At 40.5% G+C, this 1,144,782-nt stretch overlaps 10 protein-coding genes, 4 long non-coding RNA genes and 1 pseudogene across 47 annotated transcripts; 7 read left to right on the forward strand and 8 right to left on the reverse strand.

Annotated features, from left to right (window-relative positions):
* Nucleotides 1-194,418: 194,418 nt before the first annotated feature.
* On the forward strand, nt 194,419-267,296 carry SYT6 (synaptotagmin 6). Of its 9 annotated transcripts, none has more exons than XR_014262873.1 (8): nt 208,843-208,995; nt 218,950-219,298; nt 220,753-221,308; nt 253,914-254,034; nt 258,587-258,758; nt 259,971-260,121; nt 263,979-264,046; nt 265,708-267,296. XR_014262873.1 is itself a non-coding variant. In XM_082459393.1 (7 exons), exons 1-7 carry the CDS (start codon nt 208,007-208,009, stop codon nt 265,777-265,779), a joined length of 1,584 nt encoding a protein of 527 aa, XP_082315519.1. In that variant the 5' UTR covers nt 194,419-208,006; the 3' UTR covers nt 265,780-267,296. The 9 variants fall into 9 exon arrangements, 5 of the variants coding, with proteins under 5 accessions (XP_082315519.1, XP_082315516.1, XP_082315517.1 ...); XR_014262874.1 differs by having other exon boundaries at nt 259,971-260,100; XR_014262875.1 differs by having other exon boundaries at nt 208,911-208,995; nt 219,033-219,298.
* An 86,701-nt stretch (nt 267,297-353,997) lies between these two features.
* On the reverse strand, nt 353,998-356,860 carry OLFML3 (olfactomedin like 3). The gene is made up of 3 exons (XM_082459549.1): nt 356,592-356,860; nt 355,602-355,887; nt 353,998-355,290 (listed from the first exon to the last, which is right to left on the reverse strand). Exons 1-3 carry the CDS (start codon nt 356,703-356,705, stop codon nt 354,470-354,472), a joined length of 1,221 nt encoding a protein of 406 aa, XP_082315675.1. The 5' UTR covers nt 356,706-356,860; the 3' UTR covers nt 353,998-354,469.
* A 1,920-nt stretch (nt 356,861-358,780) lies between these two features.
* HIPK1 (homeodomain interacting protein kinase 1) lies at nt 358,781-408,340 on the reverse strand. 5 transcript variants are annotated; one of them, XM_082458058.1, is made up of 16 exons: nt 407,972-408,339; nt 396,826-397,903; nt 389,481-389,604; nt 381,103-381,222; nt 380,237-380,323; nt 379,305-379,489; nt 378,797-378,959; nt 377,706-377,931; nt 373,759-373,880; nt 372,679-372,813; nt 369,900-370,039; nt 368,993-369,175; nt 368,294-368,500; nt 366,468-366,709; nt 364,668-364,798; nt 358,781-363,582 (listed from the first exon to the last, which is right to left on the reverse strand). In XM_082458058.1, exons 2-16 carry the CDS (start codon nt 397,899-397,901, stop codon nt 363,094-363,096), a joined length of 3,630 nt encoding a protein of 1,209 aa, XP_082314184.1. In that variant the 5' UTR covers nt 397,902-397,903; nt 407,972-408,339; the 3' UTR covers nt 358,781-363,093. The 5 variants fall into 5 exon arrangements, with proteins under 5 accessions (XP_082314184.1, XP_082314183.1, XP_082314185.1 ...); XM_082458057.1 differs by having other exon boundaries at nt 369,900-370,042; nt 407,972-408,336; XM_082458059.1 differs by lacking the exon at nt 380,237-380,323 and having other exon boundaries at nt 369,900-370,042; nt 407,972-408,337.
* Nucleotides 408,341-408,438: 98 nt separating this feature from the next.
* On the forward strand, nt 408,439-438,044 carry AP4B1 (adaptor related protein complex 4 subunit beta 1). 5 transcript variants are annotated; one of them, XM_082458498.1, is made up of 13 exons: nt 408,439-408,692; nt 412,737-412,766; nt 425,834-425,956; nt 426,948-427,137; nt 429,199-429,423; nt 430,370-430,500; nt 430,946-431,093; nt 431,642-432,138; nt 433,174-433,257; nt 434,153-434,256; nt 435,010-435,217; nt 435,561-435,842; nt 436,104-438,044. In XM_082458498.1, the coding sequence occupies exons 4-13, from the start codon at nt 427,025-427,027 to the stop codon at nt 436,529-436,531; spliced, it is 2,220 nt and encodes a 739-aa protein (XP_082314624.1). In that variant the 5' UTR covers nt 408,439-408,692; nt 412,737-412,766; nt 425,834-425,956; nt 426,948-427,024; the 3' UTR covers nt 436,532-438,044. The 5 variants fall into 5 exon arrangements, with proteins under 5 accessions (XP_082314624.1, XP_082314625.1, XP_082314626.1 ...); XM_082458499.1 differs by lacking the exons at nt 408,439-408,692; nt 412,737-412,766; nt 425,834-425,956 and adding an exon at nt 426,437-426,502; XM_082458500.1 differs by lacking the exons at nt 408,439-408,692; nt 412,737-412,766; nt 425,834-425,956 and adding an exon at nt 426,568-426,627.
* Nucleotides 413,173-426,391, reverse strand: DCLRE1B (DNA cross-link repair 1B). Of its 2 annotated transcripts, XR_014262748.1 has the most exons (5): nt 425,936-426,391; nt 425,151-425,316; nt 424,486-424,668; nt 418,414-422,135; nt 413,173-418,149 (listed from the first exon to the last, which is right to left on the reverse strand). XR_014262748.1 is itself a non-coding variant. In XM_082459023.1 (4 exons), the coding sequence occupies exons 1-4, from the start codon at nt 426,122-426,124 to the stop codon at nt 421,054-421,056; spliced, it is 1,620 nt and encodes a 539-aa protein (XP_082315149.1). In that variant the 5' UTR covers nt 426,125-426,391; the 3' UTR covers nt 413,173-421,053. The 2 variants fall into 2 exon arrangements, 1 of the variants encoding a protein (XP_082315149.1); XM_082459023.1 differs by having other exon boundaries at nt 413,173-422,135.
* A 127-nt stretch (nt 438,045-438,171) lies between the features above and the next one.
* On the forward strand, nt 438,172-449,179 carry BCL2L15 (BCL2 like 15). Of its 3 annotated transcripts, none has more exons than XM_082460242.1 (4): nt 438,172-441,489; nt 441,809-441,930; nt 445,982-446,206; nt 446,845-449,179. In XM_082460242.1, the coding sequence occupies exons 1-4, from the start codon at nt 441,363-441,365 to the stop codon at nt 446,860-446,862; spliced, it is 492 nt and encodes a 163-aa protein (XP_082316368.1). In that variant the 5' UTR covers nt 438,172-441,362; the 3' UTR covers nt 446,863-449,179. The 3 variants fall into 3 exon arrangements, with proteins under 3 accessions (XP_082316368.1, XP_082316367.1, XP_082316366.1); XM_082460241.1 differs by having other exon boundaries at nt 438,172-440,697; nt 441,333-441,489; nt 445,982-449,179; XM_082460240.1 differs by having other exon boundaries at nt 445,982-449,179.
* A 15,220-nt stretch (nt 449,180-464,399) lies between these two features.
* Nucleotides 464,400-525,369, forward strand: PTPN22 (protein tyrosine phosphatase non-receptor type 22). 3 transcript variants are annotated; one of them, XM_082458392.1, is made up of 21 exons: nt 464,400-464,553; nt 477,397-477,505; nt 477,772-477,848; nt 477,977-478,072; nt 478,502-478,540; nt 479,709-479,780; nt 479,897-479,956; nt 480,563-480,705; nt 481,204-481,270; nt 481,998-482,075; nt 484,627-484,713; nt 503,632-503,708; nt 503,857-504,674; nt 506,362-506,445; nt 506,594-506,703; nt 508,567-508,594; nt 512,118-512,201; nt 512,432-512,547; nt 514,984-515,014; nt 518,930-519,007; nt 523,380-525,369. In XM_082458392.1, the coding sequence occupies exons 1-21, from the start codon at nt 464,467-464,469 to the stop codon at nt 523,442-523,444; spliced, it is 2,406 nt and encodes an 801-aa protein (XP_082314518.1). In that variant the 5' UTR covers nt 464,400-464,466; the 3' UTR covers nt 523,445-525,369. The 3 variants fall into 3 exon arrangements, with proteins under 3 accessions (XP_082314518.1, XP_082314520.1, XP_082314519.1); XM_082458394.1 differs by having other exon boundaries at nt 464,413-464,553; nt 506,594-506,640; XM_082458393.1 differs by lacking the exon at nt 523,380-525,369 and having other exon boundaries at nt 464,413-464,553; nt 506,594-506,640; nt 514,984-519,004.
* A 17-nt stretch (nt 525,370-525,386) lies between these two features.
* On the forward strand, nt 525,387-576,469 carry RSBN1 (round spermatid basic protein 1). 2 transcript variants are annotated; one of them, XM_082458419.1, is made up of 8 exons: nt 525,387-526,183; nt 537,757-537,982; nt 539,518-539,635; nt 562,791-562,928; nt 563,238-563,380; nt 569,664-569,831; nt 571,091-571,199; nt 571,841-576,469. In XM_082458419.1, the coding sequence occupies exons 1-8, from the start codon at nt 525,478-525,480 to the stop codon at nt 572,312-572,314; spliced, it is 2,082 nt and encodes a 693-aa protein (XP_082314545.1). In that variant the 5' UTR covers nt 525,387-525,477; the 3' UTR covers nt 572,315-576,469. The 2 variants fall into 2 exon arrangements, with proteins under 2 accessions (XP_082314545.1, XP_082314544.1); XM_082458418.1 differs by lacking the exon at nt 539,518-539,635 and having other exon boundaries at nt 537,757-538,430.
* LOC309660201 lies at nt 574,463-578,461 on the reverse strand. Its single transcript, XR_014263264.1, has 3 exons — nt 578,321-578,461; nt 577,211-577,256; nt 574,463-574,511 (listed from the first exon to the last, which is right to left on the reverse strand). It is a non-coding gene; the product is annotated as an uncharacterized lncRNA (long non-coding RNA).
* A 99-nt stretch (nt 578,462-578,560) lies between these two features.
* Nucleotides 578,561-639,980, forward strand: PHTF1 (putative homeodomain transcription factor 1). Of its 5 annotated transcripts, none has more exons than XM_082458465.1 (19): nt 578,562-579,043; nt 579,356-579,430; nt 580,072-580,128; nt 599,819-599,888; nt 600,362-600,520; nt 606,156-606,312; nt 607,521-607,655; nt 608,852-609,011; nt 609,892-610,065; nt 610,153-610,242; nt 612,237-612,458; nt 615,288-615,416; nt 615,811-616,083; nt 616,865-616,996; nt 617,756-617,842; nt 636,874-637,029; nt 637,991-638,086; nt 638,779-638,904; nt 639,446-639,980. In XM_082458465.1, exons 2-19 carry the CDS (start codon nt 579,386-579,388, stop codon nt 639,464-639,466), a joined length of 2,289 nt encoding a protein of 762 aa, XP_082314591.1. In that variant the 5' UTR covers nt 578,562-579,043; nt 579,356-579,385; the 3' UTR covers nt 639,467-639,980. The 5 variants fall into 5 exon arrangements, with proteins under 5 accessions (XP_082314593.1, XP_082314594.1, XP_082314591.1 ...); XM_082458466.1 differs by lacking the exon at nt 578,562-579,043 and adding an exon at nt 579,072-579,196; XM_082458467.1 differs by lacking the exon at nt 616,865-616,996 and having other exon boundaries at nt 578,561-579,043.
* Nucleotides 634,425-635,563, forward strand: LOC309660015 (glycine cleavage system H protein, mitochondrial pseudogene; annotated as a pseudogene). The gene has a single exon. The product of its transcript is annotated as a glycine cleavage system H protein, mitochondrial pseudogene (transcript).
* Nucleotides 639,981-643,241: 3,261 nt separating the features above from the next.
* Nucleotides 643,242-897,801, reverse strand: MAGI3 (membrane associated guanylate kinase, WW and PDZ domain containing 3). 7 transcript variants are annotated; one of them, XM_082457811.1, is made up of 22 exons: nt 897,372-897,801; nt 896,920-897,306; nt 744,401-744,517; nt 727,947-728,066; nt 722,507-722,728; nt 718,878-719,055; nt 717,437-717,516; nt 705,050-705,107; nt 700,942-701,036; nt 695,452-695,640; nt 692,400-693,005; nt 691,150-691,181; nt 688,937-689,093; nt 687,514-687,605; nt 678,044-678,236; nt 675,438-675,626; nt 670,154-670,339; nt 659,139-659,241; nt 658,230-658,356; nt 657,130-657,273; nt 651,235-651,373; nt 643,242-649,705 (listed from the first exon to the last, which is right to left on the reverse strand). In XM_082457811.1, exons 2-22 carry the CDS (start codon nt 897,233-897,235, stop codon nt 648,609-648,611), a joined length of 4,440 nt encoding a protein of 1,479 aa, XP_082313937.1. In that variant the 5' UTR covers nt 897,236-897,306; nt 897,372-897,801; the 3' UTR covers nt 643,242-648,608. The 7 variants fall into 7 exon arrangements, with proteins under 7 accessions (XP_082313937.1, XP_082313939.1, XP_082313938.1 ...); XM_082457816.1 differs by adding an exon at nt 650,334-650,424 and having other exon boundaries at nt 649,590-649,705; nt 718,878-719,052; nt 722,519-722,728; nt 896,920-897,801; XM_082457813.1 differs by having other exon boundaries at nt 718,878-719,052; nt 722,519-722,728; nt 896,920-897,801.
* Nucleotides 897,802-946,863: 49,062 nt separating this feature from the next.
* Nucleotides 946,864-966,779, reverse strand: LOC309660323. Its single transcript, XR_014263342.1, has 2 exons — nt 953,780-966,779; nt 946,864-953,406 (listed from the first exon to the last, which is right to left on the reverse strand). It is a non-coding gene; the product is annotated as an uncharacterized lncRNA (long non-coding RNA).
* Nucleotides 966,780-1,044,567: 77,788 nt separating this feature from the next.
* Nucleotides 1,044,568-1,096,777, reverse strand: LOC309660260. The gene is made up of 3 exons (XR_014263310.1): nt 1,096,690-1,096,777; nt 1,090,674-1,090,801; nt 1,044,568-1,045,928 (listed from the first exon to the last, which is right to left on the reverse strand). It is a non-coding gene; the product is annotated as an uncharacterized lncRNA (long non-coding RNA).
* A 6,362-nt stretch (nt 1,096,778-1,103,139) lies between these two features.
* On the reverse strand, nt 1,103,140-1,112,676 carry LOC309660266. The gene is made up of 2 exons (XR_014263313.1): nt 1,112,628-1,112,676; nt 1,103,140-1,111,142 (listed from the first exon to the last, which is right to left on the reverse strand). It is a non-coding gene; the product is annotated as an uncharacterized lncRNA (long non-coding RNA).
* Nucleotides 1,112,677-1,144,782: the final 32,106 nt, after the last annotated feature.

Below are 1,144,782 nucleotides of genomic sequence, written 5' to 3' on the forward strand. Positions count from 1 at the left end.
AAACATCCTCAAATTTGTGGTCTGGGAAGTAAGTCAATAGCTAGATCTACTGAACTAAGTTCTGGAAGATAAAGTCAAGAACCTACAAAAGTGAGAAGTCAGAGCAATACCCTTATGAAGCAAACCACCAAAGTAGAGGGTCTTAAAAGAGCAAGAGAAAACCTTACCCAGAAGTAACAGTAATTAGTCCTTACATCTGCTTAAGAACAACAGTAAAAACCAGAAGACAGTGGAATAATATTTTAGATACTGAGAGGAAGCTGTTAGCCTAGAATTCTGTACCCAACAAAACTATCAAGAAAGGGAAGGACGTTTTGGCTAAAAAGAGCTTACTACCAATATATCTTCATTAAATGAATGTCTAAGTGTTTACTCCAAGAAAAGCAGAAAGAAGATCTAAGACACAAGAAGGAATAGTGAGCAAAGAAAATGGTTAATGAGGGTAAAGTAAACTTTATAAAACAATATTGATGTCAATTTTTGCAAGTTAAAAAAAGAACTGAATGATTTACAGCATGATAGCATGAGGAGCTCCACTTCCTCGCTCCCCGGAAACTGGCAAAAAAAAACTTGTTTTTTAAATTTTTATTTATTTCATTTTTGGCTGTGTCTGGTCTTAGTTGTGGCACACAGGATCTTTCATTGTGGTGCACAGGCTCCAGAGCACGAGGGTTCTGTAGTGGTGTGTGGGCTCCAGGACGTATGGGCTCTGTAGTTGCAGCGTGCGGGCTCTCTAGTTCAGTAGTTGTGGCCTGTGGGCTTAGTTGCCCTGCAGCATGTGGGATCTTAGTTCCCGACCAGGGATCGAACCCACATCCCCTGCATTGGAAGACAGATGCTTAACCACTGGACCAGGCAAGTCCCCAAAAATTATTAACAAAGTAAAACACATAAAGCCTCTGAAGATGGTCCTGTGTGTGAACAGCAGGTGAAGAAACATCTCTTCAAGAAAACCTATGAAAATTCTTTTAGAATGTTTAGAATCTATAATAGTTGAACCAAGACCCCCACCCCTTTGTCAGCTTTGTGACATGTCAGCTCTTTGCTGCAGCCAAAAACACAGGCTTCCTCTCCCTCAACTCCCAATCGGAAGGCTCTCTACCTGGGAAAGGCAGGATATCAGTCTTTCTCATCCTGCCCCCAGCTACCTGTTGCTGAGGTTAAGTCTTGAGTGTGGCTGAGAAGTGGGAGCTCCCTTCTATTCAGTCTGCACTCAGAGAATGGAGGCTCCACCTTGAGTGTGGCATGCTTAGAATACTGGGCCACTGATCACCTCTGCCCTGGCTCATGAAGGTGGTTCCATGCCAGGAGAGACAAGCTGAGGCCTCAGGCTGCTTTCCCACTTCCACCACTGAGCTTCTAGAGTAGGAGTGTCACTCAAAAGTTTGACGTTGTTCAAGCTATGCTTGGACTAGAGATTGGACTGTGCTTGGCTTAGAGATTTTACCTTGGAGAAGCAGTTTATGAAACCAATATCTCCTAATCTCTGCTGAAAGAAGACTTCATTTGCAACAGAGCATCAATATCTTCAAACGTGAGAGCACAACACTAGAGGTTGTAGCAAAAAGCAACTGAGAAGAAATTCAAAATACAGTCTAAACTGTAGGTAAACTAGTTTGCAGGAGAAAACCATGGAATAAGGCAGCTTGAAGGAGCCATCCTGAGATAAGTTTCAAACATCTCTATGCCTTTAAAGGAGACAATATGATTGGATTCGTTTATAGAGCATTTTATGCCCCACAACATTGTTGAAAACAATACAGCAGCTGGCAGTTACGGGAGTTTAACAGCTGGGCATGGTCAAAGAAACAAGGGAGCCCTACCAAACCCCAAGGAAAATGTGATTATATCCAAATCTGTGCCTTCTTGAGGAGATACATCAAAAGCTTAATGCTGGGAGAGGGGAGGGAGTACATTTCACTAAAAATACAGCCAGTCACTAAACAAATAATAACAATCCCTGGGGGTGAGGAAGGGGAAGGACCCATTGCTACAATATATTATCTAAAATATTCAGTCCCTGACAAATAATAATTATGCAAAGAAATAGGAAAGTATAACTCATACACTGGAAATAAAGTAGGCAACAGAAACTGCCTGTGAGAGTGACAAGATGTTGGATTTATAAGAGACACTTGAAAGTAGAACTAAAGGAAACCATGGTTAAAAAGTAAATGAAAATATGATGACCATGTCACATCGAATGGAGAATATCAATAAGGAGGCAGATATTAAAAAGTACCAAATGGAAATTCTGGAGTTGCAAAGTACAATTTTTAAAATTCACTAGAGAGGCTCCACAGTATACTTGAACTGCAAGAAGAAAGAATAGATGAACTTGAAGATGGATCAATAGAGATAAAAAGAAATGAAGAAAAATGAATACAGCTTCAGAGAAATGTGGAATACCATAAAAGCACACCAGCCTATGCAGAATGGGAATACCAGAAGGAGAGGAGAGAAAGGAGAAGTAAAAATATTCAAAGAAAGTTCCCCAAGTACTGCAAAACAGTAACTTTATACATCCAGGAACTTTAGTGAACCCCAAGTATGATAAACAAAGAAATCCTCAGACACATCAAATTTAAAAGTGCTGAAAGTTAAAGACAGAATATATTGAAAGCAGCAAGAGAAAAACAACTACTTTCAAGGGAGCAAGGTTAACAATTGAGTTCAACAGTAACAGTGGAGGCCAGAAGGCCATGGGTAACATATTCAAAATGCTCAAAGGAAAATAATGTCAACCAAGAATGCTATATCCAGCAAAGGTGTCTTTCATAAATAAAGGTGAAATAAAGACTTTCTCAGATAAAACAAGATTTGAGAGAATTTGTTGCTAGCAGACTTGCCTTACAAGAAATACTTAAAAAGGAGTTAAGGTTGAAAGCAAATGACACCATGTGGTAATTTGAATCCATATCAGTAAAGATAATTATATAAGATTGTCTAATTCTCTAATTATAGAAGACAGCATAAATGTATATTTTCCTTCTCTTAATTGTTATAAAAAGCAGCTGTATAAAAGAATATGTATATGTCATTGGGCCCATACTGAAATGTAAGGTATGTGTATTGTATTTGCTAGTAACAGCATAAAGGAGGTGGGTAGGAATTGTATTAGCATAAGGAAATTACTATATGGTTGACTCTTGAATGACATGGGGTTAGGGGCACTGACCCTTCGTGCATTTGAAAATCCATGTATAACACTGTAGTTGGCCCTCCATATCTGCAGCTCTGCATCCATGGATTCAACCAACTGTGGATTGTGTAGTACTATAGTATGTGTTTATTGAAAAAATTCCATGTGTAAATGGAATGCAGTTCAAACCCATGTTGTCAACATTTAAGTAGGTTAAATAATTATAATAGTGTATTGGGTTTGTAACATTAATGGAATTTTATGTATAATATTACAAAAAAGGAGGAAACAGGAATAGAGCTATATAAGAGTAATGTTCCTATATGGAATTAGCTTAGGAAATCTGTAGCTGATCATGATAAGATGTATATGGTAAAGCCCAGAAAAACTTTTAAAAACCCTCAAAAAGTACAGTGAAAATTCATTAAAGACATTAAAATACTACTTTGGAAAATATTCATTTAAAGCAAAAGAAAGCATTAAAAGAGGAATAGAAGAACAAAAAAGACATGAGACATAGAAAGCAAAAAGTAAAATTTTAGGCATTAATCCAATGATATTAATAACAGTAAATGTGACTGGATTAAGCAATCCAATCAAATGACTGAGATTGTCAGACTGGATAAAATAATTATATACTGTCTATAGGAGATACACCTTAGATTCAAAGATACAAATAGATTGAAATAATAGAAGGGAGTAAGAAGTGTCCTGCAAACAGCAACCACAAGAAAGCTGCAGTGGCTATACTTTGAGAGATAATAGACTTTAGAACAAAAAATGGTATGAGGGACATTTTATAAAGTAATAAGTGTCAGTCCATACCAGGGAGGTTTAACAATTCTATATATACCTATTAACAGCACGAAAATACAAGAAAGCAAAAATCTGACACATGAAGGGAGAAATAGACAATACCACAACAATGGTTGGAGATTTCAATATCCCACTTTCAATAATGGTTGGAACAACTAGACAGAAGACCAACAATGAAACAAGACCAACAACACTGTAAACCAACTGATCTAACAGACATCTGTAAAATACTACTCTTTACAGACAACAGAATATACATTCTTAAGTGCACCTGAATGTTCTGCAGGAGAGATCATGTGCTAAGCCATAAACCAAACCTCAATAAGTTTAAGAGGATAGAAGTAATGCAAAATGTTTTTCATCAACAATGGAATGAAATCAGAAATCAATAGAAAAAAGTTTGAGAAAAATTACAAATATGTGGGTTGTTAAACACAACACTCCTAAATAACCAGTGGATCAAAGAAGAAATCAAGGGAAATCAGGAAATACTTGGAGATGAATAAAAATGACACAAAATATAACAACTTATGAAATTCACCTAACATTGCTTAGAGGGAAATTTATAGCTATAAATGCCTATGTTAAGAAAAAGAATTTGAATCAATAGCCTAACCTTCCACCTTAAGACACTGAAAAAAGAGCAAACTAAACCTAAAGCAAGCAAAAGGAAGGAAATAAAGACCAGAGCTGAAATTAATGAAGTACACAATATAAAAACAATAGAGAAAAATCAATAAAACCAAAAGCTAATTCTTTGGAAAGATCAACAGAATTGACAAACTTTTAGCTAGATTAACCAAGAAAAAAAAAAGATTCTAGTTACTAGAATCCAATGAAAGATGGGACATTACCACCGATTTTTTTTTGTCTTTTTAAATTGAAGTATAGTTGATTTACAATATTGTGTTAGTTTCAGGTGTACAGCACAGCTATTCAGTTTCATATATATTTCATATATGTGTGTGTGTGTGTGTGTGTGTATATATATATATATATATATATATATATATATATATATATATATATATATATTCTTCAGATTCTCTTTCCTTATAGGTTATTACAAAAATACTGAGTATAGTTCCCTGTGCTATACAGTAGGTCCTTGTTGGTTATCTATTTTATATGTAGTAGTATGTATATGTTTCCCTCCTACCTCTGACCTTATTAGAAACAAAAGGATTGTGGGACTTCCCTGGCGCTCTAGCTGTTAAGACTCCGCACTTCTACTGAAGGGGACACGGGTTCAATCCCTGGTCAGGGAACTAAGATCCCGCATATTGTGTGGGATCTTAGTTCCCCCCCTCCAAACAAAAAAGATTATAAGAATACAGTGAATGATTGTATGACCACAAATTAGATAACCTAGATTAAAAGGATAAATTAGTAGAAAAACTACTGAAACTGACTAAAGAAAAGAATAGACAAGCTGAATAGGCTTCTAACAAGTGAACAGTTTGAAGTAATAATTTTAAAAACAAAAAAACTACCCACAAAGGAAAGCCCGGCTCAGTTGGCTTCACTGCTGAATTTAAAGAAGAATTTATATCAGTTTTTCACAAAATAGTCCCAAAAATAGAAAATAAGGGAACATTTCCCAACCAATTTTATGAGACATTACCCTGATACCAAAACCAGACATCCTAAGACTACAGACCAATATCTCCTGTGAGGGATGTACAGATCAACAAAATACTAGCTAACTGAATGAAGCAACATAAAAAAGAATTATACACCGTGACCAAGTAGGATTTATCTGAGGAATGCAAAGTTAGTTAAACATCTGAAAGTCAACATAATATCAATCATATAAATACAATAGAAAACAAATTACATCATCTCAGTAGATGGAAGAAAAGCACTTGATAGAATCCAACACACTTTCATGCTACAAAAAATAAAATGTTCAACAAACTGGGAATAGAAAGGAGCTTTCTCAGCCTGATTAAAGGCATCTGTGAAAAATCCACAGCTCATATTATGCTTAGTGGTAAAAGACAGTGCTTTCTCTCAAACATTAGGAAAAAGACATGGATATCTGCTCTTACTACTATTCAGCATTGTACTAAAGTCTCTAGCCAAGGCAGTTAGGCAAGAAAAAGAAATAAAAGGCATGCAAATTGGAAAAGATGAATTAAAAGTATCTCCATTCACAGATGATGTGATTTTATATATGGAAAATCCTAGGGAATCCACTAAAAATCTACTAGAACTAAAGATTATGTTCAACAAGGTCACAGGATAAAAGATCAATATATAAAAATCCATTGTGTTTCTACACGTTTTCTAATAAATGATCTGAAAATAAAACAGTTCCATTTACAATAGCATCAAAAAAGAATAAAATACTAAGGAATTAAATTTAACCAAATAAGTGCAAAACTTTTATTCTGAAAAGTATAAAACATCAAAGAATTAAGAGATCTAAGTACTTAGAAAAACATCTCATTCATGGATCGGAAGACTTAACATTGTTAATATGGCAATACTCAAACTGATACATAGATTTGGTGTAATCCCTATCAAAATCCAAGATGACTTCTCTGTAGAAATTGACAAGCTAATTCTAAAGTTCATACAGAATTGCAAGGGACCAGAATAGCTAAAACAATCTTGAAGAAGAATGAAAGAGGTTTCACACTTCCCATTTCAACACTTATTACAGGGACTTACCTGGCGGTCCAGTGGTTAAGAATCCACACTTCCAACGCAGGGGGTGCGGGTTCAGTCCCTGATCAGGGAACTCAGATCCCACATGCCATGCAGCATGGCCAAAAAATTAACAAAACAGAACAAAAACTTATTACAAAGCAATGATAAGACATTATAGTATGGGCACAAAGACAGAATTAGATCACTGGAATAGAACTGAAAGTCCAGAAATAAACCTGTAAATCTCTTGTCAACTGATTTGTTAACAAGAGTGCCAAGACAATTCAATGGGGAAAGAATAGTCTTTTCAACAAATGTCAGTGGTTCAACCGGATAGCCATGTGCAAAAGAATGTAATTGGACCCTTACCTCATAACAAACAAAAATTAAAATGTATCAAAGAGGTAAACAAAAGAACTAAACTATAAAAGTTTTAGAAGACAGCATAGGGGAAAATCTTCATTACCTTGTGTTTGGCAAAGAAGTCTTAGACATGACACCAAAAGCACAGCAACAGCAAAAAGATAAATTTGACTTATCAAATTTAACTTTAATTTAAAAATCAAAATAATTTTGTTCAATGGATACCAACCATCAAGAAAGTAAAAACCCACAGAATGGGTGAAAATATTTGCAAGCATATATCTGAAAAGGGACTTGTATCCAGAATGCATAAAGATCTTTTAAAATTCAGTAATAAAAAGACAAATAACCCAATTAAGAAATGGGTAAAGGACCTGAACAGATATTTCTCCAAAGAAGGTATACAATGGCCAATAAGCACATGAAAAGAGGCTCAACATCATCAGTCATCAGGGAAATGCAAAGCAAAACCCCTAGGATGGCTAGAAGTTAAAAACTCGGATAATAAGAAATGTGAGTGAGCATGTGGAGAAATCAGAACCCTCATACACTGCTAATAAGACCATAAAATGGTGCAGCTGCTTTTGAAAACAGTCTAGCACTTATTCAAACTATTAAGCATAGCTTTACCATATGATCAAGCAATTCCACTCCTAGTGTATAACAGAAATGAAAACATATTTTCACACAAACACTTGTACACCAATGTTTATAGCAGCATTATTCCTAATAGCCAAAAGGTGGAAATAATCCAACTATCCATCAATGACTAATGTATAAACAATATGTGGTATGTTTATACAGGGAAACCTATAGAGACAGAAAATAGATTAATGGTTGCTTAGGGGTAGGGATTGATAGCTAAAGGGTATGGAGTTTCTTTTGGAGGTGATGAAAATGTTCCTAAAATTGATTGTAGTAATGATTGTACCTATCTGTGAATATAGTAAAAACCATTGAATTGTATACTTTAAATGGGTGAATTGTGTCATATTTGAAATATCTTAATAAATATTGAAAAAATGAAGCCCCCTCATAAACAATAACAAATAAAATACTGAACAAAAGTAGCATATAAGGGATTTCCCTGGTGGCGCAGTTAAGAATCCACCTGCCAGTGTAGGGGACACGGGTTCGAGCCCTGGTCCAGTAAGATCCCACACACCGTGGAGCAACTAAGCCCGTGAGCCACAACTACTGAGCCTGTGCTCTAGAGCCCACAAGCCGCAACTACTGAACCCACGCACCACAACTACTGAAGCATGTGCACCTAGAGCCCATGCTCCACGACAAGAGAAGCCACCACAATGAGAACCCCATGCACTGCAACGAAGAGTAGCCCCCGCTCGCCACAATTAGAGAAGGCCCGCGTGCAGCAACGGAGACCCAAATGCAGCCAAAAATAAATAAATAAATAAATAAATAAATTTATTTTTTAAAAAAAGTAGTATATAAGCAGGAAAGAGAAACTGAAAACGAGAGCATTTTAAGAGCTTTGAATTGTTTGACAGTATAGTCAAGATGCTGGTCACTGTTAGACCTTAAATATGCATACTAATAGCCTTTTAAAAATAATAAAAATAGAGTGTAATATACATGCAAAGAAAAGGGAAAGAGGGAAGATCTAAAATCAGGTAAGGAGGGAAGGGGGGAAATAAACAGGATGAATAGAAAGCACAAAATATTATAGAAATCCAAATATTAATAATCGGTAAATATAAACAAACCAAACTGCCTAGTAAAAAGGAGCTTTGTCAAACTACATTTTAAAATGTATACACTTAACCGCTCTTGCCTTCTGAGATGGCCCACACTCTGTCTGTGGAGTGTTTCTAAATAGATAAATACATTTCTTACCTTAAAAAAAAAATACACTTAATGTTTACAAGGGATATACCTGAAACAAGCATACAGAAATATAAATTTCAATGAGGATTTATAGAACACAGTATCTAATAATTGGAAAGTATACATTTCTTTTGAATGGGTTAATGTATGGTAATGGAAATTATATCAGTGATTTCTTCTGGTGGGGGGAGTAGATTTACTGAAAAAGGTCATAACATTTTTGGTAATGAAAAGGTTTTATATCTTGGTTGGGGTGGTGGTTACAAAAATGTATACATTTGTAAAAATTCATCTAACTATATACTTTAAATGGATGCATTTTATTTTATGTAAATTATCTCATTTTAAAAGAATACTTTTTGGTTTATTTTGCTTTCCTAACTGTTCCACTAAAGAAGTCATTATATCCAAGCTAGCTCATGGTCTTAAAATGCTGTTCCCACTAAAATTAATCAGACTTTCTGTTAAATGACTGATTCTAATTTTGGTGTGAGAAATGTATAAGCCTGGAGCATCTTATCACGCAAGAGAACGAAGGAAGCTAACCACTACTATTGTCATATCAAAAGGACTCAGGAGCCAATGTGAAGAGATTGCCACTTTCTAAAAATGATACAAACTTGAATTTCAAAAAGAATAATTGCAATTGCTTGAAGGCCATAAAATACATTTATATTTGTGAATTCATAACAATATAAAAATTGGTCACCTTTAGAAGATGATGGAAACCGATTCATTACCTTGAAAAATGGTAAATATGTGGAGAGAATCAAATACTGTATCCTGTCTTTCCTATATGAACTGTATCACTGAGTAACCAAGTAATAGATGAGGGAAGCATTCCTTTATAAAATTATTTCAGCTAATGAATGGAAATCAAATTACAGAATCAAAATATCATTTTTCAGCCCTCAGTGAATTAGTGGATCTATGCAATGAGCAATCCATGGTGGGGGGAGAAAAGCATTATATGCTTTCTGATGAAAAAACACAAACAACCCAACCTACAGTTCTTGCCAAAGGAATCAAACCTGAATCTGACGAGGCCTCTGGATCCAACTGCCAATTTGTAGAAATTACAGAGCACAGAAGAACATGTTGAATTGCACTATGACTATGCAGTCAGCAAAATCCAGAATGTGTGGAACTCTGGGTAAAATGCCCTTGTTCTTCATCAGATATATTGTGAGGAAAAGGGATGGAAACTGAAATTTGTGCATTAAAAGGGGTTTAAAAGACATGCCAGTTAAAAAAAATTGGGAAGGCTAAATTACATTGTTTCAAGATGCATTCTTGGGTCATTAAAAACTTGATTCTTATAACTTAGGATGGTGGTTTGTTTTATTTATTTATTTATTTAGCTAGCCGTGGGCAGTGATAGTGAGATGGCATATGGAGGGACTTTTGGGGTGGCTATTGTTCCCATCAGTAGTTACAAGGTTGTTGTTGACCTTATCAAAATTTGCTAAACTAAAAAAAAAAAAAGAAACATTCACTAGAAGTATACCTGTGTGTGATTTTTCTATTTCGGTTTTATTTTACAATTAGAAAGTTAAAATTAATTTTAAAAATAGATATTACAGACAACATTCTGCCAATAAGTTAGAAAATTTAGATAAAATTAAAATTTCTAGACATAAAAACTGATACAGATTCTTACAACTTTTAAAGAAAGTGGTTCTATAATTTAAAATCATTAAAGAAAATTCCAAAGGCAAATTACTTTTTAAACTAATTCTAATCATATGAGGAAGAAATAATTTATCCAGTTCCTTCCAAAGAACAGTAAGAAACGGCTTACTCACCAACTCGTTTTCTATTCACTTTCTTCTTCCGAGATAAGAAAACCTGACTGAAGGAGTGTGTTGCATAACACATTTCTTTCAACACACATTCTTTTGTTGTCTCCATATATTCATAGACTTTTCATATTATCCATTTAGCTGACCTCATCATCCAGTGCCTCATTACAGTTCCATTCCCATTCCTCTACTTTCCATATGTATCTTTCCTTTCTCTCAAGTCAGACCACACTAAGTGAGTCAGTATGTGACTATTCCTGTGCTAATTTGTATAAGAGATCAGCTAATTGGTGAGCCTCAAGTGTCGTACATATCTGTTTTGGGTAAGGATGTACAGACTGGAGTTCCAAAACTGCCTGTCATGCCTGGAAGACTCTTAATTCTTTTTCATTCCACCCTATCTACTGCTACCTGCATTTAAAGAAACAGCAGAGTCTGGTCTTTGAAGATGAATTTCTGCCTCTTGACATTTTCTATTCCTGGGCATCTGTAGTCTTTATTACTCTGGCTATCTAATCTCTTCAGCCTGTCTACTAAACTCCTCTTCAACTGGCCCCCATCAGGAGGTTTTCGTGGAGGTCTTAAGCCATAAATTTCCTGGAGGAATGTTTCCGTTGATCAGGAGGCCAAAATGTTTTCAGAGATGTTCTTGAGGCTTGAAGGGTAAAGGAGAAGGCAAGGTAAGTGAGAGGGTGGATTTCATGGAATAGAAGTAATAGCCAGGGATTTGGTAGAGGCAAGAGGAGAGGGTCCTCCAAAACCAGGCTGTGATATACTTTATGAGAGATTCCTCACTCTTGTAGGAATCCCTATGATACTACTGAAGGTTATAGTAGAATCTGGTTAGTTGGTGATGGATATTCCAATGATGAATCTATAGTACCTGGTAGGAGAACTCATAGTAGTGCTCAGGGAACTGCTGTCATCTCTTCTCCTGAAATCATAAAGGGAACCTGAGCTCCTGAGTGATTTCAGAAAGATGAAATATCCTATAGGTAGTGAGGGTGAATATTCAGTTTGAGGATGACAGACGCCTTCCTGGGTCTGAGGCTGCAACAGTAGCCAGTCCACATGCTGAAGTATGGATAGTAGCAGGACTTCTGTTACTGCTTTGATATTGAAGATTTGTTTCACTTGAAGAGGCTGCTGAACCTAAAAAAATGGTGCCCTCCTCTTCATCCTCCTCCAAATCTAAGAGGTGAAGACATCATCCTTGGTTCAACTGGGAAAGCCTTTAGTGATAATACCTGGTTGCCTGTCAAGAATAGCCCTCAAATTTGGTTAAACAAGCTACTGCCAATGCTGCAGAGTTTGTGATCCTTTCAGGGGCTTGAAAATTTGGAATTATTCTGGCATAAAACCTTGAAGGGACTGGTAAGGCAGGAAATCAGAGACTTGAGAAGAATGAAAGTTTGAAATAGCTGTAGTGGAGAGTGAAATAGCTATAGCTCAGGCATTGATGAGGTACTACTTGAGGTTGGTGACTATGAATTTATAAGTTGGTAGCAATCTGATTTTTTTGTGAGACTTTATGTAAGAGGCAATTTAATGTAATGATTAGAGTTTAGGCTTTTGAGCCAGAGAAACCTGGACTGTGTGACTTTTATGGGTTACTTAATGTCTCTGAGCCTCATCTCTACAATCCTTTTCTCATAGGATTGTTGGAAGAAGTAAATGAGTTATTATGTGAGAAGCACTTAGGAAAGTGCCTGATATACAGTAAGTCGCTAACAGATATTAGTGTCAGGTCTTTATTTTCTCTAACATTGCTCGACTGGCTGAGGGCAGCAGAGGGACAGCAGAATTATCCAGGGTTAGGATTTTGCCTGACTGGTGCATAAAAGGACAGAAGGCAAAGGAGTTTAGAATGTTGACTGAAATTAATGATGCGATGAACCACAGACTAAGATGAACCATAAATCAAGAGAGAGGTAATGACAAAGAGAATCACAGAAGTAGAAAACAAACCTATGGTTACCAGGGGGGACAAAGCGGGGAGGGATAAATTGGGAGATTGGAATTAATATATACACACTACTATATATAAAATAGATAGCTGATAAGGACCTACTGTATAGCACAGGGAACTCAACTCAATATTCTGTAATGGCCTATATGGGAAAAGAATCTAAAAAAGAGTAGATACATGTATATGTATAACTGATTCACTTTGCTGTACACCTGAAACTAACACAACATTGTAAATTGTAACTACTCCAATAAAAATTATTTTTAAAAAAGAGGTAATGAGAGGAAGAGGTGTTGGATAAGGAGAACACTACCTGGATGGGCAGGATATTTTAACGATGTTGAAGATCTGTTATAGCTGGGGTAGCTGAATAGATAAGCTGGGAGGATGGAAGGTTGTGGTCAGATAATAAGACACTTGAGTTAGTGATTTTTCAAGGTGAAGAAAATTGGAATGATAATATCCCCACTATGAACATAGGAGAGGTAGAAAGAGAGGAGAAGAGGTCAAGGTGGCAAGAAGCCAGTGATTGGATGGCACATCCTCCTGGACAGTGAAGTCCTCCAAGACTATGGTGGCAAGAACGGGGTTGGAGAGGAAGAAAGTGCCAGGGTTTCAGTCCTGCATGGAACTTGGTGTGTGAGAGTCCACCCCTGGAGTGTCTTTCCGCAGGGCCACATATTGTCATTATCCGTTATTAAAATCCAAAGGCCTCTAGAAGGTAACAATAGCCAACATTTACTGAATGCTTTGTGCTAGGCACTGTTTTAAGCACTTTCAGGGAATTCACTGGTGGTCCAGTGGTTAGGACTCAGCGCTTTCACTGCCGAGGGCCCAGGTTAGGCCCCAGGTCGGAGAACTAAGATCCTGCAAGCTGCATGGCCAAAAAGAAAAAATAAACACTTTTAATGTAGCAATTCTTTTCATCTTCTCTGTGAAGAGAAATCTCTGTGAAGACTAGGAAGTGGGTTCCCATTATTACTCCTATTTTATAAATGAAGGAATTAAGACTCAGAGGGGTTAAATAATGTGCTCAAGGCCCCAGAGCTAGTAAGTGGCAGACCTTAGGTTTAAATTCAGTTAAACTGGCTTCAGGTCTATGCACAGGTAAGTCACTATTACCTTAGTATGAGTTCCTTTCTCTGGGGCATTCCTCCATGTGAACGTAAGAGCAAGTGTTGGGGTGGGAGGTGTCTGTCCACAATAATTGTGTATGGTCCATTGTGTCCACCAGTTCCTACTTCCTCTGGGCCTGACATGAGTCAGAAGAGTGGCCACCACATCAGGGATGCGGCATCTGCCTGGGCTTGGGGATCAGGGCTGACGGGTGTGGGTGCCAGCTATGGAGGACTACATCTGGGTCGGGTATGGCACTTGGGCTTGGGCTTGCGGTACCTGGGACACCACCTGTCTTCTGCTGCTTGCTCTGGACACTGAAGAATGCTGCCTCCCCAGTGTGGCCAGTCACTGAGCCAAGACTGCTGGGCAGATGGGCATGCAGTGAGGGGGCTGGGCACAAAGCCAGCACAGCCTCGGTGCCCTCTGTCCCCATCTGGACCCACACCTTTTGGCCCATGGGAGGGAGAAGAGAACAGGCTGTTTGGAGGAGGCTGGGAAAAGCCCTGGAGGCAGCGACCAGCCTCAGGATGCTCTGGTGCTCCTGGGACCCTGGGGCAGTGCCTGCTTCACCCACCAAAGCCCTTTGGAGGGAAGAGGGGGTGGGTAGGCATCTGAAATCAAGCGACAGGGATGGATGGACAAGGGGACGGGGTGATGAAGGACAATGCAGGAGGACACGGTGAAGCAAGCTCTCATCGCCATCAGCAGCGAGACCCCTGCCAGGATCCACGGCCCGCTCACCATTTGTCCGGGTGCAGGGAGGCTCAGGTGTTAAAATCTCTGGTTCCTTCAGAGACCAAGATGGGACAAGAGAGGGGAGGAAGCTTTTGCCTGCAAGAGGCTAGCCTGAAGGTCCATGTCTCTGAGTGTTGGGGGCTGTCTGCTCTCCGCTTTCCCACAGTAAGAGAGGCTCACCTGGGCATATGGCTGCCAAGCCAAGGACATTTCCCAGCCTCCTTCGCATGAGACCAACCCTGCCAACAAGATGTGAACTGAAATAACGTATCCTGTCTCCCAGTCTTGCACATAAAAGGACTGAGTGTGTGCTCCCCGCTTCTCCCCTCCCTGTTGGCTGGGGCATTGGCAAGAACTGCATTCGCCACTTGGACTACAAGTGGAAACCATAAGGATGGCAGAGCTGGCCACCTGGGTCACCTGTCTGTTCCTGGACTGTTAGCTGAGAGACAGGAAACTTCCATCTTGTTTAAGGCCTTGTGTTTTCAGATTTGTGTTATAGCAGTTTATCCTATACCCTAAGGCCTTCCACTTGGAACGGTGCAGTGGAACAGGACCAGTTGGTAGAGACGGTCTGATGCTTTGAACCTGAGCCAGGCTGTCTGTATGAGGGACTTTCCTCAGCTCTGGAGCTGGAGCCTCCATTTTCATGTGCAGGATTTACTTGCCCCACACCAGGCATACAAACATGACCTTGGCCGCACCCACAGCCCCTGCAGGAGGGCAGCCCTAAAGAGGGCCCATGGCTCCCTCTTCCCAGCTCCAACTTAGGGGACTCAGGCTGGGGGGATCCCAAGCTGACACCCAGTGCCTGAGCCGGGCCCCAGCCTGCAGAGATAGACTGGGCCAATCCGATCCTCCCTCTTGGACCAAGTGAAATAACAATCTGCTTGGCCATTTATGCTGGAATAACAGACACAGATAAATCAAGCTGCAAAGCTGATGGAAAACAGTGTCTCCCAAAGACAGGCTTAAGCTGTAAAATGTCATAACTCCCTTCCTTGAATGACTGTTTTCACTCACTGAGAAACTTTGTTCTCTAAAATCATAGATGGTCAGAAATCTCACTCTGAAATCCTTTCAATACGAATGAAACATCCCCTCTTACCTGGAGGGTCTCAGTCATTTTGACACAGGGAGGCAGCCTGGGTCTACAGCCCCGGTGCAGAGCTGCAGTTAAGGGCTTTCTGGACACAACGGTCCACAGCTGTCCTGGCTTTGTCGATTCTGAGGAAAGAGGGCCTTGGTTCTCTTTGCAGCCCAGACCTGATTTGACCCCTTCCCACTAGAGCCTGGCTTTGTGTGAGCCTAAAAATACTGCTCATTTAAATATCACCTACACTCTACCCTTCCCCAGCATTCTACTCAATTTCTCCTGCATTTGGTGAGATGCCTCCTGCCTCCTCTGGTGTGAGCTTGATTCTGAAAACTCAGCCTCTGTGCACTGGTGCCAAATCGAATCTCGGAGACAGAGTTTTGGGTGAAGTAGAAAAGAACAGCTTTATTGCTTTGCCAGGCAAAGTGGGATACAACAGTCTCCTGCCTCGAAAAACTATGTGTCCCAACCCAGGAGGATTTGGTGAGGAGTTGTATAGCAATAGTTCAAGGGTGGGGTTGCTGACAAGATTCAGGTGTGTGCAGGGCTGCACTCCTTTAATCTGGTCTCAGGTGGTCTCCTAGTCTTTTTTTCTTTTAAAGTTTTTTTTTTTTAATTCATTAATTTTCTGGCCTCACTGCGTGGCTTGTGAGATCTTAGTTCCCCCACAGAGATCAAACCTGGGGCCTCAGCAGTAAAAGCACAGAGTCCTAACTACTGGACCAACAGGGAATTCCCTGGTCTGCTAATCTTGATGAAGTTCTCTGGTTCCTTTAATCTGGCCTCAGGTGGTTTCTTGGCTGCTCCCCCCTTGTCTCTGCATTCCCTGATTAGGAACTGTTCGAATCTGCCCTTTGGAACTCAGGGAAGGTCTGCTCCCTACAAGAAACGGGAGACACTAAAGGCTTCCGTGCCCAGGAGCCCCGCAGGGTCCTGCTCGGTTTCAAGCTCTCTCACATTGCCACAGGTCAATAAACCTGCTTTGTCAGGTCAAGACACAGGTTTGTCCCTGGTGGCCTTAGGCTGGTTTGTCTAAAAAGCATTTGAATTGGGGAATATGGATAAAATCAATGTTCATATTGTGGGACAAGCCCAAGAAGTAGAGATAGGGTTTTGAGGGGTCTTGCCAGGTTGAAGTGATGAAGAATAGAAACTACGAAGAGGCAAGAGCTATAGGAGATAAATAAAGGAGAGAAGAGATAAATGGAGAGAAAAAGCAGCAGTGAGTCTGAGATTGAAGGAGAACAGAGCAGATATTCAGAGATGTGCCCCCGGCCCCTGGGTGAGGGAGTGTGCTTGGCTGGCCCCGAGTGCTGCCCCTTCCTGGCCCAGCGCCAGGGCTCCCAGTGTTGTGGTTCCATGCTACCTGCGAGGCTGTTTGTTTTTACGACCCAAGCAGCTTAGCTGAAATCAGTTACCTCTCCTGTGCTACCAAAACTCAGATGTGAGGCAGGCCAGACTCCGAACAGGAGCAAGGCTCTTTCTGGAAGGCTCCTTTCATTCATTCATCATTCATTCAATCTATGTATTAAGCAGTCGCCTAGATACAAGCTTTCTTAGCACAGACCTTTCAAAATACTCACACCACGGGAGAAATAACCACTTTATCAGCCAGCACCTTCACTGTCAGTAATGGTTCAGCTGAAAACCAGATCCAGATATTAAACTGAGGAACTTAGGGAAAGGGAAGAAAAGGCCCAGCAAGGTTAGGTGTCCAGGAAAGTAGAACCTCGTGGTAGGAAAGGAGGCATGCCCCAATGTAAGCAGATAGGGTAGGGGGTCCCTGGAGAAAGAACCAGGCATAGCTTTCTTGACATAAGAGAAGCCATTTTTGGCCTAAGCCATTTTGGGATCTAAGCCTGGCCACAATGCTTGCCCTTGAATGATGATCTTGAATTAATGATCTTAAGGGAACAAAGAAATGCAGGATCAAAGGAAAAGCAGTTAAGAAACAATAGCTCAGTGATAAAGAGTCCTAGTTCCTCCTCAAGGGATATACGTAAGCATCCATACTTTGAGTTGTTCCACAGGAACTAAGGCCCCCACCCAGGTGGAGGATGGAGACTACAGGCTGAGACCTCAGACTGGTTGGAACCCAAGGGATGATACTGCTGACCTTTTCTGACCCTCGTGACTTCAGTCAGCTAAAGCTTGGACTCTCAACCTTTGCCCCAATTCTACACTGAATTCTCCTCTGCTCAAGCCCCTTCATGATTATGCGTGTACCCTTAGCTTAAGACTTCCCCAATTTTGCTGCTGGGGAGACACTGCTTTGGAAAAGATCCCCAGTGTTCTCCTTACTTGCTGCAAGTAAGAAATCTTTCCTTCTCTCCGTCTTTGGCTTGGTTGTGTCTTTTAGCTCGACACCCACCAAGAGGCAAACCCAAAGTTACTCTCACTGCTCAGGAAGGGCGCTGATTTGCCCACTCAGAACATCCCAGGCAGCCTGTGGGTGACGGGGTTGGTTTTGACCCAGGTGTGGCCAGACATTTACCCGCACCTAGTCAGCAGCGCCCTGAAGATAAACAATGCTCAGAGACCTGTGGTCCTGCAGAGAGAGCAGCACAGCTTCTAGGAAGTAGGGGAGAGGCAGAGAGGAGATGAGAAAAGGATCAAATCCCTGGGCAGTTCTGGGGAGCCAGCATGAGCAGACACAGGGGAGCCCTGTCAGAATCCTGTGGGGCACCTGCCTGGGGCCTGCCCTTGTGTTTGGGGCCTGAGGTGCGGACTCATTGAGGGCGCCACTCACACACCCCCATCACTCTCCCCTACAAATGGTTTTTATTTAGCACTGAATTTCTCTGGGCATTATTTAGTTCATAAATCATTCTGAAACAGGAGGGAAGGTGGCAGGGCACAACCTTTAAAAAAAATGACATAGGGGCTTCCCTGGTGGTGCAGTGGTTAAGAATCCACCTGCCAATGCAGGGGACACGGGTTCGAGCCCTATTCCAGGAAGATCCCACATGCCGCAGAGCAACTAAGCCCGTGCGCCACAACTACTGAGCCCACGTGTCACAACTACTGAAGCCCGCATGCCTAGAGCCTGTGCTCCACAAGAGAAACCACTGCAATGAGAAGCCCGCACACCACAACGAAGAGTAGCCCCCACTCACTGCAACTAGAGAAAGCCTGTGTGCAGCAATGAAGACACAACACAGCCAAAACTAAATGAATAAATTTATTTAAAAATAAATAAAGTAAAAAATGACATAGCCATAGGACATGACATAAACTGGTTAGAACGGATTAGGACCAAGATGGCAGAAGATTTGACTTCCAGTGGACCTTGGGCCTTATTACACGCTCATTCTAATACATTAGCATCTAAATGACTCACCTACGGGCACCCTGACAGTTCCCAGGCTGACCATAAAAGGCCAAAGAGTGGGCTGTGGCCCAATTCATGGAAATCCCTGCCCCTTCTCCAAAATAGTTGGAATAATCCTCCCACTTGTTAGCCTATGAAATTACCCAGCCCATAAAAACTAACCACCCCATATTTCAGGGCCACTCTTGCCTTTTGAGATGGACCGCATTCTGTGTACGGAATGTGTTATTTCTCTCAATAAATTCACTTCTTACCTATCACTTTGCCTCTTGCTGAACTCCTTCTGTGCTGGGACATAAAGAACCTGAGCTTCATTAAGTCCTGAGACCAGGTGTGCAATCTCAATTAAAAGACGGTGAGTTCGAGTTCCAGCCCATGGGTTCAAGTCCCAATCTGAGTTCTGGCTGGTTTTGAATCCCATCTGAGTTGTGTGGTTTCAGTTCTAGCTCTCAAATATTTTCCTTTTTGGTGAGATATCTTCAGAAGTGTAATCTAGTAGTTAAGAGTGTGGGCTCAGAGCCAGATTACAGGGTTGAACCCTAGTTCTGTAGCAAGTTACTTATTTCTCTACCTGTTGCCAAACCCAAGTCTGTGTGCCTGTTGCACATTGAGGCCAAGCAAACCAAAACGTTGGAGTTTGGAGAATAGAAATATCTACTGCAGGGCCAGCAAGGAGAACAGGCGGCTCACGCTCAAAAGACCCAAACTCCCTGATGGCTTTCAGGGAAGGGTTTTTGGGTGAGGGCTGCAGGGGGTATGACTTTCTTTTCATTGGTTGGTGGTGAGGTAACAGGGTGGTAGTCCAGGAATCTCAATCAACCTTCTGGTTCCAGCCAGTCTGGGGTCTACACACTTGTGCTCAGCCTGACCTCCACCTGGGTGGGAGTCTTAGTTCCTGCAGAACAATTCAAAAGATATGTATCAGATTGTTAATGTATATCCTTAGGACTCTGTTTTATTACTGAACTATTGTTTGACTGCTTTTCCTTTGTTTCTGTATCCCCTTACTTCCCTAATTAGCACCTGCTTGAATCTACTCTTTGGAACTCAGGCCTAGGAGACTAAAGCCTTTTTATACAAATAAGAAATTGGGGGGATTTCCCTGGTGGTCCAGTGGCTAAGACTCCGCACTCCCAAAGCAGGGGGCCTGGTTCGATCCCTGGTTGGGGAACTAGATCCCACATGCATGCTGCAACTAAGAGTCTGCATGCTGCAACTAAGAAGGCCACATGCCACAACTAAAACATGGGGTGATGAAGATCCCATGTGTGACAATTAAGACCTGGCACATCCTAAATAAATAAATATTAAAAAAAAAAGAAGAAGAAGAAGAAACGGGACACAGAGGGGCTTTTGTACCCAGGAGGGCCCTGCAGGATCCTGCTCATTCCATGCCTCAGCCTCCTCATCTGTAAAATAGGAATAATGGTAAGAGTACCTGCCTCACAGGGTCCTTATGAGAATTTCACGAGTAAAGACAGTGGCTGGCACATAGGAATCACTCAGAAACTGTTTCATGCCATTCTTAGATAAATTGTACTCATTTTGTACTCTCAGTTGTAGAGATGTCCCTAAAGGCTATTTCTTTTCAAATAAAGTACATATTACAATAACTAGGGGTTAAGGGTCTTGTGTGGATGGGAGTTTCTCAGCACTGTGTATGCCCGGCCTGCCCTGGGGCTGCAGCCACCCTCCAGAATGAACTGGCTCAGCCAGCTCCAGGGGGTGGGGGTGGGGGTTCACCCAGGCCCTCTTGACCAAGGCTGGCACTCAGGGTCCCTCTGAGGGGCGGACCTGGAAGAATGTTACCAAACCAAACTTGGGTCCACTCACCTGCCCGAATAAAGCCAATCTACTCTACTTGTAACAGGGAAGAGCAAAATCTGACTCCATGTTGGATCTGATTCTTTTACTTTAACCTTTGCTTTTGTTATTATAATCATACATAATGGCCTGCCTCAGGGAACCCTGCCCCTCGGCTTGAATGTTAAACTACAGTGTCTTTGTTCAGCTCACAGGGAGACATTCTGACCCTGCCCACCTGTGAATGGCTGTAGAAAAGAAATTAACACCTCCCTTCCTGGATGCTGGCCAAGCCAGGAGATATTTTTCAAGATTTACGGCCTTTTTTAAAAAAACATCTTTATTGCAGTATAATTGCTTTACAATGTTGTGTTAGGTTCTGCTGTATAACAAAGTGAATTAGCTATATGCATACATATATCCCCATATCCCCCTCCTCTTGCGTCTCCCTTACACCCTCCCTATCCCACCCCTCTAGGTGGTCACAAAGCACTGAGCTGATCTCCCTGTGCTATGCAGCTGCTTCCCACTAGCTATTTTACATTTGGTACTGTGTATATGTCAATGCTACTCTCTTACTTCATCCCAGCTTACCCTTCTCCCTCCCTGTGTCCTCAAGTCCATTCCCTATGTCTGCCTCTTTGTTCCTGTCCTGCCCCTAGGTTCATCAGAACCTTTTTTTTTTTTTGGATTCCATATATATGTGTTCGCATACGGTATTTGTTTTTCTCTTTCTGACTTACTTCACTCTGTATGACAGACTCTAGGTCCATCCACCTCACTACAAATAACTCAATTTCGTTTCTTTTTATGGCTGAATAATATTCCATTGTATATATGTGCCACATCTTCTTTATCCATTCATTGGTCTATGGACACTTAGGTTGCTTCCATGTCCTGGCTATTGTAAATAGTGCTGCAATGAACATTGTGGAACATGACTGTTTTTGAATTATGGTTTTCTCAGGGTAAATATGCCCAGTAGTGTGATTGCTGGGTCATATGGTAGTTCTATTTTTAGTTTTTTAAGGAACCTCCATACTGTTCTCCATAGTGGCTGTATCAATTTACATTCCCACCAACAGTGCAAGAATGTTCCCTTTTCTCCACACCCTCTCCAGCATTTATTTTATTTTATTTTGTTTTTTTTGGCTGTATTGGGTCTTTGTTGCTGCATGCAGGCTTTCTCTAGTTGCAGCGAGCAGGTGCTACTCTTCATTGAAGTGTGCAGCCTTCTCATTGTGGTGGCTTCCTTTGTTGCGGAGCACGGGTTCGAGGCGTGGGGGCTTCAGTAGTTGTGGCACACAGGTTCAGTAGTTGCGGCTCGCAGGCTCTAGAGCACAGGCTCAGCAGTTGTGGTGCACGGGCTTCATTGCTCTGTGACATGTGGGATCTTTGCGGACCAGGGCTCGAACCTGTGTCCCCTACATTGGCATGCAGATTCTTAACCACTGTGCAACCAGAGAAGCCCCTCTCCAGCGTTTATTCTTCATAGATTTTTTGATGATGGCCATTCTGACCAGTGTGAGATGATACCTCATTGTAGTTTTGATTTGCATTTCTCTAATGATTAGTGATGTTGAACATCCTTTCATGTGTTTGTTGGCAATCTGTATATCTTCTTTGGAGAAATGTCTATTTAGGTTTTCTGCCCATTTTTGGATTGGGTTGTTTGTTTTTTTGATATTGAGCTGCATGAGCTGCTTGTATATTTTGGACATTAATCATTTGTCGGTTGCTTCATTTGCAAATATTTTCTCCCATTCTGAGGGTTGTCTTTTCGTCTTTTTTATGGTTTCCTTTGCTGTGCAAAAGCTTCTAAGTTTCATTAGGTCCCATTTGTTTATTTTTGTTTTTATTTCCATTTCTCTAGGAGGTGGGTCAAAAAGGATCTTGCTGTGATTTATGTTATAGAGTGTTCTGCCTATGTTTGCCTCTAAGAGTTTGATAGTATATGTCCTTACATTTAGGTCTTTAATCCATTTTGAGTTTATTTTTGTCTATGGTGTTAGGGAGTGTTCTAATTTCATTCTTTTACATGTAGCTGTCCAGTTTTCCCAGCACCACTTATTGAAGAGACTGTCTTTTCTCCACTGTATATCCTTGCCTCCTTTGTCATAGATTAGTTGACCATAGGTGTGTGGGTTTATCGCTGGGCTTTCTATCCTGTTCCATTGATCTATATTTCTGTTTTTGTGCCAGTACCATACTGCCTTGATTACTGTAGCTTTGCAGTATAGTCTGAAGTCCAGGAGCCTGATTCCTCCAGCTCCATTTTTCTTTCTCAAGATTGCTTTGGCTCTTCGGGGTCTTTTGTGTTTCCACACAAATTGTGAAATTTTTTGTTCTAGTTCTGTGAAAAATGCCAGTGGTAGTTTGATAGGGATTGCATTGAATCTGTAGATTGCTTTAGGTAGTAGAGTCATTTTCACAATGTTGATTCTTCCAATCCAAGAACACAGTGTATCTCGCCATCTGTTTGTATCATCTTTAATTTCTTTCATCAGTGTCTTATAGTTTTCTGCATACAGGTCTTTTGTCTCCTTAGGTAGGTTTATTCCTAGGTATTTTATTCTTTTTATTACAGTGGTAAATGGGAGTGTTTTCTAATTTCTCTTTCAGATTTTTCATCATTAGTGTATAGGAGTGCAAGAGATTTCTGTACACGAATTTTGTATCCTTCCACTCTACCAAATTCATTGATTAGCTCTAGTAGTTTCTGGTAGCATCTTTAGGATTCTCTATGTATAGTATGTCATCTGCAAACAGTGACAGTTTTACTTCTTCTTTGCCAATTTGGATTCCTTTATTTCTTTTTCTTCTCTGATTGCTGTGGCTAAAACTTCCAAGACTATGTTGAATAATAGTGGTGAGAGTGGGCAGCCTTGTCTTGTTCCTGATCTTAGAGGAAATGGTTTCAGTTTTCACCATTAAGAGCGATGTTGGCTGTGGGTTTGTCATATATGACCTTTATTATGTTGAGGTAGGTTCCCTGTATGGCTACTTTCAGGAGAGTTTTATCATAAACGGGTGTTGAATTTTGTCGAAAGCTTTTTCTGCATCTATTGAGATTATCATATAGTTTTTATCCTTCAATTTGTTAATATGGTGTATCACATTGACTGATTTGCGTATATTGAAGAATCCTTGCATTCCTGGGATAAACCCCACTTGATCATGGTGTTTGATCCTTTTAATGTGCTGCTGGATTCTGTTTGCTAGTATTTTGTTGAGGATATTTGCATCTACATTCATCAGTGATATTGGTCTGTAATTTTCTTTTTTTGTGGCGTCTTTGTCTGGTTTTGGTATCAGGGTGATGGTGGCTTCAAAGAATGAGTTTGGGAGCATTCCTCTCTCTGCTATATTTTGGAAGAATTTGAGAAGGGTAGGTTTAGCTCTTCTCTAAATGTTTGATAGAATTTGCCTGTGAAGCCACCTGGTCCTGGGCTTTTGTTTGTTGGAAGATTTTTAATCACAGTTTCAATTTCATTACTTGTGATTGGTCTGTTTATATTTTCTATTTCTTCCTGGTTCAGTCTCGGAAGGTTGTACTTTTCTAAGAATTTGTCCATTTCTTCCGGGTTGTCCATTTTATTGGCATATAGTTGTTTGTAGTAATCTCTCATGATGCTTTGTATTTCTGCAGTGTCAGTTGTTACTTTTCCTTTTTCATTTCTAATTCTGTTGATTTTAGTCTTCTCCCTTTTTTTCTTGATGAGTCTGGCTAATCGTTAATCAATTTTGTTTATCTTCTCAAAGAACCAGCTTTTAGTTTTATTGATCTTTGCTATCGTTTCCTTCATTTCTTTTTCATTTATTTCTGATCTGATCTTTATGATTTCTTTCATTCTGCTAAATTTGGGGGTTTTTTGTTCTTCCCTCTCTAATCGCTTTAGGTGTAAGGCTAGGTTGTTGATTTGAGTTGTTTCTGTTTCTTGAGGTAGGATTGTATTGCTATAAACTTCCCTCTTAGAACTGCTTTTGCTTCATCCCATAGGTTTTTGGTCATCGTGTTTTCACTGTCATTTGTTTCTAGGTATTTTTAAATTTCCTCTTTGATTTCTTCTGTGATCTCTTGGTTATTTAGTAGCATGTTGTTTAGCCTTCATGTGTTTGTATTTTTTCAGTTTTTTTCCTGTAATTGATATCGAGTCTCATAGCCTTGTGGTCAGAAAAGATACTTGATACGATTTCAATTTTCTTAAATTTACCAAGGCTTGATTTGTGACCCAAGATATGGTCTATCCTGGAGAATGTTCCATGAGCATTTGAGAAGAAAGTGTATTCTGTTGTTTTTGAATGGAATGTCCTGTAAATATCAATTAAGTCCATCATGTTTAATGTGTCATTTAAAGCTTGTGTTTCCTTATTTATTTTCATTTTGGATGATCTGTCCATTGGTGAAAGTGGGGTGTTAAAGTCCCCTACTATGATTGTGTTACTGTCGATTTCCCCTTTCATGGCTGTTAGCATTTGCCTTATGTACTGAGGTACTCCTATGTTGGGTTCATAAATATTTACAATTGTTATATCTTCTTCTTGGATTGATCCCTTGATCATCATGTAGTGTCCTTCTTTGTCTCTTATAATAGTCTTTATTTTAAAGTCTATTTTGTCTGATATGAGAATTGCTACTCCAGCTTTCTTTTGATTTCCACTTGCATGGAATATCTTTTTCCATCCCCTCATTTTCAGTCTGTATGTGTCCCTAGGTCTGAAGTGGGTCTCTTGTAGACAGCATATATATGGGTCTTGTTTTCGTATCCATTCAGCCAGTCTATGTCTTTTGGTTGGAGTATTTAATCCATTTACATTTAAGGTAATTATCGATATATATGTTCCTATTACCATTTTCTTAATTGTTCTCGGTTTGTTATTGTAGGTGTTTTCCTTCTCTGTGTTTCCTGCCTAGAGAAGTACCTTTAGCATTTGTTGTAAAGCTGATTTGGTGGGCTGAATTCTCTTAGCTTTTGCTCGTCTGTAAAGGTTTTAATTTCTCTGTGGAATCTGAATGAGATCCTTGCTGGGTAGAGTAATCTTGGTCGTAGGTTTTTCCCTTTCATCACTTTAAATATGTCCTGCCACTCTCTTCTGGCTTGCAGAGTTTCTGCTGAAAGATCAGCTGTTAACCTTATGGGGATTCCCTTGTATGTTATTTGTTGCTTTTCCCTTGCTGCTTTTGATATTTTTTCTTTGTATTTAATTTTTGATAGTTTGATTAATATGTGTCTTGGAGTGTTTCTCCTTGGATTTATCCTGTATGGGACTCTCTGTGCTTCCTGGACTTGATTGACTATTTCCTTTCCCATGTTAGGGAAGTTTTCAACTATAACTCTTCATATATTTTCTCAGACACTCTTTCTCTTCCGGGACCCCTATAATTCGAATGTTGGTGTGTTTAATGTTGTCCCAGAGGTCTCTGAGACTGTCTTCCATTCTTTTCATTCTGTTTTGTTTATTCTGCTCCCTGGCACTTATTTCCACCATTTTATCTTCCAGCTAACTTATCCGTTCTTCTGCCTCAGTTAGTCTGCCATTGATTCCTTCTAGAGTATTTTTAATTTCAGTTATTGTGTTGTTCATCACTGTTTGTTTGCTCTTTAGTTCTTCTAGATCCTTGTTAAATGTTTCTTGTATTTTCTCCATTCTGTTTCCGAGATTTTGGATCATCTTTACTAACATTACTCTGAATTTTTTTTCAGGTAGGTTGCCTGTTTCGTCTTCATTTATTTGGTATTGTAGGTTTTTACCTTGCTCCTTCATCTGTAACATATATATATATTTTTAAATTTATTTTAATTAATTAATTTATTTTTTGGCTATGTTGGGTCTTCGTTGCTGCGCGTGGGCTTCCTCTAGTTGCGGTGAGTGGGGGCTACTCTTCGTTGTGGTGCATGGGCTTCTTATTGCAGTGGCTTCTCTTTTGCAGAGCACGGGCTCTAGGCGCACGGGCTTCAGTAATTGTGGCACTTGGGCTCAGTAGCTGTGGCTCGCGGGCTCTAGAGTGCAGGCTCAGTAGTTGTGGTGCACGGGCTTAGTTGCTCAGCAGCATGTGGGATCTTCCCGGACCAGGGCTCGAACCCATGTCCTCTGCATTGGCAGGCGGATTCTTAACCACTGCACCACCAGGGAAGCCTTGTAACATTTTTTTTTTGTCATTTCCTTTTTTTTTTTTTGATGGGTGGGGCTGTATTCCTGTCTTACTGGTTGTTGGGCCTGAGACGTCCAGCACTGGAGTTTGCAGGCAGTTGGATAGAGTCAGATCTTGGTGCTGAGATGAGGACCTCTGGGAGGCCTCACTCCGTTTAATATTCCCTGGTGTCTGAGGTTCTCTGTTAGTCCAGTGGTTTGGACTCAGAGCTCCCACCACAGGAGCTTGGGTCCGACCTCCGGCCTGGGAGCCAAGGTCCTGCAAGCCGGTTGCTGGGGGTTCCTCCTGTTCCCTTAGGTGTCCGTGGTCCCCCACCGGTGCCTTTTAGGTGCCCTAGTTGTGCAGAGACATGAATTTCGTGTCCTCGTAGTCTGCCATCTTGACCCTTATGACCTTTTTACTTTACTTCCTCACCTCCTACCCCTCTCTGTTCTGTAAAAGAAACTGGCATCCAGACCCCGAAAAGATGGTACTCTGGGACATTAGTCTGCTATCTTCTCGGTCACCCGGCTTTCTGAATAAAGTTGCTCTTCCTTGCCTCAACACCCCATCTCCCTATTATTGGTCTGTCCTACAGTGAGCAGACCGAGCTTGGATTCAGTAACATACTGACACTGGATTTTGGTCAAGGAAAGTGCTGCATTTATTGCAGGGCACCAATCAAGGAGTCCTGGGCAGTTAGTGCTCAAAATACCCTCCCTGATGGGTTTCAAGAAAGCATTTTTAAAGGCCAGGTGAGGGAGGGGTGTCCCAGGGCATGTGATCAGCTTGTGCACACTTCTGATTGGTTGATGGTGAGGTAACAGGGTGGGGTCACAGGGGTTAACATTATCAATCCTCAGGCTCCTGTAGGTCTTGGGGCCACGGTGTTCATGGTCATCAGGTGGTTAATTTCTTCCATTTGGTGGGGGTTCTAGCAACTGTAAAACAACTCAGGAAATGTGCATCAGATATTATCTGGGTACTTCAGAGAGGAGCTAAAGCAGAGGATATGGGGGAGGGGTCTGTCCCGGGAAGGCCCTGTAGGGTTCTGCTGGGTTACAAGAGGAGAAGATGGGCAGCATCCGTCAGCTTCCTGGCCTTCGAGTGAGGAAGCAAGTCTGAAGGCTCCTGGCTGTGTAACCTCAGACCTGGGTCACCTCACGAACCATAGATCCCTTATGTGTAAGGAACACAGTGGGCAGAGTCTTACCTAGTTCATAGGAAGGTCCTGAGGACAAAGACAGAGGAAGCTATATGAAAATTCTGAGACCAGAAATTAAAAGTTCAGCATGGTGTAATCTCAGCTGTGGCCTTTCAACCCCACTGGCTTCCCTGGCTGCCTGGGGCTCCCAAGAGAGATTGGGCTGTGAGCCGGGGCTCTGACATGCAGAGAGCCCTGGGGACAAAGGGGGGAGGTGGGGAGGATGCTCTGGGCTCCTGCAGACCATTGACACCCAAGGTCTGGGAGGCTTCTGGCCTTGCCCAGGGCAAGCTTCCTGGAGAATGTGGAATGAGCCTGGGAGCTAAGGTGTCTGCCCCACAGAGAAAGACCCCCTGCCCCCAGGGGAGGCCAGAGGTGTGAGGCTGGAAGTTGTTGTGACAAGTTAGCAGCTGGCTGCTTCAGGAGAGCTGGGCCCCAGGCTCTGAGAGCAGGGACGCTGCTGTGGTCTGCAGCACCTCCGGAATGCAGCCCCACAAATCCGTGCTCAGCCTGGAGGGAACACTCAGTGCCCAGCCCACGAGGTGGGCCACCCCCTTAGGGCAGTCAGGCATGGCCTGGGGGACACAGAACGTGCCCCTTAGGAGCCCCTGGGAAACTTGCCTAGGGCCTGACACCCTGGGGACTGGCCACTGGCCCCAAGGCTCCCAGCCTCCTCCTCAAAGCCCACCTCCCTCCTGACTTTAAGAGACACAAGTCAGGTACAGGTGCCGGAAAACCCTCTCTTGAGAACAAAAAGAACCAAAGCAACTTGGACAAAGAGGACTTTGGAAGCTGTTAGGGAAACATTGAGCTGGTGCTTGATGAAAGGCGCTATGTAAATGCCGCACATTAGAGTGATTATCCTTGTCAGAAAAACATAAACGAGCAAAATTATTTTGAAAGCCACCTGATTTAAGTCTTTGAATCATACTCACATGCGCCAGCAAAATGCAAATGGCATTGGTTCTTGGAATCTGTGTGCTTTCCTTTACTTGTGAGACTATTATTATGAAAGGCTTCCAGAGTCTGCCCACTTCCTTTAGTAAAAAGACAACTTTTGTAATTAATCTGACTACAATGGATTACCCTCAGGTGTGGCATCTGGGAGAAATGAAAGAAGCTCAGAGCTCCCCCAGAGAAATTGAGGATTGAGAGATGGGGGTGGGGGTTAATGTAATAAAGAGTAAATGGCAGCAAACTATTATATATAGGATGGATAAACAATAAGGTTCTACTGTATCCTATGATAAACCATAATGGATAAGAATATGAAAAAGAATGTATATATATGTATAACCGAATCACTGTTCTGTATACCTGAAGCTAACACAACATTGTAAATCAACTATGCTCCAATAAAATCAGTTTATAAAAGAGTAAATGGCAGACCTGGGGGCAGCACCTGGAATATGTCCACAGCCACTAGTGGTCGCCTGCCACTTGTGCTGCACAGGGACACCTCCTGCAGGTCTGACCTTTCAGATATTAGTTCTCATAAGTAATCATCAGATCAAACCACCCAGTTCTGGGCATGGAAAATCTGGCTCCCAAGAAGGGGTTTATGGGCCATGATGAGGAGAGGGATGGGACAGAGCTCAGAAGTGGCTTTGGTGAGAAGCTCTGTGCTCTGGCTTTAGCAATAAGTGGAAATGTTACCGAATTGGTTGACTGGACCCACACCGGGGCCCTAGCCCAGGCCAAGACCCCCTGTCTCAGCCAGGGAGGTTCTTTTTCCAGTTGGATTTGCCCAGCCAATAACAAAACCAATGCTGAGACTGGAATAGCACAAGCTTTATTCAATGGCCAAAGAATGGAGAAGTGGGAAACTAGTTCACAAATCAACTTCTCAACCCAATTTGGGCAGAGACATCAAATATATAGGATGGTCGAGGTAAAAGGGAGGGAATTGGAAAGAGGGAGGAATATTCATGACTAATCTGAGAACAGGGGTGTGGTTTGGACCCCAATTTGATGCAGCTCTCCTTTTCAGTCCTTGTATGGGCCTTTCCAGTTGTCATGGCAACCGTCAACACTCACGGCTCTGGTGGGTGTGTCATGTAGCACGTTAATGAATTACAATGAGCATATAATGAGGCTCAAGGTCTATTGAAAGTCAAATCTTCCACCATTTTGGGCCTAGTTGGTTCTAACTTGTTCTTGTTTCTCTTCGCAGCTTCCTTCTGAAACTTAGATAAGAGTAATAGTTTCCATTTGAGGGTGGGGTAGGGGAATGATTCAGGGCAATAGCCTTGGTGAGATAGGCGGGAAAGGGGCAGGACACAAACGCTAGATAATGAAGAAGGGGTATAGTTGTTGGGATGCAATAAAGACCGTCTGGAACCAAGGTGCCTTTGACAATAGTCTGCATTGACCTTTTAGCTCATTATACCTTCATTGTAATACCAAAAATCACTCCCCCTTATGCCATGACAGTTCCAAGGAGGGACGTAAAAGGCCAAAAAGTGGGCAGTGGCCCATTTCCTGGGAAATCCCCACCCTACCCCGAAATAGCAAGAATATTCCTCCCACTCATTAGCTTATGAAATCATTAAACCCATAAAAACCTTCCACCCCACCACCCGGGGCCCGCTCTCACTTTCTGAGATGACCACATTCTACCTGTGGAACGTGTTTTCTCTAAATAAACTTGCTTTCCCTTTACTCTAGCTTGTTCTTGAATTGTTTCCTTCGGGAAGCCAAGGACCCTCCCTTGGTGGTCTGTCCTAAGGACTCCTGCAGGTCCTAGGATGTGACATTTCCCTCTCCTGCAATACTGGTAAGAGAAACACACTCTGTTTACCCCAACACAACCCAGAGCACTTTCTCCCCAGCGGTGGGCTTTTGCCTTCCTGACAACCACTATCCAGAGTGACAGAGCTTCATGCCGCCTCCTCAGAGATTACGGTCAGGCTGATGCCAAAAGCTCGGCCTCTCTGCACCGGGTGCAGAATTGAATCTTGGAAACAGAGTTTTGGGTGAAGTAGAAAAGGATAGCTTTATTGCTTTGCCAGGCAAAGGGGACACAGTGGGCTCGTGCTTCGAAAAACTGTGTGTCCCAACTCAGGAGGATTTGATGAGGAGTTTTATAGCAATACTTCAAGGGTGGGGTTGCTGACAAGATGAGGGTGTGTGCAGGGTCTCAGGTGGTCGGGTCTCCTAATCTTGATGAGCTTCTCTGGTCCCTTTAATCTTGCCTCAGGTGGTTTCCTGGCTGCTCCTCCCTTGACTAGCAACTGTTTGAATCCGCCCTTTGGAAGTCAGGGAAGGTCATGGAGGCTAGAGAGTCTTGCCTACAAGAAATGGGGGACAAAAAGAGGCTTCCATGCGCAGGAGCCCACGGCTCCCCCTGCCCGGTTCCAAGGCCACCGCCTCAGTTTACAGTTCAGGAACCGGGGTTAATGTGGTGCCCAGGGTCGCCCAGGTGCAGGCAGGATGAGGACCAGAACCCGCACCTCCAGATGCCAGTCTGAAGAGCTTGGCACCGCACTGCTCCTTTTCTACACCCGCTCTCGCCCCCTTGCTGTAGGGAAAGGTTCCGGTACTCTCGTCCGTGCTCACCCAGGTGTAAATGTCTATCTGACAGAAAATGTCAAAGAGAAGGTGTGCGTTAAGCACAGCAAGTGGGTAAGCAAAGTATTTGGGGAGGCGAAGGCCAGGGATTGGAGATGGAGAGCCCAAGTTCCGGTGCTGTTTACTAGCTGGGGGTGTCTTTCCAACAACAGTAATAATGACCTCTGCAAATCTGTTTGCGAATTTTTAAAGAGGGAAACAAAAGATTTGTGAAGTGTAAATGAGACGGTTTTGGGAATTCCCTGGCAGTCCAGTGGTTTGGACTCTGCGCTTTCACTGCCAAGGGCGCTGGTTCAATCCCTGTTTGGGGAACTAAGATCCCACAAACCTCATGGCCTGGCCAAAAAAAGAAAAAAAAAAAAAAAGAACTTGGTAAATGAGATGTTTCTGAAGAGCACTTTAAAAGTTAGACAGGTATGCAAATACAAGATATAAAGGGATTATCTTATCAGGAACAGCCAAAAAGCATGATTCTTCTGGGCCAGAAAACTCTCTGGGCAAGGGACCATCACAAAACATCATCAACATCATGATTATTATTTTAACTATTATCTGGGAGGGACTGCCACAGGGGATGTAAAATGGTTTCAGCCTAAAAAAATCCCTGGGTAAACGTAAGATTTGTGAAGCAAGGTGGCTGTGTGGCCGTGGGAGCCTTCTGTATCCTCATGACAACTCCGGGCCGCCTCAGAGAAGCCTGGAGTCGGCTTCCTTCTTCTGAAGAGCACTGGCGCCCTCTAGTGGACACTGCTGAGAGAACTACCACAGCGCCGCAGAGGCTCAATGGCTGGGAGGCCGCTAGGGGCGCTGCAGATAGGCCGGACTGCTGGAGCCCAGGGAGGGGCTCCCAGACATTTGGGCAGATGTTAGAGACAGACGGTTAGGTTTTTCTGTTTGTTAACGTGCTTAGAATGGGGTCTACAGGTTTATAAATACAGGAAAAGCTTACAGGTTCGGTCCCAATCATTTAAAACATGCAATAATCTCTGATTAATTATCAAGGCACAAGCTCCTCTTTGTTCCAGGAGTAGCAAAAGCATTTGCTAAAGAAATTAAACCTATGATTCCTTCACACCCGGCTGTCTTTCTGCTCTTAAAGTCCCTGAATGCCTTGAGAGGGAGTTTGGAAGAAGCAAGTGGAGAGGGAAGGAAGGGCATGGAGGGCAGGGAGCCCCTCACCTCCTACCATTGCTCACTGGATGTCCAAGGTGGGCTCTGGGCACTGGTAGGAGGCGGGGGCCTGGAGGCCATCACAGGGAGGACCAGGCATCGTGTACCTCCTGCAGGACAGGTGACTTCTGAGCTTCAGGCAGAGCTGTGGTCCCTACTGCAGGCCGAATCCACTGGGTGCAGCCAGGGGAAGGGTCTCTTTGGGGGAAGCACTGGCCTGTCTCTGACACATGGAGGCTCCTGGCACTCACAGAAATCTTTCTCTTGATCTTCTCCCTTGGCTCCTCCAGCAAGAAAGGAGGTGCCAAGGAGGTCTCTGGGGGTCAGAATCCAGGAATCGGATCTTGTACAAGCACCTCACCCAGTAACCCATCCTCTGCCTCCAGCCCTTTATTCTTTCACCTGAGCCACCACTAAGAGCTCTGACCCCCCTTCCTGCACAGTAGGCCTTGATGGTCCAGAAAACCAGAGCTCAAGACTATGGCATCCAAAAATTTGTTCCCTTTTCCTCGGGTGAAGAAAGAGCTGGGTCATTCCTTCCTGCCGCTAGAGTGGGCTGAATCCTCAGGCATTCAGGAAAAGAAGTGAAAACAAGGCAGCTGATTTCCAAATTAAACCAGACTGAAATTCATACTAAGCTACACTATTAATAATTTTAAAAAGCTTTTATTGGGCCTCCCTGGTGGCGCAGTGCTTAGGAGTCCGCCTGCCAATGCAGGGGTCACGGGTTCAAGCCCTGGTCCAGGAGGATCCCACATGCCGCGGAGCAACTAAGTCTGTGCACCACAACTACTGAGCCCGTGAACCACAACTACTGAGCCCGTGTGCCACAACTACTGAGTCTGTGCTCTAGAGCCTGTGAGCCACAACTACTGAAGCCTGTGCGCCTAGATCCCGTGCTCTGCAACAAGAGAAGCCACCGCAATGAGAAGCCCGCGCACCTCAACGAAGAGTAGCCCCCGCTCGGCGCATCTAGAGAAAGCCCGCATGCAGCAACGAAGACCCAACGCAGCCAAAAATAAATTAAAAAAAGAAAAAAAGGTTTTATTTATTGAGTGTCTACTATACACTGGGCACTTCAAATTCAATATTTCTAATCCTTACAACAGCCCAGCAAGTAAGTTTTATTTTCTCTATTTTCTGCATGAGAAAATTGAGAATCAGGGAGGTTAAATGCCATGCCACAAGCCACACAGCTATAGATAATCAAACTAGGCAGGTTATTCTGCGGTAATAAATAACCCCCACATTCCAGTGGCTTATGTTAAGCCGGTAGTGGTTTATTTCTCACAGACATCAAGTCCATCGCTCTCCTCTGCACTGTCCTGGCTCTGAGGTCCAGACTGGTGGAGCTGCCAGCCTCGGGGCATCGCTGCGTGCTGGGTCAGAGGCTGGAGGGCTCTGGAGGGTCCCTGCCGGCATGCAGGGCATAGCTCCCTGGCCCAACAAGTGACTCAGCCCCCCCAACTGCAGTCTACATGTGCTCAGGAGTCAGAGGCCTGAACTGCTGGGCAGCAGCCTTAGAGACAGGGAGCCGTCCCTGCCTATGCCTCCTCTCCCCTCTGGGGCTCACTCACTCTCTCTCTGTGTCTCCCCGCCTTCCTTCTCCTGTTCCTCTGCTTCTCTCTGCATTCTAACACTGCTCATAATTTTCTGGTGGGTTAGCCAAGAAATAAAAACAAGTTCTCAGGGTGTACACAATTTATCCCAAAAGTCATTGAATACAACTGACAATGGTACACTTGATAGAATTTGTCACTGACTGAAAATTCACAGGACAACAAATCTACTTGGCCAAGTTTACAGAACTTGATTAGAAAAAATGGTCACAAAAGAAAATTCACAATTGCGGATGCTCTAATGGGTAGAATATATGGATCAGAAGTTGATGATGAATCAACTTTTTTTTAAAAAATAAATTTATTTATTTTATTTATTTATTTTTGGCTGCATTGTATCTTCGTTGCTGCGTGTGGGCTTTCTCTAGTTGTGGCGAGCGGGAGCTACTCTTCATTTTGGTGCGTGGGCTTCTCATTGTGGTGGCTTCTCTTGCTGTGGAGCACGGGCTCTAGGCATGCAGGCTTGAGTAGCTGTGGCGTACGGGCTCAGTAGTCGTGGCTCGCGGGCTCTAGAGTGCAGGCTCAGTAGTTGTGGCGCATGGGCTTAGTTGCTCTGCGGTATGTGGGATCTTCCCGAACCAGGGCTCAAACCTGTGTCCCCTGCATTGGCAGGTGGATTCTTAACCACAGTGCCACCAGAGAAGCCTGATGAATCAACTTTGATGTAAAATGTGAGTGGGAAAGAATTGTTGCCAATGAATTTCAAGACTGTAGAAATGAAAGATGGAAAAAATTGGAAACGATTTAACTGCACAATAGGGAAAATGCATTAATTAAATTGGATGAAAGGAGTTTGCTCTGAAAAATGCTTGCTCAGTGAAAATGCATCAGCATTTCCATCTTCTGTGACCTCTGTGGCCAGGTCAGTGACTTACTGACTCACAGCCTCTGGCGGCCTCTGTGAATGTCACCGGCCCTCTTTGGCCTTATTTACATGTAGAACTCCAGTTCCAAGTATTGAACCTGGAACTCCACCTCTTTGCACACAATCTCTTAATTTGCCGCTGCTCCATTCACCGTATCACTCCCCTTGTACAGCTCACTTTCCCTCCCTACGTGCTTCTCTTCCCGTGGGCCCGTCTCCAGCTCACTTCTCTTCTATGTGTTCTCCCTAGGCAATTTCAAACCATCTCATATATTTACTGCTACTTTGTGCTGATGACTGCAGAATTGACATCCTTAACTGTAACAGTCAGGCTTCTTAGCTTTAAACAACAAAAAGGCTGATTAACTTGAGCAGAAAAAGGCAATTTACTGGAAAGATAGTAAGTTTCTCAAGAATTGACCAGAAAGCTGAGGAGATTAGGCTTAGAAAATGAGCAGGAATCAGAGGTCAGAACCTCTGACCCCACCAGGGTCACAACACTAGGGTGATCAGGTTAGGACCTGCTGTCCCCTCAGGCTGCTGGCACCACTGCCCCTGGACATGGGGAGTGCCACTGAGTTACCTGAGGGAGTTCTAACTGCCCTGCCTCTTTGTGTCACTTGCCCAGAGTTGGGCTACACTTAGGTGACCTGCCCACGCTCTGGCTACCAGGGGGAGGGGGGAGTTGGCATCTGGTCTTGTTGCGGGGAGGTGCCCTCTCTCTCACCACGATCTGCGCTGCGGCAGATTCTGCAAACATAGGAAGTGGAATCAGGGCCACAGAGCCCACAAAGCCTAAAAATAGTTACCAGCTGGTCCTTTACATAAAAGGTGTGTGGCAGCCATAAATAAATAAATAAATATTAAAAAAAAAAAAAAGGTGTGCGGACCTCTGCTTTAGAGGTTGAACAGTCACAGACTTGAAGTTGGACCGGTCACGAGAATTTTCAGGTCAGGCTTGTGTTGTCTTTGGCCTTCTGTCTATTTGCTTCTGGTTAGTTGCAGGTACAAGTACCAACGGCCACCTCTCTTGTCTAGACATAGATTTTTAAGTCAGAAGGCTCTGGCCATTTGCCTACTGACCTTTGTGCTCAATTCATTCCTTAGCCCATGCCCTGTTTAATGGCAGTTATCTTGAGGCCATCAGAAACAACTGGTTTGCAGGGGAAATCAATGCCCCTACCTTCTGGACCACTGGGTGGTTCTCTTGTCTTGGAGAGAGATTTCAAAGGGAGATGCTTGAGAAAAGTTAGGGCCATGTCCCAGACCTATTTCCTGCTACAAGGCTATCTCTTAATTTAGAAATGCTTCACTTCAGTGACTCGAATCAGTTAGCTTTGTTTTTGACTCACAAAAGCCCCACATTCTCAGACTCTCAGGCACCTTCAAGCACAGGCTGCAGGCAGAGTTGTACTGCCTTCCACCCCTCACTGCAAACTGCCTAGGTTTCTCCTAGATTATTCTAAAAGGGACAAAGACTACCCAAAATATGCCAATATTCTGATTTTTTCCCTCAACCATTTCTCTGAACCACAGGCTGGGTTCATACCTCCCAATGTGTTGTAGGTGACAATTTGACCAAATGTCTTGCCGTGGCATAACAAACATCCCCGGTTTTCCAGCATGCAATGATCCTTTCCTGCCATCTGCTAAATCAGTGCCATGCTTTTAGGTACCAACATCTAGACAACATAGGATACAGATTTTTCTGGGTGTAAGAGAGACCCCAAACAACAGTGACTAAGATAGAAGTGATCCATTTCTCATGTCACTGTCTGAAGGCAGGCAGTCTAGGGCTGGTACGGCAGCTCTGCTTTAAGAGGTTGTCTAGAGACTTAGACTCTATCTTGTTGCTCCGCCCTGCCTCAGGTGTTGCTCCCCAGTCCATTTTTCATGCCATAGGGTGGAGGGAGTGAACATGGCATCCTCCCTGCCCCCTTTAAAAGACACACCCTTGGACTTCCCTGGTGGTGCAGTGGTTAAGAATCGCTTGCCAATGAAGGAGACATGGGTTCGATCCCTGGCCCGGGAAGATCCCACATGCCACGGAGCAACTAAGCCCGTGCGCCATAACTACTGAGCCTGCGCACCTAGAGCCCCTGCTCTGCAACAGAGAGAAGCCACCGTAATGAGAAGCCCGTGCACCGCAACAAAGAGTAGCCTCAGCTTACTGCAACTAGAGAAAGCCTGCACGCAGCAATAAAGACCCAGCGCAGCCATAAATAAATAAATAAATAAATTTTAAAATAAATAAATAAATAAAAGACACACCCTGGAAATGGCCTACCTCTCTTCTTTCTTCACACATCTCACTGGCCACGAGCTAGTCATATAACCACACAGAGCCGAAAGGAGGATGAAAATGCAGTCTTCATTAGAGAGAACAGAGAGAGTTGATGTCGGTAGGCAACATAATCAATTAGTCCCCACCAAATCAGGTCAGACCTTTGATTACCACTCCAGCCCTGCAGTCTATTGTAACTACCATGATTATCTTGCTTTTGGCAGTTAAGTGCCTGAAATCAACTCCTTCTACTCTGGTATCTTTCCTTTTCCATTAAAATCAAGGATCCCATTTCAACTGCGTCCAATTACATCATTGGTTTATGGAAATCAGTCATGAAATTGCTTTTTGGAGATGCTGGTGCCCTACTCACCAATGCCTTTTTGTCTTCTGGGCCCTCCTGAGGCTAGAATAGATGTATGGGCAGGTCACGCATGATACATCTTCTATAGCATTTCTATATCCCTAAGTTTTTGCATTCTTTCCTCCATTATTCCATGGAGTTTCATTTTGCACAAGGCGCTGTTGAATCCAGGTTTCAAATCAACAACGGACATGGCCATCAGGACCACTCACAGTCGCTGGAGCTGGAACGCTGGCTCCTGATTTCTGGTGAGCGTACTCCTGATTAAATAATGATGTAAAATTACGCACTTGTGGCAAACACTGGGATGCAGCACCCGCTCTCCTCTTAGGAATGAAGGACTTACTTCCTCAGCTGCTGAGAGTGTTGCCGGCAGTGGGCCCTTAGCTGGCAGCCCACTTAAGGCTGAAGAAAACAGCACTGCCCTGGGTCACGCCCCCTTCCTGGAGCAGCCACAGCCAAGGTTAGTCAAAGTTGGACCCTCGGCCCCAACGTGAACAACTCCAAATGGCCATCCCAGCTCCCAAGCTTGCAACGGGGCTGGCTAAAGCCTTTGCTGGCAGTGCACCCAGCTCAACCTCTCTGCCCAGCTTTGCTTCTGTCCCTTCTATTCCACAGGCATGGTCCCCAGAGCGCTTCCTAATAAAAGCTCTGCATGCTCATCTCCATCTGATTCTGCTTCTCTGAAATTCTTTTGATGATGAAGATTTAACTTTAAGTACAGTTGACTCTTGAACAGCCCGGAGGGTAGGGGCCTGACCCTCTGCATAGTTGAAAATCCCAGTATAATTTATGGTTGGCCCTCCATATAGACAGTTCCTTCTTAGAAACTGTGGATTCAACCCACCACTGACTTGTAGCACTGTGGTATTTCCTGTTGAAAAAAATCTGCATGTAAGTGGACCCATGCAGTTCAAATCCCTGTTATTCAAGGGTCAACTGTAATTACACCCCATCCCTCTGCCCCCTACTTCCAGGCCGTGCTAGGGTCTGATGCTAGTTATAGACCGATAAGCAATGAGCAATGGAGTGGGGAAGGGCATGAGTAGAAACTGGCTTCCTTCTGCGAGGAAATGTGTGAAGGGAGTTACAGCATCTTCATACTAGGCATCAGACAGGGAGGGAATGTCAGCAAGGGAGACCTGGTAGGGGTTCAATGCTCAGTGTTCTATGAGTCCAACAGATTTCCCCAAATATCTTTATTACAATTTGGGGGGGGGGTCACAATCTTTCCTGAAAAATGCCCTAGTCTTTCCATAACATACCTAGGGAGTTAGTCAATTCAATAGATGCTGAAGTTTGTCAGTGCTGCTCTGTGCTTGGTTTTCAGCTATGGTAGCCTTAAAGGACTGCAGGTGATAAGACACCACAGTATTAGACAGTCTTCGGATGGACAGTTTAGAGATTTGAGCTTGCCACTTTTTTTTTAAACAGTGTGATGGGGACTGAAGCCTAGTGAACCACCAATTGATCAGATGAACTAGAATGTTCCAGCGTGTTAGTAAATCTTAATGTTACCCGTGCAAATGTGGCAGGTGAACTGTAACATGAACCTTCTGAAGAAAATGTCTCAAAAGAGTAACTGATGGTGGACCACCTGCTCCTGGGATAGGGTTTTTGTGGCCCTCTCAAGTTCCATCACCTAGGTAGCTGCCGGTCAAACATTCATGGAGTCTCCTACAAGAATAGGATGTGATGTTTAAAGTCCATGCCATGTGGAAATTGGTTTTGATTTATTTTTAATGGTCTTAGACATCCAGTAGGGGCATTGGAGACCTCTAAGAAGACTGAAAACAATCTAAGACTAGCAATAGGTTCTTCCTGCAATCAGACCATAGCAATTTACTGAAAAAATAAAATCCCCCAAATTTATTAACATTTATGTTCAGGGAAACCCCTGTGAACCCTCTGGGTTACAGTCTAAAGATCTATATTGCCAGCTGTTCCTATAACAGGAATAGAAGATGTTCTGAAAAGTTCACATGAAGAAAAATCACAGTTAACCTTGCCCTTGATTTCCTCAGAGTGCCACAAAATTCTCCTCTGAATCTACACTGGACTGAAACACTTGTTAAAATTGCATCAATTGTGTTCAAGGTCAGATGCTCTGGTCAGAAAAGTTTGTCTGCCAATCCTGCTTTATTAGCCATGAAATGATTTTCTTTTCATACATTATTGAAAGCCCCAAGTTTAATAAAGTCAAAGGCATAGAAATGTTAGAAATGGATAGAGCTGCTTTTCATGATTCAAGGGAGAAAGCTTGAGGGCAAAGCATGGAGAGCCAGGAGAGACTGCCCTGCTGCATCAGGGATGTAAGTGGGGAATGGGCCAGCCTTTTAGTTACACTTCTCCTTTCTGCATTAGAAGGAAGAGTCTTTCTGGTTCATGCCTCTTTTCTAATTTTTTTTCAGCTTTGCACTGAGATCGGAGAATAAGAGATAAAAATGTGAACAAGGAATAAGAAAGTTGGGGTTTAAATGAGCTATTTTACTTCAGTTTAAGAAATTAGAACATATCAGATACAGACTTCAAGACAAAAAGTATTAGCAGAGACAGGAGGGACATTTCATAATAAGATCAACTCACTAAAAACATAACTGTTGTAAATGCTTATGTGCCTAATAACAAAATACATGAAGCATAAACCTCAACAATTGATAAAACCACTAGAAAACAATAAAAAAAATCAGTAAAGATACAAATGATCTGAATACTATCAACCACTTTGACTTAACTGATATTACAACACTACACCTTATAATTGCGGAATGCACATTCTTTTTCAAATGAGCATGGAATGTTCACCAAGATAGATAATATGAGGCCATAAAACAAGTCTCAGTAAGTGAAAAATAATTGAAATCATATAAAGTATGTTCTCTGACCACCATGTAATTATATTAGAATCAATAATACGATATTTAGGAAAACTCAAGATATGAGGTAAGCTACATGCTTCTAAACTACATATCACTAAAGAAACCGAATGAGGTTAGAAAATACTTTAACTGAAGTAACAGAAATGTAACATATCAAAATTTGTGGCATGCAGCTAAAGCAGGGCTTAGAGGGAAATTTATAGGTTTATATGATGACAATAGAAAGAAGGTCTAAAAAGAGTTATAGGTATAGTCCTATCCTCATTAATTTATTAAATAAATTAATATCAAGCACTTAATTGGGTATTTAGAACTAAGCAGAACAGACATGGTTCCTTACTTCCTGGTGGCCACAGTCTTATGAGACAGACAAATGATAAATAAGCAAGCACAGATAAAGATTAAAATTATGATAAATGCTGTGAAGGGAAAGAATAGAGGGCTATGGGGGGAGGTGACCTAAATTAGATTGGAACATAAAAGAAAGCTTCTTTGATAAATTAACATTTAAGTTCAGCAGGACTTGGGAATTCCCTGGTGGTCCAGGGGTTAAGACTCTGTGCTTCCACTGCCGTGAGCCAGGGTTCAATCCCTGGTCGGGGAAGTAAGGTCCCGAAAGCTGATCTTTGTCGTGGCCAAAAAAAAAAGTTCAGCAGGACTTGAGTAAAAAGCAGGAGATAGTCAAGCTTTGAATGAGGGGAATGTTCCTGATAGAAGGAGCTGTGTATGGAACAGGCAGCTGGATATATTGCTCAGGGGCTCAGAGGAGCGTCCATAAAGCATCTCAACAGTCAGGGTTCTGGATTGCAAGTGTAGGTAAGAATTATATGAAATGTTAATCTATCTTCTATTCATTTTCCTATCTTCTGCTTTGGGTACCCAAAGGGATGGTTTCTCTTCTCTAGCCCACCCCACGTACAAGCAAAGACTCAAAGATGCAGCAGGGTTCAGGGCCAGACAAAAATGTCTGGTGAGTGCATGCAGAGTGAGGTTTTCTGCCCTCAAAGACTAGTTAGGACCAGGGTTGGAGGAAGGGTAATCAGAAGGTGAAAAATCAACTTTGATGGGAGCGGAGGGAGTAGAGGGACCAAAGATCTTTGTTAGAGAGAGAAAGATTTTGTCTTGTCTTGTCTTTTAACCTAGCGAGACCCTCTGGGGCCTTCCCGAGACAGACCCCTCTCCCCATATCCTCTGCTTTAGCTCTTCTCTGAAGTATGTAAATGGTAGTATCTGATGCACATTTCCTGAATGGTTTCGTAGACGCTAGGACCCTGTACCAAATGGAAGAAATGAACACATCCCCTCTGGAATCTGGCTGGAACCAGGAAATATCTGCAACAACTTATCACCTTTTTAATTTACCTCACCATCAACTAATCAGAGAATTGTGGACGAGCTTATCATACACCCTGCAACTCCCCTCCCTTGCCTTGCCTTTAAAAATGCTTTGCTGAAACCCACTGGGGAGTTCAAGCTTTTTGAGCACTAGTTGTCCAAGACTCCTTGTCTGGTGCCTTACAATAAACACTACACTTTCCTTCACCGCAACCTGGTGTCAGTAGATTGGCTTTACTGTGCACAGGCGAGCAGTAAACCCAAGTTCGGTTTGGTAACAGTTTTGACACCCAGTATGGGACCGCAGTCCAGAGGGGACATCTTGCCTGTGGCACATTGGCCCACGGCTGCTGGTGGCTCCCAGGTCCTGTCCAGCAGCTGCCTGGGCACCTTTGTCTCAAGGACAGCCCTGAGTGCTTGCTGCCAACTGGGTGTCATTGGCCTATGGTGCTTTTGATTTTTTGTGGTGAAGGAAACAAGGCACTGGATTTGGCTGGTTGAGTTGTCTTTGGTAAGTAACGGAGCTCCTGTGTGACGACACCAGGGTGTTCTTCCCTATTGCGTTGGCTTTGCCTATGGCAGAGCATTGGTTGGGATTTTCACTTTTTGGACTAAGGCTTGGTTATCGGGCTTCAGCTCTGATGGGGCATTGGTTGGAAATCTCCTTTTCTGGGGCTAGGGAGCTGTGACTCTGGGAGATCATTTTGCATTGCATTGGTTTGTTTGCTTGGTATTTGACAACACCGGCTATGAATAATTAAGTATGGGCAATCACAGCTGTGTTCCAGCTTGTAGTTCCCCTAGGATGTATCTTGCAAAAGTGGGAGACCTTCAGCTATGTTCCCATAAAAGAAAAATATTTTGTGTATTGTAACTCTGTTTGACCTCAGTACTCCCTGAGATCTGGAGAACAATGGGCCCTAATGGCTCTGCTATAGTATCAAAGTGAGCCTTTTGTAATTGGTTTGACTTTTATCTTGGGTGTATGTGTAAATGATATGTATTATTGACTCTTGCTGTTATTTGTTTAAACTGAATTGGATTTTTGGAAACTGGGGGAAAAAAAAATCCCTGAAAATGGCCATGATGGCTGGTTTTTGCATATACAGTTAGAAGAAGCTTGTTTTCTGGGAGGAACTTGCATTTCCTTCCCCATGTCTTTAAAATGTTCTGCCTGGGCTCTCAGGAACTTAACTGATCTTCTGTAGCCCCTGAGACTGAGAAAAAAAGGAGTCCTTTTAAAACTCAAGTGGAAAAACTGAGATCTCTGGTTCTGTCTTTATTTTAAAATTAACTTGTAAATGAACTCTGTTTAACTGACCTAGAAGTGAGCACTTACAAGTTAAATACTTCTAAATATAAAAGTACTGGCTAGAACAAATTAAGTTCATGTGATCTAGGAAATATTCAATATTAAATTAATATCTGATATTAAAGCTAGCTTAAACTTGTTGGTTGAATCAATACAGACATGTCTTACTTTTATCGTACCTAGGGTTCCTGAAGTTCATGTTATTTCTGTTAGAGTTTGTCAGAAAAAAATTAACTTGGTATGCTTTTCATAAGTTTTAAAAGTAAATAAGATAAGAGTTTTCAGGTGAACTCTTTTAGGAATAATTATGTTTTGGGTATGTCTATCTGAAATACTTTCTCCAGATTTTTGGTAACTTGAGTTTTGCTAAGTTAAATGATGGGACTTCATTGAATATCTAGGTCATTTCAAATAGAGGTTATGGAATATGTTCATAAGTTCTAGTCAGGAAATGCTAGTATGACAGAAAGTTCACAATTTCTTGCTTCTTGGTGTTTGCTAGAGATTAAGGCTTTTATGGCTTAAAAATTATAATAAATGTAATTAAAGCTACTAAAAATAAGGGAAACATTTCAGTATGTCAGGAAGGTAAGATGTGTGTTTTTAGTAAAAGAAAGTGTGAAAAATGAAATTACATTTTTGTCAAAGGAAAAAAAGGGTAATTTGTATCCTAGAGGTTGCTGTTTCTGGATGGAAGGATAAGGGAAAAACTAATATGGATACAGAAAATTATGGAAGGTTTGAAAAAAAAGATAGCGAGCCCTGAAAAAGGAGTTTTATGCGTGGTCAAGCTGGGATCAGATTAAATAAATCAGGTAAATGGATTTTTAAAAAAAAAATCAAAACTAGGCTGCTGCAGGACTAGGTTTGGTTTCTTTCTGTTAAAAGAACAAAGTTTTCTTGGAATGCTGCTTTTTATAACATTGTGTGAATTTCCTTGCTTTTAAGTAATCTGTATTTGCTTTTGAAGTCTTTTGTCACTTTGGTTAAGTGAATAAATATTCACAATGACCTATGATCCTATTTGACCAAGTATTTTGAAACTTTGATATTTGACAAACATCCTATCAAATTCTAATTAAAGTTCTTTTGACCTCCAGCTAACTTTGGGAAGCTTCAGAGGCGAAGGCATCTCAGAGAGAAATAGTAAACAAGGATTATTTGGCATGTTAAATTACACAGGAAGCATTGTTAATTGAGTGATAAGCCTCCTCAGATTATACTGTACCGGTAAATGTTTTTAATATAGACATTCTAGAAATTATTTAAAGTTTCTGAAATTTGGATATGTCCTGCTATGTTGTCAGTCATAATTCTAGTTGTTATCTTAAAATATATGTCACAGCAAGTTGGTCGAGCTTCTTGTCAAAAACATTGTAATCAGATTTTTAACCTTGCCTTTTTAAGTCTTTTGTCATTCATAGACAGTTAAGCTGATGCTTTGCAAAAATGCTTATCTTCAAGAAGATTCATAGAAAGGACTTTGACAAGCACAGGTTTCTGATAACTTTCAGACCATACTGCTGATTTATTAAATTTCTTTTTAAATTTAAGAAATTTAAAAAGTCTAATGGAAGCTGATTTCATAAAACTGTTAGCAAAAAGGATTAATTACATGGGATTGGGTAAACTGTTGAATGTGGTTATAATTTTTTGGTTTTGTCTGAAATATTACTGGCTTTTAATCTGTGTTTCAGATGTAGGGAGACTTCCCCCTTAAGCTAATTATTATTTGTAGCAACTTGGTAAATTATACCTCTGTAAGTAGAATTAAACATTTGTCTTTTCTTTCTACCTGATCCCTCTCCAGAAACTGGAAACTCTTAGGTTCCCAGCAGCTTTATCAGGTAAGTAAGTAAGGCCACCTCCTAACAGGTGCAAGATCTCGGAGAGGAATTCACCCAAATCTGTAAGGCGAAATCTGTGACAAGCCCTTGGTGTGGCTTTCCTGGCCTTGAAGGGCCGTTTAAGAGTTCAGTCTGAGATTTCTTATAAAAAGTTCCACCACAGCCAGTTTAAAAGAGCCTCTGTATCAATTAACCAGACTTATTTTGCAAAGGAGTTAGTCCTAACTCGGCCATATTGGTAAAAATGAGGGTAATTTCAGAGAGAAACAGATTGTTTCAATGGACATTACACTCTGGTTTTGTTAATAGTTGTCATGTGGAATCTGAATCTATGTCAATGAACTTTCATACTCAGTTACATGAAAATCTATTATCTTGCACTTTGAATAGATCTTTTACTCATGAATGATTTTTTAGCAGCATGTATTGGCCACTTGGAAAATATTGGTTTCATGAATTGTGCAGATTTTCTAAATGTTGGTACATTTCATTTTACAGTGTCAAAAAATCATGTTCGTTCCATTACAACCAATTTCATTTGATAGCTTCCTGATACTTAAGACTTTTCTAACACAAAGTTGAGGAAATAAGTTTTCCAAAATTCTAATTTGCTTGAGAGTGCAAATTTTGTCATTGACTACAAATTCTGTTTTCATTGAAAGGACAGTTTCACTTGTTCATTTTCAAAAATTTATCTTCCATCTACTCAATTCTGAATAATTATGGCTTGTCAATCAGTCAGTCTTTCAAAGAAAAATGGTTCCATGAAAAAGTGGCTAGTTCAGCTTGCAACTCAATAACCACACAAGTGCTTTGCCTGGAGACAAGCTTCTCACTTCAGGAAGCAGCAGAAGTGCTTTTTGGATACTTCCCATTTTGACAAATAGAATTTTAAGAAGTGTGTATTTCAGGGTCAAGATTTAATTAATAATTCTTACTCTTTCAAACAGGATATTCCTTTAATTTGATTTTTTAATTGAAGTATAGATAACTTACAATATTGTTAGTTTCAGGTGTACAGCAAAGTGATTCAGTTACATATATTTTCAGATTTTCCATTACAGGTTGTTATTACAAGATAGTAACTATAGTTCCCTGTGTTACACAGTAAATCCTTGTTGCTTATCTATTTTATGTACAGTAGTATGTACCTGTTAACTCCCTACTCCTAATTTATCTCTCCTCCTCCTCCCTTTCCCCCTTTGGTAACCATAAGTTTGTTTTCTATCTGTGAGTTTGTTTTGTATATAGATTCATTTGTATTATTTTTTTAGATTTCACATATAAGTAATATCATATATTTGTCTTTCTATGACTTACTCCACTTAGTATGATATTCTCTAGGTCCATCCATTTTGTTGCAAATGGCAACATTTCATTCTTTTTTATGGTAGAGTGATATTCCATTGTATATATACCACATCTTCTTAAACCAATTGTCTGTTGATGGGCACTTGGGTTGTTTCCATGTCTTGGCTATTGTAAATAGTGCTGCTATAAACATTGGGGTGCATGTATCTTTTGGAATTAGGGTTTCTTTTCTGGATACATGCCCAGGAGTGGGATTGCTGGATCATGTGGTAGCTCTATTTTTAGTTTAAGGAAACTCAATACTGTTTTCCATAGTGGCTGCATCAATTTACATTCCCACCAACAGTGTAGGAAGGTTCCCTTTTCTCCGTAACCTCTCCAGCATTTGTTACTTGTAGACTTACTAATGATAGCCATTCTGATTAGTGTGAGGTAATACCTTGTTGTAGTTTTGATTTGCATTTCTCTAATAGGGATGTTGAGCATCTTTTCATGTGCCTGTTGGCCATCTGTATGTCTTCTTTGGAGAAGTGTATATTTAGGTCTTCTGCCCATTTTTTGATTGGGTTGTTTTTTTGTTGTTGTTGTTGAGTTGTATGAACTGTTTGTATATTTTAGAAATTAATCCCTTGTCATTTGCATCATTTGCAAATATTTCCTCCCAGTCTATAGGTTGTCTTTTCATTTTGTTGATGGTTTCCTTTGCTGTGCAAAAGTTTCTAAGTTTGATTAGGTCCCAATTTTTTTTTTTAAAGTTGGCCAATTTTATTTATTTATTTTTGGCCACACTGTGCGGCTTGTGGGATTTTAGTTCCCCAGCCAGGGATGAAACCCAGGTCCTCAGCAGTGAGAGCACAGAGTCCTAACCACTGGACCACCAGAGAATTCCCTCCAGTTGTTTATTTTTGCTTTTATTTCTTTTGCCTTGGGAGACTGATCTAAGAAAATATTGCTACAATTTATGTCTGAATGTTTTGCCTATGTTTTGCTTATGTTCTCTTCTAGGAGTTTAATGGTGTCATATCTTATATTTAGCTCTTTAAACCATTTTGAGTTTAGTTTTGTATATGGTGTGAGGAGTGTTCTAATTTCATTTCTTTACAAGTAGCTGTCCAGCTTTCCCAACAGCACTTGAAGAGATTGTCTTTTCTCTACTATATATTCTTGCCTTCTTTGTCAAAGATTAATTGACCATAGGTGTATGGGTTTATTTCTAGGCTCTCTGTTCTGTTCCATTGATCTGTTTCTTTGTTTTTGTGCCAATACCATGCTGTTTTGATTACTGTAGTTTTGTATTATTGTCTGAGGTCTGGGATGGTTATGCCTCCAGCTTTCTTCTTTTTCCTTAGGATTGCTTTAGTAGTTTTGGGTCTTGTGATTACAAACAAATTTTAGGATTATTTATTCCAGTTCTGTGAAACATGTCACAGGTATTTTGACAGGGATGCCATTAAGTCTATAGCTTGCTTTGGGTCGTATGGCTATTTTAACAATATTAATTCTTCCAATCCAAGAGGATGGCATATCTTTCCTTGTCTTTGAATCATGTTCATTTTCCTTCATCAGTCTTTTGTAGTTTTCAGTATAGGTCTTTCACCTTAATTAAGTTTAGTCCTAATTTTTTTTGGACTGATTTTAAACAGCATTTTTTTGTTGTTTTTGTTTTTTTTTTTACTTTCTCTTTCTGATATTTCATCATTACTGTAAGGAAATGCAACCGATTTCTGTGTATTAATCTTGTATCCTGATACCTTGCTGAATTTATTATTTCTAATAGTTTTTGTGTGGAATCTTTAGGGTTCTCTATATTAGAGTATCATGTCATTTGCAAATAGTGACAGTTTTACTTCTTCCCTTCCAATTTAGATACCTTTTATTTCTTGTCTGTGGTGGCTAGGACTTCCAATACTATGTTTAATAGAAGTGGTGAGAGTGGGAATCCTTGTCTTGTTCCAGATTTTAGTGGGAAGGCTTTCAGCTTTTCACCATTGAGTATTATGTTGGCTGTGGGTTTGTCGTGAATGGTTTATTATGTTGAGATATGTTCCCTTTATACCCACTGTGGCAAGAGTTATTATGAATGGATGTTGAATTTTGTCAGAAGCTTTTTCTGTACCTGTTGAGATGATCATGTGTTTTTTGTCTCTTCTTTTGTTAATGTGGTGTATCACATTGATTAATTTGTGTATGCTGAACCATCCTCGTGACCCTGGGATGAATCCAACTTGATCATGGTGTATGATCTTTTTTATGTGTTGTTAGATTTGGTTTGCTAATATTTTGTTGAGGATTTTTGCTTCTATATTCAAAGATATTGGCCTGTAATTTTCTTTTTTGGTAATGTCTTGTTTGGTTTTGGTATCAGGGTGATGGTGGCTTCATAGAATGACATTGAGAATGTTCCCTCCTCTTCAATCTTTTGGAAGAGCTTGGAAGAGTTTGGGAAGGATAGGTATAAGTTTTTCTTTGTAAGTTTGGTAGAATTCCCCAATGAATCCCTCTGTTCCTGGACTTTTGTTTGCAGAAGTTTTATTTTATTTTTTATTTATTTATTTATTTATTTATTTATGGCTGTGTTGGGTCTTCGTTTCCGTGTGAGGGCTTTCTCTAGTTGCGGCAAGCGGGGACCACTCTTCATTGCGGTGCGCGGGCCTCTCACTATCGTGGCCTCTCCTGTTGCGGAGCACAGGCTCCAGACGCGCAGGCTCAGCAATTGTGGCTCACGGGCCTAGTCGCTCCGTGGCATGTGGGATCCTCCCAGACCAGGGCTCGAACCCGCGTCCCCTGCATTGGCAGGCAGACTCTCAACCACTGCGCCACCAGGGAAGCCCCTATTTTATTTTTTTTAATAAATTCTTTGGTCCCAACCCAGGGCTATTTTTAAAAAAAAATTAATTAATTAATTTATTTTTAGCTGTGTTGGGTCTTCGTTTCTGTACGAGGGCTTTCTCCAGTTGTGGCAAGCGGGGACCACTCTTCATCGCGGTGCACAGGCCTCTCACTAGCGCGGCCTCTCTTGCTGTGGAGCACAGGCTCCAGACGCGCAGGCTCAGTAGTTGTGGCTCACGGGCCCAGTTGCTCCGCGGCATGTGGGATCCTCCCAGACCAGGGCTCGAACCTGTGTCCCCTGCATTGGCAGGCAGATTCTCAACCACTGTGCCACCAGGGAAGCCCCTGCAGAGGTCTTTGTTGTTGTTGTTTTGTTTTGTTTTAAATTACAGATTCTATTTCACTTCTAGTGATTGGTTTGTTTGAGTTATTTCTTCTTGATTCAGTTTTGGCAGGCTGTATGTTTCTAGAAACTTGTCCATTTCTAAGTTGTTCAGTTTGTTGGCATATAATTGTTTATAGTATTCTCTCATGATTTTTTGAATGTCTGTGATATCAGTTATTTCTCCTCTTTTATTTCTTATTTTGTTTATATGGGTCCTCCCTCTTTTCTTCTTGGTGAACCTGGCCAGAGGTTTGTCGATTTTTTTCTGCTTTCAAAGACCAGCTCTTGGTTTTATTGATTTTTTGATTTTATTGTTTTTTAATCTCTATTTCCTCTCTGATCTTTATTATTTCTTTCCTTCTGCTGACTTTAGGTTTTGTTTCTTCTTTTGCTAATTCTTTTATGTGGTAAGTTAGGTTGTTTGCGATCTTTCTTGTTTTTTTGAGGAAAGCCTGTATTGCTGTGAAATTCCCTCTAAGGACTGCTTCTGCTGCATTTTGTAGATTTTGTATGGTTATTTATTTATTTATTTTTAAAGGAATTCCTTTATTTGTATGGCTGTGTTGGGTCTTCGTTTCTGTGTGAGGGCTTTCTCTAGTTGTGGCAAGCAGGGGCCACTCTTCATCACGGTGCGTGGGCCTCTCACTATTGCGGCCTCTCTTGCTGTGGAGCACAGGCTCCAGACGCGCAGGCTCAGTAGTTGTGGCTCACGGGCCCAGCTGCTCCGTGGCATGTGGGATCTTCCCAGACCAGGGCTCGAACCCATGTCCCCTGCATTGGCAGGCAGATTCTCAACCACTGCACCACCAGGGAAGCCCTATGGTTATGTTTTCATTGTCATTTGTCTCAAAGTATTTTTAAATTTCCTCTTTGATTTAATCGTTGATTCATTGGTTTTTTAGTAACATGTTGTTTAGTCTCCATGTAATTGTTTTTTTCTCATTTCTCTTTCTGTGGTTGATTTCTAGTTTCACGCTGTTGTGGTCAGAAAAGATGCTTGAAATAATTTCTATCCTCTTAAATTTGTTGATGCTTGTTTTGTGTACTATTTTGTGGTCTATCCTAGAGAATGTTCCATGTGCACTTGAAAAGAATGTGTATGCTGTTTTCTTTTTTGGAAAAAATATCAATTAAGTCTTACTGTTATATTGTATCATTTAGGATCTCTGTTGCCTTATCTTCTGTCTGGAAGATCTAGCCACTGATGTCAGTGAGCTGTTAGAGTCTCCTACTACTATTGTATTCCCAATTTCTCCCTTTATTTCTATTAATATTTTTTTATATACTTGGGTGCTCCTGTATTGGGTACATATATGTTAATGAGTATAATAGCCTCTCCTTGTGTTGATCCTTTTTATCATTATGTAGTGTCCTTTATCTTTCTTTATGGCCTTTGTTTTAAAGTCTATTTTGTCTGATACGAGTATTGCTACCCCTGCTTTCTTGTCATTTCCATTTGTATGAAATATCTTTTTCCATCCCCTCACTTTCAATCTATGAGTGTCCTTTGCCTACAAGTTGGTCTGTTGTAGGCAGCATATTGTAGGCTCTTGTTTTGTTACCCAATCTGCCACTCTGTCTTTTGATTGGAGCATTTAGTCCATTGACATTTAAGGTAATTATTGATAGATATGTATTTATTGCCATTTTAATCCTTGTTTTCCAGTTGATTGTATTTCTTTGTTCCTTTTCTTTTCGTTTTTCCTTTTGTGGTTTGATGGTTTTCTTTTGTATTATGCTTGTGTTTTCTTTCTTTTTGTGAATGTATTTTGTGCTTTTGACTTGTGGTTACCCTGTTTTTCAAATATGTTAACCCATTACTATATCTACTTGCTTTAGACTGGTAGTCATGTAGGCTCAAACACATTCTAAAAAGAAAAATCTACATTTTCTTACTTCCCCCCAACATTTTATGATTTTGGTGTCCTCTTTTACATCTTCATGTTTATCCTTTAGTTGTTCATTAGTTATCACTTTCACAAAATTTTTTTTTTTTAATCTGAGTACTGGCTTAAGTGATTTACTTTCCAAATGTGATTTTTGTTTCCTATAGATTCTTGCTTCTTTTCTATTTAGGGAAGATCTTTCAATATTTCTTTTTGGGTAGGTTTAGTATTGCTGTCCTTTTTAAGTTTTTCCTTATCTGAGAAATTCTTTATCTCTCCTTCCATTCTAAATGATAATCTTGCTGGGTAGAGTATCCTTGGTTGCAGGTTTTTCCCTTTCAAGATTTTGAATATACTTTGCCACTCCCTTCTGGCCTGCAGTGTTTCTGTAGAGAAATCAGCTGATAGCTTTATGGGAGTTCCCTTGTAATTAACTCTTTGTTTTTCTCTTGCTGCCTTTAGAATACTCTCTTTAACTTTTGCCATTTTATTTATAATGTCTTGGTGTAGGTTGGTTTGGGTTCACTTGTTTGGGACCCTCTGTGCTTTCTGTACCTGGATCTCTCTTTTCTCCTTTAGGTTTGGAAAGATTTCAGCCATAATTTCTTCTTTCTTTTTTTTTTTTTTTTTGGCCGTACCACTGTGCAGCTTGTGGGATCTCAGTTCCCCGATAAGGGATTGAACCCAGGCTGCAGCACTGATACCTCAGAATCCTTATCACTACACCACCAGGGAACTCCCCATAATTTCTTCAGATACATTTTCAATCATCTTTTCTCTTTCTTCTCCTTCTGGGATGCTTAATTGGCACACTTTATATTATCCTGTAGGTCTCATATGTTACTTTCATTTTTTTTTTTTCATTTGTCTTTCTGTCTGCTGTTCTGATTGGGTGATTTCCATTATTCTATCTTCCAGATCACTTATTCATTCTTCTGCATTATTCAGTTTGCTGTTTATTGCCTTTTTTTTTTTTTTTTTTTTTTGCTGCATCGTTTGTGGGATCTTAGTTCCCTGACCAGGGATCAAACCTGTACCCCCTACAGTGGAAGCATGGAGTTCTAACCACTGGACCACCAGGAAATTCCCTGCTGTCTATCGCCTTTAGCTCAGCTTTTGTCTCAGCAAATGGGTTTTCTAATTTTAATTGGCTCTTCTTTATAGTTTCTAGTTCCTTTTTACAGTGATCTACATTTCTATTGGTAGCCTTTCTTAATTCCTTCTGTATTTTTATTACCTCCTTTTTGAACTTGGGGTCTAGTAGACTGGAGAGGTCTGTTTCATTGTTTGTTCTTTCAGGGGAATTCTCTTGAACTTTTAATTGGGAGTGATCCTCTGCTTCTTCATTTTACTTGTATTTCTCAGGCTCTATGAATTCAGGAGAAACAATTATCTACTGTGGTCTTGAAAGGCTGTTTTTATGTGGGAGCATCCCTGTGTAGTCTCCGTGAGTCTAATATTTTTGATGTGAAGGCTGTTATTATTATGGATGCCTGACACATCTTTCCTCAGTGTGTGCTGGCCATTATCCCCTTGATAGGGTGTGTGATTTGTGCTGTGGTGACCAAAGCCTACACTGGATGTTGAGTGGGGCCTCCTCTTTGCTCTGTGGTTGTCACAGCCCTGTCAGGGACAGGGTCTGCTCCCTAGTTGTTGGGGTAGAAACCCCCAATCTGTTCCTGAGCTGCAGTGTGGGGTAGGTGGGACTGGAGCACTTCCACTGGGAGAGGAGCCACTGAGTATTCCTCCTCAGGAGCTGTTCACTGGGAAGTGCACTCTGGTGTCACCTGTCACCTGTTGGGTGGACTGAAAGTACACAGTTGTTGGCACTGCCCTCAGCCTCACCTCAACCATGGGAATGCAGACAGTCAACCTGTGTGTCCCTCAGGCGCTGTGTTCAAAGCCACCAGTGCAGATCCATTGGCACAGATCCATTAGAGTCAGGCATCTTTAGTGTGCATCTTTCACCCTGAAGTGAGTCTATTGTAGGCAACATATTGTAGGTTCTTGTTTTTTTAACCCAATCTGCCACTCCATGGTCTTTTGATCGGAGTATTTCTTTTTTTTTAAATAAATTTATTTATGTATTTATTTATTTTTGGCTGTGTTGGGTCTTCATTGCTGTGTGTGGGCTTTCTCTATTTGTGGCGAGCAGGGACTACTCTTTGTTGCGGTGCGCGGGCTTCTCATTGCAGTGGCTTGTCTTTGTTGCAGAGCATGGGCTCTAGGTGCGTGGGCTTCAGTAGCTGTAGCATGTGGGCTCAGTAATTGTGGCTCACGGGTTCTAGAGCACAGGCTCAGTAGTTGTGGCTACCAGGCTTAGCTGCTCCATGGCATGTGGGATCTTCCCGGACCAGGGCTCGAACCCGTGTCCCCTGCATTGGCAGGCAGATTCTCAACCACCAGGGAAGTCCCGGAGTATTTCATCCATTGACATTTAAAGTAATTATTGATAGGTATGTACTTATTATCATTTTAAACCTTGTTTTCCAGTTGACTTCATAGTTTTTCTTTGTTCATTATTTCTTTTTTGCTTTTCCTTTTGTGGTTTGATGGTTTTCTTTTGAAGTATGCTTGATTCCTTTCTTTTTTGTTTTTGTGAATCTATTGTATGTTTTTGATTCGTGGTTACCCTAGTTTTCAAGTATGTTGACCCATTACTATATGTACTTGCTTTAGACTGATAGTCATACAAGTTCAGACAGATTCTAAAAGATCTACATATTTTTACTCCCCTCCCCCATATTTTGTGATTTTGTTGTCTTATTTTACATCTTCATGTTTATCATTTTACTGTTAATTATAATTATACAAAATTTTTTTGATTGTTTCTTAATCTGTGTCCTGGCTTATTTTAGTGATCTTCAGTCCTTACATATGTTTCCCTTTCCTATTTTTATTTTCCCTCTCCTATAGATTCTTGCTTTTTTTCTATTTAGAGAAAAACTTTCAGTTTTTTTTTTTTAGTGTATTTTTCAGGGTAAGTTTAGTATTGCTGAATTCTTTTGGTTTTTCTGTATGTCTGTGAAATTCTCTCTCTCTCCTTCTTCTAAATGATAATCTTGCTTGACAGAGTATCTTAGGTTGCAGGTTTTTCCCTTTCAGGACTTTGAATATATCATCCCACTCCCTTCTGGCCTGCAATGTTTCTTCAGAGAAATTATCTGATAGCCTTATATGGTTCCCTTGTACATGACTCTTTGTTTTTCCCTTGCTGCCTTTAGAATCTTATCTTTAATTCTTGACATCTTAATTATATGCCTTGGTGTGGGTCTGTTTGGGTTCATCTTGTTTGGTACCCTCTGTGCTTCTTGTACCTGGATATCTATTTCCTTCTCCAGGTTTGGGAATTTTTCAGCCATCATTTCTTCAAATACATTTTTGGTCTCTTTTTTTCTCTTTTCTCCTACTGGAACCCCTATTATGCGTAGGTAGGTATGCTTTATATTATCCCATAGATCTCGTGTGTTCCTTTCATTTTTTTTTTCATTTATCTTTCTGTTTGCTCTTCCGATTGGGTGATTTCTATTATTCTACTTTCCAGATCACTTATTTTTCTGTGTCATTTAGTCTGCTATTCATTGCTTCTAGATTGGTTCATCTTTATAATTTCTAGTTCCTTATTACAGTGATCTGCATTTCTATCGATAAAGTTTTCTTAATTCCTTTAGCATTTCCATTACCTCCTTTTTGAACTCAGGGTCTGGTAGACTGGTGGGGTCTGTTTCATTATTTGTTCTTTCAGGGTATTTATTATGTTTTTTAAGTTGGGAATAGTTACTCTGCTTTTTCATTTTAGTTAACTTTCTGCATCTATGAATTTAGAAGAGAGTGACATCTACTATGGTCTTGGAGGGGTGCTTTTAGGGGAGTGTCCCTGTGTAGACTATAAGTCCAATATTTTTGGTGTGAAGGCTGGTTTTAGTATGGATTCCAGCCATGTCTTTCCTCAGAGTGTGCTGGCCATTGTCCCCTTGATAGGGATTGTGATTGGTGTTGGGGTGTTCAGAGCCTGCACTTGATGTGGGGCAGGGCCTTTTCCTTGTGCTATGGTTATCACTGCCCTGTCAGGGGTGGGGTCTGATCTCCAGTTGTTGGAGTAGAAGTCCTGATGGTTGAGCTTTATCAGACTTTGTTGCACTTGAGTGTGTGCCCTGCCCCAAAGCTGGTGACTGCTGAATCAAGTGATGCCCACATGGTCATAGTAAATCTCTGTGCTGCCTGTGCAGGTGTCCGCAGTTCTGCCCAGAAGCAGCCCAAGTCATGTCCCTTTCTCCCTTGTGTTCATCCCAGACCTTGTGCTAGGCTGTGGTGTGGAGTAGGCTGGGGCTGGGGGCCAGGGTGCTGTGGCTGCAGGAATTGAGGTGGCTGTGCTGCTGCCTGGGACCTGGGCTGCCTCTGTGCCAGATCTCTCCCAGAATCTGTATGCACCAGTTTTGGCTCCAAGATGCGGTGTAGAGTGGATGGAGCTATAGCACTCCCACAGGGAAATGAACCACTGAGTACTCCTGCCCAGGGCCTGCCTGCCTGAGCCTCAGTGCCCAGCTGCTGTGCAAATCTGTGGTGCCACCCAGTGCGTGCACCAAAGCAGCCCACTATGGCTGGAATTCCCCTGCCCTGAGCACTTTGACAATGAGCTCCATGGCTGTCCCTGCTGTGTGAGCACTGACAGTTGGCTCCGTGGTTCCCCCTTGACCACACTCCAGGCCCTCCAGGCTGTCTCTGCACAGCTAGATCAAGTCCTCTCCCAGGAACTGTCTGCCCAAGATTCAGTGCTTGGCTGCTGTGCATATATGTGGCACCGCCTGGTGCATGTGCTGACAATGTCTGCCCAGTTTGATCTGCTGCCCCTGTGTGTGCACTGACTATGGTCTCTGTGGTTTGGACTGAATCACACCCTGGCACATCCCAGTCTGTCTCTGAGCAGCTAGACCAAATCTCTGCCCTGATCGTGTGCTAGGCTGCAGTGTGGAGGGAGTGGTCTGAGGTATTCACCCCTTCGGATTGGGAAGTATGGCGGGACGGCAGCCATCAGTGCCCTGACTGTTAGCAAGCCAGCACTTGCACACTCCTGATGAGTAAAGTCTAGGCCCTCTATCTGTCCCAGTGGATTTCCCAGCAGGCAAGGGGTTCCCAGGGTGAAGTTCTGCCCATGTGAACCTTCTTTCCTTTACAGATCCCTCCCAGGGGTGCCAGTCCCATTCTTATGCCTTTTTCCCCTCATCCTACCTGGTTATGTGGATATCCTTCTTGCAGCTTTGGTTTGATAGGATATCTTCTGTCAGTTTCCAGTGAAAATTGTTCCCCATGTAGATGTATTTTTGATGTGTTTGTAGGGGGAGGTGAGCTCTTTGTCTTCTTACTCCACCATCTTGATCCCTGTCTCTCTCCATTGTATATACTTACCTCTTTTTTCATAGGTTAATTGACCACAGGTGTGTGGGTTTGTTCCTGTGCTCTGTATTCTGTTCCATTGATGTATATGTTTTTTGTGCCAATACCATGATGTTTTGATTACTGTAGCTTTGTAGTATGGTCTGAAGTCTGGAAGGGTTATGCCTCCAGCTTTGTTCTTTTTCCTCAGGATTGCTTTGGCAATTCTGGGTCTTTTATGGTTCCATATAAATTTTAGGATTATTTGTTCTAGTTCTGTGAAAAATGTCATGGGTAATTTGATAGGGATTGCATTAAATCTGTAGATTGCTTTGGTAGTATGGCCATTTTAACAATATTAATTCTTCCAATCCAAGAGCATGGGATATCTTTCTATGTCTCTGAATCATCCTCAATTTCCTTTACCAATTTTTTATAGTTTTTAGCATATAGGTCTTCCATCTCTTTGGTTAAGTTTACTCCTAAGTGTTTTATTCAAAAAGGATGTTCTTAAGTGAATCTGGCTTTGTTTTTTCTGTGAGGGCATGATGGTAAAGACAATGCTCCTATTGCAGTTTGGTGCCATTGCCTTGATTTGTGCCAAGGCACTGACTGTTTCAATCATTGCTTATGTATCAGTGAAAATGTAACACCGTGAAAAAGACAAATAATATCTCTAATTTTTTGAAAATAACTTTTACCTTGTAGACCTCCTGAAATTGTCTCAGCAACTTTCAGGTGTCTGGGGACCACACCTCAAAACCACTGATATCTGGTAACTAGAAAGCCTTGATCCCTGACCAAGGTGGGACAGAACAGAGCCAGTTGGAAACTTTCATCTGAGTAGGGTGATGGACAGGCCACCATCAGAATGGAAACCAATTCTGGCTTATTTAAGTGGAAAAGTGATTTACTGAACAGATATTGGGTAGCTCACAGAATCAGCAGGAGGCCTTCAGAACCAGGCTTGTAAATTAGGCAGAAAGAATCAAAAGAAGACTCAATGTCCAGAACCTGGTCCAACATCTCACCAGCAGGCAGGTAAGGGGAAGATACTGTTATTGCCACTGCAGCTGCTATTGACATGGCATGTTGCCTCTTGTATCCTGGTACTCCAGAGCTGGTCCCGGGAGGCTGCTGCCACAGTGTCATCCTCACTTTTGTCACCTGGAAAGATCTGGACTGAGTCCCTGAATGAACCTCTGATTGGCTGAGCCTGGGTCACTGGCCTCAGCCCTAGCTACTCAGTAAGCTGGGGAAGACTTATTACCTGACATCTCCAGCTTCTCTGGAAGATTGCAGCTCTGCTTCCTACCAAGACTTATAAGAAGGGGAATTCTCCACGAATAGAAAGGAGTTTGGATGCTACAAAGCAGCTGAAAAGTGAAAAACACTGAGCCTATTTCACCTGGAGTCAGAGAATGGGAGTAATCAGTAAGCGTTGACCATTGAAGACATGGTGCCAAAGACATTTCCTAGGAATAGAACATTTTTAAAAATTGAGGTATAGTTGATTTCCCATATTATATGAGCTTCAGGTGTCAACATAGTGATTCACAATTTTTAAAGATTATACTCCATTTATAAAATATTGGCTATATTCTCTGTGCTGGACAGTATATTCTTGTAGCTTATTTATTTTATGCATAGTAGTTTGTATCTCTTAATCCCCTACCCCTAGCTTGCCTCTCCTCCCCTCTCCTCACTGGTAGCCACTAATTTGTTCTCTGTATCTGAGTACGTTTTTTGTTATATTCACTAGTTTGTTTTATTTTTTAGATTCCACATATAAGTGATATCATACAGCAGTTGTCTTTCTGACTTATTTCACTAACCACAATACCCTCCAAGTCAATCCATGTTGTTGCAAATGGCAAAATTTCTTTTTTTTATGGCTGAGTAGTATTCCATTGTGTATACACACACACCCACACACCCACACCAACTCTTTACCCATTCATCTATCAATGGACACTTAGGTTACCTCCTTATCTTGGCTATCATTAAATAGTGCTTTTATGAACATTGGGGTGCATATATCTTTTTGAATTAATGTTTTTGTTTTCCTCAGATATATATCCAGGAGTAGAATTGCTGGATCATATGGTAGTTTCATTTTTAGTTTTGTGAGGAACCTCCACGCTGTTTTCCCACAGCAGCTGTACCAATTTATATTCCCACCAGTGTACAAGGGTTCCCTTTTCTCCATATCCTTACCAACATTTGCTTTTTGTGGTCTTTTTGATGAGAGCCATTCTGACAGGTGTGAGGTCATCTCATTGTGGTTTTGATTTGCATTTCTATGATTAATGATGTTGAGCGTCTTTTCATGTACCTGTTGGCCATCTGTATGTCTTCTTTGGACGAATTGGGTTGGGGTTTTTTCGGTATTGAGTTGAATGATTTGATATATTTTGGATATTAATGCCTTCTAGGTCATATCATTTGCAAATATTTTCTCCCATGCAGTAGGTTATGTTTTCATTTTGTCAATGGATTGCTTTGTAAACTTTTAAGTTTAATTAGGTCCCATTTGTATATTTTTGCTTTTGTTTCCTTTGCCTTAGGAGACAGATCCAAAGAAATATATCTGTGATTTACGACAAAGAGTGTTCTGCCTATGTTTTGTACTAGGAGTTTTATGGTTTTGGTATTACATTTAGGTCTTTAATCCATTTTGAGTTTTTTTTTTTTATATGGTGTGAGAAAATGTTCTAATTTCATTATTTCACATGCAGCTGTCCAGTTTTCTCAGCACCACTTATTGAACAGACTGTCTTTCCTCCATTGTATATTCTTGCCTCCTTTGTTGCAGATTGACCATAAGTGCATGGGTTTGTTTCGGGCTCTCTATTCTGTTCCATTGATCTATGTGTCTGTTTTTGTGCCAGTACAATATCATTTTGATTATTGAAGCTTTGTAGTATAATCTGAAGTCAGGGAGTGTGATTCCTCCAGCTCTGTTCTTCTTTCTCAAGATTGTTTTGACTATTTGGGGTCTTTTGTGTTTCCATACAAATTTTAAAATTTATTCTAGTTCTGTGAAAAATACCATTGTTATTTTGATAGGGATTGCATTCAATCTGTAGATTGCCTTGGGTAGTATGGTTATTTTAACAATATTAATTATTCCAGCCCAAGAGCATGGTATATCTTTCCATCTGTTTGGGTCATCTTCAGTTTCTCTCAGTGTCTTAGTTTTCTGAGTACAGGTCTTTTACCTCCTTAGGTAAGTTTATTCCTAGGTATTTTATTCTTTTTGATGTAATTGTAAATGGGATTGTTTCTTTAATTTCTCTTTCTGACAGTTTGTTGTTATGTATAGAAATGCAGATTTCTGTATATCAGTCTTGTATCCTGCAAATTTACCAAATTTGTTGATGAGTTTTAGTAGTTTTTTGGTTGCATTTTTAGGATTTTCTATGTATAATACCATATTGTCTGCAAACAGTGACAGTTTTACTTCTTCCTTTCCATTTTGGATTCCTTTTATTTCTTTTTCTTGTCTGATTTCTGTGGCTAGAACTTCCAATAATGTGTTGAATAGAAGTGGTGAGAATTAGCAGTCTCATCTTGTTCCTGATCTTAGAGGAAATGCTTTCAATTTTTCACCATTGAGTATGATGTTAGCTGTGGGCTTATCATATATGGCCTTTATTTGAAGTATGTTTCATCTATACCCACTTTCTGGAGAGTTTTTATCATAAATGGTTGTTGAATTTTGTCAAAAGCTTTTTCTGCAACTATTGAGATGATCATATAGTTTTTATTCTTCAGTTTGTTAGTGTGGTATATCACAGTGACTGATTTGCAGATATCGAAGCACACTTGCACCCCTGGGATAAATCCCACTTGATCAGAATGTATGATCCTTTCAACGTATTGTTGAAATTGACTTGCTAATATTTTGTTGAGGATTTTTGCATCTATGTTTAGTGACATTGGCCTGTACTTTTCTCTGTGATGTCTTTGTCTGGTTTTGGTATCAGAGTGATGCTGGCCTCATTGAATGAGTTTGGAAGCATTCCTTCCTCTGCAATTTTTTGGAATATTTTGAGAAGGATAGGTGTTAACTCTTTAGATATTTGGTAGACTTCACCTATGAAGCCATCTGGTTTGTTTGTTGGGAGTTTTAAATAAAATACTGATTCAGTTTCATTCATTTCATTACTGGTACTTGGTCTGTTCATATTTTTTATTTCTTACTGGTTCATTCTTGAAAGATTGTACATTTCTAGGAATTTGTCCATTTCTTCAAGGTTGTCCATTTTATTGGCATATAGCTGTTTGTAGTAGTTCCTTAAGATCCTTTGTATTTCTGTGGAGTCAGTTGTAACTTCTTTTTCATTTCTGACTTTTATTGATTTGGGCCCTTTTTCCCTGATGAGTCTGGTTAAAGTTTTTTCAATTTTGTTTATCAATTTTGTTTCCTTTCAAAGAACCAGCTCTTAGTTTCATTTATCTTTTTAATTTTTTTAGTCTCTATTTCATTTATTGCTACTCTGATCTTTATGATTTCTTTCCTTCTACTGACTTTGGGTTTTGTTTGTTCTTTTTCTAGCTCCTTTAGGTGTAGGGTTAGGTTGTTTGAGATTTTCCTTGTTTCCTCAGGTAAAGTTGTATCACTATAAACTTCCCTCTTAGGACTGCTTTTGCTGCATCCCATAGGTTTTGGATCATTGTGTTTTCACTTTCATTTGTCTCCATGTACATTTTGATTCCCTCTTTGATTTCTCCAGTGATCCATTTGTTGTTTAGTAGCATATTGTTTTGCTTCCATGTGTTGATTTTTTTTTTTTTGCAGTTTTTCTTGTAGTTGTTGTTTAGTCTCATAGCATTGTGGTTGGAAAAGATGCTTGATATGATTTCAGTTTTCTTAAATTTACTGATGTTTGTTCTGTGGCCTTGCATGTAGAATTCTTGGAGAATATTCCACGTACACTTGAAAAGAATGTTTATTCTGCTGGTTTTGGATGAAATGTTCTCTATATTTCTCTTAAGTCCATTTGGTCTAATGTGTCATTTAAGGCCTGTGTTTCCTTATTGATTTTGTCTGGATGACCTGTCCACTGATGTAAACAGGGTGTTAAAGCCCCCTACTATTATTGTGTTACTGTCAATTTCTCCCCTTTTTGTCTTTTTTGTTTTTTTGGCCATGCCACATGGCATGTGGGATCTTAGTTCCCCAACCAGGGACCCACAACCCCTGCAGTGGAAGCACTGAGTTCTAACCACTGGACCACCAGGGAAGTCCCTCCCCTCTATGTCTTTTTTTAAGAAATAAATTTATTTATTTATTTATTTTTGGCTGCATTGGATCTTTGTTGCTGCATATGGGCTTTCTCTAGTTGCGGCGAGTGGGGGTTACTTTTCATTGCGGTGCAGAGTCTTCTCATTGTGGGCTTCTCTTGTTGAGGACCATGGGCTCTAGGTGTACGGGCTTCAGTAGTTGTGTCACACAGGCTCAGTAGTTGTGACTTGCAGGCTAAGAGCACAAACCCAGTAGTTGTGGTGCAGGGGCTTAGTTGCTCCACGGCATGTGGGATCTTCCTGGACCAGGGCTCAAACCCATGTCCCCTGCATTGGCAGGTGGATTCTTAACCACTGCGCCACCAGGGAAGTCCCTCCCCTTTATGTTTTAATATTTGTTTTAGGTACTTGTGTGCCCCTATGTTGGGTGCATGCATATATATTTACAATTGTTGTCTTCTTGGATTGATCCCTTAATCATTAAGTAGTGTCCTTGTCCCTTGTAACAGTATTTTAAAGTCTGTTGTCTGAAATATGTATTGCTACCCCAGCTTTGATTTCCATTTGCATGGAATATCTTTTTCCATCTCCTTACTTTCAGTCTGCGCGTGTGTTTAGATCTGAAGAGAGTCTCTTGTTGGCAGCTTACATACAGGTCTTGGTTTTGTATCCACTCAGCCACTGTATATGTTTTGACTGGAGCATTTAGTCCATTTACATTTAAAGTAATTATTGATATGTATGTTTTTATTGCCATTTTGTTAATTGTTTTGGGGTTGTTTTTGTAGGTTTTTTGTTCCTTTCTTCTTTTGTTCTCTTGTGATTTGATAACCATCTTTAATGTTATATTTGGATTCCTTTCTCTTTTATGTGTTTATCTATTATAGATTTTTGGTTTGTGGTTACCATGAGTTTATATATATGTATACATATATGATTTAAGTTGACAATCTGTTAATTTTAAGCATATTTTAACACTTCATTTTTACTCTCATGTTAGTTTTTGACATGTTTTACAACTAATTGTTTTGTGCATCTCTTAACTGTTTGAGATATAGATGATTTTACTACTATGTGGATATAGATGATTTTACTACTTTTGTCTTTTAATCTTCCTACTAGCTTTGTGCATGGATGACTTACTACCTTTACTATGTATTTGCCTTTACCAGTGAGCTTTTTCCTTTTGTAATTTTCATGTTTCTAGTTGTGGCTTTTTTTTTGCTTAGAGAAATCCATTTAACTTCTCTTGGAAAGCTGGTTTTGTGGTGCTGAACTCTTTTAGCTTTTGCTTGTCTGTAGAACTTTTGATCTCTCCATCAAATCTGAATGAGAGCCTTGCCAGGTAGAGTATTCTTGGTTGTAGGTTTTTCCCTTTCATCATTTAAAATATATTGTGCCACAAGGAAGAGAGCATTGAGTGAGACAAGAAAAGGGGCCTGGAATATTCCTTGAGTCCTCCTAGAACCTAAAGGCCGAGTGAAAGATGAACCTACCAAGACAACTGAGAAGGAGTAGCAAGAAGGGCAGCATAAGAGTGTTGTGTTTCAGAAGCCAAGAGAGAAGCATGCTTTGAGAAGGATGGCATGGTTACGGGTATTGAATCCTTCCCAGAGGCCCAGAAAGCTGAAGCCTGAGAAATGTCCATTGATGAATTATAAAATGTCTCAAATCTGCTCTTTTCCTCTTCCTCCCTTCTGTTGCACTGGAATGTGAGTTATTGCTACCTCTCAAAGTCTGGGAGATGGGATGTCATTTATTATTCACCAGATGTACTTATTCCAGAAAAAAAAGGATGTGGGTACCATTTGGCCATTGTTCTCTAAGCACTAAGAAATCCCTTCTGCACCCATTGCCCAGGCTGAGTCTCTTAGTGACTGACAGGAAGCCTGACAGACAACATATGGGAGCTACAGAAAGATCTCTCTTCCTTAGCACATTTGTGAAGAGTTGTAATCCATTTGATAACACTTCATGGAGCATTGCACTGCCTGTGCTTACTAAGCTCTGTCTTAATAATTGGGTATTTCAGAGAAGACAATAGGACATGAGATAGAAGACAGACATGAACTTAAAAGCACATAAAAAGTGAAATAAAGAGGCACAAATGATTATAGTCCCGCCTCCTCTCTGCACTTGTTTCAGTTCTCTAGGATATGGTCCCTGGAGCCCCTCAGGCCTCTCTGCATGGGTCCCTACTGAGCCCACCCTCACCATGCTACCCTGGACCTGCCCAACACCCACTAGGTTTCAGTGAGGCATCAGTCCTTCCATGAAGACTCTGACTCACAAGTTTGCTTAGTAATCTTCTTGTAACATCTTGACTTCTCTAGCTTATCACTTATGTGCCTGTTTGCTGATATTCCTAACTAATTGGAAAGTCTTAAATGTAGGACCTTGTTTATCTTGTTTACCAGTTCAGGTCTTTCTTACAATTGCATCCCCAGCACCCAGCATGTAGTAGGTGCTCTATGAATATTTATAGTATGAATAAGTGGATCAATGACAGTGAATAAATTGAGAGCCTGTAAGTACTGACAAGACTCAGTGCAGAGGGATAACCAGAGCTGTGTGGAGAAGCCAGAAGGACTCGTTGAAAGGTGACGTTCTGTGCAGGCTTATGGAGGCAGATGGACCCAGATTAGCAGGGGCCAGAGATGCCACATTAGAGTGTTGATACCTTCTGAGTGGGATGGGGAAGGATTTGCATTGCTGGAGGGAGGTATCTATTTAGGGTAGTAACTAAGAGTTTTCTAAGTATTCTAGATGCTTCTGGGAGAGCATGCTCCTTCCAATCCTATGCCATAGTGTGCTGTGGTAAGCGTAGGAGCAGAATAAACCCTTACCCTACTCTGCCACGGTGCCTGTGTTAAGACTCCAGCCCTGCGTGGCAGTGGTGGTAGCTGGAGTGGGGTGCAGCTGCCTTACAAGTAGGGCCCAGCTCCCTTGGTAGAAGGGCTCTGCGATGCGAGGGATCCAGCCAACCACTGGCCATGTGACAGGAGCACCATCTGTACCCTGGGGCGCCTCGATTTTGCAGCTGCCACAGCCTACTCAGGCAGATTTGAGACGAGCTTAGCAAATAGCTTTTCCAGGAGGTTCATAAATTTCCAATCTGCTGTGCTACGTTTTTCCCCTACAACTGCCACCAACCAAATGTTAATTTGGATCCAAGACCTGAAGGGCAATCAGCAAATGTATGGGCTCATCACAGAATTGGAAAAGAGATTGGGGCTCAGGTGGCCCTCTGAATGGACCATTCCCAGGGGAAAAAAAAATGTCATTGTCAAATCTTTACTAGTATGTCTTTACACATAGATGTATTCCTCAGATACTACATGAAAATTGAATTTGTTATTTTCAATTTAATTTTAGCACCAAGTTAATGCAATCTTTAATGTTATTAAGGAATTCTGCGCTGAGTATTCCATTTGCCAAAGTAAATAAATGACCCTCATTTTGTCTTTTGTATAAATTGTATATAAATGTGGATATATTTATATTTGTGCTTGTGTCTTCTGTGTACCTAAAATGCAGAAAACATTGGCTCCATACTAGCTTTAATAGTTCCATACTTACTTTACAAGGCTGGAGAAAAGGTTGAGTTATATACACAAAATAGTTGGCACTAAGATTGTCTTCATTGTTATCCATACAACTTCATCCACACAAAAGACATAAATGCAGAATTGTACAGCATGCTGTGATAAATACATTACAGCTTGGAGCTGCATTTCAAATACAGCTTTTTAAATATCTTACTACCCAGGGAAGTTAAAAGTATTTATGAATTGAAGAACTAGGGGTCTTTGTTGTATTCCTGAACACAATCTAATTACAGAAAAGACAAGTTTATAAATATACAATAGAAATTTTCTGGGATGATTGTAGTGTCCCCAATTCCTGCTCTGCTTGACTGCAATAACGATTCCTCCCCACATGTCCGTACTAGTTAACAAGCAATTCCTGCTGGAATTAGTTTTTCAAATGATGTTGAGTAACTTTAGAAGCCAGAGTAATAATACCTTAGAAAAACTAAATATCCAAACTCACATAACTGTGTGGAGGTGGAGAGATCAGTTAATTTGATTGTGATTCTCTCTCAGATTCTCTAGAGCCTAATCTATAGTTGTGAGCCAAGAGAAAAGTGAGTGTATTTTGAGGTTCTTGGAAGAATTTGTACATGTGAATATTTTTTCTTTAGGATTCATTTCCACACTGGTGCTCCTGGTGGTCCCATGGAAGTGCCTCTAATGGTAGAAGTTCCTTTAACTGTAGAAGGGTCCTCTAGTTCGGCAGCTTATGGCAGGGACTGTGTCTAATCTTGTATCCTCAGCACTCAGTGCAGGGCATGGCACAGTGCAGGCTGCTTATTGAACAAATGAAAGAGCAAATGACCAAATGAAGACTAGTTTAGGCTTGACAGCGCAATGCAGTACTCTATAAGGAGGGAGAGGCAATGGGCATACACATTCTATTCACTTAACATGAAGATTGCATTAGTAGTTGGTATTTTTGCCAACTTCTGCCCCTGGCAGAAAGGGGTGAAGGCACTTGACTCGGGCAGGATCAATCATTTTTTCTTGGCCTGATTGTGCACAGTTTTGGAAAGGTGCTTGACTTTTCCCTCTTGAGTTGCTAAATGGAAAGGTGTGACTTCAGGGTGGCTATCCTCACTGGTTTCCTGAAAAAGGCAGTGGGTAGTAGGTAAAAATATAGCTCATCAACCAAATGAAGGATGTAGAGCTGATGGTGGAGAGATGAACCTGGACCTGTCACTGGAGCCTTGGATCCAGCTGTTCTTAGGGTCATTATGCTTCACGATGAGCTGGTTATGTGGTCCAACAATTTTTTGATTAAGCTATTTAAAATGAGTTTCTGTCACTTGCAACCAATAAGTTTTGGATAATTTGCATTTTCTGATTAATAATGAACATACATTGCTTTTATTAAAAAAGAAAAAACAAAAGTGAACACACACATACCTACAGATCCACACTTAGGTCAAGGGCTCCGTTTCTGAATTCTGAGACAACCAAGTGAGCTCAGGGGTCATCCTCACTGAGCTTCATTACCCAGCTGTGTAAAATCCAGTTTGGGGAGTGGGCAGGAATCAGATTATTGATGCTGAATGCCATTATACATTTGTAGAGAAGTAGTGGTCAATATTCAGTAAAATCCAAATTTAACAAAGCCAGGGTAAAATGCACCAGGAAGCTATCAAATAGAATCTTCTTCCATTGGATGGGAAAGCTTCCTGAGTCTATGGCCTTAGTAAACTTTACATTTGGAATCCTCTCACTCTAGACAGTGCTCATCTTTTTGTTTTCTTAGTGGAGTCTTGAGGAGCTGAAGTTTTAAATTTGATCAAGTCCAATTTATTAATTTTTTTTTATGACTAGTGCCTTTTGTTTCCTAACAAATTTTTGCTTACACTAAGGTCGAGAAAATTTTTTCTTCTGTGGTTATCTTTAGACATTTCACTGTTTAAAAGTTTACATTTAGGCCTGTGATCCAGTTCAAGTTAATTAATTTTTTTTTTTTTTGGTATGGTGTGATGAAGAGTCAAGTTTCATTTTCCCTTCCATATGTGTATCCATTAGTTCCAGCACCACTTGTTGAAAAGACTGTCTTTCCCCATCGAATTACCTTGCCAAGTTGGCTGAAATTCTATTTCTAGATCCTGTTATGTTCTAATCATTCTATGTCTACCCTAATGTCAGTAGCACATTTTCTTGATCACTGTGAGTCTTGAAATTAGGTAGCTCATGTCCTCCAACTTTGTTCCTTTTTCAAAACTGCTTTGGCTCTTACAGGCTCTTTGCATTTCTATATACATTTTAGAATCAACTTGTCAATTTCTATCAAAAAGCTTACTTAAAATTCAGATTGTGTTGAGTCTATAGATCAGTTTGAGAAGATGTGGCACCTCAAGAATATTCTGATCCACAGACATGGTAATTCTCTTTATTTAGATCTTTAATTTCTCCCAGCAATGTTTTATAGTTCAGTGTATAGTACAGATAAATTTCAGTGTAAATTTTGTTAATTTTATCCATTCGTATCTTATACTCTTGATACTGTTGTAAATGGCATTTTAAGGTTCCAATTTCCAGTTGTTCATTGCTATTTATAGAAATAATTGATTTTCAAATATTTATTATATCCTGTGACACTGCTAAAATCATTAGTTCTGGAAATTTTTGGTAGATGCCTTAGGATTTTCCATGTACATGAACATGTCATCTGTAAGTAAAAGTAATTTTATTTCTTCCTTTCTAATCTATATACTTCAATTATTTTTCTTTTATTGCACTGGTTTGGAATTCCAGTACAATGTTGAATAGAAAAGAATAGATCTTTGTCTTGTTCCTGATATTTGAAAGAAAGCATTCAGTCTTTCACCCTTGAGTATGATGTTAGCTGTAGGTTTTTCATAGATGTTCTTTATCAGGTTGAGGAAGCTTTCTTCTATTCCCAGGTTGTTGAGTGTGTTTTTTGTTTTTTAAAATCATGGATGGTTGTTGAATTTTGCCAAATGCTTTCTTCGTATCTATTGAGATGATCATATGAGTTTTTAAATTCTAACATGGTAAATTACATTGTTTGATTTTTGAATACGAAACCAATTTTGCATTCCTGGGATAAGTTCCACTTGGTTATAGTGTATTATCCTTTAAAAAATTGTTTAATTAGATTTGTTAATATTTTGTTGAGAATTTTTACCTTTATGTTCATGAGGGATATTAATCTATAGTTTAATTTTGTCTTTTCCTGTTTTTTGACGTCAAGGTAATGTTTGGCCTCATAAAATGAGATGGCAATTGATTTTTCCTCTTTTCTCCTGAAAGAGTTTGTGTAGATATGGCATTATTTCCTCCTTAAATGCTTGAAAGAATTCTCAATTTGACCTAGAGTCCTCATTTTGGGAAGGATTTTAATTAGGAGTTACTTTTCTTTGATATAGATATTTTCATATTTTTCTTGTGTCATTTTTATCTTATCTCTTTAAAAGTTTTCCATTTCAACTGAGTGGTCAAATTAACTGGCACATAGTTGTTCATAATATTCTCTTATTTTTTTAAAAGTCTGTAGGATCTGTAGTGATCTTTCATGATCTTGGTAATTCTCTCTGGAGTTGGATTAGAGTGAATGATGTGGAAAAATAGGAAGTAGGAAGTGGTGAGCACAGGATGAGAATGCCTGCAATTACAAGCACGGAGGGGTGCAGTTATTGGTAATGACAAGGAATATAGCCATGCGAGTGGGTGGCTGAGGTTTGGCAGGACAAGGTCATTGCAGGAGAGGAGTCAAGGAGCTGAGAGGCCAGAGTATTGGAAGGAAATTTCCAAGGATAATGATGGGAGGAGTGGTGGAGAGAAAGACAGTTAGCCCAGTACTGAACTCTTCAAGGAATGAAGGGAGTGAGTATGAGGAGCCCCTGGGTAGTTATTCGGGCATGAGAGGAAAAGATGCTGGGGGCTTTTGGGAGGAGGTGAGGAAAATGGCCATAATGAATGAGGAGAGCTCCTCCCCCTCCCCTAGGCCCAGTGGGAAGGTTCCAGGGGAGACCGTATCCTGAAGGGAGAGCCAGGTATCCACCGTGGCAGGAGGGTGACCCAGCTGCTCAGAGAAGAGGGAGAGGATCTGGGGTTATTGGCTGAGGGCAGCTGGAGTGGCAGAGGATACAGGGGAAGATTTAGGGGAGCCTGAGGGAAGGGAATGTAAAAACCACAGGAGCATGAGGGTCTGGGTGTTTACAGGTGAGCTGGGGTCAGCTTTGTATGGTGATCAATACAAAGAGGGATGGTGAATTGGTGGACTATTGCTGGGCACTGTTGAGACTGAGCAGGACCCTCTGCGCCCTCCTGGGCATAAAAGCCTTTCCATGTCCTCCATTTCTTGCTTGCAGGAAAAAGTCTTTCAGCCCCCTAGACCTTCCCTTATTTCCAAAGGGCAGATTCAAATAGTTACTAATTAGGAGAGTGAAGGAACACAGAAAGAAACAATAGTGCAGTGATGGGGCAGGGGCCTGGTTCCTCCTCAGGGATGGGCAGCAAAATTTTCTCCATATCTCTGAGTTCTTCTACAGGAATGAAGGCCCCCACCAGGTAGAGGATGGTAATTTCAGGCTGAGCACTAGCACGTGGACCTAAGGCTCTTTGGACCCAGAAGGCTGATGATTGAGATTCCTGGACCACCACTCTGTTACCTCAACACCAACCAATCAGAGGAAGGTCACACACCCTGCAGCCCTCACCCCAAATTTTGCCTATAAAAACATCTTCCCTGAAGCCCATTAGGGAGTTTGGGTCTTTTGAGCATGAGCCACCCATTCCCCTTGCTTGGCCCTTGCAATAAGCCTTTCTCTGCTCCAAACTCCGATGTTTCCGTTTGTTTGGCCTCACTCTGCCTCGGGCACATGAACTTGGGTTCAACAACATTGTGATGGCGAGCCTTTGAGTGCCGAGGGGAGCTCTTAGGCCTGTGTGTTGGTGGGGTTAATTAACATTTGAGTTCTAGGCACTGTGGTAGGAAAGATTTTCCCTTCATCTCCACATTTGTTTCAGCCTTTAGCAGATTAACGAATTGAAGCTGTGGTTGATTTTCTGAAGCCCGTGATCCAGGACACATTGAAGACCCCCAACCACCTGAGACTGGCCCAGGGCTTCATCACTGTGCTCTGTGGCACACGGGGCCTTCCACTGCCTCGGCTGTGGAAAGCTCCTAATGCCTAGCTCTCAGGCCCGTCTCTCCCAGCTTTTAGATATTCCAGCATTTCTTTCTGCTACAAGTTTTATAGAGGTATGGTCTACTGTTGGCATTTCATTTGCTTTACTATTCTCCTACTCCTCTCGGGAAGGCTCAGTGAGTTTCTAACGGTTTAACCTGTATCCTAAGTGGTCTATTGTGTTCTCTAACCACCTAGGGTTTGCACTGCCTGCTGGTGTTAAATGCTGTCTTTTTTTCTTTTTCTTTGCTTTCTGTCAGACATTTAAAAAAGATAGTTATCTTCATTTGTCTTTGAAATCTCCTAGAGAGAAAGATAGGAAATTAATGTGGTCCAAGTGTGCTCAAATCATGTAATCTTTGATTACACAAATCATGACCATCCTCACCTTTCTGTCAGATCATCCCAGCCAGGGGAGTCTCCCATCAGGCCAGCATCCAATGCTAGGCCTGATCTCTGTTACTAGTGTGTCTCACTCTCCTCTAGTTCCCATAAATAATTCTGTAAGTCAATATGTGCATTCCCTCAGGACACAGGCCCCATCTCATTTCCCCCCAAAGTGACTGCATCATCCTGAAACTCAAGTGTTTTACGTGAATTCCTGGCATTCCTCCCTTAAACTGATCCAGATTTCCCTAGCTCTTTGGTCCAGTGGTCCCAGTCTACAAGATGGTTCCCCCAACTGTCCTCACTACAGAGCTTTTAGATGTACGTTTAAGAGGGTACTTCTCAAGAGTTTCCCGGATCCCAGCTACTTCTGGCGAAGTCTTTCCAGTCTTCTCTCTCATCTTATCTCTTCTTCTGTTAGATTTCACTGAGTGCGAGCCTCGCTTTCTGACCTAGTGACATGTAGAACTCCCTGCTCCCCGCCTCCCCGCCCCATTTCCATCATTATCTTTATGTCAGACCATCTGATCTTCTGAGATTCCAGCTTTTCTTCAAAGTATTACTGAGCAAAGGCTCGCTACTTAACCCACACAGAAGCCAAAGTTTGAGAAAAGAAAGAGCTTTATCGCGAGGTCGACTGACAAGGAGACGGGAGGCAAGGCTCTCGAATCTGCCTCCGGGATCCGGCCCGGGGTTAAATTTAAGGGGTTAGAGGAATTTCAAACTTGGATGCTGATTGGCTAGTCTTGAATTAGTCCCTAGGAGCTACTCAGGCTGCTGGAAGCCAGATTTTCCTTGTGGAAGGACTTCTTAAAGATCTCCAGTTCTATTCTTTGAGTTCCATAGATTGAAGATTCTTGGTTCAGAGATTGTCCTGGAGACCTGGGTTCCCTCTTGCATATGCACAGTGCTGTTTCTGTAAAATAACTCCAGGTTTGATTAATCAACAACCTATTTAAGGAGGCAAAACCAGTTTAAGTTGGTCAATGTTTTTTGTGTTTTTTCAAAGGGAAATCTGTCTCTTTCTATAGTTTAATTAGCCTTTATTTTCATTTTCAATCTTCCACTGTCCTGAGTGTGAGAATGAGGCATGTTTTTTAAACCACTCTTCTTCTTCCTTGACTTCTTGAGAAAATCTGACTCCTAAAGTCAGAAGATTCCATGCACAGGCCTTTTATGTTGGCTTCTTCTTCTTCTATTTTTTTTTAATATTTCTTCCTTTCTTCCTTCCTCCCTCCTTCCCTCCCTTCCTTCCTTCTGCACCGGGTCTTAGTTGCAGCATGCAGGATCTTTAGTTATGGCATGTGGGATCTTTCTTTTTAGTTGCGGCATGTGGACTCAGTTGCTCATGCATGCAGGATCTAGTTCCCTGACCAGGGATCAAATATGGGCTCCCTGCATTGGGAGCACGGAGTCTTACCCATTGGACCACCAGGGAAGTCCCTTATGTTGCCTTCTTATTCTTTGGTTTTGTAATAATTTCATTGAACTGTTTTTCTCTCTAACCCAAGAAGATGTTATATTGTCTTTAAAATAAGGTCCCTCATTCTTCTTGGTTCCTTCATTAATAAACTCTGTCACTCATAGGTGAAGCCATTGTTGGAGTTTATGTCAACAAATCAGAGCCAGCTTGAGACCCCATTGAGCCTCTTGAGCCTGAGGTGATGCTACAGGAAGTTAAATTTGGTGTTCACAATCTAATCTCTTGGCACTGAGAGCAATTGAAACGGTCTAAGAGGAGAACTGAATGCAGGGCAGCTCATCTTGTCCTTGCTTGTCTATGACTGGTGCAATAATTTAAAACTGGAACCACAATAATGCTCTTTTTTTTAGCATTTATAAGAATTTATTTCCTTTTTTCTTTTTCTTTTTTGGCTGTATAGGGTCTTCATTGCTGCACGTGGGCTTTCTCTAGTTGTGGCGAGCGGGGGCCACTCTTCGTTGTGGTACGCAGGCTTCTCATTGAGGTGGCTTCTCTTGTTGTGGAGCACGGGCTCTAGGTGCGCAGGCTTCAGTAGCTGTGGTGTGTGGGCTCAGTAGTTGTGGCACACGGGCTTAGTTGCTCCACGGCATGTGGGATCTTCCCGGACCAGGGCCTGAACCCATGTCCCCTGCATTGGCAGGCAGATTCTTAACCACTGTGCCACCAGGGAAGTCCCCACACTGATGCTCTTCGATGACATGCAACAGCCATGTCAGTGCACGTGGGGAAATGAGGATTCCCAGGCCATGTGTCTTCGGTATAAACTGGTATGACCACTCTGGAGAGCAAAGTTGCAGTACTTAGTGAAATTAAATGTTCCACTTGCCCTTGAACACAATAATTGCTCTCCAGAGAAATTCTCAAGTAAGGAAACATTAAAGCATTGTTCCTGGAGAGGAGTTGGAAGCAATCAAGACTCCTCCATTAAGAGATGAGTAAGTCAAGTGCAGCCTAAGAAATATGATACTGCAGCTAAAATGCTACAAACTAAAACTAGATGATTATAATGCAACATAGATGACTCTTTAAAACATAGTGTTGAATGAAGAAAGAAACTGTTACTGTCTATGCAAATTAAAATCATATACATAAACTCACTTCATATTTTACAGGGATATTTATAATTCCAAGGATATATATCAAATACTTTAGAAAAAGTTTGTAATGGGGGGGAAGGAGGTGAGAGTGAAAATTAGGGATTGTATTAAGCATGTTCTTTTATTCTGATGTATTGGTATCTGGGGTCTTGCTGACCCCAGGGCTAGCTAATTCCTAGAGAGAGCAAACAAAGCACCAGCAAGTGCAGGGAGTGTACTTTTCATATGCAAATCAACCAATCTGAGCCCAAACTCTAAACCACCTCCTTTTTCAGGTTCTCATAGGGCTCTTACACACAGGGCCACTGTCTACCTGCCCTAATCACCTGAGGGCCAGGCACCAGACTACAAGAGACAACCCTCAAACCCGAGTCTGCAGAAATTATTCAAACTAGCCAGTCCTAAGCCTGCTCACCCAACCTTGCCTCACCTTCCCATGAAAACCACAGTAAAGGCTCTTGCCCACCTTGTTCTCTTGCTCCCTTTGCCTGCTGACTTACTCTGGTTCTTCCTGTATGGCCCTGCATGGCATGGCATGCAGGGATCTGTTTTTAGGGATTTGTGAGTACAAAAACTTCTTCCTTCATGATAGTCATTTTTGTGTCTGTGTATCTTACCATGACCAATTAAAATAAACCTAAGGTAAATTTTAAAATAGGGATGAATTTTTAAAAAATAGCAGGGAGGGGTCTTACTTTGACCATTGTGAAATGGGTCATGTAAAAGAAAATTCTTCCTATGTACTCTTTTATTCTCACATTACACTCAATACTTAATTTCTGGCCATCAAATCTGTGGGGCTTTCTCCCACACCAAGCATTCTCAGATTCTCTGGCCACCAGCTGGGGGTACTACAATTCAATTCAGTTACGACACTATCTACCTGGAGGTAATGTCAGATCCCACAGATTATGGCTCAGTCCTACAAGACTGCTCCTCCTTGCCCACCTCTCCAACTTCATATGCCAGTTGTAAGTCCAGGTTATTATCTGTGCTTCTGACTGGCTATAAATCGGAGGTTTCTACAACCCCCTCCTCAGGTTCAATTAATTTGCTAGAGCAGCTCACAGAACTCAGGAAAACATTTTACTTATTAGACTACCCGTTTATTATAAAAGAATATAATTCAAGTACAGCCAGACAGAAGAGATGCATAGGGCAAGGTGTGGGGGAAAGGGCGATGGAAGCTCTTTGGGCATGCCACTCTCCCAGTACCTTCTCATGTTTATCAACTGGGAAGCTCTCTGAGTCTGGTCCTTTTGGATTTTTATGGAGGTTTCATTACATAGGCATGGTTGATTAAATCATTGGCCTTTAGTGGTTAACACAACATCCCATCCCTGTACCTTCCCTAGAGGGGGACAGGGTGAAACTACCAACCCTCTAATCACAAGGTTGGTTTCCCTGGCAACCAGCCCCAAACTTAGGGGCTTTCCAAAAGTCACCTTATTAACATAAACTCAGGTGGTAGAAAGGGGCTTATTAACAAAAGACACCTCTATCACTCATCACTTAGGAGATTCTAAGGGTTTTAGGAGCTCTGTGCCAGAAAAGGGGAGAAGACCATACATATACACAGAGAGAGAGAGAGAGAGAAGTATTTCTTATTATAAATCCCAACATCACAGGTCATGAACTAAGAAGTATAATTAACCCAAACATCTGCACCTAAGAAACAAAAGGGAACACCACCACCAAAGGAAACTCCCAAGAAACAATCCCCTGGCCTGCCCCCACATGCCGATTCTAACTCTATTCTCTGCAATGTGCTTGTCCTCATACATTGATGCAGACTGCCCAGAATTCACTGGATAAACCAGTGGTTCCAGCTATGTTCTCAGAACACTAAGGTTCAGTTAAGCAAATCCAACAAGTTCATTTACTGCAGGTCTTCTCAGAGTCTTTGGTACATTGTGTATCTCCAGGAAGGCCACATAATATGAAGCATTTCTGAAACATGCTTTCTTAGAAGGCTTTACTTCTGTGTAAATCTGGCGTTCTGTAAATGATAGTTGGGGACTACTGTGCTGGATGAAGGTAAGCTGCGACATGAAATGAGCAAGAAGATCTTGGCTCACACAGGAGGGACTTCAGGAATTCATCTGGCCACTCAATTTTCATTAAGGGAGGTGTTGTAAATGATACAACTCAAGACACATATGGAGATCTGAAAGCGGGACCTTGGTCTTCTATCGTGTAGGATAGCATTCTACGACACAGTGATATTTCTCTAAATGCTTAAATAAGCATTGTAAAAATTGTATTAACTACACTCTGTTAACTCTAGCATACGATCCGTAGCATTCTATTTTATGGTTTATGGACAAAAGTTTCTGATTTTTTAAATACAATAAATATAAGCTGGTTAGCTTATATGGTTGGAAGTTAGCCTGTTTTTATACAAATTTCCCAAACTATAAACTCTATCAGAGTTTAATATTTACCTTTTTGACACCTTTCTGTTTGTTATATATCTACTGATATTGATCCCCAAATCATATTTTAAAGGTTAACTCCCTATTTTTCTTCATTTCTATCTGCTTGGGGTAATCCTAAAGGACAAAAAGACTTAAATTGAAATATGAGTCCTATCTATAGCAATAACTCTGTTATCTTAAATTTGGGGGAAAGAAGAAATTATGAGGAAAATCTTATATAAGTATCATGAGGATTAATGGAGTTAATATATGTAAATTGCTTGGAACATTGCTTAGCATAAAGTAAACACTATATATATATATATATATATGTTTGTTAAATAACTGAAATAAAAAATTTAAAAAGCAAGTTAGACATTGGTGAAGTGATGACAATTTCTTATCTATTCTCCAATAAATACAAGTTCCACAGAGGACTCTGAGAGAATAAGTAGTTTTCTGCTTTTTATAGTAAAGAAAGAAGTAAGAGTCTTTTAATGCTGACTATTCTTTTTCAACCAAGGAAAAAACTCCCCTAAATCTCAAAGCTTTAAATAAAACTAGTTTCTTTGAACAAGACTTGTTATTTCTTGGACAGAAAAACCAAATGGTTTTCATTACTCACCAACAGAGTAAACCACATGATTTGAGGGTATAAATGTTGCCTATTAATAGTGAGTTGCCGGCCGACTCTCTTATTTTGAAGGTGTTGGTTCGGCCAGCTTTACAAACCACATTTTCTTCCAAAGAACCTACATTTTCTTCACTTATCAGAACTGACATTAGGTGTAGAGCTTCTGGAATTTACTCTATCAAGTCTTGTGAGCTACATTTTAAACTACTCTCTACAGTGAATTCTAGTTGAATATTATATGTTTATGGCATAACTAGTAATTGAGGAGGAAGAAAATTTCAGGGATCATTTTCCGTACAAACATATAGATTTGTGGGATTTGAAGAACTGGACTGGGAATATAAAACTCATAATGTTCATCAGTTTTTTTGCCATCACCTGGGAACATTATTTGTCATTGTAAGACTTTTGATGGCAAGTTTTCATAAATGGATGTAGTGAGATCTGGAGGCAAGGTTTGATGAGTATTTTATTCTGTATCCAAAAAAAAGGCATTCTTAAACCATCAATTCTTTCTGTGAGAAAAAAGTTCTGCTCTACCAAAGAACATATTTCAGAGAGAATAATTTAGGGATTCCGGGGACCTCAGAAACCATCAAAAGAGGCAAAACAGAGTTGTATAGTGGCCACAAACCCCTCCCTGCCTTGGAGAGAAAACAGCAAATGCATTTTATAAAGAAAATTAATTTTAATAGGTCAAGTTTTACTTCAGTGGATCTTGCTTATTTTTTCATGTTTAATGTTTTATGGAGCTAGTCCTGCAAAAATCCCTTTTCATGTGCATGATATTTCCAAAGCCTTTAAGGAGAGCAATGTCTTCTGACCCACGAATCTAGGCCCAGCATTCTATTTCTCATATGTTACTAAATGTGCTTTGTAATTTAAAGGAGTTTATTGAACTTGGAAAATTTGACAGGAGATAAGAAGATAAAGAATTTAGTAGCTCTTCTTGAACATGAATGAAACATGGCCTTAAAAATAGGGATTCTCAATCTTTTTGGAGATGGTACACCAAATTGATTGATTTTATATCTCTGTCTCATGCCTTGACACTTAAATCCTTCACAGAAATGCTCTCTGATATTTTTTCAAGTTTATTTTATTTGGATAGCACCCTGATAAAATATTTAAAAAAATTTTTCATTGCAATTGTTGAATATATCCTGAGTAGTTTCCAGAATTAAACCTGTGTATGACTGGACTACTGAAACCAGTGCTTTCCCTACTTATATGCATTGGGGATCTCAGATTTCTTCAAGCCCTAGCACTTTCAATTGTGGGTATTCTGCCCCTTCATTAGCAAAACTATCTCAACTTGAACATCGAGAGCTGTTCTGTCTGAACATTTCAGCTATACCAGAGGCTTTTCCTTTTTCTTTAAAATCCTGCAGTGCTATTTGGATTTTTAACAGCAACAATAAATTTGTATTATTTTGTTAAGCCCTAAAAAGTAAGATTTGTGGTATTTCCTTGATTCTAAGATGCCCTGATCATTTAATGGAAACTTTTTGGGAACTGTACTTCTCAAATATGAGATATCTCTCAGTTTCAAAAAGTAACTTTGTGGGAAATAAAGCACGGCTTCTAAGAAATTCCAGTGTATGTACTGACATGGAAAAATGTCTGAGATATATTTTTAAGTGAAAGAAGCAAGTTGCAGAGCAATATGTTAGCTAGTATAACAGATAGGCATCTAATGTACACAGTAGAAGTGTATTTCTTGTTCACATAACAATCCGGAGCAGGTGAACAGATTCTTGGGGTGACTGTCCTCCAAGAAGTCATGCAGAGCTCAGCCTGAAGAAATTGCCATTGTCTTCAACATGTGGCTGTCTCCATCCCAACCAGCTAGAAGCATGTATGTATAGGAGTTTTCCACGGCCAGGCCTAGAAGAAGTGCACATCGCTTCTGCTCATGTTCCGTTGGCTAGACTGAGTCATATGACCACATCTAACTGCAAGGCAGGCTGGGGAATGTATCCCAGATGTGTTCTCAGGAGGAAGAGAAGAACACGAATTTTACTCTAGCAGTCTCTTGTGTGTGTATATATGTATATATGTCTTACCTTCGTTAAAAATGCAGAAATGTTAGCTGTGTTAGTCAGGGTTTCCTAGAGAAACAGAACCAATAGGAGATCTCTAGCTCTATCTTGACTCCCCTGGGAGTCAAAAATCACTGCTGGTTGAGAACCTCTGACTTAAGCCCTATGAATTTCAATTTCCTCATTTGTAGATCAGGGATAATAATACTTTTCTGGTATAGTAGGTAAGGAAAGCAACATTAGCTTTTATAATAAACAATCCCCAAATCTCAGTGGCTTAGCACCGTAAAAGTTTATTTTTTGCCTGTGTTCTACCAGTGTGAATATTTGTGGTTTGGTAGCTTTCTTTGTGGAAAAATTCAGGTGCTGGGTTCCTTCCATTTTGTGAACCACTTTGTGTGCCCTCCTCTATCTATGTCTTTGGAATCCTCTCCATTCAGCTGAGAGATAGAAAAAGAGACAGGGTATAGCAAGTGGGGGATTATTTTGGGCCAGGCCTGAAAGTAGCACATATTTTTCCAACTTCCACTCCATTTGCCAGGACTTGTTCACTGGGAGACACCTGACAGTATCAGCATAAAGATTTGGATAATTTGTCTACTGTATGTCTGAGTGTCTCAGGTTTCTCTCAGTGGATGGAACAGAAGAAGTGACATTGACATTGACATTGGAATTTCTCTAGAAGAATGAAGGATTTCATTCCAACAGCCATTTGAAGTCTCCTCCAGGTGTTTCTGTGAGTCTCCAGGGACAACTCACAGGTAGTCAGAAAGAGTGTCCTCGAGTTCTTTTGTTTGATCTTCTCATGGGCTTGGGAGCCCATGGTGCACAAGCCCTCGAGGGAGGCTGCTGGCTTCTGCTGCTGCTGGTGACCCTTGTGAGACCAGGTCTTTTGCCTTGAGGGTCGCCTCTGTAGCTGCTCCCTGCAGATGTACAGCCCCTGCCAGAACCCCCTGGTATGTTGTGGTTACAGAAACAGGGGCAATGAACCCTCTCTCCCAGCTTGGCTGTGCTTGGCTGCCACAGTCTCAGTTGTGCCCAGAATTTCACCAGAACTTTCGTTAAAGCTGGTCCTTTGGCTTTCTGTCCTAACCCCTCTCTCCATAGGAGATCAGATCTCCGGCACAATTAGCCTGCAGTGTTGGCAGGAGCTGGTCAAGGTAAGGAGACTGTGGTGGGGACAGAAACTGCCCCTTTCCTTCATTTTCTCTGCTACCCTACTACCTCTGGCCCTTCAAAACTCCTCCCACCATCAGCCCATACAAATAGATGCCACAGGGGTCACCAGCCCACCATTTCTGCAACCTGGGTTGGCTCAGCCAGGACTGCTATGTATTTATGAGATTTATGTGTATATTAGATTCAGCAACATCCTTCCTGAGATTCCCAGAGTGCACTCAGAAAGGATGATGCTGCCATAAAGAGCGTCTAAATGAAGTGGAAGGCTTGACAGGGTAAGAAGGCGGTGTCTATTGTCTACCCAGTGACACAGACTTACTGCTGATTTAGCTCAAGGGAACTTCAGGGCTCTTCGAGCTTAATAATACTTTGGTTACAGCATATGAGGCACATGTGATAAATCATATGCTATTCACAATTACAGCTGTGGCTTTCTAAAATAAATCACCACCAGCAGCGATCTCAGGGAAATTAAACCACCCACCTCACTTGCCTGCTCATTCACCCGTCCTCTGACATAGAATGGGTACTTAGCTCAGTCGCCTAATTAGGTTAACACGTGTTTTTAATGAACTTGGCTTCTATTACCCGTGGTAAAGATCATACCTGAGATTTATAAAACTCAAATAGAAAATTTGGGGTTTGGCTTTGTGTTGATGCAAATCTATTTAGCAGACTGTAAATTTAGTCATTTGGTAAGAAGGATGAATGCAATAAGTTACTCTCCTGCTCTCACCCAGGCTGGTTTCTTTAGACCCTGGAGTTGCATGTCCCTACATTTTAATTGAATTGGCTAGTTTCCAGGCCACTGTGATAAACAGGATAACATTTCAGAGTATTACTGTGACTGAGGAGATACTGTTTCTTGATGCCTAAGAGTAGGAGTGATTTTTTTTTTCTTTTAATAGGGAAAAGAGTTTAACAGGAATGTGTGTATGAATGAGTGAGGGAGAAAGTGTGTGTGCATGTGAGTATGTGTATGTGTGTGAGTCTGTGTCTGCACATATGTGAAGGTGAGTTGAATGTGTATGTCTATCTGTGTGCCTGTGTGTGTGTGAGTGCTTGTATGTGTGTGCATAGCGGTGTGTGAATGTGTATATACATGTAAAAACATATGTATATTTGTGTGAATGTGTGTATGATCTTGCATGAGAGAAAAAGAGAGAGAGAATAACTGCTTAGAGAACTTGCAAAAAATCAAAGAGCTGACTGGCCTCAGCTGGATGCTCCTTTTGGAATCCCCACAATCAAAGGCTTTGTCTTATCTCTCACATGCCTTTGACTCAGTTGGCTCATTTTCTTGGAAGGAGAATGGAGTCTGCTTGATCTCAGAGGGCTCCTAGGTATGTGTTACTCTCAGGGCTCTTTAACGGACAGGAAACAAGTGGCTATTTTCCCCCCACCCCCCCATGGATTAGTCTGGTTTCACATCAATCTTTACACTAAACCCTGCATCCTTCATCCCTAGAATAAACAAACAAACAAAGCTGGTTTCCACTACCTCTGTGTCTGTTCAGTCCTGACACTGAGAAAGTTTACAAGAAAAGAAGGAAGTGAAAAAGGGACTAACATTTCCTGAGTATTTATTATTTGACAGGCACCAAGTTAGCCACTTTATAGGTGAAGAAATGAGGCTGGATGACGTTAAGTACCTGAGATTAAAATCCAGACTATATCCTTTCCACTAACCACATTGCCTTGCAACACCTTGGGGGAGACTCAGGGACTTTTTAGTTTGTGCCTCAAAATCTTGGCCAACACTTTGGTTAGATCAAATGGAGCTTAAATGATCATAAAGATCTTCAAAAAAAAAAAAAAAAGGGAAGGAGAGAACTTTAAAAAAGCAAGCTCACAGACTCTGCCTCTGCAAAAATTGTGAAAAACCAGCAAAAACTACAATAACAAAACAACTCACCCATACCAAATAAACAATGATGTGGTTACAAATTCATGCCACAAACTTCAAAACTAGATGGCCAAAGAAAGAAATGGAAGATTCTGGTGCAGCTCAGTGAGTCAGAATTGTTACTGGGGAAAGAATGGGAGTCAACAGAATCCTGAGAGTCGTCTGATCCCCCCTCAGTCTGTACAAAAGTGGTCTGAGGGAGTGAAGAGGAAAAGCACAAAGTGTCACAGAAAGAGTGGAGGAGACACACCAGCCTAAGAGAACAAGGAAGAGAGGAGTCAGAATAATCATAACCACACACACTAGTTATTCCTGCAACAAATAAAAGCTTTGCATTCTTGAAGACAAAAAAGAAAATAAATGAGACAAGATGCTTAGGGGATTGGGAAGCCAGTCAGAAGAGCACAGGGACTGAGGCAAAGTTCCTCTCCTGGTGTGGGAACTATTGACACAGAGCTGACCTCACAGACACCTTCCCCTTTCCTCATCTGGCTTCTCACTTGGGAGGGGAGGTGGAAAGGGATTCTCAGGTAGATAGGCGAGTGAAGTGGGGAAGTGAACGATTTGGGGCTGACATTGAAGCGCAAGCTCTGGGACTCCCCCCACAAGTGACAGCATACCCTCGCTGGGTGGAGCAGAGCCTGGGAACAGATTTTTAACCACAACAACAACAAAAGGATTTAAGGGTGGAGATTCTTTTAACAGGATAAAAGAAAGTTTTTCCTAAAGGCCAAGCATTCATGTATCACAGACTTAATTTTTGTCCCATTCAGGTGCCATCTGTTCTATTATATACTTAATATTTTCTTTAAATCAACTTACTTTTTTAACCTAAGAAATTTATTTTAAAAGGAAACTTTATGTTGCCTCAGTAAGTTGAAAACCAATATAACTTGGCAAAATAGAATAAAACAAAATAATGAAAATAAAGTAACATGATTAAATTCTAGCTCTACATTGTTGCCTCTTAAAGGTGCTGAACCTTAAGACATACTCTCTCTTTGTTAAAAGGAAGAGTAGATATGTTTGGAAACATGTTGAAAATATACTAGCATTGAATTGAGACTTTCTCCTTGATTTAAATAGAACTGAAAGAGAGTAAAAAGGAAATAACTTTCCACTATGTGATTCAGTATTATTTAATTCTAGCTCCATGTACCAATTGGGAAAAGGTGACAGAAAGGAAAAGACTTGATATAAGAGTAAGTGCAAAGCAAAAAGACTGGGAGAGCAAAGCAATTAGAGAAACAATATTTAATAGTAACCATAAACTCTCTCTCTCTCTCTTTTTTTTTTTTTGCAGAGTACTTGAGGTTAAAATCCATCAACCAAGTGATGAAATTAGGAGTTGAGGGGATGTGGTAAAAAAAATCTCATGGTACACGTTTTACCACTTAAAAATGTAACTAAGACTAAATAATCTTGGGAGTTTTTTGAAATAGCTAGAGTCAATCAAGACATTCTAAAAGTGAAATACATAATTGAGAAACTTTAATTCTTAAACTTTCCCTCTTTTTTTTTTTTTAATTTTATTTATTTTTGGCTGTGTTGGGTCTTCGTTTCTGTGCGAGGGCTTTCTCTAGTTGCGGCAAGTGGGGGCCACTCTTCATCGTGGTGCGCGGGCCTCTCACTATCGCGGCCTCTCCTGTTGCGGAGCACAGGCTCCAGACGCGCAGGCTCAGTAATTGTGGCTCACGGGCCCAGTTGCTCCGCGGCATGTGGGATCCTCCCAGACCAGGGCTCGAACCCGTGTCCCCTGCATTGGCAGGCGGATTCCCAACCACTGCGCCACCAGGGAAGCCCCCCCTCTTTTTTTTCTTAACTATAGGGGGATTTTTTTTCAGTTATCTACTGTTGCATAACAAACTATCTCAAAACTTAGTGGCCTAAAACACAAAATCATGTGTTTGATCACAATTTGGCAATTTGGGCAGAGCTCAGAGTAGGGCCAGTTTATCTCTACTACACCTGGTGTCAACTGGGGCTGGAGGAGTCACTTCCAAGATGGCTCCCTCATTTGGCTGGCAAAGTTGATGTTGGCTGTTGGCTGGGAGTTCACTTGTGGCTGTTGGCCAGGGACCTCAGTCTTCCTTCTTGTTGGCCTTGCTGTGTAGCTGCTTGGGCTTCCTTGCAGCATGGTGGCTGGATTCCAAGAAGAAGGAAGTAGAAGCTGCTAGTTCTCTTAAAGGCTAGGCTCAGAGTTGGAACAGCATCACTTCCAAAGTATTCTATTGGTCAAAGCAGTCACAGGCCAAGCTCAGATTCATGGCAATGGAGAAGTAGTGGGAGGAGTGACAAAGAAATTGTGACCATTTGCCACTGTATCTTTCACTACATATTTCTTGTGATAGGGGATTTCCAGTTTCACTTCAATTTGTTTTTCACGTTAACTTAAAAAATATTAAATTTGATACTTTTACAAAAATGAACATATAGACTATATATATTACACCATTTTTGAAAAATTATTTACATCTATCTATCTACCCTTCTATCTGAATACATGCACAAAGAGATGTAGAGAATAATGTTTAACAATATTAATGATACTTATATCTAAATAATAGTATTTAGGATGATTAAAATTTTTTTCTTTTGTGTACAGTCCGATTTTGTTTAAATTTCTTATATTATTATTTTTTGTTTTCTTTTGTTTTTTAAAGACTGTTTTTGAGAGCAGTTTTAGGTAGGTTCACAGCAAAGTTGAGAGGAAGGTACAGAGATTTTTATAAAACCATAAAGTCGTTATCTTAATAAAACCTAGAAGGAAGCAAGTTGTTGGAAAATAAATTTGCCCCTAGTCACATAGGCAACACTCACAATGTCAGTGAGTTGGAGGTGTCCTTGTGGACCACTGAGTGCTACTTTATTGTGTAGAAGAAGAAAATGAGGTTCAGAAAGTGACTTGTTCAGGCTCGCATGTCTAACATTCAGGCAGGTATGTGGTAGGCTGACTGAGTGACCGTTATTGAGTTTGTGTCACATCCTTTTCCAAAATGTGAAGGAGTGAATTGACCTGGGTTTTATCTAATATGAATCTATGCATTTGGATGTAACACATGGAGCAATAAACATGTTGTGTTTGAGATAAGAACAGTGGAAGAATTCAGTTACCAGCTTGATTTCTGGGCACCTTTGCAAAAACTTAGAAAGAATTTCTATTTAAGTTCCTTTTCTGGAGGTCCCCCTAATGCATGACCCATTCAGAGAGGTGGTCTACCTGTGGCCTGAAAATCTCTGTGACACACAAAAGGACATTCCCAAGGGGAAGAAGTTAAAAGTCCCTTTGAAAATGGAAGGCGCTGAGGTGGGAGGTCTGGCCAGACACTGCTGTCGGTCCAGACAAAGGGAAAGCACATTTCAGGGACATCGCTGAAGGAGAGCAGAGTGTATCCATCTGGCTCCATGTTGCAAATTGCCGCTGCCCTTCTTCTGTCAATGAATGAATCGCTCCTTGGGTTTTGCTGATAATTTCTGCAAATTAATGGAAAACAGAACGTCTGGGGCTCCTGCTGAGGCTGGTTGTAGGGAGGACCATGGGGAACTCCCACCCTCTCGGGCCTCTTACTTGCTGGGGCTCCCAAGGAGGCTCTTCCTTGCCCAACAGGACTTGGCCTCCCAGGCCTGGTCCAGCCTGCCCTTGCCTTTGCGGTGCCACGCCAGTCTCCACATGTATGGTCTTGGTCAGCTCTGCTCTTTACTGGGGGGCACAATGCCGAGTTCATTTACACTAAATCTCCCCTGATATTCTGCTGAAGTTACTATTTCCCAGCCTCCAGCAGCTCTCTGGTGACCTTAATGGGAAGGGAGTCAGCCTTCAGCAAATCTCTTTTTGAGGGGAGAGGAACAGGACCATGAAAATGGCAACAAATAAAGACCCAGCAAGTGAGTGCAGCGAGGATGGAAACCGGCTGTTTTGTCCAATTGCATCAAGAAATAAAAACGTCCGTGAATCCATCTTGTCCGATTTGGTTGCCGTTCCTTTTAGAGGACATTTCCCTGGAAAGGCTAATTCTCCTGCTTTCATTCTTGCTTCTTTCTGCCACCACAAGAGGGATTGAGAGGTCTGGCTCTGTAGTCTTTTCATCTCTCCCAGCTTCCTTCAATGAATGGCAGAGATTACTTCAGGAGCTAATATGCTGCCTTTGGAAAAGTCCGGCCTCATTCAGAACATGTTTGAGAAGGCTGACAAGGAAACATGATTAGCAGGGGTATTGTATAGTTCAGGAAACAACCCATCCTTTCAACAACTAACATTCCAGACACTTTAATTGAGCACATTTTATGTACCAGGTATTGTATTCGGTGCAGGGCCCCAGCTCCGAAGAGGGCAGGGAGGTTTTGAGGGCTTACGGCATTGGGGGAATTATAAGTAGCTCTGAATAGCTAGAAGAAGGCTGCATATGATTTTTAAAATTGTTTTCCAAGATGAAAAAGGCAAAAACATTTTTCCTCGTGGAGTTCCCATTTTAATGACAAGGACAGAGAAGGAAACAACCAATATGCTATGTTCTTTAATAAAAGTACGTGTGCGATGCTTTGGGAGCTGAGAAGAAAGAAGGACTGAGTTAAATCAGCTGTGGCAGGGAGCTGGCGGTTGGGGGGAGGGCAGGGAGGTTGGCGGAGGCCAGAGAGGGTTTCAGAGCACAGAGGAAAACTGAACTGAGTGTGGATGGGTGAGTAGATTTTTCTCAAGAAAACAATGGCTAAGAGGGAACTCTAGACAGTGGAAGTAGGACGTGCAAATACTGAAATGCATGAGGAAACATGGCTGTGGGGAAATCGCAGACATAACGCAATGGTTCTGAACAGCCAGTATGTAGATTGTGGATCCCAAAATATCTCGTGTGTCATGGGGCAGTAAAAGTCTTGGCTCTGGGGTCAGCACTGAGTTCACACCTGACCCAACAGTGGGGTAGCTGAATGATCTTGGGTAAGTCTCTGGGACTTAGCTTCATCCTCTAGAAAACGGTGACAATAATGTCCACGTCACAGGTGTTGTAAGAAGTAAATGGATGCTCTAAAGCACGGGCACGTGCTAACCCCAAAGTGTGGCTTCCCCTCCCCCACTTCCCTTCCCTGGTTGTGCAGGGCACAGGTGGCCTCTGAGGAAGGGCTAGGCTGGGGGCAGGCTTCCCCCCAGGGTCAGGCTGGGTCCAGGGCTGGGGCTGTAGGGAAGAGTCCAGGGGAGCAGAAAGGCAGTTGGACTGACCTTCCACCTGGGGCTTCGGGGGCTATGGATAGATCAACACCCACGGCCAATCCCAGCAACGATATCTCAGAGTTCCCCATGCTTATTTACTCTGGTGATATTCAGGGAACCCAGAGGGGAAGCTGCCAGCTCTTTAAGGCAATGCCACATTTTGAGGGGGCACAGACTCTTCTGGAAGTCCCCCCAGACACAGGCACACTCACACCGAAGCCTGCAGACAATTTCAGGGCGTTTGCAGACCCCTCTGAGGGCCATCCCTGGCGCCCAGGTAGCCTCTGATGATTTCACAAGCAGGGGAAGAACCGTCCCCCGGGGAGGCAGGTGTGTTTCCCGACAGGACGACGCCTTCGCGGGTAGCAAATGCCCTTCCAGTCTCGCATTTCCCTGGACTCGGTCACCCGAGAGACGCAGCCAGAGAGCACCTGTTTCCCCGGCTTCTCATGCTGCCACCTCTTCCCCTCTTTATTCGGTTTTCTGAGTGGCAGCAGTACACATTAGGTCATTGCAAGTGATTTCACTGTGCGCAGCAAGTGATGGCAGGAAGCCGCTGAGCTGCCGCAGCCCCACGTGGGTGTCCGCGGGCCATCGATCCATAGCAGCTCCAGGACCTGACCTCGCTTCATGGCGTCAGGCGCTGCGCTGGAAGGAGTTTTAATTAGAACACCGAAGTGCGTTTGTCTTCTAAAGCACATCAGGGATAAAATATTAAAGGGGCAAATACTCTTTTCCAAGAGAATGAGTTTTTCTGCCAGTGTATTTTATTGGAACAATAATCCTGACGAAATGAAAGGAACACCCAAGTTCCTGCCAGGGGAAGCCGATGAAAGGAAAGGCAACTTTGTCATTCCAGCTATCCTTTATTCATTCTGAGTATGCGCCAGCCATATTCTACATCTATTGGATTATTTAACCCTCCTGATGACCCTACCAGGACCCGTCTTACAAGTGGGGAGTCTGAGGCTCGGAGAGATTTGTCCCAGGTCACACAGCCAGGAAATGGCAGAGGTGGAATTTAAACCAGGGCAACCTAATTATAAAGCGTATCATCTTTTTCTTTTTAACCATTTAAAACTGTAATCCCTTTCCCTCAAGGTAACAAATATACATAGTCTAAAAGATCAGAAATGTCAACCAGGCTCATAACAAAAAAATCTATCTTCTGCTGGGTGCCTCACCCCCATTCCCATTCCAGGTGACATCCACTGTACTGGTCAGGGTTCTCCAGAAAGACAGGACAAAGAGGGTGTGTCTACAGAGAGAAAGAGATTCATTTTTAGGAATTGGCTCATGCCATTATGGAGGCTGGCAATTCCAAAATCTGCAGGGTATGTGGCTGTGCTGGAAAGCCAGAGAAGAAGAGATGATGCAGTTCAAGCTTGAAGGCTGTCTGCTGGCAGAATTTCTTGTTTTGGGGAAGTCAGTCTCTGTTCTAGGAAGACCTTCAACTGATTGGATGAAGCCTACCCACATCATGGAAGGTAACCTGCTTTACTCAAAGTCCACTGATTTAAATGTTAATCTCATCCAAAAACACCCTCATAGAAATAATCTTTGACTAAATATCTGAGCCAAAGATATCTGATAGTTAATTTTATGTTGATACATAAAATTAACTATCACAACCACTTTCAACTCTATTAGGTGTTTAATCTGATACTTCCATATTTCTTAAAAACATACTTTTATTGCTATTTCTTTTTTCTTCTGCTTTAAATACTGCCTATTGACTTCTTACCAAGACACCTGTAGATTTAGCTCTCTCATGCTCCTCCCCAGAAGTCCTGTCCCTGCATCATCCTCGCAACACTGTCAAACCACCCTTCAAATCAATAGTCAGAGTTTACATTCTTATGATTATTAGTCATAGATGAATCATATCGGTACTCCATTACATTTCCTCTCTCATTCATCTTTTTGCTCATTTCTGGAGTTAAAAATCACCTTGTGTTTAGTTTGCTTAGTTTACTACTTAGTACCCATCACTGATTAATCCCCGCGCTGTCAGAACAGAGAATTCTCTCAGTAAACGACCTGTGTTGAAGATCCTATCCGTTCCTCCCTCCCGTTCTTTTCTCCCTTCCTTCCTTCCATGTGCTGCTCATCTCTGGATTGGTTTTTCTCTACTTCTGCACAGCTGTGGCCCTGAAAATTCCCAGCACCACATCCTGGGAATTCCCTCCTTTCTGTGTGTTCATTCCCTACTTCCTGGAAGATGGGAATATTTTCTTCTTTCTTGATTTTTCTCTATTTTGGTGGAGCTCATTTTCTAGTAGTTTCCTGAGAAAAGGTACATGGAAGTACATTTTTTTCAGAACTTGCATGTCTGAAAATGTCTTTCTTCTGCCCTCATACTTTACTGATAACTTAAATAGGCATAGAATTCTATATTGAAAGTAATTTTTGTTCAGAATGTTTTATTTATTTATTTATTGGCCACACTGCGCTGCATGTAGGATCTTAGTTCCCAGACCAGGGATCAAACCTGCGCCCCCTGCAGTGGAAGCCTGGAGTCTTAACCACTGGACAGCCAGGGAAGTCCCTTGTTTAGAATTTTAAAATCTGTGTTCCATTGTCTTCTAGCTACCAGTGTTGCTATTGAGAAGTCATTGCTGTTCTGATTCCTGATCAGCTTTGGAAATTTGTATGTGATCTCTTTTCCAATTTCCCTTTTCTAGAAGATTAGGATTTTTTCTTTACCCTTGGTGCCCTGAAACTCCATGACTATGAACTTTGGTGTGGGCTTTGTTTTTCATTCATTACACACTTGAGGGGCCCTTTCAGACTGGAGACCTATGTTCCTCTGTCCTGTGAAATTTTCATGTATTGCTCCTTTGGTAATTTTTTCCCCTTTATCTTCTTTGCTTTCTCTTTCTGGAATGTCTGTTATTCAAATGTTGATCCTCTTTGATGGATTCTCTCATTTTCTTGTCTTTCCTTTTCCATTTATTATTCTTTTGATTCTAACTTTCTAGAAAATGTCCTCAATTTTATCTTTCAATATTCCTATTGAGTTTAAATTTTTTTAATCATATTTTTGACTTCCAAGAGCTCTTTATTATTTTCTGAATATTTATCTTTTTACAGTCTCTTATTCTCAAATTCAGGGATGCAATGATTTTACTCTGAGGGTAATATTTATAGATTTTAGAATTTCTTCTGTTCCCTTTACTGTCTCTTCTTCTTCCAAGTTTCTTTTATCTGCTGGTTTGTTTTGAGCTCTTTTTACATTATAGGTATTCCCCAAATGTCAGGTAATCCTTGATTGTCCATTTTTAAGACACTAAGGCATTATCAGTGTTTTAAGGCACTACAATACAAAACTCTGTGTACATACTAGGCGCTTGTTGTCCAGGGGGCTTTGCTGTGCAGTGGTGGTCAGATGGGGCCAGGCTGCTTTGTTGGAGGTCTTCCAAAGTCAGTACCGGTAGGCATTTCCTCTTGAGCTGGTTAGTTTCCCTGGAGAGGAAGTCTTACCTGAGGAATATAAGCCTGCTTCTGGCATTCTGGATCAGAGTAGGGGAAGAGGGCTGAGGCTTACAGTATGCTGGCTTTCACACAATCCCCGTTTTCATTAGAGAGGCTAACAGCCATCATCAGTTGGACCCAGTATCCCCAAGTTTGGAGTCTGACTGGTTCACCTTTCCAGAGGGTAAATCCCCAGCCTTCTGCTGGAGTGGGTAGGGAGTAATTGTCTTCTTGAGCAAGGCAAGGGAAAGGATGGGTGGGTCTAGTTGCTTCTTTCAGTCTTTTAATCACTTGTCCTTTTTCCAGCTCCACTGGAACTGGGGAGACTCCAATTCTTGAGCCTTCTAGGGATCTGCAATACAGATAGGCTTGCTTCATCTGAACTTCCTCTCTCTCTCTCTGCTGGCTCTGTTCCTGGTTACCTCTGGTCTACCTGCTCTTCAGCTTTGGAAATTTTATAGACATTTTAGTATCTGCTGAATTTTGTTCCCTATAATCTTAGTTTCTGTAGGTTTTTTGTTTTTTGTTTTTAATACTATCATCTTAGTGGACTTTTGGTGGGAAACAGAGATGAAGGTATGGGTTCTAGTTGCTATGTTTAACCAGAAGTTCCCCCCAGCAGCCACTCTTCACTCCTGGGTTTAGAAGCGGCTGATGGGGAAAATGTCTCCTGGTTGTAGACCTTGAGCCCGTCTTATACCCAGGCTAAACAACACCGCTCTGTTTCACAGTACATGTGAGATTTGCTGTATTAACTAACCTTTTAGCAATGCTCTTTGTGGCTCGCTTTCTGGAGAGGTTCAAGAAGTCAGATTTTAAGCACCAGGTAGAGCATCCTTAATGGAACAGGAGTCATTTGGCCACGTTGGCTGTAAAGTGAATCCCTTTCCCCATTATTCTGTTGCCAGCTGGCTTGGCTCATCAGACATGTGGTTAAACAGCTAAAGTGGCTGGTCCACTGTAACTGGCCAGCAGTCGGCCCTCTAGGACTTCTTGGCAGGTCTCAGAACTAGCATGTTTCTTGGGTTGCAGGGGAAATCCAGGTTTTAGCTTGGCCGAGTACAGCTTTATCCCTGAGAGTGTAAAATCATCTTGGATACCTGTCTAAACACTGCTCTCTTTCTCTGCTTGTTGTCTGACAAGCTTCCCATTTTTTAAGGTCCAGATGAAATGTCAACTCTTCTACAGCACACTTCCTCTAGCCCTCATCCCCATGTCCGCAGGGGGTTTTTACGCAGCACTAGGATAACCTTTCCTATAGGATTCATTCACTCATTCATCAGTTACTCTCTCTTGTTGAACACTGAGCTCATCGAGGCCAGACATTCTGTCTTCCCTTTACCCCAGTGCTTATCAGGGCGCCTGACTCGTGCACTGTGGCCGTCAATGTGTATTTGTTGACTGACTGAGTGAAGGCTCCTCTATCAGCAGAGCCTGTGTGTCCTTTTGCCAGGAATGGTGAGGCATTTGTGTTGATCTGCCTTTTGGCTCCACACTGTAACCTCTAGAGGCAACTCAAGGTTTTCCATGGCAACACCCCCTCCGTCAACCCACCTGCCAGGAGAAGGGGCTTGGGTATGAGTCAAGAACAAAATAGAATACCAAGACACAATTAGCCTCTGCATTGGGGGTGCACTTGGAAGGAAGGATAGGAGACTGGGGTCCACACTTTTGGTTTTCTCCTTGGATCCTCCTCCTTTGGAACGTGGCCTGCTCCCCTGCTGCTGGTGTGATGAGACGGGCCTGGGGCTCCCTGGCTCTCCTTGTTCTGGTCCCTCTTGTGATCAGCAGTGGTGGACTTTGATCTGCAAACATTTTATGCTCAAAGGAGGTCATCGGCCCAAAGGAGGTCATCAGCCCTATGTATCTAGTCCAGTTGGAAAATTCCTTTATTTCAAGGCATCGGTACTGGAAAACAGATGATTGCTTTGCTTTAGCATTTGGGTTTACCTCTAATGAGGCATGCCTGTGTACAGGATCATAATGGACTCTTTGCTGTTATGTTGGAAGAGGCTGTCTTTTCAAAGGGGCCCTGTAGAAGATGTTTCAGGGGGCCCAGCTGTTATTGCAAAGGGATATTTCTGGTAAAGATTAACAAAGAATGTCTTCAAAGAAACGGGATCAACCTCCTTTACCTAGAACATTTTAAAAAATAGGCCACTAACAATCCAAATCATGGTGAATGGATAAACACAATGTGGTATACCCGTATAACACATCACTTCTTAGCAATAAGGAGGAACCACCACCGATACACGCAACAACATGGACGAATCTCAAAAACTCTATGCTGAGTGAAAGGAGCCAGAAACAAAAGACTACATGGTGTACGATTCTATTCATGTGAAATTTCTACAAAAGGCAAATCTGTGAAGACAGAAAGCAGATGAGTGTTTGCCCAGGGCTAGAGGTGGGAGTGGGCACTGATTTCACACGGCACAACATTTCTATTTGAAGTAAGGAAACTGTCCTAAAACTGGATTGTGGTGATGGCTATGCAGCTATATAAATTAACTAAAAATTGTTAAACTGTATACCTTTAATGGGGAATTATATGATATGTAATTTATGTCTCAATGAAGCTGCTAAGTGTGAGAAAAAAAGAAGCCAGGCAAAAAAAAATCACTGAAAAGCTCTTTTGCCAACTTAGGAAATGGATGGAAAAGAATAGTTGGGATTCCACAGCTCTCTGCTGATCTAGATTTGAGGTGTGCATCAGGCTTAAAATCTTTTTCCTTTTCATTTAACTACTCTGTCTTCTTGCCCTTGGAGAGGAGGAAATGGCACAGAATCCTCCTCCTGCTAAAGACAGTGGAATCGGGAAAGCAAAGCGAGAGCAACGCCCCATGTAACCTCTTCTGCTCTGCTGGCCCAGCAGTGTCTTCAGCTCCTCTTTTAGCTGTGACTTTAGTCATCCGAGCACCGAGCACAAAGACCTAAATTATCAGTGTGAGCAAGTTCAAGCTACACACTTCAGCTCCAGTCTCTTAAAGACCCTTGTGCTTCCTTGAGAGACAGTCCTGAAGGGGCAGCTCTGAACCAGGACACGAGATGGGGGCCTGGCCAGCCTGATGAAGTGCTTTGCCTGCCAGTTGCTGCTGTGACTGGTGGGGCGGCAGGTCAAGGAAGTCCAGACTGCTGAGAAAAAGTCAGGCCCACCAGGATGGACAAGGGAATAGAAATAAAGGAAGAGTAGAATAGAAAACCTCCTCATGACAATAGCTCGCATCTCTCTGTACTTTTTTATGCTTTGCAGACCTCTTTCACATTATCTTACTTAACCCTCACAAGCTCCAGGCAAGATTGCCATTAATATCCCCAGGAAACTGAGGGAAAGAAGTAAGAGAATCAGTGACAGAGCTGGGGACTCAAAGTCTGTCCTTTTGACAAATACCATATGATATCACTTATACTTGGAATCTAAAATATGATACAAATGAACTTATCTACAAAACAGAAACAGACTCACAGACATACGGAATAGGCTTCTGGTTGCCAAGGGGGAGAAGGGGTGGGGGAGGAATGGATTGAGAGTTTGGGATTAGCAGATGGAAACATGTATAGAATGGGTAAACAACAATGTCTTACTGTATAGCACCTGGAACTAAACTCAATATCCTGAGATAAACCATTATGGAAAAGAATATATATATATGTATAACTGAATCAATTTGCTGTATAACAGAAATTAACACAATGTTGTAAATCAACTATACTTCAATAAAATAAATTTAAAAAATTCAGCCCTTTTGAGTTTAATTAGGTATACTATGCTATACTATATATATATATGTGTTTATATATATACCTATATGGTATATGAACTATATATGTGTATGTATATATGTATATACATATCTAAGTGTGTGTATATGTATAGATTGATCTATCTGTATCTATCTATTGATCTATCATATATATGTGTGTATTAGGCCTTGTTTTAAGCCTCTTACATTGAGTCTTCCCTACAACTCTGTGAAGCTGGTACAGATGAGGAAACTGAGGCACAGAGAGATTACTTTGCCTAAGGTCACACGGTGCCCAAGTGGCAGAGCTGTGATTTGAACCTACACCACCCAGTGTGCTTTTCATGACACCATGCTGCCTGCCTCCAGGCCCGCCATGTTGGTGAGTTTTGGATTTGATTTCTGGGTACAGACTGCACTCAAATCCTGGCTCTCATCGCTCCAGCCTGTCATGCCTGCACTGCCTTCATCTGCAAGGACTTCGCTTCCTGCTATCACGGCAGCTCTCCTACAGTCAGTCTCCTAAACGCTTAGCAGTTTGTCTCACTCCCAGGCTTGGCTTCTGTTCCTGCTGCTGCCAGGATCATGGTACGGTCCCAGGAGGAACTGGAAATGCATGTGGATTTTACAAGCCTATGGATTTTTGAAGAGAGATGAGTGTTGATTTACTAGCTTCTCTGCATGTTGAAATGGTCTTCTGAAAACTTCTACAGATATGTTTACATGGAAATCTCCCAACTAAAGAATGTACTGTAATACAAAGAAATTTGCTGCCAATATTGTTTCGTTGCAAAGTGACATTGAATCAGGTCTCAGTAAATATTGATGATTTCTTTTGAAATGTGACAGACTCATGACATGGTAATTAATTTTACTGTAGGCCGAATTCAGAATGACTTTGGTGATATATGAGTAGGTGTGTAAAATGTTTATAGGGCTTTCAAAAATAAGCCCAAGGCTTAAATGAAACCTTGACCAGACAACCGAGGAAGGATAAAATTGCAATTCTAATTTTGCTGGTAGAATTTCTGTGGGAAGCAAGGCGTTTTAGTGATTGATATTCATTGCAGAGAATCAGCACACATCATGTATTTTATGTACTGTTAGACTATTTGGAAACTTCAAATACACTTACTTTTCAAGAAATGCATGCACTGAGCAATGGTTAAAAAAGAAAGGCTAAGTTTAGAAAATTGGCTTTGGTTTACCGCAAAAGCTGCAAGGAACACATATTTCATAGTTCTCTGCAGTAGGCTAAAGGGTAGTGGCTCATCCGAGGCCTCCAATTTTGGGTGCTTCTTTTTCTCATCCCACATTGAATCTGTCAGAAAATCCTGCATTTTCTGCCTTTAAAAGGTATCCAGAATCTGGCTACTTCTCACCACCTCCACCTCTCATTACCACATGTCCAAGCCCCATCATCTCTCACCTGTACTGTAACATCCCCCTCCCTGGTGTCCCCCCTTCCCCACGGAATCCATGACTGACCTGGCAGCAGCACGATCGGGTTAGAGCATAAGTGAGTTCACGTCACTCCTCTGTCTCCACTGGCTTCCGGTCTCACTCAGACTATAAGCCAAGTAAGTTCAGAGCCTCCAGGCCCTGCTGGATCCGGCTCTTTCCTTGCTTCCTGTGTACTTCCCCCTGCTCACTCCTCCCTGTCACAGGCACCCTCCTGTCTCAGGTCTGCAGCTTTGGTCCCTCTATCTGGCGAACTCTCCCTCCTGTATCCTCCTGGCTGCATCCTCTCCTCCTCCAGGTTTTGTGCACGTCGCCTTCCCAGTGAAACCTCACGTGACCACCCTTTTAACATGTGCAACCCGCCCCCACCCCGCCCAACTCCCCATCCCCCTTGTCTGTTTTACTCTGTTCTTTAGCACTTATCACTATCTGACGTTATACATTTTAGTTATTTATTTTATCTAGAATGTAAGCTCCATGAGGTCAGGAATTTGGGTCTGTTTTGTTCACTATTGTATACCCCATATCTACAGTAATGCCAGGTATGTCGTAGGTATAAGAGAAAACACATAACTTACAGTATGGATGGATGGATGGATGGATGGAAAGGAATTTTCATCACTGCTGTGTAAGGGATAGGGGTTCTGAAAAAGGAGCCAAATGCTTAGTGAATGTTCTAGAAAGGACCATTGAAAGGGTGTGGAGACCTCTGGAATCTCAGTGTACGAGCTGCTGAATAATGGGTCAGTGGTTAGACTGTTTCTATGGAATAATAGCAAATGTAGCAGCACCAAATGAACTAACTAGAAAGGATGTTATAAAGCTAATTCTAGAATCGGGGATGCAAGTGTAGAGAGAATAAAACTATACATCTTACACCTTACCTGAGTAACATGCAATCTAATTTAAAAATAGCTTTCTAAGTACAGAGCCCAGTTTCTTGTGCAACCCACAGAATGGTAACAGGGCCTGTGCATGCTCGGGACTCTTGATATTACTCAGGAGATTAGTTTCTACAATGGAAACTGAGGAATTCAAAACCATAAATTAATGTACTCTTTTGCAGTTTACAAAGTACTGTTGAAAACTATCAATAAAATTGCTCACTGATTGAGCAATTATATAATCTTACACAATAATATGTATATTTATTGAGAAATTACCCTGTGCTAAGTGCTTTACTTCTAGCATCTCTCTTGATCCTTACAGGTTATTATAATTATCCCCAAGAGTGTATTCATTCAACAACATTTATTGAGCACCTCCTATGCCAGGCACCATGCTAGGCACCAAGGCTGCGAAACTGTATTGATTCTGCCTCAAGGAACCTACAGTCTTGTGAAGGAGACAAATGCAAAAGCATGAACTATTGCAGCCAATGGTGATATGTGTTGTGGAGCAGGATGAGGCATAACTACATCATAAGACCTGTGGGAAAAAGGAACAGTAGCTTAAAAAAAAATCCCATTATCCCCTTCCTCAATCATGTATGGTTATTTGTTAATTTCCTTTTTTGTCTTATGAATGGACTTTTCCAGGGAAGTCAATTAATCTATAACCACTATTTTTATTTACAATGCCCAGAAATTGGATTAGTGGCTGTCCTGTGTCTAAGGGTGAGGGAGAGCTGATGGAAAACCTTGCGTGTCTCTTCCTTTCCCTTTTAGAGGCTTTCCAAAAAAGTCTTTGTTACCATGATGCAAGGTTTGAGGTCTCTTTGTAGGTGACCTGACTCAGAGGGGGATCAAAACCCCAACAACCTACCCACAGACGTGGACTCCAATGCCACCTAAATCTATGAGGACATGGCCCTGGTATCCCAGAGTGGAGACTGGGCAGCTCAGGAAGTGCAAAGTGTTCTATCAGGGATACAGGAAGAAAATATTGGAATGTTTGCATATATCTTAACTAAAAATAAGAAAGGAGTCAAGCTTTAATTTCATTTAATACACAATCCATACATGCTTGTTTGGTCTGTATGTCTGTTGGTCCCATGTCACACAGAACGTAAGGGGTCTCCTGAGGCACACTGAGCGTCACATATACACACGTGCATGAACACACACACAGGCTGATGGTTGTAACTTCCTTCACTCATCTGCTTTCAGAGTATTATAATATTCTCATTTGCGCTCCTTGTGAGGATATACAGATTGCACTGTTTTGTTTTAACTAAATGAACCCTCACAAAATGGAGGAGTAGCTTAAGAACCCTGCAAAGAAGGAAAGAGTGTGTTGAAGATAACACAAATCCAAGTAAGCAACAAGAAAATGGCACTGTCCCTAATCTGATATATGCTTACTATCAGATATATTATGAAGCGAGAAACAAGGACCATCTAATCAGATCAGACAATAAGTTGGCAAAAACAAATTTAGAAATTATCCAGAGGACAGTGCCTTTTTCTCCACTGGCGTTTACGATAAACCACACTCTAAGTGTATATTAAGCCTTGAGATATTAGCAAATGATAGAGGTACACTTACCTATAACTTATAGATAAATAAATATATACTTACATTAGGTACATGTACAAATATTTTTACTGCTGAAGTTGTGTGATTGAAAAAAATTGAAGGCCACTGTATTAGGGAACTAGACTTGCTTTAAGAAATCCTGGCCCTTTAAGGTAACGTTATCTGTCACGTGGGCAGAAGCAGCTGGCTGGTCTGCGTGGACCCGAGATCAAGGACTTGTTGCTTATTTACTTACAAGCTGCATTTTTAAACAACGCTATCTGCATGCTGGTATTCCCTGAAGAAGCTTCCTGTGTGCTGTGAGCCTTTGGAAAAATAATTCCATATTTTATAACAACCACTGAAAACTGTACAGTACTGGGAAATACTGAAGTATAGTTTTATATAATTTTTTCTTCATCTTGTGAGATTTAATTTATATTTTTAAAGTCTCCTGTCTCCTATATGTGTTATTTTTGTTTGTGTCTTTTCTTAGTCTGACAATGATTTTTCTTTCTGGGGAAGAAAATTTACATAACTGCTCCATATGTAAAACAGTGTTGCTTGGTGAGTCATGGTCGCAAAAAGTTTCTTTGGAGCATGTGACTGAATCTCTGCCTCAGCCAATTTTTTTTTTTTTTTTTTTTTTTTTGCCATGGCCCTCTTTGACACCCTAAGCCCAGAAGCTCCCCACTTGCCTGGCCCCTGCTCTCCGAAGGCCACATCAGGTGTTACTGGCTTTCCCAGCTGCCTCCCGGCCCTCGAGGGTGAGAACAAACCTCTGGGGACAGGGCAAGAGGTCACCCTTTGAGCCATCCCCGGACCTTGTGAAGCAGGTGCCACTTAGTTCTAGGAGTTGGAGGGGAGAGATGCACCAGTCTCCTGCCTCAGCCCTGGAATCCTGACCAGGGTGTGATGCTTTGCTATCAGTCTGCTCAAGAAGCATCTTTCCATGGGAGGTGGGGAGTTCAGTGGTTGAGTCACTCAAATTAGTCTCTGCTATTTGGGCACATTACTTAGCCTCATTGTGTGTCAGTTTTCTCATCTGTAAAATGGGAATAATAATGCCTATTTCATGGACCTGTGAACGATGAAATGAGAATCCATATAATGTATTTAGCCTGATAGATATAAGTTGTTAAAAATGTGTGTTACTGTTATCATTATCACGTATTATATAACCAGGCTCAGTCTCCAGCTGAATAAGTGGTAGTGGGGGGGGAGCTTCATGACTGAAGTAGAATTAAACTCTGACCATACCTATTTAGAGGGATGACCATCTCTCACCCTGAAAATAATAGGATAACAAGATTTCATACTATTTCTCCCACTTAAAACAACTTAAATATAGTTTATAAAAATAGGCTTTGGGAGCAGATAGACTTGGATTCAGAAACCAGCTCTGCCACTTGCATGATCTTGGGCAAGTCACTTAGCCTCTGTGACAATCCGTACAGGGTTTTCATACAGTGATACTGAGTTTGAGGACATGACGTAAGCGTGACATCCAGAAGAGTGCATGGCACTTAGTGGGAGCCTCATATATTGTCCTTCTTCCCTTTCTTAATAGCCATTAAATAAATCAAGTAATAAATACTTATACTATGAAAAATGAGGATATCTTTATTGTTCAGGGTCTTGAGGCCCATTGTGATACTGTGATATAAGAAGAAATATACATTTGGTTTTTGTCCCTGGCAGAGTGTTTCCTTGGGTTCTGTGAGCCATTTTAGCAAATTATCGAATCCCAGGAGGGGGGTTGTGGGAAGCCCTGATTTGTAGCCAAGTTGGGCAGAAGTGTGGGTAACCTGGGGACACACTACTTGCAATTGGTATCTGAAGTGGAGAATAGTCTTGTGGGACTGAGCCCTTAACCTGCGGGGTCGGCACTAACTCCGGGTAGTTAATATCAGAACTGAGTTAAATTGCAGGGCACCCAGTTGGTATCTGCAGAAAATTGGAGAATTGCCTGGTGTGAAAAACCCTCACGTTTGGTGTTGGAAGTATTGTGAGTAGAGAAACAGTTTTCATTTACCCGTTAGGAATCGCCAATCGGATGGAGACACTTGTAGACACTGATAGAAGGATAAGCATTTATTGAACCCTACTATGTGCCATGCACTGGTTAGGCATTTTGTAATTTCATGTATTCTTGAAAACTCTGTGAGGAACATGTTAATAACACAACTTTATGGATGAGAGAACTGAAGTTTAGAGAATTTAAGACCTTGTCCCAAGTCAATCTGGTGGTGAAAGTCCACGCTGTTCCTACCTCCTGCTTCCCTGCATCGCCCCAGATCTCTGGACCAACAGCTACTACATCTCTAAGGGAGAACACCCCTCTAGTTACAGGCATTGGTGGTTAAACCAGAACCAGCATGATAAAGTGGTCGTTTGGAACTCTACAAGCCTAGAGGACACTTTATGTCAGCGGCATAACCCCAGGGGCCTTGGGTAAGAGCAATATGCCTAAATTTCCCCAGCCCCCAATCACAATAACTTCCAAGACACAGTCGCCCAGCCAAAGCTTCTATCTAGCTCTCTTATTACCAACCCAGTGATGGCCCTGTCTATTTGATCCTTTAGTGGTGGAATTTGGCGCCAGTTCTCTTACTAGGGCACAGAATCTTGCTGTCAGGACCAGAGACAGCAGTTCTCTGGGATTTCATTGATGAAGTTCAGTTGGCAATCCAGGGCAGACTTTGTCAAGAAGAAAGACGGAGAGAGAAACTTCTGTAATGACCGCTAGCTATTAAATTTGACCACCCGCTGAAATCAATATCCCCTCAAGTTAATCCCAGACTGCCTAAATCAGTTACAGTCAACTATAATTTACGTCACACAGGAGCCACTGGGAGGTACAGAGAAGCAGGGTGTGGGAAGGTAATGAGCACAGGCCCACATCAGGACTCAAGCAGATCATTTCTACACTCCTGCAGGATGAAGTTCCCAGCCTTCTTTTTAAAAATGAAAATACCTTTTTCTTCTGATTTTAAAATAATGCATGCATATTATGATTGTTGCTGTTTTAAAATCAGACAATAGGAAATGTTTAAAAAAGCAAAAATTTAAAAAAGCAAATGAAAATCTCACCCTTACTCCTGCCAACTAGTAATAACATTCTGTAAATCCTTCCAAACATTTTTTTTGTTCGTATACCTCTAGCGTCCCCCTCCAATAATTGTTTTAAAAACAGGACTGTATTGTGATTTTATTTTATCACTTCTAACATATCATAAGTATCTACCCAAAGAATACAGATCTCTGTTGCTGTTTTAATGGATTTATGATATCCGTTATAGAGATGTACCATAATTTGCTTAGCTATTCCTCTCTTAAATGGTTTCCAGTTGCCATGATGATAAAGAAAGCTCCAACAAACACATTGGTACATCTTTGGTAAATATTTTATCCTGCGGTCATTAACCCTGAACTTGAAATTCCACAAGACTTCAGGAAACTCAACCTTACCTATGTGCACTCCCTTGATAAATTATGGCTAAAACATTCATTCACTCATTCATTCATTCAACAAATATTTATTGGGTGAACATGTTGTTCCAGACACAGGCCTATGCTCTGTGGATATGCAGTGAGTAAAACAGACAAAAATCTCTGCCCTCAGAAAGCTCACATTTAGAGGGATGAAATTAATGATAAACAAAATAAATGATATTGTGTAACAAGGTGGCAAGTGTTAAAGAGAAAAATAAGCAAGAAAAGGGGAATTTCTTCTACAGTCATTCAGCATTTATTCTCTCTATCATCATACTATTCAATTTAATTCACTAAACATCTGTTGAGCCCCTACGTTATGTTCTAGGTTACTGTTCTAGGTATTGGGAATGGGGCATGTAGAGCTGAATGAAGTATGAGTCCTAGTGTAGAGAAGCTCACAATTATTTTCTTCCTTGTGACTTAACCATTTCATCTGTGTGTGTTTTGTCTTCACAACTAGATTAGAAAACCCTCAAGGGCAAGAGTCTGTGTTTTATACTTCTCTTGTGTTCGCCTGAGCTTTTAGCATAATGTTTCTTTTTAGCAGAATTAATGGTTAATAAGTGCTTGTTATGTATTGTACTTGTGAAATAGAAATGGCGTTGGTCAGTTCAAACTGATATGGCTCCTGTGGGAAGGAGGATAAAGAGCTTTTTAATTTTTATTTCAAATTATTCTGATGCCATTAATGATATATAGAAGGCAAAATACATAGTAAACTTAGAGAAGATAGTAGAGCCCAGAATCAAATCTAAAATATTTTTCCACTTTTAATATAAACTGTGTTTTCCAGAAAAAAAAAAAAACCACACACATAAATTGGGGGGAAAAAAAAAAAAAGAAATGGTGTTGGTGGTTTTGAGAGATGACAAACTGGGTTCTGATGAGCCAAGAAAGATTCAGGGTGAAAAAAAGGCACTGATTAACATCCAAGGTTAATGAGAAAGCTACCTATTTAGATCATGATGTTGGCATTAAAAAAAAAAAACTTGCTCTAAATCATGCATTAATTAAGTATAGTAATATAGATATGTTAATGTTAAATATAGTAATTTTAGCTCTGTTGTGCAAAGCCGGTTGAATAAGTAATACCATTTTTGAAAGAAAAGCAAACCAAGCAGAGACACGTGCTGGGATTTCATCTGGCTCTGTGTGGCTTGTTTAAACTGCCCCCCACATCGGACTAATGCACACCAAACCCTGCCTGAAGGGGGCGCTCTAACACTCACTTGCAGTTCAAGGCCTTCGCGCTGTAGATTCCCTCAGTTCTTCCAACAGACCCTTGTTTTGTGCTCTTTCTCACTTTCCTGGCTATCTTCAGGCAGTTTCATCTCTCATTAAAAAAAAAAAAATCCCTGCCATACAAAGTAGGTAACTCTAAAAGTATGAAGTGGTGCACAATAAGACAGATTCCATCTATCACGCTGGAATGCCTAATATTTGTCAGGGTTTGTATCCTGCCAGCTACATATATTATTTCTAATTCTCAAAGCAACCTTGCAAGAGGAGCAATATTGTCCCCATTTTGCAGAAAAGGACTCTGAGGCTGAGAGAGGTCACAGTGTAAGTGTGCACACTGCTCTCTGTAGCTGCCTTTATTTGTCTGTTTACTTATTATTAGTACCATCATATTATTGTCATAGTTGATGTCATTCTGGCAGAAGTAGTATAATTTTAAAATATTTCTCTTTAAATTTAACACTCATTTCTCCCCCATGGCTTCTCTCAACAAAGACTCTGCCCATGCAAGCTTGGAGGGTTTCAGTGAGGACCTGTAGGCTCTTTCTGGTATTTTCTGGCTTAGCCCTTTGAGCTGAGCAAGATCTGGAACAGGTAAAGCTCCCACCAGGCAGATCCCAGCTGCCTGCAGGACCAGGCAGGGCTTTTGACTCAATTCTCATCCTTTAAAAAAAATTTTTTTCTAGCTTTATTGAGATTAATTGACATGTAATATTATGTAAGTTTAAGGCATACAGTGTGATGATTTAATACACATATATATTGTGAAATGATTACCACAATAAGGTTAGTTAACACCTTCATCATTTCACATAATTATCTTTTTTTGTGTGTGTGTGGTGAGAACATTTAAGATCTACTCTCTTAGCAACTTTCAAGTGTATAATAAAACAGTATTGTTATCTCTAAGCACAATGTTGTGCATTAGATCTCCAGAACTTATTCATCTCATAACTGGAAGTTTATACCCTTTGACCAATATCTCCTCGTTTCCCCCAACTCCCAGCCCCTGGCAACGACCATTCTACTCTCTGTTTCTATGCGTTTGGCTTTTTTAGATTCCACATATAAGTGAGATCATACAATATTTGTCTTTCTCTGTCTTATTTCACTTAACATAATGTCCTCAAGTTCCATCCATGGTGGCACAAATGGCAGGATTGCCTTCTTTGTTGTTGAGCCTTCCTTTCTGATTGCATTTCTCCTGGCACACCCCAGATGGTGGGAGCCCCTGGGAATAAATAAATAGTTAACCTTTCAAGCCACCATCTGCAGAGTGATATAAAAACCTCAGAACGAAATGGACCTTTTCCCAGTGTTCACCACAGCACTTGGGGCCCAGTAGGTACATAATGATTTTTGAGTGGACAAATGACACTATTTACAGAAGTGTCTTACTAACTTTTGAAGCCTTTCTTACAGAATACAGACATAAATTTCAGAGTGGCTATTGTCTGGACTAACATGGAAAACTATGAAGACAAAATTATTGAGTCCAATCAGCAAAGTGGCTGACTATGCCGAACTGAGGCCTAATTTAGGGGAGAATTCCTTCAAAAAATTAGCAAAAAGTTATTGTCTTTAGTGTAAAAACTTCTGCCATTTCCCTAGAGTCAATCGTGGCATCAGGGAGAAGTCAACTCTATATTTTTGAACTCTGTGGTTCTATTATCAAATCCTTCTTTCTTAAAAAAAAATTAAAATTATGTAATACATATGTATTATAAAAATAGTAGAAAATACTGACAAGTATGAAGAAGAATTGTACATCACTAACAATTCCACCACCCATAAGTAATCACAACTAACATTTTGGTGTATTTCCTTCTCCCATTTTCCCATGCATGTAATGTATATGCATTACAACAATGAAAACACACACTCAGTTTTGCATCCTGCTTTTTTCACTTAAAACAATACAGTATTTCCCCATATCATTAAATATCCTTAAAATCTTGTTTTTAGTGGATGTAGCATATTTTGTTGTATTTTTTAATTTTATCGCATAATTTATCATGGACTTCGTCAGGCATCATTCTGACTCTTTGACTGTATAAAGGCCCCACAATGGGTAGCTTAGTGTGTAGTTACTGTACACACCCATGGTTACTTCCTTTTGATCTTCTTCTCATTTTTAAACTCCAGACTCAGCTACTTCTAAGGCAATGATTTTTAACCAGTGAGACATGGCCCCTCGGATGGGATGGCAAAGAGTAGGATACGTATAATTTGAAAAGCCTTACTTGAAATTTCCATTGTATTAATTTTTTATTAAGATATTTAACTGTTTGGAAATTATATAGCAAAATGTGGGATTTTATTTTTCTAATGGGGGAATGGGTTAAAAATGCACATTCAGGGCTTCCCTGGTGGCGCAGTGGTTGAGAATCTGCCTGCCAATGCAGGGGACACGGGTTCGAGCCCTGGTCTGGGAAGATCCCACATGCCACGGAGCAACTGGGCCCGTGAGCCACAATTACTGAGCCTGCGCGTCTGGAGCCTGTGCTCCGCAACAAGAGAGGCCGCGATGGTGAGAGGCCCGCGCACCGTGATGAAGAGTGGTCCCCACTTGCCGCAACTAGAGAAAGCCCTCGCACAGAAACGAAGACTCAACACAGTCATAAATAAATAAATAAATAAATAAAAGAACGTGAATTTCTTTAAAAAAAAAATACACATTCATTCAAAAATACTTATTGAACACTTACTGCATGTGAGGCCCTGTGCTAGACCCTGGGGATCCAGCCATGAAGAAGACAGGCAGGCTGAGAACACACACTAAAGTTTGCACATAACACTTTTAAAGCCTCTAATGGCCTGTACAGATCTTTTTTTTTTTTTTCCCTTTGTCAGTGTTGTTTGGAGCAAATCAGATTTGTGCTGAGATTAAAAGGGATTCTATATGTTAAGTGCCTGGCAGAGTGCCTGGAATACAGTAGGTCTTCAGTAACTGCAACTGCCCTCCGCCTTCCCATCCCCTCAAAACGAAGGTTTCATTCATGTTGATGGTTGTGCTGAGTCTCACAACTCACTCTGAGACCCAGCATGCAGGGGATGGCCGCGGGCTAGAGCTCTTCTCTACAAACACAGAATCTTGGCATCATCAACACCAGACTCTTTCTAAGCTAAAATCAATATGACTTGGTTTGAAGGATCAGTAATTTATAGACTTTGGGGTTCAATACTATTCTGTGATCCTGGGTGGTAGGGCTTCTGTGAAATGTTCTCTTTGAAATCATAATGGAAATTTGGGGGTCATTCGGTGTTACCTTTGCATTTTACATCACTATTAACTCTCCCTTTAAACCTCAGAGTTGCTGATGCTCAGTTTCTCAAGATCATTTCTTGCTTTGGGAACAACTTCTCATAACCTTGAAAGAGATTTGGCCATTTGGGGGAAGATGGAAAGGTGATGTGATGGAAAAGGAGGATGAAAACTGTCCTCCTTTGATAGGCCAACTCTCCCCACTCCCCACAGAACCCAGGGGAGAAATACAAGATTATCTGGGAGAGTCAAGTTCTCATTGTGAATTTTTTTCTTTTCCTTAAGCATACAACCCATCCATTTTCTCAGAAGGAATCTTGTCTTTTATGTACACTGTTTTTCAGCGTAGGTCTGCTGCAAACCCAGCTGGATAGCCAGGCGCCCCTGCAGAAGTTCACCCAGCAGGTCAGTGGCTTATTTTGTGAAAGTTCTAGTTGGTCCTGGTGACCCATAACTTCTTGAAGATATTGTCCTTAGAGACTGAAAGTTAAAAAAATCATTTTCTGGCCTTGATGAAGTGAACCAAAGACATATGTTTAGAGAGGCTATTGAACTCAGAGCTGGGTTATAAGTAAGGAAAAATGTTATCTACCTCTTCTTACCTCCTCTATTACCCTTGGTATCCTAGATATATTTGTTTCTCTTTCTTCAGGGTATTTAAAATAAAAAAAAATCTTTTTGAAATCCCATCATAAAACCATGTTTCCTAAAGTAAATCTAACCTAGCATGAAGAAATTATTAACCAAGTTTCTTTTATCCACATTAAAGAGTATTTGAAACATTGATCTTCTGACCACCCTTGATAGATCACGGCCATCTGATAAGTCTCCAAGGTGGACTTACTACTAGTTGAATACATGATATACTCTGTACTTCAATAGAGCAAGTTTGGACAGACACAGAGCTGTAATGGAAAAATGAAGCAGAGGGATTTATATGCCTAATTAAAGTAGCAGACTCTCAAATCCAGACCCATAAATTGACTTTTAGAGTTCTGATTGCTGGAAGAGTTGCAAATAAAAGCAGTTTGAGGTGAGAGATCATTTTTCCAGAAGCAGGTGAGCCCAGTGATTTAAAAATTGAAAGCTTTTACTCTTAGTAATTTCACTTACAACGAGAGTATACATTTTATCTGAATTATAACTGTATATAAATCTGATTTATGAAAATCTGTCAAAAGAATCCTAGACTCTAAGAATCAGTGGCAGATATAGCTTGGGAATCATAGGATTATTTAGCTAATAAACTCTAAAGTATATAAGACGTAGAATTTAAAATTTGTTGTGTTTGGATAAAGTTATATATAAATACAAAAAGGAATCTGGAAAAGTACTGGACCTCAAACAAGAGCAAGAAGTGGCATTCACTGGTGTCATCCACCCAAGGTCATAATACATTTGTTTTCTCTTTCATCTTGTCGTTCTGAAAATATTTTTCTGATTTGATAGCTGGTTATCATGTCCTGTGTTGCTCCATTTTATTATCATTTTGGGCCTTTCAAAGGATAAAAGTGCTTTTTAATCACATTGGTGACATAAACCATAATGACATATTTTTTTCCTTCACAAATGCGTTAAGACTGTGAGTGCCTTACTATCCTGTGAGCTCCTTTCGGACAGAACCATGCCATTCTGCCCTGGGTGCCCAGCTCCGAGTTCAGGGTGTGGCTCCATAAACATGAGTTCACCCTCCTACACTGTTGGTGGGAATGTAAGTTGGTGCAACCACTATGGAGAAGACTATGGAAGTTCCTCAAAGGACTAAAAATAAGAGTTGCTGTATGATCCAGCAATCCCGCTGCTGGGCATCTTTCCAGACAAAACTATAATGCAAAAAGATACACACATCCCTACGTTCATAGCAGCACTACTCACAATAGCCAAGACATGGAAACAATATAAATGTCCATCGACAGATGAATGGATAAATAAGATGTGGTACATATATACAATGGAATATTAGCCATAAAAAGAATGAAATAATGCCATTTGCAGCAACATGGATGGACCCTGGAGATTATCATACTAAGTGAAGAAAGTCAGACAGAGAAAGACAAATATCATATGATATCCCTTATATGTGGAATCTAAAATATGACACAAATAAACTTATCTATGAAATGGAAACAGACTTGCAAACACAGAGAACAGACCTGTGGTTGCCAAGGGGGAGGGGGTTGGGGGGGATGAAGTGGGCCTTTGGGGTTGGCAGATGCAAACTATTATATATAGGATGAATAAACAACAAGGTCCTAATGTATAGCACAGGGAACTATATTCAGTATCTTGTGATAAACCATAATGGAAAAGAATATAAAAAGAATGTATATATATATGTGTAACTGAATCACTTTGCTGTACAGCAGAAATTAACACAACATTGTAAATCAACTATACTTCTATAAAAAATAAAATAAAATAAAAACACAAGTTCACATGAATTAAGGGAACCAGAACATCTTGGGCATTCCTTGGTCATCCCTGAGCCTGAGGAAAGCAATCAATTGGGTTGTCTTGTCAGCTGGGAAGTATCAGAAACCGTGCCGGGGACAGTTGTGGAATTTGGAGGTTTCGGATCTTCAGTACCACAAGGACCTCATTTTTTGTAGAGTGAGAAAGAGATTTGGAAACAGAGAACCTGAATAGACAAAAATGTAGAACACAGGAAAAATTCCTAGAGAGTCGATAAACTTGGCTGCAGAAAAGAAATGTGATCCCTCCCATACAGCAGAAAGTCTTCAGCTGGTCTCCTTCAAGGTTGAGCAATTCCCTGCCTGCCGGAGGGAAGAAGGATGGCTGGGGGGAGCTAATGGGCTCCCTATTATCAGCTGTAAACTAAACACGTATTTGCTTCCATAAATATTTGGCACGTGAGTAGTAAGCAGGGAATAATGATCGGGTCCAAATTACTCATCTGTTCCTCTGTAAGTGGCAAAGTCAGCATCAGCTGATGCAGTCAGTGAGAATCAGGTCTGATACAATCAGCAGGGGACACACCCTCAGTGACTGCAACAAAAAGTTCAAGGTGGCCTGTTTGGGATGAGAAGAATCCACTTGAGGTTGTCCTCCTGCCCTTCAGCACTGTCCCCTCTGTAGTTAGCCCTCAGACCAGCTCCCAGCCCTGCCACCTTCAGCTCTTTAAACAGCCCTCCTCCTCCTCAGGACCTCACAGCTACTTCTCATCACCCTGGCAATTGCAGTGAGAACCCAGGAATCACTTGCCGGGGTACCCCACAGCCTTTACCAGAGTGCCCTGGACAACCCCACTTTCTTTTTCTCGAATATTCCAATCTGTCCTGTTAATACACTAGTTCCATACTCTAGACAGAGTTGGATTTGAATTTGCAAGACAAGTTGAAGAAGATAATGAAGCTCTTTAAGACTCAACATCCTCATCTCTAAAATGTAGGGTGACCACCCATCATGGGTTTGCCTAGGATGCAGGACTTTTAGTGTCAAAACCAAGAATGTCCCAAACAAACCAGGATGAGTTGGTCATCTTACTAAAACAGGAATAATAACACCTCATTTCTTGTGTAGATGAAATGTAATATTGTTTGCAAAGTATCTGTCAGGAATAAGTATTCAATAAATGCCAGCCTCCTACCTTCCTTAATCAATTAAAAGTATTTGTGAAATAAGGGTTTGTGGAACACCTGCCAGGTACCCCCCTAGGTACTGGGGGGCTGTGATCAAGTGAGATCTGAAACACAATTCCTGTCTTCAAGGTGCTCACAATCAGGTTGGAGATATCACATTAATGCATATGAAATTGATATTTTATTTACTTATACTTTTATACTCCATTTCTTTCCCAAAAAAGACTGGAGGAAGCTCAGAATAAATGATACAGATACATGAAAATAAGAGTTGAAGGACGACAGCCACATAATTAGAGAGACAGTGGTGGAACAATTATACTAGAAACCCAAGGCTGAGGAAAGCTATTCCGACTGAATCCAAAACAGCCAGGAACGAAACAAGAATAACGCAGAGCAGACTGAATTAAACAGTAAATTATATGGTATCAGTTTCAGAAGTTCAAGGTAGTGGTCTAAAAGTTCAAGGTGGAGTTCAGTGATGATTTCTCTCAAACCAGCTGCAGTGATTATGGGCAAGATGCCCCCTGCATGCCTCCATTTCCTCTCAAAAACAGGGAGAATGCTTCTCATGACAAGACATCAACTATCAATAATGCATGTGTGTTTCCAAACTCTCCCCTTCTCCTGCCCACTAGGGAGGCTGTGTTGCCCAAGGTTCTCCCAGGGCACAAGAGAAAGAGCAAAGGCCTGGGGGCAGAGTTTAGGAGAAATTTTTTCTCAAGAATTTAGGAGAAGAGAGAAGAGAGGGAAGGCTGTGGCGGGTGAGGGAAATAGATGAAAGAAGATTTTTAGGAAATGTTGTCCAGAGTCATATATTCCCTTTATGGTGCTTGAGTAATTTTGGAAATTTCTTTTTAGCTGGCAGACTGTCTTTCTTTGATCCCAGCCCCACTCGGAGACATGAGCTGATGGGTGAATGAAGGAGAAGGCACTTTGCAAAGGCCACGTTTGAAGCTGGATCTGAATCCTCTCCTAGCAGCTCAGACCCTCTGCTTTTGCTCTTGAGTCAAAAAGGAAAAATGCAAAAGACTTGGACAATTGGGATTCTGGCTCATTGGTTTCATAGTTGTATGTCTTTGGACAAGTTACTTACCCTGTCAAATACTCAAATTCCTCATCTGTAAAATGGATTATTTGAAGAGAAATAAGATAATGTATTTGCATATAAAGCTCTTAGCACAGTGCCAGGCCCTCAGTAAATGTCAGTTCGCTTCCTTCCTTCCCCTTTTGCAATCCCATCTTTTTATGATGAGTAATTGACAGTAGGTGGAAAATTCATTCCTCCTGGATCAGCCCTGTGCAAAGCTGAAAGTCCCATGTCTCTCTCCTACCTAACTCTTCATCCAGCTACTCCCCATGCCTCCCAGGTACACCCACCTAGGAGTCTACTTATCCAGAGATCTGCCTTTCCTGTGTCTGTCCCTTGGGTTTGCAATTGCTCCTCCAGGGCAGTGACCACAGTTTTCTAACTTGATGGGTAGTGTAGAGCACAAAATCAGACAGATGCTGTAACAGAACAAACCCTTCTATTGCTCTGCCATTGTTTTACGACTCTCATCTTTCCTCTACTTCATTCCCATGGTCTGGATCTAACACCTAGAATGGCTCCAGTTCTGAAGCTTAACATCCAACTTTCTTTCTGATAACAGCATCCCACCCTTGCAGCTCATTCACTTCCTTAACACACACTTTCAACCCCAGTGTGACCTCTGGTTCCAGAACTGCTCATTTGGCCCCCAACTCTTTTCTCCCTTTGGCTCTACTTCTTTTCTTACCATGATCCATCACTTCAGTTGTTCTCTCACCATTTCCCTTTACCTTCGTACCCCATGGTTGTCCATCTACTCCAGAACAGTCAGCCCTGGATCAATCCAGCCACTTACACTCAGGCCAATGAGCTCTGCTAAGGAAAATTGCATCACCATACAAATTCACACTTTCCAACCTCCCAGGGCTCAGTGCTGCTGGAAATCCTCCATGTGTCTTAGTGTTTCTCCCATCTCCTTAGCAACTACTCCATATTCCACTTTTTTCCTTAAATCTACCCTTCCATCTTCCTCTGTCTCCTCAATGACCTTGCCCCTTAGTTCTATGGTGGGAACTGAAGGCTTCTTTCAAGGTCTTCCTTGCACCCCTTAGCTGCTCAGAGATTTCAGCCTGGACCATCCTTTTCCTCTTCTTAATTCCCTCAGTGGAAGATGATCTCACTCCATCAATCATCCCAGATTTCTTTATTAAATCTCAGATTGTTCCACTCGATTGGTCCTGTTCCTTCAGTGTGTAAATTTGCTCACTTTTTTCTCCTCAAAAAATCCCTGTCACCACATTACTTACCCTTATCCCCAGTTATTGTATTATGGGGCAGGAGCAAAAATGTTAACAAGTGAATATCCACAGACTCTTCCCTTAATCCACCCTCTAATGAGAGTTCTGTCATTGCCATCTTGGCCTTTCCTATCCCTCCTTCCGCAGGGGAAGAATTGTCTTTGTCTTTCCTGCTGTTGCAGAATCTGGGCAATGAGGCAAGAGGGGACTAGAAGGAAATCAGAGTAGCTGAGTGGATCTGCATGGTAAACAGCTGTGCCAAGATGAGGAGGAAGATAAGAGAACGTGCCTGAGTGGGATTTCCATAAGCATTTTAGGGGAAGAGATGGAGGTTTTAAAAAATGTAGACTCTCAGGTACCACAGTAGACTCACTGAACCAAAATATGCGTTTTTTTTCTTCATGATATACATTTAACAAGATTCCCTAGGTAATCTGTACATTAAGGTTTGAGAAGCCCACACAAATTAACTAAACACAGACCATAGGTATAAATATGAAAACCTAAGACTATCAAACTTCTAGAAGAAAATATAGGGGAAACACTTATGACCTTGGGTTGGGCAAAGAGTTCTTAGCTATAACAAAAAACAGAGCAAACAAAAAACTATGATCCATAAAAAGAAAAAAATAGATAAATTGAACACCAATATTAAAAACTTTTTTACACTTCAAAAGACATGATTAAGAAAATGAAAAGACAAGCCACAGATTGGGAGAAAATATTTGCAAGTAACATATCTGATAAGAGACTTGCATCCAGAATATATAGAAAACTCTCAAAACTCAACAATAAAAAGCTAAAACAATCCAAATTAAAAATGGGCAAGAGATTTGAATATACATTTCATTAAAGAAGATATATGAATGGCTAATAAGTGCATGAAAGCAAACTCAACATCATTAGTCGTCATGGAAATGCAAATTAAACCACAATGAGATACCACTACGTACCCTCTAGAATAGCTGTAAGCAAAACAGTTGAAAAGACCAAGTTTCATGCCAGTGGGGATATAAAATGGCATAGCCACTGGAAAATAGTTTGGCACATTCTTCAAAGGTTACATATAAACTTAAGATAGAGCCCAGAAATTACACTCCTAGGATTTTACTCAAGAGAAACAAAAATGTGTATCTACACAAAGATATGTATATGATAGTTCATAGAGGCATTATACATAATAGCCGAAAATTTGAAACAGTTCAGTTGTTTATGAAGGCAGGAATGCATGAGCAGCAATGACTCTAGAAGTCACTGTCATCAGTAGCCAGTCAGGACAGGTGCACAGGTGCTTAGCACTTTCCAGCATGCCTTTGCTTCTTCCTCTCCATGTCCAGCTCATGTCCCCAACTGCTAGCTCTACTGACCAATAGTGGCCCCAGGCCCACCACCAGACACTTGACTGCACCCATGGAAGCACCAAAGCTTCCCCTAGACCTACCCACGAGGCTCCCTTCATAAGTGGTTGGACGTGTCTGGCTTCTCAGATTGATTGATTGACTCTTCCCCTGATCAGCCAATATCACTTTCAGACCTTTACTTCCCCAGCTCCTTGCACAACTGTGAAAGGTCTTATTCCTATAATAAGTCCTTCGTCCCATAACACCAGTCACTCTGTTCCCCTGACTGAACACTGTTATTGGTATCAAAAGTGGTTCCAGGGGAACAGAACCTTAAGGATAGGAATATGGAATTGGTTGACTGATCTGACTAGATTTAAAGGCATTAAAGACTCTGTTGCTAACGCTAAAGTGGACACTGGTAGTCCACGGCATTTAAGTAAAGTGGCAAACTTACATGACCACCTGTAATCACCTGCAATCAAGCTCCTAGGAAAAACAAGGCATTGAGTATTAAGTGGCTGCTGCCACAGAAAATTAGGGTGCAAATAAAAATTGTAAAGAATTTGGTTGCTTTTAAGTACACTGGCGAGCTTAGGTAAAGAAAATGATGAGCTCAGTGCTCTACATACCCAGATCCAAGTGATAAACCAGAAAGCCCTGAAAGAAACTTTGTCTTCTGTGGGTTCAGGGCCAAGATTTCTGAAATCCAAACCTAAGGTCTAATCTTGAAGGTGGCTGAATTACAAGGCAAAAAGAATTTACATCAGTGAATGTACTGAAAACCATTGAATCGTATGCTTTAAAGGGGTGAATCATACAATATGTGAATTATTGGGTTGGTTGGCCAAATAGTTCATTTTTTTTTTCCGTAAGATGGCTCTAGTAGTTGTCTTTAACTTCACTGAAAAGTTTTGTTAGATTGTATTGTGACAGTTGTCACATCAGCGTGCATTTAAAAAAAGACATCAAAATTGGTGAATTTTTGTGTAGCCAGTTTAATATTGAAGATGGAAGAAAAAAAGCAATGTTTTCAGCATATTATGCTTTAGTATTTCAAGAAAGGTAAAAATGCAACTGAAATGCAAGAAAAAAAAGATTTTTGCAGTGTATGGAGAAGGTGCTGTGACTGATTGAACGTGTCAAGAGTGGTTTGTGAAGTTTCATGCTGGAGATTTCTCGCTGGACGATGCTCCACGCTCAGGTAGACCAGTTGAAGTTGATAGCGATCAAATCAATACACTGAGAAACTCAACGTTATACCACGCGGGAGACAGCCGACATACTCAAAATATCCAAATCAAGCGTTGAAAATCATTTGCACCAGCTTGGTTATGTTCATTGCTTTGATGTTTGGGTTCCACATAAGTTAAGCAAAAAAAAAACCTTCTTGACTGTATTTCCGCATGTGATTCTCTACTTAAACATAATGCAAATGTTCCGTTTTTAAATCTAATTGTGATGGGCGATGAAAAGTGGATACTGTACAACAATGTGGAACAGAAGAGATCATGGAGCAAGTGAAATGAACCGTCACCAACCATACTAAAGGCTGGTCCTCATCCAAAGAATGTGATGTTGTGTATATGGTGGGATTGGAAGGGAGTCCTCTATTATGAGCTCCTTCTGGAAAACCAAACAATTAATTCCAACAAGTACTGCTCCCAGTTAGACCAACTGAAAGTGGCACTTGATGAAAAGCATCCAGAATTAGTCAACAGAAAACGCATAATCTTCCATCAGGATAATGCAAGACCACATGTTTCTTTGATGACCAGGCAAAAACTGGTACAGCTTGGCTGGGAAGTTCTGATTCATCCGCCGTATTCATCAGACATTGCACCTTCAGATTTCCATTTATTTCGGTCTTTACAAAATTCTCTTAATGGAAAAATTTCAATTCCCTGGAAGACTGTAAAAGGCACCTGGAACAGTTCTTTGCTCAAAAAGATAAAAAGTTTTGGGAAGATGGAATTATGAAGTTGCCTGAAAAATGGCAGAAGGTAGTGGAACAAAAGGGTGAATATGTTGTTCAGTAAAGTTCTTGGTGAAAATGAAAAATGTGTCTTTTATTTTTATTTAAAAACCGAAGGCCATTTTTGGTCAATCCAATACATCTTTCAAAAGCTATTACCAAAAAACCCCACAAAAATTTACAACCTTGCAAGTTTTTCTGTTAAAGTTAGGGCATTGATGGGGAAGAGAAGGATTCTGAAAATTGGGAGGGGGACACATGGGCAGTTTCTGATGAACTTGAGGACTTCAGACTCTAAATTCTGCCAAGCCTCCTGTGTCAGTAGAAGCAATCCTTCCTTCCCTGTCTGAGGAGGTCAGCCTCCCCATCTCAGACTCCGTAATGATCTCTCCTAAAGTGGGTGACTTGCAAGGGACTGTTGATTTCCCTTAGGACCTACCCCTACCCTAGACCCTTTCCCTGTTCCTCTACAGTCACTGATGATCTCATGCAAGTTCATGGCTTTAAGTGCCATCTCTATGCTGATGACTCAAATTTATAGCTTCAGTTCAGACCTCTCTCCTGAACTCCAGACTCATATATTCAACTGCTTTCTTTAAATCTCTGCTTGGATGCCTAATAGGCATCTCAAAATTAACTTGTCACAAGGGACCCTTTTAGTTTCCCTCCCCCAACTTGCTCCTCCACGGCTAAAATTCTTGGTGTCGTTCCTTTCCTCTTCTCTTTCTCTTACACCCACATCTAAAACATTAGTCAATCCTTCAAAAATATCTCCATAAGTTACTACTTCTCACGGTCGCCGCTGCCATCACCTGGCCTGAGACTTTTTTTATCATCTGTCACCTGTGTTTTTGGAGTGGCCTCTTAGCTGGTCTCTTGCTTCTAGCTCTGCCCCCTTTCAGTCTATTTCCAACACAGTAGCCGCGGTGATCCTGTCAAAATGCAAGTCACATAGCATTACTCCTCTGCTCAAAACCATGTAACAGCTTCCCAGTTCCCTCAGGTAAAAGCTAGAGTTGTTACAATGGTCTACAGGACCCTAAATGATCTGCCCTCCTCCACCACCTCGCTCCACCCAGCCACACTGGCTGTTTCAGGGGTTCTTGAATGTGCTGAGTTTACTTCACCCAAGGGCCTCTGCTCAGAACGCTCACCCCCCAGATAACCATGCCCCTTGGGTCTCAGGGTTTCTCAGCACTTTCCCAGTGAGGCCTTCCCTGGCCACCATATTTAAACTCTCAAACTCTCTCCACTCTTCATGTTCCTATCACCTCTCCTGTTCATGTCTCTTCCTATTACTTACCACTCTCCCACATACTACATATGGGTGGGGATTTTCATCTCCCCCACTGCTATATCCCCAGTGTCTAAGACTATGCCTGGCACATAGTAAGCTCTTGATAAAAAACTGTAGAACGATGCATATATCCAGAGAAAACTCTAATTCGAAAAGATACATGCACCCCAGTGTTCATAGCGGCACTATTTACAATAGCCAAGACATGGAAGCAACCTAAATGTCTTTTCCTATAATGGAAAAGAATCTGAAAAATTATATATATATATATATATATATATATATATATATATATATATATATATGTGTATATATATATATATATATATATGTATACAACTGAATCACTTTGCTGTATACCTGAAACTAACACAACATTGTAAATCAACTATACTTCAATTAAAAAATAAAGGGAAAAATCAATATAAAATCTAAATAAATAAATAAATAAATATATAAAAACTCGGAGAATGAAAGAATGCAAATAATTGACATGGGGTGTATAGTAGATACTCAATTATGTTAGTTGTCACTATTTAGCTGATTATTTCAACTACAGAGTCAGGAGGTATTCTAGACTATTTCTCCCTTTTCTTCCGCTCACTCCCATATCTAAATAGTCACAAAATTCTGTAGCATCCACCTTAGCCTAAGTCCTCATCATTTCTCACCTGGATTATTGTAATAGGCTCCAGACTGAATCCTGTCCTTTTCCCCGCTTTCTTTTCTCTTTCGCTAAACATTGCTGCTCGAGTTTCAAAATCACAAATCTGATCATGTCAATCCCCTGCTTAAAATTCTTCAGTGGCTCCCCGGACCTGTCAGAGTTTACGCTTTTTCACTTAGTACACAAATCCTTTCGTGACCCGGCCCTCTGACCCCCTTGCTGGCCTCTTCTCCTGAGATTCTTCTTCACACCTTTCGCTCCAATCCAACAGGGCCACTCAGTTTCCCATAGAGCAATGTTCTTTTACACCTTCTTGCTTCTGTATACGCAGTCCCTGCGGCCTGAAATGACTTTCTTTTTCCTCTGTCTGTTTTTAAACTCTAGCAGATCCTACTCATCTTTCACATCTCATCTTAAGCATGACGGACTCCAGAAATTCTTCCTGGACTTCTCAGTCTGATTTAGGTAGCACTTTTCTGTACATTGCCCGTCACAGCACTACAGTCCTGCAGTGGAACTGGTAGTGCACTGGTTTGCCTTCCCCGCTAGTGAATACAAACCTGGAGGGTAGGAGAGGTGTCACACTATACTTAAAACCTCCATGTCTAGCACAGAAATGAGGGGGCCGGAAGTGTTTGCTGAAATCATGATGGTTGTAAGGTTAAGACTCTGCTAGCTTCCTGAGGCTGCCTTGCCTGGAAACAAAGAGGCAGGCTGGAAGCCAGGAAGCAAGACATTCATACAAGGGACATTTAGAGTTGGTCTGCTCTTGGGGTTAGAGAGTAACCACTTCAGAGAGAATAGGGAATGGGCCAGGCTCTACAAAACAGCAATGGTAGGAAAAGCACTTTGTATTTTGCACACTTGATTTGAAGAATGTTTCTGACATTTTCTTTGTGGTATTTCCTTTGTATTATCCCTTAGTATGTAACAAAGTCTAATGGAAAATTCCAGTCTGCCTTAGCTGTTCTAAAATAATCCATGAAAAACAATTTGGGTCCATGATTGAGCTGTAGTATTAAAGGTGCAGCCATTCCCCTCTTGGTGATGGCAGCAAGAATGTCTTCCAAACAGAAGAATTGTAATTGATCTATCACTTTGGAGGGCTTAAGGTTTCCCTCTATGCTTTCACCAAAGGGAAGGTAAAATTTACAACACACAGTCCTCCCCACCTACGGATATTCTTTCCTGAGCTGAAACCTTGAAGCTTCAGAGTTTTCTTTTAAGAAAGAGGCTTTCCCCCTACACAGAGACTTAATAAATACTTGGAATGAGGACGTTTTCTGATTGGTTGTCCAGACATAAAGACGCATTCTGATTGGTCAGTGCCGAGGTGGATGGAGTGGGTGAAGGGTAGGAGGGTGGTGATGGAAAGGCGCCGAAAGCCCCCTCTGCTCAGAGCGAGTACAAAGGCGCAACCGATGGTGAGCACATAAACATATTACTCAACAGTGAGAATTTCATTCTTTTCAAATAGGCTGTTGTAAGAAAGGGGCAAATATTTAAGCAACAGTTGGAGTGTTTGCAATTGCAACTCCCGCTGATGAATTTAAGATGGTAAAAGGGCGACAGGGGACATTGGCTCAGAACAGAGCGTTAAAGCTGTGGTAATAGAAAGCAATCTGTTCAAGGCGAGGTCTTGGAGGGCAGAGAAAACAAAAATAAAACCAAGCAAGTGAAAAGGATAAATAACGGAGAGGCAATAACAACCACCTTATAATCACTGAGAAAACACCGACATTAATAAATCTTGAAAGACAGATACGGGTGCTGAAGTCGATGGGCCGGACTCTCTCAGAACCCCGGTGATGTTGGAAAAAGTGAAGATGTTAGAAGAGGGGTACAAGTAACAAAAATAGGTTAGAAAGACTATGCAGATACTAACTTGCTCTTTGTTTTACGTGGGTATGGAGCACATCTATATACTTCCCTTCCTTTAAAAATGTCAGCCATTCTTATAAATATTCATCTTCATGTAGCTAGGAGAGAGCGATTTTAGACTCACAAAATTTTAGTGCTGGGGCTTAGAGACCATCTCTTCCAGCCCCCATCATTTTACAGATGAGGATCCTGAAGTCTGGGGAGAGGACGTGATTTGTGCAGGATCACACTCTCAGACAACTTACCTGACTTCCCTTCCAGGGATCTTTCTGTGACGTCAGGAGTTTCCAAGTGTTTAAAGTAAAAAGTCCCCCTTTTTTAATGTCAAACATGTTGAACACTCTTACATGACCAAAGCTGTCCTTTTAGTATCTACTGATTATAAATTTTATATGCAGTCACGATAAAAAGCAACCACGAATTCAGTAAAGCTTATAAAGTATCTTGTATTACTCATGTACATTTGAAAATGCAGAATATATCTATGAGTGAGTGACACATGATAGTTTCAGTCTCTAGGCAGCTTGGTGTTCAAAAGGACCATAACCCTGAGGCCTCCCAGGGCTGGCAGCTTCCAGGTTGGGAACAGGGTTCTGCACCAGGATGAGCTGGCTATTTCCAAACCCAGCATGAAAAGAAATACGTCCATTCTCTTAAGAATAAAGAAGGTATCAAGTGAAATCGAGTACCTTAATTTGCAAAGAATTTCATAAGGACTTTGGGTAATTTCAGAACACAGAAGAAGAGAGTCCTATTCTGTGAGCCTGGCCCCGGGCTCATCACCAGATGAGCAGAGCAGAGAGGCAGGGGCTGCCCTTCTATCTTCATGGGTAGGAAGGAAATCCATCCCACAGTGGGAGAAACTCAGAGTGTTGCAACAGTCCTGGGAGTTGGAGGAGGGTTGGAGTGGGGGGAAGACTGAGGGGTGCAGTGCTCCCCAGATGGGAGACTGCTGAGTTTGGGAATCTGTGGGTCACACAGGTGGGGGTACTCCCAGGAGAGCCCTGGGTCAGTTACCACTTATTGAACACCTACTCTGTGCTAGGCACTCTGCTGGGTGCTTCACATGCACCATTTCATTTAATAATCGCACTTCAAGGCAGAGGCTATTCTAACCCCCACTGTAAGGTTGAGGAAAGAAAGGCTTAGAGAGGCTTTGTAATTTGCCTAAGATCTTGGGGCTGGAACTGGAACCCTGCTAGCTTGATTCCAAAGTGTCTGTTCCTAGCCACAACCTTAGCCAGCAAGAAGGTAGTGAGCTGTTGTGAGATTCAATTGAGATAATCCATGTGAAGTGTGTCTGAGCTTATAAAAAAGGCTTATTACATGGTGATGATGATTATCAATATTTTCAACATTTTTATGTTGGAAATGCAAATAACATTAAAAGGATGAAAACACTGGGGTGTTGTAAGAAAATCAAGAGTGTGAAATCTTCCAAGATGGGATCTTAAAAAAAAATAAATTGTGCCATTGGGTAAGAGAGGGGAACCAGACTGTGAACCCAGAGGAATGGCCAGAGTACACAGGACTGATGTGGATGGACGTGGATACCTCCCAGGGGTGACGAGGCTGCCTCCACCAGGATGACAAGAATTGCCACCAATGCAGGGGGCGAGTCCTGAGACAGGCAGAATGTGGTGTGGGACCCTGTGTGGAGAAGTGTGTGATGGGGAGGCAAGCTCCTGGGATTTGATTGGTTGGGTTCAGAGACAAGAATATTTCATCACCTTTACTCTTATTATTACCCATTTTCTTGTGTCCAGGTGGGTATGAGGGGGACATTTGCTAGCAATGACACTGTAATAGGTCAATGTTCAAAATGACATCCTAGTAGAAAAACCTAGATATGGTCAGGATCCAGAAAAGTTGAGTGTCAGTGGTAGGAAGAGTCTGAATAAGTGTTAAATTTAGTTAATCCACTTACTAAATCAGAAGTGGCCCTTTGGAACAGTTATTCAAAGTCTCTGTTTTGAAAACATGGAGCACTTCAAAAGAGTTCTGCCATGGTACGTAAGAAAGAAGGCATGGTTTGATAGCTTACATTTTCAAAAACTGTAAGTTTCATTTTAGAGAATTAAAATTGTATATATGTAGCAAAAATAACTTTCTCTAAAATTTCAAGCAGAGCTTTAAAAACCACACGCTCAATTGATTTTATTCATTCTCTAGGGAGAAAAATTCTTTTGCAGAGAATGATTTAATCCATGAAACTGGCTCTTACTGTCCCTGTTAGAGGATAAGATTTTCTACTTAATTTGAGCAAATGATTGAACAAGTTTTGTGGAATTTGGCAAATTTTCCTCTAGAAATTGTCACTTTTTTCCTTTAGTTAACTGAAAACAGGGAGGTGTATATGACAATGGCCACCAAAGAAAATGCATTGTTTGCAGTGATTGGTTAATTTGAGGAGACTCAGATGGTATATTATCCCAGAAATTGCTCAAAATTGAGACTGCTCCATCCTGAAAAACCTGATGAGATCAGAAACACAGCATTTTGAAGGTCTTTTTGGTGCACTGTGTCCAAAGTTTATTGTGAGAGGGAGGAAATATGTTAACACGTCAGTATTTTCAGGTGACAGCAACACTAATTGTCTAGAGAATGACAAGACCCAGCATATCATATAAAGAGACTGGCCCTCTGATGGCAAGACTCCCAAGCAGAAATGTATCATAATAGGGACAAATGGGTGTTAATAACATAAATAGTCTGGGACAGGCGCTCCATGATAAATAGGGCTATTAAACAAAGCCTGATCAGGATGTCAGACTGGTGAGGACAGAAAATGTTTCTAATTCTTCTACATCGTACCAAAGAAGGAAAGCTGGTCCAAGGAGAAGTTTGCTGTGGAAAAAAAATACTGTGCATTTCTCTCATAAGCTAAGATTCTCAGACTGCACCAGTCTGGGGTCTACTTTGCAGAACAACAGCTTTTCCCATGACTCAAGCTGTCTTCAGCCATGAGGTCACTGCTGGCATCCATGGTTCTGTGTCCCCTGGGAGGCCTGGTTGGTGTCCTACACAAGGAGCCCCACACCTGTCAGTAGCTCCAGTGAGACACTCTTATTCTCTCAAAGAATCCTAACAGACATTGGGATCATTATCTGTGATGATTAATTTTATGTATCAACTTGACTGGGTCATGGGGTGCACAGATATTTGATCAAACATTAATTCTGGGTGTTCCTGTGAGGCTGTTTTTGGATAAGATTAACACTTGAATCAGTAGAATAAATAAAGCAGATTGCCTTCCCTAATGTGGGTGGGCCTCATCCAACCAGTTGAAGGACTGAATTAAGAAAAAAAAAAGGCTGCCCTCCTACACTGTTGGTGGGAATGTAAGTTGGTGCAGCCACTATGGAGAACAGTATGGAGGTTACTTAAAAAACTAAAAGTAGAGCTACCATATGACCCAGCAATCCCACTCCTGGGCATATACCCAGAGAAAACCATAATTTGAAAAGATATATGTACCCCAATGTTCATTGCAGCACTACTTTCAATAGCCAGGACATGGAAGCAACCTAAATGTCCATTGACAGAGGAATGGATAAAGAAGATGTGGTACATATATACAATGGAATATTTCTCAGCCATAAAAAAGAACGAAATAATGCCATTTGCAGCAACATGGATGGACCTAGAGATTGTCATACTGAGTTAAGTAAGTCAGACAGAGAAAGACAAATATCATGTGATATCGCTTATGTGGAATCTAAAAAAATGGTACAAATGAACCTATTTACAAAACAGAAATAGAGTCACAGATGTAGAAAACAAACTTATGGTAAACAAGGGGGAAAGGGGGGGGGAGAGACAAAATGGGAGGTTGGGATTGACATATACACACTACTATATATAAAATAGATAACTAATAAGAACCTACTGTATAGCGTAGGGAACTCTACTCAGTACTCTGTAATGACCTATATGGGAACAGAATCTAAAAAAGAGTGTATATATGTATATGTATAACTGATTCACTTTGCTGTACAGCAGAAACTAACACAACATTGTAAATCAACTATATTCCAATAAAAATTAATTTTTAAAAATGGCTGATCCTCTATTGAGTAAGAGAATTCTTCCTGCCAGACTGCCTTTGAACTGAGACATCAACTTTTTCTTGAACTGAAACATCAACCTTTCCTGGGTCTTGAGCCTGTGACTTTCAGATTGGAAATTAAACTATTGGCTCCCCTGGGTTTCCAGCTTGCCAACTTACTCTGCAGTTCTTGGGACTTGCAGCCTCCATAATCACATGATCCAATTCCTTATAATAAATCTCTTTCCATATATATATTTACATAGGCATTGTATTGATTCTGTTTCTCTGGAGAACTCTGAGTAATACACTGTCCATCATCTAATTCCCTCCTTCTCTGGTTTGGGGAGTTTCCCAGTGAATTAGTCAGAGTCCTCCAGAGAAACAGAACCAATTATACACACATATATATATATATATATATATATATATATATATATATATATATATAAATGGCTCATGTGATTATAGAGGCTGAGAAGTCCCACAATTTGTTGTCTGTAAGCTGGAGACCCAGGAGAGCTGGTGGTGTAATTCAGTCTGAATCTGAAAACCTAAGAACAAGGAGATCTGATGCACAGATTCCAACCCAGGTCTGATGATCTGAGGGAGAGCTAGGAGTGCTGAGGGCAGAAGACTGATGTCCCAGCTCAAGCAATCAGGCAGGAAGGACTGAATTCTTGTTTCCTCCCCCTTTTTGTTCTATTCAGACCATCAATGGATTGGATGATGTCTACCCATGTTGGGGAGGGCAAGTTGCTTTACTGAGTTCACTGACTCAAATGCTACTTTCATCCAGAAACATCCTGACAGACACATTCAGAAAAAATGTTTAGCCAAATATCTGGGCATTTTGTGATCCAGTCAAGTTGACACATAAAATTAACCATCACACCCAGTGGGTATCTTCTTGGTGGGAGGCAATGCTCCATTTCCTGCTACAGAAAACCAAGAGTTAGGTGGTCCCTCGCCCCGCACCTTGGCTGCAGGATGCAGGCACGTGACCTGTGCTGGCCCAATCAGATGTTCCTGCCTGGGGCTTTGCATCTGAAGAGGGTGAGCTAAGAGGAAGTGTCAGTTAGATCTAACTTCCGGTTGTGGCGGAGAGTGGCTGATAAAGGATGGTCATCTTGGTTCTCCAAACATGCTGATTTTCTTCTCATTTTCTGAGCCTGGTTCTCCCATCATCAATGGCTTCTGAAGGCCCTCTGTATCTTTCCAATAAATGTTCTTTTCAACTGAAGAGCTAAAGTCAATTTCTGTTACTTGTAACCACAAACTCTGACTGGTATAGAGGTGAGGCCCATCTTTCAGGCTGGACACTTGGAATCAAGACACTCCTATTCCTGTTTTGTGTCATGTGTAAACTTACAGGCAGATGGCTCTGGCTGCAACTGAGTGGGTCAGCCACAAGAGGAGTGCTGAAGCCAAAGGGCATAATCACATCAATGACAGTGACCAAGTATCAAGCCTTTCCCATGTGCCAGCCACTGTGCCATGAGCTTTCTCAGCTGATTATCACTACAGTCATCTGTGATTGGCAGCATTATTATCCCCATTCTTCAAATGAGGAACCTGTAACAGAAAGATTAAGGAATTTGCCTAAGTTTGTACTGTCCTAAGTGGCAGAGATGGAATTCATGTTCAGGACTATTGGTGCCTCCAAAGGTGTAACTAGCATAGTAGGTGTAGTGAGACTCTGTGAGTCCTCTCTGGAAGGATTGAAGGAGGAGTGTACAGAGGCAGGAGGTAGGGAATCAGCCAAGAAGAACAAGGGCCAAGCGTGTTGATAAGGGCCACCTAAGAGTCTGCTTTGGTGTTTCTTGTATTCAGGCAGCAGAACTCATCCTCACTCATTTAAACAGAAAGGGATTTGTTGCAGGGTATTGTTTAGTTTGTAGAATTTCCAGAATTGGCTCAAATCATGCTTGATTGCTACAAATTCATGGATCACGCAGACAGGGGAAATGATTAAGCAGAATTCCAGACTGTTCTAGAGGAAACCCACTGTTGCCATTGCTGACCACCCAGAGGCTATGATGCTAGGGATAGAACCATCTTCCCAGCCACTCCAGAAAAGCCAATCCCTCTGCTGCCACCCTTGCTGGGTGGTCCAGCCTCTCATGGCACATAGCCACTGACCCAATTGCTCAACTTTGCCTTCCAAGTCTCATGTGGGTGTCTTGGCTTGGTGGACCTAGGTCACATGGGGAACACTGGTGGCAAAGAATCTGCAAAATGTAGTTTTTAGCTTTTCAACATCTTTAGTTCAGGAAGGCACTTTAGAAGGGGGTTGGAGTGGACGCTGAATGCCGAATCAATGGTATTGTCTTGCCTCAACTTCATTGCTCTCCGTACACATGTGTGGTGGAGAATGTGTGTGAGGTCCTGATACTCCAAGTTGATATCATACAACTTCACATCTGGAAAGGAATCTGGGGTTTGCAGGTCCTAGGGGTTCCCGAAGGGGCGTTAGGGGACTGCCACAGTGATCAAGGAGGGGGCTGGGGGAGGGGCAGGGCCAACACATTTTATAACAGCTCGGCTCGGATATGTTTCAGATTCTGTGCTAAAAATATATAAACAAAATAAAAGAGGTTGCAAATCACTGGCTAGTCTAACTTTCTCATTTTTACTGATGAGAAAACAGGGAGTCAGAGATGCAAATGCCTTGTCCACAGTCATAGAACTAGCAGAGGGTAAAACCGAGACCAAAAATAGAACTGTTCCTTTCTCTACTGCACCATGATATCTGAAAGTGTGTTCATTCAAAATTGTATCATTGCCCAAGATACACGACATTCTGGGTCTAGCACAGGTAGTGATATTACCTGATTTCAGCTTCAACATCACTGCCCTGGAGAAGTCTGCCTGGATCCACCAGGCCAAGCCAGTTCTTTCTGTCATATGCATTCTTGGAGCCTATACTTTTCCCTTGTAGCACTTAGCACAATTATAATGAAGAATTTCATCACTGTATTGCTTAATATCTATCTCTCTTATTAGAATGTAAGTTCCATGAAGTAAGGACTTTGTTGGTCTTGTTCACGGATATATACCCAGAATGTGACAACTTCCAATGGACAACCCAAACACTGAAAAAGACTGGAAATCAGGGCAGCTAGGTCTAAGCCCTGTGTCAGTCTTCCCCAGGGGGAGGGAGCAGTGTTTGCTGCTCATGAACTTGGACTGCAGAGTGAGACAATCTGAGTTCAGCCCCGAGCTGTGTCTCTTGTCTCCTCATTTGTTAAATGAGCCTAATAATTCCACTCTCCTTTACTGTTGTGAGGAGGACAGGAGAGAATGATTAAAATTTGGACCTGAATTTGGATACACATTTCCCATGGCTAGTCAAACTATGGTAGAAATTATAATCCGTGCCTTGGTATTCTGAAGCCTATGGAAAGAATATCCTAGAATGTGAGGACTGAAACTGTTCCTGAGATCCTTGGGATTTAGCTTCCTATATTTATAGGACCTTCATTTCTGATTGAAAAAAATAATAAATGTAAATTATAGAAAAAAAATAGAAAATATAGGTAATTATAAGGAAGAAAATTTAAAAATCACCTCATGATCTAATATTAATATTTTGGCATACATCATCCCAACCATTTTTAATGTTCATATTTATATATCATAATTTATACTGCTTGTAATCTGCATATTTTCATTTTAAATATTTTAATACCATTTTCATATTTTAAATGTTCTTATATAATACAATTTTTTTTTTTTTACCATTTTTTCTTTTTTTAATTTTGATTTGAGACCTTTTCTTTTCTAATGTAAGCATTTAATGGTATAAACTTCCCTCTTGGCACTGCTTTAGATGCATCCCACAAATTTTGACATGTTATATTTTAATTTTCATTAAGTTATATGTATTTTTATTTCCTTTTTTGGGACATTTTAATTTTGCTAACTAGCCTTTTTAATTATGAAGTTAATTTATTCATATGGTAAAACAATCCAAACTTTATGAGTTTTCAATAAAAAGAAAGTCCTTCTCTCATTCCACACATACCCCGTTTCCTTTCATCAAGGTACACATAGTGAACAGTAACTTTGTGCACCTGACAGAAACTTTCCACTGACACACGTGTTTGTGTGCATGTGTGTGTGAGATAATACGTTTCATGTTTTATCTTTTATTGAACAAATAGGAGCACTCAACACACACTTGTGCACCTTACATTTGTGGTAGATTGATTACCAAAATGGTCCCAATTATTCCCCGCCTTCTCATACTTCTTGCAATATAACTTTGAAGCTACTCCCATAAGAGAGGGAGAATAATGTAAATCAATGAAGTTAGAAAACTCCCTCACACCTTATACAAAAATAAACTCAAATGGCTTAAAGGACTTAAATATAAGACATGACACCATAAAAATCCTAGAAGAGAACATAGGCAAAACATTCCCTGACATAAATTGTAGCAATGTTTTCTTATGTTTCCCATGGCAAAAGAAATAAAAGCAAAAATAAACAAATGGGACCTAATCAAACTTACGAGCTTTTGCAAAGGAAACCACCAACAAAACAAAAAGAGAACCTATGGAATGGGAGAAAATATTTGCAAACAATGCAACCAACAAGGGCTTAATTTCCAAAATATACAAACAGCTCATACAACTCAATATAAAAAAAAATAAACAATCAAAAAATGGACAGAAGACCTAAATAGACTTTTTTCCAAAGAAGACATACAGATGGCCAAAAGGCACATGAAAAGACCCTCAACATTGCTAATTATTAGAGAAAGGCAAAACAAAACCACAATGCAAATCAAAACCTCACATCAGAATAACCATCATCAAAAAGTCTACAAATAATAAATGCTGGAGAGGGTGTGGAGAAAAGGAAACCCTCCTACCCTGTTGGTGGGGGTTTAAATTGGTACAGCCACTATGGAGAACAGTATGGAGGTTCCTTAAAAAACTAAAAATAGAGTGATCATATGATCCAGCAATCCCACTCCTGGACATGTATCTGGAAAAAATGAAAACTCTAAAAAAAAAAAAAAAAAAAAAAAAAAATGAAAACTCTAATTTGAAAAGATACATGCACCCCAATGTTCATAGTAGCACTATTTACAATAGCCAAGACATGGAAACAACCTAAGTGTCCATTGACAGATGAATGGATAAAGAAGATGTGGTATATATGTACAATGGAACATTACTCAGCCATAAAAAAAGAATGAAATAATGCCATTTGCAGCAACATGGATGGACCTAGAGATTATTTTACTAAGTGAAGTAAGCCAGACAGAGAAAGACAAATATCATATCATATCACTTATATGTGGCATCTAAAAAAAAATAATACAGATGAACTTATTTGCAAAACAGAAATAGATTCACAGCCATAGAAAACAAATTGATGGTTACCAAAGGGGAAAGGAGGGGAGGAGAGATAAATTAGGAGTTTAGGATTAACAGATACATACTACTATATATAAAATAGATAAACAACAAGGACCTACTGTATAGCACAGGGAACTATATTCAATATCTTGTAATAACCTGTAGTGGAAAAGAATCTGAAAAAGAATATATATATAAAACACTGAATCACTTTGCTGTACATCTGAAACTAACACAACATTGTAAATCAACTATACCAAAAAAAAAAAAAAAAGAATTAAAAAAAAAAAGAGGGAGAATATTTCCTTACCCCTTGAACTTGGGTTTGCTTTGGCCAGCAGGATGTGATGGAAGTTATGGTATACCAGTTCTCACTCTAAGTCTCAAGAAGCCTTGCATGCTTCCACTTCCTCTTTTGGAATTCTATCACGTGAACAAACCTGGGCTAACCTGTTGGAAGATAAAAGTCCATGTGGAGGTTAATTGTCCCAGCCAAGTCAGTTCTAAACCAGTCTACACTGGCTGACCTCCAAACATGTGAGAGCCTGCTCAAGATCAGCAGAGCTGGCTACCCAACCCACATCTGACTACAGAGTCAACCAAAGGTCAACCAACAATGAAAAATGCTTATTGTTTTAAGCCACTGAGTTTTGGAGCAGTTTGTTATGTGGAAATAGCTAACAGATACAGTGATGTTTTCATATCAGTACATTGAATAAATTAACATGTATAAAGCACTTAGAACAGTGCCCAGCCCATAGTAAGCTTTCAAACATGTTAGCGCTAATTATTATTACATACAAATAATGCCTGCAAAGTATTCCATTGTATGGTGTACTGTTATTTATTCAAAGAGTCTTCATTTGTTGAATATTTATATTGTTTCCATTTTGTTTCTACTGTAAAGAATGCTGCAATCGTCCTAGTATATAAATTTTTTTTCGGTCTATTAATGGGAAAGAATTCTTAAAAATGTAATTGCTGGCTCAAAGTATATGTACACTTTAAAAAACGATGGATAATAAAAATTTGTCTTCCAAAGTTACTCAATTCTTTTCCACCAACATTGTATGAAATGACTGTTTCTTCTCTGCCATCACCAGACCCCATGTTATTTTAATGACTGCATAATAGTCTGTCATAATATGTGCCATAGTTTATTTAACCAGTCTTCACTGTTGAACATTTAGGTTGTTTCCTTTTTCCCCACATTATAAACAAGACTGTGGAGAACATTCCAGCAGATAAATCTTTTCACACATTCATGATTATTTCCTAACGATAAATTCCTAGAAGAATTTTTGAGTCACAGGATTTACACATTTTTAAAGGATTTTGAATATATAATGCCAAATTATTCCTCAGAAAAATTATACCAGATTATACTCAAATGCAGCATTTACAAAAACCTTTATTATGGAAAATTTTAGAAATATACAAAAGAATAGAGAACATTATGACACCCCCAGATAGCCATCACTCAGATTCAATAATGATCAACTTAATGGCCAACCTATTTCATCTACAACCTATTTCATCCCAATTTGGCTAGATTATTTTGAATCAGATCCAGAGGGGATGTTTTTAGTAAACTTTCATTTAAGCAGGTGAGGATTCGGAAGACCGATGAAAGTCTCCCTCTTCAGAGGGGATCCCGGTGGGAATCTCTTGTGACCACAGCCCAGGCCTGTAGCCAGGGGATGGCCTCACTGAGGGGCACAGGGAAACGGGGGAGCCCTGGTGCATTGTGCTTATACCCTGCCGTGTGGGAGCCAATGATCCTGCAGGAAGTGACTAGTCCAGACCACTTCTGAGGACGTCCAGGGTTTTTACTGAGTCTCTGTGTTCCCCAGCTGCATGTCATTCGCCATTTGAATAAAGCAGAGGTAGATAATATAATCCATCCATAGTTTACGTAAGAGCAAATATTATGAGTCATGTTTACAGTGATTGCAGCTGGGCAGGAGGCTCTTCCTTGGCCTCTGCTGAAATTTTCCAGGCTGATTGAATTTTGTAATACTAGTTGGTTACATTGCATCAACTACAAGTCACACAATCTTGGGACAGAAATACAAGCAATTTCCTTTAGTAAGAGGGTACAGTAATGGCTCAGTGTCTTCCCAACTCTCAGGGCATGTTATATAGGACTGTACCATGAAGCAAACTGCACTATCGCTGAGATGTTGCTCTGAGGGGAAAGAAACATAACTTGAAGATGTATGTCAGTCAATTTGCAGATAAAGAGCAGCAGGAGACCTGTGTTCTAGACCAGAACAGTAAGTGGAAGGAAGACGAATACTCAACGTGGATTTCAAAATGTCAGATTCAAAGCACCCTCAAAAGTTCACTGCAATGATTCCCAAGCTACTGTAATTGCTCTAGAGGTCATCCAGCCTTGCTTTAAATAATCCACATGATAATGCTTGTGTCATCAGAATGCAAAGGAAAGGCCACAGGCTTTGAGGCAAGCAGAACCAGGTTTGAATCAAACTCCACCACGTACTTGCTGATTTGGGGCAGCTTCTGAGAGCGGGGAAGGCAAGCACAATGTACGTTCTAAGGACAGGGGAGGCGGGGAGGGGCCTCCAATTGTCGGGGTCCAGCCTGCAGGTGAAACCAGTGGTCACGTCTTCTTAAAGGCTACCCCCAACGATCGGAAAGAGGTCAGAGGTCTTCCTAGAGGAAGTGGCACCTCAGCTGGAGTCAGAGAACCACTGGGAGTCAGCCAGCCGACAGGAGGGTAGGTGAATAGGAGATCAGCATTTGTGGGTAGGAGGATTCCAGACACAGGGAACAGCTTCCAAAGGTTTGGAGAAAGAAATGAGAAGCACACTCTGGTAATTAAAGTTGTCAAGTGTAGCTGGAGTGTGGTGTGCCCGGATAGGGGCAGGGTGACACTGAGGAGGTAGCAGGAGTCAATCTTGAAGGGACATCCAAGGTAAATTCAGGACCATTCAGGAAACAGTAGAGTTTCAAGCTTGACAGTGACAGGACCAGGAGGCTGAGATCTCTGATCTCAGCTGCCGCGCAGAATAGATTGGAGAGGGTGATCCATTAGGAGACGGTTGTGGCAGTGAAGTGGTCCGGACCAGGGCAGTGACCGGGGAATGGCGAACCATGGATGGCGCCCAGAGCTATTTCACAGGTAAACAACTGGATCTGGTGATTGTGGGATATGGTAGGTAAAGGGAAGAGGGAGGTACCCAGGGTGGTCTCCTGGCTTCTGCCTTGGCCTCTGGTGGGTGGTGGTGCTGGTCACAGAGATAGGGATGGTCACAGGGGTGGCACGGGGGAAGATGGGGAGTTTGTGCTGAGTTTGAGGCCAAAGAGGTTCTCTGGGCAATTGTGTAAATACACTGGGGACTGAGAAGGGTGACAGAGCTTGGTTGTGAGCTGTCAATGCACGGAGGGTCACTGAAGCCACACGAGCAGAGATGATCTCCAGGAAGAGCACTTAGTCAATGAAGAGAAAAAAAAAATTCTCCTCATTGATGAAACGGCCAAGATCTCACGTAAAGTGCCAAGCCTGGCCCTGGGTGGGGTGGCAGGCGATGGCAGGGCCCCCTCTTTGTCTCCCTGTGGTGCGACGGGGCAGCCTTGTCCCACCCCAGTGCCATTTTCACAGTCTTACATGATCTCCCTCTTCTTGGCTGCCTCCTTGGTTTAATACCAGCTATGAATATTCCAAGTCTGCCCCCCTCCCTACCCATGTTCCAGAAAATGAAAATGGACCGCTTGATACGCAAGCCCTGACCTCAATCCTATAGTGCTCAGATTTTTCCCAACCAAGCAGGGTTTCAGTCAGAGACCGCGGCTGCCTGCCACTCCGCGAATGGGTCTTAAAGCCGTGGTTTGCTTCATGATATACAGGAGAGAAATCTGGTCAGGAAACTCCAGAAAATCGTTTCTCGGCCATCTGTCTTCCCCTGAATGGCAGCCAGAGATCGCTCACCAAGTCGTGTGTATGGCAGCTCGGCAGCTCAGTTGGAAAGGAACCACAGCCTAGGTGCCAGGGCGCGCGTGCTCCGTGTTTGGTGACGGCAGCTGGCTGCCAGGCTGCTCCCGGGGTCAGCAGGACCAGATTATGCAAGGACAGGAAAATTAGCTCCCCAAGTCATCCCAACAAAGTTAATTTCGTTGCTGCAATTAACTTTCCATCTGCTGGAATGTGGTTATGCTGCAGTGACAGCCAAGCCCTGAGTCCAGGTAATGGCAGGCCCGCTGGTGCTAGCTTTTCCACTTAGTACTAGTTTGAGAGGAAACGTGCACTGAATAGACTCTGCTGGAGAAGCCTCAGAGAGATTCTCCCATGCCCAGCTGCCCTGAGTGCCTCACAGCAGATGCTAACTCTTCTTCCTTGGAGTCTATTAAAAGTGGGCTGACTCAATGGAAAGTCTGAATCCATGAACTGTGCTTTCCAGCAGAGCAAAGGGAAAGAAAGAACAAAGAGGTGGTGCTCTCCAGGAGCGGCAAATGTTTGTATTCATAAGAAGAACCCTTTCTGACTTCCTCCTCACCACTCTCCCCTCCCCACCATCCAGGCTGCAGCATCTCTGACTCTATTCTTGGCATAGTGCACCCCTTTGATTTAGAACCACAGGGAGAAGGCCGGCGTCCTACTCTTTCGTTTATTGAACTGGATCATTTTTCATTATGCGTATCAAGGGGCAATTTTGGCTGAGCTAGAACTTAGTCATTGCATGTTATTATCCCCCTCTATCTATTTGCACCCATTCCTATGCATGGGGTGCAGACTTTGTAGTTGGACGAGGAAGAAAGCAGGGGTTTTAGAGATCTGTCTTCCACCTGCCCCCTTGGCCTTGAGTTGACCTCTACAGGGATAAGGATTTGAAACTGATGGAGTTATTTTCATGGAAGACTCTGTAAGATTCTGGGCACAAACTGGGATGCTTAGGACCCAGGTGACAATGTGTGGCCTGGGAGAGGAAAGCGGCCATTCTCCTTCTGCTGCATAGAACCCAGCGCCATGCTGAGGACGGTGGTCTTGGGAGGCTTCTTCTAGCAGCTTAACGGGTGAGTGGAAGCCAGAGAAAGAGATCACGCAGGGCAGCCCCAAGTGGTTGCTGCAGCTGGTAGCCTGGCCTGCGGCCCAACATGAGCCTCTCCTAGAATTTACCAAGTGCCTCTTGAAAGGAGCTAAATTCTGTACGGGCAAGTGAAGGGCTTGCTCAGGATCATTGTATTTGGGGCATAAACAAATATACTCCCAAACTGGGAGGCTCTGGGTCACTTGGGGGAATTTAGAGTGTTAACGTCACTCTTTCTTGCCATGTCCCTGGCTCCAGCTAAACTTGGCGATGACTGTCCAGGACCTACTCTGGAAGAGCAGGAGGCATTTCCTCCAATCACTCAGATGAGGGATTTCTTAACCAAGGCCAGGACCCAGAGCATGCTGCCTCTGTGGGAGGTCCCAGGGGATGGGAAGGAGGTGGGAGTAGAGAGGCTGGTACTGGGGGTGGGGTCAGTCGGGGGCAGGAAGAAAGAAGAGGTAGGAAGAAATGGTCTCAGGTGGTTACTTTGAGCACCCAGTGTTGCCACGGACAGAATTTCATTTTCTTTACAGCAGAGCAAATTGACATGGACAATTATGTGATCTTCTAAGGAGAAATCAGCAAAGCCAGAAAATCTATCTCTAGGAAGTGTTTCTTTTATTCCAGAATTTCAATAGGGTGAGAGTTAACACAGCAAGTTCTAGCTTAGGAACCAAAACATTCTAAATTTTTAAAAAGGCCTAAGACCAACAACTCCAAGATACCCTAACACCCATTTAACTGTAACTCCCTAAATGTGGTCCAAATGCCAACCTGTATGAGAAGCTCTTGGGGTGCTGGTTAAAAATGAAATTCCTTAGTCCCACCCAAACCCACCATATCAGATTCCCTTGGAAAGAGCCTGGGATTCTATTTTTTGGACAAGTACTCAGGAAATTACTGTGCACATTAAAATTTAAGAACACTTTGTTTTCACCCTCACTGTCCAATATAGTAGCTACTTACCACTTGTGACTATTTAAATTAATTAAAATTAAATAAAAATTTAAAATTCACTTTCTCAGTCATCCCTGTCATATTTCAAGTGTGCAATAACCCCATGTGACTAGTGGCTACTACAATGGACAGCACAGAACATTTCCATCATCACAGAAAGTTCTATTGGACAGAGCTGGCTCTAAGGAAGATTGTAAATGAGTTAGAAGATTATAAATATTTTTATGTTAACATGTGAAGTTTAATCACTTTTTTTTCTATAAAAATGCTATTTCCTCCAAAACAGTGAACTTTGCATTGGTTAGTATTGATCTGTGAGGATATCGCTGTCCCCATGGGTCACCACTTTTCTGCCTTTTGGCTGGGCCATACACAGCCTCTGCAGGAATTAGATGGGTATAGCCAAATACACTAGCCTAATACACTTCTGGGTGGGTATAGTCTCACAGCCACCCCTTGGTGGGACAATGGAGTCTGTGCAAAGCCAGAGTCTCCCATGGCTCTGGGCCGACGCAAACGTGGGCCAGTGCACACGGCTGGGCAAGTCAACTGTGGTTGGACTTTGGCCCCAACTTGCCTCCTCAGCCAGGCACCTTTGCACAGTGCACAACCTATAAAACCGTATGCAGTGGCCCTGAGTGGGGAGCAGCGTTTGTTGAAGTTGCAGATTTTTTAATTCAAAAAATACAAAGCTTTAGTGTCCTATTTTAAAACACCTTTTAAGACTGGACCCCATGCTGGGCACGGGGGACCCAACAGCCAAAGAGAGAAGGTCACTGCCCTCAAGTTGTTTGCAGTTAAGCTGGGAAGGGGCTCAGAACTAAACAGAACTTCCAGTGCAGCATGGTGCAGTGCAGTGGTGGAGGGATCTCTTTCATACAGGGAGATTAACCATCTTGGAGGGGACAGGGAGGTCCTCCTGGATGCCTAAGATGATACAGAAGGAAGACTAGGAGCCAAGTGAATGGGATGAGGGAAGGCAGCGTGAGCAGAGGAGGAGGGAACAGCAGGATCGAAGGTGAGAGGAGAAGCAGCACGGTGCTTGGGGAGCTACGCATCTGAGCTGCTGTTGCTGGAGCTGAAAGTATGAACCAAAGAACTGGAGATGAGGAGGGAGAGTCAGGCAGAGGCTGGGGCTGGAGCCACAAGGCTGGGCTTTATCCTGCTTCAAAGGGGTGTCATGGGAAGGCTCTCAGCTGCTCAGATTGTCAAAGATGGACTACTTTGAAAAACATATAAGAAGTTATATTTGTAGGCTGCATTTTATTTTGTCTAATTGCATTTGATCCTTACAACACCCACTAGAAAATCAAGACAGGCATTGTTTACTATTTTACAGAGTGGAGAGTAAGGCTCAGAAAGGCAGCATCATTTGCCCAAGGGTCACACGACCCCACGTCAAGCATTAAAATTTTTAAAAAAAATGATTTTAACTTTGTTATTTCCTAATTATAAAAGCAGTATGTGATCACAAGAAAATATACGAAACTATATAAAAATATGAAGAAAATAAAAACTCACCCATAAATCCACATTTACTATTACTATTTTACTGCACTACCTTTCAGTCACAGATGCATGTGCACGTGCACACACACACACACAATACGCTTTATGCCACAAATATAAATTCTATATCTATATATAACATATATAGGTATTATACATCCTATGTATGTTATACATACTATTTTAATACATTAGGATTTTGTATCCTGCTTTTTTCACTTTACAGCTTTCCATGAGCAATTTTACATGTCTATAGTGTTCGGAAGTAAGATTTTCAATGGCCACAGGTATTGACGATTTCTTTAATTAATTCCTTGTTTTGGGACATTTTTAGGTTGCTTCTGAGCTTTTGTTAGTATAAATATGCTTTAAAGAACATTACTATTACCTTTGGATAAATTTCTTTAAAAAAATGACTGTGTCAAAAAGTATGAACCACTTTAAAGCTCATGATACATGTTGCCAAACTGCCCTTCAGAAAGGTTGAACCAATTTACACCCCTGCCAGCTGGGTGTGACAATGTCCACTTTACCAACGAGTTGCTGGGCTACAGGCTCTGGTCGTAGTTCACTTCCCATGACCCTTGTTGCGAGGCTCCAGAAGGAGAGGACAAGGGAACCAGCGCAAGGGAAATACGCATGCATAGGGTCTGCCATCTAGGCAGAGGGTTGCCAGAGCAGCCCCAGGAAGTGGGGATGGAGAGGTGATGGTGAAAACAACCACACCTGGTCAGGACTCTAACAGGGCACGCTTGGCACGTGGCGAGAGCACAGGAGACACCCGCCTTTCCTTTCAGCAGGCCACGGCGGGTTAGCCCTTCTGTCCAGCATGTTCCCAAAGTCAGCATCCCTTAGTGCTTGGTGCTTCATGAGGGGGTGGTTTAAAGCTTCGGATGAACATGGGAAAGAGAGATTTCTGTTCAGAGCTGGAGAAGAGCTCTTGTTAACCAAATGAGTCCCATGAAATGCAATCCATCCATCTGATCCTCGATCCAATTTAAAGTGATTTTACTAGACTTGAGGGTGTGTTCGATCACTGCATCTTACTTTGAATGAAGTGAAAACCATGGTTACCAAGGGAAAGGAAAAAGGGCTTGTACTCAAACGTGGAGAAGACCATCCCAGGCCTCCCAAACCACCCTGTGGGTGGGGGTCTGATCTGTCTGCCCCAAAGCAAAAGGATTGCGCATCAGTAAAAACGCCATCATGTGGCTCCCTGTCACTGCCGTAGTTCCCTGGAGGAACTGCAAACCAGAGAGCACATACATGTCCCTCCAGGGTTGCCAGAAGGACTAAAGGCCAAAGTGAGCCTTGGTGAGGTCCCAAGGCCTTTGGAGTTGCAAGGAGCTGGGAGGTGGCCGCTCTAGAAGGTGGGGTGAGAGGGGTGACTGTGGGCTTGGCAATGGGTCATCTCAGGGGTGTTGGAGGACAGAAAGGAAGCAGTCAGATATCATGGGGATTGCAGGATCAGGACCTGAGGCCCCCTTCTCTGCCTCCCAACGGCCACTTCTTTCTCTTTGTTCTCTCTCTTTTTCTTTTTCCTCCCATCTCCAGTTTCCTCTATTTAGTCATCTTTCACGTGGCCCCAAAATAGCCACCTCAATCCCCAAGTCAGCCTGAGCTTTCGGCTTCAGGACTCTCCATCAATCTGACAACACTCTCAGTGTCTCTCATATCAAATTCCTGAAGTAGAGAAGCTGAATGGTCTGGAACAGCTACGGATGGTCTCTGCCTCTGGGTCAAGTGACCACCCTGGTCCCTCAGTCACAGATAGTCATTATGGGGGACAGATGGGTCACGTGGCATAGAGGACTGCAGGCTGGAGGTAGAGCTGCCATGGTCAATTACAGAATGTTTCAAGTGGAAAAAGAATTTCAGTCCCTCTTTTAAGACAGGTTCACACTGCCCATGAGATCAAACAAGAGGAAATATCGGCAAGGAAGAGACAGAGGTCAAGGGTCATCTGGGCACAGAGGTAAGGTTCACAGGAGCAGAAAGAGCTTTGGGCTTGGAGTCAGAGGACCTGGGTCCAAATCCTGACTGATCTGCCTGGGAGTTGGTCTGGGACCAGGTATTACACCTCTCACAGTCTCAGTTCCTCATCTGGGAAAGGTAGTTCCTGCTGCCCTCCCAGAGAGGGCTTGAGAATAAACTGATATCATATACATGAAGGTGAATTTTCAGTTGCACATCATAACCTCTACTGTAGCCCCCTTACAGTAGAATTAGTGGCTCTTAATGTCTGTGATCTTTCTGGGCTCTCTAGAGAATCAGAGTAAGGCATGTATGACTCATTCTAGATTACAGCAGTTCTCAAAATTCACTGTCACATGACCCTTTTACACTCTTAAAAATTACTGAGGACCCCAAAGAGTTATTAATATGGGTAATAGTTATTTACTATCCTCAAAGTTAAAACTAAGGATTAAAAAATATGTACTTAGGGCTTCCCTGGTGGCACAGTGGTTGAGAATCCGCCTGCCAATGCAGGGGATGCGGGTTCGAGCCCTGGTCTGGGAAGATCCCACATGCCGCAGAGCAACTGGGCCCGTGAGCCACAACTACTGAGCCTGAGCGTCTGGAGCCTGTGCTCCGCAACAAGAGAGGCCGCGACAGTGAGAGGCCCGCGCACCACGATGAAGAGTGGCCCCCGCTCGCCGCAACTGGAGAAAGCCCTCGCACAGAAATGAAGACCTAACACAGCCATAAATAAATAAATTAATTAATTAAAAATAGAGCTAAAACACCCCTTTAAAAAAAATGTACTTAGTAATTCATTATAAGAAAATGATAACCCATTAAATGTTAATATAAATTCATATTTTTATTTTAAAATGGTGATATTTTCCAAACCAAAAAATATCAAGTGAGATGAGTGGCACCGTTTTACATTTTTGCAGCTCTCTTTAATGTCTGGCTTACTGCATTCAATCTGTTGGGATACGTTGTTTTGGTTGAAGTATATGAAGAAAATCTGGTCTCCATACATGTATAGTTGGAAAAGGGAGAAGTATTTTAATAGCCTTTTCAGATTATTATGGATGTTCTTTGATGTCACACCCACTCAACAAGCAGTAGTTATTTAAAGATAAGTTGCAATGTGGAATCTGAAAATCAATGAGTTTTTCGTTCTTTGTTATATTAAAATCCATTGGTCTGTCTTGCACTTTGAATGGATCTTTTACCAAGCATGATTTTGCCACATCATGAATTGGTCACTTGGAAAATATTGGATCAAAGAGTTATGCAGATCACCTAAATGTTGACACATTTCCTTAGATGATATCCAAAAAATCCCATTCATTAATTTTACCAGTCTCATCAGAAAAGTCTTAGAATTTGGGGAAGCTGTCAAGCTTACAGGGGTGGATGCAAAGTTGTCCAAAAATTAAAAATTTTTGTTTAAAAGCTCACATTCTACCATTGGCAACATATACTGTCAGTTGATTTCTTTGACGTGACAGACTCACTTTGTTCATTTTAGAAAGTTTCTGCCAAACACCCTATTCTGAATAACCACATTTTGTCTATCAGTGCTTCTTTGAAGTAAAAATGGTGTTCCACTTTTTAAAAAAGGCTAGTTCAGCTCACAACTCAAACCCATTACACAGTGATTTTCTTCAAGCACTTTTCTTCATCCATCATGCTTTGGAATACAGCAGAACTGCTTTTATGCATAATTCTCAGTTTGTCACACAGAATATGGAAATACATGAACTCAGGGTCAAGATTAATAAAATGAGTAATTTTTACTGCTTCATCAAAAACATTCTTTAGTGAGACTGGCCATTGTTTTCCTGCACGTGTGTGACAGTGCAGAACACAATGACTGCTAGGACATCGTGGTGCCTTGACTCATGGGGAGGGGCCAGCAGTTTCACTCACAGCCCCTTTTCCCCATCAGTACACCCGACCACAGTGACACAAGTAAATTACATCTCGGTATGATTATGAAAATAGTTTTGACCTCAAAGACCTTCTGAAAAGGTCTCAGAAACCCTCAGGGGGTCCATAACCTATATTTTAAGAACCACTGTTCTAGAGCTTTGGGGTTGAAAGAAATGACACATTTCTTTATTTTCTTAATAAAATTAACACTGGCTCAAGGAAGTCCACTGCTCCTAATTTTCTGGGATTCTTTCCTCCTCTCCTGGGTCAGACGTCAACCCTGGCACAGAAAATAGGCGAAGGCCTTGGTTCCTCCTGGTTGATGCTGACACAGCTCCTTGCCCAGGCCCTCTGGGTGCATGCAGTGGAGGGTGGCTCTGCTCATAGCCCCACCACCCCAGAGCCATGCTCAGCAGTGGGGTCTTCCTGAGACCCTCTTGGCTCTGGCACTGGTGCCCTGTCCGACCCTTGTCCCAAGATCTTGCCTCCTCAAGATGTGTGCTCTGCGTTGGCTCAGGTCCCTATCACTCTGGAACCTGCCACTCTCCCTCTCTTCCTAGTTCCTATGTCTCCAACCAGGCTTTCCTGGATCAGGTTTTCCCTTTTCAATCCCTGAATTCGGAAGCCTTCAAAGCCCTTCTCTTTTCCAATATTCTGGTTTAATTCACTCAGTGGACCTAAACCAGAAGTCCATGGCCCCCAGACTGTGCATGAATTTGACTCCAAATGTTTCTAGTTTTTTAAAAATTTGAATAAAGTGCCCATACTTAAAAATCAGGATATTCACAGACAATTGTGATATCTGTCTTCTCCTGAAGCCTTAGATGGTCTGGCAACATTAGACCTGCATTTTCACATGGCAACTGTTGGCTGAAGGTGAGAAGAATGCATCGTTCATTTTGTCAAAGACCCTACTGCTCCCTCTTGTCTCCCAGCAGCCTTCTTTACTCATTCACTTACCTGCCTGACTTTGTTAACATTTGAGTTTGTCATCCAGGTCCAGCCCTTTGAAGGACAAAGGCTTTTGAGGGTATATCTTCTCTTACCTGGCAAACCATATGCAAATTTGTTTTTTAGTCATCTTGCTATGGCCAAGAAGACAATGATAAGCCTGTCTGACAAAATTTTATGAAAGATGACTATGTTGTCTTAAGCCCAGTTTAAAAGTGGAGCTTCTCTATTTGAAGTTTGTAGCAGGTTCAGAGTATTGTCTGCTCAGGAGCCCTTGAGTTTCCTTCACACAATCCATGGTGTTCCACAGAACACCACTGAACAACCACAGATCTAGCCCATGCAAAGCTCGTAAGAGGAAACACAGACACCTTGATTGAGCCCCGCCAAAGAAAGGGTGTTAGGTATCAATAGCTGACACTGCACTGTTGAGGAAGACCCCAGCTTGGTGGATGTAGAACAAGGGTTGGAAATCATCGTTGACTTCAGGGGTCTGCCTTACCAACTGTGTGCCCAGGTGGATCACCCGAACCCTGTCTGAGCATGTCGAATTTAAAGCCTCCTCAACACAAATTGTCACTCACAGTGTAAGTCATCTTTATTATTCAGCTGGGACTGGGGGGAACAATTTTGACCAGCTCCTCTCCGGGTGGAAGCAGGCCCTGTCTGGGTGGTGTGTACTAAGTTCATTGTCTTGCCGAAACCATAGGGCATCTCTGGCCATCAGCCCCTGCTGTGGTCTGTGCCTGGGTTAAGGCCAGAGCTCAAGTCTGACTTAAGCCATGAGCTGAGGCAGCTTCGGGAAATTGGGGGGCAGGGCGGTCATTCAAACTCAGCATCACTGTTGCTTTTCTCTCTTCTTTTGTATAAAAAGATCAATCTCATGTCTAATTCATTGGAAAACTCTCCACTTCTCTGTGTGTGTTTTTGATAAAAATAGAAGTCTCTGAGGACTGCAGGCTCCTGCTGAATTTTATGAGCAACTTCTCAAAGCTCGGTAACCAGGATCTTCTAATCTTTCCTTGAGTGAATTAAGCAGCAGCAGGATGCTAGCTTTCCGGGTGACTGGTTCGAGTAAATGACTTTTAGGGTTGGAGGCAGGAAGTTTTAAGGCCATTTAATCAATTTGCACAAAAAACACAACAGAGTGAACAAGTTGGCAGGAAGTTGGTCTCATAGACTCTCATTTCCATTTCTCTCCTTTCTTCCTTCTCCCCTTCCTTTCTCCTTTCCTTCTTTTCTCCCTCCCTTCCTTCCTTCCTTCCCCTCCTTCCTCCTTCCCTCCCACCCTGCCCCTTTTTTGGTCCCAGCCATCACCGCCTCTGCAAAAGACTCCAAACTCACCTCCCTGCCTGCAGACTTGTCCTCTTCCAAGACAGGGAGTGCTTTCCAGAGGACAAATATGATTGTATTTCCTCCCTGCATAAACCTTCATTGCTTCTCTGGTTTAAAAACTTCTATGGTGTTAGAAGTCAGGATAGATGTTACGTTTGAGGAGGAGAGTGGAGCTGATGATAGAGAAGGGCATGAGGGAGGCTTCTAGGGGGCCAGTGATAGTCTGTTTCTTACCTTGGGTAGTGGTCACATGGATAGTCATATTGTGATAATTTATTGAGCTGTGCCATGAGGACGTGGGCACTTTTCTGTACACGTGTTATACTCCTATAGAAATTTTTAAATTGGTTCAGTGTTTAATATCACCCTCTTGTGCTTTCCCAGGTGAGGGTGAGGAATGGCTTCGAATGCTGGGGAAGGGGACTCCTGGGATTCCTTAAGAGGGTCACTGAATCTTGCAGCAGCTTTGAAGCTGGAGTATCAGAATAGTGAGCTAATTTCAATGACTGTGGGTGTCACAGACTTGTAGGCTGTCTCATGAATGGGGTCATGTAACTGCAGAGTTCCGGGATAGCGATGATTCAGAGAAGCCTCTAGAATCCTTTACAAAAGGTTATGGTTTGGGGCTGAGCAGGAAGAATTAATCCTGGCCCAAGTCCCATCCGAGAAAGGATTTGTTTCAGATGGAGTCGGATTAGGCGTGGGCTTGGTGTCGCTTTTAGCAGAGGTGTGAGTGTGCGCCCCAGAAATGCTTTCCTGAAGTTTGTGATCAGGGCTCCAAGGGGACAGGAGCCCGCAGGACCTGGGAAGGATGCCAGGCCTTCCTCAGAGGTAGGCTGCAAAACTCGCCCTGAGAAGTGACCCTTACAGTGGACCAATAAATGGGCCCTGGAGGAAGGCTGGCAGTGCTTCCCTCCCACTGGTCCCTTGGCAGAGCTGAGGAATGTGGCAGCCATGGGTCTTGAGGTAAAGAAAGAATTGGTGTGTGGTGAGTGGTGGGGGACAGGCAGAGGGGGGGCTCCCCCCCATCCTGCAACTGAGTCACCAACTTGCTGAGCTTTTACAATCATTGGACATTTTGTTCATTGCATTTTTAAAAACCTGCTCTTCCTGGGCCTGTGTCTGCCTCCATCTAGCACTTTGTCTATTACATTGACATTTGCCTTCTCCTGTCTTGGCCTCTTTGCTGGCCATAATGGCGGAAGTGGCCCTTTATGATGTCCTCCTCATCCCCAGCACAGCATCTGGCACCTTGCAGGTGCCCAGTGAGCATCTGTGGAACAATCAGAGGTGTGTGGGTCATCGGAGGGAGAGCTTGCTTACGCTCTGCAACCCCCCTGAGGAGTGGGACCTACCATCTCTCGAAAAACCGAGGCTCAGAGTTCATTTGAAGCACATCACTCATAAGGGGTAGAACTGTGATTCAAACCTTGGCCGGTCTGTCACCGAACACCTTGCCCTGAATCTCTGTGAAGTGCTGACCCCCATCTACACTAGCCTAGTTATTCCCCCTTCAGCAATCCTATGACTTGCCGACTTTTTATTCAGGGTAACTCAACCCTCTCATCAATGCATCCCAAACAACCCAAAGATTGGGTTCCCCAACAAAAGTGTACAAGTCCCCCTGAGACCTAGCCCTTACCTACAGCTCTGGTCCCACCTCTAGCCACAAGGCGTCCTGAACTTCATGCATTAATCATATGGAAATACTCCTAGTTGCTTGCATATATCATGCTTCCTTGATGGGTTCCTCTTTCTAGGATACTTCTTTCCCATCTCTATTGGGTGGGAAATTATAAATAGATATAGACAGATATATAGGAGGATCTATCGTCTCACACAGTAAGAAATCCTGGGGGCGAGGGTGCTGCCGGTGCAGGGCCTCCAGCTCCTCTGCTCTGTGCTCTCTGCATTGGCTTCATTCTCAGGCTGGTAGCGAGATGGCGGTGGTGGTCCCACATCTCGCCTCCAGACACATCAGCGTCATGCACAAGAAGATGGACTGTTTGTTCGTGGGTCTGCCTTCCTGAGCCCCCAGCACATCACCAGCCTGGCTCACTGGTCAGGCCTGACCACAGACTCACCCTAAACCAAGGGGAATGGTGTTGATGAGATTAGTTTAAACTCACAGGGCTTCCCTGGTGGCGCAGTGGTTGAGAATCTGCCTGCCAATGCAGGGGACACGGGTTCGAGCCCTGGTCTGGGAAGATCCCACATGCCGCGGAGCAACTGGGCCCGTGAGCCACAATTGCTGAGTCTGCGCGTCTGCAACCTGTGCTCCGCAACAAGAGAGGCCGCGATGGTGAGAGGCCCGCGCACCATGATGAAGAGTGGCCCCCGCTCGCCGCAACTAGAGAAAGCCCTCGCACAGAAACGAAGACCCAACACAGCCATAAATAAATAAATAAATAAATAAAATTAAACTCATCAGGATATACCCACTGGGGCTGGGGATTGGGTTGTGCTAGGGTGAGATGTGCTCTTTAATGAGTGGGATTCTGTCTGCAAGGGAGGTCTCAGGATTGGAGTGGATCTTAAAAGGTATCCAGCCCAACATTTCTAAGGCAGGCTCCTCCTGGCTGGCATTTTAGCCTCCTCCCAACTCTAATTCTCCACCAGCCTTTTTCCCCACAGCCAAAATCCTCAGCCTCACCCCGTGCCCCTCTGCACAGTGGCCCTCTCTGTGGGCCTGGCCTCTCTGCCCCACCTGGCCGCATCTGCTTGCTTCCTTCCCACATGCCTTGCTAACTCACTTGCACTGTGCTCTTCCTACCCAGGACACCGTGCCTTCTTTCTAGCCAGTCTGTGTGCATCTTGTCTGGGAGGCGCGCCTGGATTGACCTCCCCATCTGTGTCACTCCCATCCTTCTGCAACCCTCTAGCCCTTGGGGATTCTCTCCCTGCGATTACCTGCTGATGCTTTGTTTGCAAACCTTCAAAGTTCTGAAATCACTTCTGCATTTCACATACATGTTTTTCTCCCAAACAAGGGTGTTTGTTCCTTGAAAAGAGTGATGTCTTCTAATTCTCTGGCAATCCCAGGAGCGACAGCCTTCCCCCCAGACCCTGCCCCGCCCCCCGCCCCCCCCACCCCGCTGCCCCACCACACAGGCACGCACTCCTTATCTCTTTGATCTCCACAGCCCCCCACCCCCACCCCGGGAGAGTAGGCGGTCAATTAATGCTGCTAACTAATTAGCCAGTCTGTCCTCAGCCTGGACTCTTGCCCTTGCCCTCGCCCCTCTGTTTGCAGTGATGGCAGCCGCCTCTAGAAAGGCACAGCTTCAACATTTAGGGCCAGAAAATCCTAGGAACAATGGCTCTTTGGGGCTAGGGTGTTATGTCTCTAGAAATAATTTAAGCTCTATGGTGAACAAACCACCTGTCACACTGCTAGGATACAGCTGAAGGAAACTGGAAACTGTAGAGCACCTAATATGTGCCATGTCCTGGTTCCCCACCTAAGATGTTTGTCCCTTTCAGCTGTGCACTTGCCAGAGCTGCTTCCTCTGCCTTCCTTCTTCGGCAGGTCTCTGGAAGGTTCCACATACCCTGCACAACTCAGCTCAAATAGCACCTGTGGTGAAGCTTCACTTGATCCCCCAGAAACAGTCCCTTCTCTCCCTTCTCTGTGGTCCTTACACTCTGTGCAAACTCTCTGCATGGCCCCAGCGCACTATAGAGGGTTCACTGCTCACCTGCCCACCTCTCTACTGTGTGTGAGCTACGTAAGTCCAGGAACGAAATTTTTCTGGATTTTTGCATCCTCTGAGGACAGATTCATGCCTGTCAGGTAATAATAAATAAACCCCTGTTAATTAAATTAAATTAATAGTTGCTTAGGTCAGTAGAAAGCAAGATTATGAAAAAATGAACATGGAACTTAATAAATACAATGACTTTTTTTTTAAACATCTTTATTGGAGTCTAATTGCTTTACAATGTTGTGTTAGTTTCTGCTTTATAACAAAGTGAACCAGCTATACATATACATATATCCCCATATCCCGTCCCTCTTGTGTCTCCCTCCCACCCTCCCTATCCCACCCCTCTAGGTGGTCACAAAGCACCAAGCTGATCTCCCTGTGCTATGCGGCTGCTTCCCACTAGCTATCTATTTTACATTTGGTAGTGTATATATGTCCATGCCACTCTCTCACTTCGTCCCAGCTTACCCTTCTCCCTCCCCATGTCCTCAAGTCCGTTGTCTATATCTGCATCTTTATTCCTGTCCTGCCTCTAAGTTCTTTGGAACCATTTTTTTTTTTTTTTTAGATTCCATATATATGCGTTAGCATATGGTATTTGTTTTTCTCTTTCTGACTTACTTCACTCTGTATGACAGACTCTAGGTCCACCCACCTCACTACAAATAACTCAATTTCGTTTCTTTTTATGGCTGAGTAATATTCCACTGTATATATGTGCCACATCTTCTTTATCCATTCATTTGTTGATGGACACTTAGGTTGCTTCCACGTCCTGGTAGAGCACTACAATGACTCTTAAATGTGTATTTTCTTTAATATGGTTCATGGATAGGGAAAGAACAAGAAAAATGGAAGGAGAAAGAAGAGCAGTGTTGAGAAGGCCTCTCTCCTTCTTTAGGTGAGCTTCTTAAGAGCAAGAACTATTTTATATCCTGCGGCCCAGCCCAGAGCCTGGAATATAGAAGGTGATGCATAAGTATTTGATGAATAGATGAGCAGGAGATGAGTCAGGTTGTGCTTTGGGGCTGGATGCTGAGCACTGGCTGGGGTAGGGCATGAGGAACCTGGAATCTGGGATGGGACAGGGAAGCCCCCAGGAGGGAATAATCAACTTTGCCTATTTTGCCCAGGGCCTCAGACCTATGGTTGATCGATCAACTCCTCTCTCTCTCTTCAACCTCCCCTCACCTCCTGCTCTTTACCCCTGGCTCCAGCACCTACAGGGTCCCATTTAAGACTCTAAACTGAGGCCTCAGGTCAAGGGCATGAAACCAGACTTGTCCTTCACGCACATGTGCCAGACCCCCGGTAGAGGATACGTGGAGGTCCAAGGGCTATATGTTTGTGTATTAAATAAAGCTATAAACCAATGAAAAAAACTGATCAATAAAATATATTCTAGCCTCCTACTTTGACAAATATATCTTCAAAACAACAAAATAAAAATATATATATAAAGCTATAATTTTTATATGACTGAAATTTAACCAAATGTCAAAAAATGACTAACTTGAATTATTATTGTGCACATCTCAGACAGTGATATTGGGGTAAGTAATAAAAGCACACATAATTAATAAATTAGTACATATTTTTTTCATAAATTTTATTTTTCACGTTTTCGTTTCAACAAAGTCACTAATTGTATTGTTATACAATCAAGGTAGTCACATCAAGTATGTTCTATTGATGGTAATAATTTGGATTTAAAAAATGTGGTCCTGGGCTTCCCTGGTGACACAGTGGTTGAGAATCCGCTTGCCAACGCAGGGGACATGGGTTTGAGCCCTGGTCTGGGACGATCCCACATGCCATGGAGCAACTAAGCCTGTGAGCCACAACTACTGAGGCGGCACTCTAGAGCCTGCGAGCCACAACTACTGAAGCCCATGTGCCTAGAGTCTGTGCTCTGCAACAAGAGAAGCCACTGCAATGAGAAGCCCGCGCACCGCAAGGAAGAGTAGCCCCAGCTCGCTGCAACTAGAGAAAGCCCGCACGCAGCAACGAAGACCCAATGGAGCCAAAAATAATAAATAAATTAAATAAATAAATGTATAAATAAATAAATAAATAAAATAAAAAATGTGGTCCTATTCAAAGTGTTCAAAATCTCAGCATATTTCCATCATAAAGTGTAGATCAAACTAAATGTAAATTATTTGAATATAAAATTTTCATATAGGTTTTCAAAAAACTAATAATTCTTTTACTATATTTTACTGTATTAAAAGGTAAAATACAAATTATAATTAATGAATATAAAACATTTAGCCAAAATTATCTAAATTAAGCTAAAAAAATACTAGGCCTATAATTCTCATATGTAATAGTCATGCAGTTGCCAGTGTAAAAAAACAATATCATTCTTTATGTACATTATGTCCAGACCAGTGGCTCTCAACAGGGGGTGATTTTGCTCCCCATGAGCATTTGGCAATGTCTGAAGACATCTTTGGTTGACCCAACTTGCTACTGGTATCTGGTGGGTAGAGGCCAGAGGTGCTGCTAAACATCCTGCAATGTATACATTGTAACAAAGAATTAACCCTGGTTGAGAAGCCCTGGTTACACACACACACACACACACACACACACACACACACACACACACACGCACACACACGCACGCATGAGAGTAATACGAACTGGTTAATATTGCAAAATGTCCCTTAGCTCCTATGTACAACTGTTGTGAATACTACACTAATTATGGGTAACTCCAGAATCCCAAATTGGAACATGAAGAGAAGCGAGAAAATGGACATGCGACACAGATTGCATTATGCAAGCATCTATTGCATTCCTGCTGTGCGAGAGGAAGGATTTGACATTTTAATTAATTTGTCTTTTCTTTGATCCTAGTGCTTTTGCCAATCAATCACCTCCCCCTTCCCCAGCTGACACACATTCTGAAATAATGTCCATCTCCAACATCAGAAGCAACACAACCCACAGATCCTGGTGTTCAGGCATAATCACCTTTTGTTTCAAGGACATAGAAAAGAGATGTGGAGAAGCGCTGTGCTGAGGCCTGAATGGTGTCAGTTCAAGTGAGGGTGTTTGAGGTTACGGGTCACGCTCTACCAGAGTCTAGCAGCAGATCCCTAGAGACAGAGGTGCCCACGCTTTCCTTCATAAATATAGTTTCTGTGTGCTTGTGCCATGGGGGAGGGGTTCTAAAGCATGAGGTCCAGGGAAGGGGCCTGGAGACACCAAGTCCCGTTATCACCCTTGGGTTCTGAGCCAGAACATGGGCGAGCTGAGAGGCTGTTAGTATCGGATCATTAGCATTTCCCAACTCTTTTGCAGAACAGCATGCTGTTTGGCTGCCAAAATATTAGGACTGAAAGCAGCTGACAAAAATGTTTAGTGAAGAAGTGAGCCTGCTTGGAGAAGCCAAAGGGAAAATTCCTCTGAGACTGTGACCTGAGAAGGAACCTGGCTCTCAGGTCCTCTTTTGGAAGCCTTCACTCATTCAGTGGGGGCTTCACTGCCCCCCGCCCACGGGGCTCCTTCGAAGAAGTGTGCTCTGGGGCCAGTGCTTATTGCAGGTCCTTTCTGGGCGATGGGGCTGAGGAGGATGACTGCCTTACAGAAAGTCTAATAGTAAATTTATTCTCAGCACATGTTTAATGACTTTGGAAAATAAAGAGATGTAAACATACAAAGCCCCCTCCACAGAAACTCAGCTAATATTTCTAAAGAGACAGGTCCAAGGGGGCATCAGATGACAGTCACCTGTGTAGGTGAGGGTCGCGAGGCAGAAAGGACACGTGTCTTTACTAATGCTTCGTCCTTGCATCCACCCATGTGTCCCTTCACAGTCTACCAGGGAATCCTCCCTGCACCCTCCACACAGGTTCCAGGAAGCCTTCCTATTTCCACTTTACAGACTTTGAAAGTTAGAGCAACTTGCTTGGGGAGGCACAGCCAGTAGGTGGCAGAACCGAGAGTGAGACAGGGTCTTTTGGCTCTAAGAACCATGCTCTTGCCAGTGACATCAGTGTCTTGGTCTGTAGACCAGGCAGTTTCAGTTATCGTAAGGTATTCAGGAATCCAAATGTACAGTAAGTACCACCAGTAGCCTTAGTCAATACATATAAAACCACTATCATGGGAAGAGGGCCCAGAGTTTTTGACACTGACGCAACGTCTACAGAAGAGTGGGAACCACTACCTCACCCCACACTGTGTCAAAGACCTCCTGGCAGAGATGTGACATGCTTTATCACTAGGGACACTGGGCACAAAAATTCCTAGGAGTGGGGAGAACTAGGATTGTGGCACAAACGTTTGGTCTGTGTTTTGTGGTGCACAATGGACATAATTCAGATAGAGAATCCTACACATAGGACATAGTAGGTGCTCAAAGTTCTTATCAAATGACCAAGCGACTGGCTGAATCGGAGAAGGGAAACAGAAGCCAAATGCCAAAGGAAAACCAGCCTCCTGATGGTGATTAGAGTGGGGTAATCAGCAAGCAAATCCCCTCACCCGTTAGGGAAAAAAGGATGGAAACAAACAGCAGAAGTATTTAGCACATTGTTTAAACGGTTGCTTTTGGAATAATAACACAACAGTGCAGTCTCATCAGAGGTTCTAATGGGAGCGGAAAAGAAATACTCACGGCCAATTCCCTTTCTGTTCCTATTATTAGTAGCACATTTTTAAAGCACCGAGTTGGGTGTTAAGTCCTCTTCAATTACTATGAGTTCATTCATTCATTTATTCAACACGACAAATGTTCGGAGTGCCTGTTGTATGCCAGGCGTTGATCTGGTGTTGGGGATGTAACAGGGAACAAGACAGACAAAAGACTGCCCTGGAGACTGGCCAGCACGGTGGGGTAGAAAGGCCCTGCACTCACCTCCACTTACGGGCACACCAAAACTGCAACTATTTGCAGAGCAACCACGATGGAAAAGATTAGAACCTGCCAGAAAAGATCTTCTACAACTGGAGATATAAAGAAGGAACCAAAACGAGATGGATAGGAGGGGCGGACTATATTGACTCACAATATAGACAAGTCCCATCCCCACCCCCCTGGGTGGGTGACCCACAGACAGGAGAATAATATAATTGCAGAGCTTCTCCCCAAGGAATGAGAGGTCTGAGCCCCATGTCAGGCTCCCCAGCCCGGGGGTCCTGTACCAGGAAGACGAGCCCCAAGAATGTTTGGCTTTGGAGGCCAACGGGGTTTACTTTCAAGAGACCCAGACGCTGTGGGAAACCTGGACCCCACTCTTAAAAGGCCCACACAAAATCTCACATGCTCCAGGACCCTGGGCCAAAGCAGCAATTTGAAAAGAGCTTGGGTCAGATCCACCTGCTGATCCTGGAGAGTCTCCCGGAGAGGCAGGAGGCAACTGCAGCTCACCCTGGGGACACGGACACTGGCGGCAGCCATTCTTGGGAGCTCCTTCTACCACAGCAGACACTGGCGCTGGTAAGCTCATTAGCACCAAGACCTGGCCCCATCCAACAGCCTGTAGGCACCAGTGCCAGGCCAAGCAATTAACCAGTGCTAGGACGCCTCAGGCTAAGCAACTGTGGGGACACAACCCTGCCCATCAGCTGCCTTAAGACTCCCTGAGCCCACAGCTGCCTCTGGACATGGCCGTAGAAACAACCCTGCCCGCCAGAGAGCTCAGGACCCAGCTCCACCCACCAGTGGGCAGGCACCAGCCCCAGAATCCCCTGAGCCCTCTGCTCTGCCTGCCAGGAAGCCTGCTCTGGCCTCTGAAACAGCCTCACCCACCAGGGGGCAGACACCAGACCCAAGAAAACCACAGTCCCATAGTTTGCATACGCAGCTTGCCTACTAGCAGGCCAGACCCTGCTCTGGGACCAGCTGGGCTCTGGCCCTGCCCACTAGCAGGCCAACACAAGCTTTGGAACACCCTGGATCCCATACCCAACTGTATCAGGAACTGGCCCCCTGCCACCAGTGATCCGACACCAGCTCTGGGACCCTTGGATCCTACAACAAGACTCCAGGTCCTGGCTCTGCCCACCAGTAGGCCAACATTTAACCCCAGGACCTGGGTTCACCCACCAGTGAGTAGGCAACAGCACTAGAGTTTTCTGACCCTGACTCTGCCCACCAATGAGCCAGCACTAGCCCCGGCGCCCTCTGGGGTTCCACAGTCAGGGGCCCTGTGACCAGCCCTGCCAACTAGCGGGCAGCAGCCTCTGCATAAGGCAGGGCCTGGTAAACAACTGGACCAGGGGCCAACCAAGCATACCAGACCACCCATATAGTTGGTCCACCACAACAGAAGGACCCATGCAGCCCTCATAGGAGGAACCCCTAGAGCATAAGAAGTCTCCTACAAAAGGCCACTTTTCCAAGGTTGGGAAATAGAACCAACCTACCAGATACATAAAAATACAAACAGTAACTTAGGCAAAATGGGGTGACAAAGGAACATGTTCCAGACAAAGGGACAAGATAAAACCCCAGAAGGAGAACTAAGTGAAGCAGAGATAGGCAATCTACCCAAGTAGATAGGCAATCTACTAAGTGAAGCAGAGATAGGCAATCTTCAAGGTAGTGATTGTAAAGATGATCAAAGAACTAGGGAGAAGAATGGACACACAGAGCGAGAAGTTGGAAGTTTTTAACAAAGAGAAAATATAAAGAATAACCAAACAGAGATGAATAATACAGTAACTGAAATGAAAAATACACTGCAAGGAATTAACAGTAGACTAAATGACAGAGGAATGGATCAGTGAGCTAGAATAAAGTAGTAGTAATCACTGATGTTGAGCAGAAAAATGAATGAAAAGAAATGAGTACAGTTTGAGCCCTCTGAGACAGCATCAAGCACACTAATCTTCCTATTATAGGGGTCCCAGAGGAGAAGAGAGAGAGAAAGGGTCTGAGAACATAGTTGAAGACATAATAGTTGAAAACTTCCCTAACCTGGTAAAGGAAGCAAACATACAAGTCTGGGAAGTGCTGAGAGTCCCATACAGGAATAACCCAAAGAGGAACACACCAAGACACATTGTAATTAAAATGATAAAAATTAAAGATAAAGAAAGAATATTAAAAGCAGCAAGGGAAAAGAAACAAGGGCTGTACCAGGGAACTCCCAGAACTATCCCTGACTGCAGTCCAGAAGGGAGTGGCACGATATATTTAAAGTGATGAAAGGGGAATACCTACAACCAAGAATACTCTACCCAGCAAGGCTCTCATTCAGATCTGATGGAGAGGTCAAAAACTTTAGAGACAAGCAAAAGCTAAAAGAGCTCAGCACCACCAAACCAGCTTTACAAGAAATGTTAAAAGAACTTCTCTAAGCAAAAAAGAAAATGTCAGACTAGACACATGAAAATTACAAAATGAAAAAGCTCATCAACAAAGGCAAACCTACAATATGGGTACGAAATCATCCACACGCAAAGCTAGTAGGAAGGTTAAAAGACAAAAGTAGTAAAATCACCTATACCCACAATAAGCAGTTAAGTGATACACAAAACAATTCAATGTAAAATATGATATCGAAAACAGTAATTATGAGGGTAGGAGAGTACAAATGCAGGGCTGTTAAAATGCATTTGAAACTAAGAGATCAGCAGCTTAAACCAATCATATCTATTTATATATTGCTATATAAAAACCTCACGTTAACCACAAAGAAGAAAACCTATAATAGATGCACACACACAAAAAGAAAAAGGAATCCAAACATAACACTAAAGATAGCCATCAAATCACAAGAGAAGAGAGCAAAAGAAGTAGTAAGGAACAAAAAAGACCTACAAAGACTCTGCCCTTAAGGAGTATACATTCTAGACGACAAAGAAATGAAAAGATAAACTACACAGTATATCAGATGGTGATAAGAGACGATGAGGCAGGGGAAGGGGACATGGGGGAAAACCTGCAATTTTAAACAGGATGCTCAGGGAAAGCCTCATTGAGAAAGTGATATTTGAGCAAAGCTTGAGGATATAAAGGAGCAAGTCAGGCAGATATCTGCGGGAGGAGCACGCCTGGTATGTTCTAGAAGCAGCCAGAAAAGTATTGTGGAGAGCCGAGTGAGCAAGGTAGAGAGAAGCAGGGTGAGGCTGGAAGAGGAATTACGAGCCCAGGTTATACAGGACCATGTAGGCTATTGAAGGGACCTGGGCTTTCACCCTGCATAACATGATCTGACTTGCATTTTAGCAGGTTTCCCTGGCTAAAATGGGAAGCAAGGCCATGGGCTGAAAGGGAGGGGCAGGGAGAGGTGTCGGAGGTATGAGAAGAGACACTCCTTCCAAGTCTGTTATACGCATTAACTGAGATGACACAGCACGGGGCCTGACACAGAGGAGATGCTTATAAATATTAGTGCCTTTCCCTCGAACAGAAAGCAATTCCTCTACTGTCTTTTTGATTGTGGTTCATAACAATACGTGTTCTTTAATCACATATATTGTTTTTATTATTATAATAATACGTCATGGTCAATATAGAAAATTACAGAAAATGCAAAAAATAGAAAGAAAAAAATTACTTATAATCTTTCCTCAAAGAAAACAGCTATTAACAGTTTAATGTATATCCTTTTAGCCCCCTTTTCTATGAATATTTATTATATATATACTTTCTTGTATGCGGCTTTTTCCACTTCTCATTATATTTCACTATTTTTTCATGTCATTTAGTAGGGTCCAAAAATATCATTTTTTTTTGGCCACACCATGCAGCTTGAGGGATCTTAGTTCCCTGACCAGGGATCAAAGCCATGGCCCCTGCAGTGGAAGTGCAGAGTCTTAACCACTGGACCACCAAGGAATTCCCCCCAAATATGATTTTTATTGAATATATGGCATTCCATCATGTGCTTGTTCCACCATTTATCTTAAAACGTCCCTATTTTGGACATTACAGTTAATACCAATTTTTTACATTTATAACTAACACTGCAATGGACATCTTTGCAGAAAAACCTTTATGCTCTGGTGAGTTCTTTAGAGTAAACTCTTAGCAGTGGAATTATTGCATCAAAGGGTAGGAATATTTAAAGTCTCTCGGTATGTACTGACAAACTTCCAGAAAGGTTACACTAATTTACATTACTTCCAGCAACATATGAAAGTGCCCTGGCGTGATCATTTTTAAAACCTTTGCCAAGTTGGTATTGATTTATTGTTTTAATTTGCATTTCCTTGATGAATATGAAGTCAAACATCTTTTCATATGTTTACTTCCTTTGCATTACTCTGGAATGCCTCTGTGCAGGGGAATTTGGCTTGAAGAAAAGCCTCTCAGTGGAAATACTTTTGAAGCTGCTGGAATGGTCTGGGCTGATCCCTGGGTGAGGACCCCAAATCCAAGAGCTAGCATTTGGGACACAATCCTCCAGCCCCTTCCTGCCCCTTGGTGACACCTCCCTCTCAGGGTGATTTTATCGGTTTCTGCAAGATTCATTCCAAATCCTAGGAGACCCAAAAAGTCCTTTTTAATATTCCACAAAGAGAGAATTTCATCCCATCCAGGACCTCGCAAACAGGAGCTATCACAGGAGTGGAGATGAATCTACAAATAAGGTGGTGTGCTTGTCTCATTTCCCTCCCGGTGTAGCATTGGAGACGCGACTTGTTTTTTAAAATTAAATACTCTTTCTCACCCAGTGGAAGGAAACTGAAACCACTGCATTGTTAGCGCTGGGTTTTGTTTTGTTTTTTTAATGCTTCTCCCCCAAATATCTTTAACACTCATTTTATTTGGTTGAAGTCCAGCTTGTCCTTTTTCATTCTGAGCACCAGAGACCCTCTGAACAGAAGCTTTAGCCAAAAAGGAAGATATCCTGGCAAATTTCTAGGGAATAGAAAAACTCCCTTTTCAAGCAGTTTATTTTGTTGGAGACAGCTTCACTCTCTGTCTGCCTTTATACACCCACACTCACACACTCACACGCACACACACACCCCACCACCATCACTACCACTACATCTGTCCCCTCTACACTCATACCACATCACGTGCACCACACCACGCACTTGACTGACACAACACACACGACATCACACTACACACCACACTGCACATGAATACACACACACACACACAAACATACACACACACACACAAACATACACACACACACACAAACATACACACACACACACATACACACACACACAAACATACACACACACACAAACATACACACACACACAAACATACACACACACACAAACATACACACACACACACAAACATACACACACACACACATACACACACACACACAAACATACACACACACACACAAACATACACACACACACAAACATACACACACACACAAACATACACACACACACAAACATACACACACACACACAAACATACACACACACACAAACATACACACACACACACAAACATACACACACACACACACACACATACACACCACTGCCATAACTACTGCCACATAATAGCCCCCTCCACACACACACACACACACACACACATCCCTTCTCCCTCCATAATTCCTCCCAGCCAGCCCCCACCCTTGAGATTTTAAAAACAAATGTGGTTCTGTGACGTGAACCAAATGTGAAGATGAAAGGGACGTGCGCTGCCCAGCTTGTGTTTCATCTTGCTCCCTGCTTGTGAGGAGGGCAGGGAAGGGGCACAGTATGCTCCAGCCAGGGCTCTGGGATGGCTCAGAGGATTAATTAGAAATTAGTGAGTCATTTGTGAGGCAATAACTTTAGTCCAGAGCAAGCCTTGGATGGAGACCGTCTGCCTACTTGCTTGCTAATATGGCTCATGCAATCTGGAATAAATCGAGTCTAGGGCAGATGGTCAGGTCAAGACAATAAGAACCTTGAAGCATCTACCTTTCTAATTTTCCTCCAACTTTCCTCATTTCAAGATGAAGAAATTTGAAAAAGAAAGCCTCAGAGGTATAAAGGAGCTACAACCATATAGGTCTGCTAATTAGAAAGAGCAAATCTAGTCAACTTTGATGATCAGCTTTACGGATTATCCGTGGTCACGTTTTCATGCCTCAGCAGTTCCTCCACCCCCTTCCCTCCTTCAGAGTTACTCCCCTCTTCCACTTAACCAGAATATTCTTAGAGACCATGGGCTACTTTTAATACCTGCCTTGGAAAAACATCATTCAGAGAACAATCTGCTGGACGCTATCCCAGCTGGGCAGTCCAGAGCCCAAGGTGAATGATTTCCTGAGGATCCATGTGTTGGGATTACCCACACCACTGCTCTGTCCTTCCCATCAGTTTGGGTGATTGAAAAGTATTCCCTCTTGACTAGAGGTGTCAAGGTTGAGCCACTTATGCTGAGTAAACTATTTCAACCATTAAAAAATTTCCAGGGACTTCCCTGGTGGTCCAGTGGTTAAGACTCCACGCTTTCACTGCAGGGGGTGTGGGTTTGATCCCTCGTCAGTGAACTAAGATCCTGCGTGCCACACGGTGCAGCCTAAAAAAAAAAAAAGTTCCAAATGGCAGTAGATGTGGTAGATCATAGTGGTTGAGATCTTGAGTTCTGGATTCAAATGCAAGACTATTAGAATCCTAACTACACTGGACCCTAGACCATGAACCTAATGGATAATAATAGGATTTACTTCGTAGGGTAGATGGAGAGGATTAAATGAAGGGGTGCACAGTACCTGGTACACAGCAAGCCTGCAATAAATGATAGCTAGTAATATTACAAATGTGCTCTAAACTTCTGCAGCCAAAATATCTAATAGATGGGCATGTAATGGTCGAGATTTTCTTGCCCTGATGATGCCCCGGAAGGAGCATATTGGAAAGGAAGAAGGAGGGGAGACTTCAGCCGCACATTTTCAAAAAGATGAACTGTCATTTCTTAGTTGTAGTGAGAGACCAGTGGGATGCCCCAGTGCTTTACTCTACCTGTTCCCAGTGTCAGTGGCATGGGGTCATCACAGCGAGTGACCATGTGGGAATCATCGATGCCCTTCCCATAGTTCCCCTAATGAGACCTTCTTTGTCCATTTCACCTTGTTCACCTGTTTGGAAAGAGGCCTCCCTTCTGCCCTATACTTACCTATACTGAATTGGTAAGTCATTATTATAAAAATAATACCTGATATTACCAATCATTCTCTCTTTCAATAGTAAATTATTATTATGTACTTGGATACAAAGGCCTGTGCTGTTATAATTTGTAAAGGTCAGATTAAACAGAACAATGAAACTTGAATAATGACATCTTGCATTTCCACGTGCAAGTACGTGGTACGTCAGCAGGCTGCTCCCTGACCTCCTTTGGCCAAGAAATCCTGGCATTGTGCCTTTTCTTCCATTTGGAACCCTAAGTTTTCGGGTCACATGGCCCTTTGGAAAGCTCTGTGCAGTGCATTTTCAGGCTCAGAAACAGCTACACCAGCCAGACCTGGGAAGCAGGAGGGGCTGTTTTTCTGCAAACATGTGTCCCTGACCCCAAAGAGGCAGCTTCTTTATTATGGCCATTTATTATTTACAAAGCACTGCAGGTGTACACGGCATTTTATGAGACACAAAGACAAGGTCCCTGCCCCATGAACTGAGAGGTTTTATCCAGCATTTCATCTGTCTGAGCTGAGCTGTGGGAACACAAAGCAAGCCGGGCTGAAGAGCGGAGCGCGGTGTCTCAGATGTCAGGGTAGAAGGAAGGATTTCTGACGAGGAATTGTAAATGGAGAAAGTCAGGTGCGTGCAGCTCAAAGCATCATTTCAGGATCCAGAAGAGTTTTAGCGATGTCCTGTGTTTCAGCCCCTGGAAGAGAAATTCTGCCTGTGTGCCTTGGAACACTCGGAACAGTGCCTTTCAGTCAGTTGAAAGACTACAGAGTCAAGTGTCCGTGGGTCCCTAGAGCCTCTTCTACCAGCCCATACCTCCGCATCCCCTACTCTCGGGCAAGTTGTCTTGTTTTCCTGTTTTATTTGTTGGGAGTGATTAGGGCAGGGAGGAGCATAAGTCAGTTTTTTTTACAAAGTGTATCATTATTAATTCCCTGTGTATCTTTAAGCAGATTCATTTTCCTCCTCTAGAATGGTAAATTTCGGGGTATTTGGACCCCGAGTCTTCAGTCACCCACTGCCACTGGTCAATTACTTTTCTTCTGTCTGTATCTGTCCCAGTCAGCCCACCCTTAATGGTATGTGGCCATCACCTGCCTGCATCATCTTTCCATCCACCCAGCAGACACACCCGTGGAACAGGCTGTGGCCTGAAAAGCTGAGCAAAACCCCGTCCCTGCCCCCGGAAGCCATAGAATAACAGGATCGAGGATGTGGAAAAGCAGTGAGGTTGAGCCACAGCTGCCCTCTCCTGTGGGAGGAGACAGAGGGTTGGCTATGCGAGCACACGTTCCTTCAGAGCTTTTAGTCATTCATTTGGAGACATTCCTGGGTTCCCACCCTCTAGAACAAGGACTCAAATTCTAGGAGGGCTAAGAGACGTAGACTTGCCCTGGGCTCGGGAAAAACTGATCACGTCCTCGGCGTGGGATTCTTCCTGCTCAGAGCTCAGGGCTTAGTCCAATACCAGGCAAGTTTTGCAGCCAGAAACAGATATAAATTTGGCTGAGCAGCACTAGTGAAAGCAGAATAGATTCTGTAGTGTGCCGAGTATGCACCAGATGGCTCTGCTTCCTATCAGCCCTGTAAGGCTGGTGAACAAAGCCTACTGCCCTCCATCACCACCAGCATCCCTGTCATCACCATCACCGTCATCGTCACCATCATCATCAAATTTTATTAAAAGCCCTCTGGTACGTGGCGTTCTGTAGAGCACTCCGTGTCTGGATGTTTAGCTGAGAATACTTCCTGCCTCCCTCCCCTCTTTTCCTCCATCAAACTCTGCATCCCAGTGGTGTTTGTGGTCTGGGTTACCATTTCCTCCACAGTCCTCTTCTCTCCCCCTGCCTCTCCATTTCCCACCACCACTGGTACCCTCATCTTTCTTCACATTCCCTTCCACTTACCAAGCTGCTGTCTCTCAAAGTATGGACCTCACACCTCCTGCATCAGAATCAAATGGGGAGTGTGTGCAGATTTCTGAGAGCCCCCCCCCATGCTAATTCAGAGTGTCTGATGGTGGTCCATGGTCAACTGCATTTTAATAAGTTTCCTGTGTGATTCTCCCACACCAGAGTTTAAGAAACACTGCCCTACACTCTCTCCTTCCAACAAGAGCCAAATACTTAGTCTTCTAGTTTCCCAGACCATCCCTTTGGCTGAGCATTATGAGTACAATATATGCCCTTCTTCTTGTATTTCCCTCTCTTGTGGAAGGCATCACTATCCAGTAACCCAAGCCAAATCTCCTTTGTCATCCCGCCACCAACAGTCATCAAATGCTAACAAGACAGCTTCCTAAACCTCTCTGGAATTGATCTCTTCCCCATTAGAGTTCCCTTTTGCAAGTCCATTTCTTCATCATAAGTCTGACATGTGAGCTCTTAATTGCTCTGCCGCAATATGGGGCTAGCTCTAGAAGGGACACCAACAGTCGTGTGCCAGAGCCGGCCTGTACCTCATGGCAAGAGCAACATTTTCAGGAAATTTGTAAGCTGCTTGTTAAACCCATGGGGGGTGCATATTTACACTGTAAAAATCATCAAACACTATGAATCAAGCGCCCCCCACCCCCGCTTTTGAGACTCAGTTTACCAGCACTCCACTGGACACTGAGTTATCACCCAGCCCAGTACTGTGATTTGCAGATGGGAACCCTAAACACCAGAGATGTAAAGGGATCAAGGTCTTCTGACAAGTGAGGATGGAACCAGTTAGAATCTAAGGCTCCTACTCCCTGTTCTGGGGCACATGAGAACCCTATTCCTTTTGCATAATTACTTTGCCTCTGTTTGGAGGTTGGTTTGTAAGGATTCCTACATAGAGTTCCCACGAGTGTTTATCACGAGAACCCAACTCACACTCACGAGTGTGAGTTGGTTGGGTTCTCTGATTGCAAGCCACAGATTCCAGCTTCTAAGCAGAAGAGAAATCCAACTGAAGAGTCTCACTGAGTTCACAGAATTGAAAGGAAAGCTAGAAAGGCAGGCTTGCAGAAGGACCGAGCGAGGGCAGCTCAGGATTCCATGGAGCAGGGACTGATGGACAGTCTCCTGAGGGAGAAGTTGCCTGATTGAACCAACTGCAAACTCTTCTTTGCAGCCTTGCTTCACTCGCCTCAACATACAAAGTCCTTGAAGAGTATCTGATTGCCCTTGGGCCTCATGCCCACCTCTTAGCCCAGGGCTGGACAGGTCACCTTGATTGACATTCCCAAGACTGCACACAATGGGTGAGATAATTCTTCCAAAGAAACCAGGTGCTATTGCAATGAGAAGAGGAAACTGGTCCTGGGTAGCCAGAGCCCCAAGTGCCCTCTAGGCACTTCAACCAGACCATGAGTTCCGGGAAGCTTGGCTCACGATCTCCCTCTTGTCACTGACACCCAGTGTGGCGCCTTATGCCCTGGGCACACCCTGCCCTTGGCTTGGTGCTGGGACTGGGAAACCCGACTTGAAGATTCTAACGCTTAAGCGATGTTCACGGTCGCCTTCTGTTCACCCCCTGTGCCCTCTCTTATTGTATCGATGACTATCTAAACGCTAATGGGATTCCCAAACTGTGTCTCCAGACCCACAGTCTGGGTTTCCCATTGGACGTATCCACTTTGGAAGCATTTTTCAGCTTCCCCTCCATTCCTGATGCCACTGCATTGGTTTAGGTCTGCATCATTTTCACTTACCTTTTGCACCAGCCTCTGGTCTCTTTCTTCATCCTCATTTTCTGTCCTACCCAATCCACCCACTACATTGCCCCAGTTTACTTCTTAAAAACAAGCAGGTCTTATCAACTCGCATCTTTCAATGACACCCAGTGAGTCCTTTTTCTTCAAAATAAAATCCATACTCCCTACCCGCCATACAAGGCTTTTCATGGTCTGATCTTAACCTCTCAGCCCATCTACCCCTTGCTGCTGATACACAACCTTCACTTCCCTATATGGAAGTCTCAGCAGACATGCCAAGCCTTCCACTCCTGTGCCTTTTCACATGCCTTGTCTCTAGGTGAAGTGCCTCTCCGCAGATTCTTTTCCCATAAAGCTCTTACTCGTACTCTAGGACCCAGAGGACAAGACAGAAAATGTGAGCACAATGATAATGCATTGGATGGGTGGGAGAGGTGGCGGTCACCTTGGTGAAGTTTTTGCTGACCTGCCCAGTCAGATTTTACTTTTCTGTCCTCTTTGTTTCCACAATTCTTTGTTCATAAAGTTTATAAAACACTCCATCTTAACGTATGCACGTACATGCATTTTTTTCACCTCATCATGGACATTTATAATTTTTTTTTTTTTTTTTTTTTTTTTTTTTTTGCCACCCAAGACCTTTCACATTCTTCCTCTGTTTGGGGAGTTCTCTGTTTTATGAATCTTCACATCCCATCGTGGAAGGCACATGTTCACTTTGCCAGCTTCCCTTGCAGCTAAGGCACAGCGTGTGACCTGGATGACCAACAGCACATGTCCGTCCAGGACCCTGAATCAGAAGCTAGTGCTGCAAAGCAGCGAGCACCGGACGGAATGCAATCTGGCAAATGTGGCCTGTATCTACCGCAGTCTCAGAGGTAGTGGCAGAAGATCCTGATGAGAGCATCTGAGGTCCTGCATCAGCAATGTCACCAGTTCAGGCTGTGTGTCTGTCAGCAGGGGGACCGGTAGTGTCTCCTCTAGACAGTTCTGCAAAGTGTTTTGGATGTGATTCCTGGCTGCGTAGTTTCCCAGAGATTTTGTGATCTAACTAATATTCTTCAATAAGTTCATTTTCTGCTTAAAGTAGCCAGACTTGATTTCTGATTTTTGCTGCTAGGAATTTTGACCTTTTTGTCTGAAAAACCTTCAAGAGCAGGGACCATTGCTTGTTTATTTCTTTATTCCCTGCACAGTGCCTGGCACCAAGTAGCTTCTGTACACATGTTTGTTGAATGAACAGCTGAATTATCTCAGGAGAGGTTACTTATCCACAGTGCTTGGTTTTAATAGCTCCAGGCTGGAGTTTCAGAGCTGAACATAATGTTTATGTTACTTGCCTCAGAAATCTGGTTCCTACAATCTATTTCAAGGAGCTCAGAACTGCTCAAAGACAAATGTTGAACAATCTATTACATTACTTTAACTTTTATGTAGAATTCCCTTTTTGCTTGACTCTTCCATAAAGTTCCAAAGTCTTGGAATTTCATTTGATTTCATTTTTTGGACTCCACTGTGTTCCTGCATTCTCCTTTTTGTTTCTTCCCCACACAGATTAACAGGAAGATTAAATAAATTTCACTGCCCAAAATGTGAAACCATTTTTCAGAGACAGTGCAGGCCACCTATATGCCATCTTCTTACAAGGTCCTGGAAACTAATTCCTTTTGTGGGAGGTTGCCAGGCCAGTGGCAGAGCAGAATGCTGGAGGCCTTTGACTTCATAAGGCATTTGGGAGAGTCTGACTTTCTTTCCTCAAGGACAAGGTAGAAAATGTGGGCTGAATGATAATGCATTAGGGGCATGGTTGAGGTAGAGATGGCTCGCTGGCCACCAAGTTCCCACCTCCCCCTCTTCGTCGGAAGAGGAGTGGAGCTGGCCCCTGTCTGCTCAGCTATACTGCATTTCCCACCTTCCGTGCCGGCGGGTGCCCGCTGTATCTAGGTTCTCCCCACTGGCACCTGAGCAGAAGTGATGCCTGCCACTTCCGGGCCCGGCCCTTGAGCCTCTCTTATTTGCTCCTCCAAGCTCTTCCCCTTCCTGCTGGCTGGAATGGTGACCAACTGAGCAAGAGCAGCCATGTGCTGAAGACGGAAGAACTGCCCTCAGCCTGGCTCCCTGACTGACGGTGGGAGGATGGCTTCTCGCCTAAGTGGGGCCTCTCCAGACAGTTACGTGAGAGAGAAAGATACTTGTACGTCTGTTAAGCCTCTGAATTGTTGTGGGATCTCTTAATACTGAACTCACTTGCCTCTAACGCACTGCGTTAGCTAGTTTAACAGCCAAGTCCCAAGAATAGTGACCAATGCGTCAACATGAACTTGGAAAGAGAACACCAGAGACAGGCCACAGGGTTCTGTCTTAGACGATGACACAGGTTATTTTAAGCAATAATTCAGACAAAGCAGTGGAAGTCATACTTATCAGATTTAAAGATGACACAATACTGAGAGGGCTAGCTGCTCAAATTCAAAAAGAACTCAAGAAGCTAAAAATAACAGGTGATATTTTTTAAGCACTTAATGCAAGCCAGGCTCTGGGTTAAATGCTTTCCATAAATGATCTTGCTTGATGCTTATGATAACCCTATGATGTAGGAATATTATCTCCCTTTTCAAGATGGGAAAACAGAAACTTTGAGAGATTAAGTACAGAGCTGGTAAATGAGAGCACGGGGTTTTGAACTTGGACTCTGTGGTCCTAACCACTATCCTGAGGTCCTAGCCACTACCTGGCTTATGTCCAGGTTCATCTGGGACAGTCCTGGTTATGCCTGCTGTCTCAATGTGATTATTAATAGCAATGATAGCACCACTTTCGCTCTCAAAAGTTTCCTGATTCAGATGATAAATTATGTGGTCACCTTAGTGATTCTTGCCCAGTCTGAAACTGACAAGATAAGATTAAGGAGAAATCAATGTAGAGCTCCATACATCAAATGTTCAAATATGGAAAATTCAATGAATTTTTTTCTTGTTAACATTACAGTGAACCAATAGTATGATGAGGCTGTCAAAATGACACTGGAAACTTAATGTCATTATTAATAGGTGTGGTGAGTCCAGAACAAGGTACAGGATGGCTCTGTTGTACTTGGTGCTGGAGAGGCCATATCTAGACTGTTGAGATCTCTTCAAGGAGCCGTATGTTCAGAGGGACAACCACAGCTTGGAGCACATCCAGAGGATGATGTGCTAGTGCAGTATCAGGAGACTAAATCCTAGGAGGACTGGGTGAGGGCACAGGGAATGCTTTGCCTGGAGTCAAGGAGACTTTAGGGACATGTGAGCTGTCCTCATATATCCCAATGGCTGCCATGTTGGGGAGGGATCAGGCTGATGCCAGCGACTCCAGATGGCAGATCCAGGACTAGGTGGAATGACAAGAAAACAGATTCCAGCTCAATTACAGGAAGAGCTTTCTAACAATCTGAGCTGTCTGAATACATGCCTGCTTTGCAAAGGATGGAGCAGCCGGTCCCTGATGTGTTCAAGCCAAGGCAGGCTAGACCCCATACCTTGGGAGGGGGTTGAACAAGGTGACCTCTGTGTTTCTTTCTCAAATTCTGTGACTCCAACAACAGAAATAGAAACAGACTGGTGACACCAACAGGGCACAGAATTCATTCAGAGTGTGAGTAGAAGAACCAATCACAGCCTGGATTTTTTTTTTTTTTAAAGACAAGTAGACAGTGCCCTAAATCTGTGCTTTGAGTGGTCCATGGTCCCTAAACAGCTCTGAGTTACTAGACCTGCTAAGGCAAGTTGGGGGCTTGAATGAAGCTAGTCAGGGATGATTCTGTAAGTGGGATCAGGAGTTGGGGATTGTGTCTTAGGCAGATAGAAGAGCTCCTGAGTCTGCAGGGCCCAGGGGAGCTGAGGGAGGGATGTCTGACCAGCTCTTGAGTAGGAATAGGGGAGACAGAAGTAGAACCAGCCTTTCCAGCTACCAGAGTAGAGAGAGCTGAGTGCTTCCAGGGCCTGTCCTGTGCCAGTCCCCCGGTTTCTTACCCAGAACAAAGAAACTTCTTCATTCACTCAAAACAAAGTATGAGGTGCTATGCTAAGGCCTCCAGAGAGGGTGGTGATAAGGCAGAATTTGAAATTAGCATGTTCCTTAGTTGCAAGTAGCAACAACAAATAATCAAACCCTCAACCTGGTTTAAATACAAGGGGAATTTATTGGTCTGTGTAACTGACAAGTCTAAAGGTAGCTCTAGTTTCAGGCAATGCTTGATCCAGGGGCTCAAATAATGTGACCAGAACTTTGTTTTTTTCTCTCCATTTCCTAGCTCTGCTTGGCTCCATTGCTGGCCAGACTGGCCCACCCTAAGCCTCACCCCCGACAGCACAGAACCCTGAGGGAAGAGGCCACAGCATGGGTATATGTGGGTGAGGAGGGCAGAAACCCAGGGCTGCCCAAGTCTCACCCAGGACTCTGGGTTGCCCCGACCTAAATGTCACAGTTTTGTCCAAAACTGGCTTGAGAGTAAATAAATGTTCTATTAAAGTATAGATTGAGGTAGGCACTGCATTAATATTTTTCACTGGATCTTGAAGTATAAGACAGGATGCTTTAGAGCAAAGGTTCTTATCCCAGGCTGTTCATTAGGATTTCCCAGGGAGAAGCTTTAGAAATGGTCTAATAGTGACTGTGGTCCTATGAGGACAGGACCCATGCCCTGCAGATGCCCTTGATGGCCGCTGCCTTGTTGCTGGGGAGACAGTAGACCTCAGTGGTGAGTGTGGGCCATGGAGTCAGACAGCCCTGAGTTCCGATCTCAGCTCTTCCTTTTACTGTGTGACTGCTGGTAAGTTTCCTCCTCTGGAAAACGTGGATAATGATCATATCTACCTCGTGGGATCTTCATAAAGATTAAATAAAATTATGTTTATAAATTTCCTAGAATGTAATACCCCCCAAATGGAAAATACTATTATTACTGTGTTAGAGATGATTTCATCTTTACATACATTTAAACGGCATTCATTCATTCATTCTGGCAACATTTACTGAGAATCCCCTAAATCCCAGGCACTGGGAATGTAGTAATGAACAAAACAGACAAAAATCCCTGCCCTCATGGATCTTACCTTCTAAACAAGGAGGTGGACAATAGACAAACACAAACATATATACAATTTCAGAAAGTATTAAGTGGTCTGAGGAAAATAAAATAGAATAAGGAGGAGAAGAGGCGGTATAGGGGGGTGTTTTAAATGGGGGTGGTCAGGAAAAGCCCCCAGCTCTGATCAGAGACCCAAATGATGGGAGGAGGGCCATGTGGGAAGCATTCGAGGCAGGAGGAACAGCTAATGCAAAGGGCAGGAATGGGTTCTGTGTATTCGAGCAAGAGCAAGACAGCTCCTGTGGCTCGAGCAGCATCAGTCAGGTGGGTGGTGGGATAAGTGTGGGCAGGTAGGCAGAGGTCAGAACCTGAAATGCGGATGTTGTGCTAAGATGTGATGGAGGGTTCGCAGAGATTAGTAATAGCTCTCGCCTACACTTTATAAGGACCATTCTGGCTGCTACAGGGAAAAGTGATTGGGAGGTGTAGTCCAGGTGAGTATTAAAGGATGTGCATGCCTTTGTTCTATTCTTGGGGTGGTAGGCAACCTCTAAGATGCCTTCAGTGATCCCCACATCCTGGTATTCACATCGCTCTGTAATCCCCTTCCCTTGAGTGTGAGCTGGACATAATGACTCTCTTCCATAATATGGCAAAAATGATGAGATGTCGCTTCTAAGATTAAGGTATAAAAAGACTGCGACTTCTATTGTGCTCACACTCTTGCTGGCTTGCTTTGTTGTGAGCTCCAAGTGGCAAGGATCTGATACCTCCAGCTAAGATTCAGTGAGGACCTGCCAACGGCCACCCGAGTGATCTTGGAAGTGGGTCCTCTTCCAACTGAGCCTTGGGATGACTGCAGCACCGGCTGACACCTTCAATGCAACCTTGTGACAGACCCTAAACCAGAGGGACCCAACCAAGCCACACTTGGATTCCTGACCCACAGCAACTGCGAGAAATAAACATTGGTTGTATTAAGTTACTAAGTTCGGGGGTGATTTGTTACACAGTGACTGATAACTAATACCCTTGGTATGAGTTAGTAAAATATAAACCCAGTGTAGCCAATCAGAAGCGTGAAAGTTACAAAAGAATCACGGTGAGTTCTTCTCTCAGCTATGTCACAGCTCACTCACCTCCTTCAGATCTTTAGTCAGATGTGGTCTTCTCATTGAGGGCCTTCTCAAGCACCTTTAGAAAATGGCACCTCCACCTCCACACTCTCCTGCTTTCTTGTCACCATCTGACACACTACACATTTCCCTTGCTTATTTTGTTTATTACCTGTCTTTCCCCCACCCCACCAGCTCTAAAGTGTAGGTTCCACATGAGCAGGAGTTTTCGGCTGTTTGAATCACCACTGTATTCCCAGTGCCTAGAAGTACATATCATGCCTGGAACGTACTAGGTGCTCCAAAATATCTGTTTCCACATTTACTGCTGTGCCTGAGCAGCAAAGGTAGGAACAAAAGGAACGACTAGAGTTGGCTGGAGACTCTACTATTCTGTTCATCAGAACTCCGCTTCACAAAAACAAAGAGCATCAATTAAAGCAAACCACAGGGTCTGGGAGGCAGTGAGAATTCCAGAACATAAAACACGAGCAGCAAGAGAGGGTGTGCAAAAGATGAGGAATGAAAGGGAAGTCCGGAGGAGCCAGATGTGTGGGCAGAGCTCACCACGCTGAACAAAGCTCTCTTTTGTTGCATGTCGGCCTGGCACCTTGGGCTCCCACGCCACTTCCACTGTGGCTGAAGGTAATCAGTCCCAAGAGTTACTCTGCTGGCTAAGTGACTGTGTGTGTCAGGTTATGGCATCTAGTGCAGCTCTGAACTGTCTACTATGCTCTGTGGTATTTGTACATTATGTAAGCTCTCTTTCTCCCAAAGTAGTGTGAGGGGAGAGGAAAAAGGAGCTAGATGGGGAAAGTGATGCATGTCCCAGTGGAGAGTCTGTCAGGGCGCAGAGTTTCACATTCTTAATCTTGGGTCTTTAGACTGACCATTGTCGGCTTCCATTTGGGGGAATGATCATGCGGAATTTTCTCCCTTCACAATCCCAGTAAACTTTTCTTTACGTTCCTTAGAACCCTAATTTCCCCATCCCATGGCATCTGTTTCAGGATAAGCTGCTGCCAGCCTATAAAGTATGTAAATTCTAAAATGATACCCCTTCTGTGTGGACACACTCTACCAGCATATGGCTTAGTGGAAAGCTGCTGCTTTTGTGCAAAAAAAAAAAAAAGGCATCCCTTCCTGCAGGACTGGAATTCAGCCCTATTTGCATCCTTGGCTGGGCACCTTGGCACAGTGTATAAACTCACATCCATACGCAGTAGCTCAGTCTTCGAGTTCTTTCCTGCCCTCATCTGTAAACGTGAAATGCTTAAAGAGTAAAACCCTAAACCATCTGAAGTCAAAGGGCGATGTTGAATGGGATTGTTCAAGAAGTGACCTAGAATCTATATTTCTTTCCAACGGGGGAAGCTCAGATTCAGTCCGGAAGCAATTCTTGATACCAAGAATTCCAGTTCCCAGCCCAGCCCACCACAGAGGCAGCTGAGCAGAGGCAAGCAAATGCTGATGATGGAGCAGAAGAGCACATTGCAAGTAGAGAAAGGAGCCATTTGTGGGTTATAAATAAGTGACCCTAGGCATTTTGCAGAACACATTGGAAAAGGCAACCTTCCTAGATGTCAACTGATACGGCCTTTGTTATTTAAAATCTGAACTTTGAGAGATTACAGATATGGAGATTGAGAATTCGCTGCAATTAATAACAAGAGCCTTGATACAAGAAACAATCCCCTGAACCTGGACCAGTATGAGTCAAGAATTATGTGGAATGGAAGAAGCAGAGCAGCTAGACCTGGATACCATAAAATCAGCAGACTTCTCAGCTCCTTAGGAAGGAGTGAAAGTCAACAGCAGAACCCAGCTGCAGTTTTCCCAAGTTAACAGTACAGTAAATTTTAGATGCTTCTCATTACAGAGTGTGAGACTCAGCCATTCTCAATTAACCTTGGTTTTGTCTTTATTGCAGTCTAAAGTAAAGAACACTCCAAGTATTTTCATAGATGGAATCTGCCTGGGAGAAGAGCCCCACCTAACCACTGCTGACAGGATCCTGGTGTCCAGAGCGGACAGGGCAGGGAGCACAGCCTCTCTCAGGGGATGCCGCCTTAGCCAGCCCTTGCCCGGTCCAGAAGGGCTGCACGTTGAAATGACGTGATGTATGGCTGCTGGCCGGGCTGGCTTTCATGTAGCCATCTGTGTGACAAAGTTTCCACCAAGCTGCCTTTGTGTACACCACCTCATGGCATCAGGAACCCGGCACATTCCTGTGCGGGCCTTGCAGCTAGTCTGGGGCGATCCCTGGGAGCTCCATCCTTGCCATGAGCCAGCTCCCCGACGTGGGTCTGTCTTTGCCTGTCTCAGCCCTCTGGTAGCTGTGGGGGTTAGGAGGGGAAGAAGGCAGAGATTAATAAAATTTAAGTAAGAACTATTTTGTGGGCTTCCCTAGTGGCGCAGTCGTTAAGAATCCGCCTGCCAATGCAGGGGACACGGGTTCGAGCCCTGGTCCGGGAAGATCCCGCATCCCGCGGAGCAACTAAGCCCGTGAGCCACAACTACTGAGCCTGCGCTCTAGAGTCCACGAGCCACAACTGCTGAGCCTGCGTGCCGCAACTACTGAAGCCCGTGCGCCCTAGAGCCCGTGCTCTGCAACACTGCGATGAGAAGCCCGCGCACCGCAACGAAGAGTAGCCCACGCTCGCCGCAAATAGAGAAAACCTGCTCGCCACAAATAGAGAAAACCGGCGCGCAGCAACAAAGACCCAACGCAGCCAAAAATAAATAAATAAAATTTTAAAAAAAAGAACTATTTTGTTTCAAGAATGAAATAATGCCATTTGCAGCAACATGGATGGACCCAGAGATTATCATATTAAGTGAAGTAAGTCAGAAAGAGAAAGACAAATACCATATGATATCACTTGTATGTGGAATCTAAAATATGACACAGCTAAACTTACTTACAAAGCAGAAACAGACTCACAGACATAGAAAACAAACTTGTGGTTACCAAAGGGGAAAGGGGGTGGGGGAGGGATAAATTAGGAGTCTGGGATTAGCAGATACAAACTACTATGTATAAAATAGATAAACAACAAGGTCCTACTGTATAGCACAGGGAACTATATTCAATACCTTGTAATAAACCATGATGGAAAAGAATATGTATTATATATGTGTATAACTGACTCACTTTGCTGTACATCAGAAAGTAACACAGCATTGCAAGTCAACTACACTTGAATTGAGAAAAAATAAAAAGAACAAATAGAAATTGTTTGTTTGTAGGAATGGAGAAGGCAGAACCGATGTATTGATGCATGCCAATATTTTACTGGTAACATTTGTCTCTCCTCTCACCCTCCTTTCAAGGCCTTGCCCCTACCTCCTCTAGTTGGCCACGAATACTCCCTTTCACCTGCACAGATTACCTTTTGACAACTCAGAACTCCTGGCCGTGGCCTGTTTACCATCATAGGGTTCTATACCTTCAAACTATTCTTTATCTCCATTCCATTTTCTTACGCTAGGTGTGGGGAAAGCAATCTGATTAAACTCCAGAACGTTCACCACTGATTGGTGAGATTTTAATTAGTCATAAGCAATCTTTCCCTGCCAGCAGCATGAAGGGCTTTTGTGACAGCTGTGGCGACACTTTTACACTTTGTACAATGCCGGATATGATATTGCTGCATTATTTTGGGTTTTTTTTGGTGTATTGTTGAAAATAATCCTTTTTAAGACTACAACTGCAGCTTGCTTCTCACCACTCCTTCCCTTCCTCTCCCCTCTTCTTCCTACTTCTGAATGTTCCTTTTTTGAACTAAATTACTCCATGTAGATTTTTCTTTTAACCTTTATTCTGCCAGAGAAGGGATCACTGTCACTTTTGACTTCCACAGGCTACTGGGATTTGATTCTGGGACCAATTACTGCCTCCCCACCCCTGCTTTCTTTGTTTGTTTGTTTCAAATGACTGAACAGCTCAGCCCTAGTTTTGTCTCTTTCTTTTTAAAAAAACTTTAAAAAATTGTGTAGAAAATGCATAACATAAAATTTATCATCTTAACCATTCAAAAATATACAGTTCAGTAGTGTCAACTATATTCACATTGTTGTGCAACAGCTTTCTAGAACCTTTTCATCTTGTAGCATTGAAACTCTGTATCCACGTAACTCCCCATCTTCCCCCTCCAGCCCCTGCAACTCTCATTCTACTTTCTGTTTCCATAAGTTTGACCACTTTAGATACCTCCTGTAAGTGGAATCATACAGTAATTGTCTTTCTGTGGCAAAATACTAACACTTTCACTTAGTATAATGTCCTCAAGGACATTACACTTGAGAACATTACAGTGTAATGTAACATTACATGGACATTCCATCCATGTTGTAACATGTGTCAGAATTTCCTTCCTTTTTAAGGCTGAATAATATTCCGTTGTATATACACACAACATTTTCTTTATCCATTCATCTGTCATTGGACATTCGGGGTGTTTCTACCCCTTAGCTCTCGTGAATAATGCTGCAGTGAACAAGGGTGTGTGATCTGGTTCTCTCTTATACTATAAGTACATTAAAAATATCCAGAAAGCAAAACAGAACCGAAAGGATAAAGCTCCACTTTGCCACAATGGCAAAAAGAAAAAAAAAAAATCTGCTGCCTACTTTGTCACTCACTCTGGAAGCTGCTTGCTAGTGTGAAATTTATTTTGCATAAGATTATCTATTAACTCAAAGCTTTCACCTCTATTTAAAGCTCCACTTTAAAGTTTGACTTTTTTTTTTTTTTTTTTTAGCCCTTCAGAAGTTTTTATTATCTGAAAGTACTCAGAAACGTCTCCATTCATCTGGGATCTCTAGAGTACCTTATTCTAGAACAAGGGTATCCTATAATTCACTCTGATATGCCAGCGAATGTTGAGCAGTCTCCCTACCTAGCTTTAGCTTTTAAAACCAATGTACCTTTACTTGGTGGAGTTGAAAGTAGGTATTGAGAAGATATTTGTGGGCAGAAATCCTCCTTAAATCGATAATTCCCAACGCTTTCTCCAGTAGGGCACACAAGCAAGAAAATCTCCCCGAACCAATGCCAGGGTGATGACGAGGTCATGCCTGCTGCTTTAACATCACCTCTCTCCCGCTCAAGAAAGCATAAAATACAAGTGATTGCAATGGCTGTTGTTATAGGGATAGCCTTGGATTTTCTCTGGTTTATTTTTTTAAGGGTAAATCATTTGCAAACTCCAGTATTTTAACTATTAATAAAACAGATCATTTGCAAGGCACCTTATGAGTGAGTCACCACACCAGTGTGAACACGTTGTGGTTGACAACTTTTGCCTTAAATGATGTTGCTTGGCTTATTCTGCATACTGTGTATTCAGCCTTGGAAGGGATAATGAGGGGTGTGCTTGTGGTTCCCTCCTTCTTTCCCTCCAACTGGGAAAAGGCAGAGGAATATGAACGGAGCAGAGCAACAAGTTCCTTGAGAATCCAGGGGTCTTGAACTTACTCTCAGGCTCCCTGCAACATCAGTTATTTTGGGAGCCCTGAATGACAAACCCCAAATATTTGGAGTTGAGATAATTTAGTTCCTGGGGATGCTGGAACAGTTTAGATAGTAGAGTTTAGTGGTTAAAACATCCATATTGGAGGCAGAAAAATGTGGCTTCAAGTCCAAGCTCTGCAACTTTCTAGTTTTGTGAACTTAGGTGAGTTATTTAACCGGTCTGATCCTCAATTTTCACATCTGCAAAATGGGTTTAAAAACAGTCTATTTGATATGTATTTATGTAATTAAATTAGGTACAATCATATGTAGAGCCAAAAAAGAAATTACACTGCAATATCTATAGGATGTTATTATTTATTTATGTGCAGCAAATTATATATTTCTAAGTTACATATATGTATTTAAAAAGCAAAGAAAACTGTAGGCGATACTAAGAAAAAGATAATATTGATTTTATCTAGGATACTTTATTGAGATTTTTGCCCTAGACGTGTCTCTGAAGTTTAAACTGTTAACTATAATTATGTATTCATGTATAAGCTATATGATTAAAATAAATGTTTCTTTAAAATTACAAAGTAAAAAAAAAACAAAAAAAAACAGTCTATTTGAGGACATCTGATGTCTTCATCTGTCTAGAATCCCTTCTTTACCCACTTCATCCTCCCAGTCACAGGGAAGTCATGTGACCCAGGTCTGTCCACTCAGAGAATTTCATCCCTCAGACACAGAGTTTGATTCACAGAGTAACATGTGACTTAAGCTGGTCAACCAGATTTTTCTGGTGTGGCTAGTGAGAAAGCTAGATTTTTTTTTCTGCTGGAGCTGCTAACTGCGAAGATGGAGTATGGGGTGTGGTCGGCAAACTATCCTACTATGTGGGATTATGCTGCCCAAAGAATGTAGCCAAGTAGAAATAGCAGAGGTTAAAAAAGAGAGAGCCCTAATGAAATAGTTCAATTTCTGGTTCCAACTATGTCTGAAAGCACCCCTAAGTTTCCTACTTATCTGAGTCAGTAAATTCCCTTTTGTGTTTAAACTAGTCTGAGTTGGATTTCTGACATCCATCACCAGAAGTCTTGACCAGTACACTACTTGAAGGGTGTTGTGGGAATAATGTCTGTAAAGGGATTTAAGGCTGGGTCATGGCATCACATCTTCCTCGCCCAGAACAAGGCGAGGCAGCCTGGGCCTCAGTCATCAGCCCTCAGGCCGGTGGAAGCAAAGAGTGTTCCTCCTTCTGTGTGTACATGGCCGGGCAGAGCCCACAGACTCTTTTCCCCTCTCGCTTTGCTTTGTGCATGTGACCCCAGAAACAGTTGTTCTGGAGGGAAAAGTAACACTAAGTATAACTCTTTGAATGAACTTCTGACCATTTGTTTCTGTAGCTCAGTAACAACTATGGCCTTTGCATACCTGTACTAGTTGATTTGGTTGTAAGTTTTTCTTGATTTTTACCTTAAACTCCATTTATGGAACTATAGAATGTTAGAGCTGGGAGGTACCCTGCAGGAGGAAATGTCTGGACTGAACACCCCCTGTAAACAGAACAAGAAGCATTGGGTTGAGGCAGCCCCTTCCTCGAGCCAACTGGCCAAGGCAGGCCTACATCTAGTCTCCTGACCCCCAGTTCTCTGAAAGGATCCTGCCCTCAAAACTGAGCTGGGCCTCTTCTCAGACACACATCCAGCCCTGTCTTCCCTCTCACAGAGCGCCCATCTGGTGTTGCAACCCCCCGGGCTCTGCTTCACTCACAGGTAAGGTGGGGCGCGGCCCAGGCCCAGGTGTTCTGAGCAGGGCCACGTCCCCACCTGCTCCTGCAGCGGACTCTCCTCCACCTCTCTGCTCCTCCAATCCCTCCCCCTCTGTCCTTTCTCCCCAGAGTTCACTAGCTCAAGCCCTTGCTACCCGCCCTTGACTCCCTTGCTCTCTCCCTCTCTCCTTTTATTTCTCCCTCTCCCACTCTTCCCTCCTTCTCTCTACCAGCCTCCTCCTTCTTATCTGGTCTGGTTGGCCCATTATTCCTGGAAGGTTAAGTCCCAGATGTGGAGGCTACTGCTCTAAAGTCAGAATTTCCCAAAAAGCGCTCCAATGACCGACAATTCCAACAGCTGTTAATATAGACTTCATGTGTTCAAAAGATTTCTGTGGACAAATAAAGAGTTACCAAATTTAACGGTAAGCATTTAAATTCAAACTTGGCTGTGTAAGAACTGTCGTATGATCTCATTTTCTTAAAATCAGTTTGACACAACCTGAGCCTCCAACCCACCAGGCTAATGGAAAATTCACCTCCTGATCCCGCCCGCCCCCTCCAGGGTTATGACAATGTCCTGGGGTTTGACACAGGGCAGGACCCTTGGGCCTCAGCGTGGCATGGCATCATGAAAGGGCTCTTGGTGCAGGGCCCATGGCCATGTGACAGGGGTGGCGCCACTGCACCTGTGCCAGGCTTGGGCTCAGGGAGCTTAGCTGAGGCTGGAGCCTCAGTGCCCGGAGCCCGGCTTCCCCACAGTTCCCCATCAGGTCCTGACAGCTCCCATCAGGCCTGGTGCCAGATTCTCCCAGAAGCCCCCAACCTCTGCTTGCCTTTCATCTTAAAGAATTTCTAGCACCTCTCTCTGCTTTTGCCTCCCCACCTCATTCTCCACCAGGCAAAAGCACTTGCCTCTGAACTATTACATATAGAATGGATAAACAAAAAATTCCTACTGTGTAGCACAGGGAACTATATTCAATACCCTGTGATAAACCATAATGGAAAAAGAACATGAAAAAGAATATATATATATATATATATAAAACTGGGTCACTTTGCTGTACAGCAGAAATTAACACAACATTGTAAATGAACTATACTTCAATAAAATAAAATTTTTAAAAAAGCACTTGCCTTTGTCTTCCCCTCTGGGAGAATCTAGGAAATTTCTCCCAAAGGCAGGAAAGGGTGTATCAACAAGTGGCTACTGAGATCCTACAGAACCACTCTCCCCTCCATTGACAGGGAACAAAAGGCTGGTTACTTTCTCAGGGAGATGGGGTTGGTGGAGGAAAAATAGAGTGAGAACAAAATGCAAAATATTATCTCAGTTAATTGCCCTGTCATGAAGAGAGACTGGTCACCTCCCAGAGAACCTCTCAGGAGGCAGATGGACAACCTCTCCTATGTGCATTTGACCTGGGACCCTCTTCTCTGCCCAGCATCTCAAGGACTTGTCCGTAGAACATGCCTCAGGAAATTCTGCATTAGGAGTTAGCTGTTCACAGTTCCTCACTCCGGCCTTTGCCTGCCAGCAGTTTATGACATTATCAGGTGGACACATGAAAGGACAGAGAGACACTGAAGTGCAGTGGCAACGCACTGGCTGAGGGTTCAAGTCCTGGCTCTGCCACTTTCACGCTATCTCTGAAGCTCAGTTTTCCCATCTGTAAAATGGGATTAGTAATAATACCGACCTAGTGAGATGGGATGAAGATCACATGAGGTCATGTACATGAAGTATCCAGAATAGCTTCTGGAATGTAGCCGATAGTCAAATTGTCCTTGTAAGCACTGTTGTCAGTCAGCCTGAATCTGAGAGGTGTGTGAGCAGCAGAGTGACCCATCCCAGTGGGCTTGGGAGAGGTCTACCTGGCAGAGCCGAGGAGTACGAAAGGGGAGCCAGAGCTGGAAGTCAGGAGAGCAGCTGGAGGAAGAATGAGGGAGAAGGGGGCGCAGCACCCCTTCCCAGCACAGCTCTTCAGTGTGGTGCCTTTTCCACAATTTGAAGAAGTATGTTAACAAGGCTGCTCTTAAGACTATGATAAAAACAACAACAACAGAGACCTTGGAGTGTGTGCAAGACTGAAACACTGGCCCATCAACTTACAGCACAGGCCCCGGTCCCCATGTCTCTATCCTGCTGTTTAGAACACGGCTTCACCACTGTGAGAAGGCCATTGTGGCCTCTAGGTGAGCATGTAAAAGGACCTGAATTCGGGCAGCGTCAGGAGAAATGGGGGAGCAGGGAGAGCTGCCCCTGATCACACAGAATAAGCCTCCCCATCAACCTGCCCTGCCTGCTGGCCTGCACCACGGTGGGCAGGGGCTTCCATGGGCCTGGCTTCCTCCAGCTGGGCTTCGTGGGCAGTTCCTGGTGGCAGGAACTGGACTGAGGTGTGGTTCAAGGCTGGTGTTCAGAGGGATGGGTGCCTGATTCATTTCAGTATCCCTTTCACTTAGCACAGGACATGGCCCTTCTGTAGCTCCTTGGTGAGAGGGTACTAAAAGGACAGAAGCGTCCCCTTCTTCCTCATGGCTGCAGGGCTGGCAGGCAGGGCTTGGACAGGATGTGGGCATCTGCAAGACACAGCTCCCACTGTCCCCTCCACCCCCTGCACAGCTGGCTAAGAAGCCCAGGCAGGGGCAAGAACACTGAGCAAGGTGCAGGGGCTGCTCCTGCCCTCCTCCCGCCCTCCCCTCTCTCCCCGCATTCTGTCCCTTCGATTTCTTTGCAGCCCAGATTAACAGTTGTCAGTATGAAGGGACTCTCGCTCCCAACACAAAGCCATTTTCACAGGCACAGCTGATGCTGTGCTTGGCCCCCTCCTAACGTTGCTTCAGGGGCAAAGTGATTTTGGCTGCGGTGTTAGGGACGGGCTGTCGAGCAGTAACGGCACATTAATTTTGAGCATGTGCAGAGGTACAAGTGGCACCTCTGAACGTAGATGTTTTATTCATATAGAATTAAGGCTGTGACAGCTCCCACCCACCATTAGTCTTCATTCACTTTGGTTTGCGGAGCAATGCAGGGCTGTCTTCAACAGCTTGGCTCCCGTGACAGGATCTATGAGATGCAGGGTTCCGCATGGTGGGAAGGATGCCTCAGAATCGTCAGATCATAGACTGAGAAGGGGCCTTCGATATGGTCTAATCCCAGAGCCTTGTTTTATGGTGTGGCTGACCCTGAAGGCCAAAGAGGTAAAGGAACTCGGGAAAGGACACAGGGTTTGTGCCGGAGCAAGGAGAACCTAGGGCTTCTGAATCCCACCTGCATAGAATCCCTTCCGAGGACCTGGATGGTCTAGAACTCTTTGCCCTGAACCATGTCTGCCGAGGGGATGGGACCCCGGTAAGTCAGCTCCACCTCGGGCTGGGCTGTCTTGAGTTTCCAGGAATCTGGGTCCTGGTAACTCAACTGCTCTGAAGCATCTTGGTACAGTCCTGTCCATGGGGCCCCACTCACTGGATGGCAGGACTATGTCTGTCCACTAACCCTCCTCTTTCTTCACCTGCTCCTCCAGCTCCCTTCCATCTTCTCTACCTTTAAGAAAGCACACAGCACTATGGAGAACAGTGTGGAGGTTCCTCAAAAAACTAAAAATAAAGTTATCTTATAATCCAACAATCCCGCTCCTGGACATATATCCAGAAGAGACAAAAACTCTAATTTGAAAAGATACATGCACCCCAATGTTCACAGCAGCCCTGTTTACAATGGCGAAAACATGGAAGCAACCTAAATGTCCATCGGTAGATGAATGGATAAAGAAGATGTGGTATATAAATATATACAGTGGATTATTACTCAGCCATAAAAAAGAATGAAATAATGCCATTTGCAGCAACATGGATGGACCTAGAGATTGTCATACTGAGTGAAGTAAGTCAGAGAAAGACAAATATCATATGATATCACTTATATGTGAAATCTAAAAAAATGATACAAATGAACTTATTTACAAAACAGAAATAGACTCACGGAGTTAGAAAACAAACTTATGGTTACCAAAGGGGAAAGAGAGGGGGGAGGGATAAATTAGGAGTTTGGGATTAACAGATACACACCATACTCCCAGTGGGCTGGACTGGGGCCCTGCCCCAGAGGCTTTCCCTCTTAGAACTGGAGGGACCCTCAGAGCTCAGCCAGTTCAGTGTCCCAGGAAGAAATTGGGGCCAGAGAGACCAGACTAAGGCCTCTGAGGAGCAGCTGGCTGAGGTCAGAACCTTGGACTCTTGACCCCAGTCTTAGTGCCCTTCCCTCCCAACCCACGACTTGGGAGTGAAGACCCAGCATACTCTAAGTGGGGTTCCTCCAAGTGGAGCCTAAGGACCAATTGGCTTCAGAATCATCCAGGAAGCTTGCTTAAAATGCAGCTTTCTGAAGCTACCCCAGACCGACTGATCATCAGAATCAGTGGGGTGGGGATCAGGAATCTCCTTCTGATGCACCGCTTTCTTTGAGAGCCACTGAAGACAGATGTTACAATCAGTTTTGAAGGGTGTTGCAAATAACTGGTTACTAATAATACTTAAAGCACTCAATTTGGGGGCATTATTTCCTTTTTGAACAGAACAGATACAATAGCATGGCTCTCACACACTTGCATAATGATTAGCTTCCTTGACCAGCAGAGAAAGTTATGGAGCTCCAGCTACCCCAGAGGGGAGGCACGTGCCTTAGAGGCTGCGTTTTATCCACACCATGTGACCAGACCCTATATTTGTGTTTGGGCCTCCCCTAAATGGATATCTGGGCGGACAGACGAGTGCACCAGCTTTGGAGAGAGGCAGAGCTAGGTTTGAATCCAAGCTCTACCGTTCACCAGTTGTCCATCAGACCCCCTGACTTCTGTCAGTTTCCTCCTATGCAGATTGGGAATAGTAGTTCCTACCCCCAAGCGTTGCTGTGAAGATTAAACTAAAACATCCTGATATATGTGTATTGGAACAAGATGCAGGCACGGGATGCACAGCCCCCCGCAGCCTGTAGCAGGGTCTCTGGGCATTGTCCTGCTACACCTGGCTTGTCCCCCTTACGCATTCAGAGAAGAAGACCCTTGTGCTGGGGTTCTTGAAGAACTGTACTCTGCAGGGGCTGAGCTTGTGTTGAGTAAGGCTCAACAAACAAGAGAGACAGTATAACCCCAGCCATGGCTATGTTTCCCCCTCTCGCCTTCCCTCCGTGGCTTTCTTTGACCGTGGTTGAAGCTGGGGTCCTCGCCCTTCTCCTCTTCCATCACGGAAGTTTTTGTCCAGCCTTGAATCCACTTTGGTGAGAACAGGGGTGGGCAGGGCATCTGATGGGAGGCTGGCTTTGGAAGAATTAAAAGACACTCTCCTGGCTCTTGAGACGCTTCCAGCAAAGGAGAGAAGGGATGCTAAGCCCAATCATTTCTTGCATCGTTGCTTTAATGCAATTCCACTTCACTCTCTGGTTCATTGCCCACTCCTGTCTGACAAGGAGACAGCAAGGAGGGGCATGCTTGAGGATTGTGGTGAGCCGGCAAATGTGACTCCCGCACAAACTCTCCCCCATCCCTGCTCTGCCCCACCCCTGACTCCAGAGTGTGCCCACCTCCTGATCTAAGCCGCTTAATGGGCTGCGCTGTTGCAGCTTAAACGTATCGATAGGCGAACGCTCACCAATAACGACATGCGGCGTGAAACAAATTTTCTTATTCCTTGCACATTGGCTTCATTAAGGCCGCTAGTACATTTGACATCTCGAGAGGAAACAACCTTTTTCTCAGCGTGTCACCTTCTCGTAAATAATGGGTGGAGGGCCCCTGGGGGCCACCGTTCCTACTAACGTACACCTCAGTTTCACTCACTGCCCAACGAAGAAACTAATTCTAAGCAAGCCGAGAAATGGAAATAACGAGAGATCTCCATACTGGATCGATACTCCTCAGAGCAATTGAGAAGAGAGAGGTGACCGTGGCTCTGTGTGGACCAAGAGCTTCGGGAGTGGCCTGGTCCGATGAGAGCCCCGGCTTTGATTTCCGATGGCAGACCCCAGAGAGGAGCTTTATAAACAGCGGCTGCTCCCCCAACCTTGCAGACAGCACGTCCGTGGCCCTCTCTCCACCTGTCGGCAAAGAAGCTCATTAGCGCTTGCTTGCGAGGCTCACATCAAATGTGGCTCTCGTTCAAATTTGTAGGAATCAGGTTGCTTTAATTAGCCATGCCTTGGGGGCAGGGTCCTTAGGGCATGGACAATTTTTTAAACTGCAGTTTATCTGGACAGGACCGGATGGCTGTGGAAGGCCTGTGAGTTGATTAAAACAATGTGGGTGGTGGGAGCAGTGTTGGGATAGTGTTAAAGAAGAGCTGGGTTTCTAAGCTGTCTTAGTTCGTTAATTATTTAATCCCTTGGATGCACACAGACTCAGAGGTAGAGGCAACCCAGAGATACACTTGGTAACCTCAGGGAGCTGGACTTGGATTAAAATCTTACAAGTGACCTGTGCATTAACGGGAGAGAGGCCCATCCTTCCTCCAGGCTGTACGAAGGCTTCACAGGGACTTAGACGGGACTGTGCCTTTTCTGTCGACATTTCCCTTTCCCCAAACGCACTGTGCCTGAGTTGGCCCAGCCTCGCCCCGCATATTCCAGGGGAGCCGAAACACCCCCCTCGTCACCCCCACCTCCTCTATGACATCTCACAGATGCCCCCTGGAAAACCCTGGTTTTTGTCCTCAGCAACTTCCATCCAGTCCCAGCTGCCCGACTCTAGGAAGTGGCCCTGACTGTGCCTCAAGCTTCTAAGTCAGTGTTAGGTATCTCTCCTCTGTATTTCCTTGACCTGGGCTCACTTTTAGTGGCTATATTTTACAAACACTTACATAGCACCTGCTAAGCACTTTTAGGAATATTTACTCATTGACTCTTCATAACAACCAAGAAGGTATTTACTAATATGATGCCTCTTTTATAGATCAGAAAACAAAGACACAGAAAGACAGCAATTTGCTCAAGGTCACCCAGCACATAAGTGGCAGGGCCAGAATTCAAATGCAATCTGGTCGCAGAATTTGGGCTCTTAACCACTCTGTTAAACTACGTGCCACCAAATGCCTTGTAGAACAGTCCATTTACAAGTCCTTTCTCCCTCACCAACCTGTGAATTCTGTGAGAGCTGGAATTCACTGCCAGGTACACAGTAGATGTTCCAAAAGCTTTGGGGAATAATATGCCCTGTGTACATACAGTCCTCCCTTGAGTCAAGCAGGAGCATATATCAGCCAGTAAGTTTCTCCTGGTGCCAAGAAGGGGCTCCAAAAGCAGAGACAACGCTCCCTGCCCATAAAGGACATGTGCTGGTTTTAACTGCTCATGCCTATCAGCATGTTGATTTCCTTTGGGGAAATTACCTGTTTCCTGCTGGGTATAGGATTGACAGGATTGTAAATGAAGGTGACCTGTCCTCCCCCAGCCAGGGAAGGCAAGGACCCCAAGTTAGGCCAGCTGCACTCTATTTTCCTGGACTTTGGAATAGAGTGGCACATGAACGGAGACACCGGTGGATGGCAGGGCTGCCTGTTCCCTCTCGCCTTGTCTGAGCCCCATCTGGATGTTGGCACTCCGCTTCTCCCTTCCTCCCCCTGCCTGGTCGTCACCTCTGCCCCTTGACCTTAGCTTACTTTGCACTGAGTCTATTTGGCCAGGCTAGGTCTGACACCTTGGACTCCAATGAACTTGCACTGCTTTCTTCTATACAACTATCCTATCTGTACACTTGCTGTGGGTCACACTGCCACCTGGCCTGTTCTTGCTCTGGACCTTCTGTACCCAGCATCCTGTTCAGGCCCTCCCTGTGCTCTCCTCCAGCTAAAGTTTCCTGCTGTGTCCTCTGAGCTTCAGGGTACCACCCTGGGGGTGTGGTAGGGAGCAGAGGCCCAGGGAGAGGCTGAGTGGGAAATCTATTGGTGCCACTTTTATCTGTCTTATATATTCAAGTTCTACTTAAGACTGCAGTTAAAAAAAAAAAAAAAAAAAGCTCCTCTACTTCAAAAAAACAAAGTTTGAAAACCATTATCTTAGATCTTTCTGAAGCCATCATTTTATTTCTGTATATCGCTCTAGCATTCAAGCTTTTAGTTTGCTCAGAACTCAGTTAGCCATTCATTTGATATTTACTTAGTTCATACTCTGTGCCAGGCACTGTGCTGGGTGCTTGGGAAACCAGGTGAGGAAACACAGCCTCCGTTCTCAAAACACTCATGAGCTAAAGTAATGCGCCTCAAATTTGATGTTCACACAAGTCACCCGGGGATCTTTTAAAACGCAGATTTTGATTCCGTAGATCTGAGTTAGGGTCTGAAATTCTGCCTTTCTAGCAAATTCTCCGATGATGGAATCAGGAGCCCAGTGCTCCTGCATGCCCTCTGGGATGCCTTTAAAAATCCTAATGTGTAGGTCATGATGAAATCAGCATCTGTGATTTTCAAATATTCTTAGTGATTCTAATATGTAGCTAAGTGGTTCATAAACCACTGATCTGTAGGGAAAGACAGACTGTATTAATTTCCTATATCTGCTGTAACAAACTGCCACAAACTTAGTTATTTAAAGCAACACAAATTTATTATCTTACAGTTCTGGAGGTCAGGAATTTAAAATGGGTCTCACTAAATCAATCTCACTAAAATCAAGGTGTTGGTAGGTATTCCTTTCTGGAGACTCTAAGGGAGAACTTGTTTTCTTGCCTTTTCCAGCTTCTGCAGGCTGCCGCATTCCTTGGCACCTCCCATCAGCTCTGATGTAGTCTTTCCCACCTTGTATCACTCAGACTCTCCTGCCTTTCTCTTTGATTTGTAAGGACCCTTGTGATTATATTCAATCCACGGAGATAATCCAGGATAAAATCATCTCGTCTCAAGGCCAACTGTCAGTAATACAGCATAATTTATGAACAAATTCTGGGGACTAGGAAGTGGACATCTTTGGGGGAGCCATTACTCTGCCTACCGCACAGACACTGAATAAGGTGAAGTAGTGCAGTGTGGTTCTGCCTTGAGGGAGATGTGCACAGGTGGGGTGGTTCTTACTCAACCTTGGAAAAGGGAGAGGAAAGGAGAGGGAGTCAGGAAGGACTTTCTGGAGGAAAGTACTACAGTTGACTCGGACTGGCTCTTGAGAGCTGACTGTCAAATTTCCAGGAGTGTTACCCAAAACAACCATTGGTAGCTCGAAATCAGCCATGGGAGGAATATTTATACCATAGAAACTGGAAAATGCTACACATCAGGTGTCTTTTTTTCCCTCTTTTCCAGAGAGCCAGTTGTTAAACATTTACCAGCACACTACTGAGGAGGTACCCCAGAGTCTTAAAAGAATAGACATCAGCCAGCCAGGTGCATAAGGCACTTGCCTTTGAAGTATATCTGCTCTCATCAAATATAGTATAAGCTCCTGCTGGACAAGTCCCAAATTTCAATGCCTCTAGAGCAGGGCTTCTCCAAACTTAATATGCACACAAATTACCTGGGGATCTTGTTAGATCTGATTTAGGAGGTCTGGGGTGGGGCCTGAAATTCTGCTTTTCTAACAAACTCCCAGGTGATGTCCATAATGCTGGTCCCAAAACACACTTTGAGTAGCAAGACTCCAGAGCAGTGCTCTCCAAAAGTGATCACAAAACAATCCATTCAGGTCTAAAGAAGATGATTCTGGGATTTCTATTTCTCATATTTTATTTACCGAAGATGGCACTGATTACCATTATTTTGTGTACATTGGGGAAAAATTTTTTAATTTATTTTTAAAAATCAAAGTATAGTTGATGTACAATGTTGTATTAGTGAAAAGTTTTTTTTTAAAGCTACCAATTAAACTATGACATGCTATCAGTTGTATGATGCATCCTAATTTCGGAGATATTAAAATGTGAAAAAAATGTGTCTTTGAATCAATAAAATGCAGTGTTTGTATTTTATATTTAAAAAAAATAAGATATCACACTTAGCATTATTTAATACTTTAATGACACCGGAACCCTTACTTGGCCTACATGTTGAATGGTTCTGAACTGTGAATGGTCCAGAGAGACTCAGAAGCAAAAGTGGGGTCCAGAGGGGTTAATGTGGTGTTGCTTGTCAATGCACTTTTTTTTTGTTTTTCCGTAATGTTTAGTTTTTATGGAGTTAGAGATTATGTCATCTAATTTTAGCTAAAAAAGCCCTCATAAAATAGACAAATGGTTTAAAAGAATTCCTGTGGTTAGAAGTTAACACCAATAATAGAAGCCTGAATGAGCAATAAGAAAGAGGCAGAACTGACATTTCTGCTCCCGAAGTGCGAAATACGTTCTGCATCTGCCACATTCCCCGGTAAAACAATGATGATCTAATCAGATCTGACAAGACATTGGCAAAAAAAAAAAAAAAGGAAAGAAAGAAAGAAATGATCAGAAACACTTTTTGAAGTGTGGATTCACATTCATTTTTATTAGGGTTGAATGTCACCCTTGGGACCTTGAGGTGTGTGTTAGTTATGGTGATGCATGTGTATAATTCATGCATACTAGGAAGAGCAGGTCTGCTCATTGCAGGAACCCAGGGACCCTTGCTGATGGAGCTGCCACCACCTCAAACTCTCCAGAGGCTCTCACACCAGCAATTAAGTGCTCTGGTGTGAAAGTGTCACATGTTTCTTTGGTTTCCAACTCACTGGCCCAAACCAACCATGTGAGCCCAAACACAAGGAGAGCCGGAAGCACCATCCTGGCAAACAGGACTAATGACTGTCCTGACTCCTGATTTGTTTTTCTTAACCTGTTGTGCTGTCTCCTGCCCATCTGGGGTCATGAGCTTTTCAAAATACAGATAAATCTGGATGCCCTATGCCAGAGAAAGCTGCCCAGATAAGCCTGTTTAGCTCAGAAAAAAATCCTGCCTGGCCTTTGAAAGGCATTTGAGTATGAAGCTGTCTAATGTTTGGAGAAATTGCAGAGCTTCTGAACAGATGATACAGTCGAGCCATAAAAAAAACCCTACAAGACCTTGAAAACTTGCCTGTCTCCCAAGTCAGCCCTGTTCTGTGCTGGAAAATGACTGCATTCCCTCTTAGTTTTATTCCAGGAACTGAGCTAAGGAGATCTTTTCTCACCCTCCCCTTCCTGGCTATGTGGCATGAAGAGTAAATGAAGTTGGTCAATATGGCATTGAAGAATGGATTTAATCAGTGGAGAGGATCATGCCAAGGAGAATCTGGAAGCAAGAAAAAAAATCCCAGTGCAGATCATCTGTCCAAAGAGAATCCAGTTACAAGGGAATGTTTTCCACCTACAAAGATTATATGTACATTCTGATCTTTAAGAGCACCAGGTGGTAAAATAAGCATCACTGGAGAAATAACTTCTTGGTGACTCCATAGGAATATGTCAGAGCTGAATCTTACATGAAGCAAACTTCATTCACATTGAGTACTAAATAGATGAGTGGGAAACAAAAGGCAGTGTTTAATTAGGATGTAATTATTCATCCATAGTGGGATCCCAGCACCACTGTGTTCATTAGAGGAACATCATGTCTTCATTAGCAATTGGAGTTGTGTCCCAATTTTACCTGCCTGGGGGCCAGCGATGTTTGGAAGAAGCAGCAGCTGCTCCTTAGGGAGGAGATAGCACGATGGATAAGGAAAAGTGGCTCTTGCAGCATGTACTGTGAGCCTGGGGGCTGGCAGCCTTGCGAGCAGATGAACAAGGGAGTCTCTGCTGTGAGGAGTTGTGTTGTGCCGAGAGTATGGTCAGTTTGGCCTATCGAATTAGTACCAAACCTGAGATTCAAAGACATCTATCTAAATGTGAAACTTCTGGAGGACTTAGCAGTCTCTTCTGAAAACTCCTCATGATACCCATGACATTTTCACAGAGCTAGAACAAATAATCCTAAAATTTATTTGGACCCAGAATTGCCAAAAGACCCAGAATTGCCAAAGCAATCCTGTGGAAAAAGAACAAAGTGGGAGGCATAACCCTCCCAGACTTCAGACAATACTACAAAGCTACAAGAATCAAAACAGTGTAGTATTGGCACAAAAACAGACATACAGATCAATGGAACAGAATAGAGAGCCCAGAAATAAAGCCACATACCTATGGACAATTAATCTTTGACAAAGGAGGCAAGAATATACAATGGGAAAAAACAGTCTCTTCAGCAAGTGATGTTAGGAAAGTTGGACAGCCACATGTAAATCAATGAAGCTAGAACACACCCTCATACCATACACAAAAATAAACTCAAAATGGCTTAAAGACTTAAATATAAGACAAGACACCATAAAACTTCTAGAAGAGAACACAGGCAAAACATTCTCTCACATAAACTGTACAAATGTTTTCTTAGGTCAGTCTCCCAAGGCAATAGAAATAAAAGTAAAATAAACAAATGGGACCTATTCAAACTTATAAGCTTTTGCACAGCAAAGGAAACCATAAACAAAATGAAAAGACAACCTGCGGATTAGAAGAAAATATTTGCAAGTGATGCAACCAACAAGACCTTAATTTCCAAAATATGCAAACAGCTCCTACAATTCAATAACAACAACAGCAAAAACAAACAACCCAATTGAAAAATGGGCAGCAGACTTAAATAGACATTTCTGCAAAGAAGACATAGAGATGGCCAGTAGGCACATGAAAAGATGCTCATTATCACGCCTTATTAGAGGAATGCAAATCAAAACAACAATGAGGTACCACTGCACACCATTCAGAATGGCCATCCTTAAAAAGTCTAAAAATAATAAATGCTGGAGAGGGTGTGGAGAAAAAGGAACCCTCTTACATTGTTGGTGGGAATGTAAATCGGTGCAGCCACTATGGAAAACAGTATGGAGGTTCCTCAAAAAACTAAAAATAGAGCTGCCATAAGATCCATCAATCCTACTTCTAGGCATATACCCAGACAAAACTATCACTGGAAAAGATACCCCTATGTTCATAGCAGCAACTATTTACAATAGCCAAGACATGGAAACAACCTAAACATCCATCAATAGATTATTGGATAAAGAAGATGTAGTGTATATATATATATATATATATATATATATATATATATATATATATATATATATATATACAATGGAATATTACTCAGCCATTAAAAAGAATAAAATAATGCCATTTGCAGCAACATGGTTGAACCTAGAGATGATCATACTAAGCAAAGTAAGTCAGAAAGAGAAGGACAAATACCATATGATATCACTTATATGTGGAATCTAAAACATGACACAAATGAACATATCTATGAAACAAAAACAGACTCACAGGCATAGAGAACAGACTTGTGGTTGTGGAGGGGACTGGGGGGCTGGGTGAGGGATAGACTGGGAGATGCAAACTATTACATAGAGGATGGATAAACAACAAGGTCCTACTGTATAGCACAGGGAACTATATTCAATATCCTGTGATAAACCATAATGGAAAAGAATATGAAAAGAATATATGTATGTATAACTGAGTCATTTTGCTGTAGAGCAGAAAGTAATACAACATTGTAAATCAACTATACTTCAGTAAAATTAAAAAAAATAAAAGTCTTCCTGGAAACACCCCAGACCAGGTTACGTGCCTTGCCGCTGTGCATGCCACGTCCTTGTACCTATTATAGTGCTGTTGTTATAATAGCATAATTGTGTAAGCATGATTGCTTACTTGTTCTCTGCCCACTGGACTGTGAACTCTCCGAGAATGGAGACTGCATCCTATTCAGTGCCATCCCCTGGGATGTGACACATGACACATACTTGATATATTTGATGGAAAGGATGGGTGGATGGGGTGACTCATTTCAAGCCCTCAATTGAAAACCCTTTTGAAATGCTGTGGAGGGCTGGGCTGTGTACGCTTTGTTTAGAGCAGGAATCCTTAACCCGGAGTCTTTGTACCCTATGGGAGGGGGTGTGGTTCATGCATGGGATTCAGGGTGGGGTGGGTAAATTTGACAAAATTGAATACAATATTTATGTGCATGTTCATTTTTCTGGAGAAGGTGCCCAGAGCTTTTTATCAGCTTTTCAAAGTGATACATGACCACAAAATAAGCATGAGAAATTCATGTGCTTATGTAATCTTTGGCCTTGACCCTCATGGAGGAGGAGGGATGGGAGCGAGTTCCGGCTTTGTAGGGCAGCACCAGCCACCTGCTGGAGATACTGAGTGGTAGACAGTCACTTGCAGGCCCTGAGCCTCTGCAGATCATGTGTCACTCTGACCAGTGTTTCCTTAACACAGTGAGATAAACGCATGTCTGAATTTGAGTTGCAATCTTAGAGTTTTACCATTTTGGATTTTAGAAGGCCACGGGCAGCAGAAGAGACCTTAGAAAATGTCAATCCCAAAGAGAAGTGATCAGAGATGTTGGACCCAAGGGAGATGGAAAGGTTGCCTTTTGATACATGAAGAATTGCTGTGTGTGGGAGGCTCTGGAAGATAGAACTGGGATCAACAGGTGAATGTGGCAGAAAGTCCATTTCTGCCCTTACGGAGGAAGAAACTTCTCCCAGTTAATATTTCTTAAAAATGGAATGGTCTGTCTTCACAGGTAGTGAGTTCCTTATCACTAGAGAAATTCAAGCAAAGGCTGAATGAACAAATATCAGGGATATAATGGGAGGGGGTATTGTTTCTAAGGCTCTGAGTTTTCTTTTCATTCTCTGCTTCTCAAGTAATTCCGTTCATTTTGAAAGACATTTCACTTTTCTTAATTTGATTCCTGTAAGAGATTCTCTTTCACCAGCCTCACCCACAGTTTCTAAGCTTTTGTCTTCAAGTTGAAGTCAAGGGCTTGTGCCGGCAAGCTAACTCTAAATAAACTGATGAGATTCTGAGCAAATTCTCTCTGGAAAATGTACTGAAATATATTCTTCTAAACAATGAAACAGATAAGCAAAATAGTTTTTATTCTGACGTGCTGTTTTCTTGAACACCCTAGAAGCCACCGCTCCTGAAGATGGAGTTGTTGGAGCCAAAGGCTCTGAAATTAATAGAATGCAATTTCCTGCCATTTCTGATAAATTTCTGGCCTTTCTATGCATATGAAAGTCATAGGGATAAGCAGAAGCAAAACTAGTAGCCAGGAGGTTATTTTGACAAGCTTCTTCCAGCCATCCCTCTATTGTCTTTTCATGATCACAGCTTTTTGTTTTGCACTGAATAGCAATAAAATAAAAAATGAGAACAAGTGAGAGAGAAGACCAACGACGCAATGTTCAGCCAACAATGCAAACAGAATAAAAATGTTCTTCGATTTTAGACAAAGAGAAGAATTTGGTTAAGGGCAAAAAAAAAAAAAGTGTAACTTTATAAAAAGCGGGTATTGGGAATACTGTAACTTCTGAGCCACACAGAGATTCATCAAGAATGTTCTTTTCAGTTCTAATACATCCCGAGGCATTGTGGACAAACAACTCCAGTTCAGGTCTTATTTCTTGCGGGCTCTGTTTGGCTAAGTTCCTCTTTCAGACTTGGAGCCCAGCCCACTAAGTCTGGAGGATCCTGATGTTTTCTGATCTTGCTTCAAGCATACATGCTTTTGAACTTGTCTTTACACTTGCTTTTCACTATTCCTGGGAATCTGATCCCCACAGCCAGTTCACTGAGACCACCCTAACGGGAAAGCAGCTCTACCCCACTCCCAATGGCCAGACACCATCAGTAACATCACCATTTTCATTTTCATCATAACACTTCTCATTTTCTGACATTATCTTGTATATTTATTTATGTACTTGTATATTATCTGTCTTCCTCATTTGAAATATAACCTTCATAAAATCCATGGCTATCCGGTTCGCAGCATTCTCCCAGCACCAGGAGTCCAATATCACATACACCTCCCTCGACCCAGACCTAGGGTCGGTGCCCTCACTTCTCTTTGCCACTTTCAGATGATTTTCTCTCTTTCCTTCCTAGAACTCCTCAGTTGCTTAGGAGCACAGGTTGTCATGTGATACCACCCAGTATCCTCCCTTTTTGCAATTATCTACTGTCCCTCCTAAAGACTCCCCCATTCACTGACCACTTTATCACCTGCTTTACTTGCTCTCTCTACCTGTCACGATTCCTGGTGACTTCCACAGCCATATCAAAGTCCCTGGCCTTTCAGTTCCTTGGCTTGCTCACTGCCCCAGCCCTGTTCTCCTCCTTAGCCACTTGCTCCCATTCATCTTTACCTACAATGTCACTCTGACTCGATCACCCCTCACTCTCCATTCCCCAGCTCATGCCTGCCTTCCTCCTTATGCAGTTTAGATTCCCACGTCCATCCGTAGAATCACCACCTGGCATCATTGTAATAAACTCTCTTGCCCCTGTCTCATCTTGGTATTTGCCTGGCAAAATCCCAACCCTGATTAAATCCAACTCTGCCTACTCCTCACCTGCAATCATGGCTGAAAAAAAAAAAAAAAACCCACACCCATATTGATTTGTCTCATTTTAAATTCGTGACCGCAAACCTCAAGTGGGCCCTCAGTGCTGCTGGGCAGTGCTCCTACATTTATCTAGTTGATTCATGCTCATGTGCTCCAAGAGGACTTTTTCATACTTTCTCCATCTCCTCAAACCCCCTAGACCCATGATTCCATCCTCACTCTCAGCTGATGACCTAGCATCACTGAAAGAATAGAAATTCCCACAGTTGTATCCATCTACCCGCCTGCACGGTGAATGCATGAAGTCCACCTCCCTCCTGTTACCAGGAATGAAGTGTACATGCTGCCATCAAAGGCTAAGCCCTCTCTCTCAGCACTGGACCTCTCCTCTCCCACTCAAGGTCATCGTTTCTGCACAGACTCCTCTTTCTTCTGCATCATCACTTTCCCCTCCCTCCTTGGTCAACCTTATCGCATACAAATGTGCTGTAATATCTCTCATCTTAAAAATAAAGGTATCCCTTGACACCACAATCTTCTTCAGCAGCTGCTTCCTTTCTCTGTGCCCCTTTATAGCAAAACTCCTTGAAAAACTTGACCATTCTTGTAATTTCCACAACTTCACCAACTGCTCTCTCTTGCATGCTCCCCAATCATGTTTTTCTCCCAACCATTCCACCCATAGAGTCATTGTCAAGGTCCCCACTTGTCTTAGCTCAGGCTGCTACTTTAAAAATGCCATGGACTGCATGACTTAAAAGAAAACATTCATTTCTCAAAGTTCTAGAGGCTAGGAAGTCCAAGATTGAGGTGCTGGATGATTCAGTTCCTGGTAAATGCTCTCTTCCTGGCTTGTAGACTGTGGCTTTCTTGCTGTATCCTCATATGGTGGAGAGAGAGAAAGAGAGAGAGAGAGCATGAGAGAGAGCAAGTGCATGCTCTGGTCTTTTCTTCTTCTTATCAGGGCACTGATCTCACCTCAGGGGCCCCACCCCCATGACCTCATCTTAACCTAAGTGCTTACTTCTGGAAGTCCATGGGAGATGACTTAGCATTGGCAAAACATACTTGTATAATGTGGAAGATCCTGTGGGAAATGCTGGGACCTCCACTGCAATCATTGAGTGCAGTGTGTGTGGGCAGGTCTGCAAAGATTGACAAGGAGAGCAAAAAGTGATGCAAGAGAAGCTTTCCTGAAGGAGAGTGTGTGAGGGGCACGATATGACTGAAAGGATTTAGGCAGAGTCCCTAAGCCAGGAGAACATCTTGAGCAAGGACACTGAGGCCACAGACTAGACTGGAAGCCTTCCTCTCTCTTTATGTGTGAGACTTCCCTGAACAAATGATCCACAGCTTCTCCTGGCCCATGCTAAGACAAGCTTCTCAATGTCAAACTCCAAGGTCCACTCTAATGAAGCTCTGACCTGTTTACAAAGCATTTTACAAACTGCCTGGTATTTCCTTAATGTTGCATTCTGTTCTCTGCAGCCTCAATGCTTCCTTGTTGCATTTAACTTAAAATCACTCAGGATGAGGAGCAGGTAGCCCCTTTGGGCCTTGGATCTAAGCTGTTTTCTCCAATTCAGCTTTACCTCTAATAAAGTAGGTATTTGATCTCTTTCTGATTTCCATGTCTGTTTCTGATTTAAAATCTGCAGATTTGACTTACTGACCCCCTCAGAAACTGCAAAACCTCCAGAATCAGTTCAAAATGTGACCCTTTCTGGAAGTCTTCCCTGACTCCCAGTGAACTCAGGGGCTCCCTCTGGCTTCTGCTGCTCTTTGCACACACTTGCCAAGGGGCTTAAGACATTGTCTTGTGGCAAGCTCCTGTAGCACCCAGACTGTGTCTTCTCCTTGTCTGTTCCCCCAGCTCTCAGCTCAGAACAGATGCCCATAACCATCCCTTAAATCCATGAGTGGAAGAGACAGTACAACTTCTGAGACAGGAGCAGCACAAAGGCTCTGGCAAAGCCCCTAGCCCAGTTTGTAGTGATCACATGAGACCTATCCCAGAGAATGGCTATTGTACTATGCCAAAGGGGTATCTCTGTTCCCAAGGCTCCGAGGCACACTCCTCAAAAGTCCAAGCTTAAAACAATTTTCTGGGGCTCAGGCCTTGTCTTTGGAAAATGTAGATTATTTTTCCCCATGTCCCCATCCTCACCCTACATTAATGACTACCAGATCTTTCTCTAGGTCATTCCATCAGGTCACCAACTTTGACTAAAAAGCCATTAAAAACCAACCACTTTGAGGACTTCCCTGGTGGTGCAGTGGTTAAGAATCTGCTTGCCAATGCAGGGGACATGGGTTCGATCCCTGGTCCAGGAAGATCCCACATACAGTGGAGCAACTAAGCCCATGCACCCCAACTACTGAGCCTGCGCTCTAGAGCCCACGAGCCACAACTACTGAGCCCGTGTACCACAACTACTGAAGCCCACATGCCCTAGAGCCCACACGCTGCAACTATTATTGAAGCCCGCGTGCTCTAGGCCTCGCGTGCCACAACTACTGAACTTGCGTGCTGCAACTACAGAAGCTCGCGCGCCTAGAGCCCGTGCTCTGCAACAAGAGAAGCCACTTGAGTGAGAAGCCACGCACCCCAACAAAGAGTAGCCCCTGCTCGCCGCAACTAGAGAAAGCCCAAACACAGCCAAAAAAACCCCCAAAAAACCAACCACTTTGGATCCTAATTGAAACAAGGCAACTATAAAAAGACATTTTTTCAGACCACAGGGTAATTTGAACATGGACTGGGTAAAATTATAGAATTATTATTTTGTTAGTTTTATTAGGTATGTATAATATATATGGTTTTTATTAGTTAGAAGCATATGCAGAAGAATTGGTTGATGAGTGAAATGATATAAAATCTGTAATTTGCTTTAAAATACTTTAGGAAAGTAAAGGGATGGGGTAAGAGATGAAACAAGATTGGGAGGATGTTGATAACTTTTCAAGCTAGGGGATAGGTATGTAGAATTTCATTTTACTCTCTTACATATGTTTGAACTTTTCTATTAAAAAAAAAAAAGGTCAACATCTTGGTTCTTCCTTCTCAAGGCTGCAAACTAACAGAATCCCCCTCAGGTTGCAGAGGGTCATGGAGTGCCCTGTGCATTTTTTGTCTGAATGCATTTGTTTCTATGTATCAGTTCAAGAACACATAGATCTATTAGTATCTCAGCTTCATTAATAACCCTCAGGTTCAACTTAAAAAAAAAAAGAGCTGGCAATGATATCAAGCTTAAAAGAATGATAAGTTAATTCTGCAAAGGTCAAGGGATTAGAAAAGCCCAAAGGGGGATAGGCCCTGACCTAGGGTGTGACATTCATCACAGTGAGAGAATTTTCCTCCCACCAAAATAGCCACACGAACCAGAGTGGATGAAAGCAGAAACTCTAGGCCATGGGCTTGCTGACTGTGAGCAAAATTTGCACCCTGGGGGCCTAGCACCAGAGCCCGGACCACCCAGCAGCGGGAGTAATTAAGCTAGGAAAGGTCACCCATTCATAATTTATGTCAAATGGCTCGATTTAACCAGCAGCCCCCTCCTCCACTAGTGCCCACCTCAGTGTTGAGGCAGAGGGGCCATCTGAAGATTTCCAGGCCCGCAAAGACCCTGCCTGCCTTATTTGGGGGCAGAGCACTCCTGCTGGACCTGAGGACAAACTGGGGCCAGGGCAGGGGCGGGGCATGACTGTCCCCATGTGGTTAAGGTGTTCAGTTGGGGGCCTGGGATAGGGGACTTTACCAAGGCCATCCCCTTGTACTTGAGGTCACTCAGTAATCACTTACCAAGTCCAAATCATCATTATTATTAAGCGCTTACTGTATGCTAAGTCTTTTTCAGGTATTACCACATTCAATCCTCCTGACAACTCAACAGCTGGTCATATTAGTCCCTTTTACAGATGACAAAAAGGAGGTTAAGTCCGGGGGTGGGGTTTTATGTACAATAAATTAATAGGATCCCCAGTATTTATAATGATCTCTGCCTAACTCCAGGGCCCATGCTCTTAACCTCTGCTGGGTCTTGCCCAATGACAATTGTCTTGGGCTGAAAATGAAGGTCATCCAAGTCTCTGGGTGAGAGTTTACTGTGGTCCTATTTCATGTTTTGACCAGAGAGGTCAGTGTAGCATGCCCAGCTCATCTGGAGACTGGCAGTGGCTGGAAGGAAAGGAAGCTTTCTGCTCAGCCCCAAACTCTCTCACCTTGCTCAATCCACACAGCCACACTCACACCACCACCACTCCATAAAGGCAAGTTGTGAACATTCACAAGTGTTTGTGGCACTTACCCTGGAGCTCAGCCTGCTTTGTTTTGACCCCACCCCTGCTGGCCTCTGACATTCTGGGTCTGCAGCAGGGATCTCAGCTCCTGCCCCTGGTTCTGGTAGCCTTTCGCTTTGGCCTCTATGGTATTGCACAAGCAACCAATGAGCTGCTGCTGCAGAGCTTACAGTGAATGTCAGGACTCCCTCATTCCAGCCATTTAGTTGGTGACCCCTGAGAACCCAGCCCTACTGGCTCAACCTCACCGGGCCAGGACCCCAGTGAGGCACTGGTCACATGCACCTGCTCTTTCTGGCTTGAGTGTGGCGACTCTGATCAGAGGCTCTGCTTTGGGAATCTAACCACCCAAAACTTTTTATATGATCTACAATTCCTTCCTTAGTTGTCCTTGAGGTTCTTTTTCAAACTGCCAGCCTGTCATTGCACCCTGAGAAGACCCAAGGAAGAGAATTCTGTCTTCACTTGGGTGGGACCACTAAGGGATGGGGCAGCTCCTCCCGGAAGCAGAACATGGAGGTGGCAGAAGAAATCTGCAACAGCTCCCAGGTGAAACTGGGCAGAAGTAATGAGGCTCCTGGTCCAAGAAGAGGATTTCCAGGGTGTGGAGCCAGTCAGGCGGCACCTGCCCTGAGCTACGTCTCTGGAGGCACCTAGCATTGGATCCTGGGAGATCAGAGAAGGAAGGGAGAGGCCTCCTCTGATGGTTGCCCCTGGCTCTGGTCCAGGTGACTGAGCTTCTGAGAAGGTCTCAAAGCTTTACTTGGCAGATCTTCAAAGCAGTTGTTCTCACTGTGCAGCTGATTTTAGGAATTTCAGGTTGAATTTCACGCCCTTCTCCCATCTTGTGGTCCACAAACCTATCCTTTGCCTTTAGACACTTCATGGCTATGCCCTTCTTGGCAAGGAGGAATTAATCAAATTAGAAACAACTCCCCCCATCACTACCACCAATTTTGAAACTCTTATCTCAGTTAATCCATCTGATTAAAATTGATTGAGCACCTACTAGGCCACAGACCCTAAGCGAGGACTGAGAAAACCAAAGTGAACAAAACAGATGCAGAACTTGCCCTCACCTGGCCCATGGTCTGGTCCCTATCTGGTCTAGGAGACAGATAATTAGGTAAGTCATTCCCATGAAGTCTGAGGGCAGTTAAGGCAGCAGATATATAGGGTCTATAAAGGGCTCTCGAGGGTGTAAACCAGATAGGAAGATGGGACCGTCCCCTCCTCCCAAAGCAGATCCTCAAAATGAGGAAAGGCTCAATGTTTGTGTCTCCGGGCCGTGTGGGGGAATGAGAGGGCAGTCAGAGTTGAGGGAGGTGCATGGGAATCGCTTTCTTGGCCAGGGAACTGTCTGAGCAGGGTTTGAGGGTAGCCAGAGGGGACTGAGGAAAGCAGAGCCCAAGTTCCGCTCGCACACCCAAAGGCAGCCTCCAGGCCAATCAAGACGGCTTTCAGGGAGAGCAACTGACTTCCTTTTGTTATCCTGTTTGGCTCTAACAATTTAATGCAATGAATAGTGGAAAGCCCCCCGCCACCCGCCCTGCCACCTTCCACCCCAGGTGAACACAGCTGTGAGGAAAGCGATTGGTTTTCGGCAATTTTCACGCGCAAGACTCATGAACAATTGGATATGAGACAAGCCAGGCTGTCCGCTCCTCCTGTAGGTGCTGGAGGCACTTACCTCACTCTCTGTGGCTTCCCTGAGCTGTGGCGCTTTGGCCCGGTTGCCACCCCAACGCCTGCTGTCTCTGGAAGTCTCCTCTGCATCCAGACCCCACTTCATCCACCTCCTGTCCCTGATTCCTCCTCCTTAAGCCCTAGGCTTAACCGTTTCCTCCTCCTGCCTTGTTTCTTCCTCTCTGCCCACCGCCCCACCTCCCCACGGCCCCCACGGCGCTGGGCTTGGGCTCCATCAGCCACTGTTGGTTTCCGCTGGCTGGGGCAGTGGGCGGCTCCCCAGCCCTCCCCCCAGCCCCTGTGAAGAAGCCCCCTCAGGAACTGAGGCCTCAGTGGGCGCCGGGCCTCCCCTCCATGATTTTCTCAGCACTTTCAAAACTTGTCCCAAGACTGCTGAGATTTCCTAAAAGCTCAATAGCCTCCCAGAGGGAGAGCAAGTCAGAGAAGCTGTCAGGTGCTTTCAGGAGCAGGGCTGAAAAATCCCCCTGGCGGCGTGTGTCTGACTGTGGCCTGTGTGTGTATGTCCCTGTGGCAGGGTAGGTGCGTGTGCGCAGGGGAAAGAATTACTCAGAATGAAGCAAAGCATGTTCCCATGTTAGCTGCTGTCCCTACCAGCAGCCTAAACGAACAAAACTGCATCACCTGGCTTCAGCACTGGGCCATCTCCACACTGCTGGGGCAAATCGCCCAATTACCAGGGCGCTGGACAGGGTCCTGGGAGACAAATAGTTGTCAGGTTGCCCCCACAGGCTACAGGGCACCTCTCTTTTTTAACTTTACAGATGTTCTCATCCAAGGCCCACCTCCACCTCCCCTTCATCCAATGCCCTTTGTTCTCTGCCCCCCTCCCAGCTCCAAGGGCACTTTGCTAATTTGGAAGGCCTGAGAGTCCCACCCTGGGCTCTCTCTTCTCCCACAGCCAGCTCAGCAGTTGGAGGGAGAGATGGGAGGAGAACGTGTGTGCAGGGGTGAGGAAGAGCAGAGACAGTAGAAAGGGAGGGAGGCAAGTGGGAGGTGGGGTGTGGGGTACTCTGAATTCCCCTTAGCAGCGCTCATTGCACAGTAATGACTTGGTGTTATCGTCAGAAACATTTCCTGGAAAACAGTTAGCTGTGCCAGCAGACACACACTTGCTTCCCAGTAATGGCTTGATACCTGGAAAAATGAGCAATTACTTCTCATAAAGAAACTTTTCAGGACCCAGACTCTGGTGTGTTCACAGAGGACTTTGGAGCTGGTTCCCCACCCTCTCCAGCTTCCTGTAGCTTCATCATAATCTCTCCGAGGGCAGGGTTTGGGTCTTCCTCAGCTGGCCTCCTGACTGGCTGGAACAAACTGGGCTCTTCGTAAAAACCCAGCCAAGTGAGACTGAGCTTCCTGGCGGTAAATGTGGGAATGCGTGAAGGCTGATGGTTCTCTCTCCCACCTGTCCCTCACCTATGCTCCAGCCAAGAATAGCTGCTCGCTTCCCCTTCACATGGAGGGCTTATTTTTGCCTGAAAGCCTTATCCCAGGCTGTTCCTGCAGCCTGGAATGAAGGTGTTCCCCCATTCCTTCCAGTCTCGCCTGCCTAAAAAACTCAAAGCTCTACTCCCCCAGGAAGCCTTCCCTGATTTGGCCCATTTAATTCTACTCTGGGATTCTTCAGGTACTCACACCCTTGCTTTGCACTGTATTACATTCACGTATGTACCTGTCTTCAGAGCAGTAGTCACTCACTGAATGTGGATTAGGTGTGAGGCACTGAGGAGATGAAGATGAATGAGATCCTGACCTCAGCTCAAGGAGCTCACAGCCTAGTGACAAGTTAATGGTGTGCTGTTGCAAAACTCTGTGAAAAAAAGTGAGCATCGGACTGACGAGAAAGGGGACATCTTGAGACAGATTTGGAAGTCAGGGAAGGGGCTGTTCTGAGTGCTTCATGTACGTCAACTCATTTAAACCTCTTGGTAAACTGACGAGAGAGGTACTGCTATTGTCGTCTCCGTTTTATGAACAGGAAAACTGAAGCACAGATAGGTTTAGCAACTTGCCCAAGGTCACTACACGGCAGATCTAAGATTTGAACCCAGACAGCCTGGCTCTAAAGCCCACAGTCTTTACCTCTGTGCCCCTCTATGTCATATAGGAACCAGCTGGGTGATGAGGAAAAGAGGAAAGGTGTTCAAGGCAGAGGGACAAGCAATTGCAAAGTTCCAGAATCTAGAGAGGGCATGGGTAAAGGAGAGAGGATGTGCAGGAACAATCAGCAAAAGCAGGAGGTTGGGTGGGGTGGGAGGATGAGAGACAGGGATTATCACCCTGTGACCACAGCACAGGCAGCCTCCAGGGATACCCGGAGTGTCTGGAGAAGAGGCTACATAGGTGGATGGAGGCCATGTCTGGAAGGGACTTGTATGTCTGGAAGGGACTTGTATGCGGTGCTAGAGAGTGTCAACCTCATCCTGAAGGCCCCAGGAAGTCTGTGAAGGGTTTTTTTTTTTTTTTTAAGTTACTGATCGTAGCTTTCTTTTTTTTTTTTTTTAAAGTTTCATATTTATTTTATTTATGGCTGTGTTGGGTCTTCGTTTCTGTGCGAGGGCTTTCTCTAGTTGCGGCGAGCGGGGGCCACTCTTCATCATGGTGCGCGGGCCTCTCACTATCGTGGCCTCTCTTGCCGCGGAGCACAGGCTCCAGACGCGCAGGCTCAGCAACTGTGGCTCACGGGCCCAGCTGCTCCGCCGCATGTGGGATCTTCCCAGACCAGGGCTCGAACCCGCGTCCCCTGTATTGGCAGGCAGACTCTTAACCACTGCGCCACCAGGGAAGCCCCTGTGAAGGGTTTTAAGTGAGAGGGTGACCTAATTAGAGTATCCCGTAAGGTGACTTCCATGATCCAGAAGAGGAAGTTTGGGTGTCTAAGCTGGGGCAGTGACAGTGGTGCGGAGGACAGGGGTTAGATCATTTTAAAGATAAAAACAAGAGGATTTGGTGACAGGCCGAATGTGGGTGGATAAGGAAGAAGCAAGAATCAAGGAGGGTTCTGAGGTTTTGGGTTTAGTTTGGTTTAGTTACATCCTTCTTTAAGGAGGTACAGCAGGTTTGTGAAGGAAAATATGAATTCTACCTTGAACATATTAGATTCAGGAGGTCTGGGGTAAAAGTGTTCAGAAGAGGAATTTAGAAATGCATGTGTAGAACCAAGGAGAGACTGATGAGTCAGATGCAGAATTGGGGGTCCTTAGGATCTAGGTTCTGGAGTGAGACTGCCTGGGTTCAAGTGCTAGCTCCATCACTTGATACCCATAAACTGCAGATAGCAATAGGGTTGTTGTAGGAATTAAATGATGTAATCCATGTTAAGCAAGCAGCGTAGACCCTGAAACACAATAAGTCTTAGTAAGTGTTTAGTACTATTACTATTCTTATTATTTAGTATTTAAAGCCCTAGGAGTAGATGGGATCACTGGAGAGAATGTGCAGAGACAGAAGAAGGGATGAGAGTTGAACCCTGGAGAAAATGGAAGGGCTGGGAGGAGTCAGAGGAGAGAGTGAGAGAATCAGGAAAAAAGAGCAATCCAGAGAGAGTCATGCCACAGGAGTGAATTTCACAGTCGATGTGGGCATGGGCAACTCTGCAACAAAGAGGTCAGAGAGCTCATTTTAAACCAATTTCATGTGTGGCCTCTCTCTGCAACCGATTATGCGCACTCCCCCAGGACAAAGGCCGTATGCTTAGGGCTCTGCACACTGTGTGTGATGGAGGGCCAGTGCTTATGGGAAATAATACAGGACTGTTCTTACGTGCCTGGTCCAGAACTGGGACTTAGTAGGACGTCAATAAATGCTGAATGAATGAATGATGTAAAAAGATAGGCTCAAGTTCTAGCTCTGTCACCTGTTAGCTATGATCCCAAGTCAGTTATTTTTAGCCTCTCTTGAGACCTCACCAGTAAAAGGAAGATAATAACATTTACTTCCTAGGGCTGTTGCAAATATGAAATGAGACAACATACGTGAGACCGTTGTATAAACTGTTCTACTTTACAAATGTACAGGAGTAGTAATGAAGGTGGGGACTGAGTCAATAAAACCACTCACTGTACCTCTAGCAAACAGCAGACACATAGATGATGCTTGGGGACTGGAATGGAAAAGGATTTTTATCCTACTGAATGGATGGAGGCTAAAATTTAGGGAACAGATTTGTTCTCTCCAGGGGCTCCAGCCCTTCATTGCACAGGGGGCTGTAGGCCCCTGACCCAATGCACACTCTGTTGATTCTTCCTGCTTGGGTTCTGTTGAAATCCAGGATTAAGACTTCCTAGTTTTGACGGGGTCTTTTTTGGATTTGTCACTTTAATTAGTTTTGGCATTTTATCCGGTTTCTTTTCATTAGTGGAACAGCCAGAGTCCTGAGATTACAAACTCTCTCCAGGATCCTTGGGGATAATTCCAGTCCTTGGGGTCCTGGTCGTACAGGAATCTTGGCTTGGACCTTTCCTGGAAGCTGTGCTATGACCGCAAGACACAGCCCAGCTGTCGCAGAGACTCCCTAAGCTGTCCTCTGAGAAGTCCTGTCTCTGTCGAGTGAAGCAGCCAAGCATGTCCTGAGCCATGAAGCTGTCTGGTCCCAGCCTTGTGTTTCATCAATGACACTGTCTTTTCTCTACACCAGCAACTGGGTCCAGGGGGTAATTGAATGGCTAAGGTCAGAGGGCCAAGACCTTTGCAAAGAGACACAGGAGTGAATCTTTCAGTACTCTGTAATTTCTTTCCAAATACTTTTTATTTATTATGAAGTCAATTTGAAAATATTATAACCTTTTTTCGTAAAAGAAAAAAGTTATTCATACCCTCACCATCCTCCCCAGTAGAAGGAAGAGACGCTCACCAGGGGTCAGAAGGCCTAGATTCCAGTTACCTGCTACCTCCTAGCTTGTGTGACCAGGGACCAGTCACTTCATTTCCTCATTTACCAAATGAACTGCTAGCACCCACCCATTCTGCCTCTTAGGGTTGTTATAAAATTAAATGAGGCAAATTTGCTCTTGGCAATCTTCAGGGTATGGTTAACCTTTAGACAATGTTCCTGCTGGCTTTCCCTCTATGATCTGAGAGAAGGAAGAAAGGGATAGGAACTGTCATTTGCTTGAACACCTGCCATGAATCAGCCATAGTATAGTAAGCATTTAACTCCAGGTATTTAATCCTTGTTCACTATAAAGCAGGCCTTATATGTCCCAATTTACAGATGAAAAGTTGAGGTTCAGAGAGCTAAGGTACAGTGCCTCAAGTGATACAGCTACTAAGTGACAGAGCCAGGGTTTGAACACAGGTCTGTCTGACTCCAAAACCGATGCTCTTTCTTCTATCCAAGGTCAGTGTGAAGAAGAGCACAATTGGCTTCCTTCCCAGCCCTTCCGCTCCAATATCATTCTCACTTCTCAAGTAATGCAGAGAAAGCCCTGGACCCAACATTGTTAGGTCCATGTTCAAAACTGTTTTAGGGAGGATGTTACCTTCTGACCTTGAACCTGTATCTGCTTTTCTGGTCCCTAGCCTGCTTTAGCCCACAAAGCCAGGCTGGAAGCAGCAAACTCTGTCCAGTCTTCCCAAGTCTGATCTAGAACTCTGTATGCTTGAGCAGAAAGCACAACAGAAATGGGGCCTCTGAAATGGGCAAGAAATGAGACAGGGGCAAATATACCCTCGGCTCAGGAGGTTTGAATTGTCAAGGACCTTTCCTAGAATAAAAGCAAGACTGGACTCTCAAAAACACCTGGGCATTGACTCAGGGCTCTGCAATGTCTTCTGCATCTTTCAGGCAAGGAGGAATTCCTGAAAACACTTATAATGGCTTGGAAGTGCATGGTTTGCAGAAGTCACCCAGCTTTGGCTAGAGTTGCTGTGTTGGTGTGAGGTTGGGGGCACAGGGTGACATCTGCTGGAAACACCGATAAAGCTGTTTTGGCAGAAACCCCATGGGGATTCCATAGAAGAGTGTGTTCCAGATAATGGTATAAAGTTACTCCCACTCCCCAATTCAGGGCATCAGCTGAACTCTCCACCAGCAGGAGAACAGGTTCAGCTGATGTCTGTTTTCTTTAAGTTAAAAACCTTCGCAGAAAGTGGCCAGATGCCTCGGTAAGCAGGAAATGGGCGAGGTGGAGAGAGGCGATCAGTGGTCCTCGCGGTTGGGTCACAGCCCCCTTGGCTCCAATCTGCTCGGCAAAGCAGTGGGTCTGCTTGTGTCTATTTCTCTGTATCTCTCCCTGAGCGTCAGACAATCCACCTATGAATATCAGACTGATTCCTTCACATCTCTGCTGGGGGTTTGGAGGGGAGGAGGGAATGGGGAAAGGGTTCCCTATTTAGAAATTGCATTGAGATGGAAAGACAATATGACACATCGGCTCATGTCAAAGGAGCTCATTCTTCCCGCCTACAGCATTAGCAATTTCCTACTGAGGTTTAATTTTTTTTTTCGAAATTATTATTTTGTTTTAATTTATTTTATTTGTAGCATAACTCAACAGGACATTGCTGCTCAGAATGGGGTGGGAAGCTTCCAAGGGCAGTCAGGCCACTGCCTAAGAGACTTGGTGGTGGGGGGGGGGGGCGAAGGGGAAGTGTACTTTGGCTATTTCTGATCAGAGGAGGGCAAAGGAGTGGGAGGCCACTGGTTTTTGCCTCAGACCTCTTCTCGTTCTTCCTCTCGCCTCACCCCCAGCCCCCTCTCCTGCTTCTGAGCAGTCTGGCCTCAGGGGCTCCAGGCTCAGGATGCTCCAGCCATGACTGTACAGGAGATGAGAGTAATCAGGGAGGAGAAGCCCAAAGTGAGTCTGAACATCTGTGACACACTCTTCTCTTGAGAGCCAGAAAAACCTGCTCTTCACTCCCTCTTTCCTTTCCCTGCTCAGCTTCCTCCTTTCCCCTCCTGTAAAATCCTAGAGTGTGGTTGCTGGAAGGAGACTCAAAGAGCTCCTCATCCCACTTCATTGTCTTGTCAATAAGGAAACCGAGGCCCTGGCAGGGGAGGTGACTGCCCCAGGGCTGCTTTGGTGCACCAGTCGTGGAACCCAGCCTCCTGTGCCCTTGTTTGCCTATGCCATGCTGGCTGTCTCCTCTCCTCCTTCTCTTTCCCACCCCTAAATAAAACTCAGAATGGTCTTCCTGTGAGAGGTAGAATTGAGGGGCAACAATTTCACTTCTTCTCTCTCCTTCCCTCCCCAGGTCTGAGTAGGACGGACCCTGGGAGTCTGAATTTGGTCTCTTCATATGGGAAGAAGCATAGATGTGTTTTGGGAGTGGGTTTCTAAGGGAAAGGGGCTCTAGAGAGGAAAGGGTCCCATCTTTACATGAGGATTTTTTTTCTGCTTTGTGGCTGGTTATGTGACCACAAGTATCAGCAATTAACTGTGGGGGAGAGGGCAGAAAAATGACCACTAAGGCAGGGCTTTTTTCTCAATGTAAGAAAAACTATCTTTCTCTTTTATCTCTCTTTCTGAATGAGTGTCCCTTTATACATCCCTTTATATGCATGCCAGTTCTGTCTCTCTGCTCTCTGAATCTATCTCCTATATTTGTCTCTTTGTATGTCTCTCTCATTCTCTGCCTCTCCAGGTGTCTCTCTCTGTCTCCTATCTCTATCTCGGTCTCTGTCTCTCTTGTTTCTCTCTCTCATACACACACACACAGTCACTTGCACAATCCAAATTCAATGGTTATTGACTGGGGAGCCCCAGCCCCTTTCCGCAGCCCTGTCAGAGCACAACCTTTTTCTCCCCGTTCGGATGAGAAATGCCAGGTCCGGAGCTGCTGCCGGGGCGCCAGAGACGCTGCAGAACCGTCTGCCGAGTGTGGAGGCAGAATCCGGGAACAATGAGAAATTATCTGTTAATTCTCGGTTCCTACCGCCTGCTCTGCTCCGAACAGGCTCCTTTGCCTTCAGTTTAGATGCAAATTCCCCCACTCGTTGTAAAGCAAAATATTGATTTCCCTTCATCACGGGCCTGGGCCCTTGGAACAGACCTGTGTTTTTTCATTTTCTGCAAAGGCAACACAAGGCGCTTTTTTCTGCAAATTTCCCCGGGAATTCGAGAGGGGGAGGGAGAAGTCGTCGCGGAGTGACAGAGTTGCCATAAACATGGGCAGAGAGCGGTTCTTCTCCATTTGTTGTTTTACATAAACACAAACCAACCCCCTCGGAAACTGCTAATGAGCGTGTGACAAGGGGCCTCTGAACTCCAGTCTCTCCCAGCTACTGAGCTCTGCATCGGGTGGTGGAGGGAAAAGTGATGGGGCCTCTGGGCTCCTCAGGTGGGTTCTAAAAGCACTGGGAGGAGAATGCGGACTCCACAGCCTCACCTGTTCTTGGAACAGCAACTGAGCACCTCCCACAGGAAGGCAGCCTGGATTGCATTGTGTGGCTGGAATCACGCCTGCTCAGTCCCTCCTGCCTGAGTTCCTAGCCCTCCCCTGTCGCAAGCTCCTGAAGTCAGGGTGGAAGCTTCGAACCCACCGCAATTGCCCGCCCCACACCCCCTCCCTAACGGGGTGCCCACGCGACGGTCACACCAACTGGGTCTTCAGCACCATGGACAGAGCTAGGAAGCGCAGGGGGAGAGGAAAAACCGCCCAGTTAGGTCAGGGTCCTCTTAGGCCTTGGCTTGACCCTCTGTACCCAGGGCATGCCCAGGGCTGTCAAGTGTCGGCTAGCGCGGCTGGTGCAGATGGAGCACGATGGAGACCGCCAGGAGCTGGGGCTCCGAATCTCCTGCCTCCGGAACGTGAGTCACCTCCCGAGCCACTTCCAATTAGCGTGTTAATTAGGAGGAAAGACCCTCCTCCTCCACCCGCCACCCGGGTACACACCAGCCCCGTGGCTTCCAGAGGCTCCAGCTAAAGTTTCCTTCCCAGCTCCGGGAAGGCAAAGGGACCTGAGCCTGGGGTTTCGGGTGAACCCCACAGAGGAAGAGGCCTACCCACCGACCAGCCGATAACGCAAGACTTTAGTGACAGGGCCCCCTTAGGGCCGCGACCCGGTGGCTCTCCACAGACCTCCAGGCTGAGTGAGGCGCCTAGGAGCCCCTCAGTCAATCTGCTCCTGGACCTCACGCCACGATTCCTGGAGGGAATTGTTCTGCCCTGTCTAGCCTCAATCCTCCCGTTTAGTTTTCGGTCTTCCTGGACCTTGTTACGCTTAATAGCAAGCGTAACATCAGCGTTGTTGCACGGATGAGGAGAGATGGGTCTGGCGGGAACTGAGAGCCCTCTTGAAACGCCCCCCATTCCGATTCGCCAGAAACTTTCCCTTCCCGTTGCCATGGAGAGAGACGGCCGCTGCCTCCCGTCGCCATAGCAACGTGCGGGTACCGCGGACCTCAGGATTGCGGGGCTCAGAAAGTCTTTTTGCAGTTCGCATCGCCCCGCAGTCTTAGGGTTTTCTGCCTTCGAAGCTGCGACTCGGGGTAAGTCTGACTAATTTCTCCCATCAGGAACCTTGGCCAAGGTCCTCCCACCCCCAGCGGGGTCATCCTTCTTTCTGTAATAGGTTTGTCTATTTCGTTGCCACTTGTGTGGCATGTGGCAATTTACCAAGTGTTTTCACAAACACTCTCTTTATATCCCCAGGCAACCCGTGAAACACTCGTAATCATTATACCCCTTTTACAGAGAGGAAAAATTGAGGCTCAGAGAGGCCCAAGGTCACACCAGGCCGTGAATGGGGAGCCAGATCCCAGGCTCTTTCCTGAGTCTTGAACCCTCCAGGATGCGGAACAACCTGGCTCCCCCGCCTTGAACCGCCCGGACTCAGACTGGTCGCTGGGTGTAGAGGGGGCGGCCGTGAGGCGCCAGACTTGCCAGCTGCTGCGGGATGCCACGTGAGGGGCGGAGACCCTGCGGGGAAGTGATTAAAAGCCGAACGGAGCCCGAGGGGGCCGCTGCGGGGAGGGTCTTCTTGGGGCCGCCTTGCCCCGCCCCAGTCCGGCCGCGGCGCGGTTTCGGGCGGCTGCTTGGAGGGCTGGGGTGTCCAGGGCATGAACGGGGTGTGGGAGACCGGGGAGCCTCGGTGCCAGGCGGCGCTCGCGGTCCTGGCCTCGCTGTGCCGGGCCCGGCCGCCCCCTCTCGGGCTGGACGTGGAGACTTGTCGGAGCTTCGAGCTAGAGCCCCCAGAGCGGAGTCCGAGCGCTGCCGACGCAGGTAACAGAAAAGCCGAGGCCCCCTCCCTTCCCGGATTCTCGCCCTGGCTGTCCCCGCTCCCCAAAGCCCCAACCCCGGGAACCCCGGAACCTAGATGGAGAACTCCGGCTCAGGATTCTGGATTCGGATCCAGCCTCGGCCAGTGCCCTGGCCCATCGCCTGCAGGGCAAGCAGAGAGACGTGAAGGGGACCCGGGAGTGAGAGAATCCCACTGCCCCCTCCTGTGTGACTCTGCGGGGCCCCCGCGGAAAGCCGGGCTCCCGGGACGCGGCGCCCCAAGGGGCCTCAGTTTCCCTCCTGTTTCTCTGCTCTCCCTGAGGGCGATCTGCCAGGGGAGGGGTCTATGGAGCGGGCAGGAGACCAGGGACATCCCGGCTGAGGAAGTAACTCGTCTCTTCGGGGGTGTCGACGTCCCTGGGTGCGTCTGTCGGTCTGTCCGTCAGTTTATCTGTTCGCTGGGGAAAGCGGCCCGAGCCCCCCTGGGTCTCTCAGGGAGAAACTTGGATCTGCGGCTGGCACGAGGTCTTTGTGTCCGGGTGTCTCCGGCTGCGAGTGGCTTTCTGCGTCTCCGCTGGGGGGCGGGGGGCGGGGTGGGGGAGGGTGTCTCGGCACCTTCCCCGCTACCCCCCGCCCCTATAACTTGCTCCCTCGGTCTCTCTCTGACTCACTCGGGCTCGGGGCCGGTGCGCGACTGAGCCGGTGCCTCTTGCCCACTTTGCCAAGCGGGCGCCTCCTGCCCGAACGGTGCGGACCCTGCGGCGGACGCAGTCCCAGGCGGTCGCCGAGCCCAGGCGGGAGCCCGCGCCGGTCGAGCTCGCCGGAGCCGGTGAGTCCGGAGCCCGAGCCCCGCGGGGCCCGGGCCCGGCGCACAGCTGCGGCGTCTCCCGGGAGTCGCGATAGCGGGAATGGCGTGTCGCGCCCTGGCGGCCGGAGCTGCGGGTGGGTGGGCAGCTTGGCGGCCGGCCGGCGGCGGGTATTTACCTGCCTCACCGGCGCCGCGCGGCCGCGCTCGCCCGCTGCAGCCGGGCTTCTTTGTCCGGATCCCGACGTCTGGAGGGTCCTGGGCGGAAGGGAGTACCGGGTCGCGTTCCCTCTGCGCGGGGAGAGGCTGGGAGCAGTGCGAAGCCTCGAGAGAATGCGGAGTGGGGGGTGGGGAGATCCTGCAGGGACCAAGGCGCCGGGGTTCCTTTGGCTCCGCAGCCTGCACCCCTCCTTGTACCCCGACCCTGACCCCAGTGGCGCTGGGCCTAGAGGTACGCTGGGGTCGCCCCGCGGCTGCGCACCCCCCTCGCGGGAAAGCGAGGAGGGGGCCTCGAGAGGCGGGAATTTCGTGTCCACGCGCTTCTTCTGGGACCAGAAGCCGCGACTGGAGCCGCGGTTCTTGGAGGAGGTACAGGTGGGGTAAGCTCCCCAGAGGCCGCAGGTTCCAGGGCCCTGTTTTCACTTGAGGTTAAAGGTCGGAGATATAGATAGGTCCTAGGTTAGGAGCAGTGCCGCTGGGGGATGGGGGAGAGAGAAGAGGGTAGTGGGCCAGGGGAGGCTTGCGTGCGTGAGGTGGAGCTGTGTCCAGCCTCGGGGCGCGTGGAGCCCACCTCGGCCCTGTGTGGGTTGTAGGGGGGCGCTACTCCCTCTCTCTCTCTCTCTCCCCCCCGCCCTGGCAATGTTTAATCAATGGGTCGATTACTGCAGCAGAAGGGACTGAGGTTAGACATGCAGAAGAACTTTTAGAGGGTGGTACAGTGATGGAGGTTGAAGAGGTTGATTCTTCTTGAAGAATCTCTGAGCAAATTAGGCCCAGCAAGTACTATCAGACTTTGGTTCCCCGTGCCATCACCACCTACACCACCCAGCTCCCTAAATCCAACAGACACACAATTTTCCCCAAGTCAGGGTGTCTCTTCCTGCCTGCCTCGCCAGCTCCTTCCATCCTTTCCTCCAGTGATCCATCTCCAGTGGGGCCCTTAATGCTGGTTCTGGCCCCTCCGATCCTAAAGGGGCTAATTCAAGGTCAGAACACACCTGTCAAGTTCCGCCGGGGATGGAGGCTGTTTCTCCTGTCTGTTTAGGGCAGAAATGCTAGGAGTGGGGTAGGGGGGCGGCTGGCATATGTGTGTAGCACATCCTGATACAGGGAGGCACTGGTGTTCTGACTCCAGAGGGACGCCCCATAGTCTGGAATGACAGGTACCTGGATGGCCAGGCTGCGGGTGAGAGAGGGCTGAGGGGTGAGAGCCAGCAGGCCCAGATGAATCAGTATGCCTTTCCAGCAGGCTGCTTCAGAAAGTGAGGTTGAGTTGTCAGCCTTGGGGAACTTTAACTTTGGCTGCTGAATCACAAGCCTCAGTAAGCCCTGGGGTCAAGCTGGGGTGGGGGAGGGCTGAAAGGGATGGGGAAGGGTGAAGGAGACCCTTGATCATAGCAGAAGAAAGAAAATGGTTGAGTGTGGCTTTGGGATCTTGGAGGTTTAGGGGAGCACGGGGTCTGGGGAAATGCTGTGGTATTCGGGACCAGGGCCCCCAGGTATCACACCTCCCAGCCTACTCCCTGCATCCCAGAGCCACTGTCTGGGTCCAGATTCTCCAGTCAGAGAAATGCTGCATCTTTTCATTTGCAGTTTCATGAAAAATGCAAGTGACAAGAGCATGCCCAGTTCCCTTTACCGTTGTATGTTTTCCCCTGCCTTCCTCCTTTTCTAAGTCTCTAGCTCATGGGATTTCTAGTAACACCCTGAGATGAAACAACTGAGATTCAGACTCTGCTATCATTTACTGGGACACTCCTATATGCCAAGGTCTGTGCTAGGAATTGCACAGGAAATCTCAATCAGACCCTGACTTGGAAACATCTCTACACAAACTGTCCAAGCTGAAAGCAAGTCCCATCTTTTTTTTTTTATTAAAAAACCTCTAAAGGTAAAGGGTCTGCTCTCCTTCTTAATATCCACCCCCACACCCCCACCCCAGGGGAAACTGGCAGGCAGTTCATCACCTTTCTTTATGTCATTTGCCTTATGGAGGTGAATAAACTTTTTCCATGAGCCAAGTTGCAGAGAGTTAAGTGTGGGTAGCGTGGATTCTGGTTGTATGGTTCTCAAGGTAGTAAGCAGAAGTACAGAGTTGTTCCAGAAAATGCAGGAATCTGTTGAGAGAGCCTGAGCTGCCCTGCCCCTCCCAGACTGGTAGGCAGGAATGGTTATTCTCTGGCTTACCTATGGCCATGAGATGTATGTGATGTTTGTTCACTTTTCTAATGACTCTGGAGATGTTCTGTGATTCAGCCACCTGGCTTTAAAGTTGGCCTTTTGCAGCACAGGTATTTTTCCTGCTTGTGATGCCAAATTAAATGCACAGCATTTCATCAAAATACAAAAGTCCTGTTTCTATAATTGAATGAGTCACTCCCTCACTCCTTGATGGAAGGAAGGAATTCTGCAGATTTTGCCTTCTTTCGGGAAAGGTGCAATGCACAATCCTTTAGAACCCATGGTGATGTTATTCGGACACTATGGTGTGTCTTGGGCTTTACAATTCTAGAACCAAGGTCCAGTATCTAGGGGTTGTAGAGCCCTTGGATTTACAGTTCTAGAAGTTCTCTTCTCTCTGTGTGGAAACTTCAAGAGTGGGGATGGTAGATCCAGAATGCTCCATCCCTCCAAGCTCTGTACAAAAGATGTGTTCTCTTCTAACTGTCCTAATGTTACTCTGTCCTCTCTGTTCACGGAGTTGGGATATGATGTATGACTGAAAATAAGGAGGACTAAGACTGAGGCATGTGGGTCAGGCCAGGTTTCCTTGGTCTCTGTAGGGCTGTCTGGAACGGGGCACAGCAGGCTAAGAGAAAGTCCTGACCCAGCTAAGTGGCACCCCTGCTGGTCCAGCTTAGGAAAAGAAGCCTCTAAAAATGGAAGGACTCAGCCACACTTGAACTGAAAGCAGAGGGGCTGAAAGTAGAAGTGAGCAGGGCATCCAGCCCTGGATGCTCCAGGTGTATGACACTACCTCATCCCTCCCTTCTCTCTGTGCGGGGCGCTGAACTGTTTTTCTCGCTCCACAAGGACCCAGGCAGACCTCTCTTCTCACTAGTTGCAGGTATAAACAGGGAGAGGGGAGTAGAGGGAAAAGAATGCAGCTTTCTGTCTGCCTCTCCCCCCATCACCCCAGGCTTGATTGCCTCATTCATATAGGGGCCACATGCCCTGACCAATCAGGCAGAAAGGCACAGTTACCATCTGCCAAAATAATACTAATAATTGCTAAATTAACGCCAATGCTCTGTTAGCTCTAACACTCCACATTAGTCTCCGATTTATCCCTGAATCCCCTAATGATGGTGGAAACAGGCTCCCAGTCATAAAGCTTGGTGCGGCCGTAATGAACCCAGCATTGTCTCTCCCCACCACAGCTTTTCCAAGAGCATTAATTCCTTCTCTGTCTGGACTCTGCTAATTATCCCCGTTGGTGGTTCCGCCGGGATCTCTGAAAGAAGGAAAGGAAGCAAAGGCTTTCTGCTCCCCCTGCCCCCAACCCTAAATTTTAATTATACTAGGTTCTCCTAATAAATTTACAAGCCACAGCAGAGCTTATTATTAATGGAGGACGTCTGTGAGCCTCAGAACAGAAGAGCCCCTGTTGCCCCAACACATACACACACACTCAGGTATTTCTCAGGTACATCTCTGAATGCGACTTTTCCAGGGGCCGTTGGTTATTTGTCTGGTGGTTGTAGTGTCTGCATCTTCCAGGGAAGGAGAAAGAAATAGAGGATGAGGAGGCTGGTCATAATCCTAGTCCCCGGGGCTCTGCCCAGGTTCAGAGGGTCAGGCCAAAACGTAGATTATGGTCCCCACCCTCTCCTGATTATAGTGAAGAAGTACCTCTCTAGCTTCTCTGCCCAGGCTTCTCCTCTGTAGTTCTTCAGCTCAGCCTCCAGACCCCTCAAGGGCCTGGCTCAAGAACCTGGGCTTTGGCATCAGGAAGTCCAGGTTCAAATACCAGCTCTTCCACTTAACTGAGGTACACTTGAGCAAGTTATTTTGTTAACATCTCTAAACTTAGTTAATTTATCTTTGAGAGGTGAATTTCTTAGGGAGGATGTAAAGGTTAAATGAGATCACTGCGGGCCACAGTGCTTACCATGTAGGAATAAATAACAAATAATATTACTAGTATTAGTATTAATGTTTCTGCCCAGAGTCTTTTTCCCTTCCCAGACTACCCGCTGCTCCTTCCAGGCTTTGGGGCCTCTGAGTTTCTTGCTGGTTGGTCTCTGGGCTGTGCTGGTCTATCTCCCCATCTGTGTCTGAATGGCAGCTCCTTGGCCAAGGCAGCTCCTGCTCTGCAGAGCCTGGCATTGCCCGTTTCTGAGGGTGCATCAGCAGCCCCAGACCCTGAAGCCAGCCTTCTCCAGCTTTGAGGGGAGCAGGGAAAATGGTCCTTTCTTTTCACTTCCTCTCCCCAGTTTATCTTTTCAATTACAATCTGTTAGCGAGAATGTCTGTTACTATTACAGAATGGATCTTCCTGACATGGAGGCCCATTAGGAAAATGGGAACAATAGCAAGCGATGAGGACTGCTGATAAATCCTAACACTATGGGTGGAGAGAAGAGGAGGGGGCACCGGGGCACCAGGGCTCTGTCTCTGGAGAAAGAAGTGTCACTGGGGTGATAAGAAAGCCCTGGGTTGCTAATTAATAGCTTACCATTTTCCAGAAAGAGAGGGAGGCCATGAGCCATCACCCCTGTCAGACAATCTCACTTAAGGTGACAAGCAGGTCCTGCCTTGATGACATTCAGGGGACCTTAACTTCCCAGGGAAGAAGGGGCCTGAGGTCTCTCAGGTGCTTTGCCCTCTGGTCCTGTGTCCCCCTTCCCTGCCTCAGATGGCCAAGCTTTGGGTCCATCCTGTACCCAGTAAACTATTATCCTCCACCAAACAAACAAACAGACAGACAAACACAAACAAAACAAAACAGGGAGAAATAATAGCAGCTTACTTTTGGGAACATTCACCATGTGTTGGGCACTGTGCTCAAAGCCTCAGTTTATTTGATATTCACAATGATTCTGTGAAGTAGGGATAATTAGAATCCCCATTAAATAAAAGAGGAGAACAACGTTTGGAGAAGTTAAGTAACTTGCTCAAGGTCACGCAATTAGAAATGTGGGTGGGTGTGCTCTGTGGTCATTCTGGCACTGGTGCTCAGCTGAGATGTCTGCCTGGTGTCTGAGCACCCAGCGATGCCCACTTCCCCAGCCCGGGCTAGAAGCCACGGGCCCTGCACAGCGCCAGGTCACTGGGTGTGTTTCTGAAGCCAAATTCCATAGCTATTTGCTCTCCCAGAGGCTGCTGGGTGACTGGCCAAGAGGGTTTCCCAAACCAGGTACCCATGGAATACTGGTCTCCTCTGATACCTCAATGAAGATGTTTCGCACCTAATACTGAGTAATGGACTTCTTTCCCCCAGTTTCCAAGAAAACTTTGCAAAAGCATAGCATGTTCTCAGTTGAACATTTTTCTTCCATGAATTTCTTCTCATTCCTTTGGAGCTTGCTCCTGTTCACCAGCTGGCTGGTGACAGTAATGACAAAACAACTGAACAAGTAGCAAGCAAATGAGTGTTGACAGAAAAACTTGGAGATGTGAGATCTTTGATATAGTATGTATTATGTCTTGAGATACAGAGACACCTAGCTATATATGAAATAGTTATATTAGTTCTACTAGTAAGGTGGTTCCTAGTTTGTAATGATAAAGTTAAAGCTATCTCTGTTTATTAGTGCTCATGGTTTGCACGTGTTCTGCCCACTAAACAAATTTCAGAACTAGGAAATGTCCAAAATCATATTGGGCAGAGCTAGATAATTCTAATAAAAATAGCAAATATTTATTATACGGCTTACTACATTCTAGGCACTGTCCTTAGCACTTTTTAAATTTATTTATTTATTATATATATTTTTTTATTTTTATTTTATTTTTGTCCTTAGCACTTTTGATGCACGTGATCTCGTTTAAATCTCACAATGACCCTATGAGGTAGATGCTATTACTGTACCCATTTTACAGATGAGGAAACAGAGGCTGGAAGAGATTAAAACCAGTAGAGACGGACATTGAATGAGCCCAGTCTGACTTTGGAGCAGTGCTTCTTTCTCTCCAGGCTGAAGGGGAAATAAAGAAGGAAAAAGACAGGGAGGAAGAATACAAATAGAAACACTTAGGAAGTCCTTTCTCTTTTTCAGTGCTGTGCTAAGGACTTTCTCCCTTCCTGGAGGCTTGCCTCTATCTTGCCACGAAGCCAGTGCATGGTATAAATATGAAGAGCACTGGGTCAGGACTCAAAAGGTGGCTGAGTTGCCCGTCAAAATTCTGTCTGCCTCATAAGGTTGAGGTTCAAACAAGACATGAGTGGGAAGAAGGCTTTGAAGGCTGCTATGCACCTGTGATTTACTAGAGGGCAACACATCCTGGTGGGTTGGCCCCAGCAGGCCTAGGGTAGGAAGGCACATATCTTAGGTCATCTGGGCCTTTGGACAGCCCTTGGGCCATTATGTACCTTCAACCAGGCTACACGGGCTAGCTGAGTTCAAGGCCACATGTAGTGATTTTAAAGGGGCTAAATCCTATACAATCATACCCATCCTGGCCTAATTCTGGTCTTACCAGCCTTGCTCACCACCTTGTTCCCCTGTGTGGGTGAACCCACTCAGCATCAGGACCTAATTCTCCTTGCATTGCCTGCCTGTGAGATATCCCGGAAGAAGATTCTCCAGGCAGAGGAAGGGCCTCCTGGTCTTACCTAAGCAGCACTGAGCGCTGGGTGCCAATTCCCAATAATCCGTACCTCTGCCTTCCCTAATCACAGCGCCGAGGGAACAACAGCCAGGGCGGGGGTCACGTGGAGACGCATTCAAAATAGCAACCACACCGAGGAAAAATTGATTCCTCCACCTCTCTTTTCATTTATGAATTCAGTTTTTTTGTCAGGCTGAACGTTTAAATGCACTCTCCGCTCTCTGCATTTCCCCCATTCTCCCCCTTTCTCATTAAAATTCTAATTATTACCAGAGCAAGTAAGATGTATGATCAAAGGAAAGCAAAACCCTAGAAATACCTTTTGTTTTAAGGTGACCCATATTGCAGAGAATGCACCCGGAGCAGCTGTAACAGAGAACAGATGTGGAGGGCCCAGAGATGGCCAGATACTTAGAATGAGGACACCCATATCTGTGGTAGCGTTCCTGGTGAACCCCCAGGGGATCCAGGCCTAAAAAACAGTCTTCAAACTATTTAGATCATGAACTCATAACAGCAAAAATTATTTTGATTTAATACCTCCAATATGTGTTTTTTGTTCCCACGTTCTATACACACGTACAGAGCGGGTATTGTAGAGCTGAACAGTCTGGGTTGTGTCTCAGTCCAAACACTTACCAGCTGTGTGACCCTGGGCAGCTGTGTGATCCTGGGCAATCTATTTAACCCTCTGTGCCTCAGTTTCCTCATCTGCAAAGTGAGGATAATAATCTTTACCTGTTTCACTGGAGAGTATTAAATGATGAATACATAAAAAGCACTCCGTACCTTGGACATAGTAATGTTCAATAACTTGACTAAATCCAATAATAAAATGGTATCATTCCTATTACTGTCAACCTGTATATTGCAATTTTGATTTCTTATTTTTAAGATAATAAATAAGTACTAAGCAATCTGATATTTTTTCTCTTGTGCTCCCAGGATTGCACCATAATTGCAGATCTTTAGTCTAGAAGTTAAACAGGAATCAGTTTTTCTGGTCCCTGGCAGTCTCTGGTGGACTTACCTCAGTTCCTATATTGGGGAAAGACTCCACTGTCTCCATGCAGGGACCTGGGGGCTGGAGTAGGTTGCTAAGGACTTGAGGATCCTGTGCTCTTATTCCTTATTCCTGAAGGCGGTAGCTGGTCAAGGCCAGTACCCTACAACCAGGGAGCTTGGAGGCAGTGCCAACTCCCCAGAGAGGATGGCTGATGTTCTGGCCTCCTTCTCAGGTGCCTTTGGATGGGGGACAGCTGTTGCGGGGGCCCATGTGCCGTGAGAGTACTCTTGATCCCCGCAGGAGGGACCGGGCATTTCTATACTCCCAGTCTAGCTTAGCATCTGGAACATGGCAAGTGCTCAGTAAATGTTGGCTGAGAGATAATGACAGCTGTTTTATGTGCCATTGATTGACTCATTCATTCATTCATTCTCATGTGTCCGTTTCTATGCTGAGCCCTGAGTCAGACAAATATAAAAAACACAGGGCTATAGTAGCCTATAGTTTAATCAGGGACAAACAGTCTGACACAGTGGAATGAGCCCCAGGCTGGGCAGTAGACATCTGGACCCTGGTCCAGGCTCTGTGTCTGACCTGTGACCCCAGGCAAGTCCCTTCTCTGGACCACTGCTCCCATCTGCAAAAGCACAGCCTCACTTGTAGGGTCATTTCTCATCTTAAATCCCAAGATTCTTAAGGCATGGGGACAGGATAATCCAGAGGCTACAAACTCACAGGCCTGCAGGGGCCAGGCAGGTAACAGGGAGAGCAGCTGGTGAGCACGCTGCCTTCCGAAGGGCATCGCCAGTTCCCAGCATGCGGGAGCATAGGTCCAGTTAGCAAGTCCTCAGGCCTTTTCCAGAGAAGCCAGGAATCTGGTGTGATGACGACGATAGTGATGATGGAATTGCTCAATTTTTCAATCATCACGTAAGCCAAATGAGCCTCCTCTGCTGGCTTGTCTACAAGTGACCTTTGTGCAAACCTGTCATTGGTTCAAGGCCTCTGACATCTCAGAGTAAGAAGAGGCCTTGGGCTCAAAGCTTCCTTCCTAAAGGTGGGGTGGGAAGCCTGCTTAATAATTTCTCCCAGAGGGAGGCATCCTTCACAGCTCTCCTGGGGTATTGGGCATCCTACTGGGGGCAGAGGTGGGCTGGGGGTGGGACAGTGAATGCCTGTCTCTGAACGAATCACGACATTCAAAAATACCAGTTTTACAGCAAAGCTCTCACATAGCCACAGGAATTGGGGGAAAGGACAGCTATCGGAATCATCTGTATTTAGCTTTGAAGTCAACTGTGTGGATCAGGTTCCAACTTAATACAAGTATTTATTGAGCCTACTATGTGCAGAGTTCCGGGAGTACAGCAGAATCATTAGACCTAATCCCCCGCCTCGAGGAGATTATGCCCTATCTCATTCACTTCAAGTCAACCTACTCACTATATATTAGCTCCTGCTGTGGGCTTGGCAGGCGCAGGGTAAGGGAAGGGAATGAGGTAGCCCAGCCTGGGGTCCCCAAGGCCTCACAGCCTGTGGAGGAAGAGAGCTGTCCGCAAAACCGACTCTGCTGTAAGTCTGGCCATAGTAACAGCTCTAAGAAATTCAAACAGCATCCAAATGTGAATGCTTCACGAATTTGCACATTTGCTTAGGCTGCTATTTAAATTACGTTCCCTTCCCCATACACGTGCCCATGGGGAGGGGAGGCAACCCAGGTGCTCCCCAAGCTGGCGGTGGGGGGAGGGGCAAAGCTGGAGAAATCAGACCGAGGTGAACCCGAGGCTGCAGATATTTCACAAGGTGGATATGGAGAATCAACCCTACGACCATCCCTCCTCTACCTGGGCAGCCTTCTCATGACCACTCTTTTCTCTTCTTCCGTCTCTGTCCCTTCCGTGTGGCCCCTCTTTGAACACCCTTCCCTGCTTCTCCCCTCCTGTGTCTGTCTCTGTCCCTCCCTGCCTGGCTGAGGGCAGGCACCTCTGTCAGCCTCCTCACAGTGGTAGTTATTGTGTGTGGCGTGGCCCTGGTGGCAGTTTTTCTCTTTCTCTTTTGGAAGCTGTGCTGGATGCCCTGGAGGAACAAGGAGGCCTCCAGCCCCTCCTCTGCTAACCCCTCCCCGGAGGCCCTCCAGAGCCCCAGCTCCAGAGGCAACATGGCGGACAAGCTGAAAGACCCCAACACCCTGGGCTTCCTAGAGGCGGCCGTGAAGATCAGCCACACGTCCCCAGATATCCCCGCCGAGGTGCAGAGGTCGGTCAAAGAGCACATCATGCGTCACACACGGCTGCAGCGACAGACCACAGAGCCAGCGTCATCCACCAGGTGAGAGGTGGACCCCTCCCTTCCCTACCTCCACATTCCTGGATCCGGTACATTAATGAGATTCCAGCCTGTGAGGATCAGAGACCAGAAATAATCATGTGCATATTCTGGTTGGAGAATATGTCAGATGATGTGCTCCTTGGTGGGTGATCAACTCGGAGGTGGGCGCCAGGAGAGACTTCAGGAGAGGGGAACCTCTGAGGTGGGGTGCTGTGCAGGTGGTAAGCCCTGGGATGCGTGCGGGTGGGAGGTGTTGGCTTGTCCGGAGGGAAGGAAAGACTTCAGGCTGAGGGAAGAGAATATGCAAAGGCGCAGAGGCATAAACGTTCATGATGTGTCTATGTCAATACAGCCTCCTAGATGGAGGCTGCAGTGCGTGGGAGATAAAGCAAGAGATTCCTAACATTTTGAGAACGAGGATAGCTTTTGACAGCGTTCCCCGTATGACAGCAACTGTATACATGGCATTCTTTAACTGAAAAAACAAAATGACAACAAAAAACAACCACCACATAATGACAAAAACCTACTCCAAATTCAGAAACACTTTCAAATGATGTGGTACGTGCAGGTAGAAGGCATTGTATTTATTAAAAACTTGGGGCTCCTGTGGATTCCTGGGTCCAGATCCCCAGGGCACCAGCCAAAGGGAAGCAGGCCTGGTTTTCAGATTGAAGGCCAGAAATGATGGAAGTGCTGGGTCACGTTTACAGAGTTTGTTGTTTGACCGCAGGCAAGTTGCTCACCTATCCTGAGCCTCACTTTTCCCAGCTGTAAAATAGGGCTAATGACTCTCATAAGGGTATCCGTGAGGAGCCAGTGAAAGAATCCATGTGATAATAAGAGCTTAGTATATGCCTGGCCCTGTTCTAAGCACTTTATTGTATTTATTCATTTCACCCCCACAGCAATCCTATGCAATTGCTACTTTTATTATTCTCATTTTATAACACAGAGAGGTTAAATAACTTGCTCCAGGTCATACAGCTAGAAAGTGGCAGAGCCCAAATTAACCTATGCAGTCTGACTCCAAAGCACAATAAATGTTAACTATGGTGGTGGGGATGGTAGTGGTGGTGATGAAGGAATGCCACGTGGACGGTGGTTAAGGATGGTCTTTCTCAGTCAGGGAGCTTGTGGTTTAATGGGGCAACCAGAGTTGTGCCTACCAGGAAAGAAACCTAGAAAGCAGGGAGCAGTAAAGCAGGAAAAATGATAATGATCACAGTGGCTAACACTTACTGAAGCTTGTTATGTACCAGGCCCCATTCCAACTACTTTTCATATATTAAGTCATGCACACCAAGTGTGCGCAGAGGGAAAGGGGGTCAACTAGCAGGAGGAAAAGGGGGCCTCACAGGGGTAGGATGAGCCAGGGCCCCGAGCCATGCCTGCCTGCATTCCCCCACCCCTTCCCCCACCTCACTCTCTCACCCCCTCCTGCCCTCCGCCAGGCACACGTCCTTCAAGCGCCACCTGCCACGGCAGATGCATGTCTCCAGCGTGGACTATGGCAATGAGCTGCCCCCTGCGGCGGAGCAGCCCACCAGCATTGGCCGCATCAAGCCCGAGCTCTACAAGCAGAAGTCAGTGGATGGGGACGAGGCCAAAACCGAGGCCAAGACCTGCGGGAAGATCAACTTCAGCCTGCGCTACGACTACGAGAATGAGACCTTGATCGTGCACATCCTGAAGGCCTTCGACCTCCCCACCAAGGACTTTTGTGGCAGCTCTGACCCTTACGTCAAGATCTACCTCTTGCCTGATCGCAAATGCAAGCTGCAGACACGGGTGCACCGCAAGACCCTGAACCCCACCTTCGATGAGAACTTTCACTTCCCCGTGCCCTATGAGGAGCTGGCCGACCGCAAGCTGCATCTCAGTGTCTTCGACTTTGACCGCTTCTCCCGCCATGACATGATCGGGGAGGTCATCCTGGACAACCTCTTTGAGGCCTCTGACCTGTCCCAGGAAACCTCCATCTGGAAGGACATCCAGTACGCAACCAGTGTGAGTACCGCCCTGCTCCCTGGGCTTCTTGAGGATTTGCAGTTCTGGATTTGACTGGGATGTGTGTCCCGCATCCTCCTCACCCCTAGAGACAAATGGGCCTCTGCCCTTCAGGATACGAAGGGAACTCTGACTAATAGCCCAGCCCACTCTGGGGAAGTCCTTGCCCTGGGGCCCACGTTGGTGGCGGGCAGGGAGCAGAGTCCCCATGTGGGTGGGAAGGGAAGGGAACTGATATCTATGGCTTCTGATATCATGTTCTGAAGTGGTTCTCTCTACCTGCCAGGCCTCAGGTCTACCACCTATAAAATAATATATGTCTTTAATCATGGGTAAGGATCGGGCCAGGCCCATAAGCTGACTCAGACAGCAGTGTGAGCCAAGGGCATTGGTGTGTACTGGAAGCCCGGCACAAGCAATCAAGAACAGGCTGTATTAATTGGGATAAACCAGGTTATGCCATAGCCACAAACGATCCTAGGATTTGGTAGCTTAAAGCAGCCAAAGTTTAGTTCTCGTTCATGTTACATGTGCTTTGCAGCTTGGCCTTTCTTCCTTGTTACTCAGGGATCCAAGCCAACAGAGGCTCCGTTTCGACCTGTGCCCCCATAGTTACCACCTGAGGAGGAAGAAGATGTGGCACATCATGTGCTAGTTCTTAAAGCTTCCATGCAGAAGTGGCACATGTCACTCTCACTCATGTTTCATTAGCCTAAGCAAGACACATGCAACTCCTACTATCAAGGGGGCCGAGCAAAGCAATCCTACCACGTGTCCAGAAGGGGCACTGGAAGTACTTAACGACCAGCACTAGTGACTACCATGCAGCAGAGCCCCTGCTCTTAGGCCCTGCCTGCCTGGGCCAGTCTGGGAGTTGGAGTTGGTGGGGAGGGCTTGAAGGGAGACCTAGCTAATCCACACATGGGGCAAGGAGATGCCTGGCTGTTCATGATCAACTGGAATTAACCATGACGGTGTCAAGGAGCTGGGGCTCAAGCTGGCTTTTAAGAGGGAGGACAGGTTTGGCACAGAGAGTTAAGAGGGCATCTCCAGAGCCCTTTGGTCCAGTGTAGACAGTGTTCTCCAGTCCCCTGGGTGGCTGTTGAGGAAGCTGTGTAATTGCATCCCACAGATGTAGGTGGCATGCCTCTCTCTGAGCCCAGCCAGGCAGCTGAGGGCCCTGCAAGGGTGTTGCCACCAAACACCAATGGCCTTGTGTCTGGTGTCTTGAACGCTAACTGGTTGAATGTCTCCTGGGATATTTCTTGCACTCTCTCTCTGGGTGCAGACCCTCCCTTTGGACAATCAATACTCAATATCTATGGGCTGAGCTTGTAAGGAGAGAGGCTGGGAGAATCAGCCCCACTCTGGTGGGAAAAGGATAAGAATAGATTTGTTCAAAGAGAGAAAGCTTGGTGGGCTCCGTTTCTGCTCCAGGGAAGGTCTCTGGGACAGGCCAGTCCGATGTCTCAGTGCCTCCCCTACTTTTGCTTTCCTGAAATGTCATCCCCAAGAACAGCACAAGCAGCGGGGCCGGCAGACAGGGCGGGCAGACGGGGCGGGCTGGAACAGCAGCTGTGTGCCAGCCTGAAGCCCAAGAGCTCCGCTTTATAAATCACTCTGAAGCTTACATCTGGTGCAGCTCTTCCCTTGTGGTCTCGTAAGGCAGCAGCTTCATTATCGTGACTATACAGGTAGAGAAAAGCGGCTCAGTCCCCCCCATACTGAGGCTGAGGCCCAAGTGCTCAGAGAGAGGTAGGTGTGAGGGCCAGGGGCTGTGGGAAGCAGGGCTCAACTCAGCCCTCTGAGGAGCCCCCCTTCTCCTCTCCAGAGACCTCCCTTTCCTGTAATTTGAGATCCGGGCACAATGGAAGCCCTAGTCCTGGAGCATGCGGTCTGTGCCCGAGGATGCCCCTCACCTGAATGCTAACTTCCTACATCCTAGAATTCCGTGGCTGTCCCTGCACTCGTCCCACACCCCGTCCTCAGCCCAGCTTCAGAAAAAGGCAGATCGTCCAAAAGGAGCTGGACAAATCATTGCCATCCTCATCATCCTCAGTCAGTACCACTATAGCCCTCCTCCATCTCCTCCTAAGCAGGACTGTGCCAGGCACTGGGGAGCAAGGGGGGCTGGGATAGAAGACAGCCTCTTTGACCCACAGAACTTTAATGCAGTAGCTAGTGATGCAAAGTAGCAAATACTGTGAGGTTGTAAGATCTGAGAGTTAGGACAGCCAGGGAAGGTTTCCTGGGTGGGGAAGGAGAACTCAGGTGGGTAGGGAGGGACTGGTATATATAACTTGATAGGCGAAAAGGAAAGGGGAGCATTCTAGTCAAAAGCAGGAGGAGTCTGGGTCCAGGAGTTTCTGAAGCAGAAGATCGGGTGACTTGCTCCCACTGCCTGTCTTGCTCGCAGTCTGTCTGCACTGAATGTTCTGCCTGGTGAGGCCCCTGGGGCCCTCGCATCCGCAGCCTCTCCAGCAGGCCAGCTCTCAGGGGCGGGCTCTTTATCCTGGGGGGTGAGGAATCAGACAAAGGAAAGGAAAAGGAAATAAAAGGCTGGTGCTCTCACCTGTGCTTACTCTAAAATTGTAATTATTTTGAGGCCAGAGAGGCCCAAGCCCTAGTAACGGGGAATGATTGAGCACTCAGTGTACATGAAATCCTGCAGCCAGCATCGTGGGGCGCGGTGCACATGAGCACAGCCGGCTCCCATCTTTCCTGCGTGCCAGATTCCTGCCAGATTTCATTCCTAGAGCTGCATTTTGGCCCCCAGCTCCTCCGGCCTGCAGGCTGGTCGCTGAACACGTCCAGCATTTCTGCCTCTTGCCTTTGCTCCCAAGGTTTCCTCTGGCACACAGGCTTTTCCCCCACCTCTCTGCGTGGCCCAAACCAATCCACCTTTCAAAGCTTCCCCGAAGTCCTTCCGCTCTCACAGCAATCACTCCTCTGGATTTATTCTCTGGGTCCCTCATTTATACACCGAGTCATATTCTGTCTTGCAGAGTCCCCAGTGGCTCAGGAATGGCTTGTGTCCCACATTTGACTGTCTCTTGTATTTTCCCTCAGGGCTGAGCGTGTCATTTTATGCAAACGTAAGAACTCAGCACGTTCTTGTTGAATGACGGATGGCTTAGTTAATTCAAACAAAATTATGTGTTGGTGCACAAGGAAAGGATTATTAAAGAAGCAATGGGATTTGGGTGCAGTTAACCTGGGAAGGCTTCCTGGAGGAGAAAGTCAAGTAGTATTTTGAAAGTGAGTAGAGCCAGGCATGGTGGGGAGAGACCTGGGCTGTGCATTCCTTCAGAGAGGTGGTTCGGGTAGATGGTTTATGTCTGGAGTAGCAAAGAGATTAACCAGCCTGGACTGAAGTGGAGGGTCAGGGACCCATAGTCTGGACTGAAGTGGAGGGTCAGGGACCAATAGTCTGGGCAGAAGGATAGGCCCTGTGAGAATGGGCTCGGGAGGCTGCTCTGATGTCACAGGAGTCCATGAATGCTGTCCCCTTGGTGCTCCTCACACTTGTATGGGAGAATCAGGTGCAGCCCTGGCAGGTGGAACCAGGCAGGTTCCTTGTTTTGGCCCCTGCCCCAGTGCCCAAGATGGTCTGAAGTAGCAAAGCCTGGAGCATTTGTGCTGTTTTCTTACAACCACTGAACATGGAGCTTCAAGGCTAGTGAAGGGGAGGCGTTCATCTGGGGAGGCTAGCCCTTTGTTAATTGCAAATCTTAAGCCCCAAGGGCCACTCCCCTCAGCATCCCCAGGTTGTTCTGGATGGAAGCCTAGGCTGTAACGGAGCTAACATACACCCCACCGGAGGGTGAGAAACAGGCAAACAAGACGTGCTAGGACAGTCAGAGGTCTCTGCTGTTCCCTGGAATCAAGAAGCTCAGGCATGGGCAGGTCTGCCACTAAGGCTCCCACCTCTTGCCTGGCTTGACTAAGGTCCTCTGGGGGTCTCCCGGGCATTCCCCGTGGTTTGCCATTTTCTCTCCACACAGAACTTTGATTGGCTGAAATCATTCTGCTCTTCCCTTCCCCCTTCTCCAGCCCCCAGTCTCATTATTTCTATGTGAAGCTGTAGATTTATCATTAAAATAGAGCCGCCATCACCAGGGTTTGCTAACATCTCTGTAATCTTGTAGTTATTGCTGCAGAGGCCTCAGACCCCAGTGCACACAAGTATTCCTGCTGCCATTCCAGCTCCTTCATGGAGGCTGTAATTGGGGCCATAAATATGTGTTGTGCTTGGTGGCTTTAATGGACTTGGCCAACTTCCTGCCTTACCAGGTCCCCGCCAGGTCAGAATGAGTGTGTGTGTGTGTGTGTGTGTGTGTATGTATGTGTGTGTGCAGGTATGTGTGTGTTTTGGGGGTGATGGAGTGCTCTGTATAATTCCAGGGAGCCTAGACTCAGAGTCTGCAGGGAGGAGGGGGGGGCCTTATGTGGTAGAACAGTCTCTTTTCTAGCCTGGGAACGAGCAGAGCTGTGTACAAAGAGCTCAGGCTTTGATACCAGCCAAACCTGTGCTGCATTCTAGCTTCTGCACTTTCTAGCTTTGAGACCTTGGGGACATTGTCGAAACCATGCCTCAGTTTCTACATCAGTAAAATGGGGATAATGATGGTACATACCTCATAGCGGTATTCTATGTAGTAAATTAAATAAAATGCACAAGATGCCTAGGGCAACACTGTCACAGAGCAGCCTCCTGAGCCCCATTCTTACAGTGCCTTTCCTTCTAACTCGGCCTGTGGGTCACTATTTGTACCACTCCCAGGCCTGATCCCCCACTTTTTTCCAGACCACCTATTCCGACAGGTTGTTGGTTGTTATTATTCCTGTTTTATTTATTTCTCTCTTTTACTTCTTGTCCTATCATGTGTTCTCTGTGTGACCTTGGAAAAGTGATTTGCCCTCTCTGAGCTGTGGTTTCCTCAGAAACCAGTTTCCAAGTTGTGAGGTTCTGAGACTCTCAGCTTCCCCTATAGAGAAGTGGTTGGCTCTCTTGCTTTCAGAGCAGAGATACCCAGTCCCTGGAAGTGTGGTCTCCCTAGTAGAGGCCTAAACCCCAGGTTGATAGGCCACAGGGCAGAACTTCCAGACACAGCCTCCTCCTTTCAATGTCAGGCAGAATCAGTCCTCTCTTTAAGCCCCTCGGAAATGTCCTCCAGGGAGTTCCTGCCACAAGCAAGTCCCCACCAGCAAGCTTCCTTCCTCCTTTTCCCACGAGGCACAGTCCTGCAAACAGGCTCAGCGCCCTCCCCACCTTTCAGGTCCCCCATTTACTGGTTATTAATATGCAGGTTATTATTTGAGCTCCTACCGGGAGCCAAGAGCACAACCAACTTTATCCCATTTCATCCTCACCATAAGCCTTATTATTGTGCCCTGTATGTAAGTAAAGAAACGAAGGTTCCAGGTTAATTGACACCCAGTGTCATCCAGACAGAAGGTGGTAGAGAGCCAAGACTCAAGTCCAGGTCTTCAACAGAGCCCACATCCTTGCATGGCTAGAGGGGAGTGCGTGTGATTACATTGCTCCTTGGACAGAAGATAGACCCCGAAACTGTGCAGCTCGTCAGGGGATCCGGAAGAGTGACTGGTTTGATTTTCTCTTTGTGGCCTGGATCATTCCTCTCGTTCCAGGGGGCAGCTTTTGTGCTGACACTTGGATTCCATTACCATCGCCCCAGTGTTCTTCCTGTGGCACTGAGTTTGACATTCATTCCTCTTTCATTCAACAAACATGTATTGAGTGTCAGCTATGTGCTGTCAGTTTGATCACTGAGCATGTGTTGGATACAGAAGCTGGGCTGAGCTGTGGAAAGGATGGCAAAGAAAAAGCCCTACCTCTGACCAAGCTACTGGGAAGTGTGGAGCATGCACAGTGACCCCCAAACCCCTCAACGCCCTCGCACACAGGGCACACACTCGGGGACAGAGCAATTCAGCATGCTCACAACCAAATCATGCAAGCTGCTGCACTGCAAGCCATGTGCAGAAGTGTTGAGGAGAGATGGAGAAAAGAAATCAGAGTCAGATGAGATGGGGCTGGGAAAGCTTCTAGAAAAGGAAAGTTTTAGGGCAGGCTTTGATGGCAGTGAAGGAAGAGAGTGTTGAAAGAGGGAGGGTCAGAGGGAAGGGAGTGTGTTTCTCTATTTTCTTTGGATTGGGGGAAGGATCTAGAAAGAACTTCTCTGGAATACAATGGGTTTCTTTTCTTTGTGCAGTAACTACTTGTGGTGTAATCACCGTGTACCAGGCACCAGGCTAGCACAGGGGATACAATAACTTCAACTCAGTCCAGTCCTCAAAGCCTCAGTCTAGTGGGGAGTCAGGAAAGCACCTCCACCATCCCAGGGGACACACAGGTCCCAGCATGCTGATGGAAGGCTGGCCTCCTGGAATGAAATTGCCTTCCTTGCCAGAAAAGAGTTAGTTGCATCCTTTTCTCACACCCACATACTCAAGTCCAGTGTGATCCAAGGGTAGCTTACAAAAGGCCTTTTCAAGTAGAGCCAAAGAATCTGCACAATTGATGCACTGTGACTCAGTCAATCACCTGAGATGAAACCTCCCAGACGCTCATTGACCAGCAGCTTGATGCAATGCCTTCAAAGTACCCACCTTGGATCTTAGGCTCCCAGTTCTATCCTGGCTAGGAGAGGGGCAGGAGCAAGAGGGAAGCATAATGAACCTTCATCCACTCAACATGTCTTCAGTGATCTCTTAAAGAACTTATCTGGGTCCAAGAACACTGGGTATTGAAGGACAAATATAGTCCTTGCTTTTAAGGAGCTTACAGTTGAGTGGAGCTTTCAGAGCAAGTGAAAATGTAATCCAAAGAACACAATTATTTAAGTTGCATGAAATGGGAAAAGGGGAATATAGAGGTGATTGCTGAAGCTGGGAGAGTGAGGGAGATGCAGATGGTGAAAGGAGAATTTGAGAACAAGAACTGAGTTTGGGGAACACCCGCAGTCAAGAAGAAGAAGGACAGGGGCCAGAAAAGGGTACCAAGCAGGGCGAGATCCGAGAGAAAAGAAGAGAACTGAGGAAGGCAAAGGAGGGATAGTTCGGGAACTAGGCAACCAGCAGTGATGTGTTCCAGCATCTGTGGGGTACCAAGCACCGTCTTAGACACTGGGGATGCAGTGGTAAATGAAGCTTACACTCGTGTGGGGGAGACAATGAGTATGTGAGATAAATAGTCTGACTGAGAGTGGTAAGTGGCCTGGAGAAAATAAAGCCGGGAAGTTGGGGGTGAGGTATTGGGGTTGGGAGGGTGGCTGGAGGAGAGGATTGCAGGGTACAACAGGGTAGGCGGGGAGACATCCCCAAGTGGAGGCCATCAGAGTAAGCCTGAAAGACAAGAGGGAGAGAGCCATGCATATATCTGGAAGAAGAGAGGTCCAGGTGAGAGAATGGTAAATGGAAAGACCCTGAGGTGGGAAGACGCCTGGCTTGTTCAAAGAACCGTAAGGGTCCAGTGTGGCTGAAGCAGAAATGGGACTGGGGAGGAGAGAGAATAAAAGATGAAGTGAGAGAGGTAAAGGGGCAGGAAAGGTTCATGGAGTTCCACAGTCAAAAGTTTAAAAGCATCACTGTAGTTGATGGGTTGGGAATAGACTCTACAACCGGGGCAAAGACAGGGAAATCCGTTGGGAGGCTATTGCCATGAAAAAGAGACAGTGGTGGCTTGGACAAGGATGGGGGGTAGAAATGTAAGATGTGCTTGATTCTGGATGCATTTTGAAAGTAGAACTAGCAGTATTTGCTGACAGATTGGGTGCACGGTCTAGGGTGTAGAGAAAGAGAAAAATCAAGGTTGTCAGCCTGAGTAACTCAGGAGGGAGTCGCCATTGATTGAGTTGGGGAATTCTGGAGGAAGAACCCATATGGGGAGGAAGATCAAGAGCTCGGGTTTGAACACGTTGTAGTTGAGATACCGTTGGGACATCCAACTGGAGATGTTGGATAGAAACTTGGATACAGAGTGTGGAATCCAGGGATTTCCCTGGTGGTCCAGTGGTTAAGAATCTGCACTTCCACTGCAGAGGGCACGGGTTTGATCATCCCTGGTTGGGGAACTAAGATCCCGTATGCTGCGTGGCCAAAAAAAAGAGTGTAGAGTCCAAAAGAGAAGCCTTGGCTAACCAACTGAATTTAGGGGATGTCAGCATATAGATGGTGTTAAAAGCCATGAGACTAGTTGAGATCGCAAATTTAGAGAAAAGACCTAAGACTGAGCTTTGGGACACTCTAATGTTTAAATGTGGGGACCACGAGGAAGTAAAAGAGACTGATAACCCCCAGCCAGTGAAATAGGAGGAAAAACAGGAAAGTGCAATGTCCTAGGAAACAAAGACAGTGTGTCCAGGATGAGAGAGGGAAGGATCAAGTGTATCAGACGCTGCAATGGATCAAGTAAGGCGCAGACTGAGATGTGACCATTTTGTTCAGCATCAGCCTTGCCAAGAGCTGTCTGGTGGAGCCCCATTGGAGATGAGGTCATTTGCGGAAGATTGGGACATGGGTTGTATCATTTTAGGGGAACTCTTTTTTAACATTTATGTATCATTTAGGGAAACAAGATTTCAAGGACTAGGAAGGCTGGTTTTGCAGTGTGCCAGCAGGCTAGCTCCATGTATGGGCCATACTTGGGGAAAAGGTGGGGTGGGGATGGGGGGAAGTGGGTGAGCAGCCCCGGTTCACGCAGAGCAGATCAGGCCAAGACAGCACGTTGCATCAGGAATTTGCAGCAAGGCTAGGTATCCCTAGAATTCTGCCTTGAATTCCCGAGTGTCTGGATTCTTGCAAGCAGAACGAAGCCAGGATAGAAGCAGAGAGAGAGAACCTTCTAAAAGAGATCAGATCAGGGTCACATGGAAGCCCCAGGAGGTGTGAAGGAAGCAAGGCTGGGCCTGGGCTGCCCGCCAAACCCGTGAAGACTGCTCCTCAAGCCCTCCAGCCAGAGCTGCTCTGAATCATGTATGAAGCCGGCCAGCCCTGCCTGCTCTTTGAGCGGCCTGGCCCCCGCGAGCCCTGGCTGTGCCCTTCCGGCAGCCTGACTCCACTGCCCGAGTCAGAAGCCCTGGGTCACTCCAGGGCTGCAGGCCTCTCTTGTTTACTTGCTGCTCAGCTGGAGCTGCTTGTCTCTGCTAATGTTCATTTGCCCACACACTCCCTGGGGCCCGGCCTCCTTATCCTCATTATTGTCTGGAATGCTGAGCTCTCCTCCTGCACCCACACCCTCAGGCTGGGGGAGGGGCGACAATGTCCAGTCCTTGCCCCCCACCCAGTTTATTCCTTCAGCCCCTGCCACTGCAGAGGACAGCTGGCTGGGCTCTTTCCTCTGCTCTCCTCCCTGAAGAGGGGAGGAGGGGAAGGGCCTGGTTGGTTGCCTCCCGCAAGGATGCCATGTGATGTTAGGGATGTCGAAGCCGGGAGCAGCTTTTCCTGCTGCAGAATAAGACCTGCAGCCCCGCCCTCCAAGCTCATGTCCTATAATGACCAGGAGGAAGTTGGAAGGGGGTGCGCCAGGGGTCCCTCCATGCTCAAAGCTCAGGTCCTGAGAACGTGACTCAACCCGCCAGGCCCCAGGTTCTGCAGCCAATGTGACCTTGACTTTTCTGGGAACTACTCAAAGGGCCAAGGCTCCTCTAGCAAAGGGTTGCTGAAAATCCATCAAGAACCCAGAAAGGGGGAGAGGCGGGGTGTGGGGTCCGAGCTCCATCCCACAGGCAGCGTGTCTGTTCAGGAGAGAGAGGGGATAGAATCCCAGAATGACGACAGGGTCCCTGCACCACAGGTGAGAGCTCCAGGCCTGCAGGTTGTCCCTTCAGCAGAGGTGATGGATGTGCACCTTCCACACCCTCTCACTTGGGCCAAGTGGGACCAGTAGCCGTTCTTGGGTACATGGGGTTAAAGGTTTCCCATGCGGGGCTGGAAAACAAAGTTAATTGGTCCACGCAGGGCTCTGACCCGACTGTAAATAATGGCTCCGCTGGCCTTGGGTGTTCTCTTTTAAGTTGTTTCTAAACTCAGCCTTTCACAATAGGTCCTTCCCTGCAGCTTCGGAAGAAATGGCCTTAAGAGACTGCCAGAAGCTCAGAACAGTGGAGACAGTTCCCTTCTCACCCTTGATAAATTCCTAGCTTCCGGACAGCCCCACTGCCCACTCTGGCCAGCTGCCTGCAGAACACAGCTCCCGCTGGCAACCAGACCGCAGGCCTGTTCTGCCTCCCTCCTCTGCCAGCAGCTTGCCATAGCTCCGAGCTGGCTGGGCCAGCCTGCACTGCCCTGCCCTGGCCCCACCTGCCCTTCATTAGTATGCTGTGCATCTCAATGGTATAAATATCCAATCTTTCCCTTACAAGAGAATGAACCGGAAATCATTAGGCAACAAGCTCATGCATCAACAAAAATCAATTCTTCCAACACTGGTGCATTTTATGTGCTTCCCCCACCTTGCCGTGCAGAGCATGCACTTGTCTTACGGCTTCTACCACCTGATAACTCACAGTGACATTTTTCTCCTGGAGAGAGATTATTTGGTCATAAGGGAAGCAACAGCCAAACATCCCTTCTGGACACTATCAAGGACATTCAAACTGCAGGATTCATTTGGGAGGAAGGGATTGCAATGGGTTCCCTACATCAGCAGCAATCCAGAGAGACTGGGGCCACTGGGTATAACTACGACCAGAACGGCAACCGACTTGGAAGAACTGGGGCAGTCCCTGAGGGGTTTCTAATTTCTGCGGATCCCGGTGTTATGACTCCACTTTCTCGTGGACTCGGGGAAGGTCAGAGCTGGAAAGGGCCTCGGAGATGATCTGGCCCAACTTCCTGCTGCCACAGATGAGCAAGTTAAGACCAGAGAAATCACACAACTTGTCTGGGGTGGCTCAGTGAATCTGTGTGAATCTAGACCCCAACCCCGGTCTCATGAGACCCAGCCCTGTGCTCTTCCTACTGTCTTCCTTGCCTCTAGGCTTTTATAGGGAATTCTCTTGCCCTGGTTATTTTACTCCCTCCTTCCTCCCTTCCCTTCCCAGGCCTCTGCCCACTCCCTGTCTTCATTCTGTGCCTGTGAACCTCTCTATCCTGTATGGAAGCGGGCCAAGACTTGGAGTCCAAGGTGTGAAGTGTCAAAGGGCACAGAGCAAAGACGACACTCTCTCTGTCACAATTAGTCTCGTCCACGTAAGAGACGTCCAGTCTCTACTGGGAGTGGAAATAGGCAAACCAACAAGCAACGCCAGCAAGGAAACCAAGGAGGGAAGAGAAACTACATATCAAAGTGCCTTGGACCCTAAGCCAACTAACCCCCACCTCCAAGCCTCCCACTGCGCACACATATTTATTCCTTGGAGGGAGAAGGAGACAAAGCTAGTTGTAGAGTCTGGGTCAGCCTTGTCCAAGTGCTAGCATATTTTTATGATGTTTCCATGTCAGCAACAATGTAGAAAGATGTGGCCTCTCCAGCAGGCAGCTCCCATCCCCACCCCAATCCTTTGCCAACCCCATGCCCAACTGGCCCTCATTCATCCTCATCAGTCGTCCCCTGTAGCCACGTTTTCCTCGCAGGTCTGAAATGACACCTACTCATTCTCCATGAATGTTTAATGCCTTCCTTTCTGGACAAAGTCTCTGAGACCTTGAGGGTTTCTCTAGGGCTGCAGCGAAATTTGGGATGGAGGGTTTTCCATGGAATCCACTTGGCCTTGGGAATTAGAGTGAGGGAGACAGCCCCTGGGATGGGAGGGGCTGGGGCAAGATGTTTAAAACCTCACCCCTCCCTGGCCAATGCAGGCTGGCGTTGCCCTTGGTCTTGATGGCCCGAGAAGTGCCAGTGATTTCTTCAGAAGACTCCCTGTCTTCCTGCTGATGGTCTGGACTTGGCACGGCTTGGAGTTCAGGGAGGGTGCCAACATCCTTGACAATGGGACCGGTTTCTCCAGGAGCTGTTTTCTACTGTGATAAGAAATCGTGTGTCTGAGTGTGTATGTGGTGGGAAGGAGTCGAGGTGAGGTGGGAACCGATCAGAGAACAAGATTCAGATTGCCGTCTGTGCACAGAATTCCGACTGCAGGCATAAGCGGGGCATCAGCTGGGGCCTCTCTGCCTCCACGTGCCAGGCTCTGTGTGCTTACCTTTAACCCTCACTACCACCCTGCAGAGCGGGTACCGTTATGATCCACTGCTCACAAAGCCAGTGGGAAGCAGAGCCCGGAGTCACACCGGGTGCGTGGGCTCCACTGTATGTGCCCCTAACTCTCCTCTCTGCTGCCTCAAGAGCTGGCTCGGGGGGCTCTCCCCGAGAGCCACCTTTTCCTAGGATGGAGACAGCAGATGTTCTCCTGGTCCCCCTCTGGTGCTAATTGTCTGTCTCTTCTGAAGGGTCCCCCTCTCAGCCTTTTCTTTCACTGACCCAGTCACGGGATGCAAGCCCAGCTCCACCCCACCCCAAGCAACACAAAATGAGTAGCAGAGCTCGATTGGAGGTTTGTTCTCGTGGGAATTGGGTATCTATGCCCCTCTGCCCAGTGAACAGCATCGAGCGGCAGGGGAGGCTGCGGGAGGCACTTACTCCCAGGGGTTCTTCCTGCCCTGCCTCCCATAGAATGCCTGCTCCCCTCAGCCTGCTGGCTCCTCTCCACCTTCCCCAGGCTCTCTACCTCAATCACAAACTATGCCCCTCTTTAAATTGCCCTGGGAAAATTTGTTCTTGCCAGCCCTTAAGCCCAGGCTCAGCTCCAGCCCCATCTGCAAACATTCAGAACCCAAGAAGGTATTCCACTGAATGACGGGCCCTCTTCCCCAGGAGCAGTGGAACCCTGAGACTCTTATATTGCCTTTGCTGGCTCCACCCTCCATAGAAGGCAATTGTGGTTTTAAATAGCATTTGTTTTCTCTTTTTACCTAAGAACTGCTATGGCCATTGGCATTCCTTGAGCCCACAAAGGGGCATGTAGGGCCGTCCCTGTATATGCGGGAGAGGCCCCTCTTTAGGGGGACAGGTGAAATTGCTACCTGAGATAGGAAGGGGGACCCACTTTCCATCTCAGCTCTCCCAGTTCTGCCAGTGGGCTGAGAATGAAACAGCCCTGCCCACCAAAATGAGGCCTAAGTGGGAGGCCCCAGGTGGTAGGATTGGATGAGGTTTCAGCCAGGAAGGATACAGGCTGTTAGGAGACCACAGATGAATGTCCAGAAAAGAGAGGGTGCCAATCCCCAGAAATGGGCAGAGAGCTTTCAGGGAGGGGCCTGTGAAGTTGTCCCAGCCCTTTGGGCCTGGAGGCCAGTGGTGAAAGACTTCAAAGGCACCCTATCTGTGTGCCATTGTGTTTTCTGTGGTTATTTCTTTTGTTCACCCTCAGCATTTGGAGTTCTTTTTCACATTGCAGGGCTATTTCAGGGATGCGGTGGGAACCAGGAGTAGACCAGGTATGGGTCTACACTTGGGTTGGAGCTTTAAACAGAGTGCAGAAGATGATGGGGCAGATAGAACTGAAGAGAAAACCCAAAAGGGAAGATGGGGCAGCTCAGGGTCGGGGGAGAAGGGAGGTACTGCTTCAGCCCTTCCCCTCCAGGCTAGCCTTCTCCAGAGCCCTTGTCGGGAGGGCTGGGGGGCGGGGTTCTCCCAGCCCAGCCCTAGAACAGCACTGGCATGGGACTCCTTCCTCGCGGGGCCGAGCGATTCCACTTTCTGAGAGCCTTCAGTTGACCCACATCCCTGTAGTGACACATTGGACCATGTGCTCGGAAGAGTCCAGCTTCCAGAGAGAGAAAAACAGCTCTGGTGGTGTGTCATGAAAACACAATAAGCATGTCCCTTCTTAAGAAGTTGGGGACAGGCTGACTTGGTGACTGGAGGCAGCTGCTTGAAAATGCTTTAAGGGGAAAAACATGGGACCAAACTTTCTTCTTGCTTCTGGGCCGTTTTGGTAGGCTTGGGGAGAAAAAGGGGCCAGGGAAAAAAAGGCAGGCAGCGAGGGCCTTTGTAATTCCAATTCCTGCTGACAGGGCTTTTTTTTGTTTTGTTTTGTTTTGTTTTGGTTTGGTTTTAGTAAATCCTGTCCAAGGCTGGGCAGACACCCAGCTCACTTTCGGGAGTGAGTGCTCCCTAAGGAAAAATATTCCCCCAACCCAATTTGGGCAATGTTTACCAGAGAAACTCTGGCTGAGCAACTATTCCTCTTGCATGAGAGAGGAAGGGAGGACTCAGCAGGGTCCCCTGACCACCTTGGGTCTGGCCAGCTGGAGCCAGCCTGGGCCTCCCTGGGCCAGACCTCGGGCAGCCCTGTACGCACGCGTGTGTACACACACACCTGCACGCACGCTTCGTCCATCAGACACTGGGGACCCAGTAAGGGGCTTCTTCCCATTCAATCTTGCTTGATTGGCTCTCTGGGACTCCAGTCCCCCAGAGAGACAGACAACTTTTGGTTGCCCCAAGAAACTGCATTTGGAAAAGAAGAATTTCGGGAAGACCTTGTGTCCTGAAGATTATGCAGCTTGTGACGCACCCATATGGGTGACGATAATAAGCCCACAACTGCTTCCACAGGCTGTCCCCCACATGTTGAGAAGGGAGGATAAGGATTATCTCTTCACTCTCGGGGAAGCCGAGGCACTGATAAGGGAGCAGGACTGTTCAAGGCCACGTGGCCAGCTCTGGTCTGTCAGTCAGGATCCAAGAGGCCTCCGTAAGGCATTTGGCAAACACGGTGCCATCCCCCAAGAACCTGCAGGTCAGCAGGACTGGGAGTCAGGAGACCAGAGTGAGAATCCTGCCTCTGCTGTGTGGCCTTAGACAAATCACATCACCTCTCTGTTTCCTCATTAGTAAAATGTGGGAAATAACCTGTATATTTCACAAGGTTGAGGTGAAATGTCAATGAGAAAGGGCCTCCAGAGGTTCTTGCCGCAGTTGATTGTTCCCGGGACTAACAACAATAACACCTAATGTGTTTATAAAGCATGTTCCAAGTACATTATCTCATTTAACACTCTCGACACAGTAAGAAATCAGCATTTCAATTTTGTAGATGAGGCAAACTGAGGAGATTCCCTGGAGTCAGTTTTAAAGCGAAGAACCAAAAGTGAGATCATTTTCTTTAAAAGCTGTAAGACTGTAATATATTTTACCCTTCCTTGCCTCAAGGCAAAGCATTATATTCTTGTTTTAGATATTCTGGAAAATACAGAAAGCCACAAAAAAAGAAATGCAATGCACCATAAGCCCATTATCCCGAGATAACCTCCATTAACATTTTGATGAAATCCAAAATCTTCCCCTTACTTAGAAAAATCACCTGAAGGCAGTGAGGGGCAGGAATGCTCTGGAGGCCGAGAGAGGGTTGAAGCATTGTCTAGGTTAGGCCTGGAAGTTTCTGGGATTAAGCGATTCTGGAAGAATGCTAGCATGAAGGGAAGGATGTGGCGTGGAGAACAGGAGGGGGAGACTGTTAGGCGAGCAGGGCCGAGGCTCAGAGGTGGGGTTGTGAAGACCAGGCTCAGGAACCTGGGCCCCTCAGGCCTGCCTTCTCACCATGGACCATGGCCACTGCTCATCTTTATCAGTGAATCCCTGAGTTCCCAAGGATGTGAGGAGTGGTCTCCTCTTCCCAGCTGATGAGGTTGGGACATCCTGGAAGACCCTCTGGGGAGCCCTACAGCCTCACAGTGAACAGCTGACCTTCTTCTGGGGCCTGGGGGTGGCCCTGGGGATATCACCTCTCCCTCTTCAGCCAGCTGGCTTCCTAGTGGGCAGAGCCCCAGGGAAAGCCTCCAGGTATGGGCAGTGTGGTCTGGCACAGCTCTAACCCCACCACGGCAGCATTGGGCCACTCTGAGAAACCCATCAGCAGCTCTGGGTATCTTCCCAGCATGCAGGACTCGGTCGCAGCCAGCCAGGCCCTCCTCACCAATCCCTGGGTCCAGACCGCTCATGGGGCACGTGCCCCAAGGGCCGGGACCCCATCTTGCTATTAATAACAATATTACAAGTCCACGTGGCCCTTACATAGCACTATTGAATTTACAGGACCCTTTTACACACATTGTCTCATTCAGTCCTCAGCGAGTCTTTGCAGGGACTTTATTCTAATTCTGCAGATAGAGGAAATTAAGCTGAGGCAAGACAGAGTGAATTGTCTGAAGGTTGCACAGCAAGTACTAAAAACTTTCATTTATTTGTGTCTGTCACTTTGTGTTGCTGTAAAAGGGATTTAGCTAGCTCACAAGACCTATAATATGATTACAAATAAACTTCAGACAACATACAAATGTGGCAAAAGAATAAATGAAAGAAAGTCAAATGGAGTCCAGAGACGCCACCACCCAGTACGTGTGCCCCACCATCCGAACGCTGTCCGGAGCAGACTCACACCTGCCTGGAAGCATTCTAGCAGCTGTGTGAGAAGGCAAGCCTAGTCACAGAGTTCTGTGTCCATGACATATGTATAAACCAGATGCTTGGGGAAAACAAAGCTACCCCCTGCTCCTGGGACCAGAGGGAATAATGAACAACATCACGGGACCAGTTCACAGCCTGGTCTTTGAACTCCAAAACCTTATGAACACCTCTAAGCTTCAGTTTCTTCAAAGGGGGTGGAGGTAATCATAAGACCTAGTTCGTGAATTTGCTGTGACATGTTAATGAGGTTCTTTTTAAAAGATTTATAAAAACGAGTAACTGAGATAACAGACGTAAAGCACTGCCACACACTGCTTCACCAGGGCTCCAGAAGCATTAGAGGAAACCAAAACACTGGGTAGTGAGGGTAATGGATGTGATCCCCGAGGACAACCTTTCAGAAAACCAAGCTGGTTTGGCACGGTGGTTGAGAGGGTGACCCTGTGGTCTGGCTGCGTGGGTTTGAGCCACATCTCCCTCCTCTTTAGCAAAGTGGGCTGGTTCATATCTTTGTGAATATCTCTGTGCTTGCGTCCTCATCTGTAAAATATGGGCAAGAGTAGCCCCTAATCTATAAACACAGAGCTCTTAGCCAAGTGCCCAGCACGCCGCGAGTGCTCGATGGGTGTGAGCTACGAGTGGGGTCTTGAAGGTTCTTCCTTGTAATCATCCTCACTGTGGTAGAGGCTAGCAGTCTCTGGAATCCAGGGCTCTCGACGTTCCACTGCTGCCCCTCAGGGTCTCGTTTATTTGCATGTCCCCTGTAGCCCTTAACCCTGGCCTTCATCTGTAGGTGCTCCATTCATACATGTGGAATGAAACTGGAAAGTGAAAGAAGGGGATTCCAAAGCGGTCTAGGGGTTAAAAAAACTCCATCTAGCATCAACTGGGCCGCCCAGGCTTTCAAAGCCTCTGTTTTCTGATCTGTAAAACGAGAAGGGATCTTGTAATATCCAAGGACCCTTGAGCTCTTATACTGATTATCACAGAGAGGTCTTTACTCTCGACCTGCTAATTGCAGTAGTTGCAGAAGGTGCTGGGCTAGGAATTCTGTACAGAGACCCAGCTCCCACCCTAGTCTCTAAGAAGCGCGTGGGCCAAAACAGAGTGGCAGGTGCTCTGCAGAGCCGTGGGGAGCGTGGTCGGCGGAGAACGCAGGTCCCGGAATCTGTGATTTCCCGTTGCCTGGCCTGGCAGGAAGGGGCCCGGCTCAGCCTGAGAAAGGCCTACCTCCTTGAGCACAGGTGGCCTCACTGCTGCAGACAGGAGATGGTGCTGTCTGGCGTGAGAGCAGAGGCAGGTAGAGGTGGGGTGGGAGGAGGAGCTGAGAGAGGACGGCAAGGAAAGCCGGGCTGCAACTTGCATAAGGAGCCTGAGAGGTGGACCTGAGAGATGGGGGTGTCCAGGGAGCAGCAGGTCCCCTGGTCAAAAGCAGTCGCCACAGCAAGAGTAGCGGGAACCCTGGGGATGCCCAGCATGAGGGGCTGAGGCTGGGCTGGGCCACGGGTACAGCTGTGGGGTATGGCCTTGCCTTAATGCCAGGCTGGCCTCTTCCTGAACCCGGGGGCTGTCCAGGCTCATTCAGTGCCAAGAGGCAGTCCCTCCGGGAGAGGGAAGGAAGGATTTGAAAGAACGTCCGCTCTGGAGCTCAGGCAGCACTAGCCGTGGCTCTGGCACAGGGGCAGGCAGGACCACTGATTCCACGATGCCTCTCCTCCCCACCCCCGGGACTGCCTCCCAGCCTGAGCCTCACTCTTTGTTTCTGCCACTCTGCACTTGGTGCCTGGCAGAGAGGAAATAACCATTAGTGTCACCTGCTCACCAGTGGGAGACATTAGCTGGCTCTGGCAGAGCATGCGGCCTATAATTTTTGGAGGAGTTACAATAATGGAGCTAATTTGGTGTTTCATCATCATGCTTCTGGGTGAGCAGAGGGGGAAGGGAGGCCCTGGGCCAGGTGCAGAACAACCTCCCAGCACAGAGCTCTGTACTTCCTCGGGCAGCTTTAGGGGTCCTGGAGCCACGCTCCCTCCTCCCTTGCCCTCCTCTTCCACCAGTAGCTTCTCCTTCCAGAGGTGGATTGTCAGAATGCAGCTTGGACACTCCTGAGGCCAGCCCCAGCCCGAGGCAGCGCCACAGCAGGACAAAGCAGGAAGGGGCCTGAGCGTTTGAGGAAGTGTATGAAGAGCCTGCTCTGCACTAGACCACCCATGCAAGGGGTTTAAGTGCACACATTCGTTCATCTTCAAGGTTAAGCCCATTTTACAGATGAGAAGGTGAGGTCATCTGGTACAACGCTTTCATTTTACAGCTGAGGAAACCGCAGCTCAGGGAGGCCCAATGACGCCCCCTAGATCACTCGGCCGACTATCAGCAGAGCTGGGATTTGAACCTAGGCCTCCTGGCTCTAAGTTCAATGTTACCCCTAAGTTTATCCTGTTGCTGGGGACACCTGAGCTGGTGCCTGGAGCCCAAGAAGACCCACAGGTGTCCTTCCCTAACCCCACTTATTGAAGATGCTGCTGGGTGGGGAAGCCCAGGGCTGGGAGGAAAGAATGAGGCAGGCTGCTAGCCAGCACAGCTTCCCATGGGCCTTGAAGTCAGGAGCTGTGGCCTCTGAAACCCAGGCTAGACGAAGTCCTCGTTCCCACCCTCTACCCCGGGACGTGCCCAGGGCAGCTGCCCCTCCTCCTCTTCCTGACTCAGATGTCCACAGAACACACCTGACCCCTCAGCCCACCAGGTGGGCTTTGGATAGCACATCCACTGGGTGCAGGGCCACCGCCTGCCCCAATATGGCAGGAGAATGATTGTATGCTCGCTACACGTAAATCTTGACTTTTCTACTAGCAGCTGGCAAAGTCTTTCCTGTGGTTTCCTCATATGCCTCCAAATCAGGGGCTTAGAACAGCTGCCCAACAGGGAACCACCCTGAGGATGGCTGATGCTCATTGTCAGAGAGGGTTAGACAAGTTCAATGGCGTTCACGGTTATGCAGCTGGAATGTAGTAGAGTAGGGATTTGAACCCTGGGTTCTGCCTCAAGTCCCATGCATCCCCCACTGGGGCTGTTTTGCAGCAGAATTGTGATTCCCTCCCCTCTGGTTGGATGAAGAGCCAAGACCTCAGCTTCCCACCAACCCCCCCCAACTGAGAGTTCTTTGTTGATGACTATTGTGGGTCTGGATGAGGGCCACTGAAATGCCTGGAAACTTTAGAAGGCCAAGGACACTGGATTTCCCAGCTTTGGAGAAGGGAAGGAAGTCAAAACTGATACTGTCTTCAAGACTGTGAAGGCATAATGTCTGCGTTATGATGAAACAGCAGGTGGGAACTAGGAGGGAAGGGTGTAAGTAACCTGGGAGGCACTGGGTTGGACGTCAAGGAGAATTTCCTGAGTTCCAGGATGATGGAACACTGCGAAAGGTGTGAGCGAGATGTCTTTAAAAGAGGCCTCATTTGTTGAGTTTAATGTGGTCCTGCTTGGAAGCTAGGATTGGATGAGTTGACCAGTCACTCGTGGTCTCTTGCTGCCTAGTGGCACGTGGAGTTGTCTTGCTCCGATCCACAAAGATCCTACACCAAGGGAGTGAATCCCAAGATATGATGCTTGTAACTCTCCCAGGAGGCCCACAGGGACTGCAGACCATCCCCTCGCCCCACCTTAAGACCTGAGGAAGCCGGAAAACAAAAGTGAGGAAAATAACTCCAACTCTGCAGGACACAGAGGGAAACACTTTACCTGCCCAAAGTTTCTTCATGAAGGGTTTCCTCCTCCCAGACCTGGTGTCTGCACCCCAGAGAAGTTCAGGTGGGAAGATCCGTGCAGAGAGAGCTCAGGGTCCTTCCACTGCTGGCCCGGCTTCCTCCTCTCCCAGTCTTCTTGCATGAGGCTGTGTCCACTGGAGCAACTTAGCACTGGGTGAGACGATGACATATAGGTGCATTTCGTGAGGAACGGCTGACTGAGGATGCCGGCACGGGCTGGTTGAAGTGAGCAGGAGACGGATCCCCTCACATCACACGCTTGTCCCTTTCAAGAGGAAGCAGACTGGGGCAGGCAGAGAGAAGCAATGACTCTGAGTCTCAGAGCCTTCCTCTTTAGGGCTTCTTGCTTCCAGAACACTGAAAAATTTTGCTTTCAAAACCCACATGGGGGGCTTCCCTGGTGGCACAGTGGTTGAGAATCTGCCTGCCAATGCAGGGGACACGGGTTCGAGCCCTGGTCTGGGAAGATCCCACATGCCGCGGAGCAGCTGGGCCCGTGGGCCACAGCTGCTGGGCCTGCGCGTCTGGAGCCTGTGCTCCGCAACAAGAGAGGCCGCGATGGTGAGAGGCCCGCGCACCGCGATGAGGAGTGACCCCCGCTTGCCGCAACTAGAGAAAGCACAGAAACGAAGACCCAACACAGCCATAAATAAATAAATAAATAAAAATTAAAAAAAAAAAAAAAACCCACATGGGAGGGACTTCCCTGGTGGTGCAGTGGTTAAGAATCCCCCTGCCAATGCAGGGCACACGGGTTCAAGCCCTGGTCCGGGAAGATCCCACATGCCACGGAGCAGCTGGGCCCGTGCACCACAACTACTGAACCTGTGCTCTGGAGCCTGTGAGCCACAACTATGGAGGCCACGTGCCACAACTACTGAAGCCCGTGCACCTAGAGCCCGTGCTCCGCAACAAGAGAAGCCACCGAGATGAGAAGTCCGCACACCACAACAGAGTAGTAGCCCCTGCTCGCCGCAACTAGAGAAAGCCCGCACGCAACAACAAAGACCCAACGCAGCCAAAAATAAACAAATAAATAAATTTATTAAAAAAAAAAAGAAACCACACGTGTCCTTAGCCCACCTGATCCTCAATAACCAGGGGCAGAAGGTAGGTGCAGTGGAGCACAGTTCCAGAGGAGGCTGCGTGGCACGGAGGAGGAGAACAAGGCCTCAGAGTCAGCAGACGGGAATCCAGTTCCAGACCTGGTCGATCCCTCTGAGACCCTAGGTGATTACTTAACCTCTGTGATCCTCAATATGGCAATAATTGTGGGTTCCTCCCAGGAATGTTGTATGAACGAAATGAATTAAGTACAGTATGATAAGTACCCAGCATGGGCTCTACAAACAAGCAGAGGCTCCATATCTGTCAGTCTCCTTCTCTCTTGACTTGGGCTTCGATCACAAAAAGAAGGAGACAAAGTGGAAGCAACGTCAAAATCCCGGCCAGAGTGTGCGTGCTCAGTTGGTTCTTCTAACTCCACAAGGCAATGGTTCTCAGCCCCTAAGACTTCCCTACAGGGCTTGTTAAAACATGGAGTGCCAGGCCCCACCCCCTGTGAGGGTGGGCCCAATAATTTGCATTTCTGGCAAGTTCCAAGTTCTGCTGCTGTGTCAGACCTTTTTAAAGCGCTATGCAGTTTTCTTAAACCATCTAAATTTGGGTGAGGCCCCCTTCTTGCTAAAACTCAGCTCTGCGGCGTGCCTGAGGTGCGTAGGGAAAAAGCGAAGGGTGGTGGTGAGCTAAGCGCTCCAGGTGGCTCAGCGTGGCTTTGATCCATTGGAACTTTGTTCGCACCTAACCAAGGAGAAGAGACCCTTCTATGATCCTAACTTTTGCTTGGCAACACTGATATTGAATGACTTTCATCATACTCCATGTCGCAGAGGCTCTAATAGGGTCTTGTCCAGGGCAGCCTTGGAATCTCCTCGTTTGCCTTATGTTACAAACCGAGGATGCAGAAGAATCACCTGGGAAGCCTGTCAATCATTCGCACATGTAGGTCCCACCCTCAGAGATCCTGACTCTGTAGACCTGGGGCGCAGCTCAGGCGTCAAGTCCCCACCTCCCCAAGTGAGTCCAAGTCAGGAGACCTCCAGACCACACCCTGAGCAACAACTTATGACGCTCCACCCTGAGCTGTTACCCACATCTCGTTACCCACAGGGACACTGCCGGACAGACCCGAGGCTGAGGTTATGCAAGGGCCAACGCCCGTCCTTTTCACCGCCTTCTAACCAGGTGCACCCCACGAAGCTGAGTTGCTCATTAATTCAATAAATATTGGGGAGCCTGTGTTATTTATTTACCAGGCACCATGCTTAGTCCCGGGAATAGAGTGGTGAGTAAAATACGGGACAGGGACCAGGGTAAGGTAAGCAAGGCACCAAGAGGGAAGAGTGTATGGAAGCATTCGCTCTTGGAGGCATGCGTGAGTGAAGCTAAGAATGAGGGCCCCCACCGCCTTTGCTTTTGCACCCTGGGCGCTTTGGTTTACTCTGCCCTAGTCCTGGCCCTGGTAAAACAGACCCAGTCCCTGTCCTTTGGGAACACACAGTCTAGAGCAAGGGCTGTGGCTTTGGAGGAAGCGGCCTGAAGGATGAGAGGACACCTGCCGTGTGAAGAGTTGGGAAAAGAATGATCAAGCAGAGGGAGATGAATGTGCAAAGTCCCGGGGGCACAGTTGAGGAGCTGAAAGAGCCTGAGGGCCTAATGCGTAGTGAGGAGGGCTGAGGCAGGGGGAGGGGGAAGGGTTGGGCCCTGATCATGTAGGGCCCCTGTAGGTCTTGGGAAGGGTTTTTGGCTTTTATTCTACCACAGGGGGAAGCCACTGGAGGGTTTCAAACAGAGGAGTGACATGGTCCATCTTACAGTTTTGGAAGTGCTTTCTGGCTGCTGTATGGAAAGCGGGGCAGGAGAACAAAGGGAAGCAGGGGGCCTGTTAGGGGGCTGTGGCATGTGAGCAAGTGAGAGGGGATTTTTCCCTCTGTGTGGCGCTGGAGGTGGAGAGAGGTGGGTAGGCTCAAGATTGAATTGAGATAGAATTGACAGGGCTTGGGGTTGAACTAAATGCAAAGGAGCAAGGAGGGCAGGCATCAATGACGAGGTCTTGTTTCTGCCTGGAGAAACTGGATGGATGGAGGGGCCATTTCCTGAGTTAGAGAAAACATGAGGAAAATGTAAACAGAAGAAGCTCAGAGTTCACCCCGAGCATCTGAGAAGTTTGAATTTCTGTGAGATATCCAGGATGGGATGTCATGTTGGACGTACGAGGCTGGAGTCTAGAGGAGAGGCTGGTGAAGGCGCCATAAATTCGGGGGTCACGAGCATGGGGATGGGCGTTAACGCTGTGGGTGAGTGAGGAGAGAATGAGTGTTTAGAACCCACTGCTTAGTGGTAGGGGCGGGAGGAGGATCCGGCAGGGAGTGGAAGGGGTAGCTGCAGAGGTGGGAGGAGAACTGAACGAAGAGAATGCTTTAAGAGCAGCGTGGGCGACTCCATGAAAGGCTGCAAAGAGGGTCTTCAGAGAGGAGCCTCATCACAGCAAGACCCAGAGGTCTGCAGCATCTGGAGTGTCTGGAGCAGGAGACAGGTGAAAACCTAAACCTTCAGGTCAGCAAAGATATGAAGAAGCTAAAGCCCCCATCACTGGTGGTTCAAGCACGTGCCCTTGTCTGGCACCAAAGCCCTGTCTGTTGGCATCCCCAGGGCACCTGTTTGCAGAAATGTTCCTCCGCTGTCCCAGGAGACTTGCCCCACTGGGACCAGGGCAGCTTCCCTCCTGCGGAGAGCCCTGCGGCCACAGCCCTGCTCGGGCAGAGAGCAGATCACTCACCGCTGAGCTGCCCGCCCTTTCCGGGCGAAACTGACAGCTGTTTGACAGCCACGTGGCAGGACAACTTGAGGCAAGAAATGAAGACAGATTCTCATCATTAAGTTCATTAATGTGCCATTAACTCCTGTCATTAGTGAAGATGGATGGACCAGAGCGGAGGTGAAGTCCTCGACCCTGGCCTCTCACAGACAAGCACCCGTGGTGCAGACTTTTCGACTTGACCAGGCATTGCCTCCATCTCTTCTAGAACTTCCCCAAACTCTGCTCTCCTCAGACTCCTTCCAGCCCCTCATAGCTCCTCTCCCTCTCTACCCACTTTTTTTAAAGTCATTAGGAAGAGATCTGTATCTCCCAGTGTGATTCTGACTCATGGATATTTGCCCAAAAGTAATGGTGCGTGTGAAACACTAAACCTCTTTTCAAGGGTAGGTTCACGAAGGAGAGGCTGTGAAAAAGTTTCCTAAATAAAACCATCTGTTTCCCTGAAGATGTTCAGATAGAGAAACATTTGTCTCCCACTGATGTGCTGTAGTGTCTCAAGGGGTCCCCCGGGACCAAACCCACCGCGAGGGTCTCCCTCACCTCCCCGCTCCCTGTGAGCTGGAGGGCCTCCTTCTCCACGGGCCGGTCGGGGTCCCAGGCTTCCAGTGTCCACAGCACAGGCTGCAGCCAGAGCGTATGGAGTTCGTTGAAGGCGCCTCCATTCTGCTAGATCATTTATGCATAACGCTGCAATGCCCTTGGGGCAGAAAACACTTGAGAGAAAAAGCAGGCATGGAAGTCAGAACAAATAGAAGCTGCCCCAGCTCCCAGCAGAGAGCCCGAGCAGCACAACAGACACAGCCCGCCTTCTACCCCGGCTGCCCCCAGCATTGGGCGTTCTCCCCAGCCCTGCAAGCCCAGGCCCGAGGAGGAGCAGGGAACAGCCCGGGGCTCACAGCCGGAGCCGCCTCCCCTCCCCTCCCCCAGCAGAGAGCTGATTCAGCCATGCGGGCTCTCGGGGCAGCCGGGGTGTCAGTCTCCGCCCTCCTCCGCTGCATCCCCTTCCGCCAGCGGGTCACCAGATCCTGCTGATTTCGTCCCAGATGTGCCTTGCCGGGCTTCAAGGCGTTCGTCACTCCTGTCCCCTAGGCCGTTAGACCCAGGGGCCATGGAAGACACCCCAAGCCTGACCAGAGGAGTGAGAGGAGGTGACCCAAGAGGAGGGACCAGGACAGCTGGGCTGGAAAGAGGAGTGTTGTCCGGGACAGTCAGAGGGAGGGAGAGGTTATTTCAGGCAGTGGAAAGAACAGGGCGAAGGCATGAAGGTACAAAAGAACCTGGAGGGTTTGGGAGGGGCAGTTATAGAGAGGCAAGATGCCGTAGTGCCTGAAACTGTGGGCTCTCGAGCCTGGCTGCCTGGGGTCACATCCCAGCTCTGCCATGTAGTAGCTGTGGGCTGGGCCAGAGGCACATCAGGGTCCCCATGGAGAAAATGCAGATAATCATAAGGCTTTTGTGAAATTTATATGGCTCGGTACGTATGAGCACTTAGGACAGGACAGCCCATAATAGGGCACCTGGACCAGAATGGTTGGCAAGAAAGGCAAGGGCCAAATCATGAGGGAACCTGAATGCCACACGATGCTGTGGGTAAGTGATTTTCAAGCTGACTCCTAGAAGCTCCAAGGAGGGGTTGAAGGTAGGAGCTCTGGGTGCTTTGTCTCTAAGCCCCTTTTCATCCGTTGTATATATTTGGACTTCTAACAGTATTTCATTTGAAGAAGAGTTTTCCAGTCACAAAACAGGTATGGAATGGGGAGCCACTGAAGGATTCTGAGCAGGAGAACGACCCCCTGTTTATAGCAAGGAGGGTAGATCAGAGGGGTCGGGGGGAGGGAGTCAGAAAGCTGGGCGGTCCAGGCGAGAGCTGGTGCGGGTCAGAACTAAGGCAGTGCGGGCGGGAGGGGAAGAGAGGGCCTCGGAGTCTGCGGACTCTTAGGTGGCAGAACAGCATGGCGGAGTACCTGACTGGGTGTGGAGGCTGCAGGCGGGCGAGGAAGCTAGAATCCTTCTGGCTTCCACTCTTCCCCCGGCCATCCATTTTCTGCAAGCCTGCTGAGGTCCTGCTTTTCACAGGGGGAAAGTTCAAACATCTTTCAGGGCCTTTGAGACCTGGCCCTGTCTCCCTAACCCGGGGCTCCCCAGCACAGCGCCTCTCAGCCACACCGTGTGCCACTCCCGTGGCGCTCCTCACTTTCCCTTCCTGGCAGGCCATCTCCCCCCCTCTCAGGTCAGACCGGCCTCCTGACCCCTCTGTCTAAACTGCCCCCCCCGCCATTCGCTACCCTCTGTCCCGGCCCTGGTTCACTCAGCACCTTCGGATACTCTTTTGCTTACTTTATTTTTGTCTCCCTCCCCCAGAATATAAGCTCCTGGAGGGCTGGGACTCCGTCTGTCTCACCACTACTGTCTCCCCGTATTTGGGAACCTTTAGTAGGTGGGTGATGAATGAATGACACACGTGAAGATGGTCTCTGGTGCGGCGGTCTGGGTGGAGGGTGGTGCGGTGGGCTGAGAGGGAAATGGGGCAGAAGACACCTGCAGGGTCAAAGGCAAGCTGCTAGGTGTGGGCCCTGAGGCAGACAAGGTGGGCCCTGCCCTGTTCACAGCCTTGTCTGGGCTGCTCTTGCCCACCCTGTGTCCACGTTGCCCTCTAGCCACGTGGGACCTCCGCGCCTGCCCCCTGTGTCTTTATGCGCCCGCTGACCCCGTGCCTGGAATGTGCTTGCTTGCTTCTTCTGCTGTCAGCTCCTTTCACTCACCTCGCCGGATCCTACCAAGTCTCACCCCCTCTGGGAAGCCTACCCTGAAATCCCTCGCAGAGTTTATTCCTCCCTCGTCTACCTCCTACATCTGTCCACACCTCTCTTCCAGGGCTCACTGATCAAGCCAGATACCACTGCTCACCCACGTGCCTTTCTCTCCCCTGGCCCTGCACCAAGACTGTGAACTCTTGATAACAATAGTCATTATAGTTATAATAATTATAATAGCAGCTAATGCTTCCTGAGTGCTTACTCTGTGCCAGGCACTATGCTAAGCACTTTACACAAATTACCTCATTTAATCTTAACAGTCCTAAGAGGTAGATACTGTTATTAGCCCCATTTCACAGATTAGAAAACCAAGACCGTGAGAGAATTAAAGTAAGCCACACTCCTCATCAACGTCAGAGCTGGAACCTGGACCCAGAGCGGCCTGACCCCAAATCCATAGGCTCAACCATTCCTTCATCAAGCCAGTATTTCCTGAGCTCTTACTGTGAATCAGGCCCTGGGCTAGACGTGGGGGGTTGATGATGAGTAACACCAAACCCTATCCCTGCTCCCAAAGAGCCCACCATCTAATGAGGACACAGCATTCATCATATAATCCCCACAATCGAGGTAAAGGTTACGGTCGTGGCGTGGGCTCTGAAGAGGTCTGGGGGGCTGTGGGAGCGGTCCCGGCATCCAGCCTCCACATCTGACTCACCTCTAACCCCACTTCCAAGCCCCAGGCCTACACAGAGGGATTGCTCACTGGCCGTTTCTTTACCCATTGGAGGCAAACTCGCTTCCACCCCATCTCTCTTCCAGCCCCCCAGCCCCAGGGTAACTGAACAGCACTTCCTGCCCAGTGCTTCAGAGATCCTTTTACTCTCCTGTGGCTTTTCCGAAAGTGTAGCGGATGCTTCTCTGCTGATGATGGGAAATTCAGACAAGCCACTTAATGATTAAGGGACTAGAAGTGTTCTCTAAGAGATGGGGAAGCGTCGTTCTTGTTTCGCTCAGCCTGGATTCCCAAGACGGACGCTGAGGCATTGACGCCGCTCATTGCCTATTTAGGAGGAAGAAGGCGAGCCCTGGAGAAGAACAAAAAACACTTGGGGGGCATTAGGAACCGAAGGAATGAGTGTCTTTGAATTTCAAAACAAAGTTGCTAGATACCTTGAGGTGGGTAATAGACAGACACCAGTTAGGCATCCTTGGGCCATCTCAATTGATGATGCCTGACGATGGATTTTCCAGTTTGAATGCTTGGTTTTTATGGCTGGCAGGGACCTTAAGGCTACAGCATCTAGTGCAACGCCCTCAGTTTTACAGACCGAAGCCCAGAGATGTGAAATGATGAGCCCGACATCTCTGGGCTAGTTAGTGGTGGAGGGACTAATGCCCAAGTCTCCTGACTTGTGGTTCACTGCTCTTTCCCAGGCAGTCCACGGATAGGCATTTTTTTCTATGCCTAGGGCTGTGTGAGTGCATCAAGGAGAGAGAAGTGCTTTAATGAGCTGTTGCAGATGGGCAGCTGGGGAGCCAGCAAGGGCAGTGTGGTGCAATAGATGGGCCTTTACAAATCTTCCTGCCCAGACGCCTGGATACTGCAGCCAGGGGAGAGTGCTACTATAACGGGCGGCAGTGTAGCTTGAGAGGCTGCGTGCATGTAAGGACAGACTGCTCCAGGAGCCGACATCCTGGCTGCAGGCCTACCCCCTGCAAGCGTTAACCAAGACGCTAACCAGCCGCTACTGGGCTCAGACCCACCCTGTCAGCCCCTGGGTTAGCAGTCGAGAGGGCCAACTTGGATTCTGGTTCTTTCTGGACAGCAGTGACCTCCCCAGCACCAGGGAGCTCCTTACCAGTCAGGGGCCCTATGGCGGCCTCCCCTGACAGAGGGTGAAGATGAAAGCAATAACACGCTGGCTGTTCTGCAGCCCCTGGTCACCCCTGGTTTTATTAAAGCCAAAGTCGTGAACATCCCTAATGAGGATAAAAGGCTGGCAAGGTGCACAGGATCTGGGGCTGAAACCCCCTGAGAAAGGGGGTGGTGCCGAGAGAACCCAGGAAGGCCGCCCATGGGGTCAAGCTGGGCCCAGCTTTGCAGAGAGGAAGGTGGCAACCAGGAGGTGCTGACTCTGTTTGCTTAGCTCCATCTATTTACTCAAAAGTAACCCATTTATTTTCCTTTATCAAATAACCCGTCCTCTCCTGCCTACGTGTGCAGGGGAATTAATACCCCCCTTGATCCACGGAGCCAAGGGCAGCTATCGTGCCATCAGGTCCAGCGAGGCCCGACCACCCACAGCCGAAGGTCCTGGACTGGGCTTCGGGCTCCCCGGCCCCAGTTTCCTCTCTGCGTCCAAGTCGTAGGGGGATATGGGCTCACTCCCTTGGCCTGTCCGGGCCCAACGATGGAGGCTGGGGCTCACTGTTCGATGCAGGGACCAGGATGGGGGTGGGGGGTTCCAAACCTCGCTGCAGACTCAGCACCACGAGTTCCCCCAGCTGCCACAGTTCTACCAAAAAAGGAGGGGGCCCGCTGGGTCAGTGCTCTCCCTGAAGGGAGCCATCCGTGAGGGCAGCCCATAGCGCCCCAGGTGATTCCGCTCACCCCGAGGGATCTCCCACATCCCCAGGCAAGTCTCCGAAGCTCACAAACCAATCAGCTCAGACTCCTGCGACAAGACAGCCTTCGAAGGCTCCAGAGTAGCCATGTGGGGAAACGGTGACAGCAGCCTTTTGTTCACCCCCCTCACAGGGGGGCCCTAGGAGCTTCCAGGTTCCTTACCAGGGCCCTAACATGATCCGGGCATGTGTGTAGCTCCTCTTGTGCTATCGGGCACCCCTGAAGCACAGCAGGTGTAAAGCAAAGCCCCTGCCCCTAAGGGGCCTCCAGTCCCTGGACGGCATGGGAGGGCCCAGCTGCAGCAAGGCAGGGACTCGGTAACCCCTGTGAGCAGCTCAGGGACAGAAAGTGCTGCAGGGGTGTAGGGGAGATATGCTCTGTGTGGGCTGGACCCTGGGCAAGGATCCCTGTGAGGGGCATGGCCCTGGGCCCTACAAGATGCATGGGATTGTCCAAGCAAAGATAAGAGGAGGAGGCATTTTGGCCAAAGGGACCAAAGATATACCAGCCAGTTGGAGCACAGGGTTGGCATAGAGGAATAGAGAGAAATAATCAGGAGGAGGGAAGACAGGACCCAGTTGTTGAGGGTTCGGAATGCAAGCTGGGAAGATGGGCCTTGATTCCAGAAGCCGAACAAGGGGAGCCACTGAGAGCGTGCAAGCAGCAGTGCTGGCCTATGAAAGGCTTAACTTCACCAAATAGTCATTTCCTCCTGTGTGCAGTAGGGATACTAAGATCACCTAGCTCACAGGGCTGTGGTGAGACTCACGGAGATAATTTAGCAAAGGATTTGGCGCCTGGTACGCATGCAATAACCTTGGTTCTTATTCCTGTCATTGAGTCTGAAAGGGTTTCTCTAAGTCTGGGCAGGATTGGAGAGCTACAAGGAAATAAAGGGAGCTGGGGGCCTCCTTGTACCTCGGTGCCCCCGCCAGAGATGGAACATTCAGCCAGGTGCTCTGCTGACCCGACCCCTGCTGCATGAGGGGACAGTCATACACCCACAGCACCTGTCACGGGCCACTTCCTGTGTCTCCCTGAGGGAGAGGGAGATCCTGGTGCCTTCTTTTAACCGGTTACACCCCACTAAACATGGTGCCTCTAGCAGGTTCTCAGCAAATACAAACAGAAGAACAGGTGAAGTTGTGGTCTAAGGTCTAGAGGAGCCAGGGTTACCTTGAGATGCTCCCTAGGTGGGCTGGGAGGGCGTTGCTCTCCTAAGGGTCAAGAGTCCAACTGTGTCTCCCACCAGCCACGCAAGCCTGGTTGGGCCTTTACACCCAAGTTTAAACACTGAGTTCTCTGTGAGATGGAAAGAATAATGACAATGCACCCTGCCTTGCACAGTGGCTGTGAGCCTCAGAGGTGGAGCTGCCCATCACAGAAGAGCTTCGTGGGGCACAGGAGCTCGTGGGTGTTGGTCTTGGCTCTTGTGCTGGGGTGGGGGTGGGGGTGGGGTAGCTCTCTCTACTGTGTGTCCAGCTCTGCCCCAGCCAGACACCACCCTTCCACCTCTCACACCCACCCCCAATACCCCCGCCCCCTCCACCTCTTCACCCAGGGAGCCGGGAGGATTCACCAGCTACTCCTGGGATTTGATTCACCAGGGGGTTAAAAAAGGACAAATCCTGGGCTAGGGAAAGGGTGGGTATCAGTGCCACCTAGGGGAGAGCATTGGGACCACAGGCTCTGGAAGGGGTGGCGGGTTATTCTCCAGGTGAAGCCAAGTATCAGGGGTCTCGGAGTCCCCAGTAGAGGGTGGTTCTTTGTGAGGAGAAGGGACAAGAACCTTGGAGCCACCCTTGACTGCTCTCTTTCTCAAAAGTCACCTCCTCCAGGAGGCCTCCCTGGCTAGCCTGTCTAAAATTTCAACAACTATGGCCTCACCCATGAACATTTCATATCCTCTTTCCCTGCCTTATTTTTTTCTCCTTGATCCTTTTTACCAACTTACTTACCATCTTTCTTGTCCTTTGCCCTATTAAAATGTAAGCTCTGTTAGAGCAGCGATTTTTGTCTATTTTGTTCTTTTCCATATCTCCAGTACCCAGAGCAACACCTGGCACATAGCAGGTGCTCAATTACTACTTGTTGACTGACTGAATGAGTGAACAAATGGATATCTGCATCTGAAATCAGAGCCACCCCAAACCCCGACCTCCTCTTCTTCCACCCTGGGTCTGGGAGATTTAAGAGAGGAAACATCTCCATGGCTTGGAGCCCCACACCAGCCTCAGAGCCTGAGGGAGAGGTTTTGCAGTGACAGCACCCTCCTCCACCAGGCGTGGAGCAGGAAGAGGAGACAGTCCAGCAGGGTGCTGTTTAATTCTACAGCTGGACACGCTTACCATCTTTGACGTTTTCCTGTTCCCTGTTGCTCAGAAACTTCCTAGGATTGGGATCCCTGGTCATGATGATTCTAGGGGCAGGAGAGGCAGCAGAGTGTGTGCTCCATGCTGGGTTCACTTCTGAAGCATGACCACATTTAAGGACAAAGCGGATCCAAGACCTGGCACAAACTTGAAATGACGAGTGTACGTCTTCTTGGTCAGCACCATGTCCTGGGCAGGTCCTGATTCCCTGTGCTTCCACACTGAAGCCTGGAAGTTGGAGTGCTAGATGTGTTTCAGGAGAGGCTAGGAAGCTGCCAAAGCAGAGGGACTCACAAAGAATGACTGAGCTGAGAGCTAGAACCAGATATGTGGGGAGAGGGGACCCCTGATGGCCAGAGTGGGTCTTGTACAGAATACTGTCATGACCCCAGGCCAGGCAGGATGGGGAGTCAAGGGGTCCAGTGACTGAGAAGCCTAAGTTGGAGAATAGGGCTGGACCCCAAAAGGCCTGGTGGTCTGGAGGCTGCAGCCAAAGGGCATAGGTAGGGCAGGTGAGGCCAAAGCAGGAGGGGGAGGACCAGGACCAGAGTCTGATCAGAGCTCAGAAGGAATACTGAAGGGGACAAATTCTGCTGAAGAGCCAACGTTGCCTTTTATACCCAGTGACTCTCAGCATAGAGGCCAGAACGTCAGGCCTTAAAGACATAGCACTCTCCCTCAGAGAGCCTTCTCCTGGGCTCCGGAGTGGCCCTGCAGCTGCACTGGAGCTGTGTGGCCCTCATCTGCCCTCTTGTCTGCTTCTTTGCAGGAAAGCGTGGATTTGGGAGAGATCATGTTCTCCCTCTGCTACCTGCCCACAGCAGGCAGGCTCACCCTCACTGTGATCAAATGTCGGAACCTCAAGGCGATGGACATCACAGGCTACTCAGGTACCTCTCCTACCCAAGCGCTTGCCAAGTGGCCTCCCAGCAGCCTAGATATTAGGACGTGGAAAGATGTTCAGAGAGAAGGGGGAAGAATTGTCAGTATTCTTCGAACAGGAGCACGGCCCTGCAGGCAAATGGCCTGGCTTTGAATTCCAGTTCTGCCTCTTCCTTGTGGTGTAATGCTTTGGTTTCCTGATCAGAAAAAAAAAAAAAAAAAAAAAAAAAAAAAAAAAAAAAAACTTACACAGGTTGCTTTAAAGATAAATGAGTTAATTCACGTAAATGCTTAGAAATGTGCCAGACACATAATAAGCAGTCAGTAGATATTAGCTATTACTATCATTCTTTCTCTTTGAGGATGGAGAGAATAAGAAGCAAATAAATAGGAGAAAAAAATTAAGGAACATCTTTCTAGTTTGTGTGAGGCCTCAGTACTTCTAAGGGTTATGTCAAGTTTGAGTGTCTTAAGTGTTTGTAGGTCTACGCAGCGACGGCAGCCCTGCAGACTGAGTCAAAGGAACAGAGGCGCTGAAAAGCAAAGTGCACTTGTATGTGAGGTTTTCCTGCAGGGCTCTGGGCCTCTGTCTCAGCACCAGGAGAGCTGCTAGGTACAGCAGGAGAAAGAAGTCCTTTTCTAGCAACCGAGGAGATGCTTGTTTGGATGCAGCCTCAGAGCCTGCAGGCTGGACCCAGTGTCAGAGGTTTGATCCTTTTCCACGATTCTGCAAGTCATTTGTCAGAGAAGGTTTTTGAGTTTTGATATAACAGAGGAGTCCCAGGAGCCTCCTTCCCCGTGTCGGCTCAAGTTAGCCCAAGGGATGGGGTAGAGCGTCCCCAAGAGCCGGCACGTAGAACAGCCTGGGCTGCACTCAGTAGCAAATGCAGGGAAAGGCTTGGTTTGTTTCCCTGGACCCCTACCCAAGAGGCTCTTCTGGAGATTCCAGTTAGCAACATAAATCCACGCCAGCGGTGCCTCTGAACTTGGCTGGGAGTATATGGAAGATTTTTTCCTTTTACTCATTAATTATTTCCTTAGTGTAACCACAGTTGCCATAAAGAGGTGACCGTCTAGCTGAAAACATCTGGGCCCAGGCCCAACTTGGTGCATTTGGAAGAAGATGAGATATTAGGCCTTGAAATATGAGGTTTCAGGGAAGGGTGGTCAAGAAACGCTGAAGTAAGGTGTATCAGTTGTGGCTTTGAAGCCCTCAGAGCCTCTGCTCTCAGCCCGCACTGTCTCTCTGCAACACTCATACCTTCCAGGCCAAAAGCTGCCCCAGGTAGCGCCTGACCCAATGCCTCTAGCGCCTGACCCAATGCCTCTAGCGCCTGCCCTGATGCCTCTCCTTCCACTGAAGCTACCACCACACGTCAGGATGTGGTGCGCGGCTTAAAGAACCTCCTCCGACACGTGCAAAGCTCTTAGGCAGCAGGAAGCTGGCTTCCTCCAAAAATACAACCAACGTAGATTTCATTTTAATATCAAAATAAGTGTGTGCAGGGACGGAAATTCACTGAGGACTCTCAAGACTGCTGAAGGAAATAGGATGTTGCTACCCAAGTCCCCACACTATCTCCTCTGGTGTAATTAAATTGATGTGCTAGAGAGAGGGCTTACAGCGAAGCCGCCAAGGTAATCGTAAAGGCTGTTCCACATCAGAGGGTTGGAGGTGAGAGACTTTTCTCACGCTAAGTTCTAACCTCCCTCTCATGATTGCCTGTCTTTTCTACCTGGGTTTGGAATCTGGTATTAAATCTCAGCTTGATTCTGAAAATTCAGGGGTCCTCTTTTTGCTAGGGATTTCTATTTTGTTCACTGAGGTAAGCAAGTGTCTGGGACAGTTCAGGGGACACAATAAGCATTGAATAAGTCTGTATGGAATGATGAATGAATGAATGAATTTATAGGATAAAGAACTTTGTCAGAGGGTGATGCAGTGGGGACACACCTGCCAGGGGCCTCTCAAACTACATGTCCTGTTTTGGAGGATAAGTTTGAGGTTGCCTTCAGCCCAGACTGCTTTGATGTTGGACTAAACTAGGGAGTGGATGGAGCCCATTAATTGCCTGTTCTTGATTTATATGACTTTGACCTCTAAAACCAAGGATCTTCCTATTCTCCTTGATCTAAACTAGTCGTGAATCAATTCTTTAAGCCTATCCACTAGAACCATGACAATAAAAAATAATACAAAATAATAATAAGGATCAGTATACCCCAAAAGGATGGTGAGTGAGTAAACACACCCACCTCTGCCACATCTGGTCCGTACTGCTTTGAGTCTAGTGGTTACAAATGTAAACTTTGGAGTCAGACCTAAGTTGAAATCTTAGGCAAGTTTCTTGATCTCTCAAACCTCAATTCCCCTATCTATAAGAGGGGGATGATGAATATTTTATAGGGTTGACATGAAGTTTAAATGACATGATATGTGTAAATCTCTTAGCGTGGTGCCTGGCACATACTACATGCTGAACTATGATGGCCCTCATGACAAGGAGGCTGAAACACACTGTTGGTCTTTGTGTCCCCTCTCTCAGCTGCGTAAACATCATAGGCTGCTGGAGAGGAAAGGGCCTCAAAGGTCATCTGGAGCCAGCATTCCATTAGAAGCACAGGCTTCTGCCCTAGAGCAAAAACCCTAAGGAAGAGTCCTCTCTCTGCTTAGCCTCTTGGATGATGGTGAGAGCATGGGTTCCTTCAAGGGAAACACCCACTGACTTTTATAAATTAGATATGCCTCATACGAGTGACTAGAGGTGGGGAAGGAAGCTGAGTCTCTCCCAGCTAATCATCAGGCATTTGCCTAGTGGCCCGTGGGACAGATGGCTCTGTCACATCTTTCCAAGCCTGGCAACATGGAGGTTTGCTCCGCTGTGGGCGTGTATGGAAACAGGCATGGCAGGGGATGAGGCAGCACTTGGGCAGCCTCAAGCCTGAAGACGCTTTCCAAGGCAATGTTCACACTTCAGGAGCATAGAGGTTGCCAAGTTAACAACAGGTCTCGGAGGTAGCTATCCCACCCATCTGCTTGGACCTAAACACTGTCCAGGGCGTATCCATAGAGAATGGAGGTTGCGGACATGAGAAAGCTATCTCACAGCAGATCTAGGAACTCCTCCTTCGTTTTTACTGAACATCCTCCTGAGAGAGAACTCTTGCAAGTGGGTCGTCAGAGACAGCAGGGTGATTAAACACCTCATGGTCTCCCCAGGTCCCCCATAAACCCAAGTGCCCCCACGGCTAAGGCACAGCTGCTGCTGTCACGTTGGAGAGTCCGCAGCACATGTGGGCATCTACAGAACTGCCTTTAAGGCTTGAGTTTCTGATCCCATGTCACGGCTCTCTGTAGCTTCCCCAAAGCTGTGCACCTCTTCTGCCACCCGAACAATTCCCCGGGGAGCATGAGCGCCTCGTTGGGTACTTGGGTGCCCAGGAGTTAGAGCCATACGCCTGTGAATGAGGAGCTGGGAGCGGCTGCTTGGTCCGCACCTCCTGACAGAGTCACAGGAGCCCTGGCTTCTGGACAAGCAGGTGTCTCAGCACATCAGTGTCTCAAAAGCTGTTATTACCTGTGAGTTGCCCTCCCGTTTCTTGAGTTGTGCAGCATAAATAACAATTATGATGGTGACTGAGACACCTGAGCGATGAGATACAATCGGTGTCACTTCACTTGGATGAGTAGAAAATTTCGGGGTAGGAAGCTGACCATGAAATACCATTCAGAAAACTAAAGAAGAGACAAGGATGGGAGGCACATGGGAGGTCAGTAAAAAGACATCTCCTCTAGGGCTGGAGAGACTCCAAGATCCCACTGAGAGATGAAATGGCAGCCGGCCACCCTGAGTCCCAGGAGACTGCCTCACTCACTCCCCCGGCCACGGCCCCCTCCTCCTCCACTACCCAGAGTGGGCAGGAAACAGCTTCCAGGGAGGCAGAGAGCAGGGCTCCTACCCCCTCCCTGATGCCGGATGGAAATGAGCTTGATGGGACAATGAGACCATAGTCCTGTCCTCAGGTAGGGAGGACCGGACAAGCATCATGACTGTCGCTGTTCATTTACTCTGTCTCATCGCTACTCCTCGGGTGTCATCGATTCTATTTTTACCCACTTTATGCTTTGGTTAATAATGCTGACAAGACCCCCCAGAGAAAAGGCTCCAAGTAGGTGAAAGGAACAGAGTGCCTTTGTTCAGCTTCCCCACCCTTTGGAGCCAGCCAGCCACCATGGAGCTGAGATTTAGGGCCGTGAACTGCATACCCACGGGCAAGTATCCTGTCTGATTTGGGGCCAGCTTCCCCATTAGTGAAAGTCCGTTAAGCAGTCTCCTAAGAAGCCTGAGGTCGCCAAAGACTCTGTGTTTATCAAGCACAGAGCATCCGCAGAGACAGGTGTGCTACATAAATACAAGGTGGTTTAATTATTTTAACAACCCACTGATACCATCTGAGAATAACAGTAGGTCTGGGGCTTCCATCCTTCTGCTGCACATGATGTTTAAGGACATCTGTTTGACACACTCCCTTCCCTTCTCACCGCCCCCATTGGCACAGATCCATACGTCAAAGTGTCCCTGCTTTGTGATGGGCGGAGACTGAAGAAGAAGAAAACCACCATAAAGAAGAACACCCTCAACCCCGTCTACAATGAGGCCATCATCTTTGACATTCCCCCGGAGAATATGGATCAAGTCAGCCTGCTCATCTCGGTTATGGATTATGATCGGTAGGTACAGGTCCCTGAGGGCCACGATCCCCTGCCCCTCGTCCCCACCCCAGTGCAGCACAGGGCTCTTTGACCTTGGACCTTGTGGTTCATGGCTCAGACACTCATTGGTCTTGAATCTGGCTCTACCCAAGGAGGGTACAGGAGTTTGAGGAAAAGCATGGATTCCCTCCCAAAGTAGAAGCTCAAGCTTCACTTCCCAATGGGCTCATTTCCATCAGGGGCTGCCCCACCCATCAATTTCCCTGAATTCACTCCCGACTATTCCCATTCCTCCATCTGGCCTCTGTCCTTTAGAATCCCGCCCACCCCACCCTCCCCTCATCCTCTCCATTTCCACTGCTGCTACCACTCCCACTTGGGGATGTCTGTGCAGCCTCCTAGCTGACCCCTGCCTTCATCACTTCCTGCCTCAACCCAGCCAACACACCAAGGCACACCTTCCTAAAAGACCACTTTGTTCCTGGGCCTGCCCCTCTCAAGAACCATCAATGGCCCCTGCTGTCTGGACAAGCTCTTCCCCTGGACTCTCAAGATCTCCCAGATCTGGACCTGGCATATCCATCCAACTTGATTTCCTCCACCTTGTATGTGTTTCTTCTCTACCACTTTCCAAATCCTGCATCCCCATCAAGGCTGGCTCCAACACATTCTCCAACTACTTCAGCCACTGTGACTCCTTCTCTCCAGGTGTCACTTTCACTGAAGGAGAAAAAAAACATGCAGTAAAGCCTCAATCCAGGATCTTTAGCACAAGTTCCCGGACATAGTAGATGCTGGGTGAACAAATGTGAGTGATGACTGATGTTCTTGCTGAGTGAATAAATCACATCACAGCCGCTAGGTATGGAGAAATGGTACTCAGAGCAGGTTGATTTATTTCCCAATAGCGCTAATGTCTCAAGTGCTCGTTGAGTCAAATAAAGGAAGAGACTTAAACTCTCCCACTCCCCCAAAGTCAGGCCATCTGCCCACCATTCCTGAGATTCCAAACAAGTTTAGAACCTTTTGCTCATCTGTCTGTGTCCAATGTCCACCCAAGGAGGCTGGGCAGTATTTCACTGCCGCTGGCACCCTGAGGCCCTGCCAAGCATCTGTTTACAGAGCTCAGCATTCTGAGTTAGACCTGTGGGGCTGAGCCCCAGACCGTGGGACTTCCCTTTCTGAGAGCATGTCTGGTCACCGATGCCGGGCCCTTTGTTTCTCCCTTAGAGTGGGCCACAACGAGATCATAGGAGTCTGTCGTGTGGGGATCAATGCCGAAGGCCTGGGCAGGGACCACTGGAACGAGATGCTGGCATACCCGCGGAAGCCCATCGCACACTGGCACTCCTTGGTGGAGGTAAAGAAATCCTTCAAAGAGGTGGGTGAGGTCGCGCTTGGCCCTTGGCATGTTTGCTGCATGGCAGCGTGGGCTGGAGAATGGCAGTTGGCTGCTGCGAGACCTCGCCTTTGTGTCCTTGGGGGGCGCTGGTGTGGGGGTGTACACGCTTCTCACCCAGGGTGTAACAGGCAGAAAGGAAATGGGGGAAGATGGTGGGAAACGGCTTGACAAAAAGCCTTTGATGTTGAGTATATTGAAAGTGACACTGAGTTCAAAATGGAAAAGAAAAACTTGGAGGAAGCCTTCCCAGCAGCTCACTGTGCCAGGCCCGGAATGCTTCCACGAAGCCCCTGAGCCAAGTCAGTCCTTTCAGAGAGAGCCCCAAGAGGGTGAGATCAGAACTTGGCAAGAAATTCTACCCCTGTCGATGCAGTAAGTTCCCTGAGGCTCTAGCCAGACAGTCCTGGGGCAGTTCTCACCGCGTGGATGGAGCTGGCCAGAGAGAGGATCCTACCCTCGTGAATGTTGTTTCTCCCCATTGTTGGAGAAGAGAGTGTGGCTTCAAGGTGGCCCAGTTTCCAGCTGGATCCCAACAGATATGGACACAGCACTGCCTGGGAGTCCCGAGACTTGGGCTCCAGCCCTGGACCTTTCCAACTTGCAGCATAATCTTGAGCTAGTTATTGCTCTCTCAGCTGCAAAGAAAATGTTCCTTCCAGTGACACAGTCTGCCCCACCTCCACCAAACGGCACCAATTTACCATCCTGCCGTTTATCACCTTGGTGGTCCTCCGGCCGGCTTTTTCTTTTTCTTTTTTTTTTTTTTTGCTGTGCAATTCCATTTTCAAGATGATTTTGTGTGTGTGTGTGTTAGTTTCTGCTTTATAACAAAATGAATCAGTTATACTTATACATATGTTCCCATATCTCTTCCCTCTTGCATCTCCCTCCCTCCTACCCACCCTATCCCACCCCTCTAGGTGGTCACAAAGCACCGAGCTGATCTCCCTGTGCCATGCCATTGCTTCCCACTAGCTATCTATTTTACGTTTGGTAGTGTATATATGTCCATGCCACTCTCTCAGTTTGTCACAGCTTACCCTTCCTCCTCCCCATATCCTCAAGTCCATTCTCTAGTAGGTCTGTGTCTTTATTCCCGTCTTACCACTAGGTTTTTCATGACCTTTTTTTTTTTTTCCTTAGATTCCATATATATGTGTTAGCATACTGTATTTGTTTTTCTCTTTCTGACTTACTTCACTCTGTATGACAGACTCTAACTCCATCCACCTCACTACAAATAGCTCAATTTCGTTTCTTTTTATGGCTGCTTTTTCTTAAATGGTTTGGGACATGGGGGTAGCCAAGCAAGTTTTAAACCTCATCTTGTTACTTCCACCCATATCCTAGAAAGCCAGGTGATCATTCACTCATTTTAATAGGTTTCAAGCCAGGAAGTCTAGAGAGTTGTATAAAAATTGGACAATCTACTAATAAAAAAATTAAGCCACATGGCCCCTCAGCTTAAAAACAGAGTAACCCCTTCCCCATGTTCTGTGACACAGAAAAGGTGTGGGCAGCAAACCCAGAGAATCTGCCAGCTCCTCCTCCCTCTCAGGGTGGTCAAGCCTGCTGGCACCTGTTGCCCGCAGTGTGAGGCTTCACATTTCTGTCCGGTGGTTGCCTTGATTTTACCACAGCTGTGGAGCTTTAATGAGTGAGGCCAGCCCCTCAGCTCCTGGGCTCCCCTTTCTTCCAGAAGGCTCTCTCTGCAGGGTGTGGGTGGGGTACACACAACCAGCCTGCACCTACACAGGAGGCAGCCAGCGGGCATCCAGCGCCTCACCGACTGCAGGGCTGATTCAGTCTAGGGAGGGGGTGTGGCACCCCTCCTTTTAAAATCCTTTGCAGGTATTTAAGGATAGAATAAGTATACTAAAACGTTCAGGATGGCGTGGGGCAGGGGCAAGGAATGGGAGCTGAGGGGCCTCTGATGGGCTGCAGGGCCTCAGGCACCTCACTGCCCCACCTGGTCTTCAGTTTCCTGGTTGCTAAAATGAGGGGGTGGGCTCCTCCCATCTCAGCTTTTCTAGGAAACTCTGGCCCAAAATGACAGGACGACAGGTGGCAGGTGAGCCCACATCTTGCATCGCCTTTCTGACCTTGAAGATGCAATAATCCATTGCTGTTACCGGGTTAGTCTGGCCACACAGACTGGAGTAACCAGCCAACAGTGGCTGGAGATGGGGATGAGGTGCAGGGTAGCACAGGGGGGCTGGGGCTCGGCCCCAGAATTGCTCTCCATGATGAATACCACCTAATTAAGCCAAATAATTGATTTCAAGTCCTGTTTCTTTAAGAACTCTGACTCACAGGTCCAGACTACAAAAGAAAGATAAAGTAGAACCAAGCCCTTGAAAATGAATATTTGATGAGACAGAAAAGGGAAAGTAACAGTATATGGAAAACGAAAAGAGAATAAATTGATTCATATCCTTTGGGTTTACTTTTTTCTTGACCTCGCACACCAAGTTCCCGAGACTTTCCCTTCCCCCACTCCCTGGCCTTCCATTTTCTGCTCAGCTGATCATTTCTCTGTATGAAGAAGCTGAAAATGACATTCACCTTGGCAACTTAGGATTTCTTCAGTACAAATTTGTAAAAATGTGTACCTACACTTTTAGCATCCATAGTTTAAGTACCTTTATAGGGATGCATCTAAAAACCCACTAGGATAATATTAAGTAAACCCGCTTTGTGTTCATGTGATGCATTGTACTTGAACATTTATCATCTCAATCATCCTTAGAGCTCCTGCCTTCTTTTTGGTCCTGTTCTGGACACTGAGCAAGAACCTTGCTCCTGGAACTTGTTTCTCTCGTTTGTATAATACATACAAAAATCTTATTCTCCCACTCCTGGGAAGATAAATGGCATCATATCTAGAAAGCACTATATTTATATTCCACCTTTCTTAGAGGAGTTTCAAGTGCTGTGATCATTTCTTTTTTATTAACGAGAACAGAGGGCACCACACTGGCTGGTTTGTTTGGGGTTTTAAAATTAGGCTGAAGGAACAAATTAACTGAAAAGGTATTTTTCCCTGTTGGGATTTTTTCATGAATAAAAATTGATTAAGCCACAGTGAGCATCCGTCCCCAGCAGAGGCTGTGGCCTCTTTCCTCTCAGCACTCCTGCCCAATGCTACGTGCTGTCGCTGTTACCACACACAGAGCCCAGGTTGACCAGCGATCTTCTCCAAGGCGGTTTACTATGAAGGGTCAAATTCAGATCATCTGCCAGAGATTTTAGATCTCTGTTGGAATGTCACACATTTCAGAACAATAAAAGATCTCACTGGACCACAGCCGCCCTGGAATAATCATCCTCATTGGTGTGCGGGGGACCAATTCACTGCTATTCCAGAGCCACTATGATAAGCCTGCAGGAACCATTCATCTTCCCATTGTCCAGGAACCCCCATCTCCTCCCTCTGTTTATCTTCACAGGAAAAATCAGGGGCTGGCAGGGGAGCCAGTGTGCCTTCTTCATTTGTCCTGGATAAACAATTACGCTCCGTGGGACTTCTCTTGGAGCTATTATATAAAGGAAAAAAGATGTACCTGTGTAGCCATTTCTTTTTTTCTCCTCTGAGCTGGCCTATCAATCAGGTTGTTTAAGAGGCATGCTTACCCAGGGGAGAAGCCAGTAATTACAATGTACCTTTCACCGGCGTTAAAGGTTGTAACAGAAAAAGTAGAAGTTCTAAAATGAAGATCTGTTAAATGAAAGCATTAGTAATCATCTTATGTCACCTTCTGGTTAAGAAACACTTGAGTCAGAAGTCACAGTGGGCTCAAAAACCAGGCATTTATTTATGTAAAATATTTCACCAGGGAAACCCTCGGTTGTGATTTCACTCACGTGGATGCTGCAAGCAGAGAGACTGCCACCGGAGTTAGGAGTAAGTACCTGGTATGGCACCAAAGAGGTTAGGTTTCTTATTCCATCGTGTGTCTCCTTCTTCTCCCGGTGTGGCCAGGTGCAAAGGTGGCCACAGGATGGAGCAGAGGAAACACTGAGTGTGGATGGAGTTAGGAGACCTGGCTTCAGATCCTGGCTCTGCTCCTAACTAGCTGTGCATTGACTCCTCTGTATCTTGGTTTTCTTATCTGCAAGAACAAGAGAGCTAGCCTGGATGATCCCCCAGGCCTGCCTTCGGGTTTCGCATGCTAAGATTGCTCAGGCCCAGGTCACGTTATGGTGATCATCAATACCTGCCTGTCCAGCCTTTGATCAGTTGTAAAGATCTGCAGGTTGGCCTGTCCAGTGGGTACTAAGGGACCATGAGGGAACGAGCCCAGGGACAGGTAACAGAGGCTTTCCTAAGAGCCAGGAACATGAAGGCGATCAGCAGGTCTGGGTCTCTCCTCTGCGTTGTGGGTTCCCACAGGAGATGCTGGAAGGGATGGTCTAATCCTTAAGTGGCTCGGCTCTGTCTAGAAAGGGCTGTGTTGTGAGGTGGGGGGTGGAGGAGGGACCGCGTCCTTTCCCATCCTACCCCTACACATAACACAAAGGTGTAATCCACTTCTCCTCAGCCCCATCCCTCCACATGGAGACCCCAAAAGCCCATGAGAAGCAAAAGGGGCTGCACTTCAGCTTCAGAAAGGCCATCTCACCCACGTACCTAACTTCTCTCCCCGGAACCTTGTCCCGCAGGCACCTAGGAGAGTATTGCGTCTTCTCTGCTCACAGAAGGGATGGGGGGAGCAGTGGACGCTGACATGCTTTGAAGTTATACAGTCACCAGACGGGTCTAGAATATTCACAGGGTCAGATCCTTGTCCAGAAAACATCGCTCCAGCTCTGCCTGGCTTTTCAATGTAAAGAAGGGTTCGATGGCCCAAGCGCGGGTCACCCATCCTCAGCCCTCTCCTCACTCCATTACACCTCATTACATCACCATCTTCTCAGAGGGGTTAGAGTCGGGCTGAGGGGGTGGCAGCCTGTGAGACAGGAGAGGGAGGAAAAGAAAGGTGGAGGCACCCGAAAGGGCAGGGGGCTGCCATCTCCTCCCACCTCTTCACAAGTTGAGTGTGAAGTCCCCCGGGAAGCACTCAGACTGAAGAGGAGAGCCCAGCGCTGAAGCAAGATCAGGGCTTTAGCTGTACGAACAGCTCCCAGACAAATTGCTAAGAATTCATGATTGCAGGATCTTGGCAGTAAGGGCATACTCTGCAGACGGCCTCTTTCGCTGCTAACAGAGTCCGATTTTCAGCGTGAAAAATGGCTGAAGCATTCAGAAATGGTTCGGTCATAGCACCTCATTAACTAACACGCACGCACGCACGTGCACACACACATGCACCTGCACGCATGCACTCCACACGCTAAAGAAAGCTTTCATTATCTCTGCAGCAGGTCTTTTCTAAAAATCAGGCCTTCCAAACTAGAAGCTCGAAAGCTGGTCTCCTTACGTTTTTGCATGGCTAACAGCAAAATTCACGAAAGCTTATGAAAAGCCGGGAAAGGGTGAATTCAGTGCATGGGCCGGATGAGTTTCAGAAGTTGAAATGTACATTCCCTTGGCAACGGGTAAGCGGCTTTTTCTCCTCTCCGCAGTGGCAGGGCCGAGCCGCCAGCTTCGACAGCGAGAGCTCGTGCCCGTCTCCGAAACCACCTCCGACACCCTGAGCTGCACGGCGGAAGGGCCACACCAACGAGACTCAGCAGGGTTCTTTTTGCACTTGTTCAACCGTCTAAACACAGTGTTGTGCAGCGGCGGCAGTAGGGGCAGCGCCTCTCACTCCAGAGTCTTAGCTGCCCCATGTAGGTCAAGGCCGAGACAATCGTCGTGTGGTCAGATCTGTCTTAGTCTTTTCTGTCTCCCAAGGTGATATTTTTCTGGTTCTTTCACTTTTTATGGATCTGCTGTCAGGAAGAAAAGAAGAGAAAAAAAAAAAAAAGAAGAGGGGAGAGCCCTGACATTGGTTCTATTAAATACAGTGTAAAATAGTCATCTTTGAGGGGGAGGTGGTTTGAGTTTCTGAAATTTTGTGTCTCCACTGACCTCCGTAACCCTGGAGGAGAGGGAAGTGGGATGGGCAATGGCTGCTTTGTTAAGTGGGCTTCGGGAAGGTGCAAATCTGGCGAAGAGCCTTTACAAAGGCTACTACTTACGACTCTTAGAAGCTCTTTGCTGATGTGACATAAACCGAGATGTGGACTCCTGGTCCCATGTTGAAATTGGGAGCACTTCGAGCTGTCTGTGAACCTTCAGCTGGTCGTGCAGGGCTCCTCGCTCCCAGTCCTCCAGAACGTTCCTCCTGAATTGAACATGTCTTGATTCCTCATGGGAACTGAGTCACTTTCTTTAGGAATGATTCTGTTGAAACGAACATGCCATATGTTTTCTGGCGCACCACAGTTAATGACCATATTTGTTTGAAAACAAGATCTTTGTTCTCAAAAACAACCTTCATTGTAAAAAAAAAAAAAAAAGGAAGCACATATGTTCTGGAATGATTTCTGCGTTATACATAGCTTTATAGTTCCATGAAGTATCAAGCAACTGTTTAAAATGCCTAAAGAGATCAAAGAAAAAACTACATGAAATGTTCTTTTCTGAATGGGAAGTTTTGAAATCCAAGGAATAGGTGTAGTCTATCTTTTTATGAACAGTACCTTCTTGATTAAAACCAAGTCAGCTTAAGTCTATTTCAGCCCCCTTGACTCTAGGACAATGTTCATCTTAAACTTTAGTTCTATAGATTATTAAGGACTTCAGTGTTTGTTTGTTTGTTTCAGTGGTAGTGAAGGATTTTTTTTTTCTTTAGATCTCTACCGTAGGTCAAGTTCAGTTTAGGAAAAAAGAATGTTTGAACTATTCTGTATTGTAATTGTATATTTCTGTTGAGTTAATAGTGGCCTTCCCACCAACCCCCTAGGACTAGATTGATTTGCTCCATCTCAGTCTGTATAGCCCTGGTAGATGTGTGGGTGGGTTTTCACTTCAGTTTGTGGCTGTGAAATGCCAATTTCCAGAGCTGTGTGTGTGACTGGCAAGAGGCAAGTCTGCTGAAGAAACACTTCCTTCAACAATGGCAGGTCAAGAACGTAAAAACTGTTCACACACCTTGTGTCTCACTCTTTACATATGTCACATGCTTTAGGAGCAGCAACTCAATAAAGTAACCCTTGTTTTAAGCCAAGTTATCAGGTTTCTGTGCTGATATAACTTTGGGTAGTGTCTTCTAAGTCTTAAAAATGACCAGATTGGGCAGGAGGTAAGAGGATATTGTGGCAAAAGTAGTTTTCATCTTAAAAAAAGAAGTTTCTGTGCTGATATAACTTTGGGTAGTGTCTTCTAAGTCCTAAAAATGACCAGATTGGGCAGGAGGTAACAGGGTATTGTGGCAAAAGAAGTTTTCATCTTAAAAAAATGTAGATAAACTGAGAATTCACCCTGTACTGAGCTTTAGGCTAGGGGTTAATGTGTCATTGGTGTAAAGATAAGTTTTCTCCCCAAATGTCTTGTGACTGACAGGCCTTCCCAGTCAAGTGGTCTTGCGGCTGGATGTTCTCTTGAGAGAAGAAAAAACTCAAGGTCATGACAAGACTTCCAACAGGCCATGAACTTCATTCTGTTTCTTGACTCTAGAATGACCCCATCAAGATGGCCATCTCAATCATTGGGCAGGTGCTGGGGGGTCCTGCAACTATGAAGGGGGCTTTGACTTTCCAGCGTCATAAGGAGCCCAGAAATTAGTGTGAGGGGTTCCTTCCAGAAGTGAGCTTGAAATGCATGTCCAGCTGTCATCTTCAAACCTGTAGGCAGATGGGGAGGACTGCTCTAACCTTTTGGAGGAGGGAATAGGATCAGCGCGAATCACGGCAGAGTCACTGCTCTTAGGCATCCCTTTTATGTCCAAGCAGCAGTCTCACACGAGCAAGCCTCCCAGTGGCTGTGAAAAATCATTTCCTGAGCAGATTACGGTTAGTCTCCACACCACCCTGACCAACTGCCACCACTCCCGCTACGGCAGTTTTAGTAAATGTCTACAGGCTGGGGAGCCCACCCCAGGGAGGCTCTCAGCTCCTGGACCCCCGCCTCCAGCATCCTCAGGGGAGACTAGTCCTCAACCCAAAGCACGAATGAAACCTGAATTTCTGCCCATTTCATTGTCTACCCTGATCTCTCTCCCTCAAAGATGAGCATAAAATGATTACAAGTTGCAGAATAAAATGAAATACAAGGTTGAGTCATTTGTCAGCTTCCTCTGCCACGAGTAACCTCTTTCTTGGGTTGCTGATGTGAGCTTCGCTGAAGTCATGATAACCAGGGCCTTTTGTACATCGATGTTTTTTTGAAAGTGCAAAGTTCCCTTTATGGAGCACTGTTTCTAGGCTGAAGAATTCTTCTCCCCTCCCCTCCCCTTACACTCAGGATACGATTAATTGCATCGTCATTTTAAAAAGTATGTTGTTAATCACTGCTTTGTGTCTTCCCACCCTTGTCACAGCCTGGAGTTTTTATTCAATTAAATCTCCTCTTGCCCATTTCTCTTACCATCGTACATTCCTGAGGTTTAGCAGTCAGCACACACACAGGGCACTGGAAAGCTTTTATTTTTAATCTGTGTTTCACATAGATAACCACTTCCCTTCAATCAAGGTACAGTGGAAGGGCTTGTTCATATTTTATTCTGCCCAAGGAATACCTGTGTACCCCGGAAGGCTGGAATCCACCTGTGTTTTGTCAGGTTTGTAGCTCACAGAGCATTTGGTACACGGGGCTCTGCTGTTTTCTAAGCTGTTCAGCTCAACAAGCAGCCACTCCAGATGCTGAAGCTTCTCTAGGGAAGGGGTCACACACTCATACTGGGAAAGTGCAATGCTTTCGCCTACCGGGAGAGGAATCCTGCTAATTCTCATAAAACACAGCTTGAGAAAATCCTGTTGCAGACTCAAAAATTAAAACAAAACCAAAAACATTCTAACTTAATAGAATATCCTCTCTGCTCACCCCCAGCTTTTAATTAATTTAGAAAGCAACCCATAGAGTAGAGAGTGGAAGGTACTATCTCTTCCTGCACATCTGCATCTAAATTACTGACACTCCACAGTGACATGACACCAAGGGAGCCAAACTGCTGAGAGAAGCACTCTGTTGCCCAAAGATGCAGCTTCCTCTTGCTTCGACTTCCCATCAGGTCACCCACCAGCCGCCAGGATCTGATGATGTGCTAGTCACATCTAGAGCAGATCAGCCATCAGGGTAAATGCGTCTGGCTGGCTGCACTGGGTTATACAGCAGTAACAACATTCAGATTTCAGCGACTGAAAACAACAAAGGCTTATTTCTTATTCATGCTAGATGTTCATCACAGGTCAGCAAGGGGGGGCTCTGCTCATCGGATTGATTCAGGGGAACTCAGGATGACAGAGCAGCCAACATCTCAGACATTGCCAGTTGCCACGCCCGAGGGTGGGTAAAGAGCACTCGGAAGGGTCTCATCCTGGCCTCAGTGCTCTGGCCCAGAAGGAACATATGCCACTTTCCTTCACAGTTCATTGCCCAGAACTACTCATGTGGCCTCCAAAACATAAGGGGTTCAAGATCCCACAGGAAGAAGAAGTAGAAATATTTGGTCATCAGGACTTGGTAGGACCACAGTGAACTTCACAGACCCGTGAAGTGTGACAGCTACTGAAGGGCTGATTCCGAGAAACTAATAAAGGGAGACTGTGGTCTATTCATTTTCGAATGAAATCAAGGACTGTACATTGAGTCACACAGCTATATATTGGGCCACACACCTGTGCTAGCCTCAGACTTGAATCTTGCCCACAAAAAGCTTTTTAGTCTAGTAACTTGGTAACATAAATAACTCTAGTCCAAGGTAGAAAGTGGTAAATGCAGGAAGGGAGGTGAAATAAAAGGCTACAGAAGTCCAAGAAAGAATACCACAGCTCTGCAGATTGAATGACAGCTCAAGGAAAAGGGGCCCCTGATCTAGACTTTTTAAGGATGGGTAGGACTTGGGGATGTGGAAGTTGTGAGGAGGGGGCACATTCCAGGCTGAGGGGTCCGTACACATGAAGACCCGGAGCTGAGGAATTCCCAGGGCTGCCAAGCCACCTGCATCCAGGGGAGACAAGGAGGCCCCTGAGAACCACCGCCCCCTTGCTTGCACTGGTCTTCCCAGACAGAATGCTGGACTTCTGGCTGAGAAGCGCTCCTTTCCCCTACCCTGGCCCCCGCCTACTTCTTGCCAGCTGCCTCCACTGGTAAACAGACTTGCTGCCCACCCCTCATTGGAGGCTTGGCTTCTGCTCCCAAAAGGGCTGATCACCTGGAACTTCAAGACTTGCCTGAATCTGAGACTTAGTCCAGCTACCACACCTCATCCACTTACCCAGTCTCACCTCCTCAGGCTATTTCTCAGCAACAAGCCACTCGGGACTTTATGATTTGTCCTGTCCTGCTCTGCTCCTCTTTGAAGTAAGCCCTATCCTGATGTCTGATCTTCTAGCTCAGGGAACAGGACTGGCCTCTCCCTGGCTTTCCTTTGGCTGGTTCACAGTTGCACCCCCCGCACAGCTGTGGCAAGCCCATTGGGAGAGACTGGAGACGAAGAGACCAGCAGGCAGTTGCAGCGGTCCAGTCGAGAGTGGACCAAGGGCTCGGCTAGCATAGGCAGTGCACAGGGAAACAAGGGCACATGCACAGGATGTGGTGATCAGAGGTGGAAAACACCACAGAGCTGACAGCTGAGCAAATCTGGAAGAAGGGAGAGGGAAACGGGATTCAACGTTGTTGGCTTTACACTTGAGGCACCAGAAGAATGATGGTGCCTTCCATGGAAACCAGAAACTCAGCAGAACAAGAAAAAAACTGATGAGTCCAGTTTGGGCCCAGCTGAGTTTGAGATGCTGGAGGGATGTCTAGCAGGCAGCTGCAGTCCAACATGCAGCTTGGCTGAGAGGTCAGGCATGAGATGTTAATTTATAGAAAGCTTACACACCAAAATGAGATGTGAAGACAGGAGGCTGACGCTGCCACGCCAATACAAGGAGAGTCTCAAAGAGATGTTCTTCAGGACCTATCAACATTTAGAGGTCAAGGAGAGCAGAAGTGATGTGAATAATAATGGAGGCGTCCCCAAGTGAAGCTGATCGACGAAAATGCTAATGAACAAAAACATCAATCAAGGGCTTCATAAAATGCTTCTTCATAACAAGTTAATCCAAAGTGCTTAAACGTAACTTGACTCATTAGTCTATTTTCACCCACATTTGCAGGGACCCACCTCTTTTTTTTCCACCTCAGCTATGCTCTTGCCTTTTTTTTTTAATTGTAGTAAAATATACATATCATAAAATTTACCATTTTAACCATCTTTAAGTGTACAGCTCAGTGACTTTAAATATATTCACATTTTTGTGCAACTATCGCTGCCATCCATCCACAGAACTTTTTCCATCTTGCAAAACTGAAATTCTACACCCATTATTTAGCAGCCCCACCACTCCCTCTCTCCAGCCACTGGCAGCCATAATTCTGTTTTCTGTCTGTAAATTTGACTACTCTAGGTACCTCATAAGAGTGGAATCATATGATGTTTATTCATTTTTATTTTATTTATTTTTTGGCTGCACTGCACAGCTTGCTCAATCTTAGTTCCCTGACCAGGGATTGAACCTGTGCCCTCTGCAGTGGAAGTGTGGGACCCTAACCACTGGACTGCCAGGGAATTACCATGACATTTATTCTTCGTCCTGGATTATTTCGCTTAGCAGAATGTCCTGAAGGTTCATCCATGTTATAATACGTGTCAGAATTTCCTTCCTTTTTAAGGCTGAGTAATAGTCCATTGTATGTATGTACCATATTTTGCTTTCTATTCATCCACAGTGGACATTTCACCTTTTGGCTATTGGAATAATGCTGCTATGTACGTAGGTGCACAAGTGTCTCTTCGTGTCCTTGATTTGATTTCAATTTTGAGAGGGCATATACCCAGAAGTGGAATTACTGTATCATGGTAATTCTATTTTTAATACTTTGAGGAACCATCATACTGTTTTCCATAGCAGCTGCACCATTTTGCCTTCCCACAAGCAGTGTACAAAGATTCTAATTTCTCTATATCCTCACCAATAATTGTTATTTTTTGATTTTTTGATGGTAGGCATCCTAATAGGTATGAAGTGGTATCTTGTGGTTTTGATTTGCATTTTCCTAATGATTAGTAACACTGAGTATCTTTTCATGTGCTTATTCGCCCTCTGTATATCTTCATTGGAAAAATGTCTATTCAAGTCCTTTGCTTATTTTTGAATTTTTGCTGTTGTCCTTATTAAGTTTTAAAAGTTCTTTATGTATTCTAGATATTAATCCTTTATCAGATTTATGATTTGCAAATATTGTCTCCCATTTTGTGGGCTGCCATTTTACTCTGTTGATCATGTCCTTTGATGAACAAAAGTTTTTAATTTTGATGTCATCCAGTTTGTCTATTTTTTCTTTTGTTACCTGTGCTTTTGGTGCCATACTCAAGAAATCATTGCCAAATCCAATACCATGATGATTTCCCCCAGTGTTTTCTTCTAAGAGTTTTATAGTTTTACCTCTCATACTTAGGTCTTTGATCCATTTTCAGTTAAATTTTGTATAGGCTGTGAGGTAAGGGTTCAACTTCATTCTTTTATCATGTGGATATCCAGTTTTTTCCTACATCATTTGTTGCCAAGACTGTCTTTTCCCCATTGAATGATCTTGGCACCCTTGTTGAAAATCATTTGACAATATATGTGAGGGTTTATTTCTGGGCTCTTTATTCTGTTTCATTGGTCTATAGGTCTGTCTTTATGGGAGTACCACACTGTTTTGATTACCATAGCTTTGTAGTAAGTTTTGAAATCAGGAAGTGTAAATTCTCCAACTGTGTCCTTTTTCAAAATTATTTTTGGCTCTTTGGGGTCTCTTGAGATTCCATATGAATTTTAGGATGAATCTATTTCCCAAAAAAAAAAAAAAAAATCATTGGGACTTTGATGGGGATTACATTGAATCTGTAGATTGCTTTGGGTAGTATTAATAGAGATCCAACTCTTAAGGACACTGTAATCACCCACAAATGCCATTTGCTGACAATCTGTCCACAAATTCATCCTCACCTCTGGGGTTCCTACTTCTAAGAACATGTTGTGATCCTTGGTGCAGGACCAAGTCATGGAGTTCAAACCAGCTAACCAGACCTTTTACACTAAACTCAACTCTTGCCAAGTTTCTGTAGAAGTCATCTCCCACAACTGCAAATGTCCTGGCACAACTCCCAACCTGCTGACCAAACTCAACCCTATAGCCCAATTTCTCTTTCCTGCCCACTCAGTTCCAGAACACTCAAGAACTTCAGTTGGACTCATTTCCATGAATGAAGGCTCATCTCCTTCTGCATGCACATAGGTATTCACTCAACAAACATGTGTTGAGCAGCTAGTATATATCAGGTAACATGCTAGGGCTGAGGGCACACAAATTAATAATAACTAACAAACACAAAACATTTCCTATATGCCAGACACTGTTTTAAGTTCTTTACATCATTATATCACTTAATTCTTCCTCTAGCCCTAAGAGGTTAAGAAACTTGCCCAAGGTCACACAGCTGAACCCAGATATCTAAATCCCAGAGCTCACATGCTTAAGCACGATGCCAAGCTGCCTTCTAACAAAACATAGCTCTTCAAGGAGCTCACAATTCAGAGGAGGAGATAGACACAAAACTAGAAAATTATTCTACAATATGGTAAGGGCAATGCTAGAGATATACCAGAGATTTAAGGCATCCTAGAGAAGGATTGCCTACCCCAGCCATCTATGCATATCCCCTTCATGGCGCACCCCAAATGCACCCTCTGAGAGCCCAGCCTCACCCCTTCCTGGAGACAGCCCTACAACGACGTCTTTGTGAACCCTCAGTCACGCCTACTAACTTGATTCCCTACATCAGTTACTCCTCTAGGAACAGCTAAAGACCTGGGGAGTCTGCCCATCACACCCAGCCCCAGCCAGTCAGCCCATAAATGTGTTCTATGTTGGACAATACAAGGAAGGGTGAAGGCTGTAATTCAGCAGCTCTACTGGAAAACAGTGTTGAGCACAGTCAAGGGCTCATCACTCTACAACATGCAGCTCCGAACAAAGCCTGTGCCATTAGACGGGATGAAAAGGGAAACTGATGATGAGCTGCCATGGGAGAGGACAGACAGAAGAATTCAGAGGGTTCAGAGGAAGCCTGGAAACTCAGGAATTCACACAGGCTAGCTCTGCCTTCTTGCATCTCTTTCCTTTCAGAACCAGACTGGTGAGTCTCCTCCTCCAGGGATCTCAGCTGAGGACAAGTAACTCGTGGTAAATTAGTCCTGGGGGTAGGAGTGGGGAGGTATGTGACTCTTTTCCCCAGGTGGCTCTTTTTTCTGCACAGATTGGGGAAGTTTGGTGACACATCAGGAATTATCCAGAGAGACACAGAGCGCCAACGTGGGCAGGAGCCTCAGGCATACTGAGACATGTAGCAGTTCTTTTCTCTGTGGCTTCACCTTGCAATCTGTGCCTGAGTCAGGTTTGTGAGGCCCCTTCAGGCTGGAGCAATAAGGAATGAAAACTCGTGGCTAGAAATTCTAAGTGTTTTTGGAAATGTGAGTCCCTGAGATGACAGAGGACTTGCTAATCATGGTTGAAAGGGCTATGGCCCTTTATACCATGGTCTTTCATCTCCCTGGAGAAATTACTGACAATGACACACTGCAGTTAAAATGGATTGTGAAATCAAAGGGCCAGACGAGCTTCAGACACTGTCATCCTTCAATTACCAGGAACTTTCTTTCCCAAATGATCCAAATATACGTGACATGCTATGCAGAGAAGTTCTTCCTGTAACCCCTGGTCTCGAACCTGGAGCTGCCCTGATGCTCCCAGGGGCTCTCACCCTGGCAATGAAGCAGGGGGTAGAACTATATTCGCCAGTCTTTCAATCCCAGCAGCTACCTGTTTCCTGACAGGTTTGCCTTGTGAGGGTGGATTCAACACTCTGACCCCAGTATATCTGGAAAACTCAAGAGCCTAGAACCAGAAGATCTGGGTTAAGTCCTGCCTTCTCAAGCTTCTCCAGGCTACCCTGGGCGGATCACGTAACCTCTCTGAGCCTCATTTCCTTCATCTGTAAAACAGGGGTGTAGTTGCTTTGATGGCAGCGGTCAGGTTCCACCTCGGATCTGCATCCTGAGAGCTTATTGCAGCACAGCGGCCTGGACCCTCTCCTTTTTCCTTGAAGACCTGTCACTTTCACAACTGAGTAACCTGAGAACAAAGGGGATAAGCCAATGCGCTGCTCTTAAGCTTGGAGAGGGTGGGAGGGAGTAGGGAGGGGGGGTGTAAGGAATAAATCAAGTGGCTATGTAATTAATTTAGAATAACTTAAGCACTGAACATTGAAAAGAAACAAAACTGGTGACATTTAGTGAATGTGTCAGTCGATATCTCACTCATTCCAGCTGTCTTTTCAAATGTCAAATCTCTCACAATCCCTTTTCCTTGCAGCTGGAAGGCTCGTGCTAACAACCAGCACCAATTCTGGTTGATACCCAGTAGGTCAGCACGGGCACATAATTTCAGAAGTGGGAGGTCCTAGAGGCTGCAGGAACTGTAGATAATGCCCGTCACCCCTAGAGAGCTGGACACTGCAGCTGCTTCCCCGGGGTCCCCCACTAATCATTCTCCTGGCCCTTCACCCATCTGTGGCCATCAACCCCAAAAAGCACACAGGGTGTCCACACCAAGAGAAGACAGTCAGTGTGTTGTCATGTCCATCCTCCATTTGTGCCTCCTCAAACTTCTCAGAACTTGAAAGTTTTCAAGAGAAAACCTTAGCTGAACTCCAGGGAGGGAGAAAGCCAAGAGCCGGTTGCTCCAGAGAACTCCAGGCTCAGGAATTTCCATTCCGAGCTGATTGGCCCTTGGTTCAGTCCTCTATAAATACCGGATACAGCTTCAGAAGCAAACCAGGGGGAACGAGCCAGCTGGATTTTCACTTTGGGGAGAAAAACGTGAAGCCAAGTGGCACAGATCAGTTTTCATCCCCAACTCCATGCCTGCCCCCCACCCCCCGGAGTGAGCTTCCCCACATTCAGCCACAGCTGAGCAGCCAGTCTCTTCGACCTCACCGGCTGCCGCCGAGGTGCAAGGAGGAGGGGCAACTCAAACCCAAACGGAAAACCAGCTGGTGTTCAACCAACTTGGAAGTTTAAGTGGCCTAGGCGGACGAGAAAGTTTCAGCAACTCCAGCTCATTTAGCAGAGTGCAGTTTCTGGCTCGAGGAGCAGAGAAGGACCATGGTGTTCTAGGCTGCCTGGGGAGCAGGGCATGGGAAGCCAGCGCAGGGCAAGCGGTAACAGCTTAGCCTTGGCCAAGCCCAGTTGCACAGGGAGGACACGGTGACATGTCAGAGGAGGGGCTCCCCTTCTACTGCCCTGTTTGCAGCCCGGTTGTGCGAGAGTCCATGCCAGCCCCTCAGGGAAGCCAAACGCACAGGTGCGCCACCGCCCAAGCGCACCCCACTTAGAGCAGAGCCAAAGCTCGCGAACACTCGCCTCCACTGTCTCCTCGCCAGTACGCAGAGCCAACGGCTTGTTAAAGCAAGTGTTCCCCCTCCATCTCCGTGGCTCCCGGATGGAGTGCCTCCTGCACCATCAGCCCTCCCTCCTTGAGGTTCTCGCCTTACCTGACTCTGGTCTCCTTCATAGGATCCTGTTTTGCATCCATCCCAACTCTTATACCGACATGCCTAGAAGTGAGAAGGCCCCCAGGCCCAGTGCTTGGCGTCTCCCCACCTCTCCACCCTCTCCCTGAACAATTTCACCCACCGCCAACTCCACATCACCTACCACCTCCGTGCCGATGCTGGTCCACATCCCAGAGCCCATGACCCTTGGAGCACCAGACCCAAACTGCCACCTGCCACAGACAAGGCCCTTGGACCTCCTGCTGCAGCATAAACCCAGGATTTCCCAAAGCAAACTTCTCCCTCGGCTGTCTGTGAACTTCAGCATTATCCCGCTGGTTTGATCCTCGACTCCCAGCTCTCCCCAGGTCAGTGAACACGATCGGACCCTTTCTCTTGTCCAGCTCCCCCTGCTGCCCTGCATGTCCAGGTGCCCCCATCATGGTGGGCCTGCAAGAGAGGAAGCACCGGCTACCAGAAGCGAGAGGACACACGAGCCTAGACCAGAGTCAAGTACCCAGATTCAGAACACAAGCGTGTGGTTCAGGAAAGAGTTTCTAGAAAACCAAGCGTAATGGTAACACGGATGGTCTCCAGCAGTGGCTCTCAAACTTTACTGTGCATTCGAGCCACCTGGAAACCTTGCTAAAAATGTAAATCACTATCACAGAGATTCGGATGCACCAGACCTGGGGTGGAGCTTAGGAATCTGTATTCCAACAAGCTGGCAGATGATTCTGATGCTGGTAAAGTCCAAGCCCATGCATGGAGGACCATTTGGTCCCAGAATTAGAGATTGGCTTTACCTGGCGTGGGACAGCTGTTCCTAATCAAGAAGACCCTGACCCAGACCCAGCTCACAGGGTGACTGTGCTCTGAATTCCTGAATTCCACGCAGTGGGCAGTCACGGAGGGCTGCATTCATGGAAAGTCTTGGGGTGGGATTATGCCCCCCACCACGTATCTGTCTGGCAGCCCCAAGGGCAGCACACTGTCAGCCTGAACAGGAAGGGGTGTTAGCAGCAAAAGTACCCACTCTGGAAACTCTGCCCAGTGCCCCCACCACCGATATTGCAATTCAGTCCCGAGTACAGCAGGGCAAGCCATCTGCTTCCCATTCCACACCCTTGCTCTGTCACCACAGAGCAAAAGCAGAGGCAGACAGGTTGATCATCACTGAGAGCATCTGCTCTAAATCAGGCTGACCGCAGGCTGGGCACGGACACAGGAGGTGGTGGCAGAGTGCCATCCAGAGCCCCTCCATCCACCCCGCTTCCTAACCCAATCTTTGCCTTCTGAGAGTCAACAAGCATTGCCTAGGCTCCAAGGGACAGATACAGGAGAGTTTTAGGAAGTAGACTCTATGTGATCAGGGATTGATTGGAGCATAAGGTAAAAGATAAAGTGGAATACTTCAACAAGAGTCAGGTACCACAATGTTCATTGCAGCTCTATTTACAATAGCCAGGACATGGAAGCAACCTAAGTGTCCATCGACAGATGAATGGATAAAGAAGATGTGGCACATATATACAGTGGAATATTACTCAGCCATAAAAAGAAACGAAAGTGAGTTATTTGTAGTGAGGTGGATGGACATAGAGTCTGTCATACAGAGTGAAGTAAGTCAGAAAGAGAAAAACAAATACGGTATGCTAACACATATATATGGGATCTAAAAAAAAAAAAAAGGTTCTGAAGAACCTAGGGGCAGGACAGGAATAAAGATGCAGATGTAGAGAATGGGCTTGAGGACACGGGGAGGGGGAAGGGTAAGCTGGGACGAAGTGAGAGAGTGACATGGACATACATACACTAACAAATGTAAAATAGATAGCTAGTGGGAAGCAGCCGCATAGCACAGGGAGATCAGCTCGGTGCTTTGTGACCACCTAGAGGGGTGGGATAGGGAGGATGGGAGGGAGATGCAAGAGTGAGGGGATATGGGGATATATGTATACGTATAGCTGATTCACTTTGTTATATAGCATAAACTAACACACCATTGTAAAGCAATTATACTCCAGCAAAGATGTTCAAAAAAAAAAAAGATAAGGTGGAGGCCTAGGATCACTAGTCCCACCCACTGATCCTATGCATTGAGCCTGAGGATAGAAGGTCAACAGAGCCCCAGTTTTTCTGCCCATGAGAAAATGTCTTGAGATGCCTCCCAAGCTCCCAACCTCCTGCTGGAGAACTCCACGTGGATGACTGTAGGGACCTCAAACTCTGTATCCCACTCTCTGCTGACTCTTCCCCCTCCCAGCCACCAGTGCTCCCGCGCCCCCCTCCCTTGGTGAATGCACCATTGATAGTCCCATCCCCAGACCCAGTGCCTCTGAATCACCTTCTTTCTTTTCCTCCCTCTCCTCTGCCCCACTCACTCACAAGTCCTGTCCATTGCACCCACAGACTGTCTCCCACCTATCCCTGCCTTTTGGAAAGCACAGCCCTGCCTGAGCTCAGTCCCCCGACTTTGGCCCAGGAGACTGCAGGCGTTTACTAAGGGGCCTGCAGATCTCTGCTCTTTGACCTCTCTCGATGCCCTTGGTTCCCAGCCTGGCACTTTCAGATTATCTATGGATCTTCAATATTTAAAGGAACTACTAGAAACTGTACATTTACCTCAATACAGCCTCACAGATGTTAATAAATAGAATTTGTTAAATGGCCCAAATCAAACTGTGAGATCTATGGAGGTAAATTAATGAAAGGGGTCTCCTCGTGGTGAAATGTTGGGAGCAAACCTACCTTCACACAGTCCCAGTTAGCTATCTCTCTGAAACAAAGATCTGATGTCACGTCTCTTTGGCCACCCACTCCCATTCCTTCAGACTCCCTACCGGAGCATTCAAGTCCAGTGCCATGTTCCCCTCTCTCCACACAGGCTGCATTTCCCAAACAACTACGGATCTCCACTTCTCCATGACTTTGCTAATGCTGTTCCCTCATCCTGGAATGTTTTTCCATTCCTCCTTTACCTTGAAACCTTTCTTGTCCTTCAGGTTGTTGCTCAAATGTCCTTCCTCCATGATCCCTGAGTTCTGCACCTCCCAGGTCAAAATTAACAGCTTCTTCTTCTCTGTGCCTCTAAGTCCAACTTTTGTATCTCCTTCCTAGAATATATTTCATTCTGATGTATGTCATAGTTAGGGTCTTCCCATCAGAGTAGAGCCTGCTTGAGAGCTGATGTCCCCACTGCACCTTGCATAGTAGATGCTTGATAACTGTCTGTTGGCTAAGTTGGCATGTGAATGAATGAGTAGATAACTTCTCCTACAAACTAAAATCAACGTCATCACCATGACCCAGAATTATCCTACACCATCCACAGAACACAGGATAATTTCTGGGAGAAATAGGCTAAAGAGAATACATCTTTGGAAGGTTCTCTAAGTATTCCCACTGCCCCTGTGGTCCAGAATGGCCACTAAGGACCACATGGCCACTACCTTCCAACAATACTACTACTAATGCTAGCAGCTATTATCTGTTAAATAGTTATGATGTGCCAGTCACCATGCCAGTTTCTTTACCTGCATTACCTGATTAATTCTGACATCAATACAAGGAGGCAGGTACAATTAGTAGTATCTCATTATACAGATGAGGAAACAAGTAAGAGATGTAAAGTCACTTGTCTAAGGCCAAGGGGAAGAGCTGAGCATAAAACCTGGAAAAGTCTGACCCTAAGTACTCTGTCCTGCTTCTAGCGGGCGGGGGCACCGTCACAGCCCGCACCCCTGAGTCATCAGCATGGACAACAGGTTTATCTCTTGCCGGGGAGGCTGTGAGCTCCACAAGGCAAATTGGGCCCAAGCCATGAAGGACGACAGGCCACTGGCTGCTTGGCCAAAGTGCTGGTTCCTCCACAGGCCCCCAGACACTGCCCAGGAAGCATCTTCTTTTCTGCCCTAGAAACCTGGACCCGTGCCACCGAGTGTCACCAGACTGAACATGCTGTTCCTGTCCCACGCCAGCCTTCTTTCCTCCGCAAAGTGGCACCTGGAATCTATGTCTCTGATGATAGATGCTTTCAATACTTTGGCCCTTCCCACTAAGAGGGTGTAAATATAAACTGGGCCAGCAGGAAAAGGTAATTAGGCAGCACTTTCCTGATGAGATGGGAGGATCAACAGGTGTAAGATCAGGGATCTGAGTCCTGGTGTGCATTTAATTAAGCATCGCTGTTCTGTTTACACACTGGATGGCAAAGCTTGAAAAAATCCCATCCAACCTCTTTCCTCATAATTTCAGGCGGGGGTAGAGGAAGGAGGCCAAGGGTGCCAAAAAAAAAATCAACGAAACAAAACCAAAACACAAAACAGAGCAGCCAGAGTCTCAAACCTTCTTCTTCTACAAGCTCAGTCCTCAATTATGAAAAAGAATAACCAAAAGGCAACAGAGAAAACCCTGGGGTGACAGGGCTCTAGACAACCCCAAGGCTCACAAAAGGGTTGTAGGAAGGGGAGGGAAGGCTTAAAATCAGTGAGGCCAAAGCTGGGAGTCATTCCATTTAAATTCTAACAAGGCGAGTATTCAGAGATAAGAAAGGCCACGGTGTTTAATTAAGGGTATAAATGGTAGAAATATGAGACAGGAGCTTTTACGAACTGTTAATGAGGTGGATGGGAAACCTCTAAAAATAAACCAAGGCAAGTTGAAAGGGTAATTAGGGGTGCAAAAATAAACAGAGGGTGTCAATTTGAGAGAAGTTCCCTGCAAGGCTCCTCCAACACATCCTCAGTAGGTAGGGCAGGCCAAAGAGAGGGCCCGCAAGGGGTCAGGGCCAGCAGCAAGGGCCCAAGTGTCCTCTTACCTTGCCTTGTCTCCTTCCTAGACTTTGAAGAATGATAATGAGCTCTCCCACCCTGCCTTGCCCCATTCCAACCAACTGGAGACACACACACACACACACACACACACGCACACGCGCGCACACACACACACACACAGACACACACACACGCACACGCACGCACGCACGCACACACACACACAGACACACACACACGCGCACACAGACGCACACACACACACACACACACACACACACACACACACACCCCACCATGTGAGGCAGGCTGTGCCTTATTTAACAGGGAGTCCTCAAAGCTCAAAGGGACCTGAGCAAATATCAGGAGATGAAAGACCTTAAGGGCTAAGTGATAAAAATCAATCTGGTTCCTGCCTTTGAGCTGATAGCCAGGAATCCTGTCTACTTGTGTGGGTGCATAGACACAAATACACACTTGCTAAACACACACACATACACTTATCAGTCGGGAGATTTCTGGTCCAGGCCAGTAGCTTGCAAATAGAGAGGGGTGGTTGCTTACCCTGGAGGTGGGTTTGAGGTGTCCTGTGAGCCTCCGGCCTCCCACCTACGCAATATCTCTCCCTCCCCCATCAGAACACAACCACATTCGGAAGTGTTCTGTGGTCAAGTAGGTTTAGGAAATTCTTTCCATAATATGCTCCTTGGGGAGACGCACACTAACATATTTAACGCTCTGAGAAGTGTGGTAAAGAAATCTCTATGTTCATTTAACTCAGCATTTCCCAAACTGACCCTCTGTCCAAAAACTACCATTTACCATCTCCCCCCACTACCCACACCCAATTAGTAAAATTTGGGGGCATTAAACGCATCTCTGAGGGACTGGGAATTGACCTTGGGAGGGATAAGTTTGTCATTTTTTTGTGTGTGTGGGATCTTATTTCCCTGACCAGGGAGCCAACCCGTGCCCCCTGCAGTGGGAGCATGCAATCTTAACCACTGGCCCGCCAGCGAAGTCCCAGGAAGGGATAACTCTGGAGCACAGGTCCCTCCCTTCTCCGATGATGGGGCATCAGTGGTCTTCCTTAAAGGTTCTGGAGACCTGCAGGCTCGTCATGGGGATCAGGGAGGAGGAAACATCCCTCATTTCATTTACTCTCTTGACAAGTTCTCTGCAAATAGCAGGCAATGCTGGTTCTTAGAGTTACAAAGTGGTGGCCCACCTCAAGGGGAGAATGATCCCCCCAGATTCCTGCCCAGAGCAAATAGCTTGGCTCTGTGGATCTCTATCTGTTCCTATCGGGGGATTAAAAATGGATCAGGCAGAAGACAGGGCCCATCGCTGCTATTGCTATAGGCTGTGTGATCTGGGCAAAGTGATTCAACCCTCATTATCACCTTTCCTTATTTGTAAAAATAGGTTAATAATAATAGCTACTTCACAGAGTTATTTAGATGGGAAAGTAAAATCATATACACAGGCACTCAGTGTCTTTTAAAGCATGTAAAGTATTTAAAATGATCAAAAAAGCAACATTTTCTGTTTCCCTCTATACCTTCCTTAGGTGATTTCATCTACTCGCAGGGTCTTGATTCCATGGAAATGTGGATGGGCCCGAAAACCATATCTCCACCCAGATCTTTCCCCTGAACTCTAGATTTCTGCTACAGTTTGGGATTTAAAGTGAGCAGAAATCCAATGAACTCCAATGACAGAAAATAAAACATTGCCAGATATGAGAGAATCTGGAATTGAAATCAGAAGAAACCCATTAGGAACAGAAGCGGCAATTCTGTCTCCCCACCCTCCAGGGTCTGCTCTGTTTTCATCTCACACCCCATCACCTTCTTCTGCCTACTCATTAACCCCCAAGTGCACAGGACCCAACTCCAGAGCCCACTCCAAATGGCAATAGATTTCATGAATCCTTGTGCAAGTGTTGGGAGAAAGAGTCTGCTTGGATGAGTCTATCCACTCAATCCAGACAACAGAAGTCATAGGATTGGCTGCCCAGGGTTAGGTGCCCATCACGGGTCCAAGAGCTGTGACACTATAGAGGGAGGGAATCATGTGACAGATAGAGTTGTCCCTTCTAGCATCACTGGACAGGACAAGTAATAAAGGCTTGTCAATTTCATTCTTCTGTTTCCCTGCCTGGCACACAGAACTTTTCCCTATTCAAACATTTCCAAAGACACTCTCTCCTAACTTGATAACATTTACAGCTACAAATCATACATCTCCCCAACAGAAACACCATGAAGTCACGTTCCGCTCCTCATCCAGAGTTGGTGAGTATCCTAAGGCCATCTCAAAGATTGCTTGCTTGCCCCAGAATCCACAACATTCAGTCTCTGTCTATTCCTCTTCTATTTCTGTGAGATCCTGTCCAAATGTGACTGCTCGCTTTCTTACAATCTGTGAACTAAATGGTAAATGTAACCTCTGCCATTTCCCTGATATCCAACAATGGAGAAAAAAACAGGATGACAGCAGGGGGGAAAATCATTCACTTTGACAAATAGAGGAAAGAAAGAAATCTCTAGGTCAAGAATCATACAGTGGCTCCTGGTCCAAGCATATATCAGATCCCAAAGCAACAGGGAACCCCTAGCTGGCACAGAAAGGCCAATGTCCTTGGGAGGCTGCCTATCCTTCACAGCCCAAATGAATCCTGAGGACCAGGCCCACAAATCTGTTGTTTAGAACCCAGGATTAGCTTCTTCAGTCTGACTGTCCTTCTCTTAATGGCTGATGCCACATGGTATACAAGGGATGTAGCTGAAAAACACTTGATTCGTCTTTCCTAACCTGTCTTTCCTTATCCAAATTCCAACTCTGGCTGTGAGACTTGCCTCTCTGTGGGAGGGTTCTTCTTGGGGAAGGCAGAGTGAGAAATACCTAGGAGGAGCTTGTGGGGTGTGTCATCTTCTCCAGCAACTCTTTCTCCTCCCAAATAATTGTTTCCCCATGGTCTGAACATCCATCTTTGTCTATCAGAGTTTTTAACTTTGGCACTAGAAACTCAATGAGACAGAAAATTAGGACCAGACCAAACTTTGGCAGGGCCCACTGGTTTTTGGACTTGGTTCTAAGTAATCAGACAGCTCCAGCTACAGGCAAAATGGGCTTCCTGCACCAGAATTACATAATCACCCTGTTTTTCTTATTTGCTCATAGACCGGCATTCTGGACAGAAACCTGTCTCTTTGCTGTTGGCCCTTATCTAAGGTTTCAAGCAATAAGTAATCTGTTTCATTATCCTTACAGTCAGGCATCAAGCCTCCCAAAGTTTCACCTTTGGTGTGCCTATGGTCTGGGTCTCAAGGGATAGCAGGTGACAACTTAATTCGTGTTTTTCCACCAAAAATCACAGACTGCAAACTTCCTATCCTATAATGAAAGTTTTTTATTATGTCTCATTCCAATGATACCATAGCTGGTCTCAACTCTCAAGTCTTAAGGCTCTAGCACTTGAAACCCCACTCCTGGTACCAATTTCCATCCTAATTACAACTTTAATGGTTGCACACTTTTAAAAGAACTAAAGTAAAATTTTTTGAAAATGTTTATGTAACACTTAAACATATATATGTATATATACATGTGTATGTATGTGTGGGTACATGTATGTGTGTATATATATGAGTATGTGTATGTATGTGTGTATATATATCCATATATATGAGAGAGAGAGAGAAAGAGAGAGAGAGAGATATTAAGGGAGAGAAAGAACAAGGACAGCCAGGCTCAAGGAAACTGGAAATAAAAATTAGAAAATAAACCAGACATCTTCTCTTTCTCTGTCTCTGTCTTTCTCTCTCAGGGGTGGTGACATGGTCACCCAGTTTTTCATCAATCTGTGTCTATTCCATCCTCCTCTCTTTTCAGGTCTTTCAGGAAGACAATGGGGGACCAATCTGCTGCCCTCTCAGCAACATACTTATGTCCCCAGTGACTGCTACCACAGCCCCTGATTCTATAAGACCTTCCAACACCAATGTCCATTAATGACTGGCAGTATTCAGTGGCTTGGTTGAAACTCTCCAGAGACGAAATCTGATTGGCATCACTCATTTGTCTGAGCCAGACCACACACAAACAGTTGCTGGTCAGCCAGTGTCTGCCATCAGTTCTATGTCAAGCCAGCATCGGCAGTCACATAAGAACAATGTACTCTGTAATTCTGTCCCTTCCTGGAGTTATGAGCAGCCAAACATCATGAAATAAATATCAGAATAGCCAAATACTATGTCTATCTCTACATGGACTCCATAAGCCCTGAAAATGAGTCACAGCCCAAACTGAAATTATCATGTTCCTATATGGCCATCCTTCTCCTTCCATGATTTTGACCTGAGTAAATGGCACCATACATCCATACAGCTCTTCAAGCTAGAAATAAGGGTGTTACCCTTCACTATCTCTTGGGATTTAAAGTAAGCAGAAATCCAATGAATCCTTGGAGTCCCTGACTCCAAGCCTCATGTCTAATTAAACATCAAATTTTATTGATTTTTACCTCCCAAATATCTCTTGAATCCATCTACTTCTTTTCAACCCTCCAGCATTAGCTTAGAGAATGCTACTGTAATCTCTTAACTAGTTTATCCCTGTAGCCTTTTAACTGATCTTCCCCATTCAGTCTTCCCTCTTTCCAAAATATTCCTCATGTGGCTTTTAGACATATCTGAGTGTCACTCTTAAAACCTTTCAGTAGTGCCCCAATGTTCCAAACCCCCCCACCCCATAATCTAGTTCTGCCTGCCTCTCCAGCCTTACCGCTGGACTTCACTCTTAGAGCCATACTGAACAACTTACAGTCCCCAGAAGCCTCTATCTTCCAGTCTCTCTTTTGGCTCAGCTTTGCTCATGCCCCACACCTCTTCCAGGAGGTCTTCTCGGAGGTCTCTTAGTCTAGGTTAGATGTGTTTTCTGTGCACTCCCATATGGGACTTAGCATTACCATAGTTCTCATCTCTCTGAATTGTAAGCATCTGTTTTCTTGTCTGTCCATAACACAAGACTTTAAGTTCCTAATGCAGGGACTGTGTCTTATTGATCACGGTGCTTGGCACATACTCAATACAGGTTTGTTGAATAAAAAAGACACGCTTAGCTGTTGCTGTATATATACCTCCCACCTCCTAGAGACGCTTCTTGGTTATTACAATGACTGCTAACTTTCATCCAGCGTCTTATATTTTATAAAGGATATTCACAAGTTGTGTCTCATTGGATAATCCCAGCACCCCCGCCCCCAGCCCTGGCACAATACCAAGAAAGAAGGACGGGAGGAATGTTACTCTTATTTACCTAAGAAGGATATATGATTCAAATATACTAAGTGACTTGCCTGATGGCAAGTGGTTAGGGATGGTTCCTACTGGAGAAATCCATAAGTGACAGCTGGGGAGCAGGTGCCAAACTCTGGTAGCAGAGAAAGCACATGAATGAGCATGTTCTAAAGAAAACCATGTTGAGGCTTCCCTGGTGGCGCAGTGGTTAAGAATTCGCCTGCCAATGCAGGGGACACAGGTTTGAGCCCTGGTCCGGGAAGATCCCACATGCCACAGAGCAACTAAGCCCATGCGCCACAACTACTGAGCCTGAGCTCTAGAGCCTGTGAGCCACAACTACTGAGCCCACGTGCCACAGCTACTGAAGCCCACGTCCCTAGAGCCTGTGCTCCGCAACAAGAGAAGCCACCGCAATGAGAAGCCCGCGCACCGCATCAAAGAGAAAGTCCATGCACAGCAATGAAGACCCAACTCAGCCAAAAAAAAAAAAAATTAATTAATTAATTTTAAAAAAATAAAAATTAAAAAAATAAAGAAAACTATGCTCTGAGGAGTGAGCTTTGAGACCCCAACTCAGAAGACACTGTATTTGTTAAGAAGGCAATGACGGACCTATTCCAAGAGCTTACAACTGCTGCTTGGACACAAGGGAGAGGGCGACCTTGTGTTCTAACCATTAGAGTGGATATTATGGTCCTTAAGTGATGATTTGTAGTGTTATCTAATGGCAGCGCACATGGCTGGGCTGAGCAAGGATTAGATACAGCACAACAAGCCCAATAAGTGGCTAAAAATCACTGACCAGGGGAACGTTAGGTACAGGGTGACCTGATTTTCTAGAGAACAACATGACAGGGTAGACCGAGCAGAAGCAGGATCAGGGAGGATGACAGAATAGAAAACAGGCTAAGCAGCAGCCGCCTATGAGGGATGAGGTCTGCTCGTCTCACACGGTACTGTCCCAACTGCATTCCAAGCACCATTCAGAGCCTCCATTCTGGAAGAGCAATAAAAGCACTCTGTGTGTGTGTGTATGTTTTGTGTTTTAGTACCAGGACATCAGAGCACTTTAGCGACAACAACAACAACAAAAAATGCTTTACACATAGGGAAAAAAACTCAGGCAGAAAAAGACCTGGCTCCATTAAACAAGATTATATCCAGAAAATCCATTGATAGATCCACAGTGACAGACGCACATCTCCATTTGTCTTACCAGTTGTACAGAAAGGAAAAAGAAAATGGTGACACCAAAAACAAAGAGCTACCAACAAATAGCTTTGCCTCTGAGCAGATCACAGGCAGTCAGGAGTCCCTTTACTGGCACCAGTACTTGTGGCTGTATTAAAGCTCCCTAAATGCTGACACAGTGGTTCTAGCGGCTAAACGGGTGTTTGCACAGTTGATCTCACCAAGAGTAAATCTGAGGTCTGTGTTTCTGGGTTCCACTGCTGAAATGCATTATGGAATGGTCTAGTATGGAAAGAACCATTTCATCCAGGAGAAGGTAAACCAAGGATTTTCCTGGAAGTTTAGAACCACAACTCCTAATGGGGAGTGATTTCTTCCAATTACCTTATAGAATTACAGAATTTGCAGCTATTCCAAACTTTTCAGCCAGTCTTCCAGTTCTCCCTGCCTCTTTGCTAGCTCCCTACGGTTGTATTGCTAACTTGGGCTCAGCCCAACCCCAAAGCCAAGAACATAAAATTGACCTGTGACATGAATAATCGAAAGAGCCTTAGTTCCCCATTTCTCCATCCCTAATCTAGTGGGGATTAGTTTGAGAATGAAAGCCCTGGGGTGGAAAAATGAGCTCCCTCAATGTCCCCAGTGTCACTTTCTTATTAGTCTTACCCAGGCTGCTACCTATCCTTCACATCCAACCTGCAAGCTCTGTTGGGTCTATCTCTGAAATCTCTATCTTTATTCTCATCTCTACCCCCAACCCTACCACGCTACTCTAAGTCACCATCGCCTCTGTCCTCTTTTTGGATGACTGCAAAGGCCTCCTGACTGGTCTCTTTGCTTCCACTCTTGCCCCCTGCAATCCATTCTCCACACAACAGCCAAATTCTTTTCTTTGTAACTTTTAATATGCATTTCCCCCCAATTTTTTTGAAATATAGTTGGTTTACAATGTTTCAGGTATACAGCAAAGTGATTCAGAGATATATGTATATTCTGTTTCAAATTCTCTTCCATTATAGGTTATTACAAGATATTGAATATAGTTCCCTGTGCTATACGGTAGGACCATTTTTATCTATTTTATATATAGCAGTCTGTATCTGTCAATCCCAAATCCCTAATTTGTCCCTGCCCCCTTCCCCTTTGGTAACCATAAATTTGTTTTCTATGTCTGTGAGTCTGTTTTGTAAATAAGTTCCTTTGTATCATTTTTTTAGATTCCACATATAAGTTATATCATATGCATTTTTAAAAAGATACCTAAGTAGAGGGGCTTCCCTGGTGGCTCAGTGGTTGAGAGTCTGCCTGCCAGTGCAGGGGACGCAGGTTTGAGCCCTGGTCTGGGAGGATCCCACATGCCGCGGAGCAACTAAGCCTGTGCACCACAACTACTGAGCCCGCACGCCACAACCACTGAAGCCCGCACGCCTAGAGCCCGTGCTCCTCAACAAGAGAAGCCACCGCAATGAGAAGCCCGCGCACCACAACGAAGAGTAGCCCTCACTCGCCGCAACTAGAGAAAGCCCGCGCAGCAATGAAGACCCAATGCAGTCAAAAATAAATAAATAAAATAAATAAATTTTTAAAAAATTCTAAAAAAAAAAGATACCTAAGTAGAGAACATAGTATAATGAAGCCCCAGTTTTCTGTTGTTTTGTTTGTGAGTTTGTGTGTGTGTGTGTGTGTGTGTGTGTGTGTGTGTAATATGTCAAAGCAAATCTTAGATATCATGGCATATCACCCATAAACACCTGTGTATTATGCGTCTCAAACTAATACAGAATTTCTTTTAAGAATCATGCTATTATCCCACTTAACAAAACTAACAATAATTAATTAATATCGTCTGACACCAAGTCTGTATTCAAATTTCCTAGGTTGTCTCAAAGATCTCTTTTCACAATCTGTTTAGATAAGGATTCAAAGCAGATCTATACATTCTATTTCGTTATGTCTTTAAGGTTCTTTTCTTCTATAATAGTTCCCTCTCCTTCTTTCTTTCTGTGTCATTGATTGATCTGTTTAAAATATAAATCAGATCAGGTCGTTTCCTGCTCAAAACCCTCCAACAACTTCCCCACGCAGTTAGAACAAATCCGAAACCCTTACCGAGCCCACGGTTCTGCATGATCCAGTCCCTGCCCACCTCTCCAATGTCCTCTCATCACTTGTTCCATTCAATCCAGCCTGTGGCCTTCCTTGATCACACCATACCTGTTGCCCCCGGGATTCTGTGACTGCTGTTCCCACTGCCTGAAATGCTTTATCCTCCCTCACCCCCGACACACCGGCAGAACTGGCTGATCTTGGCAGAACTGGCTCCTTGTCTTTCAGGTCACAGCTCAGGTTGCCACGTCCTCCGAGATGGATGCCTTCCCAGATCACACTTTCTAAATTAGCTCTTCTTCCCCCCAGGCCACCCTCTGTCACATCACCCCATTTCCATTTCTTCATGCAGCTTATTAAAATCTGAAATTATCTTCTCTTTGTTTACCTGTGTGATAGGACATTAAAATGGAAGTTTCCACCAAAACACCAAGGAACAATAGATGTGAAATTTCGAAGCTAGATAACCATATACAAAATCTACAAAGAAAATGGGCAAGAATGTTTCCATGATTGTTGATCCCCTGAGCCAGTTCACGTATATAAAAAGAGAGGTAAGAAAATGAAGAAGGAGGGATTTACAGAGGATTTTTTTGGGAAGGAATTATCTCTGTCCTGAGAGAGCCAACTCCTTCCACCCAAGGGGAAGGGGTAGGATGGGGAGTGCTACCTCCTTCAAGCCCGGAGAGAGGGCGTTAGAGGACCACTTAGAGCGCTTACTGTGTGTTCTCTCAGGTTGGCAAGAGAGGAGGAGGAGTCTTAGATATTGGACTGGTGCCCAACTTCCCTCGAGAAAACCAAAGTGGTCAGCCTGGGAAAACAGGATGGAGAGTGCTGTACTGGGTTCAGTCTGTGCTTCCAGAGCCTGCTGGAATATGAGATGCTTGAGTATTTCCTTTGGACCAATGTGAACATGTGAGAAAAATCAGAGAAGTGTTGTCTTGGGTTCTTCCGCCCAGTGAGGCCCCCAGAGGATGCAGAAATCCCAGCAGCAAGAAGCTGGAAGAGAAGACCAGGTTTCTAGGGACCAAGGAAGAAAAGCAAATAACCGCTCACAATGAAGATGCATCTACCTAGGCCAAAGAAACCGCAGTGACTGTAATCTCCAAAGAAAGAGTCAGCTTTAAGCATCTGCCTGAGCCAAAGAACACAGAATCTCCCAGTCTAGTAAGAACTGCCCCATCCCCTTAACACACATTCCCTCTCCCCCCTCACATACACAGTCCCCATCCGGAAAGGAGCAAAATACTAGCCAGGAAGAGGTGAGAAGGTGAGGTGGGGAAGATGATGTAATAAGAGAAAGCAGAAGCTGGCCACATCCCTCCTTTTTCCTAGAGTCAAGAAGCCAGCTTTGGATGAAATTGGAGCATTTAATCATTATCTTGCACCAGACATTCTGGTTTTCAAATTGAGGCTGTTTTTACAACTTAAAGTGACCAAAGGATTGTCTACAACCCAAGAGTGAGCAGACCAATCCTCAGATCTGCCCACATTTCCATTGCAGAAAAGATCACCACCACTGAATTTACTTTGCTCCTATAAGTCATGCACTTAAAGTGCCCGCTTGCTACCTGTCTCCCTCTGCTGGCGTTTAAACCTCACAAGACTGTGGACTTTGTCATCCTAACATTGTATCTCCAGATGGAGATACAGCTACCACCGCTGTCACAGTAGCCACCTGAAAGGCTGACAAAAGCCTGTCTTGCTTGCATAAATAAGTCCTCTTCCCAGCAGAATGGTGCCCAGGTGATGACCCCAGCCAGATATCTGGGCTGAACTAATCCCAGACTCATGTCTCTGGTGCCTGTTACTTACTCCAGCTTCCCCTCAGGGTCTTTACTATTTAGAAACCCTGCTACTTCATTAGGGGTCTCAGACTGAATGTCTGCCTGCTATATCAGTAAAGGTGTCCACTCCTTATTCTGTGGGGCTAGAAAGGCCACATTCTCCCCCCACAGCTGGGTCAGCTGCCAGGTGCTAGTTTCACCTAGTAAAGGCCCTCCACTCTGACCCATCCTGCTGTGAGTAAACCCAAGCCTCCGAGAGCCCTTAAATACCTCCCTCACTTTACAGAAGAAGAACCTGGACCTGGCACTTGACTTGCCCAAGGTCATAGCTGGTCAGAGGCACAGCTGGAATCAGACCCCGGACCCCCATCCACTCTTTTTGTTTGTTTCCTCGATTAATTTATTACTTGGTCTTCTGACTTAGAGCTCACACTGCAGTTGGTGAATAAGAACTTTTTTTAAAAATATATTATTTTGAAGTATAGTTGATTTACAAAGTGTTCATTTCTGCTGTGCAGTAAAATGATTCAGTTATACATATAGATGCATTCTTTTTCATATTCTTTTCCATTATGACTTATCACAGGATATCGCATATAGTTCCCTATGCCATACAGTAGGACCTTGTTGTTTATCCCCCGTCCACTCTTTCCATCACACCACACACCTTCAAATCTTCATCTCTACTCAATCCCCAAATCACCTACTATTCTACCCAAACTGAGCTTTCCTTATCCCCATGTCATGGAAGCCTTTCCACATCTTCTACCTCAGCTGCACCTCCTCCACTTGACTCCCAAGTCACACCTTCCCCAGGAAGCCTCCTCCTTCCCACTAGTCTGATACCTGACCCATCCTTTCTCCTCAGGTCCCATTTGGAAGTTTTGTTCTATGCGGAATGTTGAAATCAAAAGGGGCCTTAATGACTGAGTTTACTTCCCCATCTTCCTGCCGTCCTACCTCACAGATGAGGAAACTAAAGCCTGAAGGGCTGAAATGACCCACCTGAGATCATACTGCTGGTTGTGGCCATTTGAAGAAGGAGGCACTGCGTACAGACGTCTTCAGACCCTCTTGGCCTTACCGCTCTCTCTTTATGCAGTAGTCAGGCCTCTGTTGGCTGGGACCACCTGCATGCTGTTAAGCCTGATAGTCGCTACTGCTTGCTCCCCAGCCAGGACTGCTCAGCTACAAGGAGGGGAAACTAAAAAAGCTGGGGAGTCAACACTTGGCCAATTGGTAGAGGGACAAACCTCTGACCAGAGAGGGATGGGAACCCATGGAGAAATGCTTTCTCTTTCTTTCCTTCAGACAGATGTTCTCAGACAGTCCCACACAATCAGGCAACCAGGAAGTAGCCCACTTGATAACGCATCTTTGAATTAGCTCTCTCCATCCCTGCTGCATGCCCTCTGAGTCTCACTCATGCTCTCTTGTTCCCACTCGCCAATAAAATCTCACATTTAAGCCTTTGTCTCAGGCTCTTCTTTCCAGAGATCCCAGGCTCAGACAGAGACAGGAAAGGTGACCCCAAGGAGAGGTGACTCAGAGACAGGAAAGGTGACCCGCCTGGCTGCACGGGCGGGTTCCATGAGAGGGCACTGATCTTGGTTAATTCACCAATCTCCATGTCTTGTCCTCAGCCTTCTAAGCTCAGAAATTTGATTTTTCCATAATCAGATAGAGGATCTCTCCCAGGGGAAGCTTATGTTACCCAACCTCACCAGGATAGAATACCCATCTGTTTAATTACCATACAAAACACAACTGTCAAACAGGCCAGAGACTGGAGTGTACCTAAGCAGTGCCTCTTCTCTCCGTGGATGAGAAACATGAGAGGCCACATGACCAGAAAGTCCTTAGTGAGCAGTGAATCCCTAGCAGTTCTAGGAGATCTCATCACCTTGGGGCATATCACTCAGCTAAGCAGCTTGAGGACCTCTCAAGACATCAGAAGTAGCCTTGTCAAGAAGATCTTAGCAGTTAGTCTACTTGGGCAAGAGCTCCTTTCCCTAAACAGTGCTTAGATTGGCACCATCCATAATTGCTTCTGTTACATTCCTATTTCTATGCATCTATATCGTTATTATTGTTATGTTGATGATGATGAAGTCAGTGCTTTGAAAAACTATTGGTGTGCTTTTCTCTTTTGCCTTTCAGAGGTTATGACTTTCCCTTTACTTAGCCCCAAGCATCATCTGCCTGGAGAGATTAAATTGTTGCAGAAGAATGCAAAAAGAAATAAAGAATTAATATTCTGCTATGGACATTTAAAATGAGGTTTCTCAGCAAGACACTAATCTTTCGATCCAGGCTATTATCTTGAAAGAGTTAGAATTGCCAATCGGCTAAAATGACGGACTCGGAGGCATAATATCTGTATTCAAATCCAGGTTCTACCATTTGCCAGTTGTGTGACGTTAAGAAAGTTACTGAATTTCTCTATGACTCGGCCTCCTTATCTGTAAAATGGAAGTGATTATGGTACCTTCCTCAGAATTTTGTTATAAGAATTTAACAAGCTAATACACGTAAAGCACTCATTCAACAAACTGGATTCCTTTTAGATAACAAACTCTGAAATACATGGAAGTAGTTAGAAAGTGTCTGGAATACAATGAGTATTCAATAAACATAGGGTATCACTTTCAAAATTCCTTTATCTTCCTCTTTAGTGTATCAGGAACCAGCTCTTAGAGTGCCAGTGAAGCTGTGAAGCTCTCTCTGTGATAGATGAGGGACATGACATAGAGAAAGTGATGAAAACCTTTCCTTTCAGTCCTGAGGGATTATGGGGAGAGGAGGTGAGAAAGTGAGAGAGAAAGGAGATAACTCCCCCCCCTCTCATCACACACACATGCCGCCACACATGTACACACATCACACACCACACACAGACACACACACACACACACACACACACACACACCACTGTTGGGACTGACCTTCTCAGACACCCAGAAAGTGAAAAGCACTAAGGACATAAAGACCTCATGAGGCAAAGCATAGACAGTGAGGACCGAGTAGCCATGTCAGGCAGAATGAGGGTCTAGAGAAGACCATGAACAGACCACCAGTGTAGGGGAGCCAGGTGAGGGACACGATGGAAACTCAGAGGAACCTCCTCCCAGCCAGGAACCCTAAGGGAGGCTGAGTTAGCCAGGGAGTAATGTAGGGCTCTGCCTAGGCGGAGAGTGACCAAATCACAAATCCCTCTAGCTGCCGCCTTTAGCAGAGCAAACAGTGACCAGGACCAGGGACAGAGATAGAACCCTGGAGACTCAGGAAGCAGGGACACCACCACATGATTCCAAGGGGGCAGTGGGGTGGGGGGTGAGTGGAAAAAAGACTCCAGAAATTGGGAGACTGAGCATTTTCACAGAGAGATTATTCCCCAGAGGTATTGTTTACATTGTTGCCTGGATTGAACTGAATCTACACTTTTCTTCCAGCTACACAAAGGCTGGAGACAAAATAAAGATTCCAATTCCCTCTGGACGTACAAGATATGGTAAACGTCTCATGACCCTAATCCAGCATTTATTGTCAGGATTGTTGTTTAGTGGATGCTATCGTCCGTGGAGCCCCGCTTCTGTGGGAACTGCCCTCCACATCCACAGGGCGGACAAACCAAACATCTTCCCATAAAGAGGTCCTGCTCCCCCTCCTCCCGTCCCCCAATTCCAACCTCATGGATAACTGGTCCAGGATGGACACCGGGCTCAAGCTGGCTCAATCTGGGTCAATTGCAATCTCTGCCTTGGGATTTGGAGATTCTGATAGGAGGAAGATGAGTGAGCTGTTAGTTGCTGGAAATCATGGTAGATTTCCAGAACAGTGACTCCCAAAGTATATGGTGAGCCTCAAACCTTCCCAAAATGCAAGGCCTTGCTTCTGTTCTTCTGTGCAAATGACATTTCTATATAATGCCATAAATTTTATATATAATGAGTGACTATTTGCTAATACTCTACTGAGCGGGTCATTGTGGATCACTAAAATGTCGGGTCCACAAACTAAAGTGACTGTTACACAAGAGAACTCTAAATTGATGTTCTGCTGAGGAAGCTGTGTGCCGGGCCCAGCTGGCAATGAGGAGATGCTCTCACAGCACAGGCACACAGAGAGCTGGAGTTCCTGCAATGCGGGGTAATGACACTTCACTGTCAGTGCCTCATCAGTGTTATTTTGAATTGACTGTGGGTTCTGATAGCTTAATTATATTGATCATTAATTATAAATTGCATTCATTATAAATTACTGTAGATTTGGCTTCTTGATTGTTTAGCTTTATAAATATCAGTTTAGTTTATTGTGGTTGTTGTGTAGTGCTCTTTTAGACCTATCATTTTGCAATAATTAGGCCTTAAAACTATACATTATAAAAAAAAAACTATACATTATAATTCGATTAACATTGTCACGCCCCTATATATGCATATGCATGTATTTTCCCCCCTGCAATTTTATTAGTGCAGTAATAATTCATGTAATACTTTTATCCTCTTGAAATTGGGAATAATTGAAAGGTTTCATGGTTTTTCTCCTCTTCATTGAGTCACAGTGGAGGAAAAACCACAAATATCTGACGTTAAGCCCCTGGAGCTGCCCTTTTTCTTACCTCTTCAGGAACCTCATGAGTCAACACCTCTTTTGATTCCATGAATGTATGTAATAAGTTCTCCTTTTGACTTAAACTGGCTTGAGTTGGTTTTGGTTACTTTTATCCAAAAAACCTTAATTAATAAAGTCATCATATTTTAAATAAGGACATAAATATTAGTGAATTCACAATCATTCCTCCTCCCTCTACATTCTAAGGAAAATTCCTCTACCTTTTTTTAGGGTATGGGTGGAATGGAGAAGGTAAAAACTAATCAGATTTATGTGACAAGAGGCATGGCACCAGAAAAGAAAAAAAAGAGAGAGACTCAGAAGGCAAGAAGAAGGGGGTTGGAAAAGAGAAGAATTAAGGAGAAGCCAGATGGGTTGGAAGATTCTGGAAGAAGAGTGAGAAGAGCTTTGCAAAGAACAGCTGCCATAGTGAGTGGGGAGATATGAGGATTTTTTGGAAGTTTTGCTGTGCGCAGAGACCACCCAAAAGTGGCCAATGGTATTCAGGTTTGAGCGTGACCAATCCCCTTCAGCGTACACAGATTTTTCTTAAAATGGGTGCCTCATCACTGGATTACTATCCATGAAATTACAGTCACATTTTAGTCCTACTTCCCTGGGATTCCTCCCATAACACCCTGAGTGGAGTTTGGGGTGTTCCCAAATTCTTCATTCCCACATTATAGACAACCTCTTGGTTTATTCCCACAGACATACAATCACATCCACTGATAAGGGATTCTTTTTTCTCTTTCCACTCCTCTTCCCTCCAGAACAATTCAATCCAAAGCCATTAGATGGGCCAGAAAAATTTGGCATCTGCACTAGACGAGGCGAAGTAGTGGTGTCTCAGAGTGGGATGTCAGAGCCTAATTAAGGTGAAGTTGTCTACACTGGGTAGGAAGTGGGTGTCCAGTGCAGAGTATAAGGGCCTGAGTGGGGTGAGGAGAACATCAGCAAGGGAGGGTGAGTAACACAGGATAACGGAGCCTGAGCAAGGTAAGGGAGGAGGTGTCCACACAGGAGAGAATGTCAGAGTCCAAGAGGGTGAGGATGGCAAGCATGTGGGGTACAACCCAGTACAGGGTGTCAAAACCTGAGCAGGATAAAGGGGGCTTTTGCACAAGAAGGTGACCTGGGGCAGAGTGTTTGAGCTGAGAAGAGTGAGAAGGATATTCACGTAGGGGTGGGGTCATCCCAGCAAGAGTATTTGAGCTTGAGAGGAATGAGGGCTGGTAAACATCACCTTAAATTAAGTGATCAAAGTTAATGCCATCAGCAGTGGAACAAACAGAACTCCTGTGCCACCTGGTAAGATGCAATGAAAATAAAGAATGTCACTCCTGTATTATATGTACCAAAGGTTCATAACCTAAATATAATCATGAAGAAACAGCAGACAAACCCAGCTGAAGAACAGTCTACAAAATAACTGGCCTGTGATCTTCAAAAGTGCTAAGATCATGAAAATCGAGGAAAGATTGAGGAAAGTCTTCCAGATTAAAAATACACTAAAGAGACAAGACAAATAACACAACACGTGACCCTCAGTTGAACCCTTTTGCTCTAACACTAACGGAACAATCAGTGAAACTGGAATAGGGTCTAAGAATTCGATGGTAGTAATGTATCTGCCTGCATTTCTCTGTTTTGAAGGTTACATTTTGGTTATGTGGGAGAATATTCTTTTTTGTAGAAAATACGCAGTAAAGGATTTGAGGGTAATGAGGTACCATGTTGGCAACTTCCTCTCAAATGAATCAGAAAAAAAGTTCATCAAACTGTGCTTGCAAATCTCCTGTAAGTGTGAAATTGTTTCAAAATAAAAAAGAAAATTTTAAAAAGGAACCCGGGAACCGTAACATGACAGATGTGTACTCCACACCCTGCGTCACCACTTTTCTCTCTCCATTCAGCAACGACCTTACTTCCTCCTCAAGGGAGAGTCGGGACTGACTTCCTCCACCCACGCTCAACAGCCAGGCAACGTACCTTCCTTCGCATCCATCCTCGCTGCCTTCACTCTGGGTCAGTGAAAGCGACCTCCCTCCCCCGTCCAGGCCAGCCCTGCCGCTTCCACCTCAGGTCCCACTTCTCTTTCCTCCTCCTCCTCAAAAATATCATTCCATGAGCCGGTCCTTCTCAGCCCTTTATCTTCAGCCTCCTCTCCATATTGGTTCTGTCCCTTCAACAACAAACCCTGCTTATGTACCTACCACTGCTATATTTTTTCAAAGCCCTCTCCCTTCCTCCATGATCACTACTTCAGACCTCCGGCATTTTCCTCAAGCCCTCTGTTTCATCAAGGATTCTTAATTTTAGGTGGCAGAACCCACCTTAGTAGTTAACTAGAAAAAAATATTATCAGATATGATTAGGTAACTCATACTATCTTGGGAGCACCGGAAAGTCAGATCCAAAGGTGTGTGACTTCGAAACAACTCCTGTGAGCCTCTCTTACCAGCCCCCTCCTTCACTTCACGACCAAACTTTTGGCGAAATAGGTCTACCTTGACTGCCTCTACTGCTTCCTCCCCTTGACCCTCTGCCCTCACATTCCGCTGAAATTATCTTTGCCCAAATCGCCTGCAACATCCTAGTTGCTAAGTACGTGGACTCTTTTCCATTCTTATCCTCCCTGAAATCTTTCCAGCATCTGAGGCTGTTGTCTTGCCAGATATTTTCTCCTCACTTGATCTCCCTAATCCCTCCACCCCCCTCACCCACCACTGGTTTTCCTCCTACCTCTACGGCTGGCGCTTCTTACTCTCCGCCACAGGTTCTTCTTACTCACCCAGCTCACAAGTGCTGGTACTCCTCAGACTCACTCTGTCACTTTTTTCTCCTGCCACTGTGTCATTCTTCCTGGGTGCGCCCCCTTCCTAGGCGCACGTCCACTTCACTGGCTTCAACTCCTACCCACATGCCGTTGGCACCTAAGTCTTTGTCTCTAGCTCAGATTGTCCTGAGTTTCTGACCCATGTATGTCATCCAGTTGACACCCAACACTTCCACCAAGATGGTCCCTGAAAAAGTTGGTGTCAATGTTACAAGTGAAAGAAAATCCAAAATGCTTTAAATGGAAAGGAAATTAATTGGAATAGCCATAATACATGTGTGTTATTTTAAGCTGCTAAGTTTGTGGTAATTTCTTACTCAGCATTAGAAAATCAATACAGCCTCTCTGAGGCAGGCAGATTATTCTGCAAGAAAGCTAAGCCATGCAAGTGGAATAACTCACATTATCCCTGAGAGAGGCCAGGACCGTTCATCTAATGAAGGTGCCACCACATGGAAACATGAAACCAATGAGAAGGAAAACTTTCCCCTCCCTCCCCCCTGACCCCTGTCCCAATAGGAAAAAGAGTGGAAAGAGAGAGAACTGTTAGGAGGCTACAACCATAGTCCAGGCAAGAGATGATGGCGGCCAGGATGGGGAGAATTAAATGGATCTGAGACATATTTGGAAAATATGTAAATTGCCAGAGTTGCTAATTGACTGGTTACAGAAGATGAGAGAGAGGGGAATCGGGATGACTTCTAGGTTTCTGGCTTGAACAGCTGGGGCCACTAACCAAGTAGGAAATGCTGGAAGAGGGACAGTTTGAGGGAAAAAGTGGAAATCTAAGAGTTTCATTCTGGACATGTTAAGTTTGAGTGCCTGTGAGGCATCCAAGTAGAGATGTCAGTTAGAGGGCTGGGTATGCCAATCTGGAACTCAGAAGAGAAGTCGGGGCTGGAGATATAAATGTATGAGTCATCAGCCTAAAGATGTTATTTAAAGCCATGGAAAGGGATAGAGCCACCAGGGGAGGGAATGTGGAATCCTGCCCTTCCAGTTTCTCCTCCCTCCTGCCCTCATATTCGTCTTTCTAAAATGCAAATCAGATCTTGTTGTTCTGCTTAAAATTATGCAATGGCAGTCAAAGGGGTTTTTTTTTCTTCTTTTGTTTCAATTTTACTAAAAGGTTGTTTAAACTGTAAAAGGAAAGTTATATTAACACGTTGTATGTTGACCTACTTTCACAGAAGAAATTATATAGCACTGATTAAAAGCCAGTACAATATTTGGAAAGTGGAGGAGGAACAGAGAACCCGAAGAAAATATAATGAAGGCAAGCAAATAATTAAATTACAGCAAATGTGTCACTTTTAATGTTATTTTCTCAGAGTAACTATGATCATTTATATACCCAGCCAAAGATTTTAACTGCTTAAAAGCTACTCGCTAGCTGTGTGACCTTGTAAACTGCTTTAACCTTTCTATGTCTCCTTTTGCTTTTTCTATCAGGTGGGAATAATGATGCTTGCACAACTTTGTTGGAAAGGCTGCTGAGAGGGCCAAGTGAGATCATGGAAATAAAAACACCGAAAAGTTTACAGAAGGAAGAGGAGGTCATAAGCTCCTCAAGTTCAAGGACTGTGACATATTATATTTGTATCCTCCCCGCCCAGCAGAGTGCCTAGAGTTCATTACAGGATTACTATCAGAAAAGAAAAAAACACATCGAGGGCTCCCTATTGCCTTCAGAATAAATCTCAGTTGGGTTCTCTGAGAACAGAGTTGAAGATTGAGGCTTGGGTGCAGATAGTTTATAAAATTGTCCAGAAAGAAGGAGTGAGGGAGCAGGAAGAAAGAGACAAAGGGAACAAACCAATGTGTGGTATGATAGGGACACCACTGCTGAAGCCTATGGGGCTCAGTTCTGCAGAGACCCCTGAGATGCTTACTGGGTTGCTCCCAGAATTATCCACCTAAAAGACAGGAGGTTAGAACACTTATCCACCCGGGCTCTAGCCCCTCCACTGCATGAGGTTGTCCCGAATTGTATTCACCACCCATCCCTCCCCAAGTGGAGCAGCTCCTGTGGCCTCAGAAATACTCAGAGGCAGCAGATGGAGCGGGCCTGGGTGGAACCCATCATGGAGCCGTGAGCCTGAGCTTGCACAGAACTGATAGGAATAGAGTAGGATAATGAAATAGTCAGTTTAGAAATCCCACTAGGGCATTGAGGACAGAAAGGGAATTTTAAGGGAGTTTGGGAGACTGTTGTAAGCTAATGACGACTCAAGAAAAGAATCCAGTAACCTAGCAACAATCTACACTACCTTGTAGAAGGTCAGGTGCATCCAAGTGCGGGACACACTCAAGCCACAAACCCTGAGAGTTAAAACACAAGACAATAGATATGGGGTCTGAATCTTGTTACATGAAGTCAGGGAGTTCATAGTCCCTGAAGAGCAGCATTTCTGCACATAACCAAGACAGAAATGGGAAAGAAATTAGGTGAAAGGGGACATTATAGTGAAACCTGAGATAAATTACCATATTTTAGTATATGTTACCACCCTTTTGCTAATATACATATGATTTAAATAGACCCATGACCATCCGAGTTAAACCACATAGGGCCAAAGGAGGAACTGACGATGTAAGCCTTGACGTCCGCCCAAGAATGAGGAAGAAGGTGGTGTTCTCCTCTCCCCACTTCTTCTTTGATTATAAAAATGTAGCACTCTTTGTTCTCGGGGCTGCTGCACTCCCTTGCCAGCCCACTTGTATCTCTCGTAAGCGTCCTATGCTAATAAACTCTCTGCCTGCCACTTTGCCTCTCGCCCAATTCTTTCTGTGCCGAGGCAAAAGGACCTGAGCTTCAGTAAGTCCTGACGCCAGGTGAGCGGTTTCAATTAAAAGACAGTGGGTTCAAGTCCCCTCCTAAGGCAGGGATTGTTGAGTTCAAGTCCCAATCTGAGGTACAGGTGGGCTTAAGTCCCACCCAAGAAGGAGTTGGGTTTCAGAACCACCCACCCCTGCAGCAACTGAAATCAGAAGTGGCCCAAGGGGATGTGATGCAAGGCACCAAACGCTGTCTGCTGCAAGATCCAAAACCTTTCCCCTGACATCGGTCCTCCGAGTTTTCCTGCCATCGGACTCTGTGGGCTGTTTTGTACTTCACAGCTCTGCCTGCCTCCCTGTGTCCCAGCTGATGGGACCAAGGACAGACACCCATCCTGTCTTAGTCAACAAAGGCTCTTATAACAAAGTACCATAGAATGGGTGGCTTGAAAAATAGAAATTTATTTCTCATACTTCTTGAAACTAAGAAGTCCCAGATCAAGGTGCCAGCTGACTCAGTTCCTAATGAGACCTCTCTGCCTGGCTTACAGATGGCCACCTTTTCACTATATCCTCACATAGAAGAGAGAGAGGTTATTTTCCCTGGGATTCCCCGAAACCACCACACCCTCAGTTCCATGGCTCGCAGACCCCTCCTGCCCTTAGATGGTCCCACAGAGGAGTCAGTCCTCATCCTGGGGATTGGTCTGCCCTTCGTGTTTTGTTGGATGGCAGACTAAGCTACTTAGCTTTAGCCCAAGAATATCTGTTTTGATACCTCTTCTACATGTGATGGAATTTTTGGTCTCTTCCGGAACCTTCTTCCAAATCTCCTCACTCACTCTGGGCACCTTGAGCTGTTCTGCTTGTAAACTCTGCAGCTGCCCATGTTGGCACTTGTGGACTGTGCCCTGATCCCTGGACACCAGGAAAAGAAGGCCGAACCACACCCACAGATATTTTCTCCCCTGGTTTTGGGGTGTCCTACACAGACCTGAGGGTCACAGCACCATCATCTCTTGCCTGGAAAACTTCAGTAGCCCCTTAACTGGTCCTCCTCCAAACTACCCTCCACACCATCACTAGAGTGACCTTGCTAAGTACAGATCTGATCTCCCTGCTTCTTTTCTGGAGATGCTTCAAAGTCTCTTCATGGCCCCAGGAGAAAGTCCACACTCTGACAAAGTCTACAAAACCATTCATGATATGGCTTTCACTCAGCTCTCCTGCAATCAGCTTTCAACCAGAGATTACTAGGTTGTCCAAGTTCTGTCTCACCTATGGACCTTGACACATGCTGTTTACTCCATCTGGGAAGTTCGCCTCCCCTGCCTCTGCCCCCACCTCACCCCACCCTGCACCCAGGCCTGCCTCACTCCTGCCCACCTTCAGGTGTCAGCTTGAATACCACCTCTTCGGGAGCATATGCTTCAAGCTATGCTCCCACTTTTCACACTCAATTGAATTTTGCTTGTTTGTCCATCTGTACTGTTAAAACCTTGAAGGCAGAAACCAGGTCCTGAATCTTTACCACCGACCGCAGTTCCTGGCTCATAGTACTTGCTCAATGAACATTTCTGATTGAATGAATGAATGAATGAACAGAGGCCCCTCACTGCTCTCCTCCAGGCGTCTGTGGCTCTGGTCTCTGGAAGGCCTGCCTCCTCGGCCCTGGCCCGTTCCTGCCACACGCAGCTGCCTGGAGAGCACTGACTTAGTACATAGACAGATGGGTGCTAAGGTGAGCTCAGCTCTCCTGTGACCTCTGCTGCCCTGGGCCACTATCACAGCTGTCCCATTAGCTGCCATGTGATGTGGCAGACTGGCATCACCATCACCAGCTTAGGTCTGGCCCTGTAATCCATGCAACAGGTCCCTCCAGATCTCCAAGTGGCAGGGGAACTACCGGCCATCTGGTCATCCTCTCTGACTGGGCAATCAGAGCTGTTGCCTGGGGCGTCAGATGACCACTGAGTATGGATTCTCCTTTTCCTGGCCAGTCTTTGCCAGGCTGTAGAGTCACATTTCTGATGGCAGTTGAAGCAGTTCTTTACCAAAGGCATCCAAGGCTGGGAAGACCCCAAGCACGGGGGTTGCGGCCATTTTGCTTCCACCTCCTTGTACAAGTTCAGTGCGGGGTTTGAGGGCTGAGGTCCAGACTCTCACAGCCCAAGAGGGATCCTACTCCTACCACTTGCTGGTGGAGTGACCTTGGGCAAGTCATCCCTGGATTTTGTCCTTTATGCCTGTGCCGTTCACAAGACAGTCTTGAGGTGACGCTCAATCTTCAGTTCTGACTCCAGATCCTTCCACAGCTGAGCAACATACCCCTTGCCACCTGCCCGCTGAGATCCTCGCTTTCCATCCATTGTATTCTAATGCTACAATCTCTACATTTCCTAAACATACAACAACGACAAATATAATTCCTTCCAGGGGAAGAGAAGGACCACCCCTAGCCTCCAAGAGTTAATTCCACCTAAATCTCAAGCCCCACACTCCCGGAGGCTGCCGATAACCAGACGCCCATAATGGGCGCTCCCTCCACCCCAGTTTTCTAAATCTGCTCGGCAACCAGAGCCATTAAATCCAGAAACAAATTTGTAAGGAAAACAATGAGAAGAGTAATCGTCTCTCTGTAGGATTCCAATGGAAGTTGGACTGGTGTTCTGTAAAGAACAGAGAAGGGCACCTGAAGAGAGATGCCTATTAACGTTCAAAAGCCCCCTAGTGGAATGTAAGCTGACCTGCTGCAAAATGGAAACCTGCCCCGGCCCACGGGAGCCCGCCCTCGGGATGACATTATTTATCCTGCAAACGGAGTCGCTTAAGAGGAAGAAGCAATCTCAGGGCCGTTCCCGCAGCTCAGGGGCAGCCGGCAGAGCCGCCCCCAGGACAAGTGTCTGGGTGCTTTGGAGCAGTGCTATTTGGAAAAGAAGAAAAGGAAAAATAAAGTGGGGAACTGGGAGGGGGAGAAAGAGCCGGAAAAGCTGAAAAGAGTCAGCGGCGGGAAGAGGGGGCAGTCTGGGAGTCTTTGCGGGGTCCCTGCAGGGACAGACAACCTTGCCGGGAGGGAAACATGGCTGTGGTGTTCTGTTGCTCATGGCTGGGGGCCGGGGACTCGGAGATGTGGAGAGAGAGATTCACCTTGAGTCATCCCATGACTCAGAGGCAGGAGGCAGAAATAGATCTTATGACCCGCTGTTCTTGTCACAGACATCTTGGAGCATCTTTATCCAGGACTCCTGAGTGGGGATGGATTTGACTGCTCCTTGCAGCCAGGTTGGTTCATTTGATGAGATGCCTGTCCTCTCCCATGTCAAAGGCAAGTGACTTAAAGTCAAGAAGAACCAGGAGCTTCAAACAGAAGTCCGTGGCCAAAGCTACATTTCCCCTCACGTCAAGTACACCTGTTTACCATCACGGCCAGGGGTGACTCATCTGCTTTCTGTTTCTCCTTCGCCTCTACCGCCTGCTGACTTCCACACACCACACACGCCAAGTCCTGTAGGACTCCCAGCTCTCACCGCACTCAGAAAGCCTTCCTTGATTAGTTCCACCCAATTTTTATCTTTTCTCTTGCTTGTATTCTCATAGGGCTTGTGACAGAAAGTGTGGATGGCCTACCCAACAGCCAAGGCTCCCCCAGCTGCCCTTCATCAGAACTCAGATTTGGTTCTGAAACTCACCCTCCCCAGGTACTCAAGGAAGGTGTTCCTTCCCCAGCCCCTTCATGTTTTGAACTCATCATGTGAGGGCATTATTGTTTTTAAAATGTGAGTTTTATTATTTTTCAGGTATGGTGAAGCCAATAGATCAGGACTCAATTGCCATTGATAATTACAGCTTCCAAGAGGAGGGAGCATGCCACACCACACCGGGGCAGGAGGCGGGAGATGGGAGGGGAACATAGTGAAGCACTGGGGCAAATCTGGAGGGAGAAGGAGCTGGGGGAAATGTGGGCAAGAGAGTTTACTGCAGTTTCTACAGGCAGAACAAGTGAGGTAGGGTAAGCAGGCTTAGGATTGGCTAGGTGAATAATTTCTGGCTCTGGGGCATTGAGGATGTTCCTACGTGCCTGGTACCTGGCCCTGGGATGATTAGAGCAGGTGACCCAGAGAGTGAGAGCCCTGTGAGAGCCTGATAAAGGAGGTGGTTGAGGTATGAGGTATGGGATCTGGATTGGTTGGTTTGCATATGAAAGGAGGCCAGCAGTTTACTATCTCTAGGAAATTAGCCAGCCCTGGGAGGGGCAGTTTCTCTACGGTCAGCAAGAGTCCAAGAGGTCAATGCATCAAAAATACAAAAAACAGAGGAGCATGATTATACAGTTAGACTTGAAGCTGTGGCAGCCATCTTGTGAGCAGAGGAAAAAGCCAGCTGGATCCCAGAGAAGCCACTTCAAGCCCCCTGACCTTGTTGAACTACTGAGTTAAGCAACCCTGAATTGCATTGCTCTGATGTTCTCATTATGGGAGATAAATCCCTTACTGCTTCAGCCACTTTGATTCAGCTATCATGTTACTTGCAGCCGAAAGCATCCTAACTCATATGGCATTTAAGCCATCGCTTTACTCTAAAGGTAAAAATTCTAACTCCAACTGTTTTGTTACACTAGAATTGCTTTTTAAAGAATGAGTTGCTTGAAATAACATCATTCCCGAGTTGCAGGAAGTATAGATGAAGTCATAACAACCTATTACATTTGTTTAGAGTTTTATATATTACAGCCTCTCAGTTGCTGCTTACCCTCCCCAGAGTCAAACAGGGAGTGAAAAATAAGTGTTCTGAATCCAGCTGGAAAAGGAAGGAGGTATCTTTTCCCTCTTCTGATTCCCAGATCTTCTTGTGTGATGTTTCCTCTCGGAGAGAGGTTTGGACTTTAGGTAGGTGGTTGGTTGGAGGGGGAGACTTGATTAGGAAGGGGAAAAGGCAGTGAAATTCGATTGCCATTTGACTGCAGGATCAAATAAGTATAATGGGAGAAATGTTATCTTAGAAGGGTGAAAACAAGCTTCCTAGAGTCGGCCTGGCTGCTGTCCAGATATGTGCCCTCTGTCAATCACATCACATTTCTAGGCGTGGGTTTCCTCAATGACAAAATGAAGGAGTTGGACTAAGTTATTCCCGGTCACTTCAAACTCCAAAAATGCCATGATTCTAAGTACAGATAGATCATCTCAACTCTCTGTTAAAATGCCTGTCACATATCACCAAGTTCTTTATTAGAGACCAAGACTATTCCGTGAATTGAAAGAATCGGTTGTAAGTGTTTCTGTTTGGCAGGGCCCTCTACCCAGACAAGGAAATAACTTATCAGTGGTATTATTAAGACTACTGTTATGGGCTGCACTGTGTCCCTCTCCCCAACCCAGAGCACCTCAGAATGTAACCTTACTTGAAAGTAAGGTCCTTGCAGATGTGATTAGTTAAGCTGAGATTGTACTGAAGAAGGGTAAGCCCTTAGTCCAATGACTGGTGTCTGCATAAGAAGAAGAGAGAGAGACCCACAGAGGGAACACTGTATGGAGACACAGAGACACACAGGAAGAAGACAGCCAGTGACAACAGAGGCAGAGTCTGGGGCGATGCATCTACAGGCCAAGGATAGCCAGCAAACACTAGAAGCTAGAACGGGGCAAGGAAGGATTCTCCCCTACAGGTTTCAGAGGGAGCATAGCCCTGATGATACCTTGATTTCAGACTTCTAGCCTCCAGAACTGTGAGATAATAAATTTCTGTTGCTTGAAGCCACCCAGTTGGTGGTACTTTGTTTTGACAGCCCTAGGAAACTAATGCAATTACCAATAGCAACTATTTATTGAATGCTTACCACATACCAAGAGCTGTGCTAAGGACTCTATGTGCAGAATCTCTTTTAATCTTCTCCACAACTTTGTGAAGTTGATGCTATATTTAATCCATGTTTTACAGGTGGGGAATATAAGATTTTAGGAGTTAAGGACACAGACGCAATCATTAGGTAAATGGTGAGTTTGGAGCTTTGAGTATCCTTTGTTGTAGGATCTTAAGTGTTAGGGATTTTATATATCCGAGGCCTCTTGTGAATACCAAGCTTCTATACTACTCGAATTGTTTTGCCTGTGTATGTTTGTCCAACCAAGTTGTATAGTAAAGCACCTCAAATTTAACATGTCCAAAATGATACTCATTGTCTTCCCCTCCAAACTTCTCCTTCAATGTCCCACTAAAACATCTCCTTCCCACGCTTCCCCAGTCTTAGTGGGGGCTCTGTGCTCAGGCCAAAACCCTGAGTCATCCTCAATTCTTCCACTCATCCCCAATACAGGAACCTCCAGCAGGTCCTGTCTCCTCTCGTCTCACTGTCCCCACCGCCCACCACCCCGGTCCTAACCACCAACATCCCCCCTCTGAGCTCACCGCTCTGAGCTATCTAGTCTCCCTACTAGTAGCTTCCACTCCTGCTCTCCTGGAGTCCACTCTCCACAAAATGGCCTTTCACAGTTTAAAACAAATCAGATCATATTACTCTCCTGATTAAAACCCTCCAAAGCCTTCTCATTCCACCTAGAATAAAATCCAACCCTTTCTGTGGTCTGCGAGGCTCAGATGATCCGGCCTTTGGCCCCCCTGTAACCCCAACAATTACCACCTTTCTAGCTGCGCTGCTCGTTTTTGTGGTCCTCAAATATTCCTTGGCTTTGTTGTTTTCTTCACCTAAAATGCCCTCCCCGGGCTTCAGTTGACTGCTTGCTTCCTTCTCATTATTCAGGCCCCAGAGACTTCCCTGATCACCATATTTAAAATTGCCTCTTTGCCCAACCCCATTTCATCCCATTACCCCGTTTTATTTCCTTTAGTCTCTGCAAATTAACATATGTATTTATTTTTCATTAACTTTCTTTCTTGTTTTCGGCTCTCTTCATTAGAATTTAAACTCCATGGGACCAGGGACCTCATCTACTCAGGTTCACTATCTTATTCCAATGCCTAGAATGTGTCTAGGTGCTTCATAAATGCTGCATGAACGCGTGAATGAAATGCTAAGGTTCTCAAAGTAGGATATGTGCTTCTGGTGACTCTCTTATGTCTTTTGCTGCTCCCAGTTCAGTTTTGTGGCCCAAGTGTTACCGAACCAAACTTGGGTCTGCTCACCCGTGCGCAGTAAAGCCAATCTACTGACGCTGCAGTTGTGGTGAAGGAAAGTGCAGCATTTATTATAAAAGCGCCAATACAAGGAGGATGGGTTGCTCGTGCTCTAAAATCCTGAACTCCCTGATGGGTTTCAGCAAAGCATTTTTAAAGGCCAGGTGAGGGAAGGGGCATCCCAGGGTATGTGATCAGCCTGTGCACAGTTCTCTGATTGGTTGCTGGTGAGGTAACAGGGCAGAGTCACAGGGTTAACATTACCAACCTTTAGGCTTCAGTAGGCCTGGGAGCTATGCGCTCATGGACATCAAGCAGTTAATTTCTTCCATTTGGTGGGGGTTTTAGCATCTGTAAAACAACTCAGGAAATGTGCATCAGATACTATTATCTAGGTACTTAGAGGAGCTAAAGCAGAGGATATGGGGGAGGGATCTGTCCTGAGAAGGTCCCATAAGGTCCTGCTGGTTTACACAAGCAGATGTCCACCAAATGCTTGCTGGTTGGATGAGCAGAGAAACTTTTCTTCTAGAATTTCTGATCTCAAATAATAGAGCATTCTCTGGGTGGTACCAGGATTTCACATTCAGAAATCCTTCACACAGTGTGCCTAGATGAGACTCAGAAAGTTGTCCTCATTTTTTCCCTAGAGGACGTCTCTGTTCAGTGAGACAGATTCATCCTCTACACACAGATAGGCTTGATCTGCCCCAAACTTGGGACATTGCTGTTCTAACTAGGCTCACATATGTAAATATTTTCTGGATTTTTAATTACTTCCAACACAGAGGACACATCATTCGGAAGCCCTTGCCAGTCATTCTGCATCTCTTACCACTCCAAACTGCTTGGGGAAATGAGTTTTTCTGCCACGGGGGACATAGAAGAACACTAAGGCCTTTTTTTTTTTTAATGAAGTCCATATTTGGTGCTCTTCTCAGGCACATTGCATCTGTTTGTAACAAATGGAAGTGGACTTGTATTCTTGGAAATTGATTTCTCCATTCCCCTTAGTACTCTGTATTTGCTTGCCCGCTGACCCTAAAGCCCCTCGGAAAGCTGTTCTGAACTCCAAATCCACTGTGGGGAGGTGGGGTAGTGGTGGAGGGGTGGCCAGGTCCAGCAGCTAGAACTGTGGCAGCAAGTTCCTTGAGACCCTTGTAAAGTCTGCAGGAAGCAGAGTCTGATGAAGGGAACTCTGAGCTTTATATGATGAGTCCTGGGCAGTTGCTGCTCTTCCGAGAACACGAGATCACACAGGACAGAAAGTCTCCAGTACAGCTGTTTGTATCCTGTCCCTGCCCCCTGTCACCATATTCATCCATCCCCATTCCGGCCTAATGACTCCAGGCCAGGAAGGAAGAGGAAGAAAATGATTAAAGCAAGTTAAGTAGGCTTGGCATTAGCCTCAAAGAAGGAAGCAGCTGTGTCTATTTTGGGCAATATCATTTCTCAACAAAATTATCCAAATTCCTCTACCTTTTGTAAAAGGTCTTGGGAAACCAAGCTGACTAAGCAATGTGTTTTGGTTAAGGCTCTTTTGGTTGCAAATAACAAATCCCCATTTGAGCTAGCTTAAATAAAATAGGAAAATGGATCATATGGGTACAAGAGTATCTCACAGAACCGAGGATCAGGGAGTGGATATGGGTCTGGGGACAAATCTAACATAGGAGCCGGAAAGTCCACGGGAAACTATTCAGCCATTTTCTGTTTTTCTTTTACTTTAGGATCACATAGACACTCATCTCTGCTTCTCTCTGTACCTCTATTTGATTCTTCTCTCACTCTGTAGACTGTTTTTTTCTGCTTCTCTCTACCTGAGAACCATCATTCAACTCTCAAGTTTATAAGTTCTCAGTTCAAGCCACACTCAGGAACTCCTTGTCCATGAATCACAGCTCCAGGTTCTCAGGAGGAAAAGTCTGATTGGCTCAGCCGAGTCGAGTACTCAATCTTCATCCAATCCAATTTCAGCCAAGGGGACATAAATTAACACATACTGGGAAACCATCCCACAAGTGGACGGGGCCCCTGAGGGCTAGGCAGCAATCCCCCAAATACCTATACTGTATTATTACCCTGCAGGGACAGAGAGCCACTTTTTCATTGTTGCCATTCTGTTCCTTTAATTCCAGCAACCTTGAAGTATTAAAAATGACTATAATCTGACTCTTCATTTATTGCTTTTTTATCTGAGAGAGGATCGTTGGTTATTAGAATTTTCTAATGAATCCTAAGATCATTTTTTTCCCAAGTAGTTTTTTCCTTCTTTTTGAATGTCTGAACAACGGTTTTCAAACCCCTAGCTCACAATTCTAACACTGGGAACTAAGGTAGTGGTACTGGGACCATGTTAGTTAAGGCTAAGGAATAATAGTAACAATAATCATTATGGGAAGAGGGAAGTAAAGGAGAAGAAATAGATGTGGAAGCGGAGGCGTGAACATGTATCGAACACTTATGACTGCCAGGCATTGTAATAGGCATCTTAGGGACTCGGTGGCCAATCCTTTCCTCAAGCAAGTTAGAGACACTGGGAGCTCTAACTGTATTACCCACCCACAATCAGCACTGCTGCTCTCCCCCAGCAAGTGCTTGGTTTAATTGCACAAAATATTACTGTTTTCATTTACACAAATAGCTTTGATTTATACCTAATCACCATGTAGCACAAAGATGATTATGTGTTAATTAACTTTGCTTTAAGATTAATCTCAACTTTAAACTCTGCCCATTATTTTCAGGCTTCCTAGTTTATTGTTTGTACGGAATTGTCTACTCAAACTTAAAAATAATTAGAGGAAACATCATGATACTAGGCTGTAATATAGATGGCACATGTACAGGTCCTTCCCAAGCAGCAGAGGATAGTTGGATATTTTGAAGAATTAATCTTAAGATATCTGGATATCCCTTTGGAAATGGAAAGAATATTAGTGTCATGGAGATATACAGTATATTCTAGTTGTATTTTTAAGGCGCTAAATAGAGGGTGGGCAACAAGATACTGTGCAAGGATACCAGTACTAAAGTCAAAGCCATGGCCAGCCTGGGTCCAACAATGACTAGCTATGATACCTCAGGGAAGTGAGGGTTTGGGGTCGTGTAGAAGGAAGCTAACACTTGTTGAGTGTACACCATTATGAGTAATAATGCTGTCTCATACTCTAGTAACAGTAGTAAGTAATGACAATACAGAAGCAATAGAAATAAGATAGCTAGCGTATTTTGAGCTCTCATGCCAAGCAATATAATATTTAATCCTCCGAATAACCCTAAGGGACTGGGGCTGTCATTGTCCTCAGTTTTCTAGTAGAGGAAACCAAAGCTCAGAGATGCTAAGTAATTTGACAAAGACCATGTTGATAATTCACAGCTAGTCTGGATTTGAATCCAGGTCTGCTGGACATCAAAACTTACGGCCTTTCCTGTTCTTCTAGGCTGTCTCCAAGATCTCTAATCACCAAGAACCTCAGCTTCCTTGTTTGTAAAGTGGGATGATAGTATTTTACTTCAATCACAAGGTCTTCATGAGGGTCATAGGGTCACACATCTGCGAGCACTTTGTAAAATGCTAGAAAATGTAAATTTGTTAGACTCATAAAGCTTACCTGTTTTCCTTGAAAAACATAGGCAAACCTCCCTCCCTCCCTCCCTCCTTCCCTTCCTTCCTTCCTTCCTTCCTTCCTTCCTTCCTCCCCTCCCTCTTTTTCTCTTTCTCCCCTTCCATTCCTTTCATCCCTCTTTTGTTCTTCCTCCGCTTTCTTTCGATCTTGCAACAACTTCACCACCCTTCCCACCCTTGCCTCATTTGGGAAAGCATTAACCAGGGAGCCCGGGAGAGCGTGCATTTTAATTAGTCGCCTGTGATTTACCTGGAGACGGCTTTGTTACTCTGAAGACAGAAGGAGAGCTGAGAGCTGGTTGCACACCCAGCAGTGGCTCAGGGCAGAGTTGCTACATGACGGATGACTCTGTTGCTCCGGTTAGGGTACTCCCTGGAGAGATATGAGCAATTGCCTTTTATAATATCATCTTCATGCTGAGTCTCAGGCACCAACCTGGACTTCTCCTAGAGGAAATTGGACATCTGCTCTTGATAGGGTGTAGTGGATAAGGCATAGCATCTGTGATCAGAAGATTTAGATCTGAGTCCCAATTGTGCTACTTTTTCGCTGTGTAACCTTGAGGAAGTTATTTAACCTCTCTGAGCCTCAATTTTCTCAACTCTGAAAAAAGGCTAGTGGTAATAACATGCGTTGGAGATGTGTGTATAAAATGAGGTAACAGATACTTTGTAAACAGTGTGCTTGTGATTAATCACAAGTTAGTTGTGATTATAATTATGTATTTTTCCAGCAATGAGGAGAGGACAGGGTGAAAGGTAGTGGCCTGGAACTCTCCCTCATGGGTAGGTTCTGTAGAGGGTTCACCTGGCACTTATAGTCCTTTATAATTTTTATTATTTATGAAAACAAGCGCAGGTGTCTCTTATCAGAACTTGCAGCGTGGATACCTGCACCTGAGACAGGGGCGGTGATGCGGGTGGGCAGGTGGGGTAAATTCCAGGGGACTGGGCTTTGTGGGGATGGGACCATTTCCTGCAGACGACTCAACAATGGCTCAGAGAAGTAAGTGAGGGAGAGGCAAGTGTCCATTATACATAATTAGCAATGACCCCCCATCCCTGGCCCTTGTGGATTCTGACACCCCCAAAGCTGTTGCCTTTATGCGGTGTCTTCCTCCCTACCTCCAGCCCCAGCTGCCCAGACACTCCTTCTAGCCTGACTTTGAGGAGGCAGGGATGCTAGAGGAAGAGAACATCTAGTAAGATTTGCCCTGGGACTCTCTTGCCCCTGACTGTCAGAGCGAGCTCAGATCTACCACATCCTTAGAGAGAACAATGGTCACACCCCCACTGAGAAAGGAGCGTGACCCTTGACCACAAACTGAACTTGGTGTTAGAGGACAGGGAAGCATTTGGGTTCTGCCCCAAAAATGCTGCGACTTCGGCAGTTCACTTAATCTCTGAGCTGTCTCCTCAGTCAAACGGAGATATTAATATTTGTCCTGACTTCCTCACATTGCTGAGATGAGGATCAAATTAAAAAACAAAACAAAGAAATCATGGTAACAAAAAAGTCTGTTTAAATGTTTCTTGGTAGGAGAACAATGAAGCAGTTAAAGGCAATAGGCTAGGTGTACACATGTCAACACAGTTGGATCTTAAAAATCTAGGCCTGAATAGAAAATGCAAGAAACATAATGAGCTCTATAACACAATACTAGTCACATAAATTTAAAATATTTGCTCACAAAACAGTCATACACATTTTTCAAAGATTCAGCATTAGGGACTTCTCTGGTGGTGCAGTGGGTAAGACTCTGCGCTCCCAGTGCAGGGGGCCCGGGTTCTATCCCTGGTCGTGGACCCAGATCCCACACACCACAACTAAGTGTTTGCATGCTGCCACTAAGAGCCCATGTGCCGCAACTAAGACCCAGTGTAGCCAAAACAAATAAATAAATATTTTTTAAAAAGATTCAGCGTTAAACAAATTAGAGCAGTGATAAGACTAAGGATTAGGGATAAAATGAATGAATGAATGGGGTTTTGCATGGACCAATGGTGACAGTATTTCATGAGCTGAGGAGTAGATTAATCCAATCCTGTGCCCCTGAAATTCAAGAAAAAAAAACTGTTATTATTAAGTGTCAAGTTTGTGAAGTAAGAGAGGAGTACTGACAATACTTTCTTCTGCAATGTGGTCTTTCATTCATTAATTCATTCATTCAGTTAACATTTGTTAAATATCTACAACAGGCCAAACTGTGCCAGGTACTAGGATTATAGAGCTTTAAGAAAATTGGTCCTGCCCTCACACCCCTTGTTTACAGAAAAGGAAACAAATGATTACAGTATGTGTGATGGTGTCTGACAGAGGTGAGGACAAGGGGACCCAGAGAGAGGGCCCTCACCCAGACTGGGCCAAGGGAGGGGGCGAGGGCAGCAAAAGCTGGGAGAGGGGTGCTTGAGCTGTGCTGGAAGGATAGAAGGTGGGGATAGAGACTGCAGGTATAGGAAATGGCAAGTTCAGTGGCATTGAAGCTTAAAGGAGTGAGGACAGGTTAGCACCAAGGCCCTGTACCAAGGCAGGGCCCCGGAGAGCTGAGCCTCGAGACCCAGGCAGGACCCCGCTCTGAAGAGCCTTTAAGACCAAGATTGGGAGTCTGGATTTTCCCTAAACTCATGGGTGCCAAAGCGGCTTTACACAGGAGAACATCACACCCAAACATGCATTTTAATATCCTCTCTGGACACAGCGTGGAGACTGGGTTCTGGGAGGGAAGCTTGAAGGTGAGGAGACCATTTAGGGGGTTGTAGGAACACTGGGAGCCTGAACTAAGGCAATGGCCGTGGGATGGAGAAAAGAGACCAGTCATCTCTGACCACCTCTGACCGCTTCTCTACACCACATCCAGTCAGACACAAATCAACGTGATCCTGGATTCTGCCTCCCTCTTCCTATCTCATGTCCCTGGTCTCCCTTCTCCATCCCCATGGCCACCTCTTTAGTTCCAAGTTTCTTTTCAGACACCAAGGTCAGCTGACCATGCCCTTCTCCAGAACAGGAAATCCAGGCGGAGGCAGGCTTGGGCAAGACAATGAATTTGGTTTTGGAGAGACTGAGTTTAAGTTGCAGAAGGTGGTTGTACATGCAGGTATGCAACTCAGGAGAGGGCCCTGGGTTGGAAATATCCACATCTGGCAGCAGTGAAATGTGAAGCCACTGGAGGAGATGACACATCAGGGAGAACTTAGAGGTGAAAAGAGAAGAGGGCCAAGAATGGACCATTCGTTTAAGGGGTGAATGGAGGAACTGGAAACTGTAGAAAGAAGAGACCAGAGGAGAAGAGATTAAAAGTGAGTCATGAAAGTTAAGGAGGGAGGTTTCAAGAAGGAGGAAGTCGGGGTCAGCAGATAATGCAAACCAGTCAAATAACATCAAGCCTGAGATGAGAACAGCATCCAAAAGGCCACTGGTAACAACAGGGAGTGGACTGAGAAACAGAGAAAATAGAAGCAGCAGGTGCAGAAAACTTTTTCAAGAAATCTGACTGGGAAGGGAACGAGGGAGATAGAGCTGTGACTAGAGGGAATCAAGGAAGGAATTTTTGGGGCTTCCCTGGTGGCACAGTGGTTAAGAATCCACCTGCCAGTGCAGGGGACACGGGTTCGAGCCCTGGTCCAGGAAGATCCCACATGCCGTGGAACAGCTAAGCCCGTGCGCCACAACTACTGAGCCTGCACTCTAGAGCCTGCGAGCCACAACTACTGAAGCCTGCGTGCCTGGAGCCCGTGCTCCACAACAACAGAAGCCACTGCAGTGAGAAGCCTGCGCACCGCAACGAAGAGTAGCCCCTGCTCGCCACAACTAGAGAAAGCCCCTACGCAGCAACAAAGACCCAAAGCAGCCAAAAATTTTTTAAAAAATTTAAAAAAAAAAAGGAAGGAATTTTGAAAGAATGAGAACATACAGCACACGGAGCTGTATTCAGTATCTTATAATAACTTATAATGGAAAAGAATCTGAAAAAGAATATATATTATATATATCTGAACCACTTTGCTGTATACCTGAAACATTGTAAATTATCTACACTTCAATTTAAAAAATTTCTTAAAGGATGAGAACAGGGCTCCCCTGGTGGTGCAGTGGTTGAGAATCTGCCTGCCAATGCAGGGGACACAGGTTCGAGCCCTGGTCTGGGAAGATCCCACATTCCGTGGAGCAGCTGGGCCCGTGAGCCACAATTACTGAGCCTGCACGTCTGGAGCCTGTGCTCCGCAACAAGAGAGGCCGCGATAATGAGAGGTCCGCGCACCGCGATGAAGAGTGGCCCCCACTCGCCGCAACTAGAGAAAGCCCTAGCACAGAAACGAAGACCCAACACAGCCATAAATAAATAAATTAAATTAAATTAAAAATTTAAAAAATAATAATAATATTTTTTTTAAAAAATGGATGAGAACAACTTGAGTATCCATAGAGGAAAGGTTTGGGAAAAGAGGAAGAGATTGAAGATACAAGCGAGATGGGAAAACTGATGGTAGGGGATCCTGGAGAAGGTGATGAGGGCAGAGTTCAAGGGCACAGCTGAAAGGGTTCACATGGATTGAAGAAGGGACACCTCTTCCCCTGGATGCAATGAATTTTCCAGCTTTCCTAAAATGCTGTGTACACAGCTTTCTGCTCCCTGTAAAATAAGACCGGTATCTGTTAATGAGATTACTGTAAAGTTTGTTCCACTTCCTCATTTCCTCTTTCCCCAGCTTCCTCCAACAATGACAAGAACACTGAGGTACCTGAGAAGCAGGAAGAAGGGCCAGGAGCCAATAGAGGTGGGGATGGGAAAGGGAAGCAGACTGTAATGGGACATAGAAAGGTGTTGACATCCCTCATAATCCCCAACTCAGTGCCTCCGCTGAACCATAAAGCAGGCTGAGAACTCTCATTAATTTATGGGGAAACTGTTCTGGCTTCTCCACTGTTTAAACCTGTTCTCACTTCCCCCACCTCCCAACTCCAGCCTCCACTTCTCAGTGTTTAACTTCCCCCTGCTCCTTCGGTCTTTGGTGTTCTTTCATTGCTGGATCCTGATGCTTCGCTCCGCCTCCAGAGTTTTGCCTTGTATTCAATATTTTGACAATCCAGCTTTTGTCCATCTTGGGTAAAGGGATTTGAGATGGTTAACAAAGATATATTGAATATAGCAAATGTTTTTAAAATTAGATCATGAATCAAAAGGAAAAGCAAGGTTAGAAGAAATAGGATAAATTCAAGGGTAAGGTGAAAATGCCAAAAATACATTCCATAAGTCTCTGTAAACCTTACTTTAAATGGTTATAGATTTTCTGTGCCTCCTAGCAACCAGTGTAAAGAGGAAACAGGAGGAGGTATGCAATTCACTGTGCTTTTTTTTTTTTTTTAAACTTTGGGTTTATTTATTTATTTATTTATTTATTTACTTATGGCTGTGTTGGGTCTTCGTTTCTGTGCGAGGGCTTTCTCTAGTTGCGGCAAGTGGGGGCCACTCTTCATAGCGGTGCGCGGACCTCTCATTATCGCGGCCTCTCTTGTTGTGGAGCACAGGCTCCAGACGTGCAGGCTCAGTAATTGTGGCTCACGGGCTTAGTTGCTCCGCGGCATGTGGGATCTTCCCAGACCAGGGCTCGAACCCGTGTCCCCTGCGTTGGCAGGCAGATTCTCAACCACTGCGCCACCAGGGAAGCCCAACTGTGCTTTTAAATAAAAACAATTGTATTGAAATACAAGAAAAAGAGAATCCAAAATGAAAGGGGGGCAAAGGGAACTCTCCAGGATGAGAGTAAGGAAAATCCCAGGGTACTAGTCATTAGAGATCACCAGAACATTCTAGGAGCTGTCTCCATCAGAGGAAATTGATGGAATACCTGATTTGTTTGGAAGTATTAAAGAGTTTAGACAATTAGGGGAATGTTCGGCATGAAATAATGATAAATACTTAGAAATTAAGCATAAAGACAAGATAATAATTATCCCCAGCATAAAAAAAAAATAGTGTAAGAAAGAAAAACTAATAGCTCTGCTACAAATATCATTTCTGTGGTCCTAATTATGTAATCATGAAACATCAATATAATGTTGATCAAACTTATTCTATAATATATTGAGAGGAGAAGAAAGTGATTGTGAGAGATAATGTTTATTGTTTTAATCTGCTGAGTTTTGGTGTATTTCTCACTATAAAAATGAAAAAGTGGGAAATTTATAATGCTTAAAACAAACAAACAAAGAAATCAGGAAGTAGCAGTTTAAGCTTGTTATTTAGAGATATGAAAGTTTGTAACAAAAAATTAGCTTACAAAATTTGGGGCTGGAAATCTGCTTCTAAGATGGCTCATTCACACGGCAGGCAAGTTCTTGCTGGCTGTAGGCAGGAGGCCTCAGTTCCTCGCCACACAGACCTCTCCATAGGGTTGCTTGAGTGTCCTCATGACAAGCAGTCAAATTCCCCCGTTGTGGCAAGATGAGAAAGAACATGGTGGAAGCCACAGTACCTTATGATCTAGCTTCAGAAGTCACCCGCCATCATTTCAGGTATATCCTATTGGTCACATGGGACAGCCCTACTCAGTGAGGGCAGTGACTACAGAAAGACATGAATTACTGAAGGCTGCTACACAAGTATTCAAAAAGTAGAAACTTGCCTAATAAAGTGAACCTCATCCTTAACATTCTTATGATAAGGACATCGTTAGGCCAGTGGCATAGCAGAGAAGCCCTGTTCTAAAAAGGTAGCCAACCAGAGGCCAAAATGATATGTTCCGGCACCCAGCTGTCTGAAGGTCTCTGTAGTTCTGACTTACATGTGGATAAGACGGGGAATCTAGAGGAATGGTGGGAATGCTTGTCTTTTGCCTCCATTGATGCTATTTTTTGCACCCGAGCATTTGGTAAATGTTGAGCTGCAGGGAGCTCAGTGTTATGCTATCTGACAAGTACATGGAGTTCAGCTCCTCCCTGCTACCAATTAAGGGCAGATCCACATTCTTTAATAGGCTGAGCAGGAGACGGGCTGTCATCCACCCGGGAAAGTTCAGGAGCCTGGCTGGGACACATGCATGGTTGGAAGGACAGCCTCTTGCATGTAATGCCTGTCCTCCTTGCAGACAGCCATGACATTTAGGGCATCCCAACTTTAAATACACGCCCTTCCTTTTTGCCCAAGAGCAGAAAAAAGGATTCATTCCATCTTCTAAAATTCCCTCTTTTATAGTTCTGTCGACCCTCAAAGTCCAGCTCAAAATCTCCCTGCCCATCAAGGCTCCTTCACTCCCTCCATACCTGCTCTTCTACTTCCTCCAGACCAGTGTCCAGGCCTCTTGGACCTTTCCCTGTACAAAGTATGGTTAACAGGGTGGACGTAGTGACCCCAATAAACTCCACTGTCTCATTCAGGTACATGACACACTACATCTAGGCTTGTACCTTCCTAGACCTCAGGTCTGTTCACAAGAAGCCCTTGTCACTTTTGCATCTACAAAGTGTGCCTTTAGAACAGGATGATTCCAGGGGCACAGGGACGCCCACAAAGGACATCCACGATTTTGTGTGTTTGTTCAGACATTTTTTTTCCCCCGTAAGGAAAAGACCAGTTTTCATCAGATTCTCAAGGCTCAAAGAGGTTAAGAATCCTTATCAGAGGACACAAATCAGGTCATGCAGGCCAGATGCAGCCTTCTAAGGTTATTGGTTTGGACCACACAGAGTTTGGGGGAGGGAGGGTTGCAATATTTAAAGGTCAGAGCATTTTATACAAAAATAAAGATTTCTAGCTTTAAAAAAAAAAAAAAAAAAGGAAAATGAGGCAACCCCAAGCCCACACTCCCTGGTGGCAAGAATTGGCTTGATTGGGGCATCAGCTGCCCTTCAGATGGAGCACAGGCTCCCCACAGTCCCCACAAGACCAATTTCTTTTTGATGATTCTGCCTTCTTGACCCTGGTTTAGGTTCTTTGTTTTAGATCTTCAAAAACTGGTGAATGCTTCTCTGCCAGCAGTTGGTTTTACTGGTTTCAGGCCACTGCTTGCCATTTTAGGAACTCTCTCCACCCAGCGCCTCCTCTCACAAGGGAGCTCACCCTCATGCATGCTCTTCTTCCCATTGCTGACATTTCCTTACCCAGGAAGGGACCTACCTGAGCGGACACTCCTGCCTGACTCCACCCCCCATTCCTGATTGGAGGGCAGGCTGGGAGAAACCTGGCGATGCGGTCCTTCCTCCTTCTCCTCTGGCCCAAACCTCCCACCTACCAAGCGAATGTTTGCTTGGGTGTCTTCCGGCCTTGTGGACATGTGTCAGAGGGAAGAATGTTAACGATCCCATTTTGCTCTAGATATGAGAAGTTTAATCGTTAATAAAGGTGATACTTTGTTCTCCATCAGTCTACACAGTTTTCTATTTTCTCTTTAGACCATGGATTCAGGAATCACACTGCTCTATACTTACTAGCTCCGTGACCTTGGGCAAATCACTTAATCTCTCTTCTCCCTCAGTTTCCTGGTCTGTAGAAAGAGGATAAGACTAGTGTCACCCTCATTGAGGTGTTGTGAAGACTACATGAGATAATCCAGTTTTTAATGCCTACTTAGCCTAATATTCAGAACATAGTAAGAACTCAGTAACTGTAATCTATTATAATTTCTGATCTCATGACTTAAAAATTAAACCAAACAAAAACAAGAAAACCAAAAGCAAAATAGAGAAATGTAGATTTTCTCTGGTTGGAGCACTCCCCTTCCTCCTTTCAATGGCCTCTGAAGTGATTCCAGGAAATCCCAAGGGATTCACCCTCAGGGGTCCTCCAAACTTAGTTTAAAACCACTTTTCTTCTTCCGACTGTACTACAAAGCTACAGTAATCAAAACAGTGTGGTATGGGCACAAAAACAGACATACAGATCAATGGAACAGAATAGAGAGCTCAGAAGGCACTCCGCTGTCTGGCGTTGGGCACCTGCCTGCAGCTGCTGTGGGAGACCACACACAGCTTGCCACCTCGGGCTGGGTGGTGGGGCGCCAGGGTGGCAGCACAGGGTGGGCTGGGACCCCGCACTCCCGCACGGACTTGGAGGGATCCAGCAGGAGAAGTCTGCAAGGAGGAGGCAGAGGAGGAGGAGGGAAGAGAGAGGAAGACTGGAGTGCCTGCGACAGTGGCAGTGGCAGTCTGGGCTACCTGCAGGCCAGCTGCCACCTTCTTGAAGAAGGACCACAGCTGTGCTTATTCCTCACTTTGGAAGAGAGATGTAGGAATAGAAGCTCTGAGAATGGTGGACTCTGCAGAAAAGAGGAGTGTGACTGTGTTTCTGGAACAGCCCAAGACTCTAGAAGTAGAGTATACTTTTGAACTGAACTATTAGCACCTGCCATCACTTGTTTTAAAATTAAAATAATTCGGGCTTTCCTGGTGGCACAGTGTTTAAGAATCCACCTGCCAATGCAGGGAAAATGGGTTCGAACACTGGTCCGGGAAGATCCCACATGCCACAGAGCAACTAAGCCCATGCACCACAACTACTGAGCCTGCACTCTAGAGCCCAAGAGCCACAACCACTGAGCCCATGTGTTGCAACTACTGAAGCCCATGTGCCTAGAGCCCATGCTTCACAACAAGAGAAGCTACCGCAATGAGAAGCCCATGCACCACAAAAAGAAGTAGTCCCTGCTCGCTGCAACTAAAGAAAGCCCACGTGTAGCAACGAAGACCCAACACAGCCAAAAATTAATTAATTAATTAATTTTAAAAAAGAATAGAGAGCCCAGATATAAACCCATATACCTACAGTCAATTAATCCTCAACAAAGGACGTAAAAATATAAAATAAAAAAGACAGTCTTTTCAGCTAGTCGTGCTGGGAAATTTGGACAGCCACATGTAAATCAATGAAGTCAGAACACACCCTCACACAATACACAATAATAAACTCAAAATGGCTTAAAGACTTTAAGACAAGACACCAAAAAACTCCTAGAAGAGAACACAGGCAAAGCATTCTCTCAAGTAAGTCGTACTGATGTTTTCTTAGGTCAGTATCCTAAGGCAATAGAAATAAAAACAAAAATAAACAGATGGGACCTAATCAAACTTATAAGCTTTTGCACAGCAAAGGAAACCATAAACAAAACAAAAAGACAACCTATGGAATGCGAGAAAATATTTACGACCAACAAGGTCTTCATTTCCAAAATATACAAATAGCTCACTCAACAACAAAAAAACAAACAACCCAATCAAAAAATGGGCAAAGGGCTTCCCTGGTGATGCAGTGGTTAAGAATCTGCCTGCCAATGGAGGGGACACGGGTTCAAGCCCTGGTCCGGGAAGATCGCACATGCCGCAGAGCTACTAAGCCCGTGCACCACAACTACTGAGCCTGCACTCTACAGCACGTGAGCCACAAGTACTGAAGCCCGCGCGCCTAGAGCCCGTGCTCTGCAACAAGAGAAGCCACCGCAATGAGAAGCCCGTACTCCAAAACGAAGAGTAGCCCCCGCTCGCCGCAACTAGAGAAAGCCCACGCACAGCAACAAAGACCCAACATAGCCAAAAATAAAGTAAAAAATTTAAAAAAAAAGGGCAGAAAACCTAAGTAGACATTTCTCCAAAGAAGACATATAGACGGCCAATAGGCACATGAAAAATGCTCAACATTGCTAATTATTAGAGAAATGCAAATGAAAACTACAATGAGGTATCACCTCACAATAGTCAGAATGGCCATCATTAAAAAGTCTACAAAGAGACCTCTGGGACAACGTTAAACACAACAACATTCACATTATAGGGGTCCCAGAAGGAGAAGAGAGAGAGAAGGGACGTGAGAAAATATTTGAAGAGATTATAGTTGAAAACTTCCCTAACGTGGGAAAGGAAATAGCCACCCAAGTCCAGGAAACACAGAGAGTCCCATACAGTATAAACCAAAGGAGAAACATGCCGAGATAGTAATCAATTTGGCAAAAATTAAAGACAGAGAAAAATTATTGAAAGCAGCAAGGGAAAGACGACAAATAACATACAAGGGAACTCCCATAAGGGTAACAGCTGATTTCTCAGTAGAAACTCTACAAGCCAGAAGGGAGTGGCATGATATACTTAAAGTGATGAAAGGGCAGAACCTACAATCAATATTACTCTACCTGGCAAGGATCTCATTCAGATTTGATGGAGAAATAAAAAACTTTACAGACAAGCAAAAGCTAAGGGAATTCAGCACCACCAAACCAGCTCTACAACAAATGCTAAAGGAACTTCTCTAAGTGGGAAACACAAGAGAAGAAAAGGACCTACAAAAACAAACCCAAAACAATTAAGAAAATGGTCATAGGAACATACATATCGATAATTACCTTAAACGTGAATGGATTAAATGCTCCAACCAAAAGACACAGGCTTGCTGAATGGATACAAAAACAAGATCCATATATATGCTGTCTACAAGAGACCCACTTCAGACCTAGGGACACATACAGACTGAACGTGAGGGGATGGAAAAAGATATTCCATGCAAATGGAAATCAAAAAAAAGCTGGAGTAGCAATACTCATATCAGATAAAATAGACTTTAAAATAAAGAATGTTACAAGAGACAAGGAAGGACACTACATAATGATCAAGGGATAAATCCAAGAAGAAGATATAACAATTATAAATATATATGCACCCAACATAGGAGCACCTCAATACATAAGGCAACTGCTAACAGCTATGAAAGAGGAAATCGACTGTAACAAAATAATAGTGGGGGACTTTAACACCTCACTTACACCAATGGACAGATCATCCAAAATGAAAATTAATAAGGAAACAGAAGCTTTAAATGACACAATAGACCAGATAGATTTAATTGATATTTATAGGACATTCCACCCAAAAACAGAAGATTACACTTTCTTCTCAAGTGCGCATGGAACATTCTCCAGGATAGATCACGTCTTGGGTCACAAATCAAGCCTCAGCAAATTTAAGAAAACTGAAATCATATCAAGCATCTTTTCTGGCCACAACCCTATGAGATTACAAATGAATTACAGGGGAAAAGACGTAAAAAACACGAACACATGGAGGCTAAACAATACATTACTAAATAACCAAGAGATCACTGAAGAAATAAAAAAATACCTAGCGACAAATGACAATGAAAACACGACGATCCAAAACCTATGGGATGCAGCAAAAGCAGTTCTAAGAGGGAAGTTTATAGCTATACAAGCCTACCTAAAGAAACAAGAAAAATCTCAAATAAACAATCTAACCTTACACCTAAAGCAACTAGAGAAAGAAGAACAAACAAAAGTCAAAGTTAGCAGAAGGAAAGAAATCATAAAGAACAGAGCAGAAATAAATGAAATAGAAACAAAGAAAACAATAGCAAAAATCAATAAAACTAAAAGCTGGTTCTTTGAGAAGATAAACAAAATTGATAAACCATTAGCCAGACTGATCAAGAAGAAAAGGGAGAGGACTCAAATCGATAAAAGTAGAAATGAAAAAGGAGAAGTTACAACAGACACCGCAGAAATACAAAGCATCCTAAGAGACTACTACAAGCAACTCTATGCCAATAAAATGGACAACCTGGAAGAAATGGATAAATGCTTAGAAAGGTATAACCTTCCAAGACTGAAACAGGAAGAAATAGAAACTATGAACAGACAAATCACAAGTAATGAAATTGAAACTGTGATTAAAAATCTTCCAACAAACAAAAGTCCAGGACCAGATGACTTCACAGGTGAATTCTATCAAATATTTAGAGAAGAGCTAACACCTATCCTTCTCAAACTCTTCCAAAAAATTGTGGAGGAAGGAACACTCCCAAACTCATTCTATGAGGCCACAATCACCCTGCTACCAAAACCAGATAAAGATACTACAAAAAAAGAAAATTACAGACCAATATCACTGATGAATATAGATGCAAAAATCCTCAACAAAATACTAGCAAACAGAATCCAACAACACATTAAAAGGATCATACACCATGATCCAGTGGGATTTATCCCAGGAATGCAAGGATTATTCAGTATATGCAAATCAATCAATGTGATACACCATATTAACAAATTGAAGAAGAAAAACCATATGATCATCTCAATAGATGCAGAAAAAGCTTTTGACAAAATTCAACACCCATTTATGATAAAAACTCTCTAGAAAGTGGGCATAGAGGGAACCTACCTCAACATAATGAAGGCCATATATGACAAACCCACAGCAAACATCATTCTCAATGGTGAAAAACTGAAAGCATTTCCACTTAGATCAGGAACAAGACAAGGATATCCACTCTCACCACTATTATTCAACACAGTTTTGGAAGTCCTAGCCACGGCAATCAGAGAAGAAAAAGAAATAAAAGGAATACAAATCGGAAAAGAAGAAGTAAAACTGTCACTGTTTGCAGATGACATGATACTATACATAGAGAATCCTAAAGATGCCACCAGAAAACTAGTAGAGCTAATCAATGAATTTGGTAAAGTTGCAGGATACAAAATTAATGCGCAGAAATCTCTTGCATTCCTATACACTAATGATGAAATATCTGAAAGAGAAATTAAGGAAACACTCCCATTTACCATTGCAACAAAAAGAATAAAATACCTAGGAATAAACCTACCTAAGGAGACAAAAAACCTGTATGCAGAAAACTATAAGACACTGATGAAAGAAATTAAAGATGATACAAACAGATGGAGAGATATAACATGTTCTTGGGTTGGAAGAATCAATATTGTGAAAATGACTATACTACCCAAAGCAATCTACAGATTCAATGCAATCCCTATCAAATTACCAATAGCATTTTTTACAGAACTAGAACAAAAAATGTTAAAATTTGTATGGAGACACAAAAGACCCCAAATAGCCAAAGCAGTCTTGAGGGGGGAAAAACGGAGCTGGAGGAATCAGACTCCCTGACTTCAGACTATACTACAGAGCTACAGTAATCAAGACAATATGGTACTGGCACAAAAACAGAAACATAGATCAATGGAACAAGACAGAAAGCCCAGAGATAAACCCACGCACCTATGGTCAACTAATCTATGCAAACAAGGCAAGGCTATACAATGGAGAAAAGACAGTCTCTTCAATAAGTGGTGCTGGGAAAACTGGACAGCTACATGTAAAGGAATGAAATTAGAACACTCCCCAACACCATACACAGAAATAAACTCAAAATGGATTAGAGACCTAAATATAAGACCGGACACTATAAAACTCTTAGAGGAAAACATAGGAAGAACACTCTTTGACATAAATCACAGCAAGATCTTTTTTGATCCACCTCCTAGAGTAATGGATATAAAAATAAACAAATGGGACCTAATGAAACTTAAAAGCTTTTGCACAGCAAAGGAAACCATAAACAAGACCAAGAAAACAACCCTCAGAATGGGAGAAAATATTTGCAAATGAATCAACAGACAAAGGATTAATCTCCAAACTATATAAACAGCTCATGCAGCTCAATATTAAAAAAAACAAACAACCCAATCCAAAAATGGGCAGAAGACCTAAATAGACATTTCTCCAAAGAAGACATACAGATGGCCAAGAAACACATGAAAAGCTGCTCAACATCACTAATTATTAGAGAAATGCAAATCAAAACTACAATGAGGTATCTCCTCACACCAGTTAGAATGGGCATCATCAGAAAAATCTACAAACAACAAATGCTGGAGAGGGTGTGGAGAAAAGGGGAACCCTCTTGCACTGTTGGTGGAAAGGTAAATTGATACAGCCACTATGGAGAACAGTATGGAGGTTCCTTAAAAAATTAAAAATAGAATTACCATATTATCCAGCAATCCCACTACTGGGCATATACCCAGAGAAAACCATAATTGAAAAAGATACATGCACCCCAATGTTCATTGCAGCACTATTTACAATAGCCAGGTCATGGAAACAACCTAAATGCCCATCGACAGACGAATGGATAAAGAAGATGTGGTACATATATACAATGGAATATTACTCAGCCATAAAAAGGAACGAAATTGGGTCATTTGTTAAGACGTAGATGGATCTAGAGACTGTCATACAGAGTGAAGTAAGTCAGAAAGAGAAAAACAAATACGTATATTAACGCATATATGTGGAACCTAGAAAAATGGTACAGATGAAGTGATTTGCAGGGTAGAAATTGAGACACAGATGTAGAGAACAAACGTATGGACACCAAGGGGGGAAAGCTGCAGGGGGGTGGGGGTGGTGGTGTGATGAATTGGGTGATTGGGATTGACATGTATATACTGATGTGTATAAAATTGATAACTAATAAGAACCTGCTGTATAAAAAAATAAAATAAAATTCAAAAATTCAAGAAAAAAAGTAAGTCTACAAATAACAAATGCTCAGAGGGTGTGTAGAAAAGGGAACCCTCCTACACTGTTGGTGGGAATGTAAGTTCGTGCAGCCACTATGGAAAACAGTATGGAGCTTCCTCAGAAAAGTAAAAATAGAATTACTGTATTATCTAGCAATCCCACTCCTGGGCATATATCCACACAAAACTATAATTCATAAAGATATATGCACCCCTATGTTCATAGCAGCACTATTCACAATAGCCAAGACATGGAAACAACCTATTATCCATTGATGAATGAATGGATAAAGAAGATGTGGTACATATACATTGGGTATATTGTACAGTGGAATACTACTCAGCCATAAAAAAGAATAAAATAATGCCATTTACAGCAACGTGTATGCAACTAGGGATTATCATGCTAAGTGAAGTAAGTCAGAAATAGAAAGACAAATACCATATGATATCACTTATATGTGGGATCTAAAATATGACACAAATGAACCTATCTACAAAGTGGAAAGAGATTCACAGACATAGAGAACAGACTCGTGGTTGCCAAAGGGGAGGGGTGTGGGGGAGGGATGGACTGGGAATTCGGGGTTAGTAGGTGCAAACTATTACATATAGAATGGATGGACAACAAGGTCGTACTATATAGCACAAGGAACTATATTCAATGTCCTGGATAAACCATAATGGAAAAGAATATGAAAAAGAATGTATATATATATATATATATATATGTATAACTGAGTCACTTTGCTATACAGCAGAAGTTAACACAACATTGTAAATCAACTATACTTCAATAAAAAAATGTACTTAGAGCAAAAGAAAATTTTTTTTTGCAAAGCCCTTAAAAAAAAAAGAAGATTTTTCCAGCTGCTTGAATGCCCTCCACCAACCTAGCGCTGGAGTCAGACACCTGAAAGTTGTCCTAGATTCTTTTCTCCCCTACTCCCCAAATTCAGCAATGTCAGGTCCTGTTGGCAATCCCTCCTAAATTTCCCCCCACCTCTCTCCTTTTCTCAACCACACTGCTACTACCCCTGTCTTCATGAATTTTCTTTCATCCATGAACTCAATAATTCACCCATTTAGCAAATACTTTTTTCTTTTTAATAAATTTATTTATTTATTTTTGGCGGCACATGGGATTTCTCTAGTTGCGGTGAGTGGGCGCTACTCTTTGTTGTGGTGCGCAGGCTTCTCATTGCGGTGGCTTCTCCTGTTGCAGAGCACGGGCTCTAGGTGTGCGGGCTTCAGTAGTTGTGGCACGCAGGCTCAGTAATTGTGGCTCGCAGGCTTAGTTGCTCTGCAGCATGTGGGATCTTCCCGGACCAGGGCTCGAACCCATGTCCCATGCATTGGCAGGTGGATTCTTTACCACTGTGCCACCAGGGAAGTCCTAGCAAAAACTTATTGATACCTACTATATGCTAGGCACTGCAGTAAATACTATGGATATAGCAGTGATCAAAACAGGCACATCCCTGCCCTCAAGGTGCTTTCATTCTGCTGGAAGAAGACAAAACATAAGCAGGTAAGTAAAAGATATAGTGTGGTGGATGGAAAGAAACAAACAACCATGGAAGTGGGACATGGAGTTGAGGGTGGGAGTACTACCTTAAGTAAACTGACTAGGAAGGTTTCATTGAAAAGGAGACTTTAAGCAAAGGCTTGAAGGAGATAAGGGAGTGAACCATGTGAACATCTGGAGGAAGACCATTCCAGAGAGAGGAAAGAGAAGGTGGCAATGCCCTGAGGTCAGTGTGACAGGCATGTTCAAGGATCAGCTTGAGTGGTCGGTGTGGCTGAGCCAGGAAAGACTGAGTGGGAGATGAGGTCACAGAGATAACAGGTCAGTCTGGGGGGACTGGTGCTTCGTTGTAATGGTTTTGGTCTTTACTCAGAGTGCAATGGGAAACCTTAACTGAGACTCCCCATTTTTCACCTGCATTACTGCAATGGCTTCCTGTCTGGCCTCCCTGACTCCAGTCTTCACCCTGTCTGCCCCACCGGTCAGTGCTGCCAGAGTCAGCATTCTAAGACTCATCACTCCCATTCTTTTTTTTTAAACCATCTTTATTGGAGTATAATTATTTTACAATGGTGTGTTAGTTTCTGCTGTATAACAAAGTGTACCAGCTATACGTATACACATATCCTCATATCTCCTCCCTCTTGTGTCTCCCTCCCACCCTCCCTATCCCACCCCTCTAGGTGGTCACAAAGCACTGACCTGATCTCCCTGTGCTATGCGGCTGCTTCCCACTAGCTATCTATTTTACATTTGGTAGTGTATATATGTCCATACCACTCTCTCACTTCGTCCCAGCTTACCCTTCCCCCTCCCCGTGTGCTCAAGTCCATTCTCTATGTCTGTGTCTTTATTCCTGTCCTGCCCTTAGGTGCTTCAGAACCTTTTTTTTTTTTAGATTCCATATATATGTGTTAGCATATGGTATTTATTTTTCTCTTTCTGACTTACTTCACTCTGTATGACAGACTCTAGGTCTATCCACCTCACTACAAATAACCCAATTTCGTTTCTTTTTATGGCTGAATAATATTCCATTGTATGTATGTGCCACATCTTCTTTATCCATTCATCTGTTGATGGACACTTAGGTTGCTTCCATGTCCTGCCTATTGTAAATAGTGCTGCAATGAACATTGTGGTACATGACTCTTTTTGAGTAATGGTTTTCTCGGGGTATATGCCCAGTAGTGGGATTGCTGGGTCATATGGTAGTTCTATTTTTAGTTATTTAAGGAACCTCCATACTGTTCTCCATAGTGGCTGTATCACTTTACATTCCCACCAACAGTGAAAGAGGGTTCCCCTTTTCTCCACACCCTCTCCAGCATTTATTGTTTGTAGATTTTTGGCTGATGACCATTCTGACTGGTGTGAGGTGATACCTCATTGTAGTTTTGATTTGCATTTCTCTAATGATTAGTGATGTTGAGCAACCTTTCATGTGTTTGTTGGCAATCTGTATACCTTCTTTGCAGAAATGTCTATTATGGTCTTCTGCCCATTTTTGGATTGGGTTGTTTGTTTTTCTGATATTGAGCTGCATGGGCTGCTTGTATATTTTGGAGATAAATCCTTTGACAGTGGCTTTGTTTGCCAATATTTTCTCCCATTCTGAGTGTTGTGTTTTCGTCTGGTTTATGGTTTCCTTTGCTGTGCAAAAGCTTTTAAGTTTCATTAGGTCCCATTTTTTTATTATTTTTTCCATTTCTCTAGGAGGTGGGTCAAAAAGGATCTTGCTGTGATTTATGTCATAGAGTGTTCTTCCTATGTTTTCCTCTAAGAGTTTCATAGTGTCTGGCCTTACATTTAGGTCTTTAATCTATTTTGAGTTTATTTTTGTGTATGGTGTTAGGGAGTGTTCTAATTTCATTCTTTTACATGTAGCTGTCCAGTTTTCCCAGCACCACTTATTGAAGAGGCTGTCTTTTCTCCACTGTATATTCTTGCCTCCTTTATCAAAAATAAGGTGACCATATGTGCGTAGGTTTATCTCTGGGCTTCTATCCTGTTCCATTGATCTATATTTCTGTTTTTGTGCCAGTACCATACTGTCTTGATTACTGTAGCTTTGTAGTATAGTCTGAAGTCAGGGAGCCTGATTCCCCCAGCTCCATTTTTCCTTCTCAAGATTGCTTGGGCTATTCGGAGTCTTTTGTGTTTCCATACAAATTGTGAAATTTTTTGATCTAGTTCTGTGAAAAATGCCATTGGTAGCTTGATAGGGATCACATTGAATCTGTAGATTGCTTTGGGTAGTATAGTCATTTTCACAATATTGATTCTTCCAACCCAAGAACATGTTATATCTCTCCATCTGTTTGTATCATCTTTAATTTCTTTCATCAGTGTCTCATAATTTTCTGCATGCAGGTCTTTGTCTCCTTAGGTAGGTTTATACCTAGGTATTTTATTCTTTTTGTTGCAGTGGTAAATGGGAGTATTACCTTACTTTCTCATTCAGATTTTTCATCATTGTGTATAGGAATGCAAGAGATTTCTGTGCATTAATTTTGTATCCTGCTACTTTACCAAATTCATTGGTTAGCTCTTGTGGTTTTCTGGTAGCATTTTTAGGATTCTCTATGTATAGTATCATGTCATCTACAAACAGTGGCAGTTTTACTTCTTTTCCGATTTGATTTCCTTTTATTTCTTTTTCTTCTCTGATTGCTGTGGCTAAAACAAATGTCCAAAACTATGTTGAATAATAGTGATGAGAGTGAGCAACCTTGTCTTCTTCCTAATCTTAGTGGAAATGGTTTCAGTTTTTCACCATTGAGAACAATGTTGGCTGTGGGTTTGTCATATATGGCCTTTATTATGTTTATGCCTACTTTCTGGAGAGTTTTTATCATAAATGGGTGTTGAATTTTGTCAAAAGCTTTTTCTGCATCTATTGAGATTATCATATGGTTTTTATCCTTCAATTTGTTAATATGGTGTATCACATTGATTGATTTGTGTATATTGAAGAATCCTTGCATTCCTGGGATAAACCCCACTTGATCATGGTGTATGATCCTTTTAATGTGCTGTTGGATTCTGCTTGCTAGTATTTTGTTCAAGATTTTTGCATCTATGTTCATCAGTGAAATGGGTCTGCAGTTTTCTTTTTTTGTGTGACATCTTTATCTGGTTTTGGTATCAGGTTGATGGTGGCCTCGTAGAATAAGTTTGCGAGTGTTCCTCCTTCTGCTATATTTTGGGAGAGTTTGAGAAGGATAAATGTTAGCTCTTCTCTAAATGTTTGATAGAATTCGCCTGTGAAGGCATCTGGTCCTGGGCTTTTGTTTGTTGGAAGATTTTTAATCACAGTTTCAATTTCAGTGCTTGTGATTGTCCTGTTTATATTTTCTATTTCTTCCTGGTTCAGTCTTGGAAGGTTGTGCTTTTCTAAGAATTTGTCCATTTCTTCCAGGTTGTCCGTTTTATTGGCATATAGTTGCTTGTAGTAGTCTCTCATGATCCTTTGTATTTCTGCAGTGTCAGTTGTTACTTCTCTTTTTTCATTTCTAATTCTATTGATTTGAGTCTTCTCCCTTTTTTTCTTGATGATTCTGGCTAATGGTTTATCAATTTTGTTTATCTTCCTTTTAGTTTTATTGATCTTTGCTATTGTTTCCGTCATTTCTTTTTCATTTATTTCTGCTCTGATCTTTATGATTTCTTTCCTTCTGCTAACTTTGGGGGCTTTTTGTTCTTCTTTCTCTAATTGTTGTAGGTGTAAGTTAGGTTGTTTATTTGAGATTTTTCTTGTTTCTTGAGGTAGGATTGTGTTGCTATAAACTTCCCTCTTAGAACTGTTTTTGCTGCATTCCATAGGTTTTGGGTCGTCGTGTTTTCATTGTCATTTGTTTCTAGGTATTTTTTTGATTTCCTCTTTGATTTCTTCAGTGATCTCTTGGTTATTTAGTAATGTATTACTTAGCCTCCATGTGTCTGTATTTTTTACACTTTTTTTTCCTGTAATTGATATGTAGTCTCATAGCATTGTGGTCAGAAAATTCACTTGATAAGATTTCAATTTTCTTAAATTTACCAAGGCTTGATTTGTGACCCAAGATATGATCTATCCTGGAGGATGTTCCATGAGCACTTGAGAAGAAAGTGTATTCTGTTGTTTTTGGATGGAATGTCCTATAAATATCAATTAAGTCCATCTTGTCTAAAGTGTCATTTAAATCTTGTGTTTCCTCATTTATTTTCATTTTGGATGATCTGTCCATTGGTGAAAGTGAGTTGTTAAAGTCCCCTACTATGATTGTGTTACTGTCAATTTCCCCTTTTATGGCTGTTAGCATTTGCCTTATGTATTGAGGTGCTCCTATGTTGGTGCATAAATATTTACAACTGTTATTTCTTCTTCTTGGATTGATCCCTTGATCATTGTGTAGTGTCCTTCTTTGTTCCTTGTAATGGTCTTTATTTTAAAGTCTATTTTGTCTGATATGAGAATTGCTACTCCAGCTTTCTTTTGGTTTCCATTTGCATGGAATATCTTTTTCCATCCCCTCATTTTCAGTCTGTATGTGTCCCTAGGTCTGAAGTGGGTCTCCGGTAGACAGCATATATACGGGTCTTGTTTTTGTGTCCATTCAGCCAGTTTATGTCTTTTGGTTGGAGCATTTAATTCACTTACATTTAAGGTAATTTTCGATATGTATGTTCCTATTACTTTTTTCTTGATTGTTTTGGGTTTGTTATTGTAGGTCTTTTCCTTCTCTTGTGTTTCCTCCCTAGAGAAGTTCCTTTAGCATTAGTTGTAAAGCTGATTTGGTGGGCTGAATTCTCTTAACTTTCGCTCGTCTGTAAAGGTTTTAATTTCTCTGTTGAATCTGAATGAGATCTTTGCTGGGTCGGGTAATCTTGGTTGTAGGTTTTCCCCTTTCATCACTTTAAATATATCCTGCCACTCTCTTCTCACTTGCAGAGTTTCTGCTGAAAGATCAGCTGTTAACCTTATGGGGATTCCTTTGTAGGTTAGTTGTTGCTTTTCCCTTGTTGCTTTTAATATTTTTTCTTTGTGTTTAATTTTTGACAGTTTGATTAATATGTGTCTTGGCGTGGTTCTCCTTGGATTTATCCTGTATGGGACTCTCTGTGCCTCCTGGACTTGATTGACTATTTCCTTTCCCATGTTAGGGAAGCTTTCAACTATAATCTCTTCATATATTTTCTCAGACACTCTTTCTCTTCCGGGACCCCTATAATTCAAATGTTGGTGTGTTTAATGTTGTCCTAGGGGTCTCTGAGATTGTCTTTAATTCTTTTCATTTTTTTTCTTCAGTCTGCTCTGTGGTAGTTATTTCCACTCTTTATCTTCCAGGTCACTTATCCATTATTATGCCTCAGTTATTCTGCTATTATCCCTTCTAGTGAATTTTTAATTTCATTTATCGTGTTGTTCATCATTGTTTGTTTGCTCTTTAGTTCTTCTAGGTCCTGGTTAAACATTTCTTGTAATTTCTCCATTATATTTCCAAGATTTTGGACCATCTTTACTATCATTACTCTGAATTCTTTTTCAGGTAGACTGCCTATTTCCTCTTCATTTGTTTGGTCTGGTGGGTTTTTACCTTGCTCCTTCATCTGTTGCATATTTCTCTGTCTTGTCATTTTGTTTAACTTACTGTGTTTGGGGTCTCCTTTTCACAGGCTGCAGGTTTGTAGTTCCCATTGTTTTTGGTGTCTGTCCCCAGTGGGTGAGGTTGGTTCAGTGGCTTTTGTAGGCTTCCTGGTGGAGGGGACTGTGACCGTGTTCTGGTGGATGGGACTGGATCTTGTCTTTCTGGTGGGCAGGGCCACATCTGGTGGTGTGTTTTGGGGTGTCTGTGACCTTATTATGATTTTAGGCAGCCTCTCTGCTAATGGGTGGGGTTGTGTTCTTGTCTTACTAGTTGTTTGGCATGGGCTGTCCAGCACTGGAGCTTGCTGGCCATTGGGTGGAGCTGGGTTTTAGCATTGAGATGGAGATCTCTGGGAGAGCTCTTGCTGATTGATATTACATGGGGCCGGGAAGTCTCTGGTGGTCCAATATCCTGAACTCAGCTCTCCCACCTCAGAGGCTCAGGCCTGACACCAGGCCAGAGCACAAAGACCCTGTCAGCCACACGGCTCAGAAGAAAAGGGAGAAAAAAAGAAAGAAAAATAATAATTAAAAAAAAATAAATTAAATTATTAAAATTAAATAAAATAATAATAGTAAAAAAAAAAAGGAGAGAGCAACCAAACCAATAAACAAATCCACCAATGATAACAAGCAGTAAAAACCCCAAGTCTACAGTTGCTCCCAAAGTCCACCACCTCAATTTTGGGATGATTCATTGTCTATTCCGGTATTCCACAGATGCAGGTACATCAAGTTGATTGTGGGGATTTAATCCACTGCTCCTGAGGCTACTGGGATAAATTTCCCTTCTCTTGTTTGTTCGCACAGCTCCTGGGGTTCAGCTCTGGTTTTGGCCCCGCCTCTGCATGTATGTCACCCTCAGGCATCTGTTCCCGCCCAGACAGGATGGGCTTAAAGCAGCAGCTGATTAGGGGGCTCTGGCTCACTCAGGCCAGGGGGAGGGAAGGATACGGTAGTTATAATTGGAATGCAGGGTGAGCCTGCGGCGGCAGAGGCCGGCGTGATGTTGCAACAGCCTGAGGGGCGCCGTGTGTTCTCCCGGGGAAGTTGTCCCTGGATCACGGGACCCTGGCAGTGGTGGGCTGTAGAGGCTCCTGGGAGGGGAGGTGTGGATAGTGACCTGTGCTTGCACACAGGCTTCTTGGTGGCGCAGCAGCAGCCTTAGCGTTTCATGCCCATCTCTGGGGTCCGAGCTGATAGCCGCAGTTCACGCCCGTCTCTGGAGCTCATTTAGGCAGTGCTCTGCCTTCTGTGGCAGACAGGGAAGGAATCCCCTCTCCTCACGCACCCCGAAACAATGGTCTCTTGCCTCTTAGGCAGGTCGAGACATTTTCCCGAACTTCCTCCCGGCTACCTATGGTGCACTAGCTCCCTTCAGGCTGTGTTCACACAGCCAACCTCAGTCCTCTCCCTGGGATCTGACCTCCACGTCTTACTCCTCTGCCATCTTGAAGGTCTCTCATCACTCCCATTCTCAACACCTTCAACAGGTCCCCGTTGTTGCCAGAAAATATCAATTTCCTCATTGAGGAAATTTAAAACTTTGTGACTCATCGCTGCCCAAGGAGCATGCCCTGCCCTCAACAATATGAAACCTATTCCAATTCCCTGTGAGGGCCGAGCCTCTCACCCTGTATTTGTTCCAGCTGCTCCCTCTGCTTGAAGTGTTCAACCCCTTTCCCTTCTCTCTCTACCCACCAAGTGCCTCCCTAACCAGCCTCGGGGTGGGGAGGGGCCAGGAGGTTCCCATCTTGTGTGTATCTCTACAATAGCGCTGTTCCACTGTTTTCTCATTGGTCATTCACCTGTCTGCCCTAGAGATGCTCTGAAGACTAAACAGTGTCTTTTTCAACTCAGTGTCTCTAGTTCTTGGTACAATTCCTTGCACGTAGTAGCGGCTCAATTAAATTTTAGTTTTAAAATGAGTGATCTCTTTCCTACCCTCTTCAATCCCAACCCATTAAGCTAGAATTAATCTTTCCTCTGCTCTTCAGCACTTTCTTGCATTTGATTTTTAGCTGTTATCACAATCCAACCTTCATTAGTTATATGTGTACAGCTGTTACAGCCCCTCCTGGGTTATAAACTAACTGTTCAGGAACATTGGAACTAATTTTTGTTTAATTAATTAAACATTCCACCCTCATCCCCACACTACCTAGAATGATGCCTCTCACAGGGAGATTCTAATAGAATTAAGAGCACAGGCTTTGGGATCGGACTGGCATTTGATTCTTGGCTTCCAGGCCTGTGTGGCCTTGTCCAGTCATTTTACCTCTAAGCTTTTTTCTCCTTTTTTGGAAAATGGGGTAGAGGATGGGGATGCCTGTTTCATAGCGCTATTGAAGGAGTTAAATGAGCACAGGGCTTGCCGCTGATCAAGGGCTCAACGAAGGCAGCTGGGATCATTAGAGGCCCTGTGCAGAATTTCTCAAATATGTGTGAAGTTCCGTCCCTTTTAAAGGAGAAAATTTTTCCTAAGATCCCTTAGAACACATGTGCAAAGACATCGACTTAAAAATAAGTTGTATCTTTATAAATGGTGTCAGAACTTTTGTAAAGCTTACCATACGATTGAAAAGTCAAAATTCAAGCAATTGTTGGAGAACTTGCAGAAGCTCAGACTGTGTCCACAGACTCTAATGGAGGAGCCTTTGTTTACTAAGTGGCCTTGGGGCAGAACCAAAGGCAGAGGCAGGCGGAGCAGTTTCCCTCCAGAAGGCATTCATCGTGTTGGTCTGCAGAGCTGGGAGCCCTTTGTTCTTCCCGTGGGGGGAGGGGGGAGACTAGGGAGGAGGAGCCAAAAGGCCAGTGGTTTGTCTTTGGCGACTGTAGCCGGCTGTGGGGCTGGCCAGTGGGAGTGAGTGACCTCCCACCAGAGCCCTGGAGCCAGCAGCACCTTGCAGAAGACTGAGTGGAGATGAACTGTGGACAGAGGCAGAAAGAAGTCCAGGGAAAATGATTTAACTCAGAAATCTTTTATCTGCAGCAGATGGGAAAAATCACCTAGTCAAGAGAGGGTCATCCAAGCCAAGAAGAACCACGGCAACTAAATATAAAGCCAGACCCCTGTCCCCACTCCTTCCTGGCCCCAGACCGGGCAGGGGCTGAGGAGCTTTTAGGGTCTGCTGCACTGCTGGTCGCTAAAGGCACTTCTCAACCCCACGCCGCCCAGGACACACTCCTTCCCTCCCCTCTCCCTGAGCAGAAGCCGGTTTCCGGGACTTACCCTGGCCACAGACCCAGCGTGGAAACATCGAGAGATTCTCAACTTGCATTTCAAAGAGATCTCGAGAGCTCCCTCCCCACCAGCAACATAAGGCAGCTTCTCCCACACAGTCAGACAGGCCTCGGCCTCTGTAGTAAACAGACCAACCACGCACCATTCCCCCTCCCCAAAACCTAAATAAAAGTCTAAATGATCAAGACAGCGACTGGCAGACTCATTCTGCGAATGCAAACAGAGATCATTTTACATTCGGAATGAATCTGCAGAGGGCAGCGGCCTCTCCAGGCTCTCTTTTCTCAATCAGAAGAGGCTATCAAGTTTGGAATGCTTTTTTCCTCCGCTCAGGAGACTTTGGAAGGAGTACAGAGGTGAAGCCAAGCCTAGCTCGCTAAAAAGTCCCCAGTAGCAACCCTGCAGGGGCAGACGGTGCCCTTGTCCTACAGCAACCGAATGTGACACAGCTCCTGGGAGCCCTCCTTCCGCCAGCTGTCAGATCGCCCGTGACAGCACTGGCAGAGGCAGGAAATACCAGGATCAGAACGCTGGCAATATTCTGGATTAGTGGAAAACTAGCTCTGTTCCAAATCACTGTAGTGTAGACCACCATCTGAACCTGAAAGAGAAACTCCGCTGTTGGCCCAGAGCCCAAAGGCCCAAGCAGAGCTCCCCTGTCTTCTGTTTTCTTCTACTCCTCCTTTAACCCCCTCCCTCCTCCCTTCCCCACTGGAAATTGGAACAGTTTTCCAGAGGCCTATTTGTGATGTGTGCCAGAGGTCTAAGTCTGATTTCTAGGAACTATCCCAAGAAAATGATCTGTTTTGTTTTGTTTATATCTGTGTGTTCTCTTTGGAGTGTTATTTATAATAAACATAAAATGACCCAACAGTAAGGGACTGAGTAAATGACAGTATCCTTGTACACTAGAGTACCATAAAATCTGGGGGAAAAAATATGGGGAAAACCCCTGCTATGCTGGGAATTTTTTAAGAGCATTTTCCAAAACATTATTTCCACATATTGTCAATGATATAAAGATAGAGGAAAACAAAAATATGTACAAAAGAGGACTGGAGAGTTATGTTGTCGTGTGGTAGGTATATGGATAATTTTCTTTTCTTCTTTGTACTTCTCAATTTCTCCACAATTAACGTGTATTATATTTTAATCAGGTGTAAAAAGCAATAAATTGTCCATCTTTCTAAAACACAGACACATAGTTTTACCTAATACACATATTTGTCGAGCAAACACCTTATCGTTTTGTCCTCTGAGAAAAGCCAGAGTTGGAAAGGGCAGAAGACACAGGGCAGGTGATGGATCAATGAAAGAATTACTGGTCGGTCGGTCTGGCTACATAATTTGTAGAGCCCAGTACAAAATTAAAGCGAGGGGGCTCCTTTTTCAAAATTAAGAATTTCAAGACAGCAATAGCAGAGCATTAAACCAAACATGGGGCCCTGTGTGACTGCAGGGGTCACATGCCCAGGAAACTGGCCCCGGTCATTAGCCTGGAGCAGGACACAATGGCCCAGCAGGTGAGGGCTTGCAGGTGGGCAGCAAGCCAGGAGGAGTTGCCAGGAGGTCCCACTGCTTCCTCACCTGTTGCTGAACAGATTTCATTCTTCATGAGTCCAGCTTCTCAGTAATCAACCTCTGGAACAGTGGCATACTTCATAACATACATGCAAATCAGAAGCCAGCGAAGATGACTTGAACCCTGGATCATAACCTCTTTTTTTTTTTTTTTTTGAAGGTAACTGCTTATTTATTCCATTTTAAGGATACCAGAGGGACTTCCCCGGTGGTGCAGTGGTTAAGAATCCGACTGCCAATGCAGGGGACACAGGTTCGAGCCCTGGTCCGGGAAGATTCCACATGCCACAGAGCAACTAAGCACATGTGCCACAACTACTGAGCCTGCACTCTAAAGCCCGTAAGCCACAACTACTGAGCCCACATGCCACAACTACTGAAGCCAGCCCACCTAGCACCCGTGCTCCGCAACAAGAGAAGCCAACACAATGAGAAGCCACTGCAACGAGAAGCCTGCGCATCGCAACGGAGAGCAGCCCCCGCTCACCTCAACTAGAGAAAGACCCGCACAGCAACGGAGACCCAACGCAGTCAAAAATAAAATATAAATAAATAAATTCATTTAAAAAAAAAAGCATACCAGAAAGATGCCAAGTCGTCTTCTACCCTGAAATTAATGACAGTCCCTACTGAGAATAGAAAGTGGAATTTTTTAAAACAGCAATTTCTGATTGTTTTCTCTCCAGAATCATCAAGAACCCCTATTTGCACAGTTTCATGGTCTTTTTCTGGTCCAAGTCCACCCCCTTTTTTTTTCCCAATCCCTTTATTTTGAGAGCAGAGAAGAAATTCATTAACAAATTCACTACACAGCATTATTCATTCCACATGTCTCACTCAGAGGTTTTTAATAACAGGAGTTACAGTAAATCACCCCTGAGTTGTGATCCCATGAATCTAACGAGGTGCACAGAGCAGCATCCCTGCTAATGACCAAGCGAAGGCAAGGTTGGAAGAAAGCGTGTTGATTCCCCTTCTGGGGCGGGGGGGTGGGGCGGGGGAGCGGGCGGCGGGCAAACTCATTGGATTAAATTATGTGCAAAGCAAATCTCTCCCTCTGCAGTCAGTTGCAGCAGCCGCCCGCTGCAGAAATGCAAACAAATCAGATTCAAACCACAGCCAGACACCTGCCTGAGACAGAGCTTGTGAAAAATGGATGGGGAGCTGCTCAGGCAGAAAAGCACACACTAACTTCTTCCTCTAACTTCTCCAGGAGACTTCGCCAGGTCAGAGGTGGGTGGGGCAGGGCTCCAGTTCTACCCCTCGCCCCAGTGGCCAGAAGAACCCCTCTCATTTTCTAAGATATGGCACGTGGAGCTTTGACCCATGGCCAGCCATTCCAAGGCCTTTGAATCTCTTCCCTCATAACTTCTTCTTTTTTATCTGCTGAAAACTGGAACAAAATCTGAATGTTGGAAAATATTATGAGGGGCATGTATTCCACTCCTCTAACACTTGCATCCTCTGTAAAACCCCACCCAACATTCATCCAGACTTTGCTTGAACACCTCCAGAAACGGGGAGCTCACTACCATCACAGGTAACACAAAACATTCTGGCACAGGGCTGACTGTTCTTCCCTTTGTTAAGTGGAGCTCCCTCTCTTTGTGTAACTTACCTCACCTCTATTGAGAGCCTTGTTCTACATTTTTGGACCGGATAAAACAACTATTATGATGACCTTTCTGATATTTGAGGAGAGTGTTCTTACTTCCCATAGGTCTTCTTTTCAGTGGGTGTTAACTACACCAGTTCCCACTGATCTTGGCCTGTGACAGCCTCTTGGAGGCTCAATTTTTTTGCTTGTAAAATGGAGATAATAACATCAACTTTTCAGGATTGTGGTTGGGATTAAAAAAGAATGCATGCAAAGCATCTCACAGGAGGCTAGCACACAGTAAGTGCCTAACAAATAGTAGCAGCTCTAATTATCCTCTTCACCTAGGACCGAAAAGAACATTGCTTCTCGGACCTGACCACAGCCGAGCGGCCGGACTGTTTCCCCTCCTCTCCTGCTAACGCTGTGCTTCTATTCATTCGGCCTAAGGAGTATCATCTTCGCGGGCAGCCATACCACACACAGCACCTACTAACATAAACCTTATATCAACCAAAACCCTGAAGTCTTTTTGCTTTAAGCCTATCATGCAATTAAAGATGGTTGTGAAATAGGAAGATGCCTGTCAAGTGCACAGAGTAAAGGATCAAAAAAAAGCGAGGAGCTGTGAGCTGTTAGCAGTGGACAAACATCGTCCAGGCGGAGGAGGATAAGGGGACGCTGTCCATGAGGCGACCCACTGTGGACCCCGGCAGTTTCAGCTGGCCCTCACTTCCCAGCCATGTATCTCCTCCATCGCTCGCTGCCTTCATGCCAAATTCCCTTTAGCGCTGGCTATTTCCCCTCTTCTTCCTTCTCAAACTCAGAGCTGCTTCCTAGCCCGTCACCCTCGCCTTCCCAACAAGGCGGGGATCCTTTCTGAAGCCAACTCTCTCCATGTCACTCGGTATCTCGTCTCCTTGCTCCTCTCCGAGAAGTCTTGTCCCTTCTCCTCCCCACACGTCTGTCCTCATCCTAAATAGGCTGGTTCTCTCTCTCCATCACACCGCCAGCCTCTGCCCGGATGCCTATCTTTCCCCTTCTGGAAACAAACACTGAGGAGAATCAGGAATGGAGCAGCTGCACCACACACACTGCTCACTTTGAGGAGTCCTAGCGCCCTGTGAAGCTGAAGACGGACGTACCGTGACGCACAGCTTGCCCCGCTTCCGGGCTCTGTCGAGGACCCTCGCGCGTGGGCACAGGGAGGCCTGAGCAAGGATGCCCCACGCTGTGTGTAAGAGTGAGAAGTGGAAACAGCCCGCAGGAGGGGAGGGTCATGGCTTATGAATCCAGCGGTAGTTAAAATGAAGGAACCAGAGCTCTATGATCATCCTGAGCAGTCTCCAAAATAATGCTGGGGTTTAAAAAGATTGCATACATGTATTTATAGGAGATACCTTTTAGGTGAATTTTAAACCATACAGAAGAATTCTACAAGCTGCATTGGTACAGATATGTGCAATAAACATGTTGTTTTAAATGCAAGGGGCTGATAATAACTGAAGGATGGTAATTACCTGTGAGGAGGGAAAGAGGCCAGTGAGGATGGGAAAGGGGAGGGTTAGCCAAATCTGTAAGCTTATATGTCTTCTTTTTTTTTTTTTTAAAGAAAGAAAGAAAGATCTACAGCAAGCATCAGAAATGTTAACATTTTAAGTCTGAGCGGTGGTTCATGGTTGCCAATTATATTATTTTCTGTACATTCAAAATATTTCATAATTAAAAATACATTTAAAAAAAAAAAAACCTTCCCTCCACCCTGCTTCTCTTTCTCCCTCCCGCCTCCTGCCCACCCCGGCTGCCTGTTGAGCACCCAGTTTCTTCAGTGAGCAGCTTTGTTTCATGGCCTCCCCTCCCCTCGCTGACTTGTGCTCCACGGCGAAAGCCTCCCAGCCCCGCTCCAGCTCTTTCCCTCGTCTTCCCGACCTCTCTGCATGTTTGAGGGTCCTGCCTGCCTCCTCCTTCTTGGTCCATCCTCCTCTCTTGGATTTAGAGACGAGGACTTTTCCTAGTTCTACTCAGTCTCTCTCCTACACGGACTTCTCTTCATTCTCCCAGCCCCTGAGTATGCGGTGATGCCGCCTTGAACCTCAGACCTTTTCCATCTGTGCTGTCTCCCTCGTCAGGCTCATCCACTTTCATGCCATCACCTCAGTGACAAAGGTCAAGGGCATGACCTTTGGTACAAGAGCCAGACAGACTTTGGTACAAGTTCTGGCTCTACCGCTTTCTAGGTGTGTGACCTTGGACAAATTGTGTATTTCAACCTCAGTCTCCTCATCTGTAAAATGGAGACATCAGTCCTAATCTGCAGGGTTCTTGTCCTGTTAGCTCAATAAATGTTAGCAATTACTTGCACAGCTTCAACAAGTTTACCTCGACTCAAAAGAGCTCCCTCAGCAATATGGCCTGATCGGGGTTTTTTAACTTTTATTTCCCTGTGCACCCTTAGAAGCAATTTATATTCTCATGAAACTAACCTAGTAGCTCTTTCCTGAATGCACTTGTACCTGACCATCTCCACACCTGGGGTCGTGCCAGTCCCCCCCCTGGAGCACCCTCTCAGTCCAGCCCTTCCTCTGAGGTCACCTCAAATGCTACCACTTGATGGCGCCTCTTCAAAGCCCCCTCCTTGGAGTATGACCGCTTCCTCCTTGGAATTCTCATGAAGCACCCCTCTCTTAAGGCACTTATCCTAAACTCCTCAGGCAGTGAGTAGTAGAGGGAAACGCATGCCTGTCTTATCACCCTACCCTTGGCCGCCTCCCACTGCCCCACCCCAACTAAGTAGCCAGTTTCTGAGGCACAGAAGTCATTACCATGTCTTCTCAGCCCCCAGCACAAAGCCTGGCTCTCACTAAATGCGTTGGGAATCATTGTTTTGAAGGCTGAAACCGCTGCATTTGTGCCGTGTAGGGTGAGTGCCAAAGGCTCCGTAAACAGTGCTGCTGTTTATTATTTCTGTGGGTAGCAGGGCCCGGAGGTGAGTGCCCTGCAGAGGCTGCAGCCCAAGGCGAAGGTGAATTCGAGGGAAAATCCAGTGAGACTTGCTCCAGGGCACGCAAAGCTGGCAACAAGCTCCTGTTCCCAGGAGGCTTGCAAAGAAAACTGTGTGCAAAAAAAAGGAGAACTGACCTGGGTTCTGGTGGCTGGCCGTCCCATGAGTGAAGCTGCTGCTTCGGGGAGAGCTTACACCTGTGCAAACTCCCAGTGTCCGGGGCACTCGCCTCTCAAGCTCATGCAGAACAAGCCTGGAAGGAGAGGACAGCCCTGGACCCTCCTTCCTCCCTTTGTGCCTTCCTGCCTTTACCTCTCCCTGTTCTCCTCAAACATCCACTGAACCCGAGAAGTAGGTACCAAAGCTATGAAGAGGAAGTCACTGTCTCCGTTCTCAAGGGGCTGAATCCCCCCAGAAAGGGAGAGTTTCACAGTCTAGTCTGGGGAGATGGGTCCATTAACAAACAATGACATAGAGCGAGACATAATGACATGGGTGCTGGAGCCGGGAGAAACCCTGGGGCAAGGAGGTCAGTTGGGAGCCTCCTGCAGTGGTCCAGCTGAGTGATGATGACAGCGGTGGCAATGGTGTGCAGAGCGGTCCTGATGGGTGTCCCTCCAGCCAGGCTGAGGACCCTCCAGAAGCTGACCATCCCCCACTGCAGGAAAGGCTTGGGTAGAAGGTCCTGCTATAGCACAAGCCCTACCGCACTGCAGTGTGGTTCCTATTGATTCATCTTTTTAACCACCAGTCCAGGAGCTGTGAAGACATGTCCATGACTGTCTTATTCACTGTTGTGAAGAAGCACTTAGCACATAGTAAATACTTCACCAATATCCATTACATTTTTCATTAATCAATTGTCTGTCCAAGTTGGCTTTGACGTTGAAGGGTGCCCACAGATGCTGCCTCTCACACAGGCTCCTTTCAGACTTCAACATCCCTCAGTGACCTTCCCAGACGCGGATGTGCGTCTCACCCCCAGATTTGCTTCCTGCTCTATAACTAGGCATTGGGTCTCATTCTACACAGTCATGGTGTTCTGACTTTGCAGTCTGAACACCATCTCTGACTTTGCATTTTCTGCCTGCTGATGACCACTCACAGCGATTCAATCCCATAACAGGGTCCAGGTTCCATAGGCGTCATATCCCCTTTTTGAGTCTGATATACCTACAAGTTCCTTTTGTTTGTAATCATCAACTTTCCTAATGATGACTTTTCATTTGTGCAGCATCCCTTTGCTCCTTCTTGTTGGACGGGCTCCTCAGCCTGTCCCATTCCTTGGCTGCCCGAAACCCAGCACATACACAAGACACTCTACATTGACTCTTAACTGAGTAATCTGAGCAGTGAGTACTTGTGTGGCTTTGTGATTTACAAAACACTTTCACATGCATTATCTCATTTTAGTCATCACACTGCCCCTGTGAGGAAGATGTGAATATTGTTGTTCTCTTACAGATGAGGAAACTGAGATCACACAGGCAGAAAAGAGCTGAACTACAACTTGAACCTCAGATGTCTGCTCTGTGCCCTGCCACTGCCCTGTCCTCAGGGAGAGGGTAAGCCAGGCTGATCTTTTCCAGACCATGAATCAGTAAGTGTTGAGCTGCCTCCCTTGCCCTCGTTAAAAACTCACAGAACATAAAATCTCAATTTGTGGCTGATAATTTGTCTGCAGTTTACAGGCTTTCAAATGAATACTGAAGTCTGTTTAAATGAGATTACTCCTACCTCAATTTAAAATCCAGTGATAGGGACTTTCGTGGCGGTCCAGTGGTTAGGACTCTGCGCTTTCACTGCTGTGGGCCCAAGTTCAATCCCTGATCGGGAACTAAGATTCTGCAAGCCGCGAGGTGCGGCCAAAAAAAAAAAAAAAAAAAAAAAATCCACTGATAAAACAAACATTTCCCCTATGTCTCCCCTTACCTACTTAATTATTAAGCTAGTGTTTCTAGTTTACATCTTTAAAGCTTCCCCTAGATAGCTAAACAGTATACAACAGTAAAAAGTATTTCACCTCCATCAGGACTAAGGAGGGCTGGAAAGGACAGAGAGAGGAAGAGAAGGGAATTTCTAGGTCATAATCAGGAATGAGAGGAGAAATCTACATCTGTGTGTTTACCTCCCCTCTGCTGGGAGGGAAAAATGCTCAAGAATCCAAGTCATTGGGTAGAGATTCCAGGGGGTAGAAAGCATTGACTCCTCAGTCACTGCCAGCATAAAACACGCACCTGCTTCACAAGTCACTGAGTAAACTGATCACACCATGCTAGAAGGCTCTGGAAGTGTACGGTGAGTTAGAAAATACTTGCATGACTCGAGGGTCCTAGACCAGATGACATTAAGGCCTCTTCCAGATTAAAATAGGCTATGCTTCTAGTCTGTGGAATACTCTGCCCCACTCTTTGTGATGCCAGTAAAGGCACCTGGCCTGTGTGCCAGCTTTACATCTTTCAAAGCCCTTTAACTCTTGTTCTGTCCCAGCCTGAGTGGACAGCCAATTAGAAACAGTGAGGGAGATTTCTCAGAGTGGATCCAAAGGCTACAAGGTAAACTGACAGGTGACAGTGCGGGAGGAGAGAGGAGACACACGAAGAAGAAAAGCACCATAGCCACATCCTACACAGCATAATTGGTTCTGAAGGCATCAGGGCACAGAGGCACAGTACAGTAATTGATGTTGATAACCCTGAGTCATCGAGAGGTTAAATCATAGACATGTCACTGTGAGCTGACTGCTCAGCTCATTTACAAAATATCTGTTGGACACCCAGTATGCGCCTAACTCTGTCTGTATCCCCAGGATAGAAAGATGAATAAGGTATGGCCCCTGCCCTCAAAAGGCTCTCTGGACTTCACTTTCTTCAATTGTAAAATGAGGGAGCTAAACTCAGTGACTCCTAAGATTCCTTCCTGGAGGTCCTAAAAGCTTTATGCATTACGACTTGAACTTCCACAGTCCTATGAGATGGTAATCCAGGTGACATAATCCTATTTTGCAAATGAGCACTGAGACTCAGAGAGGTTAGCCTCTGACTCAAGGTCACACAGTTAATGAGGAGCAAAGCCGGGACACTCAGCCACATGAACCAGTCACACTGAAATAGAAAGGTCTTCTTCCTCCCACCCCTGTGCTCTCTCCACGCTGTCTTCCTTCCTCCAAAAGGGCAAGCAGACTAGATGGAGAACCGCTCATGCACTTGACAGCTGCCTGGATGTACAGGCCTGGAATACAATATTCAGCAGCCACAAAACAAAAATCATGTGCAATTGGACAGTAATAAATATCTGTAAGACCAAGTGCAACCAAAACGGCATCGAAGGATCTGGCAAAGTCAACAGCAAGATCAACAGCAAGATAAATCCAAAAAGTCAGTAGCGATGGCTACTAGGGACACATGCTGAGCAACTAGAATATCTCTGAGAGAGAAAACGTGGTAGAAGGAAAGGCAGCTTGGGAGCACTATATTTTAAAAAAAAGGAAAGAAAGAAAACCAAACACACACATCACTGCTGGTGGAGTTGGTACAGGCACAGAGAAAAGGTGGGGATGTTCCCACCCAGCCTGCTTTCTTCCCTCACCCCTGGCACAGGACACCTGTCAACCCCGCTGTTACTGATAATGTACAGATTATGGTGGGAAACAGGGGTCCTGCCTTCTTGTAGACAATGTACAAGTGGAGAGAGAAGGCTGCCAGAGAGCCACTGGATCAAGACAGAGGGTTGATCACCAAACAGAGATGATCAGCAGCGTACTGTCCAGTAGGAGACAGCAATCACAGTCCTGGGAATGAGCGTGTAGTGAGCAACTTTACTGTTCTGGACGCTCTGCTAGGTATTTTATACACACTAGTTCACCCATCCCTCACAACAAGTCTTTGACGCTCAGACTCTCAGAGAATTGGTTTGCCCGGGATTACCTGGCCAGCGAGTGTCTGAGCAACGATTTGAACTCAGCTTGTGTTCAGAGCTCCAGCTCTTCCCGCTCCTCCACACGGCCTCCAAGACTAGGTTCTGGCCCCACTACACTTATTAGCTCTGCAACCTTAGACGAATCATTAAATCTCTTATAATCCTCGGGTTCCTGAGAATTGCCTGTCTCACAGAATTGTTGTAAGGATCCGAGGAGATAAAAAGCATGAGCATTTCTTAATCTGAAAAGACTCCTGCAATCAAGATGATATTGATAACAATAACAATAATAATACTTACTGAGCACCTACTATGTGCCAGACACCGGTTTACTGCTTTACCGGGATTACCTCGCTTAATTCTCACAGCAATCTGTGGAATTGGTATTCTCTACATCATACATAGATGAAGAAACCGAGGCTCACAGAGAAGTAACTTGGTAGCAAGTGGCAGGGCCAGGGTGGGAACAGACTTAACTACTCCACAACCCCTGCTGTGAACCAGATGCTGAACAACAAAGGTCTTCCCACTGCCTTCCTTCCATAGTTTTACTGCCTTCCTCCCCCATGGCCACAGGGCTTAGCTGTGCTGGCCTACTTTGAGACGGTCCCCTTAGATGTAGGAGCTAGAAATGGTCACTGTGGGAAGGCCAACACGTTCTGCAGTTGAAGAGAGACTGCTTTCTGTTTTTATCTGTAGCTTGTCTTTGTCCAGCTGAATTGAAAAATGCCACCAAGAACATTTACTGCTTGCTGGTCTGAGTTAGGCCCTGAGTTAGGAGACAAATCTGCCCGGAGTTCCAAGGGTTCACAGTCTCCTGGGGGAGCACGATACAAGTATTTATTGAGTCCCGTCTCTGAGCCAGGCTCTGGGTTAGGCTCTGGGGACACAAAGAAGAGCAAGACGCAACACACTGTGGTACCGGCTCCAACTGGGATGCACACAGGGTAAATCAGGGCCCAGAGGAAAGGCCCCTGACCCTGCCGGGTGGGATTGAGAACAGCCAGAAAAGCCTCCCAAAGGGAGTGGGGCTTGAGAGCTACATTCTGATTGCCTGCACTGCTAAAGAGTTGGCATATACCATCTCTAATCCTCACAGCAACAATCCTGTTTGGCAGATAGTATTACCTTATAGATAAGGTATTAAGTAACTTGCTCAAGGTAGCAGAGCAGTAAGTAGCAGAGGCAGACTCTCACCCCAGGAGCTCTGACTCCAAGCTTGCCAGACCCTAAAGTTATGTCAGGTTGCCTCAGAGAACAGTGTGCTACAAGCTGCAATGGAGAAAGAAACACCACACCACGAGGGGCCAGAACAGGAGAGGGTAACAAAGCTGCCGTCTGTGAGGTGTCGTGGAGGATGAATGGTGTGGCGGGCCGTGGTACAATGATTCAGGACAGGCCTGCACAGATTCTTCATTATTCTAGTGAGTCCTCTAGGTCATGGGCAGGGAGGAATACTCTAAAGGCTGAAGGCCATGTGCCCAACCGTCCAGCGGATGGGGTGATTTTTTTGGTGGGAAGGTAAGGTGTAGATGAGGAGTTGCATTTGGGTTGTAGGAAACAGAAACCTACTCATATTAACTTGAGCAAAAAAATAAACACAAACAAACAAGAAAAGGGAGTATTTAGTTTAAGGATTCAGGCATTTTTGTGGAATCCAAGGGCTAGTAATGTACTGGGACCACAGGAGAGCTGGTTCGAGATCAGACATGCACACTGGCCCTGATCAGTCACCCCTCACTCCTCTCCTGTCTCTGCTTCTGTCTGGTGTCTCCTCATCCTTTTCCCTCTGCAGTCTGGCTCTCACTGTCTCTCCGTAGCAGGGCAAAAGATGCTTCCAGACACTCTCTCAGACCTAACATCTCTGATCTGCGATTCTAAATCCCCAGGAGAGAGAATCTGATTTGTTCCCCTTGGGCCACACGGCTATGGATGGGAAGGAAGCGTGTCCATTCTCAGAGAAGGTGGAGCTGGGGAGGCTGGAGGTCATGACCCCAGAGGTCAGGCTGGAGTGTTCTGGAGATGTGTCCAACTCCAGATATCGTCAGACCCATGTTGTGGAGAGACGGTGCTGAGAGGTCTTCGTTTTTACTTTCTCCTTCTGCCCTTTAAAGTAACACACTGGCTTCCACATTTATAATTCTTCTGTGGAGTTATTAAATCCATAAATAAAGATTTAATCTTTTAAGCTCTGCATTGTTGAGAGCAGAAGTTAAAGGGCAGGCAGAGGAAAGCTTACCAGCCTTGGTGGCCGGGGGTAGCAGAGGAAGACGCGTCCAGGCTGCTGGGGCACAGGAGCAGGAGAGGCTGCAGCTGCAGAGAGGGGCTAAGGGCGGAAGGACGGCCCCTGCCCTCTGGCTGAAGGACGAAAGAGGCCCTCCTGGAGCAGAGACCGCATTGCCGAGGCAGCCACAGAGAGGCTAAAGAGACCGATCCTGCAGGCCGGGAGAAATACCAGAACAGTCTCAAGAGCTCTCAAAATGGGCATGTTTTGACCTAAAGCAGGGAGAAAAATGAGGAGCAGTAGAAGGGGGTGCTTCCAGGCGTCTCGGGGAAGGGCGCCTGTACAAGGAGAGGGTTGAGAAGGAATCCAGAAAATCTGAGACTGGAGGAGGAGGAAGAGGGAAAGGCCTCTGGTTCCTGTTTAGCTCAGAGCCCGATTCCAGAGGAAGCACTGACAGCTGAATCAACAACTTCATTCCTTATATATCTCTGCCCCTCTCCCTCCACCACCATCTGGGGCTCTGACAACCTTGGCTCAGGTTCCTTGATGAAAATGACAAGGTGAACACGTTCGTTTCTCTCATGGGCAGACACAAAGGCCAGCACCAGGGAGGAAAGGCTATTGAGAACAAGGAGGAGAGCTGGGAAGTTAGGGTGGGAAATTCTGAGGGCAGAGTAGGGGTAAAGGGAGCCCTCTCAACCCTGCCTTGTGATAGAGAGGCAATGCCTGGACCAAAGATCTGGCAGACAGCTGTCCCCACAGCAGCGGCCCTTCCTGCTTCTTGACGCTATTCCCTACAACCCCATCCCTGGCTGTTTACTGTCTTAGGGCCGGGTGTTGCGGGCAGACGTGGAACTTCTCTTTGGACTCTTAGCGCCTTTTTACCCCATAGGGCCTCTGCTTCCCACTGTCCGACCACTGTCAACTCAAACCACAGGTCATAACCTGTTTCTGTCAAGTGACATGTTATGGAGGGTCTGAGAAGGAGCAGTGAGGCTGCTTTTTGATGATAGGATTCAGCCACGGAGGCTCTCTCCTTGAGCAGCAGATAATTAAGCTTAATGAATTTGGACAGTTCACTGGATCTGCCCACACAGTTCCACTCACCTTCTAAAACGCTTCCAAAATAGCACTAGCTATCGTACACAAGCCAAAAAGAAAAACAAAAAGGAAAAAGTAGTAAGTGACAAGGCCCCAGAGATTTCTGCCCTTTCAGAAAAGTCTGAGTGAACTTTTCCAAAGAAATTTTAAGCAAGAAAAAAAAAAAAAAAAACCTGCGTTTTCCCTCATTGAGGAACCAGGGGAAAAAAGATGCCACAAAGACAGGCACACACGTTGTGAGGTGGAAGGACCCGGTGTTAGTACTCACTCCTCACACTGATGTCATCTACACACAGAGTCTCCGGAGCTATTCCCTCCTCAGGGTCGTCAAAAAGCCGTTTCTGGCAACTGGTGCTGGATCAAGATGCCTCTACAGACGGGCCCTCACCCTCTCGCCCAGCGGTGTCACACTAAGGACACGAGCTCCCCCCACGTGTGCACGCGCCCACACACCCCTCCTCGGGGCCTGGCCCCCTCTTGCCCGGGCCTCCACCGAGAGCTCCCTCCCTCCTCCACGCCCTCCTCAGCGAACCACGCGCTGCTAGAGCCAGATGTTCCGTGGGCAGACCCCTCTGTGGGCTGACAGGCGGTGATTACTGCTGCCAGCCCCATATTAGAGAGAACTGAATGGGAGCGAGCCTCCACCCGCCCAGGCTCCCCACAATAGCGCCTTTGTGAGGTGCTTCACTGCCTTTCATTTCCCCTGCCTCGCCAACCTACGTCAGGAGCAGCTCCGCCTGGGGAGGGAAGAAAAGAAGACAAAAGGAGGATCACAGGGCCCTGACTGGTCCACCCTACCCTGGGGGTGGGGGAGAGGGTGGGGGGAGAAGACCGGGTCCCTTTCCTCTCCCTGCCAAGGGGTAAATAACCAGGAGGATTCCCAGGGCTGCTTGAGGTCAACTTCACAGTCTAAGCAGTGGATCTTGTCCCTCAGATGGCCTTGCTCCAGAGTGCTGGACATGAGGATGAGGCTGGAGCGGGGTCTGGTACAGAGCTCAGCAGATGCCTAGAGACTGGAGTCCAAAACCGGGGTCCCCTCCTCCTGTCCTTTCTCCCTTCTCCCTTCCCCAGATGGCCTTCTGCAATTGCAGCCCAGAGGCCAGAGTGCTAGGCAGGAAAGGGTTAAGTTTCCGGGACTTCTGGACAGACTTCAGCCAGGTTCCAGGACTGGGGTAGGTATGTGGGGGTGAGGAGGGTGGCGGGAGGGATGTGTTGGGAAACTGGGAAGACTAACATCTGGGACGTGGTCACTGCCCCTCCTCCTCGCCCAAACCGCAGACGCCGTGGCAGCAGGAAAATCAGAGCGGTTCAGACCAAGCGCGATTGTGCAACCTGGCCCTGGCGATGAGCTTGATGCTGGAGATGGGAGTGGGGTTCGGTCCTGGGGGCAGAGGCCACTTCAGAGGTGAGACTTAAAGTTCTTACAGAACCCACACTCATTCAGGGCTCTGGTTTCCGCGTTCGACTTCAGTGTGACTAAAACCCATTGTCTGCATCAAAACCTCGGAGAATTGGAATTGGAAGCTGTGCCCCTGGGCCCCAGTCTCGCGGCCGGAGGCGCGGTGCCGCTGGTGGTTCTGGGAGGGCTGCTGCGGAGGACGGTGGGCACCCCGGGGGCTTTCGCCCAGCCTCTGGAAGTGCCGGGATTCTGCCGCCTCCCCAGGCACCTCCCAGTGAAGTCTGTAACTGGAGAAGCCCCTCTCGCTCGGCAAGGGAGCCCAGCCAAGTCCCTAATGCGGCTTAAGGAGCGGGGATGGGGCAGAGGAGAAGATGGACGATCACGGGGAGAAATCTGATCTGAGGGGTACCCCAAACAAACACAGGCAAGGAGCAGTGGATTTTCCTTTTAATGCAAAACGCTGCAGTACAGAACGAGTCCCATCCTCTAGGGCACTGAAGGGAGAAGGGAGAGAGGGCAGAGTCTAACATCATGTCCTCCTAGCCCTCTCTCCCCTGACTCGCACTGAGGCAAGAAATATTCTGTTGCCTGTTCACTGGGGTCACCCCCATATGTATAAGGGTCAGAGCTCTGGAGCTGGCTCATCTTTCACCGGCCTGAAATCTGTTGACATGGGGCAAGAGAGGAATGAACATTTAGGGCTGTCTCTCTTTTAGCTCTAAAAGGATTCCTCGAGATCTGGAGTCCCATGTGAAATGAAGGGGCAATGAGAATTTGGCTTCCATTGGCTGAATGAAAATATGAGACGTGAATCACAACTTGCCCGGAATGAGGAGCAGGAAATTTAGTCGGGATATAAATGTATGGAGGTGAAAGAGATTCAAAAAACAAGACTAGCTCCCTCAAACTTCTTCCTCTTTCTTCCTCATCTCCAGCTTATAGACAATCTGGTAGCCATCATCCCAGGCGTAAAGCTGGCGCTCGCGGGGGTTATAGCGGAGGCTGGCGTGGGCACCATATCGACGGGGGAAATAAGGGAGTGCTGCCCTTTCGGGGGTCAGGGTGCCACTGGCATCAAAGGAGCACTGGATGCGGGCCCGACTGGCAGGGCGGGTATTATAAACAACGTATAGCGTCCCACAGATGACAAAGGCAGCCTCAGCATTCTCTCTGGGACATGGTGTGTCCCACTGCTGCTCTGTGTCCAGCGTCTGTGGGTCTAACTTGGCCAGACACAAGTGCCTCTCGTCCTCCTGGGTGGCATAGACAGCCCAAAGGCCCTCCTCATCAGCCGCCAGGTCTATGTACGTGTCTGCCGTCAGCCCGTACGGGGGGATCAAACCCTCTGCTGGGAATACTGAACTGTCCACCACTGTTCGGTTTGCCAGGTGGAATTTGATGAGCTGCAAAGTGTTCTCCAACTCACCGCCCCCTCCAGGTCTTCCAGGGGGCCTCCGGGCATAGTAAAGAAAGCCACCATATACCAGCTGGCCCGTGCCTACCCAGGGGAAGGGCACCCGGACTCGGGAAGCTTTCCGGGCAGCCATGGCAAGGGTGAAGTCACGCAGCCTTGGGAAGACAAAGGCTGTGTCATTCTGGGTCCCATCTAACACGTAGATCTTCTCTGCTGGCCCCAGTGGATCCTTGGTCCACAGACCAGCTGGGCCACCAAACCGCTTCAGGATCTTCATTGATCTCACCTGAGAGATTGTGTAGCCACAGTCTGGTGGGAAAGGAGAAAAGCACAGGACAAGGAAAAACAGGCAAGAGTTAGATGCTCACTGCAGGAACCCCCCAGGGTGGGCTATTTGGAGAACAGTGGGCCTTTGCCCAGTGGACGCCTCCACTCTTATGGAGGATTGGGAAAAAGAGCACCACAGAGGCCTGGGTCCCCAGAAACTCTCCTCAATGAACCTGATATTACAGTGATTTCCCTAAAACAGATTCTAGAAGATAGAGCCAAATGGACTGGAATAAGGAGAAAAAAGGGAAAGAAACAAGGAAGAATACAGGGGTCTGTTTCAGATCACTTACCTGTCACCATATCGTACTTCTCATTTCTTCTGCCCTTGCCTTTGGCCCCAGGGCCTCCAGTCACCTTCTCATCAACCTCTACACAGGGTAGGGCTGGGTTCTGGGTCTCTAGATAGTCCACCTCCCGCTCCAGACGGTCCACTCTCCCCGACATGGTGTCAGCCTCAGTTCTGAGTGCCTCCCGCTCCTTCTCGGCCACCTCCAACAGCGGCAGCATCTTGTTCTTGAAATCCCGCAGCTCAGCAGCGTGCCGACTACTCTGGTCCTGGCACTGGGCCAGCCGTTCCTAAAGGGATGGGGCAGCAGGAAGGAGGGCCGAAGGGTTACAACTCCCAGGCAGGGAGAGGCCCAACCAGGGAGTCAGGAATGGGAAAAAGCAAAACTCAGCCAGGCATCAGCGTCCCCTTCAACCTCCACAGAGAGAAAACCAAATGTTCAAGATGCTGAATGTGCAAAGAGCTCAGCTAAGATCCATCTAGGCCCCAGTCCCGACTTTGCATCCTCCAGCCGTGCTGTGAGCAGTGCCACTGAGTTCTCCGAGCCTCTAGGGCAGTCTAAGTGCATGAGGGTGAGAAGGGATCTCTGCTCCATTATACGATCCTCCTCTTGGGAATTAGGATGTTACAGACTCCAAGCTGTTAAAAAGGCAGAAAGTTGCAGATCCTCTGAGAACTTCCAACTTTTAATAGAATCATCAGCTCGTCCTGAGATGCATCCCCCCAATTCTAGCTCTCATTTCCACTCTCTTCCCTTATCCCATCTAATCCCAGGGGTGAAACACAAAGGTCTCTTTGCTTTGGAATTGCTTTATGTATGTGGGAAAAGAGGAGGACTTGCAATTTTGAAGATCTTCTTATTAAAAGACGGAGTTTTCTGTAGGTTCTTACAAGAGCCCTAATTTGTCATCCCCACATCCCTGACAAACTGGGTGAATCAACAGGAGATGTGGAATCCTTCCAGGCTGGGCCAGAAGAGAAAGGAGACACCTACCTCTAAGGCAGCTAGTCGGCGTTCCATGTACTCCACAAGGTGGTGCTGCTGTCCTTGAAGGGGTCCCGACCAAGACAAAAGGAACAAGATAAGGAGCGGGGTGCGGGGCCCCATGGCTGCGGGAGAGTAGGGCCAGGGTAGACCAAGTGTGTAGTCGTGTGCACACGGCCTCTTCCACTCAAGCTGGCGGGTTAGCTTTGGAGGCCGGGCTGGGGGCGGTGCCTTCTCTCTTGCAGGATCTCGGGGCTCTCTCACTACTCTGGAATGCTTTCACAGTCTCTTTACGGGCCCCACCCCCTCCTTTCCGCCTGGATTGATCAAACACAGATGGCCCTAGCGCAGAGCAGCCAGAAGGCTTAACCACCTCCCGCCTAGGCCGTGGGCTCCCCAGGAGAGGAGAAGGAGATTGGAAACCCTAGGGCAAAGGCCTTCTGGGCAGTCACTCAGGAAAAGGAGCTAGCAGGGGGAGGCAGAGGCCCCGGAGGAAACTCAGCAAACTCTATTTCTGCTTTAGAATGCTTCTAATGCTGACTTAAGAACCATCCTTCGTTAATCCTTTCCTTTCCCAGCAATAACAGCATGGATTGTTTTCTGCCTTTAGTGGAAGCTGGAAGCAGGGGAGATGAGGTTTGAGGGGAAGGGGTGGGAAAAAAGGCCCCAGTGGTCAAGTCTGTAGTACCTTCTTCTACAGCTCACTGGCGCCATCTTGTGCTAAGCACCTGGTGTCATCTCAGAATTAATAGGGAAACCAAGTTCACCTCCAGTGGAAAATTTGCCGCAAAGCAAGCCAAGTAGATTGAATTTACAGGGGTTTTCAGGATTAAAATGCAGCTTTCCCCACGGACTATCCAATTATTTATGGGGCTATCCCAATCTCTCTATGATTTAGTCTAAGAAAGAGAATGTATCTGAGATTAAAACTAAAAAACAAAACCCAAAAAACCCAAAACAGGTCATTGAGAAATTAGTAAATTAATTCTTGATTATCTGGAAGTGAGACTGACTGCAGTCTTTCTATATAGTCTTCCTTTGCCTGAAAGCTTCTAGGCATATTCTCTTACCCAAACTGGGGAGTGTTCAGTGAGTTCACACTAATTTTACATTCATTTATTTAGGAAAAAAAAATCTGAAAAATATGTATGTTGCAGTCTAAATCAAAATAAATGTACTCTGACTTCCCTACTGATGGGAGAGAACAGACTATTGATAACTTCTCTTGGTTATGGCCCAAAAGGGTGTTTCTAAATGTTTCTCATTTCCATATCCCAACTATGACTACAGGAGCCCAAAATGAATTAATGGCCACTGTAAGATAGACTTGTCCTGAAACACATGCGTCAAAAGGAGTCAAATGAGCATAGCATTTATTCAGAGCCCTGCAGTGATGAATCTAGACAAATCTCTAATTCTTTATCAGGAGAAATTTTACTCTAATCACTCACTTAAGAGAAATCTGAGCCAAAGTCCTCCTCTAGAAAAAAAAAAAAAAAAAAACTATTCCTTGGACTTGAGGACATGGGGAGGGGGAAGGGTAAGCTGGGACGAAGTGAGAGAGTGGCGTGGACATATATACACTACCAAATGTAAAATAGATAGCTAGTAGGAAGCAGCCACATAGCACAGGGAGATCAGCTCCGTGCTTTGTGTCCACCTAGAGGGGTGGGATAGGGAGGGTGGGAGGGAGACGCAAGAGGGAGGAGATATGGGGATATATGTATATGTATAGCTGATTCACTTTGTTATAAAGCAGAAACTAACACACCATTGTAAAGCAATTATATTCCAATAAAGATGTTATAAAAAGAAAAAAAAAAGATTCTTCTAACAGTGCAGCTTTCTGAAAGGAGGGGAAAATAGCATCATCTTGTGGTTATTCTTATTTGCATTCTGGTACTTTAGATGTTTGGTGGAACAAGCTAGGAAGCAAAGTTTAATTAGCCTGTGTCAGAAGTTTCTGCATCTTTCATAGGGCCAGATCCAGATGATCTTAAGTTAGGGCCCTGGACACTCCATTCTTGGGAGTATTCCCTACCGACCCCTATTTATTTCTGGTGTGGAGACTTGTATGAAGAATGAAGTTGTCTCTAACACTCTACTGGCATTCAGATGCAATGTATTTAGCCACTCCAAAGATGCCAATTGTTGATCCCCTTTGTACCCCTATAAGAGAAGTCAAAAACAGCCACATGAATCAGAAAATTTACCCATTTTATTGATGCATTGCAATTGCTCTACATTTTACCATATTATGTAGAAAATACTGAAAATACAAGCTACTTTGTAAAACCAAAGACAAACATTGAATCCAAAGATAAACTATGTTTTACACAATGGACCCTTTTCCCGTAGTTAGTATTAAATTTTAAATATCTATTTCTTTTTGTTAAAATGATTATTTTACATACTCCCTAAGTACATCTGCATTACAAACATAGCTCAGTAATTCTCAGAAACTGTTTCTAGAGGCTTGTCATAAAAGGAAGCGCACAACCAGAAAAGGGAGAAAGCAAAAAAAGTTTAAATCGCACACAATAACTAGCATATCAAATACATTTAATAAACTTGGAATTCCATTGCAATATCAAGGATTCAAAGCAGAAATACTAACGTTACATATAATGTACATAAAATGTACTGCTACATGTAGTGAGATTATTTTTCAAGCTGAATCAAAACCACATATTATATAAAGTTTAGCAACAAACAACCATGTAGACATGCTGCACCATCCATCAGTTAAAAAAAAAAAAATTGAAACAGGAAGCAGGCTTGGGTCATTCCTGTCACTGAGAGGCAATTTCATTTCCTATCCTAAAACAAACCATCCTAACCAGTGGGTTTTTGCATAATAATGCTGAATAAAACACACACTACTGCGCTTGCCTGGCTAAGGGCAGTCAAGTTTAGCCCCTCTAGTGGAGGACGATGGATGGTCAGAACTGTTTAAATGGAGTTCTCATTCCTGGGGCTGGGATTTTAGCTGAGCACTGACCGTAGTATCACTTCCTGGAAGATATTTAAAACTCCGGAGTGATCAAGTGTCCTGATGAGCCTAGAGTGGCTGTACCCAACCCTTCCCATTTTCTCTCTCACCCTGAAGGGGAGAAGCTGGAAATACAAGTTCTGAGAGGACTTAAAGCCTTAAGCTGGTCTGAGGTCAGGCCACTGTGACCTGGGCCAGCTGCTCACTTTATTCCTGGAGCTTCCCCCATCCTGTCAGGGCCAGCAATGTTAAGCCCCAGAGACAGAATCTAAAGCCACACTGAGCACATACACATTCAGCAGACACAGGTGGATTTTTATCTTGGTAAATCTGAAATGCCAATTTGCAAAACTAAGACTGAAGATCTCTAAAATTCTTAAAGCCACACACTGCTAGTAAGGTGATTATGGTAACAGTATAAGCTCTTGGTATTGTCTTCTCCCCGTGAAGACTCCTATCTTAAGTGGTATCCACTTACTGGACTGGGGGTGGGGGGTAGGGTGCGCAGGAGTGGAGTGTTTTTTTCCTGCATCTCATTTCTTACAAAAACAACAAATCTTATCCCTTGTAAAGATAAGGAACAAAAAATATTTCCATTAGAAACTAGATCTGCCTTTGAGCAAGAAAATGAGAATGCGCTTGGCAAAAAGAGACACAAAGATTGCACACACTGACCAGAAAACTGTATAACACTAGTGACAGAAACTATACAAACTGCTTGGGTATCTTGATCAATATAGTGCTGAAAACACAAAATAATGATTAAAAAAAAAAAGTAGAAAACACCAACATGTTCCTGGTAGGCTGTACTGACTATCTGCCCCATCCTGAAAGCCCTTCCTCCTTACAATGAAGAAATTCCAAATACCCTGACAGCTCCTCGGTGTTCAACCTGGTACAGAGCTTGCCGACCAGGCTCCATGAAATCTCCCATCTCCATCCTGCACCTCCTTGACACCATCTCTACAAAGAACCAGTCCTAGACTTATCCCTCAAATACATAAGCTTCAGTTCAGATGGAACATGTCTACATCTTAGGGTTAACCTTCTTCCCCCAAATCTTTAATGGGCAGGAACTTTGCCATCCCCAGTACTCTCTACTTGACCCAGATCCGTGTAGGAGCTGAGAGTACAAGGACAATTTCACAGTTTGAAGGGCCCCAAGAATGAGTTGTTAAAAAGAAACCTCAAAAGGCCGATGGCTCAACAGGCTTTGGTTCCTTCTAAATATTCTTCACCGGCTAAGAAACCTTTCTTTGAGTTCCCTGTCACCAGCGGCTTCACAAAACTCCTCCTCGTAGTATTGGGGACGCGGGAAGCAATACAACAGGCTCTTTGGTATAAACACATCTGTTACATGTTTTTTTCAACAAGCAAACATTTTACTAGGAATATCAACTATTTGCAGGAAGGACTGCCACATGGGAAAAGGAAAAAATAAATCTCATCTAAAAGTGATTGCACATACTTAAAAAAAAAAAAGAAAGAAAAAAGAAAAAAAATGCATATTTAATATTGGCTTGACTCCTCTCACCTGCTTCCCGAATTCTCACAGAAGCAAGGTAGCAATGCACAGTGAGAGAGCCACATGGGGAAAATGCTTCTGTGAGAACTCGGCTGAGAATCCAAAATGGAAAGGGGTAGAGGTGGCGGTAAAAAAGAGAAGCTGCTGTTTTTATTTTTCAGTGTCGGCGGGGAAACTGAGAACAATGCATATACACAACACAGCTGTTAATCCTGTTCTGATAAATCCCAGTGAACAGCTTAGGGTCCACGGGGGCTTGCTGGTCCGTCCAAAGGCAAGCTCACTGTAAACTCTATTAACCACTACATTATCATATAAGGCACTACAATAAGGGAAGGAGGAGAAAGGGAAGGAAGAGACACACACTGAACAATTCCTCACCAGACACACCTGTGCAAAACAATTCCAAGGGTCTCCTCTCCTTGCAGGCAATGCCCCTGCTCACTCAGCACTACAGTAATATGCTCTAATATAATTGCAATTAGTTCACATACATTCCAACAAGTATCAGTTCATTTTGGTTTAAATACAATGGAGACATCAATTCTATCTCCGGGGTAACACTGGAGGATCAGAAACACACTAAATACACAATTCAAGTGTAATCACTACACATCTGATTACAAATAACATTTTGGGTTAGCAGGAAAAATTGCTTGTTATATTCTTCTAATCAATATGTACATATTTAATTATGCAAAATATTAAAACACCACCATTACAAAACTTCTAAAATATTTTTAAATTCAGTAATAAATTTTTAAAATATTTTTTGCAATTCCTACATGCACTTATTATATAAGTCTTAATAAGAGAGCATTCAATTTGCTGCTGGCATACAAAGAAAGCTACTTTAAAGTATAAAAGCTATACACAACGTTTCTTATCTGGTTTCAGATCCTTTAGCTTTCTCCCCAAATAAATCACATAGAATGAAGGGAGAGCTGAGGCAAAGAGAGAAAGAGGTGTATTACTGAAAATTCATACTAATATTCAGGCAAAGCTCATCAATGCCAACAACCTTTAGGCAAAGCTCATCAATGCCAGTATCGCATAATACAAAGAGATTTTGCATATAATAAAACAACTACCACCATACAATAATAACCACCTTAATGGCTTTTCCAATAATAAAATTTAAGCTAAATCAGAGAGAGAAGGACTTTTTAAAAATAATTTAAAAAGAATGCACAGGGCTTCATTTAGAAAGAATACCTGGTGCTTTCACGGTAGGTATGGATTCTCTCACACTAAGTTACCAGCAAATGGTGAGCTGCCTTTTTAACACTACTTTAATAATAAACACAGGAGCAACTGAGAGAATCCCAACAGTAACAGAGAGTAGTATGTAACCAGCTTTGCAAAAATAACAATTTCCCACTAAATATAACATGACATGAAAACAAAATTAAAACACTGTAAGCTTAAATGTCCCATTAGCAAAGGTAAAATTTTGAGGAGAAATGCGAGATAGTAAAATACAGACTTGTGCAAGCTGCTCTTAAGATAAGCAATTAAGTCTTGGTTTTTAAACAAGCAGAAAGTAATGATTTTTCTTTTCTTGTTACCAGATTTCAAGTCCTTCTATCAGCATTTTTCCTCTGACCAGCAATTACAATAAAATAAAGTTAAATAAAGAGGAACTTCATGTGTTTTTAAAAGCATTTATAGAAATCAAGTCAGAGAGAGAAAATATTTTTCAAAGGTTAACTTCAGAATGATCTCTCTTCCTTGGTAACTGCAGACGATGGGCATCTGAACTCTTCCAAATACCAAAAATGCTGTCACAAAAATAAAGAATTAAAAAATAGGGCAGACTTTGGGAGACTACAACAATGCAGTCAACACTGAGACAGGTTCCCCAGAGAAAAGCCTTCTGCTTCAGTGGGCCCCTGCAGAGCAAGTTGCTGGCTAAGGAGTTTCAGGAGAGGGTGAGGGAGGAGCTCATCACAGCCCATTAAGAACTCTGACCCCTCCTCCCTCATACTCACCAACTACAAGTAAGAATACTGGCTGATCTTGGTAGGGCTCAGTGGGTATCCAGTGTAAATGGTTGAGCCTCGGGAAGACCCAATGTAAGACTGGGTGGCAAATTGGTGTTGGTACTGAGCAGGGGCCACGCTGGCAGAAGTGAGGAGACTGGGCCCAACACTGACAGGGACCTGGTGCACCAGAGTGCTAGGGTGGGTGGTATACGCTGCAGCATGCCTTGAGGAGCCCTGCGGGGAGAAGAGATGAGCAATGGAGCTGGTGGAGCCCAATGCAGCAGCAGAAGTGGGGGCAGCATACGTATACAGGTGAGGCTGGCTTGGCAGGTGAGCAGGGGCTGGGGCCAGGTGTGGGTGCCCAGTCGAATGTAGTGGGCTGCCATGCTGGAAGGCGTAAGGGGCTTGGGAGAGCGGGGCCACAAACGCCTGCTGCCTGCGGGGAGCAGGGTTGCTGCTTCTCTCCTGCGAGGTTGGAGCTGACGATGACTGCTGGTTCTGGAAGGAGGAAGAAGGGAGTGAGGAATCTTGAGGTCACTCTGGTTCAGGGCACCAAAGGCCAATTTGAGAGTTGAGGTTCTAACGCATACTGCTTCTGGGCTGCCATAGCACAGAATCTCCCAGCCTGGCAATGCTGTCAGAAGTCAGCCATCCATCCCTCTGCCTCCTGGCAGAACAGATCCTAACCCAGCCCAGACAGCAGCAGTTTGCTCTCAAGTATGACAGAGGAAAGGGGGAAATCAAGAGTTCATAGGGTTACTCACTCCTGCAAGTAAATAACTGTTGACTCAACTCACCCTATTCTGGCGTCAGTGACTTTGAATTTTTCCTAACCTTTCTTCCTTGCCATTGTTTTCTTTTGCTCTCCTCTAAGTTCTTCATATCCCTCTTGAATTGTGGAGCCCAAGACACATGCACTAACTCGAACTTACATTTGCACTTGCACGTGCTCTCTCTCTCTCTACACACACAACCACAGTTACACCCTCATATTTACACTTTCTCACTACTAGTAGACATCATACAAGCACCAGAATTTCAGCTGAGGAAAAAGTGAACACAAAGAGAATAGTGACCCTCCCCACCCCATCAGAGGATCAGATGGGGAGAAAAAAGCCCCAAATCCCAGACTCAAGCACCATGTAATAAGACTAGAACCAGTTGATTAAGTATCCAGAAAGCTTTTTCACTGTCTCTTGCTTCAAGTAAACAGTGTAAGGCTCAGGTTATTTATGACCCAGGAGATAAAGGAAGAGAATCTGGTCTCAATGCATGTGGTGGTGCAGAACCAGGCAAGAACTAAAGCATCCTAGGCACTTTCTAAATTCCACACATTTCTCTAATCTTCCAGGATAGACTAGGGAGGTCTGATGGAAAACCAGGAACGTACATTCTGAACCCATTTACAGAGGGAATGAAGAGACACAGCACATACAGATATGACACAGGCCATGGACACCAAATTGTTTGACACAGAAGGGGCTTCATTTGGCTTTATTCAGCAGTCCAGCCAGAAGCAGGGTTCTCCAGAGAGTAACAACAGCGGGGGCCCCAAACAGAAGGCAGCAGCGCCTCGTGCTTACCTGGCTAAGGTTGAGTGGCTGTGCTGCGCTGGCCCCCCCGCGCTGAGCCCGATATCCTGTGGGGGTGGCACAGCATCCAGACGACTGCCCGCTCACTGAAGCCACTGGCTTGCTCTTACTGCTCAGGAGACCTAAGAAAGGGTCAGGCTCTAGTTACGAGCAGACATGGACTCAGTATCACTGAGCTAAACCTCAGATGGCATCATCTTAATCAGTCCATGTTTGTATGAGGTTTCCAAAAGTTAAGGTTTCATGTGTATCTTATTTCCTCAATTACATTTACACTAGAAGAACAAAAACTGTATTATCCATTTCTTTTCTGTCTTTCTACAAAGCTCCATAAAGGATCTTCAAAAGGTTCACTTCAGTAAATATTATCTAATCTCCAGTAATGTGAAAGGTACTATTAGAAATATAAACACAAGTAAGACACAGTCCCTGCTCTCAAGGAGCCTAGAGTTTATGTAGGAAGGGATTAAATGACAATGTGAAGCTGAGTAAGATCTTGGTAATATTTAGGAACATTTAGGTGTCCGAGGGGTTTAAAGAAAGACAAGATTATATCTTGTTGGGCATTCACTGTCTTCAAATTCTAAGAAACTGCAGAAAGTGCAGCTGAATATAAGCACGATCAATTTTCAAAATTTTGCTTCCTTCTGTGGTCCCACTAGGAAAACTGCAGCATTTATTCAGTGACTTGTGGAGCAACCTATTTTCTTTGGACCCAATAGTGGACAGAGCTCCTAATAATCTTTCTCAGTAGCCTGGCATCAGGAAGTTTTGCCCTGTCTGCAATGGACAGTTGTCTACTTCTCAGTAGGAGAACCACACGTCACCCTCAAACTAGAACACTGTTTATGTCTTCAGCAGTATTATAATTCATGGTAAAACACTAATTTATAAAAGTACGAAGAGATGGCTATATCGATGCCAAAATTTCACAGTCCTCGCCTTTGGTGTATAGAGTTGCCACTGGAAAAGAGCTGCCTAGACAAGGACTACATTTTTCTGGGCCCCCTTGCCTCTAGGTGGGGCCATGTGATGAGTTTTCACTATTTCCAGGGCTAAAGAGGTTAAAAACTGTGTGTGCCTCCTCCATACTTTACTTCTCCTTCTGATTGGATGCCGAGGATTCCAAGGCTCTGATCCTTAACTCGCTGCCAGGCCTACTAACCAAGAGCACTTGCACTGGGAACTCATGTGACTAAGAAATACATTTCTATTATGTTTAGCCACGAAAACTGGGGCTTGTTACTGCAGTTAGCATTTCATTACCCAATAACTGAACCAGGGAACCTAAACCCAGCAGCTCACAGAGCAAAACAGATGGAGGTAATTTGGTTGATAATACAACCCACAAAAGCATCACTGCTTTGCCACTGGGCGAGAAAAGATCTAAAGTACATATTGTTTTCCAAAAAAACTTTTGCAATCACTTTTAACATTATCAGTTCCCGTTCATTTCTGGATTGTCAAAGCTGAATCACCTGTGGCAAAAAAAACCTGCCTGTTAATTCTCCCTGTCACCTAACGTAAGTTGTATCTACCTTCTCCCATCAACAGTGAGTGTATTACTGAGACTACAAACTCACTTTTATATTGATCCAAGCAAAATAAACACAGGAAGATAAACTGATGGCCAAAAATAATTTCACATCACAAGGAACTGATTTCTGAACTAGGTAATTTTTAGGAAAATCTACGCCACTGGTCTGTACCATTGGCAAAAGTAGATTATAGCAAAATACTAAAGATACACACATCAAAGGAGAATTCAACTCCAGCTGTGAAGAAACTCACCTGAGGCCTGGGTTGCTACAGTGCAGTCACCAAGCTGAGTTTTCAGTGGAGGTACAATGATGGTGCGAGTGCCAGTGCCATCCCCCACGACTCTGCCGGGACCCTCCGGAAGGGGTCCACTATTGCCCCGGAGAGCACTCAGGGTATCAGTGGAATATGGGCTGCTCAAGGAAGAGTCAGAGTCCGGAGAATCATTGACAGTGACATAACTGATGACATTAGACCTTGCCTTCAGGCCAGAGCTGAGGAGAAAAAAATACATGAAAATTCAACCCTCTTTTAGCAATATTTCTTTGCTGGTCTCTGGTCTTCCCATAATAAAAATGATGATAATCATGATGATAGTAATAATAACAACAGTAGCAGCAACAAATTTCTGAGTGCTTATTATGCATCAGGCACTATTCTTACACTCTACACATATCTCACTGAATCCTCACAACACTTCCACGAAGTAGGTACTTTATCCCTGTTTTGCAGATAAGGCAACTGAGGCAGAGGGAGATGGAGATTAAGAAACTTGACCAAGGTCACACAAGTGATAAGTGGTGAAGACAGGATTCAGATCCAGGACAGAATGACTCCAAAGTACACACCTCTAGCAACTATTCTATGTTGCCTCTTAGCCATTCCCATTCGCAGTTATTTCAACAGTATTCTTCAAACACCACTTTATTTTCATATCACCCTGCTAGACTATAAATGGTTCCTTACTGTATCTAATCAAACTTCTCACTATAGGTGTTTTTAAAAAACGTTTCTTCACAAACTGATCCCTACCTTACTAACTTTACCTTTTCCTTAATTTTTACTAGGCTTGCCTCCGGTCAAAGCAATCCTGCTGGTTATATATCAGTACTAGGCCACTTTTCTTCACTGGAAAGTTTACTTTTTTCTTCCCCAAATCAGTTCAATGACCACTTTCAAAACTTAGTTTCAAGTCTATTTACCATTTGTAAATAGCCATTTGTAAATACCATTTGTAAATAGCCCTTTTGAAGTATTTCATTCTAAATTTACTCTTTCAAGTTCATTTAAACTTCATTTACACGTGACTCTGTTAAGTCTCCTAAGTTACTTTCATGTGTGAATCCTTCCTCCTCAGGTAAAAGTAGAGTTATTGCCTCTTCTATATGCCTAACACCAAAAACGCAATGAAGATGAACACAGGATGATCAAGGCAACTGACTATGTTCACACCAAGAGAGGTGTGTATCACAGTTCTTAAATGTATCCAATCTCTCTTAGTTAACTGCCCAATTAAGGACTTAGATTAAGGTGCTGGGATAAGAGGAAATAATCTGGTACTTAAATTCTTAAGCTGAATGACCATATAGCAGAGGGGGGAAAAGAAGGTAGCCCTACTTAAAGTTCTACCTCTTCCAAAGAGGTCTGTTCAGATTAAAAAATTACACGAATTTCATATAATCTCATATCTACCAACTTGTTCCAATTAATTGTTTTTTACATGCTTCTGTTACAGTATCTGTTTTCAGACTCTAAAGTTCCTTAAAGGCAGGGGATCATGTCTGTAGTATATAATGTGCATTCCAAGCCAGAATAGACTGACAACGTAATCTATACCTTCCATCTAATGTATCTGAACGACTAATTTAACTGATGAACATGTATAATATTACAGAAAACTTGACAATGCTCAGTTATGGAAACTTGAGTGTTCTGGCTCACTCATCCAAGGCCATGCTTCCTAAATACCCCTTTTTAGTCCTTCCTTTCATAGCCAAAATTGAGCCACTTGTGTGAAGCCAACAGACTAAGACCAAGGGCAGGAGCCACAGAGCTAGGGAACCATTCACCTGTCTTACCTATTGGGCTTATATTTGTTGTCCTCTTCCTCATCAGTGTCACTGCGGATAGTGATGACACTCACAGGAGGGCTGGGAGTATCTGGAATGATGATTGGCTGATGCTGATCTTGTACAGGGACTAGGGAATTATAAGAAGATGTGGTACGAAGGGGGCTGCTCCCAACCAGAGAATAGACTTGAGAAGGCAGAACATCCAGAGAGGACCTGTAGGAAAAGGTCACAAGAAAGATCATTCAGTGCTTGGTCCCCAAAACTAGATATCTTTTCCCCAGAACTCTTCCCAATTTGCTCTTTGATTCCTTCTTACCGAATCATTAAGCCAATACACTTAACTATAAAAGTACCAATAAAAAATAAACTAACCACTCTAGCCAGGGTTTCCAGGACAAGAACACCAAAATTAGAATATAGATTTTATTTTTGTATGCCCTTTACCCCATGGTTAAATTTCACTCTGTGAAGTGGGCAGAAAAATAAAAACATCAGCCAAAAGAAGGCTGGATTCAAAGTGGCAGCAGAGAGAAAGGATTAGCATAACCAGAACACCTCTGTATGCATGCCCGAAGGTTAGCTCTTTTCAATTTGGCAGCTTCTTGCTGCTTCATACCAAAAGTGTCTATACTCCAACACTCTAAATGCCAGGTGACATGCCTTTCAAACCAGCAGTTTTAATTATCAGCCCTAACAGAGACTTACTTAGAAGAGACTGGAGCAGACTGCTTATTCTTCTTTGAAGGGAGGGAACTGGATTGTTGTTGTCTGACGACATGGGCAACGCCAACATTAAGGGGCTGAGCAGTGGCCAATGTCACATGGTTAGTCAGCAAGGATGGCTGCTGCATAATAGTGCTGTACTGGTTGCCATGAGAGTGGGCATTCCTGTATCATCAGAAAGAGAAGCACGAATGCTGAAAACACTGGGAAGTCAGGACCAAATAGATAATAAAAGCAATTAAAACAACCAGGGGCTTCCCTGGTGGCACAGTGGTTGGGAGTCTGCCTGCCGGTGCAGGGAGCGCGGGTTCGAGCCCTGGTCTGGGAAGATCCCACATGCCGCGGAGCAACTGGGCCCATGAGCCACAATTGCTGAGCCTGCGCGTCTGGAGCCTGTGCTCCGCAGCGGGAGAGGCTGCGATAGTGGGAGGCCCCCACACCGCGATGAAGAGTGGCCCCCGCTTGCCGCAACTGGAGAAAGCCCTCGCACAGAAATGAAGACCAACACAGCCATAAATAAATAAAAATAAATAAATTAAAACAAACAAACAAACAAACAAAACCAAATAAAGCTGTGTTTTATTTTTATAGTTGGGCACCTGGATTATACGACTTTAGGGGTTTTCACTGTATGGTTTCTTATTGCATAAGACTTTCTTTAAATCTGAAGTAAATAATTCCTGAACTTAGAACCTACTGTTTTCCTGTATTCAAAGTTTTCTTATAACTCCGTCTCCTAGCCCAACATGGATTCTTTTCTTTAAGGATTTCACAGAGATAAATCTCTCCTTTCCTTGACCTTCTTCCTGTCTCACCAAATCCTCAAGTGCTCCTTCCCTAAGGGATCTGCCCTTGCAAATTCTCCCAGAGAGGAACACAGGGCACTTGCCTCCAGTCTGTGAGCTGCTGGCCACTGCCCATGGCCTCGGGAATCACTGCAGTGGGCTGGACTGAGTTGTGTAGAGCTACCCCAGGCAACTGTTGCCAAGTTGAAGGCAGGAGAATTTGTTGGGTTCCTCCAGGCCAAGCCTGCTGTAAGGAAACAAACACAAAAAGATCCAGACTTGACTCATTCTTGGCTTTTTCTTCTGTTTTTTAGATGAAAGAAAAATTCATATCTTAAAAGAAGTTTCTTGTAGATTGTTAACTTGCAGAGATTAAAAAAAGAAAGGTCAGAGGGGCTCAAGGTTACAAGTCTTATGAACAGGGAAAAAGAACATGTTGCCTTCTCTTGGCCACCTCCATCACCTGACCACCAGGGTATTAAAGAAAAGAAGATCCCTGTGGTTAAGAGTTTCTATTATACTGCAGAGTAAAGGAGTCTGAAAGTTCAGAGGTAAGCTCTAGTTAAATGCTAGAGTAACATTTTTGCAGAGTCTTAAAACATCCCAAGAAAGAGTTAAGACAACTCCCTTGAGATTAAAAATAGGAATTTAAAAATTTGAGTGCCAATCAGATAAAAGACATCATCAGGTCAATTCAACCCATAAAACAAAGAGGAGAATTGTTCCTTTTTAAAAGGGTAGTACTTGGAAAATGGAGCCAGATGTGGATGACCAAAGGCCAAAATCCTTTGGCAAACAAGCTTAATGCCAGTAAGAGAAAGCTAACTTCATCATTTATAGCCATATGATAGCATTTTTAAAAAATGCAATAAGAAAAATATTTAAGAAATAGATGCAGAGAGTACCATATTTTGTTTTTAGTAGTTTCCTAAATATGCATCATTTGTAGAAACGTAACTCGACATAAAAACTAATCACTAAAGGAAAATACATTGTTTGTAGTTTTTAACAAGCCGTGCCACTTGCAATAAAGAGCAACAAATATGTTTTCTGTACTTCTTACGGAAATTGTGGCATTTCCTAGAAAAATGGGAACAGATTTGAAAGTCTGCTTTTTAAATCTGAATTCCACAGTACAATCACCTACAATGCTTGGGTACATATGGTTCTGTTTCTTGAATTCCAAACTGCAAGGCCATCAACACACTGTTTTAAAAATATTTCTGCAAGTAACAGATCCACTTGTTACAAATACCGGTTCCAAACAAGAAGCCTTCAAATCAGAGAAACTGCAAACATGTCTGCTACCATAAGCAGAATTCAAAACAAAACAAAACAAAACAAAACAAAAAATAAGAGAAGTATGTTAAGTCACACCATGCGTCTTTCCATAAGCCAACACCTGCACAAGACAAAGCATGTAGTTTAATACAAAGCAAGAAATAACATTTCAACGTGAGGCAGAAATCTGGCGTTCCAAGCGACGAACTGTTTTGACAGAGGAAGAACAAAAATATGCAAAGCTTAGCAAATGGCTAGTGCAAACTTAAGAGAAGCAGCAAAGGAGAAGTGTCAACTAACATTCCCAACCTCAAAACTATAGGTGTGCAAGTTAAAACCAGTGGCTTGGAACAATCAAGTTGGAAATATATCTGACTCCCTCACACTCAGGGCTTATGCTTATGATGTAATTAATTGGGTGGTGACAAAGACTCTTAAATTGAAAACCAAAGAAATTCCAGCAACTAAAGTATGTATTCTGAAAGTGTTTTTCACTCACACGAGTCCTTGAGAAACAACAAAATAAATTTAAAGCCACTCTGAAAGATGGAGAAATATCAGGGGTCAACAGTATCAATTAGGTTTTCGAATGCTTATCTAATTTTAAATTTTAAATGATAAAATGCTGGATGTCAAATAAATAATTCTAACTCCCCCAAATAAACCAAACACATCCAAAAATCACTATTAAGGTTACAAATGCTGAAATATACCTCAAAGTCCTATTTGTTTGTTTTCCTATCTCTAAAACCCATACTACATTTGCTGCTATTATTTAATAAATTTTCCCCATGACTTTTGATAACAAAGATATTCTTGCATAAAGTTTTTCAGTCATATTCTCACCTTTGTATAAAGACCTATTTGTAAAATAATTAATTTCTCCAAAACCCCTATAAACGAGTTCACCTTTGATTTCAACCAACAAATGAAATATGATCTAAAAAGGCTCTAAAGGGAAGATGTTTAAATGGAAGATATTAGCTGCCACTGATCATAAGTGGCAAAGAGTTATCTTCATGTGTTCATAGAGGGAAAGTTAATGTCAACTAATAAGGAAATAAAGTAAGAGCATCTTAAACATTTCTACATACACAAAAGTTTTAGAAGCTTAAAACAGTCAGTAAAGAAGGAAGCTAACTTGCCAAGGAGTTCCAATTTTGGCCATCCGGTACCTGTAGCAGAGCCAAACTAAAGGCCATTTCCTTCATTCTCAAGGTTCAGAGGGTAAAAGACAGGGCAGAGAAACAGATAACAGTGTTGAAGCTCTTCTGAGGCTACACCAAGAGCTTTTATCACACTAGGCTGGCAAAGAAGAATCAAGGGGTCTGACCCCTTTCAGAGCCACACTGAACATCAGAGTCAAACAGTGCTTCAGCAAATGTTGGGGAGGAAAACAATGAGACATTAAAGATGTAGCAAGAACACAGCCACAAGATGGCACATGCTTCCATGCCCTCTGCAAAGACTAAGTTAAAAAAATTTTTTTTGAAAAATGAGAAAACCAGAAGAAAACAGAACAAAAACAAACAGGAAAAAGTAAAAAAAAAGAAAGAAACCAAAGAAACTCCGTTAGTAACACAATCAAGTGAGGGCAATTACCAGTACAGCGGCAGTCTGTTCAACCAGCGCCGGCCGGCCGGCTGCGCAGCTCAGAGTAAAGGGCACCGCATACTGCGGTGTGATGGTGGCTACTTGAGGGTGGAGAGTTGCTACCATTAGTGGTGTACAGCTTCCCTGAAATGTAGATTAGGCAGGTGAGTGAAACAAACACGGAGGCAGGTTATCTGGATTCAGAAGGGTTTTCATTCCCCCCAAGTTATTACCAACAATAAGCAGTAATTTCATATCACTTAAAATGCATGTACCAAACAAAACTTTCCCCTTCAACTCCGCACAGCACTGGCCCACTAGGTCAAATGTCAATGGCCTAAAGCAAAAAAGTATAGGAATCCTTCTTGGGCCGGATTCAGAGGATCAGTTCTAAAAAACTCAGTTAACAAAGGCATGTATTAAGAATTCTTCCTCTTCCTACTCACAAAATCAGGGTTTTGGATTTCAGATTTGTTGTGTGTCATGGGCCACAAACATTTATACACAGAATTAAAAATATAGTATTTGTTGCTTATATGAATATTTCATGAGTTTCTTGACCATCTCAGCTGCATTTTGCATGGCAGGGATAAAGTTTTAAACCTTTCTACAGCCTAGTTAAACACAAGGAATGAAGGACTGTAATACTTGAACAGGCATCCTGATATAACCCAGCCTCTCAACTGCGATGAAATTCTCAAAGAGTGAGTAATGGGGACACTAAGAGAGCAAAAGGGGAACCTTTTACTTTTAGAATCAAAGTGTTGTTATATGTGTACTATACCTTTAAGAGCATCAAGATAAGAAATTAACTTCATCCCACAAAATTAAATTTACTCAGTAGACAATTTCTCAAAGTCTGGATATTTATGTCTCCAAGTCTAAGGAAGTCACTGGCAGAGTTGCAATAGTGTTAGGAATGAGTATGTCATTCCATTATAGATGTTTCATTTTAAGTCCACTGAATCGTGACCAAGAAAGATCTTACAGTCAAAGCAAATACCATTTTCTAGGACAAAATATCTGATTCTCAACAGTGCTTCAGAGAACTTCAGCACTATTGAGTATCCAAGCTGCTCTGTCTTTTACCTGTGTAAGAACTCCCGACTGTATCTGTAGTGGCTGAGCAGCTGGTGCCTGGGGTACAATCGGCACAGCATTATCCATCCTCACAGGGAATCCAGAATGCTTTGTTGTTGCTTGTAGTCCAGCTGTAAAAAGTAACATCACAGTTATATTGCTTTGCTAGGTCTGGGGGTACTGCTTGTTTGGGGGTTTTTTGGTTTGTTTTAGCTTTTCGATTTGAAAAATCCACCACCCAAGGTTTTCGTTCTAGACACTTAAGACAAAGGCGTTTCACCGAAGTCTGCGAAGTTAAGAAAAGGGAGACTTGATTCCCTTCAGGTTGGATTAATGGAAAGATGCCTGACAGAAGGAGGGCTGGCTTCAGGAAATTCAAAATTTTTTTTTTTATCCAACAAAGCTTAAAACACAACACTCATCCCACTCCCATTAACAGGGGAGGCAAAAACAAACAAACAAAAAACCTTCACTTAGTAAGTTATGTTCAGCTTTTAATCCTAGAGGGGAAAAAAAACCTTAAGCATTTAAAAAGTGTAATCTATTAAAAGCAAAGACTTTATAACTTTTGTTTAATTAGATAAGAAACATTATGAAAAGCTCAATAATTTATTATCTTAGTTACCCTTTTGTTTAGAATATTTTAAGGGGATGTTTTCACCCAACTCCTCAAAAATATATAACCTAGTTCACAAATTAGTCATATATTTTATCTTTAACCAGTATGTGAACTGAAGGAATTATGCCTAGGATAAAAATATTTTAAAAGTAGACATTGTGGTTTACAGAAACACTTTTTTGTACTTATTTTAGAAATCTGCTCTCGTCACTGACAGCTTTCTAAGACTCTTCTCTAGCTAATGGAAAGCTAGGAAAATTAAGAACTTTTTGCTGCCTTTAGAACAGTGACCACGTCTCTTTATCATTTTATTCATTATCCTCTGGGCACAAATGTTGAATAAATGTTTCCTACAATCAGGAGATCGTTTCCTACAATCTCATTCTGGGAAAAGAGGGGCTCAAGATAGTTCTCCCTTTTGCCAAGACTTGAGAAGAGAACCTTCAAAGCTTTCGTTTAAACCTACCCTATCAAAGCTTTCAACGTAAAGAATTTAAGTTTCTATAATGCCTCTGATTCACTGATGCCTGCGTTTTGTTAAGTGAGGATACAGCCATTTTAATTAGAATATTCCTTCAGTGACACTTTCTAGGCTATCACCAACTAATTTCTCTGAATATTACTATGGAGGTATCAAATGAGCATAACTCATAAACTCTAATATTGTTGTTTTCAGCAAGTTAAGTCTTCCAATTTTGCATTTCAGTAATTTAAGTAATTTAGTAACTAATTGTCACATAGGAAAACATAATCCAGAAATGTACAAAGTAAATGAGACGAGTAAAATCAGAATTACAACACTCTAATAATAACTTTTTTAAAAGTGCTACTTACATAAAAAGAAAAGGAAACAAATCCAGGTATCCAGATTAAAAAAAAAAAAAAATTGCCAGCCATTCTTCCTAAGGCAATGCTATCTAATCAGAAAGCTAAGTAACATCAAGGATTCTTGTCTATATTTCCATGGCTAATTACAAGACAACATTATTGCAATAGCCTCCTACGGCAAAATTTAGGAAGAAATGTTCACTACAGAAGCTCATCTTAGTGTCCCAGGATGATGAAATAAAAGAGGACAAAATTACAGAATTATAGTTTCCACTGAGCAAAATGTCTATTTTGTTCAACTGGAATACTATAGAAAGTAGTATGTATATACTGACCTACAAATGTGACTCTAAATAAGTATTAGATTGCTATAGTAACTTAGGCTAAGCCACAGCAGTCAAGCTAGTTTAAAACTAGCTTTTTCAGGGAACCCCAAGTGGAAACAAAGAATTAACAAAAGGCAACACTTTGGGAAGGTTCTCCCTGAACCCTGAACTAAAAGGATTAAAGTTTTGTTTTTATTTGTTTTGTTTTTGTTGAACATAGCCCTTTAAATTAAAAAAACCATGAAAGTATGGCAAGAAGAGTAAAAGCTGTCAAATGGATGAGGGTCTATTCTCCTCTAAGTGCAGGCATCTTGTGAAAGAGCAGATGGTGAAAGAAAAGTAGGCAACCTGGTACAGAGGCCTGCTGGGCAGAAACCAGCATATGGCTGTGGTTGGCAAATGAACTGACAACTCCCTACAGCTCTTTGAGTTTAGACACTGAAAGGCAGTACAGAGTATAACACTTCAAGATGTGTAAGCTATGGGCCCACTGCCTGGGTTCAAATCATGGCCCTACCGCTGACTGGGCATAAAAACTGGGCAAATGAGGGAATCACGATCAGTTTTCTCACCTATAAATTGGGCATAATGACATTACCCACTTCCCAGGGTTGTTTGTGAGTATGAATTAATACATGTAAAAGCACTTAGAACTTTATCTGGCATATAGTAAGTAATACATATCAGTTTTCATTACTGTCATCACTTTAATTTTAAAACTCCCTTTCATTTGTAAATTTTAAAATTTGCTCTATCTAGCTCCTCAGGTTATTTAGACTTCCTAAATAGGAAAAAAATTTCCAAAGCTTATACTTACCTAATTATACTAAAAGGAGTTAAACCACTTTTTCCCTCTACCTCTTCTCCTTACATTTTGTTTTGTTAAAGGAACTAAAAGTTCTTCTGCCTCATCTCTTAAATATCATCTGAGAAGAAGCAGAAAACTTCAGTCGCACATCTGAAAACTGTTCCAATGAAACTCACTTTGGGAAAGGTGAAGGGGAGAGGGGTGGCTATTTGCTAAGTTCAGTAGAAGAATCACTCAACATATGACAACCCAAAGTACAGAATTTACTATTATGACGCATACGCAAAAAATGATTGGGTAAATTAGGCTAAATTTGCATTTACGCGTTTTGAATCTGCTCCTCCGCTCTCCCTGTGGTTTCTCCCTGATTTACATTGCTATCGCTCTCCTGTCCTCCCAGTAATCTCTGTCTCCCCAAGCCCCTCTTTTCCTTCTGCTTGCTCTGACTCTGTCAGAAACCAAAGAAACAAAAGAGTCACAGTCAATAAGTAACTGAAGTAAAAAGATAAAAATGCTAACTGCTTCTATGTGAACTGCTATGAGAAGCCTGAATCCTGGTTTATTCCCAGAGGGCACTGACATTGACTTTCTATTGGGAAAGTCAAGATGTCATCAGAATATATCCTTAAAATAATTTATTTAACCTTTTAAATAGCTCACCAGATCAATAAACACGGAACAACAATGAGAAAATGAGGAAGGATGGAAATGTGAAAATTAAAATCTTATCGCAACACATCAGGTGAGAGCCCCCTTCTTCAGCTATTCCATTCCTCTATTGATAGGAGTTTGCAGGAACAATATAATTCATAAGCTGAAGCAGATAATCTTAATGGCTTACCCACACAAATACCTCAGCTTGTAGAATTTTTCAGTTCAATAATGATCTTTACTTTTGAATGTAACTTAAGAGGTTTCTACATTCTTAAACATGATTTTTACATATTTTAATAAAATTACCTTTTATTTGGAATACTAATTTTATTTTATAATGGAATGATACAGGGAATAATATTCAATATATAGCAGTTCTGTTTCCAACAAGTTTTTTCAAGATGTATATACTCTGCACATTGAGAGATACGTGTTTATGCTAGATATAGGACATCAGTACAAGGTCTCAATGGGCAAGAAAACTGGTTATCAGGCAGTTCAAATAAGGAAACATTAATTGAATGCCTACGTGTCAGACAGCATCATAATTAGACAAATAACCAACGTAAAAAAGGTCAACCTACTTCAGTTATCTTCATAATCAAAGACTGAGTTTAAACTTGTCAAAGATCAAAACTAAACAACTAGATACTTACCTAGGATCTGCCTAAAGCAGGTAGGTCTGATATATACCATATGATATAGGAGTTTCCCCACTTACTTTGAAAAGCAGGTGGACATACTATAAATGTTTGTTGGAATGGATCTGTCTGAGTGCAAATCTGGGTGGTTCCAGGCTGCAAGGAAACACCCTGCTGGGCAACTCCAGGAACTGGTGCTGCAGATGATGGGTACAAAGCCGACTGGTAGTTTAGCAGTGAGACATCTGAATTAGCCAGAGAAAGAGTAGCAGCTGCTGCAGTAGAACTGGAAGCTAGAACACTGGCCTAAAAACAAAAGGATACTGGTATAAACATTTTTACATACATAGATTCTATCCAGAAAAACTAAGAACTAAGTTTTAAAATGTAATGTTAACTGTCTTTGAAATAACTCTCTGCTTAAGAAATTCTTCCTATCTCTTAAATTTAAGGTAGATTATAAAGCTGAAAAAGAAAACAAAGAATAAAAAAACAGTCCTGCTCTGGTTGAGGCTATATAAATAAACCCCTACCTCTTCTTTCTTTGCAAAAAGTTACTGGATGTGAGATCCCACCAAATCTCATATGATCTTCCATTTAGAAAGTAGACCTAGCTAAGAAATTAGGAAACTTACATCTTCAGAAACAAACTTAAATGTAAATATCACTGTTTGGCAAACAAATGCAAAACCACTCTTAAAGTTAATTATTGGAATTCATAGAAACAAAGAGTAGATCAGTAGTTGGTGGGGCAGGGTAGGAGATGGCTGGGGAGGTGGTCAAAGGGTACAAACTTCCAGTTATCAGATGAGTAAGTTCTGAGGACCCAATATACAGCATAGAAAAAAATGATTGGAAACACCTTTCGATACATGTAATGAGAGCTATCTAACAAAAAGAGAGTCATTTGGCTGAAGTCAGTACAATCAACAGCAGTAAGTAGTACAGAAGCCAGGTTCCACTTATTTGGCTATGCTAAGACTATGACGGCATGGATTAGGCCTTTGTATTTAATTTTTGTCAGCACATGATGTGTAGGTATTATCAGTCTGAAAATTCTTACGAAGCAACAAGACCACCAAAGCAAAGACTGGTTTCTTTACCTCACCCTGTACTCTTACTAGTTTTTATCCCACTTAGGTCTGAGTTTCCAAAATCATTTACTGAATACCTGATTGTGCACTGTATTGAGTTGGTTGCTGAAGCTCATGGTTAGATTTGTGCTTGTATTTGGGGCAACATGCGTGGTGAAGGGACTCTTGATCTGACTCACTGTATCATACATGTGAACCCTCCGTTTGCAGATCTCCATGTTCTGAAAACAAGACTTAACACTGAAAAAAGAGATTAAAAATTCAATGAAATAAATGCTGAGATTTAAACAGATAGCAAATAACTCAAGATAAATACAGATCAATGGTTTTTTCCCCCTGAGTACTTTCAGAGAAAATGAACCAAGAGTTTTTATAACCATGAAAAGGAAAAATACACATCTAATTTTTTTTTTTACACATCTAATTTTTAATCTCATGATTTTTCAATGAGAAGGAAAAGCATCACTAAGCCAAATATGCAAGTATCAAAGCCACTGCTCTTGTGATACTTCCATTCAGCTGTAAGATGGTAACTCAACAGAAAACAACATCATGGCAAAATGCCCCTGACCATACTATACTCACTGATTGCTATGTGGAAAATCCAGAAGATGAGTCATTGTCACAAACTGATGGTTAAGAGTTTTCAGAGGAGTAATTCTCTTATCCGCATCAATTGTTAGCATTTTTTTTAACAGATCAATGTATTCTCTTCGATCCGCCTTCTCTGCCAACATATCTGTCCCCTCTAAGTCTGTGGACATGTTCACCTTATAAGGAAAATTGAGAAATATTATACTTCATCACTCAACCTTTAATGTTGACATTTAACATGTGCACTATGTACACATATTTTATTCATATGTATAATATATATGTGTGTGTGTGTGTGTATATATATATATATATATATATATATATATATATATATATATATATATATATATATAGCTCAAGAGAAAAACCTGAGGAAATTTTTTCACAAATGGAAGCTCTTCTTATACTGTCTAATTAAAATCTTCAATTTGGTACAATTTGTTGGTAGAATAAAGCTGAATAAGCTCTTTTCATTCAAAATCCAGATCAAAGAAGTTAAGCAAAAATGATTGTTATTACTTAAATATAGTTTCTATTGCTGAAAAGATTAAATGACATAGTATGTGTTTAAACAGAGTTTGGAACAAAAGCACTAAATAAATGTTAGCTCTTATGTAAGTATTTATTTAGTAGAAAAACTGGACAAGAAAGGAACCTTCGTAAATAATATTTCAAAATACTGACATGCAAAAGACTAGTTAAGCAAAAGCAAAGGAAAAATATATAATTCTAAAAATATCCTTTGCTAGGATTCAAACATTCTTTTAATATGTGGAAGAATATTAATGTATTTATGTAAAAAATGAAAATATATATTAGACGATAACAAATTGAATCTATCCTTGATATAACCAATGGAAGTGTATCTCTGATTAAAGAGATACATAAATGTCTGGCTTTCTGAAACTTTCCATACTTACCTGAGCCATATCATCTAAACAATTAAAAATGTACTTTCGAGCTTCTTTTGATTTGATCCCAGTCTCCAATTCATGTTCTTCAGGTGTCTACAAAATACAGATTTTTAAAAAATTCCATCTGTATGTTTTCACCTTTTATTCTAAATTAAAGTCAGAATACAGAGATACAAGTGTTGTCACCTTGCCAACCAGAGATCACAAACGTGAAAGTAATTTACAACAAGAAAATCTTCCGGTAGAGAGATGGGACCTTGATACCTGGCCACCCTTTCAACAATGATAAAATAAATGTGCAAGTAATGATGTAGCACAGTTCCTGAAGAATGTCAGTTAAGAAGAGACATTACGATTTTTCTCTAAAAGCTACTTTCAAATGAAACAATATTTCAAATACTAACTATTCAATAGGCTCAGAGACAGAGTCACTGGGTTAATCAAATTACTCAGACATCTATTTGTTTTAAGAAAATATGTAAGGTCTTAATATGGGCAGTTATAAAATTGTGTTGTTTTGTCATATTTTTGAGAATTCTCTAAAAAACAGCCACTACTAAATTACTCTAGTTCTTCCTATCACTTAATGATAAGCACTACTCTCCATACCCCCTTCTTAGCTGCTGATTCAAATATATAAAATAACCTCAGCCAATTGAGCTGGCATTTAATGTTTTGTTTTTTTAACTAAGGATAAGGCCATACGGGTACAATGATATAATTTTTCAAAGTATTTGCTCCTGCAAATGAACATTCCCACTGTCCCTCCCTTTGCCCCCCTCCACCTCAAGAATTTAATAACTAAACTTTGAATTCAAATTGGAATTAAGGAGTACAGGAATGAATAGTATAGTATAGCAAGGGAGTCAGACCTTAAGCCTCCACAGTGGGTACCCCAAATTAGGATCTCTGTTGAAAAACCTGGTTGTTTTTGTTCCGGCACTGAGAAGATATTCAGCTGGCAGGCCTTGTGTTTGTGAAATGTAACGAATCTGAAATGTCAAAACCATCAAAACATTGATTTGGAGTGAAAAGGTAAATTATTAAAAACTTTTACACTAAAATATTATAAATATTAGCTCTAGTCAAAAAAAAAGAAAGGTACTGCAAAGAAATTAACTATTTGAGCAATACAAATGAAATTTATCTAGATAAATATATATGCTAACCCACTCACAGATAATTCCCAAATATTTATTCAGTAACTTCCTTGTTACTATACCTGTTATTTACAAGGAAAACTCAGTTTTGAAAATTTTCTATGTGACCTTTTTTGGTTTTTTGTAGATTTCTGATACAGAGTTCAAAAAACTTTAAGAGATTTCTAGGACAGAATAGTTTCCAACAAACTGTTTCATGGATTACCAAGGTTTTGTTTGTTTGTTGATACATTATCAAATTTAAGAGATTAGGAAAAAATTTCCATAAACCCCTTCCTTCCTTGGCTACCCTAGCTCTTGTCAATTGTCCCCACTCTAAATTGTTCATACCATAAAATTAAACAATTTAGTTTCTCTATCCCCACATCAATAAAGGGCAGGTACTATGTTCATTCATTCAATTTTTATTTTTATTTTTAGTTGCATTAGGTCTTCATTGCTGTGCACAGGCTTTCTCTAGTTGTGGCAAGCAGGGGCTACTCTTTGCTGCGGTGCACGGGCTTCTCATTGCGGTGGTTTCTCTTGTTGTGGAGCACAGGCTCTAGGCACACAGACTTCACTAGCTGTAGCACGCAGGCTCAGTAGTTGTGGCTCGTGGGCTTAGTTCCTCCGTGGCCTAGAGAAATGTGGGACCTTCCCGGACCAGGGATTGAACCCGTGTCCCCTGTATTGGCAGGCGATTCTTAACCACTGTGCCACCAGGGAAGTCCCCATTCAATATTTATGGAACACCTACTTTGAACTAGACCAGCAGTTCTCAAAGTGTGGTCTGGGGAACACTGAGGGGTCCCCAAGATCCTTTTAGGGAGTCTATGAAATATAAACTATTTTCATAATAGTACTAAGAAGTTATTTGTCTTTTTCATTTCTTTCTCATGGGTATAGAGACTTCCAGAGGTGATGTGTGATAATGTCATTGCTCTGATGGCTAATGAGACATGTGCCTGTATATTCTTGTGTTTTAGAAGTTTCCCAGTTTTGGGACTTCCCTGGTGGCACAGTGGATAATACTCTGCACTCCCAATGCAGGGGGCCCAGGTTTGACCCCTGGTCAGGGAACTAGATCCCACATGCCTGCCACAACTCAGAGTTTGCATACCACAACTAAGGAGCCCATGTGTCGCAACTAAGGAGCCTGCGTGCCACAACTAAGGAGCCCGCCTGCTGCAACTAAGGAGCCCACGTGCCGCAACTAAGGAGCCCGCCTGCCGCAACCAAGACCCAGTACAACCAAATAAATAAATAAATATTTTAAAAAATAAAAATAAATGTTTCCCAGTTTTATTGTTCACATTTGTTTGCTTTCACAATTCTCCCTATCCAAAAAAACAATTTGCTTCTTTCCTGACCTACTGAAAGTAAAACAAGAGGTAATTTTTTTAACCATCCCCCCTCCACATAAGAATGGCTATATTTAATGACGAAATTAGAAAGGAACTTTTAAGCAAGGAAATCTTACTTCTCACCTCTCCTCCCCAAAAATTTCAGTTTTAATTTCTAATGCAATATATATTAATAGATATAAGCTATATAAACAGGGCTCTTTGGGGTCCTCAACAATTTTTTAAAAGTGTAAAGCAGAGGTCAGCAAACTATGGCCTACAGGCCAAATCTGGCCTGCTGTCACAAGACAATTTTAGAAAATAGCAGGATATTACTCTGAATCTGTGGGAGCTACCTAACTGGAAGCCAAAATACAGCATTGGCAAAATAGAAAAAAAAAATTAATTGTGGATGAGAACATTTTAAATGTGAACTTCTTTTCCATACAAAAAGGGTGAAACATTTAAAATCCAGGATAAAATCTGTACAATGAAATACTATGCAGACATTTTAAATGATAGGGTAAAAGTATATTTATCGACACTGTAAAGAAAGATATTTCATAATATACTAAGTGAAAAAGCAGATTACAAATTAAATATGACCTCACTTAAAAAAAATTACACTTCACTGATTCTAAGAGGCACATTTTTTCACATTAACATCTTTGAAATTAGGATATGTCTTAAAACTGATAGCCATGATAAATCATGGTTTAATTGGAAGCATTCTTTCTTAGAGGTACAGAAAAGTAGTGCATCTCTCCATCAACGGTGTCTTAGATTTGATGAAACACAGTATATGTATTCCTCTATGTCCGTAAGTTTATATATGAAACATAACTATATGTAGCACATATTCATTCATTCTTTCAGTAAGTACTTATTGAGCCAGGCAGTGGTGATTGTTAAAATAGACATGGTTCTTGCTCTCACAGACCTTGCAGTCAAGTGAAGGAAACAGACACTGAATGCATAATTCAAACTGAATTGGCATCCTGAAGAAAATAAATAGGCTTCTATAAAAATACATAACAAAGGAACCTGACCTAGACTGGGGACTGGTGAGGAAAACATCCTTGAAGAAGTGACACGTTAGCTAATTAATGAGTAGGGACTGACTAAACGAAATGAATGGGTGATAGAGAAGCATTCGAGATTAAGAGAACAGTATGTGTGAGGGCCTGTGCTAGAAGGAAACATTCTTAACCAGGGCTGAAATGATGCCAGTGGGGCTAGTGCAAGAAAAGCAAGAAGAAATGGTGTAAGATCAAATCTAGAAAGGAAGAGAGGAAGAGGAGAACAACCCAGGTAGAGGCTCAGAGGCCATATTAAGGATTTAGCCCTTAATTCTAAATCATGGGAAACCACTAAAGAGCAGGGGAGTGGCATGATCAAATTTGTGTTCTGAAAAAAAATCACTCTGGAAAAAATACTAGAGGGAGGCCAGAGTAGATAAAAGGGAGGTTGTCTAGTAGCCCATGTAAGTGATGAAGACAGCCTGGATGAGGGTAATAGCAATAGGAAAAAATGAGTATAATCAAGAGGCATTAGGACATACATGGTCAGGAGATACATGCATGTCCATACATGCATGTGCGTGCATGTGTGCGCTCTCTCTCTCTCTCTCTCACACACACACACTGCAAGACTACATTTCCCTTCATAGAATTTATCTCAATTGTACTATATAATTATTTGTGTGATTATTTACTTAATGTCTATTTCCCACCACCAAACTATAGCCTCCATGAGGACAAGGACAATGTTTTATTCAGCACTGTATCCCCAGTAACCAGAGTACCTATGACAGTAGTCAATAAATACATAAAGAAAATTAACAAATTAAATATATAAATAAATACAAAATATACCAAATCATAACAGGTTACCTTTGAGGGGTAGAACCACTAAAGGTTGAAATTTCTGTCTCTTGGCTTACTGCATCTTTTCTAATTTCTCTACAATAATGCACTTATAAAATTAAAACATTAAAAATTTTTAATATTATAGAATGAAAAGAGTTAAACTGTGAAAGTAGAATGGGAACTATCATACAGATACTGCTTTTCACATAGCTTAAAATAAAGCAACAACAAAGGCCCCACCTTTATGCAAACAAAGTATTATTGTCATTTGTTATTTTAAACAATTGAAATGTTTCCAACAAAGTTGAAGCCATTAACTAATATCTAGAGAGGGTATACACATTTGACTTCAAGACTCACAAACATCTGCTGTAAAATCTCAGCTATCGCATGTACAAAAAATCCACAGCTGATACCATACTTAATAGTGAAAGACTGCTTTCCCCCTAAAATCACGAGCAAGACAAGAACATCCACTCTTGCTATTTCTTTCCAACACTGTACTAGTATGGTTCAATGCAAAGCAGTTAGGCAATGGGAAAAAAAGGAATCCAGATTGGAAAGGAAGATGTAAAATTATCTTTATTTGTAGATGACATGATCTTGTAGTTAGAAAATTATAAGGAATCCAAAACTATTAGAACTAGAGTTCAATTAGAAAACTATCAGAAAAAGAGTTCAAGAAGGGTGCAGAATACAAGATTACAAAACTCACTGCATTTCTATACACTAGTAAAGAACAACTGAAAGTAAAATTAAGGGATTTCCCTGGTGGCACGGTGGTTAAGAATCCACCTGCCAATGCAGGGGACATGGGTTTGAGCTGTGGTCCGGGAAGATCCCACATGCCGCATAGTAATGAAGCCCGTGTACCACAACTACTGAGCCTGTGCTCTAGAGCCTGCAAGCCACAACTCCTGAGCCCGCATGCCACAACTACTGAAGACCGCATGCCTAGAGCTCGTACTCCGCAACAAGAGAAGCCACCACAATGAGAAGCCCGCACACTGCAACGAAGAGTAGCCCCCACTCGCCGCAACTAGAGAAAGCCCATGCACAGCAACGAAGACACATTACAGAGATAAATAAATAAATAAATTTTAAAAAGAAGGATCTTTAAAATAAAATTAAGAAAATAATTCTACTCACTATAGCATCAAAAAAAAATACTTAGAAATAAAATTAACAAAAGAAGTATAAATCTTGAACTCTGAAAATTATAAAACACTGCTAAAGAAAACCTAAATAAATCTGATCATGTTTATGGATCAGAAGCCAATATTGTTAAGATGGAAATACTTCCTAAAGTGATCTACAGGTTCAAGCAATCCCTATTAAAAAAAAATCAATAACTTTTTTGGGGCAGAAATAGAAAAATCCCTAAAATTTATATGGAATTTCAAGGGACCCCAAATAGCCAGAACAATCTTGAAAAAGAATAAAGTCCTGGTTTCAAAACTGACTACCACCAGAGAAAGACAAATACATATGATATCACTTATATGTGGAATCTAAAATATGATACAAATGAACTTATTTACAAAACAGAAATAGACTCATTGACATAGAAAACAAACTTACGGTTACCAAAGGGGAATGGGAGGGGAGGGATAAATTAGGAGTCTGGGATTAACAGATACACACTACAGGTAACTATATTCATTATCTTATAATAACCTATAATGGAAAAGAATCTGAAAAAAGAATACACACACACACACACACACACACACACACACACACACCGGAATCACTTTGCTGTATACCTGAAACTAACACAACATTGTAAATCAATTATACTTCAATTGAAAAAAAAAAGAAAGAAAAAAACTTACTACCAAACTATAGTAATCAAAACAGTGTGGTACTGGCATAAGTATAGATATAGGATATAGATCAATGGAACAGAATTGACAATCCAGACATAAATCATTATACTTACTTATGGTCAACTGATTTTCGACAAGGATGCCAAGACAATTCTTGGGGAAAGAACAGTCTTTTAGCAAATAGTACTGGGATAACTGAATACCCACATGCAAAAGATAGAAACTGGACCCTTTCCTTACAACATATTCAAAAATTAACTTAAAATGACTCAAAAACCTAAATATAAGAGCTAAAACTATAAAACTCTTAGAAGAAAACATAGGAGAAAAGCTTCATGACACTTGATTTGGCAATGATTTCTTGGATATGATACAAGTATAAGCAACAAAAGAAAAAATAAGCAAATTGGACTTCATTAAAATTTAAAACTTTTGTGCAAATACTCTAAACCGAGTGAAAAGGGAACCCCATGGAATGGGAGAGAGTATCTGCAAATCACTTACCTGATAAGGGATTAATAATAAGAATACAGAAAGAACTCCTACAACTCAACAACAACAACAACAAAATTCAAAAACAGGCAGTGGACTTGAATAGACTTCTCCAAAGAAGATATACAGATGCCCAATAAGCACATAAAACGATGCTCAACATCACTAATCATTAGAGAAATACAAATCAAAACCACAATGAGCTATCACTACATATCCATAAGGATGGCTATCATTTTTTTTTTAAAAAGAAAGAAAATAACCAGCGTTGGCAAGGATGAAGGATGTATGGAAACTGCAACTCTTGTACATTGTTGGTAGGAATGTAAAATGGTATAACCACTGTGGAAAACAGTTTGTTGGTTCCTCAGAAAGTTAAACATAGAATTAGCATATGACCCAGCAATTCTACTTCTAGCTTTATACCCAAAGGAACGGAAAACAGGGACTTAAACCCTGGTACACCAATATTCATAGCACCATTATTCACGACAGCCAAAAGGTGGTAACACCCCAAGTGTCCATCAACAGATGAGCACATAAAAAAACGTGGTATACATATATATATACACACACACACACACACATATATATACATATATACATACACACACACAATGAAACATTGATCAGCCATAAAAAGTGGTGATACAGGCAACAGCATGGATGAAAAACATCATGCTAAGTAAAAGAAGCCCAGCACAAAAGACCACATATTGTATGTGATGAATATGCTATGCTAGAATAGGCAAATCTATACCGACAGAAAGTAGATTACTGGCTCCCAGCGTGGTGGTGGGGTGGTTAGGGAAGAATGGGTACTGACTGCTAGTAAGTACTGGGTTTCATTTTAGAGTCATGAAAATGTTCTAAACTGATTGTGGCTATGGTTCACAACCCTGTGAACATACTAAAGACCACTGATTTGCACACTTTAAATGGCTGAATTATACGGTATGTGAATTATATCTCAATAAAGTTTTTAAAAAACTCAGCTGTAAGAACAAGGATCCTGCCACAGGAACCTTTTTGTATAAGCAAAGACGCATCAAGATAAAGTATTCCCAATCCTGCTCTACAACAGCAACACCCTATTTATTCATTATTAAGCATGGGAAAAAAACAACTTTCTCCTACAACCCAGTTTCGCATCTGTGCACCAGGCAAAAATTCTCAAAACTACCATATCGTTTCTTTACAAGGTAACCTCCCATTGTACCTTAGCTTCTAAATCTAATTTTATTTGGTTCCACTTCCTAGGAATATTTACAATGCAATCTGTTTTCTAAGGTTGAAGAGATGCCACAAAATAGTTGGCCTAGGAATGGCACTTTACAGGCTATAATTGCTCGGAGCAAGGTTTCTTAATCGGGGGGGTCCACGAATTCCCTAACTTTGTATATAAAACATTGTGAGCATATTTTTCTGAGAAGATCCATAGCTTCATCAGATTCTCAAGAGTCTAAAACCCAAAGAGGAGAATCAATGGATTGGTTCAAGTAACTGTGGTTTTGCATCATTTAATCTCCCTCACACTTTTTTGTGGTTGTTGTTAAAATAAGGAAGGTGGTTCATGTCTCACAAGGTGAATGAAAGACTGAAAAATTACAAAGCTCAATGTAACTGGTTACTTATCATACGAACAAATCATTTTTTATGTCTCACTCGGAGACAAATCCAAAGAGTCAAATTTTTGGAAGTTGGTAAATGTTACATCTACTCTAAAATGGACTGAGGAGTCAAAATTCCAGGTTGAATAGGGAAAAACACTATTTTGCTCTTTTCTCTTTTAATGGTTCAAAATAACCATTCATTTCTCAAAAAAACTAAAAAAAACCCTGATGTACCTACTGTGTCCCAGATGCAGTGTCAGTAGCTGAGGATACACTGGTAGAATCAAACAGTCTCTGCCCTCAAAGAGCTTACAGCATAGTAGTTAGAACCATTTTTTTGAAAGAACAAAAAATGAGAATTCACAATTTACTTCCATGGCAAAACTTTTTTCCTTAGGACCAGTTTCTTAGGAAGTGGTAGCATATCTTCTAAAGCTTGTCTGTTTTGAAACATAGATAATTTGTTACAATACTTTTCAACTCATAAGATTTCCCTCCTAAATCCTATGTTACAGAGACCTAATACACATCACAACTTCTAGGGTCCAATGTGTTTCAGTATGCAGAGAATAATTACTTCAGTGTGTGTCATGTATAAAAAGGAATAAATAGCATTGAATGAGCCAAAGTTTGCTCTTAAAATTCCAACTTCACATCCTTACTCTACTTTCATATCCTAATTCACAAGACACATTGGCTGACAAGCTAAGTCTCTAATAAATCATTACAGATCTGGAAAAGTAGCAATCTAAAGTAATATAAAATAAAATCCTTTTTAAAGTTTAGAATTGCAAATATAACTTCAGACTAAGAAGCAGGTAGAGAAAATTCCATTCTTTAAAAAATTATTTTTAATTGGACTATTCTTTCCCTACAATCTAAATACTTCACTAGTACTTCTATTCCTCTAGAATCTTTCACCAGTAACTACTTGCTTTCTATTGCCATCCAAATAAACACTCTTACCTGATCATATTCTGAAGCACCAGGATAAAGAGGCCACCCCAGGAACAGCTCAGCTATCACACAGCCCAATGACCACATATCAATAGCTTCACAAAATGGTAATCCAAGAATAATTTCAGGGGCTCTAGCAAAAACAAAAATAGCAGATTAAAAAAATTACACATTATTTTGGGAAACTTACTATGTCGATTAAGTCTTGTTTTAGTATCAGGTAAAGGTACATTGATTTAATGAAACTGAAAACAACCTTTGGTATAAAATCCATAATTCGAAACTCTTGCCCCAGATGTGTTTTGAAATTCAGAGTTTTTTTAATTTCAGAAAGGTACGACCCATGCATAAACTACATACTTCATAATAATCCCAATGGAGTTTAGGAAAGCATCCCATAATCAAACACATTAATGCTTCTGCAACAAAACATATGAGCAATCACACTAAGCCAGACAAATACTTTAAACAGCCTTACATTGATTCAAGTCAGGTCTTGCCAATAAATAAGTTTATACCAAACTTAGAAAAAGATTTTTAGCTTTGAAAGCTTTCTGAATTTAGAAATTACAGATAAGGGATTATGGACTTATTCTTTTTATTCTTAGAAACTTTTTAATTACAGAAAAATCAATTAAATGGCCTGATCAATAAATACCCCTTTATGACAGAAATGCCTTCTGTAGAGACACAGTGGTTCACATCCTAATTCCATTATTTAACAGCTGTAGGCAATTAATCTTTCTGAGCCTCAGGTTCTTTTTTTTTTTTTCAACATCTTTATTGGAGTATAATTGCTTTACAATGGTGTGCTAGTTTCTGCTGTATAACAAAGTGAATCAGCTATACATATACATATATTCCCATATCTCCTCCCTCTTGCATCTCCCTCTCGCCCTCCCTATCCCATCCCTCTAGGTGGTCACAAAGCACCGAGCTGATCTCCCTGTGCTATGTGGCTGATTCCCACTATGAGCCTCAGGTTCTTCATTCATAAAATGGAGATGAGTACCTCCTACTACATAAGGTTGGGGTAAGGTTAAAATAAATAAGTAAAAAATAATGATGATGATGATAATGATGTCGTTCAAATATTAAAGCTCTTGACCAGCGCTTGGCACATGGTTAGCATTATGTAAGTGTTAGATAAAACAATGACTATTATTATTATACCATCATTCTTTTAAAACTTTGAACTCTCTGTGTGCTTTCAGAAATATTCATTTCCACTAATGCTCCACATGAGAAACCCAACCCTACGAAACCTTAAAGAGAAAACTATGGTAATACTATAAACTAAGAGCTCTCTATATATGAATATATCCAAGGCAAAATTATTATCCCCTCTATATTATACTTATAGAGGAGGAAACAGAGGCAAATAGATTAAGTAATTTGCCCAAAATCACACAGTTAATAAGTGGCAGAGCTAGAATTTGAATCCTGGTAGCCCACCTCTGAAGTTGAGTACATTATACTGTCTCTAAATAAGTAAAAGTTAAATACATACCCATCTATACTCATCTATTTGGCATACATGGTATTTTTCAAATTGTAACTAAAATTAAGAGATAAATGGATTCAAAAGGGGGATGATAATAATAGGTAATATATTGATAATAATAGATGACACTTATATAGTACTTAGTATGTGTCATGCACTGAGTTCTTTATAAATGTGGGGTTCACTTAATTCTTACAACAATCCTATGAAAGCAGATATTATCACTATTAAGTAATCAATTATAAGACACACATTTTTCACATTTTAACATCTCTGAAATTAAGAAGATTCCTGCAAATAATGGTATATTTTAGTTTAATGGCAGTGTCTTTACTTTCTTATTGGTACATAAATAATATTATATTTCATCTTATAATCAATGGCACCTTAGATTCTACGTAAGAAAGTACTATTTCCATTTTACAGATGTAGAAACTGGGCACTGGCAGGTTAAGTAACTTGCCCAAGGCTGGAGCCCAGGCAGTCTGGATCCAAGGTCTGAGCTCTGAAACACTTTATCATCTCCAAATAATTTCCTTTCCTTCTTACAAGTCACAGAATTTGAATCTGTAAGGACACTCCAGATCCAGATCCCTCATTCATCAGGAGCTAAATGGAAAAGCAGAACTCTCCATTAGGAACCATCTAATAGGCCATGTCTCCTCATGAAGTGCCTAGGTTTCCCAAATTTTATTCTTAAGCAGTATGTGCTTATTGTTGCATTGTGTGTATGGGGGAGGGGCGGCAGACAAAGACTGAGTGGGGAGGGTATAAAGATATTTCCCTAAATAAGAATATCCTCCCAGAGTAATTTTCTAAGTAGCCCCTAGAAAATGGTAAATTAGAGGACTCCATAGGGTCTAAAAACTTCCCTGATCCTTGCACAAAAACAGCAGAAGATCCAGGCCTGCTGGGACTTACACTATTTGACAGCTAAGGGTGGAACCACTAATACCATCAGTTTTTGGGCTATTTGATGTGAACTGTGGTTTTGTTAGCCAAAGAAAACAAAAAAGTGATATTCCTGTTGCAGGTGACTAGAGCCCCATATTACTGATGGAATTTCAGAGTTCAATTAAATACAACCACTGTGGCATGTTTGATAGCATTAATAAACTAGAGGGTAAGAGTACCCAGAAACATAAAAGCCTTTCTAAAATTGAAACGGAACAAAATTTTTACTTTCACTGAGCAGACTGATTAATTTCTAAGTTCATGACAGTGCCAAAAATAGCTGGCAGGGAGAATACAAATGGCTTTGTGCCAAAATAAAAACTGGGCTTAGAACATTCCTAAACATCAACTGAAGAGCAGCAGATTGATTTTGCCATTCCCACTATACCAGGAATACATTTTAAAATCCAAAAGGCAGGTCACAGGGAGGGGCCAGGCCACCCAATAACTTACTTCTTTAAAAAGGTAGCCATAAGATGTGATAACTGTTAGGCTTCTAAGGCTTAAAGTTTAAGGGAAATTAAGAAAAACACCAGTTCCATCCCCCAAGCCCCACTAAACAAAAAAACCCTGAAGACTGACTGCAATCAGTTTTTCCATTTGGTCTCGCTCTGCTTCTGGAGTAACAAAAGCAGCTAAGTATTTCAAGTAAAAGCTCACCCAAAACAGTTAACTCTACCACATCTACCATGCAAAAAGGTTAAGTATCAAAAGAAAAAAAAGGAAAGCAGTAAAAATAAAGTAAAATAAAATAAGGCTGCTCAGTCTATTGAGGACTTCTCACTTTCATTAGAGCCTAAAAATGTTAGACTTACGTAAACTCCAGGAAGCAAAAAGACTTAAGTTATCTTCTTTTACTGAACATCATTTAGAGCAGGTTCACCTCTAAAGACTGAACGTTTTAACCTCTGAATTCAGATCAAAACTCTTGATAATATTTTCATTACTATATCACCTTTCCCCTTGGCCTCCAACATTTCTCAATCCCTCAATATAAACTATACCCTGAAATTCTTGTTCTACTTCATCTATATAATAGTTAATTACTCTTCTAGGTCCCTTTCCAGCTCTGACATCCTAACAACTGGGCAGTAAAAAAGATTACCTATTAAAGCACAGGAAAAAGGAAAACAAAACTAGCAGTCTTCCCTTTAGTAGGAAAATGGCATTAATTGTACTTTGGACATGGTGACTCTCCTCTTTGAAGATACATCCCATCCTTCGAGAACAAATACTAAACAGGCTTTCATTGCTATAACCAGGAGGTAGAAATAGCAATCCTTGCGTTTTGATTTCCCAACTTCAAACTCCTTTAAATTGAAAAATTCCACGTAAGTCATAAAGCTCTATTTCACTGGAACCCAGAGCAAGCTGAGGTTGGAATCACTTAATAGCACAAATCATTCTCTGCTCATCTTCATGAACACTCTTGTTTCTTCCCATCCATCTCAGAGGCATCAAACCAAATAAGAGATGTTACATAAAGTCTAACTTCCTACATCTGCGGCTTAGGTGTTAACTGTGGTTTCAGTGTCAGATGAAACTGGATTGTTTGTTTGTCTAGGATAAACTGAAAATATGTTTTCCTTATCTAGATCTTGTCCTTCCGTACATAACAAAGTGATCTCAGCTTTAAGGCCAGCTAGCCTGTTCAGAATGGAAAAGCACTGAGCTTATAAGCATGACAAACCTTTGTGCCTAAAACTCAAGCCCCAAAGACAGCAACTTTTCTTGGAATTAGTCTACATTTACATTTACAGTGGGCTAGGAAATAAAGTACTTTATTTTTACTGCCTGAGTCATTTAGCCATGCCCATGGCCAACAGAGACAGCATGGTGGCAAAAATTTATGTCAACTGATAGTACTTTGGCATGTTATCAGCAAGATGAAGCAATGTAAACAATGCAATGTAAAAAGGAGGGTAAGAGGAAGGCTGGCTCTGGAGCCAGAACGCTTCAATGGTCAAAAGGATTTCAGAAAGGTTTTCTGAAAGACAAGAGGGTGAGGATTTAATGGACTCTAATAAAGCAACAATGCAACATGCACAGGACCACTGTGGATAAAATTTATATAAAGAAGTAATGCCTGAGCTGCTATTCCACTTGCCTTAGGCTCATCATCAAGTATTACTGTGATAGAGTTTTAGAAAACTATAAAAAGAAAAGATAAAAATAGATTAGGGTGGATTGGAAGACAATGTTGTTAAGACGTCAATACTGCGCAAAGTGATTTGCAGACTCAGTGCAATCCCTATAAACACCAATGAGGTTTTTTTCAGAAATAGAAAAGTCCATCCTAAAACTCATATAGAATTTCAGGAGACTCCAAAAAAGCCAAAACAATCTTGAAAGAAAATAAAACTAGAGGTCTCACACTTCCTGATTTCAAAACTTATTACAAAGCTACAAGTAATCAAAAAAGCATGGCACTGGCATAAAGACAGACATTTAGAACAATGGAACAGAAGGGAGAGCCCAGAAATGAACCCTCATATATATGGCCAAAGGATTCTGACAAGAGTGTCAAGACCATTCAATGGAGAAAGGACAGTCTTTTCAGCAAATGGTGCTGGGAAAACTGAATATCCACATGCAAAAGAATGAAATTGGACCCATACTTTATACCATACAAAAATTAACTCAAAATGGATCAAAAACCTAAATATAAGAGCTAAAGCTATTTGAAGAAAACATGGGGGAAAGCTTCATGACATTGGTTTGACGATTTCTTGAATATACCAAAAGTATAAGCAACAACAAAAAAGACAAATAGCACTTCATGAAAATTTAAAACTTTTGTGCAAACGACACTATCAATATAGTGAAAAGACAACCCCACGGAATGGGAGAAAATATCTGCAAATCATATATCTGACCAGGGATTAATACTCAGAATATATAAAGAACTCCTACAACTCAGCAACAACAAAAAACAATCCAATTCAAAGATGGACAAAGGACTTAAGACATTTCTCCAGAGAAGACATACAGATAGCCAATAAGCACATGAAATGATGCTCACCATCACTAATCATTAGGGAAATGCAAATCAAAACTATATGAGATATCATTTCACATACATAAGGATGGCTATTATCCAAAAAAAAAAGAGAGAGAGAGAGAAAGAAAATAACAAGTGTTGGTGTATTGGTGAGGATATGGAGAAATTGGAATCCTCATGCATTGCTGGTGGGAATATAAAATCGTGCAGTGGCTGAGAAAAACAGTTTGGTGGTTCCTCAAAAAGTTAAAGAATTACCATATGACCCAGCAACTCTACTTCTAGTTTTATACCCAAAAGAATTGAAAACAGGGACTCAAACACTTGAATGCCAATGTTCATTACATCATTATTCACAATAGCCAAAAATGTGGAAACAACCCAAGTGTCCATCAACAGATGAATAGATAAATAAAATGTGGTATATACATGCAATAGAATATTATTCAGTCCTGAAAAGGAATGAAATTCTGATACATGCTACAGAATTTCAGAGATTAACCTTGAAAACATTATGCTAAGTGAAGTAAGTCAGACCCAAAAGGAGAAATATTGTATGATTCCACTTATATGCAATATCTAGAATAGGCAATTTCATAGAGACAGAAAGTCAAATAGAGGTAAGAGGGGTAGGGGGTAGGAGGGTGGAGTAGTTACTGCTTAATGGTTACAGAGTTTCTGTTTTGGGTGATAAAAAAAATTTGGAAATAGATAGTGGTGAAGGCTATACAACACTATGAAGATACTTCACAACACTGAATGGTACATGTTAAAATGGTAAACTTCATGTTAGGTAGGTTTTATCACAATTAGAAAAACAAAAATATGTAGATGGCATATTTTCTGAGTCCCTATACAGGTTAAAATGTCCTTACATTATTTTCACACATAATATAAAATTCTTAGTTCAGAATTTCTATTTCCTCAAAATTTATTATAGGCATTTGGTATGTTGGACACATCTCTTGATAAAACTTATTTTGTGGGTTATCTTTTTTTATTGTTTCACTTCGTGATTGGGTGAGTGTACAATCTGTGTTTAATGCATGACCATTAAAATAAATACAAGATTCCTTAAAATTAATAACTAGACAGATAAATGACATACTGAGAAATAAAAGCTCATTTAAAGACATTCCCGTCTTCTCTCTTTCAGTAATGCTCCTTGGTTACAGTACAGACAAAATTCTATATACCAGCATTTAAGTTCTGTCCCAATAATTATTATATATTGAAAAGATAGCTTTATTAGAAGTATCAATATGGAAATATAAATCACTAAAGTATAAGGTGTTTGGGTCAAGGCCATTTTAGGATAACCAAATAAGTTCATATGCAAATAAGTTCAAATGACTATGGAGAATATTAAAACGAGAAGAGACCTTAGCAATCATCTAATCCAATTCTCTCTATTATGCAAGAAAGAAAATGTAAAATAATAAAATGTTGCTAGAGTTAAACTTGGAATTATTCCCAAGGCATCTTACCTGCCAAGATAGGAACCTGGGAAAAATAGCAGCATATGCCCAAATTCCTCATATATAAGTAAACATCTTATATATTTAAAACACTTTAAAATGGGAAAATTAGGTATAATGGTAGTAAAGAAGGAACCAGATGCTACTATAATTCAACTAGGAACAACCTTCAGAATCAGACTGAATTAATCTTTCTAGAGTTAATATTTCAGAAATAAAATAATGTTACGTATAGGAATGCCACACACATGGAATATTAAATACTAAATATATTTAGGATAATACTAAAATATATTATCCTATTCTGTGTTGAAATCTGTAAATAAATTCATTGTTATACGTAGCCCTTTGTAATGTATGTTAAATATAAAGACAGATCTCTAGTCGAAGACATGCTTTTTAGCATTTGCCACTTGCCTGTAGTAACGTGACTGTAAGTAGGTTGAGCACACAGCTTTGGAAACGTGACTAGCAGAACCAAAGTCAATGACCTTCACTCGGTAGGGTTGGCGCACTGGATCGACCAGCATTATGTTTTCAGGCTTAAGGTCAGCGTGAATTAGACCAAGGCTCTTGAGCTTCATCAGGGCTGTGGCCACCTGCTGCAAGATTGGTCTGATGTACTTGAGTGGCAGTGGGCTAAACTTATTCTGCTTTAGAAAATCATATAAGTTCTGCTCCAGCATCTCGAACACAAGGCAGGTATGATTCTTATGCTGAAAGCACTCATAAGAACGAACAAAATTATACTCATCGGCATTTTCACTGCTTAGGCGGGAAAGGATGCTCACTTCAATCTGTCCTTGTCTGGCATAGGAGGGGTGGTTCTTCAAGATTTTAATAGCCACAATTTCCTTGGTGCTCCGCTTCCAGCATTTAGCCACCTGTCCAAATGTTCCCCGGCCTAAGAACTCCAAGACTTCATAGCTGTTTGTCATAGAGCAAAGGATCTCATGCTGGACCAGCTGGTAATCCCCTTCTCCACTGGAACTGCTACTCTTCGTGGTCACAGTGGTGGTCGTGGCAGCGGCACCCACCACAGTCCTGTTTTGCAGCATGAGAGGGGGATGTTCTTCTATGATTTGCACGCTACCGTTGCTGTCAACTTCCTCACTTTTTCTTTTCAATCCACATTTTTGATATGGCTCAAGCAAAGAAACGTTGCTTCTGTGAGTCAGGGTCTGGCTGCTTTGGAAGGTGGATGTAGCAGCACTGGCAGAGCTATCAGCAGCTGTTACAACAATATGCTCCACTGCAGGAGCTGGGAGGAGGAGGCCCTGGTCGTAAGCAGGGATGTTGAAATTTGCTACCTGGTGAGAAGAGTTGGCTTGCCCTTGTGTGGCTGGGAGGGTTTTGCTGTGGGTATAGTATTTGTCGTTGCTGCTCTGTCCAGAAACATCCCAACCAGAAGGCTCTATTTTCAGTTTCTTTGCACTGCAGAAGGCACTCGACGACACTGATGGGGGGGAAAACACCTGCAGCTGTGATGCCATACCTACATCAAGAAAGAGGAAGAATTAGGCCCTCAATTTTATACAACCCCTCAATTAGTATATCGGAAAACTTTCAGTTTAGAAAAAACAAGTAAACGTATATCTGGCTGAGGTTTTATTTTATACATTTTCCAAAACATGTTTCCTATTATAGAAAGATAAACTTTTTGGTCAATTACACATCCTGAATCACTTTTTTGAGACTCAGCAATAATAGGACATATTGTTAAAAGAGTATGAACATCTAAGATGGTTTATAAAATAAAAACAACAACAACAATAGCTTAGATGATTGATCACTTAGTATGTGCCAAGTGGTAGTCTAAGCACTTCATACACATAACTCGTTTAATTCTCACCACAACCTTTTGAAAAACATACTATCATTATTTCCATTCTACAGATGAGGAAACTAAGACACAGACTGGTTAAAATAATTTGCCCAAAATAACAAAGCTCTTAAGTGGCAGCACTAGAATTCAAACCCAAGCTCTTTGGCCCCCAAGTTCATTCCACAGCTGTCTTCATTCCTGCCCTGCTTAGCTTTTTAATCAATTATTTAAATGTAGACATAGATGACATGCTTATAAAATTCATAGATGAACCAAATTTGGGCAGGATACTCAATATTGCTAAGTAACGGGTCCAAAAAGATCACAAAGAGCAGAAACCATAAGGTAAATCTAGCTGATGACATTTAACACAAATATTGACTTCCTACTTAGGTCCAAAATCTGGCTAGCACAAAGCACAAGGATAAGAGATACAAGGTTTCGCAGGATCATATATGAAAAACACTTTGTTAGCAAGAGAAACACTATGTAATAATGTTCCCCTCCCCTCAAAAGCTAATTCAATCTTAAACCATATTCACAGAAAAAGTAGTGTCCAGAATGTGGCAAAGTGAAGGCAACCCACTCTACTCAGATCACAAAAGTGTCTAGCTCTGTTCACTACATTGTAAAAGGACCATTTACAATGTAAACTGACCAGAAGAAACTGACCAGAAGAAAGTAATCAGGATGAGGCAAAGCCCAGATGGGATCTCCTGAAGAACCTCGGGAAGTCATCCTTAGAAAAATATGGGGAAAGGTAATAAGAACTGCCCACCTTTCTGCCCCTGAATGTCCCATAGACACCTCAAGCTCAATAAGCCCAAAGACTAATCCCAAAGCTAATATTTTCAGAATAAAGTCCAAACATTTGACCTAGCATACAAGCCATTTCACATTTATCTTCTTCCTTCTGAATCACATAACCCTCAGATGCCTCGGGGCTCCACACTAATCCCCTCTTCTCTTACTCCACACTAATCCCGCTTCTCTTGCTCCACATTCCCTCTTTTCACTACTTCCCAGCATTAGTCATCTGCGAAAAAATAACAAATTTCCCTCTCTAACCCAGACTTCTCTCTTGAACTCCAAATCCTTATTTTCAAATAACCACTCCACACTTCAACTTGGATATCTTAGAGACATCTCAAATTCAAGATGTCCAGAATTAAACTTCTGGGCCTCCACCCCACGCCCAGTTTTTTACCTCAATTATGAGACACCACCATGCATCTAACACCTCAAGCCAAAAAATCAGGGAGGCAATGAGTCTCAGTTTCCTCATCTATAAAATGGTGAATTAAATGATTTAATACACACAAAGTGCTTAGTGCCAAAAACTCACTTAATATTATTATCCTGACTCATTCCCCTCCCTTGTTTCCCTCCCTTAATCCCCATATCTAACCTAAAATAAATCTTATCTACTTCCTAAGCATATTTCAGATCAGCCATTTTTTCTCTACCCTTATTGGAACCTTTCTAGTTCAAACTGCCAGGGGCCTCCAAACTCATCCTGAATGCACTCAGGGTACCTTTGCTTTTAAACTATGTATTATATATTGGAGGAAAGCTCTTTGTTAACCATCTCCCTCCTTCTGCCTCCAGGGTCTTTCACTGCTTTAGGGATAAAATCCAAAATCCTCAACTTGCCTTAAAAAGCTCCCCCAAAATCTGGCTGCTGTCTTCCAAAATCTCCCCACCTCGATTCCTCCACCACTCCAGCCATACTGCCCCTTCTTTCAGTTCTTGGGAGGCCCTCTATGTTGGAGACTTTCTGCTAGGAAAACTGTTTCTTCTCTCTCACACTCACACACTCACACACACACACACACTCCCCACAATCACCACCACCACTGCATTCCCACAACACCCTGTACCTACCTTATAACATTATTTATTTAATGTTACATTCCCGGATACTGTAAAAGTTCCATGAGAGCAGGTACCATATCTGTCTTGTTCTTTTCTTATATCACCAGAACCTACCACAGACTCTGGCAATATACAGACACTCAGTATTTGCTGGGTGATTTGACCACTGCCTACCAACTTCATTTCTACTCCCTACTACTCGTGTTAAACTGCAGGATTCTCAAATGCTTCTTTTGTTTTGGTTTTTTGACGTCCCTCTCTTTTATCTGTGCAGTCCTTGAGATATGGGGGAAGTCTCCACTCTAGTACTCACAGTGTAATTTTATTAGTCATAAGAGAATAAACACACACAACTAGAAAGGAAGGAAACATGACAAGGGATGTTACAGAACATAAAAAAACAAAGTATACATTTCTTTGTGCTTGAATGCAACTAAAAACCATCTGCACTGGACCAGATAGCTGGAAGGAAGAACAAACCCTCAACCTTCAATTTCTAAAATGCTGTCTGGATTTACTTTAAACAAGAGTTTCTATAATTTATATGAACCTTGAAGAGAAAAAAAAGTATAAATTAAAAGAATGTTATTGCGGGACTTCACTGGTGGCGCAGTGGATAAGACTAAGCGCTCCCAATGCAAGGGATCCGGGTTCGATCCCTGGTCAGGGAACTAGATCCCACATGCATGCCACAACTAAGAGTTCACATGCCACAACTAAGAAGCTCACGTGCCGCAACTAAGGAGCTCTGGAGCCGCAACTAAGACCTGGAGCAACCAAAATAAATAAATAAATATTAAAAAAACAAAAAAGAATGTTATTGCAATTTAACTCCTAGGTTACAAATTTACAAATCATCTTATTCTACCTATATCACTGACATAATACCAAACTATAATAAGAGAAAAACTGAAATCAAGTAATGCCTTTACAAAATTTACCTATTAATATATGCAAAAATATTTCTTGTCATAATACCAAACCGATTTCTGAACAACGAAAAGGAAGCAAATTTTTGAAATTTGTTTTCCATCGTATATTTGTTGAGTTCCTACTTTTAACAATCTATCAAAATACATAAGCACAACCTTCACGTACCTAAAAGTATTTAGTAAAAAATTTGAATACTATACAAAATTTGCAGTTTGTAGCTATGTATAGGAATATGGGGGCTTAAAGTAATAATACTGAAAAGAAGTCATGAAATGTAACTCCAAGTTTTTAAAAGTATGATGATCATAACTGGACACTTTTCAAAAGTACTCTGTTTACCAGAGGAATGTTAATGACAACCTTTCACCCAATGAATAAAATAACAGATACTGATGGCTTCAAATTCACACTGAGCACTGCAAAAAGCACAAGTTCTAGGAAATTGTTCCAACAGTTTAAGTATATAAATAAATATAATAATTCTTACTCAGTAAGACAAACTTAAGTCCACCCATAGCGAAATAACAACCCAGAATTTCACTGGCCTTCCCCCCCAGCAAGGGTGTGTGGTACTGAAGTCAATGTCATGCCACCAGGACTCTTACAGTGTGGTTGAGACTCAGCCTGACCTCAACAAGCACTAGGTGAGAACAAAATACAGAATCAAAATTGCCTAGAAAAATCTATACTCTTATTTATATAACACTCTGAAATTCAGCTAAAAACAGCCATTTCTAAAACACAAAATAAAGATACTATGTCCCACAAAATTTGCTTTTCTTTTTTTTTTTTTTGCAGGGGGTGGGGGGGGGGGTGAGAGGCAGTTTTCTCCCTAGGCTGAGACTTCCCAAACAAAACCATGGAATAGAATTAACATCTGTGGAAAATTTACAATGTACCACACTCCGTTAAGCACATTACACTATTTTCAATTCACATGAGAACAGCTCCCAATAAATTAAAAGCTAACTTCCTGAAAATGTTTCCCCTCTTGACTCTAGCAATAAACGAGTCTTTTCATTTCAAACCTGACTTTCCAAGGATTTAACCGTCTAAAAATAATGACAAACTTCCCCACTGCATTAATCCCAAACTAGAACAAAAGGCAAAAGGCTACTGGTACTTGTACTTATTGCTAAAAAGAGAACTGAGTCTTGCTAGACGCCAAGGCTTTCAAAAACAGTCAAATTAACAGCTTCCCCACTCCCTGCCATGGGCACATCTATTTCACAACATTTACTGGGTGCCCCACCCTCTGGGCACTACAGTTAGATAATCTTACCATAAAGAATTCAAATATTATAACTATGAATGAAATAGTTGAGTATGACAATGGAGGTAATCATTTATGTGTTTTGTCCTTAGTCTTGACTAACTTCCACCTTTTCCCAGACATACCAATAATAAATTCCTAATGCTTTTGCTTGGAGTCATCTTTGTCTTTTTGATTCAATTTAACAACTGGTGATCTAAATAACCTACCATCAGTACTGCATATTGATTTCTTCCTCTAGCACTTGTCCTCAGCTGACATGTACACAGATGTACATATTCTCCAGCACACTGATATATAAAGAGTATTCATATCATTAAAGTGGGTAAATAAGAATACACATTCTGGAAAAAGATAAGATTGCGAAGAAAACTCTTTCACTGGAACACCAAGTATCTCCCACCTACTGCACAATCCTGCACTACTTAGTCCAACAGCCTAACTTTCCCCAAATGGTACTCTCTAGCCCTCTTTTTAAGGTCCCTTCTCAATTCATTCTTCACCTTACAACTGAAGCTTTTAAAAATGCATATCTATCCCTCATTTAAAACTTTAGGATAGGGACTTCCCTGGTGGCGCAGTGGTTAAGAATCCGCCTGCCAATGTAGGGGACACGGGTTCGAGCCCTGGTCCAGGAAGATCCGACATGCCACAGAGCAACTAAGTCCCTGCACCACAACTACTGAGCCTGCGCTCTAGAGCCCAGGAGCCACAACTACTGAAGCCCAACACCTAGAGCCCGTGCTCCATAACAAGGAGAAGCCACCGTGATGAGAAGCCCGTGCACCACAACAAAGAGTAGCCCTCGCTCGCCGAAACTAGAGAAAGCCCGTGTGCAGCAACGAAGACCCGACGCAGCCAAAAATAAATTAAAAAATAAAGTAAAATAACAAAATAAAATAAAAACTTTAGGATAAAGTCCAAAATCTCTACTTTGGATTGTCAGGCTTTATAAGATCTGGACCCTGATTATTTTTGTAGCCTCGTTTCACTGACTCTTTCCCTCAGGCACTCTCTTTTCCAGTAATTCAAAATGCTTCTGGGTCTAGAGTAGGCCTTTATTTCTCCTGCCCCAGTTCCTTCATACATAACATTCTCTCTCTGAACTTCATTTTACCCTGTCTTCTCTTCTTTTAACTACTACTTATCCTTTTAGCCTTTACTTAAAGCTCACTTTTTCAATGTGGCATAGGCTGTTGGTCTGGACCACAATCTACTTTCTCCTTCATCCCAGGCACAAGGCTAGACTACATTTACCAGTCCCTCCCTCCAATAAAAAGTGACGTATGAGCCTTTAGTGTTCCATTCCCTTTCCACCAGGAGGAACCCATGGAGATCCAGTTTCTGCCCTGAGACAACACTCAAGGGTTGGGAGTGCAGCAAGATGGAAAGAACATGGGTACCTGAATGATCATGTAGAGCAGAGCAACCTGCCCAGCAGGAATGCTCACTTCAACCTGGAACATTTACTTTAGGTTGTTACATGAGAGAAAAACAAATTTCCTTCAGCAAGATTGTTTAGTCAGCCCTACGCACTGACAAATACATTCAGGATAGCCTTCTCCAGACCACTAGGTTAGATTTCCTGATAAAGGCTCCCACAGCATCCTCTACTACAGAAGTAGTAGCACTTACCACACTTGTACTTATTTCATTTATTCATTGAACAAACGTATTTTGAGCATCTAGTATGTCTGCTGGCACTGTTCTAGATCCCAGGGATAACAGTGGTTCCAGATGGACAAGATCCCTTATCTCCTGGAGTTTACTTTCTACTGGGGAGATAAACACCTCTCCCCCAAGAAAATGGCAGCTAGTGATAAATGTTATGATGAAAACAAACACAATGACATGACAGAGATGGTGGGAGGGGGAGAGATACTCTTTGGTGGTCAGGGAAGGCACTGTAGGATGGTGGCACGTAAAGCTGAGACCTAATTGGCAAGAAGAAGCCATCCCAGTGAGAGAACAGTTAGTGCCAAGATACATTCTTGGCCTATTTGAAGAAGAGACCAGAATGGATGGAATGGAACAAGGGAAAAAATAGTAGAAGCAGAACCCAAAAAAGGCAGACAAGGGCCAGAATACATACTGACTTGCGGTCACTCTGGATTTTTATTCTAAGTATGACTATTTGTAACTACTTATTTAAAAGCTGACTTCTCTACTAAACTGCAAGTTCCATGAGGGCAATTCCCAACAGCTGAGTAGGTTATCTTCTTCTTTTGTACCACCGGCATCAATCACAATGGCTGGCATACAGCGTGTGTCAAATGTTTGCTAAATGAATGACTATAAAGAGATCACATTACTGCTCCATATATAAATGTAAGAGGATCTCAGAAGTCATTCTGACTAAATTAGAGAAATACTCACATGAGATAGAAATTATAGTCTGTTGTCTACAAGAGAATACTTATTCTAAGTATAGTGATACAGAAGGAAAAAATAAGCTTGAAACCCTGAGGACAGCATTTGAATCAAAGTTCCCCACCCCCTTTCCTGTAGCACTTCCTTCACATGGAACCATGTGAAAGAGCCAGTTCCTCAACTAGTATGCAAAAATAGTGTGTGGAAGGTGGTAGCTGACAAAGAAGGAGCTCTACAATTCTATGTAATTTACAGCCATTTAAACTAATTTTGTAATATTTTGGTAAACTGGCTGAGTGGCGTTTTCCTTCTAGGCAGGATATTTTTTCCTAAATTTCAATTGCTCTCTTAGATTTATTTGGAATGACGAATCTATAGCAACAGAACAAAAGAAAAGTGTTTTTCGTATTTGGTAAAATGGTACTATCTTAGTATGTGCACAGGACAGTCTATAAGGTCTATAAAGTTTAGAATAAAGAAAACTATACCTCGGAGTTTCTATCATAAGAAAAATGACAAATTAACAAAAATGACAAATTAGCAAATCAATATGAAACATAAACACTAAGATAGGACTCTGTTTAGATCAGCCAGAAAAGGCCTATGGAAAATAGTACTCAACTAAGGTAACGACAGTTTGGCAGACAGAAGGTAGAAGGAGGTCTTAGATGAATGAGATAACTTTTGCCAGTATGCCAGGGGATATAGAAAAATGAAAAACCATTTAGAGTAATGCATTTGATTGGAGGAGAAGACACTGGCAAAAAAAGTACAGGGATTCTTACAGCTAAAATGGACCTTAAAAGACTTTCTAAAACCCTGTAATTCCAAGATTAGAAAAAGTAGACCCAAGAAAGCCAAACAAGTTTTACACAGAGCTAATGAGTAGTAATGCTGGCAAAGAATTCAGGTTTTCTGATTCTTTTTCATTAAGTACGGTGGGTAAGCACTGTACAAGGCGCTCTTAAAGAATCCAAAGAAATACACCTAAGTTTCCCTATCTTCAAAGCACTTAAAATGTTGCTTAGGTGATATGACACATAAAAAAGAAAAATATAAAAACAGGATGTAAAAATTTTTTAAGTGCCAAATTATGCTCTACAAAAATACGTAAGGCATTTAGGGAGATGGGAGATTAGGAACAAAAAATTAAAAACAAAAAAGGAAGCGAAAAGCAAATCAGTGATTATTGAAGTTGTACTTGAGAGAAAAATTATTTTGATGACTTGTGTTCAGAATGGCATAAAATTTAAGGGAAGAAACTGGGGAGAAATTAATAACTGTAACTTTTTAAAAAATGGATTGCTTTATATAGTCATGAAAATGAAAATAAAAGGGCCGATCAGGAAGTTCATGTTTGCAAAATTACTTCAAATTACAAAAGAACCAGTTACAATATATAACTAACAACAAGCTGCACAAGTTCCAACTGTAAGAAGTTTATAAGGCAGGTTTGGCTCACTGATTTCTACCAACACAACCACTGACTAAGCTGTGCTTATGAAAACAAAACCAGAGAATAAAAGAATTCTATTTTCCAGAGAACTGTGAATGTTGAGATAATCTCTTTTTTTCTTTTAGGAGAAAATTCTGACTTGGTTTTCAATCTCAAGTTACCAACCAACTTGCTCTGCAATCCATAAAACTACAATGTCCAAAGATAGCATAAACTATTCATGAAGATATCGCCCTCAAAAGTCCTACTTACTAATCAGACTCAGTATGTTTACAACATCTCATTCACCATTTTACTGGTAAGATGTTTTACTGGCGTGGCTGCCTCCAGTTCCAGCCACAAGTACTTTACCAAAATATCCTTCAAGCCTGGAACAGTGTCTTAAAGTCAATGATATCTTTCATCATACCATCATACCAGTTTTATAACACAGAACCCTGAGATGATTACAGGTATCTCCAAAATCACCAGCTGAATTAACAACTATTATATGACTCGTTAGTAGATTTTTAGATGTTTTACAGAAAGCTTTAGACCTACATATGAAAAAGAGCTGGTAAAGATTTGCATTCTCTATAATCTTAAAAAAAAAAAAAAAAGAACCCACTACAGACCAGGAATCAAAAATAGCTTTACACAAACAAGAGCAAAATTGTAGGTTCTGCTGAGGGCATCAGCCCCTTAATTTAACCCCACTTCATCAGAAGAAGGAAGCCATGCTGCTGTTTTCATCAGTTACTAGGAAACAAGTAAGATAAAGGACAGATTGGGCAGAAGAGTCTATAGCTGAAATTAATATTTTGATGCAATGACTGAAAATTCCCAAAGTGTCACTAAGAAAAAGCATCTAGGGCTGCCTCAAAGAGTATCTACAACTGAGTCAGGGGGTTAAGTGGAGGAAAGACACTGGAGCTTGGGGCGGTTTTTTTTCCCCTTCTCTAGCCCCTCCTCCCTTCCCCCACCTAAACAGGAAAGAAAGCGCGCCGAGCGTAAACACAGGCCAGAGCTCACGGTTTGTCACCACAACAAATTGGAGGTTAGACCAGCGCTCTTGGAGACCGAGCCCCAGGTCTTGGTTGCTAGGCACAAAAAACGGCCTCTTTCCCACAGACCTGTGAACAGCGGGGGCCTTACCAAGAGTTTTGGTTGTTTCCCCGCCCCCCTCCCTTTTTTTTTTTTTTTTAAACGAAAGCTTTGGGAAAGTGGCGTCACACAGCAAAAGTTTCCCTTTGAGCCAGACATCCAGATCTGCCTTGCATAGATATACATTAGGTGGGCCGGTCCCACGCAGTCTCCACCATCATTACAATTTACCAACCTAACGATTAAAGAACAGCAGCGGAGAGGATAGGAGGGCTCCCACACCCACCTCCCCGCGGCCGTCCGTTCCAGACACCGCTTCCTGGTCCCCAACAGCACAAACAACCCCAAACCAAGGCACTAAGCAGAGCTGTGAAATTCACACGCACAAGCCACACACTGGGAACCGGCCACGACAGCCGAGAAAAAACCGGCCGGGTGAGAAGACGCCAGGCGGCCCCCTGTCATCTGAGGACAACAACACGCCCAGGAGAGAAGTGGCAGGACACGGGGGAGTTGCCCCGAAAACAAGCCCGCAGCTTCCCCACTTTCCTGGGAACGTTATCCCCTCCGCGGCCGTCACCGGCCGCGCCGCAGGGCTCGGCCCCGGGTCCCGGGTGGGGGCCGCTGAGGGAGGCGCCCCCCGCAGGCCGGGCGCCCCGGAGAGCCGGTGGCCGGCCCGGCCCCGCCGCGGGAAGCCGATGGGAGGTCGCTCCCTGCCAAGGCCACTGCCCGCCCCGCCTCGACTCACCGCCGGTGTGTCTGGTTCTCAGCCGCGAGCTGGGGCTGCCGTGAGGAGGCGGCGGAGGAGACGAGATCCGGGGCCCCGCCGCCGGATCATCATACCCCCCGCGCGAGCCGGCCCGGGCCCCGGCCCCCGCCCCCCGGAGCCGTCCCCGCGCCCGTCCCACGGGGGGAGCCCCCTCAGCCTCCCCCCCCGCTCCGCCGCCCGGCCTCTCGCCGCCGCCGCCGCCACCGCCGCCGCCTCAGCACCGCGCGCTCCCGCCTCAGCCTCCCGCTGCCGTCCGGGGCCACCGCCGGGCCCCTGGCTCCGCAGCCTCCGTTGTCGCCAGACTCGACGAGCTGAGCGCCGAGCGGCCGCCCCCATCCGGCCGGCCCCTCCTCGCGGGAACTAGTCCCCAGCCCCGCGCCATGACACCTACTGAGGCGGAAGTGTCGGAGAGCGGGCGGGTTAGGATGACTTCATAGTACTGGTGGGAGGGGGAGGGGGAGTGGGAGTGGGAGTGGGTGGGCCTCCGTGGGGAGCCAGCGTGGATCGAGTGCGGGGATCGGCTCCCCGCCCCCTCCTCACGGCCGACTCCTTGGTGACTGAAAGGTGCTTGGTGGCGGTGTGGCGGTCCAGCTTTCAAATGTCATCCCCGCCAGTGTGACATCACCACCGCCTAGTGTGACACCCCCAGAGATTGGACAGCGCGCGGGAAGGCAGTGCCTACCGAGGAAGCCCCCTGCTGGTGAGGAATTACCTCAGTTTAGGCTTTAATGTTTCGTTGCCATCTAGGGACGTTCTAGCTGCGTGACAGCGGTGTGTAGGATGCGTAAGCCTCCACACGCATTAGGAGCCCCTGAGCGGGCTCTGCCATTGCCTCCTTGGGAACCTGGGTTTGCATTAGAAGGTGAGAAAGAATAGCTGTGCTCTGAACCCAACCCCCTCAAAACCTGCAGTGGGCTACTACTACCATAATTTTCTCTCCTCTACCAGGAGATAGCAAAACCGGGTATTCAGGAAACGGAATGCGTTGGGCACACAACATTCTGAAAAAATAAACACTGCGTGAAAACTAGGTTATCCTAATAGAAAGACAGTTGCCATCTCCCTGGGCCAAGAAATTCTGGAGAAGTTCAGATACACCTCTTGCTGTGTAAAATGCTCTGATTCCTAAAGTGTGGGATATTTGTAGGGAGACGGTAGTATATTTTTTTCCATCCCGCAAGTGCTGGAGGCGACAAGGATCTGAGCCCTAGAAAGTGGCTGTACAGCACCATGGGTATTTATTTGCATATACGCTTTACGGAGAGGGCAGATGTGGCTAAGACAAGATTCTGCTATCAGGTTATATTTCTCAGATGTCATTCATTATACATCCTTGACCTCTTTGGATGGAAGAGAGAATTTTTGTGAAGATGTGCTAAAGTGGTTATGCTACCTTTGGGTTTCTCTCCTGGCTTAACAGCACTGGAAGCAGTTCTGTTTTATTGGGAACAGGGAACTTTATTTCCCTAGAGGACCAGGGTTAGCAAGAGTGTTCAGTCCCACAGGGCAGGTGTGTTTGCTTATTTTCACAGAAACTTAGAGAACATAAAGTCCTACAATGGACTGACCTGGGAAACCTCAAGACATGGAGAGTTGGTGAACATGCCTGCTTGGAGAGCCATGAAAAAGGCAGAACTTGAGCCCTCGGGTAGAACAGATCCTGCTTGAAAAGCAGGCTTCCAAAACGTTAATTGCTTACCGTGCCTTGGTTCAACCCAACTCCATGACAGGCCTCTAAGCCCCTACTCTCCCACATTATGTCCCTTTCCTCTTTTCAAACATATCTCAAAATTTGCCTTTAGGAAGACTTTCCTCTTTGACTCCCACTTGATTCTGGTTATTCAGTTCTGCATCATCATTTGACTACTTTATTTACTTCTTGTACCTTATTTATTTATACTTGTTGATCTCTATTTTCATTGTTCTTTGGTCATTTCCTCAGTCTGTCTCACTACATTGAGACCTTCTTAAGATCTAGTATTTTCCTCTCTCTGGTATTCATATATCCATCCAACAAACTCTGCCTGCTTGATACCAGGCACTCTCCTAGACACTGAGTCAGATGCAAGATGAATAAGTCATGGTCTTTTCCCTCAGAAAGCTTACAGTACAGTCTAGTGAGGAAAAAAAAAATGCATGGGGACATATATCTAAGATTTGAATGACAGAGTCAGGGAAGATCTTCAGAGAAGGTGATGTTTAAACATGGTATGCTCAAAGAAGTTTCAGAGTTTAGTGTAACTAGAGTTCATTTGTCAATTCAGCAAATATCTATTGAGTATCTTCTGTATGCCAGGTACTGTGTTAGAATTAAGGATAACAAAGAAGAAAAGGGTATGGTCTGTGCCCTGAAGGAGCATACAGTTCAGCAGAGAAGTGGCAGAATGTGGAAACAGTAAGGTAGGCCGAGTCAGATTTTGAAAGGCAATGCAGAGCTAGTGGAGGTTTAATCAGACAGGTAATATGAAGGAATCTGTGCTTTAAAGAGAGAACTGGTAGCTGTGAGGAGGGTGGCAGGCTGGAGTGGGCAAAGACTGGACAAAGAGAGTCTAATTAGAAAACTGTGATGAGGGTTTGATCAAGCAGGGAACACGGAGAGAAGGGAGAAGATATGCGAACTATTTCCTCCCAAAGTCGGGGCAGCTGGAGAGGGAGATGGAGCTGTTGCCAGTTGGAAGCATTGATGTGTCATCTAGGGTGTGATATCCCTCTAGGGCCTAGATTCAGTGTTGTAGACCAGAAGTCACTCAGGAACTGCAGTGCTTAAGGCCAAGTAGGAGAAGCTGACCAAAAGGCTGTGTCTTGAGAGAAATTGAGTCCAAAAGCTAGGCAAACTATCCAAACAAGTAGTAAATCCAAGGGACCCAGAAGAAAAAGAGAATGCAAGTAGAAGCCAACAGTTCTAAAACTGGGAAAACCAGATGAGAGTGAAGGTCTGAAGTAAAGAATAGGAGGCAGAACGTGGGCAAATCCTTTGAATCAACGAAGAGAGAATCCTCACTGATTTTTCAGATCTAGACTCCAGGAGACTTTTTATTTGGAAATGATTTCACACTCATAGAAAAGTTGCAAGAATAGTAAAAGGACCACCCATATACCCTTTACTCAGATTTACTTATTAACGTTTTGACCCTGTTGCTTTAACATTTGCATTCTCAGCCAAATAGATTACACACACGTTTTTATCTGACCATTTGCAAGTAAATCGCATACGTCATGCCCCTTTATCCCTTAATATTTGAATGTCCTAAGAATGAATACATTCTTTTACAGACACAATACATACAATTATCAATTCCAGGAAACTTAACATTGATAAAATACATTTATCTCATCTACCATCTGTATTCCAAATTTGTCAATCCAATAATGCCTTTCTTACCATCTTTTCCTCTTCCAGTACAAGATCCAGTTTAGAATCAAATATTCCACTTAATTGTCAGTCTCTTTAGTCTCTGTTAATCTGAAAGAGATCCTTAGCCTTTCTTTGTCTTTGATATTTTTGAAGAATACAGAATCCTTCTTTAAAATAATACAATGCTCCTCATTTTAGGTTTGTCATTTATGTTTCTCTCATGTTTCTTCATTACTAGGTTTACGTTATCCATTTCCGGCCAGAATAATGACACTGTGTTCTTCTCAGGGTATCACACCCGAAGTTAGATGAATGTCTCTGTCCCTCATTGGGTGATAATATTTTTTTTAATTGAAGTGTAGTTGATTTACAATATTGTGTTAGTTTTCAGGTGTACAGCAAAGTGATTCGGTTATATATATATATTTTTTTCAGATTATCTTCTATTATAGGTTATTACAAGATATTGAATATAGTTTCCTGTGATACACAGTAAATCCTTGATGCTTATCTATTTTATGTATAGTAGTTTATATCTGTTAATCCCATACTCCTAATTTATCCCTTCCCTCCCCTCTTTTTCCCCTTTGTTAAACATGTTCGTTTTCTATGTCTGTGAGTCTGTTTCTATTCGATTCCACAGGGACACTTCCTTGACCTTTATCTGAACTGCTCTTCACCCCCATTAGCCAGCCAGGACACTAGTTTTCACACAGGATAGTTGCAAGTTATAGAGATAATATTTATGCAGTATAAAATCAGTAAACTGTCATCGTGTTTAGCAAGTGGTTCTCTCCAGTGGGGCTGGAGTGGGGGGAGGTGCCCTATCTAAACCCTAGAGGGTAAATTCTCTGATGTGAAATAGGGCTTCTGCCTGATCAATCACTCAGTGCTCCCCGGATGTCCTGTATAGAAGAAAAACACGGGCTTTGGAGGCTGACGTCACTAGGAGTCCTGACTCTTCCAGTTACGAGGGTGTGATAGTGGGTGTGCTCATGAGCCTGACTTTTCTCGTTGTTAAAATGGAGATGGTAATACTTTTTCTTTACCTGCCTCATTCTATCCATCAGAAAATTTCTTCAGTGTTACTCCCCACAAATATCCTGAATCCACTACTGTTCATCTCCACTGATACTGTCTACAAAATCAGAAAGTCTATGAGAAGTAAAATATAGAAGAATAATAAGTATGGATTTTTCTGTCCTATCTTGATTAGAAGTGCAGGTTCTAATTATGTATGTATTGACTAGGAGCCTTGCAGAAAGAGGCTGCTCTCTACCAAAAATTACCTTCTGTAAGGATGTAAAATATCACAACTTGGTGAATTAAACAGAAAGGCTCAATTCAGACTGAATTTGACGATGCTCTGTTCTCTATTATATCTTACAGCTCTCTCCTCGAAGATGCAGATATTCAAAGGTCAGGACTAATGTTATTCTCTATAAAATTTCATGGTTAAAACTTCATAATAATTTAAATAATTTAAAGAATAATTATTCTCTAATAAATTCATTTTTTTAAGGAAGAGTCCTAGTCTCTCAGGAAGTGTAACCTCTAACCCCAAGGCTTGTGTTGACTCCAAAACAAGTAAAACGTGTTTTTTTCCTCTTAAGCACATAGTTATAAAACATGTCTATTATAGGAAATAGTGTTAATTCATAAAATATGCCAATTATTTACTTGTAGATACTCATTTTTTCTTCTTCTTTTCTTCATTTCCTCCAAATATGTGTATCTATGTAATATCCTATATATATGCATATATATATATATACATATATATATGTATATGTGTATATATATATATATATATATATATATATATATATATATATACATATATATATATATAGTTACACTTTTCCCCTGTGAAAGCTTTGATGGAGGAAAAGGGATGTCTTTCTCCCTTCAGCTGCTTGTGTTAAAGAGGTAACTCTAATAGCTTCATATCCAAACAAAATGCAAAGCCTCTTTCTCCAAAAACCCCAGTTCAGCTCACCAGTATCTCTCACTGCTGCAAGAGCTTCCTGACTGGTATTCCTGCTTTCGTTCTTGCCCCATTCTCCATCTGTTGCTTTTAAAAATATATATCAGATCATACCACCCGCGCACACACACTAAAGCACTTCCCATTACACTTAGACTAAAACCCAAACTTCTTGCTTTAACCTGTAGGTCACATCTGATCCAACTTCTGCCTCCTTCTCTGAGCCCATCTCCTCTTCTCTCCCGCTGGCACAGCTCTTCTTGATGTTTCTTGGGCACAGAGGTCATTGCTGTCACATGGTCTTGGTGCTGATGCTGTCCCCAGGTCTTCACCTTTCCACCTCTCAGGTCTCATCTTTTTTTTTTTTTTTTTAATTTATTTTATTTTTGGCTGCGTTGGGTCTTCGTTGCTGCACGCAGCCTTTCTCTAGTTGCGGCGAGCGGGGGCTACTCTTCGTTGCGGTGCACAGGCTCTCATTGTGGTGGCTTCTCTTGTCGTGGGGCACAGGCTCTAGGCACTTGGGCTTCAGTAGTTGTGGCACGTGGGCTCAGTAGTTGTGGCTCGTGGGCTCTAGAGCGCAGGCTCAGTAGTTGTGACTCACGGGCTTAGTTGCTCCGCGGTATGTGGGATCTTCCCGGACCAGGGCTCGAACCCGTGTCCCCTGCATTGGCAGGCAGATTCTTAACCACCGTGCCACCAGGGAAGTCCATCTCAGGTCTCACCTTAAGTGTCAATTCCACAGGGCCACTTCCTTGACCTTTATCTGAACTGCTCTTCACCCCAATTAGCCAGTCTTATTTTCTTCTTAACACGTATCACTATCTGATATTTATTTATTTATGTATACTGCCTGTCTCTCTCTTTTAGAATTTAAGTTCCATGTGGGCAGGACATTTTCTGTCTTGTTCACTGTTTTATATCCTCAATGTCTGGAACACATGCCTGGCACATAGTAGGCATTCAATAAATATTTGTTGAATGAACAAATGAATGAAGGGATTTATGGACACTAGTTTTCACACAGGATAATTGCAAGTTATAGAGATAATATTTATACAGTATCTGCCAAACTAAACATTCAATGGTTGTCAGCCCCTTGAGGGCTATGAACTCTGCTTTATTCCCTCTTGGAGAGAAATAGTATTTATTGAGGAAGGATTGCCTAAAGGATGTGCAATCCATCCATTCCTCCAATGATTCATTTATTCATTCACCCAATGTTTATCATTAAGAACCTGCTATGTGTTCTGGACAGTAGGGATGAAATAGTGAACAAAACAGACAAAAAAAATAAAATAAAAGAGCCCTGGAGTTTACATTCCAGTACAGTGAGGCACACACTAACCTCAATAGGTAAATGATTTCATATGTAAAGTGCTCTATGGAGAAAAAGCAAGGCAGGGAAAGAGGGAGTGGCAGGCAAGGTGGTTGTAATTTTAAATAAGATGATCAGGAATAGCCTCACTGAGCAAAACCTTGAAGGAGGTGAGGGAGCCACGTGGGTATCCTGGGTGGAAAAGATGGTAGGGAGAGGGAAGAAGTGAGGTGAGTGCTTACTGGGCACATTGGAGTAACTGCAAGGAGGTCAGTGTGCCTGGAGCAGAGTAAGTGAAGTGTGGGAGAGGAGGAGGAGAGGAGCCGGCAGATTGTGGGCGCCATGCAGACCACCAGGAGAACTTTGGTTTTTATTCTGAGTGAGCTGGAAAGCCATTGGAGGATTTGAGCAGAGAAGTAACATGCTATGATTTATGTCATGGCTGCTGTGGGGACTCTACTTGTGTATTTGGAGAGGAGGGGGACAGTGTTGGAAGCAGGGAGAACATTTAAGAGGCTACTGAAGAACTCAGACAAGAGACAAAGGTTGCTTGGACAAGGGTGGTAGCGGAGAAGATGGTGAAAAGAAATAAGATTCAGGATATGTTTCAAGGTAGAGTCAACAGGATATACTGACAGATGGTAGTGCGGGTAGGAGGGGAAAGCAACAAGAAAGGGAGAATAGGAAACCAAGCTTACTAGAGACACATAATAGGGTTACTCAGCAGTATGGAACGCCATTCTGATGTATGAGATCATGACTTTAAAATGAAACCAGTCAGCCTGGTTGAATGATTTCTCCAGCAACATCTAGCTGCTCTAGTGCAGGCAAAGAGTAGATAGATATTATGATTTATCCAGAATTGGAGTTTTTCAAGGCAAGTTTGAGTGAAAGAGAGCAAGGGAGTGATATTATATTGATGGATTGTAGCATACAGTCCAGTCAAGGTAGAAAGTGAAGCTCAGAGAGGGCTTACGAACAGTAAAACATTGGCAATGAGGGTACTTGTGCAGATAAGCTGGGAGAAAAGAGGGTTTAAATTTGAGATTTCAGATGTAGGATAACTTATGATAACGACAGGGTGGTAAGGTAGAGAGAGGGAAATAAGGTCTTTGGAGATGAGGAGGTCAAAGAAACTGAGAGGCCAGAATGTTGAAGTCATCCAGGATGAAGACAGAGTTCTGAAAGAGGAAGTGAACAGGTGGAGATATGGAGAGAGTGGCACTCAGAGAGGGTGAAAACTCCTGGCCCTTTCCCACATCCTTTACCCTATGCATTGCTTCCATCTGACTGTTCCTGAGTTACATCCTTTTATAATAAACTGATGATCTAGTGAGTAAAATGTTTCTCTGAGTTCTGTGAGTTGCTGTAGCAAATTAATCAAACCCAAAGAGGGGGTCATTGAAACCTCCCATCTATAGTGATGGGTCAGAAGCACAGATGATAACCTGGACTTGTGATGGGCATCTCAAGTGGTGGCGGGGACAGTCTTGTGAGACTGAAGGCTTAGTCTGTGAGATCTGATGCCCTCTCCGAGTAGATAGTGTCAGAACTGAGTTGAATTATAGGACACCCAACTGGTGTTAGAGCATTGTTGGCTGGCAGGGGAACCCCTGCTTGCAATTTCGGAATTTTGGGTGCTCAGACCTTTTAGCAGGTTTTCTCCAAACCTTATATTCCGGACTCCCTAAGCACCAGGCATCTGGTCTCACCCTCATGCTTTGTTTCTACAGAGCCTGGTTAGTAGGGTGAGTGAGCTTGACCCAATTTTCTTGGCTTCTTAGAAGCACACCTTTCAGTGAGCACATTAAGGATGGGGTTGTAGCACTGGGGACAGACTTCATCCTCCACTCCCCAAAGTTATTATAAATTGATGGGAAGAGTTAGGACTGGTTAGATAGCCCTAATACAATAGTGTTTTAAATATGTGGATACTGCAAGGGAAACACTAACCCAAGGCTAACCAGAAGTTTTGTGTGATTGAAAGATGATTCAATAAGCTATCCGTTTAGGGAAAGAACCAAGCCCAAGAATCTGGGAGCTTTCTGTGATCTGGTGGATGTGGTCAAAGAAGAGAAAGTTACCCAGGAATGAGATAGTCAAGGTGGGAGGGTGTATCTAAATAAAAGCATTGTGGCCAAAATAAAGACAAGCTTAACCATTCTGAGGATGAGAATCGCCCACGGGCAGCTGTAGATACAGATACTAATAAGGGCAAGCAGAATCATTCTGTAGTGATATAGGTGGGATATCCTATGGAAGAGAAAGAGGGAAGTGCCATGAACCCAAGACAAAACAGCTTGTGGTGGTGGTGGTTAGAGAGGGTGAGAGGTGGGAACAGGTTATGGACTGACAGTTACTCACTAGTGATAGCATTGAAAATACATGCACATACAGGGAACTATATTCAATATCCTGTGATAAACCATAATGGAAAAGAATATGAAAAAGAATGTGTGTATATATATATATATATATATATATACATATATATATATACGTATATATACATACATATATGTATATATGTATGTATATATACGTATATATATATGTATAACTGAATCACTTTGCTCTACAGTAGAAATTCACACAACATTGGAAATCAGTTATACTTCAGTAAAATAATTTTTCTTTTAAATGGACCTCCAGTTGGAATTTCTCCTGCTTATGAACCACTCCAAGAATGCAGAGAGAACTGTCTCCCTGGGGGTGGACTTGAGATAGAGAACCCAGGTCTAAATCCCTTTTCTTGAACAAGTGGACTCACTTATCTTCTATTTCCTACCACAAAGGGTAGTCTGGGTCAGGAGTAAGAGATGGTTCCCCAAGGCCAGTCAGGCAGATTTTCTTCCCTAAAGGGACTTAAATCACTGTCAGTCTCCTTGTGGAAAAGTACAAGTTTTCCCACAGATCATGAAGTAAATAACTAATTGATCTCTAGGGAACTTCCTTTCTCCCAGTAACTTCAGGCTTCATTGCAAGATCTTCATAGATCTGTGGGGTCATCCTTAGATTCTAAAAATAAATTAAATTGGCTTCTTAAAGATATAGCAATGCAGCATGTTTATATGAGGGAGTGTTGAGAAATGAAACAAATAAGACAACTGCCAATCTCTATTATAAGCCAGACAAATTTAATTTAGAGTAGTATGAAATCTTCCCATTATTTCTTTTTTTTTTTTTAATTTAATTTATTTATATTTATGGCTGCACTGGGTCTTCGTTGCTGCGCGCGGGCTTTTCTCTAGTTGCGGCGAGTGGGGGCTACTCTTCGTCGTGGTGTGCAGGCTTCTCATTGCGGTGGCTTCTCGTTGCGGAGCGCGGGCTCTAGGAGTGCGGGCTTCAGTAGTTGTGGCATGCGGGCTCAGTAGTTATGGCTCGCTGGCTCTAGAGCGCAGTCTCAGTAGTTGTGGCGCACTGGCTTAGTTGCTCCGCGGCACGTGCGGTCCTCCGCGGCATGTGGAATCTTCCCGGACCCGGGCTCGAACCCATATTCCCTGCATTGGCAGGCAGATTCTTAACCACTGCGCCACCAAGTAAGTCCCTTCCCATTATTAATACAGAGACATGCCACCAACAACTAAATTCCTCAAAGCCCTTTGCTTCTACCTCCCCCCCCCCAATCTGAATTCATATAGATTCCGCTTCTATATGGAAGGTATTCTATAGGAATACGTGTGACACAGCACGTGCCAAGAGTTGACAGGTTTCCTTGCTGCTAGAAGATACTCCCATCTGGGGGCCCTTGTACTGAAGACTACCTTATCTCTCCCAGCCACCTTCGAGTAGCACAGAAGTGAGACAGCTAGACGCTCCCAGACGAAGTCAGGCTAAGCCTTGCCCACACAGCTTAGTAAATATTAACGTACCACACAAGATGATTTTCCACATGTTGACACATACCATTCTAATGACACCATTTGAATTTAATGAGTCTTCAAGGTATTTTAATGCTATCCTCTTCTGCAGAAAGGATAGTAAGGAAACCTTTCTGGAGGGCACTGGGCACAATTTGCATCAAGAACTTAAGACTGTTGGGATTAGCAGATGCAAACTATTATATAGAGAATGGATCAACAAGGTCCTACTATATAGCACAGGGAACTATATTCAACCATAATGGAAAAGAATATGGAAAAGAATGCATATATATGTATAATGGAATCTCTCTGCTGTACAGTAGAGATTAACACAACACTGGAAATCAACTATACTTAAATAAATTATAAAAACTTAAAACTGTTATCCCACTTCCAGTAATTTACTCCAAGAAAATAAACACAAATGCCATGATATATGCATAAGAATGTTCACTGTAATATGTATAATTGTGAAAAAAAGAGCACACAAAATGCTGAATAAAACAAATAGTTTTAATTAAGGTATACCCATATGATAGGGTATTATACAACTATTAAAATGACATTTTGAATAATATTTAATGATATGAGAAAATGCTTAAGATATTAAGAAAGTAAAATGTAGGATATAAAACTATATACAGTATTACCCCAATTTGGAAAAAAAATTATATATTTAATATATTTACATGCACAGAAAAAGACTAGAAGAAAACAATTGATCTACATGGAGGAATTCTGATTTTTTCTTCTTTATATTTTGTATGACTTCCAAAGTTTCTTATTTTATAAAGAGAATAATTTTTTTTTTAAAGAACCAGGGGCTGAGAGAACCAATATTTGAAATATCCATCATGTGATTGATAGGCACTGAGCTAGGAATTTTACCAATTATCTAACCTCCAAAGCAATCAGGAGAGGTAGGTACCTCAGTCCCTGGTTTACAGATGAGAAACTGAGGCTCTGCTATGGAAGCCTTATATCTCTATTTGCCCAGGTACCCTGGATTCAAACCCAGGACAGGGCCCATGCCCCCTGCTACCCCACATGCCTCACTTGCTATGGCTCCTAGTGCGCCCATGGGAGGCCACTGACAAAACAGAGCTGTATACAGCTTGCCTAAGAGAAAGGCCTTATTTTGCTTTCTAAACTCTTCATATCTTTCTCCAGAAGTAGACAATTTCCGGCCCCCTGGACAAGAATCAGAGGCTTCTTCATTGTGAAGGCTTGAAGCTCCATTGTGAAACAGTTTTCATCCATGTGCCCAGCTCCACATGCCTGTGCCCTCTGTGACTGTGGTATCTGCTGTCCTGCTTATTGGTTTGGCATTTCGTCAGGCTGTGAGCAGAAGGTTAGGGCAGAACTGCACACCCTCACCCCTTCCACCAGCTGGCTCCTTGGTCTCTGCCCTGGATACTAAAACAAACAGGCTATGTCCTCCAGCTCCCTACTCAACACAAGGATGGAAGGGGGGGGATACTGGGTGGAAGGGGGGCAGCAAATATCCCAGCTGTGTGAACAATCAGGACTATCTGGCAGCACATTTGACCTTTTGTAACCTTACTTCAGCCAAATAGTCAGGGCCCCTAGGCAGCGGGGAGGCCCATCTTACCCAAAGCCTAATGTTTGGCAGGGTTCCAGATACTGCCTTGGTGAGGGGTGCCCAGTCCCCCAGCTGGCTGTCTTCCAGGTAGGTCCTCGGGGACACTAACTGCAAACTCTCACCGAGGCAGAGGTGGAAATTTTCTCCAGTTTTTCAAGGATCTTCATCACTTCCTGTTCCCTCCCAGAGGCAGAGACAGGAAGTGACTTGGATGGGGTCACAGCAAATCAGTGACCTTCAGGATTGGAACATGCTGCCTGGGCCACTTTATCCTCCTGCACCACAGTTCCTAAATTAAAAAACAGAACTCCCTAGGGACTTTCATCTAGGAAGAGACAGAAGGGGACATGGGGAATGACACATGACACACAAAACAATGGGAATAAACTGGTCCTTTTTGATCAGACTCCTTATCGCTTTCTGCAGCCACACAAGAGGACTGCATGTTCAAAAAGTCTGGAGAGTGGTTAGGACTCTGCTTCCACTGCAGGGGGCGCGGGTTCGATCCCTGATCAGGGAACTAAGATCCTGTATGCCACACAGCCAAAAAAAAAAAAAGTTTGGAGAAATACTGGGTTAAACAGAGTTAAAAAGGTTAAATTACTGCAGGACTTCCCAGAACATTTAATGTGATCACATATACTGTAAAGGGGTTATAATGTAAAGTGTTTCTTAAACACAAGTCAATTATAGAACTAAAGATTCCATAGGCACTAGGATTCCAATGAACACGCTTTGAGAAGTCTTGTTACAGGGTGGGCATGTACCACAGAAAAGTAAGGCCCCAAATAAGCCATCAGCCACTATCTTCAAAAGTGCAGTGTTGATGTGGCACTGCCATTTGTTAGTGGTAGAAATACAAAGAGTGCTAACTTTGAAAATAACTCTTGATGAGTTAAAAAAAAAAAAAAGTGCAGTGTTGAATCAAAACAAGGTTGTCATTCTATACTCTCCTGTCTGTACTTGAGCAAGAGTTGATGGTATTTTTCCGCTTGCTGGTCAAAGCCCCTGGAAGAGAACCCTGCCTGGAGAAAGTTCACTGGAGTCAGAAGGTATTTGAGTGCCAGGCCCCTGTACTCAGGGGCCAGAAGAGGAGCAGCCTTGCTGCTATGAGACTGGGGAGAATCCTGGCCCATCCAGGCTCTCTGGTTCCCTGTGGCTGCTGAGCCCGCATTGTCTCCCCTGGGTACCAAGTAGGGCCCTACACCGATTTCCTCCCCAGTTTCCGGAGAGGGAAATTCTTTATCTGTAGACCTTAAGTGCACTGAAAAACCCGAGGGGGCAGTCAATACAGTCACCATCTTCTGGGACTCGGAGGAAGGGACTGCCCCCTCCCATTCTTTGTTGCAGACGTCCGGGAACGACTGCTTCTTGATCTTCAAAGGATGGTGGGAGGGCTGCTTCTCAAGCTCCCCAGAAAGGTTCTCATTCTTGGTCTTCTTCGAGTCCCTGTCAGCTTGAGAGTGATCAGCATTTTCCTCAAGGGATTCAAACACGACACCCTGGGTTCTCAGTCTCTTTAGCTTCCTTTCTAACAACAGCCAGAGAAAACTTGGATTTCTGGAGGAGGAACTCATGTATTGCTGTACAGAGTCTGGAATCAGAGGCACAGAGAGCCTGGGGCTCAGGCTGTCCTGAAAGTAGTCCCTACAGGGTTGTCGCCTGACAATGGGCACCACCTGGCAAGGCCTCAGTGCTTCGACAAAGGCACGGAGTTCAGGGTAGGAGGAATGGTCAGAGTAAGGGATGATGTGGATATCGGGGTGGGAACGGTAGATTTTCCGGCTGGTGGGTAGGATAGCAATGGTAGGGTGGGTCTGGTTCCAACGCAGCATAGCGGAATGGCAGATCTCCATGTGGTCCACGGCATGGATGCGGCCAGCCTTCTCCTCCACTGTGAACACATCTGCCAGGCCCAGCAGCTGCACCAACTCCAGGCGCCGAGGACTCAATACCACCCAGGTCTGAAACTCCAGGGCCAGCTGCTCCAGCAGTGACTCTTTTCCCAGGCTATAGAGTCCTGAATAATGTTCAAGGGATTGGGGAAAATAAGAGAAGGAAGAGGATGAAGCTAATAAGTCAACCAAATGTTTAATAGAAATACACAAAATTAATGGGACTACCCCCTGACTGTCTATCGGGAAGACGGTGGCATTTGAGCTGAGGTATATGGAGGATGGGGTAGGGAGAAGTTTAGCACAGAATCCACTCATTCATTCAGTTCAACAAAGGAAAGCATCTATCAGGTGTTAGGCACCGTGAAAACAAACAAAAATCTCAGTCCTCAAGGAGTGTAATCTATTTGGGGACCCAGAAACAATGCATGCCACAGACATGCACACAGTATTATGAGGGCACAGAAAAACATCTACCAGTTGATAGAGTTAGGGATAGCTCCCTGAAAATGACAACTTAGATAAGTCCTAAATGATGGGTGCAAGTTAATCTGGCAAGGGAAGGGGATGGTAGAGAACATTTTAAGAGAGGTCATTTCAGTGTTACTAAGGTACAAAGAAACTGGTAAGAAATGACACTAGAGAGGTGAGCAAGGGCCATATAATAGGGGGCTTTGTATGTACTGCTAGGGAGCTTGGATTTAATTCTGTAAGTGAAGGTGAGTCATTAAGGAGTTGCAAGCAGGAAAATGGCTAATTCTAATTATAGGATTCATAGGATCAGAGCAGGGCTTTAGAAAAAAAAGTGGCAGCAGTATTATTCAAAGACCTGCATGAGAATATACTGAAAGCAGAAGTACCAGTTAGAAGGCCCAAATAGTACTTATAGAGAAAGAAATGGAGGCCTGAATTTGGGTAGTGGTTATGGTAACAGATATGGGAAATGTTGTTTAAGTAGTTGTTCTCAGACCTTTTCTGAAGGTGTATTTCAAGTCTACAACCAGACTGTGAACTCCTTTAAAGAATCTATATTTCCTTTATATCCACCTTATTCCTCATCATGGTTCAAAATCTCACTCTTTGGGCACAAAGGTAGCTGATTTTCTTTTCTCTCTCCCTATCCTCCTGCCTTTTATTTTACCTCTTCTAGGCCCTTTACTACTAGACTATAAGCCCTCATATTTTATTCATTTTTTTCTATTCCCACTGCCTATCAGAATACTTGGCACACAGTAGGGGATTATCGTATATCTGCAAAATTAATCAAGCCCTACTACAGTACCCTACTAGCCAGCTGTGCTTCTCTGGGAAAACTCTGCGCTGAAAACTCCAAGAATAGTTAGGACTGATATTTTCTTCATAAGTAGTCAAGCAATCCGGAGAGGGAATATCTCTCCATCAATTTGGTAGTCACTCTGGAAGGTATACAATTTTTTTTTTTTCAATGCCTTTGTTTAAACCTATTTTGAAACTCCTTTCAGAGTTGGGGCATATCCTTTTAAAATGTTCATCATGGTGGCAAATTTTTTCCTTTTGTGGATTTACTACAATTTTGGAAACAATCAAAAAAATCATTTGGAACTAAATCTATTACATTTTTAAAAATAAAAATGGATTTTTATAAACTATCCCAAAAGGCAATTCCAAGAATCCCAAAATGTTTTGTGCTGTTGTGGAGTCACTAGAACAAACAGACAGCTGGGTTTTCAATGTATCTAATTGCAAGAACACTCCCCTGAATATCCACATTCTGATAAACATCATTCACTTGCTAACAAATATTTACCGAATGCCTCTATCAGGCATTAACCTAGGCATCTGGGATATATCCATAAGTGAAACAAAGAGCCTGTCTATTGTGAAATTTACATTCTAACACAGGGAGACAGATAATAAAAATTAAATACAATAAATACGTAAATTATGGAATACACTGTAAGGTGATAAGGGCAATAGTGTCCCTCTCCTACTTAAAACCCTTCAATAGCTCTTTATCCTAAGAGCAATGGTTGCATTTAGGATCAAGTTCAAAATGGTTTACAGGCACTTCAGCCCCTCCAGCCTTTCCAGCCTCCTCAACCACTGTGCACCTGTCATACTGCTGCTTCTCTGTTCCACAAACACATAAGACTTCTTCCCACCTCCATCCACACCCTCAAGGAATATGTGTGTGTGTGTGTGTGTGGCAGGGAAAGTGGGGATATACAATCAACAATAAGTAACAGTATATTAAAACATATGGAGTATATGGGAAGTTGACGAGTGCTATGAAAAAGTTGAATTGGTTTAGGGGATCAGGAGTTGGGAATGTGGGAGTAGAGATGGTGGGCAGATTGTAATTTTAAATAAAAAGGTCAGGGTAGATTTCATGGAGAAAAGGACATCTGCACAAAGACCTGAAAGATGTGAGACACGCCAAAGAACCTAGATTCACTAGCTCCATGAGTGAGAAAAAAAGGAAAGGAAAGCCCTCACCAATCTTTATGTTATGTTGTGGGTGCTTTCGAATGAGCTCAACAATCTGGCGGGCAGCTTCTTCTTTGGAAGGAAGAACCAGGGCTGGGTTGCAATTGGTGTTGTCTAGGTATAAGGTATGGATCTGTTTCCCAAGTCTCAGGGCTGGCTCCTTCAGCATGGACGGTGTATACCGAAAATCACCTGGAAGAAGAATATATGGGAGGCAGACAGTCAGAGACAAAAGTATAGAAGACAAGCCTCTCCCAATTCCAACAATGGGCATTTGTCTACTGGCCTGTTGGAAAAAACTAGAGTCTAGCAATGATGAATGTAGTACAGCTTCTTTGTGGAAACGTCTCCATCGTGCTCCTGTTTTTTCATGATTCTTTGCAAAGTTCATACCCCTAAAGAGTGGGAAATCAGTTGAGAAAGGGTCACTGTGCTCATGTGGCATGAAGCTAGGAGGTCTCCAGACTTCTACTATGAGTCAAAGATGCTCAAGAAAAGTAGTGTTGGGAATTCCCTGGCGGGCCGGTGGTTAGGACTCCGCGCTTTCACTGCCGAGGGGGCAGGTTCCGCCCTGGCTGGGGAACTAAGATCCCGCAAACCGTGGGGCTTGGCCCAAAAAAAAAAAAAGTAGTGTCTAGGCTGGGAAAGTGGAAAGGACCCCTCCGGAAACCCACCTGTGTAGAGGATGGTTCCAAAGTATCCTTCAAAGAGAAACATGACAGAGCCAGGGCAGTGATTGGCATCGATGAGGGTTACAGTCATGGTCTCTCGCCCAACTTCATCTAGAGGCAGGACATGGCTCTCACCAACCTCCAGGGCTCGGATCCACTGCTTAGATACCTGAGGAAACAGTTGGTCATCCCAAGGAACACAGACTCCCCTCCCTGATACATCCGTAGATCAGAAGCTGTGATGGGGATTCCCAAACAATCCTCCCTTCCTCTTCCCACCCTCTACCTCACCCTTCATACAAGTTTCAATTAAGAGTCCAGAAAACAAGTCTTGTCAGCGATTCTCAAACTTTCCAAATCATAATAATCCTTTGGGGGGCACCTGTTGAAAAAAAATCCAACCAGATTTCCACGACCTGCGCTAGCTATGTCTACTAAATCAGATGGGGGAGAAGGGAGGCGCTGGAGAATCTGTATTTTACTCAGCACATTGGGTGGATTCTTATGATGAGGCAAGTTTGGGAAACACTGGCCTAGCTTATGTGAAGAGGTAGGAACAATTTCCTTGGCTGGACTAAAAGTCCTCCCCAATTTATCACTCAAACATCCCAAGCCGGCCAGTTGGAAACCACACTCCTATTCTGGGCTAAAGATGCATTCTGGGTTCTCGCTTTTGTAAAAATCAGTCTTCCTGGCCCCAACTCTATGACTCCAAGGCTGTGACAGATCGGAAGTCCCCACCCAGCTGCCGGGACCAACTCTCGGAGGCCGACTCCAGCCCCCCATACCTGTCGGTGACGGTGCAAGAGGTAAGCGGTGACTGGGGAGCAGTAGAGGGGCCGGGTCCAGGTGCTAGAGAGACCCACGGTGTGGTCCGAGTGCATGTGGGACAAGAAGAAGAGCCGGGCGGAGCCAGCCCGGCGCAGGCTCCAAAAGTCCACAGCGATGGGCGTTTGAGGGATCAAGACCCCGTTCATGGTGGCGGGGTTGGAGAGTCACCAGTGGGATCTTCATGGGAACAGAGCTCCTGCGGGAGGCTCCTACAACGGCGCCCTGAAAAAAGTCATGCTGGGGCAAGAACAGGGCCAGAGACCGTAAGGAAAGCCAGCTCAGTGGGGGAATGACTGACTAGACTGGGCAGAAAGAAGGAAGTGACCGTGCTGGTGGGAGTCTAGGGGTGGAATCGCAAACCACAGAAGGCGCCCAACGGAGCGCCACTCCCCCTGGCGCGCGGGACCAGGGGCCGAGGCCCCGGTCTCAAAGCGCGCGCTGCTGGGCGGAGACAGGCGGAAGTAGACGATTTCCGATTGCCCGCCGCCGCTCCGCCAGAGGTAGCCGCGCAGCGGCGCCGGGAGGTGAGAGGTTGGGGGAAGGGCACCCTAAGGTCGGGATCCAGGCTGCGCTCGGCGCTCACTGTGAGAGGGTGATTGGCAGCTGCTCTGCGTGGTCCCCCTGGAGGAGGCGGGACTTCCGCAGAAAGGTTGATTGGGCCTCTTGGTGACGGCGACCGCGTGGAGGCGCAAGAAAGGCTCTAACTGGAGAGGGAGGGGTCCACGGACTGTTGCCTGCGGGGCTGGAAGTCGGGCCGAGGGCCTAGAGGTTGCGGGAGAGCTCTGTGGGCGGAGCGAACCAGCCTGCAGGTCCCCGGAAGGATCCGCAGAGCCTAGGGTGGGCCTCGCCCGGGAGCGAGAGGGTTGAAGTTTGAGTGTGGTAGGGCCCGGATGCCGGCCCTGGGGGAAGCCAAGGCTGGGCCAGATCGCGCCTGTCGTCTCTTCACTGACTGACGTTTCCTTTACCCAGGTCCCCACGTCAGGGCTAGAAGGAGCCCACAAGTTACCTAGGGATCTCTGGGAACTGCCCCGTGACTGTTCGAGAAGATGCCGTACCTGGGCTCCGAGGACGTGGTGAAGGAGCTGAAGAAGGCTCTGTGTAACCCTCACATTCAGGCTGATAGGCTGCGCTATCGGAATGTCATCCAGCGAGTGATTAGGTATCACCTAACGCCCTAACTCCCCCATTGCCATCCCCGTCAGGGCTCTCTACCCCTGGCCGCTCAGAAAGATTAAGTGAACTTGCACCATGGCAGTTGTATGATTTGGTCTTCCTGCTTCTCTGGACTGCCGTCTAAGTCTCCCTTGTGGGACATATTTTGCTTATTTTACTCAGCTGGGTGGTTTCATCCATATCTTGAACTTGTACTGCTGACTTCCAGATCTGTGTCTAGCACAGACCTCCTTTTTTTTTTATCGTCAGACCCACAGATCCTACTGCCTGCTTGGCATTTCCACCTGGATATTTCTTCAAAGACATGCAAAATAGTACCTACATCCTTCCGCCCTCCCCAAACCTGCTCTTCCACTTGTATTTGTGTTGATGAACGTCACCACCCAGCTGAGCAAATGTGGGAGTCAGTCTTGGTGACACCTGATTGTCACTGCTCAAGTCTGATGGTATGGATTCATGGTTCTAAGTATCCATCCTCTTTTTTTTTTTTTAACATCTTTATTGGAGTATAATTGCTTTACAATGGTGTGTTAGTTTCTGCTTTATAACAAAGTGAATCAGGTATACATAAACATATATCCCCATATCTCCTCCCTCTTGCGTCTCCCTCCCACCCTCCCTATCCCACCCCTCTAAGTGGTCACAAAGCACCGAGTTGATCTTCCTGTGCTATGCGGCTGCTTCCCACTAGCTATCTATTTTACATTTGGTAGTGTATATAAGTCCATGCCACTCTCTCACTTCGTCCCAGCTTACCCTTCCCCCTCCCCGTGTCCTCAAGTCCATTCTCTATGTCTGCATCTTTATTCCTGTCCTGCCCCTAGGTTCTTCAGAACCTTTTTTTTTTTTTTTTTTAGATTCTATATATATGTGTTAGCATATGGTATTTGTTTTTCTCTCTCTGACTTACTTCACTCTGTATGACAGACTCTGGGTCCATCCACTTCACTACAAATAACTCAATTTCGTTTCTTTTTATGGCTGAGTAATATTCCATTGTATATATGTGCCACATCTTCTTTATCCATTCATCTGTGGATGGACACTTAGGTTGCTTCCATGTCCTGGCTATTGTAAACAGAGCTGCAATGAACATTGTGGTCCATCCTCTTTTTTTTTAATTGGCACTGCTGTTCTGGTTCCCTTTTTAAAGCAATTGCAGTAGCTTAGTAGTAGGTCACCTTAGGCCCTCATTTCAGCCGGATTGATTTTCCAGCATATGAATTTGACAATATAACTCTTGTGTATAGCTGTGGATCACAAACTTCAGTATGCACAAAAGTCCCTTGGGGTGCTTTTTTAGAAAATGTAAAATTTTCATCCAATCCAGTAATTCTGATTTCAGTAGGGTGGGATGGAACCCAGGAATCTGCATTTTAAACAGACATCCCCTCTAATTGCTATAGGAGATCACTGTTTGAGAAACAGTGATCTACAGAATAAAGTCCAAATTTCTTATCATAGCACCCAAGGAACACGCAGTTAACTACCTGCATACTCTGAAAAGAATGTACCATTCTTGCTCATGTCCACATGCCTCATAGTGTGTATCATTACCTATCTACTACACCTGCCTGGAGCTCCTGCTCATTCCGCTCAAGTATTTCTTCCTCTGTGGAAACATTTCATGACTTTCTGGCAGTGTTAGACCTCCTGATCCCCACTGCACCTTGTCTGTTACTTCTGTTATAATACCAATCTAACATTCTGTAATTAGCGGTGTTCTTGTCTGCCTCCTTGGTAGACCTTTGAGTTCCTTGAGATCTGAGACCATGCCTTCTTCAAGATTATTCCCCAGAACATATCCCTGGAATGTAAAATCTGAATGTGACTGGAATGTACTAGTTCGTTGAATGAACAGAAGCACGTTTATTTCAGGCCCGTTGTGAAGTATTGTGTGATATGATAGACAAAGTAGACCTGGTTGCTCCGCTCTAAGAGATCACAATCTAGTTGGCTATCCAGGGCATGTATAAGTAAAAGGCTTTATGTTGTAGGTTGGGGATTATGTATTTTACTTTTTTCCTGCTTTGTGTGTTGGTTTCAGGCACATGACCCAGGGCTCGGACATGTCTGGTGTTTTCATGGAAATGGTGAAGGCCAGTGCCACTATAGATATTGTTCAGAAGAAGTTGGTTTATCTCTACATGTGTACCTATGCCCCCCTGAAACCAGATCTGGCTCTCCTGGCCATCAATACACTGTGCAAAGACTGTTCAGACCCCAACCCGATGGTGCGAGGGTTGGCACTACGGAGCATGTGTAGCCTCAGGTGAGCACTCCCCCCCCGTCCTGTATCTCAGTGGCTGATAAGTTCACGTGCTCACGGGGCAGGTTGTTTTTTTTTTTTAATCGCACATTTTTTTTTTAAATTAATTAATTTATTTTTATTTATTTTTGGCTGTGTTGGGTCTTCGTTTCTGTGCGAGGGCTTTCTCTAGTTGCGCCGAGCGGGGGCCACTCTTCATCGTGGTGCGCGGGCCTCTCACTATCGCGGCCTGTCTCGTTGCGGAGCACAGGCTCCAGACGCGCAGGCTCAGTAGTTGTGGCTCACGGGCCCCGTTGCTCCACGGCATGTGGGATCTTCCCAGACTAGGGCTCGAACCCGCGTCCCCTGCATTGGCAGGCAGATTCTCAACCACTGCGCCACCAGGGAAGCCCGGGGCAGGTTTTTAATGACAACAATTTATTTGAACTCCTTAATACTGGGGAAGACACTGTTGTAACCTGAACTCAGGTTTTCGGCCATTGCTTTGGTTTAAAAAACTATATATGTGATTTCATTAAGGAATTTTTCTATCCTTACTCTCAGTGAAATAGTTAGATATTTATTTATTTATTTGGCTGCTCTGGGTCTTAGTTGCGGCACACGGGATCCAGTTCCCTGACCAGGGATCGAACCCGGGCCCCCTGCATTGGGAGCACGGAGTCTTAACTGCTGGACCACCAGGGAAGTCCCTGAAATAGTTAAAGATTTCTAAATGTGTGTGTGTATGCGTGTGTGTGTATTTTTTCTAACCTGCCTGTGTGGCATTATTCCACTTGAAAAGTCAAGTGAGGCTTTTTAAGTTTGGCAGCAGCTTTCTCCAGTTTGTTGGAGACGAATCTGACCAATGCATATTCAAACGTCTACTAAACCCTCTGTTAAGTGAATAGGGGCTAAATTATGTCAAAACTAGTACCTTAGGATCTGACTGACTCTAGGATGTGTTGCGTAGGTTGCCTGGTGTGCAGGAATATATCCAACAGCCAGTTCTCAACGGTCTGCAGGATAAGGCTTCATATGTCAGGAGGGTAGCAGTCCTTGGCTGTGCCAAGATGCATACTCTTCATGGAGACTCTGAAGTGGGTAAGTTCCAGTGTAATTTACCATGATCAGTATTTATTTGTGCTTCCATTGTATGACTTTGTAAAAGAGTATGTAGCTTTGGTAGAAAATAATAATGTGACCCTACTTCTGTATGTCTCTTTTAAGTAGGATGCAGGGCTTGGTATTTTCTGAGATTAGAGAAGTCCTTTCTTTGGGGCCCATGTGAGATCCTGTGCCTTAGCTGCTTAGAACAGTCTGGAAATTATTTTCTGAGATTAGAGAAGTCCTCTCTTTGGGGCCCATGTGAGATCCTGTGCCTTAGCTGCTTAGAACAGTCTGGAAATGGCCATTGTTTTGGCCTTGCACTTTGTTACTGCCTTTGTGGCAGAGAAGTTCAGCTTTGTCTGCCTGGAACTGTTATTCTGGCTCCATGACCTTGACTCTGAAACTTTTCTTTATGTGAGATCTTTGTTCTGTTTAATAGATGGTGCCCTGGTAAACGAATTATATAGTTTGCTGCGTGACCAGGATCCAATTGTGGTTGTGAACTGCCTGAGGTCTCTGGAGGAAATTCTGAAACAGGAAGGAGGTGTTGTCATCAATAAGCCCATCGCCCACCATCTCTTAAATCGGTTTGGATGCCTCTGTGCTCTTTTATCATGATCAGATCTACATCCTAGTGGGATCTTGTTGATGTATTGAATGGAGGAGAGGTCTTGAACAACTTCTGTAGAGTAGTAAAGAAAGTTAACTGTAACTATTAACTTCCTCATGTTTCATTGAGAGAATTTTTTTTTTAATTTGTCTTAGTTTCTTTTGGTGGTATAGAGAGATGGCAGAAGGATCCTTCAGGGATAGGTTCTGTCCTTTGCAGTCGTTATGTCCTCCAAACTAAGCCATTCATACTATCTTAAAATGTAGAGAATCTGGATCTAGGGTATAGTGATCATGTCTTTGGCCTTCGATGAGTGTGCATTTGTACCGTAAACTCATCTTGGAATTTAAAGCCTTATTTTGTGTAAACTTTAGTACATCAAAAGAATAATTTGATTATGGCACAACCTATTTTCAAGAATTCTCCCCTTGTTGTGATGAACAGATGACTGGTGACATGGCAGTAGCATGGAGGTGGTCCTAATTTTGTTGCTAGAATAGCACTTTTGTTTTCTTTTTTGGATAGAATGTCAACACTGGACCAGTGGGGCCAGGCTGAAGTACTGAACTTTCTGCTCCGCTACCAGCCCCGCAGTGAGGAGGAGCTGTTTGACATTCTCAACCTGTTGGACGGTTTTCTCAAGAGCAGTAGCCCAGGTGTGGTGATGGGAGCCACCAAACTCTTTCTGATCTTGGCAAAAAACTTCCCCCATGTGCAAACCGACGTGCTCATGCAAGTCAAGGGAACTTTGCTGGCTGCCTGTTCTTCAGAGAGCCGCGAGCTCTGCTTTGCCGCCCTCTGCCATGTGCGCCAGGTCCTGCACAGTTTGCCGGGTCACTTTAGCAGCCACTACAAAAAGTTTTTTTGCTCCTACTCGGAGCCCCACTACATCAAGCTCCAGAAGGTGGAGGTGCTGTGTGAGCTGGTGAACGACGAGAACGTGCAGCAGGTGCTGGAGGAGCTTCGAGGGTACTGCACGGATGTGTCTGCCGACTTCGCGCAGGCTGCCATCTTTGCCATAGGTAGGCGTCTGTTGCTTTTCCTTTGTGAGAGCCTAGACCAACCAGCTAGAAAGCTGTGGAACCACAGAGAGAAAAGGGAGTGAATCTTGCTTCAGAGGCAAAGTATCTTGCACCAAACAATTGGGTCAGTGACTACAAACAAGGTGGGGAGAAAGGTTTTTTTGGTCAACACTGGTGTTTCCATATCTTCTAGGATATAGACTATAGGTGTAACGCAAACTGTAACACAATTTATATTGCCTTTTGTCGTCTGTTATCCAAAATGCTTTTCTGTATATCATCTTCCCACAGCCTTGTGAGGCAATCAAGAAAAGTGGACAAGTGTTATTATTAACTTCGTTTCAAAGATGAAGAAACTCAGGCACAGGAAGTTTCTTAAATTGCGCAAAGGTCACATAGTTCCTGAACTGGAACTGGAACCCAGCTTTCCTGACTCAAAGTCCTTTGAAAATTTAGCAATCTTTTATCAAGCTTCTGCTCCGGGCTACGCATTATGCTGAGTGGACCAGCACAGAGTAAAACCTAAGACTTAACAGACCTTTTCATGCTACTCTGTCTGGAATTTAAAGGGCTGGAGTGAGTCAAATGCAAGCAGCTGGGGAGCTAAGTTTTGGAGGACTTCAAGTAGAGGAGGAGAAGGAACCCTCGTATGTAGAATAAAGTATGGTTATTTCTAGAGGCAGAGAAGAGGGCACAAAGAGGGGAGTAGAAACCCTGCAGTCTGGAGGCTGTTACACAGTGTTCCCAGCAGGAAGATTCCTGTACAGGTGTGCTGCAGCAAACTGGCTGCCACATAAATACCTTTGTTACTAAAAGTTTTCAACCTTGTTCAATGGGAAATTCATTTTACCAAAGTTCCCTTTATAGTAAACCTAGATTCTTATTTCATCAAGCAAGGGGTGATTTTCTTTTTCTTTTTCTTTTTTTTAGGTATTTCTGGTCCTCTTGGTCTTTCTTTGGCTGGTGGGAAATTATTTTAGAATGAGGTGCTAGTATTTGACTTAACACATTTTTCTGCTTTCCCTTCCTCTGTAGGTGGCATCGCCAGGACCTACACGGATCAATGTGTGCAGATTCTAACAGAGCTGCTGGGGCTTCAACAAGAGCACATTACCACAGGTAATGGCTACCTTTTTAGGATTTTTTTTTTTTTTTTTTTTTGGTCAATTTCCCAAGCTATAGTAGTTGCTCAAAACATGTTTGTTGTTCAATAACAGAGGTTTAAACTCTTCTTTGCATCATCTGTTGCATCAGAGAAACATATAGATCTAACAGGGTAGGTAGTCTTCAGGTTGCCATGAGTCTAGAAGGCTGTTGTATAGATCATGAAGGGTGCGAGGGTGACCTTGCTTGTTATTTCCCCACCTTTACCCCTCTTTTTGCTTTATGGCAGCATACGGGAAGCAGTGGCTTCCAAGGCTGGGACTAGGGTGAGGCAGGCAAAGTGCCTAGGATGCAAACATTTAAAGAGGCACTCACTTTTATATAGAGAATGGATAAACAACAAGGTCCTACTGTATAGCACAGGGAACTATATTCAATATCCTATGATAAACCAGAATGGAAAAGAATATATATTTTAAGAAAAGAATGTATATAAAGAGGCACTCGCTCTCAAGTTTGTGCAAATGCTAACTCTGTGTGTCTTCTTAAATTTTACACCCTGGCACCTTGCTTGCTTCACCGTAGCTCCAACCCTGGTGGCTCCATTTATACTGTCCTCAGAGCGTCATTCGACAGCAGCACTCCCCCACATTTGTATATGCTTTCTGGTTTGCCAAGTGCTTTCACATACATTAACTCGTTTATCCTCATGGCAATCTGATGAGCAACATTTATTTAAGAAATTGTTGCCCATGTCAGACATTTCTCAGGTAATCATTGACCACCCCACCAAACGCCCATTTTACAGAAATTCCCCCAGTAATCTAGCCTGAATATGTGACTTTTCTTAAGATTCCTTCCCGTGCAGAGGCTCTAATCCTGTGCTCTTGTGTCCTGAGCTGTGCTCTAGTGGTGGTGCAGACTTTCCGAGACCTGGTTTGGTTGTGTCCTCAGTGTACAGAAGCTGTGTGTCAGGCCCTGCCCGGCTGTGAGGAGAGCATTCAAGATAGCGAGGTAGGCTGTAATTCTCCTTTACTTCTAGGCAGAGGCGGAGTGCTTGGGACCCTGCTCTGTGAAATGGAATCTAATTATTCTTTCCACCCAGTGTCTGAAGTGGAATTCTTAGAATTGATTGCCACTTCAGATTCTCTTTTGGGTGTAGGTGGGATATAAATTATAAAAACATTAGGATTTAGCTATGGTTTTCTTACAAATATTTTGATACCATTGTTCTTGTGAACAGTTTTGAGTCAGAGATTTAGACCATAGGGTTTTCAGCTGGCATGAAAATCAGAATCGTCTGTGGAATTTTTACAAATATTTGGGCTTCCAGTATCTACTCAAATATTCAAGAGTGGAAGCCCTAGACACATAGTTTTAAGAAGCTTCACAGGTGACTCTGATGTGCACTCTAGGTTAATCACCACTTTAATGGAGTAACTTAGGGGAATCTTCCAATAGCTTCCACTGAAGCATTAAACCCCAAATTGGGGCAGAAGCCTCAAAGCTGAGGAAGCCTTATTGCTTAAGCAACATAGGCTGTGAGAGTCTTAAGTCTCCTTTTGTGTGGTAGAATTTCATTCCTATTTGTTGTAGAGAGTTTAGTAGGGGGTGGATTAATAAATGCAAGTGGAAGTAAATAAAATATTATACCTTTTCTACTGACTCTAGGGGAAAAGCAAAACCTGCTGCTATCTACTGTCTGCTCTGGCCTGTGTTCTGGGCAGCCAAATGTTGAGCACCTGTTCTTACTCCCTTATTACCTAGGGGAAGCAGGCGCTTATTTGGCTACTCGGCGTCCACGGGGAGAGAATCCCCAATGCTCCTTATGTGTTGGAAGACTTCGTAGAGAATGTGAAGTCGGAGATATTTCCAGCTGTCAAGATGGAGCTGCTCACGGCTCTGCTGCGCCTTTTCCTCTCTCGACCCGCCGAGTGCCAGGACACGCTGGGCCGTTTGTTATACTACTGCATAGGTAGGCTCTTCAGAAGGAAATGGTTGAATTGGGAGATTGGGATTGACATATACACACTAATATGTATAAAATGGATAACTAATGAGAACCTGCTGTATAAAAAAATAAATAAAATCAAATTAAAAAAAAAAAAAAGAAGGAAATGGTACTTGCCATGACCAGTCATACAGGTTCTCACAGCTTTCATTGTTTGGTGAGCCGTCTGGGACCCAAGAAGAAAATGTCAATGTTTTCTAGGGTTTCCTCCCTCCTTCATTTTTTTCTCCTATTCTGATGGGCACAGGGGTAGAAAGAGTGTTTTCGTTTTTGTTTTTAATTAATTTAGTCTGTTGTCTTACCTCAGAGGAAGAAAAGGATATGGCAGTACGGGACCGAGGTCTCTTCTACTATCGCCTCCTCTTAGCTGGCATCGATGAAGTGAAGCGGATCCTATGTAGCCCTAAATCTGACCCTTCTCTCAGACTTTTGGAGGATCAGGCAGAAAGACCTGTGAACACCTGGGCCTCGGACTTCAACACGCTGGTGCCAGTATATGGCAAAGCCCGCTGGGCAACCATCTCTAAATGCCAGGGAGTAGAACGTCGTGGCCCAGAGCTTCCTAACACTGCACCTTTTGCCACATCAGGTAAAAATAGTCCTTACTTTATACCTTGTCATGAAAAATCTTTATCTTTTGCAATGACTGGTAGAGAGTAGAGTACCCTAGCTAAACCTCAGACTGTTGCCCGAATTTTGTCTCTGTGAACAAGAAGGAAGTTCATCATTGGTTATTCAAGCCATTTCTCCAAAGATAAAAGTCACATTGTGTATTTTTGGAAATCTAGATTAAAAAATGTAGTTCTACAGACTAAGAGCATCTCTTACACGAGCTTTCTGACTCTTGTAGGACCCCTGATTCCTGAAGAGAACAAGGAGAGGGTCCAAGAACTCCCTGATTCCAGAGCCCTCATGCTAGTCCCCAATCACCAGCTTACTGCTGAGTGTTTTGAGAAAACTTGGCTGAGCCTCAAAGTTGCTCATCAGCAGGTGTTCCCATGGCAGGGAGCAGTCCATCCTGACACCCTCCAGATGGCCCTGCAAGTCGTGAACATCCAGACCATCGCGATGAACAGGGCTGGGGCTCAGCCGTGGAAAGCCTACCTCAGCGCTCAGGATGACACTGGCTGTCTGTTCCTGACAGAACTGCTGTTGGAGCCCGAGAACTTGCAAATGCAGATCTCAGTAAAACAAAACAAGGCGAGGACAGAGACACTGAACAGTTTTATTTCTGTATTAGAAACTGTGATTGGAACAATTGGAGACATAAAATCATAACAGCTTCTTGCCTGTCCTGAGTGAGATGAATAGCTGTCAGAGTTCCTTAGTTTTTCTTATTATAGCTGCTTGTAAGTCCAGATTATATCAAATGCAAAGGAGAATGGGAATCTGGGAATGAGAATTCTTACATTCTTGTCCAAAGATCATTGGTGAATGACCCCATTTTTCCAGGTGATGTGGTAAAGGTTAATGTTGTTGGTAAGGGGGTGGGAATGGGGTGAGGGTAGGATTTGGATTCTTTCCTAATCAGTTTAAGGGATTGTTTTACTCATTAAAGATGCCTGATGTGTCTGGAACTGACGGGGTCATCATTTGTGGGGGTCATCTTTTCTTCCCTGGATTATTGCAGTAAATTCCTGACTGTTCTCATATTTCTAATCATGCTCTTTAGGCCAGAATTCAGAGTCCTTAGCCTGGCATCTAAAGTACCTCTTTAGTGCCATGTCTCAGCACTCCCCAGGATACCCTGTGTTCTGGCAAAAGCAAACCACTTGCAGTTCCCTGAATACACTCGGCTCTGTCTCACCTCTGTGCTTTGGCACCTGCTTTTTTTTCTTGTCTAGACCATTTCCTCATCCTCATGTCTTCTTTAAGTAACACCTAGTCTATCTTTCAGTGTTCAGCTCAGGCATGAGCTCTTTGAGGAAGTTTTCTGTGACCCTCTTGCCTTCATCAGGGGTCTCATTCAAGCTGTGAAAGCAGTCAGTGCACATGTCTAGCAGCACTGTTGTAATTGTTTTCTTGTCACTCTATCTCACGTTTAATTGTATTCATACCTGACCACGTTTTATACACTGAGACAACTTATGGCAAAAACAGATGTAATAAAGTGATGGTAAAGTATAATAACCAGAGAATCCAGCACAGGAAAAATAAAAATACCTGTGAAACCAGCTGGGTCAGGGATGGGAACATATACAAATGTGCAGGCTGAAAGGGCCTACGGAGTTGGTATAGTTGAGCCTCAGATTTAGCTCTGTAAGTGATTTGGCAGTCAGAATAAAGAGAAATGGTTGTATAGTTGTTGCCAGAGAGAAAGACACATTTCAATTCTAATTTCGAAGAGAAATTTACATGTAGTTTCACATGGATGGCACTGAGTGACATGTAGAAGATTCCTATGGGAAGTTAGTAAAGAGTTTCACATGATTTTGTTATGGTGTTCTTCAATACAAACAGAGAGCATAACTTTACTATGGAGCTTAGTGAGGGCATTTCTTCAAGGACTACAGATACTGTGACCCAAATATCATCCAGCTTAATTTAAGGACTTCTTCTACCTAGATACATAGATGGACTGCATATCCTTCAAATAATGCTTCACCATCATTTCTCTCAACTAAGCTTTTAACAAGAGTAGATAACAGTGCTGAATTTTCTGGCAAGGGCCTGGGTGTGTGAGTTGTCTGTCTCAACCAGACAGTTTCTAAGGACAGTGATTATCTTTCTTTCCTTCTATCTCTACAGTGCCAACCACATAGTGATTACTCAATAAATAACATTGAATGAATGGCTGTAAGTAATTAGATTCTGATGGTGTTTGGGGGTTGGTGTTTGAAGTGTGTTTTATTATATTGTGTTGACCACATAGAAGACAATAGATGGAATTCCATCTAGACTAGAGTTTCTCAAAAGTGGTACTACTGACATATAGGGCCATATAATTCTTTGCCGTGGGGGGTTTTCCTGTGCACTGTAGGATAATCATGAGCCATATCTCTGATCTATGCCATTAGATGCCAATAGAACCCCTAGTTGTGACAACTAAAACTGTCTTCAGCCATTGCCAAGTTACTGTGGGGGTCAAAATCACCCCCAGTTGAAAAAGTCTGATCGAGACCATGGATCCCCAGGGGCTGGAAGTAGGGGAATCAGAACAGCTTCAGAATTGCTTCCCATGTTTTGACTTGTTCAGTTAAGCTGTGAATGTTTAATTAGGTATTAAAACAAAATCGAAGTGTGAGTGCCAGTTTTAAGTGTTACAAGGGAACAGAATGTAAGTGGTAGAAACTGAGTAAATTGATTGACTTTTTAAAAAATTAAAGACTATAATTGAAATATTGACCTAAAGAAAATTAGGTACAGCTCAGCAATTGAATGTTGCTAAAGTGATCCCAACTATCGGAGCTTTTAGAAGATTAAGCCCTACCTGGTTGCTTTTCTGTAAAGTAGGGGCATAGCAGAATATGCAACTGTTGCTTTTGAAAAGTGTAATTTTAAAATGATCTCAATGAAGAACTGACTTCTCTTAACTGTAGTCTAGTTTTACTAATTTACAATCAAAATGACTAAAGCTTAAGTATACCATGAAGTTAATTATTTAATATTCCTTCTCCCTAGGAGCTCTCTAGCCTCTGCAGATATATGGTTTGATGATATAAGTAGATGCTTATCTTTAAAATCCATGAGGGTAGTTGATACTCTGCTTTTAGAAAAATGGCCTTCTAATGTCTGTCTTAGTTGGTAAATAGTAACACATACAATGAGTGCCCACCAATGACACTGGTGCTTTGGAACATTACAGAGGCAATCATTTGCATAGTTCCTGATGATAATTTTACCGCTATGGACCAGCGACTGTTAAATGTCTCCATTCCCTCCTCCTTTTTGAATGGGAGTTCTGTTAAAATTATTTTGTCCCTTTCTCATATATTGGGTGTTTGGGGGAGGGGAGACAAAGAACTTTTTTTCTTAGTTATAGGTCTTCATGTTGAGAGGAGCTGTACCCCAGGATCCTCATTCACATGCAGACCTGGTGCAGATGACAAGATCCTGGATTTTGAGCCAATGATGTAATGAGATGAGGCTTTGGGAAAGGGATATTAATTGTTATCACCAGAACAGCAAGAGAAGCAAGTGATAGTGAAAAAATTCTGGCCTCATTTTTTAGTAATAATTAAGAATACAATATTCGAACTGCAAGAGTGAAGGGTATGTGGGCTGGTAAGGAGGGAAAGGAGTGGTTGGGAGGGTGCTACATTGAAGGCCCAGAGAGAAATAAACAAAGGAGGAAATTTTACCCCACATTGCTCATGAAGGGTATACTGTGTTTCTATAGCCTTACAACATTGATTGTACAGATAATGCAAAGGGTAGATAAGATTATGCAAAGATTAGATTGCCAAGATGGCATTTGCCCATAAGCATATCAGTAGTGAAATGAGGAAGGTGGTTTATTATTGTGGGAAAAGGTTTATAATTAATGGTAAGACACACTTGGTTTTAAATTTCTATTCTGCCACTTAACTGATGCCACTTACCTTGGGCAAGCTATTTAACACCAGTTGGATAGTATCTTATAATTTTTTGTTTTTGTATATTATTTTGGGAGTATGTCATAAATGTACTTGTTGGAATCCTTAACTTGTCAGTGGCTCACTCTAGTGTGAAAGGAGGTTGGCTTAGAATTATCTCTGACATTAGAGGTCTGAAGGCTATTTAGTAGAAACTGAAGTTTCAGCCCTAATGATTGATAATGACAAATAAAAATGGCCCTTCAGCTACATAATTCCTGCTCCTAGTCTGAAAGGAATTTATGATTTTTTTTTTTTTAGAATGGAATAGAAAGCAGAAGATTGGCTCTGATTATCTTGCAAGCTAGAAATTCCACTTTGAACAACTAACTTACTGTTTATGCTTGAATCTCTTACTAGTTCACCAGGTCAGAATACCTGGAAGGGCTGATAGGTTTGAGTGCTGCTTCTGAGATACAAACCCAGAATCTAGGTGTAGTTACATTAAGAAGGCAGCCACTATGAAGTGTCCAATCCTGAGAACCTGTAAAACGACAATGGAGTCCAACCCTGTTAGGAAAATCCCAATTAATTCTATTAGAGAGTAAATCCCAGATCCCTTTTATCCTGGTCATTAGACCTTGGGCTGAAAGGAAGATATTTAACACTTGCTGTGTGTCAGATACTGCTGGGTCATTCCACATAACATTATTTTATTTAATCCTTGTTATTTCCCTGTGAAATACTTTGTGTTGTCCCCATTTACAATTCCTCAAATGCCCAAATTTTTATTCACCTTTTCAGCTTTTATATATCCTATACCCTCCATCTGGAATGGTCTTATTCCTACTCTTTGCCTAATAAATCCCTGCTTGTCCTTCAGAGCTCATCTCAGATGTTACTACTCAAGGAAGCCTTCCTTACCCCCAGGTTTGTTTCCTTATTATACACTGTAATAACACACTGTATCTTAATAAGCACAAGAAATTATATGATTAGTCATTTAATATCTGTCATTCATGCTGAAGTATGACTCCATGAGGATGGGAACTGTATCTGTGTCATTTTTCTGGGTTATTTATAGTGCCAAGTATGTGTAGTTTCTTACACACTGGTACTCAGTAAGTAATCGGTGTGTGATAGTGGCAAACGAATGCCATAGTCAGGAGTTGAATGCTTGTGTAATAGAACTTCAAACTTTCTTTCTTTAAATTACACCGTACTCAGAACCCAGCAGGAAGTTTCTTAGTGTTGCCCAAGAGGCTCTTCCTTGACTCTTTCAGTTCTAGATTGGCTATCTAACTATTAAAGTTATTCATTAACCCTAGGTACTGGCTTGGGTGTGGCTCTGAGATAAGGAACTGAAAGTCTTCAGCAAACCTCCCCAGCTGTGTGTGGGTGAGCTCTTCAGAGAAGTCCCACCTTTCTGAGCAGCTGTTTTGAAGACAGGTGGTGGGAAAGGCTCCAGGACTCCATGTCCCACTAAGAAACTTTACAAGAGGGACACATCTGGTTTACCAGTGTTTCTGACTTCCTTCTGAGCTGAAAACTGCTTTGTTTTGTAGAAAAGCAAAGCTTGGCCATAAACACCTAAAATGAAGAGCCCCCGAACTTTTGAGGAGCAAACGGAATGCATTGTAGACTCTCTACTCACAGACTTCTTAGGTCCCACTTGTCAGGTTGCCAACCGGACCCTACGTTGTGCAGACGAACCAGATTCAGGTAAGGCTTCTGGCCTTAGGTAGTAATTGCAGGTCAACAAGAGAATCTGAATATGCTTGCTTACTTCTTCTTAAGTTTCAAAAGGCAAACTCTAAGCTTTCAGCAATATCTGAAGTCTTTATAGAAGGGAAAGAGATTCTCAGTGAAGGGAGATTTTCTGTCTTCTATTGGTGTTGACAGAATATTGAATATTTTCTTGGGAGAGAATGATGCCCAAATTGTTTAAAAGTCTAGAGAACTTTCTTCAATGCCCAGATTCCTGGGACTTGCCATCCCTTCAAACATTGTGACGAATGTGACTGTGTTCCCTCTGTTTTAGGAGAGGTCTGCTCTTTTGATGTGGCCATCATTGTTGGTCGCCTTCGGATATTGGGTGACAAGTTCAATGGAGAATTGGAAGCTCCTGCCAGAAACATCATCGCAGAAACCATTCAGGGACAGGTCAAGTTTCTGCTACTTCCTTCTATTGTTTGCTGCTTTTTTTCTGTTTCAGATGTCCTTCTCTTACTACTCCTATATGACTGTGACTAGAAATGTTCTGTGAAAGATTTGGGGGCTTAATGCATCTAAGGAGATACAGCAGGAATTCTTCAACTGCCAATTCTTTAGCAGTTAATCAAAGCCTAGGTGGTATTGAGGTGGAGAGCTTTTGGCATAGGCTGATCAGCCTTCAGATGGTTTCTATTTGTTTTTCATCAGAGCTGTGCTTAATGGCATAGAGCATATATATAGCATTTTATTCTTGGTAAAGCATTTTATTCTTTTATGCACCTGTTTTAATATTTATTTTGCTGGTAGTGGACATCTTTTTTTCCTCAAGGTCCAGCAATAAAATTATATACAGGAAGGATAGGCATTTGACAAATCCGATGCAATGAAGGATAAGCACTTACAGCAGCCCACCAGGGCGTATCTGGCTTTTCATCAGTGTCCTGATTCCTGGACTCTGTATGGGATGTAAATACCATAGGCAACGTTCTAAAAGAGGTTGCTGATTAATATCAATAATGACAGCTAATATTAACTCATCACTTACCATGTGCCAGACAGTATTCTAAATGCTTTACACTTATTATCTCATTTGGTCCTTACACCACTCTATGACACATTATAGAAACTTATCCACAGTGCAACCTCTCCCATCTGCATGTAACACTGTGAGAGCAAACAGCTAACCCATTTTGTCCACTGCTATATTCACACAACCTAGAACAGAACGTGATATACAATAGACCCTCAAAAAGTATTTTCTGACTTAGTATCCATTTAAGCAGATAAGGAAACTGAAGAATAGGGAAATAAGTAATTAGATTACTTAGTAAGTGTTGGAGTTAGGATTTGAACCCAGACTGATTCCAGAATCACACTTTTTTTTTAAATTGAGGTAGCATTGCTTTATAACATTACATAAGTTTCATGTGTGCAACATTATAATTCCACTTTTGTATACACCACAGCATGCTTGCCACCAGAAGTCTAGTTTCTCTCTGTCACCATAAAATTGACCCCCTTTACCCATTTTTCTAAATTAATTAATTAATATTTTATTTTTGGCTGCGTTGGGTCTTCGTTGCTGTACGTGGGCTTTCTCTAGTTGCGGTGAGCGGGGGCTACTCTTCGTGGTGGTGCGCAGGCTTCTCATTGCAGTGGCTTCTCTTTGTTGCGGAGCACGGGCTCTAGGCACGTAGGCTTCAGTAGTTGTGGCTCGCAGGCTCTAGAGCACAGGCTCAGTAGTTGTGGCCCACAGGCTTTGTTGCTCCGTGGCATGTGGGACCTCCCTGGACCAGGGCTCGAACCCGTATCCCCTGCATTGGCAGGCACCACTGTGCCACCAGGGAAGTCCCCCCTTTACCCATTTTGACCTCGCCCTACCTCCTGGTCACCACCAATCTATTCTGTGTATCTCTGTGCTGAACCACACCCTTAACCATTATGCTTTATCTTCCTACTGAATGCAGCTCAGGCAGACCTGGACTTATCACACCTAATTGCTTTCACTGAAGTTTTCCTAGGTAGCTGGTAGCTGAATCTACTTTTTCTATTTAATTTAAAAAATTAAAATTAAAATTCTAAAATTCTAAAATTCTTCTAAAATTAATTAAAAAAATTATTTTGGAAACAGCTTCAAACTCACAGAAAAGTTGAATCGTTTGAGAGTAAGTAGCCAACATGCTGTTCCATCACCCCCTTCAAACAAGGACATCCTCTTTTAGAACCACAATCTAACCATCAAAACCAGGAATTTAGCATTGATACACTATCATCTCATCCTCAGATCCCACTCAGATTTTCTCAGTTGTCCCAATGATGTCACTTTCACTTACAGCTGGCCCTTGAACAACACAGGTTTGAACTGCATGGGTCCACTTATATGCATATTTTTTTTCAATAAATACTACAGTACTACACGATCTGCAGTTGGTTGAATCTGCAGATGTGGAACCGCAGTTATGGAGGGCCAACCATAAAGTTATATGTAGGTTTTCAACTATGCAGGGGATTGTTTCCCCTAACCTCTGAGTTGTTCATGGGTCACCTGCATAGCAGAAGGATCTAAGCCAGAATCAGATATTGCACTTCGTTGTCATGTCTCTTTCGTCTCCTTCAATTTGGAATAGTTCCTCAGTCTTTCCTTGATTTTCATGACCTTGACACTTGACGATTATGGGCTAATTATTTTGAAGAATGTCCCTTAACTTGGGTTTGTTTGATGTTTCCTCTTGAATTGATACAGGATATGTACCTTTGGTAGGAATAGCACAGAAGTGTTGCTGTGTTCATTTCACTGCATCCTATCAAGTGGCGCAGATTTCAATTTGTCCCAGTACTGGTGTTAACTTTAATCACTTAAAATGGTGTCTGCAAGCCTTCTTCACTGTCAAGTTAATCTTTTCACCTTTAATTAGTAAGTGTCTTGTAGGGAGGTACTTTGAAACCACATAAATACCCCATTTCTCACCAAAATTTTAATCTATTCATTTATTTATTTTTTATATCAATGTGGACCCATGAATTCCTACTTTATTCAGTGGGTATAATCTGTTACTATTATTATTTATCTGTATGCTCAAATTGCCCTAGCTTCCACCAGTAGGAGTCCTTTCAACCTGGACTGTGTCTTTTTGGCATGTCCCTATCATTCTCTGAGTACTTCTTTAATTTCTGACAGAAGGTCTTGTATTTTCCAAGCCCCAGCCTGAAATTAGCCATTTGCCAGGGAGCTCTAGTTTCTTTTAATGGAGAATGCTATTTGGAAACCAGGATCTAGGTACTCTCACCGTGGACGCCCTTCTCGGCTTGTTTGGGTTCTGACACCCTGCTTTGACCACCATGGGTCCCCTACACTACACCACAGTAGACCTTGCTCGGCCCTACCTAATGACTCTTGGATCAAACTTCTGGGGAAGGAGAGAGAAAGAGGAAAAGCTAATCTATTTTTTACTTTAGAGTTTCCCAGACTTCAGTCATTCAAGCCATACCTTCAGAATTTGACCAACTCTGCTATGATGTACTTGGTATTTTTCTTTCAAATCATTTTGTTTTTCCTTTAATTATTTTGTTCATCCTGAGCAAATCATGGGTTTGATGGGCTGCTTAGGTTTTTTCTAATACCCATTACAATAAAGTAAAAATATTAAAGTAAGAAAAGTTTATCCATCTACTTCTTTTTTTTTCTGTTCTTTTTTTTTTTTTAAACATCTTTATTGGAGTATAATTGCTTTACAATGGTGTGTTAGTTTCTGCTATATAACAAAGTGAATCAGCTATACATATACATATATCCCCATATCTCTTCCCTCTTGCATCTCCCTCCCTCCCACCCTCCCTATCCCACCCCTCTAGGTGGTCACAAAGCACCAAGCTGATCTCCCTGTGCTATGCGGCTGCTTCCCACTGGCTATCGGTTTTACATTTGGTAGTGTATATATGTCCATGCCACTCTCTCACTTTGTCCCAGCTTACCCTTCCCCCTCCCTGTGTCCTCAAGTCCATTCTCTAGTAGGTCTGCATCTTTATTCCCGTCCTGCCCCTAGGTTCTTCATGACCATTTTTTTTTCTTCTTTTTTTTTTTTTTAGATTCCATATATATGTGTTAGCATATGGTATTTGTTTTTCTCTTTTTGACTTACTTTACTCTGTTATGACAGACTCTAGGTCTGTCCACCTCACTACAAATAACTCAATTTCATTTCTTTTTATGGCTGAGCAATATTCCATTGTATATATGTGCCGCATCTTCTTTATCCATTCATCTGTGGATGGACACTTAGGTTGCTTCCATGTCCTGGCTATTGTAAATAGAGCTGCAGTGAACACTGTGGTACATGATTCTTTTTGAATTATATCCATCTACTTCTTAAGATTACCTTAGATACAACCAATGTGCACTTGCCACTCTTTGAGAAACACTTGCTTTACTGGATTCCTACACCTGCAGCCTACTGTACTTTTTTAGTGATACTCCACTAATAGATCCCATATCTTACCCCAGGCAGGAGCTGTACTTCAGGACACAGTAAAATCTCTCAGCAAGGCCTGGTGTGCCCAGGATTCCAGCTTGGCTTATGAGAGAGCCTTTCTGGCAGTGTCAGTGAAACTTCTTGAATATGTGGTCCGCATGACTCCTGAGATGGCAAGACTGGTGGCTACGCCCATGACAAATATGATCAGTGGGAACACTGCCATCCGAGAGTATATCCAGGGCCAGGGAGGTTGGGTAAGTATTTTGGGGCCCCTGGCTTTGCTAGACATTTGCATTGTTTTTGTACTAATCTCTGGGACTCCAATCGTGGTTCTTTCCATCAGTTGGAAACCATGCAGGAAAACTGGCCTTCCAACTTTGCTGAAAATGCCGGGATTTTTTTGCCATGGAAAAGGGGAGGAGTCAGAAGCTCAGGCAGCGGGCCTTGGACCCCAGAGCCAGGCTGCCTAAAATGTTGACTGCTAACTTTGTCAAGCTAATTTCCGTTTCCTATACATAATCATCTATGAAGTATATTAGTGGTGGAGTTCTAATCTCAAGTCTGACTTTGCTCTACTGGTAAATTTCTGGGTCTTCTTTCCCTAACATCTTTTGAGTGTGTGTTGAGGAAGTTCAGAATCATCTTACTATTATCTAACAAAAAACAATTAGTGACATCTGCTGTAGTGGTAACGGTAGGAGGCATTCTAAGTCCATGCCTTAGTAATCATTAGAACATCTGCTCTCTTAGAGCACTCCCCTTCATTTCCAAGATCAGCAGAAGCCTTAGTAAGAGCTGCCTTCCCTGGAGTTATCTGTGGGTCATTCTGGCTTCTTTAGGGAGTTCCTGAAGACCATTCCTTTGACTGTAGGATATTCATTGTCCTTCCTAGGAAAATCTGGAGAGCTGAAGAAGAGGTGGAGCTGTTTTCCAGCCTGAAAAATTTTGATCTTCTTTGACTGATCGGGTGATTGATCTCTGGCAATTAAAACAGAAACAACCAAATCAAAACCCTCTTTCTCTTGGACAGAACTGAACTTAGCTGAATAACCTGTTTCCTACTGATTGTTAAAGTTAGGAGCAGCTCCCAGAGGTCTATAGAGATTTTATACTTTCTGTTTTTACATGAGTTTTAACGAGGTTTTGTTGAAGTAGAGACCTCCAGACTTAAAATAATGACTTGTTAGTAGTGGAATTCCAGGCAACGGGGCAGGCATTTGCTGGAGATACTGTGGGGAAAAGGGAACACACAGTAAACCATTCCTTCAGATTTAGTCCTGTCCTCTGGTAAGGATCTTGTCTACTAATTTTGCGGTCTAAAGGGTTTCAGGGAGATCTTTGGTTAGAAAACCTTGTTATTTTAAGTTGAGGATTTTCTTTTAAATTCATAACCTAAATCTCATATTAATTTCACCTGAGCCCAATTATTTTATGTATTTTCAAGGCTGGAAGCAAAAAAATAGCACTTTGTTCATCTGCTCTTCTACTAGGAAGGCCAAAGAGCGATAAAACAGTTGCTGCATTTTTATTGCCACAGGATGCAGGAAGTGCTGGCCCACTTCTGGGACAGTAGGGCCATCCCAGCTTAGATGAGGCTAGCTACATACCACAGTGTTTTTCAAAGTGCAGTTTACATACCACTTGCATGTGACCTTATACGTTGCTGATTTCTAGGCCCCATCCCCTAGATATTCTGATTCTATAGGGAAGGGCTGGGGCCTAGGTTCCTAACTTTTTAATCAGATCCACTGGTGATTCTAATGTACACATAAATTTTGAGAACCATCACTTTAGAGCAAGGGTTGGGAAATTAGAGCCCACAGGCCCAATCAGCCTACCGCTTTTTAAATTTTTTTTTTGTAAAGAAAGTTTTATTGGAATGCAACTACACTCACTTGTTTACATATTATTCATGGCTGTTTTAGCATCGCAGCAGCAGAGTTGAGTAGTTATGGCAGACACCATATAGCCTCTCCTGTAAAGCTTAAAATATTTACTATCTGGCCCTTTAAGTTTGCAGACCCCTGCTCTAAAGCTAAATGAACATTTCTCCTTGAGTAATTTAAACTCTGTTGCAATCCTGATAATTCCAAACAGAACTCTAGATAGGATAAGTCCTTTTTCAGAATTTAGTCTGAGTGTTTGTTAGTTTTTGCGTAGTCCACACTTTCTCTAGAATCTTTGGCAAAAGGAGTTTGGTGACTCCTGAGTATTCGATAGAAGGTGTATATTTCCCTGGCCCTGCCGCAAGTGATTGGAGGTAAAGCATATGGTTATATGGTCTGTGTATCTCATAACAGTTCTTAATAATCTCATAGATTAGTAGGCAGTCATCAAATAGAGACTTCTTCATCTCTAAGTCCCCAAACCAGACAATTTACCTGAACATCAAGAAGAAAATCACTACTAAAGCATTGCTATATCTATTTTTTTAAGAGAGGCGTTAATGGCTTTGGCTAAAGTTTAACAAAGTTAACCACATCCCCTCCCTTCACCCAGCCAGCCATCTGGCTCCCCTAGATACACAGAAATAAAGCTGTAGTGCTGTTAATGTATTCTGACTTTTTCAAGTTATGCTATTTCCTCTATTCTTCAATAAATCACAATTAGGTAAGTAATCCAGAAATGAGATTTCATGTTTCTCTTTAGAAGAAATTAGCTTTTTTTGCCACCAATTTAAGACACTTGATGTATTCCTTTGTCCCTTACATTACTGTAAACTCAGCATGGTGAGTTTTGTGGTATTTGACCTCTTAGGTGAAATCATTATTTTCACTTTGACTAATGCTGTTCTGTTCATGAAATAAAATTCTTCTCTGTATGCATTTGAACTAATTCTCAGCAGCAAGTGCAATCTAAATTGAATGATATAGAAATAGGGAGCAGATTGGTGGTTGCTAGGGGCAGGGGGTGGGGGGGGTGGGGTAGAGGAAACAGATGAAGTTTGTCAAAGGATACAAACTTCCTATGAGATGAAAAGTTCTGGGGATGTAACGTACAGCATGGTGACTATAGTTAACAATACTGTAATGTATATTTAAAAGTCGCTTAGAGAGTAGATTTTTAAAGTTCTCACCATACACACAAATTGTAGCTATGTGAGGTTATGGATATGTTAACTAACTTTGTTATGGTGATCATTTTACTATATATGTATATCAAATCATTATATTTTATACTTTAAACTTACACAATGTTATAGCTCAGTAAAACTGGACAAAAATAAATTGTAGTATTTTTTTTTTCTGGCCATGCCACACAGCTTGTGGGATCTTAGTTCCCCAATCAGGGCTTGAACCCAGGCCACAGCAGTGAAAGCACAGAGTCCTAACCACTGGACCACCAGGGAACTCCCCTATACTGTAGCATCTTGAGATAGAGGATATGGTGCCCCTGGGGAGTATGCCAGGCAAATGGGTAAAGCAGCTCTGGCCTGGGTGTTGTGTTTGTTGTTAGGCCACCCTCTATCCTAGGAATGCTGAAGTGATTTGGGCTGCAAGAAGAAGACACTGTAGCCCAGAGATCAAGAATGCATTTAGGTTGTCTGATTTTAACAACTTAGTTTCACCATAGACAAATCATGTGACATTGGGCAAGTAATCCAATTTCTTTGTGCCTATGTTTCCACAATAGGGTTACTGTGAGGGACAGAAGATACAGTACACTTTGTCAAGGGCTTAGCCCAGTGCATGGAATATTTTAAGCACTGCTTAAACAATTTGGAGACCCTGTGATTTGGAATTCATAAAGTTCTAGCTTGACCTTTTTCTCTCCATTAACTCTGCCTCCCACAAAAGCAAGCCAATCTTATTTTGCCTTTCACCTCAATGTGGGTGATTCCTACGTCTGACTTATTTTCCTTCTTGCTAAATCCATGTCCACAAACTCTAATTCTTTATTTCTATCAACCTTTCTTATCCCCACACTCTCCCAGATTGCCATCCAACTAGCTCAAATCCTCAGTCATTTTTCCCTTCTCCCGCTCTCCTACTCCCCCAGCTAGTCTTTCTCACGTATTCCTTTCTTTTTGTCCTGACTCTCCCTACAAGAGTTTATGACCACCTGCTTGGACCACTGGTAAAGCCTTCTAGTTGTGCTTTCAATTGATTGTCCTGTTGCAAGCTTGCCCCATTCCAGTCTGTCCCATATATTGCCACCGAATTGGCCAAAGCTGTGATTTCTTTGTCCCTTCTTTTGATTCAGTTTTAGATATGGTATAATTCATTTTGAAATTTTACATGCCACTGAAGGAGATTTTGAGACTTTTAAAAAATGTATCAGAAGGAGGCATTTACTTTTTAAAAACTATCCTTTTCCCAAAGCATTGCTTTGATTACCATTGTCTTAAAATCTTTCAGTGGAACTTTTGAAGATAATTGGATATATTCATTACCTTGATGGTGGCGATGGTGTCGTGACTGTGTACGCGTGCCAAAGCTTATCAAACCTACACTTTGAAATGTGTAGTTTATTGTATGTCAATACTACCTCAATAAAGTTGTTTTAAAAAAAACAGTGGTTTTCCATTTCCCATCAAATAGAGCCTGACTTTTCAGCCTGGTATTCAAGTTCCCCCAGGGTCTGGCCCCAACTGCCCTTTCTATTGTTATGGCTCTACATTTGTGTAGAGCATTTCTCTCAGGCTCTACGCACATCTTCGAGACCCAACTCAAGGGGGTTTTTCAAGATGGTGGAGGAGTAGAAGGATGTGGAGTTTCTGCCTCTCCACAAATGCATCAAGAACACATCTACAGATGGAACAGTTCTCACAGAGCACCGGCCGAACACCATCAGAAGACCTTGGACACTGGAAAGGACAGGAAAGATCCCCACATAACCAGGTAGGACGACAGAAAAAAGAAGGGAAAAAGAGGAGAGGAAGCAGCATGGGGCCTGTGCCCCTTGGTGGGGAGCTGAGGAAGAGGAGAGGTTCCTGCATCTGGGGAAGCCCCCTCACCAACATGGAAATCAGTTGGGACAGAAGGGGAACATCTGAGACTGTCAGAGGAGGGCGAAATGGCTGGTCTGTGGCAGACAGGACAGGACAGAGTGTGACCTACACAGATGGTCTGTGCCACATCCCTGCGTGCCCCAGACTGGGACGTATGTCTGCCGGTGTGCACAAGGTCTGGGAGCTGGAATGTGGGGATTGGAGAGCAAACCCAGGGAGAAGACTGCTGTCGGCTGTGAGGAGACAGCCTGAGGGGACGGGAGGGAGGCAATCACAAGTGGGAATGCTTATGGAGGAAACCTGGACCGCCACAGAAGCCAGGTGCCACTGTTGAGTGACACGCAGGGGGTGGAGCTGCCGTTGCAGCCTCTCTCTCCCCATGCGCCACCCCCTGCCCCCCCAAGTGCTAGGAAAGGTCCCCACCGAGGCTGCACACACACACCTGCTGCCAGGTGCTAGGAAAAGCCCCTACTGTGGTTGGCTTTCTCGTGCCTGCCCCCGGGCAATAGGAAGGGCCTCTGCCAGGGCTGATCCTCTCACAATGGCCACTGAGTGCTGGGAAAGGCTCCTACTAGGGCCAGATCTCTCATGCCCGTGGCCACCGGCTTCCCCAGGCACCTCCTCACTGACAGGACTGGATCTCTCATGGCTGCCAACCCCCCAACCCCTGCGCACCTGTCACCGCCGGGGCTCCCACAACCCCAGCAGCCATGCCACCTCTACATGTCGTCGTCACCAGGGCAGACCCGAGTGCTCCAGGGCAGCTTCGGGAGCAGACCCCTGTGGGTGGCGCACGTGCAGAGCTGGGACTAAAACCACAGCTGAGCCCAAGGGACGGGGCAACTAAGGAAGAGGAATGAAAATCTTTACACGCAGCTGCACAAGTCACAGATTAAATCCCTGCAATCAGCTTGGTAAACCCTGCACATACGGAATATCTGAACGGACAGTGAGTGTTCCCACAACTGAGACTGGGGGCAAATACAAGCGACAGTTGGGCCAGGTCAGAGTCTGAACTACCGCCACAGTGCCCAGAGTGGGTCCAGAGACCTACCCAGAGGTACTGGAGGCCTCCTGGGGAGGTGGAGGTGGGCTGTGACTCACGGTGGGGGCAAGGACACTGACAGCTGAGACGCCAGGAAAATATTATTATTACTATTTTTTTAATGTTTTGTTCTGTTTTAAAAAATTATTATTTTATTTTTTATTAAAAATTTTTTTAATATATTTTTTATTTTTCTGCTTTTACTTTGCTTTTTTGGTGTTTTCTGTTTTTTCCTTGTTATGTTGTGTTTTTAATCTTTTTTATCATTTTTGTGTTTGTTTTATGTTTTCTTTGCTTTTTTTTAGTGTGCATTTGCTTTTGTTTTGTTTCTTGTTTTTTGTTTTTGTTAGTTTTGTTTTTAATTGTTTGATCCCTTTTTTTGGGTTCTCTTATTTGTCTGGTTGTTCTCTTGTTTTTTGTTTTCTTTGTTTTTGTTTTTGTTTCTTTTTTTTGTATGTGTGTGTGTTTCTAGTTTTTGTTTTTGTTTGTTTCGCTTTTACCATTTGTCCTGGGTTTTATTTGTTCCTTTGTTTTCTTTTTTTTAACTGTTGTTGTTACTGTCTATTTTTGTCTTTGCTATTTGTCTTGGGTTTTGTTAGTCTGTTTTCTTCCCCCTGCCTTATTTTATTTATTTTTTTGCCATGCAGCTTGCAGCATCTTGGTTCCCCAGCCAGGGGTTGGGCCTGAGCCTCTGGGGTGGGAGCACCAAGTCCAGGACTCTGGACTGCCAGAGAATTCCTGGCCCCAAGGAATACTAATCAGCAACAGCTCTCCAGGAAGTCTCCATCTCAACTCCAAGACCTGTACCCACCTAACTGCCTGCAGGCTCCAGTGTTGGATGCCTCATGCCAAACAACAAGCAAGACAGGAACACAAACCCACCCATCAGCAGAGAGGCCTAAAGTCATATTAAGCTCACAGACCCACCAAAACACACCACCTGACGTGGCCCTGCCCATCAGAAGGACAAGATCCAGCTCCATCCACCAGAGCACAGGCACCAGTCCCTCCCACCAGGAAGCCTACACAAGCCACTGGACCAAACTCACCCACCGGGGGGCAGACACCAGAAGCAAGAGGAACAATGACATTGAAGCCTGTGGAAAGGAGACATCAAAAACACTAAGTTAGACAAAATGAGAAGACAGAGAAATATGTTGCAGATGAAGGAGCAAGGTAAAAACCCACAAAACCAAATAAATGAAGAGGAAATAGGCAGTCTAGCTGAAAAAGAATTCAGAGTAATGGTAATAAAGATGATCCAGGATCTCGGAAATAGAATGGAGGCACGGATCGAGAAAATACAAGAAATGTTGAACAAGGACCTAGAAGAACTAAAGAGCAAACAAACAGTGATGAACAACACAATAACTGAAATTTAAAATACAGTGGAAGGAATCAATACCAGAATAACTGAGGCAGAAGAACGGATAAGTGAACTGGAAGATAGAATAGTGGAAATAACTGCCACGGAACAGAATGAAGAAAAAAGAATGAAAAGAAATGAAGACAATCTCAGAGACCTGTCTCTGAGATTATAGTCGAAAACTTCCCTAACATGGGAAAGGAAATAGCCACCCAAGTCCAGGAATCACAGAGAGTCCCATACAAGTTATACCCAAGGAGAAACACGCTGAGACACATATTAATTAAACTAACAAAAATTAAATACAAAGAAAAAATATTAAAAGCAGCAAGGGAAAAGCACAAATAACATACAAGGGAGTCCCCATAAGTTAATCAGCTGATTTTTCACCAGAAACTCTGCAGACCAGAGTACAGTGGCAGGATATATTTAAAGTGATGAAAGGCAAAAACCTACAACCAAGATTACTCTACCCAGCAAGGATCTAATTCAGATTCAACAGGGAAATCAAAAGCTTTACAGACAAGCAAAACCTAAGAGAATTCAGCACCACCAAACCAGCTTTACAACAAATGCTAAAGGAACTTATCTAGGCAGGAAACACTAGAGAAGGAAAAAGATCTACAAAAACAAACCCAAAACAATTAAGAAGATGATAATAGGAACATACATATTGAAAATTACCTTAAATGTAAATGGATTAAATGCTCCAACCAAAAGACACAGACTGGCTGAATGGATACAAAAACAAGACCCATATATAAGCTGTCTACAAGAGACCGACTTCAGACCTAGGGATACATACAGACTGAAAGTGAGGGGATAGAAAAAGATATTCCATGCAAATGGAAATCAAAAGAAAGCTGGAGTAGCAATTCTCGTATCAGACAAAATAGTCTTTAAAATAAAGACTATTACAAGAGACAAAGAAGGACACGACATAATGATCAAGGGATCAATCCAAGAAGAAGATATAACGATTGTAAATATTATGCACCCGACATAGGAGCACCTCAATACATAAGGCGAATGCTAACAGCCATAAAAGGGGAAATCGACAGTAACACAATCAGAGTAGGGGACTTTAACACCCCACTTTCACCAATGAACAGATCATCCAAAATGAAAATAAATAAGGAAACACAAGCTTTAAATGACACATTAAACAAGATGGACTTCACTGATATTTATAGGACATTCCATCCAACAACAGCAGAATACACTTTCTTAAGTGCACACAGAACATTCTTCAGGATAGATCACATCTTCTGTCACAAATCAAGCCTTGGTAAACTTAAGAAAACTGAAGTCATATCAAGCATATTTTCTGACCACAACACCAGGAGATTAGAAATCAATTACAGGAAAAAAAAACTGTAAAAAACACAAACACATGGAGGCTAAACAATATGCTACTAAATAACCAAGAGATCACTGAAGAAATCAAAGAGGAAATAAAAAAATACCTAGAAACAAATGACAGTGAAAACACGACAACCCAAAACCTATGGGATGAAGCAAAAGCAGTTCTAAGAGGGAAGTTTATAGCAATACAATCCTACCTCAAGAAACAAGAAAAATCTCAAATAAACAACCTAACCTTACACCTAAAGCAACTAGAGAAAGAAGAAGAACAACAACAAAAAGTTAGTAGGAGGAAAGAAATCATAAACATCAGAGCAGAAATAAATGAAATAGAAACGAAGAAAACAATAGTAAAGGTCAATATAACTAAAAGCTGGTTCTTTGAGAAGATAAACAAAATTGATAAACCTTTAGCCAGACTCATCAGGAAAAAAAGGGAGAGGACTCAAATCAGTAAAATTAGAAATGAAAAAGGAGAAGTAACAACTGACGCTGCAGAAATACAAAGGATCATGAGAGATTATTACAAGCAACTATATGCCAATAAAATGGACAACCTGGAAGAAATAGACAAATTCTTAGAAAAGTACAACCTTCCAAGACTGAACCAGGGAGAAATAGAAAATATAAACAGACCAATCACAAGTAATGCAATTGAAACTGATTAAAAATCTTCCAGCAGGGACTTCCCTGGTGATGCAGTGGTTGAGAATTCACCTGCCAATTCAGGGGACACGGGTTCAATCCCTGGACTGGGAAGTTCCCACATGCTGTGGAGCAACTAAGCCCTTAACAGCCCATGGAGCCTGTTCCTAGAGCCCGTGTGCCACAACTACTGAGCCCGCGAGCCACAACTACTGAAGCCCATGTGCCTTAGAACCCATGCACCACAACTACTGAGTCCACACACTGCAACTACTGAAGCCTGCATGCTCTAGGGCCCACATGTCGCAACTACTGAGCCTGCATGCTACAACTACTGAAGCTGGCGCACCTAGAGCCCATGCTTGCAACAAGATAAGCCACCGCAATGAGAAACCCACACACCACAACGAAGAGTAGCCCCGCTCGCCGCAACTAGAGAAAGCCTGTGCACAGAAATGAAGACCCAATGCAGCCAAAAATAAGAAAACAAACAACAAAAAAACAAAGAGTTGAGTCCTTTAAAAAAAAAAATCTTCCAACAATCAAAAGTCCAGGACCAGACGGCTTCACAGGCATATTCTATCAAACATTTAGAGAAGAGCTAACATGTATCCTTCTCAAGCTCTTCCAAAAAATTGCAGAGAGAGGAACACTCCCAAACTCATTCTATGAGGCCACCATCACCCTGATACAAAAACCAGACAAAGATATCACAAAAAAAGAAAATTACAGACCAATATCACTGATGAACATAGACGCAAAAATCCTCAATGAAATACTAGCAAACCAAATCCAGCAACACGTTAAAAACATCATACACCATGATCAAGTGGGATTTATCCCAGGGATGCAAGGATTCTTCAATATACGCAAATCAATCAATGTGAGACACCATATTAACAAATTGAAGAATAAAAACCACATGATCGGACTTCCCTGGTGGCACAGTGGTTAAGAATCCACCTGCCAGGGATTTCCCTTGTGGTGCAGTGGTTGGGAATCCGCCTGCCAATGCAGGGGACACGGGTTCAAGCCTGGTCCGGGAAGATCCCACATGCCGCAGAGCAACTAAGCCCGTGTGCCACAACTACTGAAGCCCGCGCGCCTAGAGTCCATGCTCTGCAGCAAGGGAAGCCACCGCAATGAGAAGCCCGCGCACCACAGGGAAGAGTGGCCACCGCTCACCGCAACTAGAGAAAGCCCGCGTGCAGCAACAAGGACCCAACGCAGCCAAAAATAAAATTAATTAATTAATTAATTAATTTTTAAAAAAAAAGAATGACCTTTAAAAAAAAGAAAAAAGAATCCACCTGCCAATGCAGGGGACACAGGTTCGAGCCCTGCCGGAAGATCCCACATGCTGCAGAGCAACTAAGCCCGTGCACCACAACTACTAAGCCTGTGCTCTACAGCCTGTGAGCCACAACTACTGAGCCCACGTGCCACAGCTACTAAAGCCCGTGTGCCTAGAGCCTGTGCTCCACAACAAGAGAAGCCACCACATGAGAAACCTGTGCATCACAACAAAGAGTAGCCCCTGCTCGCTGCAATTAGAGAAAGCCCGCACGCAGCAACAAAGATGCAACACAACCAAAAATAAGTAAATTTAAAAAAAAACCACATGATCATCCCAATAGATGCAGAAAAAGCGTTTGACAAAATTCAACACCCATTTATGATAAAAACTCTCCAGAAAGTGGGCATAGAGGGAACCTACCTCACCATAATAAAGGCCATATATGACAAACCAACAGCAAACTTTATTCTCAATGGTGAAAAACTGAAAGCATTTCCTCTAAGATCAGGAGCAAGACAAGGGTGTCCACTCTCACCACTATTATTCAACACAGTCTTGGAAGTCTTAGCCACAGCAATCAGAGAAGAAAAAGAAATAAAAAGAATCCAAATTGGAAAAGAAGAAGTAAAACTGTCACTCTTTGCAGATGACATGATACTATACACAGAAAATCCTAAATATGCCACCAGAAAACTACTGGAGCCAATCAATGAATTTAGTAAAGTAGCAGGATACAAAATTAATCACAGAAATCTCTTGCATTCCTATACACTAACAATGAAAGATCAGAAAGAGAAATTAAGGAAACAATCCCATTTACCATTGTAACAAAAAAGAATAAAATACCTAGGAATAAACCTATCTAAGGAGGCAAAATACCTGTACGCAGAAAACTGTAAGATGCTGAGGAAAGAAATCAAAGATGACACAAACAGATGGAGAGATATACCATGTTCTTGGATTGGAAGAATCAATATTGTGAAAATGACTATACTACCCAAAGCAATCTACAGATTCAATGCAATCCCTATCAAACTACCAATGACATTTTTCACATAACTAGAACAGAAAATTTTACAATTTGTTTAGAAGCACAAAAGACCCCGAATAGCCTAAGCAATCTTGAGAAAGAAAAATCGAGCTGGAAGAATCAGGCTCCCTGACTTCAGACTATACTACAAAGCTACAGTAATCAAGACAATATGGTACTGGCACAAAAACAGAAATATAGATCAATGGAACAGGATAGAAAGCCCAGAGATAAACCCACACACCTATGGTCACCTAATCTATGACAAAGGTGGCAAGAATATACAATGGGGAAGAGACAGCCTCTTCAGTAAGTGGTGCTGGGAAAACTGGACAGCTACATGTAAAAGGATGAAATTAGAACACTCTCTAACACCATTCAGAAAAATAAACTCAAAATGGATTAAAGACCTGAATATAAGGCCAGACACTATAAAACTCCTAGAGGAAAACATAGGCAGAACACTCTTTGACATAAATCACCACAGGATCTTTTTTGACCCACCTCTTAGAGTAATTAAAATAAAAACAAAAATTAACAAATGGGACCTAATGAAACTTTAAAGCTTTTGCACAGCAAAGGAAACCGTAAACAAGACAAAAAGACAGCCCTCAGAATGGGAGAAAATATTTGCAAATGAAGCAATGGACAAAGGATTAATCTCCAAAATATACAAACAGCTCACACAGCTCAATATCAGAAAAACAAACAACCCAATCAAAAAATGCGCAGAAGACCCAAATAGACTTTTCTCCAAAGAAGACCTACAGATGGCCAACAAACCCATGAAACGATGCTCAACATCACTAATTATTAGAGAAATTCAAATCAAAACTACCATGAAGTATCACCTCACACCTGTCAGAATGGCCATCATTTAAAAATCTACAAACAGTAAATGCTAGAGAGGGTGTGGAGAAAAGGGAACTCTCTTGTACTGTTGGTGGGAATGTAAATTGATACAGCCACTATGGAGAACAGTATGGAGCTTCCTTTAAAAATTAAAAATAGAACTACCATATGACCCAGCAATCCCACTACTGGGCCTATACCCAGAGAAAACCATAATTCAAAAAGACACATGTACCCCAGTGTTCACTGCAGCACTATTTACAATAGCCGGGACATGGAAGCAAGCTAAATGTCCATTAACAGGAATGGATAAAGAAGATGTGGTACATCACATTGTACGGAATTTTACTCAGCCATAAAAAGGAACGAAACTGGGTCATTGGTAGAGATGTGGATGGACCTAGAGACTGTCATACAGAGTGAAGTAAGTCAGAAAGAGAAAAACAAATATTGTGTATTAACGCATATATGTGGAATCTAGAAAAATGGTACAGATGATCTTATTTGCAAAACAGAAACAGAGACACAGACAGAGAACAAACGTATGGACACCAAGGGGGGAAGGGAGGGGGTGAAATGAATTGGGAGATTGGAGTTGACATATATACACTATTGATATTATGTATAAAATAGATAACTAATGAGAACCTACTGTATAGCTCAGGGAACTCTACTCAGTGTTCTGTGGTGACCTAAATGTGAAGGAAATCCATAAAAGAGGGGATATATGTATACGTACAGCTGATTCATTTTGCTTTACAGTAGAAACTAACACAACATTGTAAAGCAACTATATCTAATGCAAATTAATTTAAAAAAAAACAAAAACAAACAAAAAACAAAAGTGGAGTGGAGCTTTAGTGAATAGCTTCTTTCAACACTCACATTGTGTTACAAACTTAAACTGTGTTTCCTACTTTAACATTCTAATCATTCCATGAGATGAGTCCTTTTATATTTTGTTTGGGGAAAAATAAATTAAAAATTTAAAGTGTAAAGAAAAAAGGCATAGGGATTAAAAAGAAAGCAAAATACACGGAAATACAGTTATTGAAATATTTTAAAATATTTGTGATATAAAAATATATAGAATTCCCTATTAATAAATAAATATTAAACCTAAAAAAAAAGAAAAAGACCCAACTCAAATGTCACTTCTTCCATGAAGACTATCCAGATAATCCAAGTAAGGAGTGATTTTGCCTTCTCATTTTTTTGTTTTTGTGATTCTGACCCTGACCCTGACTGCCTTCTCATAATTTTGGTTGCACCACATTTATGGTCTTATCACAAATGGTCTTCAATTATAGTTTTTTGTATACTTACCTTCCCTGCTAGAATAAAGGATCCTTGAATGAGGACAATTTGTTGTTCACTACTGTAGCTCCCCTCTTCCCCATTCTCTTGCATGTATACAGACCTCATAAATATTCATTAAATGAACAAATGAAAGAAAACTAAATAAGCAATCAAATGAAAGATGAGACTTCAGGTTTGATTATATTTTGAACAAGATGCCAAGCCTCACTAAGAGCTCCAACTCTCTATTTAAAAAAAAAAAAAAAAAAAGGTAAATTGCTTCAATTGCAAGTATCAGTTGACCTTTGCCTCTTGAGGACTGTTTCTGAAACCAAAGGCAGACTGTGATTCCCTGTGTGGTATGTGGGAAGCTGACTACGAAGCTCACGACAGGTGGATTGAAGAGCATGATGAGGTCTCAGAATGCTGTAGTGACAAGAAGCCGACTGGAAAATGGGTAGGGGATTTTCCTGTTGTGGATGATGTGAAAACATGAGCAAAGCAAACAAGCTGTGTTAGAAGTGTTTTATAAGCCTCCTCTGTGTCCATTTCTAAAAGGACAAGCAGTCGATTCTGGAGATAAAGGAGGTCATTTTTTTCCCGGCCATTGCAGCCCTTTGGGGATGGACCCTGCTTCAGTAATAGCACCATTCCTTTTATAATAATAACCCTGCTGCTTGGGCAGCAGCATTCAGGGAAGTACTGTTTGCCAGGTTCCTAGTCCTCCTCGTAGGAAAGGACCATCTGCTCCTGGCATAGCAAAGGTGCCCAGCCAGAGATGAGCAGAGACTGTGCCAGGCGGGAGACCTGGAGTAAGTGATGGAGTGAGTCAGAGTGGATCTCACACCAAGGCCTAACCACAATAGTTATTTATCACAGTAGAGCTATTTTAGGTATGCTCACAACCATGTGAAGCACCGTGGGTTACACAAATGTATAGAAGACACTATCATTGCCCTGGATAAGCTTAAAACTATGGGGGGCATTTTATATGCTGTCTTTTGAATAAATTCCTCTTTTATATAAACTTATGGGAGACAATGAACATGTGAAGAAACTAAGAACACTTCTACAGCTGAATATAAATATTTATATTGAAGGGATTCAGGTCATAGTGAGATGGAGTTAGGGGCAGGATTTTTGAAGAAAAGAGTAACTAGCTTTTATGGCTTTATCCTGGTGAAAATTGGGGAAATGACGAGAAGTGGCCAAAGAAAAAAGTTCTTAAGAACTTTTATCCAGCCTTAGTTACCAGGAGAGACTAGATTGGAAGGTACATAGGTAGGAAGATGACTAAGAGCTTATTGCTGCACGAATCCAGCTGTGAAATGGGGATGGTGGTTAATATGGGAACGGAAAAGACAGGTTGAATTTGAGAGTCATTGAAGAGAAAGGACCAAGAGACCTTGGTAACCAAGAGGATGCTTACAAAGCACTGACTGTTTCACGGATAATACACAAAGGCCACATCAAATCAATGACCATGGGATGTAGGGGAAGGCAGGAGTAGTGAAACTAAAGCAAAGATTGGTAAGTGGCTTTCCAAGGGTGAAACGTGCCTCTGCAGGAAGAAGGATGTTCTGAGAAAATTGAATGTCGTTCCTATTAACCAGTTTATCTTGTCCTAATAATCCCCCCGCCTTCTTTTTGGTTAAAGATTTTTTGTCATCTGACTCCCAACCTCCATGACACTGATCTTTCCTCTTAAACTGGCACATTCCCCTCTTGCTGGAACAGGTGACAGTGTAATCAGCACTCCTCCCCGCTGTCATCTTCCTCCTGAACAAACACCATACCCAGACGAGGAAGCAGTGAGATGTTCCTTCCTCACTCCTCTTCAGGTACTACAGTTTTACTTTCCACTAGAACTCACCCTTGATGGTTCTGATAAAGTGTTTATGAGTCTTTTACTGCATGGAATTGTTGTGTTCACTTAGGGTTTATGTCAGACTGGTTTAAATGGTTCACTGTAAATTCTTCAATTCTTTTAGGTTTTTGCTAGTCTTTGCTGAATGACTTGTTTCCCTTCCCCAGCTCTTGATCTTCCCACAAGATACAAATGAGTCAACAGAATCTTCATCAAAAAGAATTATGCTCCTATTGTCCTCCAGTATCTGTAGAAAGAAGTGTGAAAAAGTGGTAATTAAACATAAAACAAGTGTTTTGTTTTCACCTTCAGTTTGTTTTTTGCTTGCTTGAGTGGTCTGCTCAGGAAACGGCCTTTCAGCTAAGTGGGTTTTTGAGGTTTGGTTATTTCACGGTATTTCTATATCTTTTTGGTTTTAGAGTGGAACAGAATCCTAAGCATTGCTGCTTGCTTTTAAAGAAGATCTGCAGTTCTGCTAAGACACTATTTTCAGATCCTCATATGTTGGATTTCAGCAAGTTTTTCTTTCTTACCTAATATCTATCTCCATCTTATCCCTCCCTAATTTGAGAATAAACTTAGAGAGAGATTGTTCTGAAATATAGGCTTGAGGAAAGTAGATTTAAATTTTATTTTATTAGCTGTCTTTTTGTTTATTCATTAGTAAAGTTCTTGTTTTGATGGAAGTGAAGACACTCTAAGGTGACAGAGAGATTATGAAACTGTATGTCTTTTAGTTGTCCAAATATAGAAAATCACTTTCCTTTTAGGGTTATGCTTTGCTACTTTGCAAATAAGCAAATAAGTTTGGAATATTTTAATTTTTATCAGTAATTAAGTCTGTATCTTAGTTCTGAGATGCTTTATAAACTGGTTAAGAGTGTTTTTCACCATGTTCTGGCTTGTTCATTATTGTATATGCATCCCCTAACATAGTACTTAGCATTCAGCGGGTACTCAATAAATTTGTTGAACAAATTAATGGATTATTGTAGGGTTTTTTCTAACTAAAAATGGCATAATAATTTTAAAGGAAGAACTTTAAAAAAATCCTTAATCCCAACACTTCTGCAATTGCTTCCTTTTTGCATCTTTTAGTCTTCATTTAACCATGTGCATACTTTTACATGGTTTTGGTTATTGTGAACTTGAAACTTTGTCTTTAAAATTTTTTTCCCATATTTTACATTTTTAAAAAGCCAAATTAAATTGCATTATTTAGAGCAGCAAGAAATTCTCCTAAATTTAATGATAGGAATAGTTTGAGAACTACTATTCTACTCTCATGAAATATTGTTGAGGATATGGTTCATTTTAATTTATTATGTGGATCAGGATTGAAATTCTTCATTGGCTTCATACTGCCTATAAGCAAGATACCTCAGTGACCTTTCCTTCCCTGTGGTAAGGTTCAAAAAAGTAGATGCAGCCAAAGAGTGTTCAGAATCATTTTCTAAAGGAAGTTTGAATAATGTTGCAAAACAGAAAGGATTGCTAATAGCAAATAGAGGAAGTTCTAATAGCACATTTCCAAATTTTCTTCACAACTATCTCAGACTAATTTTGTTCTCATATTTATTAAACTTCTGTCCTCGAACAGAGATGTTATGCTGATTTTTGTCTCGTTCTCACACCACATGAGACATGCTTGGGTAGGTTTGTACCCATTGAGGAGGGAACTTATGCAAGCTGTTTGGAAGCTTTTTCTAGAAGAGCCTCCCTATCAGGGCCCAAATGCTACATGCACAGTGTGGCTTCCAGAAACAATGGCCTTTCCTGAGGCTTTGGTTGAAGAGTAGAAATATCTTCTCTAGAAATAGTTCTTCAGGCTTTCTGCCCTAAAAGGTGTATTGTTGCCAGCAAGGTGGTTGATTTTACTCTTTTTCTGTTCCTCCATATTTTACTAGCATTACATACAGGGGATTTTATGCCAGGTTCCTGGTCAGGTGCTCTTCATGGGGGCCACCGTGCCCCTGGATCCCATATAGACCAAGTGCTCTCAGTCTTTATATCCAGAACCCAGATGAAGCTCAAAAACTACTGGAAGGTGGGGGTGGGGTCCTGAAATCAGCAACACTTCCCTTAATGGAGGTGAGCACTTCCCCAGCTCTGGGAGAAACCCAGACTCTCAGAAGCAGCTGACTTTGCTTCATCCAAAAGAGAGTTAGGTCTATATGGCAGAATCAAAAGTTCTAAATAAAAATGCCTTCTCTGATGAGCAGAAGTTTGCCACCGATCACACTGACAAGAAACCTTTTAGAAGATGTCTTAACTCCAAACAGTGTCTCCAAACTGGGCCTAAATGAACTTTTACAGAGTTCATTTGGGACATGAGGAAACAGAAGGTGTCAACAGGGCCTTTGTGCTTATTGGGAAAATGGGGAGAGGCAGAAGCATCCGTGAGACCTGTAATTCTGCCTTTTCTCTAGGAAGCAAGAAAAATTGCGAACTTTGCTTAAGGGCGATGGAGTGGAATAGTCTCAGAGCTAAGCAGACCACACACACATTACATTCTGGCTAGCCTCTTGTTTGTTAAAAACTTGAATTGCAACCAGGCTCCTTTCTTGAGAAGGAAGGCGCTAGGGCCCAGGAGTGAGGTGCTGGCTTTGTTGTGTGACCACAGATTCTGGTTACGTACTAATTTCCTCTAGGGCTTGAGATGAAGTCAGTAAACCACAACCTTCAACATGCTCTGCTCAGGCGGCAGCAGTGGCTTCTCAGTGCTGTCTCGGCCATGACACACATCTAATATGCCCTCCCTTAACCCACTTGTAGACTGTCTGTCTTGCCCTGCAGCATGGACCAAAGAGAGATTCTGCAGAAGTTCCTGGATGAGGCCCAAACCAAGAAAAGTAACAAAGAGGAGTTTGCCAATGAATTTCTGGTAAGTCCTATGTGTGACATTCTCAGGGTAGTTACATAGACTGTTTGATGACAGTGGTCCAACTCTCCTAGACCAACTTGCTCTTGGGATAAACTGACCTTTCAGGGGAAGAAGGCAACCTAAAAGTTTAACTTCTGTAAGTGGTTTTTGTGTATTTTAGATGTTCTCTCCAAAATATAGTTTTAAATATTTTGTTTGCTAGTTCTTAGAGTTTGACTAGGAATCCTACAGATGACATACGTAATTCCAGTTGTATAAATCTAATATTAATTGAACATCTGGAGTTCCCAGGTATCTGAGTTGTGGTTTAGGCTTCAAATGACTAATTTTAATTAATATCAAGAGGAAAGAGACCAAGATTAACTTTTCATAGGGCATTACGCTTTTAGCCTCCCATGGGTTCCATTTGGATAACAGAAACTCTTGAAGAGCACCGAAACTACTTTCTGCCATATTTCTTTTTTCTTTTTTTTTTCATGAAGAAAAAAATATGAGAACATGCATTTTTGCAATAACAGGGTTTCCTTAATCTTCTTTTGCTTGGAGGGGTGGAATGGCTAGGATGGGGAGTAGAGAAAAGTGAGGGATGGAAAGAAACATAAGCACAAGGTAGGCTGGGGTCAACTGGATTTGATTATCCAGAGGAACACTGCGTCTCCTCTGGGGGAACGGTGCTTACTGATGCAGCGGCAGCTGGGTAGGCCTCACTCATCCTATAACCCAGCACATCAGATGACGTAGGATGTCTGATAGTACCTGTCATGTATTTTGGAATACTTCCAGCTGGTGTTTCAGAGTTATAAGAACTTCAAACTTTACCTTTTCAGCTATGAGGAAATGGGAAAAATAAGGGAATTTAAGTATAAAATCTGAAATTAAATCATGACAGTGTCATCAACCAAATTATCAACTATTTGCCATGTTCCTTAATCTCACCAAGTCTCTGTTTCCTGACTTCTGAAATGCGGATCATAATGAATGTCCTACCTCTCTGCACAAGATTATTGTGATGACTAAACAGCAATAATAATAATACTTAAATGTGGTCATTCATTCAGTAATATTTATTGAGCACCTTCTATGTACCAAGTTTAGTTTTAGGCACTGAGGATATAGCAGTGAACAAAATAAGAAACTTTGCCCTCATGGAGCTAACATTCTGGTACCAGATAGTAGATGTGAAAACACTCTGTAAAGTCCCGAGTGATTAGATGTTATGATTGAATGATTGCATATTATGGTAGAAACCCCTGTGTCAGCTCAACTTGGATAATGCCGTGGTGTCATGAAAAATGCACTCTAGTTGCCACTAGCCAGGCAGTCTTAGTCCTTCTGAGTAGAGTTAGCAGGGAGGGAGGGGAGGTAGAAAGCCTGGCCTATGTGTCTTAGACATGTGCCTGCCCCTGGGCTATATCTCCTGAGCCAAATTCCCCCAATGCAGAGAGGTAAAAAGTGAGGTGAGGGGGCAGTGGCAGCCTCTGTTATTTTGGTTGTGTTTTTAAAAATAATATAGACTACATCCCTAATATTTTACCTTGTCTTAGCTCAGTCACTACAGTCTTTCACCAAAATATAGCAGCTACCTCACCTCCTGTTTTCTCTGCCTCTAGCCTTGCCCCACCTTCAATCAATTTTCTGTTTAACACCCAAGTGATCTTTTAATACTACAGATCTGGTTATTTTTTCCCTGCTTAAAAACCTTTTATAGTTTGTATTTTTTCCAGCTGTTTAAAACTGTGAACTATAATACGCATTTAGAAAAGTACATAAAATGTAAGTATAACTGTAAAGCAGCCATCACCCAGGTCAAGGGATAGAACACTGTCAGCCCCAGAAGACTTCTACATGTCCCTTCCCCATCAGGTCCCTCATCCCCACACCCACACTGTCCTGCCCTGCCGAGGAATGATCACTATCCTGACTTTTATATTAATCACTTCCTTGCTTTTCTAGCTCCTAATTCTAAGGACCTTGTTTTTGGGTGGTGATTAAGTGGAACCTCACTGTTCACTGACTCATGTCCTCCAGTGGAAAAACAGAGTCTTTCCCTCAGCCCCACCTAAAGGTTTAGCTGAAATACCAGAGAGAGTAGCTTCGGGGGAGTTGGGGAGCCTTGAATGAGGCCAGGCTACTTGCTTGGACAAGGTGGATACCACCCTTAAACTGGAAGCCTTTCCACCTGGTCATATACCACATTCCACCTTCAGCCCTTAATATCTTCTCCCAGGATTTGATGTTTCTGAGGTTTGAGGGCTGATTCTGTGACACAAGGCCACTGCTGGCCTGAATGGTGGTGCCTCTGTGGGAATTATCAAAAGTCATCTCTACTTCCTGGTAGACATTCTGTACACCCTGCCCCCCACTGAGTCCATGGCTTAGATTTCAGTCTTCACCTCCCCCTTGGCCAAGTATCTTTGTGCAGAGCACAAAGCCCTACTATGACAGCTAGAGCCAATACCATGCTGCTTTGATCTTTTCCCCATGCCAAGACTAAACTCAATAATCCTTCTGTAGTTGAAACTGCCACTGACCACTCCTATAAGGTTTTCATGCATTCATTCAAATATTTATTGAGTGCTTACTATGTGCAAAGCATTGTGCTAGATGCTGGTTCTGCAGTGCCATACTCCAAGCTTTGGTGGAGCTTATTTTCTAAGACATTAGAGGATGTCTTAGAGAGGGAGACATTAAACAACCAATTACTCTATTAAATATTTAATTATAACTGTGATAGTCTTGGTGGGGTGTCAAGGAAGCATCACATTCATTATCTTATTTGTTACTCATTTAAAAAAAACCCTATGAGGTAGTTCTGATCTCTGACTTACAGATAAGGAAACTGAGGCTCTGAGAGGGTAAATAATTGGCCTAAGCTCACTCAGCTGTTCAGCCATAGACATGAAATTTAACCTGGATCTGTCATATCAGAGCCCGTGAAATTAATCCCTATGCAATAATGTCTTGCTTCAGCCACTAACCGTAGTCCCTCAAAGGGCCTAGCATGAGGGTAAGTCTCTAGTTAACATAGTTTCTATATAGCAGAAATAGCAGTGTGCAACCACACTATTGAAAATTTCTTAAAGTACTTAAAAAAAATAAAGCCTTATTGTTGTTATTTTTTATAAAATAATATTATTGCAAGGTAAAATGAAATAAATTCACCATAGTACCAACATCCCAACAATTACAGTTTTGGGGGTTGTAGAAATTCTACTTTTTGTCCATTTATATTGATAGGATGCCTTTTATATTACTGTAATTATAAGCATAGCTACAATTTTGTATTCTCATATTTTCACTTAATATTGTAACAAAACTATCATGTTGGTTAAAATCTATATTAATGACTTTTAATGCAGGATAGTATGATGAAAATATAATAATCAAAGTAATAGCTAACACTTCTATACCTCTTATAGAAACTGTTCTAAGCACTTTTATATGCCAACTCATTTAATCTATTGAGGAAGGCACTGTTATTATTTCCATTTTATGGATGAGGAAAATGAGACACAGAGAAGTTAACTGACTCACTCAGGGTCACATAATCAGTAAGTGGTGGAACTGAGTTTTGAGTTCAGGCAGTCTTGCTTTACCATCTGTACTTGTAACAACTTTGGAATTATATAAATCTGGGTTTAAATTTTCGTTCTGCCTATAATTAGCTATGTGACCTTGAGCAAATTAACTAAAAAGTGGTAACAAATAATATTCACTTTGCAGAATTGCTGTGAAGATAAAAGAATGAATATATAAAAAACCTGACATGTAGTAGGCACCCAAATAATTTAATTATTTCTCTACTTTGGAAATTGAGGTTGTTTCTCATTTTTCCTGATTATTGATAAAACTGCAATGAATGTTTTTCCATGTGGTTTTCCCCTTCGTTTGCGATTGTATCCTGGGGCTAGATCCCCACAAGTGTTATTATTCCTGGACCAAAGAGTATTAGCATCTAATTGGTTAAGTTTTGCCAAATATATTTCCAACAGAGTTTTAAAAATTTGCGATATCTGAATTTATCATCTTCTTTACCACCTTGATAGTCTCGATTTAATATCTAAAAAACGTAGTAATAGATAAAATTTTTGACTGCTTATCATATCCTAGGCAATCTAAGTGGTTTACCATATATGATCTTAATCACTACAACAACCCCAAGAGGAAAGCATTATCTTCATTTTACCCATGAAGTGGCAAAACCAGGATTTGAAACTCTGGTATGTTTGATTCCAAAGCCTCTTAGCCACTATACTTAAACTGCATCAAGCAAAACCATAACATGTTTTATTTTTCTAATTTAATTAGTGTAAAATTGTACTTTGTTATGTTAATTTGATTTATTTTATTTCTGAGCCTGAAAATTTTCCATGACTAATTTCAATCTGCATTTCCTCATATAAACTTTCAGTTCATGTACTTTCCACAATAGCTAATCATGGAACCATGTTCCAGACTCTGCTTGAGTGCTTCACGAACAGAACCTTATCTAATTCCCAAAGAGCCCTTTATAATGAATGGCTAACAAAGTCCCACATGGACCAGCAGCCGAGTGCTTCTCCAGCTTCTTACAGCATGTTCATTTTCTTGTCCTTGTCATGCTTCCTCTGCCACAGGACTTTGCACACATGCTGTTACCTCTGCCTTGAATATTCCCTCACACTCCTCTTCACCTAGTTAACACTTCATAATTCTTCAGATAACAGTTTGGTGGTCACTTTCCCAGAGAAGCCTTCCTTGACCTCCCTAAATATATCGAGTAAGTTCTCAGCACCATGTGTCATTTTTTAAAAGTTTCTTCTTCCCCCACCCTCACCCCAGCTGAATTGAAGGTATTCATAGCACTTATTACAGTTCCAGTTTTACATTTATGTGTCTGATTATTTGATTAACGTTTGCTTTCCCATCGGACTGTAGCTCCACAAAGGCAAGGCTCAGATTTAGTTCTGCTTATATTGATATCCTCAGCGTCCGGCATAGTATTTGCTATGTAGTAGACACTGAGGGTCAGAGAAATTAAACAACTTACCTAAGGCCATGGATTTCATAAGTGGTAGAACTCAGATATGAAAGAAAGCTGTTTAACTTTTGAGCTTGTGCTCTTGGTCCCCTCCCTCCACTCCACTCTATTGCTTCCAATTTATCCATTGGTCTTAACTTCTTAAACTTAAAAAAAATCATAGAATATAACATATACACAGAAAAGTGCTTTAAACACAAACATACAATTTAACAATTAGTAATAAAGCAGGCATCTGTATAAGCATCACTCAGATCAAGAAGTAGAACATTGCCCACACCCCAGAAATCCCTTGGGTGTCCTTCCAGATCACAACTCCCCCCAACTCCCACCTGACTAGAGGTAAACACCATCATGAGATTATTTTTTCTTTGTTTTTCAGCATAGCTTCAAGGCATATATATCACTAAGCAGAAGAGATTAATTTTATGTGTTTTTGAATTCTACGTAAATAAAATCACATTATATATACATTTTTAATATCTTCCTTCTTTCACTCTACATTGTGTTTCTAAAATTCATTGGGTTGCATGTAGCTGGGTCTTAATTCTTTCTAATTATTTTTATGAATTCTGTCAAGGTTCAGTATATGCAATTACCGCTGTGATCACAGAGTGCATGGAGAGAGGCCAAGCAGTCACTTAGGGTGGTTTTAACTATTTTGGGTCACCGTAGTCCTGTGTCTTGACTTTAGCTTTGCTGGTCTAAAAATTCAATTTTGTCAGTATGCTGAGAGTGATCAGATCAGGCAAACACATAAGAAATTCACCAGAAACAAGAATGCCAATTTATTAATTTGGGGCAGAGAAAAATCGCTATCAAACAGAGTAGAAGTTTGCATTGACTGGCCAGCATATTCTCCAAATTTGGAGAGAAACTTACATGAGAAGCCAATGATAATCAGAAAGTTGCTTGAAGAGCATAGTGATTTTAATGACCTCAACTGTGATGGTATGAAGTCTTCATCTCCCTGTTTGAACCCTCAGGCTGGTGGCCACCACTCTTTTCTGGACAACACTAGGGACTTTACTTTCCTGCTTCTAAGCTTAATGAGGGCCATCCTCTTCCATTAGTGTATTTTTTTTATCCGATTGATGATAATTTACAGAGGAATAGGTATTCACTTTGGTCAACTACTGCAACCGATTGTGGTTTTATGACATGTACATTTTAGCCACTGTATTAAATATGGGTTAAGGCTTGGTTATGTGTTTTTATGCTGGTCAATTTGCTGCATGTCTTTATGTTTAAAACTCCTTAGATGTTTTTTTTCTTTTCTACATTGGAGGTAGTTGAGGCATCTTGATTTAGAAAGCATGTGTAAAAGTATGAATTGTGTAGAAAAAGTGAGAGCTTAGCTAATGACAAGTTGTGCTAAATATGCATATATGAGCTCATTGGATGTCTATATGTATTTGTTCAAAGGCTGGATATGAATACAGAGATATGAACACAACTTCATGTAGGTAGGGTAATTTGAGTACGGTGTATTTTCTTCCTTCTAAAAAATGTTTTGGACTGAAGAAACCACAAAGGGAAATACAAATAACAAAAATGTCACTAATAACACTTTACTTATCAAATGCACCTATACTTAAAACATTATAATCCTAATGTTGACCAGCATTCAGAAATATGCAGTCTCCTACATTGCTGGTATAACTTTCTGGAGGCAAAATTTGTATACGCCTTCTGATATGTATTTAGTAATATGGATCAAAAGCCTTTAAAATGGGCAAGTTCTTTGATCACTCCAAAAAATTCATCTGAAGGAAATAATGAAAGATATTTATATAGATTTTGGCCACCTATTTTAATATTGTTCATAATTATTGTTTAGGAAGATTGGAAGCAACTTAAATGCCCAATAGTATAAAGGAGCGGGTTAAGTAACTCATGTTGCATCTCATACAATAGAATACTCTGCCACCATTAAAAATAATGTAGAATAATACAAATTGATAAGTAAAGAGAGCAAGTTACAAAACCCTATATGCAGTGTGATCCCATCTTCATTACACATGTATAGATAAAAGTTGGAATGTAATATTTCAAAATATTAAGAATGATTAACTGAGTAGTGGGGCTATAGGTGATTTTTAATCATCTTTTCCGGGTTCTCTATATTCTAAAATTTCTCCAATTAATATGCATTACTAAAAAATATGCATTAGTTTTTTATTTAAAAATCTATATTAAAATTTTTCCTTTAGTGTTGTTGGAATCCATTTAAATAATAAAAATCCAAAAAAAAAGGAATTTTATGTTTCCTGGAGATGAGGTGCTTTTGTAGAAAAGGTAAATATCGTATTTATTAAATACAAAGACATATTTATTAAATATGAAGGATTCAATGAACCCTAATAGAAAGAATGTATCCAGTTGTGAAGGTCAAGTACTAATGACGGTTTATAATGCACTAGAAGTCAGATTGGTATTATAGCAGCTTCTGGAGACTTATCATAGACAGACCAGAGAAGACCTGGGTACATCTTAGTTCTATAGAGAAGATCTAGACACATCCTAGTTCTATATTTATTTATGGTAACAATGTTAGCCAAGCAGTCACGAACACAGTACCTCCTGCATAGCAAGTGCCCAAACATCTGTTGAATTGAAATGACTCATTTATGTGAATCAGCCTATCACTTGAACATACTTATCAGGATTTCCTGACTTTTGTGCCCATTAAGGTGTAGTTTTTTGCTGCTTGCACTGGAATAAATATATCACATTACCTCTAAAGCTAATTTCTCCCAACTGCATCTCCAGTCTTTCACTAGGGGCCATCCAGGCCCACATTTTCAGTTACTCACAGGACATTTAAAATACACTTTAAATACATGTCTTGCCATATCCTCACATTGTATTTATCTAAAGCTGAACCTCTTGGTTTACTCACGCCAGTTTAGCTATTGCTTACCCACCTGCTCGCTTACCTGGCTATTGGATGGCCGCCCAATCCCCATAAGTTTGCCTGTCTAGCTGGAGATGATTGTATGCACACTCAGGGCCAGTTCAGTCTTGTCCCACATTCCTGCTAGTGGTACCCTTGTTTACTGGATGTAGAGGCCTGAGCTCCTAATTCTGTTTCTCAGCATTCATGCTTTATCCCGTTGGAGGCTTGGAATAGATAGTACTGACCTGCAGTTGTAAGGCATTGAGGAACTATCTTGAGAAACTCTGGAGGCAGCCCAGCTTTGAGTCCCCTCTTCCGCCTGGCCCAGGAGGGCCAAGACTGATTTTTCCCACACCCAAATGTAACTTATGCTGTTTTCTATATAATAGTGTAGTCCTCCAAGGCAAAGGTATTGTGGTCTTGTGCTTCCTTTTTCCTTTCTGTTCTCTTTTGGGAGTGACCTTAGTTCATTTACTAGTAATTACTTTTCTAGTCAATGAGATGAACATGCAATAGGTTCAGTCCTGATTCCTCGAGATTCATGGCCAGGACCTCGGTTCTGTTTTCCTGTCTTGAAAGGAAAGGGGTAGTACAGTCCACAAACCAAATCAGCTTACTGTTAGCTTATCAAGCATGAACAGTATCTGGTTTCTCATACATTCCAACTTATCAGGGGCTCAGGAGGCCCCTTTTCTTTATTCTCTCAGCAACTTTTCCTTATTCCCCAGTTGCTCTTGTTGGTGCTGCCTCTAGGGGACTCACACCCACTTGGTGGTTGGTAGAGAAATACTTTCTCCCTTTAACCTATCTTTTCTCCCCCAATCCCAGCCCACCCCCATAACCCTACTTTCTCTTCTATACCCTTTTGCTTCCTACCCTCAGAGTTTCTCTTTTTCTGGTGAGGTTTATCAGTTCTCTGTCCTAAGTTGGCTCTGATTTTTTCTCTGTTGGGGTGTTGGAGCCTGGGGGGTCTAGCAGGGAGAGAAGGGGAATGAGAAAAAGATCTTCACAGCGGTTTGACCTCTAGGTAAGATATCTGAAAAAAAAAATCTTTCACGCTTTCCAAATTAACAATTCTACAGGCATTTCCTATGTGATGTTTTGCTAAAAGAATGTCCCCATTTGTCATCCAGCCAGATAACTCTGGGAGAAGGAACAGAGTAGGAAATAAAAAGCCATTCTCTCCCATTGTTGAAGGTGGCAGTGAAGACAGCTAAACAAACATAGGTTAAACACACACACACACACACACACACACACACACAACTTTTATCTGTGAAATTTTACCCAATTAATTTAGGCATATCTTTCAAAAAGAGCTTTGCCTATGGCATTCTCCCTGGAAAGCATTCCGCAAGCAAGCAAAGCAAAACAAATAAAAACAGTGTAACAGGGAGTATGCACGAGACTCTGTTCTGGAAATTTTTAGAATGAACTGCTCTGGGAGTTGACATCTTTTCAGCAGCCCTGGAATCAATGGCAACCTGAAAATTACCATTCTGAAGGTGCACAAGAGCAGAGAGAGCTGAAAAATTGGTATAACTTGGAAACTGATACAAACTGGAAATATTTTATATTCTTTCACGTATTTGTGCCACATCCTTAAATTTCCAAACTAGCCCACTTACATCCATCTTGGTGTAAAAATATGCTGTATAATGATCATTTCAGCATCTCTCCTCCTAAATCCAATTCTGAAAACCCACAAGAATTCAAACCATGGTAAGAAATTAGGATTTAAGAACTAACTGTATACCTGCTTTTAAATAGGTTGCCTGTGTCTGATCTAACTCTAGAAACAGAAAAAAAATGGTCATTAGAACAATACATGCTGGCATTTGTGGTCCAGCAGATAAACAGGCAGTGGCTGTCTGTTCCATTTGTCATCCTTAGTTGGAAAAAGCTTACACTCCTATACTTTGAGTTGTTATAATAATTAATGATCTATTTATTATTTGGAAAGTATCACTTTAATTAGATTCTAGATATTTGATAATTCTTTGTATTTTGGACTCCCAGCTAACAAATGTTTCATGACCCCAACTTTTTTTCTCTCCTTTCAGACTCAGTTATCAGGTTATCCTGAGCTAATTTTGAAATTTAATGATGAGTTTAGATGATTTGTTGGAACAAATTTCTATTCTCAACTACCTCTTTTATCTCTCTGTCTCTCTGTGTCATCACTCCTTTACTTTAGGCTCTCCCTTCCTCACCCATTTTTTTTTATGACTTAGTTATGAGTGTCCTTAAGTAAACTCTTACAGATAGACACACATCCTAATTATGTGAAAACTCTATATGAAATATAAACAACTAAGTAAAATATTTAACAATTCCCTTCTTTTTAAGTTTTTCTTGTTGCCAGTCACATGAGAAAAGTTCTTTTTCTATTTCCTTGTTTTTCTCTATTAGTTTACCCTGTGGAACAAAATAGATCATAATTATGGGTGAGAAAAGCAAAAGCAGTACCAGGTATATATTTATGAGAAAGGAAAAGGGACCCATGGTTTTAAAGAAGTGATGTAACATATAATTGTCAGTGACATCAGTTTGTACAATCTTGAAAGAACTTAGAAATCAATCTTTGGAAGGCTCATAATTGTGGGACAGTAGCAAATATGGGGAAATTAGCTTGGGTCCAACTGGGGAGAATCTTAAGTACCTGACTAAGGAGTTTTGACTTTTTCCTGGTAGCAAGGGGGATTCACTGAAGTAGTTTTTAGCATGAGAGAGATAAGAAAAGCAATACTTTAGTAAGATTAAGTTAGCATAATTATGCCTAATGGATTTGAACAGGGAAAGAGAAAAGTATGAAGATGAGTTAAGAAGCAACTGTAACAGTTCAAGCTTTAAGGGAAAGAACCTGAATTAAAGTATCTGTAGGGGCATAGGAAGGAAAGTTCATGCAAAATATTGCATGGGAAGAATCAGTTACACTTGCTGACTGAGTTAGAGGTGGGAATTGTGGGAAGTGGGGAACCAAAAGTAACACTCAGTTTCTAGAGTATGGTTGCCTGGGGTAAAGATAGTGCCATTGGCATTAACTGTAGGGACGGTGATAATTTTAGTTTTAGATGTGCTGAGTTTGAGGCTGCAGTAAGACACCCAGGTGGAAATGTCTAGGGTATGGTTGGAAATTCAGGACTGGCACTTAATAATCAAATCTTTTTTTTTTTTTTTTTTTAAGATTTTTTGGTTATTTAAATGTTCTTCTTTTATTTTTTAATTAATTAATTTATGGCTGTGTTGGGTCCCCGCCTCTGTGCGAGGGCTTTCTCCAGTTGCGGCAAGCGGGGACCACTCCTCATCGCGGTGCGCGGGCCTCTCACCACCGCGGCCCCTCCTGCCGCGGAGCACAGGCTCCAGACGCGCAGGCTCAGCAGCCGTGGCTCACGGGCCCAGCCGCTCCATGGCATGCGGGATCCTCCCAGACCAGGGCTCGAACCCGCGTCCCCCGCATTGGCAGGCAGACCCTCAACCACTGCGCCACCAGGGAAGCCCCAATAATCAAATCTTAATGAAGAAATTTGAGAGTTATCCGATAGGAGTTGGAATTATAATTCAATTTGAATTAGTTAAATAAATTTTAAAAAACTGGTATGCCTTCTATAAGAGATGATATCTCTGAGCAAATGTATTTAGTAAGAAGAGCAGAGAGTTGAGGTCTTAACTTTGGAACCTTGGATAATTCACAATTAGAAGATAGAAGCAGACATAGAGGCAGTAAGAAAGAATGAGAAGAGGGAAAGAGAAGTCAGAGAAGAAAGAGGAGAACCAAAATAATGTAGACTAATAAGGTCAAAGGGAGGAGGAAATTTCAAGAGGGAAGTTAAGTTAAAGAGAATGAAGACTGAGAAGATGCTGAGGCATCTGACCCATAGGAAGTAATTAATGATCTTCATGTGACCAAGTCACTATTAAATAGTGGGTAAATAATGAAAATTATTTTCTGTAGTTCAGTTCAATAAATGTTTATTAGCTATCAGAGATGTTTTTCCCTTACCTTTCTCAAATTGAGTAAGGATCGATAAAGGTCAGATCTACTAAATGCAGTTTCTTTGAATGATAAGGGAGTTGAAATCTAGGACAAGGTTGATTTATCAGAAGGAGCTAAAGAGAAACTATCATTTCCTCTGACCTGAAATTTTGCTCTATACTATAATGTTGGCAAGTGAGAATAATTTTATTTATTTATTTATTGTTTTATATAGTAACAACACTTTTTCTTTATTAAACATGTACTCTGTACCAGTGCTTCACATACGATAACTCACTTAATTCACCCACAACTCTAAGGTAACTATCCCCCCATTTTACTTACAAAGCAACTGAGACACAGAAAGATTAAATACCTTGCCCAGCTTCATTCAGCCAGTAACTGTGGGAGTCAGAATTCAAACCCTAGTTTATCCAACTCAAAAATATACATCAGAATAAACCACAGAGCTGGTTAAAAATACAGATGCCCACCCACCTCCGGTGACTGCCATTGACTAAGTCATGGGGTGCAGATCACGGTACAGGTTAAGCCCCACCTCAGGTTCTAGACTACCTCAGTTTAGTTTAAAATAGCCCTGTAATAGCTGTAAAGAAAGTAAGTCAAACTTTTAATATCTGACTCTTTGGGTGGAACACAGGGTGTGTTCAGAAGATATTATTTTTTAAATATTCACTGGTTTCACCCCTAAGTTTTAGCTATTTGCAACTCAGCTGCATTAAGTGTGACCTTTTCGCTTCTCCAAATGTCACTAAACTCTGTTGTCTTTATGCTCTGAGGCTCTATTCTGAATGCAACCAGCCCTAGAGGATACTAAAACAGCTGAAGTGGAATGTTTGGACAGTGGAGAAGGAAAGCTCTCTGGAGATAGCTTCTTACCTCTTTTCTCTAGGATGATTTGATTTAATTACTGTAATTTTATTACAGACGCTGAAAAGACTATCCACCCAGTATAAGGCAGATAAAACCTATCCCACAACTGAGGCTGAGAGGCCCAAGAATATCAAGAAAAACAGATATAAGGATATCTTGCCCTGTAAGTTTCATTTCTCCCTTTAAACTTGTACCTTCTCTTAGATTCAATCATCTTATCTCTTTTTACCCATTGGTGGCTGTTCCTAATCCTAGACCATGGCTTTGACAAATTAGTTGGTACTGTATATGACTACAAAAGAACATTCATTCATTCAGTCAGTCTTCAAACACTAATGAGCATCCACTATTCACAGTGCTAGTTCCTGACTTACAGAAAGCCCTCTAACCAAACCCTCTTAATTAGTCTGTCTTTCTTTTATATTATAGATGACCACAGTCGAGTAGAACTGTCCATGGTAACCTCTGATGAGGATTCCAGCTACATCAATGCCAACTTCATTAAGGTACATCCAATATTCCATATTTCTCTAGGTACCTAAAAAAATGGGGTAGAGGGGGGAGGGAGGGATACTGGACAAGAAGGAGAGTATATTATTTGTAGTCACCCCATGTAATTTCTGTTCCCCTTTAGGGAGTTTATGGACCCAAGGCTTATATTGCCACCCAGGGACCTTTGACTACAACTGTCCTGGACTTCTGGAGGATGATTTGGGAATACAGCGTCCTGGTGAGTGCAGAGTTACTTTTGTTACTATATTCTCCAGTTTTTAGGGATGAAGGGGATAGGGTGTCAGGATATGTGACTGAAGTTTCCTATGTACATTAAAATCAGTGCTTTTTGGGGTCAGTCACTAGAATTTTGGTGTTCAGGCACCTTTTAGTCAAAATCACAATTTCACTATTGTTCAAGAAAATGAAAGTTCTCAAATTGACAGTCTCATTTGTTAACAAGAATTTACTGATTTGAATAGAGAAAAGGGAAGTGAGGACAGAGAGAAAGAAGGGTAGGAGCAACATTTTATAATTTATTAGGATTTCTTTTTTGGTTATAAAACAAAACAAGAATAAACAACACTTTTTGACTCTGGGACCCATGTATTAACTGCTTTTTTAAACTATATCAGTGTTTAAGTTTCCATCTATTTCATCCCCCCAGATCATTGTTATGGCATGCATGGAGTTTGAAATGGGGAAGGTGAGTTGCTTTCTAGTAAATTGTGAAAATGACCATACTACCTAAAGGTAAAGGAAAGAAGAAAAAGAAGGGGGAAACTTGGTAGCAGAACTTTCCTTAACTTAAGTGACTTGGTAAAAATTTATGCTCTTCTTTCCTAGTTTTCAGTTTGGGAATGCCAAATGACTCTCAAGGCTTTTTTTTTTTTTTTTTTTTTTAAACCTCTGAGAACCTCTTTCGCCCATTTTCCCAGTAGACTCTGTGTTTTAAAATAAAAATAAGGTATACTTTTTAAAGTAACAATTCATTTTCCTGTTGTTTTTAATCAGATATTTTAAACTGCCAGTCAGAGCTTCTTTTGTGCTGCCCAGAATGGCCTTCACTAGCCACGTGTGGCTAGTGAGCACTTGAAATATGACTGGTGTGACTGAGGAACTCAATTATTTTATTTTAATGAATTTAAATTTAAAGACTGATATTCAGTTCAGTTATTGGAAAACCTTGTTTGGAACAAGTTGGGTATGTGAATCTTTTTCAACCATAAATTTTATGAAATCTAAATGGAAATTAAATATTTCCAGTTAAAGTTTAGCATATTAATTGAAATGTGCCATAAATATAAAATACACACTAGATATTGATGACAGTTTAAAAATGTCAAATATCTAATAACTGTTTTATATTGAGTACATGTTGAAAAAATTTTTGATGTATTTGGCTAAGTAAGATATATTATTAAAATTAATTCCACCTTTTTTCATTTTTGAATGTGGCTCTTAGAAAAATTTTAATTACATATGTAGCTCATATTATGTTTCTATTGAACAATGCTCTTCAAACCTACTGTTGCCATTCTGAGTTGATACAATTCCAGTTAAAACCAAGGGAACTTGGGGTTTCAGTTAGCTTGTGCGGCTTTGTTTTAATCCTTTTGAAACACTGAAAATGTCAGATCCCTATTTCTACTTTTTCGGACTTCCAGGAAGTCTGCAATTTGTATATCCTTTAATGTTTGTTTTCCCATCTTTGGAGAATCCAGACATGGGTTGAAGCCCAAGGGGGTTAGAAATTCCTAACCTAAGGAGAAGGATACAGCTGAATTTGCTTCTGAATGAGGGAGGGGGTTTTCTTACCCAGAAAAGACTAGAATATATGGAGGGAAATCACTACATTCTGCTTTGTGCAACAGAAAAAATGTGAGCGCTACTGGGCTGAGCCAGGAGAAATGCAACTGCAACTTGGCCCTTTCTCCATATCCTGTGTAAGTATGATGTCTATTTCCATTATGGCTGAGTAAATGCTCCAGGACTTACTTTATAGAGAGTAGTCTTTGAATATTAGTCTTTGAAATAACTAATATTTTAATTTACTTCTTAGGAAGCTGAAAATAAAAAATCTGATTATACAATCAGGACTCTACAAGCCAAGTTCAATAGTGTAAGTATAGAACACTAGAGGTAACCTCAAAGCCTACAGAGATCAGGCAAGTAAATATATACGTATGTGATGCAGTCTGGGCATAAGATAATAGGAAGCGGTAGGGCCTTTGATGTTCTGGATAAATCATCATATCCAAAAGAGACCTTTGGTGTAATCTGTGTTCCCCAACCTACTCCATACCAATGGCACAATATGAAATGACAATATTTCTAGGATGAACAGAGGCTGTGTACAATGTGTAGAGGCTGGGAACCAACTTGAGAGCTCAAGCTGCTTGGTTTCTCTAAGGCAAAGAGATTAGTACATCAACGCACCTGTGACCCATTTGAAGCACACCAGTTGGGAAGTTCTGGTTTGGACCATTTTCATATCTGCATTCTCTTGTGAGTGGGGCAGATAGAGACAGGCCAATAGTAAGTGACCTGAAATTACTTGTAATTGTTCTTAGAGGGCATATGGTCCCAGAGGCCTATAGGGAAGAAATCTCCATAAACTGCAAAAAAATTATAGATAGATGCTACTTTGTAGGTCAGAGTAATCTTGTGATAGAATGAGGTGAAGCCCTAATCTTGAACTCGCCTTTTATTCTGGCTATTTTTATAGGAAACTCGAACCATCTACCAGTTCCATTACAAGAACTGGCCAGACCACGATGTGCCTTCATCTATAGACCCTATTCTTGAGCTCATCTGGGATGTGCGTTGTTACCAAGAGGATAACAGTGTTCCCATATGCATTCACTGCAGGTATGATGCTGTTGGATGAACCTTCTACCCAGAATAAACCAAATGTCCCAGTCTGGCCAAGACTCCTGCTTTAACTGAAGGAAGACTGACTTTGTTGGAATTTAAAGTCTGCATAAGATGTAGGCTCCTAATTCTAGGCTCACTTTTTCCAGTCAGTCAGAAAGGAATGAAGCTTAAAATTAGAATGATTGAAAGAGAAAAGTAAATAGCAGAAACTATAATAAATTCAACCTGAGCATTAAATTAATATTTTTTCTGATAAATTACTTGTGAACAGCACAGCTCTAGAGACTTTTTGCTGTGAGAAGTTACCTAGGATCTGTCCTGAGGCTCGGTGTAGCATGTGGCAATTGAAGCATGTTCTAAGAAATGGTAGGGTTTAGAAAGTTTCGTGGGCTCTAGATTTCTTCTTCCTCAAATCTGCCGGTGAAATTTTCCAGCTACTGTCAAAGATCCACTCTCTGCAAATATACATGCTACTGTGATCTTTTATTTCAGTGCTGGTTGTGGAAGGACTGGTGTTATCTGTGCTATTGATTATATGTGGATGTTGCTAAAAGATGGGGTAAGTTTCTCTCAACAGGCACTTGCCATTTTCTTAACCTTGCTACTTTTAGACTTAGAAATTGTTTAGTTCTTCAAAACATCTATCTCCACCATTCATCTTTTCTAGAATATTCACTTGTAGATTTGCTTTGTCAGACGATTAATTTAGTTCCTAAGTTGGTGGTCTCAAAATGTGGTCCCCAGACAAGAAGCTTCAGTATCACCCGAGAACTTGTTAGAAATGCAAAATTTGGGGCCCCATGTCGGATGAATTGAGCAGAAACTCTTGGGGGTGGCGGGCAGGGACGGCCCAGCAAGCTCTCCAGGTGCTTCTGGAGAGAAGTAGTTTTGAGAACCACAGCCCTGAATCACAGTTACCCTTCCTTTAGCCACGCTCCTTTAGCAGACGAACTCAATTTACTGCAAATTTTGTGTTCCAATCTGTAAATTTTTTCAAGTCTAACAGGAAATGAGAAGTTTAAAATATGGGCTTTAGACTTATTTGCAAACTTCTTTTAGTTCATTAAACTCTCATACTTACTCACCTACTGAGATTTCTCCCTCATTATATTTTTAACTTCAGACATTTGATCACCCCATGTGAAATCATTTTGAAGAGTTTCTTCAGTATTTTGTAGGCTCTAAATCATGGTGCAAGCGATGAGAAACCTCATTGGTTTAAAAAATGCATTCCTTTTTCTAGATAGGAATAAAGGAGTAAGATATTTTTTCCTTTTATTTGGTAGATAATTCCTGAGAACTTCAGTGTTTTTAGTTTGATCCAGGAAATGCGAACACAGAGGCCTTCATTAGTTCAAACTCAGGTATGGACTGTGGTGAATAATATAACACATCTGAGCCTGGTTTCGTCTCTCTGTTTAATAATAATAAGGCATCCAAAAACAGCTGACTACTTTACTATCAAGGGTTTCAGTCCATTTCCATTTCCTCTAACTCTGAATATCCCAATATTTTTCCTGTATCCCTTGCTCTGGACCAAATTCCTTTCATTCCTTATATTTTATAGCCTGTTCAGAAAATATTAAGAAAACAATATAATATTTCTTACAAAGGATGTTGAAAAAATTCAACAAGCTGTTTGACTTATTAGAAAGAAATAGCTGGGTCAGGTTAACTTGAAATTTTGTAGTGGTACTTCATTTCTGAAACCATAGAAAATCAGAGATCTGTAATTTCTTCTTCAGGAGGTGGTAACAGAATCTGCAGAATGAAGTCTATATGCTCATTTTAGAAAATGATAAAAAATTTAAAAATCATCCATAATCCTGTCGCCTAGAGGGAGCCACTGTTACTATTTTTCTATAATTTCTCCTGGTCTTTATTCTTTGCATATTAAAAAATATTACCAAAAAAACCATAATTACAATCATACTATATATATGATTATATATGTATCACAGTATTTTAACCTACCCCAGATTGCTCACACTTTTATTCTGTTAGAAATGCTTTTCCCCTGTTCTCTCCTCTCCAGTTCACGTTCTACCTCCTAGGTAAAACATTCCCAGCCCAAATCTCTCACTTTCTACAGTATTAATTCCACCCATATGTCTACACCAATAATTTTACCTATGTTTCTAAATGGTCTCCATCTTTAAGATAGAGTTTAGCATTCGCCCATTCATTCTTTCATCAGACATTTATAGGTATTTATTAGGTAAGAGGCATTTTTGCGTAATTTGTTAGAACTACTTCTTATTGCTTAAACAGCAAGAAATTAAAGTGTTTAAAGCACTTACAAATGAACTTGCACATAGGTTTAGAAGTAAAACAATTGACAATGGCAGTTCAGATATTTTCATCTAGAAGTTGTAAATTGAGGGGAAAAAATTAAGAGCTATTATAATATAAAGCTTCTGTTTGGCCCACACAGGTTTTCCACTAATAGTTAGTGGAAAAAAAGAATTCTTTTTCATCTGTTGACTGTAGGTGTTTTCTATAGTCAACGTGTAGGGGGGAAAGTTTATGTGAAATGAAAGTATTGGCTGGTTTAGTGCTGTCAGACTTAAAAGAAGGCCGATCCATGTAGATGTATAAAGATTCCAGGAAGTATGCAACCTAGTTGTATAACATTAAATTATGATACTGAATCAATAAATAAAGCCATACTCCATTTCAGAAAAAGTCCATTTCAGACCTACTTTTAAGAGTTGGAAGACAGCTGAAACAATTGTAAGTTAGCTTTCACATTTTGGCATTATCAACAACTATTTGAACAAATCTACCAGCTATAGCTGCTTTTTATGACACTGCTCTAGCCAGGAGATAGATAGCACTGTAACCAGATGAGTGCTTCCTGTCTGATTTTTCTCTCTTCTTAAAAAAATTGAAGAGTGTACCAATGGCTGTGTTGGCTGATATAGACTCTGCATTGTTCTCCTGCTACGATTATTTTTGGAAAAATTTATATTTTGTTTGTATAAGATTGTGTGAAGTGTCATAGAAGACCCTGAATAGGCCCATTCAGGTGAAAAGTAGATCCAAAATCAAGTGCTCAAGCAGGTACAGAGGCGAAAACAGAGTGGTGAAAACCCATGAACCTTGTAGAGGTCTCATTTCTCTACAGTGAAATCCCTTTATAACCACAAATTTCCAAACTCTATTTAGGGGTCTACTTTTTTTTGGTATCTTTGCTAAGACAGAATTTCAGCAGCTTGATATAAGTGCACTAAAGTAAGAGTCAAAAGACTGAGGTTCTAACCGAAGACATGGAAATTACTTCTGAATGATCTCGGACAAATTGTAAACAGGGATAACAACCTAGCTACTTTATAGATCGATCGTGAGCCATATTAGATAATACATCTTGAAGCTATCTATTTAGCCATCAACCACGTCTATCTACTTTTTCCCGCAAGAAGTGAATTACCAAAAAAAAAAAAAAATGTATCCAGGATGGAATAAAAAACAATTTTTCTTTTGGCTCCATGGCATGTGGGATCTTAGTTCCCCAGCCAGGCATCAAACCCATTCCCCTTGCAATGGAAGCACAGAGTCTTAACCACTGGACCACCAGGGAAGTCCCTGAAATAAAGATTTTAAAGTGTGAGCAAGGAAAACAGAATTAGAGAGATGATGGTGGAAGGAGAGATAAGTAAGAAAGTGGGGTTAGAGCATAAAAAGCATGCTGCAAGGTCATTGTATATTAGCTAGAGGTAGATAAAATAGTTAGCTGTTTCTGGCAGCCTAAAAATGCTTTGAAATCTGACATGGGCTACACAGACACAAGGCACTGTAATTAAACTAATGTTTCAGATCTTCTATGCTATGATTTGATTGGTGTTCATATTCCTGAAATCTGGTTAGTTCACCAAGTTTTTGTTTTTGTTTGTTCCGGTTTGCAATGCTCTTCAGGAACAGTATGAACTGGTCTACAATGCTGTATTAGAACTATTTAAGAGACAGATGGATGTTATCAGGGATAAACACTCTGGAACAGAGGTACATTTTAAATTTGATATTTTGTAAAACAATTTTTTTCATGTTTGATTTTGGTCAAGGGATTTCAGATTAGTTGCAGGACAACTTATACTTTATCATCACAACTAAATTGGAGTGTCAGGTGTGCATGGGGCTGCACTATAAATCTGTGGAGAAGGACAATTTAATTGAAGTACTTTAACTTAGAAAATTAATCTCTTGGTCAACCTATTGCATACCATTTTCAGCTAAATTTAGAAACAATAGGAGTGGGTGAAAGGGTAAGCATATATTCTGTTTCCATGTTTTAAACAGTTGTGTGGCAATTTAGAAGTGAGAGTGAAAATTACAAAGTGAAATTATAGTTGAGTACTGATGTGATTTTTCAGGTTACTCTAGCCTCATTTTGATTGCATATGTATCATCAAATTTTGAGAATATTTTAGAATAGCTAAAGGATTCTTAGCTGAAAATGTTAGGTATAAAAACAATTATGATTTGACCAAATTCTAATTTAAAAATATTGAGCATTCTAGATATGTTATTTTGATCTCATCACAAAAATTGATGTCAAATATTTACTGTGTAATCACAAAGTATTAGATTCTGAGCAAACCTTAATAAGACAAAATTATTGGTTTACCTTCCAGGGTGTATGTAACATATACAAATTAATTTAATTTTTAATATCACATTTTTGTATTATGAATCTGAAAATATTCACTGAGGACCTACTGTTTTCACAACATTAGGAATACAAAGTATATAAGACATAACCCTAATATCATAACTCCTACCGCTTGAATGATGAGGCACAGGGAGTGAAAGAAAGCCAAAAAACTGTTGAGGTTAGGGAATGAACTAAGCAATCCTATAGTTAGTGTCAACTCCGGAGAAACAATGTAGGGGAAGGAGATGGAAACAAGAATATAGTTGCCAGACATTGTTACTTATATCCTGTTCATGCCTGCTTCATTGGCTAGTACTCCCAGAACAAGTTTAAATAATAGACGTGATATGCATGACCTAATTTTAATGGGAGAGATTCTCATGTTTCACTACTAAGTGTGATGCTGATTTGATTGGAGATATATTTTTTAATTGTTTAAGAAAGTATTCATTGACTTCTGTTTTATTAAGAATTTTTTTTGGAAAGAATGTTGAATTCTGTCAACTGCATATCTTTGCATTTATAGAATGATCACATGGATTTTCTCCTTTGACATATTGAAACAGTCATGTCCTTGGATTTGTTAATATCAAGCCATCCTTGCTCTTAGAATAAAACCTTCTTGAACAAAGAATATTCTCTTAATGTGCTGCTGGAGTACATGGGTTAATATTTTATTTAGGTTCCAGGAAATGTCAGTACTCAGATTTAGCCCAGTAGTAGTGCCATGGCTCGAGGCAGTTGAGTTGTTTGGAGTGTGCCCTTAGTCAATAAATGGGAACATAGGAACATGGTTCAACCTCCCACAGAGGGAATTGATTAACACCAGCCAAGGAGGACTTCTGTTTCTGGGAAGATCGAGTAGACATACTTTTCCCTATTCCTTCTACTAAATACAACTAGAAACCCTGGACAATATATATAAAACAAATATAAGAAGACTCTGAAAGATGGAGAGAAGACAGACCACTAGGGACCTTGAGACCTGAGGAATGACATGATGGTGAGTTCCTTGGGTTTTCTTTTTCCTCATATATCATGGATTTGGAACTGAAGAAACCAACAACTTGAAAATGCCAACAGTGCAGACAAAAAAACCCCAACAAAATCCTGCTCTCTCTAGCCAAAGGACCAGGAAAGGGACAGCCCAGCAAGCCAGAAAAATTTTAGATAATAATTACTCTACTTCAGTCAACACCAGAGAAAAAAATGGCCCCCAACCCCACCTATGCCAGCAAAGAAGTGGAGAACCTAGATTCCCACCCTCACAAAGACTGTGATAAAGAGAAGGTCAGTGGGTCAGATATATGTATTCTCTGTCACATCAGAAGGACAGTGCTAATGTGTCATTATTGTGAGCATTCTAATAAAGAAATACATAGATCCGTTTAAAAAAAAAGAGAGAGAGAAGGTCAAGTTAAGAGCTAGGAATTTCATCCCCACTGGCCTGCAATGAGGTTTCCCTGCAGTGTCAGTAGAGATCATGTGGGGAGCCTGACTTTCCACCTGGCAGTAACGCAGTGCCCCCATGCCGCTCCACTGATGGAGTGTCAGAAGAGGCCTAGTGGAGAGTCAGGACTTTCACCATCATCCAGCAGTAATGAGGCCACCCCGACCGCAGTGTCAGTAGAGACCACATGGAGAGCCTCTCCCAAGGTGTCTCCCTTCAGGTGTCAACAGAGACTGTGAGGAAACTGGTGGAGGTAGAATCCACTTGGCAATAGCAAGGCACTAATGAGGCAGCACCCCCTCCCTCCTCTTTCCCCTGTCAGAATGGATTTTAAAAAAGAGAAGCTAAAAGGGGAGGTTTAACTAAGGTCCAGAGACTTATAACAATACAAAAATATCTAGGTTTCATGTAAAAGTCACTTGTCATACCAAGAACCAGGAGGATTGTAAACCAAGTGAGTAAAAGACAGTCAATAGATGACAACACTGAGATGACAGAGGTGTAAGATTATCTGACAAAGATTCTAAAGTAGCCATGATTAAAATGCTTCAGTAAACAATTACAAGCATGCTTAAAACAAATGAAAAAATAGAAAGTCTCAGCAAAGAAAGATAAAGACCTGCCAAAGAAACAGAAGATATAAAGAAGAAACAAAAGGAAATTTTAGAGTTGAAAAATAACAGTAATGGAAACAAAATAGCTCAGTAGATGGGCTCAACAGCAAAATACAGGGTACAAGGAAAGAATTAATGAACTGAAAGACAGAACAATAGAAATTGCCCAATCTGAACAACAGAAATAAAATAGACTAAAAAATAAAATACAATAAAATAAAAATAAAAAATAGACAGAGCCTCAGGAAACTAAGTGACTATAACAAAAACCCTAGCATTAGTGTCATCGACGTCCAAGAAGGAAAGGAGAAAAAAGACGTGTCTAAAAAAGTACTGAAAGAATCATCATAATTAAACTTCTGAAAACTAAATACAAAAATTCTAGGAAGCAGCCAAAGAAAAATGATCTTAACTCTAGGGGAAAAGCAATTAGAATGAAAGTGAATTTGTCATCAGAAACCATGGAGGCCAGAAGGAAGTGGCACAGTATTTTACAAGTGCTGAAGGAAAAAAGCTGTCAACAGAATCCAATACCCAGTAAAAAAAATATCCTTCAGGAATGAAGGGGAAATCAAGACAGTCTCAGATGAAGAAAAACTAAGGGAATTTGTTGCCAGTAGACCTACCCTAAAAAAAAAAAAAAAAAAAAAAAGGCAGAGGAAGTTTTCTAAATAGAAAGGAAATGATGAAAAAAGGAAGAACATGGTAAGCAACATGGGTAAATATAATAGATTTTCCTTATCCTCTTGAGTTTTCTAAATTGCTTAATGATTGAAACAAAAATTATAACACTGATGCGGTTCTAAATGTATTAGAGGAAATATTTAAGACAATTACACTGTTAAAAAAAAGGAAGGGTTAGGCATGTAAAGGGAGGTAACACTTCTGTATTGAACTAGTAAAATGATAACACCTGTAAGGCTTTGATAAGTTATGAATATATAATATAATAACTAGAGCCACCCCTACAAAAACTGTACAAAGATATATCTTAAAAAACGCTATAGGTAAATCAAAATGAAATTCCAAAGATGCAGGAAAGAGAAAAAGTCAGGAAAAAGAAAAGAGAAATGAGAAACAGAGAGAAAAAACAGAAAACAAAATATAAAGTTGGAGACTTAAGCCCTACCATATTAATAATTAAATTAAATGTAAATGGTACAAATACACCAATTAACAGATTGGCAGAGAGTATTGAAAACATGACCCAATTATATGCTGTCTATAAGAAACACACTTCAAATATATAGGTTGGTTTAAAATAAAGGATTGGAAAAAAGATATATCCTGTAAACATTAATAAAAGGAAAGCAGAAGTAGCTATATTAATACCAGATAGACTTCAGAGTAAAGAAAATTATCACAGTTAGGGAGGGACATTGTATAATGATAAAAGGGTCAATCCCCCAATAAGATGTAGCAATCCTAAGTGTGTATGGACCAAACAGAGCTGCAAGATATGTGAAGCAAAAACTGATAGAACTAAAAGGAGCAATAGAAAACCCCACAGTTATAGTTGGAGACTTCAAAACCCCTCTCTCAAGAACTGATAGAAAACTCAACAGAAAGTCAGCAAGAATATATGAGAACTTAACAACACCATTGACTAACAGGATCAAATTGATATTTATAGGATGCTCCATCCAACAATACAAGGATATACATTCTTTTCAAGTGCTGATTGAACATATACCAAGATGGATCATATCCTGGGCCATTAAACAATCTCAAAAATATAAAGAACTGATATCATATAGAATGTATTCTCTGACTACTATGGAATCAAACTAGAAGTCAATAGCAGAAGATAACAAGAAAAGATCCAAACACTTGGAAACTACACCAGACTCTTCTAAATAATCCATTGAGTCAGAAAGGAAGTTTCAAAGGAAATTTCTAAAAACCACATTGAACTGAATAAAAATGAGAATACCACATATCGAAATTTGTCGGACAGAGCTCCAGTAACGCTGGGAGGGAAGTTTATAGCCACCTACATGCATACATTAGAAAACAGTAAATGTCTCAAATCAATAATCTGAGCTCCCACTTTATGAATCTAGGAAAAAAAAAAAAAAAGAGTGAAATAAACCCAAGAGAAACAGAAGGAAGGAAATAGTAAAGAGTATAAATCAATGAAATTGAAAACAGGAAAACAAAAGAGAAAAATCAGTGAACCAAAGATCTGGTTCTTTGAAAAGATCAACAAAATTGACAAACTTCTAGGAAGAATGATAAAGGAAAAAAGGGAAAAAATAAAAATTACCAATATCAGGAATGCAAAAGGGCCTATTTCTACAGACTTTGCAGATATCAAAAGGATAATAAAGGATATAGTATGAATAACTCAACACATACACATATGTCAACTTAGATAAAATAATGTATTACTTCCTCAAAAAACACAAACTACCACAGCTCACTCAAGATGAAATAATTTGAATAGCCTCATAATGGTAAAGAAAACTGATTTCATAACTTAAAAATTTCCCAAAAAGAAATATCCAGGCTCACATAGTTTCACTTGAGAATTCTACCAAATCTTTAAGAAAGAATTAACACCAATTTTACACAATCTTTACCAGAAAATAGATGAGGAGGAGACAATTCTCCTTTCATATTTTTTATTGTGGTAAAACTACAGTATTTTTACCACTATGGAAAAAATTACCATTTTAACCATTTTAAAATATGAGTGGCATTTAGTACCTTCACAACGTGTGTGACCATCATTACTGTTTATTTCTAGAAATTTTTCATCATTCTAAACAGAAACTCTCCATCTCCTGTACCCAAACCCCTAATAGTTTCTATTCTACTTTCTGTCTCTATAAATTTGCCTATTCTAGGTACATGATATAAGTGTAGTCGTATATTTACTCTTTTTATCTGGCTTATTTCATGTAACATAATGTTTCAAGGTTCATCCATTTTGTAACATATATCAGAATTTCATTCCTTTTATGGCTTTATAATATTCCATTGTGTGTAATACCACATTTTACTTATCCATTCATCTGTTGATGGACACTTGGGTTGTTTCCACCTTTTGGCTATTGTGAATAATGCTCTTATAAAAATTGGTGTACAAATACTTGTTCAAGTCCCTATTTTAAATTCTTTTGGGTATATACCCAGAAGTGGAATTGCTGGATCATGCAGTAATTCTATGTTTAATTTTTTAAGGTACTGCCACACTGTTTTTCACAGTGGCTGCAAAATTTTACATCCCCACCAGCATTGCACAAAGGTTCCAATTCCTCCACCTTCTTGCTAACGCTGGGTATTTTCTGTTTGTTTGTTTGTTTTTGGTTTTTAAGATAATAGCCATCCTAACAAGTGTGAAGTGGTATTTACGGCCTTGATTTTCATTTCCCTAATGATTAGTGATGTTGAACAGCTTTTCATGTGCTTACTGGCCATTTGTACATCTTCTTTGGACAAATATCTATCCAAGTCCTTTGCTCTTTTTTTCTCTAGGTTTTCTTTGTGGTAAAATATACATAAAATTTACTACCTTAACCAATCTTAGGTGTATAGTTCAGTGGTATTATGTACATTCATATTATTGTGCAACCATCACCACCATCCATTTCCAGAACTCCTTTCATCTTGCAAAACTGAAACTTTATACCCATTAAACACTAACTCCCCGTTCTTCCCTAAGCCCAGCCCTTAGCAACCACCATTCTGCTTTGTCTCCCTATGAATTTGACTACTCTGGGTACCTCATCAGTACTTGTTAGTTTTTGCTTTTGTTTATTTGTTTTTTAGATAATAGCCACCCTAATGGGTGTAAAGTAGTATCTCATTGTGGTCTGGTTTACATTTTCCTGGTTAGTGATGTTAAGCATCTTTGCATGTGTTCATTGGCCATTTGTATATCATCTTTGGAAAAATGTCTATTCTTTTGCCCATTTTTAAAAAAATTTGTTTTATTGAAGTATAGTTGATTTACAATGTTGTGTTAGTTTCTGCTGTACAGCAAAGTGATTCAGTTATACATATATATATATATATGTATATGTATATATTCTTTTTCATATTCTTTTCCATTATGGTTTATTAGAGGATACTGAATATAGTTCCCTGTGCTATACAGTAGGACCTTGTTGTTTATCCATTCTATATATAATGGTTTGCATCTCTTAATAGCCATCCTTCCATCCAAACTTCCAATCTATTCCTCTTCTACCTCTCCTCCCCCATGGCAACCACAATCTTGTTCTCTATGTCTGTGAGTCTGTTTCTATTTCATGGATAAGTGATATCATATGGTATTTGTCTTTCTCTTTCTTAGTTCACTTATAATGATAATCTCTAGGTTCATCCATGTTGCTGCAAATGGCATTATTTCATTCTTTTTTATGGCTGGGTAATATTCCATTGTATATATATACCACATCTTCTTTATCCATTCATTTGTTCATGGACATTTAGGCTGCTTCCATGTCTTGGCTTTACAAACTGTGCTGCTATGAACATAGGGGTGCATGTATCTTTTCTTTCTTTCTTTTTTTTGTTTATTTGTTGAAAGAAATTTTCTTTTCTTTCTTTTTTTATCTTTTCAAATTATACTTTTGTCTGGATATATGCTCAGGAGTAGGATTGCTGGATTGTATGGCAACTCTATTTTTAGTTTGTTGAGGACCTCCATACTGTTTCCATAGTGACTTCATCAATTTACATTCCCACCAACATTGTAGGAGGGTTCCCTTTTCTCCACACCCTCTCCAATATTTGTTATTTGTAGACTTTTTAATGATGGTCATTCTGACTGGTGTGAGGTGGTACCTCATTATAGTTTTGATTTGCATTTCTCTAATAATTAGTGATGATGAGCATCTTTTCATGTGCCTATTGGCCATCTGTATGTCTTCTTTGGAGAAATGTCTACTTAGGTCTTCTGCCCATTTTTTGATTGGGTTGTTTGTTTTTTTTGTTATTGAGTTGTATGAGCAGTTTGTATATTTTGGAAATTAAGCCCTTGTTGATTGCATTATTTGCAAGTATTTTCTCCCAGTCCCTAGGTTGTCTTTTTGTTTGTTTCTGGCTTCCTTTGCTGTGCAAAAGCTTGTAAGTTTGATTAGGTCCCGTGTGTTTATTTTTTGCTTTGATTTCTATTGCCTTGGGAGAATGACCTAAGAAAACATCGGTATGACTTATGTCAGAGAATGTCTTGCCTATGTTCTTTTCCAGGAGTTTTATGGTGTCATGTCTTATATTTAAGTCTTTAAGCCATTTTGAGGTTTTTTTTGTGTATGGTGTGAGGGTGTGTTCTAACTTTATTGTTTTACATGCAGCTGTCCAACTTTCCCAACACCACTTGTTGAAGAGACTGTCTTTTCTCCTTAGTATATTCTTGCCTCCTTTGTTGAAGATTAATTGACTGAAGGTGTGTGGGTTTATTTCTGGGCTCTCTATTCTTTTCCATTGATCCATATGTCTGTTTTTGTGTCTTCTGCCCATTTTTGAGTTGGTCATTGTTGAGTTTTAGCAGCTCTCTATATATTCTGGATATTAATCCCTTATCAGATATGTGATTTGAAAATATTGTTTCCCTTTCTGTGTGTTGCCCTTTTACTCTGCTGATTGTGCCCTTTAATGTATAAGTTTTTAGTTTTCATAAAATCCAATTTGTCTATTTTTTATTTTTATTTATTTATTTATTTTTAATAAAATTTATTTATTTATTTATGGCTGCATTGGGTCTTCATTGCTGCACGCAGGCTTTCTCTAGTTGCAGTGAGCGGAGACTACTGTTAGTTGCGGTGTGTGGGCTTCTCATTGCAGTGGATTCTCTTGTTGTGGAGCAGGGGCTCTAGGCACGTGGGCTTCAGTAGTTGTTGCATGTGGGCTCAGTAGATGTGGCTTGCGGGCTCTAGAGTGCAGGCTCAGTAGTTGTGGCACACTGGCTTAGTTGCTCCATGGCATGTGGGATCTTCCCGGACCAGGGCTCAAATCCGTGTCCCCTGCATTGGCAGGCGGATTCTTAACCACTGCATGACCAGGGAAGTCCTGTCTATTTTTCATTTTGTTGATAGTGCCTTTGGTGTCATATCCAAGAAATCATTGTCAAATCCAATGTCATGAAGCTTTCCATGTTTTCTTCTAAGAGTTTTAGTTTTTTCAGTTAATCTTTGTATTTACTGCAAGAGTCCAACTTCATTCTTTTGCATGTAGATGCCCAGTTTTCCCAGCACCATTTGTTGAAAAGACTGTCTTTTCTCCATTGAATGCTCTTGGCAGCCTCATCAAAAACCAATTACTCATAAGTGTGAATTTCTTGTTAGGCTCTCTATTTTATTCCATTAGTCTATACAGCTGTCCAGTGTCAGTACCACACTGTTTTATTACTGCATCTTTGTAGTACCTTTTGAAATCAGGAAGTATGAGTCCTACAACTTTGCTCTTCTTTTTCAAGATTGTTTGGGCTATTCAGAGTCCCTTGAGATTCTGCATGAATTTTTTTTTTTAACATCTTTATTGGAGTATAATTGCTTTACAATGGTGTGTTAGTTTCTGCTTTATAACAAAGTGAATCAGCTATACATATACATATATCCCCATATATCCTCCCTCTTGCGTCTCCCTCCCACCCTCCCTATCCCACCCCTCTAGGTGGTCACAAACCACCAAGCTGATCTCCCTGTGCTATGAGGCTGCTTCCCACTAGCTATCTATTTTACATTTGGTAGTATATATAAGTCCATGCCACTCTCTCACTTCATCCCAGCTTACCCTTCCCATTCCCTGTGTCCTCAAGTGCATTCTCTACATCTGTGTCTTTATTCCTGTCCTGCCCCTAGGTTCTTCAGAAACATTTTTTTTTTTTACATTCCATATATATGTGTTAGCATATGTTACTTGTTTTTCTCTTTCTGACTTACTTCACTCTGTATGACAGTCTCTAGGTCCATCCACCTCACTACAAATAACTCAATTTCGTCTCTTTTTATGGCCGAGTAATATTCCATTGTATATATGCGCCACATCTTCTTTAACCATTTATCTATCGATGGACAGAAAATGTATTGTAAATAGAGCTGCAAAGAACATTGTGGTACATGACTCTTTTTGAATTATGGTTTTCTCAGGGTATATGCCCAGTAGTGGGATTGCTGGGTCGTATGGTAGTTCTAGTTTTAGTTTTTTAAGGAACCTCCATACTGTTCTCCATAGTGGCTGTATCAACTTACATTCCCACCAACAGTACAAGAGGGTTCTCTTTTCTCCACACCCTCTCCAGCATTTATTGTTTGTAGACATTTTGATGATGGCCATTCTGACTGGTGTGAGGTGATACCTCATTGTACTTTTCATTTGCATTTCTCTAATGATTAGTGATGTTGAGCATCCTTTCATGTGGTTGTTGGCAATCTGTATATCTTCTTTGGAGAAATGTCTGTTTAGGTCTTCTGTCCATTTTTGGATTGGGTTGTTTGTTTTTTTGATATTGAGCCGCATGAGCTACTTGTAAATTTTGGAGATTAATCCTTTGTCAGTTGCTTCATTTGCAAATATTTTCTCCCATTCTGAGGGCTGCCTTTTTGTCTTGATTATGGTTTCCTTTGCTGTGCAAAAGCTTTCAAGTTTCATTCAGTCCCATTTGTTTATTTTCGTTTTTATTTCCGTTTCTCTAGGAGGTGGGTAAAAGAGGATCTTGCTGTGATTTATGTCATAGAGTGTTCTGCCTATATTTTCCTCTAAGAGTTTCACAGTGTCTGGCCTTACATTTAGGTCTTTAATCCATTTTGAGTTTATTTTTGTGTATGGTGTTAGGGAGTGTTCTAATTTCATTCTTTTACATGTAGCTGTCCAGTTTTCCCAGCACCACTTATTGAAGTGGCTGTCTTTTTTCCATTGTATATTCTTGTCTCCTTTATCAAAAATAAGGTGACCATATGTGCGAGGGTTTATCTCTGGGCTTTCTATTCTGTTCCGTTGATCTATCTTCCTGTTTTTGTGCCAGTACCATACTGTCTTGATTAATGTAGTTTTGTAGTATAATCTGAAGTCTGGGAGCCTGATTCTTCCAGCTCCATTTTTCTTTCTCAAGATTGTTTTTGCTATTCGGGGTCTTTTGTGTTTCCATACAAATTGTGAAATTTTTTGTTCTAGTTCTGTGAAAAATGCCATTGGTAGTTTGATAGGGATTGCAATGAATCTGTAGATTGCTCTGGGTAGTATAGTCATTTTCACAATGTGGATTCTTCCAGTCCAGGAACATGGTATATCTCTCCATCTGTTTGTATCATCTTTAATTTCTTTCATCAGTGTCTTTTAGTTTTCTGCATACAGGTCTTTTGTCTCCTTAGGTAGGTTTATTCCTAGGTATTTTATTCTTCTTGTTGCAATGGTAAATGGGAGTGTTTCCTTAATTTCTCATTCAGATTTTTCATCATCAGTGTATAGGAATGCAAGAGATTTCTGTGCATTAATTTTGTATCCTGCTACTCTGCCATATTCATTGATTAGCTCTAGTAGTTTTCTGGTAACATCTTTAGGATTCTCTATGTATAGTATCATGTCATCTGCAAACAGTGACAGCTTTACTTCTTCTTTTCCGATTTGTATTCCTTTTATTTCTTTTTCTTCTCTGATTGCTCTGGCTGAAACTTCCAAAACTATGTTGAATAATAGTGGTGAGAGTGGGCAAACTTGCCTTTTTCCTGATCTTAGCAGAAATGGTTTCAGTTTTTCACCATTGAGAACAATGTTGGCTGTGGGTTTGTCATATATGGCCTTCATTATGTTGAAGTAAGTTCCCTCGATGCCTACTTTCTGCAGGGTTTTTTTTATCATAAAAGGGTGTTGAATTTTGTCAAAAGCTTTTTCTGCATCTATTGAGACGATCATATGGTTTTTCTCCTTCAATTTGTTAATATGGTTTATCACATTGATTGACTTGCGTATATCGAAGAACCCTTGCATTCCTGGGATAAACCCCACTTGATCATGGTGTATGATCCTTTTAATGTGCTGTTGGACTCTGTTTGCTAGTATTTTGTTGAGGATTTTTACATCTATGTTCATCGTGATATTGGCCTGTAGTTTTCTTTCTTTGTGACATCTTTGTCTGGTTTTGGTATCAGGGTGATGGTGACCTCATAGAATGAGTTTGGGAGTGTTTCTCCCTCTGCTATATTTTGGAAAAGTTTGAGAAGGATAGGTGTTAGCTCTTCTCTAAATGCTTGATAGAATTCGCCTGTGAAGCCATCTGGCCCTGGGCTTTTGTTTGTTGGAAGATTTTTAATCACAGTCTCAATTTCAGTGCTTGTGATTGGTCTGTTTATATTTTTTATTTCTTCCTGGTTCAGTCTCGGAAGGTTGTGCTTTTCTAAGAATCTGTCCATTTCTTCCAGCTTGTCCATTTTATTGGCATAGAGTTGCTTGTAGTAATCTCTCATGATCCTTTGTATTTCTGCAGCGTCAGTTGTTACTTTCCTTTTTCATTTCTAATTCTATTGATTTGAGTCTTCTCCCTTTTTTTCTTGATGAGTTTGGCTAATGGTTTATATTTTGTTTATCTTCTCAAAGAACCAGCTTTTAGGTTTATTGATCTTTGCTACTGTTTCCTTCAGTTCTTTTTCATTTATTTCTGATCTGATCTTTATGATTTCTTTCATTCTGCTAACTTTGGGGTTTTTTTGTTCTTCTTTCTCTAATTGCTTTAGGTATAAGGTTAGGTTGTTTATTTGAGATGTTTCTTGTTTCTCGAGGTAGGATTGTAGTGGTATAAACTTCCCTCTTAGAACTGCTTTTCCTGCATCCCATAGGCTTTGGGTCATTGTGTTTTCATTGTCATTTGTTTCTAGGTATTTTTTTATTTCCTCTTTGATTTCTTCAGTGATCTCTTGGTTATTAAGTAGTGTATTGTTTAGCCTCCATGTGTTTGTATTTTTTCTGTAATTGATATCTAGTCTCATAGCGTTGTGGTCGGAAAAAATACTTGATACAATTTCAATTTTCTCAAATTTACCAAAACTTGATTTGTGACCCAAGATATGATCTATCCTGGAGAATGTTCCATGAGCACTTGAGAAGAAAGTGTATTCTGTTGTTTTTGGATGGAATGTCCTATAAATATCAATTAAGTCCATCTTGTTTAATGTATCAATTAAAGCTTGTGTTTCCTTATTTATTTTCATTTTGGATGACCTGTCCATTGATGAAAGTGGGGTGTTAAAGTCCCCTACTATGATTGTGTTACTGTCGATTTCCCCTTTTATGGCTGTTAGCATTTGCCTTATGTACTGAGGTGCTCTTATGTTGGGTGCATAAATATTTACAATTGTTATATCTTCTTCTTGGATTGATCCCTTGATCATTATGTCGTGTCCTTCTTTGTCTCTTGTAATAGTGTTTATTTTACAGTCTATTTTGTCTGATATGATAATTGCTACTCCAGCTTTCTTTTGATTTCCATTTGCATGGAATATCTTTTTCCATCCCCTCACTTTCAGTCTGTATATGTCCCTAGGTGTGAAGTGGGTCTCTAGTAGACAGCATATATAAGGGTCTTGTTTCTGTATCCATTCAGCCAGTCTGTGTCTTTTGGTTGGAGCATTTAATCCATTTACATTTAAGGTAGTTATTGATCTGTATGTTCCTATTACCATTTTCTTGATTGTTTTGGATTTGTTATTGTAGGTCTGTTCCTTCTCTTGTGTTTCCTGCCTAGAGAAGTTCCTTTAGCATTTGTTGTAAAGCTGGTTTGGTGGAGCTGAATTCTCTTAGCTTTTGCCTGTCTGTAAAGATTTTAGTTTCTCCGTCAAATCTGAATGAGACCCTTGCTGGGTAGAGTAATCTTGGTTGTAGGTTTTTCCCTTTCATCACTTTAAATATGTCCTGCCTCTCCCTTCTGGCTTGCAGAGTTTCTGCAGAAAGATCAACTGTTAACCTTATGGGGATTCCCTTGTATGTTATTTGTTGTCTTTCCCTTGCTGCTTTTAATATTTTTTCTTTGTATTTAATATTTAATAGTTTGATTAATACGTGTCTTGGCGTGTTCCTCTTTGGGTTTATCCTGTATGGGACTCTCTGTGCTTCCTGCACTTGATTGACTATTTCTTTTCCCATATTAGGGAAGTTTTCAACTATAGTCCTTCAAATATTTTCTCACTCCCTTTCTTTTTCTCTTCTTCTGGACCCCTATAATTAGAATGTTGGTGCATTTAATGTTTTCCCAGAGGTCTCTAAGACTGTTCTCAATTCTTTTCATTCTTTTTTCTTTATTCTGCTCTGCAGTAGTTATTTCCACTATTTTATCTTCCAGGTCACTTATCCGTTCTTCTGCCTTAGTTATTCTGCTATTGATTCCTTCTAGAGAATTTTTAATTTCATTTATTGTGTTGTTCATCATTGTTTGTTTGCTCTTTAGTTCTTCTAATTCTCCTTGTTAAACATTTCTTGTATTTCCTCCGTTCTATTGCCAAGATTTTGGATCATCTTTATTATCATTACTCCGAATTCTTTTTCAGGTAGACTGCCTATTTCCTCTTCATTTGTTTGGTCTGGTGGGTTTTTACCTTGCTCCTTCATCTGCTGTGTGTTTTCTGTCTTCTCATTTTGCTTAACTTAATGTGTTTGGGGGTCTCCTTTTCGCAGGCTGCAGGTTCATAGTTCTTGTTGTTTATGGTGTCTGCCTGCAGTGGCTAATGTTGGTTCAGTGGGTTGTGTAAGCTTCCTGGTGGAGGGGACTGGTGCCTGTCTTCTGGTGATGAGGCTGGATCTTGTCTTTCAGGTGGGCAGGACCGTGTCTTATGGTGTGTTTTGGGGTGTCTGTGACCTTATTATGATTTTAAGCAGCCTCTCTTCTAGTGGGTGGGGTTGTGTCCCTGTCTTGCTAGTTGTTTGGCATAGGGTGTCCAGCACTGTAGCTTGCTGGTCGTTGAGTGGAGCTGGGACTTAGCATTGAGATGGAGATCTCTGAGAGAGCTTTAGCTGTTTGATATTACTTGGAGCCAGGAGGTCTCTGGTGGACCAATGTCCTGAACTCGGCTCTCTCACCTCAGAGGCACAGGCCTGACACCCGGCCGGAGCACCAAGACCCTGTCAGCCACACAGATCAGAAGAAAACGGAGAAAAAAAGAAAGAAAGAATGAAAGAAAGAAAGAAAGAAAGAAAGAAAGAAAGAAAGAAAGAAAAGAAAGCTATTAAAATAAAAATAAATATTAAAAATATAAATAAATTAAAAATTAATAAAAAAAGAAAGAAGAGAGTAACGAAACCAAAAAACAAATCCACCAATGATAACAAGCACTAAAAACTATACTAAAAAAACCCCAAAAACAGACAGACAGACCCCTAGGACAAATGGTACAAGCAAAGCTATACAGAGAAAATCACACAAAGTAGCGTAGACATACACACTCACAAAAAGAGAAAATGGAAAAAAAAATATATATATATATATAAAGGAGGAAGAGAGCAACCAAATCAATAAACAAATCTACCAATGATAATAAACTCTAAATACTAAACTAAGATAAACATAAAACCAGAAACAAATTAGATGCAGAAAGCAAACCCCAAGGCTACAGTTGCTCCCAAAGTCCACTGGTCCTCCATTTTGGGATGATTTGTTGTTTATTCAGGTATTCCAGAGATGCAGGGTACATCAAGTTGATTGTGCAGATTTAATCCGCTGCTCCTGAGGCTGCTGGGAGGAATTTCCCTTTCTCTTCTTTGTTCGCACAGCTCTTGGGGTTCAGCTTTGGATTTGGCCCCGCCTCTGCGCGAGGTTGCCTGAGGGCGTCTTTTGGGAAGTCTGAGGTCTTCTGACAGTGTTCAGTAGGTGTTCTGTAGGAGTTGTTCCACATGTAGATGTATTTCTGACGTATTTGTGGGGAGGAAGGTGATCTCCACATCTTACTCCTCCAACATCTTGAAGGTCTCTCTCTGCATGAATTTTAAGATGAGGTTTTCTATTTCTGCAGAAGCACCTTTGGAATTTTTATAGGGATTGCATTGAATCTGTAGATCACTTTGTGTAATGTTAGTGTAACAATATAATGTCTTCCACTTCATGAACATCGAATGTCTCTCCATTTATTTTATTTGTCAGCAATGGTTTGTAGTTTTCAGTATATAAGTCTTTCACTTCCTTGGTTAAGTTTATTCCTTAGTATGTATATTTTTGATACATATATATATATATATATATATATATATATTAGAATTGCTTTCCTAATTTCCTTTTCAGAATGTTTATTGCTAATGTATAGTAGTGCAACTGGTTTTTGTGTGTTGATTATATATTCTGCAATTTTGCTGAATTGGTTTATTAGCTGTAGCATGTTTTTTTGTGAGTGTGTGTGGAATCTTTCAACATATAAAATTATGTCATCTGCAAATGAAGGTAACTTTACTTCCTCCTTTCCCATTTTGATGTCTTTATTTGTTTGTTTGCTTTCTTACCTAATTGCTCTGGCTAGAACTTCTGGTATTATGTTGAATAAAAATGGCAAAAATTGGCATCCTTGCCTCATGCCTGATCTTGGGGGAAAGCTTTCAGTCCTTCACCTTTGAGTATGATATTAGCTGTGGGTTTTTCATATATGGCCTTTATCATGTTGAGGAAGTTCCCTTATATTCCCAGTTTATTAAGTATTTTTATCATGAATTTGTCAAATTTTTTTCTTCCTCAATCGATATGATCATGTGGGTTTCTTCTCCTTAATTCTATTAATATGATATATTACACTGATTAATTTTTGCATGTTGAACCATCCTTGCACTCTGGATATAAATCTCACTTGGTCATGGTGTGTAATCCTTTTACTATGCTGAACTCAGTTTGCTAGTATTTTATTGAGGACTTTCGCATCAATATTCATAAAGAATATTGGTCTGTGGTTTTCTTTTGCCTGTAACATCTTTGTCTAGCTTTGGCAACAGAGAATTACTGTCCTCATTGCATGACTTAGGAGTGTCATTCAAGTTTTAGGAAGAGTTCGTGCAGGATTGGCGTTTATTCTTCCTTAAATGTTTGGTACAATTCACCAATGAAGCCATCTGGTCCTGGACTTTTCTTTGTTGGGAAAATATTTGATTACTGATTCAGCCTACTTGCTAGTTGTAGGTCTATTCAGATTTTCCATTTCTTTCTGAATCAGTTTTGGTTGATCATATGTTTTTAGGAATTTGTTCATTTAATCCAGGTCATACAATTTGTTGGCATACAATTATTCATATTATTATCTTATACTTTTTGTTTCTATGAAATTAGTAGTAATGTCCCCAGTTTTATTTCTGTAATTTGAGATTTTAGCAATTTCAGTCTTCTCTTTTTCCCTTAGTCAGTCTCTAGCTAAAGGTTTGTGAATTTTACAGATCTTTTCAAAGGATCAAATTTTGGTTTTGTTGGTTTTCTCCATTGTTTTCTCTATTTCATTTATCTCTGCTCTAATCTTTTAATATTTCCTTCCTTCTGCTAGCTTTGGGTTTAGTTTGTTCTTATTCTAGTTCCTTAAGGTATAAAGTTAGGTAATTAATTTGAAATCTTTCTTCCAGGCATTCACAGCTGTAAATTTACCTCTAAGCACTGCTTTCACTGTATTCCATACATTTTGGTATGATGTATTTTCATTCATTTCTAAGTATTCTCTAATTTCTATTGTGATTTCTCCTTTGACCCATTGGTTGTTTAAGAGTGTTTAATTTACACATACTTGTGAATTTTCCAGGTTTCCTTCTGTTATTGATTTCTAGTTTCAACCCATTATGATTGAAAAAGATACTTTGTATGACTTCTCTCTTTTAAAATTTATTAAAGCTTGTTTTGTGGCCTAACATCTGGTCTATCCTGGAGAATGTTCCATATACGTTTGAGAAGAATGTATGTTTTGTTGGGTAGAGTGTTCTATGAGTGTTTGTTAGTTCTTATTTGTTTACATGATTGTTCATGTCTGTCCTCTGTCTCCTTGTTGATCTGATTTTTCTATTCATTATTGAACGTGGAGTATTAAAGTCTCTGTATCAGTTTACTAGGCTTGCTGTAACAAGTACCACAAACCAAGGAGGGCTTAAAACAACAAATTAATTTTCTCAGAGTTCTGGAGTCACAAAGTCTAAAATTAAGGTGTCAGCAAGGCCATGCTCTCTCTCATAGCTCTAGGGGAAGAATCTTCCTTGCCTATTGCTATTTTTTGGTTTTTCCAGCAATCCTTGTTGTACTTTGGCTTGCAGATACATTACTGCAGTCCAGTCTCTGCCTCCATCATCACACCACATTCTCCCTGTGTGTCTCTGAGTCTCTCTTTTCTCTTTTTGTAAGGACACAAGTCATTGCATTAGGGCCCACCCTAATCCAATATGACCTCATCTTAACTAACTACATCTGCAAAGACCCTATTTCCAAATAAGGTCACATTCACAGATTTCCGGGATTAGATTTTAACATATCTTTTTGAGAGTCATAATTAAACCCGCTACAGGTGGAATCTTATAATTGCTGACTTTTTAAAAAAAAATATTGAAACATCCCTGAAGGCAGGATATATTGTACAATTGATGGTAGCTTGGATTCCATGAGCCATAGTAACAAATTTCATAATGTGATAATTCCTATGAAGAAAATAAAGATTGAGAGTGTTTGGTCAAGTGGGTGGGAGTGTGATTTTAGGTTGAGTGGTCAGGAGAGGTTTCCTTATGTAGGTGAAATTTAAGTAGAGAATAATTACTTAGAAAGAGCCAGCCATGCAAAATCTGGAGCAAAAGTATTTCAATCAGAGGGAATAGTAAGAGTAAAAGCATCGAATTGGTAACGAGTTTGGTATGCTTATGGAATGGCAAGAAAACCAGTATAGCTGGAGCACAGTAAGGAAGAAAAATGTAGAACAAGATAAGTATGAGGACATAACATAAAAGGTTGAGATGATGAAAGTTCTGAAAGTAAAGTGTTCCTGAGAATAAAGTTATATTTTAAATAAACAACATTTTAGAACTTCCACATATGAAAAGATGATGCTATAAGCAAATCCTTCTCAATTTCTTTAACACTATTTAATCCTTTATTTTGATCCTTTTGATTTCAGTATGTGAACAAGTTACTGCTGGGTTCAATATTTTGGAAACTCATATGACTCATGAATTATTTTAAATCTTCATATTTTCTGAAAAATAACTTCTTAGTCTTATGAATGCTAAAATCTCTCATGGCCATTGTGTCACTAAAAAACAATCTCTTACTTCTCTTGAAGATTCAAGCAAAGTATTCAGTTTCTAAGCAAAATCCCAATCAAGAAGCAGATTCTTATTCTCCTAATTTACCAAAAAGGTGAGTATAATTTTACACATCCAAATGTTATCTAATTGTGTCTGGGAGGAAAATCTCATGCTTATATCTCATAGTGATGCTGAGAAGAGGATATGGGAAGAGACCTCTTTGGGATATGGTATCATCATTACTTTCTTTTTTGTTTCAGCATCATAAAAGAAGCAAAAGTGATGAACCAACAGAGCAAAGGAAGGATAAGGGTGAAAAGTGCAGAAGCTTCTTCCTTTGACCTCAGGATTTCTGAAATAAGTGAAAAGGAAGGGTTAGTAATGCACCCTTCTAAACAGAGCAGTTCTTTAGAGTTTTTGGAGTTAAATTGTGGTTGTAACAAAAATGCTGACACAACCATGAAATGGGAGAGAAAGGTATTCCCAATAGCTGGGGAGCCTCTTCAGAAGCATCAAAGTTTGGACTTGAGCTCCATTTTGTTTGGAGCACGTCCTAACTCTAAACCTGTAAATGCAGCAGGAAGATGTTTTAATTTAAAGGGGCCAATAATGCGGACCAAATCAACTCCCTTTGAATTGATGCAACAGAGAGACACCAAAGAGTTGGACGTCAAGGAAAATTTTTATTTGGAATCTCACCCACACAATTCTTGTCTTGAGCAGGCTCAAAAAGTGATGCATGTTTCTTCAGCAGAACTGAATTATTCACCATCATATGACTCTAAGCATGAAATGTGCAATGCCTCTAATGCAAAGCAGCATGACTCTGGTGCTTTTAAAGTACTTTCTTACATGTCTTTAGTAGAAGATCCTTATTTTTCATCATTGTCTCCAAGTAGTGCTGGTTCTAAGATGTCTCTTGATTTACCTGAGAAGCAAGATGAAACTGTTTTACCTCGTTCTTCACTGCCAAAATCTTCTACAACCCTCTTTCCTTATTACAATTCACGTGATTCTTTAGCACTGACTCCTCCGACCAATTTCTCCCCACCACTGACCCAAGAGACAGCAGTAGTAGGTAAGTTATTTTTAAAAGTTTGTACAGCATTTTAGATTTGACTTTGTTTCTATAAGATATGTTTTTTTTTTACCCCCCCCACCCTCTTATCCTTCTCTGCTTCCTTCTCCTTTTTCTCCTCCTCAAAAAAATAAATTCCATGAGTGTTTTGATGATGTGATAAGTTGAAAATAGCGATAACAGATATGTAATATTCCATGAAACAAGCAATAGTGGAGGCAGTCAGATCTGGTACAGGACCTATGCCAGCAGGCGTGCTTCTAAAGGCAGCAGTCCTCATTCCTAGAAGTGTCTATCAAATGTCCACAATTTTGTTATACAGCAGAAACTAACACAACATTGTAAAGCAATTATACTCCAGTAAAGATGTTAAAAAAAAAAAAGTCCACAATTTATCCTTAGCATGCAGAAACAACTCCCAAAAAAACATCAGGAAAGATTTGATCAACAGCACCACATGGTCACTCAGAATTTTTGTTGGAGAATCATGTGTCTATACTAAATTGAACAGATTGCTAAGAATTGAATTCTCTTCCTGCAGGAGTTGGAAGAGGAGGACTTGATTCCCTCTTGTCCTTTTATAATAAATTTAGAGATGAGGATACATGTTCAGTATTCCGTATGATATTTTAATCTTATACGACTTTAATTTCATATTTCATCTCTTATAGTTCTGTATTTTTGCATATTATGCATATTGTTTCATATTACTGAGTGGTTTGAAAGTAGAAGTAAATATTTGGTTAGATAATTATAATAGTTTGATATGAAAGGAGACGTTGTGAAAGAAGAGTTAAAGCAAGTTTAACTCTCTTAGATATGTCATCAGAAATTTATAAAGAATGATCCACCTAGGTAGGAAGTAGAGAAAGCTTTTTCTCTATGACATTATTTACTGTACAGAGTTCCTCAATAGATATGTACATGCATAGTTTTGTTATAAAAATATTTCATCTGGATCTAGTTTCTTCTTTGGTTAGAAGGAAGGATTACATACTTTGATCTTGTTTTATGATTTAACGAAATTTTATTTTTCTAGATACCTATAGTTCTGTAAACTTCCCTGAGTGTCAGCATTAGGAACCAAATCCTTATCTTCAAGGATTGTAGCAACATTGATATGTATGCCATCTGGTGGCAGTTTCTCATAATAGCATTAAAATTCTATAAAAATTCTGAATACTTCTATAGAAATATAGAAAACCTTGTTATACCATTTCTTTGTAAACAGGAAAAATATCAATATTCTTAATTCTATAAGAATGAAGAAGAGACACTAAAATCTTTGTGATTTTTACCTGCTCTGTAATTGAATCTTTGGCATGTCAACGTGCTTTATGATGTTGTATATTCTATGTAAAACAAAAGGCAAGAGTTATGGAGAAAACAATCCAAAGCTTCCTAAATTAATATAAGATGTTACATTATGTTAACTGATACTCAGTGACTTAATCAAAATACCTTTGAGCTTTTAAAAGAAATAATAAATCTTGAAGAAAAATCAAAATCCTCCTGGGTTTCCAATTTAGGATTAGAGAATTTATGTTGTTTTCTCCTTGAGTGAACAGATACCAGCTTAAATATATTAATGATGCTTGACATAATTTGTATCAAGATTAGAATATAAGAATTTTCTTTGGATTTTTCTAATTAAAATTTTTGATTATATTTCGGACATTTTGGATAGCAACTTCTTCAAGAATAAATGATGAAATTCCCCCTCCACTTCCTGAACGGACACCTGAATCTTTTATTGTGGTAGAGGAAGCTGGTGAGTACAGTTCAGTAAGTGTAAAATAAAGTGTGGATTAACTATATTACTTCTTAGGTCCTCTCAATATTCTGTGTGCTATTGCCGAGTAACAATTGCTCTCTAAAATTACAGCACTAAAATTGAAACATATTTACTTTTTTTACAGGAGAATTCCCCCTGGATGTTCCCAAATCTTCATCTTCAGCTGTGAAGGTAAAAATTGGAACATCACTAGAATGTAGTAGAACATCTGAATCAAAGAAATTTGATGATTTGGTAAGACTTAGACCAAGCAAGGTCAATAACTTTTTTCTGACTCTACTCACTTGGATTCAACGGACTATAGTCCTATTCCTTATATATACATTTTTTTTCATAAATTTACTTATTTATTTATTTATTTTTGGCTGCATTGGGTGTTCGTTGCTGCGCGCAGGCTTTTCTCTAGCTGCGGTGAGCGGGGGCTACTCTTCGTTGCGGTGCGTGGGCTTCTCATTGCAGTGGCTTCTCTTGTTGCAGAGCGTGGGCTCTAGGCACACGGGCTTCAGTAGTTGTGGCACGCAGGCTCAGCAGTTGTGGCTTGCGGCCTCTAGAGCGCAGGCTCAGTAGTTGTGGAGCACGGCCTTAGTTGCTCGGCGGCATGTGGGATCTTCCCGGACCAGGGCTTGAACTCATGTCTCCTGCACTGGCAGGAGGATTCTTAACCACTGCGCCACCAGGGAAGCCCCTTCCTTTTATTTTTAACACCTATCACTTAGTAAATCCTAAGCGGATACTATTTATAAAACAATGTGCTAGAGGATGTGGGGGATAAAAAGATGTATAAGACACAATTATTGCCCTTAAGAAACTTATAGTTCAGTAGTGGGGATATAGCATGTGTACACAAGTCTTTATTTTTGTCTGTATTTATTATAACAAGGCAAATATAATCAGTGCCATATGGAAGATAAGAACTTTGAAACTGTGAGAGATCCCTTCAGGTTGGAAGTGATCAAGGAAGACAGTGAAAGAAGAAACATTTGACTTTATTCTTGAAGGACAGTTAAGGCAAAAATAATTGTTTCATAAGTAGATTGCTTGTTCATAGCAGTCATCTGGTAGGCTGTTTCTTGTTAGCTGTGATAACATAGAGAGTAGTTTTTAAAAAAAAATAACAGATGTCTATATTATTTAAGATAAACCTTTTGGAATAATGTTCCCTGCTTCTAGAAGAAAAACCTATACCTTCAACAATCTGTTATTCATTTGTATATAATTCTATGAACCAACTATCTTAAAATTTCAGAGATCAGAAAAGTAATTAACTAAAACATTTAAACACACTTACAATTGCAGTGCTGGTGGGCGAATATTCCCTGCCTTATAAATTACACTTTTTTTTTTAATTTATTTTATTTATTTATTTTTAGCTGTGTTGGGTCTTTGTTGCTGCGTGCGGGCTTTCTCTAGGTGCAGCGAGTGAAGGCTACTCTTCGTTGTGGTGCACGGGCTTCTCATTGTGGTGGCTTCTCTTGTTGCAGGGCATGGGCTCGAGGCACGCGGGCTTCAGTAGTTGTGGCACGTGGGCTCAGTAGTTGTGGCTCACAAGCTCTAGAGAGCAGGCTCAGTAGTTGTGGCACATGGGCTTAGTTGCTCCACGGCATGTGGGATTTTCCCGGACAAGGGCTTGAACCCATGTCCTCTGCATTAATAGGCGGATTCTTAACCACTGCGCCACCAGGGAAGCCCTTAAATCACACTTTTAATGTGCTAGTAACTGTTACTATTATTGCTAATGGTCTTTATCTTAACAACTCCCAGAGTAAAGAACAATCACTACTTTTTCAGTGTCATGAAGTAATTTCAGTGGCAACAACCTTACCTGGAATTAAATTTTCAGGGAAATGTTCTGAGTAGGAAGGAAATAACTATAAAAAGGATCAATTTAGGACCAATATTCATGACATATACAAATCACTGTAGGAGTGGATGATTCTTCACAGTTCAGCACATTTATAAATTAGGAAAAATAGGGTCAACATTTCATAACTATCTCTAGTGGTATATGAAATATAATTTTAAAATGCTATTTATTGCTTTGAGTTTATAGATTTGTATACATGTTCTTCTTTCACTTTGACTTTCTTTCTTTTTCAGAGTGTAAAACCCCAGAGTCCCAAATCAGGTAAAAAATTTTCTTTGGCTTTAGATGACATTTAGCCCTAAGAATTTGTACTGCAAGAATGGCTCATTAAGTTTAGAGTAATTCACCTCAGGAGATGACATGGTTTCCATAATAGCTTCCACTATTTATTGATTTATTTCTGGTTTTCCTAGGCTAGTAGTTTTGTTTTGTCAAGGGCAAAAGGAAGACAGGATTTTAGAATTCTGCTCCTTGATATATAGCCCTAAAAAAACAAACAAACAAAAAACCCCAAACTATTTTAGATACAATCTCTTAAAACTTTGCAGCAGTTCCATTTTACTGGTTTTATCATTGTTAACAGTGTGATTCTAAAAAGTTATTTATGGTCACTTAGGTCTTTAACTTGCCACTGCTTCTCTAGTACTTTCCTGCTTGTTTTATACATTGAATAACAACATCAACAGCAAACATCCTTTGAACACTGATAGGTACTTTACATACATTATAACAGGTAGTAGTTGCCCTTAACACATTTATTCATATTAACATATTGTTCAAATACGTAAATAAGCAGTATAACATAGAGGTTAAAAAGCATGAGCTTTGGTGTCAGGTAGACTTTCATTCAAATCCCCAGCCTACCAATAGTTATCAAAATCTATGACCTTGGTTACATTACATACTTTATCGATTTTTCTCACTTATAAAATGAGGATAATAGAACTCCCCTTCTAAGAGGATTTTTGTGAGGATCTAGTAAGATAAAGCATATAAAGCTTTTTGCACAGTGGTTGTCAAAGAATAAGCTCTCATTAAATGTTACCTATTATAACTTTTATTAGGTAATTATTAAATGAACATTTCCTAAGCAAGTTCCGTGTGCCTTATACAGTGTTAGAATAGGCAGGATATTTAAGAAAGGACACTGCTTAATGATTATATATGTATTCAAATTGGGTAGACAAAATTAGCACTCACTTGGAACCATTAAGTGATAATCTATGTGGCACTGATTATCATCACCAGGAATCTGGAAAAAAGAAAGGTATCACTGGAGTGGTTAGGAAAGGCTTGAGTAGGTGAAAGAAATTTAAGAATATGGATAGAGGAAAAAAGAAGAAATTCCAGGAGCAGGGATCAGAGTAGCAGTGACTCAAAGGTAAAAATAAGCATGATGGGTACAGAGAAATGGTAAGTAGGTTAATTTAATTGCAACAGAGGTTCTATTATAGGGAAATATGGAAAATAAATTTGGATAGATAAAATGTGGGAAAATTCCGAAGGACTTAAAAGCTAGGCAGATGAAATATCCACAACAGATAAATCTATGTATAGAGAAAGCAGATTTGTGGTTGCCAATCTAATCTGGAGGGAATGGGGAGAGACTGCTAAATGAGTGTGGAGTTTCTTTTCAGGACGATTAAAATTTTGGAACTAGATTGTGGTGATGATTGCACATCATTGTGAATGTAGTAAATGTCATTAACGGCAAATTTTGTTACGTGTATTTTATCACACACGAAGCTTGGCAGAAGAATTTAAATTTAATTCAGTAAGTAATAAGCATTGTAGGTTCTTCATCAGGGGAGTATTAAGATGAAAATGGTATTTTGGGAAGGTATTTGTCAGGATATCGTTACCTGAAAGTTATAGTCTCATAATATTTCCTAAAATCAAGCGGGAAGGTGATAAGCTACTTCAGAGTAGTTATCAAATATTTATCAAATGCCTACTATATGCCAGTTATTGTATTAGGTGATGGAAATAAGTATTGTACTTAATTTTTGCATATTACCCAGCATATAAGGAATAAACAAGAGAACTTGCTTTATAGGTAAGTCCTAAGACGTGAAAAACCCAATGACTGAAGACAGATAAAACTCTAGCACTTAACCACATATTCATTTTCAAAAGACATTAATAGGGACTTATCTGGCAGTCCAGTGGTTACAACTCTGCGCTTCCAATGCAGGGGGTGCGGGTTCGATCCCTGGTCAGGGAACTAAGATCCCACCTGCCACGCGGTGTGGCCAAAAAATTAAAAAAAAAAAAAAAAAGACATTAATAAAGTATATAATTATACTTAGCGCTGTATAACGAGAAGCATACATCAATAGAACACCGTTTGTGTTCTAGGACTTACATTGTGGGAAAATAGCTCCATTATTTAAAATTCTTTATCATGGAAATTTTCAAGCACACAGTTTAAATCTACCATAATAGCAGTAATCACACTAATAAAATTAATAATAATTCCTTAATATTATCTAATATACAGACTTTGTTCAATTTTCTCAAACTGTCTCAAACATGTCTTTTTACAGTTGGTTTATGTGAAGCTGGATTCAAACAAAGTCTGCACATTGCCTTTAGTTTATATTTCTTAAGCCTTTTAAAGTTTGTAACAGTTCTTCTTTTTATGTTTTCTCATGCCATTTATTTGTTGAGGGAATGGGCCATTTGTCCTTAAGATTGGCTAATATTCTGGATTTGGCTGTTTGTATCCTCATGGTTTTATTTAACATGCTCCTTTATCTCCAGGATTCTCTGTAAAATTGTAGTAAGATTAGAAGCTTGACTAAATTCAGGTTCAATTTCTTTGGAAGAATACTTTTGTAAGTGAGCTACAAGTTTGTGATGAAGCATAGGCTCATTGGCGAAAGAGCTAGAATAACAAAGTTCTTGAGGCTCCAGTCAATGTTCAGATAATTTTTTATTTGGCTGTTGTAGGTTAATATTGAAAAATTGGAAAAGTTATACAAAACCAAAAAGGGATTTTTAAAAATAATTTTTATTGGAGTATAGTTGATTTACAATGTTGTGTTAGTTTCAGGTATACAGCAAAGTGAATCAGTTATACATATACATATATCCACTCTTTTTTAGATTCTTTTCCCATATAGGCCATTACAGAGTATTGAGTAGAGTTCCCTGTGCTATACAGTAGGTCCTTATTAGTTATCTATTCTATATATAGTAATGTGTATATGTCAATCCCAATCTCCCAATCTCCCAATTTATTCCTCCCCCCACTTCCCCTTTGGTGACCATAAATTTGTTTTCTACATCTGTGATTCTGTGTTTTGTGAATAAGTTGATTTGTACCATTTTTTAGATTCCACGTATAAGCAATATCACATGATTTTTCTTTAATAGACTTTTACTTTTTTTTTTTTAAGTATTTGTTTATTTATTTATTTATGGCTGTGTTGGGTCTTCGTTTCTGTGCGAGGGCTTTCTCTAGTTGCGGCAAGCGGGGGCCACTCTTCATCACGGTGCGCAGGCCTCTCACTGTCGCGGCCTCTCTTGTTGCGGAGCACAGGCTCCAGACGCACAGGCTCAGTAGTTGTGGCTCACGGGCCCAGCTGCTCCGCGGCACGTGAGATCTTCCCAGACCAGGGCTCGGACCCGTGTCCCCTGCATTGGCAGGCAGACTCTCAACCACTGCGCCACCAGGGAAGCCCAATATCATATGATATTTGTCTCAGAAAGGGATCTTGACTTAGGACTTTTAATTGATGAATTTTTTTTTTTTTTGCTTTGTTGTATACTCTTTTCATAGATCGACACCAAGATCGTTCTTCTTCCCTGCCACCTCCACTGCCAGAAAGAACCTTAGAGTCCTTCCTTGTTGCTGATGAAGATTGTAAGTGGCAGTGATCTCTCTCAAAAAAGTTATAAAAATGAGACCATTAAAGGTTAACAATAAAATAGGATCTAAATGGAAAAGGTACAAAGAATGATTAAATAAGATAAAAATAATACATTTAAAAATCCCATAATGCATAAAAAAGTCAAGCTAAGAATTACTGAACATATACCTGTATACAATCTGAAGGCTTAAGAAGCTATGCAACAAAACACTTTTTTTTTTAGGTATGCAGGCTCAACCTATAGAGACTTATTCTGCTAGCTGTCCTAACACCATGGAAAATTCAACATCTTCAAAACAGACATTGAAGACTCCTGGAAAATGTTTCACAAGGAGTAAGGTAAAGAAGATAGGAGTTTATGGAAATATGCCAGAGGCTTTCCATTACTGAAAGTGTCCCTACCCCTGCCACTCCAACCCCGGGCCACCAGCATTAAGATGAAAAATTAGACTAAATATTTTCACTGATAGTCACTGTTGGTCTCACAACGATCAAAATTAATAGAGAGAAACCAAAAATTTTTAAAAAAACCCCAACAACTTAAAGCATGCCCAATAAAACTATCAACTTTTTTTCCCTGAAACTAGACAAATTGATTCCAAAGTTCATATGGGGGGAAAAAAGAGCAAGAATAGTCAGTAAACCAAAAAAAAAAAAAAAAAAGTAAAAGCAATGAAAGAAGGGTAGCTTTATCAGATATTAAAACATCGTAAAGCCTCAATAATAAATATGGTATGATATTGGTGTATGAAAAGAAACACATACCAACAGAGCAGAAGGAAAACTTCAGAAATAGATCCAAAAATGTATAGGAATTTAGTATATGATGAAGGGAGCCTTTCAAGTCAGGGAATAAAGATGGATGTTTTAATCACTGTTGTTGGTTCAACTGGATAACAACCTAGAGGGAAAAAAGGTAGGATCCATACCTCACAGCTATACCAGGATATATTCTAGTTGGATAAAAGATTTAAATGCTAAAAAACAAAAAAACAACCCATCAAAGTACTAAAAAGACCTGGAAAGATTACTTTACAACCTGGGAGTGGGAATGATCTTTATAACTATGATTCAAAATCCAAAAGCCATAAGAAGGGAGATTTATAAATTTAACTAAGTAAAACAGAAAATTTCTGCATGGTAAAACAACAACACCAAATCACCTTAAAAATCAAAAGACAAAGAACAAATTGGAGAAAAAAAATCTGCAATTGGCATCATAGTCAAAGGACTATATTTCTTTAATATTATATATTTCTTTAGCAATTCATAGAAAATAATAACCCTAAAAGAAAAGTGAGCAAAAATACATGATCTGATAATTCAAAGATAAGTAAATGTGCATGATCTGACCTTTAAACATTTGATATGTTCAACCTCACTCATAATAAAAGAAATACGAATTAAAACCACAGTCACATACTGTGTTTCATGTTTCAGAAGGGCAAATTGCAAAGTCTGACTACACTCTCTGTTAGGCAGGCTACGGGAAAATAAGCACACTCTTGCACTATTGGTGGGAATGTACGTGGTATAACTTCTATGGAGGACAATTTAGCAATACCTATCAAAATTACCAATGCATATATCCTTTGACCCAACAATTCCACATTTAGGAATTTATCCCACAAATATGCTTGCTCATACATGAAATGAAATGTATACCAGGTTATTCATTATACCATTATTTATAAGGGTAGACAATTGGGAACATAAATGTTAATCATCAGGGGAACTGATTAAATAAATCATAAATCATGGTATATGCATACAATGGAATTCTATGCAGCTAAAAAAAGAATGAGGACTCTCTCAATATACTTTTATATATTTTATTAACTTTTGCTTAAAAGGGTGAAAATATGATCTATATTTATATTATATATTCATAAGTAACTTTGGAAGGATACATAAAAACTAACAACAATGGTTACCTGCAGGGGGAGGGTCAGAAACTAGGTAGATGGAGAACAAAGATGGGAGCATTTTTACTAGGATATTTTGAATTATAAATAATCTATATTTAAAAACTAAATTAAATTTTTCAAAAAAAATTATTAAATATCTATTATATAGAAGATTACATTTCTAAGTATTAGGAAAACAGAAATGTCATAAAGGACATCTAAATGTCCTTGAGAAGAGCACAGTTGATCTACTAGAATGCCTGTATAAGAAACAACATGAAAATTATCAAAAAGTAAAATACTATGGAACAAACTGAAAACATACACCCTGAGGAAATGTGAAGAAAAGAAGAAATCTGGGTAGATTCCTAGAAGAGGTTAAGTTAGAGACTTCACCATAAAGGAGGCAGAAGACGTGGGTTTGCTGAAAGAGGGAGAAGAAAGTAGCATGGTTAACAGTATGAAGTGAACCTCAGTAAACTGAGTACAGAAAATGACTGGCAAAATTTTTTGGCCTGAATGGGAATGGCAATGTATCACAGCTATCTTCAGAAGCCATTGTGGGTCCTGGAATGGTCGCCTAGTAAAGAAGACAAGTAGGAACTCCATCTTTCCCCCTGACACAACGATAGCACTATTTCTAAATAAATAGTGTGATTCTTATATGGGTGGAAAATGTAGCAAGATAAGATCAAGTGGAGACTTTGCACTGAATTAAAAATGGCAAGATAGAAAAATAATTTTGTACATTTGATATCCATTTTTAAAGAAATTAATCCTTTTGACTGAAGTCTATATTTCTAGTTGATTAAAGTATTTCAGATTTCACAGGGAAAAAACTCACTTTTTCCTTTTCTTCATTTTGTAGAGTTTGAAAATTTTGCGAAACATGAAGAAGAGTAAGTTTCTTTTACTTATTTTTAGAATACACATACCACCTTCAATATTATGTAATTTTTCCTTATATAACTACTCTGAAAAAATGAACAATATTATTCCTAAACAGAACCTTGTTAGGGTCCTATGTATCAGAACAATCACCCCTAGGCCTTGTACTCTGCTAGGTTCCACAATGCTAATACTGGGTAGGGAGTAAGGGGAAAGAAAGTTTCTGTTTGATACACAGGAATAATAGTATGATGTTTGGCACTTTCTACCCATGCTAAGATGCTGTCATACAAGTGTGTTATTTAAAATTCCCAGCAGTCTAACCTCAGATGTACTTTCTTTGAAAGTAGTCATAGCAAAGCATATTGTGAAACAAATGTGTTGATTTAATGAAATAAGCAAAGTATTGACACATTTCCATTTTTACCAAGTATTATTAGCAATAAAAGTCTGTTGCTTACTGTTTTTCCTATATTGTAATGAAAACAAAACCCGGACTCCTGAAACTGTGGGAAACTGATTATCTTAGAAATCCTATTTACAACTACAAAGTATATAAAACGTGGTGGTATATTTTTTACAAATTTGATCCATTGGGTTAGTCATCAAGGACCAAACAGCTATTTGATACTATACTGGTATTGTAGGGAGGGACAAAGAGCACTGAGAAAACTTGATTTAAGGTATAATCTAAGTAAGAAGGTTTATAGCTGAATCTTAACTCTTTTCATTCTATCTCCCTGTCCATGATCTTGTGCTAGTCTGCTTTCATTGCCACCACACCTGATCTCTGAAGTGAACTGATTTCTTACCTATGATGGGCTAAAGCATGACTGGAAAATATACTCTTTCCTCTAAAGTCAGTCAAAAGAGAATTTAAACACTGCAAGAGGAAATTATAGTATATAACATAAGAAATAAAACAGCTAAAAGCAAAGAAATGAGTGACTTGAATAGCTAACCAAAGATTGATTTGATCAGCTTCGCTTATGAAACACCCAGTTTTCTTTTTTTTTTTCAAATTATTTATTTATTTTTGGCTGCGTTGGGTCTTCGTTGCTGCAGGCAGGCTTTCTCAAGTTGCGGCCAGCGGGGGCTACTCTTGGTTGCGGTGCTCAGGCTTCTCATTGCGGTGGCTTCTCTTGTTGCAGAGAACAGGCTCTAGGTGCATGGGCTTCGGTAGTTGTGGCGCACGGGCTTAGTTGCTCCTCAGCATGTGGGATCTTCCCAGACCAGGGATGGAACCCGTGTCCCCTGCATTGGCAGGCGGATTCTTAACCACTGCGCCACCAGGGAAGTCCCTACAGTTTTCTTTCTCTAAAAAAAAAGCAGAAAACAAACCCAAAAAACTTTCTTTCTCTAGCTCCAACCCTGTCATGGGGATATCAAACGAAGATACAGAAACTTCAGGTAGATTTAGGTTGACATAGATGTGAGATACGGTATGACTGTCTGAGACTCTGAGTCTTATTTCTTAGTAAGAGCTCCCAGGTCATTCTCTAGATTTATGCTAATTTCTATTTCTCAGTTGCCTTCACCCTCTGGTCTTTTGTCCTTAAATTAAGAACAAAATCTGGCCCCCAAAATTGATCCTGAAGCTTTAGACTTATCTGCCTTTACTTGCATGTGTTCTCTTCCCCTTCTAGATGGTCCATGCCTCCTGAGTTCTATATGTTCTCCCTTTAGCCTGGATGCCTTACTGGTCCTACTTTTACCGAAATTAGGATTCTTCACCTGTTGTTTTAAGTTAGCATCTAAGCCTGGTGTCAGGCTCTTTCTTTCATTCATTCATTCAATGAATATTTGTTGAGTGCCTCCTCTGTGCCAGGCATTCTGCAAGGCACTGGGTATGTGATGGTGAACAGAACAGTGTGAATTTGGTGTGTTGTAGGAACTCAAAGGAAGCCATCATAGCTGCAGGGTATTAAGAGGAGAAAGGAGTAAGGTGTGTCCAAAAGATGGTGGAGATGAGAGGTAGTTAGATCCTTATGGGTCATGTTAATGACCCAATGGGAAGTCACAGAAGAGTTTTAGACAGAGATGTTACATGATCTGTCTTTTGAAAAGATCATTCTGGCTGCTGGTGACAAGAGTTGAAGCTGTCAGCTATGACACCTGATGCCTACTTTTGGTGGGAAACTTTAGCTGCTAGGAAATCCTTCACTTGCAAGTGACAGAAAACCCAACTTAAGCTAGCTTAAGCAGAAAAGGGGAATTTATTGGCTTATGACCAAGAGTTCAAATGATGTAATTAGGGCCTAATCTCTAATTCCATATCTCCCAACTTTGTTTCACTCTGTTAGCTCACTCATAGGCAGGCTTTTACCATGTGATTTCAGGCTTATGATGAAAAAAATGAGCTCTTTCCTGGTTGCTCAAGCAACAGCCTGATTGATGACTAGTGTTGATTGGGCCTGATTGTCTTGGCCAAACCTAAACCAATTATTGCCAGTATATTTAATGCTTGGATTAAGAGGATAGTGTCATACCTAACATTCAACAATTGTTACATGTGGACGGTGACCAATAAGGAATGAGGTCAGACCTAAACAACTGGTGCGACCATGGCAAAGTACCAACTGACAGCCCTAGTCATAGGTCAGCTCCTTCATCTAAGGGTTGAATGAGCTCCACGAGAAGTATGGGAGCTGAACATTGGAGAGGGGTGGTTTCTTAAAGGAAAATTCAAGTTCTATTATCAGAAGAAGGAATTAACGCTGAGCAGGCAGCATAAAAGTATCTATAACAAGCTAGATGCAGAATAGTAGTTCACTATACATATATGCAAAATCTTTGTCTCCAGTTATAAAAAATCAGTATTCCCTTTTGGGACAATTGTTTTCTTTCTGAAGGATGTATATACCTCTCAGCTCACGTGCAGTATAGAGATGATTGCTATCTCCTGAACTTTCTCACCTTCACCCACTTGTTTTCCATGTCTCTATCATCAGTGGCTAGCCCAATGCTTGCCACATAGTAGGTATTCAATAAATATATATTTTAACTGAATCTGATTGAAATTCATGATTTACTCTAGTGATTCATACTCAAGTAGCTCCAGGAAGGGGGAGGTCTTTCTAGAATCTTAGTATTAGGTATGTGTGTACAAACATATATGCAGTCCTCACACTACATTCTGAAAATGATGAGGACAAAAAAAAGGTGAATATTTAGTAATTTCTCCCCAATTATGTACTGTTTCTTAGAAAGTTTATACAAGCCTGAAATTATCCTTTTTTGCTGCTAGACAGTGCTTGTGCAAAATATGGACCATGTTTTCACTGGATTGTTTTCAGAATTGGGTGGCTACTGATACATGAATATATTAAGGTGCTGGGAAGAGAAATATATTTTTAAGTCTGCCTATAGGTAGCTAAAATAGCAAAACAAAGCAACATAACAGTGCTTTTGGGGAGATTCTGGGCCTAACTAGAATCATCCATAATGGGAAAAAAGTAGGCTGGAAAGTGAAGAAAGATATACCAGACGTAGAGGATGGTGGAAGAAAAATCACAGACTTGCCACGGTTGAGCTAATGTGGAGAACAAATTATTTAAAAGTGTACTTAAGAGCGATCAGAGTGCAAAGTAAGATGCAGTTGAAAGCCAAAATGTAAATCCCAGAAAAAGTTGATTCACAATAAAATGGATTGTATTCCTGAATCCTTTGGTGATTCTCTCTAGTGTTGGGTTTATTATACAAACAATCTGTTTGCAAAGAAAAGAAAACTTAAAAAAAAATACGCACACAAAAATGAGAAAATTATAGTGTCAACCCATTTGTAAACAACTACATTTTGTTACATTTGATAGTGATATGTTTATCTGGAAGTATTAATTAATTTGGAGGAAATGTGTAATCTCAACAATTATGTGGTCTGAGTCTGTATCCATTTTTTCCCTTACATTTTTTCCTTTTGATTCTAGGTATCTGTAATTCTTCCCCATCAAACAAGCCTGCAGACTCTGTTCAGTCAAATAACTCCAGCTCCTTTTTGAATTTTGGTATGTGTGTTACTTCCCAGCAGAGTTAAAAAAATATTTATCTTAATTATTCATTTACAGTATAAGAGATACAACTTTAATATGATTTAAGTTTGCATGTATAAGTCCTTATGTTTATATTCTTTTTCACGCCATTTATCTTTTTATTTTTGACCTCTGCTAACTCTTACATCTTACATAGGCCTGAATTGCCTAGCATATATGGAAAATAAAACTAGGTACCAAATGATCATGTTGGCATGTAGTAAATGAATGTGAAAGCCAAATGAATAAATTCTGAAATGCCATAATACTCTAGTTCATATCTAAGCAAAGTTATAAAAAAAATATACAAGTGTGATGAAAAGAACAGAAGATGCTGCTATCTAATCTTGTGTAACTCATGCAACATTAGGCGCTGAAGCACAATTCTGACAGTTTAAAGGAACTGTTTGCCCAATTGCTCTTTAGTATAAGCTATAAATTTAAAATAATTTTATATTAAGCATTCTATTATTCTATATAACATAAATTCATGATACTATTTAAGGTAGTATTATGTATACTATAATTTTTGTAAGGAGTACAGCAAATAATGTAGGATATTACTACTAAAACTTATTATTAACCAAAAAGCAGACCCCCTGAAAAGGTCTGGGGGACCTCCAGTGGTCCCAGGGACCACATCCTGAGAACTGTTGCTCTATGGTATTGTCCTTATCTGAATGATCAGAATTGTTGCTGCCACATTCAGACTGCAGGTGGCAAGAAGATGAGAGAAAAATGTGAAAGAGGTGTGGCCTCCTTTTCTGGTCTTAAGACACTGGCCTGGAAGAGGCAACATTATGCCGGCTCACATTCCCTTGAAAAGAACTTATACATGTGCTATATCCAAACTGTAAAAGACACTGGGAAATGCAATAATGCTGGGCAGACAGTTTCCCATATACTATTCTATTCCTGAAGAAGAAGCAAGGAAAAATTTTAGGGTACAGGTAGCAATCTCTGCCACAACTGGGGTCATGGCTCCTATCTCACCATGGCCAAGTATTCAACTAGACTCTCTGGATCTGTTTCTTGGGCTTTAAAAATTTTACTTGGATTACATGAACTCTAAGGTTTAAAATGTTATAATTAGAAAAACGTTATTCTTCTTATGAAATCATTTAGTTAAAAAGTTCATGTAGAATATTATATAACCTATGAAAAAAGCACCAAACTTTACCTGGAACACAAATGTTCCTTGCTTCCTTCTCTTCTCTCAGTCAGAGACACCACTTGAATAACTCATGGCCCATCTAACTTTACAACAGTCTGTGATATAATACGAGGATAAAATATTATACAGCTGCCTCCATGTTGTTTCTTCTCAAAGTTGAACATTTTACCTACTTAAAAAGCAGCACTTAATTTTTTCATTGGTTCTCTTTTATAAAAGAGGCATTATAAGGGTATTTTACTCAAAAAGTACTTAAATTTGAATGAAAAAATTTTGTGGTTTATAAACATTATTTTTCCTGAATTGTCCTACATGCAAAAAAGGTAGCTCACTACTGTTCTAAACTATTGAGTAATGATCAGTGAAAAACACTGAATGTAGCTATTCCTCAAATTTCAGATACCTAGTACTTATGTCTCATGTTCTTACTTCTCAGTCCACTTCGGTTACAATCAAGCTATCTGGACTGAATGAATAATTTTGTGACTATTGTGTGAAACTGTTGAACCTGGAATATATTTCCTTCTATCTTCTTATTTACCACTCAGAGGAGTGAAATGTGCAGGAACTAGGCTGTGTGCCCCCTCCCCCTAATTTTTTTTTTTTTTTTTTACCACCACTATTAATAAATTTTAGTGGATTTCTTGTTTTTAATCTTCTTTTCATTCCCTCTTCCCTAATCTCCTTGTCTTCCAGTTCTGGCATAGTTTTTGGTGGTTCAGATTTAGGCAGTACTTGAGTAGTTACTATGTGCCAGGCATTGAGCTGGGTGCTTTAACAAATATCTGATAATTTTCATCAGTTCTATAAGGTATATAATTCCCACAATTTTATAAGATGATGAAATTAATCATCTTTGAGTTTTCCATTCTCTGTTTTCCCTTTGTATTTCGATTCTTTCATTGCTCAGTTTGAGCCCTTAAAGTTGCTAAGTGTAAGAGTACCTTGAAAATATATCGCTATCAAAGAAAAGTCATATGTTGCTAAAGTGATTAAGAACCTACGTCATCAACCTGCATATATTCTGAAGGCATCCAGAAATAGCCTTCATTGGTTATGCAAAATTTCCTCATCCTCTTTCTGTGTGTGTGGGGGGTGGGGAGTGGGGCCTGGAGGGGAGTGTTTAAGGAGAGAGAGAAATAAAAATAATTAACCACTTAGTTTTATTATTAGTTTTTCAGGATTGTTTAATACTTTATTTTTTTCTAATCTTTTCAAACATAATCTCTGAGTAAATTGAGGGCTTTCTGGCTCAAAGTAGAAGTACAACTGAATTTAATACAATAATTTTCTAAAGCAATAGTGGTTATTTTTCTGAAATTTAAATTCCCCAGTTTTGTTTTTCTGATGAATGGGTGGTGGGTGAAAAGACATAGATAAAGGATATTATTAAACAACCCCCCCCCAACAATCAGATTAAAAAATGGGCAAAGGAGTTGAACAGACATTTTTCCAGAGAAGATATATAAATGGTCAACAGGCACATGAAAGGATGCTTGACATCAGTAATCATAAGGGAAACGCAAACCAAACCCACGAGATATCACATCATACCTATTAGAATGGCCATTATCAAAAAGACAAGAGACAAGTGTTGGTGAGGCTATGGAGAAAGGGGAGGCTTGTGTACTGTGGTGGAAATGTAAATTGGTACAATCGCTATGGAAAACGGTCTGGAAGTTCTGCAAAAAATTAAAGATAGAACTACCATATGATCCAGCAATCCCACTTCCGCATATATATCTGAAGGAAATGAAATTATCTCAGAAGAGATATTTGCACCCCATGTTCATTCCAGCATTATTTACAATAGCCAATTCATGGAAACAACCTATGTGTCCACTGACAGATGAATGGATAGAAAAGGTGTGAGAGATATATGTATACGGTTGACCCTTGAACAACACATGAGGCTAGTGGTGCCAACCCCGTGCACAGTGAAAAATCCTTGTAGAGTCGTACCAGTCCTACGGGGGATTGGTCCCAGGGCCCCCGTGGATACTAAAATCGAAGGATGCTCAAGTCCTTTACATAAAATGTCTTAGTATTTGCATATAACCTACCTACATCTTCCTGTTTACTCTAAATCATCTCTAGATTACTTATAATACCCAGTATAATGTAAATACTATATAAATAGTTGCTGGTGTGTGGCAAATTCAAGTTTTGCTTTTTGGAACTTTTTGGAAATTTTTTCTCGAATATTTTTGATCCACTCTTGGTTGAATCCACAGATGTGGAATCTGTGGATGCAGAATCTGAGGATAGGGAGGGCTGACTCTACATATACATACACGACTGTCTGAATTATTATGTATATGACTATATATATATATGAATATTATTCATTCACAAAAAAGAAGGAAATCCTGCCTTTTGTGACAACATGGATGTACCTTGGGGGAACTACCCTAAGTGAAATGAATCAGACAGAGAAAGACAAATACTATATGTTCTCACTTACATGTGGAATCTAAAGAAGCTTAGCTCATAGAAATAGAGTAGAATGGTGGTTGACAGGGGCTGGGAGGTGGGGGAAATGGGGAAATGTTGGGCAAAGGGTACAAACTTCCAGTTATAAGATGAATAAATTCTGGAGATCTAATGTACAGCATGGCAACTATAATTAACAGTACTGTATTATATACTTGAAAGGTGTTAAAAGTAAAATCTTATATTGAAAAGAAAAATCTTAAAAAATCACCACACAGACTAGTAGACAATTATGTGAGGGGATGTAGGTATTAACTAACCTTAATGTGGTAATCATTTCACGAAATATACATGTATCAAATCATCATGCTGTACACCTTAAACTTACATGTCACATGTAAACAAACATATGTCAATAATATTTCGATAAACCTGGGGAAAAAGAATACTATATGCTGAATTACCAAAGGCTATTACAATCATCTAATTATTACCATTATTAAATTTGTAAGTGTTCTACAAATTTAAAATGTTACTAGTATTCTATTGTTATCATTTAAGCACTAACATAATTACTAGAATGCTTTTACAAAAAAATTACTAAATTGATCAAAGATGCTGTCTAACCTTTTAGAAAAAAATCCATGTATTTGCACATATTATAATATACTCTAAAATCCAAGTGTTCATTTCTGTATAAGAAATCTTTCTTTTTTCATTCAATTTTATTTTTGTTCCCAGGTTTTGCAAATCGTTTTTCAAAACCCAAAGGACCAAGGAACCCACCATCAACTTGGAATATTTAACACAACTTTGGAAAATCAGCTGCAAGGGAATCTGCAAATGAAACTACTAGAATACTGCTAGCTAGAATAAGTGCTGTATATTCATAATATCTACCATGAAGATACAGTAATGTGTTAATAGCTTTTAAAAGCAATATGCAAATAAATGTCAGAAGTTTTACATTTTCATCTCATTTACACTGGGTTGGAAAGCACAAATAGGAGTTTGTCATTTAAGCTATGTATAGAGAATGCTGTATGAGAAAGTTCTACAATGGAGTTAGTTTTCATTTTTGGAAGTTATTTTTAGTCTACTTTACTTTCCTACATAAATATAAACTTTAAAAGATTTGTAAAAATTGGATCTCAATTAAATGTCTATATTGTCAGAAGTTACCATAAAAAATGTTTTGAAAAATCTTACCTTGTGGTTATAGTACAAAATTATTGCTTGTGACAATGACTATTCCCTGGGAATTATTTTTGCTTAAATGGAGTATACATCTTTCCAAGTGTTGTGGGAAACAAGAGTAGTAAGAAAAAGAAGTTATATTTAAAGAGAATACAATATATATGTAATGACAGTAATCAGTTTTTCGTTTGGATATACCAAATAACAAGATGTTCAAGCACATTCCTGACAAGCTTTAGCCAATGTTATTCAGTTACCAAATCTAGAAGAATAATCAACAAAGTAGCTATCTTTTGGTGGCAGTTTTTTTCATTTCAAAGGTCCTATATAAACGTACAATTTATATCCAACTAACTAGAGGTACTACTAGTTAAAAATTTTTTTCTATATGAATATGGATCTGCCTTATCTTAAAGTTGATCTTTCAAATCTAATTTTATGTAACAAGTATGTTAGTGGGTAATTATTACAAAGGATTTCTCTGACTTATCCTAATGACTTCACTTAAAGAGTTCATAACTCTCTAAAAAATGAAATACTTAAACAGCATTTGTTCTTCAATATTTTTCATTAGGAATCCCAATGAAGGCACACACTGGATGAAATATTACCTGTTTATTGTAGTGTAGTGTATACAAGAAGTGCTCAATAAACTTTTTGGTTTTTAAACTAACTTTATAGTGTTCATCGAGCTGAGTACTTTTCCAGGCACTAGTGTCATCAAACCACAGAGATTTTATCTGAGTACTTTATTGTAATCAATTATTTCCAAATATCTTTATCAAGGCGGTAAAATGTAAAGTGACGATCAAATTGTAAATAAATTTCTGGGCGGAAACCTTGGTGAGTAGTGACGATTTCTGGAGTGTTCTCTGGTAGACACACTTCTCAAATTTATGCAATCGTATACTTACGATTTGAAAAAAATCTTATTAAGAAATTTCAAAACATTCTTTTCCATCTAGAATTTTCCCGTAATTGTAGGGAAGGATTCAAAATAATGGATAAACTCTACATTTCCAGGCACTAGAGGGGATGTGGCTCGACGGCGAGGTGGGCGGTGCTCACCAGGCTCCCAGGCAGTTCTTGCACCTGCCTTGTCGCGCCTATACTTGTAACCATAGCAATCAGTGGCCAGGAAGAGGTTCAGAAATGTCTGATTTGCAGCTCCGTTCGATTTTAAAGCAAAATCGCCCTCATTTGACATATTACCAAGTTCCTTTTTCCTCTGCATCTCATCGTTTGTCCAGGGGTAAAAGGCCGGGGATTCTTTTACCTCACAAAGGTTATGAGAGGAATAGGAAATTGAAAAGTAACTATGGAGACCACCTCCTCCGTGTAAAATGACGGAGGGGCACACGGAGACGATAATGGGAACGCGCCGACAGACTGAAAGCCATTAACATCGTTTCGGCCGTTAAGGCGGTTGGCGGCAACTCTCCGCCCAGCGGCGGTTGCGTCGCAGCCCGAAGCGTGACTCGGCGCACGCTCCCTTTCGGCTCCTCTGCTCACCGACCCAGCGACGCGGCGGGGGCGCGGAGAACTACCGCTCCCGTGAGGCTCTGCGCGGCCCAGAGTGCTTTACAATAGAGCTCGGTTGGAGGGCCCTGCGGAGAAGCTCCGGGAAGTACTGCTTCCGGCCATGTTCAGCTCTGGACGAAGAATGGCCGAGAAGTGGAGAGTGGGGGAGAGACTCCAATGCCCAGCGGGCCGTGCGCGGGCGGCGCTTGCGCGGTACGCGGACGGGGGGGCGGTCGGGCCATTTAAATGTGTGTTTGTGGGTGAAATGGCTGCGCAGGTCGGAGCGGTCCGCATAGTACGGGCGGTGGCGGCGCAGGAGGAGCCGGACAAAGAGGGGAAGGAGAAACCCCACGCTGGGGTCTCGCCGCGGGGAGTGAAGCGGCAGCGCCGAGCGAGCAGTGGGGGGTCTCAGGAGAAGCGGGGGCGGCCGAGCCAGGACCCCCCTCTCGCTCCCCCTCACCGGCGGCGTCGCAGCCGCCAACATCCCGGGCCGCTGCCGCCAACGAATGCAGCCCCAACCGTCCCAGGCCCTGTTGAGCCTCTGCTCCTGCCGCCTCCGCCGCCACCTTCGCTGGCACCCGCCGGGCCCGCTGTCGCTGCCCCGCTCCCGGCCCCGGGCACTTCGGCCCTCTTCACCTTCTCGCCCCTGACGGTGAGCGCGGCCGGGCCCAAGCATAAGGGCCACAAGGAGCGGCACAAGCACCATCACCACCGCGGCTCTGATGCTGACCCCGGCTCCTGCGTTCCGGGAGAGCTCAAGCACAAGGACAAGCAGGAAAACGGCGAGAGGACTGGAGGGGTGCCTCTAATCAAGGCCCCCAAGAGAGGTGAGAGCAGCCGAACTGCCCCGAGCTTGGGCTCTATCTAGGTCTCTCTCTGTTGCGATATCCCGCCCCTTTAGCCCTGAAAGACTCCAGCTCCCTGCTTACCTCCTGCTGCTCTACTCCCCTAAGCCCACTGGGGTGGATCCTGGATTTCAAACCGTTGACACCGTCTGACCTACTTGAAGCTTCTCGCTTCGAGGCCGAGCTGTCAGTTACTAACCAACCCCCTTACCAGTCCCCCCTCCTCGAGCCTTTACCGACGTTTGTTTTCAAATTCGCCAGGGTTTCCGCGCCGCGCGGTCCTTAGCGTGGGATTAGTAGGTGGGGTATTGAAAACTGCTTGTCTAAAGTAAAGGCTTGTCGTTGAAATCCCTTTTTTCCTTGTTTTCCTTGATGGAAAGCTTGAATATTCACTCTCCTCTGCTCCACAATATTCACGAGTATGGTTTGGGACTTTAAGGAGTTTGAATTTGTACCGAGATTAGCTCGACTCACTGGTTGCCTTAGCTTCTGCAAGGTGAGCTATCAAACGCAATTTATCTTTGTTCTTTTTTTATGTGGAAGTAAAACTCATTTTTAATTTTCATATGAAATCTCAATTTTCAGAAAAGGGATGGGGAAGGTTTTCTCTCCCCTTTGATCCTAGAAAATAGGACCAACCAAGCCTCTGAAAAGTTCAGTAGGAGATAGTAGAGACAAGAATTCCAGTTGCTTTTTCATCTACCCGGTGCAACAGATTGAGAATTTATTTATTTCCAGTAAACTCACTAAAATCAAGACTATTTAGCCCAGAAAATGTACGACTATCTGAGTGTGGGTTCTAGAGAAGTTAGGTTGACCAAAATTGCTGTTTTCCTATTCCCAAGTACCTGTAGCATTTATTTACTTTCTCTTTAGAAGAAGGGTATGGGGGGGGGGGAGGGATAAGAATTTTGATTATGCTATGTGTTTGTACTTTGTATATGATTTTATATAATTTGTTAGAGTTGTCTCCTCAAGAAGAGTTTAAAATACTTCTGTTTCTTAGTACTGGGGCAGTTATTACGTGTTAATGAACTAGTCTTTCAATCTCAAGTTTGGTGAGTCTTGGATTTCTTCCACATATTTGGTCTTCACCTAGGCCTCATTAATTTGTGTGTGTGTGTGTGTGTGTGTGTGTGTGGTGCTACTTCCAGATAGTACAGTTTGTTGCAAATAATTGCTCAGTAAGTTTTTATTGAATTGAACTAAATCTTTCTTCCTTTGGTGGTATCCAAGTCTTATCCTCAGGAGTAGAATTTATGCCAAACTGATAGGAATGCCAATTTCCACCACTACTATGCAGTGATCTTGCGCTCTTTTATTTGTGCCTTTATTTCTCACCTTCTCATTTCATGTGTGTATGTGTTTTTGTGTGTTTCAACTGTACAGAGCTAGAGGGAATCTTAGAGATCATCCAAGTCAAATTTGTATTGTTGAAGAGTGAAAACTGAGGCCTAAAGTAGTGAAGAGACTTGTCTAGTCACAGTTAATTAGTAACAGGTACCAAAAAAAAAAAAAAAAAAAGAATCATTGACATAATAGGGAGTAGAACCCAAGTCTCCTGAATCCGAGTTCAAGCTTCATCCTCCAGCTTCATGATGTTGCTTTCTCTGTTTGCTATTCACTTTTTCCACTTCTTTGCTTATCTTTTCCCTGTGCCTTGGCATCAGAGTGGCAGTAGCCAGTCCCATTAAGAATTTCTGACCTAGCCCCCTTTTATGGGAGGATAGTGGCATAGTGGCAAATACATGTATAATAATTCATAACACAGTGTGCGTCTCTGAAAATTGCAGAGGCCATGTCTTTAAAAAACAAACAAAAACAAACTTTTAACCCAGTGCTGCCTGACAGAACTTTTCTACGATGATGAAAATGTTTTCTATAAATGTGTTGTCCAGTATGGTAGCCATTAGTCATATGTGGCCCTTGAACAAATCTTGAAGACTTGAAATGTGGCTAGTGTGACTGAGGAACTGAATTTTTAATTTTATTTCTAATTAATTTATAATTAAATAGTTCTTTTGGCTTTTGGCTACCACATTGGACAGTGTAGTCCAAGCAGTTGTGGTTTGCTAGTATGTGAAGGAGGAAAGTGGGTTAAGATTAGCTCATTTAAGCATTTTAACTTTTTAAAAAATTGAGATATAATTGACACATAATATTATATTATTTTTAAGTGTACGAAGTAATGGTTCAGTATTTGTATATATTGCAAAATGATCACCACAATAACTCCAGTTTAAACATTTTGACTTTTGAATGAGAGACTGTTGGATTATATATTCTGGAGGGAAAGATTCCCTTGCCAAATATGTTGAGGAAAAAAACAATACAATAGCCTCCTAGCTATATGACACACACTGGCATTTTAAAAGTTCTGAGAATCTTACAGAAAATAAACTGGTTTAACCTTTGTTTAATCCACGCTTTTGCACTACACTTTGATGGATACCTTTTGTTTTTCCACTAAATATCTTTATACTTGTTATAGTGATGTGCTGGAGGCATGCCTCTGGAGTCAATCTGAGTTTAAATCATGGCTCTACCACTTACTGTGTGACCATGGACAAATTACTTTAAGCTCCCTCAGTTTCAGTTTTCCTGTCTGTAAAATGGTGTTGTGCTATTTCTTTTATAAGATTGTTTGTGGCTTAAGTGAGACAATATGTGGAAAGCACTTAAGTGTCTGGCTGTTATTAGGTACTATTAAAACTGCTTTTTGTTATTTTATCATGTTTGATCCTTGAAACAACTCTAAGATTAATAAGGAGAGTGACTAGACCCTTGTTATTTACAGAACTATGTCTTCCCTTCCCTTATCCGCAGGTTTTCAGAAACTCTTTTAGCTTTTTATTTTGAGATAATTATATATTCACAGGAAATGGCAAAAATAGTACAGGGAGGTCTTTACCCTTCACTAATTTCCTCCAAAGGTTACATGTTACATAACTATTGTGTAATATCAACACCAGAAAATTAACAAATTAACATTGGTACAATGGTGTGTGTATAATTTTGTGCCATTTTAACACCTGTAGTGGTAGTTTAACTACCACTGCAATCAAGGTACACAACTATTCCATCACCACAAATATCCCCCTTGTGCTATCTCTTTGTAATCTTAGAACTTCCTGTGTCTCCCCACCTTCCCCAACCCCTAGAAACCACTAATTTGTTCTCCAACCCATAATTTAGTCATTCTGAGGATGTTACATAAATGGAATATATATGGTATGTGATCTTTTGAGATTTTTTTCCCACTCAGCATGTCCTTGAGATCTATTCAAGTTGTATGTATCAATAGCTCATTTTTTTCATTACTGAGTAGTGTTCTATGGTATGGATATACCACAGTTTAGTCACCTGTTGAAGGACATTTTGGTTGTTTCCAATTTGGCCATTATGAATAAAGCTTCTGTGAACGTTCATGTTCAGGTTTTTGTGTGGATGTAAATTTTCATTTTTCTGTGAATGCAATTGCTGGGTCATGTGGTTAAGTACATGTTTTGTTTGTGTTTTTGTTTTTTTGTTTTTAGAAGATATTGCCAAACTATTTTCTGGAATATCTGTACCACTTTATATTCCCACCAGCAATGTATGAGAGATCCACTTTCTCCACATCCTTGCCAGTGTCTGATATTGTTACTATTTTTATTTTTATCTGTTTTAATAATGTGTAATGATACCTCATTGCGGACTTAAGTCGCATCTCCCCAATGGCTAGTGATACTTAACATCTTTTCATGCCATCATTTGCTGTCCATATAGTCTCATCAGTAAAATGTCTCTTTAGTTTTTTGCCCATTTTCTAATTGAATTGTTTGGTTTTTTACTATTGAGTTTTGAGAATTCTTGATATATTACAGATATGTATATTCTTTATCAGAATAATGGTTTACAAATATTTTCTCCCACTCTGTTGTTTGTGTTTCCATCCTCTTAACAGGGTCTTTCAGAGAGCAAACATTTTAAATTTTGTTAAAGTCTAATTTGTTGATTTTCTTTTATAGATTATGCTTTTGGTGCCATGTCTGAGTTCCCAAGACCTAGGTCCCAAAGATTTTCTCCTGTTGTTTTCCCAAAAGTTTTATTTAACTTTAACTTTTACATTTGAATCTCTGATCCATTTGAGTTAATTTTGTATAATGTGTGTGGTTTAGGTTGAGGTTCTTTTTTTTTTTTTTGCCTATGATATCCGACTGCTCCAGCACCTTTTGTTGAAAAGACCATCCTTCCTCCATCGAATTACTTTTGTACCTTTGTCAAAAATCAGTTCCACTGCCTATTTTTGTATAACCTTTGAGCTAAGAATGGTTTTTACATTTTAAATGGTTGGAAAAAACCCATGACATACGAAATCATATGAAATTAAAGTTCAGTGTCCAGAAATAAAGTTTTATTGGGACACCACTCCACTCATTCAATTGTATTGTCTCTGGGAGATTTTGCACTACAGCAGTATAGACAGTAGTTGGGATAGACGATATGGCTTGCAAAGCTTATGATCTGGCTCTTTGTAGAAGAAGTTTGCTGATCCCTGAGATAGATCATTCAGCTGAGAGACCTGTTCCTGCACACCAGCCCTACAGTACTCAATCCAAATTCATGTATAGGTTAATTATAAATTTTGATTCCAGACATTTGGAGTTGCTCATAAATAGTTGAAACAAAAATTTAATCTGTAAATGCTAAGGTAAACTTGCTTCGTATGTAAAATGGGAAGTATAGTGACTTTCGAAGAGCTGAAGTGTCACACTTCAGCTTTTCTAGTTAGTATATGATAGAACTGAATCTAGAACCCAGTTTTTTTGACTCATGGTCCTGTTGGCTTTTCACTTTCCACTAAGCACATTTACATTGTTAATAAAGAGATACTAAACTATTGTTTGATTCTTGCAAGCAACAGGCTTGAATCTTAATTAAATGATAGTTACCTGTCTTTTGAAATCTTAATTTTTTCTGTCCCTCTTATTGCTCATAAAAGCCTAGAACAAACTTCCTCAAAAAAAACTCCATCAAAATAAGTAATGCTTCTTCTTAATTATTCTTGGCTAATAAATTAATGATTTTAGTAGTAGTTTAATATTTTTTTAAAAAAGGAAAGGAGGAAGTTGATTTCCATAGCTCTCTTCTCCACTGTCATTCAAATGACAGGATTGCTCTTATATATTCTAGTGAGTCAGCCTTCCTTTCTCACATTTTTCATCTTTGACCAACTGCCCAACTGCTCTCACAGGGAAAGTGTCCCTACGTCACACAACAAATTGAAATTTTCTGTGATGTCAAAAAGCTATTGGCAGGAATTTTAATTTAGAAACAGTTTATTGTTTTCAGTGATAGGAGTGGGGAATTATTGGGGGATTATACAGAGAACTGAGATAAACAGATAATCTCATTTATCAGAGCAACACCTTCAGGGACTGATATTTTACTTTACCCACCAAGAGAGAGGAAAACAGGCCTTTAAGGACATTTTTTGCATAACCTAAATAATGTTATTTTTGTGATTATGTAGAATTATCGTGTTGTGGGCACTCAGTAAAATATTTGTTGAATGTAGTGATGCTCCATTTATTGGAGGTTCTTCCAAGCCACCTCAAGTCCATTAGTTGGAATTAGATAATTTTAGTTGAACATCTAAGGGGAGTAGATAGAGAAGGCAGAAAGAAGAGTTTTGGAGTCAGGTAAGAGTTTGAATCTAGGTTGTCACCTATTACCTTTGTGACCTAATATAGGTAACATATCTTGTTTCAAGCTCTGTTTTCTTCTCCGTAAAAAGGATTTATATATCTACTTCACTGGTTTGTTTGGAGATTAAAATGAGATAACATACATGATCCCTAGCAGACACTTGATGAATAATAGTCTTCTTCCCTCTTTCAGAGATTTTTCCCCTTTTAATGTGATTCTCTGTGGTCCACCTCATTGTACTCTAGGTTGATAATTTCTAGCTCTAGTTTTTTTTTTAATTAATTAATTAATTAGGCTGCGTCGGGTGTTTCGTTGCGGGGTGTGGGCTTCTCTCCAGTTGTGGCATGCGGGCTTAGTTGCCCCGCAGCATATGGGATCTTAGTTCCCTGACCAGAGATCAATTGAACCTGCGTCCCCTGCATTGGAAGGCGGATTCTTTTCTTTTTTCTTTTTTTAAAAAAGTTAATTAATTTATTTTTGGCTGCACTGGGTCTTGGTTGCTGCGTGTGGGCTTTCTCTAGTTGTGGCGAGTGGGGGCTACACTTCGTTGCGGTGCGCGGGCTTCTCATTGCAGTGGCTTCTTGTTGCAGAGCACGGGCTCTAGGCACACAGGCTTCAGTAGTTGTGGCACGTGGGCTCAGTAGTTGTGGCTTGTGGGCTCTAGAGCACAGGCTCGGTAGTTGTGGCACATGGGCCTAGTTGCTCTGTGGCATGTGGGATCTTCCTGGACCAGGGCTCGAACCCGTGTCCCCTGAATTGGCAGGTGGATTGTTAACCACTGTGCCACCAGGGAAGTCCCTGGAAGGCAGATTCTTAACCACTGGACCACCAGGGAAGTCTCTCTAGCTCTAGTTTTGATATCCCAGAATTATTGCCAATTATTTCAAGGAATGTTATCAAATATTATTATTATTAAAATGATAAAAATGGTGAGGGAGAACTTAATTGTGTGTCAGATACTGAGATGAGGGCTTTATACTCATTGTCTCATTTAATTCTTACAATAACTCTGAAATAGATACTACCATTAATAACATTTTAGATGGTAAAAGTTTAAGGAGATTTATGAGCTTGCCCAGAGGTCTTAGTGAGTAGTGGAGCTGGGACATTAACCTGGGTGTGTTTAACTGTAAAAGCATCTGCTCTTCAATAACACACTCTACTGCCTCTACAATTAAACTTTTTGGAGTAATAATAGTAGTTAACATGTGTTGAGTATTTGTCATGTTCCGGGACTATTCTAAATACTTTATATGCTTTGTTTCATTTACTCTGCACACTGATTTTTTGAGGAGGTGCTGTTGTTTTCCCCCATTTTATTAATGAGAAACAAGGTACAAAGAAATTAACTTGCAAAAGGTAATACTGCTAGGAAGTGGTAGGACAGGGATTCAAATCTAGCCAATCACTCTTAAACACCATAATTAGAGGGGTGGCAGGTAAAGTAAAGCAATGTTGTAACTGTACAGTGATTTACTAAAATGATGGCTTCCAGATCTGCAGTTTTTTTTTTTTCCAATTAATTAATTAATTAATTTATTTTTGGCTGTGTTGGGTCTTCGTTTCTGTGCGAGGGCTTTCTCTAGTTGTGGCAAGCGGGGGCCACTCTTCATCGCGGTGAGCGGGCCTCTCACTATCGTGGCCTCTCTTGTTGCGGAGCACAGGCTCCAGACGCGCAGGCTCAGTAACTGTGGCTCACGGGCCCAGTTGCTCCGCGGCATGTGGGATCTTCCCAGACCGGGGCTCGAACCCGTGTCCCCTGCATTGGCAGGCAGACTCTCAACCACTGCGCCACCAGAGAAGCCCCCTGCAGTTTTTTGTTTTTCCTTTTTAGTCAGGATTTCATGTGGAGCTGGAAGAACTTTTAATAAGACCAAAGATAATTTACTTTCAGAAAATAAAACTTTAGCCTTTATTCTTTATTATGATTAATAAAATATAAAAAATTATAATTGTTTTGCTTTTGCTTATCCACCATGATTTTTAGGAATTGAGGATATTACGTATTTTTCAGTTCTAAGCTGTAATTCAAGCATAAAAATGGTGTTAATGAACTAAAGTTTTGTAATGTGGAAAGATAATTTTTTTTTTCATTAATGAAAGCTTTCAATAGTGATGTTAAATAAATGGTACTATTTAATAGCTGATAATATTAATGGTATTAGCACATATGAGGATTTTATTGATAGTGTCATGTATTGATATATAGTTATAATGACCTTTTTTAAGACAGCCAGCAATTTATCGCTCAAATGTTTGTATCTTTCTCTGTAGAATTACATACTTCTCTTTATATTTAATTTCACAGTTCGATATGTGAAAGCTTTCCTTAATCACAGATGCAGTGTATCTTGGCTCTTTTTCTGTAAAAGAACTGATGTCAATAAATACTCACTTCTGCACTGTAGGGAAATACTCAAAATATTACTTCCTGAATACATTCTCTGGAAAGCTAAAAACACTCTACCAGAAATGGAAAGATTGTGAAGACTTTAGACATTGCTTTTTAAAAAAAATTGATATATAATTGACATACAACATTATGTAAGTTTAAGGTATATAAGGTATACAACATTGATTTGATATATTTATTGCAAAGACTTTCTTTTAAATAACATTTTTAATTCTATGCAAGACAACCCCAGTATCATTCTCCTAAAGCAACGGTGACTAACTTACTGTAATAACCTTTAACAACTTTGTGTATGTATGCCATTCTCAATTAGTTGCCATCACAATAATTCAAAAATAAATTTTTTGTTTATTTATGGAAATTCATTAGCTATTGTGATACAAGTAGTCTCAAATTTCTGTATAAACAAAGGCAAGCTTTATCTCAGCCTTAGATAAGAATCAAAATTTGAAAAATAGGATTAGTGAGGAGATTGAAATTTATTTCATATTTTAGACTTTTATGTTGAAATATGAGATTACAATCAATTTAAGGCCCTTTTCATTTCCTTGTGCAGTGTTTTTTTTGAGATGGGCTGTGTTAGACTAATTAAATGGTTCTCATATAAATGAGTTTTGGAATGAAACCTACAGAGCCTTGGCCATGATAGAAATACCATTGGTAAGCTGATAGTAGTATAGAAAATGTGTTACAATCAAGGCAGCTCCTTCTTGGTGTTAATTTCAGTGGCAGATCTAGGTCACAATTCATCTTCTGCATACCAAATACCTCCTCTGAAGCTTAAAATAACCTATCTATTCATAGGTATTTTTTCTTTTTCTTTTTCTTTGCTTTTTTTTTTTCCCCCTGTGAAATTGCCAAAACATTTAGCAGAGGGTAATTAGATGACTATTTTAAAATTGGTCTAACCTTTATATTTAATGGCATTAACATTTAGTTGCTTGGGAGAATTGCCCAAATTACTGATTTGATATATGGGAAAAGTATTTAGATTAATTTTATCTGGTAAGAATTACAAATTACTGTTACTAAGTATTTTAAGAATTCTGAAAGATTTAGTTACATATAAAATAAAAGATTGCTTTTTCTCTTGCCACTTTAAGCAATCTAATTACATTATATTTTGGTATATGATTTCAGTTTACCTATAAGTGATGCTTGCAAATGAAGGGCTTTCTTTTTGTTGTTTAAAATCAAATATTAAACAGAATGAAAGTCATTTGGTATCTGTACACTCACTTCAAAGTCTGACTTGTACATTTAAATATTTTCCTTAGAAGGTCTTATAACTTCTGTAATATCTGGTGACTTGGAATGATTTTGTATTGAGTGGTGTAATTTGTCATATGTTTACATATTATACCAAGTAAATTCTTTTTTAAAAAAATTATTTATTTATTTATGTACTTATTTATTTATTTTTGGCTGTGTTGGGTCTTCATTTCTCTGCGAGGGCCTTCTCCAGTTGCGGCAAGCAGGGGCCACTCTTCATCGCGGTGCACGGGCCTCTCACTGTCGCGGCCTCTCTTGTTGCGGAGCACAGGCTCCAGACGCGCAGGCTCAGTAGTTGTGGCTCACGGGCCTAGTTGCTCCGCGGCATGTGGGATCCTCCCAGACCAGGGCTCGAACCCGTGTCCCCTGCATTGGCAGGCAGATTCTCAACCACTGCGCCACCAAGGAAGCCCCGAAGTAAATTCTTTACTGTAAAAGTTATTGAACTTGTTCTTCCCAGATGTAGTAATAGGACTAATTGGAGTATCTGTCTTAACACTGGATTACTTGAATCATGTCAGAAGTACTGTTTTTGGGTGGATAAATTCTAAACAGTAAATACCACACCAAGCTTGAAGGTTGGTCAGGACTATACCTGTTATTTAATCCTGAATATTTCTTGCTGGGACTATTTCCCAACTAGTAAATAAAGATGCCATTCTATTTTGGGTTTATCAATCTGTGATAATCCTTTAAAAATTGAAAGTAATATTTTAAATTATAAAAGTAATGTATGTTTATTGTAGAAATTAGAAAATATAGGTAAGCAGAAAAGAAGAAAGCTAGACATTTGTAATCCTACCGGCCTAGATAACTAGCATTAATACCTTGGTGTATATTTTCCAGATACTTTTCTGTGTTGTGTGTATATGAAATATATATAGATAAGTCATACTTTTTTCTCTTTAGGTCCTTTGCTTCTCTCTAGAATATTTTTCCCTAGAAAACATGCCTGGCTTGTCTTATTATTTAGTACTCAGCCTAAATGTCACCTCCTAAAGAGAGCTTCCCCAGCATCTAGAGTAGCATACTGATACTTTCTCTTTGAAGTCCAACTAGATTATAAGGTCCAAGAGGGTAGGGATTATATCTGTCTCAGTCAACACTGTATCTCTAGTGCTCAGCAGTGTCTCTGGCATATAATAGGTACTTAATGTTTGAATGAGTATTTAATATTATAAAAATAAGATCAGATTACACATATGTTAGATGCTCTGGAAAGAAAGGTAAGATATATACCTCTGACCTTAGACTGCTTACAGTCTAGAGGAAAGGTGGAAAATTAATGTGTTAATGCTGTAAGAGGGGAAGTACAGTATTAAGGAAGCACATAGTAGGAGTAGCTATCCAAACTGGGTGGGAAAGAGTTGTTAGAGAAGGCTTTCTGGAAGCGTGACAATGTAAACATTTCATAACCTTGTAATTTGTCAGTTCTTTTTACCTATAATATAATTTAGAATGGCTGGGTAGTATTTTATCAGTATGTAAGTACCAGAGTTTAATCCATATTCTGTTTTTAGTCATTTAGGGGATTCCCTAAATAACACTGTCGTGAATATCTTTATGTTATCTTTTCTTAGTTATTTTCTTGGGTAATTTTTACTTGGGGGTGGAATTTATGGGACTAAGAATTATAAGTATTTCCAAGGCTTTGGTGCATATTCATTTTGGGGGTACCAAATTGCCCTCCATGAAGGTTGTACCAGTTTATATTTCTAGCAACAGTGTATAAGAATTCCCCCCCACCCCGAATCTTGCCAATTTATTAGGCAAAATGGTGTCTTAACAGCTTAATTTGTCTTTGATTTGCCTATATATATCATAGTAACTTGTAGACAAACAGCAAAATATGGCGTGCTTTAATTTAGATTTTACAATGGTTCCTGAACATACAGTATGGCATATGTGAAATTATTTATATATTATCTTTAGTTTTGATTGTAAGTCATATTAAGTTATATGCTTACCTTTGCATTACCTACTTTTTAGCGTAATTTTCAATCCAGAATATTTTTGTATTTTAAGATCTTTGTCTCATTCATTTTATAAACATGTAAATTATAGTGGCAAATTCAGAGAAACTGAGAATAGGCTATTTAATTTGAGATTGCATACCTTAAGAAGCTTGTATGTTGACATTAGGCCTAGCAACTAACTTCTTTTTAATTATTGTGGCCAGAAACACCAGATGAAAATGGTAAAACCCAGAGAGCTGATGATTTTGTCTTGAAGAAAATAAAGAAGAAAAAGAAAAAGAAACACCGAGAAGATATGCGAGGAAGACGCCTTAAAATGTACAATAAGGAAGTACAAACCATCTGTGCTGGCCTGACCCGCATCAGTAAGGAAATCCTCACCCAAGGACAAATAAATAGCACTTCAGGAGTTAATAAGGAGTCCTTCAGGTATCTGAAAGATGAACAGCTGTGTCGATTAAATTTGGGCATGCAAGAATATCGGGTACCCCAGGGAGTACAAACACCTTTTATGACTCACCAGGAACATTCTATTCGTAGGAATTTCTTAAAAACAGGTACTAAATTTAGCAACTTTATTCATGAGGAACACCAGTCCAATGGTGGTGCTCTTGTCCTTCATGCTTACATGGATGAACTCTCATTTTTGTCTCCAATGGAGATGGAGAGATTTTCTGAGGAGTTTCTTGCTTTGACATTCAGTGAAAACGAGAAAAATGCTGCTTACTATGCTTTAGCAATAGTGCATGGAGCGGCCGCTTATCTCCCAGACTTCTTGGACTACTTTGCTTTTAATTTCCCCAACACTCCAGTGAAAATGGAAATTCTGGGCAAGAAAGATATTGAAACAACCACCATTTCAAATTTTCACACTCAGGTAAGGTAAAATCATTGTTAAATTATTTAGTAAATACAGGTTACAGTATCTCAAAAGTATTAACTTCATTCTGTTGCATAGCACATACCAGCACACTTTTGATTAAAATTCATGGTGGTAAAAGTGGTTAAAATTGTTTTTTTATAACTCTGATTGAAAAATCTTAATTCCTGAAGTTCTTTGGGATGTGGCTTGTTACTTGCTTGGTCTAAGAAATGTTTTATACATGTCTTACGTCATTTTTTGTGGAACAAATTTTTGTGGAAAATCAGCTTGAAAACCAATTCAGTTTTTCACAAATTGGATAATGTTAGTATGGAGGATGTGATTTCGATCTGATAGCCTCAAGGTAACTTTAGTTAAGACTTAGCTTTTATGTCATAATAAAACACATGAGGGCATTGGCCTGTTTATTTGTCAGGTTTTTGCTGTTCTTGTTTCTCTTCTTTCAGTAACTTGTTGGCAGTCTATCCCAGAAACATACCCCATTTATGTGACTTGGAAGTGTCACTAGGAAGACCGCCATAGGCTCTGCTCCTTCTGCCTTTGCACTGTTGTAGGTGAAGACATTTTCTAAAGCCTTGCTTGGGCAGCTAGGCTTAAGTCAGCAGGGAAACCTCTCCTTCCTAACCAGTGGTTTTTAACCAATCATTTTTTCAGTGAAGTTATTTTAGGGCATGAAAAGTGGTTGATAATGTGTCCTAGTTTGTTTCTTGCTTGCTTTTATCATAAGGATTATGAACATGAATGGTCAGCTATAAGTTTGTATTATAGATATAAATTCTACACAAGTTTAGTGGAGAATATTTCATTTTTAGAGATTTATGATTATATAACCTATTTTTTCAGGTTATCTAATAATTTGCTGCCATTCTTTTCCTTAAGATTTTTTTTTAGGTAAATAGACTTGCATAATAAGACTCTCAGCTGCCTGCATTATAGTGGTTTCAAGCCACTTACATATATATGAAACCTTCTCTAATTTGAATCTTTTTAGTGATTCTTATCATCCTTACCTCCAATGAGGGGAGTATCCAGTTTAGATTTATGAGCTTCAGAATTTCTCTAATTGAAGTTCTCTCTGCAGTAGAGAGAGCAGGAGCAGCCAATCTGGAGAGGTCGCAAGATGGGGCTGCCCAAGACGTTGGAACACGATGTGCAATAAAGGGCTTCGTCTTGGATTTTGGCCTTGTTACCACAATCAGGTACCGAAGTGCTGACTTTTGTAGTAGATTTTGTTTTTCCTTTTTTTTTTTTTAAAGGAGTTTTGCCCTTTGAAGGTTAAGGAATCCTATTTTTATAAATATTGGAAAAGGGACTGAAAACAGTTCTTTTAATATAGTCCATAATCCTCCTAAGTCCCTATTTAACAAAGAAGGAAATTGCTGAGAGCAGAATTAATGTGCTCTATCATTTTTTTAGTTTAGAAAAATGCAGCAGATTTTCTCTTCTAATTGATAGACCAGCAAGCATATCTGAGAAATAAGCCAGAAACTTGTGGGGAAAGAAAGTCTTGGTTTTGTAATGGTGACTTTTTAACTTTCATATTAGTTAGTCTCTAGAGGATCAAGCTTATATGTCAATAGACAGTACCCAGTCTAAATAGTTAATAGAAGAAAATATCTCTAAATATTCCCTGCTGATTTTTGTCCTCCAATTAATTTTTTAATGGAGCTGAAATTTAAATGACTGTACCAACAACTTACCTTGAGATTTACTTTGAGATTTATAAAATAACCACTTTTTAAGAACATATCAGTTTATTATTAAGTTAGATATCATTAATCACTTCAACCACATAAGAATATTGAGGACTATTAAGTAAGTCTTGTGCTCTGGTGATCCTGTAACTTAATTTTATTTATGAATTTTCAGTCATTGGAGAGACAGACGGGGTGCGTATGGGAGGTTGTCGTAGCCCATGAAACTATTTTGCAACTAAAATCTTTGGCATATGTTGGGATGGAAGCTAATACAGTAGTTCAGATTTGTTTAACACTTTATGGTTTATAGAAATGCTTTCACATTCGTATCTTAATATTTGAAATAATCTGTGGGGTAGGTAAGCAATTTTATCTGTTTTCCATTGAAGAAACTGAGGCTTGGAGATGTTCATTGTTATACAGGGTCATGTAGCTAGTATATAGAAATAGGAAATTCCCTGGCGGTCCGGTGGTTAGGACTTGGAGCTTTCACTGCCACGGGCCTGGGTTCAATCCCTGGTTGGGGAACTAAGGTCCCACAAGCCGTGGGGTATGCCCCCCCCCAAAAAAAGAAATAGTATGCAAACCTAAGCCACCTGAACAATTGATAACATCGTTTTACCATACTCCTTCCCTCATTGGAGTATGAGACTAGTGCCTTTATTTGTCTAAACATTCTGGTCAGTGAAATTAAAATATCTCAGTTTAACACAATATTCAGAAAGCTATTCTAATATTTTTCATAAATAACTTTAGATTGTTGGGAATTAAGTGAATACGTTAGGAATTCTGTGTTTTGTGAAGTCTTACGAAGTTCTGTTAAGCCTATAAATAAAGCGAGGTAAGTTTATTACCTTATAGACACAGTTAATAGAAGTTATTTATAGTTTAAATATGTAGCCATGGTAATTATTCATGACTATAGTTCAAGACAGTTTATTCAGCAAACATATATTGAGAACCTACCATGTACTGCACAATCTGTTCTTAAAAGGACTAATTGATGAGCTCAATCTAGTGGAAGAGATGAATAAACCAGCAATTATAATATAGTTTGATAAATACTAGAATAGAGGTATATATAGGCAAAACCCTATAATAGAGGGAGCACAGTTTGTGGTGTTACCTAACTCAGACTTGAAGTGATTGGAAAAGGCATTTTAAAGACTGTGATGCTTGAGTAGAGTCTTGAAAGAAGATTACTTAGCATAATAAGGGCATTTTAAGCAAAGCGTATAATGGCCTATGCAAACACATGGAGTCATTAGAGAATGTGGCACTTTCAAGGACCTGCAAATCGCTTGACATGGCAAGAGTACATGCTGTTAAGGGGAGTTAACACTGGAGAGATAGACAAAATCAGACTTGTGAAGAGCTTTGTATGATGTGCTAAAAAAAAGTTAGTACTTTTTCCCAAAGGTAATGGAGAATCATTGGTGAATTTTAATAGGGGAGAGGTATCAAGTTATGTTTGCAAAGATTACACAGTAGTCTGAAGGGTGGAATTGAGGAGGAAAATGAGATTGGAAGCAAGAAGACTGGTTAAACCAGTTACTGTGGTAACTAGATCGGAAATGATCCATGTCCAGGCTGATATTGACATTAGAGAGGAAGAAATGAAATTTGAGAAATAATTAGAACATGGGATTAATTGCACTTGATGAGGGAGAAGGATGGAGTCTTAAAAAAATGTGGTTTGGGCAAATGGGTGGATGGTGGTGCTGGTCACAAAGTCAATACAGGGTTGAAAAAGTTGGTTTCTAGGGGTGTAAGGTATTGATGAGTTCAGTTTGAGATATTTTATGTTGAGGTACTTGTGAAGACTAACAGAAATGTCTGTTAGGTAGTTGAGTAAATGGATCTAAGACTGGGAGACATCTAGGCCGGAGATGAAGAAGTTGGACCATTAGCATGTAGGTGGTCCAGGGACAGCGTTAGAAATGGAAGAGATGAAGCTATGAATGGAATTCTGTGATGCACCCACATGTATGAGGAGCATGGGAAGAGATCAAAAAGAAAGAGAGGTAGAAGGAAGGTTACAGTATAAGTTTTCTAGATATTAAGAATGATGGAGGGCTTAAATATCATGTCCGTATTAGGGGTCAAGTAAGATAAGGACAGAAAAGTGTTAGGTTGCTTAATTAGGAATTTAATTGGACACATTATCAAGACCGGTGCTTTGCAAACAATGACCATCTAAATACTGTAAATTACGCTTCTTTTTTTTTTAGAAGCTTGCTACTTGCTCTATGAATAAATTTGATATCACCAGGGAGCTTATTAGCAATGCAGACTCTCAGACCCCTACCCAGATCTTCTGATTCAGAATCTGCATTTTAACAAGCTCCTCAGGTGATTCATATGCATATTAAGGTTTGAGAGGTACTACTTGAGAACTCACCTGTTCTATCTGGAGGAAGTAAAATGTAAGTTTGTTTTGTGCAAGAAAAATTACAGCTTCTGTTACTTTTATATTTTTAAATTATTGTAGTAACAAAGCTAGGATGCACATAGAGGTGGTTGTTTTTTTCTTTTACTGTTCTATAAAACTTAATTGTTTTAACACCAAAAGAGGTAAGTTCATGATAAATAGCAATTGAAGCACCAAGCTGATCCTCAAATTTGATTACTTCTCTCTCAGCAGTTGATATAGGATAACTTTGTAAAGTTGAGTTTCCAATCTAAAGGACTACATATGTATTGATACAGTATGGTATTTTTATAATTCTGTAGGATTATTCAGGTCTAATTAAGTTTTAAATAGTCATTGGTTAATAACAATTTTGACCAAAAAGTTTTAAGTGTTTGTGGAATCTTTTGGTCAGTTAATAGAGAAAAATTAGTGTTCACTTAGAAATTTTTTTTTTTTTTTTTGCTTAGCTGCTATATCTTGTAATTATTGGCTACTTGAAAACTTTTTTTTAATGGTTTTCAACTTTAAAGTGTGATAGTTCTGCAATAAGTATGCAATCCTTAGCTCTCCTCCTTATAAAAATCCTGTGGCAGCTGATAAACGGATTGAAAATTCAGATATTCTTCTGGTCATTTTATGGACTAAAAGGATTTTAGAGCAAGTGGAGGCCATTTCCAAGCCTTTGTTTTATAGATGAGGAAGGTCACATTTTGGTTGACCTTTCCCAAGGTTAAATAGTGGCAGATCTTCAAAGAGGAATTGTTTTTTCCTCTGTCTCTGAATGGTGTTTAATCCTGTAGGTGAGGGTTTAGCAAATTTTAATGTGCCTATAAAATGCACCTTTTGATTTTGTAGGTCTGGATTGGGGCTTTAGAGTCTGCATTTCTAACAAGCTCCCAGATGACGTTGATGTTGCTGGTCCAAGAATCAGCAAGGCTATAAGTGTTAGATTCTGTACATGAATTGCAAATAGAAGCAACAAACAACACTAAAATATATGTGAAGTTAAATGGGGAGTTGTTTTAAATATCACCATCTGAGACTGTTTTCACCTTATAGTATCTTAAGTAATTGAAGGTTGTATATGGAGATGAAGGGTATGTGGTAGGGGAGGGAGGGGATTGATTTTACACATATGTCTAGCATAATAGGATTTTGTTCTCTTTATCTGGCAGATGTGCGTATTTTAAGTTCTGCTTTTTTTAAAAAAAATTTCTCCATATGTATAATATTGAAATCTTTTACTGAGGATCATACTCTTTAACTTCAGGTGGTAGTAGAAGTTCTTACAACTGTTACTGTTACAGCTATAAAATGGTAATGTCTACTGTTCCAGAGAAAGTCACCAAGTGTTATTTCTTCATTGTGTGTTGTGGTAAGGCTTAAAACGGGCTTATTAGGTGTTCCTCATCTTTGAGTAACATAATTAACATGTTATAGTGTACTGCTAGCACTAATTAAGAGAGTAGAACTAGTAGAGTGCTTTGTAGCTTGGTAAATAACTTCGAAACTTTTAAGGAACTACACATCAAGTGTGTTACATAAAAGGAGAAATAAATATTTTAGGTAGCTGACTTTATAAAGCAGCATAAAAATGGTAGGTTCTGGGTTTTTTTTTTCTCATTCTAAGTACAGTTTATAATAAACTCATTTTGACTCACACTGCTATATTTTTAAAGTGGGAATGTCTTTCTGTTCACAGGTCACAAGGTTAGGAAGATTGCTGGCTAGCTTTTTCCTTTCTGTTTTTTAAACAGCCCGAAAAGGCTTCTTCCTGAAACATGAGTTCTGCGTGATAATTACTAACCCCCGCCCACCTGCCACTCCTCCTCCAGGGTTTTTCCATATTGTGTATTTCTAGCTTGGTGTTCTTCTAAGTTTTTCTTTTTTAAAAAGAAGTTTTGTTTGTTTGTTTTCTAGAGCAGTTTTTGGTACACTGCAAAATTGAGAGGAAGGTATGGAGATTTCCCATATACTCCCTGCTCCCACATATGCATAGCTCCTCCCACTATCAACATACCCCCCCCCCCCACCGCCAGAGTGGTACATACATTACAATTGCTGAACCTACACCGACACATCGTAATCACCCAAAGTTCATAGTTTACATTACAATTCACTCTTGGTATTGTACAATCTATGGGTTTGGACTAATGTATAGTGACAATGTGTCCATCATTATGCTAACATAAAGAGTATTTTCACTGCCCTAAAAATCCTCTTTGCTCTGCCGAATTCTTCCCTTTCTCCCCTTCTCCCAACCCTTGGCAACCACCAGTGTTTTTAGTGTCTCCATTGTTTCAACTCTAAAAGAATGTCATATAGTTGGAATCATATAATATGTAGCCTTTGCAGATTGGTTTCTTCCACTTAGTAATATACATTTAAGGTTCCTCCATGTCTTTTCATGGCTTGATAGCTCATTTCTTTTTAGGGCTGAATAATATCTCATTGTCTGGATGTACCACAGTTTATTTATCCATTCACTTACTAAAGGACATGTTGGTTGATTCCAAGTTTTTTCAGTTGTGAGTAAAGTGGCTATCTTAACTGATTTATGGCTATCCTTATTACAAGGTGCGTTATTGGGAGCACAGCTGAGCTTATTTAACACTCAGCAATTGTTATAGGATAACTTTGTAAAGTTGAGTTTCTAATCTAAAGAACTATGTATGTATGGACACAGAGCAATATATATATATTCAAATTTTAAACTTTTATAGATATTATAAATAAATTTAAAAATTTAACGCATGCAAAGCTAACTACTATTTTCTTATAGTCGTTATCCCCCTATGTACAAATTGTCCTCCCCTACCCACTGTACCTTCTGATTTTACTCAAGACTGAGTTTTCCCTGTTTGGCATTATGTCTCTTGCTTCCACAGCAGCCTTACTTTTTTTGTTTTTTGCTCTCTACGTACCTCCCTCCAATCCTCATTACACTTACTTCTTCCTCCACTGTGCCCCCAACGCATTCTTTGGGAAGTGGTAGAACTCAATTTGTTCTTTGCTTTCAGTGGCATTTCCAGGCCAGAGTTTCTCAAATATGCCAGATCCTAAGAATAATCTGGGGTTGCTAGTTCCAAACACATATTTAGAATCTCAGGTTCCATTCCTGGAAATTTTCATTCATTAGGTCTGGAGTGAAGCCTGAGATAAATACCTCAAGTGATTCAATTCCTATGATCAGGCAAGTTTAAGAAACACTGTTTTAAGCTGTATGCCATCTACCAATACTCACATTCCCTTCATTTGACCAGTAGATACAATCCTCTTAGAATTTCATAGAATCATAAACCAAGGGCTTTTGGAGATAATCTTGTCTAACTTCTACCTAGTGCAAATGTTTTTGAAAATCAGTTTTGGATTGATATTTATTCAGGAGCTTGTCTCTTCATAAGGTTTCATAAGGCCTCCAGTGGGCCCTCAGCATTGTGTAGGAAACTTCTTTTCTTTGGTCAACTTGCTTGCCTTTTCTTCATGATGATTGTTCAGACTTTTTATCTGTATACATCTTTTCTGCATTCCCTCCTGTTACGGTAGAGAAGCTATCTCACCTCCTCCTCAGAAGTTAATCCTTCTGCCTGTGTTCTGGATTCTATCCCTCACCCTGTTTAGGATTTAAAAAAAATTGTCACAAAGTATACATAGCATGAAATTTACTATTTAACTATTTTGAAGTATTCACTGGCATTAAATACTTTTGCAGTGTTGTGCAACCATCACGACTGTCTGTTTCTAGGACTTTTTCATCATCCCAAACAGAAACTATACCCATTTGCTTAGGACCTTAACTCACCCCCATCCCATCTTTACCCCTTCCATTCCCATATAAAGAAAATTGCACATGATTTTAAGTGAATTCCTGCTTTATATGTTTCCTTTATTTTTATTAAAAGAATGTTTTTTTTTCTCCCCAGAAGTCAGTCTTTATTCTGAATATGAGGTTTATCATTTCTGTATATCTTCTAATAGTTTGCTATGCATGTATGAATGTATAAACAATGTATATAACAATTCTGTGTGATTTAACACTTTATAAATAGTATACTGCATGTATCATTCTACAGATTGCTTTGGTTCAACATTGCTTTTGAGAATTATGTTGATACATGTAATTCTAGTTAGTTCATTCATTTTAACCACTATTTTTTTTGTTGTGTGACTATATCACTTTATTCTCCTGTTTTTGGACATTTAACATGTTTACAGTTTTGTAATATTACTGCATTGAAGTAAGAATATATTTACAGGTCTATCCTGAGATGTATTGATATATCTTGTATATATCCCACGTATCCTATACATGTATATCCTGGGATTTCTGTTTGCCTTTTTCTCCTCTTCTGGGATTCCATGACTATTCTGTTGCCTCATTTCAGTGACTCAAATGAGACCTCACATGTCTGAAAAGACTTTCTTCTACCATTACATTTGATTGGTAGTTCAGATAGGTGTGGAATTCTAGGTTGGAGGTCATTTTTCTGCAGATTTATAAAGGTGTTACTCCACTGTCTTTATTTAAGCTTCTAGTGTTGCTACTGAGAAATCCAGTGTCAAGTTGTCCTGTTTTTTCTCTCTGGAAGTTTCAAAACCTCTTTCCTATAAAATTTCAAAACACTGAGAATAATGTATCTTTAGATGGGTCTTTTGTTTGTTGTTTTTTGATTTTTAATTTATGAAATATTTCAGACATATAAAGAGGGGTAAAGAATAATAACAAACACCTGTGTTCTTACCACCTGGCCCAAGGCATAAAGCATCACCAGTGTAGTTGAAAGCTACCTGCAACCTCTGTGATTTTCTCAGATCTCATTGGAATGAGTCTTTTTTTTATTCACTCTGTTGAACGTTTAGGTTTTTTCAACGTGGGAATGCATATCCTTCCGTTTGGGTAAATTTTCTATTATTTCTTTGTTAATTTCCTTACCTCAGTTTTCCTGTCTTTTTTTTCTAAAACTTTTGAGTTGGGTGTTAGGCCTCCTGGCTAAACCTTTAATTTTCTTATCGTTCCTTTTATTTTTCTTTGTCTTTTTATTCTACTTTCTGGGGAGATTTTACTGTCTTCTTTTTCTCCTGTTGATTTATTTCAGCTGTAATACTTTGAATTTAAGAGCTTGCTCTTATTTTTTGTTTTTTTCATTAAAAAAAAAAACTTTCCTGTTTTTATTTCATGGATGCAATATCTTCTTTGATCTCTCTGATGATATTAATTATACTTGTTTTGAAATTTTCTTTTATGCTCTAAGGTGTCTCTTTCATCAAGTTCGTTTTTGCTTGTCTTAATCTTCTGTTTGTGTTAGTTATTTTCTTCAAACATCTGGTGATCTGTTTATGTTTAAATATGAGTCAGTACAAAACTGATTAGAAACTCTGTGAACAGAGCTAATAGGACTTATCATTTGATGACTGGGTAGGGAATCTGGCCATATCATTGTAGAAAAGCCCCCGATATCAGCATTTAGAGGTCTTTTCTTTGGGGCTTTTAATTTTCACAGCTGAGAATCCGCCACATTTTTGCCAGAGGAGCAGAGTAGCTAATACCCTTGTCTGCTAGAATTCTTGGAGCTGAACTATGAAAGTAGGTAGGTGATTTCATCGTTAAAATATATGGAATTTTAATTCCCTCTTTTCAGTATACTGGGTCTCTTCCATACTTGTGCCTGGTATTTTTGTTTCTATAGTCTTCTGGTTAACTTCCTCCACAAAATAGATAGGATAAGAAAGAGTATAGGAGGGGGAGGTGGAAGGTAAGTAAGTGGAGGGGTCTGACTGACTCTTAAACAGATTTCAAACCCATCTCCTTTGTTTTAGTTCTATGCCTCGTTCCCCACCTTCTGTGATACTTAGCCTTTCCATGATTTTGTAGCACGAACTTGCTTTTTGGGTATCTTCTATACAGGTACTCAGTGTTCAAAGTTCTCTGTCTGCTAATTCCCCTGTACGTTTTTTTAACCTTCAAAAAATGTTTTGATAACTTGTATCTATCATTTTTGCTTCTGTTCTGTTTGAGCTTTTGGAATTTATAGCCTTTCTATTTTACTCTCACTTGAGTGGGGTTTTGATAAGGAATATAAATAAATCATATGTTCCATCTGCCTTGTTTAACTAGCAGTCTTCTTCACCTTTACCAAACTCTTTGCGTTAGCATTAAAACATAACACAAGAGAAGACATAAATGGAAAGATACAGCACATTGTTGGACTAAGAAGAACCAACATCAAAATGACGATTTCCCCTAAATTATAAATTGAACATAATCCCAGTAAAAATACCAATAGTTGTTTTGTTCGGGACAGTCACCTGACTTGGAAGTTTATATGAAAAAGTAAACAGACAAGAACAGCCAGGAAAACTTTGAAAAAGAAAAGCAATGATGGAGGAGTGCCCTATCAGATACCAATACATTCTTTTTTTTTTTAATTTTTTAATTTTTTTATTTTTTTCACACACACACACACACACACTGTATTTTATTTTTACAAGAGATAAATAGACTGACACCAAGCATTGTACATGGATGACCACAACAGAAGCAACAATGATTGCAATTACCAAACATGAAACACACTCATACTATGTCATAATATTGACATTCAGTCCAGTAATCCTCCACTGTAACAGCTCCTTTACTTTGCAGTGAGAATTGATTTGTATATTCTTTGCCTCTGAATCCTTGTTGGATTTTTTTTTTTTTTTAATTCAGACAGAAAGTCACAAAAATTATACTCATCCTCATCAGTTCACTCAGTCCCATGTAATTAATTTTTTTTTTCATCTTGATCTTTTGTTAGCACTTTTATGAGTTCATCAGTTTTTCATTAGAGTTCTGAAAATGCTTATTCATTCAGTTCAGCAGTACAGTCAGTTACCAGAAACCTGTACTTGTCAGAGTCTTTTCCATGAATTTCTTAAAAGATGAAACCCTTTTATAGGAACACATTTGCAAAAGCATCAGAGTACACACAGAACTGTCTGTAAATGACAAAAGACTTAAAAATGACCACAGTTAAAAATTTGATGAAAGGTCATAATAATGCAGTTGACAAGAAAATTAGTTATTTCTGAGATATACATTTTAAGGTAATAACTAGGATTATGACTTATAACATTATACCAGAACATATAAGATTTTTAGAAATTTCATGTAATGTCTGAAACATTTATATTAACATATTTCCATACAAATAACGCAATGAAAGTTTAGTATTAGTTGTTTTGTTTGTTTGTTTTTTTATACTGCAGGTTCTTATTAGGCATCAGTTTTATACACATCAGTGTATACATGTCAATCCCAATCGCCCAGTTCAGCACACCACCATCCCCACCCCACCGCAGTTTTCCCCCCTTGGTGTCCATATGTCCGTTCTCTACATCTGTGTCTCAACTTCTGCCCTGCAAACCGGCTCATCTGTACCATTTTTCTAGGTTCCACATACATGCGTTAATATACGATATTTGTTTTTCTCTTTCTGACTTACTTCACTCTGTATGACAGTCTCTAGATCCATCCACGTCTCAACAAATGATTCAATTTCGTTCCTTTTTATGGCTGAGTAATATTCCATTGTATATATGTACCACAACTTCTTTATCCATTCATCTGTCGATGGGCATTTAGGTTGCTTCCATGACCTGGCTATTGTAAATAGTGCTGCAATGAACATTCGGGTGCATGTGTCTTTTTGAATTATGGTTTTCTCTGGGTATATGCCCAGTAGTGGGATTGCTGGGTCATATGGTAATTCTATTTTTAGTTTTTTAAGGAACCTCCATATTGTTTACCATAGTGGCTGTGTCAATTTACATTCCCACCAACAGTGCAAGAGGGTTCCCTTTTCTCCACACCCTCTCCAGCATTTGTTGTTTGTAGATTTTCTGATGATGCCCATTCTAACTGGTGTGAGGTGATACCTCATTGTAGTTTTGATTTGCCTTTCTCTAATAATTAGTGATGTTGAGCATCTTTTCATGTGCTTCGTGGCCGTCTGTATGTCTTCTTTGGAGAACTGTCTATTTAGGTCATCTGCCCATTTTTGGATTGGGGTGTTTGTTTCTTTAATATTGAGCTGAATGAGCTGTTTATATATTTTGGAGATTAATCCTTTGTCCGTTGATTCGTTTGCAAATATTTTCTCCCATTCTGAGGGTTGTCTTTTTGTCTTGTTTATGGTTTCCTTTGCTGTGCAAAAGCTTTGAAGTTTCATTAGGTCCCATTTGTTTATTTTTGTTTTTATTTCCATTACTCTAGGAGGTGGATCAAAAAAGATCTTGCTGTGATTTATGTCAAAGAGTGTTCTTCCTATGTTTTCCTCTAAGAGTTTTATAGTGTCCAGTCTTACATTTAGGTCTCGAATCCATTTTGAGTTTATTTTTGTGTATGGTGTTAGGGAATATTCTAATTTCATTCTTTTACATGTAGCTGTCCAGTTTTCCCAGCACCACTTATTGAAGAGACTGTCTTTTCTCCATTGTATATCTTTGCCTCCTTTGTCATAGATTAGTTGACCATAGGTGCGTGGGTTTATCTCTGGGCTTTCTATCTTGTTCCATTGATCTATGTTTCTGTTTTTGTGCCAGTACCATATTGTCTTGATTTTTTTTTTTTTTTTTAGAAATTTCATGTAATGTCTGAAACATTTATATTAACATATTTCCATACATATTTCCATACAAATACAAATATAAGATTTTTAGGAATTTCATGTAATGTCTGAAACATTTATATTAACATATTTCCATACAAATAACCCAATGAAAGTTTAGTATTAGTTGTTTTGTTTGTTTTTTTATACTGCAGGTTCTTATTAGGCATCAGTTTTATACATATCAGTGTATACATGTCAATCCCAATCGCCCAATTCAGCACACCACCATCCCCACCTCACCGCAGTTTTCCCCCCTTGGTGTCCATATGTCCATTCTCTACATCTGTGTCTCAACTTCTGCCCTGCAAACTGGCTCATCTGTACCATTTTTCTAGGTTCCACATACATGCATTAATATATGATATTTGTTTTTCTCTTTCTGACTTACTTCACTCTGTATGACAGTCTCTAGATCCATCCACGTCTCAACAAATGACTCAATTTCGTTCCTTTTTATGGCTGAGTAATATTCCATTGTATATATGTACCACAACTTCTTTATCCATTCGTCTGTTGATGGGCATTTAGGTTGCTTCCATGACCTGGCTATTGTAAATAGTGCTGCAATGAACATTCGGGTGCATGTGTCTTTTTGAATTACGGTTTTCTCTGGGTATATGCCCAGTAGTGGGATTGCTGGGTCATATGGTAATTCTATTTTTAATTTTTTAAGGAACCTCCATATTGTTCTCCAGAGTGGCTGTATCAATTTACATTCCCACCAACAGTGCAAGAGGGTTCCCTTTTCTCCACACCCTCTCCAGCATTTGTTGTTTGTAGATTTTCTGATGATCCCCATTCTAACAGGAGTGAGGTGATACCTCATTGTAGTTTTGATTTGCATTTCTCTAATAATTAGCGATGTTGAGCAGCTTTTCATGTGCTTCGTGGCCGTCTGTATGTCTTCTTTGGAGAAATGTCTATTTAGGTCTTCTGACCATTTTTGGACTGGGGTGTTTGTTTCTTTGATATTGAGCTGAATGAGCTGTTTATATATTTTGGAGATTAATCCTTTGTCCGTTGATTCATTTGCAAATATTTTCTCCCATTCTGAGGGTTGTCTTTTCGTCTTGTTTATGGTTTCCTTTGCTGTGCAAAAGCTTTGAAGTTTCATTAGGTCCCACTTGTTTATTTTTGTTTTTATTTCCATTACTCTAGGAGGTGGATCAAAAAAGATCTTGCTGTGATTTATGTCAAAGAGTGTTCTTCTTATGTTTTCCTCTAAGAGTTTTATAGTGTCCAGTCTTATATTTAGGTCTCTAATCCATTTTGAGTTTATTTTTGTGTATGGTGTTAGGGAGTATTCTAATTTCATTCTTTTACATGTAGCTGTCCAGTTTTCCCAGCACCACTTATTGAAGAGACTGTCTTTTCTCCATTGTATATCTTTGCCTCCTTTGTCATAGATTAGTTGACCATAGGTGCGTGGGTTAATCTCTGGGCTTTCTATCTTGTTCCATTGATCTATGTTTCTGTTTTTGTGCCAGTACCATATTGTCTTGATTACTGTAGCTTTGTAGTATAGTCTGAAGTCAGGGAGTCTGATTCCTCCAGCTCCGTTTTTTTCCCTGAAGACTGCTTTGGCTATTCGGGGTCTTTTGTGTCTCCATACAAATTTTAAGATGATTTGTTCTAGTTCCGTAAAAAATGCCATTGGTAATTTGATAGGGATTACATTGAATCTTAGATTGCTTTGGGTAGTATAGTCATTTTCACAATGTTGATTCTTCCAATCCAAGAACATGGTATATCTCTCCATCTGTTGGTATCATCTTTAATTTCTTTCATCAGTGTCTTATAGTTTTCTGCATACAGGTCTTTTGTCTCCCTAGGTAGGTTTATTCCTAGGTATTTTATCTTTTTGTTGCAATGGTAAATGGGAGTGTTTCCATAATTTCTCTTTCAGATTTTTCATCATTAGTGTATAGGAATGCAAGAGATTTCTGTGCATTAATTTTGTATCCTGCAACTTTACCATATTCATTAATTAGCTCTAGCAGTTTTCTGGTGGCAGTTTTAGGATTCTCTATGTATAATATCATGTCATCTGCAAACAGTGACAGTTTTACTTCTTCTTTTCCAATTTGTATTCCTTTTATTTCTTTTTCTTCTCTGATTGCCGTGGCTAGGACTTCCAGAACTATGTTGAATAATAGTGGTGAGAGTGGACATCCTTGTCTCATTCCTGATCTTAGAGGAAATGCTTTCAGTTTTTCACCATTGAGAATGATGTTTGCTGTGGGTTTGTCATATATGGCCTTTATTATGTTGAGGTAGGTTCCCTCTATGCCCACTTTCTGGAGAGTTTTTATCATAAATGGGTGTTGAATTTTATCAAAAGCTTTTTCTGCATCTATTGAGATGATCATATGGTTTTTCTTCTTCAGTTTGTTAATATGGTGTATCACATTGATTGATTTGCATATATTGAAGAATCCTTGCATCCCTGGGATAAATCCCACTTGATCTTGGTGTATGATCCTTTTAATGTGTTGTTGGATTCTGTTTGCTAGTATTTTGTTGAGGATTTTTGCATCTATATTCATCAGTGATATTGGTCTGTAATTTTCTTTCCTTGTAGTGTCTTTGTCTGGTTTTGGTATCAGGGTGATGGTGGCCTCATAGAATGAGTTTGGGAGTGTTCCTTCCTCTGCAATTTTTTGGAAGGGTTTGAGAAGGATAGGTGTTAGCTCCTCTGTAAATGTTTGATAGAATTCACCTGTGAAGCCATCTGGTCCTGGACTTTTGTTTGTTGGAAGATTTTTAATCACAGTTTCAATTTCATTGCTTGTGATTGGTCTGTTCATATTTTCTGTTTCTTCCTGGTTCAGTCTTGGAAGGTTATACCTTTCTAAGAATTTGTCCATTTCTTCCAGGTTGTCCATTTTATTGGCATAAAGTTGCTTGTAGTAGTCTCTTAGGATGCTTTGTATTTCTGCAGTGTCTGTTGTAACTTCTCCTTTTTCATTTCTGATTTTATTGATTTGAGTCCTCTCCCTCTTTTTCTTGATGAGTCTGGCTAATGGCTTATCAATTTTGTTTATCTTCTCAAAGAACCAGCTTTTAGTTTTATTGATTTTTGCTATTGTTTTCTTTGTTTCTATTTCATTTATTTCTGCTCTGATCTTTATGATTTCTTTCCTTCTGCTAACTTTGGGTTTTGTTTGTTCTTCTTTCTCTAGTTGCTTTAGGTGTAAGTTTAGATTGTTTACTTGAGATTTTTCTTGTTTCTTTAGGTAGGCTTGTATAGCTATAAACTTCCCTCTTAGAACTGCTTTTGCTGTATCCCATAGGTTTTGGGTCGTCGTGTTTTCATTGTCATTTGTCTCTAGGTGTTTTTTGATTTCCTCTTTGATTTCTTCATTGATCTCTTGGTTATTTAGTAACGTATTGTTTAGCCTCCATGTGTTTGTCTTTTTTACGTTTTTTCCCATGTAATTCATTTCTAATCTCATAGCATTGTGGTCAGAAAAGATGCTTGATATGATTTCAATTTTCTTAAATTTACTGAGGCTTGATTTTTGACCCAAGATGTGATCTGTCGTGGAGAATGTTCCATGCGCACTTGAGAAGAACGTGTGATCTGCTGTTTTTGGATGGAATGTCCTATAAATATCAATTAAATCTATCTGGTCTATTGTGTCATTTAAAGCTTCTGTTTCCTTATTTATTTTCATTTTGGATGATCTGTCCATTGGTGTAAGTGAGGTGTTAAAGTCCCCCACTATTATTGTGTTACTGTCAATTTCCTCTTTTATGGCTGTTAGCAGTTGCCTTATGTATTGAGGTGCTCCTATGTTGGGTGCATATATATTTATAATTGTTATATCTTCTTCTTGGATTGATCCCTTTATCATTGTGTAGTGTCCTTCTTTGTCTCTTGTAACATTCTTTACTTTAAAGTCTATTTTATCTGATATGAGTATAGCTACTCCAGCTTTCTTTTGATTTCCATTTGCATGGAATATCTTTTTCCATCCCCTCACTTTCAGTCTGTATGTGTCCCTAGGTCTGAAGTGGGTCTCTTGTAGACAGCATATATATGGGTCTTGTTTTTGTATCCATTCAGCAAGCTTGTGTCTTTTGGTTGGAGCATTTAATCCTTTCACGTTTAAGGTAATTATCGATATGTATGTTCCTATGACCATTTTCTTAATTGTTTTGGGTTTGTTTTTGTAGGTCCTTTTCTTCTCTTGTGTTTCCCACTTAGAGAAGTTCCTTTAGCATTTGTTGTAGAGCTGGTTTGGTGGTGCTGAATTCTCTTAGCTTTTGCTTGTCTGTAAAGCTTTTGATTTCTCCATCAAATCTAAATGAGATCCTTGCCGAGTAGAGTAATCTTGGTTGTAGGTTCTTCCCTTCCATCACTTTTAAGTATATCATGCCACTCCCTTCTGGCTTGTAGAGTTTCTGCTGAGAAATCAGCTGTTAACCTTATGGGAGTTCCCTTGTATGTTATTTGTCGTTTTTCTCTTGCTGCTTTCAATAATTTTTCTTTGTCTTTAATTTTTGCCGTTTTGATTACTATGTGTCTCGGTGTGTTTCTCCTTGGGTTTATCCTGTATGGGACTCTCTGCGCTTCCTGGACTTGGGTGGCTATTTCCTTTCCCATGTTAGGGAAGTTTTCGACTATAATCTCTTCAAATATTTTCTCTGGCCCTTTCTCTCTCTCTTCTCCTCTGGGACCCCTATAATGCGAATGTTGCTGTGTTTAATGTTGTCCCAGAGGTCTCTTAGGCTGTCTTCATTTCTTTTCATTCTTTTTTCTTTAGTCTGTTCCGCAGCAGTGAATTCCACCATTCTGTCTTCCAGGTCACTTATCCGTTCTTCTGCCTCAGTTATTCTGCTATTGATTCCTTCTAGTGTAGTTTTTTTTTATAAATTTATTTATTTATTTATTTGTGGATGTGTTGGGTCTTAGTTTCTGTGCAAGGGCTTTCTCCAGTTGCGGCGAGCGGGGCCCACTCTTCATCGCGGTGCACGGGCCTTTCACTGTCGCGGCCTCTCTTGTTGCGGAGCACAGGCTCCAGATGCGCAGGCTCAGTAGTTGTGGCTCACGGGCCTAGCCGCTCCGCGGCATGTGGGATCTTCCCGGACCGGGGCACGAACCCGTGTCCCCTGCATTGGCAGGCGGATTTCTAACCACTGCGCCACCAGGGAAGCCCTCTAGTGTAGTTTTCATTTCAGTTATTGTATTGGTCATCTCTGTTTTTTTGTTCTTTAATTCTTCTATGTCACTGTTAATCATTTCTTGCATCTTCTCAATCTTTGCCTCCATTCTTATTCCGAGGTCCTGGATCATCTTCACTATCATTATTCTGAATTCTTTTTCTGGAAGGTTGCCTATCTCCACTTCATTTAGTTGTTTTTCTGGGGTTTTTTCTTGTTCCTTCATCTGGTATATAGCCCTCTGCCTTTTCATCTTGTCTATCTTTCTGTAACTGTGGTTTTTGGTCCACAGGCTGCAGGATTGTAGTTTTTCTTGCTTCTGCTGTCTGCCCTCTGGTGGTTGAGGCTATCTAAGAGGCTTAATGGGAGGCTCTGGTGGTGGGTAGAGCTGACTGTTGCTGTGGCGGTCAGAGCTCAGTAACACTTTAATCCACTTGACTGTTGATTGGTGGGGCTGGGTTCCCTCCCTGTTGGTTGTTTTGCCTGAGGCAACCCAACACTGGAGCCTACCTGGGCTCTTTGATGGGGTTAATGGCAGACTCTGGGAGGGCTCATGCCAAGGAGCACTTCCCAGAGCCTCCGCTGCCGGTGTCCTTGTCCCCACGGTGAAACAGAGCCACCCCCCGCCTCTGCAGAAGACCCCCCAACACTAGCAGGTAGGTTTGGTTCAGTCTCCCCCAGGGTCACTGCTCCTTCCCCTGGGTCCCGATGCGCACACTACTTTGTGTGTGCCCTCCAAGAGTGGGTTCTCTGTTTCCCCCACTCCTGTCGAAGTCCTGCAATCAATTCCCACTAGGCTTCAAAGTCTGATTCTCTAGGAATTCCTCCTCCCGTTGCCGGACCCCCAGGTTGGGAAGCCTGACGTGGGGCTCAAAAGCTTCATTCCAGTGGGTGGACTTCTGTGGTATAAGTGTTCACCAGTCTCCCAATACATTCTAAAGGTTTAATTATTAAATAAGTGTATACTAATTTATGAACATTGTTCAGTGAAGCAGAAAAGTCCAGAAATAGACCCAAATACATTCAGGCATGTGATGCATAAAAATGATAGCATCTCAAATCATTGGTGGCAAGAGAAGGTAGTGTTGGGACATCAGGATATCTAGAATTTATCTTAGTATTCATATCACTGTATACCGCAGTCAATTCCAAATGGGATCAAAGATTTAAATGTAGAAAATGGAGACATAAATATAAGAAAACATGAAAGAATTCTTTTATAACTTTGAAGTGGCAAAGGTCTTTCTAACTATGACCAAAACAAAAACAAAAATCACTGTAAACAAGGTCAAAAGACAAATTCATATCACCGACAGAGAATTAACCTTCCTGAAGTATAAAGAGCTCTAGAAATAGATAAGAGAAATACTAGCAACACAGTATAAAAATAAGCAAGCGTTGTAAATGGACATTTCACAGAAAAAGAAATAAAAATGGCCCTTTAATCTTATCTGAAAAGATATACAACTTCATTCCTAAGAAAATGAAATTAAAACTACTGAGATGCCAGTTTTTACTTATTTGTAAAACTCCAAAAATTTTATAACATCCTGTTAATGGGGTTATGGGGCAATACATACTTTCTTATATTTCTGGTGAAAGCTTATACAACCTGTGGAGGGTTGCTTAGTCTTTCCATCTTAATTCTCCCTTGATCCTATTTCCCCCTCTAACTACAAATTCTTCTTACTTTCACGGCCAAACTTCTTGAAAGAATTGTCTACACTTGCTGTCTCCATTTCCTGATATCTCCACATCAGTTTGGTTTCTGCCCTCATAATTTCTCTGAAACATCTCTTGCTAAGGTCACCAGTGGGCATTTTATATCTTCATCTTACTAGAAGTTTAGCAGCATTTTGACCAAATTCCTCCTGAGGTATTTTCTTACTTTGACTTTCATGATACTGTGCTCTCTTGGTTTTCTTCGAACCTCTCTGACCGTTTAACAACTCCTTTACATTGTTTTTTGTCAACTTTTCTTTCCCTTTTTTTTTTAAATTTGGAGCTTTCCAAGACCCCTGTTCTTTGGACTCTGTATTTTCTCTAGTCAGGTCTCTTTTAAGACTAAAGTTCCAATTACTGACAATGACTAGGATTTGTATCCTCAGTACCCATTTCTTCTGATTTCAGCAAATTACCACAAACATAGTACCTTCAGACAACAAAAATTTAGTCTCTTACAGTTCTGAAGGCGCTGAAGGAGAATCTTTTTGTTTGTTTGCTTGTTTTTTTGTTTTGCGGGGTTTTTGTTTGTTTGTTTTGTGCCCCGCCCCCCTCACACTTCTAGTGGCCATCTGTATTTCCTGGCTTGTGGTCCCTTCCTCCATCTTCAGAGTGCATCAATCCAATCTCAGCTTCTATCACCAAGTCACCTTCTCCTTTCTGTGGTGAAATCTCCCTCTGCTTCCTTATGACAACTGTGATTACGTTTGGGCTCACCTGGATAACCCAGGATATCTTGCCGTCTCCAAATTCTTAATTTATTCACAGCTGAAAAGTCCTTTTGCCATATAAGATAACAGTCACAGGTTCTAGGGATTAAGACTTGGATATCTTTGGGAGCCGCTATTTCGCCTACTACAGACTTCAAGCTCATCATGTCCCAAACTGAAGATATCACCTCCCCACCCAAACTTGGTCCTCTCCTCCAGTAGGAAGAGTGCTTTCTCTATGTGGTTGCAAAGGGCAGAACCTGCAAGACATCCTTGACACTCCTTTCTCTTCTCTATCATATCTAACTTTCTCCAAGTCCTTACAATTTTATCTTATAGTTATTTTTCAAATCTTTAAAAAATCAACTCCAGTGATGTTAGCTTAGTTGGTTGTTTCTTATTTGGAATATTATAGAAACTTCCTAACTAGTCATCTCTCTTTCAGTGTCCCTTTGAGAAAACAAAAACAAAACCAAACCCCAATCCCCCCTAAAAAAACAAAGGCAAATCTATTAACTTCCCTTTTACTACTTTGAATACTTCAGTTATTCCCCCAGTTCTTAATGTGGTCTTCAAGGCTTTCCATAATCCAGCCACAGTTTGTTTCTCCAGTCTCATCTTCGTTTTTCTCTTTTGTTTTCTGTGTTTAGCATCATTAGCTTTTTTCTAGACCCTGAAAAGGGTGATGCTTAAGGGATTTTATTTCTGTTAAACTTGTTCTACAGATTTTAATTCAGTGTTACTTTGAGGAACAGTTTATCCCCTAGATCAGCATCTCATGTTCTCTTTTATAGTGTCCTACAAGTGCCTGAAGACTTGTCACAGTTTATAATTAAATATTTGTTTAGTATATGCCTCTCTCTACTAGACTGTAAATTTCCAGGGGCCAAGGATGGGTCTGGTTTGCTGTATCTGTGTTTAGGACAGTGTCTGCATATAATATACAGTAAACTTTTATTAAATGAATGATACTGGCTTTCCTGTAATTCTTGTTCTTTATTTAAGGCTATATAAGTCTACTCTTCTGTGATAAGCTTCCAAGTATTTGAAGATTATTGTGTCCCCACTTTAATCATTTCAAGTCAAATACTTTTGAAATATTTTAAATTTCATCACTCTTCCTCCAATCTGTATGGTTTCCAAGTCACTAATCATCTTGATTGTTCTCTTTCGGGTGTGCTCTTGTAATAGACTTTTTTTTTTAGCCCAGAGCAGGAGATAATGCTCCAGATGTCATCTGTGCAATATGGAGTATTGCCTCCCTTAGTACAAAGTATACAAGATATAGGCTAAACCACCATAACAAAGAGATCGCACATACAGTAGCGAGGACAAAATAAGTTTCTTTCTCAAGTAACAAGCCCAGAGGTAAGCAGCTGTGTTCCATGATGTCATCTAGGATTCTCCTTTCCTTCTGTCTTTAAGTTTTGCCATTTCCTTTGGTGTTGTCATGTGCATGGTTGAACTTGGCGCTCAGAAGAGAGAAAGAGGAAATGGAGAGCAAGCCACTTAATTACATATGCTCTAGAAATTGCATATGTGACTTGTGCTAACATCTCATTGGCCAGAACTTAGTCACAGACCACACTTAGCTGCCAAGCAGCCATATGCCCAAGAAGTTCTGTTCCTTAAAAAAAAAAAAGTGGGGGGGTAGAATAGATACTGGGGGATAATTAGTAATTTGCTTGTTTGGCATTAGTGTCACACAGTTGGTACATGTTGAATTTCTGGCCATAAATGTTGTCCATCTTCTAACTTGTGCTGTTAGTTTTTTAAATACATCACAAACATTAACATTTGTTAAATTATTTTATATAAGTGATAGATACTGTTAATCAGCTTTACTGCTATTACCTTTTTTTTGGCCACAGTTGAATGGCTGATTATTTCTAGACTCAGCAAACTTAAATTCGGCAATTTCTCCTCTTCAGGTTTACTTTCTCTTTCCAAATAGGAAAGGATGCTTTATATTTATTCATGTCACATATTAATTATCCTAGGTGTTTGCATTTTTACGTTGTCTTCGAGTTCAGTGCTACACAGAATTTAGTGGTACTTAAATTAGGTAATCTTGGAGTACTGTATAAAAATGTTAATTCAGTCTCACTTTGTGTGCAGAATTTAAAGTAATGTGAATTCCTTCAAATTAATAATGCATTAAGAGTTGTATAGCCTCAAAGCTAGCAGGCCACATAAGTTGGTGAAAACTACCACATGGCAGTGTACTTCTTCAAGATTGGTCTCTTAAGTTATGTGAGATTTAAATTGTGACACATCTTTAGGACATTTACCACATAGCTTGAAAGCCTTTGTTGGAAGGAATTTCTGATAATTGGGAATAGTTGGGGGAGGTATTTGGAGGAGACTCGTATTTCTTTTATTAGCCCTGAAAGCATACTATTCCTAGAACTTGTACTAAAGTTAAATTCTGCTTTAGTTGTTTTAGGGTGCTTGGCTTAGAAAGGTTAGAATAATGCTTACTTAGAAAAGCTTCCTTATCTCTATGTCCCATAATCATCCTCTTTCCCAGACTGCCTCCCCTGGCTTTTAACAGCATGATGATCATACAAACGAATGGAAGGTAATTCATACAAATATATGCAAGGTAATGCTGGCCTGGGCGGTTGCTGTTTAAGGATCACCTAAGGAGATTTTTGGGGAAAGATTTGTAAGGAATTAAGAAATCTCTGCTATTTGATAACAAGATCTCAGACCTTTTTTTGGTGTGTGTGTATGTGTGGGATGACATTAAATTGTCTATGAAAAAAAAAAACAGTGGGATGATTCTGAAAATGCTGCTAAAAAACTAGCACTAAAGAACTGTGTAAGAAATACTAGACGGTCATTTATGCTTTCTATTGAGGCAAAAGAGGTGGTATTTGAAACAGTAAGAAGTGATTCTTAAAAAAATTTTTTTTTGACTGTTCAATAGAGACCCACCATTTAAAAGTATAATTATATGTTAGGCTTTTCAACCTAATCTGCCTCTTACCTGAGGTAGAAAATGCTAGGTTACTGATCCAAGGTGGAAATCCTGGTTAGAATCCAGCATTTTTAGTCTCGTCATCTGTATGCACAGGATCTGTCTCTACATTTGAGAAACATTCATTCCAAATTGGAGGTAGGAATATTAAGAACATACATGAAAATGACTAGAAGAATAATATCAGCTTGTTTTGAATCATCAATTGGTAGATTCTGTTTGAAAGTTAGGATTCTCTGGGCTGCAAATTTGTATAGAATATGCCCTAAGTTTACTAGAGTTGGTACAGAGAAAATGTCTGTGCTTGCAGGTAACATTAGATTATGAAGGGATATCAGGAAGGCTTTCAGAAGAAAAATCTTGAACTCATCTTTGAAAATTAAGATTTAGGTTGACAGAAAAGAGGACATTCCAAGAAGGGCAGATTCAAGAGAAAAATCACTACAGATAGATACAAGTATGGCATAAGTTGGTTAGAGAAAAATATCAGCTTGCCTAGGGTGGAGGATCTTATATGGAAGTACTGGGAGATTGGATTTAATAACAGTCAACCTGGTATCTGGCCTGATGTGAAGGCTTTCAAGCTAGGGAGTACAAAATGAATATGGAAGATTAATTTGACAGTAGTCTGTTTTTTTTTTTTCCCCCTGCCCTGTCAGTTTAACTGTTTATTTACTGATTTTTTTTCCTAATAAAGATCACTTTAAAGTGTTCACAAAGTTCAAAAATCATCATTCTCAGAGAAGTTTATCTCAATGTTTTCAGTATTTCCTTGAGACGTTGGACCATGGACTAACTTTCACCTTGAAATTTCTGTTTATGGTTCATATATCAATGTATTTGTCAGTGTGCTAGGGTGCCTTTCTGTAACTATTGACTTTATCCAAGGTACTGACCGTTGAATTCTTAGCATGTAGAAGAAATAGCAACATTGGAAACAATACCCTATCCTGATTCTTATGTTATAGTGTACTTCAGTCCTTTCTCCCCCCCCTCTTTCATTTTATCTCAGGTCAACAGGACATACTGCTGTGGCACCTACCGAGCAGGTCCTATGCGGCAGATAAGTCTTGTTGGAGCAGTAGATGAAGAAGTTGGTGATTATTTCCCAGAGTTCCTTGATATGTTAGAAGAATCACCATTTCTGAAAGTGAGTGTTTTTCAGGTTATTAAAGTTCTGATCATTACTTAAATGGACACTTTCCATTAAAAAGTTTTAAGCTAATCTTATCTATTAAAATTTTTTTATCCAATGTTTTGAGTAGAAATGTTTAGAAAATTATTGGTGTAAAATACTTAACTTCAATTATTCTTTTTTACATATAAATTACTGTCTAATACATTTTTTTCTTCATACACACACACAAAATAACCTTAGAGCTTTCTTTTGGGTGTGAGGGGTTAACTTGTAAATAGTCTAAAAATTTTTTTTAACGTGACTTATTCTTCTGACTTCCAGATGACTTTGCCATGGGGTACACTTTCTAGCCTTCGACTCCAGTGTAGGTCCCAGAGTGATGATGGGCCTATCATGTGGGTAAGGCCAGGAGAGCAGATGATCCCTACAGCAGATATGCCAAAGTCACCCTTCAAAAGACGACGGTAAACATTTATTTTTCTCAAATAAGCAGAAGCACTTTTTTTTATTTGGTTGCTTATAGAGATGATTGAGACTTGAGCACAGTTTCAAAACCATTTTTCTAAATTATTTGAAGAGCTATCTTAAGTAAATCTTCCAGCTGTCAGTTCCTTAGTCCAGTGAACTCATTACACAGTTTCCAGAGTGAGGCATCCTTCCAAAAAACAAATTTTATTTTCACTTCTTTTCTTAAAACCTGGGTCCTAACTGCCTGCAAGATAAAGGTCTAAACTCCTTTGTGTGGTTTACAAGGATCTTTTCTAATCTGGCCCTAACAGTATCTCTTCTAGGTGTATCTGCTTTTAGTCTGCTCCAGTCATACTGAATTCAGTTTCCAAACCATGGTCTTTCACAACTCTGTGCTTTTGCACTGCTCTTTTTACTTGGAATGGCATCCCCTCCTCCATCTTTCTCTCTACCTGGCAAACTCTTAATGAATTTTCAAAACTTAACTTGGATGTCACTTCCTTTGTGAAGCTTTTCTTTGTTCCCTTAGATTTAGTCATTCTCTTCTCTGTGCTCACACATCATTCTGTTCATTAATGATCTGTTTACATGTTTTTGGTTTTTACTATAAATTTTAACCTTTCTGAGGACAGTCTAATTCTTCTCTGTCTTCATTAACATAGCAAGTGATCAGTATTTACTGAATGAAACCAATGATGTATTCTCCTACAGCAATTCATATTGGCCTAACATTGTTTCAGACAAAATTTATTTTGTTTAAAACAAATGTAGATTAACTTATTCTAGGACTATGAAAAAATCTCATTTAATGGGACTGAAAATTAGCAACTCAAAAAATAGCAACTCAAAATAAGTACCCAAAAGTGAGTTTTAATGGACTAGGCTAGACCTTACCTTAAAGCTCATAGGAGAATAATACTAGAGCTAAGTATGGAATAACCTTAGGTACTTGAGATAATCATGAAGATACTTTGTAAAAACTATTTATGAATGCAAGGTGGTGGCATGGTAGAACATGGCAGTAAACCAAAACTTCTGTACATTGCTAGACCATAGCAGTTTTTGTACATCATGATGATGAATCTTGATATTCTAAATTCTTAAGTATTGTATACATTTTTTATTCTATAATCCTTCCCAAAAGGAAATGACCATTGTTTGTTTCCTGATTATTATAAACTTAAAAAAAAAAAAGATAATAGAAAAAAGTAAAAAGGCAAAAAATATCTATAATCCTACCCATTTAGGCACATTAACCTTTCAAATTTTGGTCCATATATACTCATAAATTTTCTTTTTACACAGATTAACTCATTCTTTACATGATGTTTACTTTAAAACTTGTTTTTTTTTCCCCCCTTAGGTTTACGTGTTATATTAAGATGCAGCCATATCATCATTTCTAAATGACTATGTAGTTTTGACTGTATGGTTGTATCAAGATTTATTTAACCAATTATTTTTTCTCTTTTTAATAAATTTATTTATTTTATTTATTTATTTTTGGCTGTTTTGGGTCTTCATTGCTGCATGTGGGCTTTCTCTAGTTGCAGCGAGCGGGGGCTACTCTTCTTTGCGGTGCACAGGCTTCTCATTGTGGTGGCTTCTCGTTGCGGAGCATGGGCCCTAGGCATGCAGGCTTCAGTAGTTGTGGTGCGCGGGCTCTAGAGCGCAGGCTCAGTAGTTGTGGTGCAGGGCTTAGTTGCTCTGTGGCATGTAGGATCTTCCTGGACCAGGACTCAAACCTGTGTCCCCTGCCTTGGCAGGCGGATTCTTAACCACTGAGCCACCAGGGAAGCCCTAACCAATTCTTTATTAGTGTAAATTGTTTCCATTTTTTTCAATATAAATGGTGTTTAGACAGACATGACAGTGGTGTGCTGGAGCCAGTTTGTACCAGCTCACAGGGCATTATTAGCTTCGCAATTCCACGTTGAGTGAGGTCACATTAGTAGCTTGAAATTGGCCATGTTGTGAGTATTTATACCACAGAAATCAGCATATCAGCTACAAATGAGCCATCTCCCCCCCTAAAGCCAATTGTTAAACATGTATGGCACATCATTGATTGTGGCCGGCTGGGTGGTTGGTTGATAGGTAGGTAGGTAGATAATATCTTTGCGCATGTGCCTGTTTATTTTCTTAGTGGAAATTACTAAAGGCTCAAAGTATATATACATTTCTAATTGACTTCCAGAAATGTACCAGTTTATATTCCCACCCATGTAGTAAAATAGTACCCTTTCCCCCATACTCTCCACTAACATTCTCTTTAACTTTGTTGATCTGATTGGACAAAAATGTGTTATTCTAATTTGTTTTTCTTTGAGGCGTTTGTATTTCTTCTTTTGTGATTCCCTCTTAATTTTCTTTACTCATATTTCTGTTGGGATGTTTTTCGTTTGTAAAAATCCCTATGTATTGTAACTATTAACTTTTTTTTCCTATGTTACAGGTTTTTCTCATTTTTTAATTTTAGCTTATGTTTTTTCTTTACTCGTAATTTTTTTCAGTTTCTTTTTTCTTTACTCACAGAGAGTTTTATTTATATGTTGTCAGATCTGTCTTTTCCTCTGAGGTTTCTTTTTTAGTGGCAAACTTAGAAAGGCCTTTTCTCATTTAGTGTTATAAAATACTCACCTACATTTCCTCCTAGTACATCTGTGATTTCAGTATTTACATATTTTATCTACCTGGTATTGATTTCAGTATAGAGGGAGAAATTTAGTTTAATATTCTTTCCAAGTAATTAGGCGGTTGTAGCAACATCGTTTGTTTAATAATTTATTATTTCTCAACTAATCTGAGGTGCTATCAAATTTTATTTCTCTTGGGATTAAATATTCTTAAGAGGGGCATTCAAAAGCACTTTGAATTAGAGTGAATACATCAGAACTTAAAAAGTAATGTCATCTTTTTGTGTTAATGAGAATGCCCTGCTAATTCATATTCTGCTTTAAAACCATAATTAGGCTTTATGTGCTTTGTCAATAGATGTATTCTAATATTTGAAAGCCAATAAATGGCATTTAAAATGTTATGGGTAGGTATGTTTACTGCAGATCCATCTAGTAGGCTAATATTCATATTCTAAGGTTCCAGTGGTTTGTTATCACTCAAAGGAATAATATACAAAAGGATCTTTCTTTTCTGTATTTCACCTAGATACTGAAAATCATGCCACTTTTTAGCTTGGTTCATACTTGGATCATGCTGATTTTTTTTTTTTAATTCTGTTTTTCTTGTAGTTTCCTTTTTTGTTTTTAATATAAATTTATTTATTTATTTTTGGCTACATTGGGTCTTCGTTGCTGCACGCGGGCTTTCTCTAGTTTGCAGCAAGCGGGGGCTACTCTTTGTTGCAGTGTGCGGGCTTCTCATTGCAGTGGTTTCTCTTGTTGCAGAGCATGAGCTCTAGGGACATGGGCTTCAGTAACTGTGGCTCGCGGGCTCTAGAGTGCAGACTCAGTAGTTGTGGCGCACGGGCTTAGTTGCTCCACGGCATGTGGGTTCTTCCCGGACCAGGGCTCAAACCCATGTCCCGTGCATTGGCAGGCGGATTCTTAACCACTGTGCCACCAGGGAAGTCCTTGCTGTAGTTTCTGATTGCCTTTTTTTGAGGTGATACCATACACTTCTCTTGACCATATCCCTAATTATTTTCTATTCTGTTTATTGCTTAAGATACATTACTTTTTTCTAGAATCACACTGACCTCCTCTATGACTTTGGCTATTGCTTTTTTTTTTCTTTTTTTTGGCTGTTGCTTTTTTATATAGCCTCTTTTTGGGGGAGAATGTTGGTAGTTACATTGCATTCTTTGCTTTTATCATACCCTCAAGAATGCAGAATTTCAATCATACTGTCTGCTGTAACACATCACTTTTTACCTGGAAATCTTTTGGATCTCTGTGTTTTCTTACTTCAGTGTGAAAAGCTTATTTCACAGTTATCTACCATTTGATGTTTCTTCTGCCTTAACCTGTGGTTGTCTTCTTTCTGGGTTTATTTCTTTTCCTTGCTTGACCACATACTCAAGTTATATTCTATGAAAAGGAAGGTATTGAGTCATCATATGTCTGAAAATATCTTTTTCTGTCATTAAATATGATTGATAGTTTAGCTGTGGTCCAGAGGTTGTATTTTCTCTTAGGATTTTTTTTAGCATTGCCCCAGTGTCTTCTGGTATCTAATATTGTTTATGAGAAGTCTTAATGCCAGTGTAATTATTGTTCTTTTGTAAGTAACCTATTTTCTTTTCCTCTCTGGAAGCTTAATTTCATAATGATACGTCTTTGGCCTTTTAATTCTTATTTTTTAATCCTTTTTGTTGTTTGGTGGGTACCTTAAACTGAAAGATTCATGTCTCCTTTCATTTCTGGGAATTTTTCTTGCTTAGTTGCTTCAGTAATCTCTTCATTTTCACTATTATTTCTTTCTGAAACTACTGTTGGCTGAATAATAGATCCCTCAGTTTGATTATCCTCGTATTTCTTACTATCTTTTTGCTTTCAATTTTGGGACATTTACTTGACTTTTGTCTTCTGACAAAATCCTTACATTTCAGCATTGTATATTTTGGTCTTTGTCAGGCTGCTGTAGGCTGTTTTCACATATCTGGTGATTCTTGGTTGACCCGTTCGAATTTAGGAACACAGCATTGGGCTTACTGGGCATTCTATTTATATTTCAGTGAGGCTTGTCAATAGATAGGTTTCACTTCAGAGTTAACAGGCATAGAAGTGGGCATTAAAGGATATGTCCAAATACCAGAGGATTACGTTAGTTCTATTCATATGGTAAGTTCAATGTGTTTAGAGAAGAACATGCAGGATTGTTTTGGCTGAAAGTTTATCAGGATGCTTTTGGTTATAAGCAACAAAATTGATTCAGACTGGTTCATAAAATAAAATGTTATCCTGTATTTCAAGAAGTTCAGAGGGGTTGACTCTGAACCATGTAGTCAAATGACTGAGTGCTGTCATCAAGAAAACAGATCTTTTCCTTTTCTCTCCTCTGTCATTCTCTTTGCCTAGGCTTTGTATTTACAATGGCTTCCATTATGGTTGCTGGATGGCTATAGCAGTTCTAGGTATCACATCTGGATCTGGTTATATCTAAAAGAAGAGATTGTCCTTTACTTCTTTTTTAGGAGCTAGGAATCTTCGCAGAATTCTTAGCAGATTTCCTCTCATATTGCTAGCCAGAATTGATCAGTTCATGCTCATTCCTAAATCATTCACTGGCAAGGGGAATGAGCTTAGCATAATTTGCCAGAACTCATCAGGATCTACCTCTGGAGCTTGTGAATGAGGTTCCATATAGGGTAGGAGCAGATACCTAATAAAAATCAGAGTTCTTTCAGAGAAATTAAGATGACAGATGGATGCTGGTGGGTCACCCACAGTCTTCTGCATGAGGGTAAATGCCTGACTGTCCAAATTTCTACCACTAGGGTGGCATGTGACAGGGTTATGTGCAGATTTCACTTTATTTGCTCCCTTCTCAACCTTCCTTCTGTCCATTTGACTTCCTTTCTGTCCATTATCATCATACTAGCCTCTTTTGCTGCCATTCCCTTCTTGTATAGTCTAGGCCTGTGGCTTTCTCTGCTCAGTTTCATTAATCCAAGACACTTTTAATCATTTTTCATCTTCCAGAAATGTGTTGCTCTTGTTCATTCACTAATTCATTTCCTTTGTTGCTTCATATTCATATTATATTTGAGCACATAAAAAAGCAGAAGATAATATAATAAACTCCCATGTATTCAGTATCAACAGTTATCAATTCATAGCCAGTTCTGTTTCACCTATACTCCCATCCATTCTCCCACTATTCTCTCCCACCCCTACCACATTAGTTTGAAGCCTTTTACTTCTCTTTTAACGTGGAAGGAGATCGTGTAGTTGCTCAGGTTGCCATATTGAATTAAGTCTAGTAGAATGCTTAGAGACTTAAAAATGACTCAGGGTAAAGAGACATACAGCCTTGAACTCTGAGCTGTGTTTTCTGTTGCTAGACAACTAAATTTTATATATTCAAACACTACAATTGTGCCAAATCAAAGATGCAGCTTCTATATTATTGTGACATACTGAGAGAAGAAGGTAATCACATTCAGCATTACACTATAGCTTGTTAAATGCTGATGATCGAAATCATTGAACCCTTTTCAGCCCTCATCTTATTTAAAATTTGGTGTTTTAGTAGACTTTTTGCCTTACTGCTGTTAATACTTTTTTTCCCCTCTTTGCTTCAAAACCAAATCAACTACAGATCAATGAATGAAATTAAAAATCTCCAGTACCTACCTCGGACCAGTGAACCCCGTGAAGTCCTCTTTGAAGATAGGACAAGAGCTCATGCTGATCATGTAGGTCAGGGGTTTGACTGGCAGAGTACGGCTGCTGTTGGGGTTTTGAAAGCTGTACAGTTTGGTGAATGGTAAGTTAATGGAACTCAACTGCAAGATTGGTTAATGTTGTCTTAAGAAAATGTGGACTCAATTTGAAAGGTTGGGGACAGTTTTTTAAAAATTATGGTAAAATGCACATAAACTAAAATTAAAATCTTAACCATTTTTAAGTGTACAGTTCAGTAATGTTAAGTATATTCATGTTGTTGTGAAACAGATCTCTAGAACTTTCTCATCTTGCAAAACTGTAACTCTGTACCCATTAATCAATAACTCCCTTTTCTCCTCTCCCCCAGTTCCTGGTAAACATCATTCTACTTTCTGTTTCTATGAATTTGACTACTTTAAATACCTCATATAAGTGGAATCAAACAGTTGTTGTTTTTTTGTGATTGACTTATTTCAGTTAGTATGATATCCTCAAGGTTCATGCATATTGTACCATGTGTCATAATTTCCTTACTTTTTAAGGCTGAATAGTATTCTATTATATGTATATGCCACATTTTGTTTGTCCATTTATCTGTCAGTGGACACTTGGGTTGCTTCCACCTTTTGGCTGCTATGAACAAATATCTCTTCATGTCCATGCTTTCATTCTTTTGGATATATACCCAGAAGTGGAATTGCTAGATCATATGGTAATTTGTTTTTTAATTTTGGGAGGAACTGCTATACTGTTTTTCATAGAGGTTGCACCCTTTTACACTCAGTTGGGGCCCAGTTTAAACAAGGCTCAGAACATATTTAAAAACTGTATTTTACTTTGTTTTTTGTTTTTGTGCCTTCAGGGCCTTCAATATTGCTGTAGAGTTTGATCGGACGTTAGAGTTTGATTGAATTATAGTTCAATCACAGGTTAAGTATTTCAAGTTGAAGATCATTTAGCTTTTTTCCCCTCTCTACTTTGAAAGCTGGAAGGTGTGACAATTGTGTGGCTGAGATGTATTCTGTCCATTTCTTTCCATCCTGATAATGACATTATAGGGTGACATGGAGATGGTGGGGCAAAGTGGTTAGAGGATTCAAATGCATCTAGTTTAGAATAAAACTGTTTTTAGTCATTGATGTTTTAGTTTTATAACAACTAATTTTAATTTTGAAAAAGCTTTATTGGTGTTTTACTTTTTTTTAAATTGACTAAAGAAACAAATGTATACTTCGTCCTTAGGAGTTATGCATCTATTTCTTTGCTAGTATAGCAGTTCCAGGAACGGGAAGATTGAAATTTGTCATCATTTTCCATTATGAGATGCTTGTTTCTAAAGCTTAATTTTGTTAATTTTAGGAGTGACCAACCTCGCATAACCAAAGATGTGATTTGTTTTCATGCTGAGGATTTTACTGATGTTGTACAGAGACTTCAGTTGGACCTTCATGAACCTCCAGTTTCCCAGGTAATAACTTTTGCTTTTTTATTACTCTTTGAATGAGATTTTGGAAATAAGTATCCGTACCTATTTCATTTTGCATTTTATCTTATAGTTGGATACATGGGATAGTGAATTTAATTTTATTACTATTAAAGGCTGTTTGTGGAGGGTGTTGAAAATCATTAAAACGGAGCTTCCCAAGTAGAATGCTTAAGATCCTTCAGTCTTTGGGATGCCAGGTGGGCCTGGGATGGTCAGAGGGCCCAGGATAACTCAGTTCTGGCCATGAGCAGTCTCAGCTGTTAACCCCATTGCCCTGCGTGTCCTCACCTGCAAAAGGTTGAAAGACACTGAAGGAGCAGACAAATGTTGCCCTTATGTGGGTCAAAGAATATTGATATTTAGTTGCATTTTGAAATACTTATTTAAATGATTCCCTAGGCCATCCTGATTTTAACCTGTACTTTGTTACTAGAAATGTAGTAAAATACGAGGAAAAATGTGTCTCAAGAGTTGTAGGAAATTTTAGAAAGTTGTATATCATACAGTGTTGTTTAGCTTTAATTAGATCCTACTGTTTTCCTGTGCTAATTATAATATTTTATTTGACTACATCTTTACATATTTTACTTTAAAATCTCATGCAACGTTTTTCCTCTCTTCAGTGTGTGCAGTGGGTGGATGAAGCGAAACTAAACCAAATGAGGCGGGAAGGCATTCGTTATGCTAGAATTCAGCTGTGCGACAATGATATATACTTCATCCCTAGAAATGTCATTCATCAGTTCAAAACAGTGTCAGCAGTGTGCAGCTTAGCCTGGCATATAAGGCTGAAACAGTACCACCCTGTTGTGGAAGCCTCTCAAAACACAGAAAGCAGTTCTAACGTGGACTGTGATTTAACTGGAAAGAGAGAATTAGAAGTTGACTCCCAGTGTGTGAGAATAAAAACTGAATCTGAGGAAACATGCACAGAGATGCAGCTTTTGACAACTGCTTCATCGTCCTTCCCACCTTCATCTGAACTTCATCTACAGCAAGATCAGATGACTCAGCCTGTTCCAGTTTTCAAGGTGGAGAGTAGACTGGACTCTGACCAGCGACACGGTCTACAGGAGCACGCAGGCGCTCCTGTGTGATGTGTGCACACTCAAACACGTTTTTTAACTTTTTTAAATTTTGATGTGAAGTTATAGTTTTATAACTGGCTTAAGTTAAGTTTTATTGGAGAAATCTTGCCTATAATTCTATAAAGAGAAATGACATTCCACAAATGTCAAGCATATCTTTTTTACACAGATTATGCAAAGTTAAGAGTTGTATCTTATCCCGTTAGTACAGTATATAATAGTGGGTCTGCTGCTACTTTCTGTTTTAAGGTGTGAGGTAACAATTCAATCTCTTCTTCAAATCAAAATGAGAATTCTCTGGAATAACAGATTCTTATTTGGTAAATAATTCACTTCCTTTGATTTTATCTTGCCTTGTCTCTTGCCATATTTGCTGTTTTTATGATAGAAGATCAGATTTATGGTTTAGTACTTGTGCTTTTATGGCACAGATTCAATTTCTACAGTAAAAATGGCATAGGTCACAGGCAAGAATTCCTGCATCTTGTACATGGGCAAGTCAGTTATTTAGTTCCAACCATAAAGAACAGATAGTTTCTAAGGAATTCAGTGGCTCTCTGATTTCTTAACTAAAGAGAAAGCACAGCACTTTCTGATCCAAACTGTCTTTTTTTTGTATCTGTTATTTAAAGCCCAGTGGATATTTCAATTAAAAATATCTAAAGATGAATAGTCCTTGGTCATTCATTCTCCATGGTTCATTAATCTCTTCTAGAATACATGGTAACTGTGGAAGATATTTTGGGTAAAATAGATGATGTTGACACGATACTCTGTTGTTCTGCTTCCTAGCATCCTCACATTCTGTGTGGATACTTTTGCTTCCTAAACTGATCACGAGTATCAGACTTAGAGAATGATACCTGTCTTTCAGATGAGGCTGCCATATTTTGTGCATGAAACTTAGGAAAAACTATTTTTGTCACTTGGCATCAACCTCTTCATCATAAAGATCTGTTGAGATACTTCAGTTCACAGTTTCAACTGGTGAATACCTGGGTTTATTTATTATTACTCTGTGTTGCTACTGTCTAATAAAGAATATGGCACTAGACTTCATCCTAGAGTTTCAGGTAGCCTAATCCTTATTAGTGCCTGAGTATTTAACCATTTTTTTTCGAACAGGCACAGTTCATATAGCTAGTGTAGTCTTAACTTTCTATTATTTTAGAATGTTAATGGGATACACATTTCACTTTTTCTTAGTTAATAATACAATAGACCTTTTGTTTATTAAAGGAAGAGTACTCCCCACACCTAAGACCAGATTCTTGTATCTACCTGGTTATAGTGCAATTTGGAGATTTTTTTTTCCTGGAGGTTGAGATTTGGAATATTTACATTAACATAGGCAAAAAAAGATGCTGCTTTATTATGTCTGTCACCATGAAAACTTAGCTGCATCTTTTGAAATATCAAATATGAATTTTCTCTAAAATATTCTGAAATAGGTTAAATCTTATATAAATATTACTTTGTGCAATATTGTTGTGTAGTTAAATGCATATTAGCAAAGTATAGAGGTCACTGTGTAAACCGATAGAAAAGTAACCATCAGCAAATACTGCAGTGATTAGTTAGAATCTGTATTATTCCTTATATATATGTATATGTATGTATTCTCTGTTAAAAAGGATGAAGACAAATAGAGAAACATTTCGATGTAAACCATTTATGAATTGGAAGTGATGTTGGTTTTAGTTATCTTTGTAAATAAGGTAATTAGAATGGTATGAACAGTAATGTGATTATTGCAGGGGTGTTTTAAAATCTTGGGTATAAATTTTAGGGTAAATTCTGGTTTATCAAGGCTAGTTTTTAAGGGACCTGCCTTTGAGGGTGTTTTTTGTTATTTTGTTATTTTAGGGGGAAGGGGTTAATCACAAAGTATGTGGGTTTGGGTTATTTCTTATTTTTGTTTTTCTGTCCAGAAGAATTTCATAGAGCTTTACCAGGCTGTGCAAAGGAAAATTCTTCTCAGGCAACATTTGCTTTTTAAAATAATCATGAAGAACAAGGTTGTTAAAGCAAAAACTTTTAATTTTTTTTCTTGTCTTCCAAGATCCGATTTCCCCATCTCCCACTTGCCATCCAGCAGCAGATGCCATCTGTCATCTAAGCTGGTCATTGCTAATAAACAAGGAGACTGTCTCCTGACAGCCATCACTGTGTATAATCACTCAGGAACCAGCGGATCTGCAAAGACCTACAATCAAAAGCAAATCCCCATTTTCTTTTTATAAAACATTCTACCCTCAACTCCAATATAACATATTAAAAGAGTATAAAAATGTTTAAAATCATGTACTAATAAATTCATTGTATGTTAGAATTGCAGTAGAACCGAGAGAGAAACATTTAGCTAGTAATGTATCTGGGAACTGAATGTCTTATGTGAGTATTAGATTTTAATAGCATGCTTTAAAGACTGATGAATATAAAAGCGCAAGTTTTGAGTTTCTTACTTCTTTAAAGCTGTATCCTAGTTTAGTGATACAAATGATAGCAACTTTTCTAAAATCATTAAATTATTTGGTTTGGTGGAGTGAGGCATGGAACAATCTGGCGTCTTCTGACTTGTAAAGTAGTGATGGCAGTGAAGTTGTAACTGCAATGTAAGCTGATCTTCCTTTTTTGGTATGTTACCTGTTGTGCCAGCTCTTTGAGATTACCTGCAGAATGTGGCTATAAGTTTTAGTATTTTGTGGAGCAGAGGGATATTTTTTAAACGTGCTTATGGAAAGGACCCAGTAAATGAGTAAACTTAGTAACTAGAATGATTTTATGGTATTCACTAATCAGGAGAAAAGTCTTCCCCCTGCCCCAGAAGTCATTCTATAATTACCAAGATACACTAGGAGTAGGATTATGATTCAAAGAAGTATCCCAAATTCATAAAGCAATAATAATAAAAACGACATATTTCTTTCCCTTCCAAAGTTTTTAACTCTTTAAAAATGAATTCCTAGGCTTAATTGTACTTTTAATTTGCTAATTTAGTACTTAGAATTTGTTTCACTGGTACTTTATTATTTTGAATTTAAAGACTTTTGAAAGGTGCCCTTTCCCCTTAGAGATAGTTGGAATAACAGTAGACATATTAAAAGCTCTTGTAGGGGGAAAAAGGGGCTTATATAAAATTATTTACTAAACCTTAGGAAAAGATGTCTTGCATCAGTCTTAATAGGCATAAAGTTCATGCTTAATGACTGGAGAAACTTTTGCTTATTGCCTTTCCCTCTATAAATATTGTCTAGAATGAAAGCTAATTTAGGAACAAGATACCAAAATTCAAAAAACCCCTTAGTGCATGTATTCTTGATTATTATTATTCATTATTAGATCATTTATTTTCATCTATATTTGCCATTAAAATTTTATTTGCATTTATATCTTTAGAATAATTGAGTTTGTGTCTTTCTGATAAATCTGTTTTATCATTGCTACAAGTTTTTAAAAAAAACCTTTCACTAGTACATGCCAGAGGTTCATATTTCTGCTAAGTATTATTTTTTAAAAAACAGGTTGTAGCTGTATTTATTGGTCATGCAGTAAGTAGAGGAAATGTACAAGACAGATGTTTTTCTTTAGCACATAAGGGACCTATCCTCATCCTGAAAGTTTGTTGCTTTAAAAGCAAGTATCTCTCCGTAAATATTATGGCCTTCCATTTTCTTCATACATCTTTTAGGATTCACTTGTGCATGTAGTTGAGACCACTGTCTCTTAATATAGCACTTTTCAATTCTCTCTAAAGAAATACTTATGTACTACTATCACATGTTGTAAATTTTCATGTAATAGTGTTTTCTGTGACTAAACTCCATTTTGATTGGCAGCTAAGACTTTTTTTCCTGTGGCTTTAATTTATCTAAGAGGTCTTTGCATATAGATGAAATGTATAATTTGCCTGGCGGACTATTTGCGTTTTGTGGCCTTAGTTTGTTTATTGACATTAATGAGTGTTTTAAAAAGGTTTTTAATGAATAGTCTTAAATCTAAATTTGTGTGAATAATAATCCTTTTAACACAGTGCTTTTTTTGTAGCTGTCTAAGTGTGTTAAATTGTTAAGCTATTTCTTTGTAAAATAGGACAATGGAATGCATAGATTTTTTTTTCCTGTAAAGTATTTTTTTAATAAACAAAGTCTGATTTGTCCTTTACTGATGTTTCATGACGAAATGAATAGCACATGTGAATTCTGGCTACCTGGAACCTGTTTTTAAAGTATTTGTCCCTCCCTTCTCTGTCCTCTATTATTTTGTACTATTAGAGATTACAAAATTAGAAAATCTTGACTTTCCTAAAGAAAGTTCATAGATACTGGGGGAAAATTTCATCCATATTGAGAGGCAGTTAGTTTGGGGGAAGAAGAAAAACTATGCTTGGTATTTGTGGCAGTTAACGCCTCTTGCTGCATAAGTTGATTTATCCCTATGAGAATAATCTTAAATTTTTGTTCTGGGGATGTCGATATTTTTGAAAGTACATGCATGCAGTGTTAGTTAATGAAGGGGGTTTATAGACGTTTCAGATGTCATTGATGTATTAAGTGACATAACTCACTGGATTTTTTCCTCATCAGTTTTTATTTGTGTGAACTCTTTTATTGAGGTACCTGTCCTAAGCACTGATAGCTCTTGTTTATGATTAGGAAAGGAAGAGGGAGGGAACGAATGTTTTTTGAGTAACTGTTGAGGGCCGGGCACTTTTTATGAGGGTAGCTCATTTAATCCTCACAGCCTTGAGTAGGAAGGTAACAATACAATCTCCATAATACAGGTGAGAAAACAGGTTTGTTAGGTTAAATAAATTACCTGAAATCACATAGTTTTTTAGTGGGAGCAGGGATTTGAATGCAGTTCTGGGTTCAAAGCCCACGCTTTGCTCAGTGAGAGCTTTACCTGATTTCAGTTCTTCTAGGAACTCCCCCCAAAGCCTCTTTGTGTGCTAAGCAATGAAGTAAAATGTTAATTAGTGTTATTTACGTCTTAAAGCAAATATTTAGATATACAAAAAATGACTTTTTCATTTTTCCAGTGTTGTTTGTGTGTGTGTGTGTGTTTTTTAAAGTCAGCCATTTGTCTTGAAACCAAACAGAATTGTCATGTTCAGCTCTAAGGATGGGAAAAGCTGTCAAGAAGCAAAAGCAGAAAGGAAACTACTGCCAATGTGTGGAATATAAAAATCAAGCCTGGGTGAAATAATTTTACATTAGTTCTATGGGAGTTACTTTTATCTTAGTCGATTTTCCTCATCGGTAAAACGGGGATAATAACTTCCACCTTATGTTGATTTGATAATCAAAAATAATGATGTAAAACATTTAGAACTGCACTTAGGCTTTCTGCAGTGGTCTAATCGTTATCTCATTAGCTTTAACTGACTCAAATGCTACAATGCTGGGCAAGCAAGGACAATGCTTCAAGTGAGGTGAGAATGGCCGTTAGGGGTCAGTGTTCCGTTAATGGCCAAAAAAGTATAGAGGAGGAAAAGAGGCTTAAAACCTTCTTAATGTATCTTTAAATATTCATTTGAGGTCGCAACCGTTCCTTTCTCCTGACCTCTATCAGCCTGCTTGAATTTTTAACTTAGAAACAATTCTTCCCGCCGCTACCTTCACCTACCCTAATTTGGGAACTGCCAAATGACAGTTGGCAGTCCTGGAACTGCCCCCCAAGCCTTGGCCCTCTTCTTCCTTTACCCTTGAGCACCCAGAAAGCTTAAGTCCCAGAGCTGCTGAGGGACGGGAGAGGAAAGGAATTAATAAGCCGCAGCCTGCCAGGACTTTTGTCCCAGGACAGCATAAATTCATGAAAACATTCGTTCATTCAGCAAAGGTTGAGAACCTGTGTGCCAGGCTCCTGCCAGGCCCTAGTCTCTGACCTCATGGAGCCCCCAGCCCATTGAGGAAGACCGATAGGATATAATGAAGCACAAAGAAACAGAAAACACAAGGAAAGATAAGCGTTGCAAAGAAATGAACGGGGAACTATTGGAATATCTGGACCGACCTCCTTTAGATGAAGGGCTGGGAAAGTCATTTGTGAGAAAGTGACCTGAAAGGTGAGCTGGGGGAGCTGCTCCTGGCCTTGATCTCCGTGTAGCCCCCCAGCCCCTCCGTCCCGAAGCCTGGCGGAGGCTCGGCGGGAAGGCCCCGGGCCGGGGGCGGAGCCAACTTCACAGCGAAACACGGAAAGCGGAAGCCGCGGCCCCGCTGCACCGTGGTCTGCGGAGCTGCTGTTGCCTAGCTCTCGGCCGGCTGAGTCACGGCCCTTCCAGGCCCGGCCTAGCGAGGACGCGCGCCCGCCGCCCCGAAGCAGCTGCCACCCGGGCCTTGGGACCTCTGCACTTGACTTTTTCCAGCGGGCACAAAGCCTTTTGCCGTTGCCGTAGCGACTGGCAGCCTAGCTAAGACCGCCTTCACTTTCTATCCCCCTCCTTTCCTAGCTCATTCTTTGCTTATTTTAGGGTCTGTCCGATGACCCTATAGGTCGGGCTTGGAGGGCGCCGGCTCTCTGGCAACAGACTGCCCTCCTCTGGGCGCTGGGCGGCCGGCTGCCTCCGAGGCTGGGGCGGCCTCCGCAGTCTCCATGGTAACGGCCCAGACGGCGTCTCCACCTCGGGGGGAAGATGAGGCCTGCCTGGCCCGCCGCCTCGCCCCCGGCCTCATGGCCGGGCCGGGGCCACTGAGGAGGAAGGTCCCGGCCGCCGGACTGCGGGGCAGCGGGCACCAGGTGAGAGCAGGACCCTGGGGAGCGGAGGAGGTGGGGTGCAGGTCAACTCCAGCGACCTCCCCTCCTCTCCCTCTTCCCTGCATCCCTGAACACACTCGCACAAAATATCGCAGAGAGGCTTCTCCGGTCGCCACTGCGCCAGAGGTTTTTTTGGTATGCTTTTGTTTTTGTTTTTTTCCTGGCAAACAGCCGGGGAACGAGACGGTCAGCAGCGCATGGAGAGGCTGAGAGAAGCGTTTTTTGAGTTCTACCCAAACTGGGAGAGTACCTTTCAGCAACTGGACTCACCGACTGGTTTTCCTTCATTTTCAGTGAAATCCCATTCTCCGGCTGGAGACACAGATGGCCTCAAAAGAGAGAGATGCTATATCGTGGTACCAAAAGAAGGTAATATCAATGTATTTTTATTTGTAAAGCATGCTTCCTGCAAGAAGGTCCCACAAAGAATACCTATCATGTTAGTTTTCCCTGAGCTTGGTAGTGCAGGTATTCTTACATGATATCTCTCAACATAAATGGAAAAACTGATGGACAAGGTCATTAGGTCTTTTGAAGTCAGTTCCAGGTCCCCGAATAAGAATTTCAACCTCCCATCTCCAGGCTGCATTCACAGTGTCACAGCAATGCTTTGAGAGTTTGCTTCTGATCAAACTGCTGTTTTTTCAGGCATAAAACTTTTTATCTGCACAGCTCAGATTGGTACTGTCAACAATCTTAATGAGCTGTCCATTACCTTTTATTTCTCTCTAGTTTCCTACTGATGTTTTTCTTAAGTGGAAGTATCTTTTAAGGTGATATTTAATTTGAAATATTTTGGACGTTGCTTTTCAACTTACTTTTAGATCCAGCTAACTTGAGAATTTTGAAGGAAATAGTCCTAGGAAATAATAATTTATTCTAGCCTCAGAGAAGCACAGACATTTCCCAGATATCATATGGATACTTAGTAGTTTCATGACTTTTGTGAGACTTGACCCAAATAAAAGGATTTCCTTTGCATCACTTAAATAGCCTGCTTCCTATTTCAGATTGGAGCATATGATCAGCAGATATGGGAAAAGTCAATCGAACAGACTCAGATTAAGGTAAATTGATTTCTTTGATTTTTTCGCGTTGTTTTACTGCTTTAATATGAAGAGTGGATTGTATTTACTTTTTAAAAATTCTGCACTTATCCACCAAGTATGGCGTTCTTTGTTCTTTGAAGTTTATAAGGAAAACAACACTGCAAATGGGATGATAAATGACAATTGACATTTGGCCTCCGTATCAGGGAAATAGAAAGGGGTGGTTGGTCTACGATGAATTTGAAAGCAACTGTCCCATATAAATGGGGCTATGGCTTTTTAACTCTGGCGGTAGTTGGAGTTAGTTGTGGTAACGCAGGCCAAGTATTGCCACAGCTTCAGGGTTTTCAAGAGAAGCTGTGAATATGCATTTTTATGTGAAATATCCAGGTTTTTTAGAGCATCTCCTCCTCCTCCTCCTTCCCCCCTCTACTTCCTATTCTCCCCCTCCCTCTCCTCCCCCCCTCCTCCCCTACCTCCTCTTCCTCTTTTTCTTCCCTGAAAGTCAAATAAAACCCATTTGTTTCCTGAATCTCTTTTTCAATTACTGGTTTAGAGTATGGGCCTAAGTATTTCAGGTTCTTAAACTTTTTTCTACACTGCTTTTGGAACTGAGCAGATTCTTGGAGTTATTTCATGCTAGCCAAGCAACCAAAAAAGGATGTGTAATTCAGAATGCCAGTTTATTAATTTATAATAGGGGAGGGGAGGGTTAAATAATCTAATGTTCCAAAATCAGGGTTGTGGGATCAACATGTTTGGGGGGATGTGCAAATTAGTCATGGAAAGGTTGCTTGGTAGCCAAATGTAATTGCCTAGTCTTGAGAGACGGGGAAAAACCTAAAGACCATCCTGCCCTTACAGAATGTCTCTCTATTGACATTAATACTTAGATCTACAGATTCCAGGGTCTTACCTCCTTGGAAAGTACTGAATAATGGCTGGCAGATTTTTGTTTTTGGACCTTTCTTTTTTAAAGATTTTTCCATAGACTCTCTATTAACATTAAAAAAAAAAGGTATATATGGGTGTAATACAACTTAATAGTTCTATTTATCTCCAAGTCAGATTGATTGGACTGGGATGTTTAAATCTTGGGTGAAATACTTTTAGGGCACATTCTTTTTGTAAGCCACTCAACTAGAAAGTTGTTTGAACTGCATGGTACTTGGCTAACTTTTCATAATTTTGAACAGTCCTTGATGTTTTATATTAATAGGAGATGGGATTAGGATGAATAAATCCCCCAGTTTTATTTTGTAACTCTCTAAATCCTGTCCTGTTATTCTTTTGTGAGCTCTGAAAAGTATGGGTAGTAAGTCTGGTATAATGGAAAGAGCACAGAACTGGGAGTTGGATCTCCTTTTGTGACCTCTGTCTAGCCTTGTGATCTTGAACAAGCACTGTAGTTTGTCTGGGTTTTGGTTTATTTATCCTTAAAAGGATTTTACTTTCCTGCTACAGAATTTCATTACCTACCTCCTTCCCCTACCCAATTTAAATATTTCCTCAACTCTTATTTCCATGACATTTTATACATACCTTCCTTTTGGTACACCATATCCTGTGTTATTTGTTAACCTGTGTGTTTTCATGGACCTCAAGGGCAGGCATTGCATTTGTATCCCACTCTTAGAACATTCTGAGTCATACTAGGAACTCAGTGTTTCTGTATTTGATTAAACTCCACCTATTATGTATATTTTTATTCATTGTTTTCTCAAAAGGTAATCTATCTAATACCTCCTTAATGTATACTTTTTAATTTAGGAGTGGAAAGAATAAAATTAAAGGGAACTCTAAAAATTTGCTGAGTTAATGTACCAAGGCCTCCCAGGTGCGAAGAATACAGTCAACAAGACACACATGGTTCTTGCCTTCATGAATTTTATAGTCTAATGTTAGTGGGAGAAAAGCCAAGTTATCTTTTTAAGTATGTTTAAGTCTTAGATGGAAGCTGACCAAAGTATAAGGCACAAAGAAGTATTTAATGCAATTTAAAACAGATTACACAAATATAAATTTTTTTTAAAACAAATTAAAAAAGAAAAAAAGGAAAGAAAATTAAAAAACAAAAAAGAATAACAATATTAACATCAGATCACAATACAATAAAATTAGAAATTACATAATAAAAATATAATTCAAAATTATAAAAAACATAAATTTAAAAAATCTTAACTTGGATCATGAAAAGTGGTAGGAACTGTTCTACAGACATTTACTGAGCTACTATGTTTAAGGCATTTTGCTCGGTGCTGAGCACAGAAGTACAACGCTTGTATAAGGGAAGAATAAGTAGCCCAATCTGGTTGGGGTATAAGGTAAACAGATGAGATGATAGGTCATAAATCAGTTTAGAGCTGAGTTGACTGCTTTACTAAGAACTTTAGATACTGTACTATATAAAATGAAAAAATTTGTATGGTTTTTAAGTAGAGGGGACACATCATATCTGTATTTTTGAAGGATAGAAATAAAAACGTAGATATAACAAAATTTGTAGAATGCTTCCAAAGTAATACTTGATGAAATTATATCACTCTAAATGTCTGTATTAACAAAAAATGTCTAGATTGACTAGGAAGAAAGAGTTACAATGATTCAAGTTAACATATGAAGAACCTGAGAAATAAAACAATAATAAGTCAAAGTAAAGAAGGGGAAGAAATATCAAAAATAAAACTAAAACAGAGACTCCCCTGGTGGCGCAGTGGTTAACAATCCGCCTGCCCATGTGGGGGACACGGGTTCAATCCCTGGTTGGGGAAGATCCCACATGCCGCGGAACAATGAAGCCTGTGCACCACAACTACTGAGCCTGCACTCTAGAGCTGTGCACCACAACTACTGAGCCCACGCACTGCAACGACTGAAGCCCGTGTGCTCTAGGGCCTGTGCTCCACAACAAGAGAAGCCACCGCAATGAGAAACCTGCACACTGCAAGGAAAAGTAGCCACCGCTCGCTGCGACTAGAGAAAGCCTGCGCACAGCAACGAAGACCCAACACAACCAAAAAAAACCCAAAAAAACAAAAAAACCTAAAACAGTGTTCATGTATTCTTCATTTAACAAATATTTGTTGAGCACCTACCTACCATGTGTCAGGCAGTAGGATGGGCACTATATCTATATAATGATGAGCAGAAACACTCAACATTTTTTGGAGCTTATGGTAAAGTGAGAGACAAACAATAATAAAATTAATCCTACTAATGAATAAAAATTACTTTGTGATAAATGCTAAGAAGGAGAGCTACTATTTACAAGCTATTATAACAGGGAAATGGACCTAGTCAATGAGGTCAGAGAAGCCTTCCCTGAAGAATTGATGCTTCAAGTGAGATCTGAAGGATGAATAGCAGTTAATTAGGTCAGGAACAAATATACTAATCCGACACAAACTCTTTCAGAAAGCAGAGGAGGAAGTATGCTTCCCAACTCATTTTTTGAGACCAGTATTACCCTGATTCCAAAGCCAGACAAAGACAGCACAAGAAAATTTGTCATAACTATACTACAAAGCTACAGTAATCCAAACAGTATGGTATTGGCACAAAAACAGACACATAGATCAGTGGAACAGAATAGACCACCCAGAAATGGGCAGTGTATTATATGGGCAATTAATCTACAACAAAGGAGGCAAGAATATACAATGGGGAAAGGACGGCCTCTTCAGAAATGCTGTTGGGAAAGCTGGAAAACTACATGCGAAAAAATCAAACTGGACTACTCTCACGTGATGCACAAAAATAAATTTAAAATAGATTAAAGATTTTAAATGTAAGACCTGAAGCTGTAAAACTTCTGGAAGAAAACATAGGTTGTACACTCTTTGACATTGGTCATAGTAATATTTTTGGATATGTCTCTTCAGTCAAGGGAAACAAAAGCAAAAATAAACAAATAGGACTACATCAAACTAAAAGACTTTTGCACAGTGAAGGAAACTATCAATAAAATGAAAAGACTACCTACTGAATGGGAGAAGATATTTGCAAATGGAATATCCAATAAGGGGTTAATATTCAAAATATACAAAAAATTCATACAACTAAACACCAAAAAACCCAAACAACCCAATTAAAAAATGGGCAGAGGATCTGAATAGACATTTTTCCAAAGAAGATATACAGATGACCAACGGGCACATGAAAAGATGCTCAACATACTAATCATCAGGGAAATGCAAATCCAAACCACAATGAAATATCACCTCACACCTGGCAGAACAAATTACAAGCGTTGGTGAGAATGTGGAGAAAAGGGAACCCTTTTGCACTATTGGTGGGAATGTAAATTGGTGCAGCCATTATGGAAAACAGTATGAAGATTCCTCAAAAAATTAAAAATAGAACTACCATATGACCCAGCAATTCTACTGCTGGGTATTTATCTGAAGAAAACAAAAGCACTAATTAGAAAAGATATATGCACCCCTATGTTCATTGCAGCATTATTTACAATAGGCAAGATATGGAAGCAACCTAAGTGCCCATAAGCAAATGAATGGATAAAGAGGATGTGGTATCTATATACAATGGAATATTGCTCAGCCATAATAGCATGAAATCTTGTTGTTTGCAGCAACATGGATGGCCTTAGAGGATATTATTCTAAGTGAAATAAGTCAGACAGAGAAAGACAAATACTGTATGATTTCACTTATTTGTGGAATCTAAAAAAATAAATGAACAACCATAACTAAACAGAAAAAGAGTTACAGATAGAACAAACAGGTGGTTGCCAGAGAGGAGTGGTGAGGGGAAGAAATAGGTGAGGGAGGTTAAGAGGTACAAACTTCCAGTTGCAGAATAAATGAGTCACCGGTATGAAATGTACAGTGTGGGGAGTATGTTCAGTAATTATGTAATATCTTTGCATGGACAGATTATATCTAGACTTATATTGGTGGTCATTTTGAAATCTATAGAAATATGGAATCACTATGTTGTGATTAGTGTTAGTCCACAGGAACTAACAGACTATTTTAGATCAATTGAATTTCAAAAACAAACTCATAGAAAAAGAGATCAGATTTATGGTTACCGGCGGTGGGGTGGGGGGTGGTTGGAGGAGGCGGAATTGGATGTAGGCAGTCAGAAGGTACAAACTTCCAATTATAAGATAAATGAGTACTAGGACTGTAATGTACAACATGAATATAAATAAAGCTGCTGCATGTTATATATGAAAGTTGTTGAGAGTAAATCCTAAGAGTTCTTATCACAAGGAAAAAAAATTTTTTTTCTATTTCTTTAATTTTGTATCTATGAGATGGTGGTTGTTCACTAAACTTATTGTGATAATCATTTCATAATGTATGTAAGTCAAATCATTATGCCGTATACCTTAAACTTATACAGTGCTATATGTCAATTATAACTCAATAAAACTGGAAGAAAAAAATCCTACCTGAGGCATAATATGGAGCTTTTAATAAACTATCATACTGATTTATTAAAAAAAAAGAGAAAAAGTGTCCTAAACATAAGTGTAAAAATCTTTAATAAGATATTAGCAAACCAAGTTCAACAACATGTAAAATGGATTATCTACCATGACCAAGTGGGGTATCCGAGAAATATGTTGTTGTTTTAACATCTGAAGATAAATTAATGTAATATATCATATTAATAAGGGACAAAATGCATGGTCTTTTCAGTAGAGACAGGAAAAGCATTTGACGAAATTCAATGCCCATTACTGATAAACTGGTAATTTCTTCAATCTGTCAAAGGATGTCTGTTAAAAAACCTGTCATTGGGATTGACATATATACACTAATATGTATAAAATAGATAACTAACAAGAACCTGCTGTATAGCAAAAAATAATAATAATAATAAAAAATTATCATGTATTTAAAAAAAAAACAAAAAACCTACAACTAACACTGTAGTTAGGGATTAAAGACTGAGTGCTTTGTCCCTCAAATCAGGAACAAAGCAAGGATGTCTGCTCTCACCACGTCTATTTAACGTTGTACTAGGGATTCTAGCCAGTGTGGTAAGGCAAGGAAAAAGAAATAAAAGGCATTGAGAAAAGAAAATGAAAATTGCTTTTATTCATGGTGACATGATCCCATATTTAGAAATTCCTAAGGCATTACTAACAATAAATGAGTTTAGCAAGGCCTCTAGATTTAAGATCAATATACAAACATTATTTGTATTTCTATATACCAGCCATGAGTATTCCAAAAATGAAATTAAGAAAACAATTCATTCACAGTACATCAAAAAGAGTAAAATACTTAGGAATAAGTTTAACAGAGTATGTATAAGACCTATATACTGGAAACTATGAACATTGCTAAGAGAAATTAAAGATCTGAAGAAATGGAGTAGCATTTCACGTTTGTGATCTGAAAGACTTAACATTGTTAAGATGGCAGTTCTCTCCAAATGTATCTATAGATTCACTATAGTCCCTTTAAAGTTCCAGCAGACTTTTTTTTTTTGGTAGAAATTGATAAGCTAATTCTAAAGTTGATAAGGAATGTAAAGGACCTAGAATATTCAAAATAAGTTTAAAAAGAATAGAGTTGGAGGACTTACTGGATCTCACAATTTACTGTAAAGCTGTAAGTAATTCAGATAGTGTAGTATTGGCATGAGTAATAGATCAATGGAACAGAATAGAAGATCTAGAAATAAATCCCTACAGTTTTGATAAATTGATTTTGACAAAGATGCCAAAATAATTCAATGAAGAAATGATAGTCTTGTCAACAAATGGTGCTGGAACAATTGGATATCTACATGTATAAAAATGAACTTTGATTCTTACCTCACACTGTACACAAAAATTACTTAAAAAGGATCATGGACTTAAGTGTAAGAACTAAAAGTCTAAGGTTTTCTAGAAGAAAACATAGAAGATCTTTGTTAGCCAGGACATGGAGGAACCAGAACTCTCATACACTGCTGGTGGGAATGGAAAGTAGAAAAATTTAAATATATATACTTCTCATATGACCCAGCATTTCCACCCCTAGTTATCTACCTAAGAGAAATAAAAACATATGGGCACATGCAAATATTCATAGCAATACTATTCATAATTGCCAAAAACTAGAAAAAAAATCCAAATGTCTATCAACTAGTGAGTAGATAAACAAATGTGTTATATCCATACAATGGAACATGACTCAGCAATAAAATCTATTAATACATGCTACAACATGGATGAACCTCAAAAATGTTATGCTAAGTGAAAGGGACCAGACACAAAAGACTATATTCTGTGATCCAGTTTATATGAAATTTCTAGAAAAGGCAGGTTTATAGAAATAGAAAGCAGATCAGTGTTTGCCTATGGCTGGGGGATAGGAACAGAGACTTACTGCCATTCTTGTTTTTCAGGTGATGGAAATGTTCTAAAATTTGAATGTGATGATGGTTGTACAACTCTATAAATTTACCAGAAATCCACCAAATTAACTACTAAAACTACACTAAAAATAAGTGAGTTTTACAGAGTATTAATTATACCTCAATACAGCTGTTTTCTTAAATCACATCAATAGAAAAAAATAGGAGAAATCATAATGTAGTATACAACAAATTCATATATATTCCCAATGAAAATTGTCTTCTAAAATTTCTTAATTGAGAAAATATATTAAATCTAAGGTCTAACATTATTTTCAGTAATGAAGCTCAACTTAGTCGTCCCCCCCCCCACAAAAGAATAAAACAAGAATGGCTCCTATTACTATTATTTAACATGCTGTTTGAGATATATTTGCTAAGATGAGCAAAACATTCTAATTAATATTATCTTTGCTTTTAAAATATTTGTTCTTTTATTTTTCTAATATTAGAATAACAAAAATCAGTGTTTGAAAATGATATGATTTTACACCTAGGAAATTTTAAATGTCTAATCATAAACACAGAGGTGATTTCAGCTGTATTTGTAACCTTTTATTTCTTGAGCTGGATAGTGGGCACATGACAGATGAGACACCTCATTAAAGATGACAGTTGGAATATGTGCATTAATCTCCATCTGGTTTCTTCTGAAAATTCTCTAAAATTATAATAAATAAGAAAAAAAAATCAACCTACAATAGGAGTGAAAGAATGGGAGAGAAGACTACTGTAAAAGAGAGCTGTTAACACAATTTTGAAAGTTGGAAAATGGATGTAAAGAAAGTAAAAATGTAAGTGTCTATAGTAGGGGATGCCAATGGGAAACAAGTGAACTCCCTGTTTTAAAACACCTGTATTTAGTGGTTACCAGTGGGGAGAGGGAAGTGGGGAGGGACATTATAGTGGTAGGGAATTAAGAGGTGCAAACTATTATCTATAAAATAAGCTACAAGGATATATTGTACAACACAAGGAATATAGCCAATATTTTATAAATCACTATAAATGGAGTATAACCTTTAAAAATTGTGAATCACTATATTGTACACCTGTAGCTTATATAATATTGTACATCAACTATTCTTAAATTTAAAAAAAATTAAAGGAAAAAGACCCCTGTATTTAATTTCTGAAAGACTCAGGAATTAGATGCATCAGGTATAGTTGCAGGTATGAGGTAGAACTGGAAATAGGATTGTTTGAGCATATGTATGAGGGGCAATAGACCTACCCCCAGATCCTCCACCTTATTCTACACAGCCTCATAGTTACCTTATCTTCCTCTGACAGAAGATTGAAGTTTGCTCTCTGGAGAGGCTGAAACAGAGAAGTTCTGGATTCTAGAATACCATACACAAATGAGAATGGGGTGAGATACTGTACTCATAAAGGAGATTAAGTAAAAGTCTGGTGGCCAGGCTTATAAACTCTAAACAGAAGACTGGAATTTCTTTTTGCACAAGCTGACTGAAAAGACCTAAGGATACTGGAAGTGAAATGGCTGGCTACTCTCTACAATGCAGCCACTGTTCAACAAGTTTCCCCTGCTGAACACTGAATGGGCATTCAGCATGTTAGTGCCTCACTCTTAAGTGTAAATAGATAATTGAAGATGCTCAAATATTTGAGACCTAAAGAAAAAGAAGGAAAGAGATTTTAAAAAATGATACAGGAATTATAAGAATACTATTTTTAAAGATATAATTAATATATTTAAAGAACTGCATACTATTTTTAAAAAAGTCTATAGATGAAAAAGTAAGAGAACCAGAAAATAAAAATAACCAAAGTAAATTCAGTAGAGAAGTTGGAAGATAAAGTTGAGGCCATTTCCCAGAAAAATAGTATGAAAGAGCAAGGAAAAAGAAAATAGAAAAGTGAGTGCAGTTCATGCAGGAAGCCTAAAATCCAACTAATTCCAGGAAACAGAAATACGTGGAGGAGAAGAAATTATCAAATAAATAATATTTTAAAATTTCCCAGAGCTGAAATACACATATTTACAGATCAAAAGGATCTTTTGAGTGATCAGCATTATTATGAAATTTCAGAACTAAATTTTAGAAAGATTCAGTTCAATCTGCCTCTTGTGTTTCTCCTGTGAGTCTCCTTTATTCACACAAAACACCACTTCTGGTCACTAAATGTGTGGAGGTTTTTCCCTACACCAGGCAATTCTCTGTGACACCAGCTGGGTATCCTACAATTCAACTCATTTCTGACACTGTGTACCTGGAGGTAGTGTCAGCTCACACAGGTTAAGGGCTTGGTCCCACAAGACTGCTCCTACCCCACTTTGGATGCCAACTGCAAGAAGTAGGTCCTAGGTTACCCCCAACTTCTGTCCAATTTGGCTACAAGTCAGAAGTTCCCACAACCTTCTCCTCAGGTTTGATTAATTTCCTAGGGTGGTTCACAGAACTCAGGGAAACACTTCCTTAAACATTTACCAGTTTATTAAGGAATATGATAAAGGATACAGATGAATAGCCAGATGAAGAGATACATAGGGTGGGGTCTGGAAGGGTCCAGAGCACAGGAGCTTCTGTCCCTGTGGAGTTTGGGGTATGTCACCCTACTGGAGTGGATGTGTTCACCAACCTGGAAACTCTCTGAACTTCATGGAGGCTTCATCTAGTAGGCATGATCAATCATTAACTCTGTTTTCAGCCCTTCTCCCTTTGCAAGAGAATGGGGGAGAGGGAGGGCCTGAAAATTCCAAGCTTCTAATCATAGTTTGTTCCTTCTGGTGACCAGCCCTCATCCAGGAGCCATCCAGGAGCCCACCTAGAGTTGCCTCATTAGAACAAAAGGCACTCTTGTCACCCAGGAAATTACAAGGGTTTCAGGAGCCCTGTGTCAGGAACTGGGGACAGAGACCAAAATAAATTTCTTTTTACAAATCACAACATCACAAGAAATTAGAAATTAGAGCCTGGGTTAAGCAGGGAATAGAGAGAAGGATCAAAACAGATCTTATACAAGATTGGGAGTCAGAATGACATTGGGCCTATCAGCAGCAACTTCTGGCTCATCTGGAAGTTAGAAGATGATGGAACCTTCAAAGTTCTCAGAGAAAATGGCTTTCAATCTACAACTTTATGCCCAGTCTAACTATTAACAAGTATAAAGGCATCACATGAAAATACATACAAACTGTCAAAGTCTAAAAGGTGTGTCACTCATGTCTTCCCTCAGAGGAGGACGTGTACTGTATACGAGTGAGTAAACCAAAAAAGAGGAATCCATAGTATCAGGAGACAGGATGGCCGACACAGAGAGAGGTAAAAAGAATTCTGGATTCTTAAGAGATGTCCCAAGATGAAAGTTCATTTATGAGGCCTAGAAAATAACAAGACCAGAAAGGAGCAAGAGGACAGGAAACTGTGGTATATAGACATCTTCAAGGAGGAAAAAAAAGAAACCAGTGTTTGTTGTGTTTGAGCACACTGGGAGCAGATTTATAACACTTATAGGGAGTTTCAAAATGAATTAGTAATATATATGTAGAAAGTTAAGTGAATGAAAAAAATGAAGCTTGTCATATATGGCCTTTCTTATGTTGAGTTTCTTTCCCTCTATACTCACTTTGCTGAGTTTTTATCATAAATGGGTGTTGAATTTAGTCAAATGCTTTTTCTGCATTTATTGAGATGATAATATGATTTTTATCCTTCGTCTGGATAATGTGGTGTATTCAATTGATTTGTGGATGTTGAACAGTCCTTACATCCCAACATAGGAGCACCTAAATATATAAAGCAAATATAAACAGACCTAAGGGGAGAAATAGAGAGCAATACAGTACTAGTAGGGGACTTCAGTATCCAACTTTCAACAATGGATAGATCATCCAGACAGAAAATCAATAAGGAAACGTTGGGCTTGAACTGCACTTTAGACTAAATGAACCTAACAGACATATACAGAACGTTCCATCCATCAGCAGCACAATACACATTCTCCTCAAGTGCACATGAAACCTGCTTCAGGATAGATCATATGTTAGGCCATGAAACAAAGTCTTAACAAATTTAAGAAGATTGAATTTATATCAGGTATCTTTTGACCACAGTGTTATTAAAGTAGAAATTGATAACAGGAGGAAAACTGGAAAATTCAAAAATGTGTGGAAATTAAGCAATATAATCTTGAACAACCAATGGGTCAAAGAATCAATTAAAAATTTTGAGACAAGTGAAAAGGAAAAATTCTATACACTTACAATGAACTGTCTGCAAAAGAAATTAAGAAAGCAGTTCCATTTACAATAGCATCGAAAAGAATAAAGTGCTTAGGAATAAATTAAACAAGGAGGTGAAAGATCTGTACACTGAAAAATATGAAACACTGATGAAAGAAATTGAAGAAGACACAAATGAAAGGTAGCTCATGCTCATTGATTGGAAGAATTCCTACTGTTAAAATGTAATGTATAACATGATAAATGTAATTAACACTGCTGTATGTTATATTTGAAAGTTGTTAAGAGAGTAAGTCCTAAGAGTTCTCATCACAAGGAAAAAACTTTTTTTTCTATTTTGTTAATTTTGTATCTATGTGAGATATTGGATGTTCTCTAAACTTGTAATTATTTCATGATGTATGTAAGTCGAATAACTGTGCTGTACACCTTAAACTTATACAGTGCTCTATGTCTCTATATTTCAATAAAACTGGAAGAGAAAACAAAATCTATTATTTGGAAAAGGAAAAAGATATTGTTAAAATGTCCATACTACCCAAAGCAATCTACAGATTCAAAGCAATCTCTATCAAAAGTCCAGTGGCATTTTTAACTGATACAGAAAAAATAAGATTCATATGGAACCACAGAGGGACCCCAAACAGCTAAAGCAATCTTGAACAAGAAGACCAAAGCTGGAGACATCTCATTTCACTTTCTGATTTCAAATTATATTACAAAGCTATAGTAATAAAAACAGTATGGTACTGGCATAAAAGACACGTAGAGCAGTGGGACAGAATAGAGAGCCCAGAAGTAAACCCATGCACATAGCGTCAACTAATCTTTGGCAAAGGCACCAAGAATACACAATGGAGAAATGACAGTCTCTTCAATAAATGGTGTTGGGAAACTGGATATCTTCATGCAAAAGAATGATATCAGACCCTTATTTTACACCAAACACAAAAATAAACTAAAAATGGATTAAAGACTTAAATGTAAGACCTGAAAGTGTATAACTCCTAGAAGAAAACATAGGGAAAAATCTCTTTGACATTGGTCTTGGAAATGATTTTTTTGAATTTGACACCAAAAGCAAAAATAAACAAATGTGACTATATCAAACTAAGAAGTTTTTGCACAGCAAAGGAAACATCAACAATATAAAATGCAACCTAATCCAATTAAAAAATAGGCAAAGGGCCTGTATAGACATTTTTCTAGAAAGGACATACAAGTGGCCAGCAGGTATATGAAAACGTGCTCAACATCTCTAATCATTAAGGAAATGTAAATCAAAACCACAGTGAAACATCACCTCATTCCTGTTAGGATGACAATTATCAGAGATGTCAAAAGATAATTAGCGTTAGTAAGGATACAGAGAAAAGGAAACCATTGTATACTGTTGGTGGGAATGTAAATTGGTACAGCTGTTATGGAAAAGAGTATGGAGGCTCCTCAAAAAAATAAAAATAGAACTACCTTATGATCCAACAGTCCCTCTTCCTGGATATTTATCCAAAGGAAATAAAATTACTTTCTTGAAGAGATATATGCACTTAATATTCATGCAGCATTATTCATGGTAGCCAAGATATGGAAACAACCCAAGTGTCTGTTGACAGATGAATAGGTAAAGAAAATGTGCCCTATCTCTCTGTCTGTCTCATGAGGTGGAATATTATTCAGCCTTTAAAAAGAAGGAAATCCTACCATTTGTTACAACACAGGTGAATCTGGAGGGCATCACACTAAGTGAAATAAAACAAACACAGAAAGCAAATACTGCAAACTCTCACTTGTAAGTGGAATCTAAAAGAGTCAAACTCATAGAAGCAGAGAGTAGAATGGTCACCAGGGGCTGAGGTGTGGGGGAAATGGGGAGATGTTGGTCAAAGGTAACAGACTTGCAGTTATAAGATGAATAAATTTGGGAGATCTAATATACAGCATGGTGACTATAGTTTATAATACTGTATTGTATACTTGAAATTTGCTAAGAGAGTAGATTTTAAATGTATGCAACACACAAAAATGCCAAAAAATACTAACAGTCTGAGGTGATGGATATGTTAATTAGCTTGATTGTGGCAATCATTTCACAATGTATATCAAAGCCTCACATTGTATATCTTAAATATATACAATTCCTATTTATAAAGGTAGGGGGGTACATGAGGCAATTAACAATTTCAGGGCAAACAAAATTTCCAAGAAAGGAAATATAATCATTGGTTACTACTTGACTTAGGTGGGAACATGTTTTATGTAATCATAATACTCTAAACATCAAATATTGATTTAACTAAATTGTGAGAAAACTATATGGGGGAAACTATAGTGCATGCGGGAGGGCATGTGTATGTGTTTTTGGTGGTGTAATAATAATAATGATAATGAATATTTAGAATGTGTCTTGTATTATTTTAAGAACTTCTCTTTCTCTGTCTCTGTCTCTCTCGCTTTCTTAATCGATCCTTACAACAATTCCACGAGGTAGATATATTATTCTCATTTTACAGGTGAAGGCACTGAAGTACAGAAAGGCTAAGTTAGAAGGCTATCTCCTTATCTTCAACTGTTAAGAAAATTGTTATGTCTTCACCTTTTGTCATGTGACTCGCAGTGCCTTCCTGTGGGAGGAGAGTCCTTCCTTGCCCCACAGATTTCCAGCTTGGCCAGAGGGCTGTGAGCAGAATGTGACCTCCCCTACCTTGACCAGCCCTGTGCCTTCTCTCACCTTTCCTATTCAGTGAGCAGTTAGAGTGCTAAAGGTGGGGTTTGGAATTCTTCTGCGGCCTCACCTTCACACTGATCCCACATTTTGAATTACCAAGACTTCTGGATTCTACCTTCTTGTATTTTTTGACTATGCATACTTTTCCTAGGTCATGTTTCTGTTGGCCTGGACTGACCTGTTGTCTGCCCTCATCTGGTCCACAAACTATTGCCTGCAGCCAGACTCGCTGGAGCACTGCAGGCTTCATGTTTTACATGTTTATTGTTTGTGTCTAAGTCAGCCTTCGTGCAACAGTGGCTGGGTTGAGTACTAGCACACAGGTGGTACAGCTCACAGACCCTAAAATACCATATGCCCTTTACAGACAAAGTTTGTCCACTCCTGATCTAGGTTACTGGAGTCACTTTTTTAACTTTCTGTTTTCTCTGCCCCCGTTTCCCCCTTCACCCCTCAATAATCACTGAAGCCGGCTTATTGTTATTTTCTTTTTGTTTTAACACAAATCTGATTGTTTTTCTCATATTTAAAACTGTTCTCTGACTTCCTGTTATCCTTATGATAAATGCACACTCAGCATGATGATAGTCTTCAAAATCTGGCTTCTGCTTACCTCTCCAGTTTCTCTCTTTCATGCCTTAACCCCTTTTTCACTTTCACTCTGCTTTAGGCCTTCTTGAACTTTAGTTTTTGTCATGCTATCTCTTATTTCGAGGTCTTCTCATATACTTTTCTTAATTTCCCCTTTTGCTACATCCCATGTCCTTCTTTGCAAATTCTTATACACCCTTCAGGTCTCGGATCAGGTATTATTTTCCTTTGGAAATCTTTCTTTGACTTCTTAAATCTGAGTTAGGTGTCCTTTACACATATTCTTATAGTGCTGTACTTGCCCTGTAATTGTTGTTTTGTTGTTCATCATCTGCTCTAAATCAGGTGACTTCTCTCTTTGTGCCCGACTACTATACAGTAGTATAGAATCAGTGGCAATAAAATGGACATTTCAGCACACTAAGAGAGAGAGATGTGTTACAGGGTTTCACTTGTCTTTTATTCCCTTTTAAACATGGAGTCCAACAATACCGCAGCAGTATTTCCAGTGCTTTAGTCCCTCTGCCTAAAAGTAGGAACTGCATCAGTCAGGTGGTTCTGAGCTTTGAAGATATTACACAGCTCTGTGGGGAGCAAACAATAGAGAGAGCTGAATACAGCCAGTAGCTGGGCTCTGCAGAAAATTTCCAGACCACTGCTCTAGCACCTAGTGCAGGGGTATCATTTTCTCCTACAGTTTTATCGTGGGCTGCTAGGTTGTGGCCCTGGGTTGTGGCCAATAAGGAAATTCACTCACAGCTCCCAGGGTTTATTAATCCCATGGAACCTTTCAGAGGCATGCAATCTTGTTTATCTCAAAATCTCTCCCTACATTGATTAGGAATGCATTTTGTACTGTATAGTGAGAGGCAGGATGTGTAGTGGTTTGTAGTGATAATGAACGGGTCAGAGTCTCTGTGCCTTGTTTTCCTTATCTGTAAAGTGAAGATAATAAAGGTGCCTGTCTCACAGGGCAGTTGTGAGGACTAAATGAGTTAAACAAATTAATGTAAGTTTATGTAAAGTGCTCAGAGTGGTGCCGTGCGCATGTTGCCTCTTACTATACATACTGTAGAATATGTAGGATCAAGCAGAAGGATCCTAAAACAGAAGCATGGCATGTGTTTTTTATTCTTCCTCAGCACAGACACATATAAAAGTATCTAGCGACTTTCTTATCTGGCTCAAGAACAGTGGTCATAAATTTCTTAATGATTTTTGTCCAAAAAATGGTGAGGGAAGTTCAGGGGGTGTTTTCCTGAGGAACCCTCAAACATTTGGCTTTATTGTCTGTTTTCCCTTCTGTGCGTGCACACTCTGAAGATACAGCCGTGCTTTGACTTCCTTATTGCTCTATGCTTAGCTCAAGTAGCTTATCTGGCATACGGAAGAAACATATTGCGTATTTGTTGACTAAGTGAATGAATGAATGTGTTTCTATTGCTGAGAGAGGTTTTCATAATTTGGTGTTTGCCTTTAGATAATCCTAATTCTGATTCTATAACATTGTAGGTGAAAAGTCTAGAAAGCAAAGAAAGTAGAAAAATTAACGTGGCTCTAAAGTTAAGGCACTTTAAGCTTCTTTAGTTAGAATAGTACTGCTGCAAATGTCCACAAGGCCTATGTCTGTTAGAATATAATACAGTGATATCTTTACTTTTAAAATTTTCATTTCTGATTTCAAATGTAGCACAAGATCATTGTTATTTCCATGAATACTATGCATATTTCAAAAATTAGTGCACATATTTTTTCCAAAGGGTTATTTTTGCCCCTGAAATGTCTAATTATCAAAATTTGATTCCTTCTTAGATTTAATTTTATTACATTTAGAGTTTTAAAACTCTTTTTGTTGTTGTTAAAATCTACAGTTTGTAGTTAATTGGATAGAAACATAGGGTTCACTTTAAAGAAATTGTTTGGCTGCATCTTTTAGTTAAACAGAACCAAAGATCAATATTGGCTCAATATCTAAACTAGAGAAATAGCAAATTACTCTAACGTTTAATTTTTACAATAATTTTAATGGTTAAATATCTAATTTTTAAAACTTGATCAGGAACTAGCATGTACAAGTGTTGGTTGAGCACGAAATTAAAATTCATCTTTTAAAACAGTTATTAATAGTAATGAAACAAAACTGTTAGGCAAACCAGGATTTTTAAACACAAAAGCTAATTCACAAATTTGCTTTTGAGTCATAATATACAGCAAGGTTATCACGACTTTCAAATCCCGAGTTTTTCCTGTAAAACCATTGTCTATGTGTTAATAAAATAAAGCATATTCAGTGAATATGAGTTACCGGGTTTCCCCCATTATCCAAAAGTAGAGTGTTCCTATGAAACTTTTCGTAAGCCGAAATGGCAATTGTGAAGAAGCAGATACCTTAGGACACATCTTGCTAACAGACGCACAGAATACATCGAAATACAGCACAGATGCTCACAGACACCTTTCAAAGCTATGGGGGCTTGATGCTGAGATGCGGGGTGTGACCCCGGGGAAGGAGCCTGGTGGTGCTGCTTTCCCTGCTCGGGTGTGTGCTGCCTCTGGAAGAGCTCCCTGAGATCACGGAACGCTGTTTATGCTCTTCACCTTTTTTCGTAAAAGTAAAAATCCTCTTTGGATTTTTTTCGGTTAGCGAAAGAAAACAGGTACTAACGTAGGTCTTTTGTAAAAGCGAAATGGTGTAAAGCAAACTTTTGAAAAGTGGGGGACCTATACTCACACACACCCACCCACCCCAGAATTATAAGTGTACAGCTTGAGGAATTTTCACAAACGGAACATAACCATGTGATAAACACTCAGATCAAGAAATAGAACATTAGGAGTAACACAGAAGCTCCCCATCCCATGCTCTTCCAGTCACTGCTACCAACAGAGGTAACCCGTATCCTTACTACTAGCACCATAGGTTAATTTTTGCCTGTCTTGAGCCTTACATAAATGAAATTATACAGTACATACACTTTTGAGTCTAATTTCTTTTGTTCAGTATTACGTTTCTTTTGTTCAATATTATGTATGTGAGATCCAGTCATGTTGTCGCATAATTGTAGTTTATTCACTGTAGCACCACAATTATTATCCATTCTACTGCCGCTGGGCAATTTCTGATTGTTTTTGATGGGTGGTTTCCAATTTGGGGCTTTTATAAATAATTCTTCTAGGAACGTTTTGTACACATCATTTAGTGAAATTTATATATGTTTCTCTTGGGTATATACCTTGAAATAAAATGTCCATCAGGTTTTAACTCCTCATTCTAATACATAAGTGGACAGCCAATGATTACTAGATATTTGAAGAAATCTTCCAGGATGAAAGAGAAGAGAAAGGAATGAACCCAAAGAATCAAAATGAAAAATGTAATAGAATTTGAAGAAATTTCTAGAAAGCAGAACAGAAAGACAAAAGAGGTAGAAAATAGGAGAGAAAAGTCAAAAGTCTTAAAAGGGAAGAAGTTTAAATATAAATTATAAGAAAACTTCCCTAAAACTGAAAGACATGTATTTCTATATGGAAGGGATTCTCAGCACAATAGATGATAAAAGACTCATAATCAAGGCATATCATTATGTGATCAAATAAAATACATGTTTTATCATAAATGTCACTTCTGTCAAAAAAAAAAAAAGGCACATCATTCTGAACACCATGAATAAAGTGAGGATTAAGAGGAAGGAAACAATTCACATTCAAAGGATCAGGAATCAGAATGGCATTGGAGTTTGCAACAGCTACACTGGAAGCTAGAAAACCATGGAACAGTGTCTCAATTCCTGAGGGAAAATTATTAACAACTTAGAATTCTGCATCTAGGGTAACTTTTAATCAAGTATAAGGGTAGAATGAAATCATTTTCAGACATGCAAGGATTGAAAACACTGTCTTCTGTGACCCCTTTCTCAGGAAGCTACGGAAGGAATGTGCTCCCAGATGATATGGATGCAGCAAATAGGGACTTACCACAGAGAGGGGGGAAGGGGATTGTCAGGATGAGAGTGAGCAGTTCTGGGATTACAGCCATGCAACAGGCCCAGAGAGCAACCAGTCCAATTGCAGCAGGAAGATAGAGGGTCCTGGGAAGGGGGTTTCCAGGAATTTTTTTTCTTTAAGGAAAAAAAAGGACTTTGATTAATTTTTTGGCATTTGAGTATTTGGAAACTGATAAATATTTTCACTGACCTCATAGAATAAAAGGAAGCATATAAATAGAGTGAACAAGGAATGATATTTCATAGTGATCATACTCTAACTACTGATTACTGATTTGTCACAAATTAATTGACTATATTGTGAGGATATATGTTTTTGGGGTGGAAGTGAGGAGGTGGGAATTAGTGTAAGAGAGCTAAATTCTCATATACTATATTAGGAGTTCATAGGTGATTTTTAAAATCAATAAATTGAAAAATAGCAGTATAAACATATTATTTAGACCTATGTAAGTAAATACCAAGAGAAACAGCTAAAACAAGATGAAAGCATTTGTTTTTAATGAATGAAATTGGGAGGAGAGGTAAGGTGGGTCAGAGGACTACCTGTTTTTCACTTACTGACCTTTTAGTACTGTTTGATTATTTTTAAAGGTGATAAAAGTGTGTGCATGCATTACTTGATAAAACTAAAAATGAAAACAAATATTAATGACAGGTTCCTTTAAGGAGCATTAGGATTAAAGTGTACCCAGTAAAAGGGAGTCAGGTGTAGAGAAGAAGAAACGTAAATTTACCTTTTGTTTTAAAAGGGTTTTTAAAATGTTGTTTATTTCTGGGATTTGTTTTGTTTTATTCTAGGGCTTCAAAAACAAACCAAAAAAGATGGGTCACATAAAGGCAGACTTGATTGATGTTGACTTAATCAGAGGTGAGTTCTAAAGTTGGATTGTTTCTTAGGTATATCATTATATTATTTCATAGTGGTGCTAAAGATTCTTTTTGGATATCTTCCCTATACGATGGTATACTTTAATTTCCAAAAGTAGTGTTCTTCCTGCGTCATTCAGGCTTTAGCATTTTTTCCCCTTTGCTTTATACTGTGTGGCTATGTAAATTACATGGTTTCCATGAGCGTGAAAGAGAGGAACTTGGAGACTTGCTGCTGTGTAATGAAGAAAAATATATTGTATACCATTCAAACAAGCCTGACTTATTTTGAGCTCCTGTCCTAGTGATTGAGGCAAAAGTTAGTATATATAATGAACATCTAAGAGGATTCTTTTTCACTGAACAGGTTATGTGCTGATTTTTGCTCTCACCTGTTTTTAATGTTGTGTTACAAGTGGGCATTAGCCTAGTGTACATAAATGTTTGATGTTTTGTTTTATTGTATATTTAAAGGCTCAACATTTGCCAAAGCCAAACCTGAAATTCCGTGGACATCTCTGACTCGGAAGGGGCTTGTTCGAGTTGTATTTTTTCCATTTTTCAGCAATTGGTGGATTCAGGTTACCTCTTTAAGAATCTTTGTTTGGCTGCTACTGCTTTACCTCATGCAAGGTAATTGGAGGAGTTGGGATAAATTATGACAGTTTCTTTTTGCTGCTGTTGCTATTAGATCATGCAGACCTTACTGTTCTTACATGTACCCTTTCATTTGATGGTTTCACGTACAAAGAAAGAAGGGACATACACCATTTGGAGATCATCTTAAATTTATTGGCTCAGAGAGAGCAAACATGATTGTCTAACTCTTCTCTCTTGAATTTCTTTCTACCTGTCTCACTGGCCAGGCCTTTTCAAACTTTTCCTGTGTCTGACCTTTGACTATTGGATTACCTCTAGGTTGGATTGGGATTCTCTTCTCTTCTCTAGGTACTCTCATCAAGCCTTGTACCTTTAAATATAATTGATATACTGGTGATTCTCAAATTTGTATTTTCAGGCCAGATCTCTCTGCTGAACTTCAGGCTTGTAAATACAACTGCTTGTTTGACATTTCCATATGGAGATTTCATAGGTATCTTGAACTGAATCATATCCAAAATGGAACTCCTGATTTTTTTTTTTTACAATCTTTTCTTTTATACAGTCTTATTCCTCTTTAGGTTTTATCCCATTTCATTAAATGATGCCATCAGCTACCCAGTTTTCAAGCAAAAAATTGTCTTCCTATTCTACTCTACCATCAACCCTCGTATTCCATCTGTCGCCAAGTCTGTAAGTTTGACCTCCAGAACATGTCCTGGCTACTTATCCCAGTCTCTGCTGCCACCACAGTCCATAGCACCACCATCCCTTCACCTAGATCACTGGAATAACATCTACTCCGAGCTTTCTTTCCGCCCATCACTCTTTTCACAGCAATTAGAGAAATCTTTTGAAATGGAAACCCTATCATGTCAATTTCCTGCTTTTTTAAGTCCGTTTAGTGACTTCTCATTGCCCTTGGAATAGAAACCCAAACTCCTCACCAGGGCCTCCAGTGCCCTACGTTATCTGTCCCCTGCTAACCTGTCGGATGCCATGTCTTACCACTCTCCTCCTTGCTTACTCTAGGCATAAGGCCTTTTTCTATTCCTCACCCAGGGCTTTTCTTTCTGTTTGAAACAATCGTAAGGCTTTTCATGTGGCTATCTTTTCTGTCATCTTTAGGATCTGTGCTCAGATGTAACTTTCACAGAAAGGCCATCCCTGTCTATACTTTCTAAGTAGTCGTACCACCCCTCAGTCACTGTCACAGGAGTCTATGTTAATTTCTGTATTACACATCACTACCTGGTGTTTTTTCTCGTCTCACTATGTGCAGGGGCCCAGTGTACGCTCTTTACTATACTCCATTGCCTACCAGGAACACTTTCTGAAAGAGGGCAGCATAGATATGGTTATACCTGAGCAAACAGACATGACTTAGAACAAAGAGTAGGTGAAAGTTGAAGGTTGGGTTAGGGTGAAAGGATTTGGGGTGATTTTTGTTTTCTTTTATCTGTGTCAGTTTTTTTGAATTGTTTTCATAACTGTCATTTAGTTGCTGCATAATATTCCATCATGTGGACACACCATCATTTCAAACTATCATTTTAATGTCTGTATGAGTCTATCATAAGGATTTACCATAAACACTTTTTATAACTGCTTTATAGTCCATTATATAAAAGTACCATAATTTACATAACTCTTCCCATGTAATGAGCATTAAGTTGTTTCTAGTTTTTTCTTATTAATAATACCATCATGAACAAAATTTTTCATATTTCGTATTATTTCTTTGGAATTTATTGTCTGGAATAGAATTAACAGATCAAAGAATGTAAACGTTTTAAGGCTTTTAGTGCATATAATGAAATTGCTGGTGACACAATTCTTTTGGAAAGTAGTGGATTCTGTTTTACCACAATCTTAGCATTATCATAATTTTAAAAATTGTTACCTAATTTAATATACGAAAATTAGTATTTTACTTGTTTAATGTGCATTTCTTTGGTCACTTGTAAGAGTGAAATTAAATATTTTTCCACATGTTTGTTATTAAAGAATTTCTGTCTTACTGAGATAAATTATATATATATTAAATTTTCGTATACACCATGGTCTATTTCTGGACTATATATTCTGCACCATCAGTTTGTCTGGTTATTCTCATATCTGTGTCACATTTCTTTAATTACTGTAGCTATTTAATGTGTAGTAACATTGAGCAGGACAAGTATTCCTCTATTATTCTGTGTTTTTCAATATTTTCTCTTAGGTGTTCTTACTTGCTTATTCTTTGCAAAATAATTTAGAATTATTTTATCATGATCAAAGACCAAAAAAAAAAATTGGAATTTGGATTGGAACTACCTTCTCACCACTCCCCACTCCAAAATATAGGTATAGATATATTTGGAGGGAATGGGGAGAAAATTGATATATCTCTCCTTTTTAATTAATTAATTTATTTTATTTATTTATTTTTGGCTGTACTGGGTCTTTGCTGCGCACGGGCTTTCTCTAGTTGCGGTGAGCGGGAGCTACTCTTTGTTGCGGTGCGTGGGCTTCTCATTGCAGTGGCTTCTCTTGTTGCAGAGCACGGGCTTTAGGCACACGGGCTTCAGTAGTTGTAGCACGCGGGCTCAGTAGTTGTGGCTTGCGGGCTCTAGAGCGCAGGCTCAGTAGTTGTGGCGCAGGGGCTTAGTTGCTCCGCGGCATATGGGATCTTCCCGGACCAGGGCTCAAACTCGTGCCCCCTGCATTGGCAGGTGAATTCTTAACCACTGCACCACCAGGGAAGCCTGATATAGCTCTCCTTTTAATCAAGTCTTCTGTTATATCTTTCTGTAAAGCTTTGTAGGAATTTTTTTTTTTCTTATAAGGCCTGCATAGATCTTGTTAAACTCAATTTTTTTTTCACTGTGGTAAAATATCCATGAAATTTACCATCTTAACCATTTTTAAGTATACAGTTCAATGACATTAATTACATTCACATTGTTAGGCAGCCATCACCACCATCCATCTCCAGAAGTTTTTTCATTTTTCCAAACTGAAACTCTGTACCCATAAATCAATAACTCTCCAATTACTCCTACCCCCAGCCAACCACCCTTCTACTTTCTGTCTCTATGAATTTGACCACTCTGAGTACCTCCTATAAGTGGAATCACACGGTATTTGTCCTTATTTCACTTAGCATAACGTCTTCAGGATTCATCCCTTTGTAGCGTGTGTCAGAATTTCCTTCCTGTTTGAGGGTGAATAATAATCAACTGTGTGTCTATACCACATTTTGTTTATATGTATCATCCATCAGGGGGTGCTTGGGGACTTCCACATTAAAGTAAAATATTTTATGTTTTCGTTTTTGTTGCTGCTGCTGTAGGTATGAGGCTTTTTTTGTTTGTCTTATGTGTTTTAACTGGTGATTGCTGTTACATTTGAAAGCCTTTAGTTTATACTTAAGGTTGTTATAACCAGCCACTTTTTAAACTCTCATTATTTCTAATAGTTTTTCGGCGCTTCTCTCAGATTTTCTAATTATACAACCATATTGTTGGCATAATGAAAATTTGGTCTCCTCTTTTTTCATACATTTCATTTACTTGTATTGAATTAGTCAACATTTTCAGAGCAGTGTTAAGTGATAACAGTAAGAGTGATCATAATGTTTTGTTCCTATTCAGAATGTTTTCATTAATATGATGCATGTTGATTTTACTTATATATTCTTTAGTATATGTGCTGCCAAAGCGAGCACTACTTATATATATTCTTTAGCATGTTAAGGACATATTTTTATATTCCTAGTATTTTAGAAAAGATTGGCATTTAAGATTAATTACAAATCAGGAACAAATGTCTATTTTTATGGAATGCTTTTTCACTACTAGAGTTGGACCAGACTTCACAGGTTAAAGGCACAGCCCTTCCCAAGACACCAGCCTTACTTTGGGAGTCCCTAGGGCTACCCTTACTCTGACCAGCTGGCTACAGTTTTGAGAGTCCCCCACTCGTTCCCTCAGAGTTAATAATTCACTAGAATGACTCAAAGCACTTAGGAAAGTGCTGTCGTTATAGTTTTATTGTAGCAGAAGGATACAAATTAGAAGGGGTGCATAGGGCAAAGTCTGGGAGGGCTTCAATCAGGAAGTTTTTGTCGTCCTCAGGGATGTGTTACCCTTCCATCCATGATGGATAGCAATATGCACAAGGTATTGCCAACAAGAGAAGCTCACCCAAGCTTTGGTATCCAGAGTTTTTATTGAGGGTTTATTATGTGGGCCTGTTTGATTGAGTCACTGGCCAAGGAGTTAAACTCAGTCTTTAGCTCCCATTCCCTCCCCAAAGGTCAGGCTGATACAGTGTGGCTCAAAACCCCAGCCCTCTAATTCCATAGTTGGTCTTTCTGGTGCGGCTACTCCTATCCTTAGTCATTTTATTGGCATAGACTATCCACTATGGTCCAAGGGACCCACCATGAATAACAGAGATACTTCATCATTTGGAAAATTACAAGGGTTTAGGGGTTACCTCCCAGGAATCAGGGACACAGGCCTTTTACATATGCATGCAATCAAAACTACATCGTATTAAATTATTAAATTACATCAGTTAAGTCTCAGTCAACAATTCCTTTAGTGCCTAACATGTCTGTGCCAGGTACTCTTCTAGGCTCTGAGAAAGATTTCCTACTATCCTTCGAGCATAAACCCTATATGATCTTGGTGAATTATTCTTTTGCTGTATTGTCAATTTTACTTTGATAGTATTTCAGTCATTCATTCAACAAATATCGAGTGCTTACTATGTGCCAGGTACTGATCTAGGTACAGCAGTGAACAAAATAGACAGAAATCCCTGCTTTCATGGTGTTACTTTTTAGAGGTAAATTTATATCCACGTTTATATAGGTCTATAGTTTATTGTTTTGGTGCTGTTGTTGTTATGTTTGGGTATCAGGGTATTAGGGAATGGAATTAATTTTACTCCACATAGAAAAGTTTGTATAGCACAAGAATTATCTTTATGTCAAAGTCTGAAAGAACGAATCTGTAAAATTGTATCTGGAAGTTTTGGGAGATAATTTGTGATATCTTTCTGTTTCTTTCATTACTTTTTTCTTTGGACATTTCATACTCACATACAAAGAGGCAATGTAGCATGGCAGTTAAGAGTAAGGACTCTGGAACTTCCCTGGCAGTCCAGTGGTTAGGGCTCCATGCTTCCACTGCAAGGGGCATGGGTTCCATCCCTGGTCGGGGAACTAAAATCCTGCATGCCACACCTCGGCCAAAAAAAAAAAAAAAAAGAATAAGGATTCTGGAGCCTGGCTGCCTTGGTTCAAACTCCAGCTCTGTTAATTGCTACATATCACTCTGGGCCCTGGAGAATACTGGGTCTCTGAGCAGAGCAGTACTGCAGAGGATTATACAGTATCTAGTTGTTTTGTGCTGGAAAGTCTTTCAGAATATCTAGATTGTCATATTTCCAGAAAGGCAGATCCTTTGGACACATCATTCTTCACTTACTCTGTGATCTAGGGCTTCAGGTTTTCACTCAGCTAATGTGCAGGTGGATTGTGTTGTACAAAATTATGTGCTTTCACTTGTATACTTCTTTAAATGATAGATTTTTGGAGAAATAATCTGTAGAGTTATTAGAATTGGTTTTAAAGATAAGCCCTAATGCTTTCCACTTTGAAATCTCTTCTTTTCAGTTATAGCACTCGTGTTCTATTTTATGATGCCTATTGTGAATGTAAGTGAAGTACTTGGACCCTTGTGCCTTATGTTACTCATGGGAACTGTCCACTGTCAAATTGTGTCTACTCAGATAACAAGGCCATCGGGAAACAATGGAAATCGGAGAAGAAGGTGAGATGAGAAATTACACTTGTGGTTGTGTATTTTCTGGGAGAGGCATTGAAGAACAAAATCTTTGAGTAAATTAATAAAAAAATCTTCCTCTTTTGCATATATTTTTCATTATTTTTTTGGCTTAAAAAAAAAACCAAATGCTTTACTTTTACTTTTCTCCCTGATGCTTAGAAACCTTGTCATGAACTTTTAATCCAAGGAGGATGGAGGTTTGTCATTCAGTACCGTTGTTTAAAAGGAAAATTCCTATACTGTATTATTCCTTATCAAAATTTACCTTAAATAATGATTTTAATGAAAAGCATTCTTCTTCATAATTCAGTCTTAAAATTTGGTGAAAATTCACTATAAACAAGGATCTTAGTACATTAGGTTAGTGCTACTAAAATTTTTACCTTTTTTCAGTAGTATATAAAAAGAATGGATTTCTAAGTGTTCTAAACTTTTAATAAAGATTTAACTTTTCTACACATTGAATTCATGTCTAGTCTTTATTGATTATGTGCCGTTTGTGGGGTTTGGAACTGTTAAAGGTTTCTTAGATATATATGGTATTATCTTACAAAAGTCATCTTTCTCAGAGTATCTGTAGATTTTTGTTCCCCCAAGGAGTTACTATATAAGATTTTTTCATTTGGTGCAAAGAATTTCAATATATTTATACTTATTTTTGAATGTTATTTTCAAAACTTTTTTTTTCCAGGAAAGAATATTCCTTGCAAATTCAGTTTAATTGATTTAATGTTTTCTAAGGGAATCAAATATTGTGCTGTGTCTCATTGGTATTTACAGGATATATCTTTTCACTGCATAGGATATCAAAAAATTGATCACTTGCTATTATTTTGTGTTCCCATGATTAAATGTGCCAAATGGGTAGATTTCTGGCATCCATATTTAAAGAAATTGTTCATTCTTTTTTTGGTTCCTGAAAAGACTATTATTGGTCATACATATGAAAATTTTCCTTCTAGTTATGTTTTTGAATGGCATTTCTATTTATTTAATGAACAAACAAAATGGTAACTTAGCACTTTGTTCTGGAACCTGTTTTTGCCCTTAAGTCAGAAATGTTCCGGTATAATTTATCCTCATTATATGAAGTTCATTATACTTAATTTCAGGTAGTAGTCAGTAGGGATATTCTGAGTAGAAACAGAAAAGGTCCTGAATAATCTAAAGTTGTTGAAATATTTTTTTTGTAGAAAATTACGAAAAACTGTAAATGGTGATGGGAGCCGAGAAAATGGAAATAACTCCTCTGATAAAGCCAGAGGAACAGAAACTTTGGAATCTGCACCCTTTAATGGTGGTTTTTGGGGGACTCTCTTTGGCAACAGGTGGGAAGTCTTACATTGGAATTTTTACTTGATTTTGTGTTCACATTGGTGTTTACATAGTATATAATCTGATTAGGTTTTAGGAATACGCAGTGTAAGCATATTATCATTGTGGTGGGATTTTTAAAGGTTCTGGAATGATTTGCTTATTTGAAATGTCACCACTGTCTGTCATGTTACCCATTAGTCCAGTAATCTACCATAAAAGTGTCATTCTGTTTGATCTTTAGTGGTTTTTTAGACCACAAGATTATGGAAATATAAATACTCTTGAAGGGTAAATATTTTAAGTCATATTGGCCAACATCTTGAGAGAAAGAAGAATTTTTAAAAGATGAGGTATTTTTCAGTGTGAGAGCTGATTCCTCTTTAGATGTGGGGTGCAGGACAGGAGGCTGGTGTCGATGGGCTGTAGGACAGAAAGGGAAATGAATCCAAGACGCATTCAACCTCCTTCCTGATTTTATAAGTTGTAACAGCGCTAGTATGACTCGAAGAAATCCTTATTTTATCATATGTTAATGTTTGTGACTCAAAAGTAAAGTGCTTTTGCAGTTTTGTTTTTGAAGACGAAGTATGTTCACATATTTTTCTAAAGATAAGTTGACACTCTTTAGTTGAAGCGTTTGAGTTCTTTGTGCTGAATATTGTGCTGGGCACTGGGCATTCCTCTTCTCAGTGATTTTACCGTCTAATTAGGAAGGTAAGAGTAGCAGGTATGATGCAGTCACCACAATGTAAAAATATCATAAATGATATCATGCTGACTCAAGGCCATGCAGTTCAGCAGAAGGAGTGAGTATTCTGGGGTGAAGTAGTCAGCAGGAGTCAGGGAGGAGCTGAGAGTTGCTGGGCTTTGAAGCACAGGAGAGGGGAAGACATTCTATGAAGTGGCACAAACAGGCAATGTGAGGGCGGGGTTGGCATTGCGTTTGAGAGGGAAGACTGTGGACCCACTTCCTTGCAAAGTCGAAAAGAACAGGCTTCCTCTCAACTAACTGACCCAAGTCTTTGGAGACTAGAGAGGGAACTGGCTTCCTACACCCTGAGGCAAGCTAGAAGCCTGAAACGTACAATTTCTGAATCTTCTTGATTTCCAGAATAATGTATTGTACTCCTCAGAAGAAAGTGAATTCATGAAAGGTATTACTTTCAAAAAACTAACTAGTAATCTTTTTTTCCTTTTTAAAAAATAGGATGAAAAGAGTAAAATTAATATGTAGCAAAGGGACAGAGACTGACAATGACTCAGGTTGTCTGCATCCTATCATCAAGAAGAGACAGTGTCGACCAGAGATTAGAATGTGGCAAACAAGAGAGAAAGCAAAATTTTCAGATGGAGAAAAGGGATGCAGGGTAAGATTTAGATGAGAGTAAATATTACAAGGTCTTTTCTTTCCTGTGTAAAATTTTTCTATTCTTAGACTCTGCTAGAAACACAGAATAGGTACTAATAGATTTGTGTCATTTGATATGTAAAACTACAGGATGTGAAAAGGAGAACATCATGAAGAATAACATGAAGACTGTACCTTATTCTTCTAATTTCTAGGACCAGAACTTGTTATTGCATCTGCCTCTGGTCCAGCCTTAGTAGGAGACTGGTAGATTCAATAAACAGATGAGTGTAGAGGCTGCTGTGTCGTCTTCCAGAGAGGCGGTGATAGTGTGTTAAGGTTTGGGAAACTATTTTCCAGGTTTAGGTATAGGCGTTCTGCTTTACGTCTAAAACTAACTACACTCTTACTTTATAGTCTTGAAATATTTTCTTATTTGTTAGACTGTGGCATTTACGAATTACAAAAAGCTAATATTTTTGAGCCATTACTGCAACCAAGCACTATTCTAAGTGCTTTACACGTAGTAACTCACTTAATTGTTTCAACAACTCTGTGAGATAGGTGCTTTTATTATCATCGCTTTTCAGATGAGGAAATTGAGGCCCAGAGAGATTTAATTACTTACCTACAGTTACATAGCTAATAAGTAGAAGAGCTGTGATTCAGACTTGAGTTTGACTCAAGCCTGTGCTTCTAACCTCTACATAATACTGCCTCATCATTTAAGCTATTTAGTTTCAAGAAAGTTTAATATTTTTCTTTACTGAGACCAACTAATAGGTAGGTTTGTTCAGTTTTGGTTTAGTTTACTTTTACTGCTTCTTAGTTTTTATACACAAGGCTAACTGGAGTATTTTGGGCTGTCCCCTGTGAGGAAACTGCTGTTCTCTCTGTAGGAGCCGTTCGGGCGTTTGGGCAATGGGATTTCAGATGATCTGTCAAGTGAGGATGATGGTGAAGCCCGGACACAGATGATGGCACTGCGGAGGAGCGTGGAAGGGGCCTCAAGTGACAACGGCTGTGAAGTTAAGAATAGGAAATCAATACTTTCAAGGCACCTAAACACTCAGGTAATTTTTATTTTAGCTTATAAAAGTATAGGCATTAACTCCCAAGTCACAAGGTATTCAACATGTTTTCCTATCGTTTGTTGACAGGTAAAGAAGACCACTTCCAAGTGGTGTCCTGTTGTGCGGGATTCAGATAGTCTGGCTGAATCAGAGTTTGAATCGGCAGCCTTCAGTCAGGTAACGTATCCTTTTTCAAGGCGTATTCTTGAGTGTAATAACTGTATCCATTCCTTTTTGTATTGGTTGTCCTAAAGTTGTGTGTATATTTGCCTGCCCCTCCCCTGCCTCCAACTCTGTGTCTACCTATCTAGAAGCTTTTATACGACTGCTCACCCCCAGAAAGAGAACGAGCTCTTTGTCTTTGATCTAATCTTAAAAGTATCATAGATGATGCCCAGAGAGAGACTCCTCAATCCCTAGATGATGAGAAGCCTACTTAATATTCACTTGGAATATGCAGTTTGTTCTTAAGCATCGTTCCTTTGTAAGTGGCATTGATGCTGATGGGGACAGATATTTGAGAAAGGACCCCTGAGAGATGGGAGCAGTAAATCTCATCATGAAAGCTAATGGGAATATTGTACATTTGGGACATTATAATTCAGAGGTGAGGGAGTAGATGGTGGTGGCTTTTGTTTTGATTGACAAGGCAGCTGGGGTTGTGGAAAAACTTTCATATCTATGTTTGTACCGCAGGAGAGCTGCAGTGTCCATCCTTTTCTCAGCCTGATGACCCTTTTCCCTGTTTGGCTGGGCCCTGGACGTGACTAGGTCTACAGTCAAGCTCACAACATTTAGAGTAGAGGGCACTTGGGTGTGTCAGTAGGCCCAGCCGCACCTGCACCCAGAGTGGGCCCTCTGGATGTGCTTGCAGGAGTCACCCCATCCCAGGGCACCTCACTTGAACAACCCCATGACTTGGCAGTAACTTCTCAGAGGGAGTCCTCTTTGATAGTCTGTTAGAGAGTCATCAGAGTTTCACATTTAACCATGAAAATGTATTATTGTTATGTGAAGTCTTGTCAACATAGTGATCGGTGTGTGAAAGCTTGCCAGCCATCACCATAGGTAACTTGTTTTCATTTTATTTCAGATATATAGTTGTTTTGTTTTGGTTTTTTTTTGAAATACAGGTAAATATTTTATTATAAAATACCTTTTACTGCAACAATATGGATGAATTTCAGAAATATAACGTTGTAAAAGTAGTCAAACATAAAAAAATAGCTATTTTCAGATTTCACCTCTAACAAAGTACAAAACTGAAGTTAATCTATGCTCTTAGTAGTCATAATGGTTGTTAGCCTTGAAAGGGAATAGCACAGAAATAGGGGCAGGAGAACTAGTAATGCTTTGTTCATTGATTTTGGTGCTGATTACACAGACATGTTTCATTTGTGAAAAATTTATCCACCTATAAACTTATGCACACATATTTAAGAATGCTGTATTTCAAAAATTGTTAAAATAAGAACATATTCATCTAAAACACAGAAATCACAATGAAAAAAACTAAAAAAAAAAAAAATTAATTTCATGACCCAAAAACTGTCACTTCATTTTTTAAAAAATTTTAAGGCTTTACAGATTTTGTAGTTATAAAATTAATGTAAGGATGTTGTAAAAACTCAAATGAAGAAGTATATTTAGTAAAAAGCAACCATTTCCACTTACTGCCTCCCTTCCCAGTATAATGAATCCCTCACTGTTCCCCACATCCCCAGATTGAACCCATGCTGTCTAGAGGGTGGTTATAGTTCCACATATTTATTTTCCTTTGCATAAGAGAGCATACTATATATTTAAACATATAACATATCATTTAAAAAACATAAATAGGAAAATTTGTTCTGAGTTGTTTTTTTTTTTTTTTGTCTTGTAGGTCTTGCCTTATCAGTACATAAGACAGTACCTCATTCTGTTGAACATCTGCAGAATATTCCAGTTTATGAAGGAATTTATTAAAATGTGTGAAATTATGACTACTTAATTTGTTTCCAGTTTTTCATTATTAAAAGCAATTCAGAAAAACCCTTGTAGATAGATGGGTTTATCCACTCCGGTTGCCATAACAGAATACCACAGGCTGGGTAGCTTAAACAACAGAAATTTTATATAGTTGTTTTTTAAAAAGGAATAAAAAAAATATTTGTTTTTGTTTTCCCCTAAAGGGCTGTAGATCTGGCGCGAGTGGTGGTTCTCGAAGCCTCAACATGTTGAGCAGAGACTCGGAGAGCAGCCGTCATGACTCGGAGACAGAGGACATGTTATGGGACGACCTGCTGCACGGCCCTGAGTGCCGGTCGTCTGTCACCAGCGACAGTGAGGGGGCCCACGTGAACTCCCTTCACTCAGGGACCAAACGTGACCCCAAAGAGGATGTTTTTCAGCAGGTCTGTAAAGGTGGTGGTAATAATAGCTGATGTTTACTGTGTACTTACCGTGTGCCAGGCACTGTATTATCTCATTTAACTCTACAGTAACCCTGTAAGGTGGACACTATTATTATCCCTATTTAGAGATGAGGAAATCGAGCATAGTTTGTAAGTGAAGATATTGGAATTAGAATTCAGGGGGAAGCACTGTTGAATTCCCCTAACCTAAATGTTTCTTCCTAGGACTTTTTCTCATTATTTTCCTTAGAATGACCCTTAATGTTCATTTTATATGAGCAGGGTACATTGTTTGGTGCAGTAAACTCTTATATTTTCATAGACATAGCAGTATTATATATGAATTACTAGGAGATGGCATTGCTTGCTTCTCTAATAATGCATAAAGCAAGTGATGCTTTTAATTTTAGGTTTTCTGTTAATATCATAAAATCAGATAGCCTGGGAATGGGGATTCATTCTTTAGATGGTTATTTCAACCTTCCAATCAATATAGGAATTCATTCTACATCTGCAGAAATTTTTCTACTACCTATCATGTAGTAACAATAGTTCCTGCTTCTTAGAAATATTGTGATATATCTAATGAGATAATACAAAGTGCTTAGCACAATGCTTGGCAAAGAGTAAGCACCCACGACATGTTGGCATGGTTATTATTATCCCCATCAGACAATCAGTTAGTCTCTGCTTAAATACTTGTGGAGCTGGAGTGATTGTTATTTCATGAGCTTTTTCCACTGCTGGATAGATTAAATGATTAAGAAACGGTTCTCATATCAGCCTTTCATATGTTTAATGCCGATGATCATGATTCTTCTTAGTTTTATTTTTTCTTTAGGCTAAATATTTCCATAATGACTTAATAAATACTGGGTGATGGATATTCATTTGTTTAATTATTGAATTTTCTTGATTCTAAGATACCATTGATTTAGGTTACACATTTTAATGAAAAAAATTCTGCTTCATTAAATGTATACAGTTTTCAAAAACTAACTAGAAACAACATACATTTTATTATTAAAGTTTTAAGCTTTTTCCTCCAATTTTGCTATCAAAGTTTGTATCTAAATATTCTTTACATTCAGTCTGAAGACTCATCTAAATTACCGTAGCCCTTGGTAATTATGAATAGCATCATGATGATTTTCACCTCCTTTGCACTTTTGGGATTTATAGGATAATTTTAAGGCATATGTAAGAATAACTAGGGAAGATGAAACTCACTATGTTAAACGGAATTCATCATTTCCCAATTCTCCCACCTAACCTATTCTTCTTTTATTCCCCATATTTCTAAATGTCACCACTAACCACCCAAGTTAGAAACCTTGGGGCCATTCTTGACCCCGCCCCCCATGCTTCCAATCAGTCATCACATTTTCTTGATTCTGCTGTATAATACATACATCTGCCCACCTGTGTCCACACTGCTTGGTGCAGACCACCATCAGCCCTCGTCTGGATCCTTACAACAGCTTCTCTAGGCTTGCTCCCCTTCGTTTCGTTTTCCACACTGCAGCCAGAATGATCCTTCTAAAATACAAATCTGATGCCATTCCCCTTACAATCCTTTAATTGCTTTTTTTTTCCATTCTGGATTATTTCTTTCTGTTCCTTTATTTGCTCTGATAACAGTCTTGCATGGTATAGTTTAACTCAACTAAACTTCTTTCAGTTTCCTCATGTACTTCTGGATCTTTACACAAACTGGTTTATTTGCCTGGAACACACTTTTCCCCAATACCCATTCCTTCGTCTCACTCTTTTTTGCTTTTCGGGTCTTGGCTTGAGTGATACTCCCTTAGGAAGCCTTTTCTATATGCTCCTAAAGCATTCTTTCCTTCCCTTATCATACTGCACAGTAACTTTATTTAATCATGTCTCCATAAGTTTGTACGCTCTGTGATGTCAAGGACTACATCTGTCTTGTTCTTTATTATATCCATAGTACATCTTACATAGTAGCTGCTTAATAAATATTTTTTTGGTTAAATCAATTAATAAATCCATAAATGTGCATCAGCATTATGCTAAGCATTATTGTAGAAGGAGAAGAAATACACCAGATGGTTGTTTTTTAGTAACTTATATATGTGTTTGGGAACAAGATGATTTTATGGGAAATAGAGGATACAATAAAAGCAGCATATAATTAGATGCAAATTTATCTGCTATAGACTGTAAGGGTTTTTAATTTCAGAGAAAGGCAACATGAGTGAGGCTTGTGGCCATCAGAGAGGACATGTTGGTGAAATGGGACTTGAGTTGGTACTCGAAGAATAAGACATGATACAGCAGAGGAAAATACGGGGCTGTTTTTATCTCGACCTTTTCCTCTTGAGCTTACTATGCTTTTCTGTGTCCTGATTAGACCAGAGAAAGGTTTACCTTCTCAGTCATTCCTGTGATGTCTTAAGGCCTGTTAGCACCTCTCCCGCGTAACTTCCTACTATCCCTGGTCTAGTCATGATGCTGTAGAAATGCTTTCCTTCTTGATATCCCATTAATACACCAAGCTTATACTCACTTCCATACATTTAGAGAGGGAAGCAACCTTGGAGATCATGTAATCCTACCTCCCATCATTATAGGAGACACTTAGCCTCTCTCCAGGTAAGAAATTGTTTTCGTGAAAAAAAAACAACAAAACCCAGAAACCAGCATCATGGAGCTGGTAATTGGAGTGATGAGCTTTGTGAGGGGGAGAATAGGATGACAAGGCTGAACCCTGGCAAATGTGGCCCAGGAGCTAGACAAAGGGAAAAAAATCTAATGGAGGAAATAAAGAAGGAGTGGATGGAAATATTTATTTTTTCTTCTCAGAACCATTTATTCTGGCTTCAGAACTCAAGTCCTGCCTCTGATCGAGTTAGTGCAATAATCTGGGAAGGGAATGAGTGCAAAAAGATGGATATGTCTGTGTTGGAAATAAGTGGCATCATCATGAGCAGGGTAAGGTTTAATACGTTTTTGGATTTTTAGAAAAATCTATTTAATGATCAGCAGCTATTTCATAGAATGTATTTAATGATCAAAACGTTGACTCTGCTTTTGAAACACAAGTATGTGTATCTTAAATTTTGTAGTCAGTCTTCACTAGGTAGTATATTTTTTTATTTGTTACAGAGGTCTCTGTGAGCATGATCAATTGTTCAGGTAGACTCTACAAATATTCCTTATCTCATTCAAGCCTAAAAGTCATAAATCTGTACATCATTTTTATTTGTATTTCTTTTAGATTTAAAACAGATTTAGTTTTTAATCATCTAAATAGTATTTGATAAATACTGCTTCACAACTCCATTTAGCTGTGCAGTAATGATGCATATTTTAAATTAATTCCCAGGTTAATGCGTATCAGCAAGGAGTGGGTTATCAGATGCTGGGAAATGTCGTCACCATCGGATTAGCATTTTTCCCTTTTTTACATCGACTGTTCCGAGAGAAGAGCCTTGACCAGCTAAAGTCCATCTCAGCTGAGGAGATCTTGACTCTCTTTTGTGGGGCACCACCTGTTACACCTATTATTATTTTGTCTATAATTAATTTTTTTGAACGACTGTGTCTTACTTGGATGTTTTTTTTCATGATGTGTGTGGCGGAGAGAACATACAAACAGGTCGGTAGTCAGTTAAGTAAAATTTCTTACCTCTGCTTTTGTATATGGTATTCTGTTGAGTTGCTTTTGTTCTCTTGATTTGTTCTCTCTCCAGAAGTTAACGTGGGCAATGGAGGCTTGATAAGTGAACTTTTGGTATTTGTGGGTTTAACACTTGTGATACTGATTATTCACAAATGACATGCTGTAATCTGAAATTTTGCTGAGCTTACTTGTAGGAGTAAGTGGCTGAGCCAGTGAGTGAGCCTAGCTGATTGCTTAGCGCCTGCACCTCAATGTGCCCTTGATGTTTTGTATATGTAGCATATGTAGTAATTACCAAAGTGAAAATGTTTCTGTGAAAAATGGCCAAGTGAGAAATAAATTTATTGAAATTTGATAAGAGTTTGGGATTGAGGGCTTAACGTGTCGGTGATATGTGCAAAAAATGTGGTTTTGAATGGAAATGTAATTTGGGAGTAAGCTAGAATTTTGTATAAACATTTGAGTTTGTGAAGGTGGGGATTCACAAAGGTCTCCAAGGTATATTCCTTGAAAATGTGAAGAGTGTAGCATGTTGTGAAGAAGTATATTACTACATAATGTGCTTTGCAAGCGACAGGTTAATGAGCTATTAACAATGTTTTTTCACTGCCTGTCTTAGTGACCACTGATTAGAACTTGATCCTTTTAATATTTTTTATATGCTGGGAATATTGTTTACAATTATGTAAATATACACACAGTGACACATGTGTACGTTTCACTTTGTGGTTTGTTTTTTTTTTTTAACCTCCTCTAGAGATTTTTATTTGCAAAACTCTTCAGCCATATTACTTCTGCCAGGAAAGCTAGGAAATATGAAATACCTCATTTCAGACTTAAAAAGGTGGAGAACATTAAGATATGGTTATCATTGCGTTCCTTTCTGAAGGTGAGTTTTAGCTGACTAACCATGGAATATCTGCAATAATACACAGAAAACATGCTCACTGAAATTTCTGGTGGCAGATACTCAGTAGGCAGGGTAGTTCTATGTACTGGACAGACATCAGTTGCTGACAGACTTGCTGGACACCAAGTTGGGAGTGATCTATCTGCAGAGCTGTTAGAGCTAAGTAAATAAGAGCTTAGAAAGGGAAAAGAAAATTTAAATTCCTAGGGCAGAGTGATAAATTGAATATCTCATCTTTTTCTGACTTTTGGGGGGAATATTCCAGCTGAAAATATGTTCGTGAATCAATCACACCCTTAATTTGAATGGCATGGATCTCAGAGCTTAATTAAAGTCAAATATGTCCAAAATATGTTAAAATCCTGTGTCAGAAAGAGAAAAACAAATATCGTATATTAACGCATGTATGTGGAACCTAGAAAAATGGTACAGATGAACCGGTTTGCAGGGCAAAAGTTGAGACACAGATGTAGAGAACAAACGTATGGACACCAAGGGGGAAAAACCACAGTGGGGTGGGGATGGTGGTGTGCTGAATTGGGCGATTGGGATTGACATGTATACACTGATGTGTATAAAATTGATGACTGATTAAAAAAAAAAAGTCCTGTGTCAGAAACGTCTTATAAATGTTCATTTTCACGCCAATATAGTAAGATTGGGAGTGTGAATGATGTGAGGGCCGTTGCCGTCTCTGGCGGTGACCTAAAACGCTAACCTACACATCTCACTCCACAGAGACGGGGCCCGCAGCGATCAGTGGATGTGGTTGTGTCTTCTGTCTTCCTACTGACACTTTCCATTGCTTTCATTTGTTGTGCCCAGGTAAGAGTTTCAGATCGATTTCACTGGAAAATGGAATATAGAGCTCACTTTCTGTTTTAAATCAGTTCACCGTGTTTAAGTGTGTGTGTGTGTGTGTATGTGTGTGTATGTATAGACGACGGACATTTGTATCTCACAGCTCTGGGAACTGGGGAGTCCAAGGTCGAGGTGCCAGCATGGTTATGTTGAAGCATATATGTTTTTAATGTGTCTACATTTCTTTTGCTAGTTTGAATACTTGTTAATTTTTCTAACTTTATTTTTAATTAAAAAAAAATTATTTTATTTTATTTATTTATTTTTGGCTGCGTTGGGTCTTTGTTGCTGCGTGCGGGCTTTCTCTAGTTGCGGCGAGTGGGGGCTACTCTTGGTTGTGGTGCACGGGCTTCTCATTGCAGTGGCTTCTCTTGTTGCAGAGCATGGGCTCTAGGAGCGCGGGCTTCAGTAGTTGCAGCACGCGGGCTCAGTAGTTGTGGCTTGCAGGCTCTAGAGCGCAGGCTCAGTAGTTGTGGCACACAGGCTTAGTTGCTCCGTGGCATGTGGGATCTTCCTGGACCAAGGATCAAACCCGTGTCCCCTGCATTGGCAGGTGGATTCTTAACCACTGTGCCACAAGGGAAGTCCTTTTCTAACTTTTGAAATGAGAATAAAGATAATTTTTAGTCCTTTAAGACTCTAAGATCATGGTAATTTAATTTTAATTGGCAATTTTTGATTGTTAATAAAGCTATATACCATTATGGATACAAAATGGTGATTTTCCAACTCCATCATTTCTTCTAATTTTATTGTCACTCTAAAGTAGACTTCTTCTTTTTTCTCATTTATTTATTCATTCATTCATTTATTATGCTATGGACTCCTGTGTTCTTATTTTTATCCAGTGGAGTATAAAGTATTACTATGTTTGTTTTGATGCCTAAATTGTCCCAGATTTGGCCAGTGAGAGACCCTTAAAGCCCCTTCCTGTGTTCTTTTGACAGGTCCCTGTATCTTTATTTATTTATTTATTTTGGTACTTCTGTGTTTTCTTTGTTACAAGAAGTTACAGCCTTATCCTGTACTTTTCCATTGATTGAATTTTAACTTAATTCTGCTATGGTCAGAGAACATGCTCTGAATGTGTTCAGTCCTTTGAAATATGTAGAATTGCTTTATTATGCAGTATTGCTTTATTATGTAGAATTGCTTTATTATGCAGTATTGCTTTATTATGTAGAATTGCTTTATTATGTAGAATTGCTTTATTATCCAGTATTGCTTTATTATGTAGAATTGCTTTATTATCCGGTATATATTTATCTTTATTATCCAGTATATGTTTATAATATATATATTACCAGTTTTATTAAATCTTCCATCAGCACTTTGAAAGAATTTGTAGCCCATTGTTTTGGAGAGCAGTGTTCTCTCTATATAAATTAACCCAAGTTTATTAGTTGTATTGCTGAAATTTCCTGTGTCCCTACTCATCTTTTTGGTTTGCTTATTCTGTCAGCCACTGAGAGAGGTGTGGTCAGGTCTGCTCCGATGGTGGATTTATCTTTTTCTCCTTTTATTTCTGTCAAGTTTTGCTTTATATGTTTTTAAGCAGTGTAACTGGGTGCATACAGAATTAGAATTGTTATCCATCTCCTTGGTGGATAGACTTTTATGTCCTTTATAGTTATTTTTTTTCTCAATCCAGGATGAGTTATTACATTTAGCTGTTATGTCTCTTTAATCTCCTTTAATCCTGAACAGTGTCAGGCTTTCTTTACCTTTCATGACCTTATAAAATGTCTCTATTTCTAATGTTTCTTAACTTAAAGTCTACTCTATTTGATATTAATTTAACTACACCATCTGTCTTGATTAGTTTTTGTATGCAATATCTTTGTCTACCCTTTTTCATTTATTTTGTCTTTGTATAGTTCTAGCTCTTATAATCAGCATATCCTTTTTTTGGTTGCTTGTTTCTTTTTCTTTCTTTTTTTTTTTGCTGTTAAACTATCAAAGTGCTTTAATATCTTCAGTGATATGTTTTTTTCAATGCTGAAAAGTTATTTTATTAATTTATTTTGGTAACAGATCTGGGTTTATTACAAAATATATTTTCTTTTTGAGCTTTTTCGCTCTCTCTCTTTTTTATTGAAGTATAGTTGATTAACAATGTTGTGTTAGTTTCAGGTGTACAGCAAAGTGATTGAGTTATACACATATATGAATATATGTTATTTTCAGATTCTTTTCCCTTATAGGTTACTACAGAATATTGAGTATAGTTCCCTGTGATATATATACCATATCTTCTTTATCCATTCATCTGTCGATGGACATTTAGGTTGCTTCCATGTCTTGACTGTTGTAAATAGTGCTGCAGTGAACATTGGGGTGCATGTATCTTTTTGAATTACAGTTTTGTCTGGATATATGCCCAGGAGTGGGATTGGAGGATCATATGGTAACTATTTTTAGTTTTTTAAGGAACCTCCATACTGTTCTCCATAGTGGCTGTATCAATTTACATTCCCACCATCAGTGCAAGAGGGTTCCCTTTTCTCCACACCCTCTCCAGCATTTATTATTTGTAGACTTTTTGATCATGGTCATTCTGACTGGAGTGAGGCGATACCTCATTGTAGACTTAATTTACATTTCTCTAATAATTAGTGATGTTGACCATCTTTTCATTTGCCTTTTGGCCATCTGTATGTCTTTTTTGGAGAAATGTCTACTTAGATCTTCTGCCCATTTTTTTTATTGGGCTGTTTGGTTTTTTGTTATTCAGTTGTTTATATATTTTGGAAATTAATCCCTTGTCAGTCTCATCATTTACAAATATTTTCTCCCATTCTGTAGGTTGTCTTTTTGTTTTGTTTATGGTTTCCTTTGCTGTGCAAAAGCTTTTAAGTTTAATTAGGTCCCATTTGTTTATTTTTGTTTTTATTTCCATTCCTCTAGGAGGTGGGTCAAAAAAGATCTTGCTGTGATTTATGTCAAGCAGTGTTCTGCCTATGTTTTCCTCTAGAAGTTTTATAGTATCCAGTCTTATGTTTAGGTCTTTAATCCATTTTGAATTTATTTTGTATATGATGTTAGAGAAATGTTCTAATTTCATTCTTTTACATGTAGCTGTCCAGTTTTCCCAGCACCACTTATTGAAGAGGCTGTCTTTTCTCCATTGTATATTCTTGCCTCCTTTGTCATAGATTAGGTGACCATAGGTGCATGGGTTTATCTCTGGGCTTTCTGTCCTGTTCCACTGATCTATATTTCTGTTTCTGTGCCAGTACCATACTGTTTTGATGACTGTAGCTTTGTAGTATAATCTGAAGTCAGGGAGCCTGATTCCTCCAGCTTCGTTTTTCTTTCTCAAGATTGCTTTGGCTATTCAGGTTCTTTTGTGTTTCCATACAAATTAAAAATTTTTTTGTTCTAGTTCTGTGAAAAATGCCATTGGTATTTTGATGGGGATTGCACTGAATCTGTACATTGCCTTGAGTAGTATGGTTATATTAACAATATTAATTTTTCTAGCCTAAGAAACCGGTATATATATATCTTTCCATCTGTTTGTGTCTTCTTCAGTTTCTTTCATCAGTGTCTTATAGTTTTTGGAGCACAGGTATTTAGCCCCCTTAAGTAAGTTTATTCCTAGGTATTTTATTCTTTTTGATGCAGTGGTAAATGGGATTGTTTCCTTAATTTCTCTTTCTGATCTTTAGTTGTTAGTGTATAGAAATGCAACAGATTTCTGTGTATTAATTTTGTATTCTGCAACTTTACTGAATTCATTGATGAGCTCTAGTAGTTTTCTGGTAGTGTCTTCAGGATTTTCTATGTATAGTATCATGTCATCTGCAAACAGTGACACTTTTACTTCTTCCTGTCCAATTTAGATTCCTTTTATATCTTATTCTTCTCTGAATGCTGTGACTAGGACTTCCAAAAGTATATTGAATATAAGAGGTGAGATTGAGCACCCTTGTCTTGTTCCTGATTTTAGAGGAAATGCTTTCAGCTTTTCACTGTTGAGTATGATGTTAGCTGTGGGTTTGTCATATATGGCCTTTATTATGTTGAGGTATGTTCCCTCTATGCCCACTTTCTAGAGAGTTTTTAATCATTAGTGGATGTTAAATGTTGTCAAAAGCTTTTTCGGCATCTAATGAGATGATCATGTGGCTTTTATTCTTCAATTTGTTAATGTGGTGTATCACACTGATTGATTTGTAGATACTGAAAAATCCTTGCATCCCTGGGATAAATCCCACTTGATTATTTAATGTATTGTTGGATTCAGTTTGCTAGTATTCTGTTGAGGATTTTGCGTCTATGTTTATCAGTGATATTGGCCTGATTTTCTTTTTTTTGTGATACCTTTGTCTGGTCTTGGTATCAGGGTGATGATGGCTTCATAGAATGAGTTTGGAAGTGTTCCTTCCTCTGCAATTTTGGGAATAGTTTCAGAAGGGTAGGTGTTATCTCTTCTCTAAATGTTTGGTAGAATTCACCTGTGAAGCTATCTGGTCCTGGACTTTTGTTTTCTGGGAGTTTTAAAATCACAGATTCAATTTCAGTACTTGTGATCAGTCTGTTCATATTTTCTATTTCTTCCTGGTTCAATCTTGGTAGACTGTACCTTTCTAAGAATTTGTCCATTTCTTCTAGGTTGTCCATTTTATTGGTATATTGCTTGGAGTAGTCTCTCATTTCTAATTTATTGATTGGGCCCTTTTCCTTTTTTTCTTGATGAGTCTGGCTAAAGGTTTATCAATTGTGTTTATCTTTTCTAGGAACCAGCTTTTGTTAATAGTTTTATCGATGTTTTCTATTGTTTTCTTAGTCTCTATTTCATTTATTTCTGCTCTGATCTTTATGATTCCTTTACTTCTACTAACTTTGGATTTTGTTTGTTCTTCTTTCTCTAGTTGCTTTAGATGTAAGGTTAGGTTGTTTATTTGAGATTTTTCTTGTTTCCTAAGGTAAGCTTGTATTGCTATAAACTTCCCTCTTAGAACTGCTTTTGCTGTGTCCCATAGGTTTTGGATCATCATGTTTTCATTTTCATTTGTCTCTAGCTATTTTTTTAAAATTTCCTCTTTGATTTCTTCAGTGATCCATTGGTTGTTTAATAGCATATTGTTTAGCCTGCACGTGTTCATGTTTTTTTCTTGTAGTTGATTTCTAATCTCATAGTGTTGTGGTCAGAAAAGATGCTTGATATAATTTCAGTTTTCTTAAGTTTACCAAGGCTTGCTTCGTGGCCCAGCATGTGATGTATCCTGAAGAATGTTCCATGTGCACTTGAAAAGAATGTGCATTCTGCTGCTTTCAGATGGAATACTCTATAAATATCAATTAAGTCCATCTAGTCTAATGTGTCATTTAAAGGCTGGATTTTATTATTGATCTTCTGTCTGGATGATCTGTCTATTGATATAAGTGAGATGTTAAAATCCCCCATTATTATTGTGTTACTGTCAATTCCTTTTTTTATGTCTGTTAACATTTGCCTTATATATTGAGGTGCTCCTATGTTGGGAACACATGAATTTACAATTGTTACATCTTCTTCTTTGATTGATCCCTTGATAATTATGTAGTGTCCTTCTTTGTCTCTTGTAACTGTCTTTACTTTAAAGTCTATTTTGTCTGATATGAGTATTGCTACTTCAGCTTTCTTTTGATTTCCATTTGCATGGAATACCTTTTTTTTAACATTTTTATTGGAGTATAGTTGCTTTACAATGGTGTGTTAGTTTCTTCTGTATAGCAAAGTGAATCAGCTATACATATACATACATCCCCATATCCCCTCCCTCTTGTGTCTCCCCCTGACCTTCCCTATCCCACCCCTCTAGGTGGACACAGAGCACCGAAATGATCTCCCTGCGCTATTTGGCTGCTTCCCACTAGCTATGTGTTTTACATTCGGTAGTGTATGTATGTCAATGCCACTCTCTCACTTTGTCCCAGCTTACCCTTCCCCCTCCCCATGTCCTCAGGTCCATTCTCTACGTCTACGTCTTTATTCCTGTCCTGCCCCTAAGTTCTTCAGAACCATTTTTTTTTTTTTTTTAGATTCTGTATATATGTGTTAGCATACGGTATTTGTTTCTGAATTTCTGACTTACTTTACTCTGTATGACAGTCTCTAGGTCCCTCTACCTCACTACAAATAACTCAATTTCTTTTTTTTTATGGCCGAGTAATATTCCATTGTATATATGTACCACATCTTCTTTATCCATTCATCTGTCGATGGGCATTTAGGTGCTTCCATGTCCTGGCTATTGTAAATAGTGCTGCAGTGAACATTGTGGTACATGACTCTTTTTGAATTATGGTTTTCTCAGGGTATATGCCCAGTACTGGGATTGCTGGGTCGTATGGTAGTTCTCTATTAGTTTCTTGAGGAACCTCCATACTGTTCTCTATAGTGGCTGTATCAATTTACATTCCCACCAACAGTGCAAGAGGGTTCCCTTTTCTCCACACCCTCTCCAGCTTTTATTGTTTGTAGATTTTCTGATGATGCCCATTCTAACCGGTGTGAGGTGATACCTCATTGTAGTTTTGATTTGTATTTCTCTAATGATTAGTGATGTTGAGCATCCTGTCATGTGTCTGTTGGTAATCTGTATACCTTCTTTGGAGAAATGTCTATTTAGGTCTTCTGCCCATTTTTGCATTGGGTTGTTTGTTTTTCTGATATTGAGCTGCATGAGCTGCTTCTATATTTTGGAGATTAATCCTTTGTCAGTCACTTCATTTCAAATATTTTCTCCCATTCTGAGGGTTGTCTTTTTGTCTTGTTTATGGTTTCCTTTGCTGTGCAAAAGCTTTGAAGTTTCATTAGGTCCCATTTGTTTATTTTTGTTTTTATTTCCATTTCTCTAGGAGGTGGGTCAAAAAGGATCTTGCCGTGATTTATGTCATGGAGTGTCCTGCCTATGTTTTCCTCTAAGAGTTTTGTATTGTCTGGCCTTACATTTAGGTCTTTAATCCATTTTGAGTTTATTTTTGTGTATGGTGTTAGGGAGTGTTCTAATTTCATTCTTTTACATGTAGCTGTCCAGTTTTCCCAGCACCACTTATTGAAGAGACTGTCTTTTCTCCATTGTATATTCTTGCCTCCTTTACCAAAGATAAGGTGACCATATGTGCTTGGGTTTATCTCTGAGCTTTCTATCCTGTTCCGTTGATCCATATTTCTGTTTTTGTGCCAGTACCATACTGTCTTGATTACTGTAGCTTTGTAGTATAGTCTGAAGTCAGGGAGCCTGATTCCTGCAGCTCCGTTTTTCTTTCTCAAGATTGCTTTGGCTCTTTGGGGTCTTTTGTGTTTCCATACAAATTGTGCAAGTTTTTGTTCTAGTTCTGTGAAAAGTGCCATTGGTAGTTTGATAGGGATCACATTGAATCTGTAGATTGCTTTGGGTAGTATAGTCATTTTCACAATGTTGATTCTTCCAGTCCAGGAACATGGTATATCTCTCCATCTGCTTGTATCATCTTTAATTTCTTTCCTCAGTGTCTTATAGTGTTCTGCATACAGGTCTTTTGTCTCCTTAGGTAGGTTTATTCCTAGGTATTATATTCTTTTTGTTGCAATGGTAATTGGGAGTGTTTCCTTAATTTCTCTTTCAGATTTTTCATCATTAGTGTATAGAAATGCAAGAGATTTCTGTGCATTAATTTTGTATCCTGCTACTTTACCAAATTCATTGATTAGCTCTATTAGTTTTCTGGTAACATCTTTAGGATTCCCTGTGTATAGTATCATGTCATCTGCAAACAGTGACAGTTTTACCTCCTCTTTTCCGATTTGGATTCCTTTTATTTCTTTTTCTTATTTCTTTTTCTTCTCTGACTGCTGTGGCTAAAACTTCCAAAACTATATTGAATAATAGTTGTGAGTGTGGACAACCTTGTCTTGTTCCTGATCTTAGTGGAAATGGCTTCAGTTTTTCACCATTGATAACAAAGTTGGCTGTGGGTTTGTCATATATGGCCTTTATTATGTTGAGGTAAGTTCCCACTATGCCTACTTTCTGGAGGGTTTTTATCATAAATGGGTGTTGAATTTTGTCAAAAGCTTTTTCTGCATCTATTGAGATGATCATATGGTTTTTCTCCTTCAATTTGTTAATACGGTTTATCACATTGATTTACGTATATTGAAGAATCCTTGCATTCCTGGGAATAAACCCCACTTGGTCATGGTGTATGATCCTTTTAATGTGCTGTTGGAGTCTGTTTGCTAGTATTTTGTTGAGGATTTTTGCATCTGTGTTCATCAGTGATATTGGCCTGTGCTTTTCTTTTTTTGTGACATCTTTCTCTGGTTTTGGTATCAGGGTGATGGTGGCCTCATAGAATGAGTCTGGGAGTGTTCCTCCTTCTGGTACATTTTGGAAGAGTTTGAGAAGGATAGGTGTTAACTCTTCTCTGAATGTTTGATAGAATTAGCCTGTGAAGCCATCTGGTCCTGGGCTTTTTGTTTGTTGTAAGATTTTTAATCACAGTTTCAATTTCAGTAGTTGTGATTGGTCTGTTCATATTTTCTGTTTCTTCCTGGTTCAGTTTCAGGAGGTTGTGCTTTTCTAAGAATTTGTCCATTACTTCCAGGTTGTCCATTTTATTGGCATAGAGTTGCTTGTAGTAATCTCTCATGATCCTTTGTATTTCTGCAGTGTCAGTTGTTACTTCTCCTTTTTCATTTCTGATTCTATTTATTTGAGTCTTCTCACTTTTTTTCTTGATGAGTCTGGCTAATGGTTTATCAATTTTGTTTATCTTCTCAAAGAACCAGCTTTTAGTTTTATTGATCTTTGCTATTGTTTCCTTCATTTCTTTTTCATTTATTTCTGATCTGATCTTTATGATTTCTTTCCTTCTGCTAATTTTGGGGTTTTCTTGTTCTTCTTTCTCTAATTGCTTTAGGTGTAAGGTTAGTTTGTTTATTTGAGATGTTTCTTGTTTCTTGAGGTAGGATTGTATTGGTATAAACTTCCCTCTTAGAGCTGCTTTTGCTGCATCCCATAGGTTTTGGGGCGTCGTGTTTTTATTGTCATTTGTTTCTAGGTATTTTTTGACTTCCTCTTTGATTTCTTCAGTGATCTCTTGGTTATTTAATAGTTTATTGTTTAGCCTCCATGTGTTTGTATTATTTACAGATTTTTTCCTGTTATTGATATCTCGTCTCATAGCATTGTGGTTGGGAAAGATACTTGATACGATTTCAATTTTCTTAAATTTATGAAGGCTTGATTCGTGACCCAAGATATGATCTATCCTGGAGAATGTTCCATGAGCACTTGAGAAGAAAGTGTATTCTGTTGTTTTTGGATGGAATGTCCTATAAATATCAATTAAGTCCATCTTGTTTAATGTATCATTTAAAGCTTGTGTTTCCTTATTTATTTTCATTTTGGATGATCTGTCCATTGGTGAAAGTGGGGTGTTAAAGTCCCCTACTATGATTGTGTTACTGTCGATTTCCCCTTTTATGGCTGTTAGCATTTGCCTTATGTATTGAGGTGCTCTTATGTTGGGTGCATAAATATTTACTATTGTTATATCTTCTTCTTGGATTGATCCCTTGATCATTATGTAGTGTCCTTCTTTGTCTCTTGTAATAGTCTTTATTTTAAAGTCTATTTTGTCTGATACGAGAATTGCTACTCCAGCTTTCTTTTGATTTCCATTTGCATGGAATATCTTTTTCCATCCCCTCACTTTCAGTCTGTATATGTCCCTAGGTGTGAAGTGGGTCTCTTGTAGACAGCATATGTACGAGTCTTGTTTTTGTATCCATTCAGCCAGTCTGTGTATTTTGCTTGGAGCATTTAATCCATTTACATTTAAGGTAGTTATCGATATGTATGTTCCTATTACCATTTTCTTAATTGTTTTGGGTTTGTTATTGTAAGTTGTTTTCTTCTCTTGTGTTTTCTGCCTAGAGAAGTTCGTTAAGCATTTGTTGTAGAGCTGGTTTGGTGGTGCTGAATTCTCTTAGCTCTTGCTTGTCTGTAAAGGTTTCAATTTCTCCGTCGAATCTGAATGAGATCCTTGCTGGGTAGAGTAAACTTGGTTGTAGTTTTTTCCCTTTCATCACTTTAAATATGTCCTGCCACTCCCTTCTGGCCTGCAGAGTTTCTGCTGAAAGATCAGCTGTTAACCTTATGGGGATTCCCTTGTATGGTATTTGTTGTCTTTCCCTTGCTGCTTTAAATATTTTTTTCTTTGTATTTAATTTTTAATAGTTTGATTAACATGTGTCTTGGCGTGTTTCTCCTTGGTTTTATCCTGTATGGGACCATCTGCACTTCTTGGACTTGATTGACTATTTCCTTACCCATATTAGGGAAGTTTTCAACTATAATCTCTTCATATAGTTTCTCAGTCCCTTTCTTTTTCTCTTCTTCTTCTGGGACCCCTATAATTCGAATGTTGGTGCATTTAACATTCTCCCAGAGGTCTGTGAGATTGTTCTCAATTCTTTTCATTCTTTTTTCTTTATTCTGCTCTGCAGTAGTTATTACCACTGTTTTATCTTCCCAGGTCACTTATCCATTCTTCTGACTTAGTTATTCTGCTATGGAGTACTTCTAGAGAATTTTAAATTTCATTTATTTTGTTGTTCATCATTGTTTGTTTGCTCTTTAGTTCTTCTAGTTCTCCTTGTTAAACGTTTCTTGCATTTTCTCCATTCTATTTCCACGATTTTGTATCATCTTTATTATCATTACTCTGAATTCTTTTTCAGGTAGACTGCCTATTTCCTCTTCATTTGTTTGGTCTGGTGGGTTTTTATCTTGCTCCTTCATCTGCTGTGTATTTCTCTATCTTCTCTTTTTGCTTAACTTACTGTGTTTGGAGTCTCCGTTTCGCAGGCTGCAGGTTTGTAGTTCTCATTGTTTTTGGTGTCTGCTCCCAGTGGGTAAGGTTGGTTCAGTTGGTTGTTTAGGCTTCCTGGTAGAGGGGACTGGTTCCTGTGTTCTGGTGGATGAGGCTGGATCTTGTCTTTCTGGTGGGCAGGACCACATCCCGTGGTGTGTTTTGGGGTGTCTGTGACCTTATTATGATTTTAGGCAACCTCTCTGCTAATGCATGGGTTTGTGTGCCTGTCTTGCTAGTTGTTTGGCATAGGGTGTCCAGCACTGTATCTTGCTGGTCGTTGAGTGGAGCTGGGTCTTAGCATTGAGATGGAGATCTCTGGGAGAGCTTTTGCCATTTGATATTACGTGGGGCCCAGAGGTCTCTGGTGGTCCAGTGTCCTTAACTTGGCTCTCCCACCTCAGAGGTTCAGGCCTGACACCCAGTGTTAGACAGAGCACCAAGACCCTGTCAGCCACATGGCAAACCTCCTCACTGAGCCCAGGAATTGCCGATCTCTGCTAAGTGACCTAATGCGAGGTGTCCTGATGCCTTTCTTACCTCAACTCTGAGGCAGAGCACTGCTTGGACAAGCATGGGAAGGAACGTCATGTGGACCAAGCCCTGACCTTTGCTGGGGGCCTTCACAGCAGGCCTGGGGCCTGGGCGCTGTTGGTTCAGAAGTGGCTCATTTTAATGTGCTCTGACCTAACGTTGCAGCTGGTTTCTAGAAAGGTAACGAAAAACGCTGCGTTTAACAACAGCAGCCAAGCCCTCCCTTAACCTTGCCTGATCTCTGGGGAGGTAGTTCTAACCTGGAATACCTTTTTCCATCCCCTCACATTCAGTCTGTATGTGCCTCTAGATCTGAAGTGGGTCTCTTGTAGGAACATATGTACAGGTCTTCTTTTGTATTCATTCAGCCAGTCTGTGTCTTTTGGTGGAGTATTTAATCTGTTTACATTTAAAGTAATTATTGATACGTATGTTTTTATTGCCATTTTGTTAATTGTTTTGGATTTGTTTTTGTAGGTCTTTTTTTTCCCCTTTCCTCTTTTGTTCTCTTCTCTTGTGATTTGGTGACTATCTTTAGTGTTGTGTCGGGATTCCTTTTCCTTTTTTGTATGTATATCTATTATAGATTTTTGGTTTGTGGTTACCATGAGTTTTGGTATAGCAGCCTATATATGTACAAGATTGTTTTAAGTTGCTGATCTCTTAATTTCAAATGCATTTTATTTATTTATTTTTAATTTTAATTTTTTTTGGCTGTGTTGGTCTTCATTGCTGCACACGGGCTTTTCTCTAGTTGTGGTGAGCGCGGGCTACTCTTCGTTGTGGTGCGCGGGCTTCTCATTGCAGTGGCTTGTGTTGTTGCAGAGCACAGGCTCTAGGCACGCGGGCTTCAGTAGCTGTGGCACATGGGCTCAGTAATTGTGGCTCGTGGGCTCTAGAGCACAGACTCAGTAATTGTGGTGCACGGGCTTAGTTGCTCTGTGGCATCTGGGATCTTCCCAGACCGGGGCTCGAACCCATACCCACTGCATTGGCAGGGGGAATCTTAACCACTGTGCCACCAGGGAAGCCCTCAAATGCATTTTAAATATCCTGCATTTGTACTCTCTCTCCTCCTCTCACATTTACTAGTTTCGATATTATATTTGTATGTGGATGATTTTGTACCTTTACTATTTGCCTTTACTGGTGAGCTTTTCATTTCATACTTTTCTTATTTTTAGTTGTGGTCTTTTCTTTTCCATTTGGAGAAGTTTCTTTAGCATTTGTTGTAAAGCTGGTTTGGTAGTGCAGAATTCTCTTAGCTTTTGCCTGTCTGTAAAGCTTTTGATTTCTCCATCAAATATGAACTAGAGCCTTGCTGGGTAGAGTATTCTTGGTTGTAGGTTTTTCCCCTTCATCACTTTAAATATATTATGCCACTCCCTTCAGGCCTGCAGAGTTTCTGCTGAAAAATCAGCTGATAACCTAATGGGGATTCCCTTGTATGTTATTTGTTGCTTTTCCCTTGTTGTTTTCATATTTTCTCTGTCTTTATTTTTTGTCAGTTTGATGACTATGTGTCTCGGTCTGTTCCTCCTTGAATTAATCCTGTATAGGATTCTCTATGCTTCCTGGACTTGGGTGACTATTTCCTTTCCCATGTTAGGGAAGTGTTCAGCTATTATCTCTTCAAATATTTTCTTAGGCCCTTTCTCTCCCTCTTCTCCTTCTGGGACCCCTGTAATGCAAATGTTGCTGCATTGGACATTGTCCCAGAGGTCTCTTAACCTGTGCTCATTTCTTTTCATTCCTTTATCTTTATTCTGTTCCACATCAGTGATTTCCACTACTCTGTCTTCCAGTTCACTGATTTGTTCTTTTGCCTCATTTATTCTGCTATTGATTCCTTCTAGTATATTTTTCATTTCAGTTATTGCATTCTTCAACTCTGTTTAGTTGTTCTTTATATTTTCTAACTCTTTGCTAATAACTTCTTGCTCTGTGCATCCATTCTTTTCCCAAGTTCTTGGATCATCTTTACAATCATTACTTTGAACTCTTTCTCAAGTAGATTGCCTATCTCCAGTTTACTTAGTTGTTCTTCTGGAGTTTTATCTTGTTCCTTTGTCTGGAACATATTCCTTTGCTGTCTCATTTTGTTTAAATTTCTATTTGTTTTATTATGTATGTAGTAGAATAGTTAACATTTCTTGACCTTGCAGAAGTGGTCCTCTGTAGGGGATGTCCTATGTTTCCCAACAGTACACTCCCATCTTGTTACCTAAGGGCCAGGGACCAGTCCCAGGGTGGGTTCTGACCTGTGTTTTTGGAGTTAGTTCCGCAGGCCGCGGGATTGTAGTTTTCTTGCTTCTAGTGTCTTCCCCCTGGTGGGTGAGGCTGGTCTAGAGGCTTGTCCAGGCTTCCTGGTGGGAGTGGCCAGTGCCCGCCCACTGGTGAGTGGAGCTGGGTGCTGCCCCTCTGGTGGGCAGGGCCATGTCAAGGGGCATGTCTGGAGGTGGCTGTGGGCTCAGGAAGTCTTTAGGCAGCCTGTCTGCTGATGGGTGGGGCTGTGTTCCTGCCCTCTTGGTTGTTTGGCCTGAGGCGTCCCAGCACTGGAGCCTACAGGCCGTTGGGTGGGGCCAGGCCTTGGTGCCGAGATCCCAAGCGAGACGTCTACCTCCAGCCAGAGTTCACATCAATGAACACTCCTCAGTGTGTCAGCCACCAGCTTTTATGATCTTAGAGAGAGCCACAGCTGCCCCCCGCCTTCCCAGGAGACCCTCCAAGACCAGCAGGGAGGTCTGGCCCAGGCTTCTATGAAGTCACTGCTTTTGCCCTCAGTCCCAGTGCACGCAGGACCTTGTATATGCCCTCCAAGAGTGAAGTCTCTGTTTTCCCCTGTCCTGTGGAGCTCCTACAATCAAGCCCCCCTGGCCTTCAAAGCCAAATGCTCTGGGGCTCCTCCTCCCAGTGCCAGACCCCTAGGCTGGGGAATCTGGTGTGGGGCTCAGAGCTCTCATTCCTTTGGGAGAATTTCTGTGATATAATTATTCTCCAGTTTGTGGGTCACCCACCCAGGTTGTATGGGATTTGATTATATTGCGAGTGCACCCCTCCTACCATCTCGCTGTGGTTTCTTCTTTATGTCTTTGAATGTAGAACATTTTTTTTGGGTAGCTTCCAGTCTTTTTTACTGATGGTTGTTCAGCAGTTAGTTGTGATTTTGGTGTGCTTGTGAGAGGAGGTAAGCTCAAGGTCCTTCTACTCCATTATGTTGTCTCCAATCCTGCTCCTGTTTGCTTGTTTCTTAATCCAGCCTCCCAGTTTTAGTGTTTTGGAATGTCTGACCCAGTTAAACTTAATTACTATAACTACAAATACTATTTGGTTCCTATTTGGTTTATTTGTTAATTTTCCTTTTTCTCTTTTTTTTGGCCATCTTTTATTAATCAAATATTTTAAAATATTTCATTTAATCCTCTCTGTTAACTTTATATATATATATATTTACTACTATTGACCCCAGAGATTACAACATACATCCTTAGCTTATTACAGTCTAATAAAATTATTAATTTACCATGCTAAGACCTTACAACACTTTATGTCATTTACCCATTCACTTTTTTTTTTTAACCCATTCACTTTTGTGTTACACATGTCCTTCATTTTAATTTTACATATATCTTAAACCCATAAGATGTAATTATTATTGCTATTTGTAGTTTATTATTCATTTATATTTACCTACATATTTACCCCTTCCATTACTTTTCATTAGTTTGTGCATTTCTGTGTTTTTCTCTGAGATTATTTCCTGCCTGCTTGAAGAATCTGCTGGTGACAAATTCTCTCAGTTTTTGTTTGTTTGAAAATGTCTTTTATCACTTTCATGTTTGAAGGATATTTTTAATGGGTAGAGATTTCTAGGTTGCCAGTTACTTTCAGCACTTTTATTTAGGTTGCTATTAGTTGTTACTTTCCTCCCCCCTGTCCTCCCCCCCACCCCTTAGTTGTAAGTAACTTGCTGGGGTGAATACCTGAGCCAGACTAAACTAAACATATTCCCTCTTTTGCAAATTAGAAATGAAAACCTGAGGTATCAGTGGTGGACTTTGCAGAAGAAAGGTCAGAAGGGATCACTGGGGCCAGTAGCATTGGAAACAAGTCAGAGTTGGGGGGAGCGGTAAAGAAGGGTCTTGCAAGGCAGTGGAATTAGCTGAGAGGAGTGGAGGGGGGAGCCTGAATGGCCCTAGTGGAAGGGAGATGGGGAGGGCAGCTGCCTGCTGACTTCCTGATTTTCAAAGGCCCGCATTTAGTTTCTGTGAGGGGTCTCTGTATATTTTTCAATAAATCTCATTTTACCTTGGGCTTGCCTTAGTAAACTTCTTTACATTTCAATCAACAAAAAAATTTTGTAATAAACAGAAACTTTTACCTGAAAACTTGACACATAATAGGCATTTGATAATTGGTGGCTGCTGCTGTTGTTATTCAGATCCTAAAGTGGAGCAAAGAGCTGATCCTCAGGATTTTCTAGTCATGCCAGTGGGATGGGCCGCATGTTTTAGGGGGCTCTGTTAGTCAAATGCAAATTTACTATTGGGTTGGTCAAAAAGTTTGGGTTTTTTCCATAAGATGGCTCTAGTAGTGCTTAGCTGTCTAACTTCATTTGAAACAATTTCATTAGATTGTATTGTGACAGCTGTCATATCAGCCTGCATTAAAAAAAAAAAAACTTATCAAAACTGGTGAATTTTTGTGTAGCCATATTGAATATGGAATATTGAAGATGGAAGAAAAAAAGCAACATTTTTGGCATATTATGCTTTATTATTTCAAGAAAGGTAAAACCACAAATGAAACGCAAAAAAGACTTGTGCAGTATATGGAGAAGGTGCTGTGACTGATCGAATGTGTCAAAAGTGGTTTGTGAAGTTTTGTGCTAGAGATTTCTCTCTGGACGTTGCTCCCTGGTCGGGTAGACCAGTTGGAGTTGATAGTGATCAAATTGAGACATTAATTGAGAATAATCAACATTATACCACACAGGAGATAGCCGACATATTCAAAATATCCAAGTTGAGCAATGAAAATCATGTGCATCAGCTTGGTTATGTCCATCGCTTTGATGTTTGGGTTTCACGTAAGTCAAGCGAAAAAAATCTTCTTGACTGTATTTCCACATGCGATTCTCCGCTTAAACGTAACGAAACTGTTCCATTTTTTTTTTTTTTTTTAGAGATTTTTTAATTTTATTTATTTATTTATTTATTTTTGGCTGTGTTGGGTCTTCGGTTCGTGCGAGGGCTTTCTCTAGTTACGGCAAGTGGGGGCCACTCTTCATCGCGGTGCGGGGACCGCTCTTCATCGCGGTGCGCGGGCCTTTCACTATCGCGGCCCCTCCCATTGCGGGGCACAGGCTCCAGACGCGCAGGCTCAGTAGTTGTGGCTCACGGGCCCAGCTGCTCCGTGGCATGTGGGATCTTCCCAGACCAGGGCTCGAACCCGTGTCCCCTGCATTAGCAGGCAGATTCTCAACCACTGCGCCACCAGGGAAGCCCCTGTTCCATTTTTAAAACATATTGTGACGGGCAATGAAAAGTGGATACTGTACAATAATGTGGAATGGAAGAGATCGTGGGGCAAGTGAAATGAACCATCACCAACCACACCAAAGGCCGGTCTTCATCCAAAGGAGGTGATGTTGTGTATATGGTGGGATTGGAAGGGAGTCCTCTATTATGAGCTCCTTCCAGAAAACCAAATGATTAATTCCAGCAAATACTGCTCCCAGCACCCCTGCGAACATGGCGCTGCGAGTGGCGCGGAGCGTGCGGGCCGGGGTCTGCAGCCTGAGCCCAACGTGCCCTGCCCGCCGCGGCCCTGGGGACTGCGGGCGGGCGCCGTCCGGGAGCTGCTCACCGGACCCGCTCTGCTGTCGGGTCGTAAATTCACAGACAAACATGAATGGGTAACAACAGAAAACGGTGTTGGAACAGTGGGAATCAGCAATTTTGCACAGGAAGCGTTGGGAGATGTTGTTTACTGTAGTCTGCCTGAAGTTGGGACAAAATTGAACAAACAAGAGGAATTTGGTGCTTTGGAAAGTGTGAAAGCTGCTAGTGAACTCTCTTCTCCTCTATCAGGAGAAGTAACTGAAATTAATGAAGCTCTAGCAGAAAATCCAGGACTTGTCAGCAGATCTTATGACGATGGTTGGCTGATCAAGATGACACTCAGTAACCCTTCAGAACTAGATGAACTAATGAGTGAAGAAGCATATGAGAAATACATAAAATCTATTGAGGAGTGAAAATGGAACCCCTAAATAAACTAGTTTGAAACAACTTAATCTAGCATAGTTGTCTTAAATTAGTGGTGGATAGATTTTTAAAAAGCAACTTTTAGCAAAAGAAACTATTTGCAACAGTGTTGCCTGAAGAAAATACCCCTTAACTTCCTAATGATTTCAGATAAACACATGCATCTTTTTCACAACACCCTGTGATTTTTAGGCTAGTCTCCAGTTATAATACTCAGAATTCCTGAAATTATCTGTGGTAAAACTAGTTATAAAAATTATGTAATTCAAGGATAACATTGTTATCTTAACCTTATATAACATTGTAACTTGCTTACAGCCATCCCTGGATTTGCGTCTAAAAAACTCAATGAACTTGCCACTGGAAATAAATGGCAGTGGAGAAAAGTTTGTTAGTTGTATAGTGTCCAGTAAAGAACATTACTATCTTAATTTTGCAATATACTGTGTTTGCTGGTGCTATTTTTATACAGTGAAGCAACAGCCTTGCAGGAAAATAAGAAACAGTTTAATAATAAAATATTCAACTTCTTAAAAACCAAAAAAATACTGCTCCCAATTAGGCCAACTGAAAGCAGCACTCAATGAAAAGCATCCAGAATTAGTCAACAGCAAACACATAATCTTCCATCAGGATAACGCAAGACCGCATGTTTCTTTGATGACCAGGCGAAAACTGTTACAGCTTGGCTGGGAAGTTCTGATTCATCCGCCACGTTCACCAGCCATTGCACGTTCGGATTTCCATTTATTTCAGTCTTTACAAAATTCTCTTAATGGAAAAAAATTTCAATTCCCTGCAAGACTGTAAAAGGTACCTGGAACAGTTCTTTGCTCAAAAAGATAAAAAAGTTTTGGGAAGATGGAATTATGAAGTTGCCTGAAAAATGGCAGAAGGTAGTGGAACAAAAGGGTGAATACGTTGTTCAATGAAGTTCTTGGTGAAAATGAAAAATGTGTCGTTTATTTTTACTTAAAAACCAAAAGAACTTTTTGGCCAACCCAACTTTGAAAAATGGTCACCATATAATTGTGAGTGGGCACACTTGTGGTTAAAGAGTTTGGAAATACATTTGTCTTATTTCACTTATTCTATTATATTTTCTTCCCTTGTTACTTCCAGACCCTTGCTGTCTCTCATGCAAAGAAGAAAATCTAGGAAACTTAGAGAAATACATAATTACTAATTGAATAGATAATACTTTATGAGTATTAAAAGTCTCCTACTTTGAGTATTAAAATATTGGTATCTTGTAAATGTTTTTAAAGTTCTAGAGTAAAGGAGTAATTACAGATTTTAAGACAAGTGAAAAACTTAACTTTTTTTTGGTCCTTTTCATAGGTTCTCCGGGGACATAAAACTTTCCTAAATGATGCTTATAATTGGGAGTTTTTGATCTGGGAATCAGCTTTACTACTCTTCTTACTGCGCTTAGCCTCACTGGGGTCTGAAACCAATAAGAAATACAGCAATGTCTCAATATTACTTACCGAACAGGTATTGATTGGTCCTTGACAGTTTGATTCAGTGGTTAGAGATGGTATAGTAAGATTTCTGCAGACGATTCAGGGTTGAGTCTAGATTCTGTCACTTTCTAGCTATATGACCTTACACCTTACAAGTCACTTTGCAACTATATAATTGTTTCCTCTTTATAAAATGAGGATATTATCTTTCCCACCTGCTCCCAGGATTGGGTGCTACTTCATAGTATCAAAATTATTTTTGTTGGTGGTAATGGAGCATGCTTTTAATCTCATATTCTGTGTCAAGTACTAGATCTTTAGAGCACCTGTCATTTAAGGATGTTTAATAAGCTTCTTGACTTTCTTCTCTAGCAGTCAAACGCTGAATACATTCAGTGTTTGGAAAATACTTGCTCTTTAGTATGTGAGTAGATATTACAATTGAGAATTGTTTCTTATAAATACAGAGTAGTATAGAGTTTTTTTTGTTTTTAATTTCATGTTTATCCATAAGTTTTAAATAAAAGTACCTAATATCATTAGATTTTTTTTTTTGGCCTTAGAATTATAGTGGAGAATTCTTACCATAAGGGGAAAAACAAGGGATTAGTAAATTAAAAGCAGCTATCTTCTTCCATTCCATGAATGTTTAATGAGGATGTTAGATTATTTGGGGGATACCAAGATGAATAAGATATAGTTTTTGCACTCAAGGAGTTTACATTTTAATTGCTATAATTAATATAAAAGTTTGCATTGTTTTGATAAATTGCTTCATTGTTATTTTTTCTTCACTAAATAGCTTTTCTTTGCCATATGTGACTGATTAGGGATGGGGGTTTGGGTTGGTGGCATATGTGCTCTGAAGAAAGAGCTACTGGGATTTTGAAATATATTTTACTTGAAAACATTGCCCTCAAAATCTGCCATGTTGAATGCAATATATATATCTTTTCCATGACATTTGCCCTAATCTCTATTCCTTCCCTTAGATTAATTTATATCTTAAAATGGAAAAAAAGCCGAATAAGAAAGAACAGCTTACTCTAGTAAACAATGTATTAAAGCTATCCACCAAGTTGTTGAAAGTAAGTAATATCCCGTGATACATTTTTACTACCACTTAATTAAATCAGTGCTGTACTTCTGGGAGAGGACCCTAGTAACAGATAGATGCTGTGTAGATTCAAACTACCAACTTGATAGTTTGGGGTTAATGACTCTATGAGAAAAAGTTTCCCAGCTTACTACCCAAGTTCTAGTGATTGCGGATGTCTGTCACATTTTAAAATTACATTAAAAAATCACAAACAGCATATCGCTTGAATCCACCTTTAAAAACTTAGCTAGTGGAAAAGTAGGTGAGAGTCCATTACAGGCATTAATTAATTAATTAATTAATTTTTAATTTTAAAATTATTATTTTTAATTGAAGTATAGTTGATTTACAATGTTTCTGGTGTACTGCAAAGTGATATATACATTCAGATTCTTTTCCATTATAGGTTATTACAAGATATTGAACATAGTTCCCTGTACAATACAGTAGGTCCTTGTTGTTTATTTTATATACAATAGTCTGTATCTGTTAATCCCAAATTCCAAATTTGTCCCTCCCCCGCTTCCCCTCATTACAGGTTTTTTGAAGGTAGCTATTGAACATTAAGGGAAGAGGTTTTAAGCAATCATCCTCTCCCAAGACTGAAAAAAACAGTCCAGAAATCACTGATGGCTATTATGAAACCATGTATTTCATCTCAGTTCTTTCATGTTTTTGTAGGAGCTGGACACACCATTTAGACTCTATGGACTGACAATGAATCCCTTGATCTACAATATCACACGAGTAGTTATCCTTTCGGCTGTCTCAGGTGTTATAAGTGATCTTCTAGGATTTAATATAAGAGTAAGTGTGATTATCACTCTTTAGCATCTGCCTTAGTCTTAAAACTTATTGTATATAGTAATCTTTGTTCTTCCCACTGTGTGTGTGTGTGAGAGAGAGCGAGAGAGGGAGGGTGGAAGGAGGGAGGGAGGGAGGGACTGGCATGGAAATAACTCTTGAGGTAGAGAAATAGACATTTGAAATAGACATTCAGCTTAGGTTTTCTCATTTTATGCAAGTACAATAGATCGTGCTCTTGAATGGAACAAAAAAATCAAGTTTGAATCTCATGTCAATTTAATAGCGTGGGCTGTGTTGGCCTCTGATCTAGGGAAATGTACAGAGGTAGAATGAATGAAAACCAAAAACCCATGAACTGCAGTATATCTTTTTTGATCCTGGAAATTGTTAACGGTTTTTCCTCTATGATGTTCTATGGTTGCTGTTGTCACAGTTGGTACTTTTTTCTTATGTAAACGGTTCTTGGTTTACATGTAAGTGTACCTATCAACCCCACCTATTTGTCATAAAACTAACTATTTTGGTGATTTTCTTTTCTTAGCTGTGGAAAATTAAGTCATAAGCTGAGTCATGTGCCCGGACTTTCTCCCCTTGCTGGCATCAGTGCTTAACCCATTAAGGAAAGAGATGACTGCAAACCCATGAGACACCCACCTGCTTGTTCACACGGAGAGGTGCCCTCAGCTCTACCTAATCTAACGAATGGTGTTTTCAGAGGAACAGAGCCTTTTCCAACTGGGTGTGCATGCTAAAAACGTATTTTCATGGTTTTCAAATAGTATGAATAGTCAGGAGACTGAAGACTGTTGTGTTATAGTAACTTAAGGACAACTTTTTAAGTTAAGAAATTTATTCTGGGCATTTCAGTGCTGTGACAGTTATATTTATTGGAAATAGTCTTTTGGGTAACTATGGCAGATGCCCAAAGCATGAAGCAAAATCCTTTATTGGAAATATGCAAATTCAGTACTTTTCTATTACAGTCTATAAAATTGGAGATTTCATTTCTCTAGCAAAGAGAGATCAAGTTTAAACTATTTTAGGTTGAACCTGAATAAAAGAACTTTATTGCAGAATTTCAGTTTCTAGGCTTTTTTGTTGTTGTTGAAAGAAAAAAATAACCTTTTAAACTGTGATTTTCTGTTAAACTGTGGAGAAAATTTTAATTAGTTTATAATTTTGAAGTTAATCCTAATAACTGTATAGTTGTTGGTGAAAGAGTCATGCATGTAATGTGGCATGTAGTTCAGCATGAGAAATTTAAGTCTATGCACCCTCATCCGTGTCCACCAGAAAACACGTTTTCCATTTAAATCATCTGAGCTATGTTTCCCATCACACTACTAAGTGAAGCGTTCATAGTTTATCTGTTGTGGGACTCAATGTATTTAACCCTCAGTATAATCTCATGTCCTCGGTGTCTGTACTGAGCCAAGCTGTGCCACTGATGATTTGGATTCTCTTATCAGTATCCCCTGTTACACATACATGAGTATACATATGTTAATGAAAACTCTAATAGTCTACATTTAATTCCTGCTCATTAAGTTACCCACTTTGAAGAATCTCTTGAGGCAAATTGAAAGCCCACATTTTAATGACAAGATTTTGTGAATTTTTAAATGGAAATAATTAGGAAGCTTAGTTTTTACATGTGAAGTGTGTACATGCAAAATCAGTGTATCATTTACACATATCCTAAGATGCAGGAAGATTTTTGAGGTTTAAAGATGAATTTCTTGAGTCCAGGAATTGAGGTCAGACCTTTCTGGATTCATATCCTTGGCTCTGCTATTTATTAGCTTCATAGTCTAAGGCAAGTTACTTAACATTTTTGCATCTCAATTTCCTTACCTGTTTAATAAGGATAATAACTACCTAATAGTGTTGTTAAGGTTAAATGAGATTATCATGTAAGGTACTTAACATAGCATAAAGTACGTAGCCCTTAATAAATCCACAACAAACATTTGTAATTACTGTTTAAAACCCTTTAAAAATCTTTTGCTGATAGATTCCTAACTGTGAAGATAGAAACATAGGGGGCAAGATTGCTGAACTAGAAGTGGATTACCAAAAATTTGCAGCCGTTCCAAATACTGCGTGAGAGTTACAATTCTTTTTAAAAAGTAAAACCCCATTATAGTGATTTACCTTTGGAAGGAACTGATCTGTAAAGGCACTTCAGTGTCTCAACAGATGGCTCATAGAAATCATGCTTTAACTATTTTCCATAAGGAACAAGAGCAGCTATCTCAAATCCAGGATTGAGCTGCTCAGTGCAGATTTCGGATGAAGAAAGCTGGTGCCTTTATCTTTTTCTCCTACAAAAAAAAAAAACCACTGTTCTATTTTTATTTGAATTTTTCACACAGTGAATTCTGTAGCGTAAATGCAGTATTCAGAATAGTTTACTCTTGTGAGTTGTTTCCATTATGGTTTTGATGGTGTATAATTTGTTTAAATGATTTTTCAGGTGGGTAAAATTAACGGTATGGGTAGCTGCTCATGTCGGAAACTTGGGAATCATTTTTCACTCTTGCCTTTCTCATACCTCACATCCAGTCATCAAGTCTGTGAGTAATTATCTTCTAGATATTTTTCTAATCAGTCCATTCTTCTCCATCCCCACTTTCACCACCCTCATCTAAGTCAACATCCTTTGTTTTTGAACAAGATTCTGCTTTTCTGCCCCTCTCCCCCATGCCCACCTATTCATCTCGAAAGTTAATGTGTCTTTTCTGAAATGCAAGTCTCAGTCTCATCGTTTAGAATCTATTAATGGCTTAGTTTTACTCTGAAGGTAAAAATCCAAAATCTTTTTAGCAAGGTGTATAGGCCTACCTTGTTGAGAAAGATTTTTGAATCTTTATGTTTGAAAGATGTTTTTTCTGGGCATAAAATTCTAGTTTTAAAGATGTTGCTGCTCTGCTGCCTCCTGGATTGCATTGCTTCTGACAAGAAGTCTGCTGTCATTGTCATCTCTGTTCTTCTGTATGTAATGTCTCTTTTTTTTTTTAAACTCTGGCTGCTTTTAAGGTTTTTATCTTTTTTCATTGAATTTGTGCTATTTAGTGATAATGTGCACTGGTGTAGTTGTCTTCATTTTTTGTGTGTGTGCTTGGGATTTGTTGCACTTCCTGGGTCTCTGGATTTTTAGTTTTCATCAAATTTGGAAAAATTTTGACTGTTATTTCTTAAAATAAGTTTTCTATACCCCAGTCTCCCACCTCCTGAGACTCCACGTGTTAATTATTAGGTTGCTTGAAGTTGTCCCACAGCTTCCTGATGTTCTGTACATTGTCCCAGTCTTCTGTCTTTAGTTTCTATTAAAGACAGAAGACTGGGACAACTATTTCTATTGCTGTGCCTCAAGTTCACTGACCTATTCTTCTGCACTAATTTGCTGTTAATCCTACCCAATGTATTTTGTCTACAGAATTTTGATATTGCTTTTTCCTTTTTTTGTATCCTCATGTCTCTCTTTAACATGCCGTTTCTTTTCTCTATCTTGTTTTCATAATATTTATAATAGAAATAGTAAATAAGAACATTGTAACAGCTATCATCTGTGTTATTTTGGGGTTTGTTTTTATTGATTTATTTTTCTCCTCGTTTCGGGTCATATTTTCCTGCTTCTTTACATGCCTAGTAATTTCTTAATGGATGTGAATTTTTACATTGTTGGGTGTTGGGTTTTCATGTGTGTGTATTCTTTTAAATATTCTTGAGCTTTGTTTTAGAATGCAGTTATGATACTTGAAAACAGTTTGATCATTTCAAGGCTTGCTTTTAAGCTTTGTCAGGTGGGCCAGAGCAGCGTTTACTCTGGTGCTACTTTTCTCCACAACTGAAGCAAAATCCTCCTGAGTACTCTACCTGATACCCTGTTCATGATGAGGTTTTTCCAGTTTGACTGTAGGAACATGAACCCTTCCCAGCTCAAGAATTTTTGGCCTGCTTCTTTTTGGTGGTTCTTTTTTCCCTGTTGGGTATTTCCTTGTGCTGATCAATACTCACCTGAAAACTTGAAAGGAAACCTCTGCACATTTTTGGAGCTCTCTCCTCTCTGTGGAGCTGTCCTCTTCTCTCTATGCAGCTGTCTCCTCTCTGGTACTCTGCCTGCCAATTCTAGCTGTCCTGGCCTCCCCAAATTCTTAACTCTCACCTCCTCAACTCAGCAAGGCTGCTTGGTTCACTTTGGGTTCCCGCTTCCTATGCCACAGCCTAGAAACTGCCTCTAAGTAATCTGGGCCAATCATGGGGCTCACCTCATTTAATTCCACTGTCTTTTACTGCCTGTTGTCCAACATCTAACACCCATTTTTTCATATATATTTTTCCTTTCTTTTTTTTTTAAGTTGTCTGAGGTGGGAGAGTAAATGTCTTTCCCCCCTTAGTAAATAGAAAAAAGTTTACTCAATTGCTCAAGCCAAAGGCTTAGGGTTTATTCTTGGCTCCTCTCTTTCCCTCCATATCTAATCTACCACCCAGTCACGTTGGTTCTGTGTTTCCACCGCTAACAGACTGAGCCTCCTCTGCGCTCAGCTGGATTACTGTGCTGACCCACTGTTCCCTTCCCATTCTTGCCTCTGCAGTCGGTTCTCCACAGCCACGTGAGTGACCTTAAAAATATGGAGACTATATCATTCCTACTTACATCTTTCCTGGCTTTCCCTATGCTGGCCTCCAAGGCCCTTCATTATCAGGCCTGCTTCCCTTTCCAAATTCCCCTCCTCAGTACCTGACAGCCACACTGGCCTCCCTGTGTTCCTCCGTTATACCAAGTTCTTTCTTATCTCAGACTGTGCCTGGAATATGTTTTCTTAAGTTCTCCCCTGAATGGCTTCTCAGCTATCAATTCCTTAGCAGGACCTTCTCTGAGTTAAAGTTGTTCCCCATCTTATCCTTGTTATCAGTTATATATGGTCCTGTTCATTTCCTTCATGGCACTTATCAGAATCTGATTATCTTATTTATTTTTTGCCTACTTGTTTCTGTCCTTCCCCACTAGAATATAAGTCCCTTAAGGCAGGAATTTTGTTGTTGTTTTTCACTCCTAGGTCCCCAGAATGCAGAAGAGTACCTGACCCCATAATAGGTACGTAATATAAATGCATAGAATAAATGAATAATAGACCTCAAGTAATTTACTGTTAATGTAGTTTTTTTGTTTTTTTGTTTTTTCTTCTGTTAGGATGGAAGAGTTGTACTCTCAGTGCTTCATTTATTCCTGTATAATAATTTCTAGGAGATTGGACTTTTGTTTTGATCTCCCAAAAGGAGTGATACTTTAACATTTACCTGGTACTGAGAAATTAAATAAACCAAGATGTAAAAATAGAACTAGATTAGGCCTTACATACATTTAATTGAAATAATAACCATAGATGGATAAGAAAAATACCTGTTCAGCTACTTTTATAATTTGTACTGGGAAAAATTCTGTCTCCTAAAATCGCTATGGAGGTATGACTTCAAACTTCCTAAATATGTACATTATGCCTCATGTATAATATAAACACTTTGAAAAGCTGAATAACCAAACACTTGCCTAATTGGGGTATGGTTTTCTTAACTTTCAGAGACAAGTAGAAAAGTTCTAAATACCAGGATGTCCTCCAAAGTGTAAGCTTACGGGTCTGTGTTTTTATTTTTGGTTCATTGTATCTAGAGGTAAGTGAACCTGTGAACTGTAAAAATAACCCTCTTTCAAATTAATGAAATTCATTTTCAAAATTTTTTAGTCTACACACTCTATAATGGGCCAAATGGGTCTTACTCCCAAATATAGTGTATGATTTGGAATTATCAAGAAGTAAATTCATTAAACTTAATCTCATCTGTACAGCTGTTGACTAGTTTGGTCATTTAAAGTAATCCTTTGCTTCTTGCAGTTATTAATGCCCATCTTGAATAATGAAGTTTGATTTCCCAAATGTGCAATAATTCCATTCCTTTCCTGCAGCACACTCTGAGCCTATATGCTGTAATAAGGTATTACTCAAGGTAACAAATAGTTGTTGTTTATTAAGGACAAAATAAGCCTCTTGATTTGCTATAAACATTTGCTAATAGTTCTGCTTGACTTTAATGCAAACATTGGAAAATAGACAAATAACCACAGGATTCTTTGGAAAAATATAGGTTCAGGCTAAATTAAAGCACTTGGCTATGTTTTTGTATCTTAATGTGTATGTGAGAAAGGTTCAGAGTTCTTTGGCAGAACTCTACTAAATTCTACTCTTGATAAGCCTTCATACTCCCTTCTTACACTTAAGGCTCTACTTGCATAGAAACTTTGAAAACAGATCCAAGTTAGTGGATATCTTAAACTAATTCAGTCAACTGAAGCAAAGATTATAGAGTTCATGTCATAATTATGGCGTGCTTTAAACCAGTCATTGTATTGCTGATAAACCTTAATAGCATAAGCAGTAAAGAGCTGCCTAAATAAACAAATCTGTTATTGTTTAAAAAGCACAAGTAGTTCTTAGCACTGGAGCATGCCAGGATGATGTAAGAAGTTGCTCTGATATATTCTTCACGCCAGACTGAATCATCACGTTTTGTGACTAAAGTCTGTTTACACCAGTGTTCCTTAGTTCCTGGAGCTCACTCTGGACTAAGCTCGAGCTTAAACACATCTCTGTGGAGGTCGGTAGTTAAGACTGTCACACAGTTTAACTAATTTGAGTACTCCTTGCTTTCTTAAAACCCAATTCTCTTTGAATGTTGGACACATTAAACATGAAGCTCTTCATTAGTTCACTTCGAAAAGCATTTGACTTTTTCTACATGAGAATATCTGACTATTAAAAAAGGAAATAACCGAGGTATGCTCAGGTCGAAATAAAAAGCCACATGCTTTTCTGTGTCCACGACTTCTGAAATAGGAGTTGACTCTGTGCAAATGCTACTTGGCCCCAAAAATTTAATGTACGGGGGTTAGAAGACAATATTATAGGCTCTTACTCACTAATCATATCTCTAGGGAGACAACGTGATAGCATCCCAGAACTTTTTTGCTGTTACGACCAGTAAGAAAATATGTCCACTAAAACAACAACGAAATGATTTTGCTGCCACTCTGCAGGCTTTGCTACAACAAACTCACATCTCCATGGTGGGGCTCGGGGTTTGGAGTTTATTTTCAGTGTGAATTCAGTAATGGCAGGCGGGAATTAATTTTTCAACTCAAGAGGAGTATTCAGTTAACCATGGTCTTGAACTAGGTTTTAGGCATCATTCATACCAAGAATTTCAGTGAAATCAAGTCAAAATACTTCACTCTACAAGTACAACCTAGAGTAAATAAAATGATTTAAAAATAATGTGAAATGCCATAGTCTGATGAAATAGAGTTTGTGACCTTGTGGTAACTGGACTTACACGGCTATGTCCATTAGAAATGTCTGATGACAATTTCCAATAAGACAAGTCCTTTTCTTTCCCTGACAGCGTAAGAAAGGATTTTGGGGGGGGGGGGTAGCAAATTATTTATGCAAAGCTATTTTCCTTACAGTGAAAGGTATTAAGTAGGTATAATGATATTCAACTCAAACTAATTTTGAGCTTTACATATAGATAAAAATGTATAGCTATACAGGTAAAGTCATCATTGTAAGAGTCTTTCTGATTGTAGGACTTTGACTATTTGTTACTTGTAGGGATAAAAATCTATTTGAGGACTCACATCATGAGAATTAGCTCCACGAACAGAAAAAGCAACACTACACAAACCTGACGACAGTAAAAGAAATGCAGGCCATGAACTGATTTTTTTTCTTTTTTTTTTTAATATCTATATAAAAAATAACGAGCGATTTACAGGTCTCTTTCTCTAATCAGAACCTCAAGTGTATATATAAAGGTACTGTACAATATATAAACATTTACAACCAGTACATCCATATTTTGCTTGGCATTCCAAGGCCACATTGCTAAGTCAGTAGAGAATCAGTACAGTGACAGGTTACTTAGAAAGGAAAGAGCCACATCAGACTGACAACAGATGACATCAAAGTTATGTCGCAGTTAACAATAAAAATTGGATTTTTATCACTAATTGTGGACTATAGGGAAAATAAATCATTTCTGTGATACTAAATTCTTAGCATTTATCAAGCCTTCTAATTCTTCTCTATTCAAGTAGTTACAATAGGTGGGTAAATATAGTTCTGGATGAAAAGGGGATTTCAGAAATCTCACTCTGGGAAGCATGTCTGATCTACAGGGGCTGATTTAGTTGTTATATTAAAGAATTTCACAGTCAGACTCTGAGAGGGAAGGACCTGGACATGATGTGTTTCACAATAACAAGATGAACCCAGGGTGACAGAACAAGTGTGTTCAAATACTCCAGAAAATGGTTTTATTCTGAGAATGTTCCTTTATTTATAGATGCTACTGAATGCTGCTTCCGGGGGCTGAGAAACCCGGATCTATTTTATGGAGCTAAAAACTGTCTCCACCTTCCAACGAACAAACATCTTTAATTAGACTTTAAAAAAGAATTCTGAAAATCTGTACAAGCTAAGCAGATGTTTACTCTCCCTTTCTTGTTTGTAAATAAGTTAATGTAGCTAGATATTAAAATTAAATAAGATCTAGCAAGGACTGTCTACCACGTTTGTTCTCACTTGCTTGTGAGCCGGTCTCACACAGGTTCTGCTTCTCAACATTCGAACTTGTATAGCTGCTGCCAGATGAGTTGGTACCTCCTCTGGCAATGGACCGTGAAACTGGTTTCATGATTAAGTCCCTCTTCAAATATGTATTATGTATTAATGACTAATGACTTAGTAGTTGGTTCAACCAAAATATCCAGAAATAGAAATTTGGTAGTTTTTCTTCAAATAGCAATAAGCAATATTTCCACATGCTTCTTTGTGGTTTCATAATAAAATAAATGAAATAAAAGGGTGATCTGAGATGCTATAACACATTAGGGTTGGATAACACAGCAGGAGGTGAGCTCTTAATCGACTGAAGTGCTTTCTCATTTGAACATTCATTTGTAAATAACATCTTTAACAGTTATTTGAAATACCTTATCCGGCCGAATTAAAATAAACAGCCATAAGAAAGTCAATATTTGACTGCATTTTTTTTTTTCTTTCCAGTAGTGATGTTTGGGAGTTTTATTTTTAAACGGGGACCATCAGTAAGCTGTTAGGAGAGGCAACTGCCATCTTTAATGATGAGTTAACAATCTCTTCTTCTGCAAGGGCTCAGATATTTCTCTCTGTAAACATGCAACATGCTATTGAGAATATCAACTTCCAAGCCAAACCTAGTTTTTTCATTACTGTGGAAATATCTGAGTGAGAAGGATAAAATAGACGTGATACAGTAGATAACTTGGCACAAAGATAAAGTGAGTTGTGACCACGTTGTGAATATCAACATGTCATTTGTTCAGACACTCATGAAGACGAGCTGGGCGGCCTGAGCCGGGCGTGTCCGATGAGGGCGTGGATGCGGCTCCTTCCTGAGCGCAAGGCGTGCAGACAGCCAGGGGCACAGTGGGTTCTTAGCAATTCTGCAGGCCCTTCATGCAGCCTAGGTAACTTGATGCTCAAATTAAAATGTACTTATGTGTGTTTCAGAATTCCTGAAAAAATGATTTTGGGGGGGGAGGGGAACACTGCTTTTTAGTAGGAAAAGATTACAACTTGTTTTTCTTTGTTTTATACTAAAGGTCACAGTCGCTTCTCGGCCACCCCAGTAGTGCCTGTGGCTCTACTTGCACTTGGCACCTTCCAAGGCCCTGGAGTTATTGGTGTTTTCTTAGCTGGAGAACCGCTTTCAGGTTTGAACCCTCCGCTCTCTTTGTTTTTGTCAGCTGCCTCTAGTTCTTTTCTTTTGTGATCTTCTATTTTGTTTAAAACCATTCTTTCTTCAGGTTCCTGCTTTGGCTTCTTTTCTGATATTTTGACATTTTCTCCTGTTTTATCTTTACTAGAACTTGTTTCTACTAAGGTTGCTTTCTTTCCTTTTTCATTTTCCGATATAGCTCTACTAGTAGTGTTATTTGTCTTTTTGGACGGAAGAGACTTTTCATCCATTCTCTTGCTGTTTTTCTCTGGAGCCCTGGTTCTGTTTTTTCCAGGCTGACTGTGATTTGTATCTTTCCTGACAACACCTGACCTTTCTTTCCCGTCTGACATCTGCTCGGCGTCGTTGCTCGCATGGCCCCCTACTCTTTGGTTCGCACTTGATTGGTCTTTGCTTCCTTCAGTTTTTTGCTGCTTCTTTGGGCTTGAAGACTGTCCTCTGCTTTTTCTGCAATGATCTTGTCCAGAAGCTGCCCTGGTGCTGATCTGACTACTTTTATTCTCTCCTTTCCTGGGGCTGAGTGATCGATCTCTGGGTCTTCTTTTGGGGTCATTTTTTAGAGGACTGGGAATCTTTTCTAAATGTTCCTCTGAATATCGACTGGCTGACTTTTTGGGACTAGCAGATCTGCCTCTTGGTGTGATACCATTTTCTACTTTCAAGAGATTTTTCTTATCACTGTGCCCATGACTGTTGGGTGGATCCCTTTTATTCACATTTTTATGGAGAAGAGACTGATGTTTTATATCAGACTGATTTTCATTTAAAGTGCTTTTCTTTTCAGGCACAATGTCCTTTAATTCTTCTGCCTTTTCACATATCTGAACTCTCATCAAAGATTCTTCAATTACTGGCACACGAGACTCTTCAAATATGGAAGCAGAATGTGAAGATGGGTGAAATGGTGACTGTTCATCATAAATCACATTGGAAGATGAAGGGTTATTAATATTCCAATCACCTAAAAAAAGTGATTTGAGTAGAACATTATTAAATTTTAGAATTATAAATAGGAACAATTAAGTTTTGAATTTTTTGATAGCCATTTGAATTTTACTGACTGCTTAAACAAACAGCCTGAGTATTTTATAAATAAAGTTCATGTATGTTTAGATCTCTCTCTATAAAGGCAGATGTATACAGACAGCTATACTTGTACCTGAAGGGTAGGTTGTTTTATATATACAAAATAATAGTATTCATTTTTCCAATTACTTTTGTATAATAGGTACGATAATATATGATGTGTAAATTCTTTATAAGTAGCAAAAGCCCAATAAAAATCTTAAAAGAAATAAATAATAAAATTGGACCAAATTACCTGGTCCAAGCAGCTTACTAATTTAGCTATTATTGATGGATATAGCTTAAGGATTTGCCAAAATCACTAATAAAGGAGACCAAACTGTGGTAACCAGAATGGAGTTCATGGGCATTTGTAAATAATTTTCTTGCTTTAAGCTGTCAAATTTAATGTCAAAAGGAAACTGAAAAGTGCAGAAGATAGAAGTAGATGTATTTAATAGCATCATTTTTAATTAAAAAGAAAAAAAAAAGAAGGAAGTGATTTACAAGACATGCAAATTTACCAAATCTTTTTAAGGAAAGACCAAGAAAAGCCCTGAAAGCCTTAATGTTGCTCAGGTTTCACGTAGGAGCACAGACCGGAAGGAGCCAAACCTGAAGAAGGAAGAGAAAAAGCCTAGGACTGTGTAAAAAAACACCACAGCGCAGTTAGCAAAGATGTCACCGGGGACGTATGGTTTACAAGCAGATGGTGGAAGGTAATACAGTCAGAGAATTACAGGCTGGAAGGGGACTGTAGGAGGTCATGTCTATACTTATCCCTCAAAAGCTCTATGGGGGGAAGGGAGGAAACTGGAACGGACAAGGACTAAATGGTGTGGTATTGTACTTCTAGACTCGTGCGCTCAGTTGATAAACAGTGATTTTCAAATACTGGGATATTTCAAAAACATACAGTGAAACCAAGGAAGTTTAAGATCAGTGCAGGACTACAGAAATGGTCCCAAGTGCAACTCCTTGTCTCCAGGTAGAGCTAAAGTAACTTGTTTTTGACAAATGACCAGAAAAGCCTAAAGTTCTTTTGCTTCTCATTGAGAGAGAAACTCATCTTACTATAAGGAAAAAAATAACATTTGAAGAGATTTCAAATGCTTTTCATGACATTAAAATCGTTTGCCTCTAATGTTCTTGTGTTTTATAGGCACTTTTCTCTGCAAAAGCAATTATGTTTTCTGTTGAAACTAGCTTAACATATATATTCTAGTCTAACAAAAGTTCTGTATGAAGTCACTTATTTTGTAATATTATTATTTATAGTAACTAACTTTAGATGGTTCTGGTGGTTACCTCTGAATTAGCTAGTAAAATATCTGTCCCCCTCCAAATAGATATTCCTTTTCCTTCTGCTGCCCCCTCCCTAACACATTCTCAGCTTTTCAGCTACAGGTGAGTTACTTAACTTACCATGGTCAGGTATCAAGCCAGTTCCTGGCCTCAAAAGAAGAAGAACTTTATTTCCACCGGCCTGAATGAGCTCAATTGCTCGAGTATGTGTGATGCCTTGTGTAGGTTCTCCATTGATCTCAACAATCTGGTCCCCAACCTAGACAGGGAACATTCACAGAAACAACATGAAAGTACACATCCTCCTTCAGTTCTGTTCTGTCAGTCATCCCTAGAGCCACCCAACTCTGCTGAATGACTCTCTTTGTAAAATATTTAACTTGTGCACAGGGCTGTTATGCTAGAGTTGATGAGGAGTAGACAGGTGGTAGCAATAGGAAGAGATGATGTCCAGTTTTATTTACGCTATAAAAGTTTATATGACTAGTAAGCAGGATCTGGGCATCTTGAAGTCAAGAATCAAATTCTAAGTTTTCAACCAAAGGTTAAGTGGTGGGAGAGGTGAAGGCTCTATGACCCACATGATACCACAGAGCTACCGCTGATTAATCCACCTGTGAAGGGTACTTTCCGACTTGAGCTGAATATCCTAAATCCTAGGCAGGTGGCTCCTCATCTTTGAAGCCTGTCCTGGCCTCCAGGGAGAACTGCCTACTCCTTCCTTTGTGTTGCCGCTACGCCCTGTACATATATGAGGCATTACCTAAATGAAATATTTATAGACTAAAACTCTAAGAAAATTCAGCTTGGAGAAATTCATACTAATATGAATACTTATTTAAAACCAATAGCTGGCTTACACTAAATGACTCTAGTGTGTAGTGATTTCCCTAGAAAACAAACAAAAACTAGGGATCAGAATAAAATGCCTCAGTACCATTGCTATTTACTAGAAATGTTGTCTGTAGTTATTTGAAAAGAAAAAGGAAACATGTGAATGAGTGAAGTATAACTTCTGCAAAGGACCTGGTTAAAGATAATGATGGTAATGATTTTAAAATATATCCAGATTTTAAACAACATTTCGAGGTGACAAACAACTAAAGGGTATTGGCTTCAAAACAGAAAAACTGAACAATGGACAATTACTGAAATTCCAAAAAGCAATTCAAATATTTGCAGAGCTTACTAAAACAATGCAAAAATAACAGAAGAGGACGCAGTAATTATTTAACAGAGGTGGGTAGGATTGCTCTGTATCCACAGCTGCAGCAGAGCACAGTGGCTTGGGAGCTGGGCTTTGGAGTCATAAGGTCTGTGGTTCACTCCTGGCTCAACCTCGTCCTAGCAGAGTGGTCTCATCTCTGTTAAGTGGGGATAACATTAGTACCTACCTACCTCCTGGGGTTGTTGGGAGGAATTAATGAGCTAAAAACAGGATTATACACCAAGCACAAATAAATGTTAATTTTCAAATTATCTATTTTCTGGTTTTCCGAGAAAAGATTTAAAGCATAGCAGGATGAGGGACTTCCCTGGTGGCATAGTGGTTAAGAATCTGCCTGCCAGTGAAGGGGACACGGGTTTGATCGCTGGTCCGGCCGGGATGATCCCACGTGTTGCAGAGCAACTAAGCCTGTGCCACAACTACTGAGCCTGCACTCTAGAGCCCGTGAGCCACAACTACTGAAGCCCGTGCACCTAGAGCCCGTGCTCCACAACAAGAGAAGCCACCGCAATGAGAAACCTGCGCACCGCAACGAAGAGTAGCCCCCACTCGCCACAACTAGTGAAAGCCCAAGTGCAGCAACAAAGACCCAAGCAGCCAAAAAAAAACACAAAAACAGTGTAGCAGGATGAAGATTTAACTATAGACTGCATCCCGTTCTATACAATGCAAAAAATTTTTCAAGTAAACTAAGAAAATAGAACAAGTTTTATTGCATATTTATGGGAAAAAAAAATAAGAGTGAAGAAATGGAGGATATCACAAAATAGATGGATTTAACACATAAAGTGGGAAAAAAATCTAAAAAAACCCCCCAAATAAGATGATAATAAACATAATAGGATGGAGAAAAAGTAATAAACATAATTCATTAAAAAACCCTTATATCCAGAATAGGTATGTAAGTGAAACAAAAGTTGGTACCCAGATTTCCTTTAATAAGTGATTATAGAAAAATCATTTTCATGAGGAAACACAGATGACAAATTAGCACCAGATATAAAACCCTCTGATAATTAGAGAAGTGAAAATTAAAATAGATACTACTTGGAGCATGCTTTGGGTACACCTTGTAAAAACGTGATTGAGGTTATAATTCATTTCAATTATATTCTTTGGCTTAAATTCTCTGTCCAAACCTGCATATTTCTTATTCTTTCAGCACAACAAATAAACTGCAAAAAACTTGTAATTGAACAGATCTGCCACCAGGTGTCATCTTTGTTTAAATTAAAAACTAAATTGGGGTGAAGGAGAGGAAAGCCATGGCTTTAAGATTTATGGTAGAGAGGCCCTCAAAAGGGGAAAAAGTTCTAAACTGGACTACACAAAGCTTAAGATAAAAAATCACACCTTTGAGAGGGAAATGTAAACATTCTTTTAAAAGTTTGTTACTTTAAAAAATTTAAGTCTGATAAAAATACAAAAAATGGGGAATATATCTTTTGATAAGAATAAAGATTCTAGGTCAGGTGTTTGTATTATTGAAAAATAGAATTGTGGGGGACAGAGGAGAGGAGAGAGGAGAGACGAAAGAAATGAAAGGGGAAGAAAAAAATGAGAATAGGAGAACCAAAAGAGGGAAAGTAGGAAGAAGGATAGAGAAAAATTGTGTTCATTTTTTAAAAAGTCACTTTTTTAAGGCAGTCTTGCAGTTTTTGAAACAACATCCACTAAAATGTATTAAAATGACTAAACAATATTTCTAACACATTGCTTACATTATCTCACAACCTGTTAAGACCCTTTATGCCTCCCAAAGGAATTGAGTCCAAACGACATAATCATGGCCTGATGTGAAAGCACACAGACCAGGCTGAGAGACAACGGACCTGGGTCCCTCTGTGGCTGTGACTTAGTCTCCCTGAGCCTCAGTTTTAATCTGCAAGTAGGGATAATGCCACCTACCTCACAGAGTTTTTGTGACACTAAAACTAATACAAGTGAAAACATGTGGTCTGGAAGACAGCAGACTCTTAATAGTTTCTAAATCTGATTCTGTTCTTTGTCAAATATTTCAGTCTGACACTATTCCCTAATATGGACTTCTTCCATTTAGCTGATTTCTCATTCCCTTAATCCAGAACCTTTTTCCTTCCTCTCTAAATCTTAACAGGATTTAGGGACCAGCTGAAGACTCACTAAATGTACAGATCCTCTCAACACCTTTCCATCTATATTAAAAGTTAACATCTTGTTTTAGTGAATTATACTATTACACTGCTTATTCCTTCATATAGCCCAAGTCCTGTCTACCCAGTAATAAGTTCTGGGAGTTAATCTTAAATATTAAAAAAAAAAAATTAATTCTCTCATTATCTAGAAATATTAACCATGCATTCTATTCTTTCAACAAATATCTATGGAGCATCTACTATCAGTATTCAAGGCACTACCTCAGGTGCTGAAGATACTGGAATAATAGGTACAGGACACAAAGTACAGTGTCAGCTTAACAGAAAAGACACGGGAGAAGAGGAGAGAGGCAAGAGGGGAAGGCAGGGTGGGCGCTCAGGTGGCGCCATGCACGAGTGTCAGCTGGAGAGAAATGCTCATCTTCTGGGACAGTGGCCACCTGAGTAAGTTGTCATTTACAGCAAAGCTCCCATGATCCCTACACCAAGTCAAGATTTTGATAATTTAGTAGCCAGAAAAATAATTCTCTGAAAAGCTGATTTATTAAGAGTTTAGAACAAACCTGGGCATAGCAGTAATAGCTTATTTGCTTTTGCTTTCAAATTTCAGAGTTTCTTTTTTATATTAAAGCTGATTTAATCCCATAATTCTAAAGTTTCTGCTCATTATTAAGAATAACATGTTTTAGAAATAGAATCCTTTAAGGCCTCTTTGTTTGCCTTTTATTTGGTGCGATTAGTGTATCTGAGGGTTATATTTGAAACCAACATTTCAATTATATCCTAGTTTTTGGTTTAACTGGAGTTTTGTGATACAATATACAATGGGAGATTTTTTTTAAACTCCAGATTTAAATGACTTAGAGATTTTTTTTTAAAAAGGCGGGGGGTGGAGGAGAAAAAGGACCAAGAAAACCAGAAATAAGTATGCCATCCCCATAAACAGTGCCTCAAGCTGCTCTTACTAAAACTTTTAGAAGTTTACTTGGGCCATGTATTTTACGTGTATTATAGCTCTGTGTTTTGTGCAGGGTCAGAGTAGTGACCCAACTATGCACAGCTACAAGGTGGCAGAACCAGAGTTCGATCCTTGTCCTGTCTGATTTCCAAACCCATGTTCTTCTCCCCACTTTATGAAACTGTCCCTACAAGAAAGTGAAGTGTGGCGAGAGCAGACAGCTCAGCTTCAGCACACGAATGGACTTCGGCCATCAGCCCCTCTCCCTGCCATCGACACCCTCCAGCTCTGCTTCTGCTGCTCTGCGTTCGCACCCTCCCCATTTTCTCTACTCTCTATGGTCCACTAATGACAGGCGTTATCCAGAGTCCCGCCCCTGGCCCACAGTTCTCTAAATCTTCTCCTTTAGTGAACTCATCCCCAGCAAAGGCATCAGTTATCACTTCTGTCTGGGTAATGTCACAACCTGGGACTCTACCTCTTGTCCTAACTGCCTGCTAAATATTTACACCTGCTCAACCAGCTGGTCCTTCAACATGACTACAACTTAGTACATCATCAGTCTTTGCCATATCCTTTCTCCCACTGGCCTCCCTCACGTTTTTTTCATAGTACTGTACAAAAGTCTGGTCCTTTAGAGAAAGGATGGTATCTTGTTTTGGGGTCACTCTTTCTCCCAGCTCATTCAGTATCATGTATAAATCCTTGGGTAAAGCAAACACTCAGTAAATGTTTATGAAATGAGTAATGGGAGTGGAGTAGTGATGTACATAATTCAAAACTGCAAAATCACCCAGAAGACGTTTCTAATCATTGTTAGAATATACCGTCTAATAATTTGCCAGGGTCATTTGCCTTTCCAATTAGTTTACTTAGTTAAATGTAAAAGAGAAAAAAAAAAAGGAGAAGAAGAAAAAGAAAAATTTCTCTTTCCCTGATGCCTTTTGGTAGCAGAGGGAGGAAGTCCAAAGTTCTCTTGAACAGTAAGGGGAAGGCTGTCCGGATTTTATAATTTTTAGCATATAAAATTTTTAGCATAGAATTGAATACCAGTAAATTAACTATTTTTTTAAAAATTGAGGCCAGCAAATGTCTTCTATATAAGAATCCTCTAAGTAACATCTAGAGAAGGAAGGAAAATATCTTTTGCAGATCCATAAACCATCTGGCCCCAATGCCATGTACACAGCTATAGTGTTTCAGAGCTGAGAACACCTAGGCAGGAAACACTGCTGACGTGATTCCTAGTCCTGCAAATGATAATAAAGGTTGGGAGAGTCATGCTTTTCGACCTCTGGTTCCCTCTAGAAGTAGCTAAGAGGGGAAAAAAAATCCTGGGATTATTGTTTCTTGGAAGAAGTCGATGATTCTGTTTCATCCTGGCTTTCCCAAGACTTTTAATAAGATGAAAGTATATTTTATTTATTAATCTATTTGAATGTTGACTACATAAGTAAAATTGATTTTTTTCTTACTGACCAAAGTCAAGCCAGCGCAAGCAGCCTAACTGCAATACAGTATAGCACCCTGCAAAGAGGAAATGAAATCATGACAAGCATCTGCCTTTCAGGTTTTAGTGATGGAAAATCTTGCTTCATAGATTCAGGAGGTTTCTGCATTCCCTTTAATCAACTATTTTCAGAAGTTTCCAGTCCGGAGCCAGAACCAAAGGTTGCAGACAGAAGCCAACTCACGTGAATTCTGCCGTCTTTGATGGCAGGACCATCCTCAGCGAGACGCAGGATGAACAGCCCCATGTTGTATTCCTTCCCACCCCTGAGGCTGAATCCAAAGCCCCGGGGGCCTCGCTCCAGCTCCACTGGGTAACAACCAAGGCTCTAGAGAGAGAAGTGTAAGAAAAACAAGCTTACATGGACTGCTTTATTTAAAGTGTGAAGAAAGACTCCTTTTATGGCCGGAAGAAATGATTTATACTCTCAATACGCACTTTAAAAAAAAAATTGAAGTACAGTTAATTTACGATGTTGTGTTAGTTTCAAGTGCACAACAAAGTGATTCAGTTACACATGTACATATATCTATTCTTTTTCAGATTCTTTTCCATTATAGTTTATTACAAGATATTGAGTATAGTTCTGTGCTCTACAGTAGGTCCCTGTTGTTTACCTATTTTATATATAGTAGGGTGTATATGTTATCTCAAACTCCGAATTTATCCCCCGTTCCCGCCCCCCCATCCCCTTTCGTAACCTTAGTGTCTTCTATATCTGTGGGTCTATTTTTGTTTTGTAAATAAGTTCATTTGTATCATTTTTTTGGGATTTCACATATAAGTGCTATCCTATGATATCAATATGCATTTCTATATCATAAGGAAGGAATGTACATTTTGGTTGAAGGGCTACTTAATTTCTATAAATGCAGCCTAAATTAATTTGAAGATTACATGTCTTCTCTACTAGTTGGTCAATATGCAACAGAACAATCAGAGAACAGAATTTTGAACAGTGCTTCCTTTAAGCAGATTTTGACTAATTTTCCTGAAAAAAGAAAAAAAAAACCCACCCCAAATCCTTCTTTAACTAAAACACTGCTATTTCTAGGTACTCAACTAAGGGTTAAAATTTCTCCAATAGAGGATAAACTTCTTTTTCACTCTTTACGTCATCTCGTGGACACTAAGAGAATGCCAAACACAGAGTAGGTCCTTAAGAATGATCAATTTTGGGAACAAATTTATCTGAACTGATTTGCAATTAAAATTCATCAGTGTCAGTGATTCAGCAACTGAAAAGAACAGTCTGCATGGGGCGGGGGGGGAAATCTCTGTTACCTGATTGTGCCGACTGCCTATGACTGAAATCATTGCAGTGTCCGGCTGTGCAAGGTGCTTGTGGTCAGACCACGAGTGTCTGTAAGAAGTGGAGACGTCTTTTCCAATTTCACCTTCTGTGACACTTCTACAGGAAAGAGAAATCAAGTCACTCTGTGAACTAAGAATATGAAAAACAGCCTAAAAGTAAAAGCAGATCAATTTCTTTTCCTTTAAAAGCTGAATTTTGCCATTCTCCCTCTGACAAACTGCTATTAAGACAAGCTGCATCTAGAAGCAGAGAGATGCCAGGCAGAAACTAGCCATTAACTCCAGCATGGCTTAAAGCCTGTCAACACCCCCCGGCTGTTTTTTTGTTTTGTTTTTGTTTTTTTGTTCTAAGGGTGTCTCAGCACAGTTTACATCAAGGAAAACTGCACTCAAGTCACTGAACCAGAGGGCAGATAAGCTGACCTTGTTACAGTGAAAAATGGCTCTCCCGCAGTACCAATGCCTGTGAAAATGCTGAATTTTTGTTAATTTCGTTTTTGTTTCATGACTAATATTTTCAACGAAAGAGGAAAGAAATATGCACAGATACTGCTCGGGTAGTCTGAGAAGACGGTAATTGATGTGGGTCTGGGGCTTCCCTACCAAAACCGTGGGGACCTAGAGCAGCAGAGTAGGTGCTACTGTCACTTCTTTCTAATCCCCACCTGTCAGCATGATTGGATGGTTACGCTGCACCCTGCGCTGGGGCTGGGAAGAGGGGGAGGAAGGGACAGAGGGCCTGGAGGCAGTAGAAGTCTCATCTTGACCTAACCGGCTGGCTTCTGCATAATTGTGTGGAGATGAGTGGGGGTGGGTGGGTGATGAAAAGTGGGGAGATGAGCAGAGGTAAAAACCAAAACCTGAGGAGAGCAGCCCCACCTGTCCCCAGGTATGTGGTTGGCCTGTGACTGTCCCACGGGCCTGTGCTGCAGGGCTGGGCTTTGCCTGGCGGAGTTCGTTCCTGATGGTGGACCAAGATGATCTGTTCAAAGGCGAGAACAAGAGAAATAAGAATTTGTACATAAAGATGTGAAAGCGAGACAATAACAAGTGGCTGTCACTTTCCCGACGGTAGTGACTTTACACAAGCAGCACTGCTGTCAGCTGCCTGCGACTGGAACTAACGTCTTTTCCCCTGTGGCTTCTCATTGATGTTTATGTTTGAAGAGAACAGGAATCATTCTTACTGCACGCGCTTTCCCTCTTTCACCTGTTTTGGTCGTCCACACAACATGAAAATCAGAAATGAACACATTCCATACTATTATCTAGAGGACTGAGCTCTGGGAACTACCTTGTAACATATTTATGGGTTTCCAGAGTGTACTGCCCATAACTGGTAAACCACTCTAGATGACAAAGACAGGTCTCAGGAATGCTGGAACACAGAGGCCAGTCTGGAAATTACACACGTATCTTTAACCTGCATCTTTAATGTAGCAGTAGTTATTTCACCTGACTCTAGTATCAAAGAGAAACTTACAAAATCATCCTGAGTGTTGACAAATGTTTATAAAGATTTTACTGATTTTATTTTCTAAGAGCACAGATGTAAGTGAAAAAAGGAACATTTGTTTCAGTATCATCCTCAACAGATCCAGAACTCCTGTTGTTCCTTGAAGGCGGATTTCATAACTAAGCAAAGTAACTGCTTGCATCTAGAACTAGATGCCAATTCATGGGAGATGACAGTTAAAAGACACTCTGGAGGTTGTCAGACTCATATCTATTTTTAAAGCTTAAACTTTTGGACTTCCCTTGTGGTGCAGTGGTTAAGAATCCACCTGCCAATGTAAGGGACACGGGTTCGAGCTCTGGTCCGGGAAGATCCCACATGCCACGGAACAACTAAGACCGTGTGCCACAGCTACTGAGCCTACGCTCTACAACCCGTGAGCCACAACTACTGAGCCCATGTGCCACAACTACTGAGTCACGTGCCACAACTACTGAAGCCCGCATGCCTAGAGCCCGTGCTCCGCAACGAGAAGCCACCGCAATGAGAAGCCCGCGCGCCGCAACTAGAGAAAGCCTGCGCGCAGCAACGAAGACCCAACACAGCCAAAAAAAAAAAAAGCTGAAACTTTCTAATGTTTTATCCTGCCCAAATTTTAAAACATAGGATATTTTAAAATATCAAAGAGAGCATAGATTAATGATTAAGATCATGAACTTTGGAGCAAGACTGATGGGGTTTCAGCCAGATCCCATCATTTACTAGCTATGTGTTCTTGAACAAATTACTTTAATTCTCTGTGCTTCTAATCATCTCATCAATGAAAAGGGAATTACAGCTACCTTGTGGGGTTACTGTATAGATAAACATGCTTAGAACAGTGCCTGGCATATCATATTCACTATATAAATGTTTCTATTAAAATTATCATTATGGTTATCATATCATCAAAATGATTGGGACTATATTTCTTATTTGGGCTATATTTCTCTTAAGGTCTGAAATATTTACCTAACTTAGCAAAAATGCTCCATGTAAGAGGCCATTTTTAGGTTAGAACATGTAGAAACTGATAAAATCTGAATCTCAGATTATAATGAAAACAGAGAAAGACTGATGTGAAAAACAAGGAATATGAATGTTTAGGAAGCAATTTCTATTGAGAAAGCTGGGACTTCAGGGTCACTAAATACATCACTATTTTATGGCTTGGATTAAGTTGTTTCTCTTCAAAGTTCTTGGGACTAAAAACATAGATAAATAATTTATTCTTAGTTAAGAACTTCTTGTAACTGAAAGTAACTGAGAGTACTCTGAAAACACAGGCCAGGGTATAAACAGTGGCAGGATGAGACTAATGATATCTGGCTAAGCTGTGGCAGCCCCTGAGGATTTCTGATGCTCTGACTCTGCCTGCTGGGCTTGTGTGCCTACATGGATTTCAACATGTACCAGATGTAGAGATGGAGGCCCAACCTTTGCAGAACTTATCCAGAGGGTTGTCTTTCCTCTTTAAAATCAAATGATCCAAGAAGGAAGAGTGGTGCATGAACTTTTTTTAATTTTTATTTTTGGTGAGGGGTGACCTGGAAATTTGTTTGTTGCACTTTTATTTACTATTGTGAATTTAATTTTCCTAATTACCTTAACAAATTACTTTTGTTGGCCTCCTTGCTGACCTCCTTGCCACCAATCTCATCTTTATTCCACCTCCCAGGTTCCAGTCCTGGCACATACATTGAAACATGCCACGGCCTTGCTTAGAAACCTACGGCAACTTTCTATTGTTCGGAAGATACTATCCAAACTGTCACCTGGCGCTCCTGGCTTCCCACTTCATCTCCTGTTCAAAATGTCATGTCCTCTGTGAAATCTTACCTGCTCCTTAAGCACACTGTTTTCATAGCGTTTACCACATTGTGTCAGGGCTGGGTGAATACCTGACTCCCCTGCTAGACTGTGAACTCCTTGACTGCAGGAATCGCACTTCATTCATATTCTTGTGCCCATTAGAAATTCCACACTTCATTCATATTCCTGTGCCCATGAGAAATCCCAGAAGTCCTTCCACCTTTGCTCACTGGGTATGTCAACTTCTAGTTACCTGCCTCTAAATGTGAGTGCCCATTATAGAGTTGAATCCTCTTCTGTCATTATAAATTCATGGCTACTATTGAGGGAATGGAAACTGCTGGGAAAAATTACATCTATCAACAAGATGACTGGGAGATACTTGTACCTTTGTATTAGTCCAATTTAGATGCATTTTTTGGCTTCACTAGCTTGGCTAGAGCAATGGGTGTATAACTTCAGAGCAGGACAGTATAAATAAGCTGATCAATTTCAAGTTTTCCTCTATCTTCCCCTAAGGACGAAAGACGTCACAGATAGGCAAAAAGCACCACAAATGGTGCTTACTCTTTCAGTTACATGTTTTTCATTTTCCTCTTCAAGGTTAAATAAACTTTCTATCATGGTATTCTTTTCATTTTTAGTCCTTCAACCCATGCTACATAACTTCTCCAATTCATTTCTGTGTTAAAAGATGTTCTGCTTTTCAAAGTTAAATATTTATTCCATGATGTCAAACAGGCCTATGTTCTCTCTGAATTTTATCTGAAGATTCTTGTAAAGCAATGGGTTAAGTATATCTTTCCCTCAATGAGAATTGAACTTTTGCTGGAGTTTCTGTATGTAACTACTTAAGAGAAAGTGTATTATCAGAGGATAAACACAAAATCCCACAGTTAAACTTTAGCAACAAACATTATAATATATTGGGAATCATCTTTACCAAGAATAAATAAGAATCTCATGAAAGAACTTTCTAAAATTCGATTGAAAAGATGATCTGAATAATTGAAGAGACAGCCATACTCTTAGGTGGGGTGACTTAATATTTAAAGGTATAAATTTTCCCAAAGTTAATATATTTTCAATATATCCCAATAAAAATTGCAGCTGGATTTTTTAGAGTAGCTTAATAATTGGCTCTAAAATTTTACATGGAAAAATTTCATGAATACCTAGTTGATTTGGTGGGGGCTTGGAGAAAGACGTGCCTTAACAGACAGATACTAGAATATACCACAAAGTTACAGACTAAAAACAAAATGTGTGTGTGTGTGTGTATGTGTGAATATATATATGCACACACTCTTAAAAATTATATTTATATATATTAAAATTATATGTATATATACAATAGGTACATATAGATAATAATAGATAAACTAGCAGAATAGAATAAAGAGCTTGGAGATTATTATTTTTTTCTTTTTTCTAACATCTTTATTGGAGTATAATTGCTTTACAATGGTGTGTCAGTTTCTGCTGTATAACAAAGTGAATCAGCTATACATGTACATATATCCCCATATCCCCTCCTTCTTGCGTCTCCCTCCCACCCTCCCTATCCCACCCCTCTAGGTGGTCACAAAGCACCGAGCTGATCTCCCTGTGCTATGCGGCTGCTTCCCACTAGCTATCTGTTTTACATTTGGTAGTGTATATATGTCCATGCCACTCTCTCACTTCGTCCCAGCTTACCCTTCCCCCTCCCTGTGTCCTCAAGTCCATTCTCTACGTCTGTGTCTTTATTCCTGTCCTGCCCCTACATTCTTCAGAACTAGCTTTTTTTTTTTTTTAGATTCCATATATATGTGTTAGCATATGGTATTTGTTTTTCTCTTTCTGACTTACTTCACTCTGTATGACAGACCCTAGGTCCATCCACCTCACTACAAATAACTCAATTTTGTTTCTTTTTATGGCTGAGTAATATTCCATTGTATATATGTGCCACATCTTCTTTATCCATTCATCTGTTCATGGACATTTAGGTTGCTTCCATGTCCTGGCTATTGTAAACAGTGCTGCAATGAACATTGTGGTATGGAGATTCATGTTTAAAGGGGAGGTTAATATACAGAAGAGGTGGCTCCACAAATCAATGAGGAAAAGAAGTACTATCTAATAGATGGTACTAGAAAAACTGGCTCACTGTAAGATAAAAAATAAAACTGGATCCCTCCTAAAACTATATATAAAGGTAGGCTCCAGATGGATTAAAGACCTAAATGCAAAATGCAAAATTAGAAATCTAATAGACGATAATGTAAGAGAAAATTTCTGTGATATGGGGTGGGGAAGGATAACTTATCTTAAATAAAAATTCAAAAGCACAAGCCATAAGGTACTGAATAAAAATTGACTAATTTGGTGACATCTAAATTAAGACTCTGTATAACGAAGGGCACCATAGTCAAAGTTAACATACAGAAGACAAGAAAAGGTATTTATGCTTTCTAAAACTAAATTGGACTAATGCCTATAATTCGCAAGGAATCTCTAAATATCAACAAGAAAAAGACAGCAATCCCACAAGAAAAATGAATAAAGGATATGAAGAGGCAATTTACAAGAAGAAAAAAACTCCCCAAAACAAGCATCCAAATAGACGCTCAAATTCATGGGTAATCAGAGAAATGCAAATTATATACCACTGAAGCAACACTTTCCTTGCTGTACGCTAGCCAACTTGAAAGCTGGATAATGCTGAGTATTGGCGGGGATGTGAAGATAAAGAATCCTCAGTGTTCTGTTGGTGGGAGTGTAGATGGCTGCAGCTATTACAGAGGACAATCTGATAGTACTTGGCCAAAGTAAGCAATTTCTGTGATCAAGCAATTTCACTCCAATAAATTCTCACACTGTTTTATAAGGTACATATATGAAGGTATAGAGGACAGTTTGTGATAATGTGGAGTTGGAGATGGTGTGGCTGTCTATGGGGGAGGAGACAGGTAATACGCGGTAAATATACAGCATGGAAAATGGTCAAGTAGTTAAAAGCAATCGATTGTGTTCACCCAGCAACTCAGATAAATCTTGAAGGCACTTGATGCTATGATACCAAAAGCACAAGCAACCAAAGAAAAGATAGATAAATTAGACAACATCAACATTAAACTTTTGTGCATCAGAGGACAATACCAAAAAAGTGAAAAGACAACCCGCAAAATGGGAGAAAAGACTTGCAAACCATATATCAGATAAGGATCTAAAATCAGAATATAAAGAAGCCTTATAATTCAACAATAAAAAAGACAACCCAATTAAAAGTGAGTAAAGGATTTGAATAGACATTTCTCCAAAGAAGATATGCAAGTGACCAACAGCACATGAAAAGATGCTCAACATCATTAGTCACCAGGGAAATACAAATCAAAACCATGATGAGATACTATTGTATCTCACACTCACTAGAATGGCTTAAAACACACATACACATACACACACACACACACAAAGGAAAATAAATGGTGACGATGTGGAGAAACTGGAAGCCTCATACATTACTGGTGGGAATATATAACAATGCAGCTGCTGTGGAAAACAGTTTGACAGTTCCTCAAAAAGTTAAACATGACATCATATGACTCAACAACTCCACACCTAGGTATACACCCAAGAAAAATGAAAACATACATCTGTACAAAAACTGTATGCCAATGTTCATAGCAGCATTATTCATAATAGAAAAAAAATAGAAACAACCCAAGTGTCTATCAAATAATGATTAAATCAGCAAAATGTATATACACATAATGGGATATTATTCATTAGTCATAAAAAGGACATGCTACACCACAGATGAAACATGAAAACATTTTGCTAAGTGAAAGAAGCCAGACACAAAAGGTCAGATATAATTCCATTTACATGAAATACCTAGCAAATCCATAGAGAAAGAAAGTAGAGTAGTGGTTTCTTATAGGGGTGATAAAATGTTCTGGAATTGGTGGTGACGGTTGCACAACCTTATGAATATACTAAAAACCACTGACTTGTAAACTTTAAAACAATGAAATTTATAGTACATGAGTTATGTCTCAATTAAAAAGAAAAAAGAAGATACAACAACTAAATGCCATGTAAGATCCTGGATTAGATTCTGTAACAATAAAGTGACATTAAAAAAAAGAAAGCATATGGTTCTGAGAAAAAAAACCAGCATAAAATCTATAACACAATACCAGTTATACAACTCAAAAATTAAAGGCAGACACACACAAAAACATGTATTTTAAAAGACATAAATAAAAGGAGGCACATAAAATACACTGGCATAACTGCCAGTGGGAGTAGTGAGAGAAATGAGAGTGGAAAACGGAGACAAGTGAGAATAAACAGATAAATCAACGGAAAACAAAACAAAACGAAAATGATGGCAACACTACCAGAACCATTCTAACATAGCCCTTGGTAGCCTTTGGGAACTTGTGTCCACTCTTAAAAATGCAATGAACAAGACCTGACACAACATCAGGAATCAATTTTTAAAAATCATACCATTTAAAGATTTCTTTACAATAAGCAAGAACAAGCAGGCTGAGTCAGTTTATGCTCTAGACTTGAGAAGGAGCCACCCTGGTGAAGAGGTGGCAGTGCCGTGGGAATGCCAAACAGCAGGGGGAGTCCAAGTCCTGAATGTGTCTGAGAGTTTTATACCACACACGACACTTGACTTGGGAACTTGGCAAAATAAGAACAGATACTGAATCATATCTAGCAAAAGGGGGAAAAGAAGGTGAAGGAAACAAGTTTTCTTTTTCCAGGTAACTGTCTTTTATTGATTTACAGTGAGTGGCTTATGGAGAGGTGGGGAGCAGTATCACATGGGATGGAATGCAGCTCTGAGGTATCGATCTGAATGTGTGATTTCTGAAAACAGCTGTAGAGCTGTAAGTATTCATTTGACTCTTTAGTGCAATTGACAGACTTCAGAGAAGCTTGGACGTCTTACGAACTCCATGAATGGGACAGAAGGGACACTTTCTATTTTACCTGAGAAAAGTAAGAGATTCTGAATGTTCCCACAGTTTAATAAAACTTAGAGTATAGTAAAAATAAGGTGTAATCATTGAAATGTGATTTTACACGTCAAATGTGATTGTATTTTAAGAGGCTGCACATACATATGAAATAACACTTTAAAGCATGGATCTGCTAGGGAGTTTCCCGCCACCCTTCCACTTTTCGTAAACACTGATTGGCATTATATAAGAAATCTTAAGATTGTCCAGAAGACAAGTCCAGAAGTATTTGGGCCAGAATGTCAAAGTTAATTTTTTTTTTTTTGCCGCGCCACGCAGCTTGTGGGATCTTATTTCCCAGACCAGGGATTGAACCCCAGCTCTCGGCAGTGAAAGCTCGGAGTTCTAACCACTGGACTGCCAGGGAATTCCAAAGTTAATTTTTAAACGGAAGAAAAACAACTGAGTAATTTTGGACAACCTCTCGAAAACACCGTCAACAATAAAGGGTAATTTTGAAAAAAAAAATTATACTAATATCATTCAGCAGTAGAAAGACCACTTCTTTCTCTGTCTCAAGACTACTCAAAGTGTGGTCTGTTAGTCAGTCAGCAATAAGATGCATACTGATACTGAGAGTAAAAATTTTTTAATTTTATGATTCGACAGAATAATTTTCATTTTTCATTTAATTTTTATTGAATTTTACAAAAATGCTGGTCTGTGATGAACTGGGAAAAAAACTACTGATGCTTCTATATATGGTTTGAGAAACACTGATGTATACTACTGCTAGTTCCACTACTTCTAGCAGCTTCTATCACTACTGCATGCCAAGCATGGTGGTATAAGTGCACTACATACATCATTCTCAGAACAACCCTGAAATGTCACAACCCTGTGGCACGGAGGCCTGCTTTTCTTTGTGGGTCACAGAACAAATTTAAGGCTAAAAAGCAGGCCAAAGAGATCATGGTAAAGAAACTGAGATAAAGAAATCTTACCAAAATCATATTAAGTAACAATAAGCCTTCATTCAAAAAATTTGATTGAGCACTTACTATGTGGTTAACACTGTTTTAGGCCCTTGGGATTTAGCACCAAACATGACAAAATCTCTAACTTCATGAATCTTATGACTTTACATTCTAGCAGGGGAGACGACAATAAACAAATAAACTCATAGTTCAATAACCTCAGGTAGAGATAAGTACAATGAAGAAAAGTAAAGCTGAAAAACAAAGAGACTCACAGATACAGAAAACAAATTTAGAGTTACCAAAGGGGAAGGGGGATAGGGGAGGGATAAATTAAGAGGTTGGGATTAACATATACACACTACTATATATAAAATAGATAATCAACAAGGACCTATTGTATAGCACAGGGAACTATACTCAATATTTTGTAATAATCTACAAGGGAAAAGAATCTGAAAAGGAATATATATATATACATAACTGAATCACTGTGCTGTACCTGTAAAACTAACATGATTTTGTAAATAAACTATACTTCAATAAACATTTTTTTAATTAATAATTAAATTAAATTAAATTTTAAAAAAAAGTAAAGCTGAGTAAGGGAAGACTGGGTCAGGCAGGGGGAGGGTTATTTTAGATACCATGATTAGTTAGGGAAGGCACAGCAGTTAGGAACACAGATTCTAGAGCCTGTATTCAAATACTTGTTCTGTCACTAGTTTTATGACCACGGGCAAGTTCTCTAACTGCTCTGTGGCTCGTTTCCTCGCCTATAGAATGGAACATTAATAGCGCCGACCTAGGGTTAGTGTGAGGATTAAATGATTTAGCAGATGTAAAGTACTTAGGACAATAGCTGCCACATAGTAAGTGCTTCTTAAATATTATTATTTCCTTAGGCAGTGAGTGAGGGAGGCAGCCATGCAAAGACGTGGTAAGATAATGACAGCTATCACTAGATGAGCACCTTAGGGTATTTATGCAGATTATGTACATTTTCACCTTTAATTTTCACAGTGATCCTGAAATAGATATCATTATTCCCACCCTACAGATTAAAAACTGAAGGTTAGAAATGTTAAGTGGCTTGTTTAAGGTCAGACAACTAGCTAATAGGTGTCAGTGAGCTCTTGTCAGTCAAAAGCTTACCTCTTCTATTAGGCTTACATTGCCTCTGCTAGGTATTGGCATGGAACTGAAAATCTCCTGACTCTTACTTTGCTCAATCGCTCGTTCATCCATTTACTCATTCCTTCATTCAAAAAAATATTTACTGAGTGCCTAGCAAGTATTGTAGTCAATTGGTAACATTTTCTTTGTCTTCAAAGAGCAGACCCTTTAATAGGGAGATAGTGATGTAACAGTGCTCAGTGAATTGCAGCGATAAGGAGTGCTGTGGGACTGGGGGAGGAAGCCCATGTGCACAGAGGCCAATGAGGACCAGTTCAAGAGAGGATCTGGAAAAAGAGAAAGAGAGAGAGAATTTGGAAAGAACTGGGAGGTAAATTTAAAAGGCAGGCTGGGAACAAAATAATAAAACACTTTCTGTGTAAAGAGCGGGGAAGCACTGGAGCTTGCACTGAAGAGGACTTTAGAAGGAAGAAGCTGCAGAGTCTGGGACAGAGTCTGGGCAGAGTGCGGAACAGGCTAGAGAAGGGAAAAGAGCAGAGGCAGGGATGTCACAGTGTCTTAGAATGAGAAGGGGCCTCCGAGAGCAGCCAGACGAACTCGTGTCCACAAAGAAATCCCCCTACAGAATCTTGGACAGAGGGGAGATTTATGTAATACCTTAGATACAAAGGTATATGAGTGGTACAGGAGGAAGGGAAAAGAAAGCAAGAATCAAGAATTAAAAGACCTGAAAACTGATTGGATTAGAGGATCATGGGGGGCAAGGGGGACATGGACACACATTACGGTACAAGGAATTTTAACATGAAAGACTGACCCTTCGCAATTCTGTTGCTTTTGGCTTCTCGTAAGTTTTACAAAATCAGGAAAAATGAGATGAGCATTATTTAACAGTTACCTTGTAATTCATGAACAAAGACCATGAACGGGTGCTATTCAAAAATGGTTCCTAATTAGAAATTCTTAATGATCAAAGGCAGCCTTAAAGCAAGGCAAGACACTAAGTGCGTTTTATGCCCTATTTACTGGCCATTCCGATGCACTCCCCTTCCCCCATTTGTAAAGCAGCTACCAGAACGAAGCCCTGCCTGCGAGACAAGGCACGCTATGGCACAGGCCTGACATGAAAGGCTTGATATCAACAGTGACTTTCTTGGAACTCTTTAGAGGATTTTCTCTCACTCAAGCAGAGACTTGAGACATAATTTTAAGAAAATAAGATCTGAAAAGTATTACCAATGTCTTTTGCTCTGAGTGCTTGCTCCACCAGCACATAAATAAATGGCCACTACTCACTAGCTGTATTATTTTTCTTGAGCTACTGACAACTTTATAATAAACTGTCTTTTAAATTCATTAAATGGAAAAGGTAAAAAATGAGACTCCAGGGCGTATAAATGGTTCTATCACTGCAGTGGTCTGGCAATGCTGGAGGAAGCCACTGCCTTCTGCAGGCTCTGTGTCCCTCAGATCAGTTTGGGGAAGGCAGATCTACTGGTTCCTTACCTTCTTCAGCAATGACTGTTAGTGTGACGGTGACACCAGCATCTTTGATCAGCTGAACAATGTTATCATGGGACAATTCAACAATGGACTGCCCATTCACTGCAGAGATATGATCTCCAACTTTCAGCTTCCCACAGCGATCAGCTGGACTTCCTTCTATGACTCGGCCAATTTTATGAGGAATAACTATGGGAAAAAAAAATCCCCAGGTTTTTCAATTATTTAACGTATCTCGGAGTGTTGGATTTATCATCATCATCATCATCATCAAAAATTCAACATAGTAACGTCAAAGAAAATTCTTTAAAGATATATCAAAAAACCACCACCCGTGATCATCCTATCCAAATGCAACTATTTTCATATTATCTTCCACTCTTTGTCCACAGGCATAGATACTCTTTACATAGTTGCAATCATAGCATATAAACCTCTTTGCTTCTTTCCACTTACCAGAAACCTTTTTCCAATTTTTATATTGTCATCCTAATAATCCAGTTTAAAGGCTATTGACCTCAGTGATACTTATGAGAATATCTCATGTTTCTTGTTTGTTGCTGGCTGTTTAGGCTGCATCATGTTTTTGGCTATTTTAGAAACTGCCACAATGAGATCATCTTTGGTTCTGTTGAAGGGGCATTTACTCCCACAAGGAATCTTGTAAATAAATGCAGTTCAAAATCAAGTTTAGGACTCAGATTGGTCAGAAATCCAGTTACAGTGAAATGACTGATCATTAAAATGAATCATACTTATTTCTAGAGCAAAATTAATTCCTTTTATTTAATGCCTTTAGATTTTTTTTAAAATCAGAAAAGCGGAGTGAATTAGAACATTAATGTTTAACATTAAGATTATTTGGCTTATGGATAAAATCATACCCTGAATGCACAAAGCTGAATCTAAGACGTTTGCAAAGACACTCTGTGCAGTTCTATTATATCTCTAGCATAATGCTAAAGGCTTTCTTAGAGTAACTATTAAGACACTTGACTGTTATTATGCCTTAAAATGAGTTCTCAGACATTCAGGAAATCTTGTCAAAATATCTTTCACCATTTAATAAGGGGCATTCGTATTGAGAAACAAATGTTCCTTCTATGTTCTCTAAGAATTTCTTTGCCTAGGTCAGTAAATTTATCAGGCACTTGAGCTCCTGCGGAATACGGAGACTTATTGTTATGAATAAGGATAATTTAATATTTTAAAATGGCACTGTGATTACGTTTAATTTCCATAGTAAAATGGGCTCCTTACTAGTATTTCTGAATTATATCTAGGTGTATGTTAGGGCCATTTTAATAGACCTTCATTTGGACTGGAAGTTATTCTCGGCCATGATTTATGTCCCCACGGACAGTGAGTGCCATTCCTTGGCTCTTCTAGGATTATACACTGGGAGACTTTATCTTAAAAATGAGGAAGTCAATGTTGGAAGCAAGTGCCTTTTAGCTCTGAATTATATCAAGCACTTATTATACCATTTTCCCTGTAAACAAACTAATTAGAAAAGCTCCAGAGCAGCATGGGCCATGTCCTGTGCCAGGCAGCATGAGCTGATTGCCCTGATAGTACAACAGGTGGCACATCAGAAACATAAGGAGAATCACACAGTGGCCCTGTGGTGACCTTCTAAATCAATATCTTAATTACTCTCCTTCTTAGAAGAGATTTACTTGTACACAGTGTTCATTCCAGATCCCCCGAGAAGAAAATCATTCAGCTCCCTGGAACACTGAAAGGGGTTTGTTCAGACTTGGGGAAAGCATCACACAACATGAATCTCTGATGTCCCAGTGGTTCCTTTCTCATCCTGTGAGCAATGTGGTCAAAAGGAATTGGCAAATCTTGGTACAGAACTTCACAAAGGGTTAATCGTCGAGGTGAGAGAAGATAAAAGTAGTCAGATTGCTATTTTCTTGACATTTATAGCAGCACCACCAAAACAGCTAAAAATAGCAGACCAGCAGAAAGATAACTTCTGAACATTCTCTGAATAGACTGGGAAGTTTTCAAAGTAACTGCATGGCTAAGGAAACGTCTAAGTCCTGCCTTGTTGTTGGTATATACAAACTCTATAGGCATCTGCCATAAAGCCAATTTATCCGTCTTCAATCATCTTGGCCTAAATCTGTCTCACAGACTGGCCTGTCCAGCTGCTGGGATCACTTCAGTGCTCTTAAAACATTTCTTTTCAGGAAAAGAAAGGACAGTAACTGGAAATGCCCCCTTCTCAAAGAAATCCTTTGCAACCAGAACTGAAAAGTATATGATAACAGAAACACTAAAACCTCTGAAGTACTGGCAATGCAAAAACTAGCCAAGTCCTTTTCATCTTCAATAGAGGTCTTTTCTAAGTACTCCATTCATGTAGCTCTGACACGAACTGGGTCCAGGGCAAGAAGGATGCTGGGCCCGGATCCCTGATCTTTGAAAAAGTCAACGGTAGAGAATCTCAGAATTTTATAACTGGTATTAGAGGTGCTGCTGGGAACTCGTCTTGTGACAAATGTCAGCAGTAAATACATTTCGGCAGAAGGGAAAAAACCCCCAACAATCTACACTGTGCAGAATACCAATCTATACCAAGACAAGATCCGTAAAGAATGATCTATTCTGACAGACAGGTTTCTGGCCTTTTCACCTGTGCTAACTCTTTTCTAAACCAAACTTTCATTGTTATGCAGTTTGCAGCAACTGCTCAGTCTCTGTGAGAGAAAGCTCCACATGCAAGCTTACCCCAGGATCCTTCTAGCTATAAGAGATAAACGGAGTTTCAAGAAGAATGCTTGCAGGTCTCAGAATTTTGTGAGATTATTAACTAGCACTTCAGTGAAATTACGAATTCTGGTTTTGCTCCATGACTGAAAATCTCAAGTACTTTATATAAAATTCGTTGACAACCTAAGCCTAATTTACCATTCAGGCTGATAATTAATGAGCTGCAAACACTCATTTCTGCCACCATTAGCTGCTGCCTCAATCTTACATTTTAATTGGGCTTTCTTTCCCATCTCATTACTCAAATATTGATAAACTTTTTAATGTTTCTTTAAAAAAAAAAAGGTCAAGAGGCAGTGACAATTTTATAAATAACGATGATGACAATGGTAGCAGAAACTACAACAAGCAACAGCAGCTAGCATTTATTGAAGGTCCAGGCAAAGGGCTTCACACGCGGTATCTCCTTTAATCCTCACAAACACACGAGACAGGAAGTGTTATCATCATCCTCATTTCACAGCGGAAACTGGAGCTCTTGGTGGCTAAGTAATGTGCCCAAGATCAGACAGCTATTAAAAGACATAAGCAGGTCTAGGATCCAAGTTTGTCTGATTACAAAGCCCAGCACTTAATGACACTGTATAATACAGAGACCTAGCATCTATGGTATGTAAAACCATCAAAATAGTAAGAAGGAATTTAAACAAATGCATATAAAAAGATTTAAAATTTTTAAATATAAACAAATAAATATACACAAATAAAATATTTAATATATAATGTATTGAAGTGTAATAATATAAATATTAAACAAACAAGTATAAAAATATGTTAAACATATTTAAGTAACATAATTTATTTTACTGAATTCCTCTATATCTCCTAGTTTTATGGTGAACACTAGACTGTCCCCTAATTTCTGTAGTGCTAGAAGAGGAGTAACCTCAATATGAAAAGTGGTTAGCATCTATCATGCTGAGTAATAATCTTTCACTATTTTTGTTAACCTGAATGCCTGGGATTATTGCATGGTATTAGAATGAGAATATGATTATCTAAAATGGAAATCAGTATTTTGAAAAACAAATAACCAATGATACAAAATAAAATCTACCTAAATGCTGCTTCCTTTTATTTTTCTGACACAGGCCACATAATCATCCTCAAAGCATCAGTGACAGTTCCAGTTCCAAGCGTTACCATAGCAACGGCTTTTGGAAAATGGAAACTAGTATCAGTGAGCAGTGACCTGATACTATAGTAATAACTCATCCATGTCACGGAATCTTCTTCCTCTACACAACTGCATTAATTCTAGCAAGATTTTTGCAAATTGGTTTGGCTCACAACACTTTACTGAAAGTGTTTTCTTTTTTTACTAAGGTTTTAGTGACCATCTAGTCTAAAAGGATCTCGCTACCCAAGATATAATCAAATCCACTGGCAAAGGCAAGAATGCCATTTTCATGTGGTCGAAGATTTTTATCACTTGACTTGGAAAAATAAAGCTACCAGACAAGCATAATACACAAATATTAATTTGCTGGTTCTCATCTTATATTCATTTGGATTTTACAATTATATTTAAAGATGATTATTTCTTAGAAACATAAAGACACGACAAACATTTAATTTGCTGAATCATAACAGCCCTGAACATACTAGAGGTAATTCCTCCTTTGTTGAGGGAATTAACACACATACTCATCCTTCTCAGATGACAATATTCTGTTAAGTTGGGTTCAGGATATTTAATTTTTCAAGGTTCTGACAAAATTTTTACCTTTCAATGAAGCATATAAGGTAAGAATGCCTCTTATCATTCAAGAAGGTCGCTTTATAGCTGGAATATGGCAACTATTATTAAATAACATGAAAGGACTATTTAAGACATATTTGGGTCAAGATTTTTCTGGTAATCTGTTTTACTTCTTCTCAACTGTTTCTAGCATTTAATTCATTTCTGCATACACGATTTCCCCTAATTTGAAAAAAACACCTATGCTCCCATAATTTTAAAAATTCAGCATTGTCCTTTCACTAAATCAATTAGGTCACATCCCTGATATACTGCCACAATATAATCTTGATGCAAACCAAGCTACTAATAAGACTTATTTTATGGAATCTGAGAGAGACAGATAAACCTGAAGCCTGGAAGGTTTGATTCAGATTACCTAATTTTTTTTTCTAATACAGTCAATTTCCTTTTTTTTTTTTTTTTTTCTTGATGTGGACCATTTTTAAAGTCTTTATTGAATTTTTTGTGTTTTATGTTTTGACTTTTCGGCTGTGAGGCATGTGGGATCGTAGCTCCCCGACCAGGGATTGAACCCACACCCCCTGCATTAGAAGGTGAAGTCTTAACCACTGGACCACCAGGGAAGTCCCCAGATTACCTAATTTTGAAAATAAAGAAAATATTCAGCATTTTAAAAAAAGATAACTCTCTGAGGCAACTTATATCAACACATGATTCCTAACTAGTTTCATAAACCCCAGCAGGCAACTCAGAAAACTGGAATTACAGGGAGGGATAACAGGACACAGGAGCCCTTACCTCCTGGAGGTGGCTTGCTTTTGGAAGTGAGAATGACAAAGCCAAATCCTTCATTTTCTTTTCGTTGCAAGACAACATCATAGGCCTCCTGGGGAGCAGGCCTGGCTGGGACCTCTGCTCGGTTCAGGCGGGGAGAGCCATTCTGTGTTGAAAGGAAGGCTTGAGAGCTGTCATCCTCAGGTTGTTTCTCTATAATAAACATGATCAATTTTGATATTTCTGGAATATCATAACTTTTGATAACTAAAGTGTTTTTGTGCTAAGCCTTTCACAAGAAAATTTAGTTTCTAATAACATAAAGAATAGAAGAGCAGCACCTCCACCCACGTGAGCTCTGGACCGAATTTGAGTGCAGATGTAGGCGGCAGCAGTCCAGCTGACTTCTTAAATGCTCTTCAAGTACATAGTTGGAAAAATGCAAAATGTTACCTCACTTTAAAGGAAGGTTTTCAAAGCTTCTGTGAAATTTGATAGTAAAAATACTCTTCTTGAAATTATTTTAATTCCAGCAAGGTTTTTAACCTGGACCAGTACTTTTTTAAAAAGCTGATAATGAATAACAACATAGTAAACTTCCTTTTAAAATCAACTTTAAATATAATTTAGTGCAGTGACTGGCACTCATGACGTCTGAGAGGTCACTGCATCAGGATAGAGGTGCTGCCCATTACAGGTTGAGAACAGTTTGCCATCTGCACAGAATTTATCTTTTACAATGTGTTTTACAACTGCAGGTTCCTGATGGGTGATACCAGATGAGTTAACCATCAGCAGTTCTCAGGCATACAACAAGCTGTCCACATGAACGGCAAACTCTCCTAGGCATAGATTAGGTCATATGGAATTCCTAGCAAATGGGCAGTTAACCTACACCTTTTTCTCCTATTCAAGATAACATCAGAATGTGAGAAAGAATGACACAAGTTAGTCCTAACTGATTTCAAAAAAAGAGCAAATTTTGTGCCATAATTTGATACAAAACATCATAAACAACCACCACCAACACACTGCTATCGATGAATATGCATTTACAAGGTCTCTTTGGGTCAAAATCTATGTGATTCTGAGAATACGTTTTTGCACCTCGACAAAGTGTCACCAACATCCAATCATTAATAAAAAATAAAGGTTCTTTTTGATATAATGCATGGTTAGAATGAATTAGCTAAAATGCTTCCAGTAATATCAAACTACTATGAAACTTCTTCATGATGCTTTCCAGGAGGGAGCCAACCTCTAGTTTTATAGCATCACATTTTTTACTCTGTGTAGTTATGTTCTGACTTCAGCACAACCAAATGGAGGCAACACTGCATTAAAATCTGTATGTATCACGGAATACCTGATATTTAGGAAGGGAGGTGGGCCTTTACTTTGTTGTTATTTATTTATTTATTTATTTATTTATTTATTTGGCTGTGCCGGGTCTTAGTTGCAGCACGTGGGATCTTCGTTGCTGCGTGCGGGATCTTTTAGTTGCGGCATGAGGGATCTTTAGTTTCAGCAATGCAGGCTCTTAGTTGCAGCAAGCAGGATCTAATTCCCTGTCCAGGGATCGAACCTGGGCCCCTGCACTGGGAGCAGGGAGTCTTAACCACTGGACCACGAGGGAAGCCCCTGGGCCTTTACTTTGGACGCTGCAATCAAAAACATGGTGCCTCATTTTTAAGAGTAATGCAACTATTCATCAAGTCGACAAACATTTTTTTATGTCTACTCTGTGCCAGGCAGGCGTTCTTCTAAGTACTGGGGACACAGCACATAACTAAATGGATGAAACTCCCAAACTACATGAGGCTTACATTCTTGTGGTGCCACAGGGTTGTCTTTTAAAAATTTTTAAGTGGCAAGAATTCACTTTTAAAAATTTCTGCTTAATAGTCACAAAACTATTGAAGAGAAAATACATGAGATTTTCATACCCTAGTGTAATGGTTTAGACCCCAGGCTCTGTAATTAAACTACCTGTTTTAATCCTGGTCCTACTACCTACCACCTATGTGTTTCCCAACCTTTCTGTGAGTAACTAGAATAATGATAGTGTTTACATCATAGTGTTGTAAAGAGTAGGTAAAAGAATATGTCTGGGACGTGGTAAGCACTCAAATGTTAAATTATATTATACTAAAACTTGTCAAGTAGAAACATTCTGTCCTCTTTGAATATTTAGGATCATCAGGATCCAAAATCTTTTGATATTCAGCTAATGGGATATCTTGGTATGACTAAATAACTTTGTTTTTCAGAAAACAGATTGAAGCTGATACTCCGATCTACAATGCCACATTGGCAAATTCATCAATATATATTAATATAATCTTAACATAGAGGCCCAAAATTTATTTCTCTTTTTTGATAGTAGTAGTATTATTTCTGAATCCTTTTGACCTTACATGGCCTTCCACAATGAGGCCTTGGATCACACCAAATGAGTTATCTCATACACCATTAAACATAATAAAATAACCTGCAAAAAAAAAAAAAACCCAAAAAACGCCCCCAAAATGTGGACTAAATCTCTTTGTTTCTTTTTTTTTTTTTTTCTTTCTTTTTTTTCTTTCTTTGTTTCTTTTTTAACTTATCAGAGCAGGAACAGGTTCACATACCACCGTAGAAGATCTTTCTTCTGACAGTTAATAACACATGGCCATTTCGAGCAGCAGTTGTCATTAGGTCTAGCACTTGTTTGTGTGATTTCCCTTTAACAGGAATTCCATCAATGCACATCAGCTCATCAGCTGCACGGAGACGACCATCTTTCTCAGCTGCGCCCAGAGGAATGATGGCCCCAATGTATATCTGATAAGATATAAGGTGTAGGTTGGTCTATACAGTCTACTAAGATGTACTGAGATCCTTAACTACCAAGTTAAGTACTTCCTGACTCAGAACTGTGCAAACCAACAGATTTTTGCAGTTCAACATGAAAATTGTCATATTTTAGAAAGGTGAAATCTTAGAAATTGACCATTCTCCAAAATGGCACTTCAAACGACCACACCACATAATCTCTTCTGGATTTTCTGGGTTAGGGGCAAGGAAGACAGAAAATACAAAGTATTTCAATAACTTAAAAAATACTACTATCACCTCCATTACTATAACAAAACAAAAACATTAAACTCAGAAAACGCAATTCTGTGGAGTAGCTACTAGTAAAGTCCACTGAATGTCATCAGGAAAGATTTTTTTTGTACGCTGTTCATAGCAACTGGAATAATTCTTACCATACTCCTATTACATAAGGCTATTAGTACAAGTTTAGTGTATGCAAAAGAGAAATATGTCTTATTTCTAAATTATAAAGCAGTAAATATTTTAAGGGAACAGAGTGACCTAAGATTCACTTGCATCTAGGTGAACAGATCTAATTCATTCTGTTTGCCAGCAATCAGAATCCTATAATTAGGTAATCCTAAATGTTTGGGCTAGTTTCAGAGCTGCTAGAACCCTACATTTAAGAGAAGATAAAGTGAAAGCATTTCCTCTCAGATCAGGAGCAAGATAAGGATGCTCCTTATCTTGTCTTGTCACTTTTATTCTACATAGTATTGGAAGTCCTAGCTACAGCAATCAGACAAGAAAAAGAAATAAAAGGAATCCAAATTGGATAGAAGTAAAACTGTCACTGTTTGCAGATGACATGATAGTATATGTAGAAAATCCTACATATATGTAGAAATTCCTGCCACCAGAAAACTACTAGAGTTCATCAATGAATTCGGTAAGGCTGCAGGATACAAAATTAATATACAGAAATCTGTTGCATTTCTATACACTAATAATGAACTGTCAGAAAGGGAAATTAAGGAAACAATCCTATTTACCACTGCATCAAAAAGAACAAAATACCTAGGAATAAACCTACTAAGGAGGTAAAAGACCTGTACTTGGAAGACTATAAGTCACTGATGAAAGAAATTGGAGACGACACAAACAGACGGAAAGATATACTGTGTTATTGGGCTGGAAGAATTAATATTGTTAAAATGACCATACTACCCAAAGCAATCTACAGATTCAATGCAATCCCTATCAAAATACCAAGGGCATTTTTCACAGAACTAGAACAAAATTTTTTTTTAATTTGTATGGAAACACAAAAGATCCCAAATAGCCAAAACAATCTTGAGAAAGAAGAACAGATCTGGAAGAATCACATTCCCTGACTTCAGACTATACTACAAAGCTACACTAATCAAAACAGTATGGTACTGGCCCAAAAACAGACATAGATCAATGGAACAGAATAGAGAGCCCAGAAATAAACCCACACACTTATGGTCAATTAATCTATGACAAAGGAGGCAAGAATACACAATGGAGAAAAGACAGTCTCTTCAATAAGTGGTGCCGGGAAAACTGGACAGCTACATGCAAAAGAATGAAATTAGAACACTCTCTAATACCATATACAAAAATAAACTCAAAATGGATTAAAGATCTAAGTGTAAGATGGGATACTCTAAAACTGCTGGAGGAAAACATAGGTAAAACATTCTTTGACATGAATTGCAGCAATATTTTTTTGGATCCATCTTCTAGAGTTATGGAAATAAAGACAAAAATAAATCGGATGTAATTAAACTTAAAAGCTTTTTTACAGCAAAGGAAACCATAAACAAAACAAAAAGACAACCTACGAACTGGGAGAAAATATTTGCAAATGATGAGACCAATGAGGGTTTAATATCCAAAATATACATACAGCTCATACAGCTTAATATCAAAAAAAACACAACTTGATTAAAAAATAGGCAGAAGACCTGAACAGACATTTTTCCAAAGAGGAATTGCAGATGGCCCACAGGCACATGAAAAGATGCTCAACATCGCTAATCATCAGGCAAGTCAAAACCACAATGAGGTATCAACTCACACCTGTCAGAATGGTTATCATCAAAAAGTCTACAAATAACAAATGTTGGCAAGGATGTGGAGGAAAGGGAAATCTTTCACAATGTTAGTGGGAATACAAATTGGTGCAGCCACTGTCAAAAACAGTATGCAGGTTTCTCAAAAAACAAAAATAGCACTACCCTATGACCCGGCAATTCCACTCCTGGGTATATATCTAAAAGAAATGAAAACACTAACTTGAAAAGATACATGTACTCCAACATTCATAATAGCATCATTTACAATTGCCAAGATATGGAAGCAACCTAAGTGTCCATCAACAGATGAATGGATAAAGAAGATGTGATCTATATCTATATACACACCTATATATACATACATATATGTACAATGGAATACTACTAGGCCATAAAAAAGAATGAAATTTTGCCATTTGAAACAACATGGATGGACTTGGAGGGCATTATGCTAAGTGAAATAAGTCAGACAAAGACAAATACTGTATGATGTCACTTATACATGGAATATATCACTTACATGTGGAATATAAGTGATATCACTTATATGTGGAAAAATACAAAAAACTGGTGAATATAACAAAAAAGAAGCAGACTCATAGATATAGGAAACAAACTAGTGGCTACCAGTGGGGAGAGGGAAAGGGGGAGGGGCAATATGGGCATAAGGGATTAAGAGGTACAAACTATTATGTATGAAGTAAGATACGAGGATATATTGTACAAAACAGGGAATATAGTCAATATCTTATAATAATTATAAGTGGAGTATGACCTTTAAAAATTGTGAATCACTATACTGTATACCTGTAACATATAATATTGTACATCAACTATACTTCAATTAAAAAAGAGAGAAGAGAAGAGAAAGGTTTCTCCCAAGTTGTTTGAGAAAAATTCTTAAAACACCTAAGTGAACAAACACTATGAGTATCAACAAAATAGGAAGCGACAAACTACATCTACAAAACTACATCTACCATCAGAAACAGTCAAGAGGAATATAACTAGTTTGGAGGAGGTACGGTCCAACATGGTGTTGTAAGAAGATCCTGAACTCACCTCCTCCCATGGACACATGGAATCTACAGCTACATACGGAACAATTCCCTCTGAAAAAGATTTGAAAATTAGCTGAACAATTCCTTCACAAGAAATGGTAAAAGGGCCACACTGAGATGGGTAGGAAAGGCGGAGACATGGTCTGCCAAACCCTACCCCCCAGCACAGTGACCCATAATCAGAAGCATCTCACAAATCTGGAGCTTCTCCCTAAGGAGTGAGGGGTTCGTGCCTCACATCATGCATCTTAACCTTTGCATCTGCAATGGAGAGATGGACTGGCTTGGAAAATGTCTGGCTTGGAAAACCAAAGGGGCTCACATCCAGGGCACCCAAAGGGCTATAGGGAACTGAGATACTTTTCTTAAAGGGTTTACACACAGACTCACTCACCCCGGGGACCAGCGCCAAAGCAGCAGTTTGAAAACTGCCTAGACTGTATGTGAAGGAGATTCATTTGCTACTCTTAAAGCATCTGTTGAAGGGCTGGGGCTATACTGGGACTCTCTCCAGGGACAGAGGTGCTAGCAGGTGCCAATTTTTGTGCTCTCCCTCTACTCTGCTGTGCCAGTGGATGCACCCTGGCCCTACACTTTCCTACTGCCCCGCTAAAGATAGTGGGTATGCCCTGGCCCTGCACTTTCTTGCTGCTTAGCTAAAGCTGGTGGGCACATGTAGTCCACACAGGTGTCATTCCTTGATTGCCTGGCATTGGTGGCCAGGGCCGCCTGCAATCTTGAGTCCCATGAGACTGTAACAATAAGATAGACAGTTCTTGACAAGCTCCCACCCCCATGGCACTACACAGACTGCAGACTGAAACACCGCCCCCCCCCCCACCCCAGTCTTTCTGTGAAAAAGGCCTATTTACTTGTCCTAGCTTGAGGGGCAGGGTTCAGCTTTGCCACACATCTAGAGGCTACAGAGGTGCTTTCAGGGAACATAGACCAGAGATGCCATCTTTGCACTCTTCCCTGGCTTCACTACGGCTCTCTGGTACCTCCCAGAAACGAGCTTATAAACTTGTTTGAAGACCTGATTTTTGCAACTGTCACCAGGTGATACTTCCAAATCTCCTGGTCTGGAGGCCAGCAGAGTTTACAACTGCAGTCCCACAGGACTGTATATGTTGACATACTTTAAAAGCTGCTGCCTGAGCGTATGGCTTCCAATCAGCCTGAAGCTAGATGCTGACTGAGGTCCCTCCCTTTGGAACACTGAGAGGTCTTGGCACACCCTCAGTGACTGGGACTTATTGAGAATAAATCAGGCTGCTTAGACAATCACAAAGGTCGGAGAGACAACCAAGAGCTAGGGCAAAGTTGAAAGATAAGGTCATCTCCTAAACAAGGTCACTCCTTCAAGACTGGGAGAGGTAGCTGCTTCACCTAATACACAGAAGCAAAAATAGAGAGTTAAGCAAAATGAGGAAACAGAGAAATATATTCCAAATGAAAGAACAAAATAAAACCTAAGGAAAAAAACCTTAATGAAATGGAGGTAAGTAATTTACCTGATAAAGAGGTCAAAGTAATGTTCATAGAGATGCTTACTGAATGTGGGAGAAGAATGCATAAACACAGTGAGAACTTCAATAAAGAGACAGAAAATATAAAAAAGTACTACACAGAAGTCATGGAGCTGAAGAATACAATAACTGAACCGAAAATTACACTAGGGGGATTCAACAGCAGACTGGATAAAATGGAAGAAAGAATCAGTGATCTAGAAGACAGGGCCGTGGAACTCACCCAACAAGAGCAGCAAAAAGAAAAAAAAAAGATGAAAAAAAGTGAAGATAGCCCAAGGTACCTTGGAATGACTTCAAGCAGAAAAACATTTGCATTGTAGGGGTGCCAGAAGGAGAAGAGAGAGAGAAAGGAGCAGAAAACTTACCTGAAGAAATAATGGCTGTGAAAACTTCCCTAACCTGGGGAAAGAGACAGACATCCAGATTCAGAAAGCCCAGAGAGTTCCCAAAAAGACAAACCCAAAAGGATCCACACAGAGATACATTATAATTAAAACGTCAAAAGTTAAAGAGTGAATCTTAAAAGCAGAAAGAGGAAAACAACTTGTTACATACAAAGGAGCCCCCAAAAGACTATGAGCAGACTTTTCAGCAGAAACTTTGCAGGCCAGAAGGGAGTGGCATGATATATTCAAAGTGCTGAAAGGAAAAAACTTCCAACCAAGAATACTCTACTCAGCAAAATTATCATTCAGAATTGAAGGACAGATGGAGTTTTCCAGACAAGAAACCATCAAAGGAGTTCATCACCATTAAACTGACCTTATGAGAAATGTGAAAGGAACTACTTTAGCTGAAAAGAAAGGGCATTAATTAGCAACAAGAAAACATATGAAAGTGTAAATCTCATGGGTAAGGTAAATACAATCACTTACAAAGCTAGTATGAAGGTTAAAAGACAAAAGTAGTAAAAATAACTATAACTAGAATAATCAGTAAAGGGATACACAAAATAAAAAGATGTGAAATGTGACATCAAAAACGTAAAATGTGATGGGGGGAGTAAAAATGTAGAGTTTTACAATGCATTCAAACTTAACTTGCTATCAACTTGAAATAGACTGATATATATATAAGCTGTTATATGAGAGCCTCATGGTAACCACAAACAAAAACTATAGCAGACACACAAAAGATAACAAAAATAGAAAATGAGCATAACATAGAAAGCAAGAGAAGAAGAAAGGAACAGAGAGGAACTACAAAACAGCCAGAAAGCAATTAACAAAATGACACGTACATACCTCTCAATAATTACTTTAAGTGTAAATGACTAAATTCTCCAATCAAAATACTTAGAGTGGCTGAATGTATAAACAAACAACATGCATCTATATGCTGCCTATAAGACACTCACTTCAGATGTAAGGAGACACAAAGACTGAAAGCAGAGGAATGGATAAAGATGTTCTGTGCAAAAAGAAACCAAAAGAAAGCTGAGGTAGCTATACCTACATCAGACAAAATAGACTTTAAAACAAAGACTGCAATGAAAGACAAAAAGGGCATTACATAATGATAAAGGAGTCAATCCAACAAGAAGATATAACATTTGTAAATGTTTATGCACCCAACATAGGAGCACCTAAATATATAAAGCAAATATTAACAGACCTGAGGGGAGAAACTGACAGTAATACAGTAATAGTAAGGAATTTTAATACTCCACTTACATTAATGACTACATCATGCAGACATAAGATCAATCAGGAAACATGGGTCTTAAATGACACATTAGAACAGATAATCTTAACAGATATATATATAGAACATTCTATCCAAAAGTAGCATGTTACACATTCTTCTCAAGTGGAACACTCTTCAGGACAGATCACATGTTAAGCCACAAAACAAGTCTCAATAAATTTAAGAAGACTGAAATTATAACAAGCATCTTTTCCAACCACAAGGGTATAAAAGTAGAAATCAATTATAAGAAAATTGGGAAAAATCACAAAATGTGAAGATTAAACTACATGCTACTGAACAACCAATGAATCAATGAAAAAATCAAGAGAGAAATAAAAAAATACCTTGAGACAAATGAAAATGGATATACAACTTACCAAAATCTCTGGGATGCAGCAAAAGTAGTTCTAAGAGGGAAGTTCATAGCAATACAGGCCTACCTCAAAACAAGAAAAATCTCAAACAATTAGCTTTACACCTAAAGGAACTAGAAAAAGAACAAAAGAAGCCCAAAGTTAGTAGAAGGAAGGAAATAACAAAGATCAGAGTAGACATAAATGATATAGAGACTAAAAAGACAATAGAAAAGTGAAACTAAGAGCAGGCTCTTTGAAAAGATAAATAAAATTGACAAACCTTTAGCTAGATTCACCAAGAAAAAAAGAGGGCTCAAAAGTAAAGTCAGAAATAAAGAGAAGTTACCCTTGATGCCACCAGAAATACAAAGGATCATAAGAAACTACTGTGAACAATTATATGCCAAAAAACTGGACAACCTAGAAAAAATGGATAAATTCCTAGAAACATGCAATCTTTCAAGGGTAAATCATGAAAAAGTAGAAGATCTGAACAGACCAATTACTAGTAAGGAGATTGAATCAGCAATTAAAAACCTCCCAGCAAACAAAAGTCCAGGACCTGACGGCTTTACTGGTGAATTCTACCAAACATTTAAAGAAGATTTAATACCTATCCTTCTCAAACTCTTCCAAAAACTTGAACAGGAGGGAACACTTCCAAACTCATTCTATGAGGCCAACATTACCCTGACACCAAAAATAGACAAGGACACCTCCAAAAGAGAAAATTACAGGCCAATATCACTGATGAGCACAGACGCAAAAATCCTCAATAAAACATTAGCAAATCGAATTAAAAAGTACATTAAAAGGATCATACACCATGATCAAGTGGAATTTATTCCAGGGATGCAAGAATGGTTCAACATCCACAAATCAATCAACGTGATACACCAAATTAACAAAATGAAGGATAAAAATCATATGATCATCTCAACAGGTACAGAAAAAGCATTTGACAAAATTCAGTGTCCATTTATAACAACTCTCAACAAAGCGTGTAGAGGGAACACTCCTCAACATAATAAAGGCCATATATGACAAGCCCACAGCTAACACCATACTCAATGGTGAAAGCTGAAAGCTTTCCCTCTAAAATCAGGAACAAGACAAGCATGCCCACTCTTGCCACTTTTATTCAACATAGTATTGGAAGTCCTAGCCATAGCAATTAGGAAAAAAAAAATATATACATATGATGTCTTCTTTATACACACACACACACACACACACACACAGACAACTACTACTCAGCCAGATCACATGTTAAGCCACAAAACAAGTCTCAATAAATTTAAGAAGACTGAAATTCTGTCAGCATCTTTTCCAATCACAATGGTATAAAAGTAGAAATCAATTACAAGAAGAAAATTGACAAAATCACCAAATGCGAAGATTAAACTACATTAAAAAGAACGAAATCTTGGTAATTGTGACAACACGGATGGACCTGGAGGGCATTATGCTAAGTGAAATAAGTCAGACAGAGAAAGACAAATGCTGTGTATTCTCACTTATATGTGAAATACAAAGAACAAAATAAACAAACAAACAAAACAGAACAAAACAAAACTCCTAGAACAGAATGGTGGTTGACAGTGGAAAGGGGGTTGGGAGGAGGTAGGCACAAACTTCCGGTTATAAAATAAATGAGTCATGGGGATGTAATGTACAGCATGGGGACTACGGTCAGTAATACTCTAGTGCATATTTGAAAGTTGCCAAGGGAAAAATCTTAGAAGTTCTTATCTCAGGAAAAAAATTTACAAATTTGGTGACGGATGGTAACTAGACTTATTGTGATGATCATTTTGTGGTGTATACAAACATCGAATCATTATGTTGTACATCTGAAACTAATACAATGTTATATGTCAATCATAGCTCAATTAAAAAGAAAAGAAAGACAAAAAAAAGAAACAATCAAGGTATTTTATATTTGCCCTATGTAGGGCAACCTGCCTTAAACTTTGTCTCTGATGATTATTTTAACCGTAACTGATATGACTAATTAGAACACATTTATACTCTATAAATCAAATGTTCTAGTCAGAAATAGAAAGAAGCCTGTCATTTTAAAAGAATATTGTTATTCACCTAACTTCTAAGCATGATAATAACATAGTCTTTCTTGATATTATACAAAAAAACTTTAAATATGTTCTTAAATTCTAAGAAGCACATTACTTTTTATCAAACTAAGGGCAAACCAAAAATAAACCCACTATATTTGTTCTCTAAGTTTGAGTGAGAATCCTGTATAAATAAAATTCTAGATGTAAATGCTTTGCTAGTATAACTATTTATTACTCTCTAATTTACAGCTGACATATTCAGCTTTTACCTATAGTTTTAGCCTCAGCTACACCAAGTTAACTGAGGTATTATGACACGAGTAGAAATGCAGTTCTTCCTCATATTAATGAAACTGTTAGAGAAAACAAAATCTTTTTAAAAACCAAACAAAAAAGAAAACAAAACAAAAACACCGTATTCTGCCAAATCTCTACTTAAAAGTTTTAACAGGAACAGCCAAATTCCAAAGTATTTAAACTTACAGATTGGTCAGGTCCATCTCCTCCCAGCACTCTAAAGCCAAACCCTGATTCTTGTTTCCGAAGGAAAACATCCAAATCTTTGGTGTTTGGCGCTAAGGAAAACCAGAAAATAATAAATACAAACATACATATATAATACACACTTTGATTTATTTTAAAAGGATTAATAATACAATAAAATTCAATCATAAATCTCTGTTTTGTGCTCTAACCCAAACTTTGAATCAAGACTGCTTAGGAATATTTGCTCCCACTTCCATGCTCTCAGTATTACACTTCCATTAATTCTTGATGCTTTCAAATCAATGTTTCATCTTCCTAAATATGGCCTGGGACTATCAAGACAAAGATCTGTAACAGGTTAAATAAGTATGAAGTCAATTATATATATTGTTTCCACTTGTGTACATCTTTTCCGAGGTAGACCTAAATCTATTTCTAAAAATAAATTTAAAAAATTAAACCTACTTGAATCTATGATTTTACTTTAGAGAAGATCTATCATTAGTAAGTAAATTAGTATGAAAATGAATTTCCACCCTATGCACACTCTCTTCTCATCATCTCTCAGCTGGACTCCTCGAAGGAGTCCACTCTACCCTTTGGTTTCCTCCTCCGATTACACACCCCTCTGATTCATCATCCTTCGTATTCCTGCCAGGAAAATCTTTCTGAAAGACAAGTCCAATAATTTCATCCCTATGGTTAAAACCGTTCTGTGGCTCTCTATCATGTATACCACTGTCTCCAGCTTCCTCAGAATGGCATAATCCGCCCTCTGCAAGCTGCTCCTGCCCCCCCCCCCCGCCCTGGTTTCCCTTGCCAACCACACGCAGCTAAACTGAACTCCTTGCAGAACCCAGCCCGTACAAGGTCAATGTGCACATGCTATTCCTTCTTTCTTTTCCCTTTTATCTGTTTCATAAACGCCTACCTCATTGTCTTTAAAGACTTGGCTAAAGCTTAACTTCCTATATGAAGCAGGATCTGACACTTCCTACTACCCACAGCCGTAAAACTGACCATTTTCTACTTTGGATCCTAATTCATCCAGTCCATCCTTCTATTACTGAACCTGTTAGGGGCTTATCTGCACTTATTTGTATATGTATTTGATTACCTCTTTGCCTTTTCCATTTAGGCTTAATCATCTTCTGGCGTGCAGGGCCTATGTAACCTATTACCTCTGTATTCCCATTACCTACTACGATGTTGGGTAGACAGAAGGCACTTAATAATACATGGTTTCGAAGAAAATAAATGAATGAATGTTGAATATAAATGGAAGAAGCCCAAAGTCATATTAAAATGGGAATGGAGGAATAACTTCAACATGGTTTTGAAAGATGGAAGAGTCGAGTTTTTAAGAAAATTCAAATTAATTTTGTTGCGTGCTTTCCTGAAATATTCCACAACTACTTACGTTTATCTTCATATAAAGTCTTAGATTTCATGTAGACCTCAGAAGGATCCAATTTCGGGGATCCTGACCTGATAATGCTGGGTGGAAAAGGCATAGGCTGGGGAATGGGCTCATTTACGGCCTCCAAACTTCCTGAATTTTCCTTTTTATCTGTTTTCTGAAATGGAAAAGGGCCTTACTTAGTATCTCAAAAAGCCAGATGGTTGATTAGTGCATAAAACTGTTGTCTGAACTGGGTATGTCAACTGATTACAGTTGTGTAAGCAGCAGGGTCAAAGCCACAGCATATTTGCAGTCTTATAGGAATTCACTTTCATAGCTGTGTGTATTGATTAAAACATATTTCAGTTAAATTAGAAAGAGTTTATAATGATATCAATCAATTAGTCCTACGTTTAAGCAATTTTTCCCTTTTCTCCACCACCAAGACACAAACTGACTTTGAGAAGATAAACAGGGATACAACACAAGGCAGCACTTCCAAGTAAAGCAAGAGGGAGACTCTAAGAGAATACGTCCATGCAATTCTTGATAAACCCCATCCTCCCCACTCACTGAGCTTAATTCTCAGTGAAGATGTTTAAGGTAATATTCTTTCTAAGAAAATGAAATAGGAAGTGTTAATTAATTTAGGTTATAAAGATGACACTGTAAAAACCTGCATGGCCAATCCAAATATATCCCGAAAAAATGCACCATGCCTGAGAATCAGACAAGGGATATTTTCAAATGTTCCTATTCAGATAGAACTTTCCCAAAAGAATAGCTCAGTAAAATGACTTCTTTAATAAAATTTAAAAATGAAACCCAATAAATAGCCTAAGAAAATAAATACTATGGTTTTGAGAACAGCTTGTTATCCTGAATTACGGTTAGAAGAGGGGGATTATAGACATTTATGATAAGGTAATTAATGTGACTAGGATGCAGGAGCAGCTTGTCAGGTAGGAGGGAGGGGACAGTCGCTATAAAGCGTTGTGCCAGAAGGGACCCTTCACTGACCCAGACCCCGTCAGATGGCCGGGAGATAAGCGCAGTCTCTTCCACTTTCTCCCACATGTCCTAGGATTCTGTCAGGAGCCGTGAGAGGTCGTCTGAGACTTTCATCAATTATAAAACATTAGGGTCCCCATGGCTGCACTGGCATTCATTATGAAATAGATAGGGCAGCACAGAAGTTAAAAATGAGTAATAGAGGGACCAGAGAAATGGAGAAATGGAGAAAAATACAGTGCAATTTTAACTGAATAGGCAAAAAGAATTTCTGTTCACATTGGACCTAACTGGTCCACTTTTCTATAAAAGTGCTGAGTGTTTCTTCCTGCCTGATCCATAAAACAGCAAATTTGCTGAGGATCCTATTTGGTGGGCTATGGAGAATTAATCCATTTTGTATCTGATGGTCTTTTGTTTAGCAGCCCAGGGTTTATGGTTATGGAAGACGATCTTTCAACTATAAGATGACAGACCCCAAATCAAGCAAAATAGAGCAAATTAGGACTTTATATACGATTGTCTTTATATCCATGTCCATATAATTGTGGATATTTAAGTAGCTACACGTGTACCTAGCACTGTTTCTTTCATACCAGTATTTGGTGCGTCCTTTGTTTAGGTCTTATTCTCCACACAGGTCTTTAAATAGGCTAGTCAGTTATTCAGAGGAATGCCAGAGAAAACTGTTCCAAGTCTGATAGCCTCTCACTCTGATAACAAGCAAATTGAGCACAGAGGCCACAATTGTTCTAGAAGGTCCTGTTTAGGGCTAAATGTCAGAAGGTTATCTAAATGTGGGTAAATTATAGTCCCCGTGAATTTATGTGAAACTACTACATCTTCCCATAGTACATCTGCTCGAACATTTAGCTACTCCTTACCCTTGTTCCTCTGAAACACAAAGAAAGTAATAGGACCCATCAGTAGGCACCTCAGTGTGTCCACATTTTACTATTTACAAGACAGGACTATTGGTAGTACAGGCCTCTAATATTCTTCCAGCAGAAATACTTAACCAGCAGAGCACACCTCCTCTATGGGCAGCTTTTCTAACTCACACGCTTCCCTCTGAGTTTCTGATACAAGCCCAGGGCAGTCTGCCTCTTGGCTCCTGCCTGTCTGTAAACGCCACCCCCATGAGCTGCCCTCATGGAGGAGAACGCAGCACCTCTCTCCGTGTGTTCGGAAGAAGCATTTGAGGACCACTGTATACTCACCATTTTGGCAGTTTTAGTTGGTGAAGGAGGACCTTAAAAAAAATGAGCCACATTTTAAAAACAGAGGAAGCATTCCCAGATCACAAATACTGCTAATGTTTATGACAAAACTAGCTTTGACTTTTAGTAGGCTAGTAAATTATGTCCAATATGTTCTACGTGCCAGGCATTGTACACGTATTTCATTTTTTATGACAATCCTAAGGCATAAACGTTACTGCCATTTTATAGATAAAGTAAACAAAGACTCAAATAGATTAACATTACTTTCCTGTACTGCGGAACCAACCAGCAACTAGGCAGGAAATTGACATCCAACCTGTTTGACACCAAACCCTGGACTCTCATATTTGTTGGAACTCTGGATAATTCTCCAGCCCTCATGAAGAGATCTGAGCACATTCTACCATACCACACAGAGAAGAAACAAAAATAGTTCAAACAAATGAGAATAATAAAAAAAAGTCCCAGTGAAGTTAAACTGCTCATTTGCCTCAAAATGAAAACTAAAAGCCAGTGAGATATATGTGAAGGGCTAAATTTTATTCTTTAAAATACTAGTCATTCATAGGTATGGATTTAAGAAAGCCCATTAAAACGCGACTTTGTGATTAGTCCTTGGAACTGCATTTATGTCTGGGAGCAGTTCAAGTCAGTTGATGACCTTGGAAAATAAAATTATATTTATCTCACATGAGCACTGTGGGGTTTAATTAACATTTACGGACAGATACTAAAGCTTAAGATAAAAGCTTTATGAGCACAAGCTATCATGATTGCTTTTACAGAACAGATTAACACACCATCCAACATTTTGCTTATTCACAGAGATGCTAGCTCTTTCAAAACATCCTTGGTACATTACAGAGGTCCAGATGAAGTACCACTGCTTGAAAGAGTCCATTTCTATTATTGCCATCAACAGAGAAAATGGAATTAAGAGGATATATTTCATTTGAAGTAGCACAATGTTGTGACTCTCTCTAATCATTAAAGTCATAAATCAGATTTTAAAAAGAATATAGAGGGAAAGAAATCCATAATGGACACAAATGAAACCGCAAATAACTAAACAAGCTGCTACAAAAGATACTGCTTATGGAAGCAGTCAGACAGAACTTAAGGAAAATGCATACTAATTACCAGTTAAGTCTGCTGGGAAAAGAGATATTCTGACCTGTAAGGAAGGACAATTCACAGATACAAATGCATGAACAATGAAGATTTTTCCTTGTTGCGCTTTTACTCACCTCCTCTTAAGATAAGCAATGGTACATCTGCACCTACTGGAAACTGCTTTAGCACCTCTACCACTTGGAGATGTGTTAAATTCTGCACATTTTGACGGTAAATTTCTTTAATTATATCCCCTTTCTGTAGGCCTTGACACCACTGACTATCCAATATCATTTTCACCTTCTGTCCAGTTGGGCTGTCAGCAATTGCAAACCCAAAGCCTTTAGGGCCCTTGATCAGAGGGATAGTCACTAGTTCTGGCTGGGAGCTGCCTGACGATGCCATAGACGCTCTCTGCTCACTCAGATCTGATGGTCCATTGAGACGATCACTGATCAAGGTGTGTCCCGATTTTCCATTCTGGTCCAGAACCATCGTTCCTGACTTAAAATCCTGAGTATTCATGCAAGTCTCTCCCTTAGTTAATGACTGTCCATTGATGACAGGAGTAGCAGCAACAATGTCCACAACAGGATCTTCATTGTCATCAGGAAGTGGATAACCACGACATAAAGTGAGGTTTACATACTGATTGACGGGTACCAGTTGAAACATCTGGACAACATCTGCATGGGTGTGACCAAGGACACAGTTGCCATTGATGTCTACAATAACATCACCTGGTAAAACATAAGTCATGTTAAAAATATTAAAACCATCAAATAAGTTATACTTTTGTTGGGGGAGATGAAAATAATTAGTTTAGCATCTAAATTTGAATTTTGGAAACCTCTTACTGTTCATTAACTACTGAAAAGATAGATTTTGAACATTGACATGTCATTCTCCCTTCTGTGACTCCTCTCCAAAAAGAATATATAAATGTATAAATTCTTAATTATCTTAGTTGCAAAGAGTTATGACCTCAAGCTAAAGTGAATCTTTAAAAAATTAACTGCAAATTCATATTATCATTGTTAGTATATCCTTTGAGTCACACCTAAGTGGTCACACAAAGCTAGGCACATTGTAGTAGGTGTTCGGTACATAGAAGAGGAGTGAATAACCCCATTGGCTACTTGTACAAACAGGCAATCTTTAAATACCACCTTATTTCTTGATTTTAAGTAGCCATTGATTACAATGTACATAAAAATTCATTCTAGTTTGAACAATGTAAGGCTGAAGTTTAGAATAATAACTTATGAATGTATTTTCTTTCAGCATCTTTCTTTTTTGTGGATTTTTTCAATTTAGTGTAATTTAGTTTTCAAAAGGAAAAGTAAGCAACAAAAAAATTCAACAGAAACAAAGAATATATTATTTAAGATGCTGGAAATTCAGCTGAATTAATCCTTGTAAAAGTTGGTTTTGCTTTTCTGATTTTACATTATTATGACCACTTTGGTTGCAGGATTATTACCACTTGACATTTATCAGTTGTGTGTTTTTCTTAATGCAGTTTTAGCTTTTAAAATTTGTCCTCTGATGTCTCATCCATTTGCTGCTTTTATTTGAATATGATTATTTAAAAGGTTATTGCCAAATAAAGGTGCTTTAATTTGTTCTGATTGCATGTAGGCTTTAAAAAAATCAACATGAATGGTATTTAAAAACAAATGTTAGTCTGTGGAAATTTGTTGCAAAATTCAAGAAGCTATAGAAATTAGACTAATTAGAAATAAAGTTTTGACTTTTCTTCCCCTGGTCAAAGTTCCCAGAATTTTAATGGAAGTATTATATTGTTATACAAATTAATAACAGTTTTAGACATATCTGAATCTATATTATAAAATCCTGACAGCATATACAATAGCTACAAGATGTGTTTCATGGACAAAATATTTAAAAAGTCAAAATTGAGGACTTAGGAAAAAACTTTACTATTAATTTTAATCTCTAGAGTTTGTTAATTCTATAAAGTAATAAAAGAGAGCTAAAAATAATTTTCTTTATAAATATAACTTTTGATTATTTTAAGTTTTCTTGTTTACGTTTCTATCACCTAATTGGGAAAGCATAATATGAGAGAGCCCATATCCCAACTGAAAATAAGTTGATATCTGTCATCAAAAGTAATATGACAATTGAATCGTCCAAATGGGGGACATGTTTACACAAAGTAAGTGAAATAACAGAGGATTAGAAAAGTCTAGCAAACTGTGTAAGAAGCAACCTCAGTGGATTACTAAAATCTTTCTGGAAAAAAGTACTTAAACCTTCCCCATAATCAGTAACTAGTCTTAAACTTCCTCTAACCCACTCAGCCATAAACACTGTCAGCCATATAAAAATATCTAACAATCACTAAGTAAAGATGTTGGGAAAACTATGTAAAAGACAAATTTATACAGCTCTGTAAAAATAGTAATATTCTTGTCTATAATTCTTAACATAGCAGTTTAATTTTACTAACAGCCACTAAGGAAGCAAAAAATAAAAACCCAACTTGGAAAAAAACTGTGGGATATAACAATTTGTTCAGTATCATTATAAACATCACAGTGAATCATTTTTCAAAAAAGATTACAAGTTAATATTAAATAACTCCAAAAGTACCCAACATAATCAGAGAAAATCAAACTATCAAATAGTTTTCTGAGATGGTTAATAAATCTTTAGCTTAGTACAGCCAAAGAGTTATCTCAAAATATGCAAACTATTCAAAAAATTAATAAATTTAATGTTTTGACTAAGTTTCCACTTATTTGTAAAAAGGACCCTCCTTCAAAACTAGCATGCACTTAGTTTAGAAGATAAACTATTTTAATACAGGAATCTCCCTCTTCAGTTGTATAATTTAGTTCTCTCTCTATTTATATAAATATATATATACACACAAGTTTTATATATACTTACATAGCTACTATATAATATGTTATATACGTTACATATATAATATATATATATATATAAATTTTTCACTATAATTTTTGTTATAGTATCATAACTCTTTAAGTATTTCTTTTTTTTTTTTTTTTTTTTTGGCCATGCCTCACGGCATGCGCAGGATCTTAGTTCCCCAACCAGGGATCGAACCCGTGCCCCCTGCAGTGGAAGCGTGCAGTCTTAACCACTGGACAGCCAGGGAAGTCCCTCTTTAAGTATTTTTGAAAAATCTGTTACCTGGTGCAATTTTCCCATCCTGAGCTGCAGGACCATCTTTCAGCACATTTTTCACTTGTAGGAACTCATCAGGCCTATCTCCACCAATAATGGTAAAACCAAATCCCATTGTGCTTTTTTTCAATGATGCTCGAACAAGGATGCCTTTAAGCTGGGATGGATCTCGAGTAAAGCGTGATTTTTCCATATCTGCGTAAAAATGAGAAACAAGAATAATTACAATGAATATAGCCCTTGAAGCTCATCTCCAAGATAGTCTATATAACTTAAATATAACAAACCATAACATAACAGGAAAAAAATAAGAGAGAATCTAATGTTATAGAACAGTTGGAATTTAAATTCATAAACTAAATCACTGAAAACAAAACCCTTAGTTAATGAATCATTTATCTTTTATAGGACTCTTTTATGTCATTTGAAAGGTAAAAACATCTACTTTATCCCCTCCTCACTGCCTTGTTTGTACTTACCTTTTCTTATCCCAAACAGTCCTTTATTTAGAAGTCAAAATGACACTCTTGAAGGGTAACATTTATTATTAAATTCCTGAAAGCCTTCAGCACTCATTCAGATGTATATTTCATTTGAATAAGCAGCTACTGAGGTCTATGCAGAAAACACTATACTAGGAAGATGAAGGCAACTGTCACAAACTTATAAAAGAGAACACATTGAGAACTTTTTATAATTTATGACTCAGGCTTTCTGCAACCTTTAATTTATATCTGATGAAAGGAGCAAATCCCTGCACTATCAGTATACAGCTCCATGCGTCTTTCCCTTTTACTCATATTTAGTGGAAACTTTAGGAAGACAAAAAACACAGCTCCTCTGAAAAGCCTATTTTAAGAGGTTTCCCCAGATGATCCTAGAACTAAAAGTGATCCATATTTGCAAGTAATACCTCTCTTCTCTTCCCCAGAAACTTTCGCTCCTCTCTTCCACCCGGCTGCCATTAGGGCACTTATGAAAACCGTGGGGATCAAATTGTACAGATTCATAATTTATAAAGCATTGTTTAAGTTATCTTTTTAAAATACAGTTTAAACTTTTCTCACAAATCTCTTTTTTAACAGCTTTATTGAGATATAATCCAATAATGACAGAATTATACAAGTCAATGACGTGCAACCATCACCACAGTCTAATTTTAGCACATTTTTCTCTCCCCCCAAACACACACACCAAAGAAATCTCTGTGTCCATTAGCAGTCACTCCCCATTTCTCCCCAACCTGCCCTCACATCCTAGTCTTAGGCAACCACTAGTCTACCTTCTGTCTATAGATTTGCCCAATCTGGACTTTTAATATAAATGGAATCATATAATATGTGGTCTTTTGAATGCTTTATTTCACTTCGCATAATTTTTTTGAGGTTCACCTGTGTTGTAGCATGTGTTAGTACTTTATTCCTTTTTATAGCCAAATAATATTCCACTGTGCAGATATATCACATTTTATTTATCCATGTATCAGTTGATGGATATTTGGATTGTTTATACTTTTTGGATATTATAAATAATGTTGCTATGAACACTCATGTACAAGGTTTTGTGTGGGCAAATACTTTCATTCCTCTTAGTTACATACTGGGAATGGAAATGCAGCAGTTACCATAAACATATCATAACTATGTTTAACATTCTGAAGGACTGCCAAACTTTTCCAAAGTGGCTGTACCATTTTACATTTCCACCATCAATGTATGAGGGTTCCAACTTCTCCACATCCTTGCCAACACTTGTTACCGTCTGCTTTTTTGGTTATAGCCATTCTAGTAGGCGTGGAATGGTCTTACACTGTGGTTTTGATGCTCATTTCCCTAATGACTCAAATTAACAAGGGTGACTTGTTTCATATTTAGACCACACTTAGCACTAATATCAAGCGCAGAGTTAATCTGTGTGTATCTGCTGCTGCCCCTCTTAGCAAAGTGTTCTAAGAGGCATGCATTAAACTTACTGGCAATTAGAAAAGAGCAATCCTTGGGGCTGCTCTGTATGGTTGTATAGATTGTGCAGTATGCATATGGCTCCTGCAAGAGGTAGGGCTGCCCTGGAAATACTGACAAAGGCAGGTTTGGGATAGGAGTGGGTGTACTCTATTCATTATGTTCTTCCCAGATTTGCTGATCTCTTACAGATACAAGCACTTGACATTTTAAAAAAAAATCGGCTATTTTGGGCTTCTCAAAGGAGAGGACTAGACTCCAGATAGGAGTGTATTCACCACAGTAAACACTATTTTGTGAGGCCTCTGAGTTTGGCCAGTCAGGCTACTTGTGGCAATACCTCAGTGCATTGCTGGCTCTTGATGAGCCTCTGACATTCAAACTAGCAGTTCATCTCTGAGCAAAATATTACTTAAAAAAATTATTTGACATGCTCAAAGCCTATTTAGTTATGTAAGCTGATTATGACTGCCCCCTAGTGTGGCCTATCAGATCGTAGATAAGATCATTTAAGTACTGTGTTCAGGTACTTGAGGAAAATCTCTTTGATGAAATGTACCTTTCTCATTTTTATGTCAAATATTCAAATATTTCTGGTCAGCTATCCCATGCTCTAGTCCCCGTGAATATCAGAATAAGACTGGCATCTGAGGGCTACAACAGAAAATCAGCATATAATATATGAGCTCCAATATGTGCAAACATTAAAGTGGGAGGGAAAGTTTTGGTTAACACCTAATTTGGGAAAGTAGTAATAAAATAGCCAAAGCCAATTAGAAATTGGTCAGAAGTAGGTCTTATCAGAATTTAGATACAGAAAAGTGAGAATAAGAAAGGCACAAAGAAACTATCATTGAGTCTAACAATCCTGATTTTAAATCCAAGCTTTGTGATTTAGTTGAGTAATCTTGGAATATAATTCAACCTTTTTAAGTCTCAGTTGCCTCATCTATAAAAGGGGGGGTAATAGTACCTAATTCATGGGGTTGTTACAGGGATTAAACTAGGTAATGCACAGAAAGCATAAGAAACAGTGCTTGACAAACAGTAAGTGCTCAATTAATGTAGATAAACACAAACCCATACAGGCTGCCTAAGGAAGGAGGCTCACGAACTTGAGTACTTCTGTCCCTGCGGCAAGTATATCCCTGGGATGGAAGCATCAGACAACTGTAACTTGACGCCATCAAGGCATCTGGACGGGGAAAATAATATTAACAACCTTGCAGCAATATTTTGAGACTTAAATGAGATGATGTAATATAAAGCATCCAATTTAGCACTAGAATCTATCTCAATAAATGGTAACCATTATTCTTCAAGGACTAGCATAACTTCCATCACTTCTAGGAAGCCTTTCCTTTCCTCTCACAGTGAGATTTAATTTCTCTCGCCTTTGTTCCAACACTACTGTTTATATCTGTAATATCATACTATACTAAAATTATGTGTCTGTTTCCCTGGCTAACTTGTGGGCTCCTGAAAGACAGATGCTGAGTCATTACTCTCTCATAGGAGAGTGTCTGGTTATCTAAAGTAATAAAACACATGGGTCCTGCCCTCGAGGAGCTTAGAGCTTAGTAAAGGAGAGAAGATCTTTGTTATGGGCCATGGAAGACATGGGCATTCAGGAACTACATGTTATAATACAAAGAACTCTGAATTTAAAGTCAGTAAAACTAGGTTCAAATCCAGACTTGACACTCACTGTGATTGTAAGCAAGAGGCTTAATCTTTCCTGAAGTCTGTTTATGTGTAAAATGGGGACTCATGTTCCTCTGCAGTTAATGTCCTCTGGCTACCCCTTTCACACTCAAAGCTAGCAAAATAGTTGGCTAAACCCACTGTCTTCACTTCTACACCTCCCATTTCCTCTTTATTCTACTGCAGTTTTATTTCACTCTTCCCTTGCTCTTGCTAGAGTGACAAATAACCTCCACATTTTTAAGTCCAATGTAAAACACTTTTCAATTTTCATCTTTCTCGACTTTTCAGCACCATGTGACACAAATACTCAGCTTCTCTTTGAAACTCGTTTCTTCTCATGGCTGCCTATCCTTACAACCTCATCTCTTGTTACTACCCTAAAATACCCTACGTGCTGGCCATTTGTATCTGTTCTCTGACCCCTGGACCACCATTTCATGCTTCTATGATTTTATATATTCTGTTCCTTCTAGCTGGTATGCCTTGTTGCTCCTCTAAAATTTTGATCTGCCTGACTTAACTTTTCCTGGCACCTCAAGACCCAGTTCACATATGTCCTCTGCCTGAAGGTTCCCCTGCCCCCTTGATTTCCTCCACCAAAGCAAAGTTGTGCACTCCCTCCTTTATGCCACCACTGTACCTTGTACATCTCTATTAATAGCAATGAAAGCTATTGTTTATTGGTCATCATGTGCCAGACATGTATTTGTAAGCACTTTACATGTATTGTAAGCACTTTACATGTATTAATTTGCATACTCAGAACCACCTTAACAGGTAGGTACTACTATTATTCCTGTTTTGTAGATGAGAAAACAAAGAATTTAAAAACGCAACCAAGGTTACACAGCTGGGATTCAAACCTACTCTGTCCCCTGCTCATTCAACTACTAATACAGGATGACACCTATCACCATATAGTGTAACTATTAGTTTCCTATTTTAGACTGTGAACTCTTGAGGGCAAGACCTATCTGACTCTTAATCATTTTTTTAATACCATGTACCTAGCAAAGCACTGGGCATATAGTAGGTGCTCTAAAATATTTGTTAAACTAAAATATTTGTTAAATCAAATGCAAATCTTAAGGGAAGAGACTATGTTTTGGAAGAGTAGTTATAAGAAAAAACTGTTTCTCTCACTGGCAACAGAAGTGAAGAATCTAATAGATTATTATGATATGACCATATAGACCTTATTAATGACAGAGAGAGAAGGGGGAGGAGATGAGGAGGGATAAGTTGGATGTAAGAAATTTCTGGGCATCTTTTTCAAAATACACATGGCTAGGCTCATCAAAATCTCAGGACCTTTGTATTTTTAAAATGTTCCCCAAATGATCCTGATATTTCTAATACCCTACCATCCCACTTGAGAATCAATGATGTAGGCAATAATATAGTGGATTTACTTAGTATTTGTTCGTATCAGTTAATGAAGAATCCTGAATGGTTACTGATGTTAGATCTAAGCAATTAACTTGAGAGAAGCACATAATGAATTAGAGATCTAATACTGGCTTGACCTTAAACACTAGGAAACAATCCAATCTTCAAATTAAAACCTTGCACCCATAACAAAGCTATTCAGTCCCTTTTGCCAACAATTTCATACTTTCTATATAAGCAGCATGAGAAAAATCTCAGTATTCTCAAACTGTCCAGATGTTTTATTAAGATTATTCATACCTTCACAGTGACAGAAATTAGATATTCTCTGTTGAATTTCAAAGCCCCAACAGTAAAAAGTTCAGACTCACTTTTATTATTTCAGCATATAAGTTTCACAAGTTATTCTTAGAAGAGAAGATAGAGGTAAAAGTTCTACCTGGTTTTGAAGACCCAGTATCAGCCTGTCCTAACTGCTTTTTCCTTTTGGCTTCCTCCACTGGATTTTCAAACTGGGTTTTCTGGTTAAGGTGACTGTAAAATGTAGAAAAATATGCATTTCAGTTTAATATGAAAGAATTACATATTTTTAAATAGACTATCATAGGTTAAGGGATAAATATGTACCTTTATGCTATGGAACCCAGATATGCTGACAGGTCACAGAGGAAGAGCCTTCTGGCAACTAAAGAAGGGCCCACAGAAGATGCCTAGAAGTCAAAGCTGCTGAAGTATTCACTATAGCTTCCTTATAAACGTTTCTAATATAGCTAATAACAGTTTTCAAAACTACAGTAGAAGCCCTCATATATGATATAATCAGAACTGTTGGTAATTAATCAGTTAATTTTTTTTAAAGGCAGTTAATGGTAGGAGGGTTTTAAGGTTCTCTAAAGTGAAGCAGCTGTAAAGACACATTTGAAGAAATCTGAGTGTAGAAGCCTTCTAGAATTTTACTATTATTTTTCCAACTGACTCACCCACATCAATTTAGCAGCAACTAAGCAAGTGACTTGCTTTTATCAAACTGTTATCACAGAACAACTCTCACAGTTAAATTTCTTCAAAATTATATAATAATTAGTTACATAATTATAACATAAGTTTAACTGTTTTTTATGATTTAGGCGCAATCACAACTGACTCTTGAAAGCATACAAGAAGTCTGTGGGGGAAAGCAGAAAAGCATGGGGAGACTAGAGGTAGGCCATTAGCCGACAGTATTCAATATACTATGGGTAAGAGTATGTTTTACAGAGGGAACTGAGCATAGGTTATTCTGGCAAGTCAGTTAAGTGTAACTTGGTTAAGAATGCAACTATTGTACAAAAGACGTTTAAGACCGCAAACAGGTCTAATACAGAAGCAAGGGGGAATTATATTCTAGTATTTCTATAGTACAAATATATTTTAGCCAAATGAAATGTATTTTCTAGTAGAATCCATTTTAACGAGAAGTGACATTAGTAAATACCAACAATTAAACAACAAATCATGAGAATTTCAGATTATGATTGTCTTTAGATAGGCTATTACAAAATCTATATGTAAATAGTCATATGACTTGGATATTTTCTTTACCATTTGTGAACATTAATGGTGATGGGGGAGGGGGCAGCAGGGACAAAAAACAACCCTACAGCAAGGTATGCTAGCTTCTGAGTATGCTTCTCTATGCCTTTTAGGCTTCTAGTGCATTATTAACCCTGCAACAGATGTAGGTATTTAGTTTCAGAGCTCTAAATAGGGCAAGTTCTACTTGACATCCTTTGGGTTCTGATTTCACAAAAACTCAGGTATGCTTCTGCTTCTTACTATGAGGAGGGACCTTATCAACTGAGTTACTGTTTACTTCTCTGTGAAAATGAAGACTTTGCTGTTAAGTTAGGTACCATTTTAAAAGTTATTTATTAGGTACTGATAATTTACATAGTCTTAAAAAAATAAAACTAGAAACTGACACTTAGAAAAGAATAAACCTGTTTGGAAAGAATCCTGGCTCACTTTAACGTCATCAGCTAGAATGATTCACTTTGCCACCCAGGTATTAGAACATAAAAAGTAGTAGTATACTCTTTGTTATGTGTGGGAGAAGAGAGTAGAAGTATGCGAATGAATAATCCCTTTCCTGAAAATTCTTTGACAAATAATGTAAGATTTTAGTGAAGGGAGTAATTGCATCTGTCACCTTAGACTATTTAGATTAAAATGTCACCCAAAAAACAAAACAGTAAAAACACTCTCCTTTTCATTTAGTTACTTATACCCATAATATTATTAAGATAACAAATTTTGTCTTCTATAAAACCAGCTTGTGGAAGTAAGAGAGGAGAATATGACAGATTATCAGAAAAATTAAACAAGGGTAGCAAACAAGCTTAATTAAATATATAATAAATAATTTGAAATTTCACCTGTATTAAAATTTTGTATATAAGAATTTTAAGAATTCACCTCAACAAACAAAATCATTATCCTTCACAAAGGGTTAAGATATTAAAAGCAGACATATTTTGACTTTGTCACCTGACTGCATCAAGACAGTTAAAGCAATACGTTAAGACAACATTTCTAAATATATAAGCATTCTTATGGAAGGCCTGCCATTAAATTTTGGGAACAATTTTATTTTCAAAAATAAATTAATCCATTTCAGAATCTCATCTTCTAAAATAAATACTTACCAAAAAAAACCCTGCCATTGCAGTTGGTGTTACTACTATAAGGTTCCTGCCAAGAGCAATCATTGTGCCATCTGGTTTGACAAACTAAGAGAGCCAAAGAGTAGCCATTCAAGTTAACAGCCTTTTATCTCCATCAGTAAACTCACTGCAGATTACTATAGTCGAGATTCAAAGCCTAACTAATCTGGGAATCAAGCCACACTCCAGAGCTCAGCTGACTCCATACTAATGTGCATCTTGAGTACAGCCTGCTCTTTCTTAATCTAATAAATTACCCTCCTGTAAAATGAGCTCGTCTGGGAGCAATCATACAAAATCACATTGCTGCCACTGCTGTTGCTTCTAATCAGGCTATTTCACATACCTCCATGACAGCTGAGAGCAGGTCACTTCAGGATTTGCCCTAAAGTTGCTTCAATATTAGTATATCCTTGCTTAACGAGAACCAGATCATTTAGCCCAAGATTTTATAACAGGCAAATGTCTTTCACCTCTTGACCGTGTACTCAAATTCACTTGGAATGGATACTAAGAGAATGAGAATTATTATCTCAGAAATGTTCAGTAGTGTTAATGGCAAATAATAACTGATTGAAGCCCAATTTAAGTAGACTAACTCTTGGGGAAAATCCCACAATTCCTTTTCAGCTAGCCTTCAAATATTTCTTTGACTAGAAAAATGGTTGGTTTTTTTCTTCTAATTAAATATGCTTTAGAAAAAAAATAACAAAAGAACTGCTGTGAACTTTTCACATCACAGTATTAGAAAGATATGAAATAACACAATGGAAATAAAATTAACATAACCTTTCAATGGAACCAAAATATTGACACTGTTAAGTTACATATCCAAGGGTCAAAATGACTCATTTTCTTAGGGTACAAGTTAGATTTTAAGAAATCAAAAATCCCTCTAACCACAGTGACTCAAGTAACAACCTACACACTAAGATAAAGACTAGCGTTGTAACAGGACTCAGAGTTACTTGCGTTAGGGAAGTGGCACTGCTTTGTGCCAACAAGTGATGAAAAAGTAATTAGCAATCACAAAACTAGAAGATTCTCATGTTCGCTATTTTTCCAGGTAATAATATTTTGCCTTTACTACCTTGGCAGTTGGTGCAGACTCCTAGTTCCCAGGTAAATAGTAACCTCTCTGATGCAATTATTTGCCTGGTACTAGATGCCTGAGGTCAAAATTCTATCCATACCATCTGGAGAGAAAGCAATCCCAACGATCATAATAATGTAGCAATTAGATAAGTGAAGAAAAGGGAAAGAAAAATTAGATGTTGATGTTATCCTAATTTCTCTGGCTAACATAGGCAGGTGTTTGATCCTCTACGCCAACAGATTTATGTTAAATTTAACCATAACAGCTGTGTGAGAAGCAACTTTCACCCCCAAAAAGAATACTAAGTTTTCCTTAATTAACTCCTTGAAAGAGAGAACAGTTTTAATTATATACTTCAAAGGTTTGGATCATTATGATACAATGCCCTTAAAGTCCTTTCATTGCTTTCAGAACCATGCAAGTATAGTGTTGAAAGTGACCTTAATAGTTCACCTTATTTCAGTCTTCTATCTACTACTTCTCTCTTTAGAGGCCACAGTAGTACTGACAACATCTCTAGCCATTACTCATCTGGGCAACTTCCCCCTGTCTCTCTATACTTACTTCAAAGCCAGCTTCTAGGGAGCCCAGTCAGTGAAGCAAATGCCCACTGTCCCTACCTTCTCATTCCCCTAGTGGCAAAACCTGAAAGCTGGACTGCAGAAGCATAAAGTATTCCATTCACTCCCTAAAGTTGTGTAATGAAAGGAAAACATTTGGGAGAACATTAACTGAGGTAACAAACTTACTCAACATAGTAGGTCCCATACTGAGGGTCTTCAATTTTCTCCCAGCCATAAGGAAGTTCTGCAAATAAAAAAACCAGAATTGAGTGAAATGCCAGTTTCAAAACCAACAAGAAAAGAATTTACAGAATGAATTTGTGTCTTTTATTTCATTACACTAATATTTGGGAGACAGACGGAAAGCTGAGGGCTCACTTTCAAAGAACAAACACAGTTTGAGTGGTTTCTTCTAGTGAGTATCCAGAGTATAGCTAGTGAGTATCTCGGCAAGTAATCAGAAGCACAGAAGAAAAGATGACATTAAACTCAAAGGTGTTTATTCGAATCACAAGCCATAAAATGATAATTATTTAAGAAATCACCTGATATACTTCTTTCATTTAAAAAGCCTGATAACAATGACGTGAGACACTCTGTAGTTCAATACAAGCAGCAGCTGCGTGTTAAATTTTTCACTATTAGACAAAGGATTTGTCAATTATTTCTGTTATCACATTCTGACCCACTTCTCCCCACAGGAAAGTCCAGCCTTGGATTTTTGCCATTTCAAGTGGGCAATCTAGATTTGCTTAAAATCTAAGAAAATACCTACTGTCCCTTGCAAGAGCTTGATCTAAGTATCTGAAGGAAAATTTATTTAACTACACAGTGCCTTGTGTAGAATCTATATTTACGTACGGTTACAAAGAAATACCTTACATAGGATTATTATGTGTTATTGCAAGTAAACTGACCAATAAAATATAACCAGAAAAACTGAAAGTAGTTGAATTTCTGATAGTTAAAAAAAAATCTGGTCTTTGCAACATAAACTGGCCCTGTCAAGAAAGAATCCCCTTTCCCTCCCACTCTGTTTTCCAAGGTAAGGCTGCTGAAGAATCATTTTATGTCAGACATGGATTAAGTTGGCAGGAGTGTTCCTACCAGGTGGTTTTTATTGCTATCAATTATACATAGGAGCCCAGCAAGAAGGAATTTTTAAAAAATCTATAGTTGTACACTATGAGGACCACCCTGACCACCCTTTTATTTTCAATTTCTTTTAGACTCTTTCTGCTATGCTGAAAAACATGTACACATGTGCACACACATACAAATGACATATGCTAGACAGCAAACAGGCTTAGAAAATAACAAAGTACTTATTCATTTTATATCATTAACCTGTAGTATATCGACTTTGTAAGTAAAAATTCCATTATAATGAACCTGATAAACAATACAAACTGTTATGCTCTAATAAACAGTATTATTCCACATTCAGAACAAAAGGAGAGAATAAATGACTAGCCTCTTGATGAAAGGCTCTGAATCACCTCTACCCCTTTTCTCCAGCATATTTTTTCTGCCTATGTATATATATTAATTACTGGTTTTGAAGCTTGGTGAGTTTTTGTGGTTTTCCTTTGAAGGACCTGGTTGAAATTTCTGAGGTGGAAAAGATGAGAATAGTTGAAAAGTAACTACTATATGAAACAGATCGAAACAACTGAAAAGAACTGGGATACACTCAGTTCACTTTGAGCCTCCACAGCTAGGAAGCAAACAATCATCAGTTAAGTAGGTACAATATTTTATGACCCATGTGAAGAAAAAAAGGACAAAGAGCATCGCTCATCATCCAGTTCTTCAAGGGGTTAAGATGCAACCCACTGCAGTCACCCAGGACAGTGCATCCTGAAAGGAATTCAGGATGAAAATAAAACAAAACAGGATGAGGCACGCCAGTGCTTTGGACAAACGGGCCCCTGGGTAATTAGATGCATATCGCAGGAAGAATTTCAATGATCCCAGATCCTTGCATCTTCCCATACATAGAAAGTACTAAGACCATTAGCTTGAGATGTCTGTTCTTTGTGATTAGCGGTCATCTTTTGCTAAGATGTACGCTTGACTGCGTGAATTTCCCCGCTAAAAACTCATGTATATCCTGGCTCCTCTCCTACCTCTTGGAGCAGTTCTCAGAGCTCCTGAGTCGCTGTCTCCTGGGCTATGGGGCTCAGTAAGACCCTGAACAACACTTAAGCTCATAACTCTCATGTATGTTTTCCTTTAAGTCGACACTAAGCAACTGTTACATGCACATAACATGGATTATATCTGTTGGATTACATCTGTAAAAAAATGCTCTATAATAATATTACCAAAGCATTATCATTGAGGATCTTTCATGAGAGAGCTATTTTTCTTTAATAGAAATTTTCTTGAAATAACATGGGAACTCAATTGTGCTGTGTAAGGATGACTTCTGCAACTGCACCACAACTGGATTTATGCTTTTTAAAAAAAATTTATTTATTTATTTTTATTTATTTATTTTTGGCTTCATTGGGTCTGTTGCTGCGTGCGGGCTTTCTCTAGTTGCGGTAAGTGGGGGCTACTCTTCGCTGCGGTGCACGGGCTTCTCATTGTGGTGGCTTCTCTTGTTGCAGAGCATGGGCTCTAGGTGCACGGGCTTCAGTAGTTGTGGCTCATGGGCTCTAGCGCGCAGGCTCAGTAGTTGTGGTGCACGGGCTTAGTTGCTCTGTCACATGTGGGATCTTCCCGGACCAGGGCTCAAACCCATGTCCCCTGCATTGGCAGGCGGGTTCTTAACCACTGCGCCACCAGGGAAGCCCTGGATTTATGCTTTGTCTTTGAGAATTTTGGAGAATTGAAGCAACTATAGAGATAGTTGAAACTTTCCATTTGCTATCTGAAAAATTCACTAAAAAGGATGTATTAATGCCTAATAAAAATAAAACATCAAAATTAATATATTTCATTGTTGATGTGGAAGTTGAGTCAGCATTTTAGATAGTACTTAAAGAAATTAGCAACTAACAGATAAAGTATAGCCCTTTCTTTAGGAGAGTAAACAAATTGGTAATTTATCTTCCAGATTACTTTCAGCAATCACTTTAAACCCTCATACGTGATAACATTAGCTAGGTTTTTGCAGGGCAGATTCATGCAGATAAAGAAGTGGTTATTGGGCTTCCCTGGTGGCTTAGTGATTGAGAATACGCCTGCCAATGCAGGGGACACGGGTTCGGGCCCTGGTCTGGGAAGATCCCACATGCCGCGGAGCAACTGGGCCCGTGAGCCACAGCTACTGAGCCTGCGCGTCTGGAGCTTGTGCTCCACAACGAGAGGCCGCGATGGTGAGAGGTCCGCGCACCACGATGAAGAGTGGCCCCCGCTCGCCACAACTGGAGAAAGCCCGCGCACAGCAGCGAAGACCCAACACAGCCAAAAATAAATAAATAAATAAATAAAATAAAATAAAAAAAAGAAGTGGTTATTACTTGCCCACTTAAATAAAGGTAATAAAAGCAAGACTAAAATACCTAGCAATTCTATATACTATCCAGTGAGTCAATTCATTTACTGAATTTCTTCCCCTTTTCCTTCCCTTTTTCCCCTCCCTTCCTTCTCTTCCTCCTCTCTCCTTCTTCTTTATGCAAAAATAAAAGTTAGAAACAGTATAGTTCTTGACATCAAGGAGTTCATAGTCTAAAAATGAAGACAGAAGAGAGAAATGATATAATGAAGGTAAACGCAAGCTTTTGGGGAGAGCGGAGGAATGACACCAATTGTTTGGTAAAGCAGCTATCAGAAAAGCCTTCTAAAAGAGGGTGATGTTTGCGCAGTCTTAAAGAATGAGTTGGGATTGGGGAGAGGGAGGCCATTCCATAGATCAAAGAGCACTGAGGTACTAAGAATGGCTGGCATTTTCAGTAATTACAAATAATGTGATAGGGCTAGAGTGAAGGATGTATGCAAGGGGGCTTGTCTTATAAGCAAGCACCAAAACACATTTCTGGAGTGCTGGGTTAAGAAGTTTGGTCTTTATTTTGATGATGATGAAACTGACTAAGCTGGACTGAGACATGATTACATTTATATTTAGGAAAGATTATGGGCAGCAGTAATAGCGGGTGAAATAGATGGAGTGGAGTGAGAATAAAAGCAGACAAACAAGAAAGTCATTAATAGCTTAGGTAAGAAATTATGAAGGTTGGAGCTAAGACACTGGTAGTGGGAATACAGAGAAAGAATGGATAGTAGAGACAAGGAAGTCAAAGCAACAGAACTCAATGACTAACACGAAGACTGAGGGAGGAAGAGAGGGGAGGAGGCCAAGATGATCCCAAGGTTAATGGCTCTTCAGGCATGAAGATGATATATTATCAAATATTTACTGGAAACCAATGATGAAAATAGCTGTGGGAAGAGGAAAGAGGTATTAATTTGGATTTAGAGGCATTTAGGAGACAGATAATATAGGAAAAGTGCCTAGCACCATTGGACACTTAAGAGATGGCAGGTTTTTTAAAGTCAGAATTGATAGAACTTGGTACTCAACTGCAATGAAGAAGATAGGGTGAGGATAAAGTTGAGGATGACAGCCAGTTTTAGGCTCACGGAACTGGGAGGATGTAATGTCATTTGGTGATGGCAGGAAGCTCAGGTATAGAGAATATTTAACTCAGTTTGGGAGGTGTTACATTTGAGGGGCTATGCAACATCCTTATAGAGATAGCCAACAATCTCTTGGAAATATGAACCTGGTCCTCAAATGAGAAATGTAGGAAGGAAAGGATTTGGGAGACATTGTAGTTAAAGCCATGGCAGTGGACAAGATTACCTAGATAAATTGTGAACAGAAAAAGATGGAGAATAGAAGCTTAGGGGCATTAACAATTTAAGGAGCAGAGACAGTAAGAATAGTCAGGGGGAATGATGTCAAAGAAGACAAGAGGGGAGCATGGTCAACGCTAACAAATGCTTTATAAGGCTGTCAGGACTCAAGATAAGGGCTAAAAAGAGTCCACTACATTTGGCAATCAGGTCGGAGGTTATTGGTAACCTTAAGAAAACCAGTTTAACTAGAAAGGTAAGGGGCAAAATTCAGCATATTGTAATATTAAAGAGTAAAATAAAAGGTGGAGCCCTTAAGAAGAGAGCCTTTTTTTTTTCTTTTTCTTTTTTTTGGAAACTCGGTTGTGAAAAACATAGTGTGAGAACTGTGGAGAAGTAGGGTCAAGAGAAAACGTGTTTATTTACTTTTGAGATAGGAAAGAGCTAACCGTATTTTTCTGTGTTAGAAGCTAAAGCATTCCCCCCAAAAGCTGACTCAAAAGGCAAAACTATTTCTGGCATATCAAGCAGTTGATTGTTTCTAAAGCCCATAAATTTCTTTCCTCTTCTCCAAATAGGATTTTTCTTATTTAAATATATGAATTACAATTGTTTTCTCATTGTGGAGCTCTATTCAGTTGATAATTTTCTTTTACCATTCTCTAAATTCTAAAAACGATATCGACATTCAATACATTTTAGTAAAAATGTCTTTAGTAAAAAATTTAATCTTTCTTTCATCTTAAGAGAAAAGGAGTGGGTTGAGAGAGTAAAATGGATTCCTGATGTTGAATTTTTAAGATAAAACAATTTAACTAAATTTAACTATAACAATTATTTTAAGTGGAAGATAAATGTGTACATCGATTAAACCATCAGATATGGTATAAAAACACAGGTTCTGAATATCACAAGACTGGGGAGAAAAGGGCAAGTTTTAGAAACTGTGAGGTTTTTCTAGAAGATCTTCAATGTTCAGCAGAATGCAAACAATATCTTAAACTATAAAAACTGACATTTAAAATATTGTTATTACTATCCCCTTTTGAACATCTACTCTGTGCAAAGTATTGTGGAAATTACCAATGTAAGTCAGATACAGTCTAGTCTGGAAATAGCCTATTGTGGGGCTATTTCTCCCCTATTGAGGGAGGAGACAAAATATACAGCAGAAGTGACAAGGGTTGGCCGAGCATAAAACAAATAGGTTGAAGGTTCCAAATTTTGGGGTCCCCATAGGGAAGTACAGGTGATGTTAGAAAGGCACACCCAGTACTGGGGGTGGGAGAGTAACTCTTAGATTAAAATGTTTTGAACATCCTTAGAATACTGAGTGCAATTCTGGTTGCTCTATCTTAAGAAAGATATAATTAAGATGACCATATAATGTATTCTACACTTTTGAGAGTAAAAGGGGATGCTGTTATTAATTATGCTGGGACAGCAGGAATAAGCTGGATTAGTCCTTGGCCAACCAAGACATATGGTCACCCATAATGTAAAGAGCATTAGTGGATCACACTCATCCAGAGAAACATTTCCAGTTTCTCTGAGTCCCTTTACTTTGTTCTCCAAGGAAGAAAGAATGCCTTATCTGACTGGTGAGTTTTAGAGAATGAATTCTACGTGCTTGGCTCAGGGCCTCTTGGGTTCTCTTGCTGTTCTGGATGCTAGCCTGCCTGCAGAGAGGGTGCAATCTGGTCTTTTCACCATGTCTGCCTTGTGGGAGGGGTCAAACAGCTGAACACAGAGACCAGAGATTGAGTGCTTAAGTCTGCCTCCTGTAGGGGTAAAATATTAGTAAGCCCAATAGAGGTGCAGAGCTAAAGCTATGTTCACTCAGCAGATGGTATTCTAACCTCATCTCTGTTTCCTGCGTCCTGTGTCTCATACATGAGGTGTATGAGAAGTGTCAGCTCTCCTATTTTCTCTGTATTGACTCCTCACTAGTGAATGAAGACAGAATTCTTTTTTTTTTTTTAACTTTTTTTTTTTTTTGGCCATGAGGCATGTGGGTTACTAGTTCCCCGACAAGGGATTGAACCCTCGCCCTCTGCATTGGAAGCGCGGAGTCCTAACCACTGGACCACCAGGAAAGTCCCAAGACAAAATTATTATTTATTGCTTCCCTCAGAACCTTAAAGAAATTAAATATTATTTTCAAGAAGGATGACCAAAATAATCTGGAGCATAGAGTAGCTTCTTTCCTTCTTTTCCTTTCTTTCTTACATCCAAACATTTAAGTCTCTACTGAAGGGATATATAGGTAAGACAAAATTCTTGCTCCTACAGAGTGTAGGCACCTAGTAGTGCCTACTAGGCAATGTAGTAGTAAGTGCTACAACAGAAATATGCATGTGGTACTGTTGCGCACAGAGGAGAGAACACCTAATCCTGACCTGGAAGAGAATGACAGAGGAGGCTACAAAAAATTATACTTTACATCTGAGCTTAAAAGGATAAGTAGGTACGAGCCAGGTGGACACAGGGGAAAAGGCTGGTTCCTGGCAGAAGAAATGGGCCTGTGGAAAAGGCAAAGATAAAAATGTGTCATACTTATGGCATGATAATACTTTGAGAGAGAAATATAGAATACAGTTCAATTACAAAAAATCTTCAATACTTCCCCATGGAGTCTCGACTTTATTCTGCTGACAGTAGGGAGCCATTAACTATAATGGCCATTAACCTGAGCAAGGGAGAGGTATGAAGGCAGTTATATTTTAGAAAGATTAATTGACAATGTAGCTAAAGTTTTTTGATCATGTAGTCTTATCAGTAAAAAATCTGACAATGTACTTCCAAGAGATTTATATATATATATATTCATAAACATATACATACTACTCTACTAACATGTATTTACATAATAAAACATACACAAAATAGAAGTTTAAAAAGGAGATGGGAGACTTCCCTGGCGGTCCACTGGTTAAGACTCCATGCTTCCAATGCAGTGGGCACGGGTTCCATCCCTGGTTGGGGAACTAAGATCCCACATGACGCGGGGCACAGCCAAAATAAATAAATAAAAAATAAAGAGATGAAGACTAAACAATTATCCCTAGTTTACCTCAATGTGGTTTAAAAAAGCTCACATGAGGTGTATGAGAAGTGTCAGCTCTGCCATTTTCTCACTATTAGCTTGGGCTTGCATATTTGTATTATCTTCAATCAGCAGTGTCTTTGTAGAAATCCTTTTAAGCCACATTTTAATTTTGTGTGGGTTAAAAACCATGTAACATAGTCTATAAATCCACTCAACTGTGTACAGGTAACTGCAAAACTTTACAGGGCTCTTGGCAAGAGCAAGGGTGCCACCCATGTTCTTCCCTCAAGACACTCTGGGGAGTGTACATGATAATCTGACATACAGAATGAGGTAGAATGCCATTACCAATCTGTATATAAAATAGTAGAGAAGGTTAATTTATTTTTTCCCAATAGAAACATTATGAAAAGTTCTGACATTTTTTTCCTGTACCCGAACAGATAGTTGGAACACCACCATTTTACAGACCACTGGCATAAAAGATATACTGGAGGAGAACTGTAGGAAAAAAAGACCAAGAAAAATCCAAGCGTGTGGTAGTCAGAGGAAGGGAGAGGAAGATACAAAAAAAAAGCATGAATAGATAGAGGCATAGGTAGCTATGTGAAAAAGCAAATAGAGCAAAATGTTCATTATAATACATGTATTCACTGAAAAATTCTTTCAGTTTTTCTGTGTTGGAAAATTTTCATAATAATATATTGGCAAAATATAGAAAAAAGAAAGAGCAGGGATTGGAAACTATATAGGGAATAGAGCAAACAGAGAGGAAGAAGCAAAAGTGACTCAAAGGATTTTGGCCCAGACGATTATGAGGGTGGTACCTATGACAGAAAGAGGAATGGGGTGACTATGGGGGAAAGATGCTAAATTCAGTTTTAAGTATGTTTATCTGAAGTGCTAGTAGGGCAATCAAAAGGAAAGTCTCAAATGTAATGGGAAATACAGAAATAGCATTCAGAACAGAGGACAATACTAGAGGTTTAGATAAGGAGCCCAGCTACAGTAAATTGATAGTTAAGGCTATGAAAATAAATACATTCTACAAGGGAAACAGGAAAAGGCAGAGAATTGAACTGAAACAATTAGTCGGGAGGAAAAGGAATGGAGCCCAGCAAAAGAGACATGCCCGAGAAGACTAATACCACATTCACAATCTTTAAAAAATCCAATTCTATAGTATTACATATTCTAGTTTACCTTCACAATGGGTGACTTCACCATAAGAAACTTACTATGAAGAGCCTTATAGACAAGGGAAGTATAAGAAATTAGTTTAAAAATTATTTCGAGGTATAATTTACATTCAACAAAATACACAGATCTTAGGTGCTCATTCAATGATTAAAATATTGATTTAAGTGCTTGTTCAAGTATAAAAAATGAGTTTTGGCAATTGCATGTGCCTATATAACCGTCACCCCAAACAAGGTGGAGAATATATCCATCATTCCAGAGAATTATTTCAATGCACCATTCTCCCCTCCACCCCCATCATTTTCTGACTTCTATCAGCATAGATGAGTTTTCCTGGTTTTAGGCTTTAAATAATGGATAATTAAGTATCCATTCTTTTGTGTCTGGCTTCTTTCATACAACATGTTTCTGAGGCTCATCCATGTTGTTGAGTGTTATCAACAGCTTTTTCTTTTTACTGATGAGTAGTATTTCATTGCATGAATATACCACAACAGGAGAATGTTTATCCATTCTCCTGTTGATGAATATCTGGGATGTTTCCAGGTTGGAGCTATTATGAATAAGGCTGTCATGATCATTCAGGTAAAGTCTTCTGGGGAACATGTGTTTTCATTTCTCTTGACATAACACCTCATGGGAAACTGCCAACATTTCTCCAGAGTGTTCACATAATTTTATATCCCCACCAACAAGTAAAAGATCCAGTTGCTCTACAATCTCACCGATCTTTGGTATTGTCAGTGTATTTGACTTTAGCCCTTTTAGGGGGTGTGAATGACATCTCACTGTAGAGACGATTAATGATAAGCACCTTTTTATGCTTTTAAAAAAATTGAGGTATAGTTGATGTACACACCTTTTCATGTTCTTAATTGGCTATTCTTTATCTTCTTTTGTGAAATGTCTGTTCAAGTTCTTTGGCCATTTTATTTTATTTTTAGTTATTTATTTTTGGCTGCATGGGGTCTTCGTTGCTGTGCGTGGGGCTTCTCTAGTTGTGGTGAGTGGGCTCTACTCTTCATTGTGGTGCATGGGCTTCTCATGGCAGTGGCTTCTCTTGTTGCGGAGCACAGGCTCTAGGCGCACGGGCTTCAGTAGTTGTGGCATGTGGGCTCAGTAGTTGTGGCTCACGGGCTCTAGAGTGCAGGCTCAGTAGTTGTGGTGCCTGGGCTCAGTTGCTCCGCGGCGTGTGGGATCTTCCCGGACCAGGGCTCAAACCCGTGTCCCCTGCATTGGCAGGTGGATTCTTAACCACTGCACCACCAGGGAAGTCCTCTTTGGCCATTTTAAGAAGCAACTTTATTGAGGTATAATTTACATATCACATAAAATTGTTCTGCTTGAAAAAATGTACAATTCATTGATTTTTAATTTACTGAGTTGTGCAACCATCACCACAATCCAGTTCTGGGAAATTTCCATCACCTCAATAAGATCCCTTGTGCTGTTTACAGTTAATCTCTATTCCCTTCCTTAGCACTGGGCAACCACTAATCTACTTTGGCTCTATAGATTTGCCTATTCTGGACATTTCATATGAATGAAATCATGCAATACTTGATCTTCTGTGTCTAGTTTCTTTCACTTGGCATAACATTTTTTGAGGTTCGTTCGTATTGTAGTATGTATAGTATTTCATTTCTTTTAATTGCTGAACAATATTCCATTGTATGATTACACCACATTTTATTTATCCATTCATTGTTTGATGGACATCTGAGTTGTTTCTACTTTTTAGCTATTATGAATAGCGCTACTACGAATATTTACATTCAAGTGTTTGTGTGGACATATGTTTTCATTCCTCTCGGGTAGATATCTAGGAATGGAAGTGCTAGGTGATATGGTAAATTTATATTTAACCTTTTAAGAAACTGCCAAACTGCTTTTCAAAGCAGTTGTACTATTTTACATTCTGCACAGCAATATACAAGGGTTACTGTTTTTCTCCATCTTTGCTAATCTCAAAATCATGAAGATATTCTCCTAAATTTTCTTCCAAAAGCTTTAGGGTTCTAGCTTTGAGCCATCTCAAATTATTTTTTGTACATGGAGTAAGGATATAGTTGAAGTTCATTTCTCTTTATGAATATCCAATTGTTCCAGCACCATTTGTTAGAGATTTTCCTCCCCTCACTGAACTGACTTGGCACCTTGTCTGCAAATTAAGTGATCACATATGTGTGCATCTATTTCTGGATTCTCTTACGCTGTTCCACTGATCCATTTTCTAGCCTATGGATAGACGACACTCTTGATTACTGTAGCTTTATAGTACGTCTTCAAATCTGGTAGCCTAAATCCTTTATCTTTGTCCTTTTTAAAGTCTGTTTGGCTAACTAGAGTCTTTGTACAGTATGTCCATGTATATTTTAGAATCAGTTTGTCAGTTTCTTAAAAACAGACTTTTAGAATTTTGATTGGGATTGTATTGAATCTAGATATCAATTTAGGGAGAATGAACATCATTAACAATATGTGTTATCCTACCTACATAGTATATCAATGAGCACAGTATATCTCTTCAATTATTTTAGGTCTTCATTAATTTATTTCAGTGATGTTTTGTAGTTTTTAGTGTAGAGGACTTGCACATCTTTCAGTAGATTTGTTCCAAGGTATCTTTTTCTTAATATCATTACAAATAAATTTTAAATATTTCATTTTCCAATTGTTTATTCCTAGAAAAATTCTATCATGCTGAACAAAATATGTATCAATTCTGCTTAAATTTTTTTCATAGACTGGAATTCAGTCTATAGGAGGACTATCTGACTTTCATTCTAATCCATTCATTTTTTTTTTAAAACCAAGGTAAATAATTTCTGATGAGTCATACAAAATCAATGCAAATTTTATTCATCTACACTCTATATTCAAGAAGACACAGCAAACATTTTGGTTGGGGTAAATTCTATACTTATTTGTAAGACTATACCATTAAGTAGAACCTGTAACATACAAGACAGACAAGCATTATTATCTAATAATTCGCAGAGAGATAATTTTTCTACCAAGCAGTAAAAATTGTGTCTGGGTGAGAGGTATATTAAAGACTTTCACTGAGTTTCTATTGCTGCTGTAAATGGCAAAGGATTATAAATACTGGCATATCTATCCTAGTGATACTAAATTAAATATATTTTTGAGATTAGCAGGCATAATAAGGCTACCCTGTGGTTGAGAATGCACCTAACTTATTAAACTATTTATTTCGAATTTTAAAAGTTTGTTTTAAAACAAAGTTAAAAAAATGGCAAATTCATTTTTATTAAGGTTTTTTTTTTAAAAGGATTTAATTGTATACTTCTCAAAAAAAGAGAAATAAAGACTCTCACAAAATTAGATGCAATGACATAATGACCAGAATCAGCTGATTATGATATCCACCCACTCCTTATGTGCTTATGCACATTACGGTTTGTTTAGGATTTTGGAAAACTTACTATCTAAGCAAGAAGAGCAAGACGGGATAAAGAGAATAAGTATGGTATAAAAGGTTTCTGAATCTCTACCTCCATCTTCACAGTCTTCAGGGGCTTTGGCTTTCTTACAAAGACGAGGATCCAACCAGGTGGTTGTCTTGGTATTGTGGCTGTTGAACAAAGATTTCAATTAGAAACAGTAAAATAAAGAGGGAGAAAAGTATTTCAAAAGCAAAGACGAAAAGTGACTAAAAGGTATATGATGTTTGAACATTTATCTCCTACAGGCTTCATTTGTATACCTCTGATTCAATAGTCCTGTTGTTCTCAGTCTATTACTTCAAAACTGCCACAGAGGAAATGTAATGCTAGAGGCACTAATTTGAGAATGAAGACTCTAAAGAAGGGATAAAATGTTAAGCGCATAATAACAGATGCTTATCTAAGCAGTCAAAAATGTTTCAGAGGGTGGGCACATGGCCCCATACTGTGCATTATCTTAGCCAAAAAAGCTGCCCTGAAAACCCTGTTTACTTGCTGGCTGAATTCCTTCCTCTCTCCCTCCAAAAACACTATATTTCTTAGGTGCCTGTGATGTGTGGGCATTGTGCTGAGGACTGAGAATATAGAGATGAACAAACAATCAGACAGAGTCTCTGCCCTCACTGGGACTCTTTAAAAATAAAAGAGTTAAATAAAATAAAAAGTTTTAAAGTGTCTGTTTCTGGGACTTCCTTGGTGGTCCAGTGGTTAAGACTCCGCGTTCCCAATGCAGGGGGCCCGGGTTCGATCCCTAGTCAGGGAACTAGATCCTGCATGCGGCAACTAAGAGCCCACGTGCTGCAACTAAGACCCGGAGCAGGTCAGACCCAGGTCACCATGCAGTAAATACTAATGCTAAAACAAAGCCATCACACTGCTGAGTAGACAGTGTTATAGTTTAAGTATCTGAAATATGAGGATCTTAAAGAAAGAAAAATCCTGGAAGAAAATATATATGAAGGCAATAAAATATAAATTAAAGTTATTATCAAAGCAGTGGGAGAATAACAATGTGATCAAAGGATCTTTTCTTGGTGTTTCCAATTTGAGATTAATTCACTAATCTCTACGTTGATCTCTAGGTCTGAAAATATTTAGCTCAGTTAATAAATATGGCCCCCTTCCAAATGATGGTAATTTGTGAAATGCTCATTAAGTTGGACACTCTACCCAAAAGGTTAAAAAAAAAAAGGCAAAGCAAAATATCCTTTATTCCTTGCATTTTTCATTATTAGTGATAAATCTGTTTTTAATCCTCCTGTTTTTTATAAAACCAGACGTCAAATACAATATTCCTTTATCCAAATCAAATAAAAATGAAATATCATCCAGGGAAACAATCAGATTAAGAATCAATTGTAACTTTTATGAAAAATATTTTTAAAGAAAGAAAAAAGAAATGGAAGCCTTGTGAAATGAGGTTAAGAAAATTTAAAGGTAAGTCTCACAGTGGCAGGGCACATTAGAAAAGATACAGACATGTGCTTACTCAATGAAGTAGATCATCCCCGTATCAGTGTAGGCCATTTCCCAGTTTTTGGGCAGCGGTTCCAGATTCTCGTCTCTCATCATATAATTTCTAAAGTCCATGGAACTATTTGTTTGGTTGTAACTTGGGACAGTCTTTATCCAATCAGACGACTCAGAATGCCTCTCTCTGTTTTCTGCTATTCCAACAGAACAGCGTGAGAAGTAAAGTTACATTCTCTTCAAACAGCCTTAATTCTAACAAAATGCCAAATATATATTGCAAATTTCCTTGTCTACTATGTCCACATTCTGCTATAACTTTTGAAAAAACAAATAAACACACTGATTTTCTTTTAATTTGCTAAGTGACATTAACCCTGTACAGCACCTCTGATGCTAGTCAGGGAAAGAAGCAAAAAAACAACAATAGAATCAATTCTGTATATACTAAATATAGATCAATCAATATTATACTAAAACAACAGCCACAGCAGCACCTATACAGTTCTTTTATGTGACAGGCTCTATTTTCAGCACCTTACATATATTAACTCATAATTCTCACAGCAACCCTGTGAGTATATATTATTACTATTGCCATTTTATAGAAGAGGAAACTAAGGCCCAACAAGGTTAATAAGTTAATTTAGTCAAGGTTACACAGCTAATAAACAGCAAAGCTAGGATTTGAATTTAAAGGGTCCATGTTCTTAACTGCTTTATCAAGCTGCCTTGTGCACATTTAACACAGGCCTTTAAAATAATACTAATTTTTAAAAATTAAACTCAATAGACTTACTGTTGTTAAATATAATTCTCTGTTGGTAATATTAAAATCCTTTTAGAGTTCCAAAGTCCACAATGTAGGTAAGAATACTAAAATTTGGTGACTCTCTAGGGAGTTCACAATTCATGCACTTAAAACTTGTTTCTAGAACTTAAAAGATAATATAACTGTAATAACTCCAAACTTTGGGCAATGCTTCAGTATCAGAGACTCTTAGAAGAGGCCTTAGATATCATTATATGTCATTCTTTATAGTACTTCCACTCCAACCATCCTTTATCCAACCAAGTTCTATAATCCACTAATCCTACTACTTACTGCCTTTCACTGTTCCTCACCCCGATCCATGCCCTAGCCATGTCCTCATTGCCCTACTTACCCAACTTAAATTCCATGATCAACCACTATACTCACTCCCTTGTAAATACTCCTGATTCCTTTTTCCCTACTTTACTTCACCATACTTGACTGGCTGAACTATAATTCTACTTAAATCTTACTCTCCACATACTCCTTGCCAGTATATGTAGCTGAACGCAGGCGATAGTAACTACTTCACTTTTAACTCATGATCAGTAGCCTCAAGAGGGCATTTAATGATGTATGATAATCATAGGGCATTTCTTTAGTCCATTCGCTCTGACTCTCCTAGATAACGATTTCATACCTTCCTTCTCCTTAAATCTTCTCCTACTTCTGCCTTATCCCTAATCTCATTTGATGACCTTGTTTCCTATTTCACTGAGAAAATAGATGCAAGCAGAACTTCCACAAATTCCCACCGTTATATCTACATAGCAACTGTGCCCATTTTACTCTACCTTCTGTTACAATGGAAGAACTAACTGTGTTTCTAAGCAGATATCTCTATCCCCTCTTGCCTACACACAAGAGGGAGTGTACAAACTGCCTCCCACACACTCTTGGATACACTCCCTTTAAATATTAACAATGAAGAGTCTGGAACACCTGGTTTAACAGCTGCCTTACATGACAAACATAAACTATGGAGCTTACAGATGGGTTTACCTCTAAGGCAACTGCAGTGCTCACTGAAAGGCTCTGCATTAGGAAGTAAAAAAAAGGGCATTTTCTTTTCCTTCAAATTAAGAACATATAAATTCCCATTTGGGGACAGAGTCATGGTTTCTAATCCCAGTCTTAAGCATTTAAAAATGTCAACATAATTTTGAGGGAGAGTAAAGCTGACATCAAAATCAAAAGTCTCTAGGATATGATGACTTCCCTTAACAACTCTAAAGAATTAGATATGAATTCACCTAAACCTTTTTAGACCCGTTTTCACCAAAATATATTGGTGTAATTCATTGAGCATATCTGTGACACAACAATGTGAGATGTTAGGACCATAAAACAGGACTCACACTCTGGAGGGGGACACAAGCAATGAATGTATTAAAACAATAGATAATAGCAAATTTTAATAACTGATAAAGGAAAACAACAGGATACTTTGGGAAAATGATATGGTAATGGATTCTGCAAATTTGAAGATATAATCAAATTTTTTCATTTATTAGTACAACAAAAATATTTTTTTAGCTTCTACTATGTGCTAAACATGGTTTATGGCTCAAGAAATAGCACAATGAACAAAACAAGCAAAAATTCCAACCCTTATGAACCTTATATTCTAGTGTTTTGAATGGAATTATTATCATAAATAGCACTGAAATCAGTTCTGCTGTGATTCCGTGGTTTCCTATTATACTCTTAACTAGCAGTATAAGAATCTCCTAAGCCAGGGGTCTCAACCTCCAACCCCCGGACCTCAGACTGGTACCAGTCCATGGCCTGTTAGGAACCGGGCCGCACAGCAGGAGGTGAGGTGAGGGGCGGGTGAGTGAGCAAAGCTTCATCTGTATTTACAGCCGCTCCCCATCACTCACATTACCGCCTGAACTCCGCCTCCTGTCAGATCAGCGGCGGCCTTAGATTCTCTTAGGAGCGCGAACCCTACTGTGAACTGCACACGCGGGGGATCTAGGTTGCGCACTCCTAATGAGAATCCAATGCTTGATGATCTGAGGTGGAGCTGAGGTGGTGATACTAGCGCTGGGGAGCGGCTGCAAATACAGGTTATCATTAGCAGAGAACTTTGACTGCACAGAGACCATAATAAATCAAGGTACTTGAATCATCCTGAAACCATCCCCCCACTCTGCCCCAGTCCGTGGAAAAACTGTCTTCCATGAAACCAGTCCCTGGTACCAAAAAGATTGGGGACTGCTGTCCTAAGCAATCACTACATTATTTAGGGGTACCCAAAAGGAGAAGATTCTCCACCACTAAATTTCTGTTGGTTTTTCATTTAATGAAAAATATGACAGTCAAGTTTGGAAATTTTCTTTGAGTGATTCAGAATTTAAACTCAAAATATTGCTAACAAACCTTTCAGACAATATTTTTTAGCATACTTCTAAATCTTTGTTTTGGTTGAAGGCTATATCTTAAAACGTCTACATTTTGTTCTAATTCTGTAGAGTAGGACTTAGGCCAACAAGATTCCCATATGCAAGCACCAGAAATGAATCTCAAATCTTTTAGGCAGCAGGGTAATGGCATATTGTATTATTATCAATACTAATGATAGTTTATAATTGATTTATCAAAACTGCCACTAATGATAGTTTATAATTGATTTATCAAAACTGCCACTTGGAGCAACTCACTTCAGCTTACAAGGTGGTCAACAGAGATACACTGTTTCACACAAAACCTTAAAAAAAAACCCTGAGAATCCCATCACTTTCTCTGCATGTGCTTTGTGGAAAATTTTACTACTTCCAATTCAGTGTCATATTAAAGTCAACCTTGAGGATTAGCCAGAAGTTGTTTACCTACTGACGAACCTGCATTTCCACTACCGTTAACAGCTTCCTTGTCTTCATCTTCTTCCTCTTCAGGAAGAGAACTGTCCATTCTTTCCATCTTGCTGACAGATGTAGTTCGTTTTCTTTGGGATTCTGTGTCAAACTCATTATCAAAGAGGACCTGATCAACTGGATCTGGCTGGAAAGGGCTGGGTTCTGCTGGAGGCTTGGGAGTTCCATAGAAGTTTCCTGAAGTGGACAAAATAACAGCTGCTGAAAGTGTTGAATGCTGAATTGAGAGTCAGAACAAAATGATCTAGTGTATGTCTCTGCCCTGTTATCTTATACGGAAGTTTTTGAATACCCACCGTTGGCTAAAAGGAGGCCAAAGCACTTTTTCTTGGAGAGGAAGAGACAGAAAGACCAGGAAGAACTTATTTCTCAAGTGCCCTAACACTATATACTATCTAACATTATCTAACACTTTAAGACTATTTGTACCTAAGGCCAGGAAGTTGACTTTACGTATGTAGGTTAGTTATTCCTACAGGGCTTGCTTTGCATGAGTTCTATATTAGGGCCTAATTTCTGAATTTAAATGCATCAATGCTCTTGTGTAAGACTAACTGGCATAAAAAGTGGGAGTAAAGGAGGAGAAAACTAACTCAAATAATTTTGTTCTGATATGTAACATAATGAACTATTTTGGTAAAATAAGGAAATATGCAGGCAAAGGATAAAGCTAAGAACCAACCAGTCTGTTCTGAAATGTAGGCTGCTTATGTAAAAGTAATTTTTTAAAAGTTTTTCTGAGCATTTTAATTATATTATTTTATCTGGCAATTTATTGAACAAATAGAGAATTTATTAGCATAACTCAATATTGGCTTACTCTCAGGAAAGCAAGAAATACTTTAATATGTTGTCTTGTAAATCAGTAATTTTTGCAGTAAAAATGAATGTCCCAGAATAGAATGAAAACAACTGAATATCTGCTCAGTTTTCCATGTAGTCCCCAATAGGCAGCCACGTACAATGGAAAATGTTCAGTGGGTCTAGCTACATTAAAAGTTTGTGGCTCCTGCTAGTTTTGACCTTATATCAACCACTATGCTGATGTTACAGAAAGATAAACATGGACAGGGAATAAAATACTCATCTTCTTCTCTTATTTTTAAAAAAATCTCCAAATTCCTTGACTCCTAAGGCGGTAATTAAGATGCTCATTCATATACAGTAAATTAATGGGGTATATAATGGATTATTTTTCCAAGATGAAAAAAAAACAACAACAACATAGGTTATTCACCACATCAGTGAGGCAAATCTACAAATAACATGGTTTACCTTAAGTCGTGCTTGCTTTGAGGGGGAAAGTATTAAGATAAATTCTTTGGAAATTTGACTTCGGGAGTTAATTGTCATTAAAATACTCAAGACAATGGAATCAAAATAATAAGACTTTTCAACCACATCTTGCCTCTCCCCACTCAATTACTCCCTTGCTTCCAAATCCACGTTTGAAATGGAGTTACTCCTGTCATGCAGATGGATGGAAAGCTTCATATTAAAACAGACTAAGAGGATCTCTGCAAACTTTCTGGCCCATAAGTAAAGCAAGGACCAATGAAAAAGCCAGTTCACATTTCTCTGGGACAGAGGACGCAGAAATGCTCCAAAGAGAGGTTTGGTTGGGGAATAGGATGCTCTAGGATCTCATTTTTTCCTGCATTATGTCCAATAATCATCCAAGAAATTTGGATGTACCATGAAAAAGTTAAAAGTCCACTTTTACTTTTTTTCTTTTTTTTCAGTTTTTCTAAGGACGGTAGTTTTACAGGAAACACTAGAAACACATTTTACTGTGTATTCTTAGTAATTATTATCTGACTCTAGGGTGAAAATTAGAGAAATTCAGGATATTGTGATTGTTATATCCATAATCACTGATAAGAATTTAGAACTTCGTAATAAATTCTGGCAGTTTCCTTATTTTTAAAAAATTATTGGCTTAGATTAAAAAAGAAAACTAGCATTGCTTATAAGTAAATTGGATCTATTTTTCTTGAATTGTTGGTAAATATCAATATTTCAGATATTGGAAGGTTCAGAATTACAAAGTTTGTGAACCTTGACTATAGTTATTCACAGAAAAATTTTTCATCTTTTTGAAGCTGTTTTGGAGCTTTTTCTTTTTCTCTTTTTTCTTTTCTGAAGGGTTTTCATTTTTACAATAGAACAGTCAACCATTACATATTTTAAACCTATATAAAATCATATACAATAGTGTTAGAATAGTATTAGAAACTTATTTACTTATTTATTTACACATCCCCAGATACTAACTTTTGCCAGATTCCTTTCAGGTCTCCCCTTTTTCCCTCTTTAATGACACACATATACAGTCACATATATAATTAAAGCCCTAATTTCCTGTCTCTGTTCTTCCCACTCTCTCCCCGAGTTATCCTTATGTTGGTATATGTCATTTCCCTGCATATTATGTACATCTAGGACATATGTATATGCCTACATAACATATAAATACTATTGTTTTAATAAAAGCTTCATGGAGTGTTTATGACATTTCATATCTTTTTTTCTAAACAGTATACTGTCCGTATCCTTTTGCAACCTTCTTTTTATACAACTGTATTTCTAAGACTTATTCCTGTTCATACATGTAGATTCTAGTCACCTAACTGTTATATAATAGTCCATTTTTATGAACAAATTAAAATGTATTTTATTAATTCCTCTACTAAAAGAGAGTTGGTTGCATTCCCTTATTGTTTCAAATGATGCTATAATGACTATTCGGGTACATGTCTGCATATGTACATAGACAAGGGTTTTTCTATAGCAGGCATCCAGAGAGGGAACTGCTAGGTCAGAGTTAGGTGCATCTTTGAATTTACTAGCTATTGCCAAGATGCTCTCCAAAGGGATTGTATCATTATATACTCTCGCCAGCTGTGTGTGGGGGTTTGCATTTCCCACAATTATCAGACTTTAAAATCTCTGTCAATCTTATGGGTGTGAAATGGTGGATGACTGTTCATGTTCTTAACAGAAGCAAATGTAGAGGAATATCTTTGTGATCTAGGGGCAGAGAAGGACTTCTTCAACGAAACTTCAAAGCATAAATCATAAGGAAAACAGTGATAAATCTGACAGACAAAAGTTAAGGATTTCTGTTTAATGAAGAAACACAGGACAAGGTTATTAGGTGACAGAATGGGAGAAAATATCTATATCCAATAAGGGATTAATATCTAAATATCTAAGGAATGTCTACAAACTGCAATGTGATTGAGATCCCACTTTTTAAAAAATGGACAAAGCAAATGAATAGACAATTTGCATTAGTCCAAGAAAACTAACAAGCATATGAAAAGATGCTCAAACTCTCTGACTACCAGAGAAACTAAAATTAAAATGAGATACCACTTCTACAACCATCAGATTGGCAAAATTATAAAGCTGGACGATGCCAAGTGTTGAGGAGTACGTGGAGTCATTACTGTATCTGCTACAGAACCAAATCCCTATGGCACTGCTGATGGGAATAGAGACTGCAGAGCTACCCAAAACTACTTCATCACATTAACTATAGGTATACCTTATAACCCAACAATTGGATACATATTCCACAGACATTCTCACACAGGTCTGTAAGAAGACGTGTGTGAGGATGTTGCAGATTTATCTGTGGTGATGAGGAGTTGCAGGCAATCTGCAAGTCCGTCACTAGGAGAATGGTTAGGTAGTGGAGTCACAACATGGAGTACTGTGCAGCAGTTAAAAAACAATGAATTACAGGCAAATACAGTACAGCAACATGGATGAATCTAAAAAACACAGTAATAAGTGAAAACAGTTAACAACTAATGAGATACATTTAGAACATGGTCCAGATGTAAATAATAAATACATGTACACAAGACACAATATACATTTTGCAAGAACACATGCAAACAAAAACATATACATTAAACACATCAGAATGGTTGCCTGTAAGAGGGAGGTGAATGGGTGCAGGCTATCTGCATAAAAATAAAAAATAAGCGGCTGTCATTTCCTCTGAGAAGTCTCCACTGGCCATCTTATCTAAATAAGATATTCCTATTATTTCCTTTAAATCCCTTGTTTTTGTTTCCTTCATAACATCTCAATTTGGCTATTTTGTTTGTTTTCTGACTGCCTTCCCCACTAAGATATAGGATTTATGAAGGCAGTATCATTTCAGTATTGCTCAGCACAGCATCTCTAGCCCCTCTGATAGTGCTTGGCACACAGTATGAAAGAAGGATCAAATAAATTAATAAATAATGAATGAGTCATGGGAGCTAAGCCCAGAAAGGGTGGCTGGGTCAAACTTAGCAGGCAAAAGGACATCATTAAAGATTCTGAAGGAGAGAGACATGACCAGAACTGCACTTGAGGAGGACTAGCATAGTAGCAACGAGCAGGGGGGATTGGTGAGAGGGAAGAGACTGGAACAAATGAGATCAACTGCGACAGCCAGCATGAGCTAGTCCAGTGAGCCTGCAATGAGGTCGTGAAAGTAAAAAGAAAGGCAGTGCGAAAGCTGCTACAAAGGAAGAAATGACTAGATTTGGTAACACACTAGATGAAAACTGTGAGAAAAAGAAAGAAGTAAATGAAGACTCCCCTGTTTTGAGCTCTTGGTGCAGCTAAAGAGAGAAATTATTCTTTTGGATAGAGCACAAATGCATATTTGGATATGCTGAATTCATGGTTAGATACTTATTGAACACCATCTCTAGGCACTGAAGATAATATTGAGTAAGAAAGACGTGATATCTGCTTTCACAGAGCTTGTGAAAAAGGCAATTATAATAGCTGATAAAGCAATGATGGAGAAGTACAGGGTGCTATGGGAGTGCACAAGCTTGCCAGTGAAGAGTGTTAGATAAAGAAAAAAAAAAAAAGTTCTAACAAAGAATCATTTAAAAGTTGAAATTGATCTTAAATCAGTACTTCCTAGAATCAAGTGAGTAAAGAGTTATGAAAAGAAAACCAATTTTTCTGTTTTTGTTATTTTCCTCCTCCAATCTATATTCTCTTTTCTCCAAGAGAGGCAAGGTATAAATAGATTTTTAAAATTGTACTGTAGTTTTATTTCCAACCACAAACAGAACTCACAAATACTTGTGGAGTTCATATGATGAATGTGAATTACTATGAAATACGCATACTGGCCAGTTTGAATGATTTTAGTATACTGTTCACAATCAACTTTATAACATAGAATGCGTTTGCTTATTGTTTAATCCCATTTTAATTAATAAATTACAAATAGCCTAATCAAAAGAAAAATCTCCCAAAGACTGATAGAAAAAACGTTTAAAAAATGGTATTTTACTGACCAAATTCCCTCTGAAATAATTCCAATCAATCAGATAGTGTTCTGGGTTGCTGTTGTCAATATTTGAGGACATACCATCATACGTTCCACTTTCTAATAATGCTCCACTCTCTTCCAGTGCTTTGAACTGTTCAACAGAAATGAAATTATAGTCCACCCCTGGTACTTCCCCATCCCTGGGGGCCCTTGTAGTGCCTAAGGGGAAAAAAAAAAAAAACAAGAAAAAAATAGGTTGTAAAGTGCTTTTAAACTTATAAAACATTGAGAATAATAGAAAATTCAGTTTATAGAGAACACATGGGAAACAGACTACTGAATATATTGCATCTTCTAGAGTGATGATCAGAGAATTTTAGGCAAATTAACATTCCTAGGTGAAAGTAGGACAATAAGTAATGTAGGATGAGTAAATATACTTTAATAAAATCTATAGATGGCTATGAAATTCAAAATTACAAAGATTAAAATGTTAGTGTCCAAGAAAGCTTAACTTTCCAAGACACAACAGTTAATTCTTCTTTTAAACCTCAATTATTATTACTTAATATTTGAAGGAGAGATAAGTCCACCAAGGATAGGCTTCATTTTCATGTAGCTACCTTACATATTTTTTACTTCCTTACATAAATGTAAACTAACATTCTACTTACTAGAGTTGTAAAGGACAATAAAAAAAGAAAAACAACTTTTAAAAACTCTCACTGAGCTCCATTTAAAAAACTTGAACAAGTATTAATTATGAAATTATTTTAGACTAATGAATAAAAGGCTTAGGGCTTAAGATAGGAACTCACATATTGCTTCTTAGCCATTATTCTCTTCAAGTAATTTCAAAATATTAAGCAGTAAATTGCTTAATGAAATTCACTACAGCAACAGAGCACTAAATTTCTATCTATTAAGGAATTAATGCCAAAGTAAAATGTTTCTTTCAGATCCAAGATATAAATTCAGGTTATGGCAGCATTGCTATATTTTACTGAATTTCACTGAACAAGCATCAATATTTTTTTGAACTGATATTGGAAATATTTCAAATACTAGAGAATACAAAAAAGAGATCCAGGTACTTAGCCTGGAAATAGGGTTGGGATACTGTCCTTCCAAGGATGCCTTCCCAAGCCTATTCCTCTATTTATGCTCCCTATTTGTTAATAGCACTCCAAGCCAGAAACCTGTCAGTCACCTTGGGTTCTTCCCTCTGCTCTACATGCAGTCACCAAATTTGGTTGATACCATCTCCTAAATACCTGTAGGATCTATATACTTGTCTTCATTCTCACACTCACTTAATTCATATCATTATCTATGGCCTGTATTGTTGGCCTCCCAGGGTCAACCCTTTCTTCTCCCTGGCTACACCCCTTACCAAAACTGCAGCCAGTTTGACTTTTCTAAAACAATCTTGAGCGAAAAACCTCTAAACCCATCAATGGTTCCCATGATCCTGGCATAAAATCCAGACTCTTACCTCTTCAGCTTCTTTCTTGCCTCACGCCTTTCACATTCTAGGTTTTAGCCATAATAGATTTTTTTTTTTGCAATTCTTTTAATCTTCCTTGCACTCGCTTAACTCTAAGGCTTTTGTCCAAGCCATTCTTTTCCTTGGAAGACTTCCTATTCCCTTTGTCTCTTACCTCAGCTAACTCCTACTCATCCTTCAGGTCCTGGTTTAGAAAGCTTCTTTAGAGAACCTTCCTTGATTCCCATCTAGGGTATGGCAATATGCAGGGACTACGTCTACTTGGTTCAGAGCAATAGCCCCAAGTCTTGGCACCATGTAAGAACCACAGTAGGTACTCAATATAGAGAGTTGTCAAATAAATTAAGTGAAATTTTATACAAATGGAATTAGCACAGTGCCTGGCAATATGCTATCATTATTATAAATGAATTCATGGGAAACTATTAATTGCTTTTACTTTTTAGTGGCATTACATTCTATTACATTTTGTAACATGTGAAAAAAATCCACAATGATGATGATAAAATATTAATGGTGATGATCTCAGAAAATAATGATTAAGCCAACATTCTAAGCAACAAAGACTGTAATCAATGAATTTTTCCCCCTTATTTTTACCCAGCTTTTTATAAAAATGAGCATTTCTTTGTCTTACATCACACAGGATACGAAATTAATTAGGAAAACATAACTTCCCTTTTTCTTAACATTTTTTCATTATCAAATTTTTGTTTCTCATATACTGACTAAAATTACACTGTTAGATTCCCCAAATCAACAGCTTTTAGTTCCATATTAAGTAAAAGTTAACATTAGAAAATAAATTCAGCTATTAAATTTATGATTAGCAGCTGTGATAGATGGTAAAACATGGCCACATATTTTGCACCTCCTCCCGTCAAGAGATGGGGCCTGTTGCCTCACCTCTTGTATCTGGACTGGACTATAGCTTGCTTCGAATAATTTAATGTGATGCTGTGCAAGTTCAGGAGTCTAGATTTCCATCTTTGCCTCCTTGGAATAGTCCCACCACCATGTACAGATGTCCAGGCGAGACTACTGAATGATGAGAGAGAGTCCCAACCAACAAACAGCACCAAGGCCCCAGACATGTCAGTGAGGCCAGTTTAGCCCTTCCAACCCCAGCTGAGCTGCCAGTGACTGCAGCCACATGAGTGGGCCCAGCTGAGCTCAGTCAACTCATGACATCATGAGAAATAATACATGATGGTTATTTTAAGCCGTTATGTTCTAGGGTAGTCTGTTATGCAGCAAAGGCTAATTTAAATATTACCTAAATAAACTCTACTATAAAACATAATGACTACATAAAACCCAATTTAAGAGCAAACCATATTATAGATAATACTATTTAAAAAAGCACTGACCCGAGGGGCAGGAGCAACTCTGCGTTTTAGTCTGGGATGATTATTAATGGTACAATTTTGAGCAAGCACTTAATCCCTCTGGGCTTTGTTCTCTTTCTGCAACGTGGCATTGAGCAAGATGGTGTTCATGATTCTTTCCATTAACAGACATAAAATGTTATGTGTGATTCCAACATATATATTTCCAAGACTCACAAAGTAGCTTTAATGTTAATTCTTTTTACAAATGTATTATAAATTTTCACTTCTTCCCCCTCAAAATATGTACTCTCATACACATAAAAAGTGCTCTACCTTCCCCTACCCTACCACATTGCCATAAGCATTCCAGAAAATTTACCTTTCTATTCTCCTGATACTCTATATGTTTAATGTAAAGCTTTGTACATCCCCTCCAGTCAACACTATATTTCTCCTTTTTACATAAAACTTCCTCCAAGTTCTGCTTACTCAGTCTCCAATTCCTCTCCTCTCATTCTCTCGTGGGCCCATTCCAATCAGATCACTGCCCCAACCACTCCCACTGAGACAATTTGTTATGTGCAACAGGAGTCTCCACTTTGCTTAACCCAATGGTCAAGTCTCAGTCCTCACGTTACTTGGCCAATCAACAACCTTTGATATAACTGACCCCTCCCTCCTTTTTGCTTTATTCTGAAATATACAGAAAAGTACAGAAAACATATATATGTATAAAGTTTAACAAGTAATAATAAAGCAAACTCATCCAGGTGAAGAAACAGAACATTACCAGGGTGCCAAAAGCCCCCTTGTGTGCCTCCAATCATAAATCTCTCCCTCCCTCCACCCCCAAAGTAACCATCATCTTGACATTTGTGATGATGATTTCCTTTCCTTTTAAAAATGTTTTTACCAACTAAGTAATGCATTTCTGAGCAACACAGCTTAGTGTTGCCTGTTTTGTAACTTCATATGAAGGGAATCATATCATATGCATCCTTGTGTGTCCACATCAATACTTGTTATCAGGTTTTTAAACTTCTGCCAACGTGCTAAGTATGTAAAGGTATCTCACTGCGTATTTAATGTGCAGCTGCCTTATGAGATTAAACATTCTTTTTCATATATTTACTAGCCACAGAGATTTCTTCTGTTGTGAAGTGGCTGTTCAAGTCTTTTGCCATTTCTCTACTGGGTTGCCTGCCTTTTTAGAATCGTAGTTCTTTACATTCTGGATACTACATTACTTCATCAAATCTAAGTAATCAACAGCTTCTAAAATGCACCATTATTTTATCCCTAAAAAATAAAAAAAACCTGGCAATTATAATTGAAAGATTTCATGTATTGTAAGATGTATTCCAATTGTAGAGAGGTTAAAATGTGAAATAACTGCGTCAGTATTGAAGCACTGCATCTTTTGCCAGGTATATGTGTTGCAAATGAGGTATTTCTGCTAAAATGTGAAATATGCTTTCTTCAGATACTGCTTTCTGCAAAATCATGCACCAAAAATAAGAGAAGATTATGGAGAAAATAGGATAGGGCTGATCTCTGAAAACTTATTGCAACTTTGTAAACAGAGCACTTGGTAAAATCAATACCAATCCCAATGAAAAATATTAGTACAGTTTAAAAGATATTTTATATTCCTAATAAAAAAATACTAGAATAAATAAAATATTTTGTCTTTAAAAACAATAAGAAAAAAAGAGATGAAAGGAAAAGTAGCTTGACAGAAAGGGGTACATGGAGGGTTGAGGCTACTGAATAACGAAGATAAGGCAAAAAGTGCAATCAACAATTTTAAGATAAAGCACAAGTTCAAATTGAGAAAAGAGGCCAAATTGAGGTGAATAGGCATCATACATAGTAGAAACAACATTCAGCTATGTTTGTATATTCTGTGTTTACTTGACGATATAAAACATTAGCTGGGGCAAATGAAATAAGAACCAATATTACCTCGGTTCAGTTGACATCATTCAACTACCTACTTACCAATCACATATGAACTTACCTGCAGTATTGAAACAAATGTTGCGGAACAGACAGTATCTTCTCCCACTCTGTGATTTCTTTTCCCTTTTTTTTTTTTTTTTATAAATGGTCCTTTGATGACAGAAGTTTTTCATTTTAATGTAGTCAAATTTATCAGTCCTTTCCTTTATAGCTAATGGTTTTTGTGTCTTGTTGAAGAAATCCTTTCCAAGGCCATGGAGATATTCTCCATATTCTTTTTGAAAAGCATTACAGCCTTGCCTTTCACATCTAGTACTTTAATGTACTAAAACATTTTTTTTTTTTTGGACTTGATGGGAGGTAGTAGTCCAATTTCCTTTTCTTTCCAAATGTTGTTCAACAAGATTTATTGAAAAGTCAATTATTTTCCTCCCTGATCAGCCATGGCACTTCTGTCATGGGAATCTTATATAGAAACACCCATATAAGACTGGGTGTCTATCACTGGGCTTTCTATTACATCCCATTTATCTACTGACCATTCCTGCACCTTTATCACAGTGTTGTAATTATTATACTGCCACAATAAATCTTGAGATATAGCAGAGCAATTCCACTTACCTTGTTTTTTCTATTCATAGTCTTTCTATATAACTTCTGGAATCAGGCTAAAAATGCTGGAATTTTTATGGAATCTATTAATCAATTTGAGGAGACCTGATATCTCCACCATATTGAGTCTTTAATCCATGAACAAGAAATGTCTCTCAATATATTTAGATCTTCCTTAATGTCCCTTAATTTGACCTTATAGTGATCTTTACACTTTATACTTATTTAGATTAATTTCTAGGTATTTCAAATATTTTTATGCTATACATGATATCTTTTTGTAAATTTTCATTTTCTAATTGTTGATAATATAAAAGAATATAATTGAGGGAGTTTATTTGGCCACTTTATCATGATATAATTTATCTATAATAAAAGTCACTAATTCTAATGGTACAATTCTATGAATTTTGGGAACCATTGCCCCCAAAAGTTTCCTTGTGTCCTTTTGCAGTCTCCCACCCTGTGGCGGCCACTGATCTGTCGTCACTATAGTTTTGCCTTTAATAGAATCTCATATAAATGAAATCATACATTAATTTGATTTCAGTAGCAGTTTGTGTCTGGCTTCTTTCATTCTGTATGACACTTTTGAGATTCATCCAGTTTGTTGTTAAATATCTTTTTATCACTGAGGTGTATTCCACTGTATAGATATACCAAAATTTGATTATGCATTCACCATTGGTGGACATTTGGGTTGTTTCCAGATTTTAGACAGTACTATAAATAAAGCTGCTGTACATTTACAAGTCTTTGGGTAGACTTATATTTAAATTTATGTTGGGTTAATACCTAGGAGTAGAATTGCTGGGTCATATGATAAGTGTATGTTTAACTTTATAAGAAAAAGTCCCAAAGTAGATGCACTACTTTGCATTCCCACCAACAATACATGAGAGCTATAGTTGATTTACATTATAGTTTCCATGTAGGAATTCCTTTCTGGAGCTTCTTGGCAAATCTGCTTTTTCTAAATCCCAAGAAAAATCAGTTGATGGGGAAAATGAGGGAACAAAAGGTATTATAGTTCTGCTGTGAGAATTAAAGTGTAATAATTTGAGATAGAGATGTTACTGGTTTCAACTGAAAGTAAGAGCAGGAAACACTGAAAAGTAGAATCAAATGTTAAAGCTGACATTTTCAGGGACTAGGGCAGAAGCCTAGAGTAGAGCAGCAATCACAAGCTACTCAGTCAGTCTTACCTGCAGCTGTTCCCATGCAGCAAGTGTGTGGTCAGGGCTCTGCTGCTAACGGTGGGTTGTTCTTGCAAATATAATGTTAATAAGTTTATATATATTTATACTTTATATAAATCCTGTGAGTGATGTTCCAAAAATATTACAAGTTTTGAAGGCTACATAAGACCTTAAATTGGCAGTTTCGCTCTATGATTCTGTGTAACATTTTTAACATTGGTTGGGAGATCTGAATGTTACCTGAACACTATCCAACAAAGTTTTCTGGCATTTTCCACCATTTGATATTAGCTGTGAGTTTCAGTGCTTTGTAAATACTTTAAGAGAAGAAATTCAAGAAGTGAATGTTGTTGCAGAACACTTCAACCTGAAATCAGAAACTGGTCTAAAATCTGAAGTAAAAGCAATATAGATTTCAATGGCAAAAACAAAATCAGGGCAAGAAAACAAAATATTTTCATCATTAAAAAAGGAAACAACCCTAGAGAAATGGAAATAAAAACAAAAATAAACAAATGGACCTAATGAAACTTAAAATCTTTTGCACAGCAAAGGAAACCATAAACAAGATGAAAAGACAACCCTCAGAATGGGAGAAAATATTTGCAAATGAAGCAACTGACAAAGGATTAATCTCCAAAATATACAAGCAGCTCATGCAGCTCAATATCAAAAAAAACAAACAACCCGATCCAAAAATGGGCAGAAGACCTAAATAGACATTTCTCCAAAGAAGATATACAGATTGCCAACAAACACATGAAAGGATGATCAACATCACTAATCATTAGAGAAATGCAAATCAAAACTACAGTGAGGTATCACCTCACACGGGTCAGAATGAACAGCATCAAAAAGTCTACAAACAATAAATTCTGGAGAGGGTGTGGAGAAAAGAGAACCCTCTTACACTGTTGGTGGGAATGTAAATTGATACAGCCACTATGGAGAACAGTATGGAGGTTCCTTAAAAAACTAAAAATAGAACTACCATACGACCCAGCAATCCCACTACCGGGCATATACCCTGAGAAAACCGTAATTCAAAGAGTCATGTACCACAATGTTCATTGCAGCTCTATTTACAATAGCCAGGACATGGAAGCAACCTAAATGTCCATCGACAGATGAATGGATAAAGAAGATGTGGCACATATATACAATGGAATATTACTCAGCCATAAAAGGAAACAAAATTGGGTTATTTGTAGTGAGGTGGATGGACCTAGAGACTGTCATACAGAGTGAAGTAAGTCAGAAAGAGAAAAACAAATACCTCATGCTAACACATATATATGGAATCTAAAAAAAAAAAAAATGGTTCTGAGGAACCAAGGGGCAGGACAGGAATAAAGATGCAGATGTAGAGAATGGACACAAGGGCACGGGGAGGAAGAAGGGTAAGCTGGGACAAAGTGAGAGAGTGGCATGGACATATATACACTACCATATGTAAAATAGATAGCTAGTGGGAAGCAGCCGCATAGCACAGGGAGATCAGCTCGGTGCTTTGTGTCCACCTAGAGAGGTGGGATAGGGAGGGTGGGAAGGAGAAGCAAGAGGGAGGAGTTATGGGGATATATGTATATGTATAGCTGATTCACTTTGTTATATAGCAGAAACTAACACACTGTTGTAAAGTACTTATACTCCAATAAAGATGATAAAAAAAAAAAAAAGAATAGTGGGTCGTGAACAAAAAAAAAAAAAAAAAGGAAACAAGCTTATATGAATGACCAATGGCTAACACCCAATTTGAAGATGCTTTTGGACATACTAAACAATTTTGTGAATGTCAATGCAAAATGAAATATATTTTTTTCTATGTCTGAATATTTGTTACCAAAAAAAAATCAAGACCATCAGATAATGCAATTGATACTTTGTGTGCTTTAAATTTTCATTTCAGGACTGAAAAATTCAAATATTAAGTATGTGTGGTATTACCTTTCAAATTTTTAGATGATTTTTATTTGGCATTTATTTTGTGTTCATGTTCCCTTCTTTTAAGGTTTTCTGTTAGCAAATGGCTGTATCGGGTTGAGATCATTTAAAAGTGTTATTAAAATCTTGTTATATTAGTTTCTAATAATAATAAACAATTTGATTTTATATTGTCATTTTCTCTCTTTAAGTGTTTGGTGCACTCAGGAGAATCCATCCCACACCTCAGTGTTTATAGCCATTATTACTGCTATAATGGTCAAGTGTAGCAGTCATTTGGGTCCCAAGGTACTTGGCTCAGCGGGTACTTCATCACAATCAGCCATAGGTTATACTATGATTAAATTGTGATGCCACTTGTCACGAATTACCAGCAACGTACTTCCCACTGGAAGGAATCTGGCTCTGGGCTCAAGCCCAAGTACACAACCAAAACCAATCCTAAAATCCCTTCTTGGAAGGTCTGTCTCCTGGAACTATTACCAGTACCAATTCTGTATCAGCCAGGGTCCAAATAGGAGCAAGAAACTATATGGTAACTTGAACAAGGACAGCTTAATGTAAAGAATTATCAACTATTTATAAAGAATTAACTAAGAGGGAATAAAAGAGAACTCTAAAGAGTACCATCCTCAAAGAGATGCTCTCAAAGTCTGGGATTCAGACCTTGCTGGAGAAGGTGTGTAGCAGCCCACTAGATGGTAGAGAAGTTTACTGGGTTGCCTTGGGACAGAGTTGGTTCACAATCAGTAGGCTGAGGCTGGTGGGCAGGGAACTGTCTGCTGGAGTACCAATAAAATTCACCAACAAGCTGCCTTGAGTGGTAGGGATGATGTAGGGGGGTGTTTTGGACTTACTAGAAAACCAGCTGGGACACTGGCTAGGCTTGCTAGAAACCCACTGGAAAACCACTTACAAGAGATATTGCTGAAATCTGGGGAGCCTGCTGGGGTCCCCACAGAACTCATCAGGAAACTGGCAGGAATTCAGCTGGTGCATTGGTGGAACTCATGAAGCCACCTATGAGGGTGTTCCTGAACTTGCTGCTGGGACTCCCCCCACCCCCACCCCTCCCCCCATCCCCCTCCCCACCCCTGCCCAGGTGCACTACTGAACTTGCCACTGGGTAGATGACTGGTAGAGTGCCGCTAAAACTTACTGAGTATCATTTTGCAGGCAGAAGCAAAAAGAAAAAGACACACTGGAACCAGGAAAAGAAGCCTCTTCTTTCTAGTATCCTTCCTGCACACTCTACTGATGAAGCTTAACATTGTGTCAGGTGGTAAGCGAAAAATGTGACAGTATCATAAGCAGGCAAAAACAGCAGATTTGAAGCCAAGAGGCAGTGAGTAATAAACAGGCAGACTAGTGTTCTGAGAGATTCTATCATGAACTAGTGTTGGATTTTTGTCAAATGTTTTTTCAGCACCTATTGAGAAGATCATATGGCTTTTCTAGTCTGTTACTATATTAATCTTCAAATGTTATACCAACCTTGCATTCCTCGGACAAATCCCACTTGGTCATAATGCGTTATCCTTCTTCTAATATTGCTATATATTGATTTGCTAAAAGATTTAAAAGATTTTGAGCCTATGTTCATGAAAAATTTTGATCTAGTTTTTATCTCACTTTAGAATAAGGATAATGCTCAGATCACAGAGTGAGGCTGGGAACTGTTCTAATTTTCAGAAGAGGTTATGTAGAATTGGCATTATTTCTTCTTTAAATATTTGGAACAATTCACCAGTACCATCTGGGCCTGAAGTTTTCTCTTTGGGAAAGTTACAAACTACAAATTTAATTTCTTTAATAGATAGAGTGCTGTTCAGTTCATCTATTTTTTCTTGAGTGAGCATTGAGAGTTTCTGTCTTCCAAGGAATTTATCCATTTCATCTGAGTTGTTGAGTTTATTGGCATAAAGTTGTTTAGCATATTCCTTATTATCCACTTAACATCTGTAGGATTTTCAGTGATGCCATCTTTCCCATTCTCAACATTGTTGTTTATCACTTTTATTAATCTGAAAGAAGCAGCTTTGGATTTCACGGATTTTTCTCTATCATTTCTCTGTTTTCTATTTTCTTGATTTCTGCTCTTATCTTTATTATTTCCTTCCTGCTACTTAATTTGGGTTTACTTTGCTCTTCTTAAGGTAAAAATTTAGATCATTGATTGAGATCTTTATTATTTTCTAATACAAGTATTTAATATTATAAATTTTCCTCTAAATACTGCTCTAGCAACATCCCACAAGTTGATATGTTGTATTGATATGTGTGATATTTTGTAATTTTCCTTGTGGCTTATTCTTTAACTCACAAGTTAGTTAGAAGTGTGCTATTTAATTTCCAAATATTTGGAGATTTTCCAGATATGTTTCTATAAATGATTTCTAATTTAATTCCATTATGATCAGAGAACATATTTTGTACGATTTAAATCCTCTTAAATTTACTGAGTCTTGTTTTATGGTCCAGAATATGGTCTATATTTGTAAATGTTCCACGTGCACTAGAAAAGAATGTATATCCTTGTGTTATTGGGTAGTATACTCTAACAAATAACAATTAGGTCAAGTTGGTTGAAAGTGTTATTTGTGTTATAACCTTGTTGATTTTTTGCTTACTTTTTCTAAAGTGGGTATTGAAATAATCTTGAACTATAATTATGAAGTTTTTTCTATTTTCCTTTTAGTTCTCATTCTGGTATCATTTCCATTCCATCTGAAGAATTTCCTTTACTATTTCTTATAGTACAAGTCTGCTAGTGAAAAACTCCCTCATCCTTTTTTGTCTCAAAAATTTCTTTATTTCTCTTTATTTTTAAGGATATTTTTACTTTATATAGGTTGGCATTTTTTCTTTCCAGCATCTTAAAGATGGCATTTGACTGACTTCCAGTTTGTACTGTTTCTGTTGATAAGTCTGCAGTCATTCTATATTCCCCTGCATGTACCTCTTTTTCTGTCTGCCTTTCACATTTTCTCTTTATCACTGCTTTTCAGCAATTAGATTATTATGTACGTTGATCTTTCTTTTTTTTTAAATGTTTCTTCTGCTTGGGATTTGTTGAGATTCTTTGATCTATGGGTTTATAGTTTTCATTGAATTTGCAAATATTTCAGCCACTATTTCTTCAAATATTTTTTCTGCTTCCCCCACTTTGGCTTGATAGTGTGCCATAGGTCAATATGAGCAGATCACAGTCCTGTTCTGCTTATAATCCAATGTCTGAAAACAGCTGTTATAGATAGCTTGCCCAATTTCTGGTTGTTTATGATAAGACGGTAAATCCAGTACCAGTTAGTCCTTCATTACAAAGGTAGAAATGTCTCTGTCTTGTCTCACTATTTGGTTGCTTTTAAAAAGTTCACTGTACTCTTTTTCCTCTCTATGTTTGTTTGACTAGTTTATATTGCTAAGTCTTCAAGTTCACTGATCTTTTCTTTTGCAGTTCCTAATCTGCTGTTAAGCCCATCCAGTGAATTTTTGAAGTTCCACTTAGTTCTTTTTAAAAGTATACATCTTGTTTTCTCTTTATTCTGCTCATATTGTCCTTTAAATCCTTGAGCATATTTATGATAACTTTAAAATTCTTGGTATGGTCATTATCTGTGTCTTTTCTGTTTTTTTTTAATTACTATTCTTTTCTTTAATCAGTTCACTTTTCTTTTGATTATGGGTCACATTTCCTTGTTTTTTTGTATGCCTAGTACTTTTTTATTAGACACTGGACATTGTGAATATTATGTTATTCAGTGTCTAGATTTTGTTGACTTCCTTTAAAGAGTGTGGATTATTCCCTTTTCCCCCCTCCCTCCTTTCCTTTATTTTTACTAACAGTTAAGTTACATGCATATTCACTTGATCCTTTTGGGACTTTTTAAATTTAACTTTGTTAAAATGGGCCTCAAGGAGCTTAACCTATGGTCATTTTAATCCTACTAGTAAGCCATGACCCTTACGGGGTCTCTCCACTCAGTCTGGTTAGAACTCAAATTTCTCTTGGCCCTGTGTAAGCTCTGGTATTGTTAATCTTACAGCTCACAGAGAGTTCTTTGCCCTGCTATGTGAAGTCTCATCCTACACATTCTCAGCTTAGTATTCAGCAATACACCCAAGGAAGAACCTGTGCAGTTTGCCTGAACTCCTTTTCTTCATAGTTCTTTCCTCTCTGACACCCTGTCTTGCAAATTCCAAACACCTCAGACTTCTTGAACTCATATTTCTGTCCCCGCAACTCAGAGTCTGCTAAACTCTGCCTGGGTTCTTCCTTACTGTGCTGTAGCCTCGAAAGTGCCTCCAGGAAGAAAGCTGAGGAAATTACAGGACTCCTTTGTGTGCAGTCTCCTTTCCTCTTCTCTTAGGGATCACAGTTGTGTTTTATCTATAGTGCAATGTCTGACAAGAGTAGAAGTCTCTCCTTCTCTCTTATTAATTTTGTTGTTTAAATTGTCTCAGATTTTGTCAGTGGGCACCCCATCTAGGTGGCTTTTTTTTATGTTCTTCTGATATGTCCCCCAAATTTTTTAAGCATACTTTCTGATACAATTGGATATTCCAAGCTCACCTTGTACTTTCCTTGCCCCAGATGGGGAATCAGAATTTTCTCCAGGAAGATCTGGTATCTTTTTTTTTTAATTTATTTTTTTATAATTAATTTATTTTTATTATTTATTTATTTATTTTTGGCTGCATTGGGTCTTTGTTGCTGTGCATGGGTCTTCTCCAGTTGTGGCGAGTGGGGGCTACTCTTCGTTGTGTTGTGCAGGCTTCTCATTGTGGTGGCTTGTCTTGTTGCAGAGCACGGGCTCTAGGCACGTGGGCTTCGGTAGTTGTGGCTTGCAGGCTCTAGAGCGCAGGCTCAGTAGTTGTGGCACACGGGCTCAGCTGCTCCGCGGCATGTGGGATCTTCCCAGACCAGGGCTTGAACCCATGTCCCCTGCATTGGCTGGCAGATTCTTAACCACTGGACCACCAGGGAAGTCGCAATCTGGCATCTTTTAGTAAAGAATTACATTTAGAGACCAGATGTGGCCATTCAGTTTGCTAACTGCTACTGATGCATCAGGGCTTCTAGATTCTTGGATGTGTTTTGGGCAGTTCAGTTTTAAGTTAGGAGTTCCTGTTAGGATCTGAAACAGCCATAGCTGTTTGGAACCTATGAATTAAAACAAATAAATTGTAGAGCTCCTTTCTAAGGCAAAACCTCACACTGGGGAGAAACTGCAAAACTAGGACAGTAGAAGTAAGTTAAAAAGAAGATCAAGTAAAAGTGGCAGAGGGCAGCAAAAAGTACAAGTACATATTTTTATTACCTTGCTTTAACAAGGAAGGAGGGAGCTCTAGAGTTATGAAACTAAAAATGTTACCCTGAGACACCCCATGCAGGCAAAATACCAAGTTCCTTATAAAGGGATAAAAATCAGATTGTTTTCAGATTTTTTTAAGAGCAATGCTTCATGCCAGAAAACAATTAGATAATTAAGATAGTCTGGGAAAGAAATTACGAGCCAAAAATTTCATATCCATCCAAACAAACTTTAAAGTATAAAGGCCACAGAGAAACTGCTATAATGATCCTGTGAACCTTTCATGGAAATTTAGTAGACAACAAGCTTTAGACAACCAGAATTATTGAAGAAACAACAACATAAGGGTTGGTAGCTTGACTAAATATGTATCTACCCAAAGAATGGAGAATAAATGATGATTATAAAGGGGAGAGTACAGTACATAATGGTTGCTTGCATTGCCAATATAGATACAGATCAAGCATCAAAAAACAGTCAGAATGAGGAAAGCATATGCAAAGCAGAATGAGCTTGCTGATTACCTTATATTCATTGAGAATAAAAAGATATTATTTCAAGTCAGATGATGGGAGAGGGAGAGGTAAGGAGGAAGAAGAAATGACTAGATAATTTTAATATTACTCATAGTAGGAACAAAAACAAAAGGGATGAGAAACAAAGAGTATTATATAAAGGTACAGAGATAACCAGTAGAATAAAGATACAAATCTTCCTAAAAAGAGAGCTCAAATAAAATAGACTACATAGTGAAAGCCTTTTTATATAAAATACTTGTATATGGGTAAAATAGAAAAACATGACAAAACTGGGACTAAAGATATCAATCACATCAACAAATATAAAGTTTCACATTGACTACAAATTAGAAAAACATGACGAAACTGAGACTAAAGATATCGATCAAATCAATAAATATAGTTTCACACTGGCTACAAAGTTCAACACTATTCGTAAAACAAAGAGATTCAGAAAGATAAAAGAATAAAAAGGTGGACAAAGATTTATCAGGCAAATGCAAAGAAAAGAAGGCAGGAATTGCAATTCTGAAATTTGACAAGGTAGATTTATGGGAGGAAATCATAGATAAGTAGTCAGATTTTAAAACAAAATATTTTATACCATGTTAAGGAGTCTAGACTTGTAGTCAACAGGACTTTTTGAAGGATAAACTACAAATGGACAAGAATCAGACGTGCACTTTAAAGATGGACTAGGGCTTCCCTGGTGGCGCAGTGGTTGAGAATCTGCCTGCCGGTGCAGCGGACAAGTGTTCGAGCCCTGGTCTGGGAAGATCCCACATGCCGCGGAGCAACTGGGCCCGTGAGCCACAGCTACTGAGCCTGCGCGTCTGGAGCCTGTGCTCCGCAACAAGAGAGGCCGCGACGGTGAGAGGCCCGCGCACCGCGATGAAGAGTGGCCCCCGCTCGCCGCAACTAGAGAAAGCCCTCGCACAGAAACGAAGACCCAACACAGCCATAAATTAATTAATTAATTAATTAAAAAAAAAAAAAAGATGAACTAGACTGAGGTGACACTGGGGTCAGGGGATACAGTTAGAATGGGACAAGGGGCCACACACTGCTTGAGTACCTACTCTAGACCAAGTGGTTTACATTTATGTTCTCACTTTAATTCTAATAATGATATCAGGTGAGCCTTATGATTCCCATTTTATACATGGAGATTCTGAAGCTTAGGAAGATTAAGTAACCTGCCCAAGTAAATCAACTAATAAAACGCCAGAATCAAGATTTTGAAGTCAGTTTTACTTAGCTCTTTGCAACTACATAATGCTATTTGTTGTTGTTGTGGTTGTTTTTTAAAGTCCAAGTAAGAAAGAGTGAGGGTCTATGGTAGTGCAGAGAGATAGGTATTTAAGAAGCATAATTAGGAAGGTTTGGTGATGAACTGGACATTGTGTGCGATTAAATAACAAGATAAAGAAATCAAGAATTCCAGAGGCCTTATAAAAGCTAGTATCCACAAGGAATTACAAATATACTGAAAAGTAAAACAAACCAGAATGCCCTTTTATTCCCTATTATTGTTTACTGCTTTTATTCTTCCCCAGACCTACACTAGTTAAACCAAGCATACATGATTTGTTATGTGTTAAAAAAAACAATAAAAAGCCAAAACTATCATTACAACAACAATCAGGTCCTATGAAAACTATTAAGACTAGAAGAGATACACCAACATCTAGATAAAAATTCAAAATGGATTACCACAAAGGTGGCACTGCATGCTTCCTCCTTTTTTCCTTTGGGGAAGAGGCAGATTTTAAAATTAGTAGTATCCTAATAATTAATAAAAAATATTTGTTCTCAGTGTACAGGCATTAAGAGCAAAATAGTCTTCTTACTGCATAGGCTTTAGAAATTGATTTATAGGAAAAACATCTAGTTAGCAACATGTACATTTATATTCTTAAAATTTTAAAGTCTAATGACTTTTTAAAAAGTCAAAACATAGAATCTTCTAGTTTTTCTATTTTTAAAACAAAACACTTGAAAGTCCTCTGAAAATTTTTCTCTTTATCCAATTTTTGTTTCATTCCAATGCCCCAACTTAGTCTCCACAGTTTCATATGAGATACTCTACTGAATTATTTCTAGACATTTGATTAGTTAAATAAAGATATTTTGGCTGCATTTCTTTTATTCCATCTCATACTTACATGGAATAGTTCTCAAATAGAGATTATCTCTAATCACTTGCTGCAGTTTGTGGTCAACTGATCCTTTCTGAAACTGAAGACTCAGGTAATGTCGCAAATCTTTATTAATGACTTTGCCTACAAAAAAACCACACAAGACAAAACACATAACTGTTAGATCTCCAGTTAAATATCAATGCTAGTTAATGAATACCCTTAAAACATTTAGCCATAAATAGAAAAAAGAAATCAGAACATTTTATCCAAAACAAGACAACTGTATCAAACTATTATAGGTACTATAATTAAAATACACAACTTTAATACACAATGTAGGCATAATTTTACATGGAAGGAGAGGGAGGACGTATAAGTCACAGAACATGACAAATATCTAAGGTAATTTCATTCAGTCCCATGACTTTAAATACGATCTATACCCTGGTAAGTGCCAAATTCTTATCACATCTCTATCCCTGACCTATCTCCACCAGGCTCCAAACTCATCAAACTCTCTATATATTGCAGATATATTTGGAAGTCAAATAAGCACCTCAAATTTCAGATGACCAGAACAGAACTCTTAATTCTATCCTCTCCCATTATTTTCCTCTCCTCTAGCTTTTCCTGTCTTAGAAAATTACCACCACCAATCCAATAGAACAAACCCCAAACCTAGAAGTCATTCTGAATTTCTCTTCTTTACTTCTATCCCTCAACGCAATTTATTAGCAACTTTTGTCAGTTCTACCTCCAAAACATATCCCATAACTGCCCACTTCCCTCCATTTCCACTGTCACCATCTAAGCTAAGCCACCATCATTTCTCACCTGGAATTCTGTAACAGCCTTCTAATCGGTTTCCCTGCATCCATTCTTGGCTCCTTCCTGCTCTCACCATTCACAAAGAAGCCAGAATGAGATTTTTAAACATAAATCAGATAATTATTACTCTGTTTAGAGCCACAAATGACTTCTTGCTGCTCTTAGAATATAATTCAAACTTCTAAACAGGGCTTAGAAAGCTCTACATGTTTCAGCTCTGGCCATCTCTGACCCAAACTCACTCACCCTTCACCCTCTCAAACTATGTTCCACCCACACTGGCCATCTTTCTCATCTCTAACAGGCCAAATGGGTCCTACTCAGAACCTTCTGCCTATCACTAGATTGAACAGGCATTTTCTGTCCACTTGCTTGACTCCTAGATACAATGTGAATAAATAGGAGTGAAAGGTTTTTTTTTCTTATTTGTGGGGAAAATGGGAGATTAAAAAGAGGGATATTAGGGGTCTCAAAGAAATATTAAGCAGAAAAATAGAGGACTGCAGAAATCTGATCGCAGTGAATTTATAATAAGGGTTGAGCTTAAAATAAACATCAAAGCAATCCAAACACTTTTCATTAGACAAGATTTCAGATAATTAGAAAAGAGCAATGCTAAATCAAAACAGATTATCTTATTGAATAAGAAATGACTAGTTGATTAAAATATACTCTTTATTTTATTTGGAACAGCATAGTTATGACCAGATTAGATAAATCAAAGGTTACTACAGATCAGTTCATTCTTTTAACTATTATTCTGTAACACAGCATTTCTAATCCCTTCTTTTGGTCTTTTCTCACATATATAAATAAACATAACCTATATGAGAGAGTATTAAAATAAGCAGGAAATCAGAGTGCTTCTAAAGTTTAGAGATAACATTCAGATCCTAAACTAATAAACATAAACCAAAAAGTCCCTGTTTTGCATTGTCAAAAATAGATGCTGAGGAAGGGGAGAACCTTGTGATCAAAGAAGAAAACCTGAAAGATATTTACAGGAATAACACAGAACAATGTGTGGTCCCAGAGGCTGCTTCTGCCAGGCATTTCGGGGCCCCACCAACCCAACTCCAATTTAAATGGAATCATATTATTTCATTTTTTATTTACATTATGGAACTTGTTCATTGCTGGGCAGAAGAAAAACCCAATTCATAATCAATACTGTACAGTCTCATTGCTTAGTGAACAAAATCATACCCAATAATGAGTTCATTAAGTATTTTTAAAATTAGATAAGGAGTGTTTCAAATGCACTGTAATAATCAGTATACAAAAGCTTTTGTGGACTGTTACATAGGTGCTTCAAAGTATTAAGTGATGCTTGCAGAAGTTTGGTTAGGGTTTTTGACTAGACAGAGAATGAATCATTTTTTTCTATTTGAAATAAGTTATATAGGCTCCATTATCTAAAAACCTGCTATCCAATGTATTTTCAAAAACAGATTTAATCTGGATAAAGGCTAATGCCTGTTTTATTAAAGAAGACAATCTAAATCAACACTTTTTTAATTCAAGGTTTGTCAAATTTTTCAATTTGAAGCTTTACTATAAAATATGGCATAACTCACAGAGATAACTATACAATGCTAAAAACCCACACTGGATTTTAATGTATAAAAACAACAAGACAAAGCCATAATAAAAATCATAGATCACAGATTACCACATGAGGGGCTCTTTTAAGGGAAAATGAAGGTAAACAACTCAATTCCTGTTTCAAGGGCCCGCGAGACCTTAAGATAAAGAATCATTAAAGCGGAAAGAATTAGATTTAAAGAATAACACCTAGATTTATCAGGACGGGAACTGCACTCTATCTTCACCCTCAACTTCTATGGGGATTCTGGATGCAATGCTGAGATGAACAGTTGCAAAGAAGAGGGTGAAGTACAATTTCATAAATGGGATATTTTATTTAAACTGTGCAACTATTCAAAGAAATCATCACACTTTTCTGAGGTTGGGGACAAAATATTACAAATATCAAAGAAATGTCAACTATAAAAGATTAACAAATTATATGGATTGGCATTCTTTAAGATTAATAATAATTAATAACAGAATATATTGGATATAGCAGTCATCATGGACTTCCTTGCTTCAAGAAGCCAAGAACAACTTTCGTAAGGGGACAGAATATGCTTTCCACTTCGATGTGGTTCCAGGGAATTTATTTAAAAAAAAAAAAAAAAAAAGTACAAATATCCTGAATAGGGAGATGGCTGTGGAATTACCAGAAGGCCAACAGAAACATTAGCTCACAGAGACACCGCTGAGATTATCTATATTATTGAATTGTATATGAACTTCCGGCTTTTGTTTAAGGAGAGTTTCACAGAAACTTGACATTTCAAGAGTATGAAAACATCTACTTGGGGTTAATGCAGTTGTTAAACAAATAAGAAAAAAGATTCTTCATAATTGCATTCTTACCCAGCCAGCCTTTGCTTTTAAGTGTTAAGATTATTCTTTGACTTTTAAGTGATTTATAAATCAAGTTGATTTATGAAACTTAAAAAGAGATCTGTAAATCTTACATATACAGCTCAGGAGGGGAAAAGTCTATAACTGAAATCTCAATCATATGAATAAAATCCAGGCACTCAAGTTTCAATATACAATTCCTCAGTCAAAAGAACTCATAACTCAAATTCATACTTTCTGAGTGTATGCCAATTAATATTCACTACCATTTCTCTTTAAAGAATCAGTGTATAGAGTCACTGGTTATTATTTAGGTAAACACTGTGGCATGCTGGCATAGGTGTGGTCATGCAAGCAGCTGTAAACCAACCCAAATGCCAACATTTCATTGTCTTTTCTGTAAGGGTACTCTAGGAGACTTTGTCAACCACTTGCCAAAGTCAAGATATGACATGTCTTTACTACTGTCTAATCCAGTAGTAATTATACAATCGAAAAAAAAGAAAAAAATAAGGTCAGTTTGGCATGTCTTGTTCTTATACATTCACGTTGATTCGTGGAGACCACCCCTTTCTTTTCTAAACACTTTCAATATTTTATTAGTTTTATTTTTTACAATCTCTTCCAATGTTGTCACAGTTTAAAGTTAGGGAAGTGGATTTGCGTTTTCTCAATCTATGCCTTTTTGGAAACTGGGACATTTGTCTCGCCTCAGTCTCCTGGTACTTCCCATATTCTCCACGATTTCACAAAGAATATCGACAATAACCCTGAGATCATACCTGAGAGTCCCTTTAACTCCTGGGGGGCAATTCAGCTGAGTCATGAAAACTTAATTTCATTTAAAGTGAATGATACTCTTACGATCTCCTTATCTTTTTAAAATTTAATTTCCCTCATTTGAGGTTGTTTGTTTTATCTTTTACTGTTGGAAAAGTAATTCTTCCAGTTCAAGACTACGGAAGCAAAGTAAGAATGGTACAGAACTGATTTCTGCCTGTAAACAGCTACCAATAACATCTTCTCACAGTAAGCCTACCTCTTCCTTCTCACTGCTCTTGCTTCAAACAAAACCTTAAAAGCTCTTTGAGCTCTTTGAAGTATCTAAACTCCTTTTGAGCTTCGGCGGATAGTAAAGGAAATTCTTCAATGTTTATTTCTTACAGTTTACTTAGCACTGTACAAATGTGATTGCGTTCCATCCAATTATCAATCACATACATCTTTTAAAAATCCTGAGCTGCTCAGAACATTCTTTGTACCCATAAGAATTTCGTCACATAACTTTTCTTTTAGAAATCTCTAGTCTTGGAACCACACCTATAGATGCCATAAACTTTAAAAAAAAAAATCTGTTTTCCTCAAAGGCTAAGTACGGGCATAACCATGTCCCACTTTTCATCCTTACTATGATGACTGTAAGATAGCCTGGTGAAGTTCCCCAGCAAACTGTTCAATCTAACTAGTTCAACACAACTGATGTTACTAACTAGTCATTTCCCATTAGACCTAGACTCAGAAGAGCACTGCATTTTATTGCTTCCTCTACATCCTGAGCTCCATGAAACTAGTGAAAAAGATATACATAAGCTTAACTCCAAACTGGCTCCTTGGTTCAAGGCGGGAGTTCCCTAAGACAAAATAAATCAAACTGCAGTCCACTTGTTTGTGAAACTGTAAATGGTATTTGAACAAGACTTTTCTAGATAATCAGTATCTACACATTTCAAAGTAAAATATATTCTAGGGCACAAAAGTTATTTAAAAATATCTTATACAGTTGTTAAACACAAAAGTTTGTCAGCTATCTTAGGACCAAGGCCATGGTTTGTTTTTACAGATTTAGTCCCAGGATCTAGCACACAGAACAAATGAGTCAGCTTAACTTTGTATCTTTAACTGTTCATTTCACCCTCTACATCATCTAATGCAGGAAATTTCAGAATACTCACTTAACTGATACAGTATTCTTGGTCTATACAAAACTTTATTTTAAACTGTTTCTTAATGAAATTAACTTTATTTGGACTCTGTCAAAATGCTACAGTAAATTCTTCATTGACACAGCAAACTCTACGTCTTTAAAAGTAAGTTTTAATTATAGCTTTTATGCCAATTCCTCAAATTCTGTTCATCAGAACACTGATGACTAGGACTGCTATTTTTTTAAATTAATTAATTCATTTATTTATGGCTGTGTTGGGTCTTCATTTCTGTGCGAGGGCTTTCTCTAGTTGTGGCAAGCGGGGGCCACTCTTCATCGCGGTGCGCGGGCCTCTCACTATCGTGGCTTCTTTTGTTGCGGAGCACAGGCGCCAGACGCGCAGGCTCAGTAATTGTGGCTCACGGGCCCAGTTGCTCCGCGGCATGTGGGATTTTCCCAGACCAGGGCTCGAACCCGTGTCCCCTGCATTGGCAGGCAGATTCTCAACCACTGCGCCACCAGGGAAGCCCAGGACTGCTATTTTATAATATTATTATATTGTACATATATGCTATATGTTTTCACTCACTTCTCATGAAAACCTTTAAGGTAGATATTATTATTATTATTCCCATTTTATAGGTAAGGAGCTGACGTATAGAGAGGTTAAGTAACTCGCCCAAGGTTATATCACTGAAAGGAGCAGACCCGGGATCTGAACCCAGTTAATCTGGCTACAGAACCTGCGCTAGAAGTACTGTGCTAGAATACCTCCCTCCCTTCTTCCCTCCTTCCCTCCCTCCTTTCCATGAATTTCTTCTCCTGCTTAAGCTTACAAGAAAACAAGCTTAGAACACCATCTTTCATGAGAGCCCACCCTTCTATGAAAGTCACATCTATCGTGTAAAAAAAGATTTACTGAGTCCTGAGTAGTAGGCTCTTGCGGGTAAAGCAGTGAATGAGAGTGCACCCAACTGAACGAAAAGTCTCACAGGGAAGATGAACACTGAGAAAGAAATTTCAAACTCGAGAGCATTATGAAAGAGAAGCATAGAGCACTGTGGGAATCTATAATCTAGATCCTAAGTCTAGGGAGTCTAGGAAGACGTCACTGAGTAATCACACTGGAGCTGAAACTTGAAGGATAAATAGAAGCCAACTAGACAGAAAAAACAAAAAGTTGGGGGGATTGGTAGAGGGAGTGGTACATGCGAAGGCACTTACTTGAGGTGGGAAAGAACACAGTGCTGACAGGAACTGAGAAAAATCCAGTATAGCTGGTTCTTAGGAAGTGAGGAAGAGTTCACACAAGCTGAGACAAGAGTTCCAAGGGCCAGTGGGTTGAGTAGAACCTTGTGACAATAATTTAAAAGAACTTCAACTAACTCAGGTATGACACCAAGGCCCTTCATAATTGCTATAAGCTAGCAACTATGGATATATTCTTACTGGTCACATCTATATTTCATATTTGTGTTCAAATGCCACCTTGTTATCTCTATTTGGTCTTTTATCTGTAAGAGGATATATTCAAGGTTATAAACTTCGACAATCCCTATCAACATAACTCTTTAAGTATTCCACTCTCATTATAGGCAAGTGGAACCTAATGAATTTTTAAAATAATTTATGTAACTAAATTCTTATTCTGTCCCAAATTTGAAAAGCACTAAATCTTCTGGAATCTCTTGAGCCACTTAGTGTTTAAAGCTGGCCAGTTTTCAGTATTCTTCTGAGTTACAGTGTGAAGAAACACAGACTGAAGCGATCAAGCGGTGTTGCTGTCTTCCGCAGAATCCTGCTGCCACCTCACCAGTCAGGAGAAAGTCTCCTGCTAACAGAGGTCACGTTCTTTTTTTTTTTCCCCCTCAGGCTTTGAAGATATTACTGACATAAAATATATACATAAGTTTAAGGTATGCATGCAACGATTTGATACATATATATATTTGTTAAACAATTACCATAGTAAGGTCAGTTTGTAACCCCATCCTTTCACATAATTACCATTTTATGTATGTGTGGAGATAGCACTTAAGATCTACTCTAACATCTTTCATGTATATAATCTGGTATGACAGTCATCACGCTGTACATTAAAACCCCAGAACTGATCCACCTCAGAGCTGTATGTTTGTACCCTTTGACCAACATCTCCCCATTTCCCCCACACCTAGCCCCTGAAGAAAATGCACCACTCTGCTCTTTAATTCTATGAGAATATGAGTTTCTATTTCTATCTCTATTACATTCCACATGTAAATGAGAAGATACAGTATTTGTCTTTGTCTGCTGGAGGTCACATTCTTTGTCTCTATTACAAATTAGGGCAGTAGTACATATTAAAATGAGTGTCCATTCTCCACTGATTCCTGGAAGCAGCTATCATAAACACATTGGTCAGATTTCATCTACCGCCCTGGGTCCTATTTCACTGGCAGTTTAAGGTCAAGTCTGCTGCTGCACATCTGGTCCTTTCCCAGCACACCCTAGAAATGTTTTCTCCCTCCCTCCTTTCTCTCCGTCTTTTCTTCCTTCCCTCCCTTCCTTGATTATTATTTTTAATGCATTTACCATCAGAAGAACTGGAAGCATAGCTAAAGTAAGAACTCTTTGGTTTAGGTAATCTGAAAAATCCCTGAACTACACCAAACTAAATATACCCATCCCTAAAAGCCTAACACTGTTTACTACATGTAGAATTCAATATTAATGCAGCACTGAAATTGCTTCATTATATTCAAATTATGTGTAAATAAAACCCATTATCATGCTGTCTACTTTTTATTTGAAAGTTTTTTATGGTTTTTATTTGCTTAAATAAAGCAAGTATTTCTGTGTAGAATATATTTGCAAGTAACAATCATTTCTCTAAAAAAATCTGATGCATGGCCAGGAATCCAAGTTATAAATACTATAAAAAGTTGGTGCCCCAGAGAATGCTGTTGTTATCTATATTTGTTCTTACTTCTGAGGCAACTACCCCAGTCCTGCTAACACCCTGCCCTACCCTTCTAACTTCCACACCCAACTCTTTCCCGTGCTGGTTTCAGTTTTGTGTCTACTCCACCTGGAGACCCACAGTGTTGTACACATAAAATACTGTTAAGGCAAAAGGCCTGCACATTGACCACTTGTTCACCTGCTCTTTGAAGCCAACACCCAGGCAGAACTCTAAGTCCACACTGAGGAACTTCTGTTTTCATCTCTCCTCCCCGCTGGTTCTTACTACAAACAATGGGGTACATGTTGGCCTCCCTCACTGGATCTTAAGTCTGTGTGAAGCCAGGAACTACGTTTCGTTCATCTCTGTATCTATCCTCCAAAATACCTAGCATAGCCCTGAGTAAACACTCTCTTAAACACACCAAAATGATACTTGATAATGTGATTGCTATACTGGTAGTTTTATATGGAATTCATCTCTGACAAACATTTTTACTATAATCCTGACAGAAATCGTTTCATTAAACAGCACTGTTAAAATAAGTTTTGATTATAACAATGTGATCAAATGCTCATAAGGTATTTTAAACGAAAAAAGCAGGTCACAAAACAGAATATTCAGTGTGACCCCCAAATTGTAACATATCTGAGGATATGCAAATTTAAAAAATATAAGGGTCATACATAAACTCATACTTAAACATTAGCAATACTTAAAACATTACTGCAGGTATAATTATTGGGTGATTTTTAAAAATTTTTATCTTCATGGTTTTTGTACTTTCAAATTTTCTACAGTGATAATCTATTACTATAATGAGAAAAAACTTTTAAAAACTAGAAACCACATTTTCAAAAACTTTGCCCTTCAAAGGTCGTTCGTGGAAAAGGAAGCCTGACCCAGTGGAGCATTATGACAAAAAACTTGCAAAAGTTCTATGTAAAAGCTGATACTATTTGTCTAGGTTTTCCTTTAATCATTTGTTTTTAATAAGTAGTATTTTCCCCATACTGAGGTTAAATTCCAACCATTTGGCTTTTAACTGAAACTCTCAATTGATAAATAAGCTATAGTATATTAAAATCTACATTTGAAAAGTAAGATGAAAATCACAATTCTAGAAAAGACACAACAAAATCACCACAATTTTCCCTTTAAAAGTCATGCATCAGAAAGAGCAAAGTAAGATGAATCTTCCTAGCAGAAAACAGTAGAAAAAATAAGAAATCATCAAAGGTGGGTCTTTTTCTTTTCAAAGCTTTTATTTGATGGGATCATGTAGATTTAGTTCTTAAAGAAAAACAGTTTTTCTAAAGTGCTATCCTGAGTCTATTTACAATTTTTTCTTTGTGGCACTCACATCAGGAATCATTAGCAAACCTGTCATAATGCCAGATAACCAGTGCTGGATGGCACACCGAAATCTGAATCATAGTATTAATGCTTCATCCTTTTGACAAGAGGGTACAAAGCCATCTATTGTGCCTTGTCATTTTCCCTGAAAACAGAATAACTGGGTTCAGTGGCCTTTGCAAATCAAACTTATATGCTTCAGCAGAATGTCCAGGACTTGAGGTAGAAGATCTGTTATTGATATTTCATTGTAGCAGCTAATAAAAAGATAGCTGAAAGGGAATACAGGTGTGCTTGATTAGAAGTCTGACTGGAAAAAAAAAATGACTATTACAGAATTCAGATTGTATTTTAAGATGCATCATTATGTAAACAATCTCAACCTCTAGGTTCAGGCAGTAGGCTGATATAATTAACCACTATTAAAAAAAGGAATTTAATAGCTTCTTTTTCTCTGATATCTTTTAAAAATAGAAATTTATCCCAATCCTTAGAAATTTTCCAAAGTAGATAGTTTAATGGTTCTAAAAACTATATTACACATCAAAAGTGATCTGACTCCAGAGAGAGCCAACATTCATTAAAAAATAATTTATTTCCCATTTTCATTTCTAATCTCTATGTTTCATCAGGAACATATTTAAAAGGATTTCTTTATCATCCGTACAAAAAATGTCAAAATTTCAAAGAAACATTTTTAGAGATAAATGGCCATTTCTATGTATATCGCCCTATTCAGATTCCTCCACTAAAAAACATTTCCCCCCCAGTCACCTCAACTATAAGGCTGAGTGAATCAGGACCTTTCAGAAAATGTCAACATAAATGAAAGTGTCAGAAGATCTCCAGTCTCCCATTTCCCATTAAAGGGTCTTAACAAACAAAAGAATACTGGAAAAAAAGAAAAAAAGAAAAAAAAAAGAAGGAGGGATGGGAGGAGGAAGGGTGAGATGGAAGGAAGGAAGAAAGGGAGGGAGGGAGGGAAGAAGGAAGGAATCTGTACCCTTAAACTAAACCAATAGCAAGGAAAGAATCTATTTCAAAAGACAACGGGAATTTCTATAAATTCCAATATCAATTAGTGAGAACCAAGAAACTACAAAGTAAGAACCACAACCAAGGGTACCAAATGGCCTTACCAGCTTGATAGTCTGAATTTAGGTTTAAGAACTGAAAGGGAGTCTTCTGGGCAACATGACAATATAAGTCACTTTTACAAAAGGCTCTCTAATACAGAACAAAATGAGGAGAAATAATCAAATATAGAAGGAAAAAAAGAGTTAATCTCTGTCCATTCAAATACCAACTCCAAAGAATACAAAACAATTTAGACTACACTGAGAAAATGCCCGAAGCTGACATACAACACCCTAGCTCATAAGCATAGCACATTTTGCAGACTCTGAGTACAAAATATTGATACATGTTGAATGTATATGTTGACCTACAAAACAAAAGGTATATAAGTTGCTGTTCCCAATCCCTAGGAGCAGGAGATAGAAGCATTCAGACAGAAATAGTGACAAAACTCCCAAAAAGTAGCTGGCCTTGGCACTAACCCCCTACACCTCCTCGGACATCAGAAAAACTAACCAGAGGCTATATGCCTCTACATCAAGCTGGAGAGTTTATGTGCTAATGGTAACAGTAAGTGGTACCCAGGCAAAAAGGAAAAGTAGTCAAGAAAGAGCATTAATGGGTTTAAGCAAGGTAACAAGATTAGACTGGTACATTAAAAAGTTAACATCTCTGTGTGTAGAATAAACAGAGGAGGGAGCCAAGAATAGCTATGGGGCGTGAAGTTAAAATGTGAGGGCCACTGTCCAGGTGAGAGATGATTTAGATCAGTAATGGGAATGGAGGAGCAGATGGATTTGAGATTCACTGTATATGCCCATATATGTGTAAAGTTTTTCAATACCAAACACTGTCCTTACAAGAGGAAGTTGTCTTATATTTGAACCTTACAAAGTCTCAGATTACAGAATGATTTATAAATTATTTTATTTTGAAAAAATACAAAGTACTGTCTGAAGAAAGCATGTTAGCCTGAACCAACAACTGTTTAAGAGATAATCTGACACAATTGCTGGGGAGACGTGACAGGGGGGAGCAAATAAAATGAGAAGATTTAGTAATTCTTCCTTGGGGTACTATTTCACAACTGCATATGGCAGATGTCACTGTCAAGCAATCTTTCAATGATCGGTTGTTTGTTTGTTTGTTTGTTTAAGGGAAGAGGTGCCTTTTTCTTTTTAATTTTTTATTTTTTGGCCGTGCCGCGCAACTTGTGGGATCTTAGTTCCCCAACCAGGGATTGAACCCAGGCCCTCAGCAGTGAAAGTGCAGAGTCCTAACCACTCGACCACCAGGGAATTCCCTCAATGATCACTTTTGGAAAAAAGCAATTCAGTCCATACTTAGGTTATGAGATCATAAATATATGTCAACAACAAAAGTGAAGGGAAAAATTTTTGCTCTAATTTTACTTGTGGCTAGGACAGCACTATACACAGATTTTAAAACTACAATATCTCAAACAATTTAGATGGAAGAGAGGAGGAGGTGAACTGGGAAATTGTGTTAGGTAACTCATTCCAGTGTTGACAAAATACCAAAGGTGTAAGTTGAAGAGTTTGCACAAACTTTTTACAAGAAATAGTGGGAAAAGCAGTATTTCTAAATTTCATTTTAAACATATATGTAATTAAATTAAATCTTAGAGGTAGAAATCTGATTTTATCCCTAAAAGTTTACATTCATACTGCCTAATCAAAAGGATATGTATTTTTTTTAAGTGTCTTTTAAAAAACTGTGGGATAGCTTAAGCTTAACTACAGGGCCTCCTCATATTTGGATATTCATGAAATTGTGAATAGAATCCATTAGCCTTAGTAATATATTTGACAGGAAGATTCAGGGGAAAAGAGACAACAGAAAAGATCGCTCCAGGCTTCTAACTTGAATAACCAGGAACTTTAAGTTCCATTTGAAGAAAAAACATTGAAAGGGGAAGAAATGGACTTCCCTGGTGGCACGGTTGGCAGGTTAAGGATCCACCTGCCAATGCAGGGGACACGGGTTCGAGCCCTTGTCCGTGAAGATCCCACATGCCGCGGAGCAACTAAGCCCGTGCGCCACAACTATTGAGCCTGTGTTCTAGAGCCCGCAAGCCACAACTACTGAGCGCACGTGCTGCAACTACTGAAGCTCACACGCCTAGAGCCCGTGCTCCACGACAAGAGAAGCCACGGCAATGAGAAGCCCACGCACCGCAGCAAAGAGTAGCCCCTGCTCGCCGCAATTAGAGAAAGCCCGCACGCAGCAATGAAGACCCAACACAGCCAAAAAAATAAATTAATTTTAAAAAATTTTTAAAAAGAAAGGGGAAGAAAGAAGTTTGGGAATTGAGGCAGAAAATCAGGTTAAGGTTTGGGGTATGTTATTTGAGATGCTAGTGAAACAGATACCATGTGAAAATATCAAGAGATCTGAATTTAGAGCTGTAAATTGGGAGTCTTTAGCTCACAACAAAAATCTGGCCTTGGTAGGGATGTGGGGCGATGTAAGTTGGAACAACTTTTCTGAAAGGCATTATGGCAATATCTATCAACATATACTTGCATGTCCTCTGGCAGAAGAGCTCTACTGAAGTTATTTTCACACAAAAATGTAAAAAAACATAAAAGATGAATGTTTATCACAGCATTATTTATAAGGAATTTAAATGTCCAACTATAGGTAACTGGTAAGTAAATTATAAATGAAGAAATATATCTTCAATTACTGAGGTATGATGGAGTTTAAACATGTTGTTGAGTAAAACAGAGGGAGTTGTAGAAGGGAGCATTTAGTGCAAGATGTCATTTATGAAATTGGTACACTTTTCTTACATGTATTTATGCAAAAATATATTCTAAAATATGCTTACCTCTGAGTGGCAAGATGTTGAAGTATTTTACCCTCAGCTTTGTAATTTTCTATATTGTTTGAGAGGCTAAAGACAATAGCAACAAAAGCATACCATTTTTTAGAACTCTATAAAGCTTTTTTATTTTCCTTTTTCTCAAGTGTTTAAGAATGAGAGCACATAAGTAAAGGAGCTGTTACAGTGGAGGATTACTGGACTGAATGTCAATATTATGACATAGTATGAGTGTGTTTCATGTTTGGTAATTGCAATCATTGTTGCTTTTGTTGTGGTCATCCATGTACAATGCTTGGTGTCAGTCTATTTATCTCTTGTAAAAATAAAATAAAGTGTGTGTGTGTGAAAAAAAAAAAAAAAAAAAAAAAGAATGAGAGCACAAAAATCTTAGAGGTAAACAAACAAAAAAACAAAAACAAAAAAAACAGGAGAGGAAGACCACCCTGACTGTACAACTGGCTTTCAGACTTCAGGGCTGCATAACTAGGAACATATTGTCAAAACTGGAGCACCACCCCAGGCTTGAGACGGAACAATTAGGCTAGAGAAGTCAGTCCTGGTTGACCTAAGCCTGTAATTTGATTAATGAAATGAATAGTGACTGAGTGTTTAACAGGTCACTCAACAGAACTGGTTCCTGAACCCTGACCCAGGGATAATGTGATTTAGGACAAGTTACTGTAAGACCACATCTTAAGGATTAGTAAATTACGTACATGAAAACACAGGCTGGAAAAAAGCAATTAAGTAGCCTGACTCCACTAAAAATATTTCCCGTGAAAAAGAAAAAAGAATAGAAAGACTATATGATAGAGGTCAGCCTCTCCCTTAAAGAATATAAAACCAAAAGACAGAAGGATAATAATACAAAACATCAGGCACTGCGCTAGTGTTGAAGCTACAAAAACCACAATATAGTACCTGCCCTGGTGTTAGGGTGTCACAGACAAGTATAAGCAAATAACTACTAAAACCAGTGAAAAAGCATGTACAAGGTGCAGGAGAGTATGTAGCTAAGAGAAAATAATCGTGTTTAGTGGGGAAAGCAGTGCATCTAGGCTGGGAGTATGGATGGGGAGCATGGGATCAGGAGCTCGGTAGGTGTTCCAGGCAAGGGGAAGAGAAGGCACAGTGGCAGGGTGGTGGTGGATTATAAGACTAGAGAGAGATGCAGGAAGCTCAGGTAACAGAAGGTTTTACTTATGTCACTGAAGGGTTAGAATATGACTCTAGCGAAGAAGTGACTAAAACTTTTACCAGGGGAATGACATAGCCAGACTTCTGTTTCAGATGGATCATTCTGGCAACACTGTGGACTATGAAGACAAGGAAAACAGCTGGAGGATACCAAGACCAGCACAGAATAAATTTAGCCACAAATCCATTAATACTGGCAGTAGAAGCAGTAATAGAAGAATCAATGCAGCAGAAAATTGGATTGGTGAAATAGGAGGCAACTCAAGAAGCATACACTGATAATAAGAAATTAACCAAGACAGGAAGTGAATGCTCACAGATTTGCAGAGTGCTGTAATCCAATCTTCAAATGATAGAGGAGTCCTTGAAGGAAAAAAGAGAATGAACTAAACAATTAATAAACAAGGAACGCAGTTGAAGAAAGCTGAAAATGTTTAAAGGAATGAAATTGGAAATTGAAAGGTCTACCATGTCTCAAAAAAAAAAAAAAAAAAAAGATGGAAAAGAAAAACAACAGCATCATAAAAACACAAATTTAAATTCTGTAGGTTTTGGGGTGGAGGTGCAACCTCTAAGTTTCCCAAAAGAAAGACTAGATATTATTTAAAGAGTCAAAATCAAGAGAGATTAAGATGATAACTCCATGGTAAAAGACATGAGGTGCTATCATCTGTGCTCCATCTGCTTGACGACAAAAAGTCTTTTCAGAGTTGTGGTGGTTTAAAAAAAATTTTTGTTTCCTCTATCTTTTCTTCAGCAAACAATGGAAGGAGTAATCCAGAGCTCTATGACTGAAGCTAAAGAAAGCCTTGTAATTTAGAGCTGCTGTAGGCAAATACTATATAATATTGTTACTGTGAAAAATTAAACAGGTGACACATGAGAAAGAAATAAGAGACACAGGCAAGGTAACAAGACCAACAGATACAGAAAGCAGGCACAATCCAAACTACCTTATTTTTCACGGTGGAAAGTCAGAAATTACTGCCTCACGGAGAAATATAAATTAATCACAATTAGGTTGGAAAAAGTTTGTGGTAAGTTCAAGACTAACATCAATTCTTTGTAGCTCCTCAAAAACATACACCTTCACATATTATATGATTATATCACCTTGTTACTGATATTATGAGGCACTTTTTTTTTTTAACATCTTAATTGGAGTATAATTGCTTTTCAATGGTGTGTTAGTTTCTGCTGTATAACAAAGTGAATCAGCTATACGTATACATATATCCCATATCACCCCCATGTGACCCTCTAGGCGGTCACAAAGCACTGAGCTGACCTCCCTGTGCTATGCGGCTGCTTCCCACTAGCTATCTATTTTACATTTGGTAGTGTATATATGCCTATGCCACTCTTTATGAGGTACTTTTATAATACACAGTTAGGATTAAACTCTCAAGAAAAAATATGATTCATTTTGTACCTTAACCTCAATAAACTTCATATAATACTTTGTTAAATTTTAAATCTAAAATTAAAACCAAAAAATTAAAAAAAAAAATTAAAACCACAGAGCACGTTTGCTGCTTTTAAGAAGACTATCCTGGGGGCTTCCCTGGTGGCGCAGTGGTTGAGAATCTGCCTGCTAATGCAGGGGACACGGGTTCGAGCCCTGGTCTGGGAAGATCCCACATGCCGCGGAGCAACTGGGCCCGTGAGCCACAATTACTGAGCCTGCGGGTCTGGAGCCTGTGCTCCACAACAAAAGAGGCCACGATAGTGAGAGGCCCGCGCACCGCAATGAAGAGTGGCCCCCGCTCGCCACAACTAGAGAAAGCCCTCGCACAGAAACGAAGACCCAACACAGCCATAGATTAAAAAAAAAAAAAAAAAAAAAAAGACTATCCTACTTAAAAGAGGGACTAGTAGATGACAAAAAGTACCATTAAAAAGTATTCTTAGTTATCAAGGGCTTTTAAAGAGTCAGATGTGAGGATTTTAGACAAGATCTTAAAAAATAAGATAAATTGGCAAAAAATTAAACACTTGCTAGTGATAAGATCATGGGTTACTATGTCTTATCTTAAGTTTTTTCTTAAATGTTGTTACTATTTTTACAATTCAAAACAAAACTAGAAAACTCCCAAACACAAAAACATAGGTATATTTTGTTTATAAATATAAAGACAAAGATATACATATTAATACTGACTGAAAGGGAATCTGCAGACATGGAAATAAAGTTTAATGTTCAGTTCTATTTCTGGGCAGCTGTGTATATTTATAATATAAAAATTTAATAAAAAACTGAGATACAAAATGATTCATAGTTGACTCTACAAAAATGACATACTGTACATAATTTTTCTTACAAAGTATGAATGATCTTTAAGCAGTAAGGGTATATTTATGTGATAATAATTTTAATTAAATTACCTAGTCAATTCAGTGAAGAACCAATTTAACTGATTTTATTTGTTAAGTTAATGATTACTAATTGTTTGGGTTATAATTATATATCTGTCATTGAACAATGGTATATTATAAAATTTAAAATAACAACTCTTACTTTATAGCAGAGGTTTAAAAAAATGTTGTAAGAACAGAATTCCACCTTCAAAGAAATTTTACGAGGAATTCAGACGTACAAAAATAGATAAACTGCTGAGTCCAATTTGAAAAACATTGCTTCACCAGTCATAGATTTATCAGATTAATACATAGGAGGTTGTTTTAGTTCCTCAATATGGCTGCAATATGCATCAGACACCTCAAAGGGGGAAACAGGGATTTCTGTTAATATGTTATATATTAAGGCTTCCCAAAAGCATAGTCAATTTAGTCAGCGATAGTGCCCTGCTTTCTCCTTTTTCTTTTTCCAAGACAACTTTTGTTAAAATGTAACTTCTTCTTTTACAAATTGAAAAGGGAGGAGGAAAAACCACTACGAAAAACTGGCAAAAATTAACGACTAGACAGTTCACAGAAAAAGAAAGGCAATGACCTGTAAACACAGAAAAAGATATTCAACTTCACTCATAATCATAGATACCTCTTCTCACCCATCAGACTAATGAAACATTCAACACTGTTGGTGAGGTTGTGAAGAAACAGGCATTTGTATAAACTGTTGGTGGGTGCAGTAGTATACCAAGAGGGGGGGTGATGTAAACAGACCATGCCAGGTGCCCACAATAAGGAAATACACTGTCCATAGAGAATTTATGAACTAAAACTAAAGCTTGATCTGCTCCTTACCATCATGTAATGGCAATTTTTCTAAATGTCAGCAATAAAATGCTCTCTGAAAAAAATCTCTCATTGTTCCAAATTCCAAATAATTGTTGCGGTTGTTGTTGAGTTTTAATAACACGTATGTAAGCTTCAAATTTGACACTTTTATTACTTATTTCTTAAACACTGAACTATACATGGAAGTTAATTTGGAGAACTCCCAGTTTGGCCCCTGATATACATGGACTCAGTTCTACACATTAATTTCAGAAGTTAAGTCTGTAATGTTTTGAAATGGTTCAAACTCCATTTGAGCACACTTTGTCTCTAGCCCCTGTGTTATACTGCATACTCCTGCATTTAAGCAATAGATTCAAAATAAACAATGACAGCTGTATGCTATTTCTCTTTTCTAGGTTATCTTTTTTTCTGGTGGGAAGTTTTAGATGAGTTAATCAGACACAAAAGTACTTGCAGAAAGCCAGAATTAGCCTTGAACAATGACCAGTAAAACACAAAGCTTTAAAAACAGTTATTTAAAGAACAATGCACGGAAACTGTGGTTAAGGTCATTAACTATACAACAATAAAACATAAGGAAATGGACACTTACATAGAAAAAAGGATCAAATTTTGAAGAAAGCTAGGAGAGACAACAAAAGATGCTGCTCTTACATTACTAGAAGAAACCAAAAGGGCAATGTTTATTTGAATGCCTGGTTATTAACTAGCAGATCAAATAGTGTTCCTGTTCACTATCATTCCATCATTTTCTCTTGATTTTGTAGAAAAAGAAAAACTTCAGGAGTTTTTTTTATTTTTAACCAAATATAATAAAAATTCAAGATGAATTTTCTGGTGGAGATATTTTAGCAAACATTTTCTGTAATGTACTCTTTATTTTAAAATTTATTTCTACTTGTATGATTGTCTATTCAAATGTTCAATAAAAGGAAATATTTAATGTATATATTTTGTTTCTATCATTATTATATTTTATTTCATGGTCATTTCTGAAAATAATTTTACCATATAAAAGAGGAATGTACTAAAAAAAATTACCTGCTCTAGGCTCAAATACACTAGCTATGTCCCTGTGGGGTATAAAATGATACAAACAGTGTGGAAGAAAAAATGGGGACAGTTATATAATAACAAACATAAACAGTGGGAGGCAAAACCAGAAATTAATAAAAATAGTTACCTATGATGGACGTGGTGAAAGGACTGAGGTAAGGGGTAGACAGAGAAAATCTAAACAAAAGTATACTTTTTAATACACTTTGACTTTTGAACCATACAAGTGTTTTATATATTCAAGAGACTAAAACTAAATTAAAAAATCTAAATCTTAACATTGAAAACAAATGGAAATAAATGAACTTAACTGACTATCAAATTGGTAATATAACCACATGAAGACAAAAAAATATTTCAAGTCACTTTTGAACATAGTCCTCTGACTAGCATCCTTACTGGGATATATTCTAAGGATAATAAAGACTGCAAAGAAATCTTAAACTTCACATAATGGTTGCGATATTAATATTAGTTTTTATAATTTTGAACCTATTTTATTTGCACTATAGGATAAAACAAATAGGTAATTATGTAAATGTTATTAGAAACCAAGATGTTCAATAGAAGGCAAAAGCTACAATTTTAAAATTGTAGTGCTAAATTTGTATAGATATCAACATGAAGCCATAACTTAAAAATATATATGCATATATAAACATAGTTAGAATAAATATGTGTATATATACACATCCTAATTATATCCACTAGAGGCAATGACATTCCAACAGTAATGAACATCTCTAATGCTTGTATCTTGCTTTCTAAATCCCTTTCTCCATCAAAAGGAACCAAGGCTTCTTGGAGAAATGACTAGTTCCAGATCTGGGACAGGGAAAATATAAGTGAGCCTAGGTCATTATGTTTTTCTAGAAAGTAAGGGAAAAAATAATGAAGGGCTTTCAAAAGGGCACTAAAGCCAACTTTGAGAGTCTCTCACCAGCCATTTGAGAGAATTTAAGCATTAAAAAGAATAACAGTTATAACTGATTATAACAAACTGAATAAACAAAAATCTGTGAGTCCATAATACTGCTCTAAAAAGAGAGAGAAAAAAGGGATTTCATCTGTAACCAGTGGAGGGGACTATAACACCAAACTTCCTGTCCTCAAAATTTCTCATTAAAAGTAAAGAATTAAGCATTTATCCTGCCTTTTGGGGAAAGAACTGTTGTTTATCTCCAGCAGAAGAGCAAAAGTTCTTTACCTAAGAATGCCAGCTAATAGGTACAGAAAGAATGATAGAATTATCAATGAAATAATTACTCACAGATTACTTGCTAATTTAAATGGGAAAATTATATTACATAGAAAAGATCAAACTTAGTACTGCTAACAGTGTGACAATCTGACATCCTCCGATACAATACAGTATGAAGTATACAGTACCACCTATGACATATTCTTGCCAAAAATTTTTGTCTGATTACACCAAGCCTTTAGACCTACTTTCCAGTTTACAGGAATTACAAAGAATAAAGGAACGAGATAAATGATGCTATGAGGAAACAATCAGACAAATATAGAATTTAGAACATTCTGGTTTCTTAAAAAAGTAAATGTTCCCCTCCAAAAAAAAAAAAAGTTCTAGAATAAAAGAGACTAAAGAGGTATAACACCCAAAGGTAACACGTGAACCTTGACTGGATTCTTTTTAGGAAGGAAAAAAAAAAAAAAACAAATCTATAAAACATTGAGATAATCGGCTAATCTCAATATGGCCTGAATAGTAAGTGATGTTAAGAAATTATTGTTAATTTTCTTACGTGTGATAATGGTATTGAAAGGTATAATATTACAAGGTATAATAGGAAATACATGCTAAATATCAGGAATGAAGTATCATAAAGTTTGCAACTTACTCTGAAATGGTTTGGCTAAACGTCTACATTCACTCAAAGGTGAGTACTGAATCTAGGTGACGGTAACATTACATGGGTATCCATTACCCTATTCCTTTCAAGTTTTTTTGTAGGTTTGAAAATTTTCATAACAAAAAGTTGAAAACATAGAGAATTCTTTAGTAAACACAGTATTAACTAATCCTAGCAATATGTACTTCAATAGGGCACATAATTCACAAAAAGACATAAAAACAAATTCTCTGTTTTCTGTCACTGTGCCCATTAGGAGTCAATCTCGTATCTTTTATTTCCCTCAGTCAGAAGCAAAACAGCAGTCAGAAACATCTTCCTTACCTTAGCAAATCAACTTCTCTACAGTTCTAGATTTTCTCAACAGAGGAAGAACTTTCTTCCGCCGGACTGCCACTTCACCTCAGCTCAAAGTCCTCTGAAGCCCAAGTTAATGTAAATGAAGTTGTACTGAATGCTGAAAGCCTTTTAAACCCTCCACTTGGCACCAAGTTTTACACCTTGGCTTTAGGCCTAAATAATACATTCTTAAAGAAAACACGGTCTTTACGCCCTTTCCTCCCTACTTACCGTGCTCCTCACTGAGGTGCTCTCATCCACGCCCACAACTTCTCTCATGATCACTTATATTCTCAGAATTCCCCAAAGCATATCCCAACTCCTATCTTTTCCCCTACTTCCAAGCTCTTCTGCCTACTATGTGTTTTCACCCGGGTGTCCCCAACGTTCCTCAAAAACAGCAAGCCCAAATGGGAACTCCTCATCATCCCTCCTCCCCTATAAAAATATCTACCATAATTTGCCTCAGCAGCCAAATTAGAAACCTAGGCATCAATCCTGGTTCTTCTCACCCTTCAGTCACATATCAAATTAATAATAATACTAAAAAATTGCAACAATAATTACTACAGTAGTTAACACATACTACTAACTATGTACCTGCCACCATTCTATGCTCGGTACATAAATTAATTCATTTAATCCTCACACAATCCTATGAGATAAGTATTGTGTTTCTTCTCATTTTACAAATGAGGAAATCAGACACGGAGAAGTTTAGTAATTTGCCAAAGTTCACAAAGCTACTAAGTGGCAGAATTAGGATTTGAACCCAGGTGTTTTGGCTCTAGAGTCTGGTTTCTTTAACTAATACACTATACCTTCCCCTCATTCACCAAATATTATTGATTTCATCTTCTGAATATTTCTCAAACTCATTCAATTCTTTCCATTTTAACGACCACTGTCCTAATCCAGGTCACCATCATCTTTTGCCTGGTGAAGCCAACGGCTTCTTAACTGGACTCCTGCTACCAGCCCTGTTCTCCAATGTATTGTACAAAGCTGATTACATCACACCTCTGCTTTCAGACATAATTTTAATGGTTTCCAACTGAACTCAGAATAGCATTCAAATCCCTTAATGTGGTTTATAGAGCGTCCGGCTTTCCTCTTCAGCCTCATTTCCAGCCTCAATTCCTCTGAGGTTCCCTCTCCATACTCCATCACCACTGTAATTCTTACATTCCTCAAATGTTAGTTTTTCTAAATGGAATACTCTTCCTTCAACCCCTGGTCTGGCTATTTCTTATATAACCTTTACATCTACATTCATGTCTGTGCATGGATGTCAATTCTTTGGAGATCTCCTGATCACCCAACTCTTAGTTGCCTTAGTTATTAGTTAGATAGTATTTAATTCCTTAAGGCCCTGTAATAATTTTATCAAATATACACACCCATATGCTTTATCACACTGCACTATAATGGTCTATTACTTGTCAGTCTCACCCCCTAAACTGCAAGCATTTAGGAGAACAGGGACAATGTAATGAAAGAAAAAGCTCAATAAATACTGAAGAATAAACAAAATGCAACAGAACAACTTAAAGCCTTCGTCAAATAAAACAACCTTCTTGGTCTAATCCTATTTTTTTTCCTTTATAAATCTAATAAATCTTATCTTCTAGAATATTCTACTCAAAATATTTTATTTTTAATAATCTTCCACATTACTCAAATTATCTCCATTTTTCATTTATCTTCTCAAAACTTTGAACTGTAATAGTTAAGTGAAAACTATAGAGAAAATATAGCTTAACAAAATCTGCTATCTTTTAATCTCTATATGCAGTTTTCAAAAGAACATTTTACAAAGCAATTGCCCTTGACTCTTCAAAAGTGTCAATGTTATGAAAAGGAAAAAAAGGAGAGAAGAAAAAGAAAAGAGAGAAAAAAGGGCAGGAAGACTGCTTCAAATTAACAGTCTGAAGAGTCAGGACTAGTAAAGCAAATGTGATTCTTGTTTGGACCCTAGATTTTCAAAAAGACTGAGAGAAAGAAAGGAAAAGAAAAAAGAAAAACACTAAAAAGGACATTTTTGGAGCAACTGGGGAAATCTGAACATAGCCTGTATATTAAGTACTTTTTTCTTTCTTATATTTCTTGAGTATAAAAATGCTACTGTGATTATGCAAGAAAATGTCCTTATTTTTAGGAGATATATGCTGAAGTATCATGAATAACATGATGCATGCCACTTGCTTTTAAGTAATTTACCTAAAACAATCACACATACACACACACAAAAGAGAGAGAAAGCAAATTTAGCATAGGTTAAAAATTAGTCTAAGTGAAAGGTAAAAATAATCATAGACTCTTCTTTTCCCACTTTTTAGGTATGAACTTAATTTTAAAAATTTGGGAATAAATAGCTAACAATTATTGAGTAATTAATATGGGAAGGACACCATTCTAAAATATTTACATTTACTAACTCAATCTTCACAAGACACCTGTGAGTCTTACTGTAGTACTTAATATTATTACCCCCATTCTATAGATGAGTAGCCTGAGGCATTGAGAGGTTAAGTAATTTACCCAAAGTCACAACTAGTTGTATCTACGTGGTTAAAAACAAACAAAAACAGCCTCTAAGAGGACAGAAGGTGAAGATAAGCACACAAGTAACTATAAAGAAACATAAAATAAACCAAAAAAATGCACATATGGCACTGCAGGAATTTAACGTAAAGGAAAAAAAGAGTAAAGTCCAGAGTCCAAGCTTCCTGGTTTCCCATCTTGTGTCCTTTTGTGGAGCTACAGACGTGACAGAAGAATCTGACATCCAGTTAGAAGACAGACTGGAACAACCATCTTAGAGGAACACAGACTGGAAGACAAATTAATTCTAAGCCTGTTACATTAAGGTGGTGAAATCAAAAAGGGAAACGACATGAAAGAAAGCAAAATTGATTAAAACTTGGTAATGCAGGAGGAGAGGTGGAATAAAAGGCAGATGACATGGTTGAAACAGAAAACAATGATATTTGACTTGTTTTCATATAAAATTTTGTATAAAATCAAAATTTGAATACTACTAGTACTGGACATTAAGATTAGCACTAAATGCAAAATTTTTCTTAAACTAAAATTACTAAAATTATCAGTTACTAAAATGTTGGTAACCAGGCAGAGCATAAATAGGTTCCAGTACAGTGTTCTATCACAGCTCAAAACTATATAATTAAACATAGCCCCTCCTTCTCTAGCATAAAAATCCAGAACTCAGAAGAGGACACTAGAAAAGTTAAAAAAAAAAAAAGAAAGAAGCCTTAAGTCTGCACAGTAGTGTCCACAAGAATACACAGATACATAAATAGCATAAGGAAATATATTTTAAAACCTCTTATGAAATACAATTTGATAAACAAAATAACATTCCCTATGTTTATTTGTTTACCTTTCTATCACCTTTGCTAGAATATGGGCTTCTTCAGGGCAGGAACCACGCCTGATGGTTCATTTCTATATCCCTAATATCTAAAATAGGTACACAACAGGCACTCAAATGTTTGCTAAACTTAAACATGTGTATGGAACTTACACATGAGGAATTGAGAATAAAGTCTCAATATATTCATTCATATTGTGATCATTTTGTAACATGTAATTTTTATTTCTATTAAAAATACAACATCAGATCCAAAAGTTGAAATGCTTGAAGCATTCAAGTCTAAACTGGCCATGTTTATATTTATTTCAAACCATAGGTATTAGCTATCATAAAACAGGCATGAATTTATTATTATCTTCCAAAGCAATAATAATTATGATAGACAAACTTTACCCATAACCCCTCAAGTTATATTGCATGTGTGCAGAAAACAGTTAACACAGCAGACCTGAGACTGCTATCCTTAGAAAGGCTTACTTCAAGACTGGACCTAGGCTCACATCTGGGAACTTAGATTTTGAGACAGTAACCACTATTTCCCGATAAGAATGTCTCACTGTTTGTGAATACAATGTGGTTCATGCTGAGTATCTGCTTTTCCTCTGGGAGTCTGGAATTCTGGTACGTGCTAGGCAGAGGATGCCTATGTGACCAGCCCCCATAAAAACCGGGCACTGAATCTCTAATGAACTTCCCCGGTATACGATAGTTCACACGTGTTGTCATAACTCAATAGTGGAGGAATTAAGGGCATCCTATGTGACTCCACAGGGAGCTTGAGCCTGGTTTCCTCAGGCTTTGTACCATGTGCTTTTTTTCCTTTTGCAGTAGGAAATCATAGCTATGAGTAGGACTCTATGCTAGGTCTTGTGAGTCCTAGCATATCACCAAACCTGCAAGTTTGCAAGTGGTCCTGCAAGTGGTCTTGGAGACCCTGACACAGGCATGCAACATCAGATAGTAGCCTCGTTATTTTGGGGTAATGAACACTATCAAACATTTAAACATTTCCATAAAAAGTAATAACAAAAAGAAATTTAAGCCATCAAGATTTTTACTTTGGACTGTGTTTTACAATAATTACTTCTATCCAATGGTTAATATAGGCCTCCCTCATGGGATAAAGAAGCAAAAGATAATTAATTATGAGAAATTCAATCATACTTTAAGCTGTGAACCAGGTCTCAAACCTCCAAAGTAATGGAATTATTCTTAAGAAATCTCATTTTCACCTCACCCTACCCTCAAAAAGTTCATAGAAAGCCCAAAAGACATACCTTTACAACGGGTTTCCGGAGCTCAAAGATTACATTTTAAAAGAAAAATTCCTGAGGCTTTTCTTTCTGTTTACATAAACAGGATTAGGGTTATGTCAGAAAGCATCAATGCTCGCCCTTTTTTTCTCCTATAATGATGTGTAGCTCATAATAATGGAGGAAACAAACTATTATTCATTCCTCTGAAGAAATAAAATTTGGAGAGAGTATATATTAAAAAATTGTTTAGCTGCTTCCTCCATTATATATTTCCATTTACATACAAGCACTGACAAGAATTCTTAGACATTCATTCCCTTAGAATAGGCATATTTTATACAAATACATTAGATAACATTCTAAATAAATATAATTACTTTTAAAATTAAAATGGTTAAATTAAGATCCCTTTAGAGACAATACACAATACTGATTTTTATTTATCACAGGAAAATGTATTTGACGTAACAAGTTTCATAGCAATGTCACCTTGAAATAATTCTGCTAGCTACAGAAAGATTAGGTACTTTGTCAAAACTTTAAATCACTGTATGAATGGAGGCAACTTATAAAATAGGAATGGGATGGGTGTTAGGAGATTTGCTATCCTGATTATGGGTGAAATGCTTAAATATCGAATCAACAGCCAAGTTGAAGAGATTAAATAATTAGATTTTTATTGTACTATATGTAGACATGTAAGGAAAAACACAGCAAAGTTTCTTTCTGGTATGATATTAACTACTCTGCTTTTCCCAACTACAAAACTAAAATTAAGTATGAGGCCAATCATAATGTTCACTGGAAAGCCGCTGCTTACATAAAAAATAAATTACTACTATTGAGTTTATAAAGCCATAGTGTAAGACAGCAAATCACAGTGAATAAAAACAACAGCCATAAATCTAAAACTTCATTCATTCACTTATTCAGTCAACATGAGTGAACCATCACTGGTGACAGAAAAATGTGGTCTTTGCACTCCAGGAGCAATGCTGGAGGTGTACTATTGGTGTCATTACAGAAGCCAGTAAGATAGATTTGGGGCACAGAAGACAAAGTGGTCAATTCTGGAGGTACAGAAGGATATGACAGGAGAGGGAAATCTTCCTGGCAGGCAATGAGGAACCATTAAAGGGTTATGAGAAAGGGCATTAGAAGGATCAAATTTCTGTTTCACACTCACCTTGTAAAGTACAGAAACAATGGGAGGAATCAGACAAAACCTGATTTTAAGTCCTGCCTCTGTCGTTTACTTATAGCTGGGTAAGTGACCTTGAGCAATTTTCTTAACTCTGGTCCCTCACTTCCTTACCTATAAATGAAGATATTACCTACTCCATAGGGTTGTTTTAAGGATTAAATGAGATAGTGAGATAATCATGTAAAAGGCTGGGCACAATAGCACAGAGAACACATTCGAAAAATGTCAAGTCGCTTTTGGAGGTCATATATAAATAAAAAACAGCTTTAGTTAGGCTGTGAAATTTAACAGCTTCTTAATGTAATGAAGTTCTTGACTAATTTTAGACAAACATTTGAGAGGAGGCAGTAAAATTTATTTTCTAGGTTTCATCCTCTCCTTTTTAATCAAAACTCCACATCAAGCCATGCTACTACCACTTTACAGATCCCATTTCAACAAATGTCATGTCCCAAACATTACTCATATCAGTCAAATATCACAACAAAATGATAAACATCGGTGGCCTTTGGGAGTTTGCTGCAATGACTTCACAATTTTCTTTGCCATTTTTACTGAAAAAATGGTTTTCTCCTTTTCATACTTTCATTTTGCCACTGTGAAGTTCTATAGAAGAGAAACTTTTACTCAGAGACCCCAATCAACATCTACCTGAAAAGCTCCACTGTATCCACATCAGATTTACTTATAAAGATACATAATACATGCTTAAAAATAGCAGGCAAAGGTTGGCATTAGGGCACTGACCCAGAACTACTAGATGTCAGAATTCATTACAGTAAGAAAATTCCTCTCTTACTTGTTCTTCAAATTTTACATTTTAGCATTATTCTTTGCCATCTTTCATATCCTGGAGGTAAATTCTATGTTTTGAATTTGGATCTGTGGTTTAAGAGAGCTACAAGAGTACAAATGCTTTGTATCATCATTAAGCAGACTACTCTGAAGAGGACAGAATAAAAAAGAATAGGCTTTAAATATCTTAAACATTATGCCCCCCAAAGAATATTCTTTATTCCCCTTCCTTACAAATATAACAATCATAATTTTCTAAGGAGACAGAATAAAAAGAACACAGAGCTATGGATGGCTTAGTAGAGAGTAGATCTCTCCATCATTTTCTTTTTTTTTAGATTTTTTTTTTAATTGGGGTATAGTTGTTTTACAATCTTGTGTTAGTTTCTACTGTACAGTGGAGTTCCCTATGCTATACAGCAGGTTCTTATTAGTTATCTATTTTATACATACTAGTGTATACATGACAATCCCAATCTCCCAATTCATCGCACCCCTTACTGCCCTCTTTCCCCCCTCAGTGTCCATACATTTGTTCTCTACATCTGTGTCTCTATTTCTGCCTTGCAAACTGGTTCATCTGTACCATTTTTCAAGGTTCCACATATATGTGTTAACATACGATATTTGTTTTTCCCTTTCTGACTTACTTCACTCTGTATGACAGTCTCTAGGTCCAGCCATGTCTCTACAAATGACCCAATTTCATTCCTTTTTATAGCTGAGTAATATTCCATTGTATATATGTACCACATCTTCTTTACCCATTCATCTGTCGATGGGCATTTAGGTTGCTTCTGTGACCTGGCTATTGTAAACAGTGCTGCAATGAACACTGGGATGCATGTGACTTTTTGAATTATGGTTTTCTCTGGGTGTATACCCAGTAGTGGGATTGCTGCATCATACGGTAGTTCTATTTTTAGTTTTTTAAAGAACTTCCATACTGTTCTCCAGAGTGGCTGTATCAATTTACATTCCCACCAACAGTACAAGAGATTTCCCTTTTCTCCACACCCTCTCCAGCATTTATTGTTTGTAGATTTTCTGATGATGGCCATTCCAACTGGTGTGAGGTGATACCTCATTGTAGTTTTGATTTGCATTTCTCTAATAATTAGTGATGTTGAGCAGCTTTTCATGTGCCTCTTGGCAATCTTTATACCCTCTTTGGAGAAATGTCTATTTAGGTCTTCTGACCATTTTTTGATTGGGTTATTTGTTTTTTTTGATATTGAGCTACATGAGCTGCTTATATACTTTGGAGATTAATCCTTTGTCCACTGATTCATTTGCAAATATTTTCTCCCATTTTGAGGGTTGTCTTTTCATCTTGTTTATAGTTTCCTTTGTTGTGCAAAAGCTTTTAAGTTTCATTAGGTCCCATTTGTCTATTTTTGTTTGTATTTCCATTACTCTAGGAGGTGGGTCAAAAAAGATCTTGCTGGGATTTATGTCAAAGAGTGTTCCTCCTAAGTTTTCCTCTAAGAGTTTTATAGTGTTTGGCCTTACATTTAGGTCTTTAATCCATTTTGAGTTTATTTTTATGTATGGTGTTAGGGAGTGTTCTAATTTCATTCCTTTACATGTAGCTGTCCAGTTTTCCCAGCACCACTTATTGAAGAGACTGTCTTTCCTCCATTGTATATCCTTGCCTCCTTTGTCATAGATTAGTTGACCACAGGTGCATGGGTTTATCTCTGGGCTTTCTATCCTATTCCATTCATCTATATTTCTGTTTTTTGTGCCAGTACCATATTGTCTTGATTACTGTAGCTTTGTAGTATAGTCTGAAGTCAGGGAATTTGATTCCTCCAGTTCCATTTCTTTTTTTTTTTCCCTCAAGATTGCTTTGGTTCTTCGGGGTCTTTTGTGTCTCCATACAAATTTTAAGATTCTTTGTTCTAGTTCTGTAAAAAATACCATTGGTAATTTGACAGGGATTGCAATGAATCTGTAGGTTGCTTTGGGTAGTATAGTCATTTTCACAATATTGATTCTTCCAATCCAAGAACATGGTATATCTCTCCATCTGTTGGTATCATCTTTAATTTCTTTCATACGTGTCTTATAGTTTTCTGAGTACAGGTCTTTTACCTCCTTAGGTAGGTTTATTCCTAGGTATTTTATTCTTTTTGTTGCAATAGCGTATGGGATTGTTCCCTTAATTTCTCTTTCTGATTTTTGTTGTTAGTGTATAGGAATGCAAGAGATTTCTGCACATTAATTTTGTATCCTGCAACTTTAACAAATTCATTGATTGATTAGGTCTAGTAGTTTTCTGGTGGCATCTTTAGGATTCTCTATGTATAGTATCATGTCGTCTGCAAACAGTGACCATTTTACTTCTTCTTTTCCAATTTGTATTCCTTTTCTTTCTTTTTCTTCCCTGATTGCCGTGGCTAGGACTTCCAAAACTATGTTGAATAACAGTGGTGAGAGTGGACAACCTTGTCTTGTTCTTGATCTTAGAGGAAATGTTTTCAGTTTTTCACCATTGAGAATGATGTTTGCTGTGGGTTTGTCACATATGGCCTTTATTATGTTGAGGTACGTTCCCTTGATGTCCACTTTCTGGAGAGTTTTTACCATAAATGGGTGTTGAATTTTGTCAAAAGCTTTTTCCACATCTACTGAGATGATCATATGGTTTTTATTCTTCAATTTGTTAATCTGGTGTATCATGTTGACTGATTTGCATATATTGAAGAATCCTTGCATCCCTTGGATAAATCCCACTTGATAAAGGTGTATGATCCTTTTAATGTGTTGTTGCATTCTGTTTGCCAGTATTTTGTTGAGGAATTTTTTAGGTGTAAGGTTAGATTGTGTATTTGAGATTTTTCTTGTTTCTTGAGGTAGGATTGTATTCCTATAAACTTCCCTCTTAGAACTGCCTTTGCTGCATCCCATAGGTTTTGGGTCAACGGGTTTTCGTTGTCATTTGTTTCTAGGTATTTTCTCATTTTCTCTTTGATTTCTTCAGTGATCTCTTTGTTATTTAGTAGCATATTGTTTAGCCTCCATGTGTTTGTGTTTTTACGGTTTTTTCCCCCTGTAATTTATTTCTAAGCTCATAGCATTGTGGTCAGAAAAGATGCTAGATATGATTTCAATTTTCTTAAATTTACCAAGGCTTGATTTGTGACCCAAGATATGATCTATCCTGGAGAATGTTCCGTGTGCACTCGAGAAGTGTAATCTGCTGTTTGGGGATGGAATGTCCTATAAATATCAATTAAATCTATCTGGTCTGTTATGTCATTTAAAGTTTGTGTTTCCTTATTAATTTTCTGTCTGGATGATCTGTCCATTGGTGTAAGTGAGGTGTTAAAGCCCCCCACTATTATTGTGTTACTGTCAATTTCCCCTTTTATGGATATTAGCATATGCCTTATGTATTGAGGTGCTTCTATGTTGGGTGCATATATATTTATAATTGCTATATTTTTTTCTTGGCTTGATCCCTTGATCATTATGTAGTGTCCTTCCCTGTCTCTTGTAACATTCTTTATTTTAAAGTCTATTTTATCTGAGATGAGTATTGCTACTCCACCTTTCTTTTGATTTCCATTTGCATTGAATATCTTTTTCCATCCCCTCACTTTCAGTCTGTATGTGTCCCTAGGTCTGAAGTGGGTCTCTTGTAGACAGCATATATATGGGTCTTGTTTTTATATCCACTCAGCAAGGCTGTGTGTTTTGGTTGGAGCGCTTAATCCATTCACATTTAAGGTAATTATCAAAATGTATGTTCCAATTATCATTTTCTTGATTGTTTTGGGTTTGTTTTTGTAGGTCCTTTTCTTCACTTATGTTTCCCACTTAGAGAAGTTCCTTTAGCATTTGTTGTACAGCTGGTTTGGTGGTGCTGAATTCTCTTAGCTTTTGCTTGTCTGTAAAGCTTTTGATTTCTCCAGTGAATCTGAATGAGATCCTTGTTGGGTAGAGTAATCTTGGTTGCAAGTTCTCCCCTTTCATCACTTTAAATATATTGTTTCACTCCCTTCTAGCTTGCAGAGTTTCTGCTGAGAAATCAGCTGTTAACCTTATGGGAGATCCCTTGTATGTTATTTGTCATTTTTCCCTTGTGGCTTTTAATACCTTTTCTTTGTCTTTAATTTTTTTCAGTTTGATTACTTTGTGTCTCAGCATGTTCCTCCTTGGGTTTATCCTGCCTGGGACTCTCTGTGCTTCCTGGACTTGGCTGGCTATTTCCTTTCCCAAGTTCGGGAAGTTTTTGACTATAATCTCTTCAAATATTTTCTCAGGTCCTTTCTCTCTCTCTTCTCCTTCTGGGACCCCTATAATGTGAATGTTGGTGCCTTTAACATTGTCCCAGAGGTCTCTTAGGCTGTCTTCATTTCTTTTTTCTTTTTTCTTTATTCTGTTCCACAGCAGTGAATTCCACCATTCTGTCTTCCAGGTCACTTATCCGTTGTTCTGCCTCAGTTATTCTGCTATTGATTCCTTCTAGTGTATTTTTCATTTCAGTTATTGTATTGTTCATCTCTGTTTGTTTGTTCTTTAATTCCTGTAGGTCTTTTTAAAACATTTCTTGAATCTTCTCAATCCTTGCCTCCATTCTTTTTCCGAGGTCCTGGATCATCTTCACTATCATTATTCTGAATTCTTTTTCTGAAAGGTTGCCTATTTCCACTTCATTTAGTTGTTTTTCTGGTGTTTTATCTTATTCCTTTATCTGGGACATAGTTCTCTGCCTTTTCATTTTTTCTATCTTTCTGTGATTGTGGTTTTCGTTCTGCAGGCTGCAGAATTGTAGTTCTTCTTGCTTCTGCTGTCTGCCCTCTGGTGGATGAGGCTATCTAAGAGGCTTGTGAAAGCTTCCTGATGGTTGGGACTGGCAGCAGGTAGAGCTGGGTGTTGCTCTGGTGGGCAGAGCTCAGTAAAACTTTAATCTGCTAGTCTCCTGATGGGTGGGGCTGTGTTCCGTCCCTGTTGGTTGTTTGGCCTGAGGCGACTCAGCACTGGAGCCTACAGTGGGGTAATGGCAGACTCCGGGAGGGCCCACACCAATGGGTACTTCCCAGAAGTTCTGCTGCCAGTGTCCTTGTCCTCACGGTCCTTTTCCTTGCTGCCCCCCGCCTCTGCAGGAGACCCTCCGACACTAACAGGTAGGTCTGTTTCAGTCTCCTATGGAGTCACTGCTCCTTTCCCCTGGGTCCTGGTGCACACATTACTTTGTGTGTGCCCTGCAAGCATGGAGTCTCTGCTTCCTCCAGTCCTGTTGAAGTACTGCAATCAAATCCCGCTGGCCTTCAAAGTCCAATTCTCTGGGGATTCCTGCTCCCGTTGCCAGACCCCCAGTTTGGGAAGCCTGATGTGGGGCTCAGAACCTTCACTCCAGTGGGTGGATTTCTGTGGTATAATTGTTCTCCAGTTTGACTCGCCCACCCAGCGGTTATGGGATTTGATTTTATCTTGATTGCACCCCTCTTACCATCTCATTGCAGCTTCTCCTTTGTCTTTGGATGTGGGGTATCTTTTTTGGTGAGTTCCAGCATCTTCCTGTTGATGACTATTCAGCAGTTAGTTGTGATTCCGGTGCTCTCGCAAGAGGGAGTGAGAGCACGTCCTTCTACTCTGCCATCTTGAACCAATCTCCTTTCTCCATCATTTTCAAACTGAACACTCAAAGGTATTTATATCTTTAAGTGTTTGCTGCAGTAATAGAGTTAATTATGCTCTCTTCAAGGCCTGCAATTTACAATTAAAGCCAAATAAAGAGAGATGTTAACATTTCATTTTTAAGTCTTTTACTTTTCAGAATGAGAGATTAATGTGCTTAAACATCTGCAAGACATAGCATAACTTTGATTTAGAAGTCTAACACTTGACATATAAGACAATGTTTTTTTCTTTATGATTCCCTTAGTCCCACAAATATACATGAAGCATTTTTATCCATTCTGTCTTACTTTATGGATAATTATTTTATTGTTTTTAAATGTGGCATTTTTTTCTGCCATTTAAGTCTTTTCAAATTAAAGTTACTGTCTTTTCCCCCTTAAAGTACTAAATGATCTCCAAATTTAAAGAGAAATAAAGATGACTAAAGGAGAAACTTTTTTATTTTTAAAATTACAAAGCAAAGCCAGGAATTTCAACCTCTACTACAGTTATGTGAGGGCATTTGGGGGAAGGTGTAATGGAGATAATAACTTGCAATGACTCTATTATAATTTTAAAAGTCATGTTTTCCCCATTCATCTCAACTTCCCTAATACATTTCAAATAATTAAATCTTCTTCCATGCTTGTAATTCATTAATTCCAACTAACATGTAAAAAAGTAGTTTACACTTCACTATAATCATGCTATTAATACTTTTACAGATCTAATTTGCTGCCACCTGAGAGCAATGTTCCAGAAAGGTGACTTTTTCCTCAGTTATTTCAACTTCCGTTGGGTCAAAACCATTTAAATTACAGCCCAATATCAGCTTCATTAAATATCCTTTCTTATTAATTTTCATAAAACTACTATCTAGCCACTTATAACTACAATAAGAAATATTTCAGATTTTTGATTCAATCCTTTAATTCTATATAGAAACTGAGGCACAGAGAAGATGAAGGACCAGCTCAAGTTTGCCTAGAACGTTAATACATGACTTTCTTACCAACTTATTTTCACTCCACTTCCTGTTACTACTTAATACAATTATAAATTCTGATAATAGGTTTTAGAGGCCTAAAACTAAAATATTTGGTGCAAAACAACTATAACAAAACAAATAAAACTATTCTAACTTGACTTCAGATAAGAGAACATTCCTACAGTTTAGCAAAAACTGATGTTAAGTGGGAACAGTATTTTTGCTATTAAAATAATCTAAACTCTCAGACATCTATTCATTTAAACATGTATTGAGTGCCCAGTCTAGGCCAGGCCCTGTGATAGGTACTGAAGACAAGCAGTTCTCATGCCTATGGCAACAGGGTAAGGCTGCCCTTGGAGCTCTTCAGTACATCCTTCAGGCTGCATGCTGGGGGTGGCTTCCCTTTCTCCTTCAATACTATTTGTGACATTCAATTTAACTTGATTTTACTGAAGTAAAGATGTTTCGGTCTTTTTTTGTGAGTGGGGGTAAATATTAGTATAAATATTTGCCTGGCAAATGCAATTATTCAATGTAGTGATATGCCAAATTTTTATGCAGTAACAGACAAATTTTTATGCAGATATAAAAATGTAATCAACCTGTAATTAACTACCTTGTAGAGGCAGGGAAGACACCTGCCATTTCATGAATCAAAATCTTATAAACTAATCATCTAGAGACGTAAAAATGAAAAGTACACACCTATAACATTTGCATAGCAAATACTGAAGTTCAGTCATACTTATGCTTAAATTTGAAACTGATTTGTTGCTGGCTGAAAGAAGGGAAACAACAAACCAGATGATATAAAGCAAAACTGGTTTTTTTTTCCTCCCTCTAAGCATGCACACATGCTTAGAAGGGAAAAAGTCCAGCTGCTTCAACTAACAAGCTTCCAAGTAACCAACATTTGGTACTCTGAAATGACCACTATTATCTATTCAAGCAACAACAAAACACACAAATAACCTGGATAAGCACAAAGTTAGACATATTTAAGAGTGCACAATTAAAAAATGACTACTCCTGCATTCTTTCCCAACTTGTGTCCATATATGAGCACTCTCCTGTAATATTTAGTAACTCAGTTTTAAATATTCATTACCAGGCAAATTTTAACAAGGTTTTATAGATCATACTCTAAGGATACCTCCCCCACACCTACAACTAAATTACCAGAATATTCTGCATAGGTCCTACTTTGAAAGAATGTGATGGAAAGGAGACACTATATTCCTCAGACCTTTTTACAGCTGAAAACATTTGTTTGGGGAAAAAGTGTTTACGCTCTATATCTGTACCCAATTCAACATCCAAAGGCATAGGAAACATCCCTGCATGACAGGCACCACAATGTGCACAGAAAGGAAGGTTACAAAAATAATGACTAGTCCACACTTTAAAAGGCCCTAATCTAGTGGGAAAGACATAAACAATTAATCATAATGTAACATATTAATGTTATAACAGAGATCTAGACACATGTTACAATGATGCAGAGGCCTAGAGAAATCAAAGGATGTTTGAGGGGCAAAATAAGAGAACAACACTCAGGGCAAACAACGCATGTGAAGATGGAACCAGGAAGGCAAGTTTGGAAACAGCAAGCAATTTGATATGGTTTCATGATTGGGGGAGGATCACAGTGAAGGTTATGAAACCAGTAAATTAGGCTGAGGCCAGAATGTTGAGGGACTTATATGTCATGCTAGGGCTTAGAATTTTGCCTTTGCACAGTTAGAGATGTTGGAGACATTGAAGCAGGAGTGTGACATGACCAAAACTGTGGGTTTAGAAAGAAGAGCTGACAACAGTGTGGAAGCAAAACAGTCGAAATTGGAAACACTTCAGGGAGAGATCCCAATTAAAGTTTATTTTTAGTCTTAGAGAAAGACAAAGTTATTAGCAGAAGGAATAGATGCAAGAATAATACTGAAAAGACCAGATATTTGTGATTTGAATCATGTGCACATTTACACACTTGAAATGCATATTATCCCAAATATAAAAGAAAACAAGTTAGTCAAGGCCTAGGATTAAGTTTATTTTATATCTCTGTTTATCTTAGCTTATTGCTCTTCTGTGTAATGTTCAGAAGTAAGTTATCAAATACTTACTAAGTTTCTATTACCTAAGTAGCAGTTACAATACTAACAATATGCAGGAGGTTATGGTTTACAGATATTTGGTTTTGAAAAAAAACTTAATAATTGTATTTTTAAAATCTGTTGAGACAAAATAAGTACCATAATTGATAAACAATGATATAGAAAATACTATTCATAGACAAGCTTTGAAGAATTGTTTTCTTAAGAATTATTTTCACTCATTCTCACACACAGAAACTGCATGTGTACAAAAATGACATAATTTGCATGAAGATCATTGAATACTGTTCATTAGTGATGACTTAAATTGAAACTTTATTGTGATTTCAGCTGAGAGAATTCATAAGAAGAATGCAAAAATAACCACGGAGTTGCTAGTTGCTCATTTTAAGGGTTTTTAAAATAGCAAGTTTTGGGTTTTGGGGGGTTTTTTTGGCTTGTTTTTGTTTTTCCTGTGTATATGTAGTTTGTTGCTGTTTTGTGTTGGGAAAAAATTTCTAGATCTCAAAATGGTAACTTAAGAAAAAAACTTACATCAAAGAGTTTTAGTAAATACCCAAATATAAGAGGAAAGTCCTCACAAAGACCCTCTTGCTTAATGTTGGGTTTGCTTAAGCGAAAATGGAATTATTTAATAAATAATACCATAATTTACTCACTTTGTGTAACTTCTTCCCACTCATTTTTAGGTGAAAAAAATCAAGAAAAATATTCTCTCCACATAATCTATGCATAAGTGTTTTCCTGTTTTGAAACAGCAATGGCAACATCCAGCAAAGGTCCTGAAGGTTTTTTAAAAAATATCAATCATTTTCACAGTGAGCTGGAGTGATGTAGGAGAAGCACAGATCAATAAAGCTTAGACGGTTCCTCTTGCTCTGACTCCCGTTCTTCCATTAGGGACTACTTTCTGCATGCAGCAAAATGTGATACAGATACATTTAAAGGGACAGGGAGTAGCACTGAAATGTTTATCAGTGATGAAGGGAGGGGAAAGCTCACCAGCACTCACACTCTCCCACTTCCCACACGGTTCTCTATCCAACTCTTTTCTTTCTCACACCTCCCCCATAGCTATCTGAAACAGCCTGGCTGACAAGGAACTGTGATATCTGCCCTAAGCAAGTACAACTAAACAAGGTGAGTTGTGACAGCTTCAAGGTGCGTTTATTTACTATTTTAATGGTCCTTTGGGTCTGTGAGGAAAACAGTGGGAAAATGAGCCAGGCCTGCAAAAACAGCTTGGATTCTAGCCCTCTGACCAGACAGATTAAGACACTCACTTGGAAAGTGGGGTGCTTGCCCTTAAGATTTACGCCTTTCAATCACTTCACAGAGTCTCTTTCTTTTTCCCCTTAACAAAAATACTAAGATGGGGCTTCCCTGCTGGCGCAGTGGTTGGGAATCCGCCTGTCAATGTGGGGGGCATGGGTTCGAGCCCTGGTCCGGGAGGATCCCACATGCCGCGGAGCGGCTAAGCCCGTGCGCCGCAACTACTGAGCCTGCGCTCTAGAGCCCGTAGAGCCACAACTACTGAGCCCGCGTGCCACAACTGATGAAGCCCGCGTGCCTTAAGCCCGTGCTCCACAACAGGAGAAGCCACCGCAGTGGGAAGCCCGCGCACCTCAGCGAGGGGTGGCCCCTGCTCGCCGCAACTAGAGAAAGCCCACGCACAGCAACGAAGACCCAATGCAGCCAAAAACAAATAAATAAATTAAAAAAAAAATACTAAAATGTACATTCCCCATGTTTACACACCATGTTTCTTTTCTTTTTTTTTAATTTGCACTTTTTCATAAATTAGGAGGGGTTAAAAGAGAGGAGACTTGTCTGGAAATTTAAATTCTAGTTAATCTTTGAGGTGGCCAATGAAAGGTACCATTTTGGTTTGCTCAAGCTCCCTATACCTTTCCTTCTAGTAAGGGAATCTGCCTCCATGGCCTAGGGTTGGCCAGTCATAATATCTTATTTTGGGGAAGTATTAATCGGTCCAAAAGAGCCAGGATCCTTCAGTAAGGCTGACAGGTAAATAACTATTGGGAGATAGGAACTCTGTCTTCCCACTGGGGTGACTGGGAGAGTCAGTAGTCCTATTTTCCTGTCTCATAGAACAAACCTTTCTTTCTTTAGCAGACAAAAATGATACCACATTTTTCTCTTCATTCAGTCATTCACTTAACATTTACTAAACATCTGCTGTGTGCTAAGTACTGTGCTGGGCACTGGGAATACAAAAACAAAGCAGTAAGGTGACTGTATCTTGTGAACCAAAAATCCAGACATTATCTGTTGAAAGATTTTTATGTAACTTCTGGATGTGAGATGTCATCTGAGAGACACTGTTTACATTCAAAAACACGGGTAGTTTGAGGAAAAAAAAAATCATTATGATATCCAAAGCTGGAAGTATAATAGAAAGAGGCAAAATTTACAGTTGACATAATTATAAGATGTCACCTGGCTCTCAAATCTTCTAGTTACAGTTTTTTAGCACCATGTAATAAGATATGAGAATAAAAAAAGACTAGTGAAGTAAGAAAATATAAATGCTATCCCCTCACAAGTAGGATTGGGGAATACCATAAAATATAATATGATGGAAAGGCTTAGGTGCTAAGTTTATCTGATGCCAATTAAAGTACACATATGCTACTTGTTTCCCCATATGTAAAAGAGGAATAGGATTATTTGAGAATGAAAGAATTTAATACATGAATAACACTTAAATCAATACCTTGCACATGGTAAATAATAAGTGGTTTTTGTTGCCCTAACACTGCCATTACAACAAAACAACAAAATTGAGGGTCAAAGCAGGTTCTGAAAGAATATGAATGGCAAACACTGGAGAGTGATCTACAACCATTATCAAAAAAAAAAAGACGATGAAGTTTGGAGGCGACTTGTGAGTGCTTTGAGATTTACAGGAAAGAGGAGTTTTAATCACTGCCCCGCTTTTAATGCATCTGCTTTGCTTTTTAATACCCTAAAGTGTTTTACTTTATTAAGGGTAAGGATACTAAAGTATATTCAAATTCTAAAATATTTATTTCATGTGATTCCAAAGTGGACTCAAAATATATCAGGCCTTTCATGATTTTCAAGTTCCATTCCCTCTACCTTCAAAATATATCTGAAATCTGACCCCTTGCTCACTATTAGTGAGATAGTAATACTTCCATTAGTAATGGAAGTAGTGACATCACCATCTCTTGCCTATGTGAGTGCAATAGTCTTCTTTGCTCTTATCTCCTAGAGTCAACTTTCCACACGGCAGCCAGAGTGAGCTTTCCCACATCCAAACGAGCACAGCCTCCAATGCTCATAACCTTCCAGTCACTCCCGTCACAACCAGATTAAGATCCAGTCTCTTTACATGAGTAATTGTGTCCAAACTCATCTATTTACAGTCTCCCTCTCCCTCTCTACGCTTTAGTCCCTCTGGTCTTCTGGGTCCTAGAACACGCCAGGCCAATTCTGACTTCTGTCTGGCTGAATGCTCTTCTCCCATATTTCCACTTGGCCAAATTCTTGATTTCATTCAGATCTTTTGTCTAATTCACCTCCTCAGAGAAAAACCTTTCCTGACTACCCTATCTTATATAGTCACCTCTCCTCCCCTCCCCTTCCCTGCCCTCTTTTTATCCCTTTCTTTATAGTATTTATGTGACCTGAATTATATATATATTATGACAGTGACCTTGTATGTCTTACCATTTTAGGGTCTATAACAATGCCCGACACAAAACAGGGCTCAATAAATATTTGTTGAATAAATAAAAGCATCCTTGTGAAGTTTTGCTTCACTGCATTAAAACCTCTTTTCTTAAAAGGCAAGAAACTAAATCCCAGTTTACAAAAAAAAATAAAAATAAAAAAGTAAAAGCTTCTTACAAGCATCAATTAATACATCCTTATATAAGCCAACTGAAGCAGAAAATATTATAAAACCTACTGCTGAGCTCTTGTCTTCCTAAGGTAAAGCAGATAGTGATAAAATACATGGCAAAAAAACACTGATAAATGCCAAGAGATTAGCCATGGTCTCTGTTGGCATCTAATATTACCTCTATAGTGGACTCTCAAATTTAGATCTTGAATCTTGACTCCCTCCTTGAGTTCCAGTCTCACATTTAATTGCCTGGTAATGCACCCCCCACTTCCTTCTTCTTCCTATTCCTGCTGCCTTATTATCACTCCTCCCAAACATGCTAACCCTCTAGTATGCATTCCAATATGTTGTCATACGCTAATACTATATGAATATATACATGCATAGGTACACATACTCATACATAAACCCACACAAAGGTTTTCTGGTCATTGTGCTACAAAAGAATAGGATATATTAATATATACCTCTGTACATATTTCTTTCTTCATTCGACAATACCTCACAGAAAGTCCCTCAAAGGTGCCTCATATAATGCTGGTTTTGATGGCAACACAATATTCTATGTTGCGATATACTATAAATTATTTACCCATTCCACTATTAATAGATATTATTTAGTTTGTAATTTTTGATACTATAATCAGTGCTGAAATAAACATCCTTGTACATATCAGTGCTTTAATTCTTAGGGATAGATTCCCTTAAGTGAAATCATTAAGGCATAATATGTCTATTTTCAATTTTAATAGATATTGCCAGATTACCTTCCAAAAAAGGCAATGGCAACTCATATTTCTATCAGTAGTGTTCAAATAACCTTCCACATCCCCATCCCAAGTAACAAGTGTTTCTGATCATTTTAGTTTTTGCCAATCTTATGGATGTAAAGTGATAGTTTCACATTATTTTAATTTGCATTTCATTGACTACTAATAAGTCTGACCATCCTTTGAAATATTATTGACCATCTGAATATGCTCTTCTAAAATTGCCTATTCATATCCTTTGCCCATTTTTCTATTTGGTAGTTTGTCTTATCAAACTGTAAGAGCTTTCTGCATGTTACAGGTACAAACCCTTTTATCTGACACCTCTGTTGCAAATACTTTATTTTCCAAATTTGCTGTGGACTATTAATTTTGTTTATGTTGTTTATGTTTATGTTAAGCCAAAATTCTTTTTTTTCCCCCCGTCCAGCTTCTAGATTTCCTGTTTAATAAAGAAGGTTCTCTAGATGACAATTCTGACTTAAATATCAAAGTACAAAATAAAATATGAGAAATTTCCCTTCCACATAAAATATGAGAAATCCTGTTTAAATTGTACTTTGTTAAGAACCACCCCCACTTTTTTTTTTTTTACAGCTTGTTCTTTTGACTCTCTAGTTACTACACTGAAAAATCTTGACATTATAATTATTAAAGTAAATAGATTTTCCACCAAAACTTGAAGTAAAAAAGATACTAGATATGTCACCTTGAACTTTCTATCCATTACAGGGACTCGCCTCTACAACACCACTGCCAAACAATAATCTAACTTCTGCTTGCTTATTTCCAATGATGAGATACTTACTACTTCTCTAGACCTTACCATTCCACTTTCCAGAAGTTTCTATTCATTTCATTCTGAGTCATCTATATTTTTCATATTCCTGCTGAAATAACCAAACTAAGCAAATACATAAGAGAATGAAAATCAGACTCAGTAATTTAACTGATGTTCTTAGTACCTGAAGATTATTCATTTGCTTTTTCCCTTTCCTCCAATGAATATCTTTTTTATGCCAAGTATTAGAAATACAAAGATAAGGAAAATACAGCTTCTGACCTTAAAGTCATGGAAAAGTAGCATATATATATATAATACATATACATGCATATTGCAAATATATAAATAAATTATGTACAGGGAAAAAACTACTGTACAGTGAAAATGCTACTCAAGATCTATTTTAAGGAATTCTAGTGCATATATTTGGTAATAATTGGGGTAACTGCAAATTACAGAAGTTAACCAAGCTGAAGATTGAAAAAGACATTTACAGTATTGAGAAAATTAAAATTTAGTACTGTTTCCTTGAATGTGGTTCAATCAATTAAGCTCTAATTATACTGTTTTACCTAGATAATATTCATGTCAGGCGATATAACACATTTTATAAGAGATCTAAGAAGCCCCAGGCAATAGGTCACGTACCTTGAAGAGTAATCTGGCCTAGATAAAAATTAATTTTAAAAAATGTGTCCAGGTTGCAAATGTATTTGCTCATTAAGGGTCAGGTTTCCTTTGGTGATCAGTACTATCCCAAGACTGAGCAAAAATTTGGAAAACTATAAACACAAACATTTAGACATCTTGAAAATTTAAACAACTGAACATTGGTTCAATGTGATAAAAAAAAATAGGGTAAAAGAATCTCCAATAAAATGCAATCATGATAATAGTAAGAAATGAACAGATAATAAACAGATAAAGTAAACAATAGGCTAGAAAAATACACAGGAAACTGATTACCAATGCCTATTCTATCAAGGCAGGGATAGGCTCCTTCTGTGAAATTCTAAGAGATTTTGCAGATCCTTACATGGGGTTGGAGAGTAACCTGCTTACTGATTTACTCAGAGTAGACAGTCACATTTAACAATTTACTCAGAGTAGACAGTCACATTTAACAAACACATGTAGGACCTCATAGGCAGTTAGCTGTCAAAAGCATTTATCCATCCATCCATCAACTGGCACAACCAATTCCTAATTCAAACCTCACACTCAAAAACATGCGACCTTTCTGGAACAAAGACACAAGACAGTTCTGTTTATATTGACCAGAAACCTTACCCTTGGCAAAGACAAATTTCTGCAAATTTTAAATTGAAGTAGTAATCGAAGTATAATATCTACCTGAAAATATGTTTATTGTTCAATATTAAAGGTGAAATACTTCAAAATCACAAAAAGCATTAACAGGAAAAAAAGTAGCAAATTAAAGCAAAATTTCTTTATCAGACTACGAGGCTAAAATAAGTATCAGGTAAAGGTAAACAAATAAAATTAAAAGTTGACAAAAAGATTTAACCACTAAAAGTTTCAAAACCATGAGTCAGGTTTATCTAGCATATTCAAGAAAACCTAGGCATGTTATAGGATAGCACAACTATTCGCCAAAGACAGACTTCTATAATCACAGCAGTCTAATGGTGTCAGCTGTTTTGAATACGTAGTCATAATACAGCTCCATTTTAATATGGCAGAGTTAGCTGAACTCTCTGTTGTATTTCTATATTTTCTATGATGCATTATTATAGATACTTCATTATAAGTATTTGTTTACACCTGTTTCTTATGTTAGTCTGTAAGCTCCTAGAGATAACAGTCTTTATATCCCTAACACAAACACAAATTCTAGCCCTAGATTTAATTCCTAATATGTATATCTTACTTTCACAGACTTAGGAATTACAAGTTCAAATATGCATTATAAGCTAGCATTAAAAGAAAGGTACAGTACCTTCAAAAACTAAACCAAAACAAAACGTCACATTCTTTGTAAACCTACAAGCTAAATATCTTGAGATCTTGAATTCTAAAAAAGTATGTGGGGCTTGCTCTATTAAGTGTTACATTTATATGAGAGCCTGGCAAATGAGTTCTAAAAATATTTAGATCCTCTATGATTTTCTTAATCTATGCATTTATTATTGTTTCTAATCACTAGCAGTTATACTGCTCCAATTGTTTTGCATCTCTTTAATTAAATGGAGCATCTGCCTACAGACAATATAGTCCAAGAGGTACTTTATAAGAATTAAGTCCTATGAAAACATGGAAAAATTAGAGTACTAACAAAAAACTATGAAGATTCTTTCCAACATAAATGTCTTGTCGTGGTTTTTGTTGGTGTTTAGTTTAATGTATGGCCTTACTTTGAGGATATATTTAAGCTAGCATAGCAGACTAAAATCAGTCATTCTTAAAAATAACAAAAACCAGTAGTAAGTACCTTACATACGAATGAGTTCTGTTTCAAGAGCACATTCGTAAGTCCAATTTGTTTGTAAGTCCAACAAAGTTAGCTTAGGTAGACAACTAACACAATCAGCTATATAGTACTATACTGTAATAGGTTTATAATACTTTTCACACAAATACTACATAAAAAACAAAAAATAAAACATTTTTAATCTTACAGTACAGTACCTTGAAAAGTATAGTAGTACAATACAACAGCTAGCATACAGGGACTGGCATCGAGTGAACAGGCAAGAAGAGTTACCGACTGGAGGAGGGAGAGGAGGTGGGAGATGGTAGAGCTGAAGGATCGTCAGCAATAGGAGACAGCGGGCAAACTGCAATTTCACTCACACCTGACGTTGATGGCACAGGTTCTGGTTCCTTGCTGGATTCAATTCTATCTACAATCTTGAAAAAATGATCCAGTGATGTCTGGGCGGTAGCTCTTTTTTTCTTGCCATAGATGACATGGTAGCACCAGATTGCATTCTAAATGGCTGCTGCAACCTTTGTGTACCATTCTACGTTTCGGTCCTGTGCCTCAACAACTAACAGTGCCTCCTCAAATAAAGAAAATCCCCTTGCCATTTCCTGCATCGTGAATCTCTTCAGTTCTTTAGTTACTTCTTCCTCTTGTCTCTCTTCGTCCTTTCTCTGGGCCTCTAATTCTATCAGGGCTTCATTAGTTAGCTCCTTGTGTTGTACAGCAAGGAGTTCAGTGAAGTTGTCCTCTTGCAGATCTAGCTTGAAATAAAGATACTGTACTACTGTACTCTATACAGTACTGTACAGTAAAGTATAGAAAAGCACAACCACTTGTAGAGGATGCACGCATGTGACAATGTACGCCAGACACATGAACTAACTTATGTAACTGGACATGCGAACACACGTTTGTATTTTTAAAAGTTCACAACTTGAACGTTCGTATGTATGGGACTTACTGTAAACAGAATCTAGCTAGTTTAAACCATTATTAACAAAACCATTTAATTTGTATGAAGTATAAAAAGTACTCACATTGGCTCTCACTAAAGAGCCTTAGGTGAGCAATCAAAATTCAAAAGAGGAAAGACCCCTTAACTAAAATTGAGTTGCTTGTGGACATGTTAAGTGAGTTATCAGTGACACAAAATGTGAACAGTACTTACAAATCCTTCCCTTTGAAATACTCTAGTACTAGAAAATGATTTGAGTGTTTGCCAGGTTTTACATTTTAGAGAAAGATACTTTGATACCTCATTTAACATGTATGAACTATTACTAATTTAGAGAATGTAATTTTTTACGAGCATTTTCACCTTAATCAAATGATCAAACCTAACATCACCATCCTGACTTCCTGATGTATTCTTGCTAAAAATGTTTAATACAAAATTAATCATGAGGAAGCAATTAGATGAATCCAAATTGAGGAATATTTTGCAAAACACCTAGCCTATAACCTAAAGATGTCAATGCCAAGGAAGACCACATTTATCATACCTCCCACCCCAAAAAAGCTGGGAAACTATTCTAATTTAAAGGAGACTAGGGCTTCCCTGGTGGCACAGTGGTTAAGAATCCGCCTGCCAATGCAGGGGACAAGGGTTCAAGCCCTGGTCCGGGAAGTTCCCACATGCCGCAGAGCAATGAAGCCCGTGTGCCACAACTACTGAGCCTGTGCTCTAGAGCCCAAAAGCCACAACTACTGAGTCCTCGTGCCCCAACTACTGAAGCCCGCGCGCCTAGAGCCCGTGCTCCGCAACAAGAGAAGCCACCACAATGAGAAGCCCACGCACCGCAACGAAGAGTAGCCCCCGCTCACCGCAACTGGAGAAAGCGCGCACACAGCAAGGAAGACCCAACGCAGCCAAAAATAAATAAATAAAATAAATAAATAAATTTTAAAAAAGTAAAAAAATAAATAAAGGAGACTAAAGAGACATGACAACTAAATGCAATGTGTGATCCTTGATCGGGGTCGGCCAGCTATAAAGGATTTTATTGGGACATTTGGAAAAATTTAAATATGGACTTTGTATTATATAAATGTTATATCCGTATTAAATTCTAGAGTGTGATAATTATATTACATTTATGTAGTAAAAGTCCTTGTTCTTGGGAAATATCTGCTAAAGTTTTTAGGAAAAAAGAGTCATAAAATATTTAGGGAAGAATAGTCACATTGCCTGCAATTTAGACTCAAATGGTCAGGGGGAAAAATTTATATAGAGATAAAACAAATGTGGCAAAATGTATTCAACTGGTAAATTCAGATAGAGAGTATACAAGTATTGATTGTTCTCTTATTTAAATTTTCAAATTTTGAAAATTTTTTAAAATAAAAAGTGGGAAGGAATACTCAAATGAAAACTCTAGAAGTGAGAAAGACAGTAAATAAAATTAAGAACTTAAAGATTGGGTTCACAAGCAGGTTCAACAGAACAGGAGAAAAAATCCAGTGAACTGGAAGCAAATTCAGAAAAAATTTCACAGAGTGAAAAAAAGGTTAGAAAATATGGCAATGAGTGTATGAGCATATGAGACAGGGTGAAAAGGTCTAAAAGATGTGACTGTAGTCCCAGAGAAGAGGAGAGACTGTAACAGAAGCAATATATGAAGATACAACAGCTGAGAATTTCCCCAAACTAGACTAGACATCAAGCTATAGATTCAAGAAGCAATATGGACATCAAAAATGACTAACAATACAAAGAAAACCATACTTTTAGGCATACCATATTTAAGTTGCTAAAAAGAGGTGGAGAAACTCTTAAAAGCAGCAGAGTATTACCTTCAAAAGAGCAACTCAACTTCTACTTCTCATCAGAAAGTGGAAGTCTGGAAACAACCAAATAAAATCTTTAAAGAGCCGAAATAAAATAATGCCTTACCTAAATTCTATACTCAGTAAAAATACTCTTCAAAAATGGAGGAGAAATAAAGGTACATCTGAAAAAATAAAAATCAAAGGAATTTATGATCAGCAGAATTGCACTAAAGGGAGTTCTTCTAGCAAAAGAAAAATAGGCCTAAAGAGAAGCAAGGAAATACAATGAGAATGTAGATCAATGGAAAGAATAAAAATATGGGCAAATCTCAACAATTATATAAAACAATAAAAATTATGTCTTGTGGAGTTTAAAATATACAGAGAATCTAAATTCACTATAAGAACAGCACAAAGGCAGAAGGGTGATAAATGCAGTCAAAGTATTCCAAGGTCCTTGCATTGTTCAGGAAATGATAAAAGCAGGCATTTATATTAGACTTTTATAACTCAGAAATGCATGTTGTAACCTCTAGGAAGTCACTAAAACAATAGTGAAAGAATATATAACAGGTTTACAGGATAAAATGGAATAAAAAAATAATCCAAAAGGAGACAAGAAAGGAAAGAAAATGGTTGAGACCAAATAGAACAAATAAAAAATAATTTAAAAATTTAAACTGAAATATATGTTATCACATTAAATGTAAATGGACTAAATATTCAATTAAAACACAGATTATCTCACTGAGCTAAAAACAAAAATATATGCTGCTCACAAAAGACCACCTTAAATAATAAGATATAGAGAACCTAAAAATTAAAGGATGAAAGACATACCATGCAAACATTAACAACAACATCAATAAAATTAATATTTATGCCCCTGTGCATTCAATCAAATATTTTCTGGCCATCTATAATAATAGCAAAACTTAAATACACTTATTACAAATCACACCAAGATGGCCCCCCAATGATTATTGCCTCTTAGTATTCAATGTGTGAAGTGTTCCTCAACCCTACATTAAATAGGGCTGATCAGGGTGACCATTAAAATATTATGAAAATGACACAGTATGATTTCTAAAGCTAAATCATAACGTAATTTGTGATCTCCCCTTTTCTCTCTCTGGTGTCACCTGTTCTGGGGAAAGCCAGATGAACACTCAGCAGCCCTATAGAGAGAACCATCTGGTGAAGAACTGAGGCCTCCTGCCAAAAGCTGGCATAAATTTGCCAGCCATGAGAAGTGAGCCATCCTAAATGCAGAACTCCCAACCCCAATAAAGCCTTCAGATGACTGCAGACCCAGCTAAACTTTATTTTTTTTTTTTTACATCTATCTTCATCAATGATATCGGTCTGTAATTTTCTTTTTTTTGTAGTATCCTTGTCTGGTTATGGTATCAGGGTGATGGTGGCCTCGTAGAATGAGTTTGGGAGTGTTCCTTCCTCTGCAACTTTTTGGAAGAGTTTGAGAAGGATGGGTGTTAGCTCTTCTCTAAATGTTTGATAGAATTCACTTGTGAAGCCATTGGCCCTGGACTATTGTTTGTTGGAAGATTTTTAATCACAGTTTCAATTTCATTACTTGTGATTTTGGATTGTTCACATTTTCTATTTCTTCCTGGTTCAGTCTTGGAAGGTTATACCTTTCTAAGAATTTGTCCATTTCTTCTATGTTGTCCATTTTATTGGCCTAGAGTTGCTTGTAGTAGTCTCTTAGGATGCTTTGTATTTCTGTGTTGTCCATTGTAACTTCTCCTTTTTCATTTCTTATTTCATTGATTTGAGGCCTCACCCTATTTTTCTTGATGAGTCTGGCTAAAGGTGTATCAGTTTTGTTTATCTTCTCAAAGAACCGGCTTTTAGTTTTATTGATCTTTGCTATTGTTTTCTTTGTTTCTATTTCATTTATTTCTGCTCTGATCTTTATGATTTCTTTCCTTCTACTACCTTTGCGTTTTGTTCGTTCTTCTTTCTCTAGTTCCTTTAGGTGTAAGGTTAGATTGTTTACTTGAGATTTTTCTTGCTTCTTGAGGTACGCTTGTATTGCTATCAAATTCCCTCTTAGAACTGCTTTCGCTGCATCCCATAAGTTTTGAATCATCGTGTTTTCGTTGTCATTTGTCTCTAGGTATTTTTTCATTTCCTCTTTGATTTCTTCAGTGATCTCTTGGTTATTTAGTAACGTATTGTATAGCCTCCATGTGTTTGTGTTTTTCACGGTTTTTTCCCCTATAATTTATTCCTAAGCTCATAGCATTGTGGTTGGAAAAGATGCTTGATATGATTTCAATTTTCTTAAATTTACCGAGGATTGATTTGGGACCCAAGATGTGATCTATCCTGGAGAATGTTCCATGTGCACTTGAGAAGAGAGTGAAATCTGCTGTTTTCGGATGGAATGCCCTATAAATATCAATTAAATCTACCTGGTCTATTGTGTCATTTAAAGCTTGTGTTTCCTTATTAGTTTTCTGTCTGGATGATCTGTCCATTGGTGTAAGTGAGGTGTTAAAGTCCCCCACTATTACTGTGTTACTGTCAATTTCCTCTTTTATAGCTGTTAGCATTTGCCTTATGTATTGAGGTGCTCCTATTTTGGGTGCATATATATTTATAATTGTTATATCTTCTTCTTGGATTGATCCCTTGATCCTTATGTAGTGTCCTTCCTTGTCTCTTGTAACATTCTTTATTTTAAAGTCTATTTTATCTGAGATGAGTATTGCTACTCCAGCTTTCATTTGATTTCCGTTTGCATGGAATATCTTTTTCCATCCCCTCACTTTCAGTCTGTATGTGTCCCTAGGTCTGAAGTGGGTCTCTTGTAGACAGCATATATATGGGTCTTGTTTTTGTATCCATTCAGCAAGCCTCTGTCTTTTGTTTGGAGCATTTAATCCATTCACATTTAAGGTAATTATCGATATGTATGTTCCTATCACCATTTTCTTAACTGTTTTGGTTTCTTTCTGTAGGTCCTTTTCTTCACTTGTGTTTCCCATTTAGAGAAGTTCCTTTAGCATTTGTTGTAGAGCTGGTTTGGTGCTGCTGAATTCTCTTAGTTTTTGCTTGTCTGGAAAGCTTTTGATTTCTCTGTCAAATCTGAATTAGATCCTTGCTGGGTAGAGTAATCTTGGTTGTAGGTTCTTCCCTTTCATCACTTTAAATATATCGTGCCACTCCCTTCTGGCTTGTAGAGTGTCTGCTGGGAAATCAGCTGTTAACCTTATGGGAGTTCCCTTGTATGTTATTTATCGTTTTTCCCTTGTTGCTTTTAATACTTTGTCTTTAATTTTTGTCAATTTGATTACTATTTGATTACAAACCGGTTCATCTGTACTATTTTTCTAGGTTCCACATATATGCGTTAATATACGATATTTATTTTTCTCTTTCTGACTTACTTCACTCTGACAGTCTCTAGGTCCATCCACGTCTCTACAAATGACACAATTTGGTTCCATTTTATGGCTGAGTAATATTCCATTGCATATATGTACCACATCTTCTTTATCCATTTGTCTGTCAATGGGCAGTAAGGTTGCTTCCATGACCTGGCTATTGTAAACAGTGCTGCAGTGAATATTGGGGTGCATGGGTCTTTTTGAATTATGGTTTTCTCAGGGTATATGCTCAGTAGTGGGATTTCTGGGTCATATGGTAATTCTATTTTTAGTTTTTTTAAGGAACCTCCATACTGTTCTCCATAACAACTGTATCAATGTACAATTCCCACCAACAGTGCAAGAGGGTTCCCTTTTCTCCACACCCTCTCCAGCATTTGCTGTTTGTAGATTTTCTGATGATGCCCATTCTAACTGGTGTGAGGTGATACCTCATTGTAGTTTTGATTTGCATTTCTCTAATAATTAGTGATGTTGAGCAGCTTTTCATGTGCCTCTTGGCCATCTGTATATCTTCTTTGGAGAAATGTCTATTTAGGTCTTCTGTCCATTTTTTGATTGGGTTATCTGTTTTTTTGATATTGAGCTGCATGAGCTGTTTATACATTTTGGAGATTAATCCTTTGTCCACTGATTGGTTTGCAAATATTTTCTCGCATTCTGAGGGTTTTTTTTTCGTCTTGTTTATGATTTCCTTTGCTGTGCAAAAGCTTTTAAGTTTCATTAGGTCCCATTTGTTTATTTTTGTTTTTATTTCCATTATTCTAGGAAGTGAATCAAAAAAGATCTTGCTATGATTTATGTCAAAGAGTGTTCTTCCTATGTTTTCCTCTAAGAGTTCAATAGTGTCCGGTTTTACGTTTAGGTCTCTACTCCATTTTGAGTTTATTTTTGTGTATGATGTTAGGGAGTGTTCTAATTTCATTCCTTTACATGTAGCTGTCCAGTTTTCACAGCTTACTGAAGAGACTGTCCTTTCTCCATTGTATATCCTTGCCTCCTTTGTCATAGATTAGTTGACCATAGGTGCGTGGGATTATCTCTGGGCTTTCTATCCTGTTCCATTGATCTATATTTCTGTTTTTGTGCCAGTACCATATTGTCTTCATTACTGTAGCTTTGTAGTATAGTCTGAAGTCAGGTACTCTGATTCCTCCAGCTCCATTATTTTCCCTCAAGACAGCTTTGGCTATTTGGTGTCTTTTGTGTCTCCATACAAATTTTAAGATTTTTTGTTCTAGTTCTGTAAAAAATGCCATTGGTAATTTGATAGGTATTGCATTGAATCTGTATATTGCTTTGGGTAGTATAGCCGTTTTCACAATATTGATTCTTCCAATCCAAGAACATGGTATTTCTCTCCATCTATTTGTATCATCTTTAATTTCTTTCATCAGTGTCTTATAGTTTTCTGCATACAGGTCTTTTGTCTCCCGAGGTAGGTTTATTCCTAGGTATTTTATTCTTTTTTTTGCAACGGTAAATGTGAGTGTTTCCTTACTTTCTCTTTCAGATTTTTCATCATTAGTGTATACGAATGAAAGAGATTTCTGTGCATTAATTTTGTATCCTGCAAGTTTACCGAATTCATTGATTAGCTCTAGTAGTTTTCTGGTGGCATCTTTAGGATTCTCTATGTGTAGTATCATGTCATCTGCAAACAGTGACAGCTTTACTTCTTCTTTTCCGATTTGGATTCCTTTTATTTCCTTTTCTTATCTGATTGCCGTGGCTAGGACTTCCAAAACTATGTTGAATAATAGTGGTGAGAGTGGACATCCTTGTCTTGTTCCTGATCTTAGAGGAAATGCTTTCAGTTTTTCACCACTGAGAATGATAATTGCTGTGTGGTTTTCGTATATGGCTTTTATTATGTTGGTAGGTTCCGTGTATGTCTACTTTCTGGAGAGTTTTTATCATAAATGGGTGTTGAATTTTGTCAAAAGCTTTTTCTTCATCTACTGAGATGATCATATGGTTTTTATTCTTCAATTTGTTAATATGGTGCATCACACTGATTGATTTGCTTATACTGAAGACTCCTTGCATCCCTGGGATAAACCCCAATTCATCACGGTGTATGATACTTTTAATGTACTGTTGGATTCTGTTTGCTAGTATTTTGTTGAGGATTGTTGCATCTATATTCATCAGTGATATTGGTCTGTAATTTTCTTTTTTTGTACTATCTTTGTCTGGTTTTGGTATCAGGGTGATGGTGGCCTCATAGAATGAGTTTCAGAGTGTTCCTTCCTCTGCAATTTTTTGGATGAGTTTGAGAAGGATGGGTGTTTGCTCTTCTCTAAATGTTTGATAGAATTCTCCTTTGAGGCCATCTGGTCATGGACTTTTGTTTGTTGGAAGATTATAATCACACTTTCAATTTCATTACTTGTGATTGGTCTGTTCCTATTTTCTATTTCTTCCTGGTTCCGTCTTGGAAGGTTATACCTTTCTACGAATTTGTCCATTTCTTCCAGGTTGTCCATTATATTGGCACAGAGTTGCTTACAGTAGTCTCTTAGGATGCTTCATATTTCTGTGGTGTCTGTTGTAACTTCTTTTTCATTTCTAATTTTATTGATTTGAGTCCTCTCCCTCTTTTTATCGATGAGTCTGGCTAATGGTTTATCAATTTTGTTTATCTTCTCAATGAACCAGCTTTTAGTTTTATCGAACTTTGCTACTGTGTTCTTTGTTTCTATTTCATTTATTTCTGCTCTGATCTTTATGATTTCTTTCCTTCTGGTAAATTTGGGTTTTGTTTCTTCTTCTTTATCTAGTTCCTTTAGGTGTAAGGTTAGATTTTTTATTTGAGATTTTTTTGGTTTCTTGAGGTAGGCTTGTATTGCTATAAACTTCCCTCTTAGAACTGCTTTTGCTGCATCCCATAGGTTTTGGATTGTTGTGTTGTCATTGTCATTTGTCTCTATTTTTTCATTTCCTCTTTGATTTCTTCAGTGATCTCTTGGTTATTTAGTAACATATTGTTTAGCCTACATGTGTTTGTGTTTTTTACATTTTTTTCCCCTGTAATGTATTTCTAAGCTCATAGCATTGTGGTTGGAAAAGATGCTTGATATGATTTCAATTTTCTTAAATTTACCGAGGATTGATTTGGGACCCAAGATGTGACCTATCCGGGAGAATGTTCCATGTGCACTTGGGAAGAGAGTGCAATCTGCTGTTTTCGGATGGAATGCCCTATAAATATCAATTAAATCTACCTGGTCTATTGTGTCATTTAAAGCTTGTGTTTCCTTATTAGTTTTCTGTCTGGATGATCTGTCCATTGGTGTAAGTGAGGTGTCAAAGTCCCCCACTATTATTGTGTTACAGTCGATTTCCTCTTTTATAGCTGTTAGTTGTTGCCTTATGTATTGAGGTGCTCCTATTTTGGGTGCATATATATTTATAATTGTTATATCTTCTTCTTGGATTGATCCCTTGATCCTTATGTAGTGTCCTTCCTTGTCTCTTGTAACATTCTTTATTTTAAAGTCTATTTTATCTGAGATGAGTATTGCTACTCCAGCTTTCATTTGATTTCCGTTTGCATGGAATATCTTTTTCCATCCCCTCACTTTCAGTCTGTATGTGTCCCTAGGTCTGAAGTGGGTCTCTTGTAGATAGCATATATAAGGGTCTTGTTTTTGTAGCCATTCAGCGAGCCTCTGTCTTTTGGTTGGAGCATTTAATCCTTTCACGTTTAAAGTAATTATCAATATGTATGTTGCTATGACCATTTTCTTAACTGTTTTGGTCTGTTTATGTAGGTCCTTTTCTTCTCTTGTGTTTCCCACTTAGAGAAGTTCTTTTAGCATTTGTTGTAGAGCTGGTTTGGTGGTGCTGAATTCTCTTAGCTTTTGCTTGTCTGTAAAGCTTTTGATTTCTCCATCGAATCTGAATGAGATCCTTGCCAGGTAGAGTAATCTTGGTTGTAGGTTCTTCCCTTTCATCACTTTAAGTATGTCATGCCACTCCCTTCTGGCTTGTAGAGTTTCTGCTGAGAAATCAGCTGTTAGCCTTATGGGAGTTCCCTTGTATGTTATTTATCGTTTCTCCCTTGTTGCTTTCAATAATTTTTCTTTGTCTTTAATTTTTGCCAATTTGATTACTGTGTTTCTCCTTGGGTTTTTCCTTTATGGGACTCGCTGCGCTTCCTGGACTTGGGTGGCTATTTCCTTTCCCACGATAGGGAAGTTTTCGACTATAATCTCTTCAAATATTTTCTCTGGTCCTTTCTCTCTCTCTTCTCCTTCTGAGACCCCTATAATGCAAATGTTGTTGCGTTTAATGTTGTCCCAGAGGTCTCTTAGGCTGTCTTCATTTCTTTTCATTCTTTTTTCTTTATTCTGTTCCACAGCAGTGAATTCCACCATTCTGTCTTCCAGGTCACTTATCCGTTCTTCTGCCTCAGTTATTCTGCTATTGATTCCTTCTAGTGTATTTTTCATTTCAGTTATTGTTCCATTCATCTCTGTTTGTTCTTTAATTCTTCTAGGTCTTTGTTAAACATTTCTTGCATCTTCTCGATCTTTGCCTCCATTCTTTTCCCGAGGTCCTGGATCATCTTCACTATCATTACTCTGAATTCTTTTTCTGGAAGGTTGCCTATCTCCACTTCATTCAGTTGTTTTTCTGGGGTTTTATCTTGTTCCTTCATCTGGTACATAGCCCTCTGCCTTTTCATCTTGTCTATCTTTCTGTGAATGTGGTTTTTGTTCCACAGGCTGCAGGACTGTAGTTCTTCTTGATTCTGCCGTGTGCCCTCTGGTGGATGAGGCTAGCTAAGAGGCTTGTGCAAGTTTCCTGATGGGAGGGACTGTTGGTGGGTAGAGCTGGCTGTTGCTCTGGTGGGCAGAGCTCAGTAAAACTTTAATCTGCTTGTCTGCTGATGGGTGGGGCTGGGTTCCCTCCCTGTTGGTTGTTTGGCCTGGGGTGACCCAACACTGGAGCCTACCTCGGCTCTTTGGTGGGGCTAATGGCGAACTCTGGGAGGGCTCATGTCAAGGAGTAACTCCCAGAACTTCTGCTGCCAGTGTCCTTGTCCTCACGGTCAGACACAGCCACCCCCCACCTCTGCAGGAGACCCTCCAACACTAGCAGGTAGGTCTGGTTCAGTCTCTTATGGGGTCACTGCTCCTTCCCCTGGGTCCTGATGCGCACACTACTTTGTGTGTGCCCTCCAAGAGTGGAGTCTCTGTTTCCCACAGTTCTGTCAAAGTCCTGCAATCAAATTCCGCTAGCCTTCAAAGTCTGATTCTCTAGGAATTCCTCCTCCCGTTTCCGGACCCCCAGGTTCGGAAGCCTGATGTGGGGCTCAGAACCTTCACTCCAGTGGGTGGACTTCTGTGGTATAAGTGTTCTCCAGTTTGTGAGTCACCCACCCAGCAGTTACGGGATTTGGTTTTATTGTGATTGCGCCCCTCCTACCATCTCATTGTGGCTTCTCCTTTGTCTTTGGATGTGGGGTATCTTTTTTGCTGAGTTCCAGTGTCTTCCTGTCGATGACTGTTCAGCAATTAGTTGTAATTCTGGTGTTCTCACAAGAGGGAGTGAGAGCACGTCCTTCTACTCTGCCATCTTGAACCAATCTCTCAAGGGAAGAGTTTATATATGGACAATCATGTGCATATATGGAGGTTGTTTCTGGCAGAGGGAAAATAAGAGGAGAGGACCTCAGGCTAGAGTGTTCTTTGTATATTCAAGGAAATTAAGGCTGAAACTCAGAAAGCATGGAGAAATTGGTAGCAGCTATGGTCAGAGAAGTAACCAGCAGACCATGTAGGGATTTGTAAGCCATGGTAAGAACTCTATATTTTATCCAAAGTGTTATGAGAAGCCATTGGAGAGTTCTAAGCAGGGAAGTGAGACAATCAGTTAATGTTTTAAAAAGAAAGAGTTGCAAAGTCTCTGTGGAGAAAAGACTTTAAAGAGGCAAGAGACAAGAACACAAGAACCCAGTAATAATAACCACCTACTAAAAAGGGAACTGGGAAGTGATGAGGGTAAGAGACTTTCTTCTGTTTAGCACCATATGTATGAGCTACCAATTAAATACAAAACAAAGTTTTAATTTTTCTAGATTTTTACTAGTTGTAATAAAATTCTTCTAATTTTGCCAGTGTGCCAACAAGTTTTCTTTTTCATTTGCTTCTTATGCCTTTTGCCATTTTAATAAATATTTAATAAATATTTGAAATTATATACAAAATAATCCTTCCCAATAGTCAATGAAGCATTGAATTTTCTAGATGAGATCTAATGAAAAGCTTAAATAATTTAATAGAGGTCAGTTAAAATAGCCACAAATTAGCAAGAGAAATAACAAGTAAAACATTTGGTGTGATGAATTATCAGGATAAAAAATTAAGGTAGATCCTTTCAAGGCAAAGTTTGTTCTCTCTTTATCATAACTTTACTATTTCTACAGTTGTTTACTCTTAGATAGAATGAATTCTTTTGCTCCACAATAAGGGAATGCTTTAGTAAATAAATGCCACAACCACTCAGTGTAGTATTATGTAGCCATTAAAAAAGGATTGTTATATAATTTGAAGCAGAATACTACAATTTATATGTGGCAAGATCAAATATAAATAGACAACACAGAAAAAATTATGGAAAGAAAATACAGTGAAATGTCAGTAGGATTATCTTTGAATGAGGTGGCTATAGATGATAGTTTTCTTTTTAATTTCTATTTTTCCATACTTAAATTTATTATAATATATTCTTTTCATTAAAAACTGTGATGGTCATTTTTATTTGCAATATACACATGATTTTCCCCCTATTTTTGTTAATCTGAGTTACACACTGTCTTATGCTTATTAATGCTGTTAGTTCCAGTTAAAATTTTTATATAAACAGGAAATTATAGTAGAAACCGTGAATTTCTGTTAACAAACATTTACAACCCAGTGAAACCTATCGGTTCTCTTCCTACCATCCAGCTCAGTTTCTTCTGTTTCTGAATTTTCATTGCATTTTGTTAATATATATATATCTTACTGTTCTTCATATACAGTTTACTTTCATTCACTTCTTTGTGTATAACTTCTTACTTTCCTTGAATCCTTAGAGATCAAGGGTTACCTTCACATTTCCTAGAGTACCCAGCACAATGTTACATGTTTAATAGATAGTTAATATCTATTAAATTATTGAAAGACATAGAATTTTAGAGTTAGAAGATAACTTGACAAGAAACCTACCCCACATCTCAAGACTTCAGAGACCTCCGGTTTTTCATCTTCTCAATAAAGTATATAAATTATAAGAAAACATCAAAAGTACAGAGTTTAGGATCTCACGTCATTTATGGATAGTTTTGATGCCCAAAACTCTATTGAAAATTCATATCTTGAATTCTCTCTGGCTTATAACTGTACTCCAGCACATTCTTTTAGAATTTGCCATGGTTCCCACAGGACAAATCTTTAAAAGTAGAGATTTTCCAAAGTGATTTTCCAATTTGCAAAGTAAAAAATGCCCTTTTAAAATTATTTGCTACTTCAGAATCTGAAAACTGGGGAAATTAAAATATGAACTATATAATATATAATAGTATTGCATCAATGTTAAATTTCCTGAGTGAGATACATACTGAACTATTTAAAAGTGAAACGTCTGCAAACAACTCTGAATGATTCAGAAAGAAAAAATCTGTACCTATATCTAGATACAGATATACATATACACACATATGTTAGAGAGAAAAAAAAAAGAGCATGTGCACAAATTCAGCAAAATATTAACTATCGGTGAATATAGGTGAAGGTCATACAGGGTTTGTTGTACTATTCTTGCAACTATGGTGAGGTTTGATTTTTTCAAAATAAAAAGTTGGAGAAAAATAAATACATTCAAAGTCCACCCCAACCCCAACAATATTCATTTCATGCCTTTAGATCTTTTAAATATTCTTCAAAAAACAGAGCTTTGTGGCGCTGATACTTTTCTTTAGTAGTACAATAGAATTTATCTAAACTTCCCTAAGAAGAAATAACATCAGAAGTCAGTTACTACGGACAGCTCTCTTATGTAAATATCAGTATCAGCTTGCTTTCATATTAAAGTGGCATTCCCATATGTAAAATATAAGGCACAGTTAACTTTTCCAATAATCTTTTTAAAGGGTAGGGAAAGTATGAGAAAAAGATCTTAGATATTCTTGTTTCTGACACTGACAAAGCAATTCAGAAAAGGCATCACGTTTATAACCATGCTGTCAATTCACGAATACATATTCTTTTCCATATAAATTATAAGATTCAGTAAAAGAATAAGAATAGGGTTTAAAAATGGGTAGAATAACCTGAACTGAAAATGAAACTCTCATACATCTTAGCAATTAAGATAATTTTCAAAAGACTACAAGAGAGCTTTCATAAGTATGAAAAGGAAACTGAGACCTTCAAAGGTTCAGCATCATAATCACCATTACTGTCACTGCCAATATTAAAGCCTTTCTCTCCTGTCTCCTGAGTATCACAGTTAAATAAATAGAGAATTGGAAATATTGTGACTTAGACAGAATAAGTTATATTGAGATTTAGTACCTGTCACATAGATTAATCTCTTCCCAAATTCTAAACTAAATTTCAAAGGATCGAAATCATATTAAAGGAGATGAGGGGGGAAAAAGAGAAATGAGAAAGAGTTTGTCTAAATTATTTGTTACTGCTGAAAGCCAAATTATACTTTCTTTTCTATTTAGAAATATATAAATATTAGAAATGGTGTAATAGGAAGACTAATGTTCCCCCTCCCCCGAGATGTTCATGCCCTAACTCCTCCTCCTCCATCAACCTGGGAATATGCTACTTTACATGACAAAAGGGATTTTGTGGATGTGATTAACAGTATGAACCTTGAGATGTTGAGATTATCCTGGGTTATCCCAATGGGCCCAATTTAATCACATGAGTCCGTAAAAACAGAGAACTTTAACTTGCTAGGCCAGAGAGAAATGAAACTGAAGAAGGAGGAGGAGAATTTCAAAGCCTAAGAGCAACTCAACCTACTGTTGCTGGCTTTGAAAATGAAGGAAGGTGGCCATGAGCCAAGGAATGTGGGTGGTCTCTAGAAACTGGGAATAGCCCTCATCTGACACCCAGCAAGAAAATGAGATCTCAGTCCCACAACTTCAAGAGGCTGAATTCTGCCAACACCTGAATAGCAAGGAAATGAGTTTTCTCCTAGACTCTCCAGAAAGGAAGGCAGCCCTGTGACACCTTGATTTTAGTCCAGTGAGACCTGTGTTGGACTTCTGAACTATAAAACTGAAAGATAATAAATCTGTGTTAAGCCACTAAATTTGTGGTGATTTGTTACAGCAGCAACTGAAAACTATTATAAATATAGAATTAGGTTTATTGTACAGGTGATTAATGGGATTCTATTGAAAACGCTGGGTTTATTCTGGAAAAAAATAGGAATGAGAGATTTGGGTTATATATATTATAAAATTGAGGAATTTGCCAAATAACAATAACAAAGTGCATGCCACCAGCTTCAGGTGCACTAAATGAAAGACTTAAAGATCAGGATAGAAGTTTGTTTCTCTTTTTCAAAAACCTATATTCCTCATTAGTTCAAAACTCCAAGTTTTATAAAGTGATTTAAATTGCTAACATAATTGCATTGATCTATTGTGAAACTCATCCATTTGTTTCTTTCAGTGTGTGGTGTTCATTATTTTAGATAACGCCTCTACCTAAACAATCAAGATATATAGAAACAGATTTAGATGGTGAACTACAAAGGCAGACCTAAGTAGGCTTACAAGCTTATAAGCTTTGGGGGATAAAAGTAAGTAGAGATCCTCTAAAAAGTGTATCTGAACCCTTGTATATTCTGTGCTGAGATGCACACTTATAGAAAGTAATATGCGTTACTAAATAGAAAATTACTGAAGGAAACTAGGAAAATTAAAAACAAAACAAAAACAAGCAAGCAATCAGAAAGAACAGTGCCAGAAAAGGAAAGAGGAGATAAGATGTATATTACTTAAGTAATATGGATGAAGGTAGTGACAATACAAAACCGGGTATCAATCAGTAGGTTTTCAGATTCTGATTCTATGAAATAGTAGTATATTGAGAATGGAGTCTCTTCTTCCTGACTTTCTTGGGCCAGATACTTCTGGTGATGCTACCAACCTCAAAGACAATGACTAAACATATCCATGATTCCTAGGATGATAATAGGTTTGCTACTGGATTCAAAAGTTACATTAGGAAAAAAAAAAAAAAGTTACATTAGGGAGTAGAGAGTGGGACATAGAGAGTGGGAGTAGAGAGTGTCTTTTGTGTGCAAAAGACAGAGACAGAGACACCCTGAGAAAGCTAATGAGAGGAATAAAAATTCATCTGTGAAAGCCATCTTTTCTAATTCCTCTTCATCTCCCAGATCTTTTAAGGATGGAATGGCCCAGGGCAAAGTCTTTGAGCCTCTTTATCTATACTCATTCCCTTAATTGTTTTAACTATCATTTATAAACTGGCGCCTACCAAATTAATGTCTTCAGCCAAACCATTTACCCTGAATTCAAGGCTCACATATACAACTGCCTACTCCCAATCTTCACTTGTATATAAACAGGTATCTTAAATTCAAAACACCCTGAGGTAAATTCCTGATCAACCCACTAGAAATCGTTTGATTTTCTTGTCTTTGTTAATGACAGCACAATCTTCCCAGTTGCTTGGGTCAAAAATCTTGATCCCTTCTTCTAATTAATCTAATTAATCTCTCAGGCATGTGTGGTAGAAACCACATGATCTTTGAGAGTCTGATAGACCTTGAGTTCAAATTCCAGGTCTTCTACTTACTTTCTGGATGACTTAGTCTGAGATATTTAACCTCTCTGTATCTCAGTCATGAGGACTGAATGAGATAACACAGACTAAGCACCTTGCACAATGTCTAGCATACAGTAGGTGCTGAATAAATGGGAATTATTCACATGGCAGATAATCTTCCAATACTCATTCTTCTCTTTCTTTTGAAAATATACCATCTACATTTCCTGGCCTCATATGCAGATAGATGTGTCCATGTGACTAAGTTCTGGCCAACAGGATACGGGCATGAAATGTTGTATGTAACTTCCAGGTCACATATTTTTTAAAAGCTGGTCACCTTCCACTTGTTTTCTCCCTTGTCCCACAGACTAGAATGTGAACGTGGGGGTAGTAATTCAGATTCATCTTTGTAGACAAGAGCAACAACTTCCTTATGGGGTGGTGGAACAAGATGAAAAGAATGAGGTCCCCGGATGACAGTGTGGAACAGAGCTGCCCAACTCAACAGCCTGTCAACCCAGACTCATGCATGCAAGAGAAATAAACCTATTTTATTCATGCAAAATGATAATGCCTACAAGTAAATTCATTTTATTACGTAGAATCCATCTGAGTCTTGACAGCATATTTTTCAAGCTAAGTTTTCCAGAATACCCTTACAAATGTATGAATTCTCAAAAGGTATGTTACTACTGAAAACAATCATGTGAATAAGGAAAAAGAAAAAAAACCCTCAAACTCAGCATATATGGGAATTTGTGGCAGCAAGTTAAAAATGAAAAAAAACAAAACCCATATCTTTTCCCTTGAACATTATATCCTGCTGCTTTATGACTATTCATTTGATAAGATTTATTCAGAATAATAGCATACTGGATTTTCAATCGATATGAAATAAAATTTTCCGTGGGAAACGTTAATAGAAAGCTGAGGGAAAATAAACATATCCTTGCTTTTTTGCTTCCTCCTAGAAGTACTATAAATCTGTCACTGAGCAGTTGATTCCTGGGACCCATATATAAGTGACCATTTTGTTTTCTTGTTTCCCAGAAGCCAAATGATAATTTTCACTTATACCCTACCAGTGACAACACTTCTATGCTTTTCTGTGAGCTGAAAAAAATGTCACTAAAAATACAATATAAGAGTTCATACTGAATGGACAAAAACAAAGACTTTGATTGCTGAACTTTAATAAACCTTAAAGTAATTAAAAGGCAGACTGCAATTCCTAAACAAATTTTCTTCATTTCAGGAAAGCAAAGGAGTCTAAAGACCATAAGCCCCCCAAATCCAATGCTGCCCAGGATTCATTCATATAAATCCTTTCATACCTTGAGAACAATTAAATAATCATGGGTGAAGATAATTACATGACTTCACATGTCCTTAGCATAGTGGTGAAAAGTACAAACTATGAAGCCAGACTGCCAGGATTCACAGCATGGGTCCACCAGTTAACATTTTCGTGTCTTAGAGCAAGTTACTTAATTTTTCTGCCTCAGTTTCCTGTAAATCAGGATTATTAATAGAACCTGGCTCACAGATGCTGTTATGAGGACTTAATAATTCAATTAAAGAAAGTACTCAGAACAAGTGTTATTACTGTTGTCTTCCTAGGTCTCAAGTCTTTCCCTTCTATGTGCAGGTGTGTGCTTATTATGTGTCAATCATATATCAAAATATACTATGAAAGAGACATACACCTAAAGACCTGCAAAATCACTTGCCTTAATCTAAAGCTTCAATACCTCAAAAGGCTCATGGTTACAATTTCTAGAGACTATTTATTTCATTCATTCAACAACTACTTATTAAGCACTTACTATATAGAAGGTGTAGTAATAGTTGTGATAAAAATGAAAAGATAAGTTCCTCGCCTGCCAGGTGCTCACTGTCAGAGCAGCACTGTCCCAAGAGAAATATAATGTGAGCCAAATGTAGAACTGTAAACTTTCTGGTGGCCACGTAAAAAAACTAAAATGAAACAGGTGAAATTATTTTAAATAATATATTTAATTTAACCCACTATATTTAAACTATATCATTTCAATAGATAATCAATATTAAAAAATTATTAGTGACAAGTTTACATTCTTTTTCTTTGGTACTATGTCTTCAGAACTCAGAGTATAATTCACACAGCACATCTCAATTCAGAAGCTAAACTTTCATTGGAAACACTGATCTTTACCCACATCTTCCCTTTTTCATCCTACTGGCACACTGCAAAAGCTGTGAGCTATGTTGTCCAATAGAGTAGCCACTAGCCACATGCGGCTATTTACATTTAATTTATATTAAATAAAATTTAAAATTCAGTTCCCAATAAACAACAACAAGGTCCTATGGTATAGCACAGGGAACTATATTCAATATCGTGTGATAAACCATAATGGAAAAGAATATGAAAAAGAATGTATATATATGCATCACTTTGCTGTGTAGCAGAAATTAACACAACATTGTAAATCAACTATACTTCAATAAAATAAATTTTAAAAAAGAAAAGAAAAAAAGAATACTCAGTTCCTCAGTCGCAGTAGCCACATTTTAAGTGCTCAATAGCACTTGCGGCTTGTAGCTACTGTATCGAACTCTGCAGGTCTAAAGAGACAACAAGTGTGCAACAACTACATTGATGATTTCTACAGTGGAAGCATCTGCAAAGTACAGTAGGAACATTTAAAAGGTAGCACCAGGAATTCCATGGCACTCCAGTGGTTAGGACTCCACACTTCCACTGCAGAGGGCACGGGTTCGATCCCTGGTCGGGAACTAAGATCCCGCAAGCCATGCAGCGCGGCCAAAAATAAACAAATGAAATGAAATGTAGCATCAAAGTCTGCCCAAGGGAAACACATAACACAGGAGGTGAACTATGCATGGCCAAAAATAAACAAATGAAATGAAATGGAGCACCAAAGTCTGCCCAAGGGAAACACATAACAGAGGAGGTGAACTATCAGCAGAAATGTAAAGAATAAATAGGAATTTGCTAGACAGACAAGTTGGGAGACAGTATTACAGGTAAAAGGAATAACAAAACTATGAGAAATGGCCCAGGAGCTTCAGAGGATTTATTAGGAAAACTGTAAATAGCTCAAGATCACTGAAGACATGAAACTGACCAGGTCTTGGGCAGGGACCAAATCCTAAAGCATTTACAGCCCATGATATAACATGGGAAGACACTAGAGATGTGTTGGAGGAAGGCTTTTCTCCCTAAACTTGTGGCGAAATTAAGAAAGAAAGAAGTCAGTATTGTAATGAGAGGGAAAAGGGGAGAATCAAAGAAGTTGTATCTTCAGTCTAACAGGCTAAAAGTAAATGTTAAAATACAAAATTTATGAGCATAAACATGTAAAGTAATAGTTTGGCAAACATTACCTCAAGTAACTTTAACTGAGGATTTTACCATTAACACCAAAGAATCTTCAGTCAATGTTAAGAAATTTTGAGATCTTGCTCCTTTGGAGAGTTTTAGAAACTAGGTTTCGAAATTAGTCTGAAGGGACTTCTGATGATGATGCTAAATAATTTCTGCATCCAACAACCTCACATAAGTGGAAGCCAACCATGAAAATTTCAAGAGCCAAAAGACATCTGTATTGTTTAACTTCCATTAAGTTCCCGGAATATCACTTAGAATTGTTCCAGAAAGTCTTATTTGTCTAAGCAGGCTTACAATATTGAGCTATCACATATAACACAGAGGATTAAGATTTTAATACAGAATAAGTAAAATAAGAAATTAAAATGAAAAGTTGTGAAGAAAGTATTTTGATTCCCTTAAACCATAAAATAATGAAGTTGGCACAACTACATACCCCCCAAAATTAAATATTTTGTTAAAATCATATTCCAAATCTAAAGCAGATAAAGAAGAAAAGTTGTGAAGTAAGTCAACTTCAGAGTCAACGTCACTAGATATAACTGTAACACTCTCTAGAGAAAAATTATTTTTTAATGAAACAGAATAATATTCAAACTAGTATTTTAAGTATAAGTTCTAACTGGTCGATTCAATAGATATTTAGTAAATCAGTTTCTGCAGTAAAGGTTTACAAGACTTTTCCTCCATTTTAACTATTTATGTCACATAACATAAAATATATTTCAGAACCTTTGTTCTTCATAATCCTAAGCAACATTTATGCAAGAAAAAATAGCTAAATTTGAATTTTACACTATTCTAAATAAAATGCTATTTTAATTCATCTTATCATTCATTTAGATAGCAATTACTACAATTCAACAAGTCCCAAAAGATAAGGAAATCTAGCTGGCAGGTAAATGTCACTTAAAGTATTAACTGTATCCCAGAAAATTGGGATTTGATTAACAAAGGTTTCAATTTTTCCCTTTGATTTGCATCACGAAGTCAGAGAGGCAGGCCAATATTCAGTGTTTTTGTCTCTAACAGGCAAAAGGTAAGTAAAAATCTTAGCAGAATTTTTTAGCATCAAAAAAGAAAGGGGCGAAGGAGGTGGTGGGGGACTGAGCAAGGGCTGCTCTGCTCCTTGCTAGAGTGTATTAATATGAAAATATTAATATAGAGCCTTAATATGTTGATTTAAGGTACCAATATCTCCCAGGCTCACACCCCCAATTCTAGGTACTCTAGATACCAATTCCTCTCAATCCCCTAAAGTGTATTAAAAAGAAACCCCCACCAACTACCATTTCCCTTCTTCCTCTTTATAGCAAAATCTACTGAAAAAGCTGCCTCTACTTTTAATTTCTACTTTCTCAATTCAATCCATTACAAATAGGCTTTTGGCTCTACCACTTCAATGAAACAGCTCTTCTCAAAGTCATCAATGACCCCTATTTTTAAAGCAGCCAATAGTCAAACCTCTCTGATCTCATTTGAAAAAAACAAAATAAAAAAACAAAAAATCTCTCAGTGTCCTTTGACCCAACTGATTACTTAAAACACTTGTCTCTAAATGATACCACAGGTTCCTACCTCACTATTTGCACACTCTCCGTAACTTTTTCCTTCACCAGGCTTCTCAAGCCTAGGGTGCCACAGATGTCTATTCTTGGCTCTTTCCTCTTTTCAATTTATACTCCTTTCCCAGGCGGTCCCATCTAGACCCAATGCTTCAAATACCATATATGTGTTGATGACTCTGCGACTGAAATCTCTAGCCTGGATCTCTTCCCAGAGCTCCAGACTCAGAGAGACAACCACTAGTACACAGCTCCACTAGGATGTCTAGCAAGCATTTCAAACTTAATCCCTGTTAATATCATCAGGATCTACTAGATCCAAGTTTTGTTTTCAAGTATCTTTTTTGAACAGTTCTATTTGTAAGGATTGATATTTTATGACTTTTTTTTTTTAGAGGTCTTCCAAAGAACAAAGAGAAGTTTTACTTTAAAAAAAATAAAAATAAAAGTCATTTTATCTTGCAACTACCATATAGGTCCCAGTGGACCCTTTCATAAATCTAAGATATTATGCGGCCTCAGTGACCTTGTTTTTCCTTTATCTTGAAATCTCTTGATAGTTCATCACCCTGAAAATTATTTCATCATTACTTGTCAATTATTTCCAACTATATTAAAAAATAAAAATAAGATAGTCAGAGAATGGAAGAATAATGGAATTGCCTAGAAGAATGATGCACTATTGTACCATCCTTCAGTTTTCTTATTGCATTACCCAAAGCATTAACTCATCTTTCAAAAAGAAGGCTGGAGATACCATCCTTGTATTCTTCTTGGCTTTATTTTTTTCTTTTCATGCTAAATTTTTAGTTCAATGTTATGCAACTGTGTAGATATAAATATTTGTTTAATATACAATTATGACATCCACAGGGAATTTTAGAGAAAGTAAGACTGGAAACACTTTACTGCACACATTCTAACAAACTTTTAAGCTGGTAAAGTTGAGAATTCATAATATTTTGTTTTCCACCCATAATGGCAAAGAGAAGAAAACTAACAGAGAAAGATAATTCAGTTATTAGATGGTGAATGTGAAGAGGCAGATACTAGTAAAATTTCAGATTATGAATCTTCAGATGACAATATCTTAGATCAATTATCTCAAATCTAAGAAGTAATGAGTGTACAATATATTTTTTAAGGACGAAAAGAAAATATGGGATTCATAGTCAATTAAACAAGAAGGACTTCATTGTGCAATATATTACAACAAGAACCTGCACCAAGGTCCTACTGTATAGCACAGGGAACTATATTCAATATCCTGTGATAAACCATAATGGAAAAGAATATGAAAGAGAATGTATATATATGCATCACTTTGCTATACAGTAGACATTAACACAACATTGTAAATCAAGTATACTTCAATGAAATAAATACATAAATAAAAGAGCCTGGACTATCTCATTTACCTAAAAGGACGTGTGACAGTGTTCTTTCATCTTTTATGATGTCTGTGCAGCAAAATTTACTTGATAAAGATCATAGGTGGGCTTCCCTGGTGGCACAGTGGCTAAGAATCTGCCTGCCAATGAAGGGGACACGGGATCGATCCCTGGTCCGGGAAGATCCCACATGCCGCGGAGCAACTAAGCCCGTGCGCCACAACTACTGAGCCTGCGCTCTAGAGCCCAAGAGCCACAACTACTGAAGCCTGCGCGCCTAGAGCACATGCTCCGCAACAAGAGAAGCCACCACAATGAGAAGCACGCGCACCGCAATGAAGACCCAACGCAGCCAAAAATAAAAAATAAATCAAAAAAAAAAAGATCATAGGTGGATAAATGCTGAAGGCAGGTATTTATACAAAGGTGTATAGAAGGAAACAGATGATGTAGAGATGAAAAAATTCACTGGATTGATCATTTTAATTGGAGCTTATAAATCTAAAAAATGAAAATGCTTTTCAATTGAAAGTGGTCATCCTTTCTTCAACAAAAACAAAGTTTTCAAAACTATTGCCTTTTGACAATGAAAATGCAAGAACCAGAAGTAATGATAAACCATGGCCTGTTAAGAGATGTATTTGAAATCTGAGAGCAGTATTTATTCGATGTATGTGTATCAGGTTTATGAATGGCAGTTGATGAGCAGCTATATAGTAGAGGACTTTTCCCATTTTGAATATGTGCATGCCTTCACAACCAAGCTCATTCTACGAGGCCACCATCACCCTGATACCAAAACCAAAGATATCACAAAAAAAGAAAATTATAGGCCAATATCACTGATGAACATAGACACAAAAATCCTCAACAAAATACCAGCAAACAGAATGCAACCACACATTAAAAGGATCATACACCAGGATCAAGTGGGATTTATCCCAGGAATGCAAGGATTCTTCAAAATATGCAAATCAATCAATGTGATACACCATATTAACAATGAAGAATAAAAACCATATGATCATCTCAATAGATGCAGGAAAAGCTTTTGACAAAATTCAACACCCATTTATGATAAAAACTCTCCAGAGAGTGGGCATAGAGGAAACCTACCTCAACATAATAAAGGCCATATAGGACAAGCCCACAGCAAACATCATTCTCAATGGTGAAAAACTGAAAGCATTTCATCTAATATCAGGAACAAGACAAGGGTGTCCACTCTCACCACTGTTATTCACCCTTATCTCTTCTTGCTCTTCCCTCCTTGGCTCACTGTTCTTCAGCCCCAGTGGCCTCCTTTCTGTTCCTGAACATACCAGACTTACTGTCACCTTGTGGTTCTTTCTACAGGCAATGCTCTTAGAGCAGGTCCTCCCATGGTTTCCTCCTCTCATCCTTCAGGTCTCAATCCAAATATCACCTCTTCAGTGAAGGCTTCTCTGACTCTAGCTAAACAGCTCTCACCATACCCCATGCCTTCACAATTGACTAATACCTATTTTATCTTCTCCACATTTATCGATTTTATCTTACTGATAATTAAAACTATATATGGACATGTTTATGGTCTATCTACCACAACCCACACAATTTTCTTAAGAGTAGAAACTACTATCCAGTTCACTACTGCATTTCTATCACCAAGAACAGGGCCCAGGAACTTAACAGGTACTCAATAAACATTGGCTATTTAATCAACAAAAGGGAATCCATGAAAGTTACCATGTACTTCTTGCTGAAGACAAGATGAGAGATGTACAGGTCAGCTCCATTTCCTTACTGAACAAGGAATAGAAATGTCTGTATATCAATCTATCACTATCAAATAGTCTACCAGTATTAATATGTTTAATTTGCACAGGTCAAATAGGAAATTGCACATGTATGAAAAAAGAGAATGACATCTCTGCCCTCCTCCAAACTCTTTTCCCTAAAGAAAAGCCTGTTTACAAATAACAAGCAAATGAAAAGCTGCCAAATTTTGATCTCTCTCAACATTCATGTTGGTTTAGTTCCATTGAAAAGAAATATGACTCAGAATAATGTAGGGGCTGGTCAGGCTCTTTCTCCTCCCCTAACTCATGACTGCACACTACAAAGCCAAATTTCAGCAAACACAATCCAATAACTGCAAGAGGGCTTGGAAAGTCTTTGAAAAAATCAGCTCAAAACCATCTGTACTACCAGAAAAAAAGGACTATAGCATGTACTCTACTGACTGTGAATAAGTGGTATTCTCATTATTACGGTTTTAATTTTCAACATAGTAGCTGTTACAACTATCTAGGTATTTTCAATCAAACTATATTAGTATACTAAAATATTCAAATGTTCTTTTGAACCCTTGATGGGAAAGCAATATAAATCCTGTGAAGCCTATTCATAAAAAGTGATGCATTAACTAAAACCCATCATTAACACCAGCATTCCATGCTTCCCCAAATTAGTGAAACAAGAACTGATATAAGTATAAGCATACGAAACTAGTTATTACATCCTTAAAAGCAAGCAGAGGGAAAATAATTTGACAATTGATTTGCTGACAGGGGAGGAATTTGTATGCTGGATTAAAAAAAAAAAAAAAGGCCGAGAGGAGCTTGGGAACGGTTTCTAGGGCTCTGCTCGCCCCCCAATCTCACCCCCCAAGTAAAGACTGGTCTTCTTGTCTGATTGCCCATGCACTTGTTGCAGAAACAGCCAAGGCCCTGGCTCTGGAGGATGCTGCAGGAGGAAGACACAGAAGCAGAACGACCCTGAGAAATTAAGCCCCTTAATTGTGAAACAGCCGTGCGGCTGACAGGGTCTTGGTCCTCCATCCAGGTGTCAGGCCTGTGCCTCTGAGGTGGGAGAGCTGACTTCAGGACACTGGTCCACCAGAGACCTCCCAGTTCCATGTAATATCAAACGGCAAAAGCTCTCCCAGAGACCTCCATCTCAAAGCTAAGACCCAGCTCCACTGAACAACCAGCAAGCTACAGTGCTGGACACCCTATGCCAAACAACTAGCAAGACAGGAACACAACACCACCCATTAGCAGAGAGGCTGCCTAAAATCATATTAAGGTCAGAGACACCCCAAAACACACCACCAGATGTGGTCCTGCCCACCAGAAAGGCAAGATCCAGCCTCATCCACCAGAACACAGGCACCAGTCCCCTCCACCAGAAAACCTACACAACCCACTGAACCAACCTTACCCACTGGGAACAGACACCAAAAACAACAGGAACTACAAACATGCAGCCTGCGAAAAGGAGATCCAGAACACAGTAAGTTAAGCAAAATGAGAAGACAGAGAAACACACAGCAGATGAAGGAGCAAGGCAAAAACCCACCAGACCAAACAAATGAAGAGGAAATAGGCAGTCTACCTGAAAAAGAATTCAGAGTAATGATAGTAAACATGATCCAAAATCTTGGAAACACAATGGAGAAAATACAAGAAACGTTTAACAAGGAGAATTAGAAGAACTAAAGAGCAAGCAAACAATGATGAACAACACGATAAATGAAATTTAAAATTCTCTAGAAAGAATCAATAGCAGAATAACTAAAGCAGAAGAAAGTATAAGTGACCTGGAAGATAAAACAGTGGAAAAAACTACCACAGGGCAGAATAAAGAAAAAAGAATAAAAAGAATTGAGAACAATCTCAGAGACCTTTGGGACAACATTAAACTCACCAACATTCGAATTATAGGGGTCCCAGAAGAAGAAGAGAAAAAAAAGGGACTGAGAAACTATTTGAAGAGATTATAGTTGAAAACTTCCCTAATATGGGTAAGGAAATAGTCAATCAAATCCAGGAAGCGCAGAGTCCGATACAGGATAATCCAAGGAGAAACACACCAAGACACATATTAATCAAACTATCAAAAATTAAATACAAAGAAAAAATATTAAAAGCAGCAAGGGAAAAGCAACAATTAACATACAAGGGAATTCCCATAAGGTTAACAGCTGATCTTTCAGCAGAAACTCTGCAGGCCAGAAGGGAGTGGCAGGACATATTTAAAGTGATGAAAAGGAAAAACCTACAACCAAGATTACTCTACCCAGCAAGGATCTCATTCAGATTCGACAGAAAAATTAAAAGCTTTACAGACAAGCAAAAGCTAAGAGAATTCAGCACCACCAAACCAGCTCTACAACAAATGCTAAAGGAACCACTCCAGGCAGGAAACACAAGAGAAAGAAAAGACCTACAATAACAAACCCAAACAATTAAGAAAATGGTAATAGGAACATACATAACGATAACTACCTTAAATGTAAATGGATTAAATGCTCCACCCAAAAGACATAGACTGGCTGAATGGATACAAAAAATACAAAAACAAGACCCGTATATATGCTGTCTACATGAGACCAACTTCAGACCTAGGGACACATACACACTGAAAGTGAGGGGATGGAAAAAGCTATTCCATGCTAATGGAAATCAAAAGAAAGCTAGAGTAGCAATTCTCATATCAGACAAAATAGACTTTAAAATAAAGACTATTACAAGAGACAAAGAAGGATACTACATAAGAATCAAAGGATCAATCCAAGAAGAAGATATAACAATTGTAAATATTTATGCACCCAAATTAGGAGCACCTCAATACATAAAGCAAATGCTAACAGCCATAAAAGGGGAAATCGACAGTAACACAAACATAGTAGGGGACTTTAACACCCCACTTTCACCAATGGACAGATCATCCAAAATGAAAATAAATAAGGAAACACAAGCTTTAAACGATACATTAAACAACATGGACTTCATTGATATTTATAGGACATCCCATCCAAAAATAACAGAATACACATTCTTCTCAAGTGCTCATGGAACATTCTCCAGGATAGATCATATCGTCAGTCACAAATCAAGCCTTGGTAAATTTAAGAAAATTGAAATCGTATCAAGTATCTTTTCCAACCACAATGCTATGAGACTAGATATCAATTACAGAAAGAAATCTGTAAAAAATACAAACACATGGAGGCTAAACAATACGCTACTAAATCACCAAGAGATCACTGAAGAAATCAAAGAGGAAATCAAAAAATACCTAGAAACAAATGACAATGAAAACACGACAACCCAAAACTTATGGGATGCAGCAAAAGCAATTCTAAGAGGGAAGTTTATAGCAATACAATCCTACCTCAAGAAACAAGAAACATCTCAAATAAACAACCTAAACTTACACCTAAAGCAATCAGAGAAAGAAGAACAAAAAACCCCAAAGTTGGCAGAAGGAAAGAAATTATAAAGATCAGATCAGAAATAAATGAAAAAGAAATGAAGGAAACGATAGCAAAGATCAGTAAAGCTAAAAGTTGGTTCTTTGAGAAGATAAACAAAATTGATAAACCATTAGCCAGACTCATCAAGAAAAAAAGGGAGAAGACTCAAATCAACAGAATTAGAAATGAAAAAGGAGAAGTAACACCTGACACTGCAGAAATACAAGGGATCATGAGAGATTACTACAAGCAACTACATGCCAATAAAATGGACAACCTGGAAGAAATGGACAAATTCTTAGAAAAGCACAACCTTCCAAGACTGAACCAGGAAGAAACAGAAAATATAAACAGACCAATCACAGGCACTGAAATTGAGACTGTGATTAAAAATCTTCCAACAAACAAAAGTACAGGACCAGATGGCTTCACAGGCGAATTCTATCGAACATTTAGAGAACAGCTAAAACCTATTCTTCTCAAACTCTTCCAAAATATAGCAGAAGGAGGAACACTCCCAAACTCATTCTATGAGGCCACCATCACCCTGATACCAAAACCAGAGAAAGATGTCACACAAAAAAAGAAAACTACACGCCAACATCACTGATGAACATAGATGCAAAAATCCTCAATAAAATACTAGCAAACAGAATACAACAGCACATTAAAAGGATCATACACCATGATCAAGTGGGGTTTATCCCAGGAATGCAAGGATTCTTCAATATACGCAAATCAGTGTGATAAACCATATTAACAAATTGAAGGAGTAAAACCATATGATCATTCAATAAATGCAGAAAAAGCTTTTGACAAAATTCAACACCCATGTATGATAAAAAACCCTCCAGAAAGTAGGCATAGAGGGAACTTACCACAACATAATAAAGGTCATATATGACAAACCCACAGCCAACATCAACCTCAGTGGTGAAAAACTGAAAGCATTTCCTCTAAGATCAGGAACAAGACAAGGATGTCCACTCTCACCACTATTATTCAACATAGTTTTGGAAGTTTTAGCCACAGCAATCAGAGAAGAAAAAGAAATAAAAGGAATCCAAATTGGAAAAGAAGAAGTAAAGCTGTCACTGCTTGCAGATGACATGATACTATACATAGAGAATCCTAAAGATGTTACCAGAAAACTACTAGAGCTAATCAATGAATTTGGTAAAGTTGCAGAATACAAAATTAATGCACAGAAATCTCTTGCATTCCTATACACTAATGATGAAAAATCTGAAAGAGAAATTAAGGAAACACTCCCATTTACCACTGCAACAAAAAGAATAAAATACCTAGGAATAAACCTACCTAAGGAGACAAAAGACCTGTATGCAGAAAACTATAAGACACTGAGGAAAGAAATTAAAGATGATACAAACAGATGGAGAGATATACCACGTTTCTGGATTGGAAGAATCAATATTGTGAAAATGACTATACTATCCAAAGCAATCTACAGATTCAATGCAATCCCTATCAAACTACCAATGGCATTTTTCACAGACCTACAACAAAAAATTTCACAATTTGTATGGAAACACAAAAGACCCCGAATAGCCAAAGCAATCTTGAGAAAGAAAAACAGAGCTGGAGGAATCAGGCTCCCGGACTTCAGACTATACTACAAAGCTGCAGTAAATAAGACAGTACGGTACTGGCTCAAAAACAGAAATATAGATCAATGGAACAGGATAGAAAGCCCAGAGATAAACCCATGCACATATGGTCATCTTAATTTTGATAAAGGAGGCAAGAATGTATAATGGAGCAAAGACAGCCTTTTCAATAAATGGTGCTGGGAAAACTGGACAGCTGCATGTAAAAGAATGAAATTAGAACACTCCCTAACACCATACACAAAAATAAACTCAAAATGGATTAAAGACCTAAATGTAAGACCAGACACTACAAAACTTAGAGGAAAATATAGGCAGAACACTCTATGACATAAATCACAGCAAGATCCTTTTTGATCCATCTCCTAGAGAAATGGAAATAAAAACAAAAATAAACAAATGGGACTTAATGAACTTAAAAGCTTTTGCACAGCAAAGGAAACCATAAACAAGACAAAAAGACAACACTCAGAATGGGAGAAAATATTTGCAAATGAAGCAACTGACAAAGGATTTAATTTCCAAAATTTACAAGCAGCTCATGCAGCTCAATATCAAAAAAACAAACAACCCAATCCAAAAATGGGCAGAAGACCTAAATAGACATTTCTCCAAAGAAGACATACAGATGGCCAAGAAGCACATGAAAAGCTGCTCAACATCACTGATTATTAGAAAAATGCAAATCAAAACTACAATGAGGTATTACCTCACACCAGTTAGAATGGGCATCATCAGAAAATCTACAAACAATAAATGCTGGAGAGGGTGTGGAGAAAAGGGAACCCTCTTGCACTGTTGGTGGGAATGTAAATTGATACAGCCACTATGGAGAACAGTATGGAGGTTCCCTAAAAAACTTAAAATAGAACTACCATGTGACCCAGCAATCCCACTACTGGGCATATACCCTGAGAAAACCATAATTCAAGAAGAGTCATGTACCACAATGTTCACTGCAGCTCTATTTACAATAGCCAGGTCATGGAAGCAAGCTAAGTGTCCATCGACAGATGAACAGATAAAGAAGATGTGGCACATATATATAATGGAGTATTACTCAGCCAGAAAAAGAAATGAAATTGAGTCATTTGTAGTGAGGTGGATGGACCACGAGTCTGTCATACAGAGTGAAGTAAGTCAGAAAGAGAAAAACAAATACCATATGCTAACACATATATATGGAATCTAAAAAAAATAAAAAGGTTCTGAAGAACCTAGGGGCAGGACAGGAATAAAGATGCAGACGTAGAGAATGGACTTGAGGACACAGGGAGGGGGAAGGGTAAGCTGGGACGAAGTGAGAGAGTGGCATGGACATATATACACTACCAAAGGTAAAATAGATAGCTAGGGGGAAGCAGCCACATAGCACAGGGAGATCAGCTCGGTGCTTTGTGTCCACCTAGAGGGGTGGGATAGGGAGTGTGGAAGAGAGACGCAAGAGGGAGGAGATATGGGGATATATGTATATATATAGCTGATTCACTTTGTTATAAAGCAGAAACTAACACACCATTGTAAAGCAATTATACTCCAATAAAGACGTTAAAAAAAAAAAAGCAAGCAGAGGTAAAACTTAACAGTTGTAAACCAACTTTCAATACTACCTTGAAATTTAAAACCATAAAAAGAACTGCATTTTTAGATAATGAAAACATCTTACCATATTTTTTCTTTTACTCATTTTTCAGTAAAAGAACACTTTCTTTTAAGCAAAATTTTCTTTTTAAGATACAGCCCAAAGGAATAAGAGTTGCATATTCTGCATCTTTTTTTCAAATGCCATTAAAATTTTTTTAATCCACCTGTTTATAGGACAAAGCCATTGTTATCTATAAAATATAGTATATCAAATTCTACTTTCTCTCCTCACTTACATTCATAACTTGAAACCAATTTCTGGGGCATAACCCCCATTAAATACCTCAATTAGTGGACAAAAGAAATGTATGTCCAGATTCCTACTCAGATTACATTCTGGCCATTCTTAGTAATTTGAAACTGTTTTTTTCCCCTCCCAAACCAGCTGCTAAGATGAACTCTGGTCCCATGAATTGCCACCCGTTTTCTAGTATTAACCTCTTCCTTGCCAAACTCTGGGTTCCAGAGCTACAGGGATTTTTAAAAAGGAATAAGGATGAAGTAAATGAAGGCACTCATATCCCTATCTATAAAGAGAATCAAAAGAAGAGTTTCTCAGCATCCCCAAACCACAAGAGTTCCAGTTAAAAGGGTCACAGACTTTGAAAAGAAAAAGTAACTCTAGGGATCATTCAGTCTATCTACCTCCTTTTACAAACAAGGAAACAGAAAGTACTACATATCAAATGAATTCCCTAATTTATCAATTTCTTTAAGTTCCATATTTTAGATGAAGAATATCTACTGGAAAATGCAAGGAACAGAAATATTACAATAACCTGTTTCAGAAGCTTATCCTGTCTTCATCTATTCAGTGAGTTTGATTTTGAGCTTGATTTACATGGAGAACAAGTGAAAGCATTTCATTCATTCCACAAATATATACTGAGCACCTACCATGTGAAAGTAGCTGGGGTGGGAGGATGTACAAAATTCTCTGCCCTCATTGAACTTATCTATGAGAGAGGAGACAGAGAAAGACAATAAACAAAAGAAATAGGTAGTAAGTAAAACATAGTATGTTAGCGGTAGTAAGTGCTATGGAGAAAATAAGGCAGGAAAGGGAGATGTGGAGGAGGTTCAAAGCTGGCAGTGACTTAAAAACAGTACTCAGGGAATGTAACATGTAAGTAAAGATGTGAAGGAGATAAGGGGATAAGCCATGTCGGGGGGGTCGGGGGGGAATATCACAGGGAAGGTAACAGCAAGGTGAAAGACCCTGAAGTAAGGGCATGCCCAGAATGTTCAAGGAAAGGCAAGGAAGGTAATGCAGTTGGAATGCATGAGGCAGAGAACAGCAGGAGATGAGGTGAGAGAGGTATTAGGAAGCCAGATCATGTAAGTTCTTAGAGGCCATTGTAAGGACTCTAGTAGGATAGACTTACTCTAAAGAAGATGTACATCATACAAGGTATTAAGCAGGATAGTGACGTGATCTGACCTCTGACTTAACAGGATGACTCTAGAACCTGAGAAACTGAAGCCAGGTGCAGCATCGCAGGACTAGTTAAAAGTCTAGAACAACTATCTAAACAAAAGATCATGATAGCTTAGACTAGTAGTGTGGCAGTGGAAATAACAAGAAGTCATTGAGTTCTGGATACTTTCTGAAAGTACAGCCAACAAGATGTTCTGAAAAGCTGAATGTAGTAGATGAGAGAAACATATAAACATACATACATATAGTATAACATATATGTACAATACAAACATAGATACATAATAAACTGTATCCATTTAAAGTGTACAATTCAAAGAGTTTTGACAGATGTATATACCTATGAAACTACTGCCACAATCAGGATACAGATCATTTCCTTGACCCCCAAAAGATTTCTCACATTCCTTTTCAGCACCCAGGCAAGCATTGATCTACTCTCTCTTTCACTATAGATTAGTTTGCAGTTCTTAGAATTTTACATAAATGGAATCTTATCGTATTAAGTCTTTAATGTCTGCCATTTTTCATTCAACATAATGATTTTGAGATTTATTTATACTGTTGCATGTTATCAGTGGATCATTCCCTTTTATTACTGAGTAGCGGTATATCCCCTATACAGACCAACCATTTGTAATCCATGTACCTGTTGATGGACATTTGGGTTGTTTTCAGTTTGGGGCTGTGATACTGTGGTATAAGAAATATATATTTTCAAGACATGGAAGCAACCTAAGTGTCCATCAAGGAATGAATGGATAAAGAAAATGTGGTGTGTGTGTGTATATATATATATATATATATATATATATATATACACACACACACACATACACACACAATGGAATATTATTCAGCCATAAAAAAGAAGGGAACCGGGGCTTCCCTGATGGCGCAGTGGTTGGGGGTCCACCTGCCAATGCAGGAGACACGGGTTTGAGCCCTGGTCCGGGAAGATCCCACATGCCGCGGAGCAACTGAGCCCATGCGCCACAACTGCTGAGCCTGCGCTCTGGAGCCCGTGAGCCACAACTGCTGAGCCTGCACGCCACGACTACTGAAGCCTGCGCACCTGGAGCGCGTGCTCCACAACAAGAGAGGCCACCCCAATGGGAGGCCTGCGCACCGCAATGAAGAGTGGTCCCCGCTCACCACAACTAGAAAGAGCCCGCGCGCAGCAAGGAAGACCCGACGCAGCCAATACATACATACATACATACATACATATATACATAAGTAAATTAAAAAAAAATTAAAAAAAAAAAAAAAAAGAAGGGAACCTTGCCATTTGTGACAATAGGAATGGACTCTGAGGGCATTACCTTAAGTAAAATAAGTCAGACAGAGAAAGACAAATACTGTATTATCTCACGTATATGTGGAATCTAAACAAAACAAAACCAAACATCGAGCTCACAGATACTGAGAACAGACTGGTGATTGCCAGAGATGGGGGGTAGCGGTGGGCAAAATGGGGGAAGGGGGTCAAAACCACAAACTTCCAGTTATAAAATACTGTATTGCTAAAAGAGTAAATTTTACAAGTTCTCATCACAAGAAAAAAAAATTCTATGACTATGTGTGGTGATAGATGTTAATTAGACTTATTGTGGTGATCATTTTACAATATATACAAATACCAAATCATTATGTTGCACACCTGAAACTAATACAATGTTATATGTCAATTATATCTCAGTTTTAAAAAATATATGGACATTTGTGTTTGTGTGTGTGTGTGTGTGTGTGTGTATAACTCCCGGTTCCTGCAGAGAGCTCCTAAAACCCTTGGAATTTCCTGACTGACAAGGGTGAGAGGCCCATCTTTTGTTAGTCATAATAAGCCCCTTTCAACCACACTTGAGTTTATGTTAATGAGATGACTGTCATGGGTCCTTGGCAGCTATAGGATGGGGGCTGGTTGTCAGAGGAACCAACCATGTGACTAGAGAGTTGGAACTTTCAGCCCCACCCCTTACCTCTAGGGGCTAGAGATTGAGTGCAATCACCAACAGCCAATGATATAATCAGTCATGCTTACAAAATGGAACCTTCACAAAACCCCTAAATGACAGGGTCTGGAGAGCTTCTGGGTTGGTAAAGAACCCAAACTCCCTGGGGTCAGAAGCTCCTACACTTGGGTCCTTTCCAGATTTTGCCATAAGTACCTCTTCATCTGGCTGTTCATTTGTATTCATTAAAATGGCCTTTATAATAAACCAGTAATAGTAAAGTGTTTCCCTGAGCTATGTAAGCCATTATATAGCAAATTATCTAACCTGAGGAGGGGGTCAAGAACCCCCAATTTGTAGCCAAGTTGGACAGATGTGTGGGTAACCTGGGGACCCACTACATGCGGCATCTGAAGTAGGGGGCAGTTTTGTGAGACTGAACCCTTAACCTGGGGTTCTGCGCTAACTTTAGATAGTTAGTGTCAGAATTGAGTTAAATTGTAGGATACTCATCTGGTGTCCACAGAGAATTGCTTGATGTGGAAAACCCACATTTGGTATCAGAAGTGTTGTGAGCAAAAAACATATCTTAGTAATAGGGGCTGATGTGGGTAAAGCTGATAGGCATATTTGTGGACCAGTCTTTGAGTAAGCATATATTTTCATTTCTCTTGGGTAAATAACTAGGAATGGAATGGATGGACTGTATTGTTAGGTGTATGTCTGACTTTTTAAAAGAAACTACTGAACAGTTTTCCAAAGCAGTTGTAACATTTTACATTTCCACCATAATTTATGAAGAGTTCTACATCCTTGTCATCACTTGGCATTAACAGGCTTTTTAAATTAGCCATTCTAATGAGTGTATGGAGGTAGTATCTAATTGGAGTTTTAATTTGCATTCGCCTGCTGATTAATGATATTGATCACCTTTTCATATGCTTATTGGCCTTTCATATATATTCTGTTTTACGAAACTAACTGCCTGATTTTTAAGTTTCTTTTTTAAAGCATGAATTAATTTCTTACATACAATGAAATCTGTTTCTAGGCTTATTCAGTTGTGTTTGTCTATTCTTTAGTATTATACTGTTTAAATTATTGTTTTACAAAACATATGTATTTGGTAATGCTATTTTCTTCTAATTACTATTCAATGAAAATTCTGTCTTTATCATTTGCTTATTTTTCCAGGTAAACTTAAATTTTCTGGTCAAATTTCAAAAGAAGTATTTTGGGGTTTTAGCACAGTGAATATTAACCAATTTTGAAAGCACTCACATCTTTATTCTGTTACCCCATTCATGATCATGGTATGATTTCCATTAAAATTTTCTTTGAGTGCTTTCAGTAGAATTTTATAATTCTCCTCATTTATTTGTCTTATTTTTTTTTTGTTAAGGTGTTCCTTGATGTTACAGTAAATGGAGAATTTTTCTACTACATTATCTAATTTATTACGTTACAGAAAAGTCACTAACCTTATCTTTTATCCAGTATTAACATTCATATTAATTCATATCTATTAATTCTAATAAGTTTTCATTTTCTCTTTGGTTTCTTTGATTTCTAGGTATAACCACCCTGTGCAAATACAAACATAACTCAGAGATTACAGTTTGGTTCCAGACCACTGCAATAAAGTGAAAATCTCTATAAAATGAGTCACAATTTTTTTTAATTTCCCAGTGCATATTAAAAGTAGGTTTACACTATACTGTAGTCTATTAAGTGCAACAGCATTATGTCTTTAAAAAATGTATATATACCTTAATTAAAAAATACTTTATTGTTAAAAATGCTAGGCATCATCTGACAACGAAGAGTTGCCACTAACCTTTTATTTGTAAAAACTTCAGTATCTGTGAAGCGCAATAAAGCAAAGTGCAATAAAATGAGGTATGCCTGTAATGGTTGCTGTATCCTTAAGTCCTGCTTTTATTTCTGTTATGTTTTATTACATTGTCTAGATCTTGGCAACAATAACCAAAAAAAGGTTAACTAATGGTGGTATTAGTGAGTATTTGTCTTATTCTAATTTCACATAAATGTCTCTAGCATTTCATCATATAGCATGATATTGGCTATTAATTTGGATAGAATTTTTTTTTTCCCCAACTAAAGTAGTCTTCATCCTATTAACTTAATAAAGAAGGAATATTGAGTTTTATCAAACTCCTTTCTGGCATTGGTTAAGACAACCATGTGGTTTTTCACATTTGACCTCATATTCACTCACCATTTTTTTATTCAGTGGATAAATTCTATCTGATTATGACATATTGTTTTTTAATATCCTGTTGAATCTGATTTGCTAGAACTTTATATTGGCTTTTTCCATGACTGAATTAGGTCTATAATACTACCTTTTGGTACTCTGTCAAATTTGATATTGGGACAAAATGAACTATATAGCTTTCCATATGCATACATGTATACTATGAAACAGTTTAATATAGAAAATTATTTCCTAGAAAGCTTGGAAGAATGTGTCCATAAAACCATTTAGATTTTTCATCTGTTTTGTTTTGAGAGAATGGGTTTGTAATTCTCATAAGTAAAGAAGAAATGGAAAAGTTATTTGACTATGCAGGTATTTATTCATTCGGCAATGATCTATTGAGTACCCATCTATGGGCTAGGCACTGAAGTTCCAATGTGTGCAAAAGAGCCTTCAAAGCTACCCTGAAAGAGAATATGGTCTAGTTGGGGGGAAAGAGACATAAATAATCAGAAATCATGGTTAACAGTGTTAAGTATGAAGAAAAGATATAGGGAACCATGAGAACATATGGCTTGGGGACACAAACCTAGTCTGTGAAGATTAAGGGACAGTTTCTCCATGGATGTGAAATTTTGAGTTGAAACCTAAAGAAAAATAGAAATTAACTGTTCAAAACAAGGGTAACGGCATTCCAGGTAAAACAAACAGGATGTGAAAAGATCCTGTGTGAAGGAGGACAGGGTTTGGTAGATAAACAGAAAGGAAATCAGTATGGCCAGAGTCCCTGAGCCAAAGAGTAAGGACAAGGGCGGAGAAACAGGGAGAGGTCACATCATCACACTTGAAGGCAAGTTGAATGTTTGTATCTTTATCTTGAGAACAATGGGAAACTATTTAAGGGAATTTCAAACAGAGGTGTGACACCATCAGATTCTTTTACTTCTCTAGTTGATTTTTATAATTTATATTTGCTAGGAAATTTTAGATTTCATCAGGCTTTCCAAATATATTACTATGAAACTCTTCAGTCTCATAATTTTTAAGATCTCTTCCCAAATTATGCCATTCCTTTTTTGTTTTAAAAACCATTTCCCTCTTCCTTTCTTTCTCAATTAGATTGGCTACAGTTTTCTGTATTTATTGGGATTTTTCAAAAAGTACCCTGCCCAGGGGCTGGGGAATGAGGGAATGTTGGTCAAAGGGTGCAAAGTTTCAGTTATGCAGGATGAATAAGTTCTGGAAATCTAATGTATAGCATGGTGACTATAGTTAATAATACTATACTGTGTATTTGAAATTTATTGAAAGTAAATCTCAAATGTTTTCACCACACGCATGTACACGCACACATGTGCGCACACAAACACACAATTATAACCATGTGAGGTAATGGATATGTTAATTAGCTTGATTGTGGTAATCATTTCACAATATATATATCAAAACATCACTTGGTATACCATTAATATATACAATTTTTCTCAATTATACCTCAATAAAGCTGGAAAAAATGTTTAATGGTCATTCTCATATTTATCCCACTACATTCCTATTCTCTAACCTATTTTCTTGTCATTTTTATTATTTCTTTTCAGCTTATTTTTCATTCCTACTTTGATACAGTATTTACCTTTTAATGAACAAGAGGTAGAGCCCCAAACTATGACAACTATCCTAGACAACACATTAATTCTTCACTCATGCCTTCCCTGGTTCTTCTACTTCGTGTCTATTTCTGCACTTAATTGCCAATATTGCATATCTGAAGGTCATCTCTCTGGACACATTTTCAACAACAGCCTCATTATTCTGCTTTTTCAGTGATGATAAGGATAATAGCAGCTATCATTAATTGAGCACTTCTTTATATCAGGCACTGTTCAAAGAACTTTACATGAATTAATTTATTTAATCCTCACAGAAATTGTGTGACACATACTAATTCCTATTTTATAAGATGTAACTGAGACAAGAAAGGTTACACAACTTGCCCATAGTCTCACAGCTACTAAGTAAAATAATAACGTGTGGGCTGGACATTACTTGTTAGTTTGACTCCAGAGCTAAACTCTTGCCTCTGGGTGAAAGGTAGTTATCCTCCTTTCTCTTCAGGAACTGGAGAGGCTAAAGGCTGGGCTAAACCACCCCCACAAGGAAGAAGGCTCTGATACCTAATCTAAAACAAGTAAAATATTCCTCCCAAATAACAATTATCAACCAAGTGGGTTTTTAAAAAGTGTTGTTATTAATTCATAATTCTATTTGGATTTTGTCTGCATAAGTGGTTTGCATAATTTCTGTTCGGTAATATATTGCTATCCTAAGAGAAGATCAGTTTCAGTAATTCTTCCAGAGATATTTGAAAAGATGGTAAACTCTTTTTTTAGTTCATTTAATATAGAGAATAAGTCAAAATTATTATATTATTTTCTATGCATCATTTCTTTCTTGTCTATTTGATGTATCCTGGACAAAAGGGGACGCTGTAGACAGCACAGCGGTTAAGTATGAACTCTGAAATCAGACTGCCTGCTGCTCTCTTCTCTTCTTAACACGTGTATATTTAGCTCCTTAACAACTCTCCTCATCAAAGATTGTTGTTAAAGGTCTTAACCATATGGACCTATCACAGCTAAACTGTCCCTACAGAAGAATATAGGACTTCCCTGGTGGTCCAGTGGTTAAGACTGTGTGCTTCCAATGCAGGGGACATGGGTTCGATCCCTGGTCAGGGAACTAAGATCCCATATGCCACTCAGTGTGTGGCCAAAATACACACACACACACACACAAAAATCATACACAGAAGACACTTCCCAAGTGGGATGGTCTCCACTGTATTTATCGGTTAGCTCTACATTTCTTCTTTAAAACACACAGTTGCCCACAACAAGCTAAATGCTTGAGTCAAATAGACAATTCCATTAGCAATATACTGTCACATTCTGTTTTCCCAACTTAAAATATTATGCTGTGTTCATTCTTATCCCTTTTATGACAGTTGTGATTACATGATATTTAATTAAATATTGCGAAATGTGAATACAAAAAAAGGTATTTCTATGAAAACTAACATAAATGTTTTGGGAAAACTCTGAAATCTTTGGAGAGGTTAAGTCTAAAAATTACAAAAGGAGAAATTATAAAAATAAAAAATCAAGCAGGATTCCATACAAGTTTGAAATGCAGATGTCTAAGTTCTTATTCTATTTTATGGAACTTGGAATTGGAAATAGTAGATAGGCATTCTAGGTTATACATGGAAGAAAGATGACAGCAGTCTCCAGTCAGTAGACCCATACTCAATGAAAAAAGCTGGACTTTACTTCAAAAGATTTTAAATTAATGTATAATATATGCTTTAAATTAAAAACAAAATGCTTATAGGATATATATATATATCAATTGGTAATTCTCTACTTTAACTAGCATTTTCAATTCATCAATCAACTGTTGGCTCCACTCATATCCTATAAACATAGGAGAGCACCAGGTAATATTCAAGCAAGGCTGGGTTGCCTGCCCGTAAGAAACCTGTAACGTACACCTATACTTATGCTTATATACTTATAATTTATAACATGCAATTGCCTACTTATAAGGCCCTGACTGTGCATGCAAGGCAGAATGTATCAATTTGCCAACCATCTGTTGATTCCACTTTCACTTGCTTGATAATGAATAATCAAAGTAAGAATTTTGGCCATAATCTTTGGGGGTAGTGAGGAAGAAAACCCCTTCATGTCCTTGAGTAAAATTTCTTTATTGAATCTCTCCAATCTTGGGTTTTTCTTTTGTCCTATTTTCCTTGTTTCGCCCTCATTTTACTTTAACTTCCTTACTTTTTGCTAAATAGGTGGTTCGCCCAGAGGTTGTTTAATCCTACTCAAATCAACAGAGGAAAAAAATATACAACACAACTACTGTGTTTGTGACTCTCCTTTTGTCACTATAAAATATTAAAGTAGTTGCTTCTAAGAGACTGTCCTGAATCATAAGTCACCACAAAAGGCTTTGACATACTCTTAAAGATTAAAAAAAAAAGAGAATACCTTTGTTGTCCATGCAAACTCACAGTGTTGCATTTCCATCATAATTTTCCTTAATAGTATATAAAAAGAGGTTAAATAATTAAAAATAAAATGTTCATGGAACAATGAGATTTCAGTGTGTGTGTATGTGTATGCATAGAAACTAATCCAACAGAATTAACGCATCAATACTTGGCTAAATCTGATGTCCTAATGGAATAGTTACAGAGAGATCTTTTTTTTTTTTAAATATTTATTTATTTATTTGGCTGTGCCAGGTCTTAGTTGGGGCACGCGGAATCTTTGTTGCGGCATGCGGGATCTAGTTCCCTGACCAGGGATGGAACCCAGGCCCCCTGCATTGGGAGCACAGAGTCTTAACCACTGGACCACCAGGGAAGTCCCACAGAGAGATCTTTTAGAGAGGTCATCAATCTTCACAACAGATTTCAGTTGAACTGTGGATATTAACTGAATTGATTGAAAAAAATAATATATTTGCAGATAATTTACCCAGAATTTCCAGGTTATTCTGGATGGATATCCTTTCCAATTGTTTAGAAATTATAACCCCAAAATGTTACAATGATGAAAAATAAAGATATAGCCCCCAAAATCTGCTAGATGAATTATCTTGTTAACATTATATGACTTCAGAATTGAAGCCCGCACACACCCTCCAAATGTAAGACAACACTTACAAAGGATTTATTTCCTGACCCAAAGTAAGACTGAACAAGGGAATGCAGGACTCATGCATTACCCACGGTGCCACTGTGATGTCACTCTCATCATCAATTATGATCACCCCTTTGATCCATTTTGTTCAGCCTAGGGATCTATGTCATCAGCACTGATGCTTTACCATCCAGTATATCATATTATTGTCACCTGATATTGCAAAATGTTTTTTTCTTTCAAGCAACTAGTGTAACATTAAAACATGCATTTGGGTCATAATACCATAAATCATTACTTTAAAAGAAACTATGGTTGCCCATATGAAGAAACGCCACTATTACTCTGAGCAGGCATGTCACAGGAGCCAAAGGGCTAGGATATTAGTTTGCAAGACATCATCCCTACCAACAGATGAGGAAAAAATACAGATGTATTACCATATGCAGATTATCAAAAAACACAACTCTTCCTATTCATTATATAGAAGAATATCTGGCAATTCAGCTCTTACAGCTTCAGGAATACTGGTGATAAATAATGTTAAAGGAGAATAGGTTGAGATCTCCCAGTTACTTCAACTCCCAAGCAGTAGCTCAGGTAAAGAAAGGATCTTTACCAGAGTAATCATGTTACTCTACTCACAAGGGAAGGCCTATTCTTTATTTTATTTATTTATTTATTTATTTTGGCTGCGTTGGGCCTTTGTTGCTGCGCACGGGCTTTCCCTAGTTGTGGCAAGTGGGGGCTACTCTTCGTTGCAGTGCATGGGCTTCTCACTGCGGTGGCTTCTCTTGTTGCGGAGCATGGGCTCTAGGCGCGTGGGCTGCAGTAGTTGCAGCATGCAGGCTTCAGTAGTTGTGGCACATGGGCTCAGTAGTTGTGGTTCACGGGCTCTAGAGTGCAGGCTCAGTAGTTGTGGCGCACGGCTTAGATGCTCCATGGCATGTGGGATCTTCCCAGACCAGGGATCGAACCTGTGTCCCCTGCATTGGCAGGCGGATTCTTAACCACTGTGCCACAAGGGAAGTCCCAAGGGAAGGCCTATTCTAATACTAAAACTTACGCCTATGCTTATATACATCCTCAAGAAATATTTGAAAAATTGGTCAAATTAGCTGTATATGCTCATATAGAAAAAAAATCAACAAAAAACCCGGGTATGACTTTCAGCATTGAGAACCATTCAAGAGACTCTAATAGCCTTCTCCGTGCACTACTGCCTTGAAAGAAGCTTCCTGTCTCTAAGCAAGCCCAACTGAAGAAAATGATTCAAAGCATTATGTGCTACTTCTTTATAAGTATCTGTCTACTTAAAATATAGTGAACACTATCAAAACTAGCACAAGACATATTCCTATTATAGCTTGTTTTCATTTTTTGTCATTTAAACTTCCACTACCCACTTATGTGATCCTACTAAAATGCACCATTTGCACATATTTGAAAGGAAAGGCTTAAAATATTATTTAAATTACGCTTCTAATCCTATTAGAATCAATGTGAACATACTGACTAGAGAATTGTTTTTTCATAATCAACGTGAACAATAAAAGAAAAAGCAACGTTCTATGAGCTTATGTACTTATGCCTTAAATATATAAAAGTGGTAGTTCCCAAATTTATATAGGTGAGGGAGTACCAGAAACACTTATGAAACATTTACATGTGTAATTTTTTTAGAGTACATAATTTTGTGTATCTAGAGCTAATGTAAGTAATTAATAGTAGGTTTAATTATTTAGTAACATTTATAGAAGGAAAAATTAAAGTATAGTTACTTTTCTGTAAACTGGAAAATAATTATTACCTTCATCTAATTTACAAGGAAACTCACTTATCTTAGAGCTCATTTCTCACCCACTAGAATGGTTATAATCAAAAAGACAAATAATAAGTGTTGGTGAGAATGTGAAGAAATTTGACTCCTCATACACTGCTGGTGGGTATGTAAGATGTAGCCACTTTGGAAAACTGGCAGTTTCTCAAATGATTAAACGTAGAGTTACATATTACTTAGCAATTCTGCTGCTAAGTATATACCCAAGAGATGGGAAACATATATTCACATAAAAATTTGTATACAAATGTTCATAACAGCATTATTCAAAATAGTCAAAAAGTGGAAACAGTTCAAAGGTTCACCAATTGATGAATAGATGAACACAATGTGATATAGTCACACAATGGAATATTATTCTGCTATAAAAAGGAATGAAATTGAACAGCATGTATGAACTTTGAAAACATGCTAAATGAAAGAAGCCCAGACACAGAAGGCCACATATTGTATAAATCCATATGAAATCTCCAGAATAGGTAAATCCATAGAGACAGAAAGTAGATTAGTGGTTGCCAGGGGCTAGGTGGAGAAGAAAAGGAAGTGACTGCTAACAAGCATGGATTTCTTTTGGGGTGATAAAAAATGTTCTGTAATTACAGATTGGTGATAGTTGGACAACTTCATAAATATACTTCATAAATATACTATATACTAAATATACTTCATATATATACTATATACAACTTCATAAATATACTAAAATATATACTTCATAAATTTTACTATACTATACCACTGAATTGTACACTACAAAACAGTAAATTTTACTGTATGTGAACTATATACCTCAATTTAAAAAAGAATAAATGAATTAGCACAAAATATGTAGTTAGTGAAACTTACTAATATATTAAATGAAGCATATCTTAAATATTTCGTCTGTCATGAAATCTTACCCTTCTAATAAGTCTAAAAAACTTGTTTTTATGATGTAAACATTTTTGTTAAAAATAATGTCACAACTGTCAATAATTTTTACCATGTTTCAATGTACCCATCAAAACTTTAGATTAAAAAAGACTTTAAGAAGAAAAGTTGCAAATTAAAACAAAACCAAGTACGGATTTATACCAGTTACACGATTCCCTTAGAGTGGCTCATGAATCATTGGTATATTCTGAGCAACATAAATGATTATGATTACAGACTTATTTACACAAGGTAAAGCTTATAAATCTTTGACTAGGAGTCAAATTTCTAACAAGGAGTCAATGACTGCTAGTTTTTTATTTTGTACCACAACGGATGTCCAAAACCTAGTATTTCTGCTCTTGCTATGTCTCAATTCTATTAATTCCCTTCTGGGGGAAAAAAAAAAAAAGACAATTCTACAGGAACTCAGAACAACTCCATGCAATAGCTTAAAATCGTATTAATTCAAATTAATATTACTGGAGGAATGTATGACATTACTACCATAAAATAATAATGTGTAAATTATTAATATACTAAAATAAAATAATCTTCTTATTCCTACTACACAGAGTAATTCATTTTAATTCTAGAAAAGTATACTTAATTGCCAAGCCAAGAGCCTGCCTACTTCATTAATTAAGTCAACAACTATTGGCTGAGTAGTTATTATGTTCACAATATTATAAGGAATACAAAGATACTAGTCCCCACACTCAAGGGATTTATAATGTAATATAAGATGGAAGTGGGCAGGTAATAGAATGTGGGGATGGATTATAAATGTTGAGGATCTTACAGTTTAACCTATAGGTAATGGGGAAACTATTAAATGATCTGAACCACCTACTGAGTTAGACTAGGAGATTAACACAATAGTCTAGATAAGGATGACAAAGAATCTAAATTAAAGTAATGGCGGGGAAGGGCAGATGAAGAAAGACTCTCAAGTCTTATTTAGGTGGTAAAATCAGTAGGACTTCAGTGACTGCATATAGAGGAAGCAATATCACCTAGAGGTTAAGGTTTGCATAGGCTTTGAAAACACACTCCTGGGTTAAAGATTTGGCTCTGTCTCATTCTAGCTGTGTATGTTGGGCAATGACTTCATCACTATAGGTTTCTATTTCCTCTGTAGAATGGAGATAACAATAGTGCCTACATATCATATGGTTGTCATGAGGACTGAATTAGAAAAGAATGCATGTAAAGCACTTAGCACAGTGCCTATTACATAGGATGACAAGGTAAACAGTGATCCCATGGACCATGATAGAAAATACACGAAGAACTGTAAATGGGAATAAGGGTAGAGATTAGCTAGGAGCCAACAGACAGGATTTATAAGTCTGGAGAATGGTGAATACTACAGTAGGATTTGTGAAAGTAAATAAAATAAAATATAACTAAAGATTTCTAGCTATGAAAGGCCTTGAATACCACACTACAGGATTTGAATTGAATAATTACTGTCTCTTAAATACACAGTTTAGAACTCATCTATTATATAATGCCCTTTACTTTCTAGATGAGGAAACTAAGACCCACAGAATGAAGGAACATCTCAAAACTCACAACACCCACTGACATACACAGTATGAGCTCACTAATAAGTTAAGTGCTATTCATAGTCTTCATTTGCTTAACAAAACTGAGTCCTTATATAAAATTCCCTTCTACCCCCATTCTTAAGATAATGGAAAATTTGAAATGACTGGGGTAAAAATTGAGAAGATTGAACATAATCTAGTGGTGATGGTTATAATGAAGGTTTTCAACAAATATTATTAAACCTCTTGCTTAAAAAAAATAAACAACTACAGAATTTTATAAAAACTCAAATGCCTTCCATGTGCTAGGGTTGCCTCTTTTACTGATGACATGATAGATTTTAAGTACGAAAATTTACCTTTAATGGTAATTTTTAAATTATGCTTTTAATCAAGTAAATATATTTCCTAAAATGTTACAGAAATTCAGTTAACATTTGTTTCCTTTATTTTGAGAAATATAATTACAGAAACAGTAACAGTTATAAGAAGCTTCCTTTCTATTGTCCTTTGTAAGACTTCAGTTCACAAAGATACTGTATGAATTAATGGAGTATCTAGAGGGCCCTGTAGTAAGTCTCTAAATGCCAATAATGACTACAACTTTTCCTCTAACTCTTTCCTTTTCCTTTTTATCATTCACTCTTTTCACTGTATACAGCCCTCCCTCTCTGTCCACTTCCTACCTAAGCTTCATATGGTACTGCCAGATTGGTGCTTAACCAAAAGAAAGATTCTCAGTACCAAATGAGGCATAAGTTACATTATGTGCATAAAATATTTTCCACTCTAATCAAAACCAGAGCAATGTAGGCAAAAATAAGACCAGCCAATGAGCAAAAAGTTTTGCAGACATGATAACCAGAACAATGTTATAAATTATGTAGGATGCCAAGGCCCTTAGATCCTAGGTTTCAGTTTAAAATTAAGTTATATATAAAGAAACTTGACTACTCTAGTAAAAGAATCTCTTTCCTGATCCATAGTATTATAAGAACTTCTATCTTCATTTAGTTTTTAAATCAAAGTAGAAGTATGTTTTCAAGTTATTGCAGACTATTAATATAGGAATATGAATACCAAATCTTATCAATTTTATGCAGTTTAATTTAATCAGACCCACACATTAATAACGTTTAATTATACTTTTCATTTTTATTTTCAGACAAATTATATTGACCTTGATTTCTGTAAAGTTCTAAGGTATTTCATTATATCTCTAAGAAAATCCCATGTGTGGTTTGCAACATCTCTGAGTACTGAGGAAGATCATTCCTGAACCAAAAGAAGCTAATTATAAAGAGCTGATGTACTATACAGAAATACTCTACGGGTATACAATTCTTAATTTGGGGTCCTATAAGGGAAAATGGAATGGAATATCATTTTAAGTACCTAAGCGTGAACCTTTAGCCTAAATAGGCCACCCTAAAGAGTTAACCATCTACTCAATCAAAGAAGAAAGACTTGGGCTTCCCTGGTGGTGCAGTGGTTAGGAGTCTGCCTGCCAATGCAGGGGACACGGGTTCGAGCCCTGGTCTGGGAAGATTCCCACATGCCGCAGAGCAACTAAGCCCGTGAGCCACAACTACTGAGCCTGCGCATCTGGAGCCTGTGCTCCGCAACGGGAGAGGCCACGACAGTGAGAGGCCCGCGCACCGCGATGAAGAGTGGCCCCCACTCGCCGCAACTGGAGAAAGCCCTCGCACAGAAACGAAGATCCAACACAGCCAAAAATAAATAAATAAATAAATAAATTTATTAAAAAAAAAAAAAAAAAAGAAGAAAGACTTGTAGGATGAGAAAGCTCTGCCTCTTCTCATAGAAGACCATGATGGCAAGGGGCAATAACACTATACTATGTAGTTAAATGGTCATATATCTAAATTGGGCAAAGAAGCATTTCAATAGAAAACTTTTAAATAATTAATAGATTTGACGTGAAAGCATTCAAACAAGAACTGAAAAAAAAAATCTGTTTCATAACAAACAAAAGTGCTAATATAAAAGCATTTAGATTTATATAAACCAAATGGAATTTATTTTACTGAAATAATATTTTTTCTCACTAATTCAAGTCCTAAGACACGTAATGCTAACATCTGAAAATGAAGACGAATGGGTTAACCAAGTTTTTTTTTTTAGAAGTGACCTTGGTATGACTTACCCACAACAAAATCAACTCTTCAGCAATACAGATGGTAGACTAGACACTGCCAACATTTTAAGCTTAGAAAATGTTTTTAACCTTTTTTATTTCCCCATGCTGCATTTACTGCTTTACATATGCCTCTGACTGCCAAAGAATTGTTAACTAATAGGCATGAGATTCATTTTGTTAGCACACAGCTGGGTACTTTAGTCATACAACATCTGTTTCTCAACATATCTTCTGTCTTTTCTTCATCTACTTCAAAACCTTTTCTAAAAGCTGTCACAGTAAAGCATATATGCCTCTCAATATTTGGAATCCAAACTTGATAATCATCCTTATGTTTATTATTGTACTAAATTATCAGTGGCTTCTGAATAACTGAAAACCATCCAGTGAATCTAAGTTCCAGAAAATCTGGCATTAACATCGATTGGTAAAACAACATAGTTGAGCCCAAGAATGAAACTCAGTAAGAGTCATGCAATAATCAGATATTATTCTTTACATATACATCTCTAAGCTCTCTGAATGAAGACTTAATGGAAAAATAACTGAAGCTTCAAAACATAAATATTAAAATGAAAAAAAATGTATGAAGTATCCACAGGAAAGAACATACTTCATTCTGCAGCCAAGACTCAGATTTTCTGTATACTTTACTCTTTATTATAGGGGGAATAATTAACCAGTCTATGAATTATCTATGTCCTTAGCTTCTCCTCCTGCTTTTTCACTTTGGATGAGTGTTAGTTCAGCATGCTACCAAGGTACAGAAAGGTGACACCCAAGCATAGGTCATTCAACTCGTGATATATATTCTATTCCAAATGTTTGTTTTTAAATTGGTTGGAAGTCATAAAATATTTCCCTATTGGAATAATGTATAATGGTAGGGAGATCTCATTCCTCAAAAGACAAAATGTAACTGAACTAGAAAACTAAAAATAGAATACAACCCTAACATCTTTCACACCACTGTTTTTATAGCCAAATTCATTCCAGAATCCAAATGAGCATTTGAGTACCATATCCTCCCAATCACTGGCAAAGCAGCAAGAGCTGAGCTGCACAGTTCTGCTTCCCTTTTCTCTCCCAAACAGCCAAAAATCAACAGAGCGAGCAGGTGGAAAGAGGTCTAATAACTGTGAAAGATTCCAACAGCAGGAAGCTGGGTGGTAGGAGGCAAAAGTACAGGAGACCCCACTGTTCTCACTGAATCCGATGAGGGTGGCAGGGGAAATCCCAAACATGAGATACTAGGGGAGAAGCAGTGGCTTTAAGAGTAGCATGAACTTTGGGAGGCTGAAGCTAAAACTTTGAGTCTCTCTCAAAAAAAGCAGCAGCCATCAAACTATCAGAAGGACGCCAGTGATGTTATGAGGTTTTGTTGTTGTCTATCTGGTGGTGGTTGTTTGATGTGTTAGCTGGGGGGTGAGGGGGCAGTCAGGAGCAGTAGCAAATTTTGTAAGCATTCTTAAGCCAGTGAGATAGGAAAATGGCTGAAAAGCTCATTTTGCAAAATGTTAGCCCCTAAATAATGAGATAATAAGGACACAGCTAATCTACTCTTAGCTTTTACTTGATATGGATTAAAACAATGCACAATGCTTACTTGTTAGCTGCTTCGGACTAATGAAATGATAAGCATACCTTGTGACAGGGCTATGTCACCACACAGCAGCAGCGGCATCACCACAACCACTGGGGAAGATACTTCTCTAATTTTATACAAGGAAGCAATGTTCTCATCCCTAGATGAAGAATGATTGCTGGTCTAATCACAGCGATCCCATTCTCCACTTTCCCAGTCTCTCTCACAGCTTGGATAATGGCAAGACTGTGGTTAGAACAGCAGTTAAGCTATTACTGGAGTCCATGCCTTCTCACTTTCTCCAGCTTTTGACATGATACCTGAGACTTCACAGATATCCTGCGACTATGAAAAAGACAAGAAACTTAAGTCACTGAAGACGACCTCCAGACTTTGTATTATGTGAAGCCATTTAAATTTTTTGTTTGTTTGTTTAAGCCTTTGCTAGTCAATCTTTCTTTTGCTCATAGCTGTATATCTTACCTGAAACAACTACCACCTATAAAGTAGATCACATGCCCAGCATTACACAAAACCACCTGCATATATTTTATTTAATTCTCACAGCAATCCTCTAAAGTAGGTAATGCTATTAGCCACATTTTACAAAAGGGAAAATAGAGGTTATGAAACTTACCAACAGTTGGCTAAATGGCAAACTAGAATTCAAACCGAGATCCGTCTGACGTCCAAGTCCATGTTTTTTACACTACATTACACTACTGCCCATCATCAATTATTAACATTTGTATGGTTGAGGAAGCAGCATGGCAACATGAATTAACCAGAGACTGTGGAGTCAAACAGGCCTAAGTCAAATCCTGGCTCCACCACTTACTAACTGTATCACTGGGCAAATTAACTTCAGTTTTCTGAACTATAAAATGGAGATACTAACAAGTTCTTGCAAAATCATTGTGGCAATTGCATTCATTCAATTCTGTGCAAAACATGAAGAAAGAGAGGGGAAAGAGTCCAACTGTGTTCTCACAGAGCTCACAGTCAAGTGAGGTGACAAATAACACAGTGTAGTAATCTCGGAGGCTTACATAGGATGCTATGGAAGCAAAGACAGGAGGAGATGTCGTGAACTGACTCCCGGAAATGATCTGCGAACGTGCTGAAAAGAGCTTGCCAGGCGATAAGAAAGGGAGGGGGCAACGGCAGAACATTCCAAGTAGAGGGAACAGTATGTGCAAAGGCACGGAGGGAAGAGAAAACAAGATATATTTCAGGAACTATAAGTAATTCAGTACAGTTGGGGCTAATCATTAGGAAGTGACAAAAGAAGGGGCTGGGGAGTTAAACAAGGGACAGATTATAAAAGTCTTTACACAAAAAAGGATGCTTGCCAGCGAGGGTTTAGGGGGGTAGATTGGGGAAAGATTGTTTAAAAAAAAACAGCTAGTATACAAATAGGAAATATAAGGAAACAAGCCTCTGAGCTTCTAAACTATTAACTATAGTGCTCCAAATACAAGTAGAAAAAAGATTAATTCTATACATTTGGGGAAAGAGTAACTGAATATATGTAGTTTAATGTATTATTCCACACATATAAAGGCAGTAGAGAAATATTCCTGCCAGTGGCAAACATAGTTAAATGATAAATAAGTGAATGAAAATCAAGTAATCCTTAAGTTCTACCTTCTTTTCTTTTCTGTTATCTACGGGGGGAAAAACTAAGAAACACAAATTAATTACGGGACAATGAGATCGGCAAGAAAGAAAAAGAAAAGAGGAAAGCAAGGATCTAGAAAACTAAAGATATTTAATTAATTATGAATGATGGAAGTAGTAATCAATTTAAAAGATAACATGCATTTGCTCTAATTACAACTTTACTATTCTTATTAAACATTAATAGTGAAGGACAAGTTTAATTCCAAGCCTAAGAGGGAAGGGGGAAAGGAAAAGACTAAATAAAGAAATATTAAAATTTATACAATACTAGTATAAAACAATAGTTATGTAAAAACGAGGCTAAGCACGGAAGTGGAGAGGAAAATCAAACAGATAAGATTTCTGAGATTGTTACTTTTAATTACCTCATTTTAAGACAACCTTAAAATATCTGGCACAATATTGATTTTATTCTTATTTGACATCCTCTCTATTAATGTCATATTGAAATAACTCTATAGATGCATATGCATCTTCATAAAAGTTGGAATGTCTTAGGGGGAGAAGGACTTACGCACTTTTCTTTTATATACAGTATAATACAGACAGACATGCATACATGTGCTTTATATACACAGTGTAATACATGGACAGACATGCATGTATATGTGCTCACATGTGCGCCAGCCATTTAACTTGAGGAGTAGAGACTGAATAAGACATAGTATCTAACTCATCTGGTCGAAGTAAATAAACAGAATAATATGTAATTATTGCCTTTCCAAGGAATAGTTTTGAGGATAGGAACTCCTGCAGTGCAAAATGGAAACGAACCTTTAAATGACTTTGTTTAAACTGCTTTTTAAATAAAATTTTCCAAAATATCTGAATTTTAAGAGTGACCTTGCTTTAATATAACTTGTACAGCTACCCATTCCATTCCCAAAGATTTTCAACAACACACAAAAAAGTGATGTTTGCTTATTAAAGTAAAAGAGTACCAAAGGGGAAAAAAGATCATTTCACGTTCTCTATGAACTATTAATATTACCCAGATCAATGGTTAAATAATACCCTTTCCATTTTAACTAAATGAAAAAAAACCCCAAAATAGCCCCACTTTCAATTTTTGAATATTGAATATTAAACCTTCTTGCTGATCCACAGATTAATTTATTAGTCATGTGTAAATAAAAACACAGAGTAAAAATCACTTAGGCTTGTAAATATATGAGCTGCTGTTTAGCCTCTTCACCATTCTTATAAACCAAATGGCCTTTAGAGAAATCTTCTACTTTTATCCCGCTAATGTGTTCATGTCTTGGTTTGGCCTTCTACACATAACAAAACATAATATAGAAGGCAATTATGTGATTTCACTTCTATAAATTATATGTCTTACACAACACACTGGAATTATAAAGAGGTTAAAGAGAGGAAAATGATTGTTTTTCAGCCCTTTTCTGATCAAACTATAAGTTCTCTAAATCTGCAATCAAAGTAATTTATATTACTCTACAATAATTCTAACAATTATTCATCATTTTGAATAGCTGAGAAAGCTCATAACACCAACTTTCATAAGATGCATATGTTTATATGCATATTTTCAACAATCTTTATTTGCAAACATTTAATTGAATCCTCACAAACTAACTGCAACAAATATAAGACAAAGATTTAGAATAATAACTAGATGCTATTAGTATTTCCAAAAATTATTCATTTATGAAATATCTATAGTCTTATGCTTTCAATCCAGAATATCAGAATATCTTTTGCTATATTTTACAGGATGGTCAGGCAAGATGCTAGAAAAGGTTAAAATTCCATGAAGTTCTTTTTTGATCTCCCTTTTCTACTAGATGTTTATATTGTAGCTTTCTATAATATTCCAATTCTTAGATTTAAATATGAAATAAAGACCTCCCTCCACACATCTTCTGTTTAATTATTCTTTGTATCTTTGCATCTTGCACAGTAACTCACATATAGTAAGCACTCAAAAAATGTTTATTAAATGAATGACTGACTGAACCAAGAATGAAAGAATAAATAAGTAATATGACTATCCAACAACCTCTTAAGAAGAATCATATTATTAATTCTTTTAAGGTAATGAATCCCTTCTTTAAATTGGCCTTAATTTCATTTCTGGAGTCATTAATTTATAAAATTCGTATGCACATTTTCAAAATACTTCAAATAGGTTAGCAATTGTATAATAGAGACACTTCCAAATTTACACATTAATATTTTTAAGAACCAAATGGGGAGGGAAAAGAAAAAGTGGGTATCATTGTGATTTATAATGAAAAAAAGTTATTATAATTATTATACTGAAGGTAAAGGATTTATTTAGCCATTTAAAAGTCAGTCAAGAATAATTATCTTGGGTAAAATTCAATGAAACAGAAAACCAAAGAGGCTATTACCATGAACAAATGCCCCTTATGTATTTGGTACTATACTAAACACTAAAATCTAATTTTCCTTGAGGAAAAATAATTCAGAATCTCAAACCTGCATTCTAAAATGTAAGACATACTGTCCTTGGAGATTGAATATCAAGAATAAAAAGAGTGGGCTTCCCTGGTGGCGCAGTGGTTAAGAATCCACCTGCCAATGCAGGGGACATGGGTTCGAGCCCTGGTCCGGGAAGATCCCACATGCCGTGGAGCAACTAAGCCCGTGCGCCACAACTACTGAGCCTGCGCTCTAAAGCCTGTGAGCCACAACTACTGAGCCCATGTGTCACAACTACTGAAGCCTGCACACCTAGAGCCCATGCTCTGCAACAAGAGAAGCCATTGCAATGAGAAGCCTGCACACCACAATGAAGAGTAGCCGCCACTCACTGCAACTAGAGAAAGTCCGCGCACAGCAACAAAGACCCAATGCAGCCAAAAATAAATAAATAAATAAATTTATTTTTAAAAAAAAATTTAAAAAGTGAATAACCAAGAGAGTGAACTACTAATCAAAATCGTATGTGAATTTCAACATAAAGATTTAGTACACTTAGTTTTCAAAACACACATATTGCATAACAACTAAAGATGCAACTATAAAAATCAAAAGTGATGCAGTAAATGCCTTAAAGATTAAATCTCGCAAAAATAAAACACAGAAGATGTATGGATGAAAAATGGTTTGGAGACATGAGGAAAAAAAACAAAACATAATATACTAATCTTGCTAAAAAGCAGTATTATTAAAAATACTACCTATACTACATGAGTGCAAGAATTTTCCTTGTCTGTTTTGTTTATTTCTAGCACTCAGCACAGTGCTTGGCACAAAGTAGGAATACAATAAGTATTTGTTGAATGGAAATAGAAATATATCAACAAAACACCAAAGACACCAACCCTAGTCTTCAAACACCTTATTAAGTAAGGAGACACGAAATTACTAATCACAATTCAGCATGAACCAATGCTATAACAGAGTATGTTAGTGAACACAGAAACAGCACACTGACCGGAAATGCCTCCGAGAGGTGAGCAGACTTTTAGGAGACTGGAGTTAACCAAGCAAATGAGGGAAGAAAGTCACAATATTCTTTCATTCCATAAACATTTATAAAGCAGGACTGAAAGTACAGGGAAGTGAGAAATCAATTAGTATTCAGGGACATGCAACTAAGGCAGTATGGCTGAATTAAAAGGCATATTTTGGGGGTATAATGAAACATGAGAATTTACTGCTATCGACAGAACGTACACTCCACAATGGCAGGAAGCTTTTTGTCTGTTTGTCCACACCTTGTGGCAGACAGCAAAAATGGCCATAGTTTGTCTCCCCCTTTTATCCATGCCTCTTGAAATGTGATTCTACAGCTCCTCTCATTAAAAAATGGAGTCCTTTATTCCATCTGTTGAATTTCAGATGTCTTTGTGACTTGCTTTTGCCAACAGAATATAGCAGAGGCAAGTTGTGCTAGTTCTAAATTTAAGCCTTGCGAGTCTTGTATGCTTCTACTCTTTTTGGGAAGCCTGTTGCTACCATGTGAAAAGTCTAGTCTAGTCTATTTGATGATGAGAGACACACAGCCCAGTCAACACCTATTGTCTCAGACCAGGGATCAGCAAACTTTTTCTGTAAAGGGACAGATAGTAAAAACTTTGGGCATTGAGAGCCTTATATAATCTCCGTCACATATTTTTTATTTTTTATTTTAAAACTGTTCAAAAATATAAACACCAGTCTTAGCTTAGGGGCCACAGATATCCAACTCCTGCCTTAGATGATGGTCAACGAATCCCCAGAAGCAAAACTGTCTTGCTGACAGCAAATGCATGACTGAGCCCAGCCAAGACCAAAAGAACCACACAGTGAACCCAGTACAAACTGTCAACCCACACAATCATGACCTAAATGAATGGTGGTTCTTTTTTGCTACTACATTTTAAAAGTGCTGAGTTAATCATCAAAAGCTTACAGATAGACTACTCTATCTTTAGTGCCTAGAACAGTGCATGTCACTTAGCAGACACTAAATACCTAGTGAATAAAATAATGAATAGGAGAGTTATAGGAGTCAGAACATGACATTTTACGCCAGGGTTTGCAAACTCTAAGGTCCACATGGGCCAGGCCAGTAAATTAATTGAGTGAAGCAATCAGTATAAAGAATAGATCTGGAAATGGTGGAAGGGAATCCATACCAGGAAACTAAGAAAACATCTGAGAGGCCTTTGCCATTCTGGACAAGGACAAAGGCAGTGGGAGAATAAACAAGGAGAAAAGTCAAGGATTTCTGAGGAAGAATCAAAAGATTTTAGGCAGATATTGTCATTTGGAGAAAAATCAAGATTTTAACTATATGTTGTCTGTAAGTGACACACTGTAGGTCCAAAAATATATACTTTTTAATAAATAATGCTGGGGGAATTGGATATCCGTATGGAAAAAGATGAATCTGGATCTCTGTCTCACACCACACACAAAAATTAACTCAAAATGGACCACAAACCTAAACGTAAGAACTAAATTATAAAAATCTTAGAAGAAAATATAGGAGTAAATCTTTGTGATCTTGAGTTAGGCAAGGACTTCTTAAGTATGACACCAAAAGCAGAAGATGAAAAAAACTGGTAAGCTGACCTTAATCAAAATTTTAAACTTTTGTGCATCAAAAGACAGCGTTCAAGAAAGTAAAAAGGCAGACCAGGCAAATCCACAGAGATAGGAAGAAGATAAGTGGCTGCCAGATGCTAGAGGGAATGAGAAATAGGGAGTGACCACTGATGGATATTAGGTTTCTTTTTTGGGGTGATGAAAATATTCTGGAATTACATAGTGGTGATGAATGAACAACCTTCTGAATATACTAAAAACCACTGAATTGTGCACATTAAAGAGGTGACTATTACAGTATGTGAATTATATCTCAAGTTTTTAAAAAAGAAGATAGTGAAAAAACCACCCACAGACTGGGAGAAAATATTTGCAAATCATATCTGGTAAGAGACTTGCATCTAGAATACATAGAACTCTTACAACTCAGTAATGAAAAGACAACTCAATTTTAAGATGGGCAAAGGAAGACATACAAATGGCTAATAAGCACATGAAAAGATGTTCAACATCATTAGTCATATCAAACACATATCTTATCAAATACAAGTCATATCAAATACAAATAAAAACCAAATGAAATACCATTTTTCACCCTCTACAATGGCTATACTAAAAAAGACAATATCAAGTATCAGCAAGACTGTAAAGAAACTGGAACCTGTGCTGGTAGGAATATCAAACGGCACAGCCACTTTGGAAATTAGTTTGGTATTTTCTTTAAAAACTTCAACATAGATTTACAATATGACCCAGTGTTTCTACTCTTAGTTATCTACCCAAGAGAAATGAAAATTTATGTCCACACAAAGACCCACACACAAGTGTTCACAGCAGTATTACTCATAAAAGCCAAAAACTAGAAACATCCCAAATATCAATCAACTGGTGACTGGGTTAGAAATATCTGACATGCCCATACAATGGAATGCTACTCAGCAATAAAAAGGAGTAAAGTACTGATACAAGCTACAACATGAATGAACCTTGAAAAACAGTATGCTCAGTGAAAGACGCCAGATAGAAAAAAACATATATTGTATTATTCCATTTATATGAAATACTTTTAAAAACTTAGGCAAATATAGAGACAAAAAGTAGATTAATGGTTGCCTAGGATGGGGGGTGGGAATGGGGAGTGACTATAAATGGGTATGATGTTTTTCTTCAAGATGGTGAAACTGTTATAAAATTAGATTGTGGTGATGGCCGTACAATTCTATAAATACACTAAAATTTACTGAATTGTACCCTTAAAACAGGTGAATTTTATGGTATATAAATCATACCTTGATAAAGCTGTTTTTAAAAAAAGAATCAGGAGGATTTGGCAACTGATTAGCTGTGCTAAAAAAGCAAGTGGGAGAAATCTAAAAAAAAAAAAAGAAAAAACCTAAATTTTTAGCTTTAACAGTGGTGTGGATGGGAGTACCCTTTTACCCTTTACTGAAAAGGCAAAGTGGAAAGGAGAGGGAGTAGGTTTATTGTGGGAAAATAATGAGTTTGGTTTGGGGCATGCTAAATGTTACATACTGATATAAAGACATCCAGTCGAAGATGTCCTATAAAAAGTACCATGAAAAACAGATTTAAAGTTCATTCATTCCACAAACGTATACTGAATGACCACAATGTACCAGGAACCATATTTGACCCTGGAAATAAAGTAGTTGACCAGAAAGATCCAGTCCCTGCTTTCATGAAGCTCATACTCAGCAGGGATAAAAATTTTAAAGGAGAAGACTTCTTGGTTATATTACTATGCAATTGAGAAGAATCAACATAGAAGTGCCAGTTTAGCCACTGGTGTGACTAAAATCATCAGGAAAGAATGAAGCGTACAGAGAGGAAAAGAGGGCCAAGGATTTTAACAGACATTTATATGACTGTACATACAGAAGTGGAGCCATGAAGAAGACAGAACTAACCAGAGAGTCAAGAGGAAATAACTGCCTCTGAAGGAGGAAAGAGTTCAAGAAACAGGGAGTAGTAGTCAAAAGTATAAAGCATCAGCAAGAGGAAGGAGAAAAAATGCATTTGAATGGATTTGATTTAGTACTTCATTCATTCGACAAATACTTTTGGAGCACCTATTATGTGACAGGTACTTTGGCTTTTATTCTGAATAAAAGGCAGGCGCCCCTGCAGAGCTTCGAAGAGAGGAATGATACGATTTAATATTTTAAAAGGTCACCCGGGTGCTGTGATGAGAAGATTAAGGACAGAAGGGCAGAAGTTTGGAGATCAGGTACGAGGCTTCCGCAGTAAACTGAGCAGGAGATGATGATGACAGCAGTGGAGACAGTAAGAAAAGGTCAGATGCTGAATAAATTGGAAAGGTAGAGCCAACAGGACTTCCTCATGGAGTGCATGTGAGGTTTCAGAGAAACAAGTAAGTCACACAAGACTGTAAGGTTTTGGACTCGACAACAGGAACTGCCATCAAATGAAATGAGGATGGCTGCAGATGGAGACCGTGGGAGGATGGCAGAGATCAGGAGTTCAATTGTAGACATACTAAGTTCAAACCATCTACTATAGGTCTGAGTGAAGATGTCTAATAATCACGTGGATAGATGAGTGTGGAGCTCAGGAGAGAGGTATGGACATTAAGAAGCCAGGGAGAGGGCTTCCCTGGTGGCGCAGTGGTTGAGAATCTGCCTGCCAATGCAGGGGACACGGGTTCGAGCCCTGGTCTGGGAAGATCCCACATGCCGCGGAGCAACTGGGCCCGTGAGCCACAACTACTGAGCCTGCGCGTCTGGAGCCTGTGCTCCGCAACAAGAGAGGCCGCGATAGTGAGAGGCCCGCGCACTGCGATGAGGAGTGGCCCCCACTCGCCGCAACTGGAGAAAGTCCTCACACAGAAACGAAGACCCAACACAGCCAAAAATAAACATAATAAATAAATAATAAATAAAAATTAAAAAAAAAAAAAAAAAAAGAAGCCAGGGAGAGAGGAACCAGCAAGGCAGAGTGAAAAGGAGCAATAAGTATAAAGAAAACCAAGAGAAGTGATATGCCCAAAATCAAGAGAAGAAAACATCATGGAAGGAAGAGTATTCTACTATATCTGGGGTTCTCAACCAGGGGTGATTTTGTCCCCAGAGGGACATTTGGCAATACCTGGAGATATCTTTGATAGCCACGGCTCAGGAGATAGGGTGTGCTACCAGCACCTAGTAAGGAGAGGCCAGGCATAATGCTGAACGTTCTATAATGCACAGGACAACCCTCTTAACTCCTCCCCTGCAGTCCCCCCACCCACTGGCTGAAATTCAAACCTCTTTGGAGACTGTGCAGCTTTAGCCCCCTCTCGATGACAGAAGTGCCACAGGTTTTCACTGGCAAGCAAGAAATCACCCACTAGGGCACAGGGCCACCAGTGGGACGATGTTGAGACCTCCCTAGGATGTGAGCTTACTGCTGCTGCTCCCCCCAACCCCAGCCCCATGTAGGCTGAGGGCTAAAGAGCAAGAAGGAGGAAAGCATCAGGGAACCAGGAAGAAAAGGCCCTTCCTCCTGCTGCGTTCCCTCCAGCAACCTCAACTGACAAAACTTAATAATATGCCAGTTGGCAAAAGGAGAAAGGTTTCAGGGGACAGTTCCAGGATTACAAACCAGTGTGAAGAAGGTGGATTTGGAGTTAGAGGCAATAAACTGACAACTGGCATACACTCTCAGTTCATTTCTCAAAAGGATTTAAAGTGGTCATAACTTTAAAGAAAAAAAAAAAAATCACTGCCCAGGAAAACCAAAGATAAAATAGGAAGACATACAGCAATTAAAATTAGACCACAAAAAAAAGATAAAATTGGACCGCAAATTTTGACTCAACTTCCATGTGATTAAATTTCTAAGTAATCATGATTACTACTTTTTTTTTAGCATTAGAAGTTAAAGCTCTTCTTTTAAAGTGCGACTATCATTCTCAACTATATACGTAAAGATAGAAAAACCAAAGACCACAAAGGAATATGCCACAAGTGTTAAGTCACAGTTGTCTAAATTGTAGTTTATTACCATCTACATGCTTGTATTTCCCAAATTTATTTTACATGAGTATATATTACTTTGAAAATTAGGGAAATTTTAAGCTTTTTCTTTTGAAGTACAATTAACTGGTCACTAAATATCAATGCATGGGATTAATGCTGTATAGCCTCATATGTAACAGGATTCTGAATTCCTTTGAAAGAGCATACATTAGAAGGAAATCATTTCTGTGAAGTAAATCCTGAAGTTTTAGGTTATTTCGAATAGCTGTGGATTTAGAGAGAATAAATCAAATGTTAATCCTTTCAAATGTTATGAACCGTACCAGTAAATTCAGTGTTCTATCAAATGATTTAAGAGTACAGTCTGAAATGAAGATTAAAAATATCTTAGAAATCAAAAATCAGCCAGAGAAGCAGATCTGATCATGGGTGCTTCTCTGATAAAACTTACAGACCCAGGAGTACCTGGAGGTAAAACCTACTCCCCAGAGTGCCAACTGGTCAGCCCCATGCCCTATCTCCTACCGGCTTTTCTTTAAAGAAAAAAATACAAATGGCCACTAACACAGGAATTGATGCTTATCCTAAAAATCAAAGGTTGCAAATTAAACCCACAAATATACCATTTTATAGCCACTATGATCAAAAGACATTCCAATCATGGAAGAAAATATGGAGCAACAAAACTCATACGTTATAGTACAACAGGAATTCTTTATGTTTATGGTTATACAATCCTTTCTTGTTAGACGCATTACGAATTTCTTCTTCCACTTCGCTTTCCACCTTCTTTGCAATATCTTCTGACAAACGGAAGTTCTTAATTTTAAGGTAGCCAAATTTTTTGATTTTGTTCCTTTATGATAAACATAAAATTATTCCTGAAAAAAATCCTTCCCTATCCTGACGTCATAAAGACATGCCTCTATATTGAAAAATTTAGAATTCTGTCCTGCACATTTAAGTGAAAGGAACACTATAGCATAGTGTTTAAAAACGCAGACAGCAGAACCAGAGTACTTGGGTTCAAATGTAGCTCTGCTACTGTGACCCTGGCAAAATTTCTTGATCTCTCTGTGCTTGCCTCAGTTTCCTCATATACAAAAAGGAAATAATAATAGTCCCTACCATTAAAGATAAATGTGGTGATTAAAGAAGTAAATGTATGTAAAGTGCTAGAACAAGGTCAAGTATATACTAAGCACTACGTAAGTGTTAGCTGTTTTTATTAAGCCTTTAATCTGCCTGAACTTGATTTGTATAGAGTATGAGGTTGAGATTCCATTTCATTTCTTCCAATATAGATAACCAATTATTCCAGCAATATATAGTGAATAGTTTATCCTTTTCCCCTTAATGTGCAATGTCACTCTGACATATGTTAAGTTCTCATAAAGGTCTATTTCTGTTCCTCTATTCTGCTTCATTGGTCTATTTATCTATCGTTATACTGCTACCATACTGTCAAATTACAAACTATTGACAGTAATTATTAAATTGCACAGTGTAGACCAAGCCCTTGCCCCAATTTGTTCTTCATATTTCTAGGATAACTTGTCCTTTGCAAATTCTAACATAAGTTTTCAAATTTCATTTAAAAAACTATTGGAATTTTGAATGAAACTACATGAATTTTTAAATCAATTTGTGAGTAACTGACTTAATTATGTTATGCAGTCTCCCTATCCATAAACACGATCTATTTATGACTTTTTATTTTCATTCAATAAAATCTTACAGTCTCTGTAAAGGTCTTATACATTTTTGTTTAACTTATATCTACATATCTCTTTATGGAATTATAAATGCTATCTTTAAAAAAATTTTTTTTGGTTTCTGGCTTTATTAGTCATCCATTTTACACACATCAGTGTATACATGTCAATCCCAATCTCCCAATTGAGCACACCACCACAACCAGCCCCCGCCGCTTTCGCCCCTTGGTGTCCATACGTTTGTTCTCTACATCTGTGTCTCACTTTCTGTACTGCAAACCGGTTCATCTGTACCATTTTTCTAGGTTCCACATATATGCGTTAATATACAATATTTGTTTTTCTCTTTCTCACTTACTTCACTCTGTATGACAGTCTTTAGATCCATCCACATCTCTACAAATGACCCAATTTCGTTCCTTTTCATGGCTGAGTAATATTCCATTGTATATATGTACCACAACTTCTTTATCCATTCCTCTGTCGATGGGCATTTAGGTTGCTTCCATGACATGGCTACTGTAAATAGTGCTGCAATGAACATTGGGGTGCATGTGTCTTTTTGAATTATAGTTTTCTCAGGGTATATGCGCAGTAGTGGGATTGCTGGGTCATATGGTAATTCTATTTTTAGTTTTTTAAGGAACCTCCATACTGTTCTCCATAGTGGCTGTATCAATTTACATTCCCACCAACAGTGCAAGAGGGTTCCCTTTTCTCCACACCCTATCCAGCACTGGTTCTTTGTAGATTTTCTGATGATGCCCATTTTAACTGGTGTGAGGTGATACCTCACTGTAGTTTTGATTTGCATTTCTCTAATAATTAGTGATGTTGAGCAGCTTTTCATGTGCTTCTTGGCCATCTGTATGTCTTCTTTGGAGAAATGTCTATTTAGGTCTTCTGCCATTTTTGGATTGGGTTGTTTGTTTTTTTAATTTTCAGCTGCATGAGCTGTTTATATATTTTGGAGATTAATCCTTTGTCCGATGATTCGTGTGCAAATATTTTCTCTCATTCTGAGGCCTGTCTTTTCGTCTTGTTTATGGTTTCCTTTGCTGTGCAAAAGCTTTGAAGTTTCATTAGGTCGCATTTGTTTATTTTTGTTTTTATTTCCATTACTCTATGAGGTGGATCAAAAAAGATCTTGCTGTGATTTATGTCAAAGAGTGTTCTTCCTAGGTTTTCCTCTAAGAGTTTTATAGTGTCTGGCCTTACATTTAGGTCTTTAATCCATTTTGAGTTTATTTTTGTGTATGGTGTTAGGGAGTGTTCTAATTTCATTCTTTTACATGTAGCTGTCCAGTTTTCCCAGCACCACTTATTGAAGAGACTGTCTTTTCTCCATTGTATATCCTTGCCTCCTTTGTCATAGATTAGTTGACCATAGGTGCGTGTGTTTATCTCTGGGCTTTCTATCTTGTTCCATTGATCTATATTTCGGTTTTTGTGCCAGTACCATATTGTCTTGATTACCGTAGCTTTGTAGTATACTCTGAAGTCAGGGAGTCTGATTCCCCCAGCTCCACTTTTTTCCCTTAAGACTGCTTTGGCAATTCAGGGTCTTTTGTGTCTCCATACAAATTTTCAGATTTTTTGTTCTACTTCGTAAAAAATGCCAGTGGTAATTTGATAGGGATTGCATTGAATCTGTAGATTCCTTTGGGTACTACAGTCATTTTCACAATATTGATTCTTCCAATCCAAGAACATGGTATATCTCTCCATCTGTTGGTATCATCTTTAATTTTTTTCATCAGTGTCTTATAGTTTTCAGCATACAGGTCTTTTGTCTCCTCAGGTAGGTTTATTCCTAGGTATTTTATTCTTTTTGTTGCAATGGTAAATGGGAGTATTTCCTTAATTTCTCTTTGAGATTTTTCATCATTAGTATATACGAATGTAACATATTTCTGTGCATTAATTTTGTATCCTGCAAGTTTACCAAATTCATTGATTAGCTCTAGTAGTTTTCTGGTGGCATCTTTAGGATTCTCTACGTATAGTATCATGTGATCTGCAAACAGTGACAGTTTCACTTCTTCTTTTCCAATCTGTATTCCTTTTGTTTCTTTTTCTTCTCTGATTGCCATGGCTAGGACTTCCAAAACTCTGTTGAGTAACAGTGCTGAGAATGGACATCCTTGTCTTGTTCCTGATATTAGAGGAAATACTTTCAGTTTTTCACCACTGAGAATGATGTTTGCTGTGGGTTTGTCATATATGGCCTTTATTATGTTGAGTAGGTTCCCTCTATGCTCTCTTTCTGGAGAGTTTTTATCATAAATGGGTGTTGAGTTTTGTCAAAAGCTTTTTCTGCATCTATTGAGATGATCATATGGTTTTTATTCTTCAATTTGCTAACATGCTGTATCACATTGATTGATTTGCATATACTGAAGAATCCTTGCATCTTTGGGATAAATCCCGCTTGATCATGATGTATGATCCTTTTAATGTGCTGTTGGATTCTGTTTGCTAGTATTTTGTTGAGGATTTTTGCATGTATATTCATCAGTGATACTGGTCTGTAATTTTCTTTTTTTGTAGTATCTTTTTCTGGTTTTGGTATCAGGGTGATGGTGGCCTCATAGAATGAGTTTCGGAGTCTTCCTTCCTCTGAAATTTTTTGGAAGAGTTTGAGAAGGATGGGTGTCAGCTCTTCTCTAAATGTTTGATAGAATTCACCTGTGAAGCCATCTGGTCCTGGACTTTTGTTTGCTGGAAGATTTTTAATCACAGTTTTAATTTCATTACTTGTGATTGGTCTGTTCATATTTTCTATTTTTTCCTGTTTCAGTCTTGGAAGGTTATACCTTTCTAAGAATTTGTCCATTTCTTCCAGGTTGTCCATTTTATTGACATAGAGTTGCTTGTAGTAGTCTCTTAGGATGCTTTGTATTTCTGCAGTGTCTGTTATAACTTCTCCTTTTTCATTTCTATTTTTATTGATTTGAGTCCTCTCTCTCTTTTTCTTGATGAGTCTGGCTAATGGTTTATCAATTTTATTTATCTTCTCAAAGAACCAGTTTTTAGTTTTATTGATCTTTGCTATTGTTTTCTTTGTTTCTATTTCATTTATTTTTGCTCTGATCTTTATGATTTCTTTCCTTCTGCTAACTTTGGGTTTTGTTTGTTTTTCTTTCTCTAGTTCCTTTAGGTGTAAGGTTAGATTGTTCATTTGAGACTTTTCTTGTTTCTTGAGGTAGTCTTGTATAGCTATGAGCTTCCCTCTTAGAACTGCTTTTGCTGCATCCCATAGGTTTTGGATCATCACATTTTCATTGTCATTTGTCTCTAGGTATTTTTTGATTTCTTCTTTGATTTCTTCAGTGATCTCTTGGTTATTTAGTAACATATTGTTTAGCCTCTATGTGTTTGTGTTTTTTAAGTTTGTTTCCTTGTAATTCATTTCTAATCTCATAGCATTGTGCTCAGAAAAGATGCTTGATATGATTTCAATTTTCTTAAACTTACTGAGGCTTGAGTTGTGATCCAAGATGTGATCTATCATGGAGAATGTTCTGCGCACACTTGAGAAGAAAGTGTAATCTGCGGTTTTTGGATGCAACATCGTATAAATATCAATTAAATCTATCTGATCTATTGTGTCATTTAAAGCTTGTGTTTCCTTATTAATTTTCTGTTTGGAAGATCTGTCCATTGGTATAACTGAGGTGTTAAAGTCCCCCACTATTATTGTGTTACTGTTGATTTCCTCTTTTAAAACTGCTAGCAGTTGCCTTATGTACTGAGGTGTTCCTATGTCGGGTGCATATATATTTATAATTGTTATATCTTCTTCTTGGATTGATCCCTAGATCATTACCTAGTGTCCTTCCTTGTCTCTTGTAACATTATTTATTTTAAAGTCTATTTTATCTGAGATGAGTATTGCTACTCCAGCTTTCTTTTGATTTCCATTTGCATGGAATATCTTTTTCCATCCCCTCACTTTCAGTCTGTATGTGTCCCTAGGTCTGAAGTAGGTCTCTTGTAGACAGCATATATATGGGTCTTGTTTTTGTATCCATTCAGCGAGCCTGTGTCTTTTGGTTGGAGCATTTAATCCATTAACATTTAAGGTAATTATTGATATGTATGTTCCTATCATCATTTTCTTAATTGTTTTGGGTTTCTTTTTGTAGGTCCTTTTCTTCTCTTGTGTTTCCCACTTAGAGAAGTTCCTTTAGCATTTGTTGTACAGCTGGTTTGGTGGTGCTGAATTCTCTTAGCTTTTGCTTGTCTGTAACGATTTTGATTTCTCCAGCGAATCTGAATGAGATCCTTGCCAGGTAGAGTAATCTTGGTTGTAGGTTCTTCCCTTTCATCACTTTAAGTATGTCATGCCACTCCCTTCTGGCTTGTAGAGTTTCTGCTGAGAAATCAGCTGTTAACCTTATGGGAGGTCCCTTGTATGTTATTTGTCGTTTTTCCCTTGCTGCTTTAAATAATTTTTCTTTGTCTTTAATTTTTGCCAATTTGATTACTATGCATCTCAGTGTGTTTCTCCTTGGGTTTATCCTGTATGGGACACTCGGCGCTTCCTGGACTTGGGTGGCTATTTCTTTTCCCATGTTAGGGAAGTTTTCAACTATAACCTCTTCAAATATTTTCTCAGGTCCTTTCACTCTCTCTTCTCCTTCTGAGACCCCTATAATGCGAATGTTGTTGCATTTAATGTTGTCCCAGAGGTCTCTTAGGCTGTCTTCATTTCTTTTCATTCTTTTTTCTTTATTCTGTTCCACAGCAGTGAATTCCACCATTCTGTCTTCCAGGTCACTTATCCATTCTTCTGCCTCAGTTATTCTGCTATTGATTCCTTCTAGTGTAGTTTTCATTTCAGTTATTGTTCCATTCATCTCCGTTTGTTCTTTAATTCTTCTAGGTCTTTGTTAAACATTTCTTGCATCGTCTCGATTTTTGCCTCCATTCTTTTTCCGAGGTCCTGGATCATCTTCACTATCATTACTCTGAATTCTTTTTCTGGAAGGTTGCCTATCTCTTCATTTAGTTGTTTTTCTGGGGTTTTATCTTGTTCCTTCATCTGGTACATAACCCTCTGCATTTTCATCTCATTTATCCTTCTGTGAATATGGTTTTTGTTCCACAGGCTGCATGATTGTAGTTCTTCTTGCTTCTGCTGTCTGCCTTCTGCTGGATGAGGCTATCTAAGAGGCTTTTGTAAGTTTCCTGATGGGAGGGACAGGTGGTGGTAGAGCTGGTGGTTGCTCTGGTGGGAAGAGCTCAGTAAAACTTTAATCTGCTTGACTGCGGATGGGTGGAACTGGGTTCCCTCCCTGTTGGTTGTTTGGCCTCAGGCAACCCAACACTGGAGCCTACCTGGGCTCTTTGGTGGGGCTAATGGCGAACTCTGGGAGGGCTCATGCCAAGGTGTACTTCCCAGAACTTCTGCTGCCAGTGTCCCTGTCCTCACGGTCAGACAGAACCACCCCCCACCTCTGCAGGAGACCCTCCAACACTAGCAGGTAGGTCTGGTTCAGACTCTTATGGGGTCACTGCTCCTTCCCCTGGGTCCTGATACGCACACTACTTTGTGTGTGCACTCCAAGAGTGGAGTCTCTGTTTCCCCCAGTCCTGTCGAAGTCGTGCAATCAAATTCCGCTAGCCTTCAAAGTCTGATTCTCTAGGAATTCCTCCTCCTGTTGCCGGACCCCCAGGTTTGGAAGCCTGACGTGGGGCTCAGAACCTTCACTCCAGTGGGTGGACTTCTGTGGTATAAGTGTTCTGCAGTTTGTAAGGCTCCCACCCAGCAGTTATAGGATTTGATTTTATTGTGATTGCGCCCCTCCTACCATCTCATTGTGGCTTCTCCTTTGTCTTTGGATGTGGGGTATCTTTTTTGGTGAATTCCAGTGTCTTCCTGTTGATGACTGTTCAGCAGTTAGTTGTGATTCCGGTGTTCTCGCAAGAGGGAGTGAGAGCACGTCCTTCTACTCTGCCATCTTGAACCAATCTCCTCTCTGGCTTATTTAAATGCTCTTCATTTCCGGTCGTTACTTTACAACTAACAACTTAAACTAATAATTTTTCTGCAGACTCCTTGGAATTTTCTATGTAGACAATGCTATCATCTACAAATAATGACCGTTTTGTTTCCTCCTTTCCAATTCTTAGACCTTTCATTCTTTGTCTTGTCTCATGAAGTTGGCTAGAATTTCCAACTGAAAATATTTTTCATAACTCATAACTAATTTACATATTTATACTTTATAAATAATTTATAACTTCCAATATATAGTAGAAGCAGTGATGGTGAGCATCTTTGTTATGTCTCTGATTTTTTTTTAAATGCCTCTATTTCAATATTGAGTGTCTTGCTGTAGGTTTTTAGTGAATTACAGCAGGTTAAGAAAGTTTCCTTCTATTCCACATTTGTTAAGAATTTTTACCCTGAATGTATACTGGTGAATTTTATCAAATGCTTTTTCTATATCGATTGAGATGCTACAATACCTTTGTATTCTTGGCTAGTCATGAACAAGCTGGACTTATCTTTCTTTTATACCATTGCTTAGTTTGCTAATATTTTGGGAATTCTGAATGTACATTCATAAATGAAATGGTCCAGTAATTTTCCTCTCACATTGTCCTTATTTGGTTTTAGTATTCAGAATATACTAATCTCATAGAAGAGGTTTTTATTTTTGTTTCTACTGAGTTTGTATGCCACTAGAATTATCATTACTTTAATATTTGAAACACTGTCTGAGCCTATCTTCTTTTAGGAAGATCTCATATTGCTGACCTAATTTCTTTACTCAAACTGTTGTTTTTTTAATATCTTCAGTCAAGTTTGATAAGCTGCATTCTTCTAGGAACTTGTTCATTTCATCTAAATTTTCAAATTCCGTAGCATAAAAATGTTCACAGAATTCTCTTATTTCTTTAATATCTGTAGCATCATTATTATATCCCATTTTTCATTCCTAATATATTTTTATTAATGGCTTCTTTGAAAGAAAAACAACTTTGGATTTGCTGGGTTTTATCTCATTGACTTCTGCTTTTGTCTTTATTATATCCTTCTTTCTACCTTGCTTGAATTTATTCTAATTTTTTTTAAATTTCTTATGTCATATGCTTATTAGCACATTAATTTTCAGCCTTTCTTCTTATACTCCTTTAAGGTTATAAATCTTCCTGTGAACACCACTTTAGCTGCATTCTACAAACTTTGATTTATAGTAGTTTCATTAATATTCAGTGCTAAGTACTTTCTAAATTTCCATTTTGATTTCTTCTTTCATCAAGGAGTTAAGAAGACTTTTCCCCCTATACGTATGCATTGAATATGTTGGTGTGGAGAGGAGAGCATTGATTTTTCTAACTTCATTGCACTTCAGTCAGAAAATGTAGTCTGCATGATAGGAAAATTTGTTGAGACTTTTATGGCCTTGAGCAGGAGCTGGCAAACTAAGACCTATAGGCCTAATCCAGCTAGTCACCTGTATTTATAAATAAAACTTTATTGGAATATAGTCACACCCATGTGTTTGCATACTGTCTACAGTTGCTTTCAATCTATAATAGCAGAGCTGAATAGTTGCAAGAAAGACCATATGACCCACAAAGCAGAAAATACATACTATGTGGCCATTTACCAAAAGTTTGCAAACCCCTGGCCTAAAACATGGTCAATTTTCACAAATATTCAATATGTGCTGGAAAAAAAAAAGTATATTTTGCAATTGTTGGGAACAGGGTTCCATATACATTCACCAAATCAAATTTCTTAATAATGTTCCATCTTCTATAACCTTATTTATTTTTGTTTCCTGAATCTAAGAGTTAGTGAGAGGGGTATATGAAAATTTCCTACTATGATGATGTATTTGTCCAAATTTTCTGGTAGTTCATTCAATTTTTTTTTCTTTAGAGTTTGGAGTTAACCTATAAGGTTCATACAAACTTAGAAATAGCTTCCTAGTACAATCTACACTTTATCATTATATAGAGCCCCTCTCAGATGCTAATAATATTTTGCCATAAAATCTATTCAGTCTGTCAATATCATCACTACCCAAGAAATATTTGTTAGTATTTCCCTATTTTTTTCCATCGTTTACCTTCAACTTTTTTCTGTCCTTATCCTTCAAGTGTTCTCTTATCAACAGCATGTAGCTAGATTCTGTTTTCCTTTTCAGTTTGACCTGTGTCATTTAAGTTAAGAATTGAGTCCATTAATACTTAATTTGATTACTGATATTTGGATTTATTTCTACCATTTTACTTTGTGCTCTTTATTTTTCTCACTTTTTGTTTCTTTTTTCTTTTTCTTGCCTTTTGTTAAACTAATTAGCGTTTTCCTCATATTTTTTCTTTTCTCATTTAGAAGACATCTACTGTTTTCATTCTTTTAAATGTTAAGCTTTCATTTTTAACTTTCATATTTACAGAAATTCTTTTAGCTTGTTCTCAAACAATACAAGGGCCTGAAGAGGTTTTAAATCTAGTTATCTCCTTCCCATTTACATCAAATTGTAATACAGTATTTAACAACTCTGATATTATTGAGGTCTTTTAAACTCCACAAATTAAATATTTTTGTTTTACATCATTAATGTATGTTCAGATTTATCCCCATATCTACGATTTTACTTCATCATGCTCTTTCTTACACCTCAAACCTTCCTTCTAAGATCAGAAGTAAATCATTCAAAGTTACTTGGAGGAGGGAGGTTTTAGGTAAGCAAGTAAACTCCCTGTTTTTGTTTATCTGAAAATATATTTTGCCTTCATGTTTGAAAGACTGTTTCACTAGAAATACAATTCTCGATTGGCCCTTATTTTCTTTCAGCATTTTGATTTTTTCCCTGTATCAGGTTTCTATTATTAGATCTTTGACTTTGCCTTTACTGTTCTGCATTTCACTACAATGAGTCCATGTGCCCAGGTATGGATGTCTTTGTATTTTTTGGGCTTCTAAAATGTGAAGATTAGGATCTTTTTTCTAGAAAAATTTCAGCCATTAATCACTTCAAATATTGTCTCTTCCCCATTCTCCCTCTATCATCTTTTGTAATTTATTCCCTATGTCTCTTATCCTTTTTATCACAATTTCCATCTCTCTGCCTCTATGCTGCCTTCTGTGTATTAGCTTCAGACCTACCTTCTAGTCACCTTCTGCTGTGTCTAATCTCCTATTTAACCTTACTATTGATTTTTTAAAATTTGTTTTTCATTTTACATTTCTATAATTTCTATTTGGTTCATTTTCAAAACTGCCTGGTCAATAAAAATCACTTGCTCCTTATGATGTTTTCAATTTCTCCTTTTATTCCTTTAATAATACTAAAATACTCCTTTCAAAAACCACACTTATATTCCAATAACTGAAGTCTATTGGGTTTGGTCCTTTGGTATGGTGTTCTTACTGACCCTCACTCATGGTGGCTTGCTATGACAGTAATTTCTGATTGTGTGCTTGCATTTTATGTATCTCTGTGGCAATTCTTTGCAACTTGGTTTAAGATGTTTACTTCCAGATAGGACTTAAGTATGGTTCTGCCAAGCACCTGGAGCACTAAAGACCCAGGTCTGGGTTAAATTATAATTCTTGTGTAGGCTTTTTCAGATCATGCAAACAGCATTAATTTAACTCCAAATGCATATATGAGGGTGAATAAGCAGTCACAGATTCTCAGGGGAGACTTTTTTTGCTTTTAACCTCTATTCAGAGCCAAGGCCAGAGAGAACATTTTCTCTGCCTACTTCTGCACGGTAAGTACTTTTTTTTTTTGCTTTATACTTGCTTGCCCTTTCCCTAAAGTAGCCTCCAGTCTGGCTTCTCAACCTGTGGAAGCCCAGTCTTACTCCCCAGCCTCTCCGTGCTCTAAAGCTATAGGTCACCTAGGTCTGTATATGTCCCCAAGGTATCCAGTGGCTTCAAAGCCATCTTAACTTTCCTGATATCCTGTTTGCTCCTTTTTGCAAACTCATCCATTCATTTAAAATGACTTTCTGTTGTCATGCTTTTCTTTTTTAATCAAGCATGTTTTAAATGTTTTATAACTTAAAGATTTAGGCAGTCATATTGTCAGAAAAAGAAATCCAATGAATGCTTTCTTGACTGCTCAACCTGAAACTCAGTGGATGTTTTCTTGACTGCTCAACCTAATACCATAACCATATTGAGTTTTAAAACATTTTCTAACTTAAAAGAACTGTGTGGAAATTACTTTAGGATACTCTATTCCAAGAGAAAAATTTCTTTGATATAAGAATTTAATAAGTTAGTTCACAGGGGTGGTGATGAAATCAAAGATTTAAATGTGGCAATGTTTGGATTAGAACAATTAGCCAGATAACTGGTCTTGTGTGACTACGATTTGGGACCTGTTTAAAACACATGAGATGATTTACTTTAATAGTGTTCTATTCAAATCAGAGCAATTCACTTTCTCATCATACATCATGTTTCATGAGTTACACCAAATTATACAGTAATTCTATTATAATTATGTCCCCAAACACCTCTTTTCACATATTAAAGAAATGTCACAAAGCCTAAATGCCATATATTACCTTGTATAATATTACTCAGCCATTTTAATGAAAAAAGGTCAGTTTGCAGTAGTAGAGGGCCTAGCTTGTGAATAAGTATAATGGCTCCACATCTGATTGGAGAGTTCAAAGTATATTGTCTCCATTTATTTATTCAAATATTTGAATGCCTACTATGTGTCAGGCCCTGTGCTTAGTACTAGAAATAGTATACAGAAGTGTGTAATTTCCAATACCAGCAAACTACTCCAACCTCTTCTCTGGTCCTAACACCTTATTAGGTTCCACTCTCTAATAAAATAAGAGGAAATAAGGAAATATATTTATTATTTTTTTTCATATTCTGTATTATATTTTTAAAGTCATAAATGATTTATGACTTGAATAACAGATATTCACAATGATCTTGAAAAGCCTATGTCACTTCATATTACATTTTATAATTTGCAGAGGTGCAGACAATGAATTGGCAGGAACAGTGATGCTGATGTTTCAGAACCAGTTGCTTAGCTAGGAAAAGAACCAAGGCAACTAACTAGCCAACCTCCATATCTCAATATGGCTTCGTTTTTCTTGTTATCATATATGCAGATAACATTGAGAACGGCAGTAACTGTGGGGAAAAAAATGCTACTGGAAGTTGACAAGGTGATTCTAAAATTCACATGCCAGTTTAAAGGATTAATAATAGCCAAGAATAAAGTTGGAAGACTTTATACCACCAGATATCAAGACTTATTATACAGTTATAGTAAATTAAGACAATATGTTACTGGAGCAAGGACAGACAATAGAAAAACAGAACAGAATAGAGCTGTACTGTCCAATACAGTAGCCACCAGATACATATGACTACTGAGCACCTGAAATGTGGCTAGTGCAATTCAGGAATTAAATTTTGAATTTCTTTTATTTTAATGAATTTAAATTCAAGAACTGATAATTGAGCACTTACTGGAAAACTTTTAACCACGGTTTGGACTAACTGAGGTATGTGAATCTACTTTTTCAACTGTAAATTTTCTGAAACCTAGGTACAGATCAAGTATTTCTGATGACAATTTTGTGTCTGAATTGAGATCTGCTGTAAATGTAAAATATATGCCAGATATCAAAGACATAGTACCAAAAAATGTAAAATACCTCAATAATTTCATATTGATTACTTGTTAATATTTTTATATACTTGGTTAAATAAAATGTATTATTAAAATAAATTTCATCAGTTTCTTTTTACCTTTTTTAATGTGGCTACAAAAAGCTTATAGTTACACATATGTCTCACATTTGTGACTTGCATTATATGTCTACTGTCAGCCCTGGTATAGTGTGTTCAGAAAAAGACTCACTCTTAGATATCTGATTTATAAGAAAAATTATATTGCAAGTGTGGTGGGGAAAAAATTTTCAATAAATGGAGTTGATTGAACACAATGGCAGTTTACCCATTCGAAAAACAAAAATTTTATTCAGCCAATTTTGATTCACTGTAGAAATACTTATATATATATTCCTGGTTGGCAAAGTAAAAGTAATGTACACAAAATCAACCTTTTTATGACCACATAAGGTCATTGTTGGAGTCAGTATATAAGAAGTAAGATATCTTCAAATAAAAGGTATTCTCTGTTAAAGTAAATGTAAATTAAAATTTTTAAATATTTTAAAACATAATTAGGACTTTCAGTCAAGACAAGATGGCTTAGACCGGTTTCTCCCTGCTCCTCCCCTGTAAGTACAACTATAAACCCTAAACATAGTGAAAAAGACAACCCAAAGAGACTTTGGAAGGTGGTAAAAGGAAGGCATATGGGTTCGGGATCCTGAGACTAGAGAAACAACACAGAGGCAGGGTATCTGATGTGCCCCCCACCCAAAAGAAGACAGCAACCCAGTCCTGGCATGTCCCAATCCCCAATCTAGCACAGAAGGCAGACCAGCAAGCTCATTCCTCTCCAGGACTGAACAAGAATCTCTCCAACAGTGCCTGGTAAGCCCCGCCACCAAAAGCAAGGGGGTATGACCGGGAGTCCCACTAAGAAGAATCAGTCAGGGGAAGCAATCTCCTTCTCCTAAAAATCTGAGACTGCCCTGTCCTACTGAGAGATAACTGGATGTCCAAATGGCACTGGCAAGAAAAATTCCACCACAACAAGTGACCAGCCTGGGGGGCAGTCTTCGGCCCCACAGGCCTGAAACGCCCCTCTTCCATACAGAGACATGAGGTAGCCCAGCCTAGGGAAAGCCCTTCCACCTCCTCTAGCAGCACCAGCAGGAACCAGTGGGCGCTCCAGTGGTATCAGATAAACTAAGCAGAACAAAATAACACCACAAAGGTTCTGAAAATTAAGCTATCACTGGAATCACAGCCCACAAAAGGAGGCAGGATGCCATTCTAAACCTTAACAGGATAACTAACTGTTAAAACAAAAGACTTAAATAGGACTCAGAATATCCAACACAATAGACAAAAAAGCCAGAATGCAATAAAAAAAAAAAAATCACTCATCATCCCAAAAACAAGAACATCACAACTCAAATGAGAAAAGACAATAAAGTGCCATCCATACAAAGGTGAATCAGACGTTGGAATTATCTGACAGGGAAGGTAAAGCAGTGGTCATAAAAATGCTTCAATAATCAATTTCATATTCTACTGAAACAAATGAAAAGCAAAACCCTCAACAAATATATATATATATATAAATAATTATAATAAAGATTTATTTATTTATATTATATATATATAATAAATAGAACTACCATATACTCCAGCAATTCCACTTCTGGGTATTTATCTGAAGAAAACAAAAACACTAATTCAAAAAGATATATGTACCCCCATGTTCACTGCAGCATTATTTACAATAGCCAAGATATGGGAACAACTTAAGTATCAATTAATGATGAATGGATAAAGAAAATGTGGCGTATATATACAATGAAATATTATTCAGTCATAAAAAAGCATGAAATCTTACCATTTGTGATCACAGACGAACCTCAAGGGCATTATGCTAAGTGAATTAAGTCAGACAAAGACAAATACTGTATGATCTCACTTATATGTGGAATCTAAAAACAAAAACACCAAGTTCCTAGAAACAGAGATCAGATTTGTGCTTGCCAGAAGAAGGGTTGGGGATCAGAGAAATGGGTGAAGGGGGTCAAAAGGTACAAACTTCCAGTTATAAAATAAATAAGTCATGGGGAAGTAATGTATAGCATGGGGACTGTAGTTAATAATACTGTATTGCATATTTGAAAGTTGAAAGCTGTTAAGAGAGTAGATCTTAAAAGTTCTCATACAAGAAGAAAGGACTTTTTTGTAACAATGTAAGATGACAGATGTTAACTAGACTTATTGTGGTAATCATTTTGCAATGTATACACATATAGAATCATTATAGAATCATTATACTGTATACCTGAAATTAATATAACATTATGTGTCAATTATACCTCAATTTTAAAAAATTATAATGAGTAAAAAAATAGAAGTTATAAAAAGGAACTAAATGGAAATCACAGAACCAAAAAAATACATTGATAGAAATAAATACTCTTTGGTATATGGGAACTCTTTGTACTTTCACTCAATTTTTCTGTAATCGTAAAACTGCTCTAAAAAACAAAAAGAAAGAAATACTCTCTGGATAGGCTCAATAGCACAGTGGAAATGACAGAGGATAGAATCAGTAAACTTGAAAAAAGGAACAGTAGAATTTAACCAATCTGAGGAACAGAGAAAATAGACTGAACACAACTGAACAAACCCTCAGGAACCTATGGGACTCTTAAAGAACCAACATTTGTATCAGCAGATTCCCAGAAGGAGAGGAGAAAAGAGAACAGAATTGAAAGAGTATTCAAGGAAATAATGGCCAAAAACTCCCTCAAACTGGCAAACCAAACAAATGTACAGATGCAAGAAACTGAGCAAACACCAAACAGGATAAACCAAAGGAAATAACACGGCAAAACAAATCATAATTAACCTTCTGCAAACTAAAGACAAAGAAAACATCTGGAAAGCAGCAAGAGAAAAACATGCATTATCTAAAGAGGAACACCAGTTTGAATAACAGTGGATTTCTCATCTAAAACCACAGAGACCAAAAGGAAGGAACACACATCATTTATCAAGCACCAAAGAAAAGAACTGTCAACCACAAATTCTATATCCAGAGAAACTATCCCTCAGGAATGAAAGGGAAAAATGACATCATCAAAGAAAGAAGATTTTCTAAAAGAATTTGTTACTAGCAGATATACCCTTAAAGAAGGGCTAAAAGAAGTTGTCAAAACAGAAAGGAAATGATAAAAAAGAAATAATGGAATCTTGGAGCATAAAGAAGAAAGAATAACAGAAAGAGCAGAAATATGAGTACATACAATAGACTATCCTTCTCATGGGTTTTCTATATCATATTTGAGGACTGAAACAAAAATTGTAATGCCATCTGGTGTCTAATATTTTAAAATGAGGAAGGTAAAGGAACCTAAATGGAAGTCAGGTTTTCACACTTTCCTCACAAGTGTAAAGTGTGTGTAACTCACACTTTACTCAAAGTGGTAAAATGTTCATACCAGGAGACTGAATACATATATATGTATTCAGAGCAACCACTACAAAAACTACACATTATGTTCAAGTAACTCACATGAAGACAAGAGAGACAGGGCTGAGAACCAGAGGATACAAACAGAATGCAAATAATAAAATGGCAGATTTAAGTGCTAACAATTTGACAATTACTGCTGTGGACTGAATTGTGTGTCATCCCCACCCAAATTCATATGATGAAGCCCTATTTGGAGATGGGGCCTTTAGGAGGTAACTAAGGTTAAATGAGGTAAAAAAGGGTGGGGTCCTGATCCAATAGGATTAATGTCCTTATAAGAAGAGACACTAGATAGTTCTATCCTCTTTCCACCCACACACAAAGAGACCATATGAGCAAACAGCAAGATGGCAGCCACCTGCAAGCCAAGAGAAGATGTCTCAGAATGAAACCTACCTTGCCAACACCTTGATCTTGGACATCTCAGTCTCCAGAACTGTGAGAAAATAAATGTTATTGTTTAAGTCATCCAGTCTATGGTATTGTTATGGCAGCCCAAGCAGACCAAGACAATTACCTTAAATGTAAATGATCTACATACTAATCAAGACAGAGTGACAGCATGCATTAAAAATATAAATATATATATATATATATATATATATATATATGAACTTTCTATAAGAAACTCAGTCCAAATTCAACAACAGAAGTAGGCTTAAAGTAAAAGGATAAGAAAAGTTACACTATGCAAACATTAATTTTTAAAAAAGCAGTAATGACTGTATCAATATCTGATGGAGACTTCAGAGCAATGAAAATTTCAAAAGACAAAGAGGGATATTACATAAAGATAAAAATATCGGGACGTCCCTGGTGGCACAGTGGTTAAGAATCCGCCTGACAATGCAGGGGACACGGGTTCAAGTCCTGGTCCGGGAAGATCCCACATGCCGCAGAGCAACTAAGCCCGTGCACCACAACAACTGAGCCTGCACTCTAGAGCCCGTGAGCCACAACTACTGAAGCCCACGTGCCACAACTACTGAAGCCCGCGCACCTAGAGCCTGTGCTCCACAACAAGGGAAGCCACCACAATGAGAAGCCTGCGCACCGCCACGAAGAATAGCCCCCACTCGCCGCAACTAGAGAAAGCCCACGCGCAGCAACAAAGACCTAATGCAGCCAAAAACAAATAAATAAAATAAATACATTTTTTAAAAAAAGATAAAAATATCAATCTACCAGGAAAATATAATGATCCTAAATGTGCATGTACCAAAAAACAGAGCTTCAAAATACAGGAAGCAAAACCTGACAGATCTGAAAAGGGAAACAGAAAAATCCACAATTATAGTTGGGAACTTCAATATCCCACCCTCAGCAACTGACAGAACTACCAGAAAGAAAATCAGCAAGGCTGTAGCAGATCTGAACAACCAAAATTAACCAGGATCTAACTGACTTAAACAAATAGAACACCTCATCCAACAACAGCAGATTACACATTTTTTACAAGCACCCATGCATGGTACATTCACCAAGAGGCTAGAAATTTTGACAAATTTTTGAAAATTAAAACCATATACAGTGTGTTCTCTGATCATATAGAATCAAATTACAAATCAGTAACAGAAAAACAACAGGATAATCTCTAAACATGTGAAAATTAAGCAACACACTTTGAAATAATCTAAATAATCCATTTGTTAAAGGCGAAGTGTCAATGGAACTTTTTAAAATATATAAAACAAAATGAAATTGGGTCATTTGTAGAGACATAGATGGACCTAGAGACTGCCATACAGAGTGAAGTAAGTCAGAAAGAGAAAAACAAATATCGTATATTAACGCATATACGTGGAATCTAGAAAATGGTACAGATGAAACTGGTTTGCAAGGCAGAAATAGAGACACAGATGTAGAGAACAAATGGACGGACACCAAGGGGGGAAAGCAGGAGGTGGGGGGCGGGGGGTGGCATGAATTGGGAGATTGGGATTGACATGTATACACTGATGTGTATAAAATAGATAACTAATAAGAATCTGCTGTATAGCACAGGGAATTCCACTTCCCTGTACAGTAGAAAATAACACAACATTGTAAAACTACACCCCAATAAAAAAAAATCAAAAAAATAAAAATAAAATAAAATAAATATATAAAACAAAATGAAAATACAACATCCCAAAATAAGTGAGCTACAGCTAAAGCAGTACTGACAGGAAAATGTGTAGCACTAAATATTTACATCAAAAACAAGACGAGGTTACTCACAGACTTAGAGAACGAACTTGTGGTTACCAGTGGGGAAGGGTCGGGGGAGGAATAGTTAGGGAGTCGACATGTACACATTGCTATATTTTAAATGGATAACCAACAAGGACCTACTGTATAGCACAGGGAACTCTGCTCAAAGTTATGTGGCAGCCTGGATGGGAGGGGAGTTTGGGGGAGAAAGGATACATGTATATGTATGGCTGAGTTGCTTTGCTGTGCACCTGAAACTATCACAACATTGTTAATCAGCTATACTCCAATATAAAATAAAGTTAAAAAAAAAAAAAAAAAAAAACAAGGAGAGGTCTCAAATCAATAATCTAGGGACTTCCCTGGTGTCCAGTGGCTAAGACTCTACACTCCCAATTCAGGGGGCCCGGGTTCAATCCCTGGTTAGGGAACTAAATCCCACATGCCGCAACTAAGAGCTAGCATGCCACAACTAAAAGATCCCACATGCCGCAAGGAAGACCTGGCACAGCCAAATAAATAAATAAATATTTTTTTAAAAAAAATCAATGATCTAAGTTATTACCCCCAAGAAACTAGAAAAAATAAAAATAAGCCCAAAGCAAGCAAGCAGCAGGAAGGAAATAAAGATAAAAGCAAAAAGCAATGACACTGGAAACAGCCAATAGAGAAAATAAACAAAAAACATTCTTTGGGGGAAAAAAATCATTGAAACTGATGAACCTCTACCTATGAAGACTAATAAAAATAAAAAGAGAGAAGACACAAATCACCAATATCAGGAATTAAATAGGAGATAACACGACAGATCCTGCAGCCATTAAAAGGATACAAGGAAATATTATGAAGAACTTTACACTCATAAGTTCAGCAATTTAGTAGAAATGAATAATTCCTCAAAACCACTCAACTAAGATGACATAGATAATCTGAATAGTCTTATACAAATTAAGGAAATGGAATTGGTAATTTAAAAGCTGTAAAAAAAAAAAAAGAAAAGAAAAAGAAATCTCCAGGCTTAGACGATTTCACTAGAGAATTTTATTAAATATTAAAGAAAAAATTAAAACCAATTTTATACAATTTGTCAATGTACTCTAGACAGCAGTCCCCAACCTTTTTGGCACCAGGGACCAGTTTCATGGAAGACAATTTTTCCACAGATGGAGAAGGGGGGGATGGTTTCGGGATGATTCAAGTGCATTACATTTGTTGTGCACTTTATTTCTATTATTATTATTACATCAGCTCTACCTCAGATCATCAGGCATTAGATCCCGGTGGTCAGGGACCCCTGTTCTAGAAAACAGAAGAGGAAGAAACATGTCCCACCTCATTTTATGAGGCCAGTATAACCTTTTCATTTATGTTCACACTAAAACCTGTACATGAATGTTCATACCTGCTTTATTCACAACAGCCAAAAACTGGAATGAGTCCAGATGTTCTTCAACAGGTGAACGGTTAAACAAACTGTGGTACGTACTAACCATGGACTACTACTCAGCAATGAACTATCAATACATGCAGCAACTTGGATGAATATCCGGGAAATTATGCTGAATGAAAAAAGCCAACCCCCAAAAGTTTCAAATTGCACAATTGCATTTATGTAACATTTTGAAATGACAAAATTATAGAAATGGAAAATAGTCATGGTTGTGGGGTTAGGAAGAGGGAGGGGCCAGAAGGAGGTGAGTATGTTTACAAAACGGCAATTGGAGGGATCCCTGTGATGGAACTGTTCTGTATCTTATCAATGGTGGTAGATACACATACCCAGAGAAATGATAAAATTGTACAGAACTAAATACACACACTCACACACACATGAGTACAAGTTAAACTGGGGAAATCTGATGAGATTGATGGATTGGATCAACACTGATATCCTAATTGTGACACTGCACTACAGTTGTACAAGATGCTACCACTGGGGAAATTTGGGAAAGAGATACATGGGAACTCTCTATTGTTTCTGAAAACTATATGTAAATTTACAGTTCTCTCAATAAAAATTTCAATTAATCAAAAAACAATAATTGCTAAGTTCACTCCCTACAGACAATAAAAAGGGTAAAGAGAGAATTGGGCAGGTCACGTTTTATCTACAGCTGTAAAGTCAGTTCACACTTATGGTAGGAGGGAAAATTCCAAGAGCAACAACTTCTAAGGAAGCACACAGTCCAGCAACCAGGTCACCAAATGCACCAAATCAGAAAATCAGTAAGCAAGGCCAAAGCCAAACACATATAGATTAAAAAAAAAAAAAAAAAAAGTCAAGGTAGTTACAGGCAGTAGAGTATAACAAGAGAACAAGACAGGAGCAGACCAGACACACACCACAAAGCAAAGGACCAGGAGTAATTACAGATCGATAGTCCCTTATATCTGGTTTACTGCACACAGATACTGTCCACTTCTGAGGTCTTTCCTAAAATAATCAGAACTGCCTGTGAGATTTATTTAACTACAACAATTATTGGCATCCATTATTATAATAATACTAGAGTTCCCTACCTGTTTTAAGGTTGGTTACTTCCTATAGGCTACAGATAAATCAAAAAGCCAAGTGTGTGTTGGTGGGAATGTAAATTGATACAGCCACTACGGAGAACAATATGAAGGTTCCTTAAAAAACTAAAAATAGAACTACCATACAACCCAGCAATCCCACTACTGGGCACATGCCTTGAGAAAACTGTATTTCAAAAAGAGTCACGCACCACAGTGTTCATTGCAGCTCTATTTACAATAGCCAGGACATGGAAGCAACCTAAGTGTCCATCGACAGATGAATGGATAAAGAAGATGCGGCACATATATACAATGGAATATTACTCAGCCATAAAAAGAAACAAAACTGAGTTATTTGTAGTGAGGTGGATGGACCTAGAGTCTGTCATACAGAGTGAAGTAAGTCAGAAAGAGAAAAACAAATACCATATGCTAACACATATATATGGAATCCAAAAAAAAAAAAAAAATGTTCTGAAGAACCTAGGGGCAGGACAGGAATAAAGACGCAGACGTAGAGAATGGGCTTGAGGACACCGGGAGGAGGAAAGGTAAGCTGGGATGAAGTGAGAGAGAGGCATGGACATATATACACTAACAAATGTAAAACAGATAGCTAGTGGGAAGCAGCCACAAAGCACAGGGAGATCAGCTCAGTGCTTTGTGACCAACTAGAGGGGTGGAATAGGGAGGGTGGGAGGGAGACACAAGAAGGAGGAGATATGGGGATATATGTACATGTATAGCTGATTCACCTTGTTATAAAGCAGACACTAACACACCATTGTAAAGCAGTTAGACTCCAATAAAGATGTAAATAAATAAAGTGAGTCTTGTAGACAGCAAAAAAAAAAAATAGAACTACCATACGACACAGCAATCCCACTACTGGGCATATACCCGAGAAAACCATAATTCAAAAAGAGTCACATACCACAATGTTCATTGAAGCACTATTTACAATAGCCAGGACATGGAAGCAACCTAAGTGTCCATCCACAGATGAATGGATAAAGAAGATGTGGCACATATATACAATGGAATATTACTCAGCCATAAAAAGAAACAAAACTGAGTTATTTGTAGTGAGGTGGATGGACCTAGAGTCTGTCATACAGAGTGAAGTAAGTCAGAAAGAGAAAAACAAATACCATATGCTAACACATATATATGGAACCTAAAAAACAAAAAAATGGTTCTGAAGAAACTAGGGGCACGACAAGAATAAAAATGCAGACGTAGAGAATGGAGTTGAGGACACGGGGAGGGGGAAGGGTAAGCTGGGACGAAGTGAAAGAGTGGCATGGACATATATACACTACCAAATGTAAAATAGATAGCTAGTGGGAAGCAGCCGCATAGCACAGGGAGATCAGCTCTCGGTGCTTTATGACCACCTAGAGGGGTGGAATAGGGAGGGTGTTAGGGAGGGAGACGCAGAAGGGAAGAGATATGGGGATATAAGTATACCTATAGCTGACTCACTTTGTTATACAGCAGAAACTAACACAACACTGTAAAGCAATTATACTCCAATAAAGATGTTAAAAGAAAAAAAGAATTATATGTTATATTAAGAGTAAGACCCAATGCCTAGTACAAACTTGACACATAATACTTATTAAAGAATAGAAAGGAGGGAGGGAATAATTCATGAATGAATTAATAGAAGCCTATGGACCCTTGTGCCATTAAAAAGACACATTCACAGAAGTTTTGCATGTCGCTTCAGAGGGTTCTTGAAGGCCCTAAAATCCAGAATTTATGAAACCTTGTTTTAGATTGTGCATCGTGAGGAAACTACTCCAGCAATTTAGGTCATTTGTCTCTTTAAAGTAGAGGGTTAGATAAGAATTTCTCAAAGCCCTTTCCAATGCTGTAATTTAATGATTTATACCCATCAAACCCTCTGATAGGATTACCTCCCTTTCCCTGTCATATGTAATGGCCCAGAATTTTTAACTGAACATTTGGTTTATCTAACAGGATCCTTAAGCATATTTACCGTCTGGGACAGGTCTGAAATATAAGGAGGAAGCTACAGAAACCATGGAAATATTTTGTGGATCCTTAGTACAGTCACAAGATCGTTAGTTAGAAAACATGAGGCACAATCGCCTCAGGAAAAAAAGGTAAATGCCATGATGCCGCACTATGACAGACTAGCTAAAGTAGGCTCAATTTAGCTCAGTTCCAGCAAAAACACTCCTCAAAGCAAATGCAGTAGCCCTCCTCCAAAATGTTTTAATCTATAACACTCATTTAAAAAATGTATGAAGGAAACAAATTTGGTACAAAACACATGAGAAGTCTAAAAGAACAAAAAGTACACAAACTTTCTCAGGTCTCCCAAAGTTATCTTCATTGACGACCAGCATAAAAGCTACTCCCCAGTATACAGATCTTTATCTTAGATTCCCTGAGCAGCAGTACAGCTTTTGGGTGTACCTGAAAGTGAACTACTAGATCTTCCAACTGAAACCATAAAATATTCAACATGGATAAACTGACTCCATCTTACTACATTCCTCACCTAGAGTCTTCACATGAGACCAATGATTTCTAAAAATTCATCTCTTATTTGGAAAACTGCAGGATTAAAAATTCAAATTCCTTTCCATATAACTTTTTAGAAATACCATCTATTCTGTTTTTTTTAAGAATTTTTTTTCACCTGAATGAAAGAACTGGAGTTATTAAAATAAGTGAAACATATTTAATCCACAAGAAATTTTCCCAAACAGAATTGGGTCACTGTCTTAGCAGTGAGTTCCTAAATCTATAGCCCTTGTTTTCAATCTCTCTTTTAGGGCTTGCTGCAGTGTTGAAGGGGTGACAATAAAGCAGTAAAGCAACTAATGGACTCGAAGTTGAATTGCTAAGGCAGAGACCATGTTTCACATATAAATGCTGACAGCACTGGACTGAGCAAAGACAATCACTCAATCTCAGGGCTACCAAAGGTCTAAAGCTTGTCTAGATTCAGCCAAAGCTTAGGTTCTACCTGCAACGATTCCTGTAAGAGATCTTTCATCTTCTGCTCAACACTGCCAGTGTCTGGGACATGCTGCCTTCTGAGACTGCCCACTCCATCCTAACAGCTCCGTTACAAAGTTCTCTTACAGTGGGTACAAATCTGTCTCTCTGTAATTTCCACCCACAAATTCTAATTCTATCCCTTGGGACCACACAGAAAAGGCCTAATCCTTCTTCCACCTTCCACATGTCAGCCCTTCAAATATTTGAATATAGTTATCAAGTCTCCCATGACTGTTGTGGTAGGCTGAATACTGCTTCCCCCAAAGATGTCTATGTCCTAATCCCCAAAACTTAACAGAGTATTATCTTACATGGCCAAGAGACTTTGCAGACATGATTAAGTTAAAGATCTTGAGATGAAGAGATTAGCCTGGATTATCCTGGTGAGCCCAATGTAACCACAAGGGTCCCTATAAGAGGGAAGTAGGAGGATCAAAGAGAAAGAAGCAGATCTGACAAAGGAAGCAGAAGCTGAAGTGATGTACTTTAAAGATGGAGGAAGGTGCCATGAACCCAGGAATGCAGGCAAACTCTAGAAGCTGAAAAAGGGAAGAAAATAGATTCTTCCCTAGAGCCTCCAGAAGGAATACAGCCTTGTGTACACATTTAGACTTCTGACCTCCAGGACTGTAAGGTAATAAATCTGTGTTCTTTTATGCTACTAAATTTGTGTTAATTTGTTACAGCAACAGTAGGAAACTAGTAGACTCATTCTCTTCCCAAACTAAAAGATTTCTTTAACCACTCTTCAAATAACACTTTCAAGTCTCACCTTAAGACATTCCCAATCTTTCTTTTGTCAAAAACCTCATGTGTTTCCTTCGACCTATCCCTGTATCCTACTCTCCTGGCCCGAAATAGCTCTAGACTTTCTCTCCAGCAATGATGTCTAAAGCCCCATCCTTTTGGTCCACTTGCCTTTACCAAGCACATTCCCAGAGCAATTGCTCAATAAATATTAAGTTGAAAGGGAACAACCATTCAGAACTCCCAACAGTTCTGATCATCTAGAAGATTAAAAGGCCTTATTTCTCCCCTTCTCTCCTCCCCAAACTGAGTAATAACAAGGTGATTTAACCTGGAGAAGTCTGAAATTCCTCCCCATCTGTAAGGGTTTTAAGAGATTGCATAGATGACTCCTCAATTGAGACTTCCAGTCATATGACTCCTTGATTAATAAAACTACTGCAGAAATTAAAAATAAAAGCAAGAGCTCCCTATATTATGTATATGACTAATGCTTCCTAACAATGTGCCCCCTAAACTCTACATTTCTTTTTTATCATGCAAATTGTATAATTTATGATAAAAATCAATTAAACAAAATAGTGTTAGTTAAGCCAAATGTTTTACAAAATATTTAAATGGTTATATAATAGCTTTATCTGCCAACATTAATTTCTTCCAGCAAAATAATGATGCAGCAAAAATAATAATAAGTGTTTGACAAATGCACTGTAATAAACGTTGTACCTACAGTATAATTTACTTTACAGTCTTAACGGTTTTTCTATAACACTTCTATTTATGGATGCTGGAATATAGGATGTGATGGTGAAGGTGTGAAATAGAAAGCAGAGGAAAAGGAGGATCACAGCCATTGTAAACACTCTCAGCATAAAGAGAAAAGGATTTGAATTGTGGCAGGAAAGTTAGGGAACAAGGAGAAACTATTCATTCTCAGCTATTGCTGGTATATACAAAGTTCCCAAAAGAACCAATCAGACAGTGTTAGGTGTCCCATCAGGTACCTGTGTGGGGGTGAGGGGTGTGGTTTATAAAAATTCATCCACACAGTATTTGAATAGTTTCTGTTAATTTTAATCAATCTGGAAAGCAACGGCCTAGATAACTCAGAAACACCCAAAATTCCTTTCTCCTTTTGGCAGAAAGACTGCTTGAATTATAATTACATACTCTAGCTATTAGTATTACTTGTATTCCTAAAAAGCCTACTAACTAAGCATTTAGAAGAAAGCAACCTAAAAACATAATAGGGAAGAGGATCTAGGATTAAAAATTGTTCTATTTTCTGAAAACACCAAAGATTTGCTTCAGATTTTCATTATTTGGCCTAATAACACCTTTACCCAAGTATTGTAAAACTTGTAATCCTAATAATGATGTAATCTCATTAAGAAAACAATACATCAAATTTCAAATAACAATTGAAATTAGTGTTAGAAATATGAAAGAAACTCGTAAGTCTTAATTATAGCACCTAGTAGTGTCTTACACATAAGCACCATTTATTTGAATCTGCTTTAGTAACAGACGTTAACTTGGATTGAAACAAGTTAATTCGTAGAACTATTATGACTACTAAATGGTAAATATATTCTTATTTTTATGTACATATTAAATAGAATAGAAAATTCAACTTCATTCTTTAAAAATTAATTTTTGCTCAAGTTTCAGAGAAGAAAGCAATGAATAAATCAATTCCCTTCAAAGAAGCCAGTTTTGCTTAATTCCCAACCAAATTTATAGCTCATTTAACTCATCAGTTTTTCAAGAATCATTGTGACTCAAAACATCACTTTACTTACTTGAGGTTAGAATAGATTATGGAAAAGTAATCAGAGGCAGTAATTCACAAATGTACAAGGATACACATGAAAACCAGCCTTATGCACAAATTAGCCATCTGACAAAAGATACAATAGAGATGCCTAATTATACTATCAGAAGTAGCTAGTGAAAACTAAGGTTTAAAAACAACAATTTAAAAATAAGGCATTTTGTGGATACTAAGATGGAGGCTGTGTATGTGTCCATTTAAAAGCCTACTGCCTTCAGTAGTAGATTAAGGTCAATGTGCCCAAAGAGCTCAGCTTTAATACTGAAACATTACCACTCAACAAAGAGAAGATTAAGTTTGAGAGTTATATATTATATAAATTATATATTACGGTTTTATATTTGTCAACTTCGTGCTTTTAAACACTTTGGCAATTTATTGGTAGCTTACCCAGGTTTGGTTTTGGTTGTTAATTTACTTACTGTCTTAAAATTTAAGACCGATTCAATTTTTAAAAATGGAAATATCAACAACTGCTTGTATAGCCAAGATTACTTCTGCTTTTACACAAGATCTATCTGGCTAGCTAAAGGAGGGCTTGAGTTCCAGAGATGCAAATTAGAGATGTCTACATATGGAAAAAGGGACCATACTTTGTGTTGATCCAAGCAGTTACCTGCGGCAAAATTTAGTTGTAGAAGACAGAATACAACCAATCACCAGCAAGTACTAGGCATCCTCTCTGGGCCATTTAACTACCTAGGAAAGGCTAACAGCCTGGTATATCATGATCATTTATCAATATGACAGCTACTACTGTGAGGTGAGGGCTGGAGTTTTCCCATATAGTTAATAATTTAGCAAATAATCCAAAATAATGGATGACTTTTGGAACCAAAAGAGGAAAGAATCTCTTTTTAGCTAAAAGATCTGACATTTGTCTAAAAAGAAAATAAAACTCCAGATAGTGAGATAATATAGTATGATGAGAAAGTATTAGCTCCACAACCAGAAAGACACAACGTGACAGTTATCAAGATCCCCCAAAATGTTCACATTTTTTGACCAAGTAATCCCATGTCTAAGAATGTCATAGCCAAAGTTTAAAACAGTAAAAGAAAAAGAAAAAGTAATTATTGTGATTGCTTCTGGGTGGTAAATGATTAGCAGTCGTTTTTTGTCCTGATTCTTTAAACTCTATGGAACTTTTGAATACAGAATTGTGGCAGGGCTGGGATTCAAACTTAGATCTAATAATCAAAACCCAAGCACCAGACCTCTTTGTAAAAAGAGGTTTGGCAACCCCACAAGAGGGTTGTTACTCAGAAAAGATGACGTTGACTTACATTTCAATTCTTACAAAGAATCTCAAAAAATACAGGGAACTCCCTCAATTAATTTATTTTGAACAACAAAATACTGTTACAGAAAGCAATCTGGTAAGACAGACCAGGGAGGTAACCCTCAGGCAAAAGAGGTTGAACTGCCTGAGAAATGAGGTGATAAAAGGGAGCTAGGAACCACAGATACCTTCCTTACACTTTCCGGATTCAGTTAAATTAGGCAGGATAAGTTTAATGGAGTAATTTGAGGAAAGGTTCTTACAGCATCGCTTAAAATTCTGTTATTTTGAGTCATATAGGAGGTTAAGGGGGAAATAACCCCAAGTAGGTTTAGCAGTGATAATTCCTCACATCAGTTTAGTATAACTTAGTACAGAGTAGGTTAATCAGATAACTTTCCTGACACCTGTTACATACTGGAAGAATGCCAAGTGGTGGGGAGTGCCAACCAGGGAGAGGGTGCTGAGACCAGATAGTCAGGAGACAGTGTACAGACACAGGAAAATAATACCAAGATGTAAAAATGAGGATGGGATAGGAGAAAAAAAAGGGAGGGGGTTATCAAATGCTAATTCCACTTTATAATCTTACCTATGTCTAGCCCTAAGCCCTATCTCTCCCTAATGCAAATGATGCTGTTATTGAAGTCTTATCCCAGACATCCGACTTGATTTTGACCAAACTGGTACTGATTATGACCAAACTAGCCAGCCTTCCTGTGTTAAGTGTAAAAAATTCATAAATATTTCACAGGGATAAATCAGAGATGTCAAAGAAAAAATTCATATATGATAATTTTATATTTTATGAAACTATGTACATATTCAGTTTATGGGGACCTGTATAAATAACAATGTCACATCTCTCTCTTATTGGACTTTGTTTCCAAAGCTTAAGTTAAAAAAAAAAGACGCATAACTTGCTTAATTCAACTGGGTAAAGTCATTTTATGCTCCTGCTATGTTTGTGTTTTTTTGGGGGGGGGGGAGGGGACAGCATGCGGGCATGTAGCATCTTAGTTCCCTGACCAGGGATCAAACCCGCGCCCCCTGTGCTCGAAGCACAGAGTCTTAACCACTGGACCACCAGGGAAGTCCCTCGTGCTATGCTTTTAAAAAAGAGAAGGTTTTAAAAAGTCAATTCCTAGTTGAGACATGTATCCCAAATAAGTTCAAATGGATATCAATTATGGCTTCTTCTCCCCTCTATACTTTTCTAATTCATACTAACAAGGAGCTAAACTCTGCCCATTTCTCTTTTTCCAAGTCAAATCTGGGAGAGTTAACTATGTATTCCTCTTGAACCTTTCCATCAAGATGAACCTCTTCAAAGGTACAGAGTTGTCTTCCAGGCTAGAAAGTGTTTCATTCATTAATGTGAATTTTCTCAACATTGGTAATAGACCAATTCTACCACCATAACCTGCTGGGTGGAGTCTAAATTACTAAAGAGCTATAAAATTAATAATGTATAATGGCAAAGTACAAAACTATTTAAGTGTCCTGGGGTTGCAAAGCATAGAAATAAAAATAGTCATAGATTGATCCTAGAAAAATCTCTGAAGGAAATAAGTTTAGGACTGGATTTTCAACAAGTATGGCAAATACTTTAGTTTGGCTATAATGGAGTATCCACATTGGGTACTAACAAAATAAGTTTGCAAAGAGTTTGGAAAGAGTTGAGAAAGTTGTTGGAGGATATCAAATGTTAGAACACAGAAAAACCATAGCAAGGAAAGAACACAATGGTCTCTTGGGTTAATTTCCTTAAAATCCAAATGACCAGAAGTCAATAAATAGTGAAAGTGTTTATTTTATAAGAAAGCATAAAAATAATATCAATATAAAATAATTAGTTTGACTTTTAAAGGCAAGCATGTCTCCTATTTCAGTACCAACTCAAATCATTATTTACTTCCAGGTTTGATACTGACTTCATGGATAACCGAGCTAGTTAATACCATAAGACAAAAACTAAAAGGGCATATTCCTACCCCTCAGAAAATAAGGTACTCAAACAAAGCAAATGAAAAATCTGCAGCCTATGTCCATATGCATATAATTTTTACCACAGAGGCTGAAGATTTACCTAGATTGAATAAGCTTCTCTACCTTTTTGAACTTCAGCTTTTATTACATTTTTAAACAAACATACAGCAAAAGATGGAGAGAGGTTTTAGGAAATTGAAACAGAAGTCAAAGGCTAATAAATTCCTTGAAAGAAAGGAACTGAATGATTCCCTCCCATCTCTCGGCCTGGCATGGGGCTTAGTGCATAGTAGGCATGTGAGGAACATTTGCTAATTAAATGCAAAGGCCTTGCCAACAAGAGGATTAATGCTTGAAAGAACCCCAAGCTACATTCCTGGACCAAATATCTGAAAATGTTCTCAATTCTACAACATCATATTGTACTTTCCAGCAAGTTCTAAGTGCTAAGCTAACTTTGTAATCCAATCAAATGCAGTAGTAGTACCACATCCTCTGCATTTTGTCTTTGAAGTTTGGGTGCAAGTGTTTTTAGCACATAAACCAGTTAGCAGCAAAACTTATCTAGTTTCCAAAATTCACTTTTATTCTTATTTATAAGTTAAAATATAATCAAATCATATCCCTAGACAAATGATAACCTGCATGCTAATCCTAGATCCATCAGTAATTAGCTACACATCCCTGAACATATCACTTTTCTCCAAGCCTCAGAACTGTCGTCTGTAAAATGAGGAAAATGGGCAGTTAAAAGTCTTCCTTGGGGAAATATATTAATGACTTTGAAATGCATAAAAAATATGATAAGTAATAGATAAATATATAATTAAGCAAGAAGAGTAAAAAGTTAAGAAAATGATCTAGGTGGTGGATATACCTACTCCACAGAAAAAAACCAGATCAATCCTCCCAAACTCCTATGTTTCCTATTCCTGGAAACGGTACCAGTTGCTCAAAGCAAAAAACTAGAAGTTATCCTGAATGCCTCTTCCTCCCTCACCTGTAATCAATCAGCAAGTCCTATTACTTCCTCCTTCAAAACATCTCAAATCTATGCACTTCATTTCCCTGCCACTACTCTACAGCAGTCCAAGAAAATTCCTCTCTCACTTAAAAAAAATTTTTTAAGCTGTTTAAAAGAAAATAAGCCAGTCTCCTTTCCTTTCCTACCTTAGCTAAAGCATTAAAAGATAGGTTTAGCTCTCACCTGCTCATAATAAAAGTATAACATCTGCATGTCACCTTTCTTAGAAGTACACCGAAAGACAAGTTAAACTGGAGTGATGGTGTTGAGTAGAGAGCATGAGCAGGCAAACTGTTCTAAGAAAGAGACATCACCTTCTCTATAATACTGTAGCCCTTGAGCCTTAGGGAATTTATACAATAATAAGCTTTTGTTATCTATCATATTCATTGTTGAAAGAATAAATAATATTTGGCTACCCATAGCATATTAATCCACAATTTAATTTATTATAAAGAAGATGATAATTTTAATGAACTGAGATGTTTCCTAAATAACAACATGGATATATGCATCATTACAATATATATAGGTATGTATATATTAGTTTCCTAGGGTGGCTGTTACAAAGTACCACAAACTAGGTGGCTTGAAACAACAGAAATTTATTCTCTCATGGTTCTGGAGGCTAGACGTCCAAAATCAAGGTGTCAGCAGGGCCGTGCTCTTAGACTCTGGGTAGTATCCCTCTTTGCCTGTTCCTAGTGTGCTGGTGGCCATCCACCCTTGGCACTCATCTTATAGCTGCAGCCCTCCAATCCACCTCCATAGTCATAAGGTGGTCTCCCCTCATGCTCCTGTGTCCCTTCTGTTCTCAAGGGCCCACCCTACTCAGGAGGATTTCATCTTAACTAATTATGTCTGCAAACGGTAGTGCTGGGTGTTAGGACTTCATACTTTGGGGGGCACACAATTCAACACCTAACATACACCTAGGTATATACTGTATTATTACCTAAAGTTACAAACTTTCAACTTGTCATGGTATTATTTATCTTTAAGGTAGACACAAGTATATTTCTGAAGTATGATACTTAATAAGAAGGGCCATATTCTTTCCGGTACCAGTTCTCCAGGACTGTGTTATTGCTACGGGTGAATTAACGACTTCATAAGTACAAGAAAAATAATTAGGTCAGTGATCCCAAATCGTAAATATTCTAAACCTATTATAAACAAGTATCATGACTAAAGTAATAATGAAATTCCATTAAACTTCACTAAAAATCCATTTGGATTTATTTGACCAAAAGATGGATTGGGTATTATAATTTCTCCTCTGCCTCCTATTATATCTATTAATACAGTAAAACAATTAGTCCTAAACTGTGATATATAAAGTAAAATTACATGTATCAAATCCTGTATTTCTATTTAGTTACATTATTCTAAAAAACAAATAAATAAACAACAACAACAAACAGGTACTCTTGTTCCCCCTGGTGAAAAGATTCCTACAACAACTTGATGTAAAAACTCTGGGCAAGAAAGGAACTAAGTGGTACACACAAACTACACTCTAGCACAACTGTTCTTTCAGGAAAATCATTCTGAGCAGTATACGTATGAATATCTCAGTGAGGCTCTACCACTGCTTAAAGAGAGGGGGCTCCACATAAGCACAAAGAAGAAATTCTGATCATGTCCTCTCATCTAGTCAGGCCCCCAGTTAGAAAATGATCACAGGAGAGCTGTGACCTTTTAATATAATTTGCACAGATGCTGCTTCTTCAATCACTACCAGTGACCGTGATGGAGAAAAACAGTATCTTAGAAGGTGAAAAGTTTGCAAACTGCAGATAATAAGAAAAAGCATACATATTCCCATTTAGTATTTCTGTAGTAATAAAATATTTCTATATTGTTTACTTACAATAAGAGGTTCCTTAATACCTTAAAAGTGCTGATGAAATTCTCATCTGCATTACAACACTTTGCTAGTGGATTAATATGCTACAATTACACAATTTTTTATTCTTTCATTTAGTAAGAGATTATCCCAAAAGATTATCTATTGGCCTTTCAAAGATCTATTTCCAACTACTATTTTTCTTAATGATTTTTTAAAAGATAGAGTTTGGTTTACTAAAAGCAGTCCAATTTGAACCTCTAAAACAAGGATATCAAATAAACAGTAAAATATTATCTATCTAGAGACCAGGCTTCTGGAATATTTCCAAATCAAGAAACAGGGGAGAAAATTAAAAAAAACAACCCTTATACACACATGTTCTAGGGGTAAAGAGCAACAAGGACAAACATAACAGAAGACAGAAGAACACCACCGTAGGTTCACACCCGACCCCCTGAGATTGGATAATCCACCAGGGAGAAGTTAAGGAGCACTGCAATTGGCTGGCAGGATCTATACAAGGTCCATTTTTTCTTTGGAAAGCAGAGAAGCGTGGGAGAAGCAATCAGAGTAAAGAGAAAACAAAACTGGAACGATGAGCAGAGAGCAGCTGATCAAAGGCAGCTGAGGAGATTGAGGCTATGAGTTACAGACACAGACAGTCCAGATCTATAGCTGGCATCTTAGCAGTTCCTGAAGGCACAGGCAGGAGCTACACGAATAGAGAGAGATACCACCTATGTCCTGGGATTCTGGCCTTGAGGCTTAGGACATTTACACAATAACAAGCCACTCTATATACAAGCAAATACAATAGTCTGTGTGTTGTTTACACATGAAAAATACCACAGACTATATATATACTTTTATATATTTATATGAATATACATATTTATAATAGTCATCCCTTAATGGAGTTTTCAACCTTACTCTAATGTAAAATGTACTGGGGGAAGGGTAGGGGCCAAAAACCACAAGTTAACAAAGCTTCACTCCCGCCCCCCCCCCCGGAAATGCTCATACATCACACTTCTCTCTCCCTTCTTTACCTCCATCTCTACCCCAGAAAAATCTGAACCCAAACTTTTAACACTGCTGTCTCCTCTTCATGAGAAAAAGGTATATAAACATAATGAAATAAAATTTCAGAAATGTTCTATTAAGGTTGGTAACATACAGAAACGCACAATTTCACACAATTCCAAGAACAGGGGATAAAATAGGGTTGGATCCCTTGGAGGCTGGAGCCGTACGATGATTCCAGAATGACTCTGGACCTTGGGAAGAGGAGTCAGTGGCCCTTCCTCCAGTGCTCTGCTATTAACACCACTCAGCCTTACATCATGCGTCAGTGTTTTCTGATTACTCATAGTTTCTTCTCCCGTAATTTTAGTGTGTACACGGTTCAGTGTAGCCTTTCCAACCTTGACTCTGCCTCCCCCCACCCACAATCAGTGGTGTGTTTGGTAAATGCTAACAACTCCCACCACAGCAGTGACAACAGTGCAAACGGCTGGGAAGGTACATGCAGTGGCAAACGATTATATAGTATCAATATTTCTGCCATACAGATAGAATAGACGTAAAGAAAGTAGAGAGCACAGATGGTAGTAAAATATAGTGAAATAATTAGGAATGACGCAGAGTCTTAAAAAAAATAGTTGAACTCAAAGAAGCAGTAGAATGGTGGCTGCCAGCGCCTGGGAGATGGGGGATGGGGGAAGTGGGCAGAGGTTGGTAAACCTCTTTCAGTTTTAAGATAAATAAGGTGTGAGGATCTAATGTATAACATGGTGACGAAAGCTGATTAATACTATATTGTATAACTGAAATTTGCTAAGTGAGTAGAATTTAAGTATTCTCACCCCCCCCCAAAAAAAAAGGTAAATATGTGAGGTGTTGGATGTGTTAACTCAGTTGTGAGAATCCTTTCATAATATATATGCATATCAAACCATCACACTGTTCACCTTAAATATATTACATTCTGTCAGTTATACCTCACTGAAGCTGAAAAATCATAAGAAAATGATTAACTTTGAGTAGTACCTGTTTTAAATATAATTTAGTTAATTATAATTTTATACAACTTATTTTTTTTTTAATGGCTGTGTGGGACTACCAACTCACAAAATTCCTGAAAATTTAACAATCAATCTCACGAAACAGTACAGCCAACTCCAGTACATCACTGCAAAACCTCTCAGCTGAGGCTCCAACCCCAATTGACAATTCTTTCCTTTTTGTCTTAGTTCAAACCCCCAGGACGGATTCTTACTGGCCCCATTCATCCTTTTAGGCCACAGAAATCCTACGTTGCTGACCAGCCTCTAAATTGGTTGCTTCAGCTGAGGTGCCTTCCCTGTCCTGGATGCCTGCGGCTTGCAAGGGGAGGTTGAGATCAAGTGATATAAAACAGATGTCGCAGGAGCAGAGACGGCAGGTAGGACAGACACAAGCTAACCTCGTACAAAGATCACTACAGATGTTAAAAATCCATCGGCCCTAGATCATTCCACCTACAGGCCACTTCAGAAAGAGAAGCTCACAGAAATGACAGTGAGTTATCAAGAAAGGGCTATATTGTATTTAACATACCATATTTAATAAAATGCACTCAGCATCCACCACCTTACAGAATGCTCTCCTGAAATGCAGAGGTTGGGAAATTAAAAACTATATTTTCCAGGCTCCTTTACAGCTAGTATTCAGGATGAGAATTTGATTCTACCCTTAAGATGCAGGATACAAAATACGGAAGACAGCAGCGAGGCAGAGCCCTATCAGCCTGTAGCTTTTAGCTGCTTTCAGCTAGCAAAGAAGGTCACAGACATGTCAGTGTCTAGTCTCCAGCTTCAAGGGTGTTGAGGGACAGTGGCAGAAGCAGTAGTGCCAGATTGATCATTCCGGCGTCTAATCACTAGTTCATAGGCATCAAGGAGAAGTTGTCACAGCAGTGGCCAGACGCTAAATTTCAAACTTCAAGTGGTTATGATGGCAACAGCAGTGGCTGCTGTGATCCCCTTGATCACAGCGACAGCGGTATTTTCTTGCCGTGGTTTCAGTGGTAACCTCCTGATTGCCACTTTCCCGACTATGGCAGAGGTGGCAATTCCCATGGCGAGTTCTTCCAAGGTGTCCTGGAAGTCATTCTCAGAGGCCTGGCCTAGAGCCCAGCCCTCCAGCTCCTCCAAAGATTCCCCAAGCAATGAATTCCCTGCATTGCATCCCTTCTGTTTCCTGCACTGAACCCTGACAGATACTGCAAAGGACTACATGGGGGATTGACTGTATACAGAAAACTTTTTTTTCATGTCTGCACTCATGTTGTTCTTTCACAGACATAAAAAGGGCCCAAGCAAGATGTCACCATTCCCATCAGTCTCCCCAGAACGGCCACCTCAAGCCCCTTTCTTCAGTTTTGTCTCACATAGGTGATACCGTCTCCTCTGCTGTGGCCAGCTCACCATAACCTGAGACATCTACCTGCCCTGTACCCAGCAGGAGCACAGTCCTTCAGTTGTGGCAGTTATGTCAACTTTCATTACAGCCAGACAAGCTCAAGGACCCTGAACCAAAAGTGCCCCTGATGGTTCATCCACCACATCCCTGAGCAGTCGCTGGCCCTAAAACTCATCTTCCCCCACTGCATCCCCTAGTCAGTCAAGGGGAGAAAACAAATCAAAGTATAGCTGGCTCTAAATCAGAGGAATTCATCACCCCTCCAGGGAGAGGCAAGGATGGGACAGGAATAGCAGTCTACCACACAGCAGCACCCATTCAGAAGGACTCTCCTGAAAGCATTGTGAAGAATCTTCCTGATAAGAAAAATTTTTCAAAGCTAAAACAACTAACAGCAAAAAATACTTCAGTATTCAGCTGTTACACCAGCTAACAATTTTCTGACTATTTAAATCTTAGCCATAAGCTACAGCATTATGGAAGGCTAAAAATGCCCTGAAAACCTGAGGCATGTAACGGTTACAATTCTCTCTTGTGCTCCAACTTCTGGGTTACCACTGTCTCTAACGACACTCATGCATGCTGATGGCCTAACAAACTGAAGTCAGCATGCGATACTTAATTCCAAAAGAATGCAGATTTCATAAAGAGACAGAAAATGTTTAACCAGGCTAATTCTTTTTTTTTTTTTCACAAATGTCTTCCAGAAATTCTTCGGCCAGAAACCAAAACAATAAAAGGAGCCTGAGTTCTAGTCCTGCTCTGCCAGCTTCGTGCTAAGCAGGGTCACCTGCCATTGCTAAACCTCAACTTATTTATCTGTAGACAAAGGGTACTGGCTGGATTGCTATGATTCCTTCCAGTTGAGTGACTGACTTTAAGCCCAAATAGAAAACATAAAGCATAAACTCTTGAAGAATAAGAGGTGCCCGTACTCCACAGCCTGCTTTAACTGCCTCTTCAAAGGAACCACCTTACTGTGCAGTACTTGAAGGCTGAAAGAAGAGAGATTGACTTGAATACCGTGAGTTATTCTTCTGTCTAGCTTGGCTAAATTTTATTTAAGCCAAGTATACTTTGAACAGAGTCTAAATACTTATTAAAAATTCCTAATTCCAAAACACATTCTTACATTCCTCAGAACATTTTCTAGGCTACTTGTCTCAAGATAAGTGTGCTAATACACACCTTCCCGGGGAGTGAATTTTAGAGCAAGTGAACAGGAAACACAAGAACAAGATATCCTTTCCAGTTTCAAGTACACAATTTTCACGAGTATATTTATCCTAAAAGTATCTGAGCTTTTACATATACATGATGAAAATATTTTCTGACAAAGATAGCCAGAATTAAGGCTGACTTTCTGTTTTATCAGTAATTCTTGGGAACAACTGCTTTACCATGCAGTTGAACTGTAAAGATTAATCGGCACTGCCACAACTTTGTTTAGAAACAGAACCAAGCAATGAAGCTTTTAAGTACTTGCCCAGTGTTTTACTGCATTTAACACCCACTCAAACAATTTAGAATTGTGGGGTTTTTTCCTTTTAATAGAGAAAAGGGAAGTAAGAGAGATTTTCCAGATATAATGAAATAATATTCTATCTGGAATGCAAAGAAGGAAGACTCAAAACTGTTTCAGTTCATAGTCCTCCTGTGAGTCTGTCTGACCTACATGCTAATCTTTCCAAACCTCAGTTTTCTCATGTGTAAAAGGGAGATGATAATCCCCAACTCACGGAAAGTAACAATACATGAACTTTTTACAGGAATACATGTATGCCAACACACACATTCTTATAAACCAAATGAGATGGGTGTATAACACCCTGACATATGATGGTTACTCAATAAATGGCAGCTAGCATTATCATGACAAGTCCCCAAGTCAGAATATTCCTATTAGACTTAGAGTAAGGTTGTCAACTTAGAGTTGCCACCAAAGGGAGGTTGATGTGTCATTTCACTTATCAGCATTACATTGTGAGATAGCTCTAGTTAGCAAATCTAACTCTATTCAAAGGGAACTGAATCATTAGTATGTACATTCCAACTTAAATCAAACACTGAAATTAGTGAATAGTATCCTTAGCTAAAATTAATAATATTTTACAAAGTGTTCTGCCAAAAGCTACAGAGGCTCTGTGAGGAAGGCTATATTATTTTAACAGATTTTATGACTTAATATATGGAATTAATATTGGAGAACTCTGGTCCTAACAGGCTTCTGAAGTAGGAACAGAAATTTTCCAAATATGGTCTAAAGATACCCCAAGAGGGACATAAACTAACCTAAAAATCAAACCCCCTGCTATGATTCTTATTGACAAATCACACCCAATTCCATGGATGTTTGTTTTTTTGCACAGTAAGTGTATTTACCAATAACCTCCCAACATTTAACATTCACTAAAGGTTCAACTATCAGACAACACTTGGCAAAACTGCAAACTCCTACTGTGTATGTCATACATAAAGTGAAAGATGATGTTAAAATTGTTTTTATGGCAAAGCTGAAGACATTAATACCGTAATTAGACTATAAAAATAGCGAGAAAAGATATTCAGAGTACCCGCCCCTCTCTTTCAACCCTCCACCTCTACTCTAAGTACCTCTGTGGAGGCAGGAAAAAACTTAACAAAGGTGGTCAGACTCTATCCTACAAGTACCAGTAACTTTTTTGGTGATTAAACAGATTCATATTTCACTCTTAAGCAGTGTTTCAAACTTAAGAGTCAGTGAAGTAGTTCCTTTATGTATAACTTCTATGAGATCATGGTTAAAAGGTAATATTAGGGAGCCCTTAGAAATAACACAATAATAATTCAGTCTTAATTTATGTTGAAAAAGACCATTGTTTTAAAAGCAAAACATCTTAGAAAGCAACTGGTTTAGAATTTCATTTTCAAAATGGTACAACATTAAGTTTTAAAAACTGCATTAACTAGACTAATTTTCCCAATGTCAAAGATAATTAAATGATCCTCCAAAGTATTCTATCTACGTAAGAGCAAGCAGCATTGATTTAGAGAATCTTATCTGATATAAAAAAATTCAAAGAAAACTGAAGAACAACCCAAGCTGCACTTTTAAATTATGCATATTAAGGTAGCAACATCTCAATTTTTTAAAGAGCCAGCATTTAGAGACAGCAGTTTTTAGATAAAAACATCAAAAATGATCATATTTGATAAAAATATATCAAAAATGATAAATATTTGAGTAAAATCAATGCCTCAGTCGCAGTCTACAGCCAATATCTGGTCTTTAAAAATGAGAGCTTTATGACCACCGTGTACTGCTGTCGGCTTCAAAGTAGGAGAGATTAAATGTTTTAAAAGAGGCCATTTCCTGCAGTGCTGTCTCCCCAGCATCCATCTTTTGAGGAACTGCCCCTCCCTTATCTTTTGGGGTTCTGGTACAGTTATTAATCACACTGTACTTTCTATACCCAGCTGCAAAAGCGGACATGTCACCAAGGCCTGACCAATCAGGATACCCATGGCCCTCTCTCCACAATGGGTCTGTGATGAGCACAAGGCCAATCAAAGTCTCAACATAAGATTTGATTTGTTATTGGAGTCCAGAAAAAAGATGAGAAGCTTTAAGGACTCTGTATGACTTGGGGGGTTGAGAGCCACCTTTCCTGCTACCCAGCGCGGAGCTCAGAAAGAGGCCAACCTGGAGGAAAGAAAGTCAAGTAACAGTCCTTGAGAACATGAGTTTAGCTCTTACTGTCCGATGCCTGGGTTTTCATGCACATAAGCCAATACATTTCTTCTTAGCCTAAGAGGTGTTTCTGTCAGGATTCTCAGTACAGAATCCTTACCAATACAGAAACTGACGTGAATCGAAATTTCTTTCCCTTCCTGCTGAAATCTAAGCTATAAAAAACAAAGCCAATTTAACATAGTTCAAGTTCAGAAATAGAGCATTTATTAATAAATGCTTATTTTTCCTCCCTTCTGGAGTATTTTCATTTCATAAAACTACTTCTGTTAAATGTCATCATGTATAGTAAAATACCATTTTTCACAGTCACATGTAATTCCCAATCAGAACAACAATGAGATACAGGGTAACCTCTCACAAACTTCCCTGAAGCAGGAAAAATAATTATGTTTAAAATTCTCTGCAAAAAAATAGAGCAAAGGGCCTAAGATGCCAGAAATTTTTAATTAAGTAGATCAGTTACTGTTCATATTGCATACCCAAGACGAGAAGAAGGAAAGCTTCTAAATAGAATGCATCCTAATTATTAAATCTGAAGCAAAATATCTTTCCAATTCCCATTACACAATATTAAAAACCCCAAACCCCAAATAAATTATAACAGAAAAGTTTAACCCTCTATATTCCTTACTGAGTTTCTCAATAGCATTAAGCACCTTACCAGCATTATTTATAGAAGAAAAAACATTTCAAGTTCTAATTAAAAAAAAAATAGGAGACAATTCATAACGGAACTACCTACACATTTAAATAATATGATTTTCCCTGTATTTTGCAATTATTCTATAATGTGGGTTTTGTGCTTTTACACAAAATAAAGTTTTACACACATGAAACACACACAAAAACTCCTGATATGGACTATACTGTAGACCTTTCTGTACTGAACATTCTTGCCCCATGTTTTGCTCCTCCTCTGCTTCTTACCTACTACTGAGAGGATCTTAATGGCACTCAACCAAGATATCCATCTTTCAAAGCCAGGCTGAGTTCAAAACTCTTCATAACCCCCTCCCCAACTATCCAAGTCAGAAAATAAGCATTGGTGGTAAAGACTCTAACAAGACATAAAAAAGAATGAACCCTTTCTTTCACTTCATGTACACATTTAACTTCTATAACTCACTATGCATACCCAGGTGAGGATAATTTCTCCGAATTAAAAGATAGGTATTTTTTGCAAAACATATCTCTTGAATGCAAGCAAACTACTTCATCTGGTGTTCAACAAAAATATAGCAACTGGTTCCAGCACAGGTGGAAAAGCAGGCATGTAAGACTCATCCTAAAAATGGTACAATACAAACACAATGTATAAAATACAAAATTGTATTGTAAAATACACTGTAAATAGAACACAGATACAACATATTTTAAGGGCAATTTAAGCTTGAGAACTTTTCAAAAGATAATTTTGTTTATATTTGATTTCCCTCTTTTTGTCATGACTTGAGCACCCTTTCTCTCCAAGATGCAACTCCACACCACTTTTTGGAACAGCATGCTGAACAGCCAATTAATTATCCCAGTTTCCGCCAAAATTCATACTAAAACTTACCTAAAGAGTTTTGTTTAAGTACTGGGAGAAAAGTGAAAAAGGTAAAATCCTTACTACAGGTATTGCTTACCAATGAATCATGAAGCTCCCAATAAATTGAGAGCTTCCTGAAAACAGGCCATTTCTGACTCATTTTTATATTTTATGTTTTTATATCGCCAGTGCTAGCTCACACAGTGGGTTCACCACTAAATGTTTGAGAAGGGAATGAATGCGCACCAGTAATAGAACTTTTATTTTTTCTCTTTATAAAGTAAAATAAGCACTTTTGGGAAAACATTCCGAATAATATTTGTTCAAGGAGAAGAGGAACGAACTTGCCTCTCTTCCCCCACAAACAAATCTCTCACGACACCAGCCTCCGAGCTACTGAAAATCTTACCCTTAAGAACAGTTTTAAATTAATGGCATTCATTCTCCCTACCAAAATGTAGTCTTGCAAGGAGATTATTTCTCACAATTTTAGAAGAGAAACAAAACTAATTAACTAATTATAGAAGACACAGTTCTAGTCTTCAATACCAAAAGTTATCCTTTGTCAAATCAAAACCAACCAAAAACTGACTTGGAAATTGGCAGAGTTTGAAACTGGTGGGTAATATTGAATGAAGTGGTTCATAAAAACGAAGTTCTCCTGCAACACACTCCCCAAACACTAAGTGCCCACAAAATTTAAGAGCCCTTAGGGGTTATATAGTAAACGCATTATATGAAACTATTCACCTGAGATTATGCACTGACTTCATAAGTCAGATACTCGAACAAATGGAGGAGATTTGTTTTACCATATATGCGTGCGTGTGTGTGTATGTATAAACTAGGGACTAGGAAAAAAAAAAAAACACTGAAATTTGTCTCATAACAAGAGGTTTTATGAAGTACATCCCAAGATCTCAGAAGAAAAGCAATTTATATTCCTCAGGAACACAGAGTTATGTTCCATAAAAATCAGTTTTAGCATTAAACTGAATAAAATAAAAATGATTTGAAAAGTGAAAGAGCCAAACGTAAAGAGTTTGTTTGTTCTGCCACTGTGGTATAAGCCCAATAGTCATCTGAATTGAAGGTGCCAATGAATAGGGTCCAGAACCCAAACCTTGAGTTATTAAAACCAACTTGAGACCCCAAAAATTGTTACCAAACTTTCAAAAAGCAGGAAAGTTTCAAATTGAAGGTTTATCAAAATTTGACACTATTTTCCCTAACAAAGGGGCTCCCTCACCCAGTCTCTTGTTTCTATTGTTTAAGAAAAGGTAACAAGAATTTTTTTGAATTGCAAACCTCTGAGGCTAGCAATTTCTCTCACCCTTCCCTTCTTTAAATGTTACAACCACCTAAAAAGAACTCACCACAAGTCCCAAATAACCCACTAAACCAAAAAGAGTAATAAAAAGATCCAAAAGTTAAGAGAATAAAGGGGTAGAGTTATTCATTACTGGCATAACATAAACATCCTTACTTAAAGATGTTTAAAAAAAAAAAATCCTTACTTGAAAGCATTTCGTAATGTTTCTTCACCAATGGGGAAAGTATTTCTAGGAATGTGCTCATTTTAACAAAATTCCCTTATAAACTGGATGTCTCAAAGAGTCAGTGGTGAAGACTTTTACCTACATTTTTTTTTTTTTACCTACATTTAATTAACATAAAACAAGATTCAAATTAGCTTTTGTTTAAACAACTGAAAGATTGTTCCTCATGATTTTTATCTCTAGATATAGTACCAGACAGGGTAGCAAATGCACTATGTGCATGATAAAGCAGTAGACAAGGACTTCATGTACTTATTGTATCAATACTTAATCTCTGGAATAAAGTCCACATAATTTACAACCACCGAAATGTGTGTTTAAGATATATGAAGCAAATATTCCATAAAACTCTGCACGATCATAGTTTGGGGAATTGTAGAATACAATTAACTGCTTCTATCATTAATCAGAATAGAAATTGTTTAAAAATATACTCTGAAGTAAAATCAAAGAAACTAATCCTGGTCACAGGACTATATCATGAAACAATTCCACCAGAGGTCCAAAGTTCAACTTCCTTTACTACAGGGAACATACAAAGTTCAAATTCAAGTGAAAACTTTTCTCTTGCAGAAAAGTAAATGACAAGGTTGTAATTAAGAAACAGGTGACAATTTGAGCCAAGAATTAGGTGGAGCAGGAAAGTACTGAATGCTAAGTACTACATTAATAAGAAGAATTCAATGAGAAATTTCCTAATTCTCTCACAAAAGCCTCAGATTAGGAACCATATTTTAAAGAGTTACTTTCAAATCTCCATTAAAGATTAGAACAAAAGAAAATAAATAAATAAAACCCCAAGTCAAAGCGAAAGATAGTCACTACCAGAAAGAACCCTTGTTAAGTCATCTGGGTGAGGGTACTGGCTTTGGCTGAGCTCCCTTTAACATCTACTAGATGAAAGGAGAAATGAAGAAAGAAACGGCGCTACACCAGTCATGTCCTACAGTCCAGCTCATCCTTCCACCGTGGACTCTGTCAGAAGACAATATGAGGTCACTGCCCACTAATAATACATCTTATAGAAATGGCTGAATCTACTCTTGCATTGTGCTAGTTTCTAAATGGCATGTTATAGATATAATTTAATAAAGAGTTATTAATCAAGACAAGAGACAGAGCACTAATTAGTACACTTTAAAATACCTTATTAAATTGAAAAATTCATTTCTCTCACAAAGTTTAGATAAAAGGAGGGGAAAAAAAACTCCAATGTGCAGGGCAAGTTCCCTTTTAAATTCCCTTACTCTGTATTTTCATACTTTTCAAATTTAATCCCAACAGTATAAAATCTTTGCCTCCTCTGGAGATAATATATATGCTGTTTATAATCACACTCAAAGTTTTACAAATAATCTCTTCAAGTTCTTAGTTTCTAATATTTAAAGTCATGTGCTTAAACCTGCAAAAATCTTGCTACTTTATAGCAAATGTTGTTTATGTAAAGCCATTTAAGAAACAATTTAATATAATACCTAACATGAGGCTATTAAGAAACAAAGAATGCTATTTTTCAAAGAAATCAACAACTTGCTTAGAAACAAGAATATTAATCTCAGATGACATATAGTGGTATCCTTTAGAAATTATTGAAGCAGAGTATATCTTTAAAAAATAGGTGTACTATTCAGAACTTTTATTATTGATTACAAAATGTGCTATACCCAGTACACTTTATTTTGGCTAAACATTTAAAATAGGACAATATGCAAGAGGGAAAATTTTTATTACTACAAAAATGTCAACTACATTTTGGGGCTTTTTTTTTTTTTTTTTTTAACACAGGTAACATTACTGAATACACTCTAAACTTTGAATTATTTTCTTAAATTTTATATAAAGGCTGAGAAAATGAATAACATGCGGACCAGACTAATATCAATGAAAGACACATTTTCCCAGTCTTCTAAAAGAATCACAATAACTTGAGAATATATCAACTTCCTCCTCTATCATCTTTTAAACTATTTTTGAAAATAAGTTATACTCTCGTATATGCCCCCAACTAATCAAAACAAAACACAAAGCAATGATGCAAATGTTCTCATTACTCCCTAACTCATGGGATTTGAACTAAATCGCACTTAGACCAGTAATGCTGTATATATAGTATTTTGCATATTACAGAGAGTGCCTGACTGGCTGAATTATAGCCCCCAAAGCCTTTCCTCTACGCTTCATATATGGCTCTAAAAGTTTGAATTAAGAAATAATTTTTTAATTCAAAAAATATATATATATACAGAAAAAGATGTTTGAAGTCTGCCAAAGTTTTTAAAATTAATAATAAAAAGAAAACCTCACATAAACCCATAAGCTTAAAATGAATGTGATGGAATAGACCATATGAAGAAAATCTTAAGATTGCAGGGACATGTGAGTGTGTGTGTGTATACATCCACGATACACACACATATGGATATTGCAGCACAAGCCATCAGTTCCCATTAAGCCTAAGGACTACTAAAGAGATATTTCTAAAGTGAGCTGCTGAGAAAGAAGAAAAAAAAAAAAAATGTGAGGGAGACAACATGTTAAATTTTTCTCCAGAATTTTCTAGCATTTTGCAGTGTAGAGATGGACTGATTTTCTAGCCCAAGTCATAATTAAGCATACCATTATATTTTGAGGCACTGTATATTCAGTAGAACACGTTCAGAAAAAATAGTTTGATTTCTATTAACGTTGTAGTCATAATTCTCTCCCCTACAAACATCTCAGGAAACAGAATCACATTCTGCCAATGCTGAAACCACCAGCGATGCTGTAAACAACAAACACATGAGGGCTATTACCTCCTATCAGATATCACTGTACGCAGTCTGATCAATGCTTTGAAACTGGCAAGTATGCTATAAACGTAACGAGCTCTGCAGCAGATTTTACTGGCATAAAAGACACCTGGGCAACAGGGGCCTTTGCAACCCACCACTTCAACAAAATTCCGTAAAATCAAAGATTTACAAAAGATTTTACTCCTAGGAGGCACCTAGGTCTTCTTTGGAAACCCAGACTATTCAACAGCTCCCTGCAAGAACACACCATTCTGCCACAAATCGCATATTGCACACCATCGGTACCCAGACACCTGAGCCACCTGGGCTGACAAGAGTTAGGCTGTCAGCTCGGAGGTATTGCTAGTGTGCAAGAAACACTGAAGGAGCTAAGCTCTCCCAGGTACACTAGGTGGTAACCTTGGCACCAAGTGCCTTAGTAGTAAAGATCTTTTCCCCTATTACAAAATGCGCTAAGACTGTTCCAAAGAAAATGCTACAATCCTGAGGACCTCTTCCACAAAGGAGAGCAGAAAAGCGCTGGTTTTTTCCTCTAGTCAAAAACTGCGGTGGAAGATGGAGCTACAAATTAAGGAAACCCAGCTTCGGTGGCAATCCTGTGACAGCTAGCAGAGCAGCCCGGCCAAGCCAGAGCTCAGTTTTCCTACCGGCAAAATGGGAATCACCACCGCCACCCCTCCCCCTTGACAGGGAGCCCGGCACACCCAGGAGGTCTAAGACTACCCCGGACGACAAGCGGTGGGGTGGGGCCGCCGCTCCCCAGACGCCCACCCCGGACTCCCCCCACCCCGTGACAGAAAGGCAGGGCTGGCGTACCTGGCTTCACAGTCTTGAGACGGATGGGTTCGCGGAAGTGGCGGATGACAGCCAGGGTGTCCCGGTTGGTGAGCCCGCTGACAGGCGTCCCGTTCACCTCCAGCAGCACATCCCCCGGGCTGGGCGCCTTGCCCGAGACGACGCAGCAGGTGCCCCCGCCTGGCTCCTCGCGGAGCCGCCCCAGGTAGGGGAACTCGCCGCGCTCCGCGCCGCCCCGGATCTCGGCGCCCAAGTCGCCCGGGGGCCCGGCCCAGGACACCGCGCACTCCTGCACCTTGCTGAGCCAGTGCTTCTTCTTCTTCAGCGTCTTCGACATCCCGAACCCCGCTGCACCATGGGGGAGACCCCGCGCGGGCGCCGGGGGCGCCGCTCCGGCCCCCTCTCACCCTGGGGGCTCCGGGCGGCCCGCGCAGCCCGGAGAGGGGGCCTCGCCGCTCCGGCACCCCCCCGACCACAGCCCGCTGGGGGCCGGGCCGTTCCAAGCCCCGAGACGCCCCTCGGACGCCCCGCCCGGCGGCGTTCCCCGGGGCTGGCCGGGCTCCGCGAGGGCCAGCCGGGTTAGGCTGAAGAAAAGAGAAGGGGATTGTCCCCGGGCGGCTCCAGAGGGGTTTCGGGCGGGGTCACAGCCGACCGCTGGCCCCCGGGCTCCGCGCCGGAGCGGCGGGAAAGGCAGAAGCAGGGGGCGGGGAGGTAAAGGGGGAAGAGCCGGAACGGGAAAAATCCGTCGGGGGCGCGCAGAAGCGCGCGTAGACCCGTCGCAGGATCGATCGTGGCCGCTGCGGAGCTGGAGCGCTGAGACCAACGCCTGCCCAAGCTGCCAGGAAACTGCCGCTTTCAAACCCGCCGCAACCTCCTCCTCCTCCCTCTTCCCTTCCCCCCGCCCTCGCCCATCCCTCATCCAGAGCCCCGCCCCCTCCCGCCGCGCGGCGCCCGGCGCGCTGCCGTCACGGGCCAGGCGCTTGGGAACGAGCCCCGCACTCGACTCCCTCGCCGGGGATTGGCCCCCGGCGGGAAGGAGGCGGACCCTTGACGAGAACGAGAACCACCGACTGGTTAGTGGTAGTGGAGGAGGCGGGCACTAGGATGACTGAAGTTTAAAGAGGGTGGAAAAAATAAGTTTGAAGAGTGAGGGAGGGAGAGAGGAGGGGCTGGGGAGAGGGACCGGCTCCAGATCGCAGGGCTGAGAGAGGCCCTCCGTGCAGCGGCTGAGCCAGGAGAAAACTCGGATAGGAAGAGCAACCGAACTCCCCGAAGTGGAGGCGTGGCTGGCAAGCCGGGCAGAGTGGGGGAAGGAGCTTGGAAGCCTGCACCGGGCACAGAGGAAAGCGGGTGTACTTTGAAGGGGAGACGACGTGCTGAGTCCCAAGGCAGAGGTGGCGGAGCCTCGGGGTGGCCAGTTACAGCCGACCACTTACAATGAGTAGATGTTTCTCGTTCGTTCATTTCTTCAACAAAAGTTATTGAACGCCCATTGAGGCAAAGACTCCGGAGTCTGGTTGATGGAAGGTAAAATAGAGTCCTGCATACTGCTGTGTGGACCTCACGCATATTAGACAACCTCTCTGAGCCACGGCATCCTCGGCCGATAAGTGGAGATAATTATACCCTTCCAAGTTGTGAAGATTACATGAGGTACATATAAAACATCAGTGTAGTGCCTGACAGGGGGTGGGTACTTCTTACCCTTTAGTAGCTGATAAGGAGAAGGATGACTTTATCAGACATTGTGCTAGATACTGGGGTTCAGGGATGAAGAAAACGGAGGTCCTGCTTTCTAGGAGGTCACAGCCTAACAGGAGAGACTGACAAGTAAGACTGCTTGAGATGAGGTAGGGTGGGGTGGGGTAGAAGGTGGATTAGGAACCAGCCTAGTAGCTAGCAGACCTGGGCTGGAGTCCTGGAATGCTGCTTACTTGCTGTTTGACCTTGGCCAAATCTCAGTGTCAAGTTTACTCACCTGTAAAGGAGGTGGAGCGAGAACTAACAGTGAATAAAGGACATCTTAGATCCCTTCCAGCACTAATTTTTCACAAACAGTTCTTGAGCTTTCTCTCCTCCCTGACTTGGCTCACACTCTCCCCTGTCTTTGTATTTAAAACAATTCTATCCATCCTCAGCCCAAATGCCATCTCTTCCAGGTCGCCTTCTCTGATACCTTGTCCTCAGATGGAAAGTGTTTTCTCTGAGCTATGATACTTTCACTTTTGCAGTATGACACTTATTTATGTAGTCTCCTGTCTCCCTTTAATGGTTGGGGAAAGCCCTTTTTTAAACTATGAATAACTCCACAGTATCTCACCACATCTCAGATAGACTGGCCCAAGCTTCAACAGCGTCAGTGATTTTGTTCACACCATTGTATCAGTCAGGGCCTAGGCAGGAAACAAATGGTACTTTACAAAGATGTGGACAGGGTGTGGGAAACCACAAGAGAAGTGTGGAACCCTGGGGCTACAAGCTCCTAGAGCTATAGAAGCAAGGGGAGGGAACAGTTACCAAAACTCATCACAGAAAAGGCAGCCTGACAGGAGCCTGTGACCTTCAGTCAGGGATGCAGTCAGCCTAAGTAATCACCCAAGGACAAAGCTGGAGGATTTATCTCTCACCTCCCTCCTCTGTCCTCCTGCTGGTACATCCCAATAACCAAATCCAACCAGGAGCCAGAGGGCAAGAGAGCCTTTTGAAGCGGTCCCTATCAGTCAATCACACAGAGAAGAGGAAGCAGCGCATCTGGAGAGAAAAAGGAAAATACCTAGCACAGACATCATGTGGATTGCTCAGATTTACCCAGATCTGAGGCAAAGCTGGAGTATTTTTTTCTGAACTACTACCTACACTAACAGATTCCTGGATGAAGTCGTGATAACCTCCACCTCATTTATTTTTGCAGCAGTTCTGGGAAAACATCTTCCCTGCCCAGAATTTATCCATCAGGATACCTTTGGCCACAAGGAACAGAATATCTAACAGTAGCTTAAAGCATGGGGTTATTTATTACATCTTTAACATGAGGTTCAGATGAAAGTAGTCTCGGGGTTAGTTCAGCAGCACAATCATATCATTAAGGACCCAAGCTCTTTTTGTGCCTGCTGTCTAACATCACGTTCATGTTGGCTTTTATCTCCAGGCTTGTCATCTCTAGATTGCAATGTGGCTGCCACAGCTCCAGACATCACATCCTCAGAGGTCACTGTACAAGCAGGAAGGGAGGAAAAGGCACCACTGCTCCCATTTTTATGAAGGAGAAAAATCTTTCCCAGACTGCCCCCCCCACCATAGAATCTCCCTTATTGGCCAGAAAATGGTCACGTGCCCACTTCAGACCAGTCACTGACAAAAGAAAATGGAATTGCCACAGTTCATTAATTATGAGTCACACCCAAGCAAAATAGGAGTTCTGTTTCAGAGGAGAAAGAGGGAATAGTTAAGTAGGCACCCAACAGTGTCTGCCACATGCCTCAACCAAGAATAAGTTACATTGACTCTTTTTTTTAAATTTATTTTATTTATGTATTTCTGGCTGCATTGGATCTTCATTGCTGTGCACAGGCTTCCTCTAGTTGTGGTGAGCGAGGGCTACTCTTCATTGCGGTGTGCGGGCTTCTCATTGCAGTGGCTTCTTTGTTGCGGAGCACGGGCTCTAGGCACGTGGGCTCAATAGTTGTGGCTCACGGACTCTAGAGCGTAGGCTCAGTAGTTGTGGTGCACGGGCTTAGTTGCTCCGCAGCATGTGAGATCTTTCCGGACCAGGGCTTGAACCCATGTCCCCTGCATTGGTAGCATTGGTAGGTGGATTCTTAACCACTGTGCCACCAGGGAAGCCCGTTATATTAACTCTTAACAGAAAACTGCAGTGATCCGGAGCTTGAGCTCTGGAGTCAGACTGGAAATCTCAGCTGTTCTACTTACTAGCACCGTGATCTTGAGTAAACTTTAATCTTACCTAACCTCGGTTTCCTTATCCACAAAATGGATACAATAAGAGTACTCACCTGAGTTGTGAGAACTGAATGGAGCTATTTGAGTCAAGCAAGCACTTAACATGTGGTCATATAAACAAACACTCAAGTGACTTTAGTTTGTGCTAAATAGTAATATTTGTGACAAGGCCAAAGGCATTGCTAAATCACCTTTATAACTCCGTAAGTATTCAATTCACCCATCTTAGTAAGCTTAGGTTCAGTTTTAAAATAGTCTAGAAATAAGCTGCCCACCCCAGTGAATTAATTCTGGTAGGATACGATTCTGGAAATTACTACATAATTAAAGGAGTCACATTGCAAATGTCTCTCTCTAAAATGGCACCTAACCAAATAATCAGATCATATCCATGTTTATCATTGTTTCCCAAACCTAATGGTTGGCTTGATAGTTGTGATTTCCATAGGGGAATATTACTAAGCTAAATAATATGGAACCTGGTTTAACAACAATAAATGATACAGTTGAATATGATGATCTCCAAGGTTTCTTTGGGCTACTTCTATCCATCTAATCTATGGAGATAAAGATAGATGTGTTTCAATATGCAGAACACATGAGTTAGGTCCCAAGATGGCTACAGTGGCTCCAAATAACAATATCCAATGACTGAAAGGAAGGAAGTGTCTCTCCCTTCCTCATTTCGTTTTAGTAGATCAAGGAAACCTTTCCCCAAAGGCCCCAGCAACACTTTCCCTCCAGCTCATTGGCTGGACTTGCCCAAATGCCCTTTCCTAAACTAAAGATGCAAAGGGTAATGAAATACTTTTATCCAGTTTGCCCCTCTAGTGCTCAGAGGGGGATCCAGTGTCTTGTAAGCTGTATGGCTGCACAATATCTGAACACAGTTTGGCGGGGAGGAGGTCTTTTAGCAGATATGAAGGGGAGAGATTGCTCGATTTGCTTCTAATTTACATACACTCACACACACATACACTGTTTGACAAGGTGGAAAGTGTTTTGTTTTATAATATTGCTAAGTGTTCCTAATGAGAGTTAGGTATACCCTGTAAGTGGAAAACTTCAGAATGGCAAGTATAAATTCCCAAATTTTCTCAGATGACCCGCGCTTAGTTACTCCTTTGTACAAGCAGAGATGCATCATATTGAGGTTTGTGTGCTGACAGCTCCAGGGAAATCACTCACATCAGAGTCTCTGTGAATAGTGCACCTGGAGTCGTGTGTGGCACTGTGCCAAAGCGAGGCAAGTGTAGGGAGAAATTTTTATTTATTTTTATATTCTCACTATTTCTTTCATGGAAACCTGAATCTCTAGTAACAGTCAATCAAATCATCATATTTAAGGATGAAGTCTTTCTTAAGTATTAAGGTGGCAGAGGGTAGGGGAGAAGTGGAGTGGAAAGATAAAACAAATATTTGCCTCCTATACAGAATACAGGAACATTTATCCTGTTCTTATTCCCACAGATGATAATAAAATCATCTTGAATTTTAAAAATTCTGATCCACAAAATCTTTCACTGCCTTAGAAAATGTTCATACTGACCTGTATTGTGGAAATTATATATGTAATGCAGCCTAACATGAATTCGGGATTAATTATCCAACTGTATCTTTACATTTTATTAGCATTTTTATTTGCCTAGGCCTATGGGCTAATTTGTACGCTAATGCTAAAATATGCTCACTTATGAAAGCAAATACATGGAAAGTTTTATTTCAGTTAGACAAACTAATTTATTGTTAAAATCTGTATCACTATGTTTCATACATAAATGTGCATTTTTGCCCATAGGTGCACTTACCTGCAAATGACCAGATTCACAGAACAACAGGAACATTCAGAACCAAGTGCAGTGCCAACATGCTTTGAAAGGGGGGTTAGTTAAGCAGTCAAGTGTCAAGTTTGCCAGACAGAGCAGGACAAAGAGAACATTGAATGAAACAGAAAATACCAAAGTAAACCATCTTTTATATTTCAGCTTAAATACAACCTCCTGCTCAAGACCAGCCTTGAATTCCCACAGCTGGGTGTCATTTGGATGTCATCTCATCCTTCTCCAAAACCAATAGCATGTTGTTGCTATGTGTTTTCCAGTAGACCTCAAGATCCTTGAGGGCAGGGTCCCTTTCTGATTCATTTGTGTAACCCTCATCGGGCTGGGCCCTTTATCTTTAGTGACCACTCATTCATTCATTCGTTCATTCATTCAAGTACCTGTTATGCGCAGGCATTGTTTTAGGTGCTGGTTTACAGCAATGAACAGACGTACAAGGTCCCTCCTTTCATGGGGAAGAAGACAGTGTAGGGAAGGAAAAAGTTTTCCTCAACCCTCTTAGGGTTCCTGGCTGGATCTGAAAATTAAACTGGCAAAGACAGATTAATAGGAGAAAAATATAGAGGGCTTCCCTAGTGGTCCAGTGGTTACGACTTCACCTTCCAATGCAGGGGGTGCAGGTTCAATCCCTGGTCGGGGAGCTAAGATCCCACGTGCCTCGTGGCCAAAAAACCAAAACATAAAACAGAAACAATATTGTAACAAATTCAATAAAGACTTTAAAAATGGTCCACATCAAAAATAATATTTTTAAAAAAATAGAAAAGTATACAAATTTATGTAATATAAGTTTTGTAATATATGGAAATGAAGACCAGAAGAAATGGTAAACCTGAGCGTTTTTATGCTATTGATGAACAGTGGGAAGTCGTGGGAAAATATGATAGGGCAAAGAGGATGAGCTAAGTGTAGTAAACTGGGGGAATTTAGCAAGGCCTGTCTGCTCAGATTCTTTCCCATTATCTGTCCATCTTGGATATGAGGATGTTTCTTTCCTGCAGGCAAAGGGAGGGCACCTCCCACCTGAGGGTCAGATGAGCTGTTTCAAGGATGAAGGCCAGGGGGACAGAGAGAACTTCCTGCTTCTGCTGGTTTCTTCAAACTCCTTCAGCTTAAAATATTCAATATGCCAAATTGCCATATTTTGGGGTATTGTGTCCTGAACCGCTCCAAAGAAGATATACAGATTGCCAACAAATACGTGAAAAGATACTCAACATCACTAATCATTAGAGAAATGCAAATCAAAACTACAATGAGGTATCACCTCACACAGGTCAGAATGGCCATCATCCAAAAATCTACAAACAATAAGTGCTGGAGAGGGTGTGGAGAAAAGGGAACCCTCCTGCTCTGTTGGTGGGAATGTAAATTGATACAGCCACTCTGGAGAACACCTTAAAGAACTAAAAATAGAATTACCATATGACCCAGCAATCCCACTACTGGGCATATACCCTGAGAAAACCATAATTCAAAAAGAGTCATGTACCACAATGTTCATTGCAGCTCTATTTACAATAGCCAGGACATGGAAGCAACCTAAGTGTCCATCGACAGATGAATGGATAAAGAAGATGTGGCACATATATACAATGGAATATTACTCAGCCATAAAAAGAAACAAAATTGAGTTATTTGTAGTGAGGTGGATGGACCTAGAGACTGTCATACAGAGTGAAGTAAGTCAGAAAGAGAAAAACAAATACTGTATGCTAATACATATATATGGAATCTAAAAAAAAAAAATGTTCTGAAGAACCTAGGGGCAGGACAGGAATAAAGACGCAGATGTAGGGAATGGACTTGAGGACTCGGGGAGGGGGAAGGGTAAGCTGGGATGAAGTGAGAGAGTGGCATGGACATATATACACTACCAAATGTAAAAAAGATAGCTAGTGGGAAGCAGCCGCATAGCACAGGGAGATCATCTCGGTGCTTTGTGACCACCTAGAGGGGTGGGATAGGGAGGGTGGGAGGGAGACGCAAGAGGGAGGAGATATGGGGATATATGTATATGTATAGCTGATTCACTTTGTTATAAAGCAGAAACTAACACACCATTGTAAAGCAATTATACTCCAATAAAGTTGTTAAAAAAAATAATAACAATACATACGTAAGCTTCAAAAAGAAAAAGCAGTAAACCCAAAACAAGTAAATGATCAAGATAGTTTCCCATAGTAATAGTACTATAATAGAAGATGAAATAGAATGAAGTGATGGGTGATTAGGAAAGGACACAGGCTTCATTAGATAGAGGTCACAGGGAAGGTCTGGCTGAGAAGGTGACAATTTTGCCGAGACCTGAATAACAAGTAAGAGGGAACCAAGTGAGATCCAAGAATCCCAGGCCAACATGAGACCTTGGATAGACCTGTGTCTGAATTTGAAGAACAGAGGAGTGCTAACGTGGCTTGAGTCTGGCTGTGCAGGAGAGAGTGGTAGGAAAAGAATTCAGAGAGGAAGGCCGGGGGCCAGATTACATACAGCTTTTCAGGCCAAGGCAAGGAATTTGAATTTTATTCAGAGCATAATGAGTTGTAAGGCGAGAAGCAGCAAAATCTGATTTACATTTTAGACTGATGGTTCTGATTGCTACACAGAGAAGGATGGAGGTGACAGCAGAAGCAGGGAAGCCAGAGAGAAACCTGGCACAGGAGCCCCATGAGAGATGACGGTGGCATGGACCAGGGTAGAAACAATGAAGATGAAAATCTGTTGAATGCACTGTGGAAATCAGAAATTATAGCTTTAATTTCCTAAACTTATCTCAGTTAAAGAAATATATTACAATTGTATTTAATAAGAAGCTTTGTGGAATGTAATTGCTTTGTTGAAATGTCCCTTCACGGTAAGATAAGTAGGAAATTCGAAAACAAAAAGTGGGGGAAATTCTTAATTAAGTTTAAATTTATACAGGTTCTTTTATTATGTTTATTGAGCAGAGCATCCAGAGAGAAGGAATGTTAATTTCAAGGTTTTTGTTTAAACTCTTAGGAAGGTAACATCCTCTCACAGCATATGATGCTTATGAAACAACGTATATTGTTTTTTCCATCTACAGGGTGTGTTGGTATAAGAAGTGGAATTTGTTTCTTAACTTATACAGGAACTCACAAACTTGGTTTTAAAAAGAGCTCTCCCATCGTGTAAAATCTTTTAGGTTCTTTAGTTAGAAAACTTCAGGCCCTTGAGTCTTGTTTTCTCATTGCAGACCGAAAGCAAATAAACAGTGCCTTCAGTGGATTCCAATACAAAGCACGATGTGAAGTTCCCTTTCTTCAACAGAAGGAAAATTCTCATTTACTTGGCTAAGCTTAGGTGAAGCGTTTCCAAACACACAGTCCCAAATTTCACAGTAAAAATGATTGGAAACACACCGCATGAGCTTAAAATAAACACACCCCATTCAAAAACCAGGTACTGTGGCCCTATACTTAACAAAACTATCCAAATGAAATCTACATTTACCTTTATTCAAAAATGGAGAGTAACCTTGTTGGATCTGGGGTGAAGGAGGGAAGGACTGAGTTTCAGTCCAGAAACAGGGCAACATGCTAAATAGTATGGGTTCTGATGAAGTGCTTCTGTGCTTAGAACCTAAAGTTAATCTTGGCACATTTAAATATGTAATAACTATCTGTTAAGAGAGTATATCTGAAAAGTTCTTATCACAAGAAAAAAGTTTGTAACTGTGTGGTGATGGATGTTAATTAGACTTATTGTGGTGATCATTTTGCAACATATACATACGTATATTAAATTATGAGGTACACTTGAAACTAATATAATGTTATATGTCAGTTATATAATAAATAAATAAACAACTGTCCATTCACAGTTTGATGGGCACAAAGGACAAACAGAGCACCTGGTTATATGAACAGCAGACCTTCAGAAGCACTAATACAAACAATACTTGGTTAATGTTCAGGGTTACCTTTTCAGCCTTGGTGTGTTGGAGAATGTTAACAGATTGAAATTTTCACCTTGCAAAGTGCTATAGACTGAACTGTGTGTCCCCACCCCACCAAATTCATATGCTGAATCCTTAACCCCCAATGTGACTATATTTGGTGATAGGACCTTTAAGGAGGTAATTAAGGTTAAATGAGGTCATAAGGATGAGGCTCTAATTCAATAGGATTGGTGGCCTCTTGAGAAGAAGAAGAGAGATTTCCCTCCCACTTGACTCCACTTTAACTACACTAGCCTTCTTGCAATTCTTTCAACATGCCAGGAATTCTCCTTCCTCAGCTCTCCCTCTGCCTAGAGTGCTCTTCCCCCAGGTACTTTCATGACCACTCCCTCCCTCACCTCCATTTGACATTGGATCAAATGCCACTTAAGCATGGACTTTACTCGACCTTCCTATCTAAAAATGCAACATCCCCTCAACTATTAAACATCCATGCCCTACTCTCTCTTTTCTTGTCTTTGTTCACAGCATTTAGAGCTTTCTGATACACAATATACTTATTATGTCTCTTATTTTTTGTCTGTCTCTACCCTAGTGTGTAAGTTCCATGAGGGCAGGGATCTTTGTTTTGTTCACTGATTTATTCCCAGTGCCTAGAATAGCACCTAGCTTGTAGTTGGGACTCGAAAAATACTTGTTTGCTCAAGTGCTTTCCCATCAAAGTACTTCCAGATATATTAACTATGCTAGGTAATTTAATCGTCATAATAATTTTAAAATAATTCGATCTTTGTAATAATCGTATGCAGTAGCTGTCATTCGTATTCCTATTTACTAGTGGGTCAGAGAGGTTACTGCAGTCATCCACAGGCCTCTCAACATTAAGTGTCAGTCAAAACAAACTCAGATATTTTAACTCCACATCTAGTCTCCTTTCCTATACCATGGTGGTCATTCTAAGACATTTTCACAGTGGAACAAAATGTCAAAATACTCAAATTAAGAAATAGTGGTTTCTATTACAACTGCATCCGAATGGTTAAAATGAAAAGAACTGAACTTATTCAGTGTTAGCAAAAAATGTAGACGTAAAAGTCTTATACACTGCTAATGAGAATGTAAATTGGTCCAACCACTTTAGTAAACTGGCAGGTTCTACTAAAGTTAGCAAATGTATACCCTGGGATCCATCAATTCTACTCCTGGGTGTACCCAAGAGAAATGAGTACTTGTGTTCTCCAAAAGATCTATACAAAAATTATTCATAATAGCCCCAAACTGGAAACAATCCAAATGTCCATTAAGATTAGAATGGCTACATAAATCTTGGTACATTCTTAGAATACTATACAGCAATGGGGGAAAAATCCTAACACAACAAAATGGATGAATGTCACTGGCATAATTTTAAGCAAAAGCAGCCATACACAAAATTACATACTATATGATTCCATTGATCTGAATTTCAAGAATGGGCATAACTAATACATGGTGATTAAGTTCAGAATAATGATTACCTTTGAGGGAATATTAGCCGAAAGGGGCCACAAAGGACTTTCTAGGGTCTGGGTAATGTTCTATATCTTGATCTGGGTCGTGCTTTAGAGGGTATAAACATATGCAGAAATTAATCTAACTGTGCACTTAAGATTATACACTTTATTGCAAATGATGCAATCGACAAGGGTGTAATTTCCAAAATATACAAACAGCTAGTGCAACTCAACAATAAAAAAAAAACGAACAACCCAATCAAAAAATGGCAGAAGAACTAAATAGACATTTCTTCAAAGAAGACATACAGATGGCCAACAGGCACATGAAAAGATGCTTAACATTCACTAATTATTACAGAAATGCAAATCAAAATTACTACGAGGTACCACCTCACACCAGTCAGAATGGCCATCATTAAGAAGTCTACAAATAACAAACGCTGGAGTGGGTGTGGAGAAAAGGGAAGCCTCCTACACTGTTGGTGGGAATGTAAGTTGGTACACCCACTGTGGAAAACAGTAGGAGATTCCTTAAAAAACAAAAACTAGAGTTACCATATGATCCTGCAATCCCACTCCTGGGCATATATCTGGAGAAAATGCTAATTCCAAAAGATACATGCACCCCAATGTTCATGGCAGCACTATTTACAGCAGCCAAGACATGGAAGCAACCTAAATGCCCATCAACATATGAAAGGATAAAGAAATTGTGGTATATATACACAATGGAATATTACTCAGTCATAAAAAAGAATGAAATAATGCCATCTGCAGCAACATGGATGGACCTAGAGATTATCATACTAAGTAAAGTACAATAAGTCAGACAGAGAAAGGCAAATATGATATGATATCACTTCTATGTAGAATCTAAAAAATAATACAAATGAACTTATTTACAAAACAGAGACAGACTCACAGTCATAGAAAACAAACTTATGGTTACCAAAGGGGAACGGGAAGGGGAAGGAGTTTGGGATTAGCAGATACAAACAACTATATAAAAAATAAATATACAACAAGTTCCTACTGTATAGCACTGGGAACTATATTCAATATCTTGTAATAAACTACAATGGAAAAGAATCTATGTGTACATATATATGTATAACTGAATCACTTTGCTGTACACCAGAAACTAACACAACATTGCAAATCAACTATACTTCAATTAAAAAAATTTGACTACAAAAATTTTAAATGTGTGCATGACAAAACAATTACCATAAACAAAGTTTAAAAACAAATTACAGCCTTGAGACAAATATGTATACTATTTGTTGACAAAGGCAGATTTCCTTCTTATACAGAAAGTTCTTACAAATTAATAAGCAAGCAAGGCAAAACAAATAGTCCAGTGGAAAGAGGCTAAGTTAGATTATAGAAAAATAATAATAAACTGACTTTAAACATATGAAAAAGTGTCAATTTTCAAAAAACAATAAAATTCCATTTTTCTCCTAAAAAATTGGCAAAGATCAAAAGTTTGATAATATATTATGTTGTGGAGATACGACTATAAATTAGAATACTCTTTTGGTGGGTAATATGCCAGCATCAGAATTCTTTAAATTTCAATGCAGTTCCATTACTAGGAATTTTCAAAGACTTATGTACTAGCAAGTACCTTGTAAGCATTGTATGCCATAGAAAATGTCTGGAATAGGGCTGGTTCAATGAATTGTGAAATATACATTCAACAGAATATTGAGCAGAATAAGGTAGAACTTCATCTGCCGATGTGGAAAGATCCCTAAAATACATTTTTAAAGATACAGATGTGCTTGCTCCTATTTGGATTAAAAAGGGGAGGGGGATGATGGATATTTGCATACACCCTATAGGCCTGTGTCCTCTGGAGGAAACTAATGGCTGTGGTTGTCTCTAGGCAGTAAGACTGGGAGGCTGAAAGGGAGAAATCCTTTTCATTAAATACCATTTTGCACTGTGAATTATTATTATTTTTACAAAGTATATGTATTACTTGAAAAAAAGAGATGAAAAAGAGAAGTACTATGTTTAAAGAAGAGAAGGGCTTCCCTGATGGCGCAGTGGTTAAGAATCCGCCTGCCAATGCAGGGGACACAGGTTCGAGCCCTGGTCCAGGAAGATCCCACGTGCCACGGAGCAACTAAGCCCGTGCGCCACAACTACTGAGCCTGTGCACTCTAGGGACCGTGCTCTGCAGCAAGAGAAGCCACCGCAATGAGAAGCCCGCACACGGCAACCAAGAGTAGCCCCGCTCGCCACAACTAGAGAAAGCCCACACACAGCAGCGAAGACCCAATGCAGCCAAATATAAATAAATAAATAAATTTTAAAAAATAAATAAATGAAGAAGAGGAGGAAGTGGAGTGAAAAAGAGAGGGCATGGGGGGAGGGGAAGGAAGTAGTTGAAGACAAACAAAAATAATCAAGACCTGTACTTCTGCATGTCCCACATGGCCTAGCCCAGAGTCTGAAATAGAGGACGCTGAGTAAATAAAACTCCCAAATCTGCTCTACCAATCCTGAGCCTCATCCAAGCACCAGTTTGATATTTTCAGCTCAGATTAACCTTTTAAAACCAGACTACCTGGGCCAAGAGATAATTGGGCCAGGGAATTTTCTGGTTCTTGGAGGTAGTCTATTCTGGTAAGAAATTAAACTTTACCCATTGCTTACTGTCTTTAGCTGAGATCAGTGTAAATCAACATTGGTGAAAAAAACACTATTGCACCAAAGCAGCATGTTACAAATCTGAAACTAAAGATAGACATATTAGAAGTCACTAGGACAATTAAACAACTCTGTGTGTGCCAATTTTTGTGCTTCTAATGATTTTAAATTTTAAAAAAATGAATAGCTTTACTTTCTGTTTAATTACATTTTTTTAAACATCTTTATTGAAGTATAATTGCTCTACAATTGTGTGTTATTTTCTGCTTTATAACAAAGTGAATCAGTTATACATACACATATGTTCCCATATCTCTTCCCTCTTGCATCTCCCTCCCTCCCACCCTCCCTATCCCACCCCTCTAGGTGGTCACAAAACACCGAGCTGATCTCCCTGCGCTATGCGGCTGCTTCCCACTAGCTATCTATTTTACATTTGGTAGTGTATATATGTCCATGCCACTCTCTCACCCTGTCACATCTCACCCCTCCCCCTCCCCATATCCTCAAGTCCATTCTTTAGTAGGTCTGTGTCTTTATTCCCGTCTTGCCACTAGGTTCTTCATGACCTTTTTTTTCCCCTTAGATTCCATATATATGTGTTAGCATACTGTATTTGCTTTTCTCTTTCTGACTTACTTCACTCTGTATGACAGTCTCTAGGTCCATCCACCTCACTACAAATACCTCCATTTCATTTCTTTTTATGGCTGAGTAATATTCCATTGTATATATGTGCCACATCTTCTTTATCCATTCATCCGATGATGGACACTTAGGTTGCTTCCATGTCCTGGCTATTGTAAATAGAGCTGCAATGAACATTTTGGTACATGACTCTTTTTGAATTATGGTTTTCTCAGGGTATATGCCCAGTAGTGGGATTGCTGGGTCGTATGGTAGTTCTATTTTTAGTTTTTTAAGGAACCTCCATACTGTTCTCCATAGTGGCTCTATCAATTTACATTCCCACCAACAGTGCAAGAGTGTTCCCTTTTCTCCACACCCTCTCCAGCATTTATTGTTTGTAGATTTTTTGATGATGGCCATTCTGACCGGTGTGAGATGGTACCTCATTGTAGTTTTGATTTGCATTTCTCTAATGATTAATGATGTTGAGCATTCTTTCATGTGTCTGTTGGCCATCTGTATATCTTCTTTGGAGAAATGTCTATTTAGGTCTTCTGCCCATTTTTTTTGGATTGGGTTGTTTGTTTTTTTGTTATTGAGCTGCATGAGCTGCTTGTAAATCTTGGAGATTAATCCTTTGTCAGTTGCTTCATTTGCAAATATTTTCTCCCATTCTGAGGGTTGTCTTTTGGTCTTGTTTATATGGTTTCCTTTGCTGTGCAAAAGCTTTTAAGTTTCATTAGGTCCCATTTGTTTATTTGTGTTTTCACTTCCATTTCTCTAGGAGAAATTACATTTTAATTAAAAGCTGAAATTGAAAAAAAGAAGTTACTAGGACAAGACCTACTAGCAGAAATGTCATCAGTGTTAGTTTTGGAAGAAATTTGCGGCTCAGCTGATTTCTAGATTTGGCGTGGCTTCCAGAGAGCATTCTAGTCCATGTTTATCTTGATCTAGTGGGTTAATCTGTACCAAAAGGAAGTTATTTTAAAGTGAATTTTAGCAAAGTTTTACAGAATATTAATAGAGCAATAGCCAATGTAAATAGGCAGTAAAACTTGGGACATTCTCAGGAATTTACTTTTTAATGTATTAGGGTCAAATTGGCTGGTTTTATTGAAATAAGTCAGACAGAGAAAGACAAATACAATATGATCTCATTTATATGTGGAATCTTAAAAAAAAAAAAAAACACTTCAACTCATAGAAACAGAGAGCAGATTGGTGGTTACCATAGGTGGGGTGGCAGGGGGTTGGTAAGGGAAATGGATGAAGGTGGTCAAAGGTATAAACTTCCACTTATAAGATATAAGTGGGCATATAATGTACAGTATAGTTAACAATAGTATTACGTATCTGAAAGTTGCTAAGAGAGTAGATCTTAAGAGTTTTCATCACAAGAAAAAAAATTCATTAACTATGTGAGGTGATAGATGTTAATTAAACTTATTGTGGTGATCATGCCACAATATATGCATATATCAAATCGTTACGTTGTACACCTTAAACTAATACAATGTTATACGTCAATTATCTTGATAAAACTGGAAAAAAATTTTTCTTTAAATTAACTTTTTGCTTAAGCTCATTTGGATAGATCTTTCTGTTACAACCAAAACAGTTTTACAGTCTTAACTGAGGTAACAATGATCATGTAAAATTCACCAGAGTAAGAGAGAAAACTGGATTAATTATATGTGTATATATATGTGTGTGTGTATACATATATATATGAATGAATTTTTTTTAGAGCAAGATTTAAGAAACAAATAAAAACTCAGAAACTCAGAATCTACTGGCCATGTCAACTTGTCTCACATACTTGCCACAATTAATTGTCTAGAAAAAAGAGTAAAGACACTAGGCTCTGGGTATTCTAAAAAATCCAACTAATTGCTTGGAATATCCCAAGTCTGAGAGATTTAACTCAATCCCTTAATCTCTACAGTAATGATGCACTACACGGAGAACAGTTGTTCTGAGTAGTGACCGTGAGACAACAGAAAGCCATAGTTATCTGAGAGGATAATATGTAGGCTCACAGAATTATACACTTGGAAGAGTTAAAAAATCACCTACTACCTACTAATGCAGGGAGACGGACTTGTGCCATTTTCAACAACATAAATTGAAATATATATTTTAGATTAATCATTAAGTAATTGAAAAATTAAATATAAAAAAACAAGAGTTTTCCAATCCCTCTAGTGACTAAAACCCTGCAAGGGAATTTTACCATGGTGGGTTTGCTTAGTTAGATACTGGGGAACACAGAAGATTAACAAACAACCCCTCTCTTTCTCCATCCTGTAATTCATATGAAGGGACAAATATTCTATTTTTCAAAGTAATCTTTGAGGAATGTCATACATTTTGATTCAAAGTATTAGGTAGCATGTGCAGTAAAAAATGGAAGAAATGTAGAATTAGTAGATTTTTATTTGGATACTAGTCTTGTTCGTCCATAAATGTGCGAGCTAAAACTAAAACTCAAAAAAAGCTGATTTTGGGGCTTCCCGGGTGGCGCAGTGGTTGAGAGTCCGCCTGCTAATGCAGGGGACGTGGGTTCGAGCCCTGGTCTGGGAAGATCCCACATGCCGCGGAGCAACTGGGCCCATGAGCCACAACTGCTGAGCCTGCGCATCTGGAGCCTGTGCTCCACAACAAGAGAGGCCACGATAGTGAGAGGCCCGCGCACTGCGATGAAGAGTGGCCCCCGCTTGCCACAACTAGAGAAGGCCCTCGCACAGAAACGAAGACCCAACACAGCCATAAATAAATAAATAAATTTATAAAAACCAAAACTCTAAAAAAAAAAAAAAAACTGATTTTTAGAGATTTCGTAAAAAAAAACAAGACAACTATATTCATCTATCATGAATAAGAATCTTTCCAGTTATAAAAAAAAAAAATCTACTCAAAATAATTGACATACAAGAACTGCTGAAGTTTAGAAACAACATTGGAGTTATATTTTTTCGGACCAAAACTATAACCTCTCAAAGCTGCAGAAGTGCAGTGAATGCAGCATAGCTGAACAAGGGACAAGCTTATTCCTGGGACCAAAATTCCCAATTCTGAAAGAGTGGGATGCCTAGGACCTTTGGGGAACCTCACACTCGCTGTACTCAGCAAAACAGGCATGTTATTGCTTCTTCCAACACCACCAGCAGAAACAAATATTGCAGAAGCTTTGTGACTTGTGGAGGCAGATTCTCACCTTTTTTTTAGTTTTCAAGCCATCCCTTACAGGCTGAGATGCATTCTCTTGATTTCTTTTCATGGATCTCGGCTCAATGCTTACGTGACAGCTTGGCCTTTTCACAAAAATTAGGCTCTGTGCTGGGACAAGTTGCTAGTTGTATCAAGAGTCTTAAACTTTGAAATCCCCAAATATATTATTTTAAAGGTCTTGAGTGCTTGTTCAGATGATAAATTATACAGAAACCAATATGAATTCAAATGTAGGAGATCCAGAGTGGCTAGAGCATAGGAGGGGTTTATGGAGACAAGGTAGTAGAAAGAATTCTGGAAAGAATGCTGGAAGACCTGGAATGTCAAGGAGCCCAGACTGTACTTGGTAATCGTGGAAAGTCCTAATGGATTAGAAAGCAGGGTAATAGTATAATCAAAGTGGAGCTTTTAGGCCATAGATGATATGAGAAATTGAAGATGAAATTAGTTTTTTAAAATTTGCATATGTAGTGAAGAATATCGAGAAAGCATCACAACAAATTATTAGTAGTAGTTCAGTAATTATCTGAGCGATAGAATTATCAATGCTTTTTATTTTATCCGTGTTACTTAATTTTATTGATAATGCAAATGTGTTGCTTTGCATTAAAGAAGGCCAAATTATGTAAATGTTTATTTTATAATGAAAAAATTCAAATACAAGAAAGAATATTAAAATGAACCCCACATACACGTCACCCAGATTAAACAATGATCAAGATTTTGCTATATTTGCTCCCTCTCTCCCTTTTTCCTTTCTTTCCTTTCATTCCTTTACCAGTATCTTACCCCTGCTGGTTCATGTGTCTTCCTGACCTGATCCATTAGTTCTTGATAGCTTCCTTGATTTCCAGTACAGCAAGATGTCCCAGACTCCTCTTAATTTCCTGCCACAGGCCTGAAATCAGCCTGTCTTTCAAGGTGCTCTGTTTCCTTTCAGCGGGTGAAAGATTATTTTAAGAAATAAAGGTATAAGCTAACAGCCAATTTTATACAGAGGCGATTCCTGGACCACTGTGAGAGCTACCATCCTGAGACTTGTGGAGGAAATACTAAAAATAGCATTAAGTAAATGAGAATAGGTAAGCGTTCTAAACATGAATCTGCTTTTTAGAACAAAACAGACCTGTCAGCATTTAAAACTTGCGCCAGTACGTAACCCTTCTCCTGAGTATCCTTCTTCAGTTTAGGAGATATTCAGGTTCTTTGTGATCTTTTAAGTAAAAATTTTCAACCAGCTCTTACTGGACAGAATTTAGCGTCTTTTACAATAGCACCCCCATTTCATTTTCATGCATCTTAGCAAAATGTTAAGTAATAAATATCACCTTTTCCTTTCTGCTTGAGGGAAGTTTTCATCCTCTAGTCTAAGCCTAAACAAAGTACCATTGCTCCATTCACACCATGGGAACCACGATTTTTTTTTAACCTTTAAAGCAGTGATTCTTAATTTTTTCCTGCCCACCACAAGTGAGGAATACTGAATGTGTGTGTGTTTAAATATAGCTAAAGCATAAGAAGTGTTTACCATGTGTGCAAGCACTATTCTCAGTCCTTACATGCATTAACTCTTTCAGTCCTGGCAACAACCCTATGAAGTAGGTTTTTATATTGAAGTATAGTTGATTGATTCATTTTTATAGATAAAGACACTAAAGAATAAAGGGGAAAAAGTAAGGAGCCCAAGACCATTCAGCTATGATGTGATGGAGCCAGAATTTGAATTCAGGCAATCTGGCAACAAACTCACTCAGGGTTTTTTTCCCTCCCTAAACAAATAGAAAACTCCCAAATCTCAAAACCACCCCTGGAAAGAAATTACTCTGTTTAAGAGTGAAGTACCAGAGCCCTTCACTTTATAAGAAACAAGAAAACAAGGTGCCCACTATCACCATTGTATTGTTCTGGCTAACCCAATAATAACACGTTCAGTTGACAACTGTATTGTTGTTACTCAGGAAAGAACTAAACGTGTTTATTGAACTTTTTCTATCATTAGACAGGCACTTTTCTCATTGTATTATGCAAGTTCCATGTAGACAAGGACAATATCTTCATCTTTGTATCTCAAACATCATTCCTGGAACATAGGAGGGAAATAATATATAAAATAAATAATTTTTGAATGAATTAAAGTTGATAAACAGCTCTGGATTTTTTCTTAAATGCATATTGCACCATGATACCTATGTATAGGTGACCATATTTTGTCTAAATCCGGACACTTTTGAAAGTGAAAGAAGATACTAGCATTAATTATACCAGAACAATAACAACAAAAGCAAAGCCTTCTTATTTGAGCAGTTTTGCTGCATAAATCAGCACAACTAATCAAATCAACTGAGTCCCAAGGCAGAGTAATTTATGAACATTTAGTTCATAAATGAAGAATAAAGGCTATTTTACAGTATAAATTTGTCAGACCTATAGTTCTTTCCTCTGTACCTGTTTTTATGACCCATTAGTGAAAACTTGTCCTGTCATCTTTTAAGTCCTTTATTTATGCTGCTGTTCTATTCCAAACAACATAAGTATCGCAGATATCTGCTTATACACTTAGTCTTTGTTCCTAGTTGAAGTTTAAAAATAAACTATGAATTCAATGTATTTTCATAGTCAAACTCTAGGAGCATTTACATATCATTCTTATTTTTAAGGTTAAACTTTGGGTTTGCGCATATATGTTAGGGGTGGCAAAACTTGGTAGGCAATTCAGAGAGGTATTTATTCTTTCTAGTAGAAAAAAAAAGTGTTCATCTTTCAGCCTTTTTCTCTGTGACCAGAAAAATCAGTATTTATGAGTTCTATGAACTTTTCTCGTATTCCAGCGTTCGGGGGATAGCAGTGGTGGTGAAAATCTGGTTGTCTATATTCTTATAAATGATTTAGCTTTTCTGTTTTGTCAACTCAGCTGTTTAAGTCTCCTATGAGCTACAGCAAGGATATAATATCATTTGCAGTGTTATCTGCAAACATAAAAGGCAATGTCGTTATATGGCTCATAGACACCACTTACATTCTGTTGTAGACAAGGAAGCAGGAAACATAATCATAGTAGTTATAGATTTAAATGGTTTGCCTGTTGTTCCATAGAACACTTGTTTTCATTTACCCCTCCAAGTCTGTGCAATTCAACTCAGCTACTGTGAAGCAGAAAATATTATCAATTAGAACCACAGTGTGTTAGTCCTGAATCACAGGGCTTCAATACCCTGGTGTGTTATGATACCCAAAGCTATACCCTGCTTCCCGCCCCAGCACACATATGACAGCAGGATTAGATGTGTTCAGAGGCTAGATGTGTACTGAAAATTAATAGAGAGCAAAACCAAAAAGGTGAAAAGTTAAGAAACAAAATTTCTTAGAAGGTAAAAATCTGGAAAGCCAGAACAATAGGAATAAAAAATGGATACATGACCCACAACTCTTGCCCCTTTTAGTACAGTAAGACTAGACCTTAAATGGGCAAAATTGGGAGTCACTAACAGGTCAATTAGTCCCTCACATCAAACTCAGTATCTAAACTTGAACTGATTTTCTCCTTTCTCTCCCACCCAACTCCAGCTTCTTGGTCAATGGCAAGATTGCTGGAAAGGCTAGACACTGAAGTCATCTTAAATGAAGTCCAAGCCTCTTTCATCTGCATAGCAATCCATTGACAAGTTCTGTGGATGGTTTGTTGCTTTGAAATATTTATTGTATCTAATGTTCATTTCTTATTTCCATTGCCTCACTCTAGTCCAGCCTTCACTGATTCATCTGTGGACCATTAGAACAGCTTTCCAGCTGGTCCCTCTGGTATCACGTGATCCTCCACTTCCAATCCATCCTACATACTTTGTAAGTGGCAATCTTCCCAAAACACCACTTTCATTTTCCTCTCTAGGGAGGCTCAGCAGCTCCATCACTTCAAGGCTCTCCAAAATACAGATGCCTTCCATCCTTCTCAATCTTATTCCTTTGGTTCTGAATATTTATTCTCTGATTCTCTGATCCAGTCAAGTTTTTCTCTACACAGGCCCCACAAACTACAATCTCTCCTGGCTGTTCCTTAGCCCCCTTGCCTGGCATGCCTTTATTTTCCTCTGCCATCAAAATTCAGCAAGTTCAAGACCTAGCTCCAACCCTTTGTGTCTCTGAAGTATACTGTTTGACCAACATTTGACTCCTTTTGTCCACAAGCAAAGCACTGTTCTGTCACTGTGGGTGGTTCATTCAACCTCAAACAGGGAATGCAGAGAGAAGGTCATAGTGCTTAAGGGTGGGCTCCCAAGTCAGATGTCCCCTTTTTAAAAATGTGACCTTGGGTGAGTTACTTAACCTCTCGCAGCCCCAGTTTATTAACCTGTAAAATGGGGATAATAATAGGATCCACCTTATGGAGGTGTTGAGAGATTAAATGAGACAATCCAAATGAAGTGGTCAGCACTGGGCTTAATATGGCCAGTGCCTGATAAACGTTAGATGTTATTACTATTCGTGAGACATTTGCTGGGTCCAGGCTCAAGGGCCCTGCCTCCAGGTGTTCACAATCCAGTGGAAGAGAAAGACTCACTGTACGTGTGTACATGTGTGTACACATAGGGCAGGAGAGTGGAGTTGGGGATGACACTGAAGGATAGAGGCAGCATTAACCAAGGTAACTAAGGGATACAGGAGAGAAGTAAGGTTAACGAAGGAGAGACTATGTGGCTGCCTTGGGAAATGTTGAGTTTGACGTCAGTGGAGCCATGTTTTGGTTTGCCCCTCCAGATCTGCTTTTCATCCTCCCCTACTCTGCCCTGGGCTCTAGGGGTACTGATCTGAGGGACTACATCCATAGCCTGCCATGCCCTCTGGCTTTTGTTGGAGTGTGGCCAGTGGGGAGCCAAGCAGGAGATAGGAAGGAGGGAGAAGAGTGAGGTCTGGGTATTTACTTCTCTAGCTTTTTTCCAGTGAGGCCACTTTGAGCTGCCTGCATCCCGTGGTAGAAGATCACTATTCTCTCAAGGCAGTCTGCTCTCCACAACTCTCTCTCCTTCTAGGTTTTAGTAACTTTTCCCTCTCCTCACCCCTTGGGACTTAGGGCTGGTGAAATCCCAGCTTTCACTAGCCCCCTATGGTTCCTCTACCCCCAAACCTTTGTAAATAGTCTCTTGATAAATAAACCCTCCAATTTGCATGTGCCATCTGTTTCCTGTTGAGACCTTAAGTGATACACCATATTGATCTGGCTATTGTGATTTCAGGTCTAGAATTTGGGAGAGGTTTTTAAAGTTTAAGCTGGGGGAGGGAACAAGATTGCTGACTGAGGGGAGTAGATGAGGAAAAGAACATCAGAGGCAGAACCTGGGGTGAATACTCCAGGCAGTGAGAGAAAGAACGTAACAGCTTCAAGTGTGAAAGTAATAGTAACTCCTTTTTCTTATGACCCTGATGATCCTCAACAACGCCTTTCCAGAAGGATGTAGAAATGCAATAATCCTATTGACAGGGCAGTCATTTTAAAACATCATCAGGGTGCCTGACAGCTTGGACTTGCAAACAGAGTCTGAGTTCATTATGCACACCTATTTGCATAGGAACTTCACCTTTCAAATTTTTTTAATTTTGTTTTTTAACAGGTAAGGTAGTCATATGATTCAAAAATGAAAAAGTAAAAATAAAAATAAAGAAGGTGCAATATGGAAAGTCTCTTTCCTGCCTGTCCCACTTCACCTTGTTTCTTGTCCCCTGCTTTCTCCAGTATCATTTTTTATTAGTTGCTTATACCTTCTTCCCAACTTTCTTAATGTAAATACAAGCTAATATAACTATACAGCATATTCCTATTTTTCCTTTCTTACACAAAAGGTGTTATACTAGATGTACTATACCTTGTTTATTCACTTAGTATATCCTAGAGATATAGGATATCTGTAAGCTCTCCTCTGGAGTGCTCCTTCATGTTTTTTTCATAACTGCATAGAATTCCATGGAGTGGAAGTACCATCATTTATTTACCCAGATGTAGAGAAGCTTTGATGAGTGCTGCCTACAACCACGAGTCCCAGGTCCCTCATTACAACTCTGAAACTTTCCCCCTCCCCACAAACATCCAGTGTCCCATTACTACCATCTTCTCTTCAGGACTCTGTCTCCCTCTCAGTAGAGAAAACTGAGGTTTTCAGAAGAAGCTTCCTCAATTTCCTGTTATCAAATTTTAAAACCCACCTACATCTGCATTGACCCTCTTCTCCCCTCAGACTGCAATAGGGGAGACTTGTCACCTCCTGTTTAATGCCAATCCTTTTATCTCGATTACGATCCCATCCATCTCCTTCCAGTCTTCTCAGGACCTTCCACTACAGTTGACCCTAGTTCCTCTCTTGTATATTAACCTTCTCCCTGGCAATGGCATCATGTAAAAATACAACAACCCCCTGACTCTTTTCAGTCTCCAGATACTGCCCTGCGCCTCTGTTCTTGAGCCAGACTTCCTGGGAGAGCTGTCCACAGTCAAGGTTTCAATTTCCCTGCTTGTTAAACACTCCTCAATCCATCTCAGCCCAGTTCCACCCCCATCAACCCGCCTAGGCTTTTCAATGGCCCTCAGGTCATTCAACAGATGTTTCAGGCTTAGTTGATTTCACAGAAACATTTGACACTCTCTCTGATCCTCTCCCTTTTGGAAATACTCCCTTTAACGACACTGCACTCTTCCTGGATTTCTTCTTACATGGTTACTTCTTCTCTACACATGAGGAATGGTTCTTAATCCATAGTTAGGTGTTCAAGAAATAGGGCCTGAGTAGGGTGAGGTAAGCGAGACACCCAGACTCACTCACTTAGGTGCAAAATTTAAAGGGGTGATAAATAACTCCATAAATAAAAAATAACATTTAATGCAAGATTTTTAAAACTTCAATTAATGCAAAAAAATCAACATTGAACAAAATATCAAAAATTTTAACGAAGACCAGTGCTGGACTGATTCAGATTGGAGCCTGAGGCAAAGGAAGCAAACATATGCCTCTATCTACATGTTTTTATGTATTTTGTAATGATTAGTTTGTTCCCTGAACATTAAAGTGTTGGAAAAGTATTGAAAATTTGAAAAGTAGATGTAATAACACATTTTAAAGTTTAGATATGTTTATACCAAAAAAGAATTGATTATGATTTTACTTCAGGTTAACTAAAACTCATCTGAGATTGTCACCTGGTCCAAAGAAATTTTAAAACATGGCGATTCTGTTATCTCATTTGAAAAATAAGGTTATCAAAGTAGTAGAGTTTGAAAATATTATTGGCAAGTTCGCTTCTGTTAAAGCCAAGGGCACATCATTTTTCCTTGTCTCAGATTCCAGTAGGGCACATCAGGGAACTGTCAAGAGATATCACATTTTATTCTGTTTTTAAACCGAAGTTCAGACTTTTTCCTACTGTCCCACCAGCCTGGAGAGAAATTTAACCTTAGTCATTTTTGGAGTTTCCCATCCTAGAACTGGACAAAGATCTGGAAGCCATCATATCCCCAGTGTACGGGGGAGAGGTTTCTGCTCATTGGCCATCAATTCTCATTACATCCAAAACATGCTTGCCCAGGTCCGCCCAGGGCCTTCAGGCCCAGTGGTTCTGCTGCATCTAAGGTCTCTGAAAGCTCCTGGGACCTTTGCTAAAGTTGGGAGCTTAAGCCATGTATGGGTCTTTATAATTCAAGACCCTTCAGGCCTCTCTCCCTTTGCCTCATGGTTTCTCTTTGTCTTCTGGATATTTACCAAAAACTGCAAGACACTTTAACTTCAGGATCATTTTACTTTAGGCCCTGCCAAGATCCCTGAAGCTGGAAATAATAAAACCAGGCTATCAGCTTAAAATGGGAGGAAAGGGGAAAATAAGTGTGAAACCAAAAATGAATATTTCCACAGACCATCCTGCCACATCAGCCTTATCTGCAGGCTCATGTTCCTCCTTCCCTCTGGTCCTCCAGTGCAGGACTCCTGCAGGGCCAGGCCGAAGACCTCACTCCACAGTCTCTCCCAGGTAATCTCATTCACTTCCCTGGGTAGAGTTTCCATCCATAGCCTATGATTTTCTGATTTGTTTCTCTGGCCCAGACCTCTGACTGAGCCCTAGAACAATAGGTCCAGCTGCTCAGTACCTCCATTTGGATAGCTCTCAGTGACATCAAACTAAATATACCCAGTGCCACACTCACAGCTTCTCCCTCCAATCTGGTCCTTTCCCAGTGCAGTCAGAATCAGAGTAGTCACCCTAGATTCCTCCTGCTTCCTTGCTTCCCATTTCCTATCATTCCTGAATCCCATCCACTTCCTCTCCTAGGTAGCTCTCAAATTCTAAATAGCAGGCTTCCCTGGTGGCGCAGTGGTTAAGAATCCACCTGCCGATGCAGGGGACACGGGTACGAGCCCTGGTCCGGGAGGATCCCACATGCCGCAGAGCAACTAAGCCCATGTGCCACAACTACTGACCTGCGCTCTAGAGCCTGCGAGCCACAACTACTGAGCCCACATGCCACAACTACTGAAGCCCGCGTGCCTAGAGCCCGTGCTCTGCAACAAGAGAAGCCACCGCACCACAACGAAGAGTAGCCCCCGCTCACCGCAACTAGAGGAAGCCCGTGCACAGCAAGGAAGACCCAACGCAGCCAAAAATAAAAATTGAAAAAATTATAAATAGCTCCATTTCCGCCGCCTCCACTCTGCTCTCAGCTACTATTGTATCTTGACTATTGTTAAAACCTCCTAATTGCTCTTCCCTGCGCCCTATCTGGGCCTCTTCCAATCTCATCTCCATGAAGCTAACCAGAGCAACCTTCTGAAATACATATCTGAACATCTCACCTTCTGGCTTAAACTCTGCAAGGCTTTCTGTTGCTTCTGGAATTACACCAAGCGTGATGGCTCTGCTTGGTCTGGCCTCCCCCCTTTCTCTCACCCATAGCTTACCTTGCTCTGTCTTCCTCCCCTTGGCTCCCTGAGCCCCAGACACACAAGCTGTTCTTTCCTACGCACCCACACCCGTTTCTCATTTTTGTCATTACATACTCATTTGCATGATTATGTGATTAATGTCTGACTCTCCCTCTAGTCTCTGTGCTCCATGAGAACAGAGTCTATGTGTCCCCAAGGCCTCACACAGAGCCTGCGACATTATGTCCAATTGCTTGGCGAAAAATTATTGAATATATCGTCGCATTATTTCTTTGAGAATTAAACCCTTCTGAAGCTTAAAAGTATATTTGTAAGGAATTTTTTCTCTTTCAATGCCAATTGAGAATTACAGTGTTCCAGACACAGTTTTTAAGTGCTTTACATGTATTAACTGAGTTAATCCTCACTATAAGCCTAGGAGGTAAATGCTGTTTTTATCCCCATTTTAAAGATACTGAAACTGAAGCACAGAGAGGTCAAATAACTCATTCATGATCTCATAGCTAATAAGCAGTGGAGTTAAGACTCTAATCCCAAAATTTTGCATTGGAACTTGGGTCTATTTGGCAAATATCACTGAGCAAAGTACCAGGCACCATGACAGGAATGAGCTAGAACAACTTTAAAAGAGGGACATATAGAAAAGAAAGAGATTAATGTCTGTTAAAGTGTAAGAGATATTATGCAGAGTACATACCCCAACTTATTCAATCCTCTCAAAAGATGGAGTGGGAGGATGAGGTTAGCAAATGTAAGCTATTATATATAGAATGGATAAACAACAAGGTCCTGCTGTATAGCACAGGGAACTATATTCAATATCCTGTGATAAAGCATAATGGAAAAGAATATTAAAAAATGAACGTATATGTGTGTATAACTGAATCACTTTGCTGTACAGTATAAATTAACAACATTGTAAATCAACTGTACTTCAATAAAAATAAATAAATAAGAAAAAAACTGGAACAAGCTAGGTATTATTATTCCCATTTTTTAGATAAGGAAGATGAGGCTCAGAAAGTTTGCATAACTGGTCGAAAGTCACATAAGCAGTAGAAGGCATACCTGGTATTCAAAGCCAAGTCAGTACAGCTCTAAAACTAGTGCTCCCAACTGGGACAAAGTGAGAGAGTGGCATTGACATATATACACTACCAAATGTAAAATAGATAGCTAGCGGGAAGCAGCTGCATAGCACAGGGAGATCAGCTCGGTGCTTTGTGACCACTTAGAGGGGTGGGATAGGGAGGGTGGGAAGGAGACGCAAGAGGGAGGAGATATGGGGTTATATGTATACGTATAGCTGATTCACTTTGTTATAAAGCAGAAACTAACACACCATTGTAAAGCAATTATACTCCAGTAAAGATGTTAAAAAAATTTAAAAATTAAAAAAACACAAATAAGGTATAAGGAAGTACAGCACAGAGAAAAGAGCCAATATTGTATAATAACTTCATATGGAGTATAATTTATCAAAATATCAAATCACTATGTTGTATACCTGAAACTAATATAATATTGTAACTATACTTCACTAAAAATAAAAATTAAAAAAATAAAATAAAATAAAGTTAGTGCTCTTCCCATTGTGTGAAGTTGCCTCCGGAGAAAGCTGTTTGAGACTGCATCCTTTCCATCACAAACTGGTCAAATGATTTATCTCCTGGTTCAATGATCCACAAATGTGAGTGTGTATAAGAATCACCTGGAAAACTTGTTGAAACCATGGATTCCTGGGTTTCACCATTAGAAGTTCTGGTGTGGAGTAGGGCCCTTTAATCTTCAATTTTAAACGAGACTCCCAGGTAATTCTGATATAGGTGATTCTAGTCTGGTGGTTCCAAATCTTTAGCACTAAACAGAATCACCTGAATGGGTTAATAAAGAAAAGATTGTTGGGCTCCGCTCCTAGATTTTCTGATTCAGAAGATCTGGGGAAGCCTGAGAATTTTAATTTCTAACAAGTTCCTTGATGATGCAGAGACCAGCTTTTGAGCTCCACTAACTGTCCTAGGACAAGACTCTGAGAGACACTTCGCTGGTTTTATTTAATTCAATTCTCCTTGATTCCACCACTTTTTAAGCAATTTCCAAGGTATACATGCCTCCACTCTGCCATCCCTCCATACCCTCCTCTTTGAGAACTGCAGAAAATAGCAGATTTGGGAACTTGGAGAAAATTTATCTTCAGGTGAAATCCTTCAGCAGCTTTAGAAAGAGAAGCTAATACTTCCAAAATAATGTGATCTTTGTACAAAACACCAAAAAATTAGATCTCTAAGTAGGACTGATCCCAAATAAGAAATAATAAAAGAAATACTTCAATTTTTTAACATAGCCTGTGTTTGTGTGTGTGTATTTGTGAGTGTATTCAATAAAATATAATTTGCCTTTGAAGTTGTTTCGCTTTTAGGAAACTTGGAGGACAAATTGTCAGACATATCCAATTTAATATGGGGAGATATTTTAAGTTAAAATAAAAAATAGGATTAAAAATTTTAATCTTGTATCGTTCCACTGGGAAAATCATCTTGTTTTAAGTTACCTCATGTCCGAAATGCGGATAATGCATGTGTGTGTGTGAGTGTGTGTGCAGGTATGAGTGTGTTAGCTTTGCTTGATTTCATGGTCCAAACTCAGTAAAATGCACAGCGTAGGCAAAAAAGCATAAAAAAATGAAGATCCCGTGATTCAGGGCCCATTCACTTGATGAATTTTTGATATGTTAGGTAATCTTTTCGGCATATGTGATCTATGAAGAGAGTTTCCATAAAGGCATTTGGTAAATGAGTTTCTGATGAAATATACTTCCAGACTTTGGTATCTTCAGAAATAATTCAGTCCTTTCATATTTTTGAATTTAAAAAATGATTTATGTTCCTTATAGGCATCCATGAGAAGAGCTGTCAACATTCCATCTTGAAAAACTTTTACTAAGATCGATGTCTCCACAAAGCCTCCTCTTTTGACCCTCCAGTTCCTCATTCCAAAGCAATGGACTGACGTCATCCAGAATCCCACTTCACCGCAGTAATGAAACTCAGACATCCGATTTACCTTTCCAATTCTTGTACAGCTTTATTGACTGAAAACCAACTCTTCATTTACTTTCCCTTTCCTTTTACTACTTTCAGCTTAAATACAAATACAGAACTCTTCTTTCCTACAGCTATCCACAGGAAGTGAGTATTTTAAAATTACCACATCAAACGTCTTGGTGTGTAGGGAATTATGTTTTTGCGGACTCTTGATGATTAAGGCTTCTGTGAATGCCAATGGCCATTACAGGTTTTTTCTTTTCTCTACTAAAATAGACCCAACTTCAGGAAAATTTGAGAGATGTACCCCACTAAGTGTAAGGCTGGACTAACTTGACTCTTACACACAAAGTCGTTGGGGGCAGAGCTGTCAAGCAGATGGGCTCTGGAATCAGACTGCATGAGTTCAAATTCTGGTTCCCACAGTCACTTGTCGTGTAAACTTGTATAGTTTACTTCTCTGTGTCTCATCTGTAAAATGAGATTCTGATAGTACCTGCTTTAAAGGGTTACTCTGAGGAGTAAAAGACACTTGGAACAATGCCTTGAATACAGTGAGTGCTCATAAGTATTAGTGGTGCTTGTGTTGTTATAATTGTTATTGAAAAGTTCATACAGTGTTAGCACAGAAATGAGAAGCAATTTGATTCTAAAGGGATAAGTATAAATGATAGCTTCGTTCCTGAAAAAATGTCACTAACAACTGTTTAAAAGAAAACAGGATAGTTATTAGTTTATTTGATTCTAAATTAAAATGAGAAAGTTCCTATCTATAGAAAGCTACTATATATTTTTTTGAAATCCCTTTTTTTTTTTTTTGGCCAAGCTGCGCAGCATGCTGTATCTTAATTCCCCGACCAGGGATCGAACCCGTGCCCCCTGCAGTGGAAGCACAGAGTCCTGACCACTGGACTGCCAGGGAATTCCCAAAAGCTACTTCTTAAGCTAAGAAAGCTAAATGTTATAAAATGTATAATAAACACAATATAACTCAAAAATATTCCTTTAAAAAAAACCCTAGGTTTTAGTTATGATGAGAAGCCATTACATTACTACCTTGAGACATTTACTGAGAGGGAAGCACAATTATATAATCAAGCATAATGAATGCATATTCATTTATTTATATTGCAGCTTATTCCAGAAAGGAATAGAGGCTGCTATAATGAGTGAATCATGAGAGAAACATAAAGACAAGAAAATCTTCTAATGTAGTAGGCTAGCTCTCAATGCATACAGAATACACTGTGAAAAAAATGTTGCAAAGGAATATAAATAAAAAATAGAAAATGCTCCTTCTACATTTTTATTACTGGTACCACATTTCTTTTCTTGAAGAATCAAAGTTTTATTTGAATCTTTCCCATTCCCTCATTCCACATATTAAGTTGGTAGCCATGACTTCTTAGTTTTGCCTTTGCAGTATTTCTTGGATCCATATCTTTACTTCTAGTGCCAAAGCCCTAGTTCATGTGACCCCTTTAATTTTAATAGTTTCCTATTCATCTCTTTGCCCCAGTCTCTCCCCTCTCCATCTTCCTTCCCTTCTCTTCTACCACTATAATTCATCCAATACAATGCTACTGGATTAATTTTTCTGAAGTACATCTCTGGTCTTGTCATTTGCCTACTAAAAACCTTCTGTGGCTTCTCACTGCTTTCTATTTTTGATACATTTTATTTGTACCCCTTCTATGTGATGTTTTCTTCCTTATAATAAAGTTTGTGTACATTTGAGCTTCTTTACTAGAAAGTAAGCTCCCTTCGTCATTTCCCCACCCCCAACATCTAGCATATTGTCTTAAGGTATCAATAAATGTTGAAAAAAATAAATAAAACCTTAGTAGAAAATTTTATCTTGTTGATATGCATTTCTAACTACTAAAACTATATCTTTATGATGACATAATTTGATCAGGACAAAGATGGATATAAATTACCAAATTAGGAAAATGTAACTAATCCAAGACCTTAATTATAGATTTGCAAGATGGTCACATAACTCCTTTAAATTGAACAGAACACGTTTTCATCTTGCTGCCTGTTGTGTAAGTTATGCCAACTAAAATATTACTCAAAGGTTAAGGAAAGCCAGTAGAATGGAAAAAACAACAACCAGTAATTGAAAATAAAACCAATTTGAAAGGCGGCATGACACCAGAGTCTCTGATGAAAACGATAAACTAGAAAGTCCTTACATGTAAGGTAGCAAGCTATTTAGTAAGTTGGATGCCTCTGAGAAAATTTATAAATGCATGACCACCGAAAGAGAGGAAGTCAGTTACGCATTTAAGATTCTGCAGACAAACAACATTCTTGGCAATGTGCACTTACATGTTGTGTGACCCCAGAGTATGACTATATGAAGATGAATTTTTAGCTTGTGTAGCATTTTGCATTGTGGCATGTTCAGTCTCAGAAGAAAATTCATCTGAGGATTTCACCAGATGTTAAAAAGAGCTTAGAAAAACAAGCAGTCCTTTTAATAACAACTCAGGTAAAGATAAGCATCTCTTAGTATCTATCATCATTACAAGGATTAAGGTTTGTGTCTTTCCATAAAATGGTAATGCCCATAGCTACTTCTAGGGATTACAATTGTTGCTGTATAAATCTCTGAAACATTTCTCTTCATGGTGTCCTACAAGTTTATTGAACTGAAATTGAATGAAAGATAGGAGATATATTACATTCAAATTTTTGCATATAAGTTATGTATTTTGAAAACAAAACCCCTCCTCCTCCCTGTGAGTGTGGGCTAGATTTAATGACTTGCTTCCAAAGAATAGAGTATGGAAAGGGAAAAATAGTAACTTTACAGTGGAGAAACGCCACCATCTTAACCAAGTGCTGAAGGTTAACATCTTCAGTGATGTTGTAAGGATCACTGAAAAACACTTCACCTCTGTGGGATTCTTTCCCAAAACCCGTACCTCCAGTTTAATCATTAAAAAAAAATCTGACGAAACCGAGCTGACGAACACTCTGTAAAATACCTGGCCAATACTCCCCAGAACCGTCAAGGTCAGAAAACACGGAAAGACTCGGAAATTGTCACAATGACAGGAGACTATGGATACATGACAGCTAAGTTCAACGTGATTCCCTGGATTGGATCCTCAATCAGAAAGAGGACATTGATGGAAAACTGGTGAAATCCAAATAAAGTCTAGAATTCAGTTAATAGTAATGTGCTAACATTGGTTTCTTAGATTTACAAATGCACTGTGGAAATGGAAGGTGTTAACAATAGGGGAAACAGGGTGAAAGGTATGACAACTCTGTGTAGTATCTTTGCAACTTTTCTGTAAATCTAACATTTTTGCAAAATAAAAAGTTTATCTTTAAAAAAGTCTTCAAACTTATGGTTACCGGGGGTGGGGAGGGGGGAGGGATAAATTGGGAGATTGGCATTGACATATATACATTACTATATATAAAATAGATAACTAATAAGGACCTGCTGTATAGCACAGGGAACTCTACTCAGTACTCTGTAATGGCCTATAGGGGAAAGGAATCTAAAAAAGAGAAGATATATGTATATGTATAACTGAGTCACTTTGCTGTACACCTGAAACTAACACAACATGGTAAATCAACTATACTCCAATAAAAATTTTTTTAAAAACTCTTAGTTCTTCTGCCTCTGACATACAGCAGACAGACAGCCACTGTGTGCCACTGCTGCCTAATGCTGTATTATATTCCAGGAGCGCTGGTTAACAATGCTGTTTGGTGAAATGGACAAGAAAGTGTATAGGAGAAAGCAGTTTCAAGACAGGACACAGAAAACTTGAAGAAGATCAAAACATTGGAAACAATGTATAATTAAAAAAAAATTTTTTTAAATGTAACATGCTTTTTACAGACAGCTACAAAAGAGCCAAGGTAATAGAAATTCACTTCCACTATATTGTGATTCCATTTAAATACAAGTAATCTCTATGCTTATGCTTTTCTCAGGAAAAGCTATGTCCTCTTTTCACAGTGTAGAGTTCTAAACTACTATTACCCTCTGGGGAGAGCTATGTTTTGCTGGATTGTGCATAACAAGGTTGCAGTCTACATGTGCCCTCTGAAAGAATATCTGAGCATTTCAAGTTTTTTGTTTTGTTTTGTTTTTAAGTAGAATTTGGCTGCTGACCTCTTTTAAATGTGAACAAAGGAGATGCCATTTTAAAAACTGATATAACCTTAAAACTGAAGATCAGAAGACCAGGTCACAGCATTCCCCATCCCATCTTTGTTTCCTCGGTGACGGATTGTCCTTGCTGAATATTCATGATGACCATGACTAACTATTGTTGAATGTTTACAAGAATATAATTTTATTACTGCCTTTGGGAGGCTAGTTCACATTCTCATTGTAAAATTTCTTCTTGATTAATCTTAATAGTCCTATAAGCAAATTTTGCTCATTATTACCAGTTTACCTTTTACCACTACTCTTAATAGATTTTAATCCTTGTCATATATTTGCAAACACTAATATCATCAGTTAACCAAAGGGAAAATTTCAAGAACGACTGTATTTTCTGAGTATGTATCAAGATGAATGCCTTTGTATCAAACCCATTATTGAAAGATTCATTCATCCCTGTGCTGGGAAATTTACAGATAGCTCCTGAAATTCACAAACTCTATGTTCTCATTGAGTTTGCCACTAGGTAAAATGTTGCACATCAAGCCTTATTTTCCTGTGGATTCTAGTAACAAATGTTACATGATTCCCAGTAGAGATAGAGTGAAGGAGCAAAGTCTCTTCGGACTAGGACGAGCAGTGACAAAGAGAAGTACAGAATGTCAGAACATCATGATTCGATAGAGCCTGACCCCCTGTGAGGGAATGATACAGAAAGACTGGCTGTGTTTGTTTTCCAAAGGCTTTCTTCCTGTCTGATGCCTCCTTTCCTCAAGCATAAAATGGGACCTTGGTGGGAGGGAGAAAAGACTTCTGAGGAACAGGATGAGGGGAATAAAGCTCATCATCCTTCCTTCATTTTCCTCCCTCCCTCCCTCCCCTGTCACCTGGGCTGCAGGGCAAGGCTCCATCAGAAAGCTGGCCTCAAAGACTTGAACTCATTGATGTTGCTGGCTCTTCTCTTTGGGATGGACTCTAGAACAACACCTGCTGTGCTTGGTACAGAGAATGGCAATATGTACCTTGCACGCAAGAAAGGAACTTTAGAACTTCTTATGTGCAGTTGTTGAAATGCCAAATAGCTGTTGTCTCCAACAAGACGTGCCTGATTTTCCTTACATTAAAACTCATTTGTGTCACTTAAAAAAAGCAGCTTTCCATGTGGATACTTTTCCTTACATTAAAAATATTTCTGCTTCTAAGAGAGCAGTTTTGCTTCACTGTAAAGCTAGTATCCCTTGAACTGTATTTGATGCAGGGTCTGGTTCTTCACCGGTTCCATGTTTTTCAGTGGTCTTCTTTCCTTTATAGGTAACTTTGCTTATATAGGTGGTGATTTTTTTCTGCTCTGTCTATGCATTTGCCAGGGAAGACCACCAGAATGGAAGCTACTAAGAATGGAGACAATTTCTCACTTAAAATATTTGTATCTCCAGAGTCTAACACAGTGCTTGACACACACACAAAATGTGCTTCATTCCTGTTAATTAAAATACACAGAAAGTCACTTTCTTATCCCTTTCTTTCTACCGATGTCTGTCACTACAGTATGGACCAGAATTCAGGGTTCATACTTTGGACAATTCTGCATCACTACTAGGTTCTGAGGAGTTGTGAGCAAACTGACCAAGTGTCTTTCCTGCTGGTTTGACTTGGGTTCTCACAAATGACCTGATTCTACAGCAAATATCTATTACCTCTTGGTGTCTGTTATCCACTGACCTATTTTTCTGGGGCCCACTCCTTTTCTAACTTCTCAAGTTGTTGAGGTGTTTAGTTGCTTCTATTTCTGACCTCACTTGCAGGAGAAGTAGAACAACTTAGAAAACCTATAGCAGTCTCTAGAGAGTTGAAAGGAGACTGGTGGATGAAACCATAACTCCAGTGAAGGGATTCAACAAAGGTAGGCCCTAAGCCGGCCGAAATTGTGAATCAACCATCTGATCATGTCCACCATCTCTCTCCAGAGGAAGGAATTTCACAGATACAAATAAACGAGTGGGAACCTTAAGACGGGTTAGTTGCAAACTTCTCTATTAACTAAATTCCACTGCATTAACAGTGCCCCTTTCCCAGTTCTAACATACCCCTTCAACAGTCTTGGCAGCTTTGATGTTGCTGTTTCACTAGTGTGGACCACACGCCTCCCCATCTTTATCTCCTCCCACGGAATCATCCATTGGTAACTCAGCCCTGTCTCGGTCCAGGTTCCCTTCACTTGCCCCCCTCTCCCTCATGCCCAGCACCTTTTACTAGTTTTTATTTTGTCTTGTTTCCAACCAACATTGTATTATGGGAAAATGTATTCGGTCTTAATATTCCAGGGCCTCCCTTGCAATTCTCTCTGGACACTGTTCCTTCTCCTAATGCCTGTTGACTCACTGGGCTAGGGAGAGGAGGTCTGCTCCCCATTTCCTTTCCTAGACCATTGTTCCTCCAATTTGTGTCTCCATATTTCTACAATGACCCTACCATTCTCAGAATTTCAAAGGCTCAAGAGCAACTCCTTTTCTATGTCAGTCTATGGATTATTCGTCTACTTTTCATATCCTTTGCCACGGCCACCACAAACACCCAGGAACTCATTTCTTTGCCCAAACTATTTTTATCCATTCCAACTAGTCACCTTGATGCCAGTCTCTCATTCTCCCACTTTGAACCCATTGTTCACTCCACATACTGCTTACTTAATGTAAAAGTCAATTCTGATCTAGAAAGAAAAAGAAGAAAAAGGAGAGGAAGAAGGAGGAGGAGAAGGAGAAATCAAAGGCTTCTTTGCTTACTGGAGTAAGCTCCAACTCCTCAATCTGGCAACCAAGGCTCCCTATAATATGGTCCCAGCATTTAACTCCAGTCTCATCTTTCAGTGTTCTCCCCTTCAACCAGTATAGACTACATACTTTTCCTGTTGTGTGGGATTCTTTGCTTTTAGTAACTGTAGTAATAGTTGCAATTTATAGAGCACTACATCCAGGCATTGCATTAAGCACTTTACATTTCATCACCTGAACAACAGTGTAAGGTAGGAAGTATTATCCTATTTTAACAGATGAAAATATTGGTATAGGAATTTCCTAAATCACATAGCTATAAAGTGGCAGATCCTGATTTGAACCTTGTATATCTGTCTCCAAAACCCATGCTCTTCCTTTGTTTGAAATGTATGTACCACTCTTATAAAAATTCTTCCCATCCTCTGAAAACCATCTCAAATGCATCTTCCTTCATGAAACCATTTTTTATCCCTCTGACCAAATGGGATCCTGCAACCCTCACAGTACTTTTATTGAACCTCTCCTGTGTCAGAAAGTTTCTGCCTTAGCATAAAGTTCTGTAGATACTTTACTTAACCTTTGCAAAGCCAAATTGACATTAGGATATGGTTGCTGCTCTACTGAAGCTTATATGCCATGTGTTTCTTGTTACATTTTGTATTCCCTTTGAACACTGTAGGCATTTATTACATGGTTATTGCACTGAGTCAATATCCATCTGTCTATCATCAATCATCCATCTAGACATTGGGCTATTTTTGTGGAAGAATCTGACAGAATAGACCATCTTTCTCAGAATACTGTAGCCACAATGGCATCCCGGAACCCATTTTTACAGTTGTCATTTGTGTAAAAAAGTGCATGCTCTATACTCAAGACATTTTTTGTTCAACTAAAATAATAAGCTGTTTATTTATCTCCCTATGTACAATCAAAGGATCCATGTCATTGGCTGCTTTTTTTAAAGTCCCACTTCTAGAATCTGATGTGAAGACAGCTTGTTTTTTGCACAACAGCACTGGGGAAAAACCAGACATGAGGAATGAGAGGCGAAAGTGACAGAAAGTGGCAAAATCAGGATTTAAATCTAGGTGTACTTGTGCTGCTTACAAGTACAATCTTGCTATTTTGACAATACATCTGGCCACTGGGATTAGAATTTGTGTTTTCCCAAAACAAGTTAGCTGCCCATTGGTAATTTTAAATGGGGGCTCTTTGTTCTTTTTCTTGCTTTGATTTTGACATAGAGGAAATGTCCTACCATTTGTCCAAGGGGAATCTCTTTTAAAAACCGTGTTTTAGATTCTACCCCTGTTAAGGGTTAATACAGTTAATCTTATTACTTGTCATTTTTCCTTTTACATTTCAGAAGGCAATTTCAAGTTTGGGGTTTACCTTGCTGTCTTCACTCCTTTATCTTCTATTCATATAAACCGAAATTAAGTATAACTTAGAGAATGAAGAATAACAATTAACTGCCCGCACATTCTGTCTTTAACCAGCATTTTTTTGAGCCAGAGACAGATCCAGTTTGCAATCCAGTATAGTGCATATGGGACAGAAAAGACAAATTTAATCTGCATGGATAATAAGAAATCTATTAAAAATGGATCTTACAGTGGGCCTTCATTATTTTCAGAATGGCATGCAAATTTTTTCGGAAGGTGCATACTGTTCTTCATAAAATTGTCCTTTCTTTATCATTTCAGACTCTTTTCTCACCAGTTTCTCTTACCATTTCTATTCCAGACATGCTAAACTTCTTCAGGTCTTCCCAAGCTTTTTCTCACCTGAGAAACTCTGCACATGTTGATCTTTGCTTCCTTTACTTACCTACCTAACACCTATTGGTCCTTCAGGACTAACTTAACACTGCACTTCCTTCTGGGCTTCCTAACTCCACCAATGTCATAATAATCAGGCTAACTCTGCTTATTTTCCACTGGTAGCACATGTCCTGTTGATTTGCAATTGCTTGTTAGCTTGCCTGTCTTCCCAATCAGCATGTAAACCTCCTCGAGAGCAGAGACTATGTCTTGCCCACTGTTTGAGTCCCAGGACCTTGGTTGGTATTTGGAACACAGTAGGTTCTTATTACACTTTTACTGGATGAATGAATACATGGATGAAAGAATGAACTCTTTTCTAAGATGAGACAGTCAGCTTTGTATCTTCTTTTCTAAGATGAGAAAGTTAGCTTTGTATCTTTTAGGTCTAGATATTATTCCCCATGACCTTACTATTCCCTGAAGGATTTGAAAGACTGAATTATAGTAGTTTAGTAGCATCCAGATTATTAAAATATTTGGGCAACTGCCAGATTTCTTTTTATCACATGCATATTTTGCATCTGGATATTTTATTTGCACAGGAATACTTCTGGGAAATAATATAGGCATTCCTAGTGAATACACCATCAAAAGAGATGGATCAGCCTAAATTAATCTGAGAAACTAAATATAACTGAGTGGAGAAGAAATAATGCTTACTATTGTTAAAAGGAAAAGCACACTACATTTTTTCTGTAATCAATTGCAAATGTACATTTGATAACTCTGGTTGTTGTTTAATCAAAAATGATTATCTCCCTTGATTAGGAGTATTTTTTTTTAAGGAAAAGGAATTGCTGATTAGTTTGCTATCACTCTGTTGAAGGTGTTTGCAATTAAATTGAGGAGGCAACGAAAGCTGCAAATGATTCAAGTGCTGAAATGTGGTTTCTAAATATTGAAGGAGCTCCTCTTTCAAACTATGTGAAGTTTTAAACTTCTTTTAAAAAGTACAAACCTGGGAGCTTCAAGATGGCGGAAGAGTAAGACATGGAGATCACCTTCCTCCCCACAAATACATCAGAAATACATCGACATGTGGAACAACTCCTACAGAACACCTACTGAATGCTGGTAGAAGACCTCAGACCTCTCAAAAGGCAAGAAACTCTCCACGTACCTGGGTAGGGCAAAAGAAAAAAGAAAAAACAGAGACAAAAGAATAGGGACGGGACCTGCACCAGTGGGAGAGGGCTGTGAAGGAGGAAAGGTTTCCACACACTAGGAAGCCCCTTCGCGGGCGGAGACTGCGGGTGGCGGAGGGGGGAAGCTTCGGAGCCACGGAGGAGAGTGCAGCAACAGGGGTGCGGAGGGCAAATCGGAGAGATTCCCGCACAGAGGATCAGTGCCGACCAGCACTCAGCAGCCCGAGAGGCTTGTCTGCTCAGCCGCCGGGGTGGGCGGGGGCTGGGAGCTGAGGCTCGGGCTTCGGTCGGATCGCAGGGAGAGGACTGGGGTTGGCAGCGTGAACACAGCCTGAAGGGGGCTAGTGCGCCACAGCTAGTCGGGAGGGAGTCCTGCAAAAAGTCTGCAGCTGCTGAAGAGGCAAGAGACTTTTTCTTGCCTCTTTGTTTCCTGGTGCGCGAGGAGAGGGGTTTAAGAGCGCCGCTTAAAGGAGCTCCAGAGACGGGCGCAAGCCAAGGCTATCAGCGCGGACCCCAGAGATGGGCATGAGACACTAAGGCTGCTGCTGCGCCACCAAGAAGCCTGTGTGCGAGCACAGGTCACTCTCCACACCGCCCCTCCCAGGAGCCTGTGCAGCCCGCCACTGCCAGGGTCCCGTGATCCGGGGACAACTTCCCCAGGAGAACGCACGGCGCGCCTCAGGCTGGTGCAATGTCACGCTGGCCTCTGCCGCCGCAGGCTCGCCCCACATCCGTACCCCTCCCTCCGCCCGGCCTGAGTGAGCCAGAGCCCCCATATCAGCTGCTCCTTTAACCCCATTCTGTCTGGGCAGGGAACAGACGCCCTCAAGCGACCTACACGCAGAGGCGGGTCCAAATCCAAAGCTGAACCCCAGGAGCTGTGTGAACAAAGAAGAGAAAGGGAACTCTCGCCCAGCAGCCTCAGGAGCAGCGGATTAAATCTCCACAATCAACTTGATGTACCCTGCATCTGTGGAATACCTGAATAGACAACAAATCATCCCAAATTCAGGAGGTGGACTTTGGGAGCAACAATATAGATATTTTTTCCCCTTTTTCTCTTTTTGTGAGTGTGTATGTGCATGCTTCTGTGTGTGATTTTGTCTGTATAGCTTTGCTTTTACCATTTGTCCTAGGGTTCGGTCTGTCCATTTTTTTTTTCTTTGTTTGTTTTTTTAGTATAGTTTTCAGTGCTTGTTATCATTGGTTGATTTCTTTTTTTGGTTTGGTTGCTCTCTTCTTTCTTTCTTTTTTTTATTACTTAAAAATTTTTTTTAATAATTATTTTTTATTTTAATAACTTTATTTTATTTTACTTTATTTTATTTTATCTTCTTCTTTCTTTCTTTCTTTTTTTTCTCCCTTTTATCCTGAGCCGTGTGGATGAAAGGCTCTTGGTGCTCCAGCCAGGCGTCAGGGCTGTGCCTCTGAGGTGCGAGAGCCAAGTTCAGGACACTGGTCCACAAGAGACTGCCCAGCTCCACATAATATCAAATGGCAAGAATCTCCCAGAGATCTCCATCTCAATGCCAAGACCCAGCTCCACTCAATGACCAGCAAGCTACAGTGCTTGACACCCTATGCTAAACAACTGGCAAGACAGGAACACAGCCCCACCCATTAGCAGAGAGGCTGCCTAAAATCATAATAAGGCCACAGACACCCCAAAACACACCACCAGACGTGGGCCTGCCCACCAGAAAGACAAGATCCAGCCTCATCCACCAGAACACAGGCACTAGTCCCCTCCACCAAGAAGCCTACACAACCCACTGAACCAACCTTAGCCACTGGGGACAGACACCAAAAACAATGGGAACTACAAACCAGCAGCCTGCGAAAAGGAGACCCAGAACACAGTAAGTTAAGCAAAATGAGAAGACAGAGAAACACACAGCAGATGAAGGAGCAATGCAAGAACCCACCAGACCTAACAAATGAAGAGGAAATAGGCGGTCTACCTGAAAAACAATTCAGAATAATGATAATAAAGATGATCCAAAATCTTGGAAATAGAATGGAGAAAATACAAGAAACGTTTAACAAGGACCTACAAGAACTAAAGAGCAAACAAACATTGATGAACAACACAATAAATGAAATTAAAAATTCTCTAGAAGGGATCAATAGCAGAATAACTGAGGCAGAAAAACGGATAAGTGACCTGGAAGATAAAATTGTGGAAATAACTACTACAGAGCAAAATAAAGAAAAAAGAATGAAAAGAACTGAGGACAGTCTCAGAGGCCTCTAGGACAACATTAAATGCACAAACATTCGAATTATAGGGGTCCCAGAAGAAGAAGAGAAAAAGAAATGGACTGAGAAAATATTTGAAGAGATTATAGTTGAAAACTTCCCTAACATGGGAAAAGAAAGAGTTAATCAAGTCCAGGAAGTAGAGAGAGTCCTATACAGGAAAAATCCAAGGAGAAACATGCCAAGACACATGTTAATCAAACTATCAAAATTTAAATATGAAGAAAAAATATTAAAAGCAGCAAGGGAAAAACAACAAATAACATACAAGGGAATCCCCATAAGGTTAACAGCTGATCTTTCAGCAGAAACTCTGCAAGCCAGAAGGGAGTGGCAGCACATATTTAAAGTGACGAAGGGGAAAAACCTACAACCAAGATTACTCTACCCAGCAAGGATCTCATTCAGATTTGATGGAGAAATTAAAACCTTTACAGACAAGCAAAAGCTAAGAGAATTTAGCACCACCAAATCAGCTTTACAACAAATGCTAAAGGAACTTCTCTAGGCAGGAAACACAAGAGAAGGAAAAGACCTACAATAACAAACCCAAAACAATTAAAAACATGGTACTAGGAACATACATATCGATAATTACCTTTAATATAAATGGATTAAATGCTCCAACCGAAAGACAGACTGGCTGAATGGATACAAAAACAAGACCCGTATATATGCTGTCTACAAGAGACCCACTTCAGACTTAGGGACACATACAGACTGAAAGTGAGGGGATGGAAAAAGATATTCCACACAAATGTAATCAAAAGAAAGCTGTAGTAGCAATTCTCATATCAGACAAAATAGACTTTAAAACAAAGACTATCACAAGAGACAAAGAAGGACACTACATTAGGATCAAGGGATCAATCCAAGAAGAAGATATAACAATTGTAAATATTTATGCAGCCAACATAGGAGCACCTCAATCCATAAGGCAAATACTAATAGCCATAAAAGGGGAAATCAACAGTAACACAATCATAGTAGGGGACTTTAACACCCTACTTTCACCAATGGATGATCATCCAAAATGAAAATAAATAAGGAAACACAAGCTTTAAATGATACATTAAACAAGATGGACTTAACTGATATTTATAGGACATTCTATCCAAAAACAACAGAATACACATTCTTCTCAAGTGCTCATGGAACATCCTCCAGGATAGATCATATCTTGGGTCACAAATCAAGCCTTGGTAAATTTAAGAAAACTGAAATCATATCAAGTATCTTTTCCGACCACAACACTATGAGACTAGATATCAATTACAGAAAAAAATCTGTAAAAAATACAAACACATGGAGGCTAAACAATACACTACTTAAAAACCAAGAGATCACTGAAGAAATCAAAGAGGAAATCAAAAAATACCTAGAAGCAAATGACAATGAAAACACGATGACCCAAAACCTATGGGATGCAGCAAAAGCAGTTCTAAGAAGGAAGTTTATAGCAATACAATCCTACCTTAAGAAACAAGAAACATCTCAAATCAACAACCTAACCTTACACTTAAAGCAATTAGAGAAAGAAGAACAAAAAACCCCAAAGTTAGCAGAAGGAAAGAAATCATGAAGATCAGATCAGAAATAAATGAAAAAGAAATGAAGGAAACGATAGCAAAGATCAATAAAACTAAAAGATGGTTCTTTGAGAAGATAAACAAAATTGATAAACCATTAGCCAAACTCATCAAGAAAAAAAGGGAGAAGACTCAAATCAATAAAATTAGGAATGAAAAAGGAGAAGTAACAACTGACACTGCAGAAATATAAAGGATCATGAGAGATTACTACAAGCAGCTATATACCAATAAAATGGACAACCTGGAAGAAATGGGCAAATTCTTAGAAATGCAAAACCTTCTGAGACTGAACCAGGAAGAAATAGAAAATATGAACAGACCAATCACAAGCACTGAAATTGAAACTGTGATTAAAAATCTTCCAACAGACAAAAGCCCAGGACCAGGTGGCTTCACAGGCGAATTCTATCAAACATCTAGAGAACAGCTAACACCTATCCTTCTCAAACTCTTCGAAAATATAGCAGAGGGAGGAATACTCCCAAACTTATTCTATGAGGCCACCATCACCCCGATACCAAAACCAGACAAAGATGTCACAAAGAAAGAAAACTACAGGCCAATATCACTGATGAACATAGATGCAAAACTCCTCAACAAAATACTAGCAAACAGAATCCAACAGCACATTAAAAGGATCATAGACCATGATCACGTGGGGTTTATCCCAGGAATGCTAGCATTCTTCAGTATACGGAAATCAATCAATGTGATACACCATATTAACAGATTGAAGGAGAAAAACTATATGATCATCTCAATAGATGCAGAGAAAACTTTTGACAAAATTCAACACCCATTTATGATAAAAACCCTGCCTAAAGTAGGCATAGAGGGAACTTTCCTCAACATAATAAAGGCCGTATATGAGAAACCCACAGCCAACATTATCCTCAATGGTGAAAAACTGAAAGCATTTCCACTAAGATCCAGAACAAGACAAGGTTGCCCACTCTCACCACCATTGTTCAACATAGTTTTGGAAGTTTTAGCCACAGCAATGAGAGAAGAAAAAGAAATAAAAGGAATCCAAATCGGAAAAGAAGAAGTAAAGCTGTCACTGCTCGCAGATGACATGATACTATACATAGAGAATCCTAAAGATGTTACCAGAAAACTACTAGAGCTAATCAATGCATTTGGTAAAGTAGCAGGATACAAAATTAATGCAGAGAAATCTCTTGCATTCCTATACACTAATGATGAAAAATCTGAAAGTGAAATTAAGAAAACACTCCCATTTACCACTGCAACAAAAAGAATAAAATATCTAGGAATAAACCTACCTAAGGAGACAAAAGACCTGTATGCAGAAAATTATAAGACACTGATGAAAGAAATTAAAGATGATACAAATAGATGGAGAGATATACCATGTTCTTGGATTGGAAGAATCAACATTGTGAAAAGGACTATACTACCCAAAGCAATCTACAGATTCAATGCAATCCCTATCAAACTACGACTGGCATTTTTCACAGAACTAGAACAAAAAATTTCACAATTTGTATGGATACACAAAAGACCCCGAATAGCCAAAGCAATATTGAGAAAGAAAAACGGAGCTGGAGGAATCAGGCTCCCTGACTTCAGACTATACTACAAAGCTACAGTAATCAAGACAATATGGTACTGGCACAAAAACAGAAATATTGATCAATGGAACAGGATAGAAAGCCCAGAGATTAACCCACGCACATATGGTCACCTTACCTTTGATAAAGGAGGCAAGAATATACAGTGGAGAAAAGACAGCCTCTTCAATAAGTGGTGCTGGGAAAACTGGACAGCTACATGTAAAAGAATGAAATGAGAACACTCCCTAACACCAAACACAGAAATGACTCAAAATGGATTAAAGACATAAATGTAAGGCCAGACACTATCAAACTCTTAGAGGAAAACATAGGAAGAACACTCTTTGACATAAATCACAGCAAGATCTTTTTTGATCCACCTCCTAGAGTAATGGAAATAAAAACAAAAATAAACAAGTGGGACCTAATGAAACTTCAAAGCTTTTGCACAGCAAAGGAAACCATAAACAAGACGAAAAGACAACCCTCAGAATGGGAGAAAATATTTGCAAATGAATCAACGGACAAAGGATTAATCTCCAAAATATATAAACAGCTCATTCAGCTCAATATCAAAGAAACAAACACCCCAATCCAAAAATGGGCAGAAGACCTAAATAGACATTTCTCCAAAGAAGACATACAGACAGCCACGAAGCACATGAAAAGCTGCTCAACATCACTAATTATTAGAGAAATGCAAATCAAAACTACAATGAGGTATCACCTCACTCCTGTTAGAATGAGGATCATCAGAAAATCTACAAACAACAAATGCTGGAGAGGGTGTGGAGAAAAGGGAACCCTCTTGCACTGTTGGTGGGAATGTAAATTGATACAGCCACTCTGGAGAACAATATGGAGGTTCCTTAAAAAACTAAAAATAGAATTACCATATGACCCAGCAATCCCACTACTGGGCATATACCCAGAGAAAACCGTAATTCAAAAAGACACATGCACCCGAATGTTCATTGCAGCACTATTTACAATAGCCAGGTCATGGAAGCAACCTAAATGCCCATCAACAGACGAATGGATAAAGAAGTTGTGGTACATATATACAATGGAATATTACTCAGCCATAAAAAGGAACGAAATTGAGTCATTTGTTGAGACGTGGATGGATCTAGAGACTGTCATACAGAGTGAAGTAAGTCAGAAAGAGAAAAACAAATATCATATATTAATGCATGTATGTGGAACCTAGAAAAATGGTACAGATGAGCCAGTTTGCAGGGCAGAAGTTGAGACACAGATGTAGAGAATGGACATATGGACACCAAGGGGGGAAAACTGCGGTGAGGTGGGGATGGTGGTGTGCTGAATTGGGCGATTGGGATTGACATGTATACACTGATATGTATAAAATTGATGCCTAATAAGAACCTGCAGTATAAAAAAACAAACAAAACAACTAATACTAAACTTTCATTGGGTTATTTGTATGGAAATATGTTAATATAAATGTTTCAGACATTACATGAAATTCCTAAAAATCTTATATTTGTATTTGTATGGAAATATGTATGGAAATATGTTAATATAAATGTTTCAGACATTACATGAAATTTCTAAAAATCTTATATTTGTATTTGTATGGAAATATGTATGGAAATATGTTAATATAAATGTTTCAGACATTACATGAAATTTCTAAAAATCTTATATGTTCTGGTATAATGTTATAAGTAATAATCCTAGTTATTACTTTAAAATGTATATCTCAGAAATAACTAATTTTCTTGTCAACTGCATTATTATGAACTTTCATCAAATCTTTTACTGTGGTCATTTTTAAGTCTTTTGTCATTTACAGACAGTTCTGGGTGTACTCTGATGATTTTGCAAATATGTTCCTATAAAAGGGTTTCATCTTCAAGAAATTCATGGAAAAGACTCTGACAAGTACAGGTTTCTGGTAACTGACTGTACTGCTGAACTGAATGAATAAGCATTTTCAGAACTCTGATGAAAAACTGATGAACTCATAAAAGTGCTAACAAAAGATCAAGATGGAAAAAAACAATTAATTACATGGGACTGAGTGAACTGATGAGGATGAGTATAATTTTTGTGACTTTCTGTCTGAATTAAAAAAAAAAAAAAAAAATCCCACAAGGACTCAGAGGCAAAGAATATACAAATCAATTTTCACTGCAAAGTAAAGGAGCTGTTACAGTGGAGGATTACTGGACTGAATGTCAATATTATGACATAGTATGAGTGTGTTTCATGTTTGGTAATTGCAATCATTGTTGCTTTTGTTGTGGTCATCCATGTACAATGCTTGGTGTCAGTCTATTTATCTCTTGTAAAAATAAAATACAGTGTGTGTGTGTGAAAAAAAAAAAAAAAAAAGACAATATGGTACTGGCACAAAAACAGAAATATTGATCAATGGAACAGGATAGAAAGCCCAGAGATTAACCCACGCACATATGGTCACCTTACCTTTGATAAAGGAGGCAAGAATATACAGTGGAGAAAAGACAGCCTCTTCAATAAGTGGTGCTGGGAAAACTGGACAGCTACATGTAAAAGAATGAAATGAGAACACTCCCTAACACCAAACACAGAAATGACTCAAAATGGATTAAAGACATAAATGTAAGGCCAGACACTATCAAACTCTTAGAGGAAAACATAGGCAGAACACTCTGTGACATAAATCACAGCAAGATCCTTTTTGACCCACCTCCTAGAGAAATAAAAACAAAAAGAAACAAATGGGACCTAATGAAACTTAAAAGCTTTTGCACAGCAAAGGAAACCATAAACAAGACCAAAAGACAACCCTCAGAATGGGAGAAAATATTTGCAAATGAAGCAACTGACAAAGGAGTAATCTCCAAAATTTACAGGCAGCTCATGCAGCGCAATATCAAAAAAAACCCAACCCAATCCAAAAATGGGCAGAAGACCTAAATAGACATTTTTCCAAAGAAAATATGCAGATTGCCAACAAACAGATGAAAGAATGCTCAACCTCATTAATCATTAGAGAAATGCAAATCAAAACTACAATGAGATATCATCTCACACTGGTCAGAATGGCCATCATCAAAAAATCTAGAAACAATAAATGCTGGAGAGGGTGTGGAGAAAAGGGAACACTGTTGCACTGTTGGTGGGAATGTAATTGACACAGCCACTGTGGAGAACAGTAGGGAGGGTCCTTAAAAAACTAGAAATAGAGCTACCATATGACCCAGCAATCCCACTACTGGGCATATACCCTGAGAAAATCATAATTCAAAAAGAGTCATGTACCACAATGTTCATTGCAGCTCTATTTACAATAGCCAGGACATGGAAGCAACCTAAATGTCCATCAACAGATGAATGGATAAAGAAGATGTGGCACATATATGCAATGGAATATTACTCAGCCATAAAAAGAAACGAAATTGAGTTATTTGTAGTGAGGTGGATACCCCTAGGGTCTGTCATACAGAGTGAAGTAAGTCAGGAAGAGAAAAACAAATACCGTATGCTAACACATATATATGGAATCTAAAAAAAAAAAAAGTGGTCATGAAGAACCTAGGGGCAAGACGGGAATAAAAATGCAGACCTACTAGAGAATGGACTTGAGGATACGGGGAGGGGGAAGGGTAAGCTGGGACAAAGTAAGAGAGTGGCATGGACATATATATACTACGAAATGTAAAATAGATAGTGGGAAGCAGCCACTTAGCACAGGGAGATCAGCTTGGTGCTTTGTGACCACCTAGAGGGGTGGGATGGGGAGGATGTGAGGGAGGGAGATGCAAGAGGGAAGACATATGGGGATATATGTCTATGTATAACTGATTCACTTTGTTATAAAGCAGAAACTAACACACCACTGTAAAGCAATTATACTCCAATAAAGATGTTAAAAAAAACAAGTACAAACCTTACTACCTAAAAAGCCATTCTTACAGAAAAAAAAAATCTGTAAACTCCTGGTTGAGACGAAAGAGACTGATCATTCAACTTTTTAATATACCTGTACCTAAACAGGAAAGAAAATTGCTATTTTATGTTTAGATACATTTATATAAAGTCATGATATTTGACCAGTTTGAAATTGTTTTTTCTCTTCATTAACATGGCACTGACTACATATAACAGCTACTTCTGATTAGGTCACTTCAGACCTGGTGCCTGAGTCTCCACAAAGCTTTAAGTTTCACACATCATATGACTTTTATTTCTGTTATTCTCTTCACATGGAGACAATACCAAGGGAGTAATCTGCAATGATGCTTTGGTTTCTTTGATAATAACATTTGAAGATGTTTGCTTCTTGGAAACATGAATTGCCTAATAGTTTTAAAAATTTATTTTATTGAAGTATAGTTGATTTACAGTGTTGTGTTAGTTTCTGGTGTACAGCAAAGTGATTCAGTTATAATGAATTGCCTAATTAATTTTGTTCCATCTTTACCATTTTTAAGTGTCCAGTTCCATAGTGTTTACTACATACACATTGTTGTGCAACAGATCTCTAGAATTTTTTCATCTTGCAAAAATTGAAACTTTATACCCATTAAACAATTCCCCACTTCTACCCCCACCAACCCAGCCCTGGAAACCACCATTCTACTTTCTGGATTTTTTTCCCCAGTTTTAAAAAATTGTGGTAAAGTACACACAACATAAAACTTACCATTTTAACCATTTTTAAGCATACAGTTCAGGGGTATTAAAAACATTCATAATGTTGTTCTACCATTACCACATTCATCTCCAGTACTCTTCTCATCTGTAAAACTTAAATTCTATACCCATTGAACATTAACTCCCAATTTACCCCTCCCACAGGCCCTGGAAACCACAATTATACTGTTTCTATTATTTTTTTAATTTTTATAAAGAACATTATCATCACCTCAGAAATTTCCTTTTTTTTTTTTTAAATTTATTTATTATTTATTTTTGGCTGTATTGGGTCTTTGTTTATGTGCGAGGGCTTTCTCTAGTTGTGGCAAGCGGAGGCCACTCTTCACCACGATGCGTGGGTCTCTCACTATTGTGGCCTCTCTTGTTGCGGAGCACAGGCTCCAGACGTGCAGGCTCAGTAGTTGTGGCTCACGGGCCTAGTTGCTCCACGGCATGTGGGATCTTCCCAGACCAGGGCTCGAACCCGTGTCCCCTGCATTGGCAGACAGATTCTCAACCACTGTGCCACCAGGGAAGCCCTGTTTCTATTATTTTGACTACTATAAGTACCTCATATAAGTGAAATTATAAAGTATTTGTCTTTTTGTGACTGGCTTATTTCACTTCATATAACGTCCTCAAAATTCATCCATGTTATAGCATATTGCAGAATTCCCTTCCTTTTTAAGGCTGAATACTATTTTTTAAAAATTTATTTATTTATCTATTTACTTTTGGCTGCATTTGGGTCTTCGTTGCTGTGCATGGTGTTTCTCTATTTGTGGGGAGCAGGGGCTACTCTTCGTTGTGGTGCACGAGCTTCTCATTGTGGTGGCTTCTCTTTTTGTGAAGCATGGGATCTAGGCACAGGCTTCAATAGTTGTGGCACATGGGCTCGGTAGTTGTGGCTCGCGTACTCTAGAGCGCAGGCTCAGTAGCTGTGGTGCACAGGCTTAGTTGCTCCGAGGCATGTGGGATCTTCTCGGACCAGGGCTCGAACCCATGTCCCCTGCATTGGCAGGCGGATTCTTAACCACCTGCATCACCCTGAATACTATTTTATTGTGCATATATACTGCCTTTTCTTCACCTATTCTTACACTGATGGACACTTGAGTTGCTTTTACCTCTTGGCTATTGTGAATAATGCTGAAATGAAACATGGATGTATAAATTTTTTTTCTGGATATATAACCAGAAGTGGAATTGCTGGGTAGTTCTAGTTTTAATTTTTTGAGGAACTGCTTTCCACAGCAGCTATACCATATTACATTCCCACCAAGAGTGCACAAGAGTTGAAATTTTTCCCCATCCTTACCAACACTTGTTATTTTGTTGTTTTGATAGTAGCCATCCTAATGGGTGTGAGGTAATATCTAATTGTAGTTTTGATTTGCATTTCCCTAATGATTAGTGATGTTGAGCATCTTTTCTTGTGCTTATTGGCCATTTGTATATCTCTTCAGAGAAATGTCTATTTAAGTCATTAGCGTATTTTTAATTTGGGTTGTTTGTTTTCTTGTTGTTGACCTTTAGAAGTCCTCTATGTATTCTGCATATTAATCCCTTATCAGATATATGATTTGCAAATATTTTTTCCTATTTTGTGGATTGCCTTTTTACTCTGTTGATAGTTTCTTTTGATGCAAACAAAATTTTATTTTTATGAAATCGAATTTATCTATTTTTTCTTTTGTTGCCTGTGCCTTTGGTGTCATATCCAAAAAATCATTGCCAAAGCCAACGTTGTGAAGCTTTTGCCTTATGTTTTCTTCTAAGAGTTTTATAGCTTTACATTTAGGTCTTTGGTCCATTTTGAGTCAGTTTTGTATATGGTGTAAGGTAAGGGTCCAATTTCATTCTTTTGCATGTGGATATCCAGTTCTCCCAACACCATTTGTTGAAGAGACTCTCTTCTCCCTTTGTGTAGCCTTGGTAACCTTGTTGAAGATCATTTGACCATATATATGAGGATTTATTTCTGGGCTCTCTATTCTGTTCTGTTGATCTATATGTCTGCCTTTATGCCAGTACCTAGAGTTTTGATTACTGCAGTTGTCTAACATGTTTTGAAACCAGGACGTCTGAGGCCTCCAGCTTTGTTTTTCTTTCTCAGGATTGTTGTGGCTACATTAGTGTTTTTTTTAAAGTGAACGATGTTAGGCTATATTAAGGAGAATATGATGTTCAAATGTTGGGAAATAAGAGTTTGCTTTCTTCCGCACTCATCATACCACATACACTACAGCCCACTGTGCTGAATTCTGTCTCCACATTCTATGAGAAACATTCTATTCATAGATGGTAATTAGAATGGGGAAGGTCTAGAAATTATTTCATATAAAGAACATTTGAAGGAATATGAAATATAAAAAAGAGGAAACTATTATAGCCATCTTTGATTATTCAATCATTTATTTATTCATTCATTTAAAAATATATTCATTGAATTCCTACTATGTACCAGGCATTCTGCCTTCTTGCTCATATCTGGTATTTTGCCTGTTTCCTCCATCCCTACACACAACCTGAGGAGACCATCCATCCTCTAAGATAGGACAGGAAACTAACTTATCCTTAAGTCCACTCTGAGTGCTTATGAATAAATCTTATTATCTAGCAATCAAAAAATTCCATACTGGTGCTTTTGCCTTGGCTCAGACTAAAAAACAAGCAGTATATTTGTCTACAGATCAACACACTCTATATCAAAATCCCTGCTGAACTTCAAAACACACTATTAAGACAACTAAAAGACAAGCAGTAGACTTGGACAAAATATTTGCAAAACTCATATCTGATTAAGCACTTGTGTACAGGATATAAAAAGAACTATCACAACCCAATAACAAGAAGACAAACAACCCATCCAAAAAATGGCCAAAAAAACCTTGAATAGACATTTTATCACAGAAGTTGTATGAATAATTAATAAGCACATGAAAAGATATTCCATCATTAGTCATTAGGGAAAAGCAAATTAAAATCACAATCAGATACCATTTCACACCACCTGGAATGAATATAATAAAAAGACTATACACACACACACACACACACACAGACATATATTATGTATATATTAGAGAGAGACAATAGATAGATAAATAATATATAATATATAAATATATACAATATAAAAAAGACAAAAATAAATGTTGGCAAGGCAGAAACCTTCCTATATTACTGAGGGGGATTTAAAAATGGCACAGCCACTTTGCAAAGTGGTATGGTGATATATTAAAAAGTTAAATATAAATTTACTATATGGCCTAACAATTCCATTCTTAGGCATCCACTCAAGAGAAATGAAAACATATATTCATACACAGACTTGAACATGATTGCTCTTAGTAGCATTATTCAAGATAGCCCAAAATTGGAAAAAATCTAAATGTCCACCAATTAGTGAATGAATATACAGAAGTGGTATATCCATACAATGGAATACTATTCAGCAATAAAAGGAACAAACTACAGATATATGCTTCCATATGGATGAATCTCAAAAACGTTATTCTCAGTAAAAGAAGGCAGACACAAGAGACCACATATTGTATTATCCCATTTTTATGAAATATTCAGAAAGAGCAAAGCTATAGAGACAGAAAGTAGATTAGTGGTTTCCTGGAGCAGGGGTGAGGAGAAAGAAATTAACAGTAAATGTGCATCAGAGACTTTATTGGGGTGATGAAAATGTTCTAAAACTGATTCATGGTAGTGGTTGTATGTTCTAAAGAAGATACTGATAAATTTACTTTTAAAATCATTGAATTGGACACTTGAAAAGGGTGAATTATATGATATGCAAAATATACCTCAATAACATTATTAAAATATATTTAAGCCAAACTAAATATATTGCTATTTTGGGGGCAGAAATTGCCAACCTGACCCTAAAATTCATATGGAATTGCAAAGACCCAGAATAGCCAGAACAATCCTGAAAAAGGTTGGAGAACTTACACTTCCCAATTTCAAAACTTACTACAAATCGATAGTAATCAAGACACAAACAATGATCAGTGGGATGGAATTAAGAGCTCCCAAATACACCTTTACATTTATGGTCAATTGATTTTTGACAAAGGTACCAAGAAAAATCACTAGGAAAAGAACAGTCTTTTCAACAAATTGTGCTAGGACAATTGGGTATGCACAAGCAAAAATAAATAAATAAATTTGAACCCCTTCTTCACACCATACACAAAAATTAGCTTGAAATGGATCAAAAATCTAAATGTAAGAAATAAAACTAAAACTTTTAGAAGAAAACATAAGAGAACATCTTATGAGCTTGGATTAGGAAAGCAATAAAAGAAAAAATTGATAAATTAGATTTAATCAAACTTAATAATATACATCAGGAAAATGAAAAGACAATCCACAGAACTGGATAAAATATTTGCAAATTATACAGCCAATGAAGGACATACATCTAGAACATATTAAAAAGTCTTACAACTCAATAATAAAAAGACAACCAAAACCTAAAACTGAGCAAAGAATTTGAATAGACATTTCTCTGAAGAAGGTATACAAATGATCATTAAGCACATGAAAAGATGATCACTATTATTAATCATTAGGGAAATGCAAATCAAAATCACAATGAGATACCACTTCACACTCCCCAGAATAACTATACTCAATCAGACAGATAAAAACAAGTGTTGGTGAGGATGTGGAGAAATTATGCTCCTCATACATTGCTGATAGGAATGTAAGATGGTGTAATCATTTGGAAAACTGTTTGGCGGTTTCTCAAATTGTTAAACATAGAGTTTCCATATGACCCTGCAATTCTGTTCCTAGGTATCCACCAAGGAGAAATTAAAACAAATGTTCTCACAAAAACTCACATGCAAATGCTCATAGCAGATTATTCACAATAGTCAAAAAGTGGAAATAACACATGTCCATCAATGGTGAATGGATTAAAAAAATGGAACAAGGAAATATCATTCACCAATAAAAAGGATCGAAGTATTGATACATATTTCAACATGGGTGATCCTTACAACATGGATGTATTTCAAAAACATCGTGTTCAAAGAAGCCAGGCACAAAAGAACACATATTGCAGGATTCCATTTATATTGAATATCCAAAAAAGCAAATCTAGAGAGGCAGAAAATACTTTAGTGATTCCCTAGGACTAGGAGTGGGAATGGAAAGTGACTAAATGGGCATGAGATTTCTTTTCATTGTGATGAAAATATTCTAAAATCAGATTGTGATGATGGTTGCACAACTTTGTAAATATACTAAAAGTCATTTAATCATACACTTAAAAATGAATGAATTTTATGAAATGTAAAGTATACCTCAAAAAAGCTGCTAATAAGAATAACATTTAAGAAAAGCTATATTAGAAATGGAAAGGACCTAGAGATCACCTAGTCTAGACCTCTCATTTTATAGATGAAGTAAATGAGGTTGAGTCAGTCTCGGTCAGGTGCCTAAGGTCATAAGGGCAACTATTATCCTAGTAGGATACAGAACCCAGGCATTTGGAGGTCGGTGTATTCACCAAGTCTCTTTCTTGGATATACATTCCTGATTACTGAACTAGGAGGGGTTACCTTTTAAGATGTCACAGCACAGAGTATATTTCCTGTATGGCCTTTAATACAGCTTGACATTGTCCTTTGTCTCTGACATGACAGCCCTCTCCATGAGAGATGATCCTTTTCCATTTTTGCTCACCATTTTATCCCTAGTGCCTAGCACAGAGTGCAGGAGCAAGGGGGACTCTCAATAAATATTTGATAATTGCATGAATAAATGAATAAACTGATGGACCTGAAGTCCAAACATTCACAATAGTCATTGTGCAGTGATGCCCCAAGTGGAATCTTCTGATGGAAAAGCTGGGTGACACCCTGCACAGAGGTCTTCAGAGATGTACATTACCCGCTTGTAGCAAGGCAAGGCTGAGTATTTCACTGGATTTTATAATAAGAACAAATAGCTTCTTTAGATTGGAAAGAGGGGCAATATCAAAGGAAAAGACCCTCTTGGCTTTGGCTAACTGTAGGGAAAGAAGAAGAGAACTTCTAGGGAGGCCCTCCCCTAAGAAAACAAAAGCCTCTTAAAAGCTGTAGACCAGGACAGCTGATGTAAGGACTTCATAGGCTCTGCAACTGCTCCGTTCGTTACTTTTGTTATCTTTCTGAATATGGATTAGGGTAGGGGACATGTATGAGGGGAAGGGGAGAATCCAGGTATGGGCAAGAGTCACACACTTTTAAATGTTTTTTAATTGTCTCAACAATTTTAAGTATCATGAAGATGACCTAAAGAATAGCCAAACATAGAACTTCCTATTACAAGTGTAAGACTATGAATGATTTCTCCTCCTAACTAAACAACTTTTTGGTCACTGCACTGGCAATGCATTGTTGCAGTTTTCACAGTTCCCATCCCAAGGAACATATGATGCTAAGGGAAGACAGACAAGTAAACTGTTGATTATAGTACACAGTGACAAGTGCTGAATCCATACAGGCTCTCGGGGTGCAAGCAACATATGATAATCTGCTGTCTCGGGGGGAAAAAAATCTGTGGAAGGATATGAGGCAGCTCTTAAAACTTAAGGAAAAAAACGAAGGACCAGGACCTCAAGAAAAGTAGAAACTTGAATAACTCCAAGGATCCAGAGGACAGAAAAGAATAGAGAGCCTCTTCAAGCCTTCACAGTTGGAATAAATCTGCTCCATCATTTCCCAACATTGTGTCAATTACTCTCACTCAGTGCAAATTCCAGAAGAGTCTGATTGATCAAGATTGATCACATGCCCATCACTTGGGCAGGGAGTGCCAGGCAGCTTCACTAACAGTCCCATCAAGACTGCGTGAGGGGGCTTCCCTGGTGGCGCAGTGGTTGAGAATCCGCCTGCCAATGCAGGGGACACGGGTTCAATCCCTGGTCTGGGAAGATCCCACATGCCACGGAGCAACTAAGCCTGTGCGCCACAACTACTGAGCCTGTGCTCTAGAGCCCGTGAGCCACAACTACTGAGCCCACGTGCCGCAACTACTGAAGCCCACGTGCCTAGAGCCCGTGCTCCACAATGAGAGAAGCCACTGCAATGAGAAGTCTGCTCACTGCTCGCCACAACTAGAGAAAGCCTGCGCACACCAATGAAGACCCAACACAGCCAAAAATAAATAAATAAAAATAAATAAATTTATTAAAAAAAAACAAAAAAAAAAAGACTGCGTGTGGCAGGGAAGGACAATTCCCCAGAGGAAAAATGAATTCCCAGAATAAGGGCTGATACAAGCTACAGACATCCCCATGAGAGTGTTAAATAGACAAGCCATCAAGCCAGGGCATTATGAAAGCATAGCCCTAACCAAGTTGTAGAGAGTTTCCGTTGCATTTCCAGAGCAAGTAACATTTAAACAGAGATTTTTCTGGGAGAGATTTCTTTTTTTTGTTTGCTTAATTTTTTAATTTAACTTTATTTATTGTTTTATACAGCAGGTTCTTATTAGTTATCCATTTTATACATATTAGTGTATATATGTCAATCCTCTGGGAGAGATTTCTGCAGAATTCTTCCCATCACATCTCCAGAAACAAGCAAAATTAGACCTTCTAATTTGACCTTCTCAAAGTTCAACTTTTGTTCTCTTAAATAAATTCTAAATCTTGAGGTAAACAGAAGGAACCAAAATTCTTAAATAAATCAACATGCGATAATAATAATAACAGCCAGGCTACTGTTTAAGACATGCTGATTATGTTTCAGACACTATGACTACATTATTTCATTTAAACCTATCAAGAACTGGTGAGGCTGCTCTAGATCCCTATAAGGTAGATACTCCAGTTTCTCCCTTACGAAGGGGAAGTGTGGGCTTGGATTTGTCAGAAAACTTGCCTAAGATGCCCACAAAAAGGTAGTGTCTTGGGATTTAGACAGGCTGGTCTGACTCCAAAGGCCATGTTTGTAACAAACATGCACTAAAAAGTCCCAACATCTTTACCATAAAAAATCAATTATATGTTCCTTTGTTACTTTTGTGTTGTTTTAAAGTTCAAATTAGTTTAAGTTGGCTTATTTCTATTTGAATGGTAATATTGCTAAGGCTATAAAAAAATCTTAAAATTTTCAAACTTAAAAATCAGTCTTAGGACCCTAACCTTACATCATATACAAAAATTAACTCAAAATGGATTAAAGACCTAAAAACTGTAATACTTTTAGAGGAGAACATGGGGGGAAACTCTACAACATTGGATTTGGTAATGATTTCTTGGATATGACAGCAAAAGTACAGACAATAAAAGCAAAAATAGACCAATGGAACTAAATTGAACTTAAAAACTTCTGCACATCAAAGGAAACAATCAACAGAAAAAAAAGGCAACCTATGAAATGGAAGAAAATATCTGCAAATCATATATCTGATAAGGGATTAATACTCAGAATATATAAAGAACTCCTACAACTCAACAACAACAAAAGCCAAATAACTTAGTTAAAAATGGCAAAGAACTTGAACAGATATTTATCCACAGAAGATATACAAATGGCCAACAAACAGATGAAAAGGTTCTCAGTAACACTAATCATCAGGGAAATGCAAAGCAAAACCACGATGAGATACCACCTCAAATATGTTAGAATGGCCATTATAAAAAAAAAACACAAAAAACAGAGAATAGCAAGTGTTGACAAGGATATGGAGAATTTGGAACCCTTGTTGACTGTTGGTGGAAATGTAAAATGGTGTCCCAACCATGGAACAGAGTATGGACATTCCTCAAAAGATAAAATATAGAATTACCAAATGATACAGCAATTCCACTTCTGGGTATATATCCAAAAGAATTAAAAACAGAATCTTGAAGAGATATTTACACACCCATGTTTATTGCAGCATTATTCACAATAGCCAAGAGATGGAAGCAACCCAAATGTCCATCGATGCACAGATAGATAAACAAAATGTGGTATATACTTACAATGGAATATTATCCAGCGTGAAAAAAAGAAGGAAATCCTGTCACATGCTACAACATGGACAAACCTTGAGGACATTATGCTAAGTGAAATAAGCCAGTCACAAAAAGACAAATACTGTATGATTCCACTTATATGGTGTCCAAAGTTTTCAAACTTTCAGAAAAAGAAAGCAGAATGGTGGTCACTGCAGGCTGGAGGTGGAGGGAAAGTGGGTGGTTGAGTTCAATGGGTGTAGAGTTTCAGTTTTGGAAGATGAGCAGGTTCTGGGGATCTGCTGCACAACAACTGTGCATTTAGTTAACATTACCTTACTGTACACTTAAACATGGTTAAGATAGTAAATTTTATGTTGTACGGTTTTTTACTACAATTTTTTAAAAAGCACTGTTGGCTCAGGTTAAGCGTGTGTTCACATGAATTCTCCAGTTCCTAACACACAAGTTACCACCAAGTCCAGTCTCTGTCATCCTGTACCTGTGAGATTGATTTTTTTTTCAAAAAACTTAATTGGAGGACTTTGCATTTATTGCTCTAAAATTTCATCATTCAGGCTTTAACTCCTCATTTCGAGTTTAAGATAATGTAGGCTCTTTATGTCATTGACTAGTCCCATCAACTTTGTATGACATGAAGCATTTGTTTAATACATCTCGTATATCTCCATCCAAGACACTGAAAGCACGACTTAGCAACCAAGGTGAAGGTCCACGAATGACCTCTCTGCAAGCACTTAATCTGTACTTTTATTTTTAATATACTTGTTTAACCAACCCAGGTATTTATTTATCAAACTTTTATTGATTATCTACCATGTGCCAGGCACTGTGCTTGGTGTTGTTGATACACTCATGAACATACATCACACATACACACACACATACACACACACACACACACACACACACACACACACACACAGACTCTACTGTCTCTTTCTTCAAGCAGTCCATATTTCTGTAGTTATTAACAAATATATCATAAAAGACTACAAAATGCTTCTCTGAAATTTCAGAAACAATGATCCTTAATATTAAATACTTAAAATAGCAATTGTATAGCAAAGGTGAAGTCTAACTTTCCCTCAAATCCAGGCTGATCAACTTTGTTCTATGATTGCTATGACAAGTTCCTATGAATACATTTAATTTTACTTCACATTTTTATGGTCTGGCTTGCGCTAAACTTTTTTTTTTTTTTTTTTTGGCTGTGTTGTGTCTTCGTAGTTGCACGCGAGCTTTCTCTTGTTGTGACGAGTGGGTACTACTCTTCGTTGCAGTGCGTGGGATTCTCATTGCCGTGGCTTCTCTTGTTGTGGAGCATGGGCTCTAGGCGCGCGGGCTTCAGTAGTTGTGGCACGTGGGCTCAGTGGTTCTGGCTCGCGGGCTCCAGAGCGCAGGCTCAGTAGTTGTGGTGCACAGGCTTAGTTGCTCCGCAGCATGTGGGATCTTCCCCGACCAGGACTCGAACCCATGTCCCCTGCATTGGCAGGAGGATTCTTAACCACTGCACCACCAGGGAAGCCCCCTAAACTATTTTTTAAAATTCTAACCAATCATTAAACAATTTTTACGGTGAACTTAAATATTCAGTAACGAAGTAAAGATTCTGTTTGGTTTGAATTTGTATAGTTCATTAAACTCATGGTTTTCATTACAGAAATATTTAGAGGACTAATTATCTCTGAGTAATCACAGAGCATGAAGCAATTTAAATCATTCCAGCACAGGTTAGAAGCAAATTTACCTATTAAATTATGAATGTTTTACTTTATACTGGTCATTGAATAATTAAAAAATGAACATGACACAATTTCAAAGATGAAAAAATAGATGCAATGGCAGTAGCTTTGCATCAATTCAGAAGTCTGAACTTTTCTTAAAAAACAAAAACCTTTGTATTTTTGAGTTGTAGTTTCAAATGTGATTTTCAAGTAATTTATTTCACTAAAAATTTTTTATAAGTTAGACTATTTTGGAGCTTAATGAACATTTATAAATAGGAGTTACCAACTTTTATTCCAAAAAAAGGATTCAGTTTGTTAGCTGGACAATAAAACAGTATTAGGTTGAACCAAATATTGCAATTTTTATTAAGTCAAAAATGATTGAAAATTGGCAGTTTCATGTAATGTATATCTCCTAGCATATTATAGGTCTTTAAAAATAGAAATTAATTTTCAGAAATTATAAATAGAATTCAAAACATTATGTGAGACTTGGAAAAATCTGTAATTTCACCACACAAATACAAATTCTATAATTACTTCTGTACATTGCCTCCCATTATTTTCTCTTGTGCATATTTTTACATGCTTGTAGTCATTGTCTACATAAATGTTTGCATGGATAAATTTTGAAACCTTACATCATTTATATTTTAAAATTTGTGATATAATCTTTATATTTATAATTTTTAATAATTGCATAATCCACTAATTAAATTTACTATAATTTACTTACTCATTCCCATATTGTTAAGCATTTAGGTTGCTCCTAGTTTTTTAATATTACAAATGGTGTTTTGATGAACATTCTGAGTTGCTAAGAAAAGATGCCTTATATTTATATAATCCATTAAAAAAATCTGTGTCTCTGCATTTTTCCACTGTTTGGATTTTTTTAATCAAGTAAATTATGATGAATACTCTAGGTACATCAGGAAATAAAAAGCAGTTCCATAAGTTTTTCTCTGTAATTTGCCATTACCACTCAAAACTGATTTCTTTTATAGTCATTAATTCATAATGACAACATAATAATAATCTTCAGAGCTCACATTCTACCACCAGACTTTCCACTTAGCTTGTAATTAAAATGTCAGAATTCATTCCTGTCCTTAAAAACATTCTTTTTTGCTTCTGATGATTAATTCAAAATTCTGTTTTATAAATCTTAATTCTCACATCTTCTATTTCCGCAAAATGAATCCTCAAGGTAAGAAAGAAAATAAAAGTTTAGAATTTAAAATCTGTTCTTATTAGGTTGACATAGACAACAGGGTCAGACATTGTTGCTTTTTGACATTTTTTGTACACATTTAAAAATAAAAAATTGAATTGTGCAACCAAGAGTTTACACTTTTCTGTTGGACTATTGATATATTACAGTTACTAAATTTTAAAGAGGGTTATTTTTGTGTATTTTAAAGAGGGTTATTTTCGTGTATTTTAAAGAGGATGTATTTGGTTCATTCTTAAGTTAAACTCATACAACAACTTGGTTTGGCCCAGACTTTATATTCTCATGTGTGAAAGTAGAAAAGACTGCCAAAGTATAGTGTAAACTAGAGATATTCACCAGTGCAACCTATTATCCACCTTTGGGCCTTACTTCCAGCCTGTCTGCAGTCAACAAGTTAACTGGAGTTCTAGAACTCATGATTTAGTTGGATAACTTTTCACTATTATTCCACCTCCGAAGGGTGGTAACAAGTGTTAGGAGGTGGGTAATATACAGGCCTCTTTGTTTTGATTATTTAATCCAGAACAGTGGAAGTAGAAATACATGTCATCTCTCACTCAATCCCTTTAACAATTCTTGATGCTAATACTCAATAGTTGGCAATACCTATATAGTTAACAAGAATGCAATATCTAGAATTAGAATAAACCATTTTTATCAAAAATGTCCCAATCTACTTTCTGTCCACTATCAAATATTCTATAAGGACAGACTATTCAATCTGACAAATATTTGAGTGCCTTCTCTATGTAGAGTAAGATGTGTGTCAAGGAAAGCTGTGCTCTTGAATTTTTACATTTCTCCTAGTCTAACGCAGGGCTAAATTCTTCCAAAACACATCCTGTGGCTGAGAATGTTTTTGTTAGTAGTTATGCAACCTTATGAAAAAGCATGGTCTTCTCCAAATTGGATACACTATAAATTGAAGACATTAGTCATAGCTGGTGCTTTTTTCTTCCATTTGAAACACACACACTTTAATACTTTCTTTCAGGCCAAATTTTAAGTGGTGTATTGAAATATTGGAGAAGAAATACCATATGTAAAAAAAAAAAAACTTGAACAGATAATATTTTAAAAAGTAATATGCATCAGAAGGAGAAGAAATAGTGTCATTTTCTCACATTTCAACCCCCAGGCATCCATGTATAATTTAACAAAATGCAATATGATACAGCATTCATTTATATACTCAGCGTGTAATTATTGAGCACTTGTCATGGATGTCACACTGTAATCATCTCTGTGGGGGATACAAGGGAAGGAAAGGCCTATCCTTGCCCCCAAGCAGCCTAGAGCACCTTTGGGGAGATAAAACAAGAATGAAAGGTTTAATAACAGAGTGGACTACTGGCTCTATGACACAGGCGACAGTGCTTCAGGAATACATGAGGGAATGGTCCTGGGAGGGCTATAGAGAAGCAGTGGGGCTTGGGCTGGATCTTCAAGAATGAGTAGGATTTAGCTAGGGGAGGAGAGCCAGGGAGGGCACTCTGGACATTTAAGAAAAGGGGGAATTGTGTGACAGTGTCCAGGGGATGGTGAGTGAGTAATGGATAGACTGGCTGAAGTGGAGGGTCATGCCATGGAAAAATGAAGTGGAATGAGATTTGGGGTGGAGAGGGCCAGGAAAGGCGACTGACTCTTATTACTACCCACTCTATGCCAGGCCCTTTATTTATCTTATTGAATTCTTCCAACAATCTTACTACTTCCCAGCTTTATAGAGGAGAAAACTGAGGCTTAGACAGATTATGTGATTGTTTTCAAGGTCATAAGACTGGCTGGTGAAAGCATCAGGATTCAAACCGAAGTCTGAAAGCACATCCTTGGTCTTTCTGCTACGCTAGTTCCCTTAAATGCATTGCAGAAGGACTTGAACTTGGTTTTGGATGAATGTGTGAACATGTGACTAAAGAAGCATAACCAGACATGGTGTCTTGTCCTATGAGTGCCTTAGTCTCCAATGGCCTGAGATCCTAAACAAAGATAAAATAAGTCCAAAAATGCCCTAACTTTGTTAGATCACAAATCTCATGAATCTCAAGGTTTATGATGGTAGAAAAGTCAGGTTGGAGTTCAAGGGTGCTTGGGTTTACATGTTATGTAATTGAACATAACATTTTAATTTAGTTTTATAGAATGTAGTCCTAGTTAAATCCTGTTCTGAAAAGCTTTCAGGTGTTCTCTGAAATTATCCACCCTAAACTTTACACCAATAAATTTTCTGGAGGAGGATGAATAATGGATTTTCTGTTTGATAATAATATTTACAGGCATCATCTGGTCTCAGTTGCTGAAGACTGGTATTTTGAAATCATGAGACAATAAAGGTTCATTTTTTTCAAATTAAATAAAATAGCTGACTTGACAGTAAAAAGAAAATGAGAATCCCCTTTTTGTCTGCAGTGCTTTCTCACTGTTCCTTCTTCATTGGACATCATAACATCTGCAATATATGGTACATTAAAAAAGGAATGGGGTGGTTAAATATTCATGGCCACTTGCTATTCAATGTGTGTTTTTATTATTTTTGGCAAATAGCAGGCTATCTAATGATTCATTTAATCCAGTTTACAAATGTCCAGTATCTAATTTTTATCTATCGCTGACAGATTTCTGCTTTTTCTGAAAAAGAGGGTATCAGCCTTGCCTTTATGTAGCCTTTCAGCCTCTTGGAAGCCCACGGGAAGGTCCCAGGTGCTTAGGTTTTAGGATCTCAGGTCTCAAGAGTGGGCAAAGTGCAGCAAGTGCAGACCAGAGAGAGTGTAGAGACAGTTTCTCTTCCCTAGGAGCAGAGGTCCTCCAAAATACCAGCCAGGGTTAATGTGATAGAAAGGTCAAGGGAAAAGTTCTGCTCATCTGCTTTCTGTTTTATTGTTATAAAACGGGTGGCGGGCTTCCCTGGTGGCGCAGTGGTTGAGAATCTGTCTGCTAATGCAGGGGACACGGGTTCGAGCCCTGGTCTGGGAAGATCCCACATGCCGCGGAGCAACTGGGCCCGTGAGCCACAGCTGCTGAGCCTGCGCATCTGGAGCCTGAGCCCCGCAACGGGAGGGGCCGCGATAGTGAAAGGCCCGCGCACCGCGATGAAGAGTGGCCCCCGCTCGCCACAACTAGAGAAAGCCCTCGCACAGAAACGAAGACCCAACACAGCCATAAATAAATAAATAAAGTAGTAAAAAACAAAACAAACAACAACAAAAAAAAACGGGTGGCATTTTTCAGAGGTTATTCCCTTGGCAAATCAAAGAGAAAATGAAGCAGAGAAAGGGGGAGAATGTTTCCTAAAATGTGTTTACCTTTGGGCCTAGCAGGGCTGGCTTCCTGGGCAGCCGTGCGACCTGTGTGGTCACACAGGGCCCTGCATTCAGTAGGGACTCGTGCTTGGTTTCATGCTCTGTCCCATCACTGTCTAGAAATTCTTAATACTTTTTGAACCAGGTACCTTGTGTTTTCATGTTTCACTAAGCCCCACAAATTATGTAGCTGGTCCCTGAGACTACTGAAATATGTGATGAAAAAGCAGCTCACTTTGCCCTAAGCAAAAGGCTTCTATCAAGCTGGCTGAAGAAAAGAAGGCAACACCAGGAACCAAAAGTAGTAGAGGGAGGAGGGAACAGTCAATGAAACAATGGTAATGCACCTTTTCGTGACTAACAGTGATGCATAAGCAACTTGTTCCCAAGGGAAAAAGAGAAATATGGTTGGAAAGAGAATCATATATTTGCCACTTCTTCCCATGTGGCTACTTTTTATCCAAATTCTATATTCCTTGTTTATATCGTCCTTGTACCTACACTGCTCTGTGCTAACAGTCATTTGGACATAGTCTGTAACTTTGTTTATACAATCCGCAATTGCTACGGATACAAAAGGTAAAGGATCTTATGTTGATAATATTAAAACCAAGAGTCATAACATTATTTCTATTTTCTCAAGTGTGAAAATAAATAAAAACCAACCAAATGAGAAAGCAAAGGCTGTTTATTCTGAGCTTACTATTGCAAGGGAGTCAGCCACCATCACTTGCATTTTGGCAGAGACTCAAAGGAAGGCAGAGGAATGGGAAAGTTCTGTAGTGGGAAAAGGAAGGCTTCAGGTATATACCCTGTTTGGAGGCTGTTGGCCTGGGGAAGATGTAGGCAGGCCAATTAGACAGGGGCATCCTATGTGATTGGTTAGGGGGGCATATTTGGCTTTCTTTTGTTGGGCCCAAGTTGGAAGTAGAGACGAAAGTTAGGGAAGCTCTCAGGTATTAATCATGTCCTGGCCATTTGGGGCTGACTGTTACAGAAGTCATTATTTAGCTTCTGGATGGTACTAGAGATAGCAATCTGACTCCCTACAAGTCTGACTTCCAGCAGGTTGGCTTCCTGGGCTGTTTACTGTGGATAAGGGGTTTGCTTCCTGGGCAGGTGGCTGCAGGTTACGGGTCAGAGTTCTTTTTTTATATGGTCTGGTCATTCTCCATTTATATATTCAGTCTCTCACAAGACACCCCTTAATAAAAGGGCTTTGTTGGTCTGGTTAGAATCGATTTCCTATTTCAAATGATCCCTATACGACATGTTTTCTTCCCTTCTAGTCCAGGTAGCAATCGTTTTTCATACTTGTACCAGATAATATATTGCTTACATAGTCTTACTAAAGAGGCATTATTAGCCATTTCAATTAGAGAGTTTACATATTAGGAGAAGAAAGCAACCTGATTTAAGCCAAGCCTTTAATGATTCTCTTGTTCTGCTTCAGGGAAAACAATATGTATCCCCTCAATTTTTCCTAGATCTATAAACTGCAGTCATCAGTTGCCTTGGAGATGTTACCACCAACCTTTTTTGGAGACAGACCCATGGGGCTGATCTTGGGGGCCAGGGCAGATGTGGCACCAACTTCCCCACCAGTGCACCTCAGGTCTAAGACTTTGATCTCACTGGGGTCAAACTTAGGAGGCATGGTGGAGATGTCTGATGTCAGATGAACCCAGATTCGGGATGATGGAAAAAAGCTGCACCTTGGCCTCCTCTAGCCGAAAGCAAAAAGCTAGCCATCAATTCTTAACAAATAACTGGGCATCATTTTTCCCTGCTTGACCTTTGTAGACTAAGAATATTGTGTCTGACAGAGTTTTTGTTATACCATGATTCCACTTGACAGACGTGGATTTCTGGTTGATGGTTGTTATAATGGTATTTGATGAGTTTTAAAGTTTTAACTGAATTAGTAGAGATTCCCCCCCACCCCATCAGGTTAGAAAATAGGTTAGAAAAATATCCATAATTCATATTAATTTCATCAGTAACATAGGCTAAAAGTTCAAGGCCTGGATCATGAAATAAAGTAAGAATTGTTGTCGATACTGAGATTTATTGAGTAGCACTTAAAAATAAATGTTAAAATACTTGATGAAATATATAATCATTCTAAAAATACATATAATTTATAGAGTAGAATAGAAGACATAGAATATGTATAATTCTAAAGTTTCTAGCAGCCACATTCATAATTTCTACTCATGCTGCTGTGTGCTCACTGTTTTCCTTCTTCCCCTACCAAAGCCAGCATCCTAGGCCAAGTTCTCACCCTTTCACATCTAGGTTGTTTCAACAGCCCCTTCCCTACTTTTACCCCAGTCCTTCTATACTGCTGCCAAGAAGAGTTTCCACAAACATCCTTTCCATTACATCCTCAAGGCCTCAGCAACTCAGTGGCATAATTACCGTAATTAACATATGTGGTCACTTCATATGTACCAGGTATTGTGCTTCTTTATGTGCACAATAGTTTTAGGAGGTGGGGTCCACAATTTTGAGAAACAGAAACTACTACTGAGAAGGTCAAGCAACTCACTGAAGATCTCATCACCAGAAGGTGTGGACCACAAAGCCCAACCTCTTCTCTTAACCACTAGGCTCTTCTGCGTAGTGGAAAGGCCATAGGCTTCAGCATCAGAGGGACTTGGACTTGAGCTATCTCTGCCATTTACTAGTTATGTGGCCTTGGGCAACTTAACCTATATGGGTCTCAGTTGTTTCATATGTAAATTGTGAATGTTTGGAGGATTGAATGATGTAGCAGAGCTACGAGGCATCAAGTCTACCTCTTAACCACCATGCAAGGCAATTTACACTAAGTGCTTTGCACCAAATCTGGAACAGAGTGGGTACTCGATAAAGGTTGTCAACTAGTGAAAATAACTTCTTAGACTAGTTCCCAAGATTATCCATCGGTTAGATCCTCTTCCTCCTTACTAACTCCTCAGTCTCTCCAGGTTAACCTCTCTAGTCTTAACAGCTCAGGAAGCAAGACTGAAAGAAAAGAGAGCATTCGTTAGGGGTCAGAACACCTGGGTACCAGTCCTGGCTCCGTCTTATGAGGAAGATCAGTCATTGGCCTTAGGGAATAATGTAAAATGTCACAGATGTGGGGGACTTCCCCGGTGGCGCAGTGGTTAAGAATCCGCCTGCCAATGCAGGGGACACGGGTTCGAGCGCTGGTCCGGGAAGATCCCACATGCGGCAGAGCAACTAAGCCCGTGCACCACAACTACTGAGCCTGCACTCTAGAGCCCGTGAGCTACAACTACTGAGCCCACATGCCACAACTACTGACACCCACATGCCTAGAGCCCGTGCTCCACAACAAGAGAAGCCACCTCAATTAGAAGCCTGCGCACCGCAACAAAGACTAGTCCCTGCTCACCACAACTAGAGAAAGCCCGCGGGCAGCAACAAAGACCCAATGCAGCCATAAATAAAAATAAAATAAATAAATAAAAATTTTAAAAAATGTCACAGATGTGAAAGCTACATAGCTCTGAACCCTAGGAGATTTAGAGCGGATATAGAGTCTGCCTCCATGTGTTGAAGGGTTGCCATATGGAAGAGTGAGTATATGTGGGTCATATGTATTTTTGGAAACTGCAGAAGGCAAAGTAACATTCATCATGTACTCAACAAATATTTAGTAAGTAACTGATATATACCAGTCACTGGTCTAAACATTGGGGATATAACAGTGAACAAGGCACATAAATTCCTACTAACGTAAAACTGACACATAGTGGGGAAGCAAATGATAAAAAGAATTGCACATACATACTTATAATGTTAAATAGTGCTAGGTAACCTGGAATAAATAAAACAGGGTTAAAAAAATTAAAGCATGGAGGCTGGACGATAAAGCAGTGAGATAGTGATATTTGAACAGAGACCTGTTTGCAGGGAGGGAGCAAGCCCTGCAGATGTCTGGGAGAAGAAATTCCAGGCGGGAATAAAAACAAGTGCAAAGGCCCTGTGATGGCAATAGATATAGAATATTTGGAAAACATCAAGAGGTTAGTGTGGCCAGAGATCAGTGAGTAGCAGGAAATGAGATTGCAGACACAATCATGGGCCAGGTATTTAGGGCCTTACAGGCCAAGGTAATACATCTTGACTTATTGTTAATGTTATGGGAAACCATCTTGAGCTGGAGAATGACATGATTTGACTTACATTTTCTAAGGATGATTCAAGTGGCTGCTGGGTAGAAAATAGATCATAGGACGGGCAAGTGTAGAACGAGGAAAACCAGTCAGAAGGCTACTGCCATCCATGGTCCAGGTCAGAGATGGTGGTAGTAACAGTGGGTGGGAGTTTCAGAGAGATTCACGGTAGCTTCGTATAAAGAAAACCTCCAGGTATTATAGCTATCCAAATATAGAATTATCTGGGTGCTATGAAAGAGGTTTCTGTATTGGGAGAGGTATGGTCTGGAACAGGGATCAACAATCTATGGCCCACAGGCCAAATTGGGCCCACCGCCTGTTTTTATAAATAAAGTTTTATTGGAACGTAGCCATACTCATTATGGTCTGTGGCTGCCTTTGCACTAAAACAGCAGAGTTGAATCGTTGTAAAAAGACCATATGGTCTACAAACTTAAAATATTTATTGTTGGGCTTCCCTGGTGGCGCAGTGGTTGAGAATCTGCCTGCCAATGCAGGGGACACGGGTTCGAGCCCTGGTCTGGGAAGATCCCACATGCCGCGGAGCAACTGGGCCCGTGAGCCACAACTACTGAGCCTGCACGTCTGGAGCCTGTGCTCCGCAACAAGAGAGGCCGTGACAGTGAGAGGCCCGTGCACCGCGATGAAGAGTGGCCCCCACTTGCCGCAACTAGAGAAAGCCCTCGCACAGAAACGAAGACCCAACACAGCCATAAATAAATAAATAAATAAACCCAAAAGTTAAAAAAAAAGTAAATGCTATTAAAAAAAAAATATATATATATATATAAAAATATATATATATATATATATATATATATATATATATTTATTGTCTGATCCTGTACAGAAGAAGTTTGCTGACCTGGTCTAGAGGACTCCTTGGTGCTTCCTCCCTTCCAGTTGCTGTGAGTCCACATGTAATTGTTCACTTGACACTTCTATGTTGTCTTTATTCCATCTAGTTAATAAACTCCTTATGGGTGTGAAGCTTGTTTTCTACTTCTCAAATGTTTCTTCCTATTACCTGAATATAAACGGCTCAGCAATTTTCTTAAAATATACTCTCGTTTGGGAGGTCAAGTAAAGAGGCCATCCTCACACCGTGAAGGAAAAAGAATTGTTCCAAGGTCCCAAGGGTAACAGTAATATTTCCTTCTAGAGAAAAAGTCTATCCCATTGGCAATATCCACAAGGTAGTGTAACCAAGCAGGACCCTATGAGGCCTTCCCAGGACAGACCCTTCCCCTATAACTTCTGCTTTAGCTCCTCTGTGAAGTACCTAGATAATAGTATTTGATGCACATTTCCTGAGTTGTTTTACAGATGCTAAAACCATCACCAAATGGAAGAAATTAACTACTTGATGACCGTGAGCCCCTAGACCTGCTGGTGACTAAGAATTGACAATGTTAACCACTGTGACACCACCCTGTTACCTCAACATCAACCATGAGCTGATCACATATCCTGCGACCCCATTCCTGGCTTTTTAAAATGCTCTGTACTCCCTTCAGGGAGTTCGGGGTATTCTGAGCACGAGCCACACATTCTCCTTGCTTGGCGCTGCAATAAACCTTTCTCTGCTCCAAACTCTGACGTTTCGGTTTGTTTGGCCTCACTGTGCATCAGGCACATGAGCTTGCATTCAGTAACAGCAGCTCAGTAGCTGCTTAATAAAGTCATCTTGATATTTTTAAGAAATGATATGTGGGATTAAGGACGAAATGTTCGAAGTCTAAAGATGAAGATCTTGCTCCTGGTAATACACCTAGACCAAGAGTAATGGAAACAAGTAACTCACCAGCCGAGACAGGCTGGTCCAGCTCTCAGGCTTCAGACAGGTCACACATTTGGAGAACTGAGGAATTCCATGCCTGAACAGTCAATTACATTTCTTTTAATGAATGAGAAGAATGTTTGCACAAGATACAAACAAATTATTAAAAAAAAAAAAAAAGCAGCAGCAAGAGCTTCATCTCTACCATGTAAACCCCTGGAATTTGAAATGCAAACAATCCTTATTTTCTCACATGAAGAATAGAGCATTGGAAGAACAACAAGGCTGAGCAAAAGCAGAAATTCTTTAAAGGAAGAAAAGGGAGGGTTTCTTACTTAACGATAGGCTCAAGATCCTGAAAATGATGAGAGAGAACAGGGGCCAAGGAAGGGGCAGAACGTTTCATTGAGACATACTGTTACTTGTGGTGAGCTAATGACACTGCTGCCGGCTTCCAGAAAGTAGAATTTCCTCTCCCCTTTGCCTCCACTAACAAAAACATCAGATGGACTTCTGCTTTGAAAAATGCTATCATTAAGACCAATTATGAGGAACAGATTTTTTAATTGAAATTCTTTAAATCATTTTTGAGTCTCCATATAGCTGATATACATACAAAAAATTAAATTAGAGATAATTATTCAGACAATTCAAACCAAAAAGAAATTCCCAAACCTGCTTTTTGTGTTCTTTGCGTAGATCTATTAATGATTATATGGAAAGCCTTAAACAATGTTCACTGTTCGTCTCAGCAACTGCTTTATGCGGGCAGTGGCAATCACTGCAAAATTGTTAGTTTCCTCTGTGTTTTTAGTGATACGTTATAGTAATCAGTTTAAATAATTTTGTAGATTTTTAATAGGACTGTTGCATAAAAACCTTCACTTCTGGAGCCTAGCTTTACAAATTCTTCCCAGAGTGCCCTTCTTCAAGCGTATCTAGGCTAATAACTATTTGGTATGTGACTGTCCATTTATGTATCACACCCATGCCTGTGTATCACTTAAGGCAGATTAATCTAGCTAACCTTTACAGGCTGCATGGTGAGTGACAACACAAATGCCACCTTATATTTTTTTACATAGGAGAGGCAGAGCACTGGTGAAGGAGTTGTAAAACCACCAATCAACTTGGGACAGGCCACTGGACACCTCTGAGCTTCTGTTTTTTTCCATCTATACAATGGTAATAGTAATATATGAGTTATGTTACTCAAACTATTTTAACATCATAATTGTGAATGGACTAATTATGAATGGAGAGCACAGAAAGGATTATCATCATTATAAAATACCTTGTCTTATATTGGACCCCAGATTTCCTTGGAATGATTCTATGTCTGGGGAAGAATGCATTGGCAACCAGTAATGGTCTTGGTAAGAAAATACAGCTGACCCTTGAACAGTATATGTTTGAACTGCATGGGTCCACTTACACGTGGATTTTTTTTTCGATAAATATACAGTCCACACTCTATTCATGGATTTCACATCCACGTATTCAACCAACTGCAGCTAACTGAGGATCAAAATTTCTATCCTTGTTTCATTGAATCCTCCAGTGCAAAACCTGAGGACACAGAGGGCCAGCTGTCCTAGGAGTGGATGATTGTGGACACTAAGACTTCATCACTAATACAGGAGACACTGTAGCAGATCTAGCCATTTCTTACAGCAGTTTGCTTCCTCCAAATTCCTCTAACTATGTCTCTTTTAAAACTTGGGGTTCTGATGGCCACATTCTCTAAACCCTAAACCAGGATATGTAATGTGACCTGGGACTTTTGTCCTGTGATCAAGTATAAGAGACATTTTGTGGGACATACTGTATAGCACAGGGAACTATACTCAATATCTTGTAATAACCTATAATGGAAAAGAATCTGAAAAAGAATATACAGGGTGGGAGGGAGGGAGATGCAAGAGGGAAGAGATATGGGGACATATGTATATGTATAACTGATTCACTCTGCTATAAAGCAGAAACTAACACACCATTGTAAAGCAATTATACTCTAATAAAGATGTTAAAAAAATAATATACATATGTATGTATATGTATAATTGAATCACTTTGCTCTACACTTGAAATTAACACAACATTGTAAGTTAACTATACTTTGATTTTTAAAAAAGACATTTTGTAAGCTATATTGTGGACACCAAATTACTGGAATTTCTGGGACTTTTTTTCATGGGAAAGAATCAGAATATTTGAAATCTAGAAAGTCCCTGATAATAAAGGATTTATGGACATGATGCTTATGACAGATAATCCACAAATGCCAAGTTTTTAGAAGTAGAGTTCAACTTTAAATGCAGAAAAATCATCTGCAACTTGGTTAATACCAGCTTTAATGAGGCAAATGTGCTTTCTATCTAGTAAATTAAAATGAAGACAAAAAGGCAGAAAAGCAAACACCCTTTTATCATCAAGTGATGATCTCAGAATTTCCTTTTGAATCCTGTGACCCAGTGAAGACATTGCTCCCCTTTCTGATTTGCCTTAGTTTAAAAAAAGAGGTCTGAGGTGAGGGGGGGGGAGGAATAGGGCAAGAACTATTAAAAAGGTAAAAAGTCTGTACCGTGAACTATACAGATCAAATATTATGGAACATTCTACATGAATGACTACTGTTATTCGTAGTTTGTTATAAACTTTGCAAATTTTGGTTTTGAATAGCATTTGGGTTTATCCGATTTAGTAGGAGTAAAGGCAGGGAGGGGAAAGAGAGGTGGAAATTATATTTTAGCGAAAACATGGAAGAAGAAAGGGATAGTGTTTGCAAGCAAAATTTAGCTTCCTAGTAATCAAGGTAAAGAGGAAAATATGATGAGTTACACAACTTCTTTCTTCTAGTAGAAGCAAACAGGCCAATTACTCAGGAGAGACAAACCTTTTCTGACACTGAGCTCTGAAAATAATTTGTCACAGAGGTTTTTGTATAAAGGACCTTGAACAATTTAATGGATGGTATTTTCCGGTTAGGAGATTTTACATACATTTGAGAGCTGAGCTGTTAAGAGAAATGCTCTTTCATGCAGGATAGGAAAGACAGAATCTTTTTCTCTCTCTCCCTCTCACCGCCCCCCAACCGGCCCCCACCCAAACACTTACATCCTAGTCCAGGCACACATGCCTTCAAAAGTCATGTAGCCCAGATGCAGCACGGCCATCGAGAAGCCACAATTAACGTCATTATTCACGGCTTTTCAGGGAGGTGATAAGAGGTATACTCCCTTTGAAGCCAGCACAACCATTCATCCTGTCCCAGCAGCCTGCATACCAAAAGTGGGATTTGTAGCAGCTGTTTCATTTTGCTGCCTGTTCTGCCATTCTTTCTCCCATAGAGGAGTTAAGACAGAATAAAAGGTAGAGGAGAAAGTTGCTCACATTGTCTCTTTCACCCAGCAAGGTTTGTGGTTAGCGTCATTCTTGGCCTGAAGGAGAGATCTGAATCTCCATGCTGTGATCCTAAGGGGCAGGAAGGTGATGGCAGATATAGATGAAAACAGTAGGTTCCCTGGACTCTTGGTGTCATAGAACATGACAACTTCATAGAGAGAGAGGTGAGAGTCAGAGCACAGAGGAATGTGTTTCTCAGAATGCTACCCTCAGCGCTTGACTGCTTATTAAAGACCCATCAAAACAACAACCTGAACAGGCCGCTAACTGGTGCTTTGGTGGATTAACACTGGGCTGGATCCCACATTCTGAGATTTCAAAGTTCCTCTGAAGTTAGCATATTAGGAAATCACATTGCAAATCGTACCACTGTAAATTTTAGATGTTTCCTAAAAGCTCTGTGATGGAGGAAGAGTTGACTCATTCTTTAGGATTTAAAAAGGGGGAGAAAAAAGCCTTTTTTACGACAAACACAAAAGTAATAATACCCCCCAATGAATGAAAAAAAGAACATGGAAGTCTCGTGGATTTGCTAAAGGCGATTTTTTTCTTCTAAAGATTCAGTTCCTTTCAGAAGTTCATAACATTTCTGTTTCCTTAATGTGGCCCTACATCTTAATAGTCTTAATATTAGGGTAATTTCTTTAAAATATTCAAATGCAACTCATCATTAAAGTGGCCATTATCATCCTTGACTTTGTTAACGTTACTTTAGTGGGTTCTCAGTCTGAGGGACCTGAAGTCCTCAGTAGAAGGAATTAGTTTTCTGCTTCCTCTTAGGATCACTCAGGTTGACTTGGCGATTAGGCTGTGTGAGGTCTGGAGGACCCAAAGGTGAGGGACAGTGTTCTGTCCTCAAGGAATCAGATCCTGATTCCTGCCACAAACTGGAAGTTACGGCTTTCTAGGCATGAATGCGGAACACATACCGAGTTCCTGGAGGAGCCTTCTTTACATCAGTGCTTCTTAGAAAAGCTAAAAACAAATCACACAAAAATAAAGAACATATCACACTCATTAAAGAGTATGTAAGAGAAATGCACTGCTATTTAAAGGTAGCTGTAGCATTTGATGTGGATCTAATGACTTTCCTGTTATCACATCTGTGCATATTTATAAACCTATCTCAGCACAGAAACATGCGTCACCACTGATGCCTTGAAAGTAGCCGAGGTTATGGTGTGGGGGATGAACACGAAATTTTACTACAAGATGAAGCTTCTTGAAAGGTCAGTGGGGTGGAGAATAGTAATTGTTCCAGCTGAGCAACTCTCCACAATACATTTTTGATGCAATGACTAATTATTGTGATTATTTTCATCAGCGAAGGCTCCACTAGAGCTAAACACATTCATTTCCTCCCTCAAAAGTATTTCAAGCTTTGGAGGAATTCCATATGTTTTCTACCTATACTTAGGAAGTGTGCTCTCGTATGTTTCCACAAATGGTGAACTACCTTTCTTCCCGCTGCTCTGCTGCCTATGAGGCAGTAGTTTCTCTTCTTTGTGTCTATTCTAGAAAGCCAAATGGAGCTGAATGAAAACAATTAGCACCTAAGTTGATAAAATTCTCTTCTGACCTTTGGAGACCCCTGGGCTCACAGCCTGTAGCCAATAAGCTACAGTTGAACATAATGAGCTGACACGTTGCAATAAAAGGGAGTAGTAAGTGTAGAAACTGTAGGTCTTTAAAAATTTAATTTCAGCCCCTGAAAAATTACTGTCTACAGTTTTACAGATTTATATCAAATATGGCCTCTTTACTGAGTATTTTTCCAAAGAACTTGTAGAAGAGAGTGTGGTTTTGGAGCTGACACATCTGCATGGCGGGAAGGATGAAAGATTAACAGAATAATTAGATATAAAAGATCACTTATAACACCATCATCATAATAACGTCTTAAATTCCTATAATGTCTTAGACTTTTTTTTTTTTTTTGGCCACACTGCACGGCATGCAGGATCCTAGCTCCCCGACCAGGGATTGAACCCAGGCCCCCTACAGTAGAAGCTCGGAGCCCTAACCACTGGACCGCCAGAGAACTCCCTGTCTTAGACTTTTCAAAGGGCTTTCACACATATTCTTGTTTGCTCTTTGTGGACCTGAGCATGACACACCTATTGAATTTGAAACTAAAGAGCATAGATGAAAAGCATACTTCTCAAGACATGACCTGGGAAGAACAGTCCAGTTTTCCAGATGGTGAGATGTCTACACTACCATAAAGACAAACATTAAGATTGGGCCTTCAGAAGCAAAATGGAGAAGAGATTTAGGGGAATATTAACCAGATTGTCATATTCCTTCTCCTTCCAGCTCATCCTCAAATTTTAATTAAGGAAAAAACTGTCTTGGCCTGTCTTGTTTGAATTCATGTTGTTGTTGAATTCATCTGCTTTGTTTGAATTCATGGTATAATTGTCAGCTATTTATTTGCCCAGGCAACTAGGTGGTTAATTTGATTTTTCAGTCTTTGAACCAAATCTCTGATAGTTTAAAATGCCTGATGAGTGGAAGATATTGGGACCACCCTTCTTTTCACATGGATGACTTCTGAGAATGATCATGCACAGGAATCAAACTTCATTTCAGTTTGCTAAAGTCAATTTAAATAAATCTAAACACAATACATTCATTTGGTCAATGATTTTAAAATTCAGAACCCCAGAATTTTATAAACTTATTTTGTAGCTAGCAGCCTTAAACGTATTTTTAATAGTTTGTTGTTTCTCTTGGTTTCTTAATTTTTATTTTATTTTATTTTTGGCCACGTGGCACAGCTTGAGGGATCTTAGTTCCTCAACCAGGGATCAAACCCATGCCCACAGCAGTGAAAGCACGGAGTCCTACACTGGACCACCAGGGAATACCTAGAACCCCAGAATTTTATAACATTGGGACAGGGAGGAAAATCAGTAACAGAGGGATGTTAAGATATCTGTCCTTTCAATGAAAACATGTGAGAGTAGACAAAGAATTTATGAGTATAGATTTCAGAAAGTTTGGTTTAAAATTGTGCTGGAACATGCTAATATCTTAGGGAAGACGATAAATGTCAGTGTAATTTATATTGTCTTCACTCATAATAGCTCCCCTTATACTCAAATTATGGCTATTTATTACTTAACAAATTGTGGTGTTTAAATGTCTTCAGCCTTATCTCAAGATATAACAAGGAGTTTTCCTTCCAGGCATTTTGGAAACAGTCCAAAAATAGACTCTTCATCTTTGACTGCATAGCATGTCTTAATGGAATAGTTATAATGGTAATTATTCATATTTATTGTATTTTCCTTAAAGATGCTTTAAATGCATATTTTACATTTCATTACTCTGTCATAATGCGGCATCATAAACTTAAACATGAAACCACTTTGTGTTACAGCACAAGTACTAAATAGCCCTATAAAATGGGAAATTCTCTTTATTTATTTATTTATTTTTAAAAAATATTTATTTTGGCTGCGCCAGGTCTTGGTTGCGGTACGTGAGATCTTCGTTGTGGCATGCAGGATCTTTCAGTTGCGGCATGTGGACTCTTAATTGCAGCATGCATGTGGAATCTAGTTCCCCGACCAGGGATCGAATCCCCGTTCCCTGCACTGGGAGCACGGAGTCTTACCCACTGGACCACCAGGGAAGTCCCAGGGAGATTCTCTTTAAATGGCACCTTCTGAAGAACTATTTTTCTACATCTCTCTAGGTACTGCATTTCATAACTCGATTCTTTTCAATTTTAACAATAATTGGCTTTGCATAAAATCTTAAAGTTGGGAGGTGTATCTGTTGAGAGGATTGCTTTCAGCTACCAGCAGTGAAAAACTTGACAAAAAGTAGCTTAAAAAAGTAAGAGGTTTATTGGGCTCTGACAACTTTTGTTCATCCTCTTTAGCAAATGACCTTCGTCTTCATTACCATAACATGGCCACTGTACCTCAGGCCTCCCCTCTGCACTCCAGATCAGAAGAGAAGGGGTGGGTGAAGGGCAACAGTCAAGAGGCCTTACTGGTAAGCCAGCTGAGTCTGTCTCTGTTTTCCTTTTTAATTGAGATACAATTCACATACAATAAAATTCACCCCTTTAAAGTGTAAAATTCAATGTTTTTTAGTATACTTACAAGGTTGTGCAATCATCACCGTTATCCAATTCCAGAACATTTCCATCATTCCAAAGAGAAACCCATACTCATCTAGCAGCCAGTCCCCATTCCCCCTCTCCCTTCCCCTAGCCCCTGGCAACCACTACCTACTTCTTGTCTCTATGCCTATTCTGGACATTTTGTATAAATGAAATCATACAATGTGTGGCCTTTTGTGTCTGGCTCCCTTTGTGTCTGGCTTCTTTCACTTAGCATAATATTTTCAAGGTTCATCCACTGAATGGAAGTATCAGTACTTCACTCCTTTTTATGACTGAATAATATTCCATTATATGGATGTAACACATTGGTATATGGACATTTGGATTGTTTCCACTTTGGGGCTATTATGAATAATGCTGCTGACAGGACTAAAAAGCACTAACAGGCATTGTCCCCTAGCTAATTCATCATTAGATATTGTCCTTCATGATACCTACTATGTAGTTGCACACTTTCGCTACGTGCTCTCAGTGGGAGCTGTTTTCGCTATCATAGGGGGATTTGTACACTGATTCCCACTATTCTCAGGATATACACTCAACTCAACATGAGCAAAAATTCACTTTGCAATCATATTTTTGGGTGTCAACATAACCTTCTTCCCACAACATTTTTTAGGCTTATCTGGCATGCCTCAACGATACTCCGACTACCCAGATGCCTATACAACATGAAATACTATTTCATCAATAGGCTCATTCATCTCATTAACAGCAGTCATGCTGATAATCTTCATTATCTGAGAATCATTCACATCCAAACGAGAAGTATTAACAGTAGAACTCATTACTACAAATTTAGAGTGACTAAATGGATGTCCTCCACCATACCATACACTTGAAGAGCCAAGCTACATCAATCTAAAGTAGTCAAGAAAGGAAGGAATCGAACCCCCCTCTGTTGGTTTCAAGCCAACGTCATAGCTGCTATGTCTTTCTCCATGAACGAGGTATTAGTAAAATTTTATATAACTTTGTTGAAGTTAAGTCACAGGTGGAAATCTTGTATATCTCTATGGCATATCCCTTCCAACTAGGTTTTCAAGATGCAACATCACCCATCACAGAAGATGACTACACTTTCACAACCACACACTAATAATCGTTTTCTTAATTAGCTCCCTTGTTCTTTATATTATTGCACTAATACTAACAACTAAGCTAACACATACTAGCACGATAGACACACAAGAAGTAGAAACTATCTGGACTATCTTACCAGCCATTATCTTGATCTTAATTGCCCTGCTATCACTACAAATCCTTTACATAATAGATGAAATTAATAATCCCTCTCTTACTGTAAAAACTATGGGTTACCAATGATACTAAAGCTATGAATATACTGACTACGAAGACCTAAATTTTGACTCCTATATAATCCCAACATCAGACCTAAAACCAGGGGAATTACGACTGTTAGAAGTAGACAACCGAGTAGTTTTGCCCATAGAGATAACAATCCGAATGCTAATCTCCTCTGAAGATGTACTGCACTCATAAGCCGTACGTTCCTTAGGCCTAAAAATGGATGCAATCCCAGGACGCCTAAATCAAACAACCCTAATATCAACACAACCAGACTTATATTACGGACAGTGTTCAGAGATCTGTGGGTCAAACCATAGCTTCATGCCAATTGTCCTTGAGTTAGTGCCTCTAAAATACTTTGAAAAATGATCCGCATCTATGCTATAAGCTCATGAAGAAGCTAGGTTAGCGTTACCCTTTTAAGTTAAAGACTGAGAGCTAAAATTCTCCCTAATGATATGCCACAACTAGATATATCAACATGATATTACCATTTCATCTATATTTCTAACACTATTTATTATATTTCAACTAAAAGTCTCAAAACATATCTACTACCCCAACCCAGAGTCAACACTCACTAAAGTGCAAAAACAACCCACCCCTTGAGAGACAGTATGAATGAAAATTTATTTGCCCCTTTCGTGACTCCAACAATAATAGGCCTCCCTGTAGTCATTCTAATTATTATATTCCCAAGTATTTTATTTCCAACATCAAAATGACTAATTAACAATCGCATAATTTCCCTTCAACAATGGCTAATCCAGCTTACATCAAAACAAATAATAAGCATCCATAATCATAAAGAACAGACTTGATCACTAATACTAATATCGCTCATTCTATTTATTGGGTCAACCAACCTTCTTGGACTACTGCCCCACTCATTTACACCCACCATGCAGCTCTCAGTGAATGTGGGAATAGCCATCCCCCTATGAGCCGGTACCGTGGTTATAGGTCTCTGCAACAAAACAAAAGCATCTCTAGCTCACTTCCTACCACAAGGCACGCCCACCCCCCTCATCCCCATGCTAGTAATGATCGAAACTATCAGCCTATTCATCCAACCAGCAGCACTAGCTGTGAGACTAATGGCCAATATTACAACAGGTCATTTATTAATACATCTAATCGGAGAAACAACCTTAGTGCCAATAAGCATCAGCACATTCAAGGCTCTCATTACATTCATTATTCTCACCCTATTCACTATCCTCGAATTCACCATTGCTATAATTCAAGCCTATGTGTTTACCCTCTTAGTAAGCTTATATCTGCATAACAACACATAATGACCCACCAAACCCACACGTACCACATAGTAAATCCTAGTCCTTGGCCCCCTACAGGAGCCCTTTTAGCCCTTCTCATAACATCAGGCCTAATCATATGATTCCACTTCAACTCAATAATTCTACTAATACTAGGCCTACTAACTAACACTCTAACAATATATCAGTGATGACAAGTTGTTATTCAAGAAAGCACTATCCAAGGCCACCACACACCAACTGTCCAAAAGGGACTTTGATACGGAATAATCTTATTTATTGTCTCAGAAGTCCTCTATTTTACCCACTTCTTTTGAGCCTTCTATCACTCAAGCCTCGCCCCTATCCCTGAGTTAGGCAGGTGCTGGCCACCAACAGGCATTCGCCCTCTAAACCCCCTAGAGGTACTGCTTCTCAACACTTCCATGCTATTGGCCACTGGCGTGTCCATCACTTGGGCCCATCACAGCCTTATGGAAGGAAATCGTAAGCACAGACTTCAAGCCCTCTTTATTACAATTACTCTTGGTGTCTGTATTTTACATTCCTACAAGCCTCAGAGTATTACGAAGCCCCATTTACGATCTCAGATGGGGTCGATGGATCGAATTTCTTTGTGGCCACAGGATTCCACGGACTACATGTAATCATTGGATCTACCTTCCTTGGTTTGTTTCCTGCACCAATTAAAATTCCCCTTCAGGTAAGCTGTGACAAAGTGAGAGAGTGGAATGGACATATATACACTACCAAATGTGAAATAGATAGCTAGTGGGAAGCAGCCGCATAGCACAGGGAGATCAGCTCAGTGCTTTGTGACCACCTAGAGGTGTGATATAGGGAGGGTGGGAGGGAGGGAGATGCAAGAGGGAAAATATATGGGAACATATGTATATGTATAACTGATTCATTTTGTTATAAAGCAGAAACTAACACACCATTGTAAAGCAATTATACTCCAATAAAGATGTTAAAAAAAAAAAATTCCACTTCACATCCGACCACCACTTCGGCTTTGAAGCCGCTGCTTGATACTGACATTTTGTAGATGTTGTATGATTATTCCTTTACGTATCTATCTATTGATGAGGCTCATAGTTCTTTTAGTATTAATTAGTGCAACTGACTTCCAATCCGTTAGTTTTGGTACACTCCAAAAAAGAATAATAAACCTAATACTGACCCTATGAACAAATACAACACTAGCCTCATTACTCGTACTCATCACCTTCTGACTTCCTCAACTAAACACTTACGCAGAAAAAACAAGCCCTTACGAATGAGGATTTGATCCTATAGGATCCGCCCGCCTACCTTTTTCCATAAAATTTTTCCTAGTAGCAATCACGTTCCTCCTTTTGACCTAGAAATTGCTCTCCTACTACCCCTCCCCTGAGCAACTCAAACAAACCTAACCTAAAAACAATACTCACCATGGCTTTACTTTTAATCTCATTATTGGCAATTAGACTGGCCTACAAGTGAGCTCAAAAGGGACTGGAGTGAGCTGAATATGGTATTTAGTTTAAAACAAAATAAACGACTTTGACTCATTAGATTATGATTAGACTCATAATTACCAAGTGTCTTTAGTACATGTAAACATTATCTTAGCTTTCACTATATCCCTCATAGGGTTACTAATATATCAGTCCCACCTAAAATCCTCACAACTATTTCTAAAAGGCATAATATTATCACTATTTATCCTGGAGGCCCTGGCAATCTTAAATTCACACTTTACTTTAGCCAGCATAATACCAATCATCTTACTGGTGTTCGCAGCCTGCGAAGCAGCACTTGGGCTAGCCTTACTAGTAATAGTATCAAATATCTATGGCACTGATTACATACAAAACCTCAACCTTCTCCAATGCTAAAATTCATCATCCCCACGATCATACTAATACCCCTAACTTGATTATCAAAAAGTAATATAGTCGGAATTAACTCCACAACCTACAGCCTACTAATTAGTCTCACAAGCCTACTTATTCTTAACCAATTCAACGACAATAGCCTTAACTTCTCGTTAATATTCTTCTCCGACTCCCTGTCCGCACCATTATTAATCCTAACAATGTGGCTCCTTCCCCTAATACTAATAGCCAGTCAGTCTCACCTACTCAAAGAACCACTAATCCGAAAAAAATTATACATCACAATACTAATCATATTACAGACATTTCTAATCATAGTATTCACTGCCACAGAACTAATTCTATTTTACATTATATTTGAGGCTACACTAGTTCCTACCCTTATTATCATCACCCACTGAGGTAACCAAACAGAATTCTTTAATGCAGGACTCTACTTGTTATTCTACACACTAGTTGGATCACTCCCACTGCTAGTGGCATTAGTATATATACAAAACACCATGGGCTCTCTGAATTTTCTAGTACTTCAGTGTTGAGCCCAGCCACTATCCAACTCCTGCTCCAACGTCTTTATATGACTGGCCTGCACGATAGCCTTTGTAGTAAAAATACCCCTCTACAGCCTCCACCTCTGACTACCCAAAGCACACGTAGAAGCTCGCATTGCAGGTTCTATAGTCCTTGCAGCCGTATTACTAAAACTCGGGGGCTACAGCAAGCTACAAATCATGTCAATACTCAACCCCCTAACAGAATTCAGAGCGTACCCTTTCCTCATGCTCTCTCTATGAGGAATAATCATAACCAGTTCTATTTGTCTACGTCAAACAGACCTAAAATCACTCATTGCCTACTCTTCAGTCAGCCACATGGCACTCGTTATTGCAGCTATCCTCTTTCAAACCCCTTGAAGCTACATAGGGGCTACCGCCCTAATAATCGCCCACGGCCTCACATCATCTATATTATTCTTCCTAGCAAACTCAAACTATGAATGAATCCATAGCCGAACTATAATCCTAGCCCGAGGCCTACAAAATTCTCCTCCCACTAATAGCCACTTGATGATTGCTAGCAAGCCTGACAAACCTGGCCCTGCCCCCTACTATCAATCTAATCGGAGAGCTGTTCATAGTCATATCCACTTTCTCAGGATCAAACCTCACTATCATCTTAATAGGAACTAACATTGTAATTACAGCCCTATACTCTATGTACATACTAATCACAACACAACGCGGTAAATGTATGCACCACATCAATAATATTATGCCCTCCTTCACACGAGAAAATGCCCTTATAGCCCTCCACATCCTACCACTCCTACTCCTGTCACTAAATCCTAAAATCATCCTGGGCCCCCTATACTGTAAATATAGTTTAAAAAAAACACTAGATTGTGAATCTAGCAACAGAAGACTAAAACTTCTTATTTACCGAGAAAGTATTGCAAGAACTGCTAATTCATTCCCCCATGCCTAATAGTATGGTTTTTTTCAGACTTTTAAAGGATAGTAGTTATCCATTAGTCTTAGGAACCAAAAAATTGGTGCAACTCCAAATAAAATTAATAAACCTGTTCTCTTCTTTTGCCTTAGTCACATTACTAATACTAATTATCCCAATTATAATAACTAACACAAACTTCTACAAAAGTGATAAATACCCATCATATGTAAAAAGTACTGTTTCATGTGCTTTTATTACCAGCCTAATCCCAATGATAATATTCCTTCACACAGGCCAAGAAATAATCATTTCAAACTGACACTGGATCACCATCCAAACCCTTAAATTAACACTCAGCTTCAAAATAGATTACTTCTCAATAATATTTGTACCAGTAGCATTGTTTATTACATGGTCTATCATAGAATTCTCAATATGATACATACATTTAGACCTTACATTAATCAGTTCTTCAAATACCTATTCCTCTTCCTCATTACCATACTAATCCTTGTCACTGCTAACAATCTCTTCCAGCTTTTCATTGGGTGGGACGAGGTCAGAATCATATCTTTCCTACTCATCGGGTGATGATATGGACGAACAGACAAAAACACAGCTGCCCTCCAAGCAATCTTATATAACCGCATCAGGGATATCGGATTCATTATATCAATAGCATGATTTCTATCCAACTCAAACGCATGAGACCTACAACAACTTTTTATACTCGACCTAAACTATTTAAACCTCCCCCTTACAGGACTTGTATTAGCTGTAGCCAGAAAATCAGCTCAATTTGGACTTCACCCCGACTCCCCTCAGCAATAGAAGGTCCCACCCCCGTAACAGGCGTACTCCACTCAAGCACAATAGTCATAGCAGGGGTCTTCCTACTTATCCGATTTTACCCCCTAACAGAAAACAATAAACTTATTCAAACAATAACGTTATGCCTGGGAGCCCTTACCACTCTATTCACAGCTATATGCGCTCTCACCCAAAATGATATTAAAAAAATTATTGCTTTCTCTACCTCAAGCCAATTAGGTCTAATGATTGTAACTATCGGCATCAACCAGCCTTATCTAGCATTCTTACACATTTGCTCACATGCTTTCTTTAAAGCCATACTATTCATGTGCTCCAGATTTATTATCCACAACTTAAACAACGAACAAGATATTCGAAAAATAGGAGGCCTATTCAAGACCTTACCCTTTACCGCAACAGCCATTATCATTGGGTGCCTAGCACTGACAGGAGTGCTTTCCTCACCGGTTTTTATTCTAAAGACCTAATCATTGAAACCGCCAACACATCTTATACCAACGCCTGAGCCCTATTAATAACTCTGTCACCTCCCTCACAGCCATCTACAGCACTCTCATTATCTTCTTCGAACTACTGTGACAACCCCACTCCTCCCCCTCAGCTCCTATCAGTGAAAACAACCCCCTCCTAATTAGCTCTATCAAACTCCTACTAATCGGAAGTATCTTTGCTGGATTCATCATCTCCAACAGCATTCTCCCAACAACCATCCCCCTAATAACCATACCTCTGCACTTAAAACTAACTGCCCTTATAGTAACAACTCTGGGCTTCGTGCTAGCACTCGAAATTAACCTCAACTCACAAAATATACCTACTCCTCAAGCTCCTTTAAATTCTCTACTCTCCTAGGATATTGCCCCACCATTATACACCATCTACCCCCTTATCTAAACCTATTAATGAGCCAAAAATTAGCATCCTCTCTCCTAGACTTAATCTGATTAGAAACTATCTTACCAAAAACCACATCCCTCATTCAACTAAAATCCTCCACGCGAATCTCAAACCAAAAAGGTCTTATTAAACTACACTTCCTATCATTTCTCATCACCCTCACCCTTAGCATACTTTTATTTAATTACCCCGAGTAATCTCCATGATAACCACAACACCAATAAACAATGACCAACCAGTAACAATCACTAACCAAGTACCATAACTATATAATGCTGCAATCCCTATAGCCTCCTCACTAAAAAAACCAGAATCACCGGTATAATAAATAACCCAATCCTCCAACCCCTTGAACTTAAACACAATTTCCACCTCCTCATTCTTCAAAATATAAAATACCATTAAAAACTCTACTATTAACCCTAAAAGAAACACTCCCAAAACAACCTTATTAGAAACCCAAACCTCAGGATACCGCTCAGTGGCTATAGCTGTTGTATAACCAAACACGACTAACATTCCCCCTAAATAAATCAAAAACACTATCAGACCTAAAAATGAACGACCAAAATTCAACACAATCCCACATCCAACACCACCACTCGCAATCAACCCTAAACCCCCATAAATAGGTGAAGGTTTTGAAGAAACTCCCACAAACCTAATCACAAAAATAATACTTAAAATAAATACAATGTATGTCATCATTATTCTCACATGGACTCCAACCATGACCAATGACATGAAAAATCATCATTGTTGTTCAACTATAAGAACACCAATGACCAACATCCGAAAAAAACCACTCGCTGATGAAGATCATCAACTACACATTCATTGACCTCCCAACCCCGTCAAACATCTCGTCATGATGAAACTTTGGCTCTTTACTAGGCATCTGCCTGATCCTACAAATCCTAACAGGCCTATTCCTAGTGATACACTACACACCAGACACAACAACTGCCTTCTCATCAGTAACACACATCTGTCGAGACGTCAACTATGGATGAATTATTTGATATATACATGCAAGCAGAACTTCCATATTCTTTATCTGCCTCTGTACTCACGTAGGATGTGGCCTGTACTATGGGTCCTACACCTTTCAAGAAATATGAAACATTGGAATCATCCTACTACTTACAGTTATAGCTACCACATTCATAGGTTACGTACTACCTTGAGGACAAATATCATTCTGAGGCACAACAGTCATCACAAACCTACTCTCAGCAATCCCATATATTGGCACCACCCTTGTTGAATGAATTTGAGGCGGCTTTTCTGTAGATGAAGCAATTCTTTGCCTTCCACTTCATTCTCCCTTTCATCATTACAGCGCTAGCAGCCACCCACCTACTATTTCTTCATGAAACAGGATCCAACAACCCCACAGGAATCCCATCCAACACAGACAAAATCCCGTTCCATCCCTATTATACAATCAAAGATATCCTAGGCACCCTACTACTAATTCTAGCCTCACTAATACTAGCTCTATTCTCACCCGACCTGCTAGGAGACCCCGACAACTACATCCCAGCAAACCCACTCAATACACCACCCGATATCAAGCCAGAATGATACTTTCTATTCACCTATGCAATCCTACGATCAATCCCCAACAAACTAGGAGGAGTCTTAGCCCTATTACTCTCAATCTTGGCATTTATTCCAATACTCCACACATCCAAACAGCGAAGCATGATATTCCAACCTTTCAGCCAACTCCTATTTTGAATGTTAGTAGCAGACTTAGTAACACTAACATGAATCGGAGGACAACACGTAGAACACCCATACATCATTATCGGACAACTTGCACCTGTTTTATATTTTCTTTTAATCCTAGTGCTAATACCAGTAACTAGTATCATCGAAAACAAATTTCTAAAATGAAGAGTCTTTGTAGTATAACACAATACCCTGGTCTTGTAAATCAGAAAAGGAGAACGACACACCTCCCTAAGACTCAAGAAAGAAGCCCTAAACTTCACCACCAGCGCCCAAAGCTGAAATTCTATATAAACTATTCCCTGAAATACATTATAAGACATTCATAAAATTACAGTATTATGTCAGTACCAAAACAACCCATTTTATCACATACATGTTATGTACATTGTGCATGTTTGCACTACCACATCAATAAGTACATGCGTTCCATACGTATGTGTATACATTGAATGTATAATCGTGCATTACATTATTTACCACATGCCTAATAGGCATGTACGCTAAACCACTGATATTGCATAATACATACAATTTATTGGTTGTACATAGTACGTTAGGTTAAATCAATCATTAGCCAAGGTACTTATAATCCCGCCCATTACACCACAAGCTTGATCACCAGGCCGCGTGAAACCATCAGCCTGCTCAGCAGGTGTCCCCCTCCTCGCTCCAGGCCCATAGCTTGTGGGGGTTTCTATCAATGGACTTTATCAGACAATCTGGTTCTTACTTCAGGGCCATCTCACCTAAAATCGCCCACTCTTTCCCCTTAAATAAGACATCTCGATGGACTGACGACTAATTAGCCCATGCTCACACATAACTGTGGTTTCATGCATTTGGTATTTTTTAATTTTGGGGGGGATGCTTGGACTCAGTTATGACCTTAAAAGGGCGTAACACAGTCAAGCAAATTGTAGCTGGACTTGATTGGAATTATTTACTGGCACGAGCAACCTGCATTGTGCAATTCAGTCAGTGGTCGCAGGACATAGCACTCCACTCTCCCCCCCGGTTTAAAATATTTACCTATCAGAATAAATTAACCTTAACCACCCCCCCATCATACCAATGAGCTACTTAGATATTCACCGCCCATATAGACAGACATCCCCCTAGATTCACCAGCCGTTTTATCAAAAATTTAATTCTAAATCTGACATAAACCACACAATGCAACCATACAAACACCACCTATATATAGCAAGTTAATGTAGCTTGAACACTTCTTAAAATGTCTAGATGGGCTCACTGGCCCCATGAACATAAAGGTTTGGTCCCAGCCTTTCTATTAGTTTTTAATAGAATTACACATGCAAGTATCTGCACTCTGGTGAGAATGCCCTCTAAATCACTGACATTAAAAGGAGCAGGTATCAAGCACGCCACACCTGCAGCTCACAACACCTTGCTCAACCACGCCCCCACGGGAGACAGCAGTGATGAGAATTAAGCCATAAATGAAAGTTTGACTAAGCCATATTAATCAGGGTTGGTAAATTTCATGCCAGCCACCGCTGCCATACATTGACCCGAATTAATAGAATTACGGCGTAAAGCGTGTTAAAGAATTATACAAGATAAGGTTAAACCTTAATTAAGCTGTAGAAAGCCATAATTACAGTAAAAATAAACTATGAAAGTGACTTTAACATATCCTGATCACACGATAGCTAAGACCCAAACTGGGATGAGATACCCCACTATGCTTAGCCCTAAACCCAAATAATCACAGCAACTAGACTATTCGCCAGAGTACTACTAGCAACAGCTTAAAACTCAAAGGACTTGGCGGTGCTTCACACCCCTCTAGAGGAACCTCTGCTCTGTAATGGATAAACCCCGATAAACCTCACCAGCCCTGGCTACTCCAGTCTATGCACCGCCATCTTCAGCAAACCCTAAAAAGGAGCTAACAGGGCTAACAAGGACTGTTATGCTGAATACTTGCATGCCAGTTTTTATGTGAACATATGATAACTCAATGATTTAGCTTTCTGAGGAGCTGCCAAACTGTTTCCCAAAATGGTCACACCATTTCACAGTCCCGCCAGCAGTGTACGAGGGGTCCAGTGAGTCCGCCTTTTTTAAAACCTTTTCTCAAAAGCCTCTCCCACCCCATCCCCCATCCCAGAGACTTCTACAAACGTCTCATTGTCCAGAACTGGACCATGTGGCTACTCCTATCTTCAACTGAGTCTGGGAAAGTGGGCATTCTAGCCTTCAAACCTCAATTGTAGAGAAGGAAGGGAGGTTTCATCTCTGTTAAAGAAGTGATGCTGGTCATTTTTTTCTGATAGGAAACCCCTTCTTCAAAACCCCTGACAAAGAGGCATCCCACCTCTGCTGGAACATTGCGTTCAAGATGAGACTCCTATCTCCTAAGGAGCTCCCACTCTGCATTTGAATGGATCTTATTGTTAGTTCTTCCTGTGTACTGAATAACATATCTGATATTCTCCCTTCAGAAATAACAAAACAAAGGGAATACAGGAATGCAAATGAAATAGAGTCATTAATAATGTAAATGTGATGTTCCAGCTATTATTGCCTAGCCCACGGGAGGGTTTGGTAATTGTTTATATTCCTCCCTTCCACCCCCAACCCCTCCTCCTGTCTTTCCCTTCTTTCCTCTGTAATGGCATGGCAAGAGGATACATTTTGTTGTTCTGTTAAATTATACATTTCTAGGACATCAGGGATGGTGTTGTCTAATTGACTTTGGTCCACACCTGCTACAACTTATGCGTATGTGAGCATTAATGACCTTTTTTTCTATAGAAGAGAAGGAAGACAACTGGTGACAGAAGAAACCACTCACAGACCCACCATTGGATTATAAGCATGCTGAGTGCTTAATGAGTTGCTGAATAATATAACATTTTAGTTCTTTGGCTGCCTCATGATTAAATGCTATAAATATTTATGATTTATTACTGATGCTTTGGCTAGGATAGGCTTTGGAAGGCTCGTGGATCACAGTGATTCTAAAGGAAAATAAGAAAATAAAATTGTATAAAGCTGCTTATTTATAATGCTGCTCAAATGGGTTATGTAATTTTTCAGAAGCTGGTGGAGGTAAAGCTATTCAGCAGCAATGCCATTTAAATAGTCTCTTTTATTATTGGTAATGTATTTCTCATAGGAATATATTTATAATAAGTAGGAGTTATGGTTATCACTTTCTACGAAGAACCCACTCTCCCCTGAAGGTTTCAGTTAGGCTGCAAGATCAAAGAACTCAGCATTAAGTTTACTGCAAATCCTTTCTCACTCTATGTGCCAACCAAGGACTAATACATGGGGGTCTTTCCCCTAAAGTCAGAAACCAGGTCCCTGAGAAGCAAGGCAAGCACATATCTGTACCACTGTCCCCAGCTACACCTAATCACCCACTCACAAAACTTTGTGCTCCCTGTTTCCTTGGTTCTGCTGGCTTAGAGGATTTGTACCCAAGAAATGAGCACTTGCACGAGGTACCTGGCAGTGCTGAGTGAGCACGGTGATGTGGACTCCAAGTTCAGATAACTGGGTTTGATTCCTAACTCCATCAAACTGCACAGCCCTCAGCAAGTTATTTAACCTCTCTGGGCTTCAGTTTCTTCATGGCGTTCCTGTGGATTGAGTGAATTAACACATGTGAAGCACTTGCCAAGAGCAAGTGCTCGAGTAAATATTAGGTATTGTTATTTCCATTAAAAGGAATCATAAGCAAATTTTTTGACTTACAGTGTGCCTTAGGACAGAGCAGACATCTCTAAACGTGGTACTAGAGAGCTCATTGCTCAGACATGAGGAAAATTTAGCATATACAGAAAAAGAGAAGCATTAAAATTTTCTCCCTGAAACTGATTCTGTACCTTAAGACCTATGTGGAGAAAAAAATTAATGAGTTTGGCCTTTTCACATATCTTATCTCACTGCATCTTTGTATCCACCCTTTGATATTGTTATTTGTTATGATTCTCTTCGTTTTACTATAAATATGAGGAAACCAAGAACTTGAGAGATGAAATGATTTGCCCAAGAGCACAAAACTACTAAGCGACGGAGCCAAGATTTGAACCCAGTTCTTTGGATCAATCAATCAATCTATACACAAAGTGATGACAAGAATATGTTTTAGTTTTGTTGTCGTAAAAAATGGAAAGGCAAGTTTGGGGGTAGGGGAGAGGAGGATGGAAAACAGCACCTTCGTATAATTCTCAATGAAGGAAAGGATGGTTCTCCTTGAGAAAGGGTCAACATAGCCCTCCTGTAGTGCAGACATCCATCACACGATTGCAGAACAGATCTGGGTTTCCAAAATTGACTACTTTTAAATATAAAGCTCTGCTGATTTTGAATCACAAAGTCAGGGCACGCAAACAAAATTATAGTTTCTTTTTAAGTGATAAGTATAGTCAGAGTCTAAGCAACCTTTACATTACAGACTGAAGTGTTTTACTATTGCATTTACTCACGCCATTTAAGTGGAGGATAAACATTTCACATTTTCTAATACATTATTGCCAATGTAGAAAGCAAAAGGTTGCTGGAAATTAGTGACTGACAGCCCCGGGCTGTCAGCCAGCTAATGAAGTCTCTCCCTCATGCACAGCTGCCTCATGTACTAAGGCTCAGGTCAGGTATTCATGTCACTGAGGGGATGTCATCTGGTTCCTTATTTGAAAAAGGATTCTTAATACCTAATCACTCTCACATCCCCCTAGTTTGCTTCAGACAAAAAGGAATTAGATAGTCAAGTCACATACAGAGAAGAGAATATTTATATACAATACTCATGAGAGTAAAACCTTTTCAGGACTGAATGGAAGGTCACTCAGTCTCCCTGAAACATAAAGTCCTGACTGGAGGGAACAAAAAAGCTAGCAAAACCAACCTGGCTCACTGTGTCATGCTAAAGGGCCCCTGAGTGAAAGGCGTAACTATTCCCGTAGGTGAGGTCCATGGCGATGGATAGCATTTATTAAACATTTCCTACCTGCCACATATACTATTTATCTGGTTTACTAGATCTACTAAATACTATATCTGGTTTACTCCTGCAAACAGCACCATGAGGTGGAAAATATTATCTTCATACTAGAGATGTGGAAACTGAGGTTGGAGAAGATATGGAATTAACCCCAGGTCACACAGACGCTAAATGGCACAGCAGGGACTGAGACCCAGGGCTGTCTGTTATCTAAGCCCATGATCTTTTCAACTTCCTACATCTTCTCCTTCTTTCTTTGGAATGTGACACCCTCCCCACATTTTATCATTGAGGACTGTAATAGTTATCTATTGCTATATAACATATTACCACGCACTTAGTGGCTTAAAGCAACACACACGTTACCTGTGAGTCAGGAATCTGGGCATGACTTAGCTGGTCCTCCACTTTAAAGTCTCTCAAAGATTGCAATCAAGGTGTTATCCAGGGTTGGGGTCTCTTCTGGGGCTTGACTGGGGAGGGATCTTCTTCTGAGCTCACATCCTTGTTGGCAGCACTCAGGTCCTGGCAGGTTGTTGGACTGATGGGCTCAATTCCTGAGGGCCTCTGTCAACCAGAGGCTGCCCTTAGTTCTTTGCTATGTGGGCCTCTCCACGTGTCAGCTGACTTGATTGAAGCCATCGAGGGAGAGAGTCAATAGGGAGAGTTTGCTGGCGAGATGGAAGTTACGATGGTATGTAACATCATCATGATGGCGACGTTCCACCACCTTTGCCATATTCTATTGCTTAGAAGCAAGTCACAGACCCTGCTCACACTCCAGGGGAGGGGCTTACACAGGATGTGGGTGATAGGAGGTGGGGGATGCCTCTTAGAGTCTATCAACTACAGGGAGTTATGGCAAGTGTTCTGTCTTTTCCTTTCTATTTCTACCAACTCCACCAACTTGTCATAAAGCTCCTTGTCCAGGATCAGAGAAAGGCTTGTAATTTTTTAAAAATATATTTAAATCCCAACTGGGATGTTTATCTCATGCTGGTTGTTAAAAATAGTATTATTTCTTAAGACTTGGGCCTTAATTCTTATTAGTTGCATTACCACCTTGTTTCTGGAAATAAACTCATTACTTACAGCACCCCAGGGAAGTGTGCATTTAGTGGGGTTAGCAGGGTCATGAAATAAATATATGGCCTTAGTTCTAAACCCTGTGTGTTAGTCCTAGTAGCCTTCCAGTCCAGACCCTCCTAGGTTAGCAGAGGTTATCTCTATGGGAAATGCAAGCAGAGAAGTGCTACAGAATTGCTCTAGCACAAGGCTTCTGGAGGCCTAAAGGTGAAGGCTTACAGTAAACAGAGAACATAATACTTACAATGAGAAATCGGTTAGAGAAGTCAGAATTCATTGCTTTTTAGTGTCTCAAACCCCATTGTACCATTGGAACGTAGCCTGCTTGAATTACAGCAGCTTAAAAAAAAAATCTTTTCATCACTATTACCACATGCATATGTCTGTGTGTATATATATGTATGCGTGACACTCAAAATTTAGCACTATGAATTCTCACTGCTGCTGCAAAACTGTGTTCCTTCTCAACTATCTTGACGTACACTGCATCCAAAAGAGGCTTTAGAAATCTTCCAGAGCTCAGTTACACTGGGGGGGGATGCAAACCCACCCATTGTCCATCTCCCTGTAATTTCTTCAATAATTTCAGCATCGAGTGACATTGGTTTACCAAGCAAAAGCTAACAGATTTTTTTCTATATATAACTGGTTGACAGTGCTGTGGTGACAGTTTATATAATAGAACTCATGCTTAAATAATAAGGTAACAGCTTTGGACTGTGAATTTTTAAATGTTTTATTGAAATGTAGACTGATTAACAGGCAAGATTCTTCTAATTATTTTAATTATAGTCTCTTAATGGCAAGAAGCTGTAGAAATAAAAACACATTAAAATTACATTTTTAATGAAGTGGCACCTGGAAGCCCCAACTTCTCCAAAGCAAGTAGGGATAATCTATTGTTACCTAGAAACAATGCATGTGTACATAGAGGTTAAGATGTTCATTGGGGGAATAGGATTATTTATGACCCAATTTCTCTGAATGCAAGTAGAATGAAGACAACGTGGGATAAAATGGACACTGGACTCAGTTAAGAGGCTGATTTTTAGCCCTGGGTCTGTTAAACTGCTTGCCTGTATGTCTATTTCACCTCTCTTGGCCTCAATTTTCACATGTAAAATGTGGCAGTTGAAATTAATGAGCTCTTCAATGTTCATAGCAGCACTATTTACAATAGCCAAGACATGGAAGCAACCTAAATGTCCATCGACAGATGAATGGATAAAGACGATGTGGTACATATATACAATGGAATACTACTCAGCCATAAAAAAATGAAATAATGCCATTTGCAGCAACATGGATGGACCTAGAGATTATCATACTAAGTGAAGTAAGCCAGACAGAGAAAGACAAATATCATATATTATCACTTATATGTGGAATCTAAAAAATGATACAAATGAACTTATTTACAAAACAGAAATAGACCCACAAACATAGAAAACAAACTTATGGTTACCAAAGTGAGAAGAGGGAGGGATAAATTAGGAGTTTGGGATTAACAGATACATACCACTATATGTAAAATAGTTAAACAACAAGGACCTACTGTATAGCACAGGGAACTATATTCAACATCTTGTAATAACCTATAATGGAATGGAATCTGAAAAAGAATATATATATATGTATATGTATAACTGAATCACTGTGCTGTACACCTGAAACTAACACAATATTGTAAATCAACTATACTTCAATAAAAAAGAAATTAATGAGCTCTAAACCCTCATAAACTTTATAATACCATGATTTAATTACTCTATTATAGTGACAAACTTTTAGGGAAAATAGATTGATCATATCTGTCACTAAATATTAATTCACATGCACACATAATAATGTCAGCTTTTAGGATATAGACAAGGCTTTGCATGGAATTTATCGAAACCAAATGTTATTTGGACGTGTGTCCATGTACCCAACACTGCACTAAGCACCATGTACGTGTGAGTGGGTAAGATGGTGAGGTAGAGAAAGGGTAGTATTCATCCACCCACCTATTCATTCATTCATTCATTCATTCACTTGCTTCTATCAGTCAAGGTCTCACCAATAAGGTAACATCTGAAAAGAAATAGAAAGAGAATGAGGGAATGAGCCATACAGATTATCTTGGGGAAAAGCATTTAAACAGAGAAAGAGCAAGCACAGAGGCTCTAAGGTAGGAGTGGCTTTGTTTTGTCCAAGGATTAGCAAGGAGGCCAGTACGGCTAAAGCAAAGTGAGCAAGGAAGAAAGCAATAAGAGATTAGGCATGGAGCTAGGAGGGAACCAGGACATGGAAGGCATTTCAAACAAATGTATCCTGTTCAGCACTAGTTGTACACTTTTGTCTGTCTTCAAATCCAGAAAATCATCAGTCATAGTCTCTACAAATACATCTCATCAGCCCCGCTCTTGTTCTGTTTTTCAGGAATTCCTATTAGGTTGGAGCTGTTCCATCTATTTTCTGTTTTCTAGCTGACATTTCTTAGTTTTAATCTCTTACCATTCAATGCTGCCTTCTGGGTGGACTTCTCAATACTATTTTCCAATTCTTTAATTATTTGTTCAAATATGTCCAGTCTAGAGTTTAACCAATTCATTTTGATTTTAATTTCAATGATTGTGTTTTTCTATTCCCAGGATTTCCAATTAGTTATTTTTTTTTATATTCACCTGTTCTTGTTTCATCTGACTATTTTGCTTCAGAATTTATTGTTCCTGTTTTTTATGAGTGCTATTCCTTCCTTTATCTCTTTGATGATCTTAAACATACCTGTTTCAGACATTTTCATATTAATCTCTTATTTTCATCTCATCTGGAGTAAATATGTCTCCTAGTTATATATATCTTTTGTCTAGCTTTTCTCCATGTGTTTTGGAATTTGAATTTGAAGGCTCATCATGGGCAGGATTTTTCTCTCTTTGTTTCCCCCAAGTCTGATAATTTTTTTCTTTTTTTGGGGCTGTGCTGGGTCTTAGTTGTGGCATGTGGGATCTTTAGTTGAGGCATGCAAACTTTTAGTTGCTGCATGCATGCGGGATCCAGTTCCCCAACCAGGGATCAAACCCGTGCCCCCTGCATTGGGAGCATGTAGTCTTACCCACTGGACCACCAGGGAAGTCCCCGAGGTCTGATAATTTTATGGTTGCTTTATCCTGGCCCCCCCAGGTCTCAGTGTAGATCTCAGCCTTTTTTCCTTCCTCCCTCCTTTCCTTCTTTCTTCCCTCCATTGTTTCCCCTTTCTTTCTTCCCCCTCCCTTCCTTCTTTCCTTCCTGTTCAGAAGCTTCTGTCCCATTGAAATTTTTAAAAATCTAGTTACCAACCCAGTGAGCTGTTGGACCCGTGTTCTGGCTTCAAGGTGAGATCCATTATTTCCAGCCTTTCAAGATACTCAGCTTCATATACTCCTCTGCTCCAGGCAAAAGTCCATTGCATCTTTTTCAACTTCCTTTTACAGGTGGAGGGGTCCACAGAAGTACTGGTTTCATTCAGTGAAACTGGCTCTCTTCCCCACCTCTCATAGGACACGTCTGGTCCCTGTTACCACACAGATACTAACATTTCACAGCCTGTGCCTGCCTTCACACTTAGCAGTCCATGGCTTCAGCCCTGCTTATGGTATTGTGGTTTTCTTTTGTCTTTAAAAAAGATTTGTTTTTCAAAACAAAAAGATTTGTTTTGTTTTTCAACATGGCCATTTGTGTGTAGGTTTCTTTTAAAATATTTTTATCTACATTGTCTTGTGTTTGGAGCCCAGGGACAGGGTGTGGATCTAAAACTGTTAACTTGGATGCCATCTTCACTAGAAATCTCTTCAGGAGGAATGTGAGATACAAGATAGGACAGAAAGTATTCATAGGCCCTGAGTAGCCTGGGTGAAAGTATAATCCCAGACCTGACATCAGGAGTATGTAGGACGTGTGCATGGAAATGGGTGGAAACCAATCTGGCTAGAGAGAACAACGGCAGTTCAGACCTAGGGGATCCCAAAGTCAGGGTTAGATGCCCTTTGCTTGTGCTTCTGTAACACACTGTTCCTCCTCTCTTGTCACACTCGTCATTCCTTTGTAATTATCTGAAGGCAGAACCGTGTATATATTAATAACCACTGTGTCTTCTCCACTACAGCACCTATACATAGTAGGTACTCAAAAAATATGTGTGGAATAAATGAATAAATATTGGGCAGACAAATCATAGTGTGTAAAAAAACCTTGACCTGGGCTTCCCTGGTGGTGCAGTGGTTGAGAATCCTCCTGCCAACGCAGGGGACACGGCTTCGAGCCCTGGTCTGGGAAGATCCCACATGCCGCGGAGCAACTGGGCCCGTGAGCCACAACTACTGAGCCTGCACGTCTGGAGCCTGTGCTCCGCAACAAGAGAGGCCGCGACGGTGAGAGGCCCGCGCACCGCGATGAAGAGTGGCCCCTGCTCGCCGCAACTAGAGAAAGCCCTCGCACAGAAACGAAGACCCAACACAGCCAAAAATAAATAAATAAATAAATAAATAAATTTTAAAAAGAAAAGATGACTACTATAAAAAACAAAAAACAAAAAACCTTGACTGCATGTAACTTCACCAAACACAAAGCATTAGTCTTTTTCTCTTCAGCTGATCAAAACCCAGTTCCTACTCTCTTTTTTTCCAGCAGTGCCTCATAATCTGTCATCCATTCTCAAAACTGCAATAAAAATGCTTCACTTAAAAGTCTCCAACAGCCTCCCAGGCACCAAACACAACTATCTATTTTCAATTTTCTCCTCGTAAACCTCTCTGCGGCACACCCCTGACCTTGGCTTCGGCACCAGGACACTATCCTGCCCTGCAGGATTTGTAACAGCTGCTGGGCTGGACAGCTGAAGACACAAATACCTGCTCATGAGCAAGCATTTGACCAAGAGCCTAAACGGGGAGTGACCTGCTGAAAGCTAGGTTTTAGAAAATCCAATCTGAATGTGAGAGGCAGGGCCGACTGAAAAAGGCAAGATTGGAGGCAGGGAAAAGCCTGAGACCCTTGCACGTGACTTATCTTGCAGGTCTGTCTTGTATCTTTCTTCTCCATGAGGCATATCCTGATCTACACGTCTGCTCCGTGCTCGACTGTGTGGCCTGGGATTTTAGCTCCTCCTCCTAGGCCGGCAACCCCATTGATGGACGTTTTGTAGAGATCTTGCCAGACCCATTCTCTGGGGTCCAGTCTTGTCTCTGAGACCCCAGCCTGCTGTCTGGGGCACTGGTGCATGTGAGTGAAGAATGGTCACCTCCTACGAAACGCCCCTATGTTGCTCTCCCCCTGCATTCGCTGAGACTACTGAAACAAGGCCTGAGACGCTGACTGGGCCCCCAGCTTCCCTCTCCACACTCAGCCTTTGCTTCCTCTGTCCCGGGCCCTGCTCCCCTGCTGCTGGAGTGTCTGGCAGCTGTTGTTGGGCTCTGCCTCCCTATTGGTTCTGTCCCATGTTGCTGAGGACCCGAAAGCCTTGCACTCCATGCCTGTTTGGAGTTGGGACAGAATGGGGTGAATGGGGCTTGTTAGAGCCCAGTCTTAGAAAAGCTGGAGTAGCGGTCAGGTTATCTGAACAAGATCTCAGGCACAGGGTTCCCGAGGTAGAAACCTTTTAGCAATCCTGGGGTACAAGGAGATGATGGGGTATTTTAATTAATACAGAAAGCTCGTTATCCAAATGGGGACACAAGGCCAGGGCTGGACTTGTAGTCAGATGACCTGATGGTTTGCTCCATGAGGCTGGGTTGTAGCTCCAGAAATGCCTGCTGTCTGAGGTCAGAGCTGGTCACATTTATGAGAGCAAGGTCTTAGCTTGTAGGTAGGAATCTAAATGGCTAGCTATCTGGATTGAGACCAGGCATAGCCTGCGGAGTGCCATGTATACACCAGGACATGTGTATATACACTTAATATAGTAATATAACTCATATATAGTATACAACTCTTACATAATTTTATATATCAAACTGTGTTAAAGGTATAAACATTGTGACTCAGAATCTAAATATTCCTTCTCTCTCTGTAGGTGCTTTCTTATTCTAAAATTATCGTCCTGTATTCATGTTCTTTTTTTCAGCTCCCTGAATTCCTTGAGAGTTTTTTGTCCTGGGGGCTGACTGGGGATATTAGGGACCCCCTTTAAAGGCAGTAGTCAACAAATGACTCACATAAGATGAAGACTTTTCTTTCAGCAGCCCAGCTGGTGGAAGCCCCAATTCTCTACACTCAAATTTCTTCTTACTAGTCTTATTCTTTCCTTCCCTTTCTTGTCCTAGGTTACCTTGTCTAACCCCTGGTTACCGAGTGACCCCTTTTTCTCTCTATGTCACTCCCCACTATATCTTTTCTTATTTTTATTAGTACAGCCTGGGGGGCAGTGGGGTGCCTGTCTTGGCTGAAGTAGCAGCCTGCAGTTGGGCACCGCTGGGAGCTGGGTGGGCGGGGAGAGCTTGTAAACCCCAGGCTTGGTCCAGGAGACTAACATCAGGTGATTTGCTCAACCTGCTTTTCATAAGACACCTGACAGTGTCTTTTTGCTGTTTCTGTTTCCTGATGCCTTCGTGGAATTTGGGCATTTTATCTCATTGAGGTAATTGATTCATCATCTGGTTCAAATCCCTACATTTCCCAAATTGATGATACAAGCCATTAAAAAAAAAAAAGCAGGAAGTTGGCTCTGCTACAAGAAACTGACAGTGATTTCATGTTCTCTTAGACTTATTGTGAATTCTGAGTCCAAAACCACTTCTGCTCTTCCTGGCTCTGGGTTTCACCTGCCTCCTTTATTTTCCTTTGAATCTGATTGAGTGAGTTGGCTGTGTCATACATTCATACAGAAAAATTTCTCCTTGAAATTGGCTTATGTGGCCTGAAAGGGAGATGAACTTTTTCTCCTTCTCTCCCTTCATCCTTCCTCCCCCTCCTCACTTTCCCCATTCTGCCCCTCATTGCCAGGTTAGCACAGGCTTCTAAAGATATCCTGGCTATTTCTGGAAATGCTATTGTTACAAACCAAAACGGTTTGGATGCTTTAGAAGGGGTAAAAGAGCTATAAAATGATTCATTGGCTCCTCTTCAGCTGGTCCCTTCTCCGAGTGTGCCAGACACTGTGCTAGGTACCAGAACTGTTTGTAACCCCCGAGTGTAAATTAATTTCCCTTTTGTGACTTGTATAACTTAGGGTGAAATTGTCAAAGCCTCCTGTGCTAACTTTTTCCATTTGGTACCCAGCAACCATTCACTGTAGCTGCAATTAATTAACAATGGCCACCACAGAGCCCTTTATTGGAAACCTGGTATCTGGGACATGAGGTACCTGGAAAAATTCCACAGTAGTACCTGTGCGGACGCAACACAGAGCACAGAATTCATTTGAGTTTTCTACAGGGTGTACTTTTTGTGAAACTAAATTATTCCCTCTGGTCTCTCTGAAGCTCTCTTTACTTCCCTGCTCACTTCTGTTCCTTCATATAATCCAGGAGAAATATTTTTCTTCTGATTTGTTGGGGATCCTCGCACGCCCATCTTCATGTCTGTCTCAACTTCGGTTCTTATCTTTCTCCCCCTTCACAGTCAATAAGCAGCCTCATCCTTGCCCTGCGCTGAGGTTTTTGTGTCTTTCATGGGATTCTTCTTATCTCTGATTACTTTGTGTGCTCCCTTATTCATCTCCTGCGTTGCAGCACACAAAGCCCTCCAGAAGAGGCTGTGTAGTGTTTTCCTGCTTAACATCGTGTGGGTTTGGGCTTTTTGATTTCATTTTGTTTCAAGTGTTGGAGACCGGGGCTGGTCAAATTCGTAAGGAGGCTACGCGGACCTGGTTGCCGGCTCACATTTTCCCCTCTGTAGGCGCCCCAGCACTGGAGTTTGCCCTCTTCACTCTGTTTCCTTGCCCATCATCTTCCCACTGAGACCCAGTGGTCCTGTATCTCACACCCTCAGGTCACCTGTGCTGTCCCAAATATACAAGGGGACAATTTCAACTTGTACTGATGCCTGGCCCTGCTCTAGGTGCTGCTGATAAACAGACTCAGGCCTTAATCTCAAGGAGCTCCCAACCTTGTGTGGAAAATACACACACAGACTCAACAATTAGAATTCAGTAACTGTGAAGTGTTATGACAGCTGCATGCACGGGGACTATGGGAGCACATAGGAACACAAATGATTTTCCAGTGAAAACATGGGAAATAGAAGTAAAGTTTTAAAAAGAATGCTCTTAAGCTTTGACGTATCATACACTTTGGTGTGTAAGTGGGAATGGAATTGGAGGGAGGGGGAGGGGAAGGAGTGCCTTCCCAGAGACTGTGTTATTTGAGCACATTGAATCATATGCACATTGAAGATTAAATAATGGAGGACGCACCTACAGCACTCCTAACAAACAGGAATTTTCCAGACAAATGAGGAAGGAAAGGTTGTTATTGGTGGAGGAAAAACCAAGTTACAAAGGCAGAGCTGGTACTTCAGGGTGATGGTGGCATGACAGGGAGTGGAGGGCCATGTGAGTGGAGCGGCTGATGAGGTCAGATGGGAATGAGCAAGTCCTGGGGGAGAGCTGCCTATAAGGGCCCATCCTGGGGTAGGGTGTGAGGACCAAGTGGATCTGGGGCAGCATTTACTCAGAGGAGCCAGAAGAAGATATGTTCTAAAGTGGTGTGGTTTTAAACTCTTGACTGTGTTTCACAGAAAAATATATATTTTACATGGCAAATCAATACATATACATTAAAAATTTATTCTCATACATGATTCACTCTGACATTTTCTATTTAATTCTGTTCTTCTTTTTTTTTTTTTCTATTTCAGCTAAAAAAAAAAATGCTAGTCTGTCTCTCTAAACTTAAATCATGACCCAATGAGTCATGACTCAAAGTTTGGAAAACACTGATCTAAAGGGGGAGTTTAAGTTACAGTCAAAGAGGGAAGTATAGTCAATTCAGTTTGAGGGGCAACCAGAGCAAAGGAAACCAGGAACTTATCAGGAAAGAGAGATACAAGGCACAAACTTTAGGATATAGTTGGTGAACCAGACAAGGGTGTCAGGAACCAGTTTTTACAGTGATAGCTGCACATCATCAGAGTGGGCTGGTTAGCCTAAATGTATGGAGTTCAGGAAGATGATGAAAAACCTTATATGTTATTAAGTTAAGGACTTTTGGTTTTGTTGTGTGGGCAATTTGAGGCAGTGAAGAGTTTTAAATAGGTGTAACAGTTAGCTAATGCTGAATAACAAAGCATCCCAAAGCTTAGAGACTTAAAACAACTTTTGCTTTTTTTTTTTTTTTTTCCACGAGTCTACTGGTTGGCTAGGCAGTTCTACTGCTCTGGGCTGTGCTTGCCATGCACTTGTAGGCAGCTGGCAGGTAGGATGGCCTTGACCATGGCAACTTGTTTTTCTCCATGTGTCACTCACCTCCCTCAGCAGGCTTGTGTGGGCATGTTCTTATGGTGCTAGCAGGGGTCCAAGAGAGGAGGAAACATACAAGTACTTTTTGAGGTCTCTGCTGTGGCAAGTTTGTCATTATCTCCTTAGCCAAAGCAAGTCACGTGCCTAAGTCTAGAATCAATGCGGAAAGTCACTATCCAGGGGTGTAGACACAGCGAGGCATGAAAGATTGGGCCATTAATGCAGTCAATCTTCATAGTAGAGAAGAAATAGATCAGATTTGTGTTTCAGAAAGATTGGCCATTGTGGATTGGAGGGAGATGAGGCTGGAGGCAGGGAAGCCAGGTAGGAGGATGTTTTAGTGATCCATTTGAGAGATGATGAGGGTTCAAACTAAGGGACTAAGGTTGTGGAGAAAGGGACTGCAGGGTTCTAGGGAGTCAATGAATCATACCCTCTTCCCTCTTGAGTTCAGAACCAACTGAGAGATAGACACAAGGGTTAAACAGAGACAGTCCATCAGAGAATATGGCTTTAAATCTGTTGCCAGAAGAGCCTTCTCAAATTCTCTGGATGCTATTATTGTCCCTCCCCCAGGCTAGGCCTTGAGACGGCCCCTCCCAGAGCAAGTCAAGGTCTGAAGAGTAGATATAGGTACTCACTTGTCTAGGAGAGAAGAGAAAGAAAAGGGGATGAAATCTTTCAGTCTTTAACAGATTGGATCTACCCAATCAAGAGATTCAGCTGCAACCAGGAGTTGAGTAAAGAGGGAAAGGCCAGGGATGGCATCTAGTACAGGGGTCACAGATTTTCCTGTAAAGGGCCAGAGAGTAAATAGTTTACACTTTGCAAGCTATTTGGTCTCTGTTGCTACTATTGAATTCCACCACAGTTGTGAAAGCAGCCATAGGCAATACATAAATGAATGAATATGGCTGTGTTCCAATAAAACTTTATTTATAGACACTGAAATTTGAATTTTCAAGTGTCACAAAATATTCTTCTTTTGATTTATTTTTCACCATTTAAAAAATATTAAGAACCATTCATAGCTCATGGGCTATACAAAAACAGGCAGTGGGCTCAGGGAGGAGGTGGAGGAGGGTGGAGAGTGGATCTGGGGCAGCTGGACAACTTCCAGCACATTCCCTCATAGGAACCGACTAGAGGGATGGTTAAGAGGGAGATTAATAGGACTATGCCTTCCTCTCAGGGGCCTCAGCTTCTCATCTGTAAAATGAGAGGATAAGGTTAAATGACCTTTAAGAGCCACTTCTAGCATTTTTTGGTCTATGATGATGTTCCTGATATTTCCCCTGTGCTAAGGAAAGAGATCTAGAAAAAGAGGGTCTTTCTTCCTTGATTTCTGGTCCCAGATGAACAGACCTCCATCCCCTTCTAAAGCCCTCACTCTAAGATTATGTATCAGTGCAACCACAACCTAATGAGGCCCATTTCTTAGGCCAGTGTTGTTGCTGCCTCACAGGAAATGACTTCTATGATAAGTTCAAGTCGAGTCAGAGGGCAAGGTGAGGAGGCTGGGAGATGGGAAAGGATGGGACATTTACTAGTGTCTCCTCTGTACAAGACACTTTGCATGTAGTATTAATCTTTTACAAAACTACTACCTACTATATGAGGTAGTTTTTATGATCCCCAATTTGCTAGTGAGGAAACAGAATTTCAGAGAGGTTAATTACCTTAACCTCCCCAAGGCCACACAGTGAGTGGGGGCAGAGTTTGTTTTTAAATCTAATGCCCCTTCACCCATACACTGTTGTTTTGGGCAGATGAGCCTTTGGGGTCCCCAGCTCTCACCAGCTAGGCAAACTCGTTTCCAGTGCAATTGTTCTTCACTGGACTCATGTCCTAACCCAGAATGTCCAGAGAATGACAGAATCTTCAAAGTACCAGATGTCTGCTAATAAAACAAGAGGGCTGAGATACTCACCCAGCTATTTCAGGCCCCCAAATGTCCCTTCCTTTCCAAACATTAGCCTTCTTTTCTTCAGGGACAATGGACAAAGATTCCCAAGGACATGGGGTTCCTCCTTTCTCGTTTTGTGCCTCTTTATAGCACATTTCTTAAAAATTAAGATGAGGGACCTCCCTTGGTGGTGCAGTGGTTAAGAATCTGCCTGCCAGACTATACTACAAAGCTACAGTAATCAAGACAGTATGGTACTGGCACAAAAACAGAAATATAGATCAATGGAACAGGATAGAAAGCCCAGAGATAAACCCACGCATATATAGTCACCTTATCTTTGATAAAGGAGGCAAGAATATACAGTGGAGAAAAGACAGCCTCTTCAATAAGTGGCTCTGGGAAAACTGGACAGCTACATGTAAAAGAATGAAATTAGAACACTCCTTAACACCATACATGAAAATAAACTCTAAATGGATTAGAGACCTAAATGTAAGGCCAGACACTATAAAACTCTTAGAGGAAAACATAGGCAGAACACTCTATGACATAAATCACAGCATGATCCTTTCTGACCCACCTCCTAGAGAAATGGAAATAAAATAAAAAATAAACAAATGGGACCTAATGAAACTTAAAAGCTTTTGCACAGCAAAGGAAAACATAAACAAGAAGAAAAGACAACCCTCAGAATGGGAGAAAATATTTGCAAATGAAGCAACTGACAGAGGATTAATCTCCAAAATTTACAAGCAGCTCATGCAGCTCAATATCAAAAAAACAAACAACCCAATCAAAACATGGGCAGAAGACCTAAATAGACATTTCTCCAAATAAGATATACAGATTGCCAACAAACACATGAAAGGATGCTCAACATCACTAATCATTAGAGAAATGCAAATCAAAACTACAATGAGGTATCATCTCACACCAGTCAGAATGGCCATCATCAAAAAATCTACAAACAGTAAATGCTGGAGAGGGTGTGGAGAAAAGGAAACCCTCTTGCACTGTTGGTGGGAATGTAAATTGATACAGCCACTATGGAGAACAGTAAGGAGGTTCCTTAAAAAACTAAAAATAGAACTACCATATGACCCAGCAATCCCACTACTGGGCATATACCCTGAGAAAACCATAATTCAAAAAGAGTCATGTACCACAATGTTCACTGCAGCTCTATTTACAATAGCCAGGACATGGAAGCAACCTAAGTGTCCATCAACAGATGAATGGATAAAGAAGATGTGGCACATATATACAATGGAATATTATTCAGCCATAAAAAGAAACGAAACTGAGTTATTTGTAGTGAGGTGGATGGAGCTAGAGTCTGTCATACAGAGTGAAGTAAGTCAGAAAGAGAAAAACAAATACAGTATGCTAACACATATATATGGAAACTGAAAAAAAAAAAAGGTTCTGAAAAACTCAGAGGCAAGACAGGAATAAAGATGCAGACGTAGAGAATGGACTTGAGGACATGGGGAATGGGAAGGGTAAGCTGAGACGAAGTAAGAGAGTGGCATGGACATATATACACTACCAAATGTAAAATAGATAGCTAGTGGGAAGCAGCCACTTAGCACAGGGAGATCAGCTCAGTGCTTTTTGACTACTTAGAGGGGTGGGATAAGGAGGGTGGGAGGGAGACACAAGAGGGAGGAGATATGGGGATATATGTATATGTATAGCTGATTCACTTTGTTATAAAGCAGAAACTAACACCACTGTGAAGCAATTATACTCCAATGAAGATGTTAAAAAAAAAAAAAAAGAATCCACCTGCCAATGCAGGGGACACAGGTTTCGAGCCCTGATGTGGGAAGATCCTACATGCCGCGGAGCAACTAAGCCTGTGCGCCACAGCTACTGAGCCTGTGCTCTAGAGCCTGTGAGCCACAACTACTGAGCCCACGTGCCACAACTACTGAAGCCTGCGTGCCTAGAGCCCATGCTCCGCAACAAGAGAAGCCACTGTGATGAGAAACCCACACACCGCAATGAAGAGTAGCCCCCGCTCACCGCAACTAGAGAAAGCCCGCGGGCAGCAACTAAGAACCAACGCAACCATAGATAAATAAATAAATAAATAAATTTACAATAAAAAAAAATTTGAGACGAAATTCACCTAACATAAAATTGACCTTTTTTTAAATTTATTTTTGGCTGCGTTGGGTCTTCATTGCTGCGCGCTGGCTTTCTCTAGTTGTGGCGAGTGGGGGCTACTCTTCGTTGTGGTGTGCGGGTTTCTCATTGCAGTGGCTTCTCTTGTTGCGGAGCCTGGACTCTAGGCACACAGGCTTCAGTAGTTGCAGCATGCAGGCCCTAGAGCGTGGGGGGTGGGGGGCTGCAGTAGTTGTGGCTCACGGGCTCTAGAGTGCAGGCTCAGTAGTTGTGGCGCTCGGGCTTAGTTGCTCCGCGGCATGAGGGATCTTCCCGGACCAGGGCTCGAACCTGTGTCCCCGGCATTGGCAGGCAGATTCTTAACCACTGTGCCACCAGGGAAGTCCCTGACCATTTTAAAATATACAATTTGGTGGTATTCAGTACGTTTACAATGTTGCACAGCCACCAACTCTATCAAGTTCCAAAGTTACAGCACATATTGCCTCATATTTGATAGATGTTTATCTAACACACTGGACAGTTCATTTCTTGAGGCCCAGGACTGTGTCTATTTCTTCTATGTATTCTGAGAGTATTTTGTATTCCATGTCCTGCAAATCCTAGTTAAATGGAATTCCAGATACCCTCTTCCCTATTTCTTTTTCAGAACATTACTTTAAAGGTTGGATTTGGCATCACAATCTAGACCTTCTTCCTGCCATGTACGTGCATTATGTCATTGAGTCAAAACAACAAGCTTCATGGTGAAAAAGATTCTCTGCCCTATCTTCTTTGAAGACATCCTTTTCATCCTTTTTCATCTGTCTGCGCATTACCCATGTGGGTATTAATTTGCATCGAGCTATGCTTAAAATTTAAATGTGCCTCCAAATTCATATTCTGTTTCTAAGCAAACAACCACAAATCTGAATATTGAAACTCATTAAATAATTAATTTTTCTAGGATGTCTTCCACTTTTGAGAGCAGCAAATTTTATAAGTACATAAATATGAACTGAGATCTTGGAAATTGAGGCAGGTGATATGTGTACATCTTCAGTGCAGAATTAGGAAAAAAAATAGTGTGTTTTGTTTTTTAAATTGCAATTTATTAGTCAAGAGTCAAGTCAGATTGCAATTTATCATTTAACTTTGAAAAAAGAAGACCCTAACCTATTTTGTGTTTTCTATAAATTATCAAATGGAAAGTAAACCTTCCAGTTATTGTTACAGAATATTTTGGTCTCTAGACATAGCGATAAATTAGAACCATTCACCGTCAGAAAGCTCTGAGTTTTCTGCATTATAATTCTATACAATTTACATGCTATGCAAATCATGCTCCACTGAATACCATCTAATACACTTATACTTCTTCAAAATTAGCTAAACACTGCCTTCCCTTCCATTACATCAATCCCCTTGCAAAGGTCGATGTAAGAGCACTTGTCTGACACGTGCTATTTCTTCTTTGCTTCTCTTTGCCAAAAAATATACAGCTGGACAATGGCAAAAAATCTGCAGGGCCTCATTTTGCAAGAACCTAATGTAACATCTGGATGATGCTCAAGGTATGTTGGAGGAAAGGTTAAAGAATAGAGGCCAAGTTTCCTGGAGCTGGAGATGCGGACTTGGGAATAGAGCACAGAAATACAGGGGCTAAATTTACTTATATTGCTGTGACTTTTTTTTTAATGTGTATAGGAGAAATTGACTTCATTCCAGAATAGCATTTCTCATCCCTCATCTCATTGTAATCATCATCTGTACCTATTGGTATTTTTGGAATAACTCCATTATTAAGATGTGTTGGAGGGCAGTCACTCTAAATCTCTGAGCTTCAATTACGCTGTTGGATGGGAAGGCACTGGCATAAACAGAGGATTATTTATACCCTTAAGCCCAGACATGCTGGGCTCAGCAGCTACTTCACCAAGAAACATAAGGGATAACGCCTTAGAGCTGGGTCAAGCGAGAAATAGCTTTGACTTCTCTCAAGCAAAATTCAGCTGCAGCAGTCTGAAAGTGCTCTCTGCAGGAGTAATTTAACTGGGAAAGGGTTCCAGAGCTCAATTAGGAAGGAATCAACCCCATCATCAACAAATCTTATGCTGTGAGAACTACGGAAGCTACCTCCCTCTCACAGGTCCTCCCAGATTCCCTGTGGATGGCTTTGAAGTCCAGGGCAAGGAAACTGTTCCAAAAAGGGGCAGCGGGCAACAACAGGACTTTATATTTGCATCGATGGGCCTGGCAGAGATATTATTTCATGGGGCCCAACCATTTGTCCCATGTGATGGAATAAGCAGCATCACTTTGCGTATAATACCTGGGGCTCTATAGACAGACAGGGTTCAAGTCCCTTCTGTTTCAGCTGTGTGAGCTTGGGTAAGTGAAGCTTTCTAAGCCTCAGTTTCCTCTTTTGTAATGTGGAGATAAGATTACTACCCAAATCACAAAGTTATTCAAGGCTTAAAGAAAAGAAACCATGTACAGTGGCTGAGAATATGTCCTCAGGAAATGCTAGTTATGCTCGACTGTCAGAGCCACCTTATTCTTTCCCTACTGACCTTTCTTTGGTCAGGACTGAGATGACCAACCTGATATATTTAACCCAATAAATGCCTCACCTTCCCCTATACCAGGAGAAGTCCTTTGGAAGGACCCTAAATGCAGTTGAATATTAAACATCTAGGCAGGCCCCATGTACAGGCCTAGGCTCATTTTTGAAGTATGCTTGGTTTTACAGTTGGGGTAATGCTTCGGTGCACTAGCCATGCTCCTCCAGTGCTAATCGATCTATAAGGGGTTTATATCTCTGCTCTGTATCTATAAATCTGACAATTTTTCTTTCTGGTAATGGGTTTGCCCTGACACCTTCCCAGGTAAATCTCATTTTTCCGTTAAAGAAATGATGTAGATGTTTAACTTACGTGATAGATCTTCACAGTAATGGCCCTCAATGGCTCTCACCTCCTCACACTCACACCTTTGAGTAGCGCCTGCCCACATTGACTGTGGGCTTGGGTACGTGACTTGCTTTGGCTAATGGGACATTAGCAAATTTGACTCAAGCAGATGATTGAAGCAGCCTTGCACATTAGGCCTGACTCTGTCTTGTTGCTGGGTCTCTTTTGGCACCATGTGAAGAAACTCAAGCTAGCCTGCTGGAGACAAGGATTTAGCTAAAGGCCAGCACCAACGCCCCATACATACGAATGAGGCCATCTTACATTACCATCAGGTCCCCCCTGAGTTGGCAGATGATTGTAGCCACATGCACGGCCCCAGGCGAAACAAAGCCCAGAAGAGACCAGCTGAATCCAGCCCTCACTGTCAACCTACTGAATAACTAGGAAATAAAATGGTGGTTGTTTTAAGCCACTAGGTGCTGGGGTGGTTTGTCAAAGCAATAGATAACTGATATAACTGAAATTAAAATTCATAAATACAGTAGCAGACATTTTCAGCCTCTTTTCTGTGTTTCTAGCAAAGCAAGGTAGAATAAATAAAGCATTTTACTGCTTGATAAAAGAATGTGATTCCTTGTGGCAAATCCAGAAAGCCCATTTATTCATTTTAGTTGACGTTGGATAAATAAGAATAGAAGTGGGGTCTGTGTGATTTTCAAAAATTGTGGCGACGAAAACTTCACCCGAGCAGAGTGAGAATTTCTGAGTGGCAGGAGAGAGATTTGCTGTCAGCAAGGACATGCCAGTCTCCTGGGAATAACTCGCTGACATCATACTGTGTGTGTGCAGCAGGGATTCCTTCTGACGGTTCATATGCATGATCGCACAGGCATTTTCAGCAGTTTCTGAAGAACATAGATTTTTATCTGGCAAATGGATGTAACCAAGTGGTTGAGTAGAATCTGGGGGACACAGCTGAGGAATATGGCTGCACAATCTATACTTATGACAAGGAAGTGAAGGGGGAATTTACTTTAAAAGAGTCTGAAGGACTCAAAATAATGATGAGAAGCAAAAGAAATGGATGTTTTCAGAGCAGAGAGGTCATATGAAAGCTTCTGCCTTCTATGTGGTTCTGGCCCAACAGATCAATAATAAACAACTGTCAATACTCAGCAACTTTCCCGAACAAAAAAACGCAAGCCAAGTTGGAAGGGAGTTGTATTCTTAGTTTAAGGCAACACCAAAATTGTCAGGACTGTGGGTGGAGGAGGTGGGGATGTAAACAAAAATTTGTAGGATTCAGTGGGGAAGCCAAGACTCCATAACATCCTCACAGGGACCAGAATGAAATATTTGTTCAATACTTTGTTCTGAAGAAGACACCGTGGGGATCTGAGTTGATGCTGGTGGTAACAGAGGAATATGGAAGGGTAGAGAAGAGACACAAATGGGAAAAACACTTCGGCTTCATTTAGCTTTCTTCAAACAATCACTATCTATAATTATTTTTTTTTTCTATTGGGACACCTCCTTGAAGTGAGGGAAGATTTTACCGGGGGGGCGGGGGGGGGGTGGGATTCAGAGGTCGTTTTTAAAATTTAATTTTAATACTACAAAAGGTAGCAAGGCCATTTGTTGTGTCCCTGCCCCAACACCGACTCACTATCCCTTTTTATGGCATTGTACCTCAGCTCTGCACTGAGGCGGCTATCCCTCCTCTCTACACAGCCCATGTCCTTGAGTAAAATGCTGATCCCACACTGGCTCCCAGGTTGGACAGGTGACCTAGGTTAAGCCACAGGCACATTCTAGTCATTGAGGATGGGCACATGACCCCACCAGAGCCAATGAAATGCCCTAAGACTTCTGGGCTTGAGGCATGCACTCTGCTTTGCTGGAACCTGAGGGTTGCAGCTGTCGTTTCCTACCCTGTGCAATGGAGGAAGACAGCCGTATGAGGTGGACCGTTGCTAGCGATCTGAATCCAAACCTAGGCTTACCTCCTGGACATTTCATTTATAGAAGCCAATAAATCCCATTTTTGCTTAAGTCTATCTGGATTAGATTTTCTGTCACTTGCAACCAAGAGAGTACTAATTACGCATCCCTAATCAGATTTTTCATCCATAGAATGGGGGAAGTCTGCTAGAAGATAATATCTATCTGCAGCCTATAATTCTGATTTTAAGAGAATAATGGGGGAATAGAAGCCTTATAATATTCTGAAGCAAATCAGGTACTTTCAGATTCAATAAAATTTATTGAGTGCCCACTATACTTTAAGTACACGTTATCTCTTCCTTTCTGCATCACCGTGGACGTTAAATGTATATAATCACATTGAATGCCATTTACATCATGGGTCAAAATGTGCCCTTGAGCATGATATTGGTACAGTGATTTGAATCTAGTAGGAGAAAAAGCAATTAAAGTGAGAAAAGTGCATTATCAACTTTTAAATAGCATTTGTTAGACCTGTGTGAATGTAGCCTACACCTTTATAAATATTGCCCAATACTGTATGTTTTAACTAGAGCTATGCAGGCATAAAATGTTCTTGTCTTGCAAATTTTCTACTAACATTAACATACTGGGAACGCTTAGCAGCAATAAACTACTGAAAATGCCAAGGAAATGAATGGCTTTGTGCTGTACTACTGAAACATGGCCACTGATATTTAAAATCCCACGTCCCAGGACATCACTCATATCTGTTGACTTAAGCTGAAAGGCCTGATTCTGTGAGGTGGATCAAGCCATTTCTCAAGTCTCTCCCTGTTGGGCATTTGGGTTTTTTTCTCTCTCTTTCCCTCTGTTCTCCCTCCCTCCATCCTTTTCCCCTACCTCACTCTCAGTTTCCTGGTATTAATTGATAATGTTACTCACAAGAGGTCAAAAAAGGTTTATACATATGGAACAGGTTATAATTTGTCAGGATATATTTCATATTTCTTAGGAAAAAAACCCCAAACGTACTAAATATCCATGTCTCATTTTAAATATTCATGTGAAATCTACATTTATTGCCCTTGAAGTCCACAGTTTTCAGTGTCTTTGAGGCAGGCCTCATAGGCAGTGTATGACATTCATGCAGTCGTACATCAATGTCACATCTGAGAATAGCCGTCTGAGGCCTCCCGGTTCATGCTGCCCCTCAGGTGACGTCTGTCAGGGAAGGCAGGGTGTCGGTGCCAACCAGGCCACGCATGTCTTTTGTGCCACCTCACATCACCAGAAGCACCAGTACATATTGTATTATTTGTTGCTGAGAATAAGGGCATGGTCTTACATGGAGATTTAATCCATTCACGGTGGCTTCATGCCTGTATTGTAAGGTCCCCACTTCATTTCTCCACAAACATGTGTTAAGCCCTCCCTGGGTGCCAGGCACTGAGGCACTAGAATTATTTACCTGCTGCTCAACCTCGTCTTTAACTTAAAACACCTGCCACTAATCTCATTCCAACTCCACCTGAACAACAGGAGTGACAGCACAGCAACAGCCAGAACGATTTACCTTCTCAGCTCGGCTTTCTCCACCTGACCCTAGTCCCTGGAGGTTAAAAACCTTGGTCATGAGTCTCCCTTCCTGACTTTCTCACCCCATCCAATCATCTGTCAAGTCCGACCATTTATCCTCCTCCTTCATACACCTCAAGTCAACAAACCACTCCATCCCCGTGATCCTGGCCTAGGCTCAGAATTTTTCTTGGCGACTCTCCCTCAGGTGTCTCAACTGCAATTTAGTCATGTGCTGCTGCCAGAGCTAATTTTCTCAAATCCAAATCTGACCATGTCGCTTCCTTGCTTACAAACCTCCTGTGGCCCCCTCCCTGCCTGTGGGATCAACGCCCATCTTCCATCCGTGACCAGGTCCTTCTAATCTGGGTGGTGTCTACTTCTTCCCCGGCCTCCTGCCTGGTCCTTTCCCACATGCTTTGCTTTCTCACCGCACCAGGCCTCACACATACAGTACCTGCCTCGGGTGCTGTGAACGTGATGTCCCCTGTTCCTCAGAAGCCCTCCTCTACCTTCTCTTCTTAGAGGGCTCCTATTTTCTCCTCATCCTTTAAGGGTCAGTTCGGGGTCACCCCGTGAGACCCCCCCTGGTTTCTCTGGGGACTTGTTAGTGCCCTCCTCTGTTCTCCCCGGATCCTTGAGGCACATCTTTCCTCCAGCTCGTTTCATACCAGCCGTGATGGTGTGTTGACATGTCGAGCTGGACTATCAGCCTGTGAGCTCCTCGTGTGTCTTTTCCTCTGTTTTCCCAGTAAGCAGCACAGCACCGGGCGTGCAGTAGGCACCCACTCGGTACTGTGTTGGAGGCACAGAAACACAGAGCATGTTTCCTCCCCACTCCCCTCCTATCAAAAAGGTGCGATAAGACACGTACATTATTTGTGAAAGATGAACTAGAGATGTGTGGTAACAGTGAGAGGCCAGTGAGTGGGACCGTTTCACAGATCTGGGAGAAGAAGAGAGCTATTATTTGGGGATGGGAAGGATTTGATTCAGATCTTGGAGAGTTGTCCTTCAGTAGGTAGAGAGGAGGAAGAAGAAGGACATAAAGGAAAAGAGAAAGATGGCGAGCTAAGGTGCAAAGGCAAGAAAACACCGGGCACGCTCAGGACTGGAAGGGATGGGGGTTGGTGGGGCCAGGCCGTGAACATGAAAGGCCATGTTCAGGCTCAAGAACATGGACTTTCTCCCGTAGGCAGCTGACAGTTTTATCCAAGGGAGTAACTGTTGAAAATGACATTTTAGGATTAATTAGCAAGATGAGCTAAGATTAGAAAAACAAGTTAGGAAGCTATTACACAATCCAGGTTTGAGGGCATGAGGCCTCATCCATGGGAGTGACAAAAGGAATTAGAAAGAAAGGGTAGGGAGCTACCTTGAGGAGGGAACTGAACAGCTAGGGTGACTCCTCAGGTAGAAATGAAGAGATATAGGTGACCCAGAGATTTTAAGTCAGGGAGAAAAAAATGGTGACTTTGACAAATGAAAAACTTAATGGAAATACTGTAGTTTGAGGGGAGATAGTGAACTTTGTTTGAGACTGGTTACATTTGAGAAAACTGTGGGATATCTGAAAAGAAACATCCAGAAGGCAAGGGAGATTAAAGACACTGTTGTGTGGTGGTCAAGTGCAGAGGTCTAGCCAGACTGGGTTTGCATCACAGTTGCAAGAGTTACTAGATGGGTGGTTTTAGTCTCAGTTTCCTCACCGGAAAAGAGACATAACTGTAGTACTTATGTCATAGGGCTGCTGGGAGGATAAATGAGATAATGTACATAAAAGCCCCCCTCATACGCAGTGTCAGGCACATGGTAATGGCTCAGTAAATATTGGCCATTATCACTGATAACTAAAATTGATAAACATTCTTTAGAGTGAAAAAAATATTTTTATTCTATTTTCCCAACAATTATGTAAGGCAAGGATTATTATTATTATTATTATCCCATTTTTGAGTGAGGAAACCATAGTGCAGCAAGGTTAACTTAACTAGTAGGTAGTAGAGCCCAAACTCAAATCCAGGTTTTCTATACCCAATCCTTTGCTATTCTACTGAACCTGCTGACTCTGATTTCCATGGGGGCGGGGTGGGGGGGCGGGGCAGGATGGGGGAGAGAAGGAAGGGGGCCAGTCACACAACCTCCAAGCACAACCAAATTTCAGGATTGGGTTTTGATGTAAGGGTCTTATTGCCACAGTGATAATCCTACTTGAAATATACCAAAGCTATCAAGTCCAGCGAATAATAAATTCTTAGGGAAACTGGTCCTTAAAGGTTATTTAGTCTCTGCCAAGTGTTTGTTTGGCTTAGGTACTCCAGTACCCACCTCACCCACACCAACTTTCCAAGGCTCTGGTATATATTCAGAGACAGGTCTTCTCCTTTAATTTAGAGCACAGAATGCTAATAACAGTCTGATACCTGTTAGCAAGAATCTTACCCGGCTGGAACAGCTGCCCATAAATCTCACATTTCAAGTGACTCTCCCAACATTAAAAAGATTGGGAAATTGTGTTGAAGATGAAATTGACAATGAGTTTCTGCCTGGTAGCTGTGAAAATGGTTATGACTGACCCCTTTCTGTCTCTGAATTACTGCTTAGCTTTCTGTCTGGACATATGGAAAGAAGAATTCTTTGGGGATGTTGCCAGATAAAAGCTGGCTTACCTTGGATTCCTGAACGGACAGTATGTCTAAGAATAGACTCCAAGGGGAGATGCAAGAGAGCTGAGCAGAACCATAAAAACTGGGCATTTTGTTCACCTTTTCCAGTGACTCTTTTGATTTAAGACGTGCATAAAGTCATGGCATAATGCCATACAGAATGAATAGTGAAGAGCCCTGGAGAAATGATAGGCACTTTTGAGAAAGCTCTATTATTAAAAGACTGTAAGGAATGTGAAGGCCAAATCATATTCTTCCACCAAAGAATCAAGGTCGGAGACTGGTCTGTTGGTTTTATGAAAGGTGGAGACCGGAAATTTCAAATTCGAATCCTACCTTGGAGTGCTGATTCCATCATGGCCAAGGGCATTTTTAAATTTATCTCCTTGCCTCTTTTCCCACATCTATAAAAAGGAGTTAATCAAGGGTGTGGGTGAGGTTTAATTAGTTAATACTGGAAAGTACTTTGAAGATGGAACTAAGATTATAACTACCCACAGTTAAGCTATATATGTATAGCTGATTCACTTTGTTATAAAGCAGAAACTAACACACCATTGTAAAGCAATAATACTCCAATAAAGATGTTTAAAAAAAAAAAAGATTTAACAAATCATATTGTCCCAAAATAGTTTGGGACAAATGAAGGTGGTTTAGCGTTGACAGGTAACTTTCCCTGACATTATTCAGATATTGCAGCTGGGGGGAGAGGGGGGAAATGATAGGACACTCTTCTTGGGCTGTTTAGAATTTTGTTGAGAAGAGCAAGAGGAAGTAGTTTGTCGCCATCAGTGAAAGAAAATAGGGAAATCTAAAGAGAAATAAAAATGGATGTAAGTATTTGTAGTGAGTCTCCACTCTCCCCGATCCCACACCCTGCAGGCTAATCTGACCATGAACTCAAAGTGAGCCCAGGTTTACCTCAACTCTTCCTAGCAGTGTGACACTGAGCAAGTTACTTTACTTCTTGAAACCTTGGTTTCTTCCTCTGTGAAATGGGATCATTCCTTCCTCCTAGGATGCCACGAGGAGGAACTGAAATCATGGGTGTCAAGTACCGGGCGTAGAGTTCCTCTCTGATTTTTACAATGACTTTCATCCTATTTCTCTTCGTCCTTCAGCCCAGCCTGTCTTTCTCAGAAGCTTCTGAGATACCAACATGGTGGATTATTGTGTTCAATTCAGAACTGCAGGGGTTGTTCTCTTTACTCTCCATATTGTCATGGGAGAATCCTAAGTGCTCATTTCCACTATGAGACAGCATTCCAGGGGAGGAGAGTCTGTTTTCCGCCAAGGTTGTTTCAGGAGGAAACTCAAGCCAAAACCTTTTTTTAAAGACCCTTGATTATTTTTTAAATCCCAGATCTCAGGGCAGCTGTCTTTCTATTCCACTGTCTGGCAACTGACATCCTGATATTAAATTCCTGAGAATGAAAGCTCTCTGAAAACATAACTCACTATAAAGAAGAAAGGCCTGGGACTGCCAGGTATGTGCTTTTGAGACTACCTACTGTCAAATGACAGAGGCCCTCTTGTTTGAAGTGAAGGAGCCCCAGTAGGCATTCCTGCGGGGCTCTTGTGGCTAGCATTGTGTTCCAACAAATTCCAATGCAAAGTCCTCACTGAGATTCAGAGATATCTAGAATGGTTAGAGCTGGGGATGGGGAAAAGTTTAGAGATGGTGAAATTGTCCCTGCATACCCTATTTCACTGATGGGGATACTAAGTTCCAGGCTCCCAAGAGATGTACATACAAAATATGTCAGAGTCATTCACCAGGCAGGTAAATATCACTTGGCTCTGCTCATTCATGAGCCTGTCTATCCTGTGTGACCACTGCTGTAGGAAAAAATCATCAGGATTTAATTTATAGCTCTCTGGATGTCTAAAAAGTATAGAAAGAACACCTTAAAAGATTAAACTTCAAAAAAGATGAAACTTCAAAAAAAAATTAAACTTCAAATCAGGGACAGAGAATTGGTTGAGTCCTAGAGGTTGTAAAAAGATGGATGGGGGCTTCCCTGGCGGCGCAGTGGTTGAGAATCTGCCTGCTAATGCAGGGGACACGGGTTCGAGCCCTGGTCTGGGAAGATCCCACATGCCGCAGAGCAACTAGGCCCATGAGCCACAACTACTGAGCCTGCGCGTCTGGAGCCTGTGCTCCGCAACAAGGGAGGCCACGATAGTGAGAGGCCCGCGCACCGCGATGAAGAGTGGCCCCCGCTCGCCGCAACTAGAGAAAGCCCTCGCACAGAAATGAAGACCCAACACAGACAAAAATAAATAAATAAATAAATAAATAAATAAATTAAAAAAAAGATGGATGGGACAAGTGGGTCGGGGACAGATAGTGGATTGTAACACCTGGATTGTTGAGAGTTACGCCAATGGAATTAGCGTGAAATTACTGGTCTCCTCTCTCCTCCCTGGCTCTCTTCATTAATATCATGAACGCTGTCAGCATTGACATCTTTGAGTACAGAGGACAAAGATGTGAAATGACAAGCAAAGAAAGATACTGAATACATTTTATACTTTTGAATATACCCTCGCTGTATGGCCAGACACCAATTTTGCCAACAGTGAACCTGCTACAGCTTGATTTATAAAGGCATTAGTTGTTCAGGGAAGAGGGAGTGCTGACATCCTTGGTACCAGGCTACCTGTTTGAGTTACAAGGTATCCGCAGGAAGCAGAGAACAAGCAAGCAAGGAAGGTTGCACAAGGCCACACACCTGAGAGGTCCTACCTGTCTCCAAAATGCTTCACCATGGAAGGATTGAGACGGCTCAGCTCCTGAAGTCCTCGACTGTCACCAGGGAAAGAGCATGCCCACCATTCATTGTATCCAGGAAGATCAGCAACCTCTTGGGTTCTTCAACCTGAGTTATGAGGTACATGGTCAAGAGCAGGCACAAGAGTGGAGAAGAAACCCAGAGCCAAATTCCAGTTCACCTTCCCATTAACCATCTTCCAGTCTGCCTCAAACCCCTAACCACGTGAGAGAAACAGAAAGCCATACAGCAGAGCGTGTTGCTGTGATTTTAACATGATCTCTTGGGGGTTTCTCAGCCTTGGTCCTCCTTGGCCAAAGTGGGGTGTGGGGTGAGGGTAAGAGTGGGGTTGGTCTCAGGTAATGAGTCTTATGCCACAGAGGAAGGTGTTATACCACAGAGTAAAAACAGACTCTGACTATACCCTTGATGTAGAGTCAGTTAACAATGTTGCCTCAATTTCTTTAGTTTATGTATTTCCAGAAACGAGATGAATATTCATCTCCCTTCCCTTCTGTGCTCCAGTGACACTGTCCCAGCATGCCATCTGCAAACACCCTGCACCTTCATGACTGTGCACCTTTATACACACACTCGTTTTGCCCAGGATCTCCTCTCCCACCCCTGCACGATATTCCTACTCATCATTTCAGGTCCAACTCAAAAATCACTTCCTCTAAGAAGCCAGAGTGCCATGTATTTTTCTCAGCTATAACCTTATCAAATTGGCATAGTGCAAACATTTATTTACATGTGTATGTTTCTCACAAACTCCAAATTCCTTAAGGACATAGAATCTGATATTCAATTTTTAAAAAACATTCCATGGCAAGTACACTCTTTGCCATATAAAATATATCTAGGGACTTCCCTGGCAGTCCAGTGGTTAAGACCCTGCACTTCCACTGAAGGGGGCACAGGTTCAATCCCTGCTGCACAGCCACAAAAAATATATAGATCTATATCTATATCTATATCTATATCTATATCTATATAGATATAATATAATAAATGTTTACAGAATGAAGAAATGAATGAAAAAACAATCCCACAGCCAAAAATAAAAGGTAACTGACTAAAAGGGGAAAATATTTTAAACAAATATAAGAAATGATTACTCCCTATAATCTATAAAGATATTTTTCAAATAATAAGAAAAATATGAAATAACAATAGAAAAGCAGGCAAAGGACAAACATTGACAATTAATTAAAGAAGAAATATAAATAGCAAATAAAACTTATGAACACATTTCAACTTTGTGTATTATCAAAGAGATGCAAATTAAAACAATCAGAACATATTTTTCCTCTATCAACTTGACAAAGATAAAAACATAATGTTCAGTGTTTGTAAGGGTCTAGTAAGATTGGCACCCTAGTGAGTATGAAATATAGTATTTCTGGAAAGCGTTTTGGATATGTGTATGCAGGTATAAAAAGTCTTAAAAGTATTTTATATACCTTATCCTAGTAATCTCAGTTATAGGCATCTATCATAAAGAAATAACTAGAAATGTAGTAAAAACCCATATATAAGGATGACATTCAAGGAAGTATTTATAATATCAAAAATGTGAAAGTAAGTGTTCAAAAATAAAAGAATGGTTTAACAATTAACTCCATATGATGGAATATCATACAGCCATTAAAAAATGTTTTCAAAAAATATTTGATAGGATACATAGGAAAGTATTTCTCATATAACATTATGAAAAAGAGTGAGATGCAAAATTGTATCTGTTATGTTTCCAGTTTTATAAAATATAGATAGCTGGATAGATAGATATTTATGAAGAAAACCCTCAGAAGGATATATACCAATGTAATCTGTATATGTCTGGGTGGAGAGATTATGGGTGATTTTTATTTTCCTTTTTATAATTTTATAATTGTTTTGTTTTCTATGTTTTTCATACTGCTTTTACACTAGGACAAAAATGAGCTAATATTTATGCTAATATTAAAAATTTTTTAAAGAACTACGAGGTATCACTACCCAACTATCAAAACAGCTTAAAAATAGAGATAACATCAAATGCTGCTGAGGATGCAGAGAAACTGGATCACTCATATATTACATGGTGGGAACGTAAAATGGTACACCCATGTGGAAAACTGTATGACAGTTTCTTACAAAATATGTGCTTACCAAATAAACCAGCAACTGCGCTTTTAGGCATTTATCCTAGAGAAGAAATAACTTCACACAAAAACCTATACACAGGTGCTCATAGGAACTTTATTTGTAATTGACAAAAACTGGAAATAACCCAGGTGTCGTTCAGTGAGTGAACAGTAAAACAAATTCTGGTACCTTCATTCCATAGAACACTACTCGGCCATAAAAAGGACAAACTAAACTATGGATACACACGACAAGCTGGATGTATCTAACAGAATTACACTGAGTGGAGAAAAAGCCAATCTCAAAAGTTTACCTACTGCATGATTTCATTTATATGGCATTCTTGAAATGACAACTATAAAGATGGGGAGCGGACGAATGGTTGCCATAGGTAAGGGAGGGGAGGAGGGAGGGAGGTGGTTATGCCTATGAAAGGGTAGCCCAAGGGAGACTTGTGATGGAACTCTTCTGTACCTTGACTGGTGGTGGTCACACAAATCAACACATGTGATTAAAATGCATAGAACCAAACACACACACACACACACACACACACACACACACACACACACATGCTTGTAAAAGTGGTGAAATCTGAGTAAGGTTGGTAGATTGTATTAATGTCAATTTCCCCGTTGTGGTATTGCACATTTGTTGTGCAAGATATTAACATTGAGAGGAGCTTCCCTGGTGGTGCAGTGGTTAAGAATCCCCCTGCCAATGCAGGGCCACAGGTTCGAGCCCTGGTCCGGGAAGATCCTACATGTCACCGAGCAACTAAGCCCGTGCGCCACAACTACTGAGCCTGCGCTCTAGAGTCTGCGAGCCACAGCTACTGAAGCCCGTGCACCTAGAGCCCGTGCTCGGCAACAAAGAGAAGCCACTTCAATAAGAAGCCTGAGCACGGCAACGAAGAGTAGCCCCCGCTCCCCTCAACTAGAGAAAGCCCATGCGGCCGAATATAAATAAATAAATTTATTTTAAAAATTCAAAAAATAAAAAATAAAAGTGGTTCAAATTAAAAAATGAAAAACAAAGCTTAATAAACAGTACTTTCCAATCCAAGGTTCCTGAATAATATTATTTTTTTAAAAAGATATTAACGTTGAGAAAAATTCGGTGTACGGTATAGGAATCTCTCTGCGTTGCTTTTTACAACTGCATGTGAATCTACAATTATCTCAAAATAAAGAGTTAAAAAATAAAAGAAGTAGAAGGAACCTATAAATTAAGATTTAAGAGTCATATCAACCAATTGCAATGTGTGCTTTTTATTTGGATCCTGATTCGAACAAACTATAAAAACATGTGACTTTTGTAAGATACTACAAATGTGAACATTGGCTGTATAGTTGATGCCATTAAGGAATTATAGGGCTTGTTTTTTAAGATGCAATAAAGGTATTGTGATTATGTTTTTAAAAATTAGTCCTTATTTTTTAGAGATTCAAACCAAAATATTTAGAGCCATGTGATCTCGATATGTGCTTCAAAAAATGTGAGGGGAAAAGAGGATAAGGTGGTGATTAGTTAAGCTTAGCCACAGACAGGTGTGAAATTGATGTACATTATAACAGACTATTTTTGTGTATTTGCAAAATTCTCCGTAATAAAACTTTTTTTAAAATAAAGAAAAGAATTTAAAAGGCCAACTCTCCAGGGAAACCCTTCCAAGGTACTTATCTGCTTATCAGTAAAGCATGCAGCTTCCATCTGAGCACCTTGAGTACCAGGCACTGTGCTAGGCTTTAAAGATATGGCCATAAAGAGGTTTCTCCTTCCCAGGGCTCAAAGGCTAGTAGGAGCAGAGAGATTGTAAAAACAAATAAGTACATTTCTAGATGGTATGTGCTAATAAGTATTATACATAGTGAAGGAACTGCCTGTTCTTTGCACCAGTGAAATGGTCTCTGGGCGGAATCTTGAAGGACATGCTGCAGCCCGAGTCTGTTACAGTGGGGAGGAGAATTCTTTAAACCTGGACTCAGTTCCTAAGTAGGACCAAACATCACCTGTTTTTCACGTCAGTGCTTTTCATTTCAGAGCCCCTTCCAACCCAAATTATATTACATCCTTATTGTCAACTGACTCTGCTGTCACCTTCAGGGAGTAGCCAAAACAAGACTAATGATGTTTACTGAAGTCTTTCAGTTCTCATAACAGGATGATTTGAGCTCAGATTCAATCTCATCACCAACCACCACCTCCAAGGTCCTTGAACCTTTCAGCTGTGGCTCCATTATCTGGATATTGAATCAGAGGAAAACTGTTAGATGAGCCTTTTCAAGGGAAGGAAACTTGTTTAAATATGTCTTAGGGGGGGAAAAAAACAAACAACAGGGTATATTGCACTTGATCAGGAGAGTGATTCATTTCACCTTGATAAAATGGAAAGGCAAATGAGAATAAGTTGTTTCATTCATTCTCTCTCTCTCTCAAACCACATTATGGCTGCTGCCTAATCAGTTGTAATAACATAAAGGATGCCACGTGGTTAACAGCATTAAGGCCATAAATTACATTTCATAGAGTTGTTTCTCCACAAAGCCACTTGGCAAGGCACACTGTGATTAATGTCACACTAGGGAAGATGTGATGAAGGTGAAAACAGAAAAGGAGAGGTGACAGCAAATGAGATACAGGGACAGTGGTGGCGGTAGCCTCTTCAGCACTTGGCCTGAGGGGCCAGTACCCTCAGACTACACGACTGGTGGACGACACCTGCTTAGCTTATAAAAACAAACTACACAACACTTCAGAAAAGCACTAACCTCGGTCCTGGATATTGTTGTTGACATGCATTATTTATCAGTGCCGTGCTCCATTATTACTAAATAGAGAATTGATAGATTAAAGCATAAAAGACCTGCAGAAATCACAATCACCAAATAAAGGTAAATCTTCTACTGGGACTTACCACGAGGCCTGGCCACTGGAACAAAGCATTTGTTTCTGTCTTTGCCATTTGTCACTATTGATTCTGCCTATGAAAGAGGACAAGCGCCCTTGGCCATGACAAAGAATGATTTCTCTTCCCTCACAATACAATTTGCAACCTTCAGTCTCATTTGAATCCTTACCTCGAGAGTCTTTATTCTGATAGGAGACACCATAAAGGAATTAGGCCTTTGTCTTGGAAGTCTGCCTACAATTACTTTTAGTATCAAATGATTCCAAAAGCTGGAACAGAATGATTTTGAGGGATACAAAGCTTGGCCCCAGATAACAGGTTTGAATGCAGTACACAACAGGCGATGCCTGGAAGAAGAGAAAGGAGAGTCTGCGATGGTACAAATAAGAGAAGGAAAGTGCTCTCACCTGGGTCGACCCTAGAGATTTGCAACTTTCCAAGGAGTTGCTCATTTATTACATCTAAGTGGTTTAACAGCCTGGTCTTCCAGTTAGGAAAAACCATTCTTTGGCGGGGGGGGGGGGGGGGGGGCGGGGAAATGGCTTAATTATCCCAGCTGTCTTTTATTTTGAAAAGAAGGAAAAACACCCATTCTAAGCAAGTCATATTTGGTTAGATAAAAAATATTTTTCCAAGGACTTCCCTGGTGGTCCTGTGGTTGAGAGTCTGCCTTGCAGTGCAGGGGACATGGGTTGGATCCCTGGTTGGGGAACTAAGATACCACATGCTGCGGACCAAATAAGCCCACGTGCCCCAACTACTGAGCCCATGTGCTCTGGAGCCCGTGTGCCACAACTAAGGGAAGCCTGCCCACCACAACTAGAAAAGCCCACTCACCGCAACGAAGGATCCCGCATGCTGCAGCAAAGATCCTGCGTGCTGCAACTGAGACCCGACAAGCCAAATATAATTAATTAATTAATTAATTAAAAATATATATCAATAAAAAATTATTTTTCCAATATAATTCAATAAATGTTTGTAGAGCTTCTATCAAATACTGTCACTAGGCACTAGGGGATCCATGTTCATTCATGAAATACTTACAGAGTGCCTGCTGTTTGTCAGACAGTAGGCTAGGTACTGGCAACACGGTGATGAGCAAGACAATCCCTTCTTAGTCCATCCACGCTGCCATAACAAAAATATCATAGACTGGGGGCCTTATAAACAACAGAAATTTATTTCTCATAGCTCTGGAGGGTAGAAGTCCAAGATCAAGGCACCAGAAGATTCAGTGCCTGCTAAGAGCCAGCTTCCTGGTTCGAAGATGTCTGTTTTCTCCTGTCCTCACACAGCAGAAAGGATGAGGGAGCTCTTCAGAGTCTGTTTTATAAGGGCACTAATCCCGCTCATGAGGGCCCCACCTGCATGACCCAAACTTTCAAAGACCCTGCCTCTTTCACCAGCCACATTGAGGGTTAGGATTCTAACAAATGTAGTTTAAGGGGACACAGACATTTGGTCTACAGCACCTTCTCTCATAGAGCTTATAGCCTGGCAAGGGAGACGGTCATTGAACAAATAATCACACAATTAAGTAACTCACTGAAATCGTGGAAACTGATAGAGATGCACAGGTGCTGTGAGAAAGTATGATGAGGGTCTGGCTGGTCTGAGCACTTGAGGCAGGCTTCCCTCAGCAAGTGATGTTTAAGCTGAGAACCAAAGGAGTTAACAAAGTGCAGAAGGGGGCACATTGGGAGGTGGGAGGTAGTATGGTCTCTTTCTCCAAAAACTCTCAATAGACCTGGAAGCCAGGAACATGAATGAGTAGTTCCAACCTTATATTGACTGTGCAGTGCTCTGTGGGAGATGTTCTGTGGGACTGTGGATGGATTCCTGCAGGGTGAGCCTTCCTGAGTCTGATCCTGAACCCTGGGCTACAGCGTAGGAAAGAGCAAAAATTAACATGGTGACACCATGGAACAAGAACAAGAGAGAGAATTATTCTTCTTGGCTTGCCTGCTGACGTACTGTCAGTGCTTGATAAACAGAAAATATGTAACTGTCCTTGTTATTATTTCCTCACTCAGATAAGACTTCAGTTTTTAATCTCTCTTTTGAAAGATGAAAGTGAGGACTTGGCAAAGATGCAACATATTCTAGATCTGAAAAATGAAAAATGTTCCTCCTTTCGCTCCCGTGCAGCAAAATATGCCATGTTGAGTGTTATTTAAAAAAAAAAAGAAAAATAAAAGAACATGGTGGTTTTATGAGGTGATGCAACATGTGACTGAAAGTAGGCCAAACATGTGAATTGATTCTGAGAACTTTTCATTCATTCATTCATTCAACAGGTATTTAATGAGCACTTACTACATGCCTGGCAGACAAGGTCCTTGTTCTCATGGAGTTTGCATTCTAATAGGAGAGAGAGATCATAAACAGATATAGCTTTAGGCAATTATAAGTGCTATGAGAAATAAAGCAGATTTGGGTAATGGAGAAAGATGGGAATGAGGATAAAGAAAACCTACTAGGATACACGAGTCAAGAAAGTCCCTCTGCAGGGCCAGCTTCATGAGTATGTTTATCAGTGCCATTGCACAAGCTACCACGCTCAGCTTCTGTGCCTGGGGTTTAATCCTCTGCAGTTGACGTCTTAAAAATTTTAATAACATTATTTTTGAGTTTGTGATTTGTCAGTGAAGTCTGATGGGACAATGGAGCATGTGCCTGGGGCTTGGAGCTTCAGTTCCCGTGGGGTCCTTCTTCCTGCCACTTCCCTTGGGTTCTTCGCTGCCCACTCCCCCAGGCTCCAAGCAACTACAGCCACGCTCTGCCCCAGTGGGAGCCCAAGTGCTGGCACAGCACGAGTCAGGGGGGCACAAGGTGGGGGAGCCTGCACTTACCCCAGGAGTATCCTTGTGCCCAAAGGAGCATGACATTAACTGGCAAATAAAACACACCATGACAGTTCAAGGAAGACTATGGAAGAAAGGAAAAAGCTTTTCATCCTGCTTTTTGAACAAGGGGCCCTGCCCCACATATTTACGGTGCACTGGGCCCTGTAAATTACATAGCCCTGCCTTCATGAGGAGGGACATTTGAGCAGAGGCTGAAAGAAGGAAAGCTGTGGGTGTTAACACACCAAGCAGGAAGCTTTCAGTGCTGAGGCCCTCAGGCTGGAATGAGCTTGACAGCTTGACGAGCTGGAGGAAAAGCAGGAAGGCTGGTGTGGCTGGAGTGTCACCAGCAAGTGGGAGGGTGCGGGGATGAGCAGAGACGTAGCCAGGGGCCAAGGGGGTGGGGCTTTGTAAGTCATGATCCAGTCTGGAAGCTGGGGGAGCATTTTAGACAGGAAAATTATACACTCTGATTCACATTTTTAAAGGCTGTTTTTTGGAGATGGTGAGACTGATCTTACTTTTAGTTTATTAATTTATTAACTGATTCCTATCCCATCTTGTCATGGAACAGGTAGGGTGACTGAATGAAGACAATGATAGAGGCACAGATGCTGGTGCTGTGAAAGGGAAGAGACAGGGTGACGTGAGCCCCCATCCCTGAGACTCTGGGGGGAGCTGGGTGTGTATGGAAGCAGGAAGGAGTGAGTCGAGGGGAAGAGTCCAAGGCCTTCACTCTCCTCTGTGAAGTGAGCAGCAAAGTCACGTGCTAGGAGGGAGGGTGGCATCCGAGGTGAGAAGAGAAGGTCTGGAACATCTTTTGAGAGGAGCAGGAGAAAGCTGCCTCGGGACAAGAGGAGAGGACTCTGGCAGCACAGATGGCCCAGCTCTGGTGAGAAACCCTTCTCCCTTCTGAAAGTAACCTCCTCACCTCCGTTCTGGACCCCACTCTTTACCGTTCCTGAAGGATCTCCCACACTGAATCCCACTCTCCTTAAAAATGCACAGATTTCCAATTTTTTTTTTTTTTTTGGCCAAGCCACGCAGCTTGTGTGATCTTAGTTCCCTGACCAGGGATTGAACCTGGGCCCCCACAGTGAAAGTGAGTCCTAACCACTAGGCCACCAAGGAACTCCCAACAGATTTCTAATTTTTAAACCATAAAATACCTTGTGACAGCCCTGTTCCAGTCATTTTCCTATGTCTTATCTCCCATCTGTATCTTTAAACACCTGGCACTTTCTCCCCACTCATTCCTTCATCTTGTGCCATATGATTTTACTCCATCATGTTATGGAAATTTCCCTTAAAGATCACCTACGATTTTTACCCTATTCTTGTCTTAGATTGTATGTGTGTGCACGTGTTGTGTGTGCATTTAACCTGTAAAAGTTTTTTTTTGTTTTCTTGTTTTTTGCCTCCACCTCTCATTTAAAACTCTTGTTCTTAACATAGCAGATCAGTCATGCTGATCTGCCACGACTGTCTTCCTACCTCTTTGATCACAGTGATCTTTACCTTCCTTGTAGTTCCCGGTCTCTCATCTTGGGCACCAATGAACACTCAGCTCTGGCTCACTGCTTGGCCTAGTCACCTCCCTAGGAGGCTTAACTATTTTTCTGCCCTCAATTATCTCAATGAACATGGCCTCCCAGCGTAATGACCAACACTTTGTATATGATTCGCAAACATACCTTTAGTCCAAACTTCTCTCTCCCAGATTCTGTTGTCATATTTCCAAAACCATCATACCTAAAAATTTGCTCAAAATTTTTCCTGCAAAAATACCTTTTCGTGTTCCTCAAAAAATTAAAAATAGAGTTACATATGATCCAGCAATCCCACTTCTGGGTATATTTCTAAAATAATTGAAAGCAGAGACTCAAAGAAATATTTGTACATCCCTGTTCATAGCAGCATTATTCACAACAGCCAAAAGGTAGAAGCAGTCCAAGTTGCTTCCCACTGATAGATGAATGGATGAGTAAAATGTGGTATATACATACAATGGAATATTACTCCACCTCAAAAAGGAAGGCAATTATGGCATATGTTACAACATGGATGAAACTTGAGGACATTATGCTAAGTGAAGTAAGCAAGTCATGAAAGAACAAATATTGTAGGATTCCACTTACATTAGGTACCTAGAGTAGTCAAATTCATAGAGACAAGGTAAAATGGTAGTTGCCAGCGAGTTAGGGGAAGAAAGAATGGGGAGTTAATGTTTGATGGGTACAGAGTTTCAGTTTTGCAAGGTGAAAGAGTTCTGTGGAAGGATGGTGGCACCACAATGTGAATGTACTTAATCCACTGAGCTGTACACTTTACAATAGTCAAAATGGTAAAAATTTAATGGCATGAGTATTTTCCTATAAGTTTAAAAAAATCCCTTTTCAGTTTCCAAACTTTGATTTTACTATTCTTAAGTCCACCATGTTACCAGTTGTGGAGCTAATGTTCACTGTGCCCTACCCTTAACCTTCACACACGATGTGTCTCATCAGTTTTGTCTTTCAAGCACGTCACAGATATATTCCTTCTTCTTCATTTCTATCGATTCATCCTCCCAAGACACAGACTTTGAAGTAATGTCAGAGGTCTATCTTCCCCTTCCTCCTATGGCTGGAATCCTCTCTAATGCCAAGATGATTCAATCATCCACTCATTCAACAAATATTTCTTTGTCTAGAGCACTAGACAAAGAAGACAATGTTCCTGCTCTCATGAGGTGTATATTATAGTCAGGCAGATAGACTACAAATGAGTGAATAAATGAAATCATTTCCGACACTGATAACTGATAGAGGAAAAAACGAAACACACTGTAATGTAGTAGAAAGTGATGGTGGACGAGGTAGGATGGAATTCTTTAAACTGAGTGGTCGGCAAGTCCTTTTTGAGAAAATGACATTTCAGTTCAGACCCGGATGATAAGAAGGAGACAATCATGCTAAGCTCCAGGGGCAACCAGGCTGGGGACAGCTGGTGTGAAGGCCCTTGGGCATGAACCTGGCTTTTCGAGTGCAGTGAGCTAAGAGAAGAACCATAAAAGATGAGTTTGGAGAGGCAGCCGAGGCCAGACCACATGGGGCTTTTTAGGTTAGGCTGAGGAGTTGGAGCTTTATTCTAAGTTCAAGGTGAAGCCATAGCCATAGGAGGGTTAAGGCAGTGATGTGATTTGTTTTGCTTTGTTTATAAGATCACCTTGGCTACTGATGAGAGGGAGAACAATTAGGAGGCATTTGCAGGAGTCCAGCTGAAAGACAATGGTGGCCTGGACTGGTGAGAGCAGTGGAGGTGGAGGCAAGTGGACAAATATATGTTCAAAATATTGTGGAGATAGAAATTATAGGATATGTTGATGCATTGGATGTGGGGATAAAAGAAAGGGAAGAACTAAGGATGACCCCTAGGTTTTGGCTCAAGCAGTGGATGGACAGTGATGTTATTTCATGGGGTGGGGAAGTCCGGGTGGGACTGATTAGTGGGTGGAGAGAATCAAGTATCTGCTTGCACATTCCTAATAATGGGACAATCACTGCAGGGACAGGCTCTCATGCCACTGATATTAGAAAATTCTTACATTGAGTCCAAATGTTTCCCTGCAAATTTACTCATTCATCCTAATTCTTCTCCTTCAATAAAATGAATTAAGTCTTTCTTCTTTCTTATGTGAGTACTTTTCTTTACCTATGTCGAGGAGAATTATTATAACCTTCTAGGTTTTCTCTTATCTGACCTAAATATCTCTAATTTACTCAATTTCTTTTCTTATTCCTGGATCACTGCAGATTCAGACTAGTCTTCCTTCTACCTCATACCAGTTTACCATGCAAAATTCATCTAGGTCTATCCTCCTACGGTACCAGCTATTAACCAGCTAGGGCTAGGCACTGTCCTGGGAAAATATATGGAATAGGTGCTAAAATTAGATTTTTCTATCTCAGTTTTGCTAAGACAAGAAGACAAGAGGTGCTATACCTTTAAAACACTATCATGCAAAAATTTCAGTTAGCAGCTGAGAAAATCTTTAACCCTTTGCCCATGTCTTTAATGTATAAGAGCTGAGGATGGAGATGGAGAGATTTGTGCAAAGGACAATGTGTGAGCTGGCCATGAATCCTGTTCCTCCCAGGGGAGTGTGGGGGCACTGCTTCCCTTTCACTTCAGGTCAAGAGAAAAGTGCTTCAGGGGATCATTTGGCAAGTTTGATGTGTGAACAGCAAGGTTAGGGGGGAATCAGAGGAGTCGGGTGACTGACTCCTGCCTGGAAAATCTAGAAAGTAAAGATGGGCTGGTTAGTTGTTCCACTGGCCAAGGTAGAGGAACAGTGGCTCTATTGGCAGCCTGTCTAAGCAGGGGGTGTGGGGCAAAGAATGTGAGGCTATTTCTCATGGAACTCATGTGGATCATGTGGGGATGAGGGCTAGCTTAGAGCCATTTTGAATTCTGCCCAAGAGAACCACCTGGAGGTCTGTGCAGCGAGGACTGCTGAGAAACTGGGGTTGAGGAGGGTGTCATTCAGAGGAAACTGCATCACCTTTGTCACAGGAAATGCTGCTGAACCTTCCCAGTGAAGCCTCCCAAGAACCTCTAAAAAGGCCAAGAAGAGAGTCAGCTTTAAAATAGGTCCCCAAACAGTGGCGCCATATTGGGGTAGTACTAGTCAAGTAGGAACTTGCCTGCTTCCTTTAGCTGTTATCTCCTGTCCCCCTTCAACCACAGAGAGGCCAGAAATTACACTTAGCTATAAGGGTGAAGAGAGGTGAAAGCAGTAGGTGAGCAAAAGAGACACCACACCCCTCCTTCTCCTTCCCGCAGAAGGACCTAGCTGGGAAATAGGAGGAGGTTCAACTTTGAAATTCTGATTATTACACGACCTGCACACTATTAATTACTGAGCTAAAACTGTGATTATGGTTTAAAGAGACTCTAAGGGTGAGCAGAACTTGCCCCATTTTTAAGACACAGTGGGAGATCAAAACAAAGTCTCTTTCTGATTACATTTCAAGAGTCCTCCCTGTTCAACATTCTGGTTACACACAGATGGAAGAAGCTTTCACTTTGTCATTCTCTTGCTTTAAGAACTTCAGTCAATGTCTTTGCCTTTTAGATTAAATCCAAACTCCTAAGCATAGAGTTCGATGTCCTCTATTACCTGATCTCACATATATCTTTCAACGAAACCTCCCACAATTCCAAATAGAACGCTTGACTTCAGTCCGGTGTTCTTCTGTGCTTTGTAATAACAACTAATATTTATTGGACATTTATTATGCTAAACATTGTATCATTTAAGCCTCACAACAATCTTTTGAAATAGGCATTATTATTATTTTATTATTATTATTATTATCCCCATTTTACAGATGAAGGATTTGAAAGGAGTAATAAATGGTGAGGCTGTAATTGAAATCCAGGCAGTTTGACTGCAGAGCCCACAATCCTGACAGCTAAACACACTGCTTCCTCTCTACGTACATATATTCTTTGCTCTCAATCTACTTTTGGCATATCGCCCTGCCCTCCTCTCCTCTGCTTATGCCAGATATCTTTCAAATCCCAGCTCAAACTCTTCCTCCTCTGTGAAGCCTTCCCTAATTATTTCACAGTTATCTCTAGTCTCCAAACTCCCAAAACATTTAATCCATGTCAAGGACTTTAAAATTTGGACTCATGCTGTTTGTTTCCCTATTATCATTTTGGGCATATCATTTGGGTAAATAAGTTCCTTCAAGGATAAAGCCTGTTGGGACTTCCCTGGTGGTCCAGTAGTTAAGATGCCGCTCTTCCACTGCAGGCGGAGCAGGTTCAATCCCTGGTCGGGGAACTAAGATCCCACATGCCTGCGGGGCGTGGCCAAAAAAAAACAACAACACACAAAATGATAAGGCCTGTTGCATGCTATTCTTGATTCACCAGAGCAGTGGTTCTCCAACTTTAGTACAGAAAGATAGCAAAGAACAGCTCACAGAGTAAGAAATGTAAATGACACTTAAATGTACAGAAAGATGCTGGCCTCATAATAAGAAACATGCAAAGTCTCAGCAAGTTACTATTTATTACCTGTCAGTTAGACAGAAACCCAAAATTGTGACAACATATTCTGATGACAAGGCTGTAGGGAAATAGGACCTCTCATATCTTGCTAATGGGAGTGCAAAATGATACAACTCTCAAAGAAGGGAATTTGGCAGTCTAGCAATATATTACATGTGCAGTCCTTTTGACCCAGTAATCCCACTTTTGTGAATTTATCCTAAAGATACACTGGCAAAAATCTGAAATGCTGTTATGTCCAAAGCTATTCTTTGCAGTACTATCTGTAAAAGACTGGAGAAAAACCAATGTCTATCAATAGAGGCCTGGTTGAATAACTATGGTGCATTCATATAAAAGAGCACTGTGCAGGAATGAGGAAGAATTGCTACAGAGTGCTCTGGGTGATCTCCAGGATCTATTGTTAAGTGAACAAAGCAAAGTGAAGAAAAATGTGTACAGTATGCTACTGTTTGTGTAAGAAAGGCAGGAGTATGACTATTTATATATTTGCTTATTTTTTCAAAAGGAAACAATGTAAGAATAAACTGAAAACTAAGAAAAAGTTATCTCTGATGGGGAGAAATAAGTAGAGAGGAAACTGGAATGAAGGTAGATCTCCCTAAATGTACCTTGCTTTATAGTTTTAACCTTGGAACCAAGTATTTTACATAATTCTAAAACAAGAGTAAACCAAAAGAAAATATTAGAAACAAACTGAAACATATATATATATATATATATATATATATATATATATATATATATGAATTGAACAATTGGTTTCTCACTGTTTGAATGAGAGATTGCAGATAAGCAAAAGGAATAAGCCAGAATTATCCCTGTGGCAATAAATTAGAGTTGGAGACATTAGTGTAAACTCGTGTTTAGCTTAATATAGATACAAATAGTTATGTGAAAATATTTATAGATCTGTGTATATACACAGGTTAGTAAAACATGCACGTATTTCCTTGGCCTGTCAACTTTTTAGAAGCAATGACACCCCAATAGCAACAAGTACACCTAACACCCAGATCTTGGTTCCTAATAACCTTTCTCTAACAGAAGGAATCAGGGCTCTTTGGGGAAATGGCCAATACTAGGACTGAAGTAGGAAATATAGAAGATAATCCTGGAGCATCTTGTAGTGCCAGAAAGAAAGGAAGCGCTCACAAAAATTATAGAGGTGTGTCAAAAGCACACAAAAGCCAACTGAAGAGCTCCCGATGGCCAAAATGGAACCAATGTGAGCAAGAAAAAAAATGAAGTTGAATTGGATTACAACCTAAAGTATAAAATAAATATCCATAATATGAAATTAATTAATTATTAAAAAAAACAGGGGAGACAGATCTCCCATGCAAAAGAATTCCAAATAATTTATGTAATAGATATCCAACCTCAAGGAGATGGAGCATAACTCCCCACTTCTTAAGTATGAGCTTCGAGTAGCGACTTCCTTCCGAGCAGTACAGTATGGAAAGGGGGGAAAAGAGTAACTTCATAGTAGAGAAACCTGACAAACACTACCTCAGCCAGGTGATCAAGGTTAACATCAATAGTGAGGTCATGTTGATAGGATGTACCCCTTGACATGATGCAATGAAAATGACACTTTACCTCTGTGGTCTTCCTCCCCAAAACATATAATTTAATCTCATTATGAGAAAAATATCAAACTCCAATTGAGGGACATTCTACAAAAACCCGACCGGTATTCCTCAAAACTGTCAAGGTCATCAAAAACAAGGAAAGTCCAAGAAACTGTCACAACCAAGAAAAACCTAAGGAGACCTGGTGACTAAATGTAATGGGAAATTCTGGATGGGATCCTGGAACAGAAAAAGGACGTTAGGTAAAGAAGTTTGAATAAAGCATGAACTTGAGTAAGGTATCAATATGGGTTCATTAATTGTGACAAATGTACAGCATTAATATAAGGTGTTAATAAAAGGGAAACTGGATGTGGGATATATGGGAATTCTTTGCCCAGGATTGATGAGCAACTAGCACCTCTGGACCCCAGATTGTAATCTCTAAATACCCTTTCCCAATAAAAGGAATCAGGACTCCTTAGAGAAATGGCTAATTACGGTTCTGAGGTAGATGAGCCTGGAGCATCTTGTTATACCTGAAAGAAAGGAAATTATGGAGACTATGGGGTCATGATAAAAAAAACCCAGCAATACAGGACCCAGCTTGAAGTGGTTCCCATTGGCCAAAGATGGGAGAGTTTGAACATGAAAAAGAGTAGCAACTACAATGGATTAAAACACATTAAATATTATATTGTACAACACAGGGAATATAGCCAATATATCATAATAACTGTTAATGGAGTATAACCTTTAAAAATTGTGAATAACTATGTTGTACACCTGTAACATATAATATTGTACAGCAACTATACTTCAACTTAAAGGTAAATGAAAATAAATAAACACATCAAATATATAAAAATCTATGAGCCCATAATGTCTCTTCCCCTCCATCCTACAACCAAGAAAGAAGACTTCGTTGGTTACCTTTTGGGAATACTAGAGTATTAGTCATTCTGATAAATATAAAAATGATACATAAAGGGAAAGAATAAAGTTTTTTTTTTCATACGTCTTTATTGGAGTATAATTGCTTCACCATACTGTGTTAGTTTCTGTTGTACACCAAAGCGAAGCAGCCATATGCATACACATGTCCCCGTATACCCTCCCTCTTGAGCCTCCCTCCCACCCTCCCTATCCCACCCCTCTAGGTCATCACAAAGCACCGAGCTGATCTCCCTGTGCTATGCGGCTGCAAGAATAAAGTTTTTATCTTTCCTTTCTTGTATAGACTATATTTCTTGATGACCACATAGTTTGTGAAGGAAATTTCTTCTACATAGAAGATTCATAGTTAATAAATGCAGGAGGAAAGATAGCATTAAAAAAACAAAAACACCATTTTGTAACCTCTAATGAAATAGTAGAAGATAATGACCAAATAATAGATAATGACCAAATTGGTTGCTAAAACCATTAAACAAAATGTTGATGCTGAACTTTAAAATAGATGGATCAGACTGACAACACTTAAACCCACTGACCAATCTTAACTAAAAGTGAAATAGCTGGCTACAACGTTTTTTACCTGTGGAATATTCTTACCAAAAAATACTGAATCTAATCAAGCTTCTGACTATCAGCTTATAGAAAATAAAAGAGATGGGGGGACATGTCAAAAACAGCACCATGAGGATACACTCAGTCAAACCCAGAATGTGGGAAATTCTACAGAACAAATGATACAGTTTCCTCAACAAATAAATAGCATTAACATAATGGGGAAGGACTGCTACAAATTAAAAGAGACATACCAACCAAAAGTAATGTGTGGATCTTTTTGGATCCTGATCTGAATGAACCAAATACAAAAAAAAAAAAAAAAAGACATTTTTGGGACTACTATGCAAAACCGAACATGGACTGGGAATTTGAAAATATTAAGAAATTATAGTTAATGTTGTTGAATGGGATAATAGCATTGCGGTTATGTTTTTAAAAAAATTGAAAGTCCAGGGCCTTCCCTGGTGGTGCAGTGGTTGAGAATCTGCCTGCCAATGCAGGGGACACGGGTTCAAGCCCTGGTCTGGGAAGATCCTACATGCCACGGAGCAACTAGGCCCGTGAGCTACAACTACTGAGCCTGTGCGTCTGGACCCTGTGCCCCACAACGAGAGGCCGCAACAGTGAAAGGCCCATGCACCGCGATGAAGAGTGGCCCCCGCTTGCCGCAACTAGAGAAAGCCCTCGCACAGAAACGAAGACCCAACACAGCCAAAAATAAATAAAATTTAAAAAAATTTATTTAAAAAAAAAAAATTGAAAGTCCTTATCTGTTGGAGGAACATACTGGTGAACGAGTGTCTGGGATTTATTTTAAAATATTGCAGCCCCACCTCCTCCAAAAAAGTAGATAGAATTGAAACAAGAAAAACAGAATGTTGATACTTATTGAAGCTGAGTGGTAGGTGGGTACATGGGGTCCATTATACTGTCCTCTGTAATGCTGTGTATGTTTAACATGTTCATGACAAACATTTAAAAAATCTTTTTTAATTAAAAAAAAAATGGTGCAGGTTTGGGGGCACCAAGGAGATTTTGATTCTAGATTGGGGACCTTTTAAACAAGCAGCCCACGTGATTCTGACCCAGATAGTCTAGGCCCAGATTGAGGGACTCTGCTCTAGTGTCACACTGCTCTAAGTAGTAAACAAACCCTCAATAGGTATTTATTGATTTATTGATTTCGATCAGGAATTGAAGTTGGAAAATTCTTTCCATGTGGAAAAAATATGGGAAAGATCAAATGTGAGAAGAACTTGCAAAGAGAAGTATTTCATGTGCCTGACCAGATGCCCACCTCCTAGGGTTTCATACTGTCATCATTTCTGTCAGAGCCCATTTTATAACAGGGTATTCTGGATTCTCCAAACTTATTAACTGAAGGATCAGTTGGATTCCAAAGACTTCCTTAGTGGGTGCCAATTCTGCAATGCTCTTTCCTCCAGCTGTGCATGGATAGAGTTTCTTCAGTCTGGTTAGTTGCAGGGTCCGGTAGTCTCCCTTTCTCTCCTTACCAGATGCTAAGGAAAGCATGTTTTCTGAGGCTTGTGACCCTTCCATCCTTTCACTTTGCTTAGATGCATATTTTAGCTCACTTACCGACAGCAATAAAGAAGGAAATCACCAGAACCTGTGCTTCTGTACAGCGGTCCGCCAAGATCTAAGCAAGCAGATCTGTTTAGGTAAACCAGACACGAGAATCCTCCCAAGGCACCTGAGCTACTGAGTAATTGAGCTGCAGCTGCTTTTCCTCCTCTTGCACTCATTCCTTGTTCAGCTTGCAGACTACAGGGATTTACCAGTTAATTGGCTCTTTCTATGATTATCATTCACTTAGGCGCTCTTCCCTCTTCTTTGTTACTACAAAATGCTTCTTTGAAAATTATTTGCTTTCCTATGGATCCTGAAGAAACATCAGCAACACTAACATTTTAGGGTTTGTTAAAGAGAGGCACATCTGTCTGGGGAGACGGTGCGTGCTGTGGGATTTGTGAACAGGGAGTGGAGCGGAGCTGGGACTGTCTCCACTGGATTACATATTACATAAAGGAGCAGGACGAGTTGCAGGTCTCAGAACCAGTTGGGCAGGTTGAGTTTCTTTTCCTTTCTCACCACGCAGTTGAACAGAGGAAACTTTCAACTGCATCAGGTGAATGGTTTCCCTGGCATTGTTGGGAAAGTTTAGTGGCTGGGGCCTGGCTTCCACAGCTCTTCATCCTTTGGTCTAGGTGCTGGACCCCCCCAGAAAGGCAAGGCAACAGAACTGAGCGAGAGGTCCGGGGGGCCCACCAGGTTTCAGTTCAACTTTAGACCTGGGCCGCCAATGGTTTTTCCGTTGGCTTCTGACATAAAAAAATTAATGGGAACCGTTGCCAAAATCAATCCATCGTGTTTGTTTGTGCCTCTGCCTGCCACAAGTTACATCATGGTATTGGATTTTGGTGGTCACCCCACCTCCTCTCATCGCTTAGTGCTAAGCTGCTGCCTAACGTTCTGCCACAATGGCCCAGAGGCTCCCTCCCTTACTTCTACAGTGGAAAGTTCCAGAGTAATTCTGAGTGTGCCTCTTCGGAGTGCTTTGTGATTTTTTTTTAAATGGGAGTCTTGCCATTCAAGAATCCTAATTGGTTCCTAGGAGGTGAGATGATTCTTTTGGCTCTCACAACCTCTAGATTTCTGTGAACCATTCTCTGTTTACCAGATGAATGCTCCAGCCCAGGAGCCAAGGAGAAATCTGTTCCAGGCCCTCTCTACTTAAAGAAAAGACTGCTATATGCTGTAAATTGAAAAGGAAGTCTGGGGGTTGAATTTCAATAAGAGCCTCGTTTAACTCCGGACTTCATCCCAGTGACAGGGGAGGTCAAGTGATCAGAGCAAATACCTTGCAAATATGCAGTATGTGCCCTGCAGCTCAGTAGTCTTTCCCCCTCTCTTCACTACCCAGAGTAGGGAAAAGGAGTATTTAAAAATCCCAGTGCTCAGACAGCTCCCCAGACCAATTAAATCTGTATCTCTGGGGAAGGTTTTGTTTTTGTTTTTGTTTTTGCTTTAACTCCCCAGGTGATTCCAAAGGGCTGCAGGGTCCAGAACCACCACTCTAGAGGAAAGACCAATGGGCTGAGAATAAAATGATCAACTTTTCAAATCCTGCCTCTGCCATTCATGAGTTTGTTGGCCTATAAAATTATATAGGTGACTCTATCCTAAGATTATTTGAGCTCTAAAGTTCTATAGTTCTCTTTCAACTGGTCTCTCTCCTGGAAACAAAGAGATTCCCAGGGCCAGCTGTTTTTCCATAACACCTGGAATGTCTCTAAAGCTATCTACAGTGCCAAAAGACCTGTCTAAGTGGGTCAGTGTATCGGTGAGTCCAGATTGCCTTACTAGGCTTAAGTAAACAAGCAGTGTGGTTTACAAAGGAAAAATACAAGCTACATGGTGTTTCTGATACTTTGGGGCTTACCAACTAGTTTCAAATGAGTAGTGGAATTTTTCTTAATGCATATTTAAGTCCTCTAGCTGTGCTAGTTTCCAATTCCTCCGTTATTCGGTTAATTGGAAATACACCCTTCTCAAGAATGCCTTAAAATAAAAATGGATCCCCTCTCCCTCACTGGTAGAAATTTAAATACTTAAAAAGCTAAAGATACTACGTTATCCAAAATATGCATTTTTGTCTGGTCTGCACTTTAATTAGTTATTACTGTAGCTGCCTAAATGAATAGAGAAAAGTTTAACTCTTGAACTAAGGCACAATTGTTAGGCATAAAAGAACGCCAAAGGGATACTAATTGCTTTTAAAAAGATAAATTGATTGGAAGCAGAGAAGCAGAAAATTACCTTTGTTGAGAATCGTCTTGGTTGTTTAAGAAAGAGAGGGCGTGTTGCAATTGGAACAACTAAATAAGCGTGGCTGAGAGGAGGCCCTTACCAATATCTCGGCCAAACATGAATCCCAAAGGCAGAAACTTGAAGCTCCAATGCCACCCAGTCAAGGCATTAACATCCTGTCTTTCTGGACTCCGTAACCTGTGTGCCTTCAGGGAACCCGTGCCAGCGATAGTTTTGGCATCTTCTAGCAAGGATTCCCAATGTTATTTGTAAATGTTATCTCGAACGGTGCGTAGTGAAACTGTCTCCGTGAAGATAATTTAAATTCAGTTGAATTTTTAAAACTAACCTTTGGGGCAGAAGTGAGGTGGTGCTTCCATCTGTGAACTCTACCACCCTGTAGGGTGCTTTACTGAGAGAATGAGTTCAGTGTGTGTAGAAACTTGCATTCACAGCTCTGTGAATCAAGCAAGATCAAATTCAACGCACTGTGTCACAGCTACAGAAGCGCTGGGAGCAACTGACCTGGAGGCAAACCCAGAGATGCTCTTTTCAGGAGGAGGTACTTAGAAGAACCACATTCCTGCCCCCAGAAAATCTTACTGAGGCTGAGGATGTGTGTGGCTTATTCAGTAGCGTGTGCAAACAGTCCTTGGATTTTCCTTCACATAACTGAGGGCACAAAATAACAACATTTGTAAATATTGATTTAATAAAATCCATTGGCGACTGCTGGACAACTGTCTGCCCCCATCGTCTGCCACCTCTCAACAGCACTTGTATAGCTGGCCAGTCCTGTCTTAGCTATTGTATTCTCTGGGCTTCTCCTCCCACCTCATAGCCTTCTTCCTTCTCAAGCTCCTTTGTTGACCCTCGGCTCACTGCCTGACTAGTGTTGGAAAGCCCTGAGCTTGGTCCTGGGGCCTCATCCTCTCTGCCACTCCCCCGCTTGGTGACGACATCCATGGCCATGGTTTTTTATTTTTGGCTGTGCTGCACAGCATGTGGGATTTTAGTTCCCCAGCCAGGGATCGAACCCAGGCCCCCTGCATTGGAAGCCCAGAGTCTTAACCACTGGACCACCAGGGAAGTCTCTGTGGCCATGGCTTTAAGCACCATCTCTATGCTGAGCCCTCCCTCATCTCTATCTTCAGCTCAGACTTGCCTCTGAGCTGCACACATCCATCCAACTGGGGTGTACAATAGGAATCCAAATCCTTGATTCCTCCCCTCCCTATGTTCTCCACTAAGTAAAGTGGGACCACCTAGTGACTCACACCAAAACCTAGCAGTCATCCTCAGTCCTCCCCTTCTCCTCCTTCCCTCTAATCTGCCAACGAGTTCCGCAAGGTTTATCTCTAAAGTATATTCCTAAACCTCCCCCTTATCTCCATTTCCAGTTTCACCGTCCTCTCTGGCCCAGATTACTCGAGCAGCCTCCTGGCTGATCTTCCTGCTTTCACCTTTGCTCCCTACGATGCCCGCTCCACACAGCAGCCAGAGTGAACTTTGCAAAATGTAAATCAGATCGTGTTAATCGCCTGATTAAAACCCTGCAATGTTATCCCAGGAATGCAAGGATATCTAGTTCTGTAAAACACCATATTAACAGATTAAAGGGAAAAAAACTACATGATCATCTCAGCTGACATAAAGAAAGCATTCAATAAAATTCACATTAAAACTCTTGGCAAACTAGAAATAGAAGAGAACTTCCTTGATCTGATAAAAGGTACATCTATTGAAATACTGAAGTAAACATAATCATACTTAACAGTCAAACTAAAACCATTTCCACTGGAGTCAGAAAGAAGATAAAGGTAACCAGTATCATTGCTTCAAGTTAGCATTGTTTTGAAAGTCAGAGTCAAGGTGAAAATTCTATTCAACAAATATTTATCAAGTGCCTAGTAACTATGTGTCTGGAGCAGTTCTAGGCTCTTAAGATTCACCAATGAATATTCTGAAGAACCTAGGGGCAAGACAGGAATAAAGATGCAGACATAGAGAATGGACTTGGGGACACAGGAAGGGGGAAGTGTAAGCTGGGATGAAGTGAGAGAGTAGCACTGACATATATACACTACCAAATGTAAAATAGCTAGCTAGTGGGAAGCAGCCGCATAGCACAGGGAGATCAGCTCGGTGCTTTGTGTCCACCTAGAGGGGTGGGATAGGGAGGGTGGGAGGGAGACGCAAGAGAGAGGGGATATGGGGATATGTGTATACGTATAGCTGATTCACTTTGTTATACAGCAGAAACTAACACACCATTGTAAAGCAATTATACTCCGATAAAGATGTTAAAAAAAAAGAAAAAAGATTCACCAATGAATAAAACAGACAAAACAACATTGGGCATACGCTATAGTGAAGGAAGGCAGAAAATAAACAATAATGGGCTGAACTATGTTCCCCAAAATTCACATGTTGAGTCCTTGACCAGAACTTTAGAATGTGACTATATTTGGCAATAAGATTTTTAAAGAGGTGATTGCATTAAAATGAGGGTTACAGTGGGCCCTAATCCAATCTGACTGGTGTTCTTATCAGAAAAGGAAATTTGGACATACAGAGACACCAGGGGTGGATGGGCACAGAGGAAAAACCAAGTGAGGACCAAGAGAAGCACTACGTGTAAGCCAAGGAGAGAGGCCTCAGGAGAAACCAAACGTGCTGACACCTTGATCTTGGACCGTCTCAGCCTCCAGAGCTGTGAAAAAAACAAACTTCTGTTGTTTAAGATACCTGGTCTGTAGTAGTTGATTGTGGCAGTCCCTGCAAACTAATACGGATACAATAAATAAACTGTACAGTATTTTAGATAGTGACAAAATACTATAAAAAAAAAGAGCAGAATTAAAAGAGGTCAAGAGTACTGGGAAGGAGGAGTATGGATCACAGTATTACGTCAGGTGGTCAGAGCAGGCCAGGCTGAGAAGGAAACAGATAAGAGATATGAGAACAGGAAAGGAAGAGGTTGGAGGGTGGGGAGTGAGACAGACATGGGTACACAGAGAGCTTTATTTTATCAGTATGGATTTGTGTCTTGTGCTAGGAAGTGGGTTATTTATTAAGTAATCAGTGGGTTTGCCTGATATATTTCATCATAATTGTTTTTAATTTATTTTCATGTTTAACCTTCCATCTTTCCTAGCGTGAATTTCTTTTTTTTTAAATTTTATTGAAGAATAGTTGATTTATAATGTTGCACATGTACAGCAAAGTGATTCAGTTATACATATACATATATTCTTTTTCAGATTCTTTTCCATTATAGGTTATCACATGATATTGGATATAGTTCCCTGTGCTATACAGTAGGTCCTTGTTGTTTATCTATTTTATGTATAGTAGTGTGTATCTGTTAATCCCAAATTCCCAATTTTTCCCTCCTGCCCTTTTTCCTGCCTTATGATTACTTATGGTAATCATAATTTTGTTTTCTATGTCTGTGAGTCTACATCATAATTTTTTTAAAGATTGGATTAGAATAGTTGGCAACTGGACAGCAGCTGGTTATTATTACAAGAGTGCAGTGGGAGAGGCTAGGAGGGCAGCAGAGAGGATGGAGAGGGCAGGTGGGTACCAGTGATACAGGGCATGGGATCCTCAGGATGCTATGACTGATTGAGCGTGGGAGGTGAGGAAGGGAAACGACTTTCTGGCCACCGCACAGGTGACTGGACAAAGGTGGTGCCATTACCAGGACACAGGACGAGGAACAGCTGTGGGGGTGAAGGGCTGCAATGGGACCGTGAGCTCAGTCTTGGTGGGTTCCTCAAGTTGTTTTTGAGGTCCTAGTTGATGTTCAATGGGAGAAAAAAAAAGAGGAGAGATGAAAATGTGTGTCACACCTATGATCCTGTAACGCTCACTCAATTCTTGAGGGTAGCCTCCTTTCCGGTTAGACACCAAGGGCAGGACCCCATGATCAAGTTGAAATCGTACCCCACTGCAGTTCCTCAGGGCTCAGGCACTGCACACACCCCTGGATTCCGTGCTCAGAACCTCTGGAAACCTGACTCTCACCCAGCCCCGCCACCCCAGACCCTCCTCCCCTGCCAGGCCAATTCCACAAACTGCTCAGAGGATGTTACCATAGGGAAGGATCTTAGAAAGCAGCTAGTCAGAAGCTTTTAAATAAATGCCAAATTCTAGAAGAGATTTAGATTGACAGAAATGTTTTAAAGACAGTACAGAGTTCCCTGATCCCCACACCCAGATCCTTCTATTATTAACATCTTACTTTAGTATTTGTCACAATTAATGAACAAATATTGATACATTATTATTAACTAATATCTACACTTTATCCAGATTTCCTTAGCTTTTACCTACTGTCCTTTTCCTGTCCCAGGATCCTATCCAGGATATCCCCTTACACTGAGTCATTGCAGCCCCTTAGTGTCCTCCTGACAGTGACAATTTCTCAGACTTTCCTTGTTTTGGATGACCTTGAAGATTCTGAGGAGTGCTGGTCAGGTATTTTGTAGAATGTCCCTCATTGGGATTGGCCTAATGTTTTCGCTCCTCCCCCCACCTCTTTTTAAGTAGTAAAAGCTTTCTCCCTTCCCCCCAAACAAAAGGAGAGAACAGCTGCGGGTTAAAGGCTAAGGTGATGGCGGGAGAGCCTCAGGGTGTCTGCGGAACTCCGCAGGGCTCTGAGAAGCCCGATCTAGAACAATCCCTCACTTATAGACCAGGAAGCAGCTCTACCCAGCCCCCACCCCCGCTCAGGGCAGGATCTTCCCCGTTCACCCACTCACTGCAGTTGCGTACATCTCCTTCCCACAGGGATCTACACAGAGACAATCTCTCTTATTGTTCTGACCTTCCCCCCATACACACGCTTGAATCTGTTACTGCTGAGCAAACGTATTTACATTCAGATCCTTCAGCTCAGCAAGACGGGTCAGAGGGTCAAGGACCACTTTGAGAAGTTAGAAAAACAAACACACATTTAAGGTCTTGTTCCACGATTTCAAGGGCCCACAAACCCTCTGAGAGTGAAACATGAGGAAGCCCTGAGACAGGGCAACATGTGGGTTAAATGTTTTGTCTCCCCAAAACTCATATGTAGAAACTCATATGTAGAACTCCTAACACCACCACCACCACCCCTCCATGTGATGGCATTTTGGAGGTGGGGCCTTTGGGAGGTGATCAGTTCATGAGGGTGGAGCCCTCATGAATGGGATTAGTGGCCCTGTATAAGAGACCCCAGAGAGCTCTCTTGCCCTCTTTCTGCCATGTGAGGAGACAACAAGTTGGCAGTCTGCAACCCAGAAGAAAGTCCAAGGGCCCTCTCCAGAACTCATGGCAGTGCCCTGATCTCAGACTTCCAGCCTCCAAAACTGTGAGAAATAAATTTGTTTTTGATAAACCACCTAGTCTGTGGTGCTTTATTACAGCAGCCCGAACAAACTAACACAACATTCTAAATGAAATTAGAGGGACTTCCCCGGAGGTCCAGTGGTTAAGACTGGGCCTTCCAATGCAGGGGGTGCGGGTTCGATCCCTGGTTGGGGAGCTAAGATCCCACATGCCTCACGGCCAAAAAACCAAAACATAAAACAGAAGCAATATTGTAACAAACTCAATAAAGACTTAAAAAAAAAAGAAATGGCCCACATCAAAAAAAACCCTTTATAAATAAATAAATGAAATTAGAGTAGGTGCACCTAGAATACTCAGGTTTGTCGAAGCCCGGGCTCCAGTGTCCAGCCGACCTAGGCTAATTCTCTTACTAGTGCTGTCACCTTGCTGAGTTCCCTGTGCTCCCTTTCACACTCTGTAAGGCAACGATAATATCCAACTCAGAGGTTGTGGTGAGGACTAAGTGAGACAAAGCCCAGCACAGTCAGTGTCTGGTCAACCACAGCAGCTGTTGGTGTTATTATTATTGCTGTCGCCGCTGCTGTTGTTGTTGCTAGCAGGCATGAACAACACAGCCTGCTCCTTCTTCCCTGTGCCGTCCTCAGCAGACCATGGGTGGAACGACACCCAGACCTAACACTTTTCTAGGATCTGTACCATTTGAGGTGATGACCAAAGGGGAACATTTCTCAGCTGGCAGAGGCCCAGGAAGCAGTTTAAACCTCAGAATAACCCTTGGAGACAGGGGGCATTTAGGGCTTCATCTGGATTGCCTCAGCTGGAGAGAAGGTCTCTTAGGGAAGGTCTCAGCATGTCCTTCTGCTAAGCAATGCTTTTCAAACTGCAGGTTGCAGCCTATTAGTGGATATTGAAATCAGTTGAGTGGGTCATGACTGGCCCCTCTTCCCCCCAAAAAAGAAAGAAATAGACTGGACTAGAATAGATCGGAGGGCATCATTTGTAGAAAGTGTAATATTGTTTTGGGAAATTTATTTTGCTTGTGTGTGTGTGTCTACTGGGTCATGCTGTAAAATGTCTTTCTAGGGTCAGAAGTCAAAAACTTTGTGAGCCACTTCTCGGCAGTGTGTGAGAGAATGAGGTCTGGGGGGTTTCTTAAGCCCACCCCAAGGAACAAAAGAGAAGGGAGAGTTTTTAGGACCAAGAGAGTCGGGACTAGGGGTAGGGCCTGGGAGTGGAAGGTGCTAGAACCTGTCACTCCACTACAGGCCCCACCCACCCCACAGGTTATCGTTTTTATCCTTTTCTGGCTCCTTTTAGGGATTAGCAGTTTAAAAAAAGACACCAGGCTCTTAAACACTGAGGATTTGTGTGTTTGCCTGCAGGGCAGTGAGGAAATGGGAGGACCAGGTCCTGGAGAGAGCCTGGCCTGAGAGAAGCCTTCTGATCCAGCCCCACCTTCCCTTCTGCGGCTCCTTCTGCCCTCAGGGTAGAGTCGGAACACAGCCCTTCATCCTGGCCCTCAGTTTCTCTCTAGCCTCGCATCGCTCCCTCCTGGCACTCCGGAGTCCAGACATCCAGAATCACTTCCCAGACCATCACGCCGCCCTTTCTTTCTTCCGGCCTCAGATGTTTCCCACCAACTTTCTTCTCTTTGGAACATCCTCCGGGCCTTGTCCTTCAGGCCTCACGTTAGAAATCACCTCCTACCTGCCAGTACCAGGTGGTTGAGTCTCTGGCGTGGCTCCCTGGGTGTAGGTGCCTCCAAGACTGAGCTCCGAGGCAGGACCTGGGTCTGGCTCACAGCTGCAGCCCTGCCTCACGAAGCACAGGGACCCCCAGCCATGCCTGACTCATTTTTTGTTAAATTAATAGGTTGAGGAGAAAAAGCCGAGCGCTCTCCTGGGGTCAAATCCTGTTTTTTCTGACAGGCTCTGTAGCAGGAATTTCCGGGAATCTGAGCCCCGAGGGGTCGGGGAGAGCAGGAAATGCTAGTCCAAGGGCAGAGGTGAGTCAGAGAGGCCAAGAGACAGAGATGGCGCTGCCCAGCCAGGTGGGTGGGGCGGGACGGTGCCGCAGAACAGGCTGCGGCTGCTTCTCCGCCTCTGATGGCCCTGGCTGTGCGGGGGACCGTGGAGGAGCAGCTTCTGTCCCCCAGGGCGCCTTAAAGGAACTTCCGGACCTCTGACTCCAGGTTCAAAGGTGGGGAAGTACAAGGTGTGTTTGGGGCGTGGGAAAGAGAGCAGAGTGGCCGGAGCAGTGAGCAGACGGAAAAGGAAGGGGTGGGTGGGGGGGCAGGAAAGCCAGCTCAGGGGACACGTCTTGTCCAAGGCCATGGGAGGCCACCACAGGGGGAGGTGGGCGACAGCCACCACCCTCTATAATTGCAAGTTTTTGCAAAATTGCATACAAATTTCGGTATGTTTTTCTAGAAAGGAGACCACAGCTTTCCTCAGATCCTCAGAAATGCTGTGACCACAGACAGTAAGCAAACCCTGGGCTTGAGGCTTTTGAGCAGGTTTCGGCACTATCACTCTGGCAACAGTGTACACAGGAGAATGGAGTTTCCCTAGGTTCCCTGGCGGAAAAAACATGTTTCGTGGCAAGACGTGTGTAAATGTTTGAGATCTGACATTTGGTTGCTTAATAGGATTGCCTGCCTCTGCACATAAGAGTTAGAAATTTTATTTTCTAATAGAGGTAGACCCCAACGTGATCTACAATGCCTGTTATGTTTGCAGGGGCCTCGCTGCCTCCAGCAGGGAGATTCTGTCCTTTGCTCCTCATGCCACAGCTGACCTTGACCTGCCTGGTGCTCCCAGCCTTCGGCTCTGCTGCTTATCTCATTCTAGCCTGGTCCAACGCTGGGTCATTCAACTGTTCATTCAACAAATCTTTTTTGAGTGCTGACCATGTGCTAAGCATTGCACTAGGTGGTGAGTAAGTCCTGCTCCTTGACTTCAAGTAAACCACAAGGCAGTGGGGGAGACACATGGGAATCAGGTCATTGCAGCATGCGATGAAGGGAATAAATGTGGGGTTCCTCTCCAGCACAGGGGAGGAGGACGAGCTGGCCTGGGACATCTGCAGCAGGATTAATGACTGCAAGGTGGAGGGGAAGGCCGCGAACGTGAGGCCTCATCTTCTTTCTATGCCAAAATGCCTAGGAGTCCATTGAGTTTGGCTTTCCTCAGATATGCAGATGAATCCCACTTCAGCCCTCTGTGCAATCTAAGACCAACCGCTATTGGTTTTTGCATGTTTTGTTTTTTATTTTTCCTTTCCATTATAGGTTCTGGGAGGCACAAGGATAAAGGAGCTGGCCTAAGGAGAAACTCAAAATGTGTTGTTAATGTAGTCAAGTTCATTGCTTTTAAGAATGAGGACATTTGTCTCCCTTCATCCCAGGGATGTCCAGCTGGCAGATGCCTCTTCTTCCATTCACATCTCTGCTGACATCTGTGCATGGATCTCCCGGGCAGAGGTCCCTTGATAGAACACCTGTCCCTCCCCGGGCAGTCCCAGGGGGTGATGATGAGGCAGGCTGCCCTTCCCTTTTCCATCCTATCCCTTGATGCTCCATCCTGCTCCCCACAACACGACTGCACCAAAGGTCCTTGATGTGTCAGACTTAGCTGAATGGTTGGGGATAAACAGGGAGAATTATAACATCAGAGGGGAAAATCTGTCCATTTCATGTGGTTCTCCTCCTGATCCAAGAGTAAGGCATCAGAGAAGTCCAACCCTGTGTAAGAAAGCCCCACCAGCACTCTTGAACTTCTCATCTTGCTCTCCTACCCTCAGCTCCCCTCTCTTCCAGGCCACAGTGCAAATACCCACTCTCCTCTTTAGGGAATCCCCTTTCCTACCAAGACAGTTGGTGTCACCCTAGAACGCTTCCTCCTCTTCTCCCTAGATAGACATGGTAATTCCTGGTGGTACTTTAGCCAAAGTCTGATGTATCTGGTCCCTCCACACTAATCCCAGAATGGGGATGGGGGCGGGGCTGTAGGGGAGGAGTAACGGGTGACCCATCAGCTGGGTCTGAGAGCTCCTGTTCAGTGGCTGGTACAGAACGAGGGTTCTTCCTGTCCTTCAGTAGGGTAACCATCATTCAGATACAAATACATCTCCTAAAGAAAAACTTTAATTCTCGAAAATGGTACCGTCTAGATCCACATCAAGGGGGACAATCATTGCTCTAAGTGCAACATAATCACAGATCCCTGCCTGCGACGGAACCAGCAGTTACCAGGCAGAGTCGTATTCCTACCCTGTGCTCCTCCCCCGCCCCCAACCTGGCTTCTAGGCAGTGCTTCTGGGTCTACAGAAATCAAAATACACTTTGCTGTACTATGTGATAATATTCAATTCTGCTACAGAAGATAAGAGAAACAAATGGGCTGGATGTAACTCATAAGAAGTCTTAAGTAGAGATAGAAAGCAAAGAGTTTATGAACTATGAGCAAAATGCATAAGATGTGTTAAAAACAGTAAGTTAGGAATCTATAAACATAGAATGAAGAAGAGTGTTCCTTGTAGATAGAAAGGAATGGAGAGACCAGGTCATAAGGTGCAAAGCATGTCCGGTTGATACCAATTTGAAAATTCCCATGTTGGTCCCACTTCAGCCTCATGTGTGCTCTGCCCTAGAAATGAAGATAAAACCCTTGGCCATAGAGCAGGCTGATCAGTGAGCTGTATCTACTGGCCAGGTGTCCTCGACCCTGTGACGGATAGAATATGTGTGTGTTGGCTCCAGGTCGAGGCCCTGTGTTCAACCTTGTATTAATCAGGGTTCTCCAGAGAAACAGAATCAATAAAATGTGTGTGTGTGTACATATATGTGTATGTGTATGTGTGTGTGTGTGTGTGTGTGTGTATATATATATATATATATATATATATATATACACAGAGAGAGAGAGAGAGAGGTATACAGATATATAGATGTATATATGTATATATGTGTGTAGAGAGACAAACTTATTTTAAAGAATTGGCTCATGTGATTATGGAGGCTGGTAAGTCCAAGATTGGCAAAGTAGGTTAGCAGGCTGGAGACCCAGATGCAGTTTGAGTCTGAAAGCAGTTTTCTGGCAGAAATTCCTTCTCTGTCTGGAGAGATCAGTCTTTTTCTTAAGGCCTTCAACTGATTGGATAAGGCCAACCCACATTATGGAGTGCAATCTGCTTTATTCAAAGTCTACTGATTTAAATATTAATCTCCTCCAAAATATTCCTTCAGGGACTTCCCTGGTGGTCCAGCGGGTAGGATTCTGAGCTCCCAATGCAGGGGTCCCAGGTTTGATCCCTGGTCAGGGAACTAGATCTCTCATGCATGCTGCAACTAAAAGTCCACATGGTGCAACTAAGAAGCCCGCATGCCACAACCAAAAAAAAAAAAAAAAGCTCACATGCCACAACTAAAGATCCTGAATGCTGCAATGAAGATCCCGAGTGCTGCAACTAAGATCCAGCACAGCCAAAATAAATAAATAAATAAACAAATAAATAAATATTTTTAAAAAATATTCCTTCACGAAACATCTACATTAGTGTTTGACCAAACATCTGGGTACCATAGCCTAGCCAAGTTGATACATACAATTAAAAATATCACAAACTTCAACTCTGGTTCTGTTACCGAGTCTAAGCTTGTACTGCTTGCTCCACAACAGGCCAATAATCGCGAGACGAGTTGCTGGGCAAGCAATAATGACTTTGGAAAGCCAGCAAACCGAGAAGATGGTGGGCTCATGCCCCCAAAGAACCATCTTGCCTGAGTTATAATTCAGGCTTCTTTTACACTAAACGGGGAGGGAGTAAAGTCAAACATTTCCTGGTTCCCATCAGCCTCTGGAAGGATGTGTTAATTTCTTCCTCCCCGCAGTCATTCACAGGTAGGCCTGGTCAGGATGTTTCCTGTGAGCTAAACAAAGGTATCTTAGCTTCATGCTCATTACCTGGGAGGCAGAAGCCCCAGAGATGAGCCATTATGTATAATTTAAGCTTATAGGCAAGATCCCTTTAGTTATTAGCTTGTAACAGGATACAAAACGTTCTTCCCTATTACGGTCCTCGTAACCTCCCCATCATTGGGCAAGGCTGATGTAGCTGAGAAAAAGTCAGAAGTGTGAGCATTGCACAACCAGGAGTCAGATGGAGCGGACCTTCTACCCCACTTGCACCCTACCCTAAGCGTGTTAACCAGCCTGCTTTCTTTCCCCTTGCTTCTCAGTAAGTTTTTTTTTTTTTTTTTTTTTTTAAATATTGGGATCGTATTTTAGTTACTATTGATGCTGATATGCAGTCACATCTTTTTTTTTTTTTAAGATTTATTGATTGATTGATTGATTGCTATGTTGGGTCTTCGTTTCTGTGCTAGGGCTTTCTCTAGTTGCGGTGAGCGGGGGCCACTCTTCATCACGGTGTGCGGGCCTCTCACTATCGCGGCCTCTCTTGTTGCGGAGCACAGGCTCCAGACACGCAGGCTCAGTAGTTGTGGCTCACGGGTCCAGTTGCTCCGTGGCATGTGGGATCTTCCCAGCCCAGGGCTCGAACCCGTGTCCCCTGCATTAGCAGGCAGATTCTCAGCCGCTGCGCCACCAGGGAAGCCCCTCAGGGATAGCTTACCTGACTTGGAAGGTACCATTGCCTAAGGTAATTTCTCACACTGCAATGCCCAAACACCTAGCATCAGCTTGGCAATGACATTTTTCTGCACCTTAGGCCACATCCATTCTTATTCTCTGCGGGCAGCGGGCATGGGAATGGGGGTAATGAGGATCAAAACGCTCCACCCCAGCACTGGGTTAATGGGTTTTATTCTTCTACTTACAAAACTTTCCAAAAATACTTGACTGTGTTTTTCAGGGACTGGGCAGAAACTATGAAATTACCTTCTGTCCTGCAGTAGTTGGTTATTAGGAAGAACAGTAACACTAGTCAGGGAGTCTGATCAAATAAGAAAATACAAGCAGAAGTTCCCAGATCCATCCCCCGCCTCACCTCCTCCTGCAAGAGCCCCAACTCCAGCCACCGTGGAGGTCACCTCCAGGCTGGAAAGGGAGTCTTGGCTCTCCCTACTTACAAGGTGTGTACAGGAACCAGGAGTGGCATGGGCTGGGAATTAAACTCCTTAAAAGCAGGGACTTGTTTTTCTTTGAACCCACACCACATATATCCTGCCTGGCACACAGGAGGTGCTCCGTGAAATCGAAGAGGAGTTGGAGGGAGAGCCTGTTGACTGGCCTGCAGGGAGGAAAGATTTGTTTCTGACAGCCCATGTTGAAAATCTGAATGCAATTTTCCCTAGAAGTGCTGTTACACATGGTGATTTTGTGCTTAGTACCAGCATGTCCCTGAAGGAGTTAAGTAGGCTTTGTCAACTGATCTGGGGGCATAACTAGCATATATAACACTGTTTTCCTATGGTATATACATTACCAATTTTAACTAATTTATTTAAGAATTAATTTATTCATAAATTGAGAACTTCCTCTACACATCACTATTGTCAGCCAACCCCTAAATTCCAGCATGTCCATATACTGGTGAGTATATGGGAAAGGGTTCAGGTTCACCGATAACGTCACCTCCCTCCACCCGAGACGTATGCAGTGATTTTGCACTTCATCCTGAGCCTCGTAGCTTAGATGCCGTAACACCCCAGGGCAGAAACCACTCCTTATTTTCGCACCTTCTCCTCAGTGTACACCTTCAGGCCCCTAGGAAATTGTAAATGCTAGAAATAGAGTAATCACATCGCTTTGCTGGAGAGACTTGTTTCCCACTCACAGCTTCTCCCTGGAAAGTGGGAGGGGTTGTGAAGGGTGGGTGATGGCGAAGAGTGTGTACCGCTGTGCTCACAGCCCCCCACCCATGGCACGCCCACTAATTCTCCAGTAGGGGGAGCCAGTACATGAAGATCCTCTTCCCTCCCTTCACTGAAATTATCCCGCCTGACTCAACCGTCTAGGCTTAGGCATAGACGAGGGGTTTCTGCCTTTCAGAATGAATACTACTAACGGGGAAAAAGCTCCTTTATTAAACATTTATTTAATGTTCTGAATGAATGAAACATGCTAAATGATTGTGAACTGTAGCGCTTCCTACAGCCTAAGCCCATGCAAACCTTTGAAGAGTAGCCTGGGAAACGGACTCTGGAGAATATTTTTGCAACTCTGTATATTCAAGTTAGATCAGTGGTTCTCAGCTGGGGAAAGTTTTGCCCCCCAGGAGACACTTGGCAATTTTTGGAGACATTTTAGGTTTTGATAACTGGGTGGGAGGGGATAGAGGTCAGAGATTCTGCTAAACATCCTGCAGTACACAGGACAGCTGCCCCCTGCCCCCCAAACAAAGAATGATCCAACCCAATATGTCAGTGGTGCTGAGATTGAGAAGCTCTAAATTAGATGGACATCTGTGGTCTGTCATGATATTATCTAGGGAAACATCCAAAAGACCATTAACAAACCTAGTAATTGCAAAGATTACAATGTATATAAAGGCAGATGACTTTCTTCTGAATTTTATTTCCTTATCATTGATTTACTGTACAGGTTTTTATATCATGATTTAAGAATTTCTAAGTTTTCCCTAATGTTTGATCTCTCACTGTTAACCATTTTTCACAAATAAATCAAGTTTTTATTACTCAAAGCTAGTAATTATTGAGAGAAGAGAAGAAAAACTACAAAGTGTATTGAGATAAAGTGGCTAGCTTACTCACCAACTAGGTGACTGCAGCAGATTTTAGTAAATGACTAAATGTAAATGACTGCATCAGTATCCCCCATCCTACATGCTCTTCTTATAATGTGACTTTGGTATTCCTCCCATTGAGAGGCAGGGCCTATGCTCCCTCTAGGTGAATCTGGGAGAGTTTATGACTATGGCACAAATTAAATTATGTGACTTCTGAAGTTAGGTCATAAAATGTATACAGCTTCCTCTTGGTTCTCTTGAAACCTATCCACCATGCTGTGAGGAAGCACAAGCAGCCACATATGTAAATGTTCTGGCCAACAGCCCCAGTTGAGGAATTGAGATCCCAGCTGAAAGCCAGCATTAATCACCAGACATGTGAGTGAGCAAGCTTTTAGGTGGTTTCTGTCCTCAGCCAGTGAGTCACCCTCAGCCTTCTAGTCTTTTCAAATAAGGACCCAGACTTTGTAAAACAGAGACAAGGTGTTCTTGTTGTTCCAAATTCCTGACCCACAGAACCCATAAGTATCATAAAATTGTTAAGTCACAAAGTTTTGGAATAATTGCTATGTAGTAAGATATAAGTGGAACAGTAATTCTTCCTCAAATATATATAAAATTTATCCTGCAATAAAACTTGCAAATAACTATACATCATAGATTCTTTTCATTTTTATTTATTTATTTATTTTTGGCTGCATTGGGTCTTCATTGCTGCACGCGGGCTTTTCTCTAGTTGCGGCAAGCAGGGGCTACTCTTCATTGTGGTGTGCAGGCTTCTCACTGCAGTGGCTTCTCTTGCTGTGGAGCATGGGCTCTAGGCATGTGGGCTTCAGTAGTTGTGGCTCGCAGGCTCTAGAGTGCAGGCTCAGTAGTTGCGGCACATGGGCTTAGTTGCGGCACATGGCTTTAGTTGCTCTGCGGCATGTGGGATCTTCCAGGACCAGGGCTCGAACCCATGTCCCCTGCATTGGCAGGCAGATTCTTAACCACTGCGCCACCAGGGAAGCCCACATCATAGATTCTTCGGGAAAGTTGGTAAGCGGCCAAAATGACAAATTCTAAATTTTCAATGTCAAAGATCTTCTAACAAAGTGGTAAGTGGCAAACATGCTATCACTTTCCTACCCTGTACCTAAAGCAGACATCACTAATTAATCATAGAACTCTTTCTTGATGAGCACGGATCCAGACTTAAAACCCTTCTCAACAAAGCACTCAGCAAAGCACATCAGCAAGTATGTGATGGAGACTGGCACACAACTTGAAACCTCTTAGCCATCCTCAGTCTTTTTTATGAGTTGAGGCTGGTTTCCACTGGCTTATCCCCAGACAGAAGGATTTATCTATTGTTTAATCAGGTGCACACAGAAGAATGTATGGCTTTGCAGCACCTGTTTGCAAAAATTCTGTTATATTAGCTCTCTAGATGAATATGGGTGGGATCTTTTAATGATATTTGAGAATTTGGCTATAAAACAACAATAGCAATCTACTGATGCCAAGAGCCACTTTTATTAAAAACAAATAAACCCAAGTCCCTAGTAACATCAGAAAAATGTTTAACGTCTAAAAAAAAAAAAAAAACAGTGGAAGAATCCCTAAAAAAGAAAAAAGACTAATATGATGAGATGGACCCGTATGTCTAGTCTGTGACTGAAGATTGTCAGTGTTATGGGATAGTTCAGAGGTGGAATCTTTATGCACACGGTTAAAGGGGACATTGGTACATGTATTATTTTGAATTTTGTTCATTGCATGTTGTTATACCAGCTCTAGGGAACAGCATGAGGTGAATATGCCCTCTCTTTTTCAATTTTCTATTCATCATGAAATTGATGTCTTCACCTTGCAACTGACAGTTAAATTTCTCTCTCTCAGATCAGGGATTCTGAGAAACCTAAGTTGTTTATTTTTAAAAGGAATATAATAACGATTATTTGAAGAAAATGACCAAGGTGATTAAATTCCCAGGCAGGCAGGTAAACCATGTGTCAGAGGTACTCTCTAACAACCGAAGATTTCAAGGATTCTGGAGACATCACAGTCAACTTATTCTTTCATGGTGGCTTTTTGAACACTGAATCAAGTCACCTATTAAGGGGGCAGGAGTCAGGACAGAAAGGAAAAGTCATGTTGATTAAAATTCTCTAATTATTCTTTTGAGAACATTTAAAAAATCATAATTTAACCAAGGCAATAACCTTAGGACTATTTCTGAGATCTTTAAAAATTGTCTTCTGCGGGGCTTCCCTGGTGGCGCAGTGGTTGAGAATCTGCCTGCCAATGCAGGGGACACGGGTTCCAGCCCTGGTCTGGGAAGATCCCACATGCCGCGGAGCAACTAGGCCCGTGAGCCACAACTACTGAGCCTGCGCGTCTGGAGCCTGTGCTCCGCAACAAGAGAGGCCACAGTAATGAGAGGCCTGCGCACCGCGATGAAGAGTGGCCCCCACTTGCCACAACTAGAGAAAGCCCTCGCACAGAAACGAAGACCCAACACAGCCATAAATAATAAATAAATAAATAAAAATTTAAAAAAATAAAAAAATAAAAAAAAAATTGTCTTCTGCATCTCCTGCCTGCTTTCCAGTGTCCCTTCTCACCTTCAAACCACCCCCTGCTTTCCTTCCATCCCTTTTCCAAACAAACAAACAAACAAACAAACCCTGTGTCTTCATGTTTCCACTTGGAGACTGAAGCCATCCTTTTCTTCCCCTGTCTCTTTTAGGGCTTCCCATTTCTGTCCCACCCCCCTAGAAAAGCTATGTGTCTAATCTTATAAACAGATTTGAGCTAAGGTGTTATTGTAGTCTTTTTCTATTAAGAGCCACTGTCCTATAGGGAAAAAAATTGAGAAGCAGATAAATTAGAAGCAAATGAATTTCATTGTTTTATCTATTTAGAAGACTACATAAAAATTTAAAATTCCAATGAAGGTAAAAACGTCTGTGGGGACTTCCCTGGTGGTACAGTGGTTAAGAATCCACCTGCCAATGCAGGGGACACGGGTTCGAGTCCTGGTCTGGGAAGATCCCACATGCCGCAGAGTAACGAAGCCTGTGCACCACAACTACTGGGCCTGCACTTTAGAGCCCGCGAGCCACAACTACTGAGCCCGCATGCCACAGCTACTGAAGCCCGCGTCCCTAGAGCCCGTGCTCCACTCAAGCAACAACCGCAATGAGAAGCCTGCACACTGCAATGAAGAGTAGCCCGCTCGCCGCAACTAGAGAAAGCCCACGCACAGCAATGAAGACCCAACACAGCCAAAAATAAATAAATTTATAAAAATAAAAAATAAAAATGTCTGTGGACATTAAACATTAAACTCTCACGATTCTTTGAGAGATATATTACTGTGTCCATTTTCCTGATGTGGAAATGGAGGCTTAGGCCTGTCAAGAGATTACTTCAAGTTCCCAGAATTCAAACCCAGACTGACTGAACTGCAAAGCACATGCTTTTAACTGGCATACCTCAGTGCCTCCTGGTATATATCTTGGTTTTGAGAGATTTAATAGGATAGTCTCTTCTGGGCAGCTTGAAGGAACAAGGGCATTTTACCATCCTTATTCTTGAGAGCCAATATTAAAAAGCACATGTTTATGACTGTGGCTGCACTAGAACACTTAGCAAATAGCTTGCTTTGGATAGCTGAGGGCTTACTAATTTAAACACCAATTTTTAAATGTGCATGGAAATTTTTCTTAAGTGCGTTATATAATTTCTTGCCTTCCTAAGCTGGATATTCTAAACATAATTTAGCCTTTAGCCTTTCCTTTTATACTCCAGGTTCACCAATGTGAACATTAGCCGCAGTTAACGAGGCTCTGAAACAGCAATGTCCTCGGGACTGTTGAAGTACATACAACTGTTTTTAACCTACATTTTAAGTGGTCCCAGACTACCATGCTATTTGAGTTCTTGGGTCTGCTTTTCATAGATTTTCTGCCATGCTGTCAGCCTCTTGGTTACTGACTCTCAATGCTATTAGTATCTGTCTGCATTAGTCCTTCTTTGCCCTCTTAGATTTGCTGCTTATAATCTGTGGTGGATGTGAAACCAAGATGTTTAGGCCTGTTTTGTCTGGGGAAAAAAGTAAATACTCATTGAATAGCTGAGGGGATTTCTAGTGAGTAGGGAATATGAATTTTCATGAATAGAATTTATAACATCTATTTTAATTTCCTGACTCTCTGGGTAAATAATTGATGAGATTGTTAGTTAACCAATGTACTAGCCATATACATTGATATCCCCCCTGCCCACAACCTCCTTTAAGGGAAATTGTCTACTGACCACAGCCTGTGACTTCTTTGGGGGCCATGCTTTGCCCTGTTTAATCATGATCTCCCCCAGTCACACACACTGCATGAGATTGATGAGCAGAGGACCTGACTCAAGGGCAACCAAACCACAGACAGGCCAACGACTGTGAGAAAAAGATAAGCTGAGCTTAGCCCATCCAACTCTGGTGAATTTGAGCTGAAAAACACATTGAGGCAAGTAGGTGAGAGGTGGTATCTGAAACAGAAAGCCCATGAGGTCGAGCTGTGGCACATGAGGCCATGATGTATCATGAGCCATCTGAAATGATGAAGCAGCAGAATCTCTAGGAAAGCTGGTTAGAAGAAGGAGGAAAGGAAAGCAAACACACAGAGAGAGGCAGAGATGCTCTGCAGGGGGAGAGACAGAGAGAGAATGTCATATTCTATGTGTATCTTTACTCCCACCACCAGTTTTCTCAAGGCAACTTGAGCGAGTCTCTGTGTCTCCCACCCAAAAGAAGCTAACTATGAAAATCAATTTCTTGAGAGCTGAGTTGTTGGTGTAACTTCCTATATATTCAGACCCTGTGCAAGCAGAAAAATACAAACAATTTAGTCACACAGGAGAGATAACAGAATTGGAAATGGAGACACTCAAAGTCAGAATTAACACAAAAGACAAGTGTGTGTGAAGAAAAGATGATAGCTCACAATTATGCAAAATACAGGACCAGCATCCTAATATAGCTTAAAGAGTCAACCCATCAACACAGAAGCAAAGATTACAAGATGAAAATGTAAAACAATCAGAAGGGAGCCCTTGAGTCCTAAGTTTCTTTTTTAATTAAGCAATTGCAACCTGCATACAACTCCTGGTTATGTAGGTTTGTGCATGTGTGTGTACGGAGAGCACCGTATAGGGGAGGGCAGGGGCGTGACCATTCCCAGGAGATCCTACAACAGCCTGTGTAAAGAGGCACAGCTGGACAGCTGCTCCCATGGGAGCCCCACAGGGAAGAAAGCGACTAGAGGCAGATGGTTACAGAAATGAGCCAAACCTGAGGCCAAGACTCATCTCATCCATTCTTGGTGGCTCTGTAGAATGTGACTCAGTTGATCCTTTATTACCTCCACAGAGGTTAGTGAGTCCTGCTGGAGGTCCTCTGAACTCTGTTCTTACACCATAAGGCAGTTGACCTAAGGTCAGACAACAGTGGACACACATCTTCCCTGTGCATCACACATTACTCAAAACTGCTGGCCTCCAGGGATCTTGCAAAAATTGTCTTGGACTCGCACACAACGCTGGGGAGAGGCAGGTGGGGCCGCCATCCATCCAGATGATGGGCATTGTTCCCAGAGTGTCCTGAGGGAATAGAGAGGCAGAGGCCAGACTGAAAGGGAGCCAGGGTTGCTGCTGGGAATGCAAGGGAATGGATCAAATCAGAAGGGCTGGGGAAGATGATGAGCAAAACTGAGCAGCAAGACGAATACCTAGGATAGGTGAGAACAACACACCCAAATGCTAGGTATCCAGGGCTGAATTATCCAGGTCTGCATCTGAAAAATGGGCTATGCCTGGAGGCTGCCACCTAAAGGAGCTAGAGTAGAGTTTGGCTGGGACAAGATGGTATAGTAGAAGGACTTGAACTCCCCTCCTCTCACGAAAACACCAAAATCATAACTAACTGCTGAACAACCATCATCAAAAAAGACTAGAACCTTCCAAAAAAGATACTCTACATCCAAAGACAAAGAAGAAGCCACAATGAGACAGTAGGAGGAGCACTTTCGTGATATAATCAAATCCCATACCCACCAGGTGGGTGACCCACAAATTGGAAAATAATTATATCACAGAGGTTCTCCCATAGAAGTGAGAGTTCTGAGCCCCATGTCAGGCTCCTCAGCCTGGGGGCTGGCATCAGGAGGAGAAGACTGAGAGCATTTCACTTTGAAGGCAAGTGGGTCTTGAGAGCAGGAGCTCCACAGAACTGGGGGAAACAGAAACTCCACTCTTGGACGGCATACACAAGGTTTCACATGCACTGGGACCCAGGGCAAAGTAGTGACTCCATAGGAGCCTGGGCCAGACCTACCTGCAGGTCTTGGAGGGTCTCCTGGGGAGGCAGGTCGGCTGTGGCTCACCATGGGGATAAGGACACTGGTGGCAGAGGCCCCAGGGAATATTCATTGATGTGAGCTCTCCTAGAGGTGGCCATTTTGGCACTGAGACCTGGTCCCACCCAACAGCCTGCAGGCTCCAGTGCTAGGATGCCTCAGGCCAAACAACCAACAGGGAGGGAACACAGCCCCACCCATAAGCAGACAGGTTGCCTAAAGTCATCCTGAGCCCATAGTCACTTCTTAACACACCACTTGACACGGCCCTGCTCACCAGAGGGACAAGACCCAGCTCACCCACCAGTGGGCAGGCCTCAGTCCCTCCTACCAGGAAGCCTGCACAAGCCCCGGACCAAACTAACCCACCAGGGGACAGACACCAGAAGCAAGAGGAACTACAATCCTGCAGCCTGTGGAACGGAGACCACAAACACAGAAAGTTAGACAAAATGAGACAGCAGAGAAATATGTTCCAGATGAAGGAACAAGATAAAACCCCAGAAGAACAACTAAGTGAAGTGGAGATGGGCAATCTACTTGTAAAAGAATTCAGAGTAATGATAGTAAAGACGATCCAATATCTCAGAAAAAGAATGGAGGCACAGACTGAGAAGATACAAGAAATGTTTAACAAAGAGCTAGAAGATTTAAAGAACAGAGTGAACAATACAACAACGGAAATGAAAACTACACTAGAAGGAATCAATAGCAGAATAAATGAGGCAGAACGAATAAGTGAGCTAGAAGACAGATTGATGGAAATCACTGTTGGGGAAGAGAATAAAGAAAAAAGAATGAAAAGAAATGAGGACAATCTAAGAGAATTCTGGGACAACATTAAATGCACCAACACTTGCATTATAGTGGTCCTAGAAGAACAAGAGAGGGAGAAAGGGCCTGAGAAAATATTTGAAGAGATAATAACCAAAAAATTCCCTAACATGGGAAAGGAAACACTCACTCAAGTCCAAGAAACACAGAGTCCCATATAGGATAAACCCAAGGAGGAACATATTAATCAAACTGACAAAAATTAAAGACAAAGAGAAAATATTAAAAGCAACAAGACAAAAGCAACAAATAACATACAAGGGGGACTTCCTGGTGGTACAGTGATTAAGAATCTGCCTGCCAATGCAGGGGACACAGGTTCAATCCCTGGTCCGGGAAGATCCCACATGCCATGGAGCAACTAAGCCTGTGCACCACAACTACTGAGCCTGCACTCTAGAGCCTGTGAGCCACAACTACTGAGCCCACACGCCACAACTACTGAAGCCCGTGTGCCTAGAGCCCATGCTCCGCAACAAGAGAAGCCACCACAATAAGAAGCCCACACACCACAATGAAGAGTAGCCCCCGCTCTCCACAACTAGAGAAAGCCTGTGCACAGCAACAAAGACCCAACACAGCCAAAAATAAATAAAAAATTAAAAAAAAAAACATACAAGGGAATCGCCATAAGGTTATCATCTGATTATTCAGCAGAAACTCTGCAGGCTAGCAGGGAGGTGCACAATATATTTAAAGCAATAAAAGGGAAAATCCTACAACCAAGAATACTCTATCCAGCAAGGCTTTTGTTCAGATCTGATGGGGAAATCAAAAGCTTTACAGACAAGTAAAAGCTAAGAGAATTCAGCACCTCCAAAACAGCTTTACAACAAATGCTAAAGGAACTTCTCTAGACAAAGGGGGAAAACAAAGAGGCCACAACTAGAAACAAGAAAATCACAAATGGGAAAACTCACTGGTAAAGTAAACATACAGTGAAAGCAGGAAATCATCCGTACACAAATATGATATCAAAACCAGCAACCGTGAGGAGAATACGAATGCAGAAAATGGGAATTGCATTTGAAATTAAGAGATCCGCAACTTATGACAAACTCGTATATATGTAGACTGCTTTATCAAAACCTCATGGGAAATGCAAGCCAAAAAACTACAATAGATACACAAACAAAAACAAAAAAGCAATCCAAACGTAATACTAAAGATGGTCATCAAAGCACAAGAGAAGAGAACAAAAGAGGAAGGGAACAAAAAAGACCTACAAAAACAAACCCAAAACAATTAAGAAAATAAATGGCAATAGGACACACACATCAATAATTACCTTAAATGTAAATGGATTAAATGCTCCAACCAAAAGCCAGGCTGAATGGATACAAAAATAAGACCTATATATATGCTGTCTACAAGTGACCTGCTTCACATCTAGGAACACATACAGACTGAAAGTGAGGGGATGGAAAAAGGTATTCCATGCAAATGGAAATCAAAAGAAAGTTGAAGTAGCAATACTCATATCAGAAAAAATAGACTTTAAAATAAAGACTGTTACAAGGGACAAAGAAGGAAACTACATAATGATCAAGGGATCAATCCAAGAAGAAGATATAACAAGTGAAAATATATATGCACCCAACATAGGAGCACCTCAATATATAAGGCAAATGCTAACAGCAAAAAAAAAAAAAAAAAGAGAAATCAACAGTAATACAATAATAGTGGGGGACTTTAACACCCCACTTATATCAATGGACAGATCATCCAGACAGAGAATCAATAAAGAAACGTTGGCCTTAAATGACACATTAGATCAGATGGACTTAAATGTTATTTATAGAGCATTCCATCCAAAAGCAGAAGAATGCACGTTCTACTCAAGTGCACATGGAACATTCTCCAGGATAGATCATGTGCTGGGCCACAAAGCAAGCCTCGATAAATTTAAGAAAACTGAAATCAGGACTTCCCTGGTGGCACAATGGTTAAGAACCCGCCTGCCAATGCAGGGGACACAGGTTCGAGCCCTGGTCCAGGAAGATACCACATGCCATGGAACAACTAAGACCGTGTACAACAACTACTGAGCCTGAGCTCTAGAGCCCACATGTCACAATTACTGAGCCCATGTACCACAACTACTGAAGTCTGCGTGCCTAGAGCCTGTGCTCCGCAACAAGAAAAGCCACCGCAATGAGAAGCCCACGCACCACAACCAAGAGTAGCCCCTGCTCACCACAACTAGAGAAAGCCCGTGCATAGCAACGAAGACCCAATGCAGCCAAATATAAATAAATAAATAAATAATAATTTTAAAAAAGAAAACTGAAATCATATCAAGCATCTTTTCTGACCAAAACACTATTAGATTAGAAATGAAGTAAAAGAAAAAAACTGTAAAAAACAGAAACACTTGGAGGCTAAACAATATGTTACTAAACAACCAATGGATCACTGAAAAAATCAAAGAGGAAATAAAAAACACTTAGAGACAAATGGCAATGAAAACATGACAATCCGAAACCTATCGGATGCAGCAAAAGCAGTTCTAAGAGGGAAGCTCATAACAATACAATCTTACCTCAGGAAACAAGAAAAATCTCAAATAAACAACCTAACCGTACACCTAATGCAACTAGAGAAAGAAGAACAAACAAAACCCAAAGTTAGCAGAAGGAAAGAAAACATAAAGATCAGAGCAGAAATAAATGAAATAGAGACAAGGAAAACAATAGAAAAGATCAATGAAACTAAAAAATGGTTCTTTGAAAAGATAAACAAAATTGATAAACCTTTAACCAGACTCATCAAGAAAAAAAGGGAGAGGGCTCAAATCAATAAAATTAGAAATGAAAAAGAAGTTACAACTGACACTACAGAAATACAAAGGATCATAAGAGACTGCTATGAGCAACTATATGCCTATAAAATGGACAACCTAGAAGAAATGGACAAATTCTTAGAAAGGTACAATCTCCTAAGACTGAACCAGGAAGAAATAGAAAATATGAATAGACCAATCACAAGTACTGAAATTGAAACTGTGATCTGAAAACTTCCCACAAACAAAAGTCCAGGACCAGATGGCTTCACAGGTGAATTCTATCAAACATTTAGGGAAGAGTTAACACCTATCCTTCTGAAACTATTCCCAAAAATTGCAGAGGTAGGAACACTCCCAAACTCATTCTATGAGGCCACCATCACCCTGATACCAAAACCAGACAAAGATACCACAAAAAAAGAAAATTACAGACCAACATCACTGATGAACATAGATACAAAAATCCTCAACAAAATACTAGAAAACTGAATCCAACAATACATTAAAAGGATCATACACCATTATCAAGTGGGATTTATCCCAGTGATACAAGGATTTTTCAATATTCACAAATCAAATCAGTGTGATACACCATATTAAAAAACTGAAGAATAAAACCATATGATCATCTCAATAGATGCAGAAAAAGCTTTTGACAAAATTTAACACCAATGTATGATTAAAAAACTCTCCAGAAAATGGTCATAGAGGGAATCTACTTCAACATAATAAGGGTCATATATGACAAACACACAGCTAACATCAAACTCAACAGTGAAAAGCCAAAAGCATTTTCTCTAAGATCAGGAACAAGACAAGGATGTCCACTCCCGCCACTTTTATTCAACATAGTTTTGGAAGTCCTAGCCACGGCAATCAGAGAAGAAAAAGAAATAAAAGTAATCCAAATTGGAAAAGAAGAAGTAAAACTGTAACTGTTTGCAGATGACACAACACTATCCACAGAAAATCCTAAAGATGCTACCAGAAAGCTACTAGAGCTCATCAATGAATTCGGTAAAGTTGCAGGATACTAAATTAATACACAGAAATCTCTTGCATTTGCATACACTAACAACAAAAGATCAGAAAGAGAAATTAAGGAAACAATCCCACTTACCACCGCATCAAAAAGAATAAAATACCTAGGAATAAACCTACCTAAGGAGGCAAAAGCCTTGTACTCTGAAAGCTATAAGATGCTGATGAAAGAAATCAAAGATGACTCAAACAGATGGAAAGACATACCCTGTTCTTGGATTGGAAGAATCAATATTGTCAAAATGACTATACTACCCAAAGCAATCTACAGATTCAATGCAATCCCTATCAAATTACCAATGGCATTTTTCACAAAACCAGAACAAAAAAATTTTTAATTTGTATGGAGACACAAAAGACCCCAAATAGCCAAAGCAATCCTGAGAAAGAAAAACGGAGCTGGAAGAATCAGGCTCCCTGACTTCAGACTATACTACAAAGCTATAGTCATCAAGACAGTATGGTACTGGCAAAAAAACAGAAATATAGATCAATAGAACAGGATAGAAAGCCCAGAATAAACCCACACACCTATGGTCAATTAATCTACAACAAAGGAGGAAAGAATATACAATGGAGAAAAGAGAGTCTCTTCAGTAAGTGATGTTGGGAAAACTGGACAGCTACATGTAAAAAATGAAATTAGAACATTCTCTAACATCATACACAAAAAATAAACTCAATATGGATTAAAGATGTAAATGAAGACCGGATACTACAAAACTCTTAGAGGAAAACATAGGCAGAACACTCTTTGTCATAAATCGCAGCAATATCTTTTTTGATCTACCTCCTAGAGTAATGAAAATAAAAACAAAAACAAATGGGTCCTAATTAAACTTAAAAGCTTTTGTATAGCAAAGGAAACCATAAACAAAATGAAAAAAACCCACAGAATGGGAGAAAATATTTGCAATGATGCGACCAATGAAGGATTAATCTCCAAAATATACAAACAGCTCTTGAGCTCAATATCAAAAAAACAAACAACCCAATCAAAAATAGACATTTCTCCAAAGAATACATACAGATGGCCAAAAACCACAAGAAAAGATGCTCAACATTGCTAATTATTTGAGAAATGTAAATCAAAACTACACCGGTCAGAATGGCCATCGTCAAAAAGTCTACCAAAAATAAATGCTGGTGAGGGTGTGAAGAAAAGAGAACTCTCCTACACTGTTGGTGGGAATGTAAATTGATAAAACCACTGTGAAGAACAGTATGGAGGTTCCTTAAAAAACTAAAAATTGAGCTACCATATGATCCAGCAATCCCGCTCCTGGGTAAAAATCCAGAGAAAACCATAATTCAAAAAGATATATGCACCCCTATGTTCCTAGCCGCACTACTCACAATAACCAAGACATGGAAGCAACTTAAGTGTCCACTGACAGAGGAATGAATAAAGAAGATGTGGTACATATATACAACAGAATATTACTCAGCCATAAAAAAGAATGAAATAATGCCATTTGCAGCAACATCAATGGCCCTGGAGATTATCATGCTAAGTGAAGTAAGTCAGACAGAGAAAGACAAATATCATATGATATCACTTATATGTAGAATCTATAAAAATGATACAAACGACCTTATGTACAAAACATAAACAGACTTACAGACTTCAAAAAAACTTATGGTTACCAAAGGGGAAAGGTGGGGGGAAGGATAAATTAGGAGTTTGGGATTAACATATACACACTACTGTATATAAAATAGATGACCAACAAGGACCTACTGTACAGCACAGGGAACCAGACTCAATATTCTGTAATAACCTATACAGGGAAAGAATCTGAAAAAGAATGAATATACGTATATGTTTAACTGAATCACTTTGCTGTACACCTGAAACTAACACAACATTGTAAATCAACTATACTCTAATATAAAGTAAAAATTTTTTTAACAAAAGGAGCCAGGGTGGGGATGGGCTGAAAACCAGGAACTTCCAGATACCACATTCACTGCCTACAGTAGACAGTTAAGGGAGAGGGAGAAAGGGGCATGTGAGATAGGGAAACAAAGATGGGCAGAGAGAGGTAGGCCATTTAAGAGAGTTCAATGGAGTTGAGGAAATGTGGCACAAGGAGTTAATATCTTCTCCCCCAAATTTCCTTCCTTCTGATAACAAAATCACTACCAAAACCTAAAACATGATTGAGGAAATCTTTTTTTTTTTCTTATTAGTCATCAATTTTATACACATCAGTGTATACATGTCAATCCCAATCGCCCAATTCGTCACACCACCATCCCCACCCCCCCGCGGCTTTCCCCCCTTGGTGTCCATACGTTTGTTCAATTGAGGTAATCTTGAAACAAATAAGAGGGTTTCATGAGATTATAATTAACAAGTCAGTACCTTTGGTCTAGACTCTGGAAACTAAATTTGCATGCTCATGGGGGCTTCACTAAGTCCCCCTTGATCATCGTGTCAACAGATCTTTTAAAACTGACCCCTGGCACGACATAAATTGGAGAGGCAGGCAGTGTCACCTACACACTTGCCTCAGGGACTCTGAGAGTCCTACTTGCAGGAGGACTGCTAAGTATTCTGAGTAAACAGGGATGAGGCTGGCAAGGGAGGAGACTAAGGAAATCCCAGCCCTCAACACTGTCCTGGGCAGCACGGAATTCACCCTGAAGTGAGAGAGGACAGAGGTGTGTGGGCTCCTTCCTGGAGACGCCTGACATCACCCTCAGTGCCCAGCTACATGACCCATCAGTAGCATCTGGCCCACTTGACACTCCCTCCTTCCTGAAGCATTTCTTTTCTTGGATTCTGGGATATTATACTTCCCCTGCTTTTTTTTTCCTTCTTCCTTCATTCATGGCTACTCTTTCTGAGAGTGCTTTTTTTTTAAAATTTTATTTATTTTTGGCTGCGTTGGCTCTTCATTGCTGCGCACGGGCTTTCTCTAGTTGTGGCGAGCAGGGGCTACTCTTCATTGCAATGCGTAGGCTTCACCTTGATGTGGCTTCTCTTTGTTGCAGAGCGCAGGCTCTAGGTGTGTGGGCTCAGTAGTTGTGGCTCGCGGGCTCTAGAGCGCAGGCTCGGTAGTTGTGGTGCACGGGCTTAGTTGCTCCGCGGCATGTGGGATCTTCCCGGACCAGGGATCGAACCCGTGTCCCCTGCATTGGAAGGCGGATTCTCATCCACTGCGCTACCAGGGAAGTCCGAGAGTGCTTTATTTTTTTAACTTTTATTATGAAAAATTTCAATCATGTATAAAAGGAGAGAAAATAGTGCAACAAAGCCCCATGTGTCCATCATCAAGCTTCAACAATGATCAGCTCATGGACTCTTATTTGTCCTAGACCCCCACTCACTTTTCTGCTCTTGAGATTATTTTAGTTTTTTGTGGGTTTTCTTATAAAGTGATACATATATTCCTCCTATATATTTAATTTTATTGAGGTATAGCTGACTTACAGTATTATCATAGTTTCAGGTGTTCAACATACTAATTTGGTATTTTTATACATTACAAAATGATCATTACTGTGAGTCTAGTTACCATCTGTTACCATACAAAGTTATTACAATATTACTGACTACATTCTCTATGCTGTACACTACATTTCACATCTGTCAGAATGGCTTGTGCACTGTCGGTGGGAATGTAAACTGGTACAGCCACTATGGAAAACAGTATGGAGTTTCCTCAAAAAATTAAAAATAGAACTACCATACGATCCAGCAATTCCACTTCTGGGTATTTATCTGAAGAAAATGAAAACACTTAATAATTTGAAAAGATATATGCACCCCAATGTTCATTGTAGCATTATTTACAATAGCCAATATATGGAAACAAAGTGTCCATCAATGAATGGATAAAGAAGATGTGATGTTACTCAGCCATAAAAAAGAATATCACTCAGCTATAAAAATAAAGAAGGAAATCTTGCCATTTATGACAACATGGATAGACCTAGAGGGTGTTATGCTAAGTGAAATGAGTCAGAAAGAGGAAGACAAATACCTTATGATTTTACTTATATGTGGAATCTGAAAAACAAAAGAACAAACACAACAGAAATAGACTCATAGATACAGAGAACAAACTGGTGGTTGCCAGAGGGGATGGAGGTGGGAGGATGGGCAAAATAGGGTGAAGAGGATTAAGAGGTACAAACTTTCATTTATAAAATAAATACGTTTCATAGATAATTTTGAAGTAAATCCCAGTCATCACATCAATTATAATGTCTCTAAAGACTTCCTTCTTAAAATCATAACCTCCATTCCATCAATCACACTCCCCCCAAAATTAACAACTCCTTAATAACATCATATACCTAATCAGTTCTCAAATTTCCCCAACTGTCCAGTATATAGTCTTGTTTTTTTAATGGTTTATTTGTTTGAATAGACATCCAAATGAGGTTCATATATTGCTATTGCTTAATATGTCTCTTAAATACCTTGTAATTTGTAGAATCTCTCTCCAAGGCTTTTTCTTTTGCTTACAATTTTTCTGTTGGAGAAACTAGATTATTTATCCTATAGAGTTTCCCATGAGCTAGGTTTTGCTTATTACATCCCATGGTTTCTTTAACATGTTACTCTGTTCTTATTTCATACAAATTGGTCATTAGATCTAGAGGTTTAATCGGATTCAAGTTCTCCTTGTTGGCAACCTTTCATAGGTGGTGTTGGAAGTACATAATGTATGCTTGAGTCTTCAATAATGTCAGAAACTACTGATGATCACTGCCTAATGATTAATTCCATTAATTCAGTAGGGAGTTGCAAAACGGTGGTATCATTCTTCTCTCATTTACTAGCTGTAATACTTCAATAAAGGAAACTTCCTTCATCAGCTATTTGGTGACCCTGAGGTACAGTTCATACAAGAAAGTCAGCCTGCCTGGTTCACCCCAGCACCACTGAGACCAGCTGAGTGACCATGGTCATCTCATGTCTCCAAACTCGTTTTCCCATTCACAAAATGAGAATGATCGTATTACCTAACTCAGAATTGTTGTAAAGGCTAAAGGAAATGACACATGTAAAGTTCCTGACCTGCAAGCATTTCATGGATGTGAGCTGCTGTCCTTATTTTCATTGTTAGAGCAAGGTTTTTATCACCAGCACCCAGAGAACACAGCACAAGGATGCTGGGCAGGTTTTGTCATTACCACAGGCTTAGTGCAGCCATCAGTAGACTTGTTCCCCAGAAGGAGAGCCATCCCTCCACCTAGCGCTTCTTGCTGAGGCTTATGACAGTCATTATCAATCTGCTCTGCACAGAGGGCTGGTGGGAGACCCAGGGAGTTGGTGATAAAATCAGCAAGGCAAGTGCCCAGGTCATCTGGGGACCTGGGCAGTCTTGCCTCTCCCAGGAAGAGATCTAGGAGGCAGAAAGGGTTAAATGGTGCCCTTTCAGCTCATCTCTAGTCTAAGATGCCTTTTCTTCGGAAACTTCTATTAGAAACATGTTTACTCTTCCTCTGGTTTTGGCAAGTCAGTAAATTAATTTAACCATATAGTCAGAACAGTTGGTTGCTCATTCATAAGGATAAGCATTTTATAAGGCTTTGTAAAAACCACTCAGGCTTATATAGGGCCTAAAGGCATTCGTCTCAAATTGGCTCCGAGTTTGATTTCTATATTTCTGTGCATATTAAATCTTTATATTGCCATTTACATCCTTTTAATGGTCTCCAGTCAGTGAAGGATCCTGGAGCCTTTGGTAGAAGTTATAAAACTAAGAAGCCATCTGTAAGTCAACCTACTTCTGTTGTAAAGGTAAATCTAATTTTAGTGGCTTAACATCAGAACTGGAGCTCCTGAGTTTTGAGAAAGAGTCTGTGCTCTTCAGCCTTTACTTAGAGGTGGGCTGGGCCAGCTAGCACGTCTCTGTAGGGAGATAACACTCACAGCAGGCACAGCCTAGCTTTTTCTCCTTTTGAGGCCTAGGAATAAAATGCTGTACTGTTTCTTCAGTATATGTTCATACTACGAGCTTGGGCTCTGGGCCAGACTAAGCTTACCAGCTGCTTAGCCCTGAGAAAGCTACCTAACCTCTCTGAGTCTCAGTTTCCCTGTCTGTAAAATGAGATAATAAAAGTTGTTGCTGTTGTTGTTGTTGTAGGCATTAAATGAGATGATGCAGATGAAGCACTGAGCACAGTGTCTGGCAAAGTTTAAGCACTCAATAATTGTTAGCTATTATCATTGCTATAGTTATTACCAGACTCTGGTCCTGGCTGGCCAGGTATTAGATCACAATTTTTGTTTTAAACAATATTGAGTTGGAATATTACTCAACAATAAAAAGGAACAAACTCTTGATACATGCAGCAACTTAGATGGGTATTATGCTAAGTGAAAAAAGCCAATCTCACAGGGCCACATACTGTGTGATTCTGTTTACACAACACTCTTGAAATGATAAAATTACAGAGATAGAGAACAGCTTCGTGGTTGCTGGGGTAATGTTAGGGATGGGGGGAGTGGGGTACGCAACCGACTATAAAAGAGCAACATGAGGGACAATTTGGGATGATGGAATAGTTCTGTATCTTGATTACAGTGGTGATCACATGAATCTACATATGTGATAAAATGGCATAGTACTCTACATACACATTGCACCAATGTCAATTTCCTGTTTGATATTGTATTATAGTTATGCAAATGCAACCACTTGGGAAAACTGGGTGAAGGCTCAGTGGTACCTCTCTGCACTATCTTTGTGACTTCTTGTGCATCTATAATTATTTTAAAATAAACACTTAAAAATAATGTTTAGTGTTTACATTATAAAGTCTAAATATAGCTTATAGCTGAGCCACATAGTGTACTATGATTACACTTCCTTTCTTGTGTGACGTTTTTTCCCTCTAGATTTAAAAATTGCCTCATATTTTATTTGCTTTGATTTGCTATTTACCTAGTACCAGTTCTTCCCAGATGCTGTCAAAACTGTGAAATCCCCCTCAATGTGGTCAAATACATTAGGAAACCTTAGCTCCATTTTTTTTTTTTTCTTGGTGACATCCCTCCTGGAACTCTCTGTCAGCTCCAATATGAATTTGCTGTGTTCTAGGCTGATTTTGTACCCATCTGCATGGGAAAATATCTGGTTGTCTTGACACCAAAGTCTTAAACTGTGGATTTGACAGGATGCTGAGATTTCAGAATATGTAACAATTTTTTTTCACTTACCTGTATTTTCTGATTTTGCTGCCAGTAACTGATATTACTTGTGTTACACCATCTTTATATCTCTTATCACAGAAGGAGGGAGGAGGGCATACAGTCAGAAAAATAAATTAATAAATAAAAGGCCTAACTTTTAGCTGTGTGAGCACACATATGGAATCCTGGGAAGTATTCCGTTAGGCCTATATTCGTCTCCAACAGACACAGTCTTTACACAGTGGTAGTTGGGGCACTAATAGTGGCTCATCTGTATCTTAATCTTGACCCTCCCTTTGTGCAAGAGGTCAGGGCTCTAGTCCTAGATTCCTGGGTGTACAAGATCATCATCCCTCAGTCATAGCAACCGGTTCACTCCCTGACAACACCCTCTCTTCCTTCCCCTCCCTCAGTTCCCTCCTCCAACTCCCTTAGCCATTTTCAGTCCCTTTGTCTCCACCCCCCAACCCAGGGTCTAGCTCCAGTCATTGGTCATTTCAGCAAAATTTAATCCTGCAGCTGGACGGGGAGGAAGAACGTAAGGAGCTTCAGATCCTGAAGCTGGAAGAAGTCAGTGTAGAGGTCCTTGCAGAGGTCTGGCCTCAGAATGGAGGGTTTAAAAGACCAGCAGACCTATCTCGCTGCTAAATTTAACCTCATTCTGATTCTTTCACATCTTCTTAGACCAAAGAGTCTCTTACCTCATTCCAGAGTTGGATTATTTTACAAAAAGTGACCTTCTCTTAGATATCACAAAAAGAGGTGGAGATGAAATTCACCAGAATTGGGTAAAAGGAAGTAAAAAAGTTTGGGGTGGAAGAGAGGAGGCCAGTCACATATGCAGAAGGGGGCGAGCTGTGCAGTGCACCTTTCTCTCAAAATAAAGCATGACTCCGCGAGTGCCCTTCAAGCCCAGAGGAACCGGTGAAGGGCTGTGCCCACCCCTCCCCATGGAAGACTCTCACTCACTCCCTACAGTCTCATGTGGGAGAGTGTGGAATCTCAGAAGCACGTCTATGTGCAACAAGTTCTAAAGAAAAGAGCTTTAAAATTCAATGTGTCAGGTGGAAATAAGCCTGTTGCCTCAGAAATTCTAAGGCAAAGCCCTCCAAGCCAACCATGGAGCAATCTAGCGGTCGTCTGTGGCAGATTTTCTGTGAGTGGATTTGCTGCCTTCTGGTAAAACAAAAACATGTTTAACAGGCCCCCAAATTCCCCTGGCTAGATTGTTCCACATTCAAGAGTGAAGTCATGAATGATATTTCAGGTAAGTCTCACCTCTCTATCTTCTATAATCTCTCAAGGTTCTTGAGTACATTAAAAACACTTCCCGGGAACATTATAAGAAAAACGGTCTTCTAAAGTACAGCTCACTGTATCATAGGAATTTTTTTCTATGTCCATTCCATCGTTCCTTTTTTTATATAAATTTATTTGTTTATTTATTTATTGGCTGCTGCTGTGCGCGGGCTTTCTCTAGTTGCAGTGAGCGGGGGCTGCTCTTCACTGTGGTGCGCAGGCTTCTCATTGCAGTGGCTTCTCTTGTTTTGGAACACGGGCTCTAGGCACGCGGGCTTCAGTAGCTGTGACTCACGGACTCTAGAGCGCAGGCTCAGTAGTTGTGGTGCACGGGCTTAGTCCTCCCCGGAATGTGGGATCTTCCCGGACCAGGGCTCCAACCCGTGTCCTCTGCATTGGCAGGCGGATTCTTAACCACTGCGCCACCAGGGAAGTTCCCTATCGTTCCTTTTAACAAATGTCATGATTAAAGTACAGCAGTCCCAGGGAAATCCCTGGGCATATTACAGCATTTTGAATTTGCTAATTTGATTTAAGAGATAGCCTGAGTAACCTATGTAGAGGACACATCACGCCTCCACTTCATATGTGTTGTATTTCCTTAAGTGTACAAAGGACCTTGGAAATTCTTAAATCAATCAAGATTGTTCCCCTTGGCAAGATAGCCGGCAGTGACAGAAGAAACCAAACCTGTGTATTTGCATAAGGCAAGAAGAGCTGTGGTTTTACTCTGGACGCAGAACAAGGGCTGGGTACAATCCCCAAATCTAATTATTCATTATTTCTTTTTTTTTTTTTTAAGATTTATTGATTGATTGATTAATTGATTGCTATGTTGGGTCTTCGTTTCTGTGCTAGGGCTTTCTCTAGTTGCGGCAAGTGGGGGCCACTCTTCATCGCTGTGCGCGGGCCTCTCACTATCATGGCCTCTCTTGTTGCGGAGCACAGGCTTCAGACGCACAGGCTCAGTAGTTGTGGCTCACGGGCCTAGTTGCTCCGTGGCATGTGGGATCTTCCCAGACCAGGGCTCGAACCCGTGTCCCCTGCATTGGCAGGCAGATTCTTAACCACTGTGCCACCAGGGAAGCCCTCATTATTTCTTTAATTTTATTTTTGTGCCAAAGATTGTTTCTTTAATGATGGAACAATGTTGCCAAATTAAGAGACCTTAGGCTCCCTTCCTTCCGCCAACATCTTTGAAGACAAGACAGAATTCATTTCCTGTCTCCTTCCCCCCAACCCCTTCCTTGCATCAGAGCTTCTTAGAATCTCTAAGGAAGCCTTCATCTCTTCTCTGAGTTTTAACAAAACCGAAATCTCCTGGTCTTCACCACCTTGTTTTCTGTCTTGCTTTCATTTTATTTCTTAAAACGTTTTTTTTTTTTTTTTCTGTAAGGATATACAAAGCAACTATAAATTGAGGTTATCTCTGTGGGTAGGGATGGGCAAGAGGGGACTTTTAACTTTGCTCCCTTCGGCACTCTTAAAATTCTGTTTTACTATAAGAATATATTACTTTTATACTTTTAAAATATTTTTTCTGATTAAAAGTAGTGAACGTTTACTGTAGATAATTTGTAAAACAGAGAAAAGTGAAAAGCAGAAACTCAAAGTCATTCCTGCCCTTGGTTGTACCTGGTTAGTCATCATCTAGAGCTGGCGCCACTCAGCACTTCCCATGAGGGACCCACCTCGGGGCCTCCTCAGGGTGGGAAGGAAGAGAAGGGATGGACCCAGGGCTGGGGAAATGTAACGTGGGATCTAGATAATTTTTATAATGTCTCAACTAGTCCACATTTTCAGCTTCACCTGTACCCGCTGCCACCTCCCTCACCTTCTGAGGAGACTGACTTGCTTCTAGTGTCCCCAGAGACCCCTGACCCCTGGGCACTTAGCGGTCATCTTTTTGGTGTATCAAGTCAGTCAATGCACTTCTGTTTGCTTTCAAGCTTTTAAAATTTTGTAAACATCTCTAATGTGCTACTGCCTCCTTCTGTTCTTCACCCTTACGGGCTTTTGCCTTTTTCAGCCTTTTAACATAACTTTTAGGGTTTTCCAAGGGAGTAGAGGTTCAACTCGCCATCTTTAACTAGGAGTGCCCATATTCTATTTAAAATATTTTACGATATTTTTGATGACTACATAATAACTCTTGTATGTAGCTGTGCCATAATTTATTTAAACTTATCTCACAGGTACATTTTCACCTATATTATTTATTTCCTTAAAATAAAACACTACACGTGGACCTGTTGGACCTAGGAACATGAGCAATGTGCAGACTCTTTGCAGGGACTCCTTCACATGGAAAAGTCGTCCGATTTACACTCCAGCAGAGGTTTATGGAAGCGCTCTCTGCTCTGTCCCCACAAGCCGCCCTCTCCTTGGAGGCTCTACTCTGTCTTACATCGCTTCTCCTTGAAGAGTGGTCCTTAATTCTGTTTGATTTTCCTTCTGTTTGGCTGCTGTTCCCTACACAAAGCTCCTCCAGGCCTCAGGGAATCAGCTTCTTGCTCTGAGCTCACTGAACCAGGATCAGAATGTACTCCTGAAACACTCTACAGGGCTCCCTTCCAAAATTGTTTTGCATTTTGCATTTAGCCTGAATTTCCATTTTGGCTCTTCTGTATAGGCAGCTTCATGAGGACGCTGGTCCTTTGCTTCTCAGCCTCGTTACCTCTGCAGCTTATGGTATGATATTCTCTCTGTTCGTCTACTCGTTGGTGGGATGAATATTTGTGCCTTAGTTTTATTAGTCTGTATCTCAGAATCTCTTAGGCATTGCATGACTAAATCTGCCTATGATTTTGTTGGTCTACCCTCAGTAAAAAGAGAGCTTGCTTAAAAACTAGATGAGTTCTGTATATAAATATAATCTCTCTGCCTAAAGCTTGCAGAGGAAAATGCTCAAGCTGCTACATTTTTCACTGCCTATTTGAGTTTATCGATTTGAGTAATTTGTAGGTGGGGGAAAGAGGTCCCTGGGCAGTGCACCTTGGGCTCACCCTCTCCTAGTTCTAGACACATGTGGAATCTTTTTTTTTTTTTTTTTTTTTTTTTTTTTTGACACATGTGGAATCTTTGAGGATATTCTACCACATTTAAAACCTAACTCTAAACAAGCTGAGAGCTTCCTCAGGGGTAGGGGCTCCTGTGCCCTTAATTCCATTTATTCTTCCAGTAAAGAAAGTACCACCAATACTGTACCATTTAATACCTGAAGTCACAGAAATGCAGCACTAATTTTAGTCTTTAATGATAACATCCGAAAGCCAAAAGACAGAGATTAGACTTCATGAAATTCTCTCAATGCATTTTTCTTGCTCTATCTTTTTGTGAGTGTTTCTGTCATTTCTTATTTTCTTTCTCTCTCTATTTTTGGGTATGTGTCAGCTTGTCCATTTCTATTGTTCACTCTACATACCAATTTCATTTTTTCTCTCCCATATAGTTTTTCTACCCTTCTTTCCCTCTTCTTTAACAGGTTAGAGTAGAATTCTTCTACCATCTACATTTTTGCTTTGTAATATTGAATACTTGTCCATTTCTAGTTCTGTACATTCAATAGTTTTCTGTTCTCAATTTTCAAGGAAGATGACCGAAGTCTTTTTATGTCTCTCTCTTTAAAATATAAATTACTTTTGAATCATTTGGTTTTTGGCTGAATTTTTTCCCTCTGTGGGTCAGTATCACCTGGTGGCAAGCTTTCTTGATACAACTAAGCATTCCTTGACCAACATTTCCAAAATGTTATGAAGGTTCTGCTATTTATTCCAGTCATTTCTATATGTCTATATAGTCTTCTTCTTGGTCATTTAAAAAAGTCTTATTATAAACATAAAAATAAGGTATATTTCAAATACAGATTTTTTTAAAAGCTAACATTTATCAACATTACCAGGCACTCCTCTAGGGATTTTACAGTAATCACCTCCTTTGAGCTTTGTTCAAACGTCCCCTTCTCAGTGAGGCCTTCTCTGGCAACCTTATCTAAGATGCCAACCACCCTGACCTTTCCAACTCTCTTGCTTTATTTTTTCCCTTTGTGTTCATCCCTGTCTAACATAATATATCTTTCATCATTTAGCTTCTTACTCCTCTCTCTCTAGACTATATGTTCCCTTAGGACAAAGGGTTTTATGGGCTTTGAGTATTGCTATATATCCCAGCACCTAGAACAGTACCTGGCAGACAGTGGGCCCTCAATAAATACTTGTTGAATGAGTAAACAAACTCATTTAATCTTCACAACAACCCCATAAGACATCTGCTATTATTATCCCCATTTTAAAGATGAGAAAACTGAGACGCAGAGCAGTTAGGTAACATGCTAAGGTTATAGAATTTGTAAGTGGAAGAGCTGGTATCCTAACGCCAGCAGTCTGGTTCTGTAGTCCTTGTTCTTAACAACTAACGGTGCTCAGGTGCCCATTATCCACATTTATTTTTTACTTTTTTTTTTTACAGTGAACATCACATTTTGTAAGTTTTTGTTTGTTTTGTTTTGCTTTATTGAGGTATAGTTGATGGACAATATTATATGTTACAGATGTACAATGTAGTGATTCACAATTTTTAAAGGTTATACTCCATTTATAGTTATTATAAAATATTGGCTACATTCCATGTGTTGTAAAATATATCCTTGTAGTTTATTTATTTTATATATAATAGTTTGTACCTCTTAATTCCCTACTCCCATCTTGCAGGGCAGAGCAGAGCAGAAGACCTAAATAGACATTTTTCCAAAGAAGACATACAGATGGCCAACAGGCACACGAAAAGATGCTCAACATTGTTAATCATCAGAAAAATGCAAATTAAAACCACAAAGAGATATCACCTCACACCTGTCAGAAAGACTATCATCAAAAAGAACACAAATAACAAATGTTGGCAAGGATGTGGAGAAAAAGGAACCCTCATACACTGTTGGTGGGAATGTAAATTGGTGCAGCCACTGTGGAAAACAGTATGGAGGTTTCTCAAAAAACTAAAAATAGAACTACCATATGACCCAGCAATTCCACTCCTGGACAGATATCCAAAAAAAAAAAAAAACAGAAACACTAATTCAAAAAGATACCTGCACCCCAATGTTCATAGCAGCATTATTTACAATAGCCAAGATATGGAAGCAACCTAAATGCCCATCAACAGATGAATGGATAAAGAAGATGTGGTATATACATACATACACACACACACACACACACACACACACACACACACACACAATGGAATGCTACTTAGCCATTAAAAAGAACAAAATTTTGCCATTTGTAGTAACACACATGGGCATTTTGCTAAGTGAAATAAATCAGAGAAAGACAAATACTGTATGATACAGCTTATATCTGGAATCTAAAAAATACAACAAACTAGTGAATATAAGAAAAAAGAAGCAGACTCACAGATATAGAGAACTAGTTGTTACCAGTGGGGAGAGGGAATGCGGAAAGGACACATTTATTTTTTAAAGAAAAAAATATATTAAGGGAAAAAAATTAGAGAAAGTTGAAGCTCCTTTTTTAACCCTTTCCAGTTCTGATCCCCTCCAGCCCTCCTCAGACATAAGCACTGTCCTGAAGCTGATGCAAATCCACCTTCAGGTGTATATTTCCTATTTGGAACTATCTTCTAAGTGGCTTCTGAGCCACGAGTGAGAACCGTGTGTGGAGGTGGAAAGGAGCTACACAATTGAAAACTCCCCAAATCCATCTCTCGGGTAAAGTATTGACTGCTTTTGTTCCTTCCACTTTCCTATTATTTTTTTTCTTTTTCTACTTACAGATACTCATTTTTCTAGCTGAAAATAGAAAACCTTATCAGATTGGAATAACAGTTCTTCTTGCTGTAGTTTTTTTTCCCCAAAGACGGGATGAATTTGAGCCTCGTCAGAAAGCCATCTGCTGTGCACGCACAGACCTATTCAGAGCCAGAAAAAGAAAATGAAGGAGGGGGAAAGCCCCGACTTACTCATTTTGAAGCAAAGAGCTGTGGCTTGCGAGCTCTATGCCTTTGACAAAGGCGGACCCCGGGGCAGTATGCGCGGCTGGGAACACAGGGTTTGAGGAGTTCTGCATTGTGCATGGTGACCTTGAGGAACTTTGCTACTAATAAAAGCAGACGCTTAATGAACAGGGAAGAAGGCTCCAAGTCCAGCCCTCTGAGTCCATGCCAGTTCTCTATGGAAAATGGCCATTGGATTTGTGGCCTGCTGCCCATATCATCACTGCCATCCCCTCTACTGGTTCCATTTCACTCCTTGTTATTCCTGTTGTGTCAGACCTTGCCAGTCTTGGGACAGGACTATCATGGAAGGATGCTCTAAGGTCTTCAGAAAACACTTCCTTCAATCCATGGGTCTACACCTGCTTCCAAAGGGTACCTTTACACTTGCTGTTGCTGGCAGATCTTAAGCTAAGGGGCTGCCCACTCCTGGTTTCTGTTGAAATACTTCATTCTTTACCTTCCTCAAGTCACCACAGCAAAAAATAAATTGCAGCATGGAACCCCAGGTCCAAAACCAAGTATTTTCATATTCTTGAGAACATTTAAATTCTATTCTTTTTTTCCAATTTAATTTTAATGTCTATTTTTATAAGTACAAAAGTAATTTAGGCTGCATGTAAAACACTTAAATAGTATATAAATACATAACTTAGAAAGTTAAAGACCTTTCTTATCGCACCTCATAGAAAACTATTAAGTTTTATGTATATCCTTCCAGACTTTTTCACCATTCACATGCTTTTTCATTCATGTAAAACTCTATGCTTTAGAGCACTCTGTGCTTCCCATAGTAATTACTCTCCTATTTCACCTCTGGCTACCCACTTAACATGCCTTTCATCCAGACTGTAATCTCCACGAGGACCTAGACCCTGTCTGCCTTATTTAGCTGTTGTAGCCCCAGTATGTACCACCACACCTGGCACACAGTTGGCACTCGACATAAACTTACTGAATGAATGGTCTCACTCTGGCCATGGGAAGCAGGCACAACAGGCTCTGTAATGCCTTTTTGCTGATAGGGGAACAGACTTAGAAACAATTCATGACTTGTCCACAGTCACAGCTATTAAATAGTGGAGCTGAACCTCAATCCAGGTCTTTTGATTCCAAATCAAAAGGTCTTTCCATTCAAGTACATCTTCCCCTTAATAATTGCCAGAGCATCATGACGATGTCTCCAACCAGAGGCTTCACTGTGTCCAACCCTACCCCATGAAGTCTCCATTTCACACAGAAGGGAAATGCATTCAGTTTTTTGTTGTTATTGTTGTTTGTTTTTTGAAATTGAATTTTAGTTGGTTTACAATGTTGTGTTAATTTCTGCTTTACAGCAAAGGGATTCAGTCATACGTATATATATATATTCTTTTTTATATTCTTTTCCATTATGGATTATCACAGGATATTGAATATAGTTCCCTGTGCTATAGAGTAGGAACTTGTTGTTTATGGAATGCATTCAGTTTTGACATTTTTTTTTTTTTTTAAATAGGTAGAGGCCAGATCATGGGCTTTTTTTTTTTTTTTAATTTATTTATTTAATTTATTTATTTATGGCTGTGTTGGGTCTTCGTTTCTGTGCGAGGGCTTTCTCTGGTTGTGGCAAGTGTGGGCCACTCTTCATCGCGGTGTGCGGGCCTCTCACTATCGCGGCCTCTCTTGTTGCGGAGCACAGGCTCCAGACACGCAGGCTCAGCAATTGTGGCTCACGGGCCCAGCTGCTCCGCGGCATGTGGGATCTTCCCAGACCAGGGCTCGAACCCGTGTCCCCTGCATTGGCAGGCAGACTCTCAACCACTGCGCCACCAGGGAAGCCCAGTTTTGACATTTTTGAGTTAGAAGTAAATAAGCTAGAGAGGAAAGATTATCCTTCCTTATTTCAGAAGTTAAAACAGTGTTCAGGGAGTGATTTGTGAGGTCGCTTGCTGAGCAAATTATTCACACATGGAGTTCAGTCCTGTTTGGCCGAGCTACCGGAACCGTGGGCCTCTCTCAACTCTTGGCTCACTCCCACACCCCTGGGCTCCTGGCTGCACACCGTTAGCCTCCCGGAGCTCCAGCAAGCTTGGGTCTCCATGGCATCCACTGGCGGTGAGGATCTACATGTGTGTCCCACAGTGCAGCGAGGCTCCACACAGCCACTTGTCTGCACAATGACATTTCTGTCCAAACACTCAGGGCTGGCCAAAAAGTAACGGAATTGCAATTGGTCCAGAGATTCTCAAGCATGTGGTTCCTGGGAAGAGACTGACCTCCCAAATGACTCTGTTTTGTGGTATAATCCTTTTTTTATTTCTGCCACTCTTACACACAACTTAGCGCCTTTATTTTTCAGAAGGGACAATTTTCTTCAGGGAAGAACTGTGCCAATTCCTCAACATTATATTGCAACTTAAAGCACATTTGTCTTCCTTCCCTTGTTTTCACTTTGCTTTAAGCCAGTTTTAGTCAGTATTTCTGATATAGAATAGCTAAAGGCAGTCCTTTCTACACTCATTGCTTTAATCATAGAAAAAAGAATCCTTCCCCTTTCTTACTCTTTCTCTTCTCTTTTCTCCCTTCCTCTTTTTTCCCTCCCTTTCCCATCCTCCCTCCCTCCCTCCTGCTCTTCCTTTCTTCCTTCCAATAGACAGCATTTTTTTAAAAAAAGACTGTTTTGTAAAGTTCTTTGTTCATAAAAGACATTGATTTATATATATATATATTTAAAATAGTATGTAAAACTGACTTAACCAGATATTTTTAAAGTCCCAGTCATTAAAGCAATGAGATTAGATGGACTTGATCATGGACATAAAGACTATAAAACTGATATACAGTTCCAAATATATAAGGGAATTAAGTACATTATAAAAGTAACATTTTTCAAATCACTAGAGAGAAGATGAATTATTCAATAAATGGTGGTGAAAAACGATGGCTAGCCATTTGGAAAAAGTATGCCTGGATCCAAACCTCATTTTTTGATATCAAAATAAATTCCAGAAATATCATCAAAAGTTCATATAAAAATGAAACCATAAGATAGTAGAAAATAGTAAAAATGTTCATAATTTGGGGATGGAGAGACCTTTATAACATTAAAAAATTCCAAATAGAAAGTATAGGTAGATTTTTGCAATATAAAATTGAAATCTTCTCACCAAAAAGAAATGTATACTTAAAAGGTTGAGTGATAAAGGACAAATTATGAAAATGCATATTACCTATATAAGGTTAACATCCTCAATGTACAAAATGCTTTTATAAATCAATAAAATTTGCTTCCCAATTCTACTATCAGGGTAGTAGGATGGGGGACAATTTTTACTTTTTCTTTACAGTTTTCTGTACTTTTGATTTTTTTTTTTTTACAGTAAGTATGCTTAATACATTAAATCTATTATCAGTTTGAAAAAACACTTAAAAAAATATAGATGGAGGTCCAGTGGTAAAGAATCCACCTTACAATGCAGGGGATGCAGGTGCGATCCCCCATCGGGGAACTGAGATCCCACATGCCACGGGGCAACTAAAACGGAGCGCCACAATTACTGAGCTCGCGTGCCTCAACTAGAGCCCACATGCCACAAACTATAGAGCCCATGCGCTCTGGAACCCATGTGCCACAACTACAGAGACCACTCGCCCTGGAGCCTGCGTGCCACAACTCGAGAGAGAAAACCCACACGCCACAACTAGAGAGGAGCTCGCGCACCACAACGAAGAACCTGCGTGCCTCAACAAAGATCCCATGTGCTGCAACTAAGATCCGATGCAGCCAAAAATAAATTAAATAAATAAATAAATAATAAATAAATCTTTTAAAGAAATATATAGAAGGACATCTTTTTTCTTAATACTTAAACCGAAAGCCCCAAATAATTTTTCCAGAATTGTCCAGTGCTTCTGTTTTGTAATATTAATCATAACACTTGGCCTTTAATATACTCACATGGTAAAATAAGACCAACTAAAAAAGATAAAATACATGAGAAATAGTGGGAAAAATCATAAAAAAAAGAATTTTAATGTGAAATTATAGACTCCATATTGAGGCCATTTGTTCTTTCAAAACCTGATTTGAATCTAAATCTTTGGATTAAAATTTGGCCTTTTCTTTCTTTAAGGATAAGAGTCCATTGAACAAAAGCTCTTTCATCACTCAGATAGTTATTTTTAGTGCTAAGGTCTTTTCTTCTTAATACAGAGTGTCTTTTTTTCCTGTCTCCTTTTTTCCCTGACATCTAAGTTGTACCATTAAGTTAAATGTATGATTTAAATTTCAATTTTACTGAAGCTGCAGGTAAAATTAAAGGGATCATACAGATGAGCGATTTCATTGAATGTCACCTCACATAAATTTACACAAAGCTGCAAAAATCTACACAGCCTCTAAAACGTCTTCTGAAGGAGAAAAGGGAGAAAAATGTATATTTATTGAGCACGTACAGTATGTCAAGACCGCTCTTCGGCTGCTTTACGTACGTCATCTCATTTAATCCTTAGAGCCAAGAGGTGAAGTTAACATTATCGTCCTCATTTTATAGATGAGAAAGCAGACTCTGAGAAATTAAACGATTTACTGGACATCACACCCACCTAATTCAGGCACCCATGCATGACCTTTCGCCTGCACCCATTAACTTTCTCCAAGGTATCCATCTTCTATGATGTAAGAGAACTTGTACAGCCTAAGTTCCCTACGTGGTCCTGAAGTCCTTTGCTGGTGTCTGGCATGGTCTGCAAACTGGAGATGCTTCCCTTCAGCTGTTCTGAGGCATCCACATCCCCTCCCCACGCTCACTGTGAGGAGTGGCCAGTTACCAGTGCCCACGCTCAGAGCCCAGGGTGGGTACCCTCGACCTCAGCCAAGGCCGCTGGAGTCTGAGCTTCCCTTCCCTCACTGCAGAATCTGACCACTAGCAGCTGCTGGCCTCAGTGACACTGTTTTGTGTTCTGGCTCCTTATGTTTTGCTTGCCAGTACTTATGTCTAATGCCCAAAGGAAGAGTCTGGAGGAGAAGCCCAGGCACCGCCTGGCTCTGCCAGTTTCTAGCCGCGTTCCCCTGCGCAAGCGGCGTAACCACTCCAAGCCTGTTTCCTTACCTGAAAAGGGAGATCTTTCTTGCACACCTGGCAGTGCTGTGGCTTTAAGGATAGAAGTTAGTGCTGCCCAAATGCTTCACAATGTGAGCTGGTGCTGCTCCCCTCGCCTCTCTTATTGTTGCAGCCCCTCAGCCTAGTCTCTGAGGCCCACCTAATGGCAGACCTCAAAATCGCCCTCTCTTGCTAACCAGGCCTTTGGGTCTGAACCAAACTTGTGTGTTTGACCCCTGCCTTAGGAGTAGACTTTTCCCCCAGGCAGCTGCATAAGCCCTGGCTGGTCCACCCTCTCACCGGGCCTGTGGTCATTCCGGGTGGGCCTGGATTCTAGGATGGCCCCAATTTAGACACAAGCCTAACCTGCGGACAGACTCCAGCCTCCCCTAGAGCCTAAAATAACACAGGGCTGAGATGCTCATGGGATCGATGTTGAGTTGAACCTTTTCCTTCTGACAGTTCTGCCAGAAACTTGCTCCAGTAGCGTGACAGTGGCCGGCTGGTGAGTGAGCACCAGCCAGAGGACTGTCAGCTGCTGCCGATGGGCTACTTCTATCTGTGCACATGGGGGCTCCCGGCACGCCTGTCCTCCAGGGAAAAATGGAGCTGCTGCAAGCCACCCTCTTCCCAGATCGTCCTTGCCTCCCTCACCTCCATCGGCTTCTCTGAACTTCCTTAGCAGATCGCCGCTACAGGATAGATGCTAAGGGCTCACTTTCCCATTACTAGTGGCCTAAGAGAAGGACTGGTAATTCACTGCAAACTTAGTCCACAACTGTTACTGGCTAGGACTCTAAGAGAGAGGACCCAGTTACAAAAGCTCAGTGTTTCCTGTCAAACACCAGCCTCACTTGATTATTTTGTTTCCTTAACGCACCCGCATCCCATTGCTGCCAAGCCTTTGCTCGTGCTGTTCCCGCCCCACGGGATGCTTTTCCCCCATCTCTGTCCTTGGTCGCTGGTAACAGCTCCTCCACAAGTTTCCAGACACCCACCACTATTATGATCCGCTCAGCCCTCTATATTAGCAAGAGTACATTCCTCTGTCTGTGCGTGAGACCGCTTTTGTTTTGATCAAATTGATTTCTTTTGTTATCTTATTACATTTTAAAACGTTATTCCAAACTACAATGAGGTATCACCTCACACCAGTTAGAATGGGCATCATCAGAAAATCTACAAACAACAAATGCTGGAGAGGGTGTGGAGAAAAGGGAACCCTCTGGCACTGTTGGTGGGAATGTAAATTGATACAGCCACTATGGAGAACAGTATGGAGGTTCCTTAAAGAATTAAAAATAGAATTACCATATGACCCAGCAATCCCACTACTGGGCATATACCCAGAGAAAACCATAATTCAAATAAAAACATGCACCCCAATATTCATTGCAGCACTATTTACAATAACCAGGTCATGGAAGCAACCTAAATGCCCATTGACAGATGAATGGATAAAGAAGATGTGGTACATATATACAATGGAATATTACTCAGCCATAAAAAGGAACGAAATTGGTTCATTTGTAGAGATGTGGGTGGATCTAGAGACTGTCATACAGACTGAAGTAAGTCAGAAAGAGAAAAACAAATATCGTATATTAACGCATATATGTAGAACCTAGAAAAATGGTACAGATGAACCGGTTTGCAGGGCAGAAATAGAGACACAGATGTAGAGAACAAACGTATGGGCACCAAGGGGGGAAAGTAGCGGGGGGGTTGGTCGTGGTGGGATGAATTGGGAGATTGGGATTGACATGTATACACTAATATGTATAAAATAGATAACTAATAAGAACCTGTTATATAAAAAAATTCAAAAATTAAAAAAAAAAGAAAAAGTCCAAGATAAGGTCCATACCTCCCCTGATTTCCAAAGGCACCAAAAAGTGAAGAATCCTTGATGTAGATTGTGTTTAACAATTCAGAAGGGTGGAGACCATGCCATAGTCCTTTTCTTGCCCTCCACATCCAACACTGCCCAGCACACAGTAGGCTCTCAGTGCCTATTTATTGATTTGAACTGGGCCGGTGTGGGTGACAGTCCTGACGACCCCATTATGGCAGTGCGTCCACAAGCAGCACACGCTGCTCTGGAAGGTGGCACGTCTGTTATCAAGGCCCAGAGTCACTCTAATTTTACATGTGCTGCTTGGCTGCTCTGCTGACCATGTCCCAGAGTGGCCTTGGGGCTCCCATGCTGCTGACCCAGCTCTGACCACATCAGGCTGGGATCCAGGCATGAGCGTGTCCATGGCTTCTCAAGGTCACACCGAAGGCTCCATCTGAGGGCTCAGGATCTCAAGTACTAAACACAGTTTCAGCAGAATTTCCTTTTGGCTAATTTGTCTTCTTTAGTATCCAAGCAGGAAAATCAGACTCATTGTTCTGCCCTTAATAAAAATAAAATTCAGCCTGGAGAAGCAGCTAAAAAGCTGGTGGTGTCCGCTCAGCTATGCAAGCTTGCTTGTCACTAAAGCTGATTGATAGTTACATGAGCATACAAAAATGATATAACTTTTATGTCCCTTGAAATTCCTCATTACACATTTTACCCCTCCTTGAGGATTTTCAGTAGTGAATGCTTCATAGCCAGAGATGTTCTAGGAAAACAACGGGGATCTGACAAATGAAATGCAAGAATACAGAGCCAAGAGGGAAGGGGGAGGGGGACAGCTGTCTTGGAGTATCCCAGCCTCTATTCTGGGCATGTTACAAACCTTTTCTTATTTATTCTCGTAGCAACTTCCTGGGTTAATTATGATGATCCTCACTTTTAAAGTGGGAAAGCCAGGGTTCAGATAGGGTAGTAAGTTTGTACAAGGCCACACAGCTAGTGAGGTGCAGGTCTGGGTCTGACTCAGCTGTGACCCACCACAAAGCCTGTACACTTCCCCAATCAGTCAAGTGGCCTAGGGCGAGGGCAGCTTCGAGCCTGACCTGGATCTCTGGAGTGACAGATGTTTGGTCCTCTCTTCTGGGTCTGTCTGAGTATCCACGGCCCCTGGTGCTGCCTGACCTAGCCACAGTCCTTGCTGAATGGGTGAAACAGCCACTACTTTGCTGACCGTAAACCGAGCAACAGGCAAAGGAAATGCCAAGAAGCCCCAGAGCAGGCAGCAGTGCTCAGCCAACCTCTGCCAAATTCACGAAGGACGGAATATTGGTTTTTCTGAAACTCCCAAATTCCTGGCTGTCTTCGCTCCTTGGTGCTGCTGTCCCTTCCAGCTAGCATCTTTCCCACTCTCTCCTCTAAACATCCTCACAGTGGCTTCTTCTTTTCTTATGTAAACCTGCCCCAGCAGAGGACTTCATAGATGAATTCCCTCTGACTCTGATAAGGCCTAGTGTGTACCCCTCCCAGAGATATTTATAGTTTCCAAGAGCCAGAAAGTCTTATAAGTAAGGAATGAATTTATAACTGTGAAGTCTTTGGAGGAGATAGGTTAGGTAATCTGAGAGAAAGTACGAGAACAGAGGGACAGAAGGAACGTCTTCCCAGTGGAGTCCCTGAAATTACATTTGGTGGACAGTTGCCAAAAGTAAAATTAGTCCTTTAAAAAGTCTCTGTCCAGAAAAGGGAACCCTCGTACACTGTTGGTGAGAATGTAAATTGGTGCAGCCACTGTAGAGAACATTATGGAGGTTTCTCAAAAAGCAAAAAATAGAACTACCATATGACACAGCAATTCCACTCCTGGGTATATATCTGAAAGAAATGAAAACACTAACTAGAAAAGACAAGTGTACCCCAATGTTCATAACAGCATTATTTACAATTGCCAAGATATGGAAGCAACCTAAGTGTCCATCAACAGATGAATGGATAAAGAGGATGTGGTCTATATCTATATACACACCTAAATATACATACATATATGTACAATGGAATACTACTACTCAGCCATAAAAAAAAAAAAAATGAAATTTTGCCATTTGAAGCAACATGGATGGACTTTGAGGGCATTATGCTAAGTGAAATAAGTCAGAGTAAGACAAATACTGTATGGTATCACTTCTATGTGGAATATAAAAAATACAAAAAAATAGTGAATATAATTTTTTAAAAAGCAGACTTCCAGATATAGAGAACAAACTAGTGTTTACCAGTGGGGAGAGGGAGGGGGGAGGGGCAATATAGGGATGAGGGATTAAGAGGTACATACTATCAGGTATAAAATAAGCTACAAGGATACACTATAAAACTCTTAGAGGAAAACATAGGCAGAACACTCTTTGACATAAATCTCAGCAATATCTTTTTTGATCTCCCTCCTAGAGTAATGAGAATAAAAACAGAAATAAACAAATGGGACCTAATTAAACTTAAAAGCTTTTGCACAGCAAAGGAAACCATAAACAAGACGAAAAGACAACCTTCAGAATGGGAGAAAATATTTGCAAATGAATCAATGGACACGAATGATTAATCTCCAAAATATACAAACAGCTCATGCAGCTCAATATCAAAAAAACAAACAACCCAATCCAAAAATGGGCAGAAGACCTAAACAGACATTTCTCCAAAGAAGACATACAGATGGCCAAGAGACACATGAAAAGATGCTCAACATCACTGATTATTAGAGAAATGCAAATCAAAACTACAGTGAGGTATCACCTCACACCAGTCAGAATGGCCATCACCAACAAAATCTACAAACAATAAATGCTGGAGAGGGTGTGGAGAAAAGGGAACCCTCTTGCACCATTGGTGGGAATATAAATTGATACAGCCACTATGGAGAACAGTATGGAGGTTCCTTAAAAAACTAAAAATAGAATTACCATATGACCCAGCAATCTCATTACTGGGCATATACCCAGAGAAAACCATAATTCAAAAAGACCCATGCACCCCAAAGTTCATTGCAGCACTATTTACAATAGCCAGGTCATGGAAGCAACCTAAATGCCCATCGACAGACGAATGGATAAAGAAGATGTGGTACATATATACAATGGAATATTACTCAGCCATAAAAAGGGGAAAAAATGGGTCATTTGTAGAGACGTGGATGGACCTAGAGACTGTCACACAGAGTGAAGTAAGTCGGAAAGAGAAAAATAAATATATATGAACACATATATGTGGAATCTAGAAAAATGGTACAGATGAACCTGTTTGCAAGGCAGAAATAGAGACACAGACATAGAGAACAAACATATGGACACCAAGGGGGGAAAGGGGAGGTGGGATGAATTGGGAGATTGGGATTGACATATATACACTAATATGTATAAAATAGATAACTAATGAGAACCTGCTGTATAGCACAGAGAACTCCACTTCTCTGTACAGTAGAAACTAACACATTGTAAAACAACTATTCCCCAATAAGTAAATAAATAAATAAATAAGCTACAAGGATATATTGTACAACATGGGGAATATAGGCAATATTTTATAATAACTATAAATGGAGTATGACCTTTAAAATTGTGAATCACTAGAGTGTACACCTGTAACATATAATATTGTACAGCAACTATGCTTCATAAAAAATAAATTAATTTTTTTTAAGTCTCCATCCAGATGAGAATCCCGGGGTTGATTCTGTAATCACTGGACCAGTTTCCTGTAGCCTTTTAAATTCCCAGCAGGGTTTTGCAGAGAGCCATTGTTTTCCCCTTTGTTTCTCTGTTTTTTGGGGGGATTTTTTGGTTGGTTTATTTATTTATTTATTTAAACATCTTACTGGGGTATAATTGCTTTACAATGGTGTGCTAGTTTCTGCTTTATAACAAAGTGAATCAGCTATACATATACATGTATCCCCATATCTCCTCCCTCTTGCATCTCCCTCCACCCTCCCTACCCCACCCCACTCCCCCGTTTCTGATATTCACCTCTTTGTAGAGGTACCTCTTCTTTAGCTGCCCATCTGGCTGTTAAGTTGTCCCCAAATGTATCATGATACCAGGATAAAAGGGGATGCCTGATGAGCTGATGCAGGCCTGTAACTGTTGTGTCTCAGACAGGCCCAGCGTCCGGTCAGGATGGGGCCCTCAGGGCAAGACAGAGGCCAAACTCAGTCCATGTGCTCAAGGAGCGTTCAGTCTGGTGCGACGTGTGGTGACTTTAAAATATGTCCACATATTTTTGCTACCTGCAAGTGGAGTGTTGCCGTAACAAAAACCTAAAATGTGGGAATGGCTTTGGCACTGGGCCTGCTGAGTGAATGAACAGGTGGATGGATGGATGGATGGATGGATGGATGGATGGATGGATGGATGGATGGATGAATGGATGGATGGATGGATGAAAATAGATAAAAAAGAACATATGTTCTAGGACCTGAACTTACTTTGGAATTACTAGAGCTGGGGGTCCATTTTGATTGAAGGTGCAGGAATTTTCCTCATTCAAAAACTATTTATTGCCGGGACTTCCCTGGTGGCACAGTGGTTAAGAATCCACCTGCCAATGCAGGGGACAAGGGTTTGAGCCCTGGTCCGGGAAGATCCCACATGCTGCAGAGCAACTAAGCCTGTGCGCCACAACTACTGAGCCTGCGCTCTAGAGCCCACGAGCCACAACTACTGAAGCCTGCGTGCCTAGAGCCCGTGCTCCACAACAAGAGAAGCCGCTGCAATGAGAAGCCGGTGCACCGCAACAAAGAGTAGCCCCTGCTGGCCACAACTAGAGAAAGCCCACACACAGCAACGAAGACCCAACGCAGCCAAAAATAAAAATACATAAATAAATTTATTTTAAAAGAAAACCAACTATTTATTGCCTATTTTGTTCCTGATACTATGCTGCTACCTAAGACTGCAGTGATGGGCCCAACAAACACAGTCCATGAAGCCGGGAAGGTGAGTTGATGCAACCCGGATACACAGGCCCCTCTTTCTTCCTCCTTAACCCTCCGGGTTTCTCAGGTCTCCACCTCAGCTCCTTCTCTTCCTCTGTCTCTGCATCCACCCCCTTAGCTCTTAATCTGTATTTCCCACCCAGACCCGCCTGAGCCCCAGCTCCACTTGTGGCAGGATAAACTGGTCCACAGAGAGAAGCCTTGAAGACCTCAGCTGGGTGACTACCAGGCTTTAGTTATGCTCACTGGGGGATGCAGGCTGAGAGCCAAGGATGAACACCTCAGTTAATGGGAGAGTTTAGAGGGCTCATGGGGAAAAAGAAAGAGGAGGCAGGAATGAAGAAATATTTACGTTTCCACTACCTGGTGGGCAATGTCATTACTATACCCTAATTCCCCCTGAAATCTTTGGCATATTATCTATTAATCTATATATAATATCTGTTTTTCATGAATACAACATGTATTAGTTTAATTGATATATTAATGATACACTAACATATCTACTTATCATTAATAAATATTTATTGAGCACCTCCTATGTGACAGGAAGTTAGTTAATGCACGGTGGAGTGGGCTCTGTTTGGGGGTGAGGGTGGCAGAGTGTGTAATAAGTTACTGAGTGCAGCATCAAGATGGGTGTGGGGCAATGGTCAAGGCCTTCGGTAGGGATACCCCCCATCTGAGTTATACACCCATTCCACAGATATTTATGGAGCACCTCATGTGCCAGAGGGCTGCAGAGTTGGACAAAGCAGGCAGAAAGTCCTGTCCTCCTGGAGCTTGGCTTCTCAGGACATGTCTGTCTACTGCCCATCTCTCGGTGTCCCACCTCAAACACAACCTGTCCAGTGTTGAACTCCTATTCTTACATTCAGCAAACTTGCTTCTTTTGTATTTTTCCTCTCAGTTTATGGTGCCTGCGTTCCATGTCTTAGCAAAGAGCACTCTTACATGTTCTCCCTCACATTTCCCTGTTATGAACTCATTATTGACTAAGCCCACCCTGTGCTGCCAAAGCCACACCTATCAGACCGACAGTCGTTGTTGCTTGACATGCTCGCGCTCTCCATTATGAGCTCTATATCACAGCACCTGGCACAGAGGAGAAGCTCAGCAAACGTTTACCCGACAGAGGAGGGAAGCAATTGTAGTAAAGTCAGCATAGATAGAATTGACTCCCCCAGACCTTGGGAAATATACCATGATTATCGTCCTCCTCTCCTCTCCTCTCCCTCCTGCCTTTCCTAAGGCACTGGCTCTGCTCAGGTAATGACAGCTTTTGACAACTATTTCAGCTGCCATTTGGCCGCATCAAATCACATCACCCTTGCTGCTCCAAAATCATCACATCCTGGCCTCTCAAAATCCAGTCTGAATTCCTGCCTAGGCCATGCTCACCCTCACTCTGGGGGCCTGGCCCGCAGTTTCCATTCGGCCCACGTTGCTCAGCGTATCTGCATTTTTCAAGCAGCCTCCGCCTTGACTGCTTACCCCTCCCTCCACCAGGTATATAGGACACTGTCATTCGAGCACCTGCTCCTCTCAACCTAGCAGTGGGGAACCAGCCTACTCAGATATGTCTCATTCATTCATTCATTTTATACCTTGCCTTGCTCTGCAACGAACAAAGATGTAAGAAAATAGCAAGCATCAACAGGACCGCCACATCCAGTTGTGCAGGGTGTTCACTGCCCAAAAGCACCCACTGAGGCGGAAATCGGGGACTGAAATCCAGTCCATTATATGCTCTCCAAGCCATGCAGCCCAGCACAGGCTACACCTGCCCAGAGAAAGCTTCTTTTTCTAGTGTGCACAAAGTCTTCCATGTGCCACAGTGAGAATTAAAAGTAGAATGAAAGACAAAAGAGCGAAACAAGGCTGAGAACAAAGGGCAGCCAGGTCGTTAAGATGTGAAAGCCCCCAGGGGCAGACATGTTCAAATCCTTGCCCAAGTGTGTCCCCCAGGCAAAAGAGAGCCATAAATATGTCCAAGACATATCCAGGGGCTAAAACAAAGAGAAAGGGTAAACACTGTCACTCCACAGGGAAAGATAAAAAGGATTTTCAAGAACACATGTCACACTGCCTTGTGCTCTGGCTACCATGGCCTCATTTCTAGATATGCTCTAACTGGAGAGTCTAATCAGGTGAAACAAATGCTTAAGAAGGGAAAGGCAGCACCCTCTCCTTCCCCCAAGTTGAAGAGGCAGCACCACTAGCTCACGTGAATATACTTACACTGGCAAATGCTTGTTCCTCGGCACTGGCCCCGCCGTACCAGCATACCATCCAGGTAAGCCTGGGACTATGGTGTTTTCTTGGATATTTCCCTTTGCACATTCCTGTTTCTGACTCTGATGTGAACTCTGTGGGTGGAGAGAATAGGAAATGGATTCTGTAAGGCTACAAGACTCTCAAATCTGAAAAATAAAGATCAGTGGCGGACTTCCCTGGTGGCACAGTGGTTAAGAATCCGCCTGCCAGTGCAGGGGACACGGGTTCGAGCCCTGGTCTGGGAAGATCCCACATGCAGCGGAGCAACTAAGCCCATGCGCCACAGCTACTGAGCCTGCGCTCTAGAGCCCGCGAGCCAGAATTACTGAGCCCATGTGCCACAACTACTGAAGCCCACACACCTAGAGCCCATGCTCCACAACAAGAGAAGCAACCGCAGTGAGAAGCCCGCACACCGCAACGAAGAGTAGCCCCCGCTCACGGCAGCTAGAGAAAGCCTGCACGCAGCAAAGAAGACCCAACGCAGCCAAAAATAAAAAAATAAATAAAAAGATCAGTGGCAATCCCTAGCCCTTCCATGCCTGATCCTACGTACTGGCTTCCCTACATTTGGCAAAACAATTAAAAAGGGCTTTGGCTTTAAGATCTAAGAGTCAATACTGCGTCATGCATCTCACCCTAGCTGACCCACATTTTAACTCAGAACTACTGAAGAATTTAACTCACCAATGGGACCAAGAAAGAACTGTAACCTCTGCTTACTGGCCCAAGAGTCTCAGATTAAGAATTTTATAAACATTTTGCTTTGCTTAGTATGTGTAATGCCTGGGAAGACTCTTACAGTAAACCAAATGATGGTTCACCTCAAGGCCACATCATATAAGGCCCATTCGCACAAGATTATATTAACAAATGTGATCCACAAAATGGCAAAATCTAACATTAATTCAGCAAGTGTTTCAGGAAGGTGACATAGCCATTCACCTGCCACCCCACTGGGGGATGTGTCTGGCTTCGTGGGTGGGAGCTGGGGATTAGGGAGGGTCACATAGGCCACCTTGCTGGAGCCTGTCCCAGGATCTCTGTCTTGTAACTTCTGGGGGCCTGCAGGCCACCCAGCAGCTCCCACCCGTGTGCTGGCCACCTGCCAGCCCTCAAAACCCCAGAGCCACCTCTAGCTTCAGAAGAGCCTTTTCATTTCTGTCAGGTACTCTCTCAACATCTCTGAGTTTAACTTATAAAATGAGAATAATACTCCCTACCCCATACAATTCTTTTGAGGTTTGTTTTGAGATAATATATGCCAAGCAGTTAAAGTACCTGGCATATTAACAGATCCTCAACAAACTATAATCATCATCAATCTTGGGAGAAACAAAGGGATAGACTCTAGGGGTTACTAGTCTATCTCCTCTCCTTGGTGTTCCTTCTCTGGGTTAACTAGCATCGCAGAAGCTAAAGCAGAAAGCAGACCTCTTCTTGCGTGCCATACACTGCACCTGGGTTAGGCCTATGTGCTGAACACTTGCAATGAAGACTGCTTTGTATTCACATCACTGTGGGACTAGAGGCTGAACACGGCCTGGAGAAAGGTGCCCAGCTCTTGACCTCGATAAGCTGGTGAGTCTCCTGGAATAGTATACCTTCATCAATAATAAAAGGCTCTTTATACAGATATGGCATAAAACACATAGCCACTTTTTTTTTTAATCTGCTTCAAAGGACAAGCAGCAACCTTTAGGAAGGTGCAATTTGACAGCAACACAAACAAAAACATTAAAGAAAGAATAATCGTCAGGCTCCTGTCTAAACCCCCATGCTGTGTCACATAGCAGGGAGAGAAACCCAAGCTGTCAGGCTTACGTAGGAGAGGAGAAACAATTCAAGTACCTTGTGCAAAAGGAAACAGAGAATACTGCAGATCAAATGTTCAGGGGGTGATTCTGTTTACTGCCTCTGAAAATTGAGTTAGAAAAGCTTCATTAAGACCTTGGAGGCAGAATGGGCACTCATTTTGCAAGCCTAAACAAAAGCGAAGATTGGAGGAGAAGCCATCCCCCTCGGTGGCTCTTGAGCCCCAGTCCCAAACCAAACCCAAACGTAAACTGTTATTATCACTGGCGAGATAATCCCTGAGTGATTTTGGTCCCCATACTCTGCCCATAATTAGTTTCATAAGAATCAGGGCTCCAGCCAGGGGGAAACATGATAGGCTGAGCATGAGAAAGGCCGACTATCTCCGAGGAGGCTTGGTACAAACCCTGCTGCAACAGTCAGGATTTTCTTTCCATTGCAAGTGGCAGAAACCCACTTCAAAGGAGCATAGGCAGAATAGGAGATTTATTGGCTCCTGTGAAGAGATGGATTCAAGGGCTCAAACTTTGTCTTTAAGGTTCCCTTTACCTTTACATCTCTCAGCTGTGTTTCTCTTTGCACATTGGCTTTATTTTCTCCAGATGATGAGCCTTCCTATGCCCCTGTATGCTGGTGGAGATGGCTGAATAGAGCTCCAGAATTATCAGTAGGGCTTATTAGCCAAGAGGAGGGCAAAGCCACTCTCCTCTAGCTTCCATATCAATGCCTGAAGCAGATTCTGATTGGCTGTGCTTGTCAAGTGCCGACTCCTGTGCCAATCCCTGGTGTCAAGGGTGAGCGGTCTATTCTCACTGGCCTGACTGAGGACAGGTACCTCCCTGCGTTGGGGGAGGTGAGGGCAGCCCCACCTGAATCACATATAATGGAGGAAAGAGTGGTTTTATTTCTAGGAGAAGTGGGAGGATAAGTTGGGCAGGCAAAAACAACACAAGTCCTCTACTTCTGATCAATAGGAGAACTCCATTTTGGGGGCCGGAGTGCATTTTGATACAACTAGATCCTCTCTCTGCTAGAATAAATTCTAGATATTTGGAAAGAGGGCAAATCGATTGGCCTTAAATTGGAATCCAGGTTTCCATGATGAGGACTGAACCCTCTCCTACCCACACCACCTTGGAAGCCCAGGGACCCAGAGTGACTGCAATGTTGGGAGGATGGGCTTCCATGCCACTCAGGGATGGCTTGCTGGTAACCCGGGCATGCCTCTTCCTTACCTCACTAAAAGGCCAAAATAACGTAACAGGCCCAGACAGCCTGATTTCCTGACAGGCCCCTCCTCTGCTTTGCTTTACCTTTGGCTTGTAGTGCCCACAAAAGTGCATTCCCAGCTCCTAACACTACCATAGGCTCACTCTCCCACTCGTGGGTCAAGCAATGTGTTTACTATACAAGTCATACCCTCCTTCCACTCCCTAGCATGGCCCCAGGCACCAAGGATGTACTTAATAAATGTTTATTGAGGCCCCTTCCCAGAAGGTGAAAGTAAATACTTTTGAAAAATGACCTGGTCTCCCTACTGGTAGTTTATCCTTCAGCTGATGAGAGCTCCTTATAAGACCTGGATGGGGTGTTCCAGAAGACACTCGTACAAGTAAAAAGAGACAAATACCCACAGCCCACACACACCTGTTTCCCCCTGAGTTAGAAGCTCTTAAGTACTGACAACTCCTTTCCTACAAAAAAGCATCCCAAACCCAAAGGGAAGACAGCTCATTTATTTGCTGAACAAGACAGGAGGCAGCCCAGCCTCAGAAGATTCTGGCCTTGCAGCATTAGGGAGTAAGCCCAGAGTTTTGGCAGGTATCTCTGACTGCCTCTTGCCTTGATGCCATAATAGAAAATGATCAGCAAGGCTATTTCCTACTGTGTCCTAAAGGTCCATCATGGGCAGTCCTGGATGGGGCCAGAAAAATATTTATATTGCACTGTTATGGGCTGAATCTACCCAAAATTGATATGTTGACGTCCTAAACCCCCATATCTCAGAATGTATGTATTTGGAGACAGGGTCTTTAAAGAAGTAATTAAGTTAAAATGAGGTCATTGAGAGTGGGCTCGAATCCAATATGACTGGTGTCCTTATAATAAGAGGAGGAGATTAGGACACAGACAACACAAGAGGGAAGATAAGGTGAAGATACAGAGAGAAGGTGGCCATCTATAAACCAAGGAGAGAGGCCTCAGAAGAAATCAGTGCTTAATCCGACACCTAATCTCAGACTTCTGGCCTCCAGAATTATGAGAAAATAAATTTGTTGTTTAAACTACCCAGTCCATGGTATCTTGTTTTGGCGGCCCTAGCAAGCTAATACATATGCTTTACAATTTACAAAGCTTTTTTCTCATACCTGAGCTCACTTAATTTTCACAACAATCCAGTTGACTGGAGAGTATTATCCTCATTTTATTGATGAAATACTGAGCCTAAGAAGCTATTAGCCTAAAGTCATACTGCTCATGAGTGGCAGAGCCTTGGCTTAAATCCAGAGTTTCTGACTCCAGACCCCATGTTCTTTCCAACAGACTTGCTCTCTATTTTCAAAGTGCTTGGTGCCATTGTTGTCATATGTTTTTCTGCCCATCAGCCATTTAGAGACGGGTTACAATCAGTCCCCCTTAATCTGGAGAGTGGCTGAGTGATTCACTCCGGTTTACACAATAAGTTGGTGGCAGGAATGGTATCAAAGCAGCTCCTGAAATTCTGGGTCATTGTTAAGTAATGATTTCTTATTTCTCCTGCCCACTCAGCCAAATCCAAAGAGTCAAGAGCTTTGGGGCAGGGTGGCTTTGTTCCCGGATCAGAACGGTTAACTGTCTGCACCTCTAACGCCTACTTCAGGTGAGCCTGCTGTAGGCAATCCTGGGATTCAGAGGCTGAGCACCTGAGGGCTCCCCGTTGTTTACAGGCCTCAGTGCAAGGGCGGGATTGATTTGGCCCTTAAGGACCTGCTTTCATCAGTCACCACCTGCCGGGAGGAGAATTGAACGGGGCTCATCTGGGGTTTGCTTTCAACTGAAAATAGTCATGTCTTTTCCTGAGAATATTGATTGAAAAGTTGATATCAAAATGAGCAAAGAAGCCAGACTAGCAAATTCCAGTGGTTTGAGTTCTTTTTCCTTTTGGGGGGTGGGGTAGAAGCGCATGATAGGCGCACACAGCAGGAAACGATATCAGAATACATAAAAGAAAGAGAAAATTGTACCCACAACCCTATCAATCACCCCAACTTTTTCTTTTGGTGTTCCTTTCTATCTTTGTCCATATGCGCATATAATTTTTACAGTTACACTCATGGCAAAGATGAGATTTTATATTTTCATTTAACATCATAATATAAGCATTTTCCCAAGTCACCACATAATCTTCATGATTATATTTTTTAATGGCGCATAGTATCACTTGAAGCGATGGAACCCTCATTTGCACGATCATTCTTTCCTTAGTCATTAGGCTGTTTGCAATTTTTCGCTTCAAATGATGCATTCCTTTGGACACTGCAGAAAAGCAGCAGATTCTTGATTTAACTGGGAGTCTTCTGGTATCAAACAGTGGCTCCATTTACAGGTGGGTATCCAGGAGTCGCCCCGAGGCCACGGTGATGATGGAGCGGTCAACGTGGAGGAAAGCCTGGGTGGGGAAGGAGGGCTGGGAGCCAGCGAGCTAGAGCCGGGCTTGATCATGCCTTTTCCCACCCAGACTTGCCTGCCTCTCAGGGACCCCTGGCAGCTACTCAGCTAGCACTGAGTAGGAAGCAGCCTGTGAACACAGCGGGTAAACGACAGAGGCTCCCATTTCAGCCACTGCAAGAAGCAAAACCAACACGCTACCTGGGGAGGTTCTGTGCCTTCAGCCCTTCCCAGGCCACTGAGCATTGGGTCTCCTGAGAATAAACACTCAGGACACTTGGGGGACCTAACCGCTAATCCCAGGAGCCTGAGCAGAGGAGAAATGATGTATTTTGCTCATTTCATCAAGTTGCAATCTATCTGAGCCTGATCCTGGCATATTTTCTGCTCCCCTGCAACTCCTGCCTGAGAGGACAGAAGTCCCAGCACAAATGCAGCCGGGGCACAGCCCCTTTGGTCCTGCCCAGGCCAGAAATTCCTTCCGGCTCTTGGCACTCCTCCTCTCAGAGCTTCTTACCTGACCCCTTTGGGAAAAGCCCCCAGTCGATGAGAATTTCTGACAGCTTTGGGAAATGGAAACAAGCAGGAAGGCAGAGGACGTTCCCGTTGCATTTAAAGTCAGCTCCATTTGGAGGCAATTCATTCAGAACGCACGCGTACTCATGCAGTCACTGCAGGCCAAGTTAATTTACTGCCTCCTGGTTACAGCAGTGGTCCCGTCCCCTTAGGACGAGTTGAGTTTTGGAGTCTGGTGGCCAGGCAGAATCCTGTGGAATCTTCTCCATCATCCTCTTCATGGCCCATCTCAACGTCACTCAGGACTTGCCTGGCCTAGTAATAGAAGAAGCCAACAATGACAGAGTATTTACTGCTAGGTACTGTGCAAAATGCTTTACGTAAATATCTCAAATAATCCTCACAACTCTGTGAAGAAAGGAGTATTATTACCCCCATTCTATGGATGAGAAATTCTATAGATGAGAAAAGGCTCAGAAAGGTCAAGTAACTAACCCCAAGTCACAGAGTAGGTAAGTGGTACTAGCTAAGACTCAGATTCAGGCAGTCTGACTTGAGTGCACAAGCTCCCTGCTAGGGACACCTCCTCCTGCCAGCCTAGCTGCACCACAGTAATAATAAAAATAACTGAACCCTTAGTGAGTGCCAGGCACTTTGCTAAGGCATTTGCTTGCATTCCTTTAACTCTTGAATGAGGAAACAGAATCGGAGAGGTCAATTCACTTCCCCAAAGTCACATTTGGTAAGTGAATATGACAGGGACTATTTTCCTCTAAAATCCAATTTCTCCTTCTTGTAGAATAATAGACTCCCATTATTAGCTGAATATGTGGCCTCCTAGAATCAAGACTATTATTTGCCAGATTTTGTTGAAGCTAGGTGTGTCCCTGTGACTAAATCGTGGGTAACAAGATGTAAGCAAAAGTGGTAAGTGCAACTTCCTGGAAATGTCAGCCTTCTCTCCTTTCCTCCTTCCTGCTGGTGGAATGCTGACCTGAGAGCTGGAGCTGGAGGGGTGCCAGCTCGAGCTGTGACATGACCAAGGCCACAAAGAGCAGAGCCACAAGGTAGAAGGAGCCTCGGTCTCTGTGGACTCCATGGAACCAAATCAACTCAGCCATCTTGAGGTAACCACCTCTTGACTTTTTTACATGAAAGAGAAACATCCAACTTGGTTAAGCCATTATTTTGGGTTCCCTGTCATTTACAGTCAAACCAAGTCCTAATTAACATAGTGGTGGAGCTGGAACTTAAACCAGTTTGACTCCAAAGGCCAAAATTAACCAATTTGACATGCTGTTTCTACTGTACAACTCTATACCCACATTGGTTCATCTTATTATGATCAGTCTTCCACTCCCTTCATTTGGAGAATCATTCGCTAAATATTTACCAAGTGCCAGGCTCTGAGCTAGAGAATAAACCAAGAATATAAATACGGATGATTTGGTCAGTGCCCTCGAGGAGTTGGCAGTCCATCTTGGAAGACATATGGCTAGGTAAATAAATAAAATACAGTGCAACGAGTCCTGTAATAGAGACATGAGCCAAATGCTGTGGGAGCACAAAGAGAGGAATGACTCACTGCCTGAGGGTCAGGGAAGATTTCACCAAAGTACAGCACATGAGCTGCACATGCTAAGTGGCTGCAAGGAAGTGTGAGGTGTCCTTGGTTTTCATACACCAGTACATGTAAACCACTGGCCTCCAATGACCAACCATCTTTTGTCTAGAAATGCAGCCCATTCTCCTTTCTCTGGAATTTTAGACTCGAATTCTTCAGCAGCGGAAACCCTTGTAGCCCCTTGGGAATTCAGACTGTTTTTGTTTGCTGGACCTGCAGCCATGAAGAAAAATGTATGTGGGAATCCTAAGGCCAACCCCCCCTCACAACAAGGAAGAAAATGGAAGCAGGAAAAGGAAGGCCCTCAGGAGCAGGGCTGGATAAATAAAGATTCTTCAGCATAGCTGTGAAAGCCAGAATGAGTTCTGTCCGTAATTACTCTGTGCTCAGAAATGGTGTTTCCAATGTGACCTTTCTACCTGCAATTCTAATGGTGGAGCTGCTGTCAGTGTTAATAAAGCCCAGACCCGGCTCTCCCTGACTGGAGCCAATTAGAATTACCCGGAGAGGGCAGCCAGGGCAGCCTCACTACTAATGAGGGCAGCTGATGTGTTGGCATTGGCTCATTCACCCAGTGATGAGGGGATGCGAAAGCTCATCCAGCCAAGCGGTCCCCTCTTCCCCCCTCCCACTGCCTCCAGTAACTCTGTTCAACTATTTCTTGAGCACCAGCTTTAAATCAAGGCAATGAGCTCTACTGGGGGAAAGAATATGTCCTGGATAATGAGGCTAAGCAACACTTTTCCTCACTCAGCCTATATTTACTAAGCAAACTGGAGCAGTACCCCCTTATCCGAGGGGGTATGTTCCAAGACCCCCAGTGGATGACTGAAACTGCAGGTAGTACCAAACCCTATATATACTATGCTTTTTTTCCTATACATGCATACCTATGAAAAAGCTTAATTTATGAATTAGCATAGTAAGAGATTAACAATAACTAATAATAAAATAGAACAATTATAATGATATATTAGAATAAAAGTTATATGAACGTGGTCTCTCCCTCCCTCTCTTTCTCTCACTCAGAATATCTTATGGTACAATTTAATGCCTCTTCCACTTTAACTAAGCACTTATCACACACTGTGGCATTAACTTTTTTTTTTTAACTTTTAATTTTATATTGGGGTATAGCCGATTGACAATGTTGGGATACTTTCAGGTGCACAGAAAAGCGGCTCAGCCATACATATACATGTATCCATTCTCCCCCAAACTCCCCTCCCATCCATCACACTATTTATTCCTGGTGGCCTCCCTGAGAGGAGGACCCAGCCTAGTTATGCCCTTCAGTCTCTCTCGAGACAGCCTTCTCATCTCTACTCTTCCCCTTCCTGGTTTCGGTATTCACTTCCCTCCCCTTCACTTAGGACTTAAGGAGGTTACAGCTCCACTGACCAGCTGCGGAATCACCCCAACATCCCTGTGGTTCCCCCACGCCTCATCCACAACTTGGTAAGTTCTTTTAAATCAGAGCACGCCCTTGCAAGCCCGACAGCCAGTAAGACCAAGACCGCGCCCTCAGCCCTTTTCCTGGTGACCAACCAGCATCTTCCTGGGCCCCTTGTCCCAGGCCAAGTCCTGCTCCTGCCCGCAGCCTGGAGTTGGGCTCTGATTCCTGGCTCTGACTTCCCGAGCATTGGGCCCTGCCCCGTTCAGCCCCTGTGGTCTTCCTCCAGCGCTGGGGAGAACTGAGGAGCCAGTTACCAAGTGACCAGTGACCGAGAACCCCCCTGCCTTCCCTGAGAAGGCCGACTACACCTGCCCAATTGTTGCTCTCAGACCCACCATCCTCTAGACTCCCTGCTGACCTGTAATCTTCTTTATGTCTGTCTGGATGTATGTGTCTATGTCTCCAGTAATTTTGCCTGTTCCCCCCGCCCCCACCTGGGCGCAGGGACAGTGCCCTGTTCGCGCTTTATTCCAGTGCCCAGCCCAGTGCCTGGGACATAGTAGTTACTGGGTAGCTTTTCGTTGACCAACAGACCAACCGACTGGACTCCCGTCATCTGTTGACAGTCTTCCCCCAGATAAGACAGCACCATTGATTAGGCTGCAGGCTTCCCGGCTACAAATCTTTTCAGTCTTGCCTCCTGCAGAGGTGTCTCTTCAGCATCGTGACTATTTCCAGCAACTCCTCAGTCATACATTTATAGTATTCTTGTGAGACACTCCCTGGGCCCAAGAAATGTCTTCGTTGGCCCTAAGCACTGATAAGTCCACAGGGACTGACTTCATGTGTGGTGTGACTTGTTATATCATAACCTTTCATATTAATTAAATCTCAGGGTTTGTTACAGAACATTTCAAAGTCTGCCTGTGTGTCTCCAACTAAATTATAAGCTCCCAGAGGGCAGAACCCATGTTTTATACCTCTTTAAGGTGGAGTTTAGGTGTAATGTGACTCAGGAAGAGGGATCTAGTGATCAACGTGGACTGTGGGGCTGAGGATGAGAGAGGAGGTTGGAGCCAGACACAGATTTGGGATGCAGCTGCCCAAGGGAGAGCTGACACTGGTGGGAGAAGGTATCACATCGCTTTGAAGAATGACCACCTTCGGGATGTGGGAGGAAATATACAGCACAACAAAGGAAAAGACAGAATGATAGGGTTGTGGGAGGTCATGGGAATGTTGCTGACTCAAGTCGATGGGGAGGGGACGGGTCACCGGGACCAGAGGAGACGGGAGTGAGGAGGGGCTGCTCCATATGTCAGCTGAGAAGCTGAAGGTGCCTTCTGGGCCCTCATGGTACAGTAGTGAGGGTGGACCACACTACAAGGAGGCAACGAGTGAGGAAACTAAGGCAGCGAGTGCAGTTTCAAGAATTTGAGAAGGGAAGGGAAGAGAGGGCAGTAAAAGGAAAGGGCAGCTTGCCACAAAGGAGGCATTCCATAAATATATCTGTTCATAAAAATGTGTAATCAAGGACTTCCCTGGTGGTCCAGTGGTTAAGAATCTGCCTGCCAATGCAGGGGACATGGGTTCCATCCCTCGTCCAGGAGGATCCCACATGTTGCAGAGCCACTAAGCCCATGTGCCACAACTACTGAGCCTGTGCTCTAGAGCCCACGAGCCACAACTACTGAAGCCCACATGCCTGGAGCCCCTGCTCCACAACGAGAAGCCACCGCAATGAGAAGCCCGCGCACTGCATTGAAGAGTAGACTCTGCTCGCTGCAACTAGAGAAAGGTGTGCACAGCAACAAAGACCCAATGGAGCCATAACTAAATAAATAAATAAATGGGGGGAAAAAATGAAACTGTAAGTCTCTAAAAAATGAGACTAAGGCTTAACATGACCCAGAACATGTTTTTAAAAATTAAATTCAAAAGTTTAAAAATGTGTAATCATATGTATATTTGTTTTTATAACTATATTTGAATATATAGGAGAGATAGAAACAGATTGTGGGCAGAGGTGGAAGAACCATTCGCAATGGAGTGTTTGAAGATGGAGGCAAGCTAGGTCTGAGTAGGAGAGCATGGGATGCAGGTGAGGCCTTAGACTTGGTCAGGAAATGGACATTCTTGGAAGAAAGGAATGACGGCATGCAGGGAGGGTAAAAGAAAAAAAAATGGATATTTTGCAGTGAAAGGACTGCTTCCCTAGCAAGTTTCCCAAAACATGAAACAACTCTGACTCTTTCTTATTTATGCAGAGGCATTTAGATGGATTTCAGAAGCTCTTGAGCCTCTTACAGAATGCAGGATTTCTTTCATTGGATTTAAAATGTCTACCCTAGAACATTATAGCTCTAGCCTGGACAGGGCATTTGAGGGCAAGCTCAGAAAAAGGAGGTAACACTATCAAAGAGTCCAGAAAACCAAAACGCCTCTTTCATTCCAAGCACGGAGGTCAGTAGTAAAAAAGCGTTTAATCCACAGCTTGAATGCAAAGGTTAGAAGAAGAAAAAAAAGCAACCCTTAAACTATATGATGTTCCCTCCTTTTTACAAGCCTGACAAAGCCTGACAAAGCAAGCAGGAGACAAATCCCATTTACAAGGACAGTAAAAGCTCGGACACCTCTCTGACCCAAGCCCTCTCCATGCATCATAAATATTTCCATAGTCATAAATATCATTGATGAGAAGGCAGAAGGCTCTTAATAGGCTCCAACTTATTTCATGGTGGAGGAAGCTAGGAAAAATGCACTGAATAAGAAGAAGACAGGGTGAGAGATCTCCTGGGAGGAAATTAAAATAGAATCTTCTACTAGAATGATGCTCTATCTATGTGCTGACTTAAGCCAGGAAAGAACTAGCTGAAGACTCATTGTGAGAAGCATTTTCTCCCATTGGCCCAGGGCCTTTTCTATTTCAGAAATGCCAATTCCCTTCAAGCTGAGTTCTGTGGTGGTTGATTTCGTTGATGATTAGCCACCACAAAGAAAGAAGGGAGCTAACTAGCATTTATTAAAAATTCATAGAGCAGAAGCAAGAAGAACTACAACCCTGCAGCCTGTGGAACAAAAACCACATTCACAGAAAGATAGACAAAATGAAAAGGCAGAGGGCTATGGACCAGATCAAGGAACAAGATAAAACCCCAGAAAAACAACTAAATGAAGTGGAGATAGGCAACCTTCCAGAAAAAGAATTCAGAATAATGATAGTGAAGATGATCCAGGACCTCGGAAAAAGAATGGAGACAAAGATCGAGAAGATGCAAGAAATGTTTAACAAAGATCTGGAAGAATTAAAGAACAAACCAACAGAGATGAACAACACAATAACTGAAATGAAAAATACACTAGAAGGAATCAATAGCAGAATAACTGAGGCAGAAGAACAGATAAGTGACCTGGAAGACAGAATGGTGGAATTCACTGCTGCGGAACAGAATAAAGAAAAAAGAATGAAAAGAAATGAAGACAGCCTAAGAGACCTCTGGGACAACATTAAATGCAACAACATTCGCATTATAGGGGTCGCAGAAGGAGAAGAGAGAGAAAGGACCCGAGAAAATATTTGAAGAGATTATAGTCAAAAACTTCCCTGACGTGGGAAAGGAAATAGCCACCCAAGTCCACGAAGCGCAGAGAGTCCCATACAGGATAAACCCAAGGAGAAATGCGCCGAGACACATAGTAATCAAATTGGCAAAAATTAAAGACAAATTATTGAAAGCAGCAAGGGAAAAATGACAAATTACATACAAGGGAACTCCCATAAGGTTAACAGCTGATTTCTCAGCAGAAACTCTACAAGCCAGAAGGGAGTGGCATGATATACTTAAAGTGATGAAAGGGAAGAACCTACAACCAAGATTACTCTACCCGGCAAGGATCTCATTCACATTCGATGGAGAAATCAAAAGCTTTACAGACAAGCAAAAGCTAAGAGAATTCAGCACCACCAAACCAGCTCTACAACAAATGCTAAAGGAGCTTCTCTAAGTGGGAAACACAAGAGAAGAAAAGGACCTACAAGAACAAACCCATAATGATTAAGAAAATGGTAATAGGAACATACATATCAATAATTACCTTAAACGTGAATGGATTAAATGCTCCAACCAAAAGACACAGGCTCACTGAATGGATACAGAAACAAGACCCATATATATGCTGTCTACAAGAGACCCACTTCAGACCTAGGGACACATACAGACTGAAAGTGAGGGGATGGAAAAAGATATTCCATGCAAATGGAAATCAAAAGAAAGCTGGAGTAGCAATACTCATATCAGATAAAATAGACTTTAAAATAAAGAATGTTACAAGAGACAAGGAAGGACACTACATAATGGTCAAGGGATCAATCCAAGAAGATATAACAATTATAAATATATATGCATGCAACATAGGAGCACCTCAATACATAAGGCAACTGCTAACAGCCCTAAAAGAGGAAATCGACAGTAACACAATAATAGGGGAGACTTTGACACCTCACTTACACCAATGGACAGATCATCCAGACAGAAAATTAATAAGGAAACAGAAGCTTTAAATGACACAAAAGACCAGATAGATTTAAACGATACTTAGAGGACATTCCATCCAAAACAGCAGATTACACTTTCTTCTCAAGTGCGCACAGAACATTCTCCAGGATAGATCACACCTTGGGTCACAAATCAAACCTCAGTAAATTTAAGAAAATTGAAATCATATCAAGCATCTTTTCTGACCACAATGCTATGAGATTAGAAATCAATTACAGGGAAAACAACGTAAAAAACACAAACACATGGAGGCTAAACAATACGTTACTAAATAACCAAGAGATCACTGAAGATATCAAAGAGGAAATCAAAAAATACTTAGAAACAAATGATAATGAAAACACGACAATCCAAAACCTATGGGATGCAGCAAAAGCAGTTCTAAGAGGGAAGTTTATAGCAATACAAGCCTACCTCAAGAAACAAGCAAAATCTCAAACAATCTAACGTTACACCTAAAGGAACTAGAGAAAGAAGAACAAACAAAACCCAAAGTTAGCAGAAGGAAAGAAATCATAAAGATCAGAGCAGAAATAAATGAAATAGAAACAAAAAAAAATAGCAAAGATCAATAAAACTAAAAGCTGGTTCTTTGAGAAGATAAACAAAATTGATAAGCCATTAGCCAGACTCATCAAGAAGAAGAGGGAGAGGACTCAAATCAATAACATTAGAAATGAAAAAGGAGAAGTTACAACAGACACTGCACAAATACAAAGCATCCTAAGAGACTACTACAAGCAACTCTATGCCAATAAAATGGACAACCTGGAAGAAATGGACAAATTCTTAGAAAGGTATAACCTTCCAAGGCTGAACCAGGGAGAAATAGAAAATATGAACAGACCAATCACAAGTAATGAAATTGAAACTGTGATTAAAAATCTTCCAACAAACAAAAGTCCAGGACCAGATGGCTTCACAGGTGAATTCCATCAAACATTTAGGGAAGAGCTAACACCCACCCTTCTCAAACTCTTCCAAAAAATTGCAGAGGGAAGAACACTCCCAAACTCATTCTCTGAAGCCACCATCACCCTGATACCAAAACCAGACAAAGATACTCCAAAAAAAGAAAATCACAGACCAATATCACTGATGAATATAGATGCAAAAATCCTCAACAAAATACTAGCAAACAGAATCCAACAACACATTAAAAGGATCATACACCATAATCAAGTGGGATTTATCCCAGGGATGCAAGGATTCTTCAGTATATGCAAATCAATCAATGTGATACACCATATTAACAAACTGAAGAATAAAAACCATATGATCATCTCAATAGATGCAGAAAAAGCTTTTGACAAAATTCAACACCCATTTATGATAAAAACTCTCCAGAAAGTGGGCATAGAGGGAACCAACCTCAACATAATAAAGGCCATATACGACAAACCCACAGCAAACATCATTCTCAATGGTGAAAAACTGAAAGCATTTCCTCTAAGATCAGGAACAAGACAAGGATGTCCACTCTCACCACTATTATTCAACATAGTTTTGGAAGTCCTAGCCATGGCAATCAGAGAAGAAAAAGAAAGAAAAGGAATACAAATTGGAAAAGAAGAAGTAAAACTGTCACTGTTTGCAGATGACATGACACTATACATAGGGAATCCTAAAGATGCCACTAGAAAACTATTAGAGCTAATCAATGAATTTGGTAAAGTTGCAGGATACAAAATTAATGCACAGAAATCTCTTGCATTCCTATATACTAATGTTGAAAAATCTGAAAGAGAAATTAAGGAAACACTCCCATTTACCATTGCAACAATAAGAATAAAATACCTAGGAATAAACCTACGTAGGGAGACAAAAGACCTGTATGCAGAAAACTATACAGTATGCGGAAAACTGTATATAGAAAACTATATACAGAAAACTGTATGCAGAATACTGATGAAAGAAATTAAAGATGATACCAACAGATGGAGAGATATACCATGATCTTGGATTGGAAGAATCAATATTGTGAAAATGACTATACTACCCAAAGCAATCTACAGATTCAGTGCAGTCCCTATCAAATTACCAATGGCATTTTTTACAGAACTAGAACAAAAAATCTTAAAATTTGTATGGAGACACAAAAGACCCCAAATAGCCAAAGCAGTCTTGAGGGAAAAAAGCGGAGCTGGAGGAATCAGACTCCCTGACTTCAGACTATACTGCAAAGCTACAGTAATCAAGACAATATGGTACTGGCACAAAAACAGAAATATAGATCAATGGAACAGGATAGAAAGCCCAGAGATAAACCCACACACCTATGGTCAACTAATCTATGACAAAGGAGTCAAGGATATACAATGGAGAAAAGACAATCTCTTCAATAAGTAGTGCTGGGAAAACTGGACAGCTACATGTAAAAGAATGAAATTAGAACACTCCCTAACACCATACACAAAAATAAACTCAAAATGGATTAGAGACCTAAATGTAAGACCAGGCACTATAAAACTCTTAGAGGAAAACATAGGAAGAATACTCTTTGACATAAATCACAGCAAGATCTTTTTTGTTCCACCTCCTAGAGTAATGGAAATAAAAACAAAAATAAACAAATGGGACCTAATGAAACTTAAAAGCTTTTGCACAGCAAAAGAAACCATAAACACGACGAAAAGACAGGCCTCAGAATGGGAGAAAATATTTGCAAACGAATCATCAGACAAAGGATTAATCTCCAAAATATATAAACAGCTCATGCAGCTCAATATTAAAAAAGCAAACAACCCAATCCAAAAATGGGCAGAAGACCTAAATAGACATTTCTCCAAAGAAGACATATAGATGGCCAAGAAGCACGTGAAAAGCTGCTCAACATCACTAATTATTAGAGAAATGCAAATCAAAACTACAATGAGGTATCACCTCACACCAGTTAGAATGGGCATCATCAGAAAATCTACAAACAAGAAATGCTGGAGAGGGTGTGGAGAAAAGGGAACCCTCTTGCACCGTTGGTGGGAATGTAAATTGACACAGCCACTGTGGAGAACAGTATGGAGGTTCCTTAAAGAATTAAAAATAGAATTACCATATGACCCAGCAATCCCACTACTGGGCATATACACAGAGAAAACCATAATTTAAAAAGACACATGCACTGCAATGTTCATTGCAGCACTATTTACGATAGCCAGGTCATGGAAGCAACCTAAATGCCCATTGACAGACGAATGGATAAAGAAGATGTGGTACATATACACAATGGAATATTACTCAGCCATAAAAAGGAACAAAATTGGGTCATTTGTAGAGACGTGGATGCATCCAGAGACTATCATACAGGGTGAAGTAAGTAAGAAAGAGAAAAACAAATATCATATATTAACACATATATGTGGAACCTAGAAAATGGTACAGATGAACTGGTTTGCAGAACAGAAATTGAGACACAGATGTAGAGAACAAATGTATGAACAACAAAGGGAGAAAGCAGCAGGGGGTGGGGGTGGCGGTGGGATGAATTGGGAGATTGGGATTGACATGTATACACTGATGTGTATAAAATGGATGACTAATAAGAAAATAAATAAATAAACATTAAAAAAAAATTAGCAGGATTTTTAAAAAATTCATAGCAGGATAATGGACAAACAAATTGTAGTATATTCATACAAAGGAATACTATTCAGCAACAAAAAAGATGGACCACTAATCACACACCATCATGGATGGGTTTCAAAAACATTATGCTGAGTGAAAGGAGCCTTATGTAAAAGAGTACATACTATATAATTCCATTTATATGATGCTCTCTAATAGGTAATTAAGGGTGGGCAAAAAATCCAAACCATGGTTGCCTCTATGGCTCAGGGAAGAGATGAAATGGGAAGGGGTGTGAGGGAACTTTCTGTGGTGATGGAAGTGTTCTCTACATCTTGATGGGAGTTTGGATTACACAGGCACTTGCATTTGTCAAAACTCAGTGAAAGTACCCTTAAGATTTGTGTATTCCATTGTATCTAAATTTTACCTCAAATGAAAAAACTAAACAAAGATTGAGCTCTAGTTAATGATATGCATGCTTAAGTAATTAGGGGAAAGTGTTCTGATATCTGCAAATTACACTGAAATGCACCACTAAAATAAAATAGATTGATGGGTGGATAGATGGATAAACGTGTGAGAAAGCAATTTTAGTAAAATGTTAATGGTAGAATTTAGGTGGCTGGTAGACAGCTGTTACCTGTAAAATTCTTGCCACTTTGCTATGTGTTTGAAAAATTTTGCAATACAATGTTAGAAACAAGAGTAATGTGATTTTTTTTTAAATAGCAAACATTTACTGAGTCCCTAGGTGTGCCAGGTACTTTACATACATTTTCCCAATCCTCATACTATCCTGATTTTACAGACCAGAAGGTTAACATTCAGAGAAGCACAGTTTCAGGGTCAGGGACGTTTCTTTGCCCTTCTTTTACGCTTGCCCTCCAGATGCAGGCTCTGGCACTTGTAGTTTGGGTAACAAACACTGTCTTCTGCAGCTGCTGCCTCTGAGACTTCATCCTCAGCCTTGGCTTCTGATTAACCGCTAAGGTGAAGAGAAGTCCTCAACCACCAATCAATCAACACTGTCACAAGTATTAATTGAACACCTACTACATGTAAGGAATTCAAGGAAATATAAAACACAGTCTCTGCCTTCAAGAGGCTCCCAGAGTATTGAACCTAGCCTGAAGAACTGGACTCTCTGTGTGACTTTGGCACTAACTAGCTGTGTGACCTTGAACAAGTTACTTCAGCTCTTGGGCTTTATTCTCTTGATCTATGAAATAAGGGCTTGAAATAGACCATCCCTCAGGTTCCTGGCAACCCTCATGTTTCTGTGACTTTTGATCCATAGTAATTTTAAGGGTCATCAGCTGGTCCAGATAGTGTTTGCCAAAGGAATACAGATGTGGGGGGGAGTGCAGAGAAGTCCCCAGGAAGTGGCGTCTAAGCAGTGCCCATGTGGATGGGGGAGGAGATGGTGTTCCAGTGGAGGAGATGCAAACACGGGGCCTGAAGGGAGGACACACGGGGACTGTGAAGAGGGAGTGTGGCTGGAGAGGGGGTTAGTTACCAGGGGCAGAGACAACACCGAGAAAACAGTTTGCACTTTAACTTCTGAGAAGCAGGATCGCACAAGAGGTGTTAGGCATGGGAAGTATGTGATAAGGTGGTATCTAAGGAAGATCAATCTATTTATTTTCAGTCATGGAAGAAAAGAGCAGCATAAATCATCACAAATGTCAGATCATTATAAAACCTTGTGGCAGACTCTAGAATACCCTTGATCTGTGACTTTCAAGCTATGATCTTGAGAACATTAGGGTTCCTGGGAAGCGAGGGGAAGCTGAGGGAAGGCAGGGTCCAGCACCCTCTCCCATTCCCGCCTTAACTGCAACAGCACTGCTTTTATTGGTTTCATATATGGGCGTTCCAGATAAAACTTATTTTGAAATAATTCAACAGACTTCAACTGAACGACGTAAATTAATTACACAAATAAGCAGCCAGACAAAGTTGTCAGGAGGGGGTTGTTTGAAGATAAATAATTTGCTGGGCATATGCCTCACACAGCTAATTGAGATGACTCCACATTTCCACCTGTGAGGTGCCAGCTCTGACAAAAGCAAAGAGTCTTAGGAAGAGGGCAGATTTGGAAACGGCTGTGCCTATGCCCCAGGATGTTACTGAAACGTTTTCACTCTGTGCAACACGCATGTACAGTAGATTTTCAACTATTAAGCCCTGGGGGCGTGACTCAGGCCCAGTTGGGCTTCTGTCCTGACTTGATTCCCTCAGCAGGTCCCCGGGCCTCACTCGCTTGCCTTGCCTACTGGTAGCTGCCTCCTCCCACCCCTCTCCCTGACTCTTAGTGATGTGTTACCCTAAACAAACACTCAAGAGCTTTTCACTCTGCAAAACTAGACCAGGGTAACAAAAACAACAAACCTGGGGAAGCTACACAGGTTCTAGATTCTTGCAGATATAATTTGGTTGGATCTCCTGGCTTTTGTCTTCTCTTCAGGAGATAATAGCTGAAAAATTCTGCCCTGCACATTTATTCTTGAATGGTCTCATCAGTGGTCCCTTCTTTCAGACCTGACTCTTAGATGCCCTCAGGCATAGCATTAGCCCTCCCCTTGTTTCAGGTGCTCCCTGACCCTCTGTCCCACAGAAAAAGGGCCTTCCTCATAGCTGTGTTTTCACCCCGCTACTTTGTGCATGACCTTATGCTATGCCCCCTGGTTATCTAATGCTGCCTAAGAAGTCACCCAAAGTTTAATGGCTTAAAAAACCAATCGGGCTTCCCTGGTGGCACAGTGGTTAAGAATCTGCCTGCCAATGCAGGGGACACGGGTTCGAGCCCTGGTCTGGGAAGATCCCACATGCCGTGGAGCAATTAAGCCCGTGCGCCACAACTACTGAGCCTGCGCGTCTACAGCCTGTGCTCTGCAACAAGAGAAGCCACGACAATGAGAAGCCCGTGCTCCACGATGAAGAGTAGCCCCCGCTCGCCTCAACTAGAGAAAGCCTTCACACAGAAACGAAGACCCAACACAGCCAAAAATAAATAAATTAATTAATTAATCTTTTTTAAAAAACCAATCATTTATTATCTCTCACAGTTTCTGTTGGTCAGGAATTTGGGAAGGACGCAGGGGGCAGTTCTGGCCCAGGGTCTCTCATGTGGTTGCAGTCATACGTCAGCTGGGGCTACAATCATCTGAAGGCTTGGCTGGGGCAGGAGGATCCACTTCCAAGGTGCTCACTCACCTGACTGCCAAACTGCTGCTGGCTGTGGTCAGGGGACTCAGTTCTTCTCCATGTGGGTCTCTCCATGTCACTGCTTGAGTGCCCTCATGGCATGGCAGCTGGCCTCCCCCCAGGCAAGAGACCAAGAGACCAAGTCAGATGCTGCAGTGACTTTTACAGCCTAGCCTTGAATGTCATACACTATCCCTCCTACCTTATTTACTAGTCACACAGTGACAGACCTGATTCAGTGTGAAAGAGGACCATGCAAGAAAGCAAGGATTACTGGAGGTCATCTTGGAGGCTGGCCCACCACACTATAGAAAGGTCAGAAGAAGAGGACCAGACTCAAGCCATCAAATAGTTTACAACTTAGTTGGGGGTGGGGGAGAAATCTTATATACCTGTAATAGTAGGAGGAAGAAGAAGGAGGAGGAGGAGGAGGGAGAGGAGGGGAAGGGAGGAGGAGGAGGAGGAAGGAAGGAAGGAGGGGAGGGAGGAGAAAGAAAAAAAAAGCAGGCAGTACATGCCCTGGAATGCAAATTAGGTATGGAATAAGCAAGACAGATATAGTCTCTGCTCTCTTGAAGTTTGTAATCTAGAGGGAATGGCAGTTTTCGTGTAAATAAGTATAAATAATTGCGCTTGGAATAAAATCCAATCTCCTTACCTTGTCCCTGCCTACTCTTTTCCTCTACTACTCATCTCCTTTCTCACTGAGCTTCAACCACACTGGCCTTTCCTCCATTCCTCCAAGAGACCAAGCTCCCACCTCCCACGGGGCCTTGCACTTGCTGTTCCCTGGAATGCTCTCCAGGTCTTTGCACAGCCAGCTCTTTCTGGCCATTCAGGTCTCTGCACTTAGCTGCCACCTGATCTTTTCTGGTTTTGTCATTCCCTTCCTCCAGCTAGAATGTAAGCTTCGTGAGAATAGAGACTTTGTTAAAAAAATCTTCCTCACTGCTGTGCCTCCAGATCTGGATAGCACTTGTTATGCGGTAAGTGATGAATAAATACCGTAATAAGTAAATGAAGTGCCTGCTTTCTTTTTTTTTTTTTTTAATAATTATGCTTTTTTTTAAACCATCTTTATATGTTTTTTTTTTTTTAAAGGCACAGGCTTTTTTTTTTTTTAAAGATTTATTGATTGATTGATTGATTGATTACTATGTTGGGTCTTCGTTTCTGTGCTAGGGCTTTCTCTAGTTGCGGCAAGCGGGGGCCACTCTTCATCGCAGTGCGCGGGCCTCTCACTATCGTCGCCTCTCTTGTTGCGGAGCACAGGCTCCAGACACACAGGCTCAGTAGTTGTGGCTCACGGGCCTAGTTGCTCCATGGCATGTGGGATCTTCCCAGACCAGGGCTCGAACCCGTGTCCCCTGCATTAGCAGGCAGATTCTCAACCACTGCGCCACCAGGGAAGCCCAAAGTGCCTGCTTTCTGACGAGGTTCTAAAACTGTATAAAATCTTCCTGTAGAATGTTGTAAACTTAAGCTCCAGCCCTGTCTCTTGTCCATCTTGCAATCCAAACCAAGGTTGGTGAATTGCAGGCCTACCTAGGATCTAACCTTGCTGACTCCTTGACTCTGATCAAATAGCATACCTCTGCCACACCTGATCTTCCACCACTTCTAGATTCAGTTGATCCAGCCCAGGCTGACTGCGTTATTTGTGTTTTCCCTTGGAGATAGGTCCTCAATATCTGATTGCCTTTGCTTGGCTTCCTGAACAACTTCCCTCTCTCTCTCCTCCACGGGAAGGGCCATTCCAGCCTTGTTTTGCTGCACTTGTGTTTTCAGCTTTCCTGGGCTGAAATATAGAAAACAGTTGCTCATTAATATCCCAGCTTTCCTGCTTTTCAGGAGAAACAACATGACAAACAGAGACCCCATGCATATTTATTTTGAAAATATGGTTTTCAATTTGAGAGCAAATGGACACTGCCGGTCTGCAGGTCTTTTCACCTGCTGTGGCATGTGATTAGTGAGGTCTTTTCTCTCCGGGTGGTGGTGCCAGCTAATGGACTCATGCTCCCTCTGTATGTTTATTTATCTTCAGTTAATTAAAATTTTGCCAAGTCTTCCTCACTGCCCTTGTGCACAGCAAGGCCAAGTGTTGGCTTGTGGCACTGATCCGGCACGGATTGGCAGCCTGGGTGGGGGAGGCCATCCTATTAAATCTTAATCTAAGAGGGCGATCACGCCTGTGGGCTTCCAGCCTTGGGGTTCTCCCGCTGGGAAGTCAAAATCGGTGCCAGAGCTCAGTGCCAGTGGCAACTCTCCCTGCCAGATCTGAGTCAGCATCAGATGCAATTTTTTGGAACTGTTATTTGACAATAAATTTGAGAATTCTGGGAGATGTCTCTTAAAAACTGGAATGAATTACACGCACATCTACCTTGGAAAGGAGTGTTAACCATCATGTGAAACTGTATCTTATAAATGATGAATGAGCCAATTTGCCAACATTAATTTTGAAGTTATGGGTTAGGTTAAGACTAGCAAAGTATCCTGTACTTCGGATGTTATGAAACTGTGCCTCCACCAGGACTGGAGGAGGAGATTAAGAACTGAGTTGGCACTCAAGGCCTCCATTGCCCCATTTTTGGAAATGCCCACAAGTTCGCCTTCCCACCAGCCTCCTCCCTTCAGTCACTGTTAGTTGTGTGCTAGCTTTTGAATCATTTCAGCAGGTACCTTGTCTGACAAACTTGGAAGATAGGAAGAACACTCTGTTGTGAGTTGAAGTGTGTCCCCCAAAAAGATGAGTTGAAGTCCTAACCCCCAGGACCTGTGAATGTGACCTTATTGGAAAATAGGGTCTTTGCCGATGTGATTAGTTAAGATGAGGTCATACCTGGATTGGGCAGGCTTGATCCAGTGACTGGTGTCCTTACAAGAAGAGATCACAGCAAGGTCCTACTGTACAGCACAGGGAACTATGTTCAATATCTTGTAATAACTTATAATGGAAAAGAATATGAAAAAGAAATCACTTTGCTGTACGCCTAAAACTAACCCAACATGGTAAATCAACTATACTTCAATTTAAAAAAAAGAATAAGAAATAAAAAAGAAGAGATCACAGAGACGCACAGGGAGACCACCATATGTGTGATGTCTGAGGCACAGACTGTAGTGATTCATCTACCAGCCAAAGTGTGCCAAGGATTGCTGGCAACACCAGAAGCTAGGAAGAAGCAAGGGAGGATCCTCGCCTAGAGCCTTCAGAGACAACACAGCCCTGCCAACACCTGGGCTTTGGACTTACAGCCTCCAGAACTGGGAGGATACATTTCTGTTGTTTTAAGTCACCGAGTTTGCGATACTTTGTTACAGCAGCCCTAGGAAACTTATACACAATCTACTCCCCGCCCCGCTGCTGACTGCCTCAGCCAGCTTGCCTCTCTGCTGAGCTTCTTGATAGGCTTGGTCACCCTTGCTCCTTTCACTTTCTGAGAGGTCTTATACAGTGAAATCCCAACTTGTTAGAAGGTTTTTACTAAGTGGGAAGTCAGACTGAGAAGACAACCTCATCACATCTCAGGTCTTGCGGGTGATTTTTGAAACATCTCAGTCCAACTTCTTGCCTAAGTGGAGGTGAGTAAGCACAGTAAGATGGCTCATTGACAAGGGAGGATGTCGCTCTGCTTCGGGGGTCATCGCTCTAAATTCAAGTCTCCCTGGTTGGCATCACAGATACAGAGAGAATAAGACGTTGGCATAAAATTGTACTGACCCCAGCACTTATTCTGGAAACTGAATTTTTATTTTCACATTCCTGACTAGCTCTTTGTCTTGTCTAAAAGCTGAACGTATAACAACAACAAAATTAGAAAAAGTTAGATTGAGAGTTCAAGCTAGGTGAGTTTCTAGTAACCAAGATCCTATAATATTCTGTTGTAGCTGTGGGAAGGGATATTGAACTTGAGGTCAGAAGACTTGGACTTGAAATCCAGCTCTGCTCATCCTCATAACAGCCTGGCAAGGTAAGTATAATTATCCCCCAATTACACATGGCAGGATGGACTGAGGCTGCCCCCATCCCCTCTCCAAAGAGACACACTCAAGAACCAAAAATGTGTCTTCTGCTTCGTCTTTGTTTTGCTGAGCGGGGCTCACCTGCTGAGGGTAGAGACGAACTGCTCCCGACAACAGAGAGAGTTTTTAACAGTTATAGAGGTGAAAAGAAGAGAGCAAGAAAATGATTGTCAGGGAAGAGGAATTTGGGAGGATGGATGGAAAAGAAAGGTGTCTGATGGAGAATTTGATTGTGTCCCTTATGTAGTGTGTGATCTGTGTCTTTTTCCCTATATCCCCCAATAGATTTCTAACTAATGTGTTATGGAGTTGAATCTGGTTTGGGATGTGGGCATCTGATGAGGAACGAAGACCACCCATGAGAATCCAATCATCCCAGGGCTACGAGGGAGCTAAAGCTCAGAGAGCTTGAGTGCCTTGCTCAGGGTTACACAGCCTTAGGTTCTGAAGTCAGATCTCTCTGACCTCACACCTATGTTCTCTCCTGTAACATATGGCTTATCCTCATGGTGAACTTGCCAAACTATTTCAGACCCAAGAGGTAGTACAGGTTGAAAATTTAAATATTCCAAAATTATCTGTGTAAATGCCCTGAACGATAAACAATAATGGCCTATTAATTGTAGCTTTCATATGGCTAGAGCTTTGCAGTTTCGAGAAACGGCCTCTGCTTATTGAGCGTTTACTCAGTGCCAAACCCTTTCCTGTGCATTTTATGATCTAACCTTCCGAGCAGGTCTGAGAGGTAGACATTTTTATCCCTATTTTACAAATGAGGAAATATTAAAGAGTGACTAGTCCAGGTCACTGTTGGAAAGCAGCAGCCTAATGCCTAAACACCAAATATCATGTAATTTACTTTCTCAGTAGGTAATACATGCACATAGTACAATGTTTACCAAGGAGAAGGCCAACAGTGAAAAGTTAGAGCCTGTCTCTCCACCATCCCCCAGAGGCCCTGTTCCCTTCCCTGCCACCCTCACACATCCTGCAAAGACATCCTCGGTATTTACACATATGACCACCAGTGCCTCCCTCAGGGGAAAAGAACGTTTGAAGTTAACCCAAGGAAACAGTGCCTTCCCTCAGCCCTCTCTAAGCTTCAGTTTAAACCTCTGGAGCTCAATACCCAGGCGGAGCATGTTTCCATGTTTTCCTGGGGGCTGGCGAGGGATACTGAACAGAGCACGCAGTCTGGAATCTGATAGGACTAAGTTCAAGTTCATGCCGAGAGCAGGGGACTTGACCTCTCTAAGCCGTTTCCACACCTGAAAACAGAAGCAAACATCCCTACCTCCAAAGGCTGCTGTGAGGATAATATAAGAGAATAAAGGTAAAACATCAGGCATATCTGGCATCCTTCCTCCCTCCCTCCCTGCCCTCCTGAACAAGAGCCTACAGTTTTCCTGATGCATCTTTAAGAATACAGAGAAAGGGAAAAGCAAACTCTCCAAATCTACACGCAGTTTAGTGATCAGCTTTGACCTAATTCTACTTCAAAGCATTTCCTTCTCTTTCCTAACCTCCCATTACCTCCCACCCAGCTGCCAAGTATAGAGAATACATGAAAACTTGGGCCAAATGGGGGCCTGGAATGTTAAAGCCTTTGAGAAAACAGCTGTTTGTTTGTTCGTTTATTACCATGTTTTTGCCCCTGTCTCATTTGATCACAAGAGCCTGTAGGGAAGAATAATAATCCGCGGCGCTTAGACTAGTCTACACAGGGATCTTTCAGCCTTGATTTCACTCGGCAACAGCTCTGTGAAAGAGGCAAAACTGTGGCTCAGAGATTAAATGCTTTGGCTAAGAGGAGCAAGGCAGAAATGGGGCTAGAACCCAGGTCTTCACTGATTTCCTTGCCTTTTGCTGTCTCTAGTAGTTTTTTGTGTGTAATCGCTACTGCATCCATTAGGATGCATGTGGCTGCAAGCAACAGAAAATCCAAGCCACACTTGCTCATGTAGCTGGAAGTGCAGAGGTTGGATGGCTTCAGAAGCAGACGAGGACAATGGCTCTGTGCTCGTTCCGTTCCTCTCTTATTTCTTCCCTCCTGCGTGTACTGGCTTCATTTTCAGGCTGGCTTCCCTCATGCCAAAATGATTTATTGCACTCCAAACACCACACCAACACATCGCAATGTCCAGAGGAAAAGAGAGTCTCTTCTTGTGTCTGTCTTATGCATGAGGAAGAGAGTTTTCCTAAGAAGTCCCAACAAACAATGCTGTTGTGCCTCATTTTCTCAAACTGGAGCCAACCTTGTGGCAGAATCTGTCATACTTGTTACCACTCTGGCTCTTTTGAACACTCATCCTTTATTAGGACAAGTTTAAAATGTTTAGTCCCACCTCCCCAAGGTGGAAGCCAGATTTTGCTCACCTGACACAGACACAGGACTTTTACTCCAGCTAGTGATGCAAGAAGAAAAGTACAGAGCCTGCTTCTCCTCCCTCCTCTCTCCCTCCTGCAGTGCAGGCATCAGTGGTTGCAGTAAAGTTGAGCTCCTGGCACAGAAGCAGCTGGGGTACAGTCTGCAGCGCCCGCATCCAGAGCTTGGTGGTGGCAGCAGTTTTCTTGTAGCTCTGCACTGTGGAGTGGTTTGGGCCAGCTTGGCCTGGAGCCTGGATCTCCAGCTCTCCTTATGATCTTGTGAGCCACCCACCCATTGTCCTTTTAATAAATTTGTAAAGTGCTGAATCACCCAGAGTCAGCTTCTGTTATTGCAGCTAAGAACCTGACTGATCCACACACCCGTTCCTGAGCACGTGGCTGGGGCTGGACCCGTGCTCTCTGCTGACCAGCACATATCTGAGTTCCTGAACCAATAGTGGTGGTGAGAGGGTTGGGATCGCCCTACACCAATCAAGACCAGCTCCGAAGTTCAGGGTGAGATCAGTTTCGCAGGAAGCACAGGAGGACGTGTGCGAAACCTATGTAAAAATTGGGATTTGTGAGAGAGGGAATGGATGCTTCATGGGCAGCCAACAATCTACCAAGCGCCGCCGTGAGAGGCTCTGCAGCTAAATATGTTCACCCTCACAACACTCCGTAAGGCAGGCGTTATCCCCATTTTAGGGACATGGAAACAGACATGGAGACATTAAGTACAGGATGATAGAATTTTGTTTGTTGGTTGGTTTTGTTTTTTTGAAATTAATTAATAGACTTTTTTTTTTGAGGAGTTTTAGGCTTTCAGAAAAATTGAGAAGTACAGAGAATTCCCCTATACCTCCTCACCACCACCACCACCATCCCTGACTCAGTTTCCTCTATTATTATTAATATCTAGCATTAGTATGGTACAATTGTTACAACTGATGAACCAATATGGATACATTACTATCAACTAAAGTCCATACTTTACATTAAGGTTCACTCATATCGCATAGTCTGTGGGTTTTGATAAATGTGTAATGATGTATATTACCATTACAATATCATACAGAATAATTTCACTGCCCTAAAAATCCCCGTACTCCTCATACTCATCCCTCTCTCACTTCTCTGAACCCTTTGCAACCACTGATCTTTTTACTGTCTCCATAGTTTGGCCTTTTCCAGAATGTCACGTAGTTGGAATCATACAGCATGTTGCTTTGTCAGAATTAATAAGCTCAAGTTCAACCTAGGTCTATTGGACTCTAAAGTCATTTATACACTCATTTTTCTCACTCGCAGGTCTGTGGATCAGCTGTGGCTCTCCTGAGACCCACTGGGTTTGGCTCCAGCTGCAGGTTGTGTTCAGAATGGCTCCACAAACCTCCTCATTTTTCTTGGGCCAGTGGCTACTCGGGGGCCACCCAGGTTCTCAGGGTGGATGGAGGAGTGCATGGGACCAAGTAAATTGCACAAGCACATTTAAGCTTTTGCTGGCCTCATGTCCACTAACAGTTCATTGGCCAAAGCAAATCACATGGCTGTGCCCAACATCAGTGGAGCAGGGACATATTCTTCACCTACTCTGTAACAGGTACTGCAAAGTTAAATGGCAAAGGACATGTATGTATAGTAACTGTAACAGGAAAGAGTAAAGAATTGGGAGTAATAATTCAATCTATATGATGTGGGATTCGTTTTTTCTCAACTACTTTTTGCCCATATTCATTCATGATTTCAATAGGTATTTATTGAGCATCTACTATGTGCCACACACTGTTCTAGGCAGTGAGGCTACTGTGGGGAGAAAGGCAGATTTGGTCCCTTGTTCTCGTGGCACTTACAGCCTAGTGAATTCTTCCAGTGTGTATATATATTCCTTTCAGTGTCTTCAAAATCTTGCCAGAAGAAGCCAGCAAGGGAGGACAGAAGAATGGAGGAAAAGTCGAGATGGGGGGAAACGGAGAGGCAGATCAGTCTGGGGCCCAAGCAGAGGCCATCCTACAGCTGAGCCTCTCTCACCTGCTCTCCTTACCTACTCCTACCTCTGTATTTCATTCTGCCTGCCTTTCTTGTCCCAGGTTTGCTAGGTTCTGCTACTCCAGGAGGCCTGGCCTTTCCCCCTTATAATCTGTCCATGTTATAGTAGATGTTTGTCTTTTGGGGGATGTCCATCATTCCCTCCAACTTCAACTTCATACCGTTTCCTTAATTTCCCTTTGGCAGGCTACAGTGGTGTGCAGGCCTGAGCACTTCCATGGGGTGGTCCTGCCTGAGGCTCAATTGCCTGGCCACTGACCTACCTGTGGCTCTTGTCCCATTTTCCAGGCCCAGCCCTTCAGCCTCTCCCCTTGTGGATTCTGGAAGCCTCCACTATCTTGCTGATAATTTCTTCTTTGTTCAAGAGGGCCAGGGCCAATTTCTGTTGTCTGCAGTCAAGAACCCCAATCATAGCATATGACCAGACAATTCCACTTCTAGGTATATATCCAAGAAAAATGATATATCCATGCAAAAACTTGTACACCCATGTTCTTAGCAGCATTCATCATGATAGCCAAAAGTGGAAACAACTCAAATGTCCATGAACTGATAAATGAGTAACTGAAATGTAGTATATCCATACCATGGAATATTACTCAGCCTTACAAAGCAGTGAAGTACTGATACATGCTACAACACGGATGAACTTTGAAAACATACACTAAGTGAAAGAAGCCAGCACAAAAGACCACATAGTATATGATTTCATTTATGTAAAATGTCCAGAACAGGTAAACCTATCGAGATAGAAAGTAGATTAGTTGTTGTCAGGGGCTTGAGGGGGAGGGTGATTACCAATGGGTATGGTGCTGATATTGGTGGTGATAAATGTTCTAATATTGAGTGTGCTGTTGGTTGCACAATGCTGTGAATATACTAAAACCCACTGAATTGCACAGTTTAAAAGGGTGAATTTTATGATATGGGAGTTATATCTCAATAAAGCTGTTATTTAAAAGCCAAAGAGCCCTAATCAAAATGCCTTCTGGTGCAGGGAGCTCAAGGGGGGAAGGTGGCCTGGGCTACTAAGAAGAACACCACGCTGGGCTCTGGAGGATTCAGTTCTAACCCCAGGTCTGCTTCTTGCCAACCTTAAACTTCACCCTTTTGGACCTCAGTTTTTTCAGCACTAACATGAAGAGGCTTATGAGACCAATGTTTTCCATACTCCAGGCATTTGTGAGCCGCCTTCATGACTTTTGTCGTATCGTTGTGCCAACTGAACAATTATCTACCTAGTTCTTTAAATTCATGCATTTATTTAAACCTAGCATCATTCGAAACAAAAATATTCATAAAATCATGCATTTGTTATGCTGGTTGTATTTCCCAAAACACATTAAAATCAACACTAGATAGTAAAGTTAGAAATGTTCACTACCCCTGTCACTGTCTGACTTCTACCATTTGGGAATCCTGGACTAGGGTCTTCAAGGGTGGTCTACAAACTAGCCCATTGGGTAGAGGACCAGGCCTTGCCTTTGTTCCTCCCTCAACTAGAGTGGACTTTTAATTATTGCCTCTTAGGACGCGACCTTGTCCTGTGGCTGCACCTCACTCTGGTTGCAGGGATTTTCAGTCATAGAAAATGAGGGCTGTCCCAAGCCTGACTCTATGTAGTAACTCAAGGGGCATTTCCTGGAATTCTGGGGATGGTTATTGTTATTCTAATTTTACAGAAGGGGAGATTGTCTCAGAAACATTAACTAACAGACCAGAAGAGGAAGAGACAGGATTCAAAACCAGATCTTTTCAAAATTCTTTTAAATATATCATAATAGACCATGTACTCTTTTAACTACAGCATAATAGACCATAGGGCCAGATATTTTGGGGTGGACATAACTTGAAATGAATCAGGCCATACACATAACCGCCACCTTTGCCTATGGGCAGGAACCGCATAGAGGAATGGGACGCTAATGTGGCTTCTGAGATGAAAATTGTATCCACTGAATTTCTAGCATTTCTATATATCAGTAATAAACAGTAACAAACTAACTCCCCTGTACTTCCTCATTACACACATCCCACTAATATTTACTAGTTCAAAATCTCTATTCCCCACTAGTCAGGGACCACGTCTTTCTTATTCATTGCTGTGTCCGCAACACTTGGCCCAGTCTTTGGCACAAAGTAGTCCCCTAACGAGTTTCCGTTTAATTCACCAGCCCCTCACCGCAAAGGTCCTCTAGCCCAGGTGTGCATGGTTGGGAGGTAGAATGAGGTGGGCTAAGACAAGCCCGCAGGCAAGAGCAGGACTCACCATGCCCACGCTGTCCAGGCACCTGCGCAGCAGGCAGGAGGAGGCTGGTAAGCCCTTCAGTCGTGTTCCATACAGGGATCACGTGTATCCTGCATCCTCTGCCATGGAGCAGACTGCCGCCGCCACCCAGATCTATCTGTGGAGGTGGTTTCAATCTGTCCAGATCAGAGAGCAGAGCAGAGCAGTGATGCATTTATTCCACCCAAAAAAATAACTGTTGACAGCCAGCCCCATGCAAAGCCCCGTGCCAGGCACCGTGGAGGAGACAAATGTAACTCAGGCTCGCACTGACTCCCATGCCAGGCCCCTGAGTACACAGATCCACCAGCCTAGGTCCGCCAATTCCTTGTGCAGTGTTCTTTCCACAACAGCACTGCCTTCCAAAAGTGATGCCCGAGCTGCCAGGGTTAGGAGCATTCTTCCTGCTGTGTCCTCTGGAAGGATGCAACTGAGACTTCCCCACGAGGGACCTGCAGTGAGCTAGTGTGAGGGTTCAAGGGAAACAGGACTCATCCCACCCCAGGAAGCTTCCAGTGGTGGCTGGGTCAGTATCTAGATGAGATGGAGCGGGTAAGAAGGACCTGCTCTCAGAGGGCTGGATGGGGTAAGATGTGGGGTTAGTGCCTGGGGGCCAGGAGCAGAGGGAGAAGCAGGTATGTGGGGCATGTGAAGCACTCTCTTTGGGGCTTCAGTGACCTGGGGCTTTCTGGCTGGTTCCTGTCAGGGGAGGGGGCACTCCTCCCTAAGGTAACAAACCCACAAGCTCCTTCCACAGCCTCTGCCCCTCTTGGGACCAGCAATGACAATGGACCTAAAGCCTTGTGCTTTCTGCTTCTGGCAGTCAGCACTCTTTTCTCATGAGGTTTCTACCCTTTAGGCTCCCCAAGAGCCAGGGTGTGTTCTCAGGATGCCTGTGCTCCCCTCCGTGGGATGGGCCACTGTGGATACAGCAGCCCACCCCATTGTGAGGCATTTCAGTTGCGCAGGCAGATCCAAGATGGAGAACCAGGTAAAAGAGCTTTCGGGAATCCTAAAGAGATACTATAATGGGTGGTCTACACGGGGTTTCTCAAACTTGGCACTATTGACATCTGAGCCAGACCATTCTTTGCCCTGTGCAGTGCAGAATGTTTAGCAGCTTCCCTGGCCTCTATTTACTATGTAGTAGTGAGCAGTTCCCCAGTTATGACAACCAAAAATGTTTCCAATCATTTCCTATGTCCCCTGGGGGGTAAAATTACCCCTTGATTAAGAACCACTGCTGTATAGTCTTCAAGGCTTTAGGTTTGAATCCTGGCTCTATCATTTGCTAGCTGTGTGAGCACTGCAGGTTGTTTAATCCAGGTCTCAGTTTTCTTATCTGTAAAATGGGGATAATAATAATACCTACCTCATAATATTGTTATGAAATAAGTTAACATGTGTAAAGAACAGTGTCCAGCACATAATAACTACTCAATCAGTGCTATTGCTCTTATAGCCAGAAACCAAATGCAGATAAAGTGGAATGTCAAAAGGACTGCTCCATAAACACTCACTGTAGTACAAAAATAAAAAATTTAATTCATTCATTCATTTTCTGCCCGGCTTATTTCTGGTAAACTATTTGAGGCAGCTTAAAATAAAAGCACACACACTACTGGGCAATTTAAAGAAAAATTTTTTAGAGCACAAGGGTAATTTTAATATTTAAAGAAATTATACAGATCATTAGTAAGCACTAATATCACTTAGATTAATGAGGAAAGGACATAAAGCACAAAAGTTTATAGAAGAAAATAACATGAAAAAAGTTCAACAAAGATATAAAAATTAAACAGCAATCAAAAATAACCTATTAAAAATATAAGATTAACAGATAAGAGGCAATGAAACTGATACTTTCATATATTGTGGTTAGAAACATGGCAAATTAAAATTGATTGAGATTAATAACCATGAAAACTAGAGAGGGGAAGTTAATTTCATCAAGAACTCAAAATCAGATGCAGTGTTCACTTAAGCAACAAATAGAAACCCGAGCTTCCTAGCAGCCACTGCAAAAATAAAAACACAGCCAAGAGAACTCACCACCAGGACCTGCAAGGTCCACCTAGATTTACTTAAATGAACATAGTCGACCATTCAACCATCTTTGTTTTCCCAACTTCCAAATGAGATAAACTTTGTTCACTAAGCCCAAGAGGAACTTTCATCAAGTGAGTCCTAACACAAGGGCCTTGAGTAACAGAGTTAGACAATGTTTCAACAGCAGTTCTGAGGCCATGTATCAGCTGCAAATAAAGCTCATCTAAGGCACCACACACAACTCTACACCTCTGCTCTGGCCCCTCCTCCTGCACGGATGAATGAATTCCCTGGATATGCCTGCCCATCTAAGCACAAGTTGGGGCTGTCAGGAGAAGCAGCCTCTCCCCACTGCCTGCCCGGCTGACGGGCAGGCCCCTTCCAGGCTGACTGGCAGGGCTGGTGGCCAGGGCATGCTGCCAGCTGCTTAAACACTCCTGATGGCTTGGCTCTCTGACTGCAGCCCCCCAGTAAAGGGAGGCCCATAGCAGAGCCTGGCACTGAGGGCAACGCTGTAGCCAAATTCCCCCAGCACTGTGCTGAATGGCTCGCTGGGGGCAAGCAGGCAGGGGAAGGGGCCAGTTCTGAGTGTGGAATAAAAGAAGTAGGGGCTGGGAGCACCCCAAGGCAAAGGAAAACAGTCACCTGAACAGGACATAATGAAAGCAGCTCCTTGGGACCACCCTGGTGGCACAGTGGTTAAGAGTTTCCCTGCCAATGCAGGGGACACAGGTTCAATCCCTGCTGCAGGAATATCCCACATTCCGTGGAGCAACTAAGCCTGTGCTCCACAGTTACTAGAGCCTGCAAGCCACAACTACTGAAGCCCACATGCCCTAGAGCCCACGCGCTGCGACTACTGAGCCCACGCACCACAACTACTGAAGCCTGCGTGCTCTAGGGCCCGCGTGCCACAACTACTGAGCCCGCATGCTGCAACTACTGAAGCCCGCACGCCTAGAGCCCGTGCCCCACAACAAGAGAAGCCACTGCAATGAGAAGTCCGCGCACCGCAACGAAGAGTAGCCCTGCGGCTCACCGCAAGTAGACAAAGCCCATGCACAGCAACGAAGACCCAATGCAGCCAAAAAAAAGAAAAAAGAAAGCAGCTTCTTGCCCTCTTAACCTCACTGTGCCTCAGTTTCCTCTTTTGTAAAATGGGGATAATATTGACCTATGTGGTTATTGTGAGGATTAAAAGAGTTCTACATACAAAGTGCTTAGAACAATGCCTGGCACACAGTAAATGTTAACTACTATTATTGTTATTATTTTTGCCCTCAGCACTCTTCTGTGTATATCCTAGACTCAAGCAACACATCTCCTGGAGGGTCTCACAGTGCAGGGAGGTGATGATAGGAAAAGGTTTCTGAACTTTGAATCCCAGTGTAACCCTCAGCCTAGAGACTAGCAATGGGACCAAGTACTAGTTCACAATACACAGGAGGAGCCTTAAGCATGGAGTACTAGTCTAGCCCTGCCACTAACTGGTGCCTTGGTGCAAGGGCCTGGGGCCTTGGGCATATCCTTGCTCCAATCTGGGCCTCAGTTTACTCACCTACAAAATGAAGAGAAGGGACTAAATAATTCCTAACTTTGACTATGCATCCAAATCACTTCAGGACATCATAAAATGCAGATTCCCAGATTTTGGCAATTGAATCCAAGTCTGGAAAGGGAGACTGAGAATCTGCATTTTAATGAGCTCCTTGGAGAATCTTGATGTTCAGTCAGGTTGGAAAGCCACTGACAAGCTAAGCTCTAAGGCCCTCTCCAATATTCATGTGCTAAATTAAAATCATAGACTCATGGAGAAAAAGGAGCTTGCAGTGATCATGCACCTTAGGGGCCCAGGTCAGATGGCCGCTTGCCTGTGAGAGAGCTCCAGAAGAATAATGCTAACGCCCTTGATGCTCTCCCAGGGTTTAATCAACCCTAGAGGTGAGAAGTTATACTTTCTGTCTAATCAAACACTTTATCTCAGCAATCTACCTCCAACCCTGAGGGCTTTGTTCTCAGAGTTGTAGAGCAGGGCTATTTGGTGCCCTTCAGCACAACCTTCATGACCTTGAGTGCTGCTTGAAGTCAGCCTGGTTCCAACAATACTACTGGTGAGATGGCTTTTGATTTTGGCCCTTTCTTTCCATTCCCACTGCTGCTGCCCTAGTTTAGGCTGTTAATACCTCTTGCTTGGACCATATAACAGCTTCCCAGCTAATCTTCTGCCCTTCGATCTCTCCTCTCTTCAATCTCTCCTTCATGGCATCAACATTTTCCTAACCCCAACTCTGACTGCATTACGTCTCCAGCCTACAATCCTCCATGCCTACCCATCAAACCCTAACTCCTCAGCCTGTCATTCAAGGCCTTTCAGCACCAAAACCAACCCACATTTTTGCTTTTATAGCTTATTGCATTTCTCTTCCATAACCCCCTCTGGCCAAGAGCCACCCTGGGCTACAATTGACTTTCTTGAATATTTTTGACAGAGGGTTTCCCAAACTTGAACACTGTGGAACATCCTCTCTCTACCACTGTCTGTTTTTCACGGCAAAATACTGATAACATCTCATGGATACTAAGTGATTCACGGAAGTCAGCTTGGGAAACACTATGATCTTCCACCTGCTTATCAATGACTTGACTCTCTATTCTGGGGTCTGCCCAGGTCTTGAACTCCAACTCAGAACAACCACCTAAGGTTGTCATACCTGCTCTCTCTCCATCTGGCTGTTTTTGAATACTGTCAAGGTCCTACAGCGACGTGGAACTAGAACACTAGTCTATCACCACCCTTATTCCTTCTTTGCCTTCCTTCTTGAGCTGGTACCACATTTTCCCCCAACGTTGAATTTCTCAAGGTCCATCTTGGTTTCCTTACATGAGCGTGGGTGGCCATTCAAACATTTTTGTTTTCCCAGCTTCCAAATAAACAGCCTCCTCTTCTCATTAGCAACTTTAGCAGGTAAATATCTACCCCTCTGGGGGCTCCTCCCCTTTCCCACATCTACGACAGACACTGTTGACTGATCACAGCACTTGCTCCTAAGCCCCAGATGTGATGATGTAGATTCAGAATCCTTCTCAACACTGTTCCCCAGGCAGGTATTATCCATCAGTCAAAGTTGGCATGCCAGTTGAGACAGTCCTACTTACCATCAATGACCTAGTTGATTAAATAGCTAATGTGTTTACTAGAAAAGCTCTGTTGAGTTTCAATTTCAACTCTCTATGGAAACTTAAACCAGTCTCTAGTTACAGCCTATCTATTCCAAGTCTTTTAGGCTGGAGGATCTGGGCTGTGGGAGAGGCTCTATTAGAAGTCTAATTTGGCATAAGAATTAGAAGAAGATTGCCAAGGTCAGAAGGGCTTCAACTAAGAACTGTCCTGGAGCTTTGTCCACCTCTCGTCTCCTTCTCCTGCCAAAACCCAAAGAAGTGTCTGGTGAGCTGGCTAGGCTCTAGCCATAAAGAAGAGCACCTGAGCGGCTACAAGACAAATGACAAACTACCCCTAGAAAGATGAATCTCTGGGGCAAAGAGCAATTGGAGATGCCTTTGATGTCCCTCAGCAGCGGCAAGGTTTTCAACTTGGCCTGAACAAATGGAACCATCATCATTGGAAACACTGATATCTTCAGTCAGGTAGCAGGCTGCTCCGGTTTCTTCTCTCTCCTCCGCCCCCTCCTCCTCCTCCAAGCTGATCACATTTCCTTGGTGATTTTCATGCTTAGTCAGTAGGTCTTAGGGCACAAGTCTCAATTCCATAGGGACCTTGTCCGTATAAACTACTCTGTACTAATGTTATCCTCTGTACGGTATACCCCTTCCTTTCCTCCTGCCATAAACGCTGATTAAACACCTACTATGTGCTATGTGGTGAGCAACCACTGTGGAGAAGAAAGCCCTTGAACAGCAACGGGAGCCACCAGGGGAGGCTCTGTGGAGACAAAGATAATGTCACTGCTCCGATCAGCAGAAAAATGCATTTCAAGTTACTTTCTCTCTTCTTGAGATCTCAAAAGAGCGTTAACTGAGTGGGAGCAAATTGAGAGCCTGGCAGCTAGAACGCAGGAATTCCAGGGAATTCTACAAAATCACGAAGAGTCCCCATAAGGTGAACACAGACCAGTCTCAAATCCAGAATACAATTAAGAGAGAGATCAACAGAATACTCTCTAGCCTTTAATTATTACCAGGGACTGTTTAAAGTGTTTTATATATATTAACTCTCTGAATCCCCACCATAATGCTATGAATTAAATATTTTATTATCATCATTCCAAAGATGAGAAATAGAGGCACAAAGAGCTTAAATGACTTGCTCAAGGCCAGCAGCTAGGAAGTGATGGAGCCAAGACTTGAACTCATGTAGTCTCATTGCAGAGTCCTAAACTACCTGAAATATGTACATTTAACAACAAAGAAAGTGTTAATTCATAGATTGGAGTGGCGGGGGGTGGGGGTGTGGATAATACCTGGATGGAGCTTTTGATCCCAAGATAGTCTAACAAAGACAGAAGGACTTTTTTGTTTTGTTTTGTTTTTTTTGGCACGCTGTGTGCCTTGTGGGATCTTGGTTCCCCGACCAGGGATTGAATCCTGGCCCTTGGCAGTGAGAGCGTGGAGTCCTAACCACTGGACCACCAGGGAATTCCCGATAGAAGGGTTTTGGTAGATGAGAAGCTCAGAGTGCCTAATATGCCCTCATACTTTTAAGGAAGTCCTCACAAAGGCCAGCCACTCCCCCAGACCCACCCACATCTCCTGGTGTCCCCTTGACAGCAGACTGGGGCCCCAGTGCCTGACCCAGGTTACAATGTTCATGTTCTTGAATGCCAGACGTGGAGACAGATCTACATGGGTCCCTGTAATAGCAAACCATATTTTTGACTGGAAAAAAAATATGATGTAATTAGTACCTAGTGCAGCAATGTCACTCGTCCTAGAAGCCTGAAGCCCTAACCTCTAGACTGGACTCTACCACCTACTGTCCCTTGATTTGGTTTCTTCATCTGTAGATGTTTTTTCATTCAGTGAACAATTTTGAGCACCTCTCTGTGCCAAGCACCACTGCTAAACTCTGAAACCACTAAGTTGAATTCAGTAGTTGCCCCCAAGGAACTCACTATTTGCTGGCAGAGACAGACAGGGAAAAGGGTCTTTATGATGCCCTATGTCCTCTCAAAGCTCCGGAAACCAAGGGAGGGCCCCACCCTGTCCCTCCGCCCTGGGAGTCTGTGAGCAGCAAATGAGATCACACAGGGGAAAGTGCTTTGTAAACAGCAGAGGGTGAGAATGAGGTATGCGGGGAGGAGGGGAGGGTCATAACCCAGGAACTGCCTGCCATGCCTGGAGAACTTGGGCAGGCAGCTGACCAAGCTAAGTGCTCCGTCTGGGTCGGGGAGCCTGGGCAAGGCCTCCTGGATGTGAGGAGACAAAGCCTGAAGCCCTGGGCTCACTCTCCCAGCCGGCCAAGCCCAAACCTTGCTGCCCAGGCCAAGCTACTCTGGGCTCTGCGTGGCAGGAACCTAAACCTGTGTGATATTGCTTGGAACTAGGCGCTTTTGCAGACCCCTGCCGCCCGTGATCTCTTCAGGGTTGTAGCTTGAACGTGACAAAGGCCAGGTCTCCCCTCTATTGTGCAACCCGAGGAGCCCGATTCCCATGAATCCCCTTGTATAATGAATATCCCTGAGAAATGTTGGCCCGAGGGACGCTAGCCACTGCCATTCTCTGTGCTGAAGCGCCACCTAGAGGCCATCTCTAGCTCAAACGACTGTGTAGGTACGTTTCAAAATTTGCCTCGGCAGGGGGAAACGCGGAAAAGAGATGTTAAAAGGACTAAAAGGCAAGAAAACGGCAGAGGACCAGTAAGAGGAAACCATCAGTCCCTTCACCAGGCCCCCCCCTGTCGTTTGCTGAGTCAGGAGCTGAAATGTCTCAGCTTCTCACTGGACAGGGTTTCCTCCGTGGCTAGGGACCAGTGTGAGAATGTCACTGCTTCTCACATACTCTAAATTCTAGACCCGAAGAGCAAACGCGCCAAGAAAAGCCTCCAGTTTGCCCTGCAGCCCGGACCCCAACCATCTGCCCCTCCTCTCCTACCCCAAAGTTCAGACTCTCTGGCTAGCTTGGGAAAATGGTTTTTCAGTGGATAAGTCCTCCTCTTGGGGAGAGTTTGCTGATTCTGCTTACATTTCTGGAATCAGCTACCCTACACTGAGCATGAACACACATTTATCGTGGGCCATTTATTCAGAAGTAGCTGGGTGAGTCTACAAAGGCATCAAAGATAAGCCAATACTTCAAAATCAGCACAGAGTTATTTTTGCCTGAAGAAAATCCAAGCCAGATGGTAGCAGAAAAGTATCAAGAAAAGTAAGCCAAAGCTCTCAAACTGAGCAAGGAGTTTTTTTTTAAACCCTCTTACTTTAGGTTTTTCTCTTCAATCTTTTGCCAGACCTGCAATTTAGTTTCCTACTACTGAGCTTCCTGAACTCAAGTATAATTGGAAAACAAGATACATAAAATATTCAAGCTCTCATTGTCCATCAAAGCGTCCTAGTTTATGCTGCTTAAAGATGGCACTATGTGCAGTAGCCATGGAATACCCACAGGGGCGACAACACATCTTTGCCTGCAAACAGCTGCTGGTCCCTCTTCACCCCAAAAACAATTCAAACTCAGGGTAAACCCTGAGGAGCCTGGGGAAAACTAGACTCCATTAAAAAGCTACAGCTGTTTCTCATGGATAAACTGCAGTCCACTGACTGGCCAAAGAGCCCAGAGGAAGTGAAGTTGTCGTTTCCATCACCTATACTCTCAAATAAGTTAGTTAGATTTACTAAAACTGAAATTTGCTTCTCCCCGGTAGAAACAATTCCACTTGGTGTTCACAGCAATCTCGATGTGAGATCCTGAGATGAGTATTATTATCATTGCTGCCTTGCAGAGAAAGAAATGGAGGCTAAAAGAAGGTGAGTAATTTTCCTGTAAGTGAAGTAGCCAAAATTTGAACTCAAGTGCTCTGCTTCCAGTTTTCCCAAGGTCACCATCTCTCTTGGCATGAAGTCAATGTATTAAGTACTGAAGAGAATATTCTGAAAAGCAAGTCAGTTTGCCACAGATTGTTGCAAGAATTCTTACACAGTCATTAGGACTACACTTTAAGGTGGAATTTGTAGACCAAGGATGACCCTCATTCAGAAATAATGCTCACTGGAGGTCAGTTCACACAATACACTTTCTGGGAGGCTCAATGTTTCTCAATTAAACGAAAAGACTTCTTTTGATTTTGTTTCCCACGTCATTCCTTTCATTTAAGCTAGACAGGCTCTAGTGTCCCCTATAAAATCCCATGCAAGTGTTGTAATTATTATTTTCTGATAAAGTGAGTTTCCTCCTGGGAGAGAAAAGGTGAGCAACTAAACAAAAATTGGAAGAAACAAAGGCACAATAGGGACAGTGGTGAGGATGGTCTCTTCACCCAGAAAAATTACAGTATTTCAGAGCTGGAAGGGACCTCTGAGAGCATCTGATGACAGTCCAAATGCTCTCTTGGCAGATGATATCAAGACCCAGCAGTTAAGCGACTCCCCAAGACCACAGCTCTGAGTGGCAGAGCTGATCAGAATCCCAGTTCAACTGATTCCTAGCTGAAGGCACTTTTCATTTAATCAGTTTCAGGAGATTGTGTCTTGTTTCTAAATAAAATCCAGCCAGGAAACCAAATCTCCAGGGCTACCCCTGAAATGACTCTTTGGGGAAACTGCAAACATTCCCCACCTTGAGCTGTTCCAGATGGGATGGGATGGGATGGGAAGGGGAGGAGAATAGAATGGAGAAGAGGGTAAGGGAGGGGAGGGGAGGGGAGGGGACGGGAGGGAGCGGGAGGGAAGGGGAGGGCTCCTTTCTGAGTGCCCATAACAATAGCCAATAGTGAAAGTTTGCTGAGCTGTGCTGGGCACCGTGCTTAGTACTTTAAATGCATTAGCTCCTCCCAACAACCGTATAAGGTAGGCATGATTCTTTCCACTTTACAGAAAAGGAGAACGAGGTACAAGGAACTGGCTTAAGCTTTTACAACTTATAAGAGGTGAAGGTAGGATTGGAACAGCTCTGTTCTACATCAAAGTCCAAATCAGTGACTTAAAAACCATGTAGTAAACGCAGGGCCCAGGGAAACTCAAATTTTGGCTGTTCATAGGGAATCCTCATATACTAGTCAGCTGTCTCTGCAGAAAACCACAGCCACGGCCTAGCTTGAAAGAGGGCATTTCCACCATGGATGGCAGATGCGGGACTTAGGAGTTTAGTTTCTTGCTTCTTTTGCCCAAACTCTCTTACTGGATGGGTGGGGGAAGAGTAGGATGATCAATATGGAAGAAAACATTCAGGACCGGAGGTTTAGTGGGGACAGAAAGAAAACAGGCTTGCTTTTTAAACCAAAGGTATTCTAAAAGCCCACTCTGCCTTCAAGAGCTACAGAAGAAATTCTATGCCATTCTTAAATTCTTTCACTACCCCTAGTAACCATTTCACTAACAAATCTTACATATGCTAGAACTTGAGTTAGACACAAGAAAGGACTTCTGGGGAAAATGAACCAGTTATCTCTGTAAATTGGAATTTCTCTGTATAGAATCCCTTTCCTGGAGGGAGGAAATATACCCAGCCAGTTCTTAGGGCCTTCTCTAAATTAAGACTGCCCAAAGGAAGAAACACCAAGACATTCAACAGGGGAAGACAAGGAGGTAGTTTTCAAACTTCTTGCCTCCCTGGGTATTAAAGTCTTTCCAGCTCAAAGGGCCTTCAGGAAATGGCACATACTCAGAGGTAAGACAGGTGACTAAGGTGTCAGAGAAAACTGGTGCTGTGGAGGAGTGGGGCCCACGATGCCAAACTCCTGCCAACATGATACATTGCTTTTTCCCCAAATCTGCAATTTATTGTGATTTTGTGCTTCTCCAAAAGTCAAAAGTTCTCAACATTACACACTTGAATCTTTTTTAACATCTTTACTGGAGTATAATTGCTTTACAATGTTGTGTCAGTTTCTGGTGTATAACAAAGTGAATCAGCTATACGTTTACATATATATCCCCATATCCCCTCCCTCTTACGCTTCCCTCCCACCCTCCCTATCCCACCCCCCTAGGTGGTCACAAAGCACCGAGCTGATCTCCCTGTGCTACGTGGCTGCTTCCCACTAGCTATCTATTTTACATTTGGTAGTGTATATATGTCCATGCCACTCTCTCACTTCGTCCCAGCTTACCCTTCCCCCTCCCCGGGTCATCAAGTCCATTCTCTGCATCTGCGTCTTTATTCCTGTCCTGCCACTAGGTTCTTCAGAAGCATTTCTTTTTTTTTTTTTTAGATTCCATATATATGCGTTAGCATATGGTATTTGTTTTCCTCTTTCTGACTTACTTCACTCTGTATGACAGACTCTAGGTCCATCCACCTCACTACAAATAACTCAATTTCGTTTCTTTTTATGGCTGAGTAATATTCCATTGTATATATGTGCCACATCTTCTTTATCCATTCATCTGTTGATGGACACTTAGGTTGCTTCCATGTCCTGGTTATTGTAAATACAGCTGCAATGAACATTTACACACTTGCATCTTAAGTTCTTTTCCAGTAAAAGCTCATCAGTGTGGTCCCTGAACCACCCCCAGGTTATTTGTATAAAGAACAGGGCCGTGGAAGCAGCAGTAATTCACTGTTTGATGACAATTGTATTTCTTCTCTGCACTAGCTATTTGTGGCATGGAACATATACTCGTGCACCTGTCTCTGGAACTTACCCAGAAGAATAAATAATTCAAGCTACCCTCTATCACTGCTGACCTTAACCACATGACTATTGTTTTGTTTTTTGTATTTTTTAGTATATTTATTTTTTCATACAGCAGGTTCTTATTAGTTACCCATTTTATATACATCAGTGTATACATGTCAGTCCCAATCTCCCAATTCATCACATCACCACCCCCACACCCCTGCCACTTTCCCCCCTTGGTGTCCATAAGTTTGTTCTCTACATCTGTGTCTCAATTTCTGCCCTGCAAACCGGTTCATCTGTACCATTTTTCTAGGTTCCACATATATGCGTTAATATACAATATTTGTTTTTCTCTTTCAGACTTACTTAACTCAGTATGACAGTCTCTAGGTCCATCCACATCTCTACAAAAGACCCAATTTCATTCCTTTTTATGGCTGAGTAATATTCCATTGTATATATGTACCACATCTTCTTTATCCATTCATCTGTCGATGGGCACTTAGGTTGCTTCCATGACCTGGCTATTGTAGATAGTGCTGCAGTGAACGTTGGGGTGCATGTGTCTTTTTGAATTATGGTTTTCTCTGGGTATATGCCCAGTAGTGGGATTGCTGGATCATATGGTAATTCTATTTTTAGTATTTTAACGAACCTCCATACTGTTCTCCATAGTGGCTGTATCAATTTACAGTCCCACCAACAGTGCAAGAGGTTTCCCTTTTCTCCACACCCTCTCCAGCATTTGTTGTTTGTAGATTTTCTGATGATGCCCATTCTAACTGGTGTGAGCTGACACCTCATTGCAGTTTTGATTTGCATTTCTCTAATAATTAGTGATGTTGAGCAGCTTTTCATGTGCTTCTTGGCCATCTGTATGTCTTCTTTGGAGAAATGTCTATTTAGGTCATCTGCCCATTTTTGGGTTGGGTTGTTTGTTTCTTTAATATTAAGCTGCATGTGCTGTTTATGTATTTTGGAGATTAAGCCTTTGTCCATTGATTCGTTTGCAAATATTTTCTCCCATTCTGAGGGTTGTCTTTTTGTCTTGTTTGTAGTTTCCTTTGCTTTGCAAAAGCTCTGAAGTTTCATTAGGTCCCATTTGTTTATTTTTGTTTTTATTTCCATTACTCTAGGAGGTGGATCAAAAAATATCTTACTGTGATTTATGTCAAAGAGTGTTCTTCCTATATTTTCCTCTAAGAGTTTTATAGCGTCTGGTCTTACATTTAGGTCTCTAATCCATTTTGAGTTTATTTTTGTGTATGGTGTTAGGGAGTGTTCTAATTTCATTCTTTTACATGTAGCTGTCCAGTTTTCCCAGCACCACTTATTCAAGAGACTGTCTTTTCTCCATTGTATATCCTTGCCTCCTTTGTCATAGATTAGTTGACCATAGGTGTGTGGGTTTATCTCTGGGTTTTCCATCCTGTTCCATTGATCTATATTTCTGTTTTTGTGCCAGTACCATATTGTCTTGATTACTGTAGCTTTGTAGTATAGTGTGAAGTCAGGGAGTCTGATTCCTCCAGCTCCGCTTTTTTCCCTCAAGACGGCTTTGGCTATTCGGGGTCTTTTGTGTCTCCATACAAATTTTAAGATTTTTTGTTCTAGTTCTGTAAAAAATGCCATTGGTAATTTGATAGGGACTGTATTGAATCTGTAGATTGCTTTGGGTAGTATAGTCATTTTCACAATATTGATTCTTCCAATCCAAGAACATGGTATATCTCCCCATCTGTTGGTATCATCTTTAATTTCTTTCATCAGTATTCTGCATACAGTTTTCTGTATATAGTTTTCTATATACAGTTTTCCGCATACTGTATAGTTTTCTGCATACAGGTCTTTTGTCTCCCTACGTAGGTTTATTCCTAGGTATTTTATTCTTTTTGTTGCAATGGTAAATGCAAGTGTTTCCTTAATTTCTCTTTCAGATTTTTCATCATTAGTGTATAGGAATGCAAGAGATTTCTGTGCATTAATTTTGTATTCTGCAACTTTACCAAATCATTGACTAGCTCTAGTAGTTTCCTGGTGGCATCTTTAGGATTCTCTATGTATAGTATCATGTCATCTGCAAACAGGGACAGTTTTACTTCTTCTTTTCCAATTTGTATTCCTTTTATTTCTTTTTCTCTTCTGATTGCCGTGGCTAGGACTTCCAAAACTATGTTGAATAATAGTGGTGAGAGTGGACATCCTTGTCTTGTTCCTGATCTTAGAGGAAATGCTTTCAGTTTTTCACCATTGAGAATGATGTTTGCTGTGGGTTTGTCGTATATGGCCTTTATTATGCTGAGGTAGGTTCCCTCTATGCCCACTTTCTGGAGAGTTTTTATCATAAATGGGTGTTCAATTTTGTCAAAAGCTTTTTCTGCATCTATTGAGATGATCATATTGTTTTCATTCTTCAATTTGTTAATATGGTGTTTCACATTGATTGATTTGCGTATATTGAAGAATCCTTGCATCCCTGGGATAAATCCCACTTGATCATGGTGTATGATCCTTTTAATGTGTTGTTGGATTCTGTTTGCTAGTATTTTGTTGAGGATTTTTGCGTCTATATTCATCAGTCATATTGGTCTGTAATTTTCTTTTTTTGTAGTATCTTTGTCTGGTTTGGTATCAGGGTAATGGTGGCCTCATAGAATGAGTTTGGGAGTTTTCCTTACTCTGCAATTTTTTGGAAGAGTTTGAGAAGGATGGGTGTTAGCTCTTCTCTAAATGTTTGATAGAATTCACCTCTGAAGCCATCTGGTCCTGGACTTTTGTTTGTTGGAAGATTTTAATCAGAGTTTCGATTTCATTACTTGTGATTGCTCTGTTCATATTTTCTATTTCTCCCTGGTTCAGTCTTGGAAGGTTACACTTTTCTAAGAATTTGTCCATTTCTTCTAGGTTGTCCATTTTATAGGCATAGAGTTGCTTGTAGTAGTCTCTTAGGATGCTTTGTATTTCTGCAGTGTCTGTTGTAGCTTCTTTTTCATTTCTAACTTTATTGATTTGAGTCCTCTCCCTCTTTTTCTTGATGAGTCTGGCTAATGGTTTATCAATTTTGTTTATCTTCTCAAAGAACCAGCTTTTAGTTTTATTGATCTTTGCTATTGTTTTCTTTGTTTCTGTTTCATTTATTTCTGCTCTGATCTTTATGATTTCTTTCCTTCTGTTAACTTTGGGTTTTGTTTGTTCTTCTTTCTCTAGTTCCTTTAGGTGTAACGTTAGATTGTTTGAGATTTTGCTTGTTTCTTGAGGTACGCTTGTATTGCTATAAACTTCCCTCTTAGAACTGCTTTTGCTGCATCCCATAGGTTTTGGATCGTCATGTTTTCATTATCATTTGTTTCTAAGTATTTTTTGATTTCCTCTTTGATTTCTTCAGTGATCTCTTGGTTATTTAGTAACATATTGTTTAGCCTCCATGTGTTTGTGTTTTTTACATTGTTTTCCCTGTAATTGATTTCTAATCTCATAGCGTTGTGGTCAGAAAAGATGCTTGATATGATTTCAATTTTCTTAAATTTTCTGAGGCTTGATTTGTGACCCAAGATGTGATCTATCCTGGAGAATGTTCTGTGCACACTTGAGAAGAAAGTGTAATCTGCTCTTTTTGGATGGAATGTCCTCTAAGTATCAATTAAATCTATCTGGTCTATTGTGTCATTTAAAGCTTCTGTTTCCTTATTAATTTTCATCTTGGATGATCTGTCCATTGGTGTAAGTGAGGTGTCAAAGTCCCCCCTATTATTGTGTTACTGTCGATTTCCTCTTTTAGAGCTGTTAGCAGTTGCCTTATTATGTATTGAGGTGCTCCTATGTTGCATGCGTATATATTTATAATTTTTATGTGTTCTTGGATTGATCCCTTGACAATTATGTAGTGTCCTTCCTTGCCTCTTGTAACATTATTTTAAAGTCTATTTTATGTGATATGAGTATTGCTACTCCAGCTTTCTTTTGATTTCCATTTGCGTGGAATATCTTTTTCCATCCTCTCACTTTCAGTCTGTATGTGTCCCTAGGTCTGAAGTGGGTCTCTTGTAGACAGCATATATATGGGTCTTGTTTTTGTATCCATTCAGCAAGCCTGTGTCTTTTGGTTGGAGCATTTAATCCATTCACGTTTAAGGTAATTATCGATATGTACATTCCTATGACCATTTTCTTAATTGTTTTGGGTTTGTTTTTGTAGGTCCTTTTCTTCTCTTGTGTTTCGTACTTAGAAAAGTTCCTTTAGCATTTGTTGTAAAGCTGGTTTGGTGGTGCTGAATTCTCTTACCTTTTGCTTGTCTGTAGAGCTTTTGATTTCTCCATCGAATCTGAATGAGATCCTTGCTGGGTAGAGCAATCTTGGTTGTAGGTTCTTCCCTTTCATCACTTTAAATGTGCCATGCCACTCCCTTCTGGCATGTAGAGTTTCTGCTGAGAAATCAGCTGTTAACCTTATGGGAGTTCCCTTGTATGTTATTTGTCGTTTTTCCCTTGTTGCTTTCAATAATTTTTGTCTTTAATTTTTTTCCAGTTTGATTACTATGTGTCTCAGCATGTTTCTCCTTGGGTTTATCCTGTATGGGACTCTCTGCGCTTCCTGGATTTGGGTGGCTATTTCCTTTCCCATGTTAGGGAAATTTTCGACTATAATCTCTTCAAATATTTTCTCGGGTCTTCTCTCTCTCTTCTCCTTCTGGGACCCCTATAATGTGAATGTTGTTGCGTTTAATGTTGTCCCAGAGGTCTCTTAGGCTATCTTCATTTCTTTTCATTCTTTTTCCTTTCTTCTGTTCTGCAGCAGTGAATTCCACCATTCTGTCTTCCAGGTCACTTATCCGTTCTTCTGCCTCAGTTATTCTGCTATTGATTCCTTCTAGTGTAGTTTTCATTTCAGTTATTGTATTGTTCATCTGTTTGTTTGTTCTTTAATTCTTCTAGGTCTTTGTTAAACATTTTTTGCATCTTCTGGATCTTTGTCTCCATTCTTTTTCCGAGGTCCTGGATCATCTTTACTATCATTATTCTGAATTGTTTTTCTGGAAGGTTGCCTATCTCCACTTCATTTAGGTGTTTTTCTGGGGTTTTATCTTGTTCCTTGATCTGGTACATAGCCCTCTGCCTTTTCATCTTGTCTATCTTCTGTGAATGTGGTTTTTGTTCCACAGGCTGCAAGATTGCAGTTCTTCTTGCTTCTGTTGTCACCCCTGCGGTGGATGGCTATTGTTTTTGAGAGACAGGAATTCACATAGGCTTTGATGGAACATTTAAAAGGGACACACAATTAAACTATTTGATCTGGCATATGACTCAAGAGCAGCCACTCATTCCACATATGGGGTTGTACTTGTTGATTTTAAAAGCCGGCTTCTCCTTGGGAGAGAAGTATAAAATAGAAGCTTAAAAGCACTTACTCTTGAATGCTCCAAATACTTTTGCTTCTTTGTTCCCAGATGCACTCAACTTACAATCATTTATGCTGTAAACACGTGTCAGTTTTTTGTGTTCTGGCAAAGCATCACAGCGGTTGTTTAAACCGCTGTGTGGCTGGGGATGTGTGGTGCTTCAGAACTGCAAGCATGCCAGCCAGTGTCTTCGTCAGTTTCATTTCCAGTTTCTCTACAGTTCACTTCAGTATACAAAGCATTGACTGGGGTCTGAGAAGCAGCAGCAGCTCAGTAGAAGACCATGGGCTTCAGATCATGTGACTGTAAGCAACTCATTTACCCTGAGTTATAAGAAAATTCTGCCAACCTGGCTGGGTTATTGGAAGGCTGCATTTAGTTTGCTCGGGCTACTGTAACAAAATACCACAGACTGCATGGCTTAAATGACAGAAGTTTATTTTTTCACAGTTCTAAAGTCTGGAAGTCCAAAGTCAATGTGTCAGCAGCTCTGATTTCTTCTGAGGCCTCTCACTGGCCTGCAGATGGCTGCTTGCTCGCTGTGTCCTTCTCGCACATGGTCTTTCTTCTGTGCACATGCAGGTCTGATGCCCAAATTTCCTTCTTCTTATGATGACACTGGTCATATTAGATTAGGGCCTACCCTAAAGACCTCATTTTAACTTAATTACCTTTAATGATCTTATACAGTCGCATTCTGAGGTACCGGAGATCAGGGCTTCGACATATGAATTTGAGGGGCATGGAATTCAGCCCATAACAAAGACTAAATGACAAAGTAGGGCCTTGATAAAAGCTCCCAGTTTTTCCTTTCTTTGACATGGGGAAAGAACCTGTGCTTTGGAATCATAAAGCATAATTTCAACTCCTGGTTCTATTGCCTGCTAATTATGTGAATTTGGCCAAGTGGTTTGCTTCAACATCTGTCAAATGGGAATAAGACTACCTCCCTCAAACCACTGTTGTGAAGATAAAATGCTGAGTATGTAAAGTGCTTAACAATACCTGGAAGGGGTAGGCAGAATGTATTTGCTAATTTTGCATTACTTGTTCCTAGCAATAATTGTGATTAATGCTTCCTACTTGTCTCTTTTTGTCAAAGAGCTCTGGCAACTGGCCTTGATGATGGCCTGTGAACTAAATAAACAAAGTGACCAAACTTGGTCCTAGAGATTTCAAGATTTCTTGATTGGCTGAACAAAGCAGCAGAGGTGGCAGATGGAACATCCCCAACAGAGCCTTGGTTACACAAGTCCACATCAGACCCCCAGAGCATCAGACCATCTCCTTCCCAGTATGACCACCCCTGTACTTCTGCTTTCCTTAGCCTATCTCGTGACAGAATTTCCCCTGTAACAAAAGTCACAGGCAGCCCATCCTGAAAGCACTGGCATGAAAGACAACAGGACTGGAACACAAGCAGCATCTACAAAGGACTCTACCACACAAGGGAGGAGCTTTAGTGCAGGGGGAGGTAGCTGAGCTGAAAGGTGTTGTAATTGTTACTTCTAGTCAGGGGAGACTCTAGACAGAAGCCTAGTTCTCCGTTTCAACCACTGCAAACCAGCAAGTTTAAAGGGAACCTCCAGAAATGAGCAAGACCAACCCCCATCATGACACATAACCATGTTACTACATGGTTGCAGCAGTGCTACTCCAAAAGTGGTCTGCAGATCTTGCCTATCTGCCAACTCTTTGCTACTAGTTCATGACAAAGCACAGAATAAGCACTTAGAAACTTTAACAGCAATTTGACAGAATAATTTTATATATTAAATCTATAATAAAAACTTTACACTTTTATTTTGTGTCCTTTATTTTTCTAGAAATTCATTCTTATTATATTTTACAAAAGTACTGGTCCATGGCAACTGGCCCTGCAGCACAGACAACTTCAGCACTAGGTTACAAGCTTCTAAATAGCTGAGTGCAAATAAAGATCTTTCATAACTCAGCAGGACCCTACTACTTGGGCCCTAGTACATCTCACTTCAAAACAAAAAATATGATAAAACCATGGCATTTTTCTTCATTCCACCTAATAAGAAAACGATAGTCAGGAATAAAGTAAAAATCAACTTCCAGTATACATTCCAGTCCAGACTTTCACCATATTGAAAGTGATCAATGTCCAGAGGCTTTTATTCCAATGTTTATAAAGATTGGAGACATAATACTCTGTTCAGAACTGGAAGGTATCACAGTGGGAAAAATCCTGAATATGAGTCAGAAATTCTGCATTCAAATTTGGGCTTTAAAAACTTTTTGACATTGTGTAGGTGATAATCTAACTGAGCCACTTTTGTTAACTACAAAAAGTGGAGATTAAAATCCTCTGCCCAATCTACATCTTAAGAATGCTGTGAGAGTCAAATAAAATAATGTCTGTGGGATGTGCCTCATAAAGAATAAAGTGCCGCACAGGTGACGATGGGATCAGTATTGTCAGTTCAGCCTTCAAAGAGTTGACAGACTCAACGGAAATAGCCCCTAACACAGTACAGTGAGGAAGCTGACCAGAATACTGACATTGTTCAAATATCTTGTTAAAGATTTACCAGATTAGAAACACTGCCTTCAAATTCTCCTCGGTGCAGAAAGCACTCGTTTTCTAACAAACCGTTAGGTGTGTTTGTTTTCATCCTGCCAAGTGTACAGCACCCTGGTGGGCAGCACGAAGGAGAAAGAAGAGAGTGCACAGTGCCTGCCTGGAGCAGCTCACAGTGCGGGGTGCGCCAGTGGCAGGCTCGAGGCTGTGTGTGTGACTCTTAAACACGGCAGGGACTAGAGAAGGGCAACTCTTTCCCACTTTAACTTGCACAGCTATTTGGAGACCCTCTCAAAAGGATCACAAACTTAAAAACGAACCATTTCATTCCTGTCCTTTAGGCAAGAGAAGACCAGAAAACCATAATGTATTTTAGCTTTATTGAAGACGTATTACAGTAGACAAACAAGTAGACAAACACATGCTTTATAAAATATACATTCTCATGTGTGAGAAAATATAAATAGACACTAGGAAATGGCCACACTGAACACAACAACTTGGCTTATAACTCTCTTTAGGTACATCTAGTACCAGGGCTGCTCAGACTGACATCCTCTGATAGGGGTAAAAAGGGAGAACAGGGGAAAGTAGATGGTAGAAGTAGTCTCTCAATGGATCAAGAGGCCACTTTAAGTAGCCAAAAGATATTCCAAGAGCACTTGACCCCTTGATCCATTTCTCTTTAAAGATAGAGTTGACAAAAGATCAGTCTACTCCTTACATTTGAAAACAGGCTCAAATCAAGCTTTTTATTCACCTTCACCCCACCTATTAGTGGAGATATTAGGATTGCTAAGAAACACTCAACACACAACCTTGAAGGAGCAGGTCCAAATATTACTCCTCACCCAAGCATGCACACACACACACACACACACCCCTACCCCTTACTACCCACAAAACCTCCAGATGATTCGTGGGCTTTCAGGTGTTGTTTTGTTAAGAGAAGCTTGTACCATATCTCAATTCAGAACACGTTAGTTTTGTCAACAAACGAGGAGGAAGGGAGGAAGGGGGGAGGGAAGGAAGAAAATTAAGGCTAACTGATGTTGGCTTAGATTGTACTCCAAACAAAAAAGTTTTAAATTAGAAGAAGCAAGAAGGAAAAACATCTGCCACAGTGAACTGGGAAAGAGACCACGTAAGAGAAAAATGAAACATTACTTACAGGTTGCCTAAAAATCTTAGCTCAACTTTCTAAGGTCCAACTGTTTTACAATTACTTCGGTAATCTGCATCAAGAAGCAAAGAAAGAAATGGAGGCTGTAGCATAAAATGACAGCCAATTTACCTCTGATACTCCATTACCCTTTTGGCATTTCTGTGGATATTAAAATGATAAGAAGATGCCATAACACACTCAGGTAAAATACTGGGTATAAACTTGAACATCACAATTCTAACCCCGTTCCAAATGGAGTCCCACTGATACAAAGAAACAGGAATAAAAATTAAAGAGTAAAAGGGAAGGTTATAATACATTATAGGCTTTAAAACTTTTTATTATGGTCATACCATTTGGGTTAGGAACCTTATAGATTTTCTCAGAAGAATAAGCCCAGAGTTTCATGTTTTCAGCCATTAACACAAAACAGACTCCTTTTGTCAATCAAAGAACATACTCTTTTAGTTAAAAAAAAAAAACTTTTTAAGTGTTCCACACTTACTGTATACAAAGAATTCTGAAAGACAAAGTTTTAAGCCTGTCTTGCTTCTGAAGATTTCCAATGATAAAACTGAAAGAGAGCTAAAAGTCATCTTGCCCATATTTGATTTCAATGCAGAAATTTCTTCAATGCTATTAACAGATGATTATTTAGCTTCTGCATACACTTTTTCCATGAAAGGCTGATTATTCCAATTGTCAGACAAATCTAATTGTTAGAGTGTTAGCTTATATAGAATTATTGGCAAGCGTGTACTGCATCTCCCTGTAACTTCTTCCCCACTGATATGACCCCTGTCCGCTGGAATAAAAAGAGTGAATCTAATCTTTGTTTCATATGACAACCCTTTAGGTAACTAAAGACTTTTATCATCTCTCCCTTTTCTTAGGAAAATGGATAATAGAGTCTAAGTTGCTTAACATCTTAATGTTTCTTCTTTTACAACCTGCCAATGGGCAATGTGAAGGCAACTGTTTTTAAACACGAAAGTTACCTTACAGAGAAAATACACATTTTAAGCATTCTAAGATGGCACATTAAAGGGAATGGCACACTGGGCTGGGTTTCTGGTATTTCCTATACTACAGATTAACTTACATCTAGGGAGAGCACTTTAGAGGTTACTGAGTGACAGACAGCCAACGGGTCAGGCATAGACTCTGTGGCAGGAAGACTTGGAGTACAAGCACAATGTTATTTTTTTTCCAGGTATACTTACAGAATCAGTCTAAGAGGGGCACAAACAAATTAAGAGAATTTCTGTATCCCTACTGATATGAAGTGGTAATTGGGACAATATTTCTCTCAGCATTTTAGTTTGCCTTGCTTTTGCAACATTTTTGATTAAATTGGTGGCAGGCAGACATTACACTGATGGGAAGAAACACGGATGAGCCACTAATCCAGTTTATAGTAGAGCATTTGCTATACGCTCTACATATGCAATACTGAAAAATTTCAGGAATTCCATCTCCTAAGATTAGAATTTATTAAATTTACTATATTTTTAAGACCAGGGATAGGCTATTCACATTTAAACAAATTCCTGACTAGTTTTTTAGGCAAGTTTTTTAGTTATTTAGGAAAGCTAGCAATACCTGGGAGGGCATCTCAACCATTTAAGTTGACAGAGAACCTGGCTATTCAGGAGACCAGCCTGACACCACTGGCTAAAGCAGAGGCAGCAATCACGTATTTTAAGTTTTCTAGAGCACTGGTTTGCAGCCTGTTTTTTGTCCTCTCACATGTAACAGCTGATGCTCACTTGCAGCCTTGTTCTAACTCCACTTTTTTCACTAAATAAAGTCCATCAGAATGTAAGAGTACTATAATTAGAGAGATGACCCTGAATACATTAGAAAGGTAAGTGAGTCACAAACTAGTTACAAATTAGTTGTGGCACACCTCTCAACTGATTCTGATACTCTGGTGTGCTGTAACACGAGCATTCAGACCTGGTGTTCTGGAGGGCAAAGGGTGGTTCTCAATCTACTCAAGATTCTTTATGTTTACTGACACTGTTTTAGAAGCTGAATATTTCTTCTCCTCATGAGGATTTC

Source organism: Balaenoptera physalus (assembly GCF_965194825.1).
Source record: "Balaenoptera physalus genome assembly, chromosome: 1".
Taxonomy (NCBI): domain Eukaryota; kingdom Metazoa; phylum Chordata; class Mammalia; order Artiodactyla; family Balaenopteridae; genus Balaenoptera; species Balaenoptera physalus.

Coding starts and splice junctions, on each gene's coding strand:
- HIPK1 (XM_082458057.1), bottom strand. CDS start 397,901: ATGGCATCACAGCTGCAGGTGTTTTCCCCCCCATCAGTGTCGTCGAGT. Junction 369,176..369,899: donor CAGCAGCTCACAGACTGGAG/GCAAGTGCCCTG, acceptor CTGATGATACAG/GAATGCCCACTCTCATGGCA. Junction 366,710..368,293: donor AACAAATATAAGCCCAATAG/GTAAGACAGGTG, acceptor TTTTCTCCTCAG/CTCTGGCCTGAAGGCAAGGT.
- PHTF1 (XM_082458465.1), top strand. CDS start 579,386: ATGGCCTCAAAAGAGAGAGATGCTATATCGTGGTACCAAAAGAAG. Junction 580,129..599,818: donor TCGAACAGACTCAGATTAAG/GTAAATTGATTT, acceptor GTTTTATTCTAG/GGCTTCAAAAACAAACCAAA. Junction 612,459..615,287: donor AAGAGGATGTTTTTCAGCAG/GTCTGTAAAGGT, acceptor TTTTCTTCTCAG/AACCATTTATTCTGGCTTCA.
- AP4B1 (XM_082458498.1), top strand. CDS start 427,025: ATGCCGTACCTGGGCTCCGAGGACGTGGTGAAGGAGCTGAAGAAGGCT. Junction 429,424..430,369: donor CGGAGCATGTGTAGCCTCAG/GTGAGCACTCCC, acceptor TGTGTTGCGTAG/GTTGCCTGGTGTGCAGGAAT. Junction 430,501..430,945: donor TCATGGAGACTCTGAAGTGG/GTAAGTTCCAGT, acceptor TCTGTTTAATAG/ATGGTGCCCTGGTAAACGAA.
- SYT6 (XM_082459393.1), top strand. CDS start 208,007: ATGAACGGGGTGTGGGAGACCGGGGAGCCTCGGTGCCAGGCGGCGCTC. Junction 221,309..253,913: donor ACATCCAGTACGCAACCAGT/GTGAGTACCGCC, acceptor GCTTCTTTGCAG/GAAAGCGTGGATTTGGGAGA. Junction 258,759..259,970: donor TCGGTTATGGATTATGATCG/GTAGGTACAGGT, acceptor TTTCTCCCTTAG/AGTGGGCCACAACGAGATCA.
- OLFML3 (XM_082459549.1), bottom strand. CDS start 356,705: ATGGGGCCCCGCACCCCGCTCCTTATCTTGTTCCTTTTGTCTTGGTCG. Junction 355,888..356,591: donor GCCGACTAGCTGCCTTAGAG/GTAGGTGTCTCC, acceptor CCATCCCTTTAG/GAACGGCTGGCCCAGTGCCA. Junction 355,291..355,601: donor GAAGTACGATATGGTGACAG/GTAAGTGATCTG, acceptor CTTTCCCACCAG/ACTGTGGCTACACAATCTCT.
- MAGI3 (XM_082457811.1), bottom strand. CDS start 897,235: ATGTCGAAGACGCTGAAGAAGAAGAAGCACTGGCTCAGCAAGGTGCAG. Junction 744,518..896,919: donor TCTCAAGACTGTGAAGCCAG/GTACGCCAGCCC, acceptor GTTTTTTTGTAG/GCAAAGTCATTAATAAAGAT. Junction 651,374..657,129: donor TCAAAGACGGCAGAATTCAC/GTGAGTTGGCTT, acceptor TTCCCTGTCTAG/GTTGGGGACCAGATTGTTGA.
- PTPN22 (XM_082458392.1), top strand. CDS start 464,467: ATGGACCAAAGAGAGATTCTGCAGAAGTTCCTGGATGAGGCCCAAACC. Junction 503,709..503,856: donor TCTCCTAATTTACCAAAAAG/GTGAGTATAATT, acceptor TTTTTGTTTCAG/CATCATAAAAGAAGCAAAAG. Junction 508,595..512,117: donor ACCCCAGAGTCCCAAATCAG/GTAAAAAATTTT, acceptor CTCTTTTCATAG/ATCGACACCAAGATCGTTCT.
- RSBN1 (XM_082458418.1), top strand. CDS start 525,478: ATGTTCAGCTCTGGACGAAGAATGGCCGAGAAGTGGAGAGTGGGGGAG. Junction 563,381..569,663: donor TCACCCTTCAAAAGACGACG/GTAAACATTTAT, acceptor AATCAACTACAG/ATCAATGAATGAAATTAAAA. Junction 569,832..571,090: donor GCTGTACAGTTTGGTGAATG/GTAAGTTAATGG, acceptor TGTTAATTTTAG/GAGTGACCAACCTCGCATAA.
- BCL2L15 (XM_082460240.1), top strand. CDS start 441,363: ATGAAGAGCCCCCGAACTTTTGAGGAGCAAACGGAATGCATTGTAGAC. Junction 441,490..441,808: donor TGCAGACGAACCAGATTCAG/GTAAGGCTTCTG, acceptor CCTCTGTTTTAG/GAGAGGTCTGCTCTTTTGAT. Junction 441,931..445,981: donor CAGAAACCATTCAGGGACAG/GTCAAGTTTCTG, acceptor ATCTTACCCCAG/GCAGGAGCTGTACTTCAGGA.
- DCLRE1B (XM_082459023.1), bottom strand. CDS start 426,124: ATGAACGGGGTCTTGATCCCTCAAACGCCCATCGCTGTGGACTTTTGG. Junction 425,317..425,935: donor TCTTGCACCGTCACCGACAG/GTATGGGGGGCT, acceptor CTGTTTCCTCAG/GTATCTAAGCAGTGGATCCG. Junction 424,669..425,150: donor TGGAACCATCCTCTACACAG/GTGGGTTTCCGG, acceptor TTCTTCTTCCAG/GTGATTTTCGGTATACACCG.